This window comes from Numenius arquata, chromosome 16 (genome assembly GCF_964106895.1).
Source record: "Numenius arquata chromosome 16, bNumArq3.hap1.1, whole genome shotgun sequence".
NCBI lineage: Eukaryota > Metazoa > Chordata > Aves > Charadriiformes > Scolopacidae > Numenius > Numenius arquata.
Window position 1 is genome coordinate 9538999 of NC_133591.1, and position 1022534 is coordinate 10561532.

General features: G+C 42.7%; 13 protein-coding genes and 1 non-coding gene across 23 annotated transcripts; 9 read left to right on the plus strand and 5 right to left on the minus strand.

The window, feature by feature from the left end:
* The first annotated feature begins 60816 nt into the window (after positions 1 to 60816).
* FBRSL1 (fibrosin like 1) lies at positions 60817 to 602326 on the plus strand. The gene is made up of 21 exons (XM_074159755.1): positions 60817 to 61113; positions 209914 to 210105; positions 293578 to 293586; positions 301327 to 301428; positions 312539 to 312574; positions 423559 to 423588; positions 504713 to 504766; positions 545719 to 545764; positions 575601 to 575997; positions 577540 to 577793; positions 581903 to 582390; positions 584549 to 584599; positions 585539 to 585634; positions 589036 to 589107; positions 589686 to 589724; positions 590605 to 590676; positions 591976 to 592108; positions 596118 to 596195; positions 597951 to 598034; positions 599052 to 599292; positions 601059 to 602326. The coding sequence occupies exons 1-21, from the start codon at positions 60817 to 60819 to the stop codon at positions 602290 to 602292; spliced, it is 4005 nt and encodes a 1334-aa protein (XP_074015856.1). The 3' UTR covers positions 602293 to 602326.
* A 40312-nt stretch (positions 602327 to 642638) lies between these two features.
* CHFR (checkpoint with forkhead and ring finger domains) lies at positions 642639 to 668022 on the plus strand. Of its 2 annotated transcripts, XM_074159330.1 has the most exons (18): positions 642639 to 642694; positions 643192 to 643342; positions 645333 to 645432; positions 652538 to 652647; positions 655107 to 655166; positions 655320 to 655532; positions 656245 to 656463; positions 657030 to 657186; positions 657432 to 657586; positions 658166 to 658328; positions 659227 to 659369; positions 659789 to 659908; positions 660221 to 660304; positions 660905 to 660975; positions 661406 to 661493; positions 661669 to 661776; positions 662869 to 662941; positions 665228 to 668022. In XM_074159330.1, exons 2-18 carry the CDS (start codon positions 643204 to 643206, stop codon positions 665268 to 665270), a joined length of 2046 nt encoding a protein of 681 aa, XP_074015431.1. In that variant the 5' UTR covers positions 642639 to 642694; positions 643192 to 643203; the 3' UTR covers positions 665271 to 668022. The 2 variants fall into 2 exon arrangements, with proteins under 2 accessions (XP_074015431.1, XP_074015430.1); XM_074159329.1 differs by lacking the exon at positions 642639 to 642694 and having other exon boundaries at positions 643204 to 643342; positions 655314 to 655532; positions 665228 to 668021.
* A 46289-nt stretch (positions 668023 to 714311) lies between these two features.
* GOLGA3 (golgin A3) lies at positions 714312 to 740427 on the plus strand. Its single transcript, XM_074159838.1, has 24 exons — positions 714312 to 714358; positions 716231 to 716579; positions 719962 to 720243; positions 721120 to 721232; positions 721395 to 722071; positions 723330 to 723441; positions 724066 to 724372; positions 724970 to 725172; positions 725541 to 725678; positions 726444 to 726605; positions 727393 to 727761; positions 728972 to 729049; positions 730033 to 730296; positions 730780 to 730874; positions 731573 to 731789; positions 732424 to 732567; positions 733212 to 733409; positions 733968 to 734084; positions 734575 to 734714; positions 735499 to 735631; positions 735858 to 735980; positions 736396 to 736560; positions 737559 to 737722; positions 738719 to 740427. The coding sequence occupies exons 2-24, from the start codon at positions 716447 to 716449 to the stop codon at positions 738924 to 738926; spliced, it is 4542 nt and encodes a 1513-aa protein (XP_074015939.1). The 5' UTR covers positions 714312 to 714358; positions 716231 to 716446; the 3' UTR covers positions 738927 to 740427.
* A 3605-nt stretch (positions 740428 to 744032) lies between these two features.
* ANKLE2 (ankyrin repeat and LEM domain containing 2) lies at positions 744033 to 762442 on the plus strand. 2 transcript variants are annotated; one of them, XM_074159537.1, is made up of 13 exons: positions 744033 to 744070; positions 748674 to 749162; positions 750120 to 750311; positions 751547 to 751740; positions 752724 to 752912; positions 753210 to 753332; positions 753724 to 753790; positions 754404 to 754585; positions 756068 to 756174; positions 757055 to 757248; positions 758201 to 758924; positions 759494 to 759625; positions 762068 to 762442. In XM_074159537.1, the coding sequence occupies exons 2-13, from the start codon at positions 748685 to 748687 to the stop codon at positions 762303 to 762305; spliced, it is 2820 nt and encodes a 939-aa protein (XP_074015638.1). In that variant the 5' UTR covers positions 744033 to 744070; positions 748674 to 748684; the 3' UTR covers positions 762306 to 762442. The 2 variants fall into 2 exon arrangements, with proteins under 2 accessions (XP_074015638.1, XP_074015639.1); XM_074159538.1 differs by having other exon boundaries at positions 744038 to 744381.
* A 3412-nt stretch (positions 762443 to 765854) lies between these two features.
* PGAM5 (PGAM family member 5, mitochondrial serine/threonine protein phosphatase) lies at positions 765855 to 775754 on the minus strand. 4 transcript variants are annotated; one of them, XM_074159566.1, is made up of 7 exons: positions 775564 to 775707; positions 775427 to 775470; positions 772618 to 772796; positions 771068 to 771193; positions 769781 to 769869; positions 769331 to 769464; positions 765855 to 767615 (listed from the first exon to the last, which is right to left on the minus strand). In XM_074159566.1, exons 1-7 carry the CDS (start codon positions 775705 to 775707, stop codon positions 767465 to 767467), a joined length of 867 nt encoding a protein of 288 aa, XP_074015667.1. In that variant the 3' UTR covers positions 765855 to 767464. The 4 variants fall into 4 exon arrangements, with proteins under 4 accessions (XP_074015667.1, XP_074015666.1, XP_074015665.1 ...); XM_074159565.1 differs by having other exon boundaries at positions 769331 to 769461; positions 775427 to 775468; positions 775541 to 775707; XM_074159564.1 differs by having other exon boundaries at positions 775427 to 775468; positions 775541 to 775707.
* A 19522-nt stretch (positions 775755 to 795276) lies between these two features.
* Positions 795277 to 910883, minus strand: ZDHHC8 (zDHHC palmitoyltransferase 8). Of its 3 annotated transcripts, XM_074159567.1 has the most exons (12): positions 910780 to 910883; positions 819286 to 819407; positions 814857 to 815014; positions 811485 to 811657; positions 810698 to 810800; positions 807292 to 807383; positions 805921 to 805962; positions 805478 to 805610; positions 804463 to 804580; positions 803601 to 803710; positions 799598 to 800634; positions 795277 to 795448 (listed from the first exon to the last, which is right to left on the minus strand). In XM_074159567.1, the coding sequence occupies exons 1-12, from the start codon at positions 910881 to 910883 to the stop codon at positions 795277 to 795279; spliced, it is 2364 nt and encodes a 787-aa protein (XP_074015668.1). The 3 variants fall into 3 exon arrangements, with proteins under 3 accessions (XP_074015668.1, XP_074015670.1, XP_074015669.1); XM_074159569.1 differs by lacking the exon at positions 805921 to 805962 and having other exon boundaries at positions 799598 to 800606; positions 803579 to 803707; XM_074159568.1 differs by lacking the exon at positions 805921 to 805962.
* Positions 910884 to 917505: 6622 nt separating this feature from the next.
* RANBP1 (RAN binding protein 1) lies at positions 917506 to 930434 on the minus strand. Of its 3 annotated transcripts, none has more exons than XM_074159886.1 (6): positions 930157 to 930243; positions 928130 to 928266; positions 926371 to 926528; positions 924303 to 924431; positions 922274 to 922339; positions 917506 to 921295 (listed from the first exon to the last, which is right to left on the minus strand). In XM_074159886.1, exons 1-6 carry the CDS (start codon positions 930169 to 930171, stop codon positions 921171 to 921173), a joined length of 630 nt encoding a protein of 209 aa, XP_074015987.1. In that variant the 5' UTR covers positions 930172 to 930243; the 3' UTR covers positions 917506 to 921170. The 3 variants fall into 3 exon arrangements, with proteins under 3 accessions (XP_074015987.1, XP_074015989.1, XP_074015988.1); XM_074159888.1 differs by lacking the exon at positions 930157 to 930243 and adding an exon at positions 930264 to 930434 and having other exon boundaries at positions 919378 to 921295; XM_074159887.1 differs by having other exon boundaries at positions 919384 to 921292; positions 930157 to 930232.
* LOC141472720 (small nucleolar RNA SNORA77) lies at positions 922059 to 922191 on the minus strand. Its single transcript, XR_012463542.1, has one exon. It is a non-coding gene; the product is annotated as a small nucleolar RNA SNORA77 (small nucleolar RNA).
* A 141-nt stretch (positions 930435 to 930575) lies between the features above and the next one.
* On the plus strand, positions 930576 to 938525 carry TRMT2A (tRNA methyltransferase 2 homolog A). Its single transcript, XM_074159884.1, has 11 exons — positions 930576 to 931385; positions 932131 to 932239; positions 932705 to 932886; positions 933784 to 933898; positions 934159 to 934274; positions 934934 to 935045; positions 936088 to 936210; positions 936820 to 936895; positions 937412 to 937528; positions 937752 to 937848; positions 938138 to 938525. The coding sequence occupies exons 1-11, from the start codon at positions 930784 to 930786 to the stop codon at positions 938424 to 938426; spliced, it is 1938 nt and encodes a 645-aa protein (XP_074015985.1). The 5' UTR covers positions 930576 to 930783; the 3' UTR covers positions 938427 to 938525.
* Positions 938526 to 941990: 3465 nt separating this feature from the next.
* DGCR8 (DGCR8 microprocessor complex subunit) lies at positions 941991 to 962999 on the minus strand. The gene is made up of 14 exons (XM_074159443.1): positions 962846 to 962999; positions 956539 to 957546; positions 955929 to 956091; positions 954862 to 955004; positions 953853 to 954135; positions 952039 to 952236; positions 951038 to 951139; positions 948297 to 948395; positions 947070 to 947152; positions 945790 to 945890; positions 945225 to 945331; positions 944879 to 945006; positions 944369 to 944482; positions 941991 to 944068 (listed from the first exon to the last, which is right to left on the minus strand). Exons 2-14 carry the CDS (start codon positions 957259 to 957261, stop codon positions 943985 to 943987), a joined length of 2328 nt encoding a protein of 775 aa, XP_074015544.1. The 5' UTR covers positions 957262 to 957546; positions 962846 to 962999; the 3' UTR covers positions 941991 to 943984.
* A 4168-nt stretch (positions 963000 to 967167) lies between these two features.
* Positions 967168 to 976423, plus strand: LOC141472660 (solute carrier family 2, facilitated glucose transporter member 11-like). The gene is made up of 11 exons (XM_074159818.1): positions 967168 to 967263; positions 968235 to 968395; positions 968915 to 969039; positions 969962 to 970091; positions 971107 to 971255; positions 972376 to 972563; positions 973787 to 973897; positions 974516 to 974617; positions 974970 to 975045; positions 975372 to 975499; positions 976220 to 976423. Exons 1-11 carry the CDS (start codon positions 967168 to 967170, stop codon positions 976421 to 976423), a joined length of 1470 nt encoding a protein of 489 aa, XP_074015919.1.
* Positions 976424 to 980943: 4520 nt separating this feature from the next.
* Positions 980944 to 990704, plus strand: LOC141472658 (solute carrier family 2, facilitated glucose transporter member 11-like). Its single transcript, XM_074159815.1, has 12 exons — positions 980944 to 980967; positions 981922 to 982020; positions 982783 to 982943; positions 983854 to 983978; positions 984340 to 984469; positions 985089 to 985237; positions 985641 to 985828; positions 986870 to 986980; positions 987517 to 987618; positions 988560 to 988635; positions 990035 to 990162; positions 990498 to 990704. Exons 1-12 carry the CDS (start codon positions 980944 to 980946, stop codon positions 990702 to 990704), a joined length of 1500 nt encoding a protein of 499 aa, XP_074015916.1.
* Positions 990705 to 998935: 8231 nt separating this feature from the next.
* LOC141472659 (solute carrier family 2, facilitated glucose transporter member 11-like) lies at positions 998936 to 1008210 on the plus strand. Its single transcript, XM_074159816.1, has 12 exons — positions 998936 to 998959; positions 1000504 to 1000602; positions 1001144 to 1001304; positions 1001931 to 1002055; positions 1002840 to 1002969; positions 1003112 to 1003260; positions 1003853 to 1004040; positions 1005106 to 1005216; positions 1005293 to 1005394; positions 1006537 to 1006612; positions 1007547 to 1007674; positions 1008004 to 1008210. Exons 1-12 carry the CDS (start codon positions 998936 to 998938, stop codon positions 1008208 to 1008210), a joined length of 1500 nt encoding a protein of 499 aa, XP_074015917.1.
* A 4742-nt stretch (positions 1008211 to 1012952) lies between these two features.
* On the plus strand, positions 1012953 to 1022124 carry LOC141472657 (solute carrier family 2, facilitated glucose transporter member 11-like). The gene is made up of 12 exons (XM_074159814.1): positions 1012953 to 1012976; positions 1014925 to 1015023; positions 1015913 to 1016073; positions 1017667 to 1017791; positions 1018050 to 1018179; positions 1018756 to 1018904; positions 1019471 to 1019658; positions 1019807 to 1019917; positions 1020428 to 1020529; positions 1020694 to 1020769; positions 1021457 to 1021584; positions 1021918 to 1022124. The coding sequence occupies exons 1-12, from the start codon at positions 1012953 to 1012955 to the stop codon at positions 1022122 to 1022124; spliced, it is 1500 nt and encodes a 499-aa protein (XP_074015915.1).
* Positions 1022125 to 1022534: the final 410 nt, after the last annotated feature.

Genomic DNA, 1022534 nt, shown 5'->3' on the forward strand with positions numbered 1-1022534 from the left:
CCAGAGAGGAAAAAGTGCTTGTTTTTCTTACGCTCGGTGTTTACCATGCGGATGGTGCGGCTCCGCTCCCTTGGGGCTGGAGAGAAAGGGGAGAGTGTTTGGAGAGGGGTGGCTTCAGGGAGGGATCCTTCCCATCTGATTTACTGGCGAGGCTGGAGCAAATAAAAGGGATAGTCTTTCCCCCACCCCGAGCACAGCAGGGCTGCAGATGTGAACAGTGAATACAAAATCCCGCCTGAGCCCACAGCATTTCTATGACAATAGAAAATAAATAGCTCCGTATTTGTTTATTTAGTTAACTTCTGAGGGATTCATTTTGTGCTACCGAAGAAGAGGAAATGGGGATGAGATGAGGGTGACCGGGCGGCCCCGCAGACCCCACTGCTGCCAGCACTGATCCTTGCCGCGAAGCTCGATGCTCTGCTGACTGCATTGCCCTGGGCAAACCTGCAGGGACATGGCACTGGCCCGTCACAGAGCCACCTCCAGACGACCAAACACTCCAGGTGTGATATCTCACAGGGTGAAGCACCACAAGCCGAGGGACAGACAGTGCTCCTTGGCTACGCATGTGCTCGCAGGGGATCCGAGGTCCAGGGGTTGTTCCCATCTGTGCCCTGTTCCATGACCAAGGGCCACCACACCCACTAACACACCTCCACAGCTATGCGAGGTTGCATTGCTCAAGAACTTGTCAGTGTACAGGGTGGTTGAGGGGTACCTAACATCAGTTCCTCAGTGTCCAGGGGCACTCCAAGACTCATGCTGCTCATTGTCCATCGCCACTGTAGAGATTATACCAGGGAACGGTGGGCTGGGGATGGGATGCCTACAGGAGAGCTGGAGAGGGACTCTTTGTCAGGAGATGTAGTGACAGGACAAGGGGTAATGGTTTTAAATTGGAAGAGGGGAGATTTAGATTAGATATTAGGCGGAAATTCTTTACTGTAAGGGTAGTGAAGCACTGGAACAGGTTGCCCAGGGAAGCTATGGATGCCCCATCCCTGGAAGTGTTTAAGGCCAGGCTGGACGGGGCTTTGAGCAACCTGGTGGTCTAGTGGAGGTGTCCCTGCCCATGGCAGGGGGGGTGGAACTCGATGGTCTTTAAGGTCCCTTCCAACTCTAACCATTCTATGATTTTATGATGCAGCCAGGATGGGACAGGGGGGTGCAACGGGTGCCTCTCTGCATCACAATGGGAACCCTGCTTCAGTGCACAAACAACTACACAACATCAGAAACTGTGGCACAAAGACACTAAAGGAGCAGAGGCAGAAAGATGGAACAGGGAAACATTGATCAAAGTTACTCAGTCAGTTTGTAGCAGAGCCAGGATGAGAAGTTTTATCTACTGGTACCTACTGTAATGCTGCTTTCCATTAGTTCATGGCATAATGACTCGCACTTTAATTACACAAACTTCAAGCTTCCCGGTTTCCATTTTGCCTTTCCATTCCATATCACTTCTTTCTTACAGAAAGGAAACCAGAGGCAGACAAATACCAACATGTGCAAACACATCCTTACCCTTGCCATCCAGAAGAACATATCAAACAAATCTGACATCAGTAGCTGAAGCACATACTGTTCTCTCTCCATGCTATTCTCAAGGCATTTTATCAGGAGTAAAGCTTTCCTTTGCACACCTATCTCTGAGATCCAAATCAAAGGCTTCATCTTTCCTTCTGCTAAAAACAAACCAAGAAAACAAAGCAAAAAACCACAAGGAAAGTAGCTGCCCCTAGACTGCAGACGAGCAGACAGACTCACCTGTGATCCAGGCCCATCTGGGGCTTGTTTCAGGATTAGGACTCCAGTGGCAGAAAATCAATGGCAGATTTATTGAAGGTATCTAAATATCAGGAGCAGCTGTGGGGCACGATCCTGAATAACCTAAACGCACAGAATCCAACCTGCTGGGGAGGATCGTTCCTGCAAAGCCTCATGAAACCCCCCATCAGCATTTTAAACATGCCCTGTCCTCCACCGGCCTCTTGGAAACTAGTTGTGTTTCCTCCAATCTGATATACCCCATTTCATGATTTTTTTTATATCATTACTGGAAAATGATCTCTGTTTAGACCCATATCCGAGCGATTTTCCATTCCCGTTCAGGCCCCATGCCTCCTCCCCAGGTCTGCCTGGCTTGTGGGCACAGGCAGCCACTGTCCTCAGCAACCTCTGACAGCAAATATTGAAGGTAGAGCTTGCAGGCGTTTGTTTAAACAATCGGCAAATAACACGACTTATCAGAAAGTGTTCGGCTTGATCGGTTTCACTATCAGATAAGAGTAAAAGTAGAGGGGGTTGTTAAAAAGTGTACAAAAGTATAATTTGGGGGAGCAAATAATTACTTTTTAAGTTTTCCAGTCATAAAAAGAGAGAGGAATTATTCTTTTTATTTTTTTTAAGAGATATTTTCTGATGATTTCTAGACTTGTTTTTAAAAATCTTCCCACAAATATCGACATTGCTGCTGCCTCCAATTTCTACTGTGCTCATCACTGCAGTATCTAAGCACCTCACAAATCTCAATTAACCTCAGTCATCCTGGGAGGTAAAAACATATTAATAATCCTGTCTCAGATATGGATAGACTGAAACCATGAGCGAACAAGGCCAACATTTCACACCGGGTGCTGAGGCACAGTTCCTCGCTGGCACAGCCCAATTTTGGGAGCAGGGAGGTAAATGGGAGCTTCAGGGCTCCACACCTTCCCAGCGGCACATCAGGAGCACGCCACGCAGCAAAGTGGCTCCAGGAGCTGGTGGCAAAGCCAGTTCAACTGGAATATGGAGGCTAATTACACCGTAATATCCTCACTGAAATACTTCTGCTCAGTGAGTTGCAATGCCTAAACCACCAGATCAGTTTTTTCCATAAGTATTACAAGTTCTGAACCCAAAATTGCTGCATTTCAACCCTAAATTCAATTGTATTGATGTCTTTCCCCCTCAGCTTTTCCTGTGCTCTGATATGGATCCCATCACCACTCTCTCATAACTTTTACTGGGCTGATCTACACAGGATCTGTAAGATAACTGCTGTTATTCTAATTTCACAAGCAAGGACTGAAGCACACACAAATTAATGTGGTTAGCTGCTATTATACACATCTACAGCACAGCGAGGAGAGGGACACCTCAAGTCAGAGGCTCAACTTAACATCCGTTCAGCTGTTCTACAATTCCTCTGAGGTATCAGCTGGGATTTGACCTTGTAGCTACTTGAGCAAAGATAGGGAGCTGTAATATAACCTTCAAAGAGACAGTGTTACATGGCTGCTTCCTATATCATGCAAAGATAATACTAACATGTTTTTAAATTATCCATGATAAAAGAAGGCAATGTGAGATTAAGGGCACTCATATTTTCCCCAACAGAAATTTTCAGTCTTTTTACAGCAGCTTTGTCACAGAGTTCAAGGCTCACAGAATTATAGTTACTCTGCCTTATTCCCCTCTCACCCTCTCAAAAGGCAATTTCCTAGGTTATAAAGCCACCTAAAATGTAATGCATGTTACCTTACTCCAGTCTTCCTAGGAGCATCAGCCCATGAAACACAACAGCAGGCGGTCTCCAAAGCCTCATCCACAAGCAAGAGAGCACGAACTGTGATTGCTCACAGGTGACACCTTCCACTTCTTGGGAACATATGCCTGGATAAGACATCACCATGCAGCAGTACAGAAAGCCCACCCATTTACCTCCTGCAGACCAGGCTGACAACTTCTTCTGCCACTTTAAAGAGAAGATTACCAGCTTCTCTTCCACCCACCACAGCCTCCCAGCCTTCCTCTCCTCATCTGTTAACAAATGAGATACGTCCCAGCCAATTAGCTAATAATTAAACCTAACTTCCAGGGCTCTGAAGCTTTTAGGGCACTAGTTCCCAAGCTAAGACTAAAGCTCCTTCCAGTCAGTTTCCCATGTGTCTCAGCATAGTATACATTTTTGTCTCCCAGTGGCTCCGCTGCCCTTCTCGCAGCTGCGGGGCGATGCCTGATGCAGGGGCTGTGATTTCCCCAGCCCTGTGCCCGCCTCAGTTGCTGTTCTCTCTTTATCTCTCCTTGCTGCAACTGATAAACACCAACGCAAGGAACCAGAGTTCTTGGTCCCCTGCCAAAGTCCCTTCCTCTCTGCAAATTGCCCGGAAGAAGGTTTGTGACACTAGCTTTTGCACTGCCTTTTTTTTTATTATTATTCTTTTTTTTTTTTTTTTTTCAATCCTGTCCTGACTCCTGGACTCCTCCCCTCCTCCTCAGCTCAACCTTTTTGCAGCTCCCTGATCCGTACTCCATCGCATCTGCTGCCGTTGCAGGCGCTCTCCTCTCACAGGGTGTGTGGTTTCCCTCACCTGCTCGTTTGACACGCTATAAGCCTTCTGTTTGCTAAGCTTAGAGATTATTCTGCCAGCCAGGAAACCATGTGAGACTGGTGGCAAGACCCAAACTGAAAATAAAACTCGAGACAAAAGCATTCAAAGAGACTGCAAAACTGCTCAGATTAACAGCAGGCGACAAAGAGGCTTTTACAGGCAGGCCAACAGCACAGGGTCTGCCTCCCCTTAGCTGTCACTGCAAAATGAATTTGCTGATCTCAGGTGCCAAGGGGAGAAAAAAAAAATAGCTTGATCCAAAGAGAACATCCTACCAAAACTGGCCTTCAGCTGGGGCAGGACGGGGTGGGCTGCCAAAGTCAGAGCTGCCCTTCCCAGCAGCAGCCGCAGTGAGAAGCTTAGCCCCTGCTCCTCATCCTCCCCATGCCCCAGGGATACTCATTTTTATTTCTCCCTCTCGAGCAACGCATGGACCCATCATGACTTATATTAACTGCCTATGGAAGAAAATAAGCATTTCCCTTCTCTTTTTCCTCCAGTTCCTCCAGATCTCGGGTGGGACATTGGCAAAGGCCACCAGGCTGATGTCCCCTTGGCAGCAGCAGGCGCCCTGGGAGGCGGTGGGAGCTCAGCCCAGCACGTGATGCCTGGGGTGGGACGGGTAATTCACTGTGGATGTCGCTCAGCAAGACATGACCGCCCCCAGTCAAAAGCAGAAACATTTTAATAAGAAATGTGCCTCTGAGTCATGATGCTCCAGGGACCGGTGGCGAACTGTCTTATCCACCAGCCTTGCTCAGGGACTTTCTTAAGGTCAGGATCCACGCTTAAAATTGCCCAGCTGTGAACAGAATAAACACTTGGTCATGTTTGCTCGCTCAAGCTAAAGGTGAGTCACTCGTAATAACTTTCAGAGGGAAAATTATATGAGTAATCCTTCAAGAAAAAAGGTATGAAAAATACCAAGAGGGAGATTTGCAATGTATTTAATAATCACGAGCCCTTGCAGAATCATGATCCTCTCGAACAACCATTCCTAACACTCACCGTCATTTGATTGCACTGCTCTGGAGCGTGCTAACCCCAAAATGTTCTGCAAATACATTTGTGTCGCTCAGCCCTATCTGTGTTTAGAGAGCATCTTGGAGAACACATTAAACACTTCAGCTGCTAAGCGAGTGTCAGCGCCGTCCCAAGAGCCTCTGAAGTAAATGATGTCGTTAACCACATCATGGGAATACTCGTACTAATCTCCTGGCTCTGTGCAAACCTGCTTTGCTACACCAGAGCCACAGGTGTCAAAGTCGGTGTGTTGGCACATTTTCAGCAGCTCAGAGCAGCCAGCAGCGGGGAGAGCTGCGAGGCCGGACCCTGCTGCCGGCTCCTGCTGAGCTGCAAATGGAGGAGCAGGCGGGAGATCCTGGCCAGCGCGTGCCTTTCCGCCTGCCAGCATCTCCCCAGCCCCACTGGGCTCCCACGGCCACCGCGCTTCCAGCCCGGCAGCCTGCGGCTGAACCCCTGCTCTGTGAGACCTGCTCTGGGGAGACCCCCCCGCATTGCTGCATCCAGCTCTGGGGTCCCCAACATCAGAAGGACATGGACCTGTTGGAACTGGTCCAGAGGAGGGCAGAGAGCTGATCAGAGGGCTGGAGCACCTCTACTATAGGGACAGGCTGAGACAGTTGGGCTTGTTCAGCCTGGAGAAGGCTGTGGGAGACCTTCTAACCCCTTCCAGTATCTAAAGATACTACAGAAAAGACGGGGAGGGACTCTATCAGGGCCTGTAGCAATAAGGCAAGGGGTAATGGTTTTAAGGGGAGATTTAGATGAGATATTAGGAAGAAATTCTTTACTGTGAGGGTGGTGAGACACTGGCCCAGGTTACCCAGAGAAGCTGCGGATGCCTCATCCCTGGAAGTGTTCAAGGCCAGGCTGGATGGGGCTTTGAGCAGTCTGGTCTGGTGGGAGGTGTCCCTGCCCATGGCAGGGGGGTGGAACTGCATGATCTTTAACGTCCCTCCCAACCCAAACCATTCTCTGATTCTATGATAACCTCAGACCAGGCAATCAGAGGCAGAGAAATGCCTGCTGCTGGGTTATTCCCCTGAGGTTTCATACAGGGGGAGCGCATGGAAAATCTGGGGATTTTTTAAGGGAGAGACCCCCCAGAAGTTGTTTTTTTTTTAGAGAAAGTGGCGTGTTCTCTGCCACAGGAGGAAAGCATAAATGGTGTTGCACAGGGGTCAGAGGACCCACGACACCTCCAAGTAGGTGTCCCCAGGGTGAGGTATGCCCCGATGGGAGCGCTCAGGAAAGACAGGGGACAGATGGCACGTAGCATCAGCTCAGCTGGTGCTGAGAGCCCAGCTCAGGGCACAGGCAGCATCTCCCTGCACAGCCCGGGCACTACTCACCTGCTCCCCGCAGCAGCACTGCCTTGCCCCCCCTGGCACCCAGGTTTACCAGCCTGCGTTTGCTGTTGCTGCCTGGATGTGCACCCAGACAGCACCGAGACGTGACTCTGCCAGGCGGGCTCTGGTGGCAGCAGAGATGGGCACAGGTGAAGCGGCGACATGCCCACAGCTATGCCTGGCAGCTCGGTGTCGCCTCTGCACCTCACAGCTGCCCAGTGCTAAGCTCTGCCCTGCGGGAGGCAATGCCCCAGAGCTAACAACTATTTTGACACGCAGCACTATACTAAGCCCAGTGAGGCAACGCTATCGCTGCCAAGGAGCAAAAAAAAAGAAAACGTTTCCATGGCTATTGTATCCCATCAGCTCTTCTAACCTCTTCAAATGGAAACGTTCCTTAGAAGGTTTATTGTTATTACTAACGTATATTCTATCTTTCTATCCTATTCCTTGCTTCATAGATCAGCCCGCATTTGGTGCATTTTCTGCACAGACTGGGAGGGATGTGCTGTACTCCCAGCAGGCGCTCTGGGAAGGCTGACAGGGGCAGCAAGCTCTAGGTTTCCCTGGCCACCATCCCCAGGTTAATGTGTTTGCACGACAAACTGTTGTCAGAAACATTAGGGGCAGTCCCTCGGGTTAACACTTTGGAAGTGAAAGCGTTCACTCCTGGATGGACGAATAGAAAACAGGCTATAGATAACCTTGAGAGCGAGCGGAGATCTGTAACATCTCTGAGAGCAAAACTGCGAGTTGGAGCCGTGAGAAGACTGAGGGCAGGTGGAGTCGTTTGTCTTGGTGAGTGGTGAAGCCTGGTCGCTGAGACTGGGAGCCCTGGCTGCTCCTCTCGCACAGCCCTCACAGTATGCCATGATCTGGTCTTGAACGCTGGCCAAATCCCTGGAGAAGCTCAAGCGTCAGCCCCGCACATCAAGCCTTGAGCTCGCTGGCATGTTTTCAGTTTGGATTTACAGCAAGTTAAAGCATCGTGGGGGGCTGAGAGAAGACTGAGCTGCGGGCACGCTGTGAGCGGATTATCTCTGCCAGGTGCCCCAGCCGCGGTGCAGGCAGATCCCGGCACAGAGCCCTGCCCGGCCCGGCCGCCGTGTGTATGGGCTGTGCAGGGCAGAGCGAGCTGCTCTGCTCTGACCCATCGGCTTTTCCTCGCCGCCCTTGTTAGTTTGTACCAGGAGTCCTGGGCAGCAGGACTCCTGACACAGCTGTAATGTAATTTTGCATGTGTTAATTTCATTTCTTGGCTTTGCTTAATATCAGTTATTATTCCGCTGAGAACGTAACCAGGAACGGGTGAAGCTGGTTCAGAGAAAATAGCCAAGCCCATGCCTTTCATTTCCCCTCTCCTCCCAGCTGCCGTGACCTTTGCCCATTATTAGAACCAAAATTGAAATAAGCCTTTTCTTTCTGAGGCTCTGAAATACTCATCTCTGAGTCAAATTCATGGAACAAGGGAACTGATTCAGATGGCCACAAGCTATTGTTTCAGTTCCACCTTAAAGCAGTTCCCACTCTGTCAGCTCTTTTCTTTCCTCCTTTTAAAACGAAGCTGGGAGCAGCCCAGTAAGAGGCCAGTTGACACGGGGGTGGAGGCTCTGGGCTGCCCCTGACTCCTTCCAAAGGCCCTGCACCCAGAGAGCATCATGGCAAGCAGCGGAACACATATCCCACACTGTCCTACCCAGACAGGAGCTGCCTGTCGCTCAGGGGACAGATCCTGTCCATCGCCACCCTGCTAGGAAACCAGCAGCGTGCTGTGGTAAATATTGGGTGGGTGGCTGCTGAGGCATGAGCTGGTCCTTTGGAGCAGGGGGAGATCACGTCGTGGTTTTTACCAGCTCACAAAAAAGCCAGCAGCTGGTACTTTATCTCTTGGAGAAGTGAAGAAGCCCCGCTCGAAGGACTGCTCCATACAGCCTTGCTCCACTGTAGCACACCTACTATTAGCCACCACCATGACACTCGGCTTGGACGTCGGTGTAACCTGCACAGTTCCTGGATGAAGGCTAATTGCATCGGTAAAAGTTTTTTTTCTGATCTCACCGTGTTTCTGAACCACAGCTTTGTACTGGTACAGCAACCTCACTCTAGCTACACCCATGCTCAGTTCTCCGGAGTAGGTAAGCCAAGCCCCTAGGAAAAAGGCTATTATGGGTTCTCTGAGTCACCGTGTGCCTTCTCCAGTTGTACTTAAACCTGATACTGATCCATACTTTTTGCTGAAAGCAGAAATTAAGCAGAAGAACAAGTAGCTGGGAAGGCACTTTAAAGACTTTTTCATCAAAGGTGATTTCAAAATATTTTCCAACTCGGCATTCTTTACCGTAAATACACCACCTAGGCTTCCAGGGGCCTTTGGGGTAAGATCATCAGTGTTGTAAGGAAGCATCTCCTCTGCCAAAGTCTGACATCTGAGGAGCTCGTACTTGCAAAATAACACAGGCACCTGTTGTTTGTTTTGGCAATTCTGAAATTGCAGTATTCCCATAGACTCCACACACACGCACCAGTTCTGGGAGAGCTCTAGCTCTCAGTACTGGAAGAGATTATTGAATAAGAAAATCCTCAAGGTTTCTAAGTGGTTTAGCAAAGATTGCATGGAAAAATTACTGTGCAACTGTCAAATAGTTGAGATTCAGGCCCAAAGGCCAAGAAAGTTGTCCGTTCTTGTCTTCATTGGAAGGAAAACATGCTAGCCATGACCACGGCTGAGCACAGCTGCTGGTAACAGAAGCAGTTCTTGACAAGGAAAGGTGGGATTTGCTTTTGGAGCACAGCACCCTTTGCTACCCAGTCCCATGGAAGTTTCCCAAGTAACATGGGACCTACCTGTCCCTTCAGTGTTTTATGGCCATCTACACGTGGGATGTGATTCGTCTCTAGGCCACGATGGGCTCAAGGCAGAATGATGAGCCAGATTTGGACATTCAAGGGTGAATTCAGAAAGCTGAGCAGTCCTGCCCAGCTCTGGTGATGCTGCCGGAGTGCTGGCAGGTACTAGGGTCAGGGAGGCAGAGCTGAGCAGAAAACCCGAATGCAGCCAAAGCTCACCCTGACTCTGGAGCACAGGCATAAGATTTCTCTTCATCTTAGCATCACCCATGGGTCATAGTTCAAAACCAGTAGGAGATGCACCCACAGAACCTTTAAACCACTTTAAAGCTTCAAAGCCACTAAGAGCTAGTGCTGATATGCAGGCAGGCAGGCTTGAAGGTGAGTTGGTGTAGGACCCTGGATTAGGGACAGACCCAAGGACTCTCAGCCTCGCACTAGGGAGGATGGGACAACATCTGCAATGAGGATTTATATCATCTTCTAGAAAAAAAAGCACACCCACTGCAGAGTCATGTGTGAAATAACAACCTGTTACCTTAACACCCAGCTTCTTGCCTGAAACATGTTTGTTTTGTACAGTGTCTATGCAGAAAATTTTTCCAGACACCCAAGACAGTTGTGATTACTCCTCTTAATGTTCAGCATTTATCCATATCTATTTCACAGTAGTTAACATATGCAAGTCAGCCAGGCTTAGCAAATCTTTGCCCTTTTCTGCATTATTGATCTGACATTTCCTCTGGAGTACTTCAACTGAGAATTAAATTAACGCCGTATCTATGGACATTACCTAGTTAAACCAGACCAGCTGCATAGACTGGCACACCCTTTGTTTAGTCAATCACAATCTTCCTTTATTAATTCATGAAATCTTGTTGTTATTTCTTAAAAGTGGAAGATGCCATTAATAATGCTAATGAAAACTACCAGACTCATTACGCCCAGCACTCTCCAGACATCCCCGAAAGAGTTCTCTCCATCCTACAGAGGCCTCGCTCTGCGATTCCCAGGCAATAATAACGTGCTGTTTGCTTTTCATCAGACATGTTCTCGGGAGGAGATATGCCTTGCCATTAACTGTGTCCTGACCAGACGTACCAGCCCACTGCTGAATTTGGGGCAACTCCAGGGGTCCCCTGGAACCACCCCTCATTAGCCCTAGCACCAAGGAGAAGAGAGCATGGGTGCAAAAGGCATTGTCTCAGCTTCTTCCCCTCACTTACTACGTTCTCTTTTCAAGCTATAACGATCCGGTTATTTCCGTGGTTAAGTATTCATTTTCCCTTTTGCTTTTATGTCACAGCAACATCATCAAAGGATCAGCAGGAAAAACAAATGATTTAGAAAAGACTGTTTGGCCTGAGGAAGAGGTGTCCTCAGCATAGACTCAACTGCCTTCCCGGATTTACAGGGCTTTCTTTGGTATTTAATAAAGATTGCTGTTCTAACAATAAAGAGAAACATCTGCTGCCTTATAAGTGTCTGGCCTGCTTTAACAGCCTTTATTTTTCCTTCTTAAGAGAACAGTTTGGACTGATTAAGACTCAAGCAAGCATTTTATACTTTGATACTTCCCCAGCTTGTTGAAATCTTACCTGAAATGTTAAAAAAAAAAATGCTACCAAAACAAAATACTACATTAAATGAAAGTCTGGAAGACACATGAAGGCCCAGAGACTTCAAAGAAGCACTTTCAAGACTGAAGACTGGATCTAAAGACCTTAATATTGCTTCAGCCTCAAAGGAGGCCTTGAGATGGGGTCTGCACAACGTGCTGCACTCAGGCTGGGGCTTCACTTACACACCGCTCTGCTGCAGCCGAGGGGAGTCCCGGTTTGTACACACACACACAAATCTCATGAAGACTAAACCGGGGTAAGATCTCCAGGCTTTGACTCTAGCTGATTTTCCACCCAGCTGAAGAGCAAAGCACCTGAGAGCTATGTGCTGCCAGACAACTTAGAGATGTCATGGGAGAAACTGAGGATGCCCCAACCCCTGCAGAACTGCAACTTCAGAGTGAAACAAGATGAGTTTTCAGTTTGACTAATGATAGAAAATACAGAATAAAGAAAACAAATCTAAGCTTATGCTTTTTACTACATATAAATATCTGAACAGGAATCAGTGCAGACTTGTTGGCTCCAAGCATGAAATACCTGTAGGTAAATAAAAATCCTTATGCCATAGGTGTTACCCTGGGTTATTCCTCCATGGAATACCTAGAAAGAGGTTTTTGCTGTAAGATTTCACTCGCTTCTTTTAAACTCTTTCACTTTCGTTTGCAAAAAGGAAAGCTGCAATTGAAGATGATAAATGTTAATGTTGGTAAATGCACTGTGCTGGGCAAAGCCATGTACTATTCAGGCAGATGATGGCTCACTGTAAAAGCGTTTCAGCGGTGCAGATGAACCCCAGCAGACATCAGGCTTAGGGCAGGTTTGATGCTGGCGCATGCTCCAGCACCCCATTGGGACTAGTCATGGGGCAAGGGATTAAGCACACGCAGTGAGTGTGTGCAGCCGCTGAGCTGTGGTGAGAGACAGTCCTCATGCTAAAAACTCACCACCTGAATAGCCCTGCTCAGCAAAAAAATCTTCTCCATTTCAGAGATAGGGAAATTATGTGCTACACTTCCTCGCACAGCTTAGCCGATGCAGTTTAGGAGTAATCCGCCTCGCTTCTGCTATCGAATAAAAAAAAAATATCCTTGCTTCTACTTACCCAAAGCTTCCAGTTGTGCCAAAGCAGGTGGTACATTTCTCAAATATGCACCGGGGATTAGGCTGGGACCACTAAACTCCTTTCACTCGTACGATAAGAGATAGCTAAAGCACAGGTCTCCAGAGGTACAAGGCAGATGCATTCCCTCCTCGCTGTCCAGCTACAGCCCCTCCAAGCTGTGAAACCCCCAGGCAGACCCACTGCCTGGCACATCACCTTCCACCCACAACCAGCACCACCCTCACCCAGTTCCTCTATGTTTTGCTTCCCCTGATGACTGTCCCTGTGTTAGCACAGACATTTCACTCATTCCCATCCTATAGTTCAATTGCTGAAATCATGCCATAGGACTGGGGAGGGACACAAAATGTACAACCCAAACCCCTGGAAACGTCACAATACCCAACCACAATCCACTTCTCTCTGCAAAGAAGAAATGACTCCAGGTCAGCTTCTGCACAGTCGGTTTATTCAGCCAAGAGAGTTACTGGAGCAAATTATTGAGGAATAATATGATAAAACATAATATTAGCAATAACTGCCTTTACCAATGGGCCTTTGAATGAGATGTGCTTGGTGTGCTGCACGTGCCCCACTTGCTGTCATTTTCTTGCTCTGAAGAGATTTGCTGAAGATTTGAGCCCTAATCTGTGCAATGTAACATTATCTACGGCATTTGTATTTGTGTGCTGATCTTCTGTGGTTAGACGTAGGCTTTGGCTCCCGGGGGACTCCCTAACACAATTTGATTGTGTCTGTTCCAAATAACTGCATGCCAGTTTTTACATAGAGAAAAGGTTTTGCTTTTCTTTTTAAAAATAATAATAAAAAAACCAACTGATTTTTAGTGCCTGACGCTGATGCTCACCCTGGATTTCAGAACGGCAAAGCAGCAAAGGCATCCACTGGCTTTGCCAAAGGGCCTCATCCAGGTGCCCAAAACACAGTGCACAAAGGCTCTGGTCACTGCTGTACAAGCTGCTTGAGGGTGTCCATCCTGCAGCCCTTCTCCAGGCTGGGGGAAGCTGGCCCAGCACCACGTGAGCTGCGAGCCACGCTCTGCAACCTGGCTGGCAGCACCTCCTCACACGAGCAGCCTTCATGATCAGGCCATAATTCACACACAATTACAGAGACAGTCAAATTACGGCGAGCATGGAGTAGATCCTCAGCTGATGTAAATCAGTGAAAGCCCACAGAGCCCATTCATACACCAGCCTAAAATGAGATGTCTCTGAATCAATTTGCACTGAAAATGCAAGAAGCCAAGTGCAGACCCTAAACTGTTACCAATTAAAGTTGGGTTTTTAATATGCTCAGAATGAAACAGTCCATGTCAGGAGTGTTATCCTGAAAGGGAAGACCACCTGCCACTCCTATGGTCACAGTCTCCCTTTTTCTTTATCTTGAGCTTCTGACTCCTTAATCTGTTGTGGAATGTCATTTAATTAAGCATTTTCAGGGTTCACTCTAGGCCGTGGGATTATGCTGTAAAGCAGGCAACGCTGGCCTGAAGTTGCGATAATTAAGGCCACGAAGGACAGCTTGGCACATTGTCTAATCAGGGAGCCAACATAAATATGCCAGAGCTGGTACTGAATATTTCCATGGTAGAAGCATTCAGACTCACTAGATGGGGTTTCCCCTAATCATACAAGGAATAGAGAATTATTTTTTTTTAAATGCATTTTTCAGTTAAAATAAATAAAGGAAATAAAAAATGACATTAGAAACATTCTTGACACTACAGCACCTACCCAGGTTTGTAGCCTGTTAATAAGGGATTACTGAACACTAGAAATCAGAAGAGCTGGCCAGCACATGGCACCACTGTCTTCTGCGCCCCAGCTCCACATGGGACCTCAACCTCTGGACTCATGAGCAGCTCTGCAAGGTCAAACCCTCTCACCAACAGGACTTCGTGCAGTTGTACTGACAGGAGGGAGCTGCCAGCGTGCCACCATGGCCAGCCGTGCCCATCGCCGCATGCTCAGCGGCAGCTCACCCTGACGTCCACTCAGCTGAAGCGGAGCCTGGGCCAGGGCTGCAGCTGGTGAGCCCTGGCACATTTCCACCAGCTCCACAAAGCACCCGCTTCCTTCCAGAACAAGGCATCACGGTAAGCAGGACAGCTGGGTCCTTAGAGCACACATTGGGCAACCTGGGGGAAGTAAAAGAAGAAACTGCCTCCCCAGGGTGCAGTTATGTTCACTTGCCACGAACCTCTGTGCAACCATTTACAGCCCATCAATGTCTCTAGGAGGCTCAGGTGCACTCATGGTTCACAGAAAGCAAAACAACCTCCTCCTCCAACACTGCAGATGTATTTCTTGTATGCCTGCCTTCACTTCTTACCCTCCGCTCCAGCTGGGTTCCCCAGACTGCTCCCTGGGCATCACCTCTTCTCCTAACTGTTCTCCAGTCTCTCTTTCCCACTCCAGTCCCATGCTCCACACCATTAGATTGTGCGGATTCAGGCAAATGCCTATGGAAAAAGACAGAAAACCTCAGCATGTAAGCACTGCCCGCCTGGCAGGTTTCCATGCCAGTGATACCCAGAGGCCACCCACCGCCCCATGGTGATGCCCATCCACTCCCAGCCTAGAGTTCCTCTATGGGCAACACCTTCAGGCATTTTCCCCTACTCCTCCCATGGGATGGGAATTTACACAACGTGGTGCTTCTCTTGCTGATAATCCTGTTTGCTTTCCCAGTTTGCTTGGGCTTCGTATATGCTGACAGAGGTTTGTTTTATCCTTCAACATGCTTAAACACAGCAGATGGGTACAACCAGCTCAGCTACCTGCTTGAAAAAAATCTGTATTGCAGTTATACTATGAATGCTAACAGAAAGTTCTTTGAAAATTAACAAGTGTGACACTGTGGTTTTGGTTTCAAGGACTTTTGTTTCCAGTATTGCTGGACATGAAAAGGTCATATAATACAAGAACAGGGTTCAGGGCATTACAAAGGAAAAAGGGGAATGATGCATTCAATTAAACCAAAGTGAATATAAAAGGAAGACAAAAAGTCTGGTTAAAAAAAAAAAAAAAAAAAAGAAGAGAGACAAATAGGAAAGAGCTGTATATTCTAGGCCTAATTTCAGGTAATAGCCTGCTCTGGCTGCTAAACTGCAAGTTTTATGGGACAGGGACAAGCTTGTGTGTCCCCTGATAGTACAGCACCTGGCACAAACAGGGCTTTGGTCTCTGGTCAGATGCATCCACAGGTCACACAGCTGCAATTCAAATGAAGACTTGCAGGAGCCAGGTCATTCTCCTCCTTTTATGTGCACCTGAGCAAAACACAAAACAGACTTGAAATAAGCAATATTCTTCCTTTTTGTTTTCTGCCAAGCAGGCCACAGAGCTGAAAGCTTCAGGGCTGAGAGCAGCGTTCCTTCCCCCCGCGCCTCCTCATTAGAAACATCTCCTGAAACACGCTCGGTGTCATATCCATTTAGTGTCAGGTGACAGGCATTTTCTTCTGTAACATTCCCTTTAACAGTGGTATTATTACTTTTACTTGAGTGCTTTGATTTAAGCCACAGGAGATGTCACAAATTAGTGTTTACAAAACTTAACACGAGGGGGCTGTCAGTACTTGCTTGAAGACAAGGATCTAGACGGTTGAGACCCCATTGCGGAGGTAGCAGACTAATTACAGGAGCCAGGGTACAGGCGGATTCCAGACCTAAGTGCCATCTCGAGCAGAAGTGAAATTAATGATGCTCAGAGTGCAGCTCAGAGGTACAGTGGACTGAAACACACGCACACCGCTTTGTGTTGTTTTTTCTCCTCTTTGTTTTCCTGCACACAGTGCAAAAAGGATTTAAAAGAACAGAGTGAAAGAATACAGGTCAGCTTGGCAACTGCTCCATCTGCTTACAGCAACGTGAATCCCGACACTGCCCATTAGATACATGAACACACTTAAACCGTAAGCACCTCTCAGCTAACCTTACTCACAAAATGGCACTGGAATTGTGTGCTGCAAGGGAATAGATTCCAAGAGTGCTTGAATAAACAAATTGCCTGGTGATTCAAGGAGAAGGTACAAATTCTTCTATGATCCAAGAATTAACTGATATTACCTGTTAGTTGGGAGATTGTTTTCTAGCAGTTAGCTATCCAAGTAGAAGAAATGTGCCTTGCATTTGGGAAAGTCTGAAAAATATATTTAATTGCTGTGACTAATAAACAGTCAGGAGAAATGCAAATTTTATAAAAGTGTGATATTCAAAATCCTTCAAAGTGGAAGTACAGCTGAGATCAGTGTGCAGAGGAATGCAGAGTATCCCTTAGAAACAGAGCTCTCCTAAGAGGCCCTTCAGCAAAGCAAGGTATACCCATGTTGTTCACCATTAATGAACAAAACACATGCCACTAAAACCACGCTAGGATTATTTCCCCAGCAATTAACCGTTTTATGCAAGTGCAGACTTCTTTGTGAAATGAACACACCATCTCAGAGCCACCGATGTAGCGGAAGGTCCCATCAGAAATCTCCTCTCCAGCCTTTCATCATGATGCATTGCACCACTCAGTGTAAATCACAAGCTACAAAATTGCATTATCGGTACAGCTCTTTTTAATCATTTCAAGGTACTGATGTTTAAATATCTCCTGCACTAAAAAGCCATTGCTGTTTAGACCCAATTTTTTTTTTTTAAAGAAATCATTATAACGTTCTCATAATTGCTTATCTCTCAGAGGAAGATAACGCAGACACAGCTGCTATTTCAAAGGACATTTTGTACATGTAGCTCCGTCACATCTGAAATACAGCAGAGACTCTCTCTAATTCAGGAACCTATTTATTGCTGACTGCACCGTGTGACAGCACCGTGGCCTTAGTTACACTCCCAGCAGAGGTATTTATACACTGAGATTTGCCTAAGGACTTCTTCCTCTGCTGGGCCCCCGTTCAGCAAAACACTGCAATAGATGCTCGAGATCACGCTCGAGTGAGCTGCCGAAGAGGGCTGAGCCTTTCTATGCTGACTTTGGGGAGCTGTTTTCCTCTAGATGTTCCTCTCTGTATTTCTCTCAGCCAGCCAGGCAGAGCACCTCGTACCTGCCCCACCAGCCACCTCTGCTCGGCGTGGGTGGGTTCACCCCTCGGCATCACCCCCACACTCACCCTTTGAGCTGCAGGCCCACCTCTCTTATAGAAAACCTCAGAAAAATATCTGTGTGGTAGATAAGGTCACATAACGCTGCTGGGGTCAACAGCAATCTCTATCTATCTGGATTTTAAAGAGGAAATATGACCTTGCCTTGAAATTGAATATCTCCCTTCTCTGCAGGTAACTCAGCGCTTCCTTCTGCCTATAAAAGGGGATGTTCCTTCCCCACACGATGAAGCTGCACAGCAAGGCCACTTCTCTGGAGGTGCTCAAACACAAGTGGCCAGGACCAGAACACAGCGCCCACAGCTAAATACGCTCGTATTTATCAGTCTATACGACTATATCAGTCGTATTATCAGTGGGATACTGACTCCCACAGGGTCCCCAAGAGCACCTCTCCCATATTTGCATCCCTCTTTTTCCGGGTGCCTGGTTTCCTAACTCTCAGCCCAGCAGGGAGGGGATGCTCTTCCAGGGACTGCACCCCTGCAGGCTGCAGCATCCCCAACAAGGGTCCCCAGAGCATTCCCTCTCCCTCCTCCCAGGGAGCAGACTAACTCCATATAAGCGCCCTTTGATGCAGTGTCTGGTCTAGCCAGTACATGTAGGCTCTGCAAGATTGCAATTCACACTTCAATCAGCAATTAGGGACCCCAGAAGCCTTCCAGGAGCCAAGATTAACCACCACTTCGCAAGTAATTAATTGCCCGTAGTCTGATGTGACCCAAGATACAGATCTCCAGCTCTGTAGTACACACTCCTCAAGGCATGTACCCTGCCTGAGTGACCAAACCCTTCCTCCCACCCTTTCCTGCAAGCAGGAACGGAGCTAAACACAGTGCCCAAGCACCAGGTTTGGGAACTCCCAAGACATGATGGACCATCAAGATGATCGATCTTCCATGTAGTACAGGCCATAGGGCTTCCAAAAATTAATGTCAGTGGAAAACCAGAGATGCCTCTCAGGAAAACTTACCTCCTGACATTAGTATTGCTAGTACTGGAGAATCCACCAGTGCTTGTGTTGTTCCAATGGTTAATTACCTCCACTTTTAAAAATGTGCACTGTTTTTCCCCTGACAGAAAGCTACGCCAACAAATTAGTCAAGCTAATCAGTGCCCTGACTCACTACCTCATATCTAAGAACTGGAGAAAGAGATGAGATAAAATACATGGGTGATACAGGTTCTAGAAAGCTACAGATAAAAATACCCGGAAAACTAGGTTAAATTACCAGGAAGATAAAGCACATTAGAAAACAGGAGGGTATGAATCAATAATTCACATTTCAGAACAGTTACTCAGACATTTACAAGAGCTTTCAAATGCCTGTCTCCCTCATCCCTCTCCAAAACGTGACCCTGACAATGAACCCCAGCAATTTCCTCAGAACTGAAGTAATTCTTACAACCGCTTGAAATTTTGCTATACAGGAACACGGCAAGTGAATGGAAGGAGAAAATATTGGGGGGAGGAGGGGATCCAGGATCTCACCTGATAGCAATTGTTGCCACCAACACAGTATAGTGATTTCCCACCACTTATAATTTAAATAAACTCGTAATGCAGTTCAACTGCTAAACATTGTACTTAATAACACAAAGGCTCCCTGACGCCGTTAACACAGCTGGACTGCCAGCTCTGAAATGTCAGCTTTCTTCCCTACACTGCAAAAGCTCTACTGTTAATTTTGACATCTGGTTTTTAGTGAGATGTATTTCTTGCAGAGCAAATGCACACTGACAAATCTGGGGCCCTCTGTGTATTTTGGTAAATTGCAATCCATTATGAATATATATCTTCCTATAATGAAATGTTAGCTTTGCAGTTGTAATGCAAGCTGTCCAAGTATCTGGTGGGAACATTTAATAACAATAATATTTTGCTGAGGATAACACAGCTACCTCATTTAGGTATTCCTAATACACTCTCCTGGATGAGTTTTTCCCCCTGATATATTAACAGTTTCATAGTACACAGGTAAAAGCAGCTAGGTGATATTGAGATAAAAAACTGCCCTGGCAGCCTAGAGCCTCTCTGCAGAGAAAGCAGAACATTGACATATCTGCAGCAGTTCCCACTGGGATCTTGCTGACAGCAAACATCATGGATCAAGACAGCCCTAAGAGGATGCACGGCTCAATTACTGCACACCACGCACCTCAGTGTGGTTTGAGGGCCAGGACACATCTCCTGAGGATCGGAGGGCTGTGATGGGTGCACTGAGCATGTCCTTCCCATGGGGAAGTAAGCAAGGCTGGTGGGAAGCATTCCCTGCACTTGCTTTCCAGCACCACAAAAAAAAAAGTCCTCAGTCTTTTAGACGATAAACTGTTTTGGTGGGGTTTTGGTTTTTTGGGTTCTCTTCTTCATTTAGCCCAAATGATTCTGGACACAAAATTAGCAGATCCTGATGCAAAGGCTCACACCTGTCCCTGAGAGATTTGCTGAGGATGTGAATGGTATGCTTGAGGCAGGGATGCCACAGGACCACTGCATGCCCAAGGCAGTGCTGGCGAGCTCGGGGCTGTGCCTTCACACACCGCTGCCAAGCAATTCCCCACCAGCAGCTGAAGCGCTGCTTGCGCTCAAGGCAGGCAAAATACTCTGGGCTGCATTTAGGCCTGACCTAAACCGAGATCCACTCACATATGTTGGCTCAGCTTGACTTGGCACTGGATATGTATCCCAGTAAATCTTCTCCTGTCAACAGGACAGTCTTCCAAACGACTTAGTGGCAGTCTGGTGGCACACTCCCTGCCTCCCTCCCTCCTGTTTCAGTGGGGCTGGCCGTGTTCTGCTGACCTAGATGAATATCTGGTGACAGAGACGATCAGCAAGCCTCCAACGAGCAGCGAGTCAGCACGGAGCTGGCCTCCCCAGATGGAACCGCTGCTCCCCCTGGTCCTTGCCCAAAGGCAGCAATGGCCAAAGCCCTGAGTGAGCATCTCACCTCTATGATGCTTCAGGAGTTAGTCAAGAGCATGAGGTTGTGGTTGTGCACTTCAGAGCTGGAGGAGCGGTGATAAAAACCAAAATTGAGATCTGTATCATGAGCAGACCCAGATAGCTAAACCACCACGCTCAGGCAGAGCTAGACTTGGATGCACACACACCAGCCCGGGGAGCAGAGCAGACCAGGAGAGCACCCTGGAAAGTCCAGCTGACTCAGCTGCGCAAAGTTAGTCAGAAGCTCTCTGAGAACAAGCAAGTTTGCAAAGCCAAAAGCAAGCACCAGCACAGCAGATATGGCTCTCAGCAGCAGGCTGGAAACCTCGCTGTCCCCTCTATTTGGCATCACATTCTTCCGCTGTATTGCAGTTATTTAACTTAGCCCAAACTTCAGGAATATCTGACTCTACCTGATAGCAAGGATTCTGTCAGAAAAAAATAAAAAGGAGACAACAGTTGAGTAAATCATGGCAAGTTATAACAAAAAAAAAAAATCCACAGTGAGGCCTAGATATCAGATAAACAGACCAGAGATAATTAGACACAAGCATAATTTTTAATCCCATTCATTTCACAAGAATTGCTCTCCATTTTAAATTACATAAAATAAAAATAAATTACAGCATCTAGAAAGAGAACTTCAAAACTTATTAAAACTTTTGCTGCTGGTTATAATCAAGAAAAATGCACCTACGTAGCAGGGAGAAGGCAGCTCAGCAACACGGGGTGCTAGAATTACCTAGGATTTATAAGCAGGTTTGGTATGGGGCAGAGAGGGGTTTCCCCCAAAGCTCTTCATGCAGACTGTATACAGCAGCCATGCAAAGTTTTACATGACAGGCTCAATGCAAATAAAATTACAGGTTCCCATTTCTTCTGAATTGCTCACCGTGTTCTGCTCTAGCACATAAAATTTGGAGTGCTATCCAACACATATCAAGACTCCGGATATTTAAGTGTAGAAGGAATTAGGACCTGGGCTTTTTCATCTCAAATTGGTCCTTGTCCAGCTACTGGAATAGTCCTGATCCTAGTTAAAAAGAAGTCTGCACCATCTGTTATTACTGCCAAATTTATGATTACACTATTTGGTTGTATTGTATTTTAAAGAGCTACTTCATAGGAGAGACACAAAGCTCACAGTGGAAAGACATAACTGACATTAGGGATCTGGATCAGGCCCCAAGTGGAAGAGAATTAATATTAATTCTTAACGTTCCTATTTGAGCGTGATGTGCCCCCAGGCTTACTGCTTGTCTTAGCAGAAGCACTATCTCCTGTTTAGGCATGACAATATTTGTCAAGTGTAATGCTCATTAGTCTGCTGTGTGGTCAGGCTAGCAGTGTATAAACACTCTGAAAGATCAGGTAAGGACTAAAGGTCTGCTCTTTGTGGTCAATTATAGCCATCAACATTAATGATGCCACCATGGAGAGCTATGCAAGCAGAAGAGAGAGAAGTGCTTTTCCAAGGTTAGTCTTGACAATGTACCTTGGCTACAAGGAGCTGGCAATGAAAAATGTAGTGTGCACCTCCAGCCTCATTCTAACCCTCTCAGTGATTTATTTCAAGAATAGTCTAGTGGCTTTTTTTTTTTTTAAAATACCTGAATAAAAGACAAGCTTTCTAACCTGAAGTGCATTCTCCTGTATTCTTCAGAATTCACATTTTTGATGATACTTAAACCTGATGTTTAATCAAAGAGAGAAAAAGCAGCACTGGTGAAAGTTTCCCATTTCTGCCTTTGGTTTTGACTCTATCTTTTCCCCAAACCCCAGCATTCCCCAAGCAAAGCTAAGATTTTTACTCTGTTTTTGTTTGGAGAGGGTTCTTGTCACAGTTCTTAAGTGAACTGGGAGAAAACAATAGGGTTTATATTCCCTCTTGAAAAATTACATGGTTTTTTTTTCTTTTTAATTATTATTAAAATGGGGCTATAGGTTTTCAGATCTCAAAAAGAGAAGGGTAAAAAGTTCACTTTAATTCTTACAGAAGCGGAAAGTCTTGGCAATATTTAAAAATATTACCCAAAGCAAAAAAAAAAAAAAAAAAAAATCACTATTGCGAAGCTAATGATATGGATAATTCTCATCAAGTGGCAACATCCCACTCACTGGCACAGGGAGAAGGACCACTCATCAGCCCTCTGCTGCCAACCCGTTGCAGGGTAGAACTTCAGCGAAAGCATCATCAATGAAAGCAAAAATAGCATGAGCTTTTGAAATTCCTATATAGATTTCCAAGCCTGCTGGAGCACTATAAATACAAATGAGCATGAGACAGCAATAGCATGTCCTGAAAGCCCAGTGAAATTTGGCATATGCATAACTGTCTCAATGAAACCTCTCCATAGAGAACCAGGTAAGCATGGATATTCCCAATTAAAAAAATAAACCCAAAAATGCATGGTCTGACCCTTCCCTAACTAGGAAATTACTTAAGCACACGCTCAATTTTGAGCAGGACTTAAAACACATATATTTACGTTTAGGACAGGTTTAATGCTTTGTTGAAGCACTGCTTTGATCAGAAACATCATTTGTTTAACCTATGACCACTGATTTCCATTTAATTAGCATCCATCATGTTCACCAATGCAGTGTAATAGAGCACTAATATTGGGGTCCTGGCCATATTCCATTCATTTAATTGCATTTGTTGGCCTAAACAGAACCCTACATGTAAGGTTATTTATGTACTTGTCGACGGACCAGACTGCGCAGCAAACAGTCGCATTCAATATTTGATGCGTTCTCTAAAAAAGAAAACCACATTTTCTGTAAGTGAGGTGTAGCTCAGTCAGTAATTCAAACTCTCAGCATCCATGAAATCCTGCAATCCATTTATGCCTGCTTTGTAGAACTGACGTTTGCTCGGTGGTCTAAAGCCTTTTATTTTCCTCCTTTCCTTTCCAGCATGTGCTCTTGTACTTACCAGGGCGCTTACAGTATTATTTAGGTTGCTGCCTGCGATATTTTCAAGCTACTAGAAGACAGTTTCTTAGACATTTTCATAATGTTTTGAAATGCTGATGAGGATTTAGCATTAAAATTAATGGCAGCCAGCCGTGGTCTTTCAGATGTGAAAGACTGTGCCGTATTTTCTGGGAAAAAAAAAAGGGGGGGCCAAGGGGGAGAAGAATGGAGATATAAATAGCCAGTCTTGCTTTTCTCCAGGCAGGATCCTTTTAATCATGTAAAATAGATTTTAAAGATTAAAGACTCTATGCTCTGTTCTGCCTTTGCTCGTGTCTCATATCACCAATTTTTTTTATGTGATTTGAATGAAAAAGGACACACATGGTGTTTTCATTTGCATTACCCCAAACTGGAATTTCCCCTTGAAGAACATAGTCCCTACGTCCTCTGTAGTGAGGAGAAAACCACCACACCTGGGTGGAAGGACACAAAACAGGAGAAAACCCAATTCCAAATCATTACCCTACTTCTTGGACCTGGAACCTCATTTTTCTGAGATTAAATTTAAAGCTATGTCTTATAAGCTGAAGAGGTGACAGAAGAATTACTGGTCCAGCAGCTATATCTGTATATGTATGAGCTGCAGTGCCAGATTTCATCCAGACATCATCATGTGCACATGGAAAAACCTGCACTAATGGAAACTGGAGCATCAGCACTGGGAAAACTGCCTGCACCAGGGGGTGAGAGATCTCTCTGTCCCGGTCAGAAAGTTCCATGATACCAGCGGTGTTCTGCAAGAGCTGACAAAGGCGGAGGGCAAAGAGGAAAGACCCAGCTCCACAGAGAAAAAGGTGAATCAAAGTTCTACTGCAGGAACAACGTGGCCTGACAAAAGCCAGGGGAGATGCTAGGAGGACAGAGTAGGCCAAAGTAGTAAAAATCTGGAGCAGAATAAAGTGCCCATGCCTATCAATGGTTCGTTGACAAAGCTGGAACCAAGAGGCTTCCTTCTTCCACCACCCTGTTTTGCCACATCACTCCGCTTCACCAAGGCACACAACAGGAGTTGTCCCAGCACAGGTCAGACTTCATTCTTGAATTTACTGTTCTAATGCAAGTTGCAATCAATTCCTCTCGCATGTTGACTAAAGCATCCTTTCCCCACCTCATGCTCCTCAGACTTGCAGCTATAGTCGGGATCCTCTCCTGGAGCAGGAAGTCCCTCATCTCCTCCATGATTTTGAGGCCAACAAAAATCAGTGTTGGAATGTATTTATTTTATTATTTGTACTTAGTTGTACTTCTCAAACAAAGTACAGGACATCTGGATAATTCTCCTTGATCACATTTATAAATACCCAGAGTGTCCTAACTTTGTTCCATATGCTAAAATATCAACAGCATCATCAGCAAAGAGCATGGAGCCTTCCTCAAGGGACCACCAAAAGTCAGCAGCTGTGAATAAGTATTCTTTACACTAGATATACTTTCATATTCAGAAGCCAAAGAATAGAAAGGAAACAAAGGACACTGCTCATCAGATACAAACCAATAAATCTTTCTAATGACATTTGGAACTCACCTTGAAATCCTGTCCAAACCTGAGACAGTTTTCTGGTGGGTTTCATCTCCATGGGTTTGAAGAGTAGAGTCCTGTATCCCACACAATTTCTCTGCCATGCACGTGGCCTACGGAAAGAGAGAGAGATACGTAAGAGCAGAAAAGCAGCATTTGAATGTAAGAAGTTGTCTTCATTCTAAGCAGTGCCTTCTTTTTGGGACAGTATGTTTAGAGTGAAAATAAATGTGTGCAACTATTACAAGAAAATAAAACAAGTCTGTAATTGCAATGAAAGACTTTGTCTTGACAGCCCTGGAAATGAAAGTTCACAAAGCACATACAGTGTGGGAAGCGTCAGCGTAAGCCTCCCACACGTGCCTGCACCGGTGTAACCGGGGGATAAGGGCAGTGCGTTCCCAGTCTCTCCTCCTGCTTCTGCCTCTGCTGAAAATGGCCACCAGAGTTTTCAATTAATTCCAGGTGGTTTTGTACCACAGGCACTGATCCACTTGGAGCTGAACCAAAACCTCTCCCCGCGCTGCAGAGATAGCACACATACTGCGCTCACTCCCAGTCTGCAGATCTGTTTCAAGGTCCTGACCCTAGTTTTTAAAGCCCTTAATAGGCAAAGGCCTAATGAACCTTGGAGACTGCTTCTTATTCCACAGGCCAAAGCAACAGCTGTGGTTGCTCTGGGTGAGCAGGGCTGAGCGAGCTCAGGGCAAAACCCTCCTCGCTTTCTGCATCTAAGCCTCCTGCCACCAAAGTCTCAGCCCTGTCATTTAACACGAGTAACATCCTCAGACCCTCAACTGCAGTCCTGCCACAGCCTTCTTCACTGTTGCTGCTGGTGGTTAAACCATTCATTAAAAATTAGCACAAGGTAAACAAAAGCTGCATTTTAGAAAAAGGAAGATACTTCTTCAGGTCTTTGCGGTAAACCATCATCCTGAGACCATGTCACCAAGAGCAAAGGGATAGGGACACTTTTTCTCAAGTTACAGAAAAGGAGGGTTGGGAGAGAACTTGAGAGGTCAATACCTGATCCCTGCTGGGGGACAGCAAGGGGAGTTCAGGTACCAGAGCCCTGATGGAGCCGCTCTGCTGTTAACAGGACCGGTCCTCTTTGTGCCCAGAGCAGCACAGCCAGAGTCCTCCCAACGTGACCCTTCTGAGCAAGTTTTGGGTGAGGCTGTGGCAGACGAAGCAAAGGCAGCAGTGTCTACGGAGCACCTTTATGCTTGGTTGGGACCAATACAACATGCAGCTGAAAGAAGAAATTCCCCATTACCAATGTATTAATGCTCCCTGGTTTGCCGGTCAGCCTCTTCTCACTCTTCCACAAGCAGCCTATGCTTTTCTGCTGTACAGCTATGAATAGAAGTGCAGAATTAGCCTGCACCTCAATGCTGGTTTGAAAGCTTGTCTGTATCTCTCCATCCTCCGTGCCACACGCTATTTCATACTTTAATATCAACTTTAAAATAGATTAGACGCTGGTGAGCTGAAACAAATCCAGATCATTACTCCTACAGCACTAACACCATCCTCCCTGTAGCCTTCCTTCTCCTTCCCATCCATCCTCACCACCTGCACTGTCCCTTCAGCATCGGTGTAAAGAACTTGGCTCAGCGTGATGGGCCAAGGAAGGGTGCTACGAGCAGGCACCTACACCTTCCAGTAACCCACCAAGCACAGCCCTTGTCTTGCCAAGCAACTCATCCTGCTGTTCCTAACCTTTGAACTTCAGCTGGTCACACTGAGTCCTTTTTGAGAGCATGTTCATCTGCTTTCATATCCTGCTCTGTTTTGTAAGTGCAGGTCCCTTCAAAAGAATAAGCAGTAATTACTGCAGCCACACCTATACTGGAAATGCCTGTGCAATGATCTGTAGTTTATGCTCACAAAGAAAACAAAAGCTGCAAAGAAATAAGCATCCATTCCCTTTGAACTTTGGTATCTGGTCCCTTTCTGCAGCAGGGACCTGATTCTTTGAAGCACTGAGCTGCCACAGCCCCTGAGGGACTTGAGTTTCTTCTCACACATGCAAATATAAATCAGAAGTTGCTCTCTATTGAAGCCAAGTGAATTATGCAGGTGTAACCTCAATGTGACAGAGAGGGCTCATGGATGTCAACAGAGACTGGAACAGGTGCCCTTTCATTTTTCACATGGTGATTTTTCATTTTCAGCCACTTGGTTTTGCACAGCTACAATAGCACATATACAGCTGTGATGCAATAGGATAGGATGGCTGATATTTAGGAGAAATCACACGCTTAGATCAATGCACACTGCAGGTATTCAGCTGGAACCAAATGTGTTGGAAGCAATGTAAACCCCAGGGGGCTTGTTCGCTAATCAATAAACACCAGGAATGTATGCCACTGAGTTATTGCTGCAGTGTTAATTGTAGCTATACAGGATTTCTCGGTTTTGTTGTTTGTTTTTTTTTTTTTTTGCACTGCTAAAGAAACAGACATCTTCGAGAACTATGGCTTTTACAAGGCAGACACTACAAAAAAATGCATTTCTATTCACTTCTCTGATGTTTTCAACTTTAGGAAAACATACAGCCTCATTAGAAGCTCTCAGTGCTGCCTCGTGAAGGTGAAAGGGAATTCTGTAGCGCTTCCAATACCCTGGTTTACCACAAGTGACATTTAAACAGTCACCTGAGGAAAAAACCCAATGGGAGCACTGACAAAGCTTACCGTTTGAAAAAGGTCAGACCTTCTATTCTTGCTCTGAATAGATGGTGCTGACCTTAAAAACCTCCCAATCTCAGTCCCACTCCTCATAAGAGTATGATGGAGTAGCCAGCTCAGGCAATTCTACCCAGGAGGAGATGCAGGGCATCATTGCTCTGTGGAATTTTCTTACTCCTTGTTTTCCTCTTGACAAATTACAGATAAATCAACTCATCTGCGAGCAGGTGCTCAGCAGCACAGGCACCAGTGTCGGAGTACCAGGCAGGGCACAGGCTGCAGTGGGGAAAAGGGTTGCCTCTCTCCAAGATGACTGTCTTGAATACAGATGGCAAAAATGCAATAGCATTCCAAACCCTGGTGAGCAGGGGTAAGTGTGAGAGAAAAGGGGGGATTCACAAAGACTAACTTTAACCAAGGCAGCTCTGACTCAGCCTCTGGAAGAGCCTGTTAGATACAAACACTACAAAAACTCATTCAGCCAAGGTTAGTTTCGTGAGACCCCTCTTGTTTCATTGACTGAAGACCCCTCCTTGCTCTTCGTTTATGTAGAGAAACAAAGGGCAGGCAGATGGAGAAACAGTATTTCCACTCTGCAGATGGAAACAACCTCTGGTATGACCTTGAGCACAAGGTCAGGCAAAGATCTTGTGGCAGAAATCAAACCCAGATTCATGAGGTTCTAGCTCAGAACCTTAATTGCGAGTTCATCCTTCTTCCCAACGTGATCCTCTTAGCCTGAATCTGTAAGTATTCGGTGCTACACATGCCAACTCCTCAACTTTACTGAGGACTGTCATCCTAACACCAGGTCATCAAAGAAAAACTAGCACCATGCCAGGTAGCTGGATGCAAATATAGCTCCCTCCCCCTCATCCCTACAACTATCAGAGGCTGATCCTCCACACGGGCTTCAGAAACATACGCTTCCGACTGAGTCATCCCGTGGAATGAAACAGGACAGCCCACAGCGGTAATCCCAAACGCTGCAGTACGCTAGAAAATCAGTCTCTAACTGCTGCAGTCACGAAAATACAATAAACATGCCCTGTGATTCCATTTTTAGTCGCTTTTCAATGCAGCGCTGCAGTTTGTCAGTCTTTCTTGTCCCAGCTGGAACAGATGAATTGCTGATGCTTTTTAGGACCATTGGCAGATGAGCACAATAGAAACATCACTCAGATATTGATGACTAATGCACACAGAATGTTTCCAAAAAACTGTGTTGCCATCACAGCTAAACAAAGTGTACTAAATTCACATTCACATGGAAGGAGAGGAGCTCATTTCCACATATTCAGCATTTAAATGAACCCATGGCACCACTGCAAAACTCAGCTGAAACCAAAAACTGGCCATGGTTCTCTTGAAAGTTTCATAGACCTCCATAACCCTAACTCAGGTTTCAGGTTGGCAGCAAAGCCTGGAATATCTCACAGGGTTTGGGATTTCATTATAGAATTTTCTAGCAGGTACTAGGAGAGCTTCTCTTGGGTCACAAACCTACAGGCCTCTAGATATTGTCCTCTCTTTAAATTGTCATTGCCTTGCTATAAAAGTGACATGTATTGCTTGTAAAGCACAGTCCAGTCCAGCACATTTCAAAGCTCACCGAAGTCACCAGCTCAAATGGATTAGATCAGCTTCTTCATGGGAAACCTCCTAGACAGCTTTCCCTTTAGGACTGGAAGCAATCTGCTTGAGCACAGCACAAGCCAGGGCTAACCCGTGAAGGTAAAAAAAAAACCTTGCAATGGCTGAAAATACCCCTGCCAAAAGAATTGAAATCAGAGAAAAAAGAAGCTAATTTAGATTGGGATAAAAAAACCCAAACAACCACCATCACCACATCTAACAGCAAGACAATGTCTTAGCAGACTAATAAAGCCAAAGGAAGAGCCCTCCGTCTGGAGCAGGATTAAGCAGATGACTCATGAAGGAGTTCTGTTGCTGTCATCTCTGACTAACCCTTATACTGCAGTCCAGATACAGAATGATCTGACTCGATGGGGAGTTAGAGCAGTTGGAGGGAGTCAGCACTCCCAACTCCAGTTCCCAGCTCTCGCAGTCATTTGAGCACTCCTACACAAGTGATCCATCCACTTGTAAAATAAGCAAACCCCAAAATTCTTTCCTGCCTTCTGTGCTCTTAAACTTCCTATTATGACAATAACAAAACTTATAAATGCAAAAGCAGAACATAGACCACTTCAAGTCTGAGAGACAGAGCTGCTTATTTTGTAGTTGAAGTAAGTGTCTAAACATCTGCTACTTAGACACTTTGTGAGGATTGATGTTTTAATGCACTTAGAAATTGCCTTGAATACTTTTTGCCATGAACGCTTTTCTTGCTTGAATACTTTCTGTCTATGAATACTTTTTTCTTTCCAGTTACAGTTTGTTGTTCAGATACAAATAGACAAACAGAGATCTCAGTATCTCTGGCTGTGTATTCAATGGTGTTAAACATCGTCACCCTTAGAGCACCTTTTTGTAAGGATTTCAATTACCTTTATTCCGGTAAAACTTTTATTGACCACAGTGTGCTTTTTGCAATGCCATCAAACAATTAAGAACCCTACATACTGACTCGTACTTCATAGATAAATACCTACCATTCTTCTTCAAACAAGAATATCACCTCTGTGCTCCTGGTCATCACAACTGCTAAAATCCAAACAGGGTGGATATATTTTAACAACCTGGCCTGACACACACTGTTTTGAAAGCTCCCTTCCAACAGACTAAACTCATATTCATGAAATTAGTGAGGGGGCAGAGAGGAGAACAGGAAATGTTCTTGAAAGTAAGAGAATAATAGAATGTTTTTATACATCTCATGGATTTCTGTTTCATTAGATTAGGGAGCAGTGCCTTTAATGTAACTAACATGTGGCAACCACAGGGTAACCACAGTGAGTAAATCTGTCCTGCAGGAGGAAGCTAAAATGCAGCAGGGTTTGCTTCAACTGCTAGGAAAGAATCAAAAAACCTTTTCAGTACTGGTTGCAACTGGGGGTGGAGGGGAGGAGAACTGAACTGAGATACACTAATAGTGACAGCTGAAAACAGAAATATCTCAGCATTTGTGGGTGGGGGAATCAAAGAGGTCCCCGCATCCTGTCAATGCTCCTGCTCTGCTCCAGATTTGTTCTTGTTGGAAAAAAAAGCAAAGCAATAGATCTGATAGTCTTCACTCTTCAGGGCAAGGCTTGAGGTGATCTTATACAGGATAAATATATTTAACAACAGCAGTTAATCACAACATGTTCAGAGATGCACACATTTATGCACAAGACCCATGCAAGCTAGAGGAATTGCAGTAAAGCTGTGTGGCTCAAATTACCCTATTGTTGGGAGATCACAGTCTGTTTCACTGCTCTCCTTCAATATTCCCATCAGGACTGCAGCTCCCTTGCTTTGTTCCTCAGGCAGCCCAGCATTTAACAGATGTCCAGAGTAAATCACGATCATTTAGTAGGTTTGGGGAATAGAAGCTAGATGGAAAAAATCACAGTCTAATAAAAGAATCAAAAAAAAGTACCAGCACATTATGGGCCATTTCAAAATAAATTAGGGTATCTTTTAAATCTCTACACAACAGTTTGTATTTTAAATCAAAAGACCGTATGTCATTGACTTTCCCCTGAGTAATCTAAGTGACGGGGCTCTCTGAGGTGCAGTAATAGGATATAAGTGAAGAAGTGGGTATTATTTTACCCGTGCTGTGATAATATGAATGCATCACTGCCCAGCATCATAAACAGTGAAGTGAGAGGTGTGAACAGCACTTTCAAAAACCCCATGCGTGTGGGATTATAGAGGGGGCGGGGGACTGGGTCTCCAGTGAGAGGGAATGTAAACATTTAAAACTAAAGCAGAAACAACATAATGTTCAAAATCCAAAGAGGAGGAAAACTACGAAAGCTTGCTTTTCACCTCTCCAAGAAGGAAAAAAAAAAAGCAAGGCAGAAGTAATGTCTAGATATAATAATACAAGCAGAGAGTGCAGTTCTTAATCAGCAGTATTTTATAGATCTTCTTGAAATTTTGCACTGAGACACTGTAATTAAGGAAAGAAATCAAGACTTAGCACTTACCGTCTGTCTGGAGCAAAGAGGGAGCCGATACTATAGGATCTCTTCCATGGAGTAATGCACACTGCAGAAGTATCAGGAAAAGAAAAAAAAGTGAAAAATCCATTACAGACAACACCAGCCACACTGCAGGTCACACACTGTTTCCTTTCTCTTTTCCAGCCAGCCAGAAGGGTTTCCTTCATCTCCTTCTCCCTCAGGACTGAGCCCTGGGCACAGCCCCCTTCCCACAGCAGGCTGCCTCGCAGGTTGGCCACCCCTGGAACCAAGCCTGGCCACCACTGCCCATGTCCCACCGTCCTGCATGGGGAGAGGGCTGCTCAGAACAATGCAGCGAGGCTGCGTATTTAAAGTATATCAGGAAGGGGAAACCAAGCCTTTAAACTGCTGCTCTCACAGACTGGGGCGAACAACACAACCAGCTGAGAGCAGGATTATTTAAAGGAAGACTCAGTTCAGTTCTGCATTATAAACTAATAAAGACAAATAAACTATTTTCAAAGCATGAAGACAGAGAATGGATCATTATATATAATTATTTTGAAGGACTGTTTTAACATCCTCTTCAATGTGAACTGTGTGAGTTAACACTACACAAACTGAGGAACCCACAGAGTTTTCTCTTTCTGGGAAAGGATTCTCACACACAGAGTTGTTTCCCAGGAGAGAGCTGTATTTGCTTACCTACCTGCATCCTCCCCAGCTCACCTGGAGCTGTGCAGGCACTGCCCGAATAGGGGACACAGCTCCCTCCTCCTCCTCTTGGTTTGCAAAAATATTCTGTGTTGACCCCCAGACAACTGGGATCAAGGAGCAGAAGAGTCACCGAACGCACCATGGAGGGAAGACACATCTGTTCCTCTGCACCAAAATCTGGAAAACAAAAAAAAGTGGCAACTGATAATCACATGCAACAGTTTTGTTGTTTTTTTTTTTTTAATTTACCCACCAAGACACGCAGAAGTGCTTTCACAAAAACTGCACCAACAGTATGTTGCCCTATGCAAAACTCCTGCTTTTCTCCAGAACACCCCTTCTTTCCTCCTCACTTTAATTCACAGTACGATGATCCCGTGTTGCAGGCTTGCATCTGTTTGCAGGTCATTCCCATTTAGTTTCTTTTATCTGACATTTTTCTTGCCTTTCACAAAGAAGGCAGATAACACTACATAGAACTTATATGCCAGCAGGGCCCAAGGAAAAATCCAGGTACAGCTTTGGTGGAATTTATGCCTGCACTGAAAAAAAAACCCTTATAGACTGAGCAGTGAGTTGCTCCCAAATTGCTAAGGGTGATTGGATCTGAGAAACATAATAGCTCTGTACACCAAGCCAGTCCTCCTTTGACTCCAGATGCAAAATTACCATTTTTCTGCTGAAAGGGTGATTTCATGCCATAACTTGCATGACTAAGGTTTTCAGAGAAGACTTTTGTTTAGATAAGGACAAGAGATGCCCTGAGGCTTGTATTGTAATGCTATATGGATATATAGAGAGAAAGAAATTTTTTGTTGAGCTGAGGGAGTGGTGTGATTTTTATCTGCATGATTACTTACTGACAGACACTGGGAACAGCGAGATTCTTCTTGACCTTTTTTCACCCCTGCCTGGTTGCAAACTTCACAGCCAGCCTGCCTTTGTAGTACCTGGGTACCACGGGCAGCCCAAGCTGCAGCTGATTTCCCTGTGTGCCCACCATCATTCGGCTGGATACTGCATTATCTTTAAAATAGAGCTGTTGTCTGCTTGAAATGCAACCTACAGCCCTCAAAAAAAATAATCTGGTACTGACAATGGTCCCAAAGAAAGATGGTCAATAGAAAAGCTTCTTCTGGGCTGGTATTTTTAAGAGCTCCTGGGATTTGCCCTTCACTTGCATTATTAAATAAGCTTGCACTTGCATTGCTTTTGATATACTTTCAACCTCTGGCTAGAGTAATCTTCATTACAACGCAACCTGCACAGCTCTGGGTGCAACAGTGGTTGAATGGTCACCAGGAAAGCACTGTGCATGCTGATGCTCTCCCCTGTTTGCCACTTCCATGGTGGGTGTAGTCCCTTCATTAATGTATGACAAATAGTGGTTTGATAGCAAGCGGCGCTGCAGGGATGCGATTAACTCTCCCAAGACACTTCAGGAACATTGCTGGAAACTTCAACATGTGTCTTGTCTGAGGCTATTCACTATTATTCTTGTTGTCTTCTACTTGAGACAGTAGATAATCTTAGTTCAGATTACTACATAGTTGTAAAACTCCACCTCAGCCTAAAAATTAAATTTTCAGTGATTTCTGAATTCAAGAACAAGCAAGAGATGGGGTGGGTTTGATTCAGTACTGTCTAAAATAGGCTCACTAAAAGGATAGCTAATCACAATAACTATGCTGCCTTTTCATCCACGGGTCTCAAACCAATTCAGAAGATGAAAAGTTGTTCCCATTTTACAGAGAAGAAAGAACAAATGAAGTAACTGGCTTTCAAGGAATGACATGTAACGTTGAACTTCTGGCTGAGGAAAGCTGCAATAAGGCAACAGAAAAGGACTGTTGTGCAAAGACCCTGATCCGCTTCCTCTTCTCTAACCCACCCGTCACCGCTGGAGCCAGCGCACTGACCCAGGACCGCGGTCGTTTGGTTACACAGATAAGCGGCAAATGCCTGGTCTCCACGTTTGCAGCTCCACTCATTTTTTTTCCCCCTTCTTTAATTGATATCCCGATTCAGAAGCCTTGAGCTTGTCTTTAAACATAAGCATAATCTCAGGCTCAACCAAGCGATTCTCCAAGCAGGAATATAAAGACAGACAAGTCATCTCCATCAGTGAACCTGAGCCGTGAACAAGTTGTGTAAATGGTATGATATTTCACAATAGTGACTGCCATTTTTTAGTGATAGATTATTTCATGGAATACTTTGTTTTGTCCATCCATCTAAGCTTCAAAAGACAAATTTAAGCTTTTGTCTAGCCAGAAAAGTATCAGTGAGTACACATAAGTGTAACAACTGTAGATGAAGTAACATAATTCAGCAGTACCATTAAAACAAACACCAGTAGCTGGCAAAAAAAAAAGTAATACCCTATTAATTCAAGTAAATGGCACAAGGAAGTAAAAAAACAAATATGAAATTTGTTTAGAGCACCTAAAATGTACTCTCACTCTGGAAGCTTCAAAACACTAACATATTTTCCTTTCAGTTCCATTGCTGACATCATCTAAAGAATCCTCTTTCAGCAAAAACTGACAGTTTGAAAGGTTTTGAAATGTGGGGGGGTTTCCCCCACCTATTTTTGCTTTTAAACTGTCCGTGATACAGCACAGCATCACAGTGGCACTGTGTTAAGAGGATTGAATCCTCTGCTAGTTCACACTTTCAGCCTTATCCTTATTCAGCTACAGGAAGGGAACTGATCTCTCTTGGATTTTACTCCACATTTCAAAACAGCAAAACCATCCAAACAAGAACTGCTTGTGTACAGGGCAAAGTCTTTGTTTTGACTGGCACCCAGGAGGGATTATGACATACTATCATCAAAGCAAACTCTGCAGATTATGGGGTAAGCAGAACAAGTTTTCTCAGTTTTCCAAGTTTTCTCATCACACAAATATCTTTGTAATTAAACAGGTAAAATATATAGGAGTTATAACCTTGGAACTAATGTAGTAAATTTCTTTTAAAAAAAAAAATTAACTACCATCCACACAGAAGATGTTTCCTGAGCATATGAAAAGCATATGCAATTTTATTATGTATATACTTTTAAATAAAATTTTATCTCATTTTGTGAGCATGTATACACATAATAGAAGTACTTAACACTTACATCCACATCACAGTCATGTGTGCACAAACGCACTGTTCTGCAGTGGAAGAATGAATTTCCTTTGCACATGTCTGTATAGGAAATATTAATCTGTCATAAGTCTCATTTTAGCATTAACTCACATATTTGGGCTTTGGAAGGAGGTGCAGGTCTGAAGCTTCAAAATGTTTGAGAACCAAGTTAAAACTATTAAAGGTTCATTTAGCCCTAACACTGCATGGAAACCATTGGGCTGATTTCTGGAGAGATGTTTCTTCAGGGGAAAAAAAAAAGATGTCATGGCTATAATTATTAAACACAGATAGTAGAAGAATATCCATTTGAAATATTCCTGCAAGCTTCCTTAAAAATCTTACAAAAATTTGGAAGATGCAACAAACCAATCTGAATCAGATACCACAAAATAAATACTGGGCGCACACACTGAAACCAAGGTCTTTGTGAAAGCCATCATCTCTTTCCACAGCATAATATCATTTTGACAAGATGACTAGGGCAGCCAGATACCGTCATTGTATCTCCAAATGAACAACATTAAGTTAAGATTTTCAGCCAAAATGCAAATAAGAAATTCCATATTTTCAATAGTCTGTTTTTCATCAACTTTGACCACAGTTGGTTTCTTACCTCTCAAACATTTGCTTTTCATAATCCCATTGTTCTAACAAAGCTCTTTTAAAGTCCTCTAATCGATGGGTATTTGTGAAGCCATACAGGTCCTTTGTCGAAGCTTCTATTCTAATCTGGGAACTTTAATTTTCGGAGAAGCCTATTCCTTAGTGGTGCGGAAGCATCAAGATGAAGGTTCAGTGAACTCAAGGTCAATAAGTCACACATTTCTTTTGACTAGTATTTGTTCTTGACAAGCAAGCTGCTCACAAATCCCTTTTGCAAGTTTAAGGCTCTGTGTAGCCTGCAGAGACAAAATTAGAATATAAACATCTACTCACTAGAGAAAACAAGGGAGTTATTGTCACTGTAAAGAAGGAGACATCTAAACCATACCCCCTCTGCATTAATTCCATTATTGTGCACAGGCAAGCTGACAGTTATAACACCGAGTAAACTGCAGTTATCTAGTCAAATGATCATTTAATGTTCTTTATTTTACTTTTTTCTAAAGAAAATTGATTTCTTGCTATTTATGTTCAGCGTATTTCATTGTGCTGTGATTATAAACTAGACTGAATGCATTTCCACTGACTCCCTGCAAAGTGTGTTTTACAATCCTTCCTGTTTGTACAATGCAAGATGTCTTTTTTAATTGCCAGTCTCTCTTTTTTTAAGTAGGATGCATGCTTGTTTGTTTACTCAAAAGCTCTGAAAGAGCTAGGCTGGACTCCAGTCTTTAGACAAGCTGCTATGAGATATGGAAGGAAATATCCTCAATAATGATGTTTGCTATGTAAATGACAAAACTGCCTACAGCCCATTAAACTTCATCAAGGCTTTGCAGACATTTGAAGTTTAACTTGTAAGGACAATTCCCCGGGCGGGTTCTGGGTCATAATTGTCACTCATGTCACATCAGGTGTCTTTTCTACTCTGTTGCATGATACAGCACCTGGAGGCCAGCAGCCAAGCAGGGGACACAAAGGCAGCCAGGAGGGTTTCCAGCCTCAGAGGACAGTGAAGGACATGCTGTTCTTCACAGCTGGACTCGGCCAAGGCTGCACAGCAGGAGCACTGGGACTGAAACCCACATTCCCAGAGCCTTTCTCCCACACATCCTGTTATCCACATTATCTCTGCACTACTCTGCTAGTGCACAGAAATAACACGAGATGACAAGAGAGGGAGTGCTCCGGCAAACGGTGTTTGAGCCGATGAAAAAGCAAGGCATGGCCAAACTCTGCAACCAGGCAGCACTGCCTTGCGTGTGACACAGGCGCCACGCTGGGTCCCGGCCACAGCAGCCCCACCACCCACAACAGGACACACAGCTCCCGCTGCTGTTAAACACCGTCAGGAGAAACATCCATATTGCAGGAGTCAGCATGCAGTTTAGTGGGGGATTTTCAGGGGTTTTTTTTGTGCGTATTACTTCATTTTTGAGGAAAAGAAGTAATCCCTTACTTGAGAAAGTGCAAACTTTCAAGCTCTCCTCAAGTACTGCTGATGTAATTAGTTTAATCACCCCCAGGTTGAGAGCCTTTTAAGGACAGACATTTAGGCACAGGTTTTGAAACGCATTCAACATCCTGTGATTACTTTTTTTTTTTTTCTTTCCTTCCTACATCTCAGTATGTAAAACCTTATTGCTGTGGAAATAAATGTGTGAAAAATCAATCAGGGACCTTTGCAAGCTATTAAAAACCTAACATAGCATTACAGGTTTACCACCAGCAGTTAAAAAGAGGCTCTCTATGAAACTGTGTGGGAAATATTCCACATGACACAACGATTTTGACAGACAGAATATTTTGAATAAGCCAGCAACTATTTACCTGGAAAATCACAGTCACTTTCACAAATACATAGCTCTATAAATATTATTTTACCCCTGATGTTTTACTATCCTTTCTTGGTAAAACCATGTCATGTAGAAACATTTGTTTGGAGGGAGGGGTTGGACTTCATTGTAAATATCAATTGTTAAAAGACAAACAAAGAAAAATGTGGGGTTTTTTTTTCCCGCCCACTCTTAACTGCCTGTTTGCAGGTCTGTGATATCATCCATTGCTTCTCAGGTATGAAGAAATCCCTCTCTCCTGCTGCCTGCTTTTTTTTATTCCCTGTGCACAGCGGCGGAGCAGATGAGGAGCCCTGGGTGAGCGTGGGGCAGGCGGGAGGACACCCCTGTCCCCGCAGCTTCCCCACCCAACACGGTGTTGCACGCAGCGAGTAGCCCCACAGCACACCACAGATAAGAACGAGGTAACATGCTTTCAGTGGAAGTTCAGATTTCTGCCTCTTCCTCAGGCACCCGGACACCTTACCCAGCTGTGATCCCTGCTCTCCAACACTGTCCTGACCACCGCACCCCACTGTCTCTTCTTCACGCTTTCTGCAGGTGTGCAGACTGAAAATGCAACAAAGATGAGCCTTCATGTTGCTCTCCTCCCTTGCATGAAAGGGCTTGACATCTGCTCACCAGGATGCATATTTCAGGTTATGTTATTAAATGCTCAGGATCAGCAGCACCAGCCATTCCCTTTTGGTATCGACCCCTGAATTTTTAATGGCTTGCAAGGTGAAAATAACCCTCTTCCACTGGTGCTACGGTAGGCATCTACAGATCTACATACTGTTTAAGACTGTGGTGCTAGGATTAGATGCTAACTTTCAGTCAGGATTCATGTTTGAGGCGCTGTGGGGATTCTGGAAGCTACGCTGCAGCATGGCTGTGTCTAACTTCCCACCCAAACACGAGAGACTGCTGCACAATTGAGAGCAACTCAAGACCTCCTGAAAAACTGCTGCTGTCTAAACACCAAGGGACATTTGACAGAGCAATTCCTATGCCAACATCTTACCCTGGCTTTCAAAGACCACAGGGGTAAGTTTGGATTCCAGTATTACCCCGTAGTACCGTGAAGACTAAAAGACCTTTCCTACTTGACTCCACTGTGGAGACCTGCAGAAGGCATCCTTTTGTCCATCACGGAGCTGGATGTACAGCAGATCCTCTATCAGAGATGCTCTCTGTCCTGATCAGCTCTAGCTTTCCCCACACCCTGAGACTGAGAGAAACACTCGGGAAAAGAGGGATCTTGGCAGCTAAAAAGTTGGCAGAGCTGCCCCCCCACCCCACCCCAGCTACAAGAAATTGTTTTCTTGGCTGCCCATACAGAAAATCCACAAAATCTGCAGTAAATAGCATGGAACAGAGATCAGCAAAAATACAAGAGTCACTTCATCAGCACGAGTGTCAGCCCTCTGCCTACAGTAAGAAGTAAGTTCATCACAGCTTAACTCAACAGGGACAGATACACATTTGAAAGAATGAAAAGGGAATAAACTCACCTTAATCCAGTCTTGCAAAACTCTACTCTCATACTTCCCGGCTGCCCAGACGGGAGAGTGTTATGACACCTTTGCAGGACGCATTTAATCAGCAGCATGACCTGACCTGTTCTACAGGGAGAGCCCTTTATGTACACTTTCCAGCCCTGACCTGTGCCGCAGCATTGCAGGAGCTTACTCTACCATTACTTTTCCGGCACAGGAGAAGTGTATCCTGTGTGCACGGGCCATTAGCTCCCTGCGAGCCCAAAGCAGCCCTGGCTAACTCCAACCACCTCGGCCACATTCCTCTCTTGGTTTGACAGAAGCCCACTAGCACTTTAAATAACACCTTTTGAATTCCCAGCTATGCCTTTTTAATGGATCTTCCCTAAAACAACAACAGCTTCTAGAAACAGACTCTTTGCTGGTTAGATGCATTTCCCAGCATTCTCAAAGGCAAATAGCCGAGGAGGGGGTATGCCAGACGAGCACATTAAGCTCTGCATGAATCTGTGCATGCACTTTATTTTGCAGACAAGTCATTAGCAGAGCTATTTTCCAGTCGGATTAAGAGGAAAATCCAAGAGCTGTAGAGTTGAACTTGCAGGGCCTGATTCTCTGCTGGTTTGGGGAATTCTAGTGAAAATTTCAACTAAAGCAATCATAAGACAATGCTACATGAGAACCAAGCTCACCAAAATCACCAGGACCTTGTCCATCAGCTTCAAAAGACCTAAAGGAGATACCATACCATTTCATAGTGACCATGACAGTGGAGTTATTCCCAGGAAAGGTCCAATTGCAAGTGAGAACTATGGGGAGTTGTGGGAAAATTATTCTCCCAGGCTCTGGTTTGTTTTAAGGATAAACCCTTACATCTCTCTTGGCCATAGATCCCTCCTTCCTCCAGGTTTGTGAGGAAGCTCACATTGCTGATGGCACTGAGCTCATGTAAGTGCCAGTTATTTTGGAGTCTCTCCAGAGGGAAATATTTTGACAGTCATATTCTGTTCATTATTCTTCCAAGAGAGGAAATACGCATGTCGTTATCTAAAGGAATACAGTCAGCCCACCATGCTCTTGCCTGACTGGCCGGTTTATCTTGATAAATGCCGGCTAAGATCAGGACTTAGTGCCATTAGATGTGTCTAAAACATGAAGCTGTCATTACCATGTCAGCACCGAGGATTGTTTCCAACCGTGATAATGGTGGGGCCACATTTTGAACAAAGACAGATTTTAGTCTGAAATGGCCTACCACACCAGCTGGTTCCCATTACAGCACAGAGACCTTTCTCTCATGATTACGAGCTTCGCCATTACTTTTTTTTTAAATGGGAAACCAGAAATATCCTCCTCCCCATCTATGACTCATATTGGACCTAGCAAACGGTTACCTCATGGTTGGGGGCTGGCGGAGTTGCAGTCTGCAACAGCTCAAAGATCTATTTGATCCCAAGCCTGGAGAACACTTGGTTAAGTAAAGAGCTCCAGACTGCAACCAGCCCTGCCATGCAGATCCCGTGTCCTGGTCCTCCCATCCTGCCAAAGCACCATTGGCAGCAGCATGTGCACCACATACGTAGCGTTAATGAAACACAACGCTGATGCAGGAACACATCTCCTCTGTACCACCTTTTTGACACTGGTCTTCAAAGCAGAGGTTAGCTCTAAGGTAAGTAGTTTCATACCAACAGTGAGATGAGAAGAACTCAAATTCATTCTGACCTGACTCAGTCCAACATTTAAGCAAAATACTTAAGTTTTTCCCTGTCCAGCAGAGCACTTAAGTATGTGGTTTAATTTATAAAAGGTAAGCAAGTGTTTATGTGCTTTAGACTGTTGAACTGGCAACTATTATACCAACTGCTATAGATGTATATATAATTATATATAGACAACTGCTGTTAAAAATGTATCTATAGCTGGTTTTAATCTCAGGTTTTAAGGATTCTCAGTGGGTTTGTAGGAATTACATAGCCCTGCAAACAAGCATAATTACATACATCATTCAAGTTGCTTTCCACTTTTCCTAGCAGAGATCTGTCCCTGCAAGGCAGCAACCTGTGCTTTATTCCCCTAAACCAGCACCTGAAGCTGTGTCGTGTTTCTGTTCCCATCAGACTGAGTGCAGAAGATTCCACATGAATATAGATTTATGACTTGCTGCTTGAAAATGTGCTATGTCAAGTGTCCCACTGAGTTTTATTGAGTTAGCTGTGGCAGTATCCACTACCCAGTGCTGTATGATCATTTCAGACCTTAATCCCGCCTAATCCTGTTCTACAGGGTTTATTTCCGCCCTCCCTCTTTGCCTGACGATTTTGGCATTTAAAACACACACATTATGTTACTTATGTTGAAAATTAAGATCAACTGGGCATCTTAAAGTTAGGACTTCTGCTGACCACGGGGCTTGTGCAAGACCCAACGGTGCCTTGTATCCTTACCTCTGAGTTCTGTCCAACCTCGCCTCAAACCGCTTAGAGTCAGCTGCACTGGAAGCTCCCCACATTCTGCTCAGTTTACACTTCAATTGGTGGCATCTCTTATTTATGCCATATTGTAATGCAAATTATTTGCAGCTATTCAGCATAACAATACAAAGATTTCAGAATAAGCAGAAATCATGTGCCTTTTCATCTGACTTTTTTCCCCTAGAGCAAAGCAACAAGAGTTAACTTACCGTCCCTAAGATAAAAACAGTTAGAAAAAAGACTGTAATTAATTTCCTAGTAGATGCATTCAGCATTAGATGTAATTTGTCGAATGGTCTCACTGGCTCTACAGGGTTAACATCAGGTGGAAGCCTGCCTTTTGCTTGAATAGGAACTGCCAGTTTTGGAGCAGGCACTGGGCGTCCTCCTCCCCCCATGGAAGGGAAGTGCTTTTTAGGTGCCCAGCCACCACAGAGGCCACAAGCTTGTTGCAATTCTCTAATTGGCAAGTCTTATGGAAGCAAAACATTTAAAAATGCTAAAAGCAGCAATTATGCCTGTATTTCTCCTAAAAATGGGGAGAGAGATGAACCCACAAAGAGCATGAAAGTTAAAGGGGAGACAGTGAGATGGTCTTGTAAACAACTTCCAGTGGAGACAGTGTATTACACACTCCTAATACTCCAGTCCCTAGAAAACCAACAGGGCTCCTGAAAATAGTTACGGGCACTGCAAGGTGATAATGAACTTCTGAGACTGCAAGGGCATCATTTGAAAAGCTGGGTAATGTATCTTAAAGCTGTCTTCGGGGCAAGTATATTTAAACAAACCAAAGAGAAAGACAAATAACCACAGAGAACCAGCTCCTTATTGGGAATATGGCAGCTTACATTCCCAAGTGGGCACCAGTAAGAAAGGAAACTGTTAGGTACTATCCCGACAATGCCTGACAGCCCCTCATTTAAGGCAAAGCATACAAAGGTATCTTAACGACCAAGCAGAAAGTTTCAAATGGAAAGTACCTGTGTCTGCATTTGGTAAGAGCTTCCTAAGCCACGAGGCTATCAGTACAAGGTTTTGGGCTAAAGCTTTCAAGGGCGGTGTAAGATAACTAGACTCCAGCTTCCCCAGTGAAGGACAGTAAGATCTGGTACTTCCCTTCTTTCGGCTCTGGAAACCATAGTTTTTCAGAGCCTTTCCGTAAAGCTCAAAGGGTTCAAGAGATTCACTGGTAGTGGTTCCAGTGCACCCAGATAAGAATCTATTCACTAGGTAATGCCCAGTTGTTCTCACACCTTCCGAGCCCGGTTTGAGGTGAGGCACAGGAGAGAGGAGGGACGACGTGCTCCTGGCTGGGACTGGGGAAGTCAGAGTTCATTTCCCTGGTCTGCTACCAGCTACAATTCATGCTTCCTCCTCCTGCTTTGATAGCTCATCTGTGCCATTAGAGAGACTGTGCTAGTTGTAATCCTTTACCTTCCAGACTACTTGCAACTGGCTACTGCAAGCTTCCCAGCCCCACAGAGAATGAAGTGATACAACACATGACAGATCAGAGCAGAATGGATTTTGCCATGAAAGCAGCTGTGGATATCTTAGACAGGGGTTGAGTGCAGTTAACATGCTCCAAAATCATTCCGTATCATGTGTCACTATTCAACTACTAAAAAAATATAGATACATATTTTTATGCCTTGAACTTTCTTCTTTTGACAAAGCACTTTTCCTGAGAATTTTGGAAGGTTGTTACACTACTCTTACTTTGTTCAAGTGTCCCCTGTGACAACCATATCCTGGAGTGTATTAGAGTTTAAAAATACAGCAGCAAGATAAGCAGTGGCAGGAAGATAGAGGAATTCAGAACTTTGAGACTCGGAAGAAAAGATATGTCTAATCTCTGCTGAAAATATAAGACAAAGTGGATAAGGCAGGCAAGCACGAGGAGGTTGTTACAAACAGGAGGAAAAGCTGGAAAGAAGCAGAAGAGGAAGGGAGGGGGGAGCTTCTCACTTGCTCTCAGCAAGTGAGCTTGATAGCAAGATGAGAGAGAGGTCACAGCAAGACAAGTATAGCAAGCAAGTAGAGCTCCAGAGAGATACGGTCTAGAAGACAGGTCAGGGCAAGTCTATGTCTATGCTTTGCTTTGTTCTTATTTTTGGCTTTCCACATACCTTCAAACGGAGAGATTATCAGATAAGAATTGATGGGACACCATTAAGACAGAAGGTTTTTCCAGCTCTATTGTGTGCATGACATTCCTTCCCCTCTGGTCTCCAGAGTTCTCATACATCTGGGGATGTAATTTGCAAAGTACGCACAAGAACTACCCAGCAATGCTGCCTTTGGGTAGGAATTTGATCAAAGGTGCAATTTAAAGTGGGTGTTTAATAGCCTCATAGTGTTTCTTTACCATGGGATTGTACAGCCCAGCCTGTAACATACACTTTTGTGCTATCAACAGGTGCTGGGAAGCATGCCAATGTCCCTCGTCTCACAAAAAGCTTCTGCCTTTCCTGATGGTATCCATGCACTCCAGGGTAAAGGAATTCTAGACCTTCAACTTCTGTAAGGCAGGAGATTCAGCCACCTCAGCTAAAGAACAATAATTGGTACCAGATGCTGATTTCCTGAGGGCTAATTCTACATGAAGATAATATATTGGAAGCAAAAAAGTCTGTATCATAGCAATGCCCTGGGAATTGAGGAGAAATGTAAATGGAAAGGCTGGTTTCCGCAAATGCTCTATTTCTAAAGGTCAAAAGAACCTGCATAATAAACACAGGGAAAAAAATGTTGGTGCATAACAGTTTGGAAAAAAGAATCAACAACCATAGAGCTGTATAATAGTATCACCAGTAGTACTGCCAAGGTGAAAGAGGACCTGATGTTGTTAGCTTGCTGAATACGTATTAAGAAGAGAGAGGGGTTGAAATAGGAGGGAACTGTTGTTCTAAGATTTCAGCTGCTCTCTTACAGGAACCTCCGAATTTCTCCCTTCTCTGTACTTTCTTTCCATTCACCTTCATACTGAATGATCTCCTACACTTCTATTCCCAAAGCATTTTCGAAGTTGTCCACCATATTCACTAAATTTTGACCATTTATGCCTTGCATCAAAATTACTTTAGACTGCTCCATTGTAAAGAATCTCAAGACCTTACGTTGCCACATGGACTCAGTCAGACAGTACTGAAAAACTGCTCGCCACTCTCTTTCTCCCTTTCTTGCAGAACTTCTCCAACTGACACACACGGTACCCAGCCGCTCAGCATGCATACTTCTCCCAACCACGAGCTGCTTCCCTCCCAGCAGCAGGCTAAACAGAGGACACAGGAGAGAGCAGAAGCTATGACATGACTAAACCTAGGGGGCATGGGAAGAAGCCAGGAACATGGCAGAGATATGCATAAAGGTGTCAGAGGTAGGGGGAAGTGGCACCAGGGATGTAGGGAAGATGGGAGAGCTAAGGGCACTGCAAAGGAAAAATCACAGGGAATACAAAAAGGGTGCTGAGATTGCTGCAGTGGAGGAACACAGGCGAGATCGGTCAAAACCCCAACAACAGCAACAGCTCCTCTCTTATCGTTTAATATTCAGTGCTATTTTATAGCAGCAGGATATCCCTGACTCTTCCTCTGCTTTGGAATGTAAATAGCAGCTGTCTCTGTATTTTGCTGATGCAGAGGCATGCTGTAGGCATGCTCTGTCTGTGCTACCAGCAGGGCTTCTCAGGAGGCAGGCAGGAGAAAGCCTGGTTTGTTAATCTTGACAGGGCTTAGGAGAGAGATCAGATTTGAACAGTTCAGCATCAACAAGACTTGGATAATTCTAGACATACAGAGAAGAGCTTTAAGTACCCAAGGAACCCTCTTGGTGGTGATACTCAGCCGCTTACAGAGGTAGGCAGGAGCAGTGAGGATTATCCTTTTGGATTTAGGTGCCTAAGTTCTTCCTCAAGTTCCTCCTTAGGCACCTACTCCTTCCTGTAAATCCAGCATTCAAAAAAAATCACTGCCCCTTCTTTTCCCTATCCATGGAGCAATGGTTAAAAATACCCGACTCTCCAAACAAATCCAGGCATCCTGGAGTCTCATTTGTTCTTCGTAGGCTGGCAGCTGACTTCAGTACAGTAGGGCGGTATCCTACAGAAACAGGCAACGGTGCAAGGAATAAACAACTACCGCAGGAAAACTCAAAACAAAAAATACCAAAAAATAGCAAGGAGTGACCTTCTTCTGCTCTAGTGAAGTAAACCACATCATTGCTGCTGACTCTGGGATTACCTCTGTGTTCCCACCAAATTGGCCACAACCACACAATTGAGGTTTAGAGGGCTACTCATCATTTTTCCCTTTTTACTGTAATTTAGCCCCAAGAATCCCTCACAGGAACCTTTTCTAATATCTTCTCTCCTTTCTTAATTATAAAGGAGTACAAATATTAAGATCCCCTTGCTAGGAACCTGAGGATTCCTGCAGAGCTTGTTTCAATGTAAATCTCCTTAGTAACAAAGGAAATGGAGGGGGGAAGAGAAAGAGAAGAGTCTGCACAGCATTTGCAGCCTGCCTTTCTCAGGGGGATTTCTGCCATGCTGCTCCAGAGATGATTCACCCTCTCCTCCCTCAGCACCCCTCACTGCTCCCAACTTCTGGCAAGGATCATGCAAGAGGAATGGGGTTTATTTTTCAAAGTTCTCAATGAAGTATCAGCTGTTCTTTAAAGAGATGACGGTGGGAGCATTCCTAGTACATTGACTCCACTGTGCAGCCAGCCTTGTGATTAATTGGCTCAGCAAAGGTGGTTTCCAAGGATAAACTGTGCCAGGGATGACAACATTTCCTCACCAAAGAGAGAAGGTTCTAATAAAAAATAAGGATAGAGGAAAACTGCTCTAGCTCTACAGCTATTATTAATGTCTCAGAGCATTGTCACTGCTTTTCTTGTGCTGTCAGATGTCACTTTGCATCAGTTCTGGGCAATGCTCAGAAGAAAAATGGTGGAACTCATTTAATTCTGCAATGCATGACTGGGCTCCACAGCAGGGCCACACAGAGGGTTAAATGACCTCTTAATGCTAGTGGGAGCCCTGCTCAACAAGTTCAAGTAGGCTCTCCAATTATTTATGCAAACACCTTTTTGCATAGACTGGCAATTTATAGTAATTTATACTTTCTATCCAGCTGTTCTCTCAAAGCATCAAGCAAGTACTTACAAACGAGTTCCAGCACTCGGTCCTACTGTCCCCTAAAGCAGCTTCCTACTGAATGGAAAATCCAAATGGGGCAGGGGGGGAAAGACAACTGAGGCAAGTAAATGACTGACATATACTGGACACTCACACTTTTGGGCACAAGCCATGCAGCTCTTGGAACCCAAGTCTGAGCTCATGAGCACTGTGTATAACGCAGCAGCAAGCCCAGCCAGCAACAGCACAGCTAAATCCCTGCACAGACCCTCTCCGGCAATACGCTTCTCCATATTCCTTCTGCTTATTGGAGGATCACCCTTTCCATCAGCACTTTTTCCCCCATTTGTTTTTCAGGGACAGCTTCTTCGGATAAAGCCGAGCAACTTTGTCTCAGTGAAGAACTTGGCACCCAGCAGACACTGACTATATTTTTTTTTCTGCTTTGAGGAAACACGTTATGAACATCCTTTGCACGCTCTCACAGGCAATCCAGGTCATTACATGCTCTCCTTTACTGCTCAGGATGACTGAATGGTTAAGTTCATTTTGCTGACCATGTGGCAGTTTAACTTTGCTTATACATATAGTTCAAAGTAATCAGAGTCGACGTGAGACCTACACTCATCCTATAGCATTCTCATTGCACACTTTTAAACGCCTGTCTTTGAACTGAAAGCCACTTCCACCAAGAAAAAGAAAGCCATAACTATTTTTTCTTCTGATCTTAGTCACCTGCCAACTCACTTTGTTTGCTATAGAACACCGTATTGTTTAACGGCTAGCTAAATGCAAGTTAAAATGGCAGCTTCAGGGAAAAAAAGAAACAAAACTCCAGGTGTTAGTGATTTATCAAAGTGGACTGAAATCACACCTTAACATCCAAGCTGTAGACAGATCCTGTATTCTTGAGTTGAATTTTGGGAAGCTAATTTAACTCCTCCTTTCAAAGCATGTATTAGATATTCAACACACTTGATGTGACGGAGTAATGTCATGCTGACGGCTGCAAGATTTCAGCCAGACTTGTAGATCAGAGTACTGATGGATTACACTTCTAAGTACCTGCATAGCGCTGAAGCTCAAACGGACTGTCTGATAATATTCTTTCTGGCCTACTGCATTGGAAAGCTTGACTTTAAGGAAACCCTTTCATTGTTTTGACCACAGTGTCCAATTCTCAGAACATAAAGAGCTCTTCATTGAGGAAAAAGGGATTTTTTTTTTTTTTTTTTTCTGAAGACAGCAAAAGACAGCTATGTATACACACATACCATGATATAACATTAGGAAAACCAGAGATAGACTGAAGTCATCTTTGTATACAGACACACACCTGATTCACTGGGAATTCATGCACTGGCATGAATTCTCCATGGTCACCCTAGAGCAGGAAGACAGCTGTGACAGTTGCTTGATGAGACAGCTCCCACAGCTCCCATTTCATCAAAGGCCCTGTCCCCTCCATCTGCTGGGCACCGCTCCATTACAAGTTTATTACTGGCCTTGTCCTGCTATTTTGAGATTCAAAAGCTCCAATAAGCACCTTTTTTTCCTGGTAGACCAAGTCAGGAACAACCCCAGAACTACAGGAGGAGGAAAGAAAAAAATCGCAGGCATAAGTCTTTGAGTTGATAAGTACCACCAGGGAGCTCTTAGGTTAGAAAGCACAAACAAGATTTAACAATCATCCAAAGATGCAAGTGTGGAAGCACCTGAAGTCCAACATTAGGAATAATTCTTCGAGAGTCAGGCTCCTTCATTTCCAAGGTCTGAATTCGTATTATCTTTTTTAGATGCAATGCTGCTAGTAATACTTTCCCCTTTCCCCAAGAAAAAGCAGTAATGCTGCCTTTAATTTGTTTTCTCTTAGCTGTTGCCCTTGAGCTTTTCAGAGTGACACAGAACTCTAAGCAAAGTTTCACTGACTTCAAATCCTCTTCCTTTGGCTTAAGCACAGCTAAGAAAGCTTGACGCAACAAGCACCCAAAGGCTACCTTAATCCCAAATATGAAAAAAAGAAAAAAAAAGGTGAAAAAGTACATGAAGTGCATCCAAAGTCTGCCAGGCAGAAAGCAAATGCCTAAATTCATAAAGGTGGTTCCTGCTTACAGAATAGCTGCTCGGCCACAGCTATTTCATTAGCATCTCCCTAAAGGGTCCTAGGGACTTTCTTTTTGAGGTGTAGGCAATTCAGAGAGCTGAAAGATCACTGTAATTTGGCCTATGAAAAATGAGTAGGTGTTCACAGTTCATTTCCCAATAGAGAAAGTCATGCTCATCACAGAAACCATCATCATGCACAGAACTAATAGCCACCCTGCTTGGCAGGCACACCCATGCACATTAGGGAAGCCTTGCAGTGCAGTAGCTTTTACCACATACGAACACGAGACCTTGGTTAGCAAAGCTGTCAGTAAGGCACATCTTTTTTTTTCCAGATCTACAACCAGGTGAAAAAATGTAATGATCAGTAAGTAAATACAAACAACTAAAACTAGACTCCTAGAACCACAAAACAAAAGAAAACTATGAAGTATTCCCAAAGAAACGCCCTGAGCTGGAATAAAAACACACTGGAAGAGTCATAAACACAAAGAGAAAAACTCAGGGATATGGGGAGAGGATGCAAAGCTAAGAAAACATTGAATAAATGGAATAAAACATGCTGTCGCTTATCTGAATGAGTAATACCAGGTGCGGTCAAAGGGCAATAGCTGGATAGGACTTTATATTTTCCCATTCCTGCTGCAAGCAAAGGAGAATGCAAGGCTTGGGAACAACAGAGCACCAGCTCCTGGGACTCCAACAGTCAGTTATGAGCCTATGCAGGGACTCTGCCTTAAACCTGTGCAAAGTCTTAGAAAACCTCAGGGCCCCTCTAGAAGACCATTTAGCAGCTGACTTCTACTTAGATATTGACAAAATAAACTGAAGTCAAAATTAGGCATGGCTGAGTCCAATTTCACCTGGATTAGTATTTACATAACACACAGAGAAACGTGAGAAGAGCACATAAATAATGTACTGTTTGTTGCAGACTTCTCAGGAGGAGAGTTCTCAGCTGTAGTATTGATCTTCATGCACACACCAGCTCACCGTGCAGAAAGCTCAAATCTTCTCCTCTTTATGCATGGAAGTAAACTTTCAGAAGCTGAGCCACACCAGTTGGGTGTCAGACCAGTGCTTTACTACACCAGTGGGTCCAGCAGTCAGAGAGCTGTGTTCTGGGCAAGAGCATCATATGGAAAAAAAGTAACAATGAGGAGTTTCCACATCTGGTTAATTTAGAAGACATCCTCCATTTCCTTAACTTCTTTCCTTCTTGACATTTCTGACAACACTCCCAGGAAAGGTAAACTTGGGAGAAGCTGGTTGTTGGATTTTTCCTCCTGTTAGAGAACCACCACTTATCCACCCAGTCTTAATACAAGTTGAGGGGACTCCAAACCAAAACTGTTACCTAGGAATGACTCGGTACCATCACTTTCTGAGGTGGATGCACAATACAATAATACTCAAGAGCCACAATATGTCTATGCCACCTGTAAGAATAAAGTGAGATTAGTTTCTCTTCCCGGTTCTCATTCTTTTCTTGTTGGAGGAAGGGTTTAACTTTGCGCCACATGGGTGAAGGTGGAGGGCATCTGGACATGTTGGCAAACATTGTTAGGAAAATAGGTCCAATACTTTCTCTGATTTGAAGAGACGTTTCCACTTCTACTTACCCTACTCTGGCCTTACTGAATTTTTTTTTTTTTTTTTTTTTTTTTTTTTAAAGCACACCACAACCCCCTACCACACCGCTCCCCAAAGCGCCTCGGTCAAGCAACAGCTATACCTGATCCTAGTTTGCTGCTTGTCGGGTCCTGGTAAGCCATCTGCAGACCTTCAACCCACCTGATGAAAAATGGTCAAGTGACAAAAACTAAGCAGTGGCTGGGACCTATGGTGTACCTCTGCTGGTTTACAGCCATAAAAGCAAAGTACCTGAGGATATTACTATTGGTAAAAGAGGCATCTAAAGAGCTCAATGCAGCAAATACGCTCTCATAAGACTCGTACTGAGCTAGCAAGAGACGTGGCTCAAAGATTCAGCATTACTATTTTTCTGATGCATCAATGTCTCATAAGTTTGCAGCAAATGAATGTCATTCTCAAGCATACTGTTAGGAAAGATTGCTTAAAATTAATTAGCTTAGTAACAATGGCCTGTCGTTATGCTACTAAGTCACCAGCATGAGTGCATAAGTTATAGTGACAGCTCAGGGTATAAAATAAGTGCCTTTATATTGAAATTTGCAAAGTGCCTAGCAGTCAAATGCCAATCTATTCACTTCTGGTAATATTGCATAGTTTCTTCTTAATAGACTGTTCCAAACTCCCACACAAAGATATGACTTGCTTTACTACAGAGAAGTCTTTCTACTTCATACATTGACCGTGCCCAAATTTAGAAAGCTTTTTAAAGTATATTTATTTGTACAGCGTTGATTCATTCAACTTCAAGTTGAATGTGAGATTTGGAACATGACACTAGAAAAAGCTGTAGGTAATGAAAAACAAAAAAATCTCTCTTGGGTGACTTACCTAAGGATGCATGATAAACCAAAGGTAAGGACCGAATTCTGAGAGGTAAGAACATCAGCAGTTCCCACATTCAGCACTTTACAAGATTTCCCCAGTAGAGAAGGAAATAGTTATTGCTATAATTATTTCATAGTTCCAGTCAGCTGCATTCAGCTGTACTGTTATATTCCAATGGCAGGAAAATGGAATACAGTAAACTATAAATATCTGTCAGAATTCCTTTGAAAGGACAACAGTTAATTGCATAGCTTGATCTCCTGCCGTGCCGAGCTTGCATTTCAGGTTAGAAAGGTACAGATTGTTATTGATTTAATTCTCTTGAAACATGTGTGGTATAAAACTGTTCAAAAGACTTATGGGGGAGAAATATATGCTTCCAAAGGAAGTCCTATAGCACAAGATTGTGGCATGCTTCCTTCTTGTAAAATGCTTTCTGAAATCCAATACACCTCCTTCCAAAGGCCCTCACAGTTCCCTCATAAATTGAGGCTCCTTGCTTCCTTTGCAGAAGTGAAATTAAATTAGTGAATCAGATGAACAACAACAAAAGATTAGCCATAGTATGAGCCACATGCAAAAAAAAAAAAAAAATCCTCTGCTTTAAGAATAATTCAGTCCTTATTACACACTCACAGCGAGTGATCCACTTCAATTTTTTCTTTTATTTAGCTTCCAGTTCTGCCTTTCTCTTTGCAAAATTATTCCAGTCAGCCAGGCCAGCATTTTAGCTATTATATTATGCTAAATATCTTTGAATCCACTTCTGATGTGACTCATGCAAAGTTGGTCTGACACCCAAAGACATCAGGACATACAGCTGTGCCGTAATTTGCTGAACCTTGTCCATCCTGGGAATAAATTCCCCATTAGAGCCATTGACAACAGTGAGGGTGAAGCCCTGTTTAACACTTGCCCAGCTCACCTACTTTCCACGAAGGGTAACTTGACCCAGTATAAATTATGTATCATTGTGATTTTGTCAGTCTACATTTGTGATTATGCTGCTGCTGGTACACAGAGAGCCAGAATCCCCAGTGCAGAGAAGTTACAGAGCTACTAGTAAACTCCTTGCTCCCAGATACTGTAATTAAGATGACACACCTTCCTGGTGGTTGCTTTAAAGAGACAAAATATTAATGGAGGAAATACTGCCGAAACGTTTTAGCACCTGTTTATCTTAAGTAGCTGACCACTTGTTAAGTTACATTTTCACAGTCTCCCAGCCTTTATTAGGAGAGGTCTAGAAGCTCTAGATGGCCAGATACGTCTTCTCTGGGTTAGTTTTTACTAGCTTTGCCCCCAGTTTCCAGGAATAGGACAGAGAATCATATTTACAGTCTTAATTTTCAGGTTTCCCAAGGTGGGTGGGTGGGGCTTTGTGTCCTGGTTTGTTTGGGTTTTTTTTTTAAGAGTTTTTTTCTGCCAACTATTAGCTGATTGATAACATACACTGAGAGATTAAAACAAAACTTATTACTTTAACAAATTTAAGAGTAAAACAAGCACAACCTACAACACACTTGGAAACAGAAGCAACTTCTATCCAAGGAAAATTTCCAGCAGTTGCAATGGTTGCACCCAATATAGGTGATAAAAGTGAAAATCTTCTCTATTCGCCCCTAAATACCACGTACTACATGACACATTGAGCACTGAAGAAGGCAGCTATACACTAGCAAGTAAAAGAATCATTAAATAGATCACTGACCCCAACAGGATTTAGGCATCCCTAGTCAAGCAAGACATAATATTAGCTACTGATCACCATGCTGCAGGGCCTGCCAACAGAGAGGGCAGTTTTCAGACTTCACAGATATGGAGCAAGAGGCAGCGTGTACCCAGCAAGGCTCAGAGCCTGCTGCGATCCGACCCAGGCGCATGCGAATCCCCAGGGAAAGAGAGCATCAGACTTCTAAGGCTGCAGGCAGGAGTCGGAGCCTGCCCACGTGGAACAAGTTCGACAGCTAGAACCCGAAGGAGATCAGACAGGCAAAAAAACAGGCAACAACTTAGGTAGGAGAAGGGTGGGGAAAGTTTTACTGAGATGAAGTAGGCAAGAAAGAATCTCTGGAGGAGAAAAAAAAAAGTTAGAGAGAGATTTAAGATAACAGACAGTAACAGCAGACAGGATGCAAATGGGAAATTCTTCCAACAGATTTTTACCACACAGGATCTCAAGAAGCATTTGTGCTCACCACTGCACAGGCGAGGAAGACAGCCTACTGAAAAAGTTATGGGAGAGGAATACTGAGGCTTTGTCTCTGTATTTCCATTTCCTCAGTTTAAAATAAGGATAAAGAAAAAGACATCCTGGCCTGAAACAATTTCAGAAGCTAAACAGAGTATATACAGTCCAGTAAAATTAAGCTTTTGTTAATTATTCCCTTCTTTCACCCACAGTATTAGATGAAAAAGATGACTTCTTTGAAGAAAAAGAGAGCATCATAAGAGCTACCGTTCACACTACTGTTACCCATAAAAACATAAATCATCAGTATCTGAATATTACAGATAAACTTGAACTAATATTAAAAAAAAAAATCAAAATTCCCTCCCTTCTCTTTTGCCCACCCAGAAGCAATTCCTGTCTCCTACAACAGGCTGCACCGCAGCTGAGGCTGCAAGCCAAGCCCCTGACTGTGGAAAGCTGTATCCCCCCCTGCCCCCAGGCTACCCTGACTGGGCTCTACCCCCTCCTTTGTGCCTTTTCAGCCTGGCAAAGTCACCCCCATGTCAGCATATGGAAGCCGTTAGTAAACGAGGGGAGGGTCAGATCCAGCCCTCTATGCATTGATTGCAAGCACACGCTATCTCCCAAAGGCAAAAAAAAAGGTGTACTTGAACCCTTAAAGCAGATAGGCTGAAGCTGATTTATTGGGGTGATTTAGGTCTGTTAAAACAAATTTAATTTTGAATACAATTTTATATCAATTAACAGAGTCTCACAAGTGTAGCCATTAAGGAATCTCTTTCCAAAACCAAAGCCAAATATTCAAGATTTATGAGACTGACTTGCCATATTGGAAGTAACTAATTATTCGTAATGATTCTTTGTGCTATGACAGTGATTATGTATTTTCAGTGCAAATGACCATGATGAAGCAAGTGATAACGGCAGCCCATGTTTGTGGAAGGGATACCAAGCAGTTAAGGCCTGATCATGTTAGCAAAGTATTGGGGCAGGAGGGGGAGAAACAACAGAAAACAGCTAAGTCCAGTGACACAAAACCAGCTTATTTAACATCTTGAAGTATGTTCTGGTGAATGCCAGAACTGCAATGAAAGCCTATGGTCTATTTTTATTGCCTTAAGCAATTTTGTATTCAGTTTATTTATTCTGACCTTTTAGTTGTCCTTCCACCTTGGAGATGATAGTCTTTAACAGCGCAGGGCCCCACAGGGTCAGCTTGCCGTGTTTGCAACAGATCATGGAGTAGGTTTGGGGTGAGAGGAACACCACAGATTTGGGGCCTGATTCTCATCCACACTGACGTTTCTTCACCTTGCTCTGACAGCACAAAGCAGGGAGAGCCTAACAGCAGCCCTGCTTCCAGGTCCACAGGATGAAGGAAACATCTCTGGATTACTCTGCTCTGATTAAAGTCCATGGGAACCTGCAAAGGATCGTTAGACAAGGACTGGGTAGATTTTCACATCACCTCAGGCTACGGAGAATGCAAAAGCACCACCTTTTTTCCTCTTTTCATAACTTCCAGTCCTGCTCCTGACACAGGAATAGAGTAATTGAGAACAAAGTCCCCGTTCCAGTGAGGTGTTCGGGTGCCAGCGAGGTTAATGTCCAGGGGCAGGCCCGTGGCAAGGGCAATGCCACGTTTACCGCGATGGCAGCCGGGGTTCTGATGCTGCACTCACTCAAGCTGCGAACAAGGGTCTAATTTCCGATCCTCAAAAAGCAAAGGCATAGCAAGTTGGTCATTAAAATCTGCAGCAGCATGCATGTGATTAAAATGTTAATGTCAATATTGTAATCGAGGTCTGACTCAGAGGACAGCTGGTCCGAGACTTGATCTGTATTGCTTGGCCCCGGTCACCTGATGCAGACCAGGGTTACAAAAAGGTTGTGCCCCATCACATGGCAGGGATTGGCATCTGCTGGCTCCTGGGGCTGGCTGAATGGGGAAAATCAGATCAAACCCAATATTGATAAGTTCAGCTATGCCTGCGCTCCAGCAAGAGGAGAGCTTTTCGATTTCCTTGGTATCACCCGAGCTGCAGCTCTGTTGTGAAGGTACTGGAGTGTCTCCTGCCAGGTTGTCCTCCTTCTTCGTCTCACCATCTCACCTCTCGCTTCTTTTAGCATTTTCTGTGCTAGTTTCTATCTAGCTGAGTTTCATCCATTTAAGCCTGCAGTAAATTTTGCCTGGTGTTGTCTAAGCACCAAAAGAGCTATAGTCTGCAAAGCTTCTTTTCAGTAAATTCAGGATTAATGAAGAAGGCCTCTCTATTGTTGGAATGTCTAATACAATTATGAACTGAATGAGCGGACTAGGCAGCAGTGGAGGGCTCCCAGGTTCGTGGCAGGGAATTGCCTGTTTTAACATCCATCTGTTTTCATTCCCTCTGATCCATTATCATTCACCTGGAGTTACAACATGATGAATATCATTGTGCAGAAAGCCATTTGATGCTGGGGGAAAAAAAAAAAAATCATTGTAGGTCTGCCTTCTATTGAAAAATGTGAAATTGCCTCGGTGGAAGGAAAGGCACGACTGCTTCAGAGATGCTGTTTCAAATACAGGCATCCTTTCACATGTGGACTCTTTGATTTTGTTAATTCCTTCAGATGGCCCTTCTGCTGTGTCTTTCAACAAAATATACATATATACAAAATTGGGGATAACTACGGATAACCATAGTGCTGCTTAATTTGTGGAGTTAATTGAAAAAACCCTGTATTCACAACTTTCCCCAGAAGGTACCTTCGGTTTACGTTCACAGTGACATTACACTCCTGTACGTAAACACGTAAGCCGGATGAGAATCTTGATGACCCGACTGACAGGAAATAAAGAAAGGAACTTTACAGGCAATTTCCACTGTCCTTGTTGGTCAGCAAATTTGGAAGTGAATGAAAAAAAAGGGAACTAGAAATGCATATTAATTATGGCAGACCTAAAGCACAATGGGGCTGAAATGAGCGCTACCAAGAAAAACTGTTATAAATTCCCCAGTTTATCTTTTTTTAATGGCTTACCCTTATGATGTACTTACAAGCAACATAGAAATTACCTTGTAAATTAAAGGCCAGGCTCACAAATGTAAAAATAGCTTACTGGACTCGGTGTAAATGCTCCTTTCTAGAAAGTGACTCTTAAAATATTGGTAAAGCAAATACAGTTGTTAAGCTCAATCCCTTGTTTAACTGGGTGTATCTAAACTCCAGATCTTTCATTAACAACCATCCCCTGGATCTTGGTTACAGCTTTAAAATACCATACGTCTAAAAAATTATAGTACTGTCCCTTAAGGAAACAGGAAAGAAAATATCCCGTTGGAAATCCACAGTCCAGCAAAACCCATGGCAGATAACTGACTCCTCACTAGCCTGCAATCACCCAAGGAAGCAGCTAGACTTAGCTATCTCCCTTGTTTAATTGGCACGCAAAAGATTATAGGATTTTATTAGGACACAAATGACACTGATACAAGTGTGATTGAGGCATGCGATGCATGACTGACTATTTGCATTAAGAATACTACACATGGGATTTCTACCTTTGGTTTTAAATTGCTTAAATTTAAATGATGGTTTTATGTTACATTTTAAAAGGATGATATTTATTTTAGCTCTTGTTTAAGTAAGGTCAGGCAAAGCTGTTGCCAGACGCCAGAAACTCTTTGAAAAGAGCCTGTTGGGGCCAGGTGGAAGGAGGATCATTTTTGACTGCTCCGTTATTGCAATTAGATCAGGACTGTAAGAAAAGCAAGGAAAGGTGAACGCTGCAGTCCCCATGCCCAAGCCTTTGATGGGTGCGTTACACCCAGCTACTGAGGGCCTGGGGAAGCCACCATCCCTGGCAATGACTGAACGGGAACACGAGTGGGAGCAGGTGGCAGGAGACTTTTTTGGCTTCCCTTACTTCCAAAGGCTCCCGCTAACACTGAATTGCCTTCATGGAATTTTCCCTGTTTATTTATGAAGCTCGGTGGACTTCTTTAGGTTTTATTTCACAACATCCTCCTAACGTCTCTCACCTCTGGAAACGGAGGCTGCCTCCCGGGGAAGGCAAAAGCAGCTGAAGACGTACGGAGTGGAGCCAAGTCAGCCCAGTGGAGCAAAGCCAGCCACCAGCAAGGCAGGGAGTACCCAGGAGCAATGGCAACGTGCAGTAATATCTGACTGCATGCAATAAAAGATGATAACAGGAGGATTAGGTCCTGCTACCACTGCTATACGTGGGACAGCCAGTGCTCTGTGCTGAGGCCCTGATCTAGGCACACCTCCCTCAGCGCTGTCGCTAGGGCTGGGCACTGCACAGCTGCTCCGTCAGCCATCAAGCCAGTCCCCTTTCCAGGGAAGTGCCCAGGGACCAAGCCTTGGCCGAGGCCATCCTGGAGAGATAAGAGGGCCCGGAAGAGCAGGGAGATGAGAAGGGAACTGCAGCCTCCTCCTGCATTGCAGAGCCCAGCAAGATTGAGGGATGGGGAGCAGTGGGTGATGAATGGGAAGGGTCTCCTGCCTCCATCTCCATGACCCTGGCCTTCACCCTCGGCCCCCTTGTGCTGCTCTGTGTCCCACCTACAGCTCTGGCTGCCCAGCTCCTCTGCCCCTGCACTCTCTTCACCACTCCATCTCCTGCTTGTCCGCTAACTTTTTCCCTTGGCCCTTAGATTGTTCCCTGGGCTCATCCCTCAGCTCTTCCCATATCCCTCACCTCCTTCTGTGTCCCTTGGGTTGTCCTCAACCCCCAACTCATCCCTCAGCCTGTCCCTCAGCTCATTATTTAACCCAGCTCGTCTCTTGTCCCTGGCTCATCCTTTGACTCCCAAACTGTCCCGCAGTTTGTCCCTGGTCTCACTGCTTGTTCCCAGCTTGCCCCTTCTCTCCAGCTTGCCCCCCTCCATCTCTGCTTGCCCCTTGGCCCTGGCCAGCCCTCTTGGCACCCCGTATCTCTGCCAGTGGTGCCCCCCCCGCCATTTCCCAAGCACAGATGCTGGGTGGAGAATGGATGGAGAGCAGCCCTGAGGGGAAGGACTTGGGGGTGTTGATGGATGAGAAGCTCAACATGAGCCCGCAATGCGTGCTCACAGCCCAGAAAGCCACCCGCGCCCCGGGCTGCATCCCCAGCAGCGTGGCCAGCAGGGCCAGGGAGGGGATTTTGCCCCTCTGTTCCACTCTGGTGAGACCGCCCTGCAGGGCTGCCTCCAGCTCTGGAGGCAGAAGCACATGGACCTGTTGGAGCAGGTCTAGAGGAGGCCATGACAATGCTCAGTGGGCTGGAGCCCCTCTGCTGTGAGGACAGGCTGAGAGAGTTGGGGGTGTTCACCTCCAGGCAGACATAGCGGCCTAGTGGCCTTCCAGTATCTGAAGGGGGCCTACAGGAAAGATGGGGAGGGACTTTTTACAAGGGCATGTGGTGACAGGATGAGGGGTAATGGCTTCAAACTGAAAGAGGGGAGATTTAGATGAAATATTAGGAAGAAACTCTTTACTGTGAGGGTGGTGAGACCCTGGCCCAGGTTGCCCAGAGAAGCTGTGGCTGCCCCATCCCCGGAGGTGTTCAAGGCCAGGCTGGATGGGGCTCTGAGCAACCTGGTCTGGTGGGAGGTGTCCCTGCCCATGGCAGGGGGGTTGGAACTGGATGATCTTTAAAGTCCCTCCCAACCCAAACCATTCCATGATTTCCCGGGGGCTCCCATAAGCCGAGATCGGGGAGGGGGGGGGGGCTGACCGGGCGGCGGGGGGAAACTTTTCCCGGCGGCGGGGGCAGCCCGCGGCTCTCCCTCCCTCCCCACCCCCCCCCCCCCCGGGCGCCGAGGCGAGGCGGCGGCGGCGGCGGGGCGGGAAGGAGGAGGAGGAGGAGGAGAAGGAGGAGGAGGAAGGGGGGGGGCCGGGGGCACGGCCGGGCCTGCGCCGGGGAATGACGCGCAGCTGGCAGCCCTGCTCATGCGCGGCCGGCCGGGCGGTGCTAGCGCCGCGTCCCAGCTCGGGGAGAATGGGGCGGCATCCGGGCAGCGCCGACTGAAAGCGGCTTCTGGGGGCCGGGGCTGCGCCGCGCCGCGGGCGGCCGGGCTGGGGCTGGGGCGGGCGAACGCCATCCGGGCAGCGGGCGGCGGCGGGGGCCCCCTCGCCGGCGGGGGGCTGCGAGCCGCCGGCGGCGCCCGGCGAGGAGGGGTCGGCGGCGGCGGCGGCGGCGGGCGGCGGCGACGGGCGGCGGCGGCGGCGGGGGCTGCCCAGGGATTGTCTGGTTCGCTCCGCGGCAAGAAAGTTGGGCGGCGAGAGCGGCGGCCGCCCCCCCCGGCGCGGAGCGGGGCCCCGGAGCGGCGCTGCCCCCGGGGAGGGGGCGCCGCGCCTGGATTATCCCGAGCTGGGTCGAGCCTCCTGGATCTGCCTCTCTCTTCCGCGCCGAGTGAACCCGAGGTGTCCTCGTCCTGATCCAGATAGATTCCCCCCCCTCCTCCTCTCTCTCTTTTTTTTTTTTTTTTTTTTTTTCCCCTCCCCTCCTCTTCCCGGCTCTGCTTTTTTTTTGGGGGGGGGGGTGGGGGGGGCGGGGGGTGGAAATTTGTCAAGGTCATTCCGTGGATTTAATATTTTTTGTGTGTGTGTGCCGCTCGCCCCACCGCCACCCAGCCTTGCTCTGTGGATTACCATCGCCCTGGATCCGAGGGTCTGAACAGCAGGATTTTTTTGTTGTTGTTGATATTTTTTTTTTAACCTTTTAATTATTATTATTATTTTTTAAGGGCTCTGGGGTTTGGAGAGGGGAAGCGGTGAGTTGGAGGGGGGCGACTTTTCTCTCCCCCCCGCGCCCCCCCCCTCCCGCCCCCACACCACCACCCCCCCGGCGCTCGGCCTTTTTTTTTTTTTCCTTTCTTTTTTTTTTTAATTTTTAATTATTTTTATTATTATTATTATTTTTAAATATATTTTTTTAATTTACTACTTCTTCGGCAATGGATGGGAAAATCCGGCAGAGCCGGAGGTCGAGGTCGCAGCGGGACCGCGTGCGGCGGCGGGAGGCGGCGGCCCGCGACCCGCGGAACCAGAGCCCTTCCTCGGGCTCCGAGAAGGAGCCGAGCCCCGGCAAGGAGAACGGCGGCGGCCAGAACTGCACCGCCCCGCGGGGCCCGCCGCCCGCCGCCCGCGCCGCCCGGCCCCCGCGCCGCCGCCGCCGCGAGTCCAGCTCCCAGGAGGAGGACCTGATCGATGGCTTCGCCATAGCCAGCTTCAACACCCTGGAAGCGCTGGAGGTAAGAGCGGAGGTGGAGGGGGGAGTGGTGGTGGTGGTGGGGCTTTTCCCTGCTTGGGGAGCCGGAGAAGGGGGAAATGGAAGGAAAAAGGAGGGGAAAAAAAAAATTAAAAAAACAAAACAAAACAAAAAACCTGAAAAAGGAAGCGCGGCGCTTTCAGGCTGCTGAATTTTGCAAATAGCAATTAATGTGCATTAATCCCGGTGTCAGCCCGGAGGGAGCTCGGGGCTGCGGGCAGGAGGGTGGCGAGCCAGCCCGGCTGCTGGCAACTTGTCGCCGCCCCCCCCCCCCTTTCTCTTCCCCAGCCCCCCTCCCCCCCTTTCTCCCTCCGGCTGGCGTTAACTATCACTTAGGGCAAGTCAAATGTTTGTTTGGGGTTTTAATTGGCTGGCGGAGGGCTGCAAAATATTCCCGGCGTGTTGGGATGGTCCGGTATTGTTGTGAATGGTGGAGCTTCCCCCTCCTGCCCTCCTTCCTCCACCCCCCACCCCGGCTCGGGGAGTTTGTGTTTGCATTGCCAAAATGTTACTTTATCTGCCTCCGGAGATTGTTAGCAAATGGCTAGTGTTTGACATTTTGTGGAAAAGAGATGTTTAAATGGATAATAATCCCTTGGTTGTAATTCCCATTTTTGAAGTAATTGAACAAATTCTTCATCTCTTGTTGACTGTACGTATTTTTCTGGTGTTAATAGGCTGGCAAAAAATATTGCTTGTCTAACTTATTACAAACAATATTTGCTGAGCAAATACCGCCTGCCTTGTCTGAGCTAAGTTAAGCAGAGCAGGAAATTTAATAATTTTCAGAGGGACATTGACAAGCTAAGACTTTGGCTTTTGATTTTTGTTTTGTTTGTGTACGCGGGGAAGAAGTGAGTTGTCGAGAGAGAGCACCTCACAAGTTGCTTGATGGGTGTAATAACTTGAATTCCTGGTAAATATGAGCAACCCTGGTGTCTCTGCTCACTGTCTTTGACATACAGTGGTAAAAACGTGGGCAAAGTTTTGGATGCTCTCACTACTGCAGGTTTCCTGTCACTGGTGTACCCATTAACCCATGTTACAGCGATGAAGGCTTCTGTGCGGGCTAATGAATAATCTCAGATTTGCCCTGGGATCTCTGCGACTTTGGCTCAGGCTTTGAGGTCCCATTTTGTTTGTGGGTTTTGTGTCTCCCCAGCCCGCCCCTCCTGCCCCACAGGCCTCTGGGCTCTGGTGGCATCGTGGCGATCGGGAGTTTTTTGCTGATAGAAGCAACTTCTCGAAATCCCAGAGGTGGTCCCACGGAGGTGGCAGCAGTGGCCTTTGGCCATCCACCCTGGCGTGGGAGTGATGAAACCTTTGTTTGGGGAACCTGGGCTTCTGCTTGGGGGGGTACACTGAGCCGGGCAGTCCCTGAGCAGCACGAGGCGTGCAGGTACCGGAGCGCTTGGCCATGGCTGTTCTTTGGCCTTTTGCAGCATCATTTGTGGGGTGTTGTCCTAACAGGAAAGCCAACTACTTTGTCTATGCAGAACAGATAATGAGCAAGTAACCCGCTTTCCTGAGCCCTCAAACAAGCCATAGACCTGTCTGTACCTTTTTTTTTTTTTCTTGGGTATGCTCTTAGTCAAATATGCATCAGCAGGTAGGTCCAATTAAACCCCTGAGTCTCTACCGAGCTGTCAGTGAAGAAAGTAAAATTCATCTTCCTGCAGAAATTTTCTACCATGATGAGCACATTATCAGGAAATAGAATTCAAATGATAGCGCAGTCCCTCCAGGGCTGATGGGGAAAACTCTGGGCTTTTCAAATGGGATAAGCCTTGTTATTGAATCAACCAAACCGTAACCTTGATAACAGGGTGCATGAGGATAGAAGGTGACCGTAAACTTCTGCCACCCCGAAGTACATCTGTCTGTGGAAGCACTTCTGTTTTTCTTTAAAAATAAATAAATAAATACAAGTCTTTACAAAACCGTCCACTTCCAAACTGTTGCAAAACACATGGCACCACCTGAATTTAATTGATTTTTACTGTACTTACCAGCACGCAAGAGAATGCATGCACCTCAGCATCTCTGGTGGTAGTTGGTACCTTGGAGGGAATAGTGTGAGCAGAATTCACCTGTTTCTTTTCAGGTGCTGAACTAGGAGGTGTGTTGTACTCACGGCTCTTGGAGAGCCCTGACAATGATGTGCCTCTTGTAAATCCCAGAAACGTTGAAAAGGAGAAGATACTTAGCCTTGTATAGATTTTTCCCATGGCAGAATTGTCTGGCAGAATTGATGCAGCAGCAGGGGAAGGGAATTATTAAGGCAAAACTACTTTAAAGCAATTTTAAAGTTGCTTTAAACTATAAACTATGCCCATGTAAATGACTGAAACGGGAAGGTCACTTTGCGTGGCGTGGGTTCTCTAGTGAACTTGACTGCAACAGGTGGTTTTTCTTCTGCTTCAGAGGAGACTTCTATTTCAGTGTGTATTTGTTTTTCAAGAGTGCTTAAAATCTGCTGTGATGATATTTTGAAAATAAATAAGAACTGAAACCCTCTGTGTTTGGGAGGGAGAAAGAATAAAAGTGAGTACGCAGCCGTGGGACAGTACTGAACCAAGGAAGTCTGTTTTATTTAATTTCTAATCCTAAAAGGAGCTTTCGTTGCATATGTGGTAGTTTGTTGTGTTCCTTCCTTGTGTTCTTCTTCGAGGTTTGTTTGTCACTTGATGTTACAGTGATCTGTGATTATGTTTATGAGGCTAGCTAAGCTCTGGGCTTCCCCTTGGAAATTAAATTTCTCAATGGTTAGGCAGAACTTAATGGTAGAAGCATCTGGGAGAGGTAAGGTGGTTTTTTGTTTGTTTTTCTTTTTATCTCAAAATATTTTGAATTCCCCTTCCCCACTGAGGAAAATTCTCACCACTGGTGTTCCTGAAAATGAAGCATACTTTATAGAATAAATATCTATATATATTCTTCCTTCATGTTGACCTGGGGGTATAAGCAGTTAAGGTTAATACTGAGGGATGGCTTTATGAAGTCTCCTTTAGCTCTTTGGTGTGAATTCTAAGCCTTCTGGTTTATGATTTAGCTCATGTGGCAGTGTTTCCTTTGGCAGTTGTCATCTGCAAATATTATGTCTTGTTTCTGTGATACTTACTTGTGACTTAAGGATCCCCTACCCTACCATCTTTCACATAAAGACAGATTTGATTATTTATTTATTTATTTCCTTTTTTTAAATTAAGGAGGGGAAAAAAAGCCCCCAGACAAACCAGCAGCAGCCTCTTTCTGTGCGTAAGAAGTTAAAACTTCCCCTTTCCCTTCCTTCCTCTGAATATTCTTGTATAAATCTGGCTCCAACGCAGGTTATGTGCAGCTGATGTGTGTGGTGGTGTGTTTTTTGTTTGGGTTTTGTCTTTTTTTTAAATACCCGGCCACTGAACACAACTTTGGAGTTTACAACCTGGAAACTTAGTTTGCCCTGACCTGCTGGCTCTGGTGGCCAGCGAGAGGGGCGGCTACTGGGAAACTGGAGAAGGTGATGGTGCTGCCCAGGAGATGGTTCCTGTGCTGGGGGGCAGAAAAGCTGGCGGGCTGAGAAATGGGGGATTTCTCGCTGCCTTCCGAAATGAATGGCATGTATGTGAGCATGTGTGTATATTCATTACGTTCAGGCGAAGCTGCTAATTATTCTTGAAGGTGATTGGTGAATCAGAGCGAGAGAATCTAAATGAGTGAGTCGGTAGTTGAGGGCTCTCTCTGATCATAGCTGTTCCTTTCAAGTATGAAAAACAGCGCTAAAAGGGAACTTCATCAGAATGTTAATGAATGCGATCTTTGAGAGCAATTGTTCTCCCAAAGTAGTTGTAAAGACAAGAGGTTGTGTTTTCTTTTTGGCTGTTGTTTATCATTTTTACAGATTCCAGCAACGCTTTGGAACCCTGTATGGAAATTTTAGCTTTCCTGGTGTGCCTGCTTATGGGTTTTTTAGGAATGTTTAACCTATTTATAGAACCGCGTGGAGATCCCGCTCGCAAACGTGCGTGGAGTGAGGTGTTGTGCAGAAGCAGATCCCCGCTGAGAAGAGGCAGACCTTGGCTCCCGTGGTGGGGTGGTTGGTGCTGCCCGTACAAGCCCAGCTGGGGCCCAGCTGCATCTGGTGGCAGAACTGACGGAGATGAGCCCTTTCCTTGCTTTTACTTTAGTTCCTATCCAGGGGTCTGGCAGCGCTACTTCTCTGCTGTTTGCACTCAGAGTGTAGCAGGGTTTAGAAAGCCTGGTGGTGATAGTAGACTTCTGGACACAATCCATGAGTTCCTCAGCTGTTATCTTGATAAGGCTGTTTTCACATGTGTGTTGTACACTGTGCTGTTACTGTTGCTCTGATCTCACATTGATAAGAAAACCAGCGTATTTAACTGCAGCTTCCTGTTCCAAAGGTTTTGTGCTAGTTCCACTGACCTAGCTATGTAACTTCTCATTTATCATCATATCTCTGTGTATGTACTTTGCAGCTCAGTTTTTTCATAGCTAGTCCTGTGTTTTAAAACAAGTTTCTAGATTTTAAAGAATTTTTCCCTTCTACTTAATTGTCAAGTGATGGTGTATCAAGTTAGTGTTTCTGATGGCCGGTTATTCCTTTAAAAAAGTACTTTTAACCTCAGGAAAGCTAATGATTTTCTGGATGGTGCTTTAAAGGCTCTAAATGCCTTTTGGTTTTCCCGAAGTCTTGTTAGTCTCCATTGATTTGTTCTCCTAGCTGTTGATTTTTGGCATCTTGTCTGAAGTGAGTACTTAAGGTATTTTTGTTGTTGTTAAGGAACAAGAGGTGGTTAATGCAGAGCTAAAACAGAGGGGCAAGCTCTGGGAAAGCCTGAGGTATCTGTTCAGTTGCCCAGGAACCGAGGGGAGCTCGATTCCCTGCAAACCACAGTGGGTTGACGGGCAGTGATGAGGAGGGATCCAGCTCTTCTGGGGGAGCTGGAGTTCTTTACCTCACCAGTACAACCCACTGGGATCTATGGGCGCATTGAACTGGGTGGCAGGAGTGACATGTCCAGCCCCAACCAGGGTGATGCCTGCAGCCTGGGTCAGGGGCACCTTCAGGGCATTTAATGTGCCTGTGGTGGCATCAGAGAAAGGAAACGGCTTGTGTACCTGGGACTTGGCTGTGAAAATCCCAACCAAGCAGCTCAGGGGTCACCATCATGCCTTCCCAAGGTCTCATTTTTAGCTCAAATAGTACTAAACCGTGTCTGGGGTTTTTGAAAGATTCCTTAATATCTTACCAATTTTTCCAGTAGTTTCAAACCAATAGTTTCCTGTAGCATAACTGCTCAGCCTTTCTTCAACCATCTGAAACCTGGGGTAAAACATGAGATGAAGCTTGCTGAAATGTCAATGGGACCTACCACCGCAGAAAAATTCAGATGATAAATTATAATTAATTAAAAAAATGACTATATAATATTTAAGAAATATAAGGTACTCTGTAGTGCACAGATAGTATTATTTTTTTTATAAAAGAGATGTGATAAAATTAATGTTCCACTTCACCCAAATAATAGATGATATTGAATCCAAATTAATGTTTACTTGCAGCAGTGCATTTGCCTTCTTGTCTAGTAAGTACTGAAAACTTCACCATCCTCCCAGTGTGGTAACGAGATGCACTTTTTATTGTTTATCTCAATTATTTCACAGAAGGAGACTTACTTTCCGGGAAAGTAACACTGTGATAGTCACAGTGAACAAGGTGGGATGAGACCAGCCTGGCGAATTTCACTTTGTTTCTTTGATAGGTCCCTCCTTGCTCTGCAGAAGGGCTGAGGTATTCATCACGCAACCGTACCTCTTCAAAAATTCATTTAGGTACAGAGATACAGCTCCCGGGCTGGAGACAGTTACACTGATATAAAGGTTTTGGGCTGTGTCTGTTTGTGTGGTTTTTTTTTTTTTTTTTTTTTCCCTCTTTGTATCCTCCTGCTCTCCTGCTTTCTGTTCTCCAGGCTGCTGCCCCAGCATCAGGCTTAACTGGACCTGGTGGGCTTTGCCTGCGTACAGATCCTAAGCCTGTGTGCGCCTTGGCTGGGGAAAGTGCTACCGAAATGTGCTTATTGCTCCGGCTTCTCGGGCATCTGGTTTTTGTCCCTGTGCTACAAGTCACGGGGAACATCCTGCAGCCAGTGCTTGAGAGCAAACAGTGTCAGCAGAACCGAAATACTGTGTCCTGCGCGATGTAGTATTTTTTTAAAAAATAAAGAGTTGAAATACAGTACGTAGGACGTGCATCTTGGTATCAGCTGTATGTGAACATCCAGCTGTAAGTGAGAACAATTTCCAATTCACTGCACTTTAATGCCTCCAGTTTATCACGGTAAAGGTATAAAAGAGTTTTATGTAGGTGAAGTGGCTCTTGCTGTTTAAATATCTTCTGGCTCCGCGGTGTTCAGCACAACAGGGGCTGTGACCACTCCAGCCGTGCTCCTTGCATAGAGAAGAGTCAGAGCACTATTTTACTGGCCCTGTTCCATCTCCTTGAAAAATAGTCTCTTTTCCAAAATTAGCAAAGAATGCTGTTCAGATGCTGAGAGGAGAATCAGTCTATGTTATTCATCGAAAATGTTTAATGTGGAGGAGAGGGTTAAACAGCTCCTGAGCCGCTTGGGCGAAAACCTGTATTTAGTTGTCAGTCCAGTTCCTCTGGTGCAAGGAATTGTGAAAGCTGGGCAGGAAGGAGCAGCTGGGCTCTCCCCAGGCCAGCACATGTGTCGGGGCCTAATGACAGGCAAATGGGTGCATGTCATTTTTTTTTGGTAGCTTAATTGTTTTGCACTGAGTGACTGGATCCGAAGTTCAGAAATACCCCGTGAGAAGGAGTGCAGGGGCAGCTCTGTACTTGCGTGATGCAAGAGGAGTGGAGAGTGTTTCCTTTGTAGCTCTGTCTTGCTTCAAGCCAAAAAGGGACTAAACTTGAACAAAAGTTGCATCTGCGAGGTCAGTGGTTGGCATGGATAAGGGGATTGAAGGGATCAAAATGATTTCCCTGCGCTACTGGCTGCAAAACATGGGCTTATGGCACCATTCCTGTCTCTCCCTTTGTGCTCAGAGCAAAGCTTTTTTAAATCTTGTACTGGCTATCTATAGCTGTGCCACACAAACGTGGCAATTTGAAGTCAAATGTTCTATTTTGGGGGCTGCTGGGCACTGTTGGCAGGCTGGGGGTGCTGCCCTTAGGCTTTGGACAGAGGAGAGGAGCCCGCCTTACCCTCTTCTGAACAGGTTGTGATAGGGAAGCTGTCAGAGAAAATATATATATGGGTTGCACTGTAGTGTGAACGTGACGTTTAGAGTGTTTGTGGTTGGATATCATCATTATCTTCCTCCCCAACAGATGTTTTTTCGAGCTTTGTAAAAATATGGCTGTAATTGTTTGGTGTTCCGCCCCCCCCCCCAATTTTAAATATAGATTGATTTAATCTGATGCTAGCGTATCCCTGATCTAGCCTGTAGTTAGTGAGGAGATGCTTAGGTTAGGAGGAAGCATGCAGCCCAAGTTGGGAAGCAAATGATCGTTTTGGGCTTCTGGCTATTCAGTGGCTGTGACGCACTGACGGACACCAAGGTCATTTCTGTAACCTCCCTTGGTTAGCGAGGCTGTCATTTCTGTCCTGGTGGCTCTTATTTCTGTGGAGGAGCTAAAACCTCAAAGAATTTTAAAGGGAAGAAATGTCTCAAACCTTACAATGACATCAAGTGCATCAGCTCATAAATGTATTATTGCTGTTGATTTTTTTGGTGGCTCATAAATGTCGCTTGCAGTGCTGTGGAAGAGGATGTGCAACCTCTTTATTCCACTTAGCCTGAGCACATACTTGCACTCAGGGGGAGCGAGACTCAAGATAGTATGCAGCTAAGAGATGTTTATGGAATCAGTCAAACTTGATATAAAATAATTATGGTGTTTTGACAGCTTGTTAATAACTTGCAACCATTGGAAGAAATGGAATTACGGCGTTCTTGGTCCTTGATGGAACCTTGGCATTTCTTTCAGATTGTAAAATTAAAGAAAAAATGTGAAAGCCATTAAAATAGTTGGATGTGGTGCCTGGGAAAAATGATGGGCTGCTTAATTGAAAAAATGCTTCATTCTGGTTGAAGTTCATTGCAGTTCAGTTCTGCCCGCTTCCCTGTATCTGTAATGGAGAAGGAAGAGGGCTGATGCCCCCAAAATCTGTCTAGGAGAGGGGTTTGGTGTCACTGGGCTCTCCATCTGATCTGTGAATGAAGTGGAAGGAAATCCTAGTGAGCATTAGACGTGAGAGAAAAGTCTTGTCACCTGTAATGACTAAAATCCCCTGAAGTGTTGCCAGCGTGTACTTTAGGAATCATATAATTATATGATTATTGAAAGAGACATAAAAGACCTCATGGCAAAAACCTTAGAAAGGGGGAGGGAGGGAATCTGTATGCAAATGAAGATACACAGAATTTGCTGTCTCTTTTTTCTAGTTATTTTTCAGCCCAAAGCTCAGTAATTGCTTTTATGGGGATTACTTAATAAAACTGGGGCATGCAAAGGAGGGAGAAATTGTTTATGCCGCGTCACAGGGCTGGCTTGCAATCCTACGGAGTTGGAGTAAAAATGGATTTTTAAAAGTAAAACTCCGAAGTGGGTTTTCTGCTAACGGAAAATAGCTATTTGTTGTAAAGTTATCCTACAATAAAAGTGTTTTGTGGTCTGGCGGTTAGCAGAGGGGTCCGGAAGTCAAGATAACGGGGTTTTCTTCTAACTCCGCCACAAGTTTCCTCTCTGAGCTCCGGGCAAGTCCTTTCGTCGCTGCCTGCGTCACCTTGGCCAGTGGTGCCATTGCTGGGGAACCCGAGGGGAGGCTGAATTTGCAGCCTGGGGAAACTCGTGTCACCCCTCTGACTCGAGGGAACCATCTCTCGTCTTTCAACCCTGGTATGTGTGACTTGGAGCGCGGGCTGTGTTTGTGCGGGAGGCGATGGGGGAGACCCGGAGGAAGGAGCTGCTGACACCATCAGTGCTTGGGAGCCGCAGCAGTGTTCCCTATCGCCGAGTTACGGGGTGGGGACGTGCTTGTCCACGGTTGGGTGCTCCCAGGGATGGGTTTTGCGTGGGTGCGAGCACAGCACGCTGCGACACTGCTCCAGGCCACATGCTGGATGTTACAACAGGGAGCAGGTATGTGCATCGGTGGCCTTGCTGGTTGCTTGGCTAGTTCACAGCCAAAGGGGAAATCTGCCCCTGTGAACCGCTGGGAGAATGATTCCCCTCCGCCCCGTTCTTGTCTGGTGTGTGTGTCTCTTACCTGGGATGCATGGACCTGTGCGATACCCCGTGGAGCACCCCAGGCTCTGGGTGCTGCTGCAAGTGTCAGTTTAGTGTGAGAGTTTCCCCAGCTTTTGCTCTCTTACTTCTTCTTAGAGTTAATATCCAGGCCTTGACTTAAGGCTTCTTAAGTTCTCCTAGGCTTCCTCAGGCCTCGTTCGTGCTCTGGATTTATAATCTTGCTTCTCATAGAAGCAGTCATTCATGCATTTACTAGGAAGCTCTCCTGATGCAGAACAGACCCATATCTCAAGAGAGGTTTCACTGTAAGATAGGCAAAAACCTCCTTCCTTTTTTCTCAGACTTAACTAAAGCACTTGGTGCATTTTAAAAAAAAAAAAAAAACAAACCAGCCTCCACTGTGCTGCTATTAGTATCGAGTTACTGAATATTTTGCAAGATCTCTCCAGGAAAAAAATACCATTTACTCTGGTATTCCAGTTTGAAGCTAAATAGTACCAAGTTGTGATACAAGTTCGCTAATGTGGTTTTTAGTTGAAAATGACAATGGTTTTCCAACCGGATGGATTCTGTAACTCGCTGCTATCAGTTCATCCATCAAATTCCGCAGATGTCTGTATGTTCATTATAATGTGTGCATGGTAATGTTGTTGATTACATCAAACAAACTGATAACCCAGTTCAAGCCCTATCAGCCCTCTCTGGGCAGCCCCCACTGTGTGTTTGGATGGGAGGGGGGCGGTTGTTTGCAGACTGGCCCTGCAGGTACAAGGTGCGAGCTTGGAGTTGAGACACTTTCTCAGCTCCTTTCCATTTCTCTGGAGGTGGCCGCGTCTGCCGGGTCGGTGTAACTTGTGTGGAGAGAACCATTTTGAGACGACTTCGATACAGCATCAGAAACCTCAGCGCCTGTTTGTATGGGGAAGAGGGTTAATGAAACAGAAACGAGAGCCTCTGGGCTGCACATGGGCTGTAACTTGATTTCATACAGCTCATGACTTTTCTTCCACATCATTGGATGACGCTAAGGCACATAGGGTATGTGACTTAGAAATTAAAACTTAAATCTGTGTCTGGGCAAAAGTGCTCGCAGGGCTCGAGCAGAAGAAGGTTCCCATGCTCGTTACAAAGCTATCTGAACAAGTTTTAGGCTTTTTGCAAGAAAAAATGATCTTCTTAGCAGCTGTTGGATAGGAGGTTGTTTAGAGCCTTGTGTCAAAGCTGATTGCCTCAGTTAGAAAATGAGCTTGTGCTCTGGCAGGTGTAGGACATGCCAGTTCCAAACCAGAGGTTATGAACTGATGTAAGGGGGGCCTGTGTAAACTGATGTAAACTCCCAGGTGGTACCTCAGATAAACAGCTATAGCCAGTTTGTTTTCTTGATGGGTTCCCAAGAATTATTTCTGAAGTTGGTCTTTGGTTTTTTAAAAAACCAAACTGTTTATACAAGCTGTTTCCAGACAGAGCATCTCTGGTTTCTTAGCGTCAGCCGCGTTGTGTCCTGAGAAATCCATGGCTGTGAAGTCTCCAAGCGCATTGCCTGGTTTTCCTCTGCCGGGGAGGAGCTCAGGCTTGTCATCGCTGGGCTTATGAAGTTCTTAGTCTCTAGGCACGTATTGCTCCTGTGCTGCAGCTCCCAGGCAAGCCATGCTACTGGATTTTCAGATCTTAAAATTATTTCTCTTCGTTATTGAATTCTAGTGTTGCCGGGATGAAGCAGGCGTGTGTGGGTTTCCAGGGGAGGGTGTTCCAGCCTGCCCCTTGGACAGGAGTGAGGTCTTTGCTGGTTTCCTCACCGCTGCTTCCTGATCAAAATATATCAGTGGATTTTCTTTACCACTGCCAAAATAAATGCTGCAGGCAATCCAGGGCCAGGAATGTCATCATCATCGGGTTACTGAGTTTCTGCCTGAAGGTCAGTTAGCTGTGACTGTTACTAAATAGCTGTTTGCTGATGTGTTTGTGGTTTGCACTCATGCACCATGTCTGCTTGCCTGTCCTCAGTGTAGTGCTTGGCATAAAGATACGTGGCTCAAACAGGGACATGTTTTATACTCCTCTGTAACTTTCTTTGTGAGGTCGGCACAACCTGTAAGGTTATTAATTTGATCTCAGAAAAGACAGGATATAAATTGCTGGCATTTATGTCTGTGTTAAGTACAACGTGCTGTTCATCTAAAATCAGATTATTTGGTTTATTTAATGGTTCATGTGTGTTGCCAGAGAGATTGGTCCTTTCTTTTTAACGCTTATATAGCAATGGGCAGATTTTACTTCCACCGCTTACTGTGGTCGCTTGGAGAGGAGAGATCGGTGCGTTGTACCAGGGGGACCGAAACACAACCTGTTTGTGCTGGGTGGTGTTGGGAAGTGACAAGTTACAGTAAAAGGAGTAAACTCAAACTTCATCCCAAACTGGGAGTGTCAGATCCGGGCTGAATGGAAACAGGCAGCAAACCCCATCAGGAGGCTGCTGGTGGGCTGTGGGGCTGTGAGGCCAGGGCCAGAGGGGTCTGGCTGTCCCCCTGGCCCTGTCACCTGGGGCTGGGTGGGCACCTGCTCCCCAGGGTGCCCGTCCTCTGCAGCGGTGGCAAGGTGGCTGGCACCTGGGGATGGGCTTGTGAAGTGCTGTGAGATGCTGTAACATGTTAGGGCTGGTAAATGGGCAGCTTCTGGTGATGTGTTTCCTGTGAGTAAATAAAGCTTGCCATCATTTGGGGTTTTTCTTGGTTTGATTTTTGTCTAATTCTGTTTTTCTGCTAGTTACCAGCAGGTAAATTTTCACTGTCTCAGTGTGCTTACCTGGGTAAAAAGGAGCAGGTACCAAGGAGGGAGAATAGATTTTTGTCTCGAGTGATAAATGAATTCTTTTTGTTCTTTCACATCTCTGTCCTTTTGTGCATGTGTGTGTTAAAATTCCCATTCCCTGTTTATAAATGTTTAGCAGATGAAGTCACTGGTGTTTTTCCGTAGTATTAACGTTGTGATGTTCAGAACATAAGCAAAATGTGATTCTTCTCTCAGTCTCTGCTGAATACTGTAAGAATAATGAGTCTGTGCCTAGAGCACAGACACAGAAAGCATGCCAATAAGAATGCAGACCTGGGGGGGGAAATTACTAAGCTTCTTTTGTAGCTTCTTTTACCCAATTTTACTGGAGCATCCTTGCATATATTTGGGGGATGGGAAGGGGTTAATCATGGTGTCAGCCTGGCCTTTCTGATGGCAGGGAGCAGAATGTGGGGGTGTGTGGTGGAGAGATGCTCTGGGGAGGTGGCAGTTTGCAGCAGCGCAGTTTCACTGGTGTGATTCTGGAAGCAGAGCTGGAAGGGGAAAAGCACGGGAAAAAAAAAAATCAACTGGCTTTGTGTCTTCATGACGATCAAGCCTTTTTGAAAAGAGTAAATGCTAATGTCTTGCAATGTATTCCTGGTGCTGGTGAAAAGGAACAGAAATAGGCTGGAAGTTTTCCCGACTGGTCGATTGACATCCCGTTGCTGGTGCTTCCCAGGCAGCTGCCAAACTAGAAACATTCAGAAGTATTTTTCTGGGGTCTGTGGGTACCTTTCAAGAAGGTCAGAATTTGGGTTGCAGCTGAACTATAAGGTAAAACCTTTGCAGAGAAGTAGAACAACTTTATTTTTTTTTTTTTAGACTTTTTAGTTCTTTTAGCAGTATGCTGTCAAGCTTTGAAGCTGAATGAACTTTAAATATTGTATGTGTTTAGCAGCACTTAATCTTTCTGTTTTCTATTTTGTTCAGCCTAAACAAAGAAATAGTGTTGTGTTTTCTGTAGACCATGGTCACTGAAATTGTTTGTCTCTATTTTTAAATAAAGATTGAAAATTTGGGTGCCTAGTTACTTAGTGCTGCTCCTTTTAATGTTGAAAGTTCATCCTTTGCCCTCACTCTTAATGTAGATTTTTCTAAACAGCATCTAAAAATGTGTGTCTAAAAGACGTAATTAGTGTTGATATTTCAGTGTCTGGGCTTTTTTTTTTTTTAATAGGGCACCTGGGTATCAGCACTAAATGTGAAGAAAATTGGACCTATACCCAAAGTGAATACATGTATTTTTAATTGGGGGTGGGGGAAGAAACAGCCCTAAAATTTCAGACGGAATTATTTGTTGGTGCGGTGCTTGTCCTGTGTTCCGTGGGCCCCATGGAGGGAAGGGAGAAAGTGGCTTTTAATTAGTGCTTAAGTAATACCTTACTCACTTAGTGTTAAGTTTTTAAAAACTTTGTCTGTGCAAACACATCCTGGCCGGGGCAAATATCTGTTCAGTCGATATTAAGTCTGATAAAGCATTGTTCGCACCTTCTTGGAATGTAATACAGGAATAAACGGGAAACCCAATCTCCTTAGCACCGCACGTCGCACAGACAGGCCGTGCTCCGATACAGGGATTTATTTCATGCATGGTGGCCTAGACACGAAACAAATGTGTAGAAAAGGGAATTATGTAAAATTGAAAGTGACAATTATGCAAACATTCCAGTTGAGGAAGAAGTAAGTTCTTCTCTCTTTCCATGTGCTGGGCTTCAGAGCTCAGGAGCAGCCTGTTGGGGCTTTTGGTCTGTTCTCATCTCAGCTGCTTCTTGTTTCATTTTCTTTTTTTTTTTTTTTTTTTCTATTTGACCTTATTTTCCCTTTTGTTCCATGGAGTCATTCAATCTTTGTACTGTGGGATTTGTTTACCTTGCCAGAGAAAATGTTAGCACCCTTCCATTTAGGAGCCAGGGGCTGCTGTCCTCAGCCCCTTGCAGTGCAGCGCTGTGTCCTTCGGGGACAGGTACATGGTGACTGATGGACTGATGGTCCAAACCTTTTTATTTCCATTTTTGAATTTTTTTTTTAAAGGGAAGGGAAGCTGGTGAGAGAAGAAACAAGCTGTGAAAGTGGCTCTCTATTTAGACAGACACCCGTTTGCAAAGTTAAATGGCTTGATCTCCCACATGGCTTGGTAATTCCCATGCTTGCAGAAATCGGGAGAAGGAGCTGGGGCTGTGATCACTTTAATCTGACACGAGTGCGTGTTTTTGCTGAGGGGGGATGGTCCTTTCCTGCCCTGGCTGCTTTTCCTGATTACCTCCCTCCGTCCAGCACTAGCATTTATGCTGCCAGGAAAACTGATTCCCTGGTTCCCTGATCTGGCTCCCTGCACGGACACGCAAGTGCCCTTTGATGCAGGGGAGAGGGGGCTGCCGAGCAGATCCATCTTGATTAAAGAAACCCTAAAAACGTGGCCTGAGCCATTTTAGCAGGATTATATCTGCGTGTTCTTTATGTGTTTTAGGTCATCTTCCAAGTCCACTGAAAGGGGTGGTGTAAAATGATGATGGTGCTGGAATGACTCTTTTGAGGCTGGTTTTGGTTGAGCTTGTGAAGTTGGGATGATGTGGTCAAATACAGGGAAGCGGGGAGTGACTGAGGGTAGAAAGGATTACTTGGAAAGATAAACCTCACTTGCAATTTAATTGCTCTGAAAACCCCAGTTTCTACCTTGTGTTCACTGATTAGTTTCGATGTGACAGGGAAAAAGAAGAGACAAGCTTTTGTTTGCGCTTGGTGGGGTACTTGGAGTGGCTGAGGTATCTAACCCTGTTGATGGCAGAGGGTTAAAAGTAGTTCAGTCTGTAAATGGCCTTTATAGCTCAGTTTGCACAAGAATTCTTTCTTTTTATCCTTCTGTTCTTTGTTTCTTCTGCTTTCTTTCTAAACTGTTTCCTGTGCCTGCTTCGTATGAAGGAGAAGCTTGTATTAGATATTAAATCCAAAGAGTGGGGGAAGAAGCAGCTCTTCTCATCAGCGTTGTTTTCCCTGCTGTAATCCCACGGAGGGATTGAAGAAAGTGTCGGGAGGATAAGATCAGTGTTTGAGCCCAGCTAAACCCTGGCTCTGCTGCTGAAAATGGTTATAATGGGGGCTGGTTCTGTGGGGAGGGTGAGAAAATTGCACATGAATTGTGCAAATTTCTAAATAAAAAGCATTTAATTGCATTAAAAGAGGGGGAGGGACCCTCTTGTGTGCACGTCGGAGACTTCAGTGAGCATAAGTAACCTCTGTGGCACAGTAGTCATTGACCTTGTCAAATCATGCCATTGGAGGTCATGTGTGGTGAAGTGGGTTGCCACAGGGGATTAGCACATCTGGGCAGAGAGTTTTACATCTGAGCGTGCATGCCAAATCCCATCTCCAGCGGTGCATATGGATTCATCAGAAAACGCAAGGAGAGAGATAAGATGGGAAAGCACCCGCCAGAAATACATGGGATAAACCTGTCTGGAGCCAGGGCCTATCTTGACCCCAGCTGCAGGGGAAGGGACAGCTGGTTATGCCCTGAACTCCCAGCTCCAATGGGAAGATGGACTTGAAATTTAGCTTGTGAGCTTCCCTTGGTAATCTCACAATTAGGTAGGCACAGGACTGTCTGTGCCCTGGGTTCCACTGTAGTTTCACATGTACAAACGTTCTTTTACATCTTGCCTGCGGCTGTTGGTTTAGTATGAGCAGGTACAGCTTTGGGCAGGTGGGAGGCTGATGTACTTATGTACTTTTTAAGGTCAAGCACTTGCATTTTGGGCTGAAAATAAGAATAGAGGATGATATTTTGTTATAAATCTCAGAAGATAAGAAATGAGGTGACACTGGAATATCAACTCCAATGTAGGACTTAACACTTACTGTCTAGATTAATGAAGATGCTAGGCCCATTTCACAGATGGGAATGCCTGAAGCACAGGGAAAATGAATAATTATTAGCAACCAATCCATTTGCTTTGAGCCTGGAAGGGAGAATATTCACGGCTTTAACTTCCCTGCTTTATTGAAGTGTTTAATAGAAAGCTTGCTGGCATGGCATCCTTGAAGTCTAAGCATTCAAGTGTGAGGTTTTATACAGTCCTGTTCTGCTTCACCTCCTATATTCTGCAATTCTGCCTTAGTTGATTTAATTTCATATCCCACAAAGAAGGAATTAAAAGAAAATTATCAATACTTCCAGCAGGAAAATAGTTGGTATCTTGATAGGTAAAAGTGGTGTTAGAGTTGAAGTTAACCAACCAGTCTTTGTGTTTGCCAGTAAGGGAAATAATTTGTCACAGATTTCCATTGCCTCCTGGATGAGGGGAGGAATGACTAACACTTTGCTTCTTAGTTGTGTGGACCTGGAATGAAGCTGGTTGTAGTTGCTAACAGACTAAATGGGTTTTTAAATGGATGATAGGGTTTTTTTTATACTTGTGCTAAAGTTTTACTAGGCAGGAAAACATGAGAGTTCTGCCAAGTTATGATTTTTTAGAAAGTACTGTTTGAATATGTCAGAAAAATGATGCTGAATGTGGGTTGTTGAAGGTGCTCTGTTTAGGTGGGAGTACAAGTCCTGATGGATGGTTGGGCTCACAGGTGGCATTGATGACACACACAGCAAAGATGCAACCCATGCTGGAGTTTTCAGCGCTGATGGCTTCTAAGGCTTCTTCAGAGGATAAAGAGTTCCCCACAAAGATGTGTTTTAGACTGCAGGGAAAGGGTGTGTTTTACATACCCACCATTAGAAGTTGTCCCTTGACTTCCAGCTGGGGACTGTGGGTCACAGGTGAGAGCTTGGACGTGAGTCACAGCAGTGGTGGAGCCCTAGATGGAGACCAGGTTCTCCTGCGTCTTGCTTCGTTACAGTTCTTACTGTACTGTATTGCATCTGAAATATTAGGTTAGACTTGGAGAAATAAGTGGCGCAATTATAAAGTGGATGAAAAAAACACTGATGTGGTGGCTGTGATAGATTAGTCATTCCATACCTCCAAATAGCCAATTATTCCTCTGACTGGCTTTTATCCGACCAATTTGCATGTGCAGTCATGGTAACTGGTTTGCAGATTAGGGGCAGAATTTCATGTGGATCTGATGTTGCGTTTTGGTCTGTAAGCTTGGACGCAAAGTGCATGGATGAGGGATTCTCTGTAACTGATTACCATTAGCTGCTTTGTGTTTTTTCACTTTCAAAGCCTTTTCACTTGGAGGAAACAAGATGGCTCACTTTTATTGTAGTCTTTTTTTTCTTTCTTTCTTTTTCTTTTTTTTTTTTTTTTTTAATATCTGACAGGCCAATGTAAAGTGGTCCCAGCTCTGTAAAAGCTGCAGCACAGATTTCATTTGTATTGGCATTCTCGGCTGCGGAGTTTGAGAACACATTGTTCGAGGGCTGGGAACTCACTGGAGCTGCAGTGTGTTTCAGAAGAGATATGAAAGGGGGGGGGGGGAAGAGCTGGAGGAAAGAGGGGGAAAAATAAACTGAAGCAGCATGGAGTGACCAAGGGTGAAATCCTGCTCTGCTGAAGCCAGTGTCAAAACTTTGTCTTCCCTGGAGCCAAGTTCCCGTGTCTGCTTTCTGATTTTGATCTTAACTTCACCTGTGTGCTGAAAATTAACAAAATGGTAATAGATTTGATGTTGTACACCTAGAGAGCTAAGTGAAATCTTAATTTGAAGAATATTAATTATTCAGGTAGCTGAATTTTGCTAGTAGGTTAAATATAAGCTCTGTTTCTGTCGGGGATTTGTGTCAATTTAGCGTGCTGTGGACTTTGTAGAATCTCTGATATGAACAGTCTTTGAAGTGGAGAAATGGTCTAAAATACTTGCCAACAGCCAGCTAGCATTTTAAAAGATTCATTTGCTTCAAATAAGCAATGCTTTTTTAAAAGCAAACAAATAAAAACCCGTTTGAAAGTGCAAGACTAGCAAGATACTTTTTAAAAAGCCCCTTTTTTTTTTTTCATATGAGCTCCAGCAACTCAGCTGTAGTTACCTTGGTCTCCAGTGTTGCTAAAGACAAATTAAACTAATAAAACAGTATCTTGCAACATCATAGCAAATAAATTAGCTAATCTGTATGCAAGTTTCTTGCTACGCCAAATTTAAACTGCTTAAGCATTTCCTCTTTTGATGAGAGGTAGAGTATTTTATAAATGCAACCTTTTCAAGAGTCTGTAAAACAATGCCTCGTCAAGCATTCAGCAGTCTTCTGATGGGTTCACGGAATAAAGACTGTAGGTTGAGAAGTATTTTAAGGAAATTATGGTTTTGTTTTTTTTCTAAGTGACAGCATAATCTTAACCTGATAATAAATATGTACATGAGAAGGCGGGTTCCAGGGAGGTGGTTGTATCCGCCTGCCTTCCTATGGTGTCACCCAATTTCATTGGTAGCTGAAGGAGTTTCTTGTTTTGCATCATATACTCATCATATACGAGCTGTAATACAGTGTATGTGTGCACAGATGCATGCATGAGCATAGGTGTTTTCTGTTTTCCAGACACTTAAAATAGCTGTGTCTGCCTTAGTTAAGCTCCTGTTTGTTCCTTTGCCTGTTCTTTTGGGACTGACCTCTGATGGCACCGTACACTTCTTTTGAACAGAGCAGCACCTGTGAACTCTCCTAGTCTTGCATAAAACCTACTGTTCAAATAACTACGGGTGTACAAGTACCTAGTTTCAAGTTCTCTGGGCTGTTTAAACTTGTGAGGCTTCTCATGTCCTGCTTACTGAACATAAGTGTGTACGTTTTATTAAAACTGGGGGTCAAATTTAATTTTTGCAAATACTTTCTCTGCAGAAGCTGCTCAAGAGCCCCTCCAAAGTGGTTACAGCACAGCTTGGGGGGTCTGGAAAAATCAGAGTTGAAAATTAGGGCACATCACTTTTTTCTGTGTCTAGATAAGTTATTTAATCTCCGTCCCTCTGTTTCTTCTGTAAAACAAGGATAACTTATCTCATAGTACTTCTACTGCTTAGTAGTTGTAAAACCCGCATGCAGGATCTTTTTGATAGGAAGTACATTAAGATTAAAGTACATGGTGTTTTGTTCTGAAGAGTTTGAGGATGAAATTTATAGGCAACCGTAAGCTGTGTGTTTGTTTATGATAAAATTGGGAGATGAAGTATAAAGGAACAGACACTGGTACTGGCCGTGTAACTTGCAGCTTTACATTACAAACAGGCTCTTGTTTGTGGTGATAAAGGCAAGAAATCCACTGTATTCTACTAGCTACAAATAGCTACATGGGGTAAAGCTTTTCACTGTAAAAATGAGCTTTTTCTCATTCTCAAATCAATCTCCCAGCTGTTTCTGTTAAAAAGGCCTTCTCTCCACCTGTTCGGTAACTGTGAATTTTTGCTACTGTAAGAGTAAAAAGCATCTGTTGCTGCTGAACATCATTTGGTTGTCGCTCTTTCTCCTCCCCCACCTTTTTCTATATTCTCAGGATTTAGTTTGTGAAATTCTTGCCTGGCACCGCCCCTCTCACTACCTCCCCCCCCCTCTCCCCCCCCCGGGCCTGATCCTTTGGTTTAATCAGTTGGAAAGTGCAGGCAGTGGCGTAGCAAGGCGATAGGTCGCTCTCCATGAGGGTATTTTCCCTGCTGAGTGTTCCTTGCCTCTCCCTGATTCTGTGAAACTTTCGGGAATCCCTCCCCTCTCCCCAGCACGTCCTGCCGTGGTGCTGAGGCCCATGAGAGCTCATTCCTTCCCCTGCTGCCCTTGGGATTCCATCATCTCGCCTTCGGAGCTCTGCCAAGTACCATAGGAACCCTGCTGTATATTTACTGGAGTTCCACACACACACCCCCCACACCCTCCCCCAGTTTTTCTGGATATTGTGTAAATATTGGGGGGTGGGGGTGGGGGTGTGGATGCTGAAGAATTTTGGAGGGGGAAATTGGCTTGTTGGCCTTGGGCTATGATTTTATAATGGAAAACTGGAGATGGCTCTTCCCTTCTCTCTAGTGGATCCACTGTCCTAAAGCTTTTTGGTGACAAGGTTCAAAATTGATTTTTTAGTCTTCCATGAGGGGAAAGATATAAAACTGACAGACAGTTTCTCCTCCAGACTGCACGATTGGATATTTCTGGATGTGTATCTGTGGGTTGTTCCTCATTCCCAGCCCCCTTCCGCAAACACAGCTCACCATCTTCTTGTGCCATAGATCATTCCCTTGTGGTTTTGAGACAGAAAATCTCAAAAGCTTTTCATACCTGCTTAGGGGACTTGTTAATAAAACTGGGCTGCTGGGGACAGATGTCCTGGAAAGCTTTTTATCAAGAGTGGATCAAAATTTAAAAAAATGAAACAAAGCAAACAAACCCCAAAATAAATAAACAAAAAAACCCCAAACGCACCAAATTGTGTAAGGCATATAATTAAGATTGTGAGCAGTTTGCTTCCCCAGAATTCAAGTGGTGCACTGTTTAACCCGTGATGTGGGTTAAATGTGCACAGGAGGGACTGTGCTAATGCAAGCCTCAGGTCTTGGGGAAATGAGCAAATTCTGGTTTAGGCAGCCATGTGAAAGGCTGCTTCAAAAAGAGCAGAGGGCCATTTTACTGGGGTCATAGCTGGAATAACCAGGAGAATTCTGCATGGAGGTACTATCATAATTGCTGCCAGGACTTGTCTGAGTCCCTCTGAATTCCTTGTATTAAAAAAAAAAAAAAAAATATGAAATTGCACACATAGCATGGTATTAACATGTTTGCATCAAACTAGTGTGAGTCTGGGCTGGGGCACCACCTCTAGCCCCTGCTGGAGCACTAAATCACGCCTAAAAGGGAGAATTTTGCAACGGCAGACGAGCAGCAGGGAAAAATATTCCTTTAGGACTTAATTCCCATTATTTTGCTAATACCTTTTGAATAAATCCCAACAAAGTGCAGCCAAGTGCCCAGCTGTAGAGAAGCAGGCAGTGGTGGCTGGTGTGCAGGTCAGTGTGTGTGGGATGTGTGTTTTTCCTGGTCATTTTGTTTGTCCTCTGAGTGTTGTAGAGTTCTCTGTCTCTCTCTGCTTTCCATGTACATCATAGATGGGGAAATTGCAGGGAGAGTTGCACAAAGCTGCCTTTCTTGTCATTTCTGCTTAAATCTCACGTGACAGTTGGACAGAAGCTGTTTTCACTGCTTGAAGTGAGGGGGAGGTGAAATGGGTGGTGGATTTTTAAAGAAAACTATATATACTTATTTTTCTGCATGCAGGCGGCTTGTGTTTGGGGTGGTGTGGGCAAGGAAGCACCTCATTATGCAACCTATATCTGATCTATAGCAGAGACAACTTGATTTCCTCTCGAGTACAGATTTATCCCTCTTGTCAAATGAGTTTGGATGCCCCTGTGAGTTATAAGCCTCTTCTGACCAAGGGGATTGATTCTGCCTTTCCTTCCCGAGCGGCAGCTGCTGGGGGAGCTGGCTGCAGTGGGAAGGAATGCAGAGTATATTTTGCCTTTTTATTTCTTGCTTTTTTCCATTTTTTTCTCTCTCCTTTTTTTTTTCCCTTTGTTTTTTCCCTTTCCTTTCCCCCTTTTTAGCAGGACACAGGACAGAGGGGTTTCTAAGTCACATGAATTGCTTGTGACACCACTCTGGGCTCTCTCCGGAGCCCACCAGCCTGGGCCAGTCGTGGCACCCTCCAGCACGGCCAGACGGATCTGGGCTTGCCTTGCAGCCTGAGCTGTTTGCTCTCATGAGAATTTGAAAAACCACAATTTAACTGACTGGGATTTCCCGGCTTGGCTGCGGGAGCTGCAGTCCTGCACGGGGACCCCTCCTCGGCCGGGCAGAGCCCTGCCATTGCAGTGGGCCTGGTTGGTCTCGGTCACGCCATGGAGCTGGGCCTGGCCTGGGTGTGTGGGCCAGGGGAGATGGCAGGGCTGTGCTGCTTCCATCTGCTCCCGCCTCCCCCTCGTCCTCCCCACAGCGGGAGGACCGTGCCTGAGGGTCAGGGTGGTTTCAGAAGTGGGGTGGGTGTGCTGGGCTATGGGTGCACCTGCCATAGCCAAAGCCAAAGGGCTGGTGGCCTGGTTTGATGTGAAACAGAACCCATTTTCTGTTCAGTAACTATACTTTCCCTCTTCCTCTCACTTTCTCTCCCCTCTTCTGAAGGGAGATACTCTTCCTTCTCTGAAGGGGAGAAAGGTAAAAGAGAGTATCTGTTGTTTGTTTTAGTGGCCAGTCCAGCCCAAACCAAATGAATTATTAAATATTGAAAAATATTTTTTAAAATATTGAAAATATTGAGAAAAAAAAACAGAACTAGCCATGCTTGCCCCCCCATCCCTCACTTCCCCTTGAGGTTGGTGGTTGCAGGAGCAGGGCTGGCTCACGGCTGGTTCCTGGTGGGCATTGCTCCTGCTGTTGGGGAGTGGGATGGAGATGAAGGAGCTCGACTGAAACATCCAGGCCGCAGGCTTGGAGCGGAAGTGGAGCTGATCCTGGTGTGCTCGAGCTCTGAGGAACCTCCTCAGCCAGCCTCCTGGCCAGCTCTTCCTGGTGGAAGCACAGCCCTGCCGTGTGCTTGGCCAGAGCCATGCCAGGTCTGGCAAGGCAAAGAAAGGGCTGGTGGCCTGGTGGTCCTCCAGCTGCTGTCCTTGGCCTGTAGGCAGCAGGTCTTTCTTCAGCCTGTCACTTAGTTCTGGGCTGAAGCCAGACAGCCCTCTGGCTACATGTCTGGATTTCCTGATGTTGTGGCCACAAAAAAGTTTGGGAGGGCATGGCTGTGCTGCTGGACTTGGGGCTGGCCCTCATGTAGTTCTTCCCGTGGCCGTAAGGGAGATAAAACTTGGGTGTGAAGCTGTGTTTTAAAACTGCCCAGCTTTGGGTAAAGGCTCCAGCAGGCTGGGCTCATGGGGGTGCTGCTGGCTGCGGGGGACAGGCGGGAGAATGAGCACCATTGTTGGCCAGGGGATAATGTCTGCACAGTGTGAAAGTCAGCTGGAGACTCCACAGGACAGAATGGCCCATGCACGTGGGGCACAGAGCCCTGGGGACAGCCAGCACGTCTGCTTGCAGATCTTCTGGTGTGGTCCTCCTCCTCCTGGGTGGGGGTCAGGGACACTTCGGCAGGTCCAGGTCTGTTTAGTTGAGTCAGCAAGGCCGAATGTGTACACAGAATCTAATATGATATTTAATGGGAAGGATGGATAATCAATTTTAGTTTGCTTTATTTTAAGTTGCTTTCACATATGCGTAGAGAAAACAGCTCAGACATGGAGAAGGAACGAAGGTCATCTTGCACACACAACAAAAAACCATGGCAAAAATCCATTGAAATTGCACCAATTTTCTTTACCACTATGGCTTTATTGGACTAGAGAGGAAGTGGGAACCCGGGGGAGGTATATTGAAGAGATGACCTTGTGGAGTCCAAGGGAATATAACTTGCCCAAAAGCTTACAGTTACTTATTAAAAATTGTCACCTTCCTACCCCCCTCTTCATATTGTGCACCTGTTAGGTTTTTTTGCATCAATCTTGTAGATTTTTTTTTTCCTGGCTTATTTGCTGGCTGTAGGTGTGTGGCACTTGCCCATTCTCTCTGTCCCATTCTCCCTGGTCTTTTAAAATGTCCTTTGGCAGGAAGGAGCATCAGGCAGTAGAGACACAGGCACTTGTGAGTGAACAACAGAACAGGGTTTGTACCTTGTTGCACGTTTTGAAGAATGGTGATCTTTCCCCTGAAGGATTGAGCTTTCAAACCTGAATCTGGCAATCCCCCTAAATTGGACTCGGCTTTCTCTGGGAACTATAAAACCAGCAAATTTTCAAAACCTTTTGCTAATGGCTTACTGAGTGAAGATCAATAGCGATGCTGAGAGGAGCCAGGCCTGGAGAAAGAACATATAATGCAAGCTGCCTGATTAATTTGCTCTAGAGAATAAAAGCCTTCAGAGATGAGAACAGGGTATAAAATAAGCTGTTATAGACTTCCTATCCACTGAGTAGAAAATGTTAACTTCTTCAGTCTGGTAAAGAGTTTCCAGCATTAGTTTTGTAACGACATCGTATATCTAGTGTAAGAGGGACTAGTCAGACGAGGCCCCTGCCTCTTCCTCCGCCACCCAAAGCCACCTTTACTTCTAATCTGTGTGTCAGGCAAGTGGTGGAAAGGAGATGTGTTGGCTTCAAAACCAGAGTACGTATCTGCTGCTAATCCTCAGATTAGGTTCATGATTTCCGTTGTCAGTGCAGGCGTTCACATAGTCCTTACGGTAAACAATAGGAAGCTGTTTTCTTCCCTTTTTGACAGTTTCAGTCTGTATTTAAAAGTACTATTTCTTCAGGAGAGAAGAGTCATCTCTGCTTTCTGAGTCATGTTTAACCATCTTTGTTGCTCCATCCCAGATGTGGTTGCCCATGTCATGGGTGAATGGCTGGGTCCTGCAGTTGAAGATGGGTGGAGAACAAAGAAGCCATTAGAAGTGTGTGTGTGCTTCTCAAATGCTGCTAATGCAGGGGATTGCATCGTTCCCAAGCCAAGTGACTTGTGTGCTTGTGGCATTATTGCATTGCTGTTGGATTTTCTTTTTGATGGCTTAGGTTAGAGAGAAGTCAGTTTTCCAAAAGAAAAGAACTTCATAGAGGCTGTCTTCTTGCATGTTCTTTTTATGCTGTGACGCCCATGCTCAGAGCATTGCTGGTGAAGAATGGAAATCAGGAATTTTCCCAGATAGATTTTGGCCAAGGGACTGATGTTAATGTCTTCCCTCTGCTTAGAAAGGTTTCTTAATCACAGGTGTCCAGAACTTTCAATTTATGTCCTGGTGGTACTTTTCCAGCAGTGAAGGTGTGTGGTGGTGGTTGAGTAGATCCTGGAGTGATTACCTGGGCTTCCTGCAGGACTGTGTTTCCACTGAGAAGAAAAATGTTATCCTAAAATCTTGTTTTTGTGTTTGTTCTCAAGCTACTTAACATGCATGGTTTATTTTTGGAGAAAACAATGTCAGCCAGATTTGTGCTAATTGTTGGCAACAGTATGTTAGCCCCTCAAATGCTGACAGGGAGACAATGTTTGGTGATTGCAGCCATGCAAAGCTAAAAATGACTTTAATTAAACAATCATGAAGTATACTTTGCAATGTAGGAGTTGAACAGTGGGGTTTTTGGTTTGGAGTTTTATTTATGTAGTTTTTTCACTCAGTTGATTGCAGGTGTTGCGTGACAAATTGGATCTCGTTTGTGTTCTGCCTTCAGTTATTATTCCTGAATAGATGAAAAAACCAAAAACTATCATCTCTGGTGACAAGTCCCTCTCCTCATTCCTTCTCCCCCTTTACTAGCATTGTAGTTACTCTATACTTTAATTGCATTTATTTGTTGGTTTTGTTTGTGTTTTAATTTGCCATAGTAGGGTTTTTTGGTGGCGTTTCTTTGGTTGCATTTTGATCTTTTCATTTTTTTCTTCTTGGAATGTTTGAAGACCTCAGCTCACTTCATAGTGCTGGGACTCAGCTGAGTGACAAACGCTGATTTTTCATGCTTTGTGTGTGAAAGCAGAGCGGGTTGGGTCACAGCTTGTGGGGTGCAGCAGGAATGGGTCCCTCGCGTTCCTCGTAAGCTGCCCTTTTTCCGTTGGGTCTTGGGGGGGTGCCCTTCAGGTATATGACCTCCAGCTCCAGGGGCTTCAGTGAGTCCCAAAAGCGCACTAAATTTTTTTCTTTCTTTTCAACTGTGGGAAGGAGAAAGCAAAACCCATCATTTGGACTCATCACTTGCTCGTGGTGGAAACTTTAGGGCTGAAGATGTGGTTGATGCCCACTGGTTTTGTCTCGCTAGTACCCTGGTGAGGTGCATGGGTCATTTCTGAAAGCCACCATTAACAGTTTCCTCCACAAACCTGAGTGAGAGGACCAGTGGCTGCCTGATGCTTTGAAGATGCCACAGTAGGAGTGGTAACTGTGCTGCAAAGCAGCCAGCCAGTGAAATCAGCCTCTCTTCAGGCTGTGCTTGTAATGGCCTCAGGCTCTAGCTCCTTTCAAGATAGAAATCAGCCTCTTCTCTCTTTTGCTACAACTGCAGAGATGTTCCTGGTGTGTCAGACATGCTGCAAAGAGAAAAGGTTTCTGGCTGCTGCCAGCCTGCCCGTGGCTCTGAGTGCCAACAGCTATTTGCTCTTTCTGTCCAGGATTGAACAGCACAGTGCATTGCTTGCCCCAAAAGTATTTATTTTCCTATATTTTCCTTGCCTGGCAAAGGATGACAAAGGTGGTCAAACCCTTTAAGCTGGGGGAAGAGGAACAGAGGGGAGGAGTGATGGATGGAGCTGCTGGAAGGCTGTTTCTGGCTATTGCCTCCGTTTGCTGTAGTCTTTTGCTTTTGGACAAATCGCCTGTAATTCACTGCACCGTCACCCAGCTTTGACTTCCCTATAGCGGTTTGTGGTCATGGCTTTTCAGCTGCTGCGCAATGTTGTGTGCAGGATGGCTGATTTCCTCTGCTCTTTGTACAGTGAGATGGCTGCTCAGGTATATAGCAGCCTATACATCCTCTATACAAATTGAGCAGCAGCCGCTCAGAAAAAGGTACTCGGTGAGCATGGAATAGATGGATGTTCTGGCAAAGAAGGGGGGTTGAAACTGCTGTGGGATGCCTGGCTTCAGCAAAGTGAGCCTTTTGATGGGAAAACTAGAGCAGCTTGTCCTTTTGGGGCTGCAAAGGCAGGAGCAGTGCAGCTTTGGTTGTCCTCACTTAAAGCGTTTAAGGTGATGTTAATGCTTCTGGCTGAAAATTCAGTTTAAAGTAGCCCTGAAAGGGTAAATCTGTGTGGAGGGCTGGGCTCTGTGCCGGTGGAAGCATTAGGTGATACATGTGAGAGTCTGTCTTGTGAAACTTGAAGGAGAATAAATTAGTATTTCTGGGAGCCAACAAAGTGGAGGCTAATCATGATATTACTGATCATCATGTCTGGCTAGTCTTGCATATTTACAATAGATTTTTATGGTCATCCTTTTGAGATTTGTTTTCTGTGTCTCTACTTCTTTTTTCCTCCAATCAAAATATTTTCAGTGCTGCCTTTTTTTTTTTTTTAACCTAACACGTGTGCCAATGACCATCTTAACTCTTGTTTCCCTGGCTCACAAAGGAGTGTGGGGAATGCTCCGCTGAGTGGTGGGATGGTGCAGAGAAGCTCCACAGTGTTTTGCACTCTCTCTGTCTTGAGGATGTTCTGTGACCCCCAAGAGCCTGGCTTGGCCTTTGGAGAAGGAGGAGCATTTGCTGTCTGAGGACGCACAAACAGTTGCTGTACAGCCAGTGGAATTAACAACTGACTAATTTGGAAGTGTGCTTAGGCACCATGTGGCTTATTGTCAAGTTTCATTATAATTTCACAAAATCTTAATAAGGAAGTTTGGAAGGGGGAAAACAAACCACACTCAGGAATGATAAATGTTCTCCAAAGTAATATTATTAAATTTATTTTTAATTTAATTTTTCTTTAAATCTGTACATGCTTGTAGAAGTTGATGCTTCTGACTCTAGGGAGGTTCTTGTTAACAGCCCTGTGGTCCTGTTGATGGCAATTGTAGTAAATGAATTTTAATAAATACGAAATTATGATTCTGTTGCGTTTCCCCATCCCTATTGAAATACAACTGTGATTTGGCCTGAAACACCTTTTTACTTTTGTTCTATAGAATAATGAGGCTTATGGGGCTGTTTTTTTTCCTCTTTTTTCTTTTCCTTGAAAAATCAATTATGTATTTTATGTGATGCCAGAGTAAACAGTGCATTCCAGAGCAGAGTAAAGAGCAGAGCAGCTTGACTCTCATTCCAGTGTTGCATCTTGTCTACCTTAAATCTCTAGCCATTTTAAAACCACTTCGAATTAATTATCTAGGCTTTAAAGCTCCCCTTCTCTGCCTCCTGCCTACAGTAGCCAGCCACAGAAAAGAGGACTTGGATATAAATAAATGGTGTTGCATTGCATTCTCTGGTTTGAAGACATCTTTTTTTCCCTTCATTTATAGCCTTTCAAGTGGAATTGCCTATTGAAATGTGACTATTGGTGTTGAATCAAGTGGCAGGGCTCCACGAGGCTTGAGAGTGCTGTGCAGTGACAGTGCAGAGGAAATTAGGTGTTTCAAAGAACTGAACAAATTAGAAGGCAGAGAGCGCTTCTTATGGCATATTAAAATAGCACAGTTTTAAAGGGTCTTTGAACTTATTTTTTCAGTGGCTGGGTCAGAAACATGCTGTTTAGCTTGACAAAACTACTCTTTCCTCTTTTGTTTGCTTGCATTGCTGGGTCGAAGGGAAGCAAGAAAGGAGATTTTGGATAAAGCAAGCTGGCCCAAAAGCTTAAATCAGTTGGGTTTGTTGTTGGAGTTTCATAAATATTCCTTAGCACTGTTAACATTGGCCATGTATTTCTTAATTCTTGCTTTTCCATGCTGGTTATTAAATCCTTTTATCGGCCACAACTCAAAACAATTCTGCTCTGGTGTGGGTTGTTGGCCACTGGAGTTTCTTTCAGAAGGTAGACATGTTTGCATAATACCTTTAGAGCATCTTCATCACCTTTAGCAGTTTGCAGTTCAGTTCGTTATTGCTATAAACTGGTTTTATTCATGACTGATGGTTCAGTTACCCTGTTGTGCCTCTATCCACCAGTAACTTTTTAATTTAAAAAGTGTAGAGCAAGTGCTCAGTAAGGAGAAGGAGTTAGTTCCCTGTTTTGCTTGTGCATGAAAATATGCTAGGAAAGAAAGACAACAACCCAGGAGAAGGGCTTGTTTGTAGTTGGAGGAGCTGGCCGCGTGATGCTGTGGTCCAGCTGATGATGCACATCTCCAGGGGAAGAGGCAGCTGTGGAATGAACGGTGACAGTGGGCAAGACCAGTGTCCCCTGCCTTGCCCTGCAGTGCTGTTGGCCTTGGGGGCATGGTGAGGAGGTATACCAAAATGAGGAGTTGGGGAGAAGGTGGGTTATGCAGAGCTAAAGGAGGTGAGGAGATCAGGATGATACCAGCAGGAGTGATGCCTGGCAGTCTGCAAAGGAAATAAGGGGATATTCCTTAGTTTGTGGGACCCCAGTCTCTGCAAGTGAGCAGGTGTAGCTGTTGTTATCTGTGGGCTGGAAGTGATTTGAGGTTCACCTGTGTTTGTGTGGATTGTATAAAAAAGGAAAAGCAACCACCCACCCCAGCCCCTAAAATCACCCACAGTGCCTAATGAAGATGGGCAGCTTGAATATTTTGGCCCATATTAAAAATATCTGACAGCATTGTTTGTAAATAGATGATTCCCCAGTAAAAAGGGAAGAGCATCAGAGGGGAAATGCTTACAGCTGATATTGTGTACCTGTTTTAACCCCTCTTATCCCTCCTCCAATCTTTCCACTAAAATGCCAGGCAGCCTCCTGTGAGGCCATCTTTGATTAAACAGCTTTTATTTTCATTCTTTACTGTGAGAAACTGCTCCAATTTTAGTAATGTAGTGGGTAGAAACAAACTAAGGAACTACTTGGTTGGAGGAAACGTAGCATATCCCAATTAGCCAGAAGAGGCAAGAAGAAAAACATTGAGAGCAAACTGGAGCAGGCAGCCAGGAAAGCCGGCACTGTTTATTTTTGGCAGGAGCTGCTGAATGGAAGCTGCTTGTAGTTAATGCTGTGGTGGCAAGGCACAGCCGGGGTCAGCTTACAGCTCACATTCAGGGACCAGCAACTGCTTTTCCTCTTTCTCCCTCCTCATTTCTTCCCCTTCTCCTCCTTTTGCATAAACCTTTGGAGGACTTCTCAGTTCCTTCCCGGCCGTGGGTGCCCTAGGAGGAAGATGCTGGGATGGTGAAATAATTTCCAGCAAACCCAGCAGCTTAGTGGCTATTGCACATCGAAGAGGGGGCCGAGTATGCCCATTGCGTTCATGCTGGCACTGAGACAGCTGCTTGTATTTCATGTGTATTTGTATTGTATTGTGTTGCAGCAGCAGGCTTAACAGGGAGAGCCAGACTGGGCCGGTACAGTGAACTGGGCTGGTACGGCTTTGGGAGGTGGGGCGGGAGCTGCTGAAATGGCTTCTAGCAGCAGCTTTATGGTGTTGGATAGACACTGGGATCCAGAGCCTGTATGTGGATCCAGGCTGGGCAGGTACGCAATCAGCATGCGTACAGGGTATTAAATAGGTCATGTCTTGTAATGTCGGAGTCTGATCACAGCAATGTGTGGAAATGAAGGCTTTTGATACCAATGCAATACCCTGTTGAAAGATAAATAGAGGAATTCATTGGAAAACAATTGTAAGATCTGCTGGAAGATAGACAGGGTGTTTGTAGGTGGGTGGAAAAAGAGCCCTTTCTTTTCCCTCCCCTGTGTCCTCCACCACCTGTGTCTCCTGCCCCTCTGCTCTTGGTGGGGCTGGGTGGCTGGTGCTTTCCATGGGGCAGAATTAACCAGGAAAGATGAAAGAGCTTTCATTGCACGCCAGGGGCTGGCGAGAGGGATCTGGGAAGCTCAGACTTCCTTCCTCACATCAGGAAGTGAGGACTGGATACCTTTTCTGCACTGGATATGATTTTTTCCACTTCTGCAGCTGGCCTGAGTGCACTGTTTTCAGGCTGTGGTATTAAGCTCTTTTCCACCTGTTTGCAGTTGTTTGTCCATTTTTTAAGCTGTGCCAGTTCAGAAAGAAGGGTATCCCGTGGTGTCTAGGGCAGCATTACTGCAGGAAAGGCTCTCGGTAGCTTTTACTGTAGTTGATACAGTTGGCCACATCTTGGGCAGCCTTTTCAGAAGTGCAGCCAGAAGCATATGCAGGTATAAATCCTAGAGTAAGGAGTGGAGCTCTTGCATCTCATCTCGTTGGGAGACCAGCTGTTTCCCTGTGCAGCTGTCTGAAGATGGCTTTTTTCTTGGTCCACTGTCCAGGATGCTGAGTGTGGGGTTGAGGGGGGTCCCTGGCCCCAATGGCATGGGCCAACTGAGCCTTCTGTGTGATGGGGCCAACTGAGCATGTGGACCCAGCCAGGAGAGGGCTTGTCACCAGTGTCCTAGTGTCATGCCAGAAGGACTGGACCTCCAAGACAAGGTCTCTAAAATTGCTGTAGGATGGGGCAAAAAAGTTGCCTTCCCCCCCCCCCCTTCTCTGGAATCTTAAAAGGAGATAAAAGTAAAAATAAAAAACCAATCCAACAACAAAAAACAAACAACCCCCCCTCCCAAACCCAAGTAAACAAAAAGCCCCAACCACCCACAAACAACAAAAAACCCCACCCAAAACAATTTTAAAACTTAAGTTTTGTTATTGTTTCCCTCCCTCCGGTTGCTCTATGGGTTGTTTTGTTTCAAGGAAGGAAAAAACCAAAGCGTAATTTGTCTACATTTGTAGAGACTTACTCCTCTCAAAACAGAACATGGAGTAGAATTTTTAATATAATTTTGCAAGGTAAATAGTTTCCCTTAGTCTTCCAGTGTAACCACTTTAAGTACTTGTATTCCCCGTTTGCAGTTCCTGGATTGAAGCAGCAACGAAAATTCCCCCAACAGCTTCCACTGAAATGCGAGCAGAGATCTATTATCTAGCCCACAGTCTGGTGTTTTTATTAATACCTTTTGCTACAGTGTTACAGTTCATTAACACCAAGTTGGGAAGTTTTAAATCCAGACAACAAATACTTGCTAATTAGAGCTAATGGATAGCTTGTTGCAGCTGTAATCTTCTGTATTGCTTTAATGACTTTAAAAAAAACCAACAACAACCCACATCTTAAGAAGTTGCTTTTTGTGTGGCAGAACTGTTGGAAAATTGGTCATCTCCTGGCAGGGAATGTCCGTGTTATTTTTTTTTCCTCCCTACAAATCAATGATTATAACTAGTTTTCTCCTTATGGTTCCCTTTTTTTGGCAACTGCGCAAGAGTTCAGATATGAAATACAGCATTTACATTTCTGTGTGAAAGTGCAAAATTGAGATGCATTGGCTGTAGTGCCGGAGAGCCCTGCTGCATTTTTCATATTCCCATTTAGTGAGAAGCAAAGATTAGCTGCAGCTCAGTCATCCTGCAACATTTCTGGAAGTAACTGAAAATCCATCTAATTGCTAAGCCAAAAACTAATAAAAAGCACATATGTGCAACTCTCACAAAGGAAGGCAGCTACAGATTGGAAGGCTATTGTAATCTTATCTCGGGGGGGGGGGGAATTAAGGATTTATTTGGCTCAAGTTATTCTCTTTGTCTGCTTAGTTGTGTCTGATGAGAATCAATAATGACCATCTTCGTTTAAAACTGATGTTTGATTAAATTCTCTCCTCTTTCTCTTTGGGCGCTCGCTTGTGCTGCTGGGCTGGGCTCTCTATGGGTGAGCTCCGTTAGCCCGGCTGGCTGATGGACCCTGGTATGTGGCACCACAGCTGAAATTTGAGAGCTGCTGTTCTTGGGTTTGAGTGACTTGAGCAAGGCGGGGGTTTGCTGGAGGGGGGGGCTGCATGATCATCCCACGTGGCAATGCCAGAAGCAACCCATCTTTTGTTACGGCTACTGAGAGGTTTAAGTTTTCCATAAGGGCGCTGAGTTTTCATAGAATCCCAGAATAGTTGGGATTGGAAGGTACCTTAAAGATCATCTTGTTCCAACCCCCCTGTCCTGGACAGGGATACCTCCCGCTAAACCAGGTTGCTCAAAGCCCCATCCGACTTGGCCTTGAACACTTCCAGGGATGGGGCATAGTGTCCACATTGTATTAGTGCTGGGATAATGTGCCTTTTTCCTAAGATTAGGATCTCTGACCCTCTGAGTGATACCCTTTAAATGCTGGAGGCTCTTGTATTTTGAGATCAACCTGAATTTACTACAGATGTTGATAGTTACTCCTATTTAATACATACATTGCTGACTTAAACTGCTTTGGTTGTAAGCTAAGGGAAGGGAGGGTAGAGAGTAAATAAATATATTGGTATGTTTCCTTCAATACACGTATCTGAGCCAGAGGTGAGTTTCAACAGCAGCAGCTCATTGACTGGATTCACTTCATTCAAATGCATTGGCAGTGCCCTCCGTAAATGGTGGGACTACCTTGAGAATTTAATTATTGAAACAGTTGCTCTTCAGTACTGGAAAAAAATCTTGCGTTATTTCCTTTTTAAAGGAAACGTGTTGAAGCTCTGGATGGAAATGGTTGGTGTCTGTTTCTGGAAAAACCAGTGTGCTGAGCAGTAACCAGCAGCTACACGTGTTCCTTCCAGAGCGTCTGCTGGAAGGGCTGACCGGGAAGAAGTGTGTCGGAGACACTTGTGTGAGGGAATCTGGTGCTCCGAACTGGGCCCACGAATTCACGTACTTAAGAATGGAGTTTAAAGTTTAGCAGTCAAGTGCAACTGTTGAGAAAGCAGACGTACCACTTTTAGTGCGGTTGCTCAGAGACTTCTCACATGTTTACAGTTAAGGAAACGGGAAGTCCCATGGGAAGGTGGGGGAAGTACTTGGAAACATGTTGTGGCTCTCTGCTGGATCAAGGCTAACACCGTATTCTTTTTCCTTTTTAAACTAATATTTTGGTAGCCAAAAACCTAAAAATTGCACAGAAACTGTACAGCGGTGCCTCTAGTTGATTTCTTATTCACAAAGTCCTGGCGCGATTCCTAGATTTCTGGTAAGCTGTGGAAATGACTCTTGCTTCACTGCTGCTAATATCAACCTTGCCAGTGAGACAAAACAAGAATTTGCTTTACCTGGAGCTTGGATGGACCACCGTGGTGTTCCACGCCTCCTGCCCCCAAACTCTCATCGTGTGTCCCAGTTGCCCGTTCTCCCCACGCAGGTGTTTTACTGGGTCTCGTTTCTCTGCTTCCCCGCAGCTTCCATCTGAGCCGAGTCAGGAGTTGCCCCATTCTCCTGCCTGCAGCCCACAGTGCAGCCCTCAGCAGGTGCCAGCTTTGAGTGTAGCTTGTCTTTTTTTTTTTTTTAAAAAAGTCTATTTGCCATATATTGCATTTATTCTATGAAGGGGAATAAACCGTGCTACACTAATATGGTCTGTAAATGAGCCTGAGTAATCTTATCATTCCATTTAGTGAGCTTTGCCCACTCTTTGGAGCAGATGGGAGATCGCCTAGCAAGGCTCAGGGAGGGTTTGTGCTGGCCACTGCTCAAAGCACTTCTGGGCCTTTGGAAAGTGGAATTAAGACTTTAAGAAATGGTGTCATTTGTTGGCAGAAAACACAATGACATTCTGCATTTTCTGTGAGCACCTTACCTCATTTCTTTAGCAGAGATTCCAGTTCTAGAGCAGTGAACCCTAACGAAGGCGAGCTTTCTCCGGTTTCTTGATTTTTGGGTTACATGCAGTAACTGTAGAGACGGAGATGCCAGAGAGCTGCTCTTAACACTGACTTAATCATCGGGCATTAAATTAAAAACTGTATGTGTTGCACTGAAATACTGCTTTGTCTGGGCACTGCTCGGAGTCAAAAGTAGATTGAAAGTGAGCTATTAGAGCTGAAATAAGTATGAGCAGTTATTTTTCATTTGTAACAGGCAAAATAGAGCTTCAACGACTCTTTCTTAGTTTCTTGGGGTTTTTTGTGTGGATTTTCTCTTGGTGCCAGTGACACACGTTCTGGAGGAGCAATCGGGAGCATTAATAGTCAAGGAACTTCCCTGGCTTTGCTTTCAACTAAGCTGTTTATGAAAGGCATCGTGCTATGCACAGATGATACAGTGTCCCTGGGAAAACAGAGGATGTTGAACTAAGGCAGAAAAGGGCAGTTATTACTTTAACTCCTCGAGCAGCTCCTGGCAGCCACGACCCACTCTGGGGCCTTCTGTGCTCGTTTTGCTGCTGGAGATGGGACAGCTTCTCCCCCCAGGAGCCTGCAGCCCCCCTGGGACAGCTGCCATTCCTGCACCACTAGAGGTGGCTAAGCCTTTTGAGTATGTTTTTTACCAATTGCATTATTTTTGCAGCAAAATATTATGGTGAAGGCTTAGTGGATGAGGATTACCATGTATGCGACTCCTTCAGGCTTGCTTTTGAAAGTGTGTCTGGGGTGGAAGGCAGTGAAATGTGTCTTGCAGCAAGGATTATTTCCCTCCCGCCTGCCTCTGAGCGGGTTTGGTTTGATGGCTGAGGAAATGACAGTCTGACTTGTCTGTAAGGTCAGTGGGACCCGAGTGCTTTCTGTTAAATCTCTGTTTCTCATATTTTCTGAAGTTCTTGAATTCGGTCCAATGCTCATTTCCTAGTTTGTCAGGAAATTGTTTTGCTGCTTTATTGAATGAACTGCAAAATAATCCCGAGGAGGGGAAAATGTCTTAAGGAGAGTCTCAGCAATGCTTTAGCTGCTGGTGCCTGGTAAAAACCGCGTAGATCAAAGGTATCCATCTAGCTTTTTTATCCTTATTGCTTTCAGCAATGATATTAAATTGATTCTAAGGCAACTGGAAAATGCTAGGTTGAAGTCAATCAATAGATGCACAGTAATATCTCTCCATCCATACCAGCAGGACCCTGGTAGATGAAGGAGCTGCTTTAGGTCTGTCTAATTCCAAGCGCAGCAGGGGAAAAACTGCCGTGGAGTTGTTCTTCCTCAGAAGTTTGGTGGAAGGTTTATGAGCTGGGTTTTGGTGGTCATCATCTTAAGCCTCCTGGGCGGTGTTTTGATGTTGGGTTATGGCTGGGTTTGGTGATGGCCTTCTGGAGCATGCTTGCTTTTGGACGTGAGTCTGGCCTTCCACATCTAAGGCCAAAGAATGAAAAACAGCCCAAAAGGAATTTTCACATTTTACATCAGTGTAAATGACACTTAATTTACACTCTTATGGAAACAAGATCTCTTAGTTTTCCTCTCCTTTCATGGGTCATACTTTGTATTTACTTTATTATGTGTTCTCTGATAGTGTCCCACCCTCTTGCTGCATAACTTGTTTTCCTGGAGGCTGGGCCTGCCTCTGGTTGAAAATATTGCCAAGCAAAAACTAAATAGCTGGCTCGGATTGACTGCTAGAAAATGTTTCTACCAAGTCTGTGTAGGAGGAGAGAAAGGGAGAGGCTGTATCCTGGCTGCAGAATAATGCAGAAATCATAAGCAACTTACAGTAAAGTAGTAAACTTTTTCACTAAGTTGATATTAAGAAATGTGAAAAAGTGACAAAATAATAGTGTACTTTCAGTATTGTCCTCCTTCTCTGCACTGGCCAGGCTTCTGCTGTGCCTGCCAAAGCCCAAGCTTCATATAATAGATGCTTTCTTAAAATAAAGCTGTATTGAAAACCAGTGAGAGGCTTTAGTGATACTAAACCCCCACCCAGATATGAAATGCTCAAAGGGGTTTTTGTTTGTTTTTTTTCCTGTTGTGGTAAAACTGTTAATGTGATTGGGCAAATTAGGGAAGGGATTGGAACTTGAAAATTTTTTTTTTTTAGAAACGCCCAGATTTTTGATGTTTTATTGCTGAAGTGAAAGTGGTGCTTCTGAAGTGTTGCAGAGAAGCCGGGTCCATGTCCATCCCTCCTGCACTGCGTATGAGTCCAGAGCGATATGCCAGGCTGGTGCCAGCAGCCTTTTAAGGGACACCCTGGCTGAGGACAGGCCAGACATCCTGCTCCAAAGCCCCTCCAAAGGGCAAAGTAGCCTCCCAAGAAGTGTCCCCTGTGATATGCCAATGTCTGACCCACAAGCAGCTGCGTAAAAACCCAGTGTAACTTATGCAATTCCTGCCGCAGGGAGGTTTTGGGGTTTGATGTACGACTTGTTGGATGCCCCGGGGAGGGTGTGAAATTCCCTCTTGACAGCAGTTTTGGAGCGTGAGGGAATGAACTTTGCATCAAGGCTGGTGGCCTGCACAACAAAGCAAAGCCACGTTACTTCCCCGGAACCAGTGGAAACAATCCTGAAATAGAAGCTCTAGGTGATTAGATAATACATTGTAAGAATTTTTGCCAGAAATGTAGCTCATCCTGGGGTCGTTGGTGCTTAGCATCCCCCTCCTCTCTGTGGCTCCCGCTTTCCCCTCTTGACTTGCAGCTCATCGCAGCCCTGGGTGGGAGCTGGTGTGACAGTGTGGAGAGTTGGCACAGCTGGACACTGTCATCTTCCACGGGTGATGTTTGGAAGGAACACCTATGTGAGAGTCAGGTGCCTCTGCTTTTATCCGGCTGTCCCCTTGGGTGACGCAGTCTCTGGGCAAATACAGTGCGGTGGGGCTCTGCAAGAGAGCCCTGGTGTCGGGGCTGGGCGGGAGTGGGAACAGTCCCTGCTCTGTCTGTGCCAGGCAGTCCTGCCTCTGTTAAGTATTCCTGTTTTTGAAGCGCTGCAGCAACCCAAAAGCATGTGTGGTAGCTTTTCCCTAGTGGTATTGCTCTAGGTAAGAGTCCTCTCGAGGCTTATCTCTATCCCCTCTAAGCAGGGACGTGTCAGACCTTAATTCCCTTCGGTCTATGTCATTGAACCGCAGCATCTCATTTTATCCCGTTATAGAGAGACTTAACGAAGATAGAGCCATCTGAGTGCTGCAGGAGCGCTGGGGCTGGACACGAGCGGTGCTCCAGGAGGATCTGCTGGAGCCTCTGAGGCGGATTTCTGGCATTTTTTCAGTCAAATGGCTTCCTGCTCCGTCTGCTCGCAGGCTTCGCTCTGAGCTGAGCCCTGGTGCTCATGCTCCGTGAGTAAAGAGCTGCTGTGTTGCTTCCGGGATCCTTAATGCACTCCTAGGAGCTGTGTGTCTGGTGGGATGCGGATGCCCCAGGTGCCTCGGGATGCTGCAGCATTCACCGTGGTCAGATGCTGGTGAAGGAGCAGTAGAGGTCTGGTAAGCTATGGCCTGAGCTGGTGCGCCAAGTGTCTCAGATAAGCAGGTCTGTGGGCCGTGATCAAAAGAAATGTTTTCTTTTCACATGTTTTTTAAACTTTAAAATCAGATGAGCTGAATTTCACAGAGAGCTCTGGATTTCGGAGCTGACTTGGCCACCTCTTTAATTGTGCAGGGTTTTGTATTCCTTGTGCTGCAATGGGAAGGAAACCACTGTCATGAGGGTTAGTTAGAGCCATTAACCCTATGAAAAAAATTATCAGCTCACTTGACCTGGTGGTCTGAGCAGTTGCCAGTCACGGTGTAAAGGAACTTCTCACCTGCAAAGAGTCATCACATTAATTCTCACAGAAAATAAATGGATCCTGCCTCATTCTGCCTGGAATATGTGCAGTTGGCTGACGAGGCAGGAGTTGTGCTGTTTCAACATCCCGCCCTTTCATCAGCCTGGGCGTTACAAATTTTAATTCAACCTCCAAGGAATGTTGAAGGAATTTTGAAATCTTTTGTTACTGATACAAAGCCCAGAAAAATCTGAGTGAGAAGGCATGCTTGGTTGTCCTCCAACAACAAGACACACATTATGTCCTGCTGTTGCTGCTTGCGGTCTGTAAACATCTAGAGAAGGCAAGTTGAATTGTAACAAGGAGGAGTTAGGCTTTTCTGCACGTGCTCAAGAAATAAAAGAATATGACTTCCTTCTCTTTCTATTTGCTGGCTTGAATATCCAGCTCATACACATCTGATGAAATTACATATATTTATTCTGAGTGAGTATATCACGTATTTTCCTTTGCTTGAAGTCTGCAGTACGAAAGACAGTCACATACTCTACTCTCCTTTCTCTTCTTGTTGGGGAGAACAGTATGCTAACTAACCAAAGACAAAAATACTCTTTTCTCAGACTGAGAAGCTAGATCAGCGCAGATAAAAACAATAATAAAGAAAAAGAGCCCTTCCATTAGAATTGCAGTGGAAGATCTGACACAGTCTGAATTGCAGCGTGCTCAGGAAAGGGCACTGCAGAGGGAGAGGCTTTAAAGATCAAGTCCAGTTTCAGGTAGAGGTTTACCTTTTTGGTTTCCTTTGACCCATGGAGCAGTTTACAATAGCGGATTTCCTTCATCTGACTTGCCCTTGCTGACCATGTGCTGTACAGTATGCTGCCGCATCGTAATTCTCTCGGTAATAAAATACTTTGTCATAGAAATCTTCACACAAGCACCGGTGCAAGGCTGCTGTGGAGCTGGCAGACATGGGCTATCATGACTGGCTTTTTTTTTTTTTAATGTTATCAGAAGGCTGAAAAAGAAAAGAACTGCTAATATCTCTCGGGGCCATGCCAAAACCCAAGGGAGGGAGACTACAGGCATACACAAATGTCATAGTTAAACACTTAATAGGATTTGGGGGAGTTTTTATTTTTTTTTTTTTTTTTCCAGATTGATTCTCTTAATTTTCCTGGGGTCTCTGTAGAGCTGTGCCATTCTTCAGTGAAGTTAAAACCAATTAGGGCAGAAGTTCTGACTTAGATTTTGAATTTTCAAGTTTAAACTAAGTTACAGATAGCTTTCAAGGTCAATATGTGGTTGCATGCTATGAAATTTAATTGATATTTTTCTTTCCTAAAGCATCGACATATTAGCAGGCAGCTCATCACTTGCATAGAATTCCCCTGGACATCATTAGATTTAACCTGGGATGCTTTATCTCTGAAGGGCTTGTATTCAAATTCTAAATGCTTTCTTTTTCCAGAAATAAGTGATAAATTCTACTTAATGTTTCCAAAGTGAAGTACGCACAATGTGAAATAGAGGAGGAAAAGGGATTTAAGTGTGGGAGTGCACACACATAATACTCAGCAGAAATGTTTTAGAAGGAAAACGATTGGGGAGCTGAAATTAAAGCTTTTAAGAGAAAAACAAAGAGAATTTAAATGCATAAATATCGCCAAGTTAGAAGTAATTTTATGTTAAAATATTTTAATGTAAAATAACAGCATTGTCATTATTGTGCTTTATAGATGACAAAATGCTTAGAGATCAGTCCCAAGAGTATTAACAAATGTATAGAGAACAAGCGCCGTTTGTCCTCAAAAGAGCATATTTGGGGGGACTGGGGGGATCATTTAAATGATGTAAAGGTAATATGCAGAAAGTGCTTGCCCTTTTCAGAGATTTGGACTCTTTTCAAGTTTTGCACTGAGCATCTAAGCAAGACATTCTGTATTATGAATCACCTTATACTTAAGTCCAAGTTTTTCATAGCTAATGAGATTTTTCCAGAGTGGACAGTACCTGAACAGTGCATTTAGTATAATAACATATAATAGCAGAAAAATGATGTGCGAGCCAAATGTTATGTGATTCCTATGCTGGACTCTGGCCTATTTATTCTTGGCAGGAGATCACGTACCATAAGGGAGCGGTGATGCTTCCAGAAATCTGTGGCACGTGATGTGTTTTTCTTCACCGAGGCACGAGGCGATGTGCCATGAAATGTCAGCTCCCTCTCTGTTCCGTGAGCGAGTTTGTTCCTCCAAGGGAGACGGCAACATTTGTAATTAGGCAGGTGTAATTGCTAGGAGGAGCATCCTGTGCCTCTTTCCAAATGCAGGGCAAGGTTTTGTGTGCGTAATCAAATGTATAACGTAATTTGTTGTATATTTATATATAACATTATAAGTTAGAGTGAGCAAAACCCTGGCTTGTGAGAAGCCAGAGATCAGAGGGGTTTTATTTTCTTACATAGTCAAGCAAAAGGAACAATATCTCTTTTATGTTGATAGCCAGGATTAAATTATTGTTGGACTCAATCATATGCTTCATTTAATAATAAATATTGAAATGAAGACTATTATTTTTCATATCTGCATTGGAATGAGGAAAAGATTAAAAACAAACAAAAAAACAAAACCCATGTGGCTGAGTCAGTTCCTGTATCCAGAGCAGGGGGGAGAAGGGAGCTGTTTCCGTACAGCCGGTGGGGCCCGGGTTCGGAGGCTGGGCTGGAGGGGATGCTCACACGTGGTTCGGGGAGGAATGTGCATTAGTTACTGCACATGACAGCTCTGCGGTGGAACGATGTAGCTTTTGTAGGTGCATCATGAAGACCATTGGTGCTTGGCGCTATGCTCTGCGAGCTGGTGCTGTTCTCAAAGGGATCCTGTCCCTGCCAGTGCCGAGAGAATGATCTGCCAGAAGACCCAATTTCCTACTGCTGGCTTGCATATGTGTATGCCTCTTAAAGCAGATGCTGGCTCAAAATGCAGCGTAGGTGGATAAATACAGTACTAGCTTGTTGCTGCTGTGGTACGTTGTTGAGATCCTGGAGATGTTGTGCTTTGCTAAACCCTACCCAAAAGGTTGTGTTTCACTCGGCTGCCCCAAGAGCTGTGTCCCAAGGGCCAGCAGAGCAAAGGCAATGGCAGAAAGGAGAGAATGATTATTAACCCTGAACTGCAGGAGCTGTGCTTCAGGTCCTCCGTCTGCACGTACAGCTTCGTAAAGCCATGTGAAAGGCTTTCCAGAAGTTTCAGCCCATCCTCTTGTTTATGGCATGGTTACGTGTGTGTGCACCTAAAACAAAGAAAGATCTTGCAGTGTATTGCTGCTCTTGGGTGGGAATGACTGTACTGCTTTGCCTGCAGTTTGTGGTGAGGCAGCTCACTGTAGAAGTACGCCTGAGAGAGAGAGATGTGGTATTCCTAAAGAATTAAGAATATCATAAGGAATAGAGATTGGGAGGGCAAGTGAAGTTGTCAGGCACGATTCTGGGTCTGTTTAGATTTGCTGTATATAACTCAGTCTACTGGGGGCACTTGGGAACCCAGGCTCACACACACACATGATTTGTTATGGACCCAGAAAGTGAAGTTTTGGCAATTTGTGTGCTACCAATTGCTTGTTTCTGAGACAGTAGCTATACAAGAACATGAAATGCAGCGAGGAGTGCTTTGGGTGGCAGCTGGGTTATGTTGCCAGCGGTCTAATGGCAGTGGTCTGTCTTGCCCAGTTTACTTTGGTTTCTGCATTCACTCCTGTGATAAGGTGGTTAAAGCAGAATCTCCCTTTTTCCCCTAAATGAAACTAGAAATTTTTAATTGGTTTCCCAGATATGCCCACAGTTCTTGAGGACTTTCCCTTGGGCAATTACTGGCCTTTTTCACATGATTAAAAAATAAGCATTTGAAACGGCAGAGGAAACCTGCGGATCAGAAATTGTCTGATTTGAAATTCCCCTGTGTTATGTTATGCGTGACAGCTTGCAAGGTAAGCAGAGTGAACAGAAAAACTTTATTTTGTTGCAGTGTACCATTATGAACCTTCATCTCCGAAGGTGCATCGCTCCCAATTCCCAGCAGCTGGGGTTAGAGGGGAGAGGTGGGGGGGAAAACTTGGTCTTTTTTTTTCTAAGGTTAGAAAAGTTAAGCTTTTGTGACTCCAACCATAGTAAAGCATGTGAAAGTTTGCTTCTTAGTAATAAGATGCTCAGTGTTTCAAATTCTGCCAGATCTCAGAGGTGTGATTTTTAGCTGCTGCAACCCTGTGGTGGCCTGGTGGCTCAGAGCTTTTAATTTCCCTCAGCCTGTCACTGTCCCCTCCCATGCCTCAGTCCACTCTGCCTTCCTGCAGTCTTCATCCTTGTGGTATTCCCTGAAGCAGGGAGAAGGAGTTTCCCAGATCATCACAAGGATGATTTCGGTAATGAATGAAGCTGTATTAGTTGCAAGAGAAACACAGGAGTTAGTAGCACAGCAATACATATGTTTCATAAGGCTTCTTTTTGCAGCTATGGTGGATTAAAGTGTGCTGCTGCTCTTGCACGGTTTGTGGCTTGTTTGGTAAACTTTCTAGTACAGCTATTAAAAGTATTTAGCTTATTGCTGCATTGATGGTGCTATTAATAGTCTAACTTGGTAGGAATGAGTGGAAGTTGATGCAGAAGTACAGATAGGCCTTACCCAGGCTCCATTTTGTTATTTTTATTAGTGACAGATGTATTTTGTTGGCATGCTGTCCCACACAGCTGAATTGCATCAAACTCCTCATGCTCTTGGAACTATACTTTAAAAAAAAATAAAAACTGTTCGGACTATAGAGCTGAATTCTAAGTTGTCTACTGCGTTGTTTGTGTAATTACTTGAACGTTTATCCCCAACTTGCTGAGCAGTGTTTATAAATCAGATTTCAATGAAGTTTGCAGTGTCAATAAACCTCACGAATGATTTGGCAGCCGGCTTTTGAACTGTCAAGGGGCAAAGTATAGAGGCAGCCGTTCTTGCGTCACGAGCATTACTGAAATGTCCTGTTAGACAGGTGTGGAGAGTTGCAGCTTTCTGTGTGTTCTCCTGTGCCTCGGACCTCAGAGTTTTTGTCGCTCTCCGAGGACCATCCGCTGCTGTGTTGATTCACATCTTTAAATAAGGAAACGTTCCGTGGGCTGATAACATCGATTCCAAACTGGCAACTAATGGAGCAGATCAAATACACCAGGGATGCTCTGGTCTTCCAGAAGTTAAAGTTTTCGTTATAGAAATGTGGAAATGGGAGACTATTAATTTTGTTCTCTTGACAGTTGTTATTAAATCCTACTTACTTCATGTGGTCTTAATTCTTTTCAATTTTGACACTTCAGTGCACAGGAGAGCTGTGCAAAAAAAAAAAAAAAATCCCAGTCGCCCTAGAAGTTACTGACAAATCTGAAAGTGTTTTAAGGGGGGAGATGTGGGTTTTTCTGCTGCATCTGATGCTGAAATGTCCGTAATGGACCTACCACGAACAGTGCTGAAACACGCCTTTGCAGCTTGTCTGGGGCTGGGGCAGGCAGCATCGTGCTGCTGATACTTCCCCTTCTGAGGTTTTCATAGCTGTGAGTAGAAGCAGAATGTTTTTGCTTACATGCTAGCACCTTTTCTAGGTGGAAAACCATGTGAGGAGACCTTTAATCCGGGTTTGCAGTGGGGATTTCCTAAGTGTGTGTAAGCCTGGGTTAGGAAACCATAAAGGGGAAGGTCTGGAAGATAAGATCCTTTTGCTCCTATTAATGCTTAGAGGAGGCTTCCCAAGATGCTTGCAACGAAGAGCATTATAGATTTTATTTTAAAGCTATATCATGTTTAACTTCATTGCTCAACTGAAAATATCCCAGTGCTAGGTCAAACTAAACTCTATGGTTTTTTTCTTCCCATTTCTGCATTGCTGGTTTGATCCGTAGATATAGATGATCAGTAGAAATCCCCCACCATTTAAAAGGATTAGAGCTGGCTGGTGGGATTTTGGCTATAGAATTAGCTGGTGGGAGCAGTTTTACAATAATAATGCACAGGTGCATGGATGAGTTACATGTTTCTGCATCGAGCAGACAACAAGGTGCAGCAGTGCTTCAGCATGTTTCTCTAGTCTTGCCTGTTCAAAGTGTGCTTTTGTACTTTTTGTTGGACTTCGTGTTTTTGTTAAACTTTCCTTCTCATGTGGCACTTGTATTTCAATTACACATATTGCCGTGTGCCTTCTTACTTACCTTTCTCAGTCTGAGCAGTCGCTTTCTTTCCAGGTATAATTCCCCATCTGCTTTGCTGGTCCTCCCTCTGGTGTGGAACCTGTTCAGCGGGTGATACTGATTAATGACCACACCAAGCCTGCTTGTCTGAACTCTTATTTTTTTCTGGCACACATGCACAAACTGAAAGGCTGAGGGATCTGGCAGGCCTCACAACAGCAGCTTTTCCCTTTGCTGCACTGCCTGCCACCACTCTCCTACTTGCAAAACTCCCTTTCTTGCAGCCCTCACACGGTGGTTATCTACCATGGTGTGGTAGTGGGGAAGGGAAGAGTTTGAGCTGTTGGGGATGCGGGTGGCTCTGGTTAGCCAGGAAAGCAGAGGTGCTCACTGCCGGGCCAAGGATCCCCACTGCTTATTTGTTCTTCGAAAAGTCTGTTTTCTATGTGACATTGCAACTTTCCCCTTTGCCAGGCAGTCGGTGGAAGGAGAGGTTCAAAATGTTGTGCTACTATATCCTGCTGTCAAAACTGGCTGAGTCTGATCCCTTAGTCTTCACTAGTAGGTTTGAAAAGTCAATGGGTCTTGACTACTGTACCTGAGTAATGCTTATCTTGTTAAGTCTGGAATTTAAATTATCTTATATGAAATGGAAATGACCCTTCTGGGTTTGATCTATTTCCTAGAAGTTTATCTTTTTATTCTCAGCCAATGTGCCCAATGACTTTTTTTGGTACCATCAGTAGACCTGACCGAACAGTTCCATTATATTAATCCAAGCTATTTTCAACATCAGTATTAAGCCAGGATTTTTAAGGAGAATGTCAATCAAACTGACTTTGGACAACCTTTGTCCTCCTGTGACTGACTGACTCTAATCTTTGCTCTGAAGAGGCCTGTGACCACTTCAGCGGGTGATCTGTGACTCTGTCCTGCGGTGGCATTATCTGGATCTGTGTGTTGGCTGCCCATGACAGTTATTAAAGCGTGTACAGCATCCTTAATTTTGAAGGGCTACGAGGATGCATTTTCTCTAACATGGTTCCGGATGCCAGAGAAACTGTTGGGAACTGTCTGAGGAAAGCGAGAGAAAACTGCAGTTAAATGAGTTTCCTAAATTAAGTGTAGGCTTATGTCTCTGTGCAAGGGGTTGGAGACCTTCTACAAGGGTGAGGGCACCCGTCTGGCTGTCCCTGCAGTTAACATGTGAGCTCTTTGGAAAAAATTCAAATTGGAAACCCGTCCAAATTTTCACCTTTCAGAAAACATCTTGCAAAACTGGCTCCTGTTACTGTGTTTCTGGGATTGGCTTCTTGCTACTCTTGGGGAAGGGGTGTTGGTTTGGTTTTTGGCTTCGATTTTAATTGCTAGTCATCTGAAATAGGGCTCCTAACCTTCTCTGGCTTGAGTTAAAAAAGACCTGTCCTCAAAAGTGAAAAATTTTCTGGCTATACTTTGTTTACTATATGTGTGATCCAGAAAGAAATCCAGCAGGCCATCTGAAGAGTGAAGTTTCTGGTGATTTGAGTGTCTGTCTCTTGATGTATGTATTAAGCCAAATCTGGAAGTGCAGCTTTTTCTGTAGAACAGTAGATCGATGCACACTGGCTTTGTCATAGATGCTGCCGTATTTAGGGATTGGGAAACGTACGTGCCTTTCATATGTAATATTAAATATGACTTCTGAAATAAGATATTAATTTGGGTTAATGTGTTCAGTTTCATACTTAATTTTAGGGAGAAAATCCTTTTAACAAAATAGCATTATACACTTCAAGAATTATCCTGAAGTGACTAGGTCAGCAGAGATTTTCTTACCCAAAAATATGAATAACTATTCATCTTACTTGACTGTAACATTATTTTTTATTTTTGGAAATGGAGTGTTTTGGACAAGGCATGGAGCTTGGGAGCTCTGAATGCAGTTAGGATTATCAGTTAGATTTTTACAGATATGAAACAGAGGCAAAAAGTAAACAATTTGCCTGAGATCAAATAAGAAATATGTGACAGTTACTGGTGCCTCCTTATTCTTTGCTTGCCGTGTCTGCTTGGAACTTCTCAAAGCCTTTTTTTTTTCCTGCAATCTTTTTACGGTACCTACCACTCTGACTTTGATTTAAGCCTTTAGCCTTTGATTTAAGAGTACGGGAGCTACTGTAACATGGTAATGTTGAGCCCTTGGAGTCTCTTGGCATGTAATGATCATCATTTGGACAGAAGTAGCAAAAGGATTGCAAATACTCTAATTCCTTTTCTCATGCTATCTGCTGTCTTGCTAATAAATTCACAAAGCTTATATGATTAAAAACTTGAGAACCTGGCGCGCTCTAATTAAAAGCGTTAGAAGACTTGAAGCTTTCTTTGAAGGGCCAGAAAAATCTGAAGGTGGCTTTGAAAGCCGGTTGCTGTCAGCAGAAGCCGAGCCCAGGGCGCCGTGGTGGGGTTTGCTGCAGGAGCAGGATGTGGCTCGGTGCTGATGGTACCTGCCCGCTGCCTCAGCAGCTCCAACCGCCGTGTACAGATTTCTCGGTACAGTAGAGATCTTACTGAGTCAGATGCATCTCAGTTTGACCCTGTATTTTTGCACATTACTGCCGTGGGTCGCTGATGGTGGTGTGGTTGAGTGACTGAACAAAAGAAGTGTTAGTAAAAATGAAGTACTTTTTGCTAGCATCCAGTCCATGGGAGTGGTACACTTGCATGGTGCAAGTCCTTGTGAAGTTCAACGAAGCCAAGTACAAGGTCCTGTATGTGGGTGGGGGGAATCCCAAGCACCAAACAGAGGCTGGGCGGAGAATGGATGGAGAGCAGCTCTGAGGAGAAAGGCTTGGGGCTGTTGATGGATGAGAAGCTCAACGTGAGCCCGCCATGTGCACTCACAGCCCTGAAAGCCACCCACGTCCCGGGCTGCATCCCCAGCAGCGTGGCCAGCAGGGTCAGGGAGGGGATTCTGTCCCTCTGCTCTGCTCTGGCAAGACCCCCCCTGCAGGGCTGCCTCCAGCTCTGGGGCCACCAATATAAGGAGGATGTGGACCTGTTGGAGCAAGTCCAGAGGAGGCCACGAAGATGCTCAGTGGGCTGGAGCCCCTCTGCTGTGAGGACAGGCTGAGATAGTTGGGGTTGTTCAGTATGGAGAAGAGAAGGCTCCGGGGAGACCTTAGAGGCCCTCCCAGTACCTAAAGGGGCTACGGGAAAGCTGGAAGTGGAGGGATAGGGTGAGGGGTAATGGTTTTAAACTGAAAGAGGGGAGATTTAGATGAAATATTAGGAAGAAATTCTTTACTGTGAGGGTGGTGAGACACAGGAACAGGTTGTCCAGAAGCTGTGGATGCCCCTTACCTGGAGGTGTTCAAGGCCAGGTTGGATGGGGTTTTGAGCAACCTGGTCTGGTGGGAGGTGTCCCTGCCCATGGCAGGGGGGTTGGAACTGGATGATCTTTAAAGTCCCTCCCAACCCAAACCATTCTATGATTCTGTGAGTCTGTGTTTAGTGGTTCCAGGTTTAAGAACAGTTTATACTTTGCCTTGGGATCCAAGGATGGTACTTCTATCTTCCCTCTGTAAACTGATGTGCTGCAGGAGTTGTGCTCCTCCTCTTTGCTCTAAGCACCAGCTGGTGACTCAGGGCTGTCCGTGCTGCAGTGCGGGCTCTGTGTTACCGGGGGGAAAGAATCTTCATATTAAGTTTTAATTAGATAGGACCGATGTTTAATTAGGAGCAACGGGTGGCTGAAATCTTTGCTGTGGCTGGGCAGTCTGATCTCTGTCCAGAGGCTGGATGATTCTGTAGCTGTGAGTGAGGTGATAGTGGAGGCTGGAGGCCACTGTAGTGTTCAGTGTTGTCCATCACTGCTCAGTGGGGGAAAGCCATTGCTCCTCCTTGTGCCCTCAAAGGAAACTGGGGTAAACCTATGTCAGGCTGTCACCAGACCTCCAAATTTCACTGCATGGCTTTAACCACAGTGCTGCTGTCCCTTTTAATTAGGTCTGCCCTTGATTTACTGAAAGAGATAAACAGAATTTCAGTTTTGAGTTGGTGCACAGCCTCCTGGCTGGGAACGGCTGTGTTGAGGAAATCCTCTGATAAACTCTGGCTTCTTGGCCGCTAACCTGAGCTGACTAGTGCTCAATGAATTGTCTCATACAGCAGCAGCCTGGGGAAAGGCTCTCCTTCCAGGATGGACCCTTCAGTTTGGCAGCACAAAGCGTGGTGGCCGTGGCACGTGCGTGGCTCGGGGTATGGCAGGGTGACTCTCTGTTAGGATGCAACACGCGGTGCTTAAAGGAACACCAGAGTCCAGCTGTGAGTGCTGGTGCTTAGTCTTGCCCTGGATCGCAGGGAACCAGAAGACAAGTACCCTGATCTGCTGGAAGCTTGATTTTATTAAAGAGAAATCAGCAGCGGATATGCGAGCATAATTTACTGGGTATCAGAAGGTCTCTTTAAACATTGCACTGAATTAAAAAAGAAAAACTGCTATGCACAGTTTTATTGTTTCTTTATGAAATACAGCTGCTGAATTTGTATTTTCCTTTATTATGTTCACTGTCCCCCAGCCATTCATCATTACAGCTCTCTGGAGTCATGATTGCTCCCCAGTCTCCTGTATTAAAAACCCATCAGAAGAGTCCAGTTGGAATTTTCCAAGCATGCATGGCATCTCAGCATCACAGCTCTCATTAATTTTTGTGACATTAAGGGTTGGGATCCCACAGGCAGTCTTTTGGAAATATTTAGTTTCCATAAAGAAAAAAAGCGGTGAGGGGATTTTTGCGTCCAAACTCTTTTCTTTTTTATTTCTTTAAGTGAATAGAAGCAAGCACGTCTGGTCTGTTAGACTGTTTGTGGAAGCTCCCCTCTAACCGTAAACGGGAGCTGGTGTGGTTGGGAACCTGTAGCTGGCACACTGAATGCTTGAATTAAAGCAGCATCTCTGCAGGTACATATTTAAAACTAAAATATTACAGCAAGTTAAAACAACTTTGGCAGCATGTGCAAATTACTTGGCAAAAGTGTTAATTTCCTTGTTAAACGTCCTAGCAGAAAGGGCCTTTGATCCCAGCAGCCTGTTGGGAGTCCTTCCTAATTGTTATCAAACTATCCTGTAGCTTTAAACAGATAAGACCTAATTAGCTAAAGTGGTGTTGCGTTTTTCAAAATAAAGAGTGCCCTCTCAATGTTAGGCACCTGTGTTTCTGCTCTTTCAGCTAGAATTACATATTTGGCACACTGCCCGACATATGACTGCAGGCGAGGGCTGGTATCCTGTGGCAGTCGGTGGCTTGCATTTCCCCTGTGGCCCAGGCACAACCTACAAATAACCCCCTTCAGATGGGAGGCAGAATTTTAAACATTTTTAATGACAGGAATATGAAAGGCTGATGTAGAAGTCTCTCTTTTGGTATCCTTTGCACTTGTGAAAAGGAAGAGGGGAAAATTGCATTGATGGAGTAAGGTCTGACTTCCTTGCCTCAATATAAAGTGTTCTCCACATCAAAAGATCACTTTAATGATTAATCTGAAATCTCCTTTACTACTTTTAACCTCAGGCAATTAGTGAGGCCACCACAGAGGAGGAGGAAGGAGAGAGAGATGTTGGAAATGCAATATTCTCCTGTCTCCTTCACCCATCTGCTTCCAATGGGAAAACTGAAGCATTAGGGATTTGGCTCAACACCTGTTAGGTTACTCAAGGAAATACAAAGACTTTACCAGATGTTTAAGAAGAAACATATGGCAGGCAGGGAAGGAGAAACTGTGCCAATTTGTCTGTTTAATCAATCAAACTTGTAACAATCATTGCTATTGTCCATACCCTTAATAAATAATTGTTCCCATGAAACACCGTTGAATGCAATGTAGGACTTCGCTAATTACCCAGTGCAGTGGGCAGAATGAAGGATGCAGTAGGTACTCCTCCCTTCCCTTCCTGATGGTACAGACCTTTTAGATTTTTCTTGCCCCATTTTTGCCCCCTCACCCCCAAGAAAATAATCAGTTCTGGGAATAGATCGAAACAGGATTCATAAACACCTGCACAGTTTCCAGTGGTCCCTTGAACTTTAGTTACAAGTGGGTATCAGTGAAAGTAAAGGACATAGGTTCAGTTTTGCAAGGTATTTTGTGAAGGTGGATGTTGATTCCTTGAAGCTCTGAAGCTTAGTTCCTTTTTTGAGATTTTTTTTTTCAAATAAAAACAATATATAAAAATACCAGCTTTGTTTCACCACAGGCTACCACCGATTGCGGTTTATCGAGAAAAATACTGTTGCTGTAAATCCAGAAGAGCTTCTGTAGTGGTGTGATTTGGGTGTGAGAGATGATAGTTTTAAGTGGTTTCCTGCAGAAACACGCTACACCAGCTCCCATCAAAGATCCTCTTAGTCCTGGCACCTTCAAGGGTTGAACCCCGAGTGTTTCACCTGCCCACCGGTACCCTGGCTGCGCCCTTCAGGCTTCGGCCATCAGTCAGAAGGAATAGGAAGTTGAGGATGCTTTCTTAGTTACATAAACATGGAGCACGTTAGGATAAGCAACTAGTTGTTAGAGGCAGGGCACAGTTCAGTTCCTGACGTTATCTCACCGTAGTCCGCCTTCTGTCCCATTGTAATGATTAATCACAGCCTTGCACCATGTGTTACCAGGGAGCCTGCATTTGCTTAGCAGTCAGTAACTACTATACATACTTTGCTGACTTAATCCCTAGTGACTGTTTTCTAATGCTAACAGTGCTGAACAATGGGATATCATGACAGCTTGGGATTGATTCTTTTTTTTTTCCTCCTTTGCAAAGACTTGAGAATTTCCCTGTTTGAGATGCTTACTTAGCTCCTTTTTACTATGAGTGGTTAAGCCTTGCACTGGTTGCTGCTATTATCAAATAGCTCTTCTCTAATTCAATATTTGGCCAAGTTGAATTTAAGGGTATTATTTCCTTTCTGTAAGTTGACTCTGTGTTTGTGAATTTGTTGGTAACTAAGTACTGGATCGAGCAGGGGGTAGCATTCGGAGCTCGGATTTGCTTCACCTTCCTTCTACGTCTCATCCTGCTTCAGGCACTGGAGAGGGCGAGGGAGGCTGAAGGACCTTGTGTCTTTAAAAAGTCTCCATCAACATCCTTGGATAACAGCTCTGCAGTCTTTTCTTCATTAAAATGCAGATGGAACTCATTTTTTTCTGTTTAGGAAACAAAAAAACAGTTGTCACAGTGAATATACAGTCTGTAAAAAGGGCTTCAGGGTTTGTCTAGGTCTCCACCATGCGAGTTGGATAGGAGAGCTCTTCTCCATAGGTTGTAGGAACAAAATTATTTTAAAAGGCACTGAAAACAATATTTTTCTTAATTCATACCTTTTTGCTGATGTCATGAAAAGCATTATGGAAAAAAACTTGTTTAGACCCAGATCAGGATATACTTTAGCTGTCAAACTCTCTGTGAACACAGCGATTATTGTTAAGTGAAGCATACGCTGATCCAGGTCTAAATATGTTTTTCCTCTCTTGCCTGACACAGCGTTAATTAAAGTATCGCTTTGCTGTAGGGGCTGATGGTGGCAAGTGCCTCTCGTCTCCGTGGCGAAGCTCTGCTGGGGCTGGGTGCTGCTGCCAGGGAAGGGGTGCGGAGGCTGGTTTCCCTTCCCCTGAACTGCCTTAACGCTTCGAGCCTTTGACTAAAATGGAATTATTCATGGAGAAAATGGTTAAAAAAGAGCTTTTGAGAAGAGTTGAAGATTTTGGTGGAGTGCTGTGGTCTGAATGATTGAGGACCACTTCTTCCCTACCCACTGCACTGTTGTGGCTTGATTTTCTGGGAATGAAAGATGCCAGGAGGCAGAAGGAGGAAGGACTCTCTGGTCTCTCCTTTTTCCCCAACCTCATATAATCTCCTTAATTCTGTTTAGATAAACCAATTCTCATTTCCTGGTATTTCCAAACACCACTTTTCAAACTGCTGGAGGCATTGTGTCCACTGAATTCCGTTCTGGAATAATGAAATTTTATTTTGCATGGGCTAAATTATTCCTCTGTAGAATTTTTAATTGTTTGGGTTTTTTATTCCTGACTTGGGTGTCTGAAGTAGGCTTTCCTGCCCTAATCCAGATCACTGGGATTTGGTTATATATCAGATGAAAATCTCTTTGCATCCATAATCCTTCTTTATAAACTGTTGTTGACTTTTCTGTTGATTTTTTTTTTTTTTTATGCCCTATCTCAATGGGTACCTATGTTTTCTGAGGTTTGAATTTTTGAAGAGTGCATCCCGAGTGAGTTATGAGACAGATCTGTGCTAATATGGCTTGACAGTCTGCTGTGACGTTTGGAGGAGGATTGTGCTAAAATACAGCATCTACCCTGTCTAAGCTCTTGCATTTTCTTGGATGTATAAGGATGAAGAGCTTGCCCCTGCTCTAAGGCTTTTGTTTATTCAGCAGACTTTATTTGAGGCTTGTGGTCTGAGATCATAAATACTTGCTTCTGTATGTACTTGTTGAGGAAAGTGTAAGGTGTCTACAGCGCTTGAGAAGATGCTGAGAACGGGGGTGAGGAGAGGCTGGGTGCTGGAGCCCCTCGTGCATCCCTTCCTGGGCCAGGGGGTCCCTGGTGGTTCTGAGAGGCAAGGAAGCAAAGTTGAGGCTGTGGCTTATCCAGCGTAGATGGGATCTGAGGGTGTTCCATCTCACTGCTTGCAAGGAGAGAATGACATGCTTCAAATTTTTAAGGGTTGTAATGGAGAAAAGAGGAATTCTGTAATTAAAATTATTCTGGAGACATCTGGATTTAGAATAAGTGTATTAAGTAATTTGTGAGAGTGGAAAACATCACTTCCACGGTTGAAAGAGGAAGAGCAGAGATGAAGATGTCTTAGTCTGATTAACTTGTGATCTGATGCCTTGCTGCCCTTTGGTACAGAGGAGAAAAATCCCTGGGATGACTCACAAGATGATTAGTTTTATCTTTGTGTAGCTGGCTGATTGTAATACAATAAGTAATTTTGTTGCTATTGCTGTTTAAAATTGCAGTATGATCTGGAGTAGAACAGAAGTATAACAGAAAAAAGGTAAAACTTAATAGCACCAAATGCCGTGATTAGAGACTGAAAATAAAAACAAGCTGAGGAATTATATGCGGAGAGACAGAAAAAGATGACTGTGGTAATTGATGGGGGACGGCTAGTCCTCTGGGATGGTGTGGGTATGGGAAAGACAGTAAATAGCACCAGGCAGTTTCTCCACTGTGGCTGGGAGATCTCAGCTGGAACATCGTGCTTGTCTGGGTCGTACCTGTCAAAAAAAAAAAAATGGATGTAAGTAAGAATAGGCCCCCTGAAGTGTGTGCAGATGAGGAGTGATGGAGGTAGAAAAGCCAAGTGTGGTAATTCCAGAGTGTGGGGCAGAAAGGATGGAGGGATGAAAGGATTCCCACCATCGATGAAGGGAATTGCTGGAGCCAGAGATGAGCCCAAAGAACAGTCTGGAATTTCAGCCTTTGAGTTAACTTTTGGTTGGAAATTGGGTGTTTTAACCTGAAGAGGAAAGTTGGGCAACAGCAAGATAGGAACGATGGCAGCAAGAAGTGGCTGATTGAGCTGTGGAGATGGGTCAGGTGGTGATGGGAACCAGCTGGACCTGCTGCTGACGATGGTCTGGTCTCTGAGTGCCCTCCCTGGCTCACTGTGATGCTAGGTTTGAGTCTTGGCACAGGAGTGGGCGAGCTGGCAAGAGAGGGGGCTCTCCCAGTTGTTCAAAATTCAGTGAAATGCTTATTGCCATCAGGTGCCTTCTCGTGCTGCCCCCTGTTTTTCCTTGAGAGATTTCCTTTAGGGTGCTTCAGTCCTTTTCCCTCCCTTCTCATTAGGGTGTGTCAAAAATTATTTCTTATTATTAAAGCATTTCTTTATGGGGGTGGCCACTAATAAAAACAAAAAAAAGTCTTCCTGCTGCTATAGGAAAGTTTTTTGCCTTCTGCTTCAGTGCATCTCCACCTTCTGCTGGCCATTCCCTTGTGTTCTGGTGCAAATACTGTAGTTCTTCCCAGTCTTTTAGAGGAGGTGAGTTAATACACTTAGTTTAAGAAAGCAAATCATGGGTTTAGTGTCTTCCATGTGTAAAAATCTGTCTTGCAGACTGCTCTGTTAGGAATAAGGAGGTGCATCACTAGTATTTGTCATAAAGCATGTGGCTTGAAGCTGTTGTTCTTGCTGTGGTAGTTCTTTGTGAGTGTGTAGGTGATATATAATCCTGGATTTGGGAAACAGAGGAGTTACAGTTTCCCTAGCAACTGATCTGGAGAAGGTGGTGGAAAATAAACCTGCCCTCAAACCTCTATAGGTCCCTTGTCTGCCCGGAGCTGTGGGTCAGGGCAGAGGGGGAGCCAGGGAGGTCGGCTGTTTCCCAGCTCGTGCGGCCACAGATCTGCTGCAGCCTGGCAGAGGTGACAGGAGAGAAGTCACCCTGCTTTCTCTATGGCCGGTGGCCTCCAAGTCAGGGTCTGGAGTGTAAGCAGACCCTTCTGCCAAAGGCAGCCATCTCTGTGCCAAGAGGCTCACTTGACATCCAGGGCGAGCTTCTGCAAGATGCTCTTCTGTTAATCAGCCAGTGCTCGGGATTGGATTCAGCGCAGGACAGTCCCTCCTGTGCCTCTGTGCTCATGAAGATGCAGTTTGATTAGTTTGTGTAATAAGCTGTGTTTAGTTACTCCTAAAGAAAAAAGCTCTTCTAACCCTGAGTGTCAATGATTCTCGTGACTGATTCTGTGTCTTGAACTATGAGTAGCGATATGGACCAGATCTATCAACTGCGCTTAACAGCGTCTTCTGTCTTTTGGTGCTTTAATAATAGGAAAAGAAAGAAGAAAAAAAAAAACCAAACAAAAACCAAAACCCTATGTATTTTTATCTTAACTAGAATGCACCCAATTAAAAAAAAAAAATATCCAGATTGTAATAGCAAAATATGCTTTAATCGCAGTGTGACCCTTTTAAAATGGTTTCCTGTTGTAAATGTAATTGCTGATGCTTTGATACTTCCACCAGTATGGTTTACAGCGGTTGTAACATGAATATAGAAAGGATGTGTACTAAGTTTTGCAGTTTCAAAAACATCAAAGCAAATCTATGCTATTGATTTTTGTTCTTTTGTTGTTCATCTGCATATTCTTGCATCTTTGGGGAAAGCAGGTAGTGACTAAGGGCGTGTGAATACTTATGAGAATGGGCCGGGGTCAGTAGAAGGTGAAAACACTAAGCAGTTACCCGAGATCTGTTATGTATTACCATGCAGCTGCTTACCTTTTTAGGCAGTCGTTATAGTATTTAAAAGCTAACTTTTGCTGTCACGTTGTTGTAGGACGGTTTCCTTGTGTCGTCCAGCAGAAATGCTGTCAGTGGATTTCCATTGCTTGAGATGCTTAAGCGGAGCTCCGGGCTCCTGTGCTGCTGCCCTCCCGCACGTGGCTTCATCCCCCCCCTCCCCTGCCCTTTGGTGGCCCAGCCTGCGTTCCGTCACCTGTGTCCTGCAGGATGCTGCACCGATTGGAGGAGGGTTGGTGGAAAATAAGCCTAGCAGGATTTTCTTTCTTTTTTTTTTTTTTTTTTTTTTTTGCTCAGATGGTAGGAATTTATTATAAATATAATGAAAAGCTGGTCCTTGGTGTCACTGTCCAAAAGCAACCCCAAACATAAAGTTTTGTAGCCTAATAATGTGCTGGGGGTGAGCAGGCAGCATTTATCCCATCTCCTTGGTGAAGAGCTTAAATGACGTTGTTGCTGATTCCTGTTCTAGAAAGTGTGACTCTTCCCGCATATTTATCCCTGTTTGTGTGAGGGAGCAGCTTCCCAGCGCCGGGGAGTTGCAGTGAGCGGGCTGTCAGTTTGCGAGGCAGACAATTGAATCAAGGCACTAAAACATGCCACTCCAAAGCTGTTTAAATCATTGTAATGCGAATTATGAATTTATTACAATGCATATTACCTCAGGGGACGGAGAGGGAAGGGAGATCTGAAGGGGCTGTTTGTAAACATGTAAAACAATAAGCGTTTCCTGTGTTGCCACTGCAACAAGGAGCTCCTCTGCCGAAAAAAAATAATTCCCTAAATAAATGTTTAGACAGGCAGTGGCTCACCTGAGGCCAGATGGCTCTTGGTGAGTCAGGTAACAGACTGCTTAATGAAAAAAAAACGGCCAATGAACAACAATGAAAAACCCTCTGTAGGGTTTTTATCAAGGTCATTGATATATATATATATATTTTTAATTTGATTTTTATTTAAGAGATTTCCTGAAAAACTTTGATAGGGCTTTCACTGGCACAAATTGTTTCCCTGCGAAAGGGGGTTTTGGTGCCAGGAAAGCCAGTTACAGCCATGTGCTCTGATGTTCTCCATCGTGATGTTCTCTTGGTCCGGTGGAGCCCAAATCCGAGTTCCTGCAGTGAGCCTCATGTCTGCCAAGGGGGACAGATCTCTGAATGTCACAGCAGGCTGTCTGTGGAGCAGGAGGGCTGCGCTGGTGGAAGGTGTAAGGTGTCCTGTGCTTTGGACGAGCTGCCCCAAACAGAAGAGGCAGCTGGGGTTGGAAAACCACAAATTCACAGTGCTTCCTAAGGGAGGAGAAAAGAAGTACACATCTCTTGGGGAGTGTCACAAAAAGTGCATGGAAGCTCAGCATTCCCTAAACGATGCTTTTGAGTGTATGTAGTAGTTTGGGGTTTTTTTTTCTTTAGTAGCAGGTGCTGATCGTTGGTGTCAGAGTGGTAGCCTCAGCTGTGACTTCTCAGATGCTTTGAAAGGCGAGCAGATAAGCAGCTGCCTTCCTTACCTTCAGGTCTTCATGTCATCAGTGGGCTCTCTGCTCAAAGGAAGGTGGCCATCCCCCGATGGTGTAGAGTCCTACTAACCACCCAGTACAATTTACTGAAAGGCAGTGATGGGATAATGAATTCTGGTCATTACTGATCAGGAGAACACAGTGAAGGAACCAGCAGCTTACAGAGGGATGGCTCTGTGTCCCATTACTCTTGCAGTTTGAGAAGAAGCGTCCTTCAAGTGAGCTCTGAAGGGGATGGCGCTGATTGATGTGGAGGTAAGGATTTATCAAGTGGAGAACCTAAACTTGGGGAGGCTGCATTGCCAGCATGCTGGCTGTCCTTAAAGGACTCCGGAATGTGCTGCATTGCAAGACTGCAGCGATTTGGCTGCAAGCTATATTTAGCCTATTTATTCTTTGTTGGTGTATAATGTGCAGTTCAGTGGAAAACTTGGTCTCTCCAAAAAGGAGATTTGAACTGGAGTCAAGACAGGGAAAACACCATCTGTCTAGAAAACACTTTTCTGAAGTGATTTGAAGGGGAAGGCTGTATATGTAAGATATATATGTGTGGTTGCTTGGTTTGCTGCTTGGGTTTTTTTATTTAAAGTTTTTTATTCAGTCATCTTCTATCCTTTAGCTTAGCTATTAAATTCTTCTAAAAATGCAGACAGAAAACTGTCCTTTGTAGTTCAGCTTTTTAGACCACTGCTTTAGTAAGAATTATTTTTTTTTTTTCTACTTACAGTGAACAACTCCAGTGCTAGGGTAAAAATCAGTTGTGTTTTGAGGAGGAGATTATTCATGTTGGAAGCACCCTTAAATGTTGAACAAGGATTAGTCCTATTGTGTTAAGGAACAGAAAAGAGCAACAAATACTGTCTCTGTCTTAAAGTGCTTACAGTCTGGATTAAAGGTTTGCAAACTTAATTGGTCATCGTGAGCAGTACCAGGCTCTTCGGTGGCTCCCAGCAGTTCATGCGTGTGAGAAGTATTTGTGCTCTGCCTTGCCAAGGAATGTGTGCCATCACTTTGAAATTAGTTCAGGAATTACCTCTGGGAAGTGTCTGTAGCTGGGGTGTACTCCCCTGGGATTTCCTGCTTTTAAGAGACATAATCTCACCAAATTGAGCAGCCCCCAGCCTGGGGACTTGCTTCCCCCTGGCTTTGTTCCAGCGACCTTTAGGGCACAACTGGGGCTTTGTCAGGGGAGTTTTGTTCCGGAAAGGGTCCAGACCATGATTTTTTTAGATGAAGAAGGTGTGTGCGGGGGAGGTGGGTTCAGGGCTTTTGGTTGATGAACTGTTGATATCAATTGGAGAAAATGGATAGAAAAGACTACACTGTGTGAGAGAAATAGGGGTAGAGAGCAAGTGGCATCTTTTCATGCATTAGCTCTAGAAAGAAAAACATTATATATAATATATAATTATTATATATTATATATAATTATATATATTATATTATAATGCCATTTGATCTTAAAAATCAAATCTTAATTATTGTCAGTTCCTTAAGCATTATTTGACTAATTGGGAGACACAGTTGAGTGTTAACATGAATGACCTGTCGTGTTAACCCAACTGGACGTGGTTCTGAACAGCCTGCTCTAGCTGACGCTGCCTCTGGATGGTCTCCAGAGGTCCTGTTCCACCTCCATCCGCCCTTCGGTGGTTAAAGCCAGATACTCAGTGTGGGAGCCCGATCACCTTTTTAAAGCGGTAATAGAGAAGATGTTCTGATGTTGGCTAGTGGGGAAAACATAAATTCTGTTAGCTTTATTATATATTATATTTTCTAAGTTCATAGTGTGCCTACATAATGATACAGGTATCTTAGAATGCTGCTGTAAAATTACTGTACAAATAAATTCTGGCTAGACCATACACAGAACAGAATTCCACCTGTTCCTTATGAGTTTAAATAGGCAAAGAGTCTTTATGCAGATAACGTTTTCTTAGTTTTAAAAATGTTACATATGAAATATTGCTTTTTATGGCTATGCAGTATCTTTTTATTCTGTTTCTTGGGTGTCTGTTCATCTGTCTCCATAATTATATTTTACTTCCTGGAATTATGCAATCCATCAATGTCGGGAAGGGCAGGGTGGTTAAGGGTTGCTCTGAGACTCATCAGACAAGTGCAATGCATTTCTGACAGTTAAAATTGTATCCTTATTAAACCTAAGAAATTTCTTCTCCTTACCCTTCCCCAACTTACATGATTTTAAAAAAAACCCTCATAAAATGGAAATCTCAATTTCTTATCATGGTTTTATAAATTTAAAATTTAATTTAAAATAGCCTGTGGTGAATATTTTTAAATGAATTGTTCCTTGGCTTTGATACAGCATGCAAATATCAAAGAGTCTGGCCATAATGATGTTTGATTGCTGCCTGGCTTTTCTTGCTCTGGAGGCTTTCTGTGGAGAACTTCGGCTGTGTTTGGGGAATGTTACAGTAGTGCTGGCTGCAGTGAGCTTGGGATGTAATCAGCCCCTGAAATGCAGGTGTGGATAAGTGCTGCAGGAAATGCCTCTGTGCTTAAAGAGGTGAAAAGCAGAAACCAGAGCATGGTACTCTTTTTAAACAGCCTAAGTTGTACATGGTGGCTGTTAATGACCACCTTTAAAAATAAGCAATCTGTCTGGATTTTTTTTTTTAAATGCCTTAAAAAAAAAAAAAAGAAATAATATAGTATGTAGTTAACATATGCTAGGAAAGACTGAAGTAAACATTTCAGGAATTTAAAATGGAAAATGCAAGGGGCTGGAGTTTTGGGCTGCACTTTGACATTTCATGGCTTGTATCCATCTCTGTTTTCTACCAAAGTGAATCCATATCCATATTGGCCTGGCAGGTGTTGGGAAAAGATGAGGTAATTTGCTTTAGGTGCAAAGGATGCTTTCTAGAAGTCAGTCTCAATGTAATGCTGCTGGAGAACCACAATACATTCAGGCAGTCTAACAATTACGTCATTGTGATTATAAATCCACCACTGGAGAGCCAGGTGCCTGGCTTGCCATGGAGCAGGCTACTAAGTCTTTGGAAAAAGTATGAAAAACACTTATGGGGGGAGGAAAGGCAGGGTCTTGACCTCACTTGGTGAAAGTTTTGGGGTAAAGATGAACAACAGGTGTGCTATGATGCTGGTTTCGGTGTAAATCTGCTTTGAGCTGTTGTGCTTTTGAAGCCCATTTCAAGATCTCTGGTCTACATGAGGCAGGGTTTCACCCCAAAGAGTTCAGAGTTTTGGGAGTCTGATGTATTTTAGTCTAATGGGGGGGAAAAAATAAACCTGAATTTTTAAATTGTGATGCAATGATGGTGCTTTTCCCCACCTCTTTCTTCCCTGGGTGTGAATACTGGGCAGGCAGGTGTTCTTCTCTGACTCTCCTTCAGCCTTTGCCATGCACAGATACTCGCGCGTCAGACTCCATATCAGCATAAAGTGCAAATCTATAAATTATAGAAGCACGGTGATAAATGGGAGAGACTGCAGGTGCACTTCAGCACTGAAGTCTATTAAATCCTTGTAGCTGAGGGTTTTCTCCTCTTCCCTTTTCTTCTCAACTGTTAAGCATAAAGGCCTTGGGCTTTGCTTCTACCTCCGTGAATTCTTCAGTACACATCACAGTGTCTTTAAACAGTGTGAGAGTGTCGGGGAGCTGAAGGCATTAGCGGAGCTCTGGGATTTATTGGCAGATTGACAACCTGATAGGCACGCTGCCTTTCTTCTCTGTTTGTCACTCTTTGATACTTCCCTTTTCCCCCTCCAAGGGGAGGGAGGGACTCCCACTGTAATACTAAATGTCTTCAGCATTTCTACCCTGCAAAATACTTTATCTTGGTTTAAGATGACTTTTTTTTTTTTACAGTCTGAAGTTCACCTTATCCTTAAAGGTGCATAATTTACCAGGCCTCTTGTGATAGCTTTGTGTCTTGCAGAGAAACTGAAATGGGAACTGAGCTCATTAAAATGAAATTAGTTTAAAAAAGAAAAGAAGTTTCTCCTTCATGGGTATGCTTGTGACTAATACGAAGGCCTAAGATAATGCTGCTTTGTTGGTGTGAGGACAGAAAATGAGGTGATATCTTGGGAAACTGGGTATTTCTCACGATCTGTGTTGAGCAGTGCTCAGTTTCAGGATGAATAGACTCGAGAGAGGTTGACTGTACGTGTAAGATTAAACTTATATCATAGAATGGTTTGGGTTGGAAGGGATGTAAAGATCATCCAGTCCCACCCCACCTCCCACCAACCTTTGACCAGGTTGCTCAAAGCCCCGTCCAGCCTGGCCTTGACTACTTCCAGGGATGGGGCATCCACAGCTTCTCTGGGCAACCTGGGCCAGGGTCTCACCACCCTCAGAGTGAAAAATGTCTTCCTGAGATCTAAATCTACCCTTTTCCAGCTCGAAGCCATTACCCTTCATCCTATCGCTACGCTCCCTGATAAAAAGTCCCTCTCCAGCTTTCAGTTCTCAGCTCTGATGTTTCACAGATTATCTTAATCTCCCTGTGCCTCCCTTCCCAAGGTTTTCAACAGGAGTGACAAAAGCTTTCTCTGCTGTTTGCATCTGTTCTGCCTTTTACATTTAAAAGCTATTTCAGTCCAGGAGCGTTGCCTGTATGTTTATATGTAGGTTTTTACTGACTGCATCTACACACTACTGCGTGCAGCTGGCTTCAGAGCTGTGTCAAAGTTTTCAGCCCTAACATGGGGGCACGTACCAATCAGAGCAATTCATTTTAACCTGTATAAGACGGCACGAAATGTTATATTAGTTCACTCATTCTCCAGCTGTTGCCATCCTTGCCCTCCCTGGCGCTGCAGCCGCGAGCTGAGCAGTGCTGCCAGCATTGCTGACCCGGGGTCCTCTGCGTCCAGCAGATAATGCCTCAAAGCTCCTTCCTCCTGTGCATTTAAAGTACACAGCCGTATTAGAAGATTAGGTTACTTTGAACACAAGCAGCTCCCCGTATTGTAACTCGGGCTGCTTTTCACTTTGTTCCACTTAAGATATTGCCAAGACTCGCTGCGACTTTTTTTTCCCTGTGAAGTAGTTTAAAAGCATGAAATTGTTCGGTGCTGGATAATACAGTAGCCATCCGGCTATTGCTGTTTTCTTTAATGCATTAGGCAGATGTAGTTTTTCTTGACATTTTGGAGTTCAGGTGAGTTGGTTACTGTGGGTTGGTTGGTTTGGGTTTTTTTCTGGGTGGGGACACGGGGGGCGGGGGTGTTATTTCTTGTATTTGTTTCTTTTTTTCTAGAGCTTCTTTGCTGCCTGACTTGAACCTCACCAAACTGTCAGATGGGGAATGAATATATTTGGTGGAGAAATTAGACCATTAATTCCGCAAGATGTTTTCAGTGATACTTCAAGATCTCAATTTGATAGGAAGGACTGGTTAGAGAAGGCAACCATCTGATCACTTCAGATTGAGCAATTAACTACTTAACAGCTGGAAAAAAGGTTGCAAGTGATGCGATTCTTCATACCAGCAGCACTTAGCTATTCCAGCCACAGTTTTAAAATGCTTTGAACAGGAGATTAGTATCTTGCTCATTTTGCAGATGAGCAAACAGAAGTACAGAGGGGAGATGAATAGGCTCAAGCAGCAGGTCAACAGCAGAGCCAAAAGAATGAATCCCAGCCGTCTAAATCCGATCCGTTAGAGCTGAGGCAATAATGTTTCCCCTAGGATTATTTCATCTGTCGGTACTGACAGGGCCAGCATTTTCAAGGTTTGGTTGGGGGTTTTTTCTGGCTTTTGATTTAATTTTTTTTTTTTTGTTTAATGTGTGGCTGTCTGTGAATGAGATCCTTGGAGAGTGAGTGTGTGTCCAATGCTTTCCAAAACCATCAGGGCCCTGGTTCAGACTAGAACGCAGCATGTGTTGTCTTCGCAAAACCTGTTGCGTTGTTGACAAGGACAAGAGCAAAATCAAAATGCTTCTTGGCGTGCTTACTTTAAAACAACTAGTTGATGGAGCCTTGGGCCATTACTGAACCCCAGTTCAGTGTGCCCATCACCTTTCCATGCCCTTGCTGGTATTTTAGCAGATCCCTAAAGGAAGCAAGAAGGGGAGCAATGGGGTGTGGGGCTCTCCTGCTCTGTAGATCAGAAGCCAGTTGTGCGTCTTGTGTGGCGTGAGACCCAGCAAACTCCTGGCTCTCCTCTTGTCCGTGCTTGGGCAGATCAGCCCAGTTTCCCCCACCTCTGTGCTCCTGGGGCTCTGATCTGATGTAGCTGTTCCATGGCACTGACTCATCATTAATCATGAACCTCAGCTAATTTGGGGTTTGAGTTTGGCCATGGGAGTTCATCCAGGCTCTGCTTCTCACTCAAGAAGTCTTGCTGTTCCCCTTGCTCTGTTGTTCTTTAGCTAGGTTTAAAATATGTATTGTTGTTGGCATTTGAATCCATATCTGCTCCCAGCATATGCTATTGGCACAATACCAACAGATGCTGTTAAGTGGTATCAAATCTTAAAGTGCAGCTATATTCTGAAGTGCGACTGAAAATGGCACCGTAGGGTTCCTCCTGTGCATCTCGGTGCTTTACACATCAAGTTCTCTCTTAAAAAGTAAAAGATGTCGATTGTTTGTTTTTAACAGTCATCTTGATAAACTAAACCTGTAATTGGATTTTGTTTTAAAGGAAGTCTGGGTGGTGTGGGGCTGGTGTGTGTTTCTTGCTCCCGTCCTGCTGTCCCAGCTGAGCAGTGCGGGAGCTCTGGGCGCTGGGAAGGAGGGGGTGGGTGTTAGTGCCATAGGATTTGGGCTTCTATGGCAGGTTATAAATATTTCCATTTTGCTATTTAATAATAAGTTGGTCACACTCCATTTGAAACTCTCTTAAAAATGCAAAATCCTTTTTGGGAGAATAGAAATTTCAGAAATGTCAACAAACAATCAGCATTGTCAAGAGTGAGGTTTTATTTAAAAAAAAAAAAGAATGGATGCTGAGTTAATATTCTTCTTTCCCTCTTTCCATCCTTATTCTCCTTTCATTTGTTTGAGATTAAATGATTATAAGCAACCTTACTGCACAACTGACTCTTTGCTTATTGTTCTTCCTCTTATGAAGCACGGTGCCATCTGGCACATGGACAAGTGGGGAAGATTGATGGCTAACAAAGAGCACCATTCATTTTCTCCTACCAGATTTGGACAGAAAGCAAATGTTTTTAATCAAATCTATATGTTTCTAAGGAATATTGGCTGCTGAACATTTGCCAAGAGCTGAATTTCCCCCCTTCCTGCCCCTGCGAGAATTCTGTCCTGCCAGGCCAATTCGTGGATGGGACAGTATGGATGATTTTCCTCTTGTGCATCATTTTTTCCCGTGCTATTGAGAGCCCGGTAAGGTAAAGGGCTGTTGATGCTGAGGAGAGGGAAAAGTGGGAATGGTTATGTGCTGTAGTGCAAACGATCTTAAAATGTAAGAGTATAGTTCTTTTAATGGCCTCGCAATGAATCATGCAAGAAAACTGTCTGAACCAAACACACAGTTGCTTTCAATGAAGCAACCAAAACACCGGTGGAAAGTTTTCCTGCAGTGTTTTTTCAGTTTTCAGAAAAAACCTAATGATTTATGGGTTCCTTCTACCATCCCATCTTCTCTCAATGATTATGCAGCCATGGGATAATGCAGGAATTTAGGACCTGTGGGTCAGAGGGAATTCAACTGTGGTGCTCAGCTGGGAGAGGGAGATCCAGCTATTCCTGGGAGCGAGGGAGGAAGGGCTGGTGGTACGGAGCAGCTGAGCTACAGCGTGCTGTGGAAATCCAGACCTCTTGGGTTAGCGAGCTCACGGGAAGTTCTGAGAAGTGGTTTGGCTTCCCTGGAAGGGAAGGTCATCAGCTGCCCAACTGAAGAGAGGAGGAGGTTAAGGAAGAGCTGATGCACGTTTTTAGGGTTTAAGAAATATTGTCCCTGATGTTTTAATATTACTGCAGGTGCTAGGTGGATACTGGCCTTGCTTAGCTGTGTTTCTTCACTAGGCACAGATAAAGAGGGGCTTCTGCTTTCTGCAAAGATATAAAAAGAACAAAAAAGACTTGGCCATTTGAATGTTAAATTCAGATGCCTTTAATAATACCTATAAATTAATAGGATTTCATGCACAGCATTCAGAAGCATTGTAAAGAGGATATGGGATATGCAAAGATAAAATGGATTTTGTAGCACTTTATAGCTGTGAAAAGGGAATGATTTTCATTTTGATTTTTTTTAATATATTTTTTCCCTTTGAAGTCTAATAATGGAGTTAATTAGCTCTAAGCACCTGGATTTTAAGCTTTGAAAATGATACTTTCATTGCAGTGTTACTGAATTTTCTGGAAAGATGCATCCGTGGGTACACAGCCTTGTACAACATGCACGTGTGTGCACGCAGAGATGGTGGCTGTAGCTCAGGCAGCCGGACTTGCAGAAGGACATCTCTTTTCTTAATATTGGAAAGTGCCTGCTGTTATAAAACTTAATGTCTCCAAGTCACTCGTGTCTTAGTTTCCAGGTGGGAAGTCTTGGCAGTGCTTTCCTCTGCAAGGTCTCATCTGTGAGGAGTAAATAGATGATGATGATGCAATGTGGAAGTGCTGGCCCTGGGACTGGTGAGTCGAGGACCAGGTCATCTGGGCAGCAAGAATGTTTTCCTGGTGTTTGCCCTGCCACCTCCCCGTCGGAGGAGGACACTGATGTCACCTCACTTCAGATAGTGCTAATTTCAATAAGAGTTTACTGTGTTTTGCATGGTTATATTTTTCTCAAATGTCATCACTCCTTCGCTTCTCTGGATTGAACACAGAATTATGGATACCTGGCTGTAGTGTGCCTAAGGGTTAATCACAGCTTGTTGGAGATGGTGCTAAAATTGCCCTCTCCCTTCTGCTTGGCTGTGGTGCTGGTGGGAGGCACAGCTTGAGACCCTGCTGCAGCTTGGAGCCTGGGGTGGCCTGGGCCAGTGCTGGGGCTCGGAACCAGGACCCCAGCCGGGTGAGAGCATGTGTGGGGGCTCGGAGAGGAGAGGCTCTGCTGCATGGTGTTTGAAGGAGAAATAAAACCAACGGAGGGAAGGGAGTGACTGTGTTGACACAGAAAGTTTCCAACTGTTATATTTATATAACGGTTCAGAGCTTAAATTGCTCTTGATGCAGGCAGATTTATATCCCTTCCCAGCCTCACTGCATACTGTTCCCCTCTTCTTTTCTTCCTGCCACTATAAATCTGGATGCTTTTGTTGATATAAATATTCTGTCTTTTAAACAATTTTACTAAACTTTGTGGGCGCTGAATCAAGTCTCATGGGCTTTGCTTGGTGTTGGGTGATTAAGTTTTTCCTTTATCAGTCTTGAATTTGCTGCCTTTTAAATACTTCCTTGCTCCTTTTTTACATAATAGGAAAATGTCAAAAGAAAGTGTATTTTGTATATAGGGACATCTGGCATTTGTGTTTGAAAAGAGAAGGTTGTGTTTCTCTGCTTTTAAGATGGCTGGTGGAGCAAAAGTGCTTCTGGAGAGAGAGGCACGGCCAGGAAAGGGTTCAGGGTGAAAATGTGCATGTTCCCTTCTCCCTTAAAACATGCTGCTGTGGCCTCTTAGCAGGACAAAAGCAAGAAGCAGTGGCAAAACTTGGAAGGTTTTATTTTTGTTCTCCTATGAATCTCCACAAAAGCTTTAATAAAGGAATCCAGCGATGCTGCTAAATGCCTGTGGTGCTCCCCGAGCCATTCAGTCCTCAGGAGGGCACGGAGTCTCTGCTCCCCGGATCCGACGGTGCTGGGCCAGGCTGGGGACAGCCCGGACAAGTGCTTCTTGGGGTAACCCACAGGACTGTGGTTCACTGAGGGCCTTGGTTTGATGTGTGAGAGCTGAAAATGTTGGAATATTAGTGCTGCAGAGAGGGCTCTCATGAGCTTTGTGCCTGACACAATCCCATGGGTGGGCTGGGGAACCAGCATGGGGCTGGGTGCTGGGGTGTTCCTCTCCTGACTGGCCTTAGTGATGGTTTTCATATCTTAAATGTGTACTTCGCTTAGCAGTACTGCTAAGCGAGCTGAACCTCAGCCCATAGAAGCAAAGGGGAGGCTTTCCATTGTCTTCAGTGGGTTGTGGATTAAGTCTCGGGAGAATAATAATATCATGGTTTACTTGGCAGTAACAATGCTAGCGGTGCTGTCTGACTGCAGACAATAAACTGAGCAAGTTATGGAAAACATGATAGCCCTCTCCTGAGCAGGAGGAAAGTCACTCAGACGTGAAAGCAATTCATTTTGCATACTGTTTCTGTGGGAACTTTCAACGGGGTATTTTGACATATGGCTTCTATGTAGATGAAGTGCCAGATCTTAACTAGATAAAGATATAACAAAATTTTCAGTGAAATCACTCAGAGCAAAGCATGTAATCTCTTTTGAAGGTTCCCAGATACGTACCTGTCTGCACTTTTGTGGTGCAAAGATCTGGCACTGAGGTGCTTGTTGCATGTGAGATGCATTAGCTGGGAATTACAAATTTACTGAAGTACGAGGGGCTGGGCACCAGAAACCTTGCTGTAAGATTCCCCCTTTAACAGTCTTGCTCTGAAGCTGGCAGTGTGGTTTGCCAGGTCTGGGAAGGGATGTTTTTTGATATTATAAGTTGTTTTATACAAACCTACTGCACCTCTTCACCCTTATGGGTGTGCTCTTGCTGATTAGACCTGCTGTCATCAGACATCGCCGAGTATCGGCTGAGGAAATGCTCTGGGTTTGATGCCAAGTTAATGAAGTAGACTCTCAAGCATCAGCACGCTTCCTGCAGAGGGTTGGAAGCAGAGCAGTGTTTGAATATTCATATGGGTTTAGTTTCCAGCATAGCCCCTCCTTCCCATACGATGGGGGAAGTCTCCTCCCTCTGTTCACTGAATCTGCTTTTCCCTAATAAATCTTGGGTAGCTTTATGCAGGAATCAGAAAAGTGAGGAACGTAGGGGAAAGAAGCAGCACTTAAATAATATGTATCTTGGTTAACCAGGACAGCTACATGTGAATAGCGTGGATAACAACTGCTTTTATTGTACACCACAACATAGTCTCTCTGGCATCTTGTTTTAATGTCACTGATCAGAGCTATTTGATGTAGGGGAGGTTGAGTTTCTGGCTGCTGCCCTCTCCATCCCAGGCAGGGCAGACCTTGTGCTGGCTCAGGTATGCTGGGGTGCCTAAAGGAGTATTGCACAGCGGAGAGGTTTTGGGGTATGGAGGAGAAGGTAGGGAGTCAAGTCTTCCTATCCTTTGACAGAATTGCATATTGATTCTTTAAAAGAAAAAGGGGGAAAAAAACCCCAACAGCCCAAAACTCGGCAGAAAATACGACTTGCTGCAGTGGGTTACAACTAACCTGTGTTTTCCTGGATATTAGAGCAGCTCCTAAGGTAAATGTCTGGGGAAGAGCGAACACGGCTGAGCAAAATGCTGATGCTGTGCCACAGATGCAGGTCTTGTGTCGCCTCTTATTCATTGTAATTGGGTGTTAAACAGTTTGAGGCAGGAGCAGAAATTCCCAAGTTGTCTGTCCTCGAATGGTCCATTGCACACCATCTTCAGAGAAGCCCCAAGAGCGGGCTGGGCTCAGTCTCTACAGCAAAGCACGAGCAGTCAGGTGTTACAGGGATGGATGGGTCTGGGAGCTGCCCCAGCAGCTGTCTACTGTGTCTCGGGAGGCAACTGGTGGCAGGAAGATGAAGTTCCCTGTCACCCAAACCCTCCAATCACCTATTCTTTGCAGAAGAAATTCCCTTACCCAGCAACGCAAAATATTCTAGGGAGCTCACAACAGGGGATGAATCTCACTAAACCTATGAAAAGGCATAATTTTTGTTATTTGAACAGAAATGCTTGATGTACTCAAGAGTTCCTAGAGGCAGGGATCTTGGGACTTTGAGGTGACGATGTTGGTCTCTGCAGGAGATATCGGGATGCAGGTGGTTGTTGCTGACCCGCTGACTTGGTGCTCGCCCAACAGGTGTCCTGAGCATTTGTGCTCCTGTTTGTTGGTTTCTTTCTTTTGTCTTTTGTGGATGGCAATCTGAAAGATATAGCTGCTTTAAAAAAAAGGCATTAAAAAATGACCATTATGTTACATGCCTATTTAAAAGAAGGTGAGGAAGACTGAACAGAGAGCAAGCCAATGTTTTTAAACTGGAGGAGTGCAAATCGTCAAGGAACCCAGTGGTCTGATCCTCAGAGGTAATTAGTAGGTAGCCCTATTAATTTTAATGGCAGCTCTGAGCCGTTAAAGCCTGGCTATTGCCTCTATATTTTAAATATTATTAAATACTACATACTTTAAGTACTTTATTGCTCTCATTTAAGAAAAAAGCCAGCTTGTTCATCGGGTTCCTCATTTAAAATTATTTTTATTTTTAGTGCCTGTTGGAAAATGGGTAGGTTCTTCTGGGAGGAAAGTTGCTATTAGGATAATTGTACTCCTGTGCTGCTCGCAGCTTCAGGGAAATCCCTTCAGCCTGTCCTTGGTAAGAGGCACCAGGTGATGAAGATGTATGTTGATAATCCTTGGCCTCGAACATTTCTCCAAAAAACAAAGCTGTACCACAGCTCCGCATTTGAGTGATGGATGCTGGAAGCGTGATGCGTTGCCGTAAGAAGTCATTTGACACTGGTGCAGGGATAAGTGGTCCTGCCAAGTTTTAACAGCCTTTTATTTCTCTGGCTGGTAGGTCCAATTCTTGGGTGGCAGAGGCTGCTTTGAAATTATCCCACTCGGCATGTCTAAAAGCCCTCACGTGCTCGAGTGTCTGGTGTCTCCTCTTACTCCATCGCTCTTCCCAAGCAGAGCCTGACACCTGAATTGAGCTTGTGATGCATGTTTTAAACAAACAAAAACAAACAAAAAACGCCAAACAAACTTGGAAAATATAATTGTTTTGAAGACCTAGTTCTGTGTGGGGTTGTGGCAGCAGCTGAAGGGTTTGTGTGCAGGGGCAGCGATGCCCTGTTTCAGGAGGGGAGGATGGTGTGGCTGGTCGCCCCTTGGGCTAGTGATGCACTACATTTAAAAGACATGTAGATGTGGTGCTGAGGGACATGGTTTAGTGGTGACTTGGCAGTGCTATGTTACCGGTTGGACTTGATGATCTTAAAGGTCTCTCCCAACCAAAACGATTCGATGTTTCTGTGACCTGTGTATGGGAGAGGGGGTAGTAAAACCAAGCTGCTGGCACTTACCAAGCAATCTTATTAATCTGGTGCTGAAACAAATGACTTTAAAAGCAAGAAGAGAGCCATCTCCTATGCAGCTCTGGACATGTTGCTCCCTTTGCCTCCCACCCTTAGGAAGAGGCTCCCAGGGCAGTTTACATGTATTATGCCAGCTGATTTTGTATTGTCATAAAACCCCATCCATGCTGTTACCTTCCGAGGGATGCATATTGAAGGTAGCTAATACTGGAACATCTTCACAGTCTCACAACAGGATGCTGAGTTACTCTGAGATGCTGCACCCGGCGTTGAGCTGGCACTCCACCGAACACGTTGATTTTAATCGAGCAGATGTCTGTTAATCTTTGTGAGAAGCTACCTTGCCATTCTATCAAGCACAGTGTAGAGGACAGATGTTTGATGAAAGCACCGAAATATTTAACGAGGATATTTTTCCCCCTGCAAGCCGAGATTGCTTGTTTTGCCTATTAATCTTTTACAAGACTTGCATCTGCTCAGAGGTGGGCTGTTGCAGGCTTCGGATGAACTTTGTGTGTATGTGCAGGGTTTGAAAGAGTGCTATAATGAACAAACATGATGCGTATATGAATAAATTGAGTGCATAAAGCGGGTGAATTAATCCCTCAGTCACTGAAAGTCTCTTCCAATAACAATAATAAAAAAATACTTTAATGCTCCTTCTGCTGTAGGTATTCACTCCTCTCTTTCAGGGGTGTCTTTTACCCTCCTGTTCGTATAATTAAGATTTCAATTGGCATGTCCTTAAAGAGAGCTTGTCCTTTCACGTGCTCAGTATTGTATAGCCTGGATGGAGTATTGCTGTGTCATGCAGAGCTTGCCTGTCCTACTGTCCCTTTCCTCCTGGTCTCGTTATAAGGACATTTGATTAGATCTTACAGTGGCTGAAGCCCTTAGTGGGTTAGCAGAAGGGAAGAGGGGAGGCTGGGAGGTAGTTAACTACTCATCCCAAGTTAGCAGCTCTCTTGTTTATGAAGCATTTATTTTCAGCTAAGACAGTACCTTTCTGTAATGCTTAATTCTTCTGCATAAGCTTCTAATCAGAGCCACTTATGTTTTCATTTCCTCTTGTTTATAGCAGTTACACTTTCACCATAGCTGGTGATTGAAACACCGTAAAAGGCTTGGATCACATTGAAAAAGCAAAGAAACCACATGCATGCAAAACTTTTTTTTTCCCCCCCAAAGGAGTAGCCGTGTTGGACAATATTCTCTACACTGTGTTGCACTACAGGAAAAAAAGCCTTTACTAATTAATACTTAATAAGGATTAATACTTGTAAAGTAATTAAAAACCTCTGTGAAACACATTTTTTCCTTTGCTGCTGGTGACTTAATGGCCCGTAGCTTTTTTTTTTTCCTAGTCTGTTCCAGCCTGCTTTTCTTTGAATGTTGCAACTCTGAGCTAAAGTCCAGTATTCTTTTAAATATCTTGTGGATGTAATCCAGTTTTTGTTTTCCTTAGAATTAGTTGGCTTATGAATTCCGCTTTTCTTTTCTCCATGTGTTAAATGAATTGAAGTGAAATGGGAAATTGTCACATAGACCCATCTAACTTACCCCTTCTCCAAATAGATGATAAGTTATTCACTCTGTATTTTTAGAAGTAAGAGTAACACCAGTTTGAAAATAATTTAGCACAGCCAGAGTTTTACTAACCGCTTTGGGAACGTTTCAGGGCAATCCCATGAGATGATGGTGTATGGTGGTAATTTTGCTTTAGCAGAATAGGCCTATTCGATGAGCAGCTCAGGCTCAGACACTTATATCCAGTCTGTGCTTAAGGTCTGGAATTAATTCAGTTTTAAGAATTAAGTTTTCTTCTTTGCATTTCCATATTTGATGTGCAAGATTAACTTGCTAAGTCTGTAAAATTTGCTAGATATTTTCGTTTGCGCAAACCTGCCTAGTTTGAATGATCTTGCTCATGTCAGAAAAAGTGACTGCAAAGTCCCAGTGATGCCTTTTCTGAGTAAATGTTCTCAGAAAATGTTCTCACTTAATTGTAATCGAAAATTAATTGTTCAGCTGTCTGTCTTCTTTTTTCATGCCTCACGTATTCTGCCCAGTAACATTCTTCTTCCATATGATTTATTAGTCATCAGATTGCTTAAAAATATCCTGGACAAGGAAGACATATTAGCAAAGTCGTAACTATATTGGCGGATGAAAATCATTTCTTCTCAAGTGTCTACATACGTTCCAAGATCACATCATGCGTACAGAGAATAGATGAGTGGGCTTGTGAATGAACAGGCTTTTGAAGGGCTTCTTTTGTTAATCACTAGCACAAATGGTCAGAGAGCTTACAGGCTTTAAAGAAATATCTAATGGACATTGTTCAGAATTTTTATCACCTTTTACTCATCATCATGATGCTTTTTTAGTATAAGAACTCCTTGGCGTCCACCTGTTCCTCCTGTGAATTCATTCTTTCTGGACCTCAAATCGGGTGACTGAGTGCACGTAACAGCTTGATAGGCTTAAATCTTGAAGGCTGCTCAAGTTAAGTAAAATACAGTAAACTCTTTGGGACTATTTACAGAATGGCTACATGAATGTTGCCAGATAATTACAAATTTGTTGTGGCCTAATTTCCTGAGTTAGCATCCTGCTTACGGCAGTGCTGTGGGGCAGCCCCTAAATGTCAAAGATCACTGGTATTGCTTAAGAGAAAAAAATCCACATTAGGGAAACTGATTATTATTTGAAGCATAATTGTTTTGTTGTGATTTGCCGTGATTTTCTTCTTTTGCAAATCAGGCCCAGTTGAGGGAAGGGGAAAGAGGGATGGGAAAAGAATCCCAGCAGCGATCCCGTGTGTGTGCCACCAGGAGCAGGAGGGGCTCGGAGGCTGACTTAGCTCTGCTTCAGCTGCTTGGGAATGACTTCTGCTAATGGTGTTTAGCTGTTTTTATGATGGATGAGCAAAACGTGGGATCTTAAGTTTAGCTTAGGGATAGAAGAAATTACAGAATTGACAGAATTTGTCTTAAATGGTGGTTGTGGATGTGTGTGCTGTTTATGCAGGATACCACACAGCTTTAAATAGTTTTGCTACGTTAAGGAAGGGGAAGAGATGAAAAAAAACTCAGGGACCTGAAGCGTGACCTCAGACCTCTATTTATGTGTGTTAGGTCTCCATCTGTTCTGCAAACACTGACAAGGGGTGTGAGTCACAGTGTGGCAGTCACCAGGACCGGCTGTGCCTGGGTGTGTGTGTGTGTCAGTGTTTGCAGGATTAGGCTTCGGTGGACGTGACTGGTCAATGGATCTCACTTTGGAAAATAATAGTGTGTGTCAGGCTTTCCTTTTGGTTACCTTCATAGGTTATTATGTAGGACATCCAAACTGTCTTTCTAAATATGGTGAGATTTAGTACAAGGAGTACTAAAGGAGTACAAGGAAATTAAAATGGAAAGCATAAGCGAGGCAGGCATTTATAAATGATTGAACTAAATTATACTCACTAGAATGAGCTGCAGCTGTGACAGCGATGTTTCTTTCTTCAGGTAAATAACATTACCCATCATTATTGGTTATGCTAAAAGGCCATAATTCCATGTTAACATGCCTTATTGCAGCCTGATAAGTCATAGCCTAATCTCCATTACCAGACTGCCCATAAATATTAGAGATATGTGGTACGAGGAAGGCAAGGAATGAAATCTGGTTGTGATGCAGCAGTATCAGTGTTGGCTGCCTCTGACGGGATGGAGCTGAGTCATTTCAGATAAAGCAATTCCTGTAATGCACATGATGACTTTTCATCTTTATTTAAAATAAACAGTAAAGACAATAAAACTGTATTGTCACCTATTCACTTTATTTTTATTTTTATTTTTTTAAAGAAAAAAGGATTGTTTGTTTCAAAAAAAGCCTTGGTGACTTTTGCACATGAGGGAATTAAAGAAGTTGCAGCTTTAAGGTTGTGAGCGTGTTGTGGTGTTGTACCACAAACGCAATACCACTGTTGTTTTCACTTCAGTAAGTTACTGCTTCTTGTGGACAATAAAACCACAGGCTGTTGAAATTATATGGTATAATAATGGAGTCAAATCGACATGCTCAAATGATCCTGTGTGTTTTTGACATTTTATTAAATTGATGAGTACGGAAAAGGTTGGATTTTTTTTTTTTCCCACTTACTGCTAGAGATTGAGAGAAAACAGAGAAACACAAACCTTTCCAGTTAACTATTCCTAGAAAACATAACTGGCATTTTTACTTCTTGCTAAAGCAGTTGAGGATGTACATCCTTTTGGATGGTGTGGAAGTAAATGACACTGTAGTCTCTTCAGTTTGAACTTCTTAACTTTTGAATTCATGCTGAATTTCAGCCACCGTTTGTTTATTACAGAAACATTTAGACTGAAGTTGAAATGAATGGATTAGCTTTGTTTTGTGACCCTTTCAAAAACATTGCATGCCAAATCCGCTGAAACAATTTCCATTGAAAAGCTCAATGCATTTTTTTTTTCCTCCCTATTCTACATGGCAGAATGTGCGAGAGCAGTGTTTTTAATATTTTAAAGTAACAGGAGTGGCAAGGGAGTTTGATACCGTTACGTGACTAACCACAGGTGACTGCCTGCCCGACTCTGCTCTCTGTTCCTTTAAGTTACAATGGAAAGAATTCTGATAGCAAGAGCGGCACACAGATGCCTCTCTCGGACAACCTCGGCCCTGGGATGGGGTGGGAAAGGGAGTGCTCTGTGACGTATCTAAAAGGTAAATAATTTGGGGATCCAATGGAGCGAAAGCTGACTAATAATCAGAAAAAATCCTGTCTGGGAGAAGGGGAAGAAGAAACTTGAGACAGAGGAGTGTGAGGAAATTAACGTGGAGCAAGTTAGAGCATGAACTCAGAAAATACCTGAGATAACTGAGTGTGTGGAGCGAACAGAGGAGGCTGTCCATCTTCCTCAGCTGTGGAGACGGGTCACTCTGGACTTGGGGAGGGCATTCGCGGCAGTGTAGGGATAGATACAATTGTGGTATTTTCCCTGGGAAAGCAGAAGTGTGCACGGCATCATTCTGAAGACCGCCATGGTTTTGCATAGATAAAAGTGAAATTTATTTCCATTGCTCTGTTGTGTGTTTTCCTCTGATTCAGGCTTGAATTTTGCTGGCTTTTTATCGTTCTCTGTTACCATTGTGTGCTTTCAAAGCTTGCTTTCCCTGCCTTGGATTTATTGAGGGAGCATGAGGGAAAAATGAAATGAAGCAATATATTTTGCTTGTCGTCGTCTTGCTGTCAATTGAGTCTTAGTGGTACCATTAGTCATTTTATGACACATTACCTTACCTGGGTGAGTTTTGCTCCCCTCTCACTGTGTTTGGCTGAATGTTTAAACATGTTTTTGTGGGTTACCATACATCCTGAGACTGGAAAGTGTGCTTTTTATAAAAAAAGTGTGCTTTTAAAGTGTGCTTCAGTTACTTTTTGAGCTTTCAAAGCCTTTCGCCCCTCTTCTATCAGTATTTTTGAGAGCTCTTGAGGGCTGGAAGTGAGCTTTATCTTCGTTGACACAATTAGCTGGCTTGCAGTGTGAGCATGACAAGAAGTCTGGTGGAATGCAATTACAGAGCAACCACAGATCTCCAAAGAAAATTGTAATAGTGAAGATGACCAAGGAATCTTTACTTCTGCAGAGCTCTGCACCAGGGGGATGATTGTGACAATCCCAAACCCTATTTTACTTACAGGAACATTCAGAATGGTTGCCTTGGTTACATTTATCTTGGTAGCATCCAGTTCTGTTCCGAACCAAGATGATCACTGTCATAGATGCTACTGGTGAAGTCCAGCAGACTCCACTCCAGGTGACTGAAGATGGAGATAGAGCTGAGCACAGTGCTCTCTGTGCTTTCCTACTCTTTCCTTGCAAATAGTTGAAGATTTTCATGACCTTTATACAGCTTCTTAAAAGAAACTGCAGTTTCTTTTCTGTGTTTGGAGGCTGTGGAGTCCTTTGTGTGTGTGCATGCAGCTTATGATTCCTATTAATAACAATTGGTTTATAAACTGTGGTTACTGGAATTGGCAAGCATGTATTGGCAGCAAGGGAACACAACAGTCAGCAGTTGAATGCAGGCAGCAGGCTGTTAATGCACCCCTACGGTATCCTTGTTTGTGCACTTTTAAATTATTATTTTTGGACTATACTTGCATTAATCGCTTCTTGAGTTCAGCTGCTAGAAATACGAAGATCTTGACAGCAAATAACTGGCCAACTTGGTAGTTGTATTGGTCAAAATAAAGTGTTAAGTTTTCTCACTAAAAATACTTTTATAAAAGCTGAAAACTAAAATTACAGTTTGCCAACTGGTTCTAAAAGCTGACTGTGCTGGTTAGAAGAGTGTTAAATATGTCCCTAATCATAACGGTTTGATTTTGAGCATTTCTTGCAGCAATCACTCATCTGCAGCTGAAGACTGAGAACTGTCTGTATAAAGCCTTTAGTAAATCACAACTGAAGGGCAGGCAGTGAAGGAGAATGTATGGGTCAAATGAACTGTCTTTTTTGCCCAGTGAAGCTGCAGGCCAGGTTTTTGTCCCCTCCACACACCCTCCCCAGCTTCTCTAGATCCCACCTTTCGTGAAAGTAAAACTTTAATTTGTTTCCCCCCGCGCCCCTTCCAACTGCGAGTCAGACCCCTGTCTCCCTTGGCATGAACCAGCAAACTCTGTCTCCACAAAGTGCAAGATCAGACCAGTCTGGAAACTTGGGCTGTCACGTTCAATTTAAAGAAAGAGGATTTTTATTTAGTTTGGTTTCTTCAAATGCGAACATCAGGAAGACAAGCCAATGGCATCTACCGCATTATTGCAGTGTTGTGTTTAGGGTTATAAAGCTTAATGTAATGCTAACGCAGACTGGCAGCTGTTTTGTTTCAGCTTTGCTGATTGAAAATTACCAAAATGCATCATACTTTTGAGACCGAGTCAGATAATTTGGGGAGAAGGGTTAGCCAACAAGCCCACTCAACATGGGACTGTTCCCCCTACTAAAATGTCTCTGTGGGTGACTTAGATGTTGGTAAGGAACTTGCATGTTGGTTTGGAGGAAAATCCTTTTGAACGTAGACAGTAATTTCATAATTAGGCCTTAAAATTACATGGTAGTGAAAACTCGGGAAACGTTAAAGATCACAGACATTAAAGCATCTGTTTTATATTTTAGCTGTTTTCATCTTGATCCCTCTTGCTGCCCTCGAAAAAGGAAGTGAAAAAGATAGTGTGCTTTGCGTTAGTGTGAGGACTAGTTAGAAGGGTGAAGATGATTAAAAGCAGCTACTGAACTGGCCGTAAGCATAGGCCATGGGGGTGCTCTCAAACGAGAGGGAATTATTTTTGCACAGTCAGAAGCGTGCGTGCACTGAATGGGCAGACTTCATCTTCGCTATCTTTAATATTCCCCGATGTAAAGTTTAGTCCAGGTAACATCATTTTCAAACATCCATTGACACAACAGTGATGCTTGTACAGAGCACAGGACTTTGTCTCTTAGCATGAACCTCCTGCGTTCAGGTAAGACTTCCAGTTGTTCTCTACTTAGATTTTTTTTTTTTTTTTTTCATTTTCCTTGTGGTGAAAATCTGTTGCTCAAAAAGAGACAGAAAACTATGACACTGGAATAAACTGTTGTACCAAATTACTAAAATTTAATCTTGATTTCCCCTACCACCACTACCTTGTTTTCCTTACTTAGAAGCTAATAGCTGTTTAAAGGTAAATCCATCTTTTTTTGGCATTCCGGTTGCCTGAGTTGCATGTACACAGCTAGTTTAGGAACATGCAGAAACCCTTCTTTGCAGACATGGGCGTTCTAAAGCAGCTCGGTCCCTAATTATGAGGGCACTTAAGCTCAAACCATTTGGAGTGTTTTTTAGAGCTTGTCTACTGGAGACTGCACCTATTTACTCCATTATTCTAAAATCCCACCTTTCTGTTTAAGTAGGTGGAACCACATGGCTGGATCAAGCCTTATAATTATCCTCCACCTGTCAGGAATGTCTGTGTCCAAACGAAGTTACAGCCTAGAGCTCTGGAGACTGGAGCTGTTTGGGGCTTCGTTTCTGGCTCTGGTACTTGAGAAAAAGCTTCTCGTCATGCAGACGTGGGAAGCGTTTTCAGCATCCCCCGTTGATAATTGACAGACTGACAAGTCACAGATCAAAAAAATTCAGGAAAATCAATTTAGCAGTCTTTAACTTTGTATTGTAGAGAAGGAAGATGCAACTTAATTGCTTTTCTATGATAGTAGAGGTGTGTTTAAAATTGTATTGAAAAACATTTGCATTAATGTTTAGTCTAAACAGTGCTTAAAATATTTTCTATCTAATTTCTTCTGCCTGTATAGGCTTTATTTTTAAATGTCAGTTTGCTTTCCTGTAAAATTAAGTGTAAGGTGATGACTAACTTCACAGCTTTACCCAACAACTTACAGATTTGCATATTCCTAGGGCCTTCATTCAAACAACAAAAAAAGACTAGGAAAAAATCCTTTTGGGGAAAGACTCATAGGATCAGCAAATGGCGTTGTCTTGTGAATTATACTTTTCCCATCAAATCCATGTGGGTTTCTTGCTTTTGTTTGGGTTTTTGTGCCTCTTGGGGAGTGTCTGTGTGAGACTCAGAAGCCCGGATCTTCCCCAGCTCTGGAGGAAAGAATGGAGTCGCTGCCTTTCTTCCGTAATAGATATTGCTTGCAGAGAACCCAGGGCCGTTAAGCCTCCGTCTGGAATACCTAATGGAGCGGGCAGGTTCTGGCACTGAAGAGAAAAATGAAAAATAACACTTTTCCTTTGTAATTGCGCACACATGGTGATTATTCATGAGAGCTCCAGAAGTGTTGAAAGTTAGCAGTGGAAGTGGAACCTCTGGCACGCGGATCCCGCCTGGGGTTCGTGGTGCCAGCGCTGGGCATATCCTGAGCCCGGCGACATGGCAGAAAGCCACCTGGTTGGGTTGAATCCGTTTGCTTTCCGGCTTTGAGACGGGATGTGTTACCTGCTGAACGTGCACTCGGGGTGTGCTGGGTTTTGCCGTTGTGCCACAAAGCTGGTCAGTGCGGCGGGGTGCAGCCGAGGCAGCAGAAATGGGATGTGGGGTACGCATGGTGCTGGGACGTGACTGTATTTAACACCTTGTCAGAAGAGCAGCGAGGCCTTAAAATTATCGATGATGTCATCACGGTGCTTTCCTGCCTCTTGTCACCTTTATGCCCGTTCTATATTTTAAAGCTGTGAATTAACACTTATAGTTTAAGTATCTCTTAGAAACATAACAGCAAAATCATGTATTTGTAGATGACAGTTGAGCAAACCTAGGCTAGTGACATCTCCAGCCTGAAGTTTTCTTCTGACAGACTTACTGTGTTCTCTCGGGTCAGGCAGTGCTTTGCAGGAAGCTCTTTAATTTACCGGACTCTGCACCGTGCTACCTGCTGAACCAGCCACTGGGCTGTCCGCTGGGCTGTTAACCTGTTGTATTCATCCGAAGTGGGGTATTTTCTCACTGCTGACACTGTTCAAACCTCTCAAATCCACAAACTCCTCTAATGCCGCTTTCAGGGAAGAGAGCGTGTAACAGATGTACCTTGTCTTTTGCAGGGTGGTCTAGACTGTCGTGGTGGTTTAGAAATAAAATGTATTATTAATTAATGTTCATAATAATGGTTGTGTTATTAGTATTATTTATTCACAGCTGCTTTGATCCTCCTTTCTTCAGTCTCAGCTGCAGTGCAAGGGGCACCATAAAACTCGTGATGTGAAGCCCTGGTGGGTAGGGGTGAGCGGGGGCAAAGGGACATTCCTCCATGTGGAACAAACACAGCGCGTGAGGGTGATCTCTGCTGGGAAAAGGGCAAGGGAAGGGAGTGGGAAAAAAAGATAAAATATCTCTGAGGCCAAGAGTTCCTATTTGTTTAAACAAACTTTTATAGCTTAAAGAAGAAGAAAGAGGGGAGGGTAACGGGCAAGCGAGTTGTAGGGTGAAAGCGTGAATTTGACAGCACTGGCGTGGCAGTCTGGCTGGCTGAGATGGGGTAGAACTGCTGTGCGTCCAGCCCAGGCGGCAAGGTGGAGGTTTCAAACTTATCCAGAGTCGTTTAGCTGCTGTGGCAACGCTTGATGCCTCCATGGGAGAAAGCCTGCAGTTTTTGGTGCATCCCCTGCCTCCTGAGATCCCAGCTTGCACGTATGCCAGGGGGGTAAGCTCTTGAATGAGCTCGCAAATAGAAACTGTACCCCAGCTTCAAAGGGGAAAAAAACCTCTGCCTGAACTGCTGGAATGAGAGCTTTATTCCATGCAGACTTTTAAAATACATATTTCCAATGCATATTCCCAGCATCTATCAGAGAGCACGCCCTGAGCCAAGTTATGATGTTTCTCAGGTTTTTGTTCCCAGGGCCAACCCACCCTCAATGTTCATTAGCAAATAAAAGTGCCGCGTGACCCACACACTTGGCTTGCAGTACCCCAGCCCTCTTGTTAGCATTTGAAGTAATAGTACAACTTGCATAGATTTCCCAGGAAAGCTCAGTAATTTATGTTTGGAGAGTTTGAGCCAACTGATCCTACTTCCAAGAGAAACACTGCGTACTCACTCGCTTTACCTTTAAAACAAAAGAAAGAGGAAAAGGGTTCATATGGCTTGTGTTTTGTAGTCTCTCCCATGGGGCTGCATAACTGCCCCCCTGAAATTTCTTTTATGCTAGAATAGTGGCTTTCAACTTTTTTTCTTCTTGAGTTCCCTTAAAAAAATATAGTAAAAAGAAATCACTGAGGTGCTCGTCACAGTGGAGGGAATTGAACCTTACTTAGTGACGGGTTCGTGGTGTTCGTGGTTACCTTTTGCGGACTCTTCTAGAAGTACTCAAAATACTACAAACTGGAAATCTGTGCTGTAGAAACTTAGATGACTGCTGCAATGTCGTGGCTTTCATACTTCAGAAAGAAATAGGCTGTTTTCTCCCATCTTTTCATCCATCCCATCCTTGGATTTGTGAAAAGGCTGGGAGGAATCGGAGGGTTGCTGGTTTGAAAAGGCTAAGGGGGAAGTGAATGTGCTTGAAGCAGCCTCTGGGGGATATCAATGAATGAACATCTGGTAAAAATTAAGTATTACTTACTGCAATAAAAAAAGCAAAATGCAAGGTGGCTAACAGCCAGGAGACGGCTGATGATGTAGAGTGGATTCCATTCTGCGGGCTGCACAGAGGTCTCTCCTGCTGCTTCTGCCTCAAGCCTTGCAAGCCTACAGACAGCACCTGCAGTACCTGCTGCCTGTTCTCAGGCTTTCCCTAGCCCCAGTTAAATAGCTCTTCTCTAGACTGCCCAGCATCTGCCTTCTACAGTCCTGACCAGTACTGGGAGGTGACCTGTGACCGTGACAGGTGATTCATAAACACAGGTTTGTTTTTTCTTTTAGATGGTGAAATTGTGATACCTTTTAGGAGGCCGATCTTCACAGGAGGAATTTTCAGAAAATTGGCTCCCTGATTTTAAAAAGGGCCAAAGTTAAGGTTTAAAACTGGTAAAAACAGCCATCTGGTATTGAAATAGCTTTCCTCTTAAACACTGCGTCCTCAGCTCAGTGGGTCCGCTCAGTTTCTGGCTTTCAGTTTGCATGTATGAACTTTATTGATGCTTTCTTTTGTGTCTTGGCCAAATTTGTTTCAAATAATGATGAGTCTATCTCTGTTTTTACTAGATTAAGGTAACAATTCTATTTACAATGCAGCAAAGTTAATTGTTAAGGAACCAGAAGGTCTGGGATTCTAAGGAACTTCAGAATTTTCTAAAGAGCTTAATAAAATAATTTTGGTAAATTGACAGTATTCTCTATGAAAACAAATTAGACAAATCATGTGTTCACTGCTGTCAAGTGTCAACAGTGGCTTGATTAATGCAAAGTAATGTTGTCTGGCTGATTGTTCGTAGCTGTCCATAAAATCTTGAATTTCAATGTGGGGTTTTACATTAATGAGCTAGGGAGCATTTTTCACTCTTGACGATGGTCCAGCTCCAGATTTTGACCGCTATTCAGGATTTGGAAAAGTGAAGGCTAAATGATTTGATTTGGATGTGCTGTCTTTGCAAGGAAGAACACTCTGTTCTTGCAAGTCCTTTTCAGCAAGAGGTTTTGCTTTGCCTGGTGTCTTTAGAGATGGCATGTCATTCTTCAGCCCAGGGATGACACACCACCACTGCACTGTGGCCTGCACTTCTAGGTCTGTCCCACCAACCCTGTCCCACCACCAGTCTAGAAGACTGGTATCTCAAGAAAGGATAGAAAAATTCATGCAATCCTCTGTATCAGGATTATTCTTTTACAATATAATGGTGAAAAGCCATTTTGATGGCAAAAGCCGATGTGTGGCTTATGGGCATACTTGAAACTTGAGCAGCAACTTTCAATGTGTATTACATATACTTTCTTTTCTTTTTGACTAAAGTGCAGAGAATTGTGATTACTTTTAAGCAGGTATAGAGTACCACAGAAAGTAATGAAATACTGTTTTTGCGTATAGCTATATAGTTGCAAGACTATAGCCAGATTTTGCACATATGTGTAATTTCTGTAGTTGGTGAGACTTATTTTGCTGGAAGCTATTTCTGCTGAATGATGGCATTGGATATTTGGTATATCGTTCCGTGCTTATCAGAAGGACATTCTGTTTCCCATGCAAGATGAGAGTTCTGCGTCATATGAGCAATTTTATACGCCGTCACAGAATAAGCAAGGTTCATTTGCAGTACTTGGTCCCTGACGCGTCTGAGCTGACTTCAACAAACATACTGAAGTAATTATTTGAAATAGTATTTAGTGCCCCAAATGTACAATGTGCTTGCCAAATGCAGGAAAAAGTATTTTCTCTGAAAAGCATCTTTCAGGTGCACTGTGTGTCAATCCCAATTTATTTCTAGACTTTCTCACTTTCCAGCTGATCTTTAACCTATCTAAATAAATTGACCTTTGGGGTTTTTGAGATAGAAAGGAATAAAGATGCGACTAAAATGTCATGAAAACTACTGGGTTGACTCTGGGGATCTCTGCACCACGTTATCTTTTCTTTTATCTAAAATTCGGTTCTGATGTGCTTTGATCTTCAAGGATTATTAAAACATGCTTTTTTAATGTGCAAATGTCCACTAAAAAGTTTACAGGTTTGCAGCGTGTGCGGTGTAAGGCTCTCTCAAGACTGCATCTGATATGACCTTATCCACAAAAAAATCCTCGAGCCCCTAAGCAAGTTTACTTTTTATGATAATACCTGGATCTTACACTGTATGTTTTGTCTCTGAGTATTGAAGCTTTTAAAGGATTTGGTTTCACTTTCCTCATTTTGCAGATAGGGGGAGGGGATGGAAACTAGGAAATAGTTGTTTAGGCGTGGGAGTGGGGACGGAGAAAGAAGGAATAATTTTCATTTCCCGAAGGGCTGGGGAATGGAGGCACAAATAGCAGCTGCCTTGCCTGAAAACACAGTCTTGTACTCTATAGTATTGCATATGTTTTTTTTTCTCCTGGGCATGCAGGCCTACAGCTGATGAGATATGTGATGTCTGGTGTTTGGTTTACATGAACACTTATTTTTATTTTGCAAAGGTTTTTAGTATCTCATGAAGACATGTTTATTGTGCCTTAAAATCCAATTTTCCCTTGCATGATTTTCAGCCTCTGGAGGACTTTTAATATCTCAGTTGAAACCAAAGCCTGGTCTTTCCGTTTGGCTCTGGCAGATATTACAGAGGCTAAACAAAGGAAAAAATATCTGTGGAGCTTTTCTATTTATTTGTACTGCAGCCTCACTTGGGTTCTGGCGGAACAGGAATATGTTGTGAGACTGCAGTGAATGCAGTACGAGTGGTGTTGGAGGAGGAAGAGGAGGAAGGCTATTGTCTCTTTCTCCTTGCACACTTAAACTATGTGTTTTTATGTGCTTAACTAATTTGTTGTAAAACAAGGCTAGCTGACATCGATATTCCAAGGAATCTTAACTGTAAATGGTCATGCACATTGCTTGGCACCTTTCAGTGACCAACAAAGCCATTAGCTTCTTTGGAGAATATTGGGAGGGAGCGTTAATTAAATCAACAGGACTGGACAGAGAAATGAATGGTAGGTAAGCAGCTGTTCAGAGAGAAGAAGAAAAAAATTTCATCAAGCAGGACACGCAATTTGTGAGGAAGAGGGAGATCCTTTAAATACTTGGATGGTGGCATTCAGTAGTGAGAACCCCCTCCTCCCAAATCTTCCCAGCAGTCTCTGGAAAAGCGACTGAGGTCAAGGAAGGGAGCACTGATCTTGGTGACCTTTCCCTGCTAATGCCTTCCCTCCCTGCCACCTCCTGAGAACTGGCACAGCTTTCCTGCACCAGCAGGCACGTCTATCCTGCCATCTGTACTGCATGCGAAGAGGCAAAGGTGCCAAATTTCAGCCAGGGTCTGGCGAGAGACTTGTTCTCTTTGGAGTGGGAGACAGCAGAAATGGAGCTCCTTCCCACACACCTTGCATGGTGCTTTTCCGTTCTTGGTGCTGCGCGCTCTTCTGGAGCGTGTCTGAGTAATGTGGAGTGAGGAATGGCGTTGTAGCCTGGAGCCACTGCATGATTAGTGTGTGGGTTCTTTAGTTAATTTATTGAGTCAGGCAGAGAAGAATCGTGATATAGTGGTGAGATTTACTGATACGTTCTTCTTTTGCTCCTCTTCACCTGCTAGCGGTTGGCTCTGGTTTTTCCCAGCGCACTGCTCAGAGCTGCTATAAACTGCAATCAAACTTGATCTTGCCAAATGCAAGTTAAAATGTCAGAACATTTCCCTCCACAGCTTCTAAGGCACTTTTCCCCCAGTGTTTTCTCCTTTTTATTCTTTCATCTCCTGTGAGTCATGAAGTGACCCTGTGCTCCTGTGCATGAAAAAAATTGCAAGCGTTATGTTCATAATGCGTAAGATCACACGGAGCTACATCTTGCTGGCACATTTGTACAGGCTTCTATTCTGCATATAGGAATATTTTCATACAGGCTTCCAAAATTCATGAGCAAAGGCAAGCTAGGGTTTTGTGTTGGACAGAAATCAAAGGATCTGGAAATGTAGCCAGTGACTGTAGAATAAAAGTAATTATCACATGTAACAGTATGTAAATGTGTTTATTAGGAATGTGTATGTCCCTCGTTAGTGTGTATCTTAGTGCCGCAGTATCTTTGATTCTGACAATGGTCTTGTGAAACATAATAGCATTGTTTTGCAAAGCTTCATCCTAAATAACTTCCCCTTCAAATTAATTCTCTTGGCCCCCCTTCAGACATAGTAGTCTTTTCTTTTCTTCCCAGCCATTTAGTGATGTGGTTGACCTTGGTTTTCATATCCTGCAGGCCAGATCAACTACTTCCTGAAAAATATTTGACCAAGGGGAAATGCAAGGCAGGACAGAGATTTCCGACATGTTCTGCTTTCTGTGCACGAGCTAGATGGTGATGAGGCAGGAGAAGCTTGTGGAGTAGCCTCAGAGGCACTGGCAGCAGTGGGGATGATCAGGAAATTCTCTTTTGGAAATCTTTTGGTGCTGCCTCTATGTTTAAAAAAAAAAAAAAAAAGAAAAAAAAAAAAGAAACCGAAACAAACACCTCCCACCTCTGAAAAAACAAACAGAAATAAGATGGTGCGTACACAGTGGGCAAGGGAGGTTTGCTAAACCTAGGGAAGAAACCAAAATCTAACTGACAGCTGGTTAAAGACAGAGGCGCGGTGTGGTGCAGGGTTGCTCCGTAGGAACATTTTCTGAAGGACCGGGAAAGCTTCTGTTATCGTCTTTACCTTGAACCACATCTGTGCAACATCTGTTGTTTTTAAAAGCGTATACCTGTCATTAAGTATACATAATTAAACTTAATTTCATTTGAAACTCTGTTTAATTTCTTATAATGACTGCACAGGCTGGTTTTCTGTGGGGAAACTTTGTTTAGGAGTATGCTTACAGCAAGCGAGTCTGTCCTAAAATGTGAGAGCAGCAAAGCCTTTGGCCTTGAAAATAAGGTGAAGAATTCTGAAGAAACACTTTACACTTGATGTTTCTGGCAGGAAAGATTTCTTCATGTCACAAAGTTTGTCTGATCCAACCAAACATCCCATTCGTGTAGCAATGCTTTAAAGGGAATTAAATAGAGCGTCTGTCTCGTGTTTGCTGCCAGAGGCCGTGCAAGGCGAGGGGTGCAGGTCAGCCTCTCCGTGCCTGTCTCCTGTGGCCACCAGACTGTCACCACTGAAATGCGGCGTCTGCCGAATTCGTCTCCTTTCCAACTTGTGGAAGCCATTCTGATGGCTGGAAACAGGAGAGCAGTGAGTGTGAGCCAGGGTGGCTTTGGGAGAGAGGGGAAAGTAAATAAAAAGCGCGGACTGCAGCTCAGGATATAAAAATCCCTTCCTTCCTGTAAGCAGTGAGGCAGGGACAGGGATTGGCGCGGCGACCGGTGTTCACCCACTGGTGACTTTCCCAGCAGCTGTCATAATGTTATTCTTTTCAGCAGCCTCTTTTGTTTTTGTTAAGAAATTATTTCAAACATTTCAGCCCTGATCCTGTGAGAAGGAATTAAAAGTTTTGGCAGCTGGGCTTCATCTCCCCCTTCCTTCCCTCTCCCCAAAAATGCTCCTTACGGAGCTTTGGCTTTAATTACTGTCCGCAGCGTTCCGGGCGCGGGCCGGGCCGGGGGCTGAGCGACGCCGGGGTGAGTGGGAATGGCAATGCCCCGTGGCGAAGCAGCTGTAAGAGACTTTCCTGCTGTGAGTGAGGGAGCCCTTAATGAGAATTGAAGGCTTGTTCTTGCTGTGGGATACGGTTCAAAAGCCGGCACGGGTTGTCGTGGGGTCTTGTGCTGGGGATGGATGTGCCGGTGCCACGGCGGGTGTTGGGGAAGGGGAGGCAGGAAGGGGGGGGGTACGCTGTCCCCATGTCACTGAAGCAAGGAAAGGCTTAGTGGAAGGGCTCTGAAGACTGGTTCACTGCATGGTTTCTTCAGTGTTTCTTCAACCTGGCAGTGGGTGGAGGGCTGTGCTGATGCCCTGGTTAGCTTGGCCGTAACACCCAGCTGTGCCAGTGTGTTTAACCCAGTTGGAGAAGCCGAGGCTGGGCCTGGTGGTTGCCACTCGCTGGAGAGGAGCTGAGGGCCAGCAGCCCCTCAGCCTGAGGAGACCTCCCCTGACAGGGCCTCCACGGCTCTGCATGGCCGGGGAAGGAGGCCGAGGGCCCAGCCCATCTGTCATCCCTCCCTGTAGATCGTGGTGCCCCAGCTTGGCTCTGGGGGACATCTCTCAGGTCCCCAGCCCCAGCAAACAGGGCCTAGCTCCTGCTGGGGTCCCATGGCTGGCCTGTGCTTCTGGGTCATCTCGTCCTGGAAATGCCGTGAGTCTGGGTCCCCGCATGCCGGGGGGCTGCGGGGAGAAGAGCAGCGAGGGGCAAGACAGAGCAGTTCTGGGATGAAACACGAGGTTTGTGAGGAAAAACTTGTGAGGGTTGTGTTTGAGGATGAAACTTGGAGTGTGGACGTGCCCGCGGGAGGGGAGAAGAGGGAGCGGTGCTGAGAAATGAAGGCCTACAGCAGCGGTGGGGTGAACATGGAAAGGGGCAGGTGGTGGTGGGAGCGTGAGGTAAAGCCCTTGAGCCAGCCGGGCAGGCAATGCTGCCAGAAACACAGAGCCAGGCAGCTCGGTGGCCCTGGCAGGGGCTCGGCAGGGCAGTTTGTCCCAGAGCTGGTGGGGTCCCGTGTGGGTTTAGGAGGCCATGCTGCTCTGCGGAAGGGAGCAGGTTTCGAGCTATCTCTGGTCCAGCCTGCCCCAGCTGTCTGCAAGCTGTCAGCTGCAGACCAAGGGTGCTTAAGGACTTGTCGATGAGAATGAAAGCACAATAAGTACACTCAAGTCAGCTGGTACAAAGTGGAAAAAAAAAATGAAAGGAGGAAAAGAAATGCAACTAGGAGAAGGAGGGTGTGTTGTTTCTGTCAGAGTGGTGCTGCTTTCACAGTTTGTATGGGGGATGGATGCACTTCTGTGGCACTTGGGGATCATCAGTCTCTGGAGACCTTTTTTTCTTGTCTTTTTTTCCCCTCCAGTTAATTTCACACAAAAGGTCATGGCCTTACGTGGTCATGGCTGATTTGCAAATCCCTGCCCAGCCTTTCCCTGGTCAGGAGGGTTGTGGATCGTTCTGCTTTCAGGGCTGTTTGCTTAGGGCCTCAGTTGGACTCTGGTCCACCTGCTTATTATTCATACTGGCAAAAACCGTTCTCTGACCTTTTGCCTGAAGTTAAGCTGTGATTTTTCTTGTTTTCTGAGTGATTTGCCTCTTTCCTGATATAATTGAGACAGGGAAGTGTAATCAATCAATCAGCATAATAATTGCCTGTTCAGCATTGACAACAGTTGAGAGATTGCCTTGCATTTAACAAGTTCTCTCTGGTGGAGGCAGAGATCAGAGGTCAGCACCCTCTGACTCTAGGGATGCACTCTCTAGGGGACATGTGGCTCTTTTTTTGGGGATACAAGGGAGAGAGCACTGTAGTTTAACTTGTATTGCTTGTTGTACTGGTGTGCTGTCCTTGAGAAGAGTGGCAGTAGTGGGACTTTGTGGGATCATGGCTGGCTGCTTGGCTAGCACGTCATCAAAGGAGATATTTCCAGGAGAAATCATAGTAGGACCATGGTCAATTGATGTCTCAGGTACTCAGAGATTTAAAGGTGGTAGTTGCTCATCTTTGGCAAGGTAGCACGGAGGATGTCATCCAGAATTTCAGATGATATGGATCATGTTTCGCAAACTCTGTCTCAAATACGTCTCTGGAGAGGAGGACCAGTGCATTGAAACAAAGGGGAAGGACAGCTTGCCTGTAGAAGTCAAGTAGTATCATCAGTTGGTAAACACACTATGAAGATGAAGATTAATTGAGGTACAGTTATGCTTCCTGTGATATTATTTTCAAATTCATTGACTTTGTCAGGTAGTGGATTTTGGTCAACCTACTTTTCTTGTCCATCTGCATAACATCTTGCTGTCTGGCAGATGTTTACAGCACTGTCCCAAAGTCCCTTTTCAAAAAGCGGTAATCCAGATGAATGACAGTTCCTGTGGAGAAGCCATTTCAAATCATTGGTAAGTGAACCACATAGTTCTGCTTCTGTAAAACCACTACTTCTGCTAGTTGCAATGCTAGAAACATGTTAAAAATGTACAGCTTTGTCCCTTCCCCCTTTTTCCCTTGACAGCTGCTATGTGGTGATCCCAGACAGTTAACTTACACTGCCATTATCAGCAGGAGCTGGCTGGTTGTGTTCGGCAACCACCAAAACCTCATATGTTTTCCCAACAACGAAGTAATAATAAAACATGAAATCAACAAACACTGCTTGAGATCATGACAGAAAAACAAAGTAATGAAAAGGTCAGTAAGTGGCATTAAAACGTAAAATCTGAGAGCACATAAAAACAAACAAGTTTTTGGGCAGGAAACATCAGTGGATTTGAGCACACCCGAAATCTGAGCTCTTGTCCAGACGCCTGCAGTTGACTGTGTCCAATTAAACCGGGGGCATGTCTCATTGGTGAGCAGTTCTCAGTAATACCGGTATGAGCAGTTTTGTCTCATTCCCACACACATGATGTGTTGCACCAGCATAAGGTTTCTAAGGTGGCTGAGCTCTTCCACACCGGTGGAAGCTGTCTGGTTACCCTCCCCTTCACCAGTTCAGGCAATTGGTTGATCCTTGGGTGGTAGTGAGCTGTTCTGCAAAACATTGGTGTTGGTTGTGCCAGCACAAGATAGTCTGTCTCCCTCCCCCCCGATTTTTTCAATGTCAAATGAGGGTGTTAATTACTTCTGCCATTCTCCATTTCCTGATGTGAATGGATGTTGAAATAGTTGAGCTGCCATGACTTGCAGCAGGGAGCAGGCAGTGGCATGAGGCTGGGCATGGGGTGGGCAGTAGAGGAAAGGGAGAGAGCGTGACAGGAACTGCTGTAAGCCAGTGTTACTGCCAAACACATCACATCACTGAACCACAGCCTAAGTGCTACTGAAAGATTCAATAAATACTCAACAGCAGAAATATGTCCATTGTGAATTAAATGGAAAAGAAAATAGTTAATGTGGATCTGGACATCCAGTAGGAGGGTGTCTGTAGCTTGCTGCAGAATTGCTCTTAACAATTGAATGTTTTTCTGCTTATTGTTCAGACTTTCAGTGGAAGTTTGATGTTTGGTTTCTGAAACCTTTTTAAAGACAGTCTTTTGACTATTTAACATCTTAAAAAAATTTCCATTTCATTTAAAACAGAGGAGATTGCATCTTAAACTATTGAGTGTCTTTAAAAAGCAGCTAATGAGGATTTTACTGTGGGTCTTTGCATGTTGCTATGGTCAATGTACAGGCTTTTTATTGGCACATAGGGGTATACATTATTACGTAGTGTACAGAAACTAAGACAAGATGTGGCTCTAGAAATAACACTGAAATGCTGCATCTAAACCAGATAAGAATAGGGTAAACCTTGTCAGGTCCCTTTTTTGAAGAGTCTTTAGAGCCCTGGGTTATGTAAGAAAGGAGTCGCCAGGTTTCCTACCTTGCTGGCTCCTGCTCTCAGGAACTCGGGCACTTGCTGTCTCCTGCCCATCACCAAAGGCTCTCCATGAACACCAGATTGCAGAGCAGGTGCCATGTGATTCCTGCTCTCTGGTGAGGCGATGGAGTGCGTTTGCTTGTGTTTTGCAGCAGTAGTTCATCTGTGTTCTAATTTAAGTAAGTTGCTTGTTCTCTGAGAAGGTTTAAAAAAAAAAAAAAACAAAAAAAAACCAACACACCCAAAATCAAAACCCCACCCTGTGTTTTTATCCATCCGATTTTCACTACTGTGAAGTAGTTGGCACCACGCTGTGTGACAGTATGAAGCCATGCGTTGCCAGAAGGCTGGCAGGTATTTTTAGCGTAGCCTGTTTGGCAAGGAAAGAGAGAAGTGGCCCTCTTTCCCCCCTGAAAGGAACAAGGACTGCAGGCTATGGTGTGGTTGGATGGCGCTCAACTGTCTCTTTTTTAAGTCTTACTGGGGTAACTGGTTGCTTTCACCTATTGTTTGTAAAGAAATGTTTAATGCATGGGTGCTCCAATTGCCACAGCTGTCTTAGCTTTTGCCTTTCCCTGTCTGTCTCTCCCTATTTTTTCCTCTCTTTGTCTCAAATTAGTGCCACAATTAAAGTGTGAAGCCTGCTGGCAGCTAACTAGTAATTACTGTACAATGAAAGAGAGGAACATCTGTCAAAGCTAGGACAAGATAACAGCTGTAATTGATTGCCACATCATGGAGCTTGACCACCAGCAGATGGCTGGGGCCAGTTTGTAATAACCGATCACAGCGGTGGTCCCAGGCTTTCGGTGTGACTCTTCTGAGGTGACTGTCTGGGAATTACACCTGTTCAGAAGCAGCCATGCAAGGCTCCATCCTTTTGCTTCCTTTATTTGGTTTTCCTTACTTATTTTTAATTCTTGGCTCACCTCTGAAGCCGTACCACAGAGCAGCATATGCTGCTGCTCTCGCTAGGCAGGGAGTAGCAGGGAAGAGCGAGTGAGGCGCTGGAGCTGCAAGCGATGGCTCGATGGGAATTGGCAACACTTGGCGCTCTGCGGCACAGGAGGTGCCTCCAGTCACTGAAGCTCTTGGGAAGCACAGAAACAAGTTCAAATTCACTGTGAAAGAGGGATCCCTTCAGAGGCAGGTTTTTAAAAAGCAAATGAAGGGGGGAGCCATTTACTGCAGAATATGGGGCTTCTGCATCAGAATTAAATTTCTCTGAGTACTTATCCTGTGATTTGGGTTGTTTTTTTCCCTCCCCACCTTCCCCCCACCCCCCCAGATTTCTCAGCTCCTGTATTGTGTCTCGGTGGCAGAGTTGACAGGAAAAGGTCTGAGTTTATTACAGCATCGCAATTCATAAAATCTGCAGACTAAGACTAACCGAGGAACTGTCATTGTTTCCACTACAATGTTGGCCCTCTGTTTGAGTGCATTGTTAGAGCATGTTTGTGGCACATTCTCTCCTACACCAGAAATGTTGCTGAAGAGGTAGAGAATGAATAATCTGGAGAGAAGGTTATAACTTTTATTTCACATAATGGCATTTGCTCCGTGGGAGCAATGAGATAAGGCCTGAGGAATCAGATCTGTCCTTATTCTCCAGTTTTCCTTTTCTAGTCACATACATATATACAGAAAGCACATGGAATTTTTCTTTTTCGAAGTCTTCAAATCCAAGGGAGTAAGTTTGTACAATGGGGGGGGGAAGTTGGGGGAATCTTCTGTTGTTTTCCGAGAAAGCAGAATGTCTCAATGTAAATGAATTGCAGACACTGGATGTGAATCCCAGACTCTGCAGAGAGCCTGAATAGCTGCTGCCATCCAGCTCTCCTGGTGTTCAGTCATAGGGTTAATTGTTAAACAATTAGTGCTGCATTTCAAAGGCAATAAGACAAATTAGCTCAGGTATCATGAGCAGTTTCACCTTGCAAGCTACCCTCCTCCCATCCTTGCAGTGACTCAGTTGGACAGAGCTTCCTGGGTTATTGTGTAAAACAGCAGCTTGTTTTAAACAGTGCAATCTGTCATTAATTCAGCTAATAAATCACAGCATAAGAACAAGAGTCTTGCAAGATTAACATCTACAATCAATTGGGAATTACAACATTGGCTTTCATAGGCAAAGCTGATCGTTAAGTCATGGAAAATTTATTACCTTACAAATCTGCTTATAAAAAGCGTTGACTTGAAGCCTTTATAGATTGTACTTATTTTTATCAGATATTCACAGTTTTTTGATGAAAGGTTAAATAACTACAGTTCTTGGGTTCTGTGTTTTCATTTTCATTGAATTACAAAAAGCGATGGCCAATTTTCTAGGGTAGAATGAAAATTTTGTGGAATGATCCTATTCAAGTATGCAGTTCTTACGAATCTCAATCCTCTTAACATGACAATACCTATGTTAAATGTCAGAGGAGGCCAAAAACATGTTGTTAAGTCTTCAAACAAATCTTCAAACCATTTTTGCTGGTGCAAACCGAAGTGAGATGTGTTGTTTTTCCTTTGTCTGGCAGTGGGAGAATTCTGTTGGAGCTGTATCCACCACCATTGTCAAGGGTTTCATATCCTGTAATAAGAAAAGAAAGTCTGTGGATGTTTCCTGTTAAGAAAAACATTAGATATCTATGTAAAATAAAACACAGTCCAAAGAACATATGGAACAGTGAGTCCTGGATCTGTTGTGTTAGTTTGGAGATTTCTCCATCCTTAAAATTAAGCACCTGCTTAAGTAAGAACAGGGATTCTGCACCTTAAGTATCAGTGTAATTTCTGCTCAGAATAACCAGAAGGTAACAGGACAGTGTATACGTGATATTAGATTTTCATGATGTGTAGAACATGTAGTCTTAAATTTAATTGAAAATGTTACTGGATATTCCGGTGGCAGCTCACCCTGAATGAGACTGAACAGCTGAATCCTGGAGATAACTAACAAACTTCCTGTTGTTCGGGTTTTTTTTGTGGGTTTGTTTTTTTTTTTTAAGCTGGATATTTAATAGTTGCAGCATTTTTTTTTAAACCATGCTGATACACAGGTAGGGTCCTTCTAACTGGTCACTTAGCACCTGTTTAGGTACATAGGAGTCATTTCCTACCTTGTGGACAGGGTGCTTGCCTGGGCTTGGAGTGTTTATGAAATGCAGAACAGATATCTAAAGGATCCTAACCTGAGTGTTGGTGTCTGTCTGAACTTGGTTTGGGAAGATGCTTCCTTTTTTTTTTTCTTTCTTTTTTTCTTTCTAAATGTATTTTGTCCCTTGCTGTAAAACTAGCCTATTTTTTTATTATTTTATTTATTAAGAGCTGCAGATTAAGCTGAAAGCTGGTGCAAAGGCAGCAGGGAGTGAATTAGGCGCTCAGTGTTTTAGGTGCAGGATCTGGAGCCCAGCTTGGTGGAGGCTGAGGGCAGGAGGGGGGCGATGTCAGCGTCTGGGGCGCGTGCCAGTTGGGTGCCATTCATGCTGCACGCTGGCCTCCCAGCCCTGCTGGCAGCAGTTGCTGAGAGAGTGCAAGGAAGTGAAGAAATGGAGGGGGAGGGCAGAGGATGTGGGAAAAAGAGAAGAAGAGAGAGTAAATGCAGGAATGAGTAAATGAAGAAGAGCCTTTATGTTGTGTGCACAGTGTACAGTACCAGCTGGGACTACCTGAAGTTGTGCAGCTTCCAAAATCAATTCCCCATCCCTTCACCCCTATGCCTTGTTGGTGGCACCTCGGGGTTAGTGTCCTTTGCATTTATATGCATTCCAGAGTGGTGGAGACAGCAGCAGCCAGCACACTTGACATGGAGAGCCCCTTTGTGCTCCCGACTCCCGCATGAGCAGCAGGTCAGCGAGTGAGCAGAGTTTGAATAAGCAGCCCTTGTGCCTTCATATGTCTCTCTGATCCCTTGAACAAAACCAGCATACGAAAGGCAGCAAGGCAATGTGAAGGCCTCCTAAATGTCACCGTAATGTCAGCAGTGCTGGGAGCAGCGCAGCCTCCAAAGAGCAGAAAGCTTTGTAATATTTATAGAAACAGAATTTGTTAAAAATACATTTGCCTGTTACAGTTCAACCTTTTGGAGTCCTCACTTCTTTCAACTCTGGGAGTGGGTGGTGAGTTGAGAGTCTCTGCATGTGTTTCAGGTTGAGTTTAAGTTGTTGCAGTCAGTCTGAGATCCTAGCAAATGCTAGAAGTCTGAAACTTTGGTAATTTTGTAGATGAGGGAACAGGCATGGTCCTTCTACCTAAAGAGCTCAAAGTCTTTTGAAATAATCCTTTGCTGTCTTTCTCCATACAAACATGAAGGGCCTCAGGACCCGTTTTGCATTTGCAAAGCAAGGGTAAATGTGGGGAAAAACAGTGACTTGTCTTCTACATGTCAGGAGTCAGTGCAATACATGGGAGACCTGGCACCCAGGCCTCTGTCCTGGGAAAACCCTGTTTTGTCTCTTGGTAGCTTGGACTCTGGAACTGCCTGCCGAGAACAAAGCAGACCTCTCTGCTTGTTTTTGCAGAGCCTGCTGCCTTTAGCTGCACTATCATCAGGGTATGTCTTGTCACCATGATCACAGGCACATAATGCTTTTACAGCATAACAAAATGGACCTGGAAAACAACCAGGAAATGGAGGGAGAGAATGCTGTGAAATTATCATCGATAAAGCTGTCTCTTGCCCCATGTTGCGCAGGAATCCCAGCAATGGCTCTGCTCTTCCATGCTGCCGGTCAAAAAGCAGTGGTGGTGGTGGCAGCAGGCAGGCGGTGCCACTGGACTCCAGTGTTCCCTGGCACAGCCCCAGCCCATTCAAACGACTGGGAGATCTGGTCCGTGTATCGTGGGGAGCAACTTTTGCTGTTAGCACTGTGAGAGCACTGCTGCTGAAGGGCATCAGACTGGATCCTCACCCAGACCACTCACCTGAAGTCACGGGTGCCTGTGCAACAAAAAAATTATTTCCTTTAGCAAGGAAGAATTGGTGTTTCTCCTCTTGGTTGTTTGTTTTTCCTTGATTTCTTGCTTGCTCTTGATTTCTGACCCTGTTCGTAAGGGTCAGGGCTTCTCCAGATTAGGGGAGTACTCTCTTTAACACGGTCAGTCAGCACCACATCCAGGACTGCTAAAAGACAAATTGCAGCCTAACAAATGCAGTGAATCCTTCTCCTTCCCCTTCCCCTATTCCAGCTCTTACTTGTTTAAATTCCTGATGCTTGTGGCAAGCCAGAGGCTGGAAGGTGCATCGATTTCTGATTTCCAACTTGGTGCTACAGAAACCTGGGCTCGCTATTCCTATTTACCTGAGCTTTGTTTCAGTGAAGTGGAAAAAATATCTCCAAGTCTATGTTGTTTGGATTGATCAGGCAGCCGTTGTGTTTCAGAGCACAATGTAAGGCTAGATATGACATATTCCATTGGGGGGAGTAGGAAATCATTCTTTTGTTCTGTGTGTTTGACATTATACAACATTTCCTGGTACCAGATTTGCTACTGTGCTGCCCGCCTCTCACTGATGTCTTCTTGTGTGGAGCAGCGTGCTGGGAGAGCAAAGCGCTTATTGCCCCTGCTTGCTCAAACCATATGTTTTGTAAAGGCATTTTCTCCCTCCCTTCCCACTGTTCTGAGGAGGAAAGGTCCGAGACAACATGTAACAGCTCCTGCTCGTTTCCTTTCCCTGCATATTATAATAATTGAAAGATGCACCACGTTAATATAAGTGGACAGAAAAACTGGAGCTCAGACCTGGACCCTGTTCGTCCATTGCTGTCTCAGCAGGCAGGTGGCCAAAGGTGGTAACCACATCAACCATCCTGGCTCCCGGTTAAATCTGCTGTTGGTGGTGTGTTAACATAGTAGTGTCTTTGCATTCCTTGCTCCCTCTCACCATCACCTCTTGCATAGGAGCTGAAAATCCAACCGAGTGAGCCTGGCTTTGTTTTACCTGCTTGGGACGGCTGCAGAGTGAACGGATGGAGCAGTGCTGCTTAGTGGATTAATAGTGTTTCTTAGCAGTTAGTGGGTGCTTTGATTACAGTGCTTTTTTTTTTTTTTTTTTTTATAATGGCCACTTGACTGCAGGTGGTGAAGGATGGCTTTTAAAATGTCCTTTTAAAATTACTTTCAGACTCCACAGAGAAGTATCAAATTGTACTTTTCCCCCTTCCAACAGAGCTCTAGCAGTGCTGTGTAACCTGCTTGTGGCATATAGAAAGATGTGCACCTTTTTGATTCGTCTCTTCTTGTATGTTTTTTTTCCCTTTGGGTAACTAAATTACTGTGGAGGGAGGAGGAGGAAGATTAGCAAAACGAATGTTTATCCGTCTTAATTAGTTCTCTGTTGACAGAAATTATTTTGAGTATTTGCTACACAGTAGTTACTGTTCATATAAATGTTTTTACTTGAATTGACATGTTTATTTCTTGCACTAAGTTATTGGTGACTTAACACAGCTGGCTACTGCTTTCTCTTTGCAACCAGACACTTGGTGATTTTTTTGGTCAATCGTTTGCCCTCCACTTGCCTGCAGGGTTGCCATAGGCAGTACTTAACGGTGCAGACATGGCAATTTGAAGCCGGGGAGCCGAGCTCCGGGAAGAAGTTGTGCTCACCCGCTTTTGAGCGCACCACAGAGGTTTGGAGCCCTTGATCGTGAACATAGTGCGACTGTACCAGGGTGGCTGCAAGAGGCTTCAGAGAAAGAAGGTGGCAGGGCATGTCTGCAGAACTGAAGAAGGAACCACTTCGTGTCAGGGCCTCAGCCCTGTATGTTCTCAGAAGGTAGAAGAGAAGTGGTGGGCAGAAGGGCTTGAATGCTGAGCAAAGGCACTCCTTGTTTTCACTGGGTTTTTTTGGAAGATTGCAGTTGCTTGGTTTATTAATCCTCTGATGTATGTGAGAAGTTTTGTAGCAAAGCACAGCTATTCTGCAACTTGGAGAGGAAGTAAAATATCTCATGGGGTTTGAAGGGATTTGTGGATTTGTTTGGATCTTGTACTGTGTTTAAAAAAAAACCAAAAACAAAAACAAACCGAAAGCAATCTAGCTCTTCGAGCCCGTAACTTTTGGGAATAGATGCTCAAAAACTGCCGTGGAGTTCGGCAGGGGACTGACCATATGCTGCTCCAAGACCAGTATGTACTAAGGTATGGTATGCATTGATGTCCAATGCTGAGCATGCTGGTGCTCATAAATATCTCCTCTTCACAAGCTAGAGATAGCATTCAGTGTGAAATTCTCTGCAAAACCCTTTTGTAGCATTATAGCGGTGTACAATGGTGCACCAAAGAAAATGGCAATTCATAACATGACGCAATGTTAATGTATGAAGAGGTAATTTTCTCCACACGCTGAGGAGAAAAGGTGTCCGTGTAGTGTCATCCTGGGTTTAAGTTGTCCTGGTCATTAGTGGCTGGTTTAATCTCTTAATTTTTCTGACTTTAAAGTGGAAATAACACATGGCCATGGAGGTGGAAGGTTGCCATCGCTAACGTTTGCAGAGTGCCTTGAAATTCTTATATGGAGGATACTATAGTAGATGGTCCCTTAGGCTTTGTGGTACTGCTCTAACAACTTCTGACGACAATCCCTGCCTGTCCTGTTCTCTCCCATCTCCCCGCTCTCTATGTTGGGTTTTTGAAGAAATGTGACAGGACCCTTTCAATTTTGAGCAGAACTTTTCAAATCTAGTGTGAAAAAGCGTGTGCCTCTGTGGTTTACTGACTCCTTGGGTAATGTCCCTTTAAAGCAGCAGCTGCTGCCAAGGTCTGGACGCCGTGGTCACTAAATCATTTAGAGCTGTGCTGTAGCTGAGGGCTTCCAGCTTCGCCTTTTGTTACTGTCACACAGTGGGACCTGGAAGAGAGCCAGGGCTGCAGGCGCCTATTGTGCAGGGAAGCCGCACATCTGCAGTAGAAGACGAAAACTGGATATCAGCTGCCTGAGCAAAACTTCTCAAAAGTGGTGGCGTAAGGCCCTGAAAAGGGGGCTGGCAGGTTTTTAGGTTTTTTTCCCCTTCTTGGTGCAGCCGGGCTGTTCTCGCGTGTTTTGAATCCTGATCTGTTTCTGTGTTTTTAAGCTGTACCTTTCATTTTGGTGGAGGGGATGGTGGTGGTACGGGAAGCGTGGCCAGAATCTTTATAACTGTAATAGACTGCAACAAAAGGTCTATTCACTTCTTGATGAACCAGGGATTTACGTGCATTAGTCCCCACTCAGTAGGGAGAGGGGAAGACTGCCCGATGAATGGAGAAAATTCCTCTATTCTGTGCACCCCTCACGTCACCCCCCTGCACCAAGTCAATCCATGGTGTCTGACAGGGCTATTTAGAAATGGGGAATCTGCAAACTCTGTGCTTGGGTTATTGGGGAGTGAAGTGTTCTGCTCTTGGCTTTCTTGAACGTTCACACAGAGCAGCAGGAGCTCTTTTATTTATTTTAGCTTTCTATTAATTTTCATTTTCAGTCCAAATGTGTGCAAACATAAATTAAGTAGGGATGGGTTTACATCACAGCCAAGATACTTGTTAAATGAAATGTGTGTATAATGTATATATATAGTACAGAAACAGCATGCTTGTCTCATTAGTGCAGTCAGAAGTAATTGCTCGGAGTCTGAACGTTTATGTTGTAGCAATGCCCACAAGATTTTAAAAAAGGTCCATGCTGCTGGATGCTGTATGAGCATGTGCATCCTGTGTCAAGGACAATATTTGCAATGGTAAAACAGTGCATGATAGCAGGGTGGAGTAAGCAAAACTGAATGAGTTTAAGAGCTTACTCAAAAGTTCCAAGCAGAGCTGGATTTTCTCCTTGAGTCAAGAGAATAACTATTTCCTACAATGTATTTCTTTACCCATCTCACCTCCTGGTACTTCCTCAAAGACTTTTCCGGAGAGATCCTGAGGTCAGATGTAGTCACTGAATCAGTTCTCTCCATGTAGTGACCGGGCTGAACCCGTGCCCTGTGTTTCAGGGGGACACTGGACTGCAGCTCCTACGGCAGCTGCGTGTCCAAAGCCATCGCAAGGCAGCATGGTTATGGTGGAGACTCAGCATGGGGCTTGGGCCATTGAGGAACTGCTTGTGGATCCACAGAGATCCTTAAGCTCCTGATCAATATTTGAAATAGCTGAAGCTACTGATGCAAAACATCTCATGAATAATGTGGAGGCCAAATTTGCTATATTCCAGAGTTTTTCTGAGCATGTGTTGACTGGGGAGGATTATTGTATTGTATGTGGTGTAATACAGAGGAAACCAGCTCCTGTGGCATCCAGCCCTTTCCTGTCAACTAGAGCTGAGGAGGTGTGACCCTTGGCGTGTGCTGCGGTCCTTTTGTACTTGTAGAAGTCTGGTGGTGGAGGGTAGGAAGAAGTGCGGCTTTCCTTTAAAAACAAAGCAGAGGACAGGAAGGAACAGCTGCCCGGTAAAGCAGCCTTCTGCTGATGCAAATATATTTTCCATTAAAACACAATTGGGAACCATGTACCCACACTAAGGGAAGAGCCGATGCTGTACTCTACATGCTTTGTGGTTGAAAAAGTGTCTTTGTCCTGTTTCCATAGCACTCTGCTTTGGGACCTCCCTCATTCAGGCTCCTGCATGCTTCCAAAATACAAATATATTTCTAGGGACATGGGAAAGACTCAAGGTCTTCATTCCTACCAAAAGCAAGTTCTCTGAACTGTCTCCTTGGGCAGGCATAGAAAGAACCACATTTTTGTTTCTTCTTTTAACTTTTAAGCATGACCCTGTACTACAGTTCATGAAGTCAAAGCTGTGAATCCCCACTCCCCTGAGGTTTTGCACTAGCTGTCTTCAGCTCTGGGATAATATGCCAAGAAAACTCTCTGGATTTATGAAACTACAGCCTGACTGGATTATGCTAGCAGTATATTTGGAAATGCAATTGGTCTCTTGAAATTAAAAATAACAGTGTGCTATCTTTCATATGGCTCTCATACTGCTGATACAGCTAATGATTAGAGAAGATTTGGGAAGAGTTATAGCAAATCATAAAAATAAATCTGAACCGAGGTAATAATTCAAGAGGAACCTTTGGTAAGTCTAGGCACGTCATGTTTTCTTGATTAGAGGTCACTCAACCTTCATACTTTCTCGCTCTAGTCAGTTAATTCTGTACAGCCTGCATGTTAGTGTCCTGTATCAGTCGAGCCATACTGAAGCTTCATTTTTGAAGGGATTATGTTTTGCAGCACTCTGACAGTCAACTTTTATAGTTACTGACAGCTGTAGTTGAATTTTAGAAGGTGGATTAGTCCTCTTCCCTTTTTTCTACCTTGCATCAGCATAGCTCACCTGCTGTACAGATGAATATAGCTGTTTTAGGGATTGGCAGAGACATCACAGAGGCACCAGGGAATCCAGCACTGGCTTGGGCTTTCGTTAGTATAATGGTATTTTGATTGCAGACATGCTGCCATGGTGCCTGAAACACCAGACAGAAATCTTCTAGGAGAATGAGAAGACTGATGCTGAAATAGGGGATAATATAGTCTACAGTGGGGGTTTGATTTCTGAAACAAATAGCCAAGTTTTGATCTTGAGGATCATCCTACTACTAACAATGCTTAAATGGGTCTTAATAGGCAGGAGCTTGAAACAGGAGCCCCCATGAATTACTGATGTGTTCGTCTTTGCAATTGCTGGCCATGGGAGCGGATGTGGGGTGTGCGTGTTGGTGGTTAACGATGTGATGGTCCATGGCTGATACTGGCAGCCAGGATCTTTAGATTATGCAAATGACCAATGCATTATTAGTGAGGCACTGTTCAATTTTTAATGTAGTACATGGAAGCATAGTGATATTACTGCCATTATTTAATTAGAAAGTTGTCTGGGTAACCACTGCAATCCTAGTTTGAATTTTTGCATGTTAATAACTGCTTTGTACAAAGTTGGGAGTGCCCGGTTTTAATAACATCACATGTGTAAATACTGTTGTCTTCAGATTGCTAAGACCTTTCAGCAATACTGAGGGGAGCGAAGCAGTCTGTATACAAATGTTTAAACTTCATTCTGACCTTGTAAATCCTGTTTTCTCCCCAAGTGCAAATGTGGTGCAATGCAAACAGCAGTGCTTCAAAAATAACCCTAATTAGCAATTAGCTGCAATAAATCAAGCTTGGATGGTGTGCCCAGTGCTGTTGAATTTGATACTATATTATGGCACAAGTTGTGTAATAGGCATTTAGCTGTTTTAGCTTGTAGCGCTGCTTTTCTCACATTAAGTAAAATATCTAAATGTCATGTGAGTTTCAGCAGCAATTTAGTTGATCGTATATACACTTCTTTCGTGGAGACGTGCTTTCTGCATAAAGATAACAGATCATCTTAGATGACTGTGGGATGCTGAGCTACCAAGGTCTCTATTCAGTATTAATAAATACAAAAATTCAGCCATTCTGGTTTCCTTCTGAAATGCATCAAGTTTAAATACAATGATTTCTGATACCAACCAGAAAAAGCGAGAGTCATTAGAGGGATCTGGGGGCTAATTGGGCTTATAAAAAGGCAAATGGTATTTTGATGATGTTCCAGAACGATGAGAAGTGCGTTTTTATAGCCCCGGATACATGAATTTTTCTAAGATCCTTTAGAAGTAACTGGAAAGCTATTCAGTGCTTTATAAGGTCCCATGCTGTTTGTAAGTATTGGAGATGCTGTTCTTTTTTGAAAACAAGAATATATGTTTTTGAAGCAAAACTTTAGTGGTTTTGGGTCTGCCGGGGGTCTCAAGTGTGAAACGATGACAATTGTCACTGCAGAAGCAGTGAGATGCCTCCTTAGCATGCAATTATAAAAATGATTTTAAATTTCACATTTTTATAAATTGCTTTGAATTTTCCCCAGCTATGAAGCTGGTGAACACACCTTTTTGTACAGCTGTTGGGCTCTGGCTGTGTGACTCCAGCAGTGTGTGGGGTCTGTAAGGAATGACAAAGCCACTCCTGTCCCCAGGCCCCCTGGGCAGGGGATTGCCCCGCAGCTGTGGATGTCAAGGAGGCGTCTGTGAGTCAGCCCGCACCAGTACTGGGGAAGTCGAGTGACTAATGGGTACAGCACCAGTGGATTTTCATTCCTGTGATAGTAATTTAAGGGTGGGGTTCTTCGCTTTCAGTGGGGTTTTCTGGTTTTGTTTTAGACGGGCTAGTTCCCACATTTATTGCACAAGTTACTTCTTATTTACTCACTTTGAATACATCTTTGAAACTCTGTATCACTGTTATATCGATGTTTTGATAATGCAAATTTGGATTTTTGGTGAGTTTGCCGTAGGTTTTGTCAAATTAAAATATCGGTATAATATTTAAAAAGTAATACTGATAAATCAATGTCTTTAAGAGCAGTGATATTAATAGAACTTTGTAGTTTACAGACATAATATTTTACATAATGTTTTTGTTTTGTTCAGTGCTTCTGTAAGCTAGATAAATATTGCCATTAGGCATCTGGCTCAGGTGCTGAGACCAGGACCCTTTTCCATCGATTCCCAATCTCATACTTCAGTTAAAAGATTACATTGACTGGATTTATCTTTATTTAAATTTGCCATAATGTGAGCAGTGTGGCCCGATGTTACATTCAGGGCCTCTAAAATGGCTATAATTCATCTTCTGAATTGGTCAGACAGTGTGCTTTCTTTTGTTTAAAAAAGTCAATATTGTATTGTGCAGGAAAAGATGACATTAGTGTCTCTTACACCTCAGTTTATTTGAAAGAGAATGTAATTATTGGTACTAATTAAGGTGGTGGATCCCTAATTTATCACTAGCTGTGTTCTCAGTGTATTTTACCTAATTCTTTATTTTTATCTATGCCTTACAGAATAATAATGCTATTCTTACAGGTCACTCTTCAGTTTATGGTTGGGTTGTGCATTGCTGAAGTTGTGTGGAGGCAGGAATTGTGCCGTTGTGTAATGAAGGGCCAGAGAAAAGCAGGTGACCTGAGCACTGGTTTTGTTTGCACTTGCAAGAACTCCCAGTGACTCGGTGCTCTTGGGGGTGAGGAAAAGCATTGCGTGTGACATGATCCAAATAGACCAATGGTTTCTTTTGGTGATTTAATGAGCTTTGGGGAGTAGGAAAAAAAGTAAAGGTGCACTTGCAAGGTAGTGCAATAAAAACTCTACATGTACATGTGGGAAGGCTCTTTTATGGGGTGAAATCCATGAATTGGAAAAGCAGAACGATGTATGGGTGATGATTTAATCCGTGTGCCAGAGAGACCGTGCGTGGCTTTTAATTTGAAGCAAGTGCTTCCTCTGGGACTGTTTTTAAAGCTTTTGTTCTTATCATTCCTTATTGTTTCTGCTGAGCTTTCCTGTATGTCATCACTCTGCTGAGGCCTGTTGTAACTTTGAGGGCAGGCAGCTGCTTTTGGGACAAGCTGCTGATGTGCTGGGCCAGGAGGTGCCTGAGGTACTGAGTCCAGCAGGGCTGCCCACTTGACAGGGCACCAAGGTTGCCGAGGTGGGTTCCTACTCTCTGGTGTACCCTTCCATATATTCTAGGGTAGGTTTGACTGAATTCATTAGTCAAATTATATTCTTTGCAATAACTGAGTTTTAGGATTTAGACTAAACAAAAAGTAGTATGATCTTTCTCTACATGTTTTAGGTATTCTGTCAGCATGCTTTGAATTTGGATGCAAAGACCTTCTCAGTCTATTTTCAAGACAGGTAGTTTCATTTTGAATACTACTTTAAAGGATGCTGGCTCTTATTCAAGTAATAAGTGAAATCCCTTAACAACTCCAAGCTTAACCTGGAATTTGTGTTGTGTCTTCTCCATAATCTTACTCTACTCATAACTGACTGTATGTCATGTAGTAGCAAAGACGCTGATCACAGAATCACAGAATATTTTTGGTTGGATGGGACCTTTGAGATCATCGAGTCCAACCAACAAAAAAAAAAAAAAAAAAACCAAACAAAACCGCACCCAAAAAATCCCAGAACACCAACACCAAAACCAAAACAAATGCCCACAACCACACCCCACCCACAAACAGACACAAACCAACAATCTCGGGCACTAGAGCATGGCCTGAAGTGCCATGTCTACATGTTTCTTAAATACCTCCAGGGATGGCGACTGATAGCGTTGTCAGCTCCAGCTGTCCCTCTTTGCAGCCGTTTCTTGTACTGAATTATTTACTGCTGGGATTTATGCTATGTATATAGTGTAAAAGTTTTATCACAGCAATTGTGCATGTAAACTAGTACTGGATACAGAGATGGTCTTCAAAGTGTTAGGAGAATGCTAAAGGGAAGGAAGGACTTTCATTTAATTGGTTTTATCTGTGGCTCCAGATTTATTCATCCTTCTCTTTATCTGTAGTTTAACAAATAATCATTCTCCATAATTTGACACATTATATGGCTGAGTAATTATGTTCTAATTATGGAATCCCTTAACTACAAGGTATAGATTCACAAAAGGTTTGGATCTTTTATTAACTGTAGGCACATTTCCATGGGATCTTTTTTTCAAATGAATGTAAGGGTTTCCAGTACCGGAAAACCTTAGATTCATAATGTGTTTCTTATTGTTCAGACAGTGAAACAGGAATGAGTAATGAAGAGAAGCATGAAAGGATTGAAGGGCAGCTGTTAGCCAAAAATCTTAGGTTAGTGCTTTCAGTGAAGCCAGCAAGGATCACGCTACTTAAACTTTAGCTGAACTGAAAGGGAGGAGGGTATCTGACTCATAGAATTACAGCGTGATATATTGAAACATAAGTAGGAGATCTAAGTAGTTTAATGTACCTGTGACTAGCATGGTTTTTTGATGACTCTTTTCTGGATACCTTTCTTTAATTCAAGAAAGCCCTAAAGTGCGTCTATTAGGTGACTGTTATAATAGTTCGGTACTACTCCAAAGTGAAAGTCAGCAGATGACATTTTAAAAGAAAATAAAATCCAATTTATTAAAGGCTTAAAATGTAGTGAGTGGACCCCTAGCCAGGAGTGCTACTGAAAGCATGGTCACCATGCCTCTTGGGAGGAGTATCTGAAATGCTTTCATTGTAGGTATTGTCTTAGTAAATGTGCTTAATTACAGTTGCCTCCCATATATTTGTACAGATTATTTCCAGTAATTATGTTGTTTGAATTTCCAATTAGGTGACAATCTCGTCTTTCCACTAGGCAGTTAGTTATCTGTCAAGATTGAGAGTGCTTGAAGGAAACACTGATGTGCGAGTAAAGGCAAAGGTGCCTGGTGTGTTAGGTCATTTTTAAGGAGTTTGAAAATATTAGCGAATCCACTAACCAGCAGCATTAGACGCTTTGCCAAAGCAAGCATTTGTTAGTTGCCAGCTATTCCCTGCTATATTAGAAATCTTCAGAGGAGAAATGCCTGCTCCTCTGTCCTCTTCAAAAAGGGTGGTGTAAGGGCTGCTTTACTTGGCATTATCAAAAATAATGTATCATAGAGCGTAATATTCTTTTAAAATGTATTTCCTAAAGATGATGTGCTCCAATTTTATTGTAATGTTAACATCTTGCATCTGTTAAGACCTGGAGCTGTTATGAGATGCTGGATGCGTTCCCAACCATGCAATTTGATGCTGTTCTGTTTGACAAACAAGGGTATGTAGGTCACAGTTGCCACGGTGCAAGTGGTAAGTGATAAATCACAGGTGTGGTGCTTAGCTGGGGACTGTGGAATCGTCTCCAGTAATCTTCAGTACGTGGAGATGGTGGTGGAAAGCAGACTTTCAGACCTGTTTTGGTGGGCTATAGGATTTGGTGGGGGAGCGAGGAAAACAACAGAGGAGGAAATTTAGTGCCATTCCTGTGCGTGCACATCAGGGCTGGAAAGCCAGTTGCGTCTTTTCACCTTTATAGGAGTTAGAGTTTTTTCTTACATGGGGTAATACCACTTTTCATTTAGCTGTCCGGATAAATTTCTAAGAATTGTGCTGCCTTCAATTTTAGAGAGGGATGAAGGAGATTTGTGTTCTTGTACTTGAGCCATGCTAAATGGGCATCAAAAAACCAGCTTCTGCTGGTACTTGGGACAAGGTGAGGACGGGTATGCACACAGCCTTGCATGTGTACTTGCACAAACTCAGGATTTTTTCTAAGTATGTTTGCCAGGATAATCTTTTAAAAAGAAGTGTGTGAGGATTTATTTATCCAGTAGTCTTCAGGCAGGGGTACTCAGAGATTGGTGTCACGTCCTCCTACTGAGTCCATAAAGAAATAGCAGATCCTGGGTAATAAATATTATTCTCTGCCAGAGGAGTTCAGAGGGGGAAATGCCTGATCTGATCCAGAGGCGAACTGTCCTTTAGCTATCAAAATTGATGTAGTGAGCCCTTTATGCAATGAAGTTGTCCAGTCTGAGTTTGGATGGTAGATATTATTTCTGTTTAAAATTCTGTGGGAGGGGTGTCCTGGGGAAGAGTTGGTTACTGCCGTGGTTGTTAATGGGAATTGTGCTTCACTACCAATGGGTAGAATTTGACTCTTTGGAGACGTCCTATTAAATGCTTTAGGGAATAGGTCATACATGATGTGTTCATTTCCTTAGTATAATTCCCTATCACCAATGCCATTAAATGCACCATTACCAGCTATCTTATGTAAATGATTTTTCCAGTCTTTTCTCTTAATTCAAAATACCCTTTTGGAGGGCTCTTGATTAGTTGAACTCAATTTGCTCAAAGGTTAGCATGTTAAATTGGTATTTGGTTTTCATTAACCTGTGCAGTAATATCTTGTCATTAGGAAAGGCTTTTTGCAGGGTCTCCATCATCATTCATTTCTTGTAGCTAGGTGCTTTGCTTTTTCTTCTTTTCTGTCTGATTCATGCTGTCAAGGATGCTGCTTCAAAAAAACCCTGTCCTTTGTGTCACGTATGGAAAAACTCTATGGCAGCATGTTAACCCAGAGGTGTAGCGGGTTCAGTTAGCAAGAGCGTCTGTTTCATTCTGGAATTTTTTCAGTTAGTGTTTAATTAGGGTTTGGTGAGGTGTTATTGTTACAATTCCTTAAGAGTATTTATTGCTTTGCTGACCAAGGCACAGTTGAGTGATCAAAAATAGCACTATAAAGAAAGAGATCTAGGGAAACTGGTCATTTTTTCTGCAGTGGGAGACTTTTAAGAGACGTAGACTAGAAAAATCAAAATGTACTGCTAAGAAGTCATTATTTAAGAAGAGAAAAAAAAAATTCGATCTTGCATGTATATTGCATGAAGGAACATAAAGGCACAGTTCTAAATGTATGGTTGCAGTAGACTTCTGAATAATGCTTGGACTATCTATTACCCTGTAATTGCTACCTATCAAAACTGCGTTGTATTAATATGACTGATCGTCTTAGGTGGTTCAGGCATCTCCTGTTCCTCTTCTGCCCAATACCTCATTTTGAAGTACAATCATGTTTCTTCCCCCTGATGCATCTCTCTCCCTCATACCAAATTGATAAAAGCAACATATTTGAACATAAATAAAATTAATGGAGCAATAAAACAAAAGAAATTGTATTCTACTAAGTCCTTGCTGTTTGCTTTGCTTAAAAAAACAATACGTTACTCTAGGGATGAAGAAAAGCAGCACAACACAAGCTTTGAATCAAGTGAGTTTCTTATGCGCTTCCCATCTCCAAAGAGGGCCGCATTTACTGAAACGCTTGCTGCAAGAAAGCAAAACCAGCAAGTTAATTTTTGGTGCCCAAAACTGACAGTAGGAGTGAGACTTTTTCCAATGCCGAACAAAAGTAAAAATTGTTGGAAAGGAAAGATGGCAAATTCCTGTCTTCATGGAAAATGTGAATATCATGATTTTGTACTTGTGGGCTGGAAATTCAGCCTATTTATGATTTATTAATTTTATCAACTCACCAGTTCTGGCTGCAGAAACTGTCTTTTTTTAGTTTTGCATAACAAAAATATATAATATTTAAAGTATGTTTTTTAATTTTTTATAATAATGTGCTTGGAGAAAGATGTGTGACAGTGGGCAACATCCCTGTCCCATCATTTCTTAATGTGGACTGGTGACCAAAGCAATTTCAGGAGCGGTCGTATGACATTTGCTAAGGTCTTCTGGCTGTGAGGCTATTCTTCCCCCTTATAGAATTACTCTGATGTGCTTGGTGTCTTCAGATAACTCTGTTCTTCTGACCTGCCTGCAAAGACATTAATTGAAGAACTGCACTAAGGTAGAGGGAAGGAATAAAGCATTTTTCAGGGTTTCTTCTTAAGAAGCAGCAGCAGCTGCTCTCTGAGAGAGGGCTCAGAGAGGTCACCCCACTGTCCTCACCCACCTCCTGGGAGGCTGCTGGCTGGGCAGAGTCGAACTTGTCCTGGAGGCATGCAGCCAGAGGGAGCGAGGCACGTGCACTTCAGGTTTTAATCAGGTTTAGCAGTAATTTGAATGCTGTAGGAGTCTGAATTTTCTGTGCAAAGCTTTTCCGTATTAAAAGTTATAGAAACAATAAGAATGAGTTTTGTTTTTTGCAGTTTTCCTACCTTACAAGAAAAACCAAGAACAGAAACAACCCAATCTATTATGCTTCATTAAACAGGGATTTAGAAATCCCCTTAATGATTTTTTTTTTCTCAGTTCACTTACCAAATTTTTGTTGCCTTTCATTTTTTTTTTTTGGTTAAATTACACAAGTTTGTTATTACACCTGAGTAATAGCAAAAGAAAGAAAATAAAACCTGATTAAAATGTGAATTTCCTGGGGAATGTCACTTTACCAAAAGAACCAACTTTTGTATTTTGAGGTGTCATAGTGTTAATACACATGCGTTAGTATTCAAGATGTCAGCAATGAATATTATAATTTCATTTATAAATAAAGTTAGGTTGGTTTGAAGTGGAAAAAATATTGCTGAAGCTCGTGACCTAACGTAGGTGAAGGTTTAAGACATCTGGTTTTCCTTTTACTCTTTTTGACCTCGTGTCATTTTTTTGTTGTGCATTTGCCCTTTCACTCCTAAGAAAGGTTTCACTTTTTCCATGCTAATACTGGCACTGACAGAAAGTGCAAAATCCGTCTTCTGTGATGCAGAGGCCTTGTGCTGTCTTCATCCAGTAGCATAGCCCTTCTGCTCAGGCTGGGTGAGCACCTCGTTCCGAAAACACCAGCAGAAACACCAAAGGTGATGAGGATGCTCTACCCCCCTCCTCAGGTGTGTGCTGATAAAGAACTTGGGAAACCGCTCTAAACCAAAGCCCAGAAAAATACTGTCTTTAAAAGCTGACTGTTGCCCTCTGGAATGAGCCCTAAGTGAAGCTCGGAGTTTCCTCAACCTTAATCAGTTTGAAGCGAGATGTCATAAAGTAATGGGGCTTGGCTTAGAGGAATTGCATGGAATTGTTTCAGGCCAAACTGTCAAGAGCAAAGAGTGGAGCTTATTGAATCTAAAACCCGAGCTCGCCTTTGATATGTCTACATTCCAGTTTAAAGTGCTCTTAAAATCGTTTTCTTGCATGCCTCTCAGCACCACTGTGTGGGCGAATATAGTCTTTTAAAGAGTTTGCTCAGGGATGTAAATACGTGCTTTTTATGAATAAAGTAGTGCGTGGCTCTGTCCCCTGTGTCGGAGGGCTGGCTGCAGAAGCCCAGACGGCTGCGTCATCCTGGCCGTGTGGCAGAGAGTACGGCAGGGACCAGGTCCTTGAACGGGGCTCCTGGCTTCTCCAGTAACCCAAATAGCAGCCAACTGAATGGGAGTCTTCAGGGAGGGGTGGGGGGGAAATGTCATGTGGAAAATAATTTGCCGAGCAGATGCTATGCATCAATTTTTCCTATTGCCACGCTCCAAATTCACTGGGTCTTTGCGTGTGTTTTTTGTTGGTTTTTCTTCTTAACATTGCCTTTTGAGAACACAAGGCTTACTCTGGCTGAGGACTGAAGCCATTCTTCTTCAACTTAAAAAAAATATAAAATTAATTGCTAAATATTAGGCCAAATTATATTAAGTGGTTTAACTGAATCTGTCTTGCCTGTGCAGCATGTGGGGCATCCTTGGTTGACTGTGTAAATAGGGCCTTGATTAGTGGGCTGGGTTCTGCCGTCTCCCCACCTGGCTCTCAGGTGCTGGAGCCCTTTGGGGAGCACTTGGCAATTAATCTCGGTGCTGGGGTGGGTGCAGATTCCTTGCTTCCACTTTAAACCCATGGGAAATGGGAGTAAATTCTGGGAGAGTGAAAGAGGGAGTGGGAGATGTGGGTGTTGACAGCAAGCAGAGGGTGCAGGGCACAGGCTGGAGTGACACTGCTTAAGCAAGACTTGGCATCTATCTTAAGAATTGTAGTGTGCAGATCATGGTAGGGACTGCTTAGAATAAAGAGTTTGTGCCTTCGCTCTTTAGCTTCGCTTGGAGGAAGGTGCACCAGCTCCTGTGTGTTTTTATTGGTTTTATTCTTCTTTAAACCACTTCTGGAAAGGCAGAATCAAAAACTAACTTGAGAACAGCCAGGAAAATGAAGCAAAACGCTTGCAGGCTTAAGCTTTCAGCAGGAACAGCTGGCACAGGCACGTGTCCAGGCAAGTGACATCTTGACTTGGAAAAGCACATGCCACTTCTGGTTGGGGTTTTGTCGGGATCCTGGGGCTGGTGCTGAAGTTTTGAACCCTGCGGAAGTTCCTCTCATGCGAGAGCTGGGCAGGATCCAGGATCGTGTTCAAACAGCTCCATCTATTTCTTTCCCCCAGGGTGCTGTTTTCCTGTCCCTGAAAGGGAAAAACCTGATTTCTTTTCTTGCCGATTTGTAAGAAGAGGGAAGGACTGGGCTGTGTGGGAGAAGGCTGGGTCAGGAGAGAAGGGCTTGGTACATGTCATAATACAAAAAACCAAAAGGGAACCCCATTTCAGCGGCCGCAGAGCTGTTTATCTGCAACTGCGCTCCTATGTCTGTCACCCCTTGTGACTGAAATTATTTCAGCCACTCACTGCAGAGTGAATGAAAGTGGATTTTCCTTTTCCTGCAGGTATTCGGTGCAGAGCTATGATTTTGTCATATTGGTGTACTTGACGGCATACCATTGTGCTCGATATGTGTGTAGGAATTAGCATGTGAAGGTGTGCCTTCCAACACAAATGTGCTAAGGACAGTTAACAGTACATGTGCTTTTCAGCAGTGAAATGTCGTAAGAAGTAATTTAGATCGGGGGTTTTCAGAACAGCACCTACAGATGAGGTGTATGAATATTCCAGAGAAGGAAATTAGGTGCCTGGTTCCTTTGGGCCTTTGCTGTGGATTAGTTATACGGCCTTTAAGTAAACTGGTGAATTTAGTAGTGCAAATTCTGTGGGCTCCGTGTGTGAATTGGGTTGTGTATCTTGCAGCATCGCTATAAAGCACCTTGTTGCTCAGTAACCTAAGTTTCACTAGCAAATTCAGGTGTATTACACCAAACTTAGACTTTATACCAAAACTGTGTATGCCAAACAGACTGTATTGAAAATTGCAGTTTAAAAAGTTGTAAAACCTGATCATTCATGTTTAAAACTTTCCAGTTTTGCTTAGCTGTTTCATCCTCCTGAAACTGGTCTCTCCACCATCGCACCTTCCCAAGCCGCCTTGGTCAAAGCTCGCTTCCTCCAAAGCACTGGTTTCTGTTTTGACCAGGCAGTGATGCAGATTCTGTTTCTTCCACGCAGTGCGGTATCGACGTCTGGAAGGAAGGTTTTAGCCTTTCTTGTCTAGAATCTGTGGATAATTCTCGAGAGTCCATGGAAGTTGATTAAGAAAAGCAAGTTTGTGGGTGCTGTAGAGCAGTGGATGTATATGAATATTCTTAAGCTGCCCACTGGAAAATTGGCAAGAGGTCACAGTAAGACTGTAAATTATTACTTTATTAATCCATATGGCCCTTTATTTTTTGCAAGATTTTTGGGCAGAAGTAAAGGAGTACGAAATAGGCTGTGTTAGAAGCGAAATAATCCCTTCTCCTCACACGTGCAACCCATAATACCATTTGTATTTTATATATGTGTTCGTTTCTTTTATTCTTTTTATGTTGACCAAAAGAGAACCTTTCATGGGAGTTCAGAGAATTTATTTTAAATGATGTATTATTTACACAGTGGTAATGGCTGCTTTGTAAAGATGTCTTTTGAAACTTTTTAGCATGCATATTATCATTTAAATTCACACACAGAGACTATTTAAAATGTGTATTACAGTGTACATATGTATTTAGGGGCTTGTGTATATTATTTTATCCTAATGGGTAATCCATCTTTTTACTGTGTATTTAGGGACATTTAAATCCATGGATTATTCAGCAGTTGAGCATGCACGTTAGCTTTGCAGGCTGAAATTCAGATGAAATGTCACAGTGTTTAAAAAGGATAAACACACCCAAACAATTAGGAGTAAATTAGCTTGCCTTGCACTGGTCTTGGGCAGGTGGACCCTCTAGGAATCAGTCCATATATATTTTGCACCTAGAGCTATTTACTTAATGTCAGGAAAAAAATAAATGAAAAAGAAAAAGAAAAAATTCTCCTAGTAAGAAGTAGTGCTCTTACTCCTCGCCTGTGTTCTCTTTGCATTCCCTTCAGGTTCCAGACAAACAGCGAGGAACCTAAACAGTTTTAATTTAAGAAAGAAGGTCTCTCTCAGATCTTGGCAGTAGCTCTGCCTATTAGGAGAGCAGAATAGCATTTTCTTTGTCAAAGCTGCTGTCATTTTGAAGTAGTGGGAATTGGCAGGTTTGGAAAATGCTACTTTATGAAGACTTAATTTTCAGGCTTCAATCTGGTCACCTTTTGGATGGAGGAACACCAATGACAAGCTTAGTTCTGATCTCCTTTTGCATGGGTGTTTTACTGAGACCAAGAAGAAACATGTTAAGGCTTGCTTGCCTTTATTTTTTTTTTCCTTCAAAACAGCCTACAAAAACAGAACTGCTGACACTTTGGAAAGCTTTGCTGTCTAGAAATAATAAAAATTCTGCATTTCTCTCCATTTGCTTGTTTACTTCCACGAGTGCTAACATGAAAACAGAATCTTTCTCTCTGGAGAATTTGTCTGTTTCTGGGGCAATCTTGAAATGTGAATAACGATCAATGCTGCTTGTTCTTCAAGGAACACAAAGCAGCAGCTTCCAGGTAATAGTGGGCTGATACTGTGTTTGTATTTAACAAAGCGTATCTCCGTGTTGGAGGTGGGTCAGGCTGATGAAACAGGAGCGTGCCGGCGGGAAGCAGACTCCCGGCAGCTTGCGAGGCAGCTCTTCCCCTTGCTCAATCATCCTTTGCACAGAGCGCGGTGTGTTCTCAGGACACCGCCTCCCACCTGAGTAGCTGCTGGTTCTAGGCTTTCAGTGGGGTTTTTTTAAAGGGTGTTTATCTATGACAGCTGCAACTGAATTCAGGACTGGAGTGGTGCCTGTAATCCACTAATTTTTCTTAAAAGAACTGTGACTATTTTTACTCTGAAGTCCCTTCGAATATTTGGTGAATGGGGGAGTGGTACAAAAGCTGGTGAGCAGCGAAAAGAACTGGCATACAGAAATTATTTCTGTTCAGTTGTGGTAGCGGAACTCAAGTTTATAAGCTGTGTGCAGGTGCGAAGGAGCATCTTACAAGCAAGCCCTGGACAGCAGCCTCTGTGCATCGCCTGCAATCCTCCTAAAACCAACTCTTTGATATGCAAAAAGGAAACGGATTGGATTCAACCATCCGAGACAAGGCAGTTCCCGCAATGAACGCTCAAGCAGAGAAAGCGAGCGTGGCCTGAAGAATGAGCCACTTGTACCTACTGAAGTCAGGCAAGCAGATGTCTTTCTGCTCACTTGTACTCCACAAATATGGTATTTGCTGCTGTATAAACAGCTATAAAAGCCAGTTTCTAGAGCATCTTTTCATCAAATGGCACAAAACTGTTAATCAGCATAATCTATTTCAAGGAAGAGGAGGGCATGCAGCAGAAAGAAAGCAAAGCAGTAGCTTTTACTAAGTCTACGGACTTGGGACATGGCCTCAGCCAGAGTTTGTGTTGGCCCTCTGTAGATGGGGAATTGTAGTTGCTGCCATCTGAAACATTGCAACTTGCATCTACGTCTTTTTTCTGTGGTGGTTTTTTTTTTTTTTTTTTTTTGGGGGGGGGGGCGGTATTTTTTGCCTGGGATATTTTTTATTATCTTTGGGACTATGCAATTTTCTAGTACTCCAGTGCACCCAGAATTTCTGTTGGTGGCAACAGAGGGACTGCTATCACAGCAGTATTTTTCAGCTCTAGGCTGGTGCTGTTAGTCTGCTGTGAACCATGGATAGAACAGAAAGACCATCAGTCCTGCTGGTAAGAGCAAACAGTATTTCCTTGGAGTCTCAGTTACTGGAAATAGCTGAGCTTAGTGAAGGGAACACCCAAACTAAAGGTCACCATTCTGCTCTTTTGATTTTTGACATAAACACTGTAATTAACTTTTGATCACCATCAATTTTCATATGCCCAGTTCCACGGAAATGTTAATGTAAAGCATAGACATTTGTCAGCTCTCAACCAAGTAACATATGGGTGTATGTCCTGCAAAGTGCTTTAGGGTTTTTGACACTGATGTGTTATTTACTGTTATCTCAAATATCTCATAAAGCAGTGGTGAGTGAAGAGACAATGCATAAAGTGTCAAGCTTTTGTCTGTCTTTAATGGGTCATTTTGACGGCTTTCTCCAAACCCCAGCTGTTCTGAATTAAATACTGTTAGGTAGATGTTGCAGAGTTTGCCTTCTGCATGAGCAGGGGGAATTTTTCCACCCCCACTTTTCAGCCTGCTATTACCACTACAAGAGGCTTGTCATCCTACACTTCTTAAGGAAGCCAGATTTTTGGCTCGGGTTCAAACATATGTTTCTCTGCTGCTGCCTGTGTGCTCTCTGATCTGCCATTGGAAACCAGTTTCAACTGATGCTTTCCCCCAAATTTCCTTCCCCCACTCCTGAAATGTTGTGAGCATGTATGAGGTATGACTGGTGGATTGACAAGAAAATTCATGTCTTCTTAGACCACTGAACTTCTGTGTTTTATGGCCACTTAATAGATTTTTTCAATGTGTTAAAGAAATATATATATATAAAAACTTAAGAAATCTAAAGTAAAGTTATCTTAGTTATTAGGAACCTGTACTAAAAAAGAAAGGCACTTTATTTATTAATAGCAGTATTATTATTTAAAGATTTATTGGAGAAGTGATAAACTGTCCATTGGCTGCAGTGCATGAGTTTCAAGGACCCGAATTCCCATGTTAGCAATTTGTACGGGTTTGTGATGCTTTCTAGTCTGTGTGAATGTGACCTGCATCTAAATGAAAGCAGCTGGTGGAGGCATGAAGTAGAAAGCAGAGTGTTCAAACGCATAAAGACTGGCTGCCCCAGTGGGCAGCCAGTGTCCTGGGACCTTTGTGTTCTCAGCTTTTGCAAGTTTTAATAACCAATTTGGGGGAGTAGTTAAAGCAGCAGACACTTTGTCCTGTGAATTTTTAACTGTGGTGTGCTCAGATTGTTTCAGCCTGGAATGAATTATCAGTGAGAGGATGCTCAGTGGGGTTATTGACATTACGTTTTTAAATAGTACCTCTATCTGAAAAAATAACGCAAAAAAAAAAAAACACAAAACAAAAAAAACCCTGACACTCCCCCTGCAACTTTGTCCATGGCTCTGTGAGAGGAGACTTAAACTGGTAAACTCCCAGATCAGGTAGCTGAGGTGAGGGACAGAGTAGTTAGTGCTTTGTATTTAGCCAGTTAGGAAATACTAGAGGATTTAGTAGCTGCTTAGTTGAGTGAAGTCAAGGTTTATTATAAGGCTTGGGTAGTCCTCCTTTTTTTTGAATTTGTTATAGGTAACTTCAAATATTGTATTAAAGAAGAAAAAAAGCCACTTCTGAAGTCCCAATAAACTGCTCTATGAGTATTTTTCTCTTCCAAATTATCAACTATTAAAATCTCTCTCCATGCAGGTCCTGCCTCTGTAGATAAAGCCACTGCTTCTCCCTGCTAATCAGTTATTGCAGCTTGCAGCGGGTGCTGCTGGGATTCTCACGCTGCCCATTTATGTGGGATTTGAGGCAGGGCTTTGCCCTGGCACTTTGCTGCCAGCCCTGGGAATCAGCCCTTTGGGGCTACTGCAGGAAGGCTCTAGTGCTCTTGTTCCTCACTGGCGATAAACTCCTCCACCTTGGGCGCTGCGTTACAGTGATTGCGGAGGGCTTGATCCATTGACGAAGCTCACAGTGACTTTACTGAGCCATTTCTCACCCCAATTTCTCAAGTCCTGAATCTGCACCTTTGAATAGGAAGCAGCTATCAAAGGAACAAAAACATAAATTCAAGAGAGAGTAAGTTAAAACTTAGCAGTTTTAAATCCAGGTCTTCTCCCAAGTTTAGGGAGTACAGAGAGGTATTTGGGTCACCACTAGCAGTTTTTAGTGGATTTGTTCCAGCAATCAGAAGAACATACCCCCTCCTGCTCTAGCACGTATTTGCCAGACTGCGGAGTTCCCTGGAGCCTTCGCCTTACCTGTTGTGGGCATCACCTCTCTGTTCCTCTCTGCTAGCTGCTAGCAGGAAGATCACAGCTTCATCTGCCTGTAACGGCCGAAACAGCAGGAAGCATTTGTGCCAAAATGAGGCATTTTTAAGTATTTATTTATTTGGGGCTAAGGTTTCCAAGAAACCATGTAAATATGCAGTAGTGGATGTAGGTACATTGATACGTTTTCATAACGCTTTAAAAAGACTTCTGTAAGTATATGTTGAATGACAGTTGTGTGCTTTGTTGAAAGTATCTGAGAAATGTTGGAAGAAAACAGATCAGGTTTGGTTTTCTGCGGTTTTATTTATTGTTTTTTAAGGGATATGCCTTGTATGTGTCGATTCGCAAGGTTTGTTCATAAACTGATACCCTTTCACAGTATTTGAAATTTTCACAACAGAAAAAAGCTCCAGTTAGCTCTTTAGCCTTTCATTCAAGTAAACAATAGTGTGCATAGCCAAAAATTTTGCTAGCAGGCAAAAGCCTGTTTTTACTGATGCTGAGACAAACAATGTTAATTATATCAAAGAATCAACAGTGTACATTTACTCCAAATCTCTGAGAACTCTCGGACTGACTGGGGGGACATTGCTTACAAATACAACACTGGTGTCCAGGGGCTCCTGCAGTTTAAGGGATTTCACTTATTCTCTTTTGATCACTACTTTCCCCCCGGCTTTTTTTTTTTTTTGTTTTGTTGCTGCTCTCTGTGGCTGAGGTGGGGAAGTTGATTTAAGGGAGGATTTTTGAAAGAAATAAGGATAAATATTTTCCAAATTATGTCAAAATCTGATACATTTTTCAGCAATCTGACATTTCAGGATAGAAGCAGGGTGGAAACATTGTGCTTCAACAGGCTCATCACAGTGATTTATGTAATGTTATCCTTGTAGTTAAAAGCCTAATCTGCCAGATGATGCAGTTGCATGCTTAGATACATTTTCCAAAACTTGAAGTTTTTCTGTTCTGAAGGAACAGTAATAACAAGTTGATTGGAAAGAACAACAGAAGGAAACACCCATTAAAAAAATCTGTGCTCTCTGAGTCCCAGGAGTGAGTGTGGGCAGGGCCTTGGCAACTTTTGTTTTTTGGCAGCATCATCCCTCGGAGCTGCCTTGGGCAGTGGTCTATCAGATTTCCAGCCGGCAGCAGCAGCTCTAGCTGGCAGGCTTCACAGCTAGTGCTTTGCTTAAAGCAAAGGGAAGGCTTTTCAGGCAGTGAAGGAGGTGGATAGTCCTGAAGTCCTCATCAAGTAATGAGAGATGTTTATTACTGAAGTTATTAAACTGTGTTGGGATTTGATTTGTCTGAATGTCTAAAATTCATTTGTCAATTTCTGGTCTAAAATTGAGGACTAATTTAAGTGTAGCTCTAAAAAGGGGAGGGCTTTGTGGTTGAAATGCAGTTCAGGAGGAAAGGGCAAGGACTTGTTCAGGAACCGAAGCTCTTGACTGACAAACCCTTGTCTTTCTGTTCCACTGACCCTCTCCAAGCCTAAATACTAATGTTTTTCTTCTAAGTGCTTCTCCTGGCTTGACCTTTCTGCCTGTGCTGATAAAACACTGTCCAGGTCCTTCTCATCTCTTGATGGCTTCAAGCCTCTCATTGCTGACCTCTTTGGCATAGATATTATACCTTTGCTTTCTCTGCTCTGCTTGCACTGTTGTCCATGATGCAATTTAGAGATAATCTCTCTTGCTCATCTTTGGCTGTGCTGGAGTTGCTGCATTTGATTAAAAAGAGGAAGGGGATCACCTTCAGAATTCATGAGTGTGAGAGCAGGTAAGAGGTTTGTCCTAGAGAAGTCCATTTATTTGCTGAGTGGGGAGATCTCAGCTGGATCACTTATTCATACGTTCTTCCATCACCTGGCCTGCCTTGGCTGCAGGTGTTCTGATATCAAAAAGGCTGGTTACCCTACTGGTGGCAGTACATGTTTGCTTTATCTTTAACCTGACAAGCCATTTGTGCTCCAGGGCATGTGTAAGAAGAATTAAATGCAAACAGTCAGAGTCCTCTGCAGGTTAGAGACAAGAAAGATAGTGCAAAGGGATTAAGGATTAAAGGGAGAACAGCCATAAGCAGGATGGAAGGTTCATTTATGCACTTGGCTCCAACTAGATAAATATTTATGAGCAAAGGGAATGGATGGTTGTAAGAATGTCTGGGGTTTGTACAAGCAGAGTAAATATAAAATTCTTGAGGATTTTGGCACTATTGATGTTCAGAGATTATTTTTTTTTTTTAGCAGTTTGAAGGAGTTGGGAGCAGAGATCCCATTAAAGCCCTCATTAGCTAGTATTTATGGCCACTCCAATTCTCTGCTAAAGTTTGAAAAGATTGTATTTCTTGGTTGAGCTATACTTGAACTGCTTTTGATGTTCTTTTCACTTGCTTCTCTTCAGAGTAAGTTTTCTATTCATGGATTTTCCCTATAGTATGTATATAATGTGCTACCCTCACTGCACAGTCTATTTTCAATTTACTGTGTAGATACTAATAGAATAAGTAGTACAAGGTGAGAGGGCTCACTGACCCGGCAATTTTTTAGTTTAGTTTTTATTTTTTTTTAACCAAAAAAAGGCATTGAGGGGAGCAGGTAATCTGTTGGCAATGAAGGCGAAAGGAAGATTCTTTGAAAATGAGATAGTGATAGTAGTTCAAATTCCAGCGAAGTTTCAGGGAGATACTTGGGTAAACGCTGCGGGGAAGCAAAATACATTTATTGTTTGCATTGAAGTGTTAAAATATTATGAGAGAATATGCCTGCACTTAGAGTGATTTGATGCTTTGGCTTGTTGACTGGCAGCAGTCATTTCTGCAGTCTCCACTGTGTAGGTTGGACTTAACCTTGCTAGACAAGATAAAGGCTTTGCATTGACATGGTTGAAAACATTGGCACCTGTCAAGAAAGCTCATTTATATAATTTTTGTGATATGTTTTATTATAAGTATATTCAAAACCTCATTTTGCAGAGATGAGTTAGATCATCATTGCAGGAGTGTTTAAACAAAACCTTTGCATGGGGCAGACGTGCAGTTGTAGCACTTCCAGAGCTGTTACTGGAACTAAAAGGAAAATGAGGAGCTTTGCTTGGCCTGTGTCGCAGACTCGCTTCAAGAAGTCCTCGTGGCTGTTCCTGTCAGGCAGGATAAGGGGCTTGTCAGTTCCAGTGACACAAAAGCCACTGAAAAATGACACAGCCAAATTTGCCAAGTACTCTCCTTGGTGTTCTGACAGTAGTGGTGGAGAAAACATAAGGAAGAAGAATTCCTGTTGAGCATGCAGATTTCTTGCAGAGTTGTGTGGGACTGAGATGAGAGCCGTCAGCTGCTCCAGGGCTGGATGGTGCGGTGAAGCTCGCAGTCGTTGCTGCAGGCCCTCCTGGCCCAGGCTGGCTGCCTGCTCCCTGGCTCGCTCCAGGCTCTTCCTGCCAAGTACAAAGAAAAGCAACTCCCACCTTCGACCTCGGGATGTGCTCAGTGGTGCTATTCAAGCCCTTGCTACTGTGCGATATGCAATGTTGCCCATGAAACTGCCATTTTATATTGATTTCCTACACCCTTGTGTGAATTGTTGCCAAGAGGGCCAATGGAATCCTGGGCTGCATAGGGAAGAGTGTGGCCAGTAGGTGGAGGGAGGTCATTCTCCCCCTCTACTCTGCACTGGTGAGGCCACAACTGGAATACTGTGTCCAGTTCTGGGCTCCCCAGTTCAAGAGAGACAGGGAACTACTGGAGAGAGTCCAACATAGAGCAACTAAGATGATTAAGGGATTAGAGCACCTCCCTTACAAGGAAAGGCTCAAAGAGCTGGGGCTCTTTAGCCTGGAGAAGAGAAGGCTGAGGGGAGACCTTATTGATGTTTACAAGTACCTAAAGGGTGGGTTGAAGGATGATGGAGCTGGACTCTTTCAGTTGTTCTCATCGATAGGATGAGGGGTAACAGGCACAAGCTGGAACATGGGAAGTTCCATTCAAATATGAGGAGAAACTTCTTTAACGGTGAGGGTGCCAGAGCACTGGAACAGGCTGCCCAGGGAGGTCATGGAGTCCCCTTCTCTGGAGATTTTCAAGACCTGCCTTGATGCAGTCCCTGAGTAATGTGCTATAGGAAATCCTGCTTTAGCAGGGGAGTTGGACTAGATGATCTCTAGAGGTCCCTTCCAACTCTGACAATTCCGTGATTCCGTAATTTATCATTAACAGCTTTATCATGCTGTTCTCATGAGAAATTCCAGATTGTTGCCCCTGGGAAGTTTATCCAGGGCTATCTTTATAAGCTTTGGGAAGCAGGAAGAGGAATCTTAAGCAGGGATTTAATTTCTCTAGATGTGGGGGAATTAGAGACACCTGTTCTGCAGCTAATCTTATGTTTTCTTGCTGCTTAAATTTAATTGTATGCCTTTTATTTCCCACCTTAGTACAGAATCTCAGTACTGACAAAGACCAGTCAGTCACAACCTCACTATCTTGTAGGCGAAGTTGCTTTTGTTTTCATGGGTGTCATTGATCCAGTAACGTTACCTGGATGCTGTAATACTTCACACTTCAAAGGCACAGCACTTCTTCAGCTGGATTCTGCATCAGGCAGGGTTTTGTGTTGTGGTATAAATTTGTTGAAGAATTGGGTTGTTAACCGTAAGCATCCAGGGACCCCAGTTTGGGTCATCAGTCATCACAAGGGAGGACAAACCCCGCTAAGACAAAGAAGAACATGCCTCACTACTGAGTCATCCCTGTCTTTGTGTGCAGGTGAGACTTCACAGCAGACTAGAAATCCTTTTAAAAACATCTCACTAGTGCGGAAAATAGGCGTCTTTCTTCACAGTACGCAGAGGCAGCAAAAATACATTTCACTTTTTTCCTTACACTGACTGTTTAGGCTCCTGAGTAGCATTTAAAGTGCTTCCAGATCTTAGGTTTGGAGTGGCTCAAGATCAAAGTTACTTTAAAAGTTAAGCTACGTGTGATTTTGTGCCATCAGGAGCACTTCTTAAAGAAGAAAATTTGCTTTGATTGAGAACTAGCAGCAATCTAAGAGACAAATGGTAGAAATTTTCATTGACTTCTGTGCTGTGCAGGTGTGGTGGTGCTGCTGGAAGGAAGAGCAGTGCAGGCGCTGGTGTCACGAGGGTGAATTGAGTTTTAGACCTAGAGGACTCAACTTATGAATGTTTAGATATTGTGCTGGTTCTTCAGAGCATTCCTTGCATCCCTTTTCTCATGTTTGCTTGTCCACCAGGGACTTACTTCTAACAAGGCTTGTGGAAACACCATGTTGGCTGAGGTTGTGGCTTTTCGAAGAGGCGATGAAGCAGCAGAAAGAGTTGGCAATTATGATATTTTGGTATAGAAATGTAATATAAGCACAAAATGGGGCTTGTGAGGTCTAGTTGGTGGTATTTCATCCCTGCACCCATCTTGTCCGGATGACCTCCTGCCCCTTCTCCACCAGAGTAGCAAACCCTCACAGTGTACAGTTTTCTAGGATTTAGAAGAAACTATGGAATAACCCCAGAAAATAACTTGAAAATTACAGATCAGCAAGCATACTCTTAAAACACCTTATTTTCTTCAAGTAGGGCTGCAAAGCGTGGTTGTCCTGTGCAGCTGTGTGCTGTGGGTGGGGTGAGGCTTGTAGCTGCACGGTGGAGCTGGCTGGGCTCAGGCTGGGGCCGCTCGATGCTGTGTAAGTGATGGGGCACGTCTTGCACGGTCTTGTAACTCTGCTGTCATACTCATTTGGAGATTGTTGTTCTCACTGCACTTAAATCTCCTTGCATTACAGATAATCTAATTCTATCATGTTAGGATTAGGGGACCCCACTGAGAAGAGTTAAGAGGACCAGCTGCTTTGTGCTTCAAAGGCACAACCCTGGTTTGTGTAATCTGAAGAAGGCCACCCTACATAACCCTGAGGAGTTTCTTCTGGGAGCAGGAGCTTTCCCTTCCTCTGCTGGCTGTGCTGCCCTTGTTCCCCCCAGACTCACTAATGTCACAGGCTTTTGACACCACCTCCAGCAGCAGCCACCAAACCTCCAGCTCTGCTCTCCAGAGGGACAGTGGCAAAGCAAGCAGCTGGATGGGGGACCCTTGGACACTTCAAATAAGGTTTAAGCTATCAGCAGGGTAGTTGGTAGCTCTATTTTTCTCTGAGATCTGTTTCAACCAGCTGTGAAAGCCCCAGATATTTGATTCAATATATTTTGAAGTTGAGTGCTTTTTGTCCCAGCTTTATTATTTTGTGAATGCAGATGTTTAATAGAAGCAGCATGGGAGCTGGATTCAAAACTGCCTGACTGTAAGGTTTCAAAATAGGGCTGGCAAAAAAGAAGCAGCCTCCGATATGTTTGCAGTAGATCCTTAGCATAGCATTATTTAACTTCTTTTAATCAGTGACCCGGGGGAAGAAAAATAAAACCATTACTCATAAAGTCCTCAGATAACGCAGAGATTAGGTGGAGTGCAAGATAAGGAACAAGACCTGAGTGACTGGGATTGCTTTGTGAACGGAGTGTTCTGATGCAATAAAATGCTGTACTCTAGAGACAGTATGAGGGCCCTTCTTGTATAATGAGGAGATGGAAGAGGCATAACTGTCTCCTGAGAAAGGGCTATCCTGAAAGAGGCTTGGGTGTCATGATAGATAACCATCTGAACTTGAGTTTTTCACAGCCAAACTGTGCCCAAGATCGAAAGCCTTGAATGTATAAACAGGGAAATAGTGAGTTGAATAAGTCTAAGGTGGTTATAGAGCCCTGTGTTTGGCATTGACACAAGTGTAACCTGAATACTGTGTCCCATCCTGGTGCTTGCAGCTCAAGAAGGATGTTTAAAAATTGGAGAGACGTCAGAAAAGTGTTGTGAGAACTGTTAAAGAATCAGAAAACTTGTCTCGCAGGGAAGGGCTCCAGGAACTCTGTTTTATTGTAGGAGGGTAAGGGGTGACATGATTATAATTTATAACAGCCTGTATAGGGAAGAGAAATTTGATAATAGAGAGCTCTTCCGTCTGGCAGTCAAAATTGTAACGAGATCCAGTGGCTGGAAGACTGTAACATTGATACATTTAGACTAGAGATAAGCTGCAAAATTTTACCAGGATGAATAAATAATGACTGTAGCAGTTTATCAAGAGTTGTGATGACTCCTTCCTCTCTGTGTATCTCTGAACTGAACCTTTTTAAATGACAGGCTGTGTTTCAGTCTGAGATTCGTTCAGACAAGTCCGGTGGCCTGTCTTGTGGTAGTGTACCTGCAACGAGGACTTTTGAGACAGTAGATTTTCTGTTAAAACAGCCTGGGGATGAATTCTCTCCTTATTTACTCCTGAAGAGTCAAGCTGCTGCCAGGGTATGGGAGTTTTAAGAGTGGTTTGTGCCCTTCCCATTTTTCTACGTTGTTCTCAAAGGTCTTGGACAGTTATAGCTTGTAGGTGCTGCTACAGCTCTTGCTAGGAAAAGTGCATTTTTGTGGTTAGTTGTATACCAAAGGGAAGTGGATCTCTCTTCCCCTGTCATGCTGCCACTTCTCAAGATTCAAAACTATTGGGGAAGCAGCGTTTGCTATTTTTCCAGGATCTTGCAGTTATATTTTGTAAGCTGATGGATGCTCAGTAGGAACTTTTGAAATGGGAGAGATGGGGACACTTGGGGCCTTTGATGTCTTGGTCCCTTTTGTTTGCAGTGAGGAGGGTCTGTATGGAACTACACTGATGTATGGTTGTGCTCAAGAACTACCGCTTCTTACCTAGCTGTAGAGGATCCCGCCTGCCTCCCTCCCTACCCAGCGTTTCAGGGGAATATATTAGCAACTGACATTAATGTTGTTGAGAAAACATTGTAATTTAGATGCATTAAAATTGCTAGGGGCTCTAAGCACTCTAATCTCTTACTTCTTTATGAGGCTTGTGCTTGTTTTGCTTATATGTCACCAAGTGGGTCATGACTCAAATTTAGCCAGCGCTGTTATTAATGCTGAAGCAAGTCTTCAGCGGGCTATTTTTAGCAATCAGGGCTGTTGTTGAGAGCTTGCGATTGCTAAAATTGCCTTGGAATGATTTCACAAGCGATACTGTCTGTGGTGGAATTTGCGCACCAGCTGTCTGTCTTCAGGCCAGTTGATTGTGTTGACACGTATTCCCTGTGATTTGTCATCTCTGACTCCCGCTCTGCGATGGCTGTGACAGGCGTGCTATCAGTGTCTGATGGGAGAGAGTGAATGAGGGGGTAAGTGACAGCAGCAGCCTCATTACTGACAGCTTGGGAAACAGTGAGATCGCAGAGAGGACTTTGGCCTTCACCGATATTTGATTTTTCCTTTGCCACCCCATCTGATGAAGCGCACCTCATTGCTGCTGTCTTCCCCGGGAAGCATCCCTTCCCTGGCTGAGGCCTTTTCTCAGATCCCCTCAGCAGTGTTCTAAACATTTTCTTGACTTCAGTGGCTTCCTCCAGGCAGAACAGTTGCTGAGCTTTATTTGGTTGCTGATGGTGGTCTTCTATCCTAAGGTAGTGATTCTCATGTAAGCCAAATTTTTGGAGAGATAATGCCCCAAGAAACAAGGCTTAAAGGTGGGATCACTGAAAACTGTGGTTCTGGATTTGACTTGGCTACTAACTTCTTGAGCAGTCTGACCACGTTTGATTCGGTTTTCCCATTAGAAATGACAGGATAAAGGAAAGGTATGAGAATTGTACATGAAGTGATTAAATTATTGAAATTGATTGCCTACTGTATATCGTCGGTAGCTTTTAACCTGCAAAATAAAGAAGACCTGCTAATAGTGCCCTCACTCCCATAAACATAATACATATAGATAGGAAACTACACCTGTGACTATTTTCTTGGTTCAATTAGTGAAATAAAAGGGCGTTAATTCTTCTCCAGGGATTTGAAGGTGTTTAAGTCCTGGAAATACAGAATCGTGGCATGCCTTTGTGTTTTGTGGCTGAGAGGTGAATCAAGGCTGCTGTGTTTAAAGGACTATGAATTAACTTCATTTTTCTGTTTTATAACAAATCCTCTGATGAATGCAAACATTACAAAAGTTCAATTCACAGACCTTCAAAGCAACCATTTGCTATTGTCTTTTGAATTATAATCTGAAATACCCCACCAATTTTTGTAATGTTACACATATGTGGATTTCAAATAAGTGTAAAAATATGCAAGGAAGGCAAATGGGCAGCCTGTAATGGTTTATAATGCTGTAGTCTTTTTTGCCCCTAGAGACCTTGATTCAAATCTTGGCCCAAGCCTGAAGAGGAAATGAGTTTGGTTTTAGCCTAGTTCTTAGTGGATTTTTGTCCATGTTACAAATGATGTGTGGCTTATCTGGCAGTCCGAAACCTTCCTTCAGTAAAGGCTGAATTAGAGAATGTCTTTTAATATGGCTTAATGGGGCAATGTGTCTGTCTGGATGAAGCTCTGACCGGTTTTGCATCACATAAGCGCTAAGTTTGCCAGAAATTTTTTTAAAAAAAAAAGGAGGACACGCACAAACTGTTAGTAGGGGGTGTATTTATAATTTACTACAGAAGAAAGCAGAGTCTCTCATCACAAGTCTGTAATGATGTTTGTACCATCTTGTTTTTTTATATATAGTATTGTATTTCTGTTCTTTAGCTCATGAGTTCTGCCACATGAGAGAGCCTCTGTTCTAGCACAAAGGCATCTTTTTCTTTCCATGCCAATCTGAGCCAGACACCGAGTTGTCTGTCCCAAAGGTGAAGGGACTGTACCAGCAGCAATAAGTAATGCTTGAAAGTCCCGTGCACGTGGCTCCTAAATAATGCAGCTGGCAGGGAGCTTGCACTTCCTCTCGCTATTTGAAATTAGTGCATTATCTGAAAGCCTGCTTGAGGCCTTTTGGTTCTGAATTCTTGGAATTGGTTTCAGAGGAGGGTATTTGAATTGTGCCTAAAATAACTTATGCCAGAAAGAGCTTTTGGGAAAAGAAATGTTTGAGACCTTAAACCATTGGGGTGCTGGTGCCTCACATAACAAAGGTGATGTTGTGGCCGCTGGGGACCTGCACAGGGTCTGTGCTTCTGGCTACTCAACAGCTGGAGTTCTTTGTGAGCAAACTTGCTGGGGAGCCCAGATCTGTTTTTCTTTAGTGTACATGAAAACCAGCGGGGGGGTAAAAATGCATCATATTCCTGCGCTACCCTCAAAAGAGAGACATCTCTCCTAATCCAGCTATTTGAAAGATTATCTTTATTTCCTTTACTATTTCCTTCCCAATATTTATATTCTCTTCTTCTCAATGCTTCCCTTCCAGTGACTTACCCATTCTTAGCTTGGCTGAAAGCTGAGATAAACTCCATGGGTGTGGACTGTGCGGGGTGCCTTAAATTACATGTTTTATTATTAGGGAAAGGTCTCAAATAAAGAGTCTGAGGATCAAGCAGCAAGAGGAGGGAATGCAAGCAAGGAAGGTATGTTGGACTGACTGACTGAGCAACTTGTCAAAAATTCTGTGATACAACTACCCCTGCTGCCAGGGGGGTGAGCACGGAGCTATTTTTGGGATTCCCCTGGCTCTTTTTGTCACTTGGTAAATTAACCTTGTGGTGTGAATCCAGATACCCAGTGCCAGGGAATGAAGGAAAAAAGCAGATTTAGGAAGTTGCTTGTTGGCAACTCCAAGTTGCAGTTTTGCAACTGGCTGACTCTGTGCTTTGCACTGGGATCAGAGAGGTCTGAAGCTGTTCAGATGGTTGGTCGTGTTTAATTTTTAACCTGTTAATATGGCTAACTTCTGAATTAGGCATTTGTGCCTGCTGCCTTTAATTTTAGGAAGCCTTTGTGGCCCAAAGGTTCACTTCAGATGTGTGCTGGTGATCTATAGGCAGTGACCTACCTGCATTTTTCCTTGTAGTTGTTGGACAGAACAAACGCGAGTCCTGTGTTTCTTGAAGCTGGATACGTACTGGTTCAGTTATTTAACAGATTCTTTATACTCAGTGGGTTTGTCTGTGAAGAGTGGTGTCTGTGATGACAAAGCGAAAACGGTAGTATATCTTAACTGATTATCGTGAAGGCGAGTGAATTAGGCATTCTGAACCAAGTGTATCTACTGCTTCTAAAACAGTGTTTGCTGTTTAGTTACCACTGTGCATCTCTGAGTTTGTGCTAATTTATTAGTTAATCCATTTAATCTGTTATAAAGAGATTCAGACCTGGAGTTCTGTATGTTGTTCTTTTATCCCCTCATAAAATTAGTATCTTTCCATTCACTCAGATGATAAGTTGCTGTGGCATACTCAGAGCATCAGGAATTTTTGGTTCCTTTTGATAGGAGGAACTTTATAAAAAGGTGCAGTAATAGGAGTTTCTTATTTCAGATTTCTAGCCACTTAATACAAGCTCTGACTGATAAGAGTGACTGGAAATAAGCATATACATTTTACTGCAGTGTCCTTAAATATCCTTAACACTTGAGCAAAGGCCTATGACTTTATTTAAAGAGTATGCGAGCAGTTGGATTTGGTGACCTTTTTCAGTCAAACTCTGGAGCTTCATCATCTCTTCTGAATGAAATGATTTGACCTTTATCAGGAATTTAAAACCTCTGGACCCAAAAGAAGAATAAAAAAAAAAATCTACTACTTTCCGAGTAATTATAAGTATGTAGATAGATATAGCAGTACCATTTCTATTTCAATTGGACCAGTTTGCTCTACCCAAATATGCAAATGTGCAAATTCTCATCATTATTTAGGCAGCACAAGTGAAAAAAAATTCCTGGGGTGGTTCTTGTTGAAAGTAATTGCAGAAAATGGATTTTTCACAATATACCAGTTTTTGTCTTTTTTTTTTTTTTTTCCACAGTTAAAAGGCTTCCCTATGGAAACCAGATGGGGGTAACCATCATTGTTATTTACACAAATAAAGTATGCATCAGAAGATGCATGAGGCGCATGCATTACTGTGCAGGATCAAGCTTTGCAGGCGAAGATCCATTTTTTTTTTTTCCCCATGAGGAGGCTATAGGGGTCTTAACACAGTAAAGTCCTGTTTCCTCACTGTTTTCTAGACCCAAGCAGAAGATAAATCAGCTACTTCTGTGAAGGTATTTTTTGGGGGAGAATGAAATCCACACTTCTGAGTGAGTAAATTCAGCTGGAGTAGAAGATTTCCTCTTCCTCTGCTGCACACAAGTACTTTGCTTGCTTGTTTTAAGGTTTCAGCCCTTAAAAAACCGCTTAATTTTCGTGTGGTTAGCTTTAATTCACAGTTCTCCTTTTTTATTATTTTTTTTTTTCCTTCATCTCTGTAACCAGCAGGCTGCATTAATCCTTTCTGTATATGCAGATTCGTAATCTGTTGTTGAAAGTATTACAGTTTGCTTTTAGGGATCGGATCTCAAAAGTGTAGAGTTTGGGATTCTCCCTTTTTCTTCTGATTGCTGTAGTGCTGGTTGATACTGTGGTTTTTTTTCTTCATTGGATGTAGGCTAAATCAGTCTTTCCCTTAAGTACTTATATAGCCTGTCTGAAAACTCTCTAGCCCGACATAATGATTTTAACTTTGTAATGAAGGGTTACTCTTCTTTTAACAGATAAGAAAGGCGGGCAGAGACTAGGGATGCAGATTCATTATCCCTGTGGGGTTTTGCTGCAGCAGCTGAAGGTGATTTAACTCTGATCAATTTATAGTTTGCAGTAATCCATCAGGTTATGAACTGTAGGGGCCGTGGGCTTGGTAAGCTCTCTTCTGTCAGCTGTACTTGTGGAGTGGCAAATTCCAGCAGAAGGGCAGGGAGGAGTCAAAGGACAGCTCTTTCAGCCACTGTAATTAAATGTAGCGGAGCTCACCGGTCCAGAGCATGAAGGACACCCCTGTGCATCAGGCAGTGCTGGGGCTCTTAAGGGGTAACCCAGCCAGCTCTGGTGACAAGCAGCTCGCTTGTGGGAGTAGCATGTGGCTGAGGACACCTGTGTTGCTGCTGCAGTGCCAGAGAAGTGTGAATTTTCTGTGTGAAATTTGCACCTTCTATTAACGCAGGCTCTTGTCGTGGTGTCCTGTGGCCAGCTTGAAAGGGGTGACCAGCTTGAAAGGAGGCCACTGCACATCACAGTCTTGTGGTACCTGCCAGTGGAACCAGCACCCCTCGAGCCAGTCGTGGAATTGTCCCCACCAAGTCCCAAACTTGATGCCTTTCAAATGCTGGTGCTCCAGAAGCATTGTACATGCCTTTCTGCTGGGTGCTTGATCTGCCTGGAGCCTTGGGAGGAGCTTTGGTAAAGGTTTTCCTGTGATGGTCCTGCAATTTCAATCTCAATTACTTTCAGCTGCATTTCTCGGAGAACTGTGCTTCCACAGTACATGCTAAATTGTTTGGAAGGACTACATATGCCTCAGGATCAAAATGCAACAGAAAACGTCAGCAGCATGTCTAAATAAACATCTCTGTCTCTCTTACAAGAGTGTTTAGCAGCTCTGTTGGCAGATGTTTCTATAAAATGTTAAATACTATGCTTTCCAAACCTCCAAAATGTTTGTAATCCAGTAAATAAAAAACGACAGGGAAACCAGCTGAGGAAGGTATGTCAAAAAGCAGGAGAGCACTGTAGAATCAGTGGATTTTCAGAAACAGAAAGTGAAATTGGGTCTAGGGAATTAGTGTCTCATTGATAACGCTGGGTTTTAAAGTTATTTGTTACTGAGGTGCATTGTTTTAGCTGTGTAAAAGTACAGAAGGCACTATTGGTTTGAGGCAAGTAAGGGGCTTTGTGATTGCTGTGTGAGTTTAATGTATCAGGAGTTTCTGTGTGTGTTTTTTTCAATAGTCTGGTGTGTTTATTTACAAGATTTTAGAAGTGCAAAACCTGAATAGAACTTAGTGGGTTTTCGGCTTGTTTTGGTTTGGTTTTTTTTTTTTTTTTTCCTCATGGATCCCTTGCATCCTCTTAAAATGCTAATTTATTTTTTCTAATTATTTTTAATTTGGTGTGCTAAGGAGAGAAGGAGCTTACTCTTTCTTTTACAGTTCCCCTTTGTGTTTTCCGTCTCTTTGTTCCTTCATCACACAGTGCGTTTCAACTCGAGCTCAGGGTATCATGTGTTTAAAAACTTTTTCTGTGCCTTTGCTGACTGAGGCAGCCACCGACACCTTGTCATCCGCTGCCCAAGTTGTGCTGTCTCCTGCATGGTGTCAGTGCCACTGTCTCTGGCTACCTGGGGAATTGGGTCAGCAAGCTGGTCCAGTTCACCTTGCTGATTCCCAAATATTTGCGCTGGTGCTGCGTCAGGGACTGCTAAAGCCATTTTGAGTTGTCCCACGGGTGACTGCATTGCCCCTTCGGCCGGGAAGGAAGGAGGAAGGCTTTCCAAGGTCACTCTCACCGGAGGAGTAGCAGGGATGGGGACCCAGCCAGAGAAGAGCCCTGGCTCTTGTGCCAACACCTCCTCACTGGCCAGCAAAGACAATTAGCGCCTTAATTCTAATCTCCCTGGGTGCTTCTGCAGTCTGTTTTTCTTTCAGATGCTTTGAATGCCAGACCTGTGGTACTGTGAAGTACCATGAAGTCAGATTAGATAAGGGGAAGTAGCAAGTGCGAGGTGAAGGCAAAGCTGGTGGAAGTTGTCTAAACGAGACCTTTGCATGGGGCCAGTGGAGCGGTGCAGGCTCGGTGCTGGGTGGGCAGCAGTGGGGCTGTTTCTTCATGTGTCTGTCCCCATGTTTCTTGGCTCTAGAAGGAAGCACCACACCACGTGTCATGGTTCAAGCTTGAGGCGGGTGCTGGGATGCTGAAACCAGAGATCAGGCGTTTGGGGCTGGAGCTGGGAGAAGGCACTTCACTGGGAATTTTATCACCTGCAAAATTGAGGAAGGGGTAATTGGCTCGTTCTGGTTCTGTAAAGCCAGCTGATCTCTGTGAATGAAAGGTCAGGCTTAGAACACGGTTTGACTACTTTGTGTAAAATAGTGGGTTTTTAGAAGTGTTTAAATATTTATTTTCCCATCATTTTCATCTGTTTTACAGTCTCCAAACAGATTTGCCAATGGCTTACAATATCAAGACCAGAACAAGGGGTTAACTCCAAAACTCATGACTCCTGTTAAGTTTGACCTGTAAACATTAAGGCCCTTTTTACAAGAGCTTATTATTTGTTTTCTGCCAAATGTACTTATTTATCTATTTGTTCACCTGCATTGTTGTAATAATAATAAGAAAAAAAAATCAAGGTTAATTCTTTCTTGTATGTAATAGATGTAATTGGGATTGATAGCTAATGAATTTGCAGTATTTTAACACATACGTTATGTGATTTCATGAGAGAATTTAAAACAAGGATAAAAGATTTTCCCTATGGCATCTTTGGAGAAGGCATAATAAACATGCAGTCTGTCAGGGTAGTGGAGAATAGTTAATGTTAAAGAAAAATGACATTGAAGATAAACCCATCAGTTTTCTGAGTTCCTGAAGACTCTGTTCTTATCCAAAGTTTCTCATTCACTTGAAACTTCTTCATCAAATGCCCTTTTTGTGCAGAGGAAGTGACTTTCTGCTGTGCTTTGTTAAAAACTGAAGGATTGAAAACCACATGGTTTATCTGCAATGTTTTGTACTGTAATGCCAGATAGAAGACAGTCAGACTTGTGTGATGCTGTCAAGTATCGCAGCAAAGAGGAAAGACACAAACCCAACTCTAGATGCTTTTGGTCTTTAAGTGAAAGAATTGAGAATGGAATGTGGGAGTCTGGAGGGCGTCAGTGTTCAAAAGTGACTGCCTTGCTTTGGACCATCACTCTGAGCCACCCCTACTTAGCGTGTTCACGTTTGTTAAAAGATATGTTCCGGTCTCTGTGGCTTTGAAATGTTGGATATCTAGGGAGAAGGAGTCGCCTCTCTCTTAATTTGTGTTTGTGGCAGTGCTTTCTGTTTCCCTCAGCTTTCTGAAGCAACACTTCAATGTGCTCCAAGGGAAAAAAAACATTCACTTTGTGGGAAAAAATATTGTTGTGAGGCCCAAATCAGTGGTAGGACCCAGGGGCATGGACAGCTTAGAAATCCCTTTGAACTCATTTAATAAGGGAATTGTTTAGATTTCAAGCGTGATGTCTTGAAATCTAAACCAGGATGATTTGGGAACCTTTGATCACATTTTTGGGGATGGTTTCCTCTCAGGTGACAGCTACAATTTTTTAAGTCACTTTTAATCCCCTAACCTTGACACAGCTGGGTTTTTGGTGTATTTTATGATGGCTCATTTGAATGGACTCTCCTGTTAGACCACAGTGTGATGGTATCAGGCTAGCTTATGTTCTCCTGTGTCTTCTGGTTTTGGGATGCTAACCTTCAGGAAGAAGACAGGGTGGATACCTGTGTCTGTGCTTTCTTAAGCTGCAATAGCTGTTTTGTCGGATTCCTCAGTATTTCCTGGTTGTTTTTTTTTTTTTGAGTTGGCATAAACTGAGTTCATGATTGTTCTCTCATTTCCACCACTGTGACTCTCCTTATCTCAGTGGAGTTAACAGTTGCATAAAACCGTGTAAGTGAATGCAGAATTGGATGTTAGATGTGATACGAGACATCCCCCTTGTTCTCTGGGACAGATTGCTGTTCGTGCTGTTACCTAAGTATTCTCATTTCCTTACTGCCAAATCATCACTTAAATGCTAGAAATGAATCTAGAAGAATCTGTGCATTGTGTCGTGGTAGCAGGAGAGAAGGAAGGAGTGGTCTGTGCCATAGCTGGGAGGCCAAGCTTTTTAAGAAGCTCTAAGCCGTGGAATAACATGTTGGCTTTGAGTGCCGTGTGATGCCAGGAGAGCGTCATGCAAGAGTGAATGTAAAAACAGAGGTGGAAAAATCAGGCTTTTGAATGTAGGGATTAGCTTTGGGGCAGGGGAGGAAATGTGATACCCTCTGCTTCGAATCTACACCGGGAAAACTCTTCTGCGTATTTTTGTACCACTGGCAATGGTTTCTACAAACAAAACAAATGTTTACCCGGATCTCATGTGTATGAGAAATTCTCAGCCCTCGTATTGCCCTGAAGTCATTAACTGGCGTTGTGTTTCCACTGTGCTTAGCTGGCTTTGCAAACTCTGAAGAGATTTAAAGTCCCTATTGCTGCACTGCTATGTCACTTTATCTGTCAGCCTGGAGTCTCTTCTGTCCTCTTTGTATACATGTGCCCATGCTGGCCAGATGGTGCTGGATTTGGGTGCCATCCAAAGTAGCGCATTAGAAAGGCCAGGTTATGTGTCATATTTCAGAAGCCAAGAAGAGCTGCCAGTTCTACTCGTTTGGTAACAAACAACCTGACTTAAATGTATTGATCCTGTTGTCCTCCCTATTCTCAAGCTGATTTTATCTAAGACGCTCAAAAGGATAGAAGGTTGAAGCTGTTCAAATCCCACTTGTTGCCTCCTTTGTAGCTAATGTCTGCGTTTGCATTTACTGCTGTCCTAGAAAAATCTGCTCTCCTCCACTAGCATGAAATTCTTTCTAGTGTCAGAAGATTTCTATGTAGTTTGGTTTTCCTGGAGCACAGTATGATCTAGGAGCTGGGAGATGCAGCTTCTCCTCCTCAATTTGCCAGAGGACTGATGGTTGATTTGGGCCAAGTTGCTTTGTATTTGTTCCCATTCTGTTAAATAGAGGTCAAAATGCTGATTCCTTTTGTGTTGTGCTTTAAGAATTGCTAATGAAAAAGGCCAAATGGTGATGTTATTTATAAATTATGAAAGAACTTCCCCTCACCTTCTCAGCCTGCTTTTTTATTTTACTTTATTTTTTTCCCTGCTAGAGGAAGGCTTTCCCAAATGGGATGTGAAAGCCACAAACCTCATCTGTATCAGTATCAGAGTAGTGTGTGGATGGGAAGTGTACCCGGTTTTGAGAGAGATGGGGGATGAACTGCTGTTAAGCCACCTTAAGTAACATGGCCCTGCGCTCCCCAGGTTGCCACCTTCTGTGGGATGGGTGTATTTAAGCTGGTCTTTCTGGTTTTTAAAGCCTTTATGTTGTCAGCCTGTATCTGTAAGGTTTGAGAAGACATTCGCTTCTGGCATCATTGCAAAAAGGGGGCTGGTCTCTCAGTCACCTCCCTTTTTACTGATCCTGCTGAAGCCTGAGCACTAAGACTTAAAACTTTGCTTGGTCATGGTGGGGACCTTGGGAAATCCATGTCCTTCACTGAAAACAAATACCTGGAAACTCCTGGGTTTTGAACCCCTTTCTGCTTTAGTGAGCCCTTCTAGTCTGATGTGTGAAATTTTCCTTTCTGCCCTTTTATCTGCTTTTTGAAATGTAGTATTCTTGATACTATCTTTTTATCTGCAGTTTTTACTATCATAGCGCTCCCTGAACTCCTTGACAAAAAGCTGCTTTACATATAAAAGCAAGATTATCAAGGGCTACAAGAGAGACGCTGTGGCCCATTGGGTATTTGGGAATAGGACTGAGGTGCTCTGGATGGAGAGCTGGAGGATTTTGCAGATATCGGTGGCACTTTGTTGCTTAGCAACAGCCTCCAGGGATGGAGGTGGTGGGGGGGGGGGCGGGGGGGGGGGTGGGGGGGGGGACACGGGACGGGACACGGGGACACGTTTGTCCTGCTGCAGCCTCAGCATCTAGCCGCTCTGCCTGGCTGGGGGCTTCACACTCACCCGTGGGGTCATGCCGCTTGGGTGTGATGTGCTGTGGGAATAGGTGGGCACCGAAAGTCTCCTGGGGGACAACTGGGATGGGGGTTAGAGCTTCAGTAGTAAACAGTAGCTGTGAAATGCTTTTATAGCCCTTTTTTATCTGGAAGGTTCTTTGCATCATAACTCTGTTGAGAGAGATGTGCTGCAACTTTCACCTGATTTTATGAACACTTCTTAAAACAATTTTTAAAGTAGGTATCTGGCATATGGTTGCATTGAGAACTGGTGTCAGACCCTGGATGAGAATTCGGGATGTGCTTGTTCTTCATTGCTCGTGCTGTTGTAGCAGTGAGAGTTGTTAGGTTGTGTGTGTGTGTGTGTAATATAATTGCTATGTCAGCTTTTCTGTTTCTGGTTATCTACGTAAGGAAGCAGATAGCTGGTGGAAATGTCAGCTGTGATGTGGCTTATTAAGAGCTATGAGACAGAAATAATCACGAGAAACCCTGCTTCCATGCAGGCTGTTCTCCAGAGTCCCTGGTTGTGTCTGTTTTGTGTTAACCCTTCTCACGTTGACTGAATTTTTGGGTCTTGCCAAAGAGTTCTGCCCATTTGAACAAATACATACTCTGTGCTACATCTGCGTTTCTTGCTCCGTGATGTTTACCATTGACAAGGCGCCGTGAACAGTAAATGAGGAGCAAAGTTAAGCCCTCAGAGACATGAATCATGAGATGTACAAGGGCTCTTAACTAATTTGAGAGGGTTAGCAATGATGAAAGCTGCTGCTCTGTATCATGTTTGAATTCCCTATTGCATTTCAAAATTGAGGGCTAGCAGCAAATTGAAAACTTTGCATGAATGCCCCTTTCTCTAGTCTCTGACTGGTAAAGCCTTGTTCCAGACAGGAAGAAAACAGGTCCAACAAACCAGCCAGCCTTCGGTTTCAGGTCTGTGAAGTGCAGATAGAGATTTCTGGATTTGAAAACTAAGCATTAAGAGAAACTCATAATTTAGCATGGCTTGAGGAAGTGGTTGCAAAGAGGCCTGGCTTAGCTCTGCTTGGGTGGGGGAAAAGCCAAATCCTCTGAACATAATGGAAAGAGAGTGGCAAAGCCGATGAGAACTTGCTCTGGATTTGGTGAGACGGGAAGGAGGAGTGATTGACGGCGCCTGCTCTGCTGAGGTCGTTCTCTGCAGCGGGTTATTGTCCTGTCGGCTCTGCCTGCCCCAGGCCTTATTTGACATGCTTGGGTGAGTGGATCGCATCATTTTGATTCTGCATATGTTCTCCTCTCTACAGCTTGCTGGTTTTGTTCGCTCTTGAGCTTTAATTGTGTACCGTCCTGGTGGAGCGCTCGCTTGGTTACTTCTTCCTTAGTGGCAAGTGAGACTAACCAGACAAAAGTACAAATCCTCCTTTCTCTCAGGAACACTAATGAACGTGCTGATTTATCTGTTCCTTCTTGTATTGCATGTTGCAAACTGGTGTACCTAAGAATTGGCGTTGTCATTTCTCAGTCCCATAAAGGTCTGTCTTTCCATTACCACTGCTCTTGCCCTCTGTTTCTTGCTTTCAGTTTCATCTCCTAGAGGAAACTTGGGATGGAAATGAGGATGAAATATGGGTTTCCTTTTTTAAAAGAAAATAAACCAAACCTTAAGGGCTTCCTATTGGAATGTGATGGGATTGGACTCCTATCTCTTATCCTTTGAAAATCCCAGCTGGAATTATTTAATGTCAAAGCATGGAATTTCCCAGTGTGAAATTCATTGCTGGCAAAGGATGCACTGGGGATTAGAGAGACATCAGTTTGCCAGGGTAGCGTTGCTGTCACCACAGGAGACCTCGCACAAAGGGACGTTGCTGGTCTGTCCTGCTTCAAAGCTGAATCTTGGGGATGAGATTCTTCAATTCCCATTGAGGTTACATGCTGTGTGACTGACAGCTGGATTTGGGCGGAATAAACCAGAGTGGGTAACATTTTGCACTGCCTGGGAATAGAGAGAAAAAAATGAGAGGCAAGAGCAAACATCATTTGCTGATTTTCTTACTTGGTAATGGGGTAGTTTGCTAGTGCACTTCCAAAATTTCCCTAAGACCACTTCGTAATTGGGTGATTTTGCTCATTGGCTGCATGATAAAAAGGGTCAGATCAGATGATTACAATGATTTCTTTTGGTCCAAAAATAAAATAAAAATCTCTGGTATGGAAGCCTGATGTCTTGCAAAGCTTTAGCTTAGATAACAGCACTGTCCTTAGGAGAAATCTCTACGTTTTGGAGTGGTTCTTCTCAATTTCAAAGTAGTTATATAAAGAAAAATTAGGAGCCTATTCAGACAGTACAATGGGTAACCACTAAACGTGCTTTTTTTTTTCCTCTGATCAAAGATGATTATTTTAAGTAGGCATCAATGTTGATATGTTAGGGATCTGTAAAGCACTTAAGCAAAATAAGAGCTGATAGCTCTATGTGCACCGACTGGTGTGGTGTTAACAAGGTGCAGCTTTGTTTCCGAGACTCATAAATCAGCCGTGGTTGAGGTGATGGAGGGAGAGAGAGGAGCAACTCTGTCACATTAAAAGAATAACCTTTCTCCCCTCTTTTTCCAAACTGTTGATCCCTTTATACAAAAGGATTTGCCCTGCTATTCTAATAAGAGTTGTAAAATAATATATGTGTAATTAGAATTTAATAATGATTCGTGTGACTGGATCTACAGCATAAGCTGGTTCAAGTGATTGTGTAACCTTTGCATTGTGTTCATTATCTAATGTTGAAATAACAGCTGGAAATTGAGAGACTGACATGCAGTTTTAAAATTACAGAGCTTGAAATAGCTGCTGTATGTAAACATATGAAAATCTATTAATGACCTTTGAGCTCTCTGACTGAAAATGTTTTGTAACATAGAATACATCAAAATTCCCTGCTACTATAGTGTATGTTTCCCCTTTCTCAGCAATTGCCTAGGATATAAATGAATGTTTAATTCCTGACACAGCCATCAGAATATTTGGAACTGTTCTAGGAAGCCCTAAGGATATATGGAAACATTTGGTGGCTTGTTGTTTGTTCTAGCAAACCAGTTATAGATGAGCCTCTCAGGAGCTCGTGGTGTGTGCTGAGCCATTCGATGGGGGAGAACGTCACCGCTGGCGAGACTGACAGCTGTAGAACTCTGTTGTACAGAACATTTCTCCAGCAGCATGTTTGAGGAGGAGCAAGGGTGACGAGGGTGGCACAGATGCACTGTCCTGGACTTTTCATTAGCGTGTGTGACATTTAGACATTTAGAAAGGCATTTCTCTCCTGCTAGAAGTCACCTCGCTCAGGGTTTTCTCCTTAGGTTGAAGTAATATGCTATGGGCAGCTGTTTCTGGAGAAGGCTGGCTTCTACATATTTCTTGTTGTTGGAACATGTATATTTCTTCTCATTTGCTTCCTAGCCAAAAGAAACTACCAGAGGACTAATTATTTAATGTACATTCTAGACCTCATGACAGCTGAACTGAAAATTGCTGCCTACCAGTGAGGGCAACTGCAGAGTTGGTAAAAAAATGCCTCTAGTGTCATAGTGTTTAAACATGAATTAATTTATCATGCAGCACCAGGGATCAGGATATGGATGGTTTTTCTTCTGGAGATGCTCACTGCTGCAGTAGAGTTGGCAGAAGTGAATTTGCGAGCGTCCGTCTCCTTCAGCCCAGTGTGCGCTGGCTTTGTGTGAGCTGTGTCAAACTGCAGTTGAAGGGAAGCTTGCGGACTGTTCTGCGGTGGCTGAAGAACGTTCGTACCTCTGTTCCGCAGTGGCTTTAGGAATGGCTCCCTTCCTGGGAGGGTGGGAATAAAGAACGTGGGCTGGAGGCAGAGTCTCAAAATGTCCCTAGCTACTTGCAGAGGGAATGTGTTTGAGACTGTCACCACGTGGGAGAGTCGTCTGGAGCTTTCATTCTGTAGGTGCCACTGCTTAAGAGCAGTACATTTTCCATGGATATGTTTTAAAAGTACGGACCAAAAAAATAAGTGGAGACAACACGTGTGGCTGAATCAGGAGTCATAGAAAATAAATTAAAACTTTGCATTTGCATGTAGTGGGTGGAAGATTTTAATTGCTTAATAAATCAGGCTGGAGATGCTTGAATTCATGACCAAACTACCTAAGGGTATAGCTATATCTTTTAAGTCTCAAGCATGAAGCTATTCATGTGATAGTCAGTGCAGTCATAATGTGGTGGTTAGATAATTTGCACTATGAAGATAAAAACTTTCAATGCAGAAGTATAGATGGAGGAGACCAATTTAAGCTCCTGCCTTTGGTAAATGAGCCATATGCCTGGTCCATCTGCCCAGCCCCAGGTTGGCTCAGCTCCGTGTTGAGTCCAGCTCATGGAAGCATGACTTCCCCCCTCAGCAGAGGTTGAAACAGTTGTGTCTTCTCCTTTTGTTATTAATTTTAAAGAGTGAGCCAGTGTTCCTAAACATTGCTGTCCATAGTGACAAATAGGCTGGAGGCATCTTTTACTCAACAGTGCTTTCCTGTTTTTTCTGGCTAGTTTAGCTGAAAATTGGTAATGGTGAAAGCATCCAGCTGCCATACCAGTTTGTGCTGGTAGGACCCTCACGCCTTCTCCTTTGGCAGCTTGGGGCCAGCTGGTGCATCTGGAGGCTTGGGAGTTGTGTTACTTTCCTGGCCAGACTAAAAATGAGTGATGAAATGGCCACATCTGGCTTCACGCAAGGAGCTGCTTCTTCAGGTCCTAATTCTGTCACTCGATGGGAGCTGTTTGAATTTGATATGAGTTCCTGCCTGAATAATCTGGGGAGAAGGAGAATTAGTTCAGATTAAGTGTTTAAAGGCTGCTCCGCAAACAAGTGTGTGGCTGCTGCCTGTCAGCAGCGTGGGCCCGTCAGTGTCAGGGATTATTGCCACACTTGAGGAATATCTTCCCAAAACACTGGACCTGCAGTGAGTGCCTGACCGTGCCGCTTACTTGCTGGATAATTTGGGAAGTTAATTGAGATGGATGTCCCCCAGATCACATTCTTTAAAGTGGAGGTGTTGTGCATAGTCTGTCACTTGTGAGATGTTGGGCGACGCAAGGGCAGCGTCTGGGGCTGCTGCCATCCTAATTGTTCCCTCTGTTCCTATTGTTTTCTCCCGGGAGGGGACTCACCGGAATGGTGGGACTTTGCAGGAGCAGTGCTTCTTGTGCAGTCATTCTGCAGGAGATGCTCTGTGCTCAGCATCCATACCCAGCAGTGCCGCCGTGCAGCTGAAATAGGTGCTGTCAGATAAGCACAAGCTCTTTTGCAAATCCTTCATAAACTGGGCAGGCTAAGCTCCCCATCCTGGCTGAAAGCAGCTTCAGCAGGAGAGTACTGTGATGTGCTGTGGAAGCTGGGCAGGTTGGCATCGTGGTGCAGGAACAGCAGTGCCTCTCGGCACTCCTGCAGCCTGTAAAAGCTGGGCAGGCTGGGCTTGCAATATGCCTCATTTTATCTACCTGAAAATGGTGCCCCAGCTTCCCTTCAATCATTTAAGCTCCCTTGCTCTCTGACACACTTTCCGCTGACAGTAATTCTGCGAGCACTCGTCGGGCATTTACTGCCATCACTAGAGGAAATACTGATGGCTTAAAATGGGATCATTTCCTTTCTGATGGACAGCAAGCACCTGTGGGAGTTTTAATAGCCGTACAGCGTGTCTGTTAGAAGGTAGGGAGGAAGATGGGTGCAGCTCTCTGCAGTGAGCGCCCGCAGGCTCTGCAGTGGAGATGAGAGCTCTCGAGAAGAGAAAGCCACGGCTGGCTCCCTGGGGAGCTTGCGGAGTGCAGCTTAAAAATGTAGTTTTTGTGTATCAGTGTCCCCAATGGGTGATGGTGGAGAAGGGTTTATACCAAAAACATGGGCAACCATATGTTCACATTCATGCAGATTTGCTTGACCTCTTACTATAGAGAAGCTATTTGCTGCACTTATTCTTACTTTTATCGTCCCCTAGATTACTATTAAACACTCTCCAGGTACTTGGTGCTACTGTGGAGGGAGAGGACTGGTTGGTTTTTTTCTTACCCTCAAGAACAGTACCTTCTCCCCAGCTTTTTAAAACAATTACTCATCAGCACTTTATTATTATTTATTCAGGTCTCGTGCAAGCAAAAACAGCAATCAAAGCATTGTAAAATCATTGTGGATTGAAATGCATTTAAAAGTAGAGCGATACTGATCTTTTGTAATTTTTGGCTGTGCATTGTGTTGAGATAACACTAGTCCAAGGTGTCTCTACTTGGTACAGTGTCTTCAAGGTCCTAGCAGCAAAGGGTTTAATTCTTGGGAGACATAACAAGTGGGCATTTAGCAGAGTGCCAGCAGCTTGCTCTTCAGCTCTTCACGGGTGACAGGAACGCAGCCCCTAGTAATAAATTTGACTGTTTCAATTACAGTGAGTTTCTTGGTTCATCCACTTGTATTTTTAAGTTAAATCGTGTATCATAAACCTGCAAACCAGTGGCAGCTTCAAATGTCTTAACATTTCCAAAGCTGTCTTGTCAAAAAGTCATCTTATTCTTGAGCTAAACATGTGACAGGGTCAGAGCAAATGGTGCATTTTAAAAAGCAAGACCCAAACTCATCTGGAATATGTCAGCTACGAAAGGAGAATTGCAGTCTAAGGTTAAACAAGCAAGGATTTCATTTGCAATCATTTTAATTGATATTGATTGCGTTGCTTGAATGTAGGGTCAAAGCAGGAGAGTCGCTTCAAATCTAGACTCTTTTTTTTTTTTTTTTTTTTTTTTCCTTTTAAAAAAGCTTTAGTGGCTGTAGCTGGAAGGCCTAGGGGCTTGAGTTAACATTTCTAGTGAAGTTCGCAATGGGGGAGAAAAGAGGGTGGGAAAGTAAAACAAACAAGTGTGTGTTTTACAGGAAAAGTGAAAACATCCTCGTCCATGAGAGCTGCAGCCTCCTGGCCAGAGATGCTAACAGGCTGCCTCCCGGCATGCCTGGAGCTCTGGGGAGAGCGATGCTGGCCTGGCCTGGCCTGCTACGGGCAAGGGGCCACTGTGCCAGGCTGTGGCCAGTCCTGCCTCCGCCACTCCCTCCCCTCGCTGCCCTCCATACCTGCTCTTTCTGCCCCAGAGCTCTCAAACTTCTCCTCTCCCACCGTTGAAGTTTGCTCCTGCTCATTTTTAAGGCCTGCACTTGCATTTGCATTCGAACATTGAGTTCAAATTCAGTCACCTTGGTGGTCCTACCTGATACCCTCTGGCAGAGTTACCTCTTATCCCATTCCTTTGTTCTCCCTTTTTCCTCTTCTTATTATTCACATCATTTCATTTGCCTGTTGGCTACTCATCATTGAGTGCAGGCTCCATTCTTACAGTGGCTTTTCTCTCTATGGACCCATCTTCAAATCTGTGCCTTAAAGTTAATTTTTCATGTACATTTCTCGTGTATATCTCTAATATTATCTTTCCACTTGAATTACTGTCTCCTGTGTCACCTTGTTCAACTTAAAGGACAGTAGATTTACCTTAGTAGAGGTCCTGTCTGTATTTGTAACGAGCTCTGCCTACTTAGAAAGCACTAGAATATGAAATCATCATTTGTTTCTATGTTGCTGTTCTATAAACTGGGTATCAGGTCAATAGAATATTTTAAAAGTAACCTAATTAAAAGTAAATCTGTTCCAGTTCCTCTCTGAGCCAGGATCTCTCCCTGAACTGTTAAACAAACACGTTTGACAGCCCTACTGCTAATTGCATGATAAAGTTGATATAAGGATAGATGGTGCTTAGATCCGTAGGGGCTTTTCCATTGCAATTTTGCTGAGAGAAGCTGGAGGTGGAAACAGGGACAGCAGGGTCAGTTTTAGAGACAACAGTAGGGTTTTTTTTTTTTATATCCTTTGTGTGGATCCTTCTCCTGTTTGATGTTCGGTGGGATGTTTCATGTTCCCCAACTTAAGGCATAAGTGCTGCAGTGAAGAGTTGTGGAGAGAGAAGCTGGAGGCTGTTTCCCTTCTGGGAAATCAGCCCATATAATCTTTCAAAGTCAGCAGAGACAGTCTGGCAGGAGCGGAGTGTGGCCAGTCCTTGGCTGCCTGTCTGAGCCTTCCAGTGTCTGATGGGCCCTGGGGATGGAGGATTGTAATGAACTTGATTTTGTACCAGGGCTGCATTTTGAACTGATGCTTGAGGGCTGAGGGTAGTCATTTTATTAACTGTAGGTGTTATTTTTGTCCTCTGCACCCCAGCAGCATGCTCAAGGTTTTTCATCTAGCTGTGTGGGTTTTGCACTTTTTTTTCAGGTTCTTTAAGTGTTCCCTCTGTATGAAAGGTGTTTACAACCCCAGCTTCCCACTACGTGCTTTCTGAGATCTCAAAGAGCTGTGTAAACTCGGAGGATTAAGGCAGAGTTTGATCTGGGCTGAGCAAACACTGGGTGATGACTCCAGCCAGCGGCTGGCTGTGGCTGTGAGCTTGTGCCAGGGTCCTCTAGGGCTGATCGTTATTTCCTGATCAAACAGACACCACGGAGTCCACTCTGCAGAAGTCTCTTGCTGTGGCATTTTAGGGGTAAGAACGGTCTCATTCCAGAGCCAAGGACCGTGCATTCCCATTATTCACAGCTTTCTAAATAAAACTGAGTGGTGTGCACCTTGAGAGTCTTTGGAGATTGCGGCTGTGCCTTGGTGATGGGGGGGGGGAAGAGGCTTTTCGGGAAGGAGTGTTCCAAGTGATTAAGGATGTTGCCAGCTCTGCCGCAAGCAGAGGTGCAATTGCATAACTTCTAACTAGCTTGGGCCAAATAGTAATGAACAAAAATCACAGAGATTTTTATTATGGACTCTCAAAATGTGTTGCAGAGTCCAGGTTACACACGGGTTGCCAGCTTGTGCTGAGGTCTTTGCCAGTGGATCTTCACAGCTACTGGTGTGCAAGTATTTCAGGTGGAGCTGGAGGAGGTACCACAATTACAGTTTCAGCTGAAGTGTTCCTTGATATCTGTACATCCAAATAAGCAAATGGGGAGATAGAATCTGTATGTTTCATGGAGTAACTGCCAGGAAAGAGGCACTAAAGCAAGGCCTAATTCTTTCTTATCTGTAACCACGCAGCCAATTAGAACCATCTGCTCTCTGTCTGCAGCCCAGACAGACGAGGGGCTGCAGATGGAGAGGCTGTAGCCTGCCCTGGAAGGTGTGAGAGAGATTCCTAAGTGAGGACAGGTAGGAGACAGCTCTGGAAGCAGTGAGTAGCAAGGAACAAAATAGTTTTGTATATTCTGGAACCATATTTGGCAATCTCCTTCCTGGAACCAAGAAGAGAGAATGGGCCTGGATCCACCAGCCTTCCCTGCAGAAGGGGATTTACTGGCCCTGACAGCAAAGGTAGCCAGGTTGGGTTGACTCCTGGGTTGGGCAGAAACCCCGAGACTGAATATGAAGACCTTTTGGCTTCAGGGCCTGACTACAGACGTTGTTGCTGTGTGAATACTAGGCTTTACGTGATGTGCACATACCTGCTGGTCTGGGCTTGTCTGGGGGGAAGGCTCCAGTGGAGCAGTTTGTCAGAGGCCACTCTCACCTGCTGGCTGGGATTTCTGGAATGAAGGCAAGGTACATCAATAAACGTTGTTGACTGCAGTGATGTACTGTATATTCTGTATGTGCTTAAATTTTCCAGCAATTGCTTCTGCGCAAGCACAGATGCACATCCCAAAATAGTAAGCTCTTGTGCTGAGTGAGGTCCCCAACTTGGAGGTCATAAACTTTAGTAAAAGAGCAATCGCTGGAAGGCTCTTTTAGTAGAGTAAATAGAAAGGAAACAAAGGAGGCAAGAACAGAAACCCCATTAGCCCCCTCCTGCTCTCTGCCTGAGGCTGCAAAGAGGTCTGCATTTAGCAGCATAGAAACCAACCCCTCTGTCACCCACTGTCAGTAAGGAGAGGCTGAGGTCGGTGTCCTGCCTTCCCAGAAAAAGCAAAGTCCTGTGAGACGCGTCCTCCACTGTAGTGGGGAGGAACAGCACCGTGGAATAGGTTTTCTTGTCACGGGGCTGAGAAACTTGGCATCTTCCCTGCGGCTGCCCCAGGCGTGCTGTGGAGCTGAGGTCGCCCTCCTCCTGCCCGGAGGCAAGTGGCAGCCTCGGCTACCAGGGCTTGGGGCTTAATTCACGGCTGTTTGGAAAGTGCTTGAGATTCTTGGACGCAAGTGGCACTACAAGTGAATGCGTTATTTCCTTGGCTTTGATCCAGCTATGACTGTAGTCCCTGAATTAATTTTGCTAGTAGCTCAGTGAGGGATGAGAGAAACCTTAAATATCCAAACAAAATGGGGATAAAAAGCTAAATTTCTAAATAGGGAATTTTGTAGGATTCAGTAAGGGGGAAAATGCAGCTTTCCTGACTGGTTGTAAAGGAAAGGGAATAGTGTGAAATGTGCAGTGAACGTGCTGTGGGTACTGAGGGAGGACTTTCCCTAAGGCATTAGCAGAGGCCCAATTCCCATGTGAAGCCAGCTAGAATTTAAACCAAACCAGCCATCCACTGCCTTTGAAAGTATCTTTAAAAGTGAATATTACCTGCTGAGCCAGGAGAGCATTATTCGCTGGTGCGTTCAGGTGGTGGCATTCCCCTGCCAGAGCCTCCCTTCTTCCTCATCAGGGGCCTGTGTCACTTCATGCAGCATCTTCCATGTGTCTGCTGTCACGTTGCAGCTGCATCTGGCTTTATGAAGAAGTGCACATTTTTAGCGGCTTCTGTTTCTAGTGTTTTGCTGAGTATCAGTTAACAGATGTCATTTCCATTGCACTAGTTTCTGATTAGTTACTGAAGCTTAGCATTTTGATTTCTATCTTAGCAACTTCCCGGTAAATAGGATAATGTGACTTTCTTTAAGTGGCATCTCCAACTGCTGCTTTAGAGTGTTATCTTAAAACTAAAAACCAAAGTGAGCAACTAAATACTAATTTGTATTTCTCGTTTTATGATTCATGGAGAGTAATGCCAGACAGTCATTTTCCTTGCTCTTTCGCTACTTATGGACTTGGCAATCTGAGCTTTATTCTGGTGTCTACTGCCCTCTGAGACAGTGCTACTTATTTTAAGTTTGGGGTGAGGGTTGTATCTCTGGGGGTTTTGCAACGAGCTGTATATATGTGTGTGTTAAGAGGAGCTTGCCAGCCACGCGGGACCCCTGTGTAAGGGGTATAGAGGTTGGGTGTTGGCTGATTGTCTTTGAGCCTGGGCTGGACTAAAAAACAGCTGTACATATTTCATTGTCGTGATTCAAATTTCAACGTCTCTGCGACCCTGAAGAGTCAGTGCATCATCTCGCTTCACAGGGAAAGGTAACTTTAGGCAGCGAGTGATTTGGAGTGGAACCAGCACGTTGCACACTGAGGCAGTCAATTCACTAATTAAACGGGAGGGGGAGGAAGTAATCTAGAGCAATCAGCAGGGCATTTCATCCCAATTCCTAATTTTCTTTTTTTGTTGGGCTTTAGTTTTTGAGAGACTAGAGAGCTAATGATTTTCGTGAGCTCTTTTGCCGTACTGAGGGTGTGTGTGTTGGCATGAGCAGGTTGTACTGCGAGCTCCCTTCACATAGGATACGAAAGTCCATGATATAATTGCTTGAGTCAGAAGCGAGGCATTTGGAAAAATTTCTGTGGTTGAAATGGATAAATTTTGGCATGGTAAACAGTGCTTTTAAGGTATCTCCATCTTATACATGTACCTCACATAAAAAATTAATTGGAATAGGGATTCTGCAAGACGTTCAATAAAGAGTTTAGTTTTTACCCTTGAGCAGTTAATAAAAGTCATTGGGGAAAAAAATTATCTAGCTGTGGTGAACTAATGTCATAGCGATTTGGCATATTATTTCTTAAACTCTTCCTGTGTGTGGTGTGCGTGGGGGGAGAGGTCGATACATTGTCACCAAGAGTTTAGCTTTCAGTCCTCAAGGATGCCAGGGATAGCAGCAGTAATTCCCTTCTCTGATCTCACTTCCGACGTTAATCATTAGGACATGACATTCCCGCTTTTAAACTCTGCTTAGATTGTATGTTATAGTCCTGATTCAAGGCAGACACTTAACACTTCGAAGCGTTCAACCCCTGTTATGTGTTTAGATCCCATTGATCTCAGCTGGCGTATTGAATGCACGGTAGGCTTTAGAAGTGCGTTTCCCCTTGTGAATGCTACTGTGAATCAGGGACTGTCAGACCCAAGGCGGGGGCTGATACCTTGCTTTCTGAGATCAGAAACAAAACAAAATAAAAATCACCTCTGCTTCAGTTGAGCAGTTAAAGGCCTTCCTTCAGGATGCTGATTGCTTCATGTGCTGTTGACGTATGGTTCCTGAATTAATCTGAAGCAAACTCATTTTCATAACCAGTTCCAGCATCTCTGAAATTAATCAAACACATAGCCTGGAGAGTGTTCATCGTAATCTAATCTAAAATTACTGTTTGCATTGTGCGTGCCTAATTATTCATCTTAAGTCGTCTCTGGAAAGAACACACTGTCTTGTTTGTGTTTTTATTCAATATTTATGCTGCTTAATGCTTAAAAGTGGTCCTAAAGAACTTAACTATTTTTTTTCCTCCTTTACAGAAGGACATGTCGCTAAAGCCTCAAGAGCGGAAGGAGAAATGGGAGAGGCATCCAGGAAAGAAACCTAGAGAATCTGAAAACTGTGTGTCTGCTGAGCCGAGTGAAAATGGCCATAATAATGATGCCGGGAGCTCTGAGAGAGAGGCAGAAAGAGGCAAAGAACGGATGAAGAAGAAACTCCCCTTGAAACAGGTAGGGAGATTATTTCTCATCTGAAGCGACTACATGATGGCATTGGCCACTGTGAAATGTTGTCCTGCTGGTAGGTTGGGGTTATTAATGTAACTGGCTTCTCTGGTAACTTGTGCTGGTGAAAACAATGTCTCTAACAGCACAAGTTCTGTGTTGCGGGCAAGTTTCATAAGGTAAAGCAGAAGGCCAGGTGTGCTGGGTAATGTAGGAAGGAAGGAGCAGACCTCCCTTGTATTCTGCAACTTTGAGAAAGTGCAGTAATTCACATCGTAGGTTTGTGGCTCCTGTTGGCCTTAGACCCAAATAGAAATCATCAGTCGGATCAAGACTTTCTTCAGGGAAAACATGCTTGTTAATGTGCACCTGGAAGTTGCAAACATGAACGTGTCCATCTCGTGAATCAAGTTCATGTGTCCCCAAAAGAGTTGAAAAGGAGAGAATATTCAAGTATTTTAGAAGTGGAAAGTCAGTTACAAGGGAGTTGTGCTCTGGGGAGTCTTTTCTCTGTGCCCTTCTAAAATGTGGTAGAGCATTAATGAATTAAGAGTGGTGGTGCTGGAGGGAAGGATTGTGAAGGCTCCCGTCTGAGCCACGGTGTGTACAACAGAGCCGGGAGGTGACAAAGGAGAGGCACTGTGGCTGGCAGGCTATTTATCACTTAGCTGCTGCTCAGCAGGGAGATTTGTTGGTGACTCAGTGCTCATTCATCAGTTCGAAATTCACATGGCACAGCAGCCTGGATCTATGAACAAACACTTTCCCAGTTGTCCCTTAACATGGTGCCAAATGGCAGCCCTTGGGAAGAGGAGTGGATTTGACCCTCTGATCTTTGTTTTGAGCTAAGTCGTACATGACAATGAAAAACTATTTTTTATTCTTTATGATGCAGAGAAAAAGAGCTGTTTAACTCAAGCACACCTTCTGTTCCGTGAAACTAGTTCTGTATGTGTGCCAGACAATGGAAGATTGAATTGTCCAGTTATTGGAAGTGCTTTTTCAGACTTTCAGTATTTTAGGATTTGAAAGGATCTTTAAGGATATCTGATGTCACGTGCTGCGTAACTTCTCCACCACACACAATCTTTTGTGAATGTGTTGTAGCATATTTGTTCAGAAGGGCTCATCCCATTTCATGTTAGACTTTCTAATGGTGTGTTTATGGCCCCACTCTTCTGGTGGCTAATTGTTCTCATTAACAAATTAGCGGACTTTTTGTTTTCTTCCTTTTAATTTAAAAAAAAAAATAGAACAATTCAGTACAAATACTTATGTAAAGATGTTAGTACTTTTCTGCTTGCAAACATTTAGGTAGCAAATCCTGTAACCACACATTCCTAGTAAAATATTTGCCAGGTTTGTTTTCTTTTAACTCCCCAAAGTGATACCAAATGTTTTGGTTTTAGACTCCTCAGTGTATATGCAGTTAAAATATATCAAGTTTCTTGTTTGTTTTTGCTAGTAGTTGAGTGATAGGGTTTCAGTTCCCCCCTCTGGTTACAGGTGCAATGAGTTTGTGCACAAATACTCTGTGCAAATTAAAATGACTTTTTATTATGGGTGAATAGATGGCACATTTTAGTTTTAATGAAAGTTTGAGAAACTAGGATCCTTTTCTTGGCATCCGAACCCACAAAATGCTAAGTGTGTATTTCATCAAGTCCCAGGCTTTGGTGTAAAATGTTTAGAAGCAGTGGCGCTGGATGGTATTCCTGCTTACACTGGGATCGTGGCACTGTGCTTCGTCAGCTCTTCTGCCTTTCGAAAGCTGCTGTTGTGTCAGGCTTTTTTTATTTACGTGAAAAGGCCCCAAACCCCAATCCAGCGACTCTTGCAAAGTGTATATAAAGCTGGCTCGCTTCCCGCTCTGGTCCCTGGAGTAACCTTACAAACGCTGATGTTGATGCAACTGAGAGTGGTGCAGTGCAAGTGTGGAAATAGGAACGCTGCAGGAGGTCATTAGGTCTCGATTGCCACCAAAATCTCTCTAACATGAAAGCCCGGCTTCAATAAATACTGCCTTTCTACAGGTTAGAGACTTGTTCCTTCAGGGCTAAAATTAAGCTGGAGGGGGTTCAGTGCATTTCAGGTGTTTGCACCGTTGTGGACGTGTGAGGCCACGCTCTGCTGGCAGCGGGGAGGTCCCCTCGTGCTGGGGCAGCCGGTTCCTCACCTGTGGCAGAGGAGCAATGCATAGTTAATAGTGACATCTTCTACATGGAATTTAAAACTAAGTTTCAAGTAGTTGTGGCCACTGGGGATTTCATGAGACTTCCTTAGAAACCTTTGGGGTGAGAGGTTTTGTTACACTGGCCAAACTCCAGTTTCTGGAATTATATGCTGCTGCCTTAGTTTACCGAATGTTTAGATTATTTGTGTTTCAGCTCTGAAAAATGAGGACAGTGTTATCTGTTTCTTCTGGCTAGTATTTGGCTGCCATCAGTGATTAAATAGGGTATTTGCTGCCACATTCATGAAAACCTGAATTCGCCTTTCATTGTTTAATCTTTTTTTTTCTGTAAGTATAAATAACAAAATCCAAAAAGAGCGAGGAGCTTGCACAAAGAGTATAAAATAAAACCTGTGATAAGTGACTCATTAATAGCCTCTTTAACAAGTCACAATTAGAATTAATCTTTCATTGAAAAGGGAGGTTTTTTAAAATACCTTTTATTATCCTAGCTGATACAGTTGTGAAAACCAGACAAGTTTTCAGGTCTGTAAGGTTGATGAAAGTAACAGCAAAATCTAAGCTAGATAAACTAGGCTATTCTTAGTTCAAACTAATTATGCAAATGATATAGACAAGTTCAATAATTTTTCCCTTTTTTTAATAACCACAAAGTTCACACCTAGAATTCTGGCATTTCCTGCCAAGCTGTCTAGACAAATTGGCTGTAATACCAAGTTTCCTGGAATTTGGGGGTGATTTTTGCATCTCAGGATTATTAAACGTAGGTTTATACCTACTTTGGAAAGCTTACTGTAATTAATGCTAATTATATTGAGATGTTGCCTAGAAATTACTGTTCAATTTGAAGCTTTCCTTATTCTCTCATCCTTTCTCTTCACAATGCTACCGAATTGTCATCTTTTCTGCGCAGCCTTCTCTAATAAATCAAATTGGGCATTATAATTATGGCATTCAGCTAATCCTTGTAGAGAGGTGCAAAGTGGTAAGCTGATTTGAGTGCCAGGTTGTCTGCTTTGTTTAGAAAATTAGATTAATACTTCACTCCTTTTGACAAAGCATCCAGATTCCTGTTTGCTCCTGAATATTTGGTTCTTCTTTATCTCAGGGCACGGGGAGAGGGTTGCAGGAGCCAATCTGTCTTGTCCAGCCTAGTACTCCCAACTGTATATAAAAATCATTCAAACACATTTATCTCCTGCTGTAGCCAAGCGGATGGAACAAAAGGCTTTTCAAATAGTCATAGGTCCTTTGGTCAAAGATTTGTCAGGATTTGGGTCTGTTCTCAATGCATGTGCGCAGGGAAAGCTGTTGCTCTCCCATGGGAGGCTACGGCACCACTCAGTCATCAGGGGTATGCCAAGGAATGAGGGAACATTTCAGCGTACCTGGAGTGTCCTGCAGTAATGCCTGCCTCTTTAAAGTGTGGAGTGGCCTCCAACACAGGAACATTTGTTGGAAATCAAGTAATTGCCTTTTTTTAAAAGCTGTGTCTGAGCCTGGCCCAGTGGATTGTGGAGGCGAATCCCCACAGCCACTGCAGACAGTGCTGGTGGGGACAGGAGCCCGAGGTCCCTCTAAAGGGTTCCTCAGTGGTGGGGTTTATAAGTCACTTAAATGAAGAGGTAGATATAAAGTGAAAACTCTTCGTTCCATCTCTTATGTTTTCTTGTGTTGTCCTAAGTCATTCTAGTTTTTGGAGAGTCACCCTTTGAACGTTGAGGCTGTCTTTTGTTAGTTTTAGCTGAGCTGTTCTGCTCTTTGCTGGATTTGTGTTTGGAGCTGCTTATTCCTCTGAACATCTGAGCAGCCTGGGGCCACCCTGGATGTAGAACAATGGGGGTTTTTTTCTGAGCTTCAGGACCAATTGCCATTTCTGTTTGTAGACTAAAAATGGCCTGGCCTCCTTCTGAAAAGAGTTGGTGCTAGTAGGAAAGAGTTGCGGATATTTCAAGTGAAGATTAATCTCAAGCTCTGTGGTTAGTCAGCTCCGGAGCATCACGGTGTGTTGCATATGTTTAGATGTTAAGTGCGGCTGTAATAACACTCTGTTCTGCAAATAGTCATTTGTCATGAAGATGAGTGTCTTACACCTCCTCCTCCTTCCTTTTCTCACCCACTGTTTAAATCACCCCAGATGAGGAAGAGTCTCAGAGAAGCTGAGAAGAACAGGGTGGTGTAACACGTATTTAGTGCTCATAAATAGCGTGCTGGGTTTGGAGCATGGGAGGAAAGGGCAAGAAAGCTAACGCTGTCGTGTTGCTCTGGAGGTGTGACATCTCTGTGACTTCAGCAGAGCTTCCTGGAGGGAGGGAAAGCAGAGTTAATTCCTGTGTCTCATTCACTCACTCCCCAGCCTTCCTCAAACTGCTGAGCATTATTGATGATTAATGTGTATTGTTGCTGTGGCTCTTGCTGGACTGGAACTGCTAAATTACATTAACATGTTTGATTACCTATTCATGTGATTTTTCTGTAATGCTCATCAGCTCGTTATCCAACATTCATTGATGAATGTAACACCCTTCCCTGCCCACCTCCCCCCCCCCCCCCCCCCCCCCCCCCCCCCCCCGCAAGAGAACACTGCTCTGGGTTACTGCTGTTCTGAGCTGAAGGTGATCTAAGTCATTTTCCAGCCAGGATGCACATTGGTTCTTCTGATATCTAGGTGAAAACTGATAGCTTGTCTTCAAACCAGTTACATACCCTTGGCCCCATTTTGTGTGTTTGTGTAGTATTGAAAGGCTATGTGACTTTTCCCAAGGTAGAATGAAACAGTCTAGAAACTCGTCTGGCTAATGAAATACCTTACCAGGAATGATTCCTTTGGCATCACAGTGCTCATGCTGATGGTTAGGCAATACGAGCATGTAGCTGCTTGATTTTTATTTGTGTTTTTCCAGATAATGATAAATGGTAAATCAAAAACTTGGATGTGCTTTTGAAGCTACTAGTGGGCTGGAGGCAGAGCGTTTGCTTAGTGATGCAGAGTTCAGAGACTGAAATGTACCTTTGTTAGCTGAGGTTCAGCAGCCGTGTTGGAGAGCGAGTCTGAAAAGTAACTTTTGGAGTCTTTGTCTATAGATTGGAAGACAGGTCAGGATATGCCTGTCCTTCCATGGCTTAATAATGTAGCATTTGGAAGCTGGATTGTGTTTAAGAGGGTCTAAATATAATAGTAACTTATTCTGTTACCTTCAGTATCTCAGGCTATTAAAAGCAGATGAATTATAGGCAGCCAACTTACCAATAAAAGAAAAAGATTGCCTTTAATGTGGGTTTTGGGGATTGGTTTGGTTTGGTGTGTGCTGCTTTGGTGTTTGCACTTCACTGCTTTTGAACACTGGAATTACACAAACTGGTTTCTTTTTGTTTCTAATTGATGTTACCCTTTTTGTTAGCAGATATTGTTATTTAAATGTCCTTTGAAATGAAACAACAAAGCAAGAGGGGAAAAAAAAGCCCATTTTCGTTTAATCAGGAAAATGTCGCTTCATGTGTTGCTTAAAACCAGGATCCATTTCTACCTTTGTAGGTACAAGAATTTACAATTTGGACATGAAAGCTCTGTGCCAATTAGTTCTAAGTGCACATTTATGATTGCAGGGAGAGCTGGATTGTTAACACAGCACCTGTTACCTGTGGGGAGTCTCTCCCCTTGCCCCCAGCCATGGCTGGAGCCCCAAGGAGGTGGCTTGGGCTGTAGCTAAGGCGGGTGCTGGTGGCCAAGCCAAGGTGAGGCATGATGCTCCTACGTGAAGAAGCCTTTCCAGTCACGTGCTGGCGTTTAAACGTGTGAGCAGCCTTGCTGGCTTCAAAGCTCCTAATGAGGTTGTAGTGCCAGGGGCCCTGTCCCGAGGGATTTCGGAGGAGGTCCTTGTTTCCGGCTGGGTAGGGTCGCCCGGCACAGGCACAGATGGCCTTGCCTTGGTCTCTCACGCTAATCTGCAAGTGCAGAGACTTCACAGCTGCCTGGGAAACCACTGGGGAGTAACGGTGCAAAGTACTGAAATGGGCAATGCGGTATTTAGTCATTAGGTTTGCTAATCCGAGGCCTAAAATCAGCCTCATTTCAATCAATAGCAATCTGTTTGCACTGTCAGGAACTAATTTAAAAATCTGCTTTAAGTCCTGGTTAGGCACTTGGTATTCTGTTTTCTGCATCAAAGTAGAGGGGAAGCAGTGGGCATAGCACAGCAGTGGCAGGAGGAGGAAAAATCCTTTGTAAATAAATACTGGATGTTTATTTCCCAAATGAAACCCTGCTATTACAAAGAAGTGCTGTTGTTTTTGCTAAATTTATCCAGGAATTCATCAAGATTCTGGAAGAGGCTGTGGAGCCCATTCTGTAACGGAGGGAGAACTTTGTGGAGTGTTTAGTTTGTTCAGTGTTTCTTTAAAGTGCTGTATGAACCTTTAGACAATTAAGGTTTGTGGTCTAGCTGTGGCACAGGTAACTTCATTAACGGATTGCAGTGACCTTTTGAAAGCTGCAGCACAGCTTCCATAACAGATCCCTGTAACATCCTGTGCAAAATAGTGCTATAAAACCACTGGGAACGGTGATAGGAGAAGGCCTTTGCTTAAGCTGGAAAAGTGTATTTCAAAACCCTCTGCAGTTCTGGTAGGAAAACATAAATGAAGGAGACCATGTTTATTAGAATGGGGGGGGGATCTAGCTGTTTTTAGATTAACACTGTAGCATGAAACAGAAACATATGCTGGATTTAACTACACTGCAAATACTATTTTCTGAATGGCGTGATATAAAGTGTGTTTTGGCTGCTGACAGTGTCATATGCAGGAGAACGTGGCTTTGTCTTTCTCACTGAGGCAGTGAAACACTGGATCACTTGCCTGAACCAGGGGGTTCCCCTTTTGTAGCTGACTCTCACCTGCCGATATTGCTGCTCCGTGTGCCCTGCTTGTCCCTGCTCCTGTAGGACTGGTCTGATCCTCCCGGAAAGGCTCGGCTGCCTCTGAGCGCAGCCCCTTGGTGTGCCCCAGCCCAGGAGTGTGGCTGGGGAGCGCTGGCTCTGTGCCTGGTCGGGCAGGACTTGCTCACCTGGACCAGCACCTTACTCATGTGGGCTTCGCTTGAGGGGGGACTTACTCCTGGGGGGCAGAGCAAGTGGAGGTTGGGTGGCTGTGGGGATGGGGACGCAGTGTCTTGCCATGTGCACTTTGCTCCCGGATCGTAATGCTGTTACGATGGCATCGACCCTGCTGTGTTCAGAACCGGACCCCCAGGCTTTGCCTGCGGCACTGGCTTCTACCTTCTTTCTCCCTGCTTTTCCTCTTCTTGAAAAGTCTCTCTGTCCCCATTCACCTCTCTTACTTAACAGCATTTGGGCAACAGCAATGTGTTCAGGCCTCCAGATGGCTGCTGGCATTTTTAACATGTGTTAGAGCAGGTCTAGAGAGCACGGTGATTAAAGCACTGGATGCTACCAGTGCTTTCTCTGCAGTGGGACTTCTTACACTAGTTGAGCTGAACCACGGCATCTTTGGGGGCCTTGTGTCTCCCTCTCAGTTCCTCATCTGAGAAGATGCGATAGCTGCAGACCCAGTGAAGTGTGGCTGAACAGACCTCGGGAACTAGAGACACACAGAGACAACTCGTAAAGTGAGCAATCTGGAGGAAGCCAGAGCAGCTCTCATCCCTCGAGACTCATCCCTTGTAAACTGGGAAGACTTGACCTGGCATTCCTCAAAGTTTATATAGGTCAGAAAATTGGAGTAATAATATAGTTGTCACACTGCTACAAGGTAAGAAAGTTATGTTGTATGTATATGATGAATCAAACCAGTTATAAGCTCCGTGTTTTAAAACTCCTGCAGATCACCTTTAACTTCTCTGCCTGCAGTTGGATGACTGGTAGGGACCTTAGATCACATTTGCTTAAATATAGCCTCAGACTCGAGCAGAGAGAGAGAAACAAAGCAATCCTCTCTTCTCGCTGATGTTCTGTAAGTAGCTGTGAATGAATCTCATTACAATGGCTTCTTTTGAAAGGGAGAAATAAAAAGGAAATTTCATTGCTAACAACTTATGTGGCATCAGACGCTGTAAAAAAGGTTGTTGGTGGTCATTGGTTACATTGTTATAAGAGAAGAACTAAATGGGTTGTAATTTAGAGAAGGGGATTTAATTACACGAAGTAATTTACAGGAAGCTATAACCACTTGTATCTTTTTCTCTGTTGAATTTAATTGGTTGACACAATGCACAAAGTCTTCTTTCTTTTCCTTCCTCCCTCCTCTCATTTTTATTTGTGTATTTCCTTTTGGAGAAGAGAAGGCACCAAGATAGAGCACTTCTGTTGTATCTCGTGATTTTAGCAAATTGAAGAATGGAGAAACACAGTAGTGCTTGAATGGTGCTCTGTCTCCGACTAGTCCTGCTCGTGTGTGCTGTTTGAAGAGATTCGGCTGGAGGTTTTTCTTGTACATCTCTTCATGACGATGAGACAGGACACGTTCTGGGTGTCCTTGGAGCAGTGTAGAGCCCCTTTCCCTGGGTGTAATGCAGATGAGGCAGAAGAAGCAGCTAGGACCTAGAAGCAGCTGAAGCAGCCAGGGCCTTTTTAAGCATGTTATTTTTCTGGTTTGGACAAGAAGTGTCTGAAGAGTTATTCCATCTGGATTTAAGCACTAGCTGCCTAATATTTTTGCTAGCTTTGCACAGGGGTTTAGGATCTGATACCTAATTGTAACCCCCATTCTTGGGCTTGCACCAAATGTCTGCAGTAAAATACAAAGCCTGTGAATGCCAGCAGGTAGAGCATAGTTCCTTGTGATCACCCCTGTGATTTTGGGGATGATCGCAAGTATTTTTTGTGTGTGTGTGAAACAAGTGTAGTAGAATTAGACGAACAATATTCTTCCTTTAGCATGCTTATCACTATAATAACGAAACCATCTGCGCAGCTCCAGTCTAAATCTGAGCTGATTTAAAACAAACATAAAAATGACATCCCAATGTCACTTGTGGTTGAGGCAGAATAAATGTCTTTTTCATGAGATACTGTTGCTTTTAACGTGCAGAACTTTTTCCTGCTCCCTGCTGGCCCTGGATCTCCATTTCTGCAAGAGCCTGCTGGGATCGGTGCACCAGGAGCTGTAGCAGAATCGCTTTGGCAGTTGCCAGTCTTTGCCTGAAGTCATTTAATGGCACTGGTCCAGCTCACTTGGCTTTCCTCGTGGAAGCGTATCAAAGATGATGCTGTTTTCCACCTCTCGGTTGCTCTCGCCTCATAAACTGCAGCCTCGGGCAGCGTTACCCACATCCCTCGACCTCTTTTCAGTGTGGATTCTTAAGGGAGCTAATTTCCATACTTCTGCCTGATGGATGGTTTACACGAGCTGTTGAGAATATACACAGCTTGAGTAAGCACGTCTTTGGTTTGAAGACATCTCTTAGGTAAAATAAGCACTTATTTTTTTTTCCCTTTAGTCCTTCAAGCAAGGTTGCTAGTAGCTCTTAGGTGAATGCCATTGCACTATTTATTTGGCAAAGTCAGTCCATGAAACCCGTGCTATTTTCTGTAATGTTTTGTCTCAAAGAAACTGAAGAATTAAATAAAGCCAGCAGGGTTTTGTGATAGATTTAAAGCTCTTCCAAGCTTACTGGTTGAGGGTGTCCTAAGGCATAGTTGGGTATGTACGTATATTTTAACTCGGGAGTTGAAATATACCCTGCCTGTATGTAGGTTTTTCCAGCTGTTAGCACTCTAAATGGATTCTAAAATTTTTCTGAAGTTGAGCCTTGAAATTAATTTATTTAAAAAAAAATCCTAGCAAGGAGGATATTTCAAATGTTAAGTTTAAGAATTATATATATAAATTCTTACTATCCTTACGTGCAAAAGGTTTTGGTTTTTTTAATTTTTTTTTTCCGGTGGCTTCCTCTCAGTTTTGTTTCTTTGCAGTTGGAGTTGTTGAGATTACAAAGCAAAGAATTATTTAGATAGCTGCTGGATGCTGGAAGTTAGTGTCTAAAGTAAATTATGGAAATATATGCAGTTTTTTTAATTTAAAAGCAAATCCTTTGTCTTCGCCCTTCTTTCCACATTCCAGTTTCTACTGGTAAAGGCTTTGATTTCGGGACTAGGGAAAGGAGCACAGGCTGGATTCTTGCTCCAGCTGCAGATCCAATGCAAGTTAAAGTTGAAGACTAGCTGTAGAACTTGTTTTGCACTCTCTGATGTTTCCTCTCACAGCCCTTCTTGACTCATTGACACTGAATAGCAAAAACAAGGAAAAAACCTTTTTCAAGGAAACCTTATCCCCTGGAGTGATATTGCTAAAAGAATCTGAGGACGAGGTAATGGATCAAGCCGTGGATGCTGTCCAGGGCAGCTGGAGTAACAGTGCCATGATGAATAGCCCTCTGCTGCTGTAATATTGCAACCTCCTGGAAGTTGGTGGTGCTGGATCTCATAAAGTTGTCTTTCTGTTGCGTCTCAAAACTTTTGAGTGGCTGCAGGGCAATATTTTGTAATTTAACATGATGTTTATTGGCTGTAGTGTCAGTCATAGGTGTCTTTTTGCAGTGAATGTCTCAGTTCTTTAGGATGGAAGATGGAGATAGCTCAGCTGGTCGGATAGGTCTGCTGTGGAGCACCTCGGCTGCTTTAACAGGAAAAAACTAAATGTGCTTTCCAGTTATTTTTCAGCTCGTAAGGAGCTATTTCAGTGTATAAAGGTAAACAGGGATGACACAAAGGAGCAGAGTCATATTGCAAGTGTTGCCTGAATTGAGATATTTTAACTTGCTCCTCATTTGTACATGTACTCTTTTTCTTCCAGTTGCCTACTGCCAAAATTAATAATATAAAAATGAAAAAGTTATTCTTTGCTTACCACACAGGAAATGGTCCCTACAGCAGAGAGCAAGGTCTAGAGCCACAAAACCTGAACCACGTTCTGAAAAGCTGAATTTGGTGTTTTCCCAGCATGTGTCTGTGCTCCCCTGTGAGCGGGGCTGGCAGGTCAGCCCTGAGCGTCACCGGGGGACGTGGTGGCGTAATGGCCACGTGCCATTTTAGATTGCTTCCCCATTTTTGTCTCTTGCTTTCCTTGTGGCTGTCTCATTTTGTTCATAAAGCAGCTTGTAATTGAGTGTTTGACAAAGAAGTGTTTACAAGCAGTGTTTCTTGTGCATAACTGCCTAGCTGAGGGGAATAACAATTTGGGTCTGAATTTCAGCCCTCCTTTGTCACTGTCGTATCCTCGCGAGTGGCGGTGCTGTCTCTGCTTAAAGGGAAAGATGGATTAAAATTATTTCAGGGTATGGCACCAGAGTGGGGAACGCGTGCTCTTTGAAGAAGCTTATGACTGTTCTTTGTGGCCCACGCTCATTCTTTGTTCATGTCTTGCTTTTGGGCCACACCAAGGTGCCTGCTAATTGCCATGTGTGTGGTGACTGCTGGTGTTTTAGTGGTGGAGTCTGCTGATTTAGAGGGAATTTTAGTCCGGTCGTATGAAGTGTAAAGGTTGGAGTTTTGCCACATTTTAAGCCTTCTCCGGCTATCGTGTGGGGTGATACGGTGTAGGCTTTAGCTCTCCTAATCTGGGAGCATGTTTGGAGTTCAGTCTTCATGGGCTGAAAACTACAGTGCAGAGAGGGCTTGTGTTATCAAAATAGAAGTCTCATTTAGCTCTTGCTCAGAAAGAAAAGGGCTCTAGGATCAAGCTTTTTAGTTCAGGCAGCATGTGGGTGTTTCGATTGTCCATGCCAAAACCCTTCTGCAAATTATGCCAACTGGGCAGGGTGTGGAGGGAACAGAAGCAATGAAGTTATGCATGAGTAAGGAACAGCTCAGGCTTTATTTAGACCCATTATAGGTCATTTGCAAAGGGTACTCTTTTTTTTTGGGGGGGGGGGGGGGGGGGGAGGGGAGGGGGGTGTCTTTAAAGGGGCTGCTCGTTCTGTGTTTGCAAGAATTATCACATTTAATCAGAAGTGATGGGAATTGGTGCATAGTGAATAAGCAAAGACAATCCCAACAATCGTTTACTAATAACTGGAGGCACCCAGAGCTTTGGTCCCACTTCCAGTTGTAGGGCTGAATGGGGCAGTTCCCATTAACGTCAGTGCCAGTCTGTGACTAAAATCCACACGTAAAGATGAAAATAAATCACAACATATGAAACAACAGTCATGCAGTCGGGCATGAGTAAGAGGGATACTCAGCCATTTTGGCCAATGAGATTAACTCCTTCGCTGCTGCTTGGGTGCAAGCAGGAAGCGATTTCTGTAGCAAGTCTACTAGTATCAAGTTTGCTTTTCTGAGTCGTTACTTAATGGTCAATACTGGTCTGTTGAGCAAAAACAGCTAAACAGTCACAGCTTTACTGACAAACTAGGAGAAGGTTAATGCAATGGCTGCACTACTGGGAGCATCTCTGAATTAGTGTTGCTACTTTTCAGGGTGCTTTGACCTGACAATTGACCTCAACAATTCATTGGCAACGTACTGAATTGTTAAATTCTTGTATAAAGACAACCACACAACGCTCACATCCAGAGTGCCTTTTATTTGTCCTCATGCAAAATAGCTTTGCAGGTGTTTTGCTAAGACATCTTCCCAGTCCCCTTAGCCTTGTTCTGAAACATCCTCATGCATTGAGTAGCTTGGTAAATAAACAGTATGTTTTTATATGCCTGTACAAATGCTGGTCTCTTACAGTCCTTTGCAGTTAGATATTCCCTCCCTGTTTACCTGACTTGTCAAGAGCAGAGGGAGAAGAAAAATGCCTTTGACAGCTTTTTTTTTTTTTTTCTTCTTACGGTGAAGCAAAGGAATAAAGGGATTATTTTTTTTCCCCAGACAGTCTACCCGCAGCAGCAGCACCGGGGACCTCTAGTAAATTGATCAAGAGACACATTTGACCTTAGGGCTGCTTGTTAGAGAACATTGTTATAGGCACGTTGTAATAAAGTCTACATTGTCCCAGAGAAAACAAAATAGGAGTATGTTTGGGAGGGGGTGTGTGTATGTTTGTGTGCGCGTGTTATTTAGTTGGAACTGAATTGTTGTCTGGCAACCTTGGGTCACCTCAAATAGGCATAAGCCTAGGGCAAAGCCAAAGGCAGACAAGTTACAGAATAAGTTTTATGGGAACTTGACAAATACCTGGTTGTTGTTGTTTATTGAAACTGAGAGCTCAGGGAAGAACTGGGTTTATGAAAAAATATTTCAATTGCAAAATGAAAAAGGAAGTGTGAGTTGTGTCAAGAAATTAACAGTGATGTATAACCTGGAGGCTCGCACTTGGGCAGCTCTGCCGTTAACTGGAAGAGGGGCAACCACATGTGCTAGAGTTTTGGTCCTGAAGAGCTTGGAATAGGAGCTGTTGGATGTTCCTCAGAACCATCCCACTGGTGAGGACTGGACGAGGAGGGTGCAGACGTGGGAGCTCTTACAGACTTGTGAAGTCTTTTGGTAAGAGCCAGCTCTGTTTAAAAAAGAGAATAAGCTCTCTGCCACTCAAGTCTTGTAAACACAAATAAAAAAAAAATGCTCTTATAAGAAATTACCACCACAAGGATTCAATTGGTTGGGAGCCTAAATCCCAGTGACTTGTTGAAAGGATGTGCTCCTCACTCACGTAAGCGTCTACATAAATCCCCCCTCACCAATTTACTCTTATTTCCATTTTTGTATTCTGATACTTCCCACCAGAATAAATGAATTTCTCCTGTTTTGATAGATCCAGGCAAATAAAATGTGCAAGCTGTTGCAAGATGTATGTTGTGCTCCTTTAATGGGACTCAAAATAGGATTTCTGTTCATTTCAGAGGCTTCCTTCTGTGGCAACGTGTGTGTATTTTCCTAGTGGTTATTATTTATTTATTTTGGCAGAATGTCTTTAACTTATGTTGGTAATGACAGGAATTTCTACTGCTTCAGCTGTATTCATTTGCAGAATATAGAAAACAGACTTTTTTGCAGTATTCAGCACCATGTGACTTACATTGATTAGGTATATCCTGCTGTTCAAAGACCTATTGAGATGTACTGTAATTGCTTAAGGTGTTTCTGCTAAAACAGCTTAGTCTGAAAGGCTTTTTCAGTCATTTTATGCAACAAAGCCTGTTAATACAACTGCACAAATGAGAGCCCTTAGTTAATGCCTAGTTAAATATTGATGTACTTGTTGACTTCAAGCTTGTTCTGAAAGAATTAGGATTTAATCAGTAAAAGTCAATCTTTTCCTTCCACCTGTCCAAAAAATTAGCTGTTTCCAATGCTGAACTACCTAGGTTAAAATAAAAATTAAACTAGTGATATGATCTTTTTCACTGTCAGATGCTGGCTTTCACCTGGTAGTCACTCTATAAGGAATTAACTTCTATGTGATATTTTTATTTCTGAATTGGAGTCTTGATCTCTAGCACGATGGTAGGTAGTATCTGAGTTGGGTTTTGTTTCTGTTTCCGGACACTGCTGACGTGTAATTTTAAAACCCTTCTACTCCTCCTCCTCAAAAAGTAACTCTGGAAGAGGAGGAGGGGCTGTATTCTTGTCAATAGTGGTAATTGGTGGAGTTGTTGAGGTTAAAGGATTTATGTTACCAAGTTCTGCCCCTGGATTGTTGGGCAGGGGGGTAGATTACTTAGCCATCCTTTGTCTGGCTGCTTATCTGTAACATGGAGATAATAATTTTTACTTCCTTTTTAAAATGCTTGCAATATACGGATGAAAAGTAGTAGGGGACATGATGATTATTTTATTACCATACAGGAAAATACAAGGCTGTTTTTTCAACCTAAAGAAGAAAGGGAGGACGTCATTGCTGTAAGAGTTTTGGTCTTGCTAGCAAGATTTAAGGAACTGGCCTTAAGTTGTGAGACATCATACAGAGACTTGACTAGATTTGGAAACAGCACTGCCACATCAGCTCAGAGCTGACCCAAAGCATGATGAACTGGTTCAGATAGAGGACATGAGAGAAGTCACTCCATCCAAACTAGTGTTTCTGCATCATGCCCTGTGAATGTGCCATATCAGGTGCCCTGGATGGACACAGCTTCAGTTTCCAAGAGCTTGCTTAGAGGTGCTGAGCACTGTTCAATAATTCAATCCACCAAGAACCTTGAAGAAAGCTCAGGGAATTGCTGAGGATGATCTAATGCTGGTATTAATCATCATCTCACGATTGAGAACTAGGTGTGAATACTGAGGGTGTTTCCACTGTGCAAACCCAGGGAAGGATCTTGATAGCAAACTCGCTGGGCCAGTTTTCTAGCCTAAGCATTTTCTTTTTTTTTAATTATAAACCCTCCAAAGGTCTTCTGGGGTGAAGAGCTGGTTAGAAATAGTGAGTGTATAATTTTGTGGTTTTCTGTCTTTAGTAACTGGCTTCTCGGGAAGCTTTAGGAAGGAATAGATCCACTTATGTATGCTTGAGAAAGGGCTCAGGTATCTATTAAACTGAAATAGCCCCACTTGATTATGCAGCTCAGAGTATGAGATGTACATAAAGCTGATCGCAATGGTCTTTTTGTTTGCCAAGAAAAATATTTTCTGCAATGAATTCATCCCTTTTGTTCTTCCCAGCAGTGGGATTTGTTTAGGTACTGCCCTTAGAGACCCAGACCTTCACCTCCAGTGTGGTCTCCTGATCCTCCCTGGAGTGACTTCTAGGAGACCTTTGCTTTTCCCTCGCTGACTTCAGGTGGGAAGAGGCAGAAGGAGTTGTTAAGGTCCAGCTCGGTGTGAGGGTGGGAGCTCTGTGGTTCAGGGGGTTGACATCCAAAAGATTGTCCCGAATAGAAGACGGAAGGGGAATAGCAGCTGCCAGTGAGTTGTGTTGGCGCCTCCAGTGTTGGTGGGATTACATTCTGTTTTCTGATACTAACTGGAAAATATTCCAAATTCCTAAAATTCTGCCTGCCCAGCAAAATCAGGAGGGAGTGTGGCATTACTAGCCATGTGAATGATTGCTTAATTTAGCAACAAGTTATGAATATTCAGTGGCATAGGCTTCAGCAGAGAGGAGGAACAGGAATGTAAGCCCACGGGGATCCAGGCTTGTTAACCTCTGCTGCCTTGGGCTCTGCTACCCTGTCTGTGTGCTACCTGGAAGGAAATCCTTGCAGGTGCATTCATCCATGTCACAACTAAACCTTCATTTTCCTTTATAGATGTTCCCTTGGAGCTGCTCATGTGGAAGTGGGACAGTTGGGCTTTGTGCGAGTGCGAATGCGTGTGCATGTCTGTCAAGTTTACTCTCGCAGCTTAACCATAATTCATTACATAAAGCCTGTTTGTCACACATGACTTTAAATATCCACAGGCCAGCCTCGTGTGGTAATTCCAACGTGGATTTCTAATACAGCAAGGCAGGGGCTGCAGTTTGCTGAAGATCTAAGCACAGAGGACGAATGTGGCATATGATGGGAATCTTGAATCTAACCCAGTGCTGTAGCTGCCTCGATTGAAGCACCAGGAGGTCAAGTGACTTGTCAAAGGTTGCACAGTGAGGGAGCAACTCCACTGACATTTGATACCGGGAGCCTTCTGTTTCCCAGTCTGCTGCTGATTTACACTTTCATCCTCCGGTACACATAACTGCTGCTTGAATTAAGCTGTGACACATCTTCACGTCAGTGTAAAATTATTTCAAGTTAAACCTTGCAAAGGGAATGTCATTTCTTCCGCAAACACTGCACGGGTTTAGTCCGTTCCCACCTGGTTCATAGGCTAGTTCAGCACCACTGACTAATAAATTACAGTTATTGAGGTATCAATTCATCATGTCTCAGCAATGGTGTTGCCTGTTCCACTGCATTGACCGAAGCCCTTTGCTAGCCGGCTAATGTACTGCGGTTCTACTCTTTCTTGTCCTGTAATGAGGGGATCCTTTGTACCAATTTGAATCCTATTAGATTGCAATTAATTTCTCCCTACTCCAAACGGAGGCTGAGTCAAGTGCTGTTCAGCGTGGAGCTTACCACACTGATATATCAAAAGGGTGAAGTGCTAAGAAAGAACCCAGCCTGAGCAATTTTTTAATCTGTGCCTCGTGTTCCCCATCTCCCCCGATTGCAGTAATTAGCAAACCAAATTCATTGCTTTGGGAGCGTCAATGTGAGCAAGTGAGGAGAAGAACATAACTGGATGCTTTAAGAACGAAAATCAGAAGGAGAGCAGTTGCAGAAAGTTGGACTTGTGGGTGAGGGATATCTGCCTTCAGATATAAAAGATTTTTATTTGTGCTGCAGTGGGACATTCTACTGTAAGACTCGGTGAGCTGGTTTTGTTTCACAGTGATGCATTTAATGCAGGGAAAGTCCTGCTAGAGGATCCATGGGGGAGCCAGTTCAAGCTTTGCTTTGGTGTTCATGGCAGGAGAGTTGCCTGGGCAAGGTTAGTGCCGTGTTACTGTCGGTCTTTCACCAGCAGCTCAGGTGCCGGCATAGCCCGGTGGGCTCAGTCATGGTTAGACTGGGTCCATTGCAAACTCCTCTCCCGTAGGGAAATACTCAGGCCCTTGGGAGTTAGTGGGAAATCTGTAAATGTTCTTCCTAAGCTCTGACCCCATAAATGTCCTGCGAATGCCAACACACAGTGTGGTCATGTAGAGTATAGTAAAAAGTGAAGTTGCTCTATTGAGGAAAATGAAAAAAACCAGCTTGGGGCGAGAGCCCACATCTGCTGGTCTTGCTTGTCAGTGCAGTGCTTGAGCTATGCTTGCAATGCTAGAGAAATATTTAAATGTCAGCATGCAGCCATAAAACAATTGTTTTGTTTTATGATTTAAGCTCAGATTTCAGAGAAGGAACTTGACTGCACCATCGCAATGCGGTTTCTACTGGATAAGTTGATCCTTGGAGGCAAACTAGATTAATACGAGGAGGAGACAGATTTAGAATTTGCCCTTCTCTGTGGTTTCTATAAACTGAGGAATACTTCTGGGCTCTTTGTTGCTCTAGCAATTTTCTCTCTGTTGGATGATGACCCTTTCAGTAAGTGGTCATCCACATTGAATTTTTCTGACTCAGAGCTTAAAAAACAGGGTTTTTTTTATTGACTATAGAATTCCCATACTGTAGCTTGACCTCGCTGTCGGCTTTCTTTGGAGACTATACAGAGATTTCAGCTAATGCCAAAAGAAGCCATTCACCTTTTAAGCTTGCTTTTCCCTGGCTCATAATCTACATCTGAGTGAAATATAAAGTATTGCTTATCTCTTATCTGCAAAGCTGTGTAAGCTCCGGGCTGTGTGTGCGCTGCCCGGCAGCCGGGACGCTGCTCTGCCAGGCACTCGGGAACAACCGTCCTGCTTCCCTCAGACAGGCTGCTTGTGGGGTGGGCAGGTTTTAAGTAAGTTTGTTTTACTTTTTCTTTACTTTCCTTGCTTTATTTCTACTTCTAGCCTATTATGGCCCATAGGGATCTATTTCTTGCAGTAGGTAGTACCAGAGTGTTGGAGATGTGTTTTCTTCTCTTACTCTTACACATTGCTTCATGTGAGCTACTCTGGAGTATTAAAATGGGTTCAAGCCACTAAAGGGAGTACATGGTGGGTTCTTGAGAGCCAAGCTGGGGCACACTTTCAGACCCCATTTTGAAAGAGCATTCTCCTTGAGCGATGCCCATCTTGGTTATACTTGCAGAATGTTTTGTATTTGCGTGTATGCTTTGAAAAGTTACTGTCTTTCATTAACTTAGCTTGCTGCCACATATTACGCTATGAGCCTCCTTGGTGCAGTAAAACCTTCAGAAAAGTGAATGGATAGAAACTCAGTGTAAATCCAAACAGTGGGAAAAAACCCTGTTACATATTATTTAGAATTTGCATTTGAAATCTCACGTTATATTTGTAACAATTTTTTGTTGTGCTTTCATTGAGAATTTATAGCTCTCTGGGGATATTAGCGCAGAGAAGTTACTTGAGGTTGTGTATGAAGGAGGTGGGCACAAAATTTTGGCTGGTGCAAAGAAATTAAGAAAGCTTCTCCTCAACTATAATTCTAGCATTTAGTTTGCCAAGTTGAAATGGTTTTATCTTGAATTTTGAGGCAGGTGCTCTGAATGCCATGTCTGATTTTTAATTTAATCAATTAAAGTCATTTTGTTCTACTGTGTAGATTTACTGTGTCTTATTACTGTAAGTAAGCAGCTAAAATAATACCTCCTAAACAAGGCTTCTTCAAATTACTAAAAGTTGATGTTTGTGTGTAATTGCGGTTTTGGGGGTCTTTCCACTGGAAAATAATGTTTCATCCCTAATTTATACTACATAAAAATCCCCTTCAGGTACTAACACAATCATAAAAGGAAAAAGGGAAATTTCTTGATTATGCAGTTTGAGTGGGGTACAAATGGCATGGGTCATCTATAGATCCTTATATGACCTTTGGCAGGTTATTTAAGGTACTTTGCTCCTTACTATTTCATGTCTAAAACTAGACGTAATATCTTCCTATGACATACCAAAGTTGCCAGTTGACATTTTGTGGCCATTAGTTACTCTTGTATTGATGAGAGGCTTGGATAGCATATAATGCAACCGTTCTAACCTGTCGTGTGCTGGTAGCAGAGATTTGACTTTCAAAGGCTCCATCAGAACAGACCTAATACAAAGCTATTAAATCTACATCTCAGATTTTAAAATAAATTTAAGTGCTCTTGATTTTGGGTCAAGGGTACAAATGGCAGTGTCTAGACCCTGTCAAAACGTTATAAAATCAAGCTTGCTCTCAAAACCTTTGTTTTTTCATCTTGCTAGGTGTGTTTGTGTGGGGATTTCATGCTGGGCTTCTGCTTTGAATTAGTCAGTGCTGGAAGGGTGCTGGTTGGCAAAGGAGAGGTTCTGACTTCACAGCTGTGTACATGGGCTGAATGCAGCGTGTGAAAATGTGGGGATTTTTGTCTGTACTTGAAAGATATCTCTGGATGTGGATACCCTGATTTACTCTTAAAAAATAATAATAAAAAAATAAAAAAGCAGGAGGATTAGGTCGGTCAGGCTGATGCGCGCTGAACTGTGCCCTCGTGGGCCAGCGGTACTTCTTGGGCAGGGAAGTGCAGCGCAGCACAGATAAGCACATTGAGATGAAGCTCCGGGGAAGCGGTGCACGGCTGGGTCTCCGTTCTGCTGCTGGGCTTTGAATGACATATTTCCTCACCTCGGCCCCGTATCTGCCACCTTCTCCTCCTCCTGAGAACTGCTTTGCCTTATGAGCTGCCCCAGTGACTTCAGTGAGTATTTGAGTCTGACTCTGTGGGCTGGCTTGTAGTCAGAGGAGTGATTTTTTTTTTTTTTTTTTTTACAGTTTCCATTACTGGAGGGTCTGGCCTTTGTTCCCCTCTGCAGCTCTGCCTTCCCATGCTTTGCCCGGGATGTGAAACGCAGGACGTTTCCTAACGTGCGCTTGACGGTTTCTGCCTGTCTCTCTCCAGTTGGACAGGGCGCGGGGGTTGTCTGCATTGATTGCTGACCCTTTGAAATGCTTGGCTCATCCAGTTGCTTGAATTTTTTATAAATATTAAATCTCTCCATAAATGATATTGTACAACTTCCACAAAGCATAAAAGAGGAGAGGTTAAATAGAAAATGAGGTATATTGGACTTCAGAGCACAAAGATAAATACGTATTTAAGTTGAAATTTAAATGAATAGTTCCTGTGGATATGTGCTAGTGGGTTCAGAGGGTAATTTTTTTTTTTAACCTTAATGTATTCCATTCTAGCTGTGCAGATCTAATTAGCGTTAGCAGCACTGAAAGGACTGTGGCTCTATCGGTTGTGTAGGCAAACTGTGGAAGGCAGAAGGAAACCAGATTCAATGTTGTTCTGGTCTTTTTCCCCATTTGTCATTAAACTTCATTCATCTAAGTCCTGTCAACTTGCTGATGTTTTCCGTTGGTGGCCTGGCCGAGGAGGCTGTTCTGTACGATGCATAAAGCTGCGACATCGGTGTGAAGGGTGGGCTTTCCAAATATATGGTAAGGAAGTAGAACTTGAGTTTTTCTTTGGGGTTTTTTTGTTGTTGTTGTTGGGGGTTTTTTTGTTTTGTTGTTGGTTTTTTTGGGTTTTTTTGTTGTTGTTTTTTTTTTTTCTGTATGACCTCTCCTGAGGTAGTGTTTTTTTGGGTAAGCGATGCATGAAGAAAATAAGTGATAGCTAAACTTGTTTTGTCTCTAGGTTTTTTTGCTAATGCATCTTCAAAGGATGTTACTGTCTCCTTTTGTTCCTCTGCAACTTGACATGTCCAATTTTGTTTCTTACAGAAGTAATAGACTTTGTGTAGATCTATTTGTGCTCTTCTAAGGGGGCCTGTTTGGAAAATGCATCTTCCAGAAAGGACATCTTTCAAGAGTACTGCTGGGTACTTTTACAGTAAAACACACCTTGTGAATATTCTCAAAGTGCAGAGGTATTTTCAGGTCAAAGACTGCTTAAAAAAGCAAAAAAGGCCATTATATCATGTAAGGATCAATGGATTGTGATTGCTACATTATTGTAACATCAATCACAACCATTTGCGAGTCAGCACAATTATGTAGCTACAAGAAAAATGGGAATTAAGCCCATGGCTTTTGAGAATTCCAGTGTCTTTATTTTGTAAGTATCATAAACTGTCTTAAAAAGATAAATCAATTAATAATTTAGGTTTTGATACAGAGATAATAATCAGAAGTTGTGTATCTCGTTTTTCAGAGTTACCAAATCTGATGATCAGAATCAGAATACTGCCCTCAAAATAGATGTTACTTCAACGTAACATTTAAAAATCTTTATACTTGCTCTTTAGGTAAGTAACTTCCAACTCCTGCAGTTGTGAGGGCTGCTAAAAATGCTTTATTAAAGGAAGAAATTTTAGATTTTCAGATCACGTGACTCCAGGGAGTTGAATTTGAGAAAAATCTACTAAATATCAGAAGACTGCCAACTCTCTTGAGTTAATGAATGTGTTCTCCCATCACAATGGCTGTGCTTCATTTTGCATTATAATGTTGTCTAACAGCAAGTGGCACTTCTGATTCTTTTGTAATTTCCAAGCAAAATGCTGTTTGCAAAATAAACATGCTGAGAGTTTGCTAAAGCTAATGTCATCAACAAAAGTGAACCTCGTCGCTGGGTCAGTTCTTGGGTGGAACAGAGCTGGGCAGGTTCCCTTAATAGTTGCTGCACAGATGTGAGCCCCAAATTGTTTTCTTCCTTCCTTAAGCTTGCGCAGACGGCAGCTGTGCTGTGTCAATTTATCGCTGTGCGGTGGAGAATGAAGCGAAGCCTTTTCCTACTTTTGCTGCTTTTCAACACAGTTGACAGTAAGACAAAGCAGAATTGCTGTGCGGCTGTTGCTAGAGCACTTCTCTGGTGGAATGGCCTGAGGACGGTTACTGCGAGACACGGTTTGAGCACTGGCTCAGGACAGATCTTGTAAATGGAATCGAACATTTCTCCTTTGTATCAGCCGTCCTTAGGGAAGGGAGGGAGAAAAAAAGAGAAAGGTTTAGTTAACCCCTATTGCTGTGGACTAATGTATAATTAGAACAATAATATAATTAATACTATAATAAAAATATGAATGTATTATATATTATAAGATATAATAAATGGGGGGTAGTGATGCAGTGACCTGGCATTTCTTCTCCATGTCTCTTAATGCTAGACCAATTCAGGCCAGAAATTCATGTAACTGTAGCAGTGAAGCTTATATAGCAATGGGCCACCTTAATTGGGATGTGATGAGAGTTTTCTTTGGCCAAGATTGAGTTTCTTGTTCAGAGAAGCCTTCTAAATTTAAGGGAAAGCATCATTAACTCAGAGTGTTGTTGCTCTTACCTCTTCACACATGCTGTGAAGTTTATCTGCCTTGTGTTCATGAAATACTTCCCTGCATTAGATGAAAAGCTTGAAGCTTGAATGCAGCATATGATTGTTGGTAATATTTAACTTGCTACAAAGTTTACCATTTGTCATTGATTTCTTAGAAATATTATTGCATTGTTGCAGATGGGAAAACTTTAGGCAGTTGTGGGCATCCAGCAAGCAAACAGGAGGATGAGCAGGAGTCCAGGTCCCTTATATTCTGTTACTTTGATGGACGAGTGCATTTCCTTGCTGTTATGAAGCCTGCATTACAAATGAAGATAACTTTCAAGAGGGAAACCACGGGAGAGCAGTCAGCCACATAGTGGTATTTGAGTTTGTTCCTCCACATGGGTGATAACTGCTGGTAGTTAGATAGCACTGTAGGAAAACTGCGGGTAAACGTTGATTCATGTTTTTAAGGGTATCCGCTGTGCGAGCGGGGGAGGTACTGAAGTTGTCTCTGTGCATGTGTGTAGGAGGGATATTAAAGATCCAACTTGTCAGGGTGTAAATTCATGCCAGAACGAAGAAAAGAGAACACCCAAAGTGGAGGCTCGCTTTATGGTTAAATTCCCGTGGTGCACTGGTGAGACAACGCAGATGATGTAAACCTAATACTGAGGTTGTGTGATGCAGAGGAACTAGAAAGGAAACCACAAACCCCTGCTCTCAGTGCGAATGAGAACAGTCGTGGCAATGAAGATACATGTATTTTGAGAAAGCTTCAGTTGTAGGCAGCGTAGAGGGAGTCTTGCCTACAGGTCAGGATGCTGGACCTGACAGGCTGTTGGTAAAATTCATCTAAAACATAGTAATGCACTATCTTAAAAATTTGCATGTAATCTGCGGAACTTTCTTGGAACAGAAGTTGTAGAAAGAAAAGGGAACTAGGACAAAAAACTAGTTAGTGGCCGTCAGCAAACCCTGACAGAGTAGTGCTTGTATTTTAGGCTTCTGTTGTTCTTCTAGAGCACATGCCCGTGCACATCACTGGCACATCCTGCCTGGAGAGAGAAAATGGCCCAGGCTCTGCCGTGTGCGGCGTCTGCCATTGGCACGCAACTGCTCCATGATATCTTTTGGTGACTTAACTAAATATTTATGGCACAAACCACAAGCCACCCAAGCCAGTCAGACCCAGTCTGGGAGAGCTGAAAATACGACGGCATGAGTAAGTACTATTTGAGAGTATCAAAGAGCTATAATAATGTGGATAGCATTACATTAGAAAACCAAGGTGGGAGGATTACATGAAAGCAAAATACACAGACAGGCCCCAAGGGGAGACCATCCACCACAAAGGATAATTTCCTACGGGATTCAGACCCAAGAGCACATTCCTCTGAGGCTGCTTTAAAGCATCCAGGCAAGACATCTAAAGAGACAGAAAAATTCATAATGTTTTTTTTTTTTTTTTTAAACAACTGTGTGTAGCTGGAGCAGACACAGCGATGCCTGGTCTACAGCTCTAGCCTTTTGTCTGGACTCCTACATGTTTTCCTCCCTGTGATCTCCGTCTCAACCTAAGGAGGATGTATTATTTCTCTTTTTTTCCTTCAGGGAGAGAAGAGGGGAGACATCTTTCATCTGTGTTTTGGTTTTGCTTTTGCTATGTAGGCAGTGGTGCGGTCAGATCCAGAGTGCTCCCTGGGAATTGCTGTCACTTTGCGGGACAGCGTGGTGGTATTACCGCGGCTTTTGCCGCAAAACGAGGCGGCTTTTCAAAGTGTGTTCAGTGCTTAATCCTGGTGGTTGACAGTCCCAAATTCAATAACTAGTGTGTTTTATCTTCTCCTTTCCCCCCAAGTTAGCTGTTTTGAATAGATGCTGTTTACAGCCCTTTCCCCCAGACGTCCTTTGGAGTAACTGAATCCCACACAAACTTGTGTATGTGCCTATACACGTACCATATGTATAAGATAATAACACGAAGGATAATATACAGTCTTGGATGCTGCAGGTTCAGACTCTGCAGAGATGTTACACTGCTTTGCCCTTCAGGGTTTGTGTGAAGGGCCAGGAGGGGAATGCTGGCTGGATTTTCTCAATGTTTTCCCCCTGGTCCATGATGGAAAGGCAGCAGGACCGTGCCGTTCCGAGGTGCTGCTGTCACAGCCCTGGCAGCAGCGGAGGGAGAGTTGGGGTCTGTGGGGCACAGGTTTTCTCACGTGTCGGCAGGAGACAGAGGGATCCATGTGCGTGGGTTTCTGTGTGCAGAGAAAAGCTGTAGTGCAGTTTGTCATTTCAGCTTCAGGCCTCTGGGAACAGAGAGACTTTTATTATGGGGAATGTGCTGGGGAAGGAGCAACAGCATTTAAAAAAAAAAAAAAGTTCAGTCCCTCTGTGTGACAGTAAAATATTCAGAGAAATATGTGCTCTTTATGCAGTAGGCATCCTGAAACAAGGCACTGGCACCTCTATAATACAGAAACTGAAGCAAGATGTTTGGAAAAGGCAGATAGACAGCTGGTTTGTGCCCAACTTGTGGTTGTACGTAATCCATCACTGCCAGGCCTGAAAACAAGCAGGAGCTCACAGGCACTGACTTCCTGGCACCGTGTCTGTTCAGCAAAAGCTCAGTGGTGGCATGAAGCTTTTCAGGGCTGTAGAGATGCAAACAATCCCTTCATTCTCCTTTGCTGGGGAAGCTGGTGGTAGGTGGGAGCAGCTGAAGTCTTTGGGTTGATACAGTCCTGCAAGAGCTGGAAGTTGGATGGATTTTTCCTTGAGCTAAATCAGCACCGGCACACTGGCCGGCTGGTTGGATAATCAATGTTTTAAGGGAAAAGGCAAATGAAGCCAGAGGATTTGGTTTGGGGGAGGAGGTTGTATTAAAAGTCTCTTCCACAAAGTTTGTTTGCTAGCTTTCTTTGGTTATTATTATTCCAGAAGTCTGTAAGGTGATAAAAATTCCTTCTGGCCATAGTGCCAATATTGATAATTCCTGCTGTGCCCTCAGTGGTGATGACAGAGCAGTTTATGGGACCACGCAGTCGAGAGCTATGTCTGCATAAAAATATCCATCTTTTTGCCATGAATCTTGGGACCAGTTTTCTCCTTGTTACCTCATTTGTCTGAATTACAGAATTCAGGTACAGCCACCAAGCTTTCTCGTAGCTTATGTGAAGGCCATAGCTGAAAAATGATAGTTTAGGTACTCATGATCATGTGGGAGGTGGGTGTACTGAAATTGGTGACTGTGAGGATTTTCTGGGTGGTTTTTGTTTTTATAACGACCTTAATACAGCCCATAGTGCTGTGTGGTTCAAGAGCATGCCAAAGGCAGTAGAAAGGTGCCTGTGGACTATGGAGGATTTGGAATTCAGCCAAACATAATTTTATTGCCAATTTCACGTATTTTTCTTAAAATCATTGCTACTGAATATATGTTCAGGCCTGCTAGTGATTAGCAGCCAACAGGGAAACATTCCCTTTTCCCAATATTGTTAATGGTTTACAAGCTGGTGCTGGTGTGGGGAGGCGTTTCAGTGCTGGGCTCTACACAGAATAGGACTGGTGTGTGGTGTTAATGTCAAGTATCTGCTATCAACAGTTACAGCTTTTACAAATGAATAGCAATGATGTTACAAAATCATGTAATTAAATATCTTAACACAAGCCCTAAAGGCCAAGTATAGAGCCATAGAAAGGACCTAATTCCACTTTTTTGTTTTGGCTTTTGAGTCCAAACTTCAACTTTTAATGCTGTACTTTTGTTGCCACGTATGGTTCCTCTCTCTGCCTTGATTAAGCTGAATAATGTGCCTCCTCCCCACAACAGATGAATAAAATACTTGGGGAATTATTGTGTAAACTGGCTTAGCTCTGTTGACTTCAGTACAACTATTGACGTATTTGGGGTTCGCTCTTTGTTGTTTCAAAAGCAACAGTCTCTGGGATTTGGGGTTTGATTTTCCCATAACCTTCCTGCCCAATGTACTATTACACAAATATTGCATAATCCCAGTTATCTTCAATGTTTTTCTTGCATTTTATTTAAGCACATTTATGACAGCTTCTCCTGTTTTGGAAAGATGGCTGGTAATAATGTACATTCCAGTAAAACTTGACACAAACAAACAAGTGATTCTCCAAGAAGTCCTACTCAAAAATACACAGTAAAAAATACAAATCCTGTGATACAGTGTCTTCTCCTTTGGCAGCAGTTGTTTTGCTCTTTGTATTATCTTACACAACATGACCACACCACCCACTGCTCTGACTTTTGAAAAAACAAAACTGTTCATCCATGAGCCAAGAGGAACCAGAGTGATTCTAAATTATATAATTTGTAGAGGAAATTACTTGTTTGGTTGGTCTGCTTACTACCGAATGAGCTTCTCTTCATCTGCACTGGGACACTGATCAACGTCTATGAGATTTCTATTACCCACAGGTGTCCTCAGGGCTGTTGGTAGAAGCAGAAATGCTGGCTGTGGATGCTGGTGGGGCTGAGTGGGTGATGGTGGACTCTGCTGAGTTGTTCGGCTCCAGGACGGTGCCCCGGTAGGCACAGGATTTCATAGCGGGGAACCCGGGGATGGAACTCCTGGCATCTTTACTGCCCTAAAAGAGGCTGTCTGGCCTTCAGTCAGCTCTGGTGCTGCCAGCCTTAAAAACCACATCCCATCTGTATGCAAACAAAGCAGAATTTCAGCAAAACTGCAGTGCTTGGTCTTGCCAGTGTTTTAACTTAGGACAGATGTGTGTGCTAGTTGATTAAGACATCTTTTTTTTTATTATTGCTTTTTATTTTAGTGGTCAAAACCATCTCAGTTCCCAGGGCTTTTGCTGGAAAATTCTCCCCTGCACACTGTCTTATCACACGTCCTCTGTCATTCTCACTTTACATCCACTGTGAAACGACAGTTTCCCAAAGGGGAATTCACCTTAACGGTTGCCAAGTTGTTTATTTTGCTGGGTCCCTAACACCCCGCAATGTCCCTGCAGACGACTGCAGGGTTTAATTTGTGTTATGTCTCTGGTGGGCTGTGTCCTGCCTTTGTAGGGGATGGAGCGTGTAATCTAATAGGTGGTTTGTTTGCTTTCCTCTCAAAGTGCTATAGTCATGTTTCTGTTGGAATACATTTTCAGTTTTTGAGGATAATGAATGTTAACAAATCACTGGAAGTGAAAATAAAAATAGAGAAGGAAAGTAGGTGAGATACCACTGCAAGCTTGGGTTGTGCTTTGTGGATCTTTTTTTAATAGCAAAAAAAAAAGTGACATCAGCTCTGCTGCAGGCATGAATTAAAGATGAGAACTTAATAAAACTTGTTGGAGGGGAGAGGGAGGAAGGAAAGTGGAGCTAAAGCAACGATGTCTTTATTTTTAAGCAGACAGCACCACCTCTGCTTCAGGTCTTTGAGATGGCAATGGAGAATAACAAAAAGCAGCATCCGAAGTGGTCTGTGAATCAAAAGTGCCCTCTGCTGGGAAAATCCTGCATGAAGGAGCATTTCCAGTTGATCCCCAAATGCTTAATTACCCTCTTTTGCTGGGGAAGAGGCTGGATATAATCCAGGATGCTCTCAGCAGTTGCCTTTGCCATTACATGCCCAGTAGGGATTGCAGTCTGAACATGTCACTGGGTATTGGTGGAGTCTGTGATTTCATTAGGGTTTGACATCACGTGTACGTGGTTGCTCAGTCACTGGTCTGTTCCTTACGAACAGAAAACATGAATTTGCATTTGCAATATTGCCAGGTGAAAGATAAGAATCTGGGTGCGAATACTCTGCAGATAACATCGCTCTTGGCAAAGAAAGGAGTGATAAACAGGGAATGGAGCTAGGAAGGGGTGTTCAGTAGCCCTAATTTAACTCTTGTTTGTTTTACGTGAGCAGCATTGATGAAACATGCAGTGTCAGTGCCACAATACACGCTCCTCCAGCGAGCTCTTGTTCTTCCAAGGCTCCAGACCTCGAACGCAGGCACCGCCTGAGTCTGAACCTGCAGGCGATTTGGTTACCAAGCAGGAATATTCATGTGATCTCCGCTGGTCAATCCAGCGGTTCTTGCTTCTACACCTTCCTTCATCTCTTGGATGGGACCGTGTAGAGTGGGCTTCAAGGGTGGAGAATGAAGGGCTATGGGGAGTATACTGGGGTGAGAGACTGTAAAGCATGGGAGGAGGTAAGCGCTAAGAAGTTTCCCTGCTGTAGGAATCATGGGGTTCTGTGGGTGTCCAGCCTTCCTGCCAGCATGGCTCTTGCAAAGCTGCTTGTAACCTGGACCTCCTTCAAATTTAGGAAGAGTCCAGGCTCCATCTGCACGCAGGTCCCATGGCACAAACCTATTACTCTGTGAAATGAACTGTTTGCATGCAAAAATATGGCTCTCTCCAGTTAGATCCTTGCTGTAAATTCAACTCCTGGCCTTCTCCAGCTAGATGTTGCTGTTCTGATCCCTCTGAGGAACATGTAGAAGCACAAGGGAAGAAAAGTCAACAAAGAACAATAAAAATTCAACCAAACCCACCAACTTCAGTGTATAAGGTTTCAGCTGTTTGCTTCTCTGTTCTGAGCATCTTCAGCAATTTCAGTGACAAAGACTGTTTCTTACCTAATTAAAATAATTTATCTTTACATCCGGAGAAAAACCGAATCGATCTATCTTGTTATTTGTCATCACAAAAGGCTGTTTTAAAAGGCGAATAGCCAGAGATACAAAAATAGCAGAAGTCAGAGCAAATAGATAAACTGAACTTAAAAAATACGGTTAGTACTAGTATGCTGTTCATGCCCCTTGGGAAGAGAAGCTGCCGTATGATGCATCATGTTGATGTTATCTAGCAGCAAGGAGTGATATTGATGAATTCTGAAGGAAGAGCTGGCCAGGAAAAGAGGGAAATAATCCTTGTAGCTATGAAACAAGCTTGAAATCCAGAGGGATTTGTAACGGAAGCCTTTTTCCTCAAAGGAGCCGTAGAGCTTGTGTCCCAGGTTTCACTGTGCTGGCAATGGTTGTCTTTGGCAGGCAGGAGTTTTTCCTCTAATTGTCCTTGAGAAGCCTTTGATTGTTCTGCCTGCGCTCGTGGGTGGGAAGGCAGCTTTATTTAAGGAGGAATAAATATTTATTCTCTTAGAGCACTTGCCACAGCTGCTGTTTTGCAAGAAGATGGTGGTTTCAGTTAGAAGCGAGTCATGCAAACTCGGTGCTTTCATGAATTTGCACCTGCTGAGCTGTGGTTTGGGTTTGAATGAATCTAAAATCTCAGAGGTAAAGTTCACCAAAAGTGGTAAGTTTTGACTGTCTAAACCCAGTGAATTATTCATTCCTTTCTCCCAATACCATGAAATTACCACCTCAAGCTCCTGCCTGCACTCTGAGTGGATTTCTCAGTAAACCTGGCTGATGTTTCAGGTGCACAGCAATCATTTGACCTGTTTTCAGATTTGATTTCATGAGAATTGTAGGCTAAATCTTGTCATCCATAATAGCTGTGAATTCAGACACGGGGTTTTGGTGCCTAATTCAAATAATTTATTGAATTGACAGGGTTATTTCTGTCTGTTTCTTTTTACAGATGGAAACAGTAGCTTTTAACTATGTGAAATGCCTCTGTTCTGTGTAGAGGGCTGTTATCTCTGAAACCTACTGACAGTTAAATGTCATATTAACTGGCAGAGTGCACGGTGTGCTTGGTAAGATGGTGAACTTGAGTCAAATGAGGATTGTGCAGGAAGTATTTACATTGTACACATGCTCTTAGTGGCATTTGGTTTCTCAGTTACTAGATGTTTGTTGGCTGTGATCGCTGCCTGTATTGACACTGAACGCTGTCGACGACTTCTGGATCCAGAAATTCATGAAGTGTCCTTTTAGGAGTTGTAGGAATAGAGGAAATATACTGCAGACAAAACACGAGTTCAAATGCCATGGATGCAGGATTTCTGTAATTGATTTCCTTCAGAAGTGACAGAATTTAAGTGACTTTTAAATAGTTACATTTTAATCCACTCCGGTCTCTTCCTGTGTCTCCATGCATGCTTCCCACGGCATTTTTTACTTCAAACATAGAACTTACAGATTCAAGTCACCCCTTCCAGGTAGCGAAAGTGAATCAGAAAGGTGATTTTTTTTTTTTTTTTTTTTTTAAAAAAAAGGAAACCCCCTGTATCGTAATAATCTAATGCTTATTTCTAAGTAATATTTGGTGCATTCAGGAGGAAGAGTGACAATAAAGTTTTCAGAGGGATTTGGTCCTTGGTTCAGAGCCAGGATATGGTAATCTTGTAATGGAGAAGCTGACACTGGGCTGCTGAAAAAAGGCACCTGCTGATGAAAGCCTCTCCAGCACGGTGCCCTGGGACCACTTGTGCTCTTCCTCTTCCCTTGTGGAAACTTTCTGGATAGTCCACATTGGTGCATGCAAGATGGATGAGTCATGTCCGCCTCCAAAAGGGAAAAACACAGCAGCTGGCAGTGCCCGAAGGGCAATCCCAGCCTCGTGTCCCAGTTCTTGTCCCTCCCAGCAAAAAGCAGAGCTTTAGCAGCTTAGTGCCCTTAATTGTAGGTTAATTGGGTGGGTGCTTGGGTGGGTGGCCTTGCATCAGGAGAGCGGAAAGCAGAGATGGAGAGGAATGGCTTCATACAAACCGTGTCAGAGGCTGCTGATGTGTTTGTACTGTGACAGAATTCGGTTTCTTAATGCATGCTGGAGTCCCCTGGAAGAGGTACACGGGCTGCTTTTAATCACAGCACAGGCATCAAAGTGGAGGTCTGCACCCGGTGATGGGAACATGCACAATTGAAAGTTGTTTTTTTAAAAAAAAACAGATTTGTTTCCTGTGGTCTTCTCATCTGGAAAAGCAGCACATTGCTTTCCTAACACCTTAGTGAAAGGGGATACATTTCAAGGGATTGATCCATTCGTTCAGAGTACGTGTTTAGTTGACAAATCAAAGGAAACCCAGCTGAGAGAACTGCCTTGCAATCTCAGCATGGGTCTGATGTATGAAGCGGGATCTGTAAAATGACTCCTCTTGTTAATTTGCCTCATTAGCAAGATGGGGGGCTCTACGTGATGCAGAGTGTTCCTTTTCTGTTGTTCCCTATGTTGGTGATTTCTAAATATAATAAAGAAAATACCCTCTGCAGCCTCTCTGAAGCGAGGGCAGCTTGCAGCTTTGAAGTGTGCACTTGCCGAGGTCAAACTTTCCTGTCTCTTCCTTCCAATGCTTTTCCTCTTTCCAGTTTCTGATTAAATGAGGCCATCCTGATAGAAAGGAATGCCACGTACTCTTGGTGTGTCTGGTTTGTTTGGTTTTTTTAAAAGACGGTTGAACCTTTTTCATATTTCACTAGTACTTTAAAAAGGAAAATAAAAATTCATACAGCGGTCTTTATTATTTTGACCATCATTCTTTCCAAAGAGTTTTTTCTAATAAGGGGTCCTGCTATGTACGTGGCGTTTAACAGTTTTTGGTCATTAAAAATAAACTTTAAGAGGAAGTTAAAATTTAGGAATTCCCTCTTACGGGGAAAAGACAGGTTTTGTTTGTGGTAGAGCATTGCCAATAGAGCTTTCCCGCTCCTCCTCGGGAGTTGTCACCTAAGGACATGTACGTTGGTCTGCGGCAGAACATGCAGGTGGGTGGGCAGAGGGAAGGAAGACTGACATGTCTGGTTGCTGTGTTTGACGTTGAGACGGTGAGATACCATCCTGAAGTCTAGGATGGAGATCTTTTTGGTTTGGACATTCAAAGGTGAGCAGAACAGAGGTCTTGCAAAATGCACCATTGGTCTCCTATTAAGATGCGCTTCTATTTGCAGACACACTGCTCTCTCTGTCTGCACTCCTGACCCGCTATGTCCCTCATGTCCTCCCATCACCCTAAGTTCACCCCTGCTGGTCCTCGCTCTGCTTCCCAGCTTCACCTTTCTGAAGCACACTGCCCTTTGAGAAATGAAGCATCTGATGAGCATTGGAGGTGAGCCATGAACTAATCTGGATGAAGCCCCGTCGTCCAAACAGAGTGGAACGGGAGTTTGTGAGAGTGCCCTGGAATTGTCCTCTGCGTAGAAAGGTTCACATTTTGGAGGAATGATGATTAATTACTAGGAGAAATTTGGAAAGTGAAATGAAGAAAGCGGCAAATATGACACTAAGTTTAAGCATGTTTGAATGTGAAACCATTTAAGAAACTTATCACGAGTTGGTTTCTAAGCATAACCACAGTGTGTTTCTGGAATACCATTTTATCTGCTGATATCTGTATGGATGAACATCCCCTGCTCGTTGACCTTGCCTGGCTGTAGGGCCTTGTTTGCTGTTAAACAGCAAGTGTTGGTGAGAACCAGTCCAGCTGGTGGTTTGATCTCCTGCTGGTTGAACTGATATTTGCAAACATTCAAGCATTAGCAGCATTGTGATTTGCAGAACACTTCCCTGTGGGGGGGGGGAAGTTGCTGCCTTGGACCTATAGCACATGGGTGAGGTGCTTATCACGCCTTCTCAGGCAGCATCCTCGCTCTCAGGGCACAGGTAACCCCAGGTGCTTAAACCCTTCTAAAGCTGCTGGTTATTGAACAGAAACCTGAGCTCATGAAAGCTATTAGTATGCTAAACTTGACTTGTTCTCTTACTTCATTTCAATGTGAATAACTTTATTTTAAATTGGTGCTGGTAAGAATTGGGAAAAGCTTTCTGAGAGAGGTTTTTTTCCTCGCTGTTAGAATAACCTCATTTCAGGCTCTGCCATGAGACTTTGTGTGGCAGCTCCTCTTCGTTGGAAGGTTGTCCCAGGTGACTTACGGTTCATGCACTCTTGTAAGCGCTGTTAATTTGTGAGGTTTCAGTGGTTAGACTGAGCTGCTAAGTGGGCTCTGAGCAGATAATGAGGTCAAGCAGGGAAGAGAGGAAAGAGTCCTGCAGGTTCCCACTTGGCATTTTTTCCCAGGTTGCACGTTTTATGGAGATTTTGTCCTAAAAGCAAAGTTTCTGTAAAGGCGTCATTTTGCAGAGCTGATTTGCGATACTTGTCCAGATCTGGAAACCTAGTTGTTCGTGCTCGGTGCCTCTGCTGAGATCACCGCTGTCATGCTGAAATGCAAGGTGTTTGTTTTGGATCATTTTGTGCTGCGTTAGAATGAAGAAACTACTCAAATGCTGATCCTTCTTCTCTGAGGGGTTTTACAAGGTAAGTTGCACCATTAGTTAGGTGAGAAAAGCGTGTGGAGTAGCACTGCTTGGAACGTTCTATAAAGAAAGCAGATTAATGACGCATAGGAGGGTGCAAAACTGGATGTGGAAGGAATATTACTGTCACGTATTCAGCAGTTGGAAAGCCTCAAATACAATAGTTGGAGCAGTTTGCAAACAGTTGTCTTCTATATTTCACCCTAACCATCTCTCTGACTTTGATCTTTTAATATCTTCATATTGCAATTATATCACTGAGCTCCCAGGTTGCACAAGGAATTTTTATATCATTTTTGGGATTTGGTATATCCATTGCATTCACTCTGAAGGTTTCAAATACAGTCATTCAGCATATGTAAGAAGGAAGGTAGCTATGAATATCTCATGAGAGGCCCTCTTTTTGCATCTTGAGATGGGTGCATGACCCTACACTCTTCAGAGTTGACAGGAGTGGAGCCTTCAGTGGATGTTAAGTCAAACCAAGAGTTTAAGGAAAGTCCCTGTGTTTCTGGCAGCACATCAGCACTCCTGCCCATTGAAGCTTCTCATGTAATGCGGGATTCTTGCAGAAGCTACTCTGCTGTTTAACTTCCAGGCAGTAATTTCAGTGGGACTACTGATAGTGTGTGAAGTTTAGCACTAAAGTAGGATCAAGATCATCTTTAAATCTGCTCCCTTCAGGTCCAGATACAAACAGTGTATGCTGCAAGAGGGAACTGGCACCACTGGCTCTGGTCTACAGGCAGCTGCTCATTCATAGATGAATCAGAAGTTACTTGAAGAAACTAGGTCTTGAAAGACTCTTTCTTTATTTCTGAAAGCATGATATGATTTTAAACAGCTGTCTTACTGACCCAAGTGAGTAAAACTTCTGTCTTTTTTAATAGACCGATGAGAACACCCCTATTCAGTAATACTGCAGATGGCAAATGTTTCTGTACGATGCAAAGTCTGTTGGGTGAAGGTGACCATGGTAGTCATAAGATGTTTTCTGTAATAGCATACCATGGTTTCAAAATACACTTTTACACTCCCTTGATGCTTATTTTTTCAGTGCTTAGGGTTTCATTAACATTGTAGTGATATCTTCGGTTGGATTTAATTTGCATACAGCATACTTGCTTAAAAAGGGGTACATGGCTGAGTCTTTTGTTGCTTTTTGGCCGATGGATCTTTCCTCCTGAGTAGCACAGAACAACACTACCTTCAGCTGCAGCTCAGTGCACAGCAGAGAAATTCAACTTTGTGCTGTTTCACTTTCCATTAACTTCTTTCAGCAAAAATTCAGAGGATTTGCATTGTGGCAACCTCTGGTTCTGTAAATGCAAATACACATATAATAAATGGATCATGTTGTGACTGTGGGTCTTGCCCAAGAAAAATATGCTGGATGATGGTATAATTTGTTTTTATAAAACATGAGTAAGTCCATGCTGGGAGACAGGGCCATGGTAGCCAGCATGCTGTGTGTGAGATGGGTATGGGAGGCTGTGGAGGTCTTGAAAGTGAAAAGAAGCTGCTGAGGTTCGATGTGATTAAAAACAGTGGATTTAGAGCAACGAAGGGAAGGATGCTGGACTCGGAGGGGGAGGCAGCAGGGAGCTTTGCAGCAGCCCCACAGTGACAGGGAGGTAAATGGCACTAATGTGGCTACAGCAAAGGATGTGCAGCGCAGTCCTGGGCAAGTGTTTCACCTGCGTGGATAGAACAGAGGGATGTTAATACACTGAAGCAGAAAATGTTCTAAAAACACCATGCTTATGGAAATGGAGTGTGGGTCTTAAGTTGAAAGCAGTACTCTGCTTGTGAACAGGCTGGTGCTGGAGTTCAGCGGCAAGGAGGGATGCAGAAGAGGAAATTATTTTAGCCATGGTGAACTCAAGACAGTTGCAAGGGACATAGATTGAGGCATGGTCTCCATTGAAACGTTAGCTGAATTTTGCTTGCAGGTGAAGTTACCCAGAGACGGAAATAAAGAATCATAAAGGGGCTAGAGAACAGCTTTGGGATGTTAGCACAGTGTTAGTGGTGTGTGGTACTCTGAGCTGGCCTTGAGGTCATCCTTTGCCATCAGCATTATTTACAGATAGCGTATCAGAACCCCGCCTAAGAGATGGGAGCTGATGACACTAAGCAAATTGCAGCCTATTGCAGGTTTTTTTCTTGTTTTCGTTGAACTACTGATGCCTAGAAAATAGAGGAGGTAGCTTAGCTATTGCCAGCTGAAGTCATAGTGCTTGTTAATACCAGGTTTTGGATATTAAAGCATGTATCACCAAAGTAAAAATGTGGCAACCTTGTTTTGTTTACCTCATTTGTTGGCTGTTCCCAAGTGTTAGTCATATGCTTCTACAGCAGTAAACTCAGAAGGGAGTTCCTTCTTTCTGAAAGTATAAACACTTTCTACAACCTTCATAAGTTTTAATTAAAAAGAGCATGTAATGATTTTGGGATTGAATCCAATTTCATATGCTGTTTAAATTGAGAAATAAAATTATTTCCATCAGGCTTTTAGTTCAAGGTTTGTAACTGCTGGATCGTTTTCTTTTTCATCAGTTTCTGAGTTCTAAAATGGCTTATGAACTTTAGTGAAATCATTTAGAAATGGACTTCATGCAGAATAGTTAATAAATGAATAGCACAGCCATGTAGTGAAATGAGTCTTGTTTGCATCTCAAGCAGCACAAATTTAAATAAAACGCAGGGCTTTGCATAACAGCATTTGTTTTTAACGTCAGCGGTGTTTTTCAAGCCACCTCCAATATCCTTCATTTTTCACAGGGATATCTTTGGCAGCAAAGGAGGATTTTCAGGGGCTGATTTGAGGTACATAATTGGAGCAGTAAGACTACACACACAAAGTGTCACTTAATGGATGAGGCTCATTTAATTGTAGGCTGCTCAGAAATAACCCAAGAAACACTTCACTGGTAGCTAATGCAGAGGTGTAATTAGACTTCTACATAAGTGTAATTAGGCTGATTGCATAGAAAGAAAGAGTTCATAAGGTTTTTTTTTTTTAAATGCATGCAGAGTCATTTTGTCTCAACTGTCTTGTCCCTAAGCTTCTGCTGTATTTGTGTTGGACTTAAATAAATAAGTGCATTGCTCTTTAGCTAACAGTTACCTGTAATCTTCCCACTTTCTGCAGTGGGCTTTCTGTGTGTGTTTGTTTCGAAGTAAAGCTCCGTCACAGCCGTGGCCAAGCCAGGGTGAGCTGTGCCCTGCTGTCAGCTGTGGGCCTTGACAAACAGGTCTTATCTTTTGGGCAGTGTCCTAATGAGTCAGTGGTGTTTCTGAGAGTAGTTGGCACCCGGCTTATTTCTAACTTTCTATGGGAATTTGTCTGGTGCAAATTTTTTTTTTCCTTCTACTGTCCGGTAACTTTTAAGTTGGCTGACTTAAGCCGGGTCGGGAAAATCCGATAGATCTCTTAAAAATATAAAACGTATATAAGTGTCTGAGGGATATAGAGAGATCCTGTATATGCCTCCCCATAAGAAACCCTATGTGTAGGAAAGAGCCTGTAGCACAGGTTCATCAGCCTGTTCAAGGGAAGAGGGACACCTGAGCTGATGGTTCAGCTTTCCCAATAAAGAGCAGCTTCAGCTGGAGCTCGTGCCACCTGGCAAAGTTACTCTGTAAGAAGTGGTTAAGGAGCAGGACACCGGTCTGTATGAAAGTAGGCTTCCTTGGGTCTGGGGCTCAGCGCGAGCACTGGGAAACCTGACTGTGGGTGAAGGAGGAGTTCCTCTCGACTTCTCTCATCCTCACATATGTTGCAAATTCCAGCTCATTTACCATGTAGTTATTTCATAACCTGAAACCACTCACTGCGGGCTCTGAAACTGCAGATGAGCACCTATACACAAACCAGGGGGACTTCGTAATCTGAATAAAGGCACATTTGATGCCACCAAGCTCCTGGACACAGCTGCCTCACTGAGGACAAATCAGTTGCCTCAATGCATCAACACTGGTCTTCGATAACTTTGCTTTTGTGGGTGGTATGAGTAAAATGAATGAAAAATCAGTACTTCCTGATCTCCTTCTGAAATCTTCCCGTAGTGCTATTGTATAAAAGTGCATTGGTATGGGGAGGGGAAGGTAAAATATCAACCCAGTTAGCTCTGCAATGCTGACACTTCATTCTTTGCTGTCAGAAAATCGCCTTTTGGCAAGCTGTACAATGGGAGGGAGGTTATTTAAAAGATTCACACTTGTATGGAAGTCTCTGTATTTGCTTTGAAATGCTTCCCGCATTAAGAATTTTCTTGCAGTTACCATCTTTAGATGGAGTTGTTCCCTGGAAGTAGATTGCTGTATGTACTCCATACAGCACTGAGATAAGATAGCTTCTGGTTTTACCAGCCTATGTTTTGAGAAATGCTGTCTAGGATTTTTCTACATTTGTTTAAGTAGCGGTAAAGAAAAGGAGAATGTTTGCAGTAATCAATAGTTGTTGCCAGTTGGAACATAGAGAAACCCAGAGGAAATGTAGCTCTTAATTAGGAGCATAAAATACAGGACTATTTCAAGCAGTACCTAATAAGGGAAACGATTTCTACTATAACAAGCAAAAGTGCTGCACAGGTGAGACACACTGAGGGGATGCCATGAATTCCCTGATACCAGTGTGCATCAAGAAGTGAAAAGCCTTCTGACTCTATTGTGTGTTCTCTGGATTCAGCATAAGTGATGAATGGAGATAAACTGGCAATGCAGAGTGCTTATGAGCTGATGTTTTAATGCAAACATTTTAATCAAACATGCAGGTTGTATTCTTGTTTCTGCTCCCAGCATCCCAGTGCATGGGTGGCCCATACTCACTCTTAGGACTAAAGGTTAGAACTGTTCTTCATCCTCTCCAAAGCTAAGATTAATTAGAGACAGATGAATTAGTAGCTAAGACAATTGCGGATAAACAAGTGTTCATCCATACTTCCAGGTTACTTACTTTCCTATTGTTAACAAGGATAGGGGAAGTTCCAGCATCGTTTTGGCAGGTATATTCTTATGTAGGTAAATAATGTGTGTGAAAAATGAGTCCTGCAAAGAAGTACCTTAAGTTCACTGATTTCTATTTCGACACTAGAGTATCTCCGAATGCTTTTGTGGAGTAAAACCCAACATACAGCTCAGAAAGTTGATTATGAAATATAGATGCTTTTGTGTAGGTATCTGGCTCCATTCTTTCCCTGCTTGGTAATGACCATAACTGTTCTGACAGCTGTGGAGTGACTGTACAAAGTGAGATGGTGGATCTGGTCCAGCTCCCAGAGTGCCAGCATCTGCACTCGCTGGCTCCATTTTTCATTTGGCAGTTCTAACCGAGAGCCCAGTGATTAATTCAGCAGAGAGAATGAAGCCTGAAGTCTGACCCTTGGAAGAGCTGCTTGGTCAGTGGAGAGGCGCAACTGGTGTAGTAGGAAAGTTCACACCTTCAGGTCTCACGCTGGGTTTTTCTGCATGTAAATATGACTTCAGTGTCCTAGAATGTCCATGCAAGAGCAGGGGTGGTTTCTCTGAAATGCCTGGAGGCAGTGGTGCGCTGCATCATGTTGGAATGGCCCATGGGCTTGGTCACATGCAGCTTGGGGAGGGATCTGAAGAAGTAGCTGGGCAGGTGGTACCAGGGAGGCACATGGTATAGAAAGGAGGGAAGAGGAGGAGGAAATCTCCTATACCCTCATGTTCTTTGTGTTGGATCCTGTGCCTGTTGCTGTTCTCCTGCTTGCTCCTATGCAACCATTAATTCCCAGCTTTCTCCCTCTTCACTTCCATTTTTGTTTCTCTTCCCAGTTACCGTGGGTTGTACTGAGTGATGAAAAAGTGGGACATCATATGTGCTTTGCTACTGAACAGTATTCATGCCATGTGGGCTCAAAAAACTGAGCTAGGGGCTTTACAGGCGCTTGGTAAATATTTATTTCCTGTCCTGAACTGGTCACGTTTCTTAAGCAGAAGATTCCTGACCATAATCCTTAACTTCGGTGGTTTTCAGAGGACTTCTGGCTCCCAATTGTTTCCTCATCAAAGATAATGGGAAAGAATAGAGAAAAGTGCTGTCCTGAGCTGCTGTTACAGGCTAATACTCATAGCTGTTCAGCTACCTTTAGCTGAGGCTCTTAAGCCAAATGTAGCTTATTCTATAGGTTTCTCAAGTGGTAGCATTTATTATGTGCCAGGTGCTAGTAAGTTGTGTGATTACAACTGCTTGTTTGTCTCTGCCCTCTAGCTCAGATGGCTCTTCTAGACCCAGTAAGTGCAGAAACACCATCTGGCTGCCGCTGCAGGATGCTGGGAGATTTCCATCTTTCAAATCTTGAGAGCTGGAGTCTCTTTTTACATTTTAGAAAGCCTAGGGACTCTTCCAGCTCTGCTTTCCCTTTGTTTGTTTCTGAGCTGGAGAATGTCTCTTACCTTCCTATTTACAGCCACTTGCTCCAGGCGCACGTTGCAGAGTGGGAAATGTTCAGAGCTGACAGAGCTTTTCAGGGTCGCTGCCTCCCTGGGCTCCTGGTGACTGGGAGGAGAGTGGTCCTGGCGGTCGCTCATGGAAATGCCTGATGGAGAATTGTTTTGCTGAAGCCGATGCAGATGTTACGTAGCTGATCAAAGGCGGGGGGTTCTGTATTTCCCCAACACACAGCACACACAGGTCTGTTCTCAAGAGGAAAAACCCCTCTTTGAGGGGTGTGTGTGTCAAATTAAAAGCTATGTAACCCCAACTCAAATCTGACCAGGCTTTTGGGTTCAAGTTAATATTTATACCAAGAGGGAGAGAGAGAAATAGATGTCGTTGCTATTACCGTGGAGAGCTAAAGGTAGCCGTGAGTCAGCTGGGAGAGCAGCAGCATTTGAGCAGGTCGATTCTCATCTCTCTAGGTGCTCTGCAGCTGCATTAAAAATGTTTTTAATAAAATATCTGTTCTCAATCTAATGAGGTAATGTATCCATCCCTCTGTATATCTATAGCTGCCTTTATGATAGGCGGTGTAACTTCACCAAGCAGATGGAATAAGGTAAATGAGGAAATTGCTCAGGACGCAGGGGTTAAGGGTGAGCTCTGTGGGTGGGAAATGTTTGTGCTCTTCCCTGGGCCTTTGTATAGTGTAATGGTGGCTGCAAGCCGCCTTCACAGGTTGTGTTTCCCCATCCACCCTCCCAGTGGGGAAAAACAGGATATTATCTTCCCTTGAGAAATATCAAGCGCTTGAGGCCTCACCCATCTCCCTTTGTTGGAGGCTTGTGGTGGCACAGTCTGGAACTGGATGATGAGCTTTCAAGAGCGTGCTTGAAATACGGCTCATGCAGTCCTGAGCGGGAAGCGTCTCTGGCTCTGCCTGCAGGCTCCCCGGGGGTGAGGATTAAAGCTGGGTTGGAGAATGACAAATCTGTTTTGTTGCAGCTTCTGCGATTTCAAAGTTTGTTTTGGTTCAATGTTGCAACAAAAGGAAAAGCTTTTGAATGTTGTTTGCAACATAAGCATGTGTTGAAACACCTCGTTTTGGACAGCTTCGGTGAGGATCAGCCAAGTAACTACCAGTACGGAAAATGGCTGCAGACAGCTCCGTGTCAGAAGGGAAGAGGATGTGCGAGTGTGGGTTGTATTTTATTTGTCTGGCCTTTTTCTTTAACATAGCACTTTTGTCATCAAAGAAAATAACACACTTGCTTTGTTGGCCAAAAATAGCCACCTAACAGCCACCTCCAGAAAGAGTTTGTTCCTTAATGCTATATGGTGCGCTTCTGTTGCGTATACTTTTGGAGCAGGGTTTTATATAGGCTTTGAGCTGGCACTGCTGCCCCTTCCCGGCTGGCGCTCTGCCCGACGCCTGCTGCTCCCTTGTGGCAGGACAGCCGTGGGCGAGGATCACAGTGAGCTCAGGGGGTTTGTTGTTGTGGTTTTGGTTTGTTTTTCATTTTTTGGGCAGTTTGTTTTTAGCCACACCGGTTTCCTGATGCGCAGCATCACTTTTGCTGGGTGCAGGAGCAGCAGTGACCTGGGGGAGGAAGCTTCCACGCTTCTGGCCGCTGTGTTGGCTCCTGTCTCATTGAAGTCTATGTGAAATTATGTCCCTAAGGTTGCAGCACACACCAATATTTTATACTCATTAACCTCTTGAAGTTGAGAGATTATTGATATGAATAAATCTTGGCAGGATAGAGGATTTAGAGGAGAGGAAGATAAATTATATTTAATAAAATAATGTATATCTCTCCAACCAGCCAACCCCAGTATTCTGCTTGGAGCTTTCTTACCCAACCGCAACATTTTACAAGAGCTAAAACAATCATAGGCTGCGGTGTGTGATTGCAGGTTTGTGATACGAGGATTTAGTTGAGCAATACTCTTCCACTGTTTGTGGACAAAACCACCTGCAATTTTAACAGCACATTAAAGAGTATTTAGTTTTCAGGCAGTACAAGCTATGACAAATCATGACTTCTTCAATTAAAATCAATAATGATACAAGCTAAATAAAAGATTTAACAGTGGGTGGGTGGTCTAGCTGGTAAATTGATTTTTCTTTGGGTACAGGTGAATGTGCATGACAGTTCCTCCATCATTAAATAATTTCTGTGATGAGATACACAATCAGCTTTATTAATGTGACTGTTCTTGTAGACTTCTAACATAAATCAATGCCTGCTGCAAAACGTCGCATAATTGGTTAGAGAGATGTCAAAGCAATATGTTAGAAAGCAGTTTACTAATCCTTGCCAAGTGGATTGAAAACTGCGTTGACTGTAGATGAGTAGTAAGAGTTCATACTCTCCTTTTCAGAGTAAAATCATAAAAGTTTACAGGTTTAACAAAAAAAACCCAACCCCTACAGGATTAGCATCTTCCGTGCATTGGTGCTACTGTAGCTTGAATGATCAAAAACAGGATTGTATTGTTTTAGTGGCACAACTGAACAAAGTTCTGGATACTTCACATTTGCTAATTGTTTTCAACTGTGGAAAGATCACAAAGTGACGGGGATATTGTGAATCAAGCTGGTTAATATTACACTAGAAGAGATAAGATATAAGACTGAAAAGTCCCTGAGTCTTTACCTTCCTTATCTCTTATCACTCTCCTTAATAGTTATAGTTTTAGATTAAATAACCTCTTATATCATAAAATAATTTACAGTTTATTGGTGCACGATACAATTTTGCTTCATATTGTCATTTATTGAGCTTTCAAAAAAGTCAAAGGTCAGTCTTTTTTATGTCCCTTGTGGTAAATGCTTTTCAGTTCACAAATAAGAATGTTGCTACTTAAAAGATACCAATTTCCGCTTTCCTGATCAAGGTTTGTAAGAGAGTAAACTAGAGGAGAGGACCTTAAATCTTAACAGGCAGGATTAGAAGCCACACACACTTTATTCGGGTTGCTGTGCCTTTGAGCTCATTCCTCACCTCAGTTTCCTCCTTTGCAAAATGGAAAGAAGATTCAACCACGGTCTTTCCTTACTGTGGCTCTAACTGCTAGTTAAACATTTTTAAAGATTTAGGGGATGGTAAGTCCTCAGTGTTAATAATTAACCTGTCTCTATAACAGTCCTGTACTGTACTTTCACTTCACCGATTTTTACATTTTTCTTTTGTTGTTAATCTTTTTGTCTTTGATCATTTCTTCTTCTAATTGTAGTGAAGAACAAACTTTCACTGTCTAGTGTCCAGTGCAGGGTTGTATGAGCCCAAACAATCATGGACTCTGGTGGTGTGGGAATGTCAGCCACACTATGTCTGGGCAAGGTGGGATTTCTGTGGCAGTGACTGACAAGAAGCCTGGTGAATTGTGGCTGTGTGTAGCTGAAGGTTGGGAGATGTGAGGGGACGGGTTCTGGTCCTGCCTTCCTCTTCAGTTTCTCTGTTGCGTGAGTGCAGCCAGCATGGTTTGGTGGGGCGATAGAAGGTAGAACTACTTTGATTTTTATTCTAGTTGTAACTACTAGATAACTATTCTAGTTATCTTGCTGGAAAATGAAAATACATTGTAAACTCCTCTAATTCCTTAGAGCCTGATTCTTGTGTACAGCAGGATCTCCATCTGAAGGAGAAGCTCAATGACAATAGCCTTATCCTTCAATGGACAATTTTGCACTGTAATGCTATACAGAGAAAAAGTGTGCTTCATTTTTAACAACATTGATTAAATCTTTCTTTCTTATCTGGCATCTACTGAGTGCAAATATGAGCCCTGTTTTTCCTTTACTATTGTCCTCGCCATTACTGAGCACCAAAAAAGTGTTGGATCTCGTGTTTTATCTGACTGCTTCTTAATACATAGGGAAGCCTTCTTCCTCAGATCGAAACAGATGCTGCTTAGGTTTCCTTTGCAGTCTTTCTGAATTCCCTCTCTGCCTGTGGAAGCCATGCCACCAGCTCAGCTGGGATTCTTTTGCCTTCCCTTTTCCCTCCTGTACCTTCAACTGAAAAACTGAGAAAAGCCAAGTCCAATGAAGTTAACAAAATGACGCAACTCTTTGCTGCACAGGTTTGCCACCAGTGTTCTGTTGCCTCTTTAAATTGTAGACTTAAGTCTTTTAAGGGAAGGAGGTTCTCTGCTGAGACATGTACACCATCTGGGAAGCCTCTGTCCTGATACCAGCCTTTGTAGGCTGCCATGCTGTGCACATTAATAACGGTAACAAATGAGGCCATTCCTCCCTCTCCCTGTGCTCGTGGGCTCTTGATGGGCTATTCTCTGCTTGACCTCCTGGTGCAGCTGGTGGGCATTGCTGATGGTGGTGGTGGGGCTTTTGACATTGGACGTCTGTCTGCTACGAACTGGAGAGCAACTGGCTTCCCGTGAACCGCTCCGCAGCTGTGCAAGACCTGCCTGGAGTGGGAAGGCTTTCGGTTGCATTGGCTGTAGCTCATGTTGAGCTGCTTCATCTGTATTCCAGTCTCCTATTAAAGCACAGTAAACCTGTGTTACTGAAATATCAGTTATATTAAATTGACTAGTGAATAGAAATGAACTAGTTAACATTCTCCTCTTTGGGAAAAAAAAAAAAAAATCCTCCCTATAATTAAGGTCTTAAAGATTTCCAAAGAACAAAATACAGACCATATTTCCAAATCGTTTACCAATTTGTGAATCATATTACTATTGATCAAGAAATGTTGTATGGTACAAAGCATTGAGTGGGGGTTTAGGATGATGATAGTGGTGTGTGATTCTCTGAATACAAAATTTGTGTTAATGAAAACATTTCTGGAGCCTGCGGAGTTAAGATCACAAATGGGAGCAAGAGTTCTGATTCTCAGCTGTTCCAACATACAGCAGATGGTTCACTTGCCTTTTAAATCTTTGCACAAATGAGGTGAATTCTCAGGACTACCCGTGATCTTTCAACCCATTCCCAATTTTTTGAGTGCTAGTGAAAGAATAATTTGCAAATCAGTTGCAGGCTGTGGAAAAGGAAGCATTTTGCAATAGTGAGAAAGCATGAGTCAGAAAGAAGACCTCAGATTCTGACTTGCAGCATTGTGCCTACTGCGGGTTTGTTTGTTAGAAAACGGGAATCCTTTCCTTGAGGCGCCTGTGAAGTGACCTGTATAATGCTTATTCTCTGATAGTCTTGGGTGAAGCGCACTACAGAAATGCTTAGTCTTGACAATCTTCAAATTATCCTAGCAACACTGTGAGAAATAACGTTATTCTAAGCCATCCTTTCTTGTGATATCAGTACTAATTCCAGTTTCTCTGAAATTTTTTGTTCTCTAGTCTCTCACAGAGTTTTGCTTCAGTATTTCTCACGCATTTTCTTTTATTTCCTTCATGAGGAATTCAATTTGCTGCAGTAAAATAATCTTAGTACTGAAATAATAGATATATTAAGGTATGAATTACCTTGGTGGCAATAAAGGACAGGCTTTTATTGCTTGCTTATCAAGGAGGGTTTGTGTTTGAGTTCTCCAAGTTCTAATGTAAGTGCATTACATTAGAACTAAATTTAACCTGGCTTGGTAACAATGGCATACATGAGTAATCCATGAAGACAGTACAGATTTATATGGCAATGATTTAAAAAATAGTAATAAAAAATTAGAATTGCTATCATGTTTTTTCTCAGTAAAGCAGCTGTCAATAGCATTGAAAGAATAAATGAGTAGCTATTTTTAAAGATTTTAATGAAAAAAAAGACAGCTAATCAATAAGAAAGTTCTTCTAGATTGAGACCATTCCCACTCATCTGAGGAAGAGCTCGGCCTGCAGCACAGGCAGGTGTGGAACCAGGAGCTGAGGCGGCAGGATGCTCCTCAGGGCAGAGCTGGTATCCTGTGCAGCATTTTCAGCAGCTCCCAGATTTTTAGGGCTTTTTTACAAGGAGAAATGACCCAAAAGAACTCACCATGTGGCTCCCTTAGTGGTTTAGTTCAGTGTGTTAAACTGAACTGGAAAAGGCTCCTTGTCTGAAAGGAATAGCACTCTTGAAATTCATATCCTGCCTCGATTTGGAGTCATTTCCATCTTTAAGAATTATGAACAGCAGTGGCCACGTTGCACTTGGGCTTAGCAAAGCTCTGGAGAAGAGTGTGTGCTTGGCTGAGTCACAGCAGAATCACAGGATAGCAGGGCTTGGAAGGGACCTTCAAAGATCATCTAGTCCAACCCCACTGCCAAAGCAGGGTCACCCAGAACTGGTGGGACAGGAACACACCCAGGTGGCTTCTTTTATTCACACCTGATCTGAGTAAAAAAATCGAGAGGGTCTTTAGCCTGTGTTGAGTAGCTCTTTTTTTGTCTTCATTTGACCAAACTGCCGTCTGGCCCTAAGAGCGAAGGTGGTCTCCATTGACAGAACTTGAAGGTGACTCCAGTGAGGGTGCACACATCCCCGTGCAGAAGCACTCTGGGTCCCCTCCGTTACCTCTGCCCTTTGGTTTGTAGCCAAGGGGCTGGGGCCGGGTATGCGCAGGGCATGGGGGCTAGAGCAGGGTGAACCTTGCCGTGGCAGGCTGTCGATCCCTACAGGCGGGCACAAGTGGGGGCCTCTGATGGCAAAAGCGGGGTCGATGGGTTATTTGTCAAGTTCAGCAGGGTTTTGTAGGGGGTTGTTTCCATGGGCCTTGCTCTGAAGGTAGGATTTTGCTTTCAAGGGCAGATGAGGAGGAAGCGAGTCTGCAAAGCCTGAGCAATGTAGCTTTAATTGAAGTCATACATCTCGATGGAGCAGAGGTGAAAAGGAGGAGACCATATGGTGTAACCTTTATTTTTGTTAGGTTCCCTGATAAGCCATTGATTTGATAAGAAATGCCGCTCCATTGGCTGAGCTCACAGGGTGCAGTTGTTCTCTGATAAGCATGTGTTTACCGTCTGCCATAAATGCCTGGAGTGACAGTTCATGGCGGGTTGGATTGGGTGGTTTAAATGCTGAGTGGATGCCCCGTAACTGCTTTCACAGGCGAGTTTGCCGTGCGCTCAGGGCTTGGTTGAAGAAACGGGCTCAACTGTAACGTTCATTTGTTCTTGAATCAGACCGGTTGGACCCACTGTGCAAAAAAGATACAATAGAGACCCATTTGAATGCAATATCCAGCTCTGATAATCCCCCAAAAAGCCATGGAGGAGGAGCACAAAGATGATGTATATTTTGGTACAAATTTCCCGTCTTTTTAGAACTAGATGAATGTTTTCTTCCTTTGTGTTAGGTACTTGTGCTATCTGGATCTTGATATCTTGATGCTTTAGAGCAGTATTCAAACACATCAAGATTTTCAAACCCAGTAAATCAGTTAACTTCTGGTGGGTTCCCCTGATGAGAAGAGAGACCCACTGCTGTCCCAGCTGGAGGTGTTCGGAAATGAAAAAATCATTAGTCTTAACACTGAGAGAGAGGGGAAATAACTCATTGTCTCTGGGCTAGCAAAGGGTACCATGTTATATGCTCTGTTCCTACTTGAGCTGGGTAATTTCTCTGAAACTCAAGATATATTTTTTCTGATTAAAATCTGAAGACACTATTATTTCTATAACCACGTTTAAGTCTTGTAATTTAAACAAATTAGTTTGCATTTCACATATCAGACACAATGATTTATAGAGTAAAATGGGTTTTTGCATCTGTTTTGTCTCTTGATTCATTAAGTTTTGATTGAAGAAAGTTTTTGAAATAGGGTGTAAAGGAATTTTCCATCCTCAGTGAAGGGATTTCTTGGTTTTTGCAGCATCTGGTTGGTTTTTTTTTTCCCCTGTGTGCATATGCCAAGAAATCTTGAATTCCCTTTCCTGATTTTGAAAGTCCAACCTGAGGGAATTGAGCAATTTCTCTAGTTTACACCATTCACTTTCTGTTCGTATGAAGACAACAGCTCTGACAGAGTCAGTCACGGCACCACAGAAGGGACCCGGTTGCAGTTTGCTCCAGGAACTTTCCTCTGGTTACTGGAGTCACTGGAGTAGCTGTGGCTGCTGGTGCCCCTGCAGATGCTGGGTGTGCCCGGGGCGATTGCCCAAGAGCAGGCTCGGCTCCCCGGCCCCGCGGGAGCTCTGCAAAGCCCGGGGTAAACTCAGGTGGTTCTAAAGCTGCTCTGCCCTGTTTTATACATAAACGGTAGGCGATATAGGCAAATTGCTGCTTAGCTTTGGAGACACAGGAATGTTTTGGTAGCTCAGTATCGCTTGTCTGCGCCAGCATAAGGAGAGAAATAATTAGGAATTGTGTCAAGGCGGTGTCTAGTGTCCAGAAGAAACTGCGTCAGATGGACTTATGCTTCTGTCTGTTGAGGTAGCTGGTTTTGTTTTGGTTTTGGATGTCACTCGCCAGCTACATTTAGCATGAATAAGTGTTTTCAGATGTTCTGTAAATCAATGTCTGGCCTGATGTAAAAAGTCTGTTACAAGCAAAAATGGAGAAAAAAATACTGGATTTTTTCTGGCCGATGAATTATTTTGGAAGAGGAGACATTGAGCTAATAGGCTCCTGAGCTAATCCTGCCTTGCGCCATGTGGGTGAGATGTTCTAGGGCTACAAATAAAATATTTCTATTGTGTTACACCAAATTACAGCAGGGCCTAGGCTGATCCTGCATCACGTTTGCTGCCTTTGATTTCCCTCTCCTTTCCCACACAGCAGCTTGTGACAGATGTAGCCACCGCTTTTAACGATGGACCTTTGTCAAGCCACGGAAAACGGCCACTTGAATTCAGAGAGAAAATAATGATCCTTTTGATTAAGCCGCGCCGGTGTCGGTGGATGGGCTGCACACGCCGAAGGGGAGAGCTCAAAGGGCACCTGCCCATAACACCAGTGATGGCAGGAAGGGCACCCGGCTGTAAGACAGAAAAATTGGCCCTGTGTTTGGAAAGAACAGAGGAAGAGAGATTAGAGGTTAAACTGGAAAGAGTGTTAAAATATTCTCAGTGTATGACGGCTGTAGCTGTGGATTTAAATTGCTGAAATTACCTTGTCAGGATGCCTTATCAGCTGCTGTTCTAGTGATTGTTTGGTTTAGATAAGAACTCAAGTGCGATAAAACCTTGATAACAGTTTAGAGATTACAGCTCTTTTGAAACTGCTGGCACTTGCTAGGGGCTCGCTGGGCTGCCCAGAAGCTACGGTTGGATTTATTCCACTGCACTTTTTTTTTTCCTCCCTTTCCTCCGCCCCCCTTTTCTTCTTTTGTTTTGTGTTTTTGTTTAAGTGCTTAAGCTCTCCTTTTGGATCATTGTTATTTTGAGACATCCAGCCTCTTCTGAGCACTTTCTGGGACGGTGCATGTGCGTAGATGAGGTGAGTGGAAGTGGATGCTGAGAGGAAGAAGAAAAACAAGGTACTTCTGCGCCTCTTGCCATCTGAGCCGATTTAGGTGCACTGAGCTGCGCGCTGAGTTTCAGACCCTCCAAGGATACAAAAGGCTGGTGGCTCAGCGTTGTTGGTAGCATTTGCTATGTACTTCTCAAAATACAAAGTTCCTGTAAAAATCTATTGGAATAGGACAGCTCATTTAATAGAGATGTAAAATCAGTCCTTAAAAATCTAGCTGATGTTTGTGGCAGTACATTTGTGTCGCTTATACTGGTTTTGACTGTTATGGTTTAGGTTTTGTGATTTTTTTTTTTTTTTTTTTTTGTGGGATTTTTAGACAGAGGTTAGTAATAAACCTGCAGCTGAACTCAACCCATACGTATGTAGTGAATGGGTCAGCAGCAGGGTTACTGAAACCAATGCGGGTCTCTTTGTCTAATTCTTAATGAAGGTGATTTATGTGGTATGGCAATATGGCCTTATTTTTTTCTAATAAATTATGTACTCAGCAGCTCTTGCACATCTGAAAATGTGTGCTGCTTAGTTTTTCAAAATAATTTAGATTGATTCGTTTTTCGTGTAAATATAATGTAAAATGAGGAAGCAGGGAAACTATGGCACTTAGCTGAGCAATAGGGAAAATATTGACGTTGTAGGGGTGTGGTTAGAAAATGGAAATTCAGGATGAATTTTTATGGTGAAAACCCTTTTTAGCTTTCTTTGCTTTTCGATGTCTGCTCATACTCATTAGGCGTAATAGTGAAGCAGTGCATCTAGGCATTCCTTGTCTACAGATGTGTTTTTAGCCTGTCCAGCCAAAGGATAAACTTAAAATATTATGAAATAAGCATAGGGAAGACATGTTTGCTGAGATAATGACACGTTTTGTGTATTAACTGTATTTACAAAACTCTGAAATAATCTGTGACTGGTCACGGTTAAACTTTTCTTGGTTTGGTAGTCAGGAGAGCTGTTTGCATGACACCACTCGGGTTCTCCTACCTAAAAGCATTACCTTTTTAAACAACGTACAGATGACTACGTGGTATTGCAGGCACAACAGGACAGCTGTAATTCTCATACCGAGCAGCGTTTGTAACGTACTGAGGTGTAATAAATACTGCAGTTACTATACAAGTATTAAGAGGAGTGTCCTGTTGGTAAGTCTGGGTCCCCACCTTGCCCTTCACAAGGCAGTGCTGCTGCGGGAACCAGATGTCGTATTTTTGTCCTGTGGTTCTTCGGGTGCGGCTCCGCCTGGAGCTGCGGCAGACAGGGCATCGGGATTGCAGCTGCTGAGCCTGGCCCACGTGTAACCGGTGAGTATTTGCAAGTTGTATAGGTTTTGTCTTGTATCTGCAAGAGTGGAGAAAAGATTTGCGACAATACGGGAGGAAGCCTTAACTGCAGCTTTCAATACATTTCTTTATGTTCTGGGCTAAAATATGTGCAGTATTCACTTTTGAGCCCCTGTGTTGAAGTTGCCGAGAAGCTGGATGGTGCGGAGCTGGAAGGTGCTGGTTACTAGTGCTGTTCATCCTACCAAAGAGTCTCGAGACGTCAAGGTGGTTGGAACTCGTACCTGCTTCCTGTAGTGTGCTTGAATCCATTTTTCCATTTTGTTGTGGTTTTTTTACTTGGTGTTTGTGATGAGCTGATTTCATATAGCTTACTGATTATTACTTCTTTTCTTTAGTAGCAAATCTAGCGTATCCTCTGTTCCACTGTTCAGCCTGATAAGACTCTAAGTGTGCTCCAGTTGGCACAGGCACGACATGTTCCACAAAGTCCACAACAAAACTTTGGACCACCTTAGTTTGACTCTCTGGGGATATGTAAATAATTGCAACACAAAGTACCAGGGGAAACTGTACTCTGGATTAACCAGACTTTGCTTTGTTGTTGGTTTTGTTTTTGTTTTTGGTTGTTTTTTTTTTTCTCCTTGTTTTTAACCCGAAATGCTTAGTTTTTTTCCTGTAATATGGGAGGAACCATTTTGGCAGTTGACTTACTGAATGTATGCCCGTGTGTGCTTGCAACTGCTGAAACATGTCGTCTAAAAGCACCCGTAAAAGATATCAGCAGTTAAGAGGCTGGTCATTCTCTATATTAGTTTATCTCAAAACATCAGTTTTGTGAGATCATTGTGAGCTAAAACTTTTTTATTTATATGTGGATGTTAGCATATACATGGCAAGTTTTTAATAGGGCAGGATTTGTGTTGGAGCTCTGGCTCACAACTTTTGAGATTGTGAAGATTAGGTTTCTGATGTGATGATAGTTTGTTGATTTTTGTATTATTTAAGGACTCATATTGGAGACATTGAGAGGCATGGTGTAAACCGTCTCTAGCCCTAGAAGAGATGACACTAGGTAAATAGGGCAGTCAAAGCTGGAAGAAAAAAAAAAATCAGACTATTTATAGAAATACTGGGCTGAGGTGTAGGGTGGCTCCATGATTTCTGTAGGGTTGTACAGGAGGCCTGTGAAAGAGCAATTAAGCAAAAGATGAACCACAGCAGAAATACAACTCCAAACTGCTGAATTACCAAATCTAATCAAATAATAAGAATGAACAAATAAGCTACCCAGCAACCAAGATACTTAATGAGTACTGGGTTAGATTCTTCTTAATTGCATTCAGGCGCTCATGGGCTATATTTTCAAGTCTGTGTTTATGACTTGAGATTGTACACTTTTTTTTTTTTTCCTCTTAATGAAAGCTCAACATTTCTTTTGTTCCAGCAAATTTCAGAACTTGGATGATGATGCCAAATTATCACATGCCTCGCAACAAAACAAAGAGCTGGCGGCATTGCCTTTCTCGGGGAAACTGTGGAAATATCCCAGGCTTATGCCAGCCATACTCTAATTTGAGGTTTAACACTCTGTTAATATCAGCCCACACTCGCATCACTTGGGTAGATGTGGGCTGGGACTGGTGAGAGCGAGGAGTCACTGCGTGGTGTGGGGATGGGCAGAGCCTGGAGCTTGCGAGAGAACTTGCAAAGGGGGAGTTTTTACTACCCAGGTCAAACTGTGCTTGAGGATTGCAAATGAAGCCCAACATGAGCTGCCACAGCAGTTTGGTCTGTTGGGGAGTGATCCTCCATCAGAAGACTTCAGTCGGTGGCTTGGGTGAAAGTAGTCCTTGCGGGTGTCCTCTCTTCAAGATGCACAGTTTCACAGAGCCCCTGTCGGTACAGTCTGACTGGTTCCTGTACGAGAAGAAGATATCAAAGCTCTGGCGAGGCATTTCAAAGAATTCTTTGCAAAACTCAGAGGTTTCGCTTTTTACCCTAAAGTTTCATTTTGAATCTCGGCTCCATTTCAGGGGATGCTAAAAGCGAAACTCAGCTAGCTAGTTACCAAAGAAAATCTCACAAGTGGTGAATAGCTTGCATGCAAAGCAGTAGGACAGGGAAGACAGATGATAGATCATTCTTCTGGTTCTTGAGAGGCGTCTTATGGAGAGTTACAGTTCTGCAGCCCCAAGACTTAGATGTCCCTGCTATATCCCGCTGTTGCTATCTGGATATTTCAACTCAGGACTCTTAGAGCCCATCAGCGTACTGTTTCCTTCCTTGCCTTCCTTTGGCAATTAGGAGGTGAACTCTGCATTACCTCTTGTGATTTGGTGCTATTAGTGACAGGACAGTGCCATCCTTCCCTCTAGAGCCTGACTCTGAGATGCTATTGTACTATTCTTGAAAATATTTGTATCTCCTCCATGCAAGTAATTCTGTTACTGTTCTCTACCACCAAAAATGCAGTAATTTAAATTGCACAGAGGAAGGTTTTAATGCCAGTGTCTTGTTACTGAGGTCCCCAGCACCACATCTGTCTGAAGGAAAGGGTGGTGACAGAACTGCATCCCCTCAGTTTGCTCATCTTCCTTTGTGTGTGTGTGTGAAAATAGAGCATATATATGAAGGCGGTCTCACTAGTGAAACCACAGTGCTGTTCCTAAATGCAGAAGGGGCAGAAGTTATGACTCTCTAAAGATCTGGTTTGTGACCTGCTGGTCACCTTTCTCATGTCTCTTAAGACATGAAGAGTCTTACATTAAAAATTAAATGCAATTATAGTGCTCGTAACAGCTTCAATTGGCCTAGCTAATTTTGGGTTTGAGTTTGACCCCAGGAGCAGTTCAGTTGCATGGGATGTCAGGCTTACATCCTGAAGATTCATGACTAAACCACGCCAGTTTATTTAGCTACAGTAAAAAATTTGAATTATTCTGGTTTGGCTTTTTTTTTCTTCTTATAACCTCTCAAGAAAGACAAACTTTAAGCTACCACACACAGCTGGTGTTTCTAATAAGACACAGATGTGTTTTGGGATCTCTCCCATCTCCTGCAACATTTAAATGTAGATAAATAGAACTTAATCAGCTATAAATAACAGCGTGTCATGCCTGTGGATCACTAACCTTCTCTGGGGCTCCCACAGGACTAGGGTTAAGCTTAATTACTTCAGTCTACTACAAACAACAGAATAATCAGCTGTTAGATATTGCATGGGGGAAGGTGGAGGGAGCATAAGAAGCAAGTCAACATCCACAGCCAGTGACGTGATGCCCAGGTGTCCAATGTAGGATATTTTTAATTTTTCAAGACCAATGGGATTCTTTTATTCCCTGTTTTGGATTCAGTGCGCTGGAGGTCTAATGTCACAAGTACATCCGTGACTTGTTTTAAGAACAAGAACGGGGGCACCTATGAACTCTTTTTTCCTCCCCTTAGGGATATTTTCCATCCCTTAGAGATGACTGCTCAGATTTGCTGGAATACAAAGGTGGTGATTGTGGCTCTTCCACTCTGTTGCAGATGAAGGGAAGTTACTCCTCTGCGGTCACTGCATGTTGCTAATTTAGGAAGGCAGCTTGGTATGGCTGGTCTGGAGTATGGTGACTGTCAGCCACAGGCGGTTCTCCTAGGCTGGGGGAGCGAGTGTCTCTCTGCTTCCAGCACCAGGATCCGGGTGTCTGGCTGGGCTGGCCTGCACGGGAGCGCGTTACTGGGCTGTTCCTTTCCAGCAGCTTTCTGCTGAAGCAAATGTGAGGCAGATTCTGATAAAATCACTGAGACCCATCTTCCATCACTGCCAGGTTCTGCTCCCCCTGTCTGGGCATTACTCTGCGCAGCACTCTGCTGTCGCCTGGGTGGTCACCAGCTGCTGTACATCCCATGGTGCATAAATACCACAGGTTACCATAAATCAGTAATGAAAACATCTGCTGTAGAGGCAGTGCCGTGTTTGTATATGGAGTCTTTCTTTCTCCTGTAGTACTATTGTCTTTTGATCCTTTTTGAAACATAGGCTTTCAGTCTCTTGTGTGCCTCTGTGTGGTTGTCACACCTCTTGAGGTTGCACTTGAGCTGAAATACCCACAATATGCAATCACTAATAAGTTGTCCTGAAGTATTTCATATGTTACTACTGAGGTGACGTGCCAGTTTGAACAAGACGTCCTTAGACCTTTGCTCAACACATGGCCTGTTTCCCCGGTTAGCTGTGACCATTGCCATCGCCCTTCCAAATGGCAAGCCATAGCGAGGGAGACTGTAATATCCCAAATTACTCAGTTGTTCCCATTTGGTTTTGGTAGGGGTGAAGTACATTTTTGCTTAGTAATTTAGTTGTTCTCTAGTACAGTTTTGGTTAATCGTCATTTCTCTCAAAGAGCATTGGTGAGAAGGTATTTCCTAGACATTTTCCCCTATTAGTTTCAGCTCTTGCATGATGATAAATATAAATGGGCCTTGTGATTTGTGTAACATTTTCCCAGCTGGATTAGATTTGAGCTATAGTTTTGTTTTTTACAGTAGACTTGATTTGCAGCAGAGTTGTCCCTGTCCCACGTCTCTACTCCATGGTACAGCGAGTGGCCGGTGGGTAAAGCTGGGCGAAGCCGTGGGTGATTGCACCAGGAACTGAGGGCAATCTTTACAGCTCTCCTCAGCAGAAGGGCCTCAAGGGCTGTCTGAAGGAAAACCAGCAGTGCTTTGGCGTGCAGGGTTTGCTTTGTGGTGTGGATTACGTGCGGTTCAGCTGCATGGAGCCTGGGGTGGGCTGGGCTCAGTGCTGCGTGGGTTTCAATGTTCGCTTGCTGTCCCTCCACCCCTTTTCTTTCAAAACAGGAGCAGGTATTGGGGAGTACAGTTAACACGAGAGTACAATTAACACGAGATTGCCTATTTGCCCTTTCCCCCTTTTCTTGCGTCCCTGTAAGCTGCGTTTCCTTCATGGAAATGCAATTAAAACGTTGATGACGGGTGTGAGCCAGCCCTGGTGGGCTGTGGCCAGGGGAGAGCTGGCCGGCAGCAGCGCCCATGGCCCTGGCGTGCACGCAGCCCCCCCGGGGGTGATTTCCCCCGTGGCTGGCCGGGCACAGGAAGACAGGGGAATATTGATTTATAAGCTGTCTGTACAGATGTTTTCGTTGTGGTTTGCGGTGCATTGGTGCCACTTAGTGGGGGGAGAATTGAATTGACAGCTTTAACGGTTCAGGGGAAAATGAGGAAAGCTGGGTTTCATCTTCCAGCCCCCACCTCCACCTCCCCAGCAATGTTTCTGCTGTTTAAGTACAAATCCAAGTCTTCTGCTGCCTCAGAGCTGCTACGGGTCCTGGAGGGGGCTCTCGGCAGAGTAGTGTTGGCAGGCTGGGCGTGCACCGATCCCAGTCCCAGCAGAGGAAAGCTGCACTTAAAGCGCTGCTGAATATTAGGCAAAAGAGTCTGGCTTTGCTGATAGAAAAAGTTAATCCAGCCATGCCTTGTGTTACGCAAGGTTTTGGAAGGCTTAAAAATCATTCTTTCTCTGTGTTGTGATTTCCACTATTTTAGGTGTGATGGGAGGGATGATGGAACGGGATGGTGTTAGCTCTGTTTTCAGTTTTGGAGGAGCCAATCTATACAAAACCGTAACAGTGTTTATTCAAAATCATTTAACTAGATTTTTCTATTGATTTCCCCACAGAAAGGCCTGTGGGGAAAAAAGAAAATCCTGTGCCATGATATTTGTAAGCAAGCTATTCTGCTCCCCCAAATAATTGGTTGTGGTTAACTAATGGTGCCTGGAAAGAGGCAGGGATGTCTGCTGTTGGCAGCTGTAGAAATGGCCACCAGCCACTGACCTCCACATCAGCCTGGGGTTTCACTGCGAGGGTGCAGTGGAGCACGTTGTGCTCGGGATGCTTTGTAGCATCCTCTGTTTTGTATGGGGGGGGTGCGATTGTGGAAACAGTTCTGCGTTGTCAAGGTGCTTAAGATCATCTTGTGGTTGATTGATATCTATGTATTTTTGTCACATGTAGGAAAGGACGCTTTAGGGTGGCTTTACCTTGAGTTGAACTGAATTTTGTATTTTTTGCACATGAGCTCCTTCCCTCGTTGAGTTGTTTCTCTGTATTCCTCTGCCAGGCGTGCGGTGCCCCAGGGCTCCACGGAATCTGAGCGTGGTTTTGCAACTCTTCCGTGTGGGGAACTGCTTCTAATTTTAGTGAAATTTCTGGGCATGGAACAGTTGCACTTTCAGTCCTTAAGAAAACATACTGTGACCAAGGATTGTGCTTACTGGCCTTAATCTTACCTACTGTAGCTTTCATCTAGCCAGTCCCATTACCCTCAGCAGGAAAAGTGGCACTTGGCAGAGGTCGGCAGGTCCCACCTACGGAGATGTTCCCCGGAGCCCCCGGTAAGTTCCTTTGGGCTCCCAGATGAGAGAGATGAGCACTGGCTTGGGTGCATGTCCTGGTGTCACCTCTCTGTCACTCTGCAGGCTGCCTGCGGGGCAGTCCCCTCCCTGTGATGCCTGTGGCTTCCAAGCTGACAGCTCCCAGGCGATACCCACCGGGCACCAAGATGTGCATCTTCTGCCTCAGTCTTCAACCCGTTTGTGTCTCTCTTGCGCTCTCACCAGAGGGCACTGCATAACATGTTGCAGCCTAATAAATAACCTCTTAACCTGCTTAGCTGCTTTATGCTCGGTGGCATGTTTTACAACGTTACCTGGAGTCCTTGAATGCTGGTTCCCATGGCAACCTGATATAGCATTTTTATTCTTTATTACTATCACTGTTTTATTGCTGCCTTGTTCAAATGTGCTGTCATCTTTATTTTGCCTTGGTGTGTGTGTGCGAGCCACAAATCTGTTTTTAAAAATTATATTATTAAACAATTTAGTGAATTTGGAAAAAAAGTGATGATCTGTCACTGTCAATTTAATATTAAATGGAGAAGCACACCATAAATGGAAATGAACTAGAAAGGAAAAACAAACCAGCAACCCAAATATTAATACAGACAGCTTGAGATGTTTGATGGAGGCACAAATAGTTGGGTAAAAGCAAATTAGTAGGAGAAATACAGCTTCTGTAGGGGAACATTATAGTCTTAATTTCCATGAGAGGGCACACTGACCGTGTCCAGATGTTCTTAGGAGCAGGTTTTGGCCAAAGATGATCATGGAAACAAGGACTTAAATGGTTTTAAGGTGAAGCTTTAAACATTTACAGAAGGAGCTGTATGGCCCAATAGGGAAGAGCCAGAAATTAAGCTGGTAATATGGATCCTTAATGTGGATCAGGTTGTGGATAACCTGCTGTTTGCACAATATTTATGTTATTGCTATGGCTGACATGTTCTGCTTCTCTGTAAGGGCCTAGAAAGATTTCTTCTTCTCTCCTTGGTGATAACTGGGCTTCACGAGTAGGGGCAGGAGAATCACCTTTGCTGAAGGACTGGAGGTGTGCTGGTCCTCCTGGTGATGCTACAAGCTTCCCTGTGCCTAAGATCAACTGTTGACAGATTTGACATCTGGAAGGAAGGTAGAATTCCTGCAGGTGGGACTAACAGGGACCCTGGGAAGAGGGTTTTCCTGCCTTCCTAGTGCAGGGCAGTCCATTCCTTAGCATCCTTTGGGGATTCTAACCAAATATGTTATTATTTTTTTTTCTATGGTAGGAGATAATAGCTGATAGTGGTGGAGGCAATGGGGATTTGGAGGACCTGAAATGCATTCCTTAAAGGCCTCCTCGGGAGAACTTCCAGGACTTAGGCAGGGTGCTAGCAGCTGGCTTAGGGCAGGGGGAGCAGCGGGCAACCTGGCTCCCTGCGGGACATGCCCTGTTGAAGCCTGGGCGGTGGGGGCTGTTTGGGGCCAGCTAATCACAGCCGACAGCGGGAGGGGATTTTTTTCTTTAGGGCAAAAAGTGCGTTTCTGGGAACGGCGAAGCAAACAGAGTTAAAGGCAGTGTGATCTTGTGCATACAGGAGCCAGCTGGCAAACCCCAGATAACAGATATCTTTCTAAGCACATGTTAGAAGCAGTGCTGTTTTCAATAGCACTGTACACGCTGTCGTCTTCCTTCCCTACTCAAAGTATTAGGGGGCTGCTATAAAAATATTTGTTCTCTCTTAGCTCCTCTGTCTAAGTCGCTCTTTCCTATCGACTGCTACTGTGCAGCTGAGCACGGCAGGAGGATATAAGTATCCCCTGTGCAGAGGGAGGATGTTGAAAGGACCAGGGTCAGGGCTGCCTCCTCGAGGGTGATCTCCCGTTTTTAAGGAATGGAGAGGCATCATTTGGAAAGGTATAAATTATCTAGGACAGCACATAGAATTTTACAACCTGCACTTAAATCCTTCATTATATCTTGTGCCAGCAGCAAGGCGGATACTGCAGCCTTTTCTAAGGACACTAACGTAGAGATTCAGGTGCTTTGGAGAATGTGTGTGTCCTTCCAGAAAAAAATCTGAGATTCCCCTTCTCCCCCCGCCTTCATTCTTTGCAAATTCCTCTTTTTTGGGATGATGCTTTGTAGCAGGACAGGTTTGGCCGTGAAACTTTGGCAGGGAAATTTCTTCTAAGTGCTTGAAGCACACCCTTGTTCATCTCTAGAACACAAAGCTCCCAAAACAGCTATAAACTGATCTGTAACTGGAACTCAGTCCTTGGTTGGGAAATTTAGGAAATGACTCTACCTGGGCAGAATAGCTTTTCTAAAATTAAAACATTTCTAGACTGCCAGACTGCTGATTATTAAGAAGAAAAGTAGGGAGAGCAGCACAGGGAAGATAATGGGTTTCAAGGAAGTGGATTTCTATCAGCTCAGAGCTATGGTCTGGGAAAGCTGCTTGGAGAGAAAAGGAAGTTTAGGAGAGTTGGAAGTTTCTTAGAGACGCAAATTTAATGGCGCAAGTATGAACTCCCTTAATGGAGAGGACAGATGGGAAACGTAGTAAGAGATTACTTTAGCTAAATCACGGGCTCTTTAATGACCTGAAACTCAAAAGCAACATAAAAAAATTGGAGAGTAGGTCGAACTATTGAGAACAATTTTAGCGTGAACATGCAAAGAAAAATGAGAGGGCCAAAGTCCAAATGAGCTACAATTGGCAAAAGACATAAAGGGCAGCCGGAGGGGTTTCTATAAATGTATTTGTAGCAGGAGCTGGGCCAGGGAATGAGTTAGTCCACTGCTCAGTGGAAAGAAAAACCTCTCAAAAGATGGAAGTGAGAAAGCAGAAGTGCTGAATGACTTTCTTTATCCTTTCTGTTCTTCCTGAGAGGGTCAGCTGCGGCCCTGCAGCCAGCGCGCTATCGGGAAAGAGGGAAAGAATAGGTTTGAATACTTAAGTTAGCAGAGCCTGGAGGAATTCAGCTCTGGGTAGTTAGAAAACTGGCTGAAGCGATTTCAGTGCCATTAGTGATAATCTTTGAAAATCTGTGGAGGACAAATGAGGCTTGAGAAGACTGGAGAAAAGGAAGCTTAATGGGATATCTTTCAAAAGAGGAGAAAGGGAGGAGCTGTAGGCTGGGAAGCCAATAATGCCGAAAGGGTGTTTTTTTTTTTCAGAAAAGTATGATAAAGATGATCAAGATGTTCCTAAGCACGTAGAAAGCAGCAGTCCCAGGAAGAGCTGGAGACCTGCAGCTCCTGCAGTAGTCACTACTCCCACTAATGCTTGGATGACGTGCCAAGAGAGCACGGTTATTCACTTTGCAGATCATGCTAAGCTGAGACAGGTACAAGCACAGTCGAGTTCAGGACTAGGATTCAGGGGGATCTGAAATAATAGAAATGGTCTGAAAAAAATAGGTTACAGCTTAACAGTGCTAAGCAAAGAAGGAATGAATGACTAAAAGACAAGAACTGGTCAGGTACCTGTTCTGCCAGAAATGATAAAAGGAAGTGTGTGTGGAGGGTTTTGTGTTTACAGCAGTTCACTGAGTATTCCTGGATCTAGAATGCCATCTTATTAGTAGGGGAAAAAAACAACTCTCAGGACTTAGAAATATGGTTTACTATAAAATATGCAAGGCATTCTGTTCACTTAATTTGGTTCTGGTGGTGGGTGCAATGTGCTCAGTTCTGAATGTCACCGTTCAAGGAGGGTGCTGGCTGTCAGAAGAGACGTGAGGAAAAATGTGCAACCAGAAGGCTAGTTAAGCATGGGGACCAGTTTTCCTGGGGAGGCTGCAGCTGAAATGAAGCAAGAGTACCCTCAGGTGACTTCTCAGCCCAAGATAAGAGATTTTTTTTTTTTTTTTTTAAAACCATCCTTTTACCTCGTAGCAGAAAAGCTGAGAGTTTTATTCATGCCCAGGGATTAGTAGCAGTAAGTAAGTGAAAACACAGAATTCCAACCTAATTGGAAAAAAGAGAAGCTTTTTGGACATGCGAATAACCAGGTAAAATGCGAGCTTTTGGGCATCTTATGAAAAGATTGTACCTGGAAGCTGCTTTTTCTTTTTTTTTTTTTTGCCCCCAGGTTGCCTGGCTGAAAAATAACAAAGGTCCAGCTTCTCCCTGTAACTTTCAATTGCCTTGGGATCCTTACCTGTTATTCTTGTGTTCTTCATGTGCTTGAAAATTAAATTTTCTAGTTTTATACTACGGTTTGGATGTTAGTGAGACAGATCCCTAACTTAAATACTGCTGTTTTGCATGAAATGCTTAAGTATGGTGCCTGGAAATTCCTCGGTCCGTTGTTGATTTTTCATATCTCCTGTCTAGCTCTAAGGGTGCCTGAAGTCCTATAAAAACATAAAAACATGAATAGACAGAAATTAATACCAAGTTCTTCAAAAGGGAAATGGAGAATATAAGTGGTGTCTGGGGTGACATCAACATTTGGATCCCCCTGTTTCAGTCTGAAATCAGGCTTAGGATGGAGATGAAATAGCATCCAAGAGTTTTCATGACAGGAAGAGTCCTCAGACATCAGAAGACTCTTTAATTATGGGCAGAGTGATTCATTCAGTGGTCGGCATCTGTATCTCATTAAAATATGAAATCCTTCACTGTTTCTCCTTTAAATATGAAGGTATTCCTGTTTTATCTTTTTTGGCTTAGCAGAGCTATATTTTATGTCAGATCATTGCAGCGTACCTTTCGAGTGAGCCTGAGTTATGTGCAGATTATTTAATGCTGAAAATGTTGAGCAAATGTAATTCACCTGTGTCGCTTTCTCCGGAATCTTTTCTCCTTCAGCAACCAAGCGCAGCAGCAAAGCAGCTTGAAATAAAATTGGGGGATTCATTTCAAATTATTTGGGGAATGGGCATAATCAATAAAAATAAGCTGCTATTTTGTGCTTTTTCCCCCGCTGAGCTCTAATCAACAAGTGAGGATTTTCCTGAAGCAAACGATCTCAACAGGCCCAACCCAACTGATGGGGGAAAAAAAATCTCCCATGAACTTCAATGAGAGGAGCCTGCTTTGAACTGACTTTTATTGTGGTGGGGAAATATGCATTTTGTCTGCAAGAGATTGACCATAAATACCTGCACAGATGAATACATCTGCAGCTTGGTACAGCCGTATGAAGCTGCACAAGGGTCAGGCAAGATAATCACAGGTGAAAGCCTTTTGTTATGCTTTTCTTTCCCTCACCCCACCAGAAATGAACTGACAGGTATTTTTTTTGATCAATATGAAGGATTTTCAGGCTAAAAGGGTCATCATACCTTGCCAGAATTTCCTCATTTTTTCCACCATCTTGCTCTGACTTTTTAGATTTTGGAGAGAGATGGTGTGCACACGCACAGAATTTTACAAGAAATTAGAAGCAATTAAGTATTTTCAGTTTTCTTACATCAGTTGTGATTAGCGCAGGGCCTTTCTACTCTACTGCCTCTTTCCAAAATGCATTAAGGCTGTCAGATGTAAATTGGGGGCATCAAAGCCCTTTCTGCATAGGGTTCTGAGCTGGTCTGTAGTGCAAATTGCTCTGAATTCTCCCAGTGTGTTCAGTGCCAAGCACAAATTGCTTTTTAAAAGCAATATTTTGCTTGGCCAGCGTGTATTAATCTAACAGTACTCAGCAGCTGTGAGGTTAAATGCTGGTTTGCCAGTTGGCTTTAGGGTTCGAAAGAGAAGCAGCAGCAACAGGTTTCTGAGCCTCGCCTGTGATAAAGTGTTGCTGGAAAGAGTGGGAGAAAAGGGGGCGTGGAGATGCCTTAATTTATCAAGGGCAAGCACTTTGCCACGCAGCCATTTGTCACTCTTCAGTGGGTGTTATGATCTGCCCAGAAATACTGAAAAGAAGGAGAACTAGGTGGAAAGTTGGGACAAAAATATATAAGGAGCTGGAAAGAGGGCTGGCTGCCAAAATCTGTGGTGTTACAGTTGGCCCCCAGCTTTGCTCCTTGCTTGTCTTGGCGCTCTAGTTGCAAGACGAATAAATTTGGTTTACTGTTGTTTGTGAAATCTGGCCGGCTGCATCGCGAATGGTGCTGAGCAGTAGGGAGACTTCATCTCATGAGTCATCTGCGACCAGGGAGCAGGACAGGAGGGTAATGATTTAGGTCATGCAGGCTGGGCCGCGAGGTTTCCGATGCTCGCTCTCAAAAGCATTTCAACAGTAAGAAATGGCCAGAGGATGAAGCCTTCTATCCTGCAGACTGGGGCAGCAGTACTCTGCTGGTGTGAGGCTGGCTGATAAAACAAAGAATTTGGGCTGAACCACGAGTAGTTTCCTGCTGTCCCGAGGGGAAGCAGGTGTGGGGACCAGTAGGAAGAACGGTCTGGTGGTTACAGCATCCTGATTGAGGAGATTAAATCTCTTCGAAGCAGCAAAGAGCTGAATTCAGTCTCTGAGCCTTGTTCTTTATCTGTGTAACAGAAATTGTGCCAGTGCCCAGCTCTCCAGAGCACTGCAAGGATAAATCCACTGAGGACTCTGAAGTGCTCAGATAAATACCTGCGAGAGCACAGGGAGGCATTTGTGCTTGTATAAGGGATAAGTGCTTTATTAGTAATGACCCGGAAAGGACAGAGCTACTTGCAGGTATAGTAAGCACAAGCAAGTGCCTCCTGTAGTTGACAGGCTCTTGGTATAAATCATTTGTGGAATAAATGACACAAGAGAATTCACGCTTCCTAGAGGAGAAGGAAAGAAGTCTCTGCTGAGCTTAATAAAAATGAAAATTTGGTAATGGATAGTACAAGTCTAGAGGGGGTCACAGTCTGCTTGACAGGAGCTGTAAGGTCACAGATTAAGTAGGTGCCCAAGTTGGTTGCAGCAATATACAGGAGATTATTGAAGGAAGATGCATCCTGGGAGTGTCTCCCACGGAACAGCAAGATCTGGGGTAGCTGGAACTGTGGTTTTGCACAGCAGAATTCATAGGAATTATTGCAGCAAAAATCTTAACTGTGTATTTGACATCATGCCTTTAAAACAGCCAGGCTGGCTTCCAGGATCCTCTTCTTTTGAACTTTTGAAGGTCCCTGTGAAACAGGGTGGGAGGAGTCTGCCCCGAGCTGTGCCAGCCACAGGGTCTCCTGAGCCCGAGGCCGGGCTTCCAGCATGGTCCCAGCCGACAGGGAGAGGGGCTCCAGCTCCCTCCCTCCTGCATCTTGCCACGTCCCCCTTCCTCCCAGCCACCAGCAGCGTATGTGCTCACAACTGCTGCAGAGAGCTCAGCCAGCCAAAAGCTAAAGTGATATTAAAAAAAAAAAAAAAAAAAGAAATTAGTTTCTTTTGGGCTAATTTCCTGAATTGTGTCACCAGTTAGTCACGAAGGTACTGGTGCAAGAGAGAAGGCAGGAACGTATGGCTAGGGGCAAAGGGAAGAGTGGGAATTGGATAGCTGATGACTTCCATCAGCTAAAGCTGCCGTGGGACTGTCACGTCTGGGCTGTTAGGGCTCCGTCTCCTTGAAATGGAAGAGATGCATCAAGCCGAGGTCAGGAGTTCCTTTGGCGCGTGGCAGCACACAGACCCTGCTGCGGCGTGGTGCCGCTCTGTCTCATCTGTCCCCGTGCGTCAGCGCTATCGGCGTGCTTTGTGCATGGCGTGACCAGTAAAAGAGCCTTGGAGGCAGCATCTTTCCCACGTTCTTCCAAAAACTGGGTCGGCTGGGGAGCGGCAAGCAACTGCTGCTGCACTGCAGGGGGTGCAACCTAGAAGAGATACAGAACATACCTGGACAGGTTCCGTTTGTGAAACGGCATGAATTTTAGCTCATTAAACCACCAGGCCTCCCAACGTTGTAAAGTTGAGGTCAGGAAGTAGCTGTAAATTGAGTGAGTGGAAAGGAAACCCAATTAGCTGCTTGCTGTTTTTCCGGAGTTCCTGCATGGAGGTTGTGCAGATGTTTGTCGTAGCAAAAGGCCTCCAGGTTGGTGCAGTTCATCTCAATCGATACAGGTTTTTCACTCACCTGCACTGGTGTTCCCTGACACTTACCTTTAACTGTAAAAAGAAATTATTTGAGGAAAGGTCTCTCTTCTATGTAGCTGGGTTTTCCCCATTATAATAGTTCAGCCTTCGTCTGTGAGTCTAATTCCTCCTGCTCTCCAGGTTTCACATTCTTCAAGCTTATAACAACTGCTACCCATTATTTTCCCCACTGCGTTCAGTGTGGAGCCAAGTTATGCACCTCACGTTTTAGAAATCTTCTTTTAAAAATATGTTACTTACTAATTTTTTATTTTTCTTCCAACAACTTTATTAGTGCCAGGCCAATGTACAGAATTCAGAAGCACTCTTAGCGGAGAGGTGCTGTTCTCTCCTTTCTCCGTGCAGTGATGGCATGTCTGTATCCAGCCAAAACTTTGCTTGCCTGGGCACTCCACCGTGTCGTGCTGCATACCCCTCCCAGATCACTGTTCCTCCTCCCCACCCTGGAGGATTTGTTTGTGCAAGATTGTAGAATCATGGAATGGTTTGGGTTGGAAGGGACCTTAAAGATCATCGGGTTCCAACCCCCCTGCCATGGGCAGGGACACCTCCCAACAGACCAGGTTGTTCAGTGCCATCCAGCCTGGCCTTGAACACCTCCAGGGATGGGACAGCCACAGCTCCTCTGAGCAACCTGTTCCAGTGCCTCACCACCCTCACAGTAAAGAATTTCTTTCTGGTATCTAATCTAGATCTCTCCTCTTTCAATTTAAAACCATTACCCCTTGTCCTGTTGCTATGTTCCGTGACAAAGATGCACTCATAGTTCTTGAGACACAAAGCCACGACCGGCTACCTCTTGTGTTACTTCTCTGTGTTACTGTGTTGATAAGATGCTTGCTGGCCTGCTGATCTCACAGCTAAGCCCAGGGGTTTGCAATTTAGGAAGGAAACTTTCGCTATTACCCTGAAAACAGAAACATAGAAGGAATTAATTTGGAAAGAGCTTCATTTAAAATTTGTATATGCCATTCTGCTGCCAAGATATCTTGGCAGTTGGGTGGTAGTAGCATGGTTTTTAACTTCTCTCTCTGCCTACAAATAGGGTGACTTAACCTCTTCCTCTTTATCCCTGAACAAAAGAAAAAGCTAACGATTTGAACAGATGTTTTGCAAATTGGTAGCTGGCTTGTGGTGCAGTAGGGAACCAGTGTGGTCTTTGAACAAAGCTTTATGTCATTTGCCTTTGGTGCTTCCTTTCTATTTGTCACCTCGTATTGTGCCTAGACGGGTCCCTCTTCCAAAGGACAGAGATCACAGTGGGAATCCAAAACAAGAGAAGTTCACAACAGGAAAAGCTGGTGATTGTGCCTGATTGAGCCTTCGGTAGGACAGGAGAAACAGCATCACAAGCCATCTTAAGGATGGCAGTGGGAGAAGATGATTTTGGTACTAATGGTGGGAAGGTAGCAATGGAGAGGAGGACGGGATGGAGATACAGGGACTTGGAAGTGCCCTGGCCACACGGTGTTGCCTGGAGAGAGGGGTGATATGGAAAGCTCTTGGATCTGCACCAAGGAGTGAGAAGCAAAGCCTTTGCTTTGATTGAATGGCTCCTTCTTCGTGCGGCGCGAGGAGGAAGCCAGGGCTCTCCTAGGCCTCCTTAATCCAAAGAAATTGCAGCAATTTAGCTACATCATTTTCTACGTACACATAGTTAAACTGGTGTAGTCCTTTAGCATGAACGCTCAAATTAGTTTAAGAGTGGCTGATATAGATCAAATGTATTGGAACTGGCTAATTTGAGAGTGTCCGTGCAAGGGGGTTACGCCAATTTAACATCATCAATTTAGACGCCGGTAGTTGCATTAGCACAGTTTGAATACAAGCTAACAGGGAGAGCAACTAGGAGACGGCTCACAGAGGTATTTTTCACTGAAACCGTGTGTAAAGCTTCTAAAATTAATAAAATCTTTGAATTTTTATTTATAGCAGGAAATTTTGGTATCATCTCACAGGGATTTGATATTTCTGGAGAAAGAAGGGATCTTAATTATTTATTTTTTTAAAGGAAAGGATAGGGGAAGTGCATAACATATTTTATGCTTGTATCTCCTAAAATCTTTCAGAAACGTTCTCTCCAAAATGCAAATCTTAAGACTCTAAAAGGTAGATTTGGGTCTGGATGAGAAGTCGGGTGTCCCAGCATGTGGGTTTATAGTCTAAAATGAAAAATCAAGTATAATATTTCTGCACACACGAGTGGTTGACGTCCCTCATGGTTCCTCTCATGCCTAACTGGAGTTGGTTTTTTATGCAATATGTTTCTTTTCTTCCCACACTTGAGAGATCTCTTCCCTTCCTCCCCCTGCTCCATGGTGTTACTGTGCTTCCCGAACTACAATTAAAATGTTGACACCTGGCTTGGCTCTGCAGATTAGGATTTGATTTTCTGTAATTATACGTTATCGCTCACATTCAGTAGCAATTTTACCTTCTGTACAGTATGATAACACTTATTAATTCAATAAAAGAAATCAATTCACAGGCAATTTCAAAATGTAACACCTTGGTAACTGAGTACTAACCAATCAGATTATGCATCTGACATTGTGCCTTGTCATTTAATCAGTAATGGGTGATTGCAAAAGCAGATATATGTCAGATGTTAATTAAGAATAACACAGTTTGGGACCATAATGTTAGCAGTGCCTGTTTTGTTATGATGCTGTGCTGAATATAGCTAATATTTGACTTGCACTTAAGTATTATTTACAGTAAATGGAACGATAAGGATATTTATTCTGTCTCTGTGTTCCGACAGATGTATTAAATTTTCTTTTTAATCAGTGGAACATACTGAGTGTTAATGGACCGCTGCACAGTACGTGTCTGTGTAGTGGGATGCGGAGGTGGTTTTGTTTATAGTGAACACGCTCCATCTTATCTTCTAGAAAGTTATATAGTCTTGCTTTCCCATGGCTTTTTTTATCTTCTTAAAGTGTTTTACTTGGCATCTGCCAATCAGCTCTTTCCATCAAGTTATTGTTATAGTGTTGAAAAAGAAACGTGGAGGCCCTGGGTATGTACCGCCTCCGAATCTGCTGAAACTCTCCCCACCTCCCCCTCCTCAAGCCTTGCAACGAGTCCTGGGTGAAACATGCTCTCCTTCACCATGGCCCTGCCCGGATACTGCTGAACCCCAGGCAGGCAACTGGCATTATCTTTTGCTCTATTTACACCTCCCATTTTCTCCCCTTCAGAATGTCTTCAAGCTCATGGTTGGTCACAAGACTCAACCCAGTGCTTGTTGCCCTCCTGCGGTGCGTTGGAGCAGGACTGACCACGTTGCCTGATCTTTGCTGAAGGTCTGGAGTGCTTGATGGGTGCTCGGTGCCACCAACTTCCAGCATTTTCACTGGCAACGAAGGATATGCAGGACCTGGCCCTCAATTTTATATCTTTACTTTAAAGACCCATTTGTCCTGTGTGATTAGGACCTATTAGCCCAGTTAAATTAAGATGAGAACAGGTGAAATATGCCTGAAACCAACATTTCAACTTAGCTAAATGTTATTGTGCTGACACAACCTTCGTTTCTGATTCATAATTAAGTTAGAGCCAAGGCCACCAGCTATTAAACTCTACAAAGCAAACATATAAGATGCAAGGAATCTCCAATAAAGTTGTAAACTTCAATTAGACGGCACCAGCCCAGGGTCCTGAGCTTTCATTGGACACTTACCTAATTTTGTTATAACAGCAGCATCCTAAATGAGCAGCTTTGGGGCATAGTCTATTCATTTAACAGTCTGCATATTCATTAAATCTTACAAATTGGCATCAGAGTTTTGTTTTTAGGAACTTGTTGAAAGAGGAAGGCACATTCAGCGTTAGATCACTTTTATTTTGTTTGGTAAACCATTTTCATTCAGAGCTTGCCTAAAATGTGGCAATTCCTATGAGCCGGGGTAAATTTTCCCATTGAAGTGATTCACTAATGGCTGATAAAGCAACACGGAGCTTATAAAACCATTTGCTGTGAAATTTCATCAAGGAAAGAGCTGTCTCTTTTGCCCCAAGATATCATTGATTTCAGGGAAGTGGAAGGATTGCATGTGGAGATGGCAGCAGTGGAGGTTTCCTACTTTTTAAAACAGTCTCTTTTCCCCTCCCTCCATTTTACCAGCAGACAAATGCAACGTTAGTCTAACTTTTTTTTTAAAAAAATCATACTTGGATATTACCGTATTTCATTCTGCTGTGGTTTTCCAGAAGAAAAGAGTGCTTCCAAATCATGTTCTGTATAATGCTCTATATCATGGTTTCATACTCAGTATTCCGGGATGGGTACTTGTTTTGGCTTCTCCTTTCATTACTGTCCCTCTGTATAATTGAACCAGTCAGAACTTCAGTGATTTAAGCAGAGCTCTGACAACTCATACCCTCATGTGTGAATCTTGGCTTGTTACTTGAGTGTGGCTTTCTTGAACTTCTAAGGAAGCGGAGTGTTTATTTTCAAATCTGTGTGCCAGTAATGAAGCAGACCTCTATTTTGCAATAACTAATGAGTGTATCTGGAGAGAGCCCAAACCTTGGAAACTGTCACTTTTGAGACTTCTTGTTACACTGAAGTTTAGGAAATGCCTTTTCCCTTCAAGAGGTCTTACTGTGCTGCTTTGTATTTCTACATATTTTTATGTGGGTTTCTGTATTTATGTAATTATATGTATTTCTATAATGAAGCATAATTATGACCTTAATTCTAGTCTGAAAAAGGATAACTATTTTATCTTGAGAATTTTCACCTCTAATTTGGATCTTACTGCAAGTTTTCTCAGTGTTCTTAAGAGGGTGAAAAAAGGTTTCTCTTGAATAGCCTTTTCATTAGTTTACGTTCTGCTGCTGATCCTGTCTGTGCAGGGAAATCTAAGTGAAGAGCTTCCGAATTGTCTTTCAGCAAGAGGAGAGTGATGCTTACAAAATTTTAATGGATTGATCCATTTATCAAAATACCCACAGACTCCATACCCAGAACGGTGAAATGGATAATAAATATTGGGTGTCGAGCTAAGAATGTAAAATTATCCCCCAGCAAATGTTTCTATTAAGTTACCTTATCTTAAGAGCTTTGGTTTTGCTGTCTGAATTTTCTTACGGGGAGGAAAAAGACCACAAAATATTGAGTTTATTCAAGCTGATTTCTTTGTTGTAGAATCAGATCATTATTTCTTTCTTGATTAGCTTCTTATTTTCACAAGTAAAAGAAGAGCAATCCGTTTTCTAGTCCATAGGGTGGCAACTTGTAACTGTGCTTGTTTTTAATAACATCTGCTACTTGTGATGTACATTGTAATCTGTACTGTCTTCAAAGGCAGCTGATAAAAAGAAGGGACCTGTTACAATAATGGAAAGCAAACACATTCTTAACCCTTTCCTTAGTGTTGAATTACTGCTTCTACTGAGTAGGGAAATGATCTACAACTTGAGGGAATCAGGGCTGAACATCCAGTAAATGTGTGAAATAAAACATCCTATGGATTTCGTGGGCAGGGTAAATGACTGACCTGACACCCTGGTGGTGCACCAGAAATGACGATGGGCTTTGCTTCCCGTAGTTCCTCCTCTGAAACAGGACCTGAGTGAGAAGCGTGACCCTGGTGTCTTCGTGGCAGGGTGTAATTGATAGATAAGTTGATACTGGAAGTAATTCGGAACTACTGAAATTAGGTCAAGCTGCTGGTTTGTCTGTGATAGGGGAGACTTCTATTTATCCTTTAAAAAAGGATTTATAATGGGATTCTCTGCATGTTTGTGCATATTGAAGGAGAAGCAAATCATGGGCTGCAGGGTTTGATCAAGCTGGGACAGAACAGGGATTTTTAAAGGCAGCACTGGCAGGAGCGGTGAAAATTTTATGAATGCACAAGTAACCTCATGTCACACAGGGATTAGTCCTTTAATGTGTTTATGCCTTTATCAAGGATGGTATGGCTTTGTTGCCTAGCTATATAGCATTAACTTCCTACTATCTGAGAAATAATACCCATTAGTAAGTTCTGACTTACGTATTTATTTCCCATGTTCCTTATCTGGTGTATGTTGATATAAATCCTTCTTCCGCCAAATCAGAACATGGATGAGTTTCCTCTGGCAAAAACTGATACTGCAGCTTGTCCTTTAGCTCTCAGGCCTCACGGGTTTAACATCAGTGGTTCGACCTCTTCCCGTTCAAAGGATAACGTGAGCATCGCTATCTGTAGAGATGCGTGATGACACAGTAATCATACTTCGTACTGAAGATTACTGTGCTTTTGGCAGTCACAGATAAACTCAGTCTCACAAACTGAGCGTAATGACATTATGTATGACTGGTTGCTAGTTAAAAAAAAAAAAAAAGGGAGGCAGTAGAGATAATTGTGCCTGAATTCAGAGACAGAACTTGACTCTGTGTCATGCGTGCTAAACCCAGCACTGTCCTGTCTGCTGGACGGCTGTCTTCTGTTTTGTTGGATAAGCAGATGTCCTGGAGAATTAGGGATCGCTGTCGTAGGCCTGATGGCAAGAGTCCAATCTGCTCTTTGACGTGTTATATCTCCATATGTGTATGTTCCTGCCCAGGACTTTCATGGAAATGACTGCTAGACTTTGAGATAAGTGAACCTCCTCAAGGTCACTTTCTTCCCTGCGTAGCTAGTGTTACATTGCCACCCTTGCAGCCGGTCACTTACCAAGTCTTCATAAAGCTACCTGGTGAAAAACATAAGGATTATGGAGCTGAGAGTCTTCACCCAGCAGGACCTCTACATGCCAGTGAAACTGGAACTCAAGATGAAGACATTTAGAAAACACTTAAAATACATATATTCCTTTCTTATATTTAAATTTGACTACCATATATCACAAGTTGATCTCAGTAGTTTCATGGCCACTAAGAAGGTTCACCGAGTTTGGACTCCTGTCTGTCCTATATCTGTTGTACTGATTTAACGCACATGGTCAGTTGAAGGCAAGTAGAATTTTGACCTGTGATAAGCTCTGCACTTCAACAAATAGCATTTCAGGACTTCAGCATTTTCAAATAGATTTGGAAGGATACAATATAGATCTTAAAATGCGTGGTTGATTTAGTTTAAGCTGTGATATTAAAGATGGATAAAACCAGAAATAAGGTCTCACTTTCAAGGTCATTATTTCTGAGTTCTAGGTCATTTGATAGATTTGCTGGCGCTGCAGGCTCTGAGAGCTGAGTAGGTGCTTACCCATGGTAACAGTTTTATTTTACCCCACTCAGTATTGCTGCTTGATTGATAGAGTAGAACCTGGCTTTCAACCATGACGTAGGGACACAGGGACACTTAATGGCAAAACTGCAATCTCTCCTTTCTGTTGAAACATGAGATTTGTCAAAAAATACTGTACATTTTTACCACACTACTTCAAACTGGCTCTTTAGCACCTGGTTTCTCTATGGGAAATCGGAAATCCATCATAGCACCAAAGCATTTCATTTTAAGGCACTCTGTAGGTCTCTTGAGCAGATGGGAGAAACTTGGGTTGAATTAAAACCATATTGTGGAAGGTGGTCATTGTCCTACTCTGTGTGTTTCCTGAATTTACTTAGGGGGATGTTTAGGAGAAGAGGGAAAGGACTTGATATTTTAAGTTGTTATCATGGGAACATAATCACTGGGGTGCTTTCTGTACTCCAGAGTTCACCAAATAATTAAAATTAGTCCCTAAAATGTTGGCCATCGCATAACTATTCCTGTCTCAGCCATGCAAGGAATGTGTCTCCTGCCTTCCTGCCAGCACCCCTTCTTCCATTTCACTGACCCTTCTGATCTGTGGTGCTCTGCAGTGGCGTGTCCTCACTGAGATCTCAGTGTGTTGCTGAGAAGATGAAGGGATTCTGGAAGACCCCGGGGAAAAATGCCTGGGCATGTGAAATGGTGTGGTACTTGGTAGGTTACAGCAGTAAGTAGATGACATGATGGGTCATTTGCTGTGAAGTACCTACTGCAGAATCTACCTCCTACTTGGGTCCCACTTAAGTCTTTACAATGAGGCTTTCCAAGGTCTTAACCAGTGTGTAAACCTCCTGCTGGTCCTCTGCACGCAGCTGTAGTTAATCCCTAAGTGTGTTCCATGTTGTTCTTCTCATCAGAAATGTGGGGATAAAGCAATGTTGTGGGGAGGTCGGAGAAGGCTCTGTATTCCCAGGCATGAGAGCAGCCCTGCGGTTTCCAGGCCACGTGGGGAAGGAGGAAGGGTGGTGGCTGAGGAAGGTTTGCAAGAGCAGCAGCAAAGTTAAATCATTTCAGCTCTGCTGAGGGCTGTAGCTAAAACTTTCAGAGATTTGAAGTTCGTATGACCAATCTGAGAGACTCTCCTCCCAAATTATGTGATGAAAACCAGAGCAGATGATGTCAAGGCTCTCTTACAAATGTTCCCTGCACAACCACCACCACTCTTGGATTGACTGTAAGGGATTAAAGAGCCTTTGCGGCACCTAAGCAGGGGAGTGTGGCTTTCATAGTACCACGAGCTGCTTACATGGGTTATGTTTCCACAGTATATCAGGAACAAAGAAGCCCAGGTACAAAGCCTGTTTGAAAAGTGATCCTCAGTGAAATGGGAATTTACAAATGTGGTGTGTTCTTCTCAAAAAATAAAATTGAGTTTTACCTATATTACTATTAAAGTATAAAGCTTTAATTATGCCCTAAATCCACTCCTTTAGCTGGGGGGCTCACATGATTAGCAGCAAAAAAAAAAAAAAAAGGCATCTGGAGAGGCTGTGTGGTGCCGTGTTTTCCCATATGTGAAATTTTATACAGTACAAATTATTAAACACTAAACCTCCGGAGAAAGATTGTAATGAAAAATTTAGTACTCCCCCATCAGGCTGCGACTAATTTGCCTTCTGACTAGATCTGAAAGAACAGAGGGCTGTGCTGGGGGTAATCCTTGATGAGTAGATGGCAAGAGGAAACAAGTAGTAGTATAATATAGTGCAACAGGAGCAGCAGTGTGACACTTCTGTAGCTAGGCTCACTGAGAGACAACTAAGGTAAAAATAAAGAAAAAATAAATCCCCTTTTTCAGTCAAAGTCTGTGGAAGCTTATCCCATTGTTCCTGTTTTGATTTTGGCCTCCATCTCCCACTCTTCCAACACTTCTTTGTAATAAAGATGTACACTGGAGAGGAGACCTGGAATGGGTGCTCTCTGGCTGGTATGTTGGACTGTCCTGTCTCCTTCATGCATGTGGGCATACGCACATCTTCTCTTACACATGGGCTTGGAGACACAGAGAGAAGGGACATTTCCCCTACTCTTTTGCCGCTCGCACCTATTCCCCAGCTGGCGGGATGCTGCCTGCCACACTCTGCGCTCAGACCCTGAGATGTTCACGCTCTGGGGTTCCAGATGTGAGAGCACAAGCAGCTGCTCAGGGACCCGTATGGCACCTAACACCGGCACAGCTGGGCTGCAGGATCCCCCTTCTCAGCCCCTTGCACTCTGGGTGCAGAAACGCAGGAGATGGAGTGGTTTCTGGCATGCGAGAGCTGCGGTTTAAGTATCTGCAGCAGTGGGATGCTCTTCTGAAGTGCACTGTCAAACCATGTCACTGCTTGTCCTGACCACAGATTCCAGTGGTCCCCTTGGTAGGGCCAGTGACTGTCTCCCAGGAGATTGTGATGGGATTTATAGAAATATACAGAAAATGGTGGAATGTGCCTCTACCTGTTTGACATTTTGGTTTGTAGAACAATTAGCATTCTCTTTGAAGTTGTTTATGAAGGGTATCCATGTTTATTTTGCAGGTGTGTATTGGCTTGAAAGGTCAAGCAAAAGGATGCTAAAGCTAGCCGGGTGTGACCAGAGGCACCCACTGGGTGTTCTCTGTGATTAATCGTTGTTCCATTATGCTGGGTGCTTATTACAATTAAATTCTTCCTTGCCGGAGCAGCCTGTGTCATGGCAATTGTCACTGTGAGAGAACTGATGCTGTTGAAGCAATAGGCTGGGTACTTTGAGGGCACCCACCTTTTTCTCATCTCTTTTCTCCATGTTTCTTGTTAACAAAAGAAAGGCCTCATGGGCAGTTTATAATGTCTAATCGTAGCTAGAACATGCTTTGAACAAGAGAGAAGTAACCTTGTCACGTGCACCATGTCCACTGGCTCAGAGAGCCCCTGAATCCCTCATTTCCTGGAGGAAGAACTTCCCCCACCATCCATAAGTTCATATTCACCCCTAAAAACCAGGGATCGGGTTTGCTTCCGTGCTTCAGAAGGAAAGGGCTGTAGGCACAAAAAACCCTCTCCCCACAGAGTCAATCTAAAATCCAGATTTTACAGTTTAAGTCCAAGAAAACCCAGCATCGGCAGATTGCTCTTGGCCCCTGCCTGGCAGGGTGTTGATTAATAATTTGAACCTGCAAATCCTCTTTCAACTTCTGTGAAATCTAAATTGTCCATCTGAGGCTTGCTTCTTTCAAAACAATTCTACTGTGATTTTCACTGCCAGCATAATTCTTTGTAAAATAGATAACCCTGTCAGTGGCAAAGCTGCGCCGCACACCTGGAAGGCAGCACAGCTGCCTGCGTGCTGGCGTACAAATGTGAAGCGCAGGCGATAACTGGAGAAGATCAGAATTTCCACTGAGTTCAGTTCAGATATATGTAGCTATATTCTGTTTCCTTTGCGCTGCACCATATATATTTGTTGTTTTCAGGAGATTTTTTTAATTTTTTTTTTTTTTTTAAGGCTGAAATTTTGAAGGTAGAGCATGAGAGATTGGAATCTCAATGCCTTTAGGAGTTGGGGTACCTGAGGTACTTCAGAAAATCTCAGCTTTAGGACTCACTAGAAGATAACGGTGCAGCCACTTATTCACTGAATAGAAGTGGGTCACTGCTTGATCCTGCTCCTGCCACAGCATTCTCCCTGTGAGCAGAAGGAGCTGAATTTTTGGAATAAAACAACGGAGGTTTCCATGAGATGAGTTGCGGGCTTTTCCCCAGGTAGGCTGCGAGGTGGGAGCGTGCTGGTGGATGGGTTTTTAGGAAGGACAATACGAAGTGCTGACAAACACGGTATAGTTTGTGAACTTACCTTGGTATGAGATGCTTTCATGTTTTATGCTTAGCTATTCTGTTTCCATTTTGGCTCCTTTTTTTATGGTTTCAGGAAAAGGATATCATTTTACTCTTGCATCAGTGCAAATCCATAGTAATTCTATTAATGAAAGGAAAAAAAAAAAAGGTTTTAGAAACCGTGAGAAAAGAATCACCTCTGGTGTTTTTGAAAAAGGACTTTGTTTGCCCAGTAATTCAATATTGCTCTATCGTCTCAATAATGAGAGTTCAGCTCGTAATGGCAGCACATTACAAGAAAGGCTGTACAATTTAAACATGTTGTAAATCCAACTAATAAGTATAAATTGATTTTTAAAGGGAAAAAATGTGCACAAAACTAGTCTTTTACCATATGTTTCAACTCTACCAGAAACCTTACTTGAATGGTATTTCAATGTGCTTTACCTATTGTGTTGCAAACTTTTTCAGGCTCTGTCAAGTTGTACTGCAGCTTTTAAAATACAGATGGTGGTAAAATCCCCAGTGGAAAACAGACTTCTATTTCAAACTTCAGTTCTGTTTTTTTCTCTTCTAGTTCATAGCAGATTTTGACAGATCAGAAGAAATATTCACAGCTTGATGCAGCTGGATTCTTCTTTGGCATGAGCAGAAACATCTGGCCCCAAAACAGTGCATTTTACCAAAGGGCCGAAATACATGCACATGCATCTGTTGTGCTAATATATTTTCCTGTGAACTCAAATATTAATTGCTTTGTTTTGCTGAGACAACAGCCTTGGTTCAGTGAATAAGATTGTTTCCTTTCACCCTCTGTTAATGGTTTCCTTTAGCATTAATATTGTTTTAAATAGGAAACTCAGGTACGTTGTGAGTAGCAGCAAGGTAAAGTGTTTTGAGCAAGTATATTTATAGTGCAATGGTATCTAGACATGTGCTGTTATATGGAATTTGCATATCAACTGAGACAGCTATTAGCACAAAAGCTCCACGTGAGACCAGTTTTACATCTCTAGGAGACACGTTCAATTTTTGCATCATAATTTTAGAGGCTTTTGCCATTCCCACTTGCTACTTCTGCTGTCCTCTTGCAGCTCATCTACAGGCAGCAACAAGGGAACATTAACGATCTGAATAATTACTTGGTTTTCTAGCTCTACCTGTAGTTCTGCCTTGGTGAATTTTGTTATTTTGGGCTTTGTTCCTTCTCCCACACTCACTCTTATAGAAGGAGCTACAGTTTAGAGAAGTCCTTTTGCTGGCTTTTGGTCTCTGGGTTGAGCTTTCCATTTTGTTCCCCCCAGTTACAGCAACTCTGGGCCCCACTGCTGCTTGTGACAGACCTTGGGCATTGCCCAAACCTCTATCCAAGGTACATCGAAGCCTCCTGCCTTCAGGCACAGGTCCTTCTGCCCAAAGTAAAACCTCACTGTCCCATGTGTCAAGAGCAGTCCTTAATCCCATTGTATCTTCCCAGGAGCAAAGGCATGCGCCTTTACCCCTCTTCCACAAAGCCTTCCTGTCCGATGGCTTCATTTTTTCACACTGTATCTCTGTGCCTCTTTTTACTGAATTTTTTCCAGTTGAGGTGTGGGGTATCCAAGCAGTATCCAAAAAAGCAGCAATTCCATTTTTTGCTTTCTCAGCAGGCTCTCCTCTGTTAATATTATACTTTCTTTCTAAGAAACACTTACTTTACACATCATCCAGGGGGAATGATCTTGTGGTTAAGATGCAAGATGGTTGCTATTAAAAACTGCAGTGCTATTAGCCCTCCAGTTCTCTCTACAGTTGTAGTCCTAGCCCTATCCCAGGTCCATTGCATGATGTTCCCAAAGTCATCCGATCTTTTCATTCCTTCTGAGAAACTGGGATGATAATACTACCCACTGAGCGTCCTTAATGTTTAAACTTGGTGGGTATTTGCAGAGTATTTGGAGATCCTCTCAGGAAATACTAGTAGGATCATTAATAAATGCATCTTGCTGTTACTGCATTGTCCTCTAAGGTGGTGTTTATGTAACTCTGGACTTTCTCACTGAACAAGCAGAGAAAACAGATGCTTATTACTGTTTAAAATACCTTTCTGCACCAAATGTGACAAGGAAGATAAGTGCTTCCTGCAGCAGGGGAAGATTGCAGCAGTCTAACTTTCTAACTTAACTGGGCTGTTACCTTAATTTTGCTTTAAAAGCTGCTTGTTCCAGTTCAGGTTAGACAGATTCCTAACTTATTTAACCTGAACAAAACTAAGGTTTGGCTTAAAGCTCAATAAGCATGCTATGTACCATTTACACGCATCGCACATCGTGAGAATACAGTGTAGGCCAAAGAGAAGCATTTTCCTCCACCATAAATTGATGCAGTCTCTGTTCTGGAGGAAGATGGTAGGGCAGGCTCCCAGTCCATCTTTACTGAGCTTTCTGTGCTTCCTTGTGTCTTTGGGTAATGCACTGTGTCCCCTGATGACAGCAAGTGTCAGCCAGCTCTTCCACAGAGCTCTGGGCTGAGCCTAAGAGCAGCGCTGCTCTCTGAAGAGCTGCTTCCCGTTCCTCAGCTGCGGATGTTGATCTCAAAGTTCAGTGATCATTAGCTAAAATAATTGTCACCCCTTTTTAGTTATTCAGGGCTGGAAATTACCAAAGGGCTTCACCTTAGTTGCTTTGGCTGTAATTATTCTTAGATTTTTGTTTTCTTCAGGATGTCAGGCAGCAAACAGGATGTCCCCTGGGCATTTAGAGGAAATTGCTTCTGTGTTGCTTTGTGGGTCTGGCTGTGCTTGCACTGGGAGTTTTAACACTGTTTTCTCAAATGAAAAAACTTGCGGTGGTGGTGTAGGATCCCATGGCCTTACGGAAACTTTCCTCAACATCAGTGATGCCTTGACCGATCACAACAGGTCATCACAACCAGACAGCAATGACATTTCACATTGCCTCTGCAGCCAGGGACCTGCTTTCCACACCTGCAGAGATGTAAAGTTTGCTCTGATTTTTGCCAGAGCGGCTTGGTTCATCTGGTAGTGCGGGGAGCCTGAAGAAAATGTTCCTGTTGGGACCTACTGAAGCAGCTGTGGTAAGCTTTCCATTGCCTGTGGGTGACAAGGGACAGTTGGTTGGGGGATGAAGATGTCTGCCAGGGAAAGGAGAGGTCCCAAAAGGTCTAGACAGAGGCCAAGTAGGGGCTTGGTAGAGTTTAAATTAGCAATAAGAACAGATTATAGGTCTGACTAGAGCAAGGTAGAAGTTGGAATAGAAATATGCGTGATGGTGTACGTGGGGGTTGCCTCTGCTTTGCTGAATTCACGTACCACAGCTTCTGCCAACCATCCATCAGTTCCCTCTGCTTTGAAGTGGTGGTTCTCTTGCCTTTAATGCCAGCTATTGCCCCAGCTGCTGCTATGCTGGAGCCTTTCTCCTAGGGTTTACGGGGTCGTCAGAAATAACATGGGGAGGTAATGAAGATCAGTTCAGAGACGCGATTGTGAGCTGGTTGCAGAACAGCTGAAAACAAGCGGTATTAGGCCTGATCCCGTGTTACGTGAAAGACTGTCTGCTATCTCCTGTGATTTAAACTGTGCCTCTGCAGCTTAACCTTACACCAGTGCTGGGCAAGAAAACTGGTTGGGTCTCTGGTTGGTGTCCGTTTCTGCTACACTGGAGCTCCCAGATGAACGGAGACCAGGGTGTGACTGTACAGCCAAGGGTACAGGACGAGCTCGCGGCTGTGACTATGCTCAGCGCAGTCATCTTTGACAGCAGTTTCAGTAAAATTCATCATTCCCTAGGCAGCTTTTGTATTTATTTATTTACTTTGTTTCTTTTCTTTTTTCACTTTAGTTTATTAATTGCATGTGTGGCTTTATCTGGATAAAACTGCATGCAATTTATGCATGCCTGCAGTAGCATATGTTTTATATATTGGGTTTATAGGGATGGTACTGATTCCTGAATTAATTTGAACAGCAAATTGTTGTTGTATCTGCACACAGTATGTCTTTTCTTTTTTTAACATGTATTATATGACACACATCTGGTGGTGTTTTAATTGTGTTATTGTGGTGCCTCGGAGTCCTAGTAATGAATTTGAAGCCCTACTGTACTAAGCATGGGTTTTTCACGTGGGACGCTTGGAGGGTTTGAGTGAATTGTTGAGCGAGATGTGGATGCTTCTGTCCCTGCCTTGAGCTATGGACAAGAGCTCACAGGGTTTGCAGGCTGCCCTCACAAAATCCTCCTTCACCATCGATCAGCATCAGGATGGTAACTTTTGTTCCCAGCTCTAAGTAAGGAGAGATCTGCAGTGCATCACACCGGGAAAGCTGCTGGCAATTATTGCTTTTTCTAATGGCAGTTTGGTTGACCTCTGTGGTCCGTGTAAGAAGGACCTGGAGCATTTCAGGGCAGCTATGCAAGTTTGTACCACAGCTTAGACTGTAGCTGCCGTAGGCTGTCAGTTCAGAAGAGCTTTGCCTTGCTGTCTCACTGGGGAGGCTGTAGACCAAGCCAGCCTTCCAAAATCTTTCCTGTCCATGCTCTATCCAAGAGAAAGTGGCCTCACTTTCCTTGCCCAAGGATTGGATTATTTCCCTTTGGTTGCAGTGTTACACTGGAAGATCGTATGGATTTGCTTGTCCACTGTGACGCTCCCAGCTTTTCCCGAGCGAGCGGCTCTGGCAGTGGAGTCTCTCTTCTGTAGTAGCTGCAGGCTGTGTGCCTATAGTCCTGGCTGCTCCTTTGCAATATTTCTCCAATATTTGTCTTTTTTTCAGTTTTCTCAGTGGCTATTCCAAGATTTACTAAAACATCTGTGTGCACATGATCTCCCATTCTAGGGTTTGTGCAACAGGTCTGGACTTTGTTCCTAGCAAATGTTGTCTAATGTCTTCCTTTTGTTATCAGAAGACTGAGGAATGAGTCTGTTTTCCTCCCACGGACAAAGCAGAACTGCATTGAATGTTTTGCCTATCTGACATCGTTAGAAATGTGTTTACCTTGCTTTTTCACCTTCTCTTACTAAAATCACTTTTGAAGGTTATCATCACCTTCTGCCTTCGAGTCAAACCCCTTGGTGTTGGTGGGTATTATTACTAGCAGAGAAATACCATAGTATACAGAGAGATTTTTCTTGGTTGAATTTCCTAATATATTTTGAAACATCTCCTGCAGCTTTGGACAATTTAATATGTATATTAAATCTGCTTTTGCTTTGAACATCACAGCTGTTGATATTAGCCTTTAATAGATGGTATCTGTATGCATAGATGGCAGCAATGTTAAAGCTGTCAATTCTGATTGCTTCCTACATGGTGTTTAAAAGCATTGTGTAAACTCAGCCTGATTTGGGCCGTTGGCTCCAGCTGAACACAGCTCTCTCCACGCTAAATGGATGTTTAGTCCATCCTACCTCCGTCCTGCTCAGAGTTACTTCCCTCGCAGTGGTCCTTTCGATATGGTCAGCTGCGCTGGTGTTGGTAACACTTGATGCATCTGTTGTAAGAGTCCTGAGCTGATCTTTAGCGTATCCATTTCTTTCCCATCACTGAAAAAATGTGCAAAATCAACTTCTCATTTGATGCATATTGGATGGCATTTTATAACCGAGAATCACAGATCCGAATCACCTTAATGTGAAACTTGAAGCTACAAATCTTATTTAGTAACTTGCTTAGAGGCTTTCAGCTCTCTTGTGGAGTATTTATTGGATGCTATTCCTTTAGCCCTATTGCTAAACTAAAGTGTAGTTAGGGCATCCGATTCTGGCAGAGCATTACAGCTGGTGCAGTAATTATTAGGTGCTGCCTTTTTGTTGATGGTGATTGCTGTCCCTTGCCCAGCTATGGTTTCATTGTCATCTCCCAGCTTTACAGGCTGCTTCTCTTCAGTCACCAAGTAACGTGTGTCTCTTTTGTGTGCCTACACGTGCCTGCCTTTATTTATAAACACAGACTGAGGTGCGCCAATAAGTTTATTTGATTTCTCAGGGTTTTCTTCACTGAGGGAGTGCAGGGAGTCCTGACGTTTTTTTTCTCTGGCAATTGCTTATAGTCTGCATTCGCAACAGGACCTGATAAGTCATCGCTTGCGGTGGGGACTGTTTTGTTATGTGTTGTGCTGGTTTTGTGCTGTAGCCCATGAATCTGAAAATCGCATGTTACCCCTTTATCACCTTGCCTGCCTTTCCAGACAGCCCCGAGGGCCCGTGGGTGCCCCTGCGTACCCTGTTGTGGAAGGCAGGTTTTAGCTAAATTGGTTAGGAATGCTCTTTCCCCTTCACCAGTCAAAGTCTCACTCCTGCACACACGCTTGCCCGCTGTAACCTAAGCAGGTCTACACTGACACGGTTTATCATTGACGTATGTCAAACCCAGATTTTCCCAGCTGTCTCCTACCATCTGCCAAGTACGGCTGGGGGCACGCAGAGTGCAGTTTGCTATGCAGGCCTGATGGCAGCTGTAAAATCGAGCAGTTTTGCCTGCTTAAGCACCAGCTCTTTTCCAAAATAAGCATTAGCTCTCGCATCGCAGTGAGCCGCCCGATCCCGAGAGCGCAGGGAAGCGGTGCCGGCTCTGCTCCGCAGCCGAGGCCACCTGCCAGCCGAGAAGCCGTGAAAAATGTTTGCGGCGGTTCCAGTGCATCGGTCAAGCTGCAGAAATGCCAACCCTGATGCTCCTTACGGCCTCCCTGCACCTCGCACTAGTGAAAAAAGCTACTCCCGTTCCCGGCAGCACTGGCCCACGCTTTTGGCCACACTGCTCAAAAATCATGAGGTTAAACGTAGTTTCTCTCTAGTTAGATGTTCAGAAAGGCAAAGCAAGTCAGGCAGTGTTCAGCAGAGTCTGTGTGGGCACTGCAGAGAGCCTTGGGCTGCGTGCATCTCTGATCCTAGCCTGAGACTTGCTTTGCATCGCTAGTGGTACGTACGGGAGCGCAGAGATGTGAGAGCAGGCTGGAGAATTGTCTCTCAGAGAGCTAAAGCTGAGCTCAGTGCAGGATGTTACTCTGTCAAATAGGAGCAGCACATGGCAACTCTTCCAAAAGGCAATGGACCACACCAAATGAGCTCGGTTTTCATTGTTTTTAACAATGTAAGATGACCCTCATGACTAGTTGCAAGATTTAAGATTAAAAGTTAGGTTATTAACGAGTAGTTAATGTTGCTTAAGCAATTGAGAAACAATAGCTTTTAAGCACTTTGATATTTGAATATTACTTTTTGTTACAGTAAGTTGTTGTACTTGCCTTTCTGTAGCAGATGACTCTGACAGCTTCTAAGCACAGAAATCCTTTGCTAACATTAATTCTGCTTCTCTGCATCCCAGAGAGAGGTAAAAATTAACCAACATGTTACAGACTGCAAAACTGCAATACAGGTTATTTAAGCAACTTATCCAGAAGAAAACAGGTAAGCCAGGATTAGAAACCAGAAGTCTGCATACCAGTCAAACATATAAGCTCTAAGCTTCTAAAAAACGTATAACTTTCTGAATGAATGTGGTTTGTTGTTTGATTGTTTGGTTTGTTTTAAAAAAAGACTAATTTCCTTCTGTATTGTAACTTAATGGTGCTGCTGTTTTCCTCTTCATCACAATAAGTAAAAATGGACATGTCATATTTAAAATGAGTTATAGCTAAGATAGCCGATCACAGCATCCACAGCAGCATCACCCAATTAGCAAATCTACTCTAATCTAACCTGATGCTACTGTCATTTTTTAAAATGAGTCCTGCTTCAATCATAAAATCCTCAGACCATAACATTGCTTTCTACGCCATATGTCCTTATTTAGAGGAAAAAAATGATTGCACCCTTAATTCAAAGGGAACGTTTCCCTCTGAGCCAGAACTCAATAAAATGTATCAAAAAAATTGTGGAAAAGGGCAAGCAAAGAAAATCAAATTGCAGCGTGTGAAACGATTTAAGGAGGGACCTGGGGAATACATAATCTCCAAACTGCCAAGTTAGAGCAAGTATAAAATATACAAACAAGCCTGATATTTTTCCCAGTTGATCTCATTATGAGGTATGCTTGGGATAGATAAATTTTGTTAGAATGCATTAAGGCTGGATTTTCAGGGAAACAAGTCAGAAGTAATGTGTTTAGCTGATTCCACCTTGTTTTGATACATGGGTCTTTTCAGGTTTAAAGAAGTACATTTTTAAAGCCAAATGGTTTGTTTTGTTTCAGCATTAAAACCAGAGGCAGCTGGGTGACTTTTTTTCTCCCCCCTTTCTGGAAAACAGACGTTTATAATTTCAGTGTATTCTTTAATCATTGGGGTAGAGCTCTGTGCAGTATATTTCACTGCCACTTATTGTTCCTTGCTTAAAATACACTGAACTAGCCCTGAGTGCGATCCCTTAACAGACTGTTTCATCCACAAATAGTACTTTTTCCAAGTCTCCAATATATTTTAATTAAATTGTCCATTTGTATTTGTTAAGGCAGTTTACTGTCTCCTGCTGCAGAAAGCTGCTACTGCTGATAGTCTACCAAGAGAAACATGAGCTTATCTGGGAGTTGATAATAAAATGCAAGCATATGCCAGCAAAAATGTCTTCCCGAAATATTGTTTAAGCATCATTTTCATGTTTGTTGGGAAGGGGACAGGCCATACAATTAGTTTTGATAAGGTTTTGGAACAGTTCTTAACAATTCTTGTAGCCGTGGGGAATCATAATCTTTGTTATTATGAAATGTTACATGCAGAAAATTTTTCTTCCTTAGATTGATCCTATAGAAACAATCAAAAAAGGGTCCTTTGGCAGAGCAGATGATAAAGTCGTTACACGCTGATGAGATGTAAAGTGGTGTTCAGCAGCATTAGTTTAGATGGATGAGCGTGATAAGGTGGACTCATTCCTATCTCTGGTGATCTGAAAGCTTGGACTTAAACTCTGGGACTTGGACGCCTCTCAGCTGTACCTACATATCTTCCAAGTAGCTTCTGCCAAAATAGATTTGCCATGAAGTCAGTAAAATCCTAAATCTGAAGATTGTGTTTGGTCCATCCTTTCTCTCAACACAAACGAAAGTTGGTCTAAAAAGGAATTAAACTTTTTTTCTTGAGAAGCTACCGTGTTCCTGAAAGGGTAGACCTTGGCTCAGTGCTGCGGTGAGGTTTTTCCCTCTTCTGATCTGGAAGGGCTTCTTTCTTTTCATGAGACTGTTCCCTGCTCCCAAGTGTAGGACAAAGTAGGTGGGTGCCGTTCCTGCCAGTGCCTGTCCACTGGCAGAGGTGAGAGGATTAGTGGATTAATAGACCCATCTGAGCCACCAGAACAGGCATCTCGGAGATGAGTATTTTAATTATGTCTCTCCCCGAGGGCGCTGCTTTCTGTCTTGCCTTCAGAACAGCACGGAGGGAGGTTGTCGGGAATTTCTTTTCCCACCGTGTGTGTCTGCAAGACCCATTTTGTAGAAAGCAGACACACACCCAAGCAACAGTGAGAGGTTTAAAATCAGACTGCTGTGACTTTAAGAGCAAGGAAAAAAAACTGTTAAGGAAGGAAAATAAAAATCCCACAGCCTGTTGTAGCAGCTGTAGCTTCAGATCGTGTGGAAAATGAAGGCAGATGATTCAATTTGGCCTGTGCCCCGAGTACATTTCCAAATGCTTCTGTGTGTGCGCAAGATAATGAACAAATATATTGAGATGGCACAAGATCAGTCCGAGTTTGCCGCTGCGCAAGCCGTGGAGCTCCCAGTAGGAGCGCACTAGCTGTGCTGGGTTAATGGGGGTGAGGGTCGGGAAGCCCAGCACCTTTCAGAACAACTTAAGAAAAGAATTTGTCTCCTTTTGCCCCAGGCTCCCCGTGGCACTCAAAAGGAGCTTGTGATAAATCGAAGTGTATTTATTAATAATGAGCAGGGGCAGTGTGCCCGTGATTTGAAAATAGGTGTGCCAAATAAAAATGTGCTTTCCTCTGACATCGGAAAAGCTTAAGTAAATGGAGAGTAGGCTGATCTATTATGATTAAAAAGTGGGGGCTGAGAGCCAGCGTAGTGGTATTGAAAAAGCCCTTTTAGAGAAGCAAGACCCGTTCTGCCCATTCATATATTCCTCCACTCCCGCCCCATAAGAAGAAATAGGGAGGGGGAAGTTGGATGAGGGAGATGAAAAGGCAGCAGCAGCTCAGGATGGCAGAACTGGACTTTAATGAGAGCTGGAGTTATTACCGGAATGAGTTATGGTATTTAATCATGCTACATGATGTCCAACCGTGCAAGGTTCATAATTCTTGGCTCCAAACGTGGCTTGGGACTGTCGGCGAGCACCTGCAGCATGCAAATTGATCGTGGCCTTACAAACCCACCGTACCTTGCCCCCGGCCGTTCCCTGCCAAGCCAGCCCGGTCTGCAGCGCTGGCCCGCTCCCGCGGAGCTGGAGAGGGTGTCCTTCACCTTCCCACACACAGATCGGTAGTTTCTGGTAGAAACTGAAGCGTAGCTATTGCAGATAGCCGGCATTGCCTACCGCCAGCTTTTCTCTGTGGAGTGCAGCGTAGTCAGGTGTGTTATTTATCTTGTGAGAAGCTGCATTGGTCTGGTTTTTAAGCAGCCTTGGGTTTAATTAATGCTTTCGGAGAATTCTCTTAACTTCAGTGATGGAATAGGCTCTGCTTGAGTAGAACTTTTCCACCTATTTACTGTTTCAGTAAATACATACTGACGTGAACGTCTTGCTGATTTAGGATTTGGATGAGGACAGGACGTGGCCTTTGGAAGAGATAAATTACCAAAATAACTGCAGTTGTCCCCTTTTTGTTCCAGCCTAGCTGTCCTGAGGTGACACAGCAGTCAACCTGTGTTTCAGAAAAGATTCCCTCCCACCCCCCACGCCTCCGGAGCCGAGGCTGAGCAGCACCTTTCCAAGGCTCTCTCTTGCTGAGCTTTGGGCATTTGGGGTTATTTTGAGATATTTTTTTTTGCTTCTCAGATGACTCCTACAATATTTTGAGCAGACCTAAAGGCAAGGCGATGGAACATACTCGGATTTGGCCCACATATGCTTCTACCTGCTGTTTCCTGAGCTTCTGTTTGGGCTCCGTTACGCTGAGTGGAAAACGCCGTCTGGCAGGGCTGGAGAGGAGCCGGCGCTGCCGTCGGAGCAGAAAATAGCAGCAGGCTGTGTGGGTACTTCCAGACAGGCAAAGTCAACAAGCTGGAGAGCGGGGTCCTTCCTAAATGCTGCTCGTGAGCGATTTTAATGCTTTTCTGTAACAGCAGTAGGGCAGCTTTATGCAAGCGGAAAGGCAGCTTCTCTCGGACAGCCCTCCCCTTCCCAAGCCTACGTTTAGACGGGTTATTTGGCACCTCTACCTGAGGTATTTAACAATGGTGGCTGGTGTTGCTCCAGCGTCTGTGCGAGTCTCTGGCAATGTGTTGTACAAGAGGACTGTAGTGTGTTTTGCGTGTGAATTTGGGGAGTTGCTTGGTGGGGCCTGTGTCGTGCTGAGGCGGCCATGAGGTCACCGGGCTGGGGCTTGGGGCCTACCCTGCCTCAGGCCCACAGAGCCTTTGCAGACTCTAAAAAAGTAATAAAAGCTCCATCAGGGAACATGGTCAGGAGGAATTTCTTCAACTCAAGCAAAAACACCCAGAGAAAATCACTAGAAACCAAGCAGCCAAGCCAGAGGCAACTTTGGGAAAGAAGCTTTTGACCATTTGCTAATACCCGGGTCTGCAGAGAGTGCCCGTGAAACCAATGCATCCATTTAGCAGAACAACTTGTCCTCCTAGTTGGGTCCTGCATGTGGCTCATTAGGGTAATTACTGATGAATTAAGGCAGCTTGGCTCAGCGCTCGGGCTGCGGGTGTGCGGGCTCCCCTGCTGGCAGGCAGCAGGTGTAAATGAACAAGATCTGTCAAAAAGGCTGATGACCCTCTTAATTCACAGCAGCAAACTGGGGACAGAGGTAGTGCAGCAAGTTTAATAATTGATATTTACTTGGAAAGGTTAATGGCAGCAGTGATGCTTCTAATTTGCTTGCCCGTGCAAGACCTTGTCAGGTCAAATTGTCTCAATTTGTTACCGTGGGTGTAGGTATAGTTTTCCTTTAATGAAATTCGGAGAAAAGAAACAGGTGGTGTTGGGAGCTGACTGTAACTCAAGAAAAACAGCAAAAGGTTGGAGTCTGGTAACAGGTTGGGTGATTCTGTGCTGACTTTAAACAGCTGGCAGTTCAGTCCTTTTGAATTAATTCTGGTGAACATTTGCGCTTGGGAAGGTGAAAGGATTTGGAATGGTGTAATTTATTTTTCCTTTAATTTGCAGCTGTCTAGGAGTTGTTTAGGTCAAAAGTGTAATAATTTTGACAGGCTTTGATGTGTTCCTAGGTGGGAGCAGTAGGATTATGGATCAGAAATCAGAAAGCCACAGAATTCAGTGGGTATTTCTGGACTGTATTTAGGGAAATTGTAATTCTGTCCTTAATAGTTAAGTGGTTCCTATTTCAGGGAGAAACAAAACACCTGCTGTGTCTGGAAGCTTTGAAATTGGCAGGTTGGATACTTTACATCCAAGAGTTTCAGAGAAACTGGCTGATGACTGGGAACCAGTAGAGCTGGGGTTTGAGTAAGTGTGGGAAGACCCAGATGATGGAAGAAAGCTGGTTTGCTAGTGTTTTGAAAAGGTTGTAATTAATGGGGTATTACCATTTGTGCTTGGCATCAATCCTAGGCAAGATAATGGAATAGCTGAAAGCTAGTTTGTTAATAATGACCTAAAAAGAATAAAATAAGTGAATGACAATCATTTTATGTATTTAGAAAAAAAAATCTTACCAAATTCACTTAATTACATGTGGGATTAAAAATTTGATGGATAATGGCCACAGTAGTGATGTAGTATAGTTGGATTTCTGTGCTTGGTGCTGTTGGCCTTTTTACTAAGGAAACAGACAATGTGGATTCAACACGATGAATTTCAAGTGGATTATTTCCTGCCATTATACCTGATGCTGGTCATTGTGAATGCAGGGTCACTGTTGGTTGGAAATGCTTTTAGCAGATCCCAGCAGAGATTACCTCTTGTTGCTGTGTTGTTTGAACATTTTGACGTAGGAGCAAAGATGAAAAATGGGCCTTGATAAAAGTTTGCAGGTGGGCAACATATTGGGAAGGTGGTTTGCAATGGATGAGACAGGACACTGATGCTGTGGTTGTGTGATGAGGTGGCTGTGAGCAAATTTGTATTTCTCACACTTTGATGTGTCTTGAGTCTGAAAGTCTTATCCCAAGGAAGAAAGCATATTGAGGAAAGGCGGCAGAAGGGCACGCAGAGTAAGGACTTTAACCAGAAATATACTGTTGTTTGAACATGAGAGTGATACTTCCTCTGTATTCTTCCATACAAGCCTATACAGGTCTGTACACTCCAGAGGAGCTCATTCTGCATATATAGTATCTTGAATATTGTATTAAAATATTAATAGATTGTGGGAAACTTATTTGCAGCCATATCAAATGTCCATGAGAGTGTAGGGTCAGTGTGCTCCAGGGTCCTCAAGTTTCAGTGCCCACATTTTGGCGGTGTGCCCACTGAGCACGGTTCCTGTGCCACAGCGGCGGGGCCGTTCGAAGATGCTGGGGTTGTATCAGAGCACTGTGAGCAAACCCTGCCAGCTACTGAGACTGCAATGAAATAGGACAGAAAGAAACAAGGGGATTTTATTGCCATTAAAAGTACCAATTTGTACAAGCCGACATTTTAAATAGTGTAATTTAAATGGAACCAAACTGATATGAATAGAACCTATTAATAAATTAAACACTTCTTTCCACCCAATATTTCACAAGGGAATTAGCAGAATAATTTGTTAGTAAATGAGCCCAGGAATGAAGCTGTGAATGACATATCTATCCTATCCTTCTCCTCCCCCTGTAACGCTCTTTGTAGATGTAAGCGGAAAGTTCCTGTGATTTCAAACGTTGATGCCTCTCACTTGTGTGCAAACACAAGCACAGCTTCAGTGAAGGGAGAAGGATGATTTAGTGCTTAGAGAGCCAGCCTTGGCTGTAAGAGTTAATCATGCTGTACTTTAAATTTTGTGCATTATCTCAAGCAAGTTGTTTGAGGCCAGTGTCCGTCACGGTGGCCATCATGCTGGTACCGACCTCCCAGTGCAGTCACGGGTGGTGGCCCGGAGGAACATCTCTGGACTAGGAACTGGAGACTTGGCCATTGGGTCAGCAGTGGCCCAGCAGCAAGCCACAGTACTGACACACCATCATCAGACTTGGGGTTTGCTGGTAGCACAGAATGAAGGGGGCTCGTCTGCCCTCTTCCCTCTTGTTTCAGGTGCTAGGACTTTGGCACAGCCTTGCCTGCTTCCAGGAGTGTTAAAAGCACCCCTTCCCTTGCACGTTAGCGAAAGGGAATATGGACACAGGTGTCAAGCACAACTTCAGAGAAGCCCCGTGCATTCAAAAGCATCCTCTCCAGGGTGCCCTGGGCATAGGAGTGAAACTGAACCGCTGTCGGCAACCTCGGGAACAGGTGGCAGAGCAGTGCTTGAAAATCTCCTTTTTCCTCCTCCTTCTTCTCCCTCTAGATGAAGGTCCCTACAAGCAGAAGTGGCAGAAATAGCGAGGAAGACAGCATCAGGGAGGCCACAAGCTCTCAGCGGAGCAGCTCAAGGGACCGTCTCAGTGATGTAAGTACCATTCAGGAGAAAGCATCGCTTCATTGCAGCAATTCCCACTGCTGACATGGCTTTTCATAAATCTTGCTGAACAAATGTTGGCATCCAGAGGTCACTGTGTAATAACTTTTTTTTATATCATGATTGAGTGTTATGGCATAAGTGGTTGAGCTGCCTTGCAAACACTATAATCATGGTGCAAATAATATGATAAGCGAAAGATCAGAGATGGGAAAACAAAATGGAATTGTTATTCCTCAGGGAGAAATGGCTTGATGTTTTGTTTTGTTTTCTCAAAGAAGTTGTGTTAAAAAGCTTTTTGTAGTATCTTTGGGTTTAGCTGCTGCACATAATCACGTAGTTTGGGTGCAAAGTCAGTGCATCTAATTTTATGCTTCCTGCCTCCAAGATATGAAAGGTTTTTTGGGGGAAGGCTGTCTTTTTCTCAGGAAGTTCGATGGTACGTTGAGTGAAATGTTATGATAAAACAAAAGCAAACGGTGCCTTAGTGTGTAAACACACAAATGGGCTTTTGAGTCACTGAGAAATCAATGGCAGTGCTGGGATAATTTTATATGAAGGCTTTTTGTGTTAGCAATTAGCATTTCGCCTTCATTAAAACATGATTTTTTACTAATTAGGACCTTTCCCGTTAGGAGAGATTTAAATGAAGAACAATAATCAAACGCTGGCACGAGCATGTCTGAAATATTAAATTTGCCATTTCAATGGCAAGCCACAGAAATCCCAGAGCGAGTGGTTTTCATGTTGAGTTCTATTAATGTAAAATATGCTTCATAACTAAAACCTGTCACAGAAAACGGCTCACACCAGCTAAATTCAATTGGACAGTTAATTTAGCTTTAAAATTGAAAACACTACCTCCGCTTCAGGATGCAAAAGGAAGAGGGGGGGGAAAGCCTTTGATAAGTGTAATGTATTTGCTATTAAGGCTTTCAGAGCCCATTCTACAGGAGGAGAAGGGAGAAAAAGGGGAAAAAATGGCTCCCACAAATGTGTTTAAAAGCTGAAAGTATTTATTAAAAATGTCAGCAGAAAAGTGCTTTTGGCAGATTAAAGCGGGATTCAGCTTGACAGCTCTGACAGGGAAATGTGACGGGGGAAAATTCTCTCTACATGTTTGGAGTGTGAATGGGGCGCTGTAAACAGCCGACGCAGTGGGAGGAAGAGAAAAATAACATGTCCTGTGATGTGCTTCCAGGATTGAGAACCCACGCGCCGCGGTGGGGAAAGTTAGTGGCGGGGGAGGGGGGGGGGCTTTGGACAAATCCCCTTGCTGCGGGGTGTCTTTGACTGTGTTATTAGTCAATAATGATGGTAATTTTATATATACGTATATTTATGCGATTCTCTCCTTCCCCTCCCCTTGGCCACTCTTGACAGCTATGGGAGCAAGGGCTGTACCATAACGTGGGGCCGCGGGAGAGGAATAACATATTCAGACGAAGCGATTAGCTTAGGTCAAAGTGTTAAGTGGTCTTGGAGACTTCTCTTGTTAAGCCAATGCACTTCCAGTTTTTCTCCTTCTTTCCCTTTGCCCCCAGTGTTGCAGGCTGAGCCTGCAGGAATTGAGTCTGAGCGCCTAATTCCTGCAAAATCTTCAATGCTAGTTCAACAGCCAGTGAAATTCGGTGGGAAATAGGCACTCCGTTCTTTTTTAGTCAATGGGGACGTTTGGGTAGTGCCTGAAGGCTGGGGCGCACTTCAGAGCTTTGCTGAAACTGCTCTCGTGACCTGGCGACCCATTGCAAATGAGAATTTTTCAAATTAGTAATTAAACAGTTTGAAAAGTAAGGTTCATGAATCACAGTATGCTCTTCGTTCGTTATTTGACGAGTGCAATTTAGCTTTAATTACGTATAACACTTCCTCCGTACTAGTAAATGTTCTGTAGTCTATTTAGTGACTGTTAGAAAGTCTTAGAAAGTCCCGCGGGTGCAATTGGATGTTTTTCCCCATTTGTGTGTAAAGAAATAAGGCGGCAGACTTTTTCTTTTTGTAGAGAGGGAGCAGGGAAGGGGAGAGAAGAAGATGACGTGCTGCTGAGTGTCGATTCCTGCAGGATTTTCTGTCCGGCCGTGCCCAGTCCTGGTACAGCTCCGAAGCCCTCTTTCCTGAAGTGCTGTTTGAATAGCTGGTGTGCAGCTGGGCTGATGCACCCCCTTACGTGTGGCACTGAGGATGAAAGAACCACAAGGCAGTACGGATGTAAAGGGTAGGCAGGGATGGTTTTTCTTTGTGGCTAGCAGTTGCCCATGGAGGCTCTGGCACAGGGCTGTGCTGGGGTGGCTGCCCATCCTTGCAGACGGTTGCGCTGTGGCAGGAGGCACCTGGGCTGTCTCTCGCTCTCCCCCAAGTAGCTCTCCTGCTGTTCTGTGGTGCATTTGGCCTTCAGGACTGTTTTTCATGCTGCCTTTCCCTCCCATCTCTTTCCCCATTAACTTGGGTGAACAATGGAGTAAATGAGGCGGGAGGCGGCAGGTTTGGCTGCTGTGCGGCAGCACACAGCAGGTGTGGTGGGAAATATGTGTATGAAAGTGTCGGCTATAGCATTCAGCGTTGCCACCTTAGGAGCGCCGGAGTCCTCCCTCCAGCTTCATTGTCGGTCTCCATTTAGAAGGCGCTATTATGAACAGCTTAGCTCCTCTGTGTGATTTGTTTCTTGAGGTGACTTGTTCAATGGGACGCCAGCAAGTTGTTCTTTATTTACATTAATGCATGTCATTAGTCTCTAATGGACCATGAAGTCAAGAGGTGGCCCGGTCTGTCGTGAAATAATTGCACTCTAAAGAAAACTGAAGCAAATGATTGATTGTGTCTTGCACACACACACAGAGCCATCAGTCTGTCCACAACAAAACGCGGAGCGTTCTGCTGCTTCTTTGCCACAATGAAACTTCTGTGGGGAGAAAGTGCTACAACTTCATAGTAGGACAGCAATTGTCTGTCTTGTATAGTACATCTTTCCAGACATTACACGGAGTGCCATTTATTATGGGTCATTGGGGAAAAAAATGCTTATGATCTAGTGAAATCATCTCTGGCTGCAGAGGTTTGATTTGTTGAGGCTGGTCCCTTCCTTGGGATGATGAAACTTTGGAGCAGAAAACCAGAGAAGTTGTAGCCCATGTTTGCACGGCAGATGATGTGGCGTGGGGGAGAGGGGATGGGAATTTGCCAGTTGTTTATGTTCCCAGTGTTGATGTAAAATTCCCTTAAAATATACTACAAAGCTGACATCCCTATTACACATGTACTCTCAGGTCTTCTACAACCAGCACCGAGTCAACAGCCTTTTTCCAAAATGGGATTTTCCTCTGCTGTCTTTCATAGTGGGGTAATTGGAAGTTGCCAGAGAATTAAGAGCCAGCTAAGCCGTATTGCTATTTTGTTGTGTTGACCCAAGTAAAAGTGGAAGGCTTGAGCATTTTGTTTTGGTTTTTCCCCATGTTCCATAATTGTCCTAATCTTTTCTGATGTCCTGAACAGTCCAAAAATCCACACAGAGCCTTGTATAATGGCTTTAAAAAAAGGTTTTTATCTTTTTCTTGACCCATCAGCTTAAGAACTGCCTGCTTTTTAATGGATTTTCTCCCTCACTAAATTGAATGGATCGTCCCTCATTATCATTTAAATAGAAGCCTCACTCCCTGTGAACATGGAAAATTTGAATGTGGTAGTAGAGCTGTGATAATTTGAAATATTCGGAAGGTGGGGGCAAGGAGGGGGAGCAGGCGGCAGAGTGCAGAATTGCTGAATGTAATTGTCATGGATTCTCAATTTTGTTGCCACAAGATGGGAAAATAGACTAATAATTGTCTTCCAACCCTAGTAGAATAGTTGCCCTAGTTAGCCGAAGCTAACACTCTAATTGTCATGGGGGCACAGAGATGAATGAGGATGTATGCAGGGCACAGCCAGGGCTAAATTGAGTGATATACTAAGGCAAAGAGCAAATTGGCAATTATTGGCCCAGCTGAAAAGGTTGGCAGGTGTGCTGCTTTCTCACGAGCCCTTAGGGGGAAATTGGAAATATAAAATATCGACCATAAATACTCACTGATTAGGAAATATGTTGCAAGAGGTGCTGGCCACTTAAGAGTCAAAACTCTCCTTTTCAAGGGATTCACTTCAGCTGTGCATGAAACCAGGCAAGCGCTGCTACTAAGTTGTTCAGAGCTTTTGCCTCTCATCCCCCATCCCCCAGGCTATCTTTTCTAATTTTCTATCATCCTATCCTCATATGTTTGTTTGTTTTTCTTCAAACATAATAAACGAAAAGCAGTCTTTTAGGAAATGCAGAGATTTTCCTCTCTCTAAATGTTCTTTGATAAGTGCTTAGCATATTGTATAGATATAAAATTCTCTCTGTGGTAGATGAATACAAAATAACTTCTCTGATTTCTAATTCAAACAGTTCACTGTGATCTGCTTTTCTTTGTGTGCCATCACAGGCACTATCTCCCCCTTCCTTCCTACTTTCTGTACCACACTTCCCCTCCTGGGGCAAAGGGATTAAAGCAGCAGCAGGATACAAAGCTGCAGGTCCGTTATGTGTGCCTCAGGCTGAAGTACCTTGCCAGAAGCACGATCAAATGAGCCGCTGAAGTGAGAATTTGGACCACAGTCACACCGCAGGTCCATATTTATCCATTTCACAAACTTTGGCTCATGCAGGACGCCTGGTCTTGGCTCCAGGCAGGGTGACGGTGGGACAGCAGAGCTTGGCATGTCTCAGGCCAGGAACACCTCAGTGCAATGGTCAGAGATGTTATTGAGAGCATTGAAGGAGTTTTTTTTGGAGGCCTAGGATAGCAATGTGTAGACTGCAAACTCTTTCTGGCACATGCTGTCTGTTGTTTCCCATGTATAACATGCTAGAATCTGATCCCCAGTCTGAAGAGAGGAATAAGAGCGTCGTAAAGCTTAGCAAAATAAAGGTAGCACCGGGACAGTTTTAAGACCCTTTCCTCAAACCATGAGTCTTGGGAAACTGGTTTGAATATACATGCAAGGATTATGAAACTTTTCAAGTCACGTTCTTCTGGAGGCAAAAATTATTGTCTCTTCAGCGTGTTATCTACTTTTATCTTTGTGTCCCTCAAAATACTGAATGCTTGCATGAAAACTACTGGAGCAGAAATTACAAGCAAAGTTGTAATGACTTGTGTGAAGCGTCAGGTAGCGGAGCATAGCTAGGAAGAAAGAAAGTCTGGAGAAGGCTTTGTGAAGTTGGCCGAGGGGTGATGGTTTGAATGACAGTGGCACTCGTGCATGTTCCATGTGTTTTGGAAATGTGAGGTCTTTTCGTATTATTCCTGGCTCACTGTACGCAGTTTGTTTGTTCCTGGTCAGCACCCATCTTTCCTGCAGCTGTCTATGGCTGTCAGCTGTAGGAAACTGAGTGTCTTGGATGGGAGATGTTCTGTAGCTTATCAAGCCAGTTACAGATGTTCAGACCTTGTACAGTTTGATATCTTACTGAACTGGTTTTGCAGTATTTCCAAGCGTAACCCCCTTTGTTTATCCAACATAATAAAATAAGTGAGCTAAAGAAGGAACACATTCAAACTTTGCATGACATCCAAAATCCTTTATCATGTATTGTGGTTATCTTGTCAGGTCCTGATTTCTAATCTAAGTGAACATCAGATGCACTCTCTGACCTTTGCCAAGTCAATTGAACTCATTGTATTAACAGGAGTGTGACTATGGAAATTAGTTGCGTTAAGAGACTCTGTGTTAAGGTCTGGGATATCTTCTGCTCTTGGCCCTCTTTGCTTTCCTCCCCACTCACCCTTCTCATCCCAAGACAGTTTTGTAAAGGACTTGCTTGGAAAGGAAAGACTAGATTTCTCCAGTATTCAAAGCTGAACCAATAATCTGTTGTTGAATGTTCTATAAATGACCAAGTAGATGGGTAAAATGTGTGCTTCCTTGTGCCTCAGTCCTGTCTGATTGCAGAACTGGGTTAACCAAGAAATTGTGGAAGACAGCTGAGGTGAGTTTTCATCCTGAACAAACACTATAAAACATAATTAAAAATTACTTCTCTCTGTATTATTGATTAACTGTGTTGAGTGCTAATCAACCAAATGGGGCTTATGGCATTGGGCCGTATCGTTAGTTTGAGCCCGTGATTCGGCAAGGTAAGATTAGGCACTAAACGGGAGCTGAGAAGTCTGCCTCAGTTCCCTCCTCTGCTGAGGACTCCTTGGGTGGCACTGGGCATGTCTAAGACTTTCTCTGCCTCAGTTTCCACACTAACATGGAGGTGACATTAATAATAGTGCTGGGAGGCTAGTGCTAGGACTGTCGTTTGCCCACATAGGAATAACTATTTGCCCAAAACACCTATTTCGACAGCTGACTTAGAGGTACCTGATATACTTCTGGTTTCAGCCAACAACGACACATTTCAGAAAAGCTGGAATGAACTCTTGACATTTCTGGAATATGTTAAGTCTTTTAGCCAAAAAGTAGCCCTTCCCACTGTCTTTATAGTTCAGTAACTAAAACCGAATGGCTTCAAGAAGCTGAACAGAGGTGTCTTGATTTCTTTTGCGTCGTGAGAACAGTGGAAGGCCGTGCTTTTATTTATACAAGGCAAATAACTTTTCCTGTCAATTAATAGACTACGAAAAACCTGCTGAAGATTATTGGTGAAATTTTGTCATAATTTTCCTTTCTAAATTGCAATCACATTGTTTATAAGGAATAAAGGAAGAAATCTTTTAAATACAGTTGCAGATTGCAGTGTAATGCAAACTCTCAAGGACATTAGTGGGGATATAGTAGAGTCTTTCAACAGTAAGATTTCTGTCTTTGCTGCCAGAAAGGTGTATTTTTTTTATATCCAGTGTAATTAACACGAGAGCTATCCCAAGGCAGAAATAATTCACTCTGTGACATAACTGAAATGTCTTGTCTGTGCTGTCTGGTTTTGTTTTTAACCTTGGGCTTAAAAGGAACCAAAAATCTTTAGTTGTAAAAGAGCACATCATCTGCAAAATATTATAAGCCATTTATCTTTATGCACAAATGCCATCTAGCACTGTCGTTCCACTTACGCGTCATAAAATGCACAGACCACACTCATTTTGCCCCTAACTAGTAACAGTCTCCCTTAGAAGCCCAGGGCATTGCAGACAGTGCTGAAAGAGGCGTGAGAGGCACAAAAGCCGGGGCTGAAGCCAGGCAGAGAGGGGCCTCTGCCGTCCCGAGGGTCTGCTCGGCATTGCTTCACATGGCAGCCGCAGCCCAGGGGACCCGTGTCTGCCAGCTCGGCACGGCTGTGTCCCTCACAGTGGCTTCGCCAGAGGGCTGGCACACGGTCCCCGGTGGCCCTGCCTGCGCAGGACAGGCAGCACTTGGCTTGGGAGGGTGGGCACATCGCTCTCCCCATCTCCCACTTCTTTTGCAGTCTTGGGTTTTGCAGATGTGAAGGCTTTTGGAAAGGGATGACGTGGCAGCTGTTCCTGTGTCTGGCTGCAGGGAGTTGGCCAGGTGGGGTCATGATCCTCTGTCCTTGAACTGTGTGTTTGGCTGCATCTTTCCTGGCTGAGATGATTTCTTCAGACAGTGTTTGAAGGCCAAAACTGAGCCTGCTTGGGTGCCTGGCTTAAAGCAGGTAGAGCTGGTTTGGGTTTGGGTCTCGGGTGAACCGAAGCTACCAGGCAGGTGCCCTGCTGGTCAGTGCAGCACTAAGGTGAGTGTGGCTAGCTGAGTACCGCAGTGAGCATCGTACTCTGCTGCTTGATGTACCTTCCGATGAGGAGAAAAATGACCAAAATAGCAAATAGGCTATTCTAGGAATAAGAGTTTCATGATAGCTCTCCATGCAAGTGCTCCTATCCTGTAGGTAAGAGCCTCTGTAAGTTGTTCCAGCTGAAGATTTGCCCCAGTAACTGCTCTTGCCAGACAAGCTCTCATTCATAGTCAAAGGAGGTTTCTTCAGGTTTGGGTAGATGCCAAGTTAAACTTCCACTAAGATTTCTTATATTTGCAGCCACTATTGATTACTTTTCTCATTATTTGATCTTGATATAGAGACATATGGATTGAGCTATGTTTATATCAACCCCCAAAGATTTTTTTCTTGAGGAACATCCATCACAGTTGCATGCAAACTGTTCTGCTCTGGCACTTGTAGCTGATATTAGCTGGGGCTTTCAAAGTTTCTACATGTGGCAGCGTGGTATGGATCCTCCTAAAGAACCCACAGTGTTCCCAGCTAACCAAGAAAGCAATAGTGGTTTGTTAGATGTGCAGAAAAATGCATGCAAACAGCTCTGGAGAGTGTGGAACATGGCTGTGCATAAACCTAATTGTTGGAAAGGATATTATGAGTTGAATCCAAAGTATTCACTAGTTACTAACTTTATACGTGCAATAAAAATTCTGAGGGGAGGGGAACAACACCCTTTTCCCCCCCTGATTTCCAGGAAATTTAATGGTAAAACTTGTAAGGGAGAGAGAAGTTCTTAGATGTGACAAATGCCAGAGTAAATTGCCATTCAGTTTTAATTATTTCTGATGTAACACTTTATTCAGCAACTGGTTTTATTGTTTTCTACTCAGTGGTTTTAAATCAGTGGTCTGCAGATTCCTAGGGTTCTTGGACAGCTTGGGATGCCTGAAAGTTATCTAAGAAAAGCAGGTCTGTTGTTAGCGTGTTTGAGTTTCTCATCCAAGGGTCTACTCCATCCCAGGAAAATATTTTGGGCGTGCACAAGACTCAAAGATTGAAAATAACTGTCAAAGTGAAAATGCTCTGAGAGGCTGTTTCCCTAGAGAGAAGCTTCTAACAAAACCTCATGTTTCTGTTTTTGGTTATTAATTCCAATTTGTTAGACCTTGTCAATCTTTGTTAAATCTGAGTTGATGGGGGATTGGAGAGAGAACTGCTGTGTTTTATCCTTTCCTACTCCCGCCTCTCCAAGCAGGTAATTTGCCTTCTCATTCCTATGTGTGCTTTAGGTGAACTGCCTGATCAAGCTACCCAAAGTGTCAGAACAGATAATTGTGTTCAGCTGTTCAACATAGTTATGTAGATAGCAGGATATTGTTATTAACCTTTTTTTCTATACAAGGCTGAATTCCATGAGTTGTTTGAGTTTTTGGTTTTTGTTTTTTGTTTTTTTTAAAGAAGTATTTAGAGGAAGGGATAGGTTTCTCAAAAAAAAAAAAAAAAGATAAATGCTACTGCCCATCATTGCACTATTCTGTAGCTTTATTTCTGGGCAGTTTACATTTACATAAACGCACTACATACGGGTTTATAAATCACTCTCTACTTTTTTTGTAGTGTTTGAAGGCAGAGGCCAGGTCGATGTGCATTATGCAAAAGGCAGAAAGTTAAATGTTGTTAGTGGTTTGTTACCGCTGTCTCAGACTGCCCCGGGAAAGCTCTGCTTTTCCTGCAGAACAGAAGTCTCCTGAGCTACAGCAGGACAGAGGAGCAGGCGTTGTGTGCCAGCGATGGGGACGGGCACCCAGTCACACGTTAGATGCAGACTGGTGTGTGAGACCTGGGAAAAGCTGTGCCATGGCTCTCCTTTCATCTGGCACCCTGGTTCTGGTGCCAGCTGGCGAGGGGGTTAATGGGGAGCCCTCCGTCCTCCAGCAGCATACTCCCTTAACTGTAGGACATTACTGTTGTGTCTTCCTTGCTTTGGAAACTTTTCTCCATGGGCGCTTGGCTGGCAAATTGCTTCTCTGGTGTCTGGGGCAGTTGCACGACAGCGGCACAGAGTGTGTGCGGGCAGAGCGCCAAGAGAATCAAGTCTTCTGTTGAGTGCATGAGTCTGGAAAGGTTTCTGCATATATCTAGGTATCTTCTGATCAAAAGCTTTGCGAACTGGTAGTACAAAGGAACTATTATCTTACTGGTGGAAAATTACAAGTATTTGCAGTAGCCTGCAATCGGTTTGCATCAATCTCTTTGGGGTATTGTGCTGTTGTGGTGATTTAGTAATGCGATAACTCCTGGCGCTGCTGCAAAAAGGCAAACACTCCTCAAGATCAGCCTGCGACAATTTGGTATTTTTGTCCAGGCTTTGGTACCCACTAGAACATCAGTCTTGGAAACGGGACTGCTCAGACTCTCTGAATCCTGTTTAATAAAATCACAGAGCAAGGGCATCATGATTATAAATCACACTTGGAAATTGGCCTGCAGAGTACTTGCTGGGTCATGTGGTGTCATATGCCACCACTGTTCCCAGCTTCTTTTCAATTTCCGAAAAGAAGGCATATAGCAGCAGCTGGAGATAGAGGTGGAATTCATTTAGCTGCTTTGAGAAAGCCACTGCCAGCAAAAAACAGCAGCTCGACAGTCTTGGGTCGTAGCGAGGGGAAAGGGATCCAAGTGACTGGAGCTGGTGTAATGAAAAGGAAAAGAACCAAATGATTTGGCAGCGTGTGAAAGAGGTAAGGATGTGGTAGAGAAAGGAGCGGGAGGAGCTGAAATGAAGAGCAGGAGTAAACAATGTAATTTAACTTATTCAAAAGGGACAGAATGCTTATTAGAGCTCTGAGAGATGATAAATTAGTGCTTTGCTGCTATTGTTGTTTCAGATCGAGTTGTCATATGGTAATACTGCAGCAGTGAAGGCTGGAGGCTCACGAATTCATAGAGGGGAATGGGAAGTGGGATATATGGTTACATGATTGAAAGTTGGAGTTGATGAGGGAAAATGTGCAGCCCTGATTCAGAAGAGCATCCTTACACAGGCGTGCTGTTCCTTGGAAGCTGCTGTTACCTACTGAAGAGGGACAGTTCAAAACACATACTCTGCTGCTGTGAAGATGTATCCCACATTGAGAGCTTTTCCCTTAGCTGGGAGGCGCTGTTGAAGCCCTGCTCTGGCTTCTGAAACCCCTGTCTGAAATAGCCCCAGAGCCCTCACCTGGAAATGCTCTTTAGCTGTTACTCCTGTGGCAGCACGCAGAATGTCAGAAGATCATTTGAGGCACTCTGGTTGTGAAGTTTTCCCCTAAGGAATCCTGGGCTGGGGGAGGGAATAGCAAAATGATTCTTATCTTACATTACACAGAATCTCTTGCATTACTTACTGTGGCATATTGTTTCCTCCCACAGAGTTCTGCTCAATCGCTTTCAGGAAGAGGCTACTCCGTAAGTCATTTTACAGCTAATTCTTTCACTTCTGTTGATGTTGATTGCAGAGGTTTACACTACCTATTGCATATCCACTGACATGAAAGAAATGCAGAACATAAAAACTAGGATGAGAGTAGAGGACTGTCATGTACCTGGCAGGGGACAGCCCTGACACGTGAGAGCGCATTAAAAGCCTGGGAGCTTCTTCAATTTAAATTTATTCTTATAGGGAGGGGGGTTTTGTTGTTTTGTAGGGGATTTCAGCTAGGTAGACACCTCCTGAGAATTAAAAGACGGCAGTGGGGAGAGTTTTCAATACTGGTGGGAGATGCTTCCCTCCTCTCCTCCATCCCTCATATAGGTTTTCATTTGTGCCTTAAATACAAGAATCAAAGACAAAATTACTCGATTTTAAGAAGAATTGTGACCCTCACCAGCGTGAACAAAAAACCCCAATATCCTCTTATTTACAAGCTCCGAGTTATAAAACCAGCAACACCCTCCTCTGAAAACAAGGGAGCTTGTCTTTTCTTCACAGGAGTGCCATAGGTACCAGTGGTCTAGGGCTGGTGTTACAGGGCCAGGACACGTCTGCATGTGTGTGCAATGTAACAGTGATGTTTAATTGACCATTCCTATTCACATGTACCTTATTTGTATGTGCAATAATGACATTTCTTCATGTAGAGGTGGTATAATTATTTGTTTAGTTTGGGTACTTTTGCTGCTCAGCTGTCCAAAAAGGCAGGCACATAGACCTTCTTGTGTATATTAATAAGGAAATAGGAGAGGGTGCGAGTGGCTTAGCAACGTCAACATGAAGGTTCCTGGAATCATGTTATATCTGACTTTTCTAACAAATGTGTGGTGTGATGATATCCTGGTCGTTCAGCCAATAAGTCATGAATACCCTCATTGCTAGTGCAAAGGTTATAGATGGAGGCATATGCTAATCTTGTATGCAAATCTGAATGAGAATGTCTCAGTCCAGCTAACAACTCCTGCCTATGCTTATTGACATGAATTGCTTTTGTTCACGACCTCTGCCATGATAAAGTTTTACCTTCTAGGTGAATGGTCCCAAACTCTGTGTGAGCTATAACTGCTCACTTTTCATAGACCAGAACAAGGGTGGATTTTATATACTTCAGGAAGTTGATGTGGAGACCTGGTACGCATTCTTTTTGCGATAATCACACGAATGATTTTCTTTCAATAATTTTTGTATGTTTAGAGTTGTGCGATAGAACCTGTGAGCTCCTACCCGGTGCTGTGCGCACAGAGAATAAAAGGCTAGGCAGTGCAGAATTGATGGTCTGATTTCACAGTGACACTGTCGCAGGCTGTCATACATATTACCAGAAGTTCATAATACAGGACTAAGTACATTTTAATCATAAAGCCATTACAAAATAATGTATGACTTGAACAGTCTTATGGTTTAAATGAAATAATGTCACAAATTTTTAGACAGTAAAGACACGTCTCCCAAATATCCTCCTGTCTAATTCTTTCCAGCATCCCAGGTGAGTATCATTACTTAATTCATTGAGTGATGAGGAATGTTTGCTCCAGGACCAGTCGAGTGCTGCTTTCCATACACATGAACAGCTGGATTCACCTAAGCTTCTAAAGGCAGATGCTGTATCTTCTATTTGTCTGTAAAATGCCATGCATGCCTGTGGCACCACATAAATAATAATGAATCATCTTCACAGATTTTATGACTGAGGGCATGGTTTGGGAATTAAACAATTTCCCACTGGCTATAACATAGGTTGCGAAATCTTAATGGAAAAAGGCCAAAGAATTGTTTTTTAGAGTCTCAAGGCCAATAAATCATAGGACTGTTTTCCTCCATTGCTGACTGATAAGAAATTTACTTTTGTCTCTCAGAGAAATGATTTTGAGACAATTTCTAGCTCCTTTGTGCACGTGTGGGGACAAGGTTCTTTTATTTAGCCAACCCATAACTTCTCAAGGGAGGTAAGAGCTTTCTGCGTGCCAAGGCAGTATTTTGAGATCATGAGTAGTGTGAGCTGGGGTTGCTTTTCCTTATGGGTTGTCATTTTCCCTATTAAACTGCCTTCTGCCTCACCATGTACCAGCTGTTGAGGCTGACCGTTTCCCTTAAGACTCCGATGCTGCTCTAAATTGATTTAGCATAAGGCAGAGACTATCACTTCCAGCACTGCCAGACCTCGCTGGCCCAAACCTGCATTGGAAGCTGATTCTCCCAGGTGGCAGAGAGATGTTCAAGCCACCGGTTCAAGACAACTGGCCCCAAACCAGGGGTTGTCCATAATATCTTGTAACTGTTTTCATTTTCTCATGAAAGCATCAGTATACAAAACACTAAGTCAGTATTTTGGCTCTGCCCCTGTTTACATCAAATAGGTTGTTTGCCAGACATGGTGAAAGCATGATAAAAAATAGCGCTAGCAGGAGGCATGATGGAGACACTGTTCTTGTACTGAGTGTTCCTCCTGGTATCTGTGCGCGGCTTGTGGTGTGGAAGACTGTCACTTGCAGAATGATGATATATATCGTTACTCGGTGAAGTTCTTGTACTGGGTTTCATAAGCAGCTGTTTAAATACCACAAACTATTTTGTGTGTGTTCATTTTTAATTAGCTCGTTTCGAATCTGCACACTTCACCATTCGCTTGCTTCAGCTGTCCTTGCAGAGATGTTTGCGCTCAGAAACATTTGTAGAAAACGCACACTTTAAGGAAATGTGCATTTTCAAAAAGAGGACTTAAAACCTGCAGTAGTCATCTTGTATGAAGAATCTCTCTCCAAGGTTCAGCTCCTCCAGCTGGGCCGCAAAGAGAAGGCAAGCAAGGCCCGTCTGTGCAGTCAGGGGAGGGTAACGTTGAAAACCTCAGCAAACCACTCATATATAAGGTACTAGAGCTAGAGTTAAGAAGAAAACTAAATGCAAGTGTCTGAATAACTCAAGTGTTGAATATTCCAACAACTTCATTGATTTCAGGCTTCCCATGGAGCTTTAAATGTCTAAATAGGGACCGTGCTTGAAATAACTCTGAAATTCTGGTCTTGTTGAAGTTACCAAATAACCTCTGGTTAACTTCAGTTGCACCTAGTTTTAATTTCTACACTTGAAAATTTTAACTTCAGAAGTAGCATTAATGGTGATTTGGCGCATAGTTTCAGAGTCTATCTGTAGGTATCGCAGGCAAAGTTTCTTATAAATCTATTTCCCAAAATAAAGTTTTGAATGGTGTTTACTTTTACTCGGATAACATGAGACATATCTATGTCTGTACTGTTTCTGCAAGCTCCTTATCTCATCAGCAGCATGTGTTTCATATCCTTATCTTATTAAATGTATACTTCCGCTGTGCTGAGAAATAGAATGCTAGTTTGTTTATGGAGGTTAATATCTAATTCCCTTTATGACTCGATGGTTACAGACGTGTGATAAACTATTCTAGCCATTTGTCACACTTCCTGCACACACAAATGAGATTAGTGATTTTAGTCAGAAAGGTCTGTCTGTCCCCTGCGCAGACAAAACAGATTTTCTTTTTGGTAACAGGATGAGAGGCCTGTCTACCTGTAATGCACTGATTTGTTAAAACATACGCAGAGAATTAGAAATCAGCTGTATGTTGAGGTTTCTATAGATCACTGAGATATATCCACCCTGTGGACCATTTTTCAAATTTGTTTCTGATAGTTAAGTCAATTTAGAACCTAACGTAGTTAGAAAGTAGTTACAATGAACATAAACTGTACGTACAGTTTGTTATTAATGACTAAAAAGTTGCAGTTGTTTATCAGGTTGAGCATATCATATAGACAAACCCAAGCTGCAGTTGAACTTGACTCAGTTTTGTAGAGAGCACGGAAGAGGATAGAACTGGGAATATGTGGTAGCTTAATAAAATAAACAAAAAACCGCTTCCAATAAATTATGTAGTTTATTTATAGAGCATCTGTGCAGCTGTTCCTCTTCTGAAATGGAAGGGGCTAAAATGTGGGAGTGAATAAAAGAATAAACTTGAAAGCATATGGCATGTGGATAGCCAGTGAACCAACCTGTCTGAGTGTACCTTGGAACAAAAGTCCAGGAGGAGGTGATGTCTTTGTTTGGTTTTATTTGTTCTTGGAAGATTATTTTTTTAATAAAAACAGTAACATACACTTGGCAACAACGGCAGCTGATTTTTTTTTCTGAGGTTCTGTAAAATATCAAAGTCTTTGCAGCCTAGTCAAATCCCTGGCAGCTCATCAAATTCTGTTGATTTTACATCTTCCTTGTTGAGCGCCGGAAACCAGTGTCTCAGATAACTTAGACTGCAGCTCATGGATAGAGAGAAACGTGCAAAACACCATAAGGCTTGCAGAGACACTTGGGTCATCCAGAGTCAACCCAGTGCTATCTGCAACCCTCTTTCCTTCGACTTGGTGACATAGCCTGAGAATGATTATCTCGTTACCCAGATGAAGCTGGAGCCCAAGGTGGTACAGGCAAGTACTGAGTAGGCTTTGAGCACCCTGAGCCCTCCTGCATCTCAGTCTGCTCCTTCCTCACTGTTTGTCACAAGTTATATTGTTGATTTTTGGAACTGGCTTTCTGGTTGTTAGTGATGATCTTTACAAGCTTCCAGGATTCCTCTCCTGTGCTGTGCAGTTGATGTGGCTGTCACCCAACACAGAAGTCCATGACCACCCTGTCCCCACTCAGATCTTTTTAGCTCCTACCCATGGGCACGCTCGCCAGGACTGCAAGTACTGAGCTGTAATTCACCTGATTTACAGCATGGAGATGGTGTCCAGCCCCACGAGCTCAGTGGGAAGGAGGATAGATAGGAATGACTGCAAGGTGGCTAGGTAATCATCAGCCTAGGAACTGTTGACTCTTTGCAGGTTTATATACCCTCGTATACCCTGTAAAGTTCTTTTCATGGCCTGTTTCAGTTTTGTGCCAGTTCAGTGCAGTTCTGTGAAACCCTGAAACAGATGGTCCCTGCTACGGAGGCTGTTCCCACGCCAGAAACCCTCAGTGCAGGCAGAACAGGCAGGTTCACTGTTTCGGTGTAATGGTTACAGAAGCTCACTGAAGATCATGCCAGCAGCATTCCCCTGATCTGCTCTGTGCTTCAAGGATACTCTTGTGCTCTTAGGCTGGGTGCTAAATTGTCAAACTTGGAAAAGTGCCTTCAACAGCATCTTTTCTATAGAGCTCAAGTCAGTACCACTTCCTACATGGAGCATGGTCCAAGACACCAGGTGATGATTATATACCTTGCCATCTTTGAGATCGCCGTGGAGAAACTGGTGTCCTGAGAAGAATAAATTTCTACATAAAGATCAACAAAATTATTGCTATGAAGTGTATACTTCTGGTTGGGAATTCTTGAGTGTGTGCTCATGGCTTTGGAACCATGCTCGGTGACCAGAGGCAAACTTGAATTGGAACTAATGGGGTTTCTCCACCTGCTGATCTGTCATATGCTAATGACAAATCTCTCCTCTGTAGGTAGGTAACATTTCTTAACTGGGCTGGAAAATTCATTGTATTTTAGGAGCTCTGATAAAGTAGCATTTTTCCTTGCCAAAAATCAATATTGGAAACAGGGCTCTTGTTATGAATCTAAAACTCCTTGAGCTGGAGCCAAAGTTAAATGATAAAAGTGAATTTAATATGTATTTCCTACAATAGTGTGCCTGTGGGCTGGCAACGTGAGCAAGACTTTCTGGACAAGATTTATGAATAGGGGAGTAATAATTCCAAAATAAGTATCAATCTTGTTTTGCCATGATGCCAAGTATAAAAGAGGGACTATAATTGTCTTTTTCTTCTGGACAAGAAAAAGAATGGCAGATAGATCTTCAGGTAGAGCAATACTCTGTCTTCTTTGAAGGCAGATGTTAAGCTAGAAAGAGAAAAGAAGAAGGGACTATAATCAAGTGACATGGCCTGTAAAAGCAATGACAGCACAAAGTATTAAAAAAAATAATAATAGGTAATAGAAACATAATTTTGAAAGGAGTTCTCCATCTAAGATAGCAGGCGTTTTAGAGAGCCAGGAATATAGTGGTGGGTGTCAATCCGAAGCATTTAACTTCTGCTGGTTTTCCTTTCATGTGTTCCTAAATAGCCTCAATTTACAAGAACTATCCCCATGTTTGAATTCACCTGGACAAGCTGAGTTCACTGAATAAATAAAGAGTTTGTTTGCTCTGAAGGCTGTGTGGGCTGGAGCCAGGTTGCTGTAAGCCAGCCGAGGAGCTGGTCCCTTGACTCCAGAGGCTGTCCCATACCCCATGGGCTCAAATGCTGTTGAGTAATTAGTGCATATGTTATTCTGGATCCGTGGGAGCTCTTGAGAGTTTTTGAAATGTCCCATGAAAAAGCATAAGCAGAAGTACAAACATAAATAGACTGCATACTTCAGCTTTACAAATGCTGAAGTCCATGAACTTCCTTACAACACATTTTCCTTTAGAAGTTCCCTTTTCTGAAAGTCTGTTTCTTCTTAGATGACCTCTGCTTTTAATTAGGATGAAAAGTCCCATAAATTTTCACTCATCTCCACAGCCATAAGGAAGCACAAAGGGCCTTCTCTGGCTGCCTGGCTGCCCGAGCTGGTGGCCCTGGCAGAGGGGCTGCCTGGGAGGCTCCCGCGCGGCTGGAGCAGCAGCGGTGCCCTTTGTCCCTGCGCCCGGAGCGGGATGGGATGATGCTGATTTCCATAACCCCCCCAGCCACAGGGCAAGTGCAGCCAGCTGACACCACGAGCCCTCGCGAGCCCCTTGAGGGATGGGGCGTATGACTTCTGTGTGATTTTTGGCCACGTTTTTAATCTCCCCTGCCATTGCCCTTGGCTTGGGGTGGTGGTGGGGGAAAAGATCTCTAATCTGACTAGAAACATGCTATTGTTATACAGACACATCCCCCGAAATTCCCAGTGCTCCTTGGCTTTTGGGGTATGATAACCTCGCTGTCGCTGGCCTTGCACGCTAAAATGAAGAGCTGTCCTAAATCCATCTTGAATTCACCAGCCTGGAAAGGATTACATCCTGCTGAAGAGGAAAGGCAAAGGATTTTGAGAATATCTGGTCTTTATTTCTGGACCTTTTTGATTAAGACTGTCCTGAGGCAGTTGTGTCATAGATATGCTGTAGCTTTCTTTGTGTAATAGAGCAAGGTATTTGCTTCTCTGTCTCAGCTGTTTTCACATTGTTATTTGCTCTCGTGGCTCTCTCTCCTTACAATCTATTGCCTTGTTTTAACTTCCTTTCCTTTCCCTTAACCAAAACCAACAAAAAGATGATTAAAACAGACGGTTGATTAGAGACAGGGCTACTTACCTGATGAGCATGGTGAGCGGAGGTTAAGTGTGTGGCCTCTTGGGGGATTTGCTTTTGATTTTTCTTTAATTCTCTAATAGCCTTGTTCAGTGAGAATTGGCAGTGCTCTAGGGTTTTATAACTAGAGAAGGTGTTAAAACAGCCCATTTCTGAGGGCTGCTCGGAGCGTGCCGGTGTTTGTTGTGCTGGGTGCTGCGGTAGGTTCCTCAGAGGAAATTCATGGGGGGAGGTGGGGGGGAACAGGGGTTCATGCTTTCTTGTTTTATCTCACATCTCAATATGCCCTTGTAGAAACCTGCACCCAAAACCACGGAGCGTAAGGGGAGCAGCAGAGGAAATAACAGTGCCGCTAACTCAGGCTGCTATTGTAGAAGTAAAAGACGAACACCATGTTTTATTGGCCTTAATAGTAGGTGAACAAGAGAGAACAAGGAAAAGGGATCAAGTGCATCAACTTTGTGGGTGTTATTAGCATTAGAAAGCACCATCCGTCGTCTTAAAGCATTATAAGATTTAAAATACTTCATTGTGCAGCTCAGTGGAATATGCTGTTGTCCTTACACTCAAGGATTGATTGCTTATCAGTTCCAAAACGGTTTTCCCTGTGTTAAACTGCAATGAAATAAACTAGTCTAGGGAGGGTAAGTTATTTGGGTTGGTGATAAAACTAGTCACTGCACATCCCGAATGTAAGGAAGGTTTCTGCACCTTGGTGCTCTTAACTTAATTTCATCACTTGCTTTTTTCCTTGCCTGCTTTTTTTTTTTTTTTTTTTTTTAACTGGGATATGTTATTAAAGGCTAGAGAAAGAGCTTCAATTTCTTCCCTGCCCTAACAGAAGACAGAAATGCCACTTTAACAAAAAAACAGATGCAATCCTAAATCAGATCTCACACCGAGGAAAGCTCTTGGTAACATGCTGAGGGTGTGGTGGCTCTGCTGCGAAAACTGCAAATGGGGGGGGAAATCTGCTATAGGCTGAGGTTTCTCTTGTTCTCGCTTCACATCTCAGCCTGGCTGTGATATAGCTGGCTGCTAAAATGTAAATACACTGGGGCAGGTAGTTGCGTCTGCAGTGGAAAGGCAGCACCGCTTCATCCCCAAGGGGTGAGGGGACAGAGAAGCAGCACCGTGCTTGCTTCTGTAAGAAGGTGGCTCAGGGAGGAGCCCAGGGTTCTTTTCTAGGAATGGTTAAGCTCCTTCCGCAAGAGTGAAATCGTTGCTGAAGAGACTGGATTTCTCATCCACAGTGCTTGCGTTGCTGGAAGAGGAGCGTTCAGATGGAAACCCTGGTCAGCCATGTGAAACGTTTCTTACACAGGGTCAGTGTTTTCACTTCCCTCTGCCTTAGCATTTCAGTGTCGCAGCTCCTTGTGGTCGGCTCCAGCCTGGTCACCGTAACTTGCTGGTAACATTTTACAAAGGTGTCCTTTCTCCTTTTTATAGGAAATAAATAAATGAAACTGTAGGAGACGACTCCTTACATGATGCTAAAGGACCAATTGCCATTCTAGAAACCCAGGGAATGTAGGACAAGGGCAGAAATGTAAATGGATCTGTTGTGTGTAACTTGTGTGAGAGACAGGAATCACACAGGGGTAGGAGACCTTTGCAATACCGTTTGGCAACTGGTAAGGCCAAGTACCCTCTGCTTTTCCCTCAGCTTTTTGTTTTAGTAAATTACTTTAGGGAGGCAGTGGTATAATTTTGAAATTCAGTCATTGCCATACCCAAAAGGTGATCATTGAAAGTCTTGTTTTAAAACCCATTGATCAATGAGACTAATTTAATGGAGAAATTTTTAACTTCCAGTTCAGAATACGCAGTGTTTCAGCTTAGTTTTCAAGTGATTGTAGCTGTTCTCTCATTTTTCAGCTCATCACAGGTCAGGAACTCAAAGGCATTGAGGTTGAGTAAAACAACTGTTCATCACTCTGAGCTCCACTTTGCCTTTGTGGGAATTGTCTGCTCCTGTAGCACCTTTGGTTTCATTACTCTTTTTAAAGTTTGGTTTACTAGCCTGCTCTTGGAACAGATACAGCCACCAAAGCTGCTTTTTAATTAGCCCTGTGGTCCATCCGGTGTGTATGTGCTAACGTCTTGGCTGTACAATGTACTTCCAATGAAAGGGAACAGTCTGCCATAGAGTCTTGTAACCTTGAGGTCAGTTTTGAGCTCAAAATTGCTTTTGATTATGGCGTTAGTATGTGTCTCAAAAAAATTATAAAAAAATCCAGCAAGCGCTGGTTGTCCTTACATAATGCTGCTGAGTTACACACTCAAATGGTGCGTAACATCTAGATTTTACCAGAATTAACCACTTCATTTATAGATTCTTTCCAGATGCATTACTCTGCTACTGGTTTTGAACATTCAGAGTTTTGTAACCAGAATGATGGAAAATTGGCATATGGTTACATCATTGTGGACACGTCTGCAGTGGTTTCTACAGGAATGTAGCCTGATTCATACCTTTACTGTCTGCATTTCATCTCTCTGCTATATGACGGATGAGATTTTATGTGCCTGAACACTTACAGCCTATATCTGTAGTATCCTGAGGAATGTTCTTGTCTGATTAATTCACCACATGTGTTCTCCAGAAAGCCTCGTGACATTGGCAGTCCTTGAGAAACAAGTTGGGACGGTGTAGGTGCTAGGTGTTTGCAAACCTCGGTTCAGTTTTTTTAGACTGGTACTTTGCTATCTGTAGGCATAAAAAAGTTTTGGGATTGATTCAGAAGCTATCGTATGTGGTTCTCGGGTGTTCTGGACGTGGCCGTACTAGATGTTGGGATGGTTCATGCTACCCTTGAAATCAGCTAATCAAAGCAGGAGGATTTTTGGACATACTGTAGCAATTAGAGAGCTGTAGATAGAGGTTCGTATAGACTGCATTCTTTTAACTCATGGAGCATCATACTCAGACGCGTTGGCAACTAACAAAGTAAAAAAATTTTACATTGAGGTAGGTAAAATATATACATGTTCTAATAGATTGATGAAACTCTTGTCGTCAACCACAGTGGTGTGCTTTATTTTGCCTTGTGTCACATGCACTTTAGAAATAGCCAGAGCTGACGAAGTGAAAACATAACTGTTGTCTGTGGGGATTCACCCTACCTTCAGTTGAAGAATATGATTTAATACTACTTTTCTTCAAAATTATTCTTGCTGAACTGATTCCCGTATATCATCAGGTCATTGTGACAACTATTAGAACTCCAAAAACTATGTCCCATTGAGTGACTAAAGCCCTTCTTTCTGCCACCTAGCTAAGGACACTGAATGGTGTCAGTGGGGGAAATTTCTTACTGACTTGCCTAGGTGAGGACTAGGACTTTCAAGGGTCTGGGCAGCAGCTGCATGAACAGCTGAGAAGTTAAACTTAATGGGGTATTTGCAATGAACCAAAGATTCAAAATTTGTTCTCAAAATCACTTGTTAAAAAGGCTTTTCTCTGTAAGCATTCTTCGTAGCAAAATACAAGCAGGTGTTGACACAAGCATGATTGTAAAGCTCGTGATCAAAGTTAGATCAAACCTCCTCTTCCAGTTCACAGAACACATTTTCCCTGCTGTATTCATGTTGCTCTTCCAAAGCTGCTCAATAGCATCTAGGCCAAGTAGCACACTGGTTTAAGAGAAAAAGAGCTTGAAGCATAAAGATTAGTCTATCACAGTGAAAATGCCCAAGGTCACTAAGCACTGTGTAACTGGCAGGCATCCAGTTGTAACGGGTGGAGGGTGGTCGCAGACTTCTTCTAAGCATCTTTCCCTCCCCCTAAGGACTTGCTGTTCTCTGAAGAGCCCCGATTAGATTCATTTCTAGAGAGGTGGCGAAGAGGGCAGGAGAGAGTAATAAATGGTCCCTTGAAAACATGAGTCAGTAGTACACGCCGCAATACAACCCAGACAGCTTGTTTAACTGCAGCCGGTTTCCTGCTGAAGATTCATTTCTAAGAGATTGTGAGAGCGCTCGAACAGGAAGCTGCAACTTCACCAAACGGTTTTGGTATCAGTGTGTTATCTGTGGTCATTCCCCTCTACAGCTTGTGGCCAGCTTCTGGTTAGCAGAGAAAGACACTTTGAGCTGAGCTGGCATCAGTTCCCACCTACTTAATCAGTTAAGTTGTGAGCCGTGTGGTTAGCTCGAGTCCCTGGTCGTCTTGTGGATTGCCAGTGACAGGAAGGTGGAGATGCATTGAGTGGTTCAGACAGGAATAGCTTGGTTATCTGATGGTCACCCCAGAGACTGATAAAATTATGTGAGCTCTTTTCTGAGAAGACATCAAAAAAGCAGAAGCTGTTGTCTCTAACCACCTGAAGAGTTTACAACGTCAAGGGAAATTTTGCTTATCTTAAAAGCCTCAAAACTGTTAACCCGTCTTCACCGCTGCAGACCACAGCAGTGCCTTAGACTCTCGGTGCACGGAACGAAGCTCGCAGATGGTTACGTGCAAAGTGGTAAAACCGTAAAATCTTCTTGAGGAAACGTTAGAGCTCACATCTTCCAAAATTACTTTGGCACTTCAAATTCGGAGGTGGACAACTTGAAACATGAGAGGAACCAGTCTTTTCTGAGGGAGCATGCTCCTCGTTTTTAGAAACCTTGGCCTCTTTGAGGCTCTCGCATTGGCAAGAGTTTGGGCATGCAAAGTGATGAGTCAGTTTTCAAAGTCTGTTTGAGCCTGGACTAATCTGAAGCCAAAATTATGATGGCTGTGACATGGGCTTGCAAAGGTTAGAACACAGAAGGTGGTTGTATCCTTGGGACCACTTAGGGCACTTTGTTTTTGTTCTAGCTTTGCTGAGCAAACCTCAGGATTAGAACCAACAAGCTTCAGAGAGAGACCTTGAGCAAATGAGATTTTAAATTAGTACTTTCAAAGAGGCCTTGGGCAGGTTGCTCTGAGCCTCAGTGTATGAGTTTCTCTGGCCTTAAAATGGGGTAGTGATATTCATCTCTGCTGTACATCAAGATGTACAGATGGAGAGTGTTTTACTGAGTGTTTACTAAAATAGGTAAGGTAGTTCTGAACAGAAGGTCTGCCTAATTTTTGTGTCTTATGCCTAGAGTACAAGGAGCTCTGTGCTGCTTGTCCCGTGTCCCTGTCTGACCGTCCCTCTCCTCAAACCAGCCCCTACAGCTTCTCCTGTCCCCCAGCAGTGCTTGCAGCCCAGCTCCCTGCGCTGCAGGTGACGCTTGTGGCACTGGCTGATGTCCCACAGCTGCTGCTGAGCTGGAGCAAGGGGCTGGGATGGCTTATACCCATGGGGCAGAGGCTCCCATGGCCGGTCCAGAGCCCTCGCCCCCATGGGGGCCGTCACACCAGTGCTGGGGGCTCCAGCCCCTTCCTCACTGCCGGCCTTGGGGTGAAAGGCAGGGTGTGCTTGGCGACAGGGCTGTGACAGCACAGCCTGCCCTGTGCCCGCACCTCCTCAAAACTTCAGCCTGAATTCGCACAGTCTGATGTGTGATTTGTAGCTGTAACCATCGCCGTAATGAAATCCTGCTTGTCCGCTGGTTTTGTTCGGGTTTTGAAATAAAGCCTGTGTGTTTGTAAGGGCATGTGTCTGTACAGGAGGCATGTAAGGTGCTTTTGTCTGCTTATGGTGCTTGGCTCAGCCTCTGTCAATGACAACCATAACAATCAGTGCATTTTTGACTCAAAGCTATTTCCTTTCCTGGTGCAGATTATGTCTGGTATGCATAACGTGTTAATTTAACAAAGCAGTTCTTTTGATACAGCTTTAATTTTTTAACAACAGCTCGGAGGCAATGATGTACAGATTATATAGTGTCAGTTTCCCAATTAAAGTTTTACAGGAAAATACTCTGGTTTTGCTTGAAGCCTGTGTTGAATTCTTCCTTCTGGCACTTGTGCAAATGGAAACTGTGCTATTGCAAAGCATCCATTTGAAACCTTGAAATATTTATTGAGGCTGCATTGAATACTGAAGCAGGAATCTTCCTGTAGGCTTGGTGATGTCTGTCATACGCATATATTTTGTAATTAAATGTCTGGAAGCTTGTGTGTGTGTGTGGTTGGTTTCTTGTGTTTTATTTTTTTTGCAGGTTTTGTTGTTGTTAAGCTGTTTTTCCTGAGAAATGTATTTAACGCATCCCTCTTAAGAGTTCCTATGAAATCTTATCCAAGGCAAGACCACATCTTTGATGTATAGCGTAATAAATACTAGGCTCCTACTAATTGTTGTGCAGAGGTGGCTAAACTGCTTCCTAGAATGTCAGACCTCGTGAAGATCATTCCTGCGGCACAGCGTGCCTGTTTGGATGATCTGGGATGGAGAGCACCTAAAGGGACTAGAAGAAAATATTTCATTCTTACAACATGACCCACAAACTGAACAATTTTTTATATTTTTTTTTTCTTTCCCTCTCCTTCTTCTTCCTAGCCCTTTTTTTTGGGTAATATCAGGTTAGTGACTTTTCCTTGTCCGTGTCACTTGGAAGCCAAAGGGGCTCACCATATCCAAAAATGTCTGCTGGTCTAGGGAAGCCTGTGACCCAGAGTGTACTCCAAGGGATGTGATTGTGCGGAGCATAAGCTGGACTCAAAGGGCAAAGCAACGTAGTGCTGGCATGAGACAGGACTAGGAGACATCAGCTCCCACAGAACATGCCACTGCAAAGCTGCAGAACCAGGTGCCTGATGGTATCTTCCCTGTGTCCAGGTCTCTGGTGTTCTGGTGATACTCTCAAGGTACTCGTCACTGGTCAGTCCCACAGGTTCTGTCTTGGAAGAATCTCACTCACCTCAAAGTTGTGTGATAACTAGAAGAACTGAAGTATCAGATACCTAATTTAGATTAACCTGCAGCCTGCAGCAGCATTAGTTATTGCCCAGGTTTTCAAAGCAGCATGGTGGTATGAGGATCTCTGCAATTGCGTCTAAATCCAGCCATTGGTGGGGAAGGCACAGCTGCTTTTACTGGATAGTGAACGCGATCTCTGAATCTGCCACGACCCAGCAGGCCGTGCCACTTCTCTGCCTTCAGAATGTGCTGAGAGTCTGAAATGTTCTCTGCTGCCAAAGTGCCAAGAAAGCCACCTGGCCAACTTTAAAACCAAATGCTGCAATCTTGTGTGTTTATCACTTTCCTTGTTTTCTTTCTTTTTCTGTTTCCAACCAATCTCTTTGGATTAGTCCTACTCCTAGATAATTATGACTTTCATATCTACATCTTTTTCTCGAGCTTGGCTGCATTATTTTTGGACGGCTATTTAAGACTTTTATTATTTTTTAAAACATATTGTGTCCTTATTTGCATATTTGCATTTCAGAACAAACAAACAATGATATTTCTCACAGTACATCATTCTTCAAGTATTTTTCTTAACACGTAGAACTTTTTCAGGCATGCCAGAATCAGCTTCATTACATGAATCCTATTTATGGATCCTATTTAGAGCATTGGAAGGGAGGGAATTAAAGGGGCTGTTTCCACAAAGACTGTATCTGGTGCCATGTGAGAAGGTAGGGTAAGAATTGGTTAATATTTCAAGGAAATTACAATAGCATCTTTGTTTGTTTCTCTTTCTCCCTCTTTCTCCCTCTTTCTCCCTCTTTCTCCCTCTTTCTCCCTCTTTCTCCCTCTTTCTCCCTCTTTCTCCCTCTTTCTCCCTCTTTCTCCCTCTTTCTCCCTCTTTCTCCCTCTTTCTCCCTCTTTCTCCCTCTTTCTCCCTCTTGATGTTTCTTCTTACATTTCCTGTGTTATTGCCCTCATCAGACACTGGAACAGAGACCAAGGACCTAAGCAGAAGGGCAGGAGGCCTGGGGAGCTGGGCTAGGTCTGCAGGATGAGGGGCACCATACAGAAATCCTTAGCGGACACTAAAATACATGAAAACAAAAAATAGGCATTTATGTGGGAAATAAAATCCAAGGCCTTCATTATCAAAACCAAAAGGAATTGATTGTATAGCAGTGTTTATTTGTGTAGTGGCCAATGATCGACGCAAAGTGAAGCGTTTTATCTGAGGGATGTTAGCACAAGCTGACAATTAGTCTCTGCATCGCTGATGGGCTTCACTGTGGTTGGTGCAGAGAGCACAAGGGTTGTGGGCAGTGTAGCCTGTCAGGCCCCACTTAATCCATAAATTCAGTAGCTTGTAAAGTATCTTGGGGAAAGGGAGGAACAGCAACCAACCCATTTTGGGTTGGGATCCCTTTGGAAAGGGATTTTGGAAAGTCTTTCTGTTGAGTTCTTTGGTTGAATAATGGCCACTGAGCTGTTGAGTTGGCAGGACTGATGTGGTAGTTGCCTTTTGGAACTGAATGCTAAAATTTGAATAGTCTTGCAAATATAAATGAAATCAATTCCTCAAAAGCTTCCAGTCCTACTGCAGCATTGAATGAGAAAAATAGTGGAAGTTGGTTTAGGCAGTGTGCTTTAAATGAAGTGTACGTGTTTGAACATGCATGAAGAGCAATGCAAATGAACTTTAGATGAATCTGGTGTTTAGGAAGAAGGAGTTGGGCATGTCCTTAACGAAAGTGTCCGCAAGCTACCCATCGTATCGGCCCAAAGTGCTCTGACACACGGTGCATCAGCGACTTGCACTTTAAAGTTTGTGTTCAGGTGGTTGGGTCAGCAATCAAAACAGGCTCACTGGGAAGATCAAAGAGGAGGGCAGGTCCTCAAAAGAGAAAGAAGAATTAGAAGGGCGGTTTGCAGTTTCACATTAACTTTTTTCATTGCTATACTGGACAGCCAGGGAAAATGAATAGAAGATGATTGTGTGAAAGGGTTGAGTAATGTTGAAACGTGCAGAAACAAAGCTGCTGTGGGGGCCGCCTGCCAGCTCCTGGGTGCGGGGCCGGTGGGGATGGATCATAACCTCTGAGATGTGCAAATGGTTCTGTGTCTGACCAGCATGTTTGGGACTGGACGGTTTTATCTAGAGTTTTTGGGGGACAGGGAAGGGGGCTTTGGAGTTTTTTGCTTTGTTTTACTTGAGGAATGGAGAACGAAAGAAAGATCCTCAATAGTACTAGTTTCTGCTTCACCTCAGGGATGTTTTACACCTGATCTGATCAAAACCTTATCGCTGATCTGTCTTTGCCTTGGGCAAACATCCTTGTGCGTATTCTGTTCGGGTAGCTCTTTACCTCACTGACCTTGGACAATGAGTGGGAGAACAGTAGGGGTTTTTTTACCTCTGTCCATGACAGCCAGTTTCAGTGGCCAGTCCAGCCCAAACCATGAAAGTAGGAAGTTGCAGGAATCCCAAGAAAGCCCAGTATATAGACGGAGTGGGTCTCTGCTGGCCAAGCAGGCCCACAGGGTGGCTGGGGCTTGCGGCTTCACTGAGCGTGGTGTTTTTCACCCACCAGTAGCTTCTCAAGTTCATTGATTTTGTCAGAATTTGCTTTATAAGAAATGAATTCTTATCAGTGGTTGCGAAACCTAAGACAAACATGTCATTGAAAATAAGCTCACAATGGCTTGATCAAGATCTCATGAATTGAGGTTTTCAGACATTTAAATGTGCTCAATTGCTGTAAAGCTGGAAGCACAGGTAGGAAAGACTCATAATTAAAGTTGCATTGTGAGGAACAGATTCAGGACTTCATGGTGCCTTGCTGTTGGCATTTTCTGATTTCAGACTTGTAGTAATGTGCTCTTAATATTTTTTTGGGTTTCAATTTGCTCAAAGTCTGTTGCCCTTTTACCCAAACCTCCTAGGATTCTCTCATATCTCACTTAGAGTCTTGCTGTGGTTTTCAACCTCTTCCAATTTGCAAACACTGTAAGAGAAATGCCACTAAAGTTGCAGAGCCCAATATTTTGAATTTAAGGCCATCTTGACCACAGGCTTGCTTTTCTTAGCTGCCTTTTTACAGCTCGTTTAAGAAGTACTCAGCAAAGCTGGAGGTCTGGTGTCCCAGGGCTGAAAACCGGTCGCTTGATGTGGTGGGGCCCTGATTCTGGCTCCTGCCTGTGAGCACTGCTGTAGCATGAATACTGGCTGTGAGAACCAAGTTTCACAGAAATTTTGTTTGATATAAGTGTACCTTTGGCGTCAGTGCAGACTCAGTGTGTCTGTCCCAGTGGGCTTTCTTCCTTCTGACTGGAGTTGGGGTCGGATTTGTTTGGATGTTGTGGTGGTCTCTGACGCCTATTTAATTTTGTTGGGGTGGTATTTTTGTGACACCACGGTGCCGTGAGAGTTGTAAATGATCCCGTTACTCAAGTAGACCTTATAATTTGGTTGGAAAAATTGCTTTCCAGTGAAACTCAGCCTGAAAGTTAACGTGTTCATTAGTCACTGAAGTGGCCTACAGTAGTATGACTTGCAGATTATTTTACAATATGTACTTTTCTGGTTGCTTGCACAAATGTAATACAAAAGTTGCTTTTATATTAATCTTTAAAGTTGCAGCCTTGAATGCTTATAATTTCAGCATCCTGAATGCTAACCAACAAAGGAAGCGTGGTTTTGTGTTCAAAGCGCAGGAGGAGGAGACAGAAGGTCTGTGTTGTATTCCCAGCACTCCTATAATCTGGCTCCGCGATCTCGGGCACGCTGTTTGCTGTGCCTTGGTTAACTCATGTGTGGGGCGGGGAGACCTTCAGGGTGCATTGACAGGCCTGGTTGTGTCAAGGCTTTAATGGGCTATGGGATACGACGGTGGAAAAATGTAGTGTTGTTCAGACTGCAGGAATCCGTGGGTTTAAGAAGTTACCCAACAGTTAAAAATGACATTTCTTCCACTTCCGTCCAGGGGTGGCATCTGGCCATGAACATCTTCATCTTCAATATTATTTTCCCCTGGTTATATTTTTAGATTTTGCGCACGGGGGCTTGAGGAGACAGGGAATTTTGGAATTGGTACAAGCGCAGGTAATGGTTTATCCTTGAATCCTGCCTGTTCCTTTTGGCCATCCCACTGTGTCAGGTTACCTCTCCCCGAAAAGTTCCTGCAGAAGCCTGGCACGTTGTGTTACAGATGGCCCCTTATTAACTCTGAATTTCCCCAGTTTCTTTGCTTTTCCAGGTTTCAGTTAGATGGCTTGATGTTACTTCAGAGCCATCCTTTTGATGGCTGGAAACGATAATAGCCTGTGTCATCTGCCCTTTAGATGGAAGGGTTATGCCTCGTCCTTTATTCCCCGTCTCTCCCTGCAAACCCCGTCCCACAATGCACCCGCGCCGCTCGCAGGTGTTCCCGTGGATCTGCCCTCTCACATGCACCGCAAATTAGTAACAGAAGCTAATGGCCCAGCATGCGGCCATCAAAGGGCTGACAATTCCAGCCTTTCCAAAGGGCCCTTTATGTCAAAGCCCCCCACGAGACCTGTCCGGCTGAAAAGACTATTTGTCTGTCCCTGTGTGCGGGCCTGCCGCAGCGCCGCGGCCGGCTGCTGGCCTCACGCTGCGCCCCGGACTGTTGCTGCTAGCAACAGATAAAAATCACTGTTAGCCACAGCGGGGCCCACAGCACATCAATCATCTGGCCCAGATAAAGGCCCCAGGCCTTTGGCCCTATCCTTCGGTTGTTTCTAAATAATTTCCAGTGGCTGAGCATGCTATGGTGTAGGCTGGGTAATTCAGTCCAGAAAACTTCATTTCACTAAAAATGCTTTGATTCTTTTTTTTTTTTTTTTTTAAAGACTGTTTTTGTTCAAATAGATGTTTGTTTCGAAAGGGGGAATTTAACTGATGAAAGGGATGCCGTGAAAGTTCAGAGTGAGAATAATAAATAAAACTGTGTGGTTAAATGTAAAGTACAACCAAATGGGCAGCAAAAAGAATTAGCATTTACCAGGAGCAACAAAGCAACTTCACACATTAGAAGAAGCCTCTCTCAGCTTCAGCATCCTTCACCTTCCTGAATTTATATATATTTAAATAGAGATTAATCTTTATATATGGATAACATCATTTCCACCACACCTTTATTAAAGAGATTTATAGCTGGGTATCAAATTACACTTTTAATACAGCCTAGTTGATTTTTTGGTAGCAGCAAATCATATTTGTAACTCTGAATAACTAAACAAATTTGACAGTAGCAAATTTTCTCCTTGACACAGCTAATTCTTCATCCTGTCTTAATATTCTGCTGTAAAGCCATAAGAAATTGTGATGCTTAGAGCCTGACAGTCATAGGTTTTGTTCTTGCTACTTAGCAATCCTTCAAAGAAGAAACCATTGCAATTTAAATTGAGGGACGTCACAGACTCGATAGCAGGGAAACGCTCTCTGTAGATAAGCCCCGCTTTGCAATCTCACTGGTTTGTGCTTTAAGGAATGGGTAGGTGGGATATAGTGGAACATTGAAGGTAAAATCAAGTGTTAGGTCACAAATAAAATCTCTGTGGAAACCCTAAAAATTAAATCTCAGTCAGCCTGACTTCTGCACAAGTATCTTTGCATACTAATTGCATGGGCCTTTGTATTATTGTAGATACTAATTACCACTAGTTCTCAGTGGGAATTGGACACCTAATTCTCTAATGCTGCTTTTAACCTCCCAGTTTACAAGCCTTGCATTTCAAGGCACCTCGGTCCTGCTGGTATCTCCCAAGTACAGGCTTGATCCAGCACGTGGGCGCTGCTGCTGTTTAGGTGACGGAGAATCTTGCAAAATTTTGCAGCGTAGGCAACGTTTCTTGGTTGGATATAATCATGGACTTCAGCAGCAGCTGGAAAGGCTGACACAACAGCCATTCCTCTCCAAGTCTGCTGTAGTCCTAACACAGAAAGAAGCCGGTTTACTTTACCTTCTTGCTTGCCTGGCTATGTTTAAGCTAAAAGGGACAATTAATAGGAGTTAAATTCTCACTTGACTGCTATTAATGGGAGCTGAGCCTTTCCTTTCAGCTGGACAGGACTTCATCCATGGTGCCCTAACAAAGTGCTGAGCCTCTGAAACATGACTTGTTGCATTGTGGAACCTGGTATGTGTTTCATACTTTGCTGGATGAATATGATTTATATGAAGAATTTGATAAGTTTTCTGTAGAAACAGGAAAGACATTAGCCTGACAAAATATACCTGTGCAATATGTCCTTCAGTATCTCCTCTGAAAACAAACCAAATTTTAAGATTGATCCTGATGGATTTTGAAATAGGTAACAATAAAATATTTTTCAGCCAGCAAGGTCACTGTAAATGCTGGCATTGGATCTGGATGATGTGCCTCTACCCTGTTTCCCCTTCTGCTTTGTTTTTAAACTCCTATATAATGCTGCTGAAGGAATAATGCGGGGAATGACGGAGAAGGGTAGGCTTAAATAACCCTGAGGGTGCTTATCTTCCTTGGCATTAACTTCATATCCACATTCATTATGAGAATGGGCCAGGGAAACGGTTTCGGTGACAAATTGGAGTGCAGGGTAGGTTGAACAGGCTCAGTTCAATTTTAGGTAATGGTATACGGTCATCTATATGGCGATGCACAATGCATGGTGTAGTCCCTCATTTAGAGAAGTTTGAATGCATAAAGCTCTATAAGAAACACTGTGATAACTCAGTTTCTTATTTTTAGGAAGAGTTGCCGTGCATATAATTAGCTCCTCCATTCTCTCCCCTCCCTTCTTTTAATACACCAGTAGAACTTCCCTCCTTCTCTAATACTGCTTTGTCAGGGCTGAACTTCCAATGCAGCTGCAGTTGCGAGGAGCATGGGGAGTGCGAGAGAGATCCTCAGGTAGGAGATTGACAGGCACATTGACGTGGCCATTATTATTCTGTGGCAGACGGGATGGGTTACTCTTCCATCGCACTGCTGCGTGCGTATATCAGACAAAAGACAGTTTCAATTTGAATGGGAAGATGAGTGGAGTCGGTACTTTGCTGCAAGCCGTGTGATGCTTGGGCAGAGGGGCCTCCAGAATCTTAACTAACGTGTCTGATCCTTGCTATGCAGCGTGGCTAGTGTTCTGCTGAAAGGTTGCTTGTGGAAAATGTAGCAGCACTTGTTGATAAATGTTCTCCAGGCTAATTGACCACCGTGTTTGCAGACAGATGCACTGACCTAGAGCTTCCCACGTGCTCGTGCAAATCCGTAAGATGGGCTAATTAACTTCCCCATCTTCATTTCCATGGCAAAACCCTCTAAACAGAATTATGCAAAACAAGTGAAAGAAAACATTGGGCCGCAAGGAGGAGGAGACCCAGGTTGCATATAATTTGTGTGTTAAGAGACAGCCAATGCAGAATATCTTCCTTCAGTGGGAAGACTCAAAATTTCCTCTTTAATGGGTAGGTGAGAGTGCAATAAACAGTGAGGAATGATCAGAAAGTCAAGATGTTGTTTCCTCTACCAATTTTTACATGATGTCATTTTATGGAATTGAGGAACTCAATTCCTTAGTAGTAATGGAATTTTTAAAATTTTATTTGCCCTCAGTAAGCTGATAGCAGTAGTTTTAACCTAGACTTAGTATGGGGTCTTGTTTGGGCCAAATCTAGCAGATGTTAGAGCTTCGAAATAGCTCTTCTGAAGCTGAACAAATCGCTCAGGTGAGCAGACAGAGTAAACACTCACTGAACTCGGGAAGCTCTTGTGCCTTGCTGTCTAAAGGCATCCTCCAGTTGCTTGATGGAGGCCATGCAGGCTCTTCACGGGGTTTTGGATCACGTCTGAGGTCTACAACTGTAAACAGTCATGAGGTGTTGAACAAATGGCATTTCCTCTTCAAGCCTAAGCTAATATGTGAGACAAGTGCTCTGTGATACTGGAAAAAAAAAGTTACCCTTGTGCCTTAATTAGGATGCCATCCCTTGGGATGGAAGAAATGCTCTTTTTGTAGAACTTAGAAAATACAAGAGCGTTTCTTGGCTTTCTACGCAAACTAGGCTGTGACTTTTGAAGGTGTCATGCAAAAGTGTCCTCTGACACCCACGCCCTATGGGTTTTATTTATTTTTCATATATGGTGTACTGTTAAGGGACTCCAGAGCCAGTCCCCTTTGGGGATGCCTCTGAAAGCTGTTTCTGGACATCAGCAAACCAAGGAGGCTTCATCCTGCTTTTTAAGGCTTGTCTGATAGGTGTGCTCTGGGAATAATTTTAATCACAGTGACTGCTGTTAGCCGGGGGAGGTTTAGTTTAATTTTTTAATTAGATACAGATCTGTTGGCAACATTTTCTTCCATTTGTGTTAGATTGATGCCTGACTTGACCTAAACGGTTCATAACTGTCATAACTTTCTGGTGTTACTGCCTTAGTTTAATGGTGTCCACTGGTTATTGTATGCCATGCATTACCCTATCGATCGCTGTCCTGCTCGGTGTTTCTAATGACACGGGAGGATGAGACGACGTCGTCGTACCTGGCACCTTTCCACTATGGGTGTGCTAACATTGCAGCCTGTCTTGCCGTTTCTTTGAACGTGGTGTTGATCCCACCACCTTGTGTGTTTAAATTATTGCTAAATTGCAGTGTTTTGAAGCCACAGCAATATTGCTTAAAAGAACCCTTCTCATAAAACAGCTCATTAATATGTGTGCTATTCAGGGTTTGCCAAAAGTTTTGTGGTCTGTCCTGCCTCCTCCACTCTTCACTCCTCTCTGCCATCAAAATGTCTGGAGGAAAGTGTGGGCAAAATTGATTCCCCTGTGGCTGTTTCAAACTACACAGTTCGGGCTCATCCTTTGATCCCTCCTCATGACTTTATTTCATTATCCCTTAAGTATAAGGAGGAAAGTTAATGACATCATAAAAACTAGAACTCTATAAAAGATGTTTCTGCTGATTTACTGCCAATGTACTAGCAGCATGTCATATAACTGCCCATTAAAGATGGTGAGTTGCTCTCCTGCCTGCAGCTTTCCTTATCACCAGCCCTTTTATTTATGACCAGATTATAGAGATTGGGTGTGCACAGTAAAACATAAAACTTATTTTTATCTTGTGGATAATTAACCCTTTAATTATGGAATTAAGTTGCATCCATCCTCCTTTTTTATTTAAAAAAGTATTATTAAATTTTCTTGTTTGTCTTCAAAGAGCTTAATGTGTTGCTGTGAGAATGCAGTTCATGGTTTCTGGTTATACCGTATCTGTCTTTCCCTTTCCAAGCATTACCTAAACAATTCTCATCAGTGAAGAGGCCAAGAGTGAAAATAGAAGCTTTCTTACTTAGATAAACAAAATCAAAATTTTCATGTCCAAAGAAGTTGAATTTGGTCTATGGAAACCCTGATCTTCTTGCTTGCCTACTTCTTAAACTTCCAGCTCTTTCTACGTCCTTTCTCAGCCCCTTAGGACACAGCCTGGTTGGTAAGTAGTTATCTGAGACCACGTTTCCCATCATAGAATCCATCACCAGTCTCACTGTAATGGCTGATCTGTCTGGTCGTGCGACTTTGGGCTCTTGCTTTGTGCAGCATAACATGTACTTCTGTAATAACCCTTCTATCAGATTCAGTTCCTGCTGTTTCCAAACAAAGCTTGTCGGTTTGGCTGCCAGTGATGATTTTGAATGCCAAACACCGCCCCCCCCCTTCCCACCTACAACTCTAGATACTTCAAGTTAAGCTTAAAGTGTCTCGAGTTGTAGACAGGGGTGGGGGAAAGGTTGGGTGTTCAAAGTGATTCATTGCTCCTGAGAACCTTGGCCACTGAAGTTACTTGGTTAAAATTAATCACGTTCCTTGGGCATCAGGCATGATCTTTTAAAGCAATCATAGTGGTTTGTTTGCTAGATACTGACAGTGGATCTCAGTCTTGGGAATGCACTGTGATCAACCTGATACATTATTAAAAGCTGTTTATCTTTTTGTCTTTTACCCAGTTAGTTGTTCTGATTTCATTTTGCTGATCGTGAATTGCTGACAAAGAATAGGCATTCCTCAAGTGAAAAGCAAGAACAAAGCTTTCTGCTCATACTATTTCTGTTACCCAGGCTTTATATTAATACCTATATAGTTCTTGAGAATGTCTAAGAACAAATGTTTTTTAATAGCTATTTTCCTGGGGTTTTCCTTGGCTGTAGTATGAATTTAGGATTTCCATAGTGCTATTTCCATAATGCAGTGCTAATAGGCTGTCCTAGGGAGATGACAGAGAGAGACACACTGTGCTGGCTACACAATTGTCACTTGTCTCAACTGGGAAAATCTCTCTGATGGTTTCAGTTGTTTTGAGCTGATTTCCTCCCCCTCCTTCCAGGAAAGAGAGGGAAACGTGGTGTGTGATTGCATAAACTTGTTTTTACTTGTGTGAGTGATGGAATAGGAGAAGTTCCAAATGAGGAAGTCATAAAGAAAAATAATAAAGGAAGGAAGCAATGAATTAAACTCCAAGTGCTTTGTTGTATGGCTGTGATTTATAAAGAGGTATTTATTTATTTCTTACAGAAGGAATTCCATCTCTGCATAGAGTAAGACAAATAATAATGTTTAAAAAGAAAGTATTAATGTGTCCATACTGGACCCTGGCTGCCTGTGATCAGCCGTTTTGTTTAAGATACAGTAGATATCTCTACACTGACAATAGCACTGATGCTGAAAGTCTAGGCAATAGACAGTAGTTTTAATTTTGGTATATCCCCATTTTATTCTGAGGAAAAGGTATTGAGCGTGAAATACATTCTTAATTACAAAACCGTTTTAGTTGATCTGATGGCTTTAAATGATGCAGTACAGCCCTATTGCCTTCGAGGCAAACCTTGGTTCTTGTATAACTTCATAATAGGTGGGTGTTCAAATTGAACGGAGACTTCCCAGGTCCCTGGATGTCTAAGCCTGAGATTCAGAACCCGTTGAACAGGTGAGGGAAGCCTTTTGCATGAAACTGTCTTTACGTACTGGTTTTAAGGGTGATGGTATCTCAGTTCGTTGGCTTAATGAGAAAAGGCCTTCTAAATCACGGAGGTTGGATATTCCATGTCTATGTTGGACCAGGTATTCTGGGAGCTCCCTTCCCCCTTGTCTGCGCTTCCAAAGATCCTGTGCTCATTGAAAGCTTAATTAATTAATGAGTAATCAGTTTTCAGCTCTAGGGTATCAATTTGAAGGAAAAATTGATTTTCAAACCCAAATGTCTTATACTTAGACTATTTATATTCTGAAACTACTGTGCATGTCATAGTCCTATTTAGAAAAGTGTCCAACTCCACTCAAGGGCAGGCAGCCTGAGGAATAAATTAATTCTTACCCATCAGAGGATGAGTATTACAGAGAAGCTTTGAATATCAGTGTGCTAGTGAGAAGGAAGCTTGTGATTCTCATACCTGAATCAAAATTGGCCAAGTATTTAAAATGCACATTTCATTGCTGCCAGACATTTACCTAGCATGAACATTAATAGAATGAGAGGGAAAAAAATTAAAGGTTCAACAATAATTTGAAGTTCTCTGTTTATAATGTGAGAAATCATCAATTAATTCCATACCTGGAATAAAACATGCCCTAAGGCCTACCATCTGCCCACATTTAAACTTGAAGATAATAGATTTGGAAGAGAAGTTTGTAATTATTTGCTAGGTGGTTCTGATTAATTTACAAGGAAAATTGCTAATACCGATAGTGTATTACCCTGGGGCCAAGTGGAAATCACAATATTGCAGAAAGGGATAACATGTAAATGATGGCTTGTGCATTATCTGTTAGGCTGATTGGACAGTCTGATTATTTTTCTTAAGCCACTAATAGATGCATATAAGATTAGAGTGTGCTTTGGACAACATGACTATAATTCTCACCTAACAGGCTGTAGAAAATAGGAAGTAAGTATACCCCAGTGGCATTCTTAGAAATTAAAAATGCTAAAGGCTAGATTATGAAATTATAATAGATTTACACCAGCATGACTGAGATCAGAATCTTGCCTTGTAGCACTGAAAAATACATTTATGGAGTGATCTATAGTCGAAGCCTTGGAAATTATCATATAGGGATTGCATGCAAGCAGTCTTCTCTGGCAAGTACCCGAGCTCTTTAAAGACATGCTGAAAAAGCTAGTGTAGAGTCTTGCGTTAAATTCAAGTTGAAACAGACTTTACTGGACTATAGCCCAGTGGGTATGGAAGAAGATAATTTATCTGGAACTCTGAAATATTTAGTTTTGGCTGCTATTTACTTGCATTGGAGAACACTGTGGACCTTCTGTGCACCGTTACAGTTAACGGCTGTACAGCTGCATGATTAAAGACTGACCTTTAAAAAGAGTGTGAGTTCTGTGTTGCCAAGGTACAACTGGTGGAGCAAAAGGTGTGTGTAATGTAGTCCTACGACAACAGAAAAAAATGGAAAGGTGAACCAGAAATCCCCTGTCTCCATGGCTGCTGGCCAGAGTCACTCGGTTGGCTTTGCTGCTTCTCCAGTTCTCTTCTGTTCCTATGGGGTTCACTTGATGGTAGCAAAAGCCAAGTGGAAAAGGATCCCTAAATGATTATAGGTGAGTCTTTACATTTGGGTAAAACTGCCTTATCCCTTTACAACAGCACCAGCCAAAAAGCACCTCCTTCCCTCTGATAGAGTTCTCTGCCCATGTGAGTTTACCAAGAACGTGTCTCCCTGCATGTTCCCTGCAACTCTCCATCCCCTCCCTGCAACTCTCCATCCCCTGCTGTCTGTGTGTCCTCCACCACCGCCCCAAAACCTCAGCACAGCACTCCATATAAAAAAAGAGTAGAAAGCAGAAGCAAATCATTGCCAGTGAGGTGTTTGTTGCCTGGGGGTGGAGGCTGTAAGCAGTAGTCTTGCTATTTCTTTTCTGTGATCTTTGTGCTGGCTCATGCTTAAATGCTGTAGGAATCATTAGCCCTAGATGTTACCAGTTGATGCCAAACAACTGTATCGCATGTATTGTTTCAGAGACTGTAAATTTTCACTTAATGGAAAAAATGTTGCATATATCTATAACAGAAGGTTTGAGGCTTTATGCTGATATCAAGTAAACAGGTCTGAGGTTCACCTTCATGGGATAGTTAAACCATTCTTCTGCCTCTCTGAAACACGATGTAATTTGATGCAGCCAGTGAGACACCCGTGTTTGGAGTGAGAGATGGCTGGGCATCGATCACAGCAATGGGTGCAACCAGATTCCAGTCTTCTCCAAATCTCCTTTTAAATGCAGTAATGAGACGTCTGCACCATGGTAGGGTGAAATCACAGCTGCCAGATGAGGTATGCATTAGATTTTGAAATTCCTCTGTTAAAAACCCAACAGTTTTTGTTTTCATTTACATAGAATGTTCTTGTATTCTGAAGTGGAATACCTTCATGACCTGCTTTCAGTAAATAACAGCTCTTGTGCAGCAGCTCTTGGCATATTCAAGAGAAGTATTATTATCATGAGCAACAGTTTTGCTGGATATAGAAATTATCAGCTTTGAAGGAACACAGTAAAATTTTAAGGCCTTGGTGCTCATTATCAAATTGACATCTGGTCCCATACCATCAAGATCATATGACATTCAAATCAAATAATAAACACACCCAGTGTGTTTAGTTAAAATACAAAATAAATGCTTCCTTCAGCAGTGGAGCACCTTGCTAATTTTTTTATCATAAGTGATAATTGAAATTCTCATGTTATCCTGGAGGATTCAAGTGATTATTGTCTTAATACAAAACAGGTCCTTGTACATCACTGAGACAATCTCGTGTAGCTGGGACTGAGCCGGGAAGCAGAGCATGTTGGATCCATATGCTCAGCAGCTCGTATACATACCCTTGTGGCTGGCGACTTATACAGCATCTCCCTCAATTTCATCAGACCAAATAAGTTATGAGTCTTAAGACTCTGACAGCCTGCTGCATTTTTAGAGGGAAGAGGTATCAGTCGTAACAGAGGAAACAACAGATTGGAATAGGTTCTTGTTTTCCTTTTCTGTTTCCCCATCTTGTGTTTTCTCTCTCATTGTTGAACTTTCCCTTACCTCATCCTTCTGCTGTGAGCTCTCCTTGCTGCCACTCATCTTTAAATAGTCTTGATAACTTGCTATCAGTTCTGTGCTGGTGGATTGTTGCCATACGCCAGTGTAAGTTGTCAGTGAGCATCTGAAGCCATCAGTCGATCCACTCTTCCCGAGCCCTGCTGCTGTGTGAGCCAGAAAGCCTGCCTGATGGCCCTGCTGCCCGTGGGATCAGGCTTTGCCCAGGCTGGGTGTGCTCCTGGGGTGTAGCTCGTGGGCAAGGACAGCCATGCTGGTATCACACCTTGCAGTGATGCTGGCAGGGATCTGGGGAAGAATTTATCTCCGTGGTCAAGTGCCTAATTCAGAGGAGAGCTAGGGGACCAGCATGAGGAGAGGCCTTGGCGGTGTACAGACAGGCTCCAGGGCATGGCGTGTCCCCATGCCATGGGCAGGTCCAGCAGCTCTCCAGGCTCCTTGCTCTGCTCCTACTGTGGCTGTGGTGCAGCGGAACTGCATCCGCCTGGCAAAATGCTTGGGAGATGAGGGCGTCACGTCTATCTCATTCTGCATAAACTTTGGCAGTGGGTTCGGTAATGATTTTCCCTGATTTAATTGTTCAGACAACTGTCTATTTACCATCAGTATTTATAGAGCTTTCATTGAAGCTAAACAGACATATGCTCTTTGTCACTGTCTCTGTGTCAGGGAAGTTGCAGACACCTCGTTTCCAACACTTCCTTTTATTGTCCAAAAACTCTGGAAAGGGCTACCTGCCAGTTGCATTGCCTTGCCTGGATCCACTTAGTTACGCTTCAGGCCTTCATTTTCAGAGAGTTTTATCTGAGCATAATGTAAATTATTTTTTTTTCCTCTGGTTACTTTTTAATTAATATCCTGTAGCTGCTTCAAACTTGTGAGGAAAGTGTTTTTTGATTTCTCTTTCATCGGGTAATTTTAATTATTCACACCATTGACTTCATTAAGTTAAAACACCATAATATTATGTGTGAAACAATGATCTTTGGAACAAGAGGAAAATTATTCCTCTTTTTGGGGGAGCAAAATGGCTCAAGTGCCACTGAAGCCAAGTGGACAGACAGGTGCTAGGTGACCTGGGCACTGCTGTGTCTTGATGGGTGATGCCCACAGTCTTCCCTCCTCTGTGCTTACACAGAGGATTAGATACAGATTGACAATACTCGAGTTCCTGCTTCTGTTTGTACTTTTTCATTTCTGTTCCATAGCTATGAGACTAAACCAGAGTGTTGACGGGCACAAAAGGGGTCAATCGAAGCGGTGTGGTGAGTTTGCTGTAGGATTGATGTTCGTCATCCCGTGGCATCCTGAAATGTCACTGAGAGATCTTTGCTTCAGCAAAACACTTCTTGCTTTCAAACTCAAGTATCTTAATACAGAAAGCTCATGTCTCAGTTACATCTCACAGCATCAAAAATGAAAATCTTCTAACTGGCAGACTTGTATCCTCCCACCTATTGTTGTGAAATTCACATTGTTGGCAATATTGCAAATGAAAACAGGAAAACTGGTATGAAGGAACATTGTTCCAGCAACTTCAGTGCTCCTTCGGTTGGATTTATTTAGACGTTGCTAGTGGATTTGGTTATTTTTAAGTTTCTGTTGGTTTTAGTGATTATGTTTATTGTGGCCATGTGTAAGGATCGCACTTGCATTAAATGCCAAAGCCTGTGCTGTTCAGGACTCTGTTGTCCTATTCAGTTCTGCTTAACTTCAGCCACTGGTCATCCTGTCATTTTCCAAACTGGCTGCCAAAGTCATTAGCACCTTTTAATAATTGTTTGTATAGGTGCTTATCATTATAAAAGTACCAGCGTCTACTTTGCTTGTGCCAGTGCAGATGGGGCACAGTTGAGATGTTAAAATTAGTGTCAACCGGGAACTAAATAACCCCTGATCCATGCCAAATCCAGTTCAGAAGTGGTGGTCCGCAGCAGTTCGTACAGCCCTCCCAGATGGATGTCCATCCAAGGAGCAGCTTCATCTCTGCCAGTGGAGGAAGAGCTGATGGTACTGGTTGTGGTCCAGGCGGGTGGGGGGTGAGGTGGGTGGTGGCAGGGCTCTCCTGCGTCTGCCCGGTGAGCAGGGACATGCTCCGAGAGCCACATGCACTATTTTGGAAACGAGCATCTCAGTTTAACTGCAGCGCTGTATAAGTAGATAATCAGCCTGTAGTACAGCTATACATTCTCGCAGTTATCTGTTCCGACTAAGTAGATTAAAATGTTTTTTAAAAAGTGATGGTGGGAGCTCCTGTCTTCAGTAGATGGGCTTTGTCTTTCGAAGTAAAATAAAATGGAGAGCTGCAAATTGCCCGTTAGTCATATAACAGGTGTGGTCTGAAGTGCCGCTGGGTCCTGTGCCCTGAAATCCTTTATCGACTAGGACAAGAAAATTAGACTTCCAAGCTAATTTGACATTTAAAAATATATATAAACAGGCAAGTAAGTATGTCCAAATCAATCCTTGAAAAGTGTGTTTTGAACTACAGAACGTTTCTATCCTTGCAGAATGACAGTTAAAACATTGCTGTTAAAGCAGTAAACGGAAATTTCAGTTGCTTGTCAAAACAAGCAGCACTTTCCTTCTACAAAGCATAAGATGCCAAACAATAGGCAGCACCTTTCAAAATGGCATCTTCATTATACAGTCAGGTTTCTAATGTAATCTTTTTATCCATGAATAGTGTATTATTTCTCCATAACACTTTATAATAAGTGGACATTAAATTAATGCTACATGACAGTGGAATTCCTGCGGAGTTATGTACTACACCGAGACAAGTGCCAAAGGAATTTGGTACGATTAAAAGGAGACAGTGGAAGTTGAAGGAGGGGGATATTGATGGCTTATTGCAGGCGCCTCAACCAAGCTGAGAATAACAGGACTGTTCGAGGGTTACAAGCCTGAGGGAGGGCTAAGAAAATCCACAAGCCCAAACCTGAACTCGAAACATAAATGTTAGGACTCATTTTCTGGCTGAGGTTGTTACAAAAATGATGAGTATTCTCTGTTACATTCTTGCGACTTTAATCATTGAAATATCTTTGTCCTAATTGTGATCAGGATGCTTGTCAGTATTTGGCTCCGTGGATTAGAGCCATGGGAAGCTGTAGCTGAGGGGAGGGTTTGGTTCTGTGTGTCTTGAGAAGGTCCTCAGCCGTCCCTGCCAACCCAGACTCTGGTTCTCCTCCTTTCTGGAGGTCGTCTGGGCACAGTTGATGTGACAGGTGACTTCAGTGCCCACTCCAGCCCAATAGCGTTGGGCCTTCTTCCACCAGGTTTCCTTCCCACGCTGTCCCTGTGTGTCCCTCCCGCCCAGCAGTCCCTGCCAGGGCCCAGCACGGGCAGTGCTCACCTACGTGTTACGGAAATGCCGCCTCAGTGGGCTGCAATGTAGCGCTCAGATTTTCACCCACTTTGAACTGAAAAGGACAGGAGAAAATTATAGTTGTCTGATGTGCATAGGGAGATGGTATCAATTCCTTAGGAGATCTGTGATGCAGCTCTGCCACATGCGTAAAACCTTTGCTGGCGAGACATCTGCATTCCTCCCCTTCCTCCTGTCCAGGGTACTGAGTTGCAGCATACTGATGAAATGTATTTTTAAGAGGAAATAAGAACCAGGCATGAAGAAGAAAGAGCAGCAGCATTTGGTGTGTCTTTAACATGGTGGAGTCCCTTGGGATTTATGGCTGGAGAGGACAGGAGGAAAAACTTGGGTTTGTCTCTTCCATACAAAGCGGAATTACAAGTAAAGGAGAGTCCTGTATCTCTCCATTCCCATTGCCCATCCCATTGTGCTGCCTCTCAAAGTACCAATTTTAATCCAAGACAGGACTCAAGAGCAGCATATTCATGAAAAAAATAATGGATGTCTTTCTCATGAGTATTATTAACAGCCAGTGGCAGTCAGTAGATGTTTTTCTTGTATGGTACAAAGCAGCAGCAGATAGTTAGCAGAGCAGGCATGCTGTATCATCATCCCTGCAGAGAACAGAAGTAGCAGACAGTTTCCTTCCTTCATGGCAAACAGCCTGTAAATGAAATCTTCTCTCTGAAGACGTAGCAGAAGCCAGATGGGAGAGGAAACCTAACCTGGAGTGTAAAAGCGGCGTCCTGCTGCTGACTTCTTGGAAGACAACAAACAGTCAGAGGCAGCCTTTGACCAGCTCGGTCGGTGGTAGGTGCTGATGAATAATTGGGCAAAAGGCAGCAAGTGCTGCTGTTTCACAGCACAGGATGTATTTTAGTCTAAAGCAGGAGCCATTTTCTCGTTGGTGCAACAAGAGCTGTGTGTTCCAGTGAGCATCCTTTTCTCTCCTGGGCCGCAGTGACACTGGCCCCTGGGGAAGCTGCAAGGTTCACCCTTTCTACTAAAGAAAGCAAGAGTTGAATAGTTCAGTCCGGGGAACTGCAGCCCTATTTGTCAAAGGGATGGTGATTTCTGTTCCCAGATGTGATTTATCCCCAAGCCTTACAAGAAGAACCTGGCACCGTGCTTCTGTGCAGGCTGAGCGCAGGCTGTGGGAGCAGGTGTATAATTGGTTCCCCGTTTTGCTGAGCTGTGACCTTCGAGAAAGAGTCCCTGCATTTGTGCAGCACTTGGTAGTAGTTCTCAAACTCAATCCCAAAAATCTCACCTTGGTTTGGAGTAATCATAAAAATGAGTTTCTTTAAAAATAAATAAATAAAGCTCATCCTTGTTAGCAGGTGCTACCTGAGGCTGTCAAATAGCCGTGCTGGCGGGATGTTCTGTTTCCACAAAGCTGTCTGTATTCCGGAGGGCATAATGTGCAATTCACAGGCTTGGCTGCTGCTTTCCACCCTTCCCTAAAAGAGCTGCAGTCTCCTTGTGAGCAGATGTTACTAAATCAGTCTACCCCAAACCCTTTATAAAGTCTTTTCAGGGAACTCATCCTTCTGTCTCCTTTTTGATGTTCTGAAATACTTTTTTTTTTTTTAAACACCCGCATTTAGCCAAGAAATGCTACAAATAATTTAGGTAGCATAGAACTCTTTCTTCTTGGTGCCTTAAAGTTAACAATGCCTGCCAATGGTGTACTCGTGGCAAATAAATATCAAAAATAGGGTAGTCTAAAAGGATGTCTCGGGAAAGGAAATAGAGATAGACAGAGATACAAAGATAAGTAGGCACAAAGAAACATCATGAGCTAATTATTCTCAGTGCATTATCAGAGTTGAATTGCACATACGTCATGTACAGAGTTACCTTCCTGTGAACCAGAAAGTATAGATTAGTAGCAGACGTATCTGGTAAGTCTTGATGGTCTGTTGGGCTGATCAATAACATCAAGCCCTATCTTCCTTTTCTCTAGATTAAAATGAAAATGCCTGGCAGTTTGGCGGGCCCCGAGCTGGTGCAAGAGCAGGGGCAGGGTTTGGGGCCAGCCTCTGTGGGGACTGTTAAACACTTTCTTGACAAGTTTGCCTAACTTGTGTAGCAAAGTATAATGGCCAAATAGTAACAGCAGGAAACATAACAAACATTACTTGAAAGGGTTTGGAGCAGCAGGGTTTTTGTTTTTAACCACATGGTAGTAAATGCAACATATTGTGAAGGAAAAACTAGCAGTAGTTAATACATACCTGCTAGCAGATAGTTGCTGTATAATCTCATGCAAGGACAGTATGCTTCTGTTTGGGGTTACAAGAAAAGAAGAGTTCCTTCTTCCCAGTGTTTTCCTCAGGAAGTACCTTTGCCTTTCATGCTGAATTATAACATTTTTATTTCGTGCTGAAGTCTGAGCTGTGTCCGTGGAATTTTCCAAGCCTTCGTTGCTCCCTGCGCAGCTCAGCCCCAAGCTTGGGGCAGCGTTAGGGCTGCATGTGGAGCAAAGCCTGGAGTGGCCTCTGAGCCCTGTGCTTGTCCTGCCCCTTCTCTGCCCATGGCCCACCTTACTGTCAGTGAAGAAGGTGCCGTTTACAGCTTGCGTTGTCTTTTCCATCAGAATGTAAGTGCTTCTCATGTTGGTAGTTGATTTTCTTTCCCTGTACCTGCTCATTTTCTGACATTCCCATGCCATGTCCTGGTTTCCATCCTTCCAACTGAGGATTTCTAGCAGGATGCTTTTATAACTTATGATGCTGAACTGGGGTTGACAATGCACAGGTTCAGTTTTTGGCTGTTCAGTAAAATCTTTTCTTAAATTGTAGACAAGTCAATTTTCTGGTCTAGATCCACAAGACGTTGAGCTGATAAATCCCCGTTGGGTGTACTTGTCTACCCATAAAATGGATTGAACTTCCCTACTTGAACAGGTAACATTGGGATGGATTCTTTGTACATGCTAAAGACTTTTGAGGAAGGGAACTGTGAAAGGGTAGAAATAGGTGAGCTAGGAAATAGGCTGGGACTGGGAGTCCGGGGTGTACGTTCTGTTTCTAGGTCTGCTAAGATGACTCGGTGACCAGATTTTGTAAAACTGAGATTCTGAGCTTTATCAAATGAGGTCTTTGAATTAGAGCAGGTGATGAACTTTGTATCAGTTGCCAGTATCATTCATGCTGAAGTGATACGGGACATTGTACCTATATAGCTCCTAATTTGTTGCAGAAACTGCATAACTACATAGCAAATCTGATCCTGGTGTGCCGGTTCTTCTTCCAGCCCTATTAGGAAATACAGGTGAAGTAAATGAAAAGCACAGTTTCTTCCCCATTGCCTTATTCTGGGCTGTGCTCTCTGCTCTGTGACTTGGGAAGTGAAGGTCAGGATGGTTCATTGGCTCTCTCAGTCTTTTTTGCTTGCAAATTTATGCTGTCTTCCTCCAATTCTGCTTGAATTTCAAAAACCAATGGGCCAGACCTGTAGCTGGAGTAAATTGTCACAGCTCCATTGATTTCAACTGAGTCTGTCAGCTTTCACCAGTGAAAAATCTGTCCTGTAAGCTGAAATGATTAACGTACAAAAACATTTGATTATCACATTTGTAGTTTTCTATTGTTTTAATGTACTGTGACAAAGTCTTTAGAAGGATGATAGCTCATGATTAAATTATCTTTTTGTCCTTTTTTTTTAAATCTATTATTTTTTGTTCCTTAAGGAGAAAGATATCTCTCTCTGTGTTGAGAATATTTGTTTCGTAGTGATGACGCTTTGCAAATGCTGGTGAAATCCTAGCTCCCTGGGAGTCAAACAGGACCTTCTCCTTTATAGTTATCACTTTAAACCTCTGCGCATAAATGAACCCGTAAACTGAGTTATGGTTTGTACTGTACCCGTGCATTATCTGCAAGTAATGCACAGTGATGAGGGAATGCTTGTGGGTCTTGGGTTTTTATACAGTAGGTCAGGTCAGCAACTGGGATAAATGGGCTACGTTTTCGGTGTTGCACACCAGTTAAGTATCTGGACCAACCTATGAAAATGATTGGGGAAGAATTTTGCTGTAACATAATCCTGCCTCTGTGTCAAAAGCAGTTGGGCTGATTTGCTGAAAGCTGTTCCAAAGCTCTGTGTAATGGTAGTGAGCGTGGTGTTGAAGGAGGCTGTGTCTCCTGTCATACTATGCCATGTGCAGCTCCAGCCATGTCCCTCCAGAGATGAGGTTGTGTCAGGAATGACAAAGGAAAATTTGGTGATTTTATGCTTGGATTTCTTGTTCACAAGGAAAAAAAAAAAAAAAACCACCAAGTTTTGCTGTGCTTAGTACTTGGAGGAAGTAATTATTCTGGTTTTATGCAATACCTTTCCCCACGCCGAGTGACACAGGGCATTCGTCATTTGCCGTTTGACCTGGTTTTTATAGAACATACTTAAATGCAGTTTAATTTCATCAAGATTTATTCACAGTAAATTTCCAATTATTACTCATGTCTTAACGGCTTCATCCAGAAAGCTTGAAGCTTTTCCCCAGCATATCATCAGATGTTCTTTAGCACTATAAAATTAGTTAGAAAGTAATTTTCTTAATTTGGTTTCTTGCAACCAAATAAATGAAAATCCATCTCCAGCTGAAGCTGCGGGATTTAGGGTTTTCCTTTATTAAAGAGAAATGATAATCTATAAAGTAGGGATGTGGCTGGGGACGAATATTAACTACTAAAAGGCTTATCTGCCATAATATCTTAGAGATGCTTCGGCAACTAGCGATTCCCTGTTGACATTTTTTTATATATTTTGCTTGCAGCAGGAAATAGGACAGCTCTTATGTATCCTAAGGAAAAAATGGAAGATTTGGTTAAGCACCATCTCTTCTGCATGACTCATGACGTGCTGGAATAAAAACAGCAAGGACCCTGATTTAATATAAGTTTGACACCAATTCAGGGAAGTATTTAAGCATTTGCTTAAGTACATTCTTGTTCGACAAAGCACTTAAAACATGCTTAGCTCCAGGCATTTTCTTTAAGTCCTGTTAATTTTAATGAAATTTAAGCATGTGCCTAACTTTAAATAGATGCTTAACAGCTTGGCTGAGTGGAGTGCTACATTTTAGATATGTGACACTGGTGTTCTTCTTTTTCTGGTGAAAAGAGAAATAATAATTCCCCATGGATATGATTACTAAAAGACATTGAGACGTGCCGTGATTGACTGCAGATAGAGGGAGCAAAATGACATACCGCAGGTGTTGCTGACAGAAGTTGAAGTGAAATGAGGCTCCACCTTTCAATCTGCTTATGAAGATTGCTTGCCGTTTCCATCCTAAGGCAGATAAAATTGTGATAGGTAGATATGATACTAAACATACACCAAAAGTAGAGCTCTGCTGGAAGTATTTTATCTAAAAATCAGTCACTGGTCCATCCTTTGTTGGCTAGTCCAAGCCAAGACTTCAGGAAGCCTTTAGCCATGACAGTAAACAGTCTAAGCTTCTGGAGAAGAAACTAGAGAAACCCCTAGAGTTCCTCCTGATTTTAGACATGTGACTTCTCCTTTTATGGGAGGATGCTCGCTGGTCACTGGGATTACTGCAGCGACAAATGTGTGAGCTCGTTGAAGCCTCACCCCAGAAATTAAATCCCAAACTCCTCCAATGCCTTAAGCATCTTCGATCCTGTATGAGCAAGGCTCAATTTTGAACTCTCAGGCTCTCTCCCAATGTCAGTATTCACAATGTGAACATATTCACTTTGCTCTATCGTCTGTTTGTCAAATTTTCCATGTTCTGTTGATTGACAACATTGTGTAAGCTGACCTCAAGCCATTTCCATGAGCACAGCCGATAATCGGGGCACCCAGCAGCCAGCGTTAACCATGCCAGCTCCCTGTCTTCTGCAAAAAAATATATAAAATGTGATAATGAGTAAATGAACTGTGAAGGCTTTCCTTCCTCTGATTTATGTGCAGAAGTGTTTCTAATTTTCCTGATGTTATCTCCCTTTACAGGATATAATTACCTGATTTACTTGATTGCCTTCTGGGAATATTTTTTATAAATTGACTTAAAATTGTTTATACTGTTGCAAACTGATAATTTCATAAAGTGCCTGCTAATCTGCTTGAGTTGTTTGTTGTATTTTGGTTTGTATTTTTCCTCTTTGCCCTTCATTACTTCTGTTTGTAGTTATTATGGGAAGTTGATATCATGCTTTGGACTAAGCTGAAAGTAGAATAGCTTGTCAAGACTTCTCGTGTCGTTGTCTCAACGTGTTACTAAGAATAGACTCCCTTACTTCACTTTACCAAACAAAACCGGGGTGAAATGTGGTGCATAACATCCCTTACATCATTACTTTAGTTATATTCAAACAGATGTTGGTGAGAAGTCCTTGGGCTTCACCTGTCTTCAGTTCCTAAAATCTGAAGGCTAGGACTGAGCAAGAGAACATGTTTCCACTGTCCTCAAAGACATTGAGGACATCAGGAGGAACTCTTAGGTTTCCTCTAAATTCACAACTAGACAATAATCCTGGACTTTTTTATTTTTGGTCATTACGTGGACACAGGGTCATGTTTTATCCTTTGAAATACATAAAGCTGTATTTGGGAGCAAACAAGCAAGCAAGCAAGAACGTTGAAAAGCGTCAAGTATGGGGTTTGTATTTTACATTTCTAAGTGGCTTGTAGATGTAATCCTTGATATTTTCAGAGAGTAAAGCAATTTCTGGAGATACTTTGTGTGCACTTTATTCCGCTGCTGAGAACTCTGCATTTCTCCGTGGTGGTGGTGATGCCTCCCTGGTACTGTGGCAAATTGGTCGTTTGGCTCAGTATTTCATCGCGTCCTGGCTGGGATCTCTTCTGGGTGGTTTCACCACTTCACCTCTCACGCTAAAACTCTGGCTCACATTTTCATGTTTCATCCTGTTCCATGCTGTGCCCGTTACCCTGGTGTGAATGCACCTGCGCTAAGGAGGTGCCAGAAATAGAGATGCTTCCAGCTATCTCAGGCCCAAGCTTATGGGGGAAGATACCCATGGTGAATGGCTAAATGGACACATTGCATGTTGGTGATTGCTGTGGTATTTCAGTAGCTTTTAGTGCTTTTACTTTGGGTTTGCGACTTCAGATGTGTTACAGTTAGAGAAGAGCTAACAACTGCTTGGTGTTGTTAAAGAGAGGGATAATTATGATTTTATTTAATAGCTCCTCTAACATGCTGCTCTATCTTATTACCATAGACTGAGCACTAAGCGAAGTGAAGAAGCCTCTTCGTTATTCCACTCGCTGTGTTTATTGTTATTGTGCACATACCCCCCTGCCAGAGATGCCTTTTGGTTGATGGCTTGCATTTGTTCAATGATACTTTACCTCCAGCACTCCCAAAATGGCATCTGTTGCCTGGAGGCCACATGCTCCTCCTGTATAGGCAATTGTGCGATCTGTAAATAGCTATTAGACTGGCATGGCCTAAATTAACTGCAAATTGACAACTCAATTGTAAAACAAAAAATGACCTAGTAATTAACAGGATATTTCCATAAAGGCATAATTACCATTTAGCAGGGTGCTATTTGTACTTTCCTTTATTGTAATAAACCCTTACTCCTTTTTTTCACTCTTCTGCCACAGAAAATGTTATTGTTCCAATCTTTATCAGTTTTTCAAGCTGGCTTTAGAAAAATAAAGGAGGATGAGTGAGTAGTCGGCCTCTGTCCTCCCCATCTCTCTCCTGTAGGGAAGAGAGGAGTTTGTACTGAATAACTTTTCCTTAGCAGGGGTTTGGTTTCTTTGTTTTAACTTGGCGATAGCATCTTCACTCTGCTTGTCAAAGTTAAAGCCTTCCTCCTTTTGTCACTTACAATCAGTGGCATGTTTGGCTCTCCCGGCAGCTCAACCCACCCCCTCGTCCCTTCTCCTCCTCCAGCCCAGGGAAATAATGGCACTGATGAGCTCTTCTCTTTTTGTCACACTCCTGCCAGCAGAGGAGACAAATTGATTTATGTATGTGGCATCCTACTCCTGATAGTGCCATAATTTACCACTAAATATTGCTTTGACACAATAGTTTTGTAACAAATACATAATGCATATTGCTCTACTTTCCCTCCACCTCAATCGGTTTTTGAATTAATGGAGTGAGACTCCCTCAATTCAGAGGAATCTCATGTCCAACGCCTGCGTGGAGCCTTGCGGAATACCAATCTGCTGCCTCTCCTCTTTCTCTGCTTAGTGTCACCTTGAAATGAAGCTGGCTCCCCCATTAGGTTTTTTTCCCCTTCCTTGCACTGTCAAATGAGGCGGTTCTTCACTCCTTCACAAGGAGCGATGCTTTACTCAAAAAGGCCTGACTTGATTTATTAGATAAAGAAATAAATTGTGTAAAAGGCTGGAAGGCTTTGCATGTCCTTGCACAGAGCTGAAGTGTTACATGGGAGCTTGCAATCGCTGGTTTCATTAAACTGGAGCAACACACTTGGAAATGCAAAATCCTTTTTGAATAAAAAGGACAGGCTCTTTCTGTCTGGCTTGATTGATATACTGCCTCCCGTCCTCGCTGCCACAGAAGAACATATCCCACGAAGGGGATTCTGCATCCTCAGTAATTATTCGGGCGAGTGAACAGTTCAGCACTGATTTTTTTATGTAGTTTTTTTAACAATACCATCCATAATGATTATATCGCTACAGTCATCCTCGTGTTTTCTCATTACTTAATTTAAGAACAAAGCAACAAGAAGCAAAGGTGGAATTGGGAAGTGGAGGGGTTTGGAGGCTTTTCAGAATATGTGATATGAAATGCAGGCTTAAGCTGGAAATGAGACAAATGGAGCCCGGTTGACAAGCAGGAGGGGTGTGATGACTTTATCTCCTTTTTTTTCCACTCATTTTGCTGGTGTACATCAGACTTAAGTACAGTTTTCCCCGGTTAACCTTATGGCTAGTTTTTTTAAAAAAAAAGGGGGGTGGGGAAGAGAGATATTTCTTTTTCTGTATTACTCTGGAAGTATTTTGAAGTGCAGGGGAGTCTGTGCCCCCATGACAACATTTGAAATGATTCTGCATTTGTGTGATGAGCAGTCTGCTCGGGCTTTTTGAAACCATGGAGCTTTGCCCTCCAGAGCAGTCTGTAAGTTGTCATGATTCCCAAAGCCTGTGGACATGACGAAAGCCCTGCCATTTCTGTGTTTGCCTGTTTTCTGTGTTGACCCCTTTCTCTGTTTCTTACTTGATGTTTCTTCTTCACCAGCTGGGGGGGGGCAGACAACTTTGAGTTATTGAGAAGTGTGAGGGGTAGCTGCTTACCAAGTCCATTGGTAACACAGGGCAAGTCTGGCAGTGGCTGAGGCACCATATTTAAAGCTAAGCTTTTTTTGCATTGGTTACTGAACTGAGGTGTCCTTTCCCACCTCCCTCACCCCTTCTTGCAGTTCAGAGCAACCATACACCTGCTTTGTGGCAATTACCCTGCACTTACCTGCTACTAATAATGGATGTTTGCTCCCTGCAGGTCTCATACTAATTTTCAGTCAAGCTACACTATTGAAAGAGAGGAACTTCTGAAATGATTATGGGTTGTAAACTATCTGGCAAATTACTACATATTTCTAGCACCGTTTCGGTTGTCAGAGATACTTCTCAGCCTGTATGCTTCTGAACAGTCCTATCAATTATATTTCCTTTGACGTTTGAGTGGAGCTACTGTCAGCTTGCTTTGCAGCGGTTTCTCTTTGCTTTTGCAGCTTACTTGTGTAACCAAGTATGAGAATCCCAGGGGAGCCTGAATCCTAAAACAGTCGTAAATGAAAAGTTCTGTTTTGTATGATGTTTTATTTTCTAGCTGTGAGAGAGGTTATGTACAGGCAGGTCAGATTTGAATTTCAAATGATTGTGGAAAATAGAGAAGGAAAAGACAGTTTATCTAAGTTTGTCCCCTTGCAGATAACTGGATTGTGCCCTGCTGTGCACGTGCAGCCTGGCTGTTGGTGACCAAAGCAGCAGCAGCCGTTCTCTGTGTCCCTGGGAAGGCTGCTGAACTCTTGCAGTCCCTCTAAATTGTCCTTTATTTAATGAACCTCCTTATTTTTCCATTACACACAGGCCAAAATAACAGCCTTAATATTTCGCCTTTGTAAGTGTCTACATTATTCAATATATTGTTAGTTGTAGTTTTTCTCAGCATTGTTTTAACCACAACATGCTTCCGCTCCACCGTTGCGTTCTTGCATAGCTGTTGCTGTCAAAGCCTTCTTGTTCAATCCATTCTATCATAAGTCATGAGCAGATTACTTCAGTTACCTAATTACTTTTGCTGTTTGATTCTCCCCAGTTGAGTAACATCATTGTAATTCAGGAAGGTCTGTTGGTGACCGTGGTCTTCAAGCAGTGTCAAAGCTGTTAGACACAGAATGATGGATTCTCCTCTGTCATGTAGTGCCTGGTCATACGTCACAGTGATACATCATTACTGTAAGTTTTTTAAATCAGCGTATTGAACTGAAAATGTATGACCCCACCAGCTAGTCTTAACTAAGACTGATGTTAATGCTTGTGGTTTGGAAACAGAAGACAGCAATATTGCAGCATTACGTGTGTAGGTCAAACAAGTTATTTGTTCTGGATGAGCGAAGTAACAGAATGTGTTGAGGCTACTGTAGTTGTATCCTGAGAATGTGGTACTGAACACAAACCCTTCAATGTTTTAACCAGCTTGTGCTGCTTCCCATTTCATGGTTTTATTATCTTTTTTCTTTTGGGGCTAGGTCTATTGCAGCATCTTTGGTTTGTACCACTTTATTACTTGACCCCAGAATTGTCGTGTTTTCAGATGCTTGTGCATTTTGGGAGGGATGCTATTAGATATGATTCCTTCAACAAACTCAAGAGCTGGTAATCTGTCATTACATATGCCAAGAAACTGCTTACCTGAGCCCAATAGCATTTATAGATGTGAGATATTAATATTTCTTTCAGCTTCCTCCTTTATGAAATACAGAAAACAATGCTGATGAGAATTACATGCAGTATTTAACAAAGACAAGACTGTCAAGTACTGGATTACTGCAGTTTTCTTAAATCTCTTTTCTCCTTGAAAATCATAGCATCAATTTACTATAAACATTGCCTAAGTAACCAACACTGAGCCAACTCCTTCCATTCCTCTCTTGTCTGAGAAATCCTTTCTTAAATTGCTCGCTAAAATTATAGCATTTAGGGAGAGGGAAGTAGCTCACAGTCATCAACATTATCTCTTCAATCTTAAGAATACCAGTGTCTTATCACTCAAGGCAGTTGTTGAGCAATTCATTTCTCTGCCTCTATGCAAGAGGAAACAAAACAGCTGGGTGCCTATGAGAAACATTCATTATAATGCCAGAGTAATTAAGAGGTTCTCTTAAATGATAACTTTGCTGAGCTTTCAGATGTTCCTAAAGTAGGATGCCTGCTAAGGTTGCAATGTACAGAATACATTATTGTCAGAATCAGTTAATTACTGTCCTACAAATCATTAAGGTTTAAAAGAGGAGCAGTGCTGGTTGCTACTAGTTTGTGTGTGTTAAGAAGTACAATATCACGGACAAGAGCCACAATGAAGGCAGGGAGCGTTTCGTGCATTTGGGGGGTTTGGTGGGATCTGCACCTCTCACAAAGAAAATGATAAACCAGTTGCTTCAAACTTTGTATGTGGCTGTATCTCCTCCTCCAGTTACGTTTCATGTCCAGGAACTATGATCGAGATTTGATTTTGCCACAAAGAAAAGAGGCAAAGTTGGAAACCGTTGTTTTTTAAGCGAGTGGTTCTAACAGGATTACTGCATGTGACTGCAGGTAATCCCCCGCGGAGCTTTTAGCTGAGCTTGTCAACTAGATCCTTAGTTGGCCCCAGAAGAGGAATATGGATGACATTTACTTTTGTCTTTAAAGTTAAGGATACATATGTGTACTAGTCTCTCTACTTTCTTCAGTTTTATCACTTTTTTCTGCTGAAGGGAAGTCTGGAAGATGTTTTCCTCCCCCCATGGCTGTGTGACATTGTAATCCAGATCACAAGATTCTGAATTCTAATCAACATCTTTTAAAATGAATAGCTTTCTGAAACCAGCCTTTCCCATTTCTCCCAGTAAAGGTCTCCCTCCTTTGGAATGGGTAAGGTAAACCAACTTGTTCCTCACAAAATTCTCCAGAATTTGGCACGTGTCAGGAAACTACCGTGCCTTCAAAGCATGGACAAACAGCAGCTCGGGTATTTGTGCTGTGGTTCATGGCCACCTTAATATTTCCAATCAGGGGTACTGACAGTTCAAGTACAATGCGGCCAAATGCACTGTCTAATAAGGTTGTATAATTTTGATATAACAGCCTAGCTCTGTTGTACTATTAAAGCTTTAAAATATTAATGCTCGTTAATGGTGTCACTCAGCCATTTTATATGATTAGTTTTAAGTCTCTCTTGGGTAGGCAAGAAGGGGAATTTTTAATGAAATGTTCCCTGCTCATCTGACCTGCTGTATTACTGCATGAATGCCATTTTTATGAGGCAGGTTTATGACGTTCATTACTCTGCTCCTTGAGCCACTTCATGGCTGCTGTAATTTTTAAAGAAGAGATAAAAATAAGTCAGTTCTTTCTTTGCAGTCAAGAAGCTCTGCATTCTAGCTTTGACCTTTAAGCTGTCATGCATGGATTAATCACATTTCAGCTGGAGATTGTTTTAGACTTAATACTAGCGGTGGACTGATTACCTTACTTGCCTTACTGGCTACTTCTTAAGGAGGTTTGTCAATGATTTAGACAAAAAAGACATATTCCAAATAGTTCCCTGTTTCTAACCTGCCAGCTTTGTATATGTATGTGCGTTCACATAGGTATACTTGCACATGTCAGATCTACGTGATAACGCATATATTTTGTACGTAGGTATCCTTAGTACCACAACCACAGGTTGTTAGCACAGGAAATAGTGAGTTAAGCAGCACTGGAACAGGAACCAAAATTCCTGATTCCCACTTCAGAGCTGTAACTATAGACGTTCTTCCTTTGGGAAGGAGAGAGAAACTTTACAAAAAAACCCCAACAAGTTACCCCAAAACATCAGCACTTGCACACCTGTTTCCAGGTGAAATGGTATCGTGTTGTTATGTACCCTAAATGGGATCAGAAGTTTAACTGCAGCCAGCAGCTGCGTGCAGAAATTTGGCAGAACAATAGCACGGAGCTGCTGCTGTTATTAACAGCAGCGTAAGGTTTGTGACCTTTGATAAGCAAATCTGGTGGGAACACTACAGTGAAGTACCCAGGACTGGCAAAAACAGGGCATTTCATGATTCAGTCGTCATTTAAAGAAAGTTCTTGAAGCAGAAAAAAAAAACTGATGCCACGTCAAAATCGCAGGGTGGGAGAAGGAGCTCTGCCAGTGGAAGGCTCAAAGACATGAGGAATGCTTTGAACGTGCTAAGTGAGAAATTAGAAAATCTGAGGAGTTCTTAATTTTTATGATGGAACAGTTGTTTTCCTTTTGGTGTCAGAACACTCCTGTAAGCACTGGAAAGTTTACTTGCTTCCTAAAACAGATGTTTTGAAGGACGAAGGTGAGAAATCACATTATAAAATCTTCACTTGCATAGTGAGAGCTGTGGTGTTAAACAGTAAGTAAAGTTTTTAGCCAATATGTTAAGGTTTGAACGTGCTTTCGTGTTAAAAAGATCCTGTCCCTCAGTGTAACGTGGCTCTTTATTACCTGACTGGATAAAGACCATGACTTAGGTCATCATCGGCTGTTGGGAAAAGATGAGAAAGGTGAAGTCACTTGGTGACCCTCCTGCTGCCACTGTGCAAAGCATTAGAGAGCTGATAGTAGGACCACGGTGAGTGTTCAGGTGGAGAAATACAGAAATGAGAATGACAGAAGAGACTAGAGAGTCACAAAGCTCAGTCTGGGCAACACCGTTGCGATGTGCTGTAGTGTGAAATAAATAGAGACCATCGCTTGTCAAACTGCAGATAAAAGGCTCCCTCTTACTGGGGGTTTCAGGGCGATAAAATAAATCATGACAGCAGAGTCAAAGTGGTTTGTGCATTCAGCTAGAAGAACCCTGTGATAAAAATAAAGCTGCATAATACATATTATATAGATGTACTTTACTCTTTGATACTTGTATATCAATGAAAGGTGAAGATATTTTATTCCAGCTTCTAAAATGTCTATTTGCAAATGGCTGGATGTGCTTTCTCCATGATGCCATGGCATTCATGTGACCTTCTGTGAGCTCCTTTCTGTGCCCCAGTGCCCTGCCACCTCCCTCATATTGGAGTGATTTGGGGTGGGGGTTTAAAGAAATACTACTGCAATATAGGAGCTGAATTTTTCTTAAATATTTAAGAACTCTAGTTTTCATTTTTGACAGCAATTTGAGTAACATTACAGTGTGTTATTGCAGTACGTGGTATTACTTAGTGAAATAGAAGGCTCTAAAATACAATATTTTAGAGTCCTGGTTGAGAAACAAATGTATTAAGTGTGCATACATCTGCTTTTACTAAAGTGACAGGTACTAACTGTGCTGCTCTCCTCTTCCATTCACCTTTTTAATATGATTATCTGACTGTTTCAAGAGAGCATAATTTGAAGAATGGATTATATACTGAGCATTCTTAATAAGACATGATAAAAGAGCAATTCATTTACTCCTCCCCTAAGTTTCATATGAGCTGAGTGAAATTTCTGCTGGTGCTTCTTTTGTGAAAAAAAAAAAAAAAAATCATTGGTGCTAGGAACTGGTCTCAAGCATCTTGGTTTCTTACTTACTTTATAGGTAACGAGACAAAGCATCTTACAAATATTATCACATCGATTAGATTCAAAGGAGGGATGGTAAGATTAATCCTGTTTTATAGACAGATTGAGTTGTTCGTACATGTGGCCCGATATTATGAACGATAAAGTTAAAATAGGAGACCTGAAATTCCCCAAAGGAAGATGTTCAGTGCAAGAGGGACAGCCTTAGTGCAGCTGAGGATGAAGTCAGGAATGTGATACTTCTCCACTCAGAGCACAGACCATCCTACCTGTCATTGTCCCTTGATGATAATGTTTAACCACATCAACTCTTGCATTTGAAGCCCTGCCAGCTTAATCCTGACCTTTTTTTTTTTTTTCTGAAAGTGATGGTGCAATGATTTCCTCTAAAAGTCAGTAGCTGTAGCTTTATCCTTTTCTCACTTTACCTACCATTGAGATCTCAGTAAAAAGCTTTCTCAGGAAAGGTTATGGAAGAGGTGAGGTACCTCGACAATCTTTTATTGGACAAACTGATGTAGCTGGAGAAAACAGACAAGCCCTTCTTGAGGAGTGGAGCAGAAGTGTCAGACTTCACACTGAGTCCAGCTTGGGAACAGGTAAATGGGATGAGCTTATTGTGTTCTTCAAGCACCTCTAGTCTTCTTTTTTAAAAAACAAAGTATGGGGATGCAAAAGCAAATCCAGCTTAATCCATCATGTGAAGGCTCAGGATATGGCATGTTTTTCTCTTGCGATGTTCTTGGAAGGCATTAGGTATTTCAGGCAAACACTAGGCAAAACATCTGCCAGACTGTTCAAAGCTCTCAACTCGGCCTCATCTGTGAGGGATCAGCTCTTTGTGAAAACAGAGTAATTGTCTTAGCATGGACAGGGAAGTGGCTTAGTGTTAAGAGACACAGAAAGTACCTGCCTTGCATGCTGAAATACCTGTTTTCCTTCAAAAATGCCTTTTGACCATGCTCCTCCTGTGAGAGCTTCTTCCTCACCTTATAAGTGGTGTGGGGTCTGTACTGGAGTACTAAACCTGATGCCGGTAGCGCTGCATTACAATGCACTTTAAAGTATATAGTTAGATACATAACAATATCAATTTAATGGAATTATGAAATCAATAAAGTAAAGGTGAACATGCACACCAGTCAGACACCCAGTCCTACATACACAGTCGTTACCTACATGTTCACTTCTGTGTTTCCTCAGTTGCAAACATTGTAAAATCCTCATGGTGTGACCTCAAACAGGGTACTGACCATCTGTGCCTGGGTACCTCCTATACAAATGCAAATGCTGACAGTATTTGCAAAACGCTTTTTGATTCTTGTTGGGAGCTTTACAGGGCAACTTTCTAAGAATTAATTGTTTTGTGTGACCTACATGCTTTTGTTTGTACCTTGTGCTCTTCTTATGGTATGAAGGCTTCTAAATACCTTGTGGCACATTGTATTCCTCTGCAGGTACCAGAACAGCAATGTGTGTCTGTTGTGTATCACCCTCCCCAGAGAGTTAGGCACAGCGGGTTTTTACAATATCATGGGCAACAGGAGAAGAGAGTGGTAATCCTGCAGCAGCAAAATAGGTTTTTAGAAAGACAAGTGCTGTATTACAGTCCCTCCCTTGTCCAGATCCTGGAGTCACGCTCTCCAAGGGACCTTCCCTCCACAAACGGATTGCCTGTATGTGTACCTTACACTTACGTATGCTCATAAAATTATTCTAAAGGCAGACTTTGTTCTCTGTTACTTCCCACTTTATAAACAGAGCCTATCACCCCCTTCCTCCAATAAAATAATCCTGGAAGCCAGGCTAATTGTGGTGGCCTTCCCCTTGAACTGTATATCATACAGCTGTCTTGGAGACAGCTATAAATTCCAGCATTTATGTACCCTGAGCTTCCAAGTATCTTTAACTTTTATTGAAAAAGACAACATTAAATTACAGAGTCTGAGCAGATCTCCTCCTCTCCTCCCATCTGGCAAGAGGCTGCCCGGCGTTTCCATGTTGTGTGCTGTGGGCAAAGCTTTGCATGGACCTTAGATGAATTCCCAGTCAGTCTCCTGAGGTTACATTTTCTTCCACGATATTGAACATTTATCAACACGTAGGACCTTCATTTACATCTGCCCTGTTGATGCTCACATAAATACGCCCCATATCAGCACCTTACTTTGAAGGAGCGGTCGGAAGCGTAGTGCTCTGTCGCAGTAGATGAGCTCTTATGCTAGGGCACAAAATGCAGAAGCGTTGTCTTTGTGGTGCCGGCACCTATCAGCACACTGCTAATTAACTCGACGTTATTTATACCTCACTTCTTGAAGTCTGGAACACAACCCTTCCATTTTAATTTGAAGCCTAATCTTGAAGCTGAAAGATAAAACCAAAACATTACATTTGCATGTAGATATCTGTTGGGAAACAATTTGGGCAACAATTAAGATACAGTAAGAGGGGGGGAAATTCCTCATGTGGTGTGTCCTTAAGGAAGCACCAGCAGATAATTTTTTTCAAACTTGGAGTAATTTTCTGGGCAGTTTGTACTGAAACAGCAGAGAGACGTGGCAAGCAACTAGGGCTCTTTTCATCAGTGTTTTACTGAAGCCCATAGCGCTGTTGTCTTTCATGGCTTTCCTGCTCTGGTCGAGCATTGCATATTTTGGATTAAAAAGGACTTAAATGCCTATTTGGCAGTGTCCAGAAAGAAATTAGCCTCTGTGGACTAAATGACTGGAAACTCATGCTCATGCTGCCACCAGTTATCATTCACTGGGGGCTCCTCATAGCCAGGCCCTCAAGGTACTGGAGATCTTTACACCAGGTTTGGCCAGTGGGCCGGTCCCTCCTGTATGAATGTCAGGAGAGACCTTGGGGACATCCATGCGTGCCTTGTAGGCCTGTGCCTTGTGTAGCACCACGTCTGGGGGCTCCCTCTTTTGCCCTCTCCGCCTGTGGTGGAGAAAACCCACATGTAGCAGTGGGGAAAATGGGCTCGACCGGTCCTGGATTGCTTATGGTTTTTCTGCCTGTGGTGTTTTTTTTTTACCCTTTATTCTGTGTCGCTGGAGTTTTAATTTGCATTTTATTGGAGTTTTAAGTTATAGACATTATGAAACACGGAAAATGCTGTAGAAGAGAGTTCTCCTTGTTTACTTTTTTTCCTGAGTTTTGTTAATGTTCTCAGGGTTAGTCTTAAGTATAATTAACTAAAATTAAATTATATTATTTTTACAAGGAAGTAGCATTAATTTTCTTAACTAGCTACTGGGCAATATTATTTGTTATGCAAGGTGAGCTTTTTTAGTTACTAAAGAGGCAGAGTTTGTGTGTAGTGGCAGCTTAATAAAAGGTGCATTTGGGCAAATGGTGAAGTTTTGGGGAAGACAGGCAGTTCAAGTCCCTTGTGCTGTAAGAGCTAAGAATATGTGCAAATCCATAATGTAAAAAAGGATTAAGGTGCTACGTTGAGTAAGGCAATGGACTGTGCCAGGTAGAGGTGCTTTAATGTATAGAAAAAAGTTTTGCCAGTACTGGTAGCAATCTACGTGGCCTCTCAGGAGAAGGAAGAAGGTCAAAACAAGGAGACGTATCTAGTTTGCATTAATGATAAGATTCTTAATAGTACAATGAGGAGAATGTTATCGAACGTTGTCCTCACAAAAATGATTATCTGCCTGGGATTTCCGTCCTGTCAGGGTCAGCTGAGTCTTTCTGATGCCAGTTTGTACACCCAAAGAGGGATATGCTGTAGCCTTGTTTGGTTTCTGTAAGCTGTGGTCATTGCCCACAGTGTGAGCGTTCATCAGGCATGTTCCAGGTGCCCCTTAGCTGGGGTCTGCAAAGGATGTGCTGCTCTCCATCCCAACATACAGAGCGTCGGCTTTGCTTGTGCTGCAGCGGTCCGTGCTGTTGGTAGCAAAGGTTTCTGCTTTCATTCCTGGGATGTTGGTAAAAAGGGCAGCGGGACATTCAAGAACAAGACTTTGAGCTAAAATGGAGGTGGATATCTGTCCTGCCTTGGGACCTTGCCTGGTGCATGTGACTTCTTCCTTCCACAGCCCTGGGCTCCCAGTATTTCAGGAACTGTCTGCTAGAGCCACTTTCGTTCTCACAGTGTTAAATTGTTCTGTATTTCAACTGTATTGATAAATCATGTAAAGCTTAATAATTAGCATCCTTGTTGAGCTAGATGTTTGTAGGTCAGCTGCACGTATTAGTAGAGGGTATCAGTCATAAATGTGTCGTATTTTGTAATATGAAATTCTGCACTCCACATGCAAGCGAAGAATTCGCTGGAGCTACTTATTAGTAATTCTCATCACTCCACATCCTGTGTTCTCTCTAAGCGTTATATCGTTGCTTCGTAATTATATTTCACCACTCAGAAAAGTGGATGGGCAGAGCAGCCAGAAAATCCTCCTTATCTTCTTTCCCAAATGATATTTTAAAACTAAAAATCAGAAGTTAAACTGCATCTTTAGCTTGTGTTACTGTTCTCCTATCACGTATGCCAAAGATGGATCTTTTATTTAAAGGGGTTATAGACAGGTTAACTGACTTCTGACTTAGTAAAAATGCGTATTTCTCTTGGAAGTCCTAGATTCTAAAACTGATTCAATTGTTCTAAATTTGGAGGAAGCTGTGCTCTGTTTTCCCTTTAGAGCTCTCCCATATGCTAATGCTTATTTTATATCATAAATATGCGGCGACAACAGTCGTGGGTTTTCTCTTTTTTCACACCATACGTTATGTTACATGTTTGAGAGCAGAATTCATCATTTACACTCGGAGTGACTGGAAGGATGCTTGGTGCCATCCACAGTTGTTTGGGTTGTCCCTGTCAGATACTGGTGGCAAATGCCTGCGCGGGTTGGAGGCAAAGGCTCTCTGTGCAGCTCTTGGAGGACCTGCTTTATTTCTAGCCTGTGTTTTCTGACTAGATTTTAAACGTATTTCAATGATTACATATTCTCCATTGAAAACGCAGGGGAAAAAACCAAAACCAAAAAAACCCAATAAACCCAACAGCATGAAATGAGAGCATGGTCTAGAAAGACACCAGGAGGCAGGGAGAAGGAGAAGTGGGAATGGCCAATCTGAGCAGTTCGCTGTAGCTTCCCTTTTATTTCCAGTACAACAAGCTGTAGGTCTTCCTTCCAAAGCACTTGTTTAATTACAGCTTCAGGAACATAAAGCCTGTTATTATTTTAATGGAAGGAGCTGCGACTGAAATAAAACTGAGCTGGGCCCATGTCTTTTCCTGGCAACTTGTAATTTCATGGATGGAAAAAACACCTGTTCAGTGGGGAATCCTTATCATTATGTTTTAGATTTCCCCATTAATTTATTTTACAGTCTTTAAGCACATATACAGATGGAAAGCAATCACGTTTAAGGCCGCTCATCACTCTCTCCCTAGGAATTATGGTGGGGATGTCACCTCTTCATTAATTTACCGCAGGCAGGCTCAGGATTTACCTGTGTGGCAAGTGCTGGCCCAGGAGCAGCGGGACACAGGAGCACATGCCGGGAGGGCACTGGACACAAGCGACCTCCATCCATGGGAGGAGGTCACCTGCAGCTCAGGGACTGGTAGCGCCCTGGGGCTCTGCACCCTTGTCAAGATTAAAATACTGATCTTCAGCTAGAACCACCTACCCAGAAGTTATAAAACCTGGGCTTTTCAATGAAATAGTTCAGAAAAAGTTAAATTAAAAAAGGGACCTTTGTGTCCTTGGAGGTTGTATTAAGCAGCGGCTGGTTTTTAAGGTGGCTGCCTTAGATCCAAACCCCAGGGCAGGGTCTGAGGACGCAATGTTCCCCCGCTGCTGGCAGTCGCAGGCAGGCAGTGCCCACCACAGCTCGATGGTGAGCTGTGTCCCTGCGGCTGCACAAAGTGTGAGACTTGGAGCGTAAACAAGAGAATTTCCTGGAGCAGGCGGCTGGAGCCACAGCATTAGGCTGGAGTTGGATGAAAGCAGCAAATCCATGAAGTGCTGCAAATGGGGGTTTGGTTCTTTTTCTGTAGAGGAATATATGGTTCTATTTTGATGTTGTAGAAGTAGCATAAAGTGTGAACATTGTACTGGAGCCACCCTTTGCTGGACCAAAGGCAGCATCTAGAGATGAAGGCTGAACCCAGTTGATCAGCCTGGGTCAATACCATGCCTGATCAGCCCAGTTGATTAGCTGGTATTACAAATCACAAAATGAGATAAGGTGATCACGGGGTCTCCCCAGCTTGGGGAACCACTAATGAGATACAGAGATTTCCCCTTTCACTGACTGGCTTGAATCAGTGTTAGTTAGAAATTGTAACTGCCTTGCCTGATGGCTGTTGAACACCCAAAATGAAATGCGGTGGGTGATAGCACACCATGTCCCAGCAGTTGAGTGGCTGCTGTTGTCCAGAAACCTCGCAGTGGGGCTGTCCCCATGGCGGCTGGGCTCTGTTCTTACTCTGAAACGTGCAGCTTCACCCCGGCCAGAGCAGGGAGAGCATCAGCGAGGAGCAGCCCTGGTAGTCCCGAGCCAGCTAGTGCAGACGTGACCACAGGGCAGCAAGGGAGCAAGAGCCTCCCAGAGTGTGGAGTGAATTCTGTGCCACTTCCCCAAGTTTTGGCACTAGCAACATTGAAGATACCATGTGGGCAATAGGTTGCGGTGCAGTCGCACTGCTGGTACCCTTCCTCGAACGGGATTTGGTAAGGCAGAGGATGGGGCTTGTCATAGGTTAAACTGAAATACAGCAATTTTCTGTTAATAAATATGCATAAAAAATGAAACAAAAGAGTATCAATGCTACCTGATGATCATTTGAGTCTGCATAAAATCCGTGACAAGGAGGAAAGTAATCTGTTGTGGGGGGAGAGCAGGGAGGCTTCTCTTATTTCATCCTCCCCTCCTTCGTTCCTCTTTTAATAAAGAAAATCACTTTTCTTTGTCACCATTTTAATGATTCCCAGGGCGCTTCACAGCACAGACATAAATCTGGAAATCAGCTCTCAGAAAGAATGAGAGATTTCTCTTCTCTAAATCACAAAAGTATGCTGAGCTCTTTGTAAATCCCCACAACAATGTAATTGCGGTTCTCCCATCATTATGTGGAATGTTTTTGGTGGCTTGTTTACAAGCTAAATAAATAGCTGCACAAAACATCTGGAAACACAGTATGTCTTAAAAGGCTGCTTTTAGCAGAGCTTAGAATCTCAGTTATTACTGGCCTTGAGTCTTTCTGATCTGATTGGGATATATTAATAGACTGTATGGAAATATTTGCCTGAAATATGATGAATGCTCTTAATTATTCATAGTGAGAGTTAGAATGATTAGTGCTTTATGGAAAATGGCATTGATCTTTCTGTGTATTAAAAATCCTTGTGCCTGGATGGTTCCACTGTTCAGTTGATGTCAACTACCTACACGTGCAGAGGGTTCGAGCAGAACCGGGAGATGTCGGAACCTTTGTCAAAACCCTAGGAGATGCCTGCAGCTGGTAAACTCTTGGGATCCTAGTGGTTTTGCCTGATAGGCTTTATACTGTGGAGCAGTGTTGGGTTTTTTTACCCTGCAAATTCATTTATAGAGAAGAGAAGCTAAAATTTTAAAAATTCAAGCTAATCCATTGAAGTGCTTAGCAGGTCAGGTTTTATAATAGTAAATAATAATAATAATAGGCTATGGCAGGCAGCTTCGTCTTTCCTGAAGTCTTGGCTGAAGCATCATGACTGACCCTCAGCGGCATCCATCAGCTCACAGTAATTGAATGTTTCTCAGCTACAGAAATCTTCAGTCCTGATTTTGAACTTTGCACATTTATGCTTTTGAACGCAGTGTTTCATTTCACATCCCCTTAGATTTCTGCAAGCCTTGCGGCGCAGCCCCATCTCAGCAAACTGTTTAAGCTCGGTGGGAAAGTGTGTGACTAGGTAAATGTTTTCCTTTGTTCCAGGGGGAACATGCTAATTTTTCTTATTCTGTGATTCACTTGATGGCCTTAGTGTGGCCCTGTTGGGTGGGCATTTTGGATCGGTAGGAGCGAGGGTCTGGAGTGGAGTGGCTTCTGTGGCCGTGCCTGTGGTCCAGCTCAGCTGGAGACCTGCCCTGGGGATGTCCCTGGGCTGCAGCCTGGTGGCTCTGGGTAGATCAAAACAATTATCATTTGAGTTCTGCAACATCCAATGTAAGTTTTCGTTCCAGTGCTCATGTAAGGACTTAGTAAATCAACATGAAATGTATGATAGTTACTGTACTGGTAAATCATGTTGCCTGGGTCACTGCCCACATTAGCCTAACACAGTAGCTCTTGTGATTTGTGTGGGGTTGTCAGTGCCGTGCTGTGTCTGGTACAGGGCTGTGCCTTGGTTTGGGACCCAAAAAGGAATCATGCATAGGTTGTCCCAGAGCAAAAATTCTCCCCTGTGTTTTGGGAATGGTTGTCTTCATCTAAAATGACTGTTCAAACCCAGAGGCAAAGCAGAGCACAAAACTACATGAGGACACTACGAAAAGCTTTCCAGAGATAAGGACTGCGAGGTGCTGGGGTAGATCACTGCTCTTCCAGCAAAGAGTGGGTGGTAGCTGGTCCTGCTAAGAGGAAGGAGGGACTAGATGGTCCTGTCCAGGGCTGTGATGCTGTGAACACACTGCGGGGGGATGAAATTCTTCCCAAAAATCCCAGTTTAACTAGTCAAAAGCCAAACCTGAGTAGCAGGGCCTGGAGGCTGGTACTTCTTACTGTGTATTTACCTCATTTTAGTAATTTCCTGGGGCTTCAGGAAATATCTGTGATTCTCCTCAAAGGTTAGACAGTTCTTTACTGTGCTCCTTTTAAAAAAAGAAAAAAGGCGGGGGGGGGGGCTTTTATCATTGCAGCTGTTTTGGAGGTTCCTTTTTTCCCTAATGCACAAGGGGATGATGGCTTCTGAGAGCAAGTGCTGCAACAGCCGGGAACCTTTGAGATTACAGACTGATCTTCAGAAGACTTTGTATGACTGTGGCCCATTTGCTGGGGTTACCAAAATGTTGAGGGAGGGAGTATTGGCAGATTCCTGTCCTTGTCACATGCAGTGGAAAATGATTGACCCAGAAACCTTAAGTACTTTCCCCCATAAGGTATTTGGGAACTGTTGTAGCCTGCTCATGGCTCTGTGAAAAATTAATAAACTGAATAAAAACAAAACAACTGAGATTAATATGTGATTAAAACAAGATTTTCTAGGTTTAGCACTAGTTCTTGTTCTGGTTATTGAATACAATGGAAATTGCACTGTAAATTTTACATGCAACATTGAGAAAATAATACTAACAGTATGTTTGATGGTCTTTTACACTGCAATTAACAGGGAAAGAATGCTTTGGGGAAGGGTTTTCCCTTTTAAATACAACATTTCAGGATGGAATAAGACTTTGTTTACTAGTCTGGTATTGAAATGATTACTTTTAAAGCGTGACTTGAGCAATCATGATTGCCTCCTGCAATGAAGGGGGAGAGAATGAAATTCCCATTTCTAGCAGAGGAAATTCTCTTTCCTTGTGTCGCTTGAAGGATCTGTTGTGTTCAGCCGCATTAATTGAGTCCTACTGATTTCAAAAGTTTAGCTTTTCAAACTTGAGAAGAGCTGCACCAGTTGTAAGTTTTATGAGGAAAAAATCTGTTATAGAATAGGCCTAAAAGGGAAAAGAAAACATGTCTGTCCAGGCCGGCCAACTGGCACAGGCCTTCGTAGTAGTAAAACGGGTAATTTTCAGTCACATGGGCCAGGGAAGATCCAGAGCTGGGTTTTTTTCCTTCCTTCTTTCAGGAGACTTTGGAGACTTCTAAAATAAGCTATGGTTCAGTCCAAAAAACTAGCCACTTGAAAATCATTTCCATCCATGGCCGGGGGTATGTCATACTTGGGTTTACTGGAGCTCTGTGGAAGCCTATGCACTTGTCAAAAAAACAACACAAAAAAGAAGGGGGGGATCTACCTCATCTCCTCTTTCTTCAAACCACCCCTTCTTTCATGCGCTTTCCCAAATCTGTCATAAAAGGTATCCCAAGGTGGTTGTTAGTGAGCTCCCCTCATGAGAGATGATTAAAGCCAGATGAGACGGAGCCCCGAAACACAGTCCCTTTGTTAGAGAAAACAAAGGCCTTGGTAATTGGATTCACATTGAGTGAGGCACTTAAAACAGCAAAGTAACAAGAAAAATCTGCCGGGTTATGTCATAACTGCCAGGGTGGGTGTTTTGTTATTTTAAAAGAGCATGACCGTCTCATTTTTTTTACTAGCTTAGTCTGGTATATTGAAGTGGAAGATTAAAAAAAAAAAAAAAATATCCCCAATTGTAACATATTTTATACAACCGAGAGAGAGAGTTTGGGACGCAGAAGGCAATGGGATGCGAAACAGGTCACTGCGCCGGTGCAATAACTATAAAGCAAGGAGCTATTTTTATCTGTTTGCCAACGTTGCAATGCGTTGAGTAGGATATACCCTCCGCAAGCCTTCGGCGGGGGCAAAGAGTCAATCCCAGCGCATCAGTCATCCTTAAACCTCATTTGTTTGGCTCATGTATAAACTATTCAGCTTCCAGTTGGCCTGTAGAGTCATTTTCCATAGCTCGGGAGCAGGCATGTACAGATGGGAACTAGTTGTCACCATCTTCTGCTGTGTTTGGGGAAAAAACTAATAAATAGCAAATTGAAGGGAGACCTGAGCTGTCTTATGGATTTACTGCAGAAGTGCGTGTCTTCCAGACCTTTTATCATCGATTTTGCTCTAAGCACTAACGGTACAAGGAACAGCTGAATGTGCCAGGTTATCGGGTCTCCAAAAAAGCAGGTTGGTGTTACTTACAGAGGTGCTAGTGAGATCTTGCAGGAAGGATATGAAGTGGCTTTCAAGAATTGCTTTTCACTGTGTCATGGCAAACAATTTTAGATTTAATATGCAAATGTCTGCCAAAGAAAAGTATCTGGTTTGGCAAAGACTGATTTATTCCATCACAGGCTCCAGAGTAAAAATAAAAACAACTACAGAAAAAAAATCTGCTCTGAAGATTCCAGCGCCTATAAAAGATTAGTCTTAAGAAGAGTTAGCAGAGTGTTGAAAAATGTCGTGTCTTGTTTTCCATTGAAACTTGGCTGGCAATCTTGGACAGAAAACCCAGAATCACATAGTCTAACACCCGCAAAGCTCAGCACTTTTCAGCTCAGATTAAAACACTTGTAGTTGTCTGCTTTCTTGTACCAAAGGTGTGATACTCACAGCTCCTGGGAAGAGTGAACATTTGATTACCAGGTCAGTCATTAGGTAAAGGGTAAATACTTATTCCGCACTTTGGAGATGGTGGAGTTCTTTTTTATTAAAATTTCTCAAAGCCCTCTGGGGATTAAGGCACCCAGTTTCCATTAATTTGAATTAAGCACCCAGATCCCTCTGACAGCTTTGTAAAAACACAGCTTTCCTGCCTCACACTTAATGTACCTGTAGTTCAGAAGTTTTGGTCTGGATTCCAATATCCCCAGCAGGAGTTGTAGCTCCTGAGCCGGGAGGAGAGGTTCAGTGTGAGGCCACAACAGGTTTTGCAAATACAGTCAAATTCATTCCCTTCGTCAGGCCACCGAGATGATGGATAATGACAGGGGGTTTTACCTTTTTTTTTTTTTTTTTCCTTTTTTTGGGGGGTAGGGTTACTCTCCCTTGAAGTAGCTGAATGAGCTGCAGCTTTTGAGCTTCACAAGGGGTCTGTCTTTCTCTCCTCAGCAGCATGGTCACTTGTCTGAGCTCTTGGTGCTTCTCCATTATCTCCCTTCAGACCTGAGTTCTCCTGGAGGTCTAGCAGCAGCAGCCTTTCTCAGTGCTGGACTCTCTTGGTTCTCATTCAGCCTCTGGGTTTAAGCTCCCAGGAAAAGAAAGACAAAGGTGTCTTTGTAAGGCTAAAGGTTCCCATTTCATTCTTCACTTAGATGGGAAAGGACCAAAGGGATTTAATTCTCTCCTTGCCCTTGCTGACTCTGAGAATGGAGGGAGAAAATTGCCAAAGCTTCTGTTTGGCTGAGTTGTTCCAGGATTTAGAGCCTAAAGCCATGTCTCATTTCTGTAAGGCCCTCATGCTCTGCTGGTAATCTCTGAACTGTTTCTTCAGGGATGAACAAACCTCAGTCACTGAGTGTGAACTGAAAAAAAAAAGTACTAGGCTGGTGCTGATTTTGCTGGAGCTGTGAACGGAGGCTGGTGTATTCCACCAGGGTATAGAGGTATTTCACTCCTACACATGTGGTGGTGTTTCTCTGCTCTTGGTGCAGCACAAGCATAATTTCCCAAGACTCTTCTGGAGGGAACAATTGTGAATATAACCCTTAAGTCCTAACTGAGCCCCTGTATCTTTGGTTTTGATAGGGTTAGTATGATACAAATTAAGCCTAACCTGTAAATCAATTTGACAGTTACTCAAATTTGTCTGGGGATAGCAGTTGAAACCCACTTCCACGAGGGCTGCAAATGATGGAGTTGCAGAAGCTCATGCGTTTGGGGAGCTTGCAGGGGAGAGCAGGGAGATGGATGGACTCTCATCTGAGGTGGAAGAGCAGAACCGGCCCCATTGGACAACCTTCCCAGCCTCATCCCCTGGGATTCAGGTGTATCAGGCAACCCCTCAGTATGTTGAAAGCGGAGAAGGCATGACACGTTTCCATACCAGCCCAATTAGGAATACCAATAGCAGTTCAGCATGTAGAATCGCTCTGGGGAGGAGGGAGCCACAGCGCTTCTCATGGCTGCAGACCCATTCCCCATTTGTCTCCAGTCAGGCTTAGTGCTCACAGAAACCTGAGCTGCCTGTAATGCACCAGATGTGCAAAAAGAGCAGCCGTTCCTCTTGCTATCATAGGCAGCCACACTTACAACAACAGCGACTTGTGCTTTGATTGCTTGTCTAAAACTAAAATTCAATTATGCAGTGCAGGCAGGCTTTGCTGTGACACAGAGGGTTAGAAATTAATGTTAACACTGTTTCTGGTTAAGACTTTTTGTGTTGATAAATAATTCATAAGGCAGTTAGCTCTTTGAGTCTGACAACACAAGAATATATTAATACAGTAGACTCAGCTAAAGGTCAGCCCTGAACAGTGAAGCATCTGAGCCATCTTTTATTCATTTTCTGACACAGACTCATTAATTATTACCGCATTTGAAGGTCTGCACGGGAAAAGTGCTAATGAGAAAAAGGATATTGGGTTTGATATCTGACGCTCACTCTTTGAAATGACTTTAGATTAAAAAAAAAAGAGAGCGGAGAGAACAATACAAAACAGGCCAGGTAAGACCTTTTCTTTAATAAAAACTAAAATTAAAAAAAAAAAAAGACTAAAGACAGACTTGGGAGACATTATTCAATCAAAACCAGACACTGCTGGATTGTGGATTTGAGTAGCTGGTGGGTGATGAAGTTTCTAAGAAAGCATTAATATAGACATGATTAAAAGATGTCCCTTTTTAGGCGAGATGTAGTTGCTTTGAATCTTGTTTGTTGCCTTCAGGTTTGTTTTCTGCTTTTTTCATCTTGGCTGACCATTTACCTTCCTACACTGTTTACAATCTCCAAATGAGGATTGCTCTGGCTTTGTGCTATTGTCGCCTGATGTTCTTCCATACCTTTTCCATGCCACGCTGTTTTTAAATACCTTACAAAACCTACCTTGATACACTCATCCATGCAGCCATCCAACCCAAAAGGCTCCTTTGCCCTGGTTTCCTAAGAAAACTAGATTTATGCAATCCCGTGTCCGTGTGTGTCTGTCTGCACTTCCCCCATTCTAATCATTTTTTTTTAAGCCCATCAGCAAGTTGGTCCGTCACATTTGATGGAACAATAAACATCTCAAAACCAGGAAATTCTTGCAGTGTTTGTGGGCAAAAAAAAGAAAAGAACTCATCTTCAATATTCCCACTGGGTAAAATGTTGAAGCTTAATCTAATACCTTATTAGATATCAGAGAATTTGCTCGAGAAGAAACTCTAAGCACAGGCCAAAGGCAATGGGGCCCCGTTAGCAATTCTGCTTGGGGAGGTGTCCGTAAGGTACTGAGTGGGAGCAGAACTCTGTTTATCCATAAGACAAATGACGTAGCCTCGTGCTTTTGAATTCATTAAGACAGGTGGGTCTTTATATTCATTAACGAATGTGCAGGAACCTGATCTTTAGTGACTGCCATAAATCAGTGCAGTTCATGGAATTCCGTGGGACTGTGGTGATGGCAGCTTGCAGGTTTGATGTGTGTAGGTAACTTGAAAAATATACTTCCAGCTCCTGGACTTCCAAATAATGGCTTATCTTTAACATCAGGCTAAAGTCTGGCCACCAATATACCCAATAATCTTTACTGCTTACTGTGTGTTTTCATGGAGTTTCTCAGGAAATAGAACAGGTTTGCTGTTTACATTATTTTGGTCTATGAAACATATCTTATTTACATAGTGCAGCCTGTGTTTTGAAGTGATACTATGCCTGCGAAAGAGGTGATCTAAGGTTTTATGTGTGCTAGTAGATAAAGGGGAACCTGTTTTGTACGGACAGAAATAAATGATCTATCTCTTTTGAGTTTCATTGAGTCTTGCTCAGAAAAAATACATTTTCTTTAACTAAGATGAAATGGATGCTTTAAAAATAAAGCTTTTCTCCATGCAATCAAAATTGCGCTAAAAGATACACCCATTATTGATGTGAAAATTGAACCATACTGAAATACAGTTATAATACTGTGGGTTTGACGTAAACGCTGAAGAGAAGAGAGCACAGGAGTCGAGAGCAAAACTCTGCCTTTAGCTTTCATGCCATCGTACTGCTTGGCGTGTAGGAGGGGAGAGCCCACTTCTAGTACTGGACCATAATTCGGGGTTGACAGGATTCGGCACAGGTAATCCCATCTGCCTAGAGGAGTTTACAAAACCATCTTGTCTCTTCACATGGTAAAACATCCTCAACTTCATGAACTGATGGCAAACCTAAAGCTTCCAGTACAGCGTCACCTGCTGCAGAGAGCATCATAGACTCCTCCTGCAAATAAGTACTTTTATTTGCTGAAAGTGACTGGACTATGATTTCTTCCTAAATTAAGGCAAAATTTAAAACTTTAAAGGTAATGTTACTCACCTTGGTTAAAAGTCACCTGATTTTTCAAGAAGGGTTTGAAATACAGAGTCCCCTTCTCTTCTGCCCATGAATAGTAGCTGCTGCTAAAACGTGAGAGACCTTCCCTTTGTCAGACCTCGGCTGAGTAAACTGGCAAACTCTATTCGCTAAACCAGTGAATGATGTTTCAAGGCTGTGAAAATATTAGCATGTAATGTAACATCTCTGGAAATGTAATGTTTGCTACAGCTGTGTATAAATTTGTTTAATGGGTCTCTAACTCACCATCAGACTCATAAAGGCAGCCACTGTACAGGCTATTAGGCTGCAGTAACTTAATTGCTCGTTAATTGGGTAATTAGTGCTTTGTTTTGCTTTAAAGCCTAAACACTCATAAAAAGTGAATTAGCTGAGTAAACAAGAATGGAATTTTCATGATATGCTGTCCCAGTTATTGCACATAATTAATCAACCTTTTATTATCATTCCTTTTTCTTTTTTTTTTTTTTCCCTCCTGGTGACTGCCTCAGGTAGGTTGGGTAAACATCCCAGTTCAAACCCCAAAGAAAGTGCCCCAAGTATATCTCATTAAGCTGAGGCTGGTACCTGTATTCAATGGTATGGGGTGGTTTGTGTGCAGCGCCAGCCCCTGAGCTGGTGTGCTGGCCCCAGCGCCGCTCTCACCGCTCTGTCCCCAGAGCACAGAGGTTCACGGGCAGCTCAAGTGGCTGGGACCTGGTATAGCCAGGTGGCTCTTCAGTAGGAAGATGTACAAGAAAGGACTAATTTACCTCTTCCCGTTTCCCAGCGTACATGGTGTTCAGTTCCATAGCTCAGGCTAATCTACCAGAAATGTAAATGAAAACCTAGCAGCCTGGAAAACTGGTTTATTTAACCAAGATGTGCATTAACATGAAACTGTTGCTGTACTACTTTAGGTATTTGGGCAAGAGACGGGCCTGCAAATGAATGCGCTTAGCAGAAAATGGTCCTCCCAGCTTTCACACAGGTAGTTAAACTAAATATTGGAAGAGGAAAAAGCAAATGGAAAGCCTGTTTGCACCCCACTATTGGAGGTTCAATTTGCGCTCCCACACAGGATCACAGCCCCCTCAGCCCTGCCAGGGGCACACGGAGTCTTGAACGCTGGAAGGATTGCAATTGCTTGTACTGCTTAAACAGTGAGCATCCTTAATTGGGATTATGGCCTTTGCTCTAACGAGCAGTTGCAGTAGTGCTGTAGGTGTTCCATGGTCCTCTTTCTTACATTGCTGTGCCTGACTGTTTAACGATGTCTTAATAGGCTTTGAGAACTCCTCAAGAGGAAGAGAGCAGGAGAGAAAGGAATCGGTGCATATTTTTTAATATATTCTTGTTTTAGAGAAAATTTTAAAAGGACAACCGATGTAGAATATTACTCTTGTAGTGTAATATTACATGTAGAATTTTATGTGTGAAGAACATTTTGGTTCCAATCTAAAGCGATGGAAGTTAATGCTGGATTTCCTCGTTGAAGGGTAGCTTTACTGGTAGAAGCTAATGTCATAGTTGCCTGAGCATGCATTGAGTAAGACTAAAGGATTTGGCTCGCAAAGAGCACAAAATGCAATTAAAGTGAGTCCCAGTAACTTTTATATTCGGCACTTGTGGTCAGATGTTGATACTAAATATAAGCAGAACTTTACTGTAAAAATTAGACCTCTTTTATTGCAGAGCAATTGAAGTTTTATGAAGAATGGCACCGATCCACGGAGACTTTTTCCTAGCAAGCTGATAATGGGAACAGCTGCGAAGTTTGACACGTAGAAAGTTTAAGTCAGAAATCTTTGATCTGGTTGAACATATGAAGTTAACCGCTTCTTTCATGCGGCACGTTTTCCGGATTCAGCACTGTCTATGGTTGCGTTCTTGGCTGTGCTCTATACGAACGTCAGTTAATGAAGGGCTAAATGGGCTGTGGAGGAGAGCACCAGCATGTTCCCTCCAATGTTGCAGGTTGGCTGTGGATGGTCTCCTGGGAGCAGAGTTTCTCAGAGATCTGGTTTGGTGTGTGCTTTCATTTAAAACCCATCTGTCAATAACATGCAGAAGTTTGCCACGTAGATACTGCTGTATTCTAAGAGATTAGAGCACGGGGAAGGTGAGCTGGGGGTGTGACTCTGGTTTTCTAGCATTCAAAATGCCAGTTGAGTACGGCATAATCATTTCATTCATCATGACCGCTGCTGAAGCAAAAGGAAGGGCTGGCCAGATTCAGAATTCAGGCACCTGGAGTTATGTTAGTCAGATGAATCCTGTGTTCATTGCGTCTTAGAGACCTGTGTTTCTTGAAGTCACTAATTAAGGAATAAATACACCTTTTTTGTTGACTGCAATAAGTCCACTAGACCATCATTTACTGTTTTTACTTCTTGAGACATTTAACCGTACAAAACCTATAAAAACCCAGAAGAGAGACCAGCTGCTGTTATGTAAAAAATTAGAGGAAAACTGAATGAGTGATCTTAATGAAAAAATTGAGGCTATTTGAAATACCTTGTCTCTCTGCTGCCTTTTTATTATGTACGCTGCCAAATTCCCTACAAAAATGCTGACTTTAAAAAAACATGTGTGAAAGGTGTGTAATTTTTTTCCCATGTAATGTTACACCCTTGCCATTTTTTTTAAAGTAACATTCCAGATAAGTTTTGGAGAATTGCAGAAAATGTATTCTATAATTTGTACTATTCATGTACTTTGAGGGTTATTTTTCCCTTTTGCAGAGATTTTTCCAGTCTACAATGAAATATTGGCTCTTCTGAAACTGTGCTGGAATTTTTGAAATTGGCTGAAGATATAAATGCCTAGGATTAACAAGTTTCAGCCTTTTTTATGAACGTATATTAAGCTATGTGTAAAATATATATTTCTACCAAATAGCGATTTATCATCTATTAATATGCAGGCTGCAGCGTCTGGCACATGCTGCAGTGAGTAGACGGCGGGTTTCCCGTTAACCGCTGCTTGCCTCTGCCCGTGAAATACATCCATCCACATTCATCCCAAACAGGGTGCAAATTTGTAAAGCAGACTGCTGCCGAAGTGAGGCAAACCTGATTTATTGTTTCACAGTTGCGTAAGTTCTGCTTTTGTTTTGGAAACTTCACTTGCTCAGTAGCTATTGAGGAGGAGATGGGGGAAGGAGGAGACAACCTGGTGAGCACCGATGCTCGACGAGTTGTGCGCTTTCTGCCTCTCTTGATGTGATAGTCTATTAGTAGCAGTCAACATCCAAATTGGAACCCTTCCAACAAAGACAGTCTTCGGAACTGAAGCTTCTTGTGTTTCTTCCCTTTGATGAAGCACACAAATACACGGGCTCTCACACATATCTTACCAAGTGAAAGATAGGTTTCAGGTTTAACCTGTAATCCACTGGCCAAATGAAAAATCCTCTTGCTTTTGTTTAGGAGCTCTGTTGCTACTCCATTTTCTGTTTTGAAGAGTTATATTTTCCCTTTTTCATTTGTGAATCGCCTTCCTTGAAAGCACAGTTCTTAGTGGAAAAAACTTTCTAGCTGGATACCATGTGTTCCTTTCCAAAATTGAGCTTGAGAAAAAGGGGTAGCATTGATAGAGCTGGGGTGGGTTTTTTTGTTACGTGGCACTAACTTTTTGTTGACCAAGTGCTCTTACAGGGATCAGTGAAGTTCCTGGCAGGTTTGTTATTAGATGTGACCACCTAGTTATGAAACCAGAGAGATTGCAGTGGGGCACAGCGTTACCCTGGGAGGTATCACCCCCAGGGTATCAGTGAATCACCCGCTTGTCACACAAACGATAGGGTGGGATTCTTGTTTTTCAAGCATCTTCCCCTCAACCCTTTGGACCAAACTGAGGAAGCCAAAGAAGACAAGCGTGCAGACATTTCCATTCCCTCCCAGCTCTTCTACTGTGATAGAGTGGTTCAGCTTGATGTTGCCATCGTTATTGTTGGTAGTGTAATAATAAGGGTGACAATTTTGGCACAGTCGGGGATACAGCCCTTTACAGAGTCCCACCCTCGGAAGGCTGTGACATTGTTTGGCAGCTGCCTCTATCTCTCTGTTTCAGGGAGTTTTCAGAAGACTGTAAGGAATGATAAAGGCTGACGGAGAAGATCAAGCTGATAAATAGTTGGAAAATTTTTGCATACAAAACCCAGCAAATCTGAAAGCAGAGCCACAGCAAGAGGGAGATTTATGTATTATGTATTGAAAAATACAAGCATGGCATGCTTTGTAAATGCTGGATCACCAGCTCTCCTGAGCTGGGGTTTACAGTCTATTAAATTACTCTGGGCCGCAATCTGTTATAATAAATCGTTTGCATAGCACCTTTGGAGCACACTGCCAAGCAGAAAAAAAGAGACGACTTCTCCTCTGAAAAGCTTGCGGCCTGACCAGTGAAGAGTCGCAAATGGGGCAGTGGTTCAGGAGAGAGGAGGCAGAAAAAATATTAGGAAGAGGGATGGCAAAGAAAGCTTCCCTAAGGGGGTTGTTTTTTATCGAGGCTGTGGTAAAGGACAAGAGTTGGGGCTGTTGGGGTAACTGAAAGATGAGGAGGGAAGAAGATGCTGGAACTTATTAAGAAAAAAAAAAAAAGACAAGAACAGGAGGGGATTTCCATCTTTCAGACTACATGGGATCACATGCATTGCTACTCTGAATAATGCCCTCGTTTAGCTCTGTTGTGTGATGGATTTGAAGCTTCAAAACATAAATGAAACTAAGGGCCTAGATAGCCTAATGCTGTTATAAATTTTGAAGAGCTGATTTCAAATATGATTCAGGGGCCTTAGTGAAATGCGTTTGGGGATCTCAACTCCATCCCCGTTGGGTAATTGCGCACATCACAGAACCATCACATCTTGGCATATCGCTGGTGCTCTGCCAAACAGAGGCTCCAAGGCTGCAATAGCAAGGGCAGCTGCAGGTTGTGATTTAGGAACGTTGGCTGGGAGATGTGGAGGCAGAGTCTACAAAGTTTCTGCCTAGAAAGCATTTAAAAAAAGGAAAGAGAAAATAAAAAAATCTGGAAGTTAGTTCTCTCATGGAAAAAAGCATGTTGGAAAAGAGGTGAGTACTTTGTGAAATTGCCAATGCCCCATTTCCCTGGGATATAAAACTTCTGGCAAATAAATCAGCTGTGTTCCCCTCCCCTTTCAGATTACATGTAGTGTATTTGAAATGTTTTTTTTAACGTTCTCCAAATCACAACATTAAAAAGGAAGAAAAAAAGACTGAATACATCTACTAGGTCAAAGATGAAATGCTGGCCTAATGCATAGCAAAAGTAGCTGCATCCATTAGTGTTGCTATTCTAAAACCCATGGGCACTCTCTGGTTGTGTCCACCACTTGGGATTACTGACATTTTTCTCTGTCATCCAAAAATATAGAAAAACTTAGGCTGCAAACATCCTCAACTCTGTTTGAGTAGCTCTAATTTACATGACTTAGGTAGGCGTAAAAGATGAGAAATGACCTTTTCAACATGACTTCAGATATTAAAACGATCTTACAATCTTATTATCATGAGAACATTTCGCAGAGTATTAAGCTCAATAAATTACCTTTTCCCCAAGCTGCTAACCCTCGATCCCTCAGGGGCAGCTGCAGCAACGATGTTGGTTCACGGCCTTCTTATTTTAGCTGAATTGCTTAATTGGTATGTGTTCTACATCCCCGATTGAGTATTTGGAGCACAAATGAAGGTTAGAACCTTTGCGCTAGTTATCGACTGGAAGAAAATTGATTCACGCTCAGGAGTGCAGTTGGGAGACAATTCACAATCCTCCCTAGGAAGGAGAGATCCTGCTCTTTTCTTTTTTCCCTGGATTTCTTGCAAAGGTCACTCCAACTGAACATTGTCATGTTTTTGGTTTGGTGGTTGTTTTTTTTTTTGACACAGCAAATCACTGTTTGAGAACCTGAGTGTTCATTTCCCAGGCGTGTCTGTAGCTGAGCTTGAAATCGTGGTGCTGTGGATGCTGTGATGCTGTCGTCCCCTCTCTTTGCCTCCCTCTGGTCTTTGCAGCTGCATTTGTCGTTTTCTGGGTGACCCTGCTGGGTGGGACGTCCTTTGGAAAAACAAGTTATAATTCCCCAAGTGTTCTCCACCTTTGTTGGGTCCAAGAGAGAGGGGAGGAAAGGGCTGTCAAAGAACCTCACTGTTGCAGCTCCCAACCTCAAGATGTATCCCATAAGGTGACTTTCCAAGGATGTTTTTCCATTGTGCTGAACATCTTTAGTTCAGTGAGTGAAAATAAATCCTTAGCTAAAGGTCATTCAAGAGGAAGTTCAGTAATGCCAGAAAGTGACAGCAAAATTTACCAAATTGCCGTGCTGAACAAATTTAAACTAAATGCACGTGCCTTGTATTGCCTAATAATTGCTCTTTTCTTTGCAATATGATCAAGCCCTTCTGTGCATCAACTGCTACAACTGCCTTTGTTTTTCTGTGATCTTTGTAGCAGGAACCTGAGCTTTCTTGTGGCCTGTATTAATAGAAACATCAAAATGGCATAGATTCTGCTTTCTTTTTAATGTTCATTAAAGGGCAAACATGTGACTTAGCCAGCCTCAGCAAGATTCCCTCCGGCGCCGTGAGCATGCCAAAAAGAGAGACAAGGCAGCCAAAGCAAGAGGCATTCCTGGACTACGGTGCATGTTACACATAATCCAGAAGGGAAACGGAAAGAAAAAGCTTAAAAGTCAGACAGACACGGAGGGGGCAGCAGGATGTCAGCTCAGCATGTTGACATGCCACAATCTGTTAGCTCAGTCTCATTAATATGGAGCCCAGTGAGAAAGGAGATAGACAGGACTGGAGGAGGAAATTTGGCAGCGTCAAATAAACCCAGATACAGGCACTGAGATACCGTGAGGTGCTTCGTCTGAGGAGTGTTGTAAAATCTGAATAGAGCTCAGCTCTTGAATTCACCCGTGAGGAGTCTGCAACCTTGAGTGTTTTGTTCAGTGGGTGGTAGCTAATCTGAGAATTGATAAGTTTTCATCATTGTACCAAGGGACAAAAATACATTAGAAATTGTGACTTTTGTCTGACACGTGACCAGGTACTGTGAGAGAGCACATTTGCTGTGACAGGTCTTGCCTCTGTAATCTGTTCAACCCACGGGCTCTGCAGAGGTTGGATGGGGGTTTGGATGCCATCCAAGAGCCAGTAGCTTTCCCAGGCACTGCACAGGTTGAATGTTTGTAGAGGCTTGAGTGAGTGAGCCTGCTGATACCTTAAAGGTGATTTCAGTGTTGGCCGTTGTCTGAAGATATTTAATTGCTATAGTGTGAAAGAGCATATGGAAAGGCTGGAAGTTTTTTTTGTTTGGCCACTTGCCTTTATTTCTTGTATTTTGTAGCATCCTATGCTTTGATTGAAAGCCTTTTGATGTCATTGAGACTCTTAAAACTTGTGATAAGCATCACGCTAGTTTAAACATATGAATTTAGATTTCTTCTTCTGGTGAAAGAATAAGTGTTCTAGGTACTTGCATACAAAGTCCTGTGGAAATCTAACAGAAAATGATCTGCTGCGTGGAATGTAACACAGAACGATATTGCTGTCCTAGAAATCTGCAAGGAAAAAATATAAAAAATGAAGTAGAAATTTCTGTCAGCATTCATAGATGGCAACAGTCTGTAGTTCTCTTCAAGTACTGTGGACGTCTCTGTTTGTGCATTTACCCTGAGTGAGTTGTGTATTATCTTTATTTTAACACAGCTAAGATTTCAGAGCCAAAGTCAAATATCAGCACGATCAGTGACTGACCATAAAAATAAGTAAATGGAGCGCTCCCCTGATTTTTGGCACTTCTGAAATGTTTTTTCTTGCTATTGTTTGGAAGAGTCTCTTGGGAGCTTGAAAATGAAAATGTTTCCTTATGTTTTCTCTTCCATGAAGTCTGGTGCTGAACTGGAGGGTTACTCTTGACTGTCAAACTCTGAGTGTTTGGGTTTTTTTGGGAAAAGAAAAAAGCTTTAAATCGTTTAAATTCTCTCACGTCCCACACACATGCAGTTAAAATAAGAGTTTAGGCAGATCATGGCTTAAGCAGAAAACGCGGTATTTGCTTCGTATGTTGCAATACTTATCCAGCCTTGGCTTGTAGCTGATAGAAACAGCACAGAGCTAAGCAAATGTGTGCTTTCTAATATGGGGAGTGCCCACGTCTGTGTTGTAGGTTGGTCCAGGTCTCCTTTCTCAGTGGAGGAGACACCCCTCCCAGGGAGCTGTAGACACGAGGGCCAGACATGCTTCCTGAGGGTTTTCCCAAAGAAAATCATTTAAATGTGAGGATGTTAGGAAACGCAGGAGAGTTGCAGTTGTCCCGTGCTGGAAGCACAACAGTGAGCTGCTCCGACCCCATGCAAGTGTCCCCAGCATATGACCCTCCTGATGGACCATGCGCACTCCTGTGTTGGCTTGGTGACAGGAAGGAAAATGCAGCTCTGATGCTTGGCGTTGGAAACTTATTGTCAGATTTCTCTCCTTCCAAAAGAAAAAAGGACATGCAGACCTGGATTTTCTGTGGTCTAAACGTATTTGTAACTCTTGTAATAACCTGTAGGGTTATCTTGACAGGGTCTGTGCTATGACATGGCTGCAGTTCATTTTGCCATTCAGATAAAAGCAGCATAGTGTCTTTGAACCACTTGAGATCTCTCTTCCCAGAAAAGAAATATGTTTGTTATTAGGCTGTGTAGGGGAACATAAATAATTGTATTGGGAGTGAGATAATATTTGTAGCTTTTATTTATATTGTGAATGCTTGCAGCGAAAGGTCTAAGGAGCAAACAAGTAAATACCTTCTTTTCCAGTGTCTGTATCATGCACATTGTCTGCGGATACCAGACATCAATTCTATAGCTTACAAGTTATAGAAAAGCTAACTGTAAATATGTCAACATTTTCTTTGTCATCCCAGAACACTCAATAATCCCTTAGATAACTTGGATGTAAGCCGGGGAGTGCCGTAGCAATATGGTCTAAGGCTTTGAACTTGACTCAAAATTATATGGAAACTTAGTGTCAAATGCAGAGATTTTGATGTTTTCACAGTAAGTTCTCTTGCCAAAGGGACAAATTCCAATAGTTGATATTACTTAGGGGGTTTTGAGTGCTGTACTTTTCATGTCTAATGTGTCATCAGTTCTGTGACCTACACGACAGTCGTGCAGCTGCAGTCCCCGTTACCTTCCCTCCTGACTCTCCTTGACACTGCCTCAGTTTCACTCCAGGTTTTTACCTTGTGTACGTAGATCTTTCATATCAAGAGAAAGTTATTGATGTATGATGTTTCCAAGCTTTCTGTGCCAGCAAAACCACCAAAGTTTTGGTGGTGGCAACTTGAAGGTCAAGTGATGGTGGCATGGGACACTTTGAAGACCTTTGGTGTTTTTCTCCACCTTCTTGAAACTTAGCTCATTCAACACGATGAGTCTTTAACTGCCTCTTCAGGGCAAGAGCCACCATAGTAAATTTAAGCGTATTATGCAGGGATGAGAATATGTCCCGTCTCTCTTGAACGTGTTTTTTGCTTGTGCCTCACAGTTTGTGTGCTGCTGTCGTTGAAAGAAATAGCCAAGTTCCTAACAGACAGGAGTCCTGGTTGTTCCCCAAAGGGAGGTGGGGAAGCAGAGACACCACGGTTTCTCGGGCGCCTTTGCAGCGGTGCCTTGGCTGAGCCAGGGGCACAAGCTCCATGGGGAGATGGGAGCGGAAACGTCCAGTTCTCACCCTGCCAGCTCCAGGCTGGCAAACCTCCCTGCTGGCAGCCAAGCCGCTGGGGACAGTGTCTGATTGAATTTCCCAGCCTGGAAAATCTTTTAAGAAAGGAAAAAAGAGTTAAAACAAAAATAGGGAAAAAATGCCAAATGGCAGCCAGGAAGCAGAGAGCAGCTTCTAGGCCAGAGGCCAGTGGAGTCTGGGCTGTCTGACACGCAGTAATTAGTCGTTACGGGGAAAGAGGCCGCTCCCTCGCAAAGGAGCAGCAGGCGTCAGCCAGTACTGGTGGCAGTGGGGTTTTTCAAAAGGAAAGAGCCCTCCAAGTCTCCTTCTAGGAAAAGCTCGCAGGGTAGAAGGGATGAATTTTTAGGAAAAACAAGGCAAGTCAAGACAGAATTGGCAAGTGGATAATTCTGGTTCCTCAGTGATCTCTTTCTATCATTCTTTCATGTCCTGATTTCTCAAAAAAAAGTTTAAATTTCAGGATGAAAGTGGTCCTTGTGATGCAGAGAGCAGCCACGGAGGTGTGACAGGGGAGGGGTGTGGGCACAAGAGTGGGCTGAGCACAGGGAGGGCGCTTGGATGAGTGATGCCGAGCAGCCACCTTGCAGTCAGACTGCAGGTGATCAAATACCTGTGGCTAAAAAGCTTTAGGGAGTTGAAGCCAACATAGCAAAATGCAGACTATTATTTCCAAAAAAAGCAGTTTTTAGGGCCAGGTGGAACCTTCTGTATAAACCAAGCCAGGTAATTTTATTCTTTCAGTCTTGTAGTGAGCGCAGTAGCTTGTGTTTGACCAGTTTCTATCACCCAGAAAGTCACCTAGTCTGGCTGAGAAGCCTTTGAGGAGTGCTATACCGTGGCAGGTAGGCCAGCGGCTGGGGCAGGGAGCGCTCTGGGTGACACCTTAGAGGGAATGGCTGCCCTCCTTTCCTGCACATACTGCGTACCACAGCTGCATCCAGCCTTGCTTCAGGGCAGTGCAAATCCACCATTTTTCTTTCTCCTTTTTTTTCATATTTTGTCTGCAGTGGTGACTCAACAATGTCTTGCGCCAGATCTCTAAATTTGTCCAGCTTTACCATCCCACCATTTCTTCGTGTTAAGTTCTCTGTTCGTGACTAGGAAAAAAACCAATTATATTGCCAATAAATCCCTTCAAACCTAGTGAAGGAAATTCTGAAACAACAGAGGCTGGCTTATAATTGTTGTGGCCCTGGCTTTGGCTTAAAGAGAGGAAGCCGTTGGGCCCAGCATATAAAAAGATACATAATTCTAGTTTATATCTTCTGAAGCTCCTGAATCATCAGTAGGGATTCCACCCAAATTTGGAGGGCAAGTATGAGCTCAAAAGCTGTGGGATTCCTGGATTTCTCTTTTCTTCATCAGGGTGTGAGCAAAAAGAAGGCACAGAATGTTCTCATGAGGTTTTCCAGGGAAAATGGTATAGTAACATTGGGAAAATACACACGTGAAAGGAATGTACTCTTAAGATCAAGGCACTAGAGAGAGAACTCCTGGGTACAAGATGCACTTTCCCAATAGGTTCTCATTTGGTGCACTTGTGACAGAGGCAAAAAGGGGAGTGAGTATGGACAAAGGTGTGCTTATGTCTTCTCTGCTGAGCTCTCCTGGTGCACCTTTTTTGTTGGGTTCCTCAGCTCAGACCTTCACTCCAGCATCAGAAGGAGAGTTGTGCTTTCAAGCTGCCCAGGCTTCTGCGGGGTGATTGTGTCATTGTTTTTCTCATGAAGTTACAGTTGTGCAAAAGCCATTTCTCTTCAGTGAGTTGAGCAAGTTTCCTCCTCCTCTTTCTTAGAAGGATAACAAGAACCAGACGATCAGGTTGAAGCAGGAAGTTAGAAATGTTTATTAATACTTGCTTTGAATGTGTTTTACTGCAAAGAATCTGTATCTTAATTGCTACTCCACTGTCTGTGTTGGGTGGAGTTTTGGGGTTTTGAAGGTTTCTGTTTGTTGACATTAATATCTTTTAAATTGCCAGTTTTAATTAAACGATCTGACGCTAGTCAGAAATTTTGTTTCTTTAATGCAAAAGAAGACAAATTTTGCAAAATTGTCCTGTCTTACCCGTTAAGATCAGGATGTAAGAATATCAGATTAAAAGAAAAGCACACTTGTCTCTGTTCTTAAATAGAGGGTTGGTTGTTTTGAGCACGTAGCCATCCCAGGTCACTCAACCACAGAAGGCTGTTCAAAGGTATTTAAATTGACAACACAGCCTAACGCAAAGAACTTGCTTTTGCCTCTGTTTTCATGACAAAGAATTACATGAAATGAGGGAAGTTATCAGGCTGAATCTTTGTTACCCTAAACTTCTGTTTGGAATAGAATAAATTACAGGATCAGGTTCTTCTCTATTCATTGCTGGATTTGGTAATTGTGTAACTGAATACGAAATTATGACCTAGTTTTTTGGAGGTGGTAGAATACATAAATACAACCAGAGATTTCTTTGATGTGGTCCTTTTTTTTTTTTTTTTTTTGCAGTTGTAGTTTTTAAACACACAACCAAGCTTTTGCTAAAAACCTGTGAGACAAAGGTGAGGATTAGGAACCAAGATACTTGCCCATGATCGAATATTTGAGACCTAGATTTGCTTGTGTTGGGGAGATTTGGAAAAGGGGAAATATTCATAGCTTTTGCTTCTCATGATGTACAGACCTGAATGGCAAAAGATGCCACATTCCTACAGTGTGAGTGAGATACATGTGAAGAGGGCCCTGTAGTCTCCATTACAGCTGTGATCTCATTCCTCTCCCAGACTCCATGTTTTTTAAATAGTTGCGTTGATTTCTCGTGTTTGGGATGCTATTTGATACCTGGACGATAAGATTTTTCGGGTGTGAGGACTGTGTTTACTCTAGAGGAGCTTAAAGTGGCCAAGGAAGAGAAGAAGAGAGTAAACAGCTAACGCGTTCAGGAAACAGACTTCAAAGTTTGTTGTGAGAGTAACATTCTTCCTCCCGGAAAGTTCAAAATGCCAGAGTCTAAAAGCCACTCAGGACTTCAAAAGCAAATGTATCACAGTAATGCATAACCTTCTAGATAAGGTGTCTCCTGCCAGCAGGAAAACAGAGAGTAAGAGGGAGTGTGTGTGTGTGTGTGTGTGAGAGAGCCGGACAGAGAGGTGCAGGGTGCGGTGGGCAGGATCGGGGTTACAGCTGCAGAGGGGGTTTTCCTGGGTGAAATCCTGAAGCAGGGCTGGAGGGGGAGCTGAGAGCTCCTGAGGGCACTTGGCTTCATCTCATCTCTCCGTATGTGTTGTGGCCCAAGATGGGACGCAGCCAGAAGCTGGTACAGGTACACCCCACTATATGGCTCCTCCTGGTCAGTCCAGCAGCGTAAAAATTGTTCAGACAGTCTGTGCTCTGTCTCCTCCACGTTTCTCAGTGCTTCCAGTCCTGTTTCACAAAACTGTGTCTGCAGCGGTTTCAGGATGCTCACCAAGAGCACACAAGGAGCATTTGGCAAGTGTATTGCTGCATGCAGAATTTTTTGGAAAGCAAGTCAAAGCGGGAGTAATCACTTTCATGAATCATTGTGGTAATAGAGAAATTCTCTTCTTTATTGACCTGTGCAGCGTGGCACTGATATCAATCAGTACCCTGTGCGGCTATGGGAAGCCTTATGAACATCATTCATTCAAGCGATAAAAAACAAAAAAAGCATCTAGGCTGCATTTTGTTCTAGTTGCAGCCTTCTTGGCAAAGGACTTTCTCTAATCCATTGCGACTATTTAAAGTTTCATACATATACTCATTATTATTATTCCCCAATCACTGCAAAGACATATTAACTGTTATTTTCCCTATTAAAAGCATCATTCCTCTCCTACAGAGAGAGTAAAGCATGTTTCCAACAACTGGCGGATGGTCAAGCAGTAGCTGTGCACCAGCAAACCCTGTACATCGGCTCTAGGGTGGGGGAGTAATATCAGAGACCTTTGGTGGGAGGTTGAAGCCTGTGCCCTCTGATGCTGCTTTCCATCCAGATGCTTAGTACACCAGAGGGTTGAGCTTCCTTCCACCCCTGTAGGTGGTCGCATTGCCCCATTGAGAATAAAGAGCTGTCTCCCAAGCGGCAAGCATGAGCCTTGGGCACAAAGTGGCAACAGTGATAGTCGATGTGGGGCCTCTTAGAAGAGCAGGACTTTGTCTTCAGCTCCACATCCAAAGCTGCTGCAGCCCTGAGCGGGGCGCTTCCTTGCTGCTTCTTTAACTTTGGAACAGCAAAAGTCTTTTATGAAATGTTGGTACAGCATCTAGCCAAAGCTTGGGGAAGGGCAAATGATGGAGAACTCTTTTTTCCTGCTGTATCACCAGATAGTAGGTAGGTGGGAAGGTAGATAGATAAGGATGCAACTGAAAATATTTCCTCGGTTTCAAGCTGTAGCAATTAAGCTGTGCTTCCCTACTGATGCCTATCAGATAGACGCATAAAACCATCAGCTTCTCTTTCCCTCAAAGGGTCTTGTACGCTTGAATATTTTGTACTGTTTTCAATAGCAGTACAGCTGCAGCAGGACTAGCAAAAATCAAATGCTCATGTAGACAAGGCCTATTTTATCAGTGCACTCGCAGGTTTTTTTCATGACATTGTAGTAAAAACACCTGAGCCCTGTCTATTTTCAGATACACGACTGTTGAAAAATGAGTGTGTTTTGTAGTGTACCAGAGACCACAGAGACCGAGCTTCTTGGTCTATAACAAATACTGCTGGAGAACATTAAGCAGCAATTCGCTGTTTCATTGGCAGGAAATAGGATGTTTTTGAAGTGTGACGACGTGTCTGTTTAAATTTTGATGAGACACAGGTTCACAAAAGGTAATAAGGGTTTGTTAACCGTCCTGGAGTGCTTGCTGCAAAGGTAGGTGTCTGTTTTCAGTGTTAGCTGATGGGAAAGGACATTTGTCAACCAGTGCCACGACATGTTGCTCATTCATTGTATTGGTTCGCCACGTGTTAAGTAGAGGGACAGAAGAGTGTCACTGGCCACTGAGCGTTTCTCATGGCAGACTGTTACGCTGGAATAAGCTATGCAAAACTGCTTGAGATATGCACTGCAAAGAGCCCTTAATTAAAACTCAGTTGGAATTAGAGCCTAATATGGCCAGGTAGCTGAGCAGCACTGCAGGGAGGGGAGACTTCTGGTACTTTATATGTTAATTTGTTATAAATGCTATAGGTCGAGTCCTCTCCTTTCCTAGTTGCCAGAGCTGATGCTGTTACTATCCGGCCTGGGCTTTCTGTGCACTAATTTCCACCTGCCTTTGTAAGGCCACTATCCTGGTGTTCGAATGGTCCCTCTGGAGCAGATCTGTGCTTCACGAGTGCTGTGGGATTGTCGGGAGTCTTGCTGGGTCATCTCGTGCTCTTATTTTCTTGCAGTAGAAATTGAGTTAATATGGTAGCTCCATTGCAAAGCCTAGGTGTCTTTATCTGCTTCTTGTCTTCGGCTGGGAACTGCTAGCAACATTTACCACCTTCTTTCTCAGATGTCTGAGATGTACTTTGGACTGTTCCACATTTTTTGTTTGTGTAAAATACAGTAAAAACTGCAAACAGGAAGGATGTATGCGATTGCCTGCTGGTTATGAAAGCTCCCGTAAACGCCAGCTTGGAACAAAGGAAGCACTGAAAAAGGCAACTGTAAAGAAGCAAAGGATTAATTTTAATGCAGTTTAGAAATTCCAGCAACTTTTTTTCTGAGTGTAGAATAAACATTTTAGTGAATCGAGTGAAACAATCTGGAGGAAACAGGGATTTGTGTTCTTCTTGATGGAGTTGATCCAATTTTTAGTGGAAATTATCCTTCAAAGCTTCACTGAGGCCCAGATTCGAAAAAAGCAGCCCTTCATATCGAGCCTGTTCAGATGAATCATTGTTCATTATTTGTGTTATACATTAATGCCTAGTTGCTTCAATCGAGATAGATGTTCTGCCATACGCAAGCACATATTAGAGACAGTCTTTGCCAAGAGCCTTCTAGAGAGCTGAAGCAGGGAAGGAGCATGGGAGAGGAGGAGGAAGGGAGGTTGGATGACGAACCAAGCACCAACAGAGAATGTGATTTCCAAAAAAAAAACCCTCCACTGAAAGTCTGCTGCAGAGCCAATGTAAAACCAAGGTTGCCTCCCCACACATCTTCCTCTAATAGCCCATCTTCCATGGACTCCCAAGACATTTGATTGCTCCTGCTTCTTCCTTGTATGCGTTTCCTTAGCTGGGAAATCACACTGTCTCTAAATGTGATTTATTAAGGCTCAAATTGAAATGTCATAAATAATGGGATCTGACTTGGTGGAGCTGTGCTGCTCTCCAAAGTGCCAGCATAAAGAAGGTCACGGCACACGCAGAAGAGCGTCACCTTCACAGCGCGGTTTCTTAGCCATTGTTCCTGGACTTAGCAGCAGGCTTAGGAGGAGAACTAATAAAAACATCATGGCAGTAGAGCATGTACAGCAGCCTGAATGCACCACGTCTCCATTTGATTCAGCATAATATACAGTCTACAATTTTTATCTACATCTCCTCAAAGCAAAAATAAATAAATAAAATACAGATTTTTCCCACCTGTTATGCATTACTATACTTATCCTGTGCAATTGAATCAAAAAGAGATGAAAAGAGGGTTAATTACCATATGTCAGTGTTTCAGATTCCACAGATTCTGGGAATTATGACACTATTCAAAAATTGCCAAAGATTCAGAGATAAATATTTTGGTTCTCATCAACAAGAAAGCTTGCTGTCTGGAAACATCCCATCCCTCCAGCACATGTGATCCTGTACCGAAGCAGTGACTGTGCCTTGCACGGTACTCTTGGGTGGGAAAGCAAGCCTTTGGGAACAGTGCCATTCCTGTTCCCTATTCCACAGGCCAAGCTCATCACTGGATGTTTTGCAATTAAGGAATTAAGACACAGAGGTTTTGGCCCATCTCTTCAGAAGTAAGAATCGTTTATCATGACTCACATTGCCTGGTTCCTAATGCACTCCGGGGGGAGCTGCACTCAGCCAGCCGTGACGGTGTGATGGAGCACTAGAGATAGTTTATCTTTCACTAAAACATCCAATCTTGATTTTCAAGTGTTTCGAGGTATCATGGTGTTAGTGATGGGACTGCCACATTCAGACACTTGCCTTCTGAGTTTGTCACGAGGATAAATCTGCCACATCATCTACTCTGTACTTCTTTTCACTCGTATTAGTAATTTAATTTATTCCCTAATTTCTGTAGGTAGTTATAAATAACTGAGTAGTTTTTCTTTCCATTTTTGCTAATTCTAGTTAGATCTTAGATGCTTAGTGAGTTTATACTGTTGTTCTTATAACTTTAGGAAGACAAAAACCACTGAAATAATAGCTTTCATTTCTGTAACAGTTCCATTCCAATTTCAGAGAACACAACGGTGATGAGTGAACTGAAACTCCTTCACTCCGACAGCAGGGAAACTGAGGCACGGCTGAACTGGGTGATTTGCCCATGGCCCAAGTGGTCTGTGGCTTGGTTAGGAGCAGAGATCTCACCTCAGGGTCTCTCAGGCAAACTGGGAAACTGTAGGTACTATGGGCCCCCTCAGAGTTTTTCAAATCTTCTTTTTATCTTTCTTTCCTCTTAGAAAGGTGTAAAATAGGATTGCTTTCACGAGATGTGCATAAAGACGGCAGCTGTTACCGAGCTCTGAATAGACCTGATTAATCAGATGTATCCACGCTGGGATGTTGTGGGCCTGGTGTGTAATTTGGAGTTGTATGTTTTTAACTCTAGCACACCTTAAAAACCTCTCTGGATAATTCTCTGTAAGTCTTCTCCATCGATCATATGGAATTTTTCAGCTGAAATCTGCTTTCCATTTACTTTTCACCTTCAAATTGCAGTTCCCCAAGGTCCTTTATAGAGAACTATAAATTGTAGATAGACGTTTTTGATTCTTTTTATTCAAGCTTAATATCTTGCTCAGTTAGTGAACCCTTAGGAATTGCCGTGTGGCCCCTTATAACCGGGGTGGTAATAAAGTGGCGGATTTGCAGAAACCCTATAAAAATGTGTGCAACGGTAAATTGTATTTAGGCTACTACTGGGGAGAGAGGCATGAATGTACAATTATGAGAAGGATGTCCCTGAAGAGAGATTTCAATCCGTTGCCATAGTCTAAATCCTCTATCTTGTGGTGCACAAGGTAATTCAGGCATAGAGCAGAGGATTTTTTTTCTAAAGAGATTATATTACCCATCTCCTCTGTTGATGGATTTTATTGCACAGGTTCACTGAGAGTTTTATTATTGCATTACTTAATCTGTTTTTGAGGTTCCTGAAACATTTTAAATATAATAATGAGTTCAGCTGTATGCCCGCACTGGGCTCCTCTCGCTGTTGCCAAGGCTCAGCCCGTCAGCCTGGGACCCTCCACCGGCAGCGCTTGGCAAAGCCAACGGCTGCGGCCCATCCCTCCACGCTAATTCCCTTGAGAACGGCATGAATGTTAAACAGACTCGTCGGATAACGTCTAAATAACAGATTCCAGTCCTTTGCCTTCTTCCAAAATAGGGCAAGGGCGAGTTCTGACAAAGCCGGAGAGATGGCTGTGGGACGTGCCCGTGATTGGCAGCCTGCTTCTGCTGCTGAAGTTCCTTCTGCCACATTGCGTTTTAAAAAGCCAGCTGCTCAGATAACGAAGTGTCATTAAGAGGCACGACACTTGTCATACCATGTTAAAAGAAGTGTTGTGGTGTTATAAAAAAAAAAAATTTAAAAATGCATTCCCATGTGGAAATCATAGCACGGCATCCTTCTTAATAGTGTGATAGTGGGGAGGACAGTCTTATTTCTCTTCAAATAGATAAGAACTCTTTTTCCTAATTGATAAGAGTTTTTATGGTGTGTTGATGAGCCTGATTTTTGAATGGGACTTAATCCAGACCCTTTAAAAAGAACAGCTTTTCATGACAGGTTTTTTTTCATACAGATAACATAGGATTTTGCCTGCCCGACTGCGTATTTTTTTTTTGTTTTTCCTAGAAGAGCAGGAGTGGTAGATGTAACTCTTGTAGTAGTTCAGCATTTATATATTCTGTTTGCTAAACCAATCTGAAAGCAGCATGGGAATATAGATCACTGTTACAGTGAATTCCCGTACTGCTAACGTCAGAAATGATACAATGTTTTGGTAAAAGAGCTACTTCCACTACTAGCAGTTCCAGGTTTGTGATGCCAATTATAACATAAGACAAAAATGAACAAAACCCCCTTGATTTTGAATTTCAGTTCATAATTCAGACATTGCTAAAAGTACTTTTCCGAGCAAACTTTCTCTCCTTTTCGCAGGATCAAGGCAGATTGCATTTATCTAATAGATATATATGTGTGTGTGTATATATATGTATTTAGTAGAAGCTTAATAGAAAGACTTTGGTTTTGCAATATGCTAGAAACTTTGAAAATTGCGTGAGTTCGGTGAGCTCCTGAGGCTCTGTCATGTGGCAGCATTAGGTGGGTACAGGGACTTGTGCAGAGGCTGAGAACCTAGGATGAGACACCAAGCCTCAAGCTCTGGAGAGCACTTTGTTACTGCCAGGCTCTGCCGGCGCTTGAGGTTCATGCCTTGCGACGTGACAGCATCCGGTGGTGATGCTTTTGGTCACGCACTGACAATACCCATTTCTCTCCATCGGGAATGTCCCTCCAACTGCAGCCTCTGAGCTGCACCTCATTCATGCTGACAGGGTGGTGTCCACTCTGAGAGGAACATGGTGATGTCCTGGTCTTCATCAGATCTCTGCTTGTCAGTGTTATCTGCTGGAAAAGGTAAATACCTCAGTGTGAGAACAGCTGCAGACTGGTGTGAGGAGGATGTTACAAGAGTGAGAGGAGGCAGTTGTAGCCCGTTGTCCTCAACTGGGGATAATATGTCAATATGGTGGTTTGAGAACTTCACTGAAACACCCAGGTGAGTACATTTTACTTTGAGCTCCAGAGGATACTATTTTTTCAATAAAGAACTTTTGAAAGTTACCAAACTAAAGCTCTGATGGCAAAGAAACGTCCAAGGCAGCACAAGCAGCGGTCAACCCCAGTGCTTTCCCAGTGGGTCTCAGTTAATCAGACTGTCCCTAGAAAAGCCTCCTTAGGCTTATACGTGCTGCTTATTCTTCACTGAAGCTGATACTCAACACACCAGTTAAGAAGTTGTCTATTAACTCCTAACATTTGAGCATTAGGAAGCAATTGAGACCCTCAATTCATGGCAGGTAGGCACATTACCCATCAGACTATAGAAATCTCCTTGAGATGATGCTTGGATCCCTGCAGTAGGGACCATGGGACCATCCCAGGTGCTCTCTGACAGGGCTTTCCTTGGGCAGTGCCAGGCTGTGGGTCCGGCAGAGAACTGCCGAGGCTGAGGCAAGCAAGCGAGCAATCGTGTTTGATTTCTTCTTTGGCTTAATTCGGTTTTCCCAAATGGGTACATGGTTACCTGCAGCAGCACAAAGTTGTCTCAACAAGAAGAGTTTTCTGCACTACAGGGCTTAATGAATCAAATTTGCAGCCATTTTTTCATTAATGGAAGCCTGTAACAATTAAGTAGAAGGCTTAACATGAGTAAGGCAGTAATACTGGGTAGTCTCTCCAATTTAAGTCTTTCTTCCTGTCTTTTCCTGTGTTCCTAAGCAGTGAATGAGCTGGATCTAGGTTTTAGGAGCTAGCATCTGAACATGGTGCGAACTGAAACCGTTTATCCTACATGAAAATATTTTGCAGTATGTTGAAAACAAATCTGCTTTGTTCTTAATCTTTTTTCTTTCCTCTTATCACCAAGGTACGGCTTCTTTTTTGTGTTACCTGTGCCTTGCAATGTTTCTGATGCTGGTGAAATAGCAAGTATCAGACTTATACATGTTCAAAAACTCTTTGGGGATTACATTCAGTGCAACCAAGGCAGCCTGCCTGTGTCTAGTAATCTCTGTGCTATAAGCCACTTCCATGAATGAAAAAAACCCTGGATAGCCAGCTGGAGACAAGGAAAATGTTCTACTGTTGCATGGCTGAGGACAGTTAATCTGGCAGCCTTCGTTAGTCGATGCTTAGCTGATAATGAGTCTCAGCAAATGGCCTGCATTCAATAGAAACTCCTCTGTGTGTTTGAATGTTTCACCAGTCCACAATATAGTTTAAACTTTATGCTTCTAATTTTACTCAATGGAAACCAGATGAAATGAAAACAGGAATAGTCAAAGAAAACACTGTGTTTGAAATATAGGCCTGTGAGCAAGGAAAAACCCTGAATTTTTTCTAAACCCAGATGAGTCACTAACCCACTGCGAGACATGCCTAAATCACTTGAGTACTCTCCATCTTTTATTAAGCTCAGCAGGAAAAGAGCTTAAGTCATGATAAAACTGACCCTGCAGCTGCGTTACTTTCTCGGGCAAATAAGCATCGGATGGAGGACTCCGTAATTTCAAGATGAAAATGGTGGAGACTTGTCACAGGACCGTTCCACGCAGCGGGTTAGTCGCTGTTCCGGTGGCTTTGCTTGGTTCTATTCCTCCCCGCTTAACCATCGGCCACCATCATTTCGGCTGTATCTATATAGAGTTTCCTCTTTGCGGTGGATGTGTAGGAGGCTGAATTTTGGTTCTCATGAAAGCGAGAGAGTGAACGGTGGCCCAGCGTGGTGCGCCCAGGTGCTCGCGAGCCGCCCAGTCATAACCCCACTCTGCGCCTCAGCTCGCACCCGAAACTGCCCCGGCTATTTAGGGTCTGACTGCACCCACCGCGGCCTCAGCAGTACCGGGGTGGTTTGGGGACAGTGACACGCTTCCACGGAGATGAATCTGTGATTATGAATATTATTTGCATTACGAGTGGAGATGGATCATTTTTTAAACCTAGATCTTTAAAATGTCAGGATTAGATATTAGCAGAGTTTAAACACATTAGCAAGTAATAAATAAAAATCAACCTCTTAAAGGAAAGAATTTGGGGAACAGACATGCTTTAAAACTTGTCTTCTTCAGTGAAGGATTTTTCCTTTCTGAGTTTTGCCTCTTCAATCAGACTTGTAGATTGGACCCAAACCTGAAAAGTAAATACACTGGGTAATAATTTAAAAATACACAAGCAAAGAGAGCTGTCTTAAGGTATAAGGTGAGAGGAGAAAGTCTCTGCAGTTCGGTGCCATGTAAGTTTCCCCTTATACTTAAGGCATATGCCTTTTTAAATGGCAAATGATGTACCAGCTTTAAGTTCCCTGTTTACTTTTTAAGTACTGGGACATTTTAATGTTTTGCAAAGCCATTTCCAGCAGTGTTTCAGCTCAAACTCTCCAAATCCAGGAGTATCTGGGAGAAACAGGAGGGACCCTCTGTCTGAATACATAAGTTATGTACAATCATTAGGCCTGTCTTACCCCTTGGAGGTTTAGTTACCGGATTTCTGGTAAAGTAGAAACCAAATTGGTCATGCTGGTAGTACTGGTGACTCATATATAGATGCTTTCTTACTTAAAACTGGAGCAAAGTGGTGTAGTTTACTGTGTCTACAGCTCCAGCGTGGTAAATGGTTTGGGCCAGGAACAGTGGACAAAAACTGGCCCTGATTTACCCCATAATGTTCTCGATGAGGAGCTCCAGGGCACAAACCAAGTTACAAATTGGTCAACCTGAGATACTGATATGAAAATCTACAGGGCACTTTTCTTCAGTCAAAACTTCTCCTTTGTTGCATTAGCTGCTCTGTGGTCTAACAGATTTCACCTGCAACTTTGCAGTGATGTGAAATGAAAGACAACGCTTCCTACTATGGCAGGAACAAAAAGGATTGCAAGGGAAGAGCAGGCAGAGGAAGAGACAGCTTGCTTTGATTTAAAACAAACAAAAAAAGAAGGCACTTGGCAGGAGTGAAAACTTTGAAAAAAATGGTTTGTGAAGGATTCATGCTGATACTGAAAGCGAGTGGTGGAGCCCAGACACTCATTTCAGCAGGAAGCTGCTCAGGATTTCAGTAACCCCGGTGGGAGTCTGCCTCAGCGGGAGGAAACTGGACATCAGTGTGAGATTGACACCTGAACTTGGCTCTGTTGTTCCTAAATGCAGAGTCAGAAATTATTACAGAGGTATATTTATTTTTTTCTTTTTCATATTGGGATTGCTACAGTGCAGAGATGCAAGCTAAGGTCACAGGAGTAGCAAACGGCTTTGGAATTCTTCTGGTTTTTTTATCAGGCCAGGTGTTTTCTTAGGAATCGCAGAGAATTGTTCTCCTTGGGTCATGCTGGAACCAGGCTCAGACTGGGACCAGAAAGCCGACATCCGAAATGCTCCACAGCCAGTGCTGAAATCTCTGACGGGTCCACCAAGCACTGAAACAGCCAGATGGGATGGGGTTTGCCGGTGTAGTCTGTCCCAAAAATATGGTGAGCACAGCGTCAGCCCTGGGAAAGTAAAAATAATAATTTTACATCAGCTGTCGATCCCCACTCACTGCTCCCAGCAGATTGAGGGTGCAGCTGAGAATCCATCCTCACAATTTTGCCAGTGAGGCAAATCTCTGAAAGATATTTCCTGCAACAAAAATACGTGTCCCGAGTAGGAGAAGATTGTTTGCTCAGAGAAATACAGCCAGGGAGTGAAGCGTGGAAAAGAACAGCTGGGAAGAGCAATATTGTGCCTTGTTGCACCCAGAAGAGTGAGAGGGGCTGGCTGAGACGGCAGCATTGGGAGGCTGCGTGCCTCGGCACCGTGATAGGAGAGCTGAGAGCATACGGCGGTCACAAGCACACGAAATAGTGTGGGTACTTGAGAGGCATGTTGAGGTTAAATGCACTTCATCTTTCTTTATCACCAGTCTAAGATACAGAGTTGATGAAACCAGTGTGCTTATTTACTTCTCCTTTGACTTTTTGTCTCGTTTACTGTGTTTCCTCTAAACATCAGCAGATATGTCTCAAAAGACCAGGATGGCATTTGTCAGCAACAGCTTATAAAAGAAAAGAAAGAAGCTGCCAGCATTCTTTCCTGTCACTTGATTGTAAAACAAAGACTTAATATTCACAACAACTTTTTGCTTTTAGAGTAGAAGTTGAATCCCATTGCTCTTCTAGGCAGGGAAGCGGTGGCAACGGTTGAGTGAAATCTCAGCAGATGTGAAGGAGAAAGTATTTTGACTGGAGAGTTTGCTGCTTGTAAGCGTTTGTAGTTGTCAAGAACTCAGAACTTCTTGATTTTGGTGGCGAGCACTTTGGGGAAGAAAAGCCCCGGTTACAAATTTGTCTACACCACTCATCTGAGAGTGATGTGAGCGTTCAGAGTCTCGTGCTTTGGCTGATGGGCTGCATCTTTACTCCTAAAGGCTTAGTACTGGGAAACATCATCAAATCCTGCCTTCCAATTCCAGTGTCCTTGTTAGAAAATACTGGTAAGTACCTCTGTGACTGCCAAAACCCTTTTGGGTTTAGTGGTACCAACACTGGCAAGAGAAATACCTCCCAGCAATGCGGTGTTACGTATGAAACTAAGAGCCAAACACAGGTATAGGAAACACCTGCAAACCACTCAGACTAGGAAATTTTGGTTCTAAAGAAGAGTCTTGTTTCAAAACAGTACTTTGGGAGAGAACCAGTGTGCCAGCATGAACTTTGGTCCCACTGAGGTCTTAAATGCGGATACGATTATGAGAGGTCTTTCCTTGTTTGTTATTATTTTTAGCTGGAGGTTCTTGCCTAACTTCAGAGACTTAAGCATATGTTAAATCTGCCTTCTTGCCAAAAAGGCTTTCTGTGAAGGGAAATTAATTAAAAAATTGCCTCAAGTTCACAGTTCAGGCTTCTGATCTTGCAGCATGTTCTGTGCTACCGAGTTGGTGTGTCTGTGTGAAGCTCAGCGCAGGCAGAGCACACGGACAGACTATGCAAGCGACTATTGTCTTTGTCCAATAGTCTGTGTTCTAGAAGAGGTGATATGCTGAAAATTTTGATGCAGAATGATTTTTAAAAGTGTGGGGGCCATGGATTAGGGAAGTTTTTGATTTGAAGAATGATTCTTAGTGACTCACCTGAGGGATTTCTCGTTATTAAACTAACAAGGAGAGAAAACATTGAGCGGTTCAGACTTCGAAGACCTCATCAAATTCCTGCCTCTGCCATGGTGAATTTGATGAGGGAAGGGAAGGAGTTTCACATGATCCCAAAAGCTTTTGAGTTATACTTGTTTCTTGTTAGTCCACTAAACGGCCTTATTCTCCTCACACTTGATCTGTGCCTGACCTGCATGTCAGCAAATAGCAGCTCCTTTTTGTAACCTTTAAAAAAAAAACCCTCAACTGAGTTTTAATAAAGGTACAGCTAACTTGCAAAACATCCGCATGTCTAAAGCCAGTTACTTGAAAAGAGATTTGAGATCTTCTTACAAGCCATGCCAGACATAGCGGGATCTTTCTTCCCAGTTGAAAGGTGACATTTTGGACTGCACAGAGTCCTGATAAAATTTCTGTGACTGGCAAAGTTGCCCTGGAGCCCGGTCTCTGATTGTCAGCACAAAGGTACATTTGGACCGTTTTCAGAGTGATGTGCGGACATCAGCATTTCCCAACTTCAGATGAACCATCTTAGTTCCTGTGTTATGGACAGACTGGTGTTGCGAGTGCTCTGTTCTTAGGAGGACAGGCATTTTAGTGTTCATTTTTTATTGTAAACTGGGTGAATGATGCTGGAAGACACTGTTGGCCAATGAAAATACATTGACAAGGTCACGTGTAGCCTAAAAAATTCCTGTTGCTTTTAGATCCAGCTGACAGGCATCCTTTAGACTTGAATATTGCCGTGTAACCTTCCCAAGGACCTCCGGAGCTGAAATATTTGACAAGAAAACTGAAGCTCAACACCAAGGTCTTCCCTGCTCATGAATTTTTCATGTCTTTGTTTGAAAAATGCTAGGCAGTAAAACCCTCTCGTTATCTCTGCTGTAAGGCACAGTAATTAACATTCACACTGAAAAAAAAAATCCAAAACAAAACAAAACAAAAAGAACTGTCTTGTTTCTGTTGAAGCCTAATTGCTTTGTTGATTTTATCTTTTGGGATTGTGTGGGTTAGTGAATTGTGCCCACTCCGCTCTCTTCTGTCTCTTCCTTCTACCTTGCTCACCCTTTCTATTACAGATCCCAACGTCCTTCTTGTGGAAGTCAACAAAATGTAGGCCATTGGCGATGGTCAGGTCAGGATTCAGCCATGAATCCTACATCTTCCCATGAAACAGCATCAGTTAACTCACTGTACAGATCGTTGGCTTTATTAATGCTCTCCTTTGCATTTAGGTGCCGATAAACTATTTTGTCATGATGGGTTTAACAAAAGCGATGGTATCTTATGCTTGGCAGCCAGGGCTGAAAGAGCCCTGTGCAGCGATGACTCCATTCTGCAGTGCTCTTCCATCCTGGGTTTGTATCAAATTGATACCCTGTGTCACAGTTCTGTTAAAATCTTCATATTTGATGTTAACGCTCAGAACAGATCTTGTGTCAGAGAAGGGTGGAATAGACTGATACAGTGGCATGTATCCAGATGTGCTTAGATCTCACGCTGGTATCCCAAAAAAATATTGCCAGCCTGAAAATACATATCTTGGGGAATTGTCTAAAGTTTATCTAAAAGCCCTTAAAATATGGAAGAGTATTCCCTGTCCTTAAAGGGACTCACCTTTATCTGATGCGAGCCTTGGCGTGTTCCACATACTGCTTTTCTGAGGAAACAAGACCTGATGCTTCCCAGGGCTGTGCTTTCCAGTTCCTTCTCTGACCTGCACTCGTTAATTAATGTGACCAGAGAGAAGGCAGGTGCGATCTGTATTCCTCAGTCTTTCTACAGTGGCTGAAACAAACTTTTCATCTTGCTATGTTCCTCATACCGTGTGACAGTGGCTTTGAGTCACTATTACAAGTTTTGGTAGAGGATTATGAAGATCAAAACCTCTGTGCAACTGTTGTCCTCTCCCACCAAGTCCACCATCTCTTCATATACAGCGAGAGAGAGATCACAGTCTGAAACCAAATAACAGATGAATAAGCATCTTTGTATTATTTATTACTGTATAGTTACTATGACTCTTATTGAAGAGAGGGGTGTGCGGATCAGCAGAGAACTCTAGTTCTAGACTATTAGCCAAAAGTCAAGCACAGTTTCCCAGCTCACTCATGGGACTTCATTGGCTTAGGGGGTGAGAAAATGGGCATGAAGCAGCTCTTCAAAGTCCTAAAGCTGACAGAGGCCAGGAGCCCACCCTGCCGTCCTTCTCCCCGCTGACCCAGAACCATCCCACACTCTTAACTTCATTCCCTGCACTAGACTTGAGTTTCCCATCAAGTTTTTAAACTTCTCAGTGCTGGGAGTTGCTTTTCAAATGCACCATAAAAATTGCAGTGACTTGGGTGAACTGGAGCCTGAGACACTCTCTCTCCCCGATGAATTGAGGTGGTACATGCTGTATGGATACGCTCCTGCTGATCTCCAGCCCCGCTGGCGGTACCTATTTTATGCACTGTGGGCAAATGGGTGATTGCAAGTGTTAATGGAAAGATAAGTGTAATAGCTCGACTTGGCTTTTTTGGTGCAAAAAGCTATGTATTGTGCACAAATGACAAATTATTGTGCATTGTAAAATAACATAATGGCTTTAACGTGCTCATCAATATGATAGCAAGAGTGTAGGAACAGGTTAACCGCTATTCAGCTCTCTGGCAAACTTTCCTAACCCCTAATTATTAGCTGCTTTATCAATGAATATCTAAGCAATCCTTTTTTTTTTTTTTTTTCAAATGGAAAATCCTGAATCTAGTCCTCATTGCTGCTGAAGGGGAAATGAGTATGCTGATTACCTACATGCCAGTTGCTCCATCAATTCAATGTAGGAAAACAATTATGGTTTGGAAAATTTGCAGTTCATTTGCATTAAGAGAAAAAAAATCTTTATTCAAAGATAATTATTGCTTAAGAACTTGGTACAAAAATACCAATGGATTTTTCCTTTAAAATATTGTTTAATATTCATAATATGTTACAACGAAGAAAAGCACATATACCTACCTATCTGTCAAAGGTAGGACTCGTGAACAATAGATACTGTTCTACATGGGAAGTGCAAAAAGCTTTAGCTCGGATAAGGGTCATTATCGTCATTAGTATTATCATTTTATTCCTCCTTAAACTCTGAAATAAATTGAACTAAGACTTTTCAACAGTTAAGAACCTGAGGGAGTTTAATTAACCCGTTAAAGAAAATTCCACTACAGAGTTTAAGACTGATGAGGAAAAATTTAACTTAATGTATTTTAGTTGATCAAAGCACAATCCATGGAACAAAAGCTTCTGAACATAATTTTTTTAGCCTCCCCTAGATGTTGGAGAGCATTAAGCCTTTTAAAATTATCATTAATGTATGTCAACTCCCCCAGTTTCATTTTCCAGGGACTTTGAGCAGATGTAGTTCACATTTATAACCAGCATGATCTTCACCATCTGAACATTCATGACTTTATGAAATAAGACCCTTGAGACATAATGTTTTATTCCCTCAGGGTGAGATGTACCCATGAAGTGACTCAGACGGAAAGCTTGTATCTGTTACACTGACTAAACTTTCTCTCTGTGGTGGCACCCGGGCTGTCACATCAGTGGGCGGCGTGGTTTGATTGGCAGTACCATTTTGAAGGTCGTTTTGCTCAATGTATTCAAAGTGAGACAGATGTGGCTTTTTTTTTTTTTTTCAGTTCTTACTCTGATTAATTGCCTCATTCAATTTCAACTCTATTGCAGTTAAACATTAATTCAGTAGGACTTAATAATGTATTCATTTATGATCTTGCTTGTGCATTAATGACAATGATTTGCTGTTTTTTTAATTATAGGGATCCATGCAATGCGTATTTTACATCCACTTACAGGAAAATGCTATACACTCTTGTTCTTTTATGTCAGATAAATTAAACACTCAAAGAAGTGCTGAAGTACTTTATGAAATATTTCATTCTAAATATTTGCTGCAAAATATGTATTGCTACAGACGCTAGCTTTAAAAACACTTGGAAAAGATTTGTATATACCTAGGGATTACATCTTTTCATACATTGTGTGAGTGATAGTCCTAGACCTCTACAAGAGCACACTACAGAAAAATGTGCATCCTGCTTAAAAGAGAGTGCCTTTGTTTTATTTTAACACTAATTAGGAGGTTTACTTTATTTTGGCTTTCTTCTGTTTTGCTTCTTTCCAGTAATTCAGGCATTGGAGGACGAGTGGTTTCATGTGGCTTCATGTCAATGTGCCTTCTAACCACTGGGCATCTCCAGTGGACCCCTCTTTTCCTGTCCCCCAAATGCTGGGTTTGATGTCAGCTCCCAAAGACTTTGCTAAGGCTGAAGTGCAGCTGCATTGCATCTGTGGTGGCTTTACATCCACATGGGTTTTGTGTTACTGGGGACTTTCCTTGGTCACATTTCTTATTCCATAAAGCATACCATAGTACAAAACCCATTTCTGTTCCCTGGGCCTCCACAGCTATTTCTGCATTGTAAGGGAGATCAAAAGTAAATATTCACGCACTGAGCATTTCATTGTTTTGTGCTTACTCTTTTGGTACATTTAATCTTTATTGTTATTTCAAACTGAAGGGTAAATAACCATTACACACAGTCCCTGCTCCCACAGATAGGGTTATCCAATCTTACTTAGTACTTACATGGAATTAGAGCCACACGTCTTCCCTGCGTGGCACTGGGCATGGCTACCTACTGGAGCTTTTGTCTCCATTCAAACTACTAGTTTGCCTGGTAATCCTTAGCTGGTTACCAGCCTGTGCATTAACAGTGCTCCTGACTGTACGTATGTGGTTTTCCTATGGTCGCATTAATACTACACATGGTTCCTGCTAGCATAATTACTTACTGTGGCTTGAAAGGTCTGATCACCTACCGCTAAAATGACGCTTTAATGGGGATTACAGTTTTCCAGCTCAAGTGTTCGGTAGCTTTAATTAAGCGGGAAAAGGCCAGATCAATAGCAGAGTCAACATCTCTCTGTTGGATGGCATTCTGTTTTGATCCCGAGCTGTATATTGGTCCCAGGCGAGTGATGTATTGGGATGGTCTTTTTGCTGTAAATGATTTTACGTATTCTGCTCTCTAATAAAGCCACATATTGTTCATCTGCTGCAGGTTTCACTCTTTCCCCCCATACTGATGTCTAGTTTCAAAATTTCTGATGAAAGCTATAGAGGAATTTCCTTTTTCTCTCTTTTTCCACTCTACAGTTTGAGGCTACGTTTTTTTTCCCTTGTACATGTCAAACTAAATATTTTTTTCATTCTTATTATTGCAGAACTACTCTTGGGAAGATATTTGTTTATGTTCCACTAACGTCATTAGATTTTAAGGTTTTGGTCCAGCAAATATTTATGGGTTCCTGAGCTGAGGTATAGAGATACCTCATGCGTTGAGAGTATTTCTGGTCATGATAGAGGGAGGTGCACCAGTGTTTTTCAGATAATTACCAGCTGTATCTTTCTCTCTTAAATATCTTTATCTATCTGTCTTAAATAGCTTCACTGGGGCATTGAATTCTCCTTCTCTCCCTTTTTTATACATTTGTTTATCCACTTGAAATTTAAAGCATTTCTTAGTCTCATGGGTTCTTCAGTCTTTGGGCAGTTGGTTTAAACTTCTGCACAGTTTTTTATTTACTGATCTGGATTGCATTGGGGCATCGATCAGCCTAATCCAGAAATTCTAATTAGCACTTCACATCTTCAAAGCATTGGACAAACGTGAACTAATCATATATTAATCATGCTGAATTTTACGTTGGCTTATGTATTCTCTCTCATGTGCTGTGCATCACAACCTGTCATATTATAAGCCATAGTATTTGAGAGATGAATCCAAGCTCTTCAGCTTTGTGTTCTTCAGAAGAAAGGCAATTGTCTGAAAATAGCTCCTACTCATTTTCTTCATTGTCTTTAACATTTGGTGCTATCATTAGTCATTTGAAAAATGACTATCCTTATTTCTATGGATTGTCCAATGATGATTGCCCTAATCTGTTTACTCTGATTTCTGCTTATACTGATTGTTGACTCACTGAGCTGTTTTCTGTCATTATGTGGGTTGTGGGTTCTGGAGTTGCTAAATAGCATGTAGTATTGGTTTAATTTAAAAAAAAAAAAAAGCATAGTGTTCATGCCAAAATTGATTCTTCTTCTTCTTCTTCACTAAGCCTATTTAATTAATTTGGAATCTCCCTCTCTCTCATTGCTGTTTGTTTCTAAATAAAATGGTAAGAAGTTATTAGGATACCAATAGCAGGTCATTTAATGAGCGCATTAGCGCTGTGCTAGGGCTGTCTGTTATTAATGCGACCCTGTTGCTTGTGCAATGGTTCTGATTCACATCTTGTCAGGCATGACCTAACTACAGGATCTACTAAAAATAAAGCCACAGTAGGTTTATTTTTAATAGTCACTCCTTGAGGAAAATAAGCAAATTTAATCGTGAGGAAAATTAGCAAGAGAGAATCTAATAAAGTGTCCTGCTGTCACACGGCGGGTAAAGATTTAGAACCCGGTCCTATGGGATGTGAGCTCCAGCATTTCCCCCCATCTACAAGTCATTGCAGAAGCCATGCCCAAGTGATCTGCAGACTTCAGGCAGATTCTCGTGGAGCCGTGTTAAACACCACAGGTCGGTAAGGAGCAGCAGAGCATCTGAGGTGCCTGGCTGTTGGGATAGATGCTTCGGGATCCTGTAGGTTTTCAGGTTGCTGAGTGTTATAGAAACTTGTAATTCACACTGGCTGTGCTCAGAGGATTATTTCTTGATCTGAACCTCTATTAACTCTAGCATCATGTAATTTGCTTAGACATTACCATGCTAATTACATGTTAACTTTCCATACTTACCGTGTACAGTACCTCCCAGAGGAAAATACTGTATTCAGAACCAAAAAGATTTAGAGTTCATACACTTAAAAGAATGCATAAAACTTTGGCAGGAACAGAATATTAAAGTGATATATCTCCCTAATAACCAAAATAAGGAGTGTTGTGTTGTTGCTGTAGGAATTTTTCAGTCAACCTTGGTTAGTTATTTGAAATATATTAGGATGATGGTTCCCACTCAGATATTTAATTCGTTTGTCACCTTTTTTAGAATGGAAAACTTCCAAGAACAGATTGTGCTGAAAACTTTTGTGAACTAATTGCAGAAAGTATAAAAACTTGCATGTGGACTAAAGTTACAAATACACTTCGGAGCAAAATATACTTTTTGTTGGCATTTAATGGCTTAGTACTCCATTTCTTGACATTACATTACCACGAAGATGGTCACAAAGATGATCAGAGGGATGGAGCACCTCTCCTATGAAGACAGGCTGAGAGACCCGGGGTTGTTCAGCCTGGAGAAGAGAAGGCTCCGGGGAGACCTCATAGCAGCCTTCCAATATCTGAAGGGAGCCTAGAGGAGAGCTGGAGAGGGGGACTCTTTGTCAGGAAGTGTAGTGACAGGAAAAGGGGTAATGGTTTTAAATTGGAAGAGGGGAGATTTATATTAGATACCAGAAAGAAATTCTTTACTGTGAGGGTGGTGAGACACTGGTCCAGGTTGCCCAGGGAAGTTGTGGATGCCCCATCCCTGGAAGTGTTCAAGGCCAGGCTGGATGGGGCTTTGAGCAATCTGCTCTAGTGGGAGGTGTCCCTGCCCATGGCAGCGGGGTTGGAACTTGATGATCTTTAAGGTCCCTTCCAACTCTAACCATCCTATGATTCTATGATTAAATCAGATCAATACAGTAAATGAGGAAATACACCACGCTGTGCATTTATCATGTACCTCATTTTCCTTAGAGGTCATCAGATAAGCAAATAAGAAAGTGATTTCTCATTTCTTATTTTCAATGAGCAATTACTAGTAATGTTGAAGTATATTATGCATCATTACTTGTTCAGTGTCCTTTATTAAAAAAGGAGAAGTGTAGAGGTCTAATGAAAGGTTTTTAGCTAACTACAAAGTTGTAGAAATAGAGAGAACTCACTTTAAGCAAATTTTTTATGAAAATTGACTATTATTACACATTTTTTTCATCAGTTCTTAGCGGTGCGTTCTCAAAACAGGACTGTGTGATGAAAGATGCATCATTGCTATCCTTCAAGAGTCAAGGAAATCAAGACCCAGAATCACACAGCAAAATTGTTGTTCAGGTTAGGAAGGAAACTCAGTCCTTGCTTGCACTCTTGTCTTCTGACCACTCCACTGCTTTCAAAACCTCCAGTGTATGAGCAGCAGAGAGAAATAAAAAGTGAATGCTACCAGTAACATTTGTAATAAAATTAATAGGAACTATTTTATTAACTTTTGCTGCAGTACAGGAGTACCTTTGTACCTTCGCTGGTGGAGGAGCAGCCAAGGTGAAGAAGCAAACATCTAGCAAAGGTGGCTTCTGTGCAGAGCAATGTCTCTTGTTCTGCTTCACTAATGGTAGCTATGGCAACCTCAGGACATTAACTTATGCAGTGATTGCAAGCCGTGAGCATCAAAGCAAGTAATTAGGGAGACAAATGGGAAGTCTTGATGGATTCTTCCATCAAGATCAAAGCTTTATATAAGTTTTTCATTAATTTGGGAACAAGCACTGAGATGATTTGTATGTTCTATTAGGCTATCAATGAAAATTGGGACCAAAGCTAGATTGTTTTGTAATTTTTCAAGGAAGGGCCACTCAACCCAGTCAAAAACCTTTTTAATGGCAGTGATAGTAAATCAGGAGTGCAGTAGTAGTACTCCAGACCATTGGAGTATCCAGCACACTCCTAGATGTTTTCAGCAGAAATAAAATTGTGCTAAAGTTAGGTTGTCCTCATCATTACCAGGAACATTAACTGTAACGCAAAAATTTGAAGAATGCAGTATTTAATCCATGATGTGCTTCTAAGGTTGCATAGGATTAGGAAATTCACTCTCAATATCTTCAAATCATGAATGGAGAGTTGCTATATAGATGTTCTGAACTGATGCTCTGTGGTCCCTTCTGGCTTTAACTCCAACCTGTCTTTGTTAATGAAAGAGACTGGGCAGCGTAAACCCTGTGGGCAGCATGAAGTCCTCAAGTAATAGTGAAGATGATAAATTGTCTGAAGCAACAATGAGTAATTGTAATGTAGATCTTTACACAAACCTTTGGATGGGCTAGTTGTCTCCATTTAGGGAGAGTGAATTTTCAAATATAATATTTCATATTTTTACCCAACTGCAAGCATTTCAATAACCATAGGCTGTATTTCCCTATTTCCAAGATTTGCTTTTCTAAAGGTAACTTATCTAAATTGAGCAGGAGTTTTCCAAATGAGTGAAACTTCCACTGCACTTCATTGAGTATAGAGCTTCATGTGGGATGCAGCAATAGTCCCTAGAGCATCAATAACTTCATTTTGTTGGGATTTTGAGGCAGGCATTAATATTTGGGTTGGGCTTTCATTTTTAATTGATGAGGGAAAAGACTATCTGTCTTTCTTTGCTTCTTGATAACGCAAGCTTCTCTTTAGTAACTTCAAACACCCCAATTCTTCAGTTAAAGGCGAATTAAGTTTTCCTGTATTTCAAATTAGCTCTCTGAGGGTGGCATCAGCTCTGTTTCTTTTATGTTTAAGTCCCAGTTCTTTAATCTGTTTCTAATACATTCTGTTCAGCAATTTTGCATTTCTGTTTTAGTGGAAGCAATGCTGATTAATTCCTTCTTATGACATCTGTGGCTGCATCCTAGATTAAACCTACTCTAATACAGAGCCTATCATTAAGTGTTAAATATTCTTGCAAGGCTACTTAAATTAGATTCAACATCAGTGGATCATTTAGTAGAGAGTCGTTAATTCTCCATCTTACGGCAAGGCCACATTCTGGTGATGCTTTTAATCACAAGATTATTGAGGTATGATTTGAAAGGGATATGCTGCCCATATTTTGCCTTTGGGCAAATTATGAAAGGTCAAGTTGCCAAGGAAACAAAACTAAGATAACATTACTAATTCCCGAGTCCAAGAGTTGTCTTTCCTGATCATATCATTTGCTCAACGTACATGCTTAGAAAAGATACCAGCTAACAACATCTCTGCCTTTTAGTTCCACAGAAAATGGTTTCATAATTCTTGCTCTTCTAGGTAGTGTTCATAGTGATGACAAGGCTCCCCAGAATACTTTGCCTCTATAGAACTCACAGATTCGTTGGTTTGATGGTTTGCAGATATGGTAAAAGTTATTCCTAATTTAGAGAAGGGAAAAGAAGGAAGAGAAGGGTTAGGATTTACATATTCAAAGGTGGCTGCAAACTTAAGATTTTACCAGTTTTGACAGCCTAATTTACAGCTCTTTAGAGAATCCTGATGTTCATAAAGTGAAGAGCACTTGATAACACAGCTTCATTAAGGCACCTCAAGTTAAACGCTTGGAATCGCAAAGCCCTGAAATTTCTTTTCTGGTCACAAGTCAGGCCAGCGGCAGAGCCAGAAAGAGCTCTCCAGTATTTGCTGCTATCCAGACTGTTCTGCTTCCTCTTTTTCTGTTATTTCCTTTTTTCATTTCCTATCCAAGGTGGGAAGCAGTAGTACAGGATTGGCTCCAGTGCAGGAAAACCTGTATGGAGTAGTAGCATGCTGAGTCTCTTCCTGCCCCTTTCTCCCTACCATCCATATATGTGTCGGTGTATAATATGTTGTGTGTCTTTGTGTCCAATTCCTCATTCTTCCTTTGGACGACTCATGAAAAAGGAATTGTTTTATTCCCTAAAGTATCAACATCTGAGATTGTGGTAGATTCTGTCCTCAAATTTCCATTCTGAACTGTGCTGTGTCTTAGGGCACTGCATAATGAATACGACCCTGCCAATCAAGACACTCTGTTTTATATCACTTATTACTAAATTGAAAATGGTGTTTTACTACAGCAATAAAGGGCTGGTACAGCATGAGGTACATTTTTATACAACTCTATGAACTTTGTCATTGAAAACATTATAGCCTTGAATTTGAGAGCACAGTGGAAGGCAATATAATTTGATTACCTATATTAATCAAGTAGAGTACAACATATAAAACCAGTAATGCATAAGTCTGACTGGAGCCAGATAACCCTCTTGTGCATCTTAGAAAGATTTATTTTCAGTAATATAATTCATTTGACATGAAAGTATCATAATTGCAGTTGCTAGGAAGGATTTCTTTCTTTCCTTTTTTAGGGAAAAAAAATATCATGCTTTCAAGAGCAGCTTGTTCTTTTAAAGCTCTGCTTACTGAAAATTGAAAACAAAGATTTGTTTTTGTAATTGTGGCAATTTTTCATTAGTTAGCTGAGCTAACAAAGTTGTTTTGAATGCTATTTCTGCTTCTTAAACAAAAGTGCTAGGTGTGAATTTAAAGGATTTTTTTTAATATACATTGATTAGCATGAGACCCTGTCATTCTCGACCTGTGCTGCTAAAAGCTGGCCCGAAGCTCTTGAGCTTTCTGTTATCTGTGCAAGTACTTTGCATCAATGCTGAGGAGAACCTTCCCACACTCCAGCTTCATGAAAAGGCTTTAAAGCATATTTAAAGATGCCTAATTACTCTGCAGTCCGTGAAAACCCCTGTTGTTATTGAATGTGCAGTAGTGGCACATACTAATAATAGCATTATCATGAGTTGCTGCTTATGCTTTTATCGCTACACGTGGCTGCAAACCGTCCGTGAGTTGGTTGGTGTATCGCAGCTGAGACAGCAAAAATCCCAAGTGAAAAAAGAACTACTGGCCATGCCACGCCTCCCGTTGGAGCAGGAAGACCTGGCTGCTTCGTAGTGCCAGGGCACACAAACTGAGAGGAGTTAAAATGTTGTGGTCAAGGTATTTTCCAATTTTTCAAACAGATTTCACATTCACCATTGTTCATAATAACCTATTGGAAAATTAAAAGTTTCTATGATTCAATGTACTCTCACTCCATGACAAGTACATAATAGTTTGTTCCGTCTAATTACTAGCAGCTTTATCTTCATGCTAATAATAATGATTAGTGATTATAGGTTGATAGAGTTCATTCCCAAACAGGCAGTGTTTGTAGTCCCATCTCATTATTGGTCCACAGTGTAGTAAGTTGTTTTTTCCATTCTTGCTCTTTAGTCTTCTATTCTTTTTCTCTTATTTCCTCTCCTGTTGAGATGTTTCCTCGTTCTTTTATTCTCTAATCACTCCAGTCTGGATTAGCCATACAGGGGGCTGTCACTACTGAGGAAAGACTGATGAGTTGGAGCTTCTGTTCATAAATGACATCTATCCACACAACTGAGCATTTCCACATCAGTACTGGAAGAAAAATACAAATTAAAAAAATCTCTTAGGACAACAGAAAGGATAAATGTCCTTGAGCCTGTTCAGAAAGTTTTGGGGTAGTTTGGCTGAGATCCTTGCATTCCCATCTCTCAACACACACTACCAGCCCTTGTCTTGGTATTTGAGGTCAGTGCTGGTCAAACTACCTTTGCAGTCTGAAAGCAGAACAGCGAGATAGGAGGCTCCATCTTGTAAATCATTACATTTCCATCAATCATTGACATTTTGGGGGCTGACAAGAACAAATGAATATCTAGGGGGGTCGGAAGAGAGGAGCAGATGTAGTAAGGTAGTAGGGAGCCTTTACAGTTTCAACTAAAATAGCAAATATATATTTTTTAAATTGCTTAGTATTTAAAGGTTTGTCATTTAGTGGTTCAAATAAGTATTTTCCAGGTATTGGCATAGGCCTTGAAGCTTTTATATTTAGCTTTGCTAAGGCATAAGTCTGTAAGAGTGAATAACCAACTACATTATTTTCTTATAAAATTAGCTTGCAGCCTCTGCTGTATTCTGTAGATTACATTGAAGATGCCCAAATGTATGCCCTAGGCAATGCTTGTCCTTCACTTCCAAGACTTACCTACTTTAATATTTTTAAGATCTAAATGGAATAAAAAAAAAAAAGTTTTAATTTGCATTGTATTAATGACTACTGCTGGACATTTTCGGGGGGGGGGTGTTTTTACTTTTCATATTTTAAAGTTTTTCTTAATTTCTATCTTGGTGAATTCCTTTGTTCCAGGAGAGCTTGCCTGTGGCGAGTGGGGCATCCATCCCTCAAGGTTTATTTTAAAAGCAGTGGTTGAAATCTGCAAGCACAAGCTCTGAGAGTTTCTGTGGAGGAATAGGTCTTCTGTAGATGTCTCAATTCTTGTGCTAAATCTTTTACCAGACTTGAATTTTAATGTTCAGTAATGCAAACATTAATGGTTTTTCTTGTAAGCTTTATATTTTTTAGCCACAGCAACATAAACCTTGCCATGAGTTTAATAGCAGTGGAATTAAATACTATTAATTATTATATTAATGATATATAAGTATTGTAAATCTTGTTCCTGACAGCAACAAGGACTTCCCTTCTAAGTGGCTAGAGGCATGCAACAAATCAAAGCAGCTGATTCACATAACCTTCCCATATTCATTAAGAATGAACTACTTCATTTTACTGAGTTAATGTATGTTGAGAACACAGTAGGTGCTTTAGATTGTTTTTCAAGTCTAAAGTTCCTAATTGAGTAGTGTGTTAAAATATTACGCGTAGCACCATGGTGGTATATTTCAAGGTGTGTAGCCCATCACCCCAGCTGAATTCAAACTGACTTCAGCACACCCATCCTGCCAGGTCCAGAATAAACAGTTAGAAGGCACAGCGGAGATTTGCCTTCCTACGTGAACGACACCAGCGCTGATTCTGAAATTAATCCCCACTTCTGAGCGTTCATGCTGGACATTTTTGGGTGTCGAGCTTGCATTTGAATGGAAACATCTGTGATGTACTTGGGGCGAAACTTTAGAGCCATCAGGTAGATGTCTTTCATGCATAGCCTGGTGTGTTCTTTTGTCGCTGCACCACTTGGACTTATAGCGATAACTAGGGAAGAAGGAAGTTGACAGCATGAGAAAAAGTGTGTGTGTATATATATAAATGAAATGTATACATGAAATAAAGTAAACATTCATGTGAATCAGCTGTAGCAAACCACGGCAAGTTTCATAACCAGAAATCCATCACCTTCATTCTGGAGGGTGGCGGTTATTAAGCAGGATACTAAGATACTAGGAAGTGCCTTTCCTCCCAAGTTCCGTGCTGAAATCCCCGCTAACAGCTTCCTGCAGCTAATAATGCTTCTGCACCAAAGGAAGACAGCCATGCACGTTCTCTGCTAAGTAAATATGTAAATGAAACTTCCAAACAGAGTCACATGCCGTGGAGTCAGCTGAGAATAACTGAATGCTTTCCATTAGAGCAGGGGTACTTTACCAAATTCTGTTATTTTGTAGTGGCTGAGTACTTTTTGGTGACTCCATAATGACGTGGACATGCCATAGTAATAGACTAGATTTGCAGTCCAAATAGAAGAAGAAAACTGATGTTTATACTAAGTGAGGAATTACTAGACATCATTATAGTTAAAGTGGCTTTTGGCTATATCCATATTAAGTCCTAAACTCCTTAATTTGAAAGAAGGCTTATAACCCCCCCTCCAAATTGCAGCAGCCTCTCTTTGTAAATAATGGCTTTAAGCCACTTTTCTTGTGTTGGACGTATCCTGTCTAGGCATCCTTGCATTAAACAAAATTAGAGTTGCTCTGTGCTGTGAGTCACTGCAAATCCTCTCTTAGTTTCTGCTTCTCCCTGGAGAGCATGAGGGACCAAAGCAGCTGAGGCGGGGGGGCAGGTAACCCCCAGCCAGGAGACTCGTGGTAAAGGGGAGGCAGCAAGGCAAGATGTCTCCTGCAAGCAAATGGTGTTAGTCATAGCTTAAAACTGTAGAATAAGAAAGTAATGGATGTTTCTCTGGTTCCTTAACGAAAACCCATATACAACAGTGAAGCTGTGCTGTCCCCAAGAGTGTCTGCCTAATGAAAAGAAAATGAGTGACGGGTGACACAATGCCCAAACGAGGGGAGAATGAAAAGAACTTGTGAGCACTTCAGAGGAGAAGCAAACTGCATCTCTTTTCTTGTCAGAGTCTCCTTCATTTCGTAAATTGGTGAAATGCAGTGTCAGCCATTCAACTTTACGTGCACTGTCCTTTCAATTACCCAAGCATGGCTGTAGGATCGCACCACCGGAGCTGTGTGGAAATGAGTTGAAATAGGAAAGAGCTGAAAAAGCTTCAGTTCGTTATTTGTGTGGTCCTTGCAAATGCTGGGCTAAATTTGGTCTGTAATTCACATTACCCCTTGGTATAATCACAAGTGTTACAAGTGAAAATGGCCTTCTGTGTTGCCCGATCTCTCTCTTGGCAAATATGGGCAGAAATTAAGCATAAGGTTGTATGTATGCAGCTGGCTGACTTTGGGTTTCCCAAAGCATCCGTCCCAAGGGTACCAAGATTCTGCAACCGTGGATATAATGAGTCAATCACAATCAGTAAATTGACTTCAAGGCATCTCTATCAACCTACCATTAAACATTTAGAATGAGTCCAAATAGGGAGAGAGAGAGATTGTATGTGGAAAGAGATATATTGTGTGGAGATAGATGGATAGATTGATCAATCGATCAATCAATTGATCTATTGATCCGTTTTTTTTCTAACCATGGAGTAGAAGACATTGATTCTGGAAAAGACATTGTTAAGTCATCCAGCAATTATGGAAAAACATTATATTGGTATATTAAGGCCTAAAGTAGGAGGTGTAGTATGGTAAACCAGCCAGAAAGCCTCTCTGGAGTATGTGGTACAAGCATTGCTGCATAGATGGCATTGGATGCTGACTTTTCTATTTTTAATGAATGTGTCTTTATTAAACGCTTATGTAGCAACATTCATCTGTGTAGGCTGCAGTAAAAGATTGCATTATGGAAAGATATTTCTACCTTTCCTGGTGGGGGGAGGAAGGGCAGGGATGTGGGAAAACAAGAGAAATCTGATGGCTCTTACAGCTTTTTCAAGGTGGGTTGGTGACTCTCTCCCATGAACTAGGTCATTTTTAGACTTGGCTTGAAAGTAGGCAGCTGTAGATCTTACTTTGTAATAATTTGTGATTCTCTCTTCTTTTTTTTTTCAAAAATGCTTTTCTGTATATAGGTGTAATAATAAAGGAACCATTTTCAGCATAAAAGATGTGCTTGTCAAACCACAGCAATGATTTTCCAGTTGCTGGCTTTTTTAGTTGTGCAGCCTTCTAATATTTCTGCTTGAATTCTTTCACGACAGAAGCAAATGAAAATTACACCGTGGTTTTTAGGTCTCTGTTCCCTGATTTTTGCTTGTCATGTCATGAACTTCTTCGAAGCAGTGAAATGGCAGCCCATCTCCCTGAGAGCTCCAGACAGATTTCTAAAGTTGTCTTGTTAACAGCTTGTCAGAAACCTACATTTCAGTCTCGCTGAGTTTATATCATGCAAAAAAAAAAAAAAAAAAAAAGTTGCTGGAAATTATGATTTTTACAGGTTCTGACATTTTTCTAAAGAACTGAAATGCTCAAGGCTGCTGTCTCCCTTAACAGGCTGTGCTGTTTTGGGTAATATTCTGTGTTGCATCAACTGAACATCAGAGCAACATTCAGTTTCTTCCCTTTAACATGTTCTTTGAATTATTTAAGGTGTTTTGATGTTGGGTAGAATTTGTAACAAAGTCCTCCAGCTTTTATCCTAAAATATCAAAAAGGTTGAGATTTTTTCCTTCCCCCCTTCTCTTTTCTCCCTCTTCCCTAGCCCTTCCTCCCTCCCTCCCTCCTCCCGCTTTTAATAGATCCTCGCATGGATCATCAGGGGACTTTCTTTTATGTTGTACAGCATGAAATGACTTAGTCAGGGTCTTCCTGATTAATTTATGAGTGCTAAGGAAAAGGGAAGGGGGGAAAAAAACAGTCCTTGAGGGATTGACCCTAAGCTGCAGCAGATCAACTCAATTTTATGGAATGAAAAGAGACTTAAACAGTATTTTTAGCGTCAGTTCCTCGACCCGCAGAGGTAGGGAAGCTCCCTGTGTCTGGCAGGCTGAAGCAGGGTGAGAGGTACCATCTCTCTGGGTGGCTGATGGAGTGGAATCCAGCTCTTCAGCGGCACCGAGCACTTTTAGAGTTAAAGCTGTGGCAGATTGGTGGATTAATGTGCTCTGCCTCCAAGGGACAAATGCTCTTTTTTTTTTTTTTTTTCTTTTTTCTCTCCCCCTTGCTCCCTCCTTCCCTACTCTGGGCTTGCAGATGACAGCTGTTGGTCACTTAACAAAATGTCCTCTTGATTGCTGCTTCACAACAGGGGCCCCCTCAGACCAAACAGCACAGAGCCCGTACAATGCATCACTGCCCCTCAAAATTAGTTATAGCGCTCAGGGCTATTCTCGGCTGCCATAGCTAATACTCTCTTGCTGTTCTTCTCTCTCCCCCTCGCCCTCCCCCTCCGCAGACAAAGGCTCAGCCTATACATCTGTAGTGCTCATAACCTCCCCCTTCCCCCAGCCAAATGCTGAGGAGAGAAAGGGGAAAAAAAGAAGAAAAAAAAAAAAATTGCTGCCCTGAGGCTCAATCTGTTTCTTACAGCTCTACCCCGGCACTTGGAAGCCGGAGCTGGTCTAGCCATAGGGAGGCCCTGACTCATTTCATCAAGCTGTCAGGGAGGCAGTGGAGCTAAGAGGACTCTGCTGCCTGGGGCAAGTTCAAGTCAACATTCGATTTCCGTCCTCCCCCCGGCCCCCGCCTTTCGCTTGGACACTTTCTGCGCTCTGGATCTAAACTTCTCCCCGAGCTGCAGCAGCTCACAGCTTCTTGCCAGGAGGAAGGACTTGTGGGACCTTATAAAGGACACAGTGGCAAAATTGCTGCAATAAATCAGTGGCCCTCTGACACTTGGCGGTAGCTTAATGTTTTGGCACTTTCTTTCCTGTGTATGCCTCAAGTCCCATTAGCAGGCTTTTCTGTCAGTCTGGCTCATGATAAAATTCTCTCTTCCTATCATCTTAAGCAAGCCCCTGCAGACATGAATCCGATGCCAGATTTAATAGGAAACAACACCCTCCCCCTGCACTCACAAGCGCGCATCCATACGCGCTGCTGCTGCTGTGAGCAGCGCCCGGGAGCTCAGCTCAGAGGACAGGGCGAGGGGGAGGGCTCTGAAAAATAGGCTTGATTTTCCTTCTTTCTTTAAAAGAAACAGTAACAACCCAGGATTTAAGCCTAATGCTTCCCTGAGCCTTGCTATTAAACGAAAATTCAGTAACTACATATGGTTGGAAATAATAAGATAGCAGTACTGTGGCCATCCTCTGGGAGCGTCTGAGGGGGTGTACAAGCTCCATAGGTATCTATGCTGTTCGTATATTTTATGCAACTTTTTTACATATATATTCTAGCCTGCCAGCTTGCATTGTAATATTATAGCCTGTATATTTAATATTTTGCCCTCCTCTTCTTTTGGCCTTATGCTTCCCCACACAGTTTTAGTTGCAGGGAGACTGGTTAGATTACATATCCCTCCGGGCTGGGATCTGTTTTTTCACACGACCAGCTTAGATGTCTATCACTGTCTGCTTAATCATAATATAAATAATATCTGTAGGTATGTGTGTGTGCAAAGGAAAACAAGCCTTTCTGTCAGCTGTTTGGGCAGGAACCTGTAACTTCTGTGCTGTGTACTGCTGGCACAACAGGGCCCTGCAGCCTTGAGACTGTGTAGGTGCAACCTGGATGGTAACCCTCGGGGTTTGGGTGGAATGGGGGATACTGTGTTCATGTGAATAAGCTGAGGTGACTTCTCTGCGATTCTCTAAAGCTTGGAGGATGTGGGCCCCATTTCAGATAACAGTGTTTCTCTGCACCTAAGGGATGATGTAACACTCAAGTGTTGCCAATCTTGTTGCAGTCTTGCAAGATTTGGGTTGTTTTTGTTTTCGTTTCGCGGAGCTCTTGTTCCTGGCATGAGACAGTTTATGTGAGAATCTGATTTCATGTTAATCAATGTAGGGCTTTTATTATGTGAAGAGAAACTGGGTGATCTGGAAGTTAAAATGTTGGGGATAAGCAAAGAGTCAAAGGATGTTTTCATGGTTCTTAAACTCACCAGAAAACATCCAGAATCACAGTACAAACAATTTTAATATGGATCCTGCCACTTGGACTTTGCAAGGAGGCAGTGCCAGTGGAGGTGTCCTGGAGCACAGAGCCTACATGCTTCTTCTGTGGATGCTGCTTTTTTGGAAAAATCTGTGTATAGCTCATTCCAGGCCTGCTCCCCTTCTGCACTCCAAAAACCTAAACTTCCACAGCTCAAACACTCTGCAGCCATGCTAATTGCCTGAATGCTGTGGGAGAGCCAGCAATGACACCACTGAACACCTCTGACTCGAGGTCCACCAGAAAACCTTTGTAGTGGAGATCTGGCTTTATCTGCACTGATGCAAACCTCTGCAGTATCCATTGCTGTTATGTGGAGTGGGCGGATTTATGCTTGCATATCACGTGAACCACAGAGGGTAATGCTCCTATTTGCCATTTTAACCTTAGCTTGTTGGGATAAGGGAGGAATTAGAGGTTTATTTCCAGTTCAGTGCAGGCAGGTATGTTGCTGGTGGCATCTACCTGTCTGTGGTCAGAGAAGTCCCTTCTCCAAATATGCCATTGCCTGTGTTTTACAGTAGCCACAAGTCCATCTCTCTCCCCTGTTGAGATGATTTGTACAAGCAAGAGCTGGAATGCTTCGTGACTCCTTGCCTGGTGGGAAAGGCACTATGGAGGGGCATCTTGAAACGTGAATTTCCACCTCAGCTATCAAAAAAAAAAAGAATTCACAGGGCTTGCTCTACACATATGGGAGCTCTGTCTGATTCCTCAGGTCTTTTAGGTGCAGCAGCGGAACAGATGGGATGGAGGGGTGGTGGAGTTAGTGCAGTGCTTAGGTGGGGATTAGGAAAGCACCAGTTTTTCTCACTGCTTCACACCCTGCTTCATCCGGAGCCTGGACCTTCCTCCATGGCCAGTTCGGTGATCGCTGTGGCGCTGTCTCATCGTGGGTGGAGGGCTCACATCTGCCAACATGGCACCATCCTCCTCTGTGGGGCAGAAGCGGGAGGAGGGGAGGGTCGAGGACTTTTTATGGTGCACTGAGCCCGTTCTACCTGAATTATGTGGTGTTTCTGCCAAACTTTACCTCACGGGAGGGTTTTTTCTGAGTGGAATCTGTCACTGCAAGAAATTGTTTCCAAAAAACTGCACAATTAGGGGTCAGCTTTGCAAACATTCTTGATGGAATTGAGAGGCAATTGGCACAACTCGGTGAATAATCCTTTTAGGAGCCTTTATGAACCCAGCACAATGGCTGTTTACAGTTTCGCTTATAGACCAGGAGTGTTAACAGGCCTTTAGAAAAATCCAGGTGATTGAAGCTTTTGTCTTTGAATGAGCCCCCGTAGCTGTCAACAGTTGCTATTCTCCACATTTTCTTTAACTTTTTTGTTTTGACAAGGGCTTTTGTCCCTCCACAACAGCTGCGTGGGAGGTGAGCAGAGGAGCTGGGAGGCCTTGGTCTGCACGGCCTTCCTAGGGCTCGCCGCCGGCCTCCTCCTCACCAGGCCAGAATAAGTTGTCTTTTAAGACACAGAAAATCCTCTGGGTCAAACCAAAGTTTCTCCTATGACTTCATTATTCATTTAACCATCCCAGCAACGAAACGCACCAGCCTCGGCTTCTCTCTGTCAACCCAGGGCTCTGCAGGGCCGGAGGCGAGAGGCTGGAGAAGAGCGGGTTTGGGGAGGCCAGAGACTGTTACCACAGAAACTGAACCAGCCCATTGAAATTGTGTTTTTTAACACACACACCCCCAAAAGGAAGGGGTCGACAGTGGTTCTGGTTTTTCGCAGATCTGTCTGGGCAGGTTTGGTTTTGCTGTTGTCATTTTTTTCAGTGCCATTGCGTGTTCAGCAGCCTGCGGGTTCCTGTTTCTCAATGTGAATGTGGGAGCCTGTTTCTTAAAAAAAAAAAAAAAAAAAAAAAGAAGAAAACCTAAGTGCATTTTGAAACTTGGGTTTTTTTTCACTAAAGCTGGCTGTATTTTATTCAGGAGTCGGTGGGAGATGAATGTGGGTTGGTAGCCATGAGTCTCAAGCTCTCCGTTTTCCAGGATGCTGTATGTTGAGCAGAAGTCCAAATTTTATAAATAAAGGGAAGAATTTTTTTAATTCTTCCCCCACAATCTCTAGTCATCTAGACTGCTCAGTAGCTCTGGGTCAGTTTGGGACTTCATTATCACGTGGATTAACATGTGGTATTTTGGTGGTTTAAAAGTCATGCACTAGGAATCGATACAGGGACAGTTTGTGTCCGTGAGCAAGTCCTACGCGGCTGGGAGAGGTGGGAGAGAACAGTTATTTCATAAGGGAAACAAGATATTATGCAACTTGGTGTCAGAAATGCAGTTTTTAAAGCACTCGTCTTGCAGTCACACGGTGGGTTCCGTGTGTGAACAGAACCATGTTCACCTCTGGGTGTGCATCCACAGCCCCACTGGCTTCTTAGACTGCAAGACTGGTGTGGTCATGATTAAAGTAAGGAAGATGTAAGCTAAAATTAAACAAAATTCTTTGCTGTCCTTTCCACTTTAAAAACAATTAATTGTGGAGTATTTACAGATCCTGAATGGGGAAGAATGTATCCTCAGAGAGCAGATGTTTGCTTCATTCATATGTCTGTTTATAAAATTTAGCTTGTGGATTTGATGGTTCACTGGCTTTTTGCAACTTTCACTTATCTTCATGAGACAAAGTTGCATATTGGTACAAAGCAAAATTACGCATCTAAATAAAGCAACTCTGCACCTTTTAGTAATGCAAGCCATCTGTAATAGGTTTTCATACTCATTATAGGCATACAAATTTTTGAGGTCATATCTCTTTTCAACAAGAAAAAAGCCTGTCGTCTTTTTTTAAAATACCATAATGCAGTAAAAAAATAGGAAGACAAGTTCTGTGACAAAAGCAGAGAGCAAGACTAAAATACGACGTTGTGTTTGAATAATAATGGTTACTAAAGTTCCCCAAAACTGTTTACATCTGCTCTCAAATATTTTTAAGCTAAATTTATTAAGGTTTACAGTACTGTGGTTTTATTAAACTAGGGCTCATAGGCGAAAGCATCTGAGTTTCAATGATAATTCTGAATGTTTTCTAGTCAATATATTTCTGAGTTTAATTTATTTGATTTTTTTTATTACTTCAGTGTGTCATTCCTTAAGTCCCCGTAAGAATTAAAATTTGTATTGCTGTTGCCTAAGCATCAAATTTTAAGCAACACAGGGTTGAGTGTACTAACTAATTTTTATGCCGTTTTTGTGATAGGTGTAATTCTGTTATAACATGCTTTAGTCTGAGCTGTGCAGGTTGAATCACATCATCAAAATATTCTGCCTCTAAAATATGAGTGTACATGGCTGAATAAGCCCAATGATTAAAATGGTAACTTAGGATACTTTATGTAGACCAGGTTTAAAGGGTAAAATAACTTGGTCTTCTTGACCCACTCAATTATGCAGGTAATTTGGGGGAATGCACGGTCCCCGTAGCATTCTGAGTTGATTTCAGCCCCCCGGGTGGAGGTGAAAGGCTTCCCTTGAGTCAGCGGTGTTTCTCAAGAGCATGTAAATAATAACAAGCATTCTGCTGTGACTGCATCTTCTCCCACCCCCCCCACCTCGTTTTTGATGAATGTGTTGCTTTGTCAGCGTGAATTAGCACTATCTTGAGCAAGCACAAATGCAGCAGGTACTGGGGCAGCCTTTGCCCAGCAAACATGTTTCAGAGTGTCTCGGTGGTGGTGGACAATTAGTCCCATTCCATGCCCAGAGCAGAGACTTCTAATAGTTTGTGGTTAAGTGGCATGGGTTTGGGAGAGTCAGCAAATGGCTGCTGATGATGATGATTTATCAGGACTGATTTTACTGTTGATCTGAATGCCTGGTTTGTGAAAAAACAGAAACTGTGTTTCCAATAATAATTTTCATAAAGCTTAATGATGGAATAAAAGTCCCCCTAAAAATGCACAAATGGCTTACGGGAGGGTATTTGCCAAAGGCGTGGCTATCTGATGTTCTTGCCTTCCACGCAGAAAGTATTTGGCCAGGGCTTAGTGCAGTCTGCTGGCATTACCCCTGGTTCTTCCCAAAGGACTTGCCCACCCACCACTCCCAGGCCCCTGCAGAGCATTGTCCTGCATTCCTGTAGTTTATTCAGGTTCTTTTTTTCCCCAGAATGGTTACAGATACAATTAGATCTGTATGCATCCTTCTAAAGAGTGCTGTGGGTCAGGTGGGGCGATGTAACACAGTTTGATTTTGAAAGAAGAAAGAGTTCTGCATAGTCAAGACTATAGAAAAACAGGTGCCTTAAAGCAAGTGTTTCCACTGCAGTTAAATGGAAATAAGGAGTCAGTTGGGAAGCTGAGCAGTCTTCACTGCAGAATCACCATGGGAGACCCCTCCGCTGTATCGTGGTTCTTCGGTGTGTTTCAGAGAATTTAAGAGTAAAAGGTTCCTCAAGTGTTTGGGGTCAATCATTTCATGTGCCAATTAGAAGAAGAGGGGATCAAATAGTCTCTCAAAAATCTGCAGAAAACTAAGAATGTCACAGCTGAAATTTCTGCTTTGTGACTTCAGGATAAGAGGATGTGACAGGAAAGATCTTCCCCTCCCTGCTCCGTGAGGAGCAGGAGCTGGACAAAATGACCAAAGATCATTAGTTCTATTCCTTCCTCTACATTCGTGACACCGAAGTGTGTGCATTCTCATGGACCATTTCCACATTTGTAGCTTGTCACTGCTGGCTTGCAGAGTCCCCTCTTGTTGAACAAGTGAACTCGAGAGGATGCCACCAGTTAGGGAAACCCACCCGGACCACCCCCCTCAGCTGCTGGCTGAAGGAGAAAATTTGCATCGGGCACAAAAGCTACAAAACACACTGGCCACTTTCTGTCAGTGTAACAGACACCAAGAGGTTTATTTTTGTTCCCGGCTGTAAATCTTTCTCAGCTCCAGCCAACAAGATGTGCATGTCCTGAAATGTTCAGTGCTCAAGTTATCTTTCCATCATTTGTGCTGTGAAAATAGAGCATTTCATTTTCAGAGGCTGTAAGAGATTGTACTCTAAAACTCTTTAAGTAAACACTTCCTCCTGGGATCGTGATCTCATTCAAACTAAAAAATGTACCAGAATTTATGATGTATTTTAATTACTATTCTTGGTACCACTCATTAAATTAGAAATTGATTGCCAGTTTCACAGTTTTCTTGTTAGATGACAAAGTGCTTATCAAGGTGAAGCAATGCAAAACTGTTACTATATATTCCACAATTTGGGATGATAAAAAGACATGCTTTTTGTTGTGGTGTTCATCTTACAGTTGTTATTATAGTGCATCGCTGATTGTCTTTTTTGTTTAAAGTTCGCTTTCCCCCATCCAAGTCAGAGTATACCATATTTTTGCATAAGAGAGAAATTGGCTTTGTCTGGTTTATGTTAGCAATCTAAAAGGCATTACTGCAAACATCAAAAGTGTGTTTCATTGAACTGAGAACATCATAAACAGCTATCCTAAAGATTTAAGAGGATGATGCAAAAGATCCCTATACATAGAGGTGTTTCTCAAAATCTTTTTTTCTCTCTCTAATCCACAGTGTGACAGCGAGAGTGATATTGACGATAAGGTAAGACTGAATTTTCTTCTTTCATGCGCTTTACTAGCTTGGAAATTCCCTCATAGACAAAATAAGAATGAATTTGAAAATAGTATTTTTCCTCCAGTCTTTATGTCAAATTTAAAAATACCTGTAATTGAATGAAAAAACATTGGATCAGGTACTCTGTGATCTTCACTAGTTTTTGTTTACAGAAAAGAAACTCCCATTAACATAATAGTGTGCCTTGATTATTATGTGAGCATTTGGTGATACCTGAGTCACAGCATTAGTGCTGTTCCAGAGGAAGTCGCCTCCAGTAACTTGTCAGGAACCTACATTTTATTTATAGTAACCTCAGAAGATGTCAATTTTGTCATCAGTTTAGAAGATGGGACAACTGGTAACTACCCTCAAAGGCAGTGTGGTAACTGTCAAGGAGGGTTTTGTCATGTGGCATGCATATTTATCACTGAGAAATGGTTTTTCTGACCTTCTTTTGGTTACGGAGGTTGGTTGTTGGAAGGTTGTAGTTGTGTCGTTTCGTGTAGGGATTTCTTGTTTCACCTTTGCAAGGAAAACAGAGAAGGCGCACTACATAGCAACAGTCGCACCATGCTTTTGAGCATCAAATGCACAAAAGACTTGAGTATCCCTTGCTGACTTCTCTTCTGGCAGATCAAACTTGGCAGTCTCAGGTTAGATCTTCATCAAACTTTAATTATATTTTGGCTGTCCAGTCTCTTGCATTCATTCATGAGAAGCTGTGGCACACAGGTTTCTACTGGATCAGCATTACAAAAGTCAAGGCTGACTTCAGACAGCCCCGTCTCCTTGGCAGCACACTTGGCTGCAGCCATACATCGGAGGTTACCATGAGTTCAAGAGACTACACTAAAATGTTCTTCTAGTTAAGTCTTTTTCATTTTTTTAACTATCGTTAGCGCTTGGGAAGCAATAAGGTTTCTTCAACTTCTCCTTTTAAAAATCCCATCAGATACCAAATATCCCCAGAGTTTGGCAAAAGCCGTGTTTTGAGATGAAGGCTTGATCGAAGAAAAACATTTAAATTATACATGTTGAATGAAAGATACTGCACGTATTTTGTTTTCTATATGTGTATATATGTATTAAGTCACTCCCTGAAACCATGACAACCGCCGCTTTCTTACAAGGTTACACAGCAGCAGAGCTGATGGCAGGGGTGGTGAGGGTGAAATATTATTCCCTAAAAGCTTAGATACCGCGGGGTTAAAACATTTCTTAGACTGCCCAATCAAAGAAAGTAAAAGCAATCACTTAGAAAACTGTTTAAAGATCTGCCAGTCAAACCTCAGATGAAGTTGTAAGTGACATGTAGTTTTATTATACAGCTATGCTATTAATGATTATCTAAATTACACTGGTAGACCCAGCTAGCGGCGTTACATCTGAGACTGACGTTTGTTAGATTAGGTTTGACTTCACCTTGTAGAGAAGAAATTGAAATCTGAACAACATTGATTAGCTTTCAGAATGTGGGATCTGAGGTTACCTTCAGAGGAAGCTGCATTGTGTTTGGCTGGTAACTTACTGTCCTTTACAGCAAATGAAAGGCTATTATAGTGTTCTTACCATTAATATGGCATTTCTTTACATATCTATAACTGTAATTTGACCTTCTAGGCTCACATATTTCCCAGCTACCTTCTCCTTAAGGTGACTCCATCTTAATAATAACATTTCTTTTCTTCATAAGGAGAGCAGCACAAGATCATCATCTTTCTATCTTGCCTGATCTGTAGACACATGAGACATGACATCGGTTCTATTAAATAGGTCTCTGGAATTAAGTAGGGTTGCTTTTCTTGTCAGCAAAGACGTGTGCACATGCATGTAAACTCACCAAGGTTGAAGTGAAGCGGCTTCAAACCTTTCATGGGGATAATGTGAATGCAACATTGCCTTCCAGCTGGGAAACATAAGGGCAGCCTGGCTCTCCCTGTTGATACCTGACATACTGCCCTGGAAACACATTCAGTATTTCTCTAAAACTAACCTGGCTGATGCAACGAGGCGCTATAAAAATATTGGCATGAAGGTCCTGAGGGATTACACTGAAGAGTGTTTTTTCCCCCTTCCATGTGTTGGAAAAATGTATCTTCTAATAGCGTTCTCTGGCTATTGCATCCAGATGGAGCATTCGACATAGTATCTAGCCCGGTATCAGGCTTCCCAAATTCCATGATGGGTCGGCTTCATTTCACAGCACTACAGAACAATCCTGCTTTCCTGCTTGGTCAGCAAGAAACAGCTTTCTCTAGGTACACCTACGCACACTGACACTAATGAAGGGCAGGGCAGGAATTACTAATGTACTTTTGATTTGCATAACACTTTTTGTTAGTCATAAACAGCGGATCACTCTCATCTGTATATAACTCACAAGGAACGCAGGCAAAAAAAGAAGTTCACGCAGAAGTACAAACTGAGTCAGTGATAGAGCTAGAAGCAAAACTGAAATTTTCCACCTCCTACTTCTCTCTCTGTACCATGCTAGTAATTATCCACTATATATTTAGTTCATAGGTATATGGGCTATTGAGCTCTTAATGTTTTAAAACATAGACATTAGAGTAAAATTAAGGCTTTACCCTCACTGCATTGAAAAATATAAACAGACTTTTGATGGTTTTGGTTTTTTCCTTGTACAGTGTTGTGCAGGACTCCAGGGGAGAAGAGTAATTGAGCATAGTCAGTCATACATACAGTATATCAGAATCGAGGAGCCACTACTTTAGCACAAGGTACAGTTTAACAGCAGATTGTGAGGGTGTTTCCAAACAGCGCGCTGCTGTTTTTAATAATCCGAGAACAGGAGCTCCAGGCTGGGGACTTGTCCGTCCTATCTACTTTCTGAGAACTGTCTCTGGCCGAGTATAGCCTTTCACTTCTGCATCACTGCTGAAATCTCAAAGGAAGTCAGTGGGATGATACTTTCTCACACCTATCATTCTGTCACCGCACGCTTTCTCGAAGAACTGTTCGAAATACCCAAACTAATAAAGTGAGCTGTCCAGCCATTTAACCAAGCGAGAAGCTTAGCAAATCATGTGTTCCCAGAGATGGAAATGCAAATCCTGTTTCTGTTACTGTATGTTCATTGAAGGACATCGGTTTGGACTCGGTAACTGTTAGGAGAATTGCAGGGTAGTTTGTTGAAGCTGTGGAAATGATACTGTGCTTTTGTGAGGGAGGGGGGAGAGAAAGGGAGTTAGTCTGATAATCGTGTTACACTATCTCCGCACTGTGCCATAGCTGCGATGTGAGGCTCACGGTCCATAAACATTGTTACTGAAAATATATACTTCCTTTAATAGCAACAACAGCATTAACAGATAGCAATTACCCTTCATTTTCAGGAACTATAAAGTCTCCATTAATTCAAGATTTATGTAGTTATAGCATTTAGCACAGGAATAACACCACAGAGAATTGGTTTATACACATGTAATGAGAGAGCTTATGGCATACTTTAGTGAACATTAACATAATAGAGTAATATAAACCATCAACAGTTCCACTTATTGTCTCTTACCTGCTTTAGCATCACTGTGAAAAGTGGCTAGCAGCTTGGTAATGTGCTCTGTTAAATGGTGTTCTGCAGAAAGCCAAAAGTCAACTTGTGTAAAACAAGGGAATGAGTAATTTCTGCTCGTTACTCCAAAATGTTGCTCTCATTTTTTTAATAACAGTGTTCAAGATTGCATTTTTTAAAAAAGCCTTTTTCTTTCTTTCGAAGTAATTCAGTGTTCATGTTCTTTCAGTCTTGGACTTCTGTCTGCTGTGTGCAAAATTGTGGGTTGTCAGCTTAATTACATGGCCCCGCAGTGTAAGTGAGCTCTCCAAATCAGGGGTTACATATCAGGCATTCCTTCATTTAGTGTGGTGCTACGTAAGATGTACAAAAATGACACTGTATTTCTAAGTTGAATCGGTATTTACCATATATTTGTTCTGTAGTTTGTGTTTTAGCTATAGCAAGCAACCTGTGAGACTGGTAAAGCTGTATCCAGGGTGGAAGCAAAAAGTTTTGAAGTCAGGTTTCTAAAACGGTGATTTCGCACCACTTTCTGCAACAGCACAGTGAGTTTATTAGGCCCTGCTTGCGGCAATGTGAATTCAGCCTTGCCGTGCTGTTGTTTGCTGTGCTAATTTCTGAGTCCCAGTAGGTGCCTAGGAGCGTGCAGCAGCGCACAAGCGGGTGCAATTTAGCACTTGATGCATGGGAGAGGAGCAACAGGGTAGTGCTGCGATTGCTCCACCACGGGCTGGGTTCCCATCCTGCTCCGTGCCACAGAGATGCAGAACAGCTCGTGGTTTAAGGATGAGATTAGAGACAGTGAAGGGACTCAGATAAATGGGGGCACAGTGTTAGCAGCGACACTTTCAGTATGTCAGCAGCTTCGTTGTTGTCCAGCTTTGGTTTTGTAGGTGTTAAAGCCCAGGGAGGGAAGAGCTGTGTCAGGGAGCTGGTGGTCAAGGAAGGTTAACTCTAGGGAAGGAGATTGTAAAAGACTTTGGAAGTCGAGGTGCAGTTCAGTGGGGGAGAGGAAGCCAAACTGTGCAGTGTTTGTTCCCAAGGACCCTACATCAATCCACATTTCTGTGTGTTTTGTGTCATCTTTACACTCCTGCTCTCATGGCCTCATTTGTTAATGCACCTGTGCAACAGCAATGGGTTGTCTCGTGGGGCTGGAATCAGCCTCAGTCCCTGGACCCGTCAGTGGCACATATTTGAAGTCCATGGGGGCTATTGTTGATACTACTATTACTGGAGGCTTCTTTCCCTCTTCTCCTCATATTTTATCTAGCAAGGGAAAAAATGCATTCTATCTGGTACATATGTTGTTTCCATGAGGCTCGAAGTTTAGTTCCCAGTTCAGGTAATCAGTTATTTGCTATTTTTGAAGCCTACCCATGCCAAGGTCCCCAAATTGGTTTTGTCCATCATTAGATGAGAAATGAAACCTGGTACTTTTCCAGCGATCCCAATTCTTACTGGTTGCAGCAGAAGGGAGAGATCAAATGTGGCATTGAACTGAGGGCTTTCACATGGCAATATTTGCACTTCTATTAGCATTACACTTCAATCTATGACAGTTTTCAGCTGTGACTAATAATGAGAAGTCTCCATTTGCCAGTTATTTCCCAGCTGGGTTTTCAGACAGTGTGTAACTGGTCCTTTTACTGTAGTATGCTCTTGCTTATGGACAGCAACGCTGAATGCAGTCGCAGAAGCGTGTGCCTGTGCCGTGTTGCAGGCTTAGCAGCATGCAGCAGTGTAGCACATACACATGTGCATGCACATATGTGCACAGAATCAGTGTTTGTTTTAAGGTTTGATTCTTACAGACTTAAAACTCAGTGATGCAGAGTGAAAACCAGTGAGAAACCTGACTCCCATAGAATAATAACTGGGTAAAGGTGGTTAGTTCTCTTAATGGAAGAAAGTCTCTGTTTGACAGATGAGCTGCATGTTGTTATTATAAACAGATCTGCTTTTTAAACAATATGAAAATACTGAATTTAAAATACAGTTGTAGTCCTTGAAAGATTTGGATGCTATAAACAGGCAAACGTGATGTTGTTTCTAGTACAGGAAGATAAGAATTCACTACTCAGTGAATTTATTTTATTTAAACATTCTCCATGAACAGATTTACCAGCAAAATAGCATCATGCAAGCCCACTGCAATACTCAGTTCACTCAGTGGCTCTGTGGGAAATGCCAGATGGGGTAGAGCCTTGCCATGCCCTCGGCTACTGTCATTCTACCCACCATGTGCACGGAGCAGACACAAAGGTTCCCACTGAGACTTAAGGCGATTGAGTTACACCCTGTAAGCCCTTCCAGAGGGAAAGGAGCCCTACAAGTTGTCCTTCCCAACAACAGGATTTGCAGCTCAAGTAAAAAGTGTTGGTAATAATGGCCTTTCTTGACCCTTGTATTTAAGTAGTGCAAGAATGCAACTGAAAAAATTAAACAGATTCAAAGCTTCAGCACCAATGTTCTCCCCTCCTATTGAGATTTTGTGTTTTTCTTTTATACAGACAAAAACTCAAATTTTAAGTACATTAGTCTGTATATGACAAGCTGAGTCACCGCAGTCTGTGGTGTCCATATTCATTCTTGAAAACGTAGGAAAAAAAGCTTCAGAGCAAACAATGAGAAGAGCCTTCTAGTTTGCTGACAAAAATCCATCATTAACTCTCATAAAAGGACTGAAGAGATCTTATGGAGAGCTCTGGGCAAAACAGGATAATACCAGTTCTGTCACTGGCAGTCGGCATGTCCCTAGCTCTCAGCTTTCTCTATTGTTTAACGTCTCCCTGCTCCAGTTCCCCATCCATGAGCATTTTCTTATCTTGCCAGGGACCTTGTGAAGGTACTTTTAAGATCTGAGGCAACAAGGAAGACAGTAATCTTGTACAGCTGTCTGCCCACATCAAGAAAAACCATTATAATGTAGCCATAAATCCAAAGGGCTACCTGTGCAATGGCAGTAACTCCTTGGAAGCTGATCAGATAGAACATAACATAGTAGGCGGGTGATAGGAATTGGCAATTGAGTTAGGCAATTCAATTAATTAAATGGAATGATTTAATTAACCATAAAGATACCAAGAAGATGAGAATTTTGGAGGATGCATACTCCAATAGCTGCAATTGCAGGTCCTCATTTGGCTTGCAAAATTTGTCATTACTGTATTTGAAAATTGTTTTACCAGGTTAAATAATCACAGAAGAGCATAGTATTGCAGCACTGTGTGCCCTATGCAGGCGTAAAGGATAGAACTCAAGGATGGCCAAAAAGTCAACTTCAGGTTTTGTAGCTTTCCAATAGTTCTTGCTTCTGGGTCCTATTTGCAGTAAGATCCAAACCAGGTTTCACTACAGGAGTTTTCCAGGTACATAAGAGGCAGCAATAACATTTGTATCAGTAGTAAAGTCCAGAAGTAATGTCTGCCCGACTTTGCTTGGGAATTCATCCTTACCTAAAGCGTCATGATTGAAATGGGTATTCTTTTGTCTAGGTGAGTCTCCTAACACTTATCAGCTGCTGTTTTCACTTATCAGCGGCGTATCAACTGGTGCTTTTGTCTGCAAGGTCAGTGAGGTGCTGCCTAGCCTTCGCTGTAAACCCTCAGTGGCAGGAGTCCCTAAGAGGTAGAGTCCCAGCTTTCCACAAGCAAAGTGAGATACTTTTTAAATAGACAAAACTCAGAGCTAAAGAGATTAAAATAAATGTTTGTGAATAATCCTCCCTCTGCTCCCCAAAGGGTCACCCCTTAGTTCCAGTGCTGGCTGCAGTACAGACACACTGGCTCCACCAGTTCTTCCCAGGCAGCAAGGAAAAGTCTTTGTCTTTCATTCACCTGTGAGCCTTCAGCTCCGAGTCTACCCAGGGTTGAGCCAGTCGTTTTTCATGGTGTAGGCTGGCTTCCTCCTGCCTCTTCCACTCCCTCCTAATCCCTGCAGTGCTGCAGAAGCCTCTGCCAGTGGAGCAGGCTGTGTTTCTCTCCTTGCTGCACCTGGGATGGGAAAATGAACCTTCCTCTGCTCTGCCCACCCGTGATGCTCAAAGCAGTACATAACGTTACCTGCAGACACAGCGGTTCTCTCGCATTACGATGCTCTGGCTAGAATATCACTCCTGATTCTGTATTAGTGATCATTAATTTCTCTGCATGTAGTGTAAAGATTGCGTAACTCCAGTTAGTATTTTATACTTTCTAACATTTCTTGATGATCTTTAATACCAGGTTCTACTCAACTGCATTTTTCTTGAGAACTAAGGTGTTCTCCTTTGCAAATGGCTCACATTTGAATTTGTAGTGCCTGAAAATTCAATCTGAAAGCTTCAGTTCTTTCTTGGCTTTTGTGTAGTCTTCCATAGTTTCTGCATTTTGATGGGTATCCTCTAATTTTGTATGATATCTGTATGATTATCTGAGGAGTGTGATTTTACATATTAGTCAAAGCTGTGCATAAGTTCAAAACAGGGCAGTGGCTTGAATGAAGCTTTTATGAGTTCTTGTCTGCGTAAGACAAGACGATGAGTCCTGGCAGGATGAGGGCAGGTTAAAGCAAAGGAAAACTCTGCCGTTTGGGTTCTGTGGTGCACGGCTCCCATCAACACTGTGTCTGGAGCGTCAGAAACATCAGCAGTTCTGCTTGATCATATCCACTGATGCCCAGTCTCCCACTCTTTGATGGGTCAGATTGAAATATCTCAAACACACACCAAAGACTTGGTTTCCAAAGCATACAGACCGACTTGCGGCCTCTATTTCCTTGGCCTTTTCCACACCTGTGTCAAAATTAGTTGGAGATCTTTGCCTAAATCTTTGGCAGCAGCTGACTTAATTTGTGGTTTACTACTCCTGACAGCTTATTGGGGAAGCAAAGCGCGCCTTCATCTCCAATAATAAACAGCCCACCCGCCGACACTTTGACAGACTTAATGGTTTTTTATACAAAAATGGACAGACTTAATGTTTCGACTGTAGCGATCATCTGTCCTGATCTCCTTAATGAAATTAGATTAAGTGCACCTGGGAAAATGCTGAGACGGCACATTGCCTTCATCACCTTCCTTAATTTAAAACCAATTTGCGGGGAAAATATCCTCTGAAGCTGAGGGAGGCAGAGAGAAGGGGGAGGGAAGGGGATTTTAAAATCTATCTGGGTAGCTACTGGCAGTTTTAATTCCTTTCCCTGCTGGCAATGTGAAATATTAACAGCCTTAAGAACTGAGAGTTTAAAGACCTACTAACCCTTTTGCCTTTCTTAGGGGAAAAAGAAACAAAACAAAATCTTTACCATCAAGATCACATACAGGGACAAAGTCCGGTACATGCTGAGAGGTGGGGCCGGGCAGGGACGAGATATCTGGCTGAAATATGAACGTTTCTTCTTCCAAGAACTAGACTGTGTTTTCCTAAAATGTATTGTAACCACTAGGTGTTGGTGACACTTACTGTCTGCTGTTACCTTGATAATGATTTAGTTGCGCAGAGAAATAGTAATTTGCCCACATAGCTGTGAAATCAGCAGCAATATGTACAATATAATGTGACCTGAAAATGATTACAAATGTTCCTTGGGCTCATTCTGAAGAGAACAAGAAACATGTCTTTTTAATTAAAAGTAAAATGTTGCAAAGAATAACCATAACTTTTTTTTCCATGAAGGATGATTCCTGTTTTCTCTCTCTGACTCCGCTGATTGAAAACACACTAACAGTGAGCTCAGGGTCTTCCACCGGTGAGGTGGTCAGAGAGCAGAGTAGTCCGTGATAGGCTGGAAAGTCTCTTTATAGCAGAGTTTTAATTGTTTACAGCCTTTGTCACTTGGACTGTTACAGTCCAAGCTCAGCAATGCAGTTGATTTATCCATGTCCTGTCTCAGATGTCGATGTTGCTGGAACAGTGGTATTAATACTAGAGATGAGTGGTTTCTGCTGCTTGGAGATGCTTTTCTTTATTTGCTCAGCGTCAGCTTTGTTCTTCATGGAAGCTTTGATAACCCAGGTTCTGCGGAGATGTCCACTTGTGTCTGGCCACTGTCAGGAACATCCTGAACCCACACTGAAAAGGGAAGTCCCACATAACTCATTGCTCTAGAAATGTCCTGCAGCAGGTTTGGGTTTGTTATGGTAATCAACGCACAGTCACTCATATTCCCTCAGCTACTAGTGGTCACCACTCAGAACCTTGGTCATGGTAACCTTTGAAGAAATGTCATTCAGAATAACCATGTTGAAAGTCCCAGTTAAATTATATTTATCAGTGAAATTGGGGCTAGATTTTCAAAAGTACTCCTCACCATAATCAAAGTTAGCAGTATCTGGGGGATGCTGAGTGCATCCCAAAATCTGTTCAGCCATCTTCATCCACTTGACTGGTCCTATCACTGGGACTCCTTATGTAAGTGGGAGTTTGCATGAGTAGCCCAATTGCTGTCAATGAATAATTTAAATGATTTAAGTCTCAGACATGCTGCTTAATAATGAGAGAAATCAGCCCCATATGTCCTTGTCCATAAATACTAGAAGATGGGTACAAGTCACTTTTAAATGGGATTCATTTATTTTTAAATGGAATCGTGATAAGTGTTTTAAAGGTAATCAAGCATGTGTAGCTATCCTGAATATTATAAATATAAAAGAACATTAGCCTAAAATTGAAAGGGATCCCATTCATATATAAACCAAGTTAAGGGTATCATGCGAGGATAAAAGTGCAGAGTAACCTTTGATAACCAACAAAGATCTTAAAGTGTCTGTTCTTTTTATTAATTGCCACAAAGGTGGCTGAAATTATCAGTGTGTGTTATACATGTCACTGTATATTACAGACACTCAGATCCTGGTTACTGAGTCACTGTAGTCACTTTAAATCTATAGATGACCTCACCCTACCCGCAGAAGGTGAAGTTGAAGAAAGTACAATTTCTTGTATCGTAGTTTTTAAGCTTGTCCCCATAAAATGACATTGTATATCCTATATCCCACCAAAAAGGTTTCATCTCCCTCCCATCCTTGCATTTTTACTCCCTCTTTTTTTGTGAAATGTGAGTCTCTTGTCCTACTTTTCAAGATCCTGCACCATGCTACCTTTTCCCATCTCTCTGTTTTTGTCAGACGGCATTGCTTGCGCTATGCCACCGGCCTCTGGGCTGTAAGCCCACAGTCTCTCGTTGGTGGTTTTCTCCATGAGATAGGCTGCCTACAAGGACAAATCTGTGGTTCTTCCCCACAACACCTACCAAATGTTGTACTTACGATGGTGTGCATTTAGTGGCAGTTCATATTTACTGCAAATGTTACATTTTAGGATCCATAAGGCAGAGAGCATGTCCTCCCATGGAGGAGAAGACCTAGCATTTCATGGTCTGTCCTGGAGCACAAATAACACAGAAATTATTTGTGAGCATGTTTTATCCAAAATCTGTTAGGAAATTGAAGAAACATCATTATTAGCATGTTCCACTGAAGAAACTGAGGCTCAGAGAAAATGCAACTTACCTGCAGTCCTGCAGTGAATCCATCAGAAGTGGTGTGGGACACAAATTCCTGGTCTTCTCCTTTAGTTCTGTGCTCTAACCCCTCTCCACGCGAGTCTGGATGGCAGAGTCTGCTGTCTCAGCCAAAACTAACCCTTGGATGTTTGCCTTCTATACCCTAACTGTCTCTGCTGATGATAGATGATTCCTGAAAAAATAATTACCTTTAGCTGAACTGGAATATGTTTTGGTTTTGCTTTGTTAAGAAGTCATAAAGCTTTACATATTACATTGAAAGTCTTGTTCTTTCTAAGGCATTAGAGCCTGTTTTTATAACTTCATTGGAGAAGTGTCTTTTAAGGTGGTGGAGTATCAAGATGTTTTTTGGATGGCTGTTTCCTTTGAACTCTTAACACACAGAGATAATTTGTGCAACTGCAACAAATTAAAAGCTGGCTCCAGAGAGGGAGAGCAAGGTTGGAAGAAGTGACAGCTTCTCGGTGTCTGTGTCTGTGTTTAGTCAAAACAATGTTCTTGGTTATCCTCAGCCTTTCGAAGTCTTTGCAACTCTGGCTTTGTTTCTGCTTCATACATCATCGCCAACAGCCATCAACAGCTCAAACATTCAGAAATTGGCTCACGGCAGGACAATAGGTGATGATGTACATTATAAACCAGATGGAAGGGCGAGTTGCCTTAAACAGATGAGTAAAAACTTGTTTTCACTTAAAAGTCAAAATAAATCCAACATACAGAAAAATTGGGAAGGAAATGGGAAATAGGCTGCATATGGGAGGAGGACAGCAGTTGCCCTTCACAGTGCCTGTCCACAGAGAGGGGTGCAGGAATGTGCTCATCCCAGCACGGAAAGTAGCAACTGGGACCTGCACCAGTGGAGGTGGAAGAAGGCTTCCTGCATCTTGGCCTGCGTGACACAGCATGGGGTACCACCGGCAGTTGTACAGGCTGCCCTGTGTCCACCATGGGCCTCCATCTCACACTGTCTACCTCGGCTACACGTTGGGATGAGAAACGAGGAGCACTTTAAGCATACCCTCTCCGAGCCAGCCACTCCCTCGAGGAGTGGGTTATGTGGCGCTTGTGGGGCTGCAGGACCAGGCTGCTGTTGGGGAGAAGTTGAATTTACTTCTGTGGCAGCGTGTTCATTTCATGCAGCATGTGGGAATGGCAACATAGGCTCCAGCTAGCTAAATTTGTGGGGGTGGGTTTTGCACCAAAGAGATTACTTTTAGGAGACAAATCCCGGTGATGAGCAGCTCTGCTACCAGCAGCGGACAGTTGTTCACCAACTGTGCTTGTAGTGTTCCCTCTCCATATTGAGACATGGGGAAGGGGAGAAGCATGCCTGCCAGCTAGATAAATAGTTATTTTTAGTAGCACTGTAAAGTCAATTAGAGCTAAAGCAGATCTGTATTAGAAGTTAATTCATATTAAGAATAGCACCACACTAGCTGCCACTTTCATCTGGAAGCAGGTGCAAGTCCATCTGCGCTGTTTGCTTTTAATGTGGTCCAGGGCAAAAAAAGGATGTTTTTAAGCCATCTTATTAACTTCAAAAGTTATTATATCCCGTCTTCTTAGCAAGTCTGCAGCATAGCTGGTGTTGAATTGATTTGTCAGTGCTGCCAGTTTGCATTGCCGTGGATGTAAAGGATGCAGGAGTACAGTTCTTGCCTGGGCAGTCTTACAGTTTCCAACTACAATTCTTGGCTGTTCAGATGGTGAATATATTCTGTATAATAGCTGTTTCAAACAAAATAACATTTCAAACAGGACTGTAAGCCCCAGTGTTCGTTAGACCCATTCTGGATGTTAATTTCAAACTTTTTTCCTCCCTCACTGCCCTGTCTCCTTTTTGCCTTCCCTGTGCCTTTCAAATCAATACTCTTCTATGTAGATAAACAACACAAAGTGGATTGAATGGAGGTGCAAAAGGTGATGTTGTTACTTAGCTCTTGACGCAGCGCTCTTGTTCAGAGCAGAATTCTTATTCAGCAGAATGAGTAATGCAAAAGTCTAATTATGTACCTAAGTCTACTCTGCATCAGTTCAGACACATGCTGAAGTGCTGTGGGACAGTGTGTTAAATACACCCCACTGCCCTGCTAAAACGAGACCTCAGTTTTCACTTGTTCCCGAACAGGCAAAACCTACTGGTGTTAGGAGCATGTTTGGAGTCTGGGGGGTAGAAGCACAAGCAACCATTTCTTGTGGCTGATGGCTGAAACTCACTGTTCCGTGACCTTCAGTTGTGGCTGTGTCTCAGGCTTGTACCTTAGGCAGAATTCCCATTCATTGTGCCCCTGTAAAGAGCAAACATTCTGGGGGCAAAATAACTCTGTGGCAAGAATCGGATAATGTAGTTCAAGTCCATGGCCTAATTCCTCTGATGATGTTGTTTAAAACATTATTTTCTCATTACCCTTTGTGAGCTGAGCTTCAGAGCTCTCCATTAAAAATAACAGCAGTGACTTGAATTAATTGGTTAGAAAACATTTCTTCTCTCAGCCATGTTCCACAACAAAACCTGGGGAAGCCAAGACAAATGCTGGCCCAAGTTTGGAAGAAGTGTTGTTTAGAGGCCTGAAGCCTGCACGTTGCTCTGCAGAGAAACACACACATACGTGGGTCTGCTGTAACTGCCTCGGTTTTACAGGAGAAGCAGCCAGCCAGGCTGCAGGGCTCAGCAACAGTTGCTCGCCAGATTCTGATTTATTTGACAGCCTCCGTAATAAAGTAACTATTTGTCTAACTCTTCCTGATTAGTCTGAAGAGGTCTGCCAATCTGCAGAGGATTGACTAGTCAGGAAACCACTGGTATTTTGGCTTTTTTTTTTTCCTTAAGGGTTGTGATATTATTTGCAATAATTTCTCCTTTATTAAGTTTGGCATTTCAAAATAATTCACTGCTGCAATGTGAACATTTTCCACATCAACAATAAGTCTATTACAGAGAAATTTACAAAAACAAAATGACTTCATATTGCTTGCAGATGTATTCTGTAAAAATAATTGTTTTTCACTAGATTTTAATGTTTCTAGGCCTTTGTAAACATAATGCCTAAATACTTTTATTCAATAAACGAGACCTATTCAGTAATTGCTTGCACATTTGAAGTCCAGTAAATAAGGAGCAGATTTTGACCAAAATCTGTGTATCATTTAAGCTGCTTAGGTCACAGCCCTAGGGCGGAAAAGAACTGGTGAGAAACTTGTGTTTTCAGAAGTAGAGAGAACTGTGACTTCAGAAACCAAGACAAATAAGCCCCATTTCTCTTTAATTAGTGGATTCCTGCTTATGGGCCAGGCTTGCTTTATTCTTGGTTCAGTAAGGCTGGGAATTCAAAGGAGGCTGGAGATGTTAAGCATTCTGTTCTCTGGACTTTCTTTATAGTCTGGGGATACTGAAGTCCTTCAGGCTCCATTGGAAATCCCATTACACAAAACCATATTTTTTCCTTGAATGCATTGTTTTCAGGTTGGAAACACCATTGTGCGTAGATAGACAAAATGCACACACAAATGTGGAGGGGAAATTGTGGCTGATGTCACTAACTGTGTGCTTTGGTTTTATGTGTATTAGGTTTAGTATGTACTAATTTTTAAAAGCCAGCAGTACGGGAGACCTCATTGAAGCTTGGAGGACTGCTCTAGTAAGCATCTTGTGGTCTTAAGATTGGGCAAAATGTCAACTTAAAACAAAAAAGGCAGTGCATGAATAATTGGATATTGCTTGTCATGCAAGAAAAATAACTTACAAAGCAAAGTAGAATCCAGAAATAAAATTGAAATAAAAACAAAAACAAACAAGTACCACATGTATTACAATTCCTGTGTGAGACATGTTTGGTGGAGTCCTTAAATCAACCAGCTTACAGACTGCATTGATGAGCTCTCATCATGCCTTATGAAAGTTAATACCAAGTGAAGTATTCTCTGTGGTGGTTTGTTTTCATCTACAGATATTTTGCAAAGCACGGAGACCTTTTAATTGAATCAGGGAGGGTGAAATATCTGAGACAAGGTGGTTTAAAAGATAATGTGGAGTTTTCCCTTGGACTTTGCTACCTTCTGTTCTCCAGACACCGTATTCTCATGGGTGAAACCTCTGGCCTGCTTGAAGGCAGTAATAAAACTCTCTTTAATTTAAATATGACCAAGATTTCAACTAGTATCAGCAAGAATGCACCTCGCTTCCTCTTAGGGCCACCATGGTCTCTTAACACGAAAGTGTAGGGAAATAGCAGCTAAATAGCCTTTTCATTTGATAAAGAGGTGGGTGCAGGAAATGAGCGGTCGTCTCTCATGGCACGAGGAGTGTGGGAGATGCAGCGGGTCACACTCACCCCGTTCCAGGTGACAAGTCATGAAAAGCAAACCCTTTGAGAAAAACCAACTTTGTATATATCAGTCTTTAATCTTTTGCTCGTCTGTGTCTATGACAGTGTGCTTCCCTGGCATCACAGGTCATCCCTGGCCAGCTCGCTCTGTGTCTAATTCCTTCTCTTTTCCCCCCTCCTATCTAAAGAACAACAACCCTAAAACCCCATAAAGCTTTGCAGCTGTTTTCACACATAATTAAATTGTCCTAGGTAATCCTTGCCCGGTGGCCTTTCGTACAGTGGTAGGGGAATAGCACTGAAGCCACCGCCATGATTTGATTACTGGGATTCCTGTGCAGATCAGCTGCTCCATGAAGGCAGCTGTGGTGTTTCCAGGGCTCAGTAAAGCTTCACACAGGAAAGAGCCATTCCTCGGAGCAGCTGTCTCTGCCTGCACAAGGTGAAGGAGACACGCAGCAGGGAGAGTGGCTTTGGACTCTGTACCTGGCTGGTGCCTATGGCTTGGATGATGTCCAGCTTGTAGCAGACCCTACATCCAGTGGCACCACCAGGCACAGAGGAGGTGGACAGTAGTTTCTGCTTCTATGGAAGCTACCTGGGATGGGCTTTCACGTGGGCAGAGGTTTATATGTGTCTATGAAGGTTGGAAGCGAGACATTAAGACACAGCAAAGTGAAAGGTGTAAAGTTATACCTTTTATAACAGTAGAAATAATCCCAGGCCCAAAGGTGTAATCTTATTTGTGTTCAGTTAGAAGAAAGGAGTGTAAAACTGGGCAGACTTGGTCAGAAGCAGGGCAAAAACCCTATGTGAGTTATTACAAGGAGTATGGCATTTCCTCTTCGTGTAGCTGATCAAAAGCTTTAGCTCATGAAACAAGCCTCTTACATTTTGCACAGCTTTGTATTTTGCATAGGGAATTGTGTCCATTTGAAGTGAACCCTGCCTTGGGTACCTATTTCTCACTAATACAGCACAATTTCCTGGTTTGCAAACTTCATTGGGTTATTAAGTAGCAGTGATTACTGAGTGATTACACTGGTGCAGTGATTACGTTGCACCAGAAAGGCCCGAAGTGTTTTGGGAAGCCCAGGCTGACAAAGTGTCTGTCCCTCAAAATTTTCACTCCTACACAAATTTTATGGGCTGTGTTGCGTAACAGTGCAAAAAAAAAAAAATAAGAAAAGCCGGTTGCTTAAATGAGAAATCTTGCCTGTGAACCCTTGCCTGATGAACCTGTAGACAGGCTACTGTGATCCTTTGCGTTTAGAAACTCCCTGACTGGTTTTGGTTTATATTTATCATTTCACATTTCACCTTTATGTCTTCCTCTCCTGTGCTCTAGCTTTTGGGTCTTATTTTATCAGATGCTTTGTGTCAAAGCATTAAAGAGACAGAAGTAAAGAGTGTTTAGAAGTGACCCTTGAGCATCAAGAACTGTAAGTTTCTTCAGGAGTCTGCGGAGGCTGTAAGCATTTTTCAGAGCAGGAAAGTATTCTTTACTTCAGAAAAGTCAGGAAAATCAGCGTAACAAACAAGGGCATGCCAAAGCCCTTTTTTTCTCACTGGGTAATCTCTCCAGGGATTTTTATATGCTGAGTATTGCCATGATACATGCTCTTTATTATGTCTCTCAGCACACAACACCACTGCTGAAAGCACTTCCATTCACTTGTTATCTAATCTCTGTCATCAGAGGTCAATGGATATAGGCCAAGGTCCTCCCTCTGCGTAATTCCAAGCAAAAGCCGTGTATCCCTTGAAAAAGCCTGTTTCAAATGAAGAGTAAACTGGGATTTGCCACACCCATTGGCTAGGAGTCCAAGTTCTTCAAAGTTTCTTTCCTGAGTCTATTTGCAAGGGATTTCTGAACCCTTGCAGACAAGGCTGTGGCTTAGATGCTTTGATAGTCGGGTCTTGCAATTTCATCACTGATTTCCAAAGAAAGCTCTGTTGGCTGATGCTGGAAAACACCCTTGTATTATTTGCTGTATCAAAGCCCCAGGAGCTCCAGCCAAGGACCATATCCACACTAGGCCACGTATTTCCTGAAAAGGCTGTCCCCACGCCAGGGACCTCATGTTCCAGGGAAAGAGCAAGAAAGAGGATGGATGTGCTCTAAAGAGATCCCATAAGCCAACGTGGTAAGCAGTGGTTTCATCATACCCGAGAGGCTGAACTGCCATCAGTGGCATTGCTGTAAAGGAAGATGATGAGGAAAATAATGAGGCAGCTGTGTAGATATTAATGGGGAGCTCCTCCCAGCTGTGAGGGGAGGCCTGGAAGAAAGCACGGCGCAAGAAGTGGGTGCGGGAGACTGGTCTCAACCTGTTCTCCTTTGCGGTTGGGCATGTAATTGCTCTCCAAACGACTGGAAAACGATGAGAGAAGGGGAGATGCAAAGGAGATGCGATGTTTTGTGCAGTAGCCATGTTTTGTAATAACCTCTGTTATTAGAGGAACAGAGGTTTGCATCGTAATAAAAAACACCCAGGTTGATCAGCTATCCCTGTAGCCTGACTAGACATAAATGCGTGGAGTAAGGTCTCATGAGAGTAATTGGATTACCTAATAAATAGCTGGATGTGGGTCTGTTACAGACAGGGAAGGCTTGCAGAGTACTCCCACTTCTTTAATTGCAGCTTTAGCCGACTGGTAGGAATGGGGAGGTGTTGGGAAATGACATTTACAATAGCAGGTTCAGAGGTATTGCTCATGAATCAGTGTTTCAGTGCATCCTCTGCTCCAGTCTGTGTCATGCAGCAAGGGTTTTTTATGAGTATTTTGTTTGTTCCTATGATTTATTCCTAGTGTTGTTCTGAAGCTGCCAAGCCAAGGTAAAAGATGCTTGTCTCTCTGTGTGTTTTTATAAGAGTAAAGTTCAGGGTTATTTTCTAAAGGCGAGATGAGTATGGAAAATCTTGTCCAATCTCAGCACAATTTTTTTCCTTGAAATGGCATTTGTCTCTGTCATGTGCAGTTGACTTCATGCTCTGCTAGAAGCTTCTTACTGACAAGCTTTACTGTCATCCTGGATACACAAATTATCCTTGTTTATTTTGGGGGAGCTTGAGAGATGTGTTCTCTTCATTCTTCTCAAAGTCACAAAACACAGAGGTCTTTCCCACCCCCCTGTAAACAGGACAGGAAAGAAAGCCAGCTGTTAAGGTTGTCTTACAATTTATACCGCAAGGTTCTGCTTTCATGTGCTTACAGTCTGGCCAGACTGTTGTTGTGAGTATCTTTGGTGAGCGACTTCTCCCTACTGAATTATTTGGGTTAATTTCAGCTGAAACACTTCAGCCCAGGGTGCTTTTCCACTTCTTTCTCCTCCTTGCTGCCAGCAAAGTTCAGGAGCAGAGAAGATGGGAGATGGCAAAAGCACGTTCCATTTACACTTAGAGCTTTTCCTGTTGGCTTCCAGCAGTGTGCAGATGCTGCAGGGTGGAGGTGTGGGCCTCGTGTGGTGACAGGGGAACCAGAGCCTCTGAAGGGATTGCTGTAGGGGACTGAGTTTGAAAACAAAAAGGGTTTCACTACACAGCTAAAGCATGCGTGCAAAAGGAGAGCTTAATTAAGCTTGTGTGGACAACCCTAAGTATTTTTTCTCAAAATTTTTAAAAATTCTTTACATTCCATCCTTAAGCATTTATTTTTTCCATGCCTGGCTGTATGGCACGTGAAACGGGTGAGACTGTATAAAAAGTAGTGTTAAATTTTGTGTGAGCCAAAGAGCCATCCTAAAGTGAGAAGAAAGAAAGTGTTTATCAAATGCCTGTGTATGTTTTAGGGTGCAAACAGATGTTCTCTGTGTGAAACTTGGATAGAAATACAGTTTAGCAAAGCCTTCCCTCCCCTTTTGCTGCTGCTTTTAGGGATCTATCAGCCTTTCAAAGATCAGGTTCTGCAGATTGTACAAACCATTGTTTTTTGTTAACAAGGTTTGCCAAGCTCGTCCCTGGTTGTAAACCTTTATTTCCTGTAATTTAAACAAATGATGCATTTCAGAAGTGACTCAGTTCCTTAAAATAAAGATGTATTTCTGCTAGCTGACTAAATGGAAGCCTGGTTTATCTATACTGCTGCCTTTCCCAAAGCCGACTGCATGGCCCATAGCAATGCATTCAGTTCTTCTTGCAACTTTTCTTTGAATACTTCTACAGTCTTTCAAGCACAACTTGAATCTGAAGAAAGTGTTTGGATAAGTTTTCAAACCACTGATCTTTGAGTGGGCTGGAAAAAAGGAAAGCAGTTCTTTCTAGGACTGATGCCTCTTTCCAGAAGAGCGGGCATGTGTTTGAGAGGATCTCTGGCTTTGAGTCTATACCAGGATACTTAGAAAAATTAGTGCAAGTCAACTAAAACAATAAAGCCAAAAGCCAAGTGAAACCATGTCCACATAGAGGTTGCCTGTTGAGCACAAGTGGCTTTTCATTGCTGAACTGGACTGTAAATATCTAAAGTTGTTTTGTGTTATAGAACCGTTTTAACTTATCTGCCTTATCTTTGAACTTTTACTTGCCTTTGCTTACCTTTATTTACTGTTCCTGTATTTTGGGAACCATAATACTAGTCTGAAGCTCAGAAAGCTCCATCTGTTGCCTCTGGTTAATGTTCATTCTTCTGTCCAACCTGTCTAACTTGCTGTCTGATGACCCACTAAGCAGTTGTTTTTAAGCTAACTACTAGTTTGCATTGCAAGGATTAAAAAAACCAAAGCAAAACACCTCATTCAATTTCTGGAAAGTGTAGGTTAAATTATTTACGATACTACTTGTAAACTTCTTCAGTATATTTATTAAAAACTGGAAAGTTTTGTAACTGGCAGCCTCCTTGTCTTGTACTATAGTGTCTTTGGTAAGCAGCAAGAAAGAAAATTATGTTTGCTTTTGTTTGAAAAATCCCAGGTTGGGCAAATTATTGGCTAGAACAGAGAGTTCATCAGATACTTGTGGTCAGCCAGAGAGATTTGCAGAGGCCTCAGACACCTGCATAAGAAGAGTTGCAAAACCTGTTGTTGGAATGAATGACATGCAGGGACTCTACCAAAACTCTCCTTAGATTTCAGCATAAGTGAAAACAAATGTTCTGCTGTAAATATCCCCCAGGTGAATACGTTTATTCTCTTCACAGCTTTGAAACACGCTTCAGGCTAGAGAGGCTCCCCGGAGAGGGAATTTAGTGCTCTGAGCCAAAGGTCAGGGTCAGGTCACTCTGCTCCATTTGAAATTTGGCACCTAGGTACATATGGCAACTGCATCATCCCAGGGGCTAATTTGCCAAATCAGATTGCATCCTCTTTCATTGCTGTGTGCCAAGCTCTTATGTCAGTCTTCTCTCTGCAAAGCCGAATGCCGAACATCCGAGACCTGCTTCTAATACCAGCCACTTTCAGCAGCTGAGCTCTCCTGGAAGAAAACCAGAGCACACCTACCTGATAATAAGAACAACATTTACATAGTGCTTTTGATTTCAAAACTTTATTAAGCATCAAAGGCAAAGTTGTGCTTGACCCTTGGAGGCATTTACAAGGAACTCTCTTCCTTGCTAACACAAGCGCAGTGGGATGAGTGGATGGAAATCCCAGCCTCCATGGAGGCTAATGCAGACCCTAACTCACAGCCTCTCTGGAGAAGCCAGCGCCTCCCAGGAGTTCCCTGAGAGCTTATAATCAAAGCACAGATGCATGAGAGAAGGAAGCAGAGACGCTGGAGAAGGTAAACGGTAAGAAAAGAGGTATCCAAGTATGCTTCTTTAGCTGAGTGTGGAATCCACGGTGCTCTCAGCGTTATCATGCTTGAGTCAGAGTCAGGTTATTACAAAGCCCCACGTGGGATGCCATGGTTATCTTTACGCTACAGGTTCTAGCAGCTTAATTAGGTTGGTCTGGGGTAGGAGGAGATTGGCAAAAACCCTTGCTGTGCATACAGTTATGCTGAGAAACTAGTTTTTCCCAGTACAGCTTTGCTTTGATAGGTTTTGTTACTGGGATGAGTTGCATGTAGTGTTTCGCTGATACTGGTATTGATACACGTGTTGTTAACGGCTCTTAAACCTTGATGTTCTTTGATGTCCTTTCTTAAAGACGGAAAAAATGAGGCACGGAAATCAAACAATGAAAGAACTGCAGTGAGTTTCTGTCAGTGATTGTACTGAGATTTGGGATATTTTCATTCCTGCTCTTGTACCCAAGCAGCTATAAAAGGCATCTCTGTTGTGTCAGTCATCTGGATGCATTGCTGTAGCAAGGGCTGGGGCAGGGAGGCCACAGGGGAGGGCAGAGGAAATGCTGAGACAGAGAGGGAAACTTTGGAGAACCCAGAAGGTGCTGGAGGCTTCAGCTTGCTTCAATTAGAGGAAGTCAGTGTGCACCTCCTTCCCTTGCTGCCTACCTTTGATCTTTCTTAAAGGTGTAATGCTAGAAACAGATTTAATCATGATACAAAATACCTGGGAAATGCAGTCTGTAGCTTTTATGATTCTTCTCCGAAAAGGGCCTTGGAGATTTTAGCTTTTCTTTTCTTCTGGCCTGGGAGATAGACATGTGCATATAACCCTGCTATTTTATCATTTGTATCAGTAATGCACTTGCTGCCAAGATCTGGCATTTCCTGATACAAAGTCCGTGCCTAAAAATTGCTAGCTCTGAGGGTTTTTCAATTATGACGATTGTTTTCTCTGCAGACGCCGGGTGCAAACAGTGGTTCTGGATAGTGTGTTCCCCGCCGGATAATGGTGCACACACCCTTTGCCCTCTCTTTCTGCTGAGCAGTCAGTTGGCCTGATTTGTAGTGCTCTCCTCTGCCTGTGCTCTGCTTTCCTCCCCTTTTTCTCGTTTTTTAACATGACAAAAGGTTCATGTGTTTAACCTTTGGAGGCTTTCCTGCTGGTCTCTGTTCCCTTTGCCAAGAGGATGGGGATGTTTCTGAGTAATGAAGTCTGGGATTGGGGTGGGACTTCAGACCAGAAGGTTGTGTTTATCTGCTATGGTATCCTCACCACAGTCATGCAGTTAGGAGGAAAGATAATCTTGTATTTCGAGTGACTGAAGCCTCCTACCAGCAGATAGAAGTACCTCTCAGAAGAATAGCTGACTAAATACCCGTTGGTATTATGCTGTGTTCAAAAGTCAGTGAAGGATTTTTAGCCCATCAAGCTACTGAGAGCAAATGTGGGCCATGTTTCACCCTGATTCAGTAAAATAAAAACCAAGCCAAAATGTTTTGTAAAAATTAGTCTTTGATCTTTCCTAATGTGCAGCCTGTGTTAGTGGTCACAGCTGTCCAATTCTCTCAGCCTGTTTCTGTTCTCCCTGATGCCATTTTTACATTGGTGCAGTTTCAGTGACGTCAGTGGAGCGGTTCCAGATTTATACCAGCAGTTTGGCAAACCCTTAATGTTCAAAAATCATGAGTCAGGCTCCAGAAAATAATGTGATTTTTCTTAAAAATCATTATTCAGAACAACACATTGAATTAGGGGTATTTTTTTTAGTCTGCCTTTTAATGTTTCTGCTGACTGGTGCTTTTCAGTTAGGTTTTTTTTTTTAATGTATCTGTGAGGTTTGGAAGATTAGTTTGCAGATGCCAGTGAAAGCTGTGACTCCTGCTCAAGCAACGGTCTCCTTTGAAACTCTTCAACTTGGAACCTGTAACTTCTAAAGTAGAACTTTCATGAGATATTCTTTTTGCTGGCTGTCTGGGCAGCACTTGGAGGGAATTCTCTCTTCTGGCCCATGCTCTGAGCACCTACATGTATATAAAATGCAATAATTATCAACACAATCAATAACCACAATTTTAATCAGCATAATCATCAATATAACAGTCATCAATATTTCATATTAAAAACCTGAGTGTTGTCAGTATTGCATCTCAGTAAGAACAGAGTGCCATTGATTCACCTCTTTGTTAACTTATTTTTACCAAGTCTATAGGCAGAACACAAAACTTCCTACCCTAAGTGAGTTTGGGTTTAGCTTGAAACCGCGATACCAAGAAGGCAGCTTACAGCGAGCCAGTGTTTTATACTGGTGGTTGGATTAGTTAAACTGCTCGGCAGGAAAGCCTATGGATGTGTGCACTTGCACAGATCTAAACAATGTTCCTCATATACGTATAGGAAGCCAGCCAGCTACTCCAGTGATTACGGTTTTGTCTTTCTGTTGCCCATGCCTGTGCCTTTTATCATTTATTTGGAAAGTTAATGAAAACAAGCTTAGTACAAGGAAAAGCACCCAGCAGAGCAGCCATCAATGCTGCAGAAGTTTCTTCTTGCCTGCTTATAATTAATGCCTCTTCCAGCAGAGAGAGACTTCATGCGGCAAAGCCAGCCAGCATATGCATCAGACTGCTGGAACAGTGATTATTGATAATGGCTGGGAGGGAAAGCTGCCTTAGGTGGAGAGAAGCCAGCATGTCTTACCTTGTATCAAGGAAAGTGTGAAAACCATCCTTTTTTTGAAAATTTCAAAAAATGAGTGTTTCTACCTCACCTTCCTCTGCCACCTCCCCACCAGCAGCCCTGGGTGGTGTCGGCCTCGCTCTACAGCTCTTGTGAAAGACTTCAGACGGATTAAAAGTCCGATCTGGCATGCTTGTGCTCAACAGCTGCCTGTGCAGCTTAAAAACAGTGAGCAAATGTGTTGTGGAAATCAAAGATGACCTGAGTATGGTGTTTCTGCTCAGTGTAAAGCATGGACTGTGTGAATTGAAATTAAATATGCGTTGAGCTTAATGAGGAAAGTTGTAAGCTAAGTAGAGGAGTGGTGGATGGTGACCTCCACTGAGGTGGTAATGCAGATCTCCTTGGGTAAATGTGGTTCGATTCGTACTGGTTCCTGGCACCAGACTCACTGCAAGCTCCTGCAGGTCTTGGCCTTGGGCTTTGGAGACACTGCCCCACACGTAAGGGCCTTCAACTGAACTCAGACCAGGGCGATTTCTGTGTAGTGGCGAGTTAATGACCCAGCGAATTAATTGCTTCATGAGGCTGCATTAATAGTAGACATTCTCTTACCGCATTTCATATTATATACAAACTCCTCACTCGGCATCTGAACCTAAAACAGGCAAAATTATAAAGTTGCGCATTTTCCCTCACTGCTGCTCTGACATTAGGGGACGAGCACTCAGTACTCCAGTGCTGTACTGAGGACAGAAATTGTATCAACAGCAGCTGAAGTTGCTGGAAAACGTTTTGCCCAATGACTGAGAACATTAGTTGGCAATGATGAAGGTAAGGACTCATTGTTTTTTTAAAAAATTGCTTTTAAAATTGTTTTAAAAAACTTTTTCAGAAAAGGGATTATGCTTTTCTTCCAGAAAGCTACATTTTAGTTGATACCTACCTGGTGTCTGGAGCAAAGAGCATTAAAAGCTCTGACTTAAATCCCCATCAGCAAGAGGAGAGCACATTTGACTGAGGGGCCTTATCTACACAGAGTATCGTTGGTTGTGGGACTTTGTTTTCTCAATACACATTTCTTATTCTTGCAGCTCTGCCTTTGGGACCCCCTGATAACAAACCACTATGTCAGTTAATTGTCTGGGCCTTTTTCCTTTTTGCAGATGATTAAATGAGGAGGTTATAACATTAAGTGCAGGATACCACTGATGGGCCTCTGTTAAGCTACTGCACTACTGGGAGAGGTAGCTAGAGATATAGATATATCTGTTTTCAAGAGGGAAAAAAAAAAAAAAAAACCACACAACATTTCTAGGAGGAGTTAGATGTAATAGTGACCGACGATTAACCTGGTGTGAGGTTCAATGGCAACCAAGGCTGATCTAAGCTGGTGCTGCTGTGGCCCGTCAGTCTCAGCAACGTGTTGTGCTTGTGCAGTGAACCGGTCCAGTAAACCTGTCTAGCTGAAAAGTTGGGGTTTTGGGGGTGCTTTTGTGTGGATTTCTGTGTTATTTCATGAATACTAGTGCTGGCACTGAGGAGGAGATGGGAATGTGCAACCAGGGAGCTCGCACTGTTTTAAGCCCCTGTGGCAGAGCACCTAGGTATCAAAGATGGAGGAAGTTTATTTCTAATCAACCAGTCTTACATTTCAATCAAAGAGTTTAAATTTATACACATAAATAATTCATGCACTTATTATTCTACACATTCAGAATGCGGAGTGCGCATTAACTTGTCCTTGTCCCATTCTAACAGATCTGCAAGTGTGATCATCCCTCTTTTATTAGGGGAAAACGATACCAAAGGTGAGAACCTGGTGCATTAAAATTGACAGCAAAATTCTTACAGACCCCAGTGCAACTAGATTTTCACTTGAAATAACTGAGATCACTGGCTGTTGCTCTTAAAGTAGTAGTGACACTCTTTCTAGCTCCAGTACAATGATTGTGTCATGGAAAGGATATTAAGGTAGTTGTGTAGCAGAAATGAGTGAGTGTGGCATTGCCCCAGTGCCCCCCGGAATTAATAACCCCGCGGGGACTTGAATGCAGCATACCTGCAGTGCCATTTTTAGTCCACAGGGCAATGCCACCTCTCATCTGAAAAACAGAGATCAGTGTGATCACTAATGCTTTATGCTAACAAATATATCCTTGCCACTTCCAGAAGGGTAAAATTAAATAAGCTTGATTGTGTTCAGTCTTTAAAAAAAAAATAAATCTTTGGCTAGTTCCTGGAAGACTATTTATGCAGTGTACATGAGTAAGGCTTTGGCTTGGGGGAAGGTTTTGTGCGTTTCCAGTTGCTGCTCGGTTTTACACTGTTTCTAATTCATTTTCTTTGTTTGATTTTTATTTTGGCGAGGTCTTGACTTGTTATTTTTTAGTTTGAGGAATTTCCATTTCCTTTTGATTGAAGGTGTAATATAATATTATATGTAAAGATTGCGTTGCAGCAAGTATCACCTGAGATGTCTGAGGCAGGCTACAATCTGTATGAATAACGTGTGAGTATTTCAAGTCTTATAGAGCAGCCATGGTTGATCCATCTTCTTCTGCTATGAAGCTCCCCTGTTGCATGGCTGTGCTTTCTTATGTTTCAGCCTCCGCATTTTGGTAATCCACACACAATACACACCACAAATCACTTCTCCTGACTCCTTAAAAATAGCTGCCTGGGAGAGGGCATGCGCCTGTGACAATGTCCATGCCTTCCTGGCCAGGCTGCAGGTGGAGCTGGAAGCCCTGCCCAACGCTGGGATTGTCTGGCCCTTCTCCTGCCAGGGCTGTTGTCAATTGCTTGTAGCTTTGCCAAACTTAAGCTGTTGGAGCTGAAATTTTCCATGTCATGTGTCTGCCTGCAGCAGATTTCGTTTGCTTTGAAAGTTCAAATAAAAAGATTTGGCTTCCTCAAAAAATAAGATGGGGGGGAAATAAATTGGTTTGGTCATGTTTATAAGTGCTTGCAAGTAGTTTGCTAAGAAACTTGCACGCCTCCGTACTTTGGAGCAAGGATGTGAAATTTGGCAGGGGCTTAGTCTTGTGTAAGACAGATGCTTTTTGCTATCTCTACAAAAGTTGCATCAAATCCAGCCAAGTCAGAATACTCCTAGAAGTATCAGTTTGCACATTCTCAGAATTTCAGAAAAACTATGTCCCCACGGTAGCACAGGTAGGCTTTTGAAAGGAAAATACTATTTCCTAAGTAGTTTGCTGGATATTCTGTATGAGGAAATTCCCAAAAGGCAAGCCCATAAAGACATGTCTTCCATCAGGGAACAAATGAACGCTCAGAATTGCTTAGCAGTCAAGATCACAAGAAACCCCAAGTGTACTTAAAGGGCACCTGATAAGATCAGTGAAAAAATACCCATTGCCGCCGCTTGCCTCTGGAATGTCATGTAAATCTGTCTGCACTTGCCTTTCACACTTTTAATTGAAAACATAAAGGGGTGGGGGGAGCGTTTGAGCAGATTAGCTAATTGATTGATTGATTATTTACAAGGAATCAAAATTAGAGGGACAATGATGTCTTTTTAGAGAGGCGTCAAGGCAAATTATATGATTATCAGGTTACCCATATGCAAGGTTCGACACGCACAACACAACTGCAACCATTTGTGCACAAATCATGCATCAGAGTTTTCCTAACACATTTTAAGAGAATTTAATGTGCCTTTCTCAAAACCACAAAAGCAAGGCCAGAGTGCATTAAGAATGAAATATTTAACTCTGGCAGCAAGTGCTTGTCTAGCTGGTGGATGCCAGTAGAGGTTTCGTTGCAGTCTGACCATGGTTTTGCTGAATGTAGTGGGGCCAAATCCCTCTCCTGCTTATTTCTGGGCCAGAGACACATGAAGAATGTGTGTTAATGTGCAGCATATTCTCAGCCATCTGTTGACCCCATCTGACTTGCTCTTGCCTGTGCCTGTGGGGCTGCTCTCTGGGGAGAGCCAGCAAAGGTCAGGAGGGCACCAAAGCCTTGTTGTAAGCTGCCGAGTGGCAGTACCATCTGTAAGGCTTTCTTCCTTGCCTCTTTTCCAAATCTGCCTTATTTAGGGCAGTGGGCAAGTATGTTGATATAATTAGTTTATCCTGAAAAAGCCAACCCCCGCCCCCAAGAGTCAGCAGTCCCATCCCGGCTGGAGCAGACCCACCAAAGGGAGGGACCTGCAAGTTCATTCTGGTTGTGGTGTTTGCTGACAGCCCGCTAAGCCCATGGGGCTGGGTTGGCCAGAAGTGATTTCTTGCAATGAATGCTGTGATTTGTGCCAAGTGTTATGAGACTTTTTTTTTCCTTTTTTTTTTTTTTTTTGAATATTCACATATTTGAAGTCCTACAAGTATCATTGCCACTACTCTTGTCTGGGGATGGGTAGCTTAACTTTTGGGTACTTTGAAATTTAAGCATCTTTCTTAGTAGCAAAGGCAAATTCTCAAATGCTTCCCCTGGTACCATTCACTCTTGGATGACTGTTATAATGTTGGCAAGCAAAGATGAAGGATCAAGCACAGAATCTGGCCTCCTCTCCAAATTGCCTTGATTTCTTATCTCTGAAGGAGAATTATTTTGCACAGATCTTGCTGTTTCATATGTTTCCCTTTGCTTTCACGGTACTATTTCAATTAATGCCATCCTGGGGACACATGAGCCTGGTGTAAAACGTCATCACGATGTTCCAGAGTGGTTTTGAGAGTCTGTTCTGCACATATAAAAAACTGTGTCAATACATAGTCAGGCTTTTAAAAGTGGTGTTTATAGCACCATAATGACCCTGTATCTAGGTCTTGAATCAGAACAGGGTGTGGGCCCTTTACAATGTGAATACAATAACGTGTATTAAATAACATTAAGAAGTTACTGCCAGTACACAGTAGCCAATTTTCCAATGTTAATACCTGAGAACAACAAATAGCGAGCGAGGCCGGCTGGGCTGGTGGCCTCGGGCCAGCTTTTCCCAAAGCAGGTCTCTGAAGGCCTGGCTCAAGGCGAGCTTGCTGTTTGGTGGGGCTGAGCCTTTGCAGCACCCAGCACCCTTCTCCTCCCGCTCCGAAGGCAGGGACCTGGCCAGGCTGTCTGCTCAGTGCCCAGGGCAGCCCAGCCTGCTTCCCTACCACCGGCCCTGGGGGGCTGATGGGCAGCCAGAGTTTAGAGACCCTGATGTGAAAGTGTAGATCTAGATCCCCAGGAAATCCTGTTAAGCAACAACAGAAGTGCCTGGGGCAGGGGAAAAAAAAAAAAAAAGAAAAAAATCTGTCTGCTCTAAGCTGTGGCCCTCTCATTTGCATGCAACATATGTCCTCTTCGTTTGCATGTCAAAATAACCCTGCCCCAATTGCCTCAAGCAAAAAGATTAGATCTGGGGAGGAGGCTTACACGAGGACAACTTCTAGCACAACAAGGAAATTCTAAAAGAGTAAAGATAATTAAAAACAAGAGATGAAAGCTAGCTCAGTCAGCTTGCTTGACATAGCCAAGTATCTCCCAATAATTCAAGAAACCTCTCAGTATCCAGAACTGTCCATCATCCACCCTGTTTTCCCCTGCCAGCACGATTTGGCATTTTGAAATTAAAATTGTTGTGCTTGTCCTGCTGACTCATATGTTGTGCATCTCTCTTCTGTCCAGATTTGGGATGAAATCTTGGCCCTGTGCTATAAGCCTGTGTTATGCAGGAGGTCAGAGCAGTTAATCAAAATGGATCATTCTAGCTTTATAGCATAAAAGTCAGTTAAGCCATTGGCAAAATTCCCACTGATGCCTATAAATGCAGAATTCAAACTATATAACCCCAAGACGTCCAAATGCTCTATGAGTCTCTCCGAGTTCAGCTCTTCTGTTTAGAAGTCCAGAGGCGCTCTGCTTATTTACTTTCCTTTTTTCTGCATGTGTCCCATGGATTTGAAGTGCTGAGCTATTTTAATTGCAAGAGCAAAGCCTTACTTCTTAGGAAGAAAATGTGGTTTAAATTTATTATGTTTTGGAGTGAAAATGAATGACTTGAAAATACCCCGAAATCATTTGTTGCCTTTTTCCGCTGTGAATTTTCTTTTACCTTTATAATAAAGGGAATTTATTTTTAATAGGATTGAGGGGAAAAATTCTAGGATCAGTTTGCGCTATATTTCTGCCTACAGCTAAAATCTCAAATCTAAACCATAAGCCCTTAAAAATAGTGAGGAGGAAAGGATCATTAATAACCCTAAAACTAGTTTTGAGACTCACCATAAGAACATTATCTGTAAAGGCAACATGTCAGTTACTCTGACTTAGCAATAATAAGCAATAAAAATAAAACACACTGCAGGGCTGAAACAAGTGTGAAAGCCTAAAATGTGAATTTTAGGATGTTCTGTAGTGAGGTGGCTGTCCAGGACACAAAAGGCTGCTGTACTCAGGGCTTCTGCATGAAGGTACCCTGGCTGCTTAGCACCTCATCCCGGTGCTTCGCTCCGAAGCTCTTGCTCCCGCAATGAAGTGCGGCTGGGCTGCAGAGATTAGTGCAGCTCAGAGGATGGAGCTGTCGACGGATTGGTAAAACAAAGGGCGATTTGCCGTGCGCAGGTAACCTACCGACCTGCTATTTAAATGAGTCCTAAATAAAATGAAAACTAGCCTTGGATCAAGTGCCCAATTATCTTTGCGTCTCTTCTGTGGGCTGGGAACTCTCCGTGGGACAGACGGAGAGAGAGCTCAAGTAAGTTATGCAAACGCTATTGTGTTAGGCTTGTGTAAGGGCTAAATCATTTTAGCCTCTGGGCTAAATCGCTTGATTGGATGGAAACCATTTAAGATGAGACTATTTTTTTTCTTGAAATAGTTTATTCCCTGACCACATTTAAGTAGCTTGAATGTTTTGCTTGGTGGAGTGTGTGACTGTGGGGGGTGGAGAGCAAGGGAAAGGGAATTGGGACTCATTTTTGTGGATATCCCAAAATAACCCAAATGAAGACAACCCAACCTGAAATGTAAGAATTCCCAGAGGCTGCTTGGTCACAGGATATATTTCCACATTGTATTAGAGCAATTCCCTGAACTGGAGAAGACAGAGGCAGTACTGGCTGACTTGTAGTTTTACTGCCCGGTTGTTTATTAGCAATCCTGCTGTGCAAAAGCATTGAAGAAATGGAAGTTATTCAGAGGCGACTCTGAGCCAGACTTGATTGTTAGCAGCTTTAAGGATTTGGCTATTAGCTGGTGCGTTCTGTGGTAATGGAATATTGTAAAAATGTTTATATAAAAAAGTGCAAATGTCAAGGCAGTGCGTGTGTATGTGAATGCCTCTTCATACAGAAATGGTTCTTAGAAGCAAAATTTACCAGAAGTGTAATAGGACAAAAAGTTGCTCTGGCAGATTTGCTTGGTTTTTAATTTACTTTGCTATGAAACAAGGTCCTTTACCCTACACTGCACACCAGGCCCAAATTATAGAGTTTGGAACCCCAGAACTGTCTGACCTGACTACTGATGCTCTAGTCAATTCTTTTTATTATTGCCATGAGGTTTGCAGCGGGCTGCAGGATTGTGCATTGAAAGTACATCAGTGCTTTTAGGGTGAACTGGTGTTTTAGGTCGATCGGTAGGAGATAAATTGGAGCTTTCAGCACCCACTAAAGAGATGGAGGTAATTTTTTTCCCCTTTTTCGTCAGCAATTTGCACAGCCATTTCCAGTAATGGGGATAGAACGTATCACAGTTTGGGGGCCAAGGGTGACTTCAACAGCAGAGTGTGAGCATGGAACCCTTTATCTCCATCACACCAACTCTCGGCTTCACCTGACTGCTGTGCTGTTCTGTCCCCCAAAACTGCCACCCTTTTAGGTCAGTCATAGAAGCATACGTTAATTAAAGCTATCGTTACCCAGTCAGCCAGTTGTATACATCTCCAGCGGGTGCTTGGTAGGTTTCTGAATAAATGCCCACTTGTGCTGTCTCAGGGTCAGTGTTTCTGCCCGTTTCCAGGCTTGGATGGCTGCGATTGCGTCAGCTTGCACTCCGAAGGTTATCTACCCAACCAGTAGGATTACAAGGGCAATATATTTCTTAATGAAAATGTTGATTCTGGAGTACAGTTATAGGATCATTTACATTATTATGCACATAATCTCCACCATAATCTCTTTCAGAGCAGGGGGTCTAGAATGACCTTTTAAGGTCCCTTTCTGCACTGCATTTCTATGATTCTATGAAGTCCTTGCTGAAAACAAATAAATGTTATCAACATTCCTATAAATTATTCATTTTTTAAATCCACTGGTCATTATAAGATGATTGGCATAAGTAATAATCTGTGTTAGGGATGCGAAGGAAAGCGAAATGATAAAAAGCCTCCTTGACGTTCTGCTGCTGTTGTCATCTTTTCGGAGAGAAAGAGGGGTCTGACAGACCTCCAGCTTTGCCCTCGAACGACCTGCACTCCAGTCCCTGCGCTTCCCAGACCACTGCTGCTTTTGTGGTCTTGACAAGTCATTAGGGAGAGACTGAAACACTGTTTTCAGAGCACCTTAACTGCACTTCAGCTGGCTGCCCTCCTGCTCCCATCCCCAAACTGCCCGGACTTGCAGACTACATTAATCAAAACTGTCCATAGGCATTCAGCCAGTTGTTTCCATCTCCAGCCTATCCTGCTTCTGTTTGGCCCATAAATAGTTTTTAAATGTACTTGTTAGCTATGTTTTGATTTTCCTAGGTTTCTATAGGAGCTTTGCTTTGCATTTCTGGTTTCATAATTTGATTGTAGAAACCAGTTATTCTGTGAATAACTTTTGTGCCCCAAAATGAGCTTTCTTTTCCCTCTGCTATCTTCCAGTGACAAAGAGGTGAGTTGAGCTGCTTTCAAGTAAGCTGCCCAGGGGCTAGAACACATCTAACCAGACACTCAGGGCTTCAGCTTCGTTCTGCTGTTCTCAAGGCAGTGGAGTAACCACAATTCCGGGGCTCTGTTACTCCCCGGCAAACCAAACTGCTGCGTTGGGACAACAGTAAAAGCAAAGAATAAGAAATAAAGCTACTCATATTCATTTGGCTGCAATAAATGGGTTTGAACCATAATTCTTTGGTTTCCCCTGTAGACACTTTCAAACGCTATCCTTACAGTTATTATTTTTTAATCCCTGTGAACTCACAGCATGGGCTGGACGTCGGTGACCATGGTGGCATGGGTTACGCAGCCCTTCAAAATGTTGATTTTTGAATCTCACTTTAATTTAACCAAATGTTGCTGGTGGGCTCAGATACGTACAATTAGCTCACTTAAAATGATGCCTCCGGTGTGCTAAGACACTTCAAATTAGGACCAGAAGTTAGGCAGTTAATCTGTAAAGCTCAATAAAGCCCCCTGTTTCATCCAAGGGTTGTCAGAAAATTCGTTCCACATCTGTACAGAAAAAAGCGAGGTGTAAACTGCCAAGAACCATTTTAATGATGGCTGGAGAAAAAAGCAGCCAGATGGCAGGCTCTGCTGTGGCTGCGGTTGGTATTTAACTGCTTTTTTATTGGAAAAATATGGGGTGAAAAATTGTGTGGGACTCATTAGGCAGCCTGCTGCGATTCTGATCAGCTTGCCAATCTGTTCAGTGTGGCAAAGATCCAAACAGCCATAAATTTTTAGCAGCGGCTTATAATCTATGACTTGGAGCTTGTTAAACCTTCCCTACTCCCCCCACTTTTGTACACTGCTTGGTTTGGGGTTTTTTTCCCTTTTTTATTTTTTTAATAAAAGCTTCAGGGCTCAAGCTGTGCTGGAAAAAAAAAAAAGGGGATGGGGGGGAATAAAGTCTCACAAAAAGCTCCAGTGAATAGCACGTCTCTTTGCTCCTTCTCAAAGTAAGACTCCATACACAAGTTTAATTTTCCTGATCCTGCATATTAACTAAAAAATAGGGTGTGCAGCAACATCTAAAGCAAGAGAGTGAGTAGTGTTATCTTTTCATTGGCATAGAGGAGCGGTGGAAATCCTCCTGCTCTTGTCATCTTCAGAGAGAGGAAGGTTGTCCGAGGAGAGGGTTGTTTTTGTGGGCAGGCAGCTCTGCAATGTTTTACCTTTTTGCCGAAACAGTCCCGAAGTGAAGAATATGCAAATTTCAGAATTTCATAGCTTGGAGCAAAGTGTTAGGATCACAGCGCGACTGGCACTCAGGGGAGACGGTAAACTGCTGGCAGGGTTTTAATTTTCCGTCGTCGTGGTGTCTGGATTCTGAAGGATTCACAAAGGATCCTAAGAGGAAACTTAAAGCTTCCTTTTTCTTAATATTTGCATATTACAGAAATCGATTTCAGACAAAGGAAAAAGAGGTTTTAGAGGCTGCTGTGACATGTTTCCAAGTAACATACACAGAACTATTGATCTGACCACTTTTACGGAGATGGAAAATAAGCAGCCAGCACTCCTTCATGGGAGTATAAATATTGGTTTTGAAAGATTTATGGAAACCAGCGGCCAGCAGCAGTATATATGGTCTCTCGTATATGTGCTGTTAAAAATACTACAGTATTTCTCAGAAATTGCCCCAAGTAGTGAAGTAAAATTATAAGCTATGGAGTTTTGATGCTTAACTGAAGCATTACTATACTGTAATATTTTTATAATGGTAGCGCTGAACTCGTGCATGCATTTATATCTGTGCATGTACGCTGCATATGTGCTGTAGGTTCAAGGTTATTTCAAGGAGATGCTTTAAACAGAGCAGTGAGCCAGTTACAGAAATGAGTATGCAAATAACTGGGTGTGCACAATTGCTGTAGAGCTGTATGCAAGTTAAATTGCTGTCACAAACAGCTAAACCAAAACCTTTCTTGCTTGGCCAAGGCAAAGGTGTCAACTTGACTCCTGCAGAAAGTGGCTGGGACTTCGGCTGATTGACTTCGATTTTTATGTGCAGTTTTGAATATGGCAGGTTCATTAAAAAGAGCATATGTGTAACCTAAGTGTCAATGATTTAGGTTTCTTTTTATTTGAACTAGCATTTCCAGTAACGTGTCCCTTCTCATTATCTTTTTGGGACAACCATGCAATAGAAGTAGAGAAGAGTTAGCAGACCTCCTGGCAAATGCCATTCGGTTTGTTTTAATGCTGGCCAAGCCTTCTTCAGCTAGTGACCTGCACCAAAATCAGAGCCCACATGGATGGTTGCTTCTCTGGTTGTGTCCAAGCCTTCTCTCTCTCTGTACACCTATTTCCCTCACCTTCTACTAAGTGCTAAGGCATTTCTAGCTACCAGCTGATTTCTTCTAACTATTGTCTTTGTCTAGAGCACACATGTAAATAGGGAAGATAAAAGGTTACTTCTTTCCTTTCACAGAATTTATTGTAAAGAACAGGAAAAAAAAAAAACCCAGTATGAAAAAGCCTAGGGAGGTTGTCTCATATTTTCTATAAATATAATACGATAAGAAAGTCTTTATGTTGTGAGAAGAGGATAAATGAGCAGATAGTGCTAACAAAATCCAAGAGCGCAGTGATCTACTTGAAGTCTTCCTCCCCTTTTTTGTTCTGCCAGTGGGAATATTTGTATATTACTGTTCAAAGAAAAACTGCCTGTTTTCTTCCTAAAGTAATAATTTATGATATATGAAGGACACTTTTTATTCACATTGGCTTGTCTGTGTTCAGAGAAAGTTGGGTTTTTCCTTCTCCTAGTACAGGACTTGGGGGTTTGGGGCTGGGGCTGGTTGTGGTATTTTTTGGACGTTTCTGCCACTTGGAGCGGGTTTTCTTTAAACAAAAAGTTGAATCACGCCTCTGTCTTCCCAGCTGGCCTCAGACTTCGCAAAGACAGCCAATTTTTCTTCACTTCCAGGAAACTGGTTTATTCCTTCCCCTCCCCACCTTGAAATACATACATTCATAACACACAAAAAAACTCCTCTCGCCCTCCAGCACACGGCATCTCCCCAAAGGTGTTGAGAGGACTCTGCTCTCCATTGCCGCCGTCTTTCTTGTTTCTCTTTCTGCCTGTCGGTGGGGTGTATAGCCATGAAAACAGCCTTATCACAGCCTGTCTAGCAATAAGATCCATGAATACTTTGGCTGTTCCCCAGGATGGTGTGAGCACGGCGTGCCTGTCACTCACAGCGGAGCGGGGAGGAGAGCGGCGGGATGGCAGCCGAGCCGCTGAATTTTATTTGATGTGGGAGGAGGAGGCTGAAGAGGGACTACTGTAGTGTCACTGAATCTTGTAATTTTACTGCAAAATGTTTCCTTAAAGGCACAGCTCCTGGAATTCTGCAATGAGATAAGAAATTTTGACTTTTGTGTGAGAGAAAAATTAACCCATGCTGTCACTAAGGAGACTTGGCAATAGGAGCCACCCCATGGCAAAGTCGGCAAGGAAATTAAAGGAATGCACGCTGTATTTATTTAATTAGGTTTTCATCTTACTATTTTGAAGATGTTTTTCTGATTTGGTGGGGAGGGAGGAAGGAAGACAAATGGGAAAAGATTGATTTGGGTTTTCCATTCTTTGGCAGTTCATTTGAAACAAGAATTGCCAATGTGTATGACTCCAGTAGTTTCCACTGGGAAGAGCTTTTCCTCCTTGTTTTAAGAAAGTAAAAAATGGGATGGGGTAAGGGTCTTCCCAGACACCACTGATCTTGCCTCTGTCTCCAGAGGCTTCCAGAAAAGGCCAGCTGTGATTTTGTGAGGTGAATGCTCAGAGGCATTTTTGCTTGCTTTTTGCTGCATGCTTTGAGGCAGATTCTTTCTTGACACCAAGTAACCATCAAATAGGACTTAGAGGCTGAACTCAATTTGGGTCAGTAACCAGGAAAGGAAGGACCAAGTTCTCCAGTGTTTTTTTCTTATTGCACTCTATAAAGCAAAGCACCCTCCTAACCAGCCTCTTCAGTGCAGGGTGGTGTCTGGAAGGTGGTGCTGCTCAGATCTGTGCCTGTTGCTGTGATCAGGGTGGTGAGCTCCCGAGCCCCGTGTTGGGAAGGGGAGCCCATGCGAGCTCAGAACAAGTCCCAGCTTGGCACAGCTGTGCTCCAGTCCAGGTGCTCACCAGGGTCGTCATCTGCTGCATAGGCTGTGGGTGAGCAGTTCCGCTCTTGAGCAGCATCTCCAGGACTGAGTCTTTGGGCTAACAGATGGACAGGAAAGATTTGTCTGTAGTTGCTATTATTTAAAGTGCAGTGTGGATACCAGCTGGCTGTATGTAATCGGTATCATTTTTTTCTGTGCATCATCAACGTACAGAAAATCTTTGCCTTATTTTCAGTGCCTTGTTTCTATACACAGTGGCTGTATGGGGTTACGGTGCCCTCGCCAGTGCTGGGGTTGGCAGTCCCTTCCCCGTACCACCTGCACCAACAGGCTGCTCTAACAGCCTCACTTTATAAGATGCTCTTTTAAATAAATAAAGACAACTCCCAGCTGATACTGGCCCTTTACTTGCTAATAACATTCAAGTCCTTTTGGCTCTCCAAAACATCCCTTAAGAGAGGGGATTCTGCATTAAGCAACTTGTTCTGTCAGGAGCGATTCGCTCTGCGACAGGTCTGGCCCGCGGAAGAGACGGTCGTCGTCTGTGCAGTCTCTGCCTGGGGAGGAGGAGACACGATAAATGAAACAGATTAGTCATCTATAGGAGGACTTGATCATCTGTCTTCCCAGATCTCTAAGCTTCCAATATAAGATCTAATTTTTCAATAAAGATAATTCAATTAGGAGGTTTTAATTAGGGAGTTGAAGCTGATTCCCCCCACCCCTTGCTATAGCTGTCAGCCTCTGCACAGAAGCATCCGTGCCCCTCCATTCCCGCTTCTCTTATTTTATTTTTTTTTAATTCCTAATCATCCTGGTGGAAGAAAGCAGAGAAGGGGGAAAGATGATGAAGGGAGAACAGGGACATAAAAAAATAAAATTAAAAAAAAACCCCACAGCATGTTGTGTCATTAAAAAGTGCCTTGTATTACCCGGGAGCTTCTCCATCTGCTTTCGGTGGGCATCCCAGGAGGACTTGGCGATTATGAAGGAATTCTCGGAGGCCATTACTGGGAAGAGGAAAAAAGGCTTGCTGCAGACAGCTTAATGGACTAATTTGTAACTGTGAGAGCAGGAGAAATGAGTTGTTGGCCACGTTTTAATTTGACAGCGAGTGGCAGAACGAATGTGAAATGTGATGAGTGAGCAGGCGCGTTCATTTTCGCGGTGCACTTTGCAAGGGCCTCTTGGCTTTCCCGTGGGGGCTGTCACTATTATTTTGTGCCTTCCCCACCCGAGCAAGGATGGTGGGGGCAAAGCGGTGGGGAGGTGCAGGGGGTGAGGACAGGTTGGAGGATGGGAAGCGTGATCAAGCAAACAAGACTGAGGATCCAATTTTATGCCACCACTAGGAAGACAGGAGAGGACAGGCTAAAGAAATTAGCAGTGTCTTAACTCTTTGTGTGATCAATGGGAGGAAGACGCCTTATGAAGAGCATTTTTTCTGTACATGGTGACTTTGTTGTCATCTGACGTACATGCAGCCCCAGCTTTTGTGATCCCCTTGACCAAAGGTGATAGATCACCAGCCAAAGCAAAATTTGGCAGTCTATCCAGGGGAAACCGGAGCTCCTAAATAGACTCATAAAGCTGATGTGCAGTTGTTGACCCTTATCCAAAACTTGGGTCCTCGCTACAGCCACTCAGAGGCTGTTGCTCTCCAGTGACAGTGTTTCTACAGATGTGCTGCATCACAGAGACCTCACAGCTCTGACGCTGCCCAATCCTACCCGCATCCTCTGGGATGTGACATTAATTCAGGTGGGATCTGACATGGAGCCAGGCAAGTGTAGAAATCGCCAGCCCTGCTTGCTACCCCCGTATTTAAACCCAGATAGCGATCTGATGGGGGCCTTCAGCACGCAGCAGCTTCCCCTTGCCCTCAGGTGCCTCACATCTCTCACCGTTTGGACTGAGGCTCCTGCCCGAGGGCAAGGGCAGTGTGTTGCCTTTCCTGCATCAGGAGGGTTCTGTTCCACACTGACATTTTGTCAGATTGGTTGTTCTTTAGCTTGTGATGCTTAAAAATCGATGCTTCCCCACCCAGAGGCTATAATAGAGCAGCTTGTATGAACCGAAAGATGGATAAATAAGTGTGGTTCGGTAGGTGCTACCGTCTTGGTAGCCTTTGCTCACCATAGTTCCCCATCATAACGCTGTTTTTTTCCATTACATGTTCTTTACTGAAGCTCACATAAGGGGAAGAAAATCCAATTGACTGCTGTGTTTTCCAGTGGGTACTCTTCAGTGGCCTGTTGTTAAGTTGTATGATTAAAAAGAGAAAAGACTAATTCTGCCAGAAAACACACATGGATTGGCAATAGAATAAATTGATATATATGAGCTGAGATGATTATTTATGGCTCTCTTCCCAGGCTGCAGTACCAAGGTATGATCATGCCATAAATTGCATGACAGTTTCTTGCAAGACAGCAGACCAGATATCTTCTCACACCCATGGTCGGTTAAAGGGTGGTCTCAGGGAGTCTGTATAAAAACCAGACAAAATTCCAGTTCCCTCACTTGGACTGCCATTTCTTGCAACTACGTGCTGTATCAAGGGCTCCTGTTTGGGGTGGAGGATCCACTGCGTGGCCCCTCTGTGTCATGTCCTGGCAGATGGACCACCTTTCAGTACCTGTGAAATCTAACAGCTACAGTTCAGAGGAGACGTAAACCTTCCACGTAGGTTTTACAAAGCATATAGAAGGAAAAGGTTCTGTTTCCTGGATTATGGGAATAGCAAATTAGAATATAGCAAGATAGGCTTGTTTTCTCCAAGTACGTCGGAAGGGAAGCAAACGTGGGATGTGAAGAGGTGCATGGAGGCAGTGGTTTTGCTGTGTGAACACTTGAGTGTTTTGGTCTGTCAAGGGGTGGGTTGTCTTCTTGGAGAGCATTGGCTGGAGCAAACTGCTCCCACCAGTGAGTCTCCCAACCCTGCCTGAGGAGAAGGGATCCTGCTGGATCCCAGCATTGCAGGGTCAGGCTGGGAACAGCTGCCCTTTGTTACTTCAGTCCAAGGGAGGATATGCTGAGCCTAGTCCAGACCCGACGTGTCAGCAGGAAGAGTCCCCACTGGCTTCAAAATTTGTATTAGATCTGAAGATTGCAGTGAAAAGCAGCATGGATAGGGACATGGATGAACTGGGACTCTTGTGCCGTTGACTTGCATGGGAATCCTTGTGCAAGTTTCTCGTCTTTTTTTGCTAGTCTTTGTTCTTAGATTTGTTCAGGTTTTGTCCTTTTGAAACCTACGCTCTACTTCTTATGGGAGGGGAGAATGGGGAACAGCACTGCCACGTGTCTCGTTTGTGTTAGTGTTCCTGGTTATCTCCTTCAGGCACTGCCATGTTGTTATCAGCAAGTGGCCTGAGCACAGGAAGGAGGAAGAGCTCCAAGCTCCCGTCTCCTTTCCTCCTATTGAGGAAACTTCAGACAAATTACTCATGTGCCCTTCTTATCTTTCTCATCAGTAAAATAGGGCTGAGATACATCTTGAACAGGTGTTATGCAGCAAGTGGCAAGCAACATCCTTTCAAAACATGTCAGTACTGCACTGACACTCGATAGTCTGAAAAGTCTCTTCCAACCTGGACAATTCTATGATTCTGTGACACTGCCTAGGACAAGCACAGAGCTTTGGCTGGAGGGCAGGCAGCACCTGCATGCTCTGCCACCCCCACTGCGTGGTGGGGCTGTTCCCGTAGTCCAGGCTCTGCCCTATGGACTCACTCTATCGCAAATGGGCAACGGCTGGTAGCTGAGACGCTGCTTTGAACAATTTTGTCACATACTGAAATAAGATATTTTCATTTAAGTCTCTTTAGCTATAATATGTATTCATACTTCTTAATTAGGCAGCTGTGTATGAGCACACACATGCCCAATGTGAATTCTGATTTCATGGATGCTGATTTTGTATTGATATAACTCTATGAGACTTGAAGAGGAAGGTGAAGTTGAATTTCATTGTGATAGTTGTATATAATTTCTGAAAGTGAATATCCAGCAATTAACTCATGAACATATAATTGGGGCTAATACTTGTTTTCTTTTTCCTTTTCACAAAAGTACAAGATACATTGAAACTCTTCTCCGTATGGCTTTCTCTTTTCCACTTTGATCTTTCTCACTATAAGAAATATTCTTTGAAAAACCTTTTTGCTTTTTTTTAATGTCATATTGCATGTGACTTTAGAAATGTATAACTACCGGACTGGACTGTTTCTCTGTTTGTTAGCTTTTTCTTTTTTTTTTTTTTTACAAACATCTGCAAATGGTACATACGGTCCTCATGTACAGAAATCTTACCAGCAGGTTTAATAATATTGGTTTGTCCTGCAAGATACAAAGGTTTGTCATCCTCCAGTCTGGGCATCTGCTTTGAGAGACACTTGAGTGAATTTGACGCTACCTGAGTTGGATTACAAGAATGTATTTTTATTATTGATGATGGCAGGTACACAGCATCCAACTCCCCTTGATTTTCTGAATATTTCTTTAAAGATAGATTAACCTTGTTTGAAATCTTCATATTATTCACCTTAATTATATTTAGCACTGGGCTTTTAACACAGGGTGGGAGAAGTCTCAAGAAGACAGAAGCGTATGCTTGGTCATGGCATGGAGAGAAGATGACAAAGAGGAGGGAGACTATTTTCACAATCAGAACAAAATGTTGGCCTTGTGCCTCCTTAACTCATTAAGCCTCGGCTCTTGCTTTGGTGTTCTGATAGAGGGTGACAGGCAAAGGACTGTTTCAATGCTTATTTTCATCTCACCTACTTGCCCGTTTCATCTCTGTCTCTGAACACTGATCTCCAGAAGAGAAAGCATTGGGATTTCTCCAGGCTGTCACCCAGCCCCAGGATGTGATCAGTCTAGGGCAGCAAGGAAACTAAATATAAGGAAGACAGGGCGTGTACGGCTGTATTTATCAAGAAGACTAAGTGAATGAAATCCATGTTGCCTCCAGGACTTCTGTTCACACCTCGACCTGTCCCTTTTGAATCTAGAAACACAGCCCTCTGGTTTCAATCCTGAATGCACAGACATACAAATGGAAACTGAAATTCCTAGATAGCAGCAGGCAAGACTGTTCATTTACCCAAGACATAATCTTACGTTGGGGCGTCCCACTCATTTTGGGCGGCGAAGTCCACTGACAGCAGATTTGCAGGGCTGGAGAGTTGGGATTACCGAAGCTCCAGGCTGTTTCATTCCCAGGTAAAATCTTTCTTTAAAGGCTCATGTAGATTTCTGGGGCTCCTGTGCCCTGGGTCTGTGGTACCTCAGAAAGCAGAGCCGGTGGTTGTCTGAATTCCTGCCTTAATGCAGCTTCCCTTCTGAAGACAGCAAAGCTCCCGCTGCTGCCACCGCCGCTCGCCCCCCCCTTTTACCTTCCAGCTCACTGCGTCTGTTCCTGGAGGCCCCGGGAGGCTTTAACAACCACTAGATTGTTAGTGACAGTCAGACACTTTAACACTTAAAGTAGAAGGTTTGATTTAATCGCAAGGCTGTCATTTATTATTTGTCTGCTGTGTTCCGCTGGGGCGCCCGCTGATCAACTGCCTGCTCCCAGGAGGGCATTTTTTTTTTTTTTTGTTATGTCTAAATCCTCAATACAAATTGCAGCGCTCCTAGATCTCCCAGCGGGACCCATTACCGCCTGTGGGGCATTAAGGATCATTAATAGTGCTGTCAGCAAGCTAGCCAGTTGGTTAGCTTCTCATAAATAGGAAATTAATCCATCTACTTCATTAATAATGCCGAGTGTAGCTATTTTGTTGCACTTGATGTAAGGGGCCTTGTGTTTGTCTGTAATGCGATAAGACAGGACTCCAAATTAGCATTGAATGTCTGATACAAGAGTGCAGACTCAATTACTTAGTGGAAAGGGTTTTGTTTTGGTTGGGGTTTTTTGTTGGTTTTTTTTCCCCAAAGTCTTTAAAGTTCTTGAGCAGCAAGAGAAAAAAAAACAACACTGATTTGCTTCATTATTTGTATTTTGCAGGTTCTGTTTCCATCGTTTGCTTCTGCTTTTGAAGAATAAATTGTTGGGGAGGGAAACCAGTGAGTGAGAAATGGGGACCACACCTGGCAGGAAAAGCAAAATGCATTAATTAGAGACAGGGCTAACTAGCTGTGCTCATCTTGCCTTCTGTGCCGAGGGTTTGGGGGGGATTGTTTTGCTTTTTACTTGCATCTGTAGTTAAGGAATCATTACAACGCTGACGGGTGTTATATATCACTTTGTAGGAGGAGGAGCAATAATAGTATAGGTTAAAGGAGAAAATGAGCCATGGTAAGAGTTGTCCAGCTTTTTATGAGAAAATCATTTGCCTACCCAGCAAATGCAGAGTCCCTGATGGGTGGTATTGGAGCCACTCAGAGGATATGAAGAATTCTGAGTACATTTATCTATTGCATTTCTAATTAGGTTTACTCAATAATATCTAGGCACCAGAAACAAAATAGAGAGTTACATGGCAATTATCCATAAAAGTACTTCATTCTATGCTTTTGTGCTGTTTGGATGTTCCTGTGTTTCCTTCCTTCCTATAACTTTCTCATCAGTGTGTGCGAAAACACAAGTAATTTTTCAGCCTTAATTATTAAAGAAAAGCTTTTCAAGAAAGGAATGGTTTCCCTCTTGCCCTTGAAACACTGTATATTTGCCTTTTTGTATTTTCGCCTTGTGAGTTTTCTTTTCAGCCAAACAAACAAAAAATTCAACTAGGATGACTGACTCTTGCTAGAGCTAGAGTTTGCAGTATGGGTCACCACTCAACTTCTTGGGATTTTTATCCAAAGCTTTGGGGAAACTTTGCTGGCAGTCTCCTTCATGATACTTGAAGAATTTGCTTTTACTGGCTTTCAAGCAATATGCTGTTAAGTAGCATGTAGAGGAGGGATTATAAACATATGACCATATCAGGTCCCAGCCTATGTCTGGGGCTCCAAGGCACTGCCACAACATAAATAGTAATCATTATAACTAATTACTGTTTGGGCACTGGGGAGGGAGAGCACTTGTATTTATTTTTATAATGGGAGGCAAATAAATTTCTGAAATATCAAGAGGAGGGAGGAAAGAGCTTCTACAAAGTGATGAGATAAATAGATTTGGAAACATTCCAGTTCTCAGAAGACAGTAGTCTGGAATGGATATTTTCTGTTGACAAACTCTTCAAACCATGTGAGCTGTGCTGTATTTATTTACATCATTCCCGCAGTAGAAATGCGTTTTCCAAAAGTGGTGTGTGACCAAAGAAGTACAGTGCAGCAACAGGGATGATCCCAATATTCAGAGGAGCTGCAGGACAGGATTTTGGGGATTTCCATCCCAGGCAGTGGAGATGGTTGCATTGTTTGTGTTAGATGCGTGTTGCTCTACAGAGCCATCTGGGAAATGGCCCTGAAGGGCAAAATATTCAAAGAAACACAGGAGGCATAGACCCTATCTCTAAAAATCTCACTATGGGTGCCCTCAAACTTTGCAAATATTCATTGTCCGAATTCCAGTGATGGTTCTGAATTTCACAATTGCCCTCTAGGATAAGCAAGAACAAAAGGATAAAACCAAACAACTTTTGAATGTAGAATTACACTGGAGGGAGAAGGAGGGTTCAGTGTTGGAAATTCATATATATGAATTGTGCAGATTGGCTCTGTTTCCAGAGTATTTTTTTTTAACTGCTGCCTTTTCCTGTTTGGAACTGTTTTGCAGTATATGGTGAGTAGCAATCACAGCAAACTGTCTGTCTGCATGTCCCCTCACCTATGCATTATTAGCGGCAGTGGTGCCGAGAATCCAGTGGCCGTAAAAAGCCCAGCTGCAGCCAAAATCCTAATGCACTTCCAATTCCCAGTGCATTAAGCTTGGAGTAGTCTGCTGGGTATTATCCCAGGCTCTGTCCAGTTTCTCTAGAGGTTTTCTAGTGCTAAAATCTTCGCAAGCATTTTTGTCAAATGCTTAATGCTTTAAAACTTAACCTCATTACACTCCAGTCTATTTCTGTATTGAAGGAGAAGGGAGCATGGGAAGGATCTTTTCCCTGAAAATAAAAAGTCCAGCCAACATAAGTTAGATGCTTTGGAGGTTCTTTTATTGTAAACTACAGGAAAGGACTTTGGCAATGTGTTGAAATTGTTAGATTAAAGCTTTCCCCTCCATCACCCTCCATTCTGCCATTAAAGACCAATGCTGCTGTAAACAATTTATGGCTTTCTTAAAGGAAGTCAGATAATCCTGGCTGATTTGTGGCCATTCCTTTATTGCCTTGCCAAACTCTGCTTTGTCATTTCTGGTTGGAGGAGAAAGCACACGCAGCCACATATGTTCAAGTTTCTGACCTCATTTTGACTGTTATGAGAGAGTGAGCACATGTGTCTTCAGGAAAAAAAAAATAAAAGAAAAAATCCTGGAGTAAAAGAAGAATAATTTCCCTAGTAATTATGTTTTTTAAGAAATATGGGGTGTAAAATATACCATTAATGATTTTACAATCACTTGGCCAGTCAGGCAGGAGAGCTGGCTGACCCAACGTAGTAGAGAGCACCACTCCGCATTAGTGTCAAAATGGATGTTTAGTCGTGTGCAGCCATGGTGAAATTGGAAGTGGAAAGGAGCCAATGCCTCTTTCAGAGAGAGGGGAATAAAAAACCCTCTCTCTTGTTTTACAAATCTCTCCGGGGATGATGAAAATGGCTCTCTTCAGCATCCATCTCCTGCTTAGTTCTAGATCAACACATGTGGCAGGAAAATGTGTTCTGCATAGATATGTCATGGCTTCAGAGAAATTGTGGAAATAAAAGGAGCACGTTTCTCCGCTCTGCAGCCCTCCTCCTCCAAGCATTTTGAATAATCATGTTACCGATTAGCGAATATTTATTGTTATAAGCAGAGCTTGTAGTTGTGCATATAATGACGGTGACCCGGCACATTTCATGATTAGATCTGGTTTGCGGTAGTGCGTGCGTTGCCCATGTCTGTTTGGGCTGGTGCGCAGGTACAGCCTAGCTGGAGATTAAACTACTCGAGTTTTAGGATGGCATGGTTGTGTCAACAAAGAATGTAGGGGAAGACGGGAATTTAAAACAAATAAAAATGAAAGACCAAACACCATCATAGATACAATTTTATCATCAAGAAATCCTGTCATTGGCTCAATTTGTCAGTTTTCTAGCAAACTAATATTCTCTGGTCAGCAGAAGCTGGGGCTCCATCTTCAGCAAAGGCTTTCTTGGTAGGTCCTCTCAGCATACGCAAGGTCTAAGCTGTAGGTTTTCATAAAATTAGAGTTGGAGAACATGTGTTAGGTCACTTCATCCGTCCTGCTGACAAGATAGTATTTTCTGTTTAAATATATTTTCCAGTTCTTGCCCAATTCAACCTTAAGTGTACCAAATGACAGCTTCTTCAGCCTCCCTTAGGAAATCATTCCAGAGCCAAAGAGCTCTCACGGTCAAACAGACAGCTCTTTTGCATGCAAAGCCTGGATCTCACTTAAACTAAAGGTCATTCATACCTACTGTGGCCTGTGAGATAACATATAACAGAAACTGTATTTGTACTCATGTTACATTCTCCTGTGCAGCCAGAACAGCATTGGGTGGCCTGAACATAAACACGGGTAAGACCAACAGAGTAGTCCTGTTCTTCATTTCATCTCGTTTTACTCCCATCATCTGTGCACTTCAGATAAACATCCCACCTTAGTTGTCACTCCACCGAACTGTACTTACAGCCATGGGTTAGAGAGAGGGATTTATGACTGTAGAGTAGATCATCATCTGTGGGGATGGTTTTGCTTCTGCTGGAAGTAGTGGAAGCATGACAGTATTCAGTAGCTGAAGATCTTTCTGAAGCATAAAGCGTCTTCCAACCTGCAATTGCAAAGTGTTTCTTAGGTATTAATAATGTAGAAAATCTCTTATCTCTGATGTGACCTATATGAGCATTGCCATGAAACAGATGACGCAAGTGATGTACAGAGATTGATTTTCAAGAACTGTCCTCTGAAATACCCAGTGCAAAAGCTGTTGAGCACTCAATACTGCTGGGACCATAGGAGGGTTTGCAAATGCTCAGCTTCTCTGAAAGTTGGGCCAGAGAGGTTTCAAGAAGCATATACAGAAATTCAGGGACACAGAATTACTTTGCCTTTTTTTCTTAGAAACTGTGAGTCTGAGATATGTGTCCAGAGCCATACGACAAGTCTTTGATGAAACCAGACTTTCTACTTCCAAGAACCTGTGTTCCTGGAACTTTCTAAAAAGCAAGAATATTGAGTCTTGTACCATAGTGGTGTATTCCTACAGGAAAAGATTGTCAATTCTGAATATGGAGGTATTTTGAAAAGCTGGTAGTGAGGAGATTCTGATTTGTCTTGTTCAGAAAGGGCTGCAATGGAGAAGGCCTGTACTGCCGCCATGCCGCCGTGCTGCTACGTACTGTTTACATACCAGCTTCATTTGTCTTTCTTTCTCCTTCCTTCTGTCCAACCCAACAGTGCATGAAACAGCAGACTAGACTGGAGGTAACTCAGTTGTAAAACATAATTTGACAAACTGTTAAAAGCTCTCCTGAATGGAGCATCACCCACGTTTGTGGTGGGGCTGAGATGATTATGTTATGAAATGGCATTCGATGCAGAACAAAGTGTTGCCACAGCAATAATTTCCAACATCCAGCTCTAACAATAAGTCATCCCCAGATCCTTACCACAGAGGGCCGGGCTCTTTGTTTACAGTCAAAATGAGAATTGTGAGACTGTAACCCCACTTGGCTTAAGCAAGAGCTGTGGCATCTCACCAGTGGTGTATTAATAAGGAAGCTAGTAAGACCCGTACTAGGCTGAGTCATGGCCACCACCGCTCTCCCAAAAGACATCGTCTGAGCGGGGCTTCTCCTCGGACGGTGTCAGCAGTTCTCAGCAGTCAGCCAGAAGGGGATCTGCCCCTGGGAAGGGAGCGCTGTGCTGAGCTCTGCCACATCGCAGCTCTCGCTATGAACACCTCAGATCGCTTCTGTGAACGCACGCTTAGAGGTGGCTCCTTTCTCCAGTTTCACCATCAAACTGGAGTTGCGTAAGGTAATACAGCTCTAGTAATGCCTTCATTTCTTCAGAAAGTCATTGGTACGTGAACTAATCCTTTCAAAACACATGTAACATCTGTAGGTTCTTACTACTTTCCTTATTAATACAAGGCTGGTGAATAAGCAGAGTTGTTAGGATGTGCTCTGCCAGGCGAGGAATGCAGTCACGTGCACGTGAGGCTCGGACCTCAGGATTCCCTGGTTCCAGATTCTGTGATCAGCCCCCTGGACATCACCTACACTCCCATGGCACGTCTTCCCCCTACGGCAAAAGAATTTTCTTTTCTTTTTGATAAGTATTGTGTAATAAAGGGACTACGTTGTTATAGATTATTAGTATAAAACATGTCACCTCTTGAAGTACATATACTTTATTAGCCTCTTCCTAGCACAGCCTATTTTTCAGCTAGTTATAATTTCTCCCACTTATTCTTTCCTTCATAAATTTTAGAAGACTTAATACATGCATGTCTACAATAGTGAAAATAGCCTTTGAAGATACATGTACACTATTTTTCAGCTCATTTTCTAAAAATGCTTTATTTTCTGTTTAGAACAAGTGGTTTTATTGTTAGCAAGGAGGACTTTTTTGGGTTTAAAGTCATAATCAATAGCGATTGCAGAAGAGCCCAGAGGACTCTCTGGATTTGTAATGCCAGGGAAGCCTAGATAGGCTTTTGAGATATGATTCATTGGTATCTGATGATGGTTTAACATAAACGATAAAGGGATTTTCCCTATCACACTGTGTTTTGGTGATGACGTTCCATTTCTCCACCGGCTTATATCTGCCAATTTCCACTACCCACAGAAAAGAGAAAGAGAAACATTAAATGAAACACAACAAATAGGTTTTTTTCAACAATTTCTGTCAACTGCCAGTTTCTGCAATGGTCGTTAGATTTCTTTAAACTGTGCAACCCTGAGTGGAAGCACAGAAACAAGCGTTTGGCGCCGTCTTGGAGCAAAGCTGTTGCACCACTGCTTGCTCTCTATTGGTGTCTGTAGCCAGAGGTTGTCACTGACCCCATTTCCCCTCATTTTGGTTTGAAATCATTGAACAATCCCACACTGCCACTTCTTTATTGACACTCTGGATTTATCAAGCTCGTAAAATTCAACTGGATGTGAAATGCTGCAATTAGGCTTCAGTAATATGTGTGGTTTTAATACCAAATCATTTCTGGTTTTAATCCTGTCCTTTCCTACTTTTTCATATCACACTGCTCCTCATCTTTGAAAACCTATCGCATGCGTCCATGTGGCTGTTAGATCCCCCTGTGCGGGGTGGGAGCCCTGGGTTCCCCTCCAGACCCAACCCGCTGCAGCTCGGTCAAAGCAAACCCCATCTGGCTAATTTATGAGCGGCACTAATGGGTCCTCAAGGGACCCCACCAGTGGCCTCATCCAGGCTGCGATGGCCGTGACACAAACCTCCAAGGGAAGAGGGAGGCAAGTTCTGGGAAGAAGCTTGGGATGAGTTGGGGCACGGGAAACAGGAAAGCACGGGGTATCTCTGGGGGATGGGAAAATTATAACCCCCACAGCTACCGTTGTTCTGTCTCTCATGAGCTCCGAACAAATGTCCCTCCGTCGTCAGGTCAGAAACCTGCACATATAAATTTGTGTGACATGTTTTTCCTCTCCCGTGTTTAATGTCTACCCAGTCGATAAATAATTATTAAGCAATGATATAAGAGCTGCACTCGGAGAAAATTCAAACTTTAGTTTCAGGAAAATGAATTCATCCAGGAAAAACACCTTTGTGCAATAAAGACTTGAGAAAGTAAAATGAGATTGTGGGCTTTCTTTCCCCAGGCTTGGATATTGCTTTATCAATACAGTTCTGTCAATAAGCTGTGAACAAACGCAGGCCTTGTCAGATTTACTAACTAATCACAGAAAAGTGTTGGCAGGGCTTAAAGGATTGAGTGACCAGACATAGTAACTCATTTTAAGTGTTCCTGCTTGCTGCGTTTTTTCTTCTTTTTTTTTTTTTCTTTCCCGCTCCCTACTTTTGCTCTCTTAAGTGGATAGGACAGCAAATATCTTCATCTGGCACCTTCTGTCACACAGAAAGGACAGGTTTTTTTTCAGTCTAGTTCTTGAGCCACAGCCACAAAAATATGCATGTGCATAAATAATGTCACTCATGTAGTGCACCCAAATCTTTGCAAGCAAATATGCATATTATGCATGCATGTACTGTCTGTGTAAGCACGCTGCGCGGTAGGTTTTTAATTGAAAGGGCTCCGCTGGCTCTGATGGCCCTGTAGTGATTTCCACCCTTGGCTTTAGTGGGAGCTCTTCATTTGGCCACTTGAGAAACGGTTTTTCTTTAACTGAAAAGATGAGACGAGTACATTGGAAATGCTTTTTTCTTTCTCTCCTCTCTGTAATTTCTGTCATGAATTCCTCTGTTTTTGCTGTTTGTTCCCTGCTGGCAGTTGCCATCTGTAGCAATTTTTCTTCTGCCAGGATTGGCAAGCAACTCCCTCCAGTGCCCACATCAGTGATGCCTGGGCGACAGCCCAGGAGCCAGGGAGCTGTGCTACCTCCACCTCTCCCCCGTCCTCCCCCACCCACACAGTCGGACGCACACCGGCTCAATATGGTGCTTTTTGAACAGAGCTTTGGCTACCAGTGGCCTGAGGTACCTGTCAGCCTGTCCGGGGACTCCGCAGGCCCAGCCGAGGTGTGTGTCTCCCGCGGCTGGAGCACACCCCACAGCTGTGGGGCTGCGTTTTTCCTCCACCTATTTGCAGGCATGGGAGGATTGTGCTTCGGTATCGCTTGCTTGAAAGACACTGCCTGGCTGAAGCGGTGCGTAGCTACGGCTCAGATTTGCTTTCCGTTGGGAGATTCAGACCTAAAGTTATAGTTAATTAAGTCGATAGCCCCTGTTAGAAATGCCGCAAAGCAATGATCGTGTGAGGAGAATCCTCCCGCTGAAAGACTGGGTTTTTATGTTCAAGGCATTAATCTTTGCAAGAGTGAGGTAAAGAAAAAAAGAAAATGTGATTCAAGTATGGAAATTTTTTAGATGACAAAAGATAGAGTGCTGTCATGAGAGGGAGCAGATTCTCCATTTTCTGAAAAGTTCAAAAAAAAGGTCTTTATTGCAAATTAAAAATATTTCCGTATGTGTGAAGGTTGTAATGGTTATGAATCTGCTGTTTTGGTGACGTGATTTGAAGGATGGAGCCGGTATTCTTTGTTTAGAGGCAAACTTTAAATAATTTTTTGTAAAGGAAGGGATATATCTGTGTACACATATATGCACAAGATATATGTTTGTACGTAGACTTTTGCCTTGTTTAAAGCACCCATTCTGTATTCCTAATGTCTGAGACTCTGTATCATCTTGAAAGAAGTTCAAACAAAGGCAGCTCGTAACTCAGTGTGGTGGTGGAAGTGATCTGGCAGCTAGAAGATGCGTTGGGGTTATCACAGCTGCCATAAATATCTCCAAGACCTGCGAGGAGCTTGGTGCTGTGGCTCGTCGTACACAGGGGGCAGGAGGGGCAGGCAGGAGCCATCTCTTGTTGAGTTTGTCTGAGTCGGGGTGAACAGGAGGGATGTGAAGCATCCTGCTGCCAGGTACGGTCCCGGCTTTCCCACAGGTCATGCTGGCGGAGGATTGACACTGTGGTGCAGCTTTGGCGATGGGCAGAGCCCTGGGCTGGTATTAATTTCTCTGTGCATAAGCGTATCTGCCTTAGTGCAATGGCAGTGAAAGCGGTCTGTTATTTCTGAAGTTGAAAGAGTAACGTATGCAGGAAAGTCTGGGGTCTCTGGTAAGCCAGGCCTTGTTTTCTGTGGCCGTGGTTGTGGGTCTCGCAGGACCTCTGTGTGTCAGGCCTGGCTGCGGTCCCCTGCATCCCCGTGCCTCTGCGTGACTTGGAGGGGGGATGCGGCATCGCAAACCCCATCTCTCCCTCAGTGCTGTTCTTCCTTCCCAAAGCCCCTTGAGGCCCAAAGGCTGTGTTTTGCGGTCAGGCTTTTCCCCTCGTTTCCCTCGTGGCAGCCCAGAAGGACCTGAACTCAGCTACCTCACAGCACCGACCGGAGAGAGCAAAGCTCCTGTTCCGCCCGGCGCCCGGAGCCAAGTGACTTTCCCCCAAAGTCTCTGCTGGTGCAAGAGCGGTTTCGGTGGCTCGGGCTCCGGTGGAAAGACTAAGAGCCTCTCTCTCCCCCAGCTGTCAAGGAAACTTGAGGAGGCATTCAAATGAGAGACACATGGATGTTTATAATTCACAGTTTTGCCATTGTTGTCACCAGAGATTTGTTCTTCCTGCTTGGTGAGGGGAAAAAAGGAAGGATAAAATTGGTACCATAACATGGCCAGACATAACTTGTTTGAAAGATGGGCCTCCAATTATTTACTTAAGGAAATAGTGGGAGATTTATTAATAACCTCTGGCGACTTAAATAGCTCTAGTGATTTCCATGTGTGACCTGAGGCCTCAGCCTTCCTGGCTGATTAGACACGAAACTCAACTAAAGAGCTGACCTGGTTGGTTTCAAGTGCTCTGCTGGTTAACTCCCAGATGTGAGGCCGGGGAAAAACAACGTCTGTCAGAGCCATTACGGAGCGCTCCGCTACAACAGATTTAATCTTGCCCCTGATTTCAGAGGAAACAGTGCAGTAGGAGGGCTGAAGCTGTAATGAACTCTTAACACAAAAAACTATTCTCTTCCATGCATCTGAGAGCGAGCAAAAGTCCTCATCTGTCACTGCCTGCGCCGGCAAGTCTCCGCTGCTGTTTGTGGATATTTCACTTTTTTTCATCTTGACAAAAAAAGGACTTTTTTAAAAAATAAAACCCGGAATAGTGTATTTTTTTCTAGCCATGTGTACCAGTATTTCCTGGGGCTGGTATCCATACTGCGGCTGGATGATTTTGCCAGATGTTGTCTATATAAGATAGCTGGTGACCCTGAAATATCTCTTAGGCTTTACGTCACCACAACAGGATCTGCTCATTCTCTTTGTTTCCCTCCTCATAGAAGCTGCCGTGGGTTGGAAACAAAACCTTTCCTAAAAAATCACCAAAGAGCCCTCCTCCTGCCTTTCCATTGCCTCCAAATAAACAGGAGACAAGTATGATGCGAGGGGAGAAGAGAAAAGAGTAGACCCGAGGGAGAAGTTTGGAAGTGGGGACCACTGCCACTGCATGGGTTTTGCTGGGGTCACCACACTGGTTTCAAATGCTTTTGAGCTCAGGGTGGGTAACTCGCCACAGTTTCCAGGATGTTGCCAACTGACAGGGATGAGAAAAAATGTTAATGCCATCTCTTGCAGACTTTTTGTGGGACTAAAAGACATAAGCAAATTAGGGAAAGACAACAGAAATTAAAAGGGCTGGAATGGCATTAGTTTTGCATAGCTCTGATTGAAATTAAAGAGGTGCTCAATTACCAAATGGCTGCTGGTATCGGACCTGGAAACAACTAAGTCTGATGCAACAAATTGAATAAAATGGCATTGCAAAATAATATAGATCTACTTAAAGAATATGCTGATGGTGTGGAACTCGATGCTGTGTTAGCATTCATCTTGATGTCTGTCTTCAAAAGGGCTTCAATACTCAGGTCCTGCTTGTGCCCTTTCTTTAATTTTGCAAAATTTGTGATTAATAGAAACTGAAAGAAACAAATGTTCATATTGACTACAGGTGGTAGCTTTGAAAAGGACAAAAGAGGCTTACCTGCTTCTGTGCCATGTGTGAAGAAAGCTAAAGGCTGACTGGGGAAGTTAAGGGGGTTGTTTGTTTGGTAAATCCTGGTGATTTTCTGCTAGACATCCAGTCCTGCATTGTCCAGCAGACTCTTGGGGACTTACAGAATCCATGAAATTACGTGTGCACGAAGAGTCATCAGATGGAAAGCTTGAAAGAAGAAAATGTTTTTACTGAACCTGTTTCTGCTGCTGAAGTTTATTATGTTAGAAATACAGTGGATAAAATCTCGGTGGGTATATACACATATTGTTAAAAAAGTATTTTGGAAGGTCTTTGTACAGCACAAGGTAACAAGAAAGGCACAAACATTTAAAAAATATTATTTTCTAAGAATTACTTTTACAAATGCTAAGAAGTAAAAAACTTCCTGACCTAGGCACTGTTTGTATTCACAGTTGTACTAGTGTAGTAACTAAGGACATGATTTAAATCATTGAACTGAAACTATGCAAAACCCAGCATGGACATTCTTCTTTCTTTTTAAACCAGGATTAAATAGATTTATCTTGATCTTAATTTAAATTTGACCAGGCTTAAATCAAATTGAATTTGAAACAACTGATGTAAGTTTTGCCATGTGTTAGCAAAATTGTTTTTTAAACCAGTGGAAATTCGTACATAGACAGGATGATATTGTGAATTAGGATATTTAATTAATTAGATGTCTCTGGCTAATAGTTAACCAAGGATTTTGGTTCATGACGTTTTTGTTACGTCTTGCGCCAAACTCAAACAAATTAATTCCAAATCTGTGTCATGCTCTATAATTGAGATAGGAGACTAAAGAACATGATGAAGAACTTGTGCTATTTTTGGGCTCTCAGAATATGAAATTTAAGCTACATCTGCGTGCTTGTGATTTGGGACTCGGTTGTGTCTAATAAATAGATTTGACCCACGTCATCGCATATCATGGGTCTCAGAAAAGGTTTTGTTTTTAAGGGGGAGGGGAAGGTCTTGTTTTTTAAATGAGGTCTTTTTCTCTGCCTTACCCCAGCCTTCGGGGGGTGAGGGAATGCATTTAGATCACATTTTTAAGCTTCACAGTGCTAGAAATTTATCATTTTCTGTTTCATCGAACACCAAGATTCTCACAGAATTACACTTAGAGATGGGCTTCAAGAAAAGCACCAACAATCATAAGGCCTAAGAATTGCACTGTAAATAAGTCTGAGAAGGAGTTCTAGACCTCAGAATTATGTCCCTGTGCCCATTAAAGCAAACTACTCCTGCATACAGCGCCATAATAATTCTGCTTGTGCAAGGCATTCGGACCCAGTGTTGTTTAAATTACTTTAAAGGAATATGAGTCAAGAAACTCTGCTGAATATGGTCAGCTGTTTCACCAGAATTTGATCAAAAGAATAAACCAATAATAGTACAGCTGCATGGTACCAACAGCAATAAGGAATTTATTCTGTTATGTTTAATATATTCTTTGGATCTTCTTTGTAAATGGGGGTGGCATGAAGTCGGAGACACCGTGTCATTGAAGTGATTAGTAAAGCTTGGTTTTTATTGAGAATCATGGAAAACTTTTCAAGATGTGAAAAAAATAGCATTCTGCATGTTACCAAATTCCCTGCTTTGCAACAAATTTTAGAGCTTTGTTCAGATCCAAATGTTGTGAAGACCATAGGAATTAGCACATGGGGACAGAAATCCCTGCTCCATCAGTGATCAACAGGAGATGCTCAGGAAGGAATATAAGACACAGGATTGTACAGGGTGAACCTTTTCCTGGTCTTATCCTCCCTGCATCTGGCAATCGGTACTTTAGGAACTTCCTGAGCCAGAGGTCGTATCCAGACCATTGTGTTTAATTGCCACTGGTGGACTTATCCCCTGTGAATTTGTCTAATCATTTTTTGAACTCATTTATATTTTTGGCCTCTGCAACATCCTGTGGTAGTGAATTCCACAATTTAATGACATGTCATGTGGAAAAACTGCTTCCTTGTGTTTGCTGTAAAAAAGAGCTTACAGGTTTCATTCAGCAAAATTTATTTCAGTTCAAGTTAAACGTCAAAATTAGGCGTTTTTCTGAAGTGAGGTCTTGATTCAAAGCTCTCTGAAGTCAAGAAGAAGCTTTCCATTATTTTTTTTGCAGAATTAAAAGCATTTTAAATCTCCAGACTTGTTTTAGGCTAGCAACATATTTTTCTGTCACTCAGGCAAATTATGTGAAAGAATTTGGTCATACCACTCAGAGGATGGATTTGCGACTCGTACAGCTAATTCAGTTTGCTGTTATTGATGGTGTTAGTAGCAAAAACCCACTAATGCCCAGCCTAGGAGTAGAGTGATTGCCAACATACAGTGCTAGCTGAAGTCCCCGACTTTCCTCAAAATTTCATTGATAGCAAAAAGCATTTGTGTTGGAAGTAACCAAGTGTTATTTTGTAGTAGAGTATGTTTTTACTGCATTTTGACCACTTCAGACAAGCACATTGGATTGGCTTGCTCCAGTTCTTGGTGACATTTCAAGATTTCAGTCAACCAAGAATTGGCCCAAGAAGTACTTGGGGGCTGGAGAGGGACCAGATTTGGAGCCTTTCAAGAGAAAGGAGCACACTTCTGTTTCCTACTGTGTCATCCTCCCAGCTCAGCTTCCCTCCCTTCCTGCGCCAGCAGAAAGGAGAATGCCTGGGAGTCCTCAGCGAGCTGCTGGCTGCAGCCAGGAGCCTGGAGCTGGCAGGCGGAGCGCTTGCTTGGAAGTGGTGGGTCCCTGACAGCAGGCGTCCTTTCAGAAAGGAAAAGACAGGGAAAACACAATGAATAACCAAAATAACACAGTGATCCCAAGTGTGAAATGGAACATCAGCCGCCTTCTTCATGGCTAGGATGCAGCAAGGCAGGATGCGGAGGGAGGGAGGGAGAGGGTGCCTGGTGTTTGGCCAGCAGATGGAACTGGGGCAAAACAACAAGCTTTCAGGCACGCAGCCCTTACAAAAAGGCCACCACAGAGGCTTCTTCAGGAAGGATCAGTGCACTTGGCATTTGTGTGTTTTATCCAACCATTTAGTGTAATAAAAGCAATTTACCTCTACTTATAAATCTCACCCTGCTTTTATGGTGGTACAGAGGGGTTAACTGGGCAACCCTTGTAAAAGCGATAAGGAATTGTCATTCGTCCAGTGGCTCTCCCTTTGTATTGCCAGGTAGCTGGTATCTCCACATGGGGCTCTTCGGGCTTTGTCTAAAATTGAAGTGTGAAAACCTATGCATCTTTCCATAGCTTTTCTTTAAATATTCCATCTCCTTGTCTCTTAATTGTGGAAGTTTTTTCTGCAGCTTCAGGGGCTACTTGGAGACGAGTGGAGCTGCCGAGGGCAGAGCTGTCCCGCAGCTGGTCATCTCACTGCCCCGGTGTCCCGGGAAAGCCAGAAAGCAAGCAGGTGTTTCCAAAGCAGCGATCTCGTTTTAAGTGTTAATATCAAGAGATTTAGTTAAATCTTTGCCTATACTGCAGATTTGTTAATGTAGGTGCCAAAAGCTAAGTACCAAAATCCATTTTTGAGTTTTCAATTTGTCTTGATTTCTAGAGCTCCTTATCTCATATTGACTTAGGTATCTAATGACCCAATTCATCAAGTAGTTTAAGCATGTCGCTAATTTTAATCAAGTGCGTAATCCCACGTTTAGTTAGGCACACGTATAAGTATCTTGCTGAATGAAAAATGGTTATAAAGCCTAATTTAAGGCAAATCCCTGCTTGAATATGTTGCCTTTGTTCTTCATGAGGAAAACGAAAAGAGGAGTATTTTCGTAAGGAGATGTTTTTCAGGGCAGCCAACAGTGTGGAGCCAGAAATCTGCAGGCGAGCTCTTCCCCTCCAAGGTGCCGTCTGTAACGCATGGTGGCTGCGTCTCCTCCGAGCTCCTCCTCATCTGCTGACCCTCGCCTCCCTGACATCCATTCCCCTCGCCTAACAATGACAAATGGAGTTATAATATTGGTTGTTGAACCATAAGCTGTAGATAAATGTGCTTCTGAGAACCACCATTAAGTCTCTAAATGGATTATATATATTTGGTTTAGAAACCTAATATTTAATATTAGTGTACTCTCCAGCGGTTGGCTTTATTTCTCTTGATAATCTATTCCCACTCCATTTCCTTTTAGATTTCTAACCTCATTAAACCTTTCATATCGCAGTTATTTTCTGTTCTAAACAAAATTAAAGACACACCATCCCTAGGTTTTTAAGAGTCTAATTTTACTCCCAAACTGGAGAAAACACAGAGATAAACATTCTTTTCAGTGATGAATTTTAAAAGCGCTTTACGAGTCAGCTGGAATTGCTAACCATATTGAGGATTGTAAAAGTCTGTGAAAGGCAGCATAATAAATGATGCTTGAAATGGCATTTGTTGTATGGGAGTTCAGATGCTTACATGGTATCTTTCCCTTCTCGGTTTTGTATAAAATGTGAGGATGTATCTCACGTTGTACAGTACCTTAAGAATTTATAACATTTTGCTTCTGGTCTAATTGTCTGCAAAGAATCTCAGTTACCAGCAGGGGTTCCTTAAATTCACATGGCCAGGAGAAAGCGGTATCTGTGTAATACTCTGCTCCCAGTGTGCGCATTAAACTGGTTTTCCTTGATCGAGGACACATTTCTTCCTTATCATCAGGCACTTTGGCACATTGCTTGTTCTGATATATATAAGTATTGCACTCTGCCTTACTAGACACATTAAAATTGTGTTTGACCATTCTTCTTGGTATACAATGCCCTGGCTCCTACGGAGACTGCTTTAAGAATAAATGCAATACATGTGGTGTTGGAAAGAAATCTGCAGGCTGGAGGAAGCTCTAAAATGTATTCTGTCTTTGCCCAAATCCATTTCTCTTTCCCTTGTTTTCCTGTAACGCCTCTAACACCTCTGCTAATTATCAAGTAGCATTAATGACATTAAAACAGGGTTATATACGTCATAGCCCATCTGCTCCTCTCTCCATCTCAGCCAGAGTCATATGGCTGAATGATGACATCACATCAATGTGTGACATTTCCATCGCAGCTGATGGTGATCTCATAAGTGCAGGGTGATAGCGTCACTGTGGGGTCGAACAGGGTTGCAGGCAGAGTAGGTTTCTGTTCAAGGAGAAAGCTTGTTGGTAGTGAGTGGCACAGTGTTTGTTTTGCAGGTGAAGTGAAACCTTTCTATGAAACAGAGGAATAAAATCTCACCCCCCTTTTTTTTAAGGGTGGAGTCTCTGTTGCGGTTACGTTTGGTGCCTGCAACAGTAGCTTGCATCGTTCTGCTACTTCTAATTCCAGTGCCAAGACATGCAGTTTGAGTACTAGCAATTAGCACTTTGCATCCTAAAAAAAAACTTAGGTTCCCTTTGCCTCATGGCAGGGGAGATACTGCTATTTTCCATCCCTATTCGGCAGGCAGGGAAGGTTGAGGCAGGGGCAGGGTACCCAGGATACTTGTGCTGCACATCAATAGTCAGAATTACCACCAGCGGCTCCTGGCTCCCTGTCCTTTGCTCATCTGTTAGTCTATAAGGTGAGAGCTAACGTTTTAGGGATTTAAAATCAGAGACAGGGGTCTCTGCAATTTGCAGAAGCTCTCAACATGCCACAGGAGCAGGCCTGGTGACAATAGGCATTTGTTTGACATAGAAAAAATGATAGTGAAAATTGGCTGAGCAGTTTCTGATCACTGAAGTCCCTGCTGATAGCTTTGTGCTACTCTTGTTCGAATTCACAGTAAGAAACAGCATGGTGCTAATCGCTGAGAAGTTCTGGGAGAAGGCTGGCCAGCAGGGTGCTTATATGAAGAGTGATGTGATGAAATGATAGAGAAATAGGTCTTTATCCTGACCTTTTTCCTCTCCCTTCCAATTGTGCAGAACAGTTAACGATGACCAGAAGCTTTCCTGGCAAACTCTGACTAGCGGTTTTGCTAATTTACATTTATTTTCAAGGGTTCAGCATCATTGTCTTTAATAGGATGCTCTTGTCCGGGACTTGGTCGTGGCTGCTTATGAGGTCCCTCCATTTATGCTCTCCTTCTGTTTTCTTCCACCATACATAATGTCATTTTGATGAGGACAATGTCCTTGAGTGCACCGTGTTGCAAGAGGATGCGTTATTACCACAAGTCTATTTTCAGCCAGTTTCCACCAGGTTTATTACACCCTGTGAATTCATTACGCTCCTGCTCACCTGTGTTAGATGCATGTGACACTGTTATCATCCTCTTTTCAGAGGGCAGGAGCGCGCGGCTGAGCTGCTCAGTTTTAAGTTCTAATGGCTGCTTATTTAATACAGTTTTATCTTCACCCACCCATAGCAATCATCACCTTAAAAATCACCTCCATTATATCCCTTCTGTTCTCCGCTGCCGAACAAATCAATGCACCTCTGACAGTCTGAGATTGTGTGAGTGTGCAGGAATCCTGAGGAATCAATCGCACCCAGGTGCATCGGAGGGGATTCGTGGTTTTCCCCAGGGAGAAACGCCTGGCGATACTGGCCCCTGTTCTCATGACTCAGCAGCTCCACTCCAATTTCCCATTTCAAATAGAGAGCAGCGAGCTCTAAATCTTCCATGCCTGAGTGCAAAGTGGAGAGCCCAATACAAAGTTACATTTCACTTTGTACCGACAGATGGAAAGCCATAATAACATCCCTTTCTTCATGATGAGTGATAGGTTCCCACGACGCAGGATGGATTCAGAGGGCCCCTGCAGAGACACAGGCGGTGCCAGGAGCTGGATGCTCGGGGGAGAATCCAAGGGATATTGTTTAGTGTCTCGCCCTAGGTGGGATAGGTGCCATCTCTTCTATGGTTGTGGTGTCTCAGACTGTTTGCAAATCCTTTCCAGTACCCCAAAAACGCTGGGGATTAAAGCAGGTAAGGAAAGTGAAAGACTTTAAGATAATGGGTCTAGGATAGGTTTCGATGAAGAGGAGGTAAGGGTGAGAAAGCCTGCTTCTGCTCCATTGCATAACTGAAGGAGACAAAGGATTTTAAATGCGGGGTTGGTCTTTCTCACCAATATTAAATTTACTCTTGGGAGTTAATATGGGGCACCTGAATCAACCGACACTAAGCAGCCATCAGGAGGAAAGAGGCAGATCCTTATGACTATAAAACAGTGATAATCCCATGCTGTAATGTTAATGAGCCTCAGTTTTTCAGGCTCGCCATATGCAACCCCCTGTTGGCTTTAGTAGACATTTCCATATGTGTTACAGGTCCAGAATCAGGCTCTTTTTTCCATTTCCCACATTGGAAGAGACTCCTTTCTACAGAGAAAATCTGCAAGTTTGCCTGTAGGTCAAAACAAAAAGTTTTTCCATCAAAGGAGCAAGTTTCCTTCCCTTTGAGCTCACTGGTGCTTTCAGAAGCTCTTCTCATTTGTGTCCGACGTGCCAAGTCAATTCTTGGTGTTCCTGTGTCTGAGTGCAGTAGACGCTCAGCATGCCTCGGACTGACTCTGCGAGTTGGGAGCAGATGTTGGCTCTGTGACAGGTCTGTGTCAGCAACGTGTTTTGATAAGAACAGACTATTCCCAGCTGGTTTCTGAAGAGTTTTTCTCTTACTCTGCTTTCCTCCTCTCTTGCTTTGAGCCCTTCTTCATCAGGCTCAGAGCATACATTCTGAAAAGATGTGCCCAGCTCTTTTCTTGTTGTTTTATGTTCTGCATCATTCATGTTTTGAGGCCTTTTTTTAAAATGTCCCTCACATGATTGGGAATCCCCTAAATTCAGCTTTTCCCTTGCTAATTTCCCTGAAAGAAAAGTCTGTATTTCTTTCAGCCTGGCAAGAGCATGGAGAGATGCAATCCCTGCTTAATGTAGCTCTGCCACCAGAAACCCAATAAAAATCCAGATTTAACACAGTTAGCTACATCCATTCTGGGAGCTCTTGGTCTGCAGCCCAGGGCTGAGCTTTGGTATCACTAATCTGGGTGTGCTGTGGGAGATGGGCACAGCTGAGCCCAGGGAGTGTCAGCGGTGGAGAATCACGTCCAAACGGGAATGCGTTCCCTGCCTGAAGCCCAGCAGTGCTGTCAGCCAAACCATGGTTTTCTGTCAATGTGTTACTGGCCTCCAAATAAAGACTTGAAGAGGCGGAAGCTTGTGATGTCTCTCTAGATTAAATGTGGGAACCGAAGTTCACCCATTGCTCATCTTATCTTCGATCAGATTCAGTGTTAGATTAGCGTTAGAAGACTGTCAGATGGGTTGGGATAATTCTTTATTCCACCTCCACCTTCATACATCTGCTTACCTGGTTAGTTGTGGTTGAAAAATCCTGCGATCCCTTATTTTAAATATATATGACATCTCTGCTGCCTCGGCAGGGCAGGAGCTCTTTGCTGGGCACACGGTCATAGAGGGTGCTTCAGAAATAGATCGATTCAGAGAGCCACTAGCCGACTTCAGGCATGAGAGTGAAGCAGTGTGTGATTCTGAACTAGTTACTTGACCTCTGTAAATCTGTATCACTGGGGAAAAAGTAGAACCTCTCAGAGCTCCAGAGAATTCACATCTGCTGTATTCTCTTGGGTTATGGTGATACTGTACAAGCCACGCAGGCACAAGGGAATAAGACTCCTTCATTACCAGTTGTCTGTAAGAGCTGGTTGCTTACTCACCTACTTTCTCCTCAAGTCTTGGATTCCCCGCAGCAGTTTCCAGGTGAACAGCAGGTTTGGGGACTGTGTTGTAATGGGAAACCTCGTTTCCCTTTTAACCAGGACTTCAACCCTTCAACAATCAGCTCTTCCCTTTCCATTGAGAGGCAGCAGTATCTAATCAGGTTTCACTCCTTTGTTGGATCTATTGATCCTCAGCACTGTAAGATGCAAATTGCCATGCCTGACAGGATTCAGGGTGTTTTATCATCAATGGAGAGTAATTATCCTTGGCTGCACCAATATTGGATTGTTAAGCCCCAGGATAATGCACAAGGTAAAGACATTTAGAAGGCAGTCCACCTTGGGGATTTGTGTAAATGTGATGGATAGAGTGAGAGCAGGATAGCTGAATTACAGCCCGCAGGGACTGACAGCTGCATGGGGGTGTAGCCTTGATAATCCTTACAGAGGAGATAGTGCTGCAGTTGGTATTGAGACACAAAGTGGGTCTAAAGCTGTAAATTTCCCTTTCTGTTTAATCCTTGTAATGTGTATATGCTGAAGAAGAAAACATATGCAAGATTTTGAATGGATTCTGTGTGCTTTGCAAGACTGGCCAAGTAACTTCTGTTCATTTATTTATCTAACTGTAATTCAAGCTTTTCGTGTGAGTGTATTTTACAGGCACGAGGGTTTTGGGTGCTTATTTCTTTGTCTGTGGATTCCAATTCAATACTAAAAGCAGAATTATAAATGAACAAGTAGGAGATACTTTCAAAGAAGAAAAGTATCTGGTTAACCATTGCATATTCTGGTGTATAAAGTAGTTAAGCTGCCTTAGCTGTGGGGAGAAAATGTATGTCAACAGAGATGCCATGTTAGCTGACTAATCCTCCACTGATAGCAGCAAACCTGAAAGTAGACTCAGGGAAGAAAATCTCTTTTTCCAGAGTTATCCATATGAGCTGAGACTTATACCTGTCACTTTTTTTATTTTTAAACTAGACCATTTCTGTGGTTGCAAAATAAATAAGAATGGAGATATAAAAAGGACAAGGAGTGTTGGTGCCTGAGAACAACTGCTGAGATTAATGTTGAGGGTAGTTCCCCAAGACCATCAGGCTTCAGATACAGCACTAAACTTGCAAGCCGCGAGTTCTGTTAGCGTTTTTTAATGTTTTTAGTTGCATTTCTTTCTTGTCAAGCAACTCCTTGTGTTTGACCAGGGTCGTGACTAAGATCAGCCAACTTGCTTGGCATGCAAAGCATGCTTTATTCTTGTTGAAGCTGCTAAGGATACTGAGGAGTAAATGCCAGAAACTTAAGCAAATAGTCCATGCTTTACCAGAGCTGCGCCAGATTTTGCAGCCATGTGCCGCTTTGTGCTGGCAGCCCGTGCCCTGTTCTGCCACAGAGGCGTTGAGGTTACTGTACTCCAGTGGGATTTTTCTGACATCCTTCACAAGCGCCCCTGGCTGCTTCATTTCACACGTTATTATCAAAGTGTGCAACAAGCTCCTTACATTGCTCCATACCTTCAAACAAGCAGGAGAGGGTTTTGCTCGGCAGTCAATTTTAACTGCCGTTTTGAAATAGGAGAAAATTGAGAAAGATTAAGAAAATTGTCTCGCATACCTGCGCTCTTTGTCATGTTTTTAAAAGGGAGCAAGTCTCACAGATGTTTTGATTGCCAAGTCACAAACACGCCGCTCAGGAGAGTGGAGACCAGGGGACATCGTGTCATGGTGGTATCGGCACTGCTGTTGCCTTTCTTCTGCCTGTCAAAATAGCCCCCCCAAGCCAGGAGGGGGTTCTGGGAATGAAGAAAAACGATTCATAGGAGCTGATCTGGTTTGGGCTTCTGCCCCCTGCCCTTGGCTGCCAGGGGATGCCCTCCAGAGCTGTACATGTTGCTGGGGGAAAGCAGCTCCTGCAGCCCCGAGCCCCATCTGCCCTGTGCCCCAGTACGCTGCTGAGCTCGGCCAGCGTCATCCACTGCCCTGCAGGTAATCCTGCCCCTGGCTGTGAGCGCAGGAGCCCCGCAGCCGCTCAGGCAGATGCTGTGAGCGAGCAGCCCAGAGCCTCAAATCCATAATTGGCTCCCTGCGGTGCTGCAGCTCCCACTTCACCCCACGTTTTCCCTGGCAGACTGCAGCCGTTCCTCCTGCAGTGCCCTGCCAGGCCACAGGCAGCCTGGGCATGGGACGGGCGTGCAGTAAATCACCCGAATGTGTTAGACACGGACAGCCTCGAGTAGAAGAATTCACAGATTTCAATATGCATCTGCTGCTTTTCTGCCCGTGCTCTTCCCACACTGCAAGGGAATGGTGGGGCTGCTCCAGACTGTCAGATTTGTGGCCCGTTTCTGGAAAAATCAGTGTATGTAGGGCAATATCTTCAGGGAATTATTGTTGTGTGCTCCCTCTTCCCCACAATCCCTCCTTTCTTCCTAGAAGTGACTCAAAACTGTGCGGTTCTGCATTGAAATTTGCCATGGCTGTTAGAATTCCTCGGGATGCAGAGAAGCAGGTTTCTGACCAGCTGACAGGCTTCCTCCGCAGTGCTAACCATTGCTCTCGGCGGGGGACACAAAAGAAGATCCATATTGTAGCTTCTAAAGATGAACCACTGACAAAATGCCAAACACAACAATCTTGGAATGTGGGGAACTTGAGCTCTAAACCCCCCTTTTGTTGCAGGGCCTGAATCATAATTAGACCAAGCCCAAAAACGCGTGAGCTGGGAGGTTTGGCTCTCAGATGGGGGAGACGCCAGTTCAGAACCAGAGTTCACGGCTGAGACCTCTCGTGCCCCACGGCGTTGTACCGTAATGCAAAGCTTGCAGAATGCCGTTGTCGGTACAGATATTTTAGGGGATGTATATATGAGTGGAGGATCAATACCGTATGGCATGCGTATTAAAATAAAAACATGCGTGCACTCATGGCTGTATTTGCTATATTCCACACGAAAGTAGTTATTTTTTTTTTATTGGGAAAATTGTTAGATTTGATGGCGGTATGTAATTAGTAGTTTGCCAGCAATAATTATAGGGCTGTGCTCCAGAATAAATGATGTAGCATTCCTGTGCATATAATATGGTATACCACAAAATAGGAGTTGGAAAATTGCAACATTGCTGGATCATCATATATCTGACATGTTGAAGGGGTTTTTTTTGCTCTTATAGTTTATGAAAAATAGTAAGTATGGTGCACTGTGAACCAAAAGGCTTTCTTTGTTAAATTAACCACAATTGCAACCACAAATTATGGCTTCACAAACTATAGATTTAAGACTGGCTTTTCATAAATAGAGCTTCTTTGTGTTTTAACAAAACATACATAAAAGAATGGAGCTGTACAACGATGCCAAAGTAGCACTTTCAAAATCATCAGCCCGTTCAAGCCTTTGGAATACAATCATAATATTTGTTTAAAGTTTAATATCCAGAAAGGGAATTAACAGAAATCCCATAAGCTTAACACAGGTCTGATATAATTTCTCTGTGCCTTAATGAAATAATATCAAGATAGTGACCATAAAAAGATAGGTTTGCGTACATTTGAAAGTTTGCGTATATTTGAAAGTTTCACTTGTACAAGTGAATAATTGGTGACTAAGTGACTAAGCAAAGGTTCTGCAAAATGAAACATGACAGAAACATCCTTGTTACACATAACGTCCATATATACAAAGAACTCAAATCTTTCACAGTAAAAGGAGTTATGCCAATTTCTACTAAAGGTAGATTTGCCCAAAAAGAGTTTTCTCCACTACTGGAAGATTGCTGTAGATTTCTCCAAGTTTTAAAATATCCTGCAGATTATTGGCATGCTCATCCCGATTTTGAAAGGCATACTTTTGGCAGCAGCAAGCTGAGGAGGGCCATGTGTTAACATCCTGGTTTAGCAATATGTATTCCCACATGCTAAGCTCTCGTACAAATGCAGTTTTTATTGCTGTTGACTTCAAACAAAGATGCTTTGACATCTAAAGTTGTATATGTTACAGATGCAATGCCTAACCATACTCATGCTGTATATTTTTGGATGAGCTGGCTGTGGTCCCAATTATACAATCAAGTATAAACACTCCTAGAATACAGGGCCCCATAAGGAGAGTCACTTATCTTTGTTGTGCTGTGTAGTACTGCGCCGAAACATCTTTCCGTGTCTGATATTTTGTACTTGAGCTCATTTGCACGTTGTTGCTTAACACAATATATAAATAACATATAGGAGCAGGCAGCATTGCTTGTCTTCTGACATGGAATGTGGAAGTATCGTTAACGTATTGCTTAGTCGCTCCCAAATCCACAGCCCGTGTGTTGCCAGCCCAGGACGGTAGCCTCTCTGTTGCTTTCCCATTCCGAATTTTCTCATCCTTACACTAACAGTGACAAGGAGGGTAATAATCCAGTTAGGAAGCATTTCTAAGAAAGAAAGTGTATTTATTGGCCAAAATCTTTTGTGCTAAGCAGAGAAACTGCAGTTGAATGCTTGGTATTTTGAAGTGGTGGTTGGTGCTCAGCTCTTCAGCTTTGCAGCAATAGGTTGGTTTTCTGGGAAAAATCTTTAGAAAGTTGAGTAAATCATTCACGTCCTTCCATCACTCTCCTCAGAAGGAAACCAGAGTTCTCCTCTACTTCTGCACCCATCTCTTTGAGAAACCTGAGCCTGTAAGGGCCAGCTGAGGCTATCTTTTCTTCTGTCTTCATAAAAGCTCCAGGTTTTGTCCTGGCTGCTGTAACAGTGGGGTGCTTGGAGTGGGAAGAAGTTACGTGCCCACTTTCACTTGGATTCATTCACTGCCTATTCCTTTTAGACTTTCCCCAACACTAGAAAGGCCGCCACTCCTTTCATTTGCATCTAGGAGATAGTTGAGGAAGCTCTTTTGACATGTAGAAGCACCCCCTCCTCTCTCAGCAGCATCCCTTTGGGGTCCTGTTTGCAGGCTGACTGCAGGGGGGTGCCGGGAGGGAGGTACAGGGGGAGCTGACAGGCCCGTGGGGACCCGGACAGCCCTGGGGGCTGCACCATGCTGGGGACCGTGCTTGGCAGGAGTCCCAAATGCAAGTCTCGCCTGTCTCCTTGTGTTTGCTTTCTTCAAAGATAACTGGATTTGTGCGTAGGGTTTTCACTCCTGTAGCTGGCAGTGTGTACAGGAGTTCTTGTGATAATAATTAGCTGTAAATATTTTGCATCTAATTCTGAAAGGTTACTTCAAAGAAACATTTCTTCATATCACTGGGGATCTTTTCTTCTGTTGAAATACACATTCATGAGTGAAGCACTGCAATTACAAGGATGTTTAGAGAATCACAAAGGTATTTATTCTTGTCCTGGCTAGTTTATAGTAGCAAAAATTGCAAGTGGAAAGGCTAAGAAAATGTATTCTAAAAACAAATGTGTAATTGTTTTGTTGAGAGTTAGAGTCAACAGTGTTTATTCATGAGGCTTAGCTGCCCCAGGCGAGAGCAATCAGACTGGAGGTACCACCTCCTGTATCCTTGTTCTCTTTAATTGGAGCCATAGCCTTGGATGCCCCGAGGCGAAGGGCCGTCTCTAACTGTATTCTGTTCGGTTTATGAACATTTGGAAGTGCAGTGGAAAAAAACATTCTTTTGTTTAGACAGTTTCAGCCTTCCCCTCCCTTTTCTGTTCAGCAAGTGAAAACTGCGTGTCAATATTAAGCTCTGGAGCAGCTATAGATTTTGCATGTAATGTGATACTCCAATGGCTAACGAGTTTTGCTGCGCGTACGTTGTCAGGCCTGGGAGCAGGGCTGTGCGTCACCCACCACCAAACCCAGGGATGGGGAGCTGCAGTCCAGCTCCCGCGCCGGCGGCAGCCGGGGACGCCAGGGCTCTCAGCAGCTTCATGTGCCCGGCAGCAGCCTGGCGCGCCACGATGTCCCCACTGCGCTCCTTCTCCCGCGCACGCATCATCCTTTTAAAGCAAATCAGAGCATATTTTAACAGTTTCACTGCAGATTCCTGTGTCACTTCATTTCTATTTTAGGCCCTGGTGAGGGTACCTCGCACAGCTACCAGCCTAGAGACAGATTCAATAAAAGATTCAATAAAACTTCTCTCCCAGCAGAAGCCCAGGTGGGGGCACACAGTGCAGGAGGCGGCTGGCGTCTCTTATTGAATCTAGCCCTGAGTTTATCCAAGCTCTTCCTGAGTGTTTTTCTACTCTCTCTACTGTAAAATCCTGATTTTCTCATGACATCTTTATGCAACGTGATGGTTAAGTGCTTTCTACTCCTATTGTCAGCACTGCCAGTCTCAAACTGCTTGAAGCTTTTAGCTCCAAAATAAGAAGCATGGTCTGGCTCAGAGGGTGAGGAGAGTCCTCCACGCTCTCTTCAAGCACCAGTCTAGTCTGATGGAGTCCTGTCTCGAGGGAGGTCTCTCCACTTGGGACAGATATCGCTGGTAGAGCAGATGGCTGTGATCCTACAGCCTTGAGTCAGACCTGAGTAAAAACGATAGCCACGGCCTATCTCATCTCGTATCTCTCAGCAAGCCCTCAGGCTGCCCCCACACTCTGACATCCCAGCACCTTCAGCAGCGTGAGCTCGGTCCACAGTCCCTCTGCTCAGGCTGCCTGTAGGGTGTTGGTGGTCAGATAGCATCTTGAAAAGGTGAGAAAACAAGAATACGCCCCATCAAAGCTTTGCTTTCACGTTGCACCAGCCCGACGCCTGGCCACGCTGCTCCGAGAGGAGAGTTCAAGCAAGTAACGCCCAACGCTGTTACCTTGGTTTGCACATTCGAGGGCTGAACCGAGAACACTAAATAAACATCTGAGATTGCACCCTGCGTGCACCACTTACCCATCAATCCCTCGCCTTTCTGGAAAGGCATCAAGTGGTTTCCGCTGCCGTTGATACTACTTTAGGTTTCTGCTGTCCCACTTCAAGCCAGCTTTGTCCCCCGTTATGTCTGGCTTAAGTTGGAGGGAGGTAAAGAAGGGAAAGGGACAGTGTGACAGGTGATGGATGGGATGAGACCTTGGCTCCAGGAATACTCCTCCTTCACTCGCGGTGACTCGCTGCTGGTTCATCCTCCTCTGTAGGTCCACGTGAGTGGAGATCTCGAGCTCCTCAGAGCTCTTCCAAGGGAATGGCCTTTCATTTGCCACGTCGTCTTAAACCAGAGTTACTGAGTGGTTTACCCAGTATTCCAGGTTTTCTAGAGTATCACTCCAGTCGCATCTTCACTGCGGCAAATACCGAGGCTTTAAAAAGCAGCTCTTCAGTTAGTTATTTCATGCAACTGGCAAGGCTTAAGAGCTGTCCCTGAATGATATCGATTCTAGTAAGAAGTATGTCATAGCTCTGGAGACTTTATCTAAATAATCACATGCTTTCTGGAGTGCAGTTTCCAGGTTTGAGTTATTAGATTTAAACTTCTGGTCTTCTGAGGAAAACACCTCCCCTTCCATCTTGTTTCATTGCCCCCGATCCAAGGTTGGACCATCTAGAGGATGGCGTATTATTTGCTGCGTATTTGCCTTGACAAATGGCTAATTCCCGCTCGGATCCGTGGGGGTTTGCTGTGCACCGGGGACAGCAGGCTCCTCGGCTTCCTTGCCGAGAATATTTGTTTAAATGCAGCGAGTCCTTTCTCCAGTGTTGTCTTTGCAAAACGTGGAGGGGTGAGCCTTTTGATGTTTGTATTTACAGTGTTTTCACATCTGGATGTCATTTGTGACACAGGCTCTCCTCCTTTTTCTATCCCTGTGTCTTCCTGTAAAATTCATTTTGAACATATAAGCTCATGTGGCTTTAATGTGTAGTAGTCGGCCAATGTATTTAGCAGGCCTGTAGTAGGCCAATAAAGAGGTACCTTGGGTCATGCTGTGCGCTCTTGTAAATTTATCCCGAATTAACCCTGATTGGCATCCAGCTCCCCTGCTGTAAAGATACAGATGTGCGCGCTCTCCAACATCTGCTGTTTCATGAGGAGCTGTGCCATAAATCCACCCACCCCAGTGACCTGGAGTCTGGGCTGAAGGCTTGGGGATGCTTTTGCTCCCGCGCTCCACGGTCAGGGGAGCTGGCCGGGATGGGTGCCTGCGGGAGGTGGGGTGGCAGTGGTGGGCAGCTCCATCCTTGCGTTTTCACCCCAAAATCCTGTTGGTGTTGCAAGAGGGTGTTCTTCTCCCTGAGCAACAGCAAGACACGGCCTCTGGTGTAAATCCTTCTTGTGGTTCCCTCGTTCCGTGCAAGTGGTTTGAATATCCTCGTCCGACAGGTTTCTTTGGGGCTGTATTAATTCAGCTTCGTCTTTTAAAATGCAAACTTGGGCATGGCGGAGCAGGCTCTTTCCGCTGCCTTTACTTGCAAAGGAGAGCAGGGGAAGGAGATGAGGCAGAGCAGCCGGAGCGTCGCTGCAGTCCTGCAGTCAGCCAGGATGCAAAAGGAAAAACATACCCATCAATTTCTAAATGTCAGCAGAGATCCCCTGGAAATTATTTATTGCGTCTGCTGTCGTATTTAATGATTTAACAATATACTAATAATCATAATATATTAACTTTGTGTAGTGATATACCAATCAATATAAAATAATGAACACATCTAATGGATTTAATAGTATACAGATGTTTACTGCCTTTCTCCCTGACGATTGTCAGGCCGTTTCTCCAGCCCAGCTGCAGGCTGTGCTCGGACGGTTCCCTTCCCTTCCCTGCCGGAGGGGGGGGCAGGCACAGTGCTGGGCCCTGGGGACACCCCGAAGGCGCAGAGCAGCCCTGCAGGGGTGGGGGCGCAGAGCGGGGCGCCCCAGTGCCGGGGAGCGTGGGGGGCTGCGGGCCGGGGAGAGGGACCGGGAGGGCAGGGGCTCACCCCTCCCCGAGCCATGCTTTGTGCGGGGGGCAGTAGCCAGGCGTGTGCGCAGCGTGGATCCCCGGCCCCCGGGGGCATCGATTAACTATTTATTAAGGCACCTATGAATCACGGCAATGGTAATTATATTTTAAATACACCTACTAACAACTGTTTTGCAATGTGAAAGTTAATCATGATTAAACATTTCCTTTTCTCTTCTCCCTCCGCCCGGATCCAAATCCCCCGGGGGTCTGAGCGCATCGCAGGGACACGGCAGGGACACGGCAGGCTGTGGCTGACATGGAACGCAGAGGGAAGGAGGTCTGACCTTAGCCCATGAAAGAGTGGGGTAGGGGAGGAAGTGTGCACACACACACACACACCAGGCGTGCACACACGCCTGTGCCTGCAGAGAGCATTAACACACGCTCCATGCAGTCTCCGGCCATGTGTGTGCGCAGACTGTGCACGCAGAGCCCACGCACCTGGTGCACACACCACTAGGTACACACACACCCACCACACACACACGCAAACCGCGCATGCCGTGGGTGCACACTGTGGCCATGCACCCTGATACAGACTGCACACGCGTGTAGATACCGTGCACATGCACACACACTGTGCACACACGGGCTGTGCACATAGACAATGCATGGACTGCACGACGGTGCGGACCACACGCACACACACAAATCACACAGATCACACACGTGGCTTGTGCACACCTGCACACACTGTGCACGTGGGCCCCACACAAACACATGCCATGCCCTTGGGTTTGAGCACACAGTGCACACCCAGACCATGCATGGGGAGGCGGGTGTGCGCACAGGGATCATGCATACGCACCCCCCACGCCCGCTCATGTGCACACACACTGTCACACGCCCCCCCCCCATGCACACTGACACACACACCCCTCCACACACACACACACCCCCGCACACGCCCCACACACACATGCACACACTGACACACGCACACACCGCACACACAGACACACACGCACACTCACACACACACCCCTCCACACACACCCACACCCCCGCACACGCCCCCCCCACATGCACACACACACAAACTCACACACACCCCTCCACACACACACACACACGCACGCACTGACACACACCCGCACGCGCCCCCTTCGCACGCGCGCACCCGGGGCGCGCGCCCGCTGCCTCCCCGGTGGGGCGGGGCGGGGCGTGGCGTGGCGGGCGCGCGCGAGCGGCGCGGGCGCGGCGGTGTCGGGGCGGCGGGGCTCGCCGTCTCGTGGCTGGATTGGTCTGGCCTGGCGGCGGGCGGGCGCGGGGCGGGGGGCGGCGGCGGCGCGGAGCGGAGCAGTCGCGCCGCGGAGCGTCCGAGGAGCGGCACCGGCGGCGCGGAGCGGAGCGGAGCGGGCTGCGGCGCGGCTCCTCCTCGTCCATGTTTGGGAATAATGGCTACCGAGGCGTGAACCACAAAAAGAAAGAGAGAAAGAAATCGGCCGCCGGGGGCAGCCCCTGGATGGAGCCGGGCTGGGGCTGCCTGCGGGGCTGAGCCTTTCCCCCGCTCCCTCCGCGGATGCCGGCCGGAGCCGCCTGGGTCGCTTCTTTTCGCTGTTTTTTGCCTTTTGGGTTTTTGTCTTTTTTTCTTTTTTGGTGTGTCCCTGGGCTCTTCGTCCCCTCGCGTGCTTTTCGCCCCGCCGCGGCCCCGCGGGTGATGGACCCGTAAGCGCCGACTGCGCGGCGGCTGAGCGGGCGGGGGGGCCGCGAACTTTGAGCCCCGGCTTCGGCCAGGGGGGGGGGGGGGAGAAAAAAAACCAACCGAACAACAAACCCAAATAAGGGGGGAAAAGGGAGAGAAAAAAAAAAAAAAAAGAAAGGAGAAGAGACGCGCTGCCCGCACCTCCCGAAAGAGCAAAGGAGAAGGAGCGGGCGGCGGGGGCCGGCGGGACCCCCGGGGCACCGCCGGGCGGGGGGGCCCCGAGCGGCTCCGCTCCGCTGGATCGTCCGGGGGGGACCCGGCTCGCCGGCGGGGCTCGCCATGGTCTGCGCGCCGCGCGGTAAGTACGGCGGGGCGGGCAGGGACACCCCCACCTCCCCCGGGGGGCTTCGGTCCCCCCTCCCGGCCCCCGCTCCTCGGCGGGGGGACGCGTCTTTCAGCCGGGGGCTCGGCGGCTTTGCGGTCAGACGGGAGAAGGAAATCGCCGCGTTTTCCGCCCGGTGCGATGGTTGTGTGCGTGCGGTTTTTTTGTGTGTTTCTTCTTTTTTTTTTTTGTGTTGTGTGTGTGTCTCTTTCAGCCGACGAGGTGGTTTGATTTTTCCGGCCGCGCCGTTTGCTGCTCCCTCTTCTTCCCCCAGCCCCGGTCTCTTTTCGGGGGGCGGTCGCGCCCCTCGCTCCGGGCGGGTCGAGATGCAGCGGGGAGGCTGGAATCGGTCGTTACCCGTCGCCGCAGGCGAACCGGGGGGCTCTCCGTACGGATTCATGGAGAGGGTTGGGGTTTTTTTTGGGGGGGGACGGGGGACTGGGCGTGTTTAAATAAAATAAAAATTAAAAAGAGACGTAGCAGCGAGGAGCTGCCGGGATGCGATGTGCTTCCGAGCTGCCTTTTTTTTTTTTTAACCCCATTTCGCACATTCCTCCAGTGCGACCGCATCCCTCTTCCCACCCGCACTTCTAGGAGGGGGGGGAGGAAATAATAAATACTGAATCGCTGCCTTCATCGGGCAGCAGAGAGCGGGGCCGGGCGATCTCCCCCTCCTTCCCAGGCGGCCCTCGGGCCGGGGGAGCCGCGCCGGTGAGCCCGGGCTGCTCCCACCCGCGGGGGACCGTGGCGGCGCGACCCGGCCGAAGGGCGGTTTGTCGGGGCGTCGGTGCTCCCCTGCCGCGGAATACCGCGATTCGGCTCTTTCGGGGTGTTTTCGGGCGCCGGCTGAGGGTGGGATTTGTCTGGGGTTGCTGGCTATTAAAAACGGTAACAAACTTAAAAATCTGTAGCCGGCGCTTAACCCCTTCGATGCCGGCCAGAGCCCCTCTTCTCACAAAGAAAAATTTTAAAATGGTCCTCCTGGATTTTTTTTATTTTTTTTTTCCGTGTGCTTTTAGGGAAAGAAACCGGCCGCCTCCCCGAGCCGGGCAGATTGCGGTGGCCACGCTGAAACCCGGGTCGCGGGTGGGCTGCCCAGGCGTTGTCCTTGTCCCCGCGTCTGCTGCTGCGCCTCTCTGCTTAGCGTGGAAGAAAAATTTAATCCAATTAAGAAATTAAACCTTGTGTGTTTAAAAGTGACAAATTTGAAAAGGGGAGGGGGGGAGGGGAAGTAAGATTTCCAGGTCAGTGGTTAACTAAAGATGGTTTGGGAAAAGAGCTCAGGAATAAGGCGAGGGCAGAGAGAAGGGAAGAAGGACCTTTTTAAATGGCAAAGGCTTGTACGTCTCTCTGGAATTTAAACTGTTTTTTAGGCTTGTAAAATCTTCTTGAACTTGCGCATTTATCTCAGGAGGCTGCTTGCTAGCTAATCTTCTCAAGGCATGTCCTGATTTTTTGTAACATTACAGTATCCGAGGCCCTTTTAACCTAATTTTATAACAAAGATAATTTCTTGTTATGTAAGTTTCTGTTCTGAATGATTGCTTTGGGTCTTGGAGATCGTCCTTAACCGGTCTCCCTGTGCTGCAGAAACTGTAATTATTTACTTCGTTATCAATTCTTGAAAGAAATCCTTCTTTAACTGGAAAAGGCTACTAGGGTATTACAGGAAAACAGAATCTTCCCATTCCTCTTTCTAGAGGGTTAAATCTCTGGTCATCCCTGATCAGAATTTACTTCAGAGGTTTATGTTTATGTATAAATCCGATTTTCTCCACACGCGGACTTACAAGGACGAGCTGCTTGATTTATACACACAGCATTAACTTCCTACAAGTGGCAGACTTCTAATGCTCTCTTCAAGAATTTTCTTCTTTGCTGACAACGGTTCCCTAAAACTGCCCTGTGCTAGAGCCAAACGGCACTAGTTCAGGCTGCCTGATTTGCTTTTTGAGAGATTAATGCTATACAGCAAGGAAGGCAGTCTTTTATTTAGTTGGATGCCGAGTTTTCACTCATATAGAGTGATTTATTTATTTTTTATTTGATTTGATTTGGAAGGTGGGTTATTCTGAGTGAAACCTTAAGCCTTGTTTATCGGAGAGGGGCAGTCTGTTCTCATAAACAAACGAAGGAGCAAAATATATCCCGATGTTATTCTATGGGGACATGCAGTCATCTGTTGGACCCTGTGGCCTGTGCTGGCTAAATCAAATGGCAGGGTCACGAGTAGCTTTGGTATTTTTCAGTTAAAAAAGGGACTGGAGTGTGCTTCAAATTCCAGTGATAAACTACTGACATTTAGCAGGAGTTGATATTTATTTTGCTCTGATTTTGCAAGAATGTTGCGATTTGAAGTGTTAACTTTAAGTAATGGGTGCAAATGTTAGTGTTTGCTGTTGTTGCTTTTTAGACTAAAAACTGTGAAGATGTTTAAGGGTGATATGTTGACAAAAGTGGCAGCAAAAAGGGCTGCATTTTTGAGTGAGCCAGTCGGTGCTGTACTGTACTTTTGGGAAGCACAGATGTGTATGTCATTTTCTGCCTTAAATCTTCTTAAATCTTTTTTTTCTTTCCTTTTTTTCCCCCCTCACCCCCCTTGGCTCCCAGCAACCTTGTGTTGAGTGACCCATAATAGCTAGGGATTGTGGAGTCTGGATATATATGAATATAAAGCAGTCTTTTTCAAGCCACTACAGAAGATTCAGTGAAGTAAAATTATTTGTATCATCAGAATAGGAAATGTAAGCTGGATAATTTTAATGACTTTATGAATTTACAAGATCTGAAGTCAGGCAGGTACAAGAATGTGTTGCTCCTTGCTTAATAGCATGTTTGAGCAAAGATTGGCATTCTGCATCAGAAATGGAAACGTTAGGGTTTCTTGCAGTCTTTTATTCTTCTGAATAAAGATGGAAATTCTGAACTAGGTAAAGAAACATATGGTTTTACCCGAAATGATTTCCTAGACTGATCAATTACTAGGAGCTGTAATGAGAAATATACTCCTTGGGGAGAGGAGGGAGGGATTGCCATTACATAATATCCCTTGGGAGAATTCCTCTATCGCATAATGAGGTTGGTGATGGAGCATTTGGGGAAAATGCCTATGGATAGGAACTTTATTCTTCAGATTTCCATAAGCAAAATATATTACGGAAAAATAAGCTTGTTAAAAGTAGTACTGATACGTTAGCAAGTGGGTGCTTTTTCTCTATACACGTTTCTTTTGTTCTCATAACTACTATGTAAGAAATTAGGTAACCGTAAGATTAAAACGTCCACAAAATGGGAGATGCTAGTGAATAATTTCCTTGCTTATTTAAACCATTAAAGGCTTGTGTTCGGTTCTAGGCTTCGTTAAATTATTTCTGTTTGTCTACTGAAAATAGTCCTAAGGAAGAGAAATTCTCTAGCCTTAATGGTGTAAACGTGAATCACCTTATCCTCATGCTGGTGAAAATGAAATATATGGAAATGCTTATCTGTGGTGATGTGGGTTCAGTAAAACTTGGGAGCTGGATACATGTTTTCAGAGTCTTTATAATATTCTCAGGATCACCTAGGAGCTGACTTTCAGATGGAGAAGAAAGCACTTGTTAAAATTGATTTAAATACAGCCTTATTTTTTTTTAGTAGCAGTTGCCTTAAGATAGGAAAATAATTTATTTCTACACACCTGCCCTGCGGGGTTTTCCTGCTGGGAGTCCGGAGCGAGCAGTGAGCCCCCGGGAAGAGAACGCCGAGTGGTGCCCGCGCACGGGCTCGGAGGTGTCAAAGCCAGTAGAGGGAGAAGGGGAACAATCTTAACACCTCTGTCACTGCTGGGGAATTTGCCTAATTTGAGTTGCTCATTTAAAATCTGAGTGCTGGTGATTCTAGTAATTTTTCGACTGGCTTGCCCAGCTTTTGTCCCTGCGGATTCCGGCAGCCAAGGAGACGCAGTGACCCCTGATGGTGGCTCTGGTAATCGAGGCAGGTTTGCACGGCTATCACTATTTTTAGGAAGTTAAAGGTGCAATGGCTGTTTTGAAGTCCAGGCCCCTATTTCAGCCTTTCATTGATAATATTTTGTAGTATTTTGTGTGCCACCGTGTGGCTGCCGGGGCGCATTGCAGTTGGTGAGGTGTGGACAGTTCCAATTTTAGTGTCGTCTTGATGGTTTTATTTGGTGTCTGGGTTTGGTGTCGGTTACCTGTTCTGATTCACCTCGCGGTGGCCCAGTTGTGAGATCCTGGTCGCTGGAAACGCAAACCAGTGTGGTCGCTGCTCACTGCTGACCAGTGTGTCGCTTCCAAAGTTTGTGGCAGGGCTTGGCTTTCCAAAAAGGCAGAAAGTGATGCTGGATTTAAGCACTGAGAGTTTGCATAAAGGAATTAGTGACGTTTCTGCACCCTGTAGAAAGGGACACCATCAAGGAAACTGAAAATGTAGGTAGCTGATAGTGGTGGAGGGACTTGGTTGCAGATGGTGGCGCTGGGGTGGCAGTCTTCCTCGCCACCCTCTCCCTGCTGGCGTGTTACAGACAGTGTCCCCTGCGCTGACCATCTCAGTGGCACGGTTTAGTGTCTCTCAAGGTAGTTAATGCCATTTCACATGGTGAGAGTGGCAACCTGTGAGCATTGATTCTTGTAAACTTGAACTAGGATGGTGCTGTTGACATACAGAAAAATAACATCCATTTGTACCTCATATGGCTGCACTGAAAGGGTTAAGGGTAAATAAAATGTGTCATCTTTAATATAAAAATAAACCTTACTTTCTGGTGGGTGGTAGGAGAAGAGTTTACACAAAGACAGCATTTCAAGGTGGCTGTTTATGCTGTTACCAAAGATATTTCTAGCTTGCTTACAAAATGAGGTTTTTAAAAAATACATATTTTTAATTTTGAAAGTACTCTGTCTAGCTTATGTTCTTGTGGAAAAACGTTACAGGGAAATTGCCATGGAAGGTAGCTACAGGATTTTTAATATTGAGTTAAAGCAAGCTGGGTACGATGTTTGCCATAATGTTTCTGTGGGGGGTAAGAAACATCTGTACGTGGATGCTGTTTCTGCAGTAACTGCTGTACCAAAGGAGAATTGGGGACATAATAGGTATAAATCTTGCGGGTTTTCCCATGGAATAATCAACAATAAAAAGCATTTAATCTATTAAGATACCTGCAAGTAGATCCTGATTCCAAAGCTGTTGGCTGTAAAGTTATAATATAGTCTGCCTTCAAAATGGTTGGAAATCTGTCAGAAATATCTCTTTACCACATACCTTCTATCTCCCTGGATGATTGGCTCTCGAGCAAAGCCTTCCGTAGAGGGTGTACTGTAATCCTTTTATGTTACTTCTTCAGTGCAGATTACGCAGCAAGAAATAATTAGGAGATTAATTTTCACCTGTCACTGCCAATAATAGATAACCTTGATACAGTGGCAGGGCTCGGAATTCGGGGAGCGGGAAAGAGTTTAACCCTGTAGTGATTGCTGCGGGGACCGGGCAGAAAATGGTTGCCGGGACGTGACCTCCCTGCTCCCTGTCACGACGAGGGAGAGCCATGTCCTCTCTCGGCATCCTCCTCTCCCACGAAGGGCTCCGGAACCTGCTCTGCGCCGCAGCCCCGAGACCTCCACAGCCTCGGCTTTTCATTCAAATGCAGTGCGGTTGCTTTTCATGATTTCAATTCCCAATCTGAGCGGTATTCCTAGGCTGCTAGGGAAAGGAGCAAACTAATGAAGATGGCTTCATTAGGCAGAGTGCAATTTAGCCCTCGCCTCTCTCCAACAAATGCAGCTGAAAAAACATCCCAGAAGTAACTGTGCTTTTGGTCTTTAGAGAAAGCAGAGCTGAGGTGTTTCTCTGCTCCCTTTCAAAATTAATTACCAGCTCACATCAGGTGAGCTTAAAAACGTAGCCTGCGCTCTGAGACAGTGAAGGTAAATGGGAAGAGGAAAAAAAAAAAAAACACCCTTCCCCCTCCGCTGCTTTTTTATTTTTTCTTTTGTGCTGAAGTTTAAATCTAAAATCTGTTGAAAACGTAATGGGAAACCAGCCTACAGAAAATGCCATTATTCATATCATCCTGAGCTCATTTATTTTATCTGCAATAGTAATGATAAGACAGGCTGCTTGGCAATGCTGATAAGCTGAGAAATATCTTAGAGCTATTTGTAAAAGTTAAAGCAGATCTTGGTACTGAGAGATAGGGAAACTGATGAGCCTTTGGGCAATCTGCAGAGCTGAAAGCTAATAAAGATTTTAATAGGAAGGCCTCATTAGGATTAGGGAGAAGATCTATTATCTGGGATTTACACAACACAAATGGTGGGGCAACTCCAATTTTTGCTTCTTTGTTCATTAAATGCTATTGCTGAATGTAAAGCCTTCTAACTCTGATCTGGATCTCTTCCTGCATTTGAGGAGCCATCACCAGCTGTTGGCTGAATGAAGGTGGAGGGGCGATTTGTGTGGGAATGCATTTGCCACATGTGAGAAATGCCAGAAAGTGATCGTACTCGGGCCAGTCACTTTTTGGAGGTGCCTGGGTGGGAGGCTCCTTGGCAGTGTCTGTCTCTCTTCTGTTGTGAGCAGTATTTCTATCTTTTGGCCCTGATGAGCGTCCTTAGAAAGAAATTAATCCATTGCTATTGTGCTGTTTCTTTTGGTGGTGAGACTGAAATACTAATACTGAATAGCTTGTCCGCCCAGTTCAGCCTAATGGGGTGCTGACTCCCAGTGCACAGTGGTGGCTTTTTTATTAGTAGTGGTCACCATCCCTATAGAACTATTCCAGCGGCACTGGAGACAGCTCCTCCGCTAGAGTTGGTGTGGTAGGAATTCCGTGCCATGGGTGACCTGGTCGAGTGCTTCGGTAGTTAACACAAGACTGATTTTAGCACCATGTGCATTCCTTTATATGTGATGTACAAAACATTCACTTTTTGAGGACCCTTAGTGTGTGCAAACACCTATCACGTGGGCTCAGCTGCTTTATTCCTCATGCTTAGCACAGTATGTAAGGTGCATGTAAGCTGCTGAAAGAGCATTACTTTATCCAGGATTTACAGATGTATTTCGTATTTTTTCTCAAGGACCATCCAGCCTTTTTTCTTTGTGGTTGAACTGGATTGTGAAGCAGGAGGAGAAGCCATGCTGGAACATTCTTTGGTTCGCTTCTGAGGTCCAAGCCATGCTGTAACCTGATTCTGCTAACCTACAGCTTAATCCATTTTTACACACAGCCGATGTGATCTATTTGAACCTCTAACGCAGATGAAGGGTTCTGTCAGGTGATACCCATGCTGGCTGTGAAATGCCACTTGTGTGACCATACCCGTATTTGGGACCTGTCTGGCTTCTTCCTCGCGTGGAGCACACGCGAGTGCAGGAGTCTCAGCTTCTCCCCTGTTTTCATGGCATAGACCAACTTCTCTCTTGCTGTTGGATCAAATAACCCTAGCGGTAACTACAGTAACAGTGCTTCTGTACAAGAGTAATATTTGGAAAGTATGTTCTTGTATTTTCAATTGTCTTTAATACAACGTAGCAGCACCACGAGCCACAGAGAAGTCTATTCCAGACCATAGTTCAGGATCTGCTGGTTTAAACCAGTGGTTTCACAGGGCTTACAGAGGACAGTGTAATGATAGATTTAACCCCAAGCATTCCATCTTCTGTGTACTTAAGGAACTTATTCAGAGCAGCTCAGATGTGATCCCTCCTGTGTGCCCGCACAGCGTGGGGACAGGTTGGGAGGAAAGCGCCTGCACCAACTGCCCAGGACAAACAGAAATCTCTCATAGCGGGTCGGTGTCGCTTTATTGCAGCTTGTTCATGACAAGTCACAGTTTATGACAGCGAAGCAGCATGGCCTCCTAAAGAACTAGCGCTATTTGCACGTAACATGTTGCTCCAGCAAGGCTGCCATTTGAGAAGTTTCTAATATTTATGTTTGATATGAATGAAACTTTTTGTTTTGTCTGTAGACCGCAACGGAACTGGAGCTGACTCGTATCAGGAGTGCCTTGATAACAAGCAAGGTATGAGATCAAGTCTCTCCAACATGGGCACTTGGGACTGATTTAGCTTGATTTCTTGCAGCTGAATTGGTTGCTGTCTCTGTCTCTCTCAGTCTGTCTCCCTCTTTTTTTTTTTTTTTTTCCTTTTTTTCCCCCCCCCCCCCCCCACTGTCTCCAAGCCAATTCGCTGTTAACAGTTCCATGTCAGCTAACCTGTTAGCTCAGGGTCTCATGACACGTTTGTGATAAGGCTTCTTGTTTCTAGTACCCCCAAACCCTCTGTTATTGAGGCAGGAAATGGGAAGGTTGTAAAACAAAAGCAGTACGTGCGCTTGCTTGCAGTTATCTTCTTCCTTGAGGTTTAGTTGCACAGCCAAGCAGAAAAATGTTAAAGTTGAGTCAGGGAAGGCATGTGCTAGGCTGGGTTACCTTAATTGCAGACATCCTGTGAGAATTTGTGTGCTGACATGCTGACTCAGGCTTGTCCAGCTTGCTGTCTTCTCCTTTGGCAAAGTTGATAAGAGCTGGAAAAGCCTCTTGTGAATTATAAGGGAGAGAGGATGGTGAGGGAGGAACCTGTTACCCTTTTCCTGTAAGCGTGGAAAGAAGAGTCACATCAGTAGAAATGACAATTGTGAAAGTACCTCAAAAACAGGACCCAAGGGCAAGGCTATTGATTTTGTATTTAGAAAAAGGGTTGGTGTATTATGTTCTCTTCAGATGTCCTCTCTGAGAACTGCAATCAGAAGTGCTACTCCATCACCACAGCCGTTCAACGGTGAGTGTTGAACCTTGTGGCAGTCAGGGAGAACAAGCACCCTTCAGTCCAGAATCTCATTCATTATGAGCTACAACAGAGAGATAAGAGGAAATGCTTACCCAAACCAGGTTATAGGCATCACTTACATGTCAGCTTTTTACCCTGCTGTTGACCCAGATCTGTGACAGTAGCTAAAATGATCATTTGCTGAAATTCTGACCCTTCTTGCATAATTTTCTAAAATAGTACCAAGAAACAAAAAAGAAGTCCTGTCCCAGTTTTGGTGCTTGGTTGGGTTTAATTTTCCACTGGTGTCTTCACTTTCAGTATCCATCAGTCAGTGTTCCATGTGCTTCAAGTCAAAGCTGCCGTGAAGTGCGTTCCTCCTGCTGTTGTTGGGTTTGGGGTGGGGTTATTTTCAGGGTTTGGGGTTGGTTTTTTTGTTTGCTTTGTTTCCCTCTCCCCCCAAAAAAGAAGTATGTTAATCTCTCTGGTGACCTTTACGCTTATCTTTTTTTCACTGTTTTTCTCTACTGGTTGTAGTAAATACCTAATCATTGCTAAGCTTTCATTTCAGAAGTTACAGCTGGAAGACTAGGTGGAAGAACAGTAATCAATAATAGCTTTTTTATTAGATTAGGTTTAAAAGTCTTCCAGACCAATGTAATTCAGATGCTTCTTTAATAGATAGTTTGTTCTTTGCAGTTTTTTCCAGTAACATTTCTCTAGTTTGCTGGGGTTGGTTGTCCCATTTGACATTTTGTAAAAGCAACTGAATTCCTTTTTTTTTTTTTTTTTTTTTTAAATTAGTATTCTCATTTTTGGAAACCAATTGCAGCCCCTTTGATATGCCAGTTACCCTGGTTTGTCTGACAGGTGTTATATCCATCACTTTAATTTGTCTGCCAGTACCCTGGATTTTTTTGTAGTGTGTTTTTTGGTGGGTTTCTTCGACTTCATTGTTAACATGTGAACAAGCTGTATTATTATAAGTGCTTTCAATCCAGTATGAATTGGATCTGGTTTGGGTAACTTACCATGTCTGTGTTACATCATCGTGTTTAAAGCAACAACCTTTAAGAATGCAGAGGTTTAAAGGTAAAAGTATACACAGTAACTTGTAGTTGGTCCCTTACTGTCCAATCCACATCATATTTTGTGATCATGCAGTAGAGCTGAATCCACCATTTGCAACAATTTACGGAATATAAAATATATAGCTGACAGTGGACCCATAATTCTGGTTGCTTACTGTTATGTTCAAAACAAAACAACACCAATGGCTGAAAATAGTAGGGGCTCTTTAAAAGTATTAAATCTTCAAGCCATGTGAAATGCAATTGCCATGGCTTCTTTTTATAACAGCGTGCTTGTCTCCTAGAAATTATGCTATAATGAGGTTTGGTTTATATATTTTGCCCCTTTCCTCATTAAAGTGCTATCTCTGGGAAGAAGCGCTTTGTGTCTTGAAATACTGCGCGGTTAAAATGAAGGCAGGTTTATAAGGATTTAATGTACTTGGGAGCCAAGGTTTTGCAGCTTTATGGCAAAGATGTTTTAACAAAGGGCTTTATGGTAAGGGTGGGCTGTATTTTAGTCAGGCAGTTGCTCAAGGGAAAATTTTCAGTGTGAGCACGTCACAGCAGCAAGGAGAAATTCAGAGGGAAACAGGCTTCTGAGATCTAGTTGCCGTCTTGGCTGATATTAAGTCTTAATTCTTTTCAGTTCCAAACCCTGAATTCTTTTTATGTCTCGGCTCAAGGAAGACAAAGTCTTGCGCAGTGTCATGCAACAACATGACCAGGTCATTTAGGTTTCTCACTTTAATGCTCAAAGGCAGGGTGGAGGAGAGCGTGCCTGGGACAGCCACAGGTGGGATTATTCACACTTCCTCAGGACACAGCTTGTTTTTTCAACCTTTTATCTCCAATATTCATTATTAAAATCTTACCCTGAAAGCAAGACTTTCTGAGTGTTTGGGGTTTGGAAGTGAAGAGGGCAGCAGTTGGGAGCAGCTGCCCATCCACCGCGGTAGAATGTGTTCTGGATCTGCCTGTTTCTCTGGGATACAGTTAATAGCCCGTGGTTTCCTGAGAGCCAGGGGGTTCTGCCATGGAAAACAGGTATAAAATTACAACCAGACACAGTTGTTGCTGGAGCTTCTCAATAGGAACTTGATGTTATTATAAATAAAACAACTTTATTTTCAAGGTTAGCCAATGAAAAGCACTTAGCTAGGGCCTTGGTGGCAGCCAGGAGACATAACCTCACATCCTTGAAACAGTGAATAGAGAGATGGTCTTGGAAACCAGTTCAGAGTATTTCATGTTATCATTTGTAGCACCTTCTCCTACAGAAAATTGTGTTTTACTTTGCTGCAGTGGTCTTCTCTCCATCCACATGCCCTCAGCTTGGCTGAGGTATTTTGCCTCACGGTATTTTGCCGGGTATTTTGCCCTGCTGGGCTCTAGCTTTCCAAGCAGAGCTACAGGTTCCCACTAGAGGAACTCAATACTTTTCACTTTTCCAGCTTTCTCTTTCTTGTGGAGTATCATGGTTCTATGCTATTTCCCCACAGATGAATTAGTTGATATTTTTCTAAGATGAATGTGATTTCATCTTTCTGATGGCACTATGGACTTCCTAGGACTCTTTATGTTTCTTTTCTGGTATTTTACACCACCTCCTAAATTTAGTACCGCTTATTGATTTTGTTAGCCCACCTCTAGAGGGAGGACAAAGGTAATTTGGAGCAACGTTTGAGAGGAAGGATAGAGGGTAGTTAAATCTTGACAGTGATGAAAATTTGGCTGCAGTCGAGGTAATCACGGTGCCTCTGTGCTGAGGCCATGGAGGACCAAGTGCTCCTGCCCTGGATTTGTGCTGTGAGTGGGTCTCGGGCAGGTTGCTGAGTCCGTACAGGGATGGGGCGTCTGTAGGGTCAGCCTTGATTTTGAACTAGTGGCTGTAAACTGAAGACTTTTCATCCTGTTACCAGTCCCCTGGGCCGTGCAGTCCCAGTGTGTGTCATCTCCTATTAGTCCTGATGCAACCAATGACCTTGTTTGTGCGAGCGCATTAAGCACAACATTAGTGTCTAATTTGACTGCTTTGAATTCAGGCAGGCTGTAATCAATCACCTGAGCTCTCCTGACAGTGACTATGGCTGGGTGGGATAAGGAGAACAGATAAAATGCATGTTTGGGCCAAAACTCTAGGAAATTGGAAAACTACTGGTGAACCTGTGCAGCTGATGTAACTGTAGCCGTGGGTGGAAACAGGTTCTTCGCTGGAAAGCAAAGGCTGCAAAAGCAAGAAATTTGTGGTCTTCGTAGAGGTCTGTTTAGCCGCCTTCCTGCCTGCTAAATACCGGCGTGGTAAATGAGACCGCCAAGATACAGAGGCACCTTTTAGAAGGTGTTATTGAGAGAAGTTCTAACTTACTGCAGTTTTTTGGATCCCTTTTGATCCTCAGCAAGATTATTTTCAGGATGGCTAAGATGAATTATGAGGCAGATAAATAAAAATGGCAGACTGGCATGGCTGGATGAAAAAGTGCAGTCAAAACAGTTCTGTCACTGAAGATGTTATTTCCATTAAATGTTTTGAGATTTAATATTGATTTCAGTGAAATTACCCTTGAAAACAGATTTCCTCTGAACCTTTATTTTTATATATTTGTTTTGGAACTACTTTAGGAGGCAGAAAAATAAAACTTTTGCTTCAAACAGTTTTTATGTTTTGAAATTGGCTTTTTTCACTGTATGAACAGTTTTAAAAATATTATTTATTATTTGTATTCCAGTCATGCCTATGCACTCTAGTTATGGTCTAAACGTCATTTTGCTAACCACAGTGCAGACTTGGGGGGGATCAGTTTCTGCCTGAAAAAGCTTTGGGTTTGTATTTCTGAGTGGGGCTGTGGTGATTGCCAGTGCCTATTTAAAAAAAATACACCCCCCACCCCCCCACCCCCCAAAAAAAAATCTTCTCATTTTACAATATGTTGGCTGCCTCTTTGTTTAAAGAATTATAAATACGTCAGCAGATTTTCCACAAAAACACATATGCTTTCTTCCTGATGAGCATGATGACGCACTGAGAATCCTTGCAAGAGGCCTTGAATCTCCTTCAAGTTGAGGATAGTGCTGAGGTTGAAATTGAAATTTTAAATAACTCTCTTCATTAAAAAAGATGCTGGTGGGGCCTTGTTAGCAGAAGAATTGCCACTTTCTGACTAATTTTTTTTTTGCCAGCATGGGAACAAAGAAAGAAAGGAGGAGGCAGAATAAAAGCCTGTGTGAGTGTACGTACCGAGGCTGCAGCTCTCTAAACTGGTAATGGTATCTGGAAAGAGTCCAGACTGTTGTAAATATGAACTTTTGTCAATATTCCCCAAGCTTCTGTGGACTCTAGGGTGGGCTTTATTAGCTGAAGGTCACACCATTGTGCTGGCTCCCTCTCCTGAGACCTCTGATACCTTCCTGAAAGGACAGCCCATTATCCCTGGGCTTAGAAGCCAGCTTTCTCTTCAGTGGCGCTGAAGCTGATAAGCTTAAGAGGCATATTTCATCCCCCCACTGCTGCTTTCGGGAGACAAACAGTGTTTATCGTTGCTGATTAATTCCAGTTGAACAAAAAAATAAAATAGGAGGCATGTGTGTGTGCACACGTGCGCGCACGCACAGAGACACAGACTTGACTTTTTTTTTTTCAGGCTGGTCTTCTTGCGTATTATCGACTCGTGGAGCTGGCCGCAGCCAGCAGCCTCGGGGGCTGCATCTTTGGGTTTCCTTGGTGGTATATCCAAAAGGTGATTTAGTTACATGAGAGGATGCTGGGCTGCCATCAGTGTAAAGAGAAAGGGGTGGAAAGGGGGCCCGGGTAGCAGCAGCCTGAACATCCAGGTTGGAATTGATTTGTGGCAATTAAGTGTTAAGGTCTGGGAGAGCAGGACCACCTGCTGGGAGAGCGGCTTTCCATCACCTGCAAAAGATGAATGGCCTGAGGAGAGAGAAGGGCAGGGATTTCTTACTCAACTACCTGAAAAGAATCATAAAAACACTGTATCTCGCCTCTGTATCTTGCAGCCCTGTTCATCACAGCTGAATCCCTTTGCTGGGAATTGTAGGCAAGGGCATTGGAAGATACAAATGCTGGTTGCTTCTACTGCTTTGGTTTCTCCATTTCTCTCTTTGAATCTGGCTTGAAATTTGTCATGAGGCGTCTTGCTGATTTTCTTGTTACTCCTATTTCAGTAGAAATGTCTTCCATACGTAGCTCCCAGTTTCCTAGGGTTACTTTTTTTCCCTTGTGCTGAGATTCAGAGTATAGAAGAAGTAACAATGGATCCCACGTGCGATAAATGCCTTATTGTACCTCTGGCGACCTGGGAAATGCCCAGGTAGTGTGTCCCGGTGGCTGGGGCATCCAGGGCAGGAGACCTCTGCTCTGTGGTGCCCTGGGCACCGCCGTGCTGCGTGAGGCAACTCACCTGCCTGTGCCTGAGATTTTCTGAGTGAAAAATGAGAATATCAGCACTGTACAGAGTCTGTTTAGATGACCATGTAGCTGCAGCCCAAGTTGGGTCGTCTTAAGTTCTGTTGTATTGTATGTTCCAAGGCTGAGAAGCAGAAGGAGAGATTGCACATGGCTGAAAGGAGCCTGTTGAGTTCTTGACCAGAAGAGATGATATTTCACTCTGTAAAACTCAATGTTTTTCAGCGCTTTTTTTTTTTTTTTTTAAAAAGGTAACGATATTAGAGTGCTGTGCTGTGTGAACTGCTTTCTCTCATTTTGCCTTTGTTCATACAGAACAAAAAGGGGCTTCCCCGCTCTGCCCTGCCTGGGGTGCAGGGCTGAGGGGCAGCACAGGAGGTACTACACAGAAGCAGATTGGCTACTTAATGTTTGTTGCATCAAATCTTTATCTCACTTGCCACGTGGTCCATGTTGAAGCCAGATTCTTGGTACTGGGGTTACAACTAACTTCATTTCCTTTGCCAGAATGGACAGAGATGGAACAATATTAAAAATAATTGTACAAAACTATGTTTACTTCTTGCCAGTGAGAACCATGTTTAAGGATGGATTTTGCTATTAAGGCCCCAGCGCTAGTGTAAACAGAGTCTAATGGGAAAGGCTGTAAAATAATAGGGCTGTTGGTTATCTTCGGGGGGGAGGGAAGGAATTTCCATAACGCATTTCAAACTGGAACAGATCTGAAGCTTCAGCAGACCAAATACAACTAGCATTTCCATTTTAAAATGTATATAGTAGCATGAAATGGGAGTGGTGGGCCTCTAGTATTATTTTTTCAAAGGTAAACTGCACAAGCCTGTGTGAATTGGGGGCACTTCTAGTTTGTGGATTGTGTTAAACTTGTCATTCTTCACGTGAAATAGAATACAGTTAAGTTTTGGGTGAGAATCTGCTTAAATGTACCATAGACTCCTTTTTAAGGGCAAAGTAGATTTGAGGGAGAAAATTACTTTGAAATCTTACCAAAAAGTTCTGAAGCTATGTATGTGGTTCTTTCTCCAGATCAGTTAATGTGGTGGAAAGATTTTTATTAGTCCAGTGGTGCACCATGGACTGGAGTAGGTAGTAAGTAGACTTGCTCGGACTCCGAGTTTGGTGGTAATGAAATGTTAATATGTGATTGGCAGAGCAAGCTTTTAATTTCCCTTAAAATGGAGGGGGCAGAAATGATCTCTTTGGACAAGATGTCTTTGGGCTACTGCCCACCGTTAGGTATGTCCTAGACAAGATTTATTTACTCAGTGTGAATGGCTTATTTCCCTTTCCCTCCCCAAATCTGGCCTGCTGTAGCTGTTAGCAGAAGAGCTTTCCACCTCCTGTATCACAGGAAGCATTTTAGCTTTTGTTGAAATATGAAGCTCCTTTCCTTTATTAAAATTAAGAACCACTTTCTCACACGGCAAAGTGATAATAAAGACTGAAATTGGATCTATAACTTCATGAAAGGAAAGAGAATTTTTTTAAAGACAAATCATGTATGGTAATACCTCCATTGTTCTCTCGCTGTGTTCTTTGTATTGCTTAACTCCCTGCGAACAAAGAACTCATAACTGGAATTGTAAAAATAATCCAGGCATTTAAGTCAAAACTCAAAAGGCCCTTGGGAATCTCCTGCAAAGGTGTGCCCTTGAAATGATGGTTTATGGATTGTCTAAACAGGTTTGAACATCCTGGCCCTGAGGAAATCTGTGGGAATTTTGCCGCTGACTGCAGTGGGTCAGGATTTCACGCTTGGCGCTTTGTACGTAGTGCCGGGCATTGAGCAGAGCCGTCTTTCAGGCTTTGAGAAAGTCTGACTCCCTCCTCACAAGCAGGCGGGAGATTTTCTAGTTGGTTGCACTTGTGAATTCTAGTGAAGGGAATTGCTTTTGGTCCCCCCATCTTTGTCACTTACTTAAACAAACAAGCATACTGGAAACAGGCACTTGCTTGAGCTTCAGCGACAGGTGCCTCCTGAAGATCTCGTTACTGATCCAGAACTTAAACTGATTGGGAAAGTGGTTTTAAGCTGGCGTTCAACCCTGCTTAAATGAAACAGTTTGAGCAGAGAGATGGGAACTTTTATTCCCTGTTGGCATCCAGATGTCTGCAGCCAGCTAGTTTGAAGTATGAAGGTTTGTCCTCTGAGCTTGAGCACAGATCAGTATGAATGCTGTATTGTAAAATTGAAACACCAATTTATTGCAAAATAATGTATTTTTTAAAGTACAGGTCTTAAATGAGCAGTGAGGGAGTTAATCCAAAATTTTTCTGCAGATTCAGCTAACCAAGGCCCTTTGGAACCTGCTTGAAAGGGTTACCCCTGAAGTTAGCCCTGTTTGAGCAGGAGGTTGAGCCAGATGACCTCTCAGAGTTCCTTCCACTTGAGTGACTCAATGGTTCTCTGATGAGATGTCTCATGCCTGCCAGGGTGTTTGAGCAAACCATGGATTGCCTGACCCTGGTCATTGTAAACATGGACATCATATTCCCCTATCGTGTCACAGTCCAGGGAGAGGAGAGTCACCAGAGTTGTAGCAAATTCCTGTTTGTCCTCAGTCTTCCAAATTGATGGTGCAGTGGCCAATCACATCATCTGTTGTTTAAGACCTGCTATTGATGGAGTAAGCTCTGTATATAATGAAAAACAAAACCCAAATAAACCATAATCCCAAAAAAACATGATCCAGGTCTCCAGGAAAATTGGAATACTTAAATTACCTTATTGTCTTTTCTCTATCAAGAGAGATGACTTAGGAAAAAGCCTTCTAAGCTTTCAGCATCAATATCCCACAGACTGTTGTCAATCCAAAGTAATTCCACAAATCTCAACAAACTGATTTCTAGCGAACTTGTTTCTAATTAATACTAGTAGAACTTAATCAAAAAAGTGGGCTGTGTGCCACTCATGTTACTATCAGTAGTTGGAAGAGGGAGTTGGAAAGCTGTGTCCTGTGTACAACACACAAGATTTATTTAGGCTTCTCTGCCACTCAGGGGATCGCAGAAATGTTGCAGTGGCTGAAAGATTGGCTATAACTTTTCCATGTTTAGCTGTAATGGAATGTGCAAAACCTTTTAAAGTGCTTTTTTAAGGAATTTTTAATTCCTTGAAAGTGCCTGGAGAGACCCAACCATCGTGTCAGGGGGAATGTGTGTTGAAAGCTGCTCGAGAGAGGGACGTTTCTCAAAATAGTTTGCAAAAAGTAACAGTCACAACACAGTATGGACAGTTAGAAAAAATTAGAAGTAAATGGTTCAATTTTTCCCAACTTTTTCTTGCCCAAACACAGCTAACAGACACTTTTTTTTTTTAAAAAAAAAAAAAAAAAAGGTTGGTTGTTCCTCACTGTAGCTGTGTCTTGAGAGCTTTCCTTAATGAGCTGTCTCCTTCTGTCCAGTATGGAAAGAAAAACAAAAGAGTTAGAGACCTTCCTTTGTCCCCATGTGATTTTAATCTGATTCATTCATTCCTAATCATCTTGAAGGATTAGAAAAACAAAACCTGTTAAATCTTGGTTCTTACTTCTTTTCTTTCTCTCCCAAACATCATAATTTGTTCTTTTATCATGTTGCATTTCTTTACCTGTGAATCAGCTGCCTTTTTATTATTTTTTTTTTTTCTGTATAGCAGAAGTCGGGCGGGGAGGGAGGGGGGCGATGGGAGTGCTGCTGTCTTTGATTCGTTCGACACACAAGTGTTCCTTGGCCTTTCATACCGAGGAGTGGATGCAGCTCTTCAACAAATTGGACCTACTTGTTTGCTGGCCTAGGCCATCTTGTTATCCAGCCAGCTGTGTTTTGATCTTGGAGGGCTGTTTGAAGATTAAATTGAGACATCTTTTGTTACTATTAAGTGCAGTAATTAAATCAGCTCAGTGTTATTTAAGTGTGGAAAATGTCGCTTCGCTGGCCCATGGGTGCCTGAAGTTGCCATTAGACAGCTGTGTTGCTTCCAGTACTAATGATGAAGAGGTAGGAGAAAAGAGCCAAGTGCTCTCTAAATAATTCTCAACTCTTTCTGGGTCATGCCAGATCCCCTCCCCACCTTCTTGTGTGACGTTTCGCCCCCGTCTCTTCTCAAGTCACAAAGAAGAAGGTTTTTGAAGGGGAGCTCAAGCTATTGCGGGTGCCCTGTCCTGAGTGGGGGCTGTGGGATTGTGTGGGTGGAACGTGTGGTTCCCCGCGTCGGCCGTCCCTACTCCATCTCTGGGTCTGCAAGTTGTGGCTCTGTGGATGACAAAGGAGGCTGAGCGAGTGGGATGGATGCAATAAATGAGCTAAGTTGGCTGCTTCCCCCCCTCCCTCCGTCGGGGAGGGTCTGCCAGTCAAGTCGAGCACGGCCAGTATGTTTGTTCCCATGAGGGTCATTGTAATACAATTTGCTGGTGAAGACTGGCCTGACCGTGATGTGGTGGCACCTGGGAGATGTGAACTCTGGCTTAGGCCAGGGCTGATATCATTTAGGGGTCACCCGGGGCTTAACGGGGTGAGAGTCAGTTGCCCTTACCGGCCCCCTCTGCCTTCTGCTGGCCCAGCAGATGGCTTTGGGAGCAGTGACTGGGGCGATGATTGGCAACGGGGAGCAGGCAGAGAGGTGCTGGGAGAGAAAGCGAGACCCTCGGTGGGAGAAGCAGCTCTTTGGAGGTCGAGTATGTTTTAATGCCAGGTTAAGTTGTGTGGCAGTGTCGGTTCATTGCAGCTGGCAGCACTGATCACTTGAGCACTGCCTTGTTCTTTCCTATCGTGCCTTTCAGAGCCCCGTCTTGCCTCCTGTCGCAGCCAAACGTACAGCTTGTGGTTCCCAGAGTGGAACTCGGCCGCTCGCCCTTCTCCATCAGGAGCAGCAGCCAGGGTCAGATGCAGCCCAGGGGAGCAGCGTGCTCCCTCCCTGGGACCCGCTCCAGCCTTTCCTTAGCCCTCTCCTCAGTCTGTCCTCTGGGATGCACCCGCCTTCCATCTCCAGTAATTGCCCGGCAACATCTATTTGCATTGCTTCGTACGTTGCTGGGTTTTATAGAGGGGGAAGTGTATTTGCACTTTGCGAGTGTTTTTGAGCTATGGCAAGGGCAGAAGTATGGCAGATGGGTGGGGATGAGAGAATCAGGAGCATGATGAATCTGTTTTTTCTTACCTTGTTTAAAATTGCCTGTTAAAATTCAGCAGCCGCACCTCCGATCAGCCTAATGGTGTCTGCCATGTTGCGAATACACAGTCATTAGTTGGTCCAATTCATGCATGCTGAGGTAGGAGGGTGATGTGAATGCAAAGGAGCTGGAGAGAATAGGAGCTGGGGGGGCAGAGGAAGGAGGGGGAGAAGCTTGGTAATACAATGACAATGAAACATACGGTAGTCACACTGGAAAACTTTCTCCTTCATTAGCAGGGATCTGTTGAGTTTCTGCTCACATTAGGGTAATTAACACAAGTACAGATTGTTGAACATCTGTGCAGTTTAACTATATGGCCGGTTCCCAGGCTTTAAACAGGGCTGTGAGGAGCCAAATGCAAAGCAGTATGAAAAGCCCACACACTATTCATTTTACTGAAATTAGCATTTCTGGATGAAAGCTGATGTTGCACGTCGGCTATAAATTTTCTCTGGTCTGTTGCCAGGTTGGCTAATGATCTGAGGTTAGTGTTTGTTAATAATTTTTTAAAATTTGTTACTTTTAATATTCTGGAGGGGAAGTTTCTATCTCGCTCTCCTTTTAAGAAAAGGCGAAACAAAAAGCAAGCAAAACAAAGCATATGGGTATATTATATCTAATGTGTTTCTAATCTTTTTCCAATGGAAACCCAGGAAGGAATTGCTGGTTCGGCCTCCACCGGGGGCTGTTGGCTTCGTGGAACCACCAAGGCTTTTTAATATTTCTGACCAAACTGCGGTTTTAATTTTCTAGCCTTGTAAATGCCTGGGAGGCTCCGCTTACGGTGTGTTGTAGATATGAGCTGTGTAAATAAAATGCAGAGATTGGTCTGCAGGATGGTGGTTACACAGGTATTGCTTCTCCGCACGTCACCATCCCGTAGCTCTGTGTGTGCGCGCACAGGGCTACCGGTGTAAAGGTGTAGCTGTATTTATGGAGAGCCTTCTGCGTTGGTTATCCCAGAGGACTGTTGTTTTGCTGTGGCATCTTGGAGCTTCCTCCTTGCTCGTTTTCACCTCGCCAGCTGAGAGCATCTGGGAGATGAGGCTTGACAGACTCTCGAGCGTAATGGTTAGCAGCAGCGAGTTCTGCACAGAGGGCCCTTCAGGCCACTGTTGCCTCATCAGCCTTGGTCCAGCAGAGCCAGCGCTTGTTGGCCTTCAGGCTATGTAGCAAGATCACTTGGTACTTCAGTGTTTTTCATCCTTTTTCCCTGTGTGGATAAGGACAGGCTGATTTTTTTCCTTAAATGGATGATTTGTGAAGCCTTCACATCGCTTTCCTGACACTGATAATTCATGGTTGTGTTTTTGATAGTGGATTTTAACCGACTTTTCACTTTGCACCTAGGAATTATCGCTGGGAAGTTCAGACCAATGGTTTTTACACACGGCCATCCATAATTTTCTATTCTTGATGTGATTCCCCTTGTGACTTTTTTGTAACAGTCTTCTGGTGTTTTGCGATGTTCACGGTTGTGTATTGACTTGGGTGTTCTGGCTGTTCCTGTACTTAAGCCTACGAGCAATATAACTGCATACCAAAATACACAAACACACCTGGTCTTGTATACAATTAAATTAAACAAATTTGTACCATGCTAGAAATCTTTTTTGAAAGTGGCTGTGCATTTCAACCAAATTGTGAAGGGTGTGCCAGGAACCACAAAACCTTATAATTCAAAAGTGCAGTGCACAGAGGCATTTTTTAATTAGTCCTGTTATCTCTTTCAGATAAACGTTTTAACATATGCTAAAATAAAAATTTAAAAAAAAAACAACCAACAAAAACCTGACCAGATTTTTTCCACAAGTGGAATTGCTGTAAGGCAGATAGCCCTTATAGCTGGGACAACAATTAGTGCACTGTGTGTGTCAGGGAATTTTATTTTAATGGAGAAGACATTCATGTGTGAAGATAAAAAGCCTACCAATGTGCATAAAAATAATAATCCTCATTAGTACTATTTTATCCCTGCTGTTTTCACTAAGCAACAAAATTTTGTTCATGGCAAGTTTTTTTAATGTAATCCCTGTGGGCTGATGTGAACAGAGATGACCTTTGCAACTCTACTTAAATTTTTAAAGGTTTATATGTATTTTTTTTGTTTAATTGGGAGAGGAAGGGACTTGGTGGCTTGGAGGAAATGTAATTCTTGCTAGGAGTGCAGTGATTTGGTCCTTTAGTTCACCTTCAGCTCCTGCTCTGTAATGGCTTACGCTCCAGCCCACAATTTAGCTTGGCATCACTTGTAGTTGTTGGTGAAATTGTTGCCGTCACACCCACCAGCTATTCCACAGCCTGCTGACAGACATCGGAGCTTCATATTCTACGTGACCGAAAAAACTGCTGGGACCAAAATACAGACTTCGGATTCAATCCTGCAAATAAACGTCTGGGTGTCAGGAGCGCCGTCACCCACACGCCTCTAAGACAGCCCTGTAAACATGGTGCTCAATATTTTGTCATTGCAGGATCACTTGCTAGGGTGAAGGTGTCCCCACAAGACAGACTTGCTGAATCATATAAAACTGTGCAAGTTTAGTTAAACGTGCGGCTTGTTTTTGAAGCACTAATTCAGTTGATCTAGTCCAAAGGGAAATTCGGGCTGGCCTACTTACTCGTGTAACGTTTTTGCAGATAATTATTTGCGTGCACACACATGAGTGCACACCAGCTTAGGAAAAGAAAATTTGTTCTAGTGAAATGTTCATCTACGTTTGGTTTCTGACCCTCTCCGTAAAGGCTGTCATAAGGTGGCAAGTTGTATGGTAACAAGGGACACATATAGCTCGGAGAGCATCTGTTACAAGAAGATGGCAGAGGGCATCTGCCCTCTCAGAAAAGGAACGGAGTGAATGGAGCATTGAGATTTCCTCTGCAGCAGTCTTGCCAAAAGGGTCCTAACCTTTTGGTTAAGAAATAAATGTTTAAGCTTAAATTTAAAAAAAAAAAAAAAAAAAAAAAAATTCAAAAGAAGGTAAGGGATTTTACCTGGTTTTATACAATCATATCTTAAACCAATGAATTAGCCCCACATAGACAAGTCTGAGGAGAGATCAAAAGAGTGAAAGGAGGAGGAAGAATTGTTGGAAGAGACTGGATTTCAGGCATTAAGAGAGAGTTTCTTAGGGACACCTCCCTCTTCTTGAGCATGGGTTGTGATGTTCCAGAAGCTGTAAAACTGAAGAATGCAATCTGTGATTGGCGTAGGGGGGGCTATTGACATTTTATGTTGAGGAGATTGCTCCAGCAGTTCAGGTATTTGATGTATGCAAATGCAAGTATCAAAATACTCTCATGCATTGTTTGTCTTTCTCTGTGCTGATGGCAAGAGGGTAGAAGAAAGCCACGCTTACGGGTTTTTGAGACACCTTAGTGCTGCCTAATGCAGGAAAGTGCAACACGGGAACTTGTTTAAATTAATCATAGTGCTACTGTGTTAAAAAGTTTGGTTTCTTTCCTGGACTTCATGATGGTGTAACTTTGAGTATTGGCAGAATTGTGTCACTTAAATAAGTTGATGAGAATGTTCAGTCTTGCCAAGGCTAATATCTCTGTTCCCTAGATTTGTACCCCATGTACCTCTGATTGGATTTTATTTGGTCTTGTTCTATGAACACCCAGCTCTATACAAGAGAGTCATGCTCAGGGAGAAAAAAAATAGTATTCCTATTAAAACTAACAGACAAACCTGGATTATTTTCCACTAACTACTAGGCAGAAACCAAAGTCACCTATTTGGGTATGTGGAACTGACCATGAAATTAAAGAGCTGCTGTATCTGTAGATACACTGCCAAAATGAAACAAAATTTTCCTTTATTAATACCCCCGCTCCGCCTCAGCCGTACTACTTAAGAATATTTCCCACAGACTGGACTTAAAATGCCTGTTCTGTTCCTGAAGAGCAGAAAATGGCAATGCATCCAGAGAAGTGGTTTCAGAATTTGGTAAGAGAGCAAAGCTGCGGCGGGTGGAACAGAGCTACGAGCCTTCAGTTACATGGCTCTATCTGAGACCGCAAATACGAATTTCACTTGCGGTGGGACTACTTGTAATGATTTTTCTAGCAGATTTTTCCAGCATGTACACTGTGTATCCCGCCCTGGCCGGGAGGCTGTAGGTCATGCTCTGAGAAACCCGAGGACATCGTTTTAAAGGACTCCCAAAGTTTCTGTGGAGGTTTCGTTTCATTCATCGCTAAGCTAACTTCTGCGAAGCAGCAAGTTCTCTTGTTCTCCTACATGATCACTTTGAACAGGTAGTTGCATTTATTTAAATGCCTAAAATAAGCTCAAAGAACTTGTGGCTCTTGCTTTACCTGGGCTGTGTATCCTCAGACCTTTATCAGACCCCAGACGGAGTGCGTCTTGCTAACCTTGCAGTTGCATGGTTGGAATTATCTCCATTGTGTAGATGGGAACACTGAGGCAGATTTGAAATTACTTGCCCCAGGCCACCTAATGCTAACAATGGACCACACAGTCCCTCAGCCTTTTTCTACGCCAAAACCATTCTCTTGTGTCTGTGTATGGAAAAAGCAGAGTAGAGCGAGCAGAGAGCAGTATTTGTTGTGATAACAATGTACGTTCAGTCCCCAAAGGCCATGGGACAGTGATGGATACATTGCTGTGAAATTAAAATCGCCGACAGATGCAAGGAAGGAAAGGCTGAAATGGTCGTTGCCATGCACGTAGGTGGACCCGGGAGCAGGCGGGCGGCGAGATGAAGCCGGCAGCGTTGGCCGGGTCCGGCAGCCCCTGCGCCGGGAGCCCATTTGCATTCCTCTGTCAGGGAGCTGGAAGCTGCCACGGAGCAGTTTATACTCCAGCCTGCTCTGGCCTTGAATTATGCATGACCAATTTATCATGCCCCCAGCTGAAAAACTAATTGTGTCCCTGGGATATATTTACTAGAAATTGTAGTTCGCTGTGCTGGGTTCCCCAGAGTGTCCGGCAGAGCAAATGACTGGGAAGTCGGAGCGTGTTCAGAACAGGACTCCTGGCTCTGCCGGAGCCACCACACCGCTGATAGATTTTTCACTTCGATTGCCTTTCTGAGGGTTTCTCCCCTCCTTCCTATTTTTCTTACACTGCATTACACTTAATCGGGCTGCAGGAGTCCTTCCAATAGTCCGCAGTATTGAAAAGCACACAGACATGCCTGAAAAAAAGACCGTTTTTTCAGGAAACGCCAACTAGACTGGGGGGAAGAGGGCTGGTTTCTTCTGTGTGGGGTTTTTCTTTTTTTTTTTTTCATAAGCACAGTGTGGCTTCATGTAATGTCTCCAATTACAGTGAATATCCCCACCCTCTGCAGGTCTAGAGTGATGAGATTCCCTAATTACTGTCATTTGAATGAGAGGTTGGGGAGGAGAGGATTTCTTTTCCTCATACAGAGCTCGTGGGGTGGGCTTAAGCCTGCAAATGGTATTACCACCGGGTCTGGCAAAGGAGCATGCGATGTCCCAAACCAAATTTCTCGGTGATGAAATGCCAAGTGTCAAACCTGTATCTGGCTGTAAACCCTCTCAGAAGGTAGAGCTGAGCCGTAAAGATCATCAGTGGGGGCGAGCTTTGAAAAGGAAGGCGGTAACTCACTGATAAATTAATCACCAACTTCAGTCTGTCCTCCCCCACTTGTCACGGGAGGAGGATGTCAAGGAGTTAATCACAGTAAAGGAGTCAACAGTAACATGACTGCAGATGCAGAAGAGCCCTCTGGAATCCTCTGCTCCCTTTTTATTATCCTCCTTGCCCGATCTTGTACAGCTCTGCCTAATGCAGTTGGCAGCGAGGAGCTGGCCCGTGCAGCTTCCCTGCCGGCAGCACAGGGAGAGAAACCAGGAGGCCTGGGGAACTGGGGGCTGGGATTCGGGAGAAAGGGATTGCTCCGCTCCTGTGATGGGCAGGAGCCTGCTTTATGGCTGTGCTGAAACTCCATAGCCAGGCTGTGCTCTCCCACCGCTTTAATGGGATTCAGCGTGTGTCCTCTTGGGAGGAGAGCTGTAGGAGGTTAATTGGGCTGGAAGAAAGGTGCTGGCAGAGGTGCTTTCTTAAGTAAATCCAAGATGTATGAAGTCGTTTGTGGAAACTATTTGCAGCAAGTGTGTTGTATGGGAAGTTGAAAGAAATGAAGGTGGTTTTATTTTGTTTCTGAATGTCACAGATCTGGATCAGCTTTTAAAGATTCAGAAGCTCTCTGCAGCTTGCTTCCTTCCCCCAAAGTTCCCCAAATTTGTATTCATCATCAGTTCCCCAAAAAGACCTGGTGAAAAGATTTTGTTCAGGTGACTACATGCCTTGCTGAAGAAAAAGTAGAGCATGTAAGGAAACCGTGCTCCTTTTTGCTGAAATATGTGATACAACCAGCATAAAAGTAGATCCAAAGCTTGTAAAATCGTATCAGAGAGAAGGCATAAACGGGTTTTTCCCTGAATGCACCTAGCCAGAGCAAACCCAGGACTACAGAGTTCAAGGTTGGCGTGGACTACCAAATTGGGACTACCCATTCTGTATCTCCTCAAAGCCTGGTGAGTTGGAAATAAATGTGAGTCTGGAGGTAATGTCCTTGCAGGACCCAGTGCTGTAAGGTCGCTTTGCTCCTTTAAGCTGTTGCATCTACTGATTTCCAGAGAACAGTGGAGTGGTCACAGAGCCTAGCGGTTCAGTGGGCCTTTGTGCAGAGAGGCAAAGGAAATTGTTAAGCCGAGTTGTGCAGAGTATGTTACAGTCTGTTTTTCTGGAGGGTGTTGTAGCATTTACGAAATGACTGTGCTTTTTGAGCAGTGGGGGGACAGATCGAGAGACAGGATGGAGGCTTTTCATGTAGCAGCAATTGTACGATTGAGGAAAGGGTAGGGCAGGAGACAACACAAGTCGCAGCATCTTTGTTAGTGTTTTTACCTGCAGCAGCTCAGTATCTGGATGCTTTTGCCCTTTCATTATTCAGAATGAAACATGTTAGTGAGTCCAGGTTGTGCTCCTTTTGCTGGTGGTTCTTATTGACTTGTTAATGATCTTCTTAGGTTTTAAGTGCCTACAAATGTGAGTTCTTGGATAACTTGGGTTCATGGCAGCAGTGTCCTGATTTCTCCTATGAAAACCTTCTATGTTTTGTTCTCTTCCAGCCCCTGTTAACTTGTCATTATAAATAGAGGAAAAAAACACTGGTGCTGTGTTGCCTTATGGATATTGCTCTTCCCTGAACCTGCCTGCTATGCTCTCTCCAAGGGAGCTTGTCTGTCTGGCAATTGACAGCTGCTGAGTGGCTCTACTGGTTTTTCTTCCTCCGTTTTATTATTCAAGCCCTTTTGGCTTTGCTGCTTTTTCTCAGTCTGTTGTTGTGCTGTGCTCGAGTTGCCTGAGCTGTTTGGTTTTCTCCCGTTTGCTTTGTTGCTGCGGTGGCTGAGAAGCTGCAGCGCTGTGCAGGAAGGGTCGGACACAGAGGAACCCACAAACAAGCCATGGCAGCAGCCCAGAAGATGAAAATAAGGTGGTGGAATTGGGGTGAAATAGAAGTCAGCATCTCTTTTATAAGAGGCTACGTGACACAAACTGACCCTCCCCTTACTCTCTTAGAGCTTTTTCTCACCTGAAGATCCCATCCTCTATCCCTTCGTTCTTCCTTCTCTCCCCCCCCCCCGGTAGCTGGGATACACTTCAGTGTCAATTTTCACTTACCCTCGTGTTTAATGTTATGTAAATAGAGAAAAAAAAGTTATCGTCAGCAAAGAGAGAGGGGGTTTACGTGCCTTTTCAATGAAGGGGATTTTTATTTTATTCATGCTTAAGGGTTAAGGGAAATTACGCTAACATCAGCTACAACTTAAACATAGTACTTGCTACCACAGTTTCTAATCGGTATGAATGTAGTCAGCTAAAACACTGTTCTGGCTTGGGAATTTCAAGGGGGAGAGGTTTGAGCCCCATGTCCTCAGTGCAATGTGTTTCTCAGTGTCACCGTGTTCCCAGTCAGGAACAAGAACTAACAAAAATAGCTAGGGGAAGGGGGGCAACACCTTTTTGTTTTTGTTTTTTTTCCCTTCTCATGATAAAACCGTGGTAGCATCTCTGGAGACATATGTCTGTACAGTGGCACATCCGTATCCCTGGCTTAGGGAGCTGTGGAGGAATTCTGAGGGGGATGCGGGAGAATAAACCTCGCCACTCTAAGAAATCCTGAAAATGTCCATCAGAAATGCTGTGAGTATTCGGAGGCTGCTGGAAGCGTTCCAGTATCGGAGTCTTTGTCTCCATCCATCACAGGCACTGCAATCTTTGTGCCCCCAGCTTCAAACAAGGGCTTCACGCTGTCCTCGCAATCTGCCTTTATGCAGCGGAGTGTGGAGGCTTCTAATTAGGAGGCCGAGCGGCGCGGCGGGTGGGGAGGCGTGCTGTGCCCCACAGCCGCGTACCTGATTATCCGTTGCTGAGGTCGTTAGAAGGGTTACTCCTGAGTTTAAGCCTGCTCCGCAAGACCCCTAATTATATGCTGCTCTGCAAGTTGCATTAAAAAGAAATTGTTGAAAAGACAAAGGACAGAATAACATTTCCTCCCTCGTCCTCCCCTCTCTCCCCCCTGCATCACGCACAGACACACACTCCCCCACCTCTCCCTGCTGGGCCCAGAGCTACTTTTCACGCTTGAGTTGGTGCAAGCTCTGATAAAGCCATTGAAAGATGCAGCAGGGAGACAGAGCGCTCCCAGGGACAGAGGGGAGCAGAAGAGGAAGCCGAAGTAAAATGACCCCCTCCCAGGTAGATACAGCCAGGCACTGCTTGCTGAAGGAGTTGTCCCACAGAGCAGAATTAGAGAAGAGATTAACCGTCCTTTATTGTTTTGTTTCACTTCCTAGGGAGCAATGTAATGTGGTTTCTTCCATCGTGAAAAACCTGCTTCAGCTGGAGCTCCGGGAAGCCTGAATCACTATAGATAACACATTCAAAGTGCAGTATCCCTTGCACATGCTGCCAGTTCTCATTTTAATCTCCCCAGACATCAAAAAAATTAAAATGTAAAATTCTAAGCTGTGCAGTTGAGTGACGTGAAGGCTGCACTCGCTGCAGTGCAATTTCCAAATCTGGGACAGGCACACATGTGTCCATCCCTGTCAGAGATAACGTGTGCTTTCCATGAGCCCATGAAGTGTACCACTAACAGAGACAGAGAATTGAATGGGTTCTTCATTACTGCATGTCTGGACTACTAATGAAACTAAACCCAGGTTGATAACAGTAGCACTAAATATTTCCAGCGCTTCTTGGTGCGATGGTAACATTTTCAATTTACGGTGGAGATTATTATAGGGGTATCTGTGGTACCAAGGGTAACGTTTTTTCAAGATTGCTATTTCAAGGGGTGGGTTTTTTATTACTATTTGCGTTATAGTAGCACCTGAAAGCCTGAGTGACAGACCAGGATTTCACTGCACGAGGTGCTGTACAAACATGAAGGGGAAAAAGAGGATTCTGTGCTGCAGAGATGGGGTTTTTTTGAGACGTGGCTGTGGGGTTTTTTCATTGCTTTTGTAGCTGTAGAGAAACTCATATTTGAACAAGAATTTCAAAGTCAAAATGTCAAAGTTTGAGTCACTTCTGTACCGGAGAAGCTTGCCGACTCTATCATATTATACTTTGCTGTAAGCTGTGAGCCTTAAACCTTGCTCAATCTCTTGAATATCTCTAGTTGTAGTGCTCCATTGTATTCTCCTTATTTCTTAATAGTTTGCCTTCATTTTATTCTGGTGTGCAACATGATTCACTGCCCACCCAAAGCACTAACAGCGGGGAAACTTCTGCTCCTCCTGTCTGATGTGATTTTTTTTTTTTTTTTTTTTCCCTCTCTCATGCTTTCATGCATTCAGTTTGTCTCCTTATGCAGTGAGGAAGGTCCCTGCGGCAGTCTTGGTCAGGGCTCGGGTTAGCATGGCTGAAGAGAGGCAGCACAGCATGTTATTCTGGGCATTTGTTGGGGCTCCTTCTACAGCACTGGGTCAGGCACCGGCTTTTAGGTTGAATGTGCTTCTCTGTTCATCATCTTGCGCTCACCCACGTTGTTCCCTCCAAAGCAAGATCCAAAACTACCGATTGATCACTCTCCTTGTTTTGTGTGTTTAACGTGAACTCATAAGATTCTCTGTGTATAAGGTGAAATAAGCCCAAACCTTGAGCCTGGTAACCCGAAAACTTCTCTGCTCATCAGTTTGATGTACTCCTTTGAATTCTCATGTCCTGCTTTTCACTGCTGTCTGTTGAAAGATGTCTTAGGTGTGATTACTGTGGGGCATCGTTCCTGGCTACCTACCTGAGAGCAGGTTGAAGATGGACCTTATCCCACTTCCAATTTTGTGTGGCTTTCATGGTTTGGCAAGATGACATAACAAAGATATCAGCTGCCTTGAAATTACTCCAGAGAACAAAAATACTTGTTTCAAATGGTATTTAGAGATCTTCCGGTCATGCTTCATATTTTCATGGCATCTAAGATAGTTCAAAATCTCTTTGATTTAAAAATGTCATATCACTTGAACTGTGACTGTAATTTTGTCTTCAAGTGGGGTACGGGAGTGCTGGTATCTCTTCAGTCAGTGCTGGTACTTTCCTTGTCTTGCATGTTCTTCAGCTAGTGAGAGTCTCTCGTTGACTTTTCGGTTTTTATTCTGTAATATCTTTAAAAGGTGCAAAGAGCAATCACGTTTTTTTGCATGCATGGTTTGTCGGTTTCTTCAACCCTAAAGTCCCCGGAGTCTGCAAGTTGAGTCATTTTTCTGCTGGCACAGACTTGAGCAAGAGGCATTACTCAGAGATGGCAGATAGTCTTGAGGCTTTGGCCATGTGTTGTTGAGCAGTCTCCAGAGTGACTGTCTTGCTCATTTTATCAGTTTGGAAATAAACTTGAAATCTAGAAGTAGTGAAGATAAAAGTGAATTTTGTCATAGTGCTTTTCGAAGCCCTGGACACATGCAAGGCAATGAAGCAGGCAGCACGTTCAGCCCTAGCTCCCTTAGCAGAGGTTTGACGCCGTAACCCATTTCATGGAGCAGATAAACACCAGGCATGAGCAACTGCTGCTCTTGAAAGAGCACTGTGACTTCCATCTGGGCATCTGCCAAGGAGGGGTGGAAGGGGCTTGAGCCACAACACCTTTAATGTGATCATTTTCCCTGTCTTGGAATGAAAACTGTCTAAATTCTTACCTCTCCTCTCAGAAAACTGACTTCCTAGTTTGGAGGCCAACTAGATACCAACTCAGACAAACCAGATGTGGCTCAAAAACTTACAGATTGAGAAACGATGGCTAAGTATGGTTGCTTTCCCAGTCTATCCCTTCCACTCTCTAGGATTGATACTAGGCAAGTGCATTTTAAAAATACTGTCAGTGGCTGCCGCTCTGCGCCTTGTCTTCGCCAGCACTTGTGCCGTGGCTGCGGCTGGTGGAGCTGGCCCAGCAGAAAGCCGGTACAGATTGGTTCAGCAGAGATAAATGCCAAATGCAATTGTCTGCCGCTAGCGTGCTACGAGAACCCCCTGCGAATGGAGCAGTATTAAATCTGAACCTTGCAAAGATGTTTGAAAACCAGCAGAGCGGGTGGTTGGAAGATTAACTCTGCACGAGGACACTTTGGAGAGCAGAGAGCCACAATAGCAGTTTCAGTGCCAGCTTTGTCCCAGCTGCCAGAAGGGACTTTGTCAAGGGAGTCCTTCACCATGGTACTGGTCCCCCAGCTGCTGGAACAATTGCTTGAGACCACTGGCAGTCAGCGTGATTAAAGCAGCCTTCAGGCTGCTTTATTTTACATGGGCAGTTATCCAGGTCCAAGGATTGGCTCAGCCTGGAAAGATGTAGAAGGAAGTTTGCCATATTGTACCCTTCCGCACTACATCTCTTCCTCTGTGTTGAAGGACCAGGCCTGGCTTTGTGGTTCATCTGTAGTCACCCCAGGTTGCAGTCCATGAAACACTCCCTGTAGCTCTAGGTATTGATTGATGTGACAAGATAGATCATTTTATTCTTTCTACATAAAGGAGACATTTAATTGAATTAATTGTCTAATTTATTGTCTGCCAAACTGGAATTTTAGCTGTATGAATTAATAATACAAACCAAGAGCACCCTTAAAACGTTAACCCCTTTCCTTTCTCTTAAACGATGTTGCAGCTGTTAGATCACATTCATAAACCATAAGTGATGGGACTGCTGATAACAGAGTTACTAATTTTGTGTCAGGATGGGACTGCAGGCACCAAACAAGGCTGTTGGCTCATTCTTTAGTTTCTTCCCTAGACCAGGTAGAGCCTTCCCTTTGCCTTTGTGTTTTTAAAACTAGAGCTAGAAGGTATGTTTACCAAAATGGATTTTTGTCCCAATGGGAATGGCCGTCTTTTGCTTTCCTCTGCTTTCTTTATGTGAGTATGTAAATATATGTAAATGTATACAGGGGCTTGGATTTACCCTCTTCGTCTCCCCCTCCCATGTATAATGTATGTGTTAAACACGTAATCATTAATCAACTTTGTGGGGAGTGGAGACAAGAAGGGCTCTTTGATGATAGATGTATACTTGTGACTGTGCTTGTACGCGTGTTTATTAGGCAGCATGGTGCTATCAAAAGAAACTCCAGGTCCCCGAGGATAAGAAACAGTGTAGGGAACAAATGAAGAGGAAAAAAAATCCAACCCCTCTTACTGTAAAACCCTCTGTCTTCTACCATCTGTCTCTTTTTTTTATCAGGGGGAGATCTTTGAATGAGGTGCTTGTTTGTAACGCACAGAAATGTTCACAGGGAGCAGAAGCAAAGTTATGGTTAACATTGCCTCTGATGGCTGGGAGTGTTGGAGGCAGGATGACATTATTTCTTTTGTCTGTACATGCTGGAAGTGGTTTAGAGCAAAAAAGCCTTCAGGTTATCCTGCACAAGCACAACTGTTTCTTGGGTTTTAATATCATGTTTGATGTTATGGAAGGCACAAATTAAAGGTGGTCATTGCCCTGAAGTGTTCACAATAAAGACAACAAAAGCCGTGCTGGTTCTTTGTGAGTACTCAGCTCAGAAAATGCTTCAGGCTGCTCTGGGTTGCTGGAGGAGGACTCAGGGCGCTGGAATTACTTGTCTGGAGATTTAAGGTAGAGGTGGAGGGATTGACTTCTTTGCATTTCTCTTCCCGTGGGATACAGCAGTAAGTCTTGGGACCTGAAAGCTTGAATTGGATGTAGGAAACCAAAATTTCTTTGGTTGTGTAAAAGGGCATCTTAGTCAGTCTTGTAGAGTTGTGCATATGTTCTTGCACAAAATTGTGTTGTCCAAAATGATAAAGTTGGAATAGACATGTTTGGGGGAAAATTTAGAAATACAAATTGTTTAGGTGCATTGGATTAATTTTCTCTGCTCTTGCTCAGCTTGTGCACTTGCAAATGCCTATTTTGAGAAATACCTAGCAAAATACATATTTTAAATGAGCTTAAAAAGTGGCTCTGGCTCATTGGATAAAGAAGTGCTGCACCTTTTGCTTTGCGTTCTTGCACAGCGAGGCAGGAGACGCCGTGGTCTGATTGGAACTGCTGAAGTGCATAGGAAACAGCAGTCCCGGCTCCATCAGCCATCTGGTCCCCGTCCAGCCATCAGTCACCAGCCAGGGGAGAGGGAAAGGAGTTGTGAGCGTGTTAGTGGGGAGCAGCAGCAACGAGACTGGGAGGCAAATGGGAAAAGAAAAATTCCATTTTCTGCAGTCTGCCCAATGCAGAGAAGCAGATGGATTGGCTGCAGCATGCCAGATCTGTCAAGGTGTATCTGGTATTGGTTTAGGAAAGTAAAAAGCCAATAAAAGGAAGGGTATACCCACCAAAAGGTATATACATTTGCTTTGGACTAATCTTGTCTATCTTTACGATAAGATAGCAGCTTCATCCACTGTGGGCTATTTCTCTTTATTTTCTATTTCTTTCCTTTCTCATTTGCCAAAGTCAGCACTTCCAGATTGTTTTACAGATGAGCTGAAAGCCACAGAAATTCAGAGCCTCATCAGAATTTTCCTAAACCGTTGACTATTCAAGTCTACATTTTCAGTTTTGGAGGCCTTTCCATCATTTTATTTTTTCACAGAATAAATAAACAAGGCATTGGTTTAGGAAAGTGCTTCAGCTACAGTGAGATTAAGCACATACATGGAGCTAAGCATTTGATCAAGTGCTTTTCTGAATGCACTTTCTAGAAAATTGATGTCCCTTTTACTGCTCTTGCTAAGCTAATCAGAAGATGCAGGGGTGTGATCAGAACCTTTTGTGCATTTTCAAGATAGTGTCTCTGGAGGATCATTACACACATCCCTCTGCAGTGAGTACAAGGAGATTGTCACCAGGAAGGTGTTAGTCACTGTGTATTAACATGCAGGATTATTCTGCCACTTTTTTCACTGTAGGCTTTTCATCTCCTTACTAAGCAGGCACAGTCGTGTCTAGGCTAAAATCGTAGAGGCTTCTTATAACATTACATTTGTTCAAGAAATAAGCTCCTGTGAAATGAGCTCGTAGCTGTTGTGTGACTTTTGAAGATGGGTATGGAAAGGGCACTGGCTTCAGCCCTTGCCAGTAGGTGGTCAAGGGGAGATAAGCCAGGGCTGAACCACGAGAGCACTCAGCTCCTAAATGCACAGTTTTCTGGAGGGGTTAATGACCTGGCAGCTGAATGGAGTTGTTGCTGTCTCAGCAAAGGAGCACATAGTTAGCTAAAGAGAGGTCAAGTACAGCTTGCTCTCCTGTTCCTTCCAAAAACATCTCCTGTGCAAAGCTGGTGGTTGAACACACACATCCCAATGATGTTCTCCCTCCTCCAACTGGGCCAGCTTTCTTCTGCCCAGAGCCAGCTTGGCCCTTTGGCAAGCCATGTGTGTGTCCTGGAAACTCTCCAGTTGGTGGCTGAGCATGGCAAGCAATAGCCAATGACTTAAAAAAACATCGCCCTTCAGACATCACCATGAAGGGAGAAGGGCAAAGCTGGGTCAGCGGTGCTCTGCTTATTCACACGTCCATGAGCAAACACAGTAGAAGGTTTTAGAACACAAAACCTCTGGCAGACATCTACTGTTCACCGCAGGCAAAAGGAACGTTATGGGCAAAACCATATTAGCACATGTGGAAAATAAACCTAGTGACTGCCCTACCATTATGCCTTGTGGTAGCAACTGCTGTTAGATGGACCATCCTGCTAGAGTACACCACCTTCCTGGTATGAGGCATGTGTCTGGAGTTCAGCCTTCCACCCTTCTTCAGACTTGCCAGGCACCCATCTAGTAACTTTTTGCACGTAGGACCATGTTTTGGTTGAAAATAGTTGGTTACTGATACAAGCCAATAACTGGGAGAAGTTTCTTATGGTTTATGCATGAGGAAATGGCCTGTTTTTGTGGTCAGCAGTTGGCATGGTATATATTTGACTGCTTTAATGTTTTTTGCAACTCCACCCAGATAGTTGCTGTAGTACAAAAGAAATAAATTTGGAAGAGCTGCCTGGGTGTAGCTGATCACATATTCACCCTATTAGCTTCAGCTGGCTTGTAGAGTTCCTGTACCCAGAACATTGAGAACATAGAGCTTTTTGAAATAAAACTAGCTGTTCCCTATGTCACATCAGTTCAAGTCTGCACAGATGGTTTCTCAACTGGAATTGCCAGTAACATCATCGGCAAAGGCTCTGAATGACATTTTTTATTCATTTGGGTTTGGGGGATTTTTTTTGGTTTGTCTCTGATTGCATTCATAAAGGAAAAATCACAAAGAAAAGAGCCAAAGGAAAGTCAAGAGGCATTGAACAAGAAGGAAAAGATTATAGCAGAGAGGCATAACGTATTGGAAGTGAAAGACCATTCCCGTCTATTGGGGATTTTCTCAAGAATGTGAATGTACACGTCTACAAGAAGAATGGGAAAAGGAGGGCTGACACTTTGTGGGGTTCAGACAAAGGAATATAGATTCTTTTCCCTTCGCATCAAGAGGTCCATGGAAATTAATTTGTCCTCTCAATGCAGGGGGGGAGTTCCTGTCCAGAATGGATCACAGCATGATGGTGGCTGCAAAGAGGATTTCTCTTCTACTACCTTGCTCTGTGGGGCTTTTACTTGAATGTAATTAGGATATGCATCTGGAAAAACACACCGCCAGGCGCAGATACAGTAACACACTAGAACCCAAGTGTATTTTAGTCTACTGCAGATGATAGAAAAGAAATTATGATGAGCAGCATCAAAACTTACTTCCCATGAACTTTCTCTCCCCATTTCTTCACGTACTTTGGCTTATGAACATACAAACCTCCTTCTGTGAGAGAGAAAGTTAGGCTATTTAAATGCCATGAAAGAAGTTTGATTTAAGAGGAAACTTGAAAAAGAGGACGAAGAGCTGGCTGGTGAGGACAGGAAAGATTTCCGTGCTGTGGGTGGAGGGCACAAAGAGGCTAGGCAAATCCGTTGGCCCAGGGTCTGTAGTGTGGCTGTCGGTGCCACAGCTGATTTCTCAAGAAGCTGGGAGGTGGTGAAGAAAGTTTGTTGTTGGCTGAGTTAGTCTTAGATTGGGGAGGGTGGTGAGATGCAGGAACTGAGAGTCTTTTAGGGTTTTGGAGAAAAGGATGAGAAGATTGTTTGTGAAAGCAACTGGAATGGGGCATGGAAAAATCCAGGAAGGCTGTTTTACCCACGGGGTGAAACTCTCTCTTTGGTTTGGACCACAGCCAGTGGCACAGAGTAACAGAAACTTTCGAATTCGTGCATCTGCTGCTTGGCCAGTCCTCACTGGAGACTGTCAGAGCAAATGGAGCTGCCTGTTCTGGAACCATTTTAGCTAGAATCAGCTCCCAGAAGACTGTTGTTAATAACTCATGTCTCACCAGCCCTCTCCTCCTTCACTCCCTAAAAACTGGGCTGAGAGACTCTGCAGGAATTTGGGCTCTCTCGGGTAGGCCAGGAACAAGGCGACGGGCTCTTGCTGAGGTAATCTGCTAAAGCCATTGCCATTTTGCACGGCAGCCACAATTCAAAGCGCAGTCGTGTTTGAACACTAGACTGACTTTTCTGACGGTTTTAATGCTTTAAACAGGGCTGGGCATTCAGCAGTTATTTGTATAAGCGTTCTCCAGGCATTTGAAAAAGACTTCTGTTTTCCAGAAAAGAGGAGGAGAGAGGCCGGAAGGGACTACGTGGGGCAGAGTAGGGGCAAGCGATAGGGGAGCAGCCAAAAAAAGAGGGTTTTGGCTGAGCTGGTGTGTGGGTGACTGTGGGCAGACACGGTGCTGCACGTAGACTTGCTAGGGCTCCCCCACACCTGGTATTAAATTAGAAAAAAGCCTTCCACCTTCTGTTGCTGGGAGTTATGCTCTTTAGAGCCGAGTTCGACAGTTGTTATTGCAATTTTGTGGTGCTCTTTTGATTTACAGCTGTTTTTACGACCATTGAGACAGCCACAAATCGAGGAAATCTCATAAAACAGAGAGTAAACGTCTCCTTCACAACCCAGGCAGAGTTTTGGCATCCGTGCTTATTCCATAGAGCAGGATGTGTAAACAATATTGTGTCCCCTGAGTGGCTGATATCAGTACAGTTAAGTGGTAACAGCTTGAAAAATGCATTTCTCGTATATTAGCGGTAAAACTCGAAATGGGCCCCCAGGCTAAAGTAAATTGGTGACATTTTGCAGCAGAAAGGGAAAAAAAAAAAAGGGCAAGGATTGGAAATGCGGAGCCCCAGCTTTGAAAGCAGTGGGACTGGAGCCAAAGTTGGATTTATCTGCATTATTGCAGTACGGAAATAAATGGATCCACCACACTTGTTGCAAAGCATATCTAATTGGAGAAGACAGATTATATGTCGGCTGCAAACGGTGGACTGCCCCCTTCACCGCCTTCTTACACAGAAGATGAGGTCAGTTAATGCCATATTTAATCAAAGTATAATGATGAGGGCTTCTTTCTTGAAGCCCTTACTGTGTTGCATAGGAGAAATACTTGGTGCCCCTTTTCTGTAAAAAGTAGGTGAGTGCACTTCACTGCCCTTGAATGAGCGAGGGGTAGGAATCCAAATGCTTTGCAGATGTGAACCGTAGTCTGTCTTCCATGGTTTTTTCCTTCACAGCCTCCATTTGTAGGGAAATTTAGATGCTGTTCTGGTTCCCTCTTTTTAGGTGTTCCAAACCCCATCTCTTGCGTCTTTAAATGCTGCTGCACCCCATGGTGTGCCTTCTGTTGCAGGTGAGAGTGTCCATGTGTGGGAACAGAGCTGTGGGGAGCACGTAGTCCAACAGGAACATGTCTTCTCTGAAAGACAGAAACGCAAGACACGCGAGAGAGAAGGGTTGATGGGCAGAGTTGACAATTAAGTTGAAAGAGTTGATCTGATAAACACCAGCGACAGCTTCTAAAATTTCACCATGTTTCGGGATTACCACATTCGTATTGTTTACCTAATGAATATTTGATGTTTCCTTCGTGTATAGAGTTGCTGTTATCTGATTGGGGTGATGGGAGGTATCATTGCCTTGTAGCTTCCTCGTTTGATTACCCATGGGTCTTCTGAATGTAACGCGTGGTGGTCCAGCCCAGCTCAAATTAATCTGGTGTCTGTTTGTGGAGGAGAGCGACGAGAAGACTTTCTGCAGCCGTCTCCTTCACAGAGCCTGGCAGGGAGTTTTCAAATAAAAAGGCTGTCGTTCCTTTCCGGGACTAATATTCAGAAATTCTTTGCCTATTTCTAATTAACCTAATGTATAATGTTAAAACTTAGGCATCTGTAGGGGTTCATAGAACCATAATCCAGGTGATTCAGGAAATAGTTTTCTCATTGGATCAAGAGAGGAGAAGGCAAGCGATCATTCATTTTTGTTTGATTTTGCTTTCTGGTGCTGTCTGAAAAGAGGCAGCCTGGAGAAGTTCGGTAAGGCTCTGGCAGTCTTGTTCTGTGTTTTTGCAGTTTCCTTGGGTCAAGTGGGAATGGACGTTTCCCAAGATCTCATGCGAGCCCTGTGGTGTTGGTGGTAAAGCTGCAGTGAATGACATTTCTATCCAGAGGTTATTTGTTGAATTGTTTACTGGTGTGTTAATGGAAAGGACTGGGCAGGAGGTAGTTGCAGCGTTTGCTCATGAACGTCTTCATGTTGGTAGTGTAAAAAATGTTACCTTCTGGAGTCATGTTGCTGCATGAGAATCTCAGCTAACGTATTTTAAATTTTAAAGGAAAAACCCAACAGTCTTGGTTGCAAGAATTAAACTTGAAAACTTCAAAATACAAAATGAATGTTGGCAAATGTAGGCAGATGCCCAATGTGGTTTCCTTTAAAGACATACTAGTTTTTAAATTTCTTTAGCGTGAGTCCCCTTGGTCTTTATGATTACTTTGTGTTGTCCTGGCACAAGGGGGAAGCTGGAGAACAGCAGCAGATAGTAGCACTGAAGTAAAAGAAGAGCAGTGCCTGAACCATAGTCCACTAGAACAGGCAAATCTCCTAAATCATTGTGCGATTACGATGGATGAAGTGCTCGGAGGGGGCAGGGCCAGCACTGCTCCAGTGCGAATCACACGACTGTAATATTCATCTTGTAATAAGAATCTCTCCTACGCGTAATTCTGGTGGGATTGAAAATTTCCCAGTAAACCTCTTAGTGAGGCTCCTGAATTAAAAAGAGGAGATACTTAGGTGGTGATGCCTGCCTGAACCACACAATCTCTGCAGTTGCAGCAGGAGCTGCTCCAGAGTGATGATGCCAATGCATCCTAAGGAGCATCCTCCCACTAGGAATTAGGTGCGGGTGGGCCAGCGCACCCATCTGAGAGCTCCTGGGCTCTTGGGACGTGCCTGGGGTTTGCCTTCGCGTTCAGTATGAATGCACCCAGTGTGCTGCAGCTTTGGGTGAAGCCAGGGATGTGTTTCGTGTCCAAACCAGTGTTGTTTTTTGCATAAAAGAAGAGCCCACTTCAGAAGCCGCATCCTGCTCCTGGACTGCACAGCTGTGAAAGGAGTGGACCTGGGAAAGAACGGTGCTTTTGTGCAGCGCAGTTATGTGTTTAACATAATAAATGTTTATTGTCCTCTGGAGCAAAGGAGCAATAGGCTAAATTATAGCCCAGGGAGGGAAAGCTAGAATCATGAGGTATAGGCTGTTAATTATCTTTTTTTTTAGCTGTCATAATGTACTGGCGTTTGCCTGCAGCTCACCCCCTCCCACTGCTCCATTACCTCCACCACCACTATCTCTTAAATATCTGCCTCCCCTACCACTGCGCCCTCCTCCTCTCCAGCCTCCTGCTCTTTCATTTGTAAGGCATCTCCGGCCTCCGGAGAGATTTGTGACTTCTCTCCCAGCAGCCGCTTACGGTGATAAAGGCCCTCAGACTGCCTCTCTCTGATTAATCAGCCCTCGTGCAGCCTCGATAGGGTGTTAATTTGTAAACTCAGTGGACAGGCAGCCGTGATAAGCCTCCGCAGCTGCTGTGTGTCTGCCAGGGGGATGGGCAGATAAGGCTCCAGCCCTGGGATGCAGCCAAGAAATATTTTGGAGCAGTGAATTAGAAACAACAACAACAAAAGAGCCTCTGCAGAGGCACTCCTTTGAGGTTGCTGTGGGTAATACAGCGAGTTTCAATAGCAGCGGACAAGAGCTGCCTTCCCGATAAGTTCCCTGAACCTCAGCCCTGGAAAGGGCCATGTCAGGATTGCATCCGTAACTGGGCACTTCTGTCGGAGGGATGGCCGTCTGTCGGACATCATGGTCCTGGGCTAGGAGGACGATGTGATCGTCTCTGTATCTCCTGTATTTATTGCAGTTAGCCTGATCCTTTGGTGGTGGTTTGTCATAGGGCTCCCTGGCAGGACACGTCACCTGCAAAAAAGGGATGGACACAAAGGGCATCCAGAACAGCATCAGCGTCAAATGGTTTTTGAGTGTCCCCAAATGTTTGCTGTGATGTGGTTCACTTAAAGTGCTATACAGGGTCAGCTACATATACAGCATATGGATCAAGAATGGGAAGAGAGCATTTCCCCTAAACAGCAGACAGTCCTGAGTGCTCTGAGCCCATGGATTACTGCGGTGGTCTGAGAAACAGCGAAGCATTGTGTTGAGCTTTGAAATACCGAGGCGGATTGGAGTAAATTGCAGTGACGACAGGCATTTATTCTGTTTACCTTTTCAAGGTGGTTATGTTGAATGTTTCTAGTATGCTCATGCAATTTTCCCTTTTTTATTGAATCGATAATGTTTTCTTCAAAAATTGTAAGGAGGAACTAATTCACTGAATTTGTTCAACTGAATTCTAATGATTCTGCCATTGTTGGCCTTCCTAATTGTTCTAATATTATCTGACAACACGCAACAGACCATGGAAGCGGTTCCCTCCTTGTCTGCCAATGCAGGTTGTTACTCAGTGCGATTTTGAACTGCAGCAATTCTTAGACAGACAGTGACCTTTTTATGAAATCAACTGTCTTGCAAAACTCTCTCGGTCTCTGAACTGTGATTTATAGCCATTTGTGTTGGAGAAGGCTGCAGGTGGGATTTGGGTGACACATAATTGGTTAAAAGATAAAATAAAATGAAGGTTGCCCTGCTGGTACGGCGATGGCAGGAGCTGCAGGAATGAATTGCTTGGCAGCGCAGAGCCCGGCCCTCCTCCTCCCGCCCTCCGCCGCCGGGTGCCAGGCCCTGGCTGGCAGGCCATTACAATGATAAATGCAGGTAGCTGGCAAAGACCACAGCTGAGAGTTTGTTCTAGCGTGCCAAGCCCTGCTTGGCATTCCCAGTCGGTGCCAGCATTTGCGCTCTTACTCAGTTTGACGGAAACCAGGACATGAGGTGTGAATTTATGTCCGCATCCTTCCAGGAGAGAGTCGGGATAATGAAATGCCAAGGCAGCCCTGGGAGCAGCAGAGTAATTTGGTAGGTACCAAACAACAGTCTGCCACCTGTCATTTGCAGCACAGTCCTTGCTTTCCCCCATCGCTCTCCTACAATGCAGCCTTTGAATTACAAGAAGTTTTCGGTAGTTCTGCAAAGAGCACTCGCCATTCTGTTTGATTTAGTGCAAATAAAAACCTGCATCCCAGCCAAATAGATGGTCTGGCTAGACAGTCTCAAGCTGTAATGACAATAATACAAACTACTACAGTAGTATGTTACACAGTGTTCCCAACCTTTTGTATTTGTAGGCAGGTTTTCCCTTACATCGGTAGCAAAAGCTAAATCGGCAGTCAAGTCTGTGGTTGCCTAAGTCAGTGTCTGGGTAATGGAAAAATTTTAAATGTGGAAGTCCAGGCTGCAAAGTCTGCCCGGTCCGGAGGGGGATCAGCTCTCAGGAAAAGGCATGAGATCTCTGTTCTTTGAGATGTTTAAACGCAGATTGCACAAAGCCCTTTCGTAAGTGTATCATGGAGAGTTGGTTTTCACTGACTGGGGCATCTATCGGTTGCCCCTGACATGGACACGCTGCTGCCTCTGACCCGCAGTGAGAGGCACAGCCTGATGCTGTGACACCGGGAGAGGACTGTCCTCTGGATGCCATGCATAGACCAGGCTCCCCAGAAGCTAAGTTGATGGTGTGTCCATGAACACAGAAGCAAAAACAACCCAGTATGAGAAAAAGAAGAGCAACATTTACTTCACATTCTGCTTTTTCTGTTTTTTGTGCTAACCACAACTGGCACTTGCTTGGTGGGAGTAAGCCAGGACATGGAGCATACAAACATGTAGTAATGGGAAATTGGTGCTGGTTAGAATGGAAGATAGCCAGGCATGTAAAACCAAGATAGGGCTTGGTAGCAGTTTGGAAGCTGAGGTTTGGGGGATGAGGATACTGAGATATGGACCAAGTGCACCTTAATTTAAATTAGGACACACAGGCACAATAACATTAAGCAAGTATTTTGCCTGGGTTTAATGAGGGACAGCAGGAAATTTTCTTTTCTGGTCAGTGTCTCTGCAAACAGCTGAGGGACCTTTTGCAGCTGTATAACCAGCCTTGGTGAGGCCCAGGAACTCCCCAGCTTCCTCCCTTCTCCTCCTGTACTAATTTTTTTTCAGTGCATGTATTTATTTATTTATTGGAGCTGAGCTGGGAAGAAGAGGGAGTTTGATCTTTTTCCTTTGGGAGACAGCAACTGCCCAGAGGAAGATGAATCATAAAGCATGGCTAATGGAGGGGATAGGAAGGGGGAAGCTCTGGGCTATAGCCACTCTCCAGCGGCTGAAGGGGTGGTTTGAGAAGAGAGGGAAGAGGAGTCAGCAAGCTTGTGCCCCGAGGCTGTGAGAGCAGACATGCTGGAGGTCAGGCATCCCGCTGCTTTCAGAGCAGTGGGTCACCCTTCGGCGCGGTGAGAGCCACATCTGTGCAATGAGCCGACAGACCCCGCAGCATATGCTTAAGAATTACAGTTGCTGCTTAATCTAAACTAGTTTGATCTATCCCAAAATGGTTGTAAAATGATGAGGAGCATGCTCTGGATTCAAAATGGTGTCATTTTAAGCTTATCACTGTTGCCAAAAGAGAAGGTCCAAAACAAAACCGTAATGTTGAACTTGTGGAGAAGCGATGGGCTTGGCTCCTCGTTGCTCTGCGCTGAGTGAATCAAACTGTGTGTACGGGATTTCCTTCGGTGCCTTCCAGTCACCACCCGCTTTGCATTGCTTTCCGTTTGCCATCATGTAAATTCAGTGTAATTCAACAGTGAATTGGGACCAGTGATCTCTGCTTCTAGGCTCTCTGTGGCCTAATTTAGTTCTCTGTTCCCAGACTTGTGCTGGCTTCTCAAAGGGGCTGTTGCAGAAAATAGTCATGGTTATATAAACTGCTGAGAGAAATAAGCGTTCTTGGAAGAAAAAGTGATGAAGAGAGGAGCGCGTTGGGAAAGGTCCTTTCCAAGACTATAGCAGTACTGAATATGCATGTGCTAAATGACGGCAAGGTGGGAGCCTGAACAAGTGTGGTGCTGTATGAAAGGACTCTCCAAGAAGCTTTTTGTTTCTAGTGGACCTTCTGTAGAGTGAACTTTCACGTGAAATACGGAAGACCCATCAGTACCTCCCAGAGATGGCCTTGAATCAAAATCGTCTGGCAGTATCTGGGGCATTTAAGGCATTGCCATTTCAATAAGTAGTTTCCTGTTCAGGGTGTTTGTGCTACATGTTTCACCAGGACATGTTATGGTGTAGCTAAAGGCACAACTGAAGTTTTAGGGTTGTTGCTAGAAAGCTGAAGATCTGACTGGCATTGATTCTTGCTTAGGGAATATTATTTACTATTAGTCCATATTTGCATTGGACATCAACAGCTAGAATTTCGTAAGTGATCATGACCATCAGCTGGAACCAGATTTCTCAGAACAACCTGGTCACCGTTCAAGTATCTAAATGGATTTTTGGAAATGCTCCACAGCCAGTAGCTCCAGTCCGGTTTGTGCCCGAAGGGCAGCTGCTGGGTGTTGAGCCCTCTCGAAGGCCCAGGCTGTAAATTCTGCATGGGGTTCTCGGAAGGGAGGGGGACAGGAGTGGCTTTGCTGTCAGGAGATAATTACTAAACGCAGTGTGGATTTGTGGAAGTCCAGTGTGTATCCTGTTCCCTCTTGCTTAATCCCTCGCACAGCTGGGTTGTGCTGCCGCAGCCAGCTGTGTACCAAAGCGCTGGATTTGCCTAGAAGGTGTCACAAAAAGGTAGTTAGTGTACTTCTTACTCCAGCTGTTGTTCCTCAAATGGTGCATGAGAGGACTGACTTGCAGGTCCAACTTTCCTTTTGTTTTCTTAATCGAGCTGTGATTTCCCTCCCAAAATAATCCTGGTTTTGAAAAGACCGTGGTTTCCCTTGAAACATCCCCTCACAGTGCAGGCAGTGTTACCTGTGGGTTGCTCCTGTATCCTGGAATGTGTTCAATACTTTCTTGGTCTTAAGGGTGAATTTTAGTTAAGTTTTGGTGTGCGTGTGTGTGATTTCTAGGCTCCTCTTGCACCTTTCCGTATGTATCAATTTCCATTTCCTATAGAAGAATCACAACCCAAACAATACTTTCCTGTTTTAGTTATCGTTCTCGTATTACTGAACGAAGGGGGCTGGTATGAATGACTTACAGAACTAGTAAAGCAGCACTGACGTGCTGAAATTCTCCGCTAGACAAGTGATCGAGTGGCATTGGAGTGGTAGCTAAAAGCAGGGGAAACAGATCAAAGGACAGAATGAAAATTGATCCAGAATTTTCAGGTAGTGTCCGTGCTTTATGCCGAAACTTTCTCTAAGTGAATCCAACACTTCTAGTTTGAAAATCTCCTGGAGAAGGGTTTTCTTGAGAGCTTTTTAGTGCTTGCTAAGTTCAGTAGCAGTGTGAAAACAGTCTCTCTTGAGTCTGGCTCTTGGCTCTTGAGAAGATAGGCAGCTCTCCAGAAATAAAATGTAAACTCTATTTTATTGTCTCCTTTTCCTTCTGCCTGCCATACTGGTCTCAAATTTGGAGGGAATGCTTGGCTTTTGCCTGTACAAAATGTGCCTACCAGGTCCCTGACACCATGGGGTCTTGCTCCTTGTGAACCAGAATTGCAGCCTTATTAGCAACTTCCCAACGTCTTGCAATCAGGCGCCTGAAGTATCAAGCTTGGATCTGGCATTGGGTGCTCAAGGAGACTGCCTGGAGATCCACAGAGCTTCTGTTGTTGGTGATAAGGAATGGTTTTATTCCCTGTTAGCCATTTTATAGGCTGCAGAGAAGGGGGGGGGGGGGGGAAGTAATTGCTGTGAGACCTGACATAGTTTATAATGTTGTCTCTGTCAGATGACGTTCTGTTATATATAATCATTAAATTATTCATCTGTAAGAGCTCTTGCACCTTTCAGCTGCCCTGGGTTAGTGGGAACCAGGATGAATGAGGCAAGGATTTTGTATGTCTCACTCTTCACCTTCAGAGGAGAGGGTGTGCTACATCTTTTGTAGTTACCACCTTACATTTTGAGGAGAAAGCTGCTTTTGCAAAGCTTTTAGTGCTGAAAATGGAATCAGTGGTTATCTGGGGAGGGGATGAAGAAGGGGAGGAAGGATGAGGCGCTGGAGCATCACTCCTCTACTTGCTCTTTGCAAAGCAGAAGAGGGTAGAAATGGTTGTTTTTTTCCTCTGGGGTGTATTCAGCTGGGTTTCAAACGGTCACAGAACTGGGTGGAGACATTTTGCCCTTTAGATCTGCTGTAGAAAAGAAAGAAAATCAAAATGGGGCAGAGAATTGCTAACTGTGTTGAATAGACCACAAAGGGGGACTGTAAGGCTTGGTGTGGATCTTAGCACGGCATCAAAGGGGGTGCTGGGTCTTAAAAGCTTCAGCAGCGTGAGACTACCTCAGAAACCGTGCTGCTCTCCAAAATCACTTGTGTGTGTGTCACTTAGGGACAGATGTTAGATGTGCTTAAGATGCAAAGGTTGTTTTGGGGAGTGAGGGTGGGACTTGCCAACCAGCAGCTTTTGTGAGAACGTGCCTGTGGTGGGCCCTGCTGTGGTGCTCCGGGGTGGTGAGATGAGCAGCACGTGTAGGAGGAAGGCTGGAGGCGTCCCTTCTCTGTTGGCTTGAGGCGGAGGACGTCTCTCTGCCATGTTCAGCAACAAAAAGGGATGTGGGGGACAGTGAAAGCCCAAAGGGGTGCACGGCGCTGCTCCAGCTGCCTCATCCCCGAGGTGGTGCTTGAGGTGGAGATGGGCAGGAGGCAGTGAAAGAGAGGAAAAGGAAATTTCTAGTTTAATTCTCTAATGAAAAAAAACTGTGATTTCCTGGGATGGCTTGAACCCATCCACATAAAGGACTCCAAACGTCTGGTTTTGCTCACAAGGGAAGAATTCCTTTTTTTTTTTAATCCCTTCTCAAACATATGCAAATGATTTGCTTGAAACAGCAGAAAATTTGGGAGGGGACTTGTTTTAGCAGATGCATTGGTTTGCTGGATTTTTTCACTCATTAGTGGGCTCCCTCCAACACATAGGTTTTATTGTATGCTTCCTTTAAAGGGTGACTGATGGAATTGAATGATGTATTCAGGCTCTTCCTCCCCCAGCTTCCCTCCTGCCTTTACAGCAGCTCGCAGCGTATCCTATAGCACAGGCATTCACTGTTTCAGAACGGTGCTCGTGCCAAAAACGGCTCAGATCTGGAGCTAGAAATCACCAGAAGTGAGAGCAAAAGTTACTGTAAACTCTAGGTGTGAAGGTTTGTGTGTGTAAACCGTGACTGTGATGTTGAAAACCCTGCTCTGCAAATGTTGACTCTGATTGCTGAAGGCGGTGCCACATACTGCTATCAGGAGACGGAGCCGTAATCCGTGTGGCTTTCTCTTAAAAGTGTATTTTCTTGCCTGACTTCCTTAAACATTGTTTTTCTATAGATCGGGCCTGTAGCACTGAGATCTTTAGCTCGTGATTAAACAGTGCCAATCTGTATTAAACCCTCGGTGCTGAATTACACAGAAGGGAATGAGCCGGTGGTTGCCATGAAGCGGCGAGGGCAGGACCCAGCTCTGCAGACCAGGCGAGGCTCGGAGCTTCTCCCGGCTGGGATACCCTGGGGAAGGGCAGCTCTCCCAGCCAGCGGGCTGCTCTCCCGGGCTGCACACCCCGGCCTCGGGAACCAGCACTTAGGGTTTGTGGCTCAGCTGCCGATTTACTGCTGGGGCTTCAGTGCAAGCCACGCCGAGGTTTCGTTGCCTATAAAATGGGGGAATCTTATTTATCCACCTGCCACGTGTCCGGGCGCTCTGAGGCTAGGGCCTGGCTTTGTGTGAGCTGTTGGCATGGGTGAGTTCCCCCAGCCTGCAGATGTGTTCTGCATCCGTGGGGACTTTGTGTTGGTTATAAGTGACAAATCTCTTAACAATGGGTTGTAAATTCAGAGTTGGCTGTCAAACGTTTTATGCACCACTGTTGTTGCTGCTGTGTGACGCTGTTACACTTTCTTTGCAAACCAGCCGAGGCAAAACCTTGTTTAATCCTGGTTCTTCCTCTCTTTAATCCATGCAGTGAAGGGATCGTGCAGGTAACTGATTTTTCCCTAAGATTTTAGGGTCCTTTTGCTGAGCTGTGTAACGATCATACATGCCACAGCTACACGTGCAGCTTTGTCGTGGACATGATTCAGAATTTCTTTCTTATGTGTCTCAGCCTCAACCTATTTTTCATGTTGTTTTCCCTCTCTTTTTTATGCATTTGCATTAAGTAAGACATTCAGTGCTTGCAGTGCCACTTTCCTTAGAAATAACATTAATAGATCACTCTTTCTTGCTTCTTACTATATCTCATGCGGATCTTCTTGCATTTTACTATTTGTTTTATTCCTTCTGAGTCGTCATTTAAAATATGTAACAATGTAATACAGTTCATAGTGCTCTTTATCATGCAAATCTCCCAAGGCACCTTAGAATAAAATCAATAAAATCAAAAAGAAAATCAACTTAGTTCAGCCATGTGTTGAATTAATTCATTGTTTTTAAAGCAGAACCGGGGGAGAAAGGCTTTTTTTCACTTCCAGTATCTTTTGCTCGTCAGCTTTGTACTTCACCCCATTTTATTCGTGCAGCCGTCAGTGCCAAAACGTTGATGATATTTTCAGCTATCTTGTAGATGGAAGTAATGTTGATCGTGCTCCCTGCTCCCAGACCAGCTTTGATTCTGTAGAGGCTACTTGCTATTTTATCAGATAGCGAGGAGGAAAAACTTATGCTGAAATAGGTTGACTGTTTGATATCAGTGGGGGAGGGAAGGAAGCCATCAAATTAACTCATAAAAGCTTTATTTACGATGAATGGACTTTTTTTTTTCCCTGTCTGTCATTATCATCTTGTCTGTAACCCAGTGACCCTGATTATCATGAAGCTGTTTACAAGGTTTAGGTTAATTGGATTTCTTTAACTATTTCCCAGAGCTGTGAGGAGCACAAATACACTGCCGTGGAGTTCAAACAGCATAGTGCAGCCCAGTTTGCAAGGAGACGGGCTTCTTCCAAGAGGAAGTCGTTTTATTTCATACTCAACTAAGTGCATAGCAGCATGTACCTGTCATTTGGCATAATATTTATTCTATAACACCCCCTTCCATACAGATGTGTTCAGCTGCAACTTGTGTTTCCAACACACAAATTACATTTTGCATGTTCAGCAAGAAATGAGCTTATTTTCAATGAGAGAGGCTTTGAAACGTTTTGGTTGGTGTTTTGTTTTTGTTTTTGTTTTTTTCTTCAGCTTGATAGCAGTTTCACTGGTTTTGTTTTTATATGAAGAATCATGGATAAAATAGCTGTGCATTGCATGGCTGCCTAAATAAACGAGACAGGAGGATGTAGTTGGGTGAGATCAGGACAGTCCTTGTATACGCTTTGCTTTCATCTTCTTAGGATGCATGCTTATTCTTTAATGGCACAACATTGCACCCTCCAGGTGCAATGTGTAATTGCAGGTCTACAGATAACCGACTTGTTTTATGAGCTGTGTTTTTGTGAGCAAGCCTTCCTAAATTCTCCTTCAGTATTACTCACCTGCTTTTTCTCTTTCTTTTTCAGGCTTCTGTAGGCTCTGAGAAGCTGTTCTCCCCTGCAGCAAATAAAGGTAAGTGATCTGGAGAAACGCTTTCCTTAGCAAGATATTTGAGTTGTGAATGCGTGTCGTGCAAATAACAGGACGTCGGTTTTGCCAGCGCCTTTAATTTTGCCACACACATTGTCATAAAGATCAGCTTTACAGGCTTGTGGTGATTAAGTTAAAATTTAGAGCTGTATTGTCTCGGTGTGGGGTGGGACTTCTTCCCTACCAGTCAGATTTGTAACAAATGTCTTAGGGAGAGGGATTACTGACAAAGGAGAAATCAGCCTTTACTGTAGGGGATATGCTTTTCCCTCTAATACAATCAAATCCTCATTTCTTTTAAACAAAGCAATATTTCGGTGTTATCTCTATTATCCTTACAAGGGCTTGCACATCCCTTTCCTGCCAGTGTGCACAGAGCATTTGTGTCTCTACCCCTCGGTTCTTCAAACCGTGGTGGAAGGTGCTTGGCGCGTTGCAGGGTTTCGGCTCGCAGCTCCCACTATTACTATTAATTGAGAGTTACCTGTGATACGCGCTGGGTGTTGCTAAGAGACTGCGACGGTTCAGATTGCCCTTGGGAGGTACAGTGACATGTCTCTAAATACACCAAGCCCTCTTTTGAGGGCTTGGTACAGACGTAAAACAGGGCTACTCTGGTTTCACGTATTCCCGAGGATATTCTTACTGGGATGGGTGTTGGGCAAAAATACTGAAGAAACAGCCTTGGAGGGCAAAGTGTGGTACGTGAGGGAAGGCATTGCGCTAGGCATGGCTCTGCTTTATCATGCGATGAGGCTGGTGGTGTGTCTTTGAAGGAATCGTCAGGATGTGTGGCTGTTCTGCAGCATTCCCAGCACAAAGCTACAGAATAAAATCAGTTCAGAGCAATAATGCATACTAGAGACATGCAAATACCCCAAAGAGGGGCGATAAGGCCCATTTATAAAAGGTGATGAAATAACCTTCTTGCATTATTTCAAGAGGGCCAAGAAAGGAATAATTTGCAGTTGTGTAGGAGTAGGTGCTGGCCACGGAAAGGAGTTTTGGTGGTTGTGTGCTCCATCACCTGGACCCAGGCCCGGTTTATAGCTGGGCTCTTTAGCAGCGGTAAGTATTAGGAATTCTTCTTTCCAAGCTTTGCAGGTTTTCAATTCCAAATGTGGAAACTGATGACAAGCCCATTATGTTATTACATTTGCAGATATTTTTACAAAAGTATGCAGCTTTATCTGGGGGAAGGAGGGAAGTTTAAACAAATGGTGAAGAGCATTCTCTCAGCCTTGGCTCGCTGATAAGGCAAAGCAGATTGCCCATACGGCACTGCTTCAGCAAAACAAAAATCTTGCCATCTTGCATAAATGGATGGCACAGAGATCTGCTGGAGAGGCTTCTGTTGAAGCGTTAGCAGCTTTGTTGGCTCCTCCTCGTGCTTGAAGCCTGAGATCCCCCATCCCTTCATATCACGGAGCAGCTCAGCAACACGAGTTTTCAAAATACCTCCCTATCAGGAAGTTAAATGTGTGACTGGCTGTGAATCCGCTGTCTTGAAGTCTGTGTTCACGGCTGTTTATATCCCTGTAACTGTTCCTGTTTGGTTTACTGTGGGTGTAGAGATTTCCAGCTTTGGGAAGGTTTGGGTTCAGATCCTGATTTTTTTGTCTTGGACTTCTCTTTTATCCTGGCCCTGTACCGGTGGAGCTTTGCTGAACGGCACGGGCTGTGATGGCGGGCAGGCTCTGCTGGGGGCTGCCTCAGCGTTTGGCACTTGCGTTGAGAGGTGAGAGAAGTTTGCCTCAGCGAGATTTTGTGCAGAAACCCAAACAGCACTAAATTCTACCCCTCGCCCTGTTATCACTCCCGCGCCACGAGAGCCAGATTTGTCTCTCGCACATGCAAATGAACGCCGCTCCGACAGGACGGGGCTCCGTGATGCCATATGGCCGGGAGAAAGTGACTTTCAAAGCGTTGTGCTGAAATTCCTTTTGTGAGATAAGAGCGTTGATTTAAGGCCTGTGTTCTCCAGGGCTGGAGCCGCGGTGGCTGCGCGGGGAGGGGATTAGCTCAATACGGTTTCCTGATGGGCACACGCGCGGCGCGGCACGTGCTTGGCCTCTCCCGTGGGCATTTGCACTATGCCCTGCTTTTCTAAACACTTGCGGCCTTTTTGGAGAGATATTAACTAGCAAATCTGCGGCACCCACGCTATAGCTTTTATTGAAGGTAACCAGGCTTTTAAAACACAATAAAGGGGATTCATTGTCTGGTGCAACTCCCCCTGTTCCCACAAACTTTCCCTGGGGATGTGTTTGGCCCATCGTATTTGTTTTATGCCATCCTGGTTGATCAGCTGCTTAGCAATGCAATTAAGTATTAGGATCGACGGGTTTCACTTATTTGAGTCTGGAACAGCTGTAAAACGTAACCTTTGACTGTATTTCACGGCTCCACAAAAGGCCTGAGGAGCAGCGTCTTTTGTCTGGGGCTCTCGGGGTGAGGTTTGTCTTACCCCCCCTCCCTGACGGGGCCGCAGCGGTGCTAGTGCTCCTTCTTTTGACACCAGTTCATCTGCAACAACAGATGCACGGTGGAGACGTCCACTTTGGGGACCGGTTGCTATTATGCAGTGGAGAGAGGTGTCGTGACCCGGGGTGACCTCGGTAGTCACAGCTGTGAAATAGGCTGAATGGGGCACTTTGAGCTTCCAGGAGAAGAGGAGATTAAATCCTCTGTGTAAGGAAATAATAATTAAAAATAAAAGCAGAGAATCCCTGATCTGCTCTGCTGACAGGTCTTTGTTTTCTGATGCAGAAAAGCATTTGTTTAGCCAACTTGTCGCTGCAGCACAGAGTTACAAGGGCATTTGCTGCCGGGGGCCGGGTGTTACATCCTCCTGGTGAATAAATCGATAAACAAATAATAAAGGTCTGTTTGCCCTCTCATGCAGCTCCTTTCTCACAGGAATCCCCCAGCCAGTCCTTTGCTTTTTCTGAAGGGTAAGTGCCGTGCAGGACAGGGGAGGTGTAAGAGAAGGACGGATCCGTCCCTCCATCCCCAAGCTGGGGATGCGGTAGAGGGAGGGAGGTAGAGGGAGACACTGTGACTGATGGGAGGGCAGATGCCTTGTTGGTCTGGGGAGGCAAGAGTGACATTCACCCCCGAGTCTCTGGAAGGACCTCTGCCCGCCTGCTCTGGTGATATTTTAAGTGTGTTGGGGGTGGGATAGTTTGTACTGTAAGGATGTGAGCGTTACGCTCCCGCTGCTGGCTCCCTCCTGCAGTGGCTTCTCTGGTGGGTCTGGCTGAAAGTGGTTGAGCCTTCTCCTGCCTCTCCTTGCTCCAGACCTGCTGTGTGCCAGGGAAAGCAGGAGAGGTGATGCCTTTTCTACCACAATAACCTTGCAGCTGCGGCCTGGGACACCTGCTGAGTCCCCAGTGTTTGAACCCAGGGCCACTGGTAGGGTTGGGGTGAAATGGGCATCTTAAAGTAGATGTTTCCCAAATGGCTTTAGCATTGGTCAAGGGCCCCGACAAGGAAAATCTCCATCGCAGAGTTAAGTGGAGGCTGGCCAGCAGCTATGGTGTCTCTGTTCGTAGCCCTGGGCAGGGTGTGCGTGTGGAGGGGAAGATGAAAGGGGTGTCGAGGAGCCCCCAGAGCATTTGCTGAGAAGCCCATGGAGGAGCCAGACCTGCACAGCCACATCTGCCCTGTGGCCCCAGGGGACACTGTGCAGCAGTGGAGGGACAAGGGCTTTGAAGTTTGTTGAAACCGAGTACATTGCTACTGTCTTTGGGTCAAAATCAAGCTGGACATGGAGGGAGCGGTGTAATCCATCTGTCTGGTGGCACTGGCCAGGATCCAGCTCTGCCCTGGGCTCGTCGGGGGCTCACTGAGCTCCATGCCTCGATTTCCCCCCTCCTGCAAAATGAAGACTAATGCTTGTCAGCCAAGTGTGCTGAGAGACTTAATTAATGAATGTTTATCAAGCGATTTATCAAGAGATCCTTTTAATGAGAGATTCCATAAGCAGTGCAAGGCTTCATTTTCATGGCAGTAATAAATGACAGTGAAAATAAGACTTATCCTTCCCCCGCATATGTACCCCCCAGGAAAAAAAGATTGCTTACCCTCCGCTCTCACTTCTCCCTGGGTTTCTAGGCGGAGGGCTTTGAAGTGCTATCTTTCATCATGAACTGTACACATCCTCAAAGCTCTAAAGCTCACAGCCTGTGTCTTATCCCTCTGACAAGAGGGAGGCAAGCTTTCTCAGTGTGCAGGTCGTAATTGTCAGCCATGGGATGTGCCGCAGCCACCCGCCCCAGCGGGCTAATGCAGCTTATGGTTCTTTGAAGTTCCCTCCCTTTATTTTCTGTCCTCTTGACCACAAAACTGTGCCTTGGGCCAGCAAGAGAGATTTCTTGTTCAGAGACGACACTGAGCTCTGACAAGCACATCTGAACCGGAGAAGAACCCTTGTTCCTCTGAGATCACTGCTCCATAATGTTGTTGCCTTAAGGGGACTGTCTTTCCTTTTTCTCTCTGCTTCTTCTCTTCCTTTTTTTTTTTTTTTTTAATTCAGCACTAAACTGTCACACTAAATCATTTTTAAAGCTGGAACTACAAAACCTCCAGTGTAGGACGCGCTGTTAAAAACTGATGGTTATTACTGTGTGATGGGGTGAGAGGGGAAAGGAGGGGCAGGGACGGGATGGGAGGCAGGGCAGGGCAGCTCTCTGAGAGGAACCTGAGAGTGCCCAGGGAAGCAGAAAACAACCTGAATGCAGCTGAGCTCAAAATAATGTGTGTGGTGCGGGTTTGCAGCAGCACAGCTTAATGATTGCTCAGCATTGGCAGGGGAATTGAGAGCCCAGTGTCTCCTGTGCTCACCGTGCCACTTGCCTGCTTTGCTCTGCCTCTGGCCCTGGCCCCTGGCCCTCTCCAGTTGGCAGGGATGGAGATGCTCTGTCTGGGCTGGGACAGCATCTCCTGTAACCAAGTCCGCCTCTACTTCAGGGCCTCCACCTTACTGTGCTGAGAGGTAGAGCTTTCCATCATAGGAAAGGTCTGCATGGACACAGGGCAAACAACTCTCACAGCACCCGCTCAGGCAATTGCTGTGTTGTACATGAATGGAGGTCAGGAGCTATATAAATTTTTCCAGTTCCCTGTGTGGGGACCACAGCAGGGTCTGAGATGCAGGAGAAGCAGAGATGCCTCCTGTCTCTTGATCTCGGTTTTATCCCCACGTTCTGGTTATGTTTTGATGAGGTCACCATCTTGTGTGTGATTAGACCTGTACAGTCAGTGAACTTGAGAGGGATGATAATTTACAGCTGATCTGGTACAAGAGTCCACCGTAATTACAGGCATGCAAAAACTTCCACAGCAGCATCTGTAATAATAAATAAGTAATGCACTTATTTAGATAGCAACCACATTGCTGTGATTTATACAGTGCTCAGGATGCTCTGCAGCTGTTCTACTCCCCATGTTGCATCTCTTGTGATTTTATCACAACCTTACAATATTCTGTGTTTTTCATGAAGCCCAGGCCCTCAGAGGATTGTACAAGAACATAAGCTTTAATTTCATTTTTTTAAGCAAGAATTTAATCTTCCTGGCCACAGAGCAAAGCCTGGAATTCTGATTCTTCTGTGCTTCAGAGCCAGCAGGTAGATGAAAATGAGCCCAAATACTTTGTTTTTAACCTCACTTTAAAGATGGTTTGTGATTTGTAAATGCTTGGGGGGTTGGCAATACCAGATATCCCGAACTACTGCAAAATCCAGTGTGTAAGCCCCTCCAGCATCCTCTCTTGGAAAAGTTCTATCTAATTTTGTCACTGCCTGGATGAGCACATTAGCTTTCTTGCATATGCATATGTATAATTGCACAGTGGCCTGGGAAGGAGAACTTTGATTTTCAGACAATATGGGTAACCAAGATAATCACCCAAGTCACAGCCAGTTAGCCACATTTCAAAACAAAACCAAACAGAAAATAGTGCAGTTAAGTGCAGTCTTTCAGTCTTCTTGCCATTTTCTAATTTTGCAGGCTCTGGAAATCTCTCGCCTTTGTCTTCCCTGTTAGCTATGTTACATGTATTTTATAGTAGTTCAGGATATAACCATCCCTACCCATAGGAGCTGTCTGTGAAAATATGATGGACAGGTCGGAGAGACCATCCACCTTAACCACACTGTCCGGTCAACTTCGTAAAACTCAGGCTGCAAAAGTGGATAATTTATGAACTTCCACACAAATTGAGTGATGTATGCCTCCCAAAGCTAGAGCTGCCTCGTGTGAGCGGGCAGGTTTCGCGGTTTGCAAAGCTATCTCCGGGTTTGCCTCCTTCGAGGGAGCCAGCATAGAGCTTTCTTTGTAGCTTCAGGCTGTAGCCCAGAGAGTTGAAAAGTTGAATTATAAACATTTCCAGGCCTTCTGGTTGGTATCTTGTGTTTTGTTTTGTTATTTTAAGGATGTGGGGTATGTTGCTGCATTCCTGCCAGTGGGATTAGAATGAATAGAAGCAATACTGTAGGAGATAAAATGTGTTTAATTATTTATTTGAGAATTACAGAGTGAAATTGCTTTTTGATTTAAAGCATCCAAGTCATGGATATGTTTTTGGAGTAGAGAGAGGCACGCAGAAACGTATATATGCACAATTACCTAGGGTAATGTAAGAAGTCTCTTTGCTCAACTGCCCTTCCTCCGCAGAATTTGTTCATTTCCTTAAAGATTTTAAATTTCAAATGCGGCTTTGTTAAGTATCATGGAAAGCTAACTGCATGCTGTGCCTTGCCCACCAAAACGTAAATAAAATAAATAAAGTCTTCGTTGTATAAATGTTATGAAGTGGGTGGTTTATTTTCTTTAATTATACTTTTTATTTAAAATAAACTATAAAAGCAAAATAATATATATCCTGAATGGGCCAGCACAAACTCACATTGATTGAGTAGGCACATTCTAGCTTTCCTCCGTTCATGTGAAAATAGATAAAAGGACCATCAAACTGTAAATCGGGAAAAAAAAGAAAAAAAAAGAAATTCCTTCTAAATGCCTAGACTTTTAAAGGATGTTTGAAAGATACCATCTTTTTACTCCTTGTTTATCGTTTGCTTATCTGTTTTCTTGAGCAGCAAAGGCCAAGCTGGTGAGTCTCGGTGCTGTTTCCAGCTGCTGTCCCTGGCTGCAGGAAGCTGGTGCAGGTTGTAGCTCAGCACCAGAAGGATGCTGTAGGGCGGTAATGTTAAGAGCAGCTGTTGCAACCCCCACAAAGCTGTCGGGTCTTCTCGATTCTGCTTTTAAAATACCTCAGAGACATGTTTTATTCATGTAAGATTTCGTAAAGCTTCAGTTTCCTAGAAAATTAAACGCTGGGTATAAGCCTGATAGTCTCTTTGTAGGGGCTAGCTCTGCGGTGCGGGGCTAAGGGAGGTGTCTGGACCTCTAGTACGGGTCTGACCACACTGCGGCCACCATGTCCCCATTTAAATCAGGGCTGCTCCTCACAGAGGACAGTCCTCCTTCACCGCAGCCCCCCCTTTTTTGAAGCTCCGATGCTCCTTTCCGTGCAGCTCCCCAGCCCCCGCGCTGTGTTTCTGTTTCGGTGCAGCTGTTTGGCAGGTTCGGGATGGGCGTCTGTCCTGGGCTGTGTAACAGCCCCTTAGGGACCCCTGCGGTCGGGGTAACCCCGTGCCCGACACAGGTCACCCGCATAAAACAGGGCAGCCTGCGTACAGACAAGTCATTTGGCTAAACAGTGGGGGGTAAGGAGAGTGGTGCAGGGGGGAGCTGGATCTGACCCCGGGTCCGCTGGTGTTTCCTTCTGGGCAATCAATGGGAGTGATCAATGAGACCAGAGCGTGCTGTTTAATTGCAAATGGATCTGGTTACTCTTTTGTGTGCAGCGCTGGTGGGGTCTGTAAGTCCCAGCGAGGCCCCAGCCTCCAGCAGCGGAGACTTCAGGAGAAGAGGACGCTGTCAGCATCTCACGGCTTCTCCCTCTCCTCTCCCTGTACCCCAGGGACCGAAACTTCCTCCCAGGTCAGGGACCTGCCTGCTGAGCAGGACCCTGCTGTCCCAATCAGCCTGTGTGGTGCTGAAACATGCTATGTTTCTTTATTTTTATTTTTATTTTTTATATTAGTTTCATTTGAAATGGCTGTTGTAAGTGATGTAGCTCTCTGGTCCTGTCCCATGGGAGGGGGGAGGCTGGGTTCGGGGCTTGCTTTCAGCCCACAGCATTCCTGCCATTTTCTCCTCTAATTCCTGTGCACGGGTGTGCTCGCCACTTCTCTCACCTCCGTGCTTCGCTGCCCATCCTTCCTGCTAACAAGGGCTGAACACAGTTCCCCATGGAGCCTGTTAATGTTGCTGCCGAGCTGCCCAGGGACCCGCAGCGTGAGGCTTTTCCTCTTGTCTCTGCTGCTCCGTGCGCTCGGCCCCACTCCTGGGCTGAGCTCAGCCAGGTGAAGCCATACTGACTCCATTGACTTCACTGGAGTTATTTGGGTTTACACCAATGTACAAGAGAGCGGGAGTTGGCATAGCGTTTGTGTTTGCGTGTCTGTGTTTCTGAAAAGGATGCTTGTTCTAGTTTGTTGGGTTTTTCTCCAAACAGTAAATATTTTCTTGTAAATCGCTGGGACAGAAAAGTGACTGCCGTGCTTTTAGTTCATTTATTTGCTTTAAATTGGTGGCAAAGTCTTACAGGAGGTAATAGGAAATTAAAAGCTTTCTATATTTTTTTTAACCATCCTGCAAAATTTATTGCAGAATTATATCCCCGCTATGGGATTCTGTCGGACAGTTCAAAAAGCCTGTGGAAAGGTTCTCGTTTGCTATTAAATTTTAAAAGTTATTGAAGTAATTTTTATGGAACCCTATTAAGTTTCTGAAGAAACATACTGGTTTCATCGCTAATAAATTCTTTAAGGCTTGTCCATAAGGGAATAGTCAGACTTCCAGATCTCTCTCCAGTGAAATGGACATTAACTTTTTGCCCTGTTGGAGATATATTCTTAAAAGGTATCAGCAAAGCCAGGGAAGCTTGATTGCACCCAAGCACATCTTCTAGCACTGTGAGATGGTGCGTTCTTTGTCAATCAGCCCACTAGGGCTGGGGTGGAAATTTTAGAAGGAAGGAGGAGGGTTTTTTAAAGATGGGGAGGAAGCAGATTGCAGATGGCTCTGTAGAGATAAATCCTGGTGCAGGGTTAAACTGAGACCCCAGCACCTGGCTCAGAGCACCATCATGTTTGGGAGAGATGCAGCCTTGGGAAAAAAGGGACGATGCAGCCTGGAAGTCCCTGTTTCTCAGGCAGCGCCTGGTGCTTTCAAAATAATATAAAATAATGTGTTCACTGTGCTTTTCCACTGCATCCAGCAAAGCACATGGAGACTTCCTCCCAGTGCAGGGAAAGTACCAAGCTGGCTTTGTGCTTAACTTAGCGCTCACAAGCGCCTTTCGTATGCGAGCACAGAGCCACCTGATGAAAAGTGAATGGGCTAGGAGGGAAATAAAATTGTGTAATTGCCAGTTTCCTTCAGTTCCGCTCCCTCTCTCGTTTTGCATAAAGGAGGCTATTTAAGTCTCAGCTGGAGTGAGGTTTGGTAATAAGCAGACGTCTGTGAACCTGCATCTGCTGCTGGTGTCTGCTTAGTTTGTTCTGTATTTCCCTATATATTGATGATCCAGTTTTGAGAGAGATCTGTCTCCTGAACGCTCCCTGTCTTGTGGCACGAAACCCACAGAAGAAGAGTTAGTCCCTTCAGGTCCATGAGTCCTTGTCCTCGTGACATTTTGGGAAGTGTAGGGCCAGGCAGCATCACCAAAGATCACATCAGAGTTTGCAAACCCACCTCCAACTGCATCGACTCGTGAATGTTAAGCTGCAGAAGCAAAGCCAGAGCCTGCTCCCTGGGAAGCTCTCCACAAAGCAGGGTGGCAGAAAAGGGCCCGCCTTGTTGGATGAAGTGGCTAACATTTTAATTTTCTCAGCACTATGTGTTTTGGCTTCCGAACAGCTAAGCTGTCCCCAGCCAGTTGCTTTCCTACGTGGCTGGCCTTCTCTGGGCACAGCGAGAGGCGCTTGCAGTGCAAGCTCTGCAGAGACAGCCTGATTTAATACTGGCTTAATGGCTGGGGGAAGAAATTTACAGAGTGAGCATTGAATGTTTATACAATAATGAACGTTGTCATTATTTTTATTATTGAAAGGGTCTTTAAAACTGAGCTAGAAACCTGAAACCAACTAGAATATGTCCGTTACATTCTGTACTGATCAATTTAATAACCAAAGTGGAGCAGATTATTTTATACCTTTCATTGGATCAACGAACAAATTCTCTGAGCATAATGTACCTTTTGGCCTGAAATATTTTAGCGTTACAGGCCAGTCTCTGGACCCTTTATGTCATTCCAGCCGTACACGCTGTAAAGCAGCCTTAAGTCTGGAGGAGTCCCCGCTGACAGTGGCAGCATAGTCAGCCAAGCTCAGTCCTGAGGCCAGGTCAGAGAAGGGCCTGACTCCAGTGGCTGTGAGCAGCAGAGCACCCTTTTGCAAGCCATGGAGGTAGGAGTAATTCAGAGGTGCTCTAAAGGTACTCCAAACGATGGTGTGAGCTGGACCAGGGGCTTGGATGCCCCTGAGAGCCTGTGTCAGTCATCTCTAGACAGTGAGAAATACTGCCTGGGCTACACCGCTTGCTACCTCCACCAAGAATACCGTTGTTTTACACTAAGAACAGGCCAGCATGGCTACATCCAGACCCAGATTTTGTAAATACTGCCACAGAAGCTCTGCTTTCCTCCCATCCCTTCCCCTCTCCTCCCAGCAGCTGAAGAGGACTGGGTCCAGGTTTTTGGCTCAGACCTGTGCCTGCTGCATGCATTTCCTCCACCAAATGGACACAACCATAAACCTCTTTCTGCATCATTTCCTGCAGGCCTGTACTAAACATGCCACCCAGGTGTCCCCCATGTAAAGCCACTTCTTGCTGAGTCTGCTTCTGTTGCTGCTGGCAGGCTTGCCTTCGCGTGCTCGCGGCAGGACTCCCATCACAGTGTGTTAATTTTAAACAAACAAAGAGTGCGTTTTGATTTGGGAGGGTCTTTCCCATCAGGTCATATCAGAGTTTCTCTTAAAAGAAAAGGCTGGGGTTTGTTTTGTTTTATTTTCCCTTTTCCCCTCTTTTAATATGATCCCTGCAATTTTGTTTTCACTGAAATATTGACTGGCAGCATTGCAAATTGCCTGCATGCAGACAGGAGCTTGCCAGCACTTTCTTACTCAGCTAGCCGTCAAGGTTGTGGATTCCACCACGAGCAGTGCCAGGAAAGCTGTTGATCAAAAAATATTCCTAACATCTGTGAGTCCTCTCCATCCAAATGAGATGTAGTTACATTCTCCTTTTCCCCACGCTCCTTCCAAAGTGTTGCTTCAGACGCCTAGAAAGCCCTGGTTGCAAATCATAAGCCGATCTCTGTTTGATTTGCGGCTCCATTTCCAACTCTGTCGAAATCCAGTATAAACTCCCCAGTGCCCTTCCCCCGGTCATAATAGGTGAAGAATATCAGCCTCCAAAGGCAGCGCAGACAGGGTGCGTTTCTTTGCCCCATAACTCATTTGGTCCAGATGCCGTCCCATGCTGTCTGTAGCCGCTGTGGTCACGAGCCAACAAGGAGGGTCTTGTGAGCGCGGCGGCGGGAGGACGGGGCTGGGAGCGGGGTCCCGGGCGTGCCTGAAGCCTCGCACACGCACACGTGTGTGCACACACACGCTGTTCTGCCAGCTCCAGGAGGGGATGGGGGGGAGAAAGCCTGATTTCCCTTCCACCCTCTTCCTACCACCACCACCAATTTGCAAGCCAACTATTAAATAATTAACGTGCCCAGTGGGGCAGGAGGAATCAAAAGCTGTTGTGTTCCCAAGTTTTCTCTGGCTCGGAAAGGCACGGCTCGCTGTGTATTCTGGCACCTCGGAGCGGGTTTTCCTCCCTCCTTCGCCTCCCCCTTATTATCCCGTATGTGTGCTGGAGAGGGAAGTGGCGTTCCCAGCCCAGCGGGGGATGACTGTTATTTCAGACTAGCAACAGGGGAAAAGGAACAGCCTGTTGCCTGATTGATGTTTGTTTTTTGTGGACGGACACCAAAGGTTCATTAGAGACGGAAGGTTGGGGAGGAGGGGGGCGGCGGCGGGGGAGACGCTTGCTCTTAAGGAACTATTGTACCCCTGCGCGCTAACCTGGCTCTGCACTTTCTTTGACTTCTGTGAATGTCTCAGCTGCACCGTTTTGGCCCTGGCAACTTTAGGAAAATATACACGCCACAGAGGTTTCAGTGAAAGCTCTGCGATGAGGGGGTCAGGGGAAAAAGGAAGGGGAGGAGAGAACAATGCAGTAGGTTTTGCTGTAATTAATTTCAAATGTGCTGCTCATCTGTTCTCCTCGGGTTTCAAAGGGAACGAGGGGAGTTTGCAGGGCTTTTCCTACCACATCTGCGTCTTTCCAGAGGTGGGGATGGAAAGACGTCTTTCCTTCCATCTGTGGGTTTGAGCAGCCTGGCGACGTGGAGCGCTGAATGCAGCACAAACCGATGGTGCAAATGCCGTGCTCTCCGGAGGCGGAGGAGAGGGAGAGCAGGGAGGGTATGGAGGAGCTTCTCTTCTTACCACCTTGGGTAGATGAAACTAGAGAGACTGAGGAGGTTGGTATTGGTTAAAGCAGATTTCTCTGCAAAGAGTTAATAGAGCACATTTATTTGAATGACAAATGTTGTTGTTTGCTTCTGTTACTGGTTCTGAAAAGCTTCTGGGTTACGGTGCAGGTGAACTGTGTGGCTACAAGGCTACTAAAGGTTTGGGTCAAACCCTCACTTAATCTCCTGCTGACTTGGTGCCTTTGAAAAATCTCCCTTCGTATAATTGTGTCAGGAAGCAATAAGTTAATACTAAACCTTTGGTATTATGGTATCTTGAGTAGAAACAGTTCCTTCTGATTGATGTTTCTCAAATCTCACCTGTTGGACTGTGCTGTGTGACACACAAAACAGGGGCTTGACATCTGCTGTAGGGCATTGTCCTTGTGGCCTCTGCCTTCAGGTCTGTGTAGCAATGAAGTCACACGATTGCGGCAGTAAAGAGAAATGAAATGGGCCTGTTAGATTATTGACTTTCCTCCCCTCGACAAGATATCCAGATGCTAATTTGATAGCCCTATGAATCTCAGCCAGAAAAATCAGTAAAACAGAAACTTAAACTACTCTAAACTACCGTTAGTGCTTTAACAGCTCTATTTTCAGATTGCTCTTTGCTTAGAAGCTTGCACTGAACCCTGGAGCTGGTGGAGAACGACCTCTTGTTTAAACACGTGGCTACTTTATGATCCTTAGCTCTTAGAAAAACCAACTCCAGTATTGGGTGGTGAATATTTCTGAAATTTGGCCTTAAGGAAAACGTTTCTACAGGGTGATTGAAGAAAGTGTTCTCTTTTCTGGTCAGAAACTTAATTCAGTGCAGCCACAACATGCTGAATACCCCAAAGGTACTTGAGGTGGGCGCTTGTTTGTAATACAGTCCTTCTCCAGGACGCCAGTGCTGGTATGTGACTCGGAGAGCTTGACCACATCGTCATAAATGTTTCTGTGGTTCTTGGGAAGGGATGCAAATACTGCAGTGGTATTTCAAACTGTGTAAAGGCGTATGCCGGTTTTTGTAGGCTTACAAACTAAATGGACTTTCTGGCACTGCTGTGGGACTGGCTGCTGAAAACCTGTTCAGTGACAGCATGTCACCGAACATACATGCAGACATCACTGTGCTGTGTGCGGGGGGAGGTGGGCATGTGCATCTTGAAATGACTTCGGTGCAGGCTGTGAACAGGCTAAATTGATATGGAGAAACAAAGAGATGGGTGAAAGCTCAAAGCTCCAGAATGTGGCATATCTGTAGAAGACTGCAGGGACTTCAGACCTTTTTGTCTATAAACTACTTGTGGAGGAAAGGGAAGTCACATAGAGAATATTCAAGCCCACCACCACCCCCTCCTTGTGGAGAGAAACCCATGTGAGAAAGAAGGGAGATCTGAGTCATGTCCAGGTTTAATTTCCTAGTTCTCCTCCATAGGAAGAAATATCCCTTCCTTTTAACTCTTGAACAAACAACTGCATTGGCCACATCACAGCCAAGCATCCCTTAGGTCACATCCAGATATGCCTGGATTCCAGCATTTGCTCTTAGCCAAGGATGTTTTTGTACCTTGTGCTTGCCAACTAATACAGAAAAGGAGCAGTACCTGGGGTCTCTGCAGAAAACACATCTATTCCTCTGCCGCCTTTGCTCATCTCTGGATGGGAGACCATATCCTAATTCCCTGCATGCAGGGAGCAGCCATAACAGCACTTTGGAGCACAGCAGGGGTGGTTTTGAGTTCTCGCTCTCCAGTCTTGGCCATGCCTTTCCAGCTTGTCACCTCTCTCTTCTTCATTTTTGACGATAAGGGAGGCAGAAAGGCAGACGGCATCGCTGGAGAGGGGAGGTGGGGAGTGAGCTGCATTCCCGGGGCTGCAGTTCTTTCCCTGTCTTCTAGGAGAGCTGCTGTCTCCAAGTGCCGCACAGCAAGCCCAGCTTTTGCCAGCCGTGCCCTGGGGCTCCCTTCCTAGTTAGACTCTTTACATGTCAATTATAAGGCAAGAGATAAAGGTACATTGTTAGCCTGAGTGTATTGTGATGTTTCTCTCAGACACTGAGGATCAGAAAATTATTGTAGGGGAGGGTTTTATTAAAGAATAAAAGCAAACCCAGGGATGGTTTTGCAGGTCTGACTTTTTGATCTAGCACAAAACTTTGTTCAAGCATTGGATATGTTGGGGAAGATAGAGGCTTCTGCTGGTTTTGTAAAGCTAGATCTCAAAATCCAGGGCAGAAGACAAGCTGGCCTGGCCCATCAGGCTCTGGGGCTGATGCAGCATTTATAAAATCCCCAGTAAAGCTGGCAGAGCCACCCCACTCCTCGGCACCCCAGGAGGCAGAGGGTGCAGCTGCACGGAGCCCATTCATCCTCTCTGATGCAGGGGTGCCGAGGGAGCCACCGAAGCGGCAGATGTGCCTCCTGCCCAAACAACTCCCGCGGGTGCTTAATAAAACCACGGGAATCAGAATTTTCTTCTCTTTTTATTAGTTACAAATGATTTTTCTCTCCTTTAAAGGATTCCCACCAGCCAGCATGGTTTGATTTAAAAGCCCCTCTTGCTCTTAAAAAGGGAGAGGGCAATGCAGGAGCCTTGAACCGCTGAGAGTTTGCCTTTGGAGATTCACAAGGGAAGAGCAGGAACAGGGAATGCTGTAGGGAGGTATTAAATGAGGCCCTTTTATTTCTCTCCTTGTAGAGCATAAAAATGCCCGAGGCATGAATGCTCTGTTCAGATTACTCTTGAACATTTAAATGTCTGTTCTGGTAATTTATAAAACGAAGGGGTGGGAAGTGCCTTACACAAGGAAGAAAAGGGAGACCTTTAGCAGCATCCAGTGCTGGTAACAGGGGAGTTGTTCCGTGCTGCTGTGGGAAGAGGGGGAGAAGGTGGATTTATCTCATGGATGCAGCAAAGCTTTAGTCCCTGGAGATGTGGTGTGGCATCAGAGAGGCCAACTGCTCCCTCAGTGCCTTTTTCCTCCTTTCATGATGGGGAATATCCTTGCTTCCTTTCTGCCACTCTTGGTGTTTGGTCTTATAAGAGGCCGGGATTTTTCAGGAACGTGGATTTTCAGAAACAAGTTTTAATGGATTAGTGGGAAGAAACGTACTCATTCAGAGCAGCTACTGCCATCTCCAGAGCCTGATGGCTCTGGGGAGCGTGGGGGCTGTGGGAGCAGCCCAGCTCGGGGCCAGCCTGCCTGTGAAACAAAGGGCTGGTGAGAGGTTTTATAAAAACACAGAAACACCTACTGTCTGCAGGGGGTTATTCCATAATTTTCCTTGCTTCCTGTGTCTATATATGAAATAATGGGTGCTCTGTGCCTGCTGGCCTGATTTCTGTTTGTGGACTGATCATAAGGTAGGGTGTGATAGTCCAGTCATGTCTATTAGCCACGAGCGTAGCCTTTATTACCAAAACCACTATTGCTTGCATTTTTCATGTGACAATCATGCCACTGTGAGGTCCACAACCCCAGCATGGACCAGCAATATCATTCCCATCTTCTCGGAACAAGTACATGCCTCAGTGTAAGATGGAGAGATGCTGTTGCAATTTGGTTAGATACCCAAGAAAACCAAAATGGGTATGGCTGGGAAAGTAAGAAGGCAGGGCAGAGGGATGAGGATGCTGTGTTGTGTTACATGCACCACAGCCCAGCCGGACAGGTTTGTTCTCTTCTGCAGTGCAGTGTCCCAGTCCTGGGTTGCTCTGGCCTAAGGGCCCTTGGTTGTCCAGCTTCGTCGGTGGTCCTTGTCACAACTGCATCTGAGAGCTGAACAGGGCTTACCATTTAGGAAGAAGCTAAAACTGAGACTTTTTAGAAACCGATGCCCCTTCCATTTTGTCTGTAATTGTGGTTACATATCTGTGTAGGTTCCCCACTATTGACAGTGCAAAGTGAATATAGGTCAATTCACTGTTAGCATGAGGGATCAGGAGGATGGTGTGGATTTTATTACTTTCAGATATTTGGGCTAGAGGCTCTCATGCTGTCAGAGCTGAATCAAACTCTCAGCCAGTTTGCACGCAACATATGTGATAGATTTTGCAAATGAATATGTTAATGTGGGAGGAGGTGGTTCTCTGAAACAAACTGCTGGCAGTTTGGAGCGTTGTCCTCAAAAACAAAACCATATTGTGTCCTCAAAAACAAAACCAGTGGCACCAGAACTTAGATTCCACCCATTGAGAGATGAGGCATTTCATTTGTAATCATTGGATTGATTAATGATTTTGGGTCCATTAGAACAAAGGCATTTCTTAAAAAAAGGAATCCCCTCCCTGCAAGGATCTGGTATGTATTCTCCAGTTAGTTTAATACCAGCAAAGGCGCCTCAAACCATTGCTGAAAGGCTGAGTTGAGGACCTGCATCATCGCTACCACTCTTTTTGTGAGTCTCTTTGGTGCGGAAGCTATAAATTGCTTCTAACTGTGCTGAGATTTCCTATCAGTCACAAATACTTACTATTTATGAGCCTTGCCTCATGTAGAGGGCAGCACTCCTCCAGCCTGTGTGATCTGGAGTTGATGGGGAGCAGGTGGCTTTGGGTAGAGATACGAAGGCTCAATTCTGACTTCACAGAGAACTGCTTGCAGGGAAATACAGACATAATGAGTGAAAGATGTTGTCTGCTGTGCTAATGTGGAGTGGAAACTCTCAAGAATTAGCTTGGACTCCACTTTCCCCTCCTAATGTGCAAGACTCTGTGATTACAGGAATTTGCCAAACCCGAGTTCCTGCTTAGAGCTGGGCTTCTGCTTGTTCGTGTTTCTGCTGTTTGGAAAAACTGTGACATGGAGAGGACTTGAAGGAAAAACTTACAGTGAATTCAATAGGATTGTTGGTACACATGGAAAACATGTGAAAACAAGAATATGAATTATGCAGCAATTACTGTCTTGGAAAGGTATCTGCAGGCTAAGCCCAGATACTTGTCTCTCTCTTTCACCCAATACTGAAATAAAAATGGGCAGCAGTTTTGTATGAAACAACTCCTGTGATTATCCTTACAGACATCTGAGCCTGTACTTGTTTGCTGCCTAGGACGGAGGTTAATACCATGGCAGTGCCTGCCCGGTTCCAGCTCAGAGGGTAACACGGGATTGTGAGAGCTGTGGCTCTGCCTGGGAGGTGGGAGAGGACAGTGCTGTGTGCTGCCTGGGCTCCCAGCAAATCCCATCAGCAAGAAAGCCAAATACAGTCCTTAGTAGGGCAATGAGTGCTCTACTGAATGACTCTCCTTCACTACAGTGAGTAGTCCTCATGCATGTCAGAATCACAAGTGTCTTCCACCCCCTCAACAACCAGCAGCTGAAGGTACCACTTCCATCCAGCATCTTTGTAGAAATTGTGCTTATGCCTAACAGTCATCACAGGGGCACTGCAGCGGATGTAAAGGGACTCCAAGGAGCGAGTGGGAAGAGGAGTGAAGAGCAAGCATTTGGGTTTACAAGTCTTGAGTTATTGTTTCAGGCTTTTTGCACGTTTAGGCTGGCGTTGCAGCAGCCCATGCAACCTTGTACCATCCAGCTCCCTCCAACCTTGTGAGATTTCTTCGCACAGCCATAAACCCTCACGCAAGAAGAGATTCACAAGTACCTTTCCATTAATAGGGTTTGATCCATTGCAATGCACAACACAATTTTGCTCTGTTAGATCTTATTAAATGCCAGGTCTTACATTATCCCCAAGCATTTCCGGCACCAAAGTCTTCCCAAAATGTCTACTGCCCATTGAAGGATTCACACTTCATCAAAGGAGAAAGCTGGAAGGAGCTTTGCAGCTGCATTTCACACACTCTGAGGTCATGCTGAAGGAGTTTGCCTTCTGCGGTGCAGTGAAGTACTCTTTTTCTTTTCCTTGTGGCATACCCAGCCACTCTTCCTGTTTTGAAGGAAAAGTCAACCATTACTCACATTTTCCTTTTCGAGCACGCTGTGACACTGTCCTTCTCATGCTATTGCATTCTCAGAGTTTGTCTCCTGTTGAGCCAGGTGAGACGGAGAAGTTTTTTCTGAAGATTTTGATGCAACAACTTCCAGTGTGGGGAGTGGGAACATGGACTCAAGGACTGAGAAACTGAAGAAAAGCTCCTGTATCATAAAACTTCTTATTACCAGTAGCTAATACATGTGATTCAACAGCCTATGAGCTGTTGAAACACAGTCTAGTTTTCTTGGTCCTTATAGTGGGTGTGCTTAAAGGAAGAGTGGACTATTTCAATCTTAAAAAGCAAAAGGCCATCTGTGGCTTCCTAATGCCGTTTACAAACCGTTTTTGCCTGTGCTGCGCTTGTCAGTAGCTGTATTTATTCAGTGCTTACTCTGTGAATTAAAACGTTGAGGCAGCTCCTGACATGCTTCTTCCAGCGCATCCTTTTGGAGTGAATACTGGTTGCCATAGGGACCAAATCCAAAGGGCACACACCATTCAAGTAAATGTTCCCTGATTAACAACTTGCAGCTTGTCCCTTAAATATTTTAATTATCCATGATGCAACTTGAAATGCTGTTGAATGTATTCAGTCTGTTAATTTCAATATCTCAATTTTTTAAGGTGCTGTTCCAGCAGCTCTAGAGCTGTATTTTGACCATGCAAATAGGAGTGAGGTGGGAGACCTTATTGCTCCTCAGCTTGCAGGAAAATTCTTCCAGTCTTTCTTCACCTTGACCCTAGATCCTCAACAAAGTTAATGGAAAGAGATACTACTCCATAGCTGCCAGCGAAATGGAGGCAATTGGGTAACAGCTAAAAGTGGTGGTTTAGAGCAGCATGTGCTGCTGCTAGATCTGAGGGAGGGACGTGCCCAGAAGGTGCCTCCTTGTGCCTAGGAGTGGGGAGGGAGGGCGGTGGGAGGCTGCAGGGTCTGGGGAGCTGCTGCTTGGAAAAGCGCTGGCCCCACTTGACAAGCACTGAATCTCAAACGTTGTTTTCCCAAATTATAAGCGTATTAGCACTAATGTGACAACAGTTACGGAACTGTGAGGGCTGGACTTAACAAATAAATAAGACAGGATTTGGCTAATTTGTGCATGGTCAGTCACTCCTTTCAGTTCCTGTTTAGCAGAGACTCAAGTCACCAAATCACCTTGCAGCAGAACTTTCCATTCTCACAACTCCATCCATAACATCGGGTATGGAAGTAAGTCAAGTTACTGAGACGGTTTCTAAGTAGTTCTATTTGCCAGACTTTTATATATTTCAGTTCTGATTTTTCTGGGCCAGGAAAGCAGCTTTGGCACTTCAAAAACTGATTGCACACAGGTACAGTAGGTCTTTTTCTGCAGTCTTCTGACATCTAGCAAAGGACCTCTGCACACTGAAATCCATTAGAAATTATTACTGCTGTGCTTGTTATCCCTGAAAATTTAAATGGCAGAATTTAGCACAGAGCCTCCTAAACAAAGCGGGATGTGCTGGAACAGCGGGTCTGGTAGGCACAAAGCATGTGGGGAATGGGCAGGTTTTATGGCTCCTTAGCTGTAGCACAGCTCTAGAGGGTGAGCTTCCTTCCACGGCATCTTCAGTCCTCTACACCAGAGCCACAGGTTCACTCTGCAGACGTGTTTCCTGCACGTCCCTCTCACCTGGTCCCACAGAAGATGTTCACTGGCTTCATGGGCTGGGTGGTCAGCTTGATGCCACCATTATTTCCATGAAACAGGATCTTCCTCTAGCAGAACCTGCAGTAGCCTTCAACTGAAACACTCTTCGCTCTTGCTGGCACTAGCTGAAGTTTGACAGCCTTTCCTGCTTTATGCTTGGAACTGAGGAGGCCAGGTCCAGCACAGCTGGTTTCAAGCAAATCTGGATCCCCTTGCTGTTCAACACTGAAGCTCAGTGATTTTGAGTGGTGTCAATTAGGAGCCTAACAGAACGTCTGCTGCTCGGCCTTTGAGTTCTGGGGAAAGGGGATCCCACACTATTAAAAGCAATTCTCCACTCTAAGTAATGCTCAGTTGTGGATTTCAGTGGAGAGGTGTGATTCTTTGTATCCTTGTCTATAGACTCAGGAAAGAGTGAAAATGAAAGAGGATTCTTTCTCTTTAAAATTTTGGCTTTATATAGGGTTCTCCTCTGCCCGAAAAGCCAGTTTGAATCTGTATGTGTTTATCCAGGGGCTGAATTTGGATGTGTGTGTATTAAAGGGTCTGTTACGTGCCTCCATGTTTCCCGTAAAAATGTTTGGAAAGCCAACCAGGAGCACAGAATTCGATGCATGTGGTCATCTAGATACCAGGGATGAGCTTTCAGGAGATGGCTGTGGGACGTTGGCTTTTGAGCTGATGTAGTTCACATGAGTAGTGCATACCGCATTCCAGAAGAGAGATCACAACACAATTTGATCTTTCTAACTCCAGTTACAACGTCTGACCTTTAGGGAAGAGGAAAACTGTTGACTGGGCTCTTTCTGCCTCTGCTGCAGTGGGGAATAGATGATCTCTCTCCCTCCCTCCCTTTTGTAAAAGCTACTTGTGTGTCTGGCGGTGGAAAGCCATGGTGAGATCCCAGCAGTAGCGCTGCTCCTCTACTTGGTTGTTTTCTTGTGTTGCCTGATTTGGTGTCATTTTTCCGTGCATCTGCTGAGCCTTGGCCAAGGCTGATACCCAGCAGGGAGCTGGCAAGGGGAAGAAGCAGCAATGTGACACCCATCGCAGGCAGGAGCCAGTGCCTACAGCCTGAAGGGTACGAACTCATCTTGATAGCTTCAGTGACCTAGGTCCATCACCACTTAATTGGCTGCCAATAGTTTCCCTAATGAAGGATGATGGATGGCGCTCAGGGGCATGCTTGAAGGGGCCGGCCCCTCAGAAGCAAGGATGCATGCAGAAATAGGGCTCTCACCTGGGAAGGACGTGGGAGCTGAGCTGCACGGCCACAGTCAGAGAGCCTGATTCCTCTTTTCATTGCATCAGGACAAGAATCAGTTATCTTCCAAGGCAGATATGGGAATTTCTGTGACCCTGCGTACGCTTGGCTGGTCAGGGTAATCATCTCCTGTTCCCAGCAGAGATGATCTGGTGTTTGAGAATGTTCTTTCTTGCCTATTTCTGGATTTGGTTAGCAAGTGTGCTTTCTCAGCCAGCCATTGGCTTAACTTCTCCAGGCTGGAAGGTCTGAAAGGTCATTCGCACTCATCCGGAACAGTCTCACTTTCTGATTTTACTTCAAATGATTCTTTGGGAGCTTGGAGTTCTCTGATGTCATTTAAAAAAAAAAAAATCAAAAACCTTCATAAGACTGCAGATGAAACAAAATTGTTGTCTTAGCCCACACAGGGTATTATGTAGCCTGGCAGATCCCTTCCTTGTAGCAATAAGAAAAGGATTTGGCATTTAACCTCTTGAAATTAAACCAGAGTGTGAACTTCAATAGTTCAATCTTATCAGGGCTTTGCTAGAATAACAAATTGTGAAAAAATGTAATCATGTCTCCAATGTGACCTTGGCAGATCTACCTCTGTGATGTGAAAGAGATTAGGTAACTCTAAGCAGATGTCTGTTTATTTTGAAAATAATAGTTATAAAATATTTTTTCCCAGTTTGTTTGCATTGCCTGTGAAAGATAGGACAGAGAGAACTGTGGTCTGCATGGGGTTCTCTGTAACCAGCTGCTCTATTATGCTGAGCAGTAATTGCTCTTGGAGGTTTGAGTTATTGATCTATTGGTGGGGGTTCAATCTCAGTGTAAAGACCTATGTTCATGATTTAATTGGAGTGATTAATAACTCACTTGCAGGCTAGATGGGAATCGATATGGATTTCAAACAGCAAAAGTAGTACATTTTCTCCTGTAATGTAGTGGTTGATGGTTTATTATTTGGCCTTGTTTGACCAATTAAAATGATAAGATTCCTTGGTATATAGCAGTTTTGTCTGTTTAAGAGCTTGCATGTGGAGTTGAATATTTGTGGGTACTTGCTTTCGGGGGTGAGGGCTGTCTTTCTAATAGCTTATTTACTTTGTTGCTTGTCCGTCACTCAGATTAGGTGTACAATATGCCATTGCGCATAAAACCAGAACAAAACAAGACAAAAACACCTTTAGCGAGTAACTACAAGCAGCTTCAGTAACATTTTGTGTTATGGAGTGGCCCCTGCATCACTGGTTTTTAGGCATCCGGCATCTGCTTAGGAGCAGCGCTGAAGAGATTTAACCCTGCAGCGTTTGATCCACCATTATAGCTCTAGATTAAAAGCCTGTATGAAACTTTCAATCTCATTACAACGGCAGCATCCACAGTAGGTGCTTTAGCTGCAAATCCAGTTTCAGCTTTGCATTGAAATGTTGCCAGCAGCAGCATTGCTAGGAAAATGCAGTGTGACTTACTTTGGGGGGATTTGAACGGTGATCCTTCTTCTTTATGCTCTGGCCCCAATCCTTGGGTTTGGCACCCATTTTCATTCAGCTCCTGCAGCTTTGGCGTGTCGTCATGCATGCTTACAGCTAACATGCCTGGATAGAGCATGGAAAGCTCCCAAATCTCTAGGAATAAAACATCCCATTAAAGAACCATAAAGCAGCAAATCGGCATCAAGTCCATAGGTCTTAATGCTGTTGCTCTAAATTTCTAGGGGAGGGGGTGAAATCTTTCTGTGCTGGAAGCTTTTGCAACAAAGGCTCTTACCTATGGAGCTGGCTGAGGAAAACATTCAGCATAGTGGTTTTGAATCTGCTTTTTGATTTGCAGAGTCCAATAAGCTTTCTAGTGGAAGTGCAGATTCCTATATGGCAAATTAGTCCTAATGACAGTAGACTTCTTGTTTTTGATTAACATTCACAGACATCTTGATATATACGTGAGCCACAAACTGAAAACACTCATCTGAATGGAATCTTTTTAATTTTAAATAAATGTTTCTTTAGGAAGTCTCTCCTACCTGTCCTGAAAGTACCGGAGTAAATGTGCATTTGCCACTATGAGTTTCCAATGGGTGAGAGCCTGTAACTGTACTGAGGGTGTACAGACCAAGCTGGAGTGGTAGGCACAGAGCCCTGGAGGTGGTCAGGGCATCCTGAAGCCAAGCCCTCAGCATCACTGGGGTGGTGATGAGGGACACATGGACAGAGCCGGTGCTGGTGAGCACCCATGGGACATATCCATGCATGTGTAAGAGGAGAGAGGAGCTCTCTCTGCTCAGGTGTGCTCCTACCATGAAAAACATGGAGCATGTCAGTGCTTCACGCTTGGGAGTCGTTGGCTTTGTGTTAAAAATGTGAGATGTTTTCCGTGTCATGACATTATGAAAATAACTTGAAGATATTTTACTTTTAAACTTGGATGCTTCAGAAAGGGGGGGTGGGGAAGACACCCTTGGAAGTTAATTCTGAGGACTGAGCTGACAGCTTTTTGCCACTGTTGCTTTCTTCTAGGTTGAAAAGCTGAAGGCTTGTTACAGCCCCAGCATCCAGCAATCTAGCAGGTTAAATGACTTGGGCAACACAGTTTATTAAAACTGGCAAGTGCTCGCTCCAGTTCTCTTCCTGATAGTCAAGGCTGTCTGGGAGAGTAATTGCTAGTGGCAGCTGTTCGGAGGGTGTTTCAGATTGCAGCAAGACGATTTGACTTGACAGACAGCTCTGTACAAATGAACTGAGTGATAGGGGCCGAATCCAGACTGGGCTGCGGAAGGGGCTTCCCGCTGAAAGCCACGGGGACGGACAAAGGCCCTCTCCGCACATGCAGGTGTCAGGGTTTGTGCTTACCCTCGGCTTACTTGAAAATGCTGCAATTATTTGTGGAAAATCCACCAGAGACCTCTGAGGTTCTGAGGAGCCTGTGTCACAGAACAACATCTTTTGACGTGACCTAACGTGTGCAATACACCGCTGTCATGGTAGAAACTTGGCCTTTGCTTCGCAATAGTGTTTAAAATCATTCATGTTACACACCATGGAGCCTTCCAGACAGTGGTTTTGTGTGCAAGTCCCAAGTCTTTATTCCGTATCTTAAGCTGATTTGCATTAAAATGGGTGGAGGAACTTGGTGCCCCATATGTTGGATAGCTTCTGCGTTGTAGCCCTGCTTGCCTTACCTTTGCAGACCAAGCTAATCGTCTAATGTCTTAAATAGCTCTACCTTCCTAAAACACAATGAAAAAGCCGTCCATATAAAAGCAAAAGCCAGCTGAGGATAAAGAATTAGCACTTAAATATTGATTTTCACTTGTAAGCACTCTGCCAGCATCAGTGCTATCACTGCCAATGCAAAATGCTTTATTCTCCCTTGTGCTTATATATGTTGCATATCCACAATACATTATGCAGCACTCTAAAAGCTCAATAATAAAAAAAAACGGTTGCTGAAGTTCATTGGAGAGTCTCCTTTAGTTTTTTCTTTGTTTTGACCTGCTGCTGTAAAATCATGCTCTTCTGTACTCATTCCCCGTGCTGATGGTTCAAAACTCGTCTCTGGGACTCATCAACTAACTCTGAAATACTCAGCTTCTTGCCACAGATGTCCCTGTAATTCCTGTGGTGATACTTTTGCAGCGTTTCTTGCTGGAATTATAATATGGAGCAGGGTTCATCCTAGCCAGCCTGGCTTATGTCTGTTTTCAAGGATGTGTACAGGGTGGATAGATAGGCTGCAGATGGTGGTGGTTGTGTTTCTTGGGAAATTGCCATTGGTAAAGATGTCATTGATGGATGTAGGAGAGGAATTTCTTTCTCACATCACCCCATCACCCTTGCTGTGTGAATACAAGGGAAACTGCAGAAAGATGTCTGAATGACTCCACTTTTCTTTTTTTCAAGAGACAAAGGAAAGGCGTGCAAGCAAGATTAGATTATTTCCAATCACATTGTACGTGTGTTGACAGTCCCCTTTCAGCAGCAACCAGCAGCTTGCAAAGAGCAAGAGGCAGGGCTGGAACTGCTGTTGCCCTAAGTACTGTTTGTATAACACAGTAACTGCTTATTGGAGTTCTCAAAGCAGCCTTTACATGTTTAATCCCTCGCACTTGAGCTACTCTTAATCAGCTTGAAAGCAAATTCCTGTAACAGAAAGGTTTAATTTGTGTTTGGGACTTTCTGTATTGTATTTAGCCTGCAATGCTGTGTAGTTACACACTGGCGAGCATGTCGCCCCATGCAGCCATGGGGATGGGCAGTGCATGTTTATTCCAATCACAGATTTTGAATTCGCTGAAGTTTCATATTAGATCCATGCTGATGGTCTCCCAGGTTCAGGTAACTCCTTCTGAAACACACTTTTTGCATACAACCATGGTTGACTTTTTGGTTTCCCTTAAAATTCAACTCTTGTTTCTACAGATTTCCAGCAGCAGGAGCTAAAGCTCTCTCTGCTTTTAGAAGTTTTCATCTTTACCAGGTTAAATTGGGATGGGATGTAGCCCAAGACTCAGGGAAGCTGAAATTTTGCAACACTCCAGATGACAAATTAGTTGATCAACGAGGCAAGAATTACTAATCCCAGCTTGTTGTTATTTTCCTTGTTAGAGCAGTTTCAGTCCTTTCTTCCCTGTCTCTCGCACTCAGTCATCATTCATCCCCGTGAGATCAAGACATGTTTCACTGTCTGTTCATTTAAGAAAACCTCTGAATGGAAGAAGTCCAAAGTGTTTGGTTGGAAAATAAACAAAGTTGGCATGCTGAAAAGGGGTAGCGCTCTGCATGGTGGAGAATGGCAGATGTGATCCAGCCTTCCCATAGCATGGCTGAAACATGAATCATTGCAAATGTCAGATTTCCTGTGAAGGGACGAGCTGAACTGACATGCGTTCAGGTTTAATTAAGGTTGAATTATTGGAGCTGACTGTCAAGTCTTAGGCAAATTGGCTCAGCCTGTTATCATTAAGCATGAAAATTACTCTAGGACTTCGTAAAAATAAACACATTTTTGCCTCTAGAACATTGTGGTGGGGTCTGCGCTGCTCAGCTCTGTGGGTCTATCTGCTCAGAAGGACTAGATTAGGAGCCAAAGTACAAAAATTTCTGAAAGGATCTCAATGAAACCTGATCCAGATTGCACAAAAGGGCGTGTTTGGTTTCTTCCCTTAGGATATTTCCATATGTGACCAGCAGTCAGCCTGGTCAATTGGAAGGAATTTGGGCATACAGGAGCAAGGTTCCCTTAGGAGGGACGTTTAAGCATCCTACAGAGAAACTGCAGAGTTTAAGATCCTGATCAGAATGGGAAACATCTCTCATTAAAATGTTGCTGTGTGGTTCCCTTCCCTTCCTTTCACCCGTTGCAGTTCACCCTCATGTCAGCCACGTGAAGCAGCTTCTCTGTCTTGTCCTGCGTCTCAGCCATCAGAAGGGGAAATGGGAAGGTCACCCAAACATCAGGATTCGCCTGCCATTCTTACCGTGTGGTGGCTGGGCAGGCTTGGGGATTTTGCTGTCCCTCATTCACATGCTTCTCCACGCTCACCCATGAATTCACACCGGATCTTTCCCTTCTCAGGGCTTCTGCTGTTGCTCAACGTGGCTACAAAAGGAGAGAAAATGCTCACACTCATGCCTGTGGCTTTTCCAGAGTGTGTGGGGAGGGGGAATGCATCTGGGTATTTTCATTGTTGTCGAGAATGAAACACGAAAGCATTTCAGTACTGCAGCCTGAGAGATGCAAGTTAGCAGCAGAAATCAGCCGTGTACCCCCAGTACTGACTAATACAGCCAGGCTGGCTGGTCAGTTCAGGCAGCAAAGGAACACGAGCTTTTGCTTTGAGAAAATTGCAAATGAGAACTAATGCTGAAACCACAGGGAATCAATAGTTGTCCATAAAACTGGTCAAACAGCTGCTTTTAATGCGGGACTTTATTGATTTGTTTTGGATCTAATTGACTTTTTACTCAACTAACTTTTGTGGTGACAGTGTTTTGAATATACACCATTAGTCTACATTGCTTATAATTACACAATCTGAAATCTAACTCTGTAGGAGGAGGCCTATTGGATGGAAGGAGGTAATGGGCTCTCAGGAAACCTACGGTCAGGAATGAAACCCAATTGCTTTTTATGGGTAGCTCCTGAAAAACAGTGGGATCTACAGCTGTGAATACACTTCCTCTGAAATGCACGGTGTGGGGACCCCTGGCTTGACTAGTCAGTGACAATTTTTGAATTGTTAGTAATAAAATCTGAGGAAAATTTACAAACATAGGTGGCATTGTAAAAAAATAATGGTGCACAAGAGCAATGAGAATTTTATTTTAGAAATAAATTTTTTGTCACTCTAAATAACATTGGAAGCAAGTCTAGTTACATCTCAAAACCAGGGTACCTGTGGTGCATGAACTCGTATTTGAAAAAGAAATTCACTGAAACAAGACTTAGCCTTATATTTGTTGTAGGGAGTAATTTAGGACCTCCAGACTTTGTGTCAAACCTGTAAAGATATATGAGGTGCTGGAAAGTGCAGGGTTGGCCGTACTCACTGCCAGCCAAAGCACTGGTGTTTGGAAAGGCTTCCGTTCCTGTTATTTGTGGGTTTGAGGCCACAAGTCCTCAGACATCTTCAGCTGATAAATATAGTTCATATGTTTCCATTCGTTCTCTTTTCACATTCTGAATTGATATATGTGTAGTGGTTGATTGATTGGTGAAGGAGATGGTGCAATGGTGAGACTGGAAGCAGAGCCAGGAGCAGTGTGGGGAGCTGCCTTTTATCTCAAGGAAGGAGGTGCCATCACTACCTGGGCAGGCTGTGACCCATTGCTGTCCTCCTCTCACCTAATGCCGCCGAGGTGATGCTCAAGCCATCGACGCCACAGCAGCGAGGGCTCTGGCCTCGCACAGGCTGCGTTCGCAAGCGCCTGGTTAGAGTGTCTGCGCAGCCAGAATTAGCTTGTGGTGTGTGTTGTGTGTTATTTCCACACCTCCTACGTCAGGAACTGGCTCAGTCCTTTGATGAGACAAGAAAATTTCAAAGGTGGAATTTGTGTGTGAGCGTGTTGGGAGCATGTTAATGAGCGTAGGTAACATCTCCTGCATGTCTGCAAGCCAGCTAAATGCTAACAGCTGCCAGCACGTTCTGGTGGATAATAAAAGCGTGTATCCTAAAAGTCATTTAGAAGTGCTGTGTGTGCACGGTGGGGTGTGTGCATGTGAAACACATGGGCAACACTAGTTCTTGTAACCCATGAACAGCTTTTCCTGTGCTTGTGGGTGTATCTGTACTCAAAGATAACACAGATTATGTCGAAAAGGGAGTTACAGTGGGAGTTGAATCACATTCGTGTTGGTCCTTTCGGTTGTCTGTGACCTTTTTGATCTGCTTGATCTGAAATCTCTCTCCTTTCCTCCCTTTTCCCTTTTTCCTTTCCAGCCTTTTAACCCTTTGGGCTACTTTGTTTAGCTTAATTTGGAAAAAATGAAGTACTTGGCATAATAGAAGGAGTAATTCCATATGGAATTCTCACCGTAGGTGCATTTTGCAATGCATTTCGCATTCCTGATAGCTCAACATGCCGTGCATACAGGTATGTGCAATACTTAGGGTGAGCAGGACTACACCTGGTTACTCACTGCACTTCTGACTGGATTTTTCCAGCATTCTCTGTTCTGTTCTTCCACGCAAGTGTGTGGCCAGGGAACAGCAGTGTCCCGGCTTCACTGCAGCCCTGCTCCATCCTTTGCTACAGGAAGATCCCAGATAGCCTCCTCCTAGAAGCCAGGTGGGGTTATCATTAATGATTAGTGCTTGGGTCACGGTGTGTTGTAGCTGGAGTTGAGCCTAAACACAATGTAGATTACCTTGAAAGAGTGTTGAGAAAATGAAATGTGTTAATGATCAGGCTTGTGTTCATGAGTTTCATTATCAGCCTTAAAACTTACATTGAGCAGGAAATACTGTAGCAGTAACTTGAGACACGTTCACACTCCTACTGTACATAACCTTGGGACTCCATAGAAGTCACAAAGCTGTGTGTTCTTTGTAGTATGCGTTCATTTAGTGACAGCTAAGTCTCTTACACACATCCTAACAAGTACTGTAGACTGGCTGGTCAAGGACAGCGGAAGGACAGACGCACAAACACACATCCATCTTGTTAGCAGCAGCGCTCCCACGATGCTCCCACAAGCTGAAACATGACTTGTTTTTTCTCAGGCATGTGTTCTACCAAGCAGAGAAACAAACGCAGACCTTTCAGCATGCGCTTTGTTCTTTTTCTCGTTGCTCCATAAGGTCCCACCTTGAATGACAAGCCAGAAGCGAAAGCAGCCAATGTCCCAAAGGTGTCTGGGCTAGAGCGGAGCCGGGAGCTGAGCACCGACGTGCCCTTCGCCCTGCCTATCCCCAGCCCCCAGCCAGTAGCTGCTGTTGTGACTTCGACTTCCTCAGCGCCCACGTCCAGCGCCAGAGCGAGCCCACTGTTGAAGAAGGAGCCAGTGATTTCAGCACCAGCACCACCAAGGCTCACGCCTCAGCCCCAGCCTCGGCCACAGTCACAACCTCAACCTCGGCCGCAGTCGCAGCCTCAGTTAATACCTGAGCTTCGGACCCAGCCGCCGAGTCACATCCCTCCACCTCTCAATTACCAAGTGCATCATCAGGTGGCCCACAACGGACTCAATAATATCAGGTAGGGGAAAGGGACACTCGTGTTATCTTTATGCTACTGCCGGGACAAAACTTGTTTCAAAAGGGATAGAAATTGCTGGGAGGCAAGACGAGCACTCTTACTGCCTGGGTAAGATGCTCCTTGTTTTTGGTATTGGACTTTCTGTGCTGACTCCAAAGGCTGGAATTTCCAGTAGTGGTGGATAGCTGCGTTTGAAACATGGTGGGAGAAAGGTTTGTGTAACTGTGGGGTAAAGTTACTATAGGTCCAGTTTCTAGTGGGGTTTTGCACTGTCCTGAGACGGACAGTTCTTGTCTTAAAAATTGAAAGTGGTTTGAGTCTGAGCAACTCAGGAACTTGAGTCTCAGCAACTTTAGAAAGACTTCCATTGAAGTAGGTTTGTTCATGGTTATCACAGTTTTTTGGTTCACCAACATCAAGAGAGGTATATCTATATAGGAAAATGCTGTGTCCCTTAGAACAGGGCTCCAGTGTGGGTTGAGAAATCTGCTTCAATCTGACGTGGTCGGATCTAGCAGGATGCTTAGCTCCACTGTTTAAATTTCCTCCATCCAGTAAGTAGGATGGGTGAAAACGGTATGGATAAAATGTTTCTAGAGAAAAGAGTTTAGACAGTCAGCTGGAACTTGTATAGTCTTTTCGCTGGTACAGCAAACATGCCTTGCGTCCCAAACCAGAAGTAGGCTAGTTTAAACAAGATGAGAAAACTGATTTAAAACATAATAGTTGGCTGCACAAAGGTCAAAATATGAATACAGGGAGCTGCCATTAATGTGTTTTTCATAGTATCCTGCATTCTGTTGTGGTTTAACCCTGTAAGTGCCACCACAGTATAAATGATTAATAATATTTCAAACTATTCAAGATATGGCAGAGGTTTAGATTGCAACAAATAATTGGTATTGTGGGAATTACACGAAATAATAACTGCAGTGATACTGCCTTTCACCCCACAAAACTTAGATCACTTACAGTGGAGTAATAATAATAGAAAAATATTTAAAATACAGAATTATTACGTGAATAATTTAATAACATGGCATGTGTTTGCATGCTTGTGTGAATATAACTACACAGCATGCACAGCAGATACAGCTTGGTCCCAAAGTCACTCACACTGTGCAATTCTGTGCACCCAGAGCAACAGAAGAAGGAATTAGAGTCACTGCGTTGTGTGGTCACGAGGATGCACGTGGCCACTGCAACGTCATCAGAGGCTAAATAAAGGTGCAAAATCCAGCTGCCTCTGTGGCCTTCATTAGTATCTCGTAGATAGCTCTGAGGATTGTAACTTGCTCAAGCACCTGAGGAAATGCCACTCCAGAGACCCCAAGCCCTGTCCCACCCTGTTGGAGAAGCTCATTAGGATTCATTATTGACTCCACTGCCGTTAAGAAAAACATAAGTGTGGGGAGATCAGTGTTACGTAGTTGTGTGGTTTCTGGTAGGGTATTTATTGCACTGTTTCAATCTTGTAACACTCTCTCTCTTTCTCTCTCTGTCTCTCTCTCCCCTCCTCCCCCCACCTTTTTCTCTCTGCAGCCGGAGCAGCAGTGCTAGCAGTGCAACGAGCATCAGCCTCCCGAAACACCTTCCCCTCTCCCCCCAGATTCCTCCGCACCATTCCTCCGGCCCGGCTCTGCCCCTCTCCATCTCTAATCTTGCTACCTCGCACTTCCCTCTCAGATCGCAGACCCAACACCAGCACCATCCGGCCATGTTCGCCACCCCACCCACGCTGCCACCTCCACCAGCGTTACCTACCAACAGCCTCGTGATACCAGGTCACCCTGCGGGTAGGTTCCCTTCTTCTTCCAGGGCGGATCTGCTGTGCATGCACTGGAGGGTGTTGAGAGATGGGCTGGCTGGTGGGCAGGTAAAATAAAGTGACGCAGACCCTTCCGCGGGCAGTGTGTGCTGGAACTGTGAGAGTGCTCCTGAAACAGGTAGGAGACATGGACGTGCTTTACCAGATGAGAGATTGTAGAGACAGCACTGTAGCTTCCTATAAGAAGTCTTCGAAACAAATTTTTCTTGAAAAAATTTCCTTTTCAGGGCATGAGTTGTCCAGTGTGGCATTCCACAGTCATCAGACATTTTTTAGATTAACAAAGGACTCATGTACAGTTTGCCATTCTCCCCTTTTTCTCCCCACTTGAGTGAAAGCTGCTGCTGTTAGAACTGACTTGAAGAAAATGTGTCTGATCATCCCAGAAGATTGCTCTAACTGAACACCTATCCCCCGCTCTGATCCTTCGAGAGGCAGGATCCTCTGCCTGTGGAGGCAGGAGCTGTCTGTGTGCCCATGGCTGCTTGGCCTTTCTGAGGCAGACAGCTCAGCTGACAAGCTCTGCTGTTCGGCTCTCACTATCTTTGCATCCTTTTAAAAAGTTTCCTTTGTTCACCCTGGCCCCCATTCTATTGTCACTTCTGCCCTAAATGCCCTGTTTATAGCTTATCCATTAGCCTACAGCTGTCCCTGGAAGAGACCCTGGCAGCTGGAGACTTCCCCACAACTTTCACTTGCTGGGGCCTCCTTTTGATCTGGCATTTGACTCCACAACTAACTCAGCAGGGATTAACAGGACAAGCATTTTGCAAAAAAAAAAGCACCCTCTGTTTCCTACAAAGCCAGTTAAAGGAATAAGGAGAGGGCAGATTTGCTGCGGAAAAATCTGGTGGCCTTGTGTCCCATTTTTTCCTTCCAGGAGCTAAACAGTGTCCCATTATTTATAACTGCTTCCTTAAATGAAAGAAAAATGTGAATTGGTCCAAAGTGAGCTCTCAGAATGATGATAGACAAAAATGCCGTGGGTTCCTAGCCAGAAGCAGGACCACATAGGCCAAAGCTGCTGGCTTTCACAGGCCCTGGCACCATCTAGAATTTCAGCCACATGGCTGGGAAGATGTTGGCAGCACTGTGGGAGACCTATTCATTGCTTCCCCTGTTTAAGGCAAAGGACTACTGTGATGGAGCCTTTGAAAGTCTTGCAAAAGGAAATAGCAATGTGCTCACTAAAAGCATGATATTGCAGTCACTGAAAGCAAGTATGTTTTCACCATTAACTTCAGGAGGTGCAAGATCAAGTGACCTATTCACATTGAGCAGCTTGCCAGGAAACGCTAACAGTCTTGCTCCTACTAAAAGGATTTCTCCTGCAATTTGAGCATGAGAAGCCCAAGTTAGTGGAGGGAAAGGTCTGGGCGTCTAACCCTGCAGACAGGGAAATGCCTCTTGTCTGCATTATATGAAATGCCTGCAAACTGGCACATCATAAAATCGATACAGAGTGCTGCATAGCCAGGAGCTTCTGTTGTCATTCGCATAAAAGTTTCTTAAAAGCAAATGATATTGCTGAGCAGCCCTGAAGAGCTGGGATCCAACTGCTGCCAGCAGCATAGACCTTGCTGTGCCGTTCAAGTGCGTGCGCGCTCTCAGTAAAAGCACCAGCTTGGAACAGCCATCAGAGAGGGTATGGCCCTTTGAAGTCTCCTTTTTGTCATCTTTTTCTTCCTCTACTTTGGAGGAAAATGTGCTTTAAATTTTCTTTGGCACCCTTGTCACTGTTGCTGAGAAGAGAAGCAGGGCTTCTGCATTCACTGATGGTACAAATTCAGGTCTCTGAATAACAAGAATGTACTTCTGGTGGCATTTCTTCCTTTTGAAACTTAAAGCTTGTACCAGTAATTTAGGAGCAACCCTTGTGTGGGCTGCTGCCCTCTACTCAAGGGCACCAAGGCCTGATGTAGGACACACAGAGGGAACAACGGTCTTTGTGTCCTCTCTTCTGAACAGGAGGGGACCCAGCAAGATTAGCAGGACTGACCTTCTTCTGCCGTGCCCACCTTGTGTGCACACATGGAGCAGTAGCATTTGGGCATTCGAAGGGCTGCTCAGCCCCTCTGCTCCTAGTTGTGTTACAGCATGGCCAGACCCGTGGGACAAGGCGTCACTGGTAGCCACAAGAACTTAGCTCTGATCCTAACATTGCCCAGAGCTCTCTCAGGGCTGGGTTATTACTCAGCAGCCCCATCCTTACTGTGAAGCAGCCACTCCTCCGAGTGCCACACCGCTTCTCCAAACATCTCCAGGCCTTTTCTTTTCCTGATAAAGGCCAAAGTCGTGGTACAGGCCCATGGGCTGGAGCCAGCTGCAAATCTATCAGTCTGACTTCAAGTCTCTTAAAGAAATTGGATATCAGAGCACTTCCAACTGCCAACTCGCTTTTATCTCTCCCTCCAGAAAAGTGGATTATCTTGATGCTAACAGAAGGATTCAGTTTCTTTAAGTCATGCCAGATATAAATGCATAAACACACACACACACACATGCAGCAATCATACTCATTTTCTCTGAAGAGGTTAGGTTTTGGACCTAAGTGCTTTCAGCCTAGTTTTTTCTTGTTTGCTTGCTCCAAGGAGAACCCCTTATAGACTCTTTTGCTTCAGTGCCTTAAGCTTCAGTATCACAAGTATACGTACTTTCTGCTTTTGTATTAATTATTATAAAGATTGTAGCAGTACACGGTACTGCTCTTAGCAGTACATTTATTACTGAAAAGCAAATGACTTAGGCACCCAAAATTGGCTTTCAAAAGTGACTTTCAATAGGATGTAGGCTTCTGAGTAGCAGTAGAGACATTGAGATTTCCTATCAGAGTGCCTGTTTGTAAAGATCTTAACCACGTCACTTCAGAAAGTGATTGATTTAGACATTTCTAATGTTACTCCAGAAAATTTAAGTAAAAGAAATGCCTGAAGAACTTGAAATAAAACTTTAAAGCGCTTGTATTCTTTTGCCCCTTTACATTCAATTTTGTAGTTTAAAAGAGGTATTACACTGAAAGAAGTGGATTCATGTAAATGCAGAAGCCAGTAGGTCGTTCAGGACTGGGTATATGTCATCCACAGCTGGTGACAAAGGTTACTCACAGCTTAGAAAATATCTAACATTTTGGGTGCTGATTCCTGTTTGAAGTTCTTAGGCAAAATCACAGATGGATTCAAGTCATACCAGCAGACATTTTGGGGAGGTGGACATTTGTCCTTAATGTCTTCAGTCACGTCATTTCTAAAGGGCTGGTATCTTTCATCATCCTAAACCACATTCAAATTCAGTGCAAATTGTTCTTCCAGAGGACAATGATGAGAAGAGGTCACGTCTTATATGGTGGAACATTTTGTTCCTGTATTCCTTGCAACCTTCATGAGATCTTGAGCCAGTTCGATGTTTTCCTCTTCCCACTGATTCCTCCTCCATATTTGCTTATAGGAGAAAAGCCTGGAGGCAAGGACAAAAAAATGACAATTATAATCTGTTATAAATTGAGGAAAGGGGTACTTAGTATTTAGGATCTCAAAAAAAAAAACCTTACTGCAAAGAAGACCTCAGTTTGTAGGATGGATGTTCCTGGTCAGTGTGTGCATGTTCCAGGGGCTGAGAGGGAGGAGGATGGCATGGGGATCTGTTGAGAAATGGCCATCTGAGCAGGTGGTTTCCAGCCACCCAACTCCACGGTTCTCTCATAGTGTGGTAGATCTTGTCAAAGTTTTACCTCTTAAGCGCATAAATGTTAGCGTAACACCCACGTTAGGCCCACCATCCATTTTCACTTGCTTCTGAATCGCAAACCTCCGAAGGAACCAGGTGGGTATTACTCCTTTTAAAGCCAGCCCGTGTCCTCGAGGGTGCTCCCTGGCTGGTGCGGGGAGGTCCGGGCGCAGTGCCACCAGACCGGAGCAGGAGGTCGGTTCCCGGCGCCGTCCGGTGCCGGTGCGGAGGCGTCGCCGGTCGGCGCGGCGCGGGGGTATCGGGGCCGCGGGCGGGGGACGGGGCGGATGCTTGCTGACGCCCCCGATGATGTTTTCTGCTGTGATGACTCATGGTGTTCTCTCTTGTCTTTAGATACCAGCCTGTTGATATCATTCAACCAACCAATCATGTATTGCCAGCCTCATTCGGGGATTCTGATTGGTACTTTGTCACAGGCATCTCTCTTACCTCCACCAATGAGTCCTCACGTAGAAAACCACCACAGCATGACCTGCAGAAACAGGGAATGCCAGGTGAATATTGACTCTTTCTCCTCCGTCTTTGTGGTACTCACAGGCCCACGGGCCTCTGTGTCTTTTTTTTTTCTCTCTCTCTCTCCTCTAGATCACGAACTGCTCAGGCAAGAGCTGAACAACCGGTTTTTGGTTCAGAGTTCGGACCGGGCCGCTGCCTCACTTGGCCCGGTGCCGCTGCTGAGAGCGGAGTTTCACCAGCACCAACACACGCATCAGCACCAACACACCCACCAGCACACATTCACTCCTTTTCCATCCAGCTTGCCCCAGACGCCGCTCATGCCGCCCTCTGCACCTCCCATGGTGCGTACCCCAGCCCAAAATGTGAGGATAAGTAGAGCATCTCTGGTCAAAAAGCCTAACCCACTCTTGTCAAACAAAACCCAGTCCTCTCCATTTCAGCCGGGCGTGCTGTCCCTGCCCCTCCGACCTGGAGGCCTGCAGAGATGGTCCCAGCACTCCCAAAGGGACTCCCTTTCCATCTGGAGCCTCCACACCGAGCCTCCAGGTCCCCCACGCTGCGACCCAGGAGCAGATACCCCACCCATGAGACAAGTCCAGAGTCCCTTTAGTTTCCCTTTTCGTGTGTCTCACTGTATTTCAATTCCCCCTTCCCCAGAGCCAGGTGCCATGACACACCAAAACACACCTAGAAGGACACCGCAAGAGCAGTGGCCTCCAGGACCAAACGCAGTCCCCACAGCTGCTCACTGCGGGGCAGACCCGACTTGCTCACCCAGAGCTCTCGCCATAGTGCAGCATCCATCTGATAGGAGTTTTGTCCCTCTTCCTCCTGTTTCCCAAATCTATATCGATTTTGGCATTTATTATTTGATTACATCGACAAGCACTAATTTGTGTGTGGCTGGTTCTTCTTGTGGGAGAGATCCTCCTGGCCATGTAATACGCGTTAGCGTTTTGCCGTTGAATTTGCTTGTAACACAATGGGACTTTACTGCAGCTGTTACAAAATTGTTAAGAGATCTGCTACAAATGGATTTTGTCAGTACTTTAAAATGTGCTCTCTCCCAAATTTTGGCAATTACTTTGTGGGATTGAAAGAACGAGATTCAGCTTTTTTCCCCCTCTCAGTTTCACAGTGTCCAAAATGTAGAAACAGCCGCCTTCTGCTAAGGCGAGCGAAAGCAAAAGCAGCATTTGGGAAGAACTATCAAGAACTCAAGGAGCATAACGTTTCTCACTTTTCTTTCCCACTGCTGACTGCCCGATGACATTCTTGGGTTGTAATCTGCTTAGCAGGGAGACAATTAAAAGTAATACCATCCGCCCAAAATCCGGTCCCAGGTGTTTGCTCAATATACTCGTGTGTAAACACCTTCCCCTCTTTTCTTGGTCCGCGTAAAACAATCTTGAAACTTTTCTCAGAAACCTCCTGTTATTTAAGAATCCTGATATCCGATCCTGTGAACAGCTCCCTCCCCTCCCACCCGAGCCCGTTGATGTCAGCCTTCATAGCAAAAACAGCTTGCAAGGCTCTTTTGTTATATTTCACTCACATCTTCTTATATTCCACTAGATCAGGTCTGCTAATCCCAACACCAGAGAAGAGTGTTGAAATTTACAGCTGCATGTGTTTGGTAATTTATGGTATTTACACTGGAGGGGACATGGCTCCAGTAATAACTGTAATTAATGAAATTACAAATCTACTCTCCTGCACAGAGGAGTGTGAAACAGCAGCTGACTTGCCAAATAAGCAGCTTTTCATGGGGTCCTACAGCTCCCTCCCCTGCCTTCATCCCCACTCCCTCCTCCCCAGCAGAATGTACATACTGTTCAAAAATGCGATGTATATATGCTTTGGTTTTGCTTCCAAGGAGGTACAGGACAATGGTCATAAAAATAAATACGGGGCACAGACTGCACACATGGAGGTGTTAAAGCCCCATGCTGGAACGGAAAAGGTTAACAATCAGCTTTTCTCTGGGGTGCTCTCTCTTTTGCACAGGATGGGGAATATATAGAGATTTGTGCTTCTAAAGCAGTTAAGCCCTTTTCCAAACGATTTTGGCACTTACAGGAACCCAGAAAACAGGGAGTGGGTATTGGTTGCCCCTCAATAGAGGCTGGAGTCTAATGGCAAACCTACCTTCTAGTCTGTGGTCTAGTTCAGTGCTCCAGGAGCGGGTCCCAGACCCAGACCTGGAGCTGCAGTTCCCCGCGTCTGGCTGCGCTGGGGCTGCCGGGACCACTCTCCTCGGAGCGAAGGGGCCTCTTCACCCGAGGCCTGCAAACGGGGCTCTGCAGTCAGACTCGGCAGCCCAGGGGCTAGTGCCTTCCCGTCTCCGTTAGCTTTGGGCAATCAGCTCCCTGATGAGCGAGTATGGAATAACCAGTCAGTTCTGCTTGTTAAATGCTGTACAAACGGGCTGTGATTATTTGTCTGTGTTGAAATCCTGATGTGTCCGCTACTGCCGAAACCAAACTCACCTGTTTCCTTTTTTTTCTCTTTTCTTTCCAGTTTGACAAGTACGCTCCCAAATTAGACAACCCTTACTTTCGACATTCCAACGTGAGTGCTTACCTTTCTAGGTGGTGTCTTTGTTAATGGTTCTGCTTGCACTTCTTTTGCTTGTTTTCAATGGATCGGTAGTGTTTTGATTCATTTGTTTCTCTTTTTCCGTCTTGATTTTTTTTTTTTTTTAAGGTACAAAATTTTCTTTGGGCTTTTCTCTTTTTTTTTTTTTTTTTTTAAATCTTTGTCTACTGCATTTTTGCTGCAGCGGCTCTATATTGCTGTGCCTGGGATGGCAGGGAATGCGCAGAAGTTGCTAAATGAGTGGTCATTGCAGTATCTTTGCAGCTGGTGCTTCTCACAGTGCAGCAGCCCGGAGTGCATGGCTCTTTCACAAGATTTTGCTCAGGTCACAGGAGTAAGTCAGACTGGTGGTTTCTTCCTGGTGCTCCCCACTGCTCCAAAGCACAAAACCAATATGTTTTGGGACTTGTAAAATTGCTGTATGTGCTCAGGAGAGGCCTAAGCAAAACTTAACCCAACCTACACAACTACAAGGTGGCATGCATGTTGCCTGTGGTTAGTCTGCAATGCAGCATCTTGTGGTTCTTTTTCGCTTTGAAAAGTAAAGCGGGTCACATTTCAAAACGGGATCAATTTGTTTCCTACTGCAGAAAAATGCAAAGTTAACCAAAAGTGAACGTAAACCCCAAATTACTCTGATTCCTCTAAAAATGGTGAATGCTCTGTGCTTCCTGCAATAGTTCCACAAATTTTAAAGGCACATTTGTTCAGCACTATCTAGAAAATTCATCAGACGAGCGCATTTTCCAAGTTTTGGCTTTGCTCTTAAAAATTTTGAAAGCAAATTTAGTGAGTATTTTCACTGTGGCACTTGTTCAGCACAGTACTATTTTTGTGTGTGCCAGGCTTGGCACCTACCTCCATTATTGTTCAAGTTGTCCTGTGACATAAGCATCTCTTTTTCTTTTGTAGTTCTTTCCAACCTATCCTCCAGCAATGCCTGGAATGCCACCCATGCTTCCACATTCAGGTCCCTTTGGGTCACTTCAGGGAGCATTTCAACCGAAGGTACAAACTTCTTCTTCTGAAGGCTTTGTTCTTTTGCTGGGAGAGAAACGATCTTCAGAGTCGCGTCTCTGGTGATTTTGCAGCACATGATTTAACTAGCAGGAGTGCAGCACGGGGTTGGAAGCCATCACCCCGCAGATCTGTGAGCACCCTCTGCACAAAGCAGCCAACACTTTAGCAGAAATTTTCTCTCGGCACTACAGATAGTTCCTTGGAAAGGGATATAGTGGTTCACTTGCGAGGTCAACTGAAACTGGAGGAGAAGCATACAGTCAAATGCGTTACTTGATTGAAATATTTACAGCTAATAATAGACCGATGAGTCCCAAATCATTTTATAAATTTAACGGTCTGAGATTGCAAAAGATAAACTGTGTTTATTCCCGGGAAAAACAAAAAAAAAGAGACATTGACTGTACAAGTGTGGGAACAATAGGGAGAGACTGCTGTAAATGGGTAGAGCAATTTGAAGGAGCTGAATTTTTATTCCCAGTTCCGACACTGTCTGACCTTGGGCAAGTCGCTTAAATCTTCTGTTCCTCAGCTTCCTCATCTATGAAATTATCTTGCAGTGGGTTTTATAAGGGTTGATTAATGCCTGCAAGCTTCTTTGAGATAGTGTGTTTGAAAGGTGCACTGCAACTGTAACGTATCATTACAACTAGCACTGATTGGCATTTGAAAATGTTGCCATGATAACCACCATTTTTGACGAATTCTGTGGTGTGCACTGCTTTTTTTTTTCCTCTCAGATTTGTTCTTTTTATTAACTATTTTTAAATGTACAGAAACTGTTACATCTCTCCACACAAGAAATATGCATTATATCTATATAGCATTTGTTCGAAAATGGAGCATTTACTACATTTGTAAGTTGAGATGCGTTTAGCTTCCTTACATGCTGTGATTTTAGAGATTTCTTATCTTGAACTGCATTTCCATAGAGCTCTGCTGCTGTGTTAGAAGACTTGAAGGACCAGCCCTGTAGCCAGGCCATTCCTGTTTGCACTGGGAAGGTCATTTCCATAACCACACCAAGCAGGGCTGTGGGCTATGCTTCCCACAGCAGCATCACTGGCGTCAGTGGACATCAGTAATTAGCAACTGCTGCAAATAAGGCCTCTTACAACCTTCCCACTTAATTTTTTTTAATGGAAGCTGGAGTATTTCCTCAGCACCCATCGAATCCCTTACACTATTTTATTTTCTGGATGCATTACAAGTAGCAAAGTCTCTAAAATGGCTGTTTTCAACCCGAATTCTGTACGCAGCAGCTGCAGGCGTCAGAGAGGAGCAATTACAGCTGAGCAGAGGGACGGAACGTAGCTATCCCCTGATGGAGTTTGACCACCAGGGTTAATGGTTGCTGTTCTTGCAAGGGATGCCAGGGGATCTCTACAGACCCCATGTTGTCAGGGTGTGAATTCCCAAGAAAAGGAGCTGCACAAATAAGGTGGAATTGGCAACATTTTGCTAATGTGAAGATAGGGTGCAGTTTTGCCATAAGGCTACTGTTAATTAGGAGCTTCTGTTATATTGATAGCATGCTCTTCTGGTTTCCATCTTCATTGCGGAGCTTTATAGGTACCATCTCACTGTAAAATACCATTAGACCAAAGAGAAGCAGTTACATAGCGAGAAAGAAAAAGTGAGCACAGACCCTTTACATTTTTAAACAGTTCTTAGTGCTGTATTATAACTAGCTTTTAATTCATTTTAATGATAGATACATAGAAATTTGCTAGCTTGAGTTTAAGCAGCACAAGGTCACACTCTGGAGCCATGGTTAATCATTAACATCACTTGATCTCTGGACGGTGCTGTATATATGTGCAATCTAACATCTGAAAAAAAGGATAGGTTGAAAAATGAATCTGCCACTTTGGCAGATTATTTTCCAGTTTCCTAGAGGAGACAGAGCCCAACTGCTGGGCAAAGCCACTCTAGTCATCGTTACTGCATCGTTTTTCCGTGCTCTCTCCCTCCCAAGCTGTTTGAGTAAAGCCTTCATAATCACTACAGACCTGATGATTTGCTTTTGGCACACTGAATCCTGCACTTCTTGCTTTCCAAAGCAGAGGTCTTGGTTTTGTTTTTCCCCTTCCCGTGTCAGTTGCCTACAGCTGTGCGTGTAAATCCACTGCACATAAATCCAGGCTGACGGTAAACTTCTCAGTGAGCTTCCCGAAGGCCATTTCTCACAAGCTAAGAACTTGAAAAGGTCAGAAGTATTCAGTTTACTTTGCTGGAGGAAGCATTCACATCTTTCTCCAGGGGACAAAGGGACAGGATGACACCATGCTATTAACATGTTGTGATCTTAAAGCTCTTGCCTGTATGATAGCTGTAACTTATTTGCCACCTTATATATACCTCAGCTGTCAGACAGGCCCTGAGAGCACAGATCTGCCTGGGGAGCTCGTTGACTTACCTACACACACACACACAGAGGAGAATTCTCTTTTTAATGAGTCTGGAAGTTACGTAGCCTCAGACAAATTAAAACCTATCTTTCCTCCCACACCCATGATTTCACTCATTCCTCATACAGTTTGACTGTTTGAAATCTACTGTAATTTGACCTAAAATGTGAGTGAAATAATCTCTTGGGGAATGAGGTTTAACCCCTCTGCCCTCAGCTGTGCGGAGGCACCAGGTGCAGTTGCTCTGGGAGTGGGAGATGGAGGAATGCCAGAGTGAGAAGACGAACGAGTTCTTGGGGATCGTCTAGGACAGGGCAACAGGTGGGATCCGGAGGAGGAGGAAGAACAGGGATTCATTGAATGAGGTGTTTAATTCTTGCTGGAAAATGATGGGATAAACAATGCAAAGCTATAAAAGACCCACAAGCACCTTCTAAGGTTTCTCAGTTTGCCTTGTCCATGCAAATAGATGGGCTGTCACCCTTTTAGCCATTGTGTTACCGAGCCCCAGTCGGAGAGGGGCCATGGTCCAATAGGTGCAGTATGGGACCAGGATGCTTGAGTTGTTCTGTTCCTGACCACAATACTGGTTGCTGCCTGAAACATGGAGGGAGTCAGTCCACCGCTCTCATTCCCTCTCCTACTGCCTGCCTGTTTTGTCTGAAGAATAAGCTTGGGGAGCAGGGACTGTCTCTTCCCATCCACTTGCAAACTGCGTAGCACGATTGGGTTGTGATTTCAGTGGGGCTTAGGGGTGCTGCTGTAGTACTGTTACTGCCGCTAAATAATGATAGATGACATAGTGGTTAAATGCTGTTGGCTGTCAGTAAGAGATAACATTTAGCACTAATGCAGCAATATGCGTGTTCAAAGCACAGTACAAACATGGACTAATTAATGCCGTTAACATCAGATAGAGATGTTAAATGTACCACTGGTATGATACAGTATTGTTCACGCTCTATTCTTGTCTTTCAGACTTCAAACCCTATTGATGTAGCAGGTAGACCAGGCACAGTCCACCATACGCTGCTGCAGAAGACTCCCGGGGTAGGCAACAATATATAACCTTCCTTTCAGCTTATCTGGGTCTACAGTAAACACAGTGATTGCTCGTAAAAAAAAAAAAAAAAGAGCAGCTGGTGAGCAAATTTGCCTTCCTAGACCCAGAACATGCAGTCAGGACAGAAGTTTCTTTTTCTGGTGAGACAACAGCAGCCTCCACCCATGGTGAATACAAAGGGATGTTGTATTGACTTCTTTAAACAAAGTCAGAGGGAAATGGGGCAGGAAACCCCTTCAAGGTCTTTCCCCTAAGCATTGCTTGGAGAGTAATTTTATGTGCTCCATTTCAGAACGATTATAAAGTTTGGAAAAGCACTGGCACTGTTCAGTTGCTGGCGTGAAGCTGCCTTGTTTATCATAAAATTCTGCTGAATTTAGTGCAAGGAATGAAAGAGAAGTTTTAAGCCTCTTTTAAGCCTTTTAGGTTTCCCGTGTCACAGGGGACTTCTCTGGAGCATGGCTTTCTAAATGCTTTTATTTGTTCAGAGGAAGGAAGTTCCCCACCTCTCTGTATATAGGCTAATTTAGAAAGACTGATTGTGTTATTTCTGCTTTTTCCATAGGTGTCCGACCCTTATAGGCCTCCAGTAAGAGTAAGTAAGGTTTGTGGGGGATTTTATATTCATATATATATATATGTGCACACATTTCAAATACTATGCATGTGTTTCTGAAATTTAACATGTCCAGTAGAAAATTTCATGCTCGTCCTTTATTTAAAGCAAAATATCTTAGTTAGCTCTTAGCTGCTTCTGATTAATAATGTTTAGGTTGAATCTCAACCTTCTTTTGCATCCATTTATGTGCCTTAATAGTTCACAGTGTGAAATAAGGGTCACAGAAATAAATGACTGTGAGCATGGACAGACATTCACCAGTGATCAGATTTGTGCTGGCTTAGGTCGATGTGTTTTATTTGTGCTTCCGATGTTCCACAAAAACACCCTACAGTGAGTACTGCAGCTCAGCTGAAAACCAGTGACTCGTTTAGCTGTGGCACTGCTCATCCCTGGTGATTGTTTGTCCGTACCCTTTTGCTCCCCAAATGCAAGCTGCCATAATAACCACGCATGACTTAACCTGCAGTGCGGCAGGGATGAATGAACAGGGCTTTTTTCAGAAACAGAACTGTTAACTGTTAGTTGCTTTCTCTTCAGCACGGCATACCGTTCTTTGCTGCCATTTACTTGGGTTTATGAAGGAGGGAGAGAAAAAGTAGGAGAGAACAAGGCAGGGATCTCAAGTCTCCATGAGATGAGGAAGACATCCCACATCCCACATTCTTCCTGTTTGATTCCTTCTTAATTTAAACATCATCTGCTGCAGTAGAGAAGAAAATGTTGATCACCTATTGTGCCGTTTTAGTAATCAGCCTTTCTCATTGCTTAGCTGCCTACTTGACAGTAAGGGAAATGAAACGTTCTATCTGATGTAGATTGCTAACGTATAAATTAATCTAAATTCTTGTGCTTTCCATTGCAGAAACCCGGGAAGTGGTGTGCGGTTCATGTACAGATCGCCTGGCAGATCTACCATCACCAGCAAAAGATAAAGGTAATTCAAACAGTTTCTGGAACAAAGCCAAGTCTTTTGGCTTACAGGTTATATTTTAGTGAGTAATGAGCAGGAAGCAGTTACTGTTGGTGATTCTCAAGCTTGCTTGTATTGATTAACTAACACTCAATCCTTTAACATTTATTGTAGCAACCATAAAGTTTATCTGAGGGCAAAGGAGCTGGGTTGAAGGGTAGCAAATGGAGCAGGAGATACTAAGTACACAGCCAGAAAGAGAAGAAGAAAGGGAGGGGGAAGGTAATTTTGCCCCAAATCCATCTTTTCTACAAAGTATACATGTTTAATGCCATTTCCCTTCTGTACTAGTAGCTCTTGTGGAATATGCAGTATTATCCCATTCATAATGAAATGACCGATACAGTGCAGAACATGTGACAAAACATAGAGCAGGCGAGTAGGTTGATTGTTACTGTGTGTTAGGGGTTGTTGGGCTTTCTGCACTGCCGTGATGATGGGCAGAGGGACGGGGTTTAAAGCTCAAGAGGTAACAAGATGTAGGTACGCTGGGGTGCTGCTACAGGCTTGAAGTTCCCAGTGGCAGGCAGAATAGCTGATAATGAGACTGCTGTAGCATTTATTTTTTCATAGCTCCTGCTGCAGTTTTTTGTCCTGTTAATGAAGACTATTCAGTGCTTAAGTAGGTGCACTACAATTAGTCCCTCTACAAGGATGTGTGTCCATTTTTTTTAATAAGCAAATATATAATCTTTAAGCTATTGAGAGACTTACATGACTTAGGTGCTCACTTCTACAGGGGAAGGATGGAAATAGCCTCTGGAGCAGCCTCATAGCTCCTTTATCCTTCGCCCCTTGTCTGCATGCTGAGCTGTACTAACTGCAGGAAGGGCATAGTCTAGGAACATCTCTCTCTTTCCAAACTGGAGAAGCAAAACAGACAAGTCCGTCACCCAGCTCCTCTGACTTCTGTCGGCAGCTTTCCGCCTGCAGAATATTTTTTGTCAGGCTGAGAGCACTGACTGATCCTGGGGTGCAGCGCGCTCGGTGTATCGTGTTGCATGCTCCATTGTGTGTGCTGAGGGGCTGAGAACTCACTTCAGACCTTATTCATGTGGATGAGGCAGGCAGCTGAGAGGCTGCAGAGCGAAATGGCCTTACAGATGCTGTCAGAGCGTGACTGTGGTACGTGACCAGAGATGCTGCTGTCACTCTCGCTAACTCTCCCTGGCAGGGCTAAGCAGGAGTGAGCTTGAACTCCCTCTCTTTTTCTCCCATAAAAAAGGAAGTGTATAATGAGATTGTTTTTATATCATTTGACAGCAAATGCAGCTGGATCCCCACAAGCTTGACATAGGTGGTAAACTTGACCTGTTCAGCAGACCTCCCGCCCCTGGAGTGTTTCCAGGCTTCCATTATCCACAGGATCTTGCCAGGCCTCTGTTTTCTACCACAGGTAAGGGAAGATCATCATTTGTTGCAAAAAAAAAAAAAAAACCAAACAGTCAGTATATGTAATGTGTGTCTCTACAGCTACCTGTGCCTCAAAAAGCAAAGCAGGCAAGATGGTTCACAGGGGTGCGGAGGCACTGGCCGCTCTTGTGACCTGGGTTCTGTCACTGCCTCCAGTGCGGGGTCCTCTGCACATCACCGACCTGCAGCACTGGCTCTTACATTCATGTCTGTGCGGCTGGTTCAAATGTGTCCTGATTTGCAGGCTACAGAGTGATTTTAAAAAGCAATCTTGACAAAACGCTTGGAAGTGTTTCTTTTGCACAGGATTGGAAGTGGCCCTGATCTCTTTCTTGCTTTTATATTTGCCATGTTCTTCTCAGCTCCTCCACTCACCAAGTTTCTGTTTGCTTTCTGAAAACAAGGTTTTTTTGTAAAAGGAGGACTTCAATAACATCATTGAAAATACCACAGAAGGTGTATTTGTGAAGTGTTTGTTTTTTAAATGTAAAATCCCCCTATGTGTTATGAATTCCAGCAATCTCTAAGGCTTAAAATGGCATCTTGAATTAAAAAAAAAATAATTAATACAGTTTACATTAATCAATTCCTTTCTGATCTGTTGGAGAAGTAATTACAATTAATGCAATTACCAAAGGGCAGTAAGCTTTACTGCACTGTTCTTCATGGCTCTGATCACAGGACACTGCAACTCCGACATTCTGGTTTTGGAGGTCACTGTGCTATTCTTGTTGATTTATATCTACCAAATGTTGGGGGTTTTCTCTTCCCAGGCCTTAACTTCCCCCCTAGACTTTCTGTCTGTGTTTAAAATGCCAGCGTCTGCCTTCTGTATGTTATTAATTGGAAACTAATGTAATTTTCTTTCCAAACTTCACTCTGGTTTTATGATGCAATATTGCCCTCTCATTCTAACTCAATGCAGACATGGTCATATTCAGCCCTGGCTTAACCCTGGCCTATTGAAATGAATGAGATTAGAAGTGTTACAAATTTTGTCCCAAATGTGACAGAAAAGCAACAGTTAAGAATCAAGCTGAAACCTCCGTGAGAACTGAGTTTCAAATGCAGATGTCGGATAGACTTCAAGAACTCCACCAGTGGTTCAGTTTGTCTTTCTGCCCTTATCTGTGGATGGAAATTCTTAACCATCAAATGCATGTTTCCACCACATCTAATCAGTGCTGATACTAGCTGTACATTGTAGGATGTTGCCCTGTATTTTGGTCTCTGTAAAGCTACTTTCATAGTACGGGGCCAAGATATTTATTGCATCTGCTTAGGATACATAAGCACAGCTGATGTACAAACGTCTGACTGTTTTCCTGTGGCAGCTGTTTCCTTATCACTGTCTTCAGTCTGTCCTGTGTTGTCATTACAAGAATCTTGTAAGGCTATGATTGGGCAGGGTTTACCCTAATGGGCAGAAAAGCAGCAGTCCAGTTGGTACCTTGAGCTTTTTCTCTTGAAGATGGCTTGCTTCTCCATTCATAAAAGGAAGAAGGGAAGTAGTATGGAATAGATACATTAAAGAAGGCAAATTAATAGAAAACTTTCACTAGAGATAAGCAAGCCTACAGCATCTTGTCCGTGAGTATATTAATCACAAGAACCATCACACGGTAAATCTAGGTAAAGAGTGCTATCAAAGTGAACAAACATTGCAGCAGTAATATATAGATGAATAAATCTTTTACTCTGCAATATCCGAGGCATTCTTTTCACCCTATCGAACAAGCGTGCAGTTGATGTGAATCATTGGTTCTGCTGCATTGCCTAGTTACTGCGGGAGACATAAGTTATCTTAGGGCCACCTGTCTTCACGACGGATGTTCGGCTGCCTGGCAGACGCTATATTTAATAACTACCTGACAGCCTGCAATGCCGCTCCTGGCTTTCTCTGGAGGATTTTTTATTATCAGCCCATGTAGTTGAGTTTGTAAGCCGTCTCCTTGGAAGAAATCTCCCATCCATTATACACCTTCTGAAATCTTAAAGGATTAGAAAGATGACAGTCTCCATCCGTCTTGAAGCATTGGAGCAGTCAGAATGTTTATAGATAACTCCAGGTCTCGTTGCCGTGGTCTCTCTTAAGTTTCCTCAACTCATTTTCTGGCTGCTTAGGTTTGTGGTGAGGGACACACAGCGCTGTCTCCCTCCCCAGTTTTATAGTCTGCTCGTGTTCTGGACACATGGGTGTGTTTTACAACAACTGTCTGTTGTTGGGCTCTGTCACCAAGGAAGACCAGGTCAGGGACTGACCAGCATCTCTCTAAAACGCTATTTGGGCTGTGTTTGGCATGCGGTTTCTCCTGTACATATTAATTTCTTTCCTCCATCTCCCCTCACTTTTGCTGTGACCTTCCATAGAGTTATCAGCACTGATATATGGTGGAAACATGCATTTGATGGGGCTTGGAGACGACAGGCAGGAATGCACCAGAGCAGGTCTGCCACTGGTGGGAATCATTCATATGGGCCACAGATGAGACAGAATTCTTTGTGGTAAAGGTGACAGGAGAGCTGGAGTGCCTGATGGGAAGAGAAGGGTTGTAATCCTCTTTTCTGTAATAGAAAGTTACCACTTGAGAAAGCAATGACTGGGTAAGTGAGCTGTCAGTGGAGAGCACGTGTTCATGCCCAGTATGGCTGCTGAGGTTTGCTAGAGTTGACCTGTTATTCTTCTCAGTATTAAGGGAAGTTAACTTTGTACCAACAAAATATACAAGACGAGCACTGAAAAGCTTTATTTAGGTGTTGGTCTATATTGTGCACATGACTTAACGTGTCCTCGGGAAAGTGCTGCTTCTGTCATTGTGTGGAATTACTAGTTTCTAACAAAATGAGACAGTTAAGGCACAGGTACGGCAGGCCTTGCTTTCTGCAAGGGACGTGGAAATTGTGTTTGCATCCAGGCAGCATCTGAAAGTTATGACAGTTGCTAATTCTGCTTTATCTGCAGCAGTGGAAGTACTGGCAGGGAGGAGGCACTGAAAGGACATTCACAGTCTAAGCAGTTGGAGAGGGCTGCTCTTGTCAGTGTAATACTGGAGCCATTTTGTCACACACATCTGAAACATAAATATTCAAAAGTGATTTCAGGTGCATCCTGAAAATCATCTGTACTTATCTTAGGGGGCGAAAGCCAGGCCCATAAGATTGCCCAAACATGCAGGATACATAGGAGTTAATGTTCTTCCAAAACCCATGTATCCCAGTGGCAGGTGACCCCAGTGCTTTTCACGCTGCGATTGGAAGCGCGTTCAGGTTCACACGCGTCTACCTGTGAAGGAGGCAAATCTCTCATTTTCTGCTCTGAAAGGAGAACAGAATTTTCTGCATGAGCCTGGTCCACCTTGAAATACAGGGCAGACCAGCTTGTTTCAGCCCGTTCTTGCCCCTTGCCTCAACCTAGTGTAATCCAGCACACTGAGCAGTGGTGTTCCTTTCCCAGGAGGTAGCCTGGCACCGTGGCAATGAGCAGTGTCTAGGAAAAGGGGAAAAAATACCGCAAGGGGAGCCAGTGGATGGAGAAACAGATGTGAGAGCATAGATGGAGCTCTCATGGGAGAGGCATAATTGACGTTCCCTTCGTGCCTGTCATTAACTGATGTTTCATACAGACTCTAATCAGTCACTTCCAAGCACCTTCTGTCTGGGCCCATAACCTAGGCTGACCCTTTTTAATGTAAATACAGAGTAATGACTGAAAATGGCAGACAAAGAGATTCGCTTCCTCATTACTACAGGTGAGCAGCAACGCTGAGTGCAAGGTCTCCTCCTGCCTCCTAGTGCCCACAGACCCTTTAAAGGGCACGTGGGGAAATCCTGCCTGTAGCTCGCTGGGCTGGTGTTTGGGGTCTTCCCCTGCCTTTGCTATGTTTAAATCTGGCCTGGACTTTTGCATCTGGTTCTTGGATGTGACGGCCAGGACCTCTGTGTATGCAAGCAGTCACTTGCCATTGAACTAAAAAGGGACCTTGTTCTCACAGGTGCGACGCATCCAGCCACCACCCCGTTTGGTCCATCACCTCACCACAGCAGTTTCCTGCCTACTAACCACTTGGCAGGTAAGTGTAAGTAAACCCTGCCTTCGCCTTTATACCTCTGACCCATTCCTGGCTCTCCGGTGTGGTCCTGCCTTGAGGCACTGTAGCACAGGGGGAGGGAGAGGCTTAGACTGTCTGAGGAACCAGAAGCTGGCCAGCTTCCCACCCATGCCGGCATCCCAGCACATCCCCTCTGCTCTCCTCCAAAGGAGACAGGCAGGATTAGCAGACCCTCTCCTGCGAGAGAAGAGGGCACTGCAGAGCAGGCAAGTCTGTCACTGCTGGGATGCTGCACAGGAGCTGAAATGTGACCTGTAGAGCCCTTCTGTGCTGCTGAATGTGCCCAAGGAAATGGGGGAAATTTACGCAAAGGTACCTCAAACAAGTCACAGTTTAAAATGGGTTCCTCCCGTACCATTTCCCACCTATGAAAGTTCTTGGCTAGGTTCTTTACTAAAGTTCAGCAAACAGTTCCTGGCAGATAGTGTTCTGCACGTTTTGCCAGCCTTTGAATTTCCTAATTGGCAGTAAGTAGAGCCTGATTTTCTCAAATTTCCTCATTTTAGAAGCTCACAAGCAGCTCATTGCCAATTAAAGTTCAAGCTCTGTTGATTAATGTTTTAGTAACACTCATCCAATCAGTAAATGTGGCATGCCACATGACCTAGTAGACTTTTTTTTTGTTACAAATACAGATTCCTGAACATTCTGTCAGAATTAACTGTATCTCTACAGTCACGCAACTACTTAATATCAAAGGGGAAGGGCAAGAACAGCTATTTAAAAATAAGTAAATAAGCAAATAGCTGTTTGCTTAAAGAGCCAAGCTATTTGCCTTGATACTTTAAAGATAAGGATATCCGTGAGGAAGTGGAGAGCAACACACCTCCTGTAACATGGCAAGTTAAAGATTTCAAAAGGACAGTCAAAAAGCCAGTGGGCAGAAGGAGGAGTTGTTTGGAGATGGTCAGTAGGAAAGAAAACAGCTACACTGGTACTATTTAATCCATAGGCTTCTCTGGAGTGCAGTCGGGCTATATCCACTCACAGAGGAACCTTTTCTGATGATGGGTGCCTTTAGGGGGAAAAAAAAAAGGCAGGACATTTATAAAGACAAGTGTCAGTAATGAAACAGCCAGATATTTGACTAGGAAAGGCAAGATTCATCTTTTGCCTCAAAGGATACAAAACTCCCATCCTTTTGTCATCGTAGCTCCTAATACTACACTATCATTTCCGCCACCACTGGGATCAAGGAAGCTATTATGGGAGAGGATTTTGGCACAAACAGGCCAAAGTTAGTTGGTATAAGGATGGACGTCCGTAGCCATTAGCTTATGACTGTCTCTAGGCACTATTACAAAGAGGATAGAAAGTTGTGTAGAAATGATGCATCCCCTCAATATGCTGACCCAGGAGCCTGCTGAGGTTCTTTCAAGGCAATTGCAATGCTTCTGCTATTAGTACTGATAAGAAAGGAGAGTTACAGCTCAGCAGCAGCCATGCTAATTTCTGCTATTAGACCTAAATATCTAGCTCCCCTCTGACTGGCATACAAAAGTTTATTACAGCACCTGTTTGCAGAGTGAGCACTGAATCCCTTCTCCATTTTAACATGATGGGAATTTTCTGTGCAAAGAACCTTGCAATGAGAAGGATCAGCTTAAAGTCTGGCCTAATCCTACTTGGATTCAAACCGTTAAGAAGGGGAGGGGTGCGTTTCATTCTCCAACATTCTTGGCTAAATGCCTGCTAAATCCCTGTTTGCCTTTCCAGATCCATTTAGCAGGTCAAGCACCTTCAGCGGCCTTGGGAACTTAGGCAGCAATGCCTTTGGAGGATTAGGCAGTCATGCTCTGAGTAAGTACTGGCTGGGTTACTGCAGACAAACATCCCTTCCAGAAAAGCCACATGCTAATATTTACAGCAGCTGGTGGTAGTTTTTAAAGAAGTTTCATTCCTAACCTCCATTCTCCTATCTGAAAACACTGCACCTAAGATTTCCAGGTCTCTGCGGTGGGAGCTTTTCTGCACGTCACAGACATCACTAGCTGGGCTCTGTGTCTCCTCGCTGCTGAGGGTTGGTACCTTGTGTGCCCCTGGAGGTGCTAGAGCTGCCAGACCCCACGGAGCTCTGGGACCCTATGGGCATCTAAAGTAACACCCTTCAATGGTGAAGATGCATGGTGGAACAGCTGTTGAGACTTCTCCAAATTCAGCACGTAGACTTCCTCTGTAACCATTGTCTGAAGTTTAAATTACCTGTATAAAATTATTTTACTTCAAAAACATGTTACCTGTAGGCAAGACATGCTTGAGAGCCACACGAGAGCATGCTTTTGCATCTCATGGTGCAACAGGAATCAGCTGAAGATTGATGGAGGAAAATCAAGTGACTGTTCTGAAAAGCCTACAGCCAAGCTCTGTTTTTATACAAACACATACATACCACCAAATAGTCTGGTTTCTTTAACAAAAAAGCCCTTGAATCCTCAGCTGCAGGCAGCTGATTGCTTGTAACTACCCCCAAATTAAAGTTTCTGCCAGTGAGAGGAGCTGAGGAAAAACATTACTTTTGTGCTGGAACCGTTGCTGGGGTGGGGGGAGAAGAGGAGCTGGGCATTTTCTGTCATCGCTGAGTTATTCAGACGTTTAGTTAAAGCTTCTTCCACCAATAGCCTTAAAAGAGCTGGTGGATCTTACACCCAGTGTTGGAAGTATCTGTGTCCACCCACGAGTAGCTCCCCCTCACCTTTAGCTCCACATCAAAAAGTCTTGAAAGGACAGTTCTGGTTGCGATTAGCATTGTGAAAAATGTATGTGTAGTTATTTGGTTTGAACTATTTTTAACTCTTCCCCCCCCTGCCATTATTGTAGCTCACAACAACATTTTTACTCACAAAGATGGCCCAAACCTGCAGAATTTCAATAATCCCCACGAGCCATGGAATAGACTCCATCGGACCCCACCGTCCTTCCCAACACCTCCACAGTGGCCCAAGCCCACTGACTCTGAGCGAAGCTCCTCAGTGACAAACCATGACAGAGACAGAGAGCGGGAGCGAGAGCCCGAGAAGAGGGATCTTTCTCTGAGTAAAGAAGACAGAGACAAAGAGAGGTAAGCAGCGGGTGCCTTTGAGCACTTTCTTTTTCCTCTATATTTTTTCTCATTTTTCCAATTGTAAAATAATCTTCAGAGCAAAACATTGCTTGTCTTTGAAGCAGCTGATAGGCCTCTCCCTCAGATAAGCGCAAGTACTAGCAACACAAAAAAAACCTCCTCCTTTGCCTTTTAGGATTTGTCCTCTGTGGAAATATGGTACTCCATCCCCGCTGGTAGGTTAACAAAAAGCACCAGGCTGAGGAAATGAGCATGTCGCTGTGTTTTCAGGGTATACTCGGCTGTTTTCAATGCGACTGCTTTAGGATTGCTGTATACTCTGAAATCATGAAGGTAGCATTGTGATGGGTCCTTTGGAGACAGTCTTATTTCTCATTAATGTACAGATATGCTGATGAATTCAAATGTTAGCTGGACATTAACGAGATAAAAATGCAAATGCTTGTATCTGGAGCAGTGTGCATGAATCCATTAGCAAAACTGATTTTTAAAAATTGCATTGTAGACAAACCCTTATTAACAATGACAGGACTGTATCACCTGGGCTATAGATACTTCATTAGCTTCCAGTTATATGATTTTGAAGCTGTAAAGCCCTTTACATTTCAGAGCCCGGTTGTCTCCAACAGGCTGCTACTTTGTAGGCAATAACAGCCTGCAAGTCTTAGATGTATGTGTTAGACTCGTGATAGGGTTTCATAGTTTGCCTGGAGTGCTTTTAACAAGATCTTCAGGCAGTGCCTGTGAACAAGATTAAGTGGAAGCAATAGGCTGAAAATCATCTTGCTTTAAATGTTAAATTTTCTGACACCCTTGCATGGGTAGTCATTCAGCTAAGAAGCTCCCTTCTTGGCTTTAGTGTAATTCATTTGCAAACCAAGGTTACTTTACTCTCAAGAGCGTTCACACGGGGGTTAACATCTCTATTACACTTCTCTTAATTCAGCTTAAGCTGTCCCCGCACCCCTGTTTGGACATGGTTTTGATAACCTACATCCTTGACCAGCGATCAGGACTACCGCAGAGGAAGAAATCTGGGTTAGCAAATGTAATCATAAGGGATAAATACTTACAGAACTCCCCGAAACACCTCCAGCTTTCACCACTCGGGCCTTACAGCTCTCAAAACCAAACCCAGCATAAAACTTAGTCATCAGTGAGCCTCTCAGCTGCAGAATACAGTTCTCTCAATCACACTGTCACACTTTGCATTTAAAGTGTCTCTCATTCAGAGCAAAGTGCTTTTAAAAGGTGAGTTTTATTTATTCCCCTCTTAAAGAGGTGGGAGTAACTGCCACTAATTGGCTTGCTCAAAAATAGAGGTGCAGTTAGAAATGTAAACCCTCATACCTCTCTTTGTAAACCATGGACATTGCCATCAAACCCCTTGTTCCTCATAGCAGGTCCTCTTGAAACAGAGGTCGATTACTCAGTTTCATGGCCTGTTCCAGGATTTTTTCCTTAAGCACCTACGTTACCTGCCAAATCTGCCAACAACAATAGCTCTCCTGCAGCTCCATAGGAAAATAAGCCTCATGTTATGGCTGCTTCCAGTCAACGGTTTTTGTCCCTGTAGCGTTTAAAGGCAGGTAGTGCATATCTCTTGGTGTAGCATCACAGCTACAGCTGGTGCTAGCAGAGCTCTTCAGATTGCTTTCTGAGCTATCTCGAATTGCACAACTAGACACAGCACTGTGCATGTCCAATGTCACATGTATGTGTGCTCACACAAAACCAAGGATGTGTGTTCTGTCTTCTTACAGAGACCTCATGGATAAAAACAGACATTCAAACAGATCCTCGCCAGCATCGGCTCCAGTGACACATCAGATAAGCAATCTCATCCGCAGCAACAGCCAAACCTCCAGTGATCCCATCAGGCAGGTTAGCCTCGGTGAGAGGGAAAGGTCCAAAGAACCCGAGCGAGAGCACCCTGACCGGCTGAGAGAGCCGCCCATAGCAGAACACAAGATTAAAGAGAGCCGTTCCCCGGTGAAGGAAACTCCAAGCCATGATAAGAGACCCTCTGAGGACAACACAAAGCCAGTAATCCAGTCTGTATCCCCATACAGCAAACCTGCACTAAGTGAGAGCTTGAAGCTTACCAATTTAATGAGCAAGGACATGGAGAGAAAGACAGAGCTTCCCAGCGACCTCCAGAAGATTAAGAATGACATCAAAGTCAAAGAGGAGAGGAAGGAAGACAGTGATGTGCTGGTGGTAGGGTCTGAGCCTTCACAGCACTCCCGATCAGTGGAGCATCCCCCACCACCTACTTTGCATGGATTATCATTGCCTCACTCGATGGCTGCCTCTATGCCCATCTCTATGGGCAGCGTGCACCAGATGAACAACATGAATGTTCTGGACCGCAGCAGAATGATGACCCCACTCATAGGCATGAATCCTTTATCAGGAAGAGAGAGGCTGCCACATCCTGGATTTTCTTGGGACCCAATGAGGGACCCATTGCGAGATGCCTACCGGAGCTTAGACCTGCACCGTCGAATGGACTTCCAGCTCCGGACGGATCCTATCCATAGGTTCCCTACAACCTCTGGATTTTATGACCACGAGCGTTCTTATAGAGACAGGGAGCCACACGACTATAACCATGAGAACCTTCTTGAAGCCCGCCGAGAGCAGGAGCGGTTGCGGCAAGTGGAGGAAAGAGAGCGCTTGCACTTACGGGAAGAACTCGAGCGTGCCAGAATGCACCACTTGCACTCGTCCCCCATCGAAAGTCACCTGGCACACGTGCCATCCTTCATGCCTCATTTAAGCGGGATGCATTACCCCAGACTGAGTCCATCCACTGCCATGCACAACGGGATTTTAAACAGGAACCCACCAACCGCAGCGCTGAGCGCCCCACCGCCGCTGGTCCCAGCGAGCAGCACCAGACCTGCCTCCCCACGCAGGACTACTCCACTCACAAACTCAGAGTCCAGGGACTATTCCCCCTCTAGGAACCCCAAAGAAGTAGAGGCACGATAGTCCCCAACATTGAATTTTAAACTCGCCTGTATATAAAACAACCAACAACAACAACAAAAAACAAACAAACAGAAAAAAAAGAAAAAACAAACAAAAAACAAACCTTTTACAAAATGCACTGCTGTAAACTTTTTTTTTTTTTTAATGTAAAATTTGTAGAAGTTAAGCACATTTCCATAAATAACGGGGTCGGGGATGCAGACTTTCCAACAAGAAGGTTGCTGAGAATGGGAATTTAATATATAGGTATTGATTTTTGTTTTTGTTTTTTGTTTCTGTGCTAAAAAAAAAATGAGTTAAGAATATCAAGTTTGTACATTTTTTCCCAAATGTGAGAAACATTTTTAATGGATTTGTATTTTTTTTAATTTTGTGCTCTTTATTCACTTAAAAAGAAGAAATTTTGCTTTTGTTTTTAGTTAAATTTGCATTTTAAAGGCCTCAGATCCTTAAGAAAAAATACCCAGGGTTTCTTAAAAGTATTATTTATGGAAATACTGTAGTTTTACAGTCCACTGTGAGGTTCCCTTCTGAGGCCAATTGATCACTTACCTTGGTACTTTGGAACCGAAGTTACAGATATATATTAAAATATTAATAATAATAATAATGTACAAAACTGTTTGTTTTTTGCCTTATTATATTATGCAGAAATTTAAGAGGAATTTTTTTTGACTTCTTGTTTTAAACAAAAAAAAACAAAGAAAACAAACTGTAAATATTCTGTTAATATAAATGTACACCAATATTAAATTCTTAACATAGGTAGACTTTATAAAAATGGTTTCTAGAACCACTCTGGTTATTTGTTAACATGGTTACAACTCATACTCTTGTCACAGTCAGAAATTCACACTCAGAAAGCTAAGTACGGCATATATACTTCAACTATGCAAGAACTTGGAGGCAGGTCTTAGTGGATGTTGGGGGGAGGAAGGTTTAAAAAATAAAAAAAAAACAACCCAAAAACAACCAACTCGCAACTCTGGAGACAGAATGGAAATGGCATGTGAACAGGAAGAAGGATGCTTGTGTTTAACAAAAAAAAAAATAAAGAGAGACTGAATTTTTTTGTACAAACACAAGGGACAGTTCGTCAAGGAAAGAGAGAGACACACGCTCCTGGAAGGGAATTTTGGTTTCCTACTTTTCAAGCTGGCAAAAGCAGATGGAACTGGCACAGTACCATGCGGCAGACCCTTTCCTTATTTTTTTTTTCCTTTTTTTTTTCTCTTTTTTTGTGTTGTGGGCAGGATCGCTGGCAAGCAAGGACAATTTTCCGTGGACCCCTTGTGCTAATTGTGCAGTGTTCTTATTGGAATCTGTATACAAGACAAAGTAGAATTTTAGGAGTGCAAAAAAAAAAGTCTAATGGTTGATTAAAAAAAAAAAGAAATTCTGATATATTATCTATAGTACATGAAGACCATAAGCAAATGTTTGTTTCAGTGTGGTTCTGCCTTGAACTGCTTTTTGGCATGATTTATTTTTTATTTCCGATTTTACTTTTCATCCATATGTAAATTTTGCCATGTTTTACTTGCTGTACCATCCCCCCTCCCTTATTTTATTTTTCAGTGTCCATGTTTTATATATCCTGGGCTTTTTCTCTCTAGTTAATTCAGCCATCCGCTACTATTTTCTTGGCTCTGTAACTCTTGTTTCCCCCCCCTCCCCGTCCTCCCCCCTGCACCCCCTGTAATTTTAAACATTCAGTTTCCTTGTAGATCAATGAAGATAAATACAACATTGATTTTGGATGAAAAAGGCAGTTGAGTGTTTGTGTGTCGTAGCCCGTGCTGGTGGCCCGCAGGCTCAGGGCTTATTGACGGGGCTTTGGCCGGGAGGAAGAGGAGGAGGCGGCAGCTGGCAAAGGCTCGGTGCTGGGAGAGGGGTGTTACTTGGTTTGTGACTCTTTCCCGGCAGAAGGACCGTGGCCCATCGGGTGCATCAGAGGCAAGAGCCACGGGGGCCGGGGGCCGGGGCCCGGGCAGGAGAGCAGGGTCCCCGGCTCTGCAGCAGCTCTCCCACCCCTCCACGCCTCCAGCCGTCATCCCACAACTTGTTGCCGGGGAAAGGAGGATGGAAAAGGAAGCACAGCCTCTGTGCAACGGCTGGTTTGAAGGGACGGTGCTGCCGGCATCACTCCGGCAAGGTTATCGCCTCAAGCACTCTTCTCCACGTGCCTTTTCCTTTGCTTCCCTAGCTTTTCCCGTAGGCTGAGAGCAGACATCTGCAGGGGAATGGGAAAGTGCTCCAAGCCCCTTCGCTCTCGGTAACTGATTTAACAGTGGGCGACTGTGCTTTAACAGCATGTTACAGCTTCTGTTTTTAAGTTTGCGTGTGACTAAATTACCGAGCATAAAAAAATAAAATGAAATAAAATAACAGGGTCCTTAATCTGATGAAAGGAGGCTTAAGACAAAATAGGCATTAAAAATCGGCACCTGCTCTCCCAGCTGAAATCGGTGGAACATGTAACACATGGTGGAAGTGAAAAGTGTGTTGGGCTCAGCATAAAGATACTGGTAATGCTGGCTCGGGGGGATTGTCGTTCTCTCCCGGTGCCATTGTCCAACGTGGCATCTCACTCTACACCACCTGTAGCATAGACCTGTGTAAACGAACCTCCCTCACCTCTGCTTCACAGACTCCGTAGCTGCATCTTCCCGATGCGGATAACTGCGAGCGAGGGGGGGTTTAGTGTATGCTGCAAAAAAAGTACAAAAATGGACCGTACCCTTTGGAAGCATTTGGTCCGTGTACAATTTAAAAAGTGAGCATTAAATCAATGCTATGCTCCCCTGGCATTCCTGAAGGATTGCTTATTGCAGTCGCTCCAGTGCCAGAAGAATTCATCACGGCTGATGTTGTGGCAGTCTGAATATTAAAAGAAAATCAGCGGTTTGCCATTTACTGTGTTGGGAGGCATTGCTCTTACGCTTTCAGAGGATGACCCATCAATAATGCTGCAACTACAGCGGGATTCCTGCGGAATTGCGCAGTGCCGAGAATCAGCCTTCTTACAAAATGGTTCATCATGATTAATGGTATTATTACCTAAACAGAGAAACTAATTAATTCAGCCTTATTCCTTTAAGCCACCCCAGCTGAGCCGCCTTCTGCTAAAAAGAACTGGTACAGAAGGACTTCCTGGGTTTTATGCATTTCTACTGCTCTTGAGCTTTCCTTTTCTGCAGTTTTTACCATTTTTATTCTCTTTTCGGCCGTCTCCTACAGACTTCCCTCAGTCACCGACAAAGGGTGGGATTTAGCAAATAAATGACGGTGGGTGGGAGGAAGAGGACGGGAGGTGTGAGGTTCATCACTTGCCTCGGGCAGCCTATTTTTACGAAGGTGCTCAGGAAAGCGTGAGGGGGGAGACCAGCTCTTGCACTTGCGTTACCTTTTGTCCGAAACGTGATGCCACGCTCCACCACAGCTCGGTGGAAGGAGATTTGGTGTACACCCTCTTCAGCTGACACGGGCCAGTCGTGGCCTGGTCAATGAAATAGATAAATAACCAAGAGAGTGGGCGGTGCAGGAAAAAGTCCATCTGTAAAGCAGCAATGAATACTCAGATTACTCGTCAAAAATACTTTTTTAACAACAAGATCTAGTACTTCCCTAAAAAAGCAAGCTTTATTGCCTACAATGAGCATATGGAGAGTCTCCATTCCAGCCTTTATAGATGCCATAAATATTTAGTTATCAGTGAACAAAGGGTCGATGCAGGGAACCCAAGGACTCGGCAGCAGCCTGAGCTGTCACCGTCCCATCTGCAGCGCCAGCACGGCCCGGGTCCAGAGGAGGGGAAGCACAAGATGCCCCATCCTGGAAGTGTTTAAGGCCAGGCTGGACGGGGCTTTGAGCAATCTGGTCTGGTGGGAGGTGTCCCTGCCCATGGAGGGGGGTTGGAACTGGATGATCTTTAAGGTCCCTTCCAACTCTAACCATCCTATGATTCTAAGAAGCCAACTAGACAGAAACGCTATATCCTGAGAGCTTAGACAAGAGCAAGACTCACCGGCTCGGCTGCGGGCAGGCTGGCCAGGCTTCGGCCAGGAGGAGAGCAGAGGTGAACCAGTGCTGCGCAGCTCAGGCTCGAGCCGAGGAGCCCTAAGTGGTGGGGAAAACGGGGGTTATGTTTAATTTGGCTCATACTGAGCAAAAAACCAAAACCTTTCCTTTACCTACTTCAGGAGATTCCTTTTTGCCAAAGTCGTAGAAGAGTAGTCGGGTTGCAGTTTTGGGGGGGATTTTGGTAACGGTCCTGTGACCGACCAAACCGGCATCGCCCGTCACTGCACCCTGGGCTCCCTGCGCTGGGGCTGCGGGGTCCCTCCCCGCACACCCCTGACAGAGCTTCCCCACTGCTGCTTGGTGTCCCTCTGCACAAGCACTTTGCTTTTGGGAAGAGTCTGGGCAAAGACATAAAGAGAAATGAGGCCTTGGCAAACAGATTTAGCATTTTTATTCAAATCCCGGGGAGTGGGTAGCCCAGGGCTCAGCTCGGGAACACGGTGCTCTGGGGAGGGTGCGGCAGGTTGTGGGCATCCGGGGGACCCCACTCATGTCCGCCCACCCACCACCGGCAGGACGGCATCCCCCTGCTGAGGCCACGGCTCCTTCAGACCACCGAGATAGATATTTTGTCAGGAAAATGCATTTCCCAGTAGCACACTGTATTATGTGAAAGGGAACAGAAAGCAGGGAGCAGAGGAGGGCTGCAACAGGCCTAAATTACAGGCTACCATTTCTGATCATAATGAGGAAGAAGAAAAAACAAATGGTGTTTTGAAGTTTAACTTGGAAAATATTTTTTTCAAGGCCTTTGCAGGGGGTGTGTGTGAAGGGAAGGGGTCGTCGCCTCTCGCCCCAGCCCCTGCTGCTGTGGCACAGCTGGAGCCCTCCCCCGCCAGCGGCTGGGACCTCCTTGCAGGTGTCCCCACGGCAATTTCTTTGTCTTCGCACAAAAACCCTTCTGCTCCATTAAGCTTCCCTAATTGCTGCATTTATCATCAGCCATTTTCTGCTTGTTCTCCTCCTCATTCAGTGAGGATGTGTCAAAATAGAGATATACCCAGCCTGGCCCTCCCGTGGAGGATGCTGCTCGCTGGCACCGGCAGCTCCATTGGCCACTCAGCAGAAGGTGCCTCATCACTGTCTTGATGGTGACTTGTGTGTCGCACAGATCACAGCAGCCGGGCCATGCTGGCTGGGTGTCAGGCCCTTTGCACTGAGCCTTGATAAACAGCCGAAAAGAGAAAAACAGAGGGCTTATGTTTTGACTCAAACCCCAACCAGCTTCATCTTCCTCCTCCTGGTAGGAATTCAGGCAGCAAGCTGCAGCTGCCTGCAGCAGGGTGAAGCCCTTCATCGCCTCCCAGAAGCAGTTTGAATCAATCACAGAATCACAGAATAGCCTAGGTTGGAAGGGACCTTTAAGATCGTCGAGTTCAACCATCAACCTGACACTGACAAGCCACCACTAAACCATGTCCCTCAGCACCACGTCTACACATCTTTTAAATACCTCCAGGGATGGCAATTTCACCACTTCTGGGGCAGCCTGTTCCAATGTTTGGTAATCCTTTCAGTGCAGAATTTTTTCCTAATATCCAATCTAAACCTCCCGTGGTGCAATTTGAGGTCATTTCCTCTTGTCCTATCCCCTGTTACTTGGGGGAAGAGACTGACACACACACCCCCGCTACAACCTCCTTGGGGAGTGAAGGGTCTCCAGAGGAGACTGGGGCCCAGCTCACACCAGTCACACACTGTATGTCCTTACCAGGAGCAAGAACACAGCTGCAGCTCAGCCAGTTTCTGCTGCTGGTTTGCAGAAGAGCTGTTGCCGTGTAAGAAGTCATAATTAGCTCTTCTGTGGAGTTTGCTCACCATTTTATCAGGCCACTTTTGTTAATAAGTATTATTATTTCAGGAAAAGGAAAGTGCAGTTAGACACTGAAGGAAGTGACCAGCTTTTCATAAATGCTCCGCTCCCTACCGCAGCCTCTCCTCCTCCCCAGCCAGTGCCCAGCCACACTCCCCGGCGGCAGTGGGATCACTCAAAGGAAATTGCAAAACACGAGAACTCTCTGCAAATCCAAATCCAAAGTGCTGGCCAGTGAGAAATGCAGTGGTGGGGAACCAGTTTGGGGAAGCTTTTAGGTTTCATTATTCAAAAATCTTTCATTTTGAGTGTTTTAATATAGCACTCAAAAAAAATTTGACTCTAAAAACTCTGAGACGAGTGATTTTTGAGAAAAAGGCAGTTTGTTGAAATAAGAAAGGAATGAATGATTTTAACTTGAGAGGGAATAAGCTCAGCTGAGCACCACACCGGAGTCTTGTGCTGGGTAAGAGCAAACCTCAGGGGGTCGGGATCCCTTCCACATTGGCTTAATGGTACCAGGAGAGTGGAGATGCTGGAAATTCCTTTTTTTAAGTTGTACCATAAGGCGAAAATCCTCTTCTGTCCCATGTCCCTCTATGGCTCAGAAAGTCCTTTCATCCAGGTCAATGGCTCTTAAACAGAAATGCAGGAACCACCATCACCTGTAAAATCCTTCCTGGGCCTTGCTGAATTCCTGTCACAGACACAGGGCCAATGCAACGCTTTGGCAAGAGGATGAAAGGATTTAAGAGTGTCTCCTTAATGGCTTGTTGAATAAAAAAGCTGGAAGAAAACTAACCTAAAGCATTTTAGGTTCCCTTCTGGAATCTGTATTATTCTTTGCATTTCACCAATATGAGCTGCAAGCTGAAAACCTCCTGCCTGCTTTTAAGGATGCGTTCGGTCCCTTGTGTGTAGATTCCCACAAAACCCATTAGGATGCAGGCAGCCATACCTTCCCTATCAGCCAACAAAGGACTAGAAGAAAGAGAGACAATAAGTGAGCAAATCTCCTGCCATATCTCAATAACAAATAGCAATACACGCCACCATCAAGGCCACTATGAAGATCAGCTGCCTTTACACCAGTGTGATAATGTCGATGGGTAGTTGGTCACAGGCACTGAGAGCTTCTACTCCTACTGTGGAGCAAACAAAGGAAAAGCGAGGAATTTCATGGGGCATTTTTCAAAACTAAGATGGCTGAGGATTTTTGGTTTGTTAATGGACATCTAAGAAACTACAGTGTGTGAAAAATGTCTGACAAGGGAACCTCATCTGATTGGTGGACTGGACAGGGAGGTGACAGTACCATAAAATATATTGTTATGGCTCCCATTTCAAAAAACACACCTTTACTCTCAGCACGTATGACTGTTAGCCCTGAAAAGGCTAAAAGCCATGCACTGCTGTCATGGGGCTGCATGGGCTCGCCATGTGTTTGCAGCTGAGAAAGCAGGAACTGAAAGCAGTCCAGCTATTCAAGGAATGAATTCAGCCGGTGGAGATGGCTCTGGAGGTCACGCACAGCCCAATTAGCCTTTCCAGGAGCTCGGCATTTTCTGCTGTGTCCTATGGAGTTTCCCTGAACAAACCCTGCCAAATTTAAAGGGTGAGCCTCAGGCAGGACCTGGTCAGACACAGGATTGATACCTCGTCTCTGGCCAACAAGTCGGTCACTGGGCTGCCAGCAGCACATGCCCAGGCCACGGCAGAGCAACAGGAGGAACTAGACCCCCTGCCACCTTGGTCTGCAAAATCCACGCTGGCCTATTTGGACCATTACTGACAGATCCTGTAGCAAAGACACTGTACGTTTTTTCTGCACCCTGCCTCCAGTGTGTTCATTGGATGACTTCACGCAACCAGACATGGCCAAAAATATGCCTCTGTGAACTAATGAATTGGTTTAATTGTCTGCCAAACCTGCGAGCAGCCAAAAGTAACAAATTAAAGTTTACAATCCTGTGGTCTCATTTACAAGGGGATAATACAGCAACTGTTTATTTTGTGAGATGTTGGAGTGAGTCGGGAGAAAATTACAGCCCCTATATAATATTAATAATAATCATCATCATAAAAATACTTTTAATAGGAAACACCGATGGTTGTTTTGCTCCATTAACTTGCACTATTGTTTCAGCCCGTCTGGCTGCCGACTCAGCAGGGCAGAGGGTGTTGATTCCCCGGAGGCAAAACTGGCTTCACAGCCACAACAGCTTCACGCTGTGGCGCGAGAGTTTAATAATCACCATGGCTGTAGCACGGCAGCATCTGTGGGAGGAGCTGCGGGGCCAGATGATGCTTCATGGGGCCATGGAAAGAGCTCCAGGGGAGGAAGGAGATGCCTGGAAGCTGCTGGGAGACTTTATGGCCGAAGTCCCCAGCCTGTCCCCTCAGGGCTGGTGGGAGCAGCAGCTCTGCAGTTTTTGGAAGACGTGCAAGCTGCATCCTTAGTGAAGTCAGCGTGGTGCCGAGGGATGGATGCGCAGCATCGGCCCGGCCTGAGCCACCAGCAGCCCTGCTCCTGAGGAGGAGGACAAGCCCGGCAGGCTCAGGGCTGCTGCTCCAGCATGCGCCCCAGGAAGACCCTGCTGACAACTCGTGTCAGCTCAGGGCTCCGTTCCTGTGCCCTGCCTGGACAGTGTCCCTGCGTTGTGACACTGCCCAGGTGGAAGAAGGAGCCTCGCGAGCTGGGGAGGGCTGTATGCCCCATGCCACAGGTGCTGGCACAGGCTCACACGCCACAAGCCAGTGACCAAGCAAAGTGGGTGGTGACAACTGTGCTAAACATGGGTAATTTCAGGCTTTCAGCCTATTTCAAGCTGCCGCATCAAAAGCCTTGGCTACATCTTCCCTCGTGCACGGGCTGCCCAGTGCTGGGGCTCCCCCAGGCTCCAGCACCTCATTCTCTCCAGCCACGGGCTCCAGAGAGGTGGGGGCTTGTGAGAGGGGGTTTGGGATGGGGAAGGGTCCTAAATATGGGAAAACTGCAGTAACTGACTCTTTTTTTCTGTAAAATAGATGAGGCCCATAGGAAGCTCAGCAGCTGGGCGAACGGCTGTGTCGCCAAAGGCAGCTGAACGGGAATGCGAGAGGGGGAAAAATAAATAAATACATCCGTACATCCCCATGAAATGAATCCCTCCCCATTCAGCCATTTCCCTTTATTTCTTCCTTTTAGAAGCAAGGTTATCGGGTCTAACATCACATCCAAACATTTCAGCACTAGCATTATACGGGATGCTCCAAGGTCAGCGCCTGCAGCTGTAAACTCATTAGTCTTGTCTTTTGTGAGAGAAGAAAGCCTCTTCATTCCTCTCTCGCCCCCTTCCCCCCTAATTAAAATTAAAGTATTTCCTGGCCAAAAGTCATTTCTGCATTCATTCATCTCAATTCTTTTCTGTTTGGATAAACCACCCTCTGGTACTCCGAGGGTGTTATGTATACAAACTATAAACTCTTAATGGTCCTGCAGTGTGTTATGGCTGGCCTAAAGAGCTAAAGCAGGCTTGGAAAAAAGTGGTTCTTGGCAACGCCGTGTATGGAGTTCAGGCTCATCAGTCATATGCAATTAGAGATTAAAAGTGCTTGATGGACTATAGGGGAGACCAGCACGGAGGGAGATTAGGAATGTAGGAGAGAAAAGGCAAACAAAAGCTTTTATCTCGGCGCAGCAGTTGCTACTACAAAAGCAGCGGCGAGAGGACAGGCCTCCTTTTTCCCAGGCGCCCGCAGCCTTTCCGGGCCGGAGGGCCAGGGAGTGCTGGTCGCAGTGCCCCATCTCCATCCTGGCGACCACCCACGTCTCGAGCGGGGCGATGCGAGGCCTTAGGGACCCCCAGGGCCAGTGGCTGCTGTTTGGGGAGGGCGCAGGATGGCTGGGCATGGGGCTCCCTTTGCAGCACAGGCTTTCGGGGTCCTGTCAGCAGCTGCCCAGGGAGGCAGTGCCTGGCAAACCCCCCTGACTGCTGGCAAGGGCCAATCTGCCCAAAATGGAAGCACCTGGGGGGCATCAGGAGCCTATAAAGGGGAGGGAATAATGCCTCTTCTTTCTGGAGTAAAGGAGTTTTTTTCAGTTGGGGTCCTGCTGCTTTGAAGCAGAGGAGGTTGGTTGGCATGTAAATGCTTTAGAAGGGTTTGTGGCCATTTATTCCCTGTATGTTGCTGATGTGTGGGTCTGCTCCACGCTGAAACAGGCTGTTGGAGCAAGGCAGGTCCCTGCTGACCGTGTCACTGCCCAAGCATAGACCGTGTCACTGCCCACAAGCACTCAAGCCAAGGACAGGCAGGAGCAGGATGCAAGAAGAGGTGAGATAAGCAGTTGGGATTGGCAGGGACTGTCTTTTTCTTCTTCCTTCATATCTTCTGTCTATGCAGCCTCTCCAATTTTGGGCAGGTTTAAAACATTGGGCTAATGTGGGCTATAGTGGGGCCCATAGAGATGTGTTTGGGTTTGCAGTCTGGAGAAGGTTAACTTTTTTAGGCTATCCAGCAGGAGCTCAGCCAGAAAGCCCAGCAGATCTAACATTGAACACACCTTGGATGGACCTGCCACACAATGTATTTTTCTTTGCAGTGAAATGTAGTTGTTCTGTTAACAAGACTTGTTTTGAGCTAAGACAATGCTTGGCCCTCACCGGAAGGGAAATGAGCTGGGTAGGGCAGTCTTCACCTCAAGGTGAAATGTAGACCAGTCACCAAGGATTAAGCTGGAGACCTGGGTGCTGGAGACTTTTCTGGTAACCATCAGGACTCGGAGCAACCTCAGGGCTTCAATGCCCTTTGCTGGGTCACTGACTCAGTGGCAAATTAGGAGATGGGCTTCATCAGCTGAGCTGACGATGTGGCCTGGTGGTTCTCCTGTGGAGACAAGGACACAGCTTGGCCTGAAAATTGCATGAGACTTCAGTCTTTCTTCTCTGTATCTTCAAACACCTATGTGTTTTGTGTAGGAGGAAGGTGTGAGAGAGTTCCTCTGTGCATGGTGGTTACTGCAGTCCAATAAACTGTTTTCTGTGGTATCAGGAGACACAGGTGAGACTTAACATATTGTGACCTTCTTGGTGAGACTATGTAGGAGTGTCAACCCATGAAAAACTGGGAGGCTTCCCTCCTTCCTCCCTGCAGCACATTTGTCCTTCCATCCATTTGCTTTTCCTACCCACAGCAAGCAAGAGTCAGGGAGGCACTTGGCCTGTCCAGCCTGAAGGAAGGAGCTGACTCTTTATGGAGTTTCATTATAGGACTCTCAATCAGCCATTAGAGGTTCATTTAAATGGGTTTTCTTGAGCATTAATAGGCTACAGTAGTGCATTCATAGCCAACTTTCCTCAGGTTTTGCAGAAAGTGGTATAAGTGGGTTTCTTCAAGTATATGTGATTGCTCATAGCTGCTGAAGTTGATTTGAATCACTTGCTACCAAGCTCACCAATTTAGCCGATAAATTGTGCATTATTAAATGGGGGAAGGGAACAAAGCTGTGTTCTCCCAGAGAAGAAAACGCAAGATTTCTCATCAGTGCAGAATGATTCCTCTCATCAGCACCATCTGAGAAAGGCCATAATGAACCATTTGTAGCTGAGAGCAAAAGCCTGCAGTCTTCTACATTCCTGATCAGTCCTCTGAGATTCTGTCCAAAGCCAGCCGTGGGGACAGGTAAATCCAACCAGCAGTGCTCTGTGTGCAGCTAAGAGCGTGCTTATATCCCTGATCCCTGGTCACTCTTGTTAGACATCAGTCCTGTCCTCTGTACAGCTGATGGTGGCTCTGCCTGTCTAGTCAGGAGCACTTTACCAACTACAAACTGTGCATGGAAGAGGGATTCAGCCCCTCATCCTGAGCATTTGTACTTGCTAAAGTAACAAACATATTTGGAAGGTTTTTCTCTTTGATGTCTTGGATAGAAAGCATCTGCCATGCAGGAAATAACTGTCTGAGTCTTCAGGAAGCTGGTCTCACTCTCACCCACACAAGCTGCTCACCAGTCAACTGGCTCACTGGAGATCATGCATGAGGTCATGGAGCTGGTGTTTGGAAAGGGACTGGTCTCCATTACTGCAGTAATGAGATTATTGCTTTGGATTGATATTCTGAAATGCGTTTTAGGTGGTTTCAATACAGACACCCCCGCCTCTGACCCCCGCTGCAGCAGTGACTGGGTATGCAAATAACCTCTATGTTTGGATGATACTGAAGTATAATTAGTGTTTTTAATATAGTGCGTAAGTACAGGGCTTGCTGGATCCCACTGTTCCATCAAGCCTGGCACCCTGCTTAAGTGTCCCAGCATGCAGGGAGCTGTATAATCAGGTGCCAGGCAGTGCTTGCGTGAGGCACCGCGGTTATTAATGCATTGCTCTGCGACAGCCAAGCCCCATGCACAGGCTGCTGCTGGGTCCTGGGGGACTGTGGGCACCGTGCGTCTCGCTCTCAGCCTCGTGGCCTGATGGATGGACCTGTGTTAATGAGCTCCGAAGGGAACCGCATGGAGCCCTCCCTGCTGGAGGCATGAGCCTCCAAGGGAGGGAGTTAAAAGGGGGCAAAAAAGAGCAGTAGAGAAAAGGGATAGACTCCAGATAGCTCCTTGGGGGATGTGAAGGCTGTGCTTGATTAAAAGTGGTGCTTTATGAAAATGTTATTTGCTATGCTTGGAAGATGACATTCAGTGCAATAAGAGTGTACAGCAAACCTAATATGCTCCCTATGGAAAGGGCTGGTGTGTGTGCCTCTGAATGCATCCTGCCCTCTTAGCTTTGATCCTGTGTCTTTAGCAGCTGGGTTTTTCCTCCTGGTGCTGGAAGGTTCCACTTTCTCCCAAATACGTAGGCATCCTTCCTCTGTGGCAATGTGCAAGCAATGATGCAGAAAGGGTCTTTGATCAGGAGATTCACAAGAGCAGAGAACTGTGACTGCCTCTCCGGGACACACGGACGACTGCTATCAAAATCTCAGCCCGCAAATCCCATCCTGAACTTGCAGGGTTTATTTGTTTTGGACGCCATCAGTTTGGCTACACCAGCATGGCTGGAATGAGCCTTTCAGAAGGTGATGCACAGATCTACTTCCAAGTAGTTTGCACTAGACTTTGTCTGGACGTGTTTGGTTTTTAATGCTTTCCCAGAACACTTGTAAATTTTTATTTCTGCTGAGAGCAGGAGAAACTAGCTGCTGTGCACAGAATAAAGTTGATTGTCTACAAAGTTTAATGCTGTTTTCTTGCTCTATTATTTGGCCATTCCGTGTTTGTGCAAAACTCTGTTTTAAAGCTCACTCAGAGCTCCTGGGCTGTGCAAGGAAGAGAAGGGGGGAAAGCTATTTCTCTGCTCTGCCAAAATACACAAAAGTTTTATGTACCATGATGGAAAGTTAAGGTGAAAAGGGCTGGATCTGAGACAAGAAACATTTCTTTAATTTTCTCTACTTTTTTTAACAGGATTTGCTGTTGCTTTGAAAGCCTCCTGCTATTTTACAGGCAATAAAAAAGAGAGACTGAAAACATTTATTTCCTGAGACTTGCTCGTTTCTCAAGCTCTGTTAAACTGAGCATGCCCAGCAAAGGGAAGGGACGGCATGAGCCCAGTGGACCTGTCATCCAGCTGAGGAGACCAAAGTTTGCCTGCCTGGCCCTAATAACTGAAAGCTTCGTTCTGCTTTGCAGCCCTTCTCCTGTCCTATGCGTCCCATGCAGCCCTGGCATCCCCCGCGGGTGGGACCTGCCTCCCCGAAGCCGCATGAGCTCCTGGGTGCTGAGATGGCCGTGCGGGCGAGCAGGCTGCCACCTCGGTTTCTACACCGGTGACTGCTCTTGGCTCACAGATAAGCCAAAAGATTTTACACAGCCAGGTGCTGGCCGCCTGCTTGGCCAATAATGTCACCTAGTGCCCTTCTCATGGGCTGACAGGGGTTACAGGTCCTCCGGTCTGGCCCATCTCCCGTGGCACAGCCTGCACCCAGGGCTCCAGTGGGACAATGATCTTGCCCTTGGCTTCTCCCAGTAGGTCCTCACTGGTGGCAAATCCAGGTCACGGATGTGGAGGCCAAACCTGCAGCTGCATGTTAGGGTTCACAGACTGTCTCAGAAACATGTGCCATAAATGAGAGGATGTGTGAAGTCAAAAATCTTCACATGATTCTCGTACAGCTTAGCCTTCCTTTGGCCCTACAGCTTTACTTTTACTTACTGCCATTGTTTTTGGCTGAAAATTACAAAGCTAAAAGAGCATCTGTTCCAAATAATGCCGGTCAGGCTTCTGGATAACAGCTCAGCAGCTTCCTGCCAGGAGCAGTTACTGTGGCCTCTTGATTACTCTTAAGATGTAGTCAATGTTTTGGGAAGGATAAGGGAGAATAGGAAGATAGGAAATATTTGTTCGTAGAAAGCATAGATATGAAAGGCCCAAACATCTTAGCTAGGGTATGTTTAAAATCTACGTAGTTCAGGTGAAATTCCTCAAGGGGACAGAAAGTACAGCCTTTGAAGAGCATTAAACAAAGATTTTATTTTTTTTTTAATTGGCTATCAAATACTATGTGAGTACAAAATAGTATCAGTTGGGGGGAATTTATTTAAAGAATCTGAATCTAAGAACTCTTAATATCTAAAGATATCATCTGTATTTAAGTTGCTGCTCTCTAGGCATAAAACACCTTTATTTGGTTTTGATAGAAAAATGTCCAAAAATGTGTTTTCATCAGCTCATACCAAGGCAGATATAATTAAAATTTTCTGAGCTGTAATTTCAGTTAGGAAGGCAATCCTGCTTGCCTGCACACCTGAACCTCAGAGGAAATTTTTTTTTTTTTTAAATATCCTGCAAAGCTTGGGGAAATGCTGTCACTGCAGCAGATCCCCTCAAGCCTGCTGCCAAGCAGTGGGGCGGCTGCCCTCCGCCTGCAGCGCTGGCTGGCAGGTTTGGCTCTTCCACGGCCGGTCTGGCTCAGCTTTGGTTGCCGTGGCCCATTTGCCCCTGGTGCAGCCTGTCCTGCAGCACGGGCAGGGCTTGGTGGGCAGCAGAGGAGTGCTGGCTGTCACAACCAGACTGGCTGCTTGTCCCTGTCTCTCTGGCTTGTTCACGAGGTCACTTAAATAGCAACACGCTTCTAACTCCTCTCTGTTTAGACTAGCCAGCGGTGGGATCCGTGGCTTCTTTTTTCCTTGCAGTGGTGCCGCAGGAGAGCTGCTGGGCTCCCGCCAGCCCCTGCCTGCTCCCCCAGTGCTAAACTCCCCTTCCTGGCCGGGCTCCAGCAGTGTGTCTCATGTTCAGCCAACCCCAATCCCCCCAGAATGCTTCGGTACAATGTTTTTCTTCACTTCTAAAATGGTTTGAAGGCTCAACCTCATTTGTACCATTCCTCATGAATCCACCGGTGTTGTGGACCTGTGCCCACCGGAGGTGCGTGGGTCCATTCAGACCTCATGTGTCATTTGCCTTTCCTTTAATGAAGTTTTATTTTGGGCAGAGAACAGGGAGGCAATCCCAATAGCTGGGCAACTGCACCCCTTCATGTAAGAAGGTGCACATTCCACTCCTGGAGAGCGGCTGGGGCTAGCACATCCCTGCTGTCCCCATGCCGGCGTGCATCTTGTCCCCTCAGGCTGTTCCTCAGTTTTACTGGGGGCTAAACCAAAGCTCTCCATCTCCTCACCTTCATATGCTTTTGACTGTGAATTCTACATTGTAGCAACTTAGATCTTTATGATGGGAATTCTCTATTTGAAATACTGGACCTTAATTGGCTACTTCATTTGTGGCTTTGATTTTAACAGGAGCAACAGCATGACTTTGAGCACTCGTGAGCCGGTACCCTATCACACAAGCAGGGCAGTGATGAGATGTATGCCACCATGCACACCTGAACCTATTTTGTCAGCCCTGAGTTCAAAAATGTTAGTTTCTTGAAATTTCTAAAAATACAGAACAAAGCCACAACCTGATGGATGGTGTGGGGAGGATTAAACCTCAGCTGCTTACCCCTCCCCCTCCCCCCGCCTTATGCACTCCAAGAAATTTATTAGCAAGGATGTCAGGTAAGTACAGCCACAAGTTGTACGAAAGTTAAAATACCAACTTTTAAACAGAACAACTGGGATGTCAAAGTCTGACCCTGCTCTTGCCAAGGTTCTTGGCTTCAGTGACACAAGATTAAATCCCAAAATGAAGCTTTCATTTTAAGTAGGAAGGGGCAATGGCAAGAGCTGCACCTTTGTCACAGCCCGATGTCTCACTCCTGAGATTGACTTGAGATGTCCACAGCAATAGCTGGAGACTGGGGGTTACCGTGTCTCCAAGCCTGGGGGCTTATTGATGGGATCTTGTGTACACAGATCTGTGCTGGTCTCCATCGCTGCCAGGTGGAAATGTACAGCAGGTTCCTCGTGTTTCCTGGGATAGGGTAGGGAGATCGGGTTTTGTCCTGATTTACTTGCCTCCTGGTTTCTCTCAGATGACTGTTGCTTGTGAACATGCCTGTGTATTTCTGAGCATTATTTCTCTCCTTTCCTTCAGTTCTGATTATTCACTGTCTTACAGTATTTTTCTGTTATCTGTTTGGATGGTTAAACTTGAGATTAAATGGAATAAAAAGTTATTACATTGAAAAAATGAAACTTCTAATTTTTTTTGGCTGAATTCCCTTGACTAAACTATGTGGGTTTTTTATTTGCTATAGCAGGTCCCCAGGCTGGGACTAATGTTGCAAAATGTTAATGGTTTCAGTCACCTCCCTGTGCTCCCTCACCCACCCTCCAAGCAATATCATGGTCTGTCCATCCTGAGTGGTTGGAGGTTTTTTGGTTTGTGGGGTTTTTTTTGGTTTTTGTTTTTTTAAAGTCTCTGCTTCCCCACTGTAATAATACTAGTGCAGCTCCATTAGTGCTAGCACACATGGGCCCCGTGGTTGCCCCTGGGCTGTCTAAACCTGTACCCTAAACTTCACAGTGTGCAGATCATCAAAGAAATGTTAAGAGGGAAGTGCCAGACTGCCACAGTTGCATGAGAGGGTCACTAACTATACCAATGTGTAAAGAATAAATATTTTCTTGCAATCCCGTTGCCAAGCCTGAAGGTAGACAGCTGAGTCTTTCAAGGACAAAATTGATACTGCAATGTTGGGCTGCAGAACAACACTGCAAGGAGTGGATTCCTGGGATGCTATGGGGGAGCTGGCTGAAGCTTGCCAAGAGGCTTTGTCCAAGGTGGAGGCTGAAGGTTACATCCTCATCTGGAGTGTCTGGAGTATGGGAATAACCAGAGCTTCCTTGGCAAAGACCAGACCTGAGTTAGGGATGGCCATAGAGTGGGAGAAATGCTTCAGGAGTCACTTGCCCAAAGCACAATCCCCCATTAATTAACAGGAAGGTTTCCATGTGCTGTAAATTCCAAGAAGCTTTGCTTGGCAGCCCTGTCGATCATCCCCAATGCACTCTAAGAAGGGAAACTTGGGCAGTTTAATAATTCTTTGTTGCCTGCTGTGTACTGAGCACAGACTTTTGCATCTGCCCTGCTGCTAATCTACCAGGCAAGTGCTTTAGGGGGGGCTGTTTTCCTTCATTTGTGGTGTGGGCACGTGAACAGCTGGCAAAGCTAAGCCATATCCCTCCTACTCCCATGTGCTGGAGAGGTTGAAACCTTGCTGAAATGTTCATTTTTCTAACATCCTGCAAGACATGACACAGCCCTGCGTTCTGGGGCCCATCGTGCACAAGCCAGCTGCAGGCAGTGAGAGGGCAGATTACAGCAGCATCGGATCAAATCTTTGTCTTTATTCCCATACCAAAAAGCCTACAAACAACACTCCCCTGGGTTTTCCATGAAATGAAGCTCAATATTCACAAGGCAGTGAGAAGCAAAAAAACTAAAAAAAAAAAAAAAAAGGAAGTCATTATTCCCCAAACCATGCATTATAAATGGAGGAAGCCCAGAATTAGAGTTGCACTTTCAAGACACAGCTCAAAGCCTAAGCAGAGCACATACAAAAAAAAAAAAAAGGTGATTGCATGGGTATGACATCCAAAGCAATCTCAACCTGACCCTGCTGTGACCTACGTAATGACCACAAATTTGCGATTTAGGCCTGATTACTTCAAACTGAGCTTTAAAGAGCTAAGAGAGCGGTGGGGGGATTTTTTGCTGTGTTTCCTTGTCCCTTTGCAGCAATGCTAGTGGCAGTTTTGGTGTGAAATGCCTGGACAAAGCAGCCTGGAGGTGCTGTGCGGCTGCAGAACACTTCCACAGGGACAGGGAGATCATCACAGCTAAAAGCACGGGTTTGCTACCAGCGTCACAGGGTCACCTCCTGCGTGCTGCCCTGCTCCTGCAGCGCATCTGGTACTGGCGTGAGGGGTGCCTGCTGTAACTGGGATGCATTGGTGAACATGGAGCCAAATTTGCAATTAATTCAGTGATTTACAGGCTGTGCCAGACCCTGCACCAAAGGCTTCTGTGCTTTACAGGAGCTGCTTTCCTGCCTCAGTTTCTCCTCTCTACAATAAAGCTGAGTAAAGGGTGCAATGGCAGCCTTTAATATTCAGGTTTTGGGCACAAGTGTGAAGTTATAGTCAGGGGCAGCTGATCCAGCTCCCCTACCAAAGCATCTGCTGCTGCTGCAGCCCTGCCTCATCCCAGAGAACAGCCTTCCCCCTGCGCAGACCATCCATCACGGGGAGGTGGTGGGTGCCTGAGTTCTTGTGTCACAATAACTCCACTTTTGTTACTTGAGCTTATTTGTAGCCTATGTAATCATAGCAATTAGATACAACCACTCTTAGCTGCATAGCTTAATTACAACTAATGCACATCATTTCAATTAATTTTAATTATACGGAAAATGTGAAGAGTCTGTTACTCCATTGTTAAAATCATTTGGGACAAACAAGACTAAAGTGCTAAATTTCATAAAGGACCTAGTTATTAATTTTAACTCACTAATGAATGGATATGTCTCTAAATTCTCCAAAGATGTAGTCTCTACTTGAAGAGTCAGTGCTGTAGATTTATGGATGTACTGGCTTGTACAGAGAGATTCCGTCCCAGCTTTAAATGCAAAATGGAAATGCCCCACACTGCTGTCTCAAGCAATACTTCTCCAGAAGTTATTTCATGTTAATTAAAAGTAACCACCTTAAAATTAACATCCACTGCTGCTGAAACACCACTGTATGGACATTCTTTTGACAAAATAAATGTAGGCATGACCACTTATTTGGAAAAATTTTAGATTCTAATTAATCCAACAATTTTCTAAGACATTGAAATCTACCTCTTACTAGTTCATTTCTATTTAGTCTTTGAAATAAAATGTTTAATGCTCCTTGGGCAAGTTTGGAAAGTCTTATTTATGATATGTGCTATTTTTATCTGCTCTTACAAATACCACTCCCTTAGAAATAAAATGTTTCTGGAGTTTGCTACATTAAAAGGAAAAGAAAACATAGCAGAAACTTTGAGTCCTGTTTTAAAGCATAAAAGGGTTTATCTTATCTAGAGCAACCGGTACAGGATAACCAGTGTTATCTTATCACCACATATTGATGTCAGGGTTTAAAAGGACTTGAGGCTGTTATGCTACACGGAGCAGAACTCCTACACTGATAAACACTGATAAAGCCTCAGTGCTCTAATCTAAACTACACCTTCTTTCTGCCCCAAATACATATGAGAAGAGCCAGAAGCATTTTTCCTAGCACAGCACAATCCTCCGAGCGAGGGTGGGCTCCTTGGGCCAATGGTGCTGCCGGGGATGAGCCCCAAGGCTTCCTCGAGGAAAAGAGGTGAAACCCATCTCCAGGCCGAGCTTTGTCCCTGGCCATCGCTGAGCTCCAGCCCTACAGGAATCACCTGAACCAAAGGCACGGGGTTTTGTCAACGAGTAACGTTCATGTGAGAAGGTAATGAACGGGCTTAAAACCAATTACTTTCTTTAAGTGGTAGCAGCCCACACTTGCAGAGCTGACTGTACCAGCTTCAACCCTCCAACAGCCTGGCTGGCATCATCTGTAATTCCTAAAGGCAGGGACATGCATCCCTAAGGCCTGTACTTGGAGAAAAAGAGACATCCACAGAGTTAACCAGGTCCTGCAAAGTGAGAGCCTGTCAGGTGGAGGACCAGGATGAGAATCCAGGTTGTATTCACGGTTTCTTCTTGCCTGTATAACATGGATGTCAGTGATTGACATTAATGTAATTTTCCTATATTGAGCCATTGAATCAGCCTTATGGAGGAACAACATGGATCCCAATTAACAACAGACTGACATAAGAGTGCCTGTGCATGCTAATGACCTCGGAGGTCCCACTTCACCCTGCAGGGCCAGCCACTGCGCTCCAGCATTGCTCACCCATATGTCCAGCAGGCTTTGGGCATGGTCTGGGCTTGCCTCAGGGAGGGGGTTTCCCAAGAGGAACCCCGTGGTACGGGCACAGGAAGGCAGTGTGACACTGAGGCCATTGAGCATGGCGGAGCTGAGGGGAAACCCAGTCCTGGACAAGGTCCCTGCGTCCCTGCTGCCTGCACACAGCCTCTCAACGAGGGTGGTGCAGTGTGATGAGGCAAAGGGCAGAAGGCAGAAGAAACAAGGATGTACAATACTGGTAACCAACGTGAAAGCTCATGGCAAGGACCGAAGTACAAGGCTGAGATAGTCATGCTGCAGAGGTTTGAAATGTAGTACACAGGACACCCACATAATCTATGCATGAACTCAGAGCTTGACTCCTCTTGCCTGCTTGTGCAATTCCAATTAAATGTGTGTGCATTAATCTCTCTGTTCTTAATAAAAACTCACTTCCTTGCTCTCTCTCACCTCCATTTTCTGCCAACTGCAGATAAAACACCCAGGCAGCCCTCTGCTTATTTGATCCTAAGGTGAAGAGATCAAACAAGCTTGCAACCTCACTGAAGGATCACACGGAATGAGAAAGTGGGCTGCAAGGCAGATTAGTGAAATCGCTTCCATTACAGCTCCAAGCACAGACATATGCTGTCTTGGCAAGTTTCTTTTACAACAAGCCTACCTTTCCTCCCTTCTCCTTCAGTTTTGCTGTGGCACTGAAGTCCCTTTCTCTGGGCGCTCAGGATAAAACCCCACATTTTGGAAGTATAGCATGGCAGCTTCGAAAGACCTGATGTTGCACTACCACGAGCTGCACAAGCTTCTTTTATTTCAGCATAGCTGCTCCATCCAGATGTAGATGTCACAACGCATATGGTACAACATGCATCCTCTCGGTGTTGCCTTGAGCTGACAGAGTGTGATTCCCAGCCGTGTGGCAGCAGAGCCACTGCTGCTACAGTCCTGGGGACCGAGGTTCTGCTCACTCTTTCCATGCTTTTTTATAAACAATAGGTGGCAATTTTACCAATTAAGTGCGTGGGGAAGCAGCGAGCTTGGATCAGATGCACACAGCAGCTGCCACAGCATGACTGTGCAGCGCAGGGAGGCTGCAAGCACTTAAGCAAGACAGAATTATCATAGCACAAGATTAGTTCAGATATTATAAAGCACTGTTCCACTTCCAACAGCTCCCCACCAGGAAATCTCCACCCATCCCTGCAGTTAAGATGTGTATCTGTCTTGCAGTGTTAATTGTGCTGGCCTGCCACTTCACCATGGTTTATGTAGGCGGCCCAACTTAACAAACCTGGACAGTAAGGGCATTCCAGTGCTGGGGTGGATAGTCCAAAACTGAATAAATGGAAGTCATGTAGTTCTGCTGAACCTGTGGTTTAAAGCTTCTAATTGCTAACTTTCATCTTTTACCAGCATAAATAATAAATGTGGCATGTTCCCCATTTTCCATCACCACCACATTATTAAAGCAATAAAACAATTTCAAAGGTGTGGTTATCATAAGCTAATGGCACCTCTAGGGGATTAGTAACACCCCAGGAGGCTTCTTAGTCTTAAAAAACCCAATACCCCCTGTCAGTCTCTATTAGCTCAGTCGTGTGAGAGTGTGTGCACAGAGCTCCCTGCTCATGCTATGCCACTCGGCGCGCAGGACAAGTTAAGTGACACAACTGCAGGCATAATTAGGTCAGGAGATGCTTCCAGGCAGACAATTAAATAAAAGAGAGGAACCCTGCAATCACAGGCAGCTCAGATCATGTATACACGCAGGTAGCCCAGCTGCCTTCAGGCCGGCTGCAGCTTTTTTCAGCACAATTCAGAGCAAAGGGAGAGTCTCCCCTCTTAGGGGAAGGTGTGGGGAGCAAGCGCTGCCATGCAGAGCACTGCAGAGAGCAGAGCGCTCTCCTTGCCACACATTCAGGAGCATCTCCTCAAGATCACGTCGGTGGGGAGGGAGTAGATGACTTGGAGAGGGCCAGTGGCCCACCTGGAAGCATCGCTTCACGGGGTTTTGCAAATCCATGCTGAGAGCAGAGCTGGCTGTGGTGATGAGCCCGGTGTCTGCCACACCAGGTGACTCAGGAGCAGTCCCTCCACACAACCCCTCAGTGGATATCCCTCCTCTACCTCTTGCCTCCAGACAGCCCCTGTAACCTGGGCATGACATCATGGGGAATTACGTTAGTTTTAGTATCTGCTGGGGCGTTAAGACCAAGGTATTTAGCACATCAAAACAACAGCATTAGCAAACAGACCTTCATTTAAGGTAATTACGCACCAAGGAGACTGCCTTATCTTTCATCTCCTGTTTATTTTGCTAACAGTCACCCAGATTCTTTAAGTAATACCTTCCCTGCTATCAGTTATCAAAGCAATGATGGAGGTGGAAGACAGCTGAACGCACTAAGCTCTAACACAGCAGAAGCCTCACAGGTGGGAGGAGGAGGGACAGCTGAATAAGGGTGAGAGAGGAGGGCTGTCTAGCTTTGCCTTTGTCTGTCTGTCAGCAATGCTAAGCCGGGAGCCCTGATCCTACAGGGCTTTGCACAGCCTGGAGCAGGGATGGGATGTGGAGGACGTGCTGAGCTCTATCATGCGATAGAGGTTTCAGGTGAGCGCAGGCATTTGCTAATTGCTATTGCAAATGATCACAGTGACTCTTCAAATCCCACTGTGCCCACACTTCACTATCATCCTCGGTAAAGATAGAGGGGGCAGGCTGGGAGGATCCAGAGAAAGGGTGTAAGCCAAAGCACAATGGCCTGGAAGATCAGTATCAGGCTAAGCGAGGTCTTTAGATACACGGTTCGATCCTCCCCCAGGTGAGACTCAGTCTGTCACAGTCAGTGGAAGGCACTAGTGTGGCCACTGCCTCAGCCACAGCAGCCAAGAAGCACGCTGGGAGCTGAGCTGCTTGATTCCATGCTCAGCTTTAAAATAATAATGGATAAAGGAATCTTAGGAACATTTAAATGTCTCTTTCCACCACAGAATGGCTGGGGGCGAAGTGAGTCGTCACAGTGATGGAGAAGCAATGGAGTGCTTGAGTTTGGGGAGAAGTATTGCAAACTGGATGGTCTTTGTTGTGATTGCTGTGAGGACTTAATCGGTCGATAGGCTAGTTGTAGAGGTAAAAATCCTCTTACTGTGAGTCATCAGAAGGATACACCACTTGGGTCCTGGTTCTCAAGTGCGTTCAAAGGAAAAGGGCAATGAAATGCCTTGAGAGAACAAGACCTTGGACTAAATCATACTGCAGTGCTCAAACTGCAAACCTACCAGGAGTAAGAGTGAACATAAGATGTAGGATCTGTCTCTCTCTTAAGAAAAGAGCAGAGCAGAGAGAAAAGGAAGTAGCTCTCACTGAAAGCAATGCTGGGACATGAAGTAGAAAATAATGTGTGTGTGCTGTGTAGCTCTCATTGCTTTACCAGCAGGGAGCACAGCAAGTCAGCGCTACCACTCCTTCCCCTCCTTGTTTCTCGGCCAAGTGAAGCTGCACGCACCAGAAGCACAGTTTCTCCCCCAGTCGCTGGGATGCGCTGGCCAGGCACTCCGGGCTGTTTTGCCACCTATATGTCCTTCAGTGTAAGCTTTCTCTCATGCTTTAAAGAAGGTGAGCTTCAAGGCTGTGGTAGCCCCAGCTGCTGGCGTAGCCACAGCCTCCAGCTCTGCTGGTTTTCGTGATGGGTTGCAAAGTATTTGACCTCAGAGCATCAGGGTCAAAAAAAAAAAAAAGAGCAAACTCTGCATGAAACACAGGAATGCTGACAAGGGGATGTGTGTTTTGGGGATGCAGTCTATATATGCTTTCACCCTGAATTCAATACATGGCTAAAACAAAGGGCAGAGAATTAAATTCTTTAAATTCATTCACCATCTCATTTCTTTCTGTTGTCAGGCATGATTGCTGCCATTAAAAAATTTTTATTTCTTTTATGGGCATATTTATAGTGTTATGCCTATGAATTAAAGGACATGAAACATTTTCCACCAGTTACAACTAGGCAATGGAAAAGTGATTTTATACAGGCAGAAAATAAGGTGAAAATTAAATATCCAAACAATTTTCAAACAGAAATCAGTAGTGGTCTGGAAGTAACTGTGATTCTGTAAGCTTATATCTAGTGAAATAAAACAGATACCAAGAGGAAAGTCTCGTAACATTCAGAAGTTAACGTAACTATGACTGATAAGCAGAACAAGCGGGTAAGTTATTTTGGTTTTTATAGCTTTTTCATATGTGTCTGTTGGAAACAGTAATTTAAATCCTTTTGGATATTGGCACAATCATGCAGATGACAAAAGCATGAACTGTAAACAAAGGACTGAAAGAAGTGAATGCTCTGTGTTACAGAAGGACATCCAGGAATGTGTAATTCATTCATAGCCTAACAAAAAGAGTAAAGCGGGATACCAGAGCACTCTGCTGACTCCACTGAATGGGAAGGGTTTGAATGCACCTGGAGGAATAATACCAAAAAAGGACCTAGATAGATTAGAAAGCAACAAAATATGGAGATTTAATGTGGAAAAACTGTAAGTAAATCTGTCTACGGAAAACTAATCCAAAACACAGATGTTCTCCTGGAGAGAGAAATCTTGAAAGCGATCATGTTAAAGCAGACAAGGAATGACAACAGAGTTAATGGCAAGTCCCCGGTGCAACAGACAGCGCAAATCAGGATGGGGAGCTTGCTTGCGTGCACCAGCAGCCCAGTGTTAGCCACCGCTCTCTCCTGAGGAGCGGAGCGCTGCTGTAATCTGCTCGTGAAATGCTCATTCTAGCAGTGTGATCGGCAAAGAGATAACACAAAGTGGAGGCAACTCTAAGCAGTACAACAGAACTATGACAAGCGTGGAGGAAACAACTCATGTAACACATACCACCATTGGGGTAAGGTGTAAGATAGGAGATAAGCCCAATAATACTGAAACTGAAATACTAAATGTTCCGTCGCACGGCAGATTTAAAAACTAAACAGAGAACTAGAAACCTAGCAGCAGACCATCTCTGGGTTGCAAAGTTCAGGATGTCCTTTGCCATTCATCTTAAAATTTCTCCTTAAAAACCTGCCCATGACTGACAGTCAAAACTCCATCCAAAGGCAAGAACAGAAAAGGGTCTGACTGTCACTTTCTTAAGAAAAACTCACTGGATTAAGGGTAATTAATAAAGTGCCCAGACACAGACATTCAGAAATGTTATTCTACGCTCAGGAAAGGAAATGTAAACCTCTTCTGGATGAAAAAGGCCGCAGGAGACGGCTGGTGTGGGCAGTGGTGACAAGGCTGGTGCTTTCCTACTTAGTACCACATGGATAGTTGCAGGTGGCTTGACAATGACTTGGGCACAAACACAACACCAGCACATTTTGCTGCCTGCAAATGAGGTTTCACGTCCCATGTTGTCTCACACGGATACTGTGGGTCCCACCAGGAAGGAGGGGGTATCCACAGGAATACATGTCCTGGCCAGTACTAACCAGCCCCGCTGCCAGCTGCAGCTTTTATTTCCAGAGATGGATAAAACACAATTTGGGAAGGCGGTTGTTGTTGAAGGCACAGGGCAATGGGAGCCACGGGAGAGCATTTCTCTCCACAGTGTGTCTAGGAGACCGCCTGAGGTCTTATAGGGGCTAGGAGGAGGGATGTAGAGGGGTGTGCAGGGTTGCGGATTGATGCTCGGTGTGCCCAGGGGTACCCACCCCCCCGGCCTCCCCCAGGGCTGCCTTCCCACAGCTGCAGAAGACCCACATTGCCATCTAGCGCCAGAGGAGCACAAGGACAGCCGGGAGGCATCGCGTCCCCGCCGGGGCCGGCCCGGGGGTTGGGCCGGGGTCGCCCCCCTGCAGGTCGCGGGTCCCTCCGGCGCCGGCAACTCCTTTCTCTGCGGAAACTTAAGACGAGGATGTAAATCTTGTGCTGTTCTGCCGCAGCACGGCAAGACGCCTGAAACCCTGCCGTAGGTCCTGCTTTGTCCCACGAATGCTAAAGGGCTTAAGAAACATGCAAACAGCCTTGTTCAAGCTGAAAACATCATAGCTGCTACTGATCTCATCCTAAAAAAGAGATGCAACTAAAGTAAGGTTCAGCAGTGATCGAAGTATCAAATATTTATATGCTTCCATAGAGGTTTACGTGCTGATATACCTCCCGGCCCTGCCCTGCCCCAGATGCTCAGCAGGGCTGGGTGGGGTGCAGGCTCGGTGCCCGCAGGAGCACTGGGATGCTGCAGAGGGCTTTCGTTAGGTATTAATAAACTGTGACAGTTCCGGTGAGAATCAGGGTGTTAACCTTGTTGTCCTGGCCAGGATCCATCCGGGATCGCTTGGCTCTGCCAGCTGCGGTTTGCCTGCAGGGAGAGGGCGAGGGGAAGGAGGGAGGCCGAGCGCGTTGGGTCCTATTCCCTGGGCAGAGGCTGGGTGTCGGGCTGGCAGCGCGCTGCTGGTCCTGTGCGGGCTGGAGCAGCTACTGCTTTCCACCCAGAGGTGATCTCGTTGCAGTAGTAAATGTCTGTCTCCAAAAGAATAGATTGTAATGACAGTATTTTCTGTGGCATCTTTTCATGCCAAGCACTTTTATATACACAAAGGCATGTACTAAATATTTTTCATGGGACTTCCCACCATAAGAGATTGAACTGTTAAAAGTTGTTATTATTATGTGTGCTAAAAGAAGACCTAGAAGCCTCAGGTGAGAGAAGGGCTTCACTGTGCTGATAGGGTATACTTGTTTAATAAATCTCACTCTTGCCCATGCAGAGCTGACAACCTGATTGGGACAGGACAGAGGAGTGAGCAAGCGAAGTGATTTGCTCCACACCATAAAGCAGTTCAGTAGCTGACCCAGGTCTCCCAAGTTTCAGCTCGCCATCCAGTTTTTTCAATTAAATGTTGTACATGGTGGAGTTTGTTTATTTTTTCAGACTGTGGTTATGCTCTTGTAACAAAGGGCTCCCAGAAAAAACAGCCCCTTCATGGTTTGATGGGCTCATTGACAGAAGAGAGACCCTGCTCTCTCGCCTTTCCTTCTCATGCTGTAAGTGGGAACTCTGAGCACCACCTGGCAAAGACACAGAGAGCTGGCACACTCAGCCAGGATGCATTAGTGGAGCCTGAAAACTACACCAATCAACTTGATGATGGAGTGCAGTTATTAAACTTCGACAGTGAAGTGGCAATCCATGACCAGCAAGAGCTCGTGGCTTTCCAGCAGTGCAGGTACAACTGAGCTTTGCCATGGCAAAGGACAGGTGCAGAGCAAGGTCAGCCTGCTCTTGCTGCAGGAAGGGTGGCTGGAAGGGGTAAAGCTTGAGGGCAAGTGTCCTCCTTGCACATCTTAGTCTTCTGTCAAGAGACTTCATAAAGAAAAGCACCAACCGATTGTGATCAGCTCCTCAGCCCTATCTCAAGCGTAAGTGCTCTGAAGGTCACTCATCAGGCGACGGGGAGCAAACGTGCTGCTTTGGTAGCTGAAAGTTTGCATGTGTTCCAAGGACTGGAAGAGCATTTCACCTACAGCCCCTGAATTGCTGCTGCCTGGCAAGACAACATCCACCAGATCGAACTGAGGCCCTGTAAGCAGAACACCCTTTTATGGACGCAAGCAGAATTTGAGAGACCCAGTCACCGTAAAATCTTTTCCCCCTCAATACCACTATCTCCGTGAAATCTGTTTATTTTAGGCCCACTGTGTCATTACAGATCCTAGGGCTGCATTTTCTCTTGGAAAGAGGCAAGGTTTTGTTTAAAAATATTAACTTTTCATGACATTTAGTCTCAATTTCTGTACACACTTTTTAACTCTGGCTCTCTGGTGCACTTGAAGGACCAGCTTCTTCCTCAGTATAATTCTGCTTAAGCCCATGCATTTACACTGAGGGTGAATTTTGTGCATGAGGTTTGTGATTCTCAGGCAGAGCAGCACTGTGCTGAAGATATTTACATTCAGCAAGGCTCATAAGCCACTGAACATCTGTTCTCTCGTTAGCAGCCTCCTCAGCATTTGCCCTGTAGGCAATAATCTACAAGACAAGTTTCCCAGCACCTAAACTACTGTAGGATAATTCTTTAACTAAATGGAAAGCAAAGCCCAAGGCCCTGGGAATTCGTTTTTGTACAATAATCTTTTGTGTGCGTACAGTGAAAACTAGAGGATTATGGAGTCAAATCATGAGAATTCAGGTCAAGTGAGATTTGAGGGGGGGAAAGGAGGAGATGACAGTGGGAAGGTAGCAATCCCAGGGGAAGTAACGTGACGCTTGCAGATAAGCCTGTTCTGCTGTCATGGTTTAATTTTACACATCAGTATTAAAATTTCTGAGCATTGCCGAACATCAACTCTCCCTTTATGCATGAGGTTTTTTTTGTTGGTTGTTTTTTTTTTTTTTTCTCCTCTAGCAGCTGTGTTATTTTGGAGTATCCCTGTGTCACAGTTATTTTCTTGTGCCATGCCTCCATCTTCTAGCTCTTTATTATTATTTGCAATCTGAGTTTGTGTGTTTAAATCCCCTTTCTCCATTCAGCTCCCTGTTATTTTTCTCGTTCATGCACACTTAACCTGGATCAAGGATTTCAAAGATCCTCTAGATACACAAAGCAATTCATTTCCCTCCCCTGGACGTTTGCTTAATGGAAGGAAGGAAACGTCATTAAAGAAAAGCACTATGAAAAATGTGATGCTGCTTTTTCTCTTTTTGGCAAGGGATTGATCTGGATATCCAGACCGACACCCAGAAACTGTATTGGAGTGCCTGCCTGCGCTTCCTACAATGCAAAAGGACCCAGCTGAATCCAATCAACTATTTAACATGATCTGGGCTGGTGTAGGCTGCTAAGCTGATGGGAGGATGTGCTGTTGGGCAGAGACTGCTGAGAAAATAGTGGAATAGAAGGTGTTAAATTAGACATAGGTGTAAGCAAAAGAGAAAACAGCGTCAAGGAAAATTCACAAGCCTTCTGGAAAACTGAGCAGCCATACAGCTCATCTGAATGTGAGGACTTTCCTTATCTTGTTAAGAAGACAGACAATATGGCAGAAAGGTTATGTTCTACTTGTGGCATAAAACCATGTCTCAGTTACCACATATAACACCTGGCACAAAACACCTTCTCTACTGCCTTTGTGAAGTCTAATGTGCTAAGCAAGATGGGAGTAAGCCACTGCACAAAGCCACTCCACTTTCTGCTCTGCAGTGGTGGTGGAAGCAAGAGTTTGAATCCGTAGGTATTTGGACTATGAAAGTGCTGCAGGCTGGGAAATGCATTTTGGGTTTTTTGGGGAGGTTTTGTGGTTGGGTTTTTTTTTGTGTGTGGTGGTGGTGGTGCTTTTATTATCACAGCAGTTTACCACTTCCAGGAAAAGAGTATGTATCTGCCCGGATACGAAATACTAATTTTATGAGAGTCACATGTGATGCTAATTATTAATTTATCCTACTTGGTGTGCCATGCATTTCCTCACTGTCACGTTATTTGCATAGGTGCTATGTTCTGTCTAAGTTAGCTCTACGCACAGGCTGTGCCACTTTAAAAGAAGAGATAAGCGCTTTGCTTCCCAGTCATCCTCTGCAAGAGAATATAAACTTAAAGCCTCTCACAGGAAAAAGTAGAAAATACTGTGTTAGTGCTTGTTTTGAGAGAATGATCAATTTGTAGTCTACTAAATGCATATTATTGTTCTAAGGAATGACATGATCTTGATTGTTGCAAAGTCATATATGTGTCAGGAAAGTCCAGAACTAAGGTTGTCCAAGGAACAGTAATTCTGTCATCTTCTGTGTGTGTTACAAAAGTCCTGAGCTGCGTGCCTACATACTGTTTTTCCTAATACCTTTGAGAGATTCTGTGTTCTTGCTCTTTTTCCTTTGCGTCCCGTTTTCAGTTGGTTAGCTCATACGTTCCAGATGAGCACAGACTGCACAATGGGCCAGGGAGGGAGGCAGGAGGGATAGTACAAGTCTTTGTGGGAGTAACCTACAGTTTGGACACCATATTTAAAAAGCACGGTACAGAGTACAGATGTTATGGGTTGTATTAGCTTGGTCTGCAGGGAAATACATCCTGTATTGGATGAAATGGTTTGACCTCTTCTATTGAAATGCTAATGTTTGACCATTTCCTCCAGCAAAGTGAGTCTCATTATTTCTCATTGTAGCCTACATTTACCCTTCCTCCAGTCTACACCACCCTGACCCCAGAGTTTCTGCTTTTCAAATATGCGCCTAAAATTTGTCTGTTATGTGATCGTTTTATGAGGTGATATCATGAAGTATAAGTATGTGTTCCAGCTGTGTTAGTGACCCTGCCTGTAAACCAAGGAGGTTGGCTAAGCACGCTCTTACCCTCCTGCTTAATGTGACTCAAGACAAGAAGACACAGTGATCCAGAGTGCAAAAGTGAGAGAGAGTGAAAAATCCAGATTAGACCCTGGAAGAAGGAAACTCTAAGTGAAACTGACTTTTTATCTCTTTGTGTCTTCATGTTGACACTACATTAGGAAGGCTGACATCAGATATCCCCAGAGGCCCAAATCCAATTTTGAATCAAATGTAAAAGACCAGCTTGTAAAGGCCAAGAATGAATTGGTTCTGCCAGAAGAAAAATTAGCACAGAAACAAGCTTATTTCCAGAGAACCTACTGAAATAACTATATGATGCCTTAATAGGGATTGTCCTTGTCTGATTTTTTTTTTTAAACCTGGTGAAAGTGCAGGCTTTGAAATGACCAATCTGTATAAGGAACACATCCATCTCCAGATTTGTTGCATGCAGTAATCTGTAGTCAAGATTACTTTAGTTAGCACTGAGATGGGCTGCCCTTTTTATTCTCTGAGTCTGTTTTAACACTAATCCCCGAGCAAATACTTACAAAAGCTAAACAGATATGTGTCTGTCCTACTTGCTTCCATTTACATCTGTGAGAAGCTGCAGAGATTTTGTGCCGCTTAGCTGTCATGTTATTTCTTAGTGCCAAGTTCTCATATTGCTGCAGTTCTAGGCCATTTGCTGTGGCAGGAGAAGATTTAGGTCAGTGGTTTTTCAACCTTTTTTTGATTTGTGGACCCCTAAAAAAATTTCCAGCAGTAGTGCAGACTCCTTTAGGAATTTCACGTATGTAGAGTGTTGTCTGGCACATGAATTTGCTTTTCCTCAATCACTTTTTGCAGACGCTTTAGAAGTTTTCCATGGGTTTGCCAAGCTCTGCAGACCATAAGCTGGAAACCAATGATTTAGGTGATCTCTTGAACCATTACTTCTCCACGTATACACTGATGTGAAAGATGAGAATGCCATAAAATAAGTAACATCAAGGCCAATGTTTCAGGGATATTGTGAATTTTCAGTATTTTACAGTCTGTAAAACTTGGATGTAGGGTATTTAAGCAACATATAAAAGAATACATGGTGATGGTGTACCAACACCCACGTTGCCCCGCTCTCTCAGTGGCTTTGGATGCTGAGCTGTGGGTGTTCCAACAGCCCCATAAATCATAACTGGTTGCCTCCTGAGCTTTAACTATAAAATGATATATGCTTTTTTGCCTATTCTAAGCCTAGTCCAAATAAGGCTCTACAATATGATTTCTTTAGATAGACATCAGGCTTAGGAGGAAATGTGGGATAAAGTCCATGCATAAATCAACTTTCTCCCTGCATTGCTTTATGCACTATACCATGAGAACCAGTACATCTTTAGAACCCATCAAACCTTCTCTCCTGGCCGAGAGACTGCTATTAGTAAGCAACACCATCCTTATGGCAGCAGGCTGAGCTCCTTAGTGTTTCTAGCCCTTCTATTTATGCTACAGCAGAGTACTGCATCTTCTCCCACTCATCACTTTGCTGTTGGTGAACTGGAGGAGAACGACATCCATCAGCTTAGAAGGGAGGAAAGACTGGTGTTAATTATTTGCGCTGCTATAGTCCCTGCATGCTCTAAGTATTAACCAGGTCTCTACTATATGAGGTTCAGCACACGTGTGAAACAGGAAGAGGGTCTACATGCCAAAGATCACCCAAGCCAAGCTTAGACAGAAGATAACAAGTGGATATCAGGGACAGGCAGATGGAACAGTACAAGAAAACAGTAAGATAAGATAAAGTTAGTGTATTAGCCTGCAGTCTGGGCATGCCATCTAGCCACCTGGTGACAGGTGCTTTTGTAGGTATCACAGGAAAAAAAAAAAAAGCTTTGAAGGATGATGATTAACTTATTTCTGTAGCTGTTACAGAACTTTCCTACAATGGAGGAATGGCAGTTTCAGGAGAAAAAGACCATATGGTAGTTGTCAGAAAATTTAACAAATAGGTGATATAGACTGGCAATGTGGCTAGTCAGAGGTGAGCTCTGACTCCTAAAAGTGAATTTAAGATGATAGATTGGATGGACATTGGTCAAAATGGGTTTGGAAATGAATCTGATAGCTTTTTCCCTGCTGCAGTAGAGAATGGTGAATCAAAGGAGGGATGTAAATAGAAAGTGATCTGGTCAAAGCAGAGCACTGACTAGGAAAAAGAATGGGGTGAGACATCAAATGACAAGAACAGAGGAGAGAATAATGCAGCAGTGGAGATGCAAAGTAAAGAGAACCTAGTTGAGAGTTCCAGCTGCATGGAAGGAGAGAAAAGATTATATATATGTTTTGATACAGGAAGAAACTATAAATGTGGACATTTTTTGACCAGGAGGGCCCAGAACAAGGTCCAAGTTGAAGATGACATCTGACTTGCATTTCCTCTTCCTCTCCTTTACTTGGCATCTGTTGTAAGCCTACTGTTCCCTAGCCTGAGACTGATCTCAAGGTCATTGTTTTGATTCTACTCTTATCCCTCCTGCCAAGAGGTTTATAGAGCTTGGTGTTCTTTATAATGAAAGTATAGAGCTCATCAGCCGATACTTCCAGATTTTCAATTTTCTTTTTGCCCTCCTAAGGCTTTAATATGAAACCTTCCATCTCACTGTCCATCAGAACTACTGCTCCTGAATTATGGCCGATTTCCTCTTAATATCCACAGCAGGGATTTTTAATAAATCAAATAAAAAATGCTGCCCCATCCTCCAGTGTTGATGGATCTAACTCCCTGCCAATAATAAGCCAGGCAAGATGTTATGGGACCTTTTGTTTTTGTACAGGATGTAGAAGACAGACTCCTTCCTTTCTCAGGAGGCAACTCAGTGCAATCCTGCATCTCCAAAAGTAATGCAAAATAAAGATAACAACGTGACTCTAGACTATAGCATTGAGAGAAAGCAAGGAACAAGATAAAATGTTCCATTAATTCCAGTGTCTAGTCTGAAGATGATGCAATTTAGGGTGCGCTATCATTTACAAAAACAATGACTAGTCTTCCAGGTACGTACTGCAGGTGATATCTAGTTCTTATCTACTTGTCTCTGGTTCAGTGCCTACACCAGCCAATTTACAGATCATTACACTGTACAATATGTAAAATAAAAATAAATCTCATTAAACATCTTGACTGTATGTTGCTCAGCCTGCTGCTCTCAGGCTGTGATTTAAAGACCTACCCCAACAGCTTGGGAGGAGGAACTGTTTTCAGGCCATCACTCCCATTTCCTTCTGTTTCCTTTTCTGCCTCTACATTCCCTTTCTCCATATCCAGCTTGAAAAGGGACTGGCTCCCCTTGCACCAGGGGCTGTATTTCCTGGGGTTGCTGTATAGCAAACATACAAGCCATTAGGAAGATGTTCAGCTGAGAGGGGCAGAGTAGCCTGGTGGGTGAGCTGCTTCCCCCTGAACCTCCACTAAAGGGTACTCTGCATCCCCCAAGAGAGCTGAAAACTTTCAGCTCCTACTCTCCAGGAGGAAGACCAGGAAAGCCTTCCTTCTGGAGCCAATTGCTGCGGCTCCTTGCGTGGTCACAGAAATCTCTCTCAGCATTCAAGGTTTGGGTTCCACAGCAATTCAAAGCTTTGCCCGGTTTAGACAAGTGATCATATTTTCAGCTGATGCAATGTTGCTTATTAGTGACTGCAAAGGTACTCCACTGGTGTATGCAGCTGAGAATTGACTGAGGTGATTTTTTGGAGTAACGGGCACACCTTCTGCATCTCAATACAGTGTTAAGTGATAGTCCTGGATCTGAGATTGCCCTAATAACGGATTAATATAATATTTAGGGTTTTTTTCATTCAATGTCCACATATATAGATATTATGGATTAATTATATTGGTTTTCGCTGCTAGTGTTGGCTTTCATTGCTAATCTCAAAGTAAGAGAAGTAAACTTACATTTTGAAATGAGAGGACAAAGTAAGTATATATTGGGGATTTTATGTTTTACTATTGGAGACTTCTACTTAAATAATCATCCAGCAGAGATTTTATTGTCAAGTAGAAGATAACCAGGTACTCTTTCAGTAATATTTCTAATGCAGTGGGTGAAGGATCCAGGATATCTGGACCGTGTGATTATTTTAACTGCTGTGTAGATAAAAGAAAAATGTGAGCAGTGAAATGTGGAAAAGGTATATATATTATTATACTACTTCTCAACAATTTATTTTTCTTTTGCTCCTTTTCTGGAAACAGTGATTAGATCAATTTTCTCATGTAGTAAATAGACTTCTCTAAGAATAAAGTGGCCGCTTGTTCAAAGTAAGGTTTCTGTTTTAAGTGATAAATCTCTATTTTCTGAGCCAGTGAAACTTCTCCTCTGCTTTAATGACATTTACAGACATCCTACTCGGGGCTGACATTCCCTGCAGACCTGTAGAAAACCTGATGACACTCCTGACCATCTTTTCCTCAGCTTTTCTCTGTCATTTTAGTTCTTGTGTCCAGGTTTCTGCCCTTATTCATAAGCTGGTTGAAGCTACATACAGCTGTCACTGCATTTGTAACTTCTCCCCTCCCCAAGGTCTCTCTCTTTCAAAGGCTGAGATGGATGTATTTCTCCACTCAGCCGTTCTTAAAGCTCTTTTCCGAGGGATGTGTCCTGTCTGAACTTGGCAGGGAATGTGCATGACATTAATTGCAGGACTAGACAGCACTGTTTCTGACTTCAAGAGAGGCTCACAAGTGAACAGCTGAGAAATTTCACTCTAAACACTGGTGCCTTTGGCTCAGGCTGGAGGGGTGCATCACTCGCAAGGTACAGTGAAATGTACAGTATGGACAGTTGTTATGTCCTTGGTGTGGATAATTTATACATTTTTTACTTTCCAGTGGTGTTAATCTGGCACCCCCTGGAGGAAATATGTTTAAAAACACTGAAAGGAAGGAAATATTTTAAAAATCCCCTTTCATGCCATCGATTTAACTTGACTGAAAATTTTCCCAATTATCTATGGAGAGGAAGTCTTTGCAGAAATATTCATGTAATTTTTCTGTAGGCAGTTTTTCATCCCAAGATAATACATGCAATTTTTTTTCTTCCTCAGACTAAACATGTCAATCTAAGACTGTGACTGGGGAAGAGCTGGAGAATTTCTCTAACATTGTGAATTAAACGATCAAAAAGAAAACTTGGAATGTCACCTATAAATGACAAGAAGAACCATTAAAGGGCTCTGTTTCAATTTGGTCCAAGATATGTAAGAATCAGTACACTTTCTTACTCTCATGGCTAGGGTGGGCTCATGCCGGGTAAAATGGGGGAAGACCTTACCATAGAGCTGTGCCTGGATTTAGAAAACAAAACAAACCCTTGTCTTAGAAAGCCTAAGGCTACTAGAAATACTTCCATTTTACTAATCAAGTGGAGTTGCTTGCTTTCTTAGGCAGAAATGACCATGTGCTGGGCTTGCCAGCTAGCTACAGTTTGATGCCCAGAAACTAAAAAATGCCAAAGGCAAAAATTTAAACTGCTTTCTCCCTCCAGGCTGCGAGAAAAGAAGGATGTAACTCTCATCGGGTTATCTATCTATAGTGTTATCTATCAGTGCTGCATCCAATGAAGCTAACCTCTGAAGTGTGAACAATAATTGCATTATTTTTGATCTATGTTGGTCAGCTGGGCACAGAGCAGTTTCTTCATTGCTCCTTCTGCCCCAACAACAAAGTTCAGTCGTGGTCCCTGCCAAAAGGAACTTCTTCCTGGCAACTGCATTGTTTCATTAGCTCCTGCTAATGCGTGCATGATTTTGGCATGTTGGTTTTGTTTTCCTGGAAGGTCCTTTGCATTTCCCAGGGACCCCTTCCTTTTGACATACTTAAACTCATTGCTGCTTAACCTTGTAGCTCATGGGTAATTCAAAGGCTTTGCAGGGACTAATAAGGTGAGAGAGTCACAACACAGGAACTGCCATGCTAGTTTCCCCTAGATTAAAAGTTTCCCAAACACTAGCAGCGGTCAATAGTGGATGTCTGGGTAAACAGCATAAGAAAAAGGACATAAATGATCCTTTTCCTGTTGCTTTCTCATATGATGTCTCTGGCTGTCTTCCTTTCTCTACCACATAATAAGGAAGAGATTTGGGGCTGGCTGCCTGACTCGGAAAACCCTTTATGTTAATAGTGCATTCTCATTTACAGTGTGGCAGGAACATCGATTATCTGCAGGACTGGGCTACCAGTATCTGAAAAAATGCTTGACTAAAAGGCTGTCCTTGGTATGTTTTCTTTTGCACTACAAAGTTATTTTTTCTTACCCACAGACAAGCTGCCAGCAGCAGGAAACCACAACTGAAGATGGCCGTATGATAACATTACTCTTGCTGGCTTAGGATGATCTTTAAATACTTTATTTTCCATGCGGAATACATAATTATTAGCTTATTCATGAAACACGTTTTCCATGTTACATTTGACAGATCTGATGTTAAGAATTTAATATTAACTTTCACCAGAGGTGAAAAAAATTGCAGAGAAAAATAAACAGCATCAGTCTTTCTGAATGTTACCTACCACAGGGTGACAGAAGGCTCCAGATATTAATGCAACACAAATGCATTTGAAATTTTACAGTAGGATTTGAGTACCTGCCTTCAGGTCCTTTTCAATTTCTTTCTGCCAGAACCCTTATCAGAGGTGGCAGTTTCTGGCTTGCATCCATCTATGCATCGTGGAGTATTTTGAAACTTCTGGTATGTGTACTGCTGTTGGTAGGGAAAAAAAGAAATAATGGTTGTAGCTTCTTTTTCTTCTGAATCTAATATATGTTTAATATGTTCTAATAATTTCAGACTCTGAAAATTAATTCCATCTAGAGACCTGGATTCTAGAAAGAAATAAGGCGGGGGGGTGGGGTGGGGGGGAGAGGGCAGGTGTATTACTAAAGAAATATTAATTGATGGAACAGATCGGAAAGACAGACTCTAGAAAAAGATCCTGTCTGTTCTGCCCAGCTTGGGAGGGTGACAAGTACAAAACGGGCCTGTTGAGGGATGGCTTACTCAGAGCGTCATATAAAACTACCCCGAGCTGGGAGGGAAAAGTCATCAGTGTACATTGAAAGCAGTTACAGCAGTCTGCTGTTCGACTGCACATAGCAGCAGATCAGTACATCTCTAATTATTATTTGTCTGGCTGGCTAAGCAGCGCAGCATTTAAAACCTAATTTGTTGTATAATTTAATTTTAATTGAGTCTCCTATCCACACAGGACTCGTTAAGCTAGCTGTATGTTTCACTTGCTGTCTTTTTACATGGATACTATGGGAGAGCTGCAAGAGCCGAACCAATCGTTTGCTTGCACTCTGCTATCACCGAGGCGCAGTAATTCCTTGGTGTGATTGCAGAGGGATCTCTTGGCAGGAATATTTGGAAAATATGTTTTCTCAATGCCACAATATAACAAAACAACTTCCTCCCTCAGCTAATGCTACGGTTTACACAAAAGATTTGGTTGTTGGGCTTTTAGTTGCATCTCCCATGTGCTGGTATTTTCCTCTGCCACTCAGAGATAACAATTACTAGTCACTGTGAGCAGTAATAAAAATGAAGCACCATGACAATGCTTTTGAGTGATTGTAACTTCCACTGATGTGCCTTTCTTTGAATGTATAAAAGGCACCAGTCCTCAGAGAGGACAAAGTTGAAAATAAGCAGGGTATTTTACAGGCAATCTTTTTGGACGAACGCAGGCAGTCAGGCCTCAAAGAACCATTTTTTGGTAGCATTATTACTAAGAGAAGAGTTATAGACTAAGGTCAATAACGCAAAGCTCTTAAGTATGTGCATGGATTTTGACATTATATGTGTGCTTACATTTTCTCCTGAACTGGGGCCCACGCAACTGAGAACTGTGAAGCAAAACTGTGCATTAGGTATCAGCTAAAACTGCAGATCAGAAACACTTTCGTATTTGAGTAATTTTGCTTGTATCAGTAGTCCCATGCAGCAGTCTTGCACAGGCTGATATTGCTGTGAGACAAATGTGGCCAAGGGGATCTCCAGGGTTTCCAGGAAAGGTTAAGATAAAAGCAAAATCTGAGGGCTCAAGCCTGTGAACCAAGTAGGAGTATCAAAGCAAAGCATTGCAAATGGTTTTGTTTTCAGTGTTTTGTTTCTGTTTTCATGCCTTCTGATTTAATCCAAACTTCAAAATCATTTGAGTGAAGGGGAAAAAAAAGAGGTTCACTGCCTCTGTACATGTTATATGACTAATTTAAGAAGCTAACCACCAACCAGCAGGGAGATGCAGGATAGCTCAGCTTCTTCCTCCTCTGTTTTGATGAACATAAAACTATTTGAGTCCTTCATATGAATGTGATAAAGGAATTCACAACTAGGAATGTTGCTACTGATGTTGTACTGATGTTCTACAATTCCTTTGCCTAAGAAGGCACTTGAAATGGGGTGTTAATTGGCCTAAAAAGATTGTGGTGGAACGGATGTCCCAGGAAAACAACAAAACCATCATAGAGGAAAAAGGAGATAAACAATTGGGTAGTAGTGATCATATTTTACACAAAGAGGGAAAGGACCATCAAATTTCAGGTACTGGCTTTCTCAGTGGGCCTTGTGGGGCCAGGTTATGTCAGCTGATTTGGGTTAGGTTGTGGAATCCTCCAATGGACAGACCAAGGGAAGAGAGACTGATGCATAAGAAGTCTTCCAGCAAACCGTGAGGAAGAAGGTCCAACTATTTGGACGGGTCTGGCAGAGGAAAGGCAGCTGCCAGCTGGAATCCAGGCGGATGCGAGGGGCGACTGCCTGAGGTAGCCTGGCTGTGGGGCTGGCAGGCGGAGGCAGCATGGAGCTCATGGTGGGGAGAGATGGTGCCGCTCCGCTGGATCCCAGACAGGCCTAATGTAAGAGCAGGATGTAAGCAACTGAGCGATTTCTTTCCAGTCATTTTAGCTCTCTGAGGTGGCTCCCAGTGGGATGGAGAGGGTGGGGAGACGCGGTGGAGACATGGGGAAAGGAGGATGAGGGTGATGCCCCCACAGAGGCGGGGTTGGTGTGGTGGGCCAGGAGCATAGACCCAGCAGGGCCGCAGGAGATGGGCCTGCCATTGGGGAACTGAGGAGATCTGCCACTTGCTGTTTTGTTTGGGGAGTTTATTGCTGTTTTGGGTCTCTTTTTTTAGCTAGTTTCCAATGACTGTAGAAGGCAGCACTGAAATGAGGTGGTCAGTGGGGCAACAAAGAGCAAAGTGACGCTTCTTAAGGTGCAGAAAGCTCTACTGCTTGCTCTTGTCCCCATAACTGAAGGTTCTGGTTTGTAAGAACCTCCTGATGAAAACCGGGGCTGCCCCCTCTGGGTGTAAACCCCCATTAACGGCCACCGGTCCTGCCTCAGTGTGAACTTTCTTCCCATAGCATGCTGCCAGAACAGCGAGTATGTTTTTATTTAACTGCTACTGCCAAACAAGTAACTCTTCAGCACCGAAGAGTTAAACTACAGGTATTTTTCACTGTACGTGAGCGATTAAAAGAGCTCTGCCGGTACACACAGCTCGCTGCGAGGGGCTCGATGCGCCCGCAACAAAGATGGCGGCGAGCGCCTTATCGCGCCTGCGAGCCGGCCCACACCCAAGATGTCCACCCAGGCGCCACCAGCGCCCCAGCCTCGCTATAGCGGAAAGCGCGACGCTCTAGCTCGCCGGGCTCGGTGGCGGTGGCCGGAAGGCCCGCCCCTCCCGCCGTGCACCGCCTCCAATGGCAGGCCTGGCCCCGCCCCGCCCTGATCAGCTGATCGGCAATGTCTGTTGACAGGAGCCGCCTGGGCCGCGGGACGGGGTGTAAGGGCCGGCGCCGTGGGGAGGGGGCGGCGGGCCGCAGCAGGCGGGCGGAGGCGGCCGGGGAGGAGCGGGGGGCGCAGCACCCCCTGCCCGCCCCTCGCCGCCGGGGGAGCAGAGCCCGCCGGGGGCGGAAAGTTGGGGAGAGAAGTGAGCGGAGGGAGGGGAGAAGAGGAAGGGAGGGAGGCCGCCCCAGCCCGCTCCCCCTGCCCGCTCCCCCTGCCCGCTCCCCCTCAGGCCCTGTGGGGTGGGGGCGAAGGGAAGGGGGTGGGCTGGCGGTGGGGGGGCGAGTGGCCTAGGGGGAGGGCTTCCCAGCTCCACACAAAAGGAAGCGGACAGGGCAGAGGCCGGGGAAACCCCCGGGGGTGTGAGGTGCTGCGGGGCGCAGGGCTGGCCCCCGGGAGGCGGGGGGGGGGCTGCCGGGCGTGAGCGAGCCCTCCCCTTCCCGTTGGGTGCTGTGTGATCGTGGGGTTTGGGTTCGCTTTGTTTGTTTTTGTCAGATGTGAATCCAAATGGAGCACTCGGAAGGAGGCGAGCAGAGCCAGCGGCGGCAGCAGCAGCCCTGGGGGAAGCTGATCCGTCTGGGTGCTGATGAGGCAGAGCCGCACGTCTTGCTGCTGAAAAGAGAGTGGACAATTGGTCGGAAGAAAGGTGGGGGACAGGGACACGACGTAGGGCGGTGTTTGGGGGGCAGCAGCGATCCCCTTAGTAACCTTTAAAACACTGGAAGGTGGATTGAAACTGGTTGGGTTTGGCGCTTTCAGCTGTTGGAGATGCTTGCCAGACTGTCCCTTGGGCCTAATTTACCTCTTGGCTCTGTGTGAAGAGGAAGTTTTACACTAACCTTTTCTTTTTTACCAACTTGTGCATGCTTAAAAGCGAATATGCCTTTTAAGTTGTCTGTGGCAGTTTGTACAAATAAGAAAAAAAGTCTGTTGATTCAGAAGGGTTTCTGTGTATCAGTCCTGTTTATGTTCTCATTTTGCGTTTTGTTTCTGTGGTTAAAATAAGTTGGAACTGCAGTGCAAATTGCTTGTGCTTCACAGCAAATGAAACGCCCACATAAAAGCGCTTAATTTTTCTGGCCATACAAAGATTGCTAACAAGCACTGAAAGTTTCTCTGAGCGTGGATTTGAAAGCTTTGTTCTCAGAGGATAGGGCTATTACTACTTGCCTTTATTTTAAAGGATTTAATGCTTACTGTATTTAAAACAATCATCACAGTGTTTTAATTTTTTTACTCTGCCCTGACAACACTAATTTTTAGCTTCCTGTTGATCAGTTCAAGCTATTTGATTGGCGAGTCACATTCTGTAAATAGTCTCAAACACCAGGTGCTATCGCTCTATGAGAAATCCAGATAATGTATTGTAGGAAAAATGTTTTGCCTCTTTACGTTTGGTAACATCCACTTAGATTGCTTATCATTGTCTGAACTGTAGGTAGATTCTTCAAGTAGTAACTGTTTGCTAATGGATTTATAAAATAAGTGGTTACAAGATTACCAAATTTTGGGTCATAAGTATTATTTAGAAACTCTTCAGGAGTATTAGAAATCATGTTTAGAGCATTTTGACCTTCCTGTTCCCATATGAAAGTCCAACTCCATACAATAGAATGGAAACTTTGGCATGCTCCTGAATAAAGTGAAATCTACTCACTTTCAGTGGGCTTCCTAACATCACAAGTTGTGTGGCAACAGTTAACTCCATAGCTGTTGATTGTTCCTTGGGTATTAGTAGCAGACTAGTGATAAAATGTCACCAGCATATGTAGTGGCTATTACTTTCCTTCTGGATACATTGCTCTTGCAGGCTGAGATACAGCGCACATACAGCGTGAATAGGTGGAAGTGAATCATGGTTGTTAATTACAACTTTTGTGTAAGCAAGTACTTTGAGTCATTTGTGAGAGAGATTAGTGTCTTAGGCAGGGAACCTTGAGCGTTGCCTTGAACATTCAATGTTAAAATGAAGTAAAAATACTAGATTTGCTCAGAGCCCTGGAGTCATAGGTAGGAAGGTTTCTATCATGGCAGCATTGTCATTGCACTTCTCCTCCATATCCCTAAATTGTAGTCCTGGATTTTTAATCTCCCTTCAGCTTTAATGTAATAGCACTGTCAACAGAGGTGAGGAAAAATTTCCTATTTAAAAAGAAATAATAAAAAAAGACTTTAACATAGAACAGTGATATTCTCTTATTTATCAGCTGTTCTTACTACTTCTGCCCTTCCCCCCCCCGATGTACAGGAATGAAGCAGAAGTTAAATCCAATGAAACAGTGTTGCAACGATGTGGAAAAAGAGCTGGGTGCTCTGTGAATTTAGGTTGAACGCTTCAAATATGTGTGATTTTTATCTCTGTACCAATCTGCAACAGAGTAATTGTGGTTTGATGAGGGAACTGAAACATCTTGAAATGGTTGAAATAAGCTTATATCAGCACATGGAGCTATCTCACTGCTGGTATTTATGTTTCACATACTAGATGGTGTTGCTGCCTATATGCCAGGGGAAGTTTTGAACTATTGCAGATGTACATGAGTCAGTTTGTTGTGCATTTATAGCCATGTAGGATGCTGATCTGTCTGTGTAATGTGTATTTTTAAGCACAGTGGAAAATCTGTTTTCTTTTTAAGGTTGTGACTTATCTTTCCCTGGCAACAAGTTGGTGTCTGGAGATCACTGTAAAATCATAGTGGATGAAGAATCTGGTCAAGTGTCATTGGAAGATACAAGGTTGGTTCTTTTGTGAACTTCTACTCTTTTTTTTTTTTTTTGGTCTGTGAAGTAAAATCTTGTGTGTTGCTTGAGGTATCAATAGTAAATCCTTTTTTTTTTTTTTTTTCCTCCCTGCTTTTACATCTAGGTTTGGAGGTTTTTTGGCTCTTTCTAAATATTTTTTTCTCTACAAAGTCATTCATAACCTATTGGATGAAAAATACTCTTGATGTAATAGTTCTGTAGCATATTTCTGTAGACCTGTGAAAAAAGTGATGCCAGCATTCTTAAAAGTTCTAAGCATGAGTGTGCCTCATTTCAGGCACTTGTGTAGGGAAGAAAATGCCTGCAGTGACGATCTCAAAGCATAAAATAGATGTGGAGTAAAAAATCTGTACTTGTTATACATCTTTCTGGTATTCAGAGTATCAGCAGCCTATATACCATAGATACTGTAGTAGTCTAGCAGTTGTGGTGGGCATGTCAGATGGAGATTGGAGCCTATTCAATCTAATTTAATCATAGAAGATGTTTGCTACTGTTGTTTAACTACTTTTGATATTGCAGTTTTGTTTTCTTTTGTTTAACCAGAATGATTATTTTCTCTTATGGGTGTTTCTGTGTTCAGTTAGGGGGGTGAGAACTAAGGCCCTTAATATAGAAAGATTTAAACATGTACTTCACTGAAACTACTGTTAAAAAGCTAAGCTAATTTAGTGGAACTACTTTTAGTATATAAAGTTAATTACATCTTCACATACTGAAGGCCAGTGAACTTGCTATACTGGTGAAGCCATTTCATGTAGAGTTCTAAGGCTACTGTGGGAGTACAAATAGCACTGCAGGGGTTGTGGGTGGTTTCCAATGGATTTTAGTTTGTTTTCTAGTCTCCTTTATAAAATTTGAGATAGGAATTTGAATGAAATGGTGTTTCTTAGGAGGAAATTGTAACCCTCTTCAAATTTTCATCTGCCTCATTTTTGACAGGATATTTTGTCTAAGATTGCAGAAGGCTTCTGGTTTATTACATTTCAAGAACTCTGTGACATTTTAAAATGCTTCTGTAAACCACATTCTTTTTCTGCCAGGTTATTGCACTCGGTAAAGAAACAAATAATACTTTTCTGCCAGCTCCCGCCATTTTTCATGTCTGGAAGGTATTTTACCCAAAGACAAAGATGACACTTCAAAATATATTGATGTACATACATAAAGATGAAATTTCCCGTTTGAGGTTATGAAGGGTATCGTGCTGAATCCCTGTTCCAACATCCCAGAATGCAATTAGATATATTGTTCTGGTAGCTCAGGGTTAGTATCGAATACCTGCTGAGTTTTTGACAAAAAATCCCTCCAAGAATATTCTGAAAAACGTTTGAACTGTCTAATTGACTGGCATGCACATTTTGGGGGGCACTGGCAGAATGTATGAGCTTTAGTTTATGGTTTTCTTTCAGCAGAATTTTTTCATCTCTGCTCCTTTTCTGTCTCTTGATCAATTAGCAGCTATGTTGCTATTAAAAGGAGTCTTTTTCAGGGTGAGGAACTCAATTCCAGAGATTTACGTGGGCTATGCATTCCTTTTTATTTCCTTGAATAAAACAGAACATAAAGAATTATTCAGGTTGGAAGAGACTTCAGAGACCTCAGGAGGTCACTTAGTTGGGCCACCACTGGATTTGGACTAGGCTGTTTTGGCTTTCTCTAGTCAGGTCTTGAAAACCTCCAAGGACGGGTATTCTGTAGGCTCTCGGGGCCCTTATTCCAGACCATGATCATCCTCGTAGTGATTTTTTTCCGCACCTCCTCCCTTGTATCCTGTTTCAATCTTCCTTGACCTTTGTCACCTTAGTAAAAAACCTGTCTCTGTCTTAGTGACTTCCTCATAGGTACTTCTCCCAGGCAAAACAAGTCTCGTGCTCCAGCCCTCTGGCTGTCTCAGTGGCTATTCACTGACTTTCTTGAGTTTATAAAGACCTTCCTTGTACTAGGTGACCCTAAATGTAATATTTTAGATGTGACCTCATGAGTTCCAAGGAAAGGGGAATAATAATCGCTTCACTAGAGTTTCTGACTATATCCCAGTTAATACAGCCAAGTGTGCTGTAGGCCTTCGTCACTGCCAGGACATGCTGCTGACTTATGCCTAGGCATAAGTCCAAGGTGTATGATCTTATGCTTACTCATAAGATCCACCAAGAACCCTTGCTGGTTGGTCTCTAGCCTGTACTGTCGCAGGTGGTTATTTCATCCCAGGCTTAGGGTTTGTCCTTGTTGAATGTCATGATGTTCCCATCAGCCCATTCCTCTAGCTTGTCTAAGTGCCTCTGAATGGCAGCCAGTTCTGCCTCTGCTTTGATGTCATCCACAAGCTTGATGACGGTGTATTTCCTCCCCACTTCTAGGTTGTAGCTAGAGAAAATAGTCAGGGTAAGTCCCTGCATAGATTCTTGGAGGGCTTATACTCCCAGAAGCTGTGGGATGGAATGCTAAATTTTGGGGAAAAAATATCAGGCCTAGCTAAGATGTCTAGGAAATCACTTATAACTGTCATTCTTCCAATGTCATCCCAAATTTCAAGACGTTTCAAACAACAGATCAGGCCGTGTTTGCCTATCGTGGCAGTCTCGGAGCACAGCTGTAAATCTAAGCCTGAGAAACCATCCCTAGTTTCAGTTGCATGTAGCTGGTAGAATTAGTTTAGACCAATGTCATGATAATACAAGCTAAAGGAATTGTAAATAATGCAGAAATATTCCTGCCCTTTTTTTCTCCTACACATGCACACCACCCCTTCCCCTGAGGCAGAAGGTGCAGCCAGCAGAAAACTGGCAAAGCCAAATTAAAGTTAATTTTCTATATGATATATTCATGGAAAGGTGGGGCTTGTTACAATGGTAGTGTAATAGAAATGCTGCACTTAATGGAGTACTACCAATTAGCTGCTTATGCATGTTACACTTATATGTATCTAGCAAAAAGAATAAGCTCCTTTATGTGTTCTGCTTGCCTGTAAGCTGGTATGAAGTGTGGCTACCGTTTGCTGAATCAAGAGTCTAAACGGGTTGATCTGACTACTTGCAGAAGACTGTCTGTGCTTCTGTATCTTCCAATGTTTGTGCCAAATATCAGATGAGCTCCAAAAAACCAAGCAGGCTGAAAGAAGATTTTTTAAAATGTTTGAGTTGGCAATACAGATTCCCAGAGTCCCAGAAAAATACTGCAACATCAGCTTTTTCTTCTCTGAAGTGGAAAATAGTTTGGAAGCATTGCTGTGGTCAAGCTCAGATTTTTCTGGTGAAGAGGAATGCATTGAAGGAGACAGCTAGTGTGGGACAGTTGAACTGAGTGGACTTTGTTTCTGTGTTGTAGCTAGCCCAAAGAATATCATCAGACAGCCAACACTGTTTTTTATCTCCCTGGTAGCATAACGAGTTCTCAGATCTACTTTGGAAAGAATTACCATAAATTTGCAGGTGAAAGAAAATGTGTAGAGAACTCAAAATTATTGAGTAAACAGAAGTTTGGAAATAACAAAAGCCAAGAGTTAGCAAATAGTACAATAAAATATTCACAGACTCGCCCTTTTTTGGGGTATGTTTCTGCTTTAGTTTCCAAACCATGCACTAGTTGCTTTATATTGCTTGAAATAAAATGAATAATACAAGCTGTCCTAACAGAGTGGAGGCGGTAGTTGGCTTGCCCAACATAAAAGCAATTGTAAGTTTCTCCATTTTGAAAAAGAAATTTTAAAATCAACTAGGGTAATTTATTTTTTTTTTTTTAAGACCTCCTCTTGTTGTCTTCTAGGATTTTTTTTTTAAGGATTGTAAGAAGTAAGTGATGTTTCAGAGCAGAAAACTATTTACACAAGGCTGATACTCATGTGATAGGCAAGGAGATATTCCCTTTCTGAGGGTAAACTGGAGGCTGATCTTCAGTTGGCACTGGTGTTCTTTCTGCTACTAAATTCTCCTCGCCCTACAAGTCAAAACTATTTCTGCAAACTTTAAAAGAATGGAGACTGACACAGTACAGAAGAGATTCTCTAATGTAATGGAATTCAAAACTCATTTCAGTTTACAGTGTGTTCAGGATAATATGCATTTAAATAGCAGGTAACTATTAAAACTATTAACCCAGAAGCTCTCCCGTAAATTATATTTTTTTCCTGGGTGCACGCTAGTAATTACTAAAAAGTAACAGACTGGCATTTTTCTCAGAAGGATACCAAGGTATGTTACAACACACAGATCATTCACCTACTTCAAAAGTAAGCTTGTTCTGAGTGAAATGTAGCATTTCGCATCAATTCTGCACAACAGTCGGGATTGGGAAGTAAAGGTAATGTATGGTTCGTTAATCAAACTGTAAAGTCATCAACTGCATTGGAATTGAGTCAAGGCCTGACTTTTTTTTTTTTCTTCCACTCTTTAGAAAAGTGACATTAGGACCTTTTGTGACATTGTTTCACAATGCAGACAATTTATATCAAATAGTACCATTTTTCTTCACCTCCTCAAAAGTTATACAGCCAGTTGGTATCAATTCAGTATTAAGTCTTAATGAATGGCCTTCATATTTGAGATTCTCATTGTTCTTTCTACTTATTTTATGGGGCCATGCTTTAATTTGAAAGATATAAATGTCATAATTTGTCTTGTGTGGCTAGTTAAAAAATACCCACAGCATTAATCTTATATGTCACCATATCTGTTAAATACCTCATGCTAAATCCTGCAACTGGAGATGAAAGTCTAATGCAATTACCTGGGGGAGTTGGATATTTTTTTTCCTTTGGTTATTGGCTGAGATATTAATGCAACTACTTCAGTTTGCTAATGTGTTTAAGAAAAGCTTATGGTTTTCTGTGTTAAGTGGTATCAGTTTATTCCTACTTCATTTGGGTCTGTGAATACCAAATAATTTGTTAGTTGGCTCTTAGTGAAGTCTGTGTAACTGTGCAGAACTGAAAAGATTTGGCTATTTGTAATCAATTTGACAATTAGGGTCTTGGGTAGCTATTCCTGCAGCTTGCCTTGCGAGATCAACTACAAGTGGTTACTAGAGGTACTAGATGTGTAGTGATACTTTTTTTAAAATTTTTATTCTTTTTCCGAGAATACCTCACTTGAGTTACTCTCCCTCATAACCATCTTGGAACTTGGCAGTCATGACAGAGCAATTTAATAAAATACATTGTTGAGACTTTTTTTTTCCCTATGTTTAGTGAAATACTGGGACTAGGAATTGCCTGTAGAAGCTAAACCTCAGTAAGAGACAATTCTTGTTACTTGAGTTTAGCTGTTTTATTACAAAAGAAGGTCTAAAACTCTTACGGCAGATAGGACATGCATGCTCTGTTTTGCCCTCTGGAAAACTAAGGAGGTCAAATTGGATGTTTCCTAGTTTTGTTAAAGAGCCTCTGACAGTTTTCAGGGATTGTTGTAAGCTTTGCTGTTTCTTTGCCAACTGAAGGAGGTGCAACATTTTCTTCGACATAATATTTCTAATATATTATCACTAGCATCAGTGTTAAATTAAAAATTAGTATAGTTTCTAACAAACTGACTAAAATTCTTTTTTCTTCTTAATTGACAAACTGTCATTCTTTTACTAATATCTCTGTTCGGCTGGTTGTTTGGTGCGTGTGTCTTTTGGACTAGTCAGCATCTGGATCCCTGAAGTATAAAAGGCAAGCTTAAAATAGTTTTCTTGCTTATAGGAGAAGCTTGAGGATTCTTTAATTGAGCAAATACTGATGTGACACAAAAACTTTTGTTTGTTTATTGATGTTTAAAGTAACTTTTTTTTTTTTTGTGTCTTGTTATTTATGTTGGATTAGTTGATTCAACCATGTAGATAGTGAAAGCGGTTGCAGAGGGGAGAGCAAGAACTGATGCCTTGATCAAGACTTGCTGTAGTCATTCAAATAGGCTTTCTTTTCCTTTTGACATTTTAATGTAATGCTTTTGACTTTGTGTCCAAAAAGGTCAACAGTAGAAACTCCTAATTTTCTTTCTCTGTTCATGTTACTAAATGACAAGAGATTTTTCTAGGTTGATTTTTAAAAGGAAAATAATGAAAAGGGAGGGTGCTTATTTCTAAATAGCCATCCCTCTCTACAGAGAAACTGGTCTGGTGTTGTGTCCTAGACACCAGTGGTGACCTCCAGGAGGTGGCAGCAGAGGTTCGCTGGTATTTCATGCAGCAGCTTGCTTTGCTGAGGGAGAGGAGCAGATTTTCTGTTCTTTTATATTGTGAAGAATTTGAATGGCAGAAGTCTGAAATTCTAGAATGCTGCAGCTCTGAAAGAGGCTTATTGCAATTGAGCTGGAATTATTCAATACTTGAATAACTTGACTCTGTTATAAAACACTAATAGTTGTGTATAAAACATCACCAATAGTGAAGGTGCAGAGGTACCTCCATTAATGCAATGCTGTGCATTTTCCTTTTACTCAATTTAATTTCTTCCATGAGTCCTGGCGTTTTTATCAATATCAAAATAATTAATTCCAACTCATCATTTAATTATGTATAACTGTTTTTCCACCATACTAACTTCTTGCTTTTGAGTTGCAGACAGTGTAAGTAACCTCGGAATTTTATGTTTTTTACTATTTGAAGCAAGAGGGGAGAAAAATTAATGTTGTATAATGTCCCAGTCTGTACAGGAAGTTCCTTCATCACAGAATGTCTTAGGAGATTCCCAGCGTTAACTGTAAAATATAACATAGAACTTTTTGAATAAAACTCCTATTGCCCTTTCCTGTTTTATACTTAAAGGATGGAGATTATCGTACAGAAACAATCACCTAATTATTTTGAGACATTGGCCAAATGTCAGGGATCTTTTGTCTGTCTGTTTCTCAGCTACCATCTCTTTACCAGTAGCTGCAAATGAGCTTTGAAGCCCTACTAGCTCTGCACTTCTGTCTTTGGGACAATTTTTTATTTGTTTCTGGATATTTTGGTGGTTTTTTTGATCCTGGCTTACTTTCAATGAAGAAAAAACATTGGCTTTCAAAAAAAAAAAAAAAAGTATCTTGTCTTTTCCCTGCCTGCTTCTATGTAATTATGAAAACATTTATGCCAAGTTTCTTTTTCTTTCTCTTTACAGTACTAATGGAACAGTAATTAATAAACTGAAAGTGGTGAAGAAGCAGACATACCCTTTACAAACTGGGGATGTGATCTATGTTGTTTACAGAAAAAATGAGCCAGAGAACAGTAAGTAAATGATTTTTCTTTTTCTTTTTTAAATGGCATACTTGGTCATTTTTTTGAGTCATGAGAGAAAAGAAATATCAGTACAATTAAAACAGAATTACTCAGTTTTAAGGCAAATAATTTGTTAATGTTTAAAAACAAGTCTCTCTAGAAGACGTCATGGATGTGCCAGCTTTTACAGGGACAAGTCTGAGCAACTGTCTGAAATTGAAATGTGCCTAGAAGTAGTTTTGGAAGAACTAATGCATGGAATGGTAACTAATGAGGTCCAGGTCACGTGCCTGGTGTTTCTTTTAGAAGTCAAATTGCTGGGGTAGTTAGTGATAGTTTATATAGTGATACTTTATATTCAAGCAATTTTAACACCAGAAGGAAAGGCTGCAAAAGCTTTTTGTTTCGTGTTGGTTTTATTGTTTTGTTGTTTGGGTTTTTTTTTTTAAAGGGGGAAGAGGCAAAATGGGGGGAAGGTTGGGAAAACCCTAGAGTGAAAGTAGAATTAGTAAAGCTGGAAAAAATATTTGTGTGGCCTTAAAGAAGACTCATGCTTTGCATGCCTATAATTCTTTGTGGGAATTCTTTTCAGGATAATGCAACTGAAATAGCATAATTAAATTTTAAAATAAGAAAATAAAATAAAAATGGGGGTTCTTCCTTGAAGGTTTTTAAATAAGCCAAGCTATTGTTGAGCAGGAAGTAGTTTTCTTTCATGTGTTAACTGGGTAAAAGTCAGGGACCAAGGTTTAGGTGTAAATGCTCAGTTTTTGCAATGGAATGAAATTATTAAAAGATTTCATGAATGATCTGTGTTGGCATCTGTCTTAAAGATGTTCATAAAAGATTTGGGAAATGATAACTGTTGAGGCAGCAGGATTTTCATTTCATACCTTTGCATTTCATACCGTTTCATTTCATTCAGGTATACAGGATGATTAAATCCAACACTGACTGAAAAGATTTACAGAAAGAATTTAATTACTCATTATTATGAAATAACAGATGGGGTTCAGCTTTGATAAATGGGGGGACAGGGGGAATGGGCAAGCTTTGTTTTTACATATGTGTTGTTGTGCCTGCTCTGTCTATTGGCATGCACTTCTTTTAACAATGAAGTACGTAGTATTTAAATTTTAGTAGAGAGCACTCATTTTCTGGAAAAGACTTTAGATGAAAGAGGCATTTTAAATGTTAATTCTCATTACTGTATTTGATAGCTCTAAAGTGGAACTTTAAGGTGAACAGACAGTCTTTGTATGGTCATAAGCTCCACTATTATTGTGAAGATAATTGGATGTACTGGGAGATAGGAGGGTGTAGTATTAGATACGTTTACAGCATGATATTTAATGTAAAACACAAAACTGTATTTACAATTTTCATATAGTAATATATGAACTGTTAATCTAAAAAATTCTAGTAATATATATACTCACTACTGAAATACTTCCTTTATGAAATTACTGTTAATTTATATACAGACAGATCAGAATGATTTATGCTGTCTGATGTAAATGTTAAAGGAGGCAGTGATAAACTCTATTTGTCTGTCTTATGGCTTGTTTATCTCACAAACCCTTTCTAAGATGGTACTATTGCAGTTGATGCTATTTGGAAAGGCTCACTTTACGTCAATTTTCCAGGTACTTTGTAATGAACTGAATCACTGATTTCTGTTTGCGTTAACAAGTATATGAATTACCAAGCCTCCAGTTTGGTTTTTTTCAGATTCTCCATCTTCAAAGACAGAGGGACAACTTAGATTTGGCATGCCTGTTTGGATTTTCTGAGTAGTTCAGAAGGAGACAATACTCAACTTTTGATCAGAAAAAGGGTTGCTACAAACTAAAAGAGTCTTATTTGCTGCTAAGTGGCTGGAAGTGGAAAAAAAGTAGCAAGTTAGGGGAATCTTTGGAAGCGTATGAGGTTGAAGTAGGAGGGAGAAGAAAGGGATATTATCCAGTTGGTTTTATTGATCGATACTAAATTAGTTTCTGGGTGAAACTTCTGGCATGTCTTAATCTATATTTTTGAGGCTTTGTGTATCTCACAAAGGAATGAAATAAAATTGATCAAAGAAGTTGAGAAGTGAGCTGAGAAATAATAAGCTTCTTCGAAGATATTTCATTGAAGTATCAGTAAAAATACAGTTTGTTCTGACACGGAGCAGATTTTAGGTTTAAGAAATCATTAAGCCTCTGGTTCCATGGCTGGCACAAGTTAAACGTCACACAAAAGCTGCTCTGCCTGGTTTCCTGAGAAGAAAAGATCTTGCTGTGCTGTTCCTAATTGCCTCATAAGTAGGAGTATTAACATTGTACTGTAGAGGTGACCCCTCATTTGCCTCTTCCATTGTCAGACACTTTGGGGAAGCAGACGTTTGTGAATAGTAGTTGTTTATGTGAGATTAAGGTTAGTGAATTTTTGTTTAAAGATTCTAATCAATATTTTTTAATCACTTTCAGATGTTGCTTATCTCTATGAATCCTTAAACACAAAACACGATGCAACTCAAGAACCAGTAGGTAAGGAAGTAATTCAAGATCCATGAAGAGCAGCTAAGCTCCAATGACTAATGTAACCTTCTTGAGAGAGTTTGATTCCTTGGAATTTTGAAGCCGTGATGTGGTGACTGTCACACAGATCTTTTTCTTTCCTTTCCCCCCTTCCAACTGTAGAAGTTAATGTAGAAAACCAATGCCATGTGACCAAAGATACCTCAAGTACAGGAAGAAGTAATGATGAGACCCAAATTACCTCATCACCGTCAGCTACTCAGTCTTGCTATGAGGAACCACAGCCATCTACTTCTACATCTAACCTCTTTAATGCTTCTTCTACCTCTCTTATTGAGTCTGCATCTGTTCAGCAGGATAATCCTTCTACATCTGGTAAGAATTGTCAAGTATTTGTCAACTATTGCTCCAGTTTTGAATTTTAACAGAGTAATCTCTTACCCCTATCTGGGTCTTTAGCATCTGCTTTGTTAAGTTCTTGTGAAAATACCAGGTGTATATGTGCATTTTAACTTTTGCTCTATGAGTAGGCAGGATAAATCCTGGTGGATTCCCATGTGGATTCCTAGTGTCCTGCATTACATCAGCAAATGGAATACCACAATGCTGCGTAACTTTTAAAATAGAACAGGAGCAAGAACAGCTATCTAGCAAATGGCATTTGTCAACAGTTCATAGGGACTTCCTAGACATGCTCCTATGAAAACAGAGCTTTGCCCTCTGCTGTGATCCCGACCTGTTACATGGGATCAATGTTGCATAAATCCTCTGCCTGGCATATTTGTCAGGAAGACCTGGTGTGGGTAATAGTCTTGCAAATAAGCACTCTACAATTTAAAGAGGAATGGGGATTTTAAGTAAGGTTACACAACTAATAGCTTGTTTCCCCCCCAGGTCTTTCCAATTAGTCGGATTGGCTCAGAACACATGTAATATAGTTATGCAGACATTGCTTTTTTGCTCCACGTTTTCCTGTTCGGATGTTTGGATTGATGTGTGTTGCATCACCAGTGTTTGGGTACCTGTTGCTTTCACGTGTCCCATATCTGTGTGCTGCTATGCTCATGTTTCTGTTTTTATTTTGCAGGGTCACAATCCTCAGTTTTCACTCCTGTGCCTGCTTTTCCCATCCTACAATCTGTGTGTCTAAGAGCACTGCATGATGAGCACGAAAAACTGGATGTGAATACTGAAACTTCTGTAATCGCTTCAGAAATCACTGACCAAGAAAAAGCAGAATCAGATTCTCAAAGGACAGGGGAGGAGGAGGAAGGTTTGGAACCTGCTAAGAAGAAACTAAAAGGAGGCTAGTATACTAGAGTATTGCACAACTTGCCCTGCACACTCTTATTTTAATGTTATTGTTGAAAGTTAATTTTAAAACCTTAATTAGAAACTTAAAGCTGTGTCCATTTTTCATAGAAGCCTAATTAGGGTAACAGAAACATAAGGTTCTGTGCTTATTTTCCTTTATTAATATGAATGCATGCATATCAAACTTAAAAAGTCTTGAAAGGTTGTGTTTGTAGGGGATAGGTAACTTTTTTTCCTCCTCACAATGTTATTTTATGTTTTAGTATTGTAACAAATAAGAAAAGCAAAACTCCTCCTGCCCCAAATTGAGTCAGGTCAGCTGTCATCAGTCCTTCTTCAATTTGTTTCTTGCTTCCTATTGACTTGATTTCTCGTCCAATGAAAAGAATGTTTTCTGTAGCAGAAGCTGTTATGTGTAAAGCAAGAACCTTTAGTGGGACTGTTGCTAGTGAACAGTGACTCAGTGTATATCTTTCAAGTCTTTTCTTAACACTATAAAAAAAAAAAAACTTAAAAAGCTTCAAAAAGTACATGCTGTGGAATCTTCTGTCTTTGCAGAGGAGGATACTTGTCCAAGTCTTCCACCAGCAGCTCCAAGTGAATGTATAATTAAAATTGGCTCTGAAGATGCAAAAACATCAAATGTGAAACCTGATAAGATGGAAGAAACACTAACGTGCATTATCTGCCAAGAACTGCTGCATGACTGTGTAAGGTATGTATGACAAAAGCTATAATTGTGTAGTAATAATATAGGCAGTTCAGTGACAACTGTTTGAGGAGGCCGGATTGTTTAGGGTTTTCAGGAGCCTTCTAAATCACTTACCCTTGACTCCACCCCAACCTATATAGTCAAATCAATGCTAAACAGTTTTTAGAGTGTTATGAATGTATCTGAAAAATGAAAGATTTGTGGTTTGACTCCACTTCTTTCATTGTTTTCATGTTTGTGTCTTTCAGCTTGCAGCCTTGTATGCATACTTTTTGTGCTGCCTGCTACTCAGGATGGATGGAAAGATCTTCTCTATGTCCAACTTGTCGTTGTCCAGTAGAACGTATTTGTAAAAATCACATATTGAACAACTTGGTTGAAGCTTATCTGATTCAGCATCCAGGCAAGTCGAACAGTGTGGGTAGCAGAAGCTGATATATTTCACACATTAGCTGCATGATTGAATTTATGCGCAGACTGGTCTATTAAATTTCTATGTATGTATTATTACTTTGCTGTCTTCTCTGATGTGGTTGTAAGAAAACAAGTGCATTTAATATGACATAATAACTTGTGATATTTCAAATACTGAGTAAGAATTGAACATGATTTAGTATATAAATGAGTCTGCTAAGAATTCTGCAGTTTATTTTGCTCCTTAATTGAAGGATATCAGTTTTATCAAGCAGGGGACACTGATTAGGCCACCTAGACTCAGATACTTCTGAAAGATATACTTGAATATGGATTTAATGAACTTTGATCATGGTCTCTTGAAAACAAAACTTAAATTGCCTGATACTACACTTCCATTCCTCCAGAGAGGAGGAATTTAACTAAGATCTTGTAGAACTGTTATCCAAAAAATAAGTTTTATGAAAATGAAAACACAGTAATTGTAACTGTGTTAATAAAGTAGGGTGGGGATAAGGGATGCAAGCTGTTATTTTCTCTTGAAGTTTGAATTTGGTTCTTATGCCAGATAAATGTCGTAATGAAGATGATGTACGTAGCATGGATGCTAGAAACAAAATTACTCAAGACATGTTGCAACCTAAAGTGCGGAGATCTTTTTCAGACGAGGAAGGAAGTTCTGAAGATTTGTTGGAATTGTCAGATGTAGATAGTGAATCTTCAGATATCAGGTATGTCTTTTTAAGTTGTGCACTGAATGAGATTTACTTATTTTTGAATGCCCAAACCCACAAACTGAGCCAGTTTCACAAACTCTGTTACTGCTGGTAGTGTTCCCATTATCATTGCCAGAATGAATCTTATTTTTGTTTTCAGGTAAGTTCATTCTTACCAGTAATTATCCTGGCAATTCTCTTGGCTGTCTTACTGAACCTTGGGCAGTCAGTAAAAAGTAATTAAAATTAGAACTTCCTAGAAGTCCAGCAAGATTCAGTTAATGACCAACAGTTCTATCCTGAACTGTGCGACAGCTTCATATGAGATATGTGAAATTACCTTTTCTAATTATGAGTTGGCTGTTGCTTTAGAGAAAAGAGGTTTCTGACTAAAATCTTGTCAGGAGAGAAAGCAGTCCATGACCCTATGAGTGTAGCTGCAACGATTGTACTTAAGTGTCTGGAATGCTGCTTTCACCAGGTGTCTGGTACTGAAGCAGCTGATGCTTGACCTAGGGATTCCCAGGCACCAAAATATCTCCTCTTTACTTCCAACAGCAAACATTTTTTGCTGTATGTCTAGAGGGGAACAGAAAAACTCTTCTATAGATAATTATTCATGCTTTGGTCCTCTCTCTCTTGCATGTCTTTCTTCCAGTCACACCACTTTTTTTTTTTTTTTTTTTTTTTAAACTACTTGGGAAATATTAAAAAATGCAAGGCTTTTATCTGCTACAACTACAGCAGTCTTCACAGCTGTGAGGTATTGAGTTATGTAAACTTCCATATGTTACTGGATGAAGAAATTCCAGATTTAAACTTTGAAAGTATGAACATCCCTGTCTAGCATAGGGATGAGTTATATTTGCGTTTGTTTGGTGTGATTTCCTATGACCTTATCTTATTCTTTCAGTCAACCATATATAGTATGCAGACAGTGCCCAGGGTATCGAAGACACTCTGTTCCAACTCTACCTGGTACAGGCCAAGAGACAGAAGCAGGAGGAATGCAAGCACTGGGAGATGCACCATCTACATCAGCCAACTTCCCTGCAGGTCAGCGTCATGAAATCTTCTCAGTAGTGGGATACCAAAACACTACAGCTCGTACAGCTGCTATGAACTCAACAAACTCACACGCACAGTACTGAAAGAGTGAGACCACTTCACATAGGTGTCTGCAAGCATCATGAGATTTGACCATGGTTTTTCTGGGGTTGTCCAAAATAGATTGCTGATGGCTTATAGTTTTTAAACTGTCCTACACTTTGAAATATTTTACACTTCTGCGTAGTTTTGCAGTCAGCATGGCATTTTTCTGCTCTCTTATAGTATCTTTGTAAAAATGATATTGCTTGCTTGTTACTTTCAGATTTTTATGTTGCTAATATTTGCTAAGATTCCTAGTCCAAATTGCAATTGCATACATTGTTCGGTCTATCTCTTTTTTTTTTTTCTGTTTTTATCTCATCTAGCGGTCCAGGAATATGTATGTCCTGCACAAGGAAGTCATGTAATATGCACCTGCTGCTTTCAGCCAATGCCCGACCGAAGAGCAGAGCGTGAACAGAATCCTCATGTGGCTCCTCAGCAATGTGTGTACTTTTTTTTTTTTTTAAATTTTGGATATAGAACTAGATCTCTCTTTATTTTTAATTAAACTTAAGCTCACTTTGAAGAGTGTTCTTTATTTGAATATTCTTTATCTGGACTCTTGTAGTGACAGCATGAAAGAATCTTCCTTTATAAAATTTATTATTCCTCTATAGAATGTATTTTAAATGAGAAAGTTGTTCTTTTTTTAACCAAGTTTATCAAGGCTCTATTGTCATTGGTTTATAACAACAATAATTGTTGAGTTTTGTTGCATGCAGGTCTTTACAAGGGTTTTCTTTGTTATTTTACAGGTACAGTTTGTCTGCAACCCTTCTGTCACTTATACTGGGGCTGCACTCGGATGGCATGTTTTGGCTGTTTGGCACCATTCTGTGGTATTGTTTAATAATCTATTTCTTATGAGCCTGCTCACTTTGCAATAATGTCTGTCTATCTATAACTTTAGGTAATTTAAGAAATAAAATAGATTCATTTGTAGCACAGTCATGCAAAAGGAAATAAAGGCTGTGTCCTCACATCACAAACATAAAAAATTTCTTGAGTGGTAAGTGTCTTAGCTTTGAGAGGGTTTAACTTCTGATGTTAACATGTGATGTTAACTGATTAGAAAAGAACCTTACCCTTTTAAACGTGCAGGCTTTGAAACTCCAGGTTTTAGACATTTTTAAAACTAAATTAGAACAGTTGAAATGACTTGGCTGCAGTTTGAAGCTCATGGAGTATGTTTTAATAGCACTGTTAATTTGTGCAGATTAGTAGTGGACTGCAGGTGAAATCGTAAAATCTCAATGTCTTGGTTTTGCCACTGGAAGTTATATATCACATGCTTTGGCATATGATGAATACAGTCGTTTACTTGGTGCTTATGAGTTTGTGCACGTTATTTCAGGAAACAGAAGAATCTTCAGTAAATGCATGAGGGCCATGGGGTTGGGGCAAGAAATAGTAACTTTTCTTCTTTTTGTTCTGATTAGAAATAAATCTTGGTGATAAGTGTTTAGATGGAGTCCTAAATAACAACCACTACGAGTCAGATATCCTAAAGGTACGTTTAAAAATCATTATGTATGGTATGTAATAATAAATGTACAAAGTTGTAGATGTAATCACTCATGAAATGATGGTGATATGCTGCCTAACAGTTACAGAGGCAGCATTGTGTCACTTGCAGCACCTGATTGTAAAAAGCAAATCTAATGAGCCCCAAATGTTCAGCTGGACTGAAGTTGTAGTTACTTTGTCTATATTTGGAAGTATAGGGGGATGATAATTTGGCCCTTTCAGTCTCTGTGTAAGAGGACATCGTATTCTAGAGATGCATTCCATTTAGCATCAGCTCTTCCTGTATCACCCGAATTAAGAATTAACAATAACCTAGTTAGATCTAGATTTGGAAATATTTGAGTGTGAACATCTTGGTCACTCTTTAATGTCAGAGATTTTTCTAGAATAAACATCGAAATTGCTCTTTTCAGGATTACCTGGCATCCAGGGGTTTGACATGGAAAAATATGTTAAACGAAAGTCTCTTAGCTCTTCAAAGAGGAGTTTTTATGTTGTCAGGTACGTGTTATGTTTGATTTTGTCCATGTGTAACTCTTTGTCTGTATATAACTCAGTAATATTATCAAGAGGTTTGAAGTTCTGTGTATGGAACCAGTGCCATCATGAGATTTTTGTTAAATCTGATTTCTCAAGCCTTATGCTGACATTATGTACAAACTGGTTTTCTCTCCAGATTACAGAATTACTGGGAACACAGTGCTTTGCTACTGTTGTGGCCTTCGCAGCTTTCGAGAGCTTGCCTACCAGTACAGGCAGAATATTCCTGTTGCTGAATTGCCAGGTGGGGATGGCTTCATGCAGTAAGAGGGGGGAAAAGTAATTTAAGGTCCTAAAGTCAGTTTTATCTTGTACCCTTGTTTTGTTTGTTTGTTTTTTCTTTTTCAGCACGTTCATGTAGCCCAGTGCAAATCTCTTTGCAGGGATAACATCTTATGCTGATTACTTTACTTTTCAGCTGCTAAGTTTGCATATAGTTACTGTCAGACTCCCTAATGCAATCCTTTCATTCGGTATGTTTTCTCATCTGTAGAATAATCTGCATAGTGAAAAGAGGAATTCAGTAAAATCCAGAATATAGTCAACAGGAACTAGTTGCTGTAATTTGATATATTTTCCCATTTAAATACATAAAATTATGCAACTCCTGAACAACTTCACATTTTACCAGCTCTCAGCAAGGAACAGGAATGTTTTTAGAAATTAATTCTAAATCTGTTTGCATTTACAGTTTTAGTATAAAATAGCATGCAAGCAACTGTGCCTCCTTCAACCCCAAATCTGTTGGGAACAGAAGCTCTTCCAGCAGTCTACTTTTAAATGTTACTTTTTTCTGTCTAGTTCCTGTTGTTAGCAGCAGCTTCCCTGTCTTTAACAGCTGAGAACTCTGCTGCTCTCTGTAATTAAAGACAGTCAGTCTACCTTGTTTTTCCTTAGCGTTGCTTTTCGTTCTAGTGTAATGGCTTCCTGGACAGCTGAGTTATAAAGTGGAGGAAAACCAACAAACTCTACCCAAATTAATAAATTTTTCTTTCTTATGGAAATGTATCTAGACACACGCCCAGTGTCTTAAACTGTAAAGTCCATCTCTGTTAAACTAAATGGTAAAATGACGGTTGACAGCACTGAGAACCGAATCCTTTCATCATATTAGGCATGAGCCTAATATTCAGAATTATTTTTTTTGTCCTTCACTGTTTGCTTTGTTTCTAGAAAGGTGGACCAATATAGTTTATAGTCATTTCTTGCCAATCATGTCTTGTTTCTCTGCAAAGCTTGCTCTCATGAGTAACCACCATTAGCAGTGGCTTAATATGCATCACCTTATTTAATGACTTCTGTAATAAATGTATCGTTTCATTGTCTCTTTTTGTAGTGACTGTCACATCACGTCCTGATTGCTACTGGGGACGCAACTGTCGAACTCAGGTCAAAGCACATCATGCCATGTAAGTTATGCGGTTTATAAAGTGGTTTTGGGGTTTTTTTGGGTTTTGGTGTTGTTTTTTTTTTTTAAATCAACAACAAAGCCCCCAACCGTTAAAGTGCCAGAAACTGCATGAGAAACACTGTTGCAGCATAAGCAAAATTGGGTGAAATTGGGCGGGGGGTGTCTGTCACTTTTGTTTATACCACAACTTTGAAACGAGCCCTTTGTGCATTTCAGAAGGGCACTGCTAGCACTCATGAGGTGATGTAACCCATTTCTTACACCTCTTGAGGTTTTTTTCCCACCCGCAACTCCCCCTTCATTCCTGTTCTTCTCCCACTGAAGCAGCTTCTCATATGCTCATGTCTTGGTGCTTCTTAAAAACACTGTATGCAGAATAATTAACACTATGCACAATAATTAGCCTGTGCAATTTCCATTTGAAACTGTAAGAGAGACTCTTCTAATGAAGTGCAACATACTTTAAAGGGATAAATTGGTGGGAATAATTTGCAATAAGAGAAGCAATAGAAGTTTGAAACATCTAACATTAGGAACCTGGTGCGACTTAGAAGTTCCTGGTTTTGGAGGAGTTTCTAGATCTTATGCCCCTGACCTAAGCAATTGGACATATGGTGCGAATGAAATACTGGGCCTGAAAAGAGACTAACCCTCTACTTATGAAGTGTTTTAATATACCTAGGGGACATGAGCTTCTGGCATCTGGTCATTTATGAGAAATGTCCGTCCAAAATATATCAGGGTACTGATTAAAAAAAAGACCACTAATAACCAATGCAATTTCGTTCTTATGAAAAGATGCACATGTGGTAAGACAAATATTATAGACTTGTAAAACAAAATAGAAATTATCTTCTTAAGAGCTAACTGGTTCAAGGGAGGGTAGAAAAATCCTTCTTACTTTATAAATAATTCTCTCTGTGCAATTTAAGATAGAGGAGCTGTTACCCCTTATTGAGAAATTGCTTTAATGAATAGTAGATTCTGCAGTATCTAATGCCGCAATGAACATACACACTTAGCATAATTCCTTTAATATTTCAGGTACTATGGGTTGAAAATAACCAGTCTGTACAGCTCATGCAGGGAGATCATAAGACAGACTTGTAAAAGATTCATCCCCTGCCTCTTACAAATTCAGAGGGTTTTATCAAATAACTTTGAAAAATAATTTGGGATTTAAGTTGCAGATGTAATTCGAAACACCACTGCTATCTGTAACTTCATGTTGCAGGACTGTCTGTTTTCCCAGGGGAGATTTTGTTTTGAAATGTTAGAAAGTTGATTCAGTATCAAAGCACTCATCAGTTGTCTTTGTTCATGTTGTGGTGGATAATTCCATCTATAATGGAAATGACTCAGGATTTTTCCTTTTTTTTTTTTTTTCCCCTTCTTTTTTCTTTCAAGCATTAGCTGTTCCTAGAACTTTTTATTGGCTGCTGCTCTGAGTTCCTAAAATTCATAAAAGCAAAAAATCCTGTCATACCACTTCTAGATATCCAGTTATGGGGTTTTTTTTATTGAGCTAAACTGTCTTGCTAAGTAGTTTGGTTTTGTAAGCAAGGTTTCTTTCTAATTTTTGATCTAATTCAGCAAGAGGGAGAAAATTCATGATCTCTCTTGCATCATCTCTTCCACGTGTATATGCATATACATAACCGAAACAGGAGTTGGGGTGTTGAGTGTGTATTGGGCGATATGGTTTTCAGAATTGGAAAGAAATGCCTCATACAAAATTGTGTTATCTGTTTAATTTGGGAAGATGGGCTTGCCATTCCCATAAAACCTAATACAGAATGAGAAAAACTTATCCTTTTCTTTCCAGAAGAAGATTCTAAGCCAGTGAAAGAACATGTTCATGTTGAAATGTATTCTTGGCCTGGTTAATTCAAGTTCCTACTGATTTGTGTAATGCTGTCTACTAAAAATTACCAATGTCGTATAGGGCAAAATTAGTTCACTGGTTCCTGTTTTAATTGCTTTCTGGGTTTGAAGTATGCAGAAGTATAGAGGAATGCTTTTAATAACAGGTTTTCTGTGTGCATAATAAGACGAACAAGGGTTAGGCAGGAGAGATGTTGAAAATCCTGTGACGGATAACATGGTAGCAGAGAACGATCTAAATCAGTTCTGAAAAACACATGTGAGTGCGTAAATGTTCTGCTTTAAACTGCTTAACGTATAAAATACACCATGAAAAACACTGACTTTTTTTTTTGTTGTTGTTGCCTGACTTCTGAGAACTCTGTTACATTTTAATACTTTTTTTTTTTATTTATTTCAGGAAATTCAATCACATTTGTGAACAAACACGATTCAAGAACTGAATACTTGTAGTCTGTAGAGAGGGGACAAAAACCTGTTACATGCTTGTACAGTTTAAGGTTTCAGGGGATCTTCTCAGTTCCCCCATAGCAGGGACTCAATAACTTTTGCATCAGGTGACCTGGTGTGAACTTTTTAATTTGTAGAATTTTACAGCTGTACATGAATAAGGTAGTTCTTTTTTTCCAAGAAAGTCCAGCAAGCATTGCATTCCATCCTCATGACTACAGTGTCCCTGTATCACTTCAGTGAACAACACAAACAGAAATCACACACACAAAAACCAGCCATATCTTGGGAAGACCTAAGAATAAGGAGTGTATTTGCACTACTTGTGAAGAAACTAAGAAAAATCCTTAGACTTAAAATAGAAATGTTTTGTAAAAGTATCTGATGGATATTTCAAGAGCCATTAATATTTAAGAAGGAAATTGTCAGCGTATATTTGTAACTGCATTTTGCGGTAGTCTGATATTTTGTCGCTACCCTTTGTGTTTGGGCTAGAAACCACGTTAATATTCACTTAAAAAAAAAATATAAATCCGTCCATTAAACAGCTGATTCAACTTAAAGCTTCTACCATATGTGCAGTGTTATAGTGAAAGACGTACAGTTTCTTTTCTTAGTTTAGTTGTGTTGATGTTTTTATTCACATGAAATTACAAAAATAATTGCACAAAAATTTGAAAATCACCTTTAAAGTTGGGGTAATACTTGAAGCAGAACAGACTTCTGCTAATATTACTTCTTTAGTGTTTTATATCAGAAGACCAAACAGTGCTTTTGACATAGAGCAGCCAGTAGGACACACTGGTTCATCTTTTTTATTTCTTTTTTTTGGTTTGATATCGTATGCTAAATATGTACCTCTGCTATGCAGCTGTTCTCTAGCATGCAGACACTGGTGAAAATGTAGAAAAAGCTATAATTTAAAACAGAATATAGCAGCTTTACTGGAAGGAACAATCTTACAGGAAATGATTCAGTTTGGACAAATTGTAGCAATATAGAGGCATTTCTGGATTTGATATAGGGATGATGAAGGGGAATGCTGGTGTCACTGACATAAAAATGTAGAATTTATTTTTATGCCTTCTGCAGAGCTCATTCAGGAAATGTCCCAAGCATCAATAAAAAAAAAATAAATAAAATCCCAGCACAACCCACCACCCCCAAATTGATATGATCTGATGTGTTTCATCACAATCTGGTAGCTAATGTTCATAAACCTCGACTGGGACCAATTTTTCTTTTCATCATACCTAGAAGAGTGAAACAGAATGAGAAGAAAGCAAACAAAGTTACCTCTGTAGATACCGTGTTGTTTTTAAGTATGCCTTATTTTATGAGCAGGATTTATACTTCAGTGTTAAGAAGCATACACACAATATCTTGTGATATAATGGAGCACAAACGATGCAGCACATCGTGTCTACTGGTGTCAGTGAATTAAACATCTATTTCCAGTAATGCACATCTTAATATGAATGCTAATTAGAATGATGCATTTTTGTTTAGATTTTTATTTTGAAAATAGCTGTCGCAAGGATGGGTCTGTTGACCATGCCCGTATGCTATTAAAAATACACTTTGGTGTGGACTTCTCTTCCTAATCTCTGGGCATTTTCTCCTGTGAGTAGGATTGAAATTGGATCTGGAATAATACTTGAAACTTCTTTTAACAACAACAGTGTGTTTCTGTCTTTTATATTATTAACAATGTTCTGTTGCTTCTGTATTTGTATTTTATGTTTAGATTTTTTTTTAATGGTTATTGTATCTTCTCAGGACAACCATTCCCAGCTGGTTTTGATCTCATTTTCATCTCTGGCTGTGCATGTAGCAAATTGAGTGCAGTTGTGGAGATCAAGCCTTTGCACATTATATGCAGAAATGTGCTTTGCATTCTCGTTCACCACTTCTCACACCCCAGATGGGCTTTCAGCATAGACTTGTCACTGTGCTGGTGTTCAAGCCTCTTGTGCTGAATGTTTTTTTTGATGGTCAAGAATAATGAGTCTACAGTACTATGTACAACCTTGCTTGCACTTACTCAAGTTATGTTTGTATAGGGATGTATTATGTGACTTTAAGAAAAAAAAACGGGGGGAAAAAAACCAACAAACAACAAAACTCATGTGCTTAACATCTAAACTACCTGTGCAGTAGAGGTTCTTCAAGTTCCTTTTGTAAACCCCTCTTCCTTTTCCCTGTTACAGATAATTAATCTGCCTTTCTATGCATATAGGGTTGCGGTAGTGCAATGGAATGAAGGGATTTTTTTGGTCATTTATATTGTACCAGGAAGAGATGAGGAATTAACTTGTAGATGGGGAGGGTGAATGAATCCTGATCTTTATATGCTCTTAAGTAAGTAAGAGTATCTGTCATGGGTATTACATACTCTATACATTAGACCTTTTTAAATGTATGGTTACCAGGTGATAGTTAATGTGATAAATGTATGAACTATGCTTGGTGTAACTGTTTAAATACTGTAAAGGTGCAGCATATTTTTAACCTGTCTAAAGCACATCCCCACCTCCTTTATAAGAGATATTTGGAAGCTGAGCATGAAATGTGGTAGAATAGATATTGTGAAAACCAAGGTGATTATGGTAGGTTTGACATAGTGGTGAACAAGGTATATAGTCTCTCTCTTTGAGAAAGCTCTTTTATAAAGAAGGTGGAGAGTAGTTCTTCCAGTTCTCTTTTGTGATTTTTTTTTTTTCCTGAACTATGAAGTTATTAATTAAAAAAAAAAAAAAAAAAGAAATTCACTGAAGTTGTCTTTTTCTTCTGTGGCATATTCTGTCACCACAGAAATGGGTGTACGCAATACTCTCTAATGCTCGGTCAAGCTATTAGTTATTTGAATGTTGAGATTTTAAAACTAAATATCATCCTTGAACTTGTAGTATCTGTAAATGACAGGAGTTTTTGTGTCATTCTGAGAAATTCTCTCAAACTTTCTTAAAAGTGTCAGGTGATATCAGAAAGGATCATCAGTATCTCTACAAAGGAATATAAGTGAAAAACTTTTAAGTAGAATTCATTTTCATCAACAAGATGACTTCAAGATAAGAAAGTTTACTACTCTTAAAAAAGTGGATAACATTTTGATTTCTTGCAACACTGTAAACACTGAAGTGACAAGCATTATACCACTATTGGTTTAACAGCAGGCTAGAGAAAATGATTGTTATAGTGTGTTCATCTTTACAATGATCTAGTTTGTGTAAATGATAAGATTTCAAATGGCTACTATTAATAGAACTTTTTCTGAATAGAACTTTTCCCTTGCTGAGTAAATAGGAGGACTTGTCTGCGCCCTGTTCTGTGGTGGAAGACAGCAATGCCAGAGTTGTTAAGCTTCCACTTGCAGCTTAGCATCCTAGGATTTTTGCACTGCTGCTGTTCCCACAGTTGAAGCTGGATATCCTTTAATGTTGAAGCTAATCCATGTTGCTGTTCTTAAACCGGCTGTCACTTTTTCTTCAGACTAAATTTAAGACAAATTCAAACTCATGGTTAAATAATATAAACGTGAAAATGCTATGTTGTTCTGTGTGCCATAAAGACAAGCTGATAGCACCTAAAACTTGTAATGGTTTTGGGTTGCCCTGCACTTATACAGGTGGATTTAAGTGTTCTGTACTCCATTATGTCAACAAAAGACTTGTAACTAATATAGTTTGAGGAAGCTGCTGGTTTTGGATTTATGCCCTACCAAGTGATCAGTTCTGGCACAGCCTAAGCTCTTCCGGGCACTTCCTCCGTAAAGAATAAAGAAAGATCGTAGCATGATTATGAGAAGGAGCATATAATACCTTGCCTTTTGCAGCTGGAATAGCTGACAATATACTAATCTCCACAGTCAGTGTTGATCTGAGAGCCCTCAGTGTGTCTCAGGTATTTGAATCAGCAATTGTGTAGGATCATTTGTGTTTAAGCTCTGATACTTGAAGTTTTCCTTGAAGTTAATAGAAAAAATCTTGGTATTTGACGCTCCAAGATCAATCATTAGCTCATTCATTCTGCAAACAAAATATATCCATTTTGTAACAATTCCTGGTCTTCAGCAGAACTGTGGAGTGCAGATGGCTTATCCTACAGCAAGAGCTTAGGGAAATAAATCAATTCAAGTAAAAAGAGTTAGGCGTTTGAGAAGCGAATGCTCAATTCTAAATTATGCTCTGAAAATCTGGTTTCTTATGGCCTCTTAAAAATTTCTGCTGGAAGGGGGCCTTATTTTGTACAGTCTGGCCACTAAAAATAAACCAACACTCACTGTGTTACTGGAAGTTAGGGAAAGGATCTCGGTTTTAAAAAGAATGTGTGGGGACTTTGCATTTTTTCCACCTATTTTATCTAACATTCTTTCTGCATGATGTTTGGGAGCTGAAATACCACTTACACAATTCCAGGGAATAACTTCTGAAGAAAACTAGTTATACTATTTCCCACAGCAATGCTTAATATGCAAAGATTGCTTCTAAATTTGCTTTTCAGGTCATCCTTCTTTTCTTCACACTTCACCATTTTGACTTTCAATGAGGTAATTTCACCCTTAAGCTCATTAGTTTCCATAGGAAATGAATTATAAAAAATGCTAAGTGTGCCATATGAGGTTTAACATCAAAGACATTTCTAGACAGACCATGAATATATGTTGAAGCTATATTTGGGCTCTGCTGGGTATTCTTTTCAGTGCTGCTGAGTTTCAGTTACTTGCTTTCGTTAGGTGGGTGTTGGCTTAGGACTTATCTTTTTCCCTTGCAATCCAAATTAATCTTTAATTGTTTAGAATAAAATCTAGTAGCTGACTGGACTATTTGAGTCAAATGTGTTTTGTTATGGCTCATGTGCGCTTCTCATAGGGAAAAAAAAAAAAAGAAAAAACAACTCAAACCAGATACTTCTGAGTAGGATGTGTTGTAACCCACTGCTCTTAAAAAGAAGTTAGATGTCTGAAAGGAAACCTCAGTTCATGTTTCTGCTACGAAGTTATAAATGGATTTTTCTTGCTACTTTGAATCCTCAAAGTCAGGATGCGTTAGCTGCATGTTGAATCTTTTGGATTGTTTTCCCATTGAGCCTCCGTTCTCAACCATTTTAACTACCTGTCAGTAGGAAACCTGGCACGCGCGATTATTGTCAGGATTCTTGTCCAGCTTCAAGCTTTAATTTTGAAGCTGTGTTTCAACAATGAAAAAATAGGGAATGCCCACGTGTTTTTGTCCTCTTCAGTTTATCTGACACACTGGCTAGAGGGATTGCTTAGTGTATTCCAGAGTAATTGAAAAAATTAGTGAACACTATTCAAATCCAGTTTTGCTGAAAATAATACTACTTCAGTTTGTTAGCTGCATAAAAGTTTTGGACATTTTTTTCCATGCAATTGTGATTGAAATTATTTTCCTTCTCTTCAGCAAGTGTTTAACATGCTTATCCCATGTGCTGCTTGGTTACAGTATGCAAAGTAGCCCAGTAAAGTGACTGCGTTACCACAGAGGTGAAACTGCAGCCAGAGCCCAGGCAGGAGTTCTGAGGTTTTCTGTCATTACAAAGTGGCAGCGTAGCTCTCAGAAGTTTTAGAGCTGTTAGGAACCAAATAAATGCCATAAGTAATACTATTTAACAACTAATCCCAGTCAATATTTACAGCTGAGAGTATTAGAGTGCTTTATTCTACCACAGCTTACAGATTTTCTTAAATTTGCACTATGACTTTCCTGAAGATTCTGAGTGGAAGCTGTTTCTGTTCCTGGGGGGAAAAAACAGAGGGGAATTTCAAAACAGTTCCTTTTAGCTGTAAGAGGAGGAAAATATCTTATAAATTTTTGAAGGTACAAAATAAAGCATAAGCGCCGCTGCAGCAGTTAATTTTAGTGATCTACCTAAAAATAAAAAGGAACTTCAAAAGGCAAGTCATGAACTGAAGTCTCCCAGGCGTTGAATTCCCGGCGAGGGCCTGGTCTGTACCTGCGGCGGACACCAGCTCGGCGCTGAAAGTGGAACGTGGAAGGAAATCCAGACTCCCGGAGAGACCCGCCTCCGGCAGAAGCCTTCACAGGGCCAGAAACATCTCCTCTTTGGTTACAGGGGTAGCAGAGGAACTCGGTGTAAACAGCCACCTCGTTATCTCGCTCGGTTAAGGAGGGAGGAGTGATCACACAGCATATAATCCTGGGGTGGCTGCTGACTGAATGATGCAGCAGCTTTTGTGCTCTTTCCATTGCAGCGACTGGTAATGGGGCTGCGGTACTGGTGTGCACCACGCGGTGTACTGGTGCTCTGAGGCAATGCCCACACAACTTAGTCTTTCAGCAAAATAAATGAAATAAGTGTCATTGCAAGGTAGAAATGGATAGTTAAACACGCTTTTATTGATAAAGCCACCTTTTCCAGCCCTTCAAATATAGCTGTTGTCAATAAGTGAGCACAAGTACTTTTGAAAAGTAGATTTTAGTACTTCAGTCTTTAGCAATGTAGTAAGTAACAGAACATTGACTCTGGCTTCCAATGTATGTGAATTTAATGCAGTGGGAGTTGTTATTAGAGTACTGAAGCCTTCTAAATATTTTCTTAAATCATAAATATATTAATTCTTCCCTTTGAATCATGTAGCATTAATTTAAAAAACAAAAAAGGCAACAAACAGCAAAACCAAAACCCCCCAACAGCAAAGCTCAACTTGGAGCCAGACTTTTGTGCTTCAAAACTACTTGATACCGTCTGGTAATAAGAAATGCGGAGACCTGTTTGAGTCAACTGCTGAAGGGCATATATGGTTTTGCTGCCCCTGCTGCCAGAGGCAAGGCTTCTGTGTATATGTAGTCACGTAAACACACACCCCAAATATAAGGCAAAACCTACAATCTTGTGTGGCATATCTCAGACATTAATAAGTGGCAAATGGAAGCTGCAATAGCAGGTGAAATCATAAATAATTCAGTTAAATACTCTAGGAACCAAACTTAAATGCCTTCAGAGAGAAGGATTAAGATAAGTTGATGCACGCTATAGCTAATGCAGGGGAAGATTTGTACGGAAGATTTCTTTCTGACACCTGTTTTATGACATACTACTGCTTCAGAACAATGTGATGTGTCAGCTGCAAAGTACAGCTTCATAGGGAATTTCTTTCATTGAAGAAAGCAAAATAATTCTAAGTTATGGGCAGAATAGGCAGGAGTCTTGCAAATGCTACCAGGAGGCAGTTGCGATACTGCTGGGGTTATTAAAGGCAATAGGATGTCGCGGGCTTCCCTTTGGTTCAGTGTTCCATTGAGCACCCTGGATTTGTAATCAGGGAGGCACAGCAACTTAATAGTTCATTTCCAAAGAAAGTGAGTACTCCAAGTTTGCCCTGCTTAATTTTGTCTTGTAAGTCTTGGCTGCTAAAGGAAGGGAAATAGTTCTCTAGTCGATGTGCATTACCAGCAATAAATAGCTGGTGGGTATAGGATCAGAGCAGCTGCTAATATCCATGTGTCGGATGCTGAACGCTATTCTTAGTGTTTCAGTGTTTTTGTACACATGCTCCTGTTGCCATGAGAAGTCACTTAAAAATGTAGTGGTATGAGGTGTTTTAAGCCTATGTAGATCTAGCAAAGATAAAGCTACACCAGACTTTTATAGAACCAGCATCCAGCATTGGGTTGCTTAGCTTGTCTGTACACTTCTCTAAAGAGTTAGCATATGAGATAACCACGGTCTTTAATACTAGAGATGCTAATGCTTGGTAAACTTTGTGCTAGCGTGCAGAAGTTATGAAATGCTTAAAATCAAGTTTACAAAACTGTACGCAAACATGCATGATTGAATTCTTACCCTTGGCTTGGCAAGGCTTGGATTGTACAGGCATAGCTACAAACAGAATTTAACTCCTAGCTCCCAACAGAAAGACTCAAGTGATAGCACAGTGACAGAGACTGTCAGATATAGGACATTTCAGATACCAACCACAGTGTAACCATCTCGAATGACTTTCATTTCTCATTCCAGAAAAGGTTTTCTGCAGTCTGAAGTACCTTTTCAGAGGATGCTTTCTTCTATAAACCACATCAAAATTCCATGCAGAAGAACAGAGGTGAGGTTAGTGAGCATAAGGGAAGATGGTATTTGTGCTGTGCTATGGCATGTATAGTCATAATCCCGATCCCAACAGGTGGAAAGCAATGACCATGCTTAAAGTTGCATCCATCTGTGGCCACCACACTAGGCTACTTGGCACAGCTCCCACTCTGATCACTGTTGCCTCTGTTTTTGTGAACTGATGGATGTTTCAGTCTCTCTAAGGGCATCACTGTACTGAAGCTTGGCAGAGCCTAGGAGTAGTTAGGGTATCACAGTTCTGGGCGCTCTCAGTAGTATTAACATCTACAACTGAGGAGCTCTGCTGGTCCCTGGAAGAGCTAGGGGCCTTTCCGTGACCTTTGTATAAGCCAGGGGATTTTGCCCACAGGGGCAGATTTGACGTGAAGCTGGCAGAGCTGCTCCCCTCAACAGTCAGGACCACCGGCTGTTTATCTGGCACAGCTGGAGCGTACGCAGCATTTTGCTCTGACAGATGATCTCCACATTGACTAAGATGCTCTGCTAGGACCAGAGGTTGCTGATCATCTCCTTCTTCAGATATAACAAAAACTGGTTTGTTTTTATCTGTTTCTACCATAAGCTCCTTTGTTTTCGAACCATTAACCAAGTTGATTTTCAGTGGGTTGGAGCTCTCTGAAGGATTTTTGGGGCTTTGGCTGTTAACTGGAGATGCTGCCCCTAGATGTCTTGAGGGGTCCAAGGACTTCACATGTTTGCTGTCAGGGGAATTGGCTAAAAATCCAAAATAAGGATTCCCAAACCTGGATTTCTTCAAATTGCAGGAGCTTAGCTTCCGCTGCCTTTGTGCTGACAGAGTGAGGGGGTAGGAGGCATTACTGGCAGATGAGTCAGAGTAAATGGTCTCTGATGCTCCCTCTATCTCGGTGGCTGAGATGACCTTTCTGGTTGGGACACCTTGGGGTCTTGCAGCTGGAGGAAAACCCTGCGAAAAATAATAATACATTAGTAGAGATGCTGTGAAAAGCAGCTGTCTTGAGAAACTTTCATCCCAAGAGAACTAAAAGCTAAAATTCCTTGTTAAGTTAGAGGTGACATGCTTTTTTTTTGCAAAAGCCTATGTTATTGCCATTAAAAAAAAAGAGAAATATCCTCTATTAGCTTTGTAAAAAGTTGTTGGTTTGATGATTACAGTCAGTGAGACCTGGATATCCCTCCCACACCTACAGATTCCTCACAGTGCAACAGTAATACATCAATTAAAATAAATTTAAAGAAATTTAAAGGGAAAAAAGGTACATGTCAGAACATTCAATGAGATAATCTAGTCTGAAGGCATTATTAAATGTGCTTCTGGACTGGGGATCATTTCTTAACCAGGTGTCAACTGCTAGGAGAGACAGCTTCTTCAGGAAAGTCTGAATGAATTACAACATAGCTGGGCAAAAGTGTTTCCCATGCACCAAGCAAGGTGGACTGAAATGTCTATCACATTTGCAGGTTGGCAAGGCAAAGCAGGAGGCCAAGGGGAAACGTGTCCCATCAGTGAGCAGCCGGGGGTACCGGAGCACAGACCCCCCCCCACCACCACATCCTCCCCTCTTTGCAAGACTTACACTGTTGTCAACCAGCTTCATGAAGGGACTGTTGGTGGTCCAGCTGCACCATTTTTTCTGCAGCTGTGGTATCGGGGCCAGGAAGTCATGGAATGTGCGGGCGCTCCACGTGCGCTGCCTGGGATAGTGGTTGTCCAGCTGGACGGTCCCCTTCTCCACAGCGTCGGCTCGTGCAGCCGGGTGGTTAGAAGTCAGCCAGTCAGACACAGAGGCTGGGCTTGTGACACTTCTTTTTAGGTTTTTGTCCTGAGAAGAGTAAATAAAGATTGTTTATAGCATCTTTCAGCAAAAGGTTTTTTAAACACTTTAAAAATATGCTGTTAGTTCAAGTGACTGATTTCTTCAGTGGTCCTTTTCTCAGGACAATACACAGGAATGCAGCTTCTCCTCATTGCTCCTCCTGCAGATCGCTGGCTTCCCTGGATGGTGGTTTTACCTGGCTTCCCCAGTTTCAGGTTTTAACTGAAATTACCCAATTCAGTGTACATAAGAAACAAAAATCCTACCACTCTCACTAACCAACCACCTCAAATACCTATAGCTTTATTTGTAAATAATATAGCTTTATGTGTAAATAAATATAGCTTTATTTGTAAATTTGTCAGGAGGTATCTGACAGATCACAGCAGTAAACTTCACTGTGTAAAACATAATTCTTCTACGCTGCTTCGTTCTCCAGACATCTTGCAGATGTGTCTGTCCGGGGGAACAAAACTTCAACGGGGATGGGGTCCACTGAAAGAAATCCAGAAGCAAGCAATGAAAGAATCAGAAATCTCAAAAATGCATGATTCAGGAGGGAAGACTGAAGTAAGTGGTGCTCTTTATCTTGTCTTAGGGAAGAATTAAGAGAATACAAAGAATTAAAGAGAAAGGGAATAATCTGTTCTTGGTGTCTGTGGTGAATAGAACAAGAGGCACAAGGCCCAGATTGGAGCCAAGGAGATTTTCATTTCACATAAGAAATGCTTTTCGGGTGGAAAACATGCTTTAGCAGTAGAACAAGACATACAGACAGGTGTAAAATTGGCATCTTTGGAAGGCACATTAAACCATTGCCACCAGCTCTGTGTATAAGCAGAGTTGAGCTGGCATGGGAATGAACTATAGGTGACTTCTAAAGATTTCATCCATATGTACTTTATATGTTCTGATGTTGCATTTAAGACCACAGTTTTTGTCCTTAATATTGATATGGGTTTAGAGCCAGAAAAGTTAAAGAATCCCTGACTGTCCTATGAATCTCCTTTTATTCTTACTAATATATCACCTGTTATTTACATAAGCCTCCTGTTCCACAACTCTATAAGTATTTTTAATTTTCAGCTGTGCAGATATGGTTGCCATGAGAAGAATGCAAAATCCACATTCCTAAAGTTTACATAGTCTTTAATGAGGGTCTGAAATAAATCCCACGCTGTCCTGGATTTAAAAGTCCTAAGAAACCAGAAACTTGTCATTTGTTATTTCTGTTAAACTGAATTTCTCAAGTTTCTGAAAATCAAAGAAACTATTTAGTTAAAATGTCGTATTGGAAATGGATGGGCAGAGAGACAAGAAATTAGCTACTACAGCAGAAAAAAAAACAATCTCAGCAGGAAGCCGGGAGAGGCTTCAGGCTCTGGATAAGTTTGTTTCAATATTAAGCTCTTAGTCTCAGATTTGATTAAAGTAACAGTATTTATTTATAAATTTATAATCCAGCTGTCTTCTCCTCAGAAGCTTCTTCAGAGTGACTTAGGATTTATTATTCTAATATTATTATAATTAGCTCCAAACTAGTGTAAAAGCTAGCCACTGGTTTTGAGACAGGTATACTGGAAGTAACTATGCAGGTGAATAATGTATTTTCCAGACTTTTTAAAAAAGATCTTAACAAAAAATGTTTCTTAAACCTCCATGATAATGCTCTTTACTCAAACTTTTGCATCTGAAACTCTGAAACTTGTCATGTCTGAAAAGTCAGAGTTCTAAGCCAAAGGCAAAACGATGACTTAAACCAAATGAGGCTTAGAACGCCACGACCCTCCTGGAGGACACCTCAAAAGCCATCTGAAAGCCACCCTGCCCCCCGTTTCCTCCCGCTAGTCCACGCACAGGGACACAGAGACATGTGTTTGCTCTCCCAGCTCTTGCCTCCTGACAGGAGACTGATTTCTTCAAAAGGGTTTTAAAAGATAAAAAGCAAAAGCCAGTTCATCCCTGGCTCCTGCCCAGCAGCGCTGCGGCTTGCGCTCACTGGGGGCACGAGACCACTATTTCTCAGTAAAAAGACCTGGATATTTTTTTTAATGAAAGCTCCTTATAGCTTGCTTTGTCTAGTCGAGCATTTTGGTTGAGGTGAGTCTGACGGCGTGATTTACTGTACCGTAAAGGCTCAGGATTTCACACGAGGATAACTCCTTAGCTCCTGCCAAGAAAGTGGCTGCGCTCCAGTGGATAACCCGTCCTACCTGCCCAGTGCTGGCCCACAAAAGCAGTGCACCATACCCTCTGCAGGCTCTGAGGCTAAAGGAGCTGGCTGGCCAGCTGCATTTTACTCCCTAAAAATACACATTTAGAAGTGAAACTGTAAACATGTTTGTATTTCTAACACCCAGTAACTCAAGTGGCCTGAAGAGATGCTGTTTGAGTGCAGGTTTGTAATTAGCCTGGTGTGCTCAATTGCCACCTCCACCCCACCTTGAGGAGTCTTCAGCTGGGGGGAAAGACCCAGTGCTTTTAAAAGGTCCTTTCCCCTTCCTGGGTAGGTTTTCTGCTCCTTAAGGGATTCAGTTGAGAGCCTTGACTGGCTTGCATGCAGCATGGACATCACTGAGAAAGAGGCACTACCTGAGCTAATAATGTGGTAAATCACTTTAATTCTTTGGGTTACTTTCGCTTAGAATTGTTTTAACACAAAGTATTTTATTTATATATATATATATACACACATCTGGTCTGTTAGATTTCTATTCTGCCGGCCTTTCAACAAGCAATGTTTTTCTTTAAGTGTATTTGTTGATTCTGACTAGAGTGGGGGAAAAAAGGAAGGAAAATGGCTTTCCCTCCTGTCTAGAGGCTGTATTTGTATGTGACTGCCACCAGATGAAGCTCTCTCCACTGGAAAGAAGGTCCAAGGAGTGCAGGTGTTCAAGGGTGCCCAGTTTGGGCACTGTGGTGCTCAGTTCCTCAGAAGGTGGTGTGTTTGGGCAGGGGAATGCATCAGAGCTTGTTTTCCCTTTCTCTGTTAAGTGGTGTGGCCAACTGGAGGAAAAGCATAGCACGTGTCTTACACTAGTGTACAAAAATCCTGGCCTCCTGGCTAATTCCCTGATCAGGTGCAGAGATACAAAATGCTTTTGTTTTGTAAACTCTGACGGAAGTATTACATGGACTGTCCTGGGGCATGTGAGTTCCTTACGCTGGTTGTTTCTCCTCTTGTGGGAAAAAGAGAGAGGGCACTCAAGAGGAGAGCATTGACCTGGGAAAGGCATTAATATCAACTTGTAATGTATGTGCTGTGTCAGTCACTATTAGTGTTGAAAAGGCATTAGCCTGACCTGAGACTTCTGAGCTATCATCTGTTTCTAAACAAATAACTGATCAGAGTGCAGGGAAGGAGCTAAAATAAGAGATAACTTGGTAAACTGATCCCGATTTCTGTGTGTGTATTTGAGAGGACCCCAGTGCTTTCACTTGAAGAGCTTGGTTTTTTGGAGCATATGCTGTTAATTTTCATCAGCCTGATGAGACCATTAAATAGGTTTTTGACAAACTGAGGAGCTGCATGACTTCCCTGACCAGTTGGTAGTGGTGGGCAGGAGCAGGTCTGACTCCCAGGTCCTTCTGTTGCTAAAGTGATGTTTTTAATGGAACGTCATCTTTGCCAATTATCATCTTTCTGAGGGCTGATTCTACTGCCTGCTGGCAGACCTCTGCATTATCACCTTTCAGATCCAAGGTAGACTTCTGCACTTGCTCTTCTCAAAGCTGGGAAGATAGTGGCTCACAGCCCAGATCATTTGATGGCAGTTCAGCTCAAGGCTTAGGAAAGCTGCCTGGCTCAGTCACTGCTGTTCTTGCAAAGTGGGCAGTCAGCATAAATGGACAGATGTGACACATGCAGTCCAAGAGGGACATCCCCTAGCTTGCTGGGCTTCTAGAGATGTCAAAGAGCACTCCTACCTGTATTCTGTAGGTTGTAAAGCTCAGCCCACTGGCTCCAGGTCCAGCAGAAATAATAAACACTTCATCGCTCCCAGTCTCGGTGGTCACTGCGGATGTGGAGGAGGGGACATCTGGGTCAGTGTCCTGAGGAGACCGTTCTGTGCTGCCTCCACAGGAAGTGACTGAGAAAAGAAGAAAATTGATAAAGACTGCTTGTGAGTGTCCAAAACATATGTTCCTAACTCCTCCATGACAAACCCTCCTCCCTCTCTCCCCAGAGAAACTAGAGCAGGTTTTGGCTATCACACCAGCCAGAACAAAACTCAAGCCAACAGTTTGCTCTCCTGAAACTGCAAGCTTTTAAAAACAAAACAAAAAGGGAGGGGAGGAACACCCTTGGGTCTGCTTTCTAATAAAGACAGACCCAAATTGGAATCACTCATACTAAACATGCAGCAGTGTGCTGCAGATCAGAAACTTGCAGACTTGCTCAACTCATTCTCTATTTGTTCTTATTCATCCCGGTCAATACTGGGAGCTGCGCTCTTTGTTGCAAGTGGTTTTTGCTTAAACCCTAGCAGTGTTGCTTCCACAGGCAGTCTTACACCCCAGGGACTGCCACAGGGCTGTGTGGGTGCATGTGACCCCAACATATGTCCATCTGGTCCAGGTCAGGAGGCCACAACCTCCTCAATGGATTTTCCAAAGAAGGAGATGGGAAACTGTCATGGTTGGGAGCACAGAATTGGCTTTTTAGGAAGGTATCCTTGTGAGAATTATATGTAATGGCTGATGGTTTAGTGGGAAACTGATGGTGTGTTGCTACACACCATGAAGTATCTCCCCACTGGCCTTCACCAACCAAAAGGGGCACTGATAGAATTCATGTGTTGTGACTCAAAACTGCAGCAAGTGACCTTATCTGCAGCTTGGCTGGGGAACTTGTGTTCTCAAAACACACTGTGAAGTAAATGGCATCTAAAGCAGTCTCATCCATAAAGCTCCTCAGAAAGTTAGCTGCAGGAGTCAAAGTTGTTCAAAGCCAATATAAGCATTGTAAAACCCATCCTTTCTGGACAAGGTTAGGCACAGGGCAGGTGAAATTCTTGCACCATTTATGGATCTTTACAAGTTGTTTGTAGCAGCCTGAACCAGGCACACTTGCTCTGCTAACCCAGTGTCTCTGTGATGCCATGTGCTGTGACAGCTCTTGTTGGCAGCATCCTGGAGCCGTGCTTGTGTGTGCTCCTTGCCAGGGGAATTACCCTACCAGTGAGGGGGGAGAGCAGCAAGGGATAGTTCCCACAACAAAGGCTTTCTGCTGTGAAATGGCTCTCCAGCTGTGCATGGGTGAGACAGTGAGGAGGACTGCAAGGAAGAAATGATCTGATTAACTGGCCCTGGGTTCCGGAGGGTGCCCTGACCTGCTCCCACTGCTGCCCTGCGCTTACCCGCCTGCTCCCGGCTGACAGAGTGGTTGTTGTTTTCATTCTCCCGACTTGGCACCACCAGCTGGAGCTCATTGATATCGACAGCGGAGTTCTGGATCCCGTTCTACAACTCAGAACATGCCCCAGTAAGCATCGTCAGATAAACAGTGCAACAGCCAATATGAAAGAGAGAAACAGAAATTGCTGAAACCATTAGCACTAACCTCCTGGTCACTGCATGCGTTGGATGAGCTCCTTTTGGGGCACGTTCTCTGTCTGAAAAGGAGAGACAGCAACAACAACAACAAGCCCACGAGTGAGTTAAAGATCTACAGAAAGGAAGGTCTCAGCTGTGCCTGTCCTGCAAGGGGGGACCCAGCAGGTTCTGAGCTCTCCTCCCTACAGGACCATCCAAAACACTTGCCAAGACTCAGGGCAACAAGGCCTGTAGGCCAGGAGAGAAAATGATATGCTCATGTAGTGGAAAGTCAGCTGAAGAAAAGAAGGACCTGTCATCTTTTTCCCATGATCACTGCAAAAGCAGGAATAGAGTCTAGACTTCTGCCCAGGCTCCTCCCCACCGGCTGCTCTTGCACATGAGTAACTAAATAGTGGGACTGAAACCCTGCCTTTGGTCTGGGCAGTGACAGCCTTCTTATCCTGTTAGGCAGGATATTTCATCTGCATAGCTGATATCACCTGCTGGATTATATTTAGCAAGCAGAGAGCATCAGATGTTGTTCATTTGTATGAACTTCTTATTAAAAGAAAGTGCTATGGCAGATCATTACTGGGTAACTGTGCCTACTGGCTGAAGGGAAACAAAAGCATATTCTTCACCATTTTTTTACTAAAACTGACTTTATGAAACAAGTAGTGTTATTTACTTTTGGATGAATGAGACAAAGATGTCACAAAGAAAGGCTGGCAGTAATACACTTGATAATGACTGAAGCGAGTGTGTTTGTCTTTCTGTACAGCAGTTCTCCATGGGACACCATGGGAGCACTAGGGCACTGACCAGATAGTAACATGGGTCCCATCCTGTTTTCCCTACTGTCTGTGCTGTCGGCTGGCGTTTTTCTTCTTGTTGTTGGAGGGTTTGGTTTGTTTTAAGGCATTTAATCTCTTCCACACAAGTTTTTTTTTGGTAGTGATGTGTTGAAGCCAAGATTTCAAGTTTTCAGTCACCATTTCGTGACTGTTTGTTTTTAAGAATGGGGGTTCAGAGGCCACCTGATGAGGCTGGCTGGGAGCCGACATCTGCTCTGTCTCGGGCATGGTGGGTTTCATTCCTTCACCATATCATTTGATCTCTTAAAAAATGCTTATTGACTGACAACTGAATTGAGGGAGGAAAAAAAACCCCATGACGCGCCCAAAGCTCTATTCCTAGTGAATACAGAGAAGACTACAGAAAAAGAAGAGAGCAAGTTGGCACTTGAGAATTTAATCCAGAAGAGGTCCAGATGGATAGCTGTTACCCCAGGGGGCACAATGGCATCAGCCACTGCTTGAGTTTCTCTGAGGAAATTGGGGCTAAAGCAGGGAAAGCTCTTCCTGAATGCACTGGTTCTGGGAGGGGGAGCAGGGAGAGCCTCCCAAGTAGGAATGGTGTTGCCTTATCAAGCAAGATCAAGCCTGGTAGGAAATAATTTAGAGTGGAAAATGTGTATGTAATATTCCCCCACACACACACACATCAGAAGCTCTTATTGGGCACCAGAACGGTTTCAGCAGGAGGGGCGTAGTAAGACATGCCCCAAAATAACGAATGAGCATGGTGGTCAAGGCATTCGGGTAGATGGTGGGAGAATGAAGTGTAATTCCCTGCTTTCTCCCCGTTGCATTCATTTTTTTAATCTCTTGCCCTCCTCCCAGCTCTTTCTTGCCAAAACCCATGACAAAAATTTAATCAAACCTGATACATTCCTATGAAATATTCTTGTTTCAAATAACCGGCATGTTACAAGCAAATTTGTTCAAATATTCCCACCCAGGGATCAAAGAGCATGAAGGAAATGTTCTCCTTTAAGAAAACAAAACTTAGCACATATTTCTTCCTCGCTGAACACCAGGCATCAGCAACCCAGACTTGTCAGTTATCTGGATGGTCTCACTTTTGGGTTTATTTGAACTTTTAGCATGACTAAACAAACAAAATGTTTGAGTTGTCAGAAACACAAATAAAAGTGTGTTCCTCGGATTCTTGTATACAACTATCCCATTTATAAGGTATTCATATTCTCTGGGACAAAGCTGAAAAGAGGAAATATCCATTTGAAAAGTCTCAGCAACTGACAGCTATGATAAACTAGGATAGGCAGGGCAAGTTCTGCATCAAGAAACTGGAATAACTTATATCCATTTGGCTCTTCTCCTTGCCATTCTTTGTAAATGTTGTGCCCTATGATATTTAGCAGGCACCATCAGTACCTTGAAATCCAGGCTGGAGTTTCGCAGAACGAACCAGAGGGGGAGTAAGGTGCCCTCAGCAAACACAGGTTTTCTGTACCAATATGGTACAATAAGGAGGAATAAGGGAAGGAAGAGTATTCTTCCCGAGGCTTAAATTATGGTTAAAAAAATGGTAACTGGCTGTGATATCCCATTTTAACTTTCTTCCCTCGTCATGCTTTGGGCACTGGGTGTCTGATTTCCACTGAGCAATTTGATTTACTGCTAAAAAACACTACACATAAAGGTTAAGAGTTTCTAGATTTGGCCAACAATTTTGGTGAAAGCTTGAGATTTTTTTTCTATTCATAGCTACTGCCACAGTGCCTGGAGAGATGTGCTAGTCTGCGGGACTGGGGATCTTAGTCTTTCTTTAGCTCATTCTCTAGTTGGACTACATCTCCTGTGGCATGCTGCAGTGCCTTGCCACCAAGGAGACCAGTGATTTAGATCAGTGCTCATGGATATAAAACAGTCAATGTGCAAATATACCAGTTTCCACCATTTAAAAGAAGTTGTAATTTAAAAAAAAAAAGTAATAAAATGCTTCAAACTTCTCAAGTAAATCAAAAAAATCAAGTCTGCTGGAAGCATTGGGAAGATTGTCCTGTGCTCCCCAGCAAGCAGCTCCAGCCAGGTCCAGCTGCCTTAGGTCTGTAAACCAGCCTGATATATAGAGGGACAGAAACAGAGGACACAGCTACAAACAGGCAGGGAGGGAATTCTGGGTTGTGCCCAACAGGAGGATGGCAGAGGAAAGGTCTGGTTTTAGCCCAGAAGTGACTGGGGTTCTCTAAGGGGGCACTGTGTGAGAAAGGATTCAGCCTCAGGTGACGCTCAGGCTGCAGGCAGGGACTGGCAGGGCAGCACGGACAGAGATGGCAGCACATGACGACTTGATGAAATAGCTGGACATGTAGGGGGTGTAACTGGAAACAGGTCATTGGCAGGCTTTGCAGACGTAAAATGCAGTTGCAATCCATGGGTTGCAACCATTGGGTGAAAGTCTGACTGCACTGGACAGGATTAAAATTAAATAAGGTAGACATGGCTGTTGTTCTTGGGGCTTGGGAAAGAAAATAAAAAATACCCCATTACTCAAGCCAGGCCTCATGGCCAAAAGTAATTAGAATTATTGGCCAACTAACAACTGAAGCTTTCATTCCCTCCCCAAACAGCAAACAAAAGCTGCAGTGTGGCAGAGACTTGGAGTTTCCCCAGAGAGCTCTGCCCTGGCTGAATGCAATGAGCCCCAGCAGACACTGCTGACGACTTGGTGCATTGGAGTGGCAGCGGGTGCCAAGCCCATCCCGGGCCATCTCTACCCCTGGCAAGGCAGAGCCTGCTACTTTTAGCTGAGCAAGAGCAGCAGATAGAAATGGGGTGAAAATACAGCTAAACATGGTACCAGAGGAACAAGTGAAGTACGAAAAGAAAGGGGAAGGCAAGTTTATGAGGCCAAAGCTTGAAGGTTGCTATTGGCATCCTTTGCGATGGCATGCTCCAGCCAGCATGAGTGTTATCATGCCTCTGAGAGACGGTCCCACTTCCGAGCATGCTGTGTTTCTAAAGTATCTTCATTTCTCCCTTCAGCCTACCCCTTGCAGTCCTGACACTTTCTGCAGTGAGGACAGGCTGTGGCTAATACACATTTGACACCTGATTTCAAGCCCTTATTTAGGGCAAAAAGCATGAAATAGAGTTTTGTGGGCTCAGACTAAAAGAAGTTTATATGTGCTTAATGGCCTCTGCAATCTTTTTCTGAGCTGCATTAAAACCCCACAGCAGGGAAGTGTAGGCGAGCTCCAGCCAGGGCCAGAGACCAACATCCTTGAAGCAGTTAGTGCAGTAAAAAGAGGAAAAAAGACTCTCCCAGTGTAACACAAGCGAGGTTACTCAGCACAGGTCACGCCATTGCTTCCATGTGTGTCAGATCTCACTTAAATGCTTTAACTCTGACAAAAAATAAAGTATTGTCATCAAGGCCTCCCTGGAATAGCATGTGGGGAATATAGGTAGCTGGGATAGTAAATGGCCTTTCAAGAGGCTAAAGGACGGGGAATAGTCTCTACTTATATACAGTTAATAGCTGACTGAGGTATGTCTTCCTTTAAAAAAAAAAAAAGTCATAGAGCAATGAAAAGGCATAAAAGAAGCGAGTCTAATCCTGGTCCTGTGCCATAGGACCCCTGGTAGGATGTATCTGCAGTGACCAGAACATACAAACATTTGTGTGTGGGGAAAAAAAATGGGTTCAGTTTGTCCCTGTTGGTCAGCAACAGCAGAATATGACTTTATTTTGTAAACATCTGACAAGCAAAAAGCCAAATTGTGCATGTGAGCAGCGTGGCCTGACTTTTTACGCAGGCTATGGCAGGGTAAACTTCAGCCAGTGAAATCTCAGATTGCCGGTGTACTTTTTAGTTTGAATAATACTCTCCTTCATGGATAGTTACAGTGAAATTAAATAGGGGTAATGGAGCAAGCACAGCCTACTCAACATGTGTATCAGCCCAGACTGCTGCCATAGCAAAGGGAGTGTGTTTCTGTCTCTTTTGAAGATTGGCAAGGGTATAAAAATAAAGTATTTGCTATCTGGAAGACATTTTATACCAGACGTTTTCCTTTAGAGCTAGCAAAAAATTGTGGTCTAAATTAGTGTTCTGCAAGCTTGTTAAAAAGGAAAAAGGTTAGTTAGATGTAACACATGCAAGTTTAACTCTTAGAACTATGAAAAGCTCAGACCCTGAAAGCAGGAATTTCTATATACAGCAGGAGAGATTATATTTAAGCTTTACCACCTTGCCCACATTCTCTCATACCCAGTATGATGGCCTATATTTTGTATTTATTTAGCAAGAGCTAGAAATGCAGCCTCCAAAAGGAGGAGGAAAACAAAGCTCCTCTATCAAACCAGCCTCACTGACTAGGAGCTGCTGGGCAATCCTGAGACCTTTTGGGTTGCAGGACGTACAATAGGTGAGGCAGGGGATGCAGGAAGAGAGAAGACAGACCAGTTGCACGTTGCCACGGGGAAATGAATGCTCTTACTGATACCCAGTCACCACAGTGGAGCTTGGCAAGGGACAGTGTTTGTTTCAGTTTACCTGATGTTTTAATTGAAGTCAAAACAACTGAAAAATACTGTTTGTTTTGACAAAAACCTGGGGAGCTTGAGCTGTTTTGAATTTGTTGGAAGGAAAAAAGAAAATATCACTGTTTCTACACAAATGTTTTCACTAGGGAGTTAGTAAGAAAAATGCAAACATATGCTGGGGGTGGAGGAGCTTTCTCCTGGTAGATACAGACAGAAGAAATAGATAAAATCAAATAACTGGAGAGGTATGCTTTTGTCACTGGCTAGTTTTAGCCATTTAACTAGTTAGCATCAGGACCTGGACCTCAGCAACCCAGCCTGACCATCAGCACGCTTTACCGTGCCATTTTGGACTACATTTGGGGCCAGTCTCAGGTACAGCAGTGTGGCTCCCGGCTCTTCCCTAGCAGAGGGATGTGCAGATAACTGCTTAATGCATCAGGTGCATTGGAATTAAAATGTCTGTACAGTCTCTTGGATAAAACACGCTATAGGCTGGAAAATATTATTTGATCTTAATTCTAAGTGGTAATGCTTTTGTTATTATTTACTTTTCTGCAGAGCTTAGTGATGGTTAGAGTCAGATTGTGGAATCACTGTAAAAAGACGCAGCGGCTGTCAGCTCAGCCCGCTCAGGAGATGCGGGGAGGGATGATCTTTCTGTTCTGCATTTGCCCATTGGCTAGTTAGCATCCCAAAACTGAGGTTCAGAGGCACCACTGCCATTGGAAAAAAAAAAAATGCCAAAGGAAGTCCTCACCCTTCAGGTATTTCTGCAAGGGAAAAAAAAAAAAAAAAAAAATTGGAGGCACAGGAGCTGTAGAACTAGGAAAGAAAACTGAGGAGCCTAGGGCAGGAGTAGTGACCGGCACTGATCTCCTCTGTATCCACCACTTTACTACATTTAAAGGACAGCAAGCATTAGCAGAAGAAAGGAAATGTAACTTTGTTTTCTGGTGTTTTTCCTGTATGGATAATATCAGACACTTCAAAGGCTCAGATATGTATCATCTTACCTGCAAGCTATGCAGAGGGCAGAGAGCAAAGCAAGTGCAAAGAAGACGATCCCTGTTATGATTGCCAGTATCATCATGTTTTCCTTCCTCTCCTGCCTCACAGCATCTACAGTGTTAGGGTCAGTGATGTTCTTGTATTCGAAGAGCATTGCAAAGCCTCGGCCCCGGTCTGTGGTGGTGATCAGTTCCATGATAACCTCAACCATTTCCAGAGATGAACCAAAGACCATGGTCTTGTTTAAAGGTGAATTTGGTCCACAGAAGCGAGAGGAAAAAGTGATGAGATCAGAAACATATAATACATCATGGGGACAGACATCCACTGCTGACTGTGGGCTGGAGGAGATTTCCATAGGCAATACTGTTGTGGGAAGAGTCCAGCTCTCTACCATAACTTCATCTTTCTCACTGGCAGCTAGGTGGGCAAGCAAGATTTTCCCTTTTGAATCTTCCTCTGTTTCCAGGCCACTGATATTTTGCTTCCGCATTGTGGCACTACCAGCCACAGGGAATGGCAGCTCTTCTGATTGGGCCTTGATAATTGCTTTGGGTTGCTTCATCTGCTTTGACTGGTTTTCTTCAGATGCTTGTTTGGCTTCATCTTTTTTTGAGGCGGCTCCTTGAAGTTCACCCAGGTGACTAGCAAGGTCCTTTGACTGATCTCCTGTGCTGCTTAGATTCTGAGCCACCTTTGACACCCAGGTCTGGAGAGAGGGCTTTGTAGTACGGAGAGCAAAGTCCAGGTTTTCCTCAAGAGAAGGCATGTCCTTATTTCCTGCTTTAGTGGGGGCTGAAAAGCCATCCCAGGGGGTTGGAGTTTCACTAGAGCTCTCAAAAATGTCAAAGTCAAAAATTTCCAAGATAAGATGGGTTCTCATGGGAATGAAAAATTGCCAAACACAGTGTGTTCCCGGGTAGTAGTTGTTTGGAAAACCTGGTGATAAAATCAGGCCTCTTTCCATTGATTCCACCACTGCACCACAGGAATAATATACCTGGGAAATAAAACAGACAAGCTTACATCTTGCCAGAGATGATATACAGGATGTAGCCTGCTAGACATACTGAAGGTCCTACTCGTTCCTTTCCCTTCAAGGACTGGTATAAGAAAGCCTCAAGATAGACTTGAACAAGCTTAATGAATTCCCCTCTCTTCTACTTTCCCATTTGGAGCATTAATCTAGTATGTCTAACACAGACAGACAGTCTTATAGGTTATGGAAGTGTGTATTTGAGTCATCAGCTTCCTCAGAAATATAACCCAGATGAGTTATTTGTATAATTCTCACTTTCTACTGCTGATCATAGTAGTATCCGTTTGTGCTGTTGGCTAACAGGCAAGTTCTTGACAACACAAATGTGTTGTCCTAAACAGCTGGTTGTGTGAATAAAATCTTCAGAAGCTAAAGAAAAGCTGTGTCACCACAGTATCTTGAACTCTGTGTTATTTTCATTGCAAAACCAATTTTAATGTAAAAAACCCAACCTTGCATCAATGATTATCCATGATTCATCCATCCAACTCATCTGTTTCAAAGACATTCAGCCTTATTTACTTCAACAGGCAGTAAAATATAGGTGGATTTGATTGGGTAAATTGTCTCTTCTTCAAATGCAAAGCCTCTCAAAATAGTGATAGCAGATATCAGCTCTCACGAGTAAACTTGCAATCAACACGCATTTTACATAACACAGCGAGAGTCCCATGTGAAATTTGTTACTTCTTCTTTCTCCATAAATAGCCTGCAGAATCCAAAGAGGAAGGAAGTCCACAAATGGTGGCACTAACTACCATGCTGCTGCTTCTCTAAATGTATGTGAGGCTGTTTTCACACATCATATTTACAACTGCCTTCTCCCAAAGACACTCTCAGAGCCTTTTCTCAAGATTCTTTCATAACTTTGGAGAGCACTGAGCCCTGTCTGCGCCTTGGGCAATTGTTTTTGAAAAGGAAAAAAATAAGTCAGAAAAGCTGAAGGTCACAAGCCCAGTCTAGGAGCATGGGTTTACAAGCATTAATTGGAAAAGAAAGGGAATGCTTTGGGTTTGGTGGGGTTCTCTATTGGAAATGATTAGTCATTTTGGTCTGTTATCTATTTAAACACAAAGGAAGCTTGGCAGTAGAACAAACAAAGCTTATGAAGTCCATATAAAGCCACAAAGATCAAAATACTCCAGACTTCTTTTTCCTCCTAGTTCCTCCCCTTGGCTCATATTGAAATGGAAAGGAAAAAAAAATGCAATGCCAAATGTTGGATTGTTTTAAATAAAAATAAAAAGGCAGACCTGTTCTGCAAGGCATGAACTTTGTTTTGTAGCAGGTGCTTTTCGTATTCTGAGTGATTTCAGGGTGGATGGCAGGATGGCAATAGGAAAGGACAAAAGCAGCAGCGTGGGTGGAAATTGTATTCAACTTGAAATCCAGTCTGTGACTTTTAAAAGTGTCATTTAAATTAAAGCTTATGTTAATTATAGTGGAATAAACTACAGGCTTCTCACTTAAGGCACCTGGGCTGGACTATGGCTTGAAGTTTCAAGTGGAAAAGAAACCACATTCATGTGTCAAAAACATATTATTCTCTGTCTGATGCCTTAGGACTCCCACAGCATGGAATACCAAAATAAATTAATAGGAATTTACTGATCTTTTCTCTAGGAGGTAAAATCTGGGCATTTAGTCTGAATTAGCTAATGCATGGTAAAAATCCAGGTGGAAACAGCAAAACTTTATTTCAATTTAAAAGGCTATAGATCCTAACATTTAGATCCATTTGCTAATTCACATCAGAATTACAGACATGTTTGTTGTCACTTGGATTTTACTGAAAACTAGCTGTTTTCCAGGGAACATGCTCCTTTTCCCTTAGGGAGAGGATTGTTCCTACACTTGAAAGAAGCAAGTGGGGCTTTTCTGTGACTTCCCTCATATTACTTCCCTCCGTCCCAGAATATCAGTGCAAACTTGCCTTTGTCCTGTGCTACTCTTTTGAGCTCACATTTCGGTAAGACATTTGCATAGCAAGAAACAGTAAATAATGCCTAACTTTTCAGCTAAAAAATGTACCCAGTTTTGGAGCCAGAAATAGCACCAGATCTGTTGCTATTGCAGCATGGTACTCCTGGATGTGGGAGGATTACAGATTGGACCAAACCTCCTTAAATTAGCAATGATTGAGGGTTGAGATTTTATTTTGAGAAATATGTGAACTGATCTAGTTGCCTTTTTTCAGACACTGAGAAGGCACTTGGAGGTGTTCACAGCCCCCCTCTACTACCAGAAGACTTCATTAACACCCGAAAGCAGCAGCCATCAGTTCAGTGGATCTTGTGGGATTAATCACCAAAGTGCTGAATGGGTAAGTGCATCCCCCCATAAATCTCTCGCCCCTGCTCCCAGGATAGGCTCCCTTTCCTGCTTGCATTTTCACTTGAATCTGGTGTTGTTTGGAGAGAAATATCTCACAGACTCTGTGCCCATCCGAGGAGCCTCGGACTCAAACTCAAATGCCTCTGGTTACCCTACGAGCCACATTGGCTGCAGTATCTGGCTGCATCCCAACAGGTACCCTGCATCCCTGAGCCCAGGTGGGGGGGGATTTGCACAATATGTGCATTCCAGAAATATGGCTAAAAGGTCATGGCAGTGGGGAAATTGTTCATTTACTATGGCTTGGGAGACTGAAAAGATTCAAGACACGCTCTGAGACCAGGAAAAAAACCCACAAGGGACAGGAAATGCAAGACAGATCTGAGGCAGGGGGAAAAGGATTTCTGATGAATTTATAATCCACAACTGAATGACTGACAAAGCTGTTTAGTTCATTTGAATCGTCCATTATGAAGGCTGAGCTTCATGAATTAGACACAGATGTTCCCTTCTGCAGCAAGTTATAGACTCATGGGCTTTTGACAGAGGCATGCAAAAAATCTGGCACATTTTTAATCTTTGTGAATGATAGGTGGTTGGTTTTTTTAAAAACAACTCTTGATGTATGCCCACACCAATTAGGTCAATTATGAGCAGGGAGAACCAGATTACCACTCCTGTTCATCTGCTTTTCAGTACTTCCCACTCTGGCTAGGAGTCCCAAATGTTTAAAACAGTTGTGTTGAACTGAACCTCCAGCCCGCTGTGGTAAGATGTACCCTACCTGCCTTCTGAATTAGAATAACTGGGGAATGTCATTTAGTAGGCTGCAGAGGAGTAACTCAAATCTCAGCTATTGCTTCTTGGGCAGGAATACAATGGTTAGATATTTCAGAACATGCCAAGATGTTGCATTTCCCCTTTTCACAGTACACAACCCACTCAGAAGCTTAAATCTATGCCCATTACTAAAACTGCCCCATTGTCAGGCACGCACTTACCTCCTCCTGTGCTGACATTTGGACTCTCTAGAAATGAGTAGTTAATGTTGGCATCAGCTTTGAGTTACTTAAGATACACATATATAAGGAGTTATAAGGCCTCTGCACCAAGGAACACAGGAATAAGGAGTAGAGGGCAGGACCTTGTGCTAGTCCCTCATAGATGATTCTGGTAGTGGTGCCCCAATGGTGGGGCGAATGCTCTGGTGCTCTCTGAAGTGCAGGTTGCAACAAAGCAATGGGCGATGCAGTTGTAGAGAGCTTGGGAGTTTTTCTTAAGCAGCCAGCTATGCTGGGTTGGAACAGATGTGGCCACAAGTGATTGCAAGCCATTGTTCAGAAATCTCACCCCAGACACTAGCGTCTGCTTCCCAAGGAGCACCATCTCTCTCAAAGAAAGAGCAAACCCTTGATATGTAGGGGTGCAGCACAAAGCCAGTATGTGGTTTCTCCAAATTGGACAGTACACCACATTGCTCTTGAGAAGCAGGTCGTACTGACAAAAAGCAGAATTCTAGTGCAGTAAAAGGGGAAAATAATTGTTTTGGTCAGAGGGGAGTTTATTATAAGGCCCAACCAAGTATATGCACGGAAAAGTGTAGTTGTCATCAATTGAGTAATATAACCCTCAACTCTCTCTTCGCTTGCAAAACTCCTACAAGTGTAGCCCTGGAGCCTCTGCATTATTGCAGTAGGAACATTGTCAGGGAATCAACACATTCTAAGGGAATCCTGCTATGAGAATAATTTAATTAGCACCCTTTCTTTAGTCACAATTACTGCCAGAGAAGTCACCAGACTAGAGCTAGAGTAGAGGCATGCGAGGAAGCAAGCTCTTCATTTTGCCAGGAGAGGACGTGTTCTTGTGGCACTTCACATCAAAGCCAGGACACCCTCCTGGCCGCTTCCACTGGAGTGAAGCCATGCTTAAAACCTGCAGGAAGGTCTTGCAAAAAGCCATGAATGGCAAGTTGTGGCAGCCTCTAGCTGGCCCAAGAGAGCTCTTCAGTGACTGGTACCAGCCTCTGCCTGAATCATTAGAAGCAGGTGCAGGGCTCAGTTTCTCAAGCTTCTGTGACCTGCCTCCAAGAGAGAAATGCTTCTGGCATGAGGTGATGCTGGGAGCCCAGAGGTAATGTGGGCAGGATGCTGTGACATGTAGCTGGTAAGAGAAGGTGACATGGCCATGTGGTTTAGCTTGTAAAGACATAACCCCTGCTGAAGAGAAGAGGAAACAAAGTGATGCAAGGTGCTGGCTAGGGAAACCCTCAGCCTGTTTGTGCTCATAGGTTTTGCTGAAACCCAAAAAGGTGAAGTAGTGATAAATTTTCTTCATTCCTTTTAACACGAGTTGCAAGTAGCTGCTGTTTGCAGCATCCTGGAGGATGCTGTCCTGCTTGCATCCCATGCACAATCCCAAAGACTGTTTATTTTTAAAGTGCGTTTCTTTCAAAGAGGAGGAAGGAGGACATCCTGTCGTGATGTTTGTCATTACTCTGTGAGCACAATCTCAGATTCTCTGGCTTGGGACCTGTCCAACATAGTTTGTTTTCTTTTATAACATACTCACCCAAGAAATACCAACTTCTCTTTGTGTGTACCCAGAGTCAAAGTGAAGGCCTCAGCAGAGGAAACTGGAGATACACAGCAGAGCCACTAAATTTCCAAGACATCCTCAGGGGCCAAGCCACTCACTTAATAGAGACACCCAGTTGGAGGCTTGCAAGAAAATGATGTGCAAATATCATAACCCACTTTGTGCTCATTAATGCCATATGCATATCTCAGCTTCTAAGCATTTCTCACACGTATTTCCAGTTTCAGGCAGACTTAAAAATGTAACTTCCACTTCTTTTTAGAAATGACAGAGAAGGAATAATCCACTGTATTTCAAACCAACTGAACATTTAAGAGGTGCTGCATTTATTAGTCTTTTCAGGAACAGATGTGTATTATCTCCTTATCCAAGTTAAAGGGCTTTTTGGTCTCTTCTTGAAGGCTGTACTAGAAAGATCTAATACTAGAGTAATGAGGCAAGGTGAGGACAGAAGCTATTTATGCAGACTTTAGGCCCTTAAAAAAAAGAATCACTCTAAAGTCAAAATATTTGGTTATGATCCTGTGTTTTGACTGAAAGATTCTTTTATGTTTTGTCTCTTCCTGTAAAAAAAACAACCCACCTACTACATAAATGATCATTTACTAATATATATATAGATTATATATATATATATATAATGAGTAGGAAAGAGAGATCCCCTCCCCAGGTAGATTTTTTTGCTTAATTTAAAAAACAAAATCCACTGCAGCTGTCTGGTGCCAGGCCAGGATGTATGCAGTATATGGCAGTTCTATAGTAGCCTTATCACGTCAGCATAGAGCTGATTCAACAGCAACCATAGTGATACGCAATTAGTTTCTGGACAGACACAGATGCAGTCTTAGAATCCAAGATTGTTCAGTCTGAATGACTAAATTTAGCCATCTGAGCTCACCATAGTATCAGTGGGGTGAAAATCCAACAAGCTTTATTTAGGATCCCTCACCCCTCCAAAATTAAAAACATCTTATGTGCACACATGCACGCACATGTGTGTTTCTTTCAAAGAGCTGGCAATGCTTCGAGACTACCTCACCGGCTCCTTCACGTTTTATTCTGCCCCAGGGACCTCTTTAAAACTCTGGCTCTACCAACTCTTTGCAATTGCTCAAAACATGCAGGGTGAGGTATGGCATCTCGGTTACTTCCCCCTTCTCCCCTCTAAACACAGGAGGTTCATTCCGAGTTAAAGATCACTTGGACTCAGTAGGACATTTGAACAGAGCCAACCACCGGGAATGAAATATGAAGTGACTCAGACTTTCAGCCAGAGCAGAAAGAAAATGCTAAACTTAAGGTTTTAAAAAGAAAAGGAGAAGGACAAAGGGAAAGTGTCCATTCCACACTCCCAGCTTAAGGGGGAAAAACAAAATATAGACAAGACTTTACTTGCTGACGTGGCTGTAACTAGCTGCAAAGCTACCAGAAATACAATTCTTGTGGTTCCCAGTGAAAGTCCCAAGTTCTTCTTTCACAGTATTTCCAAGTTAGGGAAGTCTGAGCTTTTTGGATGCTCGTCAAATACAGGATCTGAGGAAAGACTATCCCAAGAGCAAGACATAAAACTCTAGTCTGTTAGTTTAAGAAGTGACCACATTTACTTCACTAGCTGACTGATCTAGAGATCAAAGCTGGTAGGACTTTTTCCAAGAGGGGGACAAAGTTAATCAGAGACTTTATAAAATTAGCACTCTACTTAATTTTGCATTTTCAGCTCTTTGCATGCAAGGTTTATTTTCTTTCATTAGCATGAACTAGATATGGCAGCAGCACATCTAACCTATTTTTCCACCTGGCAGTATGAGAATTCCTGGAAGTGCCGTGGAATCACCATTTCCCCCTCTGCCAAAATGTCTTTGCTGTTTAAAGCATGAGACAACAGCAAAAGGAGACTCTTGTCCTGTATTAGTATCTCTGGATGCTTGGAAGTAGCAGAGCTGGCAGAAGTAGATCGGGAATATAACAAAAATTGCAGACACTTTGCTTAGTTATTAGAAGAGAGTTGTCCCTGTCTCCTTTTTCCAGTCCTTAGCTGTGTGGTTTTTTTTTTTTCCCAGATTGATCTCCAAAAGTGTTATCATCAATTATGAGAGTATCCCCTTTGCTAAGGGGTCTCCCTCACCCTCCCAATAACCCTGACCCAACACAAACCTGTATACCTGCACGCACACACACACTTCATATTCTCTCCTTGCTCTCTGAGCAAATTCCCATAAACAAACCCTGGACAGGGTTCAGCTGTGGGACTCAAACTGAGCCGAGCATGCATTTGCTTTTAATACATTCATGGTATGAGAGCAGTTGCACTCATGCTTTTAAACAAGGGTCTAATAATTCTTGAAGTGAGTGCGACCTGCTGGATTTAAGCAAAACCAAAGCTGCATTTTTTAACAGATGCTCTGTTATTTCAGTGGTGGGTAGTGGCAGTTCCACCACATGAAAGTGATTATGGATGTGATGTTTCCACTCTGCAAATCCCATTTTCAGGAAAGAACCAGACTCATCTTATATTCCTTCTTGGCACACATCAGCCAGCTTCACAGGGCCCTACACCTATCACCAAGTTTTTTGTTGTTTTTAATGGTTTACACTACTTTTGAAGAGAAAAAATACTATGCAGGTAGAAAGGGAAGGGGACTATGAAATCCTGTTGCTGCAGGAGATGAGGAAAATAGCAATATTGTTAGGTAGAGAAGGGAAGCAGGACTGCAGTGCAGCAATTAGAGCAAAGAATTCAAAGTCTGAACAAGACTTCAGGACTTGGAGGCCCAAATATGCCTCAGACTGTAGGCATGCTATTTTCTCTTATTCTTTCCATATGTGACTCTGCTGCAGCTGAGCCCTGAGCTCAAGCATCACAAGAAGCTTGCTTGGAAGGCACTGCTTTATTTTAACAAAGAACAGATAACCTTCTCCTTACTTTTTGGGGGAAAAAAAAAATATCAGGGTGGAATGTAATGTTTGCATACCCTTGGAGAAAGGCTACGTCAGGATGGAAGGAGGCTGGCAGGGCTCAGGATACCCTCACCTGTGCTGGGTTTCTGAGGCCAGCTCCTGGCGCCTGCCTGGAAATGCAGCATGAAAGACGGCAGCTTGCCAAACCATTAGGCAGGCCATTGCCACAACAAATCTCTGTGAATCAAAGCAGCTGCAGAAGAAGTGACAGGAGAAGGTCAGGAATCTCATTAGAGCCAGGAGGCCCCCCAGCCAGGGCCAGGTCCCAGCTTCACAGCTGCAGTGTATTTTGATACCTGGCCCCAAGCAGATTGCATAATTGCGCCATGAGGTCACCATCCCTCCTCCTCCTCCATCCTCTCTGAGAACAGGAGGTGGGGAAGAGGAAAATCACAAAAAAACCAAACACGGACACTCCAACAACTACCAGGCACCGCAGCGCACTCCAGTTTCTGTGGAGAACAACAGACCTCATTTAATTCCAGAGTTGCAATTCCTTTCCCTCCTTACAAAAAAATGCTTGTTCCTAGAGACACAAACAGAGGCTGTTTCCTGAACAATCACCCATGGAACGGCGCAGCTTGCCATAGCATGATCAGCAGTATATGCAGTCTTTGCATACATTCTAACTTGACATTTTGTACTTTCCTTCGGAGCAACCAGAGGGAAGACAGCCTAGGGCTCTGCTGCTTTGGGAAGGTTCAGGTGAGAAGTAAAACCAGTTTATCCTTATTAGGCCAGAGATGCCAAACTACGCTACCATTATGAGCAATGGGCAGAATTTTCTGCAGTCACCATAGATATTTTGAGTACCTGATGCGAGATTCCTATGTAAGGCCATGAATGTAGATCACCCAGCTCTGGGAGCGGGGATTTTCTGGCTAATTTGCCTTGCCTCCTTCTGCAGACAAAAGCCAGAGTTGTTTCCTCCAGAGAGCTGGAGCTAGAGATGGTCTCAACAGCCCTCTGAAAGAATATCTTCCCCTCTCAACACAGGTGGGAGTTTAGGAGGCTCAGCTACCTAAAGCGGCATAAGTGAAATCTCAGGATATTGAAAAGATGACAAAACCATTCTTGCTCTTTTGCTCCATATCATAAATAGGAAGAGGTTTTAGTTCTACCGTTTCCGTTCTATAATTAAGATTGAGTTGGACTCGCCTATGTCCTGGTTTGAGGACCACAACAACCTACAAGTTGTCTTGCAGGTTGCAGCTATGTAAGTCTGGCGAAGCAGTTCTCTCTCCTTATCTGGTTCTTTCTTTGATTTACACTTTTAAGGCTAGAAATTCTTAGGACGAATAGCTTTTTCTCTGGCCTTGGCAGCAGCCTGGTGGTTTATGGATACTTTTGGTACCTGAAAGTTCCCCAGGTTGAAGTTACCACCACAGGAGTAACCCTGCCATTCATGGATTACTCAGTAATTGTTGTATGTCAAGGTGTAGATGTGATCATGAAGTGGATAAAATATTGGTAGGAGTGTGAAATGCAGGTAGAAATGCTCTGGAAGAGACCTAGGCCGAGGCACAGGACATTTCTAATTTTTTCTTTAATTTCATTGATACTCTTACATCCAGGTGCTTTTACTAGAAACTAAGTGCCAGGTCTTATTCTGAAATCTTCTTCATCTCTCACTGCAGTCCCACATTGTAATATTCATTTCGTCTTCTCATCTTTGTCTAAAAGGGACAAAAGCCAGATTGTTTTTCTACAAAATGTTTTGAAAAATCTGTTTAAAATATGCAAATCCAGTGCTTGAAAAGACCGACTTGACTAGGCAGTGTTCCTTTGGGGACTATAACTATTACACTTGTAAAGCAGAACTATTTTAAGCAGAAACCTGTCATTAGTATCTCATAAACTTGTCATGCCGTGTTCATGCAACAAATGCAAGTGAGACATGTCATTACAAGAGCAGTCTGAACATTAGTTTTCTCCTTTCATACCAACATTAGCTTCTATGGCTAAGGAAGCATATGCAATATCTAAGAGAACATCCACCAGGGATTGCTAGAATACACATCAACAACCAGATTTTTCTTGAGACTTTTCAGACTATTCCTTGGGGGGAGGCGGGGGGAAGCCAACTCTTGTGACTGGACACTCAACAGATAAATAGAGATTCTCCAATACAGATGCAAGATGCTGTATCAAATAAGATCCTACATCTATGCAAAGCTGCCATCCCTGTTCTAGGTTTGGTTGTTTGGGGTTTTTTTGCAGAAAATACCCTCATTGAAACACGAAAAAAAAATGTAAAGCTTTAGAAAGAGAAACAAAGGCATCATTTAGTGTGTCTCCTCAGGCAAATAATCATGAATATGGTGGAACCATCGTAAATAGAAGTAAGACAGTGTAATGAAGAGTTCAGGATGCCATGGCCATTTGCTTCAGGGTTTTAATAGGTCAGCATAGGTCTTTTTTTCTACTAGAGCAAGTTCTAATTAACAAAGTGTACACAACACACCATAGAAAAAATTAACAGTAAACGATAGGGTTGGTGGGAACTGACAGGGGTGTGGAGGGAGTTTCCAGAAGATCAATCTGGTTTTCATTTTCTATAAATTGAACAGGCCAAAGCAGCTCAAATTAAAGAGTAGAAAACATGGTTAGGTTGTTTGAACTGCTTGGTAACCAGATGAAATATATAACAAAACAAAAGCTATAGCGCTGCAGTAAAAGTTTGCTTGTAGAGTTCAGTATAAAAGTCCATTGAGCAAGTTATGTATGTTAATAGGAATCCGTAAAACTAGCATTCCTAAATTAACTTCATATATATATAACCTTCCAGATATGTGGGGGAGATTTAAATAATGAAATCCATATGTAGCTTAGGTGCCCAAAATGTTTTGTTTTGCTTTGAAAGTACCAGAAACAGGAGAAAGGGTAACTGAAAGGCAATCCCATGTAAATTTTGCTGGCCACATCCCAGCAAATAAATTTTTATCTTTAAAGGCTAACAAAACACACACACATATGTGTAAACTGTCCTTGCAAGAAAGAGAGCTGTTTGTGCTTGGATTTCCAGCTGCATGATCCTATTGTTTCATCCAGACATGTCAGATGTTTCACATGTTGGAAGTCTATTGTACAAACATATGGAGAAGGAAACATTCCACATGTGAAAGCCAAAACCTTGCAAGTATTCTGTATCGCTGCTAGCATGCTGCAGAGTTATTCCAGCAACTCTTTGGGAACCGGGTCGTTATTTCACTAAACATCACTAGCAGGTGAGAGGGCTTATGCAGAAGACGTGGACAGTGACCCTTAAAAAGCAAACAAAGAAAAATCCTCTCCCCTTCATGCAATATTTTTAACTTGGCTTCTAAATGAGCCACTGCTGCAGCTGAGGCTGGCCAGAGGTCTGAACGCACATCCCTACTTTTAGATGGTATATAAGCAGCAGTGCTTCTCCCCACCTTGTTGTTCCAGATTAGTCTCCTCTTGTGTGCTCTGCAAAGGGAAATTTCCAAGACTCTGCCTTTGCCAGGATTTCAGAGAGCAGGATGCTTGTAAATTTTACTTTACTGCCTACACATAAGGAGAGACCATGAGGGCACAGCAGGGAGGGTGTGGGAGAAAGCAGAAAAAACTATCGGATACTGCAGCCAGAGGAAAAACTAAGCACTGGGTTTGTTGTTACAGGGTCCCAACCAGTGAGCAGTTTATTTTTCCAAATAAATCTGCTTTGCAGACATCCTTTCTTCTTCCCCATTCAAGTTTCAACCAGGAAACCTGGAATAAGTTACTGTTGATTTTAGAGGCAAATCAAAGTGTTCAGCCTTGCTAAGCTTGCATTTAAAGCTAGTCTTGATGAGCAACTCCTTGGGGCCCTTGTATTCAAATAGTGAGGTCTTGGATTCACCTGAACTGCCCACCCATGCAGATCTATAATACAGGCAGGAAGACAAGGGAACGGGCAGCCTGAGCTTCGAGTCTCAGCTTCAACAGGAAAGGCTCCACATTTTAAGTCAAATCCAGAAAAAAAATTTCCTTTGATAAAAACTTAAACAGTCATTCCAAACAGTGGAATATTTACTAACCAAGACCAAAAGAGGGCTGGATTTAGGTAGAATGAGTGGATTAGATCTCCTGTTGCTAATCCCAAATTAAGTACAGTGCAGAGCAGGGACACCCTCCTTGGAAAGGCTGAGAAACCAACTTTCTGGGATTTGGATCAGGTTGGACATTCAGAGGCATTTCATCCCAGATCTCCTGTATTCAGGAAGTTGTCCTTATTGGCATCCTTGGCACCCGACCCTTGCTACAGTCCTGGTACTCCTTAACAGAATAATGAAACACAAACACTATGGAAATGGGTGTCAAAGAGATGAATGAATTTCCAAAAGTCCCTTCTTCTGATCTGACAGTAGTTCTGAATGGACGCTTGTACCAGCCCATTTTATTTGGCTGGTTTGATGTTGCAACCTGGCTGCTAATATAAAGAAATTAGAAGAATAAAATACTGGATGAAAATGAGATAGCGCAGCAGGTTATGGCTTGCATAATTTGCTTTTGTTTTGCCCCTTTGAACACCACCCACCCCTGCTTTATGTTGAAGTATAGTGGTGCTGCCTGTACTCCCCCAGGACCAAGGATTTCACATAATTTAATACTTTCTGTAATTAGATATTTGTGAAACTCTGAATTCCGCTGAGGAAAGGTGCTGTAAAAGTATTACAAACTCTTCTACCCTGAAAGGACTCCACCCAAACCCAAATACAGATGTTGTCCTCAATGCACATCATTACTAATCCAAGCCAGCAGTACTTATAGCCTGATTTAAATCCTCCCAAAGTCCCAGATGACTTCTGTGAGCTCCAGCAGGGCCCCAAGAATTCTAAAAGGAAATGCAGGCAATTTAGCCTTTTCTCCTCTCTAAATTGGATCTTCCTTTTCATTGGGAATGACATGAGTAAGGATATTCAAAGTGGACCATAAGACCATTTGCAGCTGAGAGCTTGTAGGAGGAATCATAATGTTCTTACATTGAGTTTGAGAACTAAGGCTGCCAGTAAGGCTTTTCCCTACTGGCGTATAATTGTTCCACATATTAACATGGGACTCTCTATTGCCCTGTCCCTACTCCACCCTCCTTCTGCCATGGATTTGCACAAGTAGAAGAGAATTATTTTTCTATTTAGTACTTCCCTTCCTCAAAGAAGTATCTAACCCCCAAGTTGAATATTTATTATTTATAGACCTGAGAGATCAGTGCATAGAGTGACCTTGTAATAATAATAGTGTGTAATGGGAAGAGTTGCTATACTGGACCAGCTCTAGCTACAGTACTGCTGGGTAACCACTCTCTGGTACCAAACATGCCAAAAGTTGGGTTTTTTGGTAAGAAGAAGAGGAAGCAGGAAGAAAGGCGCTGGAAGATTTTACCACCATTCCTGGTCTGTCATGCAAAGAAGCAGATGGGGAGAATAGTAATTGTTGGTTGGTTACCACAGGGAAGTTTGTTTGCTGGGTCTTTTGAAACCAGTGCAACAGGATTGTTTGCTTCAACCTACTTAGATAGTAAAGAAAGAAAAATGACTTCAGCATTTCATCCCAAGGATGGTTGGCATCTCTAGTGGTAACTGTACTCTTTTAGCTCCTTCTGTATAAAGATTACCCACATCATCTTCCACTGGCTTACTTCTCTTACCTTGGCTGCTGCTTCCATTGCTGGCTTGGCAAACAAGAGAATTCTGGTTCAGCTCTACAAAAAGAGAGTCCCATGTGCTGTGCAGGACTTGAGGCCAGCCTCGTCCATCTTCCCAGCTTTCAGCTTCTTCAGTGCTTCAGTAATTAGAATTATCAGGACTAAAACACTGTGGACATTATTGCTGCTTAGCGTGAAGCTAACAAGAGAGCGCCAGATTTATAACATTCTGGCCAGACAGAGAATTAAAAAAAAAGTTACAAATCATTGCCCAGTTCCAGGGATACGTACTCCAGGATCTTATTTCGCCAGAGACTCCACATGAACTTCAGCCTCTAGGAGAAATCCGCCTGCATTTTTCTAATTGAAATACCAGTCAGACCAGTGGCGGGATGCAAACTAACATGCATGAAAAATCAAGGTTCAATGACCCAAATCAATTATGTTTTAAGGGCACTGCTCTGGACTCGGTAGGAAATATTTTAAACAGGAAAAAGAACTAAATAGGATCATTCATTGAACTGACCTGGAAATGAGACAGAAATTTGGTAAATAAGAAGTTCAGTGCAAGCCAGTTTTATGTACTAACTGTAGTGGATTAAAAAAAAAAAAAAAAAAAAAGGAAAGGAAAAGACCCACCAATCCCAGATATTTCTTAGGCTCAAATAATGTTTCACACTTCTGGGTACTAAAGTGAACAGTGCAATAAAACAAAGCAATTCTCATGCCTTCCTTGAGCACAGGCAGTGTTACACAGCTTACTTCCAGACATAGGAAAAAAAAAAAAAAGAAAAAGTATTTTATAGAAATTCTGAAACTGCATATTTATTAAAATAGGGCAGCCTCCAGGTCTTCTGTATAAAACACAAATAACAATTTAAAGCAAAAACAACTTCTGAATATCAGAACCAGCTACTGTGGTTGGAATTTTAAAGCACATATGCGTGAGATAGGGAGAAAGAGTCTACTGCTTCAGGATTTATGAATATCGCTGCTCCCCAAACTGGCCAAACATCCAAACTCTCTGCACAGTAAATATCTGCCAAGGTACATTGTAAACACAACAGGAAGCAGCTATGGCCATTAATCAAGATATAAAGAAAATAGGAAAGACCTATCATTTTTCTATTCCTCAAGCACAAACAGCGAAGAGATTAATAGATATTAAGCTCATTGCCAACAAAACTTTCAGATTCTTTGAAGGTGCCTTATTGGTTTAGTTTCTTGAGATAGAAAGACAGCCTAGTGTGTATACACAGTGTTTTACAGTGACCTATAAAGCAAAAGCTACCTGGACCTAAAAATCCCAATAAAGTGTTACTAAAATAACCCCCACACCTGGCAGCAGCTGGGATTGGAAACAGATGTGCAGTACATCTGGTAAAGAACGGGGCTGCTGCTAGCAGACACTGAGCTGTTTGAGGGACATGTTTTTCCAGACCAGCATTTGTCTGGAGAGACTTGATAAAAGTTATATAAAGTTATAAGCTTTTCTTAAGGCAGAGGCTGACCAGCAACAGATCTCTTGTGTGTCAATTTAAAATATTTGAGAATTTCCATATCCTTCCCACCCCCCCCCCAGTCAGAAGTGCATATTTTGCTGCTCCAGTTGCATAATTCACTGATTCAGTTGCATGCTTGGTTGATCTGGCAGGAGACTAGTACAGTAGTTGAGATTCTGGATACATTGCCAATTGTGCAGCATGCTTTGTTGATCAGGACCGTAGAATTTAATAGCTGAAATTTCATACACTTTAATAATCAGGCCACATTCTTTGCTAATTGAGGTGCATATTTTAGTAGTTGATTTTTTTTTTTTAATCCTTCACTGATCTTGGGAAGGATCCTGCCCCCTCTGAAACCAGCGGGAATTTTGCCATAGTCCTCACCGGGAGCAGGACTAAGACTTTCACTAGAGGGTCTAGGATTGCTAAGAATTCCTCTCTTAAGAGGAACAAGAAAGGCTTGATTTTTTTCTTTAAGCCAGCAAGAGAACAGAAGAATACAAGATGAAGAATGGCACTGGCATAGAGACCTCCTTTATAGGGACTGGATTAAACAGATAATATTTTATGGACATACAGAGACATAATTTTGACTACGTTATTCTTTCATCAGGCTTACATTCTTCCTTCAGAATAAACAAGCCACTTATCTGCACATCTTGTTCCATCTGATACAGACACGCAGGAGGAAACATCATACACCTTATCTTAAAATTTTCTTTCATTTGATCTAACTCCTATTTTTATATTGCTGTAGTACTCACAGAAGGATTCCAGAGAGAGTTCTGCTTTGCCACAAAACATGTTTCAAACATCCACACTACCTCACAGCTTCCCTAAGTTCCTCCGCTCTGAGTGGCAGAGACCACCTTCCTGGATGAAAAAAGTAATTCAGTTTCCTATACCTCATGCAGGCTTTGCCTTTGCCAAGGGAGTTTCTGTTATGTTTTTATATTGTTAACTCTAAGCCAGAAGACAATTCATTTCTCCTAAATCTTTGAATACCTTTATTTCAACTGCTAAATTGAACTACATTTGAACTATCAACTTAGAGTGGGATGTGTATTTTTTTACTAGCATAGCAACACTATCAGAATGTAGCCAAAAAAGATAAAAATAATGAAGCCTACGCAGCATAGTGCAGTCCTTGATGAGTGAAGAGCAAGTGCAACTTACTCAGAAAAATAGCAAAAACAGGGAGCTAGAGATGTACACACACGTCTGTTTGCAGACACAGATTTCACTGTCACATTTAGGAAGATAAGCAATAGAAAATGCCTAAGTTTCACTCTGCAAAAGCAATTGTCCAGTATGTTAAGAGACTATAGACAACATGTGATCAAAAGAACAATTGACACGGCAAGAAGTCAAGTCTGGAAAAGTATGCAGGAGGCTGCTGCTTCTTCATTAAGGAGGCAGGTTCTTTTCTATAGTGCTGTTGGTCAATACTTAACTAGTTCAGATACTGCCTTATGGGAAATCAGAGAGTCCTGATTTCAGAGTTACAGAACAACCGAAGTTGTCTAGGAAACATAGGAAAAAGGAAAAATCAAGCAAAAATGATATAGCTTGCTGATGCATTCAGTGTCCCACCATTGCCACTTGCACCCAAAGGCACACCACGCAGCCAGCACTTGGTCCACTTCATGACTGTACAGGCAAAGTTAGAACAAAACCAGCACAGGAAGGATGTAATAACTTAGGGCAGCAAGCAAGTTATGTAGTTTAATAAGAGAAGTATGCAGCTGGATGAGGGAGTTGTTCATCTTTGGTAACAAATCCAACAGGAAAGGGTAAGCTTGCAGGTTGTGCGATGCAATTCTGAGTTTAAAGAGAAACAAAAGACAAAACCCCATAACTGTGCAATTCGATAGATTTAAGTGCGTACCTTTATGAAGTTAATACTCAATACTTCAGTGCCAGAAATGTGGCTTAATTAAGAAGTGCTCACTGTAGCTATTTTCACTAGGATAAATGAGTGAGAGAAAACATCTTCGTTTCAACCACAAAGTCATTGCTGTGTTCATATGTACTGTGGCAGGGAGTTGGTGTATCAGGCAGGATTACAATGCTGTTTTCCACCAGGGAGAGCACCCCCCACCTTTTTTCTTTAGATATATGTATGTAACAAAAGACATACATGTATGGACTGTTATTTTTTTTATATATAGTGTGGCAGCTCATGTTCTATAGATCTGAGAATCTCTACCAGAAGTGTCAAATCTTGCTCCTATCAGGGTCCACAGGAAAAGTCCCACCCCATCAGCGGGACCAAGACTGCCTACCCTTCCCAAAGCACAAGCTGTTCTGCAGCTGCTCCTGGTTGCGGGGTACTCTGGTGCTTCCTCCTCTGCCTTTCCATCACCGCTCTGCTTCCCCCAGTGCTCACCCAGTGGCTCCCAGCCTGTGCCAAGGTCCCTGCCCTGAGAGCTGTAGCTGTCATTTGCGCTGTTTACCTGCTCTCCGGACTACAGAGGAGGTGCACAAGACCGGAGAGCATGGGGACACTGACAGAGCACAAGGTGGTTTGTTTGGGCTTCTTATGCCAGGCTGCCCCTCGTTAGGGATGCCTTTGGGCGAGTGCTCTGATTTCTGCTGGAAATGCTGTGCTTTCGGTTTCCGCGCGCCTTGCACCGAATTTCGGGTCTGGCTGTACGGAAGCGGAGAGGGCGACCCAGAGATAGCCTCCCGCAGCACCGTGTCTCCCCGTGCCTTCTGGACTCCGAGGCAAGTCCCCAGCCAACCCGAAAGAGGGGCACCCGACCCCCGCCGCCGAGTGGGCCGGGGGGAGCCGGCGGTCCCGGGCAACGGGGCGGTGCAGCCCCCCCCCCGCCCCGGTAGTCCCGCCGCATCCCTCCTCCCGGGATCCTCGGCGCATCCTTCGTCCCGGGAGCCCCACTGTATCCCTCCTCCCGGGACCCACGGCGCATCCTTCGTCCCGGCAGCACGGCTGCATCCCTCTTCCCGGGATTCCCGGTACCTCCCCTCGCCCCGGCCGATCTCCCTCCCCAACGCACGCCGAGCCCCGGGGCACTCCCTCCACGTCGGGTTTGCCGCTGTCCGCGCCGCGCCGGGAGCCCGCTGCCGCCCTGCCCGGTGCCGGCGGGGGCGGGCAGGGGCTGCCCGGTGCCGGGGGAGGGTAGGGGGGTTACCTTGCCTCCCGCCCCGCCGAGGCAGAGCGCGGCGGCCGCCGCCAGGACGAGCCCCGCGCCGCGGGAGCACCGGAGCATGGCGCGGAGCGCTGCGCCGTGCCGAGCCGTGCTGCGCCGAGCAGAGCGGAGCTTTGCGCTGTCGAGCCGTGCCCCGAGCTGACAGCGACCCCCCCGAGCCCGGCCTCCCCGCCCCTCGCCCCCTCCCCCGGCCGCTCCCGGCCCCTGCCCTCCCCTGGGGGGTCACCTGCGGCGGGGAGCTCGGCGGGGAGCCCGATCCGAGCCCCCCCACCGCCGCACGCAGCGTCAGAGCGGGGTGCCCGGGGCTGCGTCCTCTCCGGGCTCGGGAAGCACCCAGGATGGAGGCAGCCCGACCCTTCCGAGCAGCCTGCTTGAGTGGGGTCCTGCGGAAGAAGCGTCTCCTGCGCGGTGGGGAGATGGAGGGGCTGGTGTACCGGCACTAGCGACGGCAGCGAACCCCTCCGGGGCTCCGGTCTCCGGCCAGACCCCAGACTCCACTCAGGGAAGTGAATTATTAGAGGAATAGGAAATAGGGAAAGGGATCAGGTGTTTCCAAGGAGAAAAAACTACCACAGCTTCATCCAAGCATGGAGCAAAGGAAAGGGAAGGAACCCCGTAGAGAGTTGGGGGTCGGTCTCTTCTCCCAAGTAACAAGCGATAGGACAAGAGGAAATGGCTTCAAGCTGTGCCAGGAGAGGTTTAGATTGGATATTGGGAAAAACTTCTACACCGAAAGGGTTATCAAGCTCTGGAACAGGCTGCCCGGGGAAGTGGTAGAATCACCATCCCCGGAGGTATTTAAAAGGCAGGTAGGTGTGGTGCTGAGGGACACGGTTTAGTGGTGGCTTTGTCAGCATTAGGTTGGTGGTTGGACTTGGTGATCTTAAACATCTCTTCCAACCTAGAGAAATCTAAGATTCTATGATTCTATCTCAGGGAGCCCAAAGAGAAGGAGCTGCGCAAAAAACTTGTCAGGGTACAGCAGCCACTTAACCTTTCCGGAGATCATGGGAGGGCAGGAGACACTCCTCACTTTTGAAGCAGTTTTCTGTTTTTCCAGATGAGACCCTCTCCTGTACCCTGTCTACCACATGCTGCAATGAGTGTCAGACAGCTCCATGGTCCCCAGCAACCAAAAATTATTCTGTCCTTGCAGGTGGCAGCAAACACACATTGCTAGCTGCAGGTAATTCTTCTATTCTGTAGGAAGAGTCACAGTTGCAATAATCTATTTTAAAAGTAAAAATATTTGACAAAATACTGTGTTTTTACACTTGGGGCTGCTTTTTTGAAGCTCTGTTGCCCCCTCACAGTAAGCAGCACAAGGAGCCCTCAGAGATCCAGTTCTAACCAGGGGAACCTGCCAAGTGTCATGTTGTTACAGGGTTTGTTACACCTTTCCCAGAAAATTCTTGTGCTGGCCACTACTGGAAATGGGACAAGGGACTAGCGAGCTTTTGGGCCGCGGTGGTATCTCAGTTCCTGAATTCCTCTTTCCCAAAGAGCAGAGATTAACCTGGGGTTCAGAGGACAATGTAATCAATGGAAAAAAAACCTGGATAACACCTTCAGTTGGTGTCCAAGTGGGTGCATATGACAAGCATGAAGTTGGAGGAGTAGTGTCGAAGAAAACAATTTTTTTTCTCATAAATTTTCTTACTGTCATTTTGTTGTCTAAATCAGAAGTAATGTCTTGAATTTATATTTTGTAATGGAATTGGGAGAGGCTGGGCACAGGCAGCTATCTCAGGTTGAATGCACGCTGGCACTGAGCTCATGTGATGGAGGGCTGGTCGCTTACTCTGTGGCTTTGATAGCCCATCTATAGAAGACAATGCTTGACTCCCAAAGAGTTGATACAGATATCCATGTAATCGCAGTATTTGTGGGATGAAGCTGCCTGTTATCCTTCATTGTGCTAACTGGAAACATCTGGAAAAAAGTAATGACATGATTAGCTCATGGTTGAGAGGGAACCAGGGAGAGGACTGTGGCTGCTCGCTGTCCTCCTGGACCACACTGCCTCGCTGGGAAACCTGCGGTTGCTGGTGTAGAAATAGGCTTTCGATGGAACGCAAGGAACATCTTGATAGCTTAATTGCGTTGTTTATCCTTCTTGCTCTGAAGGTAGAAGATGCAAAAAATTCTTTGTGTGGTCAATTCTTATCTCACCCTTTTCATTTCAGGGCAAACTCTGTGTAAATGGTGTTCCTAGGCTATGACCTTGTCAGTTATTTACTGTGATTGCTCATGTTCAAATTTACATTTTGCTCCTCCAGGGTAATATTTGTTTGAGTTACCTGTCAACTGAAAAAGCATATATAACTACATTATGTCTATTCTGAGTAAACACATAACCCAGGAGACTCAGCATCTCTGGCAGGAGGGGTTTTTTGAGAGAGAAGGGATTTTTCCAAGCAGAACACTTCTGCCTGAAGGGCAGTCTGGTCTCTGTAGCATAGCACTGTGGTGCATTGCTTTTCTTAACACTCACAGTTAAATCTCAGGGCAATGTCACCATAAACGCATGTTAAGTTTTGAAAAATCCCTGAAACAAGAAATCTGCTTTTTTTCCACATGAGGCTCAGAAGTATGTGACAGAAGTAAATACAGAGATTCCATCTGCTGTTTCCTTATGTTAATACACAGTTGTTGAGGATGTAAGTCAAGGACCAGCTAGCATAAAAGGGTATTGAAAAAGTCATTTTTTTCTTCACTTGGACAGGACTGGAATAACAATATCAAAATATCTAAATGAAAGAGAGAGAATGTGCCCAAGTCTCGCAATGCAGCTCTCTTTTTAAGGATCTTACATTGCTGTTGTTTGGATTCCTTTCCAGGGGTCATCTGAGTGCAGGCACCCGTAATCCTTTGGAGGCAAAGTGGCTGCTGTGTGGGCTATGCTGCTGTTCCAAGCTGGAGACCTTGAGTGTGTAGCAGACACAAATGTATGTTGATTTCTCATCTTTGTGTTTACTCTATTCTTGGCCTAGCAAATTCTGTCACTATGTCTTTGTTCCCTTATCTCAGCATCCCTCTGCCAGCAGGTCCTGTCCACATAACACTTCATCGCTATGGCTTCGCAATGACTTAGCATCTAGAATTAAGGATCAAACTTGGAGCAGTCTGCTCATAAGTATTTTCAGCTGAGATTGATGACTCTTTCAAACCATAATTTTTACAAAGGTTATGTCTTCTATTTATGAGCTCTTTCTGTGAGCAGGCAGTGGGACTTTGTACAGGCATGGACAACTTCCTGCAGCAGGCAGCATGGAAGACTAGGTCCAAACAGTGTCTAATGTCCCACGGAAGGTAACAGCCACGAAGCCAGGCTCGCAGGTGGTGCACTGAGCCTGCAGGCAGGGCTTCTGATGCCCCTTCCAGGCAACATCTAGCTGGTGAGCTGGCTTCCCACAGTGTCTGGCCCAGCTGCCCATGAGACATCTGTGCGAGGCAGCTGGAGGTAGACCAGGGACAGATTTACTGGAAGAAAGGACAGAAGGGTAAAAGGGACTTTGTTTCCTGCCTACTCTTTATTCCCTATCTCACACTCTCTACAGCTCCACATCTAACACAGTTGCCCCACAGCCCAGATCAGAGTTGTACCCCATTCCCCCACACGTCAGGAAGGGAAGATGAAGGTGCAACTGTGCACATCCCTCAACAAACAAGGCCAAGCCTCTTCCACAGTCACTGAGACATGTTTAAGAAAGTAAATGTCGTCTTCTCTGCATTGGGCTCCCTGTTGAAGAATTCAAGGTTTCCGTGCTCTTTTAGCAAGTCCTTCCAAGGATGGGCCCATGTTACCTACTGTACTGTGCCATTTTGAGGGCTCTTGAAGTGCTGAAGCAAGCACTACATTTCAGTGGAACAGTGACATTTATGAAGTTAGTGGATGGGACTTGTGTGTGTAATGGCAACATTTTCTTAACCAGTAGCCCCAGGCTGGGAAAGTCATTTTCAGGAAAAAAAGAAAAAAAAAAAAAGAAGTAGAAACTTACTGCTTCCAGGATGGCAGTAAAAGTCATTTATTGTGGGAAAGCTAAGCTTAAACCCACTAAAAACCAGTAATTTCCATCCACTCTCACACACGCACTGATACATGAAAAGAGAACTTTCTGATTCTAATTCTAGTTTTCTTAAACATGTAAGGCATCCTGACACCAAAACTAACTCTCCTCACCAAGGGAGACTATAGTGGAATGTCCCACAGAAATGAATGCAGCTCTTAGCAGTTTCTGTTTTTCAAAACAGCTGGTGTGACCAAACTGAATCCAGCTTTAAACAGGAGGAGGGCATTGGCAAGATACTTTCAGTAACAAGGCCTTAAATCTTAGTTTATTCTCTGTACTCAAGAGTTCTCATCTGCAAACCTTCTGGTTACACAACGCAGCTTTTTATGCTTTCCCAGCCTTCTCTTACATAGAGTAGAGATTGATTAAATCCATTTTGAGCGACATTATATCAGTCACATCACAGTCAGACTGTGCCTCCCCTGTTTATAGAAGTGAGTCAGGAAAGTAACACTTTAAATACTTCTTTATGCTAAAACAGACACGATAAAAATTGCTTAGGTAGAAAGCTGTACAAATATTTCACATGTATAAATATAAGTAAATAAAATATATGAATAAAATATTAAGGTAGTCTTTAATAAAGCACATTTCTGAAGACTTGAATTCTAGTTCCATAGTCCGTATTTAATACAAATTTATTTTTTTCCTCAGTGACTGTGAGAGAAGAGCTGGATGCCTGAGCCTGATTGCAGTCTGCCAGTAAGAGCTGTATATATGTGGTTAGCACAGGTTTCTTTTTTAATGAAGTTTTTGCAGACTGAGTGACACCAACTAATAGAAATGTGCAAGCAGAAAAACACATAATAAGCACAGGGAATTGGCACATGGTGTTGTCAGCAGTTAGAGAACAAGATCTTTGCTAAGGAACTATTTAGAAAAACATGTTTGTAGCTGTAATAGCTGCAACTGGAAAGCACCACGCAATGGCTTTGTGCTGTGCAGAGAGTGCCACCCTCTGCTTCTGCAGAGTATGGAGCCCTTCTTGCCTACCGGACTCTTCCTCTTTTGCTACTGCAATTCTCACACACACAGAGCGAGTTACACAAGTACTCTGCTGGAAAGGTAACTCTGCAAATGGTCTGTCATTCCCTGTTAATTTTAATTGTTAGCTCAGCTCTTTAATATGGCATTATATTATATGCCTTTTTTTTTTTTTTTTTTTGGTCAGAGCAAAGATGAATAAATTTGCCTTCCCCTTTTAGGGGCAAGGCCTTGTGGGTTCCTGAAAAAGACAATTCCTATTAAGGTCTGAGAGAGCTTACTTGGAGAGAAGGCGGCACAACATCTCCTGCACCCAGCCTAGTCACAGGGTGGAAGAATGCTATGGCTGGCTGTGGTGAAAGGACCCATTGTGGTACCTTATGATTATTATATTTGAAGAATAAAAGAGTGCTCTGTGAGAGGAACTTGAATAGACTTTGGGACAAGGCATGGGCTCTTTGTCTGCTGGAGACAGAGACTGCAGTTTACAAAAACTGGTCTCCTGCAAATTTAGAGGAATCCCTGCCCTTAAAGGCATCATTTGTGCAAGCGTTTGACCATTTTTCTGGGTTTTTTAAACAACTACCACAACATTTCCCTGTTGGTCCAAAACTGGTGTTGCAGACGATAGATATCTTTCAGTATGAAGGATTCTCCTTCTTGTCCAGGCAGCCCCTTTAAGCCTGTTCAGCTGTGTGCTTGGGCAGTAGTCTCTGAACAAGTGGTTATTCCTGTAGCTGGAGGGCTCGGTGCCATGCCTGGTGGCAGACTAATAAGTTAAAAAGAGATACTTTGGAGCTTTACCCAAGCAATAAATCGTCTTAGAGAAATGAGATGAAAGTCAAGATTAGCCACTCATCAGTTTTAATTTGAGTTCTCTCTGGGAGGCAAAACTCCAACTTTTTACATTCTTACAAGAAAAACAGAGCAACAGATTGATCGATGGCTAGGCATTCAAGTCCTCCTCACCATATTGTCCTTGACATCTTCTGTGGAAGACTATCCAATGAAAGTCACTACTAAAGAATTTGAAACACGCGTTCATACACATGCATTCTCAGGGATTCCTCTCAAATCTCACCAGAGGCTCATTCTGTTAACGGCCCTCTCTGCCCAGCTCTCTGTCACCAATACAAACCTCACAGATGGTTTACAAGCTCCATGCCGAACATGTGCATCCAGCCGGGAAGGTCAAACCCCAGTTCACAGTGGTGCTGAGCCCCAGCCTGGGATTGCCCGCTTGTGCAGGCATGGGGCTCAGGCAGCAGGACAGCAGGAGGCTGCTGGTCTCCGAATCCAAACACACTTTCTCCAGATACTTGTGCAGATCTCTTACTAAGACCCTGTTGTGAAGTTGGGAACAGTAAAAGGTGTTTCGTTCAGTAAAGTCTCTAAGAAGATTGCGCTGAGGTGCACACTTACTAGTCCTTCCTCATCACACCCACCTAGTCCCTATCTCTGATCATCTGGCTCGATCGCCTCTCTCAGATCTACGCATTTCCACTTGCAAATAAGTCGTCCTCCTCCTGAATTAGCTTGTAAAGTAATGTTCTCTTCCAAATCATGCCTCGAGGGCTACCTCTGTGTGAGGTACACAGGAAAACACCCAGTTACTGTCATTAGCAATGTGCCAGGAGCTACAGGTTTGCAATTTAAACAATTTAGGCTCGCTGCTGGTTTGGGTTTAACTATCTTCCTGACTTGTTGAACAGCCTCGCGTCTTCCCAGAGGAACTGCTCAGTGGGTTCATGTTCATATTAAGGATAATTTGGACAGGTTGATAAAAGCAGAGAGGAATACCTGGAAAAGCTGACTACACAATTTACCTGGCAATTATATTTAGAGCGACAATATGATGTTAGAAGGCATTTTCATTATGAAAATAAAAACGTTCTGAGTTTTCTGAACTCGGGGTGTTTGTGTGTGTGTGTGAGATACTGAGTTTTCTGAACTTGGACAGCACAGAGATGTCTGGTTTTCCATTCCCACTTACTAAACAACATTCTGGTCCATACGGAGACTCTAGCAAGGTTAGGAGTAAAATCCACCCAACCAATAATCTCTTCAGCAACCCCCAAATAATCCCTGTGTAACGAGATAAGCTACTATACTAAACCATAGAAAAGCAAAGTCTGCCAGCATAAATGTAGGAGGAAACAGTTGTGTGGAATACCACCCCGATGGGCCAGTTCTCAGTGCCCAGGAGAACTTCTGGGATCCCTAGTGCCAGAAAGATGCCGATTTATGAGGAAGGGCCATCGGGCAGGCTGGGAGCGTGAGAGGAACAGGACATGTCATTGAGCACCCCGATTCCAGCCCCTGGTAACGCCACTCCAGTGAACGATCCAGACGGTGACGGCTGAGAGGGGCGCATCGCTTTTACACACAGATTTAATTTTTAATGTAGGCACAGATTAAATTTTAATTCGTGCAAGCCGGGGTCCTGCACGGAGGTCGCAGGGAGCCGGTGAGTCCCGCCCGGCCGGTCTGGCCCTGACCCCGCCGCGGGCTCCCCTCAGGGCAGACGAGGCCCCGGGCCGGCGCTGAGGGCAGCCGGGACGCGGGCTCCCCTCAGGGCACAGGAAGGCGCGGGCCGGCGCTGAGGGCAGCCCAGCCCGGGCGGCGGGGCTAGCGGCGAGGAAAGCCGCTTCCCTTCCCTCCCGGAAGGGTCCGTCTGGAAAAGCCGCCGCCTCTCCGGTGGGCCCGACGGCACCGGCCGCCTCCCCGGCTGCGCCAGGCCGCCGCGGCTGCCCGCCGAGGGGCGCGGGGCCCGGCCGTGCGGGGGTAGTGCGGCCGCGGGGCAGGGGGGCCGCACCAGGCCCGGCCCGGCCCTCAGCGGCGCCCGGCCGGCGGGGGAGGCAGAACCGCGTTGCACCGCCGCGCCCTCCCCTCCCCTCCCCTTCCCGGCGGAGGCAGCGCCACGTCTCGGGCAGGAGCCGGGCGCCGGGCGGGCGGCCCCAGGTCTGCGGGGTTCTTGCCGGGGAGCGGGGCGGCGGGGCGCGGGGGCGGCCGGGCGCTGCTGCAGGCCGGGGGTGGGTTGCGCTGGGAGCTGCCGTCTCTCCCGCGGCCTGCCGGGGTTCGGGGAGCCGCCTGGCCCGGCCCGGCTCCGCGGGCTGCGGCCCCGGGCCGCCGGGTGCCTCCGCCGGCGCCTCAGAGAGGTGCCCGGGGCTCCTCGGGCCTGTCTCGCCGGCGGTGTCCCCGGCGTGGTACCGGGCTCCGCTGCCCTCCTGGTTATCGGTGTTTTAAACAAAATCGGTTGTTTTCGTACTGCTCCTTTCCCTGCGAGGTTACTGCCGGGTTGCCGTGGCGTGTGTGCATCTGTGTGTGGGGGTGTGTGTGTGTGTCTGCTTGTGCTCAACACAGAGATACAAAAGGACTTTGAAGCCAAAATAATGTTTGCGAATGGATTGTACAGGAGAAAACCATTCTTCATGACCCTGATGATTAAAAGGTGGTTTATGACAAGGGTAACAAACCATCTGATGTTGGGCGGATTTTCCCAAGGTGGAAGCAGTCTAAATTGCGCTTGCCTTTTGTCTGTAATTCCTCTTTGTGGCCTGTAGTGTAGTATCTACGTGCCGTACAGCCCCTGCTCTTCCAGAAGTTTTATTGTAAGCTTTGTTATATAGAAAAGCTTTTAAAATCAATAGCAAATCACAGCGAAGGTATTATTCTTTCTGTTTGATGGAGGTTTCCCTTTTAGAAATGTGCTCTAGGTTTCTGGCTTCTTTCTGGCTCACCTATATAAGGGTCACCTACATAATTGTCTGTTCCTCTGTGTCCTGAGCCATTAGCAGCTTCAGGAACATTTTGGAGAGGACTAGTGTTTCTGGGTGACCAGGGCAGTTTGGTTCAATAGGAGTTACACAAGTATTCTGGAGATATGGAACGAATGTTGCTCAAAATGTTTGTGTTCATGTAAAAGCGTGATTAAAATATTCCTGGCTTGACGTTCTCCCCCAAACCCCCGCCTTTTTTGTTAACTGGGGATTTCTTCAGTTTCTTTAGTAAATACGAACCATAACATTTAGTAAGCTGAATTCACCTGTTGGTAACTATTTGAACAAAATTTAAACACTTGAAGTGACTGTGTACAACAGCTTCTGTCAGATTGTATTAGTTGGCTGGGCCTATACCCAAAGGTAAGATCTGAATGCCTGGAGAATCATTTGCATATTCTATAAACTGTGTTTGGAAATCCTCCTCCTGACTCTCTGTAGGAGAAGGCAGTGTTGAACTGCAGCCCAGGCCACGTTCTGGCTGCCAGTGTATGTTGTCATCAGTAGTTCAGGTTCTGTACAGTGATACGTACTTGTTGCTCTGCAGAGAAGTAAACAGTAATGATGTAATTTAATTAAAAAAAAATAAATCTGAATTCCATACTGCATTCTAACTAAAGTTATTGAAACTTAAGTAGGAGTAGGTCGTTGAAATGAAATACATGGTATGAAAGTCCAGACTGTAATTTACAGAGTAAAATGCTCCTCCGAAGACTGGCTTGCTTATTAAAGCAGAGCCAAGGAGGCGTTTCCATTAAAAGAGACAGTGATCGTAAATCAGTTGTCTTGGTAAATATTATCTTGTTCCATCATTATGCTGGTGTATCAATGCTACTTAAAAAAAGGTGATAATAAAAAAGCTGTTAAATAGGTCACTTTTTATTCACAACAGCTGGATACCTGGTTGTATTTCATTGTCTCTGCTATTAACCCATGTCCTGGTTGTGTGTGTTGAAGCTGGGCTGGTGGGTAATCTGTGAGCACTACTTGATTTTTAACTCATCTTTTCAAAGCTCTAAGAAATGTTTGTAAATTTACTACGCTTTGTTTCTAGAGGATGCAGCTTCTTGGTGATTACAACTTGGGCTGCGAGCTGTTTTCATGATCTGGAATTACCTGCTGCACACCAACAGATGTAAAGCTCAGAACTGTGCTCCTGTGTAACATATTGATGCTGTTGTTGCTGATGGAGAGAAACAGGACTTGGTAGTTCACTTGGTGACAAATTATTCAGAAGAAAAACCTTCCAGGGATCTGGATCATTTTTACCATGGACTCCTCGTCTGCCCAGCAGGATGTTGACGTGGAGAACAGAAACAGTAATGGGGCCCCTAGCAGCCCTGAAGAACTTCTGGATCGTAAAGCCAAGTCAGATTCGCCAGTTACAACAGATGAAATTAACAGTAAGTTACTCCATATGCACCAAATCTTTCCTAGTCTTACCCAGGCTTCTCTACAGCTACTTATTTTGATTTTCAGGTGATGCTGAAGGAATTTCTTGTACATCAGTTTTAAGCAAGTTTGGTGAAGGCTATGGCTCTGTGTATGGGAAAACTTTGTTTTGTTTTAAAACTTATTCTTTCAAAACAAAACCAAACTATAAATTTAAGTATTACCTGCTATCAGTTGAGTATGTGCTGCTCAGGTTGTGTTATTCTCTATTCTGATAGCGTTTCCGTGAGTATGTACCTGAAATTCACTAGAACTAATAGTTCTGAAATGATTGTTGTGGACTAAGCTCATGACTGAAATACTTTATTCTGGCAAAAGCAATTTTCCTAATAAATTAAATCAATTAGGCAAAAATCAAAATGTACTCAAAAAGTCTGTCTGAACTTCCATTTATGGAAGAGAGATGCTGGCACATACTCCCCAAATTATCTCAAAATAACTTTTATTTGTAGACAAGCTCTGTAATAAAATAATTGTGCAGCTGTTTACAAGAAACTTAAGAGGACACTGATCTGAGTAGATTAGAGAATCAAACTTAGGTTGGAAGGGACTCTGTGGGTCATCTAGTCCAACTTCATGCACAGGGCAGACCTAGCTTTGAAGCTAGATCAGGTTGCTCAGGGCCTTTTGCTGTTGAATTCTGAATATCTCCAGAGAGGGAGGTTCAACAGCCTCTCTCTACCCGCTCCAGTATTTAACTACTTGCTTTTTGAATATCTTTTCCTTGTATTGAGTTGAAATCCCCATGTTTCCGCCACAGGTATCTAAGGATATGTTGGTACATAAGGATATGGTGGTAGATGGGTGGAGCGGGTGTGCCTGTTGTGGCTGCGTAGATACACAAAATTATACAGGTTCCTTGTGTAAAAGGAGGTGACCATGTGATGAAGTTGTTAGCCTTCCGCCCTCCTCTCGTAGTGCAGATTTGTCATCTTGTCACAGGCAAGAAAGTGGAGCCCTGAGACTTTGTTTGCATTTCTGACGCTGCCCATTAGCAGACTGGCGGAGTGTAGTTATATGATGATTCATCTTTTATGAAGTTGGAGATCACACGCTCCTGTCTTCTACTGTGCTGGGCATTGTCCAAACAATTGAGTTGTGGCTTACAAATAGGTGGTATGTCTTTCTACTGTTTTTAATCTAATGGCATCTCCCCTTCCCCTGTTCTAAAAAGACCACAGTCGTATTGACACTACTGCAATTAAATTACTTTAGATTCTGAGTGTCTCGTGGCTTCAGGAAGTTGCCAGGAAACCATTTCTTCAGAATTTTGCTCCAGCATCTCTTTTGTGTTTGTATACCTCTTACAGTTGTGAAGATAAAAATGTAAATAAAGTATAAACCTGACACAATAATAGCTGCAGATTCTGAACAATGGGCAGAAACAATATTTCTGAATGTGTGAGGTATCTTCTTCTTGTGGATATTCTTAGCACTAACTTCTCTTTTAAGTATAGTTTTGACAATCTTTTAGTTTTAAAATGCCTTAGACTCCGACTTAGGTTGGTTAGTCATTAAAAAGCCAGTCCTGTCCTCTGTCCTCCTTTGCAGCCTTGTTGCACCTATCCCTTCCGTTGTGCCTGCAAGTGTTTCTGTGACCATATGGTGAACTAAATCAGAGAACTCTTTCAGGCTAAAAAGGCCTGAAAAATCTTCTCCGCATGACAAATAAGATACTGAAAAGTGTTTTAATTCAAATCTTAGAGAGCTGACGGGGTTTGGCAACCTAAGACTGAAAACTTCTTATTTTCACCCATATTCAGTTTCCTCCTTCAGTCTCTGCTGAGCTGGTTCATGCTACGAACATCTGTGCTGGCTTAAGGGAGGATGTGCCACAGAGGTGGCAACAAATGATCAGGGGTGGAAATTTATCTTTTCCTCTTTAAATTACTCTGAAGTGAAATTTGACTGCACTTGAAAGGAAACCTTTTGCTTTCTTCAATTACAAAAGCGAAAACAATTAAGAAGTCCTATCTTCCTACCTGTAACTCTTTCCATATGGCTTATTTAATTTCAGGATTAGCTTTAATGTTCACCATATACATGAATGATAATAGCTTTAATTTTTGATTGTTTTGCTTTCAGAAGTTTGTCGTGATTCGTTATAGGGGGCAAGGGGGGAAGTTTAATAGCAATATGTTAATGGACTGGTCTAAATCAATAATTAAAGTTTTATTGAATTGTTGTAATCAACTTCCTGGCTGTAGATGCATTTCTGCATATGAATCTTAGACTTAATTTTTGGAGGACCTGTTTCTCCGTTATGGTTTGTTTGTTTTTTTTCTTTCCCCCCACATCATCTTTGAGCAGACTTTAAAAAAACCTAATGCTTATTCAAGTCTGTAGCTCTGAGAAGAGGAAAAAAATAGAAAGAGGAAACTTGATTTTTCCACTTGCAAGTACTTCGTGATCATAAATGTTTGGGTTTTTTTTCATAAAGATTTTGAAAGTATTTATGAAATCTAACATATTATTCCAATGAGTTGCAGTTGGTCCAGTGATACATGGTATGGGAATGAACAGAAAACAGTGGCTATTTCAGTACCCTGGTCATTTGAGAGCTATAATAATGCATTTAAAGTTAGATACGCAGTTTTGTTGCAACAGCAGTTTCATAAAGGTAATCCCCAACGGAGTGAAGTAGAAATGTGTGAGAAATCCAAAATATAAACCTGTGAAGTATTGAACTGGTTTTGAAGATGAATTTTCCTGATGGAAAAGAAAAATCAAATATTAGTGAGTGGGGATATTCTTGAATTGCCTTTTAATTGGTAGATTTATTCTATTGATACATCTGAGCTTTGCTACTGTACTTTTGATGAAGACATCCTATTTGAAAAAAAATTAAACTCAGTTTAAAATTGAGAAACTCTGCTTGGCCCAGGCTGGAAGTGGGACGGTGGATGCTTTCTGCCCGGTGCCCAACAGCATACCAAGTAGCTGAATCATTCAGCACAGGCCTGCAGTCACTGAGTCTTTATTTGTAGTAGGTTGCCACTCAGTGTGACACAGATCGCGTTGCTTGTGTTTGGTGTTTCGTGCTTCTAAACCTAACAAGGCTTAAAAACCCATGTGAAGTTTTGGAGATATTTTGTGATCACTTTTGAGGTTCTGCTTGAAGGCACTGTAGTAAAGCAAATAAAGGTACTTATTCTGGTCTTTTTAAATGAAGAATCAAAAGTCCTTTAATAAATTCCTTCTGCCAGTTGCTGTCACTAGCAATTTCTGTATTCTTACAGCCTAAAGGCAGTAGTGGTAGCATTGTATTTGGGTGGAGGTGTAAAGATAAATGGGGTGGCTTACAATGTAGCTCACTGAAACTTTCTTTTCCAGCTACCAGTATTGACATCAATGAAGTGCCAAATGAAGAGGGAAGTCTGGAGATAAACAGCAAGGTGGATGCCTACCAGAATGGGCCAGAGTCCTTCTTCCCCGACTCCCCTGTATCTTTTGACCCCACCAGCAGTGCACAGGGTCAAGAGTCGTCCCCAGGTGTGACTGGTTTCCATGACAGCCTAAGGAAGTCTCAGGGAACTAGTGCTGAGGGCATAGTTCTTAGAAAAGAAGCTTTGCAGTCTCTCAAACTAAGTCTTCCCATGCAAGAAACTGAATTGTGTAAGCATCTGTTTACGGTGATGCCCCTGCTTTCTCTTGCTGCATAAAGCTTTTTACTCTGAGCCTGGCTCTACAATCCTATAACATTTAAGCTTGGACTAAGCTTCGTTTTTGCAGTAAGCTTTTACTTTGAACTACAATTCATTTTCTTTCAGTAAACCACCCTCTGCTGCAGCTAAGGCATGTGCCTTACCATTTAATAATTGTTCTTACGCTGGAGGGGAATTTATGCTTTCTGGGGCTGAAGCTATTGTAATCTTCTTGATTATTAGGAGTAACAGGTGATATTAAAAAAAAAAAAAGAACAGCAGAACCAGGTGATTTTAAGCTAACTAGTAAATAGGAGAAGAGCAATACAGGGGAGAGAAAGGAGAAGCCTTTACATTAAGGTGTCTAATGCTGCAGGAGTTTTCTGAAATAATGTTTTTAAAGAGACTTACTATGGGAAAGATTTAATGTGAGTTAACAAGAAGAAAGCAAATGTTTCCGGGAAACATCTTTCTCTGACCTGTAAGGAATGAGTGGACTGTGTAGGTCTTGCTTAGCTGTATAATTTCAGTACTGTCAGAAGTGTAGGACAGGTGAGATTAAATGACAGCAATAGTTTTGTTCTTGCTGTATAATCTCTTGTCATATATATGTGGAGGAACTACAGCATTTGCAGATTGAACAACAGAAGTACACAGACTTTATCAATGCTTACACAAGGATACATTAGAACAGGGTATTCTGAGGTGCATGCCAACGGGCTTTCCTTGCCTTCCTTGCTTAAGCATGAAGCATGTTGCTGATGGTAGAAGGGGCTTTTTCCTTTTGCTTCAGATTTGCTTGTGTTGGAGTTTCCTGTTTGACTGTAAAGACACCTTTCACTTACAGGCTCAGTAGAGTCTTCACTCCCATTGGAGAAAGAAGAACAAATAAGACTTCAAGCAAGAAGGCGGCTGGAAGAACAGCTGAAGCAATACAGAGTGAAAAGACATCAAGAAAGAGTAAGTACTACACAACAGATTTTCTACATTCAGTGTGGCATTGAGAAATTTGAAAACACTATCTTTTCTGTGCTCTAAATTACTGTTTTCTCAACTTTGAACATTCACTGGTTTTCTCAACTGTGAAAAACCATTTTATCGTTGACTTTTTGCTTCTTTTAGTCCAAGAGCCGGCCCTCCAGCACCCTAGATCCTGAGCTGATGTTAAATCCAGAAATCTTGCCAAGAGCTAGCACTGTAGCAATGACAAAAGAATACTCCTTTTTGCGGACCAGTGTCCCCAGAGGACCAAAACTGGGTAGCTTGGGACTTCCAGCATCCTCGAAAGAGAGAAGAAGTTCAAAATCTAAGCCCAGTAAGATCCGGTCCCTGGCTGACTACAGAACTGAAGATTCAGGCTCTAGAAATGCTCCTGGGAACTTTGTGGCTACTGATCTATCTGGTGGGACTCTGAAGCAAAGCAGAAGTGGTCCAACATCGGTTGTTTCTGAGATTAGTCTGCCTTCTGACATGGATGATCGAATAGAGAATTCCTCTGTGGCAGGAGATAGCGTTTCAGAGATCGATGGGAGTGAAGTGGGAATGAGGCTGGATGGAAATGAGAGTGACAGCTCGACCTACAGCAGTGTGTCAGGAAAAGGGCTGTATAACAGTTTACAGAACACGGAAGGCAAACAGGGTATTCCATATACAATAAACGGTCAGAAGATACATCCCGATGCAATGGGGCAATTTCCTTCCATCAGTGAGGTGCTACAGGCTGCGGCAGTGGAGCATCAAGCCCAAGAGCAAGAAGTTAACGGGGAAGTACGGAGCAGGAGAGACAGTATTTCTAGCAGGTAAGAAAGATCACAGTACTGTGAGGCCATTATTAGGCATTATACTTTCTTGGCATAGGCAGCCTATTACCTTCTACTAACTTTGGGTCCAGTTTTAACTGACGTTCGTTGTGATCAAATCTGTTATTAACTTACAAATTCTAAAAGAAACTGCAAGGTCACTTCACTAGAGTACCTGTTTACTAAGGGTATCTTTAAAGAAAGATAGTTTTGACACTGGCAGCTTGTTCTAAACATCTGCTAGCAGTTGCTTCTATCTGTATTTACTTGGGAAGCAGGCATTTGTTCACTGAATCACTGGTGTGACATTGGTCTTTAAAGTCTGAAAGTGTAGCTGTAACTGACTCAGTGATATTTATTATTGTCCTTTTCCTGATCTACGCGTGTACCTTTCAGACCTCAAATAGTTATGAAACACCAAGAGTCTTGTCCTAGATACACTTATCCTCTTCAGCCCTTTAGAGAGAATGAGATTTACTTAGTCTCTCAACCATATGTGTATATGGTGGGTATTAAACTGATTCAGCAAGCGAGTGGATGATTGCTGAAGCCCTTAACAATGCAGTTGTGGTTTTTAATCAGTTTTCTGGAGATGCAAGTTTATACGGGCTAATTTTGAAATTACCTTTTTTTTTTATCTTCGTTGGACTAAAGTGTAGTGCCCCAAGATGTTAAGGTAAATCAGTTGTCTACAATTATTCCAGTTTAAACTTAATTCTTACAGTAATGAGAGAGAGAAGATCTTGCCCTTTTTCTCTAGACTCCTTGCCTGTGCATCAGGGAAGGAGCACAAGGAATCCCTTAGACCCAACACTTGTTTTTCCTTATTTTGCAGCAGCTGTTGGTATTTCTAGGCACATTAAAGCAGACAGTTGCGGACAACAGTTGTGGAGGTTTTGTGCTCTCTTATGTCCATTTGCCTGCTTATAAAGGGATATTGCAGGCACAGAATGTAATTAAGTCAACCATGGCACTTCAATAAAATAACAAATATATGGGTGCCACACTAGATTCTAGTTGCTGCAAATACAGGAAACTAACATATAAAACCTTTGCGTGACTATAATTTCTTTATCTCTTTGGATGGTAACAAAGGTTGTTTCTCTGTGTTCTAGATGCGGCATAAAGCCAGAAAAAATACTGATTCTAGGTCATATGTGAAGTCTGAGTACCTCTTAATTTCAGCTTCACTTTTCTTCAGCTAGATGAGTGTTGTATTCTAACCCTTTAACGGTGTATGTGATGTCTCTGTCTCCAGTGTTTCTATGGAAAGCTCTATCGCAGGAACTCATGACGAAATGTTGCAGGTTCTGAAGGAGAAGATGAGACTTGAAGGGCAACTAGAAGCACTCTCACTTGAAGCTAATCAGGTAGAAAATGAATTTGAATTCCTGTATTTAGCAAATCATATTAATTTGTTAATTAATTTTCAAGAGCCTCCTACTCATTACTTGTGGGAAATATGTTTTGTAAAAACATTGTTGAATAAGGTTATACATTAGGAAACTAACATATAAAACTTTACAAGGTACTTTACAAGGATACTTAAGAGGATAAATATAACATTAGTAAAGTCTTCAAAGGGTTTTTAAAAAATTGTGCTTTTTTTTAAAAAAAGAAGTCAAATTAAGAGAGATGATAAATCCAGAGTAGTGCTAGCGATGTCTGTAGAGCTATATTTTCTCTTGTATTGATGGATGGTATAACACTTATAATAGAAAGCTTCCTTCCTTAAAGTATGGAAATGTGTCTTATTAAATATTCTGACATGGATACTGACATATAACGCTATGTACATCTTGTCTGTACTTTCCTCTGTATTTTCTTTAACTATTTGAAATACCTACTAGGTGAGATGTCACTTTAAAAAAGAATTTTTTAGAAGCAAGTGGTCTTTGCCTTAGCAAAGCTGTTTTGCTGGGCATCTTCTTTGGTCAACCAATAATGTATTTTCTCTAAAGACTTCCATATTTTGATTTTTGGGACACGTTCAGGCTCTCAAAGAGAAGACTGAGCTACAAGCCCAACTTGCAGCTTTGAACATGAAGCTTCAGGCGCAGATGGAGCACAGCCAAAACAGCCAGCAGAAGCAGGAATCTCTGAGCTCAGAAGTGGCCACATTAAAGCAGTCTTGCTGGGATCTGGAACGAGCAATGGCTGACCTGCAAAATACTTTGGAAGCAAAGAATGCTAGTTTGGCTTCTTCAAATAATGATTTGCAGTTAGCAGAGGAGCAGTACCAAAGACTCCTGCTGAAGGTTGAAGATATGCAAAAAAATGTTCTCACCAGAGACAGCACAGGTGGGGTGATGTAAATGTCGATCTTTAACATTTGTTATTCCATAAATCATTTTATTTCAACATAATTCTGAAGTCCTGCAGTAAGAAGGAATTTTAATTTGTGTTTCATTGATGTCATACTAATAAAATGGTTTTAATTTTAAGATGTTTGTTTTTTATTTTTTGTCACAAAAATGCCACAGATTGTGAGCTCTACTGCCAGCCTGGAGAGGGAGGCATAAGTATTTAGTCTAGTAACTGTTTGAAAGTGGACTAATGGTTTTTAGAAAACTGTACAAATATTGGCTTTTAGTGGTGACTCTACATGTCAGCTTACCTGCTTCCTGATTTTTAAGTAGTTTGTATTTTCTGCCACTTAAGGAACTTCGAATGCCTTAAGAAGCGATTCATTTATTTTAATTTATGACCTGGTACTTTGGATTCTAGCACTTCCCCTCACTTTCGCAGGAGAAGCCAATCTTTATGTAATTAGACATAAACGTTTTTGTTCAAAAAGAAAGGAAAAAAGTTATGGATATAGCAATAATCCTTGAAAATGTGCATAAAAATAGAGCAATGGAGCGCTCTAGTCCAAGTTCTTTATTTTCCTTTTTCTAGTTCATGATCTGCGACAGCAGTTGGCTTCCTTACAGAACCAGCTTCAGAAGGTGCAGCTAGAACGGACCACACTGACCAATAAGCTAAAGGCATCCGAGACAGAAATCACATCGCTCCAAAACGTGCGGCAGTGGTACCAGCAGCAGCTTGTGCTAGCACAGGAGGCCCGTGTCAGGCTGCAGAGTGAGATGGCCAATATACAGGTATTATCCGTTACTTGCATATGGGAGGACTGAGAATATGTTCCTTTTTTATGTTGGTTTTATCCAAAGGATGTTGTTTATGGGCTCGGACAAGGGAGCCAGTCTCAGTTATGTATTCTTCAGGTGGAGAGCAGACAGGGATGGTGTTTTGGTTTTCATCATGAGGTGTTAGTTCACATTAAGGCTGAGGCATAAATTTAACCAAAGCATTTGCCTTTTATGGCTGAAGATCTGTAGTACCGTGAAAGTCACAGTTGAGATAAGGCACAGAGATCCAACGTGATTTTCTTTTTTTTTCTGAAACTTAAATTTGTTGGCCAAATTTTGACTGTTGGTTTAATCAGTGATTTATTTTTTTTCCTTCTTAGGCTGGGCAAATGACCCAAGCAGGTATGTTGGAACATCTTAAACTAGAGAATGTGGCACTGTCTCAGCAGTTGACTGAAACCCAACACAGATCCATTAAAGAAAAGGAACGTATTGCAGCACAGCTGCAAAATATTGAGGTATGGTTGTAGGTCGTCTTCATGAATTATGTTCTGCCTAGGTTGTGTATTTAGGTTTTGCAAACTCAAGGATATTCTGGCAAAGTAACACTGAATTGTTTTGAGTTGATTCAAAAGCTGCGTTATAAAAACAAAGCAAATAAATTTGCATGACATTACAAACAGTAAGAGGGAGCAAGGCCATATGTTTTCCATTCCAAGGTCGTACTTGCATTTTCAGCTCTGGTGTTTGTTTTTAATTTAATTTTAAAGGGGGATGTAAATGTTCTCCCTTGCCCATTCAGGAACTTTGTCAAAACTTAATTGGAAGTTGAACTAAGTCAGTAAAGTGCTGTGTGAAATTGCTCAGTACTAAGGTTTGTCTTTCCTGTCCTCCAATAAGATGAGTAAAATCTGAAGTACAGTACACTCACTTGCAAAGTACTTAAAGCCTTAAATCCCATTGAATTTCAGTGATGTTCCTGCTTCTAAGTCTCAGAGGGCAGTAGAGCAGCAGGTTAGTGGAAGCACTGACACTCAATCTCCGGTGTTACTAACAGCAGTTGCATAAATGACTCTTAAGTGTACTGAATGACTTAGTAAAGACATACAGCTGTGCAAAGGCAGACATCAGAATTATTTTTGCTTATGTCTTTTCTCTAGAAACTTTATTGGTAATTTACCTTTTTCTCTTCTTCTTTTCCCTCTATTTTTTTTTTCCCCTTTTTCCCACCTCTTCCCTTCCACAGAAATTGTAAAAGTTGATTCCTTGCTTTTTCTTTGCAGGCTGACATGTTAGATCAAGAAGCTGCCTTCATGCAGATCCAGGAGGCTAAAACCATGGTGGAAGAAGACTTGCAGAGAAAGCTAGAGGAGTTTGAGGATGAGAAAGAACAGCTTCAGAAAATGGCTGATTCTGCAGCAACACTGGAGCAAGAATTGGAACAGGTAGACTGCTTTTAGGCAAAGTCCCAAGAGTTTCAAGGGAAATACTTATTTGGCTGAAAAGGCAATAGTAAATAGATACTGAGCTCTACATTTTTTTAAAAAAAGAAACAAACCTGAAAGATTGATACAGACTTTACTTTTTGCAGCAAAGTCATTCTGTCCCAGGTGAAAAGGCTCCCTCTTCTTCAACCATCTCAGTAACAGTACTTTTTTGAAATTTCATAACTATTGTCTTGTACGTGTTGGGTTTTTTTGAGTGAATTCAGTTTGTGACTATTCTAAGTATATACAGGAAGCATAGGTCCATGTTTAAAGTCGTTAGGCAGTCAGGATACCATTATATACAATTGCAGCGTGGTAAATCTGCATTTCTCTACAGAGTCCTGCTTTAACCTTGTAACATTACAAAGGCTGGAATGACATGAGGTGTGGGATAGCTCGATATTATATTCCATGTAATTACATGGCATTATCATTAATAACACTGAATCAACCCAGTATTTCTACTGTGGACATTTTTCAAATAAAAATTTAGAACACTGTGAATCTTAATTAAGAATATTTTAGGTTTGTGATTCTGGTCATTGCTTAGCCTGTAAGATGCTGCAGGCTGCAATTAATAGGCAATTTCCAGAGGTGGCCGTGGAAAGTTAAAAAATATTTTCACCTTCTGCTTTTTTCTCGTAGAAGCTAAAACACTAGTTAAAACATTTTATTTTTACTGGAGTGCATTTGTAAAGATAACATTAATTTTGTATGACTTTATTCTTAAAACATTTCTTCTCAGGTCAAGTTGACTTTGCATCAGCGAGATCTGCAGCTTGAATCTTTACAGCAAGAGCACCTGGACCTAATGAAGCAATTCACTCTGACCCAAGAGACATTGCACACCAAAGAGCAGTCCCTGGATGACCTGCAAACACAGTATGATGAACTGAAGGCCAGATTAGAAGAGTTCCAAAGTGACGCTACTTCTAAAGATGACACGATCCAGTATTTGCAGAATGAGAAGATTGTCTTGGAAGTAGCTCTGCAGGCAGCAAAAGCAAGCAAAGAGCAACTTGACGAAGGAGCAGTGCGCCTTGGAGAAGGCGCAGAAGTAGCATCAGAAATCCTGGAACAACTCAGGCAAGAAATGGCAATCAAGTCAAGCCAGGTAATGACTCCCTAGAGGTATCTTATTTAAAATAGCTGTTGTAGGGAAGTATTGCCACAGGCATATGATAGAGAAAATTACATGAGAGGAGATTAGTACACGAGTTTGTATACATCTGTAGTTGCGAGATTCAGCTAGTGGGAATATTTTAGTCAATTCTCTCATCTTTCCCTGTTGATGGAGTATCTGACACTTTACATAGTGTCACATCATTGATGAGCTTGCAGGTTAATATCCTTTGGTGTCTATAGGCATGTATGCATTTGTGTGGTATGGGATTGGAAGCTGATGTTACTTGATCTTGTTCTGTCTGTTTCTAAGAACCACCATCTTTCTGAAATCTGACAGTTTTAAAAAGTAATAATTTTGAGTACTCATCACGTTTTTGGAAGTAATTTTTTAGTGTGCTCCTTTTCTGTGCCATTGTGGGCTAATCATCTTCCTTATGCAGTAATTTGGTAATGTTTAATTGCACCTTTTCTCTTGAAACAACATATATATACCAGGATTTGCTTTTGTGTACTGCTATATCCCAATGGAGGCTTTTTTTCTAGTCACTGAACTATTTTACAAGAACAAGCCTAATGCACATCCTTATTCTCTTTGTGGCTGCTTTAAATTATGATGATTCTTCCTTTCACACCTTAGTTTGATAGTCATGTTTGCTCTGTGTCTTTAGAGCATTCAGGTTCCATAGCAAGAGCTTTCTTATTGAGTCCTGGTAATGATGAATTCCTGGTAATCTTTCAAGATTTCTTTTGAAGATAGAAATGGGACTTGATAGTATTACCAATAGAAGTAGTGAAGAACTATGGAAATATATTTAACATAAAGATTCTTTGTTTCCTTCAAAGAACCAGCTTGTTTCTTCATTTGATCATCATGTATGTGTGAATGGGTGCCATCCAGATAAAATACGTACGCTAATGATGCATACTAAAAGCTTAATGGCAGAATAAGGGGACTTCATGCATTCCTGAGGGCTGACAAGGCTCGCTATGTGGTGACCTGTGTGAATATATTTCTGTATCAAATGTTGTGTTATCTAACAGTGCCATTGAGATGCCAAGTAAGAAACAGGATCCTCACTAGATTCGGCATTTGGTACAAGCATAGCAGAAGGTACTGTCAATGCTTGAAATAACGTAGAATATGATATTTGGCATGTAAAGCAATGTGTTTGCTTTTTTTTTTTTTCTTCCTCTGGCAGGTAGAAAATCTGCAAAAGGAAAACGCCAGCCTTAAAAAACAGGTTCAAAAATTGAAGGAACAGTTCCTGCAGCAGAAGGTAAGCAAAAGCGAACTATTTCAAAGAAATAAAGCCAAGGAATATACTTTTTTTCACAGTGAAAGCGTGTACATCTTAGGGTTTTGTGAGGACACTTGAATTAATTTTCTGTGTCAAAGAACTTTGTGACATAATTATATACTTTTTGTATTTCATCCAGTTGAATTTTTATCTGTAACTAAAGTAAAAGCAGATCGACCAACCAATTCATGCTTTCATTGGATTTCAGGGAGTTTGTCAAATAAAAATACAAACGATATAAAATCTCTCTCTGGTTTGTTGATGTTAAGTTTGCTTTTGCAAAAGCACTCATGAAAATATTCAAGTGTAGTTGTTTTCCTGCAGCTTTGAAAAACGACGGTTGCTTCAGTAACTAGATTGAAAATAAGTGCTTTATTGCAAATTTTATTCTGAATTTACACAGTTTTGAGACAGTAATTTGAAATTGGTATGTCATTAGTCTTGCACGTATGTGTCTTATGTTACTGCTTAATTTAATTAATTTAATTTAATTGCTGATTAAGCTAGTGCCAAAGGTTGTTTTAGCTTGTTAGGTTTAAGTTTGGGAAGGCTGTTCAAACTGTTAGTCATAGTTAAGCCCTCTTCTCATGGCAAAAATTATTAATTATGCACATGGGATGGTTAATTTTTTACAATTAGTGTAGTTTAAAAAAAGGGCACGCAATTAGTGCAGTTCCATAAAGAATGTGAAGAAGAGTACCCTGTACTGCTATAAACACTCTTACTCAGAGGTTTTTCATAAGCTGCTGATACATAGTGGTATTTGATATCTGAGCTGACATAAAAACCTTTGAACCAGAGTAAATGCGTTACAGAAGATGATGCTGGTTTGTGTTCTTTGACACTTTCCCCTCCACCCCAAACTAAAAGAGTATCAGTAAATACTTTATAGTAAATTACTCTTAAATTTATAAAGCTGTAACAGGAGGTGACATTGTCCTCTTCAAACTCTTGTGTCCAAGGTGATGGTGGAAGCTTATCGAAGAGATGCAAGTTCTAAGGACCAGCTGATTAGCGAACTGAAAGCTACAAAGAAGCGGCTGGACTCAGAAGTGAAAGAGTTAAAACGAGAGCTACTGAAAATTCAAGTTGAAAAGCAGTCACTTGAATCTGAACATTCAAAATTACAGAAGGAAGTATCTCAGGTTCAACAGCAGATGGTGGAAATAGAAAATCATCTTCAGTCAGTGCAGAAAGAACGAGACGATATGGAAACACGCCTACAGGTATGGAAAGTGTTAAGCTTTGGACTTCGGGAGTGTTACATGCAGGATAGGTTGCTATTTCTATTAACTTTGGAAATAAACAGAATGACCACCTGCAAGTTAAGGTTCTTGGTTACATGTTTAATGTTGTCTATGCATTTGAGCATGTACCTAGCAAAATTCTGTAAATACATGACTGCTTATTAACATTTAACATAAGTAAGTGGGGAGAGGCACACTACAGGAGTGGCAGAGGTGTGATGTGGAAGCAATTTTCTTGGTCCCAAAGTGAACTCCATCTGAGAGCAAAGACCGAAATAGAATTCTGTTCATACATGTTAGGGTGGTGGCCACAGAGAGAAGGGAGATGGAGACCCTTGGAACACTATATTTATAGATGGAAGTAATTTTGAAGCTTCACGCTTATTCTTTTGTAATCCAACATACAGCAAACAGGCTTTTGTTCTCTTTCTCATGGGTGTGTTTTTTTTCCTTCCTATTAAGTCTTTGCAGTTCGATAAGGAACAAATGGCATCTCTTGCTGAGGCAAATCAGACATTAAAACAACAAGTAGAACAAATGCAAGAAGAAGCAAAAAAGTAAGTCTGTTCTTCTGCACAGACAAAAGAACTACAGCATTTGTTTTTCATATTCACATTTTTGGCAATCACTCTTTTCCTATTCCCTAGTCTTTCCTTTGGAAAATTTAAACAGTCAGAGCCGTACAGAGTCATAGGGTCATATCATGGCAAAGTGTTGATTGCATGCTCCACAGGAGTTGCAATGATTCACTTATGCTTTTAACCAACAGTATGTGCCATACAACATGCATATTCAAGCTGATCCTGATTACCATTCACTGAATTTTATCCTTGCCTGGCTCGAATGTTGGCATTAATGAGAACTATTTTTTTCTTCCACTGGTGATCACAGGGTTTTTATGATACTTGACGTCCACCAAAGATCTCAGATTAGATTGTTACTCTAAATTCTGTGTTATTGTCAGAGTAGTATGTATTCCTTCATATTGGAGTTTTAACAATTCTAACAAAGACCTCTTAATTATCATAAGTATTATCTTAGAATGTTATCAAGAGTTTTCAACATATTGTCTTGCAGAGGGCCAAATTGTACCTTACTAACCTGATGGCTTTCTCTGCTGAGATGGGTGACTCTGGGACAAGGGGAGAGAAGTGGATGCTGGGTTTTGGTGCAACATGTCAAAAATTAATCTTTTAGTACTATTTTCAGGCCGTTTTTGGTTTTACCTGATGTTTTGTTTTTCCTTTCACTCCAGGGCCATTACTGAGCAGAAACAGAAAATGAAGCGGCTAGGGTCAGATCTGACAAGTGCTCAGAAAGAGATGAAAGCAAAACATAAAGCCTATGAGAATGCAGTCGGCATTCTTAGTCGGCGGCTACAGGAATCTCTTGCTGCAAAGGAATCTGCTGAAGCAGAGCTGAGCAAACTAAAAGCACAAATCACTGATGGTGGAAACAACCAGATTGCTCAAGTATGCAGATGCCTTTTAACATTTTTACTACAAAGATAGAGCTATCTTGTTATTAAGTATAGGTCTTGAAATATTATTTTACACTGGAGTAATGAAAATATTTGGAATATAAAGCTAGATAAGAACATGGTATCAGTGTTCCAAGCACTGAGAATTTTACTTGTATCTTTCAGATTATCAATTGTAATCCAACCTCAAGAGGATGATGAGCCTTAGTGCTAAATTTCCTGATTAATTTTTATCATTGGTTTGGATTTATTTGGTTTTTGAAAGGCTCAGCATCTGAAGATTTTTTCCAATATTCTAACTCTTACTGCTTTTTTTTCCTCATTGAGAGTCAAAAATTCTTCAGCATAGCCATAACTTACTATAACGTAACTATATTTTATGCCTGTGATAACAAAATTAATTTCTTGGGAGAAGCTCCAATTCCTTGGACCAATGGAGCAAGATGTTAAATACACTAACAGCAGTAGCTGGATGCAAGAGTGAAAAGCTCTGAGCAAGACCACTTCACATTAAGCACTAGCACCTTATGTAATATTTGCTAGAGAAGTAGACTTTTTAATAAAACCAAAATTACTCGTGTAGATGGGTGATATATTAATCACACTTGTGATTCCTTTGTCTTTAGGAAAGGATTCAAGCTCTGGAGACAGAATTGCAAGCTGTTAGCAGCAGTAAGTTGATGCTGGAAAAAGAGTTGCAAGAAGTGATTTCACTTACGAGCCAGGAGCTGGAAGAATACAGAGAGAAAGTGCTGGAACTTGAGGATGAGGTGATTGCTTGAATTTCACAATAGATGGGAAGGTGACAGTAAAAAGTGCCTGAGAGGCAGGGAAGAAATTCTAGTGCCATAATTTTATTCCAACAGTTCATGAATTCAGGATCTTCCAATATTTCTTAGGAAACACTGTGTCAGTGACACTTCCTGATTTTGCTGCCCTGTGCTGGTTCTTCATGGTTTCATGAATCGTTGTATAGGGTAAAAGAAGATGATAGAGAAAAGTAGTTCCTGTATTAGATACCAGCTGTGTCTGGTCATGAGACGGTGAGGATGTGTGAATCACTGTCTTTTGAAACTATTTGGAGTCATGGATACCGAGTGATTTTGAGGGCAGGGTGGTGGTGTTCAGTTGTAGAGTTGCACCAAAAAATTATATTTATCTACTATTCTTGATCTGCACCTGAACAGTACTCCTGGATTCTGCTTTTAGCAAGCATTTTAGCCTTCTAAAAGGAAAAAATACCTAACTGAGCTTATTTTGAAGTGTTCATTTAAAAAAGAAAGAAGAAAAAAAAAATCCTACTCTGGGAAAGCAAGACACTTTATGAGTTTAGTTCACAACTTTTTTGTGGTAATAATCTGGAATTGTTTGGTTTTGTTTGCTTGATATTTTTTTTTTTTTTCTTTGGCTATAGCTTCAGGAATCTAGAGGCTTCAGGAGGAAGATAAAACGTTTAGAAGAAATTAATAAGAAGTTGGCCCTTGAACTGGAGCATGAAAGAGGAAAACTTACAGGTCTTAGTCAGTCCAACGCCGCTTTACGGGAACACAACAATATCCTAGAAACAGCATTAGCAAAAAGAGAGGCAGACTTGGTCCAGCTGAATCTACAGGTATTTGACCTTTTTGATATGAAATCTAAGAAAGGCATTAGCTCATATTTCTGATAACAGGATGAAGACATCTTTACTTGTATGATAGAAAGTTGGTGCACTTTCTCCAAATCTGGGTCTCCCATGTGTTGTGTAACAGCAGTAATATAGGGGGCTAAGCAAGAGATCAGAAATGAGACTTTGCACTGAACAGAACTGTTTCTTTTTGGATAAAAACAAATCGCACTCAAATATTTGCAATAGTGAAAGTGTGACTTTGTTAAGTTAGTTTAAAGATTCAAGCTCTGTTACATACGGATTCATTGAGATGAACGGTTTTTATGCCAATAGTAATATATTCATGGGGTGTAAGCAAATGGGAATATAGGCAATGAGCTACCATTTAAGCATAGCTACTTTTAAGGTTGAGGGGTACCACGAGGAAAGAGTTATCAGTGAACAGCAGAGAGAAGTTTTGCAATCCCTGCATTGGCTTCTGTTTATATTTCCTCTACGGGCGTTTCCGGTCTTCCAGTGAGCCCACAAAAAACGTGCATTTGTTTTTGTGGTGTGATACAGGTTCAGGCAGTCCTGAAGCGGAAGGAGGAAGAGGATCAACAAATGCAACAACTTATTCAAGCTTTACAGGATTCCCTAGAGAAAGAAAAGTCAAAAGTTAGAGAGCTTAAGAAGCAGGTAAGGGCTCATCTTTTATTTCCTTAAAAGGTGATTTAAATGTAAAGTATTTGAAAAGTAGCTTGAAACAAAATCTCTACTTTACAATAGACTGCTTCCTGCAGGGTCTGTCCTGATGGCCAGTGGCTGAAAGATGAGTCGATGTCTTTTGTGCTGTGCCCTATGTTAAGCATGATTGTTGACTACCCAGGAAAGTTCTATTCTGAATTGTAACGCATGGGACATATCCTGAAGCGATGAACTAATCATCCAAAAATTGAAATAGCAGTCTTGCAAACGTACTTCTTCAGTTATATATAGTTATTAACTGCCTTTAGCATTAATAAGGATAACAACACCAATAATAAGTTTTTAAACAAAAAGAGAAGTGTTAACAGCTGCACAACTTCCTTTTTAATTTGTTTTATACCTCTTTAGTCTAACTCCCTTTATGATGCACCCACAGTGATAAAACAAAAAAAATATTCCTCTTTTTTTTTCTTTCTTGTAGGAAGCAGCAGCCAAAGCGGATGCAGCACACAACCGCCGTCATTACAAAGCTGCTGCGCTTGAGCTCAGTGAAATCAAGAAAGAGCTTCATGCCAAAGAACTGCTTGTCCAAGCCCTTCAGGCTGAAGTGGACAAACTACAGTAAGTAAATGTCCAAGTCCTTAGACAATAGTAAATAGAACAAATTTTCTGAAAAAGACATACATTAGTGACTTTTTTGTTTTGCCGCTCTGGGGTGGATTATGTTGAAATGCACCCCACCTGAGCCTGACCCTAAGATGCATGTTTGGACTCTAGGCGAATACTTGCATTTTTCTCTCTCTTCGTAATTCAGTTAGACCTGAAGTGCATGCTGTATTTAGGCTTCAGCATCTGCTTTTTTTACAGTTTCAACACAGATTTCTACTCTTTCACATTACTAGTAAGGATTAACACTTTATATATATCCTATTATTCTTCTATCTTTCACACCTCTGAGATACTACATAGAGGATAATTTTATTGTTCAATATATTCAATTTGTTTTCTTGTATAGAAGATATTTTCTTAAATTTTAAGAAGTTATCAGACCTACGTGAGAATGGATATAGTGTTAACCCTGTTCCTCTTAAAACGAGCAAAAGTGCTGACAGGTTTTTTATTTTGCTTTGTTTACTGTGTAATCTACTGTTTGTAACTGGACTACTGCCAGTGCTCAAGGATTTTTTTTTTTAATATTTAATAATATATTCATGCATCTCTTATATGAAATCTTTTTGTGATTTAACTCTTGCTGTGAATGTGTTGGCAAAGCCTTCAGTCAAAGCTATAACTAACCAGGTTCCATGGACTGTCATGTCATTTATGGTTACATTGCAAAACCCAATGAAGTACTTATTTTAAAGGACAGATTGGGTAACTGCTGTCTGTTAATCCTGCTGTGCAGGGTAGAGGATGAAAAACATTCCCAGGAGGTATCACAGTTTCAGCAGGAGCTGGCAGAAGCCAGGTCTCAACTCCAACTTCTGCAGAAAAAGCTGGATGACAAGCTTACTGAGCAGCCTGTAGTAAGCCAAGAGGTAAAAACTGCACTTTTACTGTGTTTACCTTTATTTATGATACATTGTATGACTTAATTTGTCTTTAATTCAGCAGTTTTTAATAAAGTTATGCTAGGTTTTCTTGAAACCGTGAAGGGTTCATGAGACATAGGTAATAATACATTTCAGATTTTGTTGTTGATTGCACCTATAGAGAATTCTAAAGATTTTTTTTTTTCTTTCTTTTTTTTTTTTTTTCTGGTAGGTGGAAGACCTCAAGTGGGAAGTAGAACAAAAAGAAAGAGAAATCGAAACACTTAAGCAGCAGTTGGATATGAGTGAACAGCGCAGCCACAAGGAGTTAGAAGGGATACAAGTTGTCTTGCAGGTATTTAATCTACCTGGTGGAGATTCTGATGGATAACTGGTATTGCTGTATGGGGATAATTGAAACAATGTTTTTATTGTTTAAAAGCATACTTATATTGATACTTTTGTGATACTTTTGTTACAAATTTTTATTCATAAAAACTTACTTTGTGTTTTGCAGTGTCTCTGTTTGACTTTGGGGCTGTTAGCTTTGTATTTCTTTGATCTTACACCATTAAAATAGTCACTGACATTTTTTTTAAATCTAATTTCTGGGTTTATGTCAGGGCAAATTGGTTTCAAATAGCACTGTTACGTGTTGTTTCTTTTTCTAGTTTCCCCTGGAAACTGAAAAAAAATATAAAAACATTAGTTGGCTGGAATTTTTATACGGTTTCCCCATATCATGTTGATTCTTTTCTTTTATCATTTAGAATATCAAGACTGAGTTAGAAATGGCGAGGGAGGACCTGTCAGTGACTCAGAAGGATAAGTTTATGCTGCAGGCTAAAGTGACTGAACTGAAGAACAGCATGAAGTCACTGCTGCAGCAGAACCAGCAACTGAAGTTGGACCTGAAGCATGGCAAGATGAAGAAGGTATTTAAATAGGAAGAATACATGTTGGAGGGTACTGGAAAATACCAATGATCTTAAAGTACCAGAAAATACTCTGCTGCAGGAAACCTGGTGAAAACTCTGAACTGAAATGCCTGTCTGTGATAGAGACTTACTGATGTTCTGGTATTTAAATGATAAATACAGGAAGATACAGAAGCAAAAGTAACTGTACTGACCTTAATTTCCCACCTTTTACTTCAGAAATCTTTCTATTTTAGTGTATTATCTTATATTTACATTTTGACTTATAAAAATAAAGCAAAAAAGGTAGCACTTAAATAAGGAATCATGGACAAATATGGAGCTGATGCTGCCTTATAGTTAATGCCTTCCTAATGTTCATGTGTCTTTCCTCTCTATACTGTCTAGTTTTTTATTTTTCGACAATTTCAAAAGGTAACTCTTAGTGGTTTCTTTGAGTCTTCCAGTTTGCTACTAGTACACAGAAAATGCAGTAATAGTAGATCTCTTGCTTTTTCCCTCCCTGAAGTAATACTCTCACTTAGGGAGACAGAATTTTGTATGGAAGCCTCCATTTCATTCTTTTAGACATTGATCCTGGTACCTCATCTTTCAGATTCCAGAATTTCGGAAAGGATTTCTTTGATTGTATTTAACTGATATTTTTTTTCTGAATTGTTCTCCTAACTATACTGAAAGAATGTTATTAGAATTTGTTGTGAAGATCCAACTAATTTGCTTTAAATCCTTCCTGATTTATTTCTTTAGTAGGTGAGTTCTTGAGTAGGTCCTTCTAGGTGCTGTTTGTTTACTCATGAGCACGGCTAGCAGATGACACTAGGTTAGTAACTTTGGCTTGTGACCCATGAGACCTAACATGAATGTGCTTCTGATTCCTGCTCTATAATGCAGATATGTACCAGTAGTGTGATGTGAGACTTTTTCTATGTGGTAAAAATGACACTGATGAAATAGCTTCATTGTATTTCTGGCTCTTCTTTTTTTCCTTTAACCAGAGGAAGGAACTGAAAGGAGAAAATAACTCTTCAAATCCTGTGACTCCAGTCAAGATTCCTGATTGTCCAGTGCCTGCTGCCTTGCTGGAAGAACTGTTGAAACCATCGACAGCTGTGAGCAAGGAGCCTTTAAAAAATCTGAACAGCTGTCTCAGGCAATTAAAGTATGACCTGTTATTTTAAACCATATTAAATAATCTTAAAAATGTTTCCAAAAAACCAGCTGTCAGCCTAAGGAAAAAAATATTTGTAAAATGAATTCTTTTCTTCTTACTGGGATTATATTTAGGAGAGTAGGATGTTCTGTCATTGTAAGTGCTTGCTTATGGTAGTGAAATAGGGAAAGAAGCCTTTACAATAAACTAGAAAAAATGTCCATCCTAAATTGTACACAGCACAACAAACCAGAGACAGCTATTTCTAGTTGTTCTTGCTGGTGGAAAAGCTGGCGTTTCTGTCCCTTCACAGCATGAGAAAGGCTGCTCGTGATAGGAGCCCAGGCCATATGTTAATAAGAACTCTCTACAGAGGAAGTTCATTCTGACAAAAATATGTACTAACCTTACATGGTTGCACATGAGATTCTGAACAGGAAAGCTACAACTTCAGGAAGACGGGGAGTTCAGGTTATTGGGAGAACTGAGCTGCTGTTATCACCTCAGTTGATGTTTGAGGGGATTGAGCCTGTGATAATGTTCTGTGATCCTGTACTACCAGGCTAGTTGCTTTGCTAAGTTGCTGTCTGACTAAAGTCATAATGTGTTTATCTAGTTATTTTTCTGTGCTGCTTTCCTTACCCCTACTTCCCATGTTGTCTTTTGTACCTGCAAGAGTACCATGTTCATCAGGTTGCAGTCGCTAATTGCCTTTACTGAGGAAATAGTGCTGCATCATCCCTGGCAACGAGTACATGCAGCAAAAGGAGCTGCTGCATTGTTGGCCCTTATTTTTTTAATTAAGCATATTGCATTTGTTTTGTTCTTAAATTAGAGAGACACTTCCTAAGCTTCCTGTAGATGTCTTTCTCTTGCATACAGCTAGAGCTTAGATAGTCTTGGAGTAGGCATCAATAATCAGAAAAGCAATTTTCTGATCTTGCATTTAGCAGTTAGCTTTCTGCTTGTTAATTTTTGCTTTTTTGTTCTCAATACTTTAAAAAGGCAAGAAATGGACAGCCTTCAGCGTCAAATGGAGGAACACACCATTACAGTACATGAGTCGATGTCTTCGTGGACTCAGATTGAGGGGCAGCTAATGGACCTTACCTCTACCAGTCCTGCAACTGCATCAGACCAGCAGGAGATTCATACTGCGGATGAAAAGAAACAGAATTGTAGTGTTAGTGACAAGGAAGCTTTGACACTATAACCTCCTTATCAGTTGTCTTTCTTCCTATTGCTTTAAGTATGTAAACAAATCTTTATCAAAATTATTTATTTATTTCATTTTAAAAAATGGTGTTCAGAGCTGTGCTTTTGCCTGTAGAAGCAAAGGGCATGGACTTGAGAAACTGGTGTAATATTAAACGCAGAACATGCTATTCCAAGGTTTTGTTTGAAACCTTACCATAATTCTGTCATGTTGGGGACTGCCAAGTGGTAAATCTGGTTTATTTTGGAGTTTAGTAAGAGATTCAGATGAAGGTTTAAAATGAGGTCAAGAAGAGCATCTGGTTCCAGGTCTGTATTTGTTCAGTCCGGGTGAGTTTGTTAAGGAATGACTGTTAATGTAACATCAGGGCTTTGGTGTGTTGTTTTATCTGGGGAGAGGAAGGGGTATGTGTCTTGGGTTGTATCGAAGTCACAGGGCAAAATAAGTCCTGTTCATGTTCAGCCATTAGCAGTGGTTGAGAACTGGATGTTCCGAGCATCCTTTCTCCTCCCTCCTATAATCTCTTACTTTTGCAATTCAGATTACAGATACCTGTATTTAAAGAAAAAAATTTCACTTGAAGCCATTTCTAGATGACTTCTGACCTCTAGCAAAAGCAACAAGACTGCAAAGACAAGCAGTGCAGACCGGTATGTGTCTTTGGCAGATTTGCCTGGGATGTTTTCTGAAGTGTCACAGTTTTTCTCTTACAGTTGCAGGCCAGTAGGGAGCTTTGCCTCACTGCACAAACACTTCTTGCACCTTTTTAGTTCAACTTTTGAAGTAGACACCCTTGAAAAAGGTATGCGTGTAATATATATATAAAAAAGAAAAAAATCATAATTTTCTGACTTTAAATATCTGTTTTAATATGCTTATGTACTGTAAGTTAAGGCTGACATGAGGGTTTTTTGTTACTGTCATTATTTTCATGTTACATTTAAGTTTGCTGGTTTTTGACATACTGTACAAATGGCCTAGGGAAATTAGCACCCAAAGCCAGAGCTTTTAGAAATGTAATTATTTTTACTTTAAAAGATGAAATTATAATGCCTATAAAATTATTATTTTTATTAGTTTTATCTTCTCCCATATGCTTCCCCTACTTTTTGCACCCTCTATCGCAAGGTGTCCACCGTGAATGGAAATGTTGATACTGTGGCAGCCCCTCTGCAGAGCACCTTGACTGGATTATTATTAAAGCAGCCCCTTCAGATTCCTTCTCCTTTGGTCCTGTTCCTCCATGTGTCTCGTAGTGCAGGGAGAAGCCCGCCCTCTCCTCATTCACAGATTCAGCAGGGAGGTACTGCTTTGCCTAATGTGCCAAGTGCTAAAGCAGAAATCAAAATATATATGACAGATTATTTGGAAGATTTAGTGGCAACTCATGTAGTAGCATGTGTTTGTCTTTAAAACATAAAGAAAACAGGGCAATTGTACCCACTATAGGTTGGCATTTAAAAAAAAAAAAAAGTACAAGTAGATTAAGAGGCTGGGGAAAAAAAAAAAGTCTAATTCGTGTATTTTTCCAAAGAGACTGTTGCTGCTTTTGGATGGGTTTGGTTGTTTGGGGGAGAAAATGATTGCAGTTTGCTTAGCAGTAAGGCAGAAAGTAAGCAAACAAACAAACAAAAAACCCAAACCCACCCATATTTATCCAAAGTCTGATTTCTTATCGTTACCAATTCAAGCTCTGGTCCAGTTGAACACTTGGCACCTGAAGTATCTATACTGACTGATTTTGTGCCCATCAGTTACTGGATTTTAACTTACATTTATTGGGATCAAAGTCAAGTGATGCTAAAAGTCAAGGTTTTGAAAATGGTGAAGGCAGAAATGCATTAGTGTGACATTAGGTGCCCATCATACAGAATTACCAAACAATTCGAAGAAAAGCCAAAAGCTTTACAGACTAGCTTAGACATGAATGTCTGAACACTGCTGTAGTCTGCTTCGCAGAGTAAATGGTACTGATTATCTTGCTGCTGTCATGTTCTTGAAGTTGCCTGTATATTAAGTTTGAAGAAGAAAAAAACATGAAGTATTGAACAAAATTAAAACTACATAATGAATAATATATTCAGTACAAAAAAGTTATTACACGTTCAGAATTTTAAATAAAATAACACTTGTGCAGCTTTAACGTTGCTGTTCATTCTGGTAAATACATTGCCTACAGTTAAGAATCCATTATGTTTTAATCTCTTAAGTTTGGCAACAGTTACATGGATAAAGGTTTTATCTGGCATTAAAGAAGCCAGAATTGTTAGAGAAGCCTTCATAGTTCTTCAGAATGTCTGCTCTCCTCTTGTTTTTGTATCAGTAATATACTGCCTTCTGTTTTTGGTGCAGTGCTGCATTTTCTCACTAGCTCCTTCTAAAGACATCTGAGCTTCTACAATCAAGTAGCCTTTGATGTGTGTTTTTCCCTTTTAAAGATGAGGGAGCTGTTGTGAAGTGCTCAGATTAGATTTCCACATTGACCCACCTGTCTCTCTGAAAGCACCTGGACACTAGGTATTTCATTTTATATTCACCATGGGTTTTTTCTATAAACAGAAGCACCATACCATTTCCCCAAATGAAGGACGCCCGGTGACACTCGAGGGTCTAAATCTGGTGAGGTAGTGAGTCAATTAAGTTGTGGAAGTCACTGGGAAGCCTTCTAGAAGGAGCACGCAGCATGTGATAAAAGCAAGGCCTTTTCTTTGAAGCTCATCAGCTGTGTTTCTTAATTATCCAGAGAAATAGTTGCTGTTTTATTAAAAAGCCTCATCCTGAGGCTGGGTGCGCTCACTCTACAAAGCTGCAGGTCTCTGCTGTCTAGGCAATAAAACAAACTAGTTGAGGAATGAAAACTGCCTCCCCTCTGCCTGTCACAGCACTGCCAAATACACCAGAGGAAAATCAGTGCCTCGTTAACACTGGTGTGTTTAAAGAAACTGAAGAAGAATCTCTTAAAGATTTTTTTTCTTTTCCTTTTTCAAGCACTGCAGTAGAATGTATTTTCCATGTCTGTTTCTTCAGTGGTTGCTTCCTACTAAACCAAGTCTTGCTGATGAAGGAGAAATGTCACTGTAATGTGAGAATGTTTCCCGAGTGATGGCAGTTGGTAACTGCTGCAGCGTTACTTTTTCAGATGCTGTTGGGTTTTTGAGGACTCTTGAAAAATTGTGCATTTAAAAAAACAATCAAAAAACCAGCAAACCCTACAATGGAAAATAGTTAGTTACTGAGTCTCTGGTGTTGCTGAACACTGCATAATGCTCCATTCTATTGTCTTCCAGATTTCTTGGAAATATTTGTGTGCTGTATTGGGACCAGCTGGGCCCCTCACCCACTCATGTGAGGGGAGGATCTGGTCCCATACTGTTTATTCAGGCAGTACCCTAGCTGAAATCTGTGAGAATTTAATAAATGTACAGAGTAGAGTAATATCCAGGATGAAAGTTCTGGTGCTCATGTTTTCATGGGTCACTCATTCCTCCATAGGGGAGTGGACGGCAGTGGCGTGAGTGTTTTAATGCTGGTTATGACAGCATTGAAGGTGCACTAGGGACAGGGAGTACTATCAGTATAAATCTAACTTAAAGGTAGCAAATTCGCTACTGGTGATGCAAAAGCTTGTCATGTATGTTTTATTAACTTTGCTGGGGGAGTGTGAATAGTTGCATGTAACTTGCTGTGACCAGAGTCTAAATACTTTCATGTGAAAGCAATTACAGTCCAAATTAATTACTAATGCTCATCAGCTGTCATCTGACTTGTCTCCTACTAATGTGTAACACTTCAGTCTTGGGCAGTAGGGCAGCCCAGTTTCCAATACAGATGCACAGATTTCTGGGGGAGGGAAAGGTGTTCTGGATATTGTAAAGGAAACACTGTTATGTTTTATACATGACATTCAATAATGTCTGCTTAGGCTGTATTTGTAAAGATAGAAGTTCGTTTCATGTTCCTGAGTGGATAACCCAGGGGATGGAGGAGTTACGCTATGTACACTTAATGTTTATGATCATACAAAGCATGTTGATTATAAAAATAATGTGCATAGGAATTCCTTTAAAAGTTTTGTGCAATAAACTATTTTTGGTAAAGGGCTCCATGTTGGTTTTGCTTTTAAAGAGAGATTGATATCATCTCTTTGGTTTTGGACAGTAATTTTTATGGTTAGGATTCTGAACATGCTGCGCAGCCACCTTTAAGGAGAAAAAAAAAAAACAAAACACAACACAGCTATAGTTGATTGTGCTTTTATTTCCATTAGATTTCCTTTTTCTCAGTGTCGTGAGCATGTCAGGAAGGAAGCGTCATGAGCATTATCTCGCTTGGCCTGAATTTGCCAACAGCTGAAGTTTCAGTGTATGAAATGGAACGATGCAGAAACATCATCTTGATTCTAAATTAGCCGATTGCTGTGATGGGGAGAGAAATGGCTGTACCAAGCTTGTAACATTGAACAGTGTGAGTAAAGGGGATGGTGTCAGTCTCTCTCTGAAGGCCTGGCATGTTCTTGTCACAGGTAGCTGTATGGGTAAGCTGATGATGTTATACCTCAAGGGAGGGGCAGTTTAGATCAGTGACGGGTTTGTTTCCTTCGTTTCCTTCTAACGAACCAGATCCTTCCTTCCTTCCTTACGGTTTTACACCTCTGCCGAGACTGTGGCAGCATTTTGAGTTTCAGCTTTAATTTAAAGTATCATCGTGACAGTACCTAGCATTTTTCTGTCCTGTAAACGGAAATTTTGAATCTCGATAAACACTGTTAGTGTTTACATATATATTGTGTATATATATAATACATGTATATTTGCTATATAAATATAGTTACAGCTACATTTACCAACACTTTGGCGGGGGAAGGGAGGGAGGTGCTGAGACATTGTCGACTCCTGCGTTCTTCAAGGCATCTCTCCGTACAGTACCCGCGGAGGCCCCTGCCCGGAGCCCGCCCGACACCCGCTTTTTCCCCGAGAACATCCCCCGGCGGCGGCCGCTCTCCCGGGACGAGCCGCGGGCGGGGAGGGCCGGCGGTGTTTTTCCGTCAGGCAGCGGGACGGGCAGCCCCGGCGCCGGGCGGGGCGGGGTCCTGCGGGGCGGGGCGGGGCGGGAGGCGAGAGGGAAGCCGGGAGGCCGCTGAGGTACCGTCCCCGAAGGGCCGGCGGGGAGTGTCCGTGCGGCGGGCGGGACGCGGGCCGGGGCATGGAGCGGTGGGTCGGGGCCGCCGGGGGCTGGGGCTCCCTCTGGGGAGCCGGCGGGGGCCGCTGGCCGGGCTGGGAGCTCTTGGCCGCCTGCGCGGTCATCGGCGCGGTGGGCTGGCTGCTGCGGCTGCTGGAGAGGAGGCCAGGCGGCCGCCGGGCGCCGGTGGCGGCCGCCATCTCCTCCCCGGCGCCGCTCTCCTCCCCGGCGCCGCTCTCCGCGGGGAGCCGGCGCTGCAGCGGGAGCCGCCCAGGTGAGAGACTCGGGGGAGGGCGGCGGGGGAGGGGAGCGCTGCCTCTCGCCGGGCGCCGCCCGGGTGGGCCGCGGCCGCTCGCCCTTCCTGAGGGGTCTGATCCCGCGGGCGGAGCTCGGCCGGGCCTGGCTCGGCCCGCCGCGGTGGGGGCCCGGCCCCGCCACCCCCGTCCCTCTTTGTCCCAGCGGCCCCCGGCGCTGCCCTCCCTCCCCGTCGCAGGGCCGGCTGCCTCACTCTCCCTCTCCCCGCCCAGCCCGCCTTCCCTTGCCGGCTCCACAGCTGCATCTGCGTTTGCCCCTCCTGAGGAGCCGTCCCGTCCCCCCCTCCCCGCTTCTTTCAGTCCTGGCTTTCCCGTAGTTTATTCCACGTTTGTTTTGCGGTTCTGTTTGTGCCACGTAGTTGGTAACCGTTAGCTAATTTGGCAACAGGCGGTATGGACAAAATATCTGATTGTACAGCCACAGTTATTCTGCCGTGTGCTAATCCCAGCAGTAGAAATATAGCCAAAGGCAGGGTATGTCTCTCATTTAATTCCTGCATCAAAAAAAAAATGTTTTCTTACACTGCTCATTTACTGAAGGGTTTAATGAGTAGTGGAATAAAGTAATATTGCCATCCTTAAAAGTCAGTCATTCATACTCTCTTGGTACTAGTCTTAAATTTTTTTGAAACAGATTCTGCATGCTCATACTGGTGCAGTAAGACAAGGGAAAATACATCTCTTACCCTTTCTTCCAAATTTTGGTTGATTTGGAAGAAGCCTGGAACATGTGTTTGCTGTTAAAGCAGTTATCCATATTTGTGAAGCCACTAATGGTAACTTATAAGGCCTCACGTGCTAAACTAGAAAAGGTAGCTATATCGGTGCTGGCTGCACTCTGGATCATTTGAAGTTCCATAAAATGCATTTTAAGGTTCAAATAATCACCTTTTGCACCTGCAGGTAGTAAATGATCAAAGGATTATCTTAAAACAGGCAATTGCTATATCTCAGGTTTGCAGGTCACACCTTCTGTTCTGGACAGATCAGAACCAGTGATGTGGTTAAAAATTAATAAATTCTTATCCATGTTAGCTGAAAGGTTAATGTCAGAACACAAACATATTCCATGAAAGTTCTCTCTCTGATTTTTAAATAAATTTTGGCATTCTTTAAAATCGGTTACATTCTTTTTGAAAGGGCATTTCATGTGCTATGAAACAGCTGCACTGTGTGAAAAAGAAAGTGTGTGTACATTTCAGCATACTGATGACCAAAAAAATGAATCTCCAGTGCTGCAATAAATTGACTGCCATGGGATTTCAAACAGCTATGTTGCTTTGAGAAACCTGCTGTTTCTGAACAAGAGAACAGATGTTATCACGAAAGAAATTGGTAGATTAGTTGAATATCATCTCTTTGACAGTTGAGTGACTGTTGTCATTCCAACAATGTTTTTCCTGTTTCCACAGCAAGCTTATTGTAGAAAACTCTTCTTGCTACCAGTAGATCTTAAACCAAAGATTAATTTCTTCTCTGTTGGTCTGCTTTGTCATTTCACTCTGATTTAGTTGTGCCTGAGTGGTAACAGGCATATGAGATAAATACTTTTCCTTACATAGATCAGGAAGAAAATTTTAGGTGCTAAGTTCCATCAAAACATAAGATACCAGAGAAATCGCTCCTTCCTGGTATTTTTAACTTAGCCACAAGCCAAGAGGAAAGATTTTGCGTTTGCCTGCATATTCTGGGTACATTAATTATACACACATAAAAGTCTGCACTTCCACAGAATGATTGTGCTAGTTCTGAGCCCTAAGAATAGGAGCATTTCCTGAGTTAATTCTTTAAGGCATTATGTTAGCTCTTTTAAAGTGTTGAGTTGTTTCTGCAATAAGCTCTCTTACCTCTGAGTTTTCATCTTTACTGTGTTTTTTCAGTTACGCAACCTGAAAAAAGAAAATCCTTAAAATAGCAACTTTTGATATTCTTAAAATTGACCTCAGGGCCACATTTTCTCTCTTGATTAAAACATAATGGCATCAAATTTATTGTTAAAAAATAGAGGATTAAGAATCAAAAGTGAGTGAGAAGATCTTTCATGTCTGTCTTTGCAGTCTTGTGGGCAAGACAGATAATCGTAACACTGAGGTTGCTTGGAGGTTCAGAATCATAAGGGAACTAGAATACTTTGGGGACGTAGCTTAGCAGCAGCGACTGTGGCTTTGCCACAGTTTGCAGGTTTTTTTTAAGCTGAAATACTCTCACTTTCCATTTTTTCAGTGAGGTTCCAGTTAATATTTGTGAAATATTCAGGTACTGAGGTAAGTTCTCTAATCACAAGATGTTTAAAATTGGACATTAAAAAAAAAAAAACCAAACCAGAAACAACTCTCAAAGGAAATGGCCCTCCAAGAAAACAACCCTTAAACTCGTGTAACTATCAAGTTGTATTATATTTGAAAACCTACTTAAAGTTTGGCATTAACATATTTTTCCACAGTATTTCCTAGTATTAAAAATGTAATAGTTTTGAAGTCAGATTCCAGTGAAAATTTTACTAGGCTATATTGGCTATTGCTAAAAGTTAAGCAAAATTGTCGTGTCTATTTTGTTGATGTGTTTTGTGATGCTGCTGTTGGCAATACACATGGAAAAATAAGGCGGTTTAACTATACTGCAATTCTATGATGAAGATGCAATTTTGAAATTATTTCTGAGTTTGTACACTTTGACAAAATGAATAATTAACTTATTAGGATCCAGTATTTAGAGCGCTGCATCCCTGCAATGTCCGGGTGCAGCCATTCACCATTCAAACCTCACATTAGTTTCCCAGACAAAGGTTCTTGCCCATCAGAGCGGATGTTCTGACCCGTGTTAAGGACAGTTTGTGCACCCTGTTCATAAAGCAGCAGAGCACATAAATTGTGGACACTTCTCCTATCGCTACGTGCATCCACAAATGCTCTTTTGATGAGATTTAACTTAAAATGACAGGTGATACTGACCTCGTACCTGGGAGATTGCTTTGTCTCTAATGGAGTACAATTAGGAGTTGTGTTGCTCTAAATAGAGCCTTTTAAAAAAAATAGAAATCAATTCATGTGGAAAAGCTGCAAATGTGTTGTCTGGTAGTCTTAAGTTTCATAAAGTGAGGATGAAACCTAGAATTGAAAATAAAGTACCTAAAATGCTGTACACACCTGTTCAAACCAGTATAACCCATAAAGGTCTGGGTGGTGAAGGGAGAGTGAGCGTGAGGAGGGAGTGGAAGCGGGAATAGGGCAGCCTAATCATTTCTGTCCTAAAGCTGTGGTTTCTGAACAGTGTACAGCAGGAGAAAGTCACAGCCTTTGTGGAGATATGTGGATGAGTATCTGATGAAATAACCTTAAAGCTTCCTTCTTATGTTCTTGAGCTGCCCAAATCCTGTATTTTTCAGTTGTGTTTTTCACAGCAAGAGATTAGTATTGGTATCATGTTGGTTTTAGGGTCTTCTCACTGACCAGGGCAGAAGCTGTTAGTGTGTGGATTACGTGGAGGGAAGTGAGCTGGGGACTTGTACTATCATACCAGAGAGAAGAATTTTCCTTGGGAAATGGAGAAATTCTTCCAGCTCCGACTCTTTCTCCGTGAGGGAAATCTGCAAAGTTTTTGTCGTCTGGCTGTTTGCTTTGAAAACGGGGGCTGGGAAACAACATGTTGTGTAAATAGTTCCCAGCCTTGTGTCACGGCCAGAGATAGACTCCCCTGGTTGCTGCATCACGCACCTGCAGAAGGCATCATGCCTTAGACTTTTGTCAGCTAGAAATTCTTATGGAAATAGAAGAAATGGTGCTGTGCTTGTAGCTGTAGGTGCTGCCGAACTGGAATCTCTTCCTGGGGCTAACTAGTCATCATGGTCTTCTATTTCGCTACATACACAGATTGTGCCTCTCATGGTAGGAATCAAATACTTCTCAGCCTGTTATAAATTCTCACGCATAAGTATTCTGGATTGAAAGTTCACTCCAAAAGAAATCTGAAGAGGACAAACTAGAATAAAATGTAAGCTGTAAATACTCTTTCAAGCAGTTGTGAGAGGAGAGGAAATAAACTCTTGGTATAAGTCTGATAGCTTAAAAATGTTTTTAATGTGCTGAGATGAAAAATATTTTGTCTTTGCAACTGTGATAATCTCATCAGAATCTGGAAAATTGTTATGAGATGCTTTTTTCCTTGGCTTTAATACAGCATTTAAATAGCGGGGGAAAAAAAAGTTGTGTTGTTTTTTACAGTTTCTCTCCTCTCTTTTTTGCCTTCCCTATAGGTGAAATAACAATGGATGCAATATTATCCCGGTTGAAGCAGCTCACCCCTGATGAGCTTAGAGAAGAAATTGTAAGAGCAGGACTGAAATGTGGGCCCATTACCTCAACTACCAGGTTTATTTTTGAAAAAAAATTGGCTCAGGCGTTGTTTGAACAGCAAGGAGCATTGGAGGAAAAAGGATCTGCTCTGTCAGAGGAGGCTGCTGGAACCATCCCATCTGAGAGCAGCCGGGCAGAAGCGCAAAAGGCTTTGAAAACTGCGGTGTTGAATCACAACGGTCATGGAAGTGTTTCTGAAGAGGTAGACTTTGGGTACTGCGTAGGTCTGAACCCTCCAGAAGAAGATGCTGTGATGCATGTGAACTGTTCAGCTCCAGTCTGTGGAGCAGCATGTGTTGATTCACAAACTAGTACTCAGACACCGTCCAGAGATCCTCCGCTCTTCTATGGTGTGTGTCCAGTTTATGATGACATATTGGCAAGAAATGGTAAATATTTATTATCCTTTATTTCGAATGTCTAAATAGACCTGTTTCTATATAGCAAGCGATATGAACACCACTGTATTATTATTTTAAGCATTGCCTGAAGTATTTTTTTTTTGTTTCTATATTTATTGGATCTTCTGAGGCATAGAAACACAGTTATAAGACATCCCAGGTGTTCTGCCATAATCGATACACATGAGGATCTGCTACTTCATGTAGCTCAGATGAAGAAAATTATTTCCTACTGCTACTCTCATACCCACCCTGTGCCTGTAATCCTACAGATAGACAATCAAAAACCTGTCTGTACAGGCATCAGTAGAAAATGATCTTTTCTAACAGATCTTATACTTTCCTTTCTATCTTAATGCCTAATGGTATTTAGAAATATCTGTTGTTCTTCACATTTTATTGATGAGTACTGCAATGAGGAATTATTAAATTACCTACTGGCAGGATTAGAGTAGTGCAGAAAGGATGGTTTATTCTGAGACAGTATTAGGTATTCTTTCTTATAAAAAGGATATTCATATATCATAGTTTGAAAAATTAATACAAAAGGAGAGGAAGGAGAAGGATTTGATTAATATCTAAGGTGCTGTGTAGATGTCTTAGAGTTGTGACTGGATCACTTACATAGTTGATCTTTCTGAACAAGAGAACATGTAGAGTATTGCAGGGTGAATAAGGTCTGAATTTGCTTTTCAATCTGCACGTGAAATACTCGCATGTTGGAGCTGGCCCATATTAAAACGGGTGTTCAGATCCTGATTGGTATGAGTGGCCAAACACTACATGTACCACCTGATGTTAGCTGGAGGGTGAAAAATTCTTCTACTGAATCTCCAAGAGAGAAAATTTAAAAGGACTTTTGATTCTTATGCCGTGTTTGGTAGAGAAACAGTTTCAATACTGAGGTTATTGAAATAACTTAACTTTGATTGTACTTTGTTGCAGAGAGAATACATGTTTATGAAGATAAAAAGGAAGCTCTCCAAGCTGTTAAGATGATTAAGGGTTCCCGTTTTAAAGCTTTTTCAAACAGAGAAGATGCTGAGAAATTTGCTAAAGGAATCTGTGATTATTTCCCATCTCCAAGCAAGTCCTCCTTATGTTCGTCTCCCGTGAAAATGGGATCATTTAACAGAGGTAAGTGAGGGTGTTCACCTGTGAACAGTAGATGCAATATACAGTCTGTTATTTTTTTATGAGAGAAGAAGCAGCAACTTCATAACCCATATACTAATAACAGAAGAAATTTCAAAGGATGAAGCGCCTTAATAAATTAAAGTCCCTTTAGGGTGGTGGTGTTTAAGAGAAGCTGTAAACAAATATTAGATCAGAGCTCCAGAGCTTGCTTCCCAAATAAAGTTACTGTAGAAATAGATATGACGAGTATTTAATTACTTTTTTTTTCCTGTGAAATAATTTAGAAACAGGCAATAAAAAGCATATTTTAATTTTTTAATTCAAATCTGGTTTTACTTCTGTATAAAATGATTGTCACTGGAGAAGTCATCTGTAAAGTTAGTTGATGCTTTTCCAAGAAAGACACACCAAAGTTTATGTACAGAAATAAAAAAAGAAGTAGAGTATGTTGGAATCCTGCCGTTTCTTTTGTAAAAAACTACCACAGAAGTAAACTAGAGCCCCAGGAATCTGTGGAAAGACTGTTTTTTGGGTTTTAAACATAAAGTTCCACCTTCAATATATGGTTTCTATGGTCTATGTTATGATAAAGTAAAATGGTTACTTCTAAAGGCAATTGTCATCGTTCTGGTTCACATGAATGTTGCTGTTCTTCTAAAGCTGAAATGTTGGTAATGGCCTGCACAGGTGTGTTGCTTAGTAGGCTATAGTTATATCTGGTAGGATTTGATTTTATTCATGGACTTCGGAATTTTCAGGTTTAATAAGACGCTGATAAAATTGCACAGGATGTTAAAACTGTGCTTAATTGTTAAGTAAGTTTGTAAAATGGTAAACACTGATCATATTTCACGGTGTTCCCAGTTGCTAGATTAAAGGGACTCAGTAGTCACAGAACTGCAAAAGCAATTTTAATATTCAGAAAATTCTTATTTCTTGTTGCATTTTGCTTTTAAGCTTGAATGGAATCAGATTGGTGACACTAAAATTTGCCAGTCCCTATTGAAGTCTGAAACAGTTTTTCAAGATGATTAAGTCATACTCTCCTCCCTCCCTATTACTAACTACTAATATTTTTAAATGTCTCATCATTGACCTCAGTTTTTTTACTCCGGTACGTTAAAGATGCAAAGTTAGTACATATTTTACATTAAAAGCTTATTTTCATTGCCTGGATATAAAAATAGTGATCACTGAAAGGAGTTTCTAGAAACATGTTACTTGTGTTTTGATAGATGGCTTATGCTCCCCTGAGACTGACTCTGCTAATAAGGAGAGAGCCAACAGTTATAAAAGTCCACGTACTCAGGATCTGACTGCTAAACTTCGGAAAGCTGTTGAGAAAGGAGATACAGCCACATTTTCAGAACTTATTTGGAGTAATCCTCGCTATCTGATTGGGTCGGGAGACAATCCAACAGTTGTACAGGTAAAAAAAACAAAATAGAAAATCTGAGTTCTGGTTTAGTGATTTAGCTTCAAGGCCTGATAAGCAGAACCAGAAGGAATGTTGTTTCCTTCTCTTCCTTCACGATACCTTGTTTCCACTAGTGCAAAGTTTCTCAGTGTGTGTTGATTCTAGCTGAAAGCTTAGAGAAATGTGGCTGTTGTCTGTCTTGCCTAAGTCACCCGTCATCACTGAGAGTTCACTTTGCTCCAGAAGAGCTCAAGTAAAGAAATGGAGTCTGCAGCTTTTTAGGGGAAGAATAGTTTTATCCAGTAATGAAAGAATGGACTTGTCTTCATATAGTGTTGATCTCCTCCAAATAAATCCAGTCTTCTTAAAGCAGAATGATTTTAAGGAGCAGGGTAGTGCCTAGGCTGTAACTAGGTGTTCCTGCAGCACCGCTTACCCAGGCACCACCGTTAAATCTCAAAATGTGCTCTGGGTCTAAAATCCATGTGGAAGGTACCATTGAGCAGACGCTGAGAACCTCCCTTTAACAAATGACTTCTATCAGACCAGCTTTGTGAGGTTGTTTAAGTGTGTGCATGTAATGTATTACAGAAAACAAATATATATACACACCCCTTTTCCTGCTCTTTTTAAACACAGAACTTTCCATCTCCTTTTATTATGTGGTATCTTAATACATGTTCTTTGCTACATTTTTGCCCTAGATGTCGAAAAAGACTATAGCTGAGTATAAAAATAATGTTGTTAAATGTAAGAATAATGTGGGTATAAAGATGTCTAAGTCCTTACGATATCATATAATTTACTGCAGTTCAGGATGTTTGTGTACTGTCTCATAAACATCTTTTCCTAATAAAATATTAAGAAACAAAAATCTAAATGTAAGACTCAGTGTGGGAACCTTTGTGTTTTCACAGTTAAATCACTTAATTGTATAGGTGTAAGAAAGCTCTTTAGATTTCAGTTCGTTCTACTGTCCATCTCTCTCTTTCCAGGAAGGGTGTAGGTACAATGTCATGCATGTTGCTGCCAAGGAGAATCAACCTGGCATCTGCCAGTTACTGCTGGACACTTTGGAAAATCCTGAGTTTATGCGGCTCATGTATCCGGATGATAACGATGCAATGTTGAAGAATCGCATCCAATATATTGTTGACCTTTACCTTAACACACCAGATAAAATGGTAAGATTTGAATGTCTGCCAGTTTCTCCTTATTATGGAAACAACTGGGAGGTGTTAAGGGTGTGTAAGGGAGAAGGAAAGAGAACAGAAGGGAGCGCTTCTGGCAAAATGGGCTATTCGTGAGTTTTGTGGGTTTTAATAATCATTATTCTACAGCGTGGTGGGAAAGGTTCGATAAAGAGCCCTGATAATTAGTCATGACATTTATTTACTTTTCCCAATTTCAAAATAAAATACATGGGATTGACTTTATCATGTTTCCAAATGCATGTGAATTTTCCCTTTTTCCCACTGCAGGGATTTGATACTCCGTTGCATTTTGCCTGCAAGTTTGGGAATTTGGACGTTGTTAATGTGCTCACTTCACACCCCGCTATTGTAAAAAATCCAAGAAACAAATACGATCAGACTCCAGCAGAAGTAAGTCTCTCCATCTCCCCAGCAAACCCAAAAATGTTATGCCTATTGACTGTGCCTAGTCAACATTTTTCAAGTTCAAACATTTACTAACTACTTGTAGTGAGATAATAGTGTCATGATTAGAGTGTAAATCTTTGATAACATTAAAAATCTTTTAAAGTTGATTGTATCTGGGAAAAGGTTCTAGATTTTGTGGTTTGCTGCCTTTTCTTTACAGTATCCATTGTATGGGTGTGGAGGTGTTTTAGTGGCTTGTTCTCCTGTGAATTAAAAGTACTGGATGGGATGGGGTGGGTAGAGCCCAGTAATGTCACTATTCGAAAAGAACACACATTGCAATTGATTTGAAATTAATCTCATGCTTTACTGACAACTAAAATTATACTAACAGGTAGTTTGTGAAAGAAGCAAGAACAAATCTGCAGAATTGAAAGAAAAACTAAGAGAGTACTTGAAAGGTCTGTATTCAAGAGTTTTATATTGTATCAGGCTTGTATTTTGGCTCTTTGCCGTCTTCTGTTGGCTTTCTGTAGCATTTCTGTTCACAAATGTTGCTGCTCTACAGTGCCGTGAAAACCACAGAGAAACTAAAACTGACAAGGAATAGAAGACTTCTGTCTTTTACTTATGTGAAGTAAAAGACTGTATGGATCACAAGGTTATCCTTATTGCTCTCTAACGATGCCGTGGCCCTTATTTTATTCAGTGAGCCTGAAGCAGAGAGTTTAATCTGAAAGCAAACAAAAGACCTTTACAAAGCAAGAGATTTATGTGTCATGCTGGGAACTCATGTAATTTCTTTGACATAGAACTTCTCACTGTTTTGTCACGTGTGGGTTTAGACACTGGCAAAAGAAGGTTTTTAAATGTGTTGAAGATGGTTAGGGAAGGATTGTGCGTGTCAATGTGTAAGCAGGCAATAAATACTGAAACAGTGAGTTTGAATTCCAAGTAGTTTTACTAATGAAACAGTCAGATGGTTAAGCACAGGGGTGTATTGATATTCTTGGAAGAAGCAGCAGGCTAGCGTAACGTAAACTTCATTAAAAAGCTTTTTATTATTTATTTTAGGTCGATACTATGTACCACTCTTGAGAGCAGAAGACAATTCCTCAGCTCCTGTAATTGGTGCACCATGGTCACCCGATCAGACAGACGATGGTCCCCAGAGAACTTTATCTAAATACACTGGTAGCCCCAAAGATCCAGTGTTGTCAATAAGAGCTTTCGCAGGCCCCATGAGCCCCTCAAAGGTAGGGAGAAAACTTCATATGACTCTAATGCTGATTTTTTTCCCTTTTTTTTAATAAGGAGCCATTAGAAGATCCACCCACAGTTCATGGTGTGGTGTAGCTTCCTCCTCTTACAGACTGTGGCTCTCTTTTTCTTGAAGAGATGGATCTTCCTCTGTAGAAAAGCACAGAAGCTTCTAAGTATTTTTTACTGCTGAAAACATAGAAACGTGTGGTGTAAATAACAAGAGGGGAAGTTCAGTTAAAAAAAAATTGTTCTTTTCTTTTTCCCTATTGGAATCTATTGACAGAGCACTCTTTGACAAACCTTTCATTGTCTTGCAGATAATTGCTTTAACTTTCTAGTCTGAAACAACGCTTGTCAATGTGGCTACACGTCGCTTTTAAAAAAATCTTAACTTCATCTCATTTCTAGAAATTGGCGCTGGCATTACAAGCAGTTTATCACTTCTGCTTCTTGAGTTAACATTAATATTTTTTTCTAAATGGAAAAACTGGTGACCAAGTAGTAGGTGTTTGGATAGTTTTGGAAAAGTATTGATTGTATAGTAGAAACACAAAGTCTTCAGTTTTCAGGAGGAATAATTAGATATCGGTTAAATATGTTATAAATTTATAGGTATTTCATTGACTCATCTGTTTAACATGAACATCCTGTAAGTATGATGGCTTTAGAAATAGTGAATAAATACAATTGAGGACTTTCTGTCACCTAATACTTGAATTCTTCCCAGGACTGACTTTTACCAAAATTTTAACTCTTTTTCTTCTAAATACGCTTATTGGCCAATTTTCTTTTCACCTGATAGAAACGTAACTATATTTTGTACTCTGAAAAATGTTATCTAGCCTGTAAGCAAGGCTAAGCAATTGTTTTGATTACTGACAGATACTTTTAATGTCTAAATGTAATTCTCAGTCATTGTTGCTGATTTTTTTCATATAAAGGCATAAACTTTGGGATTTTACAAAAATCTGTGTGATTATTCCCTTTAGCAGTTCAAATTCAAACTTTGAAATAAACAGCAAGAATCTATTGTAATAATTGTAGCAAGTCTGTGGAATCAAATATGTACATACAAAAATATCACCTTTGCATCCTAGAAACCAGTGACCAGCATTTATCATTAAATAAAATAATAATGGCCTGGGAAAATTATAAGACAGACCTGTTTCCTGCTGCACCCAAATTAAAACCAGGCAGACTCAGTATCTATACATTTTACTTTAAGGTGGTTATACATTATGGTTGTTATTCTTTTAATAAGCAGTTACGAGATCAAAGTAACCAGTAATACTGGGAGGGGTAACTTTAGATTCAATCTGAGATTCTTCATTGCTGGAGTTGAGCAATGCTTGGGGCAGAACTTGAGTTGTTTACGTGTAGGCAGCAAACAGAGCTATGGGCAGACATTTAGCCAGCCCTGAGCGAGCTTCAGATTGTGGGGGGTAGTTGTTTTAAATTATTCCTGTTTTTTAAAGGCTGAAGAATTTCGCCGGCTTTGGAAGACTCCACCTCGAGAGAGAGCTGGCTTCTTTCACAATGTCAGGAAATCTGATCTGGAGAGAGGTCTTGAAAGAGTTGGAAGGTATCTAAAAGTGTGTCAGTATAAAAAATTAGCAAAAGACAGAGAAATTAAAAGCAAAAGACTTGTGCTGAGTGTACGGTTATTACTTACTGAACAATATCTTAGGATAAAAGTTACTGGCAGAAATATTTATGAAGTATAATGTAATTGGATTTTTACTGTATTTTTGTGTAAACAAAATAGTTAAAAATGTGAGAGGTAGCTTTCTTACATTTGGGAATAAAAGATACTTTAACTATAATTGATGGTATTTATAGAATGCTTTTCTCAAACATTTATTTGCCTAATTTTTCAGAAGGTCTAAAATTATGCATAGCCTACTTTTTCTGTAAAAGGAGGGATTGTTAAAAAGGTAGCAGAATGAAAAGATCCTAATACAAATGTTCTGCTTCATAAAAAGCTGTTTGTTACGGTGCGTGGCCTTGCTGTTAAAATACCTTGTATCAGCAATATGTGAAAAAAAAATAATGTTGTTAAAAGCTGATGAGATTTTTTTCTTTAAAATAAGCCCTGGCTTCCTCCTGCCTTCTCCCATTCCCAAATAGAAAACGCTATCGAATGGAGTGTCATCCAAATTCTGCCTACATCAGTGGGGATTCATCTCTATCGGATGTCTAGATACAGTCAGCTTAAAAATAGCAATATTTATGGCGCTGACTTTAAAAATAGATTAAATTTGAGAAATATCCTAGAAGAAATGAGATGATGCTGTTTGCTAAGGATGTGTGTATCGCTTATGCAAATTGTTGATTGTTGCGGAATTGTGTTGCCTGGTTGCACGTTTATACTATTAATAGCTGATAAAATGTGTTCAGAAAAGTTATTGTCAAACTAATATTTATGTCTTCACAAATGATTCGTTTTATTTTATTTATTGCAGGGAGTTAGCTCATGAACTGGGGTTCCCGTGGGTTGAATACTGGGAATTTCTGGGCTGTTTTGTTGATCTGTCTTCCCAGGAGGGGTTGCGAAAATTAGAAGAGTACCTGAGTCATCGGGAAATGAGCGAAAAGGCTCAGCAAGAGACAGGGGAAAATGAAACCTGCAACAGATATAAAACTCCACATCCTTCTGGTAAGGAAAGGGCAAATAGTACAAACAACAGGTTGTATCTTGGGAGAAGAGGGAGAGAAAAAGCTGGGTGCCCAGGGGAGCAGCATTCACCTGCTGTGGTTGCTATTATTAATCTGTTGTCCAAACAGTCCCATTATAGTACTGAAAAAGTAGCTAACGCCACTGTGGATTAGGAGAATTAGAACAGACCTCATTAGACGTTCGTTATCTTTCATATGAAGTACTTTTATTTGATTGTAGCCCCCAAATGAAATCCCTGTAAGAAAACCTCTATCTCCAGTAAGTTTTTACTCGGAGCATTTGGGTATAGAATTTTGTAATCCACAGATACAGGATAAGTAACTTCTTAAAATAAAGGAATCATTCTTTACCGTTGAGGGTGAAAGACACACTGAACAAAAACCAGGAAAGGTTTTGTACCTTCTGAGGCCGCTGATTGCCATGTGTTTATGGAGGGCACACACTAGTACCAAGTCTTTGTGCTCCTTCCTCCTCCTCTCCTGTGTGATCATAGACCCAAAGGGACTCTGGTTCTGGGATAAACCTGGGCTGACAAACCCCGAAGGGCAGTCGTTGGAATAGTCATCAGCCTTTGTGCTTTGGAAGAGATGAAAACTTCAGCTATTCTGTATCAGTAACATTTTCCTACCCTGTTCTGCTTTATCCCAAGTTTATCCTGTGTTGCTGGTTAGTGGTTGAAGTGAGGAGTGTAGGGAATACAGTTCTCAAATGACCAGGGTATAAAAGGTTATTTGCAAAAAAGATACAGCCGTAATGTTGTCATTTTGCATTTATTGCTTTAGGTTAGTTCATGCTGGTGCATAAATAAAAATTAGAGAGGGTTTCAATAAATAGAATAAGGCATAAAGATGATGTATTTGTTCCTAATTTATTTGACTGGCGTTCTCTTGAAAGTCTTTATATGTGTTGCTCTTATCAAAATTGTTCACAGGCAAGAGTAAAAAGTGCTGCAATTCTATTTCTGTTGGAGCATTTTTGGATGAGGATGATGATGACATGAGCTTAGAAGAAATTAAAAACAGACAAAATGCAGCACGGAACATCAGCCAACCTCTTGCGTCCAAAGAACCCAGCATTGATGCTCTTGGAGACGCCGAGTGCGACATCTTGTCAATGGAGCGCGCAGTAAACATCATCGAAACATCAGTTCCCCCCAGGCACTATGAAAAGGCGGCTTCTTCCAGCAAAAATGGATTTTGTAATCCTGTGTCCAGTGAAAGGATAATTAGTGACAGAAAGCATTTGCACGATGGAGGAGAATGCCTTATATCACCCGTTTCCAATTTAATGTCAGAATTTGAAAGCCTGTCATTCCAAGAACAAGAGGTTGCAGGAGAATCAAATAAAATCACTGAAAAAACTGCAAATGAGAGAATTCTGGCTGAAGGAACAAGTCAGGTGAGAATATCCAAGGACCACCCGGATAAGACCTGCTACGCAGGTTCACTGGCGAGTTCTGAGCCAAGGGTTACAGGTAAACCTGGAGAGACCAAGTTAAGGACAGAACACAAAATACCATCGGAAAAGGAGAGACTGTCCATGGAATCTGGAATTCAGACTAATGAGGCGCAACAACGTCAACAGCTTTCTTCCCAAAAATTTCTTTTGAAGGCTTCACCCACAAATGATGAGTCTAAGAAATTATTCCTGCTTGGGTAAGAATTGTCTTTTTTAACACTTATTTGTCCCCTTTGGTTTGTGTATGCAGAACAAGCTGCTTTTTGTAGTATCACTGGCAGGAAGGTTTGAGGTGATGTGATACAAAGCAATGCTAGTTGCAGTCAGCCTTGAACCATCATCTGGAAGTGCTTCAGTGCTTGTACAGGAGCCGTACAGTTCTCTTGCAGCTAATTCCCTGATACTGGATCCAAACCCAAAGGAAGAAGAGGAGAAGGCTTTGTTTCCCAATCAGTTGCGGTAAACTTTGCTGTTTATCATTCCTCCGAGGGGCTTGTGACTTCAGGATGAGCCCGACTTGGATGAACGAAGTGTTTGCTGCACTCTGGGGATGTCCTCAGATTCAATTTTCAAAACTTTTATTTTATGAGACTACTGTGTAATAATGGCCAGTCATTTCTGTGTGCACCTGCTGGAAAATGGTCATAGAGAAACCGTGTCTACAGAGGAGCATGGGCAATTTGTCTGCTGCTTTGAAAGATAAATGGTTTTTATTGCCTGAACAAATAGATAGTTCTCTTTTCATCGAGTTCTGTTTAAATTCCAGGGAGCAGCCCTCGAAGCTGGATAGTGATGTCTTAGCAGCTATAGAAGCGGTGGAGGTTGATCCACAGAAATACCCCGTCACTTACAAATGGAAGCACGCGGTGCAGTCCTACACTTCGTCTGACAGGCAAAGGTATTTCTGCAAATTCAATTTCAACGAGTTGAAATAAAGTTTTTAGCGGGTCAGCTGCCAGAACAGCCTGAATAATTGGGATTTCAGGCCTTGTTGCTCACAAAAACTTTGCTTTAAATCTTCAACTGTATTAACTGTTAGTGTGTTTCTGAGATTAACCACCAAGCCTTTCTGGCTGCTGTCAATCAGTGTATCTGTACAGACAAATGAGACAGAAAGTGAAGGTCTGGAGAGCATCCTGTTTCCCAGCTGGCAGGCATCTCGCTTTGCCGATGTATTACTTAGTGCTTGGATCCTTCGTTGGCCTTAATGGCCGTTGTGATGTGTGATGGTAACTGCTCCCTGCTGGGGATGCGGGGCAGTGATGTTGTGTTGCTGTGAGGTACTTCGGTTGTGCTGAGTGATGGTAAAGTGAATTTAATATCTCCGGGCATGTTTTTATTACCAGGGGTTTTTTTACCCTCTGTTACCCCAGTCCAAGGGAATTGTTAGTGAGATCGATGGTGTGTGTGAAGTTTGTAGAGAGAATGTTTTGCTACACAGGTAATTGCAGCCGACGGCGTTTGCTGGGCTGCCTGAATACGTGGTATGCCGTTTATACGTTTTATTTTGAATACTGTTGCTTTTGGGGACCCAAAGCAACGATTTTCATACAAGTGGCTTCTTCTGGTAGTTGTATTAACATGGAGATTTATTTCCACTGTGACAGACGTTGGTAAGAACACTGAAGAGTCCCTTGCTTGGACAGCCTACGATTTATATATAGTCATGATGAAGTTCTCAGAAAAGGAACACATGACCCAGTGCCACTCAGCAGACTGGAAAGGGGGCAGGAACAGAAAGCCATCAAATGACCTGTGCTGACTTCTGGGTTTTTTTTGTTTCTTCTAGCTTTCTAAATGCATGAAATTCCAATTATGAGAACTGTTTTCACTAAGATGTTCTCAATATTGGTATTGAACATTAATTTTTCAAAATATGCTTTAAAGACAGAAATTCTAAAGCTCTGTCAGAACCCGTGAGAATTTTCAAAATGTAATTGACTGGCTTTATTGGGCACAAAATTCAGAGTAGGAGTTGGGAAGCAGCAGCTGGGAGGTGCAGCTGTGATAAGCTGGCAGAGATTGGAGCAGGGGGAATATTGTGGGAAGAGTTGAAACAACCTGGGGCAGGGCTGAAAGAAGTGCAGGTGGTAAGTGGAAGGAGATGCTGCTGAGCGCTGGGAAAGAAACCAGCTTTCCTTTGTCTCTGTATTCCAAATAGTGCACTGAAATAGGGCCATCGAGTATTTTTCTGTGGTTTAGAGTGGAGTAGAAACAAGTATTTTCATGTACCTGGTTGATATGGTGTCCTTGAACAACTTCACTTTTCAAAGTCACATTCTCTCATACCCTGATTTTTGTGATTCATTTTTTGAAAGAAATAGGCTAATTATTAGGGGTTCTTTCATTCTTATTCCACTGAAAGGTCTAAGGTGTTCTTCTAAAGTGCTAAAATTTAACACAAGATTTTTAGGTGTAATCACTGTTCTATCACGTAAGTAAAAATGATTACTGTAATTATTTGACAATGCCAGGGCTTGCTCTGTCAACCGCCCTCATTTTGCAGCGCTGCCTCTGCTGAAAGCACAGAAAGGACACACTACAGCATTTTGTCTTTGGATACGTAGGATTTTGACTGCAAAAATCAGCCCTAACGATACAGATACCAGTAGGTCTGTCAGAATTATTTTCCAAGGGTTGTAGCCAAGCTGTGTGTGCGTGTCTTTCATAGGTGGGGGGGTTGTTTATTTATGTATTTTTAAAAACCTTGTAAAAGATCTTTAGCTTATAGCGTGTTTTCTGTAGTGGGTCATCTTAAGGAATTGCCTCACGTGTAAAAAAGAAAGACCAGGAATGATTCTTAGATGCTACAATCAACCTTTGGTCATTCTGCCTCACTTAAGATAAAATTTAGAGAAAAGGGAAAGGTTTTTTACAGAAAAGATTTTTTAATTTAACAAAGGAAATACTGTGCCCTGCTTTCAAAGACATTTTAGATCCTAGTTCTCATTGATTTAAGAACAAATCTGACACTGTAGAAAAATGATAGTGCCTTCTGTGGCATCCGAACACAAAGATCATTTTTAAAAGGGAGCAGGGAAGGAGGCCGGGCCACAGCAGTGGCTGCGGCACTAGCCAAGATCTGGTCAGTTTGGATCGTGTGCCCTAAAGCTGCCCAGGTGCTTCACAAGCTCCCGGTTCTTTTCTTAATGGCCGTTTTGGAGCAAATGTCTGCATAGAATATGCATTACGCTGTCACTGTTTCTTCTCAGACCTGTCTCTTACCAGTTACTGTTTTTCTCTGCTGGTGCAGCTCTCCCAGTGACCCTGCGTGGCAGTACTGCTCTCCTTACTGCAGTTCTCTTAACAAAATCCAAAAATGACTTTTTGTCTCTTTCAGTTGGCCAAGTCCATCACTGAAGGCAAGAGTCAAGTCCCAGACCATCGCTGCTGGCCTTCCAAATGCTTCAGGCTATTCCAATTCAGGAAGAAATAGCCCCATATCAGGAAGTCCAGGAAAATACGGCAATGCCGCCTCGTTCTCTCCAGAGCCAGGGAGTCCTGGGCGCTACAGTCCAGCTGGTGTCAACCACGCGCTGCTAAAACTGCGTTATTTTTCAGAGCCTCCTGCCCACTAAAATACGATTCATCTTCCTGGGACTTCAATTCTGTTTTCATTGTTAGAGCGGAGGAAAAAAACTACAATGTTACTAAAGTGACATGAGGGTTTGTACTTGGCTATTTATTTTTCCTCAATTGAGGACAACTGTATGTTAAAAAAAAAAAAAGAATATATGTCTTTATGCCATATACAAGATAGATTACTGGTGACATGCAAGAAGTTAGTGAGAGTCAGTGCAGTTGTCCAGTAGCTACGATTAACTCTTGTTGCCAGTAAAGCAGTGAGCTGAACCTTTACTTAGAAACGGTGGTGTTTTACTGTCACCGATTGTCATTATTGTAACGAACCTGTTAGCCCTCAGCTGCATTTCTTTTGCTTGGGTAGGCTGGAGGAAGCACAGCAGCAGCAAACAGAAATCCTAGGAGGGGAAAGCGATGGCAAGAGGTAAAACGTTCTTCCACTTGCAGGGGGATGCTCAGAGGGAAGGGCCTGAGAAAGCAGGGGAGCAATGGCTTTCCCTGCCGAGTATGAACGTGATCCCCATGTGTAAACAGAACGTGTTTATAGCTGGTGGTTTGCTCTAGAGGGTTGAACACACACACAGCCCCCCCGTATCTCCGTGTGGATGTATGCACGTATTTACACAGAAACCTTGCGTCTTGCTTGTTCTGAGGCTGTTAAAAACACCGTGATATACTGTGTTTTAGTAAAGGGGCACTATAGAAACTACTGGTATTCCTTTAAATGTTAGTTCAAAGATTAAAAGAAATACTATAAAAATTAGCTGGTTTTTTTCCCCACAGAAGCTTTTACCATTAGCAGATTTTAATAGTTACTCACAAAAGCACATCAGCAATAATTTCAGCAAATTTACCAGCACGATACCTTAATGGTCTAGTTTGTAATATATTAGCGTGGTAGCCAGTGACCCATGATGTGGCTCCTTATTTCCCAACTGTAAAGCGAGAGGAATAAGGACTAAAAATATTTTTATTGAAATCTAAGCTTTTACTATGTCTCTAGTCTTGATGTGGTAATGAGGTTTTGTTACAGCAGTCAATAATTTTATTCTTTAGCCTTCTGTAAGAATGACTTGTTTTGACAATACGACACTGAGATTGAAGCTTTCCCTATGAAGCTTAATGGTTGTCATGTTGCTTGAAGGAAGGCTCCCAGAAACAGAGCTCTCAGTGTTGATAGCTCTCCAGTTAAAATGAAAAGGAAAACCTATCTGTCATTACACCCTAATTCTGATCAGAAAATTACAATCTGCCAGGGCTGTGCTGGTAAAAAGGGATGGGTTTGGAGTCACTGGTGCCACACGGTATGTGCGTGCCACAAGCGCGTGGCTGAAGAGCCGCTGGTTGGAGGTGGGCTGGTGCAGGGCAAGCGCTGGTGGCCCATGTGCCAGGGCTCAGGGCTGCCGTGGCCGCGTGGAGACCCCAGAGTGCGGTAGGTCTGATGGCTGTAGCAACTGCAGAGCCTGTACTCCCTTCAGTAGGCTTGTGATTTGGTACAAACCTAAAAAAACCCTGCACTTAATGCTTTTGCAAGCTTAACAGTGCCTTTTGTAACATATTTTTTTTTTTAATTAAATTCTTGTTCTTTTAGAAGTTTAAAAAAAAGTGGCATCCACTTACTATGGGCACATAAAATACAGTTTTTCTTCTGGGCTTTCTGAACAGAACGTATTTTAACGTCTCTCTCTCTCTTTTTCTAAGTTTAATTACTTGGTGCGATAGCTCTCTGCTGTGGGAGAGCATTCCTATTTTAGAAATTACTCTTTTAAAAAAGGCTTATTTAGCTCTTTCTTTATAATTAAGCCTACTTCCAATGAGCTGGACATTAGCAAGAGCTACTTTACGTAAATGCCTGTCAATCAGTGCTATTCCAGACAACCAGCTGGGGGCTGCAGGGGAAGGTGGGGGGGTGGGAGGGTGTCATACTTTAAGAGACATTTTAAAAAACAAACATACCCTGCTGTTACCGAGTACATTAACTGACTTTTTCATAAGGTTTTATTGGACTGGGTTTTCTGATGCAGCAGTCTCTGTGCTAACAATTTTTTTTAGGTCCCAAATTCCTACAGTTTTACTTTAAAGGGTTTGGAGTTTTTTTGTTTGGTTTTGAGGTTTTGTTTTAAATAATTTAATGTAAATGGTGTCTTTGTCATTCTGGAGAAATTATTCAGATGATGAGTAATTGCCCAATGCCATATTAAAGCCAAATTCCTGTGGGCAGCTGCTGTTCTCCAGCCTGGCCCTTCCATAAGAGTCTGTTCTAGAGCTGGAGACTGAAACTAAAGCTTTTTGTCCTTTTTACCTTTGTTATGCTTTGCTTTCTTTTTTTTATATTTAAATGTATGTTACTGATATGTACATGTAGAGACACACACACACACACACACACCCCCCACCCCCCTCCTCCACTCCCACCCCCCCACCTTTCACTTTCTAATTTTGTTTTGGTTCAGTCAAGAAAATACTTTTTTTTAACTGTTCTATGATGTGCATTAGTCCAGTTGTACTGCATCTTGAGAGGTCATTTTTCTAACAATGTATTTACTTCAGCTATTAAAAGAAACTAGCAATTTATGTAGCGATTTGATCCTTCATGATTGGGAAGAGAGCTCTGCCATACTGAGCCTGTGGAAACACTTTAAATCAGATTGATATTGCTTGAATTACGTTTTCTTGGCCAAAAGTTCACTTTTAAAGGTGCAAAAGACTAGTTGTGGGTTTTGGTTTTTTTTAATTAGCCAAGTGTCATGTTAAAAATAGAGAGTTACCCCACTTTCTATTAAAAAAAATAAATGAGTAGCTACAAGTGTCACACTCTGTTTAGTTTGTGGGGCATGGCGAGAAGTAGCTGGGTTGATGACCGCAACACGGCCAAGCACTAATTGGTCCAGGCCTTGCCAACGCAACTACAAGCATCTTTTTTATGTGTGCACACAACAGGACTGGATTGTGCCACTGAAGACTTGAGAGCTTCAAAATATTTAAGACAGAAAGTCCAAATACTGTAAAAATTATGTACTTAATTTTAAATTTCATACACCCCCTTCCTCTTCCTCCCCCCCGATTTAAGTGCCACTGAAAATATCATTCACTTCTGTAAATGTGCAAAGAGGTGACGTGTCCTGGCTGCCCACCAGGAACCTATTTATTTGCGGGGGGGCAAGGGGGGATGTGGAAGGACATGGAGGGGGTGGAAGGGTAGGGGTGTAAAAGGGTACGTGTACACACACACACACACACACAAATAAAACTGCACAGAATTTTCATCTTACCAGCTTTGGTGCTCCTGTTCCAGGTGGCGCTAAGTGCCCTGTAACTCCCAAACTGCCAGGAGCCACAAGGCTGGGACTAGCGCACAGCAGTCCCCTCTCGTACACTGCAGGGCTCGCGCCTGTTTCTGGAGAGGCTGATGATTAACTCTAAGCCAGCTAATACCTCAAGTCTACATTTCAGATATTTGGAGTTAAAACAAACAGAGTTGGTAAATGAACTGTTGCCCCAGGCAACACGGGCTACAAAGGCTGCTCAGCTGAAGAGACAAGAAAGACAGACAGACCAGTCATTTTATTCAAAACTTTTAAAAAGTTAATAGACAAAAACTGATAAATTATTCTCATTGCATCAATGAGATACATCGCCATGGTTTCCTCTTGCCCCCCACAACTTGCACTACACAACGAACCTACTAGCCCCATTTTCCCTGAAATCACCCTGCTGTAGCAGCCCTGCACCAAACAAGTCATTAAAGCCCCTTGCCAGGGTGTGTGCCATGATTAGGCTTCATGCAGCTCTGAGGGAGCGAGTTCAGAGGCCCATTAACATTCCCGGTGATAAGAGCCTGTCAAACAAGTCAGTTTTGTTTGCTGGCGTCTAGTATGTGCCCTATCACCAAGGCCTACTGTGCATACAGTGAAATTTTCCCAACACCCCAGTATTAGCTGAGCAAACAACAGCCTTCAGGTGAAATGCTTCTGAGCCCTCCCCTCAAAAATGGAACCTACTTCTCTGCCACCCACGTTTTTCCTGGCCCAAGTCCAGCGTCAGAGCTGTACAAAAAAAAAAGCAGCCAGTTCAAGCACTCTGCCTGACAGCTGCACTAGCCCAGGGCCTAGTAAGGGCATCCCACAGATATCCACCATTCAGGCAACAGCAGTTTCAAGCAGCAGTTTGCTCCAACACTGCAGAACCTCTGACCCGAAGTGTCTGTACCTTGAGCTCAGTGGTGTTATTTCTCTACTCCAAAAGCAAAGTACTGACAAGTACAGATCAATGGGAGAAAGCACTCAAAACTGTCACGTCAGTAACTGGAAGCACCTGTGGAAGATTGCTGCTTTCCTTTCCTTCCATCTTACTGCTACAAACGCATCCCTACGTCCTTCTACAGACCAGGTTTTAGTTAAAGGCTTTACGAGACTGAAAAACATTGTTCAGAATAGCTTAAAGTACTTCCTGAGGATGGAGGAACACTTAATAAAAGCAGTAGTTAGGTTAATTCTAGCACCGCAGCTCTGAGGCAAGTGGTTTTTTTACCCTCTTTGCTTTATGCTTACAACCTCCAGGCACAGTTTACGTGGGCTTTTTTGGGGGGAGAGAGGAACAATGACACAACATAAACATACATCCTCAACAGCTTAAAGAAACAGAAGCCTTATCCCTTTGTCCTTTGAACAGCAGCATACCCTGTTTGTCATTTCTTCTGCAAGAGCTGAAACAAGCTGGCTCATCTTCAGCTTTTAGCTGCAGTGTGATACAAAGCTGTTCGTACCGGTTCCCACACCAATTGCTTTCCTGCACAAGAAAAATACCCACAGGAGCAAGCTTTGGTTATAGAAATTCATGGAGGGGGCAGGGGGAAAGTCTGTGCTCTTGCAACCACTGAGCACACGGACATTCAACCTCTTTGTATTCCACAGCTCAGCTTTGAGTTTTGGGGAACACTTGAGGACTGGGCAGCTTCAGGCTTACAAAGATTTCTTCTTTTCTGGACTGAAAAAGGCAGATATGAGTATGTATGAAGGAGGCAAAGGGCTAAAGGACATTTTTAAGACAGCATCACACCCCAACATAACCAATAAAAGTCTAGTGGTACTGTAGCTGAATGTACTAGTGCAAAGAGACTCGAGGCAGCTCCCGGACAGTCATCAGTTTTGTCCATTCAGGTGCGTGTGATTTTATCCGGAGGCATGAAACCTGTGTCACCCAGTGTTCGAAGTGCCACCCTTCCATTCGGACGTATCACCAAGTGAGTTATACTGCCATTGTTAAGAGACATTCGCAGCCAGCCTTCTGGGGGGAACTGCAATGCTCTTAAAAAAAAAAAAAAAAAAAAAGAAGAAATTATTCATTTATAAACAGTTATATTAACATGCCACTCACAGCATCACCTTCTGCTCCACATTAGGCAAAAAAAATAAGAAAACTGTTGGTCATTCTGCAGCTTGCATGCAAATGCTCCCACAGTCAGCCCCTGGAAAAAATACTTTTCTTGTGCAATTGATATGAAAACACAGCGTTGATAACTGGACCAGTGCCAACAATGCACTTGCATAAGCAGAGTGCAGCAGATGGGTATGATTATTGTATAGGATTAATTCAAATCAACAGAAGGTAGAAGCTCTTAGTCAGGTTGCTTGGGAGCGCTCCGAGCAACCTCCTAACAAACAGGACCATAGCCAGCCAACTGCAGCACCACAGAACCCTGCACAGCTCAGGACCGGGGGAGCAGATGGCTCACACTTCAATGGCCTCCTCTGCAGACCAGAGGCGTAGGTGGCAAACGGCGCATTTTTACACACTGTTTTAGCCTTATCAAGATGGGTAGGTACATAACAACAGCCCAGAGGAGATAGTGGGACAGGATCTTTTCTACTTGCCTGTACGTGCCTATGGAAGAAATTCACCAGAACTACTTGCCATCAGCTGTATTGTTCCCCAGAAGGGGCAAGAAAAAGTACCTTGTGCTTTTTGTAGAATCAAACCTCATCTCCAGCTATTCTAAAATTCCTAACAATATACTCGAGAGGTCAATCGTCGTAAGCAGCTGGAGAACATACAAACCTTTTGTATCAGATACTAAGGAATAGCTTGGTTTTGGCTCTATGACAGTCTTTTAGACAGGCTAAGAAATTAAGTAACAACTACAGTCAAGCTAGATTCAAAGGGAGCGCGAGAGAGATTGTGTTACCGGTTAGCCTGGAATGGAAGGCACAGAAGAGAAGTTAAAAAGATGAGGGAAGAAACAGCAAAGAGAAAAACTATACAGCTATTTCAGAAAAAGCCTAGGTAGCAGAAGATGATCTCTATCGGCACAGGAAAGAATATTCTGTTTACCTGATCAATAATTTTAAGTATAGCAATTTTGAAAAACTCTAAAGCAGTCCACAGAGCAGACAGGCTAGCATTTAACCAGCTCAGCTAAATAAAGCTAACTGAAATTGTTGCAGGTATTGATCAGATTAAAGTTTAATCACATATGTCCTGCTCAAGACAAATTATCTTACAGACTGTGCTTTGTTGATAGGGAAGAGGAATAAAACAGACTCAGCTGACTGGATACAGAGATAGGCAAAGATCCAGAACTGTCTTCTCCTTCATGAACCACCTTGATGTTAGCAGAAAGATGCACTCTCCCCTCTAATCCAATACTGCATGTTACTGCAAAAACACACTGATACAATTTGAACATAATACAAAAATTCCCATTAGTAAAGAATTCCCAAAGTGAATCAATCAAGTAAGGAGACTGTTCAGATGTACAAAAAGGTTTCGAGCCACATTGATTTAGCCATTTTCACTTTAGGATTAGAACAAAAGTGTTCTGATTTTCAAACGTCCTCTACCTGCAAATTAATCCTGTGATGAAGTTGCAGGAGCAGCTGCTCATATTGCAGGCACTGATTTCCAACAACTTCAAACAAGCCAAATCAACCCACCTCCTCTCAGCAGTGCCATACATCACCACTAGGTCAGTAAAACTGTAACCTTTTAAAGCACACAGATGGCCACGCAATCCAACAGGTACCTGCACACAATGTAGCGGATGACGTTGGCATGGCAGACAAAGATCTCATAGCTGTCTTCTTCCTGCTTTGCATCAGCTCTATGGATGAAGTTTCGAAAAGCAGCCTCAATTCGAGCTCCATCTTCGTAATACTGCTAATGACATGGAATTCAGAATTAAACACAGCTCAAAGCAGCACGTGCCATCGTCTGCATGTGCAGATGGGCTGTGTCTTACAGGGATGCACATTTGAGGACAAACTAATACTTAAGGATTGTATGTTATTTTAACTGTTCTGTACGCTTATTGGGGAGGAGAAAAGTATGCAATTATCTAAGGTCTATGATGAAAATCATCAGCTTAGACACTGCAACTTATCACTACAATCAATATAAAGTTTATTAAAAAAAAATACAGCAAAAGAAATACAGAAAAAAAACACCAACCACCAAACTTTAAGTAAAAAGTTACCACAGCTTCTGGTTTCCAGTGAGAGACCGGAGGGTCTGGTTCTATAGGTGCTCCCTCTCTCAGCAGATCAGTACTAATTTTTTTGACTCCTGAAATATTAAACAGACATTCAGAAAGGAGTTGTTACTCCACCTACCATTGCGAACAGGCCCACAACTCTATAATCAATACATTTTTCATATTCTTTCTTCAAGGGAGTCGTCTTCTCCTTCCTGAAGACCATTTTAGTCCACACACTTCCTTTCAAGGTGTGTGAGTCTCTCTAACACAACTGTTCCATCATCAGCAAGACAAAGTTTATTCCAAGTGAGAACAGCCAGACCAGCCTGGCACAGTGAGTCTTCCCAGGCCGCCACGCTTTGAAGAAATGCACTTGAGGGGATGTTATCTAAAGCTGTACATCAGTTAATGCTTACTGCTAATTAATGCTAATGCTACACATCTGATATTTAATATATTTATATTAGTATTTTCATCTTTTACTCTGAGGAAGGAAAGATGGGTTAGGCGGTGTGGTTTTTTGTTTGGTTTGGGGTACAAGGGACTATTTGGGGTTTTTTGTTTTGTTGGCTTGGGTTTTTTTTTGAAACAGCGCATTTAATAAAACAAACACTGAATGGTTAAGAGAACTGACATTCAGCTAGTCATACCTGAATACCTGCTAAAATACCAGACAGAGTTATGTATATTCGAATATCTTTAGTTTAGATTCCGGTATGTCTGAAGAGCAGGAGGAAAAAAAACAATAAACCAAAACGAAAACACTCTAACATCCCAAAACTCCATCTAAACAAAGCACCCGCATTAAAACAAATCCCTACACTGTAGGGATCCCTACTGTGAGTGTGAAACATTTTCCCTTGCACATAGGATAGCAGAGAACAGAAGAAGGGCCTGTTAAGTAACCCAGGAAGCATCACTACAAGAACTGGAGTTTATGATCCTCTTCTCTCCTGCACTATTTCCCTGTGAGACTGAGGACTGAGCCAGGGCCTGACGACCTGTGACAGTCTTTGCCTTACAAAACACCTAAGTGAAGAGCAACCAGAAGAGCTCTCCTGCACAGCAGTAGGTAATCACTCACAGGGGCAGATCCCCCTTGTATTTTTAAAGATGAACTGGAAACAAGCACAATTAGGGTTGTTAGTTTCTTTATAAATATAGACATAATCACACAGGGCTGGAAGTTGGATAAATAACATCTCAACCTTAAAGACAAGCTTAGAATTCTACTGGAAGGAGTTTTAAGGACCAGAAGACAATGACAAACTAAGGGAAGTCACTTACCTGGGAGATGTTTGCTTATGATTTCAGTTGTTTCAGTTGCTCTAGTCATGGAGGAGTGGATAATCTGATCAAATTTTAATCCCAAGCTTGCCAGCCTGTGTCCTGTCAGTTCAGCCTGCTCTCGACCTTAAAAATGAAATTCATTATATAAATTGGTGACACTCATGTAAGTGCCTCACACAAACTACCCAAAAAGTTGTCCAGTAGACATAAAAGGTCTCAATCAATGTCAGGTTTCTTCCTTTCAAAAATTAATTGGAAAACATTTTTACCAGAGTCACTACTTATTCAGATCAAGCTTATTGGCTGGACAATTTCAAGTCGTATTTCCATCAGCAGGAAAAATGAGTTCGCTTTTTTTTTTAAATTAAAAAAAGACAATAATCAAAACTTACTCAGAGACTTTCACTCAAGTATTCAATATCCTTGCTAGCCCCATCCCAAGGGAGCCACTCACAATAAAAGATAGTGCTGACCCAAGCCATCTGCCATCTCTGTGTTTGGGGAGTGCAGAAGAGAAGGCTGTGTCAAACAGATCCACTCAGGCCTGACAGGGCACTTTTCATAAAGGCAACGTCAGCTTGGAACAGTTAAGAATCACAGCACTTAGGTATCCTAGGGAAGGCCTTATTCCATCTTTCAGGTAGTAAGCAAAAAGACAACAGACAGTTTAAGTAATTTACCCAAGGCACAGGATGAAACAGGATTAAGATTATACTTTGTTACCACTTTAAGATAGCACCTTAGTTCTGAAATTAGCCTTTCACTCCCAATTGCACAGTCGTGATTAAGACTTGGGGGGGAAGGTGTTTATACTAAACATTTGGCATTAGACTCGTAAAACCTCAAGCAGTGTTGCACAAAAATAACTCTTCCCCCCTTAAAATACTGTTGGCATACATATAATCAAGAAAGTGTCCACTGTTTTTTAAGTACACTATTAAAATAATACTAATTTGCATGAGACCTAGTCAGGGGATCAATGAATTAAGATTGACACAGACAGAGGTTATGCTCATTTCACGCAACTGATAAGCAGTATTCCCAGAATGAGGGCTTAGTAGCAAAAGTGAAATAGATTTAATTATAAATATTCCAACTGAAAGAAAAGTCAGGGGCAATTTTATTTTTTTATAAATTAACAAATTAACTAACAGAAACACAAGCCACCTTTTAAAGAGAAAACTAACCTGGAGCTAGTCATGGAGCTAAGATTAAAAGCTTAGCCTTGGGGAATTATGTCAGCTAGCGTGAAAATTGCTCAAGCAACCTTAAGATAATTGGAAACATCCTTTGTGAATTTTCTTTACAACTAAGCGTGTTTAGAACTCTGTAAAGCAAGTTTTAATGTCTGGATTTAGAGGATCAAAAATGGAAAAAACAAACTTATTCATGACATCTTTCTGCCACAAAGGATCCAGGAAGTGGATTAAGGTTTGGCATCAAGACCCAGAACAGAGCTGAGTCACTGACCTGTACTCATCAGGACAGCAGCACGTGAGAAGCAATTTTCTCAAAATGCAAAGTACGACGTTTCTAGTAATACATACCAAGTGGGGTCAGGGTTCTGTCTTTATCAGCCCGGCCGTCCAAATTATATTGAGAATGACGGATAAGGAATATGTGCCTGGTGGCTTTTGCTTTGCAGTGATCTAAGCGCGAGGCAAGTTCCTCTTCCCCAGTTTCTTCATTTTTCTTTTTGAGGTTGATAAGAGCCAGAGGTTCACGTCTAAACAAACACATTTGGAACATCATTTTTAGATAGGGGAGATTAAAAGTAAGAGAAATTTTACAGATTTTTATAGACTTTTTTTTTTCAGGAATTTTACAGTCTTGTCTTAGTTCTAGATATAGTTAAGTGTTAAAATTGACTATTTAGCCATTTACATAGCAAAACAGATTCAAACCACTGTGCGAGAGCTATAAATAAAAGCCTGCATTAAAAAAACAAAAGTTAATGCTATAGGTTAAAAGGTGTAACTGACACAGATAAATTTGCTCTTTAGCAACAGCCACCCCTCAGTTAATTCTTGGGAAAAAAAAAAGTAACAAATGCACCAGAAAAAGTAAAATCCTAATGCAAACAGATGGTGTACACTAAAATACATGAAAGCTACAGTCTATCTGGACAAGAAGATTATAAACACTAGGAGAGACTTTATATTTGAATTCCTGTCAATTCAATAGTTGTTCTTGGGATTTTCACTGATTTTCAGTCACAGGTATAATGGTAGGGATTTTGACAAGAAAAACTAACCACGAATGATACCCAGGAAAAGAGGAAGAGGTGCTGACTGAACATAAAGAAAATGTTCCATACCTAAAAGGCCCTGTGATATCACCTGCAAAATTTGCACTTTATCAATCACATTTATGTCAAATGACTAAAAAAAAAAAACCAAAAACCCCAACAATATTCTAGAAAGACTCCAACTTTCTGCAGTAGACATTGAGAACTATTTTGTACTTTAAACGAGGTCACATCAGGTCTCTCCAGTAACCCTTTTTTGCTGTTCAGCCTGGAGCGTTTATTTATCCTTTCATCTTCTTCATCACACTCTCCTCTCATGCCACTTTAATCTTTCTTCCATCTCCTCACACTGCCAACGAGTCTCCCCTTCTGCATACCATAACCTTCCCTATTGCACATCACCCAGTTGATCCGGTTCCTCAAGAGGACACTGGGCACAGAGGCTCTTCCCCTCCCTCCCCCCGTACCACAGACCAGCAACACAGGTTTCCTACTGCACCACGCTATCCTCATCGACCCTGTCCAAGTCCCCCACAGACCAGACTTCTGGTCCCCTCTCTGCACCAATCCTCTACCCACTAATACAAATCCTTTTGCTATGTCTCTCCACCTTGGAGCGTAAATCCTCTCCCTCCATCTCACACCTAAAGAATAGCTGATTTATTAAATTCATACCAGACCTCACTTCTTCCATTACTGTAATTAAACTTGTTTATTTGCTTTTAGTTTTTTTAATCAAGAATATAATTTTTATTCCATTTGAGACACAGCAATCTGCTTATAGAAAATTGCTGCTTCACATACCTATTCCTACAGTTCACAGCAAGATTGGCTTTAAAAAGCCCTGCATCCATTTTGCTATAGTAAAGACAGGATTTCTATTAAACAATGAGGCTCAACACACTCCTTAAGCTGTTGACAAAGTTCAGCAAAGCATTACAAATGAAACAATAGTCCAGTAACAAGAAGTTGCACTGCTCTTTTGTAGGATACGTCTTTTGATTCAGTAGAAACTATATTGCTGGAAAAATATATTGGGAATATAGAAAATAACACCTAAAAAATTCAAGTACATTTAAATACGTTTATACACATTTATAAATATTATACGCGTTTGTGTATTTATAAACCATTTAACAAGTTTACGTGTTGTTTCTGTCAACGTCATCCAAAAATCAAAATTAAGACTTCAACCAGGCATACCCAAAGCCATACCACACCAACTGGGAGACATCAAGCAGCAGAAAAGTAAAACCAATCTGTGATACTGTATTTATATAACACATCTCCACTGTTTGCACACTATGAGGGATGGTGATATGGTACACTACCCCTAGCTTTTATTAAGCGTTATCTAGCTATATTTGTTCAAGCAATTGTGACAGCTACATCAGTTATAGCACAATCTCTACTTCCTGAATTGCTAAAAAAAAAAAAAAAAAAAGAAGTTCCACGAGGCTGAAAGTACTTTAGAATCCTTGAAGAAAATCAACCATTTAGCAGCATCAGAAAGGCCAGAAAGACCTGGATCTGCAGTTAAGCAAGAAGTTCTAGTACCTCCTTCAATGTAATTGTGTAACAAGGTATACCTTACTTAATGAAGGTTTTATTTTTATAATTAGAGTGTACACAGCCCTGTTTTCTATGACCATTTGATTCTGTAGCATCTCAAAAATCAAAACAGGAAGCATTATACAATAAAAACCTGTTGGTGCTTAAGTCTGGATTTACTGCGATTAAACCGGAGCCTGACATAAGTCTCCCTGGGGAGATAATTCTACCAGACGGAAGCTAAATGAGCCAAAGCTCAATACAGATATCTGCACATTTTAATTAAAGAATCAGAAAAAATGTAGTTAACCCTTGGATGACTGCACTTCAACACTATGAGAAGAACACAATTAAGTTGGGTTCAAGGTAACATTACCTTTACGGGGATTGAAGAACACTAATTGCAGTTCCACGGCCAGCACAAGCTGCAGGCCCCTCAGAGCGCTCAGGTGCCCCAAAACGCCAAGAATTTCCAAGAATATCCTCTCTGTCGCCCTGAGCAGCCTACCCGTCCCCTCACCCCCCGTCCCCTCACCACAGCCGCCGCCCGCCCCTACCTGTCCCAGTTGCTGTCCCAGTAGCCGCCGGTGCCGGCGGGTCTCTCGATCCAGCCGGGAGCCGGCGGGCAGGAGGCGGCGGCGGCGGCGGGCGGCAACAGCAGCAAACCCGGCGGCGCGGCGGAAGCGGGGGGAACGGTGGCGGCGGAGCCCCCCGTCCGCGGCTCGGCGTCGCCGCCGCCGCCACGGGCCGGTTGCTTGCCCACGACAACGGCGGAAAAGAGGACGGAGCCACCGGCCAGCCCGCAGGCGGCCAGCGCCAAGGCACGGCGGAACGACATGGCGCCGGCGGAGGGCCGCGTGCCCCCTCAGCCCCGCCGCCGCGCGCTCTGCCCCGCGCAGCCCCGCCCCGCCGCGGACGGAGCGCGGAGTGGGGCAAGATTCCTCCGCGAAGGCGGCGGGGAGGAGGGACGGGGCGGCCCGTTCCCGGCGCTGGGAAGCGGGAAACTGGGATTCAGGGAATGCGGCTGCCCGGCCTACAGCGGGGCTGGGCATCCCTCTCCCCGCCTCGCAGCGCTGTGCCCTCGCCCGCCCGAAGGCGGCTCCTCCCTGCCCCGATCCGGGCCACCTTGACCGAGGAAGGTCGGGGCGGGTGGTCCTTGAGGTCCCATCCAACCCGGGATTCTGGTCTGCCATCGACGAGGAGACTTCTTTCAGAAGCAAGATCTCATTTCGGCTCCAGCAGCGTTGCGTTGTGCAGAAGAAAGGACGTGGTCAAACGGGAACGCTAATTACCTGTAGGCCCGCCGTGGTACTGTCTTATCCCCGCGACCGAAGCCCTGGGGAAAGAGACGCGGAACAAGAGCCCCTTTTGTTCGGAGCCAACATCCAAAATTCAGCACTGATCGCTACCTGGTAAATCCAGCAGTTTGCAAAGGGTGACAGAAGTGCTATGGAACATGGATCTCGGGATGCTGGCAGATTTTACAGATTCCATTATTCTGCCTGTGCATATTTAATTATGCTTTCTTATCATTCCCATCCACCCATTCAAGCTTCACTCCGTACCCACATTCCCCACACTACAAATCCGTGTTACCCCACTCCTGTGCCCGCTGGGTGGATGATTTCCAGCAGCCAGATTTCAAGCAGTGCAAATGCCTCCAGAAGGACCACTTGCCAGAAGGACCACTTGCCGGAGACTCTGCCGCTCCCCCAGGCACACGGGGGCCTGTCCTGCTCCTGCTCCACTGCCCAGACAACAGGCCCCTTCGCTCGGCCAGACTCGCAGCAGGAATGTAAGGAGACCGTGCCTGCCCCAAGGATAACGGTCCTTCTGCTGAAGCAGTCCAAGCATTCTCCAGCTCTCCCAAATGTGTGTCCTTCCCCTCTCCACCACTCTGTGGCTCTGTCTCACACACACACGGTGCAGATGGGGAAAAGGATCCGACTCCAGTATAGGTCCTTTGGCTCTTGGACATTTTATGGATCAACAGTGGGCCCCAGGGGCCAGACAACTGCATCAGAGACCCTGATGAAAATTTGCTACAGACTAGATGTTTTTTTCCCCTCCTTTATCCCTCTTGCCTGCCTCACTCTCTATATTTAAGGTGCTCAGCTTTCTGTTTCTTCTCATATAGCTTTAAAATTTTAATTTGATTCTTTTCTCTTGGAAGTATTAGCCCTTACCACAGAGGCAGGCATGTGTATTTACACTGTGTATGTTCCTTCTTACCAGGAGCCCAGAAGGAAAAAGTTTATTTTCAAAACTTCGCATCCAGTTCCTCACAAACAGCACAGTTCTTTTCCCCCAGCTCTGTCTCCGAGCTTCCTGCAAATGACTTCTAAATATTTTCGCCCCATAATGCCTTTTCTCTTTTATCCCTCATAATTAACACCCATTCTCCGTTAACTGTCCCACTGACCTCTTTCCCAGCAGCCTGCCCTCTAACCTGAGTCCCAGTTTCCCTATTTGACCTCCAACAACTCACAAAAGAAAGAAAAAACTGCACCAGATGCCATTGTCCACTTGGGGACAGGAACAGACTGAAGCTGGATGGGACAAAAAGTGCAATTCCTGATAAATCTCTCAGTTGCTTGAACTGAATTCTAAAGTCACGTGGTTCAGTCTGAAACTTCAGTGCTATTAAAGGTGCATCGATTGCACAAATGCCCGACACTTAGGGTCAAAATCCCAGTACAGCCAGAGGCAATTTTGCCAAGTACACGACAGCGGCACCGACTTACACCAGGGCTGAACTCAGCTCGCCACCAGAAAAGTTTAAGACTATTGTTAAGCAATAATCAAAATTGTTTCCTCAGCAAAAATGTATTCCTGAACATTTGGGCAATCTCGTTGCGCGAGGAAATGAAAATGGATAATATTGATTTTTTGCCTCCGTGCTGCATTTCGGATGTCACTCTTCTGTGGTAACACTTCACCATCAGAAATCGCCTGTGCATATGCTCACACTCTGCAGTTCGGTTTTGCTTGGTTTAGGTACTAGTGCACTAATACAATTTATGTGCAAAAGTCTTTTGAGATTATTTTAGATTTTACTCAGCAAATCCAAAAATGTTATTCTTAATTAGATTATATTTTTCCTTTTTTTAAAACTTGCAATTCAATTAAGTTAAAAAAAAACCTCTAAAAATAATTTGTTGAAAGTTACCACTAGCTTGACTATACAGTGCTGCATTACATTAATAACCACGTGACTTCTTGCTCTGTATTTTTTTAACATATATTCATATTGCTACTATTCTAATCCAGTTTTATTGTGTTGTATTTCATCTCTGAGCAGAAAATCCATCTAAGAGGATAACGACCTACTGATGATACCCACTAATGGAATTATTCTGTGAGCTAAAACAGTAAACACTTGTGCTACTGATGCCATAGGTGGGGTGGTTCCCAGGGGATTATCCCATTTCAGTGGGTAGGTGCAGAGACACCCTCAAGCAAGGTGCCGTAGCTTAGAGTGGTCACAGGTTAGAAGGTTAGAGTCTGGCCACACTATGTTGTGACCAGAACAAAGCAAAACAGAAACTGGAAAGCCAGTAGGGATGGCAGAAAAGTCAGCACAGATGTGGCCTGTCAAAGGGTGTTGCTTTCCCCTGGGAGGCAGAAATGCCCCGTGGCAGCGGCAGGAGCAACGCAGCCCTCGGGGTTAACTTCACTACATACCAACAACTCCTGTGTTCTGTATGGGACCTGGATCACTACCGGGATGAGTCAGTGTTTGGATGTTTTACCATTAGCTGCAGGGAGAGCAAGGGCAGGTCTCTAGCCTACAGTTGGCAAGCAAAATTTACGAACTTTCAGGCATTTTTTTCTTAAACAAAACAAAAGACATTTGAAACGAGGAAAATGTGGGTTTGAAAAGCCTTTTCCATGACCCCGAGCGCATTTACTCACCATGTATCACCTTCCCAATGTAAAAAAAAAAAAAATCTGTAAATTTATTCTCAAAAAGAGAGAGAAAGAGGAAACATTATGTCATTTGATCCAAATGTATTCAGACATACACTGTGGACTTACTGCTGGCCTTCTTAAAGGAAATACTGATGTCATCCTGGCCTGCTTCAGACCGAGCAAAATTTAAATGATACACTAGTTTAAGCTTTTGGGTTATAAAATGATGCTACTTGAGCTCACTTAATATATTTTTTTATAGAGCAAGAGAGAATATTGCTTTTAAGCAACTTTGGTTTGTGTAACTTGACCAGTTAAAAAAATTAAAGATTTTGAAGCAGATACTGGCTTTCTGACCGTATCTGACCATATCACTGAAGGGTAAGCACAACCACGTAAGTCCTGTGTTGGTTAAATACAGCACAAAATTTAGGGAGGTTTTGGCACAAAAGGAAGTCTACATCTATATATGTTAGCAGTGATTCAGATCTTGAATTTAATCTAAGTGTTGTGAATCACCCACTGGAGGACCCTTCAGATCTCTTTTGGCCAGAAAAAAATGAGGGAGAAGCTCATTTCACATGAAAGACTTGTCCTCTTCCCCAGACAAACTCTCTATAAGCATATTTAAAACTAGGCTTCACCTTTTCTAGAGCACCGAAAGTCTTTACATCACGAAAGAGTAATCCATTTCATAATTTTACACTCACAGTCATCACCTTTTTAACTAAAATAGATGGAAAAAAATTTCTTTATAGTGGGTTATCACTGGTAAACTGAAGTATCTCAAATTCAGCTGTAAAAAAAACTGCTCTTCTTTCCTGGGACTGAATCTCTTTCCTTACTCCTTAGTAAAGAGGAAGCCTCTTCAGTACACTGGGACTATCCTTAACACTGAGAATTTTTTAAAAAATCTCCTTGCACTTCTTAAAATATCCCAAAATGGTTGAGACTGCAGTGACAGGATAGCTCTAGCATAAAAACCTGTCTTCTGCATATTGGTGTTACGAAGCCTCGCCTCTGCTGGAAATCATGAGAAAAGAGTTGCTACAGAGGGCAAGAATAAGGGCTTTTAGAAAACTCCTTCAGGGATGGGGGGTGTTACCTGCCAGATCTTCAGTGGCTCTAGAATCACATGGGTGTGTGCCCTCTCTCCTACCTGGCATTGCAGAATTATGGCAACGGTTGTCACCCCATCACGTATAGGGTCTTGTGTTTTCAGCTTTAGGTGTCTAACAGTTTATTATCAATGAGTCCTTCTTGGTATCTTAGCTTTCCGTTATTTAAAATCAGAAGGTTTCACTCTACCAAACACAAACATTCAGAGCTACAAATCAAAAGACACACCAAAAATATGTTTGTGAAACTAGACAAAAGACAAAAAATAAAAAATAAAAAATAAAAAAAGCAATTTCTGAACTAGCTAACTAGTTTTATTAACACAGTCTCTAGCCCTTTCATTAAGTAAACACATCCAGTTCTGCCCCTAAAGTCATACTCATGAAACTAAGGGTTTATAACAGCAATGCTAAGACTACATTATCTAATGTAACGCTCTAATAAATAATGATGTATCATGCCAGAAGGGTTTAATTTGAAACAGATGGTCTAAGGAATGGAAACATAAGCAAAGTATTTTACTGTAATCACTATCCAGGAAACAAAAAGGGATTTGATATTATTGCCTCAAGGACTGCCTTCCCCCCAACATTTTTGTCTTAGATAACAGTAAACTTTTATTTTGCTAACAAAGCACAGGTGCTGCTGATAGCTCTTAATGATGGAACAGAACCCAGGCATTTTTCCTAATCCTGATTAGCAACTGAGAATTTGCTTTAGCAACAGCATTTCAGCTTTTGCTGCTTCAACTGATCTCTCTTTACACCATTTTATTTTTTTTTTTTCCAGTTTTAGAAAAGAAAATAAATGTGTAATTTTGGTAGTATGGACTTGACAGTCTTGGCTTCTCCTGCATTTGACAGTCACAGTCACTACTAAGCACTTAATATTTAGGAACTGCAGTCTATGCCCTAAACCAGCCTCTGCTTTTAGGTCCACTGGCAAACCATTAAAATACCTGATCTGCAAAATTCACTTTAGCAGGCAAGAGAGCACTCTTCTTGGAAAATCATTTGAGGTACTGTGACATACATAATTACACAATTTAGGGGATTTCTAGTTTTAACAATCCATTTAATGCTTTACAAGGCATATAAAGGCAAAATTCTAGCTCCCCCCAAACGGATATCCTTTCCTATTTCTCTGTCAGGAGCTGTTTCAGATATTCCCTGCGTTACTTCAGAAAAAATCACCCTAGGGATGAGCTTGGCACAGGCTGTTCCTTTTTTTGGAAACAGGCATTTAAATGCAGTGTTTTCACATACAAGCTGCATTGAGGCTGTGTAGGCAAAACCCTGCGATGAAATAGTTTTTGGGGAAGTGACACTTAACTGCAGGTCTGGAGAACCTGCAAGATAGTCAGCCAGAGACGTGACATTCTCTGCTGGCGACAGGGCAGAAATAGCAGCTGCAGCTCCGCTTTAGCTAGACGAGCTTTCCAAACACCACCCCCGTTTCAGAGAGACTAAGGCCCAGACCGAGCAAAGCACTTCCTTAGGCTGCACCTACCTTTAAATACATGAATAATCTTTCTGAATCAGTGGACCTTGTCAACATTATGGCAGTGTTTTAAAACCCCACGCTTTTCAGGAGAAATAATGCGCTTGACACTTACTTTTCTCAGGTTTGGGGGGTTTAGGAGAGGTAGCATTTTTGTATTTCAAGCTTTTCTCTGCAATGTTGAAGACATTTTTTTTCCCCACCTCTAGTTAAAAACTCAGAAACCCCCATAACCAAGTGTTTACTTGAGAGTTCAAGAGCTTGGGGCCTTAAAAATCCCAATCATTGTGAGATCAAGTCCAAATAGCTTGAGAAGTAAGAAAAGTTATTGGGATATTCAACTGTTTAAACACAGATGTGTGTTTACATGTCTTATTACACATTAGTCACACCATCTAGGAAGCTTGGTATAAAGCCAGCAGCTAAGAATTCTTGAATATTAATCGCTGTTCTCTTGAATTACTGTGTGACTAACACTTCAGTAAGAAATGGCCTGAGAGCTTTGTCCTGGGTGCTCTGCAGAGACTGTCTGAGCACAGGGTCCGAAAGTGGATGAAATGTCATACTGCGTTTGATGGCTTTATGCCTCTAGGGAGAATACCAGTGGAAAGATGAATTTGTCCAATTGACGGTATTTCTCAAGAAAAAAGGGATGTAATGTACATCTACACGACTGATGAGACACAGAAATAGCCTTGCCTCTGCTGACAGAGCTGATGAGCACAGCATCAGACTGAGCAGTGCTGGCTCCTGACAGCATGGTTGAGAGCCACTGCTTCCAAGTAAGAGGAGTTAGTGCAATTCCTGTGTCTCTTCAGGGTTTATTTTTCCTCAATACAGAACGTAAAGTTCAGGACTGAGGAAACAGAGTCTCATCTCCGTTACAACAATCAGCACCTGGCTCCTGTGGAAGTATTCCAAACTTGCATTAGTGTAACTGAGACCTGTCCTACAGCGTAACACACACACTCCCTCCATCTGCATCTCCAGGCTGGGAGCAACACATCATGATGTTATTTCACCTGAGAATGTATTTTATTTCTCGATCAAAAAGTAGAAAATCATGGAGAGCATCTTACAGTACTCATTATTATACATGTCATCTTTCTGTCTCATTCCCAACACTAATAGGCACAGGACCTAATTATCCCCATTTATAAATAACTTTCTTCATCCTATCTCTGTCCAACAACATTTTGGCAGGCATCCTCAGCCAGATTTGAAATTATGTCCCTGCCAAAAATTATTGCAGCTGATGAATCACAGCACACACAATTGAAAGGCTGTGGTTGCTTTTATAAATTATCTGCACGCATACGTATATATGTAAATGTACATATATGTAAGTATGTGTGTGTGTATATAGCAACCTGGAAATCGTTGTACATACAGATCAGGCAAAATGACATGGTGGCTTTTTCTCTCTTCCAAATGATGTAACTGAGCTCATTTAATCAAATTTCTGCTAATGTGTTCATGCATTTCCTAGGGAAATTATAAGGACTCTCACGTGAAAATCAGCCCTCTGCATGGAGCTAGTCTGACCATGAGAGTTTCAGTTATCAAAGTCACCAGTTGTAAGACTCAAGTGATGAATTTATTCTTGACCATAGAATTAGTCAGTCATGGAGCATCCAAAGCACTAGGCTTCAAAAATCAACTGTCAACCCAGACTAAAGAGAGCACCGCTGTCTCGTCCCCGTGCAGGGGGTTGCTAATAACAGCAGCAGAGTTAATGCTGTGCTAAAGGGTACCTTTGTTGCTTTTCTCCCCGTCCAGTGATATGATTTTCACAACATTCTGTGGCAATTTAACCTGCTTTCTTGAAAAAAGTTCTGCCTTGTGTTTTCATTCTGCTTTTTGGTAATTTCATTTAGTGCTCACTGTTTCTTGTATTGTGGGAAACAGAAATACTGATTCCTTGTTTGCTTCCTCCATGGCATTAATTATGTCATTCATCAGCTTTAAACCAACTGGGTACAAGAGAGAGCTCTCGACAGGAGATGCTCCAGAAACTCTGAAGAGAATTGTTTTTCTATCCTAACTGACTTGCCACTAGTACTTTATTGTTATAACCTGGTGTGATTTACCAGTGACTTTTGCCTCAAAAAGAAGGAATGTATGAAAACTACTTCGCTAAAATGAACTACAGGTTCTTAGCTAAAATAATTGTTGCTATTAGTAGGAATTAATGCAGAATTCTTTTTAAAATATTAGCAAAATCCACATTCAGCAGCTATTGCTGTAGCAATAGGTGAAATACACAGTATTCATTTTATGCAAGTTTTTTGAATCTGCATTTCAGATCTTCTGTAACATTTTATATCTGCAAAATGAAGAGCAATAAGCAATTTACTGTTGCTCCAAATCGAATTTACATTTTGTAATGAATTTAATATGTCATATAAAACATAACTTTGAGCTGTAAACTGGCCTGGAAAAAATCACAACTGTTTTCTTCTTGCCAACTTCAACAATTTGGGGAGGGGAATTACTTTTACAATGCTTCACTCCAGCTTTTTTACAGTGCATTTGACAGACACATGGCATTGAAAGACTCGTTGCTGCTTAAAATTAAAAAATACATTTTATACTAAAAGTGTCCCTCCAAGATAAGTGCAGAGGAATGTGGAATTACCAAAAACTAATGGCTATCCTGTGAGGACACAGGTCCATTTGAACTTTTCCCTGCAGTCTGCTTTCAGTCCCCAGCCAAACCTCTCATAGAGCTCTGAAGATTTATGTTATTACTCTGCTTTACACCCCTGCCCTCATTAAGGCCATGCCCACATTATAACCTGCCTTTCTGCAAAATAATGATGGGAATTTGTCTGGAGCAGGAAGAAGAGATCTTCTTTGTACTTAACAGTGTGCTGCCTGACCCAGCCAACCAATCCTTCATGCTGTGAATTTTTCTTGCCAGCAATAAACTCAACTGCCCTTTGCTCTCTTTTGACACTGTCTATTCGCTTTCACGTCAGACGAGGATATTTCTTTCCCCTTTTTCATTACCTGTTTTCTCTTTGACCTGAACTAAGGACTGTAAAACTGCCCTCTGAAGTCCCACACCTCTGCCACAGGTGTCCATATGGTCACCACACAGCTTCCATCAACCAATGCCCTATTGCCAACAGGTTTCAGATCTGGCCACAGGGAATGGCCACATGGCCCAACACTGCAAGTCACTTGGCAACTTAAAGGATCTCAGCTTTTGTGTCATACTGGAATAACAGCCGCCAAGTGTGACGTGACTTTCCCAAGGTCACAGAGTAAGTCAGTGACAAAGCTGCAAACGCAAACCGTGTCCCCTATGCCCAGGTGGCAGGTAACACATCCCGATAGCCAAAGAGAAAGACCACAGAAGAGCTCACCATTTAAATCTGCCCAGTTGTTTGAGCTAGGAGGGAGCACAGACACACTGTACTTGGAAAGACACTTCACAGGTCTCTGCTTCAGGCAGGCAAAGCATTTCTGGGTGCACAGGTTGTGTAAGGAATCCATCCAGCAGCAGGATGCTCAGGTTCCTGCTGGTGATGGGTCTCTGTGGGTGTATGTGTAAATAAACCAAAGCCAAGGATAGCACACCCTGAGTCTCTTGTACCCAAAAAGACCTCTCTCTATCATTTTGGATACAGTGCTGAAATGCACTTCTGCAGCATCCAGGGCTTTCGATATATATTAAGAGAATCTGTATAGCTATTTCTAGAACTTGTGTAGATAGAATGCAAGAAAAAAGTTATTTTCAAAAACAAATGAAAATACTCATAAAGAATGATATTATAAATTCTGTAAAAAATGAGGGAGAAATACGGTAAATTACCATGGTATATTTTCTTATGAAGGTTTTACATGTTTTGGAAAATGTAGCTATTCTGTGCTTCAATATAAGTGGAAATAAATATGTTTATTTTGCCTTTACAGTTAAATAAACTCATGCAACTTCTGTTTACACATGCACACACCTAACCTTCCTATCCCTTAAAGCAGGATGTATTTTCTTGTGTTAAAAATACCAATTACTTATAATTTCTAACTCTTTCCTGGCCCTTCATTAGAAAGGGAGTATTGAATAAAAGACCATACTAGCAAAGGAATTTTGTGCACCAACAGACAATGTTATTCCTTCTTTGATAATTTTGTGCTATGAATGCGGTGTTGTAGATAAATAGATATATATTTCTGTACAACATTAAAACAGGCACAAAGAAGATAGGAATTAATAACATTTTCTCATGGCAAATTAGCAGCCTAATCCTTGCTCTCAAGAGAAAATGTAAAAGGCTCTATTTCCTCAGCAGCTCACAACACGTCAATGGCTGTGAAACTCAGCTCTTAAATCTGTGCTGCAACAGCACATTGCAGTGTCCCCCCTTTTTGAGGTCACTCCCAACATACAGCTATTTCTTTTACTGCATTTCTGGTCAGTAATTTTAGTTATTATTATATATATACACAACTATTCCAATAAGCAGGTAGGGAAGAGCGGAATTGCTTAAGGCAATGAAGCATGTAGTCTCCTGGAATGAGGATAGTGCAGTGTGGGCATTATGTAGAGGGTTTGGACTAAAAGGAAATTATGCAGGAGGTCAAGGGAAGGATCAAGGCAGAAATGTCTTTCACATATTTACTAAAAAAACTTTCCAAAATCAGTGTGAAAGACCAGGACTACTGTCAGTAACACCCATGACGCATACACCCAAAACCTTTCTCCCCCCAAGAACATGACCTGAAACGATACTTTCATTTGAGGTTAAATATGCCCCAAATCTGCCCTATTGCTCCTGGATACCTATGGGATGCATCTGCTTGGCCCCAGCTACACAGTTGATCACATAATGATAGGGTTTGAGTCTCTCACAAACACAACACATTTGTGAGGTCAGGAAGTCACATCCCCATGTGACATGGAGTGAGGAGGCACGTAAAGACGTACGAGTCAGCAGTAATTTGTAGCGGAGCCGGGAACCGGTGCCAGAATGCCTGAAGCCCATTCCTGTGCTGCAAGTGCAGACCGTGTCTCCAGCTGAACATCTAGCTGGTACATCTCTTACTGCAAAGCATTGCTTAACACTGGGAAACTGCCAACAGGATAGCAGTGTAAAGCACCTGCATTTTGATATAGAAGATTGTGGGCAACAACACAGCAGTTTGTATGTATTACTGCATAGTGTGTCTGAAAAATTAGTCATAGCCAAGTACTACCTATTTATAACTACTTACTTGTCTGTTTTTAAGTCTGTTATTTTATATATCTTTCAATGTGACAGTAAGGTCTGATCCCAAGGCCATATGGATTCATAATATTCAGGCTGCAAAAACAGGATCGTGCTTTTACTCACTGAATTTACGCAGACACTGCAGTTTCTATAAGGTGAGTTTTTCCTACGAAGAAGTAGCATTGGTTTGTATTTATAGAAAAAAACAAATCCAAAACGCAACAAAACCCCTTTCACCATCTGTTCAAATGACTGTACAAGAGAAAAAGCTGACAATAAAGCTGTATTCCACTAACCCACCTGTGCCCAGGACTAGAACCAGATTATGCTGCCATTTTATGAGCTTCCACAATCATCCCTGATCCAAAGATCCCCATGTGCTCTGCACCTACATAATTGAAATAGGTTTTCAATGCATAGGTTCCATGGCAGGGACGTGTGCTTTGCAACCGGCACACACAGGATATGTCCACCTCATATCCATTGAAGCAGTGAATGCAGGAAGAAACCACTGCCCAGGAGGCCACTTACCTGCAACGCTGCATGAAAGGACAACCCAGAAGGCAGAAGAGCACCACGTTACTGCTTCACTAGTAAACCCCAAACTCCCCCTTGCTGCCTGCCACTCAAAAATGCCTACATGAAGACTAAATTATCTGTAGTAGGGACAGAAATTCCATTAAAAATAGAGTTGCCCCCCAAAGGGGATGTGTTTATGAAATTCTACTTTCCCTTTTGTCCCGTTGTGGGGAAAAAATATGACAAGTATTTGATTTGCTCCAAGTCAGAGGCTTCAAGTTCTAATGTCAATGAACTATAGCAACAAGCTAATTCCTGCGGGTGCCACTCCCAATGGCATGTTGTCTATAATGAGGTGCCATTAATATTAAAGGAAAAACTACCGTTAGTTTCAGGGCAGCTAGGCATGGCAGTCATGAGCTTAATATGCTATTGTGCCACTCTGAAAATGGGAATTCTCATTTTAGGTGTCCATCTCAAGTATCCAAGACTTTTGAATTGGGTGTTGAAAGCCCTATATTAAGTCCCCATTGCTGAATTGTGTGTAATGACATTTCCAAAACAACAGTGCTTCAGTTCTACGGAAGGCTACTTTTTCCCTTTCCAGGCATTGCCCTTTTTCCAGCTAATTAGACGTATCCTCCCCATCAATTCTTTCAGTTACCACCGAGTTCAGTGGGAGGGTTTCACACAGACAATGCTCAAACAGATCCTTGAAAATCCTATTCTTACCCCATATTAAAGAAATAGATGGATAGTATGAGCCCTACGTGGAGGCCAGCTTAACGGTGTGAAATAAATTTTAGGAGGTACTATATTGCCCTCATGGATTTTACATGGCAGATACTTCACAAAGTCTGCTGAAAGGAAGGTTTTTTAATTACTTATATTTGTAATTTTTTTTTATTTCAGAAAAGGGATATTTTAAAAAACACAGTATTTTTTTAAAATACAAGACTTACCTGTGGTACCCCTTCTATTCTAAAATGCAACTGAACTCCCAGAAAAGCTCATGAACTGGCAGAACCTGCAGCATAAGTTTTAGTGTGCACTTCTAGCATATAATCTGATCAAACTGGCCTATGCCCCCAAATCCAGAAATTACTTTGATTAACGAGGACTAGATAGATGGAGTATCTTAACACAACCTAGAAATACTGGTAAAGCTCAGCATTGCCCACAGTGCTCACGTAGCTTCGTATGCTGTCCATCTAAGGCCAGATATATTCTAGATCTAATACCATACAGATAGGCTATGTCAGTGCTTTATATTCCTTGCAAATCAATGGCAAAATTATACTGTCTGAAAAATCCACACAAGGGATACATGTGTAAAAGGTGACTAGGATGGCAGCATAGCATGAAATAATTTGTAAGGGAAATGAAATATGAACAATTTTCCTTACAGCCATGAGATGAGAGTCTTTTCCACAGAAGCCTTTTCTCTCTCTAGGGAACATCCACTGTCTGAAGGATTGCAAAAATCCCTATTCCATATCTAGTTAGAGTCATGAGTATTGCATCCCTGTTGGCAGGAAAAAAAAAAAAACAAAAACATTTTGGGGGGAAGGAATCAAGTTTGCCCATTTGAAAGAACTAGTGAAATACCATCAATGCCAGTGGGGCTGAAGGATTCTTGTCATGGCCAAGAGCCACTTTTCTCAAGGCCACTTCTTTGAGGTGATTTCTGAAGGTTTGTCTAAGGTCTCAGCTTCCCCTGAAAGACAGCCCGTCCCCTCCTCCTGCACCTCTCCTTTACAGGTCTAAGCAGTGGGGTGGGGATATTCTCCACTTTCTCCAAGCTTCCATCACTGCTTTCCCTCTCTCTGAATATCGCTTAAAATGGTGGGGCTACTTACCAGTCTTCCATGGCCTGGAACATAACCACTGGCAGAAACACCGTTTGCAGTCTATTTTATTTGCTTACATTTTGGTAAGTACTTTTGGTTTTGTATTTTGCTGCTGATATAACCATTTTTTTCTTCTACCAGCACACATCAGTTTCATTTAAAATACATCCAATAGGGACACCTGTAACTAGTTTCACTTGAACATATGTACACAGTTCTGTATACATTATATACATATAAGCATTATATATATACATGTATATATACACATATATATAAGGCACTGTAAAATGTACCATTGCTTCTCTAGGACTGTTTTAATCTGTAAAAGTAGATCATATTCCTTCACATAATTTGAAATGTCTAACCAAGACATTTTTAAAATGTTTCAGGGTTACAGAGATATCAGCTGTGCAATAAGCCTTACTTTAAAATTCAAGTCATTGTGACAAGATGAACAAAACCTATTTTGACAGTAATTCTAATCCATTTATTATATAACTGCTCCTCTCTTAAAAGATATATTCACCTGTATAAACAGTTTCCTTTGTCTCTCCTTATTATATTCCAAAATGTGAACTGAAACTTGTCCTGCAGAATAAAAAATAACAATAATGGAAAAATGAATACAAACGTGGATAATTTATCTATTAGTTAGAGAAAGCCAAGATCACTGTAAGCCAAGATGTCTTTAAATAAAAACTAAAACAGATCATGAGCTCATATAATTCTGTTTGATGTAGCCAACATCAATGGAGCCTGGAGATTACGTTTTTGGCCATTTTACATATAAGGTTATCTCTGCCATGTGAAGACACGACAGCACTCAAATATGACTGGCATTTATAATGAACATGCTTGAATGGATCCTTGCTTGATGTAATTAGCCTATATATGCAAATTATGGCATCAGAAATCCTGCAGCAGCTGCTGTTAGGAGGGCTTGGCAACTGTGTGTGTTGTAAGCCAGTCTTACAGATCAAATGGACATATTTTCAGAAACTAAAAACAGATAGATGAAGACAATTAAAAATTGTACCTATTTGGGATCTATAAATCCAGATATCCTGGGTAGAACATTTCAACAAATACCAATACAACATTTTTTCCACAGTTAGTCTGTAGCAATGATTCACAACTGCGCTGGATCACAGGATCCCTATTAACCCCACAACTTTAATAAAAAACACAACAGAAAACTTCATTTAATGTTGTTTCATCGACCGCTTACTGCGGCCTCACAAGCGTGACCCACTGGTCACAACTATGAGACACTCTCTTAAAGACAGCATATTTTCTACTCTACCATAAGCACCCTGACGATAAGACTTACCCTGCAATCACTTCTTTTAATATTTTGTCACCTGAAGATTTTGCACTGGAACCGGCCTTTCCACTTGTACTGTTTCAGTTCACGCGTTGCACAAGTGGAAGTGAAAAAGGGCAGCGCCCCATGAACCATCTCGGCAAACGAATGCATCTCAAGTGTAACTCATCAGGGAAAGCCAGACAATTTAAAACACTGAAGTGACTCAAAGGTTTAAAAAATATATATGTATTACGAGAGCCACAAAAAAGGTTACAGACAGAGCTCCACAAAGCCTGCACGGATACATTCCAACAATTCAAGGTGGCAGAACAGGTGAAATACAGACCATAAAAACGGTTCGACATTAACTTTCCAGACTGTCAGAGACAGCAACCTTGACCCCATCTTTCCCACACACAAAAAAATATTGAATATATATATATCTATATCTATATCTCTAGTCTGGACCACAGATATAGTCCAAAGAAAACCACATTGCAATTTCCACATTAGGCTTATAGGAGAATAGGCATCATCTGAGGAACGTCCATTACAACGCCCATGAGGTGATTATCTTAGGCCAAGTTGACGTAACATTATGCTTGATTAGCAATTTTAGAACAGCAACACAACACAGTTCATTTGCTGCACATGGCTACTGACACATAGCTCTGTGCAACCCTTAGAGCTGACTTTAACCAAACTAAGCAATTACATTGGTTTTGTTTTGTTTCATTTAAAAAGAAAATGCAAATGTAAGATATTAGGGCAGTTCCTGCTATCACCTTTCTTAAAAATTCGAGACTTGAAGACTTCTTTAACATACTTGCTTACAGACACATTTTGAGACTGTATTAATGATCTTCAGGAAAATATGCCACCCTGAGGCTTTTTCCCTTGTTCACTTCAGGTTATGTCTGCATCCAGTTTTGACATAAGGGGCCAAATGCTGGTTGTATATCAGTGCAGTATTTGGCCCAGAGTTTCAAAGTCTTTGCTATTCAGACTTTCCTATGAGGTCAACAAACAAAGTAGTAAAAAAAAAAAGAAAATATTAAGGCTTCAAGTAAAAATATTTCCTCTCTCTCCCACCCATATAGTAAGGTACATTTAACTTCATAATACTCAATGTATTATACAATTAAAGATACAGAGATCCAACTTTTCAAGGCAGATTGTACTACAATGAAAACCTGGAGCCTAAATGGGAGCGTATGAACAGGGAACAAACGGCTAATAAAATGCAATATGCAATGAAAATTGATGCATAAACTAAACAAAAACTATTGCTGTTTTTTAAATAAGTACTACAATCCACAGCTAAAAATAAAAACATGTTGAAAAGATTTAAGACTTCTGAAACATGAAATAAACATGACAAAAATAAAGAAGTTACTTTACAAGATGTGTTAACTTGCGCTGGATTTTCATGGCTGATCCCCACCTACTGTAAATTAGCATCACTTAAACGAGCTTTGATGGAGCCACACCAATTTACAGCAGCTGAAGATTTGGCCTGCAGTGTCTGTGAAAACTGAGACTATCTGGGCAGAAGAACCTTACTGCTAGTCTGTAAACTGCATGAAGAACTATACTTTAACATGGGCTGGATTCTGCTTCAAAATTAGACTTAATAAATAGGTCCCCAGTCCCGCAACAGGAGCTATGGAAGCAGACACTTACATTGATGAGAAAATAGCTGCAGGTTCAGTGCCTTGGATGGAAATTAGTCTGGATTTGCTGCATGCAATCTCCTGTTAACAGTTCTGCTTAGATTATTCTTTCAGAAGATTTGAATAATTTACTCCAGGCTATGTGCACTGAATTATATGCAAACCTCAAAAGCAGAAAAAAAAAACCCAAAACTTTGGTACCATTGTAAACCTATTAACAAGTCGAATGTCTCTCAACTGTGGGCTAAACTACTCACAAAATATATAATCCTTACATCTGAACCTGTAACGACACAGTGCATTCATTCTTTCCTCCCTTACCCCTTGTGAACAATGTCAAAATAACCCTGGATATTAGTGCTTTATACACACAATACTGTGTTTAGTCTTACTGAGAAATTCTCTCATGAACTAATGTAGTTAACTTCAAAGGCTCTTTGGCCCTTCAAGTTCCTCAGTAGCTTTTTTGTTTATAAATGCAGGAGAAAGAACGATCAAAGTGGAGCATCACTGGGATGCAAATCTCAAATATTACATTGGTGCAAATTTTCAGCCTTGCTTGCATGAATTTCATGTAAGTATTCAAAGATACATGATAAAATGTGCCCTTGTCTAGCTCCCTTGCCAAATTCAGTGTCTCACATATCCCCTCTTTTTCAGGGCTTACATATGGCATACACGATACTTTAAAAACAAGTAAGTCTTGTGATACTCTATGCACCAGAGTGAATTCCAGTCCTTGAGGAAATACTGCATCTTCCTGAGGAGTTAACATCAGGGTAGAGTTGCAGATCAATAACAGTTAAAGATGGAAGAAATCTATAAGGCCATCTGGTCTAGCCTCTTGCCCCTCCAGGCTCACCTCTTATAGAAATGTTTTCAATGACTTGTCCAAATATAGTCTGACTGTCCTACACAGTTACTCTCCAGTACTCTGCCTTGGAAGACTATTCCACTGCCCCTTCCCCTCCATCTTTTCCACCCCCCTTCTAAATGTAGACCATTGGTTACCAGTCACAACCCTTTGATTTACCTTTGGTTTTACATCTTGTAACTAACGTGTTTGTAAAATGACGATACTCAATTTCCACTTCATGCTTAGCCAGTGGCATGTTTTTAGCCCTTTAAATCTTCTCATCGCCCAGCCCGTCCAGTCTTTTAATATATATTGCTCTGTCTGTACCTGATCCAGTTTGCCAGCATCTTTCTGGTACCGTAGTGCCTCCAAATAAAGACAATATTTTACATGCCAGTGAGCAAATCTGCATAGAAAGACTATTGCTTCTCTGCTCTGCAATGTCCCTACAGTAGGCATTTAAAATATTATCAAGGCAATAAAAAATACACCGATTTCTAGCTCATTCTCTCATAACTTTAGCCTGTTGCAGCTGCACTGTTTTTCAGGTTTCTCCCTTCAGGCAACATAGAGCATTACACAGAGAGATGATTAACTTTCTTATGTTTTCTTCAACCTTCCTCTCCAAAAAATGACGTGATATACAAGATACATAATAAGCATGTATTGCAGCAGTTTTCAGGATTTGTCAAATCAAAAGATAAATTTTAACCAGGCAAAACTGAGGTCAATATTTGCCTCCTGGAATAATTAATCTCAACATACACAGAAACAAGTAAGATGTTATCAACACATTCTGAATTGCTACCAAGTATATAGAGAGCTTCCATTAAAGTCAAGGACTGAAAAGGATTCAGTCCCTTGTAACAAGTATCCTGAAAAATGATGAATTTAGCTCTCTAGTCAAAACTATGCATCAGGAGAACCAGGTGGAAAGTTGAGGTTTCGTATGCTGACTGGTTCAGTGATAAATAATCATTTTTAGTGACTTTGGCAACAGTTGCTCAAGATATTCTTAATTGCACATATGATCTGGCTAGTTAGCGTTGGTCCAGATCTCAGTACTTTTGACTTCTGAGGTGGTAACCAAATGGGAAGAAAAAGGAGTAAGGAATGGAGAAAAGAAAAAAAATATTCCATTTGTCCCAAAATTAGCTTTGCCAGCGTCCTCATATTTGTGACAAAAGTAACGCACCTCTTTCTTGACTTTTATAGTAAAGTTGTCTTTAAATCCAACATAGCAAATGTAGTTTTCTGGAGAAAGGAAAAGGAAATCTCAGAATGTTAAATAGATTTGATTGATATTATTTTAAAAAGTTGTTCCCCAGGGGGGAAAAAAAAACCAAACGGAAAATCCTTTGTCTAACAGTATTGAGGACCAGAGGGAATGTGCTAGTAATTAGGCAGACAGAAAATTTATATCCTTTAGATGTATGCTTGGCTCAGTTACACGCACTGTAGATTCAACAGATTATGATAACCTTGCTGCAGGATTACACAGACGGCACCAGGGCAAGGCAGTAAACCATGTTATTGCCTAAATCCAACAGGTAATAAGAAGGGTGCAGGGAAAGCAGCTGATAGCTGTTTAAAATATGTTCCCATCCAAACATTTCCTTTTTTATCTGCTTGGTTTTGTTTCCGAGTCAGAGAAGCCTTTAAAAACCAGAGGGAGCAAGAGGTCAGAGTGGAAGATCCTTACTGGTGTTGTGGTCCTTTTCCACAAGAGACTAACACACGCGCGCACACACACACACACACACACACAATTTCACACACAGGGAGGCGAATGGCAGACAGTGAGAAGCTGTTGCTATCCTTTCTCCCACTCCCATCCGGGACCAGGGAGGCTTTTAAAGATGACACAGCGTTCGTGGCCCAGGTGCCCTTGCCTTCTCAGGAGAAGGAACCCGACCTGCAACGCCTGGGGGACACAGAGCAGTTCTCGCACCCACAGACTGCCCAGCACAGGGAGCCTGCTTTCCATGGCAGCAGGAAAACAGCAGTTGGGCCTCTGACTCCTGCTGGACACATCGCTCGCCAGAAGAACTGGGAGGGGGCATGGGAAAAACTGAATAATCCTGGACTGACCACATTTTTTCACAGCACAACTGGTACACAACAGGGTTGTTGGACAGACGCACGCACAATGGCTTTTGCGCTCTCTTGCATGAAAGAAATTCACTCTGTGGCTGTGGTGTTAGGTCATAGCCAGTTCCCGCCTGTCGGTTCAGGAAAAGTCTGATGGACTGTACAATTTTATTCCCTCAAGAATAAGGCTGCAGCTGGGTTTTGGCCAAAAGAGAAAGATGAAAACAGAACAAACCCAAAACAAGAAAAAGGAGAGTGGCCGGCTGCTGCTGCTCCGTCTTTGTTGTTATTTGAGTCTTCACAGTGCTCCTAGCTTCATGGCTGGCTGAGTGGATGGCTCTTTATTTTTAATTAATTTTATTTTACACTGATATTTCATAGGTTGTTCCACCAACTCCAGACACCTTCTTAACATTTGAGTGTCTAGCAGGGCTGACAGGCGTCCCCTGGGAACTTGACGTTGAACCCAACCTGGATATTCCTTTTGGCTGTCCATTTATTTTACTGTGAGATGTCTTCAACTGCATGTCATCCCTGCATCAAAAGAAATACCAAAAGATGGAACGTTAGTGGCGAAAGTACAATAGCAGAATGGCTTCATTCAGGATAAACAATTATCCCCGTTACCCTGAGTCCCAGTGTTGCAAAATATTCAAGCATGGGAGCAACCTGGTTGAAGCCAATACACTTGATGAAAAGCCACTGAAATGAGAGAATTCATTTGGCCATTAGTTTAGTGGATCAGACCCCAGTAATGTTTGTTCATTTAATTAGTTTCTTAAATGCTTTTTTGAAGCAAACTAATTGAATAAGCATTTGTAGGAGGAAGGAGGGTTTAACTGTCACCACTGCTGACCTTAAGCCAAACTGTGTCTTACAATCAGAAATAAAATACTCAGGAAAAACACTTCCCAGTTTAATTTCCAGTTAAACAAAATTACGTTGCTCTTCTCTGAAAGACCTAAGAACGGTGAAGCGTAAAACTTCATTACGACAGAAGACACAAACTGAATCGAGTCAGGAAGCACTCTAGGGTGCCTGTAATTAAAAGATCATATACTGGATGGACTCTTTTAAATAATTTCCTTTCTTATGACCAACTGCCTGGGAGCGTAGACAATGCACTTTCCTCAAAAGATCTTTTAAATCTAGGCCACTACACACTAAAGCTTAATGTGTCTTGTCCCCGAGACTCACAAAGTAGTTAGATAAAAGCCTACCGAAGAACTGTTCTGGAAGTGCCAGCACAACTGGGGTGTGCTGTATTCTCACCTCTTACTCCTGTACAGTGGGTTTGCCTCAGTCTGAAGACTGGCTCAAGCCAGCAGCAGTGACCAGGGGCTGAAAGACCTTCCAGAAGGGAACACTTTCTGTCTGCCTGCAAACCAAAGCAGCCTGAGCTCTTTCAGAACACCCTGACTTTTTCTGGAGGCCAGAAGGTTTGATGGATTAACTGTATTCAAAAGGTAGTTTCTTTCTTTACATGTGTCTGCAAAACAAAATAAACTACTCTGGACTTTTATACAGCTCTTGATAGGTTCAGAATGGCTCCAAAACTAAAAGCACTTTTTATATGGCAACCTGGTCTGACAGCTGTAACACCAGGTCCATCAGCTCACACCAGCCCGGCTTCTGCTACGTGTTTAAGCTGTGCTTGCACTAAATAATGGAGTCGTGGGCATCTCAACCAGCAAAACACACACATATAAATATATTAAAAAAAAAATACTGTGTGGTTTCCTAAAACATTGCTGTATCCCCAAAATATGCTGGGATGGAATTCTACATTTACCTCACTGAAGTATTATAGAAGCCCTAATTCAGTGCTGAAATCCTCCCGAAACGCAGAGTCTGCCTCCGTGAAACAAATCAGAAAGGAGCTGGGGAGTGTTAGGGGAGAGGGGAGAAGGGAAAGTCATTTGTAGTGTTGCTGACAGAGAAAACATGCTAGGCTCACAAAGCACAGAGTGCCTGTGGGGGGTTTACTTCAGTAGGTAAAAAACTTCAAGTTTATTAAGCTATTTGTTTACTAATCTAGGTACTTGACTTGACTTTAGGAACTTCAGTAAAAGTTGGCCTTCTATGATAAAGTGACTAGGTCAGTAGACAAGGGGCGACCTATGGATGTAATCTATCTGGACTTCTGTAAGGCCTTTGACACAGTTCCTCACAACATTCTACTTGCCAAATTGGAGGGATACGGATTTGATGGGTGGACGGTTCGGTGGATAAGGAATTGGCTGAATGGTCGCACCCAGAGGGTGGTACTCAATGGCTTTAAGTCCAGATGGAGAGCAGTGACTAGTGGTGTCCCTCAAGGGTCCGTCCTGGGACCAGTACTGTTTAACATTTTTATCAAAGACATAGACAGAGGGATTGAGAGCACCATCAGCAAGTTTGCAGATGACACCAAGCTGTGTGGTGTTGTCGATACACCGGAGGGACGGGATGTCATTCAGAGGGACCTGGACAAGCTGGAGAGGTGGGCCCAGATGAACCTCATGAGGTTCAACAAAAGCAAGTGCAGGATTCTGCACCTGGGAAGAAACAATCCTCAGTATAAATACAGACTGGGGGATGAGGTATTAGAAAGCAGCCCTGAGGAAAAGGACTTGGGGGTGCTGATTGACGAGAAGCTGGACATGAGCAGGCAATGTGCTCTCGCAGCCCAAAAGGCCAATCACATCCTGGGCTGCATCAAAAGAAGTGTTGCCAGCAGATCCAGAGAGGTGATTCTGCCACTTTACTCTGCTCTGGTGAGACCTCACCTGGAGTACTGTGTGCAGGTCTGGAGCCCTCAATATAGAAAGGACATGGACCTGATGGAGCGGGTCCAGAGGAGGGCCACCAAAATGATCAGGGGGCTGGAGCACCTCTCCTATGAGGACAGACTGAGGGAGCTGGGGTTGTTTAGCTTGGAGAAAAGGAGGCTCCGGGGAGACCTCATAGTGGCCTTCCAGTACCTGAGGGGGGCCTACAGGAAGGCTGGGGAGGGTCTGTTTACAAAGGCCTGCAGCGACAGGACGAGGGGCAATGGTTTTAAGCTGGAGAAGGGGAGATTTAGATTGGATATTAGGAAAAAATTCTTTACCATGAGGGTGGTGGAACACTGGAACAGGTTGCCCAGGGAGGTGGTTGAGGCCCCTTCCCTTGAGATATTCAAGGTGAAGCTCGACGAGGCCCTGGGCAACCTGGTCTAGTAGGGGGTGTCCCTGCTGACTGCGGGGAGGTCGGACTAGATGACCTTTGGAGGTCCCTTCCGGCCTGGACCAATCTATGAATCTATGAATCTATGAAAAGATCCTATCATGCATCTGCAACTTACTCTAACATCTGATGGGATCTGTGGATATTTTAATAGCTAGACCACTTCTGCCAGACATTATATTTCTCATTACTTCAAAGACCTGAACTGAAGTGAATTTATAGGCTCTATAGTTTAAACAAGCACAATGTAAAAGCAGTGGGACCAACAGGTGGACAGCATAACCAAGAACCACAGACTAAGAAAAGGCAAACAGATTTTCATAGTAGAATCTCTTCTACATCAGCAGCTGATGTCTCAAACAGATGGAAGAAAGGCAAAAAAAAGTCCATAGGTCTTCTTTCACTGAAACAGACTCGTCTCTTTAATACATATGAAGAGGAAAAGATGGCCATCTACCTCCTGAAAGTCATGTCTTCCACCAACAGACAAATCATCTTAACAACTACAATTCACTTGGAAACACTGAGGAAAAACTTGTTGGCACTAAACTTCAGGAGACCTCCCTGTACTTCTCTCACATTTCAATAACTTTCCCCAAAATGCTGGACAATACTGGAATGAGAAACCTGGGACCTTAACCAGAGGACAGCATAATGCAGTAAGTGCCAGATGCAAAGAAAACCTAGATATTTCTGATGAGCCCTCCAAGGCCCCAACTTGGCTGAAATACTGCATCCTTGGTGGGATAATGTAGCTCTTTTCAGAGTTTCCAAGCCCTACAGCCTCCAGAAGGAAGAGAAAGAATGGTAAAGTGCATGCAGAAGCTGCAGCTGAGGTCTTGTTCAGATAGCACTTAATCAGGCTTTCAGCACAGCAAATCCTCTCTCTCCCTAAACTTTCTCACAGAAAGGAAGGAGGCAGCGAGGCCCTAAGGTGACACCAACATGGTCTGTGCATGTATCACCAGTTCTGTACCATGGGACACTCAACAGAGGTAAATACACAGCTCTCTACGTCAAGCACAATTTCCGGGACTGGTCTCAGCCCCTGTTTCCCCTAGTGCAGTATTTGCTTGAACATGCTGTGACCCCAGCTTTGCCTCTGTGTCCAAGCAATGGCCGGGTCCAGTCTCCCCTTAGGCTGCAAACTAAAACAGCTCCACCCTTTTGTGCATAATGGGAGACATAATCTGCTTCTTATCTTGTGAACAATTATCCAACTCAGCTAAGACACTAACTCACTATGACTTTTACAACTTAATTGACCACCTGCAGTTCAAGTTACGGCAAATGTGCAAACATTTTGTCATGATGAGGTTGCTATGAGGCTGTCACAGAATTGAAGAGCACCCACAACCCTCCCACCCTCGCTGGCCTACAGCAAACATGTAACCTGGGTCATATCTCCAGCCAAGCGCCCTGCACTCACTTGCAAACAGATTCACCTTGCTAAGCAGCACCTAAAGCAGTACGTACCTTTGTGCTCCCACTGATTGCACCTCTGTAATTTCCACAGTGTTTACAAATGAGACAGCCTTCGGGCCTCCATAAGAGGGTGACCTAGGCATCCCTGTGGGGGATGACGGGACTTGGTGGCCAGGGGATTTGAAGGAGCCATTGCTCACCCTGCCCTGTAGTGCTTGATGGGACTGGACGTTATTATTGGCCAAATCAGCTTGCAGAGAGGTTGTGGAAGTCCTTGGTGCTCTTGTCATTGCACTTGAGAGTGAAGACACTGAGGACTGCAGTATAGGGTTCCTTGTGCTAAAACTGGTAGCAGCCATCAGATTGTCTCTAGATCCGTATCTCATTGCCATGCTGCGTGGGTCTTCAGAGAGCGTGCTGACTTGCTGAAGGCTGTAAGAACTAGGGGTGTCATAGACACCTGAGTCTGCAAACACTGAATCAGGGTGCGAGTGGAGGAGCTTCTCCCTCTCCTCCATCTCTTTCCTCTCCTGGATAGATGCCATAATGGTTTTGGAAAGGTTATCATAGCGGACTGGGGAGGGGTCTCGCTGATGTGGAGCTGGACCCCCCAGCACTGGGCTGAAGCTCTGCGGTGGTTGGCGTTGCAGCTCGCTCCCCCGTAGATGGCACATTTTGGCTGATAAATATGGGGAATGGTACCCAACAGAGCTGACTGCAGAATGGGTGATGCACTTCCTCCCCGAGGGTGACATGGGGTTTAGCAAACTGTCATATGAAAGACTCCCATTTCTGTTTGACAGGGAATTGGGAGAAAAGATGCTTTTGTAAGGGGTGGAAGCTGCCCCTTCAGACTTTATTGGATGAAGGGGCACCTTCTCTGTCCCTCTCCTGCCAGCAGATTTCAGACTCAGGGATCGTGAATTGATGGCAAAGGAATCTATCTGGAGCGGGGAAGACTGATAGGTCTTGTGGAGGGAACTCTTCCGATAGCTGGGGATGTCCAAGCTGGGTTCGGACTGGTAATCAAGGCTCCTGCCATCCTCTTCTATCAGAGCCCCTTGACTGTGTCCCTCCTGCATGGTGATCTAAAACAGAGGGGAATATGAGAAACAAGCCAATGATATGCAAGTACAGGTTTGCTCTCCATGGTAAGTGCACGGGAAGAAAAGAGCTGGAGCTCTTCTCTGAGACTCTCAGCCTAGCTATGACACAGCTTCATTATAAGGAATCTCCTAACTCCTGTTCAGCATAAGGATAAGCACCTTAGAAGCAAGGAGGAGTTATTCACAGTAACCGCTAAATAATATTGACATGAATGATGTCAATGAATATGTCAATACATGGACACTGACAGACCTTCTAAACTGAGACTCGGGTCTCAGTCAAGGTAAATCAGATTGTAATCTGATAATACTGCCCTTGGAAAAAGCACTTCAAGTTTTCTACAAATAGTTCTTGAGTTGAAGGATGTCTGGTTTTGTGTGCTGAGTCAGAATATTTTAGGCTTCATTTCAACACACTGGGGACCAGCACACTCTTATCCACTTTACTCAGAGCTATGAATATTCAGTAATTCTGCATTTCTGGTCATAGGTCTTTAAAACTAAGCCCCTAAGATTAATTAAAGCAGAGAGGCTCCTTCCCACCATTTAGACAACAAAATGAAGCAATTTTCTTTTTTTTATTGCCTGTGTAGGAGAGAGCGGGCACATTAGAGAAGGAAACACAGGCCATAATTTATTTACGTGCATTGAAAACATACAGGACTTCACTTTGTTTTACTCGATGAAAGACTGCTTACAGTTCTGTTCACTTAAAATGCCATCCTGTGCTAAGCAAATAATTTTTGCTGTTATTTTTAAGGAAGAGTTTGCCATATTGCATAATAAATAGGCTACATTGGCTCTGCAAACAAAGAATTATTATCAGTCACGTATTTCACCAGAAATGCAGTCAATGCAGTTTGTTCTTTATCTGATTTCTTTTAAAGGAAAAATTATCCAAAAAAGCCTAACTGGCAAAAATCTGTTTTATTCTGAATTTTTCTTCAAGTTTTTTTCTTTCAGCTACAAGATAGGGAAATATGCAAACCAGCTCACTATCTTCTAGAGCATGGTGCTAAATTTGGCCATCTCTGGAAAAAGAAGACCAAGTGACAGCCTGTAAAAGGAGGAAGAGAGAGCAATGACGTAGCTTGTGAGTACATTTGTGCTACTTATCCTTGTGCTCCAATCCCTCTTTCCTAACAGCTTTCACAGCTCAAAAGCAGAATTACACTGACAGGCTGAAGAACTGATACAGAAGAGACAACATGATATTCCTCGCACCAGCTCGTCTCTTTCCCTCTGTACCTTATACTTAGATACGGCTTGGCAGACACATACATGCTATCCTATCAGCTCGCCAAGCCAACTCATTTTTATAATATTCCCACTTCACTACTAGAAAGTTGTGACTGCTATAAAATTGAACAAGTCCACAAAGCTGATTGTATGCACGCCAGTTAGCCTATAGTAACAACATCTTTGTAGGTTAGTATTGAAACAGCAGCCCTCAGAGTGAAGATGCTGTACCCCGTTACCATTTCATAGCACTGCCCAATCTCCTGGACTAATCAGAACCTATCCTATATCTATAGCATATCTATAGCTATGTACTGAATGAATAAAACAAGCTTGCCTTCCGTGGCTCTCTGACTTCTGGCATCATGACCCAAAATACTGTTGCTTACACAGCTCAAAATTGCTAGCTGATGCCTAAAAACAGACTTTTTAATTTGATGTCAAGCCATTTTTCATGTAATAAAGTGAAGATGATAGGATATTAAACTTTTTGGATACAGTGAACACACTACTGTTCTTATGTTCCCTTTCGTAAGCCAATCTTTCCTTAATTAATTGCACAAATCCAGAGAATAAGATTTACAATTATTGCAGCAAGACTAAAACCCAAACTTGGTGGTAGCTGGAATTCTACCACCTATCCCCATCTTCCTTTTCAAAATGAGAAGGGTACCAGAAAAGTTTTCTTCACCATTTAAGGAACATTCAGTCTTACTCCAGTGGTGCTGCAGTCAATTATATAATTGAAAAGGAAAATATGGTAGACATATATCTCCCCCTCCTTGTTATTGCAGGGGGGACATGGGAGGACCTGGTGAAATAAATTGTAAGAAATCTGCATTGTGTGTGGTATGTGTGTTTATCTCCACTGGTGTGTGAAGACTTGGATACATATTGCAAATATACAATTTAGACCAGAGATTTTCAAACTGCTGTTCTCAGGTCCTGAGGGCCCAAGGAATACTTGCAACAAATCCATGAGAAATAAGTGAGAAAAACAAGCCTGTTAGCAGTGGGCTTACTTTTGCAGTCTGCTTCCAAAGGAAACAGTGTAAACTGTTTCAAAACTCCTAAGCAAAAGAGAAAACAGGCAAAATTCCAGAGCAAGTCTCTCTAATTGTTTGGACCTCAGTTTTCTTGATAGGAGAAAATGATGCCAAGCGTTAGGAAAGGTTTTTTTTCCATATAACCCAAATGGACTGAGAAGGTGCTAAGGAAGGTCAAACATGAGGAATCTTCCATTAATTTTAACTAAAATATCTCTTGGAATGCTTTAAAAGTTCTTTCTGTTTTGCAAGCTGACATCTTAAGGAATCACTGAGCATGTTGTCTGTTGGCTAAAAGGTCTGATCCAGGAAAGCGCTAAGCATGCCCAGCTCCCTCTGAAGTGAATGTGAGTTGGCACCCGTGTCAGGAGAAGCCGATGGGAGGTGACACTTCTCAGCATCTCAGGATCAGGCCGAGACACTGGTAAAGCAGCAGTGCATGCCTGTCAGCAGGACAGATGTGTCAAGCTCAACAGAGGAAAGCTGCGAAAGCAGACATGTTTTCATAAGGAGCATAGTGAAAATATACACTATCGCACAACAATGCCAAGTGTTGTTATTTACTTTTACACTTTGACATTCTCTAGAGCCCTGCAGTGAATTTGTCTTCAGCTCCATGTTGCCCAGCTTTAGCTGAGAGCAGATTCTCCCAGGCTTGCTCACCTGCTCAGCCGTGGCGTGGTAGTGGACTTTGGGATTGTTGCTGAAAGCCGGTCGATACTTGTACATGGCAGGTGTAGGAGGGCTGATAAGTTTGGGTGAAAGACTACCTTCTGTAAAAGAAAAAAAAAAGAAAAAAAAAGGAAAGAAAGGGACTTTCTATTAAAATGTGTAGACAGAAAGCTATCGTCCCTAATTCCTTTCTATCCATGGTCCTCTGCAAACAGGAGAAAGAATTCTGGAAAGAATAAAACTTGTAGTACTTTTATGCAGAATTCCACCAAAATCAATGGGGCCCCTGTGGAAATAACAGTACATTGCTGCCAGACCAGCAACCTAAAGAGAAGAAGAAACAAGGTATAATATATTAAGTGGGATAACATATTTCGGCGAGTAGTAATTTTGCCATAATTTGAAATACTAGATATTTGGGTTGAATTCAGCTATTAGTTTTGTCTGAAAAAAAAGGTTTTTTTAATAGTATCAAAGCTTTAATTTCTCATTTTCATTAAATGAAAGAATTCAGTTGTAATGCCTAAGCATTTCGTACTAATATTTCTGATTCCTTAGTTCAAAATTACATTTTTCATTTTAAAATTAGTAAAAAATTTAAGAAGAGGTTTAAAAGTGTTTTAAAACTCTGCAAAACGGGTATGAAATACCCAACCTAGGCTTGAACGACCCACTTCAAACTGATTTTTTTCCCCCTTTCCTGCTGTTTTTCCCCCTAGCTCAGAACTCCTATAAATAGAAAAAAACCTTCACCCAGATCCCATTACTGTTTTGAAAGAATACCAGAAGCCTCTTAAAGAGGCTGAAATATTTTCTTATTAATTAAAATAAAACACTGATCATACAACTGTACCTTCACCGGTCCCCAGCTGCCCTTTTAGCTCCGAGTATTTGCTTGGATCTCCTTTGGGTGGGAGAGGTGGTTGCACATCCATACTTTTATCTTCCAGACCTTCCAGGCTAATTTTAGACTGAAAACAACCAAAGAATCAATCATTACCCGGAACTTGGTTAAATAACAGCACGTGTCAGAGTGCTGGATGCACCACAGAACAAGAACTACCTATACCTATGATGCCAAACGTGATTTAGCATCCACTGCAGACAAGGACTGTCGTGTAAAATTAGCATTGTCATAACAAGCCAGTATAATTTTAAATGCACTATCCTAGTCTACTTGGCATGCTAAATAACATTATCATTGCACCAGTGATGATGACGATGGTGTAGACAATGGTGTTTTCTAGCATTTTTCAGCACCCTTCCAGGAAGTTCTCAGCAAGTAACTATCCAACAAGTGTAACTTGTAACTATCCACAAAAATCTTGCAAGGTAGCTTCTTTTGAATCCACTGCTTTTTATATAACTAAACAAATCCTTCTCTCTATTTCATGCCAGGAGAAACTGAAGAAAGAAGAGAAGAGAAGAGAACTCAGCTTCTGAGCCAACATTCCTTTCACTGGGCCACAAGCCTTCCGGCAGTCTGGCAGCTCAAAACCTTCTTTGAAGAAGAACCTGGTGGTACAAAGGTTCCTGCACAGTGTTAGGTTGGTTAAAATTAATTTGAACACCCAGAGGCGGCAACTCTTGGGAGGGAAAGTAACTATTGCAAAGAACAGCCACTTCTTCCAAAAGATGCTCAGAGGCATTCTATTATAGAGCTGCAAAAAGGGCTGTTTCTGAGCCAAGAGCTGTTGCTGTTACTGAACTTGGGTTACTTTCAGAGGATGAAGTATATGACAAGGACTCAACCCCTATCATTTTCCCCAGGAAGTGCATCATCTCAAAGAGATTTTCAATGACAAACTCATTCCCAGGCTTGATAATGCTCAATGCTCTTCAAAAGCAGCACTTGAAGGCTGCCTTACCTTGCTCCGGTTGAGGTTGGCTTGGATCCCGTTGTCACTGATCTTCACTGTGATCTGTCGCTCAGATAAATCGGGTCTGAGGAAAGGAGGCTTCACACTCACAGCTTGCTTTTTCTTGGGCTCGACTATGTACCTGATTAATTGTTCAACAGTCATCATTAAAATAAACAATAACCTAAGAACAAGTCATAGAGACAAGAAAATCTTCCTGTTTCCAGGCTATGATTTAAGAATGTGTCAGAATGTAGGAAGGTTAACTCCATTTATTTCAATGGATGTAAAAATTAAAAAGCAATAAAAATATCATTTCTTTTTTTTAGCGAGCAAAAGCAGAGGATGCATTAAAAAACCAAAGCAATTTTTGAAGCACTGATGGACACGAGTGCCGGTCACATGAAGAGAGAGAGGCCTACCACCAATGGAAGCAACTTACTAGATCTTACCTAGTTAACATGAAAGAGCTTCCCTGCAGTGGAAGACGGTGACTGGGGGAATAAGACCCAGTACATGGGGAGTTAACTTGGAGAAGATGATGTGCTGTCAGTTCTAGCTTACCACACTGTGACTTGCTTCCGTAGCACGTTTACAATGTTCAAAAGAAACAGACAGGTCTATTGGAAGCAACAAATCTAAAGGGAAATGTCTAGCTTTAGATACTTAATTTATTTCCGGCAGACTAGAATTCTGTAGGTGGAATGGGGCAGTGGCTGTACAATGCATAACTATCAACACACATGCAAGCTTTCTCTGTTTTATCTAGTGAATAGGACATTCTGGTAGTGATGGCTCAGTGACTGTCAATATACAGGACAATTCAAACAGATCTTCACAAAACACAAACGTTATGCTTGCTAAAAGTCTGAGAATAGTCGTATGGATAGTACTCACAGCCCTCTCCTAACAGCAGTGTCTCCTGACTTCTAATATCTGTCTCTCTTAAAGTATCCTGACCTGATTTTCACATTTTGGTAAGTTTGAGAAGCAGCTATTCCAGTGTCTTCACTTCAACACATGTAAGTCTTTTAGGACTTATTTTTTGCACAACAAAGGGGAAAAAAAAAAAGGACATAATAGTGTCAGGGTCTGGAATTGCTCAACACCCTGAAAAGGCTCAAATAAGTAATCTTGTAGCATGATTATTAACATGTTTGCAGGCTGGACAGCTCAGCACCCAGGATATTTATGCTCCATCTGATCTATTGCATTAAAATCCTGATTTCAAAATGTGAAATGATAAATCCATTTCCCCAAAAATAGAAAGACATAAATAAAATCCCAAGTTCCATGATGTAGACTTCATTGAAAATCTGTTTTATGATAATGAAAGTGCCAGTGAGATAAAAAACCACAGCAGTCTTCAATTAGATTTAAGTCTTAAGGAGAAAGGTTGATTTTAGATTCTTTCCTTTTCTCCAGATGACTAGAATACCTGGACATTGAGTGTACAGTGCAAAAAGTTGTGTTGGGAATACAATAACATACGGAAACTTACCTTGTTACCGAAACCCTTGTCTTCACCAACATGTTTATCCAGTGGATATCAGCTCTTGATATAATTTGACATACTTATTCCACATCAACATTTTTGGGATGAGGGTTATGAATTACATGAAGAAAGCAATTGCTTGGATGGGTTACAGCCATGCAATAGTGAAGCAGGTACCACAGAGCTCTGCCTTCAGGAATGTTTTGCTTTACTTCCCTGTCATTTCATCAACAGTCTTTTACTTGTGAGCCCAACCAAGCACATTTTCTTCCTTTGTCCCAACAACTACCCTACCTCCCTCATTCCCAGTTGAGGGCATTTCTCTTACCTGGGAGCCAAGGGGCTGCAGAGCACATGTTCCACGTTTCCACAGCATCCTCGGGTAAAAGGATTCACTCCCCCGCGGAATTTACCTGTCACCTGGAAACAGATTCAGGACAGTGCTCAAACCTCTGATTATATAAAAGTCATCATCCAACCCCCAGAAAGCCAAGAACAAGTATGGCTTGCTCTGACCCTACTGTCCTTCCCAAACAGATTGTTTGCTTTGAATGCTGCACTTCCTCTCTCCTGCTCTCACACACCGCCTCCAGCAGCTGCTTCTAGCTAGGAGGCACACCAGCTAAAGATCCCTTCCTGACAGGGCAGCGAGCTCAATGGCACTGGGTTCCAAAGTGGCCAGGTTCACTGCCCCACGCTGCTCCAGCACTAGATTCATGCCCTGCTGTTAGCCAGACATCCTGTTTTGGTCCCTTTCATTACCCTGTTACTTCCACTCCTCTGCCTTGGCAAGTCCCCTCCAAACAAACAGGAATGTCAATTCAACATTCGTAATGTTGGATGAGAGCAATGTTTCCTCTCTATCAGCATTCCATCCCTAGTGACAATCAGTAGGAACCACTGCCATATGCGGGCAGGTTCCAGGAACTCCCTGGTGATTACGCTGTTTGCTTGGAAATGAGCTAGTTTAGTAAAAGCCAAGCCTCATTAGACTGGCGGGATCCATTCAAAGCTTCATAAGCATTATAAAGGCTTTGTGCTCTACAGGCAGATACTTGAAAGTCACCATATGGGGATAAATACCAATAAAGGCAGAGAGATTAATAGTGGTTGCCATTAAAAATATTACTATTGCTGTTTGCAAGTAATGAATTTTAATCAACTCAGTTCTGATCTAGCAACAAGTTCACAGAGTACCAGAAATACTTTAATTACTTGCACATAAAATAACAACGATTAAATGATTTTGCAATATATTATGCTGGCCTCTTTGATATAACATAAAACTGCTTAAAAGACTACGAAAGAAATGTTGGAAGTTATGAGTGTTGGAAGAGTAATGTGATGACTAAAACATGGGCCTGGACATTTGGCACAACTGCATTCAATCCTGGGCTTCAGCTGACTCGTGCCAGATGCTGGCAAAGCACTTCATATCTCTGTGCCCATTTTCTCAAACATAATACGAGAATAAAACTTCTCTAACTCACAGATTATATTACTAATTATATCAATTTGGTTTCTAAAGTAGTTTGAAATCCACTGATACAAAGCAGTCTCAGAAGGAAGGATATTTATTTACTCTATTCAGAAACTAAAAATATCAGGATATGAGCAGATGTTGGGTTATGGGTTATTTCGATTCCATAAAAGACTTCCAGAGGCATTAAGAAAGTTCAGAAACATCTAAACTCAGGCACTATGCACTCCTAAATCAGTGTCTGCCTACTACAAATTCTCAAAACCTATGAGCTCCGGAATGAAGAAACACCAAAGATTTACAGTAAAACACCAAAAATGTCTGTACCACAGGTCTATAAAATGGGAAAAAAGGACAAGTATAGTTGAGCATATTGTAATTGGAAAGCTGCCAGCAGATAACTAACAGTGTGAGAAAAGAGAATCAATACTGAGACTGCAGGAGAAAAATGAATGTTTTAAAACAGTGACAAAGCCAGGAGAAGATCTCATATCCATCACTCCTGGTCTGGTGCTCTAATTAGTTAGATATGTTGCCTTTGAAAGGGACCTGAAGGCTGGGAACATCCATCCTCCAGTTACAGACAGGCAGTGCATATGACTTAACAGAAATAAGACCACATTATATTTAATTTTCAGAAAATGGCATGGGAATATGAATTAATCTCAAGTGGTTTGGTAGCTCAGGAAACCAAACCAAGCTAGGATGAATTTTCTAATAGTTATTTCAATCAAGTTAAATGCAAAATTCTCAACCTTCCTAAATGTTAGTGTAGTCACAAACATGAGAAGTTAAATTTTACTTTTTTTTATTTCTTTATATTTTCCCTTCCTCCTCAACCCAAAATTTTCATGGACAGTTTTCACCACTGCACAAAGACAAGCCTAAGGCAGACCATGATTTGGGCTGTGAGACTGAAATGCCCTGGGTTTCATGTTACTATTGTTAGCACTATCAAACCAAATACTTGGCCAAAATTAATTTTAAAATGAAGAGCAGCTGATTCCAAGCAGGACAGAGAAAAGCATTTAAACATCTACAGCTATGGTAAGCCTGCTTTGTTCAAAGGCTGTGTTAGGCAACAATTCAGGATGACTTCAGGTTCTTTGCTTATGTAAACCTCCCACACTATTCTGGATAAAAGTTTTTATTGTCTCTTGTGGGATAGGAGACAATCTCATCCCAGTTTACGAAGGCTTGGCCTCAGACAGATGTCTTCAGCTCTCACAGTCTACACAGCAGCCATACAAGCTACATAAGCACGAAGCCATCAGCCTGCAGGACAGAAGAGCACGCTGCTCAGCAGGAGCTAGAAAGCACCCTTAGATGCAAGAGCATTAAAAATACATTTGAAAAAAAAAATGTGAAAAAGAAGCGTGATGTAAAAAAACCCAGATGTGTGAGGGGCGCTTTGGAGCTGGAGCTGTGAAAGCACTGGAATGCCCACAATTAATTAGCCTTGGGAAGAAAGCTGAAAATGCCTTGCGCAGCTGACTGGCACGCTGCAGGACCCAGCGTCAAGCTTTCTAACTAAGCTACCCCTTACGAGTGGCAGGGGCATGCTTTAGATCCCATGACTAGATCTCTGTCACCTATGCTATTGATATGTGCATGCATATAGGTCTGGATTGCCCACACAAGGGCTCTGGATTATATACGTTTGAGTAACTGCAGGGAAACTACAGTTTTACAGACTTTTTTGGCACCAGATGACATGTTGGCACTTGGTTTGGAGCAGCAAAACAAGTTAGGTCCAACAGGCTCTGTGTGTGCGTGTGCACATATGCATGAGAACAAGAGAGAGACAAAGGCAGCGAGACAAAGAGCTGGCTCAGACCTTATTACACGCAGCGTGGGTTAGCTGGGGGAGTCCAAAATACCAGGAGACAGGGCAAAAGCATGACTTAATCTTTTCCTTTCTTTCTTTCATTGAATCTCATGGTTTGTTCAGTCTGACTTATAAAGTTTAAACTTCTGGGGTTGACTGTACTCACCACATAAAACCTATTTCAAGGCCATGAGTGAACTTTAAATGGTAAATAAGTCTGGGATGATCCTTTGTGGTGAGAAGGGGGAAATCATTGCTTTCTGAAAATAAAAACTAGGCAATTTTCCTAGATCTTCACAAAAGCTCCAGTAAGACTGTTACTGCTAAGATTTGGATCATTTTTTTGATTTACCCACGCTGACTTGCTGGCTTTGCTTCCCAACTCAACGTCTTAGCCACAAACGCAGAGAAAGGATTGCTTCTTACCTGTTCATTCGTTGTGCGCCCTCGGGCCACCAGAACGATATGGAAACCAGTGAGACCAATGACTGGAATAAAGAATAACCCAGCCACACACATGACAGCCATTCTGTATCCAGGAGTTAAAGAAACTGGGATGAGTGATGGGAAAAAGAGGCTATGAAGGAGAGGAACAGGAAAAGGAGAAAAAAAAAAATCTTGGAAAAAGGGAGGGTGTCCCTCACCTTTAATTAGGCCAACTAAATTTTATCTCAAAGTTAAGTCCATCTGCTCCTAGCCTGGGCCCTTATCATTGAGATGGCTAAAAAATAATATGAACTCATTGATTCTGGCTCTAGCCACCTTGTAAAGACTGTTCTGCACTAATCTATCACAAGGGGTAGCACCCCTCAGAGCCAGAGGTTTGTGTATTACCCTAACATGCAGGGGGACTGCTCCCAGGGCAAACTCTGCTTTAAAATACAGTAAGAGAGTTTTAAATACAGTCAAATAGTACCTGGCAGTTTAGAGTCACACCCAATTGGAAGTAAAATTTAGGGAAGCAGCATATCCTTCTGCTGGGTTATCATGGCAAAGACTGAGATAAACAAAAGGTTGGGTATAGTTTTGGGGTAATCAATGGTTACAGAGGTCAGCTGGGTACAGAGGAAAACCTGCATTAAGCATTTACAGGGGAAGAGCAAGGTGATCAGGAGAAGAGTAGGTCTCCACCTAGTTCCAGACAAATCTTCAGATTAATTCTTTCACATTTTCCTCACGGACACCTTGAGTCTTGAAAGACCAAAAAGGATACGTAATGGTGGTATGAGCTGCTCCTAGCTTTTCCATATGGTTTAATACGAAGATGAGCCCAAAAGTGAATACTCCAACCATGTGCGTACTTAAGGACAGCAAGAAGAGAAAAAAATAGCGGTAGTTCCTCCGTCCTATGCAATTGTTGACCCATGGGCAGTGATGGTCAAAATCCTTGTAAAGAAAGGGAGAGGCAACGAATAATATCCAAATGGTGAAAAGAAATACATTGTCTCAGAGATAAATCTGAACCACCATCATGTAAAATTACATCAGGCCAGTTCTGCAGCTTTACAACATGCTACACTCTCTTTAAAAGGCTCTTCTTACGACCAAGTGGTTCCTGTATCTATGGATGGAGAGGTACTTTGGGGTTTATAGGGTTCAAAGAGAGGATATAAAAAAAAAATAAAAAAGACAGGCTATTTATCTGCTAGCAGCAGAAGTACAATTTTTTATCATGCTTAGCATGAGCAGTCAATTACAATGAAGTTCTCATAACCTAGAACGTTTTGAGGATGCAACACTGCTGCAGAACTCTCTGCCCCACATTTCTGGATTTATATGAAGCTGAATGAATCCACTTTAAAAAACGGACACCACGAAAGGTACTTTTTTACCAAGCAGTTCTCCAAAGAAAAGCAACATCTGGATAAGACACAGGCAAAGTTCTGTACAAGTTCACGAATAGTTATGAACCCAAACCTACTGGTCTCAGTTAAAAGTTCTAAGTCCCTTATAAAGTCAGATCGCTTTTAACAGGAGACTTAATAATGAGGGCAAGCCATAGACACCTTTCAAGTGTCTTTACAAAGTTTTATAAGCATGTAAATCCACTGTCTTCAATGGGATTATTCTTAATGTGAAGACAAGATCAGGTACAAGAAATAAACCCTTTCTGCATTCTTCAGAACGGATATTACATGCTCACTACATCAACAAATGAATTGTTTATTTTTTGTTTCATGCTAATGCTATTTTTAAACATTCCCCAATGATGACAAAGGGGTTTTTGTATTTTTAAGTTTTGCGCAATGTATTTACCAAAAATTTACAAAATACAAGAAAATGGGTTAGAGCTTTCTCAAAGCACTTTAGAAAATGTCAGGGGCAATTCAATAAAGATACTTTCAGGCTATATCTGAAATGCTGACATAGCATATGTCTATTATGCAAACCTGGTTGTATGCAGTCCAAAATATCTATCCATTATGAAACTTTAAGTACCCACTGCACACACTTCAGTAAAGAAAACAAAAATCTGACTACTTTTGTCACAGATTCATTTTTGGGTCCCTCTGGTCACAGCAGGCTTCAGGTTTTAACTGATTTTATTTCTGCAAGTGTTGTTGGCTTGTGTTGTTAGCTTATTTTTATCAAATTAGCTCAAAAGTTTTATATTTCGGAAAAGAATTTTTATTGCACATTCTAGACTGAAAGTGAAAAGATGTGAATTACAACCCAAATGGGTTCCACAGAAAAGCCAGTAGAGTCACTCCTATCACTGTCTCCAAGCTCTTCTAGAATAGACAGGTGAGTGGGGAAAAGGCATCACAAGAATCAATAAAGCATGCTGTTTAAGACCGTGATTTATTGATTCAGAAGTCACTAATGCTTTTTGCCTATATTCCTCCACAACAGTTATAATTTAATTATATAAGCAGAGCTTCTTACTTGCCCACAAGAATAGTAAGGAACATTTAACTGATCTGACCATCAATAAAACTTCTGGAGAGCTAGGCAGAGTCACCTTGCATTCTGCTATTTTATTTAGGTTTCTTTTGGATGCTCTCCCATTTTCATTTCTGCTGCAGAACTGACTCCATGGAGGCCCTATGGCAGCATGAAATTGCTCAAAACTCACTGGTATAAACACTTGCAATCTTGTTCTGAGAAAACTTCATTTGTTGAAAATGAATTTTCATGCTGACCCACTGGGGAGGGCAGAAGAAAGAAATTCCATGGGACAACTGAGAGTTTACCATCATCTAAACAATCTTCAGGATTTAAAATTAGTGAAAAAATTTCTGTTTTAAAACTAAATATGAGGAATATATGACTCAGGTTTTCTACAAAAAAATCCAGTTCTATTCAACAATTCACAGCAGTCTAAAGAAATTGTGTGACACAACTTATGAATAGCTGTGGCTATTCCTCTCTACTCAGGGACCTTGGCAGCTCCTTACTCTCCATCTTCTCAAATTCCACATCCTTCTAAGGTCTTCCACAATAGGATAGCCTTGTCCTATTCATCAATAGTTACTAGACACAGCACTGCTTCCAGATAATTATAACTCAGATATATATTGCCCTGAAGGAGAAAATGACTGACACAAGATAAACCCAGGCAGCCTCTCTCTCACATGTAACTGTGCTGCTTTCTTTGGGACTATTCCCTTGCTTATGGCAAAGAGGATTAGGACAACGATGGTGTATACAACATTCTAGCTGACTCCGGTATTTTTTTCCCTTTCTGATTACTAATACCTTTCATGGCACAGCTGAATATATTTTAGCCATATTAAAGATTTCATCTTTCTACTGGAAAAAAAAAATAGACCTTGCAGCAGAAATGATCCTTAAGAAGTGGAATTTTTAGCTCAGCAATAAAAAAATCCCCCCTGGCAATATACTGCTGTGGACACAGCACTCCGTACTTACAAGCTTGGGAGTTGTTTATAGCCCAAAAGCACATCTTACTATTTGGAGGTTATTTTTTAAAAATCCTTTGTGCCTCACCAAGACCCTAGGGCTATCAAGAAACATGGAAGTCCCATAATTCAGAGTGACCAACATTAGAAACATGAATGAGTTCATGCTCTGAGCTGGGGTGTTGAAACAAACATGGGATCCCTCCATTGACTAGAGAACCACTTGCTGAATTCCGAGTTTGGTTTTCCTAAAGCTCACACACCACTCCAGCTTCTCTGCTTGTCCAATAATGTAGGCAACAGTTTGTTCCAAATTAAATGATGAGCCCTAAGCTCACACCTGACAACCTACAGTGGTTCACCCTGAATTTCCTGCTCTTCTGAGTTCTGCCTCTGTATCCACACTTTCATTCATCCCTTTTCTACATTCACAATCCCTTAGCTAGTTCAAGGAAGGCATAGCCAGCACTACACATTTTTTATTCTAATTATCACTGGCAACAAAGGTGACATCAAACATTATTGCATATGTAGCACACATTATAACTGAGGGCTATGTTTCAAATGGTACTAATTAGTAGGAGTCCATCAACAAGGCTACAGCTGGGAACTTCCAAGAACTGAAAAACTGGGGGACCCACCCAACTGCATATTTCCAGTAGTATGTGCAATCTCATCACTGAGGCAAAGCCAACAGACCATGTAATCAACAGAACTGTTACCTCAACACAGTTGTCACAGACGCTGCAGTGAGAGCAGCGTGGAGGACGGTAGAAGTGGCAGGTGGCACACCATTTCATCCGTACTTGGATTCCTTTAATCTCCACATTCTTGTAGAGCGGAGCTCGGAAGTCATCGTCTTTATCTTCATCTTCATCTGCTGCTCAATGCAAAACTAAAAGTTAGTGGAAATAACAGAGGGTAAAGAAAAAAGAGCTAATCCAGTCAGTGCCTTGGACACAGGGGCACTGCACGTGCTCTTGGGCTTGTCAGAGAAATAACAGAGTGTAGGATATGACAGACTGTCAGAACAGGTTGTCCGGGCAGCAGAACACTTCAGTGATCAGGGCTCATTTTAGCTCCTCCCATAGGAGTGCTGTGCAGCCTCACTCACCAGCCTCTGGACAAAGAGAGGTGTTTGAGTCTTATCTTAGCCAGCATTTACAACCCAAATGAATAAGATGAGCTGCAGACTAGAGTCAAAGAGGGGATGGAAATCACCCAAGCCCTTGCTGTGAGAAGTTCTGCTGCATGCATTTGGGATGAATTCAGTGCTAGTCTACCAGCACATAAAGTGAAAGAAATTACATTGACAAAAACTAGAAGAAGGTTGTGCTACCTCAAACACCCAAAATCAACTCAGATGACCCTAAGTGACAACGATTTGTTCAGCACTCTAGTGTCAGCCCACAATCATCCCAAAGACCTGTTGATCCAGGGAGTCTGATGCCACAGTGTGCCCCCGTGAAAAGTCCTTACTTCTTTATAGCATATCCCGTGCTCACCTCTTCACAGCATACCCAGAATGCTCTTGCTTTAGCAACAGTACGTAACTGGGAAGATCTCACCTCTCTCAAAGGCAGCATGGTCTACTGATCTGAGCACAGGACTGCGAGTCAGAAGTCCTGTATTCTAATTTTCTCACTCTGTGGCCTTGAGCTAGTCATTTAGCCTCTCTTTGCCATTAGTAAGGTGAGGATGACAATATCGCAGTCATCTTATTAGGGAGAACACGGAGGGCAGATGGTTTATCATCTCAGCTAAGCGCTGCCCTGTTTAAGAAAAGAGGCCATTTAAAAATAAATGCACAAAATAAAAGCCAGTCTATAATAGACAAATATATATTGGGAAGAAAAGGAAAAAAAATGAGAATGACATTCATGAAAGTTCATCTTTTATTCTAGGTTCCTGTGATCTTTATTTGTTTCCTTTTAACAGAGAAAAGTCTAAGAAGTTCACATCTATCTAACACCTGGATAAACATTATAGTGCAGCTGGCATTGGTTGACTGGCTCCAAATTAGGTGAAATTTGATAATGTCGTCCCAGTGGGGCATCAATCACTGTCATCTAGTTCTATATTAAATCTTCTCTAGGTGTGTTAACATGATCCAATTTCCGTTTACTCTCTTCACTTAGTTGAGCTTGGGATCTGGCTCAGCTACAGTATTTACCTTGCAAGACTATTCTCTGGATTAACGTTTGTGCGTGGAAGTAGAGTGCTGTACTGGCACCACTCTCTATAAGTTTCCTTCATAACTAGTCAGTGGGACTCTTAGCGAAGGCTAGACTGTAAATCCCTTAGGCACTTCTATAAATACAATCTGTAGGTTCTTCAGTACTATCATAAATTGGCCCATGCTGTATTAATACATGTGGGCATATAAAAATGAGACACTAAAACAGTCAAACCATTTAAGCTCTTACAAAAAATCCAACTATGCAGAGGAAAAGTCTGCACATTGTATATACCTACACGTATTTAAACACAATAGTCTTGCAGAATTGACACACGCTTGAAGAGTTTGTATAAAATAGATTCACATCAAAAATACTGGAAGCCAGTTTGTAGTTGGTATCTATAATTAGCCAGCAACAAACATTACCAGTCTCAACCCAGACTGTAAATCAGATTTGTTGGGGTAGCCCCAATTTCAGTGACTTAATATTTCCTTTCCATCTCATTAATTTTGGCGTATTACTGGCAACTCACTCGCACAGAGCCAATCCTGATTCATCCCAGAAACATTCACAGAGCCAACAAACTAAAAAATGATTCAAAAATGAATAATGGATCTGGGAGTTTGATTCAGGCCCTCTTCAACAATACAAAACTGAGCTGAGTTTACTTCACCCCATAACTCAAGTTCTACCTGCCAGAGAACCTGTAAGCTTAAACACATCTCTAGCTGTATCGTATATTTCCAGCTTTCAGTGATCTGAGCAGAAGAATACACTAGCAGAGGAACATATCTTACTACACAGATTCTCATACTCTGATCCACTGACACAGGACAGCCAAGTCGCGTGGTTTTATAAGGTATCTTACGATTTTTGGTGACTTCCTTAAAAGAATCATGTGATTTCATTAGAATCTCAGCTTTTGTATTGTTTATTTGCTGTTTGGGTTTTAAATAAATTTGTAACTATCAGAAATGTGCTAAGAAGCTTGAAAACCAAGACGACTAAACCTAATTTCAATAACAGAAAGCAAATAGATCCATTGTACGTTCATTTCAAATCACTCCTACAGTTTTTTAACTCCTTGCACTGGCAGCTCTGCAGGCGGCGTGGGGCGGTGATAGCTTTTTTCACATGCACACTTGTCATCTGAAATAACATCTGCTCCTCTTTCCTCCCAGCATTGGTATTTATAGTCTTTTCCATCTTTTTTTTTTTTTTTTTTCCTTATCAATTTGCTCCCTTCACACATCTGAACTCCTACTCCACCACTTTCTTCCAGGATGACTTCCATCCCTTTTCTTGTCCTTTCCCCACTCCCCTTGCCCCCAGCCTCCTCCAGACCAAGCACATGCACAGAATAGAGAGACAAGGCCAAACCCAAAAATGAAGAGAAAGAGACAGAAAAAAGGCGAGCTGTAGGAAACTCCTCCTCTTCCTGCTTTGCTCCTGACTCCCTCGTGTTAAGGGAGACGGGAAGGGAGGGTAGGTGATGAGAAAGTTTCAAAGCTTCTATTTAATCTCCCTGTGTGTTTCTCCTTTAAATGCACAGTCCAAAATAAAGAACTTGTTTGCAAAAGGAAAATAGTGAAGGCAAAGGAAGGTATGAATTTACAATATACTCAGTACCGATCACTCATAGGGCGCAGTGAGCACTCAGCTGCAGGCTTTGGTCTGAGGGAACCATGTTGCACAAAGATGTTAGATTCCCAGACTGAGATTTTCAAAATTGAACAACTTTATTCCAGCTCTCCTCCTGATGAAGGCAAAGAGCGTGGATGCTTTCAATAACCTCACACCCAAAGCATGTTTAAGCACTGCTATGTCTGCTGAGACAGAGGAACTAAGAAGTCCAGGGAACTTGTTAAAAGCTCGGAGTGCTTAAGTTCTTTTGAAAAAAATCTCACTAGCACCTATTTATACCTTTAAGAACGTAAACACTGCATCACTTAATCTTGCACAAACGACTGAATCTTGCCTTTGCCTTAGTTTGCCTTTACACATAATTCTTTCCTTAACTGGAGCGCTGCAACACTTAATCAGGGGCTCAAAAGCTTCAGCTGAAAGGAGCGGCAGACAGACACTCATCACCAGGCCCCACTACCTGGAGAAACCCGGCACCTGCCATTCAGGGAAGCCAGCAGGACAGGTGCCTTGTTCTTGTCAGGTAGCAATTCAAAATAGATATTGAATTCAGTGAATAGAGGTGAGAAAGCACAGCCTGCAGAGAGCAGAGATCCACAGTTTAGCAACACTGCCTAGAGCAGTCTCTGCTGCAAACTCCATGTGAATAATTATTGGAAGACAGATAAAGTGAGGTGATAATTCTCTCATTAGGATGTGTTAAAAGAGATAGCTGCACTGTGGTTCCCATTAGGGAAAGCTGAGCGATCTTCATCCTATTTAATCAGCTGTGAATCAGTACTAATTTAAGCAGGCATATCTTTCTAAATGTATACATTTTTAGACACTCTAAGGCAAGCCTTAATCATTATCTTTTTTAGCGTTCAAGGCGTTTGCATTTGTTTTAAGGCTTTTTGGAAGGTCTGCTTTGATGAAGCTATTTCAGAAAGTTTAGCCTCTCCCCTCCACCATGCTCTGCTACCTATTGTGAAGACAGTGACTTAAATCCAATGTGCCAGCATGACACAGAGGATGGCAATCGCAATCACATCAGTCAGGAGAGCTACTCAAGGAGAACCACTCTATACAACCCTGTGCCCTCGACTGCCAGTCTGAGCAAGTAGAGGGACAACTGACGCCTCCCAGCTCAGAAGAGAAATGGAGGGTATCCAGTATTTCACTACCATCCCACCTCTACTGCCAGCTGAGTACAATAAATAAATAAAGTCTACAAGAAAGACTATCAGAAAAAAGGAGATTAGTCAGCAAACAGTGTATTTGGATACCTGACACCTCCTTTGGCTTGGGTTTTCAAATCCCCCCCAACAACAGTCCCATTCTCTGTTACCTCGTGGGAAAACTCCAGGGTCCATGAAAGTTGCCATGCTGAAGTTTGCCAGTACAAACAAGAACACGAGCCCATTGTACACTGGGATAGCTGGGGAGATGGCTTTTGTCAACCAGGGGCACCTGTAAAGAAGAAAAGTTACAGGTAAGGGCTCTTTCAGCTCTAACACGTAGTTTCTTCCCATTCACCATCATCACACAGAGAAGTAGTCTCATCCCCTCCCCACCAGCCATGCAGCAAGGCTGAATTTGCAATTTAACAACAGAAATTTCCATACAGCCAGTTTCAGTGAGCTAAAGTACATTGCAGACACCCTTTCAAAAGCTGCTTTGTTCCATAGCACAGAAAGCAATTGTTCACGTGGCTCACAGGGCTTTGCAACCCTATTGCCTTATTTGCAACTTGGCATTTTGCTTCTCTGTGTAAAACCTTCGTTGCATTTCTGTTTATCTTCTGTACGGCCTTGCTGCAGTTGGCGTTACTTTCAATTTTCATTGGTGCAAAGTGGAATAGGATTCTTAAACCACTGATATCCGTAGCGGGTACAAAGAGAAGCACACTCACTTCTCACTACGCTTCTCTGAGTGGTTTTCATCTCCAAATAACACTCCAAACCAACGATCCAAAACCTCTCCTGGGCTCTGCAGGTGTCAGCAGAATGTAAGAATGTAATATGGAAAAGAAAGTGAATGGCATCTGCCACGTGAGCACTTCTCAGAAACACCAGAAAGGCTTGCTGCCTACCTGGTGAACGTAACTGAGTGGAACTGAGGGGTTAAGGAGAAAAAATAAAGAGACTTTGGGAAGAGGATGGAGAAATACTTGTTAGTTATAGGAAAATTGTTCTAGCTGCAAAGAACACTTCCTACCAGCAGAGCAGGGCAGGACCAAGGCAGAAAACAGCCTGTCTTACAGGCAACTTTACCCAATAAAACCAGCATTCATTCACTCAGCCATCTACAACCTCTTGACAGCTTATCTCTAAACACTAGACCAAATCTACTTCTCTTGTTCTACATAAAGAGGTTTGGTGTTACAGGGTTGCTGAGGAGGAAAATCTGATCAAGCTCATGAATCTTGCAAGTAAAAATAAGCAAAAATGTGGGACAAAGAATCTCTCTGAAAAAAAGTAAGACCCCCGACTAAGCGGCTCATTAGATTTCCACCTGCCTTGACAGCTAGGGACTCCTCCAAAGCTGCTGAGCAGACACCAGCAATACCTTGCCACCATTAGCATAATTCATACAATGGCCCACATATTCTGAATTGTATTTTGCCTGAATTACATTTGTGGTTGAATCTGATTGTCTGCCAGGCTGAAGCCTGTGGAGAGAAAGAAAAAAACAACAACAACCAGCCTTCTCCCAAATCTAATTTGCACTGGTTTTGCTACCAATATGCTGTTCTGAACAGCTGAGAATGGTGTTATTGACCTTGAAGAGACACTGTTAAACACACTCCTGTGGCCAGCATTAGAAGGGTACCACGTTTTCTCCTCCCATTTCTTTGTGAGCAGGCAGGAAGAGATTGTTTTGTGCTCCCCTCCTCTTCACAGTCAGGCTTTTAACGTTGCACTGCTGCAAACTGCTCCTAAAAGGACCCTTCTGTGTGTGTGCTTCAATCAGCCTGGCCTGGAGCGAGTAAAAGATGGACAAATCCTACCCAGGGTGAATGAACTGTAAAGCCGAGAGCAAGATATGTCTGCGGCCGGGACCAAACCTCCAGGCTGAGTAGGGGAGAAGGGAAAAATAAATCTTCTTACTTGAGTGAGGATGTTTTGCTACAGCCCACAGAGGGGGAGCAGAAGCATGGGTTTTCTCCTGGAACTGCTCTTAAGCAGGGAAAAGCCCAGGAAATTAACACCTATTAAGAAACTAGGAAAGGGCTGAGAGCTCAGTGGAGGAGAGCTGAATTTCCATATGTTTCTCTTGCATTCAGGATCTCATCTGGGTGGTTGTGGAGCTTGGGTAAAGGAGTGGGTCTTGTAGAAGAGAAAGCTGATGTGCTAGCTCAGACAGACCCAGCTGAACAGAGCTTGACTCCATGAAGTACCCTAAGACCCTTATGTTCCCTAAGAGGTGGAGTTTCAGTGTGCAGGTAGGTCACACTCACTTGCTGCCGTGCTCAGCTTTCTTGAAAGCAGCTGCCAATGACCGAAAACCAAGGCAAGGCAGAAGTTTCTCACTTGCCATGAAATGTGCCGCAGTGACCTTGCCAAGCAAGCTGCAGGCCTGTCACTAACAACAGCTTCTGCCAGGTCCTTTGGAGGAAAGCAAGAAGAAATCCTGAAATAAGCACTTATAGAATGAATTGTGCCCAGGGAAGGGTTCTTCCCTCTAAATTGTAGTAAAATTAGATTCAGCAATGGGCATGACTGACTTCATTTCTTCCCATGAAGTAACTGCCTACACAGAGAAAGATTATTATTAAGTTACCCATTGCTTGTCAAGCATGGAGGAGAGATTTCCTTGGCAATAAAGTCAAGCAAGTTGGCAAATCAAGGGACAGGAAACTCTTTCTTGCAGATAACTAGTTACTCAGAATAAGATTATAATGAGAGAGATTGCCTCGGATGATTAATGTAAGCATTTGTTAACGTTCTCTTTTGTGATTTACTTTGTCATGTTCCCAACAATACATCAAAATACTAGGAAAAGCTTTAGCCATAAGCTAAACTAAACAGTTCATTTAATGGGTAAATAGTGTATCTGAAAATACTTCACAGAAGTTGAAATAAAGGATAGAGTGAGTCATTGTACGTATTATCCAGAAGGTCTGTTCATAGTCCTTCTGTTTTTTCTTCCCAGAATCTTTATACAGCATCACAGATTACATAAAATTAGATGGGACAAAAGGGGCGTCATTTGTAAACTAGACTGACCGATAAAAACAGATGTGGAGATCAAGTCCTGACTTGTAACTGTAAAAAAGTCTGAAAAAGAAATTAAAATTGCTACTAGGGTTCCCCCAAAATGATGCATTCTCCCTGTCCTTCTCCCCTAATGCACACATCATTTTAGACAAAGTAAAAAATTCTAATCCAAGTCTGGTTTCATCATGCAAAAGTCTGGCTTCTGACCCTCTGCACCCTCTGCCTAGAGAGGGAAGCTACAGAAATGTATGAACAGGACCTGTAGCGCGTTTCTTTTTACTTTGTACATATCCTGTCTCCAGATCATCCTCCAGCAGCAATAATGCCAATCTATGGGACAAATCTAGCTGAACTTTTTATTTGCTTTTTCTAACAGAAGTTGTTATGAACCTAGAAAAACGCCACATGGATTCAAAGCTTTTTTTGGTTGGTGAACCCAAAATTTCAAGAGACTACAGTCTTTCTGTCTTCAACTCGTCTCACAGAGGAATTATATAGCATGAAGGTTACCACAAATTTTATAGGGTCATATAAATTAAGTAGAGCCAAGAGCAGTGTATAGTACCCTAATGGAGCACCAACACCAGATTTTTCTGAGAAAAATCCTAAACCCCAAGATTTCTGATGTGCACTGACATCTAGGAGCAAAACCACAAGTCCTAACCCAGAACTTTTCTATTACAGCTTATTTGTTGTCAGCTTATATACAGCTTAATTATTGTCAAAGAAATCTGCATCCTTTCTGTTTGCAGGAGCACCTGCAGAATCATGGTCATTGCAGAGGTCAAAGGCAATATCCTTGGACTACCAAAAAGTGACGTAATGGAACACTGCAACAGATATGCTATGATTTGCTTTTTGCATAAGCAGCTAGACATGTTTGACCTGGCCTAGCTATAGCTCAGAAGACTCTCTCTTCCCCATGGTCATTATTCCTCAATGCACAATCAACATTTAAGTTCAAGGTAGATGTGAAAATAAAAGTCTGAGTGCTCTATTCCAAGTTAGTTTGGATCCTTCACTTAAACCAGGAGACCTGAAGGATAATATTGCTGCTGTTGTGGGTACCAGCCATGCTGCATCAAGAACTGCTCAGGAGAGAAACCTTCAATGGTTTTGTTTACTGTAGAAATTAAGAGCCAGTACACGCCACCATGGCACACTAGACATAATTATGGATCTCACATTCTTCTGAACAAAGCACACAATTACACAGGCAGCATTTTCCTCATAATTATACTTCTCTGACATAGAGTGACTCTGCTCATAACTCAGAGGAGAGTAATTCAGGGTGACAGATTTAATCGCATTTATTCTATTTGCTCTTGAAACTATCCTAATAAAATGGAAAGTTAAAAAGATTAACAAATGGGATCACACAACTTGCTAGGTGTCAGACAGACTTACACATCATCAGCTGCCTTCCTCTGCTAAATTAAACAACAAATAAATCCTTTCTGCTTTTTTACTTGGTGCTTTGTAGGAAGGCATGTTTGTGTCTTATAATTACAGTTCACCTATAATTAAGTAATTGAATGGGATGTTTTTCTTGAATCCTGCTCTAAATTAAGTTTTGATGTTTTTATTAAAACCTTGCACATGCTCAGAGAGGCAGTAGGCCACAGAGGCTGGAGCCTGGGATTTCAAGGACCGAGTTTTAGTCTTGGCTCTGACATAGGCATGCAGAGTGAGTGAAAGCCATCTGCTTCTCCCCTCCGCCCCAGTGAGGCCTTTTGCAAATGAGACATGAACTACTGACATCTTCCCCACTGCAGGACAGAGAAGGGATCACCTCTGATTTTGCAAATCTCAAAGCATCTCTGTTAGGGACAGGCTGGTGGCCCTGGTGTTCACTTCCCTGGAGCCCAGTGCGGGGCACCCACCATCCCTTCCTGAACTGGGCAGGGGCGAGGCACACCGTTCCTGCTGACGGGCTGTTGTGTGAGGATGTGTCTGTGATTTACCTAGTAAACAAGGCCAGTGGTTCATTTTACACTCTGCTTGGAGCATAACAAGCACATGTGCACACAGGCTCCCTCGGGGTGTTGGGTGCCTGGAGGCCAGAGACGAGGAGCAGAACATGGAACAAGAGGCTACAACCCTTCTCTTTCTAACAGAAAAACAGTGAAATCTAGCTGTGTAGCGCACAGAGAAGATGTGGGAACCTCAAAAGTACAGACAGGCACCCAAACTTTGGATACTTACTCCACACCTAATAAGAAGACACCAGGGATTGTCTTTTTGGCTGCTCAGCTGCACCTAATATTTGATCTGAGATTACCACACATCCTTCCCCTCAGTCTCAAACAGATGGCTGATATGCAAAAAACCACTTATTTTTGCACAAATCACAAGGCATGGGTTTATAACATGGAAAAGAAAGCACCTCGTAACTTGAATCAACTGCTCTAACGGTGGAAGAAGTAAAACAGTAATACGAAATAGCTGGTTCAGTGCATGCAAGTAGAAGCAGGTCAGTGAAGTAGGGACTAATTAGATGAGGGGTCAACAAGCAAACATAATTTGACTAAGCACTGGTACTAATTTCACTGAAAACTTTCAAATTGTGTCTGTAAGTCTGTAGCAGCCTGGCCTGGTTTGATTCCTCTGCAAGAGTTTCTAGCCAAACCCTGACTGTTAAGAACATGTACCAACTTGTGTCAACATGTAAACCATATAAACAATTTCTAATCATCACCAGATCTGACCAAAGGTTTAACATTTCTAACATTACCCCAATATCCAGCAACTCTGGATAAAAAGATAAAAGTTGCCCTGCGCCAAAAGGCACAAAAGTCTGGATGGCCATGGTGAGAGTCAGAGGAGAGACAGGTACAGAGAGGTGAAAATCCTCCTAATCCAGCACTGTACCAGCTGGACCATAAATGAAAGGGCTATCAACTGACTGATTCGCAACACCCACATTTTAGAAGAATTTGGAATCAGACGTAAACATTGTACCTTAAAGCACACTCCACCAGTGTGTATATAGGACAGAGAAGGTGCAAGAGAGCACCCTGAAGGCTGTACGCCGCCCAGTCTGCACCACACAGCAGAGAAGGGCAGAGCTCTCTTAGTTTTTAGCAGTGAGTATCTAACATATTTCTCAGATATCCCAGTCTGGGTGAGATTTTTCCATTTATATGCTCTTTCCTACCCCGAAATCACAGAAAAGTACCTTTCTGAAATAGTAAGAGAAAAAAAAAAAATGCTCATTTTCCATTTTTTGTCACTACCAAAGATAGCTTGGAGATTATTGTACATCTAAAAATATTTTCCAAGGTGCTAAGACATCTGTAGGTTTAACAAGGCATCACTGGAAACAGTCAGGAGAAAATGTATCCTAATGTCATAACCAACGTGAAACAGAATGGCAGGTCTTGTGAAAATAGCAGGAGGTTCAGGATAGCCAGGTCCTTTGCTCAGCTCTGCCATATCAGATTTTGATAAATGAACTAATTTCTGCACCATATCTTACTCATTGGCAGGACTGCAGATAATATATTGTTGCCATAGCACTACACCCTCACTGTGAGTACAGCAGTTCTACTGATAGAAAGTGATATGAAAGTAAAGGATAACAACTCCGAATGTTATATAAAAATGGGAAAAGCAGAAGTAAATACTGGAGAATTTACTACTGAGAAACTGATTAGAGCTGAGTACCACACAGAGCAGCTCATGCTGGTGATAAGTGGGAGATACCAAAACATTTACCCTGGGTTTCCAGGTGCAGTTATCCATCACAAGAGGCAAAAAATCCCCCCCCAAGCCCACCACCAATACTCCCAGGAATTTCATGAGCCCCTTCCTAATTGAAACATAGCTGAACACTAGAGACAGAGGTTTAAATCCATCATCTGCTTAACTGTGTTTAATTATTCACAAGAAATGTGCTGGGCTGAAATTCACTCAGGTTTAACAAGAGCTGATGGGGTTTCAGTGGACTTTCCATTACACCCTGGACTCAGTCCAAAGGCTAGTGGTTCATGTCTGGCAATGTACAGATCAGAGGAGCTAAATCAATTAAAAAGTCAACTTGAGATATAATGGTCCTTGGTGAAAAGTCTTATCTGGGCTGTACATCATCCTAAAGTAAAACACACTCTACCCTTTTCACAAAGCTGCTCAAAATCTGTGGAGCACGTTCCCTTCCTCCCTTTTTAAACAGTCTCCAAGACTGAGAAAAGATACTATTGTCATGTGAACTGATATGGGAGAAATACAGAGACGGAGAGAGAATACTAATAACCAATTCTGAGTGAGACAACCACAGGAGTAAACATATCTATCATCATGCTCAACTTCAGAACCCACCCAGCCATCCCAGACCTATTGCACAGGCAGAGATTGACCCTGCAGCCAATGGGCAGGGCATACTCTTAAGAGTTATAAGCACAATGTGACTTTACATCGTGTGCATGGTGACCAGGACTGGATTGTCATGTGGACACAACACACATGATGTTTTCCGCATGTTCAGTATCTGCTGGGAGTCCGGAAACCTGGTAGAGCACCCATGAAAGTAGAAAAGCCACAGGTTACTGCCAGGAGCTGCATTCAGTTACTTGCAGCAGCAGGGCTTGAGCAGGCAGGGGGTGGGCTCATTCGTAAATAGAGATCAAACCAGCAAAATCATCCTCTATACAGTGCTTTGAAATTTGTGTTGTCCTGCAGTGAATTAAAGGTTTATACAGCACCAGTTAGCACTTACTGACTGACATACATGAAAGCCCAGAGCAGTTTTTGTTTTGATGTTCTTGTAATGGAATATGCTATAATAGCATAGCATCACTTGAAATGCCCAGCTTTTTATTTGCACCTCAAATTGAAGGCATCCATTGTGCATTGATTCTAGGGTATATACAGGCTGGATTTCAGAGTACACAATAACATTTTTATATTAGAAGGATAATGTTCACATCAAAGTGAAAGAGTAGGTGTTCATGGCACTTCATGCGTCTAATGGGCTGCAAGCAGAGTCACCCTGAGCAGCAGTAAACCCTCTGGTGCCTCATGGAAAGGAGCCAACCATCAGTGCACGGGCAAATCAGAGCAGACTCTGAGCCCAGGTTACAGAGTGAGTGCACAGACGCAGAGACAAAACCCCTTCTATGAAGCTCCTGGGTTTGCTTTCTCAGCCCTGGACTTTGCAAAGCCTAACATGCCACACAAGCTGGAAGAGGCAAGGACGATCGTAATCCAGGGCTTCGCAGACATGCACCAACCTTTTATCAGTACCATGCTGAGCAGCTGGAACCAAACCCCACTTTTTCCAGCAGCTTATAGAGAGCTGAATGTACAGCTGGTATTTGGGTCACAACAGAACAGGAGGACAGTAAGGAGTCACTGCAAAATAACCACAGCAGGAGAGACAGTAGTTGCCCTGTCACACTGAAAGTTTTAAACCCATTTGATTAGAAAAAGGAGGAACTGTTGCCCAGTAACATTCCTTTGCAGTTCTGTCTGCAAATGGCTAGCCACCAGCATCTCTGTATTGCAACAACTGAGTGACTTCCAGCCCATTCCAAAATTCACTCAAGGGAATTATCAAGCCACAGAAACCTTACTAAATGGGAAATCGGAGAATTACCTCCAAAAGATGCTGTATGAACCAATAACTCATAACGCAGCCGAGTTCTCGATGCATGTGGCTGCACTGCCCTCAGTCTGCGCCCCCGTGTGCACCATTTCCAGCAACAATCGCAGTCCAGCTGCCCAGCTCGGTGTCCAGGGAGGTCAAAAGATACTTCCCTGTGTCTGAAAGCGATACACACGCTACACAAGCTGAGATTTTCTGAGCATTTTTGAAGATGCCATGTGAGAAGCAAACTTGTGCTTCTAATTTGTAAACATGAGAATTATTAGATTAATAACATATCTACTACAGCAGTGCTAAAGAGACAGTCCCTCATCTTGAGTCCACCAGAGTCCCATTTCCTTGAGTAACGAAGAACACAATTTATTTGGTTTTTATACCACTAGTGACCCTCATGATCTTCCAGACCTCTCAGCAATCTGTAATCCAAGTTTTTGTTGGACTGATGAAATAGCACTTGCCATATTCCATGCCCCTCTGATGGAAAAGATGCACAGGATAGCTCCTCCCTGCTCTCCAGGGAACAACCAAAGGCTGTTCTCCAGTGGTTTCCCTATTGTTCTCATCCTTGTCAATACACACATAAATCTACCAGCAATGCAGAAAGGCGAGGTGAGCTGCTCCTACAGAGCTGCTTTTTAAAATAAATTCGAATTATCAGAAACCTAATTCAGACACGCTTGAGGTGATCCCAGCTACTGGCACAGAAGGATTTGTACAGACTTTGCTCACTGTATTCCCCAACCACATACTGGCAAAACACATCTAGTACACATTCAGTGTTTGAATTCATGAGACAGTGGTGTAGCAGAAGGAAGGTAGCTCATTGTAAGTATGCTCCGATGAGAAACAGGTAAAGAAATATTATGAGATAAGGACAGGGATAGTGACATCAGTGAAAAGATACAGTCTATATTACCCTTGTTGAAGAGTTAATTTGACATTTTAGATATTCCTTTTCCACATGAGCTTCAGTAGAAAGAAATTAAATTTCACAAGATACCATCCCTTTACAGCTACTGGAGAAATTACTTAACTAAAAGACAGCATCTATTAGATTAAAGCGTGTGCCACTTAAATTAACAATGAGCCAATATGCCTAAGAAACATTCAATACGAGCTCTGAACTCTGTGATCACAACCTCAGTGGATTAGCAGAGAATCGGGTAACATCATGCGCTTTGCAAGATGCAGGGTAAAAGAGGAAAAGCAAAGGACACCAGCGGAGACAGCCCAGGTGTCTGAGCTTAATCCCAGACAGCCTGGGTGCCAAGGTGCCTCTCACAGGTCTGCACCAGAGAGCAAGTTGCCTTGTTAAAATGCTGCATTGAGAAGAGCTGAAGGGGCCGCTTGGGGTAGTGGATACCAGCAGGGAATATCTTATTGGAGGACCTTATCTCTCTACCACTGCCACTTGCTCCATGAACTGGCAGCGAGATGCCAGCTGGCCCTGTCGGTGACATCACCTTGGGGCATCACCAGGGACTCAAGGCCTGAGCTGGAAGGATGTGAAGGACCATGCAGCTGCAGGCAAGGTCTGACACTGCCACCTCAGTTCAGGTGTTTGGGGAGGGCAAGCCCCCCAATATCCAGCCAGCTCTGACAAATCTGCCGGCTGCTCTCTGCAGTGCTGGGGCAGCTACAGAGACTTGTACAAAGGAGCGGAAGGAAAATCCTGTAAGGCTGGTAATAGTTAATTTCTTCCACAACTTGAGAGAGCCTTTCATGAAATTTACAACTAATTAAGACCAGAGGGTTCTTACAGACTTGTCTGGATCATGTATTGCCTTTGAAATCTGGAAACAATACCTGTCCATGGCCTGAAAAACATGCTTCAGAGCTGCTACACAACTTCTTTAATCTGTGCAATAGCTCGCTTATGCAGGGAAAGGAAGCCAGTCCTAATCTGAACTCTCTTGTTTGGAGATTTCTCAACACATACGCAGTAAAACTACCGCAGTTACTGAAAGGCTTCCCTCTATGAACCAGAAAGATTAAGGATTTCATATTTCACAGAAGTGATGAACGAAACAAAGAGATAGAGGTAACTCTATTGCAAATAGATACAGAAGATAGTGTAGAAAGTGTAAACATTCTCATATATCGGGTACTGGAGCAAATATATAATAATAAAACAAAAGCCTCTCTTAGCATCCCATCTTTAATTTCCCTCTGGAATATCTTCCTGAAGGGGTTTTATGAAAACCTGAACTGGGAGCATGACATTTATATACCTTTTTATCACTACATTGAAAAAGAACACCTGCATAGCTGGTATAAGGGGACCTTAATATATTAAGACTTTAAGCAGAATAAAACCAAATAAAAATTACTTTAGCTGAGATTAAAGAATAGAAAAATGCAAGAGACCTTCATCTTTCAACCTATAAAAAAAACTTTGCATTTGGGAACAACGTGCCCCTGTGGCCACCTGCTTTGGGACATTTTACCCCTTCTCAAGCCACCAGCTGGTACCAGCCACCTCTCGAGACAGGACATCAGAGGAGAATCATCAGTGATTCAGTCTATTCTGGCAACACCTTTAATCATAAACTGGAACAGACCTAACAACTAAGTATTTATCAATGCTTATAAATACTTAAAGGATGGGTGTCAGGAGGAGGGGGCCAGTCTTTTTTCAGTGGTGCCCTGAGATTGGACAAGAGGAAATGGGCACAAACTTGAATGTAAGAAGTTCCACCTAAACCTGAGGAGGAACTTCTTTACTTTGAGGGTGGCAGAGCACTGGAATAGGCTGCCCAGGGAGGTGGAGGAGTCCCCTTCTCTGGAGACATTCAAAACCCGCCTGGACAAGTTCCTGTGCAACCTGCTCTAGGTGGACCTGCTCTGGCAGGGGGGTTGGACTACATGATCTCCAGAGGTCCCTTCCAACCCCGTGTGATTCTGGGAACTACAGCCAAGGTAACAAGACAGAATAGGACACATCATCCAATTCAGCACCCTGCTACCACAGAGCCCACGTGCACAGCCATGCTCTCTTCTGAAACCAAGCACCATTTGAGACAGCAGGTCTCATCTCTGCAGGATGGATGCCAGTGACAGCAGGGCAGAATTAGGGTCCTCCCAAACCAGTTCACAGCCCATTTCTGCTGGAGGACTGGGCCCGTTCTGGGGCACAAGGACACAGCCGAAAAATCCTCATTTCTTCCAGCAGAGGGTAGTGGGACACACAAGCCAGCAAGCAAACATGTGAGAGTACATTGCAAGAGATGTATGCAGTTCAAAACAAAACCAAGGGTGCAATAACAATAACAGAACGAAACAACGCTGCTTCGCCCAGTGAAAATGTTACAAAACTAAAAGCATTCTTCCATTTGCATTCATCAAAACAAGAAACACATTAAACTTCAGCTTGTTCGCATTATCTCCACCCCTCCCCAATAGCATCATCATCTTCATTCCCCTTTCTAGTTTCGGGAAGGGACACGCCCACGCAGCAGCAGGGTCACAACAGCCTTTTTCTGAGCATCTTTACTAGAAATCTGTCTTCTCTTTCCCTCTATGGCGCTATTCTCCTTTCCTTGAGTCTCCCAGAGAAACCACTCAATGATTTTCAGGCTCTATTTCCTCTTCTCTCACTCCCTTCGTCCTGTTGCTAAACTGAATGACTGAGTGGCGACATACATGTCCTCATACAGCAGAGGAACATGGTGTTATTGCTGCTTTAATTTGGGTGTGTGGCAATGCAAAGGCATTCTCAGGTGCCTCCATGGGTCTCACAGCCCATGGGCAGATCTGCAGAGAGATGTCCAGGGTCAGAGGCAAAGGGGAGACATGCAGGAGATTCGCGGCTGTTCTCATGCACTCTCTCAACAGATACCAAAAAGAGCCACTAAGGCAGAAGCACAGCCACGGTTTTCTCAAACTATTAAATGACTGTGACCCTGGCTTAGATTAAGCATTTCCAATTTTAACAGCATAAATCAAGCCAAAGTCCCAAGCCTCCCCTGCCTGCACATCAACGACTGCAACATCTCTGCTTGCCATCTAACAGGATTAGGGCAGGCTTCTGGAGGCAGCTGCTTCTGCAGGTAAAATCTTATTCCAGAACCTATCAAAACCAAAAATGCTTTTGGGGAGCAATAAAAACCTAAAACAATCCATTGTAACAATCACATTAACAGTCATATTTTTTATTTAAATGATGAAACAGTATCACCATCTTAGGTCTAAATGTTTCTGTCAGCTTGGACAAAATACAAAGGGAGTCTTCCAATATTTGTTTGGTGCACAGGTATTCAATTCAGGTTGACAGAAAACAAAATTACTTTGCTTAGAAAACAGCTTAAGAGATGACAGCATCTTAATTACAGAGACAGGAAAATGGGATTCAGCCTGGTATATAGATTTGCTTCTTGCCAATTCCACTCTAAAGTGCAACAAGGCAGGGATCTCACCTGTAGCCATGAGGGCAGGGGACAGTGTCATTGCTTTACTGCTGTATTAGTTGCTCTACTCCAAACCCATCATTTTTAAAGACAGAAGAGCAGCCTGCTCACATACTGCAGTGGACACAGGGTAGCTGTTTTCCCTGCTAATACCTCAGTATTCACTATGGGGGTGAATTTAGCCTACGGGTTTTGTGATTTTGGGGTGTGGTTTTTTTGGAAGACCCAAAAAGTTATCAGAAAAGGTACAATTAGACGGTGGGTCTGATGAATTAAAAATCTTCCAACTCTGTGGCCATAATTCAGGAAGGTAAGCCAGGATTGTAATTACCTGAGATGCATTAACAAAGCTTAATACAATCCTGAGTCAAAATGGGACAATCAGCGGCTCCTGTACCAAAATAGAAAACTATGGAAATGGTGTATGTGTTACCATCTGCTAACGATATGCAATAGGCAAAGCAATTGGGGGGGGGGGGGATAAAAAAGAAACAGTTTCTTTATGGAACTTGTTCCCATTTCCAAGAATCAAAGCGAATATTCAGCTTAAGCATTACACTTTCCAGATTCCCAGCTGGGACGAGAATGAGAAGCGTCAAGCATCATATGATTTAACTGTTGAGGAATTACCAGGCCAAACTTTCAAGCAAGAGGTCTGGATACAGACCTGAACTGTGGGATGTTTTGTCTGTGGAGTTCTACCATTGCTTCCAATAGCAATACTTAGCATTAGCATGCATACTTTTTAAATACCCAGTTGCTCCTGAACTTCGCTGAAGTTCATAATTCATGCTTTTTTCCCCTTGATTTAATTTAAAGAGTATGGACCACCATTCTGCTTCTCAGAAAAAATATAAACATTTACTTCTTGCTGAACAGCTGTCACAGTGTAATGAAAATAATTTACTGTTCAGTTTTTCTGAATGAACCCCTTATCCCTTCTGTCCTTCCTCCCCTCGAATATTTACTGAAAATCATATGCCACAAGCAAACTAGTTTTGGCTTATACTAAAAAACGTCTTAACCTCTGGGATACCTTACTTTCCTTTACATTCCTATTCAACACCCGACAGAGCCTACCATAATGGTTAGGGGAAGCGTGGTATTGCACATCACAGGACAGCCATAGCGACATAAGCAAAGCCTGCAAAGTTAGAACTGCGCTTTTGTCCCCTTTGATTTGAGGGGTGGAGGTGGGGAATAAGTTTAAAAAAAAAAAAATCAGAGTATCCCAGTCACTACAGCCCTTTTCTGAAGCTGTTTTATAAATTTGTTTTGTAACACAAACAGCTCCAATCTTCCTGGTCTCACACGGTACTGTCAAAATTTTTGGTGTGACTACTGGAAAATCCAAGCACAGAGCTACAATTCATATTCTGAAGAAAACTTCGAATGAAACTCGTAACTTCTCAAAATGTAGTACACTGTACCTGACTCCAAAGGGCAATAACATGGCAAAAATGAACCACGTTCTGGAAAGTTAAATCCTTGCAGTGCCCTTTCATGAATATGAAAAGCAATTTTTTTTTCAGAGCCAAAGAAGTCCATTTTTCATGCCTTAATTCCAGGATGCACATTTGCATCCTACAAAAAATATTTTTTCACTCACCTACTGGACTGAATAAAAGCTCTTTTTTATTAACCTGAAAGAGTATAGTCAAGCAGTTCGAGTAAGCGACGTGGTCAAGGGTTATTTTTTCACTGGCTTGACTATATATTCCACAATTCAGCAAACGTTTTACTCTGGAAACACTTCACCTTTAACATTAACTGCCCTCCCTCAGCAGTGTTGGGAAGTCTTCCTTTTAAAAGAATACAAAGATATGTCAATAAAAAATTAATTGGGAAGTGTTATAATCAGTCTCAAGAGAAGTCCACCAACTAAGGACAGACAAAGATTTACTGCAAGAATGGCTGAAATCAGTGATTATCAGCAACAGACTCTTAAGTTCTTAAATCAAGAGATTTACACTGCTTCAGGTCAGGCATGGAGTGGCACCCATCCTCTTCCTCATCTTCTATCATAGCAGCCCTCCCAAAGCTTATCACCTGTGATGTTTATACCTAATTTTCTGACACACTCACAGGCCTGTTTCCATATGCTACAGTTAGGAAAAGAACCTTTTACACTGTTTGTTCCTCGGGCACAAATGACACACTCATTTTATCAGCTCTTCAACATTTGCTGTTCAACATTAAACAGGTATCAGCAGGGTTTTATTTTTTTACAATACCAGATCAATCAAGTCATTGACAAGTTAACAAATCTGTTTGCTTTTCATGGTGCTTTGCTTTGATTTTTTGTAATTAAACAAAAGACTGTTTGTATCCTGCCTTTTCTCTCAAAATGGAGCACTGCCCATACAGGCACTTTAACTCTGTATTTACTTTCTAAAGCATCATATTCTCTCTTCCCCCTCCCCATGACACCTCAAGGCAAACCACAGTCCCTGGAACATTTGGAGGTTGTGGTCTGAACTAATCCCTTCCAGCCACAAACAAAAGCGATCATCTTTGCTGAATTAATAAATACTTAAGACTTGTTAGTCTTTCTGAATTGCAAAACTCCTTGCTTGCAAAGGCTATACAGAAAATAGCCCTCTCTCAAAAGGTTATTAAAAAGAAAAGCAAAACTCCATGTTGGTTGTCTTAACTATGCAAGATGAGAAAACACATCTGCCTCATGTCTTTAGTAATTGATACAGAGCAGCTCCTTTGGTATCCCTTGCTTCTCTTGAATTCACAAAACCATAGCTTTAGTTTCGCAAGGACTTTTTGTGAATATGGGGAGAAAAAAGGCTAGAGATAATGATATAGTTATGCTAAAGATACAGTGAACACAACCAGCAAGAAAATGTAAGTATCCTCATTCAGAATAGTAACAGATGCCAAGACAGCAGAACCCAGCCTTGAACTGGAAATGTTTTAAATTCTTCACAACTTGTGCCAGCAATACAAGGAAGGGGTTAAAGTGAATTCAGAACATCTTAATAGACCTAGAAAAAGCCTCTGAACCTGGCTCCTTCCTCCCTGCAGGAGCGGGGGGTGCAGTGCACAAGGGGCTGAGGAACTGCACGGCATCTGTGCCGTTAAACCACTTCAGCAAAGCTGCGTCCTTCTTAAAAGTCAGTCTGGGTGTGCACTTCTGGCAGAAAGGCTGCCTGGGCAGCAGAGGGGAGGAGCAGGCAAAGAGAAACAGATTCACTTTCTACCAAGATTTTGTTTCCTACGTGTTCGACTCTGCTCCGAACGCTCGCCTTCACAAACACACAGGCGTTGAATTGTTCAAATTACATATAATCTTGCGTTGTTCATTTACGACAGCACAACCAGCGACAAAGAAAAGAACTTAAAGTGCTCGGCTCCCTTCAAACGGGAAGAAAGCCCGTGGTGACAGGCTAGAGAATGCGTGACTTGTTTTTCCACCACCCCATGATGCACACATACCACACTGCATTCGGGAAACTCCAGCGAGACTCTGCGCACAGGCTCTGAGCAGTTGTCTGCAAGAGAATTAAATCTCCAGCTCCCCCTCCCTGAGTCAGGAGTACAAATCATGAAAAACAGAACCTCTCTGAAACATCTCTCTTGCAAATTGCTGTAATTTCCCATCCGTCTTCAGCTCGGATGACTTCGCTGGGTCCACAGGGGACGATTTACAGCATTTGTTTTGGATTAAGGGTTCCTAAACTGTGACTCAGGAGACAGAGTAAATGATCTGCAGCTGCCTCACAGAGCCCTGTTAAATGGTGAAAGTGCCAGCCCCATGTGGCTCTGCTAGTGGGTCCTAAACGAGTTGAGTCCAGCAGTTACCACTTGATCTAAAATTTTAGGAATCAATGACTGTGTCAAGTTGATTTGCAGACTGATAAAAGTGTGAAAGATTTGTTGGATAACCTCTATTGAAAAGAACATGGTTTGTCCAGGCATTATTTTCTTTTAAACTAGTAAAGTTGTTGGCTGAACAAACCAACACAACTTTTTTTTTTATTAGTGAAATCTATTGTTTGTCATTTGCTTTTGTGTTGAAAGCTACTTCTAACACCACACCTTGCTTTGTGGGCAAACAATATTACAAACAGTTGTGTTTGGCTTGACGTCTAGTCTAACTGCAGCGTGACTCCACAGAAGTAAGAGAAGGCAAACAGGCAAAATAAGAACCGTGTCCTCTGGATCAAAAGAGATTTTCAGAAAGCACACATTCATTTGCTCATTATTTGTCTGGCACATTCTGAATTTTAGAAGTTTCTGGATTTTTCATTAGGCACAAAGTCCTTTTTCTAGTAAAAAGGAAAGGCAAGTTTAACTTTTGTCTTTTACGATGGCATTTTCTGTATATTCAGTGAAAGGCATCCATAAAGCACCATAATAATGTGCTACTTCCCCTCAATTTTCAGTTTCCACACTGCCACATTTTGGTCAGTCAGTTGTTGCAAAGTTGTCTCTAGGGCTACATGAACTTTCCTGTACCATACCGCTCACAAGTGGAGGCTGGACCTGCCAGTCACCTTGAAATGTTTTGCTCTGCTTTCTGCAGGGTGGATACAACCTTACCAGTGGATGCTGCCCGTGCTGGGTAATTAGCTGCAGTCTGGTAGAAAAATTGCATTAGCATAGCCAAGCCCAACATCGATCTACTAGACCAGAGCAAATCTGCAATGCAGATGCAGAAGCCCATCCAGGCAGTTCACTTCAGTATCTGAAGTTCAGTAGCTGAAGCAACTCTACTAGTTAGCTGCTCAGCACCTTCCACGCCGAGGAACATTCTTCATAATCTACCATAATTCTCAGTCACCGGGTGGTCTGCCTGTTGAAACACCATTGTTTGAAACAATGAAAGCAGTGGTGCCTTGCAGTGTTTGCAGATTGCCGAGATACAACACAGGAACTAAAATAAGCATAAAGAAACACAGTTCTGTTAATATTACAATCATTTAGTGCTACCTCATCTCCTACCGTCGCAACTATGTGAAAAAAATGGTTCAAATGAAGACACATCCTCAGCTTCCAGACACTCCCAGTTATGCTCTATCTTAACGGGGCTGCAAACTCCAGCCCTTCAAAGCTTTTGCAACCAAAGCTGCTACTCAACTGTATCAGGCTCCAGGACCATTCCATATTTGTATTAAAGCCAAATCACAACACTACAAACAACAGACTAATAGACCAACACCTCTACCTAAGCACACAGAAAAACGGATTTTCCTGTGTGTTAGTGTATTCCTTCCTTCTGAACAAAGACCTGACACAAACAGGAATATAGTACCAAGTGCAGGGAATCAAAAAGCGACTGGCCAGCACAGCTGGAATTGAGCACCAGCTGGAGCCTGCCTCGACCCTGGTCAAAAGGGAAGACAGCAGCCTCAAATCTGTGCTTTCTAGAGAAGACAGCCAACAACACTGCCACCAACATCTGCCGCAGATGGCCCCTTCTACAGAGCAGCACATGGAAAGGAAAGCAGGACTTTGACAGCTTTTCCTACAACATCCAATTGCATTAAGGACTGAACTAGTTAAATCACTGCTCCGTGCCAGCTGATAAATTCTGTTCAGAAACCAAGTAAGCATTTTGAAAAAGGTTTGATTAGAGCTGCATTGCCTGGGGGCCTGCAAAGATGCAGGAAACTTATGTGACCCACTTGTATTGCTGATCAGAAGCCTTTTCCCAGCAGACAGTGGGACGGCGCATGAGAACAGCCAGTGAAGTTTCAGGGGAAAGTTCTTCACAGAAATATTCTGCAGTTCATTGTCTCCAACTTTCATTACCATCACCATGAAGCACCACAACTTTTTTGAGCTGTTATCTACCAAGAATACAAAAGCTTCCTCAAGCAATTACTCTAACTTTTGCTTTGAGCTTGTTTCCTTCAATGGAGCTTTTTTTGAAACTCCGAAAGACTTTGCATACTTTTAACGTGTCAGGAACACTCCCTGTGCATAAAGGATTTACGTGCTATGCAGCAGGAATCTTTTAAAATTGTTCACTTTTGACCAGACAGAAAGTTCAGAAAGAAGCCCCTGATGGAGCATAAGCGGCAGTGATGGTAAAGTAGGAGTAAAGTGCTGCAGCCATGAAAGAGAAAAATAATTCAGTTGGATCGTGAAGTAGATGCTTGGAACATATGTCAAGGCCAGATCAAAACAGGCAATTGTTGCTGTTATCTACTTAATCTTCTGTGGTGTGGAAAAGGGAGTTAGGAAATTCTGTTCAGCCAACGCAACTGTCTAAGCCAATGCCCAAGGCAAATAATGCTCTAAACAATAAGGCATTTTGTTTTACTCTGCAATAAATACTAAATTTGCAATGACAGCTGTTTGGTTGCAGTCTCCTCCTGCAATTTCTAGTCAATACTTCATATTTACATAAATGCATAACCATACCTAATCCCTGCAACCCTCAAGTCTCAGCTCCTTGAGAGAGTGGGCACGGGGTGAGAAATGGGGTCTTAAAAGCTTAATCCTTGAAACAAAAAATTAGGCCTCTTCCTTGAGAGCTGCCACATGGCGTCTGTTGAAAAAGTGACATTCAACAGGGGTATCGTAGAACACAAGAGCCATTTGTGGATTTTTACTTTTGAGTTATTGAAATCTTTTCACAAGATTATCCATCGTAGAACAGTTTCATTGCAGAAGGATCTCTAGCACAAGAAAGAATTGACAGAAGCAGCTCCCGTAAAACAGGCATTAAGAACAACCGCAAGTCAGGGCAACAATCTGAAACCTTTGCTTTCAAGGGAACCCAGCCCTGACAAGCTTGCACCAGCCTCTGGCTGTACCATGCAATGGTCCTTGAACTTTTAGCAGCCATACTACTCATACAGTAGATGAGCTGATTATTGTTTGCCCTACCTATTGATTGTGAAAGGCTCATAAAATGCAACTTTGTGTGAAAATGGTACATGCAAATCTTTGCCTTTATGCTGAACGTATCAGTAAAACAGGTCAAATCCACAAATAGAAAACTTAATTTAAAGGGACATTACCCTGAAGGTACACTTATCTTCCTGTATGTACAGTAAGGTTCTATCACCTGTCTTTGGCAGCACAGACCATTAGGAGCATAATATTCATAGGCTACAATACGGACTATAGAAAGACGGGAGTATATTCATGGAAGTTTAAAAATATTAATAACCCACAAATTGCAGACTTCTGGAAGCTCACATATACTACTTTGCCAAGCAGAGAGTTATCCGCTCTTGCACTTTCCATTCACACCAAACTCTGCTAAACTTTCACTCCAAGACCAGAGAAGTCCCTTGAATGAAGATGAATGAATCTGGCTGGTTGCAGATGGAGGAGCTGACAGACTAAGCCTGCCTTTTTCTCCACCACAAGCACTCCTACCTATGACCAGATTTCTGCACGATGGCATAGCACACTAGGGATGCTCACCAGTCACTGCTGCAGTCTCCGAGGATAAAAAAAGTTTTGAATCTAGCATCATCCCTCTGAAAAAAAAAGGGGGGGGGGGCATTTTTTCCTATATGAGTCAATGCAAAGCACAACCACTTGCAGTCACTCTGTTCAGTAGGATGAGTACAAATCTTTAGCTTGATCTGGATCTACTACCATCTACTTTTAGAAGCTAACTTGCATACGGCCAGTTTAAGGCTAAAATAAATACAATCTGATGTAACCACACACTATTAACGTATTGGATCTACAGCTTGAAAACTCAGGTGTTTGACATGCTATTGAAACCACGGATGCTTGAAATGGGGGGGGGAAGAACATGAGCCCCAGTTCATCTCTTATACCCAGGTGCATTTTGCTTCATCTTCCCTAATTCTTCACCAGGCACATGGCCCATTCATTGACAACTGTGTTTTCCTGGTTTGGTTTCCTGGGAGTCTCTATTGGCTGCACATCAAGCCAAATGTTCATTTTGCTATCAACATAGCCAGGGGGCTTAGAAACGCTAGCCAACCCTTGTTCAACTAGTGTTACTGTTTTACAACATGTCATGCTTGGTGATATTGAAAGGAAAAGCCAATAAAAGGAAAAAATTAATCTTGTGATTAAATGCAACACTTTGGATTGCTGGCTGCTGACACTGGCACCATGCCACCTTCTCAGAGGACAGAATAGAACCTGTCTGCTGTCTTTACCAACAAAAGGGTTTTTATAAAATAAGGGTCTCTTGCTATGAATGATCAAAATGAGCAGCTTGGCAAAGAGACCTGGCCAATCATCAATTACAGCTTTGTTCTATCTCAACTTAAAGCTGATACTGTCTAGCTCCAGATTGAGATGGTCAAAGTCCTGCTTGTACAGAATTTGTGCATGCCACGTAAATTACAGCTAAATTCATTATATATAGAATTTATAGCAAATTTATAAGAGAATAAGAGTTTGAAAATTTGTTTTTAAGATATTTGCATGTGTCAATGCAGAGTACAGATTGTTTTGAAATCTGAATCCTCAGGGCTTGCTAAGCACCTGCTCCCTCGAAAGCAGGCTTATGTCCCATTGAAAGACTTGTGCTGGTCCTTTGGAAAGGGATTAATTCCTTTTCAACTATGAATATTTGCATAGGATACTGTGTTAGTTATGCCAAAGTGATACTTGCCTCTTTGATACTTGCACTTAAGCATAAACTGCAGTTTTTGTGATCAGTTATACAATGTTCATTTTTATTCTGGCAAATGTTAAAGTTTGATTTAAACTCTGCTTGGAAGGTCTCCCTTAAGGATATTCAGATATGCAAATATACTTAGTGAAAACAAGAAAGTTCATAAGCATGGACAAATCAGAACGCACTTCTGAATGACTTATCATCATTGTGTTAGAGGAATACGACAGAAACTCCATACTACAAACAGCAGCACCTGGCCTCTATGTTATTTGCAAATGGAATCCCCTCCTCTTCCAGTCCTGCTCTCCCTCTTTCCACACATTCTTTAGTCGACCACAAAATCTCATCACTTTATACATGAAGTATTTTCTTAAAGTTTAACAGCATATGCACTTCACAGTCCTTTCTGGTCCAAAAAGCTATCATCTATGGCAAATCATGTGAATGACCAATATAAATACCATCACCGCCAAAACCATCACCAACACCTTCACACAAAAACATTTTAAATACGAAGAAGTCCAAACCCAGATGACTCTAACTTCTTATCTCAATGTGGTTGCTGATGTTACAGTATACCCATTAGTTTTGGCAGCATCAAGGATGCTCAGTGGATCAGTCTGATGAATGATGCTTCTTATAAAATAGCTTTCTAAAAATCAGTTCCATCCAGCAGCTGTATACGGCTTGTATCCCAACAAGTGTAATGACGTTGCTGCTTCCCAGTAATAAATGGTAAAGATACCACCGCTTCCCAAAACAAATACTATCTTTATGAAAACCTCCCCATTTAAATGTTTTATTACTTTCAGCCATTCCTAAACTCCATCAAAGGGGACACTGGTAAGTCTCATTAAGAGGGTTGTGAAGACACAAATATTTTGATCAGAAGAAACATTTGACCAATCCTTTGATGACAAATAGAAAAATAATGGTTTCTGGAATCAACACCTCAAGCTTCAAATCACTGTGGCAGACAAAAGTCGTTCTGAGACATATATCACAATCTGAAATGGAATACAACCTGCTTGTTTGTATGCTTTCCCTGCTGAAGTAACCATAAGAAGCTGTTCTTCAGTTCACCAGGCAGGAAAAATCATGTGTTGATAGAAAAGTTGTATTACTTAATGCTGTGAATCTATAAAAGTGATGAATAGCTCTAATGTTGATGCAGCTGGTGAGAAGATGCTGTCAGATCATTAAGCATAGCCAGGTGATTTGTCAGTGTTCAAAGACGTTGAATTTTCTATCTTCCACTTCCTCCCTCAGGCTCCTTGCATGCATGCGTCCTCCAAAGCCATCTTTCATTACAGCCTGAAAATCGTATTTTTCTTCCTCGCCTCCCTATTCACCTTAAAAATCCTCCAGGTTTCCAGGGATGATTTTCAGCTTACTCTCTCCGTTCTCAGAGAGGCTGGTTTTGTGCACAAACATTTATTAGCAAGTTTAGGCTAATACACTGGACTGGGATATTCACGTTCAGTGTTTTTAGGAAATGCTTTGCTACTGCAGTAGCAGAATGCAGTCATCCTACATGTAGGCTTCCCCCCCACCCCATCTTGTAGCTACAGACAATAGACACTGCTTATGTATGCTTTTTACAGACCTGCAGATTGGTGTTAGATTAATTCTAAAACCTATTTTATCAGATCAGTCCGATTAGTTTGTATTTCAGATCTGTTCTGCAAGACATACTGAAAATCTCTCTCCAGTTTAAGTTCTGAGAGAAAAAGCAGTGAATTCTCAAATGTATCACAACAGAGAAACAAAGCTCCTACTAAAAACAAAACCAGAAGTGAGAGGCACCAAAGCCATGACACATGGAAATAGTAAAAGCACAAAGAAGCGTAAGGAAAGCTCCTCCACTAATACTCTACCGTGATGAATGTACCTAGGAGTTTGCTAAGTAGCACTGCAAGATCACATTGAGGTTTTTTTACTTATGTAAGCAATTCTGCTCGGGCCAGAATGACTGTGCATATGAGCAACCTCCCAGGGACGTTTTCAGCTAAAGAGTTCATGGTCTAATCCCACAGATACAGGTAAGAAGGTAATTGGAGCATTCTTTGTGTTGCTCACAGGGTGAATGCTCTTCTGACTTAATCATAATGCTTGAATTGAAACATCTCACAGGAGACAAAAGGAATAGACACAAAGATTACAGTGCGAGAAAAGGATCTTCAAAAACACAATATAGAGAAAGCATTTTTCACACTTCTGCAACTAAGATAATTTCTATTCGAAAAAGCTACTCCTGCCAGAGGCTAGTATTTTGCATACAGTGAGCAAGGAGATCTCAACTATGACACACAGAAAAGCAGATAGCTTTACGTTCTCAAACAAAGCTAACTTCTGACCTGCTAGGGGATGGGTGGAGACACAGCAACCTCATTTTTGTCTCAAGTGACTGCTTTCCTGTAATTCATCAGCAGTTCTGTACTACATTAATCTTACTTTCCAAATGCTCTACAACATGGACTGGCTGGGCTTCGGGACAGTTGAAAAACCTCAAGTGGAAACTGCTTATGTTTGCTTGACACCTCATCTTCATGCCACTTGTCATCTTAGTATTAACGATGCAATGGTACTTCTACTGTGGAACAAATTCCTTATAAATATAGATTTACAAAACTGAAATGCCTAGGTAATAAAGACAGCTGAGAGACACAAACCCACAAGTAGGATCATATTTAAGACTGGTTGCAAAATGTTACCAGACTGACAGCATACAACTCTTCTTAACATCTTTATAAATATCAAATATGAGAAATATGAATTTAAACAATACAGCAAAGAACAAAAGTAGCATTAGAAGACTCGAATGCAAGTTGCAGATACGTAAATAAGAGTATTTTATTATTGCACTACATTTTCAGGCCGCATAAATAATTCTACATATATTCTGTGGCTGTACTAAGCCACTGTGACAACTATGACCTTATTGTGGCAACAAAATGCCAAGAAATCCCCAGAGATGTAGCAATATTTTCTGACACCACAATCCTGCAGCTATCTCCACAAGCAATTAAATGAAAATGCTGCACTGCCCCCTGCTACATTCCAGAGAGCTGAATCAGGCAATTCAGCCTGCCTAAGAAAAACATTGAAGATGTATAACCAGTGACTGACAACTGCCAATCAGCTCTAACATATTCACTGCAACTTCTTGAAGTGGTTCAGACAGGCTTGCAAGAGAAATATTACACTGTATTCCCCTGCAGATGTGAAAAGTGTCTTCCAAACAGGTTAATCTTCCTGAAAAGGAAGCCTATATTCTTCATAGGGAAAATAAATGCAATTGTGGAAGATACCAGATTGCTTTGTGCTTTCTATGCCAACCCTTCCTGCCACCCCCAGCACACACAGAGAAACCGAGCCATGCTGCATCGAGCATGGCAGTAGCCACCAAGAACATCCCAAAGGGGAGATATTCAGCTGAGGCCAGTACAGCGCCCAGTCTGTTGTTATCAACTACTTGCCTGGCTGGAGGAGCAGGGAGGCTTGAAGCTCGCTAAGACATGCCAGTGCTGGCATACAAAAAAGCCCTGGGAAGGGAGCAGAAAAGATGTGGATGTTTCCCAGGGAGTAAAGGCAAAAAAACCCCAATTAGAACTGACTGCCTCAGATTAAGTGTGTAAAGGAATAAGTGAAAACGGAGGGGGACACTGAATATGGAAGAGAGAGCAATAAGGAAAAAATATAGAGGACAGAAAGGAAAACAAGAGCAAAGAAGGTGTCAGAAAGCGTTGCAAGAAAACAGTAAGCCTGTTTTCCGTGGTGCTACAGTAGTGCCATACTGAAGACAGTAGAGGCATTTTTTGTTCCAGGAACAGCTTCAAGGGAGGCAATTCTCCCAGCTTGATTCCCTCTAGTGTGATTCTCACTCAATCAGCCCACAGTAAAAATCCTTGCCTCAGAAGGACTATTGACAACCAATTAAGCTTGTCCTTAAAATAAAGCAGGGTGCTGAATATGGAAAGGCTTAGCATCACACAAGACTGGTCACCACATGCTGCTAGGAACATCCTAGCACGTCCTCGAGCTCAAAGCTACCAAGGGCGCTTCCACAGTAAACACACCAGCATTTCACAGTGTGAGTGGTCAAGGTAAGAAACACAGATGAGTGTCTGAATCACCTTTTAGGTCTTATAGGTTATTCATACAAAAAAGATAATGAGTAGCTGTAAATTTTGTCTTTTTTTTTTTTTGGGGGGGGGGGGGCGGGGGGGGAATGTTCTTGCCTGGTTTTGGCTCTATATCCACGCAGAGCTCAGCTAAGCTTAAATAGTTGATAGCTATTCTTTGTCATTCCTGAGCTGGAAGACACAGAGATGCAGCCTGTATGCAGCATCTGTGTGACCACCTCTTCCTCAGGTTGTTCAGACAACTACTGTGTCCACCAAAGGACATGCTGTGCAGGAATCTGACACATGGGAATTAATTTTAACACATTATTCAGGATTTTGCCTGCTTTCATCATGCTTTTCTGATACAAGCAAAATCACTTTCTGAAACTAGTAAAGGACCTGGCATCAAATAAAGCAGAGGCTCAAATTCCTGCCTGGAGGGTCTATGCTACAGCATTTGTAGACTCCATCAAAAGGCAACGTTTGCTGATAGCCAGCCAGACTTTTAAACTTCATTTGCTCAGGCTGTACCAGAAGCATCCAGCACTAACACAATTCTAGCAAACGTAGCAATCATTTGTTCTGCTTGACAAAGGTCACCAGACATCAGCTTGAATTTCCCACTGAAGTCTGTTTATCGAATTCTCCTTTCAGTGGCAGAACCGAAGACTTACTTCACAATGAGCTGGGCCTCATTTTTTATAATAAACAGTACGGAACATTATGCCTTGCTTATACTCTGCAATTTTAAATTTGCAGGGTATAATCCTGAAAACCAGGATTAAATTTAATATGCTTTGAATTCACATGATCTCATTACAAGACGAGATGATTCTGGACAGACTACACAAAACTGTATGCTAAATGGACTCAAGAGGCCCAGTATGTGACAAGTATGCACATAAGAGCAATTCTGCCTGGAAAGGAGGGTTTGTTTAATTTTATTCAAAGAACCTTTTGATTTCAGTCTTAGTCAAAATCCAAACCAAGTGGCAAATTCTAAACCCTGAAGTAGCCTGCCATTTAATGGCAACTCCCCTTAAAACCGTTAGATTTTATTCTGAAGGCACAAAAAAGGTACACAGTTTTAAAGAACCTTAAGCTGGTCTCTTTTACTACAGCAAAGTATCAACTTGCTCTTAGCTTGCAGTAGGATTTGCAAGGTAACAGCAAGTTGATCCCTTGTCTAATTTCACAAATGCAGAGGTATGTGGCTTGTGTGTCTAATTTATACATGGACATTTCCAACTTTCAAAGGGGAAAATGTGATTTAAGTACAAGATCGTCTGCCAAATTCCTCAAACAATTACAGATGTTTCTTACATGTCTGACCTAAGAGGGCTGACTGCTGAAACCTAGACTTATCCAAACCACTACAATTTCCTCTACAAGCCATTTGTCTAGAGTAAAAGGACAAGAAGAGATCTAGATTTATGGATCATGACATAAACTTATAAATCTTTGCCCTTAGTTTACGATTTAAAAAACATTTAAGTATGGAGTTTGTCAGCCGAAGTAGCTTTTGGTCCTTTAATCATGTATTCCAGTTTAATGGAGCAGAAGCGGCACTTGTGTTTCCCTGCCTTAATGTACGCTTACTGGTTCTGTTCAATGCCAGTATTTGCAGCAAAAAAAGAAGGTAGCCAAACTTGCAGAATATTGGAAATGCAGCTGCCAACTCCACAGTGGGGAACAGCCCAGATGAGGTACCTTTTCCTCCCAGCCTTAACACTTTGAAGCCTGCAGGGCTCCCTGCACTCCAGAAGGCATTGCTGCTGGCATACCAACACTCACTCCTCCGACCTCAGAAAGAGATTGTCTGGCATGGCAGGAAAAGAATGGCTATTTACTGTCCTCAGTTTCATATAATTTACCAAACTTCAACCAATTTCTGTGACTACTCTGAACATACGATTTTCAATCTCTGTCACATGAATTTTTTAGCTATTTTTTTTAAACAAGCAAAAGAAAAACATTTCTTACCCGATTAAATTCCAGTAACTTTATCTTTGTGATACTATTGGTGATGATGTTTTGGGCCTAAAATTTGGCAGGGTGTTGCCACTGTCATTTCTTCAAACCGAAACTTTTAATCATACATTATCGCAATTTTTTTAATAGCTTTAGCTGGTTCAAAACACCGTTTTTACAGCGAATGAGCTATTCAAAATCCTAATCAGGGGCCCATTTTACTAGGAGCTGTATAAACACAGCTGCTAGGAAGGGTCTGGTACAGATTGTAACATAATGGTTTGAATTCTGTTTGGAGAAGAACCTCACAGTGGCAACTTAAACATGCCAAATATGCTTCTGTGACCCCAAAAATAAATGTGATGTGGTTTGATTAAAAATAAAGCAAAATTTAATACTCAAATAGAAAGAGTGGAAAGTGGAACCAGAGCAACTGTGATTTAAGTTATGAATATTTGCACAGAAGAGCAACACCATGTGAGTAAGAGAGGAAGAAGAGCAGCTGAGGAGGAAAGACAGCTCTAAGGAAAAAGGAGTGAAAACAATCTGAGGCAAAACCAGAGCTAAGGAGGCCACCTAAGACTTGCTCTGCCTCCCAGAACGCTGCTAGCACTGGCCATCGAAGCAACTTAGGAACTACTAATCCTGAAGGAAGACTCCCTGGACTTAGCAATAACATGTGGAGGGTTCTTCAAATTGTATTCTGCTTCAAGTCAGGTCATTTTCCTTCAAAACTATTCACCACCTTCGGGCTCCAGGAGAAATCCAGCATGGAGCCAAAAACAGATGAGGAAACGTTTATCAATAAGCAGACTGACTCAGTGCCAGAAGAAAGCCCATACACGGTGATTTGGAAATAAGGCACATGAGCCTACAGGTGGAGAGGATTGTTTCAGGTGGTTGCTTCCACAGGCTCCTCTGGATGCTGCAAAAAAAGATCAAATACTGGTTATACACACTTCCCAGTGGTTTTAGTGAGGGAGGTGGGGAATAGGAAAGTTGGTTGGTTTATTTGCTCAATGCTGAAATAGCTCTCAGTTCCAGCTACAGACAGTTATAACCCTAGCTATCATTTTATTCTGTCACAGAAACATGTATTTGAGATAGTTTGGCTTCAATTTATTTGTATATATAACAGTGGCAAGGAGTTTTCAAAAAGGGTTTACAGTTGGATTGATGGACGTGTAATCATTTTGGAAGGCAAGATGAATCACTCAGACTAGCGGGTTAAGCAAAAAATCCCACTGAATGCTCCTTATCCAAGGAAACAAAAGAATAAGTTACCTCATCCTACATGTACTTTAAGGTATTACAGAAAAAGTTAAACTGACCAGAAAATTTTGCAAAAGAATTGACTTCAAAGAATACTTGAATTTCAGACTGAAAGGATTTCTAGGAAAAATCTCTTTGGAATGGCTGTGGAATTTGTTATAACTAACTACGTAGCTTACCTTCTTGCTGGATCTTGAATTCTTGTTCCTAGAAGAGAAGAGGATCATATCAGTGTTGTATTGTCAGGCTGAAACTAGTGGGTGCTGTTAAGAGAATTTGCAAAAATATCTACTTATCTACTTACCTGGCTCTGTGCTTCTCGGGTGAGGAAGGTCCCTATAATTTTGATTCTTTTCATCATCTTCAAAAAAAAAAAAAAAAAAAAAGAAAAAGAAAAAAGAAAAAAGGGGGCTGCATCTCATATCACAAATGCTGGTGTCACTCAACTTGAACAATCAGTGTTGGCTGCTGCATCTGAAATTGTCTATGGCAAAGCAAATCATGTTTTATAGCAGATGACTTGAATCTATTGTCAGTCCCACCTATACTGTACAAAAAGAGGGCAACATTCATTCAAAAACCAGGTTAGGTTGCTTGAGTTTTTCTCTGAGTATTTCCATTTGTTTCTTAGACTACCAGTTCTGTAGACTGGACAATTTTGTACAGAAAAAATAGTCACTTTCAAAAATCCCATTATAGACTATGGATTTTTTCCCAAAGATTCTAATTCCACTAAAATTTGCAGTCTTCTCTTGGACTTTCCCTGCTGGCAAGGCAACACATCATTGCCTATTCTTGGGATCATTCTTGCTTGCTTGTTTATAAGAAGCAGTCTGGCCTTCCTAATAGATTGCACCTGTGAGAGATTTGCCCAAGCAGCAAAATCACTCCCAGGGAAATAGTTTTTAACCACACTCCTTAATAATGATCTCTGGGATGTACTGCCTGGACTGTGGATTTTTAGCATGTTGCTGACTGACAAAATCTTTCCATGAAATGGAGCCTTTAGTCTCATTATCAGGATCTTTCTTGCTGGGATTGATCTTGATGCTCATTTTCTTTATGCAGAGATTGCTAATTTGGCGAGGGAGCTCAGGATAGCCAAGGAGAACACCAGGGGTCAAATCAAGGACAGGAGACAGGGCACTTGGTAGGGTAACTACAGATCCCCGTGCTTTGCTGCAGTATATGATTTGTTCATCATGCATTGCATTAAGAAGTAAGACACAAAAGCCACAAACTGTATATTGTGTTGAGTTCTGGCAACCTAAGTGGGCTACAAAGTCCAAGCCCATTAGGAGGAAGCCTATGTTTGACATATGTTTACTCTTAAACAGCCTCTCCTTGTAATTTTACCCATACAGTCCAGTGTTTGACTGTATGGCTCACTTTTTGAGTTCAGTTTTGAAAGGTACTAACAACCCCGGCAGAGGATATCTTATTTCTATCAAAACAGTTATCCAGATTCTCTCACAGGACGTAGGACAAGTTCACTCCACGCATAAACTGACTACAGTAAAGTCTGAAGAGTTTACTTTGCAGCTTTACTAAGAGATTACTGATGGATTTCTGATGCTTTATCACATCTCTTCCACTGCCATGTGGCTGACATTAAACATTTAAGCAAAAAAGAAGTTTCAACTGCATTAATAAGTATGAACAAAGAAATTATTTTTGGTGACCATAGGGGACTGCTTACATGTCAACTAAATGTCTTTAATTACTGATAAATTCTTATCAGAGGTTGAACTTAATTAAGATTTCTGTCGATTATCCGTAGCCTTGGAGACTTCTTAACTTTGCACAATGTGTTTATTACAGCTACTGACATCAATCAGTTTTCTTGAGCCTATAAGGAAATCCTTCCAGGATAGGTGGCAGAAGTGCTTGCCTCACAGTTCTGGAAGCTGAGCACTTCTGCCTTCCCCAGTGCAGTAAAATACAGATCAAAGTTCAAGTTTCTACACTTGCTGTGACAATGAAAGTTTGTCCTTTCTATATAATTTTTCTCGCTAGAATAGTCTTTGCATGCATTCTTTGTATCTGCCGAGATTAAGCTGCTCTCTGTCTTAACAGACAAGAAGAGTAAAATTCAAGCCAGTAGCTCAGACATGGATGAGACTACTTTGCTAACAGGATTTTTCAGGATGATAATGAAGATGTTTGTTTCAGTGTCCATCAGTTAAGAGTAAGTTAAAAGCTTGGAAGCTTCTCTGACTCTCAGCCACTGACAGAACACCCAAAACTATTAGGGGTGTATGGGCCTTTTACAATATGATACTGTAAGTGGAAAAGATAAGACCGTGTGGCCATAGTCAAGTGCCTTTCCATTTTCATAAACTGGACAGAATCTAGTTCACTTGATTCTTTAAAGAATTAACCTAAGAAATTAGCTAAAAGACTAAGTTACATTATCTTCTGAAGTACAAGAATGAAATTACAATTGTGACAAACTGTGTCAAGTTTTAGTTTTCCTTCATTTAAATTCTCATGTCAAATTTTTATTAAAACATAGTTTAGGTTGTACTAATCTTTTCTTCATAGTAGCAGAATACAAAAATAAATGTAAATCACCTCGTAGTTCTTAAAATTATGTTAAACCAGAGCTTAAAAACTTCTGTGTAATGTACACCTTGTGACTGGTCTTATATTTTGATTATTAACAGCAAAGTTATTTTTGGAGAAGTGTTCATTTCCAAATTAAGGAGAAGAAAAATGATGCCACTAAATAAACGGCTCTTCTCAGTTATCAAATTTACCCCATCAAAACAAAGGAACGGCTCTTGAATGAATGAGCTCTTACATCAGGACTCCAGCAATAACCAGAGATAAACTGACCATTGTCACAACACAAAGTGGCAAGTCTCGAGACTTGCCAGATCTCAGTTTTGTGAAGTGTCTCTATTGCCCCCATTTCCCATGAACACATTCCCATGATTTACCCCCCCACTTCACAAACAGAGAAGGGATGCACTGAGAATTCACTATCAAAATACTTATCAAGTACAAAGGTAATAGCAACAAATCTACCTTAAAATTGTTGTAGACCAGCTCCCACAGCTGGGATTTAAGCTTTTATGCTGAAAGACCTTGGTTCAAACCCACAAACTCTTTTGGGGTCACTGTGTCAGTGCTTTATGTTTTCAAAGAGAAAGATAAGTAAAAGATTAGGCTCAATGGTCTGTTCTCCTTCATAAATAACGATAATAAAAATCTATGAATCATTCGCCCCTTCCTGAGTCAAAGCTTCCCAGAATCATTCCAAATTTCCCTCCCTCTAGCCTTATTCTAATAGAAATCCCTGGTAAAGTAAAATGAGGAAATTCAGTGCTCGTTTGTAAGAAGTATTCCCTCCCACACAGCAGGGGTTTTTCCACCCATGGAAAAACACTACTTTACTTCTCTAAATGGGGCACTGCATTAAATAGATGTCCCTCTATCTGAATAGGCAGAGTCATGAATTCCTCTTGTTTCTGGGGAGGAGGGTAGCCTCCTAGCATGATGACAGAGCCTGACACAGCAGGTGGAGAACACTGTCTTTTCACAACTAATGATTTCCCCAGGTATTTAGCGACAGGAGTGCTGGAGCTGTGCAGCTCCCTGCAAGGTAAGCGTGCAGGCCAATTCCCAGCTAGGTCTGTTCCATGCAACCACACACAGTCCATCTCCTGGGAAACCTTTTTCTGCTTTGGTTCTGATAGCATCTGAAACTTTCAATGGAGTATTTGACCCAGCCTTAAAATAATCAGATAAATCAGGTGAAAACGTAGAAGATGGTTACCAGAACATTATTAATTTCAGCCTTTTCTCTGGTAGAAAACTAGGCAGAAACAAAAATAAGTTTTAATAAGACTGAAGATGTCAGGGAAAAGCATCCCCAAAGGATGAGAGAGGAACTAGAGTCATAAAGGCAAACACATGGTAGAAAATCAGAAAATCCTCTGCTGGGTTCCAACTCCAAAATTAACAGTATATTCTTACACATACTGGGGAGAGACAGCATTGAGACAATCTGATTGTTCCCTTTATGAGATGGAAGCAATCTCTTACTCTTGCTCAACCTTTTACAATAATCACATGAGGAATCACTCTGTTCCATCCCACAAGGAGTCAAGACACTCACTGGTTGCACGTGGCAGGTTTTCCCCACCACTGGTCTCCCTCTTTTCTGCCCAAAGGGTCAGTCCGTAACATCACAGCTCCCTACCCAGCTCTTCTAGGGACTGCAGAGGATTTGTAAGGCACGTACTCTCTACCTCCAAAACCACCTGCAAGACTCTGTGAGTTGTGGGAAATGGAGGGGAGAAAGGTTATCTTTTGACAGTAGAAAAGAAATGCAGACTTTAATTGCCATATAGCTAGTGCCTAGCAGATCTGAACAGTGAAGATAAGGAAAATAAAAATACCTATAGCATTTCAAATTAGGTTTTAAAGATAATTAAATTTCCAGTAGTGAATTGACACTCTGGCTAAATGTAAGATTCTGAAAATAGCTGAGAAGAGAAGCAGGGTATCTCATCTCAGCACAAGTTAGATGACTTCTGCGATCTATAACTAATCTTCGGGCAGCACTAACATTGCCAAAACTCCACGTGGCCGCTTTGAACTGGAAAAGAAGCCAAAAACTGAGGACAGCCGTCCAAAGGGAACACAAAAGCAGATTCCAGCAGCTTTGCTTACGGGCTCTATTCACACTGCTTGACTCTACACAATGCAGCCTGGCAGCGCTTGCCTGACCAAATTAACAGCATGTCCCTAATGAGCCTGCCTGACAGTTCAGTATGTTGCCATTAACGAAGTAGTCGATGAGACTTCACAGTCCCCTCCCCACTCCCTGCCCAGATGACAGACTTGCCCCTCTCACTCACTGCCATTTCTTTAAGGACAGATTAGTGACCTGTCACAGAGGCTTGGAATTTTGTTTTTTTAAATGGTATTTTCAGTTTTCAGATGCACTACAGCCTTAAGCGAAGGAGCAGGGAAGGGGATAAGTTCCCAAATCCTCCTGGATTTGCTAAAATTACTTCTGTCCAAAGAATTGTGCTTAATAAAAAGGTACAGAAGGGGAATACCACAGCATTGATCTTGACTCAGACACTGCCCATCTAGCAGCTGTACAGGATATGTGGCAGCTATATACCATTGTGTCCTGATTCAGGGGTGGAACAACACTGTTACTTGGTTTGCTCTTTTTTTGCAAGGACCTCCATCTCTCCACTCACTCCAGTTCCCATCTACAACGTCAGATACTAAAAATGAGAGCCATTTACAAGCATTCACAACAGAAAAGGAAGTCATTGGTAGTTTTGGGCCCTCTTGACCTTGAATTTGTTGATGGACAGATGATTCAAGATGGGCTAGCACCACAATATTGAACTTCAAATTTGAACTGTGAAAAGGGTTGGATAGAGTTGTTCAGCATATATTTAATTACAAACTTTAGTCTCTTGATATATGGTACAATGTGGGTTCAGAATTCTGTGGTCTAATTCTACTCACCTCTTTCATTAGTGTGTGTTCAAGGGCTCTTACATGCAAAATTTCCATGAAAACAAAACAATCAGTCTAAATGACACTTCAACTCTTCCAAGTCTCCCTAAATGTGTACAGTGCAAATGCAGCATGAGAAGCTTTCTTCCATAAATTAGAATTCAGCTGGGTTGATGTCTAAAGCAGTTCAGATACAGAGTGTAACCCTGTGGTTTTACTAGGCTTCATCCTAAAGCTGACTCTTCCACTGAAAGATGAAGTGTTATGATATTGCACTGCAAATTCAAAAGCAGGACACAGGGTGTAAGATAAGCGTTCAAAGTGCCTGCAAGAATCAAACATAAAAGATACTGAGCTCATTGCTGCTCTCGGAGATAGGAAAGATGATGATGATATTTATTCTAGGTTAGATTAAAATCTTCACTTTTGGGTCAGCAACCACAAGACTCGTGAATACTGTAATAACACTCAGCCTCTAAACTTGGGTAGGCAATTGCCATAGTAAGGAGACCCTCAGCTATCCCCAACTGCAACCTCTTTAATCTGGATTAGTTTAGCTGATTTCCAGTCTGTGGTTCTTTCATGATTTTTCAAGCACAGACAGGAGCAAGGTGCACACTTTCAAGTAGGGTGGAAATTGAAATAGCTCACTGAAATACATAGTGATGTTTGATCATCAAAATCCTTCAAAATAGGACCTGCACATCTGCCTGAAACATAGGCTTCAATACTTCAAAGCAAAAGTTACCAGCTTTGTGGTCTTAGTTTTCCAAGAAACAAAGTTCACTGATAACAATTGCTCTTCCAAACCACGACTGTCTTTCATTTTCAAATCCTTGTTTCATCTCACCAACAAGGCAAACGTTAGTTAAAGAGCCTCGAGGATAGTTAAGCAGTCTCATGGAGCTATTTTACTTTTTAAAAGACAGTTATATTCTTACACGTCTAAATGTTATGACTTCCATTAGAAAAAATAAGTCACTCAACATTTTTATCTGTTAACACTATCAAAAAGAATTTTTAATTTTCACATTGGATATTTTTTGTTAATTTCCCTTCAGCAGCAAGTTTAAAAATTAATTTGCAGTGCAATTCTGGGTGGATAACATTCTGAACAGAAGACATTTCCCAATTTGCCCCAACACTGACAAAACTGTGACAACAGCAAAGCATGCTGCTTGCTTTGTCCAAATGATCCTTCTTTTCAGCTTTTTTGCACACCTACTTAAGCATAAGGAAACCTCTATAGGAAAAAAATAAAATCTTAGTAATATAAATTCTAAATAATATCAGAAACCAGAAAATATTCCTTTAAGTATAGCTCTTAAACCCCAAACAAACCCTTTCAGTTTCACTCATACAGGAGCTTTCTAAAAAGGAAATATTACTAAAGAATCTTCTCCCTTATAAATTTATCTGCAATTAAAGCAGCCCTCTAAAACACTTTTGTGACCCACTTGCACTGCTGGTTCTCCACAGGTAGGACTGCAAACTAAGGAAGTCCATGAAGGCAGCAGCACGCACTGATTCTGACTGGTTTGGAAGTCTTGACTACTTTCCTACCAAACAAAAAAGCACCATTTTTTTGCTTAAGCCAACTAAACAATAGTTTGTTTTCACACAAGCTCAGATAGCTTACAATAATGTCAACTTGAGTTTTATTAAGTTATTTTCTCATCCCTATGGTTTGGGGGGGAAAAAAAAGGGCAAAAAACCCCTCCAAAACAGATAATATTAGTAACAAAGATATTTGGATTCAGATTTCTCTTAGATTGGCAAAAGTGTATGTGAAGCAGTAACCTAATCTCACTCTTGCTGGTTTAACTACATTGCTTAGTCTTGTTTTCTTCATCTTTCAGAGCAAAATGATATGAGAGGAAAAGCAGATTCCTATCCCACAGTCTGCTACCGTAGACTTTAGACCAGAAAGAAATTCTATGAGGGAGAGACAAAGAAGATACACCGCATTTGACACAACCAAACATCATGCAGAGAAACCTTACTTAAGTGGGAAATTCAGATGGAAAGAAGACTTGTTTAGCTCATCTGGTTTGTGTTCAGAACAAACCTTGCTTTAATTCCTGTCCATTTTACTAATTATTCCAAAGTGTACATCTGTTCAGTGTTGCTAATCAGAGTGTGCAAAAAACAATTCCAACTCCACAGTTAGAGCCACATTTAGAGGTCTGCTGTCCAGTTCATAAAGTTTACTGTTTCTATGAATAAGCCCAATTAAGCCCTGGAGAATATCCAGGTTTCAGGACATAATTCCCACACAGAGCTTTTGAAGCAAGTTTTTCACCATCTTTCCTCCAGGAGACAAACAAATTCCAGTGACATGGTATTGTATTTTTTTTTCGCTTTAACCTGAGACAGCTTAAAATGGAACATTGTTATTGAGCAGGAACCAGCTCTTCCTCTAGGTATTTTGTGTATAATGTCCTGGAATTTATCCAGATCCAACATAAGAAAGCATCCAGAAATAAAACTAGGAAAAGAGAATACGAGCAGCCCCAGGCAAAAATTAATAGCACCTTATCCTTGTTTTTTAAAATTCATCTCATGTACCGCCAAACTGTTGGAAAACCTCTTCCTCCCCAAACCTTGACTTCTCCCCGTCTTATTACAAGTTCCCATTCAAGGCCAGTGACTCAACACCTCAACAGGGAAAACAGTCCAGGCTGAAATTTATACCCAACAGGATGGGAGAATGTTAAGCTCATTGCAAGGAGGAAGGAAGGAAAACCCATTAGTAGTCAGAAAGGAAGCACATTTCAATAAGGCTCTTTTGTCTTTAGAAAAGGGAAAGCAAGCAGAGAAACGTTCTCCCCCTACACAGTTGTGCTCGCATAGGCTTCTTACTTGGAAAATCTTTAATTTCTGCAAAAACTATTCAAAAGAAGAAAAATTTCTAAACTGCTTCAGAAAAGAAACCTCCTAAATAATAATAATAACACAGATCTGCTCCGGAAAAGATCTAAATATTTGCACCTTTCAAGTAAATAGGAGGAGTCAAGGACTGTAGGTGCCAGATGAACAATATGCACGGATTAATTTTTAAAGTGTAGAACTTGAGCAAGGATTGAACATCAGACTGGCTCTGCCTGAGTGGTTGGGCAGAGACCTGGGACACTGCTTGGCTGCTGGACCCTCTTTTCATTTCCATCTCAAGAAGAACATAAGAAACACCAGCCCGTGGCACCCCAGAGGTTTCTCTGGTTGCCTCCGAGACGCCACCAAGTTACAAGACCTCTTCATTATGTAACTGTTCAGTCTGAAACGCAGAATTCAGCAGGGAGACAGAGCGATGAGGTGCTTCTGGAAAGGATGTAAGGGTAAGCTCACTAGGGCAGGGCCCACAGCATACTTCAGAAATGTAATACTTAGGAAAATAAATGAGTCTTTGATGCATTTTTCTTCTACTACAGTGAGCAGATCCTGGGAACAGGCAAGCGTACATCACTGGGAGCTGGGAGTAACGCCAGGCAGGTTCCTCTCTGAAATGGCATCTCCATGAGCAGCACGGGCTGTTAGACCATCCATCCACTGGCACTGAGCAGCGGCCCCCTGCAGAACAGCAGCGCTGTGCTGACGTCCCTGCTTGCAACACACGCCTGGGTAGCTTTTCCAGAGAAGTTGCAGCACCTCCTGCAGCTGTGCCCGTCCATCTGTTTCCTGCTTTTGATGAAAACTCAGCAGCTTGGCTAGACTGGATTTGAGCCTTAACAGGAATTTTCATTTTTTTTCTCCAACCCTCTCCACTGGAAATTAGATGCTTAAGCACAGCGATCTCTCCAGATCACAGAAGACAAAGTATTATGGGTTATCCTATTAGCTCCCTTCCATCTAACAACTCCAAGAATAGGAGCATTATATACCTATCACTGCCCCTCCCCACCGAACAAAAGCTGTGGTACTTTTATGTTTTCATTCACATGTTTAAGCCAAGAAGAACAAGTCCCAACTCAGGCAGTCCTACACCACTCAACAGTGGGTGGCACCAGCTCAAGACCAGAGCACCTTTGCGTGCGCTGCAAATATGGCTTGGCCACCGTTCACACCACTGCACATAATGTGCTCTTCAGAAAAGGACCAAACAATAGAAGATTTGTGAGATAATGTAGTGGAGCAGAGGCACACACTGAACAAGACCTTTTCAGAGGCAGACTGAAGCCTGCCCACACATTACCAGCTACCGGCCTCCACGACAAGCGTGAACTGAGGCCCAATTGTGTAACGCAGATCAGAGACTTTCACCCTGACTTTCAGAAGTCTGGCATACTCAAAGCTCTCTAAGTTTCCAGGGCTGTTAGCGGGAAGCACAGTTCATATGACCCCCTGCACCCTTCTCAGGAACAACGATCTTCAGGAAGAAAAGCAACAGCCTAAAAATGCAATGGAGAGCGGGTGTCAGCACTCCCACGACAGCTAACCAGCTCCCGACAATATCTGGTGCCCCTTTGCTTTTCTGGAGGAGGCTTCTCCTCTGTATTTCAACTCTCTGCTTTACCTGAATAGTTTTTGGCTACAGAAGGTGTTGTTAACTTATTTAGCCTTATTACAGTAATTATTTACATTAGAGTCCATTCTTCTTCAATTATGTTCAAAGCATACTATTGCTTGAGTTCAGGAAAGCAAATTCTCTTCCCAGACCTGCTCCAAGTAGCCGGCCCTGGCATGGGACTGCTGCCCAGGACCTGCTGATGATGAAGGAGCCACACGCTCATCTAAGCAGACTATCCCTCCCAACCTAGTAACCAGCACAGCTTCTCCATGGAGACATCTGGAGCTGGATCTCCTGGCTCCTCTGCACAAGAAGCCAAACGCTGGCAGACAAGCGCTGGCACCAGTCATACTGCTGAAGCACTCTCTGCAACATGCTCCATGATCCTTGCTTGACACTGTTCAAAAAAAGACACCACTGCTGATTTAAGAGCACTCTGGACTGCGGTCGTAGGAAGCAGGGAGAATATTTTGGCCAAGCATCTCATGTGGCTTGTTCCAACACTCCTCTTCAGGCAACTGCTGAAGAGTAGTCTGGCTACAGTCAAAGACAGGATATAGGGTTAGATGGACCCAGTACAGCTGAAGTAATAGTTGCAAGAAAGATACCGTAAGAGGAAGCACAAATCAACACAGATTAATTTTTTTAGGTGTCATACTGGGAATAATTTGGCCTGCGGAACTTTGGCAGCAAGGGTAAAGGCTGAGCAAGCTGCAACTTTCGGATCTGCACGCCTGAGAGAGCTGCACAGTTGCGAAGCAATTCTCAATAAGGGCCTCATAAGGCTACAGGTTTCCCTCTGGTCATTCAGTATGAAATATTCTGTTCAGAAGTAAAACTATGTTCAAGTTAAAGCAGGGGTTTTAATTGAAAATTATTTTTAAACCTAATGCTTTTTGGCTTGAAGCCATAAATAGACGAAGTTCCATTTATATTTATAGATCAGATTACCTCCTCACCATTCACACATCCATCTGTTTAAAAGGTGCACTTTTCATTTATACCTTCTTAGGAAAAAAAAAACCAAAACAAACACCAAACCTTTTAATTTCTCCAAAGCCTTTCAATGACTATAACTGAAATTAACAGCACCCACTTGTGTATGACTTCATTTCATTGCTGTTTGGCATATAAGTCTCCATCCTGTGATCACATTAACTTAGACGACAGCAAGTAGTAAGGAATTGAACAGAAACCTGAAGAAATATGACTAAACTTGGGGTGGGTTTGGGCCATCTTGTTTCTGAATAGATTGGAAACTGAGCCCACGCCTGCAGCCGCTACCTGCCAACACGTGTCTGAAGCACGCTTCCCATGCTTCCCTGGCTTTCCTTCTGCCATGGGTTAACACCACATCACAGGCTGTAAAATCCAAACTATGAAACAAGGAACAAGCCAACACAGCCCTTTACAATAAATAGTTGCTTTTAACAAACATTAGCTTGGATGCAGCTACATAGATGAATTTTAAGTTTTTGCGTTTTTTTTTTTTTTTTAAGTAAAAGCTTGTCATCTGGATACGACAGCCTCCAAAACAGATATGCAGCACAAAAAATGTTTGGATAGTTCTCTATTCAGGTATACTCACAAACAAGAATAGACTATCAGTATCTCTTCACGCAATCCTTCCCCGTTGTAGTTATCTCAAAATAGTTGTTGAATCTGGAGAAATTTAAACTTTAATATCTGCTGCTATAATAAGCAAGAGGGAACCATGTCTGAAACGGGAATATTGATTATCAAAACTATTCATGCTTTGGCCCAGATTCTGGAAGTGGCAGTATAAATGCTGGCCCAAATGTCCCCCTGCTGCCCCTGTTTCAGCCCTGGAGCGTAAGCCCTGGTAGATCCACACAGAGCAGAATGGCTCTGTGCCGAATACACAAGTTCTCTACTAAAGCTCCTTTTACAGCTGCTGTTGTTCCCCCTTACCCAGTCAGATTAAAAAATAATAACACTGATACAAAGAAAAATATTTACTTAATGCTCTAATCTTCTCAACAAGGATTGTTCCGGAAAGACAAGTAAGGACAATGCATCGATCACTGCAAGCAAATGACTATTTTGCAAAGACGGCCTTGGAAACCACACCTGCACCTCTGGGCACACCTGCCAGCGGGTTGCAGATGCTCGGTCACCTCCTCAACAGAGCAAACAAAACAGCAGCCACGTCTATGCCTGCAAGTGATTTCATTTGCAAAGTTACAGATGTGCCTACTCAAAAGCACGCTATAAAGGCAGCTCCTCAGAACATTAAGCCCCTTTGCACCTTCTAAATAACTCCAGCTGCCTGTACAGCAGGGATGTTATTTGTTATCCCGTCTTTAGGGATTACAGTTGAATTACTTTGCTGTATATTATCCTCTGCCCAAATATTCAAAAAAATCACACTGACTGCTTGTCTGTGCAGGAAGTAAGAGTTTCAGCTCTATCAAAGGGGAGGAAAAAATCCAAGCGGTGTCTACAGTGAACCTCCTCTAACATCCCTGCCCCCACATCGTGCTGTGTGATTTCAATGTCAGCACTATTGTAGTTCAGCCAGACTGCCAAAGCCTACTTAAAAACTGAGCAATGGAGATTAGAGATGGAGTGGCTCAAGAATGAAGTTAAGCAAAACCTTCATGCATTTATCATAAAAGGATAGGCTTCATAGTCCATGAGGATATTACTTGGAAAACAATCTATAACTGTGATGAATTTCCTTAAGCTTCTGCAAGCACAGGTCTGTACAAAATAGGATTAATTCAAAACGTTATCAGCAAAAATTCATATGGCCCAATTCATGGATCCTGCTTTACAGGGTTAAAATTTAAGCTATCTGGCATACCATGGAGGAAAAAATTGTTTTTATAACCACATTTATGATTCTCAGAGCACAATTCTGCCCTTGAGCAAGTTTGCTATTTCATTGTTAATAATGAAACCCTAAAGGAAAACCTCAAAGGAACTAAAAGGAATAAAAAGAAATCTCAAACTATTTTTTGTATTTATCTGTTCTGCTGACATTCCCATTTTCCCAAAATAAATATTTATTACACTCCTTAGGCAAAAGGAAATTTAATTCATGGTTCAATTTTGATGTAATATTGAGCGCACTACGGATTTTAGTTCCATCCTCCTTTTCTAGCACTACAAGCTGTAGGTGAAAACACCCTGAGCAAGTGTTTCTTTTGTTGCTAGTGTAGAAAACAAAAGCTTGAGCATCCTGGCGGAAGAGGCCTCTTTACGTGCAGCAGCAGCATGCTCATGGGCCATCAATTGGATTAATCCTACTGTGAGCAGATGGCTCTTCCTCACCCTTATAGCATGGCTACTTTGATAAAGACATCAGTAATGGATAATGCAAGTTATCAGAAGCTCCATCAGAAGCGTGTAAAGGGTGTTGACTGCATACCAGCTGGCTTCAGGAAGTGATTTTTCAACATGAGTTTGCATTATTTTGATTTCAGAACAGCCTTTTCCAATTCTGCTGAAGGCTAGTAAGATTAGTAGAGACAGATTAAGATTAGTAAGGACGGATTTATGCAAAACTAAAATAGACCTGATATTAAACTCCACGCAGATCTTCCCTCAGTGTAACAGATTCTTCTTTTGAAATTACCATTTAGTGATATAAACTTGCAGAGGCAAGCCCTTGAAAATTCTGGAGCCTCTTCAGTATCATCTTCCAAGCAGAAAAAGCCATCTCATCTAAGCAATTCTGCTTCTCCTCCCAAACCCTCAAACTGTGTCAGGTTAACAGTGAAGTCCCCTTCCCAAGATAGGGGGTCCTTGGAAGCTGCTGCAACAGCTGCTAAACTTGAGAATCTAAAGGAAAAGATCAAGCTGAAATCTGCAGTAGCCGCAGTTTAATTTTTGACTAGGAGGCCAGGCCACTTGTCAAGGAGTTCGAAGATTTAAGAAAAGCAGGTTAACTTCAGATAAGCTGTGATGAGGATTCCTGTCTGGAAACACTTATTAACATCTCTTTCCGCTGAAGAAAACACAAGAAGAAACCAGACTTGTGAATCAAAGTATAAACAATGACATCAAGTACAAACACTGTCTTTACCAGAGATGCTGACCTCTGACCGGCACTTGGAAGACAGAAGTGCATTACGAGAGTCACCGATGTCGTGATGGAAGCCAGCAGCCTGAGATCTATTTGAAACACTTTCCTCACGCAACACATATGGTATCATCTCCACATTTTCCATTCTGTTTAGAGTTTTTAACAGTATCAACAGATACTCAGCCGGTAATGAGTTCATTTTTAAATGTAAATCTCACCGTGCAGGATAAACTGGATGCAATTCTCCACGGTACCCAGAAGAAATGACTGCTAACCTCACGTTAACACTTGAAGTAGAACAGCCTTGGCAACTGCAGCCTTGTTGGTCCAAGATCAATGCTGGACTGAAACTGAAAAATTTGCATAGGTTGCTATTAAAAGACAGGAATGCAACTAATAACAATCTCAAGGGCTTTATGATACTGATACTCAAACCTTATTTCAAGAATTTGAAATCACTGGTTTGGGTGGTAAAGTTAGTTGAGTAGCTAAGATTTTCAAGGCATATGACTTATACCACATGATATTCTGACTACAAATTTGGCTCATGTGTCAATAAAGCACATACTAAATGAATTAAGTGTTGGCCAACTGACAGATCTCAAAGCAGTTGACAGCATAAAGTCACTGGGGAATGGAATTGCTTTAGTTTGGTTTTGCATTAATCAAAGCTAGCCAGATGCTCATCCAGATCCACAAAAATACTGATATCTAGATATAACAAATTCCCTGAAAAAAATGTTCTGCTAACACATAGATTGGCAGAATGATATAAAAAATAAAAAGACAAAGATGACCAAACGTGTGTATACATTCAGTTGACATCAGTTAAAGCAGGTGAAGCCAGAGGCAGAGCTATACCTCTAAGACCAAGCACAGGCAATAGCTACAGAATAGAGGACAAGCCTTGAAGAACTTCAGCATCCCGGCAGGTCAGTGACTCAAGAGTATCTTGCTTTGTCACTGCCACCACAAAATGAATAAATGACTAACACAGTCTTCAGCTGTCTGAAACAAGGGCGCAGGAAGTGAGCAAGTGATTCTGTGGCACCACTGCTTTATTAAATTCAAATCTGGGTATCCAGATTTTTAAATCTGTATTGGAAAACTGAAGGTGGCAGGAAAGAAGCCACCATGAAAAGAATTTGAAGGTTAAAAGAAAAAAGTTTCTGTAAGAGATCTTAAACACTCTGTCTGTTGAGAAGAGACAATTATAAACACCAAAAAGTAATCCCTACAGAGATCCTAAAGGACTTTTTACCTAGTAGGGAAGGCACAATGGGGCTCAATCCCAGAAGCCATTGCATGGTTCAAGCAAGACAAATTAGAAATACGGTACAAGTTTAGTGGTGAGGCCAACTAGTTACTGGAACAAAACTGAAGAAGTGAGACAGCAAATCCTTCACTTGGTGTCTTTAGATCAAAACTATAAGCTTTGCAGAAAAATGTAGTTTAATCAAGAGGATACTGAGTTCCTTGCAAGGATAACAGTTATTCCCATGGGTTACAGATGGTGAAACAAGAAGATTACTGCATCCTTCTAGCTGTAACTTTTTTGCATTTGAGCCTGATCCTACAAATACTTTCATGTATACTTACGGGCATGCAGGCCTCTCTCATCCTGCTACGGGTATGGAGATGATGTAAACATTAAGGTGAGTTACTTTAATATTAAAGTTGAGAGTGGAAAGAAAAAAGAAAGTCAATGCAGGCTAAGATAACGAGATAGACAGGAGAAACATTAAGTAATTAAATTAATATTGACATTTTGCTAGCCAAAATTAGCACTTGGGAATCACTGAATCAATATTACAATCTCCCCTGAACAGTATACAAAAAAAAAAAACAAGGATAAAAGCTATTTTGGTATTATGCATATATTTACATAATCTTGCAGTCATTCCCTTAAACTCTTATCACACTGAACATTTAAACATCAAGTTAAATAGCTACATGTTTTCCAAATTTTACATGCATTTGGAAAGCTTCCTGTGCCATAGCTTCTCAATTATGATTTTGCTCTATTCATTGTATGCCTACAATTAGGTACTGAAACAACTAAGAATGAAACAGGAAGGGAAGCAAAAGCCACACAAAAGAAAAACAGGAGAACTACTTCACTCATTCAAAAAACATGGCGAGGTAACTTTTATGTTTAGACTACTTGGCCTCAAATTTCCATTATGAAGTTTCAATTCAAATTCTGGAGCCAGTGCAAGTAGTCAGGTTTTGTTTGCAGATGAGCTAATTCCCAGCCTTTTCTTGGATTAGATCCAAACTCTAAAAAGGGCAAAAAGGCATTTATTCTATTCAGGAGCTTTCAAGACCCGTCAATATCAGAGATCATCATATGTTCCTTGTGCAAGGCCCATCCAATATGATCCCTTAAGGAGTAAAAAGTTTAAGGTTGCTAAATTCATAGATGTTAAAGTCAGGAAACTTTAGAAATTCAAATTAATCAAGGAGGGAGGTGGGGCAGCGAACCAATAAAACAGCGAACTCAGAAACAAATTACTCGTAAAGCATTATTGTTATTCATAGCACCAAGCCTGACTTCTTTATTTGCAATTTCAGATATTCAAAATGGTCACATTTGCACAAGTGAAATCTAGAGACCCCTTAGAAACTTAGATAGATGGTGGATGTAATCGTTTACAGTCCTAAACTTAGTATACATAAGTCCTGATTCAGCCTTTTTCACACCCAGTCATGTCTTTCAAATAAAAAACAGAATCTCCAGCTAAGACACAGATTGTTTTACGAACTTAAATATAAGAGGAAACATTTTGTTTCAAAGGTGGTGTGTTATGAACCTCCGATCCATTTCTCTGCACAATTTCCATTTCTCATTCAAAATATGAGTGTGATTGATTAGCCTCTCATTTCTATAGATATTCTTTGATACATGAGCATGATGGAAGAAGAAAACATTTGCCAAAGCTGCTTGCCTGAACAAGTATAAGGGTAAGTGGTGTATGGCAGACAAGAACAAAGTGCAACCATCAGTCCTTTGGTAAAGGGAGGCAACGTGAATGCTTTGCTAAGAAATTGTAATCTTCTTCCTAGGCCCACGTAGGACACATTACAGCAGTCCAGTCATGCAGGACTCCCCTTCTTCCTCTCCTCTGCTTCAAAGGGAGAGGATTTTCAAAATTCTTAAGAAAATACCACTTCCATCTATCATAGCACAAGTTCAGCAGGCTCAGCCTCCTGTCTCTGACAGTGGCCAACCGCAGATGCTTAGGAAAAAAAAAGTAAGAAATACTCATTCATCACATCTTATCTGTTCTTGTGTCACTGATGGTAAAGCTCAGGGCAGACAGAGCTAGCAAGATTATAATTTAGCACCAACAATAAAATCTTCCATTCACATTCAAAGCAAGACATCTAAACTATCAGAAATTTGAAGCAGTTCAAGGCACAAGATGAAGGGCAGGTACATCTATCAAGTCTGCTTTTGGGTTGAATGTGCTTTCTTCATAGGGCTGGATTTGATGACCCATGAAGTTCCTTCCCTGTAATAATATCAAATCACACAGCACTTCATTTTCTTTGACTTCAAGCAGTCAGATGAGCCCCAAAGAAAAACAACCCAAGGATCATAGCTATATTTCAGAGGAAATTTGTTTCAGGTTTGAGGCAGTCTCTTCTCTGTCATTTAGTCAGGTATTTCTCAGGTTATTTCTCACAGCTCTTCCATACATTATTTTAGAAATATGTGTGTATATAATTCATACATAAAAATAAAATATAAGTAAAGGCCAAGCATTAAAGGGAAAAGATGCTGTACGAACTAGAAAAAGATACTGCTGATGAACCAATAGCCAGTCATGCTTGTAGAGTAGTGTGTTCATGGGTAGATAGAAGCAAGTTTCCTAAAAGCTGGTGTTGAAAGAAGTGTGAAACAACTTCTGACTCAAAAATTATGTGTAGATGAAAAAAAAGAAAAATCCTTCCACATGCATAAGAAGGGAAAATAAGTGGGTTCTGTTAGCAACCTCATTTCATAATCACACTCTATGTGAGTGTGAACAAAAACTGAATTATTTACAGAACAAAACTGATTTAATCAGGTAATAGGGAAAACAAAACAAAACCCACAGATTATTTCACAGGCACAGAAGTGGAGAAGCTTTATTGCCTATTTGCATTCTCTACCCTCTCACCAATTCACCCCTTCCTTCCAATAACCCCACACATCTCTACAATAATTCCAGCAGTCAGAAGACAGCATATGCCACAAGCAGTCAGGAGTTCCGCAGATGTGGACTGACCCCTGGTCCACACTGGCCAATTCACTGCTATTGAGTGACAGGCAACAGCTGATTGCTGCTCGCATGCTGCTTTCTCCTGAGCAGAGACAATAATCTGTGCCACCCTTCTATTTCAGAGACAGCAATGCTTCTCCAGGCTTATAACTCTCTTTTCAAATGTGGTTAAAGCTGACCAATAAATTCAGCAGTTATTCAGCTGACAGGGCAATCACAGAAGCTTGGCATTTCCTTAGGAAGCAGTCTAAAAAGAGTAAATAACCTTATATAGTATTCAGATTCAATCTGGGCATCTTTGTTTGGAATACCAAAAATAGTCAAGACAGATAAGAAGTTGCCCAATATAAATGTCTTTTAAAAAGCAACAACTAGGAGTTTAACATTTGCAGATATCTGGGAAGTTGGGAAATACTAAGATCTGAATCATTCAAGCAGTAGCCATGCTCTAACCATAACATTTAATGTTTTTCACTGTTAGACCTCTGGCAGGCTAGACCTTATCATCAAATGGTATCTAACTGGACACAGCTTGCCCTAACCTAGTAAGCTATTTCAAACCCAAGCTAATATAATACCAGTTTCATTCTTCTTTTAAGGTGAACTTTGTTTCAACCTTTTCTGCAGAGCCAGATGATTAAAACTTGCTCAAGAAACATTTTTCAGGTTTCTTGGGCTTATTCACACTATACATAAAGCACATGAAAAAATATAAACCAAAACCAGGCTTTCTAAAACAACACCACACAGCATGCCCAGGTATTCACATATTTAGTTTCCACTTCTTATGCAACTATATAGTCTGCTTTGCATGTTACTAATTAGGCAACTTTATCATTCTATTGCATTTTATGTAAGGGCCATTTATATAAGGTCTAATCTCACTAAGCGTCAGATATAAAAGCTCATTATTCCCAGCCAGGAAGGCAATAAAAAGATCGTAGCAGACAAGGCAAAGCCCTCCAGTGTCAATTGCTAGAGGCCTCTACCCAAGCGCCTGGGCTGCTCTCCACACACCTGAAACAAAGCACAATGCACAGCACCCTCCGGAAACGGCCCTCCTCATGAAGGAAACTGTGCAAGCTCACGAACTGATGGCTGCTGCAGGACCTCGGTTATCACTTCACCAGATGCTATTTCTATTCTTTTCACTGAGATGAAAGTGATTGATGGAGTCACTCATTAAGCCTAGAAACATTTTGTACTGCACAGTTACTATCCCAGGTTGTCACTCTAAGGTTTATGGCACATAAGCAATAATACAGATACATAGAAAAGCTATATCAAAGAAACAAAAATCATTCTTAGTGAAGCCTGTGATGAAGGAGTGCCAACCACTTGTCTAGGAATGCCTTTTGAAAAAAATAAAGCTTGGGTTTTTGCCATGAACTAGGGTACTGTTTAACAATACTGAATATTTCCACCTTTTTACTTCACAAAGATGCATGTTCAGGAGAGAATTAACGTAGGAAGGTATCAAGCGCTCAGATTCTACTTTAGCTTACAGCTCAGCAAGCTGGTGCAGGTATGGAGTGAAGTATGAACCCAGATGTTTGTTTAGATACCTCACTGTAATCTACATTTTGGCATTCTTAAAGGATTCTCAGAGGTCTCAAATACCCACAGACATTGAGTGCTCAGCCTTGCCTTTCATGACCTTCCTGCCAACAGACAAGGCACACCTGATGTAACCTCCAGAGCTGCTGTTTATCATATCAGTTTTGTATAGGGGAAGTGAGAAGCAGCTGTAGATAGTTCCATACCTTGACTCCCATTACTAAAAGTGGAGGCACTCCCTCCATCCCCTTTGAGCATCCCTGCTGACAAACAGTGGCCTTGGAGGACAACGTCATTTTTGTAGAGTCAACTAGGAAATAAAATAATCACCGTGTGATGAAACTTTGCATTAAGAGTCTTTCCCATCTCTAAATCTACATCTCAAGCACCAACACCAAACATACTTCAGAACACACATCAGCTGTTGTACAGAGAATTCAGGCTCAGTCTCCTAGCAGCATCCCTATTATTAGAATCCATTTAGAATAATCTTCAGTTTCAACTTCACCAAACTCTATGGACTGAACTTCAAAAGCCAGTATTATACAGCGATCTACAACAGATTCTTCCTCCTTACTGTTCTGCAACTGGTAAATGTAATGTCAGAATTAGTCCAAAGAACAACATCCTCATTAAGTAGGTGATCAGTCCAAAAGATGTGAATAAGAATACTTTACCTTGATTACAATTTAAGTGGCCAAAAGGGGCTTGTGTTTTTGCCAATGTGCTTGTGCTACAGCAGAGGTGTTCAGGGATTGTCTAGTTCTACAGAGCTGCTTCTAGAATTAAAGCAACTCTGTAACGCTAGCGTGACGCCTTTGAAATTAAAAATATACACACGTTGACATGTTTTCAAACTTGTCAGTTCCCATCTGGAGCAGCATTCACTCATGTGCCTTCAGCTTTAAGAAGAGTGCTGTTCCCAGAATCACAAATGGAGAAGCACTGTGTGCATAACCCCGGGCCACTCAGCCCAGGGATGAGATCCATTTGAAAAGTGCATCTATATCACATTGAGAGGGACTAACAGAAGTCCCTCTTTCTTCTTCTGCCCAGGCTCCCAGACAAAACTCTCTTCTAATCACCCTCTGATGCTCCCAACTCCCAGAATGACATGTGCTCCAAGGTACATGGTTTTTAGGTCGCTGGGAAGAGTGCAATTGAGGAGTACTAATAATTGCAAACAGCCAGTTTCTACTTAAACAATTACAACAGATCTACACAGCTGCTTTTTTCGCACCTAGGTTTTAAAGCACCCAAGCCACTAAACAGTATTCATTCCTTACAGCCTAAGTGTCCTTCTCACAGTCTTAACCATCTACATATTGCTCAAAATTGTCTGTAACATCCCTTCATTTCTGCTTCTTCCCCTTCAGTTCTACTATACCTCAAGACCATTTATGGCAGCTAAAAATACACAAAGATCTTACTGTTCTCTGAAACTATCTCAGAGCTGCCTTTTACCTGCAGTCAAGCATGCAGGAGACAATCACAAATCTTGTTTTGGCAGCTCTACTGTTTATTAAGCCACTTTTAATCTTCCTTCAAAGAAGGGGCTTCTTTCTTCCATTCATCTTGTATCCTGAACCTTGAAATATTGGTAGCCTCTGTGTCAGCATCACCACTACCTTGCAACCTCTAAACTAGCGTTTTCAGGGAGGGGCAGATTCTGACCATCAACATCTTATGGTGCAAACTGCTTTCATTGCATTGCTTCTTATAGAGATGGATTTTTCATGGTATCTACAGTGCTTTGAATATCTTCAAAACCCACCTATTCCACATATTATATCAAATAATGACATTCTGATGGCTCTCCGGTGCTTTATATCCATTGAGCATTGGACAATTCTTCAGGGTAAGGATTATGTATTGATTAGCGTATTTTACCTCTTGTAGAGCGCAGGATAAATAATGCTTATATTTAAAGAGGGACATTGTCAAACTCAGGCCCCCAAAAGTTTGGTTCATTTTTAAATTTTCATGAGCTACTGATATTTCTTTTGCATTCTTGCACTGTTTTACCCTCTCAATATCCAACTGCACCAAGCATACACTCATGCATTAGAGACTCTCTCCTGTAAACCATCCACAGCTTCTGTAATGCAGCAAGTCAAACTCTATGAAAATCTTACATTCTTTTAGCCAGCCACTGGATCACAAATGTAGAAATCTGTTTATTCGTTATTTTATAGTCATCCTTTAATATAGAAGACAAGCCTTTCTGTAAGTCAATATTTATGCAAGACATTAAACAAGCTCCCTAAAGACTTTGGACAGATTCTTTTAGCTTTTTTGGTCAACTTATATAGCCAATATAAGACAAATAGAAGTCATTAATTCAAATATAAGTCAATATATATACCACCTGCATTTTAGGGGGGGAATTGCTTAGTTCTATGAGACTGAAACTGTAGCTCGACACTAAAATAAAGGTGTTGCTGATGACCCTCCAGCTTGGCACTGAGAATTTCAGTGTAAGAGGGGACACAAATCACTGGTAGGTTTAAGCACTATTTACTTGGCTGCCCTATGCCCTGTGGAATCTGGGAAGTTACATGCTACGAACCACTCGCATGCCTGGTTGCATTGCTCTTTAATCTTTCCTTTTTGCCTGTGCAGAAAAACACCCTATTACAATCAATTCACCATGCATTTCTTATCCATTTAAATCTGCAGGGCGCTACTTTGCTCTAAAGAGGCGGTAAAATAAATCACCAGCCACCTATACTGAATCCTCCTGCTTCTGAGATCAGTTTGAAGCCCAGGAAATCCAGAGGAGAACAGCAGCAGTATTTAAGCTGAAGAGTGAATCTCATCCTAGATAAAGCTAATCCACCCTGGCAGGTCTGACTTTTATCCATAGTTGAAAAGATACTTTGAAGAGAGAATTTTTTGTATTTCAAATGCATCTTAATTCTTGTAAAAGACCATGCAAGGCAGGATGTCTCCCGAAACTCTCCACAAGAGACTGCTTTTCTTTACAAATCAAAATGAGGACTGAACTGAACCCTGGGATCTAGGTAAATCTTCTGTCCAGACAGTTTTGGTTTTTTATTTCCTCATGAGTAAATCACCTCCTGGAAGACCAGACTAATAGTGCTTCCTCTTTGCTATATTTTCATCAAAGAGGGGTTGGGTTTTTTTTCCTGTAGTGGAGGGAGGAAGGGAAGAAAAGAACCTCAGAAACAGGTGGCAAATGGTAAGAACTTACCTGCTCTTAGTAGGACAATTTGCTAGCACCTATGGATCCACATAAATAATCTGAAGCACTTTCAGCTGTTTGCCTCTCATGTTTGCCTCAATTTGCAATATCTATCTGGTAAATTCTGTCCAGCTGACTGACGCTGCCTCCCTTTCCAGACCTTTCACTCCTGTGCTTTAAGAGGGGTAAAAGCAGAAGAATGTTTCAGAACATTAACAGTGAATTACCAGAAGCATTTCCTTCAAAAGTGGCGCGCTTGGTAACAGCTAATTTTATGTTCAACGTAAACTACTTCATTAATAGAACTACAAAGTTTAGCTTTCAGCCACTAAGCAAAGGAATTATTATTTTAAGAATCTCGATTGATAAAGACTCACTAAATTTCCAATTTTTACCTTTACATTTAGATGTTGCTCTTATGGGAAAAGGCTTGGTACAGATCACATAAGGCTGAAAGTTTTGTACTTTGCAGGGATTATTTCTTAGGAGTGAGGAATCAGGTCCACCATTGTCCTCACCGTGCTGTCCCTGAAAGGAAACAGCTGGGGTAAGCAGAAGCTAGGCAGACTGCATCTGATCACAGCTTAAAGTAGATGTTCTTTAAAAACCCAAATTATAGCATTACTTTGTGATTAGGGAAATAAGGCCTGCAGTTTCAAAATGTAGGCCAAGTTTTCAATACTTGAATGCTAAATTAAGGCAGTCTGCTCTATATTGGTTCAGGTATAAACTACAAAAGTAGAATATTCAATTATGCATATGATCGATATTTAGTGTCAAGGAAAGCCCATCGGGTATTTTGTGGGCTTTACAAACAGATTTACAGTCTTACAGAAATGAAGTACAGAGATACAGATCCTCTCTGGAGAAACTGATGAATCCTCTGAGTGCTCCACAAGACTGAAGCACCGCATTTGAGACTAAGTTTCAGAGCATCTGAGATGTTAAAGAGGATTTATTTAGCCCCTTTCCAGATTTCAAGTCCAGTTAGTAGGGAGAGAGGGGGAGAAAGTAAGAAAACACAAAGTTTTTCATCTGTCATCTTCATCCAAATGCACGTAGAACCTTGCCCAGCCATCCTAATAAATATCACTGGAAAATGGCCTAAAATCACCCTGATCGGCTTTCAAAGTTTAAATCTCTTTATTTAAATATAAAGCTAGCGAACTAAACAATAATTTTGGGGTTATGACTCCAAATGTATCACCCATTCAGTTCTACATCACCTGAGATATCTTACCCTATGGTCTGTCTCTCTGCAGTCAAACAACAAAGTCAGAGCCTTTGGTCTGAACACATTGGCTGTGGGTGACAGCAATTCACCATCTGATCAGATTTTCCCAGATCTAAACTGATCATTTCCATTCAAGGAATAGGTTGAGATGGTTTACAAAAAGACAACATAATAGCTGAGCTCTCAAGGAAGCAGAATTACTACAGAGACTCAGAAGCCTATGCAAGATCTTACTTTGTTCAACTGCATTGTAAATCCACCCACCATCCCACAAAAACAACAGATTGCACTATTCTGTTTCTTGGATGAGATTTTCAAATGCTTTCTAGTTGGCCAAAACATGCTCCAAGACTTTTACTAGCAACTTTAACAGCAGAAAACCTGACACGCCTCTGGTAGCATTGAGACCAGTCCCAGTATGAGATGTATAATAAAGCACTCGGCTTTTCAGCCATCCAGGCATTTAAAACTAAACATTGCCAAATAACCATCTTGAATGTGTTAGCTAAAAAAACCCTGGCCAGCAAGTAATCTGCATAGTAAAATCGGATGCTAGCATGACGCACATTTAAAAAGTATCCACAGGTATGTTTCAAAGTACTAAATTTCACTAAAAGCCCTTACTTTAAGTATAGCACTCCCTGTAGATAAAACCTCCCATTCCTCTATTACATGGTATATTATAAAATGAATATACAACTTCTATTGTGCTAAATCATAAAGCATACACTTGATTTCCCGAACACTATGGTCTGAAACATTAGAAAGCTGATTAGCAGCCCTAAACCAAACTCTAAACCAAACATAGGAGGAGCACCTCTCCTATGAGGACAGACTGAGGGAGCTGGGGTTGTTTAGCTTGGAGAAAAGGAGGCTCCGGGGAGACCTCATAGCGGCCTTCCAGTACCTGAGGGGGGCCTACAGGAAGGCTGGGGAGGGTCTGTTTACAAAGGCCTGCAGCGACAGGACGAGGGGCAATGGTTTTAAGCTGGAGAAGGGGAGATTTAGATTGGATATTAGGAAAAAGTTCTTTACCATGAGGGTGGTGGAACACTGGAACAGGTTGCCCAGGGAGGTGGTTGAGGCCCCTTCCCTTGAGATATTCAAGGTGAAGCTCGACGAGGCCCTGGGCAACCTGGTCTAGTAGGGGGTGTCCCTGCTGACTGCGGGGAGGTCGGACTAGCTGACCTTTGGAGGTCCCTTCCGGCCTGGACCAATCTATGAATCTTCCCACTAATACACCTTCCTGTGCTCTTCTGCAGAACCAGAACGAAGACACACTTTCAAAACAGCTCCTTTTTAAACATACCCTCGAGAGTGCTAGCCCCCAGAACAGAGCTGTCTGAAAATACAGGAGTCCCATCTCTCCCCTTGAGCTAGTCCTTCTGTACTACGCAGAGTAAACTTCTACAGAAACCTGTTGAAGAAATAACATTACCTGGTACCTAATCAGAACGTGTATTTCCTGCTATTGAGTCAGTTAAGTCTTGTGTTTCTCCTGATCAAAAGGCAGCAGCTGGTTATGATGATCTATTGACTGAGATTTGTTTCAAGCTTCACACGCTGCAGCCTCCACAGCCTAACACCTTCCCCTGTTTCATTGCACCATCAGAAGATTAATATAGCATGCAGGGGCTCTGCTAGCTTCGGAAGCCAGAGTAATTACCAGTCATTTACTGCTAATGCCTATACAAACTCTCTGGGTACTTTGCACACTGTCAGAAAAGGTATTAATTCATGTCCTGCTTTTTTTGCTAACCGAAGGCCAGCAAGCCTGCCCTGTTACAATGAAGAACCTGCTTAAATCCCACTAAAATTAATGGGTCTAATGCATGCCAAAGAATTGAGCGCTGAAGCCAGAGTTTACGAGAAGCACAAGTATTGCAGAGGCCTTCTTTTAATGCAGTTTTTTCTCAGTATGCCATCAGCCTTCCAGGGCAATCTAAAAAGCTGAGTACAGAACAAGACCTCTACAACATCTCCCCCCCCTAGAAATCAAGACTTCAGTTCAAAGCCTTGACTGCATCAGAGATATACAGGAAAAAATATATGGAGATTTTGAGCCCTTTCCTACTTTATCTGGCTTTTCTCCCAATAGATCCTGAGAAGTTCAAATGTGCTCAGTACTGTTTCAGATATCCTTTAAAGAAAAACACTCTTGCCAAAGCAGAAAGGATAAGTCAATCTCGCAGAAGATTTTTCTCTAGCTATAACTTTGCCTAGTATAACCATTTTCATTGCAGTCTCACCTAAAATTACCACTGAAGAACCAATACCCTTTTCAGAAAAGCATTGTACAAGCATATACAGTCTTGAAGTGTTTTACGACTCATTGCAAACAATTTGAATCATAGCCAACAGTGATTCTTTTAAAAATTCCATTGCTTACTTGTCCTGTAGCATCTTGCATGCATAGACTCTCCTTACAATCATCAGGGGAATTTTATCACCAACAGAATATTGAATGTAAGCACAGAGCTAACTACAGCCTGTGAAATAGCCTGAAAGCAACAGCAAACTATTCACTGGAAAGCGTTAAGGCTAGTTAGCCAGAGAAGGGGAAGAAGAAACTGAAGCTTTTCTGTACTGCATACAAAATGCAGTTCATCTGGGTCTACTTTGCTGCCAAGATTTTATCATGGCTGAGTTTGAGTTTTGTTTTTCTCTTCAAAAGACTAGTGTCCAAGCATAGGAATACACAGTATTTGTTTTGCTGTCAAAACATAAATACCATGTGTTTCATCCAGCAACACATTACACTTCAAAGATTCATCAGAAATGGAAGACATACCATAGGCTAAGCCATTTCTCAAGTAGGCAGCAGAGTCTGGGGCAAAATTTCTGACTTCCAGCTCAATCTCTAAAGACTAGATATTTTATACTCCGCAACTGATACATTCTTTGCTATTCTGTTGTTTGAGATCCAGTCAAAGTCTCCCAATGCATGTGTTTTCTTTAAAATTTCATCCCCATCCTTAACTACTTTCTCAAAGGGAAATGTCAATGTGAAGAGGCCCTTATACTTGCTCGATTTATAGCCTTTTATTAGCTCCCCATGCATGTGATGCCAAAGGCCTTTTTTTTTGCCAAGTCTCTTCAGTCCCTGCTTAAAGCAGAAGCAGATGCTGCACATTGTCAGCACAGAAATACATGTTCTGATTTAAGCCACCCTATCCCATTATTTATAGGTAATTCAATTCTTGCAGAAGCTTGAATATCACTTTCTCGTGTATAGCCCAAGAATTGCCTAGGACTTTAAAACTGTTTTGTTCCCAGCCCCCTATCTCACTATGAAATATTCCCTCCACACCTACTAGCAGCCCAAAACCAGCCCTCCCATTTCAGAGTAGAGCTGGGCAAATTCTTCATTGCAGTAGGAGAGGATTTCCCCCTAAGCAGCACAGCCCAGACCACTACCTCTTCCTGTGCTTCTGCTGAATGTTTGGCCAAAGCCCTGTCTTTTCACCAAGTACTGCACAATTAAATCATGAGGCCATTGCACATGCTGATTGATTAGAGAGTATTAAGAGTTACTTGATGAAGAATACCACTAAGATGTGTTCCAGGTACACACTTTCCTCTACTCTTTCTTTTACATAGATAAAGAGTTCCTACACTTCCACTATATGTTCATGTCTGCTAAAATTTCTTTCTCCTCCTCAGAAGTGATTTCTCAGTCTTTGTACAGCACAGCCATGATAAACAGCATGTGTCACTCCTCAAGGACACAAGAAGAACGAGTCCCATTCTTTTCCAAATGCTTCAAAATCCTGTTGCCAAGTAAAGCCTGCAGCTTCAGAGCCAGCAGCATGCAGTTCCTGGATTAGCAGTTAACCAGCTCCCAGCCACTGGCAGGCAGCTTTGTGCACATACATCCCTTGATCCTTTCCTCAGCCAGACAGCAAGTTCACAGCACATGCCAACTTGTGTACTGTTAACTACTCTTCCTCCCTCCCAATATCCTTCTCATTCTACGATCCAATTAAAGCACTCAAAGAATGAGTAGACAGCATGATCCAAAATAAAAATATTTAAACCAACTACTGGCTATGTCCAGTAACATCATGACCCTGTTAGATTTCTTAGCTGAGTTTCCTACCCTGTACATTGTTCTGACATCCACATCTTCTTGTACTCCTGAGCACCCAAGTGAAATGGTACAGTACCAAGCATGAGCCCCTGAACACACCTGTAACACTCTGCCATGGCCTCACTTCAAGATTTTCCATAGGATAAATCACAGTAGTTCCTGTTGCCTTGGCATAGATCTCCGGTACACATTCTTGATGCTTAAATTCAGAAAAACAGACCTCAGCCATCAAAATTCACCCTAGAGATTTTATTCCTAAGAGAAAAAAAAAAATACAGTTTTCCAAATCAAACAAAATTCTGGAGTAGTTTCAATACTCTAGTCTCGTGGTTTAGGCCTCAAACTGAGACATCTAGTCAAACACCTGAAAAGTTCAAAACACTACCTCCTGTTTGGACATGGCTTTCACTCACACATCCCTCATACGCAAATTATTTAAAAGACCATTTAGGTGCAGCAGGAGGAGGGAACAATACGCTGTGCTGAGTCAACTGCAGTAACAGGGAAACAGAGAGAAATGCAGGTCCCTGCTTGCCATGGGTTTATAACTGCACAAGACAAGGAAAAAATTATACTGTTGACTCTTCTGAACAAAGTATAATTGTCCTACTTCTGTTATGGGCTTCCTGGGTGTCTGTATATATACATATATATATATATTTATGTTTGTGGTGCGTGTGCACATATATGTATATTAGTGCTGTGTAAACCATTGAAAACACTACAGAGAAAAGTTGATTTTCCTGCTTCCCTACCCAGTCACCTTAAATCCTTACTGAAGTGCCTTACAAGCCCCACAAAACTGAAAGGCACCCAAAATTACATTTTTTTAAGTGTTCTGATTCCAGCAATGTTAACACAAGAAACTGAGTCCTACTCATAAGCCCATTTAAACCTCAACCAATGGGTCTAGTAATCTTCTTTAAGTGACAAGTGCCACAATGAGAGACAGGATCACTCCTCATTTCTTACTAATATTGAGGCTGCCTGGAATTGAGCTCTGCAGCAATGTGTTTCAACTGATGTTTTATTGGCACAGCAAGCTATTTAAAGGTTTTGACAGTTACGAATTTTGCAGTAATTTTTCCCTGCAGTATTTTCTGATATTTTCTGCATTCCTTCCCCTCACTTCCCACTTGCCTCCTCTGAGCACCACAGCAGCTGAACAGCAAGAGTACCACAAAGCCACATTCATCTTAAACCTACCTAATAGACTCTCATGCAAGTTACTGAGAACAACGAGCGGCTCAAAGGCAATAACCTTCAGCAATGTAAAGCAGTCGTGTTTATGCAACAGTTTCCCCCTCTAAGAGCATTATATAAACACAGTGTTCACAAGCCCTATGCATTCAGTGCCTGTCAGAAGAGTGAAGGATCAGCAGCTCTTGACTCCCCAATCCAACACATCTATAAGCTAATTTTACACTCAAGACTGTTTAAATCAAGAGTTATGACAAGTGTGACAACATACACTAGTGTTCCAGCACCACCTCTGATACAACTTACGAAATTCTAATTTTCAGATGCACTTTGAAGACGTGCACTAATTCAGACTCAAACCTCCTCGATCGCAAATAAACTCTCAGGAGTATGAAATTGGTCTGGTTAATCAGGCCTATGCAGATAAAGAAACATTTTTGTAAAACATGTTCCCTAAAAACATACTCCCATTTACAACACACTTGCAAAACAATCTGATATGAAGGAAAAGGATAAATCATTCCCTTAACGTCCTTACTGCGCACACTGTTTCATAGCTTTTTTTCAAGCAAGGGAGTAAATTGCCAGTTTTGTAGCTACATCTGTGGTGTTCTTTGTTAGAAACACTCCTCAGTATCTCAGAAAAACAGCAAATATGTGAGAGACACAGGAGGCAGATGTTGGCAAAAACAAATTTAAGAAAAACACACAAAGAAATCCAAAACATGCGAAGTTTGGCAGATCTTATGTTTTATACACCGGTACTTTGTCATGTTTGTTTAATGATGGTTGTTCAAGAAGAGGAGAAGGCTGGGAGTATGAAAAACAACAGGAGCCTGGCCCACAAGGAGAGGGACTGAAGCCTAAAATAAAGGAGACTCAAGCTGCAAGAAAATCCAGATGTGGCCTTGCTAGAAAGAACAGACAGATGCTTAACTACCACCCTTCATTATCTATTTGCTAAAGATATGGGCCAGATCTAGAAGTCTTCTAAAATGACTGGAATCACTCCAATTAAATCAATAGGCTTTGGATCAGATCTTTAATTGGGCCAAAAGCAAGCTTACCATTTGTTGATCAAAACCAAAGCTCAACAAGAGCTTTCAAAATACGTACTTTTCTTGGTAAGGACAGACAATTTCTAAATATCTTTAGAGTTTCTATTGAAAAAGGAACAACCAAAGCATATTATTGGCTGATTCACTGCTGTCCCCCAACTATAGCTTAAGAACACACAAAAAACTTTGTGTATTTTTTTTAAGGTTATTTATTGTACCACTGTCTTTAAATTGAACCAATAAATAAGAACTTATCAATACAAATAAAATTTCTGAATACCCGAAATTGTAAAAATCTTTTTTAATTAGTAACATATCTGGATTATCCCAATAAAATATTTTCCAAGCAATAACTTGGACAAAAGGCTCCACTTATATATAGTAGTTTTCTTCTTATTTGTTTATAAAGCTTTACAACTATGGTCTGTTAGAGTTCTTGAAAAAACAGCCTCCCCATAATGCACCTATTCACTCAATTTACAGTCCTACTAAAGCGGGGTGTTTTTCCGCAAACAGAGTCTTTGTGCTCCTACATCTAAATAATAAGGTATTATTGTAAATCATGCATGCCATAGGAAGAAACTGTTAAATTTCCAATACAAAGTGAAGTGCCAAAGACTAGATAAAATACCCTCCCAGAAGAGAAAACACTGTTTAGCTTCCATAAGAATACACAGTGAACTTTGCAGAGTGGACTCACTGGCACAGAGATGTCTGGTCTCAGTGATACTACCACATCTTTAGTATGAAAGCGAAGCTATTTCTTCCACTGGATATTAAACAGCAAAGTATTGCACCCCCTCTAGTCCTTACCCTAGAGGAAGATAAATAAATGTTGATGTGAAGTTTCGTCCAGAAAATGTTTTCTTAAAGTATACTTTTTTAAAAAAATGTGCTGTTAAGCTGTCTTATTTCTAGAGATCTGCAAGAGAAACAGCTCTTGCTAAAGAGCTCTTGTTCCCATGGACAAAATATTCAGACTTTGCCTCAAAAAGAGGAAGAGCTTCTTAACCTGCACAATTTGTGCAGCTGTTAAAACCAGTTCAAAGCTCTCCCGCAGACAGATGCAAGGTGAAACAGACCAGCAACTCGGTTTGTCATCTATATGAAGCATGTCCAGTAGAAGAAAGTATCTTCAAAAGGATCCTCAAGCCCCAGTGGGAGACTGTGCCAACCTACTTTGCCAACTTTTGAGGGGGATCATTTCACTAAAACCAGAATCAAGCCCTTTCCACACTTACACTGTTGAATAGCAACGCAAAATACGACAGATCGTTCCCTGGCCTTTGATCAAGCCCTTTATTAGAGGATACACTGGAAAGAAGTAAAGAAAGCAGCATGACATATATTTTTTTTTGTGTGACTAAGGAATTCTTTTGTTGTTTCTCTAGACAAAAGGGTTACCAAAAAGGGTCCAAAGTTAGTCACGCACTTGTATAAAATTGTCCAATTGCCTCCTAATAAGGCAAATTCACAAGCAGACAGAAAAGATGCACTCTTTGGTCCACAACGCTTTCAGGAACTTGAGGGGAAAAAAAAGTTCCATGAGTTAACCTACAGAGCAGAAATGAGTTACAAGAAGGGGCAAGGGGACTGTAGGGTCGGTAAAGCATAACCCTGCCAAGTTTAGTTTTTTCTCGGTTCCAAAACATTCCAGTACTCCAGGGTTTTCACTAGAATAACTCATTTCAAATGAAGAATAGCATTCTAGCATTTTTATGGTCACACCTGCACACACATTTAGGAGGTCTATTTCCTGCTTTACTGTATACAAGCACAGTGAGGCTCCTGATTTTTTATTGCTCTCCAGACAGTATTTTTACACTGATGGAGAAATAAGATGTACAAAATGATTAAAAAAATAAAAGAAAAGAAAAAAGAGAACTAAACATTATAAATTATCCCAAATGCCAGTAGTTCAGGAAATGCCTATGATTTACAGTTAGGTAGCACAAACACTTAATGTGAAGAGAGCCATCTTTGCCAAGAATTAATTTTATAATCAAACTGCCTGAAGCTTAGGCATTACAGGACCTGCAGCATTAAAAAAGTGGCAGTCATCCAAAATACTACACAGCACCCAACAGATCTTATCTTCCAGATGTATGCAAACATCTTTTGCTTAATTCCTCCAGTCACTCGAGATTCCTGAAAAGAGAACTGGCCAGGGAGAATGCTGGTTGGGATCCCCTGCTGCGCTCCACTGCAGACTCTGCCTGGCAGACTCGCACTGAGAAAGAGCCTTTCTTCTTCTGATGGAAGAAGCGCAGCAGAGGAGCTGGACATTGCCTTATGGCTGGAAGAAAGGGGAGATCTTGGCTTCTTTTACATTCTCTTCATAGGAAAAGGTATTTCCCATGGATAGGGACGCATGAAACAGCTTGGAAGCTGGGAACAACTGCAAGGAAAACGGAGACTTTACAGTGGTGGAGACTGCTCTATCATGATGTATATACACTTTAAATGCAAGGAAATCAACACCATATAAATGCCGCTACTTAGTCTCAAAGCAGTTCCACTGTTGCTGCCCCTCTATGTTTTCAACCATGATTTCTTAGTGTTCCTGCATTCATACAAAAATGGGCTTTTAAATACAGCAAATGTGCATGGCTAATATACTCGGTTTCAACATTTCATTTTATAAGCAAAAAATGAAGAAATGGGACCGATCTGTGACAAATGGCAAGACAGTCCCTGTTAGCATGCTCTCCCTCCTGTGTAAATTTTTTCAGGAAAGGACACTCTAGGTGTCAAGGACTTGGAAAAGGATGTTCAGAGTGTCAACAGAAACAGATTTTTGACAACACCAATAACTGACATGAAAGATCTCCCCCTCATCAAAGCCATCAGCTCCTTTTGAAACAGAAAATGATTATAAAGATACAGAAAATTTCACACAAAGACCAGCATCACAGCTCAGCTTTGTGAGACAGTACCATTCCCTTCTCGTTCCTCTTCTACAAACACAGGACTGTCAAGTTGATTGAATTCTATTAGATGTGCCTCTGTCCCCAACTACCCAAGTGCATTTAAAGCATGGTAGTTAAGGTAGAGATCTAGTAAGTTTTCTCTAGGGAGATTCCGCCTCTTGCTTCCCAGCTCTACTGCACTCTCCTAGAATCTCACCATTGGCTTATGAGCAAGGTGGGATGAAGCCCTGAGTAAGAGATACAGGAAAATACCCTTTGTATGTGGCTGCACAATTGACATGAGCGTATCTTCACTTCATGAAATTCTGTGATATGTCTGATCTTGTTTTCCTCAAGTTCACAAGCCAGCTTTAAAGTGTATTTTATATCCTTTCCTACTTAAACAGGAAACACACACCTCCAGCTGGTTAGTATTAACCAATTTCCCTAGTTATAACCAAGGGTAATCATTTCAGTAGCACAGCTGCATTCACAATAAGGAACTAGCACATCTTAATATGGTTCATCCCTATTCTAAAAAGGTCTTTCCTCCTAACTTAATTACTTGGAAGTGAATCTGAGTCCAGATCCCTCCAGCAAGCCTGAATTTAAAAATACTTCAGTCTGGTCATTCATCAGTTGCATTTCTGGTGCTTTGCAAGAAACAATCAGAAATTATGAACAGAGCTGTTAAGTTAGAGGTTTCTTCTAAGAGCAGGCAAAAAAGTTTTGTAAATGGAACTGATGTTCAAGACCCAATTAACACCGATATTCAGCAGAAATACACAGGGACTCTATTTATTCATACCCACTAACGTTGCTCTATGCCATGAACAACCTCCCAGCCAAAAAGTAAAATATTTCCACTTCCAAAGCTCGGCAGTTTCCCTTCTGGATTTCCCACAAAGAAGCTCAGACAATAATATGAGCATTTCTGCATGCCAGAGGAAGAAGAGAAATGCGAGCTCTCCCTTCAGCCATTCTGCACAAGATTTGATGAAAATTCAGAACCATACAAACAAAGATAATTTTTTTAAAATATTGAGGTACACTGTTACTCAATGGAAAAACCCATTAAATTCTCTATATATTTGGTACAAGCTCAATGGTTATTCCAGGCCATGAAATTTTTACGCTACACGCTCCTGGAATTAGTTCTTTTAGAATTAGAAAGTTACCATTTTTTCCGCTAGAAAAGTGATGTTTCCTTTAGCTGAACTACTTTATGATTGCAATAAAACACTTGAGGGTGCGGTAACAAACTGTCTAATAATCACCACACCTACAAATGAATGAAGTCAGTGTGTCCCAGCACAGATTAGGTGTGGCCAGATTGGACATCATCATCATCATATCCTGTTGTGAATTATTACTTAATAAAAAAAAAAGGCATAAAAGGGGGCGGGGAGGGTTAAACAGAGCTGAACTTTAAAACAACTCTACATGCAGAGTACACAACATGGAAAGACAAGGAAGCAGAAAGAAAGATCCATCTGCATGCTTGCATTTACTTGAGAATGTAAAAAGTTTCTCAAAAAATCCTTTTCCAAGTGTGGAATATGCAGACTTTTTCTTCCCTTTTCCTCCTCTTCCCCGTCAAAAGAGATTAGAATAACTTTTCTTTGATGAGATGATTCAAGACTTATTGGGCTTTTACATTTCAACAAATAAATTACATTAGAGGGAGGAGAGCAAGCAGTAAACATACGAAATTATTATAAACGCTCCTGAAGTCAAGGCAATGCTTAGTTCAGTTCGCTATTGGAGATCATCATGACATTGACCAAATCTGCTTTTTTTTTGCTGAAGCAAAAACAGGTTTTAAGTTCATGTGAAACTGGTATTAAGACCAAGCTCCAGACATGCAGGAATCTAATTGAAAAATCCCACGACTATCAAAAAAGTGGCTTGGCATCTTACAGAATACTGTGCTTCATTCTGAAAGTTTACTTTTTCAAGAAAAAAAAAAAAAAAAAGGCAAATTTTGAAACCTTTAAAGTTGTCCCATGGTGGTAGAACTATCCTTCTCTGACTGTTCATCTAGCTTCCTCTAGCTAGAGTTCAACCAACCAAAACTTGAACTCTTTACCCATATTTATACAGAGAAAAGAAACAGGACTCCTACAAGAGCAAGAACCATTTAAAACTTGTGACTGTTTCACAACAGACTTTCTTAGTCTAAATATTCTTTTCCAATATCATAACATTTTCCATATGTTTACACTCAAATCAATGCAATAGTGTCAACTGTAAGTGTCAACTTTGAGGGGTTGCTTAGAGCAATAATTATCTTTCAAAATAAATGGTCCAAACATTTCTTTCTGCCCTTTGGGGAATTAACAAGCTTTAAGCACATGGTTTGTTTCTCATACAACTAGGAGACATAGAGGCGACAGCCGTCAATACAGACAGAAACCCACAGTTCTCATAATGCAAACCAACAAATGGTAGGATATACAGAAGTCTAAATATCAAAAAATTTAATTTCTTGTCTTCCCAAGCTCTTTCTTGCAATAGAATAAAGAAATTTTGATTATACTATTCCAGACTGGAACAGTAACTACATTCCCAGTAGCACATCCTCCCATTGCCTCCTCTTTGCCCTTCCCACTGCTGACGCCAACTCCCATTTGATTCCTGCAGGAAGAAAGTACCTTTCTTAGTCATTTTTAAAAATCATAATTTCATCAAAGCCGAAGCTTTACCAAATTTTTAACCCATTTAGCCTTCTCACACATACTACTTTTTTTTTTATTCTAAAAACCTTTCTGAAGTTCTTTATAAAGCGTGGGGAATTACATTTAGACAAATTATTTATCCTTATCTCACAGCCTGAGATATATACAGTTTGACCATTGCTTTTTTTGTTGGTTGGTTTGTTTGGCTAATCCTTGGTTAAAATACTAGAGAAAAAAAATATCTTAAATCTGTGCAGTAGGACCTTTAGGACACAATATCCTCTTTGTTTTATTGTGCCAGAAAAGCATGATGATTACTCTTTCCCCCCCTTCCATCAGGGACTGATTTATTTAGTTGATGAATAGCTTTGCATGCAAGAATTTGAAATCACAGTTATTTCTGTCTCAAATAGTTGCTATGCTTGTAATTATTTCAAAGAATAATAATTACTTTCACCCAATCTATTTGAAGTTATAAAAAAATAATCAATTTTTGAACTCAAATCCAGAAAACCACAACTTATGAAGTCATAAATGATTGCAAAAGAGTCAAACTTGTGAAACATTAAACATTCATGGAGAATGCAAAGAGGCCTAAGGTTTTGTTCTTAAAATATAAGACTTGAATTTATGATACTGCTTACTGCTTAATACATCATAGGATCCCCTTTTTTAGAAGTGAGAGATGGAACCATCCAAGTTAGTCTTGCAGAAATGTGACCACAGCAAACTGAAACCCATAATTCTACTTGTAAAAATAGGCTGTGTGCTAAGATTAATAGACTTTACTGTAATTCCTGGGGAAGCAAGCATTTTTCCTCATATTTCTGCATGCAGTAACATCTCTTACTCGCTCTGAGATCAGCTGTGATGATTTCAACAATAAAGAGAAAATATGCATCGAAACAACCCAGATTTATCTAAGACAACTCAAATTTCTTAATAACGTTTAAGTTTTCCCGCTTTACAGATACAATACTGTATTTCTCACCTTCCTCAAACTAAGAATGGACTGCGTAAAAAATAGCCCCAAGCCCAGCTCTTGTTTTTGCAACTTGACACTGAAAGTTCCTATTCGTCATTCTATTTTTTAATACATATGAAGTGACAACCCTGGCATAAAGGCAAGTGCTCAGAAAATTGGACTGCTAGAATAAAACTATCCATGAATCTTTAAAGTCATTGGCATGTAACAAGAGGGCCAAATTTAATCTCTTTATTGCCTGTATTCCCTAAAGGGCTGCTGCTACGTTAAGCATGCTCACTGAGCAGGTAGCTGTTAAGTATTTCTTTTCATTGTACCCAGTCAACGTGTGGCCTCAGGCCATATTTGCTGCATACTATGCACATTCCGTACTCAAGATAGAATTGTTCTCCTTCTGGGATGTTCTGTTATAATTAACTTCATATGAACGTTTTGCTAACATTAGCATTTGTCATTATAACACCCTAGGAGTTGTTATAATCTCTCCATCTTAGCCTGATTTTGCAGATGGGAGCCCAAAATGCTGTGTGTCACCCAGAACCTGACTTTCCAAGGATCTTGGCATTTTGAAGCCAGTGAAAGCTGCAATGCAAATGCAACATGAAGCTGATAGTGCTCAGAGCTAGAAGTCCCAAGTATATTACATTGCTCTTCAAAAAACCAAGACTGCAATCACTACAGGTTGGTCTGAAAACAGCTTACCCAGCTACTTTCGGGCTCTTTGCCCTCAGCACTGCCTTCCTCCCCGATTGCCCGCTGTAGAAGCATTGAGAAAACACCTGAGGAAATGCTTCTGCTGATGGCAGAAAGATTCAAAGCCTGGGTGAAGAGCCACATATAAGAAGTGCTCTCCTTGCCCCATGCCTCCTCCACAGTGTGTAGAGCTGCCTCCTCAGGACAGGGCAGTCCCGCTGTGGGTAGCAGAGCTCCCCGGGCAGCAGACCATGCTCCCTGAGGGTGAAGGATGAAGATACTGTAGCAGTCACCCAGTGAACACAAACCCCACTGTAGAGATTTAAAAACTTGGCCAAGTTTTGGAAGGTCTTCATGAAGACAGAAAAAAGCCTACCACTAAAGCCAACCTGTTATCCCATTTCAAGTCCCCAAGGTTTACTCTCCCCGAACTTGAAGTTTCTGACGGGCAAAACATTTTTTCTTAAAGTCATTCTGGTTTAGCCTAAGCACACACAAAACCCCTCAGCATGAAGCACATTTCTTGACCCAAATGTCTAGTTTCACAGAATTAAAAACTAAGGTGTTATAATGGAAGTGTTGGGAATAATTACAATTAAAGTAGCTTGTTACTGCAACCTGTAATTTAAATGACAAAACAGTGATTTCATGCGCAAGGGAGGCTCAGGGCATAGTTTCACAAAAACTTTATGCCAACCCCAGTGGCAACTGCAGAGAGAGCAGTCCAACCCTCTTTGGTACCTGCTACATCGCAAATTGCGTCGGGGGAAACACATGGGGATGAAAACGAGCACCACTTTGCCCCAGGAAAACTAGTGCTAGCACACAAAAGGAGTAAATGGCCACAACAGGGGAGGGGAGAAGGGATGGTACCTTTTTCAGAAGCAGCACACGGTAAGCCAGCTTCTGCCAATCGTTAAACAACGTCCAAAAACTGTTACAGTTTTTAGTAATTTCAGTCCTTGCTTCTGTCCTCAACATGCTTAGGTTGGTATCCATTTTACTGCTTGAAGTCTTGTTTTGCCATGGTTTTCCTCCTGTTCACACAGTATCCAAAGTGGCCAGGAAAAGTTAGAAGAATAGTTTACATTTTATTTGTTCAGTTTCCCTATTTTTGAAAGCTTTTCACACAGAAACCAGGAAAGCAAGTTTAAGAGACAGAAAAGACTGACGGAGGGCTTGAGAAGCATCTGAAAGTACTTGCTTTTAACAGGGCTACATTACAAGTATTTTTTTAATTCCAGCAGTCCAAAGCTGGGAAGCTTTCTACTTCTAATGCAAGCCTTGGCATCAACATATAAAGCTCCCATTTGGACAGGTGATCTGCTCTACTTTAACAGACCAAAATAAATAGAGAAGCTAAAAACAGTAAAAAGAGATCTTAAATCATACCACGGAGCTCCTGTCTCCCAGGCTTCTCGTAAGTATCAGAGGGAAGGGTTCCCCCTCTGAAAGTATCTATTTAAAAAGTAGCATGGAGAACAAATAGTGGCTTCCTACAACTTTCATCATCTGATTTCCAGACAAGCTTGCTATTCAAATGGAGGAATGAAGAGCAGAAAATTAAAGTGTCACTTCATGCCGTTATTGTGCTCTGAGCCCCAGCCGGAGCTCTGTACTCTGCTCCCCTGTGCCTGCGTGCCAGCCCCTGGCTTAACAGTGTGCGGGCTTGCCAGACGAAGCTGCTTTGTAGGGCAAACTGGCAACTGGTGAAGTCCTACTCAAACCAGTGAGTGAGGAGCCAAGGCTTTACAAAAATTGCAAGCTCTTTATTTTAATTAAAAACATGCAGATCAAGTCGCTCTTCTAGATACACGTGGCATTGGCTTAATTAAACCAGTTGGTTCTTTTCTTTCCACAGCAATCAATGAAAACCATTTTCATTGATTAACCCAACAGCATCCTGGCTCTTAAGAGTAACACTGAAGCACTGAGCGAACAAAGCAGCATACATAGGAGAAGAAAAACCATGTTTTCCCTCCATGGAAAGCAATTATTTAATCTGAAGTCCTATTTGCTTTCCAAACAAGGCCCTGCTGAAAATAACTACTGGCCATAATATTTTTTTTGTTGTTTTCGAAAGAACGCTTGTCACCAGAGCTTATCAGGGCCAAGTACTTACTCCCTTTCACCACAAAGCAGATACAAGAACAGACAAACTTCCAGCCAAGCAAATTGCGTTTTTCATTAAGAACATAACTTCTTGAGGATGTGCGTTTTCAAATTTTGTAACTAGAATATAAAAATCATGCAGTACACACTAGTGATTGAAGAAGCCGCAAATTACAACACAGAAATCCTGTCTCCATCCATACTAGCATCCACTTCAGAAGATTAGTTGTTCACACAGCCAGAGGAACGAGACTGACAATCGTTGAAGTGCAGTTTATCACCAAGGTTCTCTTTGTTGTACTACAGATGCAAGAAAATGGGCCAAATATTAAAAAAAATATATTAATTTGTGCTGAACACATTTGCTGTTCAGTCATGGACCAGGTATGCAAAACCACCATATAGTAACTGGATCTCTTCTTTGTATTAAATATCATGACAACTTCAGTCCTTTGCATTATTTGCTTATTCAAGACTTAATAATTCTTTTAGGATGACACAAAGAAACACCTCAGTTCCACTAAAATTCCAAATACTCCTTTGCACTATCTTAAATTAATAAAATTGCTTGTATCGAGAAAGAACCAAAGAGTCACTTTTTCTAATGTGTTTTTAAATAGCTAATACAGCGCAGGCTTTTTATGTAGTTTGGCATATGTAAAAAATGTTTAAGCCTTCGGATCTGAATTTTGACTAGCCTCTCTTGGACCTCTGACACAGTCCACCTGTCTCTGGTCACCCTGGATCATATTTCTCCCCAGAAACAAAAGAGGATGCAACAGGACAGGCGCTCTCTTGCTGCCCAAGGACTTCAAGGAAAGGTCTCTCGGGCATCATTCCTGGGGAGCAAAATCTCCCTGCCAGCCCCCTGAGTGCCTTTCCAAAATTGCCAATGCTGAATGAAGACCCAAGAACACTGACCAAAGCACTCGCCTTACCTCTCGCTCCTCCTCCCTCCTGTAAAGGTTTGTTCTGTAAGCCAGCAAAAACAACTGGTGTAGAAACAGCACTGCTCGTCAGCTCATTAAAAGAGCACAGATTAAATACCCGATGGTTCCCAGTCACTTTTCCCCCAAAAAAGCGTTCATTTGGGACTCACCTGCTTAAGCAAAAACCACTCAACAGCAGGGATAGTCCAGTGCACCCCAGAATGAGACAACAGCCTTGTGCATTACCAGGTGCTCAGAAAGGCTCATGTTTGGCTGCTTCAGAAAGCTGGAATTTCTGCTTATAATAGAGTAAGTTTAAGGTGCCCATGAGTCATCTCTATGCAATACTACCCTCCCTTTCAGCAGGTGATGCAGGGTGCCCAGCCATGTGGCTGTGCCTCGGAGAAGCCGCTGGTCATTTCAGCACGCAAAAAGGGAAGTAAGGAGTACAGCAAGGAAGACAAGCCTTTTGCACTGTACAGCTAATCACTGTAAAGCCCCAACCAGACAACAGTCTATTAAAGGCAGCTAGCATGCACACATTCCCTCCCCAAAAACCAAAACCGCTTAAACAATTTTCAACCTGTTAATAAAGAACAGGAATGTTCTTCGAAAGCAATGGATGAGTTTGCTCCAGTAGGATTTTTATGCTTTGCTAGCAAGTTATTGAATGAGCCAAATAGACTCACTACATCCAATTTGGGTTTCAAATATTCAATATATTCCTGGCACCAATTCTCCTACGTACTGAAAGAGCTACTACTCCAGTAGATATTAGTTCCAGTTGTAATGCAAAAGAGTAGTTCATTAAAATGCTGTCATGGTATGATAACAGTGTTTTCAAAAAACTGTAAATCATTTAAAATGCCTACATTCTGTTGAAATTCAGAAGGATTTAACTACTACTCATATTAAGCAGGGCTGGCCAAAACACTGACAGACAAGTTATTCTATACCCCAAATCAATTATCTTCTCTAGCCAGCCTCAAGAGTTCATTACTAATACCAGCTTTTTGACTGCATGAGATTTAAAAGTGAACATAAGATAGACACTTTTCAGAGGCACACTGGAAAACATTGCCGTCCAGTTCCTTCCAACGTGCACTGAAGCACAATTCTCCGTACTCTATCTACAGTAGCTGCACCATAAGCAAACTATCAATTGCAATAAAGCTTCTGCAGTGTGTTTTCAGATTTGGGAGAACAAGGGAAGAGAATGCCAGCTTTTCAGTATTATTCCATTTCAGGAAGAAAGAGTTGACAAGTCCAATGGTCTGAGCCTAGAGACAAAAGGGAGAGTGAGCACCAACCTCTTGCAAGCCATGAATAACTGGGGCACTGGGATATTCCCATGGGCAGGGAGAGCAGATGCGGCACACTGGCTTTTTAAACCATTTAGGAACCAACTGTGACGTCAAGAAGCAAGTTTTGTTTGACGCAAACAACTCCAATCTTGCACTATCAAGACTACCTGTTCAATGTTTGGCATGATTTTTGTGTTTCAAAACAAACTTCTATTTTATTTCAGGCTTCAATATCTTTCTCCCTGCTGCGGTGATATTTCTGTCAAAAAGTGCAGTTTCCAAAACGGTCCTCCAGTTAATAAAGTAAGTCATTGTGCCTCAGGCAAAATGCACTTCCTTTTGGAAAAGGAGAAGTGTGAAGAATAACAGATTAAAACCTCTGCATTAAAATAGGTAGAAAGCCTGTCAGCATGCTGAAGAGCAGCTTATACCTCACTTAAATTTGCTCCAAGCACTTACAGCAGAGTTATTACTCAGTCCAATGTAAATAACACTATTTTCATACACTTGGGTTTCTTGCATCTAAAATATTAACCAGATTTCAAACTTGACCAGGAATTAGTGCTTCACAGGTAATTCACAGCAAATTAAAATGGTTTCCCATAAAGTCATCAAGCTTAAATACAGATGACCTAATATAATTGGTGATGTTCACAACACAGACCAGGTGTTGATACATCTGACTGCCACAGAAGTAAATGAACGTTACAGTAACTAGGATCAGTCTTTATCATATGCTGAGGAACAACTGCTGCTCAAGCTTAGTTTAGGTGGCATTAAATAGGCAGTTTCTCATGGCATTAACTGCTAGTGCAAGCCAGAATCTGACATAAATACATATTTAGAGAGCATCAGCTTTTTCTATCCAGCCATGAGGCACTGGAATCTTAGAGAGGAGCCTCAGCTCATTAGACTGTGCTATAAACATATTTCCAGCAGTCTGGATACTGTACCAAAATAAACAGAGGCATTAAATGCAATTCTCCTGTATTATTAAGGGGGCCCAGGAAAGACAGTCAATTGGGTTTACGCCCAATGTGTTTTTTCTAATTATACAAGGAGGTGATCTGAGAACTCCTCACATACTAAGACAAAACAACAGATTTCATGAGCAGATGAACAAATGCCTCCCATAGATACGCATCCTGCATCCTTGTGTAACATCAACCACACCCTAGCAATTGCTGCTTGCAGTCTTTACAACTTTTTCCTTTGTATATTGCCTCTGTATATATATATATATCAAAGTCTCCTCTACATCCTCTTTCAGAATATTATCTTATAAACCTGAAGAAACTCTTTTTCCAGTTTTCCTTCATGTTCCTCTAGCAGGCAAACAAGGGAAATCATACCTGCGAACTGACTGAACAGTTTTCTAATGAGGATAGCAAACTCAGAGATCTGTCCAGATACAACTGTTGAGTTCATATGAAAGCTATTCCCTCTACAGGGTAATAATTCACGGTTTCTTTCCCATGCTCAGGCACCAGATTTCTTTTATTGTCATTTCAGTGCTTTTATTGAACTTGATAGAAATGGGTAATGGATTTAAAAGTTCAGAATGGAAAGAATGGACAGATGAATGAATATAATAAAGTCTCATTTCTTTAGGAAGCCAGGCTAGAAACAGTAAAAGTGTTACAAAAAATCCAGAATGCCATAACAGACTTCCTCTAGTTTAGTGAATGATAACACTGTTTGTGAAAAATTAGGTATTTTCAGCAGGTATTTATGCACACAAGGTGAGTCCAGCTAGAGGCACTAGTCAGGTTTAAAAACATACTGGTGAGTGAAGGTATAACCTGTGGGGCTCAGGAGCAATAGATAACATCTACTTACCTCTGCAAACCTTTGGGACTGAAAAACAGCTGAATAATTATCACTAAACAAATGTTCGGAACAAGCCAGGCAACTCCTTTCTCAGTCCAATGCTTGGTCTTTCTTGCTATCACAGTGAGCTTACCTTAAGCAAGGATCAGCTGTTCACAGTCAACGTTCAGCCTGTGCCTACACACGTACCATAGGTTTTACAGCCAAGACTCTCTACTGATACCTAACCCTGCCCAGGGCATTCAGATCAGCTGGCTCCAAGCAGTCCCACCAGATCTTTTGGCATCAGGCAAAAACAGTGCCAAGAAGACATGCTCGTACATCTGTACGAGGAACGCAGAAATAATTTACAACTGTTACCAGGATGATTAACCAAGGGGGAAACAGTTAAAATACTACTGTTTGGCATTATGTCTAGATTGGGAAGAAAAACCCAAAAAACTAGCAGGCCAGGGCAAGTACTAGAAGATGGACACATGCCACCTCCATTCTAGCGGGGCGAAACACATTGCTGTCACACCTACCGAGTTTAATGCATAACAGTGTCATCTCTTGACAGGTGTAGTATGAGCAAAGGCAATTATAATGGAGTGCTTCAGGCTAGGAAAAGAAAAAAATGTGAACTAGGCTGAAGCTGTAGTATTTCTGCTCTGGAAACTCCATTTTTTGCAGAGCTTTTGACCTAGTCACTTTTACAGACATTGACAGAAGATTATTATTCCTCCTTGTCCCCTTCCTGTGTACTCTCCTCTCCAATAATGGGGTACGGCTGCCAAAGTTAACCGAACATATCCTTGGAAAACTGTGGTAAACGTATCATATTTTGTCCCTCTACTACATGGATGCTAGTGTATGCAGTCTCCACATCTTTAAACCTTTTCTTGCCCCCAGAGGAGAGGCAGATATTCTCTGGAAAGTTTGCTCTAAAAATCTCAGACCTGGAACCAAAACCCAGCATTCAACAGGCATTAAAACCGAAAGAAAACAAGTTTTCTATGAGGTTAGCAAGACTGACGAGACTTTTAAACAGCCAGTCAGAATTAATGCAGTTGACTTTTGAGGTTAAGTAGTAATACCTGCAGCCAGCCCTTATGGGGGGGACAGTTTACAGCTGCTGGCAGCCTTTCCACCAGCAAGCTCGCCTTCAACCAGCAGCTCACGCACACACGAGGACTGATGTAGGTTGGTGTCTTTTGCTTGAATGGAACTCCTAGCTTGGACTCGGACAACCCCCAGCCTGGGACAGAGAAGCTATTGAGCAAGCCATGCAAATGGAAGATACTTGAGTCACATCTGAAGAAGCCACATTAACATGACTCACAGAATCACAATTGATCTATGAAATTCCTCAGAATTTCCAAGTGAGCCATCACTGTACTCTCAACATTAGATAATTTTCCTGAAGAGTGCATTTGTTAAGAGCTACTGAAAAACAAGTAGTTCACACGCAGAAAAAATTAACAAAATCCATTTTCCTTTCAACTTGTTTGACTGACCTTGCTGGTGCAGCTGGGGATGATGAAAGTCAAAAGGGCTTTTTTTGTTGTTGTCATTACCATTGCTCTGTCACTGTCTCCTTCTCTTGCATGTAAAGATTCACACCAATGTGGAACTGCTGGAACATCTACGAAGAAATTTTTATTCTGGGGGGGCGTTGGGTTTACGTGCCCAGGCACTGGCAGCTGGGCCGCAGAGGCTGACTCTGTGAGGAGAGGGAACCGGTTCCAGCCGGTTCCAGCGGCCCCAGAGCCGGGTACAGCCCAGCGCCGCAACCAGGCTGGGGGGGCCTCCAGGAAAACACAGCTAAGAAAGGGCAAAACCTGCCCAGAGTGAGGAAAAAAAGTGTGAGAAACAGCCCTGCGAGCACTCAGGTCAGAGCAGGGGGAGGAGGTGCTGCAGGTACCAGAGCAGGGATTCCTCTGCAGCCATGAGGGAGCAGATAGATATCCACGCTGCAGCCTGTGGAAAGGGAGATGCTGGAGCAGATATCCACACTGCGGCCTGTGGAGGACCCCGTGCTGGAGCAGGTGAGTATTTCCTGAAGGAACTGGGGCCCAGTTGAAGTGGAGAGGAGCCCACACAGAGCAAACGTGTGAGGAAGAAGGCACAACAGAGAGGGACTGTTATGGACTGATCACAACCCCCTGTTCCTCATCCCATCTGCGCCACACAGGGGGGCTGGAGGAGGTAGAGGGGTTGGGAATAAAGGTATGAAGCTGAGCTTGCCAAAAAGAAAAAAAAAAGGGGGCCATGGGCAGAAGATGCTTAGGTTTTGTCCATTTCTCACCATTCAAATCTATTTTAATTGTCTCTAAATTAAATTAATTTTCCTGAAGTCTGTTTTGTGCATGATGGTGATTGCTAAGCGGTCTCCCAGTCTTTATCTCAACCCATGAGCTTTTTCATCTTATTTTCTCCCCCATCCTGTCAGGTTCTCACATGGAGGGAGAGCGGCTGCGTGGGCATCTGGGAGCCAACCAAGGTCAACCCAGAAGGGTTGGGTAATGGGAATTCACCTACCCTGTGCTATGCAGGGCTGGAAGCAGTATGAAGTCCTAACACAGCAAGCCAGCTTTATATTGATGGCCCCACCACCTGGCACTGTCTATCTGCATGGAATATTTCCAAAATCTGAGGCCATAAACCAGCAATTCTATACAAAACGTTACAACATGAAACATAAACAAGGGTGCATTTAAAACTGCTGTCATCTCTAGCTCTGATCTTTCAAGCTTTCAACCTGACATTCACTGCCCTTGCAATGCAATGCTGAAGGAACGGCTGGAGTAGTGAGAAGTCTCACAAAGCACTGAGGAAGCTTAAAAACAAAAAAAGAAAAAAAAAAAAAGAGAAAGATGATTTCACCAAAAGTCAGCCAGCCAGATTTTATTAATCTTGACTGTATTCACAGAATCTACGAAGGCCTACGGACTATTGTACTTCCTTACATAACTGTTGCCAATCACCTCTTGAAGATGAGACACCACACGGAAAGCAGTCTTACAGGAAAAGATTTTTTTTTAAAATGGGAAAAAAATGCAACTTGTTGGCTTTAAATTCATGAAGAGACTGGACTCTAAGGGAATTTGGGGAAAAGAGATTTGAGAAGGGAGAAAAAGAAAAAAGGGCAAACCCCCCGAATTTCTTTTGAAGACTATTTAGGGTATTTAAAATTGCTGTTGACCATAAAATGAACAAAAATAACAGAAAAAAAATATTGCCATATCTAAGTGCCATGTTGCCATGATATATGGAAAAGCATCATATGCTGCAATAAAATGTTTTAGCTGATCATTTCTTGTCTTTTTGGCACTCTGCTGACATACTTTTTAAAGTATTAATTAAAAAAAAAAAAAAATCAACAGTACAAATTAGATAGACTTGTGCCCTACAAACAGTCTCTTCTGACCACTAATTTGTGGAGCTGGGGCTCAGCCAACTTCCAATGAATCTGTGGAGAGTGTCCAGCAAACTGTCATCACAGCAGGATGCAGCTCTTGATAGGGTGATCATACATGGCAAGTGAAGTGATGCTGAACTGTCACTAAACAAGTCTGTTTTATTGTGCCTGAATCTTCCTTTAAGGCTCATCCAAAAATGGAGATTGGCAGTTTATTTCCAGATACACATTTATAATGTAATGTACCTAAAACCTTGTAGTATCCACATGGAAGTGTGCTTTTTGGATCATTGTCACATTGTGGGAAAATGACAAAGAACACTGGACTAGCCATAGCTATAGAACGCAATTAGTTTTAATGTAGGTTTTTTTAATATTTATAAATAAACAGGCCATGACAACAGACCTGAACATGCAGTACTTTCCCCTTAGGGATTGTGATTTTTTTTCCTACTTTGTTTAGTTTCAAATAAAGAATTTTAGATTTCAAATACATGACTGCATTTTAAGCGTGCCTAGCGCAGCAGCCATCCTGTGTTCATTAACTGATTATATATTTAGGAGGCTACTTCCAAGATACAGTTAAATAAGCACAAAAATAAAGCTAATCTGCATGTAGAATGCTAATAATAATTGGGAAATTCAGTGTAGATTTACTGAATTTTTACAGGTTTCTGCTTTCTGAAGACGGACCCAGACAAGGCTACTACAGCACAGAGTAAAAATCAACAGTGAATCTAGGCCTCCCTCAATGTACTTTCCCTCCAACAGCCTTCAAAATACCACAGGTAAACTCAGGGAAGTGAGAGTCAAGTGTTTTTATGTTCTTGGAGAAAAAAAAATAAAATCCCTTCAGTGTTACTGCCATGGGAAATCAGAACATCCCTTACCACTCTGCAACTTCATCCTTAGATACATTTCCTTTGTCTAAACGTTAAGATGGAGGGGGAAGGAAAGAAATCCTTGCCTATTGAAAGAGTAATTCACAATAGCAGTATCTTACACTCTCCTGTCTTTCCATCCTGTCCCCTACCAATTAAATGAGGGCAGACTGGTAACTTTGTCTGAAGTGTCTTCTAAAAGAGGTAATTTAATTTGAATCACTGTTTTCTGAACTCAAAAAAACAAAGAGCAAACAAGTCCTTTTTAGGCTGTCACCCTCTGGAAAAAGCAGATTTAAGAGGACTCACTTTCAGAGGGTAGGGTCAGTACTTCTTGAAAATTAGGAAGTCCAACTTGAAAACTGAGGCATGAAGAGAAGCATCGGAAGACTAACAGCCACTGGAAAAGTTGAGTGGGAGTGTGTTCAGGTATCTGTTTGATGGCACTGAAAGCGCACAGGTATATAGCAATGTTGCATGATATTTTCCATCCTAAATCACTTTGTCAAATTAACTGTTAGACTGCAGTCTTTCTGCTAGCTCTCCCCTTCAAGTGAAATATTTGTCCCACTTTAAGGCTTTAACCAAAACGATTCAGTTATTTCCAAGAGGAAGTTGAAGAATGCTATTCTTTTTTCTGTTGGAAAGCTCATCACTTCTAAGTTATGGAACAGGATCTTGTCCTTGGGCAGCAGACAGTTCTCCTTCAGAAGGATACAGACCAGGACAGGCAGGATGGTAGAGGCAGCTGAAGTAACACAATCAACCAGGAGGACCAACAGCCTTCCAAGGGATTTAAACCAAGCATGCAGTCACTTGAATACCTAGAAATAATCACTTTGCAGTGAGATTTTAATTGGCATGTCAGGAGATCAGAAACTGGTTCTAGCTTTAGATGGGCTTCATCCCATCTGTGTAATTCTTGTACAGCTTCATCAAGTTATTTAAGCAGGCGTGGTACGAAAGGGAACTAAGGGGAGAAGTCTGAATTAGATGCAAACTGTTTAATTAAGTATCTCAGTAAGTGTAAACTCTTTTTTATTTAAAAAAAAACAAAAACCAAACCAACAAAAAACCACACAGTACATCATTCCTTGCTCCAAGGAAAATCTTACAAAAAAAGGAGGCCAAACTGGGACTAAAAGACAGAATGTATATTAAAACCTTAAGTTTTCTAACTGAAGAGTTGGCAGAACTTGCATGCCCAGGGGAGTCAATCCCTCATCAGACATGCAGGCATCTACCCGTCACGCATGCATAGTATGCTGGTTTGGAGATGTATCACAACATACACAATGGCAGAAGCAGCCCAACAGAAAAGTATTTTTAGGAGATCCAAGAAAAGACACTTTAATATGCCAAGTGGATATTACACTCAAAATAGCTTTTCCTCATTTCCAAAGCAGTTGAACAAAGAAAAATAAATAACGCAACTCTGAAAGATGCAAACAAAAGCATAAAGCATATTCATCACCAAAAAGCAGGATCCAACGCATCGCTCCACTGAGCAGGACAATGTGTTCAGAAGGGGACAATATAACTGGCAAATTACTAGGCATCTCTTTCCCTGTTGACCAGGCCCCAACTCTGCTTACTTTTCTGGATCAAGTAAATTCAGACTAAGAATACAGAACTTCTTAGTGGGGAAGAAGATAGAAATGTTGGTCAGCCTCTTTGGAGAAGATACAAAATGCGTGTGTCGCAATAAAGACAGTGACCCACTGAGAACACTTAGTTTCCATACAGAAAAATTGTTACATCAACCCATAAAAGCCACCCCAGCTCAACAGATTGGACTAGATTTTGAATTACACCTCATAACCTTGAATCCCTTTTCTCTACTCTGGCATTTCAGAAGGTGGTGAACAAGCGGTGGATCACCCTACGTGCGTGTGTTGGGCAAAAAGCCTTATCCACCTGAACAGACTGATCTGGAGGTCACCTGGAAGACCCAGAGAGACTGTAAAGACCACTCAGAAGGTACATAGGAAGTGAGGGATGTTCTGTGTAACAGGGTTAGTGCTTAGTCCAGACCCATGTCTCTCCTTGAGATGGAGAGTAGCTGTAAGTAGTTTCTTATGACACTTCAAAAACTCTGTATTTCTCCGTTTCCTTCTGCTGTCAAGTGCCTCTAAAAGGATAAACCATGCACTCAGGTTATGCTAAAAGTCAAGGGTCATAGCAGTGGCCTGCAACAGCAGCTACGCAGTTTGGGGTCCACGCAAGTCCTGGGGCCAGATATTACAGAGGATGAAGAGTCTGAAGGAAATGATAGGTGAAGAAAATGTGAATCTGGCAACCACCTTCCTCAGGAGCACTCTAGGGCCCAAAATTCACAAACCCCCAGCATCCACCAAGGATGAATTAAAAAACCCCACCTAGATAGTAAATGGAGAGGCAATAGCTGGCTCAGAAGTGCATTTCTATTTTATCAGATATGAATTATAAATCAAACACAGCAGGCTAGAGAAGGAATCATTAATTTTTCAGTTCTTGAACCACAGATATCATGTTTAGCTCTATCCCACTAGCCTTTGTAATACAATGCAAGAAAAATTCTTTGGCAAAAGTAATTAGCATTGTGGAATGACATACAAATGAAAGTTTAAAGACTACAATGTTACCATTAAACTTTTAAAAACAGACAATGAAGCTTTAGTATATGTATCTCCATATTCATACATTCATGCGGATTTAAGTGTTAAAGAAACAAAACAGTCTTGCTGCGTGACATTCCCTTGCATTTGAGGATGGCCCAAACTGACATTAGATAGAGAAGAAACTCTAGAATAAACCCTATCTTCAGAAGCCTGCTCCAAAAGAATGATCTCCCTTGAGTCCTGGGCTTACAGGGCATGAGCCTGGAGTTGGCACATAGATGCAAATCTTTCTAAACACCAATACTGCAGTTGTACAGTGCTTCTCTGCCTCAGTTTCCCTCTTTGAGGAACAGGGATGATAGCACTGACGATCTAATTCACATGTTATGCTGCTTGAGACCAGAAGGGATGGAGACTTCAACACATGGTGTGGCACAGTTTTGCTCCAGCTAACCACCAGTGTAAGAAACAGCCACAGATAAAATCTTGCACTTAATGCAGAAGAATGATTAAGCGACTTGCCAGAGAGAGTACAGAAAGCTTTTTGCAGGATTAAGACCTGAGCCCAGGTACTATGTGGCCCTAATAATAGTCCTATCCACAGAATCATTTTTAAATACAATATACATATATATACGCACCTGAGCACTTTCCCAGGTCTGTGTCTTTTACGGCCTTTCCCTCTGACTGAGTAATGGTGTCTCCTGGGAAACTCCCAAACAGGAATCACACATAGTCCTACGTAAGTCAGGAAGGGTCCCATGAAGGCTTATGACCACACTCAAAGTTTCCTGCTAGGAAGGGCACAAATGTGAAACAAAAGATCACTATGCTATGTTCTACCTAGTCTTCTTCAGCTCAAGCATAACAGCAGGAAAGCAGGTTGTTCCCAACCTGTTGAAAACACTATTTATCATCATCACCAGGACCAAATTCAGTGTCACATGTAAAACCCCGTATCTTATTATCATTGCAATCTAGCTGTCAAATGCCATTTTCTGAAAATACCCAAAGATGACATGACCAGAACTATCCCATTTCGAGGAACCAACCCTTTCACTATTATAAACAAAACTCTGTCCACCTGTTCGCCTCCACTCTCCCCCAGCTTCTTGACAGCATTGCTCATATAAACAGGCTTTTATTTCAAAATTTAACTTTCAAAATGGATATATTGCATAAGATGAGGGTATGTTCTCAGCAGAACTCTGACAAGAAGAGCTGAGGTGGTCCTTCCAGTTTATTTTCTGATACAGTTCTGCATCTGGACATGGACTAAAAGTCTTTTGTTCCACAACTGGGAAAAAAGAAAAAAAAAAACCACATCAAATTAATGGCCACACCCAGCAACTCCAGTTATTTTAATCGTGCATTTTCTTTGCATTTTGAAATTTCTGAGACGATTAATCCCCATCGCTGCAGTAGATGATACAACTTCTGTACATGAATTAGAAGTTACCTCATCGGAGCCACTGGTTTCATATCTCCTTCTGTCTGACTATGTATCAGGAAGCAGCCATTTTACATACCTCTCCCTACAGAATTACCAAAACTTGGTCATTTGAAAAAAAAAAATCCCAGTGCCTAATGATGCTTTTATTGTTTTTGCCACAAAGACTTGTTAGCCATTTACACAAAAGACGGTATGTGCAAAGTCAGCCTACTTGTGCACTGATCAAGTTAAAAACTATAGACAGAGGCTGTCACTTCATCCAGTGTTATTTTAAGAAAGCACATAGGATGCATCCTCTTTAAAATGCACGTAGTATGAAAGCATTACTACAAAAGCTTGTACTTGGTTCTTTGCAGAGTAATTAGCATCCAGTGTAAATAGAGTTAAACAATATGATGAGAAGTAATGACCCTGGGAGTTAGGATACTAATTTATAATTATATTATGTAACTATATATAACTATATTATGTTAAACAGGGTTAGCACACATGTCCTGTTCACTGTTATGGCTCTACTTGTAGCAATTTTCACCAGCTTCAGCACACTTCTCAAACAGTTTTAAGCATTTAACTTGGGTCAAGGCCAGATGCAGAAGTTGTAACTGAAGCTGGGCAAGAAACAGAATTGGTTTGGAGATAGGGCCCAGAATAACATTTCTCATCCAATAAATTTGTGAGAATGGGGAAGTTGTCACCTAGATAGCAGTTAAGAAAGGAGACAAGATTCTTTCACTAGAAATGCACATATACAGGAAAGAGTTCATGCCTTTGGGGTCTTGCTAACAATTTTTAACCAAGGCAACATCAGGGCTATGTGTCACATAATACCCAAAGACGATGACTCCTACCAGGCCAAAACCCAACTCCATCCTAGAGATCTTTGTGAAAAGCGCAAGGACAGAGCTAATGTCTGTACAACCCCTAAAAATGGACCTAGATTGCCAACTCGAACAACAAACCTCAATCTACATTCAAGGAGTGACCCGTTAGAAAAATCTTGCTTCCATGTGGCCAGCTGATAAGGCAAGGGTTGCAGCAAGGTCTTCATAGAGAAAGGATAGATGTGAGACTTATGAACCATACAAGGGAGAAATGAGAAGATAATTAAAACCAAACCAAAACAAACCTAACCTAGAGTTACTGGTCAAAGTCACAGGTTTGACTATATGAAGATCATGTACAGTCATCCCCAAGTCCCTGTTCCCCTGTTGTGCCTTGGGAGGTTGGAGAAGAAGCCAAGCTAACAGTGTGGTTCCAGGGGGAGGTCTCTGGGCAGCAGTTCCCGAGTCTAATGCCAGACACAAACCCCGTGGAGGGAGAGCGCGCCCACCTACACAACTAATGGCTCCTGCTGCTTGGAGCCAAGAAACTACATAATCAAATGCAGTTTGGGTTCTGGTAAAACACAGGAGGTGGTTCAGCAAGCTGCTGACAGCAGACAAGGGTTAACCACTGGTGCTCAGCGTTATTAGATCATAACACATCTGGAGAGTCTTACTGCTAGGGCAAACATTAATCTTCAGAGAAAGCTAAACATGCAAAATGAGATCTCACTCCTAAGAAAAAAATTGAAAGGGAGGTTATACACAATGAAAATAATCCCCAAATAACTTTTGAAACTGAACTGGCTGAAAAAGGGGGGGAGGAAGTGTTTTTCCATAAGAAAATACCTGCCTCTCCCAGCCGACTGGGATCAGAGTAGGCAGAAAAGTTTTAAGCTGAACCTTTCAATTTTGAAGCATTTCTGTGATTAACCCAAGTTTAAATTAAAATGATGCTTGTTTATAGAAATGTCCAAGTTTTTCTTATTCCCAGCACTGTACTTAAATTGTGTTGATATAGATATTACATTGGATTATTTCCCTGAAGACATAAAAGAGCTAATGTAAATGCCAATTTAGTTTTAAGAATCCTGGGAGAGTAAGACTTTGTCTGACTTTATTTATGAAAGCCTTTATATATTTAAGCAGTTTCAAGTTTGCTTTGTTAGGCTCCAACTTAAAAAGTAATTTGTTCATTTAAGAATATTCTGCAATTAGTTTAGTCTGAGTGCATACAGGGGTCTTCTGTAGACTAGTAATTTCAAAGTGGCACATAAAGACCTTACTTCCATGGGAATTACTGAGTAGTCAGCCTCCATGAACGCCTCCCCTTCATCAAAAAGTAATTACATCATTTTATAAGTGGCTTGACAAAAAAAAAATTATTAAAAAAAAAATCTGTATTTCATGTATTCCCATCTTCATATTGCCTGCCTTGCTCCATAGAGCTTGTTGTCCTCTTGCACAAAGGGCAGTATTTCCTAATTACGTGACTTCACACGATATTAAAGTACATAACGAAACGGTGCATATGTACCCTGGAAACAGCTGCCTTGGTGTTTAGATCTAAAATTCAAGAGGTCTTTTTTCTGCACCTGGCTTCACTGTCCTTTGTTACTGGATGATCTCAACACACAGCAGTAGAGAACAGATATTTCATACAGATTTCACATTTGAGGTCCACAAATTCTGCATTTACGCTTTCACAAACAGAAAACCATGGTAACCACTGCAATACCTAAGTATGGGTTACTGTACAGTTTATTCCATAATATCCATCCTGAGAAAAACAAAGAGTCAAGTACCCACTAGTGTCTGCACAATAGGTTTAGAGCTCAGAATTTTAGGCACTTCGGGCAGCTTTGAAGCAAGTCTAGCTAAATTGCATTAGTAATTGCAGAACAACAATCAGTGACTAATTAAATCCTCTTTCTGGATACAGATTACTGGCTGAAGATTTATATAGTATAGACTATGCTGTGGTATACTCATTTGGATTAATTATTGCAATCACCAAGCAAGGATCCACAAACCCGCCTCTCCTACAGTACAACAGGATCTAGGCTAACTACAGTTTTCCAGTCTATGGTGTTCTTTGCAAAAGAATAATACAGAATTTCCATTAAAAACTGTGGCATTACAGTTTCAACCCCCCTGCTTCTTCCGTTCAATTTCATTAGCAGTTCCCACTGACAAATGATCAACTAATAGTAGCTCTATAACAGTGCAGCCAAATTGAACATTACTCTTGGATTAGTGAGAAAAGTCTTGTATCTACTGGCTCAAATGAGAGGACAGTAAATCAATGTTCCACTTTTGCACTGGTTACACACGTGTAGCACTGATTCAGCTTTTAAGATCCTTCTCCCCACTGTAGTATGCATCTATTTTGTGCTCTAAATTGGCTTATACCAACTTATTACAGTATTCCGGACATCGTCCAATGCAAGTTAAACAAAACTCTTTGTTTCCCTTTGTAGGTCTTGAAAAGTTCCCTCGCAGCTTATGGAATATATAAAGTAAGAACAGAAAGCCTGCTCCAGGTCGTCTTTCACAGGTCTCACACGGATCCCCAGGCCACAGGGTCCTACAGCTGATTTCAGCTAAGAAGCACTTAGTAACAGAATAATTTGTTTATACAAAAATGCAAGTGTATAATTAGCAACTGTCCCAGGTTATGAACCTCAAAAGTCAGACCTCCAAGGTCACCACGTGTATCTGTCTCTCAATCTAATTTTTGCGTTTTGAACAGCAGCATCCCTTAGTTTACATTACTAGCAAACCAATTGAGTTTGCATGTTGTTTGAACAATTTTGTAGAGATTGCTTCTATTTATAAAAGGATACACGTGTGGCAGACTTGGACAAACATGGATGGTGTTTAAATTAGCATCTTGAAAAGGACCTTAAACAAAAATAGAAAAATTGCTTGTATATTCACGTACAACGGCTGAGAGGCCCACCCTGATCTAATTGAGACACTCTCTCATTCCTGTTTCCATACATCCTTAATCTCTGCGCATAAGGAAAAATAGAAAGGAGGTTGCTACTGGCATAAATCACACTGACTACAGCTGTGGATGGCCCATGTACAGGAATAACTTTCATTGCATTAACTCTTCTGCCTTTAAAACTAGATCTACAGGGAGCGTTGAAATGCCACTGCAATGGCTGCGTGCAGATAGCTGTGCATCCCACAGCTGAAGACATCTAGCTATTTACTGCCATCAACGAAGATGATTCTCCCTTTTCCACTCCCAAATTACAGAAGAAAAAAAATATTCCTGTTGATAATAAACATTGAGGCTTTTTTCGGAAGGAATGAATTTTTATAGCTTTCAGAATTTTCCTGTATTGCCAACTTCACTGGTCCCCTTGGAAGCAGAGATGATAGAATCAACTAGTTAAAAGCAGTAAAACTGAACTCTCTTCCAGTGGAAAAAACACCCCACAACCTAAACCAAACAAAATAAAACCTGTTGAGATTGCCTGTCTTTTTATCTTGCATGACAAGTTTGTCTAGATTCTCTTTACAAAAATTATACACCAAGATGAAATTGCCACAGCTTAAAAGTACATTTCTTTGTCATAACAAGAATAAATATTTTTCAGAAGTTGACAGGCATGACAACTGAGACGACTGAGGTCAGCCTGGCAAACCTTACCTTTTCCGGATCACAAGTAGCGTGGACACAGAAAACCTGCCATTAAAGATGTATTTAAGATGGAAAATGTTAAGATATCTCAGGAGGCTAAACTGCATTACTTGAAATCAGTGTTTGTTTGTGAAGTCAGTTTTGAAATTCACGTGACTGAAATGATGCACACTTTTTTGCACACTCTTTTTCTTCCATATAGTGTTATCTGAGTGGCTGTCAGTGAATGCATACTTTGTGAAGCTGCTCCCTATCAGTTCCAGCAATTTCTTGATTTGGCATGTGGGAAGAACAAATATTTAAAAAAAAAAAATCAGAAATACTTTAATAGTGAAGTATGGTTTGGAAAGAAAGCTCAAGAAGGGGGAATTTGTTGTTTTTTTTTTTTTTTTTCCCCACAATTAGCATTACCAATATCAAATGAACCCCTAGAATGGCTGGTAACAGACAAGAAAGATGAGCTTTGTGTTGCAGATGTTTCAGAATTATACAGATATCTGGTATGACCGTTCAGTTAGTCCGAGGGGGGAGTGGATAAGCAGAGTGGTAGCGTTTCCATACACATTCATACACACCACAATAAACCTTGAAGTTCTGGCATCCTATGTCACAAGCAACTACCACCACAGCTACAACCGAATCCACAAGCAGCAAGTTACTAGGACGAGGCCAAACTGCAAGAGGGATATAAGATCACACTCCAAGGCAGAATTTAAGCTGTCTAGCATCTCAAGACTAAACAATCTGAGCTATGATTTTATCTTTATTTCCTTTTTTGTGCATCTACTTATCAGCATCCAGTTCTATTTCCTCTAGGCTGGTATAAAATCCACCTATGTTACAGATGAAGATCCATAACATCTGTAATACACATTTTAAATCACATTTTATCATTTGCTCTAACTGAAATCAGAACACGGAACTGGCAGAACTGAACATCTGAACATCTGGAACTGGAGCTAACTAAAGTCCTTCAAATTCTTTAGGTAAGAAAACCATCTTTGGATACAAGTCGAATTTACTAAAGCAAAGAAGATCTTCCATCAGCTTGAACTTTGCTAGCGACTAAACAAACCCAAGTCAAAAAAGCAGATGATGCTTTCCCTTCTTTTAATCTACGAATGCTTACAAGTCATGGCAGGATAAGATCTAATTGATAGTTCAAGAATTTTAGGTATACATATTTGTACTTCCATTAACTAACATGCAGAATGGTTACTATATTTTTGACCTTTAAAATACTATCACATATTTATTTTAGAGCTATTCCAGTGTGGGATCATATCATTGAGTGTGTGTGCTTATGATTTAAGAAGTGCATTCATCATAAGTGTATTTGAATTAACATACAGCTAACCTAATGTTTAAGCCATTGCAGAAATGCTGAGTTTTTCTAATTCATGAAGTACAGTAACGCGATATACAAATGTGGGGGGAATACCAAAAATTTTTTAAACATTCATGAATGAAGCTGAGCTTTCCTCTTGCTAAGGTAAATCCACCAGCCCTGCTATTGAGCCATTCTTCCCCGATACTGCTTCTATCATCTGAAAAGCAACGGTATAGGCTATTTCCCTATTTTCTTTCCACCCCTACTGTGACTTCAAATTCAACTGCTCTTTTACACCAATTTATCACTCTTTGGTTATTTCCTGAGGGTTACTGATATTAAATTCCCCTGTGTCACAGACTGCATTAGAGCGCCAATTGCATACGTCTGTGGTGTATACTTATGATTACCTCCCATTATGACTTCTAAGAACAAAGTTGAAGTCTCATTTTCAGTACTGGCTGAATGAGTTTTCACCTTATTTGTGCTTTCCCTTCACCCAGAAAATTACCCATTTTATTATCCCATTTAAGGGAACAATATACAGCAGCATTACTATCATTATATCAAAGAAGTAGTGGCACCCGGATCTTTGCTATGAATTACATATTTCTGCCACACTTCAAAGATGCTCAAGTGGCGGCATGCTACAGAAAACACAGTCTTAAAATGGGTATTTTATCAGAAATTTCTAGTCTACAATATTTAGTTAGAGAATGAAGAGCTTTTTTTCTCCTCACTAAAATAAGCCACAATTTTTCCTTAAAGCCTTATGCTTTTAGCTTGCTGTGTAATCTCTAGATGCAAGCACTGCAGCTGCTAAACTAACTCAGAGGATCGTAGCACTAAAAACTACAGTAAGTAGCACAATTTAAACAGATGAAGAGAACTATTAACTCCAGAATAATAGTTCATTGGGTGATGCTATGCTTTACAGCATTACGCTTACTGACAATTAAACTGCATTCTCGACTAATACTGAAGCTACACAACCTAAAATAAGGTGGGAAGTTCTCAAAACTCAGGTTCTTTGAAAGAACACACTAAGGTTTACATCACAGCAGCCGGTAGTCCAAGGCCTAAGAGCCCAGCCTTTACTGAAATAGGTTAAATTGTTATCTCTAACAAAAAGCCTTACGAGAAATATGAAGAAAAAAGGTTTTGGTAGAAATAAGTCCAGGTCTGCTACAACTGAATCGCTCCAGATTCTTGCAATGTTAGGAAGAACTGGTTCTTCCTTCATTATGCCATTTGATTTGTTCATATAAGTAAATTAACCTAATCATTATATATAACATTATTGATATGTTCCTTCATAATGAGTAGTTAATGCTTGTTTACTCTCCTACTGTGACAAATTAGACCACCTACTCACACGCTTGTATTTATTATTCAAAGAACACACATGGAGAGCTAAAAGCCTACAATAATACAACTGCAGTATTTAGTTGCCTTTCCAGGCAATAATCTTGATAGCTAAATAATTTAGCTCCCTCTCATAAAACCAGAAGGAATGTAACAGCGATACAGCGAATCCTAAATAGCTGAAGAAAAAGAATAAAGGAGAATCTACAATGGAATTTTTCCATTTTAAACTATAAGAGTACCACTGACCAACACCACCACGAACTAGTAGCGGATACTGTGTATTTCAAACACGCTTTATGTACTGCTGTTTAGCAAAGGTGTTTGGAAAAAAGCTAAAAATAAAGACCATTTTTCTAAAAAGCTAACCCTGGCCTTCAAGTTCAAAGAGCTTTTCATCTAGCAGAAGACACTCATAACACACGGCTTAAGCCCACAAACACGTCTAGGGAGAAAGTCGAGTCAGAGTCTCCCATTTTTTATACGTTACTCAGAAATGTTTGCAGTGCCTTAAAATGACTATTTCTTCTATTCAGTAAGTGGTTTAAAACAAAATCATTATTCATTTGCTCCACATATATTAACGTCCACTATTCACTGCACTGAATTTGCTCAAGTCCCTGATATTCCACTGAGCTGATCTGAACCCAGAATTTGGTATCTCAGTCCCATCCATCATCAGTTTCATGCATTTATGCACAGGTTAGTTCATTAACAGACACAGCAGCCTTAGAGCTCAATGACACAAATAAGGAATTAGTATAACACACATGTAAATGTTCATCTGACAAAGTTCTTGTGCTTGACAAGCAAGCACAGATTGCATCAATAGCACTGCTTAAAGCAATTTTAGGCCTCAACTGCTGCATATCAGAGATCTACCTAACATCAAAAGAGTTGTGCAAATCAACACCCCTGAAAATTCAGGTCTATCTCAGCCTTGAATAACACACCACAACAAAAAGATCTTCAGGACACAAAACACTGCCTGTAGAAAAAGATTAAAAAAAAAAAAACAAACCTGAGATGCTCAGGAAAGGGGGGGGAAAAACCCACCACCACCCAAAAGACACTAATCTCTTGCATACTATTGGCTTTGACTCCAGGACAAAGATAGATTTTACTAGAACTGCTCAGGATAAAAAACAACAGCAATTCCATACAAGTTTATCTGAGTATTTTTGAATGGACAGGACTTCAGATACTGCCTGACAACAGTTGCTCAATTATGTGTTACTTTTATTACACACAAGACTTGGCAGCAGCAGAGAACGTATGTCTGGGACAGTCCTCAAAAAATTTACTAACACTTCAAGATGCACAGGCCAAGTTACAATATGGAGAGCTCCTAAAAATACTTCATTTTGCATGTAATTATTCACTGATAACAGAGGGAGCAGAGCTAAGTCTGAGATTCAGCAATAGACTACAGCCAATTGCTTCTTCCATACAGTAACAAATGCTAAAAGGGGTGATGTCCCGCTGCCAAAAGGATGTTTCAACAACAACTGTGTTACCAGGAAAGTCTTACATCACTAAGAAATTTGCAGCTCTACACTGGAAGTATCATGTGAAAAAAAACATACAAGCTTCCAAAACAACCTTAGTATACATCCATTTCTCAAGATGTAGGAAAAATAAATGCCGGCATTAAGACCCCATTTTTTGACTATGAAACCATTTTAAAAAATAGTCACAACACCAGTGTCAACTGAGTTCATTGCAGAAGCCAACTTCTGTCTTCTGTTTGCCTGCGAGCGCCAAACTATAATTAGATGCCCAAATGATGAATGATAGGCTTATACTTGTACCAGTTCTTGGGGCTGAAACCGTATAATACCCTGAAAAGATTTACTAGTACTTTATATCAAATGCATTGAAAACAAGCAAGGAGAAATCAAGCCACATTAAGTCAAGAGCATAACACAGTGCCAAAACCCGTTCCGATTTAAGAAACTGTTAGACAAAACAACACTTACATTTTATTCTGAAACCCTACATTAAGATTACCGTACCAGTAATGAGCATTTTGAAACATCGAGAATCATATCACAGCCAAACCAAGAAGGTTAAAGACACAGACACATACTCCCACTGTTACACAGCCTCCTGCTTCTAACAGCTTCACTGTGCTGTTAAGAATTAGCAAAGGCGAAACAAGGAAAACAGAGTTTCAAAATAAGTGAAACAATAAATCTTAATATCCAATAGCAATCTTTCCACCTTCCCAGAAAGCAGCTTCGTCAAAGCTCATTTCAGAGCAGTTTTGTAGCATCTCTCCCAAAATACCAACACCGCCTCTGCAGGGAAGCTGCCGTTACCCCAGCATGGGAAGGGCTGGCAATCCACATAACTCAAGTTTATATAAAGGGAGAGGAAACAGAAAGCTAAATCACTACACCACTCACATATTAATATAACTACAGGAGATCTGCAAGCTGACCGCCAGAGCTCGGGTTTGCATTTAAGGGAGAAGGGAATGAGATAAAAGGAAACAGGGAGAGGGGGGGAAAAGTTTCCCCCTCCCTCCTTCAAGCAAATCTAAATTTGTTCATTAGATCCTTAGGCTTTTAGGGACAGTTACATAAAAATACGCTGAATCTATAGCGCTTCGAACAGGATTCCTTCCAGTTCCGAAGGCTCTGCCGGATAAACCCCGCAGCCCAGGCGAGACCGGCGGCAGAGGCCGGCTCTCCCTCCTTCCCGAGCCAGACTCCCCCGGGGCGGCGGGGGCCGGCGACGGTCCCTCCCGGCCACCGGCCCTGCCTGCGCGGAGCGGCGCGGGGCTGCGGGTAAGCGGCGTGGCTGATGTGCAGGGCCGGAGTCTGACGGGGTCTGTGTGCCGCGAAATGGTGGATCTGACTTTCAGACACATTCTGCCATGCGGAGCGAGAACCAGCCTCCGCAAAGCCGAGCCGGGAGGGGATAGCGGGAGGCGGGCCGGGAGCGGGACCGGCAGCGGCAGGGCCTGGAGGAGCTGTCAAGCCCCGCCGCCTCCCCCCGAACACCCCTCCCCGGGCCGGGCGGCCCCAACCCGGGCCCCCTCCGCCGGAGCGGTACTTACGTGAAAACAAAAAATAAAGTAGTCGAACCCACTAATAAGGCAGCTGCTGTAGAGACAGGGATGTATTTAGTAGGTTTAAACCTCTTTCCAGTGCTGCTGGGCATCCTGTAGCTCACACATCACGGGGTAAATCCCAGCCGAGAGGAGGGAGCCGGCAGGACGCGGGGAGAGCGGGCGCGGGGCGAGCAGCTGACCTCCCGCACAGGAAATCCCACCCCCGCCCGCCCCCCGCCCCGCCACGCTGATGTCAACCAGCCCTTAAGGTAGCGCGGAGCCTCCGCGGGGAGCGGCGCGGAGCCTCCGCGGGGAGGACGGGCCCTCCGGCGGCGGGGAGCGGCGGCTCCGCGGGAACTCAGCCCTCCGGCGGCCCTCGCGGACAGGGGGGAGCCCGTTCTCCCCCCCGCCTTATAACAACAACAAAAAAAAAAAAACCCAAAGCTGTTTATCGAGCTCTACAATAACGGGTCATTAAAGCGCTCGGTTCCGCGGCGCCGCTGCCGCAGAGCCCCCCGCCGCACCCCGCCGGGCTCTGCGCGGAGCCGGGGGTCCCCCCCCAGGAACGCGTTGCAGGATCGGGGCCTGCAGTAGATTCGGACGCAAATCGTCCATTGCTACCTCGGCGAATAAACCCCTACGTTTTATTCTGCTCAACCCAGATTCACGGTATTAAGAGAACGGCTGCACTCTGCCAAATTAAGCTAAGATGAATGAGTGCAAGTATAACTGAAATGACACTATAGTGTTCTTTATAAATCCATCCACTAGCATCAGGAGGCAGAAATAAGAGGTAATTTAAGGTAACATCAGAAAGTTCACCAAATGCGCCTTCTGAAGAGCGCTGTGTCAATAGCTCCCCTGTTCACATTCAGGGGGCACCACCCATCAGCAAACCCTCCTCCGGGAGGAAGGGTTCGAGGCCACCTGGAAGTTTAGAAATCAAGACCGGGAGCTGCAGCTTGCTCCCTCCCTCCTGCTCTCTTCCTCAGCTAATCCCCATTTGCAGCTGCCAACAGGCAGATAAAGTAACTGCTGCATGAGACAACAAAAGCCACATTTGCAGCTTCTGTTGGGTGTTCTTTAAGCTTACCCTAGAAGGTATGTACTCCAGCTCTGTTCTGAAAAGACATTATCGTTGCCCATTTTGAGACTAGATGAGCCCCACAGTCCTTGAGGTATTAAGAACAGAACAAGTAAAACCCAACAAAAAAAAGCAAGTAAGGATCCTCAACTTCGCAGTTTGCAAAAAAAAAAAAAAAAAAAAAAAAAAAAAATTGAGCATCAGCTTTAATATAAGCAAATCCAGCAAATTCCAGCCTGAAGGCATATGGTTATGTGAAAACTCAGCTTTTGCTAACAGCTGCCCCCCCTCCAAAAAAAAAAAAAAAAAAAAAAAGTAGTATTCTCTAGCCCTCTGAGAACAACTTTAAAAATGTCAATTTTTATCCAAAGGGGACTAAAGCCAGAAGGCAACTTAAAATGAACTCCAGACTTAGGTTTTTGAGGCAAGGGAGGGACAAACATCTACTTAAGTTATTTTTGAATGCTTGGGGGACACTGAATGTTTCCCATGCTTCACTACTCCTTGTCATGCCAGCTTATTGAAATAAATGATTAAGACATCCTTGTAACTAATCAAAAGGTCAACAAATTTACAGAGAACAAGACTCCGCATACTAATCTGAAAGCCTTCCAGCACATCTACACTAGCAAATTTAGTTGGATCAAAAGTGTACTTTGGAAGCAAATCTCTCGATCGCCATCACTTACCTCAGTTCAGTGCATATTGCTGAGCAGGCTCAAAGTAGTAACTGAATTCCTTTTCAATAAAACCAAGCCGGAAGATACATCTCAGGAGCACACCTGGGTCAGGAGTTAGTTTAGTACCACTTCCATGACATCAGCAGAGACTTTATCACTTCCATCCGTTCAAGCCCTTTCCTCCTCCCCACTCAAGCAACATTCTTGATGAAGAACCCTGATTATTTTTCCACCGATATTTTTATTTTAAACTGGAAAGCGTTATCATAAGAAACATTATAGGCCATTTATGGAGTCTGGTTAGCATCCTGTAATGGATAATAAGAGACTTACTCAAATGCATTTCTTAGGGCTTGAAAAGTGGTAAAGAAGTTCCCAGTTACAGTCAGATCCGCATTTTTAGTGTGGACATGCAAGTTTCCTTTCTAGGTGAGCAACAGAAGCATCCTGTCAAGTTTCTAGCAGGAGCTAGGGAGCAATAAGCACAAGTTCATTTTAAGATACATATTTGGAGGTTGGTGATTTACTTAAGTTTAATTCTTTTTAAGGACAAAGCCTTTCTGGGACAGTAACATTCCTTGATGTGAATACAGGAGTTATTCTTAAGGAGACTATTCCTTCTCTGTTCTCTGCACCTCATTACTTTCAGTTGTATTTTCCTATAAGTATTCTCGCCTCTTTAGAAAGTCTGGTTCTCAAAGGCAGCTTTGCAAGTGAGGACTCAGCGCTCCTGCTCCTTCCGCCCTTCAGAATCATTTTCCCTTTATCACCCTGGCACACTAATGCTTCTCCACAGTCTGTAACAGCCCCATTAAGAGGCCCAATCTTTCAAGCCACTCCTGTTCTGAAGGCAGGTACTCAGCAGCAAGCAAATTTGCATTTTTATTTTAATCTCCCAGTGATGCAACACTCTTAGAGAGAGGGACACTAGAGATAACAGCGCGAGTAGATGGTACCAGGGCACAAAGAATCATAGCTTTCACAGCAACAAAAAAAGATGCATCTCCAAACCCCAACTGATCTTAAAAGATCATTGTGCAAGCCTGGTCTGCACTGCACAGTCATCCTTTGGATGAAGACACTTTTGCTGTGCAACTGTGCAGTCATGCAGAACCAGCATTTCCAAAACAGGGCTGAGACATTCCATCTTACAAGGCTACAGCGTTAGGCAGAATTGAGTTTTGAGATATTTCTTTTTTCTGCTGCACATTGTAGATTACCTATAAGAAAGCAGTAGATTTCTGTAATTTGGTGTCCAGCAGTTCCCACAGTTCACCTCATCTCCTTCCCGCTAATGTTCCAGTTCTTGAAAATGCTTTATTTCCAAGACAGCATAAAGTACTGCTGAGCAACATTCAGTTTCACTATTAAAAGGCAAGTATATTTAAAGCCATGAGATGGCTTGACTGTTCAAACAGTAAGGATATCTGAGGAGGACTGGACTGAAGCAGAATAGGCACATCTCAGAGTTGCTCTCCTGGAACACCTTTATTTCAAGGACTGTAATTTCTGGATTCACACTACCCGATTAGCATGCCAGAAGATTTTGGCAGCACTGAGGTAAACAGCAATGGCAGCATGAGTTAGGAAAAGATTTAATGACTACCCAAAGAACTAATACAGCTACAAAGAACAATCAAAAACTAATTTGGCAGAGTATGGCTAGTAATTGCATGTCTTTTTCCAAAATTTTACTTTGAGGTTCTACCCCAAAAGAGAAAGGGCCAACCACAGAAGCTGTGTTGGAGGCACATGCCAGGGTACCATTCTCAAAGCTGGTAAGATGAAAGGAAGCTCATGACAGAGCAACCATCAAGAAATCTTGATTACCATGCAATTTTCTTATCAAATCCTGTCACTAAAGTTAGCTGGAAATGTTAGCTACATGGTTAAGAAAATTATTTTATTTTGCACGCTTGGAAGTACTGAAAATCCCTGGAATCTTTTATTGGTCACTGGACAATTTAGCTCCCAGCTTCTATTAGCTGTTGTCATTAAACGCTGGCCAGAATAAACAACTCTACTTTTCTTACTGTATTTGCTTACTACAAAACAATGCATTTGCCACCCCATATAGTAATGGTGACCTGCAAACTGTTCAGGGTCACTGGCAGGACCCTGAAAGATCAGCAATTAGGTGTTCTGTGAAAGCTGGTTTTCCCTCAGCCTTGCAGTGCTGAGAACAGAGGACATCTGGATCACCACACACAGCATGGTGCTGGCAAAATGTCCAAGCAAGGCCAGACAGTTCTGGGTCCAAGCCAGGCCTACTCAGTTAACCATTGGAACTTTAATATGACAACCTTCATTTAGTTGGTTAAGTTTATTTGTTACTAGATATATCAAGAAATTATTACCTAATAATGACTTTTCAGTAGGCTAAACGGATATTCCACATCATTTTCTAGATTCTTCCAAAAGATATTTTCCATGGAATAGCATCTGCTTAGAACAGAACTTGTGTAACATCCATTTCCTAACTGTACTGATGGGGCACATCAAGTTACATTTGTTATGAGACTTCTATTTCTTTATTTACAGACCGATTCCTAAACCATCCCCACAAGGAACTACTTACGTTAGAATAAAGTAGCCCTCTGAATAGTTTTGAAGATTCACCAACCATCCTGTTTAAAACCATTAATATAATCCTCCTCCACTGGGATGCAATATCACTCTAAATGATGCTGCTGAAACTCAGAAAGCCAACAGTGATTCATGTACCAGCAAACAAATTAAGATATTAAAACTGATAAGCACTATTTATATGAAGCAATGTAACTTTAATTATACCTAGTAGAATGGTCTTGAGAAATACCCTTCAAAGAATGCAAAATACTCAGTCATTTTAATGTCCAATCCATCTTTGTTGATGTTTACATGGCTATAATTGCTTTTATGCAAAAACAGCATTAGAAAACTATATACTTTTAGCTACTTGAAATGAGTACAGCCAGCACAACATGAATAGGCAAGAACTAGTGACACCATTAGCTTCTCTGTTAACTCGTAAGTAAATTGCACATCTCGATACAACAGTTAATATCTACAGTACAGTGAATCAGCTGATCTAAGTTTGTAGAGTCAAGACTGATAAACAACAAAAAAAAAGCTGGACTTCTCCAGCTTAAAAGTTGAAAGTAAGTTTGAAATACAAAGTTCATTAAATATTTGCAGTAGTCCATAAAATAAAGTTTGCTGTACATAACATCTAATCCAGATTTGTGCTAGCACCTGGTTTGTATTTAATGTGTCATTAAGTTGATTAAAAACATAACAGACAAACTATATTCCACAAACCCCATTAAAAAATAAAGAAGTATTTCTACAAATGTCATTTATTTAAGAATGTAATGTAGGTTGCATTTTCACTAGGAGACCGTAGCAAATTTGTTACACACACATTTTTCATATATGAGGAGGTCTTAAGTCAGTGGTTAATGTCTAATGTGATAGAAGTGGACAAATGTATTCCATACTTAAATTTGCATATTGGAAAACTACACCAGTGGTCATAAATCTGATGCATAGCTGCAGATACTAATAACTATTCAACTTTTAAATATAAGGTGTGTTTTTTGCTCCTGTTCTTGTCAGTTTTCACAGCTTCAAGAATTATTTCCTTATATAATTGCACAAGCTGCTTCCTTGAGGGAGCACCTTGTTTTCACATGAACTAGTCTGAGAAATCACTTACATGTACAATCCACTCTACAGCTGATTACTTCAAACTTTTCCTCATCAAGAAAAATAATTCTGATCTGTTGCAGTCAGTTTCTGTTATCTCCTGACTCTGAAAATGATACATTGTCAAAGATTTAGTTAAGGTTAGTGACAGACTCGTTAATTCCTCTTATTTCTATTTTAAAGAGTAATTCTAGCTAAATCTAATTAAGAACACCTTTAAGTTAAATCCTAAATAAACCATCATAAAAGCAAAAATGAAAAAAAAAATATTGTATACACACCTCACTAAACTAGTCCAAGTTTACACATTTAGACAAGACTTCAGCCATTTAAGAACACTTTGAAATTAGTTCGGCTAATCAAAATTAAGACACTAGCTTGCCACAGACACCTTAGAAATACAGCTCGCAGGAAACAAGCTGGACCAGCCAGAACAGATAGGTGTACTGGGAGCAGAAGGACATAAACAAATACAGCTACAGCAACTTAACTGGGGAGAGGTTTGTGTTTGTTTTAAATAACCACACCACTGTTAAGTACTCAGCCTTGAAAGCTGATGGCACTTTCTACAAAAGATTAAAAAAAAATAAAAAAATAAAAGGCAGTTTATCATGTTACATCCACCACAATCTCCATTTCTACACAAATAGTTGCAATTCAATATTAATAAGGTATCGAGTTGAGTTTTCTGAACTCTAAATCAGATATTTTTTTCTTTAGAGAAAAGTTTCTAATAACATCAAACTTTTCCATTCAGTTATTCAAGGGAACACACTGAGAGATGTGGCAGTGTAAGGCAGAGCGTTTCTGTTGTGGGAAGTCAGTTCAGCAGATTGATTAGCCATGAAGCACTGCATCCACCTTCAGGATCTGACAGACACTCAAACTGGGAAATCCATACTCCCAACTGGTATGGCTGGCCTCAGGCTGCAGGTCACAGGCAGGGAAGTACTGCTCAGGCTGCGGATGCTTCCTGAACAAAATACCTCCCCACACCTCTACACAGGGCACCGAGTGAGAACAGAGATGGTGTATCTGCAAACCTCAGCCCTCCTCCTCCTCTCTTGCACAGCCTTGTCACAGTTCTTTCCATGATGAAGGTACACATACAAATTAATCCCTCATTTTGCAATTAAATCATTCAAATTTTTAAATTAAACAAGTTCCAAGACATTTAGTAACACAACTGAAAGAACTATTCAGACTTTGTCCTTTACATACAGGTATTTCTTCAGTATGTTTTATCAAAAATAATAAAAGATTCACAATATTCTCATGTCTGCACAGTGTTGAGAATAATTTTAATTTTCTAAGTTTTGGTATCACAGAAAACTTGTGTTTGACACAAGTTACCTTATTACACAGGGGGGGAAAAAAAAAAAAAAATCAACATTTACAGTGTTAAAATACAGCAAATTGGGGTGTTTGCAATTTGTGAATGAGACATTTAGTATCACTAATACAAGCTTATTCCTGGAGGGAAAAAAACCAATCTATTAGTGTAGCCTTCAAAGTAAGTAACACAGGATTTAGAAAGAACCATTCTTAATTCATTTTTATAATAAAAAACCTTAAGTCTATTTTTTAAAAAACATAATTACCTGTCAAGAAGATAGTATTTTGATGCGTAACAAAATTTAACTATTTTTCAGTTAAATTAATCTTTCAGGTGTCCTCAGACACTCATCCATCCAGTTTTATGCACACAAAACCGTTAGTACCAACAAAAGCCGGGTTATTAACCCTGGCTATACAGCATCTTTCTGCACTTGAAGCAAGCAGAATTTGTACAAATTGCAGATACAGCACCTAAAAATGCTTTACTAATCATACTGTAGTTTCCATTTTTAGTAAAAATGGATTAAAACCTCTTCAAAACCTTCACTTGTACCTTCTGCAAGATTCAGCCATATTCTCAGTAATGCTGTTACAAGTTAGAAATGCTTAAAAAGACTTTATTCTCTTACCAGCTGCATTAACAAAACTACATTCTCCATTATTCTAGACTACATTTAAAGCTGCTGGAGTTACCTTGCCTCACTAGTAGTAAAAGGGGAAGTAACCACTATTCAACTGCAGGTGTTAAAATAGCCTAGAATCCAATATGTCTCTAGAATCCTAGAGACAAATTAAGTCTCAACACACCCCTATAAAATGCTGAAATTAAAGATACGGTGAGTTTCTGTACTGTGTCTGAACAATGACTAAAAAAGTTTCTGCGCTATCCATTTTTCCTATGACACAATACCTTCAAACAGGTTCAGGTATTGAAATCACACTGAAGTTATTGCCATTTTAGAAATGAGTATAAAGCAATTGACAAATTTTAGTAGTTGCCCACAAATTCGGGAAGGACTGTTTTGTCAAAGGACCACTGCTGTTTTTGAGCCACGTTATTATTTTAAGATTGTCTACTGCCTGACAAGACGTGTTGGATTCTATCACCTTAATAACCCTGTGAACAGTGAGGATGGTGGGAAAGCATGAACTCCTGGTGATCTGGGCAGGGGGGACAAGATGACACATCAGCTAAAACTCTAGAATACTCAGTATACAGTAAGCTACAAAAACATTTCAAGAACATTTCTTGGTTTTCTCTGTTACATATAGGAAAGTTTATCATTAGAATGACTTTAACAAAAAAAGCTTTATTTCACTGAGATCAATTTTAAAAATACTTACTGCTTTTTAATTTGTAGAACAGCACACCTATGGCTTCTAAGCAACACTGACTAACCATTCTTAGTTTAGAAGACTAAGACATTCTTCAGCCAAATGCTATCCAGAGAAGTTATTTTACTGAGTGGTCCCTCATAACTTGGCTCTTGGAGATTGCAGGCTTGCAATAAGGATGGTTGTAATCCATGAAATGTAAACATGGATCAGTTAACCTAAACAGGAATGGAAATGTCTTGAAATCATTTAAGCATGCATGAATAAACAAAGAGGGGAAGAACAGAAGGTAATAAAATTAAGCAGTTGTCAATATCTAAGATTATGACAAATTAAATTATTCAAGTGTTGCCTCCCCTCTTCTGTACAATATTTGACAGTGAAATCAAACTCACCCATTTTGCTGCTTTCATCACTTTGCCCCTGCAGGCTAAAAATGCATTCCCAGTAAGAGTTCTTTAAATAAAAAGCAAATCCTTTAAATGAAAATTTAAATTTATTTTGAAATTTTTAAATGTCATTTCTATCAATTTAGACACACTGTTTGACATTATCAGATCAGAGAATTTACAGTGACTCACGGATAAAGATTTGGCTTTTACATTCAAATGTTAAGTACTTCAGAATAGCTTTGTCTTGTTATTTCCAAACCAGAAACACTAAAGAGCATTTTATTTTGCCTTTCAACCATCTTTGCTAATTAACAGACTTTTGATATCTGCCATACTTGAAGGGGAACATGCACAACACCAAAGGAATTACTATGTTTGAATGAAGTGAGTACCCTAATTACAGTTCCAGATTTAAGACTAGTTCATTGTAGCATCAAAAGGCAGTGCTAAGTAGAAAGACAAGATTTTTAAAAAATATATTTTCCTCAGGTAGACTGCAGAGCCTGACCTACTTGGAAAGCCTCTTTACGAAGACAGCAAGGTCTTGCTATCCAATGTTAGCATCATGCAGTCTGAAAGTTTAGCAAGCTTTGTACAGTTTTCATAATTATTTTGGAAACAATATTACAATATTACAGAATTCCATTGCTACCCCAACACAACCTTTGTGTTAGTGGTTAACAATGAAATTCAATTCATCTATCAGACTTTAAAATTGTGTGGATTTTATTGCTTACTATAGTTTATTTTCCTACTCTCTAGCACTAACTTGAAACCGGATAAACATAAAACATTTGCAGGGAAGAGATTTGATCAATTTGCCCGTTCTGGCAAGGAGAGTGCTCCTTCGGCATGTACAACATAATCAACTGTTCCAAAGTCAGTGTCAGACCACCTCTCTCCAAGAGGCCTCCCACCATGCATCTTAAAAGTTCAGAACCCCTCCAATTCGTAAAAACGATGCAAGCTCCAAAGCCCTGAAAAAAAAGGCTAATAATTTTAGAGTACAACTTTTATGATATGCTGACATGGGGAATCTCATAGTAAGGTACTCAAAGAGTTAAGATTCCTTTGTACACACCTTAGAGCATAAGAGGCTGCTACTGCCTTCAGTCAGCAAACAATACATCATGGAAGATCTGGGACCACAGCAACTACTTTGGCTAGAGTCAAGCATTTGTAATATTAGCAAATATTAACAAATTGGGATGGGGGTGGGTGGGTGGGTTTTATTTTGTAAGAGGAAAATACTTGCTCAAGTCTTACGTAATACATTTTCTCCCCTGTCTTTATTTTCACTGTCTGATGGAACATCATTAATAGTGTGCCAGGAATGCTCTATCGCCCGATTCCAGAAGTCTGCTGCATTTCAAGAGTCACAGGCACATTCCCTGCTCAGGAACACACAGCAGAAAAAGTATGAAAGGTCTGTTATATTACAGTTTTAGAAGCTGTATAAGAAACACGTATGTAATCTTAACCTTCCCTGTTGGTAAAGTCTGTTAACCTACTTAATCCACAGGTATGATGATATGTATCTCAACACCCAATGAAACAAGTATACTCATAAGCCTTTAAAGTATATAGAAAACTCAGTTCTGTCCTCTGATGCTGTTTTCAAGTTTGTTTTATTCACTCTTTTGGATGACTATAAATAAGTGTTTCCACTATGGAAAAGAAAGTTAGCACAGTACATTTTCATGATCAGGGAATGGATTTTCTGAAGACATCTTCAAAAGGGCAAAAGCTTAGAAAAAACAACCTGAACGTTGAATTCAGTTCCTTATAAAGTCCCTTGTAAAAATTAATAAAAAAAAAAAAGAAAAAAGGAAAAAGAAAGAAACAAACAAGTAAAGGAAAAACTGCAAGGCCCAGGATGATTTATTGCTTTTCTTCAGTTTTTTCCTTGGTCTCTTTCTTCTCAGATTCTTTGCTCTCTTCCTTTACAGAAAGCTCTTCTAGTTTTTCAGCAACTTTATCAGCACTATCATTTTTGTCTGTGCCTGCTAAGAGATTGATTAGGGGAAAAAAGTTACATACAGGCAGTAATGGATTTTCCTGTTACAGGAGAAAGAGTAGAGAAGTGGAGGGTGAGGGGTGTGTAGTGAGGCAGCTGGAACTTACAATAAGAACAAAAGTAAAGAAATTTTCCACTGCGCACTGGAATGATTCATTCCATTTCTTTTACTTTGCTAATTACCTCAGATGTCAGAATTCAAGAAATACCACTTGCTTGTTTTAATCACTAAATGAGGGCCTAACCCTAGTGACTGAGAAACACAACATTTGGTCAGCTTTGCTGATACCAGTAGCAGACTCCATACAGTGTCCACTCAAATAAGCATTTCAAGTCCCTAGCTTCTTGCCTATCTTAACCGAAAAAACAAGCCAAGTTCCCCAGTTTGAAACTGGGGAATAGGAAGTTCTTGAGACTGAAAAATTCCGATCTAAGTATCTTTAAGAGCACTGACTGCAGACCATCTGTACTTTAGAAAGAAAGATGGAAATCTTTACATGGTGAGACGTCTTGTCACAGGAAATTCTGGGAGGCAGTGCTTTAATCTATTAAATAAGAGATCTGTGAAGAAATGCTACAACTTCATATATGTTAAAAACTATAAAAAAAAAAGTATTCTACTTGCATGACTGTATATTTGTGGAATTTGGGAAGAGGAACTGGAAGGAGGAAATATCACAGTGGTTGCAGTGTTCACAGTTCATTTGTGTACTATAAACCAGAAATGATTCTTCAGTAGCCTTTCTAAAAAAAGCAATGTCCCAACAGCAATTGTAACAGCCTTCTACAAGAAAGAAGGCAATTGTCACTCCCGTGAATTATTGCTCTCGCAGACAGAAAAAGTACCTGAACTGAAGACTGCAGTTCAGCACAGAGTGAGTCTGCTAAAACACCATGATACCCCAGGGGCTATAACCACACAGACAGCTAGAGAAAGGGATTATTACACTTTGACTTTTAACCTTACCTTTCTTTGCTCTCTTGTCTACTTCATTCCTGCATTCTTCAAATTTTGCCTTGAATTTTTGTGCATCTGTTTCAGTAAAGATAGAATATTTCTTTCATTAGTTTTACCTCCTTGCAACATTGAATACTTCCAATCTCAAGGAAAGATACTGGAGAAGTTTCATAAACAAAACTTGTAGGTACTTATAAGAAACTAATTTAAAAATCATAAAAGACGCTATGCAAAATTCTTGAATCACATCTTTGTGCAGAAGCAGTTTATTTTCTTTAGCAAGTCCATTAAAGCGGCTTATTTTGGAAATTATTTAATACAATGCCAGAAGGAGTTGTTTTGTAGTTATTGCAACCCCCAACTGTCCCTAGCCTACAGGAGTAAGAATATGTTGTCAGAGACTGTTAATGTGACTGTCTGTGTAGAAAATACTGATTATTAGCTTTGAACTACTATCCTTGTCAGCTACATTATACCCTAAAAGACTTCCACATTCTTACTGTAACTTAGGGTTCTTGGCGTCAAGAACAGAAGATAAAGCCTGTTTCATTAGTACAGAATTCAGATTCAATACCCAAAGGCCTGGACTGAACTACTCCCGACTACAATAGCTAAGGAAGCGTAACATTCATTATGCTTTGGTCTAAGCCACCATTTGATTTAACAGTCATTCCAAGCAGCTGATCAAGTTACAATAACGTTTCTACACAAGTAATACAAGCAACAAGACACAAAAGCAGACCAGCAAGGTACTTTCTAACAGCAGAACTATAAAGAAGGTAACTTAGTACACCAACTTGGTCCGACTGACCACATGAGGTCACTGTTGCCCCAAAGGAATTCAGAAGCCACTATGAAACTAGTCCAGGAAGTATTTGTATTGATTCCTTTTCAAGCATCTCAAAAAGAAAAGATATTTGAAGGGCATGCTTCCATCTGTTCACCTGTCATCTGCTTAGTCAGTACCACAAAGGGTAAACAGGCAAAAAGGACTGCTCCCTCAAAACAAATTTCTCAGTAACCGGAACCACCTCTACCAGAAAGAGGGAAAGACTTTTCAAAGATGAGCAAATAGTTACCAAACCCCTTTAATTTCATATTTGATTAAGAAAGAAGCAAGTATTAAGCAGGTGGATCAGAAAGATTTATTTGACTAAACAATATGATGTTGGGGATTTGAGGACAAGGAAGCAAGCAAGATATACTAAGGTCCTCCCAGATGTAGGCAAATCCATCTAGTTTTAAAATATACAGCCACTTTATTAGCTATCTAGCTTGTCGGGAGAAGAGGTGGCTAACACACCAGTGTGGCAAATGGTAAAGCAGGAAACACAAGACAATTTTTCCTTTCACTTCGCTTCTTTTTTCAATGAAAAACACCCCACTTTGATTCAATCCTAAGGAGCTGGGAAAACTACACTGTCATTCAGCCCGATCAGCTGATCTGTATGTAACTACAGACCCACCTTCTGTTGTGGTAACCAGTGTAGTCACTCCAGAAAAACCCACCAACTAGTATGACAGTTGGGCCTGACTAGCACTTTTCACTGAGTGTTCCTTTTAATCAAAACAAACAAGATATTAGATACTTCATTAAAAAAACATAAAAAAAAAAAGCAGTGAGATCACCTGCTAATGCAGGTGGACCAGAAATCTCAGGTCAGTTATTTCCTTATTTCTAATGCAAAAATGTAATCTTAACTACAATTGAGCACCTGCACGTATTAATCTCTACCCCATAGTATCACTGGTTTTAGTTTTATTCTAATTGGCGCTACACTTGCATGAAGTGGCTGAAGTTCAAAAGAAAAAAAGTGCCCAGGGCAGGAAGCTCTGTAAATATTACTAGAGACCTAATTATTACACTGTTTGTCAACACATATGGTTAAGCGATTAACTGACTTCTCTCAGTTAAAGCGGCAATTAACTAACACTACCATGAGGTGGTAAGACACGGTGTATCTACAACAGTGGTTTACAGGAGTGTTCAGACATGCAGTGTAACACAACAGTATACAATCCACGTGAGTTCACTCACTCTCTGCATTTAAAAATCGGATTGCCAGAAGTTCAGGCTTGGGGCTTTCATCTGCAAAGTCAGCATGTGTGTTCCAGACCCATGCCCTGTCGCTCCCAGCATTAGGCTTCAGCTCCATTAAGGGTGTGACTGAAAAGAAAGCATTAGAAGATGTACACAGCACAATAGTAAATATTTTCCACACCAGCCTCCATAGATCTTATCAACAACTGACCACAATGGTTATGCAAAGCACTTTACACAGAATTACTTTTGGTTAAACAGAAGAAAATGGTGCCCGTATATATTTTTCTTTACAGCCTCAAGTAAAATGATGCCAGACCACTGCCATATAAAAGAATGCTAGATTCCCTATTGCTAAGAAATTGAGGGTTTGATTAAATTCTTGTTAAAACAGATGATTCGATACTAAGAGAGATGCAGTCACTAAGCACAACTCTGAAGAGCAGTCAAATGGTTTAGCAGGAAAAGGCATCCAGACAAACTGCATTCAGTCCTCTTTTGTACACTGAAAATACTACATACTACCAAAAAAAAAGTTGAAAAAGCATTATTCCTACAATTAGCCATCAAATCAGGTTCATTTCTCTCCCATCAGTTTAAAGCTCTATTACAAGATACTACAGAATTCTGAAGTACCACAAGATGTGCACAGCATGTTTTCAATCCATTGCTTCCTTCCCAGTAACGGAGCCCCTTCCCTCCAAGACAACAATTACTTCACTTGACTGATTGGAGAAGTTGAAATGTTACTTCTCACCTTAAGACTTTTCGTATTGCACACACAGAAATTTTAAGCAGGGCTTTTTTTTTTCCCTGACCCCTGGGTCCTCTGTTTAGTTCGGGAGAAATGTGAAGAGCCTACTCACTTTCCTGCATTTTTTAAATTTAGAGATCAAATTACACTTTCTTTCATGTAAAGTTTTGCAGAGTCTTTCCGTCTGCCTGTGAGTCAGCATAAATTCAATAAAGAAATCTAACAATGAAAGCAGGTTTCCCAGGAAAAAAACCCCACATGAACACTATGAATTTATCAATTCTGTTTTGCATACATACAGTATTTATCTTCCTAAACAAAATGTTTATTTTTATTGGTTGGTGACTACACTGCTTTTATATTTGCCATTTCACTTACTAAACAGGAACACCTGTGTCCCTGAACATCTGACTTTCTGAAAAGATCTACCCAAAGAAAACAAGCATTATTGCTTCTGATTTCAAATTTATATTAAGCTACTTCAAACAAGTTATTTCAAATTATCTAAACGTAGTTCAACTCCAGAGAACGCTATATACTCTTCGCATAAAAACCTGAGTATTACCAAAGCAAGCAAGTAACAAAGCATTACCAAATTAGTCTACCTGTTGCTAGTTATGACTTTCAAGTCTGTCTTGCTCTTTCATGTTTATTTTTATTCAAAGAGGCTCAAAGGAACAAACCTCTCCTGCTCCATCAGCTCTCAATACACATTCTTTTTGAATGAGTTAGCTGAATATACCACGTTCATTTCAGCTTATTTCACAAGCAGAGAAAGGCAGCCACAGATTAGTTTAGCACCTCAGTGTCCATTTTCTGATAGTTAAGCAATCACTTCTGCCAATGCAAATGTTTACCTCAAAACAGAAAATTATTACATGATTGTTTATTTCTCATTCTTTTGTGAAAACAAGCTGGCATACATTAATTTCTTATACTAAACAATATTAAGGCCTACATTTTCTACACTTTCTTAAACATCACACTAGGAGCAATCACATAATGTCTATCCCAGTTAAAGTGTCTTTAGAAGACTATCAGAGTCTGAAGAAAACAACCAACTTTAAGACTCAGCTTCACAGTCAATCACCAAAACGATTCATAAGAATAAGCACTCATTGTTTTCAATGCTTGTAGCCTTGCGTGCAGAGCAAGAGACAACTACATTTACAGTCTAATATAAATCTGATGCCTGTTTAAAGATTCTCTAGCAGCTACTAAAAAGCCACAGAGCTCTTAATCTACAACGTACAATTCTACAAGCTTAGTTTTTAAAAACAAAAATAAGAAGTATAGCAACATATAACATACTATAATGGTTTGCACAGATTTTTAGGGTTTTATCCCTCCTCATGAGGAGACGAATTGTTCCCTTCTCCTTGTGTTTCAGGAGTTTTACATCACCAGTTCCTCGTTCTTTCCATTCTGGAAGGTCATTCTCAGATGCAAATCGGAATAGCTTTGCTCGCCTTGAAGAAAAGAGAAATTAAGAAGATAGTCTGCATGTAGAACATTTATCGAAACAGCATACTCGACTGAACAGTACAGTTAGCTTCTTTTTTAAAACCACACACAAGAAAGAAAACAATTCCTTCTGTAAGGTTCCCTGTTCTACTTCAGCATACAAGTTTAGAAAATTTAATACCAAACTACTAGGAGTTATATAATTGCTATTCAATAATAACTAAAATTCAGTAAGTGCTGGACACACTTTTGGGGGATGATGAACTATTTGGTATAGGCAACCATTTAAATTAAGGAATTAGGGTAACAAAATTAACAGGTTTTGCTATAGTTAGAGTTCTTATATATATTATAAATACCACTGCCACCTCTAACCAGCAGTATCTATTATTTCAAGAAGTTGAGCAGCTTGAGGCTAAGTCAAGAGTCTTGTATAATTCCAAGCCCAATATTTGATCAACTGTTAACAAAACACCTCACCCTCTAGAGTCACTCATTTCCTCTTAACTCCGAAAACCTAGTTGTTGCTATTCTCAAATCAGGAATAAAGGAAGCTTAGTGCTGCACTGCAGTGCAACATACCTGCTTCCGAACATCACTGTTTAATCTTCCAAGATGCCAGAGTGCCAAAAGAGAAACAGGAGTAGTTTGGGACATTAGTCAAAACTGACCCAAGAGACAGTCTGAGCTCTGCTAGTGAGGAGTTTAAGACACTACTATAGGAAAGGAAGCACCCGGTCACACTACAGGATATATACTAAAATACACTTTTCTATAAAAGAACCAGGGATAGGCACTTGTAATAAGCCAGGTCCTTCAAGAGAAGGTGTCAGATGTTGGAGAGCAAGCTACTGTAACAGATGCTCTGATGCAGATGAACTACTTTATTCCAACTCAAGTCTGTCTTTCCGAGTCCAGCTGGCATTCAGTATGTGCTTCCCCTAAGTTCAGCTATCAGAGCAACCAGCATTCAAAAAAAGGATTCCTTTCCTCCTTCACCCCTTTGTAGGCATAAAAATTAACCTACAGAGCACTGGAACTTACACTTTGTAAGTAATAATTTGCTTCTTCAGACAGATCATACATCTTAAGCAAGCTGTCCTGATTTGACAATAAGCCCAATCTAAGGTTACAACTACGTTTAAGGCAACAGAAAGGTACTGCCACAAAGGCCCCAATACTTTACTGCATCTATTGCTTTTATTGTTTCAGTATATCACACATGACCCTTTACAACTGGGGATGCACAGCAGCAACACTATATATGCCCCTCCTCCCCCCCCCCCCAAGATACTTGTTTTATACTGTGATCACACAATTTCAAAGCTCTAATTACTATCCAAGTTAATGTTTTATTTCAGGCTAAATAATACCAAAGTCAGATTCATAATACCAGCTCCCTTCTATTATTCCAGACTTCAGAGTTTCTTGGGGCATTATTACCAATCATGACCCCACTCAATCTCTGCCACCACAGTGAATACCAACCAACTTAGACTACCACTTCATACACAGAGATTCCTAACAAGTTATCCAACTTTTTATGAACACATTCAAGTTTAACCTTAATAAACATTTATATAATATACAGAAATATTCTACTTACATCTTAAAGAGTTCTTCCTCATCCTCTTCCAGAGTTTTTATTTCTTGCTCAGGGAGAGAAACTATGGGCTCAAACTGAGGATCATGGTTAGAATCATCTGCATTTTCAGTAGAAGTATCATGCTCCTCATGTGCTTCCTAGAGAGAAAAAAAAATAAATAGAAAAACCCACAAAACTCACTATGTACTTAAAATCTGAAGTACTCATATCTGTGCCTAAAATGAAAACATATCCATTCATCAATTAGATGAACTGAAATACCCTGTAACAATAAAGAACAATTATAGCTGGAAACAAATGGCTTTAAAATCAACACACTAAGGAGGAAAAAAAAATAATGGTGCTCTTGCAGTGCTAGATGTTTTAGTTCTACCACTCTCATTAATTGTGCAGAGGCTTGGCCTTGAAGCAATAGTTACTGGTTATGGAAAGATAATTTCTTCAACTGTTTTTCCTATATAATATATTTTATGCCACTACAGCACTACTATTTCTTAGTAGTTAAGGACCTAACATTAATGGGGAAAAAAAAAAAAAAAAGAGAAAGAAAAAACACACACCACCACAGTAACCACCCAACCCAGCTTAAGGGACAGATTACATCCCAAAGTTCATTATTCTAGTCTTATGTATGAGAATCATCCACAATCAAAGGTATTTTTGAAGCACAGTCGCAACACTTATGAAACAATTCAAGTTTTTTGTTTTAGGACTCTTTGGGGAACTTTAGGTTACAGGTAAATGGCCAAAATACTACTTCTTATTTAGTTATTTAGGAATCTGCCATAACATTCATTAAGCTTAAGAATTGTTTTTAGTATGTGACAAGTAAGTAAATGATAAACATCTCTAATACTTCATACATATGCACTGCTAAGAAGCATTTAATAGAGAAGCCTAGAAGGGAGATTCATCTGCAAGTTTAATGAGGTCACAAACAACTATCTCGGGTCAAGGGAACTGAGCTGAGAAAAGCGGGGGGGGGAATTTATTGTTGTTTGACTAACGGAGAAAGGAAAAACAGTCTATACATCTAAGACTTAAATATTACTTTCACTTTACAGATAGAAGACTCCACTCCTACAGACTAAGAATATCCTTTGCAGAGCAGATACACACCAATGAAGCCATCTGTTTCTACTAAATAGTTTAAAAAAAAAAAAAGGGGTCAAGGGGGAATTAGGTAAGAAACGTTGCAAAATAAATTGTGGTTATATCAACAACATCACACCAACTATCATTAGTTTTATGTCCCCATTATTCCAGCACATAAGAAAAAAGCGAGAAGGACGTAAGTCACATCTGTTTTCAAGGAACAAGAAAAGAAACGCTGGCCAAACTTTTACGTATCATCTCCTCCAGTAGCAAGCAGCACATCCCGTATCTTATCATCCGTTCTACGCCTGACCAATTAATTACAGAAGCCGTAAGAAACGCAAAGTTCACAATAGCCACAGGCAAGAGAAAGCAGATACCGTTATCACGATATAAACCCACGATACAGAGCACGTGGGGCTCTCCTCCCGCCGGGCCGCGGCACGACGGGCTCGGTCAGCCGGGCTGGGGGAAGGGCGGGAAAGTGGAGAAGAAAGGAGGAAAGCGGAGAGCGGGATCGCCGGGGATCGTCCGAGTGGCAGCCGGCGCCGCGGCGCCCGCAGGAGGCTCCGGCCTCCTCAGGCCAGGGAAGGGAGGCCGCGGGTCGCCTCGGCCTGGCTGAGGGACAGGCCCCAGCAGCCACACGTGCCCTAGTCGCCTCAAAAGGCCGGGCACCTCCAGCCCCACCGCGCCGGGCCCTCCAACAAGGCCCAGGGCTTCTCCGCCACGGTCCCGGGCCTCACCTGACCGCGGGCCTCCCACCCGCCTCAGCCCGGCCGCCCCACGTACCCCCCCCACCGCCAGGCCCTCAGGCCTCTCCCCTCCCCCCGCTCCGGGCCCCACCTGTTTCCGTTAACCCCCCCCCACTCGCCTCCCCCCTCACGGCCCGGCCGGCCCGACTCTCCCCGCGGGGCCGCGCGCGCTCCCCTCACCTTGGTGTCCGCCATGGGGCCGGGCTCGCTCCGCTCCGCTCGCGCCGCCGCCTGCCCGCCCGCCCGCCGCGCTTCCTGCCGCGCGCCCCCGCCCCTCCCGCCTTTACCTCATTCCCGCAGCCCGCGCCGCCGCTGCCGCAAGGCACGATGGGAAACACCCACTTTCCCTCAGCTCCCGCCCCGCCCCCGGTACGCGGTGGCCGCCAGGCCTGGCCCTGAGACAGCGACGGCACCGGCACCGCCACCAGCCCCGACCCGCGTCCGCCGGGAACCGGCACCGGCCCGCCCTGCCCCCGGCGAAGCCTTTTTTGTTGTCGTTGTCGCCGCCTTCTCCCGAGGCCCTTCCCATCAGCCCTCGCGGCATGGCAGCGGCCACCCCGCGTCCGACCCAAGATGGCAGCCACGTGCGTGACGGATGGGGGGCAGTGTTATAATCGCTGTTATTATTATTTTTAAGCGACGCAGCTGACCCTGCACGCGAGGAACGGTGGCGGTGAGGGGCAGGCATTGAAAAATACATAATATCGTTTCTCTCCTTCCCCCCATCCTTTTGCAGCGGGCTGTTGGGAACGCTAGGCGGGGTCGGGGTTGACCTGGTGTCCGGGCTGAGGGGAGGCTGGCGGGAGCATGGCGGAGGAAAGCGATCCCTGCGGGCCGGGCCGCCTGGCGGCTCCTGTACAGCCGGAGGCTGAGGATGGAGCTGAAGCGGGGAGCAAGGCCAATGGAGGTGGGGGCGGCCCCGCAGCCTCCCCTGACGTGTACAGGTACATTAAGGGAGACTTGTTTACCTCTGAGATCTATAAAGTAGAAATACAAAACCTTCCCAAATACATCGGGTTTAATGATGTGAAAAAGTTCCTTGCCAAATACGGACTCAATCCTCACAAGATAAAACTTTTTGGGAAGCAGACGTTTGCGTTTGTGACGTTTAAGAGTGAGGAGGAGAGGGACAAGGCCATGAAAGTCCTCCATGGGGTTTTGTGGAAGAGCCGGCACCTGAGTGTGAGGCTTGCCAAGCCAAAGGCTGACCCCATTGCAAAAAAAAGGAAAAAAGAAGAGGAGTCGGAGCAGGGGGAGGCAAAGCGGCCGGCTCCCTCCAATGTCAGCATAGAGGAGCCTCTGAGCAAGCAAATCGCAGATGTGGTGACCCCGCTGTGGAACGTGCCCTATGAAGAGCAGCTGGCCCAAAAGAAGCAGGAATGTGAGCAAGTGCTGCAGAAGCTGACAAAGTAATGCCTGTTTGTAAAGCTACTGTAATGTTTACGAGACTTGATTGTATGTTGGGATATAGCTAAATTTGCACAAATTGCTATCTGTAAAATAAAGTAAGTTAGAGGTAGGTCAAAAACCAAATCCCCCAACAGAGTAAATAAAAGATAATTTGCAATGCTAGGACCTAAAAATTGTTCCAGCTGACAAAACTTGCTATTGCTGTTCTCAGTCAGACTCAAAAAGATTGCTAAATGAAGGGGCATTGTGTTAAGGTCTGTTGTTCCATAGGCCTAAGCAGAAGGATGTTAGTGCCCTTAAAAAAAAAAAATGACATTGTCAAATGGCATAAGTGGTGCTCAATCTGTAGAGATGGTAAACTACTATTAGGATTTTTTCTTTAAAAATCGCCTCAAATTTTTATGGCTGGTCTTTGTAGATCAAAGTATCAATTCTATCTCTTGCCTGACTCACTTATGTAGATAAAATTGGCATTCTTTTCACTCATGGGTACATTGATAAATATAGTGCATACCTTTATATATACATTTAACTCTTATTGTTTCAGGTTAAAGCTCTTATAAAGTTGGAGGGGGTTTGCCTGTTAAAAAATTCTTCTGGAAGAAATATTCTTCATGTTATAATCTGATATCTTTTTATGCCCTATGCCAAAAAAAGAAAAAGAAAAAAAAAATGCCTTGTGCAGCTGTTAACCTCAGTTTTTCTAAATGTGTACTTTACAATTTTTGTTTCTGATTTGGGCAGGGAAATAGGAAACAACAACAGAGCCTTATTACCTTGGTTGTTCCTGCAGAAGCAGAAGTATAATAAATTGTGTTGCCCGGTAGAGGGAGTAAAAGCATCACCGTTACAGGTAACGTAATCCTAGGTAAGGTATGGAATGGGGTTAATGAGCTCAGGGTTAAATTAGTTACTTGGAGTTAAAAGACAGTGGACAAACTGAATATTCAACAACTTCTTGTAATGAATGATGGATTTTAGATGTCGTTGCCTTTCACATAATTATTGTGTGGAAATATTTACAGGATGCAGAATAATAGTTAGAATTAACTGGATATCCTAACTTTAAAATTAATATGCTGTCCCTGCAAGCTTGTTTTGTCAGCTAATACAAATATTCTTCAACAGAGGCAATATTTTGCTCTTTAGCTAACAAGACTTACTAATATTTTTTCATTATTGCTGTTAGTTCTCATGCATCAAAATCCATGAGTATCTTCCATATACATTTAACCATGTGAGGGTTGTTTCAGGAGAAGCTTGGCATGTACAAATAAGTGCTATGTAAATATCTTACATAACTTTATTTTAAATCTAGACTGAATATCGCAACAAATGTGAGTTCTTGATTGGGATTGGTGTAAATCAAGAAGACAAAACTGTGGGTTGTCGTCTTGGCAAATATAAGGGTGGTACATGTGCTGTAGTGGAGCCATTTGATACTATTCACATTCCTGCTATTGCCAAAAAAGTAGTAAAAGCTTTCCAAGACTACATAAGGTGAGCATAAGTAAAATGACTTATCCGTAAAGGTTTTGCTGTCTTACTCAAAAATGTTTATAAAATTAAATATTATGAAAAGCTTAGTGTTTGTTCTGAGCTTTAAGACCTACCATATACCGGTCTCAATTTTCTGCCATTCTTTGATGTTTACGTCTCGTGCCTGGATCACTGGGTATTTTTCCCTTGCTCTTGCTCAGCTTTCTGAGGTGGAGGGACAGATACCAGCCGAACGGAGCTTTATTGCAAGCAATGAGATGTATAAGTCTACAACAAAAAGTGCCTGTTATTTGAGAGCTGCTTCCACTAACTGTAAAGAATACTCAGAAAAAGGCTTTTTTAAAGAGGAATTTGAATAACAAAGTTCATTTATTTCCTTGGATGGGGGGAATAATCATCCTACAACAGGGAAAAAACCATAAGTTGTAAATTTAAGCAACAGTACTTTTTAGAAAATGGTTTCTTTAAAAAGCAATTAAATCCTCAAAAATGGAAACCTCGGGAGAATCATGAAGATGGAAAGTTTGAACTTGGTATGAAGCACAGAAGCCAATGAAGACATTATAAAAAGTTGTGTCATTCTCTGAATGCAGTGAGAAGCTGCCTGTATCCTATCTGTAATTTTGGATGGGTTAAAACAGGTAAGAAGGTTGTGAGAAGTAGGGACAGATTATTTTGCACTAGGAGATGGAATCTGATCTATTCATCACTCTTTTTATCTTTTTTCTTAATTAAGATATAGAAGTCATTCTTTTCTTGACAAATCAATGTAGCCTCTGTTTGTATTTAACATTTTTCATCACTTTGCATGATAAGCTTCTTTTGTTGCAATAAACTATTGAATGTTATGCAAAAGTGTAGTTCTCTGTTAAGTAACTGAGCTTCTGAAAATTGCAGGTCCACTCCTTACTCCGTTTACAGCCCAGAAACCTACGAAGGTCACTGGAAACAGCTCACAGTCCGTACCAGCAGGAGTGGCCACGTTATGGCAATTGCTTATTTTAATCCTCAGGTATTTAAATTGATCTATAATGTGCAGCACAGACACACAGCTTTAAAATGAGATAAATTTGATTTTATGAATAGCATGTGCAAAAGAGAAGTAGAATACTTAGTTGGTGTAGTTTACCTTGCATTACTACTCTCCTATTTAGAGTAGTCTGATCGGTGCAAATGAACAAGTAATTAATGCGCTTATAGAAAGCATACGCTAAATCATATCTTTAAGTCACTAAGGTGATTATTCTCCCTTCTTTCAAATAAAACCTTTAGAAATTAAGTAAAGAAGATCTAGCTGACCTGAAAATCTCTCTGGCAAAATACTTCACAGAAGGGATGGGAAAGAGCAGTGGCGTAACTTCCCTGTACTTTGTGGAGGAAGGACAGAGGTGAGGGAGTTGACTTTGCTTTGGGGGGTTTCGCTGGTGGCTGGATTTTTGGTGTTTACAGCAGAAAAGTAGGTAGCGCTACCACACCGTTATTTTGTCTATTTCATAAAAGTAGCAGCAGGGTTCCTAATTTGTTGAACAGTTATTTACCTTTTCTGCAATCTTAAGGAGTCTCCTGAAATTTCCCATTCTCCTGTAGCATTCACTGGGTAAAGGCAGGAGTTTCAGTGGGTGAACACACTACTAGTTGCTGGCTGTTGAGCTGTAGAAGCGTTTACAGCAGTAGATGGATATTTATTACTATCAACAAGTAACTTCTGCCTCCTTTCTTCCCTATTTTATGTGATTAGTTTTTTTAATCTCCCCATTCTCTTCCACAGAGCACAAGGCTCGCACCGTCTTTGTCTAGGGACAATGTTGGTCCTACTGGTTACATCAGTGGAACAGTTGAACCCTGTAAGAAAACCATGGCCAAGATGATAGTCTCTAAAAGGATCTGATAACTGTTGGCCCACTATGAATTACTGCTCAGTCTGTAGTACTACAGTTTTCAAGATGACTACATTTTTGGTAAAAACTGTAACAAACGTGTTGGTCTTCTTTCTTTTTTTTCCCTCTTTATTTTGCCTCCCCGTGCCTTGTCCCTTTTTCTCCTCCAGGAAATCTCCCAATCTGGAAGACTTGCCTTTGGAGCACGTGGCTGGCGATAAGTACATATACGAAGAACTTCTTGGCCTAAAATTTAGAATTTCGCCTCATGCATTTTTTCAAGTAAGGATGATACGAAGTTGCTAATTTTACTGGATTTACATTAATGCCCTTAAGCTTGGCTAATGCTGTGTAACGAGACAGTATATACCCAGAGATTTAATCTGTTATATACTTGGTGCAATTAAATACCTTTGAGTATTATGTTTGGCTGTAAAAACAGTGAATGAACAGGGGCACATTGAAGATAATTTTTATTTTCTTTTTACTAGATCAGTATCACTTGCCTGCTGTTGAAGGGCAGCCTTTATGTATCCAGAACATGCAATATGTAGTTCGGGAATCTTTGTAGTACTGATTTTTGTTTGTTTTTCCAAAAATTATTTCTTCCCTCCCAACACTTTAAAGCCACAGCAGGTAGCCTGTGTCATTGAAATGGAAGGTATTGAAATAGGAAGGAAGTATATTATCACTTGGCATCCTAAATACATTGAAGTTAAACTGTATTTTCCTATTATTTGCCACAGATTATAGGCTACTTCCCCCCCCCCCCCCCCCCAGTGTGCTTTGCTTGCTCTTTAAGACAAAGAATATGCTTGCTCTAGAGGCACTGGTTTAGGAAGCTTATTAATCATTATGGTTAAGGAAGCAGTGTATAATTAAAGCAGTGTTACAAACGAGGTTAAAATAAAGCTTGCTGAGTGCACCATCATGGCTCTATTCTTCTGGGTTTGAATCTTTACTACTTCTATTCAAGGAGTGGAGGTATTTCTGAAGTCCAGACTTCACTTTGTTGCTTAGCATTTTCCTTCTTGTCTCCTCTAGCTTCCAAACTTACTTTTTAGGTAGTGCAGAACAAGCCATGTTTTTACTAGAACACAGATAACAAAACATTGTTTCTCAGAGAGAACCGAGTGAGACTTTAGCAAGGAATGATGAGCTCTAAATATGTGCTGGTCTAGGTCAGTTATATGGGATTTTAACTTATGTGCGAAGTTGACTTATTTCTTAGAAACAAGAAAAAGAAAACATGCTTTCCTAAGACTCATTAAAACACATTTGCTGTTAGTGAAGAAGTTGACCTGTTTGACCCATGATTTCCCAGGTCAACACCCAAGCTGCAGAGGTTTTGTACACGGCCATCGGGGAGTGGGCGCAGCTGAGCCCAGAGAGCACCGTGCTCGATATCTGCTGCGGTACAGGAACCATTGGGATTTCTTTAGCAAAGGTGAGCGAGTAGCTTCTCCTCCTGGATATAAAGTACTCTTAACAGATATAGATCTTTAGTTGTGCTTACAATGAAAGACTACTGGATGTACTTGAAACAAAACACGTATCTTAATTTTTTCAATTAATTTCTAATTAAACTGCTTGCGGCTATTTTACCTAATCATTATGAAAGCTCACGCTTGTGTCAAGCAGCCTAAATTATTTTGAAACTAACTCAGTCAAAAGAGGAAGTAGTTCTGTAGGATAGCCAAAATTCACTAGAATCTGTCCACTTAACTAATGAATAACCAACATTTCTTACATTATTTTTAGAGTGGAACTTGCTAGACCATATAAGGAAGTCTGCCCCCCCAAAAAAGACAGACGCCAGCATAAGGGGAGTCTTGTCACACACAGCTTGGGAAAAATAGTGTTCATCCCACAATTTCAGTCTAAGAAGTGCCCCTTTATTCGCACAGGTCCCTTCTCAGCTCTTTTTCTGGCTGCAAGGCAGTAATTCTCTGAGCAGGTACAATTCAGCGTTCATGTCTAGTAGTTCATTGCTGATGCTGTGAATAATGGTTAAATTTACATACCACAGACGGATCTTTTTCCTTTGATTCTATAGAAAGTAAAGAAAGTGATTGGAATTGAACTCTGCCAAGAAGCTGTGCAGGATGCCAAAGCCAATGCCCAGATTAATGGTTAGTTAAGCTAAAATGCTAAGATGGTTGGTTGTTAAGAGGTGTTGTAGTTGTATAGTTGGTTCCTCTGTACGTTATCTAAGCAGCTTGGAATTACATGTTGTTGATAGTAATCTTGTCCATTTTAAACATTTAGTCTCTCTTGAAAACAAATACCATGTTAGTCTGAGAGATCAATTTTCCTGTTGACTAACAGCCAGCTTTTTTTTTTTTTCTCCAAAAATGGAACATTTTGGTGTAAAAGTGAGATGAAGCCACACTTACCCTCAGAAATAAAACATGAACCATAGCTATTTTTTTGTGGGGTTTTGCTTCAGTTCAGATAACGGAAGGTGCTCAAGTTACTGTCATTCAAAAGATCTGAGGTACCAGTGATTGTTTAAATGACACTGATTTCAGGGTAGACAAAACAGTTTGTAATTTCTAAGACATAAGGACTAAATATCTAATTTGAGTGTACTGAAAGATGCTTTGACTTGATAAGTTCTCTGATAACATCTTTTCCCTTTTTTATAGAACTGAGTAATATTGAATTTCATTGTGGGAAGGCTGAAGATATTGTTCCTTCCCTAATTAACATACTAGCTCCTCAGAACCCCATTACTATTCTAGATCCACCACGAGCAGGACTGCGTAAGTTTGCCTTCTCTTAAGTCTGTTCTCCCACAACTGGTGGTTGGTGGGGAACCTAAGCAAGCACCAAGGGGATAAATTAAGGGGGAGGCTTTGGGTGTAGCTGGCAGCAGGAGGGTACTGCAGCGGTTTGGTTCACACTGGGGTAGGGCCTGGCACGTTTCTGTGAGGCTGTTGATGTGCCCAGAACTAGTGAACAGCTGCCTTGGTTCTCATCACCCAGATTCCAAGGTAATTCTTGCCATTAGAAGAGCTGAACATCTGAAGAAGCTTATCTACGTAGCCTGCAATCCCAGAGCTGCAATGAATAACTTTGTGGAGTGAGTATTTCTTGCGTTAATTAAGTAAATACGCCCTTCTTGGGAAGGGAGACCATCATTGCATTGTTACTCTTTAAGCTGTATTTCACCAGAAATAGCTGACAGCTGCTGCACAGCAAGCTTGGAGCTGTATTGCCCACTGTACGAGTAATAACGGAAATGCTAGGGGTGTTGAATAACTCTGTCGTGGAGCTGAGTTTTGGGGAAGAAAAGTCTCTCGTAGAAGAGTAGCAGCGATGAGCAGTGCACTCGAGTGTTCATGCGCTTCTTCCTCCCCTTTCCCATCAAGCCTTTGCCGGGCCCCTTCCAACAGAGTCAAAGGAGCTGCCTTCCGCCCCATCAAAGCGCTGGCCGTGGACCTCTTCCCTCAGACCAGGCACTGCGAGTTACTCATCTTCTTCGAGAGGGTCGACTATACCAACGGGAGCTCCGCTGAAGCGACACCTGGTGCTGCTCAGGTCACAGCAGCTGGGCCTGACTCGGCCTGCGTGGATGGCACCGACCTGCCTCATGGTGACGGGAGCCAGGCCACTTCTGTGCATCTAGATCCCACATCTGAAGAGCAGGAATTGACTTAACTCCTGAGAGATGCTCTCCAGAACCTGCTTTTGCTTGTTAAGTTCTTCAGTAATGCTGTTTCTGTAACATCCTAGTAATAAATCTCCGTACAACAGAGTAGCTGTCAGGCTTCCAAGTTATTTCATCATTCCAGTTAAATTTCATTATGTAGTAGTAGGCCAAATCCTGCTTTTTCTCTTCCTGCCCTCAGGGAAATTTAGGTGATGAAGTGATACATGTGGAGATTGCATTCTTTAAACAGATGAAACACCGCTTTCAATAAAGCATCGCACGACTCTATTCAGATAGAACTGTTTGAAACCAGGGCTAATTCTTAATGCAACACCGTCCCAGGGTGCGTATAATACCCCTCACTCGCGGTGTTGGTGAGTGGCTGCTGTTTACCAACAACAACCACCAAGCAGCGAGGAGGAACCACCTACAGTACAGGGACCCATAACTGTCAGCACTAACTTCGTTCTGCTCCGGGACCTGTCTCAGCAACACCATCTTTTGACAAAACTCAGAAAGATTTAACAGTTTTACACTTTCTGTAAATCATTCACGAAGAAGCGCCAAACCTGTATTCTAATGAAAAAGCTACAATTTCCACAGTTGAAATAGTTCTGTTCTGAGACTGTAGCATCACTGATGATACAATAAAGGCTTTCTTAGCTCATTTCCTACAACGTACAAATAAAGCCGAGATGACTTCTCTCTAGGCTCACCCTCACCGCTGAAAAGGTACAGCCAGAAGTGAACTGTACGGACACCAGTCGGGACCATCCATCATGGCAGGAAGTAGTAAGAAGTTTTTCAGTTTGAATAGAGGTTTATTTTCCTCTCGGACTGTCTGTCTGCTCCATGGATCCCTTCAGCACCTCCTGTGTCACAGCAGTCTCTAGAGTCCTGTAGCAACTTTACAAAGGCCTAACCCCAGCCTCCCGGAAAATACAGTTATGGAAGAGCAGTGTCTCATGCAGTGGTTACTGAAGGACAAGAAAGCAACAGGAGCATGAGCTCATCTTATTCAGCATCTGAGGTCATAACAGAAGTAAACTTGTGGACAGTTTCTTTCTACCAAACCTCTGCCCTAGACCAAAGCCTCTTATCCCGGGTGTCTTCCCAACCCTTCCACTCGGAGCCCGGTGCAGCAGAGAAAGAGGCAGCTATATTTAATGCAAGACCATGCCATAGTAAACAGGTATCACAGATACTCAGGTCACAACAACAACTTGACAACAAGGCCCAGCACCCAAAGCCCTGCCTCCAGTGTATGCACTGGGTGTGAAGATAAACCTGGCTGAGACTCCTGCCCTCACACTACTCGCTCTCCAGTCAGGATTCATCCGTACTACCACACGGATGCCCAGCACCTGGCATTAGTTTAAGTTATTATGATCTGCGCTACAGAACAGACATTAATGCTGTTAGAAGGAACAGCCGTTTTAAATCTTTTAAATCTCATAAAGTCACTGAACATACTCCTAATGTACATTTAATATGGACTGAACAAAAAAAACACCACCAAAAAAATATTTATCACAGCACAGGGACTTGCTGTTCCCCTTCCTTTCCAGTTCAGTGGCAACAGGCACCAAACCCAGCACCTTTGGGTTGTGTCATTTCCAACTGTGACATCAGTTAAGTAAAAATACAAATTCCAATTCAAGAAAAAGGTTCAATTTCACTCCATGCAAACATTCGGTTCCTTACCAAAAAAGTTGATGAAATAAGTGCTTCCGTAACCAATGAGCCTGTACTGATTTAATTTCTATTTAAAAATACCTAGAGGAATCAAGGAATAAAGTTCCTTTTTCTAAGTAAGCTTAACCTATTAGAATACTGATCACGCTGGAGCATTTTATAATATCAAACTTTATTGCTCAAAACTAATTGTCTGAAAAATACACATGTAGTACTCAAAGACCAAACACACAGGATTATATGATTGTGCAGAAAAAAAGCAAGCAGAGGCTCAGTGAAAATGAGGCTTTATAGTTGTACCAATTCAGCACTGGCACCAAGCAACCGCGCCCAAGGCGGCTCATACAGCGACCACCGTTACCTGCTCGGGCAACAGGAATGAGTTCCGTTCCGTGTTCTCACCGTCTCACACACGTCAGAATACTGTAACTGCTCCTCTTATTTGGTTAACAACAGCGTGCCTTCTTGCACCTCACATCTCTTCCCTCGCAAAGCCAGGAGGCTGTCGCTTCCTGGATTTTACTCCAGAACCAAAGTACAGTCTAGAGAATTATTAAGATAAATCACGATGCTTTTAAATACTTGGATGTTACGAATGTATTTGTATAAAGCCTAACAGCGTCACAGGAAATTGGAAGTTTACATATGACAGTTAAGTTTATGCATAAGAGTCTTTCCAAACTTCTGAGTACCCAACTACTTCATCAGTTTTGTTTAATAAATAGGTAAGAAAAAGCCGGATGACTGGTGTTTAAATAGGTAGCATCTGACTAGTCACTGGAAGTCACAGTAAGTTTTCCATCGGTACCATAAAGATTTGAATGCACACAAATTTAATCCTTAAAGTCAATATACCACACTTTTGTCGAGAAGCACATAATATGCAAAGCAAAAACTGTCTAATTCCCAAAGGATGGAACAGTTCTGAAAAATACACTCCATCCCCATAAAAATACCCATCCTCCTCTGGATACAGAAGGGATAAATAACAAATACCAGTGACAAAAGCAGCAGCTGTTTTATGCATTCATACAATCAAGATCTAAACCTTTACAGCCAATTACCTAGAAAACACACAAGAGTTACACGACAAGTTTAGGATACATCTTGAACCACACCGTTAAGTGTTCATGCAGAAGCTGAAGTTAATGCAATGATCTATCCTCTATCACAGCAGCTCGTGCTCATGTGCAAATGCGAGACTGTTACACTCCAAATAGTAAACATTAACACACAAGAATACTTCACAACGACAGAAACAGCAGTTGTTTGTTCCAGCAGTTATTGCGCTATTTTCTGGACATCTCTCCAGATAAAGGCTGCAGCAAGGTCTAATACCATCTTTTTTTTGTGTTTCTTTTTGTTTAGAATGCATAATAGACGTTCTAGGCTTTGGTTCGCAATGAAATCTCTGGGTGTTTTAATTAAGGGCAACGGTCACCTTGTGATGCTGATAGTGGCAGACTGAGGTAAGAGCAATCTCTTAAAAAGAAGGGAAACCAATTTGTAAGCGAGGCATCTGTGGGTGTCCTGCAGGTGACCTGCAAACGCCTTGACATTCTGATTTCAGAAAAATAAAGAGATCTACAGGGGTGATTTGTCTTTTACAAGTGCCGTCCAAGTACAGATCTTTCTGCTGAAAACACGTAAGCTGAAGTAAAACCTACCTAAGAGAGGAACGCATTTAGGCATAGGAGATACAAGCCCTGTCTTTATGAGAAGAAAACACAAGAAAAAACCAACAAGAAGAGAGACAAACAGCAATCGCTGCTTGTCACTACTGCACCAGTTGTATATACCCTTCAAAAGATGGGGATTTATTAAAGCTATACAAAAAAAGCAGAGGCAGGTTTTTTTTTGTTTTTCTTTTTTTTTTTAGATAGGCCACTTCTTTAAATAATAGTTTATGTAGAGTCTTCCAACTACCCGTATCCTGTTATTACAGGATTACAACTCATGGAACTCAAAAGCTAAATATAATAATAAAAAATGGGTGAATTCATATTCGCAGAGACCTCTGAGCGTATCACTCCAACAGAGAACCAGGTAAGACTCCAAGGCTCCTCCTGTTTAACCTCAAACATTATATGCAACATTAGAGAACGTTAGTTCAAATATATTCCAAAACAATGGGCAATATTAAAAGGAGGTCTTACAATACTGATGCCAATATTGTTAAAATCCAGTAGGCACTAAATTCAATATACTGCAGCACTATATGTAACAGTAAAAAAAAAAAAACACCCAACCAAAAAGGCCCCAAACCAAAACCACCCCCCCCTCTAGGCCCCCAGATGACGCTCCAGGGGAGCACCCGGAGCTGCAGCAGCTCAAGGAGCTGAGCTCTCGCTCCCGCAGGAGCCAGGGGGGCACAAACCACTGACCCCCCCCACCAGCGTGGTCTGTGCTCTCCTCTGAGAGCCAACCAAAGAACCTGCAGTAAACGGCTCTTGGAGACCGACCGCAGTCACCCGGGAGGAACCAGACCCACGGAGCAGCGCTTCCACCAGAGCCACAGCCTTCCCTGGAGCCTCGGGTGCCGTCGGGAGCCCCGCCTCTGTTCCAAGGTTTGTTTTATAATAGTTGCATATTTGCCATTTGCTTATTTATCAGTATAACCTGTTATGGTCTCATTCTACTCATTACTCTATGTCATATTCCAACTCTACATTCTAGTGTTCATTGCAGAACTTACACTTTTTCTTTAAAAGCTAAAAATGTAATTAAAAAAGTAAAACCAAAAACTCCTTAAAAAAACCTAAATTGCTGCAGTTATTTCAGATTTCTCAGGGTTGCGTTGGTTTTGTTTGGTTTTTTAAAAAAAAAAAATTCTTTGCATTTATGATGCAAATTAATTAAGACTTAGTTGATCGAGTCAGATGTATTCTGACTCCAAACAAATGAGAAATGGTTTTATTGCTGGGAGAAGGGAGTGGAAGGACTTTAATCACCTCATTGGCAAAATATTTTCAGAGACTGTCAACCATCATCAGCTGCTTTTGGCTCCAAGCTTTGAATACAGCCTTTCAAACTACACTTTTCATTTTAATCAAATAAATAGGGCCATATTTCCCCCCCCTTTCTACTGATCTGTAAACTAACACAGGCTCTTCTCAATTAAAATAAACCCCAATAATTTTGGATATCCAGCCTGTTGCTCTTAACACTACCAGGTACACTTGTTCTTTTCAAGTAATCGAAAAAAAAAACTCCGCGTCCTGTGATCTGGAGTCACTGACCTGGCAGGAGACAACAAACAAACCAGAACAAAAGAAACAGCGTTACTGGCCTAATCCTATGGCATTAGGAACGTTGCTCATCTCTTCCATGTATTTGTCACCAAAGTGTCTTATCAGTGCATATTATTATGTGCTGAAATGCAACAAAACTTTTCACAAAAATAGTTTTAGGCATGTTCATACAAGAAGATGTACATATATTTCTTTTATATATACATATATATGAATGTGTATATATATATAATATCAGCTTCAACCTGTACATAGATATTCTGAATTTCATCCTTAAAACTCATCCATTTGAAACACCATGGATGGCTTTCCAGGAAAAAGTGCTTAATTGAGTTGATCCTGTGTGAACATGCCTGTCCTCTGTGCATTTGCCCAAGTAGAGATCTTTATGATCAATCCTTTAAACGTACAGATCTCAGAGGTATTAAAAACAAAAAAAAAAGAAAAGAAAAAGTAGGAAAAAGTAATATTGCCCTGATGATGCAAAAAGAACAATGCATAACTGAAGCAGCTTGGATTTTAAAAGTTATCTTGCATTCTGCAGCAAACAATTTTTAAATAATTGTTGAAAATCTCGTTCCTCCATGTGTGTTATTGCTCCCCACTCGTGAGTTCTCTCATTACACGTCAACGGTGCACAGAGGTTCACTGCCAGGCTGAGCCGACTCCACTATGGTCATCTTGGGCTTCTTTCGGGTTTCCTCCTAAAGAACATGAAACAAACCCCACCACACGGTCATAAAGAGACCAGAGCAACACCACACCTTTTTAAAGTTTTGAACAATTTCAGCCAAATTGATGTGTCGATCTTTGTGAAAGGTTAACTCGTTCTAATGGTAAAAATAAATTTACTGAAGCGGATAAAATTAAATTATAAGGATGAGAATGTCTCTAAAGGTAGCCCCCTCACCCCCTCAATATAAAGTTTGCAAAAATTCTAACAATGAGCAAGCCTGACCCATGGCATTCTTCCTGCTTATAAATACAAAAGAGCATGTACTCACTCTTTCTTGTGCCAATTTTTTCATTTCTTCCTGTAACTTGTTCAGGATGTGCAGATTTGGCTTGTTCTTTTTGGCGTACTGCTGAAGCTCTATCACACTTTTATCAGAGGTTTCCTGTTTGACAGAACCACAAGCAAAAATATATGAGGTTTCGATAAAAAAATAAGTTAAAATACAAGGAGCAGAAATTTAATCTGCAATAGTTGTACTTCCTTAAGCAATAACATGTATTCACATGAGTTGGTGAAACATTAAAGGAATGATTGTCAATGACAGCACTCGTCTCATGGCCTGGCGATAGCAAAGGTATGAGAATCAGTTCAGAAGAATTGAGAATTGCCCATCAAGCACACACTGACTTTACCGTGACAGAGAACAGCATTATTATGCCAAAATAGATACCATTAAAGCTTTCTTGTAACTACATTAAAAAAAAAAAACACCCAGAAAAATACAAAAGCAGAAATACAATCACAAGGTAAGTTACAATTAAACAAAAATCATGTTCACCTGTTTAACCATCTTGCTACTCTCTCTACCGTACATACGCAAAAGAGAGCCCCAGTTTTTCACATGTGGATGCAGTAGCTGCAGGATTTTCTGAGAAGCTAATTGTTTCCCCACTCTCTTATTTTTGCCTGTAAAAATAATCATGAAAAGGTGTCAATACTGGCACATTAGGTAAGTAGGCGAACACCAATATTTACTTGTATTATTCAAAACTGAGATACCAGAGAAGGGCAGAGTAAGTGTCTAACAAGCGTACAGAGCCCTGAACAAGCACCTACAGGACGGACAAAGGAGAGCAGGAGAAGAGGAAGACACCATCATTAACCACACCAAGTCCTGTACTTACACCAGCCTCGCACCGTGTGCTTGCCACAAGTCATGACGTATTCGCTCTTCTGATTTTTACCAGGAATCACTTCAAACTTTATGGATGTATCACCCATTCCATGGTTTCTTAAGCACAAAAAAAAAAATCAATATCATATACTAAGTAAAATTACAAACAACTGACATGGTTGCAGTTATCTTTGACAGTCATTGCAATGGAATTAGATACATTAATGATACATTTTAAAGACCTTAATTATAAAGAGTTCTTTTTTTTTGATCAGTAACTTGACTTGAATGGAAAGGCAAGCCTGTACAAAGGAGAAACAAATGTATTTATATGTCCACAACTAAATCCTAATCTCAGAAGACACAAACAGCAAATATGAATTAAAGGAAGATACAGCATGAACCAGTTCTGTCCATGCCACGTCTCTTACAGTCAGAGTGAGCACAGAAGCATGGCCAGCCCTCCAGTGTCCAGGGTAGAGACAAACACCATGGGTACCAGCCACCAAACCAACCATGTCCCCGACCCACACACCTGGACACAGCAGAACTTGCTCCTTATGCCACAGCCTTACCTTTTAAGGCACTCGTGGAGAATCTGATATGGAGACAAGAGTCCAGCTTTACTGGTGAGTTCATATACCCGTGAGTCCTCAATACTGATATGGTTGAAATACTACAAAGGAATTGAAAAGGGTTATTGGGCTTTTGTACAAGTAAGACCTCAATATTGTTCTTAACCCTCATTTCTCCTTTGCAACATCAAAAAAATTGTTACTCTGTGCTTAATACTTATTTTAAAATCCATAATGGAGTTATTTACGTGATTAGTTGTGGCAGTCTTAATGATGTTGGTATTTGCAGATAGAAATTTAAATAATTCTTTTAATTCCAATTTTACATTATATAAAATGGACATAAAAATGACAGTCTTACAATTTTTTATCATCCTTTCTCCCTCGGGACAAGGCTATTGTATTTGTTGTAACTAATTATGAAATTCTACTTAGCAAAATACTGATGTTTAATAAAAGAAAACATAACAGCTATTGGAACGTTTTGTATTTTTTTTTAGAAAAATGGAAAAAATTCTTTGCATTTTCTTAATGACGATTTCAATAATGTAGGATGTACAATACAGCTTTAAGTTAACGCAAGTGCACAAACAACTCATTCTGTTACATTTCTTAAAATAAAAAATTCATTTCAGGCTGATCACTGATTTTTCCTGTACTCCTTCCTGATGGTCTGTTACAAACTGCACTGGAAGTGGATGTTCCACCCATGAACTAGCTGTTTAATATTTCCCATACCTGAAAATACAGCACACGCTCTGTGCTTAAAGAAAATTTGCCTTTGATTGTGTCACTGCTTAAAGTGTCACTGCTTAAAGGCTGACATTTTAGCTGCCTGATCTGGCAATAAGTAGCTTCCCCAGGTAAGCGAAAGTGTTTCAGAAGCCTGGGCACTTTTAATTCTTACTTGATCTTCTAAGAAGATCACACAAACCCAGGCAATATCTAGCTTCGACCTTTTCAAGGCATCAACCAGAGGATTCCAGAAGCCAGGACACTGTAGGCAGCCTGGTGTCTTGGAACACTTCAGGTCTCCAGCATATGACCTGGTGTTCCAAGAAGGGACTAGCTCTCTGCACCACAGTAAGTTCACTGATCAGTTCCAGCAGAAAAAAAAATACTTTTATTGCCATAGATCTTGCTATAAATGAAGAATTTCACATTTCCATCTCACTGAGAAAACAACATCACGAATTTTCATTGGTATTTCTGAAACTGAAGGTGTCATGTTTTTAGAAACAGAGCCCAACAACGACAGCCAGCAAGCAAGAGTTCAGTACCTCAAGTTCTTCACTGTCTTTGGGCTTCTCCTCAGAGGTCTGTTTAACAAAGTCGGGAATAAGGATTTCCAGTGTAGCACGAGCTGCAGAAAACGATTAAACATCTTGGTTACGTTTATTTTAAACAATGACTGCAAAGAAAAACAGCAGAATGAAGCACCCCTTAAGCAAGCCTCACATCTCCCCTAGAAACATCCACTCATATTAGAGAACACCTCTACAGGTAAGACGTGCATCATTTTTTTTTAAGGAGTATATTCACTTGCACTTTAAAGGAAAAAAATTCTACTTGTTCAAGTTGATAATGAGTCTCACAACTAAATAACTAAGAAGAAACTGCTTTTTGCAAATGTCTATGAAAGGAAAAAAAACAAGTTTCATTTTAACAGTGACGTAGAGATCTTAAGACCTAAAATTAAACAGTTGTTACAAGATGAGCCCTAGTATCACATCACTGGGGCACTCAGAACCCTAGGACTGTCCAAAAGGCACGGCCACTATTTGCCTAAATTGTCACAGAAAAATACCTTTTTTACCATGCACAAACAATTATGGGCTGGCTTTGGGTGATTTAGCTGCACTGACATATTTCACAAGTGCAGAAAGTACCACAAGTACATTATACATTTTTACATGTGGAGAAGTTGTTTTTTCTTGATCCTTGTGCTAAAGACATTTAAATCTGGAGATCAATAAGAAGTTCTAATGTGTCAGATTCTCATCTAGATCTTAATTATCTGCATATTTATCACAGACTTACACAATTAGAACTAATTAATGAAGATAAGTACTCGGAAATCAGTAATCACACTTTAGTGCAATTGTTTTATTATCAGAAAGAAAACCAAACCAAACAAAATCTTGAGGGGTGGGGTTATCTGCACACCAGGTGACAGTATGAATATAAAACCCCCAACATGTTCTTACTGGTCTGATCATTAAAGACAGACACTTTTATGGGTGCTGAGTATACATCAATAGTTTACATGTAATCTGGTATCTGAGATTTCTTCATGGTTTTCTGTCCGAGTACATTCTTGAATTTAGCGTTGTCAGAAAAGTCTCTGCAACAGCATTTATTGCTTTCACCAAAAAGACATGAATGTACCTTCTTTGACTATTAACAAAACGATTCCTACTTACTACTGCAAATATGTCATCCTCAGCAGAAATGAAAACAGATAAACAATTCAGCAGTTGGTATTAAGAAAAAAACCCAAACGTTACCAGCTTTATTCTTGGCAAGTTTTTTGCTGCTGGCAGTTCCTGCCCCATATGTTACTCCATCAATTATCACCGAGGCTCCAAAAGGTTCACTTGGGTTCTCTGGAAACAGAGGAGAAAAAGAAAGCTTTTCAGAATTCCCAATGTAAAATACTCATCATGCACATGAAACACCACCACTATCAAGATTTGTTTTCCATTTCATTTCAACTTCAAGAGGGATGGAAATTGTTTATTCTTCAGGAAGACTGAAGAATTGATTACTGAATTGATATCAGAAACTAACAGAGTCTTCCACTAACACAGACTTACCGCCACGCACTTCGTGCTTCCAAATGAAGAACTTTTACACTTTAAGATCATTTGTAATTTGCCAGAAATCCAAAGTTAATTCCAAAGTGTTTGCATCACTCACACAGCGTAAATACAAGAGCTACACATTCTGATAATGACAATTCAGTTACATTATGTAATGCATATATAGGAATACCATATCTGTGAATAATTATAGATTCCACACTAAACTAAGATGCCTGACATGTAATTCCTTGGATGCTGACTGTAGGACTCAATCCTTTCAAGCCTCCTGCTCAAAAAGGTGCAATTGCTTCCTCTTCCATAAGATACCTCCCTCCCCCGAAAAAGGCCTGCCAAAAGCAAAAATGCAAGGAACATATGCTATTTGAAAAGCAGTCTCAAATGCAGCTAGAGAAGGCAGCCTGGCTGGAATTTACAGGAAAAAAAATACAATGTTAATTTGGTTCCAGTTATATTTATCATATATGTAACATCTTTAGATTCTTGATGAAGCATCAAGTGCATTCCCCCACAATATTTACCTAAAATAAATTTCTCCTCAAGCTTTTGCTTTTCTGAGTGCCAGCATCACTTACAGTCTCAGAACAGCCTAAGTCAGGAACTGCCAAACTACTTCTCACACCGCTGGCACACAATAAAATTAAAAGCTGTTTAAAAAAAAACTAAAACAAAAGACAAACAGATACCCACCCAGAATTCCCATAAATCCCGTACTAACCATGGAACAACATGGTCTCAGTAATTCTTTGTTACTTTTATTCCAGTAAAATGACGCTTCTATTTCCATTCTTCTAATACCATGAGCAAAACTAGTCAACATTTGTCCCAAATCAATTCCTACCAACTGCATATGAACTTTCCGCAGTCAGAACCTACCTAGTGATGTCATCTCCATTCATACTAAATAGAATTTATCAATGACCTTAGAGAGCAGTCACACAAGACAAATAGTCTACATAGCCGTTTCTGGTTTCCAGTTACATTTCTAACATCAAGTTATACATTTTATCAGCACAATTATCTTAGGATGGACTGGAATAAAATATGAACCTCCATAACACAAAAACAATCATAACATCCGGTAACTTGGATTTGCTTACAGTAAAGTATTTTAAAACTCTACGTATCTAAAAAACCTACTATATTTTCATTTTCAACTGGAAGAAAACCAGAACAGAATAAAACCACAAGAATATCACAAATTACTGCAGCTTTAGAGAGGGTACATATGCATCTGCAGAAATCTTTCAAATTCTTAACAGCTTCATAATTGAAGGCCTAGAAGTTTCTCTTCAGAAACTATTTGGGTTTAGCATTTAACTTTTTTTTTTCAGGATTCTGATGATTCAATGAAACAATGCATGCCTTATAATTGTATTTTCTGGACAACAGTGACAAAAAAATTAAGCAAATATTAATTGTGCAAAATCCGCAAACTGTAATTGCCTGTATTTCATGGAGCAGGAGGACTTGGGGGTGTTGGTGGATGAGAAGCTCAACATGAGCCGGCAGTGCACACTGGCAGCCCAGAAAGCCAACCGAATCCTGGGCTGCATCAAGAGAAGTGTGGCCAGCAGGTCACGGGAGGCGATTCTACCCCTCTACTCTGCGCTCATGAGACCCCACCTGGAATACTGTGTCCAGCTTTGGAGTCCTCAACACAGGAAGGACATGGACCTGTTGGAACGGGTCCAGCGGAGGGCCATGAAGATGATCAGAGGGATGGAGCACCTCCCCTATGAAGACAGGCTGAGAGAGCTGGGGTTGTTCAGCCTGGAGAAGAGAAGGCTCCGGGGAGACCTCAGAGCAGCCTTCCAATATCTGAAGGGAGCCTACAGGAGAGCCAGAGAGGGGCTCTTTGTCAGGAAGTGTAGTGACAGGACAAGGGGTAATGGTTTCAAATTGGAAAAGGGGAGATTTAGATTAGATATTAGGAGGAAATTCTTTACTGTGAGGGTGGTGAAGCACTGGAACAGGTTGCCCAGGGAGGTTGTGGATGCCCCATCCCTGGAAGTGTTTAAGGCCAGGCTGGATGGGGCTTTGAGCAACCTGCTCTAGTGGAGGTGTCCCTGCCCATGGCAGGGCGGTTGGAACTTGATGATCTTTAAGGTCCCTTCCAACTCTAACCATCCTATGATTCTATGGTGTGTCCTTTTAGATGTAAATGAGCTACATCCATTTTCACTTAGGCACAGTTGTCCAAGTGAAAAGCCATACTGTTATTTCAAATGCACGACTGCTCTTATCCTCAAGAGCCACATTTAAGATACAGAAAACATTTCCCACCTACAGTTTGACTCACAATAGGCTTTCAAGACATCCCCTAGGAAAATTGTCCCTTTTTTTTTTTAAATATCCAAACATGTGATAAGCCCTTCAAGAGCATGTGGTCGATCAAAAAAAAAAAAAATACTTAACAGACTTACCACATTCAAAGAAATTGTAAACAGGGCGAACCTTTAGGACTCGTTGCATATATTCATGCAGTATGCAAACTTCAGATTTCCCATTGGGATTAATGACAAATTCTACAAAAAAAGAGACAGCGGGAAGACAGCTGAGCAGTTCCAGTCTTCGATAGACAGTTTCTACTACAAATACATAAAAGACAAGCTACAAGGGATAAGTACTTGCTCAAGTTAAATGCAATGCCTTTGCATCAGATACGGATAAGTCTGACCTTAGTTTAGATTGTTTCAATGTGGCTCTAAACCTAGAATCTAAGACAAAGCCCATTACCTAAAAACTCCACTGCACCTCCCTGTAACAGGGAATGGTCAATGCGCAGCTCATAAGCTTCAATTCTGCTAAAGGGAAAAAACCCAGAAACATGACAAACTACAAAACAAGAACAAACCCCAAATCACAAGCCTATGGACATTTTAAATATCAAAGTGCAGTTAAACATACTACTCTGGCTACACAGCCAATACAGGTAAGAGCTAATTTGCCCAGCTTCTCATTAGACATGATAACCACTCCTCACACTGTACACACAGTTATTTAACTGCTTCTGTCAAACTGCTTTAATATTATATTTTTAATTGTAGGTTTTATTTTAGATCAATCTGGCATTTGTCCCTAATTTGGGACCAATTAGAACTGGCATAGAACTGAGAAGGCAATAGCACTGAGTGATGAAGCAGGAGGGTTTTCAGCAACAACCAACAGTAACAAGTAGCTGAAGGTAGTAACCAGTTACCAGGACTGCAATCTTAAATAAAAACCCTTTCATTTAGGGATTATTAACAGGAAGGGTATTGACAGTATTTTTCCTTTCTATGTAATATGATGGATCCACAAACACAATTCTAGTACAAGAAGAGAGTGGACTTATTACAGTTTGTTTTTCCTTTTTTTCAGTTGAGCTTAGAACTGCAATTAGTCTATGATACAGAATATTTGAACTCCAGGTAGGCAAACTAACCTTTCTTTGTAGGTGCATCTTGCACGGACAAGGTAATGAGTTTCTGATTGGCAGGTAGAATTGGCCGCTCAGATTCTGCCTGCTTCCGCTTCATTTCACGATTGAATTGCCGTCTCTCAGCCCAGGTTCTGAATTTTTTTACGGTAACTTGTTCAAAGTCAAAACGCTTTTCAAGATAGCGTCTAAAATCTTCCAGATCTAAGAAACACAAGCAAGTCACACTCTCTACCATTAAGCAAGCATTAAGTTCTATTTCCACTGTTTTAAACAATTATTTTTTTAGACTAGGGCCAAAAGTAGTGGCTTTATTTCATATACTCAAGGTTAGGATGCTATTTTATACTAACAGAACTAATTACAAGTTTTCTTGGGTCAAATGCAAAACATTCACACAAACTGGAAAACAAAACCAAAAAAAGAATATTTTATTCTGTCACTTGAAGATTTTACTAAGCCCTAACCAGCATAAATACCCAACACAGTTTGTTACAAACCAATAGTAATTGTTCTACTTAATCACCTATTCACATTTCATTAATTAAAGCAAGGTATACAGGGAGTAACAGGGGTTATGCCATAAGCCTTGGTTTCCTGAGGCCAAAACTGACTATTGCTTCCTATTTATTAAACAGCATCCCACGAAACACTACCTAATGATGCTCCATGAGTACCCGTTAGCCTCTAAACAGAATTTAACACATTCATTTTCACATAGAGAGTACTAAAAGACTGCCCCTCCCCTTGAAGTACAGCTGCTTCTCCCTTTATAGGATATTTCTGCAGATATAATCAGCAAAAATAAAGAGTAGCATCCCAAGATGTAAACAAGCAAAAGCAAGCTGCTGGCATTGTTTCCTTCCACAAGGAATCCCAAATGCAAGTCACACTTATACTTGATCACTCAGTAATTTTTTCAGTAATACAGAACAGATCCTATTTAAAGCGAGAGAGACAGGTGAACTTCATAGAAAATAAGTGCTTACTGGTTTTAGTTTTGCTGCTAAATATTAATGATTTTTTTTTTTTTTTAAATCTTTTGGCATGGTTTTCAGACTGAACAGGACACAGGTAACGACAAAGACAAGTTTTATGTTTAAACCCTATGAAGGTAAGCAGTAGTCTACAACCTGTACCAGTATTCTGAGCAGCAGTAATTTACGTGGACGACACTCTCAGGTCCCCAGTTGTGGTAAGCGGCACATGAGCTTTTTAAGGTCCTCTAAATTTGGTGGTGGTTTTGGTATGACATCTTTGGGCAGCTTTTTGTATAACAGCTATCAGAGTTGCACAAATAGAACGATGAAGCCCCATACCCCTCTGCACGAGTGCAATTATATTTGCATAACTTATTCTGCCAGACTTGTGCAAATAAGCAAATCTAGTTTTACTGCACCATTCATCTTATAGAGATCATACTGAAATAGACAATTCAGCCAGAGACTGCATAGAGAAGCCTATTTAAAGAAGTCACACAAACACACTTGACAACTGCAGTTTATATGTACTAAAGTCAATGGGACTAAACTTCCAAAATTTTCACATTTCTGTGGGTAAAACCTTTGCATGTGGACTCCCAAGTCTTCAGCAAAAATCCCCACTGTATGTTTCTCTTCCTGTTAAAAAAAAAAAATCAAAACTCCTTTTTGAGACTGGATCTACTTCTTCAGATCTTTGCATATGAAAAACTGTGCAGGAAGCATCAGACCTTTGATCTTGGGAAGATATTCAGTTGTCAAGTCTAGAATAAAGCATATTTATCCCAAAGGCTGTTATCCCAACTGTAGCCAAGAAAAGACACCGCTTTCCATACATACCTACAGATTCATCTTTACATACTTCAACTTTGGCCTTAACTTGTCCTAAGGCTCCTTGTGCTGCATCTCCCCCTGAGGGGTCTTTGTCATCTAAAGGCCCAGAATCAGCAGCAGTAGAGTCCGGTTCTTCTGTTTGGCAATCCAGTTCTGAAGATTTATCTAGATGCTTTACAGGTGACACTTCCCCATTTGGGGTTATGTCATTGTTTTGTTCCCTTTCCTCATTTTCCTTCATTTTTTTGTAATGCAAGCAGGGAATGCTACTGAGGGGAGGATCATGTTTCTGCAAATATAAAACGATACAGAAGGTTTCAGTACCTTAAGGTCACCAAAAACAAAACTCAAAACCAAAAGATGTGAACAACATGGAAGTTACTTTTATTTAGTCGAGGGTCCAGAGTCTCTTTGGTCAGCAAATCTTATTCTACTCAAGATGCAAGTACGTCCACTGCTGTCGTATCTGGGCACCGTGTAACACTGACACTAACCTTCAAGTGTGTTTGCTGGTTTAGATCCAAATTATATTCTGTTCAATTACAGGCATATACGACATGCTTTCATAGAATCCACTGAGCTCGCTTGGGGTTTAAGCCCATGATATTAAGTGCAATTTCTGCAGATTCCTTGGATTCAGGAACATCACATGCTTACTTCCATACATGTGGACCATAAGCCACAGCTCAGGCTAGTTTACAGTTGCAAGTAAGAGATCTAAATACATTTCATGGTGGAATAACACCAACGTTTTGCAGCCACATGATAGAACAATGAAGGCACCAAACAAGACCACCTCATTCACTTTAACCATCCAAACTCACTGGAAAAATGGAAAACCAAAACACCATAAGAAAAATCATACCATGTTTCCAGGAACAGAGGAGTTTATTTTGCAAGTACCTTAAATCTAAGGCTGGAAAGAAGCTCAGTTAAGTAGAAAAATATTGAACTGTTGAGGAACATATCTGATTTTTAAATCTCAGTAAATATTTAAGTAACTGACAGCTCTCACCCTTATGCTTCCTGTTCCCAAGAAGTAAGGTCTAGACCAGGTAACAACTCTAGATTCTCTGTGCAGATATACAGGAATGCCCGAGTTATGGAATGTCATGATCCATCCATCTGGCAAAGGTTCTGTAGGAGGGCGGCCACGACCTTTAAAACAAAGAATCACTTTAAACTTGGGTAGACAGCTTAGAAGAACAGAAAAAGAACTAACATTTTTATTTTTATTGCTTTTTCTGTCTCAAAGGGTAAAATGACACTGAAACAAGACTAAAAAAGTTCTGTAGAAAGATTTTGTTTTAATAAAATAAATATGCTTCTAACCCACATCAAGTCCTGCAAAATTAGATTCCATTATGTTTTCAACTGAAAAGCAATAGTAGCACTAATTTTTATACAGACTTATTTCTTCACTTCACCAATTGATTTTCTCTAGCTTATTTCAGAATATAGTGAAGCTGTAAGATACTCCCCTAGAGCACGTTCAAATTTTAATTATAATTCAGACTATTTTCAGTTATGTTCTTCTGGATTGGTTCACAGTCTCAGTTCTTCTTTATTAGTAGGTTTGAAACATTTACACGATGAAACTTGATAAGGTAAGTGACTTTCCTTATGATTTTTTTTTTTTCCCCTAGGATGCATACATAAAGACTTCACATAGAGCAATTTCAACAACAGAAGTTATACAACTAAAGTAGGAAGAAGTTCACAATGACCACAAACAGTCTGCAGCACTTTTGCGGTACTGAAGAGAAATGGTAAGATCATCCTTGTTCACCGCCCCACCACCGAGTTAGTGTTCTTCATACTCTTTCACAAATCCACATACTAAAATAGATTCTCTTTACGTACAACATATGAAGATCAAGAGCACTATCAAAAAAATCAACTTCACTGTTGAGGAACATGGAAAAAAACGCATCCTACAATAAGAAGCCTTAAAACAATACAATTCTGTAACATTAACTATTTCACAAAAATTGCTTTCCTAAACTTTGCTTGCTGATATACTTTTGTCCTACAGATATAAGCCACACAGAAAAAACCCGTATTTAATGAACATTAACTTACTTTTAAGTACAGTTTTAATTTTGGTCATCATTGGCTGCACACTTGTTTCTCCATCAGACTGGTGATCACTTTCACCACCATATTTCTCATTTTCTAGTCTCCTTGTTTTAGGTGCTCGAAGACCCTCTTCCAGCAGAGCATCCACATCATTATCAAAGTCATCCTGAAAGAGACTTCATCAGACACCATCCTTCTGGGGCTACTAACCTCCCTTTCCCCTTGCAAAGAAAAAGCAGACATTTTCTCTATGTACTTCCATACAGACAGAAACTAGAAATTTCCAATGATCCCAGTAAAAAGACTGAAAAATAAGAAAATAAGTTTTCATAAGTGAGAACCGATATTTTTCATGATAAAACGAGCTGCAACTGTGTAAGAAACCTTTTAAATGTTATGTTTGAACAAGACTATAAAAGCTGACACACAACTCAGAAGTTTGACCAACATAATATACAAAAGTTTTCAGCCAAAGTTCTGTCTCAAAATTCTGCATTTTTTTACTCAAGTACTGCACATTTGTAGAACTGACTGTTTCAGTGAACATCTCTACATATTTTTTTCTAGCCACTTGGAAACCTCTTGCCCACTGAAAACCTGTGGATTTACTTACCTCATATGAGTAATTCAAGGTTTCTTCATCCACTTTATCTCTTTGAACGATCGCTTTAGATGTGAACCCTCCTCCTTCTTCATCTATTTCCATCAAATTGTCGGTAAAGTCTTCTAGCTCATCCAGAACAGCATACTCCACTCTCTTTTCCTGATCAATATCATTTTCATCATCCTTCTTGTCATCATTTTCACCCCCTACTCCTACAGCTTTACCATTACTACCACCAAAAGGACAAACATGCAAATCCCCATTTACATTATTAATACCAAAATCTGTATCTGCCTTATAATCCTGCTCAACTCCAGTGTACAGAACTTTCCTATCTTTGCTTTTGCAGCTTTCTGTAAAGCTAACACTTATCTTTACATCTTTAAGTAACTTAAGATCTGGGGTGAACTTGCGAACTGAAGGTGCATGACGAGCAGTTCTTGGGCTTTGGTCACTATTGTTAGGGTCTATTATAAGACGACTTTTGTAGCAGGCAGATCCCTTTGTGAGAAGCTGTGTTCTGCAGATACTGTGCGTGTCCCCAGCAGGGGTATCTGACTGTCCATCACCACCAGAGCCAACGTCCATTACCTCTGCGTCACTGGACGTTTGCAGGGGAGGTGGTGGAGGCTGTTCATTAGGCGGCAGAGGTGGGGGACAAGTATGATTCTCCACATTCATTTCTCTTGCAGGTTCTTTAGGGAGGGGTGGTACATTTTCATATTTCTCCATTTTTAAAACTACTGTTTTTTTAAAAAAACAACCACAATGCTTTAATAAATGTTTATATCTATATTCCTAACATGCATGAGTCCATCAAGATTGGTTTATCATGTTCTATTCAATATGCAACACTGATGATTCAGTTAAGCTGACTACATTGTTCTTTTCATTAATGTAGACAGCTTTCAGAATCACTGTCTCAATTATTGGAAATCACAATGCATTCAGCTTAAATAGCTGAAGACTAAGAGTGCATCTTCATTGGACAAGCAGGTCTCCCTTTCTTCTTTCAACCTACAAGAAGAAAAAAAAAAAGAAAGATCTTTGTCACAGAAAAAAAAAACCCAAACCAGAAATAGCATCCCAGTCAAAAAGGAAAAATGTCACTCCTTCCGGTGTAAGTTTCAAGTAAAAGTAAGAGTGACATTTTTACAGTGGCAAAAGCAGGGTATCTTAATACCCTTTCGAACAGGGCTGAAATTAGATTGGTTTTACTGCTCAGTCTGTATACTAGCACAAGAATTTGCTTACATGTAGTTCCCTGGATAATTTGTTGACCGTCCCTGCTTGGTAACCAGGCAGGGCATTAAGGACCAGACTAAAAACTGTGCATTTGGGGGAGATTCTCCCATTATTTAAAATATTCGAGCCATACTTACCCACGCAGCAGAAAGGATAACTAGCTTACAGTTAAAGACAATCTGCAACACCAACAAGATTTTAACAACTATCACCTTGTATGACGCAAAGTTTCTTGAAAGTTTGTTAGATACTTTTGAAATCTCATGGGAAGTTTTAACAGGAAATCCCATCATTTACTAAAAACTCACACCAAATGACTCTCTAAATAACTAGATTAGACATTTGATCTTACATTCCACACTGTTATGAGACTATGTATTTGTTATGTCTGAAGAATTCGGGTCTAGATACATAGTGATATTGCTCAAATTAATTCTAGAAGGCATTTAGAAGGCAGCGTTTTATTTAGGTAATTTAACTTGGCAAAAATATGCAATTGCTCCATGAAATTTTATGGGAGGTGAGTGGTGTGTGTTTTGGTTCTGTTTGTTTTCTTCAGGGTTTGGGGGGGGTTGGGTGTGCAGTTTGTTTGGGGTTTTTTGTTTGGTTTTTTTTTTTTACATTAACAGGGTTCTTTCTACCATGTCTGTGACGATCCCTTCAATTATACTTTTGTCATCTATGTAGGACTAAGCACCTGCGGAAAGGAAGCACAATTTCTTACCTGCTACTTTGGATTCTCCAAGTCCCTCTGTACCACCCCAAACAGGGCCTAAATCTTCCTATCAGCGTTACTCTGCCCGAGAGAGAGCTGGCTGAATCTTCTCTGTTCAAAGTATTTCCAGGTAGTAGGGAAAATCCACCCAAGAATTCTAGAAAGGTAAGCTCCAAGTCCTTAGTATTGCTATGTAACATTTGAAGGCAACAGGGCAGAACGTCTGGGTTGTCTTGAGGGACTTAGAGAAGCCAAATATAATTCCCTAATGTATCTCCACACCAGCCCAGACAGCACAAACTAACAGCAATATCCAAACACCAACTGGGGTAAGGCAGGAAACTGGGAATCAGGAATTATAATGGGAGCAATTAAAATTCAACAGCATAGAGAAGCTACCTACCTGGAAGCTGGAAGAAAGCAAAATATACAACAGAGGAAACTTATTTTAGTGATTTGGCAATAAAGTTTTTCTGGGGCAGCAGAGTAGTTCATATTTTGTGGGGTGTTGTGTTTTTTTTAACATCCTTGAAACTGACACGTTCAAGACTCTGAGCTTGACATGCATTGTAGAATTACTCAGGAAAAATACTCCATTTTGATAAAAGCTCTAAAATAATCCCATCTTCTCCGATACAAACATATCTTCCAAAACGAAAACCAGCTCATTCACCAATAGAACTGCTTGTTTTACATATTTAAATCCATTCCATCTTACAAGATGATCATACAATCACTCAAGCAGTGATCAAGTCTTCCTTCTTTCAACAGGTTCTGAAATACCTGATGTAATACAGAATGCCCCTAGAAATGTATTGGTCTAATAACCTTCCCCCTTTCTCATCTTCAGATTAAAAAAGAAATGAAAATGGTGAATAACAAATTGTTAAATTCAGCACAATAAATCATTAGTGTCTTCATTGTTAATTCTGAACAAAAGAATCAAAAGTCATAATGTAAGTTCACTTACACTATGTAAGTGAACTGGAAACTAAATGCCTAAGTAATCTAATTTTTCCACTTTAAGAGTCTTTAGAAGGGTCTTTAAAAGAGCAAACAATTTTTTACACAGAAATGAAATACTGAAATTGGTATTGTATAATTTGAAGGAGCGCTACCTTCCCATATGATCAAGGAGCTACCTGCTCCAACTAGAAAGACCATTTTTGAGAAGTCATAAGATACGATCATCAATGCAGTTCCCACATCCCCAGTATATGTCCTGCTCCTCCACTAAAAAGTGTTTTAACACCACCAATGTCTAAACACAGTAAATATTTATCAGCCTAGTTTTTGCAGTTCACTGATACTACACCTCTGCTCTTTGCGGAAAAGATCTCTTGATTATATTCAAGCACTACTAACAATGAAATTTTTGTTGGCCTCAGAATAACGAATAACATACCAACTCACTGCCGGGGATTGTCTACTAACTAGTACATGTACTGTGGCCAGAAAAAGTAGTAGACCAAGATGAGCTGAAACTAGCTTTTGTATTTCTAGCCATAAACCTGCCACATCCCTAGGGTAAGATAAGAGTTTGGCAGCTCTACAGCTACAGTGGGCTACAATACCTTTCTATAAGCTACAAAAAGCCAGGGAGAAGTAGAGTAACACAGGTCCAATTCCCATCTACTTTCTTGCCAACCAATATGCCCTTTTTATCAGGGTCTGGGAAAAAAACCAAAACCCACACAACAAAGCCAATGAAGATTTTTCCTTTAGATATTAGGTATTTTAAAAGACAGACAGAAGAGATGAAACCTGAAAGGATGAATTAGATGAGCCTGTAGGTTAAAAACAGCCAAACAGACCTTAGATCAAGGAAACCCAACAACCATGTATGAAAACAGACTTAACATGCTAGGTTATGTAATATTAGAGTACAAAATAAGTTAGTCTGCCTACTGCCATCTTTAACTAACTTGCTCTGAAAGAACAGATTTTATTCTCCAGGGCTCCACCAAGTTCCATCCACAGTTTCCATAAGGACTCCTCAAAAAGATAGGGAACACCACTGGCAGCTGCAACTGCCAGCATAACACAGTGAAGGAACTCTGGATGAACTGCTGGAAATATGAACGCACAGCTCACATTCTGCAGATTATCGATACATGGAAATTTCACATTTTTAACTGCTTGCTCATATTCTGAAAGTTTCATGTCACAGTAAACTCAAACAAACAGATACATGGTGGACAATGTAGCAAAGTGCACAGGTCCCAACAAAAGCAACCTCTTGGATGTCTTACAGATGTTCTATGAAGGCAGAAAGAAAAAAAAACAAACCAACAAACAAACTTCTTTGTTTAATATGTACCACTGCCGATTCCTGCAATCGGAACTGACAGATTGGGGTGGTGGGGTAGAAGTACACAGAGAAAAGTGTATCTCTTTTTCAAGACAGGAGAAAAACAGAATCTTAAGATTTGTAACCAGCACCACTCAAAGAGGACCTCCCTTCACTGTAGAGTATGTTGGCAGTTTTACAAGTAAGTTCAATGAAGAACATATTTTCTTCATGAATACCTGTAACTGCAGTCAGGAACAAGGAACAGCATACCACAGATTCTCTTAAAAAAAAAAAAAATCACTTTAAAAAAGCACTGGATTCCTTGTCAGAAACTGCTTACTTCACATTCAGTGAATCCCAAAAGGAAGAGTGGGTCCATATTCACTCCCAAATTTGCTATACAAGAACTTATTTTTCTCCTCATTATCAGCTTTAGAATAGAGAAAGATTCTGAAGGAAACAACCACTTTGTGCGAGTCTCAAGGCAGTCTAAGAAAATATATTCAGGGTCCAACCATAACATTATTGGTGGCAAATATAGACAAGGCCAAAGAAGTTATATAGTTCATAAGATTTCATTCCATTTCAGGACAAGCAGAGCACAGAATTTTGGAAAGGTACCCTCAGAAATGGCAAAGCCATCACTACTTTTACAGCTTGACCAGTTTTCTCGCAGGGTTTAGATGGTTTCAATTAACTGTGCAAAACAGGAAACTGTTTTAAAAAAACCTGCAAATCAGAGCCCAGGAAGAAGAGAAAAAATATTCTTGCTTTCACATCACAAATAGTTTCTTACTGGTAAAGGCAGTAAAAACAACAGACATAAGAAACTAAATTCCCCTCATTCTCTAAAAAAGCAAAATATTCTAGGCAGCACCTTTTGATTACTGGGATTAACTAGTGACCTAACTCCTCATTCAGAATTAAAAATAGGAACCCTTAAGTTTAGTTACCTAAACAGAAGGGAAAAGAAGTATGCTTACAAAAGAAAGATTGGAGCTCTAACTCTAATGTCTGTAGCTCACAACCAAAGGGAGTAAAGAAATTGAATGGGTTCACCCAGCAAGCCCTCAATCCCATTTTATGAAGAAGTGATGCCTGAATGTTGGAGGTCCCACCCTCTCAGGGAGCAAAGAGACTTTACAGATAAATCTAAAGCCTAAGGAAGAGAGGTGCAAAAGAGAGACTTACTTTTCCAGCCAAATAAATCAAAGAAAGTTAGAAGAATAAACCTTTTCAAGGCTGAACAAGATAATTTAGAGGAAGATAAAGGTGTACTTCACTCTTAATAGAAGGAATACATGAAGAAGAATCCTGAGAGTTACAGGCAGGCACATAACCTTATCTTCACAATCCCAGCCTACCAGCACTGGAAAAAGTGAATGGGTGTCCACACACACGTTGGTGAAGGGCTGCCTTTTCTTCCTAACTTTGTAGAGGAGAGACATGCTCTTCTCCCCTGTACAAACCGATGCGTCTAGTCCAAGTCCTCCCTCTCAGCCTCTCTTTACCCCAAGACACACACACGTACTGTGAGACACGATGCAGCACAGAAAGCCCCGCCAGAGTTGATACTCCCCATCACCCCACCGACAAGGGGGTGTACGAAAGGATAGACAGACATGGCGTTCCCTTCCCTTCTACTTCCCTGAATGCAATTCCACGGCGGGAGCGAGCAGGGAGGCGACCGGGGGCGGGCGGTAAAGAAAAAAAAACACACACACCCTCACCCAAAAAACTGTAAACAACACACAGCTCTGAGGGAAGGAAGCTCCAAACGGGGGAGAAGCGCCTCACGGCACCCCCCCATCCCGGGAAGGGCAGCCCCCGGCCCGCTGGAGCCACAGGCTGTCGCTGTGTTCGCCTCCGCTGCTCGGGGAAAGGCCCCTCACGGCTCCCGGAGGAGCGGCGGCCACACGGTGCCGGCGGCGAGGAGCGCGGCGGGCCGGGCGGCCCCCGCAAGCGCCGCGGCCTGTGGGGACGGAGGGGGTTACTGCCCGCGCGGCGGCGCACAAGCCCACCCGTGCGCACCCTCCCCATCGCCCCACGGCGCCAGCACCCACCTGAGCCATCCCCGGCGTCCCTGTCGCTCCTCCGCGAGCCGAGAGGGGGATAGAGAGGCGGAGAGTGAGCTCTGCCACTTCACGAAAACCTTTCCCCACTCCGCGCTGCTGCCGCCATCTTTAAACGCCTGCTTCGAGTCGCTCCAGTCTCCGCAGGCGGGACTCCGCCCTCGCCGAGCCAATTGCTTTCCCAGTCTCTTCTGTCACGGATTTGAAATCTCGGTACCCATTGGTGAACTCCCTGGCATGTTAACTCGCTCTGCCAATAGAGACGCGAAAGGCACACGCCCTCACAGTAGCAGGCCAATGACAGGGAGGTGGAGGCGGGACTTGACGGCGGGAGGGCGCGGCCTGCCGTGATAGGGCCGTGCTCCTTTGTCTGGTGTCGGGGGAAGTTGCTGCGCCGGCGGGCGGCCCCGGGAAGCCCCGAGCCGGTTAACGCCTCGCCGCCATCCCGCCGGCTTTAGGGCGGCCCAGCCGATGGAGGAATCCTCGGCACCAAGGAGCAGTGCTGATGGAGGTCGTTAAAGGCGGCCGCTGAGGGGAGACGGGCGGGCAAGGCCGCCCCGGTGTCGCTGGGGGAGCGGCGCCTGAGGGATGGGCGCTGAGGGCTTTTCCCCCTACACGTGTCTTTGGGTGAAGAAAAGATGCCACGTTTTCCTCCAAACGCTGCTTTATATCTTTAAGCAGCACACCTAGAGTATTACCCTTTCAACCCACATGTACCTAAAAAGGATAAGTCGCAGCAGGTCCACGTTTCACACCGTGTGTACCTGGCAGTTCACAGAATAAGCCCCAAATCTGACCGTAGTGTTTTGAAAATTCCTAAATAATTACAGGAAACATCTTATACAATTTATGTAATGTTACTTCCAAAGCATTAATGAACATTTGCTGTTCTTACTCACTTTCACTGAATTTTTAGAGTTGGAAGGGACCATAAAGATCATCTAGTCCAACTCCCCTGCTGAAGCATGTCAGAGCATGTTACTCAGGGCTGCATCCAGGCGGGTCTTGAAAATCTCCAAAGAAGGGGACTCCACACCCTCCCTGGGCAGCCTGTTCCAGGGCTCTGGCACCCTCAGCGTGAAGAAGTTTTTTCTCATATTTGAGTGCAACCTCCTATGTTCCAACTTGTGCCCGCTGCCCCTCATCCTCTCACTGGCAACCACTGAAAAGAGTCTGGCTCCCTCCTCCTTCAACCCACCCTTTAGATACTTAGATACACTTTGATATTCTATAATTTGCTATTCTATAATCTAAAACCCACCCTTTAGATACACTTTGATATTCTATAATTTGCTTCTCCCCTGAAACAGAACTATAATAGCTTTTGTTGATACACTTACATTGCAGGGTTGTCTCTCGTCTGTCACTGTCACGCTGAGTTGAAATCAACACAGAATCATAGAGTAGTCGCGGTTGGAAGGGACCTTTAAGATCATCGAGTCCCACCTTTAACCTAACACTGCCAAAACCACCACTAAACCACCTCCCTCAGCACCACATCTCCCCGTCTTTTAAATACCTCCAGGGGTGGTGATTCCATTGCTTCCCAGGGCAGCCTGTTCCTGTGTTTTATGACCCTTTCAATGAAGAAATTTTTCCTAATATCCAATCTAAACCTCCCCTGGCACAACTTGAGGCCATTTCCTCTTGTCCTATCGCCTGTTACTTGGGAGAAGAGACCGACCTCTCGCTATGACCTCCTTTCAGGGAGTTGTAGAGAGCGAGAAGGTCTCCCCTCAACCTCCTTTTCTCCAGACTTAACACCCCCAGCCGCTCCTCGTAAGACTTGTGCTCCAGACCCCTCACCAGCCTTGTTGCCCTTCTCTGGACACGCTCCAGTACCTCAATGTCCTTCTTGTAGTGAGGGGCCCAGAAGTCAACACAGTATTTGAGGCGGGGCATCACCAGTGCCAAGTACGGGGGGACGATCCCTGCCCCAGTCCTGCTGGGCACACTATCCCCGATACAGGCCAGGATGCTGTTGACCTCCTTGGCCACCTGGGCACGCTGCTGGCTCATATTCAGCCAACAGTCGACCAACATGAATGTCGATACATGAAAATGCAAGTATTGTGACTCATTTGCATCCAGTTTACACGACTATATAACTGAAGTGTTGCACTGAAATATTGAACGCTGCAGAAAATAGGTTATTTTTTTATATGTACACAGACGATGACAATTCAGTTAGGATCAGAAGAGGCACAAACACAGATTTTTATGTAGAGTTGGAAGAATTAAAGTACCTGCAGTGCTTTGAAAGTGAAAAAAAACCCCAGTATGTTAATTTTTCCATTGTGTATCCGTTTTCAGAGAATCACAGTACCATGACTTACAGCAACAATGCAACAGCTGATTCTCTGAGACACTGACACTACAGGGAAATACACTTCTATCTTTTCATAAACAAAAGAATACCAATCCAGTAGCAAAACAATGGTTTCATCAAAACAACGTTAAAATCATGGTTAAATTTTTAACCCATAAGGCCCATGGAACCTTGGAGAATTAAATCTCATCTGTTACGTCTGACAAGTTGCAAATTCACCTGAAAATTGTGGTCACCTGCACTTCTGATGAAAGACTTGCCACACGTGCACAAAACCCTTATCTTCCATCCAGACTTCAGAATTAGAAGCACACAGGTCCTCCTGCACAGTGCGACCAGGACTCGCAATAGTATCACGAACTCTCAACATCAGCAGCAAAAAAACCAGTTCCAAATTACAAGGAGATTTTCGTATGCAAGATATAAGAAGACTGGACAGAAACAATCGCTGTCAACATAAAATACAGACACCAAGCCTATAAGGAAAACAACTACGAGTTTCCTAATAAAGTGAACAGGCTGCATTCACAGGAATGAAAATTAGGTGGAGCCAGTGTCTTTTTCATATTCTTAGTTACAATGCCAGTAACTGCAGCACACACTACGCTGTTCCTACAGCGAAATCTACCGGAAGACAAGTTTTGCTCAGCTCGCATTACTTTTATTTCAGTAAAATAAGTTGTTTTGCAAAAAAATGGTATTTTACTTTCTGAAGATGTGAAACACAAAGAAGTTAATATGACTTATCTTTCTAAGGACACTTTAAGCACTAATCATCAAGGTGTAGAACAGATTTCAGGTACAAAACAGATTTGTGTGTACTTTACAGCATGTATGATTAACCTGATGGAAGCAATAATGACCAGATCCAGCTCTGAGTCACTCTAGCTACAGCCTACTGTGTGCTGATTTGCACCCGAAGATCTGGAACTATTTAAAACTGCAGTTTGTACACAGTATTCACATTTTGGCCACTATAGATCCTGACGGAGGGCAAACTGGTCTCACTTTTTGCTGAAATCTGCTCTCCTCAACACAACCTCTGTCAGTGATCACCTGAGAGCCATGGAGAGATGTCAAAGGGACCCCATGCAAGCACAAAGGATAGTAGGGGTGTCTAGTAGTAAAGACTGTGAAGCCTATTTCTTCCTAGTGCTTTGACAAACAGGAGATTGTTGTCATTTAATATATGAATGTGCCAAATGCCAAATTTATTCAGAGCTGACTCTTTTGAAGCCAACAATGTTGCAACATGGATAAATTTGCTGCCCATTCAAGCAATGGCATTAATCTGATTAGAAATCAGCTTGTAAATGTTTAGCAGTCATTGTTCAGAATTGCCTTTGAATATGATCTGTTCTAGAGATAGAAGCACAGTATCATGCCATCGTTGCTGGACAGAATACCAGTAGTAACAGAGCAGTGGGAGTGGGAGGGATGAGGTACGCACGTATCACAGCACTGTACCCTGGGGGTATTCTTAAGCCTTTTGTCAGATATAGTTCTAACAAAGGGTGAATAAAGTATGAAAGCAGGAATGCCCTTCAATCCCCAAATGCTTATCTAGTCTCGGCCAAGTCACTGAGCAAAATACTCATTTAGGTGAGGTAACAAGAGGGAAAGGAGGAGAAGGAATGACAAGTAGATGGAAATTGTGCACATGATGCTTGCACATTGCACCATGCTCCCACAACCATTTACCCTATGATAGTGCAGATTAAGATGCCCAAAGCTGAAAAGAGAAGCACTGAAGTGTGTAACTGGGTTCTGGGAGACAGCTATGACCTTTGTCTCTCCTCAAATTTCTCACTGTCCTCTGCTTTAGTAGCTGTAGTTTTCTGTTGCACTCTGTGTGCTGGCTCCTTCGTCCCGGAGGAGGCAGGTGTGTGGCATTGCTCAAGCTGTACGAGTTCCTGAAGGTAAAACAGGACACGTCTGAAGAGCTGTACTAGCTTTGTTTGCTGTTTTTACTTCCTGACAGAAAATGAGCTACAATCTCTTCCTCCTGGCTTTTGTTCTGGGAATTGGTGGAGCTTTCCAGTATGGGTTACAGGTCTCCATTATCAATTCTCCTGCTGAGGTAAGCATGGACAGCTCAAAAAAATTGAGCTCCCAGCAAGTGTTCTCATGCATTCCTGCCTCTATTTGCAATCACCAACTTTTTTACTTTTGCTCTCAAAACTAGACTTATTGTGGTTTCTTCGTTCTAAGAAGAGCTGCTATTGGTCTTGTGTTTCATTGGGTTTTAACTTCTGTCTGGTGTGACAGAACTGTGAGAGGGAAGGATGAGTGATAACTATGAAGTCAGCCATTTTCCCCTTACTGAGTTAGATTGCTCACAGGACATTCTTTTCTTTCCAGTGCTTAGGGAACCCTCTGAATCATGTCCTTGGCCACACACACTGGGTCTAAATAACTATCTGTAAGGTGAAATAGGACAGGGAAGGAGTGTAGCTCTAGAGCTGAGGTCAGTACCGATACCTGAAGCTGGAAAAAGAAAATAAGGGGGGGTGTTTGTCATTCAGAACGGTGGCAAAGACATTGAGCTAATACTATCACCACATTGGGAAACCTCATCAAGAATGAGGGTGCCATGGAGGTTTTGAATAGTAGGTCAGAGAGACTCCACAACGGGCCGCATCGAGGGATAAATCCTGATCTTACTGAAATCAGTTGAAGTCAAACTGGATTTTGCTGAAGGCATCAGCTAGGATTCAGCAGGTGGACAAGAGAGATAGACAAGCAGGAATGGAGGGGAAGATCGGGTAACAAAACAATCAGGGTTTGGCACATAAACAGAAGACCCACTTGCCAGTCTATTAGTGGTACTCACTGTCAATATTTGATATTCATTGATTTATTCATTGCACCTTGTTGCTAGAACATTAATTCAAGGAATTCCCTTTGATTTTACTGGGGCTAGGATTTCAACCAAGGTGTTGATAGAAATGTATCAAAAAGACTAGTAAGTAGGTAAGAGTAGTAAAAAAGAGGTGCAATTATTAAAAAACATGTTGACTGAGTCCACTGGTTTCTATTTTTCTTTTGAAGTACATCAAAAGTTTCATCCGTGAGACCTGGCTGAAGAGATACGGCTCTTCTCCCACTGAAGAGTTGATTACTTTGATGTGGTCCTTTGTTGTGTCCATCTACAGCATCGGTGGGCTTCTGGGGTCCTTGTCTGCTGGATATTTGTCTGTTAGATTTGGAAGGTAGGAATAATGATTACGTTACTCTTTCTGTTTACACCCACAGCTGCAAAAATAAGTGACTGTGTCTTGGGAGAAACACCGCTTGTAAAGTAGCACTGTGAGCAGCCCAGAGCTGCTGCAGACGAAGCATCAGTTCAGTGAAAAAACAGAATGGTAAAACCTGCCAATGATCACAAAGAAAATCACACCCTCTTCCTTATAAATTCCAAAGCAAATCCAGTTCTGACAAGTCACATGAGGAATGCATGAATTTTAAAGTGAATTTCAATCAACTGCTCACAAAGCTTGTTCTTGAGTGTAGAAGTTGGCTCCACTAGAGGCATCAAAAGCTTCAAGTAGTTTATCAGTCTGTGACAAAGTTTTCCCAGTCCCATTTCCCTCACTGCAGCTGATCTCAGAAGCTGGCACAGAGCCTTTAATCACAGTACAATTCATGCAACTTCTGTCAGGCTGAAGGATTGTCCATGTGAATGACATGTGGACAATATTTACGCTTACATTAATTTAAATGAATTCCAGGAAGAAGGCCATGCTGTTTGCCAATATCCCTGCTCTGCTGGGTGCAGCTCTGATGGGACTCAGCCGGCTGTGTGGATCCTTTGAGATGATCATCGCTGGAAGAATATTTTCTGGAGTGTGTGGAGGTAAATTAGCATTCCCACATATGGTATTAAACAGTTAGGAGAACAGTGACTGAGAGTCACAAGGATTAATCAGATTGAGTATATGCATCACATATTTTTACTAAACTCTGTGGAGAGCCTAATTGCTGAATGCATTTTTAATTAAATAAGAAAGCACAAACATACTTAAATTAATCATGTGTAACATCTCCGTTTTGCATTCTTATATCTTTACATCCAATCCATATAAAAGTACTGCCATTTTGTGAAAAAGCCAAAACATGCAATATTTCAGGGGAGCATGCTCACTCAATAGAAAGCTGACCTCTGTTGTTTCTGTTGCTGCTCATTGTGGCTGACACTGCCTTCCATATTACAGCCAAGGGAATGGTTTTTGAGCTGGGCAATTCTAATTTCCAGATGCTTCAGGTTACATTCTGCCAGTGTTTTTGATCCCTGAGCAGCTGGATAAAGATGATATTAACCAACAACAACAACAACAACAACAAAATTAAGAGAGAGAATACATATTAATTAGTTATTAATTAATTCACTGAGAAAATGGAATATATAGCATTTGTTAATGTGTTGGTTTCAAGCACAAAATAAGGCACATAGTGTCCTGAGTAGACCCTGAAATATTTAATCTGAGATTAAAGGGAGCAACAGCAATCCTGCATATGTGGCTGTAGGAAACATTGTAAGAGAAGGCCAGCCTGATGAAGAACAGGTTTCCCGAGGGAACATACTTGCTTAGTGAAATATTTAGCAAAGACATAAGGCCACGGTACTGGAACATGCTTCATGTCAGGCAGACAAATACTCAGCATGGTTAAAGAAGTATCTCAGGGCCTAACCCTATACGCTTTGCCTGTAATAGTCCTCTCCAAACCACCAGACCTACGGGAGTCTGAATTACCCTGACAGTCTTTTGTCACTGCAGGTTTAGGTCTGAATATCCATCTCATGTACGCTGGGGAATGTGCCCCACGGAAGCTCCGCGGGCTGATTGCCATAACAGCTTCTACTGCCATTGCCATGGGAAAGTTTGTAGGATTTGCTCTGGGTCTCAGGTATGTGGGTCTAAGACCTATTTAATTTATTCTGTTATTAAAACATATGCATATGTCAATGCAAGCTTATGGCTAGGCAAATCAGCAGCTATTTTTAGACATGTTTTCAGGGTACCCTAGGCAGCCAGACTGAATTAACTCAGCCCAAATTCCTGATTCAAGTGAATGGGAAAAGGAAATAATACAAAATATTTAACCCTGAAGAATGATGTTGCTTCCCAGCAAAGACAGATCAAAATATAGATAATGAAAACCTTTAACAGATTTCAATGGGTTTGGAAGAAGTCCATCTTTTGTAAGAACTGACCTTTACTTTTTATTTTTTTGGAAGAAGCAGGGAATATCAGAGCCATCCAAACTTTCTTGAAAATACACACACGCCGGCACACCCACTCATCAAACACACACAGAAAACCAGAAACCAATGGTGAATTAATTCCCCCCAGCACAGGCTCCTTCTGCCTGTCCTGTGCCAAAGATGGTCCATCCCGTTCCCAGGCACGCATCATTCTGGCCATGGTATTCTCAGAGCTGCAGGAAACCCAGAAGCTGCTATTTGGGACAGTCAGTACCAGGCTGATAACCAGTGGATCTTGTCTTAATTGTAACTTGAGACTCTTTAGATCGGAAGCAGAGGGATCAGCCACAGCAGGTTCTTTCTTCAGCACTTGTGCTAGGACACTGTTCATCCCTGTGGGCCCTCTGCTGTTGCAGGACACTCTTCATCCCTGTGGGCCCTCTGCTATTGCAGGAGGATGCAGTTAGCCTTGCTGCACTCAACATTGAGCAACGGGTGGCAATACAGTGTAATTTATGTGCTGCCAGCAACAGCACTCTGCTCTCCCCTTCCACCTCCCATTGAGATGATCAGTTTTCTGGGCTGAGAAATTCTGGAAACTCCTGGGTGAGAGCTGTCAAGACACAGGCAGCAGGGCCGAGGGACCACCCTGAGTCTGCGTGTGCTCACATGGCACATGGTTGCTCAGCTCTTCACACTCAGCTGGTTTTGTTCCAGGGAAGTTCTCGGCGTAGATGCTCTCTGGCCTATTCTCATGGCAGTCAACACACTTCCTGCCCTTGTTCAGCTTCTCACCCTCCCCTTCTTCCCGGACTCTCCCCGCTACCTGCTCATTGACAAAAAGGACAAGGAGGGGTGCATCAAAGGTGAGGAAATGAGTCACAAAGCATTCATTTTAGCAAAAAGCAGAAAACACAGTAAAGGCCCACATAAGCCTGGAAGAGAGGTACAGTTGGGAAAAAGACTTTTGGTCTTTTAGCTCTGAAACCACCTTCAGCTTTAATCATAGAATGATAGAATGTTTGAAGTTGGAAAGGACCTTAAAGATCATCGAGTTCCAACCCCCCTGCCATGGGCAGGGACACCTCCCACCAGACCAGGTTTCTCAAAGCCCCATCCAGCCTGGCCTTGAACGCTTCCAAGGATGGGGCATCCACAGGTTCTCTGGGAAACCTGTTCCAGTGTCTCACCACCCTCACAGTAAAGAATTTCTTTCTAGTATCTAATCTAAATCTCCCCTCTTTCAATTTAAAAGCATTGCCCCTCATCCTATCACTACATTTCCTGATAAAGGGGAATTTCCCTGATAAAGAGGCTGGAAGACGGACTCTTCCATTTTGATATTAGTGCTCTCTTGGCACTAGTATTTCCCTTACACTCTTGCAGGATCCTCCAAGGGACATGATCACACAGAGCTTGTATTTCTATCAATACAGATTCTGCCCTGAGCTGAATCAGGGTGTGGATACGGTACCTTCTGTCTCTGTGTAAGAAAGGGATGCTCTTTACTGTCATGCCATATCCATAAATATTACAGTTCTTCAGTAACCCTAACAACAACTACTGACACAAACAGATAAACAGCCATTGTAGGGTTTTAGCTATCAAAAGAGAGAACTCTTTGGATGTAGACTTATTTTTTAATGTAGGAGTCATTTTTCCTTGTCTGTGTTTTGGTGTGTGCACTAGAATTGCACCTTTAGCAGGAGGGTATTCAGGGAAGAATTGATAAGAATTTAGGCATGATTTACATTCAAACACTGTAAGCAGCTGTTGGCCAAAGGGGAGGCTGTGATTAAGATTTATGCATAAAAATAGATAGTAATGAACTGGGTCTGTTTCTAATCTGAATCTAGGAAGTTCACACAAGCAAAGTGCCTGAAGCACAAATAAGACACTCTGCAAGGCAGGAAGTAATCCTCTGAATTCATGTCTGTGCTGGTGAGCTTGGACCAGGAGTCATCTTTCTCTCCCTTCTCCTTCTAGCTGTGAAGCAGCTCTGGGGAGACGGTGACCACATGGCCGAAATAGATGACATGGTGGCAGAGCAAAAGGCCATCCATGGGGTGAAGGCCAAAAGCGTTTGTGATCTTTTCCGTGACAAAGCTGTCCGTTGGCAGCTCATCACTCTCTTCCTTGTCTCCTCATGCATGCAGTTAATTGGAGTCAATGTGGTACGTGTGCTACTTTTCTCTGATTTCTAGATTGCTTACAGTTTCTTGGTAAAAAGCCAGCTTTGCAGTGAGTAGTAAAACACTTACTGCAACAGTAGCTGTAAGGAGGGGATCTCTTGTTACTGTTTATTATAATTTTTTCCCATGGAAGTTTGGGACCTGGGATAAGTCAGGAGCTGTGTCTTAGCAAGTGTCATCTGAAGGCACCTGTATGAATTACCTTATTATGATAAGAGAATGGAGGGGGATAAAATAAAATCTCAAACACAGAAGAAGTAAAGAGCAGCGTAACCTCCTCTGGGTCTCTGAACTCCAGAATGCACTGACCAAAATTGTCCAGCTATTTCAGTACAAACTGAGTCAGGTTTGTCACATATATCAACAGTGCAGTTCCATACTCTTACTTCTTTGGGTTTCTTTCTAAATTCTTTAACTTTGCATTTTCTCAGATTATAGACAATTACAACATCCCAGTAATATATGGGACAGTTACTGGTACATACTGTCTAATATACCTTGTCTCTGGAAATATCTCTATCTGTGTTTCAGTAGAAAGTACTGAGCATTGGAGTAGTTATTGTATAAAACAAGCTTATAGTAAAAGCATAAAAGTTTCAAAATCCAGATTAATTTTGCAAATTCAGAAAGACTTTGAGATTCATAAGACCCATTTCTACCCCCACTGGTGCAGGAGTAACTGTATCAAGAAGGACCAGTAGAAACTGAGCATATCAACAGTGGAATTTCTTATGCTTTAGGAATGCTTACATCTAGAAAAATATTGACTATCATAATCAATGTAAAGGCTTAAAGATGATGTAGAAAGATAATTTAAACCATTTTCTTAGTATGTACTGTCCACATTTCTATATTTTCCTCATCCAAAGTACATGAGACATTAAAACATGTGAAAGATGTCAGGTAGATAGATAGACAGATGTCAGATAGAATTATAATCTGTAACATAGGACAAAGGCTAGTGCTAAAAGCAAGTAAAAAAAAAAAGAAAAAGGCTGTATTTGTTATTGAGTTCAAGACAGAGCTGCTAATAATGGCTGCTCTGCACAAATAAGCCTCATGAAAACATTGAGGATTATTTACTGAAACCAGGAAGATTTTGTCTTTTGCTAAGGTCTAACTTGTTATTTTCTGTCAAAAAAGACAGAAGCAAGTGTAAACATGACCACATGGGTGCAACCTTCACACATTTCTATTCTTTCCAGGTTTACTCTTACGCATACAATGTCTTTATAGCGGCTGGAATCCCCTCTACTCAAACCCACTATGTCTCCCTGGGAATTGGGATCACAGAGATCCTCTCCACAGTTCTGTGTGTAAGTGGCTCTTCAGCTGAATTTTATTCTGCTGTAACGTATGTTTCATTTCCATCTTTAGAAACTACTGTAAATGAAGCTTCAGGAATCAAACTCCTGCAAATCAACAATAGTACTTCACACTGATCACAAAAAATCATCTCCACACACCCTGCAAAGATAAGCATTTGTGTTCAGTTTATGGGAGGGTGGGAGAGTCTTTCCCTCAAAATGACCATACAGCCTGAGCCAGCCTTGGGAGTCCCAGTTCCCCTCTGTAGGAAGGGCAGATGACAGACAGTCCCTGTGTCCACTTGTCAGTAGGACCTGTGGCTGTAGGATTCATGACAATTAACAGTGCAAGCATTTCTACAGAGTGCCACCTCAGGCCTCCACTGCCCAGACAATATTCCCTGCAGCCCTGTGCCTCCCCATCTTTCCCCGCTCCCTGCAGCTCCTGGTCCTGCTCAGTCCCCCCAGATGCTATTACTCACCCTCCCAGAGGAGGTATGACATCCCAGTACCTAACTCTTCAGGGATCCTCTGCCTGGAAGGTGAAGGCAGCTACCAGAGCAGCAAACCAGTGCCTGCCTTTAAGGTCTGTCCTTTGGAGCTGACAGCGTGTTCTCCTGCTTGCAGGGTTTCCTAATTGAGCGTGCAGGGAGGAAGACACTGCTGTGGAAAAGCTACACTGTTCTGGCCTTGGCTTTAGTGCTCCTCACGGTCACACTTTCACTACAGGTACGACCCCACGTATGCATTAGAGCTGTGTCCTGTCTTCAAGTTTTATTGTGTGGCAGGTGTCATTACTATGTCCTTCCCCCCAAATCACTTTTTAGTAGGAGTAGTAGTATTTTGGGGGCTACCCATCATAGTAAGAGAGTTCTGTTCCCAGCCATGCACATGTAGAGTAAAGCCAATAGCTTTATACAACCATGATCACTGCCAAGACTATCTTTTTAAGTTTCTGGAAGTAGAGGAAACAGATGTATGTTTAACATCGACATACTTAGCAGTGAGGAATGTTTCTAATGGAGCTGGATAAGTAAAATTTTAATTTCTGATTTTATTTGCTGTTCATTTCCTATCATAGGATTCCTTTTCCTGGGTACCATACTGCTCTGTTGCACTCATCTTTATTTTCATCATGAGCTTTGGCATTGGGCCAGGTTGGTATTTTCTACTGGAATGGTTTCATATACTCATTCCTTCCTCACTGCAGCCTTTAGGAGAGGTCCCAGGCATAGCTGTTCCACAGTTAGCATGAATCCTTACTCCTGATTCAGTGCAGGGATAGATGTTCCCCTCCATACTGTGGTAGGAGGTGAAACTTCATTTCGTATTGCATTCCTACATACCTTCCTCCTGAAGAGCCAAGCAGCACCTCAAACACTTCCAGGTCAGTTAAAACCATTAATTTATATGGCAATATGAAGTGTGAGTTACAGAAGCATCTTGCAAAATTTCTAAGCTTCCTTTTTTCCATTTTTTTCAGCTGGAGTATTATGCCCCTTGCCCACAGAAATATTTATTCAGTCATACAGACCAGCTGCTTATGTTTTTAATGGTTTTACAAACTGGATCCAACTCTTCATCCTTGGACTTTTGTTCCCTTTCATTGTGGTAAGCAAAGCAGTGTGTTTTGTTTCACTACAGAGGAGGTTAGACCTTTCTTGAACCCAGAGCACACTTTCCTTTGGCAACACTTCAAGCAAAGGTCAGAGCCCAAACTAATCGCAGCTCTGATGACCTCTTTCTTTTTACCCAGATATCTAGAAAATGCTGCTAACTCTACACAAATTAGAGTGTGGCACTGGGAAACACAGAAGTGGTGACAGAGGCACCAACACTGTCAGAAGTCATTTGAATGTCATGAGGGTCTCCCTTCTTTTCCCCCCTCGTCCTGTATGTGCATCTCCTTTGGGGTTAATGTTAAATTAGTCTCACCCAGCACTAGCAAGTAGCAGGAAACTAAAGCTTTTGCAGTTTTGGACTGTGCAAGGAGGGACAGCGCTAACATGCTACGTACCTTCCCCAGTGAGCACTGACTGAGAAGGATGGAGCAGAAAGGAAGAGTCACTGAAGCTCAGCACTTCTCTGAATTGTCAAGCAAAGACATTCAACTTCTGCTGAGCATACAACTTTCCTCCTTAAAACAGGAAAGGAGAATTAGTTCATCTTACCACTTGGTGCCATTCCCCAGGTGGCAGCAAGCAGCCTTTACATCAACTGAGTCCCTGACCAAGTTTATTAGTAAATACAAAACCAGAAACTCTGTATTGTAGGAGAAAGAAATCTAGATAAATTTATATGAACACATTTTGTCTCTTTCTTTTCCTATAGGAAGGTCTTGGTAGTTTCTGTTTCATCATTTTCCTGACATACTGTCTGTCCATGGCTATCTTTGTCTTCCTGGTGATGCCAGAGACCAAAGGAAAGACTATGCTGGAGGTCATGGAGGAGTTCAACCGCCTGAACTACCGTGGAAAGAGACAGACAGCCCTACAGCAGAGTAACTGCTCAGTGATGATCGCTACTAGACTTTAATAACAAACTCTCCACCCTGTATTTTGCTCTTTTATTGCTGTAGTGCCCAGAAGCCTCACTAAGGAAGAGAGATTCCATTGTGCCACATATCTGTATTTTAAAAATAATCACCTGCAGTGCAGGGTGCTGGATGAACTGGGTGGTTCGCTCCAACTGCTGAAATATGACCTGAATTAAATCCTCTGCAGAAAAAAATTAAACACAATGTATAAAGAAATAAGGTTTTTGTCAGTCCCTGCAAGTTAGCAGCTGTGTAAACTGAAAACACAGGATCTGCTGGTTTTTTTCATACCAAAACCAGGACTCCACAGTTATTTGAGGAAGTGAGTGTGGAAGGTTCAGATGTACAGCATACTTGTGAAACTCAGAGAAAAAGAAGACAGAGCTTTCACACTGAAATTATCTGTTCCTATTAACAAGTCAGTGCCGCTGAGCTTCCCAGAGAAGGACCTTCAGTCCAGCTGAAAAGAAGTGTTTAGCTGATTAATCTGGTAGAAAGGTGCGTTGCCTATCAGTAGACAGAATCAGTATGCATTGTTTCCCGCTCTTACAATTAGACTTGAGAGCAAGGACATGGTACGAGGGCAACCAGCATTTTCTTGAGGAGCTTATGACCATGCTTCTGTGACCTGCAGCATGGTATAAGGTCCTACTAGAGAAGCATCCAAGCATAACCTGTCACCTGAAGCCAAACCTCTTTGCTTGGTAATCGGGTACATTGCCTAGATTTTGGAGATTCTTCTATAGGGACAAACAGGGATATGTCAGCACTGAAAGAAAGCATGAGTGAAGAAAGCAGAGCTGCAGGAAATCATGAGCGGTCTAATCCACAGCGGACAGGTTCTCCTTCTTTATTAGCAATGACTATGTAGCATGTCTTCAGCCTGGAGTTGTTCATGTCAGAGAGAAGGAACACTGAGTTTCAATGGGACTGAGTTCCCAAGAGTAACTGGTACTGATGGGACAAAAAAGAGTGGTGACTTTCCTGGAGAACCCAATCTGTATGTCTGAGTGTTTGTTTCTCTCTCCAGGTCTCTGAACACTCCACATTTTCATCACAAACATGGTAAAAAGGGCTTCACTTTTTGTATTTGTTGCTATGTGACATGACACACTCTTGCTGTTCTTCATCCTTTGCAGTTTACTGATAAGGAAATACAAAAGCATTGACTAGGAAAACACTTCCTATGATCATGCCTGGATTTGGTTTTCATTGATTGAAGAGTCAGGGACAGAGGAGAGCCCAACTTCTGGGAGTGTGTCGTTGGGGTCAAGGAATATTGTGTCTGTCTTGTTCTGGAAATGAGATCTTCGCTACTGACTGTTGCAGATGCTGCACAATAAAATTTGCAAAAGGACCTGAATATTGAGTGGAAGTTTTTTTCACAGCCTTAACGCTCCTGCTATTTTATCTTCACACCATCCTCTAACAATACCTGTAGCAGTGCCAAGAGCTAAAACCAAGAGCAGTGGACTTCCCCACCACAGCCATCCCTCCTGTGACAATCATCATATTACAAAAAAAGCTAGATAAAGTTCATAGTTTTAAGGCTGGAAGCCATGAATTGCACAATACCACAGTAAGAACCATCATACATTCCATCTTCTCGTCAAAAATGCAGGGGAAAAAAAAAGAAAAAACAGTTAAAGTATTTTGAAAAGAAAGGATTAGGTAAGACCTTGATTATTTTAAAAGTCTTTATTTGGTCCAGTCTTTCTCAATCTTACTGGTTCCCAGAGAGGAACTTTTTAGTGTCTTTACAAGACACTAAAAACTCATTTCCTCATACATGTCTTTCTACAGTGTGATCTTGTCCGGCATGCCTGACTTCTTCCCTTTGCTAGTAAATACTGTCTGCAAGAGGGAAAGAGTGGTGAATCATTAACACTACCATAAACTAGCATGGATTGGGAATAAAGGTTAAAGAAGTACTTGTGAATCTGCAATGTATCTCTTTGATTTCCAGGATCACACAAGTGCAACACATGGCATCTTTGAAAACAAGATCCCTCCAAGCCAAGGGTATTGGGTGAGCTAAGTACTGGGTCTGGAATGAGCACATTTCTTCTAGTGTTCAAATCCTAGGTGGAAAGACTCGTTCTGTCCTCTTCTGTAGGAAAATAAATAAGAACTACACTAGGTATTCAAGTCTTGCTTTTTCCATATCACAGCACCGAATAAAAGTGTGAGGCCAGATAGAAATGAGACAGCAGCATGAGTATTCTGGGAGAAACACAGACAACAGGAGGAGGAGGAACAGGGGACCGTTTGATCAACCAGATGTTAAAATCTGGCAACAGACAGAGTGTTTAAAAACCCATCCAGAAAGACCCAGGGCTGCCATGTGTGTTCTTCCTTCCAGCAGCCAAACTTTCCATCTCAGCTCAAAGAACAAATCCTCCTTTCCCTTCTAGTTCATTCAGGCTCATCTGCTCCCTGCCCACGGCTCTGCTATAAGGTGCCTGAACCCTGCTGTCTGACTCTAACAAAACGGTTTGCTGTTAGTCTGGCGGAACCCCTTTGAGAGGGAAAAGAAAAATAAAAATGGAGTTGCAAAGGACAGTACAGCACAGCACAAAAAGGTCTGGAAACAGAGATAGGACATTCAAATTTGATACAGGAAACAGAAGAAGTTAAAAGGAAAGTAAAAATAAAATGAGGGAAACGGCAAAAGAGAGGGATAATTACTTCAAAAGTAGCTTTTCATGTGTCCTGACAGAAAGCAAGAAGTAACACTGGATTGTTGAAGCATTGTTAGACCTTTCTGCCATAGGAGTTGGGAACAGCAAAAGATTACAAGAGTTCAAAGAGGATCTCGGTAAATGCGTGGAAGGAGCAAACATAAAGACACCATCCTGACCGACAAAGTCCCAGGGCTGCGCATCACTGGGGCCTGGGAGATGCACAGGGAAAGCACCACCGCACACTTGCTCCATTCTTACACTTATGCCTACAACTGATAATTGTGACTGACAACCCTGGGATACACAGTTCTGGTCTGATTCTAGGAGATAAAATGGGTGGTGTTGGTAAGAGAGGACAGCGGACAGCTGGACAATCTGGCTGCAGTCTTCTCTGTGACAGCAAAATCTTTGGCTGAGGGGAGAGCAGTGGCCAGTGTTGAAGTGACTGGAGATTGAGAGGGGGAATTTGTAAGAAGCAAGAGAAAACCTAAATAAAGACAGGGATTCTTGTAGTAGTTATTAAAGAGAAAGGTAGGTTCTGGGGTGTTTTAGAAGAGGAAGTGAGAACACATAAGGAATCTGTGTTGAGAGAGGAAGGAATGAAATTCACCATAACAGCTGATGTGGAGGGGATAAAGACTTCAGCAAGAACAGTTGAATAGGTGGAAAGAAGAATTCAGCTCGAATTATTTCACTGTATACTGATGTGCAACAAGACACTCCGGCAGAGGATTTGGAGAGAGCATTTCTGGGACATCCAGCAGGATGAAAGGTCAAGGAGTGACTCAGCAAGCTGTCCCTGTGCTGCAGGGCACACAGCCCAGGGGACAGCGTGGGGCTGTTGTGAGTCACTGTAACATGAAAAGCAAACTGTAGGAGGAATGCCAGTGCTTGCACCATGCTCCTGAGCAAAGCTTCTATTGCCTTCAGAACTTCCAGCCTCCCCTTTCGGCCCTTACCACAGACAGCTAAATCTTCATAGTATAGAGTGAACTCTGCTGTATTTAATGTAATACAAAATGTTATATTTAATAAATATACACCTGAAGGAAGCAAGAATTAAGTTATACTCTTTGTAAATAGTCAAGTCTGGCTGATTTAAAGTAAAATCTTTTAAGGTGAAAAATAGTTCTTAAAATCAACTCTCAAGCCAGAACAGAATGAGCATCCTGCTCTGGCACACAGTAGGCCATCTCCATTGCTGTAGAAAGCGAAGAGTGAGACTTCAGCGATCTTCTGGAAACAGTGCGACCCTCTATAAAGACCTGGGTATTAGCAAGGACCCAATATGCCAATATTCAGGTACTTCATGTCCTGCAATTGGGAAATTACTCAAATCACTTCAAGCAATCGAAAATCTCATAGCATGTAAGAAAAGAGGCATTACAGCTCAGCTACAATAAGAAGTGGCTTATCTCTGTAGTGGACTGGAGAGGTGGAAAACACTCTGCCTAAGCTGCTTGTCAGAGAGGTGAATAGGGACTCTGCTCCCCTGAAGGAAAGATGGTAGCACCGTCTGACTGCGCCACCCCCCCCAACAGGAACACGCAGTTGTTTTAGCAGCGCGAATAAGGGGGGGGCACTCCCGATACAAGAATGATAAACATTTACCAATGTTGAAATTGGCTTGGCATATCTGGGTCTTAGAATAATTAAACCAGCAAGAAGAGTCCCTGGTCAGTGTTGCAGGAGGACACAATTCAGTAAAAGCGACTTAGTTAGAATTTAACTTCTGTGCTATGATCCAAACTTCTTATAATCTAAGCATAGAAAACATATCTCTTATCTGACAGACTTGACAAGGGCTCTCAGAGCAGGCAGGTTTTCAAGGGGAAATGGCTGGTTTCCTCTCAGACCTGGTGAGTATCCAACTTCTTGTCTTCTAGCCCTGGTCACTAACAGCTGCATGATCTTCAAAGATTAGGGCAAAAGGAATCGAACAGCCTGTTTTTGTAACAAAAATGAACAACGGGGCACATGTCTGGGACATATTGAACATTGATTCAGCAATAAGACTGACTACATGGCATCTCCAGAAAATATATTAGAAATACAAAAGAATAAGAGGTTTAAAAGAGGACCTGGGAAACCGGGAAAGAATAGGCATTTTGAGAAAGACAAACAGTAGCAATGAAAAAGACGAAACAACAAAAACCCTACCACTCTACTGCCCTGCAGTCTCAAGGATATTTGAGGATCCTCATCTGTTTAGAGCGTGACCTGACTTTTGCCTGAGAACATTTGTGCTTGTGAAGAGTGCTCTAAATTCCAGTGTATATCTTGGAAACACAGAATTTCAAATAGGAGTCATTCAAGCAGGGGCTCTAAAGATGCAGTTTCCTATGGAGATAATAAAAGTGAACTATAAACAAAATAAGTTTTAAGAGAATAGACTTGAATAATCTCTGGAAACTGGTGAACAATGTCTCTTGGGAGGCAAAGTTGAAGGAAAAAAGGGATTAAAGAAAGCTGTGGCTTCTTAGTAGTACAAAAACATACACGAACTATCTAAACAACACTTATGATTTATTTTTTTTTATTATTTCTGTGGCTAGCAGAACTAACAGAATTAAAGACAGTATCTTTTTCAGGCTCTAATAACCAGGAGAAGAATATAAAGGAATTTGCAGATTTGCATCTTAACAATTTCCCAGCAATTTTGCTTGATTATTGAAAAATTCAAAATTGATTTTTGCATTTTAAAGGCTTCTTAATCATAGAAATGTAAAGATATAAGATATCATAAATCAACTCATGGTCTGAAAGCCATGCTGGTATCAGGAACTTAGAATGTGTTTCATGATCTTTGGCAGGTTCAATACCGGAAGTTATGGCTAATGATCATAGTGCTAGGAATTGGTGGAACCCACCTATCTGGTTTTCAAATGTCTGTGATCAATTATACTTCTCCGGTAAGCAAAGCCTTCATAAAATCACATCTGTAACTGCTCTTCATGGGATGAGGCCTTACACTTTGAAGATGCTCTAAAAATCTGTTAGGCGTTGCTATGTGAGTTTATTCCCAGCTCTTTCCAGTCCCATACTGTCCACTCTCAAAGGAGTTGACATGAGCGTTAGGAGCTGTGCTCCAAAGACAACTTCCCACAGAATATCAGAAAGGCTGAAAAAGCTGGAAAAGCAACACTATTCCTGCTGTGGTCTATAGCTGAATGGAGGGACAATGGAAGTTTCAGTGGCTCCTTAAGCTATTCTTTTTCCTTTTATAATTCTTTTATAAAACCTCTCTAACATTTCTAAAATGAAAAATTGAAAATATGTAGAAACAACATACTGAAGCATCCTCCTTAAACGTTATGCCATGGAGAAAAAGGTTTAAAACTAGCTGATGGGGTCTCAACCTTCAGTTCAGCCCTTTTCTCTTTCTATCCTCCACTCGCTCTCAAGAACATTTGCATTTCACAAGATTCAATTAAAGGGGACAATAATTTCATGTAGGAGAGCCAGGATTCAACAGACTAAAAAGTATAATTAATTTTGAAATATTCTCTTACACTATTAGGCTGTATGAGAGGAAATATCAGTTCTAATTTGCAAATGAGCCCCATAGCAATGCTTTTAGTAATGACTATTAATCTAAATTTTAATTGTAAACATAATGAAGAACTATTGTAAATAGTGCCTGAGTGGAATGAAAATCTCTTTTTCCGTCCCAGTACATTAAGAAGTTTATCAACGAAACTTGGATGGAGCGATACGGTTCTGTGCTGCATCAGGAGACACTCACATTATTGTGGTCCTTCATCGTGTCTGTGTACTGTGTAGGTGGAATGATAGGGTGTCTGTGTAGTGGGTACCTGACTGCAAAATATGGAAAGTAAGTATGTTTCCCAACAGCTCGCTAATCAGGGCTGCAACAAAGGAAGAATTCAATATTATTCACCTAATATAATGGATGTCAGAATTCTCACTGCCCCCTTCTGGTGCAGAATTAACTCGATCCAGCATGTATAACTACACCTAGGTACATTAGAGAGACAAGAATATTAAATTATTTCTGATTCCCTTTTCACGGTTTTTGATGCCATACAATTCCTGGGGTTTTGCTGAAATTTTAGTAAAAAATAAATCTCTGAAATTTCTTTATTGTGCAATAATGCCCTAGGGAGCCCAACAGCACTGCAGTAGTGCAGAAGGGGATATATATTCTGTAGGTAACAGCTATTTTTTTTTTTCATTTTAAAAATTTATTTAATTGATCATAACCTTTTGTGTACGTTCATTCTTCTGTAAGAGTAACCAGAGTTTCAGCAAAGATACGCAGAAATCCCTCAGGTCACATTCAAAACCCTCTCTTTAAGGGTGGCCATAAAGGACAAAGCCAGAACTTTCTAGCTTGAGGTGAGCAGTGAAACAAGTTCTCAGTGAAGTTAGATTTGCCTTGTTCTGGGGACACATGCAGGGTTTGAGATGGGAGCCTCACCCACAAGAAGGAAGTGAAAAAAAGCAGTCCTTATCAGTATTTATCCTGCAGGAATTTCCTTCAGCCTCACAGTGTGTTCACATAGTGTTAGCATATAAAAGAGGAATCGAACTTCTCCCTTTCTACTCCCCTGAGAAGAGATTGTGCCTTTTCATAATCGGATATGGCTGTCCTATAAGCAACAGATTTAAACATTGTCATGGCTTGGTCTGTGAATCTCGAGGAGATCAGGGAGACAGATTTTTTTTGTCAAAGACAAAAAAATAAAACATGGATCGTACCCACGTGCTGTTTACTGTTGCAGGAAGAAATGTGTGTTGTTCAACGACGTGGTCCTACTAGCAGCCACGCTGCACACTGGCTTCAGTAGGAGAGCCAAATCCTTTGAGATGATACTGATTGGGCGCTTCCTCCAGGGCATCGCTGCTGGTAGGACTCCCCACTACTCCATGTTAATGTGACTTCTTTGGGGTGGATACAGGAATCTTCCTGCTGGGAGTACCCGGGCATGCACAGTAACCCCAGTCGAACAAGAAACAGGTTGGGAAAAGGTAAGATGAGCTGTCCTTTGCCTTCAAGAGGTCTTGTTGAGAGAGAAAGAGATCTGATGGATTAGCTAAACGTATTGCTTAAAGTAAAAAGTACATTTTCAGCCTAATATTGTGGAGAATATATAGCAAACTGTTCAGAAGAGAGAGGAGAGAGCTGCCTTTAGCTGAAAGTGAAGTGAAAAGGGACCTTATCTCTTGCTTTCTATACCTTTAGCTCTCTCCTGTCTTCTTTGCTTTAGGAATAAATATGAATGCCCATGTTCAGTATGCTGGAGAGATCTCACCTAAGAAGTTGCGTGGATTTGTAAATGTGACCTCCTCTGTGTTTCTTGCACTAGGAAAAGCTGTAGGAAGAGTTCTCGGATTACGGTACTTGTACTACTCCTTCTCATCCTATTTTCTGTTTATTTTTCTTCTGTATGGCAGGAAAGTGGTGTCCTCCCAATCCTGAAAGCGGACATACACTGAGGGTGGGGTTTTACTTTGCTTAACTACAGCTGTCAAAAAGGAAGCATCCACCTCATACCAGTCACTGCGGTTCCCTTGTCATTCACTGGGGAGAGAAAGGCCCTTCTCTTAAGAGAGGATAAATCCATCTCTGGAGGTGCAGTCTCTCTGCTGAAGTTAATAAGAAAAGATTGTATGTAAACACTCTTGGTAAATTTTTGAGATCTGAAATCTCTGCTAATTTCTTGATAACCTCATGCAGAATTGCAGTATTGGTTCAGAGAGCTGTTGTGGGAATATTCAAACTTCACTGATCTTTAGGAAATATTCAAATTATAAGAAAAATCTCAATCTTGCAGTAGAACTAGAACATTAGTCTGTTTTCCTTTCCCTATCCTAAACATCTTCCATTTCAATTTATCTTTTCAAGGTCTGTATGTATATTGTGTCTATTTAGCTATTCTAGGATCTAGAAAATACCAAACTAGTGATATACTGTAACTGTACTGAACTGTAAACACACTCTAATGTGCTTTCATAGAGATCTCTTAGGAACTGAAGACATGTGGAATGTGCTGTTGTCCTTCTCTGGGTTGGTGGCATTGATTCAACTACTCTTTTTGCCATTCTTTCCTGAGTCCCCTCCCTATCTCTTGCTGCAAAAAGGAGACAAAGCCGGTTGTTTGAAAGGTAAAATAAAACTTTAGATACTTAATTTGTTAAACTGTAACTCTTGGGAAACTGAAGCTAATAGAGAGAATCAGCTTTTTTATTAGTCAAATACAGGTTTCTTGATAATTACATGATTACAGATCTTGTAAAGATCATAGCATTGAACTGTATTACTCCAGACTGAAAAGAATCATCAGAAATATTTAATATTTACCCCTAAATACTATAGCAAGTTGAAAGCCATTTTCCAGGGCAATCTCAGTGTAGTCCATTAAGCCACATTCTAGTTCTTTGCTCAGTGACTGATGAATCAAAGCATGGACTGAACTGAAAATGTTGCAAACATCATTAAAAGCTGAAAAACACAGAACTGAGTGGAACAGATGAAGGAGGAGTATGCTTTGTTCTGTCTCTTCTGTAGCCATGAAGCAACTCTGGGGAGAAGGGAATTATCACACAGAGTTTGATGACATGATGAAGGAAAAGGCTGTAACAAAAGGCACCAAGATCATGAATGTCCTAGAGGTGCTGAAAGAACCATCTGTATATCCGCAGCTGGGTACCATGCTCCTTCTTTTACTGAGTCTACAGTTCTGTGGCCTGGGTGCAGTTGAGTATACCCTATTTCCATGCGTAGAACTACTATGATGTAACTGAAGCGGCACAGTTTCATCTTGTCACTTTTCTTTGTATCTACATTATTCCTCCTCCCACAAAGCTCAGTGCCGGTGAAGCTCTGCAATATTATCACTAGTATTCTTCTGACCTTTAAGGGAACTTCTGGGGTGGGAATACAAAAGATTCACCTCAGCAGAAGTTCCTGCAAGGGCACTGCTGCATTCATTCCCCTAGTGCTATTACCAAAGACTTTGTAGGAGAAATACCCTAAGGCTTGCTACAGCCCAGAGATACAGACTTCCATCTCTACTTTCTTTGACTTCTGCAGTAGCAGACAGCCTGCTATTGCCATCCAACTTTCATTCTATTTGATAACGGAGATTTATACATGAAACAATTTCCTTCCAGTCGTTTCTGCATACAAAGTGGCTGAGCCCAATACAGCCCAAGCTAATAGTCATTCCCCTGGATGTCATTTGTATCACTTGCCTATGGGTCTCTCTCCATAAGCCTTGCTTAAGCCTGTGCACCCTGTTGGAGCTTGTTCATTTCAGTTCCCAGCAATGTGGGCAGAGAAGGCACCTCTGTGCTCTGCTGACAGGGAAATGGTGCCTAGTCCATCAGGGACCTTGCAGATGAGCAGCTTCTGCTTAGCAATTGGAAAAGAGTGACAGAGTAACTCTTTGTATGATGGCATATGGTCTGCTACGACTGAGATGTGTTTTTCTTTTTCCCCACTGGCTATCTTGTCCCTTTCCTTTTCCTCTTTGCCAAAACATCTTTCTCCTATGTCTTACAGGCAATATGCTCCTTTCAACTCCTCCTTTTTTTCTGGGCTTTCAAATCCCTTTTCTTCATCTCCACTAACTTTTTGGTTTTTAACTTCTCAAGCAGGTGTGTCACCTCCACTAAACCCCAATAATGTATTATTGCTTTTGCAGTGATGACAAATCTAGTTCAAAGTGATGCTGGATAAGCACAAATGACATCTATTGACTATGCTTAATTTTCAAAATGTTTCTTATTTCCCAGATCACCTTTTACACCTCGGAAATTTTTCAGACAGCCAACCTGCAGGAAAGCATAATCCCATATGTATCTCTAGGAGTTGCAATCTCTGAGCTCATCTCTATCATCTTCTGTGTAAGTCAGATCTTTCTGAGGCTTTAAGAGTTAAAGTACATATGAGTTGAGTCTATTATTCCTTATAGAAGATGAATCTATTCTTTTTGAACTAAAGAATTTTTCTGTGGCATTGCATAAATCTGTAAGTGGTGGTTACCATCTCCTCCAAACTTTGTCCCACCTCTTACATCTTTCTTCCCATCTTCATTCTCCATAATTTCTTATAAAAATCCCTCTCTCATACAGATATAAATTAAATGTCATTCAAACATAAATATGTATACTTATTTCCATATATTTGTGTATAAATATATATTCAAATGGAATCATAGCATGCTTCCATTTATTACAGTTTTTATGAAAAAGTAGCTGCAATGCTGGGCAGCAATGGTAATTCATAGCATTAGAGATGCTAGAAGGAACTCAATAAAATACCAGACTTGGTACCAATAAGATTTGTGTCCTCTAAAGGAAAAAGAACTTGATTTGTTGGACAGCTGACAGCAGGATTTTGCCACGCCTCCAGTGATACGCATTTTTTTTCTACTCTTCAGAGCTCCATTATCGATCGTTTTGGACGCCGGGTACTCCTGTGGGGTGGTTATTTGCTGATGGCACTGATACTGGTGTTGCTTGAAACAAGCCTTCTACTGAGTGTAAGCAAATGTCTCTCTGGAGGTGGACCTGCATCAGAATTCTTTGTGCAGGACAGCAGATAGTCAGCCTTAGCTTTCTTGTCCAAAATAGTAGGTCAGAATGTCTTCTGAACACAAATTCATAGCCCCTCTGCAAGGCTTTTTTTTTTTGTCTTGCCTTGCAGTTCTCCTTTTTTAATCAGGCTTTCAAACAGTCAGTGAAAAACAAGTTGTAAAACCATTGGTATGGCATAGCTTTCCTCCAGCTCTCTGCCTGCTTGAGCTCTCCAAAAGCCTCATCTGTGTCTTGTTTTGTCCTTTAAATTTGTCCTTTAAATCCCCAGATGAGCATCCCTGCTGTCACCTTTCCCATTTGCTATCCCACGCCTCCTGCAGCAGAAGCAGTGTATTCTTACCTGCCCAACAACCACCAATTTCCACCCTTAATACAAGTGATCCAGCTACCTAGTGCAGCTCTCCAGCTACTGCCAGTTGGGATGGTGGAAAGCAGTGAGGAACCCTGTGTCATGGCTTCAGTAGTGCCAGTGTTTCGCACTGCATTGCAGTGCAAAACAGCCCATAAACTTTCAGCTTCTTTCTGGTTCACAGGATATCTTGTAATTCACAAGAGATTTAAACATTTCTCTGAAGTTGTCTAATTCAATAAGATAATTAGGTTAAATCAGTAACAATTTTTCCCGTGCTATAATTAGCTTGGGATTTGTTACTTGTTTTCAGACCAAGGTGCAGTTTAGCTCACCTCTGTAGCTATGACACTGCAGTCAACTTTTGGCCTTCACTGTATTCAGTACAGAGAGATAAGTAGTTCTAGTGAGCATTTACTACAGATCCCAGAGCTGGGGCCTCTTTCATAAATATTGCTTCTCCTATATGTACTGATCAGCTGCAGTACAGCTCTAATATTAAATTTAATTCTCTTCCCTCCTTCTGCCTTTGTCTAGGATCAGTTCCTCTGGATGCGTTACTGCAGTGTTATTCTCATCTTTTTATTCCTCATTGCCTATGGAATAGGACCAGGTGGGTACAACAATAAAACCAACAACAGGAAACCTTGGGCCACAAGGATAGGCACGGGCCACAAGGATAGGCACAGGACATGGATGTATGGAAAGAGAACTAGACTGTGTGAATATATCTTCAAAAATCAACAGCTTAGTTTGGACTTAAATTGAAGAAGCCCCAATTTTTGATTAATTCATGACCCAAGAAACAATTTCTTTAACAAATTACTTGAAACGATTCAGACCCTGATGAATAGGGTGCCTGGCCTTCCAGTACCTTAAGGGGGCCTACAGGAGAGATGGGGAGAGACTCTTTATCAGGGAATGCAGTGATAGGACGAGGGACAATGGTTTTAAATTGAAAGAGGGGAGATTTAGATTAGATACTAGAAAGAAATTCTTTACTGTGAGGGTGGCGAGACACTGGAACAGGTTGCCCAGAGAAGCAGTGGATGCCCCCTTCCTGGAAGCGTTCGAGACTAGGCTGGATGGGGCTTTGAGCAACCCGGTCTAGTAGACAGTGTCCCTGCCCATGGCAGGAGGGTTGGAACTCAATGATCTTTAAGGTGCCTTCCAATTCTAACCATTTTGTGACTCTATAATTCAATGAATCAGGATCCTGTTTCCTCTCACTGGATTACTGGTTCGAGCCAAAAAAATACTTGTTAACCAATTTACTAAGACTTATTTTGAAGGGTGGGAATGCTATTCAGTGCAACTGGTCCATCTCTGTCTTCATCTAAGGGCAGAAGTAGCCTCTTCTAAAATACCAGTTTTCTCAGCTCACCTGTAAAAGCCTACTCTATTAAAGAATGATATCTGATAGCATGCATAGTGTGTCTCTTAGCACTGCTCTATCCTTTTTCATCCTCTCTTAATGTCACTCAAAATCACCTACATGGGTAATATCAGAATGAAACTTACAGCTCTCTATTAGAATGTCACTCACCTAAGATGAGTATTTACTCTGAAAGTTCTGTTACTAAACACTATCTTTAGTTACTACAGTCTCCAGATTCAAATGGCAGCCTTCATAATTGTAAGAGCTATACATGAGGACCAGGAATGTCTTGAAAAATTAATAGAATTCCTATAGTAGCTGAACCCAGGTGTCTCCTATGGGCAATGGAGAGAAAGAGACCATCAGGGCCATTCATCTCCAAATTTTGTACATCTTAGGTGGATAGAAACTGCACTTCAGGGTTGTCCATCTCTCTCCATGGACTGAAAGGGAAGTGTGTAGGGGAATTCAGATAGAGATGTCTGTGCTGCCCAAATTTATATGATCTCACAGTAGATTGAGTGTCACTTGATTTACTGGGGCTGTGTTTGACCAGTGACATTAGTTGACTCACTTTGAGTAATATGGTGAACTACAACAACGCTTTTACTGCTTTTTTATGTTTTTTCTTCAGCTGGAGCCGTCTCATCTGTCATGAATGAAATCTTCACCCTCTCAACAAGGTCCTCCGCTTTTGTAATTGGTGGAATCGTCATTTGGCTAGGCCTCACTTTCACTGGAATGATTTTCCCCTTTGCTGTCGTATGTAATTTGATTCAAATCTTCTCTTTGACTCCATCAATTTAAACTGTTTTTCTAGGCTGGTCTGGACAGGGAGTAGGATGAAATTCCTTGTGGATGATCAAAGCTGTGAACCCCTTATTGCTACTGGCATATGGAGGCCATTTATGTAAAACATTTCCCTAGACTTCAGACATCCTCTGCTGCCTCAAGAATATATTGAAAGGATAAATAAATATTACTTCTGTAAACTGACTTATTCCTCATTTCACAGGGACAAATTAATGATTTTCAAGAATCTATGGGGGCAAGCGCTGTCAGTGAAATCACTCATCTTATTCTATTTTTATCTCTAGATGCTTCTTGGTCCTTTTTGCTTCCTCATCTTTATTGCTGTCCTGGTCATTTCAGCGGTTCTCATCTACCTGTTCCTCCCAGAAACGAAAGGGAAGTCAACCTCTGAAATCACAGAAGAATTCAAAACACGTCGATTTAAGAAGAAACGTCATCAGACTGTGGAGAAGGATGCTACTGAAGAAAAGACATTCTGCACCAAGCTCTGATAGGCCACCATAAGCAACTTCCACCGACAAAAAGCCCAGTCTCAAAATCGAAGTGAAAGCTAAACCTTAACATGGACTTTTCTCAGTAAAACGTAATCCAATAAATTATCCACAGATAGCTTGTCATTAATCCAAACATTCCTATCATATTAATCTCTGCTTTTCATGGTGACAGACAATGTCTTCTTCCTAGAACAGCTCTGTAGCTGGAAGACATTATTAAGTACAGGCACTTCTCAGGACTGACACATGGAAAACATTTTCAGGCATAACACATCGATTTTATTTCAAGTCTTTCTCCTTTGCTATCATTTTAAAGAAGCAGGATTTGTCTGTATGTTTCTTACTTTGTAAGAAAGCTCTGCTCAGGATTAAGAGCAGGATGAAGAGAGTATGAAACATAAACACAGTTCTTGTAAACAATTTTCATGTAATCTCTTGACGATATCACACTGAAAGACCATTGATCGTGAACACTGCACGTGAATGAATAGCAGGTAGAATAACAAAGATAACTCAATTTTGTTCTGTTTTCTTGAGCTGACATCAAGTAACTCGTCTGATTGTATGTCCTGGTTGTCTCTCTAATGACTGTCAGGGATCAGCCCCGATCCCATGGCAATTGGTACAGAAGATTTCTCACCTGCATCCTCTGGAGCAAATTGACTGCACCCTCCAGGCATAACAGTTGTAGCAAAATCTGGAGCAAGTTTTTGTAGTGTAAGCAATGTTTTCTTTTTCTGAGTACCTCATGGATGGCACAAGGGTTAACAAACATACAGGCAGTGCTGAGAGCTAGAGGACCAGAGCCCTGCAGTGAGACAGGGCGTAAGACACTTTGAGAGAGTACTGAGAGAACAGACACTTTGAAAATTCAGTCCATTTTATAAATAATTAACTGCTCCAAAAGAGAAAAGCAGAAGCTGTGATAGCAAATGTCTACTAGCTGTGTACTGGCCTAGGACACATTGCACTCTACTAGTGCACATCAGCACACAATACTACACTTTAGCACTGCTGTGCTCCACAGCACCCATATACTGCCACTATTCAAGAGTTGTTAATCCTGCTGACCACTGCAGCATTTAATCACTTCCCTCCCCAAACTCTTCTACCTTTGTATAGGACAATCAATTATTTCTCCATTTTCTGTCACAGTTACAAATGGTATACCATGCCTCCTGTTTAGTAGGCCCACAAGTCTTATCTTTCTGCAGTTTAACCATTCACATTGATTATCATTGTGCTGAAGCACTGAAACAGTGTTGAGTTTCAGGGAGTTTTCTATTTAAAAATTTCAAATAATGTGCTTGCTACTTCTAAGGAGTAGCCACAGAGGAAGCTCTGATATTAAAGCACCAGTGTGCGTTCCAGCAACTGAAACCTGGGTTAGATTTTTTATTAGATGTGGTTTCACTCTCTGTATCAAAATAGGGAGCACTCATGCTACAAAACATTCCCATTCATAGGGACCTCTCCTGTTGAGTCATTGAAATACTTAATCCATCCACTTTAAGTGCTGTCCAATTGCTGCAAAAAATATCTGTCAACAGAAATCATATGAAGTAAACATTAACCTCAGTCTTAGAGTCAGATTATTACTTAAGCAGAAGGTGCAGAAAAGGCATGACAGAAAGCAATTCCTCGGTCTAACAGCGTTCTGTCTGTCTGGGATCAGCCACCCTTTCGATATAAGATGGAAAAGCTCCTTTCAGAAGTGGTGAGTACTACAGCTGGCAGTATTGGCTGTTAATATTAAGCTGTCAGAAGAACTGAGAGGTTATCTGTTGCAATTACCATTCCTAAAGAAAATACAATATATATGTACTAAACTATTTTCAAAATAATGGAGTAGACAGTGGATGCTCTTTAAATAATCCTTCTAATTTTGTTACTATAAAAACTAGATCTAACATTTAAAATACAAAAATCAAAAGACACAGAATGAACTTCCCGGACTATATCATCACAGAAACTTTGAAGGAAGTTCCATTTGAGTAGAGGAACTGATTTCTTAAAAAAGTTTTAAAAGTCCTCTAGCATTTAAATAGCGAGGCGTTTCCATTCGGTTTTCACTTGCTCCCACACCTTCCCATGTACAACTGTGACATTATTAAGTTTTCCTAGCTAGTAGCATGATAGTGATTTGAAATCGTGCATTTGAAAATAAAGATTTTGTGGATTGGTTAATTAATTAATATGAAGAAGATAAAAAAAGATGTTATAATCCAGAACCTTTATCTGGCTGATCTTTTTTGCAGTGATGCTTTGCACATTCTGCAAAGATTATTTAAGCATCATAAAACAAGACGATCTCCTAGGAATGCAGGGACTATGATATCACCAGTTCTTCTGTGATGAGCTTGTACTATTCCTTGCAGATTCCGTACCAGTGGTTGTTTGTAATGCTCTTTGTGTTGGGAACTGGCTTTCAAATCTCTATGATCAGCTACTCAGTCATGGTAAGAAAAGCTTTAAGCAGATACAGCATCTTCAGGAATCATTGGCAGTGGGGTCAAAATGGAAAGGATGCTTCCCAAAATAAGTTGCAAAGTGTTTCCATTGACTCTCCGTTCCCAGCTCTTACCACCACCCCTCTTCTCTGCAGAAGAAAAGAATTAAGAGCTAAACTATAGCTCCCTGTGAGTGGGCATACATGAGGAACAAACGCATCAGTATCTCCATTTAACAGATGTTAACATAGGCAATCGAAATTTTCAAAACATGTCATGTAAGGTAATTTAAAATGAGCTAATTTGGGTACCACAACCACCTAACTGAAATAACAGAGAGCTTCCTGGGAGCTAACTCATCTTGTCAGCAAACTGCATAAATTATCTCATCAATTTACTACAAATTCTTTCCAACAAATCTGTCCAGATACAACATGTCCTTTCAATTCTACATGAAAACACACATGCATACAAGCACAAAGCCCTTTAATGGCTAAATACACTACATTATCTGTGCAAGGAGCTTCCAGTGATTGCAATCATAGTTTCTCTGTTCAGGTTCAGGGACGGCATTTCCAAGGTGCTGTAACAAGAGCCGTGCAGTCAGACAGGGAAAGAGAAAGATTAAAGAATATATCGATGTTTTGACAACCGTGTTAATGAGATTTTACATATTAGCAAATGTGAGACAGGACCTTATTTTCTGCAGGACTGTGGACAGAAGATACAAACATATCTCACTGGTGCTCTCATTCCATGCTACCCTATCATGGTACCCGAAACCTTAGGGGAATAAATAATTAATAATCTAAATAAATCTGCATGTACAAATATTATGGTTCATGAATAGTGCAATTGTATCACGCTTTCCTCTTTGTTCTGCACAACTATGAAGAAACTGGGTGAGGGAGAGTACCAGGCAAAAGCCAACAATCTGCAAAAGCAAAAGGCAGTGATGGGAAACATCAAAATTCTGAGTGCACTGGAAGTGATGGAAGATCAAACTCTGTGCTGGCAGCTGTGCATTTCCATTATTGTGATCATAACTCTGCTGTTCTCTGGCATTAATGCCATTGGGTATCTTCCCCTCTTTGTGCACTAAAGCAAGTCTTATGTGTCTGTAAGAAAATTCTGCAGTTTAAGCTTGCAGGCGCTATAAAAAAGTTGTATTTGGGCAAGCGTCATGAGATTTACACCTGGCCATCAACTGGCTGCTGATGTGGCTTTGGATGTATTTGCCCATCCATCTACCACTCTTTATTCGGAAAACTGGCACTCGCTCTTGATCTGGCAAAGTGCTGTACAAATGCACAATGTTAATTAAGAAGAAAAGTTTTGAATTATGGACATTTATTCTGCAATAATGCTGGAGGACAGACTGGCTTGTGTATGTTAACTTGCCCACAACAGCTCCTGTGCCCCCATACCTCACTGATTCCAAAAAGACTAGCAAGGTGCTGCCTGTATAGAGGATGAAAGCTTATGCTTTTTTTTTGCCGCTATGCCTTCTTCCCCCATCCCCTTTGCGGCAGTGCTTCTATACAATTTGCAGCTTCCCTAACAATGTTGTAAAGGGGTATTTCTAATGCCTGAGCTTCCTGTTTGAAAATAAGAACAGTGTGAGACCAAAGGGAACACAAATATAACATTTATTTTCTCCCATGCTGTTCTTTTACCAGTTTGCACAGATTTCACAACATGGTGCAATTGCAAGTGATAGTACTTCTGAACTGCGCTGAACAGACATTAAAGCCGTGGAGTAGCTGACTAGAGAGACGTATGGAAAAATACAAGGTAGGATTAGTGTTCACTACTGGCATTGTATCAGATCAGTACTGTATTCTGCTGTGGTAGCTTCTACTTTCACTTGTCAATTCCTTCTCGGATTTTACTCTCCTCTTTCTCTTTTTCATATCTCTCTTCAGAAGTCTGAAGCCTTCTGCACATACAGAATTATCTGTTGTCATGTTGGTCAGTGTCACTTTGTCTTTGCTTTTCATTTGGCAGGAACCAGTCTCAGCAGAAGCACAGCATTCCAGAGGGACTGTTCATCCAGGTTTAAAAGCATCAGTCTTGGATCCCTCTGCTCCTCACTTACGAAGTCCAGCCAGGCTCACTCAGATTTAGCTTCTGTGTTTCCCGCAAGAAGTCAGACCTCCATGGGTAGTCTTCCTGGGCACCTTCACTACTTCATGGCTTAAGGAATCTTTCCATTTCAAGTGTTCATCCTCCCAGGCTTCACAAACCCAATGTGCCAAACCTCAGGAGGCCTGTTCTCCCAAATGCTTACTATTGCTGTGCCTCTTGCTGTTACTGATAAACCAGATAGTATATGATTAACCCGCCAATATTAATGTTTGCGTGTTATTTTAACCCCATGACAAGGCCTCTCTCTCATACTTCTGCAAGCAACATCTCAAATTATTTTGACTACTCATCCTGCCCATCTTTTACTCAAAAGGAGAGATAAAACAAGTAAGCTAGGCATTTTTCTCTTAGATTCTCATCTTGTACTACTGCTTCAGTGTCATTGCTATGACTGACACCTCAAGAAAAAGTTGGAAATTTAGGGGCCATCCAGCCTTACTTATTTCAGTACAGGCCCATACACCAGGGCCAAAATATCTCTTACAAGGCTGCAGCTGGCATCCAACAGAACTGAACACAAGCAGTGGCATCACCTGTGTTAGAGTGTCTGGGTTATGCTTCTGTTCAAAGGAGGTTATGTTCTGTAAATATTATGGCTTCAGTAGCTGCTGCTGTTTTCAGGAGAGCTAATAAAACTGGCTGGAAGACAAAGCACAGCCTCTTTGAGATACTGCCTCCTAGAGCTGTCTCATCCCATATTCTTATCTCTTTTCTGGGGCCTGCCTGGACACCGCAGGGATAGAATAGCTGTATCAGTAGTGAAAAGAAGAAGGAAAAAGCTTCATGTGAATTCCCTCCTCTTCCTCAGGGAATTCACCCATTATTAACACCTCTTCACTTCTCGATGTCCAACACTAGATGATGATGATAGGTGTGTCTCTTGTTTTTCTGGACCACAGAGTGACACTTTGCCATCATTGTCATCACTTTGTCATCATGTTCAAAGTGCTGTAAAAGGACAAGCAAAAAAAAAAAAACAAAAACCCAAAAAACCGCAAAATTATCTTTCTCTGGTATATTTCCAGGAAAAACTCATCTCCTTCTGCTTCTTTATCTTTACTGGGATCCTCATCAGCTCAGGCATCTTCACCTACCTCTTCCTTCCAGAGACAAAGGGAAACTTGGTTATTGAAATAACTGAAGAATTTGGCGCTTTACATTTTAGGAAGAGACCTCATTCCTTTATTTACAGGAAATACTTTTCTTGAGAAACACATTACCTACACTAGCTTCTAACTGGTCAGCAGAAGGACCATGTATTAAGTAAGGTCATAAAGGACCTTGATGCTTGCAGATTGCAAAACAAAACAAAGGCATATTATTTATTTTCCATTATTGGAAAAGACATAAATATTCCTTCATAGACACAAGTGGAATCTTCATGAATTAAAGTCACTCTCATACCACCTTAAAAACCAGAGAGCAGTCAATAATCAATAAGTCATCATAAAATATGTGCTATGCTAAACTTAGAGATTTCACTTAGGAAATGTTTTGTGCCTAAATGTCTTCTTTGTTCTAGTCTCTGTGATTTTGCTATTCAGAATTTCATTTTGAGTTTTGGATTATAACAAACCCAAAGTCTCAAATCAAACCTAGAAGAAACCACTGAGTTCCTCTCAGCGTGAAATTAAACTGCAGATGGCTTCAGTCATCCACAATGAGCAATATATTGTCAATCAAACTGGCTTAGAACCAAGCCCAGCGTTGAGCCCTTTAGAGAAATTTATATGACACAACTCATGAAAGTGAGTTTCAGTGTTTGTTCATTTCACAGCACCACTTCTTACAGCTCTATATAAAACAAATTAAAAGTTCTTGTTAACCTGTAATAATTCCTTAAAGATGAAAACATGCACAACTTTCATAGCATAACAGAGTTTTGCCTAGAATATAGGTGATGTTTTTAACAGAAACAGTCAATTCCACTGACCTGACAAAAAACAAGAGGTAAACTCCTAGGATAAAATCCTCATAAAATTGCTGATAAGGTGAAATGATACCATGCTATACATCCATGTGCAGTTCAGAATCACCAGAAATCCCCCAAAATTTCCCCAGAGAAATTTCATTGTCAGTTGGTGGAATCTGATGCTCTTTGAGATCCTCAGTAATTATTTTCAAGAATCCTTATGACATAGTCCTACGAACACTTTGATACAGTGTGAGATAAATTATGTAATAAAAAGGAAACATTAACATTTTAAAACCGTAAATAGTCAATAGCTATGCAACTTGCATTTTTGTCCAATCAAAATGTTACAATTGTTGGTGTTCAAGAGAAAATACCTACAAAAATGCCAAATCATTCTAAATGCTATTGCATGCCAGAATAAACAGCACTTGCTATGCAGTTATATAGGCAATAGTTGGAATTACACAAGTAACCAAGGTTTTATTATTAACATGCATTTTTTCTCATTTCTTTAGACTCACAGTATTTGCAGTAAACCCCTCTGTAAATAATTCTGTGTTTTATGAACTGAAAGTACAAGTCCTGAGAGTGAGCTTGGGCTTTTACTGAGGGCTTCAGTACAACCCCATTGCCCCATCTGCCCCCACCCCAAGCCTTGGGGGTGAGGGAAAGTCACTTGGCATGAGTAAGAGTAAGCAAAAGTCTTTGAAAGCAGGAATGACATGAGAGCCCCAGGCAAACATCTTTCTTCTAAGTGCGGTCTCTAGCAGAAGCTGCATAGAGGTACAGTTCCTCACAAGAGAGGAGCCTCTGGAAGCCAAAGTTACTTTTCAATGGCTGCAACACTGATTTTGGGTTTGTTCTGTGTCTGTAACACTCAAAGCTGAAACCTGAGAGATTAAGATCCCAGTTGTCCCATCCCAACTCATTAGGGAATATTTACCGACTTTGGTTACTCTCATGAGCAAGTGGGTCTTACAGGTACTGGTTGTTTCAAGTGGTGCCTTCAGGACCAGATGCTCTATTCCAAAAGCCAAGGCACAATATCTCTTACTGTCTTTTTAGCACACCTGGTCGACAAACATCTGCATAACGACCAGACAAGAAATAACCTCCTCTGTACAGTCTAACAGATAGATAAAGCAGTTAGACTTTGAAATTTGCTACTTCTACTTCAAACCCAATGAAGGGCTGCATGCTTCAGAATTGGTCTTTTTCATCTAATAAACAATATTTACTATACCAATGAAACTGAAGACCACACACTGTACTTATTGATAAATAACAGTATCTAAACATCATACCAGCTGCTTTTTGCTTTGTGCAGATTACAGCAGAGATACTCCTCGGTCTGCATCATAGAAGTAAAGTATTTCACTGTTCCTAGAAAACTGTTTAGATTTTTTTTTGCCTGAACTGCTCTCCTCTCCCTTTCCAGAGCCCTCACTACCCCCAAGGTGCAAACTTCCTCTGCTTTGAAACTTTCCCCCTGTGTACTGGACCAGATGCAATTATTTCCTGAAATATTTAATCCGGCAGTGTTAACTTTGGCCAGTCGAAGTAAATATAAGTGAATGAAGACAAAATAGTAAAAATTTAACTCTGGTCCCTGAAGCCAAATGCCCACTGCCATACCAGCAGGCAGGAGACAGAGACACAGGCGCCTGTGATGACAAAGACACATCATACACTGGACAACGAGCCCGTAGCCAGAGATGACCGGCTTCCTATCAGACCTGGTAAGTACTTGGTGGGGTATTTACATCTGGGACATTTTTGTCTGCTACTAGTGTTTCAAAGAAAACAAAATCAGTATCTCAGTAAAAACAACAAGGCTCCTATTCACTAAAACCATCTCAGAAGTGGTTCTGCCCACCATTTTGAGATATTACAGATGTTTGCATTTCATTCGCTTTGCCATCTATCTTTGTCATGTTTTTATCAATATGTTAATGTTTCTTAAATGTTTTCATTTACTGGAAAATATTTGCTTACTCTCAAGCGTAATTTGCTTTGCTTACCTGCTGAAAAAAGAGTTTTGATAGATATATCACAAATTATTTAGTGCAAGAGAAAACAGGCAAAGGTTTTGAAAGGCAGGGAACAGGACTGGATGTTGGCAGCTGTGGCATCTTGATAGGGATGTTTGTGGGAGCCTGCAGCATTTATTTCCTGGCTATGGCTGAGTCTTGAACCCTCCCACATCAGTGACGTACTTCCAATTAGGACAATGTCTCTTTGAGAAAGAGCTCCAGCTCCTGCTGCACACACTTAACCTCTTGTCCAGGAAAGAGGAATATGGCAGAGCGCCTCTGAAAGGCTGGCAGGTGTTCATTCATTCACAGCACATTCGCTATGTCCTTCTGCAAAGGCTGCTGTCGTGTAAACGCCGTGCTGGTTTTCTATTTTTGGATCTGTAACCAACTAGAAAAAATCAAAGTGGGATGCCTGTTCTCAAAGCTCCCAAGAGGTTAAGATGACCATGCTGCTGGAGACAGGCAGGAAGGGCAAGAGTTCAAAACTGGTGTTGGTAAGAAGAGCTAGAAAAGACACTGTCCTCCTACAGCGCAGTTTGAGCAGAATCAGGGCAGAAGGGAAATTCTGCCCCAAGACTTTGCCTTGCTGTTCGCTCCTCTCCATCTAGGTAAAAAAACCATGGATTTCCAAAGGCTGCCACATTAACAGAAGCCAGAGTGGAAAAACATGCTACAAGCAATATCAGTCTCTTTTTTTGCCCATTTCAGACTACTTTTCTAAAATTTTAGCTGTTGTGGCAATTCCAGGAGGCTTTGCCACAAAACTTGAGTTGAGGGATCTCTTCCCACTATTCAGGGGCCTGAAGGGTAGCGAGCTGTTCTCTCAGGCAAGATGGGAAATGTTTGGACACAGAGGGCCTGGTCACTACTGTGGGCACAGGTCTGAGTTGCAGATAGCCTGGCCACTGTCCCAAGAGCAGACAGGAAAGTAAGACCTCCCTCCCCAAAACCACTCTCCCATGTATTAGCCCTGGAGTGTGGAATGATCTTCAGCTTGCTACTCTATTGACTAATTATCAAGGAGGAAAGGGAAATGTAATGGTTTCCATAGCTAAAGGCTGCATTTCCTTGAGTTGTTTGTAGGGAAGTCACAGGAGGATGTATACTTCACACCAGGGCAAGAAGAGGGAATATGCCTAATTGCAAATCCCTTGAACAACTGAGATGTTTCTGGAGAGTGAAAGACACATTCAAAGAATAGCCTGATGTGGCTACAAGCTTAAAAAGATTTTGTTTTACCTCTGCAGGTACAGTACCAGGGGCTCTTTCGAATGATCACTGTCCTGGGGATTGGTGGAACATTCCAAATTGGCTTTCAAATTTCTACAATCACCTATATGTCTCAGGTAGGCAAAGATGCACGTGGCACACTGGATAACAGTGGCACTGAATCTAAATTCATGCTTGAGGATGCTCCTCTCTGGCAGTCAGCAAGGGTTTAATCACAGTAGTCTCCTCTCACAAATCTTTCCCATTACTATGCTATCATGTAAAGCAGAATGTGTCAAAGTGTTGAAAACAGAAGAAAAGAGAGACCTGTAAGTTGTTGTTTGTATGTTGTTTATAGAACTGTTCCTCAGAAGGCGCACACTGACGGGGGAGGCCTATAAACCTACAGCACATGTGCCTACTTCAGTGGTCTCATTTGACACTATTCTTCACTACAAGTCTGTGCCTCATTTTCTCAGATTTCAAGGACAAAACAACAAAGAATGAACTCCTCCTAATGGCAAAATGAACACACCATAGTCTATGACACTGTCTATTAGCTAATGCACATTGAAATAGCGACTTCAGCTGAAGCCATAAAATTATGTTCTAAATATAATAAAATACATGCACTGGAGTCACAGTTGTTGTTAATGAAAATTCTTTTTTCTATTTCAGCATGTTAAGGCTTTCATTAATGAAACTTGGCTAGAGCGCTACGGCTACCCCATCCATCAGGATAACCTCTTGTTCCTGTGGTCTATCACTGTGTCCATCTTTGGTATAGGAGGTCTCTTGGGTTCTTCAGGAAGTAGATACCTAACTGTCAAGTATGGCAAGTAAGTATGTTTAAAGACAATTTGTAAATTGAATTTTAGCTTAAGAAAATGCCAGTTGAGGTTTAGAAAGTGAGACAGACTTTTAGGCTTAATCATGGCTGTAATACAGCCAGCTTAGCAGTGGTGTCAACAGATTTTGCTGCTTCTTGCCCTTGATCTGTGGCATGGGGTAATCAACTGGGCTGCCAGCCTGTCACACCAGACACAGTTACTCAGGTTGTGTTAGTCTTGGCAAGGAGGAAAGGCATGCCCCCAGCTGAAGAGAGAATGGGTTTCTTGGAGGTGCTACTCAAAATACAGCAGCATTGAGATGCTCCTAAGTGTTACATTAATGTGTCTCATAATGGATTTTCAAATGCAGAAATGCTTTAAGACTTTTCTCTGCTTCAAAACCCAGAAACTTTCCCCAACTTCCAGGTTTAGCCATGTGCCAAGGCACAGCATGAGTCCAGAGTACCCAGTGCCAATAGTGTGGAAGGGTTTATTTTCTCCTGGTTTATTATACTTATGTATAATTTCACAAAACTAGCAAGACAATTTCACCCAAAACATCCTACGTGCCAGGAGCTTAAGTGCCATCTCCCTTCTGATTTACAAAAATTCTTTTTACTTTCTTACACTTACAGAAAGAAATGTCTCTTGTGCAACAATCTGCTTATGATAGTGGCAGCATCCATCATGGGATGCAGTAAAATAGCCCGGTCCTTTGAGATGATTCTAATTGGACGTTTCATGTGTGGAATAAGTGCAGGTAAGTGATTTCTCCCAGAGATCAGCAGGCTCTCCCAAAATTTTATATCACTATTTGCTTCATGCAAAGATCTTATTTTTGTTAAAGAGATTGCATATCTCCATTGCTTTGACATCACATAAAACCAGGAGCTGAACACGTTGCTTTCAAAACAGATAAAAGGGGCTGTGACCACCATATCAGGAAAAAACTCCTATTCCCACACTAGTTTTCAGCATGTCTGTACTTCATTAATACCTGGAAACATCAGCTCTTCCTGAAGTCATGAAAATAATTGCTGGACGGTGGAAAAGAAATACTTGTGTCTCCCCCCAAATCATGGACAAATCAACATTGAGTATAGCACAGTATATTTTAATCTCCTATGGATCTACCATACAGCTATTCTATAACATTGTGTCAGAAAAGGTTGAGATGATGTGGGTTAACTACAAGCAAACTAAATACTTCTAGAGAGTTAATTATTCAGCGCCTTCATACTCTGTGTCCTTTAAAACAGGCTAAGGCTCAATACTATGTTGAGGCTACACCTACACCCCAAAGGGAAAACTGTACATTTCTTAAGATTGGAAAACTGTCCTGTCCACAGAGGACAGGAATCAAACACTTTTGTAGAAAGGATTAGAAAATCCAGTACTGAAAAATCTCATACGTGGTTTGAGGTATGAGCAAAAATTTGGTGCACGAGGCAGCTATATTCTGTAATGCTTAATTATTACAGGCAATTTTATTTCCAGTGCTTATGAATGTCTTTTTTCTTCTCTCACATAATTCTCACCCCAAGGTCTTTGTGTTCCTCTACATCATCAATACGTTGGGGAAATTTCCCCTAGGAAGCTACGTGGATTTGCAAACTCTACTTCCTCTTTCTTTTGGTCACTGGGAAAAGCCGCAGGGCAAATTTCAGGACAAAGGTATAATACAATTGAATTCCCACCCAATTGATTTCTGTCTCTCTACCTTTTGCTTCTTCCTCTGCTTTTCCATCCATTCTTTAATTTCCTCAAAACCAATGCAGTAAACTTTTATTCTACACACACATTTTATCCCCATCAGGGAGCTGCTGGGCAGCCAGTCCCTCTGGCCCATGCTGATGGCCTCCTGTGGACTTCCAGCACTGGTCCAGCTGGTCACTCTGCCCTTCTTCCCTGAGTCTCCACCATATCTCCTCATGCATAAAGGAGACCAGGAGGGCTGCAAAAAAGGTAACTGAGGGCTCCAGGTTCCTGCTCCTCACTTGACTTGTGATGTTTGCTTTCTTTTTATGGAAAAAAATAAGTAGGACAAAGTTTTTCCTTGCTCATTTCTAAGATGACTCTGTGAATACCTACTAAGTATATTTTTGTTTTAGTTCCCACATAGAACACGAAACTACTTCTCTTTACAGTTCTATATTACAAAACCTTTTGCATTCAGCTGACACCACTCATGCAGTCAGACTGATGACAAATGATAAATGGCTGTTTGCACTGCAGGGTTCCACAGGGCACCCCTCAGCTCTGGTTGTTGTTTGTGTACCCTGCTGATACCCTGACAGAAGGAGGAAGGGAGAAAAGTGGACCCATGGGCAGGGAGGGACTCACTGTGCACCCCACTGGGCTTCTCTATCAGAACAGGTCCCTCTGTGCAGGAGGGGACCAGGGCTCTGGAACGCTAGAATATCTCTGCCTCACACCACAGCCACAGCCCATGCATGCTGTGCTGCTAAGCACGTGCATCACCTACTCAACAAACTCCTTAGGCAACAAACGAGAGATGAATTAACATGGCAGGTCTCACTCTCCTTCTCCTTCACAGCCATAAGGCAGCTTTGGGGTGAAGGCCATCACCAAGCAGAGATTGATGACATCATGAAAGAGAAGGCAACAATGAAAAACACCAAGATCTTGAGTGTCCTGGAGCTAATGAAAGAACCAGCTTTCCGTTGGCAGCTGTACATGATAGTTATTCTGACCGCCACAGTTCAGCTATGTGGCATCAATGCAGTTGAGTGTATTTCCCCCTTAAAGACTCAAAACACTTATTGACAACCTTAAAGGAGACATCTTTGCTCCCAGGAGTTCCCTCCATTTTTCTCAGACTTCTCAGGCCACAACTTGCTGTCTGCCAGCCCTGCTACAGGGCAGCAGCAGCAGTCTGCAAAGCTTGCTTGGGCTCTTCATGTGATATTCCTTTGCCCAGCTCTTGGTCCTTGATGGTGTCACCTTCCTCAGTAGTTAGGCTTATTTAACAGCCATTTTTGGAAGCTGTTACAAGGCTCCAGAACCCGCTCTTACAAATGAGCCTACCCTATATTGGCAAAATCTGCAATGTAGTTTTATGTTACTGCTGCTATTTGCCCCCTGGCTCTTAGCATCCTAAGATGTTGGGATGGCAGTATGCTCACTCTACCTTTAAAGCTAATCAACGAGCATGCTCACTGTTCTGGCAGCTTCTGCAGTTCTCCTCCTCTTCCTCACAGCAGCACTTGTCTGGGATTATTTTGAAGCCACAGCTTTGCAATTGCCTGCATGATTCTTCTAACATCACGATGAAGCAACATCTGCAAACAAAATGCACAGCTGAGTCTAACAAAGCTTAAACTGGAATCTTTATCATCTCAGCATATGTCCCAACAGTAGCAGAGATACTTGAAAAGAAAAGATGTTTATTTTACCCTCTCACAACTCCGTAAGACACGCTCTTCTTTCTTGAGAAAAAAGAATATATCCTACAATAATGTTTCTGGATGGTCTCTAGAAGTGATGAAATACCTGGGTGTTTCTGAAAGCACCTAAATCCAGACTCTGTAAACCTAATTACATTGCAGCAGCTGGAGGTCCTTTTATCTCAGCATTTTATCTTTTATAAAACTAATTAATTAATTACATTTTACAATGTTTTTGTCTGATAAAAAGTGAAAACTACAAAAAAAGTGTAGAATTCTAGCTCACTCCAAAGCTGAGCGGCATGTTCCTTGGTTAGCAGCTCCTATCTAGGGCACTGTCACACAGGCATGGGTAAGAAATCAGCTATTTTCTTCTCTTACTGTTTTATGGGTTTTTTTCCAGATCTATTTTTATACTTTTGAAGTCCTCCAGGCAGCTGGCTTTGATGAAAGAATGATCTCCTACATGACCCTCTCTGTTGGGCTCTCTGAACTTGTAGCTGCTGTAGTCTGTGTAAGTCACATTACAATGGGAATGGGTCACAGTTTGTTCTTTTGGCACTGGCACCAGTATGATTTCTGTCCTTCAGAGCTCCATCATTGAGCGACTGGGCAGGAAAGTGCTCCTAAGAGGAGGCTATTTGATGATGGGTTCACTGCTAGCTGGGATCACTGTGACTCTCTCCCTACAGGTGAGGAAACTCTTCTCATGGCAGATCTCTTTCCATTATCTATTCTATTTCTAATCTCTGCTTACAGGCAGGACCATGCTACTGAGAAAGGAAAGTGAGGCTTAGAAGTGCCAAAATAACTTCGGTGTTAACAGCTTACCCTCTGGGACAGCTAGAGGGGAATATCCTAAAGATCAAGCTTGTCTATGCGTAGGAGTAAACCCTCTCTCAGCAAGTACTCTCTTGTACTCCTGCCTTCCTTTCAACATGATCCCATGAGCTCAGCAAGGAGTACATAAAACACTTAGAGACCAGCACTGATTCCTGATTTCTTCAGACTGCCAGGACCAAACAGTGGCCAGCATGGATCAAAAGACAGTCCTAAGAAAATGGCCCTTTCTATTCATGCAGTTTTTAACAAGTAACCAGAAAAACCCAGAGTCTTTGCATCAGTTAATTTGAAATTTAACTTTGCTGCAGAAGATATTGGGAATGCACATATCTGTTCACAGACTGTAGACCAGTTCAATTCTATAAAACTGTGTCACGGCTGTACCTTCTTCAGAAGCAAGTCTCCTGGGTTACCGGTATTCATCCAAAAGCTGCTCTACAGATACTGCTGTAAAATTAGCCTTGAAGCAAGGTGGCAGCAGACTTCCAGTTTTGCTTCATTCATGAACGATCTCAAACATAGGAGAGAGAAATCTTTTTCCCTAAAGTATCAAGTCTTGTATCTTCTTGACTAAGATCTAGGAAAGTTCGTTTTCAGTACCAGTTATCAAACCTATCACTTAACAAAAGTAAAGAAAGATATGATTTGGCGTTCCCATATCTCTAAGTATTGGGGGAAGCACTGTGGGGTCAAGAACAAAGGAGGACAGGGTGGAAAAGTACTATTCAGGCTTCCTTTAATTGAATCCTTCCAAGCTTGACAGTTGCTCTGCACTAGCAAACCTGCTCCTCTACTCACCTAACGAAAACCTCACTGCTCTGTCTACAGGAAAAAGCACTCACATTTCTCTGCCAGTTCCCACACACTGTATATTTTTTCTTGGGGTCATAGTGCTGGAAAACAAGCAGCATTTCTCACCTACGGTGATTTACAGATTTCACCCAGAAGTTTGTTGCAGTTTTTTGTTTTGTTTTGTTTGTTTTTTCCCCAGGACTGGTATTTCTGGATGCCATACTGCAGCCTTTGTCTGATTATTTTGTTTGCAGTTGTCTTTGGAGTTGGGCCAGGTAAGTACTCATTCAAAAGAAATAAAGGAATTGAGTCATGTGAGCTTATTAATATGGCTAGGAAAATACTGCATAATATTGCATAACATTTAGCATAAGTAAATTCATTTAACCTAATCTTGTAGTCATTTAAACATCATGGGTCCAGTCATTGGCCACAAACTTGAATGCCATCAGGTTTGGGTTTTGCTAACAAGAGGAAAGGAACACAGCAAAAAGCACTCATTGGAAAAATACAGCAAAAATAGAGCAAAAGCAGATGGGTAAAATATTATTATTTTTTTAATACTAAAAAAAGAAAAAGAAAAACAATAGTTCTTTTACATTGTGTTGTATAATGTTACAACTTATCCCACATAGACAACAGTTCAGAAGACCTAATTTTGAGTAATTCTTTTCCTAGCATATACTACTTGTTCCTCTTTAATTAGTTTTTTTAAAGCCTATTCATTTTTAAAATATTTGCCTTCCCATATGGCAGGGTTGAATTATTTTCCTAACTCAAAGCTGTCAAAGTCCTGTGACTTCAAAACCTAGCTGAAATACCCAGAAAGTGAATCCAGGAAGATCCTTCACTAGTGATCCAGCAGTATCGTGCTGGGAATTCTTGTTAGTAATATTAATTGTTATTCCATCCTTACACAGCTTCTTTCATGAGAAGATGTCAGACTTTCTCAAGTGTTAACTACTTAATTCTTGAATCTCCCCAATAAATGTATTTTAATAGTTTACCACTCTAATAAACTGATGTCTAGCAGTTTATAAGGTGCCGCAAACATTTTCTTTTCTAAAAAGGAGTGACATACTCAAGTCTTTTGAATGCCAGTATGTGACAGTAGCATCTACTTACTGACTGTGTAACAGTAACACTCAGTCCAAATGTTCAAATCAAACACATCAACAAGTAATAATTCTTATTCTTATTTCCTTTCAGCTGGTGCCACAGTTTCCATTAGGGTTGAAATTTTCAAGCTCTCATGCAGACCACCCGCCTTTGTGATCAGCGCAGTTCTGAACTGGCTCGGCGTCTTTGTGATCGGAACAACCTTCCCATTCATTGTGGTGAGTGACTTTCCCTGGGACACTCTGCAGGGACACTGAGCTCAAGTCAGCCATGGGAGCAGGAAGAAGAGCAGCAGCAGATGACTATGCCATGTTAGTCTAGAGTGGCCTTGGCACCTGTTCTCCCCTGTCCACTTTTACAACTGAAGGTCCCTGATTTGCCCAAGATACTTACTCAGACCAAAATATTTGTTAAAGGCCAAAATGCAAACAACTCCATATCAAATTCAAAATACTTTGAGACTCAAATGCAAAAACTGTGCCAAGAAAGTGACAAAAGAAAAGATATGCTCCTCTTGTTCACTTTCTCATTTTGCTCTTCCCTGCAGGAAAGACTCAAGCACTTCTGCTTCCTCATCTCTATGGGGGTACTTTTCACTTCAGGGATAATTATCCACCTATTTCTTCCAGAAACAAAAGGGAAATCCATCGTGGAAATCACAGAAGAATTCAATAAGCTAAACTTTAAAAAGAAGCGTATTCTGACAACTCCACATCATGTCACAGAGGATTACACCTTCTGCACCAGGCTTTGACCGGCCATTAGGGGGAGTCAGGCTTTCTTAAAAGGAAGGAAAAAAAAGACATTTGTCGTTTTCTGACTAGCAAGTCGGTCCAAATGCACTGTCAGCTTTCATATCTGTCACTTACGAGGTTCCCATTTTGCCAAACCAGCACCTTTCTCAAGCACTCCACTCTGGGCAGCTTAGAAAAGGGATGATGGCTGATACTAACAGGATAGACTTGTGTGAATCATGAGTATTTTGGCTTAACTTGCTGATGTGTAAATCTCTTCTTAACAGAGCAACTAACACACACTGAAACTACATGTAGAATTTATAAACACTCTGCTGACCACAGAGAAAGGGAAGATCTGTGATTCCCTCTCTCTCTGTGATTCCGAGTGTGTTTTTACAACCCCGAAATAGGAATAGTAAAGTTCTTGGCTTGCTATCTCTGGCTAGGGTTCAATCCATAACAGATTAAAGAAAAAATTTAGTGGAATAGGAGAGTAATTCTTTGTTTCTCTAGCCTCTACTAAATAATCAAACCTTGCCAGGTTCCCATGCATGATGCCATGTTGTCCTTGTGTTGTATCTAGTTTGACAGTCTTCAACCCTTTTGGACTGAAGTTTTCCATGTCAGCAGCCATCCTTTCTTTGAGTTAAATTTAATTTTTTCTAAAAAATCAGCCATTTGATTCTAAGCTCAGACTTGTTCATGGAAAAGCATGGGGGAAAAGTTGCTATAGAGTTCTTCTCAAGAATAGTGCCTTTCAGTGGCAATACAGCTAAAGGACACGTGGATGGAATCCAGTTGCCATAAAACACAAGCACCTAGAGTCATTTTAGATGCTCTGTGCTATCTTGCCCATCACTGCCATCATCTCGAATCTGTAGCTCCATTTCCAGGATCAGAGTTCCCACAGATGTCTCATAGGCTGTGAATCCCATAGCAATTTAGCTGCTGCTTGCCTTTGTGTGACTTTCAGCTACCTGGATCAAATTTAACTGCCCCAGACTGGAACTCCTGCCTGTAACAGAACAGCTGTTGCTTTACAGTTTCTCTTAAAGACATCTGTACAGTACCCTACTGTATGTATAGCAGACTGTCAGCAAAAGCTTAGTCACGTCCTCAGCTCTTGGATACATGCAGGGCTCCTGCCTGTACCTCTTTATCATGACTGAAAAGTGATCACATATACTCAGATCCCAGGGATGTGCAATCAGTACAGACTCTTCAGTTATTATTCACTGCAAGTGTAGATACTGATTGACAGCTGTAGAGATGACTGTAAATATTTTATGCCTTGAACAATTTGTCAGACTGATACAGCTAGGTAAGATTTACAGTAAAAGTGGGAAGCGTAATTCTAACATAAGGAACTTCTAAAGCTTTCAACTATATATTTCCAACAACAATTTACGGTTTAACTTATAGTCTCTCATAGGAGTTCTGCCAATTTTCACAAGCACGTAGTGTGCATAAAGATAAGGACACAAAGAGAGAGAAAGTGTTAAAATGTATCATATGCTAGTTTTCTAACTTCCAGATTTAGCATGGTATACCATAGCCAATGATCTCTCTTGTAGGAATGGATGCAATATAATTTTCTACACTGATCTATAATCAACATCTGTGCTTGAGTTCACATACTGCAGGCTTTCAAACTGTGAATGATCTTCAAGGCAATCTGATATTGAGTTCCTAATTCTTCTTCCTGCCATACATTGTTAAAGGTAAAAAGACTTTGTGAGCCTTAAAGTATAGCCTGATCTACTTGTAAAGTACCACAGGCATTAATTGCACCAGAAACTTTTTTTGAAATATGCAAACTTGTGGACTTTTCTTTAGAAGGTATCTAATATTCTGCACATTTCCCTTGATTAATGAGAGGCTCACACAGTCCTAGTAGCAAATACTATTAGGAAGAACAGGAACAAAGCTAAGGCTCACAGTGGAGCACACAATACAAATTAAAATTCAAACTCTAGATTGCACAGAAAAATAAGTGGGTTTATCTCTGATATTGCTTTGACTGGCATATTTACTTCAACTTAAATAAGTCTATTAAAAATATGAATTAAATTGTTCATCTTAACTGCTGCTTATTTTTAATTGGAAATGTTAAACATAATTAAAATGGCAGATTGCCTTGTAATAAAATTTCTGGCCTCCACAAATGTTTCTTTCCCAACATCAGGATCTCCCTTAGGGACAGATGACAAGAAAAAAAGTTATTGGTGTGCGTAGCCTTCCTTGATTTGGGTTTTTCATTATTCCTCTCTTTAGTATTGAAGGGCACTTAAGACTTCTCACTAAAAGATAATCTACAAAACATGAATTGTCCTTAAAGACAGAAAAGTTCAATAATTTTGTAGTGTTCCATATACACGTACATGATTAAAAACTAAGTCGTTTGGAGACAACTACCAATATAGAGAGGAAATCTCAACTTTTTGCAAAACAGAATTCTCGTTTCCTAACCAGTCATTCTGAAAACACCTTTCATTCTATTACAACAATATCTGAAGTCTTTGGAAATGTAAGCAGAGTGGCATCGTGTAGCATTGCTGGAGTGACTCACCAGTGTGCCACTTCTCCAATCTCAGTTATTCATTAGATGTTATTAGGGAAGCCTTCCCCATAAGACCCTCACCAAGAAGCGAGCAGATGCCCTATGGAACATTAATGTGACAACGAAGCGGAACGGCTATTTGGACCACAGGTCAACCTTCGCCTGTGCTCAGTGGAGCAAGAGCGGGTAACTCTCTGTTAACTGTCTGGTCAAGGGAGGAAACAGCAAAAAGGCATGGTTCAAATATACATGGGAGGTGACAAAGAGGACAGTCATTCAGAAGTTTCAGGAGCACTACATTTTCTTCCAGAGGCACCAGCTGATGGGTAAAATATGTCTCAAATACTGACTCTAATTGAGGCAGATGTAAACGCTTACAAACTGGATCAGTCAACTGCTGTCAACTAGACACACACAGAAAATCTGATCTAGTTGGCCTGTATTAAGGAAGGTTTAGCACAGCTTTGCATATGTGTGTCACACGTGACTGTAAAATTGCAAGAAAAATGACTAAATGGCCTGATGTTGGGAGATTTACTGTACTGATCACAATTATGTGTAAAGGATATCTGTAAGATATCTGCTAACTAGTTGTTAGCACTAATTATGAAACTACACATCTAATAAAGAGGGCCTCAGCACACTATAAGTAATAAGAGCACAGAAGCAGTACAGAAACTAAGTAACATAAACGCAAAAGACATTACACGTTAAGGACATTTCAGGAGAAAAACTTTTAACATACCAAAAGTAGGAATCCAAAATTAAAGTACAAGAGCAAAGAGTAAAAGTTACAATATGTATAAAGTATACTAACTAGAAGTGGGTGAAGTAGAACAGAAGAAAATACATGCAACAGGCTGCATCTGAGAAGGAATGTCTCACATTGGTAGCTACCCATTATTGCCTGCTTGTGTCTTCTCCCAATATCATCTAAGCAAGGCAGATACTAGCAACTAACATGGCATTTCTTTCCTTTGTCAGATGCTCATTATGTTGTTTCAACTTTGTATGACTTCACAGAAAAGGAAATTAATTCTTAGCATCAAAGGAACAGTCTACATTCCACCAAAGGAACATGAACTCTGACAACAGCTTATCTGCTGAAGAACCTAACCTGGAAAAAACCTGCCATGAACTTTCAGCAAACATCAGCAACAAAGTCAACTTCATAATGAGGACTGCAGAACAATGAGAGAAATGGCCTGGTGGTGCTACATTCTACATTTCAGACAATTGCTAGAGAATCTGTGAATATTCTTTGCATGTGATGTATTTTCTAGTAAATATGACTGATTGTATCCAATAAGCCTTTTATGATTTCTTCATCCTCATCTTCTTTAACAAAGTGTATATGACAAATGATAACTAAGCCATTTACCAACTAAATACATATAAACCCCTCTTCATTATGAAATAAATGAAGTTAAAGCCTGAGAATTTTCTGTCTGAAGGAAGAGACATCAATCCCTCTATGGAGGTTACAGGACAGTTTCAATCTTTTTTCATCACAGACACAGAAATAAATATACTGACTAATGGAAATGCCAGACAAAACTGTGCATGATGTTGAATCTTCCTCTCCCAGCAAAGGAAAATCAGCTACAATTAAATATTTAGCTGGTCAAGCTTGGTGTGCCACTGTAGAATCATTAAGTTTGCACCCCATTCCAAAATGATGGAGCATTTCTGTTCCTTTAAGTAATGATTAAGTTACGATGTGCTCCAGTTGCTGCCTCATGAAGAAAGAATAGCTCTTTCCTATTATATGTCAAAGTCCCATAGTTCACTGTCCAAGCCCCATCTAAGATTCCCAGCAGATGATTTTGTCTTTATGTTTTTCAGCTTATACTGAAAACTAAGCAAGTTATGATTATTGGAATCCAGTTTAAAATTGATGTCTCCGTTCCCTATCCCCCAAGCACAAGACAGTTCATGAAGTATACAGGTTCCCTGCAAGGGAGACCATATTGTTTACTTGGGCTAGATGAAACCAGTGGTTGAAATATTTAATCCAACAATTCTAAACTTTGTACAACAGGTGAAATATGTGTAATTAACTCAAAACCCTTTGAAGTAAAATTTAACTTCAGTAACATGGGACTAGTTCACTGACGTTGCTATTGCATAATGCAAGCATTTGGTTCTTTTGGCAGGTGCTAGCCAGTAAAGCAACAGAAATCAGCTCTTTGATAGGAGATGGCCACCTTCTTCTCTGACCTGGTGAGTATCTGGTCACTTTTTCTCAGGGGTCTGACTTATAAAGGACAAAGATAACATAGTACTAAAGATCCAGGTTCCTTAAAGATTTGGGACAGCAACCATCTTTCTCTTCTGCATTTAAACATCACCAAGAACAATAGGGCTTGGGGTCATGAAAAACATGTTGCATGGTCTTCCATAAAATAAAATAAAATAAAATAAAATAAAATAAAAGCTAACAAAAGTCCTGGCTACTGTCCTTTTGTCTTCTGAATTACTGAAAATAATAATAATTATTAAGCACTCTGATTAACTCCCAAAGTAATGAATATATTAACTGTACAGCAAAAGGCTAAGAAATTCATGACATAAACTTTAAAATAAAAGACTTTCTTCATTTCATCTAAAGATAATTAATATCATCCAAGTGTTTCGATAGTCTTAAATAGGGAAGAAGTGATAATTATTTCTTGCTCTATGTCTCAACTGCCAGCAAGTAGCTATTTTGCTTTCCTTTTTAAGTATTAAAATTGTTAATTTGTAAGTCTAGTGCAAAAAAAAAAAAGGAAGGTGAATTCTTAATTTGTTTTAATGCTTTTGCCAACTAGCAAAGCCATTGAATTTGAGACAGGATTTTGAAGGAAATTTAAAGTCTTCTGGTCCATAGCTTCTTGGTTCTTGTCATGTGATAACTTGGGAAATCCAGCTATGGATTAGCCAAGTAACAAACTCTTGAAAGACCATTCTAAGAACCATGAAAAGGAGCATTCTTCTAAGTATCTGCCAGTCTGGCATTATTCACACTTGCATTACTTTGTTTCTGGCTGGTTGCATTTTCTACCAGCTTCTCTTCATCCAAGCACTGATCTCCAAAAAGCTGTGAGCTCATGAAGTTCGTATCTAACATGAAAAGAACACAGAGCACAGTGTCCTCTGTACAGAGATGATGTTACTGTCCCGGTATGTGATGTGCTGAATAAAAAGGGAGAGGCAGTTAAACCCCAAAGGACGCTGCACAGATCCTGATGGGGCTAAAATCACAATTGTTCTAGGTTTGGTCTGCTAGGTACAGTCTAAGCTGTTTGAGGATAACTCCATGAGGCCTTGCAGGCATTTGGAAACAGGACAGAAAACCAGTGGTATCACATACCTCAAAAAGGTCTAAGCAGTTATATGCTATGTTTTTTTCTTATTTACAGTTAAAATCGTTTCGTTCATCAAAGCAGCCAGCATATCTCAATCCCTAATCCTTGACCAAGGAAATTTTAGCCAGACAGTATTTCCCTAGCCTGGAAGATGCCAAGCTCTTCAAGATGCAAGCACGTACTTTCATGGTTAAATAAGTAGAAAAAATAAAATATTGAGAAAGGAGAAATTAAATACCAAGTCAGTAAGGAAGATTTTTGTTTTAATGTAACTATAGAGGCTATTCCAAATTATTCTCTGTAGTCCGTGCCTTTTTGAAAAAGTTGAATGTTGAAAGGATCTTTTCTTTATTATGCTTAAAGATATGACAGAGTCAAAAATGAAAGCAGAGAATACAATAAAATGTTGATTTTTAATGCTGTACTTTTGTGGCATAACATTATGGTTTCATGTACATAGGTTACTGCAGATTGCAGACAAGGAAACTGATTCCCTCTTCCCCACATCCAGGACTGCCAACCTGTCAGATACTGCAGGCGCACAGTGAAAGCTGTACTGTCAGCAACATCTTTTAAAACTATTTCTCCTTGCAAGCAAAGTGGGGGATTATCACTTTTATACTAGTACGTAGTCTTGCTATGGCACTGTGGCTGTTTGTACTTTGGCAGTAATTTAGAGGGATTTTGGAAAAATGTTTAAATCCAAGAGGATTTGAAGCAGGCAGTGCAGGTTCCCAGAGGGGAAGGGCAAGTGTGGCTACAAAGACCCTGCACAAATCTAGACTAATGGGAAGCTGATGGAGCATTTTATTCTTGCTTTGCAGGTTAAGTTCCGGGGATTATTTCAAATGATCTTAGTGCTGGGAATTGGTGGTAGTTTCCCATATGGATTCCACATTTCTGTCATCAACTATCCTTCTGTGGTAAGTAGCCATCTCTCTCAGGTTGAAAACAGAAAATAGAGAGCCTGACCTCTCCATTCTCCCAAAAATGTCAAATTTACTGAGCATTCAGCTGATAACATTTATGCCTTTTCTTTGGCTAACAGCAACATCAAATGTGTAGAGAACTTTTTCTCCTTTAAAGAACAGAATGGCACTTCCTGTTTTAAATAAGTCATTGCCACATAGTATAAAAGCTTCCAAAGGAAGGCAGAAAACATGCTTTTAGCCTCCCTCATCAAGAAGCTTACTGACTGATACAAACTTGGAGATTTGGCAATGTGATCTCAGCTAACTTGTTTTACTAAGAAAGTTAGTCTCAAAAGAAGTCTAATATTAGAACTACAGGCTAGATCTGTGTCCTGGTTTCAGCTGGAAAACTGAAAGGAATGAAAGAATACCTATTGGTTTTAGTTTTTGCTAAGTGATGTTTACATTATCGGAGGACTTTCTTTCAGCTTCACAAAAAAGAATAGATGGAATGATGGAATGGCTAATTAAATATTCCATACCATAGACGCCATGCTCAGTATATAAATGGGCGTTAGCCAGGGGGTGGAAATCCACGATCACTGCTTGGGACAGTGCCAATTCACCAGGTGTTGAGAGTGTCTGGTATTATTATTATTATCGTTATTATTGTTATTATTAGTGTTACTTTTTCCTTTTCTGATATTGTTCTATTAAACTGTCTTTATCTCAACCCACGAGTTTTTTTTGCTTTTCCCTCCTTTTCTCCCTCTTCTCCTTTGTGGGATGAGCAAGCAGCTGCATGGTGGAGGTTAAACCACAACAATCTAAAGTACAACACACAAATAATAGGAATGGATCTTATACCCATTGATCAGTCAAATCTCATTTTATTTTTCAGCACATCAGGAAGTTTATTAATGAAACCTGGATAGAGCGACATGGCTCCCACCTCCATCCTGAGACAATCATGCTCTTGTGGTCCTTCATTGTGTCTGTTTATGGGATAGGAGGATTCCTGGGGAGCCTCTGCTGTGGCTACTTGACTACAAAATACAGAAAGTAAGTGTTTCTTGTAACAGCTCAATAGTCAGGAAGTACAGGAAAATACCAAGGTGAATGAATAAACCTCTTCTTGGTTGAAGCAGTCTGACTGAAGACTAAACTGATTTGGTTTGCTAGCACATCCACTTCTTCCAAGCAGCAACCAGTCTTTTATCTTGTTTATCTGCCCCCCCCAGTGAACTGTATTTCTGTAAAGGATGCATTCACCAACACGTCACTGGACCAGTGCCTCTGGGAGTAGCAAGATAGTGTAACTGCCTCATGTTGTCTTCAAGATCGCCTATGACTCTATAAAGACCTCCCAATCTCTAAACCCCCCCAAAATGGAGCTATGTGTACTGTTTGTAACATGATATAAGGAGTTACTCTAACCACCTGGAAACCACTGTATGGAAGATACCATTAAGTGTCAAAGAAGAGCCAGATTTCCACTTAAATACACTCATACTGGGGTGATGACATTGTATTAAATATTCCTATCTACCCTAGTGAAAATGTGGACAGAATAGAAAAAAAAAAATTGCCTGTAACTATGCTGTAAAGATACAATCAGCATCAAAACAAATTATCCAAGAAACATCTCTGTTCTTGGCAATTCATTTCACTGAAAGTCAGTTCCAAACTATCCTTCCCACTGGACGGAGAAAAGATTCCTCACCAGTCTGGTCTGTTCTCAGTGCCTTGTGTAACACCACTAATTTCATTTGCAGAGAAATTGGCAAACATATCTACTTGGTGTGACCCACTAAAAGATCTGCTCCACAACCCACTGATCCAGAGGCCCCTCATATGGGTCTCAACAAACCATCTTAGCCTGCCTGCAATTGTGTTCTTTCCTATCAGGTAAGTGCCCCCAAGAAATTTCTTGTGGGACACTACCTCATCCCACATGCAGAGGGTCTCCCAAGACTGAAAACAAGATCATGGACTTCTCTCATGGCTTGTTTAACACATGATAAACTAACTGCTGAATCAGTGTCTTCTAAACACAGGATCTCTGTGAACCCTTAATGTGTGCAAGAGGACTCTTGTCTAGCAAGTGTCATGGCAAAACAACTGAGTGCAAAAGTCTTTGAGTTGAGCCTGAAACATCAGGGTTGTGAACATACCAGCTCACGATTCACACAGAGTGTCATTTGAAATATGCTTCTAAAAACTCTTTCTGCCATCTCAGATCACATCCATTTAGCCAAAAGTGTCTTTAATATGAGCCATTCTAGAGTAGGAGCCATGGACTCAGATTATTTCTGGGGAACAACCTGATATTTTATGACGAACTCCAGCAATTTAAAAATCGTGGTGACAAGCTGGGCCAGTTCTTTGATCTCCTTCCCCACTTGTACTGTGGAAATGTTCATGAAGTGTTCCAATTGTTTAAAATCTAAGCTAAGAAATATTAATTAATTCAAATCCAAAGGATCCTGAAATTTTAAAAAATCACTTTGACTATCCAAAGTCAAAATTATTTCAGCCATTCCTCAAAACAGCAGGAATGGCTGTACCACACTTTCCGTCACAGCAAGATTAGTCAAAAGAGTACAAGAGATTCTCATTTCATACTAAATTATCTTTTTTTTTTTTTTCTTTCAGAAAAAAGTGCCAAATGCTCACCAACCTGATCATGCTGGTAGCTGCACTTTTCATGGCCTTCAGTAAAACAGCTAGATCTTTCGAGATGATCCTGGTCGGACGCTTTCTCTATGGCATTGGTACAGGTATGTATGTGGTTATGTCACTATGGAGCACAAGCATCCTTGCTGTCGCAGGATTGTCTCTACTGGTATTGCCATTCTTGGAGAATGATTTTTAAAACAAATATACTAGGCACTTCATAAAAGTGAAAGACATTATCCTATTGCAAGAAATTTTAATCCAATACTAGAGTGAATGGAAACAATGTAAAAGAGGATGGAGCCAGAAAGCTAAGCTTTTCTAAATATTTTAACAGTCATTTATCCTCCTCTTTGTTAAAGGTTTCTCTCTCAATATACATCCTCAGTATGTAGGAGAGATTTCACCTAAGAAGCTGCGTGGATTTACCAACTCCACAGTTGCTGTTTTTCTGACACTGGGAAAACTCACAGGACAGGTTGTTGGACTACGGTAAATTCTCCAATCTTTCTACCAGGTTACACTAAAAGTAGTAGAAATATTACTATAACTTTATCCTCTCACCTAGTCTGTGACTGAGAAACCCTCTCATCTTCCCCAAAACAGGCCTTTGCTTTTGCCAGAAGAAAAGTTTTGATCATAGTTGAGGCAAATATATAGTTTTAGATATAGGAGACAGAAAATTAATCACTCATAATCTGATTTTTTCTTATTTCCACACCCTTTCTACTAGGGGATTTCCCCTTCAAAATTTACTGCATTTACATGAAAAGTGTTAGCAAGATGCTTTGGTCCTATGGTCAAACGTTGGTCAAATGAGTCTTACCAGCTCTCTAGGCATTATATCGGATCCTAATGATACTTAAAAAGTTTTTCAAAATGCCAAATAATTCCTTTAAAATTGACCAAAATAAAAATAGTCAAATTTGTGAAATTTGCCAGATTATCAATTCAGGTTTTTGCTCCACTGCACCCTTCAATGGAATTTGAGCAATCTTCACTCAGAAAAACTTCCTGAACATTCATTCCATTATTTCAGCATAATTTTGTTTCACATACACTTTCCAGGGAGATTTTAGGAGGTGAAGCTTTGTGGCCATGGTTGTTAGCATCTAGTGGACTTTCAGCATTGGTTCAACTGGTTACTCTCCCATTTTTCCCTGATTCACCATCCTACCTCCTGATACAGAAGGGTAATGAGGACGCCTGCAGGAAAGGTAGAGTGTATACTTTCCTCACTTACTTCACTTCATTTGATATGTTCGAGTGACAGCCTCTATAGAAGACAAGAAAGCAGGGCAGAGCTGTACAGCACAGTGCAGTGCCATTGAGTGATAGCAGAGACAGTTTTAAATTAAACAGTTGAGATACCTATGGCAATAGGGCTGTATTAACTTGGGGCCTCACTCTAATAATCAGTTAAGACAAGAAAGATAGGTGTACACTAGCATGTCTAACATTTCCCACTTTAGTGGGAGCTACTTTATTTCTTTAAAGGAAACAGTTTAGATGGTTCATTTTTTATTAAAGAAAATGTACTTAAAAATGTTTACTTTGTTTACAGTTAAGTCAAATCAACAATAGAAAGTTATGCTATACTGACAATCAGTAAGACAAAATTTTTGCACTTGCCTACTGCCCCAGACCCAACCAGATGGCAGAGACAGACAGAACCAACACCACCACCTACACCAATGGACAGGCAGGCTAAAGGGTTTGAGGTAACCACTCTCTACGAAGCTATACTAGTGGAATAATCCACTCCCCTCTTTCTCCCCAACAGCCATCAGGAAGCTCTGGGGGGAAGGAGACCATCAAGCAGAAATTGATGACATTATAAAAGAGAAGGCTGCAATGACAAGCACAAAAACTTTGCGTGTCCTTGAAGTAATAAAAGAGCGATCTTTGCGCTGGCAACTTTACATCCTGATGACTGTCATGACCACCTTGCAGCTCTGTGGTATCAATGCAGTTGAGTGCTCTCTTTAGCCCCAGAAACAAGAGACAACTGTAGGGAGCATTACCAACCCCTCTAAGTCAATGTTATTACACCAGCTTACAACTGCATCACAATTGCAACAGTTTTTTCACAGGTGCATTTCCTCTCCGCATTTTTCAGATATACTTCTATTCTTTTGAAGTATTCCACACAGCCAAGTTTGAAGAATACCTTATTCCATACGTGTCCCTGGGAGTTGGTTTGTGTGAATGCTTATCCTCTATACTGTGTGTAAGTCTTTTCAGACTTGAGTTTGAAGGAAAAATTTAATATGGTCAACAATTGTACTTTTCCTTACTTATAACTGGACTCGGGGAAGATCTACATAACCTAAGACACATCTTCCTGCTTCTGCAAAACCACATGCAGGATAAAAAGCAGCTCTTTTCCAAAATTATTTGCATGACTGTATGTCTTTAGACTCATTTTTATCTTACCCTGTAAAATAATTTTCTGATGTTCTGGGTTAGATGTGTGTATGCATGTGTGCACAATTTGATATATACCAGCATGCAAGAGAGGGAACTGTCTAACAACAGCCTAGGGCTGTCTAATAAACACAGCTTAATAACAAATTTGCTTTGAAGAAGCTAATCAAATTCATTAGGAATTAAGAGATTCTCAAATTACATAGATTTCTGGCCATTATTCACCTTAAGTCTTCTGCAAAGAACACATGGAGAGGGGAGGAATTATTTCATTTGAGAACTGGGATTTATGACCCATGTTTTCTGCTTTCAGAGCACCCTTATAGACCGATTTGGGAGGAAGGTGCTGCTCTGGGGAGGATACACGCTGATGTGTTCTGTGCTAGCGCTCCTTACCATGAGCCTGTCACTGCAGGTAAAGAGGCAGCAGCCTTCTGGCTACTAACTCAGCATCAGCCCACCTTTCTCATCTTGCCTCACAGGATATGTACAAAAACTTGAATCAGTGGCAGGAAATACCGAGCTCTGCTATTCTATCATGTATCTAATGGTTTGATATCACTGGTTTCTCACTTTTAGCATCAGTTTTTCTGGATGCATTACTTCAGTGTTATCTTGATCTTCCTATTCGTTATCTTCTATGGAATTGGACCATGTGAGTACATCAGTGGCAACTTTGGGAGGAAATTTTGTATCATATTTGTTGGTGACACAACTAGCAGAGGAAGAACAGACTAGTCCCATGGTAAAAAGTTCTGGAAAAATCTGGGAAAGGTAGATATGTACAAGTGGGAGACAGAAAAAGAATACAGTTACCTCAAATTTTATTGCTGATCACAGGATCTAAATATTTTAAAATACAGTATCATCTTCTCCAGAGGGTTTGAGACAATTTTCAGAACAATTTTTTAAATAGTCAGCTAAAAAAAAGGATTCTAGGCATTGCCAGGTGTATTAATCATCTTCATTAACTTAGCAAGTTAAGTTTTATGCCTACCAACATGCTTCAGGTGGAACTGATCTCAGGAGCCAAAGGAGCTGAATTTATAAATGACTGTGATAATAATGACTATCAGTGCAATAAGGAACTACACAGACCCACTGGCACCAGAAAAAGGATTCCAGTATGTACAAGAGAAACCTAAATTAACAGCTGAAACCAGAAATTAACAGTTGTAGTCCCTTTCTGGAATCAAAGTCTTTCACCTTCATAGCAGAGACCACCTGCCAGCAGGCCACCTATTCTGCCTGTGTGCCATTTTCTACCACTGCCATTGTGAGGATCTTTGGCAGGAGCAAGGAAATGAGTATACCTGGTTTGTGTTCTGCTTTTCTCTTTCAGCTGGAGCTACTATATCTGTCATGGTTGAAATCTTCAGCCAGTCATTCAGACCATCAGCCTTTCTGATTGTTGGCTGCATCAACTGGATGGGACTGTTTGTACTTGGGATGATTTTTCCATTGATTGTTGTAAGTGACTCTAACTGGATCCCTCCCTGCAGGCTAAATCCCTTCTGAATGCTGACAGGGAGCAAAATAATAGTAATAAATTGCAACGACATGCAAAGCTGAGAGCTCTGTCTAAATATCAAACCTGCTCAGGAATCTCCCAGGCCTGTCAGAAACAGAAAGACTCAGGTCAAACTTAGCTGGTGGAAACTCCTTGGTTTGATGCCCATTCTGGTTTGTGTATTGAGTACACCTTTGAATTTTAATTACTAACACACAGACTTGCACCCAAGGGCAGGGAAACAGAAATGCAATTCTTATTTTCCTTACAGGATCTCCCATTTCTGCTTGCAGGATAACCTTGGGCCCTTCTGCTTCCTCATCTTTTTGGCAATCCTTGCTTTATCAGCAATTTTCATCTACCTGTATCTCCCCGAGACCAAAGGAAAGTCAATCATGGAAATAAAAGCAGAGTTCAACAAGCTGAACTTCGGGAAAAAAGAAATCTCAGTCACTGAAAATAAGTTTCCTAAGGAGCAGCTGTTCTGCACCAAACTATGAATGTTCAGAGGAGAAATCTGCATCTCTTAGAAAAGACAGGAAACAATGTTGCAAAAGAACTAAAAAGGAAACATTAAAAACAGACTGCAAGCTCTTCTGTGTCGTAGTCCTTTTTTCTTTTTCTTTTTTTTTTTAAATACAGATATGAAATTCATTATGCTAGAGTTTTATTTCTGGATGATATCTAAACATTTTCACAGGAAATTTCACCACTTGGTTTTAAGACCTACTGGATATAAAGAGATATTATTTTTTTCTATTAAAAAATCTTTTTACAATAGTGTACCTTATGAAGTTTTAAAACATTTTGTTAATAGTCCATAGGGCCCAAATCCTGCTAGAAGAACATACATACAGGCTCTGCTCAGAGCTCTGGACCCACAACCCTGGACCTCAGTTGGTGTCCCTTG

Coding starts and splice junctions, on each gene's coding strand:
- CHFR (XM_074159329.1), top strand. CDS start 643,204: ATGGAGCACTCGGAAGGAGGCGAGCAGAGCCAGCGGCGGCAGCAGCAG. Junction 643,343..645,332: donor GACAATTGGTCGGAAGAAAG/GTGGGGGACAGG, acceptor TTTCTTTTTAAG/GTTGTGACTTATCTTTCCCT. Junction 655,533..656,244: donor GGATAATCCTTCTACATCTG/GTAAGAATTGTC, acceptor TTTATTTTGCAG/GGTCACAATCCTCAGTTTTC.
- ANKLE2 (XM_074159538.1), top strand. CDS start 744,132: ATGGAGCGGTGGGTCGGGGCCGCCGGGGGCTGGGGCTCCCTCTGGGGA. Junction 750,312..751,546: donor AATGGGATCATTTAACAGAG/GTAAGTGAGGGT, acceptor GTGTTTTGATAG/ATGGCTTATGCTCCCCTGAG. Junction 752,913..753,209: donor TTAACACACCAGATAAAATG/GTAAGATTTGAA, acceptor TTCCCACTGCAG/GGATTTGATACTCCGTTGCA.
- ZDHHC8 (XM_074159567.1), bottom strand. CDS start 910,883: ATGCCCAGCAGCACTGGAAAGAGGTTTAAACCTACTAAATACATCCCT. Junction 805,611..805,920: donor AGCTCTTTCATGTTAACTAG/GTAAGATCTAGT, acceptor ACAATTAATCAG/GTACATAGTCGAGCCCAAGA. Junction 800,635..803,600: donor ACCACGCCACGGCTGAGCAG/GTGAGCAAGCCT, acceptor CCTCTGTTTTAG/ATCACCATGCAGGAGGGACA.
- RANBP1 (XM_074159886.1), bottom strand. Junction 924,432..926,370: donor AATCTGTGCAAACCATTATA/GTATGTTATATG, acceptor CTTTCTTTTCAG/TCACACCCTTAATGGAGCTG. Junction 922,340..924,302: donor CCGATTTTTAAATGCAGAGA/GTGAGTGAACTC, acceptor TTACTGAAACAG/ATGCACAAAAATTCAAGGCA.
- PGAM5 (XM_074159563.1), bottom strand. CDS start 775,707: ATGTCGTTCCGCCGTGCCTTGGCGCTGGCCGCCTGCGGGCTGGCCGGT. Junction 769,465..769,780: donor ACTGGAAACCAGAAGCTGTG/GTAACTTTTTAC, acceptor CCATGTCATTAG/CAGTATTACGAAGATGGAGC. Junction 767,616..769,330: donor ATCCGCTACATTGTGTGCAG/GTACCTGTTGGA, acceptor TTTTTTTTTAAG/AGCATTGCAGTTCCCCCCAG.
- LOC141472659 (XM_074159816.1), top strand. CDS start 998,936: ATGACCGGCTTCCTATCAGACCTG. Junction 1,002,056..1,002,839: donor CATGTGTGGAATAAGTGCAG/GTAAGTGATTTC, acceptor TCTCACCCCAAG/GTCTTTGTGTTCCTCTACAT. Junction 1,006,613..1,007,546: donor TGTCTTTGGAGTTGGGCCAG/GTAAGTACTCAT, acceptor ATTTCCTTTCAG/CTGGTGCCACAGTTTCCATT.
- LOC141472660 (XM_074159818.1), top strand. CDS start 967,168: ATGAGCTACAATCTCTTCCTCCTGGCTTTTGTTCTGGGAATTGGTGGA. Junction 970,092..971,106: donor GGATTTGCTCTGGGTCTCAG/GTATGTGGGTCT, acceptor GTTTTGTTCCAG/GGAAGTTCTCGGCGTAGATG. Junction 971,256..972,375: donor CAAGGAGGGGTGCATCAAAG/GTGAGGAAATGA, acceptor TTCTCCTTCTAG/CTGTGAAGCAGCTCTGGGGA.
- LOC141472657 (XM_074159814.1), top strand. CDS start 1,012,953: ATGGCCACCTTCTTCTCTGACCTG. Junction 1,017,792..1,018,049: donor TCTCTATGGCATTGGTACAG/GTATGTATGTGG, acceptor TCTTTGTTAAAG/GTTTCTCTCTCAATATACAT. Junction 1,019,659..1,019,806: donor AGCTCTGTGGTATCAATGCA/GTTGAGTGCTCT, acceptor CGCATTTTTCAG/ATATACTTCTATTCTTTTGA.
- GOLGA3 (XM_074159838.1), top strand. CDS start 716,447: ATGGACTCCTCGTCTGCCCAGCAGGATGTTGACGTGGAGAACAGAAAC. Junction 734,085..734,574: donor TTAGAGAGCTTAAGAAGCAG/GTAAGGGCTCAT, acceptor TCTTTCTTGTAG/GAAGCAGCAGCCAAAGCGGA. Junction 735,632..735,857: donor AGCCTGTAGTAAGCCAAGAG/GTAAAAACTGCA, acceptor TTTTTCTGGTAG/GTGGAAGACCTCAAGTGGGA.
- LOC141472658 (XM_074159815.1), top strand. CDS start 980,944: ATGGCTGGTTTCCTCTCAGACCTG. Junction 982,944..983,853: donor CTGACTGCAAAATATGGAAA/GTAAGTATGTTT, acceptor TTACTGTTGCAG/GAAGAAATGTGTGTTGTTCA. Junction 986,981..987,516: donor TCATCTCTATCATCTTCTGT/GTAAGTCAGATC, acceptor TCTACTCTTCAG/AGCTCCATTATCGATCGTTT.
- DGCR8 (XM_074159443.1), bottom strand. CDS start 957,261: ATGGAGAAATATGAAAATGTACCACCCCTCCCTAAAGAACCTGCAAGA. Junction 947,153..948,296: donor ACTTGCCAAGAATAAAGCTG/GTAACGTTTGGG, acceptor CGTTTTCTGCAG/CTCGTGCTACACTGGAAATC. Junction 945,007..945,224: donor GCACACGGTGCGAGGCTGGT/GTAAGTACAGGA, acceptor TTATTTTTACAG/GCAAAAATAAGAGAGTGGGG.
- FBRSL1 (XM_074159755.1), top strand. CDS start 60,817: ATGGATGGGAAAATCCGGCAGAGCCGGAGGTCGAGGTCGCAGCGGGAC. Junction 301,429..312,538: donor CAAGGGACCGTCTCAGTGAT/GTAAGTACCATT, acceptor TTCCTCCCACAG/AGTTCTGCTCAATCGCTTTC. Junction 589,108..589,685: donor TGCTGCAGAAGACTCCCGGG/GTAGGCAACAAT, acceptor CTTTTTCCATAG/GTGTCCGACCCTTATAGGCC.
- TRMT2A (XM_074159884.1), top strand. CDS start 930,784: ATGGCGGAGGAAAGCGATCCCTGCGGGCCGGGCCGCCTGGCGGCTCCT. Junction 934,275..934,933: donor TTTGTGGAGGAAGGACAGAG/GTGAGGGAGTTG, acceptor TTTCTCCTCCAG/GAAATCTCCCAATCTGGAAG. Junction 936,896..937,411: donor AGCCAATGCCCAGATTAATG/GTTAGTTAAGCT, acceptor CCTTTTTTATAG/AACTGAGTAATATTGAATTT.